Here is a 1,153,433-nt window from a genome sequence, read left to right as displayed (position 1 = left end):
CCTTGAAGCTATTAAAATATTTAAATCATTGAATTATCAAGATGAAATTGAAAAAGGTAAGGCTGTTTTGTAAAAGACCATATCTTTTATTTAACCCAGACCTGTTTGAAAAACTCGAGGCAATGTCTTATAACCCTACTTGATGTGTGATGGAGTGTGTATCAATTCTTTGCATTCAAGTCATTTTTTATGTCACCTTTTCATTAATATGGAGAAAGCCAAGAACATCTCCGCTCATCTCCAGGAACCATAATGTTGTCAGCCATTTTTTTGAGGTTATTCTTCCTTATGAAAAAAATAAAGAAGCAAAGGATGTATCTAAAAGTTGTATAGGAAGATACCAAGTTGACCTAGTTGTTTACATACAAACCACATTATCTCTAATATTCTAGAAATTATGTTTAAATGTAAAAATCATTATGAAGATATCTGTTAGAAATTTCCTGTTGGGTTTGAGGTAAATAAGTTTAGATTGCTTGGACAAATTAGCCTGTGATTAAACATGTAACATTTATAATATCTGATTTATAACATCTCTTGTAATTTTATGTTTTGCAACTTATCCTCAATGTATACTGTAAGTTTTTTGAGCACAAAAAATTGTTTTATACTTGAAAATTTTCCACAGAGATCCAGAATAGGTTTTTGCAGTATGCTATGTAGGAAAGAATAGAAACACAGTGATAAAAACAATCTTAATTTGTAATCCCAGTTTTGCTACTATATGGTCTTGGGTAGTTGGGTTGGGTTGGGTATGTAGCTCATTTAAACTAACCGAACTTAGTTTTCTCACTTGCAAAATAGATACCTGCCTTTCAGGGCTGCTGTGAGAATCACCATGGGTGCTCAAAAAAGTATAACCACTTTCACAATTTGCTTCATATGTATCAGTTGCTCTTATTGGACATTGTCTTAGAATATAATACCTCTCTAAAGTATCCAGATTTTAGAAAGAGCTTTCTAAGGCAGAAACAGACTCTAACTTTTTTTTAATGATTGCTTTGATTTTCTGCTTGAATTCCAAGGCTCAGAATATATATCATTCTCATATAGCATTTTTAAAGAAGACTCCACAATTCTAATCTCTTTGTAATGATATATTTTCTTTTTTTCATATTTTGAGGTAAACAAAAATCCAACATCAATGTTCAGAAATTGAGTCCTCACTGCCAACAGTAAATGAGAATTCTTCAAAAATACAGGCAAATCCCCTCCTGCCCCCCAAGGATCGGCTGACTCACTTGTGTTTTGTAAAAGGGGAGAATTCAACATGTTTTTACCTGTATTGGTGAATCAAGTACCATAAAGGATTGGTCCCTGACTTCTGGGTAAAAGCAGCTACTGTGTAAAGCATGCAGCTGGATAAAGTCTTCCAATCAGTGGAAGGTACCATTCAGATACCAAGACTGTATCTTTCTCTCATGTAGAGAAACTTTAAAGGTAAGCAAACCCACTCTCCAGTGTCACATTCAGCGAAGAGGCCTCTTTTTCAAATTGACTGAGGTGGAGATATCTTGAAGCTAGTGAAACTTATGCTTTTGTGCTTTGCTTGGAATAAGTCTATTCAAAGACCATGGGAGAGCTCCCAGACAGGTATTCACATGGGCAGGTGCTTTATTAATATGCAAAGTAAGACATTTTAACCACACACAGTTTAGACTGCTGTCTCTTTCCTCTGCTGTCCCGTGAGCTGCATTTCCCCTCATGTCATGTGGTATTGGAATGAATTATCATTTCAGCTGGGGATTCTGGTGAGGAGAAGTTGAATTAGGAATACAATTGGCTGGATTATATTTCCTTGGTTTGCTGTTAGTTCTGAGTATAGTTAAGTTGGTGCTAGCTTCCAGGGGTATCCCTCCTAACTACACGTTACCATGACATGAAGATGCAAAGCCAGAAGTTCTTGAACATAAGAATATGCCCTAGAGGGTCTAGCAAGGAAAGTAGATGAAGAAAAGAAACAGGTTCTGGAGACCAAAGCTGGTCTGGAGAAAGTTTGTCCAATCATCATATATAAAATTTTAAGCAGATGATTTGGTTCTTATCAATGCCTAGTCAAAATGGAAATTTTTTCCAATCATAAATATACCTAATAAAATAGCACGTGTAATCATAAATGTGCCATAATTTTTTCCCTTTTTGATGAAATCATGCTAAATAGAATTTATAGGGAGCAAATTTGGAGCCAGGGCTACACATGCTAATCACTCCTAAGTCACATGTTTAGTTCATTCCAGCATATAGGGTCATTTTAGCACATCTAATGTAGCTGGTCCTAATGAAGTGGGACAAATGCAGAGGAAACTATATGCAGCTCACAATAAAAGCAGTAAGGGGATGAGAGGACTATTAAACCAAAGTAATAAATAGTATCCTAGATTATTTGATAATCCAGTTAATGAAGATGACTGTATCATATGAACACTTGTGGAAAATATCAAATTGGTTGCTGACTTGACAAGAAACACTAAAATCAATAAAGAAAATAAAATTAATATGTTCCTGTGGCAGGCACAATAATGGCCACCAGAGATGTCTACATCCTAATCCCCAGAACCTGTTGATATGTTACCTTACTTGACAAAAGGAACTTTGCAGATGCTATTAAGTTAAAGAACTAGAGGTGGTGAGGCTATTCTAGATTATCCTGTATTTTCCCTCTGGGCCCAATTTAATTCCATATTTCCATAAAAGTAGGTAAATTTTCCCAGTCCTGTTCAGAGGGAGATGTGACTAAGGAAGAAGGGTCAGAGAGATGCAACACTGCTGACTTTGAAGATGGAAGGAAGGAGTCATGAGCCGTGGTATGTGGGTGGCTTCTAGAAGCTAATAAAGATGAGGAATTAGATTCTTCTCTAGAGCTTCCAGAAAGGAATGCAGCCTTGCTGACACTCCTTATTTTAGCTCAGTGAGATCTGTGTCAGGCTTGTGACATACAGAACTGCAAGATAATAAATTTGTGATTTTTGCCACCGAGTTTGTGGTAATTTGCTATAGCAGCAATAGAAACTAATGCAGTGCCACTACAATCATATTAATGAGTATGGTGAATTAGAAGAATATTTGATTAGCTAGAAAATTTAGGTCCGTAGATTCTAGAAGTCAGATATCAACGTAATTTAATGTGGCCATATGTCAAAGCTGTTCAAGCTATTCCTGTCTACACCTGTAGTTTCAATTTAATTAGCAGTAACACTCTTTTTATTCTCAAAGGTTTGGTTAATAAACTATATTGTCAGGCTTTCCAAATTTAACAGTTTTCAAACTTACATGAATATTACAAATAAGGAGTTCTGAAGCTAAAAGAAAATTTTCTAAACCAGGAGTCAGCCACCTATATCCATGGATCAAATCTGGCCCACCGCCTTTGTTTGTATTACTGCCCATGAGCTAAGAATGTGTTTTACACTTTACACAGATACATTTTAAATGGTGATACAAGCACCTACACAATATTGTCAATTTTTCCTACTGGCACACAAAGGCTAAAATCTCTAGTACTTGGCCTTTTAAGAGAAAGTTTGCCTACCACTGTTCTAAACTGTCAATAATAAAAACAAATTTTGAGTAATCATCTTAGAGGAAGAATGGAATTCTTTATTCTCTCTATAGAAAATGATTATACAAAAAATTTTTCCTGGGTGGAGATGATTAAAGAATATACAACCACCCCCATGATACTAGCAGCATTATTACAATAGCCAATACATGGAAACAACCCAAGTGTCCACTGATGGATAAATGGATAAAGAAGTTGTAGTATATATATATATATATATATATATATATATATATATATATACACAAGGGAATATTATTCAGCCATAAAAAGAGTGCAAAGCAATCCTACCACTTGTGATAACATGGATGAACCTTAAAGGCATTATGTTAAGGGAAATAAGTCAGAGAAAGACAAACACCATGATCTCATTTATATGTGGAATCTAAAAAACCAAAAGCCTAAACCCAAAAAACACTAAACTAATTGAAAAAGAGATCATATTTGTGGTTATCAGAGGAGGGGGTTAGGGGAGGGAGAATAAAGAAAGAAAAAAAGGAAAAGAAAAAGTGTATACAACCAGAAAATGTAGGGGGAAAGTATTACAAATGTGTAAGGAAATCGCTTCATTTTAAAAAATGCTATTTGTTTCAAATGTCGTAATGTTCATGTATCTGTAAGCATTCATAATTCATTGTGTTTTATTTTCTCACTTAAAGTAAACATTCACTTTCAAACTTAATTTCAAATCTGTAATCGTTTATTCCTTTTCTTATGGAAGACCCTCTTAACCTAGATATGCCTCTGCAAATTCATCAAGCAGCTCAAAGCCAATGTCTCTGCCATGGGTCCTGAGGCACCCCAGGTAGTCAGGTCAGTGTAGACTCTTATGTGCACTGCCTTCATAGGCAGGGAAACTTCTGGCCTCGGAGAAAACGTCCTCCAGGACTAAACTACTTCATGTGTGCAGCACAGCTCAGGGACCCAGTTGCTGCTGAGCTACCCCTGGTGGTAAGCTGAGCCTACAAGGTGGAGCCGACAGCCTGTGAGACCAAGCTGCTCAGAGGTGATATCAGGGAGTCTAAGCTGTCTTTGAAGGTAAAGTTGCCTTTTTCTGCAGTTCCCCAGCTGACCCCAGAGAACCTCTTCCAAATGCATTTATATTGAAAGAGGGAAAACACTCCAGCTTCCGTGGAGCTGAAAGAATCCAAGCAGGGTGGAGACCCACATCTGCACATTCTAGTTCCCAGGCTGAGATCTTTGAGGGGGGTCAGGTCTGAATCAGCAGTTTATGTGCTCTGAAAGCAACCCCACACTCACCCACTTCTCAACACGGTGTCCCAACAAGCTCAATGCCCTGTTTCACTGTACTCCCATGTAAAATTATTTCAGGGTCCCTCACAAAGACCCCTTCACAGCAAGGTGTTCTGCTGTTCTCCCAACATGCAGTGCACTCCCTGCTGATCTCCCAACATGCCATATTCTCCCTGCTGCTCTCGCAGCATGGTATGAGCTCCCTGCTCCACATGCTACTTGCTTTCTCTCCTTCTCTCCTCCTGAGGCTCCCTTAATCCAGTGCATTATTCTTCACGGCACTTCACACAACCTGATATTTTCATCAAACATCTAGATGATTTTTTTCTCTTTCTCCCTTGTAAATTATACCATTGTAAGGACTTTGTCTATTGTGACCCCTGTTGTATTCCCAATGCCTGAAACAGTGTCTATCACATGGAATGACTCAAAAATTACTTACTAAATGAATGATTGAATGATCTATACTTTTTTCTGCTGGTTAGGGAGCCAGCATCTAACACATTTATATAATTTGAGATACCCTCCTAAAAATTGCTTCAAGGTGATCTTGAGTCTGTACAAGAGAGCATTTGACAGTTTCTTTCACTGGAGAAGAAAACATCAATAATACAACTGACTTTGACAGGCTACTCAACCAACTTTTATCTTGAATAGAGTTATTCACTTTATGTGTTTTCCTAAAGAAAGCAGAATATTGGAAGAGGTATATTTGGGTATTATATTTGTATGACAACATTAATGATGCTTATTAAAATGAAGAGAAAAATTACTATATCTTGTGCCTAAAATTGGAATGATAATACCAAAGTAAAAAAACAATAAGGTGGTTTTTGGTTTGTTTTCTTGCTTGCTTCTTTTGTGTTTTATTGTGTAGTCCAATGATTAAATTCTCAACCAATAATGTATTCATGGAAATAAACAAGGAAAGTACAAAGTTTTGACGGATATGGAAATTTTATGAATGCTGCAAAAGAAATGCAGCCCATGATTTATTTTTCCCATCATTTTCAGGAGTCTCCAATCTTTTGGCAACTAAAATTGGATAGTGGAATAGAAGTGATGATAAGAGATGGAATTATTTGTCATTTTGACTGTTTCTATGCAGGTACAAAAAGCTGTTACTTTACAGAAACTCAGCTGAGTAACATCTACAACAAAGGCCAGTGGGTCAATATGGTACTTGATAGCACCAGCATTCTTGATAAAATGTAATAACATTTAACAACCCCTCATCACAAATGCCATGTGACATCAGGTAAAGGGCAGCTAGATTCACATTCCAGGAAGATACAGGAGTTACCAGTCAAATGCATCGGAAGCTCTACATAGACTCTGAGTTTCTAGATAAATAAAGTAGACCTAAGAGATCTGGGTACAGCCTCACTATTTTCACTGTTCATAACCCCTCATGTGATCCTCATATATCCTGTTTTGAAAAGCCCTGAGATGTACATTAAAGACAAATGAATCAATCAACAAATATTCTTCAGTACTTATTATTTATAAAGAGTCTGCCTGGCACGATAGGGAAGATGAAGGAGTCTAAGAGAGTTCCTACCTCTTCATCCTCAAGAAGCTGAAAACTGACTTAGAAGACACAGACAAAAAACATATACACAGCGTGATTTAAGTGATGAATGCATGGTGCTGAAGATTAAAGATATAGATTCCCCGCTATAAGTCAGGGCAATCAGGAAAGATTGGCTTTGAAGAATAGTGAGTCTTTTGATAAAGAGGAAGAGGAGGCGTTGCTGGCAGGACTAAAGATCACTCAGTGAAGAGGAACTCAACCAATTTGGGAGAAGCAGAGGATGCATGTTGAGAAGCTGTAGAGTGTAAGACAGAAGAGGAAATTTTGGAGGGCCTGAGAAGACAAGTAAAAAATTTGTCTCTATTTATTTGAGCAGATTCTCACCAGTGTTAGATAGAGAACTCTATTTTTATGGTAAATATTTTGTGATGACAAATTTATTAATATCCTGAAATAAATTAGAAACATTTAAAAAATATAAACACAATGAAAAAATGTCTTAACTGTAATATAAAGGAAAATATATATTGAAAGTAATTTATAATGAAATAATATATATTTTTGGTCTGCAGATGCTTTGACATGACTACAGTAGAACACATAACAAATTTCAATGGCATCTATATTCAGAATCACCATGAATGAATGTTTTAAGAGAGTAACAAAGTTAGTGTTGATTATTTGTGTCTGAAAAACCACAAATACAATGGGTGTTAGCGATGTAATTTTCAGAAATAATAAGTAACTTTTTATCAAGTTATAAAAATGTCTTCTTTCAATACAAATGATAGTGGCATCTTGGAAAATTCATTTTATATTAAAATGTACAAAATATTTTATATTTTTATAAAAATAGGGTTAGTTTCTATATTCATTTAATTTTAAGTAGATTTTTGACCACATGATAGAAATCATGCAAGATGCCAGGGAACTCTTTTTGTATGAAGTTACCCCACATTTGCAATCTAGCAAGCCTGGGTCCAGCACCCTCGATTATGCTGTAGGATCCCCTCATTGGTGAAAAAACCAATCCTTGCCTATGAAATTCCAAAACTCTCCCTAAGGTTCAGTATCACCCCCCCAATGAAAAACATTGGCATAGAAAATAAAGAATTGTGAAAACTTTAGAAAAGGAAAGAAGCTACTAAACCTGGTGGTGCTGAATTGAAAGCACGTGTTCCTGGTAGTAGGAAAAGAAGATATCAGTTTATTGCAATAGTCATGTTGAAATAGAGCATAGACTTGAACTATGAAAATGACAGTAGGAACATGAAAGAGAAGACAAAAGTACAAGAAAATATAAAGGGAAATTGATGGTTGATTGGATGTGAAGAATGAAGAAGAGAGAAAGAGAAGTTTTATATATTTTTGTTTCATTTTGTCTCTCTGTATTTTTATTTTTTGGAAGTAACAAATCACTATTGCCTTATTTTGATGGCTGCCAATTTTAGAGTAACAACTACATTTTTAGGTTTTTTTTTCATTTATTATTGGGTTTCTCACCTTTGAATATTGGGCCTTTAATTAAAGTAATGGAGTGAACATAGGAGATGGAGGGGATTAGCTAATGTCATGTTGGGTGATACTTAATAAAAGCTAATGGATACTGACTCCCCACACTCCTGCCACCATAATAGTCAAACCATGCCATTTTAGTGATGGACAGCCATTGCGTACCATCTGCTACACCTGAGATACCACAGCATGGTGTATGAATAAATGTGTCCTAAAGGCATCCCGCGGACCAGAGCAATTTTCTGCTTAAGCATGACCACAACCAATTCCTTTCCTTTATGATTAGCATTCAGCATTTGCGGTGGGTATCATGCTGAAGAGTAAGTAATCAAAACACAGCAAAAAATGTCATGTAACTTTTGGGAAATAATCAAATTATTGATTGAAACAGAAAAGTCATAGTGGGATGGGTAACTGGTATTGGGGGTTAAAGGGAGTGATTGATACATAAATGTTGGTTTTAAGGTGATGATTTATTTTAAAACAACTTTATAAATAAAAGCATAAACTCTTCTTTCAAACTTTGTGTCTCAGGGAACTGATGAAACCCTATGTACATAGAAGGGATTTTTTGTTACGTTAACTGAAAAAAATTTTTCTATATTTAGTAAATACATTAGTTTGTGGTATTTCTATAGAAAGGCATGCTGCCCCTGGGAGGGAGGAGCCACATCGTCTGATACTTTTGTAATTCAATGTAATATATGTAGTTAGTAACTTGGATGGAGTCTGTAGTTATCACTAATACTCTGTCCATTATTTTTGGTTCTTATCTCTTCCGAGCATCTAGTAGAATTACATTAGGCTGCCGTCTAATTGACTCAGGACACGTAAACTAGTTCTAGCCAATAAACCGTAAATGAAAGTGGCAGATAGCTCTTCTAGACTGAACCTAAATTGTCAGTGTGAAACATCCCAAAGCTCGTATTTCATGACTCACATATCAATCCAGAAATATTTGATATCAAGGCTTCTCCTTCAGCCTGAAATCCTAAATGAAGATAAGAAGCAGAACCTCTTTCCAATGCATTGTGGACCAATTGAGTGTATAGGAATATGAGTTGGTTGTTTTAGATCAATGCAACTAGATGGTGGTTTATTACTACAGTATAATCTGGCCTGGCTTGCCTCATATAAAGTTGATGGGTGGACATTCAGGAAGTTCTTGGTATTATATGTAAAAATTGTGCATGAAATGGTATACCCATCATCTTCAAAGGCTTTGGACATAAGCTGTTTTTATTTGTATCCTAACCTCAAAACTTAATAGCTGCATGAGCTCAGACAATTCACATAAGATCTCTGTGTTTTCTTTTTCTGTATAATATGGACAAAATAATAGACCGTTTATGTAGTATCATTAATGCTGGTGCTCTCTTCTTCCTGGCAGGTTCGGATTCCACCTCCCACTTGAAGTGGGGAGAGACCATGTGACGTGATCTGGCTGAAGAAAGGTGAGTAGAAGCAACATGCATCATTCTTGGGCAGAAGTTATAAGTGCCACTGCTTGCTTCACCTCTTTCTTTCTATCTACCATGATAATAAGTAATTTTAAATAATTGTCTGTTCCCATATCCCAGAACTTGGATTGAAAATGAAGTACTACAGAACCCCCAGTCAGCTCTGAATGGACATGTAGTAAAATATTATGCCTGGAGAGTTTACGTCAGCATAGCCTAATCAACACTGACTTAGGCTATCAGAATAAAGGGTGGGTTCTTTCTGGAGGCTCTGAGAGAGTATCTCTTCCATGCCTGTCCCCAAGCCTTTGGTGGTTGCCAGAAATTCTTGGTATTCTTGCAATTGTATCTGCATCACTTCAATCTCTGTTTCCATCTTCACATGTGCTTCCCCACTGTGTGTGTCTCTGTGTGTTCTCTCCTCTCATAAGGACATCAGTCATTGGACTTAGGGCTCATTCTAATTCCATATTATCTCATCTTTACTTGATTACATCTGAAAAGACCCTAATTCCAAATAAAGTCACATTTACAGGTACTGGAGGTTAGAACTCAATCATATCTTTTGGGGAAACAAAATCCAATCCACTATATTTCATGTAACGCTAATACTGTTTGATGAAAATTATATGAATAGAAATTAGAAAAAAACGACTATCTCATATTCTCAATCATCTAAAAAAGATTTGATTACATTTATTTTTCTTCATTTAAAAATAAGAGAAAAGCAGATTACTGCCTTTAGCACTGCATATCAAAACAACTAGGTTCTAGTTCCAGTATTGGCTTACTTGGTGAGTTTCAGTAAGTAATTAGAATACTGCAGAAGTAGAAATTATAGAGAATGCATATCTCAGACAATATGCAATAGTAACTGAAAATATTTTTAAAATGAGTTTGTGATAAAGCTTACCTTCAGAGGAAAGTAGTCTGAGTATTAGAAATGGAGTGGAACCTCAGTCTCCACTCCAGAGCTGTTGATTCAGAACCTGCATTGTAATAAAATCTCTAGGTGGCTTATATGCCATACACCCCTTAAAGGTGAAAAGCACTGATCCAAAATAAAACATCATTATTTAGGGCAATACAGTACCCTTACTGTACTGCAAAAATAGAAGGAAAGCCAGCAGAGCTTTCTATAGGCCTCTCAACATTGATTTAGTAAGGTTTTATGCCATCTAAAATTGTAATGTTAATGATTGTTTGATTATAATGTAATAGTTCAGTTATTATTGTATAAGCTTTAATATAAGAAATTGCATTACTCCATTTTAACACTATATTGAGTACAAATTCCTAAAAATCATCCCTTTGTGGACTTTTCTCTTTGAAATAAAATTTGAAATTAACATCACTGGATAAGTTTAACTCTCCCTTTAGAAATTTCATATTCCTGTAATTAAATATTAGAAAATAGATTCTTCAAAGCTGAGAAACAGAGTTAGTGAGTTAACCTGTGAAACATTTGGTGAATGAGGATCTAGTCTACTGTATCATACAATATTTAATTTGTACAAGCTTAGTCTAAGAAATTTGTTAGAGCAGTGCGTTAATTCTCCTGACTCAGCCCTACAAGATTCTGCAATTTTAAAAAATGAAAAATGACTCCTGATAAAAATAGTTTGAGAACTGTATCAGTTATGTTCTGCTGGGTAACAAACAATATCAAAATCTCAGTGGCTTACAGCAAACATATTCTCATGCTCCCAGGCATGCAGTGTGGCTGCAGGGCCATTGATCTAAGCTGGGCATGGCTGGGTCAGGCAAGACTTCAGCCTTCTTCTCGGGGCCAGGTCTCCTCGTCTATCTTCATTCTGGAATCCAGGCTGAAACAGCTATTGCTGAATGCTCTTCTATTCATGGATCGCAGGAGCACAGGAGTTTATATGGAAGCTCGGGATACTGCCTTCTTAAGACTTCTGAGGGCAACTTGCATGCTATCTCCATCCACATCCCATTGACCAAAGCAAGTCATTTCACCCATCCCAAAATCAAAGGATCAGGAATATATGCCCCACCCATAGTAAAAGGCACTGTAAAATTACATGGCAAATAGTGTGGATGCCTAATTCCAACACACAGAAGAAGAGTATTATCCAATCAATAGTAGAATAATTAGTTTCAAATTTTATTATTTTTGATATGGCTTATGTGTCCTATGTCTACTCTAAACTTTTGAAATCAAGATCATCGTAAGCATTCAGTTCCAACCTTCTCTAACCCTCTCAAAAAGTAGGGGTTAAACCTGTTCTGTTGAATGCATCTGAGAAACAAATTTAAAAGAAAACTAAATGGATTGGTGAATTCTTAAAACAACTGAGAATGGAACATTCGGTTAAAGCTTCCAAGTTTAATCTTCAGGCTAAGTAATTATCTACTGAACAAAGTGGTCCCAGGTTTTGGTTGTTTGTTTTTTCTCATTTCAATGTTCTCCAATAACCGTTTCTATGCCTGTAAAGTGTTTTTTCCTTAATTATATTTGTTATTATTTTGAGAATGTGTATCAGTTTACCCACTTATATAAAATGGGCAAATTGCAACTACAACCTCTTTACATCCCATAGAGATGTTGGTAGAATTAAACAAGATTATGTAAGTAAAGAATTTGGTAGAGTGCCAGTATATAAGGAGCGCTCAAAAACTGGCAATCTCCCCCCTTTTCCAAAGTTTACATTTTGTTTTTATTTAACAATAGCTTCCATTTGAACTTAATGTTTTCCAATTGAATTTAACAACATTTTCCATTGGAAACAATATTGCCAATATTTGTTCACTAGAATTCTGGTACCATTTCTGCCTACTTTGTATATTGCCTTTATATTTTCAAACTGGAGGAGACTTACCTAACTTAAATATGTCATTTTACAGATGAAGAAATGTCAGGGTATTGTTTAAAATCATTCAGAAGATAAACATCAACATTTGAAGCAAAACTTCAGCACTCTGCCAGTTCAGTGTTTGTTTGTTTTACTAGGCTGTGTGGGCAGTAAATATATGTTGCCACCACCTCTCCCCAAGCTCATACCCAAATTGCCAAAGGAATGCACCTAATTATCTGTTGTTTTCATTTCCTATCTCCCAAATGTATACCCAATACAAATGTAACCACTTAAGACCCTATAGTTTGGGAGTCCACTCTTTATAGCTCTACTCTAGATTTCTTAGAGGGCAGTGAGTGAATCTGAATTTTTACTAAGGTCTGGATGTGTGCTAATGGCCACTTCTTATCAATCCACAAGTACAGGCTAATGAGAGGAATTGTAGAACCAAGCTGTTTCCTCTGTGAATGTGATGTGTCAGGCCCCAGCAGAACATGGACATGCCGGACAGTGCACCGCCTAGCTTATCCTATTTTGCTTAATCATTGAGACAAACTGTGGAAAATTTTACTTGTTGGCAGCACTACAAGGAATCGGAATTTTTTGGTAAATCCCCCTTTGTCTTTGTTTAAATAAGTGGAAATAAATAGACTTTAGTGCTATCTAAAACATCTGTTTGGCATATCTTCTCGAAGCCATTTCTCTTAAGTATTAATTCAACTTAAGCATTCATTTGCCCCCAAGGGTTTTATAAGTATAAAATATCCATCTACAACTTAATACTTTAAAATTACAGGCACTACCTAATTTTCCTGATGTTCATTTCATTTCTTCTTTTAGCTCATCCATACTACTGAACACTTGTTCATTTCCAAAGAATGACTATTTAGAAATGGAACATTGCATACATGACAGTGATTTAACTCAAAGAAATATCAGGGTAAAATCCGTTTAATCTTATATTGGTGTTGGTTAATGAAAATAGATTTTTAAATACTTAAAAGTTTAAATCCTTAGGAGATTGCCTGTAGTTATTTGCAGGAATCAGTGCATTGAGGCAAATTCAATAACAGAATGTTGTCTTTATATAGAGTTTGTAAAATCACAACCTTTTGTACAGCATAAGTTACAACAGTGTTTTTTTTAACATGACAGAAACATTCAAAAGCTCCCCTAACAGACGGTCTAAACTGAAGATGTTCTGTGCTTCACCATCTCACTGCTTTGGCAATGATTTTAATAAAGCAGTTGGTACAGAAAAGTTAGGAAGTCTGAGTTTTGCAGTAGATATTTTTACTTTATTTTATGAATTATATAGTTTAGGAAGAAGCCTTGCTTTCACCTTTTCTCTGTAAGCTATAGTTAATGCTTAATCAAATCTATAATAAAGGTGGCCCATTGTTTTCTTGTACAGAGATTTTATGGGGCGAGATGATACATTTATCAGCTCTATCTTGATTTTAATTTTAACTTCCTACCTGAGATGGAATGTGACATTCACCACTACTTTGGACTTGCCACATACAAAGAGAATCACTATTGTGTCACCAAGGGCAATGCACTGTGCTATTGATGGGACTCAAAGTGGTAGCCCTGCATGCATGTATAACATCTCGCTTTGCTATCAAGGAGGGAGTATGCAAAGAGATGGATTAACTAAAGCAGAGCACAAGACATGAGCGTGTGAGCGTGTGTGCATGTGTCTGTGCATGTGCGTGTGGGTGTGTGCGTGGTGTGGTGGACAAGAAAATTCTTTTTAACTACCAAAAGAAAAAAGGATACGAAGCAACAGAGTTATGTAAATGATGTTGCTGGCTACATGCTTTCCTGTGGGAACGAGAAGAAATCAAGAATGAAGAAACATTTTGATATGCTTGCCTGTACTGACTTAGGCCATCAGAATAAAGCTAAACCTCCGTAACAAGACTCAAAAATACACTTAACTCTCTGTTCCTACCCAGCTCTAATTTCCATGACCCATGGTGCCTCTGGCTTCCCTTTTTGGATGTTAGCACATTTTAATCTCTGCAGGTAAAATGAATGTTGGGTGTGATAACCACATAAGTCTGTTTTTGTGGGATTAATCTTTTAATACCATGCAGGCTGCCTTGATTCTACCCCCGATGAGTCCTGAGTCTCAATATACCACCCATTCTCTTTGTCTCACAAGAGACCAAATCACACTCAGAAAATTTGCAAGATTAGCTACAGTGTACACACACACACACACACACACACGCACAGGGATCGCATTCCCACACAGCCCTCCACCTATTTTTTGGGCTCCATCTCACATGACCACTAGTTTCTCTGGCTCGGTGCTATAAGCTCTGTTTTCTCCTAAGCCATGCACTAGTCACAGGAAAACCTCCATATTCCCTGGGAAGTCACCTAGTCACCTTTCCAGTTTGCCTTCTCCAGCTATCCTAGAATTTTACGCATAATGTTCTTTTTCTCATATTACAGCTTCTCCCAGCATAAAGTTCTGCCTTTCTTTACCCAAGAATCCCATCAGATGTATGTCTTATGAGCCCTAAGCAAGTTGTGTTCTCTCGCTTTCCTCTGTTCCAGTTATATTTCTTCTGAAGGAAGAAAAGAAGAAATCTCTGGCCTCTCACCTCAGGACACAGACACAGACACAGAAACACACACACACACACACACCTGCTGTTCTCTATCAGGCAAAATCCTATTCAAGCTACAAAACATGGTACAAATTTTGCCTTCTAATTGAATCATCCACTCCTGTGCTACCCCAGCACATCTCATGAGAATTTTCCTTCTTTCCCTATGTTTTTCCAGTGTTATGTCCCTGCTATTAATATGATGCTTATTAAATACTTATCCATCTCTGTATTTCTAGATACTTTATTATAAAGAATTTGATAAACACTGTTAAAATGATCGATTTACCTTCTCCATAATCTGAAGTTCAGCAGATTTTGAACTTCAACCCCTATTTCTACATGTAAATAGTTTTTACATTTTTAATGTAGGGCTTTAGACCAAATTTTAAAGTTAAGAAAGCCTGAATTGTGATTCTATAGTCTAATTAATATTAGCTCCTATTACTCTGAGTCTTTCTCTTCTTTAGAACTTCAAAGAAAAAAGTACATGGACTCTTATCTACTTGCTTTCTAATAGTTTCGAAATCCTAGCCGCTGTATGTGTCTCTCCAGAGTTCCAGGTAAAGTCCTAACGGTAATGACTTACCTTCCCTTACCTAAGTGGCATAACGGCTATTTCACTCTTTTTCTCTCTCGGCTATCAATAAGAATACTGGGGCAATCGAGGGAAGAGAAAGATAAATAATTTTTAAATTTTCTTTTATTAATTATTATATTTTTAACCCTGGATTTTCCATTATGTATTGTCATTTTTGTGTCTGCTTGTTTTATTCTGAATTAAGCCAGTATGAGCCATCCCTTTCCTGCAGGAATTTTTGCTCAATTTTTACCACCTTAGATCTAAAACTTTACACTTCAATTATTCTTGATATTCTTTTCTATCCACTGTGCATTCTCCAATTTGGGGACTCATTTTGCTGTTTTGAAATGCATATATGTCCTTACCTATCTATCTGTCTATCATCTATCTATCTATTATACCAGTTACCTGTTTGATATCTTGATATTAATTAACCCTTTTACCATAGTTCAATGTATTGTAAATTGCCTAAGTCTGCTTTGGCTCCATGGGGTATCTTCCTTTGACAGTGTTCTTCCATGAGCAATATTCTTATCCAATTCCTAATCTCCCAGTTGATCAGAATAAGTTACTTCTCTAAGATTTCTTCTGCATGAACAAAACAAAACAAAACAAAAAAATAAGCAAATTATGCTATAGTGCTCCACTCATCAAAGAGAGTTTGGAACGTCTCCTTTCTCCATTTTCCTTTCATGACACAAATCAAAAGGGGATCGCTTTCCAACTGACTTTAATTTTTACCTCACTTTCCTAACTTGAAGCTACTTATCTCCAATTATAAATCCATGAACCCCTGATCTAGAGCACATTACTTCTGCTTTTGCATAAAATATTTATCTTACAAAATTTTTGTGACCAACAGGAAGATATAAATTGGACAGAGCCTTTACAAAGAACTAACTTTGGGACAAAATTCAGCTCAAAATTTAGCAGGTTTTATCAGAAGGTCACAGATTTTTAAAAATTCCATGTATCTATAACTCCAAACTCTGACTTCTATGTGAAAACATCAACACATTCTGAATGCATTTCAATTGCTTTAGGAAGCTATTACGAAGGGCAGCTTTAAAATGAATATAAGGACTTCCTTTGTGGCGCAGTGGTTAAGAATCCTCCTACCAATGCAGCCGACACGGGTTCGAGCCCTGGTCCGGGAAGATCCCACATGCTGCGGAGCAACTAAGCCTGTGCGCCACAACTACTGAAGCCCGTGCGCCTAGAGCCTGTGCTCCACAACAAGAGAAGCCACCGGAATGAGAAGCCCATGCACCGCAACGAGGGGTGACCCCTGCTCGCTGCAACTAGAGGAAGCCCACATGCAGCAATGAAGACCCAACATGGCCCAAATTTTAATTAATTAATTAATTTTAAAAATGAATATACAAATCACATCTAAGAAATCCTCTTCTAACAGGAAAGATGACACCAAACTGACATCATTCCCTGGGGTGCTCTTAGGATGTCAATTACAGCACAGTGGGCCAGGTGTCAGCTGAGGTGCTTTTGCCATCCAGTGAAGTACTGCCTCTATGCCACTTCCATGCACAGCTTCCCCAGGGTACTGTATCTATCAGAAAATGCTTTTCTCTTTTCTTACGTGAATTCCTCCTCTGACACTCAAACTCAAACATAATGCAATGTTGCTGCAATGTTGTCTCAGTAACATGAGCATGTTCTGAATTTGACAAGTTTGTTCCTCTGAGATCTGTGGCCATTATGACATTGCAATGTGGCCTGAATGTACTGAACTAGTTTCCCTGAAGTCTTAGAAATGACATACAACAACAGGAACAATGGGTGGTGAACTAATCTTGTAGGTTTTTTTCTGACACTGGTCCAGATTTTTCCTCTGCCTCATTTACCAGACACACATATTTCTGAGCCTGCAGTTATTAGGGCACCTTGCCGTTTGGAGGACAGTTAGCTTCTGTGTTTTAATACCTGAGCAAATGTTCAATGTGAACCAACACTTTTATTTCCCTTAGGGAAGTTCTATCCTTTAAAGTGTTTCCAGTTTCCATTTTAGAATATTAAAACAATTTTCATTATATGATTCTGCTTGAAAATGAACAAAATAATGTATGTATGGTAAAGTTTAAACCTAGATTTACTCTTGAAGTTCCATAAAAGCAATAAATTACATTTCTACTATGACAAAGAAGGAAATAATGACTTCCTTTCACCAGGATAGAGGGAAACTACATACTTATTTTCTGCTGTATTAGTGTAAAGTGATATTTTTAGAAATATACCTGTTCTTCTTGGACAAAATTATTCTAGGTCAATTCTGGGAAGAGTATTCTAGAGCCAAGTTTACAATTTATATAAAACCTAACAAAAATTAAAATGGTTCAGATCTGCATTAACTTTTATAATTTTGCTTATCTAACCAATGTTAAATACACATTCCAAGAACACAACAGAACACAATTTTGGAAGCAAATAGATAACAGGTTTGATATTTACTCAAATTTTAATTAAGTCAAAGTTCTTTAATGAATTTGTAGAGAAGTTCTCCATTTTTGTTTTATTTAGCTTGCAGACAGATTCAATGAATAATTCTTTTCTTAGAGTCAGTCTGTGATTAGCCAACTTCTCTTTTCACACTAAAATCTCACCTTGCTAACAAAATGATTTATTAAAGAGGTTTGCATAAGAATACATTGTTTACTATCCTTATTCTAAAATTCACTTCACATATCCTACTTAATTTTGCCTCAGAATAACAGAGCTTGAGGTTAAAGATAATTTTTTTGTGTATTGGTAGTGTACAATCAATCACCATATTCTAGCCCATCTCATTCAAAAGAGATAAAGAAGCATCATGTGAGTTCTTTTAGAATTAAAGTGTATGAGATAACACACAATTAAGCTTTTTCATCACTGTTATATGGAGACATAGCTCACAAGAGACAAAATGGTGTAATTTTTAAAAACATATGTGAGAGAGTAACGTGGACTTATATATACTACCAAATGTAAAATAGATAGCTAGTGGGAAGCAGCTGCATAGCACAGGGAGACGAGCTCAATGCTTTGTGACCACTTAGAGGGGTGGGATAGGGAGGGTGGGAGGAAGATGCAAGAGGGAGGAGATATGGGGATATATGTATATGTATAGCTGATTCACTTTGTTATAAAGCAGAAACTAACACACCATTGTAAAGCAATTATACTCCAATAAAGATGTTAAAAATTTTTTTCAATAAATTAAAAAAATAAAAACATATGTGCATTGGAGCCAGATTCTCTAAACTATAATAATCCCAGCTCCATAGTTTATAGCTTTGTAATCTTAGCTAAATCACTTAACCATTCTGTATCACCATTTTCTTATCTGTAAAATGGGAATGTTAATAAGGCTACCTGGCCCATAGTAAGTACTCAACAATGTTGCTATCCTTTATTATCATCAATATCATAATTCAAGCAATTTTTTCACAACCAAGGTAGAAAAAATGCTTTATGAGTCAGAAGAAAAGATGCAAACGTAATTTGAAATGTTTATTGAGAATAAAGCTATGTGAAAAATGTAATTACATGGAACGTTTGAGGGTATAATTTGGGCAAAATAGGTTATTGTAAAAAATAAAATGATTTATCACCCAGAGAATGTCCTTGAGCTCTCTTAGTAAAATATAATAACTCAAAAGGTAAATAAAGATTAATTAAAGTCTAAGGTAAATTCTACTCTATTGTATTTCATTGAACCGGGACTGGTGGATATCGCTAATCATGTAAGCATCTTCATAAGACAGAGAATACAGATATTTCAAATTTTTCAGGGAAAAACTCAAGGCTCTTAGTATGTTTGGTATATCAAATATTACAATTTTGGGGGGAAAGGTAGGAGATTCTAAGGTGTTTATAAGTCAAGCCAATATGTTTTCTTTATATTACTTTTTAACTAATCACTGAAGCAAAATAGTTGGCTTTTAGTACATATTCCCACTACCATTAGCAATGAAATGCTTCAAAATTTGAAATTATGCTAGGAGAGCAGCATTTGGAAAAATAATGTTATTTGCAAATGATATATGCACTAAGGCACATGCAACGACTGGTTTACAGATATTTAATTTCAGACTGACCTATGGTAACAGTAACCAACATGTTTACTGAAGTTTATTGAATGCACTGTAACTGAATTACTTTATTTAATACCAATACAGTCCTACAAGGTGGATGTTGGGATCTCTGAAAAGGCCCAATAACTTACATCCAGTTTCCCACATTCTGAACATACTGAGACATAAAAAGAAGGAATGAAAGTTGAAAAACTAAAGTATCACCTTGAAAAGAAATCAGCCTGGACTATGTGGATTGAGGCCTGATAAGCCAGTGTGCTTATGGAACACTGGCATCAACTGGAAATATCCTCATAGCTCCAAGCTGGGCTGAACTTGGGCAGGACCTTCTCCACATCAGGACCAGTGTTTCCAAGAGGAAGAAGGGAAGAGTGATGTTCACCATGACATTTTATTTTCCCCAACTCTTATCAATCTAATAATTCACTTTTGTTCTCACTGGAGACAATGACTATAGGAAAGAAAGCCCATGTGTTTTGCAATAATGAGTTCAAACCACAGAAAGGGAATCTTAAAGGTAAGGAGTAAGCATTCCCCCCAGAAGTAAACCATATATTATTATCCCCATCTAAAAATGAAGAAATCCTGTCTTAAAGATATTTAGCAGTATGTTTGGGTCATGAAATGGAGAGATAAGACTCAAATCAAGGTATTTGTTTGCTTGTTTTTTTTTTGTTTTCTGATCCAAGTAAAAACATTGTTAAGTGCTATGCTATATTGCCCTCCTAGACACAATTTTTAAAGGCCATCTATTAGCAATAAAATTTGCTGGATAACGTGAATGCTGTAAGATGCATCAATTATGGATTTTTTTTTTTTTCCCCTGAGGTATGCAGGCCGCTCACTGTTGTGGCCTCTCCCGCTGCGGAGCACAGGCTCCGGACACGCAGGCTCAGCGGCCATGGCTCACGGGCCCAGCCACTCTGCGGCATGTGGGATCTTCCCAGACCAGGGCACGAACCCGTGTCCCCTGCATCAGCAGGCGGACTCTCAACCACTGCGCCACCAGGGAAGCCCCAGCCATGGATTTTTGATCCAGAAACTTGCAGCCACATAAAAGTTGAAGGACTAGAAAAAGTACATTGGGTTTTTGCAGCTATGAATTTGTAAAGAATAATAGTTAGATGCTAGAATTGCCTATGCTCCAAACCTCCATTAGATTTCTACCCCTCAGCTTCCTAACTAGGAATCCCAACCTTAGTGTTAACTTCCTTTTGACTCGAATAAGGCTCAGATAATAGGTGCTGGTTTCTGTTTTGTTTTGGTTTTTTGTAGAGACATTTTTCATGGTCCTTTAGTTCATTTTGGTATAGTTGGAATAGTGATACATAGCAGGTGGTTTATTCCTGAAATAAGAACAGCATATATAAATTTGATTCAAACACAAAAACGATAACAAAAACAAAAAAAAAGAAAAAAATATTTTATGAGTATCCACCTGTGCAGGAGTGCTTGTCAACTTGGCATTATCACCACCTGTCTCTTCTAAGATCAGGAACTTTGTTTCCCGGCATCTCCTTCCTTGTTTATGTTTGAGGTAGAGTTTGTCACTGCAAAGAACTTTCATGAGAATAGGAAGCTCAGCAAAGCAGAAGCCATTATCATCAAGCTCAGCAAAGCAGGGGCCAAGGTGAACAGACTCAGCAAGCTTCCAGATGCCTCCCTAGCTCCCACTCTGCAGTCAAAGTGGTTCACAGAGTTTTACAGCATCATGATGGTACAGGCATTTCTTACAATCCTCAGCTTTCCCATTCTGCTTCAGAGCTGCTTATGGGCGAGTGTCAGGGGGACTCTTTCTCCAATTGTACAGGCAGATTTTCAGGTATTAGCTCCTGTAGCTCTTCCCTTTGGTAAAAATATAGCACTGAAATTCCTATATTAAGCATCATATTCACTGATGACTTGGAGACACCCTATTTTCCTGACCAGAGACTATGTACAATCCAAATAAATTAACTGTGGAATGAACAAAATAAATCTTGAGACAAAAAGAAAAAGTCACTAAGACTGCAGCATGGTACTCATCCAATATACCAATTGATAGCATATATTTCAATGTATTTATTTTGTAAGTCTATATGGCTTAATCAGTGTATATACATTAATGTGTATTTTGTAAGTCTATATGGCTTAATCAGTGTATATACATTAATGTGTATTTCATATATTCTCAGCAATAAATTAAATTCACTGTTTTCAACAGTCGAAATGATACATGCGTGATAATAACTTTTGTTAGTATCCATTTTTACACGTGAAATAATTCCCTTTTTATGTAAACATACGAGAAACTTCAATTTAGACACACTAGTAACCCTCCTTAAATGATGTAGATGTTTTCCAAAGGAAAACAACCATTTACTTCAAGTAAATGTTAATATGTAAAAAAGCCTATCAATAAAGCAATCAATTTTCTCCTGAATTGATCATGATTTTAAAGCACAAGACTTAGTTTTAAGACACCATTCTTTGCCTGTGGATGTACCCAGTATGCATTAAGTGACTGCATTTTCATGAACAGAGATTGTTATACTTTTATTCATAAGTTTATAAAATTAATTATTTTTATTTTCTTTTACAGTTTCATCATACCCTTTCAAACATGAGTACAAATATCCTTTAGACTACTCTACAATATTCGTGGTCCAACTCAAAACTCTATTCCACTACCTAAACTTCCTCCGGTCCAATTAATACACAGTTTCAGTTCTTGCTTAAATCCCAATGTTTACAAGTTATTATTGGGCATCACAACTATATATTTATTTATTTGGAAGCCAAAAGGTACTTACTGATTTTTATGACCACTTATTCCATCATAAATTACTCATAAATGCCACCTGTTAGTAAGCACGTGAACTTTTCAGAACACAGGTGTTAACAGGTGGGTAATCTGTTTCACTTTATTCTGAAGATCTAAATGGCTAATAAGTCTCTTTACTTTGTTTTACTTAACGTTAATGAACAGACGTCGTATCTAACAGTTGTTAGGCTTTTTTCTCAAGTGCTCTTTTGGAAGTGATAATTTGAGTAACTGTGATAGAACCCAGCATGCAGAGGTGCACATAAAACAGTGAACTCATGGCTTTAATTTATGAAGTTGATGCCTGTTTTGCTTCAGTTACCCTTAGATACTTCATTTGATTATCTTTAGCGGTGCCGCCAAAACCATACTGATACATCAAGAAATGTACTTAGAAGCAAACTTTGTCTGTTCAGTGAGTCCAAGAAAGCCAAGCCAAAAAGCCCTCAAATACATAACTGGCTGTCCACACACTTCATTTTCGATCAAATTCTATTTAGCATGAAAACAATTTCAAGCACATCCCGGCAAAACTCACTTATTAAAATATACCCTTTTTAACAACGTCCAGCTTGATGGAGTTTTCTTTCTGTTACTTCCAATAAAGCTTGGCCCCTCTTTTTCACCCCGATTTGTTTATACTGGGACATGATAAACAGATTGATCCTGACCAAAAAGTCAGGGCAGGAAATTGTATCCAGTAGTCTCTCTGAGTTTTCTTAGGACTGACAGCTATAATATGAGTAGAGGAGACAGAAAGATGTTTAAATTACATTTATAAACATTATTAAAAATTCAATTGAAGGTTTTCTTTAGAGACCTAAATAAATATTATATTTCTTAGTTTTCATTCCATTAAAGGTATTTACAAAAATGGTACATTATATAAGAACGTGGAATAGGTGTGCCTAGCTTTCATCTACTTTCATCTGTAAGCCAATGGACTTAATAGCTCTGAACTTTGATGTGTATAGAGCTGTATTTTAAAGCTGTGACTAGATAAAAAGGTCAGTCTCTCCATTAGATCTTTCTATTTCATGGGAAGGAGTTAGTAGACATCTTATATACAGTGGGGAAAGATTTTAAAATCAGAATTTAAGCAAATTTGTAGTATAAAAAGGCTAATTATCACTTTTTGAACAAGACTTTCGATATCATATTCTAAAAATCCTATGTATTTTTGTAGTTTACAAAATGCTTTAACATATTTTGCCTCATGTCAACCTCATAACAACTCTATGACAAAAGTAATAGAGCACTGTTAAGCCACATTCTGTGGATAAGAAAAATGTCTATGAAATTAGCAAGTCACTCAAGATCACTCCTGTCAATTTGGAAACTGAGTTACCATATTGTTCTGCAAAAGTACAGACAAATCCACATGTACTGATGGATTCTGCTATGCACATAATTATATAAATTGCAAGGAACATCAAAAACCTTTTTATAAATAAAGAAATCTTTTTAATTGCACACAAGGAAGTCATTACATGAGTTTAAAGTAAATTTCAATTAGAGCTTTATTATAAAGTGAGAATTTTCATTTGCTTCTTCTCTTGCATATATAATTACTGGTGTATGGAAATCATGATCTACAATATAAAATGAACTTCTCATCTTGCCTCTATTACCATGAAGCCTTTCTTAAACTGAAGCCTCCACTGGTTCTAAAAAGAGCTCCAAATCTTAAAAAAAAGATACAAATGTACTTATATACAAAACAGAAATAGACCCACAGACATAGAAAACAAATTTATGGTGACCAAAGGGAAAAGGAGGGGTGGGAGGGATAAATTAGGAATTTGGGATTAATATATACACACTACTGTGTGTAAAATAGATAACCAACAAGGACTTTCTGTATAGCACAGCAAACTATACTCAATATTTTGTAATAACCTATAAGGGAAAAGAATCTGAAAAAGAATGAATGTATGTACATGTATAACTGAATGACTTTGCTGTACACCTGAAACTAACACAACATTGTAAATCAACTATACTTCATAAAAAATTTTTTTTACTATAATAGAAAAGAACTCCAAGTATGAGGGTTTAAATCAACTTCAGAAGCTTCACAAATACATGGAGTTCTGGTTCTTCAGGTTTAAAAATCCAATATAGAGTTGTTTTAATGCATTTCATTTGGATTTAAATACTCAGGTAATGATCTTTTTTTTCTTTTCTTTTCTTTTTTTTTTTTTTTTAACATCACAGAGGTAACAACTAAGATCTACAGGCATTTGTTTTTTCCTGGAATCTGAGTGAGTAAATGTGTTGAACATATGTATATATAAAATGTTTACCCAAAATAAGGCAACTTGCTCAAGAAGTTTATAAATCACCCTAAGTGTGCTTGTACAAACATCACTTAATGTTTTATGTCCAGTCAGTGTCTGCTTTCATAAACAGGAGAGAAACATGAAAGAAAAAAAAACTCCTCTCTTCTTCACCTTGAAAAGCACACAAAGGAAAATGTCAGGATGATGCTTTTTCTGTCATCATTGACTAAATCAACATGGAAACACAAATTCCAATTCTAACTAACTTTCTAATAAAATCCTCAGAGAGAACCTAATTAGCTACCTTTTTAAAATGCAAAGGAAACCAGCACTGAGTGAGTGAAGAATGTTATTTGGTCTATCTGTACATAAAATTATCATGCTAAAACTAGTTGCTCCAATTGGTCCTGGAGGCTTACCAAAGCTGTGATTTTATGTTATCTTCTGCACAATCCCCTTCTTCTGAGCTCAAGAAATAAATATGTGTGCACTTGCACACACACATCATAAATATTTTAGCACATCCTAGAATCTCTTCACCACATAAAGAGCTAAGTTATGTCACCTTTCTTTTCCTGAGGTCTCTCCAGGTATCTCTAACAAGGCCATAGCAACCATTATTCATAGCAACCATTACTCGTTACTCATTGGTAATGCTTAGTTATTACCAAAAGCTAAACAAATGAAAACAATCCTTTGTTGAGATGACAACAGATAATCCTGTATCTTCCATGGGAGTATCCTTCCATATGTACCTTCTCAGAGAATGTCTGTGTCCACTTGAACTTTACGTGTGTGGCTTACCTGTCAATTGATCTAGATCATACATGTTGCCTGCATTAGTTCAACCCCTCTTACATGTCATACAGAGGGCTTCACAGATTATCTCCAAGTGATTCTACCAGCTTCATCTTCATCTCTGGCTACCACCCAAATATGTTCTTTACATCCATGGAGAGCACCTCCTATTTTCCAACCACACCAGACTCTTCTCTTGTCTGTGTTTTTACAGAGTCTGGTCCTCTATTCACAATGCTGAATCTGGGTATTTCTACATCCCACCTCCTGGGTAAAACTTATTCCAACTCTGAAAGCCTCTGTGCTTGTTTTCTATGCTGCTCCCATAAAGTCTGGAACAAATCTCTGTTATAGTATGAATCACATTGAATTGGAACAAACTGCTAGTTTGTCTCTTTCATTGGACCAAAGGATTTTGAGAGTAAAGACCACTTGGGTTTATATGCCTAGTGTCCAGCATACTGCTTGGCACATAGTAAGCCTTCATTAATGCCTATAGAACCAAGAAATAAATGGATTGAGAAGGAAACGCCATGTGTTTATAAGTGAAATCTGGAAAGCTTCCTCAACTTCACTGTGCTGACTTGGTTAATGCTAGAATCCTACCTGTTGGTTTCTGGGTGTCTGCCCTGTGCCAACCAGTACTATGCACAAGGCCAAGTCAACCTCAATGTAAACTTCCCTTTAACTCAAAAGGCATGAATCACACCCTTCCTTCACTGCAGTCAGAAAGTTTGGTTGGAGTTCAAATAGCTTCATCCATTCATTCATGTATTCATTTATTCAACACGCACTTCACTTCCTACTAAGCTCATTTAAGACAGGAGCAGCTGTCTCAGTGGCACTTTCTATTCCAGTTGCACTTTGTTGCTCCACACACATAGCTTTAGAAAGCCACTGACTGGGCAATTCCAGACAAGCCAGTTTGTCTCTTGATCATTTTTTTCAATAGTTGTTTCTTTGCACATTTAGTAGTGTCGTGTAACAACAACCTAAAAAGAGATTGCATTTTTTCCTATGCACTACATTTACTCAACTATCCCAAGTTCATTACTTAGATTTATTTTTGATAACATCAGAGGAACAAATTACTAAACGGTAGAGTGTTAACTAAACAGGTAACAGCTTGCAAAGTTATGATAAACAAGAGTAAATATTTGCTAATTCTTATTTTAAGATAACATCATTTAATCAAGTTCCCTTGAGGATTCTGATGGAATTACAGGATTTCTATTCCAGGGAGCACATCTCCATGCATTTTTAAATAACCAGGTATGTTGCAGATACAGTGTTTTTCTTTCTAATATGTCACTGGAACTGAATAGAGAAAATCCAGGGTCATAATTCCCTCATTCCAGGGGAACTGAAAAAGTTCAAAGGAAATAGTTAGAACAAGCCAGAAAGGATTCAAACATGAAGTAAATTAACAGCCAGAGTCAAATTTTCTGGCAGAAACTAGAATTAAAAAAAAAAATCAGTGGACATATGGCTTGGAGACATATGGCACATCATTTTGACTAGACAACGTAGATAAGGGGAAGAATAATTGTTTCAACTCTCAGGTATCAGGACAGCGTCCCTTTAATTTCAGTGAAATATACACATATGGGAGTAAGAGAACTAAATTATTTATCTTTTTAACTGCTTATGGTGAAAATAGTTTTGCATGACAGATTTTGATCAGTCTTTCCTCAAACTCTATTCATTTCAGAATTTTATACTGAACCTAGCAATTAAAAGAGTAATCTGGACTTTCTCCTTGAGTAACAGACTACAAGCCACCTGCTTCTTTGAGGCCCAGTTTCAAGGTCTTCTGATAAGTAGGGGAGATCCATCTTTACAGGTTATTAATCGTTCTGCCTTACCACCTAAAATTATCCAAAAATAATGTATTTTATCAGGTGTAAAGTAGCAATTTTTCCTTTTGATAAGAAATCTCAGAGTATATTCAGACTTGAGTCTAGCTTAGAAATGAATTTAATCACATTCTCATTGTAGAAACTGCTTCCCAAAGATCCACATGTAATAAATAAGGTAAACCTAACTATCTTCACCATGGTAGCAGGAATTATCACCAAACAAAAATAGCTCTGATCCTCTGATCAGACTCTCCAAACTGTTAGGACTCTTTGTCTTTTTGTATCCAGAAATTCAGCCTGATAGAGTCACTGAGAAGAAACTCATAATGAGCTTGTTGAGAGTAGAAGTTTTATCGCAGTCAACCCCTCAAGGAATTGAAATAGAATTTTCTCTCATTGTCGCTCTCCCAAAAAATCACATTGGATACACGCTTGATTTTCTACCTTCCCTCCTCCAGAATGCCTTCTTCTCACCAATGTCCACCTGGACTTCAAAGCATAAGAACAGTTCCATCCTTGCAGGGAAACTATAACCTTTCTGAGAGATGGTTCTATTTCCAAACACTTAGGGACACTTATTCCCCCTTAAATTATTCGTGGTTTTTGCAGACCTCTTCTTTCCGTAAATATATATTAAACTCAATCTTATTCTACTCCATATGCACAGTACTCAGAACAGAGTCCTACACACAGTAGATGATTATGAACAATATTTTTTCAACAATTCCACTTTGAGACAGTGTTGTATGATGGTAACAGCAGAGCTCTGAAATTCTATTGCTTAATTTTGAAATCTGGCACCACTATTAACTCACTGTATGACTTTGGGTAAATTACTTAATTGCCATGCAACTAGATTTCCTCATCTATAAAAGGGATATGATAATCATAGAGTCCTCTGAAGGTTGTTATGGGAATAAAATGAGTTGATGTATACATGGTGTCTAGCACAAAGTAAACGTTCTATAAGTGTTAGAAATTACTAAACAAAGTAACAGTTTCTATATGAAGCTCTGATATGTGCCAGACACTGTACTGTTTTACAAGTGTTACTTGATATAATTTCCAGAAAAGTATGATGACATATAATTACAAATATTCTAAAGATAAAGAAGTTGATAATCAGAAGACACATAAAATAAGGGAGTATGTAGTAGAATTAGGATTGAGTCCAGATGTTTGATCACAAAACAGATCCCTTTGTTTATATACACCGATGCCTGAGAATGTATATTGGGAACTTGGAACTTTTACATATATTATTTCATGTGAACTTTATAATGATCCTTTTGTAGTCAGAGGTATTATTATTCTTGTTTTACTGATTTTATTAATGCTTATAAGAACTAGTTTATCTAAGTTCAAAAGTCACGTTACATTTATTAGAGACAAAACTGTGAACCACGTCTCTCAACTCCCAAGCCAGTGCTCTTTCTGCCACATGATTGCTACTCTACTGCTTATTTAGTGAGAGTGGGTGCCTTACGTTACCTTGAGAACCTGAACGTATCTTATCTGAACAGTGCAGTGTTCCCAGTGATGACTGATTTTCTCCCCTTAGATCACACGGAGCCAAACAATCACCACTTCCTTTTGTTTTGCATGTTCCAGAGTTCCTTACTTAACTCCCCTGGCAGCCATACTGTGCCTGGCCTCAGCAGTCACCAGCTGAAAATCTTGTCACAGGCTTTCCTGAATCACAGAAGACCGTTTCAGGTTTCAATTTGTGCAAGAATGATCATCTATTTCTTTGTACTTGCTCACACTGCTGGGTTTGTGTCCAGACCGCATTGTCAGAAGCTAACTGTATCAAGCATGCTTATGCCCTATTTATACGAGTTTTAGATAAGAAACAAGCAGAATTAAATCTTTAAAATCTGTAAGCTATAAACAAAAGGCCTATGAAGAAATTCTTGTATTATTTAGAAATGTTTAACAGCAGAAAAAGAAAAACAATTTCTATTGATAACTGAAAATTATTTTAAGTAATAATTGATAATGGTTGTTAGGAATAAAGTAATTTACAGAAATAATCCTGTAATATTACATTCATGCATTTTTCTTCTGACAAAAATGACTCTGAGAAAGTACTATTTGTTTAGGTTATTAACAGTATCTCTCTTGTTCTTATTATCTTGACTACTAATAATCTTCATTATACAGGTAGTTATTCATATTTCTGCCCTATTTTACATGGTAATTCACCTAAACTCATTTTAATCAGCTGACTAGTGGTCAGTAACTCATAGAAATGATACCAAATATTACCTTATTACCCATAGAGATATCGCACAAATATACCTATATATATACTTCATATATACAATATAAAAATAATTGTTTGGGTAATGCAAAAAAAACTATATTTTCTCTTATTACTATTATAGTAGTTATATTTGGTGGCATGAAAAAGAATAACACAAACTGGAAACACGCTGTGAATGTTGATCGATAAGTTAATGACTGAATTTTTTTCACTTAAATAACCCTTCATTTTGAAGTCCTTTCAGAAATATTTACCAGCCAGTGTAACAATTCCATTAGCATCTGTTGCATCTTTAAGTTTTGTATAATCCCTGTTTATGATTTTTCATTGCTTCTTTTTTTACATGTACCCAAACCAAAATAATATATAGTGAACTAATTTAAGTAGCAGGTCTCCAGGTACAGTAATAATTCTTCACATTTATATGCAGCTATAATGCCCTTCAAAAATATCCCCTTGATACTGCAGGTATTATTTATTAAGAGATCTTGAACTTTCTAATATTTCTCGTCCCAGACCATTGTCACTCAATTTACTTTCTCATCACTCATGAAAGTATGAATACTTTTGAGTTAAAATAATGAAAGAGAATAAATACCAAACTCTGCTTATACAATGTATGTGGCATTTCAAATTGGGCTAAAAATACTTTCTGTAGTCTATACCAGTAGAGTTCGCTAATCGAACACCAAATATTTAAAAATCTATCTACCTGAGACTTGGCTAGGATTCCAGTATCTCTAGTTCTCCTCTTTCACAGCTGGGATCATGGAAACCACATGATTTGCTTGGCACTGCTTTTATGCCTGGGAGTACTCTGAACCAAAGGCAGAAAATTTGAAGTAGCTCTAGCCCCATGAGTCTGTTGATCTGGGATCTGCCAATTGTAACTATTGTCAAAGGAAACGGCCTTATATTAGTGATAAGACAACTTTGCTTTGGTAATTTTAGTTCCCCTTTGAGGGAGTGCTATCCTATCATGAAACCTCAGGGATCATGTTACTTATTAACAAAAATTTGTTCCATATGTCTCCATAGATTGGTTCCCCCAGAGGTAGGCCTCAAGATAAGATGTGAGTAAAAGTGGTTTATTGAGCCTGTGATCCTGGAAACACCAGTAGGACAGTGGGGAAGTGGAGGGAAGGGAAGAAAGAGAGTGAAGAGTGCTTTATCAAACAGGATGCCCTGTGGGTTCTGGAGCTCAGTCCTAACAGGGGGACAAGGAGATTTACCCACTAACTCTGATAAGTCATTGGTTGAGGACTGTTCTAGTGGAATGGTTAGTTCTTCCATGTCCGTGAATATAATGGGCTGCAGTAGTCAAAGAAAACCTTGAGACTAAGACTCACTTCTGCTCTGAGTAGGAAGCCATCAGTTTTAGGAAAATATTGAGTGCCCAGGGTTATATGATGGGGCACTGACAGAGTCTATATTTATGAAACTTTGCTTTCCTTTTATATACTTCACCCTGAGATCCACTTGTTTATAGTGGGAACTCAGTATTTTCTCGTGGGCATTTAATGGCAACTGTCAATCTTGTCTTTAATAGCCTATTTTGGCTCTACATTTGTATTAAGATAAGTTTATCAAGATATATTTTATACACAGAAAAATTCACTTTTATTTTAATACATGCAATTACTACAAATTTTGGTAACCCTAAATAATCTTGTAACCACTATGAAATTAGGATTAGAATATTTCCATCATTCCAAAATGCATGATTCTTTATCCTCGATTTCCTACTCTCACATCTAGGCCCTAGAAACCATTGATCTGATTTCTGTTTTTTCCAGAATTTAATATAAAAGGGATCATACAGTATGCAGTCTTTTGAGTCTTTCTCCTTGCACATAACGTAATGCTTTCAAGATTCATTTGTGCTTTTGCAAGTACCAGTAGTCTGATTCTTTTTATTGCTGAAAATTATTCCATCATTTGATGTACTACAATGTGTTTAGCCATTCAGCAGTTGATGGATATATGGGGTTGTTTACATTTTATAGGAGACTACTATTGCTTCTAATTAATGGAGTATGGAAAGGGAAGAATATTAACTTTATAGATGCCACTTTAAATGAGTGATCAAAGTTAACATCTTTAATAACATTATAGTGTTATCACACACACCCCCCAATACTATGTGATGGAAAGGGCATTTCACATCTGTGGTCTTCTTCACAAAAGTTCATACCCCTAGGCTAATCATGAAAAAATACCAGACAAACCCAAATTTAGGGACATTCTACAAAATATCTGACCAGTACCTTTCAAAACTTTCAAAGTCATGAAACATAAGGAAAGATTCAACAGTTGTTACAGACTGAGAAGATTAAGCAAACATGATGACTAAATGCTATGTATTGGATCCTGAAGTAGAAAAAGGATACATTGGGAAAATTGGTGAAATGAAGTTTGTATTTTAGTTAATTGAATTGTACTAATGTTAATTTCTTAGTTTGATTAATGTTGCATGATTATGTAAAATATTAACATTAAGGCAAGTTGGAAAGGATAGATCAGAGCTCTCTGTACTTTCTTTGCAACACTTTTGTAAATCTAAAATTCTTTTAAAATAAAATGTTTTTATAATGAAAATAAAATAATATCCTTAATTGTTTTTACTTTTAAAGCAATCTCTCAAAAAAATTAAAAATAAAAGAGCAATAATTAAAACTAAGACAATCAGAAGAAAGAAGTGAATAAAACAAAAAGCAGAAATGGATGAATTAGAAGAGAATGGCATAACTTATCAAGCTAGCTTTATCCCTTTGGAAAAAAATAAAACAAATACACCTCTGGAATATTTAATCCTCTATAAACAGAAACTATTGGTTCTGTTTCTCTGGAGAACCCTTACTAGTACAGATTTTGGTAGTGAGAGTGGTTATAGAGGGACAGAATTTTATATATGTAAAGAGATTTATTATGAGAACTTGGCTTATGTGATTATGGAGTCTGAGAAGTCCCACGATCTGCCATCTGCAAGATGGAGACCTAGAAAAGCCAGTGGTGTAATTCAGTTCAAGACTGAAGGCTTGGGCTTCCCTGGTGGCGCAGTAGTTGAGAGTCTGCCTGCCGATGCAGGGGACACGGGTTCGTGCCCCAGTCCAGGAAAATCCCACATGCCGCGGAGCGGCTGGGCCCGTGAGCTATGGCCGCTGAGCCTGCGCGTCCGGAGCCTGTGCTCCGCAATGGGAGAGGCCACAACAGTGAGAGGCCCGCGTACTGCAAAAAACAAACAAACAAACAAAAAGACTGAAGGCCTGAAAACCAGGAGAATTGATGGTGTAAATCCCAACCCAAGGTCCACAAAAGAGAAGATGAAATGTCCCAGTTCAACTATGAGGCAGGAAAAAGGGAACAAGTTCCTCCCACTGCTTTTTGCTCTCTTCAAGCCCTCAAAGGATTGGATGTCCACCCACATTGGGAAGGGCAATCTACTTTACTGAGTCCATCATTTCAAGTGCTAATCTCATCCAGAAACACCCTCACAGACATACTCAGAAATAATGTTTAATCTGGGCACATTGTGATCTGTCAATTTGACACATGAGATTAACCATCACACATCCAAAGACCCCAAATGCATAGAGATTTCCAGAAATTCTCAAGAAAAAAACTTCAATAAAAACATGTGTAATCTAGGGATTTCACTGCCCCTTCAGAGCAACTTTAAATTGATCCAACCCCTGTTTTCTGCCACACAGAAGAAAAAAAATCATCTATCAAAATTTCCCTAACTTCACAGGGAGCCAGAATTTATGACCTCTGATTTATCTTTGTAATGTCTTTGATTCTACCAGATATGGAATTAGCTCCCATTTTTAAACATTAATTTATATTTGATCAGCCACTTACTTATAAATTCCATATGTGCATGTGGAAGACTTTGGTATTAAAAGTGATGAAAAATTGTAGAAATTTACATTGCAACAACTCAGGCAATTATAAATCCTGTGGCAGTGATTCCAGTTACTAAAAGCCCGTATGACATCCTCAATTCAATTCCCTGTGTCAATGAAAAATCAATCAGTTGATCTAAGAAAGAAACGGAAAATTTTATTCGAGCAGAATTTGAGGATTTTAATCGAGGAACAGCATCTCAGAAAACTCTGAGAACTGTCCTGCCCATTAAGAAGACAAAACACGGTTTTATAAGTTTTTTTAGACAGAGGGCTGTACATCAAATGATGTATTATTGACAGTTTACACAATCCAGAATGACCATGTGCCATTTGCCATGTGACCCCTTATGAGATAAGAAAGAATGTTACCTTTTAAAGAGTTGTCTTGCTGATGCTAGGAGAATGTTGCTCTTTATGGTGAAGCAGGTATTTCTCCCAATGGGGGAGGTTTAGTGGATGCATAATGCAGATACACAATGCACAGTAGGGGGAGAGAGGCAGCCAAAGGGCAGAGAAGAATTTTTATGTTTAAATTTTTCTTGTATTATCATAAGATATGAATTTTATTTCACCCCTGCCTCCTGTCTTGTCTGACAATAGACCATCCTTCTCCTCTCTCCCATCCTCTCATTTCTGTTTCCCTCACCCCTACTGGCACCCCAGATTTCCCTCAGATTTCCATTCATGCCTGAGGGATGAGCTTAGCCACTTCTCTCATTTTCCCAGGTCCCTGATGACTCTGTGATCCCATGACCTTATCTTCCTTCCCATAGTGGCTACCTTCCTCTTGGCAGATGACCAAAGACAGGTCCCTTGCTAAGGGAAATGATTAATGTCAATAAATACTTTTATTGATAGATGTCAATAAATACTTTCTTCCCCACTAACAATGAGTCTGGAAGCCAAATATCAAAAAATGGCATGCATTTTGGAGCATTAAAGACATCAGGAATAAAAGTTGGTGAGGGGTTAGAAGATAAACTGAAACGAACAAAAAAAGTAGGAAAGATTCAATATCAAGTGAAATGGCCAAATTGTTGGTTTTGGTTTGATTGTAAAAGTACAGGAAAATTTAAGCAGAAAGAAAGAAAAACAAAGGAAGGAAGAAAGAAGGAAAGGGGGGAGGGGGGGAGGGAGGAAGGAAGGAAGAAAGAAGAGGAGAGAATGTATGGTAAGAATTCATTGTGAGAGCAATATTGTTATAAAGAAATAAGGGTACAGCAGACACATAACGTGTGTGTCCATGCTGGGACCCGAGGTCCAGAGTATTCTTAGCTTTCTCTTTGTTACAGAAGCCTAGTCTGTTTGACCTTTGTCTTAGAACAACTTGACTTCTGGACAGTCCTTCAGATAGGAACATTTCAAGTTCCTGGGGCTGGACTAGACTTGTTCCAGTGACTGATGTCCTCTGCACCTGTAACTCACACTGTGTGTTATGATAGTCACTCCAATTAGTTAAACAGCACCTTAACCAAGAATAAGTACATTGAAATTATTGTGACATGTAACCTTTGATCACCAAAATAAAAATTTAACACTCTGTCCAATATTCACTGAAGTAACAGGAATTTTAACTCATGATAACAATTCATTTGAATTAATTTGGGTGTCTTTCTTAAACCAGCTTGAAAGTTACATTTTGTTTCACTTGTCTCTGTGAGAATTCTTTTCAAAACTAATAGAAAAAGAAATATTTTGAAATCACATTTTTTTGTCTTCTAAAAAGTTAAAATATTATGTTAACTTGCAATGTCTATTCCATCTTAAGCCTTCTGTCAACAGCATACACAAGTCTGTCTCATGAAATAACATGTTAAATATTTATTAGATTTTTCCTTGAAGCATGAGATTTACATTTGTCTCAAGAATTTTTTTAAATTACTTGGCTTGTTTTGATGAAAAAGCTTCACTCTGTTTACCCCCCCCCTTTTTTTTTGCAATACACTTGAATTTCCAACACATGCATTTTAGAAAAAGTCAATTTATTTCATCTCAGTCAGTCGGACACAACATTTTCATCAGTTCTCCTAGATGTGGGATTTTTTGGTCACCAGGTTAATCCTTTGAGACCTGAAGTGCCAGGCTGAACATGAGGCTCTCATCTCAACACTATATTCAACCAAAACAGTAAAAGCAAAATGTTTCAATAGGCAGATATTGAAACTCACACAATCCATAAATGTCCACCTAAAATACAATTACTGCTGAATGCATAGTCTCCACCCACTATTTCTTATTCAAACACATAGTCTCATTCATGTGCAATCTCAGAAGTCATGTCTTAATATAAGAATTGTGCTTATCTATAACATTCCTAATTGTAAACATACATATGTTTTAGCTATCAAGTCATTTGGATGGATTATAATATCTTTAGAAATCATTCATTAGGAATTAAGTTACCACTCATATTTAAAATACATAGTAGGCACACTTTTTGAACATATGAAAACACACTTTTATGGTAACACTGTTCATCTTAAAAGACTTTCAACTAAACTGAATGACTTGAGATTGGTTCAAATTCCTTATTAACTTCAACACTTTTTACCACTCTGTCTCCAACATCTAACTTTTCAGGCTTATTTCCTATAATTCTCATTAATTTACAAATCAATTCTATTTAAAACTGCTTATGTTCCCTGAAAAACTTGCCGTTGCCCGTCACCTGCTTTTTACCAGGCTCTCCTTCCATCTGAGTAATTTACTTCCTCCTTTCTGTTTTACCACATATTTCAAGACCTAAGTCTATTTCCACAGTTTTGGGTTGTCCTTTTTTTATTATCCAAAGTGAGGTTATCTCAACTTTTTCTGAAACCATCTAATATTATACAAATAAATAAAACATTGTATTTGTTTGTTACTATGTTATTCAAAATGAAATGGAAAGATTGTCACCAAATTTAGGTGTTTTGTCTATGATGGGCCCCTTGTAATAAGGCTACATATCCTACACAAAGTTTAGGACTTCATGGAAACCTTCCCAAAGAAATAGGCTGTCATGCTCCAGAGCAGCTGAAACTGGAGTATTGATTTGCACCAGTACTGGAGAGTATGTGAAATTTGGTCTAGTTTCCAGGCTACGTGACATACACAAGTTAACTATGGGGAAAAGAAAAAGGTAGGGGTGAAACAGAGCAGCACTCTATGGTCCTTCCCCCCCATTTCCTCTGCCTGCCTCTTGTCTGTAGAAAAACTTTAGCCAAAGTATAGGTTTAATTAGAGAAGCGAGAAAATGCAGAAACAAAGATAAGTGCTCAAACAAGACAAAATAATGAGTTTAGTCATTAAGCAAAGTCAAGGACCTTTAGTTCCTCCTCAAAGGCTATAGATGATATTCTGAGCCGTATCCTGTGAGCTGGCCTGTAGATACTGAAACTCCCACCAGGTGGAAGAAGTTAACTGCATGATGACCAGACTGTAGCTATGACATAAGCTGCCACAATTCCGAGAACTGACCTCAAAGAAATGGGAACAAACCGACCCTGGAAATGAAAGTTAACTGTACTTACAACAATCAAGATGATGCTGATCAGACCACCGCAGGACCAATTTCAAGATGACTGCCAGAGCTGACTGTGCTGTCTCTGCCTGTAGCCCCTCCCTCTGCCTATAAAAGCTCTTGCCCACCTTTGGACGTGAGCCCCACCACCACTCCCCACCCTGCCCCCCGCCAGTTGCCGGCCTCCGAAATAAAGCAAACTTTTCTTTCCACCAACCTTGCCTCTTTATTGGCTTTAGAGCAGTGGACAGCTGGACCCCACTTTTGGTAACAGGGGTACTTTAAAGAGCTATGCAGATATGCAGTCACTCCCCTGGACAGTTAGAATGGAAGTATAAAACGTTCTTATCTATAGGGATGTCATTGCTGTTAAGATACCATGGACAGAGAAAATATATAATGGTTGCAAAAATGGTTGAAAATTTTCAGATCATAAGTCACAAATATAGATGTTCTGAATTACAGGAAGAGAGTAGTAATTGAGCTGTTCCTCACATAGAAAGCACTATCTGGCACTCTCCAGTGTGAGAAACAGAGGGAATTATTTACTTGATTTTGGTTGAAACTGAGGAGGTCAATAGCAATTTATATATTTTCCAATTACACAGGTACTATAGTAAAATATTTCTTCTATTTTATTGAATAATTAATGTATACACATTGAATTTCTGATGGCTCTCTATTTTGCTTTTCAAATATATTGTACTTTATTGAGGAGTTAAATCTGGTATTCCCTCAGAAAGCAGTGATATGAACAGAATAGGTGTGTAGAATCACTGACTAGTTAAAATATTTCCATTAGGAAAAAACCTAGTTCAAGAAAGAATTCAATATGTATTGGTTTGGGAAGAAAACATAAAAAAATCCATTTATTCACTTATTTATTCATTCATTCTGCAAACACATTAAAGGCTTATCATATGCTAGGCACTACTAAGAACTGAGATAAAAATTAGTGTGTAACGGTGTATCCCAGCTCGATCTCCTCATTTATAAAATGCAGATGGTTTTTACCTCTCCATTAGTTTTCTACTGTGGCCTTAACAAATTACCACAAATTTAACAGCTTAAAAAAACACACATTTATCTTATAGTTCCACAGGTTGGAAGTTTAACATGGGTCTCTCCACAGACTACAACCAAGGTGTCAGCTAGAATGTATTCCTTTCTGGAGGCTCTGGGGAGAATCTGCTTCCTTGTTCCCTCAGGTTTCCTGGAAGAATTCAGTTCCTTGCAATATAGGACTGAGGTCTCAATTTCCTAGGTGACTGCCAGCTAAGGGTTATTCCCAACTTCTAAAAGTAGTTGCATTCCTTGCAGCTCATGGCCTTCTTCCTCTATCTTCAAAGTCAGCAATGCAGGTTGAATCTCTCCTGCTTCTTCTCCTGTAGTCACATCTCTGTGATCCACTCTTCCACTTCTAAAACCCATCCAGATAATCCAGGCTAACTGCCTATTGTAAGATCCTTTTCCCTACCTCCACCTGCAAAGTCCCTTCTGCCATTTAGTGTCATAGTTCACTGGTTGCAGTGATTAAGGGATGTAGACACCTTTGGGAATCCATTACTTAGCCTTCTTCATCCTCCTATGTTTATTATAAGTGTGATGTGTGATTATTCATATCAAGCACTAAGAGCGCTGTGTGGCAGACACGGAGGGTACACCAGCTCTTAGTTCTCTACTGCAGTTGTTGCTACCATTACTATGGTAACTTCCTCCAGGAGTTCAAATACGGGCATGAAAAAAATATAATGAAATAGCAAAAGGAATCAACATCTATGAAAAATAATCCAACTATGTATTTCAGGGCTAGATGTCTTTTAAATTAATCTATTCTACAATTACCCACTTAAGATACCCAGCCAAATGTTTTATTAGTGTTTAACCATAATATGTGAACTGGTTTTTCTCTCTGCTCCCCCTTGCCCCCTCCCTGCCAGTCTTTAGGAGGAAACATACCACTGGCAGGAATTGAGAATGGGTATTTCCTGATAAAAAGTTATAACCTTACTCTTCTTATTAGATTGTTAATGTGAGCAAAAAAAGTAACAGGTCAGCAAGCATGATAAAATCCCTCATATAGCCACTAGACATTCTCAGTATCAGACTCTGAATACAAACAAGGAACACGAATCTGACTTAAGGTTGATAATCACTCTTAGTGTAAAGATGACATGGTTTTCCCCAAAACCAAACGCTATCCATAAAAATGCAATGGAAGTTAAATAAAAATATTTTACCCTTAGTTTTGTGGAAAATATAGGGTCACTCATAATGTTATAAATTTTAACACATAGATTAGCTTTTGTGGAACCTGGGATATGGTCATGACTACTTTTAGCCCCATTTTACAGAAAAAAAAAATAAATGAATAAAACACTAGAAGTTTCTAAGATTAACACTAAATCAAGGCTACCACAAAGAATGAGTGGAACAATAGATATTTCTATCTCTTATCAGCTGCCTAACTTGGACAATCGCATCCACTCATCCAGTCAGCAAGAGGCCATTAGCCTCCACCCAAACTTGCCCATATTTATAGATTGACTGAAAAGACAAGGTGGCAATTCAGTCAATAACCTTTGACACAAATTCAGACAAACCATGTGCTGACAAATTACTCTAGAAAATTAACTGTCGAAAGTGCAGCAGTATGATGAAGATTGATTATTTTATTCTTGCAAGTCTGCTTTGAGTTAGAGTAACAGCCTCATTGGGACACAGATGATACCTACAGGGAAGGACAGAGTGAGTCTCCACCTCAGCTGAAAAGAAGAAGATGAATTTTCACAGGATACAAGGGTGATGATTCTTTTTCCCAGAGAAGGAGCTTACATTTTGTGAGTGCCTCTTTAAAATTATCTTTTACAGTCTCAGCAAAGAGGAAGATCATATTTTTAAACATTCTGCCACCACTTATGAATAACTACCTAAAGGCCATTTTAGCTCCTTGCTACAACTTTTCTAAAAAGTGGAGTTTGAGAAACTTTCCTTCAACTTTTATATCTCTTATGATGCAATAATTATGTTTTAAAATTACACATAGCATATTCATAAAAGACATAAAAAGGTAGATTTTAGACTTTTTCCTTCAGCGATTATAAATAATAGCCTATAGGCTAAATCCTATGAGGAACTTAAATCTCTGCTTGAAATTCAGGTACGTATATTGGAAGGGATATTAACCATTTCAAGCAAAAAGATCTGTAAAATTGCTCTTTTAGAGTTTTCACAGTCTATTATTTATTTGATTTCACATCAGTACCTCCCACTGCCAAGGACCTTATAATAAGATATTCTTTTACGGAGGAAATATTTAAAATTATATTGCATCTTCCCAAAAATTAACTGGAAGCACATTAAAGCGTCACAAAATAAAGCAGGTTTAAAGTTTTTCCTCTAAGGGAATAGTTCCCAAAGTGTATTTGCCCCATTATAAGACCTACAGAAAATAGGAGAATAGAAAAAAAATGGACCCATATTATCACAGAGAAGAGAAGTCTAAAAAAAAGTCTTGTATAATGGGGGATTGGTTGTAAGGAAGATCTGAAGTTGGGAAAAGGGCAGGGGGACATGGGTAAACAACAGCTCCAGCATATACCTGCAGGAACACTGCAGAACCGGATATGATGGGGAAGAGCTGTCAAGAATGTGAGGTAGGGACTTCCCTGGTGGTGCAGTGGTTGAGAGTCCGCCTGCCAATGCAGGAGACACGGGTTCATGCCCCGGTCCGGGAGGATCCCACATGCCGCGGAGCGGCTGGGCCCGTGAGCCATGGCCGCTGAGCCTGCGCGTCCGGAGCCTGTGCTCTGCAACGGGAGAGGTCACAACAGTGAGAGGCCCGGGTACCGCAAAAAAGAAAAAAAAGAATGTGAGGCAGGATGTGTGCCCCAATTAACAAGAAGCAAACTCTTCAAATAAACAGAACACTGTTGCCCTGTGCATCTTAACTAATTAATCAAAGGAGTTAGGTCTCCTCAATTTCAATCTTCCAAAGAGAAGAAGAAATGAGGCAGTCATCATCAGGATGCATGACCATGTAGTTAAAGTATCTGGTTGCCTGACTACCTTTGACGGAGCTGTTTTGGCGAAATGTGGTATTGGCAGATGCTATGGATATTACAACGTGCAAATATTAGAGAACTAATATGATGTGATGACTGCTAACTATACTAGAAGTAATCATGAAAGACTCAGCAATTTCTCCATAACTTTATATGATCATTTCTTATCAAATCAAGTGAGGCAATAGAGTAGTACAATATTTCCCCAAGCTAGAGTGGTCGAAAAAAATCATCTGCTAGTTTTACAAATGAGGATCTCAGGCTTATTCCCTGGAGATGCTGATTCAGTAAGATTGAATCAGGGGTCCAGTATTTTCAATAGATGACTAAGTAAGTCTTATAATTTGGCATGTCTGGTAATCACTGGAATAGAGCATGGGTTCAAGGGTCAGACAGATGTGTTGCTTTTAAATAACAGTTTCACTATCTGGGGAAAAATAATTGCCTCTAATTTGTACCTCAATTACCTGATTTAAAAATGGACATAACCATAGTGCTTGTCTACGTGTCTTAAAGTCGGTAATTCATGGAAGGTGCTTGGCCCATTACTTGGAATAGCGTAACCTCTTAATAAAATGCCGAGGCTGTTATCATCATCATTTAGTTCTGTTGTTACACTGCTCATATTATTGGTGACCTGGCATTATGCCTTTGAATTTCTCTGTAGAGCCATTCAATCTACCATCTTCAAGGCAAAAGCACAATGAGAGATTGGAGGATTTTAATGCTCTCTTCTTTCTTTCACCATTCTAATTTACCCCTTCATGGTAAATATTTTAGAAGAGAGTTAGTGATATAACACATCAATACAAATATGTTCAATACAAATACCGAAAATCTCAATATACACTACTGGTAAATTTGAATGTCATTAGAGCCGTAACAAATAATCATTTGCTTTACAAAATAATTCATCAAAAGAGTCCTTTGAGTAACAAGTACCTCAAGGCTTTTAAAAAGTGTGTTGCTTTACAAAAAGTAGATTTATATAGATCTTTTCTGGAACACGGATATTGTGTAAATTGTCAGTCCAGAAGGTAATTGAGACAGAGAATTCATCATGACCAACTTAGCTGGTGGCCCATATTATCTACTTTTGAAAAAATTCTCATTATCATAGTTAACTGCAAGGTCAGGCAAAATTTGTACAGCAACCCATCCAGAAAACAGAGTGGTAGACACTTATAGTATTTGAAGGCATGCTACATTTGCTCTGGAGTTAACAAACTTGAGTTTCAGTCCCAAGCCTTGTTACTTTCTAGTTGAGTGACTTTGGTAAATTTACATAACTTCTTTAGCTTCAGTTTCCTCATCTGTAAAACAGAGTTAATAGTAGTATATCAAAGGATTATCAATATTAAGCAAGATACAGATATTAAATGAGATTATTATCAGATAATAAGTATAAAATAGATAGCACAGACCCCAACACATAGTAAACATGCAGTGGTTCCTCAATAAATGTTTGTTGGTAAATAAGAGATATTTTGTAAAAGAAAGAGCAGAGACGTCCAATCAAAGTGGCAGATTGAGAATACATATTTAGCTATTCTTTCCCTCTTAGCCTCACTTAAATGAAAATTAATAGTAAGTCCTTCTTAGAAAAGAAAAAACAAAAAGAGGTACAAATTTCCAAAGGCAAAAAAGTAGAATAGAAAATAATTTAGAATTTTTATTTACATATTTATATATTTTAGAAGATGGAAAAGAAATGGATGTATGATAACTGACTTAGCAGATCAAAGAAGGCTGAATCATTAGCTGGCAGTGATAAATCCAAGAAACATTCAAATCTGTATCACAGAACCACAAAGGCTTTTGAATTATACATCTGAAAAGGGACATTAAGTTGGTCTAAAAACAGGAAGATTTGTTGAAAAAACCTTAAAGGTACAATTAGAACTTATGATGTTTCTATAATATAGGCAAAAATTCTTTGAAAATCCTCCATCAGGAGGTGAGCTGTGTGAGTCCTCCCCTTGAATTGGGGCAGGCTTGGGACTGCTTCCACCAATAGAGTTCAGCAAGGGCAACACCATGTAAATTCTGGAATTAGGTTATAGAAAGCCCTGCAGCTTCAGCCTTGTTCATCAGAACATATATTCTTGGAGCCATGTAAGAGGGTCAACAACCCTGAGACTGCCGTGGTGGAAAGACCACAGTAGGCATTGTCAATGACAGTTTCAGCTAAGCCACACTTCAGGCAATCCACTGGGGCCTTGATTGAAGAAAGTAGTTTGGATGTGGATTGTCCAGCCACAGCTCTTCTGTCTTCCAATCACTTGTCATTTATGTCATCCCAACTGAAGGCCTAAGTATCATGGAGGAAGAAGAGCCATCCATGTTGTGCCCTTTCTTAATTTCCACAAAATCTGTGAGCATAGTAAAGTAGTTATATATTGCTAAGCTTTGAGGAAAGAATGGGATAGTTAGGCAACAATAGATAACTGGAATACAGTTCCACATTAGGCAGAGATTTCTTTTTTGTGCTGATGCCTGGGGAGTTCCCTTTCCCAAACCCCAGCAGTTTACTGGAAGGTAAAACAGAGTTTCCTGAATATCAGAGATGATATCAGATATAGTTGCACACAAAAATATTACACTAAAAATAGAGAATGCATGAAAATGTACATAATAAATCTTAAGATTTCCAACATTCTAACTTCACTCGACACACTCACATATCTGACAGCTAAGGTGCACCTTCCAAGGCTCTATCTTAGAAGTGTCTCATCTTGGAAATCTGATTAAACCAAGAGAAAAGACTTAAACATACTAACATCAGGTGGTTCCAGAGGATATGGTACAATGAAGACTCAATCATCAAAACTTACTGACAAGCACAAAGTCTCCAAACATTTTTTGTTACATCTCTGTTACATGAGAAGTTAGCCAGTGATTATCTGAGCAAAGCAAAACAAATAATCAGGGGGAAAATAAGTTAACAAAGTAGTAACTATCTAGGGAGATAAAACTTAGTAAATAAATAAAAACCTCATAACCATTAATATCCAGAAATAAGAGAAGATGATGCATTCATGAAATAGACAGAATGCTGTAAAAATAACATTATGAAAATGTTTAAACTCGGAAATATGATAACAGAAATAAATAATTCAATAGAAGGGTTTGAAAATAAGGTTTAGGAAATCTCTCACAAGAATAGGCAAAAGAATATCAGTGGAAAGTTAGAGGGAGAAAAAAACATTTTTTAATAATATTGTTGGTCCAAAATAAAAAGATTATAAAGTTCTAGAAATGAATGAGAAAAAATTAAAACAGAATCAATCCAAGAAAACTACCCAAACTGAATACATGTTATAAAAAAGAACATTGCAAAGAATAGTCAGCCCAATAGACACAAACAGATCCATCTAAGGCTCGTCACTATGAAAATTAAGATCACTGGAAATAAAAAAATGATTTTTTTAAAATTTTGGGACCAAGATAGAGAAATACAGAGCAAGATAAACAAAACACAGATTTATATAAAAGATTCAGATCAAAATAGCAGTGAACTTCTCAATGGGAACACTGTGTATTAGCTAGCTATTGCTGCATAACAAATCATACTCAAGTTAGCAGCTTAAAATGACAAACATTTATTATGTCACAATTTCTATGAGTCAGGAGTCTGGGAGTGAATTAGCTGGGTGCTTCTGGTGCAATCAAATTGTGGCTGGGGCTGGAGTCATCTCAAGACTCAATTAGAGGAGGATCTGCTTCCACATTCACTCATATGATTGTTGGCTGGCCTCAGGTTCTTGTTGGCTGTTGACTACACACACTAGTTCCTTGCCAAGTGGGCCTCACCATAGAGCCATTTAAAACATGGAAGCTTGCTTCCCTCTGCAAGAGCAAAAAAGTGAGAGAATGAAAGAATGAATGCTCCAAGCAGAAGCCAGTCTTTTTATCCAGTGTCAATGACACCCCACAACTTCTGCCATACTCTATTCATTATAAGTGAACCTATAGTCAAGAGAACTACCTACACTCAAAAGGAGTGGACTACAAAATGATGTAAATACCAGGAGGCAGGGACCACTTGGTGCCATTTTAGAGGCTGCCTGACACCCACTGGGAGTTAGAATATAATTGAACTAAGCTTTAAAATTCAGAGGAGATAAATTCCTTCAAGCTAGCATTCTATGACCAAACTAATAATTATGCATGAACATAGACTAAAGGCATTTTCGGACTTTGAAGGTCTCAAATTTTACCTTGCACACATCTTTTCCCTGGGTAGTGGATGGTGTGGAATCCCACTGACATCCTCCACACAGATGGAGGCACTGACTTCCTAACTGCTGGGAATACTGACTGCTAACCATTCACAGCTAAGTCCTTCTTTTGGAATTGCTCTTGACTGAAGGATGCATTCTTACCTAAAGTTATATCTGTTTTACCACAACAGACTGCATCCAATGACAGGCCAGTGGGGGGAGGGTATAAATGCTAAGCCATTTATCCTCAGTCTGCAATAACTCTGAAGAGCTATCTCAGCTCCAGAGCTCCCTTTTGGATCTTCTGAGAACTATGTTGTGTCTTGTAGTTCAACTTTAATTCTGCCCAACTCTCTCACTCCTTCACAAGTGTTCTTGAGATCATCCCTGAATAAACATCTTGAATACAAATTTCCTTCTTGAGACTATTTCCTGAGGAGCCCAACTAAAACAATTCTTATCAGAAGTGGTTGAGGAAGCAGAGTCTAAAAATGAAAGTTTGGAGTTAGATCATCACCAGCTGGCTGGCAATAAGAAGGGCATCATGGGTGGTAATTGGAGTGATGATAGCAACTGGCATATTATAGCAGTGAAATTTTTAAAATGTACGTTGATTGTGAAGTGGGATGGGAAACAATTAAAGAAAATGTAACAGCAGGTGCACTATCTCAGGCACTCGATAGGTTCTGAAGAGGTTGTTATTATAAGGACAATGGGCTAGGATAGAAGTTGCTCATGCTATTGATGCATTGATGAAAGAAAATGAGGTTTACATCTGCTGATGCCAGAAGCCAAAAAAGCTAAATATCAGATCTAGGACTTAAGTATAAGCAAAGTAGGGTTCCAAAGAAGGTCGATTTGTCAACTCTAGCAATTGTGCTATGCAAAAATCCGGGCTCAGATGAGGAAGGGGTGGGACTGCAAAACTACTGAAGACACCTGTATGAAGCAGTCAAGAACCCTGAGAGCTGAGCTTACCCAAATCTCTAGGCCTTCAAAAGTGGCCCACTCCTCCCCATTAAAGACCAGAACCCTCCCATTTTTTAAGATGATGCAGAGGCCTTTGCCCTTTAGGACAACACACATGACTCAGAATCTAGAACACTGATCCTCCTAGTAAACAGGCAAAAAATTAAGGCCAAATCACAATATAATCCAGAGATAGGCTGACCCATTAAAAAAGGGAAAGTACTTGAAAAAATTAGCTGTAGAATAGAGCCAACATATATTAGTAAGACCCACAATAATATGTATAGTTGTAGAATCTGAAGAGCTGGATCAAGGTGGATTAAGTATAACATGGATACAGAGAACTTACTGATATAGGGACACTCTCCCCCTTATGAAAAACTGTGTTAGGAGGAGAAAGGCCAAGCTTGGTTTATAAATGGGTCACTTCACTACACATATACAAGCGGAAGTATATATTGCTGATACAGAACAGTCCCACTCAGGATGGCCCTGAAAACTGCAGTGAGGGAAATCATTCTAGTGGGAAAAGCTTTTGGCACTGCATCTGCTGTTCCATGTCATTTAGAAAGAGATGTTGTCCAAGGCAAAATATACATGAATTCATGATACCAATTACTTGATTTCTTGTTCAGAGGCCTGAAAAGATAAAGATTGGTAGATAGGAGACAAGAAGTTCTAGGAGAAGCATATGAGTGGACCTATCTGAGTGGTTGTGAAGTGTAAGGGTCTTTGCATCACATGCCAATGGCTATCAGAGATAACCCACTATGGGAGAGGCACTAAACAACCAAGTAGTCAGAATGCCTTAGCCAGTTGACGTAAGCCAGCCTCTGTCTTTGGACATTCCTATCTTGTAACAATGGATTCTTGACCAAAGTACTCAAGATGGCAGCACTGAAGCCTATTCATGAGCCTAATAGCACAAGGTCTCACCCTCCAACACTGATTTACCTACTGCTGAAACAAAGACCAATTCTGAGTCACAGTATGGAAACATCTCTTCAACCATATACTCGGTGGCAACCATATACTCGGTGGCAAGTTGATTCTTAGGACCTTCCACTCTGAAAGGGGCAGCTATTCATCTCGACTGGAATCAACACATATTCTAGATATGTATACGCTCTTCTTTCTTTTGGAGCATCAGCCAGCCTCCAGGGAACCTGAACTAGGACACTCATGATGTTAAATGTGTTCCACGAAACAAAAAATTAAACCAAGAAAGAGAAACTGATAGGGTTGAGTGATCACAGGCTCCAACAAAAGAGATAAAAGAAGTGAATCCCCAGAACTGATAGTTAAGGAAAACCCAAAATGACCATTGTGCACCCATCCTAAAGAGATGTCATTCCAGAATCTTCCAGAAGAAACTTCTTACTAAAACATTATGGGAAAAATCTATTGTGTGTGCGGGGGTGGGGGGGTATGTATGTATTACATATACTATAAAAATGAATGGAACCACGTCTATTAGGAAAATCTTGGCAAGAAATATATCAAAACAATTCTCTACATGTTTTTTCTAATTATTTTGTGAATTTATGCTTTGTATTGTCCTTAAGAGAATTTGGTAAACTCAACTCACTATAAAATCTTTTATGTATAATTTCCAATTTTTACTCCAACTCAGCAAGATAGGAATTAATTTTATTTTTGCTTGTTTCAGAGTATAATCAGTATCTCTGGGAGGTTAAATAACTTGTTCAAAATAACACAAGAGTATTAGCCATACTCCAAACCAGAAAAGTAGTTTGATTTTTTTTTACCTCTATTTTACAAACTTTCTGAACTATGGTTATGCTGATGTTATAGTGAAAATAAGTTTGTAAATAAGAAAAAAAATGAACTCAGTAGTTGTTCAATACATTTTCACTGAGTTTTCAAGTGAAACAGCAATACAGAACAATTGTCATTCAAGATCCTCTGTTTCCACTTTAAAGAGACTTGGTTAAATTTCATGCCAGGAAATTGTGTTCTCGGCCTAAATTGTCCATACAATTTCAAGCAAGTATGTCATTTTCACTCCTTAATCTAATAACTCTGAATCATTGTGTTTAACAACTTAGCTATCCACATTTTAAAGCTGACTGAGAGATTTTTATTTAAATAGTATTATAGATTTTATGTAACAGAGTTTTCTATAATAGTTGAAAACAATCTTTTCAAGTAAGAGAGGGAGATAGTATCATAATAAAAAATGTCATATTTATCAGTTCCATTGCTAACTTTTGAGTCTTCTCTTTTCACTTTTTATAATGTGTCTAAGTATACTTTATATACAAAAAAGGAAAATAAAATAGGTGGTTTTGCAGTCTCTGGATAGAGGGCCTCCTTCATAAAAATAACTCATTATGTTCACTGAGGAGATGAAAAATACAAGAGCTAGGATGAATTTAGAAAATATACTGAGCTATAAGCCTGAGTAATACTTCGCCTGTCATCGTCTCCCCTTCAAAATTATACATGGATTTGATGAAAAAGAGGTATTTTTCTAAAGAATCTTCTATGTATCACAATCGGACTACCTTGAGAAGTTAAACTGTACCTGCTTGAAGTTTAATGAAATAACTTTCTTCATTTTAGCCACTCTGGATAAGGACAACAGATATATACTCAACAACCTAAATTAAACTTGTTTTTGTCACCATAAATTATTTTGGAAATCATTATTTTAGAGAGTGAGTAGGTCAAATATCTCTTAGATAACTTCATGTACAAAGAAGTGTGTTGGGGTGTAAGTGGACCTAATAATTATTACCCTTTTTCTCCAAGTCAAGTTCAGAACTAAGAGAGAGGTGTGGGCTAGGCATATGAAGGGGAAAATATAAATTTTATTACTGATAATACCAGTACTGGAAAATATGAGTCAGAGTAAGTGCTAACGAAGCAAATTAGTGCTTTCTCCCTAATTAGAGGAGTGAGTAAGGGGGAAGAGAAAAACTATGTGTTGCTCAAATGGAAGACTGAGTCACATGGAAACATGAAGAAAGGCAAAAATGGTCCCTTTCAAACATATTGTCCTGGGCCCTTATGCATGATCAAAAACCTATAAGATTTAACCACTCTATGAGATCTAGGTAGTGATTCAAGTGAAGAAGGTCAAATCATACTCCATTAATTGACTAAAATGCTTGTTTCCTCCCCACACTGAAGATTCTTTCATGGCAGAGATTGACATATACATCCTCAAATACTAAGCATATTTTAGAAAATAATGAGTAAAATAAAATGAGAAGGCAAGGACAACAAATGGTTTGGAGAAGTTAGAGGTCACTGCTTGGTTGATGTTCAGGGCCAGTGTCCCAGAGGATGGAGGGCTTATTCGGAGTTTGAAAAAAGAGTGGTATGTGAAGAGTGAAGAAAGAAGGGTTAAGGTTTTTCACATAGGGAAAGTGGTATGAGTAAAAACACAGGGTGTATTAAAAATAATCAGTGTATTTTGAGAAAATGGGTAGACCTTACAGGCTGGAAGGTCTCATTGGGATGAAAATGCAATAGACAGAATGAAAGTCTAGAACTGGACTGTTGAAGAAATTAATGGTTTGGGGTTGGGGGAAGGAGTTAATTTGCTTTGCATCATTGTACAGACAGAGAGAGCTATTGAAAGTTTTTAAAGAAAGTTGTAATATAAAAATAGCATTTTAGAAGAAAAAATAAACTGGCAGCAAACTACCAAATGAATCAGAAGAATATCAAGCTTGGGATAGTGAGAGAGGAAAGAACAATGGTTCTCTTAGTCCTTCTTCTCACTTGTTTTTCCCAGTCTTAGACATCGAGACCCACCATGATAATCAGAGTAAAGGTACATACATGTGTGTGTGTGTGTGTGTGTGTGTGTGTGTGTGTGTGTGTGTACTGCAGTTAAATTATTTTCAGTTTTAAAACTTTACAGCAAAAATTATTTTCTGGGGCTTCCCTGGTGGTGCAGTGGTTGGGAGTCCGCCTGCCGATGCAGGAGACACGGGTTCATGCCCCGGTCCGGGAAGATCCCACATGCCGTGGAGTGGCTGGGCCCGTGAGCCATGGCCGCTGAGCCTGTGCGTCCGGAGTCTGTGCTCCGCAACGGGAGAGGCCACAACAGTGAGAGGCCCGCGTACCGCAAAAAAAAAAAAAAAATTATTTTCCTTTATCATGTAAGCTTGTTTTAGTTGACATAGTTATGGTCAGCCTCTAAAATTAACTCTAAAAAGTATAGAAAGGCCAAAGAAATTCAGATGAAAAGGCCCTTCTTTGACTACTTTGCTTTTTCATTTTGCTTCTCTTCTCATTCAATTTATTTTTTAAAGTTTTTGAAAACTCATTTATTGGAAAATGTGTAGAAAATTGGATTTCATATGTGTGACTTGGCCTTGTTCTCTACCATATTGAAAGAGTCCATCCTCTTCCATATTCCCTCATCCAGTTAATCAACATCTTTCCCTTCTTATATTCTACACATTTACCTTATGTGTTGTGATCACCCTACAGAAGTGGGCTGGACCCCTACTGCTTGGTTCAGATGTCAAAACTAGTGACTCCACACGTATACCAAGAGGGCATGAAAAGTATTATTACTTACATAATAAAGTTTTCTGGGGATTTAAGGACAGGCTTTTCAAGAAAATGGCTTGAGACAGAAAGGAAAGAAGACTGGTTGGGGTTTTCTATTGTGGTTAGGATCTAAGGCCAGAATGAGGATTCCAGTGTGTGGTCAGGGGCTTGTGTGGTATGCATTAGCCACCGGAGCTAAAAAAGACAGTACCAGACTTTCTTAACAGCTTTCCCAAACAGGAGGCATTAGGGAGAAGTAAGGTTTAAAAGTTATCATCAATCAAACACAAAAACTGGAGTCAAACTCCTTATTCCATTATGAAATACAATCGTCATCTCTCATTTACACTGTTGTCATAGCCTTCCAAATAGACCCCCTACCTCTAATCTATACCATCTGCCAATCCATCTTTCACCATCATGCCAACCTTGAACACTTGCAAATCTGGTGATGCCATGATGCTGTTCAAAATTCCTCGATGGTTCTGCATCTCTAAGCAGTAATTCTTAAATGTTTTCATTAAGAATTAGGGGATGGAATGCTGGGGACAGAAGAATATTCGAAGTGGTTCACTAGAAGACAAATATTTTTGAAAGCTACTGTTTTATTTTAAATATCATATAGATTTTGTCTTCTACTATAAATAGTCAGGTGAGTTTTAATACATAAAAATAATCTCCCACATACCACTTTAAAATAGACTAAAAATTTTTAGTACCCTTACAACTTCCTGGAGGAGTCACCACATTGATCCTACACCTTTTAGAGCTTAACCAAGCATACCCTTAGAGCATGTATACTTGAGTTTGAGAAGCATAACCTTACACAGTAGAATATAAAGGCTTCTATTTAATGTAAGAGACCCTTCAGTATCTTGAATCAAATCTACCCTTAGGTCCTGTCATCTCAGTCTGCCTCTCCAAACCATACACAACGATCACTCCATGTTTTTGTGACACATGACCCTTATGTTGCACTCCTCTATGGCTTTGCATGGTGTCTCTGTCTGAAGTGCCCTGCTCCCACCCCTCCCTAGATACAACTGCTCTTGTTGACCTTGGTATACTTGTTTCTTCAAATTAAGAAGTTTTAAGTCCCTAGTCCCCTAGGTTTTCTCTGAACATCATACATTACAGCAAGGATCATTTTGTTTTGTAATTTTGGCGTATCTAACTTCCCCCAATTTTTGTGGACAGGGACAGCATCTTTTCAACTACATGGGTTGGCATGAGCCTCCTGAACAGTGGGTACTCAATACACCTTCGCTGAGTGAATGAAGAAACAGTTTTAAAGGGACATTTATGATAATAACTGTTGCAGCCCTTCCATTTAAATACTGTGAAAGACACATCTCTAGTAATAATATGGTTGAAATTCTTAATTTACCTCATATGAAGGGTGATTTAAATATAGTTAAAATTATAAGTTACCTTCATTTTAAAGAGTATTATAAGAATGACCTAAAGAGAAAAAAAGAAAGAAAAAGAACCAACAACAGCACAGCCAAAAAAGAAGTAAAATAAAGAAGACTAGAGAAAAAGAAAAGTGTGAGCCTGAAAATAAATAAATAAGTAAATAAGATAAAACTTCTCTGTGAAAGCTCCCAAGAGTGAAAAGCAGGGACAAGGAAATTCACGCAAGCTCTCAAGGCTGAGTGGTGTGAGAGGCAAAAGAGAATTTACACAAATCATGAGGGAATGCACTGGGGCAGGAGAGAGGCAACAAAAATGTAAATGTGAAGCAAGCCCATGAAAATATAATTATATTTGCTGATAAGGGGACAGTGGGCTTCAGGTGGGCAGTGAGATAAGCTGAATGCATTATTATGTGTGTGTGTGATGGGAATATGTAAGTGAAAGATGAACTTTTTACACTGGTTATAAGTTATGAGTAGCTAAATTTTTATCGAAGTTGATTTGTGCAATGTGCTTCTATCCTCAGACCATTGGAATTGTGGATCTTGGGATATTTTTTTTCTATAAGTCCTTTCACTCACAGAGTGACAGTAACAAGAACAAGGATAATGAAAATAAAATGGTAATCACAATAATAACATAACACATGTTATAGTCCACACTCATTTGTGTTAAAAATATTTTTTTCTCTGCCATAAGGTAATTTCTGTTTTAAGCCCCATAACACTCAGCTGGAAGAAAATAATCTTAGTCCTCTTTAGATCTCCTTTCCAATCCAACTCCCCAGGATCCAGGATCTAATTGGAGTAAAAAGAGAGAAAGAGAAAGATCTAGACCTCAGTAATCAGTTCCCAAGTTGGCCTTTGAGATATCCACCACCTTGCACTTAAGGCAGTTCCCCGTCTGGCAGCTCTCAGGAACTTCTGCTCTTAGACATACATCTCTTTGCTCTTATCTTTCCTTCCTAGACCTCACAGTAATTTACTTCTAGATTCAGAGGAAATCCCTCTCACTTCAAATTATAGGTCAAGATATATTGCCTCTACTCCAAATCCTCCCTTCTCTCTGGAAGAAAACAAACAAAAAGCCAAGAGAATTGATGACTTCTTCTGTCAGCCCTTAAGTAAATAGCATTGTGTTAGATGGAGAGGGATCAATAAACCATAAGGAAGAGAAAGATTATCTTCTCATAAACATTATCCTGCCTTGGAGGTTACTATTTATTGCATGTTTACTACATGCCAGGCATTGAGATAATCACTTCATGCTGGTTAGTGTGTTGGGTGACACTGCTCATAAAAGGCATCTCTTGTATTGAAGAAAATTCTCAGAAGTAGTTACTAGAGATAAGGAGTTAAATTCATTGAATTCAGAAGCAAGGACACAGAGGTCAGTGACACACAGGGGAGAGGCAGAGAGAGCAAGAAAAAAGAGGCAGAAAGTCTGCAGGAGTGTAGTAAGTTAAGGGCATCGATGGAGTTTTACCAAGTAGAGCTGAGGGCTCAGCAAAGATTTAACTAAGAATGAATCGTACTCAGTCAGTAGTCCTTGGCAACAGACCTCTCTCCTTACACAAATGATGTTATAGTGGGAAAAGTCATATGTTAATTAAATCAAGAGTAACTAGCAAGAGAGTACGTATTTCATAGAAAGATGCTGTTCAGATAGTTTTAATGTGGGAGAGAGTCTGGGAAGAATTTTTTAAAGAATTTTGTGAATCCATCAAAGAATGATATAAGGAAGGAAAGAATCTGAGTTATATACAAAGAAATTAAATTGGATCTATGCACTGGCTGACATCTTCCATTCCAGAGACCTATTTTGCCTGCTGATGGCCCTTTTCATAGGTCACGTAAATAAACTAGGTATATCCTAGGTCCATATCTCTTCAATTGTCCTTTATGATATTATTACTGCGTAGAAGAAAGCCCTTAAGGGCAAAGGGAGTTAGCGTAACACTTGAAAGGTAGCAGAATATGCCACCCCTAAATACGCCACTTTGGCACAAGGATTATTTTGAACTAAAGTTACTTGAAAAACTGCAGGTGCTAAAATGATCTCTCTGACCATTCCATTTTCTTGCTGAATACAGGAGATAAAATCCCCATGTGGAAGATGCTCTCTCTATACCAGAAGGAAGGTTGCATTCATATCATCAGATCATCAGAGACAGGGAATCTCACACCCGTTAGAATGACTATCGTTAAAAAATACAAGAGATAACAAATGATGGTGAATATATGAAGAAAAAAGAACCCTTGAACATTGTTGGTATGGAATTCAAATTGGTGTAGCCACCATAGAAAATAATATGGAGATCCCTCAAAAAATTAAACATAGAACTACCATATGATCCAGCTAACCCACTGATGGTTATATATCCAAATAAAATGAAAACAGAGTCTTGGAAAGATATTTGCACCCTCATGCTCCTTTTAACATAATTCATAATAGCCAAAATATGGAAAAAAACCTGAGTATCCATCAATGGATGAATAAATAAAGAAAATGTGGCATAAATATACAATAGAATATTATTCAGCCAGTAGAGAGAAGGAAATTCTGCCATTTGCAACAACGTGGATGAATCTTGAGGGCATTATGCTAAGTGAAATAAGCCAGACAAAGAAGGACAAATACTGTGTGATCTCACTTATATGTGGAATCTTTAAAAAAAAAAACAAAAAAAGTAAATCTCATAGAGTTAGAGAGCAGAGTGGTGTTCATCACAGGCTGGGAGGTAAGGGAAATGGAGAGATATTGGTCAAAGTGTATAAAATTCCAGCTAAGTTGTATGATGAATAAGTTCTGGGACTCTAATGTACAGCATGGTGATTATAATAAATAATACTGTATTTTATACTTGAAAGTTGTTAAGAAAGAAGATCTTAAATGTTCTTATCATGAAAAAAGAAATGGTATACATGTGATAGGGTGGAGGTGTTAACTACTACTATGGTGGTAATCATTTCACAATAAGTGTATGAAATCAACCTGCTGTACACCTTAACTTGCACAATGTTACACGTCAACTATATCTAAATAAAGCTGGGGGTAAAAGGAAGCAGAGAAGAAAAAAAGCATGGAAGGAAAAAAAAGAAGATTAAGTTAGTTCATAAATGAAAACAAACATGTCAATCAAAATGTGAAGGATATTTTGATAGAAATATCAAAAGGATAGAAAGGATAGGAAAAAAGGATAGAAAACAACTAATAAAAACGTGTTTCTGAAAGAGCATAGTCTATAAGAAAATAGAGTTTTTGAAGTAAGGAAACAAAAAAATGAAAAAATAATGTAAACACCAGTGTTGTTTCAATTGGAAAGTTTTATATTAGTTACCATGAACATGGTTTCAGAGGGAACCCATATATTTTAGAAGGTCATAGAATGATGGCAATTATTTTTTGAATCCACACATAAACTGTTTAAAGCACGTAAAGTAGAAGTCAATATTGAAGAGCTGCTTCAATATTGAAATTTTAAAATCAGATATTTAAAGTTTTAAGATCAGATGTTTATATATATATTTTTTGTATATTATAACATTTTGGCAAAAATCCATTTTATTGAAGTAGTAAATAGTAGCTTGCATTATAGATGCAATAGTTAATCTTAAAATTCTTTATATTTTTTAATAAAAATTCAGATGAAACACAAAGAACCAGAAGCTAAAAACCTTGATTCAATTTTGTTGTCTCTATCTCCTAACTGGTAGTGGTGAGTGAGGGGTATGAACTGTGTTTGTGGTGAAATGACATTTTAAGATACCAGAAAAGAGTGAACTGTAGGATGCAAAGTGAAAATGAAGCTGAAAATGTCAAAAAGACAAAGATACTAAACCTTGTTTGCTTCAGCTTGTCAAACTCAATTTCATCAACTACATGTAAAAAATCTTTTGGAAAATAATTAAGTTCAAGAGACTGCAAGGTCTAAAATGATTCCTGAGGTTACTAGAATTCTCAATAAAAATTTCAAGGAGTGTAGATGTATCTGGATGTGTCACAAAGCTCATGTTTTATATGTGGATTAAGAAAGAACTCTAGACATAGCCAGAGGGGCCTCTAATAACATCCACTAACAGTGCCAAAAGGCTATCGAAACTCTGAACGTTTTCAGACGGGGAGAGGACAAGGATTGGTCAGAAGTAAGATTTAAAGCCAACATTTCTCTACTTGTAATTTTACTAAGAAATCAATTCTAAGAAACATGCCTTTCAAGAAAGAAGACTACTTTGTTTTCTTTTTTTTTGTTTTAATTTCAGCTTTATTCAGGTATAATTGATATATAAAATAGTAAGATATTTAAAGTGTACATCATAGTGATTTGATATACATATGCATTGTGAAAGATTCCCCTCATTTAGATAATCAACACATCAATCATCTCAAACATTTATCTTTTCTTTTCTTTCTTTTTTCGGTTTTTTGGTGAGAACATTCAAGTTCTACCCTCTTAGCAAATTTCAATTACACAATACAGTGTTCTTAACTGTAGTCACCATGTTTTATATTTCATCCTCTGAACTTATTCATGTTATAGCTGAAGTTTGTACCATTTCACCACTCTCTCCCTATTTCTCCCACTCCTTAACCCCTGGAAAACACTTATCTACTCTCTGTTTCTGTTTTTTCATAATCTGCAAAACAACCCAAGTTGATGGTGATCTTGATGAAGATTTTAGGAACCATTTTGAGAAAACAAAGTTTCTGCCGCAAGACACATGGTGATAAAGGAAAAGATTACAGAAAGAAAAGGTCACTTACATCATCAAAATATCTATGAACAATAAACGCTGGAGAGAGCATGGAGAAAAGGGAACCCTCTTGCACTGTTGGGGGGAATATAAATTGATACAGCCGCTATGGAGAACAGTATGGGGGTTCCTTAAAAAACTACAAATAGAACTACCATATGACCCAGCAGTCCCACTACTGGGCATATACCTGAGAAAACCATAATTCAAACAGTCACATGTACCCCATGTTCATTGCAGCACTATTCACAATAGCCAGGACATGGAAACAACCTAAATGTCCATCAACAGATGAATGGATAAAGAAGATGTGGTACATATATATAATGGAATATTACTCAGCCATAAAAAGGGACAAAATTGGGTCATTTGTAAAGATGTGGATGAACCTAGAGTCTGTCATACAGAGTGAAGTAAGTCAGAAAGAGAAAAACAAATATAGTATATTAACGCATGTATGTGGAATCTAGAAAAATGGTACAGATGAACCTATTTGCAGGGCAGGAATAGAGATGCAGATGTAGAGAATGGACATGTGGACACAGAGGGGGCAGGGGAGGGTGGGATGAACTGGGAGATTAGGTTTGACCTAAATAACACTATCATGTGTAAAATAGCTAGTGGGAACCTGCTGTAAAACACAGGGAACTCAGCTCGGTGTTCTGTGATGACCTAGATGGGTGGGATGGGGGGAGGAGGTCCAAAAGGGAGGGGATATATGTATACATAGAGCTGATCCACTTAATTGTACAGCAGAAACTAACACAATATTGTAAAGAAGTTATACTCCAATTAAAAAAAAATTTAAATTAAAAAAAAGGGAACCTGTAAGGAATGATGAAGTACACTGGACTGGAAGGAACAAGGAACTGCTACCACACCTAAACCCAGGAGGGTAAGTGAGGGGACAGTGTTACCAAAAGCAAGGAAAATCCAGAGCCAACCATCAAACTCAGACTGTGGCTGGCACAGAGGAATCAGGAGAATAAATACCTACAACTGAATTTTCCCAGCTCCTTAATCTTCAACCAGTTCTAAACACAAATGGAAGCCAAAAGGCAAAAAAACAAGTGATATAGTCCATGGGGGTCATTTTTCAGGGCCCCAGATTTGGGCAGAAAAGAGCAGAGAATGAATTTGTAGGGGAAAACAGAGTGGTGTGCTTATTATTTATTTGTCTGTTTGCCCTCGGACCCATTACTTGTCCTTTCCTTGACCTGACATTGGCACAGGGAACTGCATTTCCCAGACTGTCTCGTTTCTAACCATATCTGGTCATTGGAAGGTGGTGGGAAGAGATTGGAGGAATGAAAGAAATCAAAAGTCACACTATCTTTCCCCATCTCTCTCTACCTTAGACATTATCTCCAAAGTGTTTGTGTATCCTTTATGATCCAGCTACCATTGGAGAGCCATTGTCACCATGGTCCCAACTCTTATAGGGTAAGACAAGTCAAGGCTTTTGGACTGAGGTAATACTACCTCCTATGTCCTTTCAGCCAGGGGATGGTTGCCTCTTTATGCTGCTTATACTGTTTCATGTTTCTCTGTATAAATTCTCAGGTCTTCCATCACCCATATATCCAATTACCAGTTTTAAATTTCCTCTATGTTCAATACGAAGAGTCATTTCTGTTTCTGACAGAACTCAGATAAAATCCTGGGTTAATTTGTAATTGAAAGACATTTTCACAGACTTAGACTTTTACTTCCAAAGTTATTTAATAAATTGAAAGTGTGATTTGACATCACAAAAAAGAATATGGCAAATAACAGTATTGTATTACTTTATCTCAAGCTAATGAGAAAAGAATAGAAACAGAATTTAATAAATGAGTCAAACATTTATGTCACATACAAATGAAGTCATAGCATATTATATGAAGAAAACTTTAACAGGCTTGTATAGATAAAATGGTGGGGAAATTGAGTCATTCCTTGGCATGAATGATAGTCGAGGCATAAAGTACAGTGAAAGAATCTGTGATTTAGCAGTCAGTTCCATATTCATATTTGAACAGATATATTATTTAGAGCTCACTTTTGTCATGCAAGATGTCCATTGTTTATTAAAAGTAAGGATAGTGATAAAAGATCAGTGATGGAAAACTCTGGGCAGCAAAGAGAACTGATGACACATTACTAGGTTAATAATGCAGTTTTATTGTCCTTCAGTTTCTCATACTGGAATTTTTTTTTTTTGCGGTACGGGGGCCTCTCACTGTCGTGGCCTCCCCCGCTGCTGAGCACAGGCCCCGGACGCGCAGGCCCAGCGGCCATGGCCCACGGGCCCAGTCGCTCCGTGGCACGTGGGATCCTCCTGGACCGGGTCACGAACCTGCGTCCCCCGCATCGGCAGGCGGACTCTCAACCACCGCGCCACCAGGGAAGCCCCTCATACTGGTATTTTTAAAAACAAATTCCAATATTGAATTTTACTGATCTCTAAAATGCAGAGAAACCAGAATGGGAGTTAGAAATCTAGATAGAAAGATAAATGGATAGATAGATAGACAGATTGATACTATCCAATATCTATTCATGAAAAGATCCACTATATTTTAGGGTACAACTATGCCTATCAAAAATAAATCTACATTCCCAAATACACTTGAAGACAAGGGTGCCTGCTGATATATAAACAGAAATCATTGGATGGGACTTCAAATAAAGTTTTTATGGGGGCTTACTCACTAGGCTTTCCCCTCTCCTTCTCATTCCTTCCTGAATTGTAGATGTGACGCTGGTTTTGTAGATAACGATGGCTACTTTTGCAGCCACAATTTTTCAAGCATGAGGCAATTTTAAGAGGGAAGGTGCTTCCTAAGAATAGCAATGCAAATGGAAAGTAGAAGCCTGGAACATTGATTATGCCATAAAGCCCAATGGTAGTGCTGGACAACCAAAACCGAGACTTATTTACAAGTAATAAAACAAACCTCTATCTTATTTAAACTAATGATATTCAGGCTCTTTTTACATGTCAAACAAATACAATTACTAACTGATAATAGCCACTTTTATCTGAAGATATTCATCACAAAAATATGATTTGAAACTATTATGTTTGATGTGAAAATTATGTCTGAAACTATTCAGAAAGGCAGAAAATAATTAAATAAATAAGAAAATATGCTATTTTTCTTAATGAAAGTGAACTGATGACTGTAAAACTTTCCATTATTCCCCCAAATAGTTTATAAATGAAGCAAAATCTCAGTCAAAATAGAAAATATCTTTAACCTGAGAAATTATTTCTAAACTTAATCTAAAACATTAGTAAAATGAAATAGCTAAAAAAATTAAGAAGGAAATTTTCCTTCCAGTTTTATTGAGATATGATTGACATACAGAACTGTGTAAGTTTAAGGTGCACAGCATATGATTTGACTTTCATTTATCATGAAATAATTACCACAATAAGTTTAGTGAACATCCATCATCTCATATGGATACAAAATAAAAGAAAAAGATATTTTTTCTTTGTTATGAGAACTCTTAGGATTTCATCTCTTACCAACTTTCATATATGACATACAGCAGTGTTCATTATCTTTATCATGTTGTACGTTACATCCCTAGTACTTATTTATCTTATAACCGGAAGTTTGTACATTTCAATTACCTTCATCCAGTTCCCTGTCCCCCTCACGCCCTGCCTCTGGTAATGACAAATCTGATCTCTTTTTCTATGAGTTTGCTTGTTTGTTTTTGTTTTCACAAACATTTTATTTTTTAAAGTTAAAAAAGTTAAAGTCTAGAGTCAAACTCTTGTTGGTATCCACACTGAGAACTCAGAAATCTAAAAAAGAGTGGATATATGTACATGTATAACTGATTCACTTTGCTATACAGCAGAAACTAATACAACATTTTAAAGCAACCAAAATCAATTAATAATAAATAAATTAAAATATATGAAAAAATAATAATAACAGGAAAGTGAGACTATATCAGCACTAATTCATTGCCTTCATCAGAAAATGTTCTAAAACTCCCACCCAAGTGGGTTGAGTCAAGAGTATTGCATTAGGAGAAGACATAATGGATACTAAATTGATACTGTCTTCAGCATGCCTTGTTTCTCAGGTCTTGGGAAAGAAACATATTGGCCAGTAAGAGACAGCATTTTATTTAACAGTATCTTGCTTTTATCATCAGACCCACGGCCTTCAGGGGTACAACACAGGCTCAAAATTTGAGTTGAATTTAGGTTAAAGTCATAAAATCTCAGTAAGTTCATGTTTGTTTGTTTGTGAAGTATAATTGACTTACATCACTGTGTTAATTCCTAGCACACAACATAGTGATTCTTTATTTCTATACATTTCAAAATGCTCACCATGATAATTCTAGTTATCATTTGTTACCATGTAAATATATGACATTATTATTGGCTATATTCCCCACACTGTATATTTCACACTCCTGACTCATTTATTTTGTAACTGAAAGGTTTTATCTCTTAATCTCCCTTACCTATTTCTCTCATCTCCCTAACCCCCTCCCCAATGGCAACCATGTGTTCTCTGTATCTATTACTTTGTTTCTGCTTTGTTATGTTTGTTCGTTTTTGTTTTTTAGATTCCACATATAAGCAAATTCACAGTATTTGTCTTTCTTTGTCTGACTTATTTCACTTAGCATCATATCTGGTAGATCCAACTATGTTGTCACAAATGGCAAGATTTCATTCTTTTTATGGCTGAATAATATTCCTGTGTGTGTGTGTGTGTGTGCATATGTATGTGTGTGTGTGTGTGTGTGTGTGTGTACCGCATCTTATTTATTGATGGGCACTTAAGTTACTTCCATATCTTGGCTATTGTAAATAATGCTGCAATGAACATAGGGGTACATATATCTTTTCCAATTAATGTTTTCATTTTCTTTGGATAAATACCCAGGAGTGGAAGTGCTGGATCATATGGTAGTCTATTTTTAGCTTTTTGAGGAACCTTCATACTGTTTTGGTTCTTATCCTATTTTAAATTATATAGTAACTGACATGTAATACAAAATAATAATAATTCAAACAGAGTAATACTGGTAAATAGACATATCATTGGAAAAGATAGTCTTAAAACAGACTCAAGGATATTGACTTTAATTGATCAAAAGCATCTTGTCCATGGAAATAGAGTAAAAATAAAAAATTTTTAATCTCTTCTTATGACCTTAAAATTTTCCATAACTATTTTCCTGAGTTTGTTTCCCCAAGAGAGACCATTTAAAAGGAAATAGAGATGGTTTAGCTTGGTTGGTCTTGCCAGCACTCATTCTACTCATTCCAAGCAAAATGCCAGTAATCTACCCTTGGTGATTCCATATTTTTTAATTAAAAGCATTGACAGAGATGTTGAAACCAAGTCACAGTCCTAGAGAATAAAGTCTGTTCCTGCTGACTTCCTATGGATATGGAACATCTCTTTGAACAAGTACTCCTAGGAAATCTCTTTACTCAAAACTGGGTCAAGGAGAACTGCTTTCATTAGAGGTTGTTTGGAATATAACTCTCCAAGGAGACATAATTTGGTTGTTTTTTTTTTTTTGGGCCATACTACATGGCATGCAGGATCTTAGTTTCCCAACCAGGGATCGAACCCAAGCCCCCTGCAGTGGAAGTGCAGAGTCTTAACCCCTGGACCACCAGGGAAGTCCCAAGGAGACATAGTTTGAAACATCAACCATGTTAGGTAATAAACTGCCATGATACAAATCCATTACAAAATCTACAACTTTGAGGCCAATCCATCAGCTGTGGGTTAAGAATGCGCTGCATGCACCCAGAAAAGTTCAATGCTAAGGGTCATCCCTTGCTTGAGTAAATTCTCACAATTATCAACAAGAATGAACATATCAGCCTTGACTTACAGCAGAGTGCTACACTTTGTGAATGAAAAACTTCAGTTAAACTATTTTTGCAGAAACTATAAAGTCCAAATATCAGGGAAAATGTTCAAAACTGCAATCTCACTGTGAAAAAAAGAACAAGGACTGTGAATAGAATTAAACAGAGGCAATTACTGATGATATTATTTGTACAGATTCAAATGCTTCACAAAGGGACACAAAAGACCTCCTAATTGTTTCTCCTCTGCAAAACAAGTATATGTAAGCAAAGGTAATTTATTTTATACAATTAATTTTCGGAAATTAGTATTGCTCTTTAAAAGTGACTTATTTAGAATTTATACTGCCTTAAAAGAAAAGTCTTGCCTTTATCTCTAGAGCAATTTTTACAAGCTAAAATTCCTGCTACAGGCACACAGATGAGTATCTAAATACCTGAGTGTTGATGCAATGGATGTCTTTACAAAACTCCATTGGTCTAGAACTCTCATTATTCTACTATTTTGGTGCTGATTTGTGGAAACTTTCCTCTTGAGATTTTTGTGGTTATAAACTGAGGAAAATGAATTATACTAGCATGAAATTCAGAGGAAGGAAAAGAACACCATTTAAATGCTTGCATACAAATTGTATTAGTTTATTAGTACCATAATCAAGTACCATAATAATAAATACCCAAATAATAAAAAACCCAAAACTGGGTGGCTTAAAAAATAGAAATTTATTGTCCCACAGTCTGGAAGCTAGTAGTGAGAAATCAGGTTATCATCAGGGCCATGGTATCTGATGGCTCTAGAGGAGAATCCCTCATTAACTCTTGCAGGGTCTGGTGTTTGCTGGCAATCTTTGGAATTTTTTGGCTTATAGGTACATCACTCCAGTCACATGGACATCTTCTCCCCGTGTCTTCATTTTCCCCTGTGCATGTCTGTCTCTGTGTCCAAATTTTCCCTTTTTATAAAGACACCAGTCATTTTGGACGACGGTCTTCTCTAATGACCTCATTTTAATTGAATTATCTCTGTAAAGACCCTATTTTCAAGCAAGATAGCATTCTGAGATACTGGGAGTTAGGACTTCAATGTATCATTTTTGGAGGGACAAAATTCAACACAACACAAATTGCCTACAAAGAGCATATTTATTTTTAACTGAAAGCAAAAGATAATAAAAGAATGATAAATACTCCATACATTTGAATGTGCCAAATGGAAATGCTTGATTCTTTTAGCGAATTAATAGGTATGTCTTCAGTGTTAGTATATAGGGTGTTTACCTCACCTCTGTGAGCCTTATTCCGAAATTAGCACTTTAAATCTTGGAAAGTGAGTTAAAATCAACAAAGCGAATTTAACAGAATTAAGTGAAAATTACACATGCATAAAGCAAAAATTAACTACAGAAAGGTGTGAGCTGAGTCACACACTCAGTAGTAGTTCATTTGAAAAGAACTACGAATTTAAGCAATAAGTTCAAGGTAAGACAAAAAGGTCTGCTAAATATAATGTATTTAACCTAATTAATTACCATTGGGGTATTAATGCTGGAGTTGAGTTTTGAGATCTACATATTACATTTAAAAAATGAGTATCACCTCTATGGCAAAATCTTTGCTACATACTACAGAGAATGCAAAGCAAGGAAAAACTTATATTCCCTTGAAGAAATAATAATCATTGTCGTGGGGTATAGGGAAGTTGAGTGAAGTGTCAAGTACACTAATAGTAAAAATATGAAGTAGATTTAGAAGTGAGAAAAAACAAAATGTCATATTCATTCAAAGGAATGTGTAGACAAGCCAACTTGAAATATATCAACAAATTATATGTAGGAAATATGATACATAGAGAGACTTTGCTTAGAACTCACTTCTTGTTTGAATAGATAGCAGAAGGAAGGCTAGATAGCAAAACAATATTAAAAAAAGGAAAACAAAAGGGAACGGATAGATTGGAAGAAAATGAATAAAATTACTGAATATTTTGACTCCTGGAATATTAGGAAAACAGAAGGGTCCAAGGAGATTTTCCAAAAGAAAAATATATTGGTAGATAAAGTTAAGGGAGAGAACTACACACTCATGCACACGCACACACACACACACAAAATCCAGCCAAGGGCATACTCTTAGGTAATGACCACATACAGGGGAAGAAGGAATAGAATAAAAGGAACACACAGAGGAGAATTTATAGAGATGGGAAGGGAACCAACATAATTCAGTATTACAAAAGGAGAGCACAAGAAGGTGTATTTTTAGGGGTGGAGTTAACTGTGGAAGTTATTTGGGCTTTTCACAAATGTTTGGTTCTCTCCTGGTCACATAAGACTGTTCTTCTTGCCCATGCCTCACTCCTCCCCACTTAATTCAGGGATGGTCAAGTCACTTACTTGGCCAATAAAATATGAACAGAAGTAACCTGTGTCACTTCCAGGTGGAACCTTTAAATGACAGAGCACCTATAGTCACCAGCAACATTCCAGAAAGTTCTGCCCTACCACTTAGGACCCTAGGAGTGAAGATAACACAGATCAGATCTTCCAGCTGACCTCACTAGACATGTAGTGTGACAATCATCTCTTTGCTTTTGTAAGCAAGTGAGAATTTGTGTTGTTTATTATGCAACATAAGCTAACCTATCCTAGTTGTAAAAAAATGAAAAATGCAAGCAAGGGATCAAGGAGGATAGGAGCAAAAAAAAAGAACCCTAGAATTTGAAATCTATGCCAACATTTTTTTTTTTTTTTTTTGCAGTACGCGGGCCTCTCACTGCTGTGGCCTCTCCCGTTGCGGAGCACAGGCTCCGGACGCACAGGCTCAGCGGCCATGGCTCACGGGCCCAGCCGCTCCGCGGCATGTGGGATCTTCCCGGACGGGGGCATGAACCCGCGTCCCCTGCATCGGCAGGCGGACTCTCAACCACTGCGCCACCAGGGAAGCCCATATGCCAACATTTTTTAATGGCTTCCCATTAGTTATCAAAATTAGGACAAAGGTTTATATCAAGGTCCATATGGTTCTTACCTTTCTTTGGGATTTATAACCTTCATTGCATTATATTACTTCTTTAAGGTTGGGTAGGCTCAGATTAGATTGTAAAATACTTTCAATTATTGCTGAAAGATTTCATCTTTTTAACTCCTTAACATATTGTGGTTGCTGCAGTTTATCGTGGATGAAAATGAAGTATGTGAAGACACAAGAAAGAACTTTCTCAATTTGTAAACTGCCCTATAAATGGAAGTATATTACAAAAGAATGAGTAGCGTAGTGCTAAATCTGTTCAAGCTGAAGTTTGATGGCCTTTTATGAGGAGAAATACTATCATTGATTGAACACCAATTATGTGCTAGGTAATATACTGGGTGTTTTACTGGTGCCATTTTATTGATGTTCACTGCAATTTTCATGAGTAGATATAATTAATTCCACTGCTATGAAAGGTTATATAAATTGTCCAATCTCAAATAACTAGTAAGGGGCTAAGCCTGGATTCAACCCCAATATGGATGACACCAGAACATGTGCTCTCATTTCAGAAAGAGGAAGTTTGGGTTGAATGTCTATTTTAGTCATTAACATCAATATGACTCCCTGTTTCTTTGACCACATTCATGTTACTGTACAAGACCATTCTTTGTTCTTATGGTTAGGCATCCTATATTGCATCTAAAACAAAAGACCAAGACCCAAAATTTCCTACATAAATAAGATTTATTTTGTGTGGTTTATATTTTAAAGACTTTTCTTAGGAAAAAAAAAAGGAAATTAACAAGACTTTTTATATTTGTACAAGGTACAATAATAATTTTCTTTTATAACCTGAATGAAAAAACAGGTAACAAAAATTCTACTGCTCCCTGTGAATTTGAGTGATTTGAAATTTCATCACCAGTGTCTCTAGAATGAGATTAACTACTTGCAGATAATAATGAAGGCACTGTTGAAATCATTTAAATGATTGAATGAAGTATTTGAAAGAGGAAGTCATTGTGAGGCATACAATTTTCTTTTTCTCTCCTATGGTGCATGGATTTAATTCTTTAAATACATGGAGAGAAAAAAGTGTAGTACCTTGAAATATCCCATGTGAAATCTAGTGCCGTTGCAATGACAAAAACATTTAGCCTGCAGCAAATATTTTCCTTACATAGCATCCTTCTCGTCATGTTATTTTTGTTGAAAAATGATTTATTAGAAAGTCTCTACATTTGATTATGATAGGTCCTAATATCCAACCTGGATAAATCATGTTGGCTGGATATTAAGGACCTATAATAATCAAAATATAGAGGTAAATTTATTAACGTTTCAGTCTGTGTAAGTCATCATCTGAACTTCAGCTGAACTCACTGGTTCTGCGCTAACATCAGCAGCAATTGGGAATCTGCTAGAAATGCAAAAATCTTGGGCACCCATCCACACCAGCAGAAACCCTTGGGAACAGGGCCCTACAATCTGTGTTTTAACACGACCTCCAGCAAATGCTGACACTACTCAAGTTTGACAAACAATGGCCTAATCCATGGTTAGTGTTAAATAAATATATATTTTATCCCCAGCCTTTATCTTTAAGAGTGGCTCTTAATCTGGCTGAATATTAGAATAATTTGCCAGTCCTTTTAAACAATACTGACGCTCAGACCAGTGCCAGACATAGTGAGCCAACATCTCCCAGGTGGATCTGATAACCAGAGAGAATTGAGAACCACTCATCAACAGCAGCATAATTTGTGGTGGGAAGAATTTTGAGTGTAATGTCGGCAAATCTGGATGAGAGTCCTGATCTGAATTTTTATTCATAGTGTAAGGGCAAATCATAAAAGTTGCAGATTACTCTACCACAAAAGTTTACAAGTATCCAATGAGTTGAATTATTATGGTAATGACTGTAAATTCTAAAGTCTTGCCACACATGAGTCGTCCAAGACAGGCAGCATCATGTCTTGTTTAGAACTATAAAGGCATCTGCATTTTAATAAAGTGATCTGTCATTCTTATACACATTCATGTTTGAGAAACACTGTTCTAAACCATGAGGCTAACATCAAGCATCCTCATAACATGTGAAAAAGAAAACACATTTGTGTACATTTTTTTACGTAGAATTTCCCACAACTCAAATTATGCTTAGCTTTAAATGAGTGTGGGGTGAAAAGCGGGGGAGAAATTGAGAATAAGCATTTCAGCTTCACATTTTCACTGTGAGCTTGTACTTTGAAACTGAAAATGAAGACTTTATGCGTCTGTTTGTCCAGCAAGATATAAATGAATACAGGTCCCCTCAGGGCTTGCTGGGTTACTAAGAACTTAGGAGCAACTGAAGTTTGAACAATAATTCTCTTTTGTGGCTGTTGTTCAAAGGTTGGCAAAGAGCAGTGTAATGGAAGGGTAAGCTGATGAGCAGCTGGGAAAAGCAAAAGTCTGCAGGAAAATACTTGTCAATAAATACACATTATTATTATTATTACTATTATTACTATGGACTGTCATAAATAAACAAGTTTAAACAACATGTTATAGGTAAATGTCATAATAACATATCAAAAAAAGTTAAGAGAAAGTACCAGAAAACAGTGCCTCACAGGGTGGTTGAACATATTGAATTTGATTTCATTCAGCAGGTACACCTTGCTGTTTATACAAGTACAGTTATTAAGACATCAGACACGATCTTCCTTGTAATAAAGTTTCTATATTCCTCGGCTCTTTGGAGAAAGTGATAAACTGCTGGGTGAACAGCAAGTCCAATAAATACCCCCATACACTTCAGCTCATCACTTGTGTAAATTTTATCGATTTACCAGGATCATGTTACCTGGATTTATTGTCTGTAAGGATGAAACACTGTAATAAAGGTGGATAGATGGATCCCACTGGCCCATAAATAACCGTTCCACCAAAAGAGCTGTGGAAGAGCAACTTTGTTTTCCACCATCTGGTGCATCAGGGAATCTTATCAAAGCAGCAGTAGGTGGTGGTGGGAAAACATCCGTTTCATTTCCATCCTTGAGAAAACAGTAGCATTTGGAAAACACATGCATCCTCTTTCCTGGGCCAACTACCTAAATACCATACAGTATAAAAGGATATACTTTTCTAATATTTTTCCGCTTTAGCGAGTCCCATCATGTTACAGATGGGAGATGTGTTAGACTGTGAGAACTGACACCTAAAATGTCCTATTTTCCTGCATAAGAGAAAGAGCACCATCATGAATAATGCAGAACTCTAAAGCTAGGGAAAACTGGTAGAAAGTTTCTGCGTAAAGCATGAGTAGGAGCCATCAAATTCTCAGAGGATGGAGAGAGGTCACACCTCAAAGCTTAAACTACATTACCCTCCACATTAGTTAAAACAACGTACATGAAGTCCTAAATATTAAGCATTAATCCACTCTTTTTTTCTTTCATAATCTAGTCACCCCAAACATTTAAATTTAGCACTTCTAAGCCTCAGGCATTTTGAAATCTCATCTTATTTATGATAACTTTTTTCCTTGCCAGATAAATCCGTCTCCTTCATCAGATTCTGTTCTCTATAAGCGTTGTCCCTTGTATTTTCACAGGCATACAGAATCAGGTATGCAAAAAGTTGCAATTTAATTTTTTAAGTAGTTCTACTTTATGTACATTTAGGCTCCATTCTAATGGAGGTAAAAACTTAGCAAAGTCATTTTTAGATCAAAGCCTAAATGGAAGTCAAGATGGAGAAGAAAAGAATATACTAGTTCATATTCACATTAATATCTTGCCACACTTACATTTAGAAAGTGTCACATTTAATTCTTCCAAATCTTTCTTACATTCCTCTATCAATGCTTATGGTTACCAGCATCTTAGATAACAGAGTTTCTTTGAATGAAAAATTGGTCTAAAGACAGAGGTTCTAGTACAAGATCTGGTGTTAACTACATAATCTTGGGTAAAATTTGTCACTTTGCTAAGTTTCAGTTTCCAAATATACAAAATATTTGATTAGATCTGATAAAACATATAACTTTTTCAAGCTCTAAAGCTCTATGATTATATAATTTCCAAATCTTCTAAAAGTTCATTTGCATGTTCATTAATTAAAATTACCTCTAGGAAAGAGAAGAAAAACATACTGCTGAAAGCCTTATATGTGGCTATACTACTAACAACTTACATTAATTGAGAATTTACTAGGAGTCAGGCACTGTTCTGAGCACTTTTTATGTTTTACTTTGCTTTATAATCATAAAACTCTACCTCTATTTTACATATGGGAAAATTGAGGCTCAAAGAAGTTAATTAACTTGTCTATTGTCTCACAGTTGATGAAAGGTGATGCCGGGTTTGAACCCATACAATAGAGCTTGCACTATTATTAACACTTTATTATGTTATTAATATGTCATCTAAAAGTTTTTTTACTTCCATATATTTGTCTGTGTTATATTTTTGATGTATATTTCCATCGTTTTTATTGTATAATCTAGAGAGCAATGTAAGGGCCTACAAAAAAAAATATGATTGCTCCAATAGGCTAGTTTATAAAGGAACATTTCAAATACTAGCTAACCTAGAGTCCAACAGTATGTGATATTTTCAGAGAGTAGCTTTTCATCTTAGAAAATAATCCACATGATCAGTTAACACAAGTATAGTAATTCAAACTGTAGTCGCCTTGAGGCCCACAATTTATTTTGTGTCCTACATCGGAGCACATTTCAATTCTATTTCATAAGCGTATAGCTAAGAAATATATACTGGTATGTATTATTTATGGATTATATCTCTTTATGGATATCTACTCCCACTGTTCTCTGGTAATCATCTATTGTCTGAGAAGGGGAGTCAACCAGTTTCCAGTGAAGAATGTGGGATCAGTGGCAATCCTCATACATCATTTACTGACAGAATCCAAGCGAGCCTAGAGTACCTCATTTGAAGACTAGAATAAAGTAAAGAGAATATTTTGAAGATGCAAAGGAAGAGCAAACTGAAATTTAGCTAATATCTTCATAGGAAAATGACCCTGCAGCAAAAATAACAAAAAGTGCTCTGAGGAGTTCAGTTCCTAAAATGAATTGAATAAACTATACTAGAAGAAGCAAAATTACGTGAACAGATAAATCAAGAACTTAGAGCAAATATAATGAATAGCTTCAAAGGAGTAAGAGAGACTATTTTTGATACAAAGAAATAAACAGGTTTTTTTTTAATAACTTTCAAGTATGCTCTTTTTTAATTGAAGTATAGTTTATTTACAATGTTGTATTCATTTCAGGTGTATAGCACAGTGATTTGTGTATACTCTTTTCTCAGATTCTTTTCCCTTATAAGTTATTATAAAATATTGAATATCGTTCCCTGTGCTATACAGTAGGTCCTTGTTGGCTAACTATTTTATACATAGTCGTGTGTATATGTTAATCCCAAGCTCCTAGTTATTCCTTCCCCCCAGCCCTTTCCGCTTTGGTAACCATAAGAGAATATACAGTTTGAAAGAAGAACTAGGTAGAAATATTAAATGTGAAAAAATATTGTTGTTGAATTAAGAATTCAGGGTGTGTGATAAGCAACCAAATAGATTCAGAGAACAAATTAGTGAGCTGAAGATCTCTCCAGAAAGAATCAGAAATGAATATAGAGAGGAAAAACACAGAATAAAGATAAAAGAAGGTGAAGGTCTGAAATAGAAATGTCATCATCCATATATTTGAAATCCAGCTAAAGAGAATATTACAAAGCTGGAAAAGATATTTGGAATTATCAGAGAGAAAAGACATATGACCTTAAAAGGAATAAAATTTAGCCTGACAATGATTTCTCAATAATAATAATGAAAGCCAGAATTCAATAGAATCATATTATCTGAATAGCAAAAACAACTGCTATTTTGGAATTTTATATATGACTGGATTAGCATTCAAAAACTAGGTTGAAGCAATTGTGTTTGCTAACAAAAGCAATAAAAACTAAGAGAATTTACTACCAACAGACCTCACCGTAAGATTTCTAAAGGATGAACTTCAGAATGAAAGCAGGAGATCAGGTGCTCTAATGCCTCAAAATTTTTTTAATTTAAAATTTAAATTTAAGGTCTTCCCTGGTGGCGCAGTGGTTGAGAGTCTGCCTGCCGATGCAGGGGACGCGGGTTTGTGCCCCAGTCCAGGAAGATCCCACATGCCGCGGAGCGGCTGGGCCCGTGAGCCATGGCCACTGAGCCTGCGCGTCCGGAGCCTGTGCTCCTCAACGGAAGAGGCCACAACAGTGAGAGGCCCGCGTACCGAAAAATAAATAAATAAATAAAAATAAATTTATAAACCTTTTTCTAACCATTGATCCTCCCAAGAACTTTACACTTGCCATATTGACACACTACGAAATGCTATTTCATATGTACCGTTTTTGCAAATTCCATCTTTTCCCCCTGTTCTCATATATCACATACCTGGTACACTCCTAAAAAATGTTACAGCCTCAGTCAAAGTTTTTCCCCTATTGGCTGAGTTTCCAAACAATCCTGAGAATAAACCTTGTGCGTACCTCTGTTACAGCCTGTGTTGCATCCATTGTTTATTTAATAAATAAGTACTAAGCAACTATTTTGTTTCTGGCATTCTTTTAGGCACTAAGAATACAATCACAAACATATGGAGTCTCTGCTCTCATTAAGTTTTTGTTAGTAAACAATCACAAATTGTGTTGCTGCCATGAATAGTTACAGAATCTTTTCTATTAGTTGTGTGATCAAAAGATTTGAAAGGTGGGCTAGGGCCAAAGATGAGTAGAGCATGGGGGTGACTGGTTTGAGGTTAGTGACAAGACAAAGGGCCTCCTGCAGAGAGCTCTTTTCTGCCAAAAGCTGCTTACAAATCCCCACTTGTCGGAACATCATTTCATTTCTATGGGATCATGGGCAAAAGTCCATCTTCTTCATGCTGACATGGGGCACTGTGTTCATAGAGTGGAAGATGTCGACACGGGTCTGTAGCATCTCTGCTGACACTTGTAGTTGTCCATTTACATATACAAGCAGAGCAAGCTACAATTATTTTGATGCCCACAAAGATATAGATTATTATGGACAATAGTGTTAATCCCATTCTCTTAAGGCCAGATCTTGGAATTGTGCTAGCCACAGATTCAGTACTGCTCAAGATAGAGCAGTTTATGTCATGGCTGTGGTCTGATCTTCACGCAGTCTGACTTTTCCCTCTGGTGGCAGTTACAGCATCTGTAACACAACTCAGGAATGTGCATCAGACACTAAGTCTGTGACTCTATTGTCCTAATCTTTAGCTGCTTGAACCTGCTCTTTTGTGACTCAGGGAGGCCTGGGAGACTGCAGCTTTTCTACACACAGGAGGCAGCAGACATGGATGAGCCTTTGTTCTTGAGACGGGGGAGGGGGAGGGGTGCAGGGTTCTGCTCAGTTCCATCATGTTTTCCAATTGATACTCAGTCCACCACAATCTGCTACATTCAGATGGACACATGTGGAGTCTGAAGTGCCTAGGAAGAGCCACTTAATTATGTTTATTAGTAGAATAAATCATGGTCATTATTAGACAAGAATCACTATCTTATATCTAAGGGCAGTAGCTCATCATTTATTTATTTGAGGTATAGCCATTTCTGAGCTACAGCCCACACTTAACATTATATAAGTAGAAGAATCATTCACTAGATATTTGCTTCCAAGTATCACATTCTATTTTAAACATGCAAATAAAAGCACTGCATACTAAGACTTGAAGGCAAAAAGAAAAAGATTGTATCGCTCAGAATTAGTTTATTATTTAGTATTATTTAAGGTTAGGGAAAAATACTGTGTTGTCTGCCATGTGTGTGCTTTGGGGGAATTCACTTAGGCTTTGTTCTCATAATTTGTAAAAACTGTTACCAATAATTCCTGCCCAATTATCCTTTAAGGAAATTTAAATAGATGGAAAGAAACAGTGGGAAAGCTTTTCAAATCTCAAAAGGACAAGGCAAACAAGAGATTCTACTGAAAAGTATGCTCCAAAAAGGCAAAGATTGTTATCTGTGTTGCTCATTTCTAAATCTACAGTATCAGACCAGACTTGGCACTGAATAAATATTTATGGAATATCTTAATCATATATTACTGGTGTCAATATACCTATGACAGAGGTAAAGTTAAAAGAAAAATTAAAACCCAATAATTTCTTCTTCCCAATTGCAGATCTCCAAACTAAATTAACCCTAAAATGTGTGAAGTTTGAAGACTTTCTTAATTTGAAATCTGTAAGAGATTTATTTTGCCAGAATAATCAATGAGTAATTGTACTACTGCATCTATAAAGTCAAAATGAAAGTTTCCCTCTATAATTTTGAAAATGAGTTGCAGTAGAGATTAATTAAGAAAAAAAAGGCAGTGTTTTGATGGTGTCTAATCATTGTGTGTGGGAGTTGGGGAGCTTTGGAGAACATCCCTGTATCTGTTTAATTTAGTAGCTCAAAGTAGGTTCTCTTAAATATCATCTTAATGCAGTCTATTATATCTAATACAATTATCAGATATTCAAAACAGTGCAGTGCAATCTAGGTCACTAAATTCCTTTGGCCTCTGTTCTGTTTCTACAAATACTCATTTAGTCTACTCCTTCCAAAATGTGTCGGGTCACCCTGTAAGCCTATGCCCTCATTCTAGGGATAGAATCATCTCCCTCTCTGATTTCCTAAAACGACTGTTATCATAAGAAAATCCTGAACTACCATGTCAGTTCTCACTGTGGGTTTCCAGGTATTTGTACCACTATTAAAAGTTTTTCATGGTATAATGTTTTAAGCAAGAAATTCATAATAGAATACTTCTTAAATGACTTAACTGAGCTATCTACCTAAATTGGGGGAAAAAATAATTTTTACAGAAATATTCAGCCTGGTTGTGTTGATCCAAGTGTATTAAGAGCAACAATTATTAAGATTTCAGTGAATGGAATAGTGTCAGTGTCTCATAGAAAAACCCTGAATAATATGAATCATATGAATTATTTATCATTCACAAGATAATATATGTTAGCATCTACTGCCAAGAATAAGTGGTCAGGTAGAAAATGTTACTCTAGAAACAGCACATTTATTCCTTCAACAACCATAGCCCGGGAAGTGTCCTTATTACAAGTCAACTATTGAACCAAGGGGGGAGGCTGGAAGCTTGGGTCCCAAAAGTTGAGTATTTTATACTCTAATTTGTTCTCTTCATCTGTCCAGAGAAAGCACTGCTGCTCCCAATGGAACAGATCATGGTCTGAACTCTATAAGCATCTGACCACGTAGAATGGATTTCAGGGAACAGCCCGTCTTACTGCTTTAAATAACAACATTCATCGCCCCTACTGCCACCTTCTGGCTGCTAATAGCTTCAGCCAATAACTAAGAAGTACCTTTCCTGGGGATTTGCCTTTACTGAAACTAACTTGTTAGTTATGGTATGCTGGGAGACCCTCTACTAGACTGCCTTTAAATACTTATTAACTCTTTTTTCTTCGTTAACATCTTTTATTGGAATACAATTGCTTTACAATGGTGTGTTAGTTTCTGCCATATAACAAAGTGAATCAGCTGTATGTATACATGTATCCCCATATCCCCGCCCTCTTGCATCTCCCTCTCAACCCTCCCTATCCCACCCCTCTAGGTGGTCACAAAGCACCGAGCTGATCTCCCTGTGCTATGCAGTTGCTTCCCACTAGCTAACTATTTTACATTTGGTAGTGTATATATGTCCATGCTACTCTCTCACTTCGTCCCACCTTACCCTTCCCCCTCCCCGTGTCCTCAAGTCCATTCTCTACGTCTGCCATCATCAAAAAATCTTGTTAACTCTTTGTGACCCTTGCCAATAAAACCTTCAAACATTCACTGACTTGGTGTATAGATAAGCATACTTACCTAAGTGAAGAGATTCCCTACTATAGCAGTCCAATAGTAGTTCATGAAATAAATAACTAGACTTATATAATGAAAACTGGACAGAAAAAAATAGAACTGGAATTTAATTCTGATATAGTCACTAAGGTACTTGATTTTGGGTAACGTCACTTCTTTGTGTTTATTTCCCACTTTAGGGAATAAAAGAAGACTGGATAAATAGACAGTTTTAAAAAAAACAAACTAAAGATCCAACAGACTGGAGTTATTTGTGGAAGGTATAAGCAACTTCTATACTTTGCCTCTTAAGCACTCAGACAGTGCGTAACACCATGTGCACTGGGCGGTGTGGGTAAAGATGACCCTGAATAGGTCAGATATGACTAAGTTATATTCAGGATGTACTCAGTGAGAAGTAATGCCTTTAAGAAACAGATCTCCTTAAAATGATTTTCTTTTGTTTGTGTTAATTTGATCCCCTGTAGAGTAGATTTCACTTCTCTGCAAAATGCCCTGGTATGGAATTCCTCATATCCTGATATTCTTGAAGCTGAGCGTTCTTCCAGAGTAGAGCCTGGGACTTAGGCTTCTTTGTATCTCATAGCACCCAGCAAGTTACTGGTAAGCAGAAGATAGGTAGTGTTTGCATGCATGGATGAAAACCCTGGGCTTATAATTAATTGTTATAATTAATCAACTATTATTATATAACTTTATATAAATTATATATAAGTATATATTATATAAAAGTAAACACATTGTATACAAATTTATATCATCCATAATATATAAATACATTATTACAATTATATTATATTATTAATTCTTGGAATGCAAAGTTATGTTATTCTGGACCAATGGAGGGGTGTGGGAAATGAGTTCTGTTTTTAGTTTGAACTCACATGATATATAGTCTGTATAAGGACAAAGAATTCTATACTACCATCAGGGTAAATGGTCATTAAGTGAATCTGCTGCTTTAAAATTAATGTGCTAACGGGTCCAAAAAGTAAACTTTTCTATAAATTGCTTGCCTGAATAGAGGTAAGCATGGATTAGCAGACATTTGTATAAAATGATTAAATAATAATAATAATAAAGTACAAATATTAATCTGTATTCTTTCTTCAAAGATCTCAACAGCCTTTCTTCTTTTCTTGTGAAATTATTTTTTTCTTTTCTCCCCCATTTCACTATTATCTGTGAATTCAGGGACTGTTTTTCTTTCCTCACCAATAAATCTCAGTGCCTAGCAGGGTAAGTGGATGTTATTTTCTTATGTTTCATTTGTAACCAAAATAAGGAAATAACTTAAATGATATCCTGATAAGAAATACTAAACCTCTAAGTTCTAAGCAATTGTTTCGAATTCCAATAATATTCAGACTTGCACAGTGAAAACACAACATAAAAGAAAAGACAGAATGAGAATTCTTTTCCTAGCTTTGTCACTACCTAGCTTTACAATTTTGGCAAGATGGTCAATTTCTCAGTGCTGATTTCTTCATTCCTTAAATAAGTAAACACTGCCTGACATCATCCATAATGGGGAAAGAAGTAGCAGAACTCAGATGACAGAATCTGGGAAAGACATCCAACCTCTCTAGTTTAAAGCTTTGTCTGTGAGACTAATTATGTCCTTTTAGCTCTCAGCCCTTTAATGAAACTGCTTTCTCAAGGATGCTTGTATAGTATGTCCAGAGGAACTAAAACTGTATCAACCTTGTTTTTTGCTGTATCTACGGATGTCTGTCACAAGGTCTGAAACAAAACAGATGCTCAAAAATATTTGTTAATGGAATTAGGATAGATAATTGCTGAGTTCAGTGTGCCCTTATTCATCTTCCTCATTCTCTTTGATGTCCTTGTAACCTTGCTGCTTCTGCTGATTCATCCTGCTTGAAGTGCTCCTCGTTAATAGCACCTGTGATACTACACCACATTTGTTTTATTCTCAGCTCTTCATCCTTTCCTTCTTGGTGTCCTCTTTTTTCTATGTCCTCACATATAGGTGTTACCCAAGTTCAGCTCATGATTTTCTCCTCTGTATTCTCCAAAGGCTCTTTTAGGCAACTGACACCAATGGTTTCCATTATATGCATTTTTCATATAATTTCTGGATGCATGTTTCTGGTGCTGATTTCTCTACCTGCCAATGCCCAGTCTCACATTTCCAATAGATTTCTAGATATTTTCAAATTGAGGCCTTCAATTTCCTTCAAGTCAAATGGCCAAAAGTGAGCTCATCATTTTCCTTCACTACCAAACCAGTCTTCCTGCATTCTCTGCATCCTTAACATCGTTATTGTTCCCACTACCTTTTCCCTAAACCATCATAGAGAATCCACTATAAAATCCCGTCAAGGGGACTTCCCTAGCGGTCCAGTGGTTAAGACTTCCTGCTCCCAATGCAGGAGGGATGAGTTCGATCCCTGGTCAGGGAACTAAGATCCCACATACCGCAAGGCACAGCCAAAAATAAAATAAAAAATCCTGTTAAATCAATTCTGTTTTATCTTTCTTACCTATTGTTTTTCCTGTCTCCATTGTCACATCCTAGTTCAGCCTTAATTTTTGTCACTTGATCTACTGTGGTAGCATCTTCATTGGTGTTCATCTGGAGGTTCTCATTCTGGGTACTATTACCATGGAGGCAAGGGAAAAGGAAGCTAGCATAATGTGTATTAGCAATTGTAATAGTTGATGAGAATAGAAATATGAATGTCTGTCTTTAAGAATTTTAGTCTTTAGTAGGAAACACACATAAGCAAAAGAATGCAATAAAATGTGGTGAGTCTAAGACCAAATGTGCATAATGTGCTATGAGGGAATCACATACAATAAAGACAGACTCCTTTCTCTACGTGGAGCCAGGCTGTTTTCTCCCCAACTCATATTTTCTGCTACCAAGTAGACAGAATAGCACTGGGATGGGTCAGACCAAGGAAATAATTCAGCCACAGTGTTTTGGGCCAGAACAGTCATAAGGAGGGCATTGGTGACCTTTGCTAGAGCTGTTTGGTGGAGTGAGGATTAGGAAAGTCCGAGAGCCGTGGGGTGATTTCTGAGCTAGAATGAAAGTAGTGGAGACAGTGATGGTGGTGCATGCCATGATACGAATCCCATCAGAGGTATTGTTCCCCGCAGGTGCTAGGATTCCTGCCAGGAGATGTGTCTTAGCTGTCAGCCCTCTTTCAGAATTGCCTCAGCTGAAGAAAATTATTTTTCCCAAGGTTTTGTTTCCTTCCTGGGGCTGTGCTTATTTAATGATTGATCAATGCAGGGGTAAAAAGGCCTAGTTCCATCACCCCAACATGGGCCTTCCCAGCTTGAGAGCTCGGGAGTTTCCCAGAAGATCACCGGAAGCCTCTGTTGGGGATACATCACAACTCAACTTCTCTTTCTGTCTAGTCTTGCTTCCCACCTTTTATCCCCCAACTCAGAGAGTGCCCCCAAGAACCTAACCTGTGACAGCTGGAAGCAGGGGTGGTCCAAGAAATAAAATGGGATTTTTGGAGCTGAGTACCTTATAAATGGTGGTAGGTAGAGCATAAAATGCCCTTGGAGCATGGTAGCAGGACAATTGTTAAAACCTTCTTTGGTGATGAACCGAGATGATACAACAGTGGAAGATAATACGTTAACTGATAGAGTGTATTAGGTAGGCATTTGAGGACTATTGGGGGAAATAGTAACTCTAAAGAAAATGGAATCCCGGGGCTATCACTAAGCTAGATTCATGCTCTGGAAAGAAGATAATTAAAAAGCTGATAGTTATTACTGGGCTATTAACCTAAAGTGTGAAAGTCAACAAGATTCTTATCTGCTGCAGAGGGTTGTCAGAGAATGTTGATGAAATGCAGAAATTAATGGTGAGAGTAGGCATGCAGTAGGGAAAACTGAAATTCCAACCAAGGCAGGTCTGTTATATCAAAGTCAAGGTGATAACTGGGAAAGAATGGAACCCTGACACATGGGATAGGGACATCTGGGTTTTTTCAGCTAAAAATGTTGAAACTTTAGATTCCTATGAACCCCACATGAGCTTGCAAAAGCAGCCCCCTCCTCCTTATCAAGGGCTACCACATTCCTTTCCTCTCTCTCTCCCTCCATTGACTGAAGACAATTCAGGGACCTCTTCCCTACAAGACAAAATGTATCACCCCCTACTCAGGATCTGCTCCCCTCCACCTCTGCTCTTGGCCACTAAGCCAGTCATTTATGTTAAGTCAAAAGATAACCCAGCTGGAGAAACTGAGCCTGCAAATAAAGGAAAGAGACTACATCCAGAGGGAATATAGATTTATCCAACATGTTTCATAAAAGATACAAAAATACACATGGACTGGATTCTCAGGGTGCTGGACCAAGGAATATTGGGAATAAAAGTACACTGATTCGGGAGCACTGTCTCATGATATAAGTTAAAAACCCTGTAAAGTCTTTTGGAGATGGTATAGGCATGCTGAAAGATGGCTCTTGGAAGTGTGGAAAAAGCCCTGGGCCACACTAAGTGAAGTAGTAATCTAAATTGTCATGGCTAATAGTGGAATAAGGAAATAAAAGGCTCAGAAATGTGGGATGTTAAAGTGGGTAAGCATCTAAGACCAGAGGACAATATTTAATGGTAGGGCCCAGAGGATATATAATTTGCAAAAGCAGTAAGGGATGTGCTGGTGAGAGGGTCACTGTCTCTAAGTTCAGTGATATCACCCCTGTAGGCCAGGTCTCATGGTAAACGATGCCATTACTTAACCAGACTACTAGGAACAATGGATATAAAAGGACCCCCAAACAGTACAGGGCAGGTAGCAGTGCTTACTTGTCAGAAGTAAGATGAGCTCAATTATCAAAATGAGTAACAAGATGGTAAAAATCATCAAGGGGGCTTGACCCACTGAGAATTATGGAAATAGTTCATAGAGCAAAATTTTCATCAGAGTGAAATAAACAGGGAGCCATTGTTGGAACTGCTGAATCTATGCAAATTATAAGCAATCAAGGAGGAAATATCAGGAGTCAGGGAGAAGTTGCCCCCAAAGAATGTCATAATATTTTCTCTGGTTCCAGACCTGAGCCAGATTTTGGTCCTAATACACAAATACTGAACTCACCAAGCCCCAGGGAGGAAGGACACTGCAACCATACAGCAAAAGAATATTGTAATAATTTGTAATAATTTCCTCAGTCTTTACTTAAAAGATTTGTAATGGTAATTACACATTTGGAAATGCAGAATAATACCCAGATAACTCAAGGACTTATTGGACATGGGCTCTGAATTGACATCGATATCCATTCAAGTTGTACTACTCTGATGCATGATCTTAGCTCCAGACATCCAGTGAAATTAGCTGAGACCTTGGTTGTGATATCATTGAGTTCTTCTCTTTCTCCTGCCCAATTTTATTTCCCACTGATCACACAGATTTTGGTCCCAAGAGCCTCCCCAAGATACTTCCTGCCTGCATATATCTATCTCGAATCTTTTTCCGAGAGATCCTTACTCATGGCTGATGACTGTCGCCCTTCAGTTTGGGCTCCAGAACAAACACAAATGGAGTGGAGCTGAATCCAGCCAGCAACCAGAGTAGAGTTACTTCATGAAGCCCACGCTGGATCAGATGATATACAGTCCATTTACATATTGTGAGCATGAGAACAAATACTTATGATTGTAAGCTACCAGGTTTGGGGTGGTTTGTTACTTAGCATTATCGTGGCAAGGGGTGACTAATACAAGGCATTTTATTCTATATTTTACAGATAAGGAAACCAAGACTGACCCAAAAACATTGAGCAATTGGATGAGTATTGTACAACTGTGAAGTGTTAGAGAAAGGCTTCAAACCAATTCTGATCAGGTTAAACTACAACTTCTCATCAACTTTCTGTGGCTTTGCATTGCTTACTGAAAAAGGCTTAAAACTCTTACCATGGCATCAAAGACCCCTGGAATATGATCTCAACTTATCTATCCAGAATAGTTTTGTAATATACTTTTTCACAGTAGGAACACTTTTGTCAGATTGTACTCAGAGCTTCTTAAATATGTTCTCTGCTTTCAAACCCCTGATAATTGACTCATGCCATCCCCTCTCATGGAGTGTCATTTGCCCACTAGCTTGCAGTCAGAAAAAAAAAGTCATCTCTTCCATGAAAACCACTGATGATTTCAGAACATAGAGCGATTATTTGAATCACCTTTGAATTATTGTATCATTTATACCTCTCCTATGACATATTGCCATACTTCCATGAGTATCAATACCATATGGTAAGCTCCAAGGAGCAGAAGGTCGTTTTCTATCCTCTGCACCTAGTATAGAGGCTACCAGTAGTAAATTCCAAAAAAAATATGTTTTAAATAAATGACTGGTGGGTAATACAGAACTGTGGGAAAATATAAAAAGTATATACCAATGTAATTATTATTTCCTATGTTTTAAATTCTAAAGATTCTATTAAATAAATAAAATGAACTCTCAACTGAGACAGACTTGAATTTAAACAATGTTTTATCAGTTTGGTAAGATTTTTAATCCCTCAGAACAATAATTCTATCATTTATTAATTGAGAAAAATATCTACCCTATAGAATTATCATGAGTCCTGAATAAAATGCACATATAAAATTATTGGTCCAGAAGTTGCTGAAATAAATGCTAACTGCCTTCTTGTATTCTTCCTCTATTTTTTTTTTTTTTTTTTTTTTTTTTTTTGCGGTATGCGGGCCTCTCACTGTTGGGGCCTCTCCCATTGCGGAGCACAGGCTCCGGACGCGCAGCCTCAGCGGCCATGGCTCACGGCACCAGCCGCTCCGCGGCACGTGGGATCCTCCCGGACCGGGGCACGAAGCCGTGTCCCCTGCATCGGCAGGCGGACTCTCAACCTCTGCGCCACCAGGGAAGCCCTCTTCCTCTATTTTAATCCTTTAACTTCTTTTTCCCCATAAGAACCATTATAATTGGAAATATTTGATGATTTTTTATTAATAAAAAAGAAAACTCATACATCACAATCTGGTATACTGACTGGTATACATTTAAATACACAAATGATCATGATTTATCCATAACTGCTCAAATCATCTAATTTCTTTAACATCTTTTTTTTAAGTTTGTGTGGTGAACAGTCTACACTAGATAATATCTAAGCTTCCTTAATAAATTCTATATTTCAATCACAAAGCCAAGGTGGGTGGGATATGTATGTGTGTGTGTGTTTGGTTATAGGTGGGATTGCAGATCATCACCTATATTTCTGGTATTAACATTTTCATATTGATTCATGAAGAGTCATATCAAAGATATGAGTAGAGGGCTTCCCTGGTGGCGCAGTGGTTGAGAGTTCGCCTGCCGATGCGGGGGACGCGGGTTTGTGCCCCAGTCCTGGAGGGTCCCACGTGCTGTGGAGCGGCTTGGCCCGTGAGCCGTGGCCGCTGAGCCTGTGCATCCGGAGCCTGTGCTCCGCAACGGGAGAGGCCACAACAGTGAGAGGCCCGCGTACCGCAAAAAAAAAAGATGAGTAGAAATACACAGAAATGCAAAAAGAAAAAACATCATGTTATCAGCTAAAATAGAGTATCTCTAGGCCAGAAATGAGCAAATAACCATAATAATGTCAGCAACTTATCCATTTCCCTTTGAACTTATCTGTTCGAGATGAAAACTCCAAATCATCACACTATAAGTGTTCTGCTCTAGCATGCCATGGAGTTCTACACAGCCAATGTTCATATTGCTACCAGACTGGACAAGAAGAAAAAACGTTCACTATTCCATGAGCCAGAGACTCTATCCTTAGAATGTTTCATCTTCCACTGTTATTCCTTCCCCCCTCCCTCCCTTCCTTCCTACCTTTTTTTTTCTCTCTCATTCCTCATTAATAACCAACATGATTTCTTTGAAGTGCCTTCATATTTCATTGCTTGGGAATGAACAGCTGAAAAAAACTGATGTTATATCTCTCATTAGATAGTTATCACTTTGATAACCTCTGGATTTGAAGAATGACTACTCGAAGATGAGGTGGCAGAATTAGATACCAGTCCTAAGTGAAATTAATATCAAAAGGTAATAATAAGAAAAATAGTGAATATCCTCCTATCTTAATGGATTGATTAGGTCAGATCCAATAAACATTTAAGAATAGGCATTATAAATGGATCTCCTAAAATAAGAGGAACAAAGACTGTCTAGTCATTTGAAATAATTCATTACCTGAAAAAAAGTCACCTTTAAAAATACAATGAGAAGTTACACTCTGAAGTTTTATGCTTATCCATTAATACTCTAATCTGTGAAAATATGAAAGAGGCAAAACAGGTTTTACGAGAAATGAGGGCTTAATAAAATCAAATATGAATTTTATTTTAAAACTTTTCAGTTCATAAAAACCAAACAGCAGGAAGGAACAAACACTGAACAAGCAAACTTTAAACTAACGATTCTTCTTGGCAGTGAGTGACAGCCAAACCAGGGAGGTGAAATGGAAAGGTCGAAATTATACATGAAAACATCACAGGACATTAACAATTTATGTGAAAGCACAACTCTTTCTAAGGAAAATGGACTCTTTTGATTCATGTTAGTTCTCCTTAGTACTATCTTTGAAACTGGGGTTTAAATGGTTTCATCATGTTTAATAGTTAGGAAATATAAGGACTATGATGAGTAGCACCCTGAACGCTTCCCTTCTATCTCATGCCCATTCCCTGCTCCCTCATCAACTGTGTCACAAATTGTAAAATATTCAGAATGTGGAAAGTGAGCTGGTCATGTGCTCAGACGAGATTAATGTCTCCATCTGCAAAAGTGAATAAAGGCAGCAAGATTCCCAAAGGCTCTGGTTATACAAAATGCTAGAATACAGTGAAAACACGGCATGGTGTTTCCTTTTTGGACCTTGGACTCAAGACGAAAAATGGGCGGCAGTTTGTAGTTCAAAGTTAACTTTAGGCAAATTAGATCTAATTGTTGCCCTATTTCCAACTCAAGTGTTACCATAAAGTTCTCAGTGAATTTATAATGCAGCGAACAAAACAAATACAAATAATACTCACATGAACATAAACATCAAAATGTATATTATTCAAAATTTACCATTTCTTGTGAGCCTACAACAAAAGTTCAAAGGATTAAACAAGTTAATCTATGAAATATGCATCATGGAGAGAGAGACACATGTGAAGTACACAAATGTTAATCATTCCAAAATATATGGGCCAAACTCATAGAATAAAAATGTTTAACCTATCTGTTAATTTAAAAATTAGAATTAAAATACGTATAGGTCTTATTTCTCAAACTTACAATAGCCAAAAATTAAACCATAATAGTTTTTGAGGAGCGCTTAAAGGCAAGCCTGAGGCGGAGGGGTCAGTGGTCAGTAGAAGTAGCTCTAGTGACAGGGAAAAAGCAGGATAAAGGAGCTTGTGCACAAGAGAAGCAAAGATGGCTGCACTCAGAAAACTGCACCAGATACCAAAAGTGAGATCACATTGCCCAATAAATGGAAGAGAGAAGAGGCCTTTCAGATGCATTCCTTTAAAAAATATCAAGTATCCTAACAACTTTTCCTAAATCAATTTGAGATTTTAATCTATAAATCTGTAACAAAATTGAAATCTATAAGGAAGGGAGTGTACTGGAGAAATATGCCATTGCTGAAGACGTTCTATGTGATCCAACAGTGTTGTGAGGCACTTTCTTGTGGGGAAGACAGTCGGCTATCATCCTGAACCATTAGAGGCAATAACTATGAAAGAAGGGGGGCACAATATGACCTATACCTCTTCTTAGAAGAAAACAAAAATAAAAACTGTTGATTTCTAGTGGAAAATACTTAAAATTGAAAATCTAATATTTAGTCTTGACAAATCACATTACATTTCAGTAACATTCGTGAGAACATGATATGAATCATGGTATTTTCTTGTTACATATGAACTTATATGTTATATCAGTCAGTAACTGAAAGTATATATTATTTAAACATAAAGCTTCAAATCTACTTTCTTTGGGAATCCCAAAAGGCTAATCCATATTTTAAGTAACTGAAAATCAGGAATCTTTGGTAATAACTTTGACTTTATCATAGTTTGATATTTTCTTTAATACATGTGTTCACTCATTCATTAAAGATCGTCTGTTGAGTGGATTACTTATCAAGCCATTGTTAAGGCCAGGGCCATCACTGATGCTCAGTCCATACATATATTTTGAGTAATTCTTATGATGTCATTAGCAACTGTGACTAATTTGGAAATATCCCAGGCTCTGTGGGAGAGACTTGGAATCTTTAAATCTAGTCTTCAATAATCTTCCATTTCCATAGGTAAACACAAGGAGAGAGGGGTTACCATCGATGTCAAACTCTGAGATCATGTCTTTGAAGAGAATCAGGAGCTCTTGGAACTCACGAAGAATAAGAACACTGCCTGCTTTTAGCTAAAAAGAAAGAGTTTAGGGAGTGAGTAAAAAATGTGTCTTAGTGTCACACCAATCATCCTCCCCAGGAATTTGTGAGAATCTAGACACATTTGACAGAGACAGCTGTAGAACTTTATAGCTCACAATTAAGAAGTGCTGAGGCACACTGGTGTGAAACTACAGCATTTAGGATCTGAAGCTGCAAAAGCAGCTGTCTCAATCCCACAGCTCAGCACTTTCCCTCCCAGCCACTCCCAAGCCATGAGCATAAGCCCAGGGCAGGAGCTGGCAAGGGTGAAGCAGCGGATCTGGCTTTCATTCAAAAGACAAAGGCCATAACAAAAAAACAAACAACCCAATCCAAAAATGGGCAGAAGACCTAAATAGACATTTCTCCAAAGAAGATATACAGACTGCCAACAAACACATGAAAGAATGCTCAACATCACTAATCATTAGAGAAATGAAAATCAAAACTACAATGAGATATCATCTCACACCAGTCAGAATGGCCATCATCAAAAAATCTAGAAACAATAAATGCTGGAAGGGGTGTGGAGAAAAGGGAACACTCTTGCACTGCTGGGGGGAATGTGAATTGGTACAGCCACTATGGAGAAGAGTATGGAGGTTCCTTAAAAAACTACAAATAGAACTACCATATGACCCAGCAATCCCACTACTGGGCATATACCCTGAGAAAACCATAATTCAAAACTAGTCATGTACCAAAATGTTCATTGCAGCTCTATTTACAATAGCCCGGAGACGGAAACAACCTAAGTGCCCATGATTGGATGAATGGATAAAGAAGATGTGACACATATATACAATGGAATATTACTCAGCCATAAAAAGAAATGAAATTGAGCTATTTGTAATGAGGTGGATAGACCTAGAGTCTGTCATACAGAGCGAAGTAAGTCAGAAAGAGGAAGACAAATACCATATGCTAACACATATATATGGAATTTAAGAAAAAAAAAATGTCATGAAGAACCTAGGGGTAAGACAGGAATAAAGACACAGACCTACTAGAGAATGGATTTGAGGATATGGGGAGGGGGAAGGGTAAGCTGTGACAAAGCGAGAGAGTGGCATGGACATATATACACTACCAAACGTAAGGTAGATAGCTAGTGGGAAGCAGCCGCATAGCACAGGGAGATCAGCTCAGTGCTTTGTGACCACCTGGAGGGGTGGGATGGGGGGGTGTGAGGGAGGGAGATGCAAGAGGGAAGAGACATGGGAACATATGTATATGTATAACTGATTCACTTTGTTATAAAGCAGAAACTAACACACCATTGTAAAGCAATTATACCCCAATAAAGATGTTAAAGACAAAAAAAGTTATCAAGGAAAAGACTGACAGATTTAACCATTTAAAAAGTTAAAACTCCTCTTTTCATTTATATATTTATTCTCTCAGCAGATTTTTATTGAGCATTACCACGTGCAGGTATTGTTCTAGTTTCTGAATATAGTGTGAACAAAATGCATATGGTTCCTATTGTCATGCATATTATAGTCTAGTGGCAAATATAGAAAATAAGTAAACAAATTAAATATATAAGTACTAAAAAAAAAAAAGAAAAGACAAAGGCCACCAAAAAATGGCATCAACTCCTTTGGAGAAAGTCTTTGCACATACATGGAGAGACCAGTGACCGTGTTTTCTCGATAGATTATGCATTACTATGTATGAGGACAATAAAAAACTATCCCTCCTAGTGAGTACTGAAGTTAAAAGAATTTCGAATCACTTAACTTGAATTAAAATTCTGGTCCAGCCAGAATTTTACATACTAATTGCATCAGTGTGGGCCACTGACTTTGCCTCTTTCAGAATGTCAATCATGTAGCATAGGAGTCAGTAAACTTTTTCTCTCAAGAGCTAGTAGTAAATGTTTTAGGGTTTGTGGACCAAGAGGAAAACCTGAGGATATTATGTAAACAATTATTGCAAAAAAGAGAGAGAAAAATCACAAGTATTTTATTCATAAAACTCAAACTAATTATGGATACCAAAATCTAAATATTAGTCACAAAATATAATTATTCTTTAGATGGTTTTTTCAGCAATTTGAAAACCATTCTTATCTCATGGGATGTACAAACACAGCTGGTGGGCTGGATTTGGCACCTGTGCTATAGTTGGCCAACTTTTCACTTAAAGCATATCCTGACTCATGAAAAGTTACCAGCAAATGTTACTAATTATCATTATTTAATAATTCATTATTTTAAACTGGTTAATAAAAGATTATTATTACACTTGTATATTCTCCTGATCTGTCAAGTCATGGGGAACAGCACACATATTCATTTGGACACTATCACCAAAACTCTGAACCAAACATACAAAACGTGTAAGGAATGATGCATTTTAGTATAAGTATTTAAAACAACTTGACACTTATTTCTTCTACAATCACTCATTAAATCCAAGTATGCATTAAGCATCATATACTGGGGATAACATTAATAAGTTCATGTCTTTGGTCTTGGAATTGATTACAGACCAGGAGTGGAGTTGATATATAAAGACACAGGATAACTAGATGTGACAGTGACAACTGCCCAACTGGAGGTTTAAAAAGGAGCATTGTGGACACGTAAGCCACAAAGAATTTCTTCTCCTAGACAAATATATGAATTTTCAGATCAAAACCTGAAATTAGGACCAATCAAACTCCATTAATAGGATTTTAGGGAATTCCCTGGTGGTTTAGTGGTTAGGACTCCGTGCTTTCACTGCCGAGGGCCCAGGTTCAATCCCTGGTAAGAGAACTAAGATCCCACAAGCTGTGCAGCCAAAAAAAAATAGAATTTTTGATTTGAGACAGATATTTGAAAAGCAGGATTTAAAAAACATTTCTTCTAATTCTCAAATCACATTAGAGCAATAAGAGAGTCCAGGCCGAGGATTAGCCATGGAGATGAGGATGGACAATCTTCCGGATGGACAATCTTCCTCACTCACAAAAAGGAAAGAGAGAAGATAGGTAAAGAAAGAGAACTACTTTTAAGGCTGCAAATTGGGAAGTCAAGGTTATTGTGGTTGGACCATTCTCAGGAGAGAGAAATAGGTGAGATAAAAATGGTTAGGTTAGACCCCTGTGGTGTATATGCTAGCCAAGAAAGACACATCTCATCACTGACAGCAATGCATTGGCTAGAGACACACAAGTCATTGAAACAATGTTAAGAATTGAGTAACTTTATCCATAGAAGATGATAGAGATGGGGTACTGGGAAGTGAGAAGAGCACCAGAGAACATCAAAGAAAGAAGGGGCTCAAGGTCTGAAGGACTGTTGATGTCAACATGGCTAATAAGGTTCTCCTATCTGTGTAGGGAGGCAAGTGAAAGCAAGACACACCAATGAACTGGAACAGGGATAAAGACTTGAATGCCTTCTGGGTCGGAGAGATGAAATAAATGAGCAGTTAGGAATGAATATGAAACAGGAGCAGACAGGGCCAATGACAACTAGAGGGAGTAGGCTCTGGCTAAATGAGGAAGGAAAGGAAGAAAGGAGGAAAGAAATAAAGAAGGGAGAGAGGGAGGGATTGAGGGAGGAAGGAAGGAAGGAAGGAAGGGAGGAAGGATGGAAGGGAGGAAGGAAGGGAGGGAGGGAGGGAGGGACGGAAGGAAGGGAGGGAGGGAGGGAGGGACGGAAGAAAAATAGAGCTTGTCTACTAAACAAAACACCTAGATTTGGTCTGACTTAGAATTTTTGATCTATGGACTGGAAAAATAGGCAGACATTGAGGGATTGGATGTTATCCAGAAAGTAAGCAGTATGTTTATTAAAAAGATGTAGACTGAAAGCTTGGAAGGACAAGGTATATTCAGAAAAGTAAATAAACAAACAAATACATAAATACATGTATACATGTATTTTATATATATACACATATTTTGTTGTTTATCTGAAATGCAGATTTCACTGGGTGTTCTGTATTTTATCTGGCAACTCTAGTTATATAGCAAAGCTAAAAGGAATTTGCAAATATAATTAAGGTTTCTAATCAGCTGACTTTGAGTTAATCAAAGGGAGATTACCCTGAGTGAGCCTCACTTAATCAGGAGGGACCTATAAAGAAGGTGCAGTAGGAGGTTCTCCAGGGAGAAGCAAACACCCGTGCTGTCAACATCGTATGGCAGGGCCAGCCTCTAGTACCTGTGGAGTTCAGTCATACTTTGGCAAGGAACTGATTTCTACCAACAACCACATGAACTTGAAAGAGAACTTAAGCTTCACATGAGACTATAGGCCTGACTGACATCTTGATTTTAGCCTTGTGAGACCTGGAGCGGAGGAATCAACTAAGTGGTACCCAGACTCCTAACCCCTGGAAATTGTGAGATATTAAATATATATTGTTTTAAGCCACTAAGCTGGTAGTGATTTGTTCTGTGACAATAGAAAACTAATAGAGTGTTAGCTCAGATTTCTTAGTGAATTTAGAAATCAAGAACTTGGGTTTTGAATCTGAGATTGACTCTGCCATTTTCTAGGTTAATAGGGTTAAAAGGACACTCTTATTCTACAAGATTGGGATAGGTCTAACCTCAGTCCAAGTTCTTCTGTTTCTTGAGGGTGAGAACCTCATGCCACAAATCCTAAAGATAGTGTGGAATAAAGCAAATACCACCATTCTTTAGCTGCTCGACGACTGACTGCACCGGAAATTCCTGCTTGCCCCTGTACCTTCCCGGTTTCCTTTAGAGAAGGAAGATTATTGCTGTCAACAAAACTTGACTACACAAGAAATAAGAAGCTTACTAAATTCTTAGCAAGTCCTCAGAACAACTCTGCAAGGCTGGGATTATCATCCACATTTTACTAATTAGAAAACAGGACTCGGGGGGTTAAATGACTTGCTTAAGATCACAGGATAGTAAATCGTAGAGTTGGGATGAGAAGCTCGTATGGTCTTTCAACAAAATCTATGTTCTCACTATTGGGAAACAAGCCTTCTCCTTAAAACATAGTCCTCTCCATCTCAAGCCCCCATCTGTGATCCACCCACACACCATTCAGTGATTTATAACTGGACCCAGTATTAACATTAATCTTGTAATCTAGGCTACCAATGAATTTTACCCATGAAATAGATTTTTTGCAAGTAGCCTGTGTATCCACCACAGGTACTTGATACAATAAACATGTGGAAGGCCAGAGAGTGGCAAATTTCTCTACCTAAAAATAGGTTTCTGCTGAGTATCTCAGTGCTCACCTAATTCCATGAAGCTTTAACTTTCCGGATATAAAGACAAATTGTATGGGCTTTGCAAAAAAAAATTACAAATGGCTTCTGCAGCCAAGGATAACTGCTAACACATGCCCAGGGCTTAATTACCCTCAGCATATAATGATTGTATTCATAATTCTAAAAAAAAAATTCTTTTTTAATATCCTATATTTTCTATTTCTAGATTTATAATTCTCTGGGAAAAATGAACAGTGTTTCACAACATTTGCTCTGGTAGGCAAAGAGCTTACAACAATTTATGAGAAAACAGGATTTGAATGTGTAAATCATTGAGAAAGATTGCATTACACTTTATCAGATGCCAGAAGCAGGGATGGTATTGATTTTTTTCAATCTTTCACTAAATACATCACAGCTCTTAAATAAATATTAACTAGCAACAGAAACATGTTTAATAGGGTGTAAATATTCTAATAATACTTTTTATTCTACAGGGTGCTTTTTATTATAAAATAGGTATTTTTCAAGGGTTTATATAATGATTAAAAGGCTACTGTAACCTTAAAGTAAATAATAAGCATATAGACATACATATATGATAATTAACGTACACACATCTTTACATATACACATTTGTGTGTATTATGTGCGTATGTGTGTATGTGGATGTGTGTGCTGTTAAATTCCCATGATTTCCCCAAATACTGACTGGTGTGACTGTCAAGTGCCCTTTTGCTCATCTAAAGGCCATTTGATGACGGGTAAAAATTTGCCTTGTCTTATTCTCCATCTTGGTCCGATTTAAGACAAAGCAAAAGAATGCAAGCTCCATTGGAAAAAGATTTTTGTCTATTTTATCTGATCAGAAGTGTTGGAGTAATGCCTGGGACACAGTAAACATATGCAGAATAAATGTAATAAATAAATGGCCTAAATTTTGACTGTTTCTCCATATATGCAAACTGAGAATAGGAAGAAAATATGTGAGGTGTTAGCAACACATCTTGCCTTGAAATGAAAAAGCATTTAAATTTGTGAGCTTTTTCCTCCTTCTAGATAAAGGTTTAACCGGCTTATTTTATTTCATCTGGAAAGATTATGAGGTAGGTTGATAGCAGAGTGCATCTCTCTTAATGGTGAAATGGAGTCATTTTCAGTATCATTAGAATCATTTTGATAACAGCAGCTTGAGAATGGATGAGTAATTGACATCCTTTTTCATTTTTCTCATTATGCTTTAAATTTTGTTTTAAAAATCAAGGCTGCCATTCCATATGAGTTTTTCTGCATATAATATATACTTACAGCATCATATAATAAAACCTTACATTTTTAAAATGAGGACAATTACATCCTTGTAAGCGTGTACAACACTAGTTTCTATCTTAAAGTGGAAGCCACATTGGTATAATTAAGCAAGCATAGCACTTAACTAAAAAAGATTGAAAAAATAAGAAGATATTCATCTTCCCTTAAGGGACACACTTCCGTCTCTCTAACTCCAGAAAAATATTGACAACAATTCCATTATGAATCTTTTATTAATGTATCAAACATGGTGCTAAAACCTACTTAGCTCGTATGTGCTACTGCAGAAACAATAGCATTTAATTATACCTTTAAACTTAAAATCAGAAGTATCACACCAAAAGTTTCCATAATGCCTTACTATTCAGTGTTGCAGATTATTTTGTAGAATTCTTTTCAAATATATTTGTGGTGAATTCGTTAAAGCAGAGTAGTTCATTGGTGAGATCACAAGAGACTCATTTCAAAAATCAGAAATTTCATCTAGCACTAATTGGAAAGTTAACCCCATAAAATTGTTTCAGTGGTCAATATCCTGCTATTCTGCCGAACTTACCCAAAGGGAGCATTGTGGGGCTGATGAGACAGAGGAATGAGTCAGACCCGTGAGGCTGTATGTGGCGATAGAATCCTGCAAACAATTATTTCATTTCTAGACACCACTTAGATAAATAATGCATAACATTGTAACCCAGCAGGAGACTCAATATTTTGACTGAGGAACAGCTTTGTCCTTTCTCACAGGACAATTAATATCTGGTTAGATGCCACTGAGAATGATAACTTGCTTCTTAAAATGTTGTATGATTTATTTTCACATTTTCACTTTGGTGCTTTGTTGCACAGAATTTTTTTATGAGCCCTTGAGTGCCTGGATAGCAGTACGAGTGCATTCAAGCACCATGGAAATGGCCTTGAGACATAAGCTTAACATCAGACATTTTCTGCATCACAGAATCAAATCAGATCTCTTGCAAAAGAGGAGAAATCAAAAGAGCCAGCTTTCCAGGTTAACACTAAGATTCACTGGGAGGTATTTTATTGAGGACATTCCTTGAATATGGGAAAATTTTCTTCACCCAGTTTCTACTGACTTTCCTGTAGTTTGTGTGGCGCTTTTACATATGCCCTTACTGTTGCTGAGGCTTCAAGTTCATGTGTCTACAGACCCATATGAAAAATGTATTATCTGCCAATGCATGAGCTGGGGGGAAAATGTGCTGGCAAAACTATCTTATGCTATAAAAAGAAACACAGTGGCTTGAGCTCCTAGGCAGTTCCCCATAAATCATAGACACCTAGCTCAGACCTCCACAAACTTCTTTCTACTGATAAGGCAGGTTGAACTCTCACTCTCTTTTGTCACTCTCCAGTTGCTCAGATGAAGACCATACAAACTCCAACAAGTGGCATTTGCCTTGAGCAGTTCAACATAAAGGGCCAGCAAAATCCACAGGTCTGACAATCCCAGGATCAGCAGTAAATATCCACAGAATTTGTTAATTAAAGGGAAGAGATTATAGATTTTTATAAAGAACTCTTTACCAATGGGCTGCTTAAACACATAAACAAAAAGTTATTCAGTATTTAGCCTTCTGAATAACTTGCTGTAAATAACATACATCTCAAATAAACACAAAATCTGATTTCTACTGTTTGGCTTTTTCCAAAAGTGTTAGTTCAGTTATTAACATTAAAACAAGATAGTTTGATCTCTTTGGGTAACTTCCTTAGCATTGGCCCCAGTGTTGAAATCCTAAAACCAAAAGGCAATTCAGGAAAACAGGAAATAAGCTATTTACGGTTGACTGAAAGTGAATCGAAAAGGCATCATGGATCACAGGGCAATGCCACACACTTCACAAGACAAAGCCTTGGGAGTGGGATTGGGTTCAGCAGTAAAAGGAATCACTTTTTCTTATGTTTTCCTTCATTTCCTTTTGTCTTCATTTGTTCAGGCTGCTATAACGGAATACCATAGGCTGGGTGGCTTATAAATAACATTTATTTCTCACACTTTTAGTCCGGGGAAGTCCAAGATCAAAGAGCCAGCAAATTCAATATCTTCTGAGGACCTTTCTCCATGGTTCTTGCTGTGTCCTCATAAGGCAGAAGACACAGCGGAGCTCTGTGGGGTCTCTTTCATAAAGGGCACTAATCCCATTCATGAGGACTCCACCTTTATGACCTAATAACCTCTGAGAGCCCCAACCTCCAAATAATATTACATTAAGAGTTAGAATTTTGGGCTTCCCTGGTGGCGCAGTGGTTGAGGGTCCGCCTGCCGATGCGGGGGACGCGGGTTCGTGCCCCGGTCCGGGAGGATCCCACGTGCCGCGGAGCGGCTGGGCCCGTGAGCCATGGCCGCTGAGCCTGCGCGTCCGGACCCTGTGCTCCGCGACGGGAGAGGCCGCAACGGTGGGAGGCCCACGTACCGCAAAAAAAAAAAAAAAAAAGAGTTAGAATTTCAACATATGAACTTGGGGGAGGGGCACGGTGTGCACATTTAATCCCGTGCACCATTGAAAAACAGAGAGCAGCTAGAGACCAAAGGAAGAAAAACCTTAAAAACCTTATGTAAGGAGAAATCAAGAGAAAGAATCCAAGTAGAGTTGTCAGGAAACCATAAGTTCTTGACTTTTAGTCCATGATTTTTTTCACTGTTTTATTTCAGGTCTAAATATTGTATCAGGAACAAACTATTGTTCAGTCATTCATATGCTCACTTACTCTTCCTCTCTCTCTTTATATTGAATTTGAAAGTCTTTTAAAGATTTGAAAATAAGATTTTAAAGATTTGAAAATAATTCTTCAAAATGATTTTATATAAACATGTGTTTTTCCAGAGAGATAAGTGAATAGGTAAATATGAAGCACACACACAGATATTGCTTATTTTCCTGAAGAACTGGTCCTGTAGTTTCCTGCCCCCAAACAGACAGATATCAATACATACATCTATCCGTTTACTAAAGCACTGGCAAGAACATTAATTCCAGAAAGAATCCTTACTGAAAATGGATGTGCTACTGCAAAGAAAGGGAAGCCATAGCCTATTCCAGAAACACTCTTACTTGAGAAATAATTTATTCTGAAAGTTGCTGAATCTTTCCTGCTGGCATAACTTATTACTGCACTTAATGGCTTTCCTGCAGTTGCTGTTTTATCCTATATGTGAACCTGTAATGAAAAGGTTAATCAGAACTCACCAGGGTCTATTATAGTTGGAGGCGATTATTGGTTTGAATGGAGTACAGGTACTTCAAACCCTCCAGCATAATGAGGAAACCAGTTTTTAAATGGGGTCATGCCCTACATCCTAAGGAGTGCATGACGATTTCCACTCTAAGCAAATCTGGATTTAAAAGCACATGGGAAAGTTAATGGACTCTTCTAACACCTCCTTACTGCTCGCCGCATGTCAAACTTAACATTGTATAAACTAGCTGTTTTCTTTAATTGACCTGACAATTTCCAGTTAAGTATTAAGAGTACCAGTTCTGGAGTCAGAATGCCTGAATAAGAAACTGGGTTTTACAAATATTTACCTGTATGATCCTGGGCCAATTATTTCACCTTAACATACCTCAGTTCAGTTTCTTTATCCATGAAATGAGGATAATCAAAGTTCTTAATCTTTAGGGTTGCTGTTAACCTGAACTATAGGAGTCCATGGAAAGGGCTAAGCATGGTGCCTACCATATAGTAAACATTCAGAGAGTGTCAACAATTATTATTATGCTAATATTATCATTATTTCTGTTATTCTCCCAGTAGGATGAAAATAAAATGGAATAACTTAAAAGGAATCTGAAACCAAACAGAAATTTTTTAAAATAATGACACATGTACCAAACTCCATTTATGAATTTCTCAGTACTGAAATACACCAACATCCTCATTCATCTCAAGAATTCTAAAGAAAATGTGCTGTCCCTTGTCTATAAATTTTACACTGCTGGTTCAATTGTCCTCCAGTCTGAATAAGCTTTCTGTCATGGTTATGGTCATTCACTGAGATGTGTACAACTTTTATCATGGCAACTAATGGTGTGCATTTTTCCAAATAGTGACCGTCTACATGATAGGTCATAATAGTTGAATGGCAAACATAATAGTAAACTTCTCAATAAAACCATGATACTGTAGCTTCCTTACAATATACGTTTTCACATGTTTTTATTAGAATGGAGCCAGTACATTTTGCATGCTAATATCATCATAAAATATTAACTATCATTAGCAAGGCACTTTCAAAGCAAGAGTATTCAACTTTTTGTGGTCTGAATTTTTGTCTTCTCAATTATTCATAAGTACAGTCTTACTGCAAAACTAGACCATACATGTTGTGTAATTTTCTTCAATGCTAGGGAATCCTGTCATTTAATGGTGCTCCTTCCTGTGTTGCTTAGGCCAGCAGCTTAAGATAACAGATGAGGGCATTTGCCACCAGAGAACTGACAGCATCAATTGTCCATAAATAGGCCAATGACAGTTCTTGTCTGGGACATAATATTTGTTTTTCCTCAGTGCAGGTCACTAAGTGAAAACCCCAAATTTATTTTATATGCTTGTGATGGGAACTGCTGTAAACTTTTACTTTACTTATTTGCAGGGGGTATATTAAAGATAGTCAATCTGGGCTTCCCTAGTGGTGCAGTGGTTGAGAGTCCACCTGCCGATGCAGGGGACACAGGTTCGTGCCCCGGTCCGGGAAGATCCCACAGGCTGCGGAGTGGCTGGGCCCATGAGCCATGGCCGCTGAGCCTGTGCGTCCGGAGCCTGTGCTCCGCAGCGGGAGAGGCCACAACAGTGAGAGGCCCGCGTACCGCAAAAAAAAAAAAAAGATAGGCAATCCACTAATACTCTTGTAGACAGCACTTTCTAGGGCCAGACCTTGATGAACAGATTCCCCCTTCCCTTCTCTCATTTGCAGATTGAAAGCTTATCATCTCCTCCCCTAACCCATCTCAAAACAGTGCTCTCTAAAATTAACACTAGGTGAAAATGAATGGTAGACCATTCTACCTGAGGCACAGAAGGAAAGGTGAGGCAGCTCCTTGCAGGGAGGTGCAGAGGGAAAGGTGATGAGGGAAAGCAGAGGAGATTGCAAAGGGCTAGGGAATTGCTGAAGTGGAGTGGAAATATGAAAAGCTAGAATGTAGGACAGACCTGAAGAAAGTATCAATATGGGGTAGTCTGGGCTGGAATGAACACCTCCCAACCAAGGATGAACTAAATAGAGAGAGGACAATCCACTAAAATATTATCACTTTCACTCTATCTAATGTATAATTAGGACTCAATCCAAAGTAAAAGATCATTTTGTACATTTTTTGTGTCCCTCCAAAACTTAAATGTTGAAGCCCTAGCCTCCAGTACCTCCAAATGTAACTGTATTTGAAGATAAGTCTTTAAAGGGGTAATTAAGTTAAATGAGGTCTCTAGGGTGGGCCCTAATTCAATGACTGGAGATTTGGACACAGGCACATGTGCACACAGAGGAAAGGCCATATGAAGACAGAGGAGAGGAGGGAGAGCCATCTACAAGCCAAGGGGAGAGCCTTCAGAGGAAAACTACTCTGCCGACATCTTGATCTTGGACTTCTTGCCTCCAGAACTCTGAGAAAACAAATTTGTTTAAGCCATCCAGATGCTGGTACTTTGTTACAGCCAACCTAGGAAAGAAATATATTTGGTCTCTGTATGTTTTTGTCTAAGTTAATACCATTTATTGACGAATGTTACCACCCAATTGTTCAGCTTTTAATTCCAGAGCCTGGAATTTAACAAATATAAAGCAATTCAAAGTTTCACACATTGTGACAGGTGCAAAGTTTGCAAGGATGACGGTGATGTTGCCTGTGTTCTCATGCTGTCTACATTCTCACTGGGGAGACGTAGATGTAAAACATAAATTTAGGTGGAAACTGGTCAGGGCTTTATGAACAGAGTGTATGGGAGAACCAAAGAGGGATGACTGCCCAGCCTTTGTAGCTGGGGAAAACCATATGACACAGCCTGATAGAGAAACTCTCTGGTTAAAGTGTCCTCAAAAGGTAGATTGAAAAGCATGGATTAAAACATCATTTTTCAGGTGTCATATGTAAAGATTTTATATATAATAAAATTGTTAAAGCCTAGGGATTTTAAAGCTCTAATATTACTCAAGCTGGCTACCCCTTAACGAAGCAATTCTTTAATGTTTAGAATATCAATAACATGCTATTTGCACATCTCTTATGGCAATTATTAACTCCTGTGTATTAAGAAAGATTCTTGTTAGCAAACAGAAGACACACAACTCACACTTTTTTAAGAAATATGAGAACATATTGACCCATGCACGTTAAAAATCCCAGACACATGCTTACTGCAAACACAGCTGCATCCAGGAACATAACTGATTTCATGAGGACTCTCTCTCTCTCTCTTTCTCTCTCTCTCTCTCTCTCTCTCTCTCTCTCTCTCTCTCTCTCTCTCTCTCTTTCTCTCTTTTCCATACCTTGGCACTATTTTCTTCTGGTTTACTTCCTTCTTCTCTTTTAAACTCTGTCTCTATCGTCGTTCCTGGCACCTCTAGACTTACATCATAATTAAAAGTAGGGTTACCTACAGACTTAGAGTTTCTCCAGTAAAATAGATCAGCAACATTTTTAGTGTTTTATCTCATTAGAAATACATTATTTCACATGTTCCTCCTGAATGAAATGCAATGGCTAGTGGAATAGAATATACTTACCAGTCATAACTGGAGAAGTGCTCACCTGAGGAACTGAGGGTATAGATTGGGCAAAAGACTAAACTCTACTTGGGCCACGTGGACTGTGCTAAAATTGAGGTGGTGTTTAGATAAAGGGTAACAGATGAAGAACAGAAGAAGACCAGTAGTTATATACATTCTATTTAATACAGAATTATTTCTATTTCACATTTGTACATGTGTTAACTCTCCTACTTTGACTGCTAAATAAACATTTCTTCAATTTGTTCTATACTAAAAAGAGCAAAGATGCATATAGTATGTAATGTGTGTCAAGCACTGTTCTTTACACATATTAACTCATTTAATAAATAAAGTAAATGTATAAGGTACCTTTATTATCCCTATTTTACAGCTAAGGAACCTAAGCCATCAAGGGGTTAAGTGACTTTCTCAAGGCCACACAGCAATAGGGGCAGAGCCAGAATTCAAACACAGTTGGGCTCCAGAGTTCATCATCTTTTCTATTGTGTTATTGCTTCCAGTAGGTGCTGTTCAGTTAGAGTGTACTGAATGATTAAATGTCTACAGGTATGATAGATAGAGCTTCAGCATCAGAGCAAGGAACTGAATCCAGAATTCTTGATTACCATTATAAGAGTTTATTCATAAGATTGTATTGTTTTAGGAATTATTCACTTTGGTGTTCTTCTGACTTAATTTTTTAAATTTCTGAATTAGAGTATCTTTTCATTGCTATGTATTCCACCCTTACTTCTGAACAAGAAGAGATTTTCTTTTAACCAGTGTTCTACTTACCTATTTCATCTCATTTAGCTCAAGATACTCTCCTAAAAGCTCCAAGAGCATAGGGAGTTGTAAATCAGGATACTAATCTGTAAGATTCATTTTATCAAATGTTAGCAGTCCTGTCAAAATATTAAAGATGTGATTTAATACCTGTTAGAAACATGTTTACAAATGGGAAATTTTCACAATACTAAGGTTTCTGTCTACAAGAAAATGGTAAATGTGGGCATGTGTACATTCCGCTTTCTATATAAATATAGTCATGTTTTCTACACTAGTTCAAAAGGACAATTTTCCATTTTGAATCAACTTTGGTTTTATCTACAGAATAATTTATTATAGACTGAAACTGATTCATTTTAGTCTTAGAACTATGCATTAATGGATGTTGATTCTGTACACACACACACACGCGTGCACACACACACACACACACACACACACACACTTAACTTCTACCCTATAGCTACCCCCACTGGTGCTGCTGTCACATGCCAACTCCTTGCTTAATCGGCTCAGAGGAATCAAAAGCTCAGAAGAGACGGCACTTAAAGATCTTGTGAGTTAAGACCAAAGTCTGATCCAAAGGCTTAAGTAGAAGCAATTCAAAGTCTCCCTTTCAACCAAGAGATTCTCCATGTAGTAAGACCAAGCTTAGAGCTCTCTAAAGCCATGTTTCTGCTTTCCAGAAGCCAAGCGACAGACAGGTTGGTCTTTCCCAATCCACAACAGGGTGACAGATGCCCAAGCTCTGTTCAATAATTTAAACACATGATCAGAGAATTCTTGGCTATGGATTTCTTTATTTCTATTTTTAACAATTTACTAATTCACCAGAAAACAGCCGATGCATAACTAAAAGAAGAATGATAATGGATGCATTTAACAAGTTATCCTGAGTTTTATTTTGTAAGGAAAGGTGGTAAATTTAATTTTAAGTTTAAAATTTTTTTAATTTGCCTAAAGCCTTTAGGATCGACCCAAACTCAACAAATCTTACTAAATTGCAATAATCATAATAACAACAATATAAATATGGAAAAGAAAACACTGTGATTCTATTTGAAATCACAGAAGAAATATAATCTGTAGGGGGAGCATATACCCTCAATTCACATCTTGAATACGCTGTTGTGGCGAAAGAGGCCACAACAGTCAGAGGCCCACATACCGCAAAAAAAAAAAAAAAAAAAAAAAATGATATAAAGAATAGAAATTTCAATAGAATGGACAAAAGAGGATGGGAAAAGCTAACAATTTATTTTTTTGATATTTATACATAAGATAGAAGAGAAGAGATAATTAGAGGAGCAATCCATGAGGTTCACCAGCCCAGTTTCAGAAAGAAAAAACAGAAAATACTTGTGGAGAAGAAATAAAGACCATTTCTCCAATCTAGATGGATATGACTCTCCAGAATGCAACCCACTGAATCAAAAAGCTTCATACTGAGGCACATGATTATGAAATCTTAAAACATCAAAGACAAAGAAAACATTATAAAAAATTTCAGAGTAAATAAACAGGTCACATACAAGAATGGGATATCAGCACTGGAATAGACTTCTCTTTAAGAAGTCTATTAGCAACTTCTATTAGAAGCCTTTAGCAACTCTTAAAGCAAGAAAACAAAAAAGAAATTCTTTCAGGAAATAATCTGCCTTATAAAGTTTTATACAAACATACATCATTAATCAAAGTTGTGGGTAGAATTATGGCATCTTCAAAGTTTCAGTCTCTTAAAAATGTACTTCCCATATACGTTTTCTTAAGCAGTTGCCAAAGGATATTTTCCAGCAAAAATGAGGTAAGTAAACTAAAATAGGAAAGACTCTTCAAAGCAAAGTGTTAGAGGGAATCCCCTAGCAAAGTATTCTATAGAGTAAAACACTTCAGAATGAATAGGAAGTTGGAGGGTTCCCAGAAAGATTATTTTTTCAGAAATAAGCATAAATTATGTGACAGATCTGACCATATGGGAAATTGTAAGGCCTGATGTTTTATAGACTCAGTAGGGAGCATGGTAAGTCTTAGATGCAAACATCCCGACATTAATCAATCCTAACCTAAACAGTTAATTGACATATTAGTAATTGTCAGTTGCATATTGAAAATCAAGTTCTTCCTCTTCTTTCTTAAATAGGCTCATCAGCATAGAATGTGAGGTGGAAAACATCACTTCTCCCCATTAATTATCATTATGAAAGACAGCTTCTTTCTATGGAAAGCATCATTTATGAAGTTGTACAATGGGATGCGTGAAAAAGTTCTATTTAAGTATTTTATATAAAGAAGAAAATTTTTTTCTAACTGAACAGCATGCATTCAGACACTTCTTCATTTCAAACTCACATTTGTCACTTTCCATAAATGCTGGCAGAAACCAAACTGCTTAGGGCTCTTTCAGGAAACAGCTTGTGATTTTTTTTCAAAGTGTTTTTTAAACCATTTCCATGAGCCTGGTTATCTCGTGGTAAATTTGTTTTGAGCTCTCAGAAGCCTGTCGCTATCTGGGTCACTGCTCTACTCTGGACACCATACTTCTTGACCATATGCTTTGAGAGTACCTCCCACAAGCTCTGCACAGGAGGAAACACTCTTGAGTTGGCTAGTGCAGTTGCACTGATTGCACAGATCAAGAAAATCATACAGGGTCCCCAAGCAATGCATTTTTTTTTTTTTTTTTGCGGTACGTGGGCCTCTCACTGTTGTGGCCTCTCCCGTTGCGGAGTAGAGGCTCCGGACGCACAGGCTCAGCGGCCATGGCTCACGGGCCCAGCCGCTCTGTGGCATGTGGGATCTTCCCGGACCAGGGCACGAACCCATGTCCCCTGCATCGGCAGGCGGACACTCAACCACTGTGCCACCAGGGAAGCCCAAGCAATGCATTTTTATTCAAGTTACCCCCTTTAGCAATTGCACGGGAATCTATTTCCATAAAGATATTGGAATGTGGTCTTCATTACAATCCAAAGAAGTTGAAATTCATCTTAGTAATTGTTTTCCAGGGTCTACTTCTATGTTATAGCCTACATCGTCATTTTCCTTTAAATAATTAAATACGTCATTGGGGATTTCTTAAATGAGACTGATTTTAAACATGGAAATCAAAGATGTGAATTGAAAAGTGAAGATAAGGTGTCGTTGTCTTAAACACTTTTTAAAAAATAGATTTATTTATTTACTTATTTATATTTGGCTGCATTGGGTCTTTGTTGCTGCGCGCAAGCTTTCTCTAGTTGTGACAAGCAGGGGCTACTCTTTGTTGGGGAGCGCAGGATCTAGGCACACGGGCTTCAGTAGTTGTGGCACGCAGGCTCCGTAGTTGTGGCTCACGGGCTTCGTTGCTCTGCAGCATGTGGGGTCTTCCTGGACCAGGGCTTGAACCCGTGTCCCCTGCATTGGCAGGCAGATTCTTAACCACTGCACCACCAGGGAAGTCCCTTAAACACTTTTTGAAGACACTTCCAAATGGATTATTATACCTCCTCCAAGAAGACCTCTGAGGTCATCTGACTTAATACCAAATGGTCCTCATGCCTAGGATGGATGACATTTAAGCCATATTTAAGTCACTTTGTAGGCTGGGCTGAAATTTGACTTCAAAAATGCAAAATTCTTATGGTTCATATTTGGGTCTCACAAAAATAGTACAAGAGAAAAGTTGAGATTTTACTTCTACTTTAAGAAATGTGTCAAGAAATCTGCAGAAAGAAACCAAAGGAAAATTAGAACTTGCTACATTTATGCAACTTGGTATTTGTTGAGCATTTCCTGATATTAGACATTTTTCTCTTATGCATATTCCTAGTTTAGGGAGAAGCAGACTAAAGACAGTATGTAAGAGGAATCACTAGGCAGCCCAACAAGAGCCAGCAGAATCTAATATAAACTACCTGCCATTGGTGAGATGCCCAAGGTTGTAATAAGTATATTCTGGAGCACACTTTGGAGAATTTAGGAAACTCAACAGTTGCACAACTTACCTCATTCAAGCGAAGTCCTGAAACCAAAGTTAACTTTAGGCAGTGTCAGTTAAGTGTCTCCATTTATTTCTAAACATGAATGAAAATCTACAATATTTCCCCTGAAGACAGACAAAAGTCTTGATGGTTGTTAACGCTTTTTGAATTCCTTTCAGATACATTTTTAAAGCCTCAAGTCTCTTACAATGAACATTTCCATCTCATAGAATAAATTCTTCCACTTCTTTATAATTTTTCTGCCCTAGACATAAGCTGACATTTAGCAAGTGCCCCTGAAGAAAAATAAGATCTCCTTATTATCTTAAGGATCATTCTTCACATCAAAACACGTACTGCTGGGCTTCCCTGGTGGCGCAGTGGTTGAGAGTCCGCCTGCCGATGCAGGAGACGTGGGTTTGTGCCCCGGTCCGGGAAGATCCCACATGCCGCAGAACGGCTGCCCCCGTGGGCCATGGCCGCTGAGCCTGCGTGTCCAGAGCCTGTTGCTCCGCAGCAGGAGAGGCCACAACAGTGAGAGGCCCGCGCACCGCAAAAAAAAAAAAAAAAAAAAAACCCACGTACTGCTGGGGGTGGAAGGACAGTAAAGCAATCCCTTCATATAGAAAGGTTTGTCGTTTTGTGGAAACTTGGAGTTTCCAATTATATTTCTCATGGCAGATGGGTGAAGCAATATTGTTGGACCCTCGAAATTTATTTTTGTCTACTTTCTGTTCATGTCCACTAAGAGTTAAGATAACTTTTGAACCCTGGGATTAACCTTAAAATATTTGTCTATTACAAAGGCTTTTCTGCGGACAGACTGCATTATTCACAAAAGGTCTAGTTTGACATATGGTTCTTTGCATGAGTTCAGCTGCTGGCTGACTCCCAATCTGTGAGCTTACTGCCAGCTAGAATCAATATCATTTTGTAATAGGGACACAGCCATTATTCTTTTTGTAGAAGCAGACATTTGTCTCCTGCTTCCAAAGTCATCCATGGTCTGTACCACACATTTAGATACTTAATCAAAAAACAGTATCTTATGTTCTGTTGCATGTTTGTATATTTGGTCTTGCAAAGGAATTCACTGTCAGGAACTATCTTTTACATATTTTTGAATGTTTCATAGTTTTACAACAGTATTAGATACATTGGTAAGTGCTTACTAACTGTTGAATTGAGAATTTTATATAGATACTAACTACTAAATGTGTTTTACATTTGGTTTATATAATTTAATGGGAAACCCATTATAGAATATGAATATTTATGAAAAAAAAAGAATATGAATATTTATGGATTGCACAACCTTAACCTTCTTCAGGGTATTAAGTCTTTGGGAAGCCTAAGTAGAAAGTAATAACAGCTTATCCACGTCACAAGTTAAAGTGAGTATATCCCAGAGAAAGGTGGATGTAAGATGTTGTCAGTGCTGCCGCAGGGTCTGGGAGGTAGGAGGTGATAAATATAGAAACTTCCAGGCCATCTCTCTCTCTCTCTCTCTCTCTCTCTCTATTTTATTTAATAGGAGACATGTAAACTGAGGTCCCCTATAAGGAAATTGAATTCGACAGCTAAGAGAATAGAATGTAAATAACTCACTGCCCTAATGAAGCAGAGAAAACCATGGCAGAATTGATTACTTAAGATGTAGTCTATGCAGTTCTCAGAACAGAAAAAATAAATAAGTAAATAAATAAATAGTGCAAGAGAGAAAAGTTATTCTTGACTAAGAATAAGTTATGTTTTCACAATTGTATACAGTTATGTTTAACTATATTGTAAATAGAAGAGTTCTCATGTAGAAGTGTAAAATTTGTGATTTTTTGGAGAATTTTTGTAAAGTTCCAATGAAAAGTTATCCTCTAGATATTTGTAGACAGATCACAGGACTAAGTAGACACTTTTGACCATTACAGTCAAGATTCTGTTGCCAGGGTGGGGAAAAGATGGGCCATGCATTAAGAGTGACTACTGGGAATTCTGTTCACCACCAGCCTGGGAATTCCTTTCATCTCTCCCCTAATCCTATCCCCATCTTAGTTTTCTCCTCTGTTTTACTGGAGAGTACACTCTTGTTGCTTCCTGAGAAAAGAAAACAATTCAATGTATTTTTTTCTTTGGAGGAGCTTTTAAAATTTCCTCCTTATCCAATACCAATATTGGATATCCAATATCCAAATCCAATCCAATTGGATTTCCTCCAATCCAATTGTGAAATTTCACAATAATCTTCCTTTTTGTATGTGTTTGGTCCCCATTGCGCTCAGCAATCAGTGGGTCTTTTCAACCTGAATTTTCATAGCTCCTTTCAACCCTGAGGAATTTTCTTGAATTATTTCTTTGATAGTTTTCTCCCTTTCAGTTTAACTCTTCCTTCTTTCTGGAACTTCTCTTACTTTGCTCTGGGAACTCCTTTCTCTCTTCTTTTCCTTTTCTTTTTTATCTTTCTTCAAGGTGATTTTCTCAACTTAATTTTTGCAGCCTTCTATTAAATTCTCATTTCTGAAATCATAAGGACTTTTAAACTTCCAAAGTCTTTTTCTTGCTTTCTGAGTCTTTATTACACTCTCCTTTTCTGGTTTCACTTTTGTAATATCTTATTTTATTTTTCTAAGGATATTAATTATGGTTTTCTTTTCTTCTTCCTTTAGTTTTCTCTGTCTTTCCCCTGCATTGTCTCTACTTCCTCTTATTCACTCTGGTCTTTGTCTTTCATGACAGAGATTTTCTTGGATGATCTGTGAATTTCTGTTCCCATTTAAGAGTAAACCAGGAAATTACTCACTGGACGTTTGTGCACATAGAGAGGGGAAATCAGAGAGCTAAATGCTGGGCTTTGTTAAAAATCATACCTCAGTGCTATTATCTGTATGCCAGTCTTTTTTCTTGGCCTGCCCATTTTTTCCAGGGAGAAATCTCACAATCTCATCCCAGGACTGATGCCAGAATTCTCTGAACCAAATAGGTAAAGGGGCAGAGCTCTTCCCTTTCAGTATTCAGACTTTCACATAATCCTGCTGTCTTCACTATGGCAACTCACACCTGCTTTCAACTCTTCTCAGTACCTGGAACCCAGAGATGACCAGGATTTACTCTTTAGAGACTAACATTCCCCTTTTCTTCAGGGTAAGGAGGAGAACTGTCTTGGACAGACATGTGGACGTCTCACGGCTCTTGTACAATTGACGTTACACAAGCAAAACCCATGACAGAATCAAAGTATTTTGCATTTACTGGTTACTCTGTTTAGTTACTTCCCTTTTTACTTATTTACTTAGTTATTTGATCTCTCGCTGCCACTTTAGATTTTATTCAGTGTTACTTCCCCCGCCCTGAGATGATAATTTCCAGTTGACCTGAATACACACTGGGATTACTTTCTAGCTCACAGTCCCCTTTTACTCATAAACACAGACTCAGATTGTAATTAGTATGCTTGATCCTAAGCAGTCTTCAGGCCCCATACTTAATTTAGCAGAAAATCTTCTCCTCTCCCCCCAACCTGGGATTTTTAGCAAACAGAAACTTCTAATCCAGGAATAGGTATGCAGTCAGATTTCCTTTTATCCATGCCTACCTTTTCATTCTCTCTCCAGCTTGCTTAGGTAAGTTTCTATCCTCTCATGTTAAAGATTGAGGAAAAGACACATTTTCATAAAGGAGGTCTTTACTGTCTGAATTGGGGTGCTCTAGATTACAGATGTTTAAGACTCACCCTCTCCGGGACACTTCTGTGGGATTCTGGGAAATTCTCACGTGTTGGGAACTTCCAGTGCAGCTCCTTAATGTGGGAAATGTGTGTTTTCCTTTAAATGGCCTAGGCACTAGCCCTCAAACTCTGGTTTCCCAGAGTTTCTACCCCACAGCGGCATTACGCTTGAGATCCACTTGCCCTTAAGAAGAAGACCCCTTGGGGTAGAATTAAACAGCACCCAGCTAGCTCTCTCACTTTGCCCTTACAAATCCACAAAGTGCCCAGTAATCTCTATTCTGCTGCCTTGAGTCATTTTATCTTCCTCAAGCAAGAATCAGACATCAGCCATTTTTGTTCCCCAGATAGAGGGAACACACTTGAGTATCTTTAAGTGGTCCAGAAGCCCTCTTCACTAAGCTTGAAAGAAAGAAGAAGAAGAACGGCATGCAAAAGCTCTCTCCAAAGAAACTGGTTGAGAAAACTTTTATTCCCCACTCTCCAAACAACTGTGTGTGCTACAAATAAGTGAGGAGATAAAGGGACAAAGTCCTCCCCATTGCTTTTATAAATAATGTCCTTTGTGATCTTGGACCTAACTATGAAATTTCACATTTACCATATCATTGTGTCTCATTAGAAACTTAGATGTAAAAACTTTGATGCACAAACTCTTCACACCCCATCAGCAGAGGTGTTTGATGCCTCTATTTCTACTTATCACCTTCTTCTGTTGAGTCCTCTCTTAGTCTCGTGGACAGTTAAAGAATGGAAAAAATTAATAAGTGGATGGATGAAAGGATGGTTGAATGGATTAGAATGGATAATATATGATAAAAATCACTACTGGAAATCTGTTGACACCTTAAAAATCTAGTCCCTTCACCTAGTCCCCTCATATCACATGAATTGAGCTGGATCTACCCTTTCTGTACCCTAATAAATCCTAGGGACAATCTTCCCTTCTCCACTCAAACTTTATATTTCTCAGCCCTCAACTGGTCAAATAACAGAACAAAACCCCCAGTAATATGCTTACTGATACAATATTTTTAAGGCCATTAAAAACAAAATATTGAATGCTGAAAATTTCAGGCACTGGATCAAATATGGGAAAAGAAAGATATTTGGCCAGAGGCTTTGGGGCACTCCAAGGTCCTCCCACTTCCTCTTTCTTTCTGGTTCCACTAGAGCCAAGATTAATGAGGAGGCTTCACATCTGAGCACTCAAGTGACCTGAGTTTTCCAAGTATCATTCTCAGTTCTGGAAAAAGTATATTTTATAGATCATCTTGAAGGATCATTTATTAAATATTTATCATGTGAGAGACATTGACCTAAACTCTCAGGATACAAAGATGAGAGACACCAAAAAACATAGGAAATGCCTGAATAATGGCATGGAAAGAGTGGGGTAGGACCGCCAGAAACAAACAAACCAATAAATAACTCTCTCTCTCTCTCTCTTTCTCTCTCTCCCTAAAAGAAATAGGGCAAAATATGGCAGACTTCATAGAGGAAGTGACATTTTATGTAAAATTTAGAAGAACAGGAATTCGAACAGGGGTTTGGAGAAAGCAAAATAAAAAAGGAGGAAGAGCATTACAGGTAAGAAAATGACATGAGCACAACCATGGACATGTGAAATAAAAGCTGGGAACTTTTGAAAAATGATACAGCTAAAGAAGAAAGTATATCGGGCATAGCTGTGCTAAATTAGGTTATAAGGTAGTTTGGGGTAAGATTGTGAAAGTTCTTTTATGTTGTTTTAAGGCATTTGCATGTCCTCTGTAAGTGGTCCAGAGACAACAGAAGTTTAAAGGCAGAAAACAATAAGATCAAAAATGTCATTCTGAAAATTAACTCTGAAAACAATGGGAAGAGTGTACCGAAGATCAGGAGTAACGATGTCTAGAACAAGTTATTCAATCATAAAATGCTTATTCATAAAATTTATTCATAAAATAGCTATTGAGTACCATTACGAGCCAGGCCCCAGGCTAGGAGTTAGAGATAAAGGGAGAAAGGCGACCTCATGAATGCTCTGTGGGAGATAAACAGGGTGATGTAATAAAGATAACACCAGCAGGGGTGGGTAGAAGGAGGTGCTCCTTTAGATTAGGTAATCAAGGAAAGTGTTTCTCAGGATATGATCCCTGAACCACCGGCATCAGAATCACCTGGGAACCTCATTACAATGCAAATTTCTGGGTACATAAACAACAAACACTTCCAGGGTTGTCTTTCCAAGGACATCTTTCATAACCATAGCAAAAAATATGTGTACAATCAACATAAGGCTATATGTTCAGACCCTCTGTGGTTTAGAATTTAAAAACTGAATGTTGAGATTAATGAAGACCCTGCTAGGGGCCTGTGTTGATCATAAATTTTTCTTCAACGTTTGCAATTGCATTAATTCCCAGAAGAACTCAAAATTTTAGTATAAAAAAGTACCCATGCTGTTAGAGTAGCATTCAGACTGAAGTATGGCAGTTGCAATCCTTTTCCCCTAGAATTACATTGTCTGCCTGCTCTGTCATCTGGGTGCTTCTGCATTGTTTCACTCTCATCACAATCATTTGTGTCAACCTAAAATATCTTTTTCTCCACCTGTCAGGGAGCCTAAACTTTTACATTTGCAGATTTATTCCTCAGGAATCTTCAGTTAGAATGTAAAAATTTTTTTTTTCAAATGAAGGAGAGTAATATATCAAGGACCTATAAATTGTAAAAAACCTGGGTGTGAATTTGTTCATTATGTACATTAAATTATTGGGCAATCGACTATGTATCATAGGGTCAATAGCTGGACCATTTTGCCCTCTTCTAGATCCTACACCCTAAGTATCTTTAAAATCTCTCTACATCTTTCCATCCTTTTTGCTCATATGTTCTTTCTCCTAGGCAATATTTCTCTAACAAGGCTCCTAATCTGGAGTCCAGTGCTTTCAAACTTTAGCATAGTTAAGACTAATCTTGAGGTACTTGCTAAAATATGCAGGATCCTAGATTCCATTTCCAGAAATTCTGATTCATTGAGCATGGGCCTGGAGTCCAGCAGTGAGAGGCCCGTGTACCGCAAAAAAAAAAAAAAATCAGAGTATTCTCTCTGACTGGGCAGCTCATGTACCCAGTCCTCAAGACTATATATGTTGAGATGATGCTATGTAAAGTAGAGTGTGACGATACCGCATTCTTTTATAGCACTTTAAGGTTTATAGAGCTATTTCATACACATGATCTTAATGAATTTTCCTAAGTCCATTGAGAGGTTTATTATGCCATGTTAGGCATAAGAAGACTGAGACTCAGAAGGTTTACTAACTAGCCCAAGAACACACACCAAGGTAGTAACAGGGCCCAAATACCAAACCACTCATTTTGGCAAAATGTACAGGGATCTTTCTTTGAGAAATCCCTTATTTTAGGTTACCTTAAAGAGATGAGCTTTGCCTTGGGATCCCTTTCCCCTTTGTGTTAGCTTATTCTCTCATCTCTCCTGTCCCTCTATCCTCTCCCTCTCTCCCTCCATCTCCTTCCTGGGAAGTACACTTTCCCAGGTGCTCAGTAGGCCAGTGCCGCAGGTTATCCTGAATGCTCTCAGTGAGATACTGTTCAGATCTCCCTTCTTTGGTGATATTCTGGACTCTGAACCTCTTTCTTGGCTTTCAAAGTTTAATTGTTCTGTTGACTCATTCCTGGAAGTCTCAGTTCTCAGCAGGCTGAAGTAGCACTGGTCAGTGACCTGAACGATTCACCCACCAAGACGCCCTTGTCTGAGGTTAGCTCAGATTTTTCTAAACTTTAATTTCAGATAAGGCTTCAGAGAGACTCAGCCTTGGCCATGAATTGACCATGAATGTAGCACCCTGCCTGGCAGCTTCTCTTGCCCCTACCTTTTCCCTCTCCACTCACATCTTTTTTTTTTTTTTTGTGGTACGCGGGTCTCTCACTGTTGTGGCCTCTCCTGTTGCGGAGCACAGGCTCCGGATGTGTAGGCCCAGCGGCCATGGCTCACGGGCCCAGCCACTCCGCAGCACGTGGGATCTTCCCGGACCAGGGCACGAACCCATGTTCCCTGCATCAGCAGGCGGACTCTCAACCACTGCGCCACAACGGAAGCCCAACTCACTCTCATCTTAATCAGAGATTCCTAATAGGACATCAAGGATTAAACTCTGCATCAGCCTCCACCCCTCCTCCTAAGATGGACCAGATCCATCTTAGTCATTGTTGCATTACAGTGCCTTGCCCATCGCCAAGCATATGATATGTATGAAACAAGTATTTGTTGAATGAAGGAGGGAAGGAAGCAATAATGGGGTGGGAAAATAATTACGATTTTCCAGAGTGTCTATGAACCAGCCAACATCTCTGAGCTTTTGGCTTCCTGTTTCCTACCACTCTGCACATTTAATTTCCTCACCTTTTGCCTGTGCAGAGATTCTAAATGAAAGTGTCAGGGGAAATATTCACAAAGGGATAACTGTGACTTTTGTAATTATTACTAACTGAGGGTTTTTGTGATAGAAGTCTCAGTGCCCCTCCTGCAGCTGAAGCCTGAAAACACTTAATTCTCAGTAACGTCTGTCTAATAAATCGGGCTTCAACAAAGTTAATTAACTGGAAAGCACATGACTTGGAAAACCCCATTAAACCTCTCCTAGAGTAAATGCTGATGAGAGGCTGGACCAATACCCATGTTAACTCTCCGATTTTGCTGTCAGTCTTGTGGAATGGGACAAATTGGCCACTGGCGAAACGACCTGGTTACAGTGATAAAAAAATATGTTAAAGCAACTTCTCAGACAAATGGGTTATGAACACACATCAGAGTTTTATTCCAAATATGCCTTAAGGGAAAAGGCTCTTAGAAAGACTGTCTCAGTGATTTCTCTTTAGTAGAAATATTTTATAGTAGAGTGGATATAAAAAAGGCTGGGGGAGGTATCTGATTAAAAATAATTAGGAAAGAGATGAAAGTTTGTCTTAGTCAGTTTGGACTGCCATAACAAAGTACTGTTGATGAACAATTAGTTAGTTGGTCTAAAAAAAGAAATGGAGGGCTTCCCTGGTGGCGCAGTGGTTGGGAGTCCGCCTGCCGATGCGGGGGGCACGGGTTCCTGCCCCGGTCCAGGAGGATCCCACGTGCCGTGGAGCGGCTGGGCCCGTGAGCCATGGCCGCTGGGCCTGCGCGTCCGGAGCCTGTGCTCCGCAACGGGAGAGACCACAACAGGGAGAGGCCCCTGTGCCGCAAAAAAAAAAAAAAAAAAAAAAAAAAAGAAATGGAAAATTTTATTCGAGCCAAATTTGAGGATTATAACCCAGGAAGAGCATATCAGAAAGCTCTGAGAACTGTTCCACCAGTTAGAAATCAAGGCACAATTACAAAAGTTTTTTTGAGACAGAGGGCTTTACATCAAATGACAGTTTACACAATGCAGATCTAAGCATCATTCTGGTGGCTCATGTGACCCCTTAGAAGATCAAGAAGGAATACCATCTTTGAAGGAGTTGTCTTTTTGCTGCTAGGAGAATGTTGCCGTTTATTGTTGAGCAGGTATTCCTGCCGATGGGGGAGGTTTGGTGGATGCATCATGCAGATACACCATGCACAGTGTGGGCGAGAGAGGGGGCCAAAGGGCAGAGAAGAATTTTTATGTTTAAATTTTTGTCTTGCCACAAAATGTGAATTTTATTTCATAGTACCGTAAGACCGGGTAACTTATAAGCAACAGAAATTTATGTTTCACTGTCTGGAGGTTGAGAAGTTAAAGATCAAGTGACCAGCACATTTAATATTTAGTAAACGCCTGCTTCTGGGTTCAGAAATGGCATCTTCTCCCTATGTCCTCACACAGATGAGAGAGGAGAGAGAGAAAGTTTTCATATCTCTTACTAATTCCGTTCATGAGGGCTACACACTCATGACCTAATTACCTCCTGAAGGCCTCACCCTCTAATACTACCATCTTGAGGGTTAAGATGTCAACATGAATTGAGGAAGACACAAACATTCAATCTGTAACGTTCCACCCCGCCCCCCCCAAATCCATGCCTTTATCACTGATAAAACATATCCATTCTATCCCAACAACTCCAAAAGCCTTTACTCATTCCATCATCAACTTTAAAGTCTAAAACCCAAAGTCCCATCAAAATATCACCTAAATCAGACACGCTGAGACTTGAGAGACAACTCACCCTGAGGTTAAATTCATCTCCAGCTGTGAACCAGGGAAACCAAACCATTGTATTTCTTCAAAATGCAATGGTGCGACAAGCGTGCGTAAGATACATATTCCCATTCCAAAAGGAAGAAATAATGAATGATGGTAGCCCCAAGCAAGTCCAAAATCTAATAATGCAAACTGTGAAGGTAGTCCTACCTTCTTCCCCACTGGGCCAGCAGTCCTGCCCCTCAGCTCGGCCTGGCAGGGCTCATGCCCCCAGGGCTCTGGGAAGCCTTGCTTACTCATCTGCTGATAGAGACAATCTGAACTGTTGAAAGCAGTGTGATGGCCTCCCCACCTTCTGAAACCCTAATAATCCCTGAATCACCTTTAGAGTCATTCTTCCATGTCTTGAAGAATAGCTCCTGGTTTCTGTTGAGATGGCTGATTAAATCTGTGGCTCATATCCATCCTAATCTCCTTATCAAATGGTAGCTTGGACACACCCTTCGTGTTCTCTTCCAACCACAATTTCTCTCTCTCTCTCTCTTTCCTTTTTTTTCTTTTTTTTTTTTGCAATATGGATAGGCTGAAATTTTTCCAAATCTTTAAGTTCTGATTCCTTGTTGTCTAACAATTCCTTCTTCAATTCATTTCTCTCTTCTCGCATTTTGCTATCAGCCGTCGGGAGGAACCGAGCCACTTCTTCGACACTTTGCTTAGAAATCTCCTCAGCTAAGTGTCCATTTCATAGCTTACAAGTTCTACCTTCCACAGAACACTAGAACATGAACACAATTCAGCCATATTCTTTGCCACCTTATAACAAGGATCACCTTCCCTCCAGTTTCCAAATACATATTTCTTATTTTCATCTGAGACCTCAACATAATGGCCTTTACTGTCCCTGTGTATTTCTATCAACATTGTGTTCACGATTAGTCATACTCTCTAAGAACACAGAGGCTTTCTCTACAGCTCTCCTCTTTCCTTTCTGAATTCTCACCAGAATTGCTTTTAAAAGTTCCTTCACATCAATCTTGGCTTCTACCGTACACCTCAAAACTCTTCTAGCCTTTACCTATTACCCAGTTCCAAAGCTGCTTCACATTTTTAGGTATTTGTAATAGCAGCACCTCATTTCTCCGCACCAATTTCTAACTTAGTTTGGGCTGCTATAACAAAAGTACATTTTCCTATCTTCTACCCATCTTCCCCCCAGAGAACAGCAGCAATTATTGCCAGGAAAAACCAAGAGGGGCACAGGGTCCTGGATATTTATGGTCCTGTCTCCCTGAGCCTCTCAATGCCTTTCTTTCCTTTCAAGTATGCAAGTATTTTGTAAGATAGATTCTATGGGAAATACAGAGAAACCTGACACAGACAGATTTAAAACTTTGCCCAGATTTAAAACTTGACCCCTAAATACAAGGCCATTTAAGGGTAAATCTAGTTTTGGACTCCAGGTGTTCATCCTTTTCCCACACACTACAATTTTATTAAACAGGAAAACTATGACAGATGATCCAGGGCATAGAGAATGCAGAGTGCAGGAGAGAACTGGAACAGGAAATAATCGATTTTCTGAAAAGCACAGATGTGTTGATCAATTTCACTGTCACAGTCACTTTATAGAATAAGACCAAAGCTGTATCAAGTATTTAATAGGGGCCAGGCACTGTGCTAAATGCTTCACCTGGATTATTTCTTTCAATTCTCTAACGCCACTGAGAGAAACGGTAAATTCCTCCATTGTACACATGATGAACAGAAGCTAAGCTTAGCTGCAGGTTGGAATCACCTGGGGAAAAAGGGGTTAAAAATACTGACCTCTGGGCTCCCCTGGTGGCGCAGTGGTTGAGAGTCCGCCTGCTGATGCGGGGGACACGGCTTCGTGCCCCGATCCGGGAGGATCCCACATGCCGCGGAGCGACTAGGCCCGTGAGCCATGGCTGCTGAGGCTGCGCGTCCGGAGCCTGTGCTCCGCAACGGGAGAGGCCACAACAGTGAGAAGCCCACTTACCAAAAAAAAAAAAAAAAAAAAAAATACTGACCTCTGAGTCTTACCCACAGGACTATTTTTTAATTTAACTGATATGGGGTGGGGCTTAGGCAGCAGGAATTTTTTAACCTTCCCAGGTGATTCTAATATACAACACAGTTTGAGAGCCACTAGGTTCAATTACTAGCCCAAGGCCAATCATTTAGCACCAAATAGGTCAAATACATGAACCCAGGCAGCATGACTAGGGTGCCCACATGTTAACATTCCACTATTCTGCTTCTACTTGTGTGTATAATATGGCATTTTATACTTACAAAGACCAGTAAAATAGGCAGATTTATCCCTATTTTACAGATGAAGCACCTGAGGTAGAAAGTTGACTAACTTATAAAGAGAGATTGCAAATCAGAGGCAGAGGTTGGATTTGCACCCAAGACTTTCTGGTGTCAAAGCCACGGGCAGTTGTCCTTTGTCACTTATCTGTGAACACCTAGAGTATAATGTCCCCAGACTAGCATCTTCACTGTGCACAGTAGAGAGGTAGAGACAACAGAGAATGAATAACTTGCTCTTTCTGAGAAGCTGGTACTTTTCTCTCTCTCTATTGCGATACAGAAAGAAATAAGTTCCTGTCGTTGCAATGTATTTTCTCAGACACACATGCAGAGGAGTGAATAATATTGATATAGAGTTAAAAGAATACTCTCCTTATAAAACTTCAGGAACATAATACTTAATTTAATTTCTGCAGACTGGCCTGATGATCTGGGTATCATTTACAACATTATTTCTATGGGAAAATAACAAACCCACAAGTGAACTTCTGGGTGACAACTGCAAGGTTGGGGATTGTCTGTACTATATAAACACCAGATGTTAATACTATAACTGCTAATTTATGTGTGGAGAGAGAGATGTAAAATGTAAATATAAACTGAATTCATCTATTTAGAAATATCAGATGACTGTCCATTTTTTATCTTCAGAGGCCGACAGAATGACTTTTAAATCTGCACTATAGCATTAAAAATTGTTTCTTTGAGTTATGTTTCCCTACTCCAAGCAGCTAGCATCTGTCTCGGGAGCCACATAAGGTGGCTTGGTTAGTGAAGTGCTAAAGAATTATAGCAGGAAGCAACCGCCTGAATCAATTACTCATCAATCCTTTAAAATGCACCAGGTTTTATTTTGACTGCTAGGGCCTCTGTATTAACTAGATAAACAACAGATGTTCCCTGTTTAGGCTCACAAAATAAAAATCACCCTTGATCTTTTCTCTCAACTGCATACTCTCCCCCCTTCTTGCAAGACTGCTCGGTCACCTCAGTTTACTCACATCTTCCAGAAGCCATTTTTTCCTTTTGTGCCTGTAAAGCCTGCCCTATCCCATATCCTATATGTATCTTTCCTTTCTTTGAGTGGAGGACCAGCTTAAGCATCCGGTCTTCCCAGAAGCCTTCCCAAAGGCTGCCATGAGATATTTCACATTCAATTCACCCGCATCCCTTTAACTCGGCAGACTATGGCTATGTTACCCTGGTCACCAGAGGCCACCTTGCAGTCCTTCCATAAATGCAGGAATGCCAGCTCTCTGCTAAGATCTCAGCAGGCACTAGGCAAATAGAGGGGTAACCCTAGATGCTCCTGGTCGGGCAAGAGATACAAATACATAACGAAATTTATTATAATAGGGTTGAATCAGAATTTTTAAAATATTTTATGTATTTAAAAATAGATCATATATTTATATGTTGCAAAAGTTACAAAAATGTAAGACAGTGAAACTTCTGCCTTCTACATTTCTTCCTAGTTATTCAGCTCCCCTCTCCAGAGGTAAACAATGCTAACAGTTGTTATATACCCTCCCAGGGATATTCCATGAGTATTTAAACAAGTGTATATATATATATATATATATATATATATATATATATATAAATTTTTTTTAATTTACGACAGTATTGTAAAAATAAAACAAAATATTGCAGCTTGTTTTTTTCACTTAATTCTGACACTTTGTATATCACTTGATCATAACGAACTTTCTCATTTGCCTTGAAATTTGGAAATGTACTATTCTATCATACAGATATACCATAATTTATATACATAAAGCTCTGTTGAAGCGTATTTTGGTGGTTCTCAATCATTTGCCATTATAAACAATGTTACAGCAAATAATAACCTTATACATACATCGTGTGTGTGTGTGTGTGTGTGTGTGTGTGTGTGTGTGTGTGTGTGTTTAATTGTTCTTATCTGAACTGTCTTGGAAAGTATGAGAATGTCTATTTCCTCACACCCTTACCGACTTGTTACTGAACTTTTGATCTTTTCCAATCTTATATGTGAAAAAATATCCTGGTATCTCAGTTTAATTTGCATTTCTCTGATTATGAGTGAGATGAAGTCTTTTTCATGTTTAACAAACATTTCAACTTTTTTCCCTGAATTTCCTGTATATATTTGCTCCAAATGTTTCTATCAGGTTGTTGTTTCTTATTGATTTGAAGGAAGGAGTACTATAAATCAAGGACGTTAACCTTACGTGAAGTGAGTTGCATATGTTTTTACCCTCAGTAAATAAGTTCTCTTTTGAGTTTGTCTTGTAGAAATTGGGGGGCTTCTAAAACTAAATTTATCAATTTCAGAATGGGTGAGAACTTTCAGATTGTGACACAAAACACAGAAACCTTAATTAAACTTCTGAAAGTATACCTGGCTTTCCAGTTAGAGGAGAGGGGAGAAATTACGACTTGTTCCTTGTTTGTTTCATTTCTATAGTCACATGACATATAACACAGGGATATATGCTGAGACTAATCAGGCTACTTTAAGAAGCAGCCAGCTAAGACTTGTTGTTCCAGTTACTAAGGCTGCAAAACAAATTATCCCCAAACTCAATGCACAAAACAACCATTTATTATGTTCTTGGCTTCCGTGAATCAGGAATTCAGACAGGACATAGCAGGAAGGGATTATCTCTGCTCTAGGATATCTGAGGCCTGCTGCAGTCTCAAAGCTGGATACCGAAATCGTATTACAAAAGCTCAAACACATTAACTGGGGTTGTTGCCTGAAAATCTCTTTATACTGAACATTCATGTTGCTTGGGCTTCTTCACAATGTGAGGTCTGGGTCCCAAGAGTAAGTGTCACAGAAAAGGCGAGCCAGACTAAAGCTGTATCATAAGACATGAAGCATCACTTCTGCTGTACTCTGTTGGTCAGAGCAGTCACATGCCTGCCCAGGTTCAAAGGGAGAGAAAATAGACTCAACCTCTTGATAGGGCACAACAAGGTTCTGGAAGAGCATGTGTGACTGAAGTATTGCTTTGACCTTTCTGAAAAACACAGTCTGTCATACTTGTTCAGGAATCTGTCCTGCAGATCTTCAGTCCAAAGAAGACATTGGTCTCAGTCTACAGGCTGGACCCACCTGTAGGACCCTTTGGATCAGAGGATCATGTCTGGCTTTCCTCTTGCAACAGCTAAATAATTATCCCTGTATGAAGCTCTAGGGTATGTTCCTACACCACTTCCAGTGAGTGAGTCTGGTTAATGAAGTTACCGTCTCCTTCATCAACCACCTCAGGGTAATACTGGTAGAAACAAGAAATGTTCAGTTCCTACTTATCTAGGGACATTTCTTTCCTTTCCCCCACCTTCTGCTGGTGAATTTTGTATTTATTATTCTTTTTATCAAATAATGGGGAAGACAAAATGAAAATATCCTATCAGCTCACTTGATTATGTATTAGTCACTCTGGCATGGTTGGTGCTCAGTTAAACAAAAAAGAAAAAAGAAAAAGATGCTTTATACCAAAGGCAGAGTACGTGGATTATGTCTGGGTTTCAATTTTAAAAAGAATTTTGTATAAAGACTCAATTATTACATATGGACTGTGTCCTGCTCAGTTAAGCTAATTAATAAATGCAACATTTCCTTTGGCTGAAACCTACAGGTATAGTATAATTAGAAAACAAAAACAAATCTGCTGATTTACCCCTATGGCTTTTCGCTCAACAGCAATAAGAAGCACATTAAATGTGAAAACAGAAATCGCACATGTCCTAAATTGAGTAGCTATGGTCTATTTGGTATTTGAGTGGACCAAGTTGGGATGTGGAGTGAAGACAAAGAACTACCAAGGGCAACTGTCTTGATTCCAAAAAGGGTCATCTAGATAGAGTAAGTACCCAAGGGACACCAACAGTCTATTGATTTGTTTTAGAAATTGACAGAAGTAGTAAGCTGCTGGGATAGGGAAGCAAGGAATTCAGATCATAGAATTGTGACAGTCATTGTAGATAATATCAGTAATGCAGCAGGCACCAAAATACTAAACCGTAAAGGCAAGACCTCATGTCTCAAAGGGTGACCAGCAACTGTCAGCCAGGTGTACGTGGGTCTCCATAAAAAATACTGGGTATATTTTATCATTTAGTAAAGGTGGTACATTTGTGTTAGGAGAAGCAACTAGCCTAAAATAGCAAGCACCTAGGAAAAAGTCAGATTCTACTAACTGAGGAAGTGGGCAGTGGCAGTCACACATTGAATTTATGAAATCCTGGGTCAAACACACAAAGCAGGAGATTCAGGGTAACCCAGTAACCCAAGAGCAAGTATTGGGCCATAGGCTTCTAGAGCTGAGCATATGATTTAAAGTCCTCATCTATTATTTAGAAAAGATTATTTTTACAGTGATTTGCACCTTGCTCCTTTGAAAATTGGTTTAAAAACCTGGAAAGATCTGAATCTGTCCAAATTGGAGAAAGGATTCAAGAGACGCTATGAAAAGACAGAGTCCAAGAAAGGAGGCAGTGGCAGATAGCGCGGTTTAAAGAAAGTTGTAACACAAAGAATAGTCCTGACATCTAATGCACCCGTTGTCTCTTTCCAATACATCATCACATCAAGTCTTCCCAAAAGATTCAACTCTTCTTGATTTCTTTCAATATTTCAGTGACCACTGGAAGGGTAAGTAGGCTATGACTGACAGGACTGTCACTTTGGACTTTGCAAGCAGCCACCATGTAAAGGTTCACTGCAGTCTCCTAGTAATGGATAAGGATAATTGGATACCATCCTCCGAGCACCATGACATCTGATTTTACATTCTGTGCCCTTTTCATAACAAAAGAGACCATCACAAAATCCCTCATGCTGCCCTGGGCGTGTTTTAAATATGTTGGAAAACTTAACTTAATTGCAGCTTTTTACACTGATTTTGTGCCCTACGTGATCTAAATCAATCCATGTTTCAGTTTTATTTTAAGGTTTATACTTGGCTCTGATCTTCAGAATTATTTCACCTCTCATCTCCAAGTATTTCTTCCCAGCTGCAAAAACATACTGACAATTTCAAATTGTCTTCTTATATAAATGAACACATAGGGAAAAAAATATATATATATTCATATATTATTTGAACAGCATACAGCGCTTTGCTGGGCCCAGTATCATTCTAGTCTTCATGTTACATTTTATAGAGCCAAGACACATGTAGAATAATAATGATAGTGCATACCTATTGAGGATTTATTACACACCAGTCACTGTTTAAGATTTTTATCTGTAATATATTTAAGCATCTCATTTTTATATATAATATTTCATGTCTATGTATAAAATATGACTGATTTATGTGTAATATCGCATTTAAGTCTCATGACAGCCTCACAACACTTAAGTCTCACAGTAAGTACTATTCAAAAAAATCCCCATTTTACAGATGAAGACATGGAGGTTCAAAAAGATAAAGTCACCTGGTCAAGGTCACACAGTTGGCAAATTGTGGAGCTTTTCACCCTAACTATTGAGATGAACTACTTACAAAGGAGAGAAGGTATGAAGAGCTACTCCCCAGGGACAGACTGGACCTAATTGAGGGACTGGTGGTCCATGCCCACTGGATCTCAGAATTGCCGTGGATGCATGTCTGCTGGCCGTGTGTTCCAAGCAGAAGAGTGGAAAGAGCTGCCTCTATTGGGAGGAGTATTTATCACTGACACTGTATCCACACACCTCCACATGGTGACACTCTGGGATTTAGGCAGTATATTTTAGTTTTTAAATTCTTACAGACAACCCGATCCCTTATTACCCACACTGGGTAGACAGCCACATCACCCTCCCTGTCTGTGCCACAGCCCTGCTGCTTCACACCTCTTGCTTCCACCCTCACTCCTACAAGGTGGAGTTTATTGTGCTTATCTGTCCCTCTCAGTCATTGTATGTCGGGTAAGTGTGAGGAAGAGAACGGTCCCATCAATTCCCTAGTGTTCATCTTCAGAAGACCTGGCCTCGAGGAGCTGTGCCTCAGCAAACGTAGTCCAGGGGCCTCATCTGTGCTGTGACCTGATTTACAGACCTGGATACGGGACTTGAGACTGAGTCAGGTGCCATAAAGGGATGAGGCCCCTGGGCGGTCTGCAAGGGAGGAGTGTAACTTCAGTGAGAGAGAAATGTGGCTTTCTAGTAGCAAAAAAATGGCATATGGTGGTCTACTCTGTTAGTGGCTCTGGTGTTCCCTCTCTTTCTTATTCCTCTCTGCTCACATCTTGGCAGGGCCCTCTCTTCATTCATTCAAATGTGCTGGAAGCGACACTCTGCCAGTTCCATCCCTTTGTTTTAAGAAAGCCAGGAAGATTGTTTTGTATTCTTGGGATCCCTGAGTTGCCAGGTAAGAAATCCAGCTATCGGGCTTCCCTGGTGGTGCAGTGGTTGAGAGTCCGCCTGCCGATGCAGGAGACACGGGTTCGTGCCCCGGTCCGGGAAGATCCCATATGCCGCGGAGCGGCTGGGCCCGTGAGCCACGGCCGCTGGGCCTGCGCGTCCGGAGCCTGTGCTCCGCAACGGGAGAGGCCACAGCAGTGAGAGGCCCGTGTACCGCAAAAGAAAAAAAAAAAAGAAATCCAGCTATCATAACAGAGAAGTCAGTTCAGAGGAAGGAGGAAGAGGTCCTAAGATTACAGTGAGTGGGAGGGAGAGAGACAGAGACAGAGAGACAAAGACAGAGAGAAGAGAGAGGCTTTTCAGGGGGGCCCGTCTCTAGCTGGTCCACCAACTAAATGCAACACAGGTAAGCCCAGATTACAGATGGGTAAGCAAATAAAATGGTTATTGTTTAAAGCCAATAACTTTTGGGTAGTTTTTACACAGCAACTAGACAACCAAAACACCAGTAAATATTATACGTTTAATAAATATTTGTTGGTACACCTGACAGAAATGATAATGCCAGGATACTGATCCTCAAGGCACTTCAACTCCAGGATAAGAGGTGGACTAATAAACTCACAATTAAACTAGAAGAACAGGAGTGCCACGAAAGAGTTGTTAACACAGCACAACTGAAGTACGAATGGACACCCTAGACCAAGTCACATAGTGAGATCAGGAAGACTTCCAGAAGAGATGATAACTGAACAAAATACTGGAAAGGAAGTAGGAGTTCGTTAGAAAAAAAAAAAATTAAGAGCCTTTCTCTGTATCTCTGGCACATCCAGACCAGTTCCTTGTTCATAAATGGAGAATGGAGAAATGAATGAATGAAAAAATTTGAAAGTCATCAGCATAAACATAGAATGTAAGTGATTAAGACTGTGAAAAGGAAAGAAGCTGAGAGTACCTCCTCTTGAACATATTGGGCTCCAGCCCTCAACTGTATAAGATCTTTAGCCAAATCAATGTTTCCTTTTTTGTAAGCAGAGAAGAATTCCCTCCACTCTAACAGAGTATAGATTGTAGTCATTCTCTATTCACTAACTGCACTACTGAACACTGCTATGTCCTCTTTCGTGATGTTAGAATCTCTCTAGAAGGAATCACAGACATATCACTGCTGACCTTCAACAGCTTATTATCTGAAAAGATTTTAAAATCAGAATCATGAATCACAGGTACACCCTGGACCTTTGTATTTCATGTTAGTACTGGATCATTAGATAAAATTTTGCCACTCTAAGGCTACATCTGCTCTCACTTGGTATGGCTGTTCTTTCACTTGTATATTTTACCTTTATATTTCACCCTAATCCATATCAATATAAATGTACAAATATACTATCCTCCACTTACAAAATGAGAAGAAAAGAGTTAATTGATTTCAAACTATATAAAAAGCACTTGTTGGCCTTCCCTGGTGGCGCAGTGGTTGAGAGTCCGCCTGCCGATGCAGGGGACACGGGTTCGTGCCCCGGTCCGGGAGGATCCCACATGCCGCGGAGCGCCTGGGGCCGTGAGCCATGGCCGCTGAGGCTGCTCATCCGGAGCCTGTGCTCCGCAACGGGAAAGGCCCCAACAGTGAGAGGCCCGCGTACCGCAAAAAAAAAAAAAAAAAAAAAAGCACTTGTTGCTTGAACTATGGCAAACTGAATATTATCTGCTATTTTCCAGTTGTATCATTTGTTCATACCTAGAAGTTTGAGGCTTTTTAAAAAAACGTATAGTTAAGGGTGAGATAAAATAAAGAAATCTGTTATCCTGGTAATCAATTCATTCCTTCCTAAGTTTATGGGACAGAATACAGTATCAGAGGGGCACTGGTTCCAGGGACCCACACCACCACCTCCTAAACCCTGAGGATACCAAAATCTATGGATACGCAAGTCCTTTACATTAAATGGCATAGTATTTGCATATAACCTATGCAAGCACATCCTCTCATATACTTTAAATCAATCATTTCTAGATTACTTATAATACCTAACACCATGTAATGTAATTACACTGTATTAATACAATGTAATGTAGTATAAATACTATGTAAATAGTTTCCAGTGTCCAGCTAATTAAAGTTTTGCTTCTGGGAACTTTCTGGAATTTTCTTAATATTTTTGATACTTAGTTGAATCTGCAAATGTGGAACCATGGATACAGAGGGACAACTTGTACATAGCTTCTGTAAAGTACTGACTATTAGAGGAAGGCCTGTTGAGAAGGTACTCAATGTTTGTTGAGTGAATAAATGAAAACAAGAGAGGTAATTGTATGCAAAGACCAGGAGAGAGAGAAGGCATTCACTGAGAGGTGAGAATTAGAGAAGTTGTGAGTGATGTGTCAGCCATACTGAGGCCAGGCAGAATGGACAAGGAGATGACTTAAAAGAAGGAATAACAAGAGATCAACAGTATGGGCATTGGAATGAGTGGCTGTGAGTGATGGTAGTCTTAACAGCACTAGACCAAAACAGAAAACGAAAACATGAGGGCTTGAGAAGGTAGCAGCAGCCTTCCTGAAGCTTGTTTTTAATTTATGGGTGATAGAGTCAGAGAAGAAGGAACGCTCCCTGCAAACAGCTTGCTCCCAAGAAGAGAAACATATCCCTAACATCTTTAAAAACTCACTGTTGAGGTTAAGTCTTTCCTCCCCTGGGGAAGACTGAATGATGGTCTCCATGTAACCAAAAGTTATTCTAAAGGAGACCTTTTGGGATTTCCCTAGTGGTGCAGTGGTTAAGAATCCGCCTGCCAGTGCAGGGGACATGGGTTCGAGCCCTGGTCTGGGCACATCCCACATGCCGCAGAGCAACTAAGCCCGTGCGCCACAACTACTGATCCTACGCTCTAGAGCCCACGTGCCACAACTACTGAAGCTCACGTGCTTCGAACCCATGCTCTGCAACAAGAGGAAGCCACTGCAATGAGAAGCCCACTCACTGCAATGAAGAGTAGCCCCTGCTCGCCGCAACTAGAGAAAGCCCATTTGCAGCAACAAAGACCCAACGCAGCCAAAAATAAATAAATAAAAATTAAAAGAAAAATAATAGAGACCTTTCCTGTATAGAAGGAAACACCAGGCATGGAATAGGTGTTTTCCCACTAATATTCCCTAGTTTGTTTGCTCCAGCAATGCCGCTGAGTCTTAGATCAAGAAGAACAGCTACCCTCTTGAGGAAGGAAAACAGTTGTCTATTAGACAGCAGTCTTCTCCCTCACTTTCTAAGGCAGCTCCCCAATACCACATCTGATATTTAGAGTCTTAATGTAAGACAGAAGGGATAAAGTCCCCCCAAAAAGTCGAAACTGAGTTAGATCACTGTGAGAATTCAATTCCAAGTTCTTGCTATACTGGCGGTTTCAAGTTGACTTCCAATTCTAATTACCTTCTCTTTTAGCTTGAGTTGTCCCAGAGCAGTGACCAAACTAAGTATTTGGAAGAAAGTGCTTTACAAAGAGGTTTGCTCCAGAGAAACCGGTCATGAAGTAGGAGAAGCAGGAGAGAAAATGGTGCGGTTTCAGGAGTTTAAGCCCCAAGACTGATCCCACAGGGTGGTTCAGCATTTTATGTTCCATAAACATAAAAATGCATGTAAATTTTAACAGTCTCAGCTTAAATTTCAACTGATTGACTAAAGCAGCCTTTTTAAAAGCCTAATTATGAATTATGTATGTACAACAACTAGTATCAAGTACATTTCTGTGCCATGGACTTCTTAAGTAAGAACATTGTTTTTATAATGATGTTGTACCACACCTTTATATTTATTATATATATTTATTACATATATATTTACATTGTCATTGCAAAGACAAAAAATTTTAATATTTTTAAACGATTTTAAGCTTACATAGAATTGTAAAACAGTACATTTTTTCCCCTGAATTATTTGAGATTAAGTTGCTAACATAATGCTCAACACGTCCTAGTACTTTAGTTTGTACTTCTAAAAAAGGATATTCTTCTACGTGACCATAACACAATCATCTAAATCAGGACATTAATATTGATACATTCCTACCATCTAGTCCTCAGAGCCTTTCAAATATGACCAATACCCCAATCATGTCCTTTATAGAAAAACACACTTGTTTAGGATCGCATGTTACATTTATTTCTCATGTCTCTTTAGTTTCCTTTAGTCTGGGCCCACCCTCAGTGTTTCCTTGAATTTTATGACTTTGACCCTTTAAACAAGCCTGTTAACTTTTGTAGATAGCCCTCCTTACTGTTTCTTAAACTATACTCCTCTTCTCCAAATCCATAACCAACAACTTGTTCTTTTTCACCTTACTTGCCTGAATACTGCAGAAGTTTTTAAACTGGTTTTTCTGGATCCATTCCGACTTTGCCAATTCTCTAGACCACTGTCTGAATTAATGCTCTAAAATGTCTGTCCTTCCCCAGATTAAAAGCTTTTAATATTCCACCATCCTCCTAAAAATTCAAAAACAACTTAGAGCAATCAAAAGTTTGAGCTTTACCAAGTAACCCAAACTCGCAAAATGGTGTGTGACCAGAAATGGATCCAGACACTTTTTTTTTTAACATCTTTATTGGAGTATAATTGCTTTACAGTGCTGTGTTAGTATCTGCTGTACAACAAAGTGAATCAGCTATACATATACATATATCCCCATATCCCCTCCCTCTTGTGTCTCCCTCCCACACTCCCTATCCTACCCCTCTAAGTGGTCACAAAGCACCGAGCTGATCTCCCTGTGCTATGCAGCTGCTTCCCACTAGCTACCTATTTTACATTTGATAATGTATATATGTAAATGCCACTCTCTCACTTCGTCCCAGCTTACACTTCCCCCTCCCCATGTCCTTAAGTATATTCTCTACGTCTGTGTCTTTATTCCTGTCCGGGTCCTAGGTTCTTCAGAACCATTTTCTTTTTTAGATTCCATATATATGTGTTAGCATACGGTATTTATTTTTCTCCTTCTGACTTACTTCACTCTGTATGACAGACTCTAGGCCCATCCACTTCACTCCAAATAACTCAATTTTGTTTCTTTTTATGGCTGAGTAATATTCCATCGTATACAAGTGACACATCTTCTTTATCCATTCATCTGTCGACGGACACTTAGGTTGCTTTCATGTCCTGGCTAATGTAAATACTGCTGCAATGAACATTGTGGTACATGACTCTTTTTGAATTATGGTTTTCTTGGGGTACATGTCCAGTAGTGGGATTGCCGGGTCATAGAGTAGTTCTAATTTTAGTTTTTTAAGGAACCTCCATACTGTTCTCCATAGTGGCTGTATCAATTTATATTCCCACCAACAGTGCAAGAGGGTTCCTTTTCTCCACACCCTCTTCAGCATTTATTTGTAGATTTTTGGATGTTGGCCATTCTGACCAGCGTGAGGTGATACCTCATTGTAATTTTGATTTGCATTTCTCTAATGATTAGTGATGTTGAGCATCCTTTCCTGTGTTTGTTGGCAATCTGGATATCTTCCTTGGTGAAATGTCTGCTTAGGTCTTCTGCCCATTTTTGGATTGGGTTGTTTGTTTTTTCGATATTGAGCTGCATGAGCTGCTTGTATATTTTGGAGATTAATCCTTTGTCAGTTGCTTCATTTGCAAATATTTTCTTCCATTTTGAGGGTTGTCTTTTCATCTTGTTTATGATTTCCTTTGCTGTGCAAAAGCATTTGTTTCATTAGATCACATTTGTTTATTTTTATTTCCATTTCTCTAGGAGATGGATCAAAAGACCAATAAAACTAAAAGCTGGTTCTTTGAGAAGACAAACAAAATAGATAAACCATTAGCCAGATTCATCAAGAAAAAAAGGGAGAAGACTCAAATCAACAGAATTAGAAATGAAAAAGGAGAAGTAACAACTGACACTGCAGAAATACAAAGGATCATGAGAGATTACTACAAGCAACTATAGGCCAATAAAATGGACATTCTGGCAAAAATGGACAAATTCTTAGAAAAGCACAACCTTCTGAGACTGAACCAGGAAGAAATAGAAAATATAAACAGGCAAATTACAAGCACTGAAATTGAAACTGTGATTAAAAATCTTCCAACAAACAAAAGGCCGGGACCAGATGGCTTCACAGGCGAATTCTATCAAACATTTAGAGAAGAGATAACACCTATCCTTCTCAAACTCTTCTAAAATATAGCAGAGAGAGGAACACTCCCAAACTCATTCTACAAGGCCACCATCACTCTGATACCAAAACCAGACAAAGGTGTCACAAAAAAAGAAAACTACAGGCCAATATCACTGATAAACATAGATGCAAAAATCCTCAACAAAATATTAGGAGAAAGAATCCAACAGCACATTAAAAGGATCATACACCATGATCAAGTGGGGTTTATCCCAGGAATGCAAGGATTCTTCAATATACGCAAATCAATGAATGTGATACGCCATATTAACAAACTGAAGGATAAAATCCATGTGATAATCTCAATAGATGAAGAAAAAGCTTTGAACAATATTCAACATCCATTTACAATAAAAACCCTCTAGAAAGTAGGCATAGAGAGAACTTACCTCAACATAATAAAGACCATGTTTGACAAACCCACAGCCAACATCGTTCTCAATGGTGAAAAACTGAAACCATTTCCACGAAGATCAGGAAAAAGACAAGGTTGTCCACTCTCACTACTATTATTCAACATAGTTTTGGAACTTTTAGCCACAGCAATCAGAGAAGAAAAAGAAATAGAAGGAATCCATATCAGAAAAGAAGTAAAACTGTCACTGTTTGCAGATGACATGATACTATACATAGAAAATCCTAAAGATGCTACCAGAAAACAACTAAAGCTAATCAATGAATTTGGTAAAGTAGCAGGATACAAAATACACTATACCCTAATGATGAAAAATCTGCAAGAGAAATTAAGGAAACATTCCCGTTTACCAATGCAACAAAAAGAATAAAATACCTAGGAATAAACCTACCTAAGGAGACAAGAGACCTGTATGCAGAAAACTATAAGACACTGATGAAAGAAATTAAAGATGATACAAACAGATGGAGAAATATGCTGTGTTCTTAGATTCGAAGAATCAACATTGTGAAAATGACTGTACCATCCAAAGCAATCTACAGATTCAATGCAATCCCTATCAAACAACGAATGACATTTTTCACAGAACTAGAAAAAATAATTTCACAATTTGTGTGGAAACATAAATGACCCTGAGTAGTGAAAGCAATGTTGAGAAAGAAAAATGGAGCTGGAGGAATCAGGCTCCCTGGCTTCAGACTATACTACAAAGCTACAGTAATCAAAACAGTATGGTACTGGCACAAAAACAGAAATATAGATCAATGGAACAGGATAGAAAGCCCAGCGATAAACCCACATACATATGGTCACCTTATCTTTGATAAAGGAGGCAAGAATATACAGTGAAGAAAAGACAGCCTCTTCTGTAAGTGGTTCTGGGAAAACTGGACAGGTACGTGTAAAAGAATGAAATTAGAACACTCCCTAACACCATACACAAAAATAGACTCAAAGTGGATTAAAGACCTAAATGTAAGGCCAGACAATATAAAACTCTTAGAGGAAAACAAAGGCAAAACACTCTATGACATAAATCACAGCAAGATCCTTTTTGATCCAGACACTTTTATACAACAATGTTTAAACATTTTAGGTGAGGATGTCTTACCCTAAACAACTACTATCAGTTCCTTATATTTTCCCAGACTACTCAGTACCTGAACATGAGTATCTCATGCAAAAAAAAAAAAAAAAAAAAAAGACAATGTAACCTGTATTTAGAATGTTAATCTTATCCATTCTGAGATTCTGGTTTCAAAGCCTGAAATGCTATCATAAAATAACACAATAGATCCTAATGTCAGCAATTTTTAACAGCCTTCCATTACACAATGTTCACTTTGTCATCTAAAAAGGGGAGAATCAATTCTGCCCCAGCCACAGGAGTAGAATCAGCAAAACCATCCAAGACGAGTGGCATTATTGATATAAGGTTTTGTTTTGTTGTTTGAAATATACTTTTTGAATGTTTTGACCCAAAATATCTCTTAGGTACAGTTAGTTCTTCTAGTGCAGTGGTTTACTGTAGTTAGTGTTTGGGTTTGTATTTCTCTTGGTTTTACTAAGAGATTTAAAAGTATCCTGAAAAACCATCCTTCTGTTGATTTTGTTTGGCAAAATTAATGTTTCAATAAAATTGTTCTCTGAGATAAAATAGATATGTCTATCCTATGTAGATGAAACTAAAAGTCTAAATATTTATGATTAATTTTAGGAGATTGGCACACCCTCATCTATAACTTCATAATGTTTTGAAAGATAAGTTCAGATTTTCAGTTTTTATTTTACACATCAGAAAATGGAAGTGTCTTGAATCATAATAAGTCGTAAATTTTATTCAAAACATTTTTCAAAATGATCAAGCATTTAATGGGTCACATATTTTTGCATACTATAATTTATCATGTAAATTTACCATATGTCAGTGAATGAAAAAATAAATGATTAAATATAAACTCATTTTTCATTGTGTTTGGCATGAAAGAGCTACAGAACAGAGAGTTTAAAATTATGGTATTGTTATAGATTTTAATGATCTATTGATATTTCCTCTTTTTAATAGAATCATCCTGTCTACTTGACTTACTTAATCAGATCATTCTAAAAGTGATCATCATATAAAAAACCAAATAGGCATATAGGCTTACATTTCTATTTTTTTATAGTTTATATACTAATTAAATTGAATATAAGAATTATCTCACTCTGGGCTTCCCTGGTGGCGCAGTGGTTGAGAGTCCACCTGCTGATGCAGGGAACACGGGTTCATGCCCCGGTCCGGGAGGATCCCACATGCCGCGGAGCGGCTGGGCCCGTGAGCCATGGCCGCTGAGCCTGCGCGTCCGGAGCGTGTGCTCCGCAACGGGAGAGGCCACAGCAGCGAGAGGCCCGCGTACTGCAAAAAAAAAAAAAAAAAGAATTATCTCACTCTGATTCATTTCCAACATGGTATTTGCACGTTGAGGGCATATACTTTCTGACAAAATGACTCTTTTCTTTTTTAAAGCCAACCACAAGATATTTTCTCAAAAATTTTAAGATATGATGAGCCCTACAACAGTTTACAATTCAGGAAAGTTTCCAACAACACCCCATTTTTCAGTTTTTGACATAATGAAATATACAATATATGCAAGCAAATCTTTATTCATTCATTCAAGTATTTATTGATGAATTTCTACATGGCCGATTAACTATTAAATTTATGTGTCCTTTATGTTTGTATTTTAAAGGTAAATTATAGAATCAAAATCATTATTCAAAGATAAAAGAAGGGATGAAATGATTGTGAAATAACAATTTGAAGTGAAAGGATTAGACTAGAAAAATTGATTAAAACAATCCAATAACTCATCTGAGAGTTTTGCTCCACCCATTTAAATACTAGTCACAAGTGACCAGAGGGAGACACAGATAAATGCTGCTCAGTTTCCCCTTTAGAGAAGGAGTCAGTGGACAGTTTCCACCTCTCGGCTCCTTCAAGGTCTACCTCAGCTGCAGAGACCCACCTCGTCGCAAACCATGCCATCCTGGGGCAGCCCCACATTCAGTCACTTCACATAAGGGGGATCCAAAGCTTGAGCCATTTGGAAAGAGAAAAGGACAACTCTGATGAAAGCTTCATGTTCCAGATGTCCACAATGAGTTAGCTGAGGCTTCAGACCTCCAGACCTGGGTCATAGTTTGATTTCTTCGTTTTCAATCCTGCTTCTTCACCCATTTTCAGAGGCACTGATCTTTACAAAATACCTTGTATTGCAAACACCGTCTCAGCATCTGCTTCTAGAGAGCTAGAGCTGTGACATCTCCTTTAATGAATAAGGGGAAAAAAAGCAGAACTTAGTCAAATCTGGTATATCAGATATGGTATTGTAAAAACATGGCAAAGAGAACACTGGATTGGAATTGGAAATGGAAATCAGGCAGGCTGATAATCTCACTGCCCCGCTTCCAGAGCCGCCACACTATAAACTAACCCAGTAGTTCCCAAGTGCCTTTCTGTGATCTCAGGACATCCATTATAGCTTTCAGCAACCTGTGGGAAAATGAGAAAGATAGGGTAAAGTAGTGAATTTTTCAAAGAGTTAAATGTACTCTATTTGTTTTTTGGTTTTTGGGGTTTTTTTGCGGTAGGCGGGCCTCTCACTCTTGTGGCCTCTCCTGTTGCGGGGCACAGGCTCTAGACGCGCAGGCTCAGCGGCCATGGCTCACGGGCCCAGCCGCTTCGCGGCACGTGGGGTCTTCCCAGACCGGGCACGAACCCGTGTCCCCTGCATCGGCAGGCGGACTCTCAACCACTGCACCACCAGGGAAGCCCCTGTTTTACTTTTGAATCAGTTCCTTTCTCCTCTTAAATTTTTGGCTTTAAAATATCCTTTTTTTTTTTTTGGAAATCGTGAGGTCATTAGGTAATGGTTCCTTTTTGTTTGTTTTTGTTTTGTTTGTAATGTTTTACAGGCAGTTGGTGGCAGCTACCCAGGCCATCTCTGCACTAGTACTTCAAAATTCCACTGAATGGCAACAGTCATTGTGAATCACTGATCTCAACATTTCACCAGAAAATATGCATTTAATTGATACAGATACTGATTGATTTAATTCATACTGATACACAAAAACCAATTAGGAAGAACAGGAGGCATGGATTCATGTTCAATGAGCTATGTTTTATGTAAATTTACATATAGTTCTGGTCAGCTTTTGAATTCTGAAGAAGATGGCACTTCAACATGTACTCCCATTACTGAATCTCTCCTCTTAATAACTGCCACCATTTTTTTCAAAAGTCTGGGTTTATCTACTTTAAGGGAAAAGAAAAAAAAATCTAGAATAAATGGTCCCAAGATTTCCATTTCTCAGCTGTTTGAGTTGACGTCTCCAAAATTACTAAAAGCATAGACAAAGGATCCTTTTTCCAGTCCTCCTTCATTCATCTCAAAAATATCTTGTCAGCAGCAACCGTTCATCTACCCAAATCTAACGCATTCCTCCTTCTTCATAGGCAATTTAACATAGTGTAACAACAACATCAGTGGACTGGGAGTCAAGATTTATGAGAGTGCCAAATAATATTGTGAATAAGATTGAGAGAAGGCTCTAACAAACCAGCACGTTCATAGTGTAAGTCAACCCTCAAACGCTAAGTATTCTCCTACCTTAATGACCAGTATTATTACTACTTCCTTTCCCTGTCAACTGGTGACTTCCTCCTGCCCATTCTTTTCCTTTTCCACGAAAGCAAGTCTTGCTCCTCGACCGTTCTCTTGGCTTCCTGCAGTTTCCTGAGGTGTGCCTCCCCTGCTCTCCATTTCACAGCTCCCTTCTCTCCTGGATTCAGCTGTTAGGCTTTGCTCTTCCTCAAGAACAGCATCAATGCCACTGCTGGTTCTCCACATTACCCTGCCTTTCAAACTGCCTTCCCCTCAGGTGCGATCTTCCCTGCTTTCACATCCCAAAGTCTTATAAGTGTATCACTAAATGAATCTTTACTCTCCTTTTCCTGCTGTGTTGCCTCGCCTTGGAAAAGTTTAGCTTGAGGCTTTCACTGATGAACGATTAAGGACCAAACCTATTGTTTCCGGTCCTGTGTTCCAACTGCTGCAGAAACTGACAAGGTCTTTGGCACTACACTTTCACTCAGGATTTCTTTCTTTGAAAGGGTCAATGACTGTGTACATCACGGAAAACATCACTCTCTGGAGCTTCAACCTGGTGAATGTTCACGTAAATTTCTCTTATCTCCATAAAGACTCTCTCTGGCCATTTTCTTCATCTAAAGCAGATACTGAACAAATAAATTTTTGCATTTATTTAAACAAGGTGCATAAGTAGGTATAGTACTCTATTTACTTCTAACCTATTTAAGTATGTTTTCTCTACATTGGTGAGATGTCACCATAATGAGACCAATAAATTTACCTCTTACCCCAACCCTATGTCAGAGTTAGGAACCAGAGGCTTATCTAGAGGTTTTGGAGGTTTTGGAACAGTAATACCAAAGCATGCCATGACCCAGCCATTGAGTTCAGGCTTCTTTCCAAACTATATCTTTATAGGTGAGATGACCATATCAATTATAGCCACACATTTTTGTGTGGTGCTATTTGTGTTGCAGGAGCTGGGGAGAAAGGCAGGGTATAATATAGTCTTCTTGGCATTTTAGGAGATTAATTTTTCAGTTCCTGAAGAATAACCTAAGACAATACAAAGTGCCCATCTTTTAAACGAAGTACTATATCAGAAGCCTAGATAACCACACAATTGTAAAGACCATAAATGAAGTAAATAAATATATTTTGTAACTTTTAAACACTAAAGACAATAAAAGGTAATGAAAGGGAAGAGTAGAATTTAATTTGAGTCTAAACTTCAATATAATAAAGTGTGTGTGCTAAAGAGAGTAGTAATTATTCTGGCTTTTTTTTTTACTTCACAAAATATAAACCAGTAAGATTTCTGATGTCTCCAATATTTATTAACCACTCATTTTATTAGTGTTTATTTCAAAACTACCTCCAAAATGATTTAAAGAGCTATTGAACAAAATGGTGAGAAAAAACTTTTAAATGATTACAAAACCAAAAAAGATTTAAGAGAGATATGCAATCCTAAGATGAAATCACTACTGTCATGCTTGAAAATTTACTCTTAATATCTTAAAATTTAGGATTGGCATATAAGAGGACGAGATAGGTGTTGAGGAAATATAAGTGTAAGAAAAATAGTACTCTGTCTTCCAGAAGCTTAATCCAGTGAGGAAACAATATACAAAGAAACAGTAAAATTATACCATAAAACTGAGGGCAGAGGTAAGAGCTTGTTTCTGGAAAGGGGCAAGGAGACATCTTTCTGTAAACTCAAGGGAAAGATGGTTGGTAAAGCTCCAGACACATTTTAAGGGTCAGAGAAGAGAGTGGAGATAGTGCATTTCAGAAGACTTTTACAAATGCTGTAAATGAAGTTATCTGTGGCTTTGGAAGTGGTCTTATTGTTTCAGGGTCCATAGAAAAAGGGTGCAGTTGCCATTGGGGAGAACACAATAGGAAACAGATTTTTCATTATACCTGTCACTACTAGTAGTCTGTCAATAAATAAAAGATATAGACAGCTGATTTTTCTTTCAAAATATTACAGAAACATTCTCCACTGGCCTTCTTTTAGGTCAGAGAATATTTGGTAGACCAAGAAATTTCTATTAGCAATTCTGTGTAGACAGTTTTAATTATTAAATATACATTAGAGGAAATGATATTTCTCCCCTTAGAGTCTAGACTTAAAGTGCTGTAGACTGATTAAATATATGAAAACTAGCTATGTTAATTTTATGACTGAGAAAGTCTCATAACTCTCAAGGCCCATATCCAATTCCTATCTCTAAAATGCTTTTTTTTATAAATTAGAATAAACATATAATCTCTTTTCTGCAAACCATAGGCTATTTATCCAGACCAAACAAAGATATCTGAACATGTTAATTTCAGTGCGGTTTTAAAATACAGGACTGGGCTATGCACATAGAACCTGCCTTGGACACCATACTCCATTTGAACACCTCCAGTTCACTTGCTTTTCTCAATATATTTTTGAGGAATATTATCATTAGCAATCAGACTGAAAATCAATAGATATATCATCTTCCCCTTATAGATCCAAAAGTAAAGAGTCTGGAGGTTATCTGGGGCTTGGAAGGAGGTGCCATGGTTAAAGGACTCAGAACTTCCTTGGATTTGATCTCTGTAGAAAATGAAGTTGTAGTGAATGGGAGAGGTATACACATTCCATGCAGATTACATTTACTGGGTTATAATTGTTCGGGTAGATCATTTTTCTTAAGTGTACAGAATATTTAATTAAAGACAAAAATTGGAATGAGCCTAAATGCCTCATTTTTTAATAGTTAAATATTATAGAACTGTATATGCATGCAACCAGTAAAAATGTGAAAGGTCTGTATATATTGAAATGGAAATGATCACAAAATATTAAGTTTAAAAAACAAGTTGCAGAACAGGACACAGAATAAAATCTTGTTTTCATAACCCAACAATAGTTGAATATATGCATACATATTTAAAGAGGGGACAAAAATACTTTGGAGTGTACACAACAAATAAACTCAACAGTGGTTACTTCTGGAAGTAGAATGGGGATGTTAAAAAACTCACTTTTTATTAGATAGATATTATATTTATTATATATATTATCATATAAATATTTTATTGCATAGATATCTACATCGTTCGAAGTTTTTGCAGAAATAATTAATTAGATTTGTTATTAAACAAAAGCAATACAAATTTTTAATAAAAAGAAAATTTATTGAATACAAAGTAATCTATTTTTATACTTTGGTGATTTCCATATAAAAACAGTAAATATATATTTTGTTATAATTATCGACTAAATTATAATTCTCCTCTCTGTTATTGTCATTTATGTGTCCAATATGCAACATTTATAAGTCCTTGAATTTGCCACTTCAAATGTACTACTTAGAAGGATTTAAGAGTAGACAATCTGGTTGTATCTAGGTCTTGCAGCTAATGGTTTTGCCAAGGAGCAGCAGCAACTGAGAGTCTGATAGAAATGCAAAATCTCATGCCCCACCCCAGATCAACTGGATCAGAATCGGCATTTTAACAAAATTCCCAAGGGATTCACATTCCCATTAAAGATTAAAAAGCACTGCTCCAGAGGACTCATCGGTAGCCTATGATTCTGTAACAAGTATTTTATTTTTATTCTGATCATATATTTATGGAAAGCCTAGAGAGGTGGAGGCAGAGAAGACTTAATAAGGATTAGAAGGGCTAAAGCATTTGATTCATCTCCATATTACCTTTCTAGGGGTCATGGCTTCAATCATTTCCTTTATTTGAAATCACCTCAGAGCAGGTAAGGTCAAGGGAGATCACAAATCTGAGTATATATCTCTATTCATAGTCAGATAGAAAATAGCATGATCCTCTATGGGTTTTGACCCTTGAATTGAAAGTGGCTGTTAAAAGATATACCACACATGAAGTATGTTGTTTGTATAAACATTTATTTATTCACATTTAAATGAAAAGTCAGGAAGTAAAAGGCAAGGTGAAATGAAATGTGGTCAGAGTGAAATAAGGATTATTGGGCTATGAAATGGAAAAAAAATTCACATACCAAGAGCGCTATTTTCTGAGTGTATTCAAAGTATAAAATACATTGGAATAAAATATAAAACAAGGTTGCCTTAGCAATAGTGATGGACACTGTCATTTCACTTATTTATTTTTTTCTATTGATTTATGCACCACCATATTTTAAAAATGTAAAATAACATTGCCTGTCAAATTGTAAACAGTAAAAGCTTTTGAAATAAATGCAAATGTCTTTTGAGTACGGAAACTTCCATTTCCTGTAATATTACAGATTAGGTATTCTGAAAACCCTTCTCCACAAAGCAAATAGAAATGCTGAGTAAAATATAACATATGTTCTTTTGAATTCAAAGCTGTACTAGCAAATTTTAAATGAAATCCCCAAGATGCTAAAGCAAAGAGGTCATTGAAAACCAGAGTGGTGAGTACAAGAGCTGACACTCAGCAGCCTTGGGGAAATTGTTTGTATTGATAACCTCGAGTGTTGGGTTTTAATGCACCTAGGATAGTGACACCTGTGCAAAATGAAGTTTTGGACTGATATCTTACCAAAGTCAGGACATGCAAAAGACTACATCCTCAGTGAAAGGATCAACTTAAAAAATACACACATCAGCATAAGGAGGAAATGATGAAGTTCATACTTGGGCACCTGGGCTCTGAGTAGAAAAATTAGTCTCCTGTAAGAATTTATGTCACATGCTATCAGAGTTCAGTTTCAACCACCTATGTCTTCTGAGAGATTAGAAATTAAATACAATGTTCTTAGGGTAATGATGCCCCTAGAGTTTCTGGCCAAAGCAAACTAATATCCTCTCTCGATAAATTATCCCTCAACACAGGCCATACAAAACTCCCACAAATAAAGCCCTCTGATGACACTAGCGTCAGCAAACACAAAAGCAGAAATACCAGATACAGATGATAAAACAAGTATGTTTAAAATGATGAGAGACAAATAAAAAAGGAAAATAAGTCACAATGAAAAAGAATAACTAGGTAAGAAAAAGAACCAAATAGAGTATCTAAAAATTAAAAAGACAGTTTTTGAAATATAAGAGAAGCTTCACTGGATGAGTTTAAAAATTAGATTAATCACAGCCAGCGAGAGAATTAATGACCTGGAAGAGAGTATTCAGAATGTACCACCACAATATAAAATGAGAGATAATAAAAAAGGAATTAAGGAGTCTCACATAAACCTAATAGGTACTTCAAAGGACAAAAACAGAGAGAATGGAGAAAAGACAATATTCTTAGAAATAATGCCTGAGAAATTTCTAGAATTGATGAAAGACATTTTTCTTATTCTCAATTCTCAAAAAGGGAGTAAATAAAAATAAATCCACACCTATACACATTGTAGAATAACTACAGAATTTAAAATTATGGAAAAGATTATAAAAGCAAGAATTCAGATTATTATAAAAGGGCAATAATAAAACAGCAGATTTTAAAAATGGAACAGTACCTGAAAGAAAAGAGCAGCAAACTATTAACTCTAAAATATCATCAGGAGTGAGGACAAAATAAATTCACAGGGTCAAACACTGAGTTTACCGCTAACAGTTTCTTGTTTACAAAGGGTGTAAATTTGGGGGAAGAAGAAATATTAACCTAGAAGAAGGAAGGAAATTGTGGTACTAAATTACCAAACAACCAAGCATATAAGATGGAAGATAGTAACCTGTGTTAAGCATTCTAAAGTCTTTGTATCGTTCTACAGCAGAGTAAAGATACTGATCATCTCTAGATTGTTTAAACTATTTCAATCAAACATGCCCTATTAAAACGTTAGAGTAAATCAGTTAAACAGTATAGGGAGAATTATGAGAGCCAAATCAGCAGAAGGGAAAAATCAGAATAAGGAAAACTTGAATAATAGAAAAGGCATAAGGAAATAGAGGGGAAAAAATATGCAAACAAAAAGAGAAATTAGAAAAACTCAGCTTGATGGGAAAAATAATCCTTAATTCTGGATATATACGTTTTTTGAGGATATAAATTTTTTTTTTTTGAGGATATAAATTTTAACAACAATCCATCCCTACCCACATGGCGCAGTGGTTGAGAGTCCGCCTGCCGACGCAGAGGACGAGGGCTCGTGCCCGGGTCCGGGAAGAGGATCCCACATGCCACGGAGCGGCTGGTCCCGTGAGCCATGGCCGCTGAGCCTGCGCGTCCGGAGCCTGTGCTCTGCAACGGGAGAGGCCACAACAGTGAGAGGCCCGCGTACCGCAAAAAAAAAAAAAAAAAAAGACTGCTGGCATCAGACAACTCAAGGAAACAAGTCAAGCAGCACTGGAATATGATGGTAAATGGCAACTGACTTTAGTATCAGGGTAAAATCAGAGATGGTGAAGGTGAAGGAAAACTGGAGAGCTCCAGACTCAGCTCAAGGGAGCAGTGGTTACTCAGCTCAAGCTGACTGCTGCCGTGCAGAAATGCAGGCCAACTGAAGTCAGATCTTTTTCAAGCAAAATCGAGTCAGGAATTTATGCAAAATAACCAGATTTTTAAATATTGGCAACTGACTCAATTTTTTAAATGCTGTGTGAACCAACACCAGGCAGATCAATCAAACAGAAGCTGAACCAATTCTGCTTATTCGCCATCCATGGATTGTGGCTTGTGGATCGAGACTAGTGGATGGATTGTCCGTGCAAGTTAATGGGAGGGAGTTGGGAGAGTTTTTACATCCACTTCCTTCCTCTCAACTGTTGGGCTGTCATCAGCTATGCATTTTATTTTTATATGGATTAAAAACCTTACATATATTGGACATATATATGCTACTGTGTTTGCTTTAACCAATTACTTAGCTTTTAGAGAACCTAAAAATAAAAAATATATCTATGTACGTTTATTTTTACTATTTATGGAGCTCCAAATTTCCTTTTTTTAACTATGTTTTTTAGATCAGTTTTAGGTTCACAGTAAAATCAAGCAGAAATTACAGAGTTCCCATAAACCCTCCTCCCCCCTCAACACACACACACAGACTTCCACACTATCAACATCCTCCACCAGAATGGTACATTGGTTAAAATTGATGAGCCTACATTGACACAGCATTATCACCCAAAGTCCTTGGTTCACATTAGGGTTTACTCTTGGTGGTACACATTCTATGAGTTTGAGCAAACACCTAAAGACACGTAGGCACCTAAAGCCACGTAGGCACCATTATAGCATCATACAGAATAGTTTCACTACTCTAAAAGTCCTGTGCTCTGCCTGTTCATCTCTCCTTTCCCCCAACCCCAAGCAACTACTGATATTTTTACTGTCTCCATAGTCTTGCCTTTTCCAGAAAGTCATATAGTTGAAACCATATAGTATCTAGGCTTCTTAGATTGGCTTCTTTTACTTAATAATATGCGTCTTAGTTTTCTCCATGTCTTTTAGCCCATTTCTTTTTAGTTCTGAAAAATATTCCATTTTCTGTATATACCACAGTTTATTTATCCATTCACCTGCTAAAGGACACCTTGGTTGCTTTCAAATTTTGGCAATTATGAATAAAGCTGCTATAAACATCCACGTACAAGATTTAGTGTAAATAAAACCTTTCAACTCTTTGGGTAAATACCAAAGAGCAGGATTGCTGGTTAGAGTTGGTAAGAGTATGTTTAGTTTTGTAACAAACTGTCAAACTCTCTTCCCGGGTGGCTCTACCATTTTGCATTCCCATCAGCAAAGAATAAGAGCTCTTTTTGCAGCACATCTTGAATGTGGTGTTGTCTGTGTTTCGGATTGTCGCCATTCTTATAAGAATGTGGTGGTATCTCATTGGTGTTTTGCAATTTCGTAATGACATATGATGTTGAGAATCTTTTCATATGCTTATTTGCCATCTGTACGTCTTCTCTGATAAGGTATCTGTTCAGATCTTTTGTCTATTTTTCAATTGGGTTGTTTGTTTTCTTATTGTTATTAAGAGTTATTTATTTTGGATAACTGTCCTTTATCAGATATTTATTTTACAAATATTTTTCGAGTTTTAAGAGTTATTTATTTTGGATAACTGTCCTTTATCAGATATTTATTTTACAAATATTTTTCTCCCAGTCTGTGGTTTCTCTTCTGATTCTCTTGATCGTCACTTCTTTTAGAAGATCTATGTTTCTATCTGTTGATCAAAATGGTCAGATATCTAATCATCACCTCAAAATTTGACATTCTGATCTATTTATCAGATATAAAGTAAAGATTGTGGTATTTCCTTATATTGTCAAAATACTTACCACAACTCTTCTTACTTAATTGATTGCTGTAGAACCATTATAATTTTTTTGAATAATGATACTAATCTAGGTTATCAGTCTTAGACATGTTTTAAGCAAATACTAAAATTACTCTTAAAAGTCTTCAAACCATAAGATAAGCAGTTATTCCTGGCCTCAGTTTTAACTTATAATCTACAATGAATGCAAAGCCAATAGCTACCTGAGGAAAATGTATTTAAAAATAAAATAAAATCAAAGGAGAAAAGAGGAAAGTAGGGGTGTTCCAGCACCATTTTTTTTTCACTTGACTCAAAAATAAAAACTATGTATGGGGGCTTCCCTGGTGGCGCAGTGGTTGGGAGTCCGCCTGCCGATGCAGGGGACGCGGGTTCGTGCCCCGGTCTGGGAGGATCCCACGTGCCTCGGAGAGGCTGGGCCCGTGAGCCATGGCCGCTGAGCCTGCGCGTCCGGAGCCTGTGCTCCGCAACGGGAGAGGCCGCAGCAGTGAGAGGCCTGCGTACTGCAAAAAAAACCCAAAACAAACAAAAGTAAAAACTATGTATGAATAGCATTTAAGTCTAAAAAGAATGAGAACTGATTTTCACACTGTCAAACCAAAAGTTTCAATTGTTGTTTGGAAATTCTGTGTAGTGTTTATCCCACTCCAGAGGTTCAGTGGGAAATTTCAAGCTTCATTATCTTTTGTGAAAGTATAAATATGTGTGTGATGACCCCTCCACTGACCTTGATTTCAGGAATACACTGGATGAAAGTTTGTTTGTTTTTAATCCTTATTATTTTATCTTGTACCATTTATCATGGTTTTGCCTTTCTCGCAACATAAACAAAGATTTGCTCACTCCTCTGGGTAGATTTTTATTCTAGGGCAAAAACTATCCCAGATTTCCTTTTAACTAAGCAGATAGCTGTGGCTCTGACCTAAGCTAAAACTCTACTCAGTACTCTGTAATGACCTATATGGGAAAAGAATCCAAAAAAGAGTGGATGTATGTATATGTATAACTGATTCACTTTGCTGTACACCTGAAACTAACACAACATTGTAAATCAACTACACTCCAATAAAAATTATTTAAAAAAAAAAAAGAAAAAGTGACCCACTGCAGGCCTGAGGAAAAGAGAGATGGATCTGAAAGTCCCAAGGAAAAAAAGGAAAGCAAAGGCAGAGCATGAATTAATTAGCAAGTCCAAAGAAGATGGGCAAAGGGCACTAGGTATGAAGCAAATGAAAATAAACAGCTTGGGATAAATAAACAAGAAAAACCCTTTCAGGAGTGATAGACCAAAAAAAGTTATATTATAGGAATTTGTAGCCTGTTCTCTGGTCAGGGAGACAGTTACTAGTGAAGAGTTCAGTGAAAGACCTGAAAATACAACCAAATGTCAAGAATTATTTCATCAACTATATGCCTATGTCCTCATTCAAAAGATAGTATTTGAAATTGTTTTTCTCTTCTTCTGACTCTGTAAATTTCTTAAAGGCAAATGGAGGAAAAAAAGAAATACTTAGGACTTACTATAATCCTCACTTTAATTTTTTCCCTAGGAAACTGGCCCTAATTATTAACATATCTTGTAGGGGAAAATGTTCTTCAAACATTTAAATAGGTCGTTATTACAACTTTTCAGCTGTATTTTTATTATTTGCTTCTTCTTGGAAATTGGCCCTCCTTTGGACCTATCTTATTCAGACATGACCTAGTGTCATTTTGAAAAATTTTATGCCGTGGTTGAAATTTAATGAGCCAATGAAATTTCAAGCAAGGGAAAATAATTTAACTCAATTTGTTTGCCTTAAAAGCAAATGGAAATGGAATTACACTTGAAACAAGCAAGAACTATAACACTTACACACAGAAATAGAAACCCATCCTGGAACTGCTGCACAAAAGAATATTAGCATGAGGAATAACCCAATTTCTTACCATGCAATTTAAATCCACTGTAATTAAAATTAATGCAATTGAAACTGTCTCCGCACCACGGTTCAATCAGGTCATTTAAATGTTGCCCTAGAAAAATCTAAAATTATTTTTAAGAAAGACAGAGAATATAATCACTATATTTCATCTGATTCAGGTACCATCTAAGATCCTAACAGGGTAAGAGAGAGAGAGTCTGTGAGGCACACTGCCCTCTGCTGCAGACTTTTCCTGTTTCAGAAAGTAGCATAAGGACCACTTCTGGTAGAAGTTTTCCTAACCTCCACCGCATCTCACATGTTTATGTGCCTTGACACAAGTCTCTTGGGTCGGATGTACACGTGAATAAATGGTTGCAGCTCTTAGCCTTTTTTTGATCAATGAAGCGCTTTGTTATTAATATTTTTCTTTGTATGTAAAGGAGAAACCTTAACTCTATGTAACTGTACAAAAGAAGACTCAGTCAGCATTCCCATAATTTTCACTATTTTGTCAAAGCAAAAAGTAAATACATTAGGACTATTAAATATATAAATAAATGGTTAATCAAGTTGAAAAAAATGTGCTTTTAATGTGATTTGTACTGTTCCTTTGTAGTATTTTTATGACCATGAGTAACTATTTGTGTAAGTATTCATGTAATGTTCATCTCACTTATCAGGGCAGGAGTCATTACTGTCATTTCAGTACCCACTTGGCATAAGATGGATATCAAGAAAATACTAAAAATAGATTAGTATGGTGACTGGAGTAGGTAGACAGGAGACAAACAAATAGATGGATAGAGAAATTCTTCAAATTAAAGAGAAATAAAAAAAATTGTGGTCTTAGTATCAGATTATTATTATAAAATGAAATGAAATGAAACACAGTTACCGAGCATCTGAGCATATCATGCTTGAAAAGGACCACATACTAGTTTGTGTTCCTGCAGGCAGTCCAAGAGGAAAAAACATGAGTCCAACAGCATTTGTTGCAGAGTGCTGGCAGGAACATATATGGTGTTGGAAGATCCCTGTAGTTGTAGAAAATGGCAGGGTTCATACTATTTAGTTTCCACAGAAAAGATAGAATAAATAATATGACTGAACACCAACCTTGACTCACGTGGCTCCTTTGATACCAGAAATTTCAGGCAACTATTTTCCTAAAAGTATTAAAATGTCACTTAAGAGAGGACTCTTTGGAATTAGAGTAGACATTTGCAGGGGCTAATTATATTAATATCTATCCAATTAGAAGATTATAGTGGGAATTCCAACTTGAGCTTCAAGTGTGTTTACCCTTGGATTGAGAGCTATCTAGAAAAGACTAGAGGCATTGGGGCTCTATTTGTATAAATAACTCACTCTGCTTCTGGGGCAGCATTCATCCAGGAGAAAGGAGTCAGGATACATAATAATGTTTTGTCCTTAGTACAGTCAAATGTCTGTCAATCAGATTATCTGCTGGTCCAGCTTTCATAGGCGTTCTTCCGAACCCTTGTCAAAGCAGTGTACAGAAAAGGAGAGGGTAAAACTGAAAAGAACTAATACCGTAAACTCCCAAATGGACACTGACTGCAGAAAATGGTAGAAATGTCCAGTTTGGTTCCAATGGCACTAGTTACTTCAGACAATGGCAACTTTGGCAGTGACAGGAGTCAGCATGGGTGAATTTGCAGTGGATTCACACCTAGATCAGCACACACAACCTTGAGTGTCCCTAGCTGCTTTGCTAGTCATTAGAAGAATGACCTACCTCACATAAAAATTGCTACCAGAGGGCTTCCCTGGTGGCGCAGTGGTTGGGAGTCCGCCTGCCGATGCAGGGGAGGCGGGTTCGTGCCCCGGTCTACGAAGATCCCACGTGCCGCGGAGCGGCTGGTGCCGTGAGCCATGGCCGCTGAGCCTGCGCGTCCGGAGCCTGTGCTCCGCAGCGGGAGAGGCCACAACGGTGAGAGGCCCGCGTACCGCAAAAAAAAAAAAAAAAAAAAAAAAAAAAAATTGCTCCCAGAAATGGGAAAAGCAGAGGAAGACATCAAATCTCACTAGGTAAATAGAATCATACTTAGGCCAAGCCTTAGGAAATTATACAACAGTGTGGAGGTATATTTGAGAACACTTTTAGTGCAGTTCACACAATTTGAGGAGAGGGAAAGCAAAATAACTTTTCCTTCAACTGTTCTATGACCCTCGGTGTGGCGTGGAGAAATTCAGTTTGCAATTAGAATTTACAGGAGCCTTTCTGGTATTTGCAGACATTTTGAAGTATGGCAAGATTAGAGTCAGGAATCACTAGCTCTATGCACTCAATGCACTCACAGGTGCATTGGAAACATAATTCAAATTAATAATTAAAAAAACCAACCAGCCCATAACTTTTTTTAAGAGCCTACCTCAGGTAATGGGAGTTACACATAATGCCATGGGTAATTCTAACCCACAAACCACACTAGAATCTTTAGAGCCCTTGGAATATAAATTATTTTATGAACCATACATCCAGAAACAGGTGAGTTTGGTTTTGTTGGCTCTGCTCTCTTCTTTTGTTCCACATTGACTCTGAGCATTTTGTCGTTGTACTTTTTATTCCTTTTGTATCATTTTGATTATAAATATAATCAAGGAAGGAGTTTTGGTGAAGATCTCTATTTAGGATATAATTCCAGCATTCAGAAAGTTTTTAATAAGTAGAATATTCATAATATTAGTCATTAGAAAATACAAAACAAACTATTCTTGATGGCTATGACAAGGAAAATATTGCTTTGTGTAGTGAAGTTTTCCTTAGAAAATACCAATGTTTTTGGTAGAGGCTATATCAATTCACTTCTTAAGCACAGTAGGGACCATGGAGAGGGTTCAGAGGATCAAGAGATCCTTAAAGAATTGGAAATTAACAACAATGCAGAAAGGCTTAGAAAACTGGAATTTCATTTGGACAAGAGACAAATATAAGGGGAATTAATTTTTCAAAATAAGAAGGGCTGTTATGAGCAGAATGATAACCAGTTGTTTTCCATCCCCACTCAGAGCAAGATATAAGGAAAAGGCTCAAGGGAGAGCATAGGGAAGTTAGGCTAGCTGTTAGAAAAGATTTACTGTTAACAAGAGATGGTAACCCTGGAACACATTGCTGACAGACACTGTCCAATATATGCCTGTATGTATTTGATGTAAATAATGCAGCAAAATTTTAAATTCAAAAAGTTGTCTAGAGGTTTCTCAAAGTCCTTATGTTTATCTTCCAACAGGGAAAACGAAAATTGGTATTTCTACTTCATCATGCCTTTGGCTTAATAGTATGTCACTATTACCAAGTTGTTATTAACTGGTTCTTTGTCACATGAATTTGTTTTATTGAATTCAACTTTGCCATAATCTTATAGTTTCTCAATGTGCCTGTTAGATATAGGAAGAAAATGCCTGTTGAATATAGCAAGTGGGAGATAAATAAGGTTAGTGGTTTTTAACACATTTTGGGCAACAGGACCTTTGCTTCCAATAAAACATTTTGTGATTGGCCAAGATAGATATTCTCTGGTTACCTGGGAGTGAGAGAAGAGGAAGGCGCAGAGGGTGAGGCAGATTCCCACCGATCACACACACACACACACACACACACACACACACACACCCCGCCGACTGCCTTTCCAACAGCCCTCCAGACACACTGAAGGAACCCCTATGGCTTTTTGAGTGTAGTTTTAAAATTACAGATCTAGATAAGAGTGACATATTGCACTTTTGGGGTGCTTTATAGCTCACAAAATGATTTAAAGCATATCATCTGTGCCTTTCCTGCTTCAGCATTCAGTTATATTTGAGAAAATCCTTCAAAAGCATCTAGGAGTGACTTTTTAAGGGTGAGCATAAGTCTAGTTATATTAAATATAACAAGGAAAGAAAAAGTAATTTAGAATAGGTTTTTTCTTTACAAAAATTGTGGGAAGCATTTCTAATTCCATCATTCTTAGACAACATGTGAGAGGCAAAGGGTTTATATTGAATAAAAGGACAATAGGAAATACTACTATAATCAAGTTTGATATTGGACTAGGGCTAACTTCTCCATTAGGCAAAAAAGACAGTGGCCAGGCCTCACATTACTTTTGGAGGGTCATGAAAATGTTTTATTCTTTTTAAAATCAGAATTTAGAAAATGAACTAGGTCAGAGAAATGGTTTAATATATATTAACATGTTGTCTGGATCGTCTTCCTAGTCATCACATCGGTAAGGGAGGGATTCCTGATCTGGGATAATGGCTATGGCCAGATAGATGGACAGCAGTTTATCAGTCACTTACACTGCAAGCCTAGGTGAGGAGAATGCTGCCCGTGCAGGGCCACTCAGAGGTGGCACTCAGAACAGAGTGAACCCCCAGCAGCTGTGGGAAGCCAATTCCATAGAAATAAAAGGATGAAGTGTCCCCTGGTTCCCACAGGAGGATGTGATTGGCTGGCTTGAATAATTCCACAGACTGTCTGGGAACTGAAATCCACTGTTCAGGGATGAGCAGGAATTGTGCCTGGTCCCTCTGATAAAGAGGATTGTTTGGCTAGCAGACCTTAACTGTGGGAGCGGAGTGGAGAGGAGAACTTATGGTAAGCCATTCAAGGTCCTCTGGGTTCCACAGATGTCAAGGCAACACACAATATTGAACTTTTTAGGTCTTAACAGCATATATATTCACTTTATTTTTTCTGAATATTCTCTATAGATTTGCCTGGCATTAGTAGGCACTTAAAAGTTATTAAATAAATGAATGGGTAGGTAAATAAATGAACTTACATATACACAAGGCATCCTTGTCTTTACTCACACGGTTTTCCTTATGTAAAATGTCCTCCCCGACCCTTCTTCGCTTAGCTAAGTTCTGCGCTTCTATAGAAGACCAACTTTCATTTCATTAAGTGATTTTTAACAATCTAGTTCTCTTTGATATTTTCTCTGAATTTTTAGAGAATTTATTCTCTATGGCACTCATTTTGAACTGAACTTACAATACCTTGCTAATTAATTAATTCTTTAGATTATTCCCTAGCTCCCTAGACTGTAGAATATTAAATGTTATGGGATAAGTCTTATACTTTATTGTTTTTCAGCCCTGGTATCATTTCCTGCTCACAGTAGGAACTTAGTCAAAGATAAACAGCAGTCTTTTCCTTTTCACTCTTGCTTCTCCGTCTGTTAGTTGATAGCATTCTCATCCCTCCAGCCATTTAGACTTAAAACTTCAGGATTTCCAAAGATAAACACAAATTCTTGGGGACTCTAGAGTGAGTATGATCCCTGTCTGTCTGAAGATTTGATTGTCAGAGAGTGCAGATTTAGAAGTGGGGAAGGAGAGTACACCTGCCTAGAACACCAAATCCACCACATCCTCCCAGATGACCCGGGGTTTGTATTTCCTCAAACCCTTTCACCCTCCCACATGGTCCCTCAACCATTTACACTGTTCTGTCTTTGAAATGTTTCCTGTATGTGTCCCACTGACATATTCTCTTGCACTGCTAAGTCAGGCTTTCATCAATTCCCTTCTGAATTATTGAAATAACCTCCAAATGGGACTCTCTGACTCCAGGTTATATCTCCTTTAATTTATCCTATCTCTTGCCGCCTGAATTATCTTCATAAGATAGTTATTTTTTTACTCAGAAATATAATCTCTTGATCGAAATATTCAATTGCTTATTCAATATCCAATTGCTGAGAGTATGAAGTCCAGGCCCAAATTCTTTTGCCTGGAATTGCAGATCCCCTACAATATTTCAATAACTATTTTTCCAGTCTTAATCATGTATCATATCACATCCCTTAAACGTTATGTCAGCTGGATTTACAGCTCTTTGAAAAACAAGCAGTATTCCCTGTCTCTCTGGCCACATTCAAGCTCTTTTTATTCAAAATGTTTGTCAGTGGATGACAGTTGTATCTCCATCATTCTAAATACAGTTCAAATCTCAAATCTGTTAAGCTTTCCTGTAGCCCCTTCCAGGAAGTCTGTATCTCCTGTTCCCTATGCTTTCCAGACTTCTAAACATTTTTCCATTTCTCATTCTTGCATTATCATAATTTATCTTAGAGTAATAAATGTGTGCGTGTGTGTGTGATTTTCTGCTAGATGGTGAAATTCCGTTTGACAAAAATTAATGTCAGATTCTTTTCCATCCTTAATAGTGCTTGGAACTATGCCTTGCCCAAAGCGAGTAATCAGTAAATGCTACTGAATTGAGTGTTTCTTGAACAGAAAGAAGAAAAGTCTTTAGAACTTTAGTGTCAGAACTAATTAGTTATGTCCACCTAAAATGGAACTAAAAGTCAATAAATGTTGTTCTATGCATTACCTCATTAGTCACCTTAATTTCTTCCTTCAAATTCGAGTGTAGACATTGCCTACCTTCAAACAAGGAATTTTGTGATTATTAGAAGAATCAACAAGTAATAAACTAATTTTTCCTTATAGCAACATTTTTCATATATATTCTAAGAGATATTTCACAAACAAAAATTCCATGAATATAGGAGTTTTTGAAACACCAAGTTAAACAAGGTTGAACCAATCTCTTTGCCACAGGATTTCAACACATTTTTAATGCACTGTGAATATCAGACAGAGAGACACAGTAAATAGAATTCCCTAAAGCATGTTGTTGCACAAAAACCTTTTATCCCAAAGCATAGTGCATATTTGTTTTTTTGGGTTTTTTTTGCGGTACGCGGGCCTCTCAGTTGTGGCCTCTCCCGTTGCAGAGCACAGGCTCCGGACGCGCAGGCTCAGCGGCCATGGCTCACGCGCCCAGCCGCTCCGCGGCATGTGGGATCTTCCCGGACCGGGGCACGAGCCCGTGTCCCCTGCATCGTCAGGCGGATTCTCAACCTCTGCGCCACCAGGGAAGCCCCATAGTGTATCTTTGATGGTGGTGTTTAGTGGAATATTTTTGGAAACACTATTCATGAGTGTAAATCTATTAACATGAGTATAAATCTACTGTAGAGACTGCATCATTTTTACAGGAAAAGATAGAAAACTTAATTACTAACAAACCTAAATATGTAAGCTTATTGAAATATATCTTTGAAACTTAAGGATCCAATCAAAATAGTATTGATATTTACCAATATAAGCCATGCTAACAATTCATTATAATATTAATGAAGTTGTATCTATATGGGTCAAAATCATTAAATGTTTGACTAAAATAACACACATACATTTATTCAGTACAAAACAACAACTAAACAATTTTCATAAACTTATGGGTTTTGTGCATGCCATTTTGACTTCATGGAACCTAGCACTTAGGGACTGAGAAAGTTGTTGAACAATGTGAAGTCATTTAACTTTTAAGCATTTAACTTTATCCAGTACACATCCTTTGCTTTACAGAGACATCAAGTCTATTTTTATACATTTGTGTTGATGAAGTTCTCATATTTTTATTTTTTATGACTCAGCTATATCCTAAAGTCAGTCACGTGGCAAACATGAGATTCTTGACCAAGGATTAGGGATTAAGAGATGGTTAATCATCACTAATTTAAATATTTACGGGAAAAAACTAAAATTGTTTGATTTGATGATAATAATGATTTAAACATTGTCTTACTATTGTTTTACTACAAACTGATGTGATCTTATGAATATGTAATGCATAGTGCACACTGGGGGAAAGTTATATTAGTCTGGAATACTTTAAAAAGTTCTGCTAATTGGAGACACTGGAACATTGGCTATGGTTAGAATTTACTATTCTCTCAATACTCGAATTCATCTCTAAAAGTATGCACTTATTTGGTTTATTGCTTAGGCATCATAAAGACAACAAAATAATTAATTGAGACTAAAACCAGCTTATGGAATAAAAATGACACGTAATAAATATTTTTACTGTATCTTCCTAGCCCATGAGCCATCACTAGTAGTATTCAGAGTTGAGTCAAGTTTTTAAGCTGATTCAACCATAAGATATGTGATCCAAGCTGAGCTAGTCATACTCTTTTTATATGGGACAGGGACAGAACACTGAAAGATAGCCATTCAGTACCCATTAGTGACTACGTAGCTTGTAAACCCTGGAATCAGCCTGTGTGTATAACTGAAGTGTAACACGTACTCTTAGCAGCTGAAGGAAGCCATATTATTCCAGAGAAAGCTATTCTGCAGGGAAAAGGAAACAGTGAGGTGAGGTAAAATATATACTAAACAAGAAATAGAGAAAAAAATAGAGAGTGAATAAAACTTCCTATGTTTCTGATGACTTTAATACTACGTGAAGTAAGTCAGACAGAGAAAGACAAATATCATGTGATATCACTTATGTGTGGAATCTTAAAAAAATGATACAAATGAACTTATTTACAAAACAGAAACAGACTCACAGACTTAGAGAAAGAATTTATGGTTACCAAGGGGAAAGGATGGGAGGAAGGGATAGATTGGGAGTTTGGGATTGACATGTACACACTGCTATACAAGAACATACTATATAGCACAGGGAACGCTGCTCAATATTCTGTAATAACCTAAATGGGAAAAGAATTTGAAAAAAAAATAGGTACATGTATACATAAAACTGAATCACTTTGCTGTATACCTGAAGCTAACACAACATTGTTAATCAAATATGCTCCAATATAAAATAAATTTTTTTTAAAAACTCTCTTTCCAGGTATTTCTCAAGCCCATCTACATTTCAATTTTTGCATATTTTGAGCCACTCTTGTATTCTAATTTAAAAATTTTTTTTTTCATTTTGTTTAAGCCAGTTCAAGTGAGTTTATGTTACTTGCCATAGCAAAGTTTTAAATGATGCCTTCCTAAAATTAGCTTCAGAATAATCATCTCTATAGCAAGCTATTGCCAATGCCCTCCAGTCAAAGACTTCTAGGAAGGAACACACCTGTGGTTGAATAAGTTCCATGTAATCGCACATGGCAGCAAAGGAGAACACTCACCAGGGAACTATGGGGCAGTAGAGGGTGTTAGAACAGACTCACGGATTTGGACTTACAATTTGAGGGGAGGCTTTAAGGAAGTTGGGTGGTGCTCTGGATTTGTCTGCTGTCAGGAAGTGTGAGTAATTCCTTGATTGGGTAACTTATTACACCTTACTTAGAAGGAGAGAAGATTGATTGAGCCTAAAGATGTAATTAATTGGTAGAGAAGCAGCAGTCACTCCTTTTAGCCAGTTTGGGTCACGTCATTGTGGTGTGGACGATGTTCATGTTTTTTACAGGTTCAAACATGGTTATTGAGTGGTCTTGTTTTCATTTTGATCCGTGGTGATCATAGAGTGGCCTCGTCTGATAGTGATATTCTATAACTTATGTTCAACAAGAAAACACCAAGACCCAGATCATAATGTCAAGTGATGCTTTTCTCTTTCTCATTATAAGAAAAAAAGTGATCTGACCTTATCCTCAATCCCTACTCATTATTGGATCAGTGACACTTTATCTGCTCTAGTTCACCCTGGTTTATCTTGTGTTGTCATCCGGACTCTGTGTGTTTACAGCTGATGTTCTCTGTAACCCACGCTTACCTTGTCCTACACCATCAGTGCAATGGTGGGCATTTTTCTGTGTCAAAGAATGTAATTCTAGTAACAAAAATGTCAGTCCCTAAACTGTGCTGAAGTTCAAACATCAAGTGCAGCATCTTCTTCCACTATATTTCTAAATCTCTAAAGCTTGTTCTTATTTGCACAGCTTTTTACAATGTTGCAATACCCCAAATTTGTTCTACCATAATTGCCAGCTCTAGCCTATCTATCCACTCATTTCTCTCTCTTTCTCTCTGTGTTCAGTGCAACATCTGACAGAGCTTCTCCATGGTGGGGGAAAATGGGCTTTATATCCCCTAATTTTTTCTAGGAAAAAATGTGCCTTGCAGTTTGAAAACAACTTCCAAGATTCAGAATATACCAGGGATAGTGTCCCTAATGGAATGGCTGTGATTATGATTCCATGATATTTTCTTTGCAACTCTATCAAATATCAACCTTGGCTGAAGTAATTTGAGGCTTTCTTGTTTAATCGATTAAAATTTTTTATTTTATTTTATTTTACTCTTATGAAGATGCTTTAAGCACAGCTTGAATATCTAAGGGAAAACTAATGAGTAGGGATCACTTATCTGACAGTCAACTAAGCACACCACTCAAGGACCCAAACTAGCACTGTTACAGAGAACAGATATCTGTGGATTCTAGCATCATTGTTACAAACAGGTGTTCTCAAGTTGAGCTAACTGAATTAAAACATTGTCTTCCACTTACAACTTTTGTGACTGGTTGGGTTACTTAATCTCTCACTGCTGTAGTTGCTTTATCTATAAAATGGAGAGAAGAACAGCATTTTCTCATAGGGTTACTGTAAAGGTTAGAGGAGAAAATGTGCATAAGGAATTTATCAGGGGCATAATAAGAACTCAATAATATGCACACAAAACACAAACACGCACACAAACAAAACACACACACTCTTCTAACATAAAACAAACTGCCTAATAAAGAATTTGATCACTTTTAGTGAAAATATAAAAACAATAAAAGAATGAGCTCATCCTATGGAACAAATACGAATAGTCACAAATTTCCCTCAATTTACAAACACAGATATTCTCTCATCTGTTCATTTCCTAAACTCGTAATCTGTGTTAGATTCTGGAATACAAAGATAAAAGCCCATATCTTTGATATTAGATAGCTATTTTACCAAGGAATAGGTATTCACAGGCTTAGTTTTTCTATGTAGGCTTACACTGCTGCTTAAGCATTTGAGATGGAAGATTCTAAAGAAAATTAATATCACAGTCAGCCTAGGTTCATTCAAGAAGTAGACATATTTTCTATAAATGCCACATTTTCTGCCCTAGTGTAAAAATGGGTCTTTTGTGATTAAGAATGAATATATACTACTCTAGGTCCCAGGAACAGTGAAAAAGTAGACTTGTTTCAAATAGAGGCCATAATCACTCAATCAGTGTTTTTTCTTCCAGAAAGTTGCTTCCACAACATAGGAAAAAACAAGTTGCCAAAATAAATCATCCAGATAAAATATTGAGATACGTTAAATTCTAAAAGAGAGTAATAGTAGATACTGAACTTTCTAAAATATATTATCACTTCTATATTTATGTTGGTTTTCAAAAGATTTTTCTTTTGTTATTCAAAGTACCATGAGTATTGGTTTGCCTTCAGCAGAAATAATAAACACCAGGCCGATATGTGAAAATAGGGATAAAGATCAAAAAGGAAGGATACTCTTAATTATGACTATGCATGCGGTTTGAAATAAAAAATTTATTTAAAAAATGCTAGGATTAGTTTGGCTTTTTTTTCTTTTAAAAAGTACTCCTCAGGGCTTCCCTGGTGGCGCAGTGGTTGCGAGTCCGCCTGCCGATGCAGGGGACGCGGGTTCGTGCCCCGGTCGGGGAGGATCCCACGTGCCGCGGAGCGGCTGGGCCCGTGAGCCATGGCCGCTGGGCCTGCGCGTCCGGAGCCTGTGCTCCGCAACGGGAGAGGCCACAGCAGTGAGAGGCCCGCGTACAGCATAAAAAAAAAAAAAAAAAAAAAAAAAAAAAAAAAAAAAAAGTACTCCTCAAAAAGCAAATTATATTACGATGTCTACATGCAAATAGTTAATGGAAAAAAATGCAAAGTCCTGTAGATACTATTACCTAATAGATCAGTTGTTAACATTTTAAATATGGGTACTATTTTTAAAAGTCTCTTTTATTGTTTACATCTGGTGATGCATATTGAAAATGCCTCTTAATTACATTTAGATGGTAAAATTGAATTATAAGATCTGAATAGTACCCTAATAAATTTTTCAAGAAGCCTCAATATAACTAGTGACATCTTTTCTGACGAACTTGAGTCTCTTATAGCAAGTATTTATTAAGTACTTGTCATGTGCCAGGTACTATGCTAAGTGCTTATATACATCGTATAATTTTTACTGAAGAAAAAACACTGTGAAATATATGATAGCCACCATTTCACAATTGAGAATGCAAGTCTCAGAGAGCCAATTGACTCACGCAAGATCACATGACTAGTAGGTGGTAGACCTAATGGCTAAGCTATCTTGCCTCCTGGGCAGCTTTCTGTTGAGTACTCAGCACGTGCTAAGCCCTCCATTATCTTATTTGCCTGTACAACTACCATGCAGGGATAGGTATCTACCCATTTTAAAGATGATAAAACAGAGCTCAAGGTCACAATGTTAGTAAGTTAAGTGTGTTAATTGCAAAACCAGGATCTAAATTTAGGTTTGTCTAAATCCAGAGCCATGCTTGTCATCGGCAGGTCATCCTGTTGAATTGTCATACCTGCCTGAAAAAAAAAATCATTGTTTTATTCTACATATATCCTCATTCAGACTAACATTGCCCTAATAATTGGTAACATATTTTGGAGAGCTGTAGGTATAATTATTACTACCATTGTTATATTTTTTTCCATTCCACCTGAGAAAGAATCTTTTGCAAGTGCTCAGAGAGTTCTTTGAAAAAGTGTCAAGGATGTTAAACTATATCTTCAGAAACAGGTTTGAATATTTGAATTCAGGCTTAATAAATGCAGTTAGAAAATGAAATGGGAAAAGTAAAAGTAGAAGAATTAAGGTTACATATTTCTGACCCCAGTGTGGATACTTTATCACATTCCTAGATCGAGTGAAAAAGTGATGCAGGAAAAATACTACCATCTCTAACAATCTACATTGTCTCTGAATTTAGCTGTCAATAGTGGGAATGCATTAAAACTTCTTTAAAAGAAAAACTGAAAGATTATTAACTTAATGGAATGCTAGTATGTTGATTGTTGCTTACACTTTAATTGTGAACTTATAGAATCACATGCATTCCCACTAAGCTGCCTATGATTTTAGACTTACAGGACAAAAGCATCTCTAAATTGTATTTAACAAGCACAATTTAAGGTAAATTTTGTGACAATAGGAAAACACATGAATTAGGAGAAATGTCACCCCTGCATACCTTTTTCATGTGTCCTTGTCTTACATTCTGTTTTGTTTCCTTGTCCACAGGAGGCGGGGAAAGAAGTATGCAGTTAGATACCAGGAATAGTATGTACCAGCAAGGAAGGGGAAGGTGTTATGTCCGCCTTACCTCAGGTCAATAAAAATGTAGCATCCAGAGTATGAATGATGCTGAAATAAGGAGCATTTAGAAGGAGAGCAACTCTAAAGATATAGACTACTAGGAGGACATAAGGAAGAGGATATGAAAGCCATTTAAGCTCTGAAGCCTTAAGTCTCCAGGGAAGAAAGGTGCAAGGATATTAACTTAATGGAATGCTAACATGTTTATTGTTGCTCTTACTGTATTTGCTTTCCATTTATATAGTCACAGGTGCTCCCACTAAGCTGTTATTTTAACTTTGTAAAACAAAATGCCCCTGCAGAGGATTTAATTTAATAGGCATACTTTATTTGTAAGCTTTTGTCTTTAAATGTTACAGATGTAGCATTTAGGAATAGACTGAATTCTCTCTCCCCCCATCCCAATTCCAGATCACCAAAATGAGACCCTAATTGCCCCAGACTGAAAGTTTAAGTGCTCACTCCTGAACTAATTAGAAGTGGCCATGGGTCTAGGGCTACAGTACAAATTCTCAGCAGCCTTTTCTACAGCAAATTGAATGGGGAGTTAATTCTCACAGAAAAACATCTAAGAAAATGTAATGGATGTCCTTCACACATGCTCAGAGCAAGGTTTCAGTCCAACTCTTTTTCCAGGGTACAGTCTGAGAAGTAAGGTGTGTTAGACTCCTCTTAAAGGCATCCTCCCAGATTTTATCTTTTCCTCATTTTATGATAGGGAGTAACAAATCTGACTCCATATTAGATCTATTTCTTTTGTCACTTTAACCTCTGTATTTTATTGCTTTTGCTTCAAGTTAAGAATGTTGCCTATAGCCTGAAATATGCCAGATAGGCCATTCTCAAGACTCTGACCTTTAAGGGTATAACACTTTTCCATTCACATAGAGATAAAAAGTTGCAGAACAGCGAATATCATTTGTCTTGTTGGAGGTTTACAGGAACATCAAGACCTGACCTGGGTGGACAGCTGCAAGATCAAAGGATTCCGACACAAAGAAGTGTGCAACAACCAATCATACCCCCTCCCGTTTTAGTGTAAAAGAAGCCTGAATTCTGACTTGGGTAAGATGGTTCTCTAGGACGTTAGTCCGCCATCTTCTCGGTCTGTGGGCTTTCTAAATAAAGTCGTTATTCCTCGTGCCAGCACCTCAGCTCCCCATTTATTGGCCTGCTGTGCAGCAAGCAGAATGAGTTTGGACTCAGTAACAATTTGAGCTGTCCCTTCAGTCAGGAGCTCTGTGTGAGCTGCAGTCCACTTCAAGCAGGTATAACCTGACCACGCCTCTCTTCTTGCCAGTGCTGTGTGCTCCTTGTGTCCCGTCCTGGTGCTCCCCTGTTGAGGGTGTAGAATGCTTCTGAACACCTATCAATGAAAAGGGGGAATTTAACATCCCATAAAGTATACATTTATGGAGGAGAAGTTAAGAGTTAGTGAATAAATTCTTGCCCCTTTTACCCTCCCAGTGGACTGTTCTGAGACACCAGTATATGGCTTCTTATTAAATAACCCAACAGCACAGGCTCACACAGTGGGAGTCAACTCAATAGCACGTCCTCAAATTGATTCTCTCTCCAAATCATTTCCACTGCTTACCAATACCACTTTGGTATGAAGAACTTGACTTTCTAACCACTGGAAAACTACCAGTTTCCACCATGAAAGACACCTCTATTGCCTTCAGTGACAACAAAAAGAGAATCACCACTCCAAGCCTTGGTGAGCTTATGGAGAGTGTGTCAGATTTGTCGGTCTTGGTCATCTATCTGCTTCCTAACATAAAGGAACCTGGGATTTTGAGTTATAATGTTTATGTTGGACAGGTGAAACTCATTATGTAGAGATTCCCATAAATGCAGAGAGGCAGCCATAATAGGACAGATGCCATTAGAAGAGTATATGAAGGCTTTGGGGAAGTTATTTCAGCAAGTTACTGCTTAAAGAACTAGAAAAATGTTATACTAGGATCTAGTTAGAGATATAATAGGTCTATGCTAAAGAGATGCTATATCTGGATCAGAGAGGTTAAAAGTGACACGGGATGATGTTGCCAGCTACACAGGACCACATCATGCAGGGCATCACCATGTGTTGTCCTTTAAACGTCATCACTGTCTAGCTACCCTCTATTCTGACTGTCAATATGGAGATAATTTGGAGTCTATGTTAACCACAACTTTGAACTTGAAAAGTCATTTTCTCTGCATTGTAAAGAGTTCAGGGCTTTCCTGGTGGCGTGGTGGTTAAGAATCCGCCTGCCAATGCAGGGGACACACGTTTGAGCCCAGGTCCTGGAAGATCCCACATACCATGGAGCAACTAAGTCTGTGCGCCACAACTACTGAGCCTGCACTCTAGAGCTTGCGAGCCACAACTACTGAAGCCCATGTGCCTAGAGCCCATACTCCGCAACAAGAAGCCACCAGAATGAGAAGCACACATGCTGCAATTAGCCCCCACTAGCCGCAACTACAGACAGCCCAGTTTCAGCAACGAAGACCAAACACAGCCAAAAATAAATAAATAAAATAAAATTTTAAATCAATAAATAAACTGATAACAAAAAGAAAAAAGAGTTCAGGTACCCAATAAATACTCATGTGGAATGAACGGATGGTACCAAGAATGAATTTTTTTTTTTTTTTTTTTTTAAACATCTTTATTGGGGTATAATTGCTTTACAATGGTGTGTTAGTTTCTGATTTACAACAAAGTGAATCAGCTATACATATACATATGTTCCCATATGTCTTCCCTCTTGCGTCTCCCTCCCTCCCACTCTCCCCATCCCACCCTTCCAGGCTGTCACAAAGCACCGAGCTAATATCCCTGTGCCTTGCGGCTGCTTCCCCCCAGCTATCTACCTTACTACGTTTGTTAGTGTGTATATGTCCATGACTCTCTCTCGCCCTGTCAAAACTCACCCTTCCCCCTCCCCATATCCTTAAGTCCGTTCTCCAGTAGGTCTGCGTCTTTATTCCTATCTTACCCCTAGGTTCTTCATGACATTTTTTTCCCTTAAATTCCATATATATGTGTTAGCATACGGTATTTGTCTTTTTCTTTCTGACTTACTTCACTCTGTATGACAGATTCTAGGTCTATCCATCTCATTACAAATAGCTCAATTTCATTTCTTTTTAAGGCTGAGTAATATTCCATTGTGTATATGTGCCACATCTTCTTTATCCATTCATCCGATGATGGGCGCTTAGGTTGTTTCCATGTCCTGGCTATTGTAAATAGAGCTGCAATGAACATTTTGGTACATGACTCTCTTTGAAGTTTGGTTTTCTCAGGGTATATGCCAAGTAGTGGGATTGCTGGGTCATATGGTAATTCTATTTGTAGTTTTTTAAGGAACCTCCATACTGTTCTCCACAGTGGCTGAACCAATTCACATTCCCACCAGCAGTGCAAGAGTGTCCCCTTTTCTCCACACCCTCTCCAGCATTTATTGTTTCTTGATTTTTTGATGATGGCCATTCTGACTGGTGTGAGATGATATCTCATTGTAGTTTTGATTTGCATTTCTCTAATGATTAATGATGTTGAGCATTCTTTCATGTGTTTGTTGGCATTCTGTATATCTTCTTTGGAGAAATGTCTATTTAGGTCTTCTGCCCATTTTTGGATGGGGTTGTTTGTATTTTTGTTATTGAGCTGCATGAGCTGCTTGTAAATTTTGGAGATTAATCCTTTGTCAGTTGCTTCATTTGCAAATGTTTTCTCCCATTCTGAGGGTTGTCTTTTGGTCTTGGTTATGGTTTCCTTTGCTGTGCAAAAGCTTTGAAGTTTCATTAGGTCCCATTTGTTTATTTTTGTTTTTATTTCCATTACTCTAGGAGGTGGGTCAGAAAGGATCTTGCTGTGATTTATGTCATAGAGTGTTCTTCCTATGTTTTCTTCTAAGAGTTTGATAGTTTCTGGCCTTACATTTAGGTCTTTAATCCATTTTGAGCTTATTTTTGTGTATGGTGTTAGGGAGTGATCTAATCTCATACTTTTACATGTACCTGTCCAGTTTTCCCAGCACCATTTATTGAAGAGGCTGTCCTTTCTCCACTGTACATTCCTGCCTCCTTTATCAAAGATAAGGTGTCCATATGTGCGTGGGTTTATCTCTGGGCTTTCTATCCTGTTCCACTGATCTATCTTTCTGTTTTTGTGCCAGTACCATACTGTCTTGATTACTGTTGCTTTGTAATATAGTCTGAAGTCAGGGAGCCTGATTCCTCCAGCTCCTTTTTTCGTTCTCAAGATTGCTTTGGCTATTCGGGGTCTTTTGTGTTTCCATACAAATTGCGAAATTTTTTGTTCTAGTTCTGTGAAAAATGCCAGTGGTAGTTTGATAGGGATTGCATTGAATCTGTAGATTGCTTTGGGTAGTAGAGTCATTTTCACAATGTTGATTCTTCCCATCCAAGAACATGGTATATCTCTCCATCTATTTGTATCATCTTTAATTTCTTTCATCAGTGTCTTATAATTTTCTGCATACAGGTCTTTCGTATCCTTAGGTAGGTTTATTCCTAGATATTTTATTCTTTTTGTTGCAATGGTAAATGGGAGTGTTTTCTTGATTTCACTTTCAGATTTTTCATCATTAGTATATAGGAATGCCAGAGATTTCTGTGCATTAATTTTGTATCCTGCTACTTTACCAAATTCATTGATTAGCTCTAGTAGTTTTCTGGTAGCATCTTTAGGATTCTCTATGTATAGTATCATGTCATCTGCAAACAGTGACAGCTTTACTTCTTCTTTTCCGATTTGGATTCCTTTTATTTCCTTTTCTTCTCTGATTGCTGTGGCTAAAACTTCCAAAACTATGTTGAATAAGAGTGGTGAGAGTGGGCAACCTTGTCTTGTTCCTGATTTTAGTGGAAATGCTTTCAGTTTTTCACCATTGAGGATGATGTTTGCTGTGGGCTTGTCATATATGGCTTTTATTATGTTTAGGAAAGTTCCCTCTATGCCTACTTTCTGGAGGGTTTTTATCATAAATGGGTGTTGAATTTTGTCGAAAGCTTTCTCTGCATCTATTGAGATGATCATATGGTTTTTCTCCTTCAATTTGTTAATATAGTTTATCACATTGATAGATTTGCGTATATTGAAGAATCCTTGCATTCCTGGAATAAACCCCACTTGATCATGGTGTATGACCCTTTTAATGTGCTGTTGGATTCTGTTTGCTAGTATTTTGTTGAGGATTTTTGCATCTATGTTCATCAGTGATATTGGCCTGTAGTTTTCTTTCTTTGTGACATCCTTGTCTGGTTTTGGTATCAAGGTGATGGTGGCTTCGTAGAAGGAATTTGGGAGTGTTCCTCCCTCTGCTATATTTTGGAAGAGTTTGAGAAGGATAGGTGTTAGCTCTTCTCTAAACGTTTGATAGAATTCACCTGTGAAGCCATCTGGTCCTGGGCTTTTGTTTGTTGGAAGGTTTTTAATCACAGTTTCAATTTCAGTGCTTGTGATTGGTCTGTTCATATTTTCTATTTCTTCCTGATTCAGTCTTGGCAGGTTGTGCATTTCTAAGAATTTGTCCATTTCTTCCAGATTGTCCATTTTATTGGCATAGAGTTGCTTGTAGTAATCTCTCATGATTTTTTTTATTTCTGCAGTGTCAGTTGTTACTTCTCCTTTTTCATTTCTAATTCTATTGATTTGAGTCTTCTCCCTTTTTTTCTTGATGAGTCTGGCTAGTGGTTTATCTATTTTGTTTATCTTCTCAAAGAACCAGCTTTTAGTTTTATTGATCTTTGCTATTGTTTCCTTCATTTCTTTTTCATTTATTTCTGATCTGATTTTTATGATTTCTTTCCTTCTGCTAGCTTTGGGGTTTTTTTGTTCTTCTTTCTCTAATTGCTTGAGGTGCAAGGTTAGGTTGTTTATTCGAGATGTTTCCTGCTTCTTAAGGTGGGCTTGTATTGCTATAAACTTCCCCCTTAGAACTGCTTTTGCTGCATCCCATAGGTTTTGGGTCGTTGTGTCTCCATTGTCATTTGTTTCTAGGTATTTTTTTATTTCCTCTTTGATTTCTTCAGTGATCACTTCATTATTAAGTAGTGTATTGTTTAGCCTCCATGTGTTTGTATTTTTTACAGATCTTTTCCTGTAATTGATATCTAGTCTCATGGCGTTGTGGTCGGAAAAGATACTTGATACAATTTCAGTTTTCTTAAATTTACCAAGGCTTGATTTGTGACCCAAGATATGATCTATCCTGGAGAATGTTCCATGAGCACTTGAGAAAAATGTGTATTCTGTTGTTTTTGGATGGAGTGTCCTATAAATATCAATTAAGTCCATCTTGTTTAATGTATCATTTAAAGCTTGTGTTTCCTTATTTATTTTCATTTTGGATGATCTGTCCATGGGTGAAAGTGGGGTGTTAAAGTCCCCTACTATGAATGTGTTACTGTTGATCTCCCCTTTTATGGTTGTTAGTATTTGCCTTATGTATTGAGGTGCTCCTATGTTGGGTGCATAAATATTTACAATTGTTATATCTTCTTCTTGGATCGATCCCTTGATCATTATGTAGTGTCCTTCTTTGTCCCTTTTAATAGTCCTTATTTTAAAGTCTATTTTGTCTGATATGAGAATTGCTACTCCAGCTTTCTTTTGGTTTCCATTTGCATGGAATATCTTTTTCCATCCCCTTACTTTCAGTCTGTATGTGTCTCTAGTTCTGAAGTGGGTCTCTTGTAGACAGCATATATAAGGGTCTTGTTTTTGTATCCATTCAGCCAATCTGTGTCTTTTGGTGGGAGCATTTAGTCCATTTACATTTAAGGTAATTATTGATATGTATGTTCCTATTTCCATTTTATATATTGTTTTGGGTTCGCTACTATAGGTCATTTCCTTCTCTTGTGTTTCGTGTCTAGAGAAGTTCCTTTAGCATTTGTTGTAAAGCTGGTTTGGTGGTGCTGAACTCTCTCAGCTTTTGCTTGTCTGTAAAGGTTTTAATTTCTCCATCAAATGTGAATGAGATCCTTGCTGGGTAGAGTAGTCTTGGTTTCAGGCTATTCTCCTTCATCACTTTCAGTATGTCCTGCCACTCCCTTCTGGCTTGTAGGGTTTCTGCTGAGAGATCAGCTGTTAACCTTATGGGGATTCCCTTGTGTGTTATTTGTTGTTTTTCCCTTGCTGCTTTTAATATGCTTTCTTTGTATTTAATTTTTGACAGTTTGATTAATATGTGTCTTGGCGTGTTTCTCCTTGTATTTATCCTGTATGGGACCCTCTGTGCTTCCTGGACTTGATTAACTATTTCCTTTCCCATATTAGGGAAGTTTTCAACTATAATCTCTTCAAATATTTTCTCAGTCCCTTTCTTTCTTTCTTCTTCTTCTGGAACCCCTATAATTCGAATGTTGGTGCGTTTCATGTTGTCCCAGAGGTCTCTGAGACTGTCCTCAGTTCTTTTCATTCTTTTTTCTTTATTCTGCTCTGCAGTAGTTATTTCCACTACTTTATCTTCCAGGTCACTTATCCGTTCTTCTGCCTCAGTTATTCTGCTATTGATCCTATCTAGAGTGATTTTAATTTCATTTATTGCATTGTTCATCGTTGCTTGTTTCATCTTTAGTTCTTGTAGGTCCTTGTTAACTGTTTCTTGCATTTTGTCCATTCTACTTCCAAGATTTCGGATCATCCTTACTATCATTATTCTGAATTCTTTTTCAGGTAGATTGCCTATTTCCTCTTCATTTGTTAGGTCTGGTGGGTTTTTATCTTGCTCCTTCATCTGCTGTGTGTTTTTCTGTCTTCTCATTTTGCTTATCTTACTGTGTTTGGGGTCTCCTTTTTGCAGGCTGCAGGTTCGTAGTTCCCGTTGTTTTTGATGTCTGTCTCCAGTGGCTAAGGTTGTTTCAGTGGGTTGTGTAGGCTTCCTGGTGGAGGGGACTAGTGCCTGTGTTGTGCTGGATGAGGCTGGATCTTGTCTCTCTAGTGGGCAGGTTCACGTCTGGTGGTGTGTTTTGGGGTGTCTGTGGCCTTATTATGATTTTAGGCAGCCTCTCTGCTAATGGGTGGGGTTGTGTTCCTGTTTTGCTAGTTGTTTGGCATAGGTTGTCCAGCACTGTGGCTTGCTGGTCGTTGAGTGAAGCTGGGTGCTGGTGTTAAGATGGAGGTCTCTGGGAGATTTCCGCTGTTTAATATTATGTGGAGCTGGGAGGTCTCTTGTTGACCAGTGACCTGAAGTTGGCTCTCCTACCTCAGAGGCAGAGCCCTGACTCCTGGCTGGAGCACCAAGAGCCTTTCATCCACACGGCTCAGAATAAAAGGGAGAAAAAGTAGAGAGAATTAGTAGAAGTATGAGGAAAGAAAGAAGGAAAGGAGGAAAGGAAGGAAGGAAGAAAGAAGCAAAGAAGGAAAGAAAGGAGGGAGGGAGGGAGGGAGGGAGGAAGGAAGGAAGGAGGGAAAGAAGGAAAAAAAGACAGAAAGAAAGATGATACAGTAAAAATAAAATAAAGTATAATATAGTTATTGAATTAAAAAATATTTAGAAAAAAAAAAAAGGGACGGATAGAACCTTAGGACAAATGTTGGAAGCAAAGCTATACAGAGAAAATCTTACACAGAAGCATACACATACACCTTCACAAAAAGAGGTAAAGGGGGAAAAATCATAAATCCTGCTCCCTGAGACCACCTCCTCAATTTGGGGTGATTCGTTGTCTAAAGGAGGGAGGGAAGGAAGGAAAGAAAGAAAGAACGAAGGTAAAGTATAATAAAGTTATTACAATTAAACTTAATTATTAATTAAAAGAATTTTAAAAAAAAAAGTCATGGACGGATAGAGCCCTAGGACAAATGGTGGAAGCTAGAGTATACAGACTAGATGTCACACAGGAGCATACACGTACACCTTCACAAAAAGAGGAAAAGGGAAAAAAATCATAGATTTCGCTCCTAAATTCCACCTCTTCAATTTGGGATCATTCCTTGTCTATTCAGGTATTCCACAGATGCAGGGTATATCAAGTTGATTGTGGAGCTTTAATCCGCTGCTTCTGTGGCTGCTGGGAGAGATTTCCCTTTCTCTTCTTTGTTTTCACAGCTCACAGGAGCTCAGCTTTGGATTTGGCCCTGCCTCTGCGTGTAGGTCGCTGGAGGGCGTCTTTTTTTTCGCTCAGCCAGGACGGGGTTAAAGGAGCCGCTGATTCGGGGCCTCCGGCTCACTCAGGCCGGGGGTTGGGGGATGGGGGTAGGAGGGGCACTGCGTGCGGGGCCGGCCTGCGGCGGCAGAGGCAGCGTGACGTTGCGGCAGAGGCCGGCGTGACGTTGCACCAGCCTGAGGCCCGCCGTGCGCTGTCCCGGGGAAGTTGTCCCTGGATCCCGGGAACCTGGCAGTGGCGGGCTGCACAGGCTCCGCGGAAGAGGGGTGTGGAGAGTGACCTGTGCTCGCACACAGGCCCCTTGGTGGCGGCAGCAGCAGCCTTAGCGTCTCCCGCCCGTCTCTGGGGTCCGCGGTTTTAGCCGCGGCTCGCGCCCGTCTCTGGGATTTGCGCTTTCAGCCGCGGCTTGCGCCCGTCTCGGGGGCTCGCGCCCTCAGCCGCGGCTCGCGCCCGTCTCTGGGGTTTGCGCTTTCAGCCGCGGCTCGCGCCCGTCTCGGGGGCTCGCGCCCTCAGCCGCGGCTCGCGCCCGTCTCTGGAGTTCCTTTAAGCAGCGCTCTTAAACCCCTCTCCTCGCGCACCAGGAAACAAAGAGGGAAGAAAAAGTCTCTTGCCTCTTCGGCCGGTGCAGGCTTTTCCCCGAACTCCCTCCCGGCTAGTCGTGGTGCACTAACCCCTTCAGGCTATGTTCAAGCCGCCAACCCCAGTCCTCTCCCTGAGCTCCGTCCAAAACCAAAACCCGAGCCTCAGCTCGCAGCCCCGCCCGCCCCGGTGGGTGAGCAGCAAGCCTCTCGGGTTGGTGAGTGCTGGTCGGCACCGATCGTCTGTGCAGGAATCTCCCCGCTTTGCCCTCCGCACCCGTCGCTGTGCACTACTCCGCGGTCCCGAAACTCCCCCCTCTGCCTCCCGCAGTCTCCTCCCGCGGAGGGGCTTCCTAGTGTGTGGAAACTTTTCCTCCTTCACAGCTCCCTCCCACTGGTGCAGGTGCCGTCCTTATTCTTTTGTCTCTGTTTTTTCTTTTGCCCTACCCAGTTACGTGGGGAGTTTCTTGCCTTTTGGGAGGTCTGAGGTCTTCTGCCAGCCTTCAGTAGGAGTTCTGTAGGAGTTGTTCCACGTGTGGATGTATTTCTGGTGTATCCGTGGGGAGGAAGGCGATCTCCGCGTCTTACTCTTCCGCCATCTTCAAGGTCCCCCCCAAGAATGAATTTTTATATAAAGGTTTTGGTCTTAAAATTGACTATTTTAATAAGACCTGAATATGTTCATTTAGATGCTGATATTCTGAAAATTGTGAATATATGACTAATAATCAAGTTTCTCCAGGTATTTATGATATTTTGAAAAACAGAACTACAGAAAATTTTACTGCATTCTCTTTCTAGGTAAACTGTAATCATATGCATATTTTCCTAAATCACAATATAAATCCACAAATAATTATTTATGGAACTGATAAACCTGTTGCCAAGTTTCTGTATGCATTTATTTTTATATCACTAGGAATTATATTTTAAACACTCCCTTTAGAAACACAACCTTGAGCACTATTTAAGGACAAATAGTATGTCACCTTAAAGCTTTGAAGGTATTAATACATATTGTGTGAAAAAGCTTTACGATGTCACACATAGAGCTATTTCACACAACATGTATTAATACCTCCAATCTTTTATTCTCTCTGAAATGACACATGGTATAGAAGCATGTAAAGATTTTACATTGGAGAGATCTGTGCTTTTATTTTATTTTATTTTTGTAACAAAGAATAAACTTAGTTTGAGATATATGGCTACCCTCTACATATTTTCTGAGTTTGCAGTCAGAGATTACTTACTATAATAACTAATGGCTACTATTTGCTGAGAAATATCATATACCTGTATGGTCACATGAAGTATCATATTTACTCCTCACCTGAGTAAAGTGGTTATTATTCCCATTTTACAAATAGAGGAATGATGGTTTACTGACCTTCTGAATATTGCCAAACTAACATAACAAAAAATGTCAGACAGCTGCATGGAATACATGAGCTTGGGGATGCCACCCCAGCTCCTTAATCAATGAGTCTGATAGTTTGTTATATATATATGGCTACTTTATATTATAACTATTCATAGCAATAAGCCTACTCTAAATAGTAGTTTCATCAAATCTAAATGGAGACCTCTTTTCCATTTTTCTTCACATCCCATGGGGAAATAGCTACACAGAGGAAAGGAAATGATTCTCACTCATGTCCTTTCCTAGGTGAAAAGGACACTTGATATACTTTATTATGCTATGGGTTCCAGTATATTTCACAGTGTTTCCTTTCCAGCATAATGAGACAAGCACAGCCCCAAAAGTATACTCCTCACTACACACAGATTCTTCAAATAGAAGCAAGGAAAATGTTAAGAGAAAAGACTAGTATTTACTGAGTAATGTCATATGCCAGCATGGTCACATAAGACATCACATTTATTCCTCACCTTGGATGATATGGCAAAGGCTCCCCTTGTGGGGGAAGACACAGAAGGAGAAATGTTCAGAGAAGTTGTGCATAAAGAGAACATCATCATTTGTTGAATGGATATAGTAAGTCCAGCTAACTACAGCTAACAATAATCTGGTTCCAGTGGCTGTCTACATTTCTTTGGAATCTAAATTTCATCTATGTTGGGACTTAGTTCTGGAAGCAACCAGAAGGTATCGCATGTGCATTCACAGATATATTTTTCTGCAGCTGTTAAAATAGCAATGAGTTTTTTTGTAGCTCTTAATGTGCTGAAACCACAAAGGTGTTCTGTGCCAATAAACAGCACTTGAGACAATCTGTTTTTATCAAGTAGTAACCTCTTGAGAATTTCTCAAGGATACATTGTAACAATTGAGAAGTAAGCATCTGGATTCACATATGAATTAGGAGAAGTTACATTTTCTCATTGTCTTTTATTTCTATTTCATTATCAGAATATCCTAGCTTCCTGGTACTTCAAATTTGTATTACCTTTCCTTGAGTGATGTATAAAGGTACTACCCACACATTTCTTCCAGATATCACCGAGGGAAGCTATTCCAAGCTGATTCTCTATTTTGCAGATCTGCAAATCTGATTTAGTTAGTTCACTCAGAGGAAAGATTCAGGCCAACAAAATTTTAGAATACTGATTTCTAAATCAGATGCCAACTTATTAATTTATAGAAAGAATATTTATTAACTAGGAACATAAATATTCATGTTTGTAAGTGGATTATGATTGGAAATTTTCAGTCATTTTGATTTATGATTATGAATTTATCAATATCTCTATTTTCCCAGTAATATGAGTGTCAGAAAAGTTGGCTCACCCTACTTTATTAGAAAGAAGAGTTATAACACAAAATATGCCTACCAAAGACATTTAAGTCATATATACAATAGAAAAGTGCCAATAACTATTTGAAGCTTGGTCTATAGATGCCAACTTTTCAGATGTTTCCATCTCATTGAAATGATGGACATGGGCTAAGAAACACTGGGTAGAGACATAAATCATTTTTCTCAGTTGTGATCTTCTAGCAATTATATTACAGAATCAATTCAGATGCTCAGGCAACTGAACTGCATCTGTCATTCAGAAGTCCTCAAATGAGAAGTTGATATAACTTCTACCTTGACTAGCATTCAAAATGAATTATTCATATTATTTTTACTAAACTCAGGTCATACTTTGAATAAAGGAGGAAAGAAGGGAAAAAATTAAAAAGAGAGTGGATTTTTTGTGATTTTAAAATTTCAACCTTTGTATCCCTAAACTACTTCCAAAAAATTATTTCCTCTTTCACCCCATCATACAATTATTACTGATGTCATTTCACAGATTTAATCACAATATTAATGTCCTTAAAAGGGTAAAATGTCATGAAAGTAAAGCATAATAGCATGCCTTATACTTACCTCATGATGTTATGTCTATGGTCTCCACCAAGGCATTAATAATCAAAAACAAAGATGAGAATCATTCAAAATAGAAGGGGCCTACTATATCAGTTTTATATATAACTTCTACAGTTTTTGTTCTCTATTATCTGTTACAGGGGATTATTTTTTAAGGTACATTTTATTCTCTACTCATTAGCTGAATAGTTAATCAAAGATAGACATTGAAACAAAATAGTAGATATAAGATAGATCAATTTTTATAACATACACATGAATGATAGACTTGAATATAACAGAGATTTGGATATAACTAATGGAAAAATAAACCAAATATTCAATAAAAAATATCTGAGATAAACACAAACAATTTGTACCATTATCTCATAATAGCTCATTATAAGTAGTTCTTTTATCCTTTAAATATTGTTTTCAATGGTAAATCTTGTCTTCTTCCGCAAATGGTTTCAAACATAGTTGTAATTATTTCTTTTTCTATTTTAAGAAATATACCTACTATGGTTGACAACTAACTGCTGAACAATCATTGACAAGAAGACATTGGAACTCACCAAAAGAGATACCCCACATCCAAAGACAAAGGAAAAGCCACAATGAGATGGTAGGTGGGGCACCATCACAATAAAATCAAATCCCATAACTGCTGGGTGGGTGACTCACAAACTGGACAACACTTATACCACAGAAGTCCACCCACTGGAGTGAAGGTTCTGAGCCCCACGTCAGGCTTCCAAACCTGGGGGTCCAGCAATGGGAGGAGGAATTCCTAGAGAATCAGACATTGAAGGCTAGCGGGATTTGATTACAGGACTTTGACAGGACTGGGGGAAACAGAGACTCCACTCTTGTTGGGCACACACAAAGTAGTGTGTGAATCAGGACACAGGGGAAGGAGCAGTGACCCCATAGGAGACTGAACCAGACCTATCTGCTAGTGTTGGAGGATCTCCTGCAGAGGTGGGGGTGGCTGTGTCTCACCACAGGGACAAGGGCAATGGTAGCAGAAGTTCTTGGAAGTACTAATTGGCATGAGCCCTCCTGGAGTCCACCATTAGCCCCACAAAAGAGCCTGTAGCCTCCAGTGTTGGGTCATCTCAGGCCAAAAACCAACAGGGAGGAAACCCAGCCCCACCCGTAAGCTGACAAGTGGATTAAAGTTTTACTGAGCTCTGCCCACAGCGCATCACCCAGTTCTGCCCACCACCATTCCCTCCCAACAGCAAGTTTGCACAAGCCTCTCAGATAGTCTCATCCACCAGAGGGCAGACAGCAAAAGCAAGAACTACAATCTTGCAGCCTGTTGAACGAAAACCACATTCACAGAAAGGCAGACAAAATGAAAAGGCAGAGGACTATGTACCAGATGAAGGAGCAAGATAAACCCCAGGAAAACAATTAAATGAAGTGGAAATAGGCAACCTTCCAGAAAATGAATTCAGAATAATGATAGTGAAGATGATCCAGGATCTCGGAAAAAGAATGGAGGCAAAGATCCAGAAGATGCAAGAAATGTTTAACAAAGACGCAGAAGAATTAAGGAATAAACACCTAGAAGAATTAAAGAACAAACAAACAGAGATGAACAATACAATAACTGACATGGAAAATACACTAGAATGAATCAATAGCAGAATAACTGAGGCAGAAAAACGGATAAGTGACCTAAAAGACAGAATGGTGGAATTCACTGCCACAGGACAGAATGAAGAAAAAAGAATGAAAAGAAATGAAGACAGCCTAAGAGACCTCTGGGACAATATTAAATGCACCAACATTCGCATTATAGGGGTCCAAGAAGGAGAAAACAAAGAGAAAAATCCTGAGAAAATATTTGAAGATGTTATAGTTGAAAATTTCCCTAACATTGGAAAGGAAATAGGCACCCAAGTTCAGGAAGCACAGAGAGTCCCAGGTAGGATAAACCCAAGGAGAAACACACTGAGACACATAGTAATCAAATTGACAAGAATTAAAGACAAAGAAAAATGACTAAAAGCAACAAGGGGGAAATGATAAATAATATACAAGGGAACTCCCATAAGGTTAACAGCCAATTTTTCAGCAGAAACTCTACAAGCCAGAAGGGAGTGGCACGATATATTTAAAGTGATGAAAAGGAAGAATCTACCGCCAAGATTAATCTACCCAGCAAGGATCTCATTCAGGTTCAACAGAGAAATCAAAAGCTATACAGGCAACAAAAGCTAAGAGAATTCAGCACCACCAAACCAGCTTTACAACAAATGCTAAAGGAACTTATCTATGTGGAAAACACAAGAGAAGAAAAAGACCTACAAAAACAAACCCAAAACAATTAAGAAAATGGTAATAGGAACATAGATATTGATAATTACCTTAAGTGTAAAAGGATTAAATGCTCCAACCAAAAGACATAGATTGGCTGAATGGATACAAAAACGAGACCCGTATATATGCTGTCTACAAGAGACCCACTTCAGACATAGGGACACATACAGACTGAAAGTGAGGGGATGGAAAAAGATATTCCATGCAAATGGAAATCAAAAGTAAGCTGCAGTAGCAATTCTCATATCACACAAAATGGACTTTAACACAAAGACTATTACAAGAGACAAAGAAGAACACTACATAATGATCAAGGGATCAATCCAAGGAAAAGATATAACAATTGTAAATATTTCTGCACCCAACATAGGAGCACCTCAATACATAAGGCAAATACTAACAGCCATAAAAGGAGAAATCGTCCCCACAATCATAGTAGGGGACTTTAGCACCCCATTTTCACCAATGGACAGATCATCCAAAATGAAAATAAATAAGGAAACACAAGATTCCAATCATACATTAAACAAGATGGACTTAATTGGTATTTATAGGACATTCCATCCAAAAGCAACAGAACACACTTTCTTCTCAAGTGCTCATGGAACATTCTCCAGGATAGATCATATCTTGGGTCACAAATCAAGCCTTGGTAAATTTAAGAAAATTGAAATCATATCAAGTATCTTTTCTGACCACAATGCTATGAGACTAGATATCAATTACAGGAAAATATTTGTAAAAAATACAAACACATGGAAGGTAAACAATACACTACTTAATAACCAAGACATCACTGCAGAAATCAAAGAGGAAATCAAAGAATACCTAGAAACAAATGACAATGAAAACACAACGATCCAAAACCTATGGGATGCAGCAAAGCAGTTCAAAGAGGGAACTTTATAGCAATACAATCCTACCTTAAGAAACAAGAAAGATCTCAAATAAACAACCTAAACTTACACCTAAAGCAATTAGAGTAAGAAGAACAAAAATTCCCAAAGTTAACAGAAGGAAAGAAATCATAGAGATCAGATCAGAAATAAATGAAAAAGGAATGAAGGAAATGATAGCAAAGATCAATAAAACTAAAAGCTTGTTCTTTGAGAAGATAAACAAAATTGATAAACAATTAGCCAGACTCATCAAGAAAAAAAGGGAGAAGACTCAAATCAATACAATTAGAAATGAAAAGAGAGAAGTAACAATGGACACTGCAGAAATACAAAGGATCATGAGAGATTACTACAAGCAACTATAGGCCAATAAAATGGACAATCTGGAAGAAATGGACAAATTCTTAGAAATGCACAACCTTCTGAGACTGAACCAAGAAGAAATAGAAAATACGAACAGACCAATCACAAGCACTAAAATTGAAACTGTGATTAAAAATCTTCCAACAAACAAAAGCCCAGGACCAGATGGCTTCACAGGCGAATTCTATCAAACATTTAGAGAAGAGCTAACACCTATCTTTCTCAAACTCTTCCAAATGTAGCAGAGAGAGGAATACTCCCAAACTCATTCTAGAAGGCCACCATCACTCTGATACCAAAACCAGACAAAGGTGTCACAAAAAAAGAAAACTACAGGCCAATATCAATGATGAACATAGATGCAAAAATCCTCAACAAAATACTAGCAAACAGAATCCAACAGCACATTAAAAGGATCATACACCATGATCAAGTGGGGTTTATCCCAGGAATGCAAGGATCCTTCAATATAGGCAAATCAATCCATGTGATACACCATATTAAAAAATTGAAGGAGAAAAACCATATGATCATCTCAATAGATGCAGAGAAAACTTTCAAAAAAATTCAACACCCATTTATGATAAAAACCCTCCAGAAAGTAAGCATAGAGGGAACTTCCCTAACCATAATAAAGGCCATATATGACAAACCCACAGCCAACATCGTCCTCAATGGTGAAAAACTGAAACCATTTCTACTAAGATCAGGGAAAAGACAAGGTTGCCCACTCTCACCACTATTATTCAACATAGTTTTGGAAGTTTTAGCCAGAACAATCAGAGAAGAAAAAGAAATAAAAGGAATCCAAATCGGAAAAGAAGAATTAAAGTTGTCACTGTTCGCAGATGACATGATACTATACATAGAGAATCCTAAATATGCCACCAGAAAACTACTAGAGCTAATCAATGAAATTGGTAAAGTTGCAGGATACAAAATCAATGCACAGAAATCTCTTGCATTCCTATATACTAATCATGAAAAATCTGAAACTGAAATTAAGAAAACACTCTCATTTACCATTGCAACAAAAAGAATAAAATATCTAGAAATGAACCTACGTAAGGAGACAAAAGACCTGTATACAGAAAATTACAAGACACTGATGAAAGAAATTAAGGATGATACAAACAGATGGAGAGATCTACCATGTTCTTGGATTGGAAGAATCAACATTGTGAAAATGACTCTACTACCCAAAGCAATCTACAGATTCAATAAAATCCCTATCAAATTATCACTGGAATATTTCACAGAACTAGAACAAAACACCTTAAAATTTGTATGGAGACACAAAAGACCCCAGATAGCCAAAGCAATGTTGAGGGAAAAAAATGGAGCTGAAGGAATCAGACTCCCTGACTTCAGACTATACTACAAAGCTACAGTAATCAAGACAATATGGTACTAGCACAAAAACAGAAATATAGATCAACAGAACAGGATAGAAAGCCCAGAGATAAACCCATGCACCTATGATCAACTAATCTATGACAAAAGAGTCAAGGATATACAATGGAGAAAAGACAGTCTCTTTAATAAGTGGTGCTGGGAAAACACAACATCTACCTGTAAAAGAATGAAATTAGAACACTTCCTAACACCATACACAAAAATAAACTTAAAATGAATTAAAGACCTAAATGTAAGGCCAAACACTATAATATTCCCAGAGGAAAACATAGGAAGAACACTCTTTGACATAAATCACAGCAAGAACTTTTTTGACCCACCTCTTAGAGTAATGGAAATAAAAACAAAAAAAAACAAATGAGACGTAATGAAACTTAAAAGCTTTTGAACTGCAAAGGCAACTATAAACAAAAAGAAAAGAGAACCCTCAGCATGGGAGAAAATATTTATAAATGAATCAATGGACAAAGGATTAATCTCCAAAATATATAAACAGCTCATGCAGCTCAATATTAAAATAACAAACAACCCAATCCACAAATGGCCAGAAGGCCTAAATAGACGTTTCTCCAAAGAAGACATACAGATGGCCAAGAGGCACATGAAAAGCTGCTCAACATCACTAATTATTAGAGAAATGCAAATCAAAACTACAATGAGGTATCACCTCACACCCATTAGAATGGGCATCATCAGAAAATCTACAAACTACAAATGCTGGAAAGGGTGTGGAGAAAAGGGAACCCTCTTGCACTGTTGGAGGGAATGTAAACTGATACAGCCACTATGGAGAACAGTATGGAGGTTCCTTAAAAAACTAAAAACAGAACTACCATATGACCCAGCAATCCCACTACCAGGCATAAACCCAGGGAAAACCATATTTCAAAAAGAGTCATGTACCACAATGTTCATTGCAGCACTATTTACAATAGCCAGGTCATGGAAGCAACTTAAATGCCTATTGACAGACAAATGGATAAGAAGATGTGGTACATATATACAATGAAATATTACTCAGCCATAAAAAGGAATGAAACTGGGTCATTTGTAGAGATGTGGATGGACTTAGAGACTGTTACACATAATGAGGTAAGTCAGAAAGAGGAAAACAAATATTATATATTAATGCATATATGTGGAATCTAGAAAAATGGTACAGATGAACCAGTTTGCAAGGCAGAAATTGAGGCACAGATGTAGAGAATAAACGTATGGACACCAAGGGAGGAAAGCGGGGGAGGGGGGTTAGTGGTGGTGGTGGGATGAATTAGGAGATTGGGATTGACATGTATACACTAATATGTACAAAATAGATAACTAATAAGAACCTGCTGTATAAAAAAATAAAATAAAATTCAAAAAAATTTTAAAAATTAAAGAAATATACCTGCTCTTGTTGATTTAGTCAAGTGTCTATAAGATCTGAAACAGCATATTGAGCACACAAAGAATTATAGCTGTGTCTTAAAGTAAGACTGATGTGTCATTAACTGAACAAATTCTGTCATAAATTGCCCCTGAAAACTAAAGGATCAGCTCTTTTGTGTAGGAGACTGGAGACTTCACATTAACAATTTTGCTTAGTCTTCTTAAGTCTCCACACTAGTGTGTCAAGAATAGAAGGTGAGCTTACAGCATCTAAAGAAAACTGATGATAGCTCTGTGCTACCTCACAGCTTTTCTCATTCTTTTATATTCCCTACAAACAAATCACGTCTTAAAGCAGGTAAGAAAACCACTTTCTACAGGAAAAAAAAATCACCAAAATGATCACAAATGCCATCTTTTTATTTTAGAAGATAGTTAGTTGAGTTTAACCATCACTTTCCTTGTTAACTCTCTCCTGACTCACAAGTTTGTTGAAAAATATTTGATATGAACGTTTAGAGATGTGTGTCTATATCTATCTGTACCTGTTATATCCTCAAGCTCCGTGGCCCTGTTTTCCTCCTGCTCTTACAACCACACATTTCAGCAATTTTCTCCAAGTCCACACCGGCCTGAGTGCTTAACTGCATGCCAAGTCCCAGAGAGAAGTTGCACTGTCACAGGGGTCTTCTACTGCATGCCAAGTCAGATATTGAAATTGTTCAAATGCTGCAAAATCCAGTACAATGCTACGGCCAACAATCACTCCCTGAACTCCACAACCTTCCACGCTAGCTTCAGAGAGTTGGGTCTTTTGGTTTTTCTTTTTTTACCTGACTCCTTTCGTTCTCCAACTATGTAATGTTTTGCAACTAATTCCCAGACCTGAAACTCGCAGGAGAAGATAGACCCTACAGTCTGAGCAGAGTTTTCCTGGACAGGGTTAATTTATGGGAAAATAGTGTTAAGGAATCTCTCCAGACACTTAGATATTTGAGTTTGGGGGCTTGAGCTTTAGGAATAAGCTACCCTCACTTGTGTTCTGTCTGGCTCCCCATCTCACCTCTACTGTCTGAATTGAATTGAATTTTAATTAGTCCTTTATCATAGGCATTTATTTTATACAGTGGTTATAAAATTTGTTTGGCTTTCTTAAGAGTTTAGCTTTTCCGTAACTAATCTTGGTCTGCTCATTAAGAATGACTCCTGGGCTTCCCTGGTGGCGCAGTGGTTGAGAATCTGCCTGCTAATGCAGGCAACACGGGTTTGAGCCCTGGTCTGGGGAGATCCCACATGCCGCGGAGCAACTGGGCCCGTGAGCCACAATTACTGAGCCTGCGTGTCTGGAGCTTGTGCTCCGCAACAAGACAGGCCACAATAGTGAGAGGCCCGCGCACCGTGATGAAGAGTGGCCCCCACTTGCCACAACTAGAGAAAGCCCTCACGCAGAAACGAAGACCCAACACAGCCAAAAATAAATAAATAATTAATTTTAAAAAAAGAATGACTCCTTTTCCTCTCCAGCATTTAGCGACCTAAGTGTCCATTGACAGATGAATGGATAAAGAAGATGTGATACATATATACAATAGAATATTACTCAGTGATAAAAATAAATGAAATTGAGTTATTTGTAGTGAGGTGGATAGAGCTAGAGTCTGTCATACAAAGTGAAGTAAGTCAGAAAGAGAAAGACAAATACCATAGGCTAACACACATATATGGAATCTAAAAAAAAAAAAAAAAGGTTCTGAAGAACCTAGAGACGAAGTAAGAGAGTGGCATTGACATATATATACGACCACATGTAAAATAGATAGCTAGTGGGAAGCAGCCGCATAGCACAGGGAGATCAGCTCGGTGCTTTGTGAGAGGGGTGAGATAGGGAGGGTGGGAGGGAGACACAAGAGGGAGGGGATAGGGGGATATATGTATAGCTGATTAGCTTTGTTATACAGCAGCAACTAACACAACAATGTAAAGCAATTATACCTCAATAAAGAAGTTTAAAAATAAATAAAGAATAACTCCTATGATTAGGTCAGTATATGACTAGTGTGAGAGTTTAAATTACCTTATAATGAAAGATTCTTCTGAGGATCAATGTATTAGAAATTCTTTGACCCACTGCACAAAATTTGTGACTCTAGGTCAGATAGAGGACATTCTTAAGACAATTGACCAGATTTGGATAAGATATGCAGACTAGTTAATGGTATTGTACCAGTATTAATTTCCTGGGTTTGATCATTATACTGCCTTTATGTAAGATGAGAACATGTGGAAATCTAGGGGAAGAGTATATGGGAATTCTCTGGTTTCTTGCAAATCTGGAACTATTTGAAAATTTTTAAAAATGGGAAAATGTTAAAAAAAAATTATAAAACAAATTTCTGACCCCTAAAATGTTTGTATCTTTCTATTTTTCAGGAATCCAACCATGAAAGCTGTATCTTAGGTGACTTCAACTTATGCTAGAATCTCTAGCTACCATTTTCTACCTTCAACTCTTGCTTAGACTACTATAATGGTCTCCTAACAATGGCAATCTCCAGTCCACTTTTTATATTACAGCCAGAATGATCTTTTAAACACTTAAATATGATCATATCAGTTGACTTCAAGTTTCTCTAAGGGTCAAGATGCCAATATGCCCTCGAGTAAGAGCTTCTTCACAATGAAGGTCCCTTCTACCATGGTGTGTCTCCTCTTCTTTGCCTCATTAATTCTAATTTTTTAAACACCAGCTTAAGCCTTCCCTGATATTCTTGACTTGATCAAACACCTCTATTACAGACATCATAACATATGGTTCTAGTCTTTTTAACATCTGTCAGTTATAATTTTACATGCTTGTGTGGTTATTTGATTAATGTTTGCCATTCCTACTGCACTGTATACTCCATGAGAATTTAATCAACATTGGATCTCAAGCATGTAGCCCAAAGCATAGTATTCAATAAATATCTGTTGGATAAATGAAATAAATAAGCCATATATGAAAGTATCTATAGATGACTCTTCCAAAAAACTGAAATATGCTTTCCTAAAATTGATATATAAAATTTTAAAATATCACTTTTAAATATTTCACCAAATAATCATGTAATTTAAAAGATATTAACTTCTTTAGCCCTTCTTGCTATAAACACATTTTCAGTATCTGACATAAATTTTTGGAGTTGTCTAAAATAGTTTTTTCCTGAAATAATTAAGGCAGACTATTGGCAGTTTAAACTTAACAGCTTCACTCTCTTCCAAAGGAATTTTTGTAGAATATTTCAAAATTAGATATTCATAAGTAGAAAAAGATAAGTAGAAATCGAATGTCGGAAATAAAAGTATAAATGTATCAATAGAAAGATCAACATACATGCTGTGATTCCCTTTTAGTTTAGAGCTTCAAGACAGCAGAGGCAAAGGGGAAAATCAATTCACACAAAGAAGGAATCATACCATTTATTTAGAAAGGTCTATATTTCCTTATTCTTGGCACTATAGAATTAGCTTTTATATGAAAAAATGGTAAAGCAACAATGGGTCCAGGTTCTCTTACAAGTCTTCCTCAGCTTGGTGTCCAGCAAAGCTGGATTTTTTTCCATGTTTCTCGTTTTTTATTTTTTTAATTTCTATTGGAGTATAGTTGATTTTAAATGTGTTAGTTTCAGGTGTACAGCAAAGTGAAACAGTTATACATATACATATATCTACTCTTTTTCAGATTCTTTTCCCATATAGGCCATTACAGAGAATTGAGTAGAGTTCCCTGTGCTATACAGTAGGTCCTTATTAGTTATCTATTATATATATAGTAGTGTGTATATGTCAATCCCAATCTCTCAATTTATCCCTCCCCTCACCTTGCCCCCGGTAACCATAAGTTTGTTTTCTACATCTGTGACTCTATTTCTGTTTTGTAAATAAGTTCATTTGTACCATATTTTTTAGATTCCAAATATAAGCATTATCATATGGTATTTGACTTCCTCTGTCTGACTTACTTCACTCAGTATGACAATCTTGAGGTCCGTCCATGTTGCTGCAGATGGCACTATTTTGTTCTTTTTTATGGCTAAGTAATATTCCATTGTATATATGTACCGCATCTTCTTTATCCATTTCTCTGTCAATGGACATTTAGGTTGCTTCCATGTCCTGGCTATTGTAAATAGTGCTGCAATGAACATTCGGGTGCATGTGTCTTTTTGAATTATGGTTTTGTCAAGATATACACCCAGAAGTGGGATTGCAGGATCATATGGTAGCTCTACTTTTAGCTTTTTAAGGAACCTCCATACCGTTCTCCACAGTGGCTGCAGCACTTTACATTCCCATGAAGAGTGTAGGAGGGTTCCCTTCTCTCCATACCCTCTCCAGCATTTATTGTATATAGGTTTTTTGATGATGGCCATTCTGACTGGTATGAGGTGATGATACCTCATTGTAGTTTTGATTTGCATTTCTCTAATAATTAGTGATGTTGAGCATCTTTTCTTGTGCCTTTTGGCTATCTGTATGTCTTCTTTGGAGAAACATACATTTAGATCTTCTGACCATTTTTTGATTGGGTTGCTTGTTTTTCTGATATTGAGCTGCATGAGCTGTTTGTATATTTTGGAGATTATCCACCTCTTAGAGTAATGAAAATAAAAACAAAAATAAACAAATGGGATGTAATTAAACATAAAAACTTTTGCACAGCAAAGGAAACCATAAACAAAACAAAAAGACAACCCACAGAATGGGAGAAAATATTTGCAAACGAAGCAAAGCTGGATTTAAATCCTATCTCTGTTAACTGACAAAGTTTATAAATTTGAAAAAACAATCACTTCTGTATGAACCTTAGTTTTCTCAGCTAAAATAGAGTGGCTGAAAGAACTTACTATAGAGGGTTTTGTAAGGATTCAAAGTAATCACATGTGCACACTTAGTACATGGAGGTCCATGTATGTCGTGTATACACCCCACTGTGCCTGTTTTCCTTCCCTTAAAACCTTTACATTTCCAAAAAATCTAATCGAAGAGATATATTTTATGGCAGAGAAAAGTGATTTTTGAAAGTTACTGTGAAAAGTGGAGTTTATATTTAAGTTTACCTTCTGCTTCAAGCTTCGCATTCAGGATTTTAACTTCTCTGGCCAGAGGAAGAAGGACCAAGTGATGGCCACACATTCAATTTATTACCCAGTGCTCAGGGCTTCCCTATATTATCAGATAAGATATATTTATTGGGATTCTGACAATTCTGCTTCCTGGGATAGGAAAACTGAAATATGACATATATTAAAAGGAGTAGATGACAGAAAGCTGTGATATCTGGGCCAGGATAAAAGAAGCTTTGGGTCTCCATTCCTAAAGTTTAACCTTTTCTGCTGACAAGAGCAAAGAATATTCAACCTGGGAATTCCCATTGGCCTCAAAGTCTCTACTTAAAAGAAGATAAAGATAATGAGTTAGAGGGCATAGAAGCCTTAAATGAGTGCTGCAGACTAAACTCCCCCCTGCCACCAAATTCATATGTTGAAGCCTTAACCCTCAATGGGACTATATTTGGAGATAGGGCCTTTAAGAGATAATTAAGGTTAAGTGAGGTTATAAGGGTGGGACCCTGATTCTATGGAACTGGTGTTATGTTCTTAATAAGAGACACCAGAGAGCTTACTCTCACTCTCTTACTGCCATGCAAGGACACAGCCAGAAGACAGTGATCCACAAGCCAAGAAGAGCATCCTCACCAGAAACTGACTCTGCCAGACCTTTGTCTAGGACTTCTCACCTCCAGAACTTTGAGAAAATAAGTTTCTGTTGTTTAAGCCATCAGTCTGTGTTATTTTGTTATACCAGCCCTAACTAATATGATGGGGGAAGTATTTGACTTGATTTTTATCCCAAAAGTTCAGTGGGAGCAACTGGAGAAAAAAATCATGCGGGTTAAAACAAATAATAGAGCAATCTATCCTAATGAGATAAGTAATTTAGTGAACACACAGTCTAGAACTCATCAGTTAACAAGTTTATTATCAAAAGGCCTAACCCCTGTACCACTTGTTATGGAATATTCAAAGCACCCTGTTTCTTGGTTTCAGAGAGTCTGCTTTTTCTTTGGCTAGATGTAAGAGAATGAAAGTAAATTCCCCCTTGTCTAATTAAACGTATAGTTAATTTATCCCCCTTTTTGCAACACAAATAACAAAGTTCTGATTAATCAGCTTTAGAGAAAAAGAACTTAATTAAAAATTAAATTTCTCTGGAGGGTTGATTACAGCAGGGAGTCAGGATATGCCTCTACTAAGTATGTGTTGCTTGCAGGACAATGTCAGAGACAGACCTTGGGGACTTGTGCATCAGTATAAACAAGAATACGCTCAGACGTTCAATTAGGTATCTCCACATTTTCATTCTCAACAAGGAATAGGTATAAAGACAGAGGCCAAGGGGAATTTCAATAATTTTTTTTTTGGTGGTGCCTCACGGCATGTGGGATCTTAGTTCCCTGACCAAGGATTGAACACGAGCCCCCTGCATTGGAAGTGTGGAGTCTTAACCACTGGACCACCAGGGAAGTCCCTCAAGAATTTTAAAATTAAGGCCTAAGTTTCCAGTAAAAGTTATTATCCAGAGAACAACTATTCAGGTAATCCCCACTAAAAGAAAAACCAGCTAAGTTATTATATACATAAAAATAGCATGGCCATCATGCATATTCCAATTTAAATAAGTAAAGGTAGCATCCTGACTTACTAAAAGTATAATAAGCCAGACATTATGAAATTATCTTAACATCTCTGCATCTCACTACATACAACCATTCCATCAGGAGCAACATTTCATTTTCCAGTCCCATGTCCATGGGACTCTTCACTATTTCTGAAGAAGGGACATGATCTCAGGTTAGGGACCACTGAAGATGTAATCTTGAAGACGGAAATCAAAATCTTTAACTGGGTACAAGGTCCAGGAAGATAATATATAGGAGAGAACAGGTTTGATATAAAAAATTGAGGAGTATGGAAACAGATACGCAGGAAGACATCAGTCCTCTAGCTGGTGATGGGTGCGGGGATTCGACAGCTTCTCAGTGTTAAGCTATTATCATCGCACATGTGGGAAGGAATGCCTGTCCAGTATAGCCTGACTTTTCAAAGGAAAGTGGCTATCCTCATTTTTAATGTAAAATATTCTGCCTTTTACATGTTTAATGATTGTAAAACTATGTTTAAACAACATTTCTACACATCTTATTCCGCCAGGGTATCATCCACTCCCCCCTCTTTGTGATCTCTGCTTGAAAGGACTAAAATTGAAAAATTCTTCCCTCCTTTATAAAGGCAGGAAGGAACTCTAGAGACTCCAGTTCCTGTGTTGGCACTGTCCCTGATTAGTAAATTACCTGCTAGATCCTAGACATAGGACCATGAACCGTAGGACCTCTATCTAAACACTTGGTAGATTCAATGACATGTATTCTAAGCTTCCTTTCAAAAGCTTCAATATTTAAGCAAGATCAGGAAGAAAAATTAAAGATCACATTATTCAACTTCTCATCCAAAATAATTTTTGAAATTTGCGTATGGGGCAAGCCTTATGATCATGCAACCCGTGCAGTCACACAGGGCCCCTTTCTGACAAGGCCCTCGTGCTTGGTTTAATGTTCTGTTGCTATTGATTTGAAATTTGTAATGATTTACCAATAGGCTCCACATATTCACTTTATACTGGGCTCCACATATTATGTAGTCAGTCCTGATCTCTATTCTATGGCATAGTCTGTGATCATTATTCTATTCTACTTGTATCTTTATTCTATAAGTGGAGCATTGTTTTACTGGTTCTTTAATTCTATCAACATTTGTTCTACTTATTCACAACAAAACATTTACTTTTCCAAACTCTAATATGGATATAATAATAACATCGAACTAAAAATTTGTGAGACTCCAATGAGCTATGGAAAATTAAATGTTTAACACATTTCTTGGCACATAGTAGGTATTGAAAAAACTTTCTTCTAGCTCTCTTTCCTTCTCCCAAATTAACAACTTTTTTATATGACATCAGGAGGCATGATCTTCTGAGTTAAATTATTTGAAGTTTGATGGAAATATTGCTTCTAGTTTTTATTACATTTACCAAAATGGTATAAGAATCTGAACTTATGAAAAAGTCAAGGAATAAATATCTAACAATTTGAGCTAAGGAGTTTACTTGCTTATATCTAGTTAAGATAAATGAAAGTTCTTTATATATATATTCCCTAAAATAATGAATGAACTTCATGAAAACAGGCACATAATTGGAACCACAATTTGTCATTTTATTAGAAGTAACTTTTGTCCTGGAAAATTATTAACTATCACGTATAACTTCAAAAACATCACTGTGTTGCAAGAATATATAAAATCTCTCATTCCTCAGACCCACTAGAATGCACTAAAACAGCAATAATCTGAATTCTCATTTATGGAAAACTTACCTTTCAATATTTTTATGCTATGATAGCTTGCTCCCTAACAGAGCATAACCAAGGTCACTGGTTATGAATGAAGCCAATTCCTGTAGATATTGTGACATAAGGATTCTTCTCGATAGTCAAAGACATAATGGTCATTCTACTAAACTCTAATACCTTACGCTTACAAAGCATTTTTCAGTTTGCAAAGTGATTTCATGCATTAAGTTGGATCCTCAGTACTGTGTTAGGAGATATTTACAGCATTAATTATTATGTTCATAATGCAGATAAAGAAAGATGGGCTCAGAAAGTCTTTGGTACCATCTAGACAGTGCTACTCACTCTCTAGAGAAACTTTCTGCCATGATCAAAATGTTTCATGATCTGAACTATCCAATATGGTAGCCTCTAAAGACATATATGGCTGTTGAACATTTGAAATGTGGCTAGAGAGACTGAGGAGCTAATTTTTATATTATTTAATTTTAATTGATTTATATTTAAATTGTCATATGTGATTGGTGGCTCCCCTATCAGACAATGAAGATCTAGAAATTATATATTCATTTTTAAATTAATTTTTCTTTTCTTTGTGTATCAGTCTTCTAGCTTTGTCCATACTTTGCTTGAAATACCATCTATATTTCTCCTTTACTTACCATTCAAATTTCTAATAACTGATTCAGATCACTGGACACATGAACACTGCCACAGCCTCCAACACGATCTCCATCACTCATGTCCATTCCCAACTCATTATAAACTTCTTAAAGAAAGAAATCTTACTCCTAAAATTTAGCTATGGTCACAATAATGCTGCATAAAAATATCATAATATATTCACAGATTTAAAATGTAGGCATTTATCTAGCACACAAGTCTGAACACCTTCTGAAGATCTGGCTGACCTAAACTGGGTTGAGATGGGTTTTACTGGTCTCAGATGGACTCATGCATGAATTTATGGCCAGCTGCGAGATTGCTGATCTGGGCTTGGCTCAACTGGGGCTGGCTCTGTTCCACTTGTATTTCATCTTCCTCTTGGAACCAGCGAGTTTGCAAAGGCATGTTCTTCCAATGGTGATGGCAAAAGTGAAAGAAAACAAATAGAAGCATAAAGATCTTATGGTGCCTAGGGTTAGAACTGGCTCACTAACACGTCCACCTCATTCTATCGGTAAAAAGAAATCACATACCCAAAGACAAAATCAGGAAGCAGAGAAATAAACACTGCCTACAGTGTGAAGGCACTGGGCCAGTCCATAATAAAGGGGGTAGGTTCAAGGTGGCACAAAAAATGAGACTAATAATGCCATCACTACAATAATTTTTATGTCTGTGTTTTCCTTATAGTCCCTATTCCTCATTGTAGAGTTTCAAATTAAAAATAACATCACCTGGAGATATCAAATCAGTATCCACAGTCATAATAATACCATTTATGTCCATTTTTCATGATTAACATAAGGAGTTATAAAACAAACCTCGAGAGTTCAGAGTTCATTAATCCATCTTCACAGAGTATAGTAACATCTGTGCCATTCTGCCACCTGAAAAACTGGTCCCTTTATAAAGCTTGCTTTAGTGCAACATCAATCTATTTTTTAGGAATATGAACTCCCACATTCTTTGAATATAAACAGTGTTCAACTTAATTTTATCCTGTTTTTCTTTGTCTCTAAAATATTATTAAACAGCTATATCATATATCACTTAGAGATCAATTTCTTTGGGGGCAATTTTTAAACTCTTGAAAATGTAAATTAGAATACTAAACTGTATGAACAGTCAAACAAAGTTAAAGTCTGTTTCTATTCCTTTTTCTCTTGGAGTTAGAATTTTCAAGCTAAAGTTCTTCCTTGAATATTTTCTCTGTTCTTATGAGTCTTACTGAACCATGTGTTTATATATTGTCCTTCACATTTTGGCATATTCTCTGAGTGTGAAGGAAAACTTTATTCAACTATATCAACAAGCAGCTCTTAAAATAAATCTGAGGAATGTTTTTTTTTTGTTTTTTTTTGTTTTTTTGTTTTTTGCGGTACGCGGGCCTCTCACTGTTGTGGCCTCTCCCGTTGCGGAGCACAGGCTCCGGACGCGCAGGCTCAGCAACCATGGCTCAGGGGCCCAGCCGCTCCGCGGCATGTGGGATCTTCCTGGACCGGGGCACGAACCCGTGTCCCCTGCATCGACAGGCGGCCTCTCAACCACTGCACCACCAGGGAAGCCCCCTGAGGAATGTTTTAAAATTAGTTGCCTACTTAATCATAATTAAACATATTTTGTACATATTAAAAATAATTACCATCCTTAAAAAGCATCTTAAGTTGTATCTTTATGACAGTTTAGTGAAAATTCAAAGGGTACAGAGCTGTCACGACATAGAAATAAGGGAGAAAGATAGATGAGAAAATTCCACGAAGACTTATTCAGTAAGAGGCATTTGGAAATGGGGTATTTTATAAAGACTATTTTCTGGTTAATTATGTTTCTAGTAGAAAACTTTGTTTAATCCTTGTTGAAAATGTTGGAAAATGGTATTTGTCTGAACTCTATAAAATAAGTGTGAAATAATTATTCTCTGGTTTAGTAATCAGGATCCCCTTTATACATTCATTATTGTTGTAGAATAGAATAAAATAGAAGATAAATTTATGCTGAAACACTACTGACACCAGGACATCTTTGGAAAATGCTTACTTTTAAAATAAACCATTGCAAAAAGACTGCTTTGCTGTCTTCTTCATCAATTTCTCAAAAGGGAAGCAAAAATAATGTATTAACAAACTGGCTTCTTTCCACTGAAATCTTACACAGATGTGATTGAACATAAACCAGTTATTTTAACCTGAATGAACAGAAAAAAATGACAATATGGGTTTATTTTATAATTTATTTCAGAAGACTCCCATAGAACACAATGATTAGCTTCTAGTTTAAAAGACATGTGAAGTATATCAGAGATTCCAACTTCAGAGTTTATACTGTTTTCCACATGTAATTCAGACAGCATTGAACATATCTGGAAAAACAATGAGAAGGGTATAGCCCAATTCTGTTTTTGTGTGTGAGTCTTTAGGGGGAAAAAAATGAAAGCTGGATGAAGTGGGTGTAGTAGAACAGATTGAATCATGAATTTAAGTTGAACTTCCATAGGATTTGGTGCCCATTTGACTTAATAAAAGAGATGCGTTTGCTTTTTTATTCTTTTCTGTTTGATTTTTTTTTTTTTTTAAACATCTTTATTGGGGTATAATTGCTTTACAATGGTGTGTTAGTTTCTGCTTTACAACAAAGTGAATCAGCTATACATATACATATGTTCCCATATGTCTTCACTCTTGCGTCTCCCTCCCTCCCACTCTCCCCATCCCACCCTTCCAGGCTGTCACAAAGCACCGAGCTAATATCCCTGTGCCTTGCGGCTGCTTCCCCCCAGCTATCTACCTTACTACGTTTGTTAGTGTGTATATGTCCATGACTCTCTCTCGCCCTGTCAAAACTCACCCTTCCCCCTCCCCATATCCTTAAGTCCGTTCTCCAGTAGGTCTGCGTCTTTATTCCTATCTTACCCCTAGGTTCTTCATGACATTTTTTTCCCTTAAATTCCATATATATGTGTTAGCATACGGTATTTGTCTTTTTCTTTCTGACTTACTTCACTCTGTATGACAGATTCTAGGTCTATCCATCTCATTACAAATAGCTCAATTTCATTTCTTTTTAAGGCTGAGTAATATTCCATTGTGTATATGTGCCACATCTTCTTTATCCATTCATCCGATGATGGGCGCTTAGGTTGTTTCCATGTCCTGGCTATTGTAAATAGAGCTGCAATGAACATTTTGGTACATGACTCTCTTTGAATTTTGGTTTTCTCAGGGTATATGCCAAGTAGTGGGATTGCTGGGTCATATGGTAATTCTATTTGTAGTTTTTTAAGGAACCTCCATACTGTTCTCCACAGTGGCTGAACCAATTCACATTCCCACCAGCAGTGCAAGAGTGTCCCCTTTTCTCCACACCCTCTCCAGCATTTATTGTTTCTAGATTTTTTGATGATGGCCATTCTTACTGGTGTGAGATGATATCTCATTGTAGTTTTGATTTGCATTTCTCTAATGATTAATGATGTTGAGCATTCTTTCATGTGTTTGTTGGCAGTCTGTATATCTTCTTTGGAGAAATGTCTATTTAGGTCTTCTGCCCATTTTTGGATGGGGTTGTTTGTTTTTTTGTTATTGAGCTGCATGAGCTGCTTGTAAATTTTGGAGATTAATCCTTTGTCAGTTGCTTCATTTGAAAATGTTTTCTCCCATTCTGAGGGTTGTCTTTTGGTCTTGGTTATGGTTTCCTTTGCTGTGCAAAAGCTTTGAAGTTTCATTAGGTCCCATTTGTTTATTTTTGTTTTTATTTCCATTACTCTAGGAGGTGGGTCAGAAAGGATCTTGCTGTGATTTATGTCATAGAGTGTTCTTCCTATGTTTTCTTCTAAGAGTTTGATAGTTTCTGGCCTTACATTTAGGTCTTTAATCCATTTTGAGCTTATTTTTGTGTATGGTGTTAGGGAGTGATCTAATCTCATACTTTTACATGTACCTGTCCAGTTTTCCCAGCACCATTTATTGAAGAGGCTGTCCTTTCTCCACTGTACATTCCTGCCTCCTTTATCAAAGATAAGGTGTCCATATGTGCGTGGGTTTATCTCTGGGCTTTCTATCCTGTTCCACTGATCTATCTTTCTGTTTTTGTGCCAGTACCATACTGTCTTGATTACTGTTGCTTTGTAATATAGTCTGAAGTCAGGGAGCCTGATTCCTCCAGCTCCTTTTTTCGTTCTAAAGATTGCTTTGGCTATTCGGGGTCTTTTGTGTTTCCATACAAATTGCGAAATTTTTTGTTCTAGTTCTGTGAAAAATGCCAGTGGTAGTTTGATAGGGATTGCATTGAATCTGTAGATTGCTTTGGGTAGTAGAGTCATTTTCACAATGTTGATTCTTCCCATCCAAGAACATGGTATATCTCTCCATCTATTTGTATCATCTTTAATTTCTTTCATCAGTGTCTTATAATTTTCTGCATACAGGTCTTTCGTATCCTTAGGTAGGTTTATTCCTAGATATTTTATTCTTTTTGTTGCAATGGTAAATGGGAGTGTTTTCTTGATTTCACTTTCAGATTTTTCATCATTAGTATATAGGAATGCCAGAGATTTCTGTGCATTAATTTTGTATCCTGCTACTTTACCAAATTCATTGATTAGCTCTAGTAGTTTTCTGGTAGCATCTTTAGGATTCTCTATGTATAGCATCATGTCATCTGCAAACAGTGACAGCTTTACTTCTTCTTTTCCGATTTGGATTCCTTTTATTTCCTTTTCTTCTCTGATTGCTGTGGCTAAAACTTCCAAAACTATGTTGAATAAGAGTGGTGAGAGTGGGCAACCTTGTCTTGTTCCTGATCTTAGTGGAAATGCTTTCAGTTTTTCACCATTGAGGACGATGTTTGCTGTGGGCTTGTCATATATGGCTTTTATTATGTTTAGGAAAGTTCCCTCTATACCTACTTTCTGGAGGGTTTTTATCATAAATGGGTGTTGAATTTTGTCGAAAGCTTTCTCTGCATCTATTGAGATGATCATATGGTTTTTCTCCTTCAATTTGTTAATATGGTTTATCACATTGATAGATTTGCGTATATTGAAGAATCCTTGCATTCCTGGAATAAACCCCACTTGATCATGGTGTATGATCCTTTTAATGTGCTGTTGGATTCTGTTTGCTAGTATTTTGTTGAGGATTTTTGCATCTATGTTCATCAGTGATATTGGCCTGTAGTTTTCTTTCTTTGTGACATCCTTGTCTGGTTTTGGTATCAAGGTGATGGTGGCTTCGTAGAAGGAATTTGGGAGTGTTCCTCCCTCTGCTATATTTTGGAAGAGTTTGAGAAGGATAGGTGTTAGCTCTTCTCTAAACGTTTGATAGAATTCACCTGTGAAGCCATCTGGTCCTGGGCTTTTGTTTGTTGGAAGGTTTTTAATCACAGTTTCAATTTCAGTGCTTGTGATTGGTCTGTTCATATTTTCTATTTCTTCCTGATTCAGTCTTGGCAGGTTGTGCATTTCTAAGAATTTGTCCATTTCTTCCAGATTGTCCATTTTATTGGCATAGAGTTGCTTGTAGTAATCTCTCATGATTTTTTTTATTTCTGCAGTGTCAGTTGTTACTTCTCCTTTTTCATTTCTAATTCTATTGATTTGAGTCTTCTCCCTTTTTTTCTTGATGAGTCTGGCTAGTGGTTTATCTATTTTGTTTATCTTCTCAAAGAACCAGCTTTTAGTTTTATTGATCTTTGCTATTGTTTCCTTCATTTCTTTTTCATTTATTTCTGATCTGATTTTTATGATTTCTTTCCTTCTGCTAGCTTTGGGGTTTTTTTGTTCTTCTTTCTCTAATTGCTTGAGGTGCAAGGTTAGGTTGTTTATTCGAGATGTTTCCTGCTTCTTAAGGTGGGCTTGTATTGCTATAAACTTCCCCCTTAGAACTGCTTTTGCTGCATCCCATAGGTTTTGGGTCGTTGTGTCTCCATTGTCATTTGTTTCTAGGTATTTTTTTATTTCCTCTTTGATTTCTTCAGTGATCACTTCATTATTAAGTAGTGTATTGTTTAGCCTCCATGTGTTTGTATTTTTTACAGATCTTTTCCTGTAATTGATATCTAGTCTCATGGCGTTGTGGTCGGAAAAGATACTTGATACAATTTCAGTTTTCTTAAATTTACCAAGGCTTGATTTGTGACCCAAGATATGATCTATCCTGGAGAATGTTCCATGAGCACTTGAGAAAAATGTGTATTCTGTTGTTTTTGGATGGAGTGTCCTATAAATATCAATTAAGTCCATCTTGTTTAATGTATCATTTAAAGCTTGTGTTTCCTTATTTATTTTCATTTTGGATGATCTGTCCATGGGTGAAAGTGGGGTGTTAAAGTCCCCTACTATGAATGTGTTACTGTTGATCTCCCCTTTTATGGTTGTTAGTATTTGCCTTATGTATTGAGGTGCTCCTATGTTGGGTGCATAAATATTTACAATTGTTATATCTTCTTCTTGGATCGATCCCTTGATCATTATGTAGTGTCCTTCTTTGTCCCTTTTAATAGTCCTTATTTTAAAGTCTATTTTGTCTGATATGAGAATTGCTACTCCAGCTTTCTTTTGGTTTCCATTTGCATGGAATATCTTTTTCCATCCCCTTACTTTCAGTCTGTATGTGTCTCTAGTTCTGAAGTGGGTCTCTTGTAGACAGCATATATAAGGGTCTTGTTTTTGTATCCATTCAGCCAATCTGTGTCTTTTGGTGGGAGCATTTAGTCCATTTACATTTAAGGTAATTATTGATATGTATGTTCCTATTTCCATTTTATATATTGTTTTGGGTTCGCTACTATAGGTCATTTCCTTCTCTTGTGTTTCGTGTCTAGAGAAGTTCCTTTAGCATTTGTTGTAAAGCTGGTTTGGTGGTGCTGAACTCTCTCAGCTTTTGCTTGTCTGTAAAGGTTTTAATTTCTCCATCAAATGTGAATGAGATCCTTGCTGGGTAGAGTAGTCTTGGTTTCAGGCTATTCTCCTTCATCACTTTCAGTATGTCCTGCCACTCCCTTCTGGCTTGTAGGGTTTCTGCTGAGAGATCAGCTGTTAACCTTATGGGGATTCCCTTGTGTGTTATTTGTTGTTTTTCCCTTGCTGCTTTTAATATGCTTTCTTTGTATTTAATTTTTGACAGTTTGATTAATATGTGTCTTGGCGTGTTTCTCCTTGTATTTATCCTGTATGGGACCCTCTGTGCTTCCTGGACTTGATTAACTATTTCCTTTCCCATATTAGGGAAGTTTTCAACTATAATCTCTTCAAATATTTTCTCAGTCCCTTTCTTTCTTTCTTCTTCTTCTGGAACCCCTATAATTCGAATGTTGGTGCGTTTCATGTTGTCCCAGAGGTCTCTGAGACTGTCCTCAGTTCTTTTCATTCTTTTTTCTTTATTCTGCTCTGCAGTAGTTATTTCCACTACTTTATCTTCCAGGTCACTTATCCGTTCTTCTGCCTCAGTTATTCTGCTATTGATCCTATCTAGAGTGATTTTAATTTCATTTATTGCATTGTTCATCGTTGCTTGTTTCATCTTTAGTTCTTGTAGGTCCTTGTTAACTGTTTCTTGCATTTTGTCCATTCTACTTCCAAGATTTCGGATCATCCTTACTATCATTATTCTGAATTCTTTTTCAGGTAGATTGCCTATTTCCTCTTCATTTGTTAGGTCTGGTGGGTTTTTATCTTGCTCCTTCATCTGCTGTGTGTTTTTCTGTCTTCTCATTTTGCTTATCTTACTGTGTTTGGGGTCTCCTTTTTGCAGGCTGCAGGTTCGTAGTTCCCGTTGTTTTTGATGTCTGTCTCCAGTGGCTAAGGTTGTTTCAGTGGGTTGTGTAGGCTTCCTGGTGGAGGGGACTAGTGCCTGTGTTGTGCTGGATGAGGCTGGATCTTGTCTCTCTAGTGGGCAGGTTCACGTCTGGTGGTGTGTTTTGGGGTGTCTGTGGCCTTATTATGATTTTAGGCAGCCTCTCTGCTAATGGGTGGGGTTGTGTTCCTGTTTTGCTAGTTGTTTGGCATAGGTTGTCCAGCACTATGGCTTGCTGGTCGTTGAGTGAAGCTGGGTGCTGGTGTTAAGATGGAGGTCTCTGGGATATTTCCACCGTTTAATATTATGTGGAGCTGGGAGGTCTCTTGTTGACCAGTGTCCTGAAGTTGGCTCTCCTACCTCAGAGGCAGAGCCCTGACTCCTGGCTGGAGCACCAAGAGCCTTTCATCCACACAGCTCAGAATAAAAGGGAGAAAAAGTAGGGAGAATTAGTAGAAGTATGAGTAAAGAAAGAAGGAAAGGAGGAAAGGAAGGAAGGAAGAAAGAAGCAAAGAAGGAAAGAAAGGAGGGAGGGAGGGAGGGAGGGAGGAAGGAAGGAAGGAGGGAAAGAAGGAAAAAAAGACAGAAAGAAAGATGATACAGTAAAAATAAAATAAAGTATAATATAGTTATTGAATTAAAAAATATTTAGAAAAAAAAAAAAGGGACGGATAGAACCTTAGGACAAATGTTGGAAGCAAAGCTATACAGAGAAAATCTTACACAGAAGCATACACATACACCTTCACAAAAAGAGGTAAAGGGGGAAAAATCATAAATCCTGCTCCCTGAGACCACCTCCTCAATTTGGGGTGATTCGTTGTCTAAAGGAGGGAGGGAAGGAAGGAAAGAAAGAAAGAACGAAGGTAAAGTATAATAAAGTTATTACAATTAAACTTAATTATTAAGAAAAAGAATTTTTAAAAAAAAGTCATGGACGGATAGAGCCCTAGGACAAATGGTGGAAGCTAGAGTATACAGACTATATGTCACACAGAAGCATACACGTACACATTCACAAAAAGAGGAAAAGGGAAAAAAATCATAGATCTCGCTCCTAAATTCCACCTCTTCAATTTGGGATCATTCCTTGTCTATTCAGGTATTCCACAGATGCAGGGTATATCAAGTTGATTGTGGAGCTTTAATCCGCTGCTTCTGTGGCTGCTGGGAGAGATTTCCCTTTCTCTTCTTTGTTTTCACAGCTCACAGGAGCTCAGCTTTGGATTTGGCCCTGCCTCTTGCGTGTAGGTCGCTGGAGGGCGTCTGTTTTTTCGCTCAGACAGGACGGGGTTAAAGGAGCCGCTGATTCGGGGCCTCCGGCTCACTCAGGCCGGGGGTTGGGGGATGGGGGAAGGAGGGGCACTGCGTGCGGGGCCGGCCTGCGGCGGCAGAGGCAGCGTGACGTTGCGGCAGAGGCCGGCGTGACGTTGCACCAGCCTGAGGCCCGCCGTGCGCTGTCCCGGGGAAGTTGTCCCTGGATCCCGGGAACCTGGCAGTGGCGGGCTGCACAGGCTCCGCGGAAGAGGGGTGTGGAGAGTGACCTGTGCTCGCACACAGGCCCCTTGGTGGCGGCAGCAGCAGCCTTAGCGTCTCCCGCCCGTCTCTGGGGTCCGCGGTTGTAGCCGCGGCTCGCGCCCGTCTCTGGGATTTGCGCTTTCAGCCGCGGCTCGCGCCCGTCTCGGGGGCTCGCGCCTTCAGCCGCGGCTCGCGCCCGTCTCTGGGGTTCGCGCTTTTAGCCGCGGCTCGCGCCCGTCTCTGGAGTTCCTTTAAGCAGCGCTCTTAAACCCCTCTCCTCGCGCACCAGGAAACAAAGAGGGAAGAAAAAGTCTCTTGCCTCTTCGGCCGGTGCAGGCTTTTCCCCGAACTCCCTCCCGGCTAGTCGTGGTGCACTAACCCCTTCAGGCTATGTTCAAGCCGCCAACCCCAGTCCTCTCCCTGAGCTCCGTCCAAAACCAAAACCCGAGCCTCAGCTCGCAGCCCCGCCCGCCCCGGTGGGTGAGCAGCAAGCCTCTCGGGTTGGTGAGTGCTGGTCGGCACCGATCGTCTGTGCAGGAATCTCCCCGCTTTGCCCTCCGCACCCGTCGCTGTGCACTACTCCGCGGTCCCGAAACTCCCCCCTCTGCCTCCCGCAGTCTCCGCCCGCGGAGGGGCTTCCTAGTGTGTGGAAACTTTTCCTCCTTCACAGCTCCCTCCCACTGGTGCAGGTGCCGTCCTTATTCTTTTGTCTCTGTTTTTTCTTTTGCCCTACCCAGTTACGTGGGGAGTTTCTTGCCTTTTGGGAGGTCTGAGGTCTTCTGCCAGCCTTCAGTAGGAGTTCTGTAGGAGTTGTTCCACGTGTGGATGTATTTCTGGTGTATCCGTGGGGAGGAAGGCGATCTCCGCGTCTTACTCTTCCGCCATCTTCAAGGTCCCCCCTGTGTGATTTTTATAAATGACATTTATTTTCATTTATATGGTTTAATTAATGAGGAAAGCATAGCAATGTGATAGGAATAAAAAAGCAGAAATTCTTTATTGGCTGTACCAACCCCATCATTGATTGTAGAAACATGTTCAGGTTCTTTAAACTCCTTAAAGCTCTGTCTCTTTATGCATAATCTACATTGAGAGGATTACATGTAACATGTTAATTACCTCAGACAATACCTAACAAATGGAAGATGCTAAATAAATACTGATTTCAATTTTTTATCACATTTTCCAAGGGACAAGTTCATTCTGCATTATTGTTTCTGATATAAGAAATTACTCACATCTTAGCCTCTAAAATGAGGAATCATGGATTTTGACTTCCTGAACATTTAGCCAGGGATATCATTGTATTATATGGCAGAATTGTTGAAGCAGGAAGTGATTCATGATAAAATTGAGCACAAAAGTGTAAGATCTTACACAGTAAGTTGAAAAAGTATCAACAGCATGAAATGATTTAAAATCAGACTAGATAAAACCCTAGGTAGATTTCTGCTGTGTCATGTAATAAGTAAAGACATTCAAAAATTTATACCCCTTGTATAAAGCCAATATGTGTCTTACAAATGGTACTATGAAATTGACTTTCATGAGATGCCTTCTTTGAGTGACCATAAATTGCCTTGTTCAAAACTACTATAACAATAAACTGTTTAAAACATGCATCCAGGGGCTTCCCTGGTGGCGCAGTGGCTGAGAATCTGCCTGCCAATGCAGGGGACACGGGTTCGAGCCCTGGTCTGGGAAGATCCCATATTCCATGGAGCAGCTGGGCCCGTGAGCCACAACTACTGAGCCTGCGCGTCTGGAGCCTGTGCTCCGCAACGAGAGGCCGCGACAGTGAGAGTCCCGCGCACCGTGATGAAGAGTGGCCCCCGCTTGCCACAAGTAGAGAAAGCCCTCGCACAGAAACGAAGCCCCAACACAGCCAAAAATAAATAAATTAATTAATAAAAAACCAAAAAGGTTAAAATGACCCTAACTTACACTATTTGATGCAATTAAAAAAAAAAATGCATCCAACCTAGGAGACAGAGAAAATATACCATATATGACATTTTTAATGAAAGATTTCCAAGTTAAGAATATATATGGTCTAACTATGGAAAACACCCAAAAGAGTACTAAAAAATTAAGAGGAAAAAAACAAATGTCCAGTCAGGCAAACACAATCCCTGAAAAGGTTGCAGCTCTTATGAATCTGGTAGACTTTTCTAACCAGTCTCTTATCATATAATTATTAAAATATAATTATTCTATATGTATATTTTCTTTTTTCCTTCTTTTGTTCTTTCCCTTTTGCCTTCCTTACTTCTTTTCTTCTCCTCCACTTATTCTTCCTTCTCTTTTAATTTCTTTCTCTTCCACTAATTGGCAATAGAGAATTTTTCTAATTAAAATATATTTTTGTACCTATATCTTAAAATCAGAGACCACATCTGTCTCAGACCTGCATGAAGTCATGTTATCAAGTCCAAGCTCGTACCATTCTCTGCATACAGGACAATAAATCAGGACGAGGCACTGGGGAAAAGAATAGTGACTAGGAAAGCCAGCAGATCGAGAAAATAGTGGAGTAATGTCCCAGAGAACCATCTTACCCAAGTTAGAATTCAGGCTTCTTTTATACTAAAAGGGGGATGAAGGAGTGGAGTGTGGAGTGGCTGGTTGTTGCAAACTTCTTTGTGTCAGCTAGACCGAGGAGGGATGTGATTATCCTCTGTTCTTGTCGCTGTCCCCATGGATCTGGTAAGGATGTTACTGCAAACCTCTAGCAAGACAAATGTTATTCTCTGTTCTGCAACTTTTTATCTCTATATGAATGAAAACTATTATACCTTTAAAGGTTAGGCCTGGGATGCAGAGCCTTGGGAATGGGCTGTCATGTATATTTCAGGCTATAGGCAACATTCTTTTACAAAGATGCAGAGCCAGCATGACTAAGCACAGGCAACAGAGCACAAAGTTTAGAGCTAAAGGAATAGATCCAATGCAGAGTCAAGTTTGTTACAATCACACTTGGAGAAGGTAATTTCAGCCAAATGGTAATCATAAAGGAAATCAAATCTTTCTTTCATGTCTTGAAGAACATTCCAACCAAGTTTCTTGGAAGACCTACCATTCACTAAGTCTGCTGTCTTGGGCCACTCTCACGTTAAACCTACAGTTTTGTAAAACTCCAGCCCCCATTGCTTTCTCTTATCCTACAACTTGTCATTTGTTTGTTTCAAATTAGTCACCCCACCTAAATTATCCCTTTTTTCCTTGACTCATATATTATCATATTGTGAAAAAAGAAAGAAGGAAAGAAAGAAAGGAAGGAAGGAAGGAAGGAAGGAAAGAAAGAAAGAAGGAAGGAGGGAAGGAAGGAAGGGAGGAGAGAGGGAAGGTTGAAAGAAAGAAAGACGAAAAATAAAATCTGAGAACTGGGCTTGCAAACTCTCATCCCAAGAAGGAGTAGTGGAAAGCTAAGGTGGGGTACCCTGTCATGATTATAATATGCATTTTTCTATTGTATGAAAAATGATTTGTGGGCATATTTTAGTGAACAGGCAATATTAACATAGCATAATTTCCTGAATTTGTTTCTTATTATTGAACATTAAGAGTGTTGCCAATGTTTCATTATTATAAATAACAATACAATCATATTTTGGTGCACATCCTTGCCAGCATTTTTAATCTGTAGTCTTTTTGACAATAGCTGCTCTGACAGGTGTGAGGTGATACTTCATTGTGGTTTTGATTTGCATGGGGGGAGGGGCAACTGTAAATCAACTACACTTTAAGAGAAAAAAGAAAGAAAAATAAAACTATAAGATTCACAATAGCATCAAAACAATACATACTTAGGAATAAATTTAACCAAGGAAGTGAAAGGTTTGTACAATGAAAACTATAAGACTTTGATCCAAAAAAAACATGGACTATTTTTACTGTACTAAAGGTAAAACACAAGGGTATTTTAACACTGATGACAGTACATGGCCACTGTCTAATATCTACCTGTAGGTAAAGGAAAGGAAAAAAAAGAAAAAAAAATCAGCATTTGTGTTGTGCCTATCATATGTCAACATGGAGCTACTTAAAATCTTCGCTCACCTATGTATATTTTGGCATATATTTCGCTTATCACCATTAAAATCCATTCTATAAACTGACTTCAAAGCAAATCTTTCTAAAACAAAACTGGTCAAGCTACTTCTCTGTTGAAAACAGTCACTGGTTTCCTGTTACCTGTAAGATGTAGTCCCAACTTAGCAAATAGAAGCATTTACGAGGTAGTATTTGACCATCTCTCTAGTTTCATGACTTCTATATTCCATGCCCCAAAATACCAATTCTCTTGTGATTACATGTGCCTTTACTCTTTCTGCCCATTCTGTTCAGGCTGCCTTTCAAACTTGTATCTGTATGGGAAACACCTACTAATACAAAATAGATATCACCCCTTCTCTGAGAGCTGTGCACTTCTATTTAGTACTTCTGTATCAGGTATTATGATATTAACACTCTTTGTGGTCTAGTGATTGTGGTTATTAGTTTATATTTCTGTTCCTTTTACTTACTTCATAAAACAGTAGTACATAGCTCAATGTAGAGCACATAACGATGTTCAAAAAATGTCTTTGAACTGTAGTTCAACAGTGAAATCTCATCAGTTCTTGCAAATATGAAGCAGAAGATGTATCTTTATGGTGCTATAAAGTCTGGTTGTCCATCAAATCAATGAAAGTTATAATTCAAGTTAATTAAGGGCATGAAGAATGAAAGCAATCAGTTCATACCTAGTATCTTTATTCAATTGGTTTGTCATGATAAAATCGCAATTTCACTTTAGTTGAAAAAAGGTGTGATTTCAGGGAAGAAAATTCACATTCTCTTGATTGTTTGATATTTTCTAGTTACCTTGGTGTAGTTTAAATAGACCTTGAATGGCGTGGTTTACCCTACTTTCTTTTCCATGCAGCAAAGAAACACTGAATAACCAGCATACCTTATCATCTAATGTTTCAAGGTAATTATTTAAGACTTGTAGCTGTCACTGTAATATTGAACTTCCTTTGTTTACCCAGAAGAAGCACAATGACATTTATCATCATGTTGCAAGGTAACGTTAGCTTGAAATTGTCATGTTTAAACTTTTAAATATGTAGGATTTAATTTACCTTAGTTTGCTTTAGAAACATTTTATACTTAATCCTTTGTCTTCAACTTAGACAACTAATTGTTTTTGAAAATTTATACTAATCAATTTCACATTGCACTATATGGTAAATGCTGATAAATAACTCTCATTTATCAAAGATATACAGCTATACATGAATTATTTTTAATATTTTGGGTAACAATTGCCTTTGTTGATGCTCAAAATAGGTATAGAATGTAAAAATGTATAATGAGCTAGAGTAAAAGTACAAAAATGGAGAATTCAAGGAGAATAAAAAAATAATATAGCTAACATATCACATAAAATTGCCATTAATCTTTACATGGAAATAAACATTTCACATGTAAATAAAATGAGTGTGACCTTTACTTGAATGGTTAAAATGTACCAGTCTTTTTCTTTAATAGTTACCTAATGATTATATTGATAGTTTACTTCTTTGTAAGCTAATACTCGACTTTCAATGTTCATTATTTTTAAATGCAGTCTAACTCTCTGAACAGATTTTTAACCTGTATGAAAAATGAAAGAGAAATGAGGCTGACATAAAGAGAACAATTATAAAAGATTTTTTTGGAAACCTTACCTGATGGTTTGTTAAGTGCAATCTTAAGCCACATAACAGCCAGACCACTTTTGTTAAGGCTTAGCTCATCTCATCCCTGGACCATTAATATACACTTTGCTAATTTCTTAATGCTAGTCTTCCAAAGCCAACTCAGAATTGGATATCACTATAGTAGGGATCTAAAAATCAAACTTTATCACATCCTTCTTCTTTAAAAATCGTTGATGACTTTCTATTACCAAGAGAACAAAACTGAAATCCCTTACCATGGATCTAAGGGTCTTCAGATACACCTCCAGTTTACCTTTCAAACCTAATCCCTATTCCACTTTACTGCCTAATAGCTAAGGCTCCTACATATTAAATTTTCTTAGCCTTTTTCAATTATAGTATATTCTTATAAAGGTTATTTATTTAGCCTTCATCTCCTTCTCCTCTTCTTTCCTCAAGACACATCTCAAATAGTGGCTCCTTTGTGAAGCATTTGATAACATTTCCTGGCAGATCAGTAGCACTTTCTTATGTTCCCACAATTCTTTCATCAACTATTAGAGCACTATCTTTTTATGCTTGAATTACTTGTTGTTTTTTCTTATCTTTAGACTATGTGCTCCTCAAAGGCAGAGATAATACTTCCTTCTGCACTTCTAGCAGCAAACACATGGAAGATACTCAGAAAGCATTTTTTGATTAAATACATGAATGAATGAATGGATGAATGACTGGATTATTCGTATTTGTGTGCGTGTGTGTGTGTGTGTGTGTGTGTGTGTGTGTTTTCCAGGAGGAAATGCAGTTCATGCAAAACACAATAACCCCACAGGAGTTTATTAACAAAGGGAACATTTACCAAGATGCCATTGTGGAACAACCACAGGGCATACTGAAATAATCCTAGACAGCAACCAAGTTCTAACCAATGCTAGACTCCACAGACAAGGAGTGGGGATAGTTACTGGAAACAAGAAGAACAGAGAGACATGTGGAGTTAAATGCCTTGAGAGAAAGAGTGACTTTCAATCAAGGGATATAGACTGTTGGAGACCACATCAAGGAAGTTAATTATGGAATAAAAACCTGGATCTATCCTATTTCTTCCCTCGAGTTTCTGTCAGTAGTCCTTATTGGTAGACATCACCTGGAAGCCTAGAGGCCTTGGAGCCTCTTGATGCAACCACAGATATTAGTGCTCCAATGATGATCCACATGGAGAAGGTTGGGGAGCGGGTCTAAGGAGCAAAGGGAGACATCCAACATTACATATGCATAACATTATATGTTATGCATAATATTATCTTGAAGGACAGCCCAAAAAGTAACTATATGATCCTTCCTCTCTGCCCAGGTTATGAGTAAACTGAGAAATAGAATTTACATTTTAGTAAGAAAATTGGGAAATCAAACTATTGATGTCGAAGGCTTGGCCTCTGTGCACTGGTGCCGAATGGAAATCTCAGAGACAGAGTTTTGGGTGAAGTAGAAAAGAATAGCCTTATTGCTTTTCCAGGCAAAGGGAGGCACAGCAGGCTCCTGCCCTCAAAAACTATGTGTCCCAACCCAGGGGAGTTTGGTGAGGAGTTTTATGACAGCAGTTCAAGGGTGGCGTTGCTGATAAAATTAGGGTGTGTGCAGGGCCTGCAATCCTCTAATCTGGTCTCCTGTAATCTTCTTGATGAGTTTCTCTTGTTGCTTCAATGTAGCCTCAGGTGGTTTCTTGGCTGCTTCTTCCTTGATTAGCAACTGTTAGAATCTGCCCTTTGGAACTCAGGGAAGGTCACGGAGGCTGGGGTCTGCTCCCTACAAACAAGAAAAGGGGAGACAGAAAGGATTCCATGCCCAGGAGCCCCACAGGGTCCTGCTTGGTTACACTATCCCTTTTCTTGCTGAGAGAGGCTAGATTGAGGAATGTGATTTTAAGTCTATGTTCCTAGATGGTTTGCAAATAGTGAGTCTTAAAACTGAAAGACTTACTCATATATTCGTGGCAGTCTCAACTGGGACAGTCCTGTGTGGTGCACACACTCTTGCTGCTTCAGGCAAATTGACCTCAAGAGAAAAAAAGACAGCACTAAGCAAGAATGAGTTATTCTTCTCCAATTCATGAATCAGATGTAGTAAGTGTTGCCGCCATACACACTCTATAGTAATGTGAATTCATGTGTAACATGTACTGTGATTGTCTTTTCTCCTGATTCCAGACTCCCAATTATCAAGTGGGAATACATAATACTCCCGAACCTCAGGAGAAAGGAGGTCATAGAGGAAGAGGCTTGAGACACGTCAGTGAAATGGTAGCTAATCCCATTTTAGGAAGTTGGGAGGTGGGTGGTACATCCTCTGCTAACACCATTCATTCTTCTGACCAAATCTGCCTGTGTCAGAGTGCTGAAATTAGCACCAACAAACCAGAAGATTTTTGGAATTGCTGCCTCTGTTTAATAGTCCCTGCCAATCTTAGGTTCCAGAATGATCTTCATCAATATTTAACTTTGATCAATAAAAATCTACAAGGTTGTGTCAAACGTAGTCAAAATTTGGATTAACTTGAACCGTGAAATCAGATCTTCAGAAATCCATCCAGCCCACCCTGATCATTCATTAACCTCACAACAACATGACCTCACATTTAACATAACTACAATTTTAGACCTTGATTATGGTATTATGGAGATGTAGTAAGTAAAGGAGAAAAGAGAGGCACTTAGAGAAAAGCTCTCTTCATTGAATCAAGAGCAGAAAAAAAATGTATATTGCCTCTAATGATATACTTATCTAGATAATAACAGGGTATTATTTTTTGTTATATTAAATATTTAGAAGGATATAATCTAATTTATAAATGCTGAATAGTTGTAGTGCTGATATTTTAAAATTAATTTTTGCTTAACTCTTTTTTGATTCAATTTACATTGAAAATGTATTATGTGTGTATTGGGGGGATCTGGTTCCAATTCCAATGTGTGGAGAGAGGGGGTTTCCCCAACATCACCAACCAAACAATGCTCCAGACAACAGCAGGGTGTCCTACAGTTCAATTCAATTCTGTCACTATCTGCCTGGAGATAGCATCCCATCTCACAGGCTACAGATAAGAAAAGAGTTTATTTGTGATCTTAAGAATTGCAGTTCTGGAGACACAGAACCCCGAAAGAGTGTTCTGAGAAAGAGAAAGAGCCCGGGGCTTATAAAGACAAAAAGCCACAAGGTTGTTAAAAGTTGCCTGGTGAGAATTGTGATCGACTCTGGGGCAAGTCAGAAAATATTTGTCCTTAAGGAGTCACAAGTTGTTTTAGCCTAGTGGTCTGAAAAATAGATAGACTGTCATGAGTTATTTTAGGCTAAGTGTCCGATAAGTATCCTGAGTTACTGGCAGGTGTTCTGGATCACTTCACTGGGTGAAAAGGTCAGATTCCGTCCCAGCTGAGATATGCATAAATCATACTTCCTTAAAGGCATCCTGGCGCCATTTTAGAAAACTCTCTGAGCAATATCAACTCCATTTTGAGTTTCCTTTCACAAGCCTCAGAATATTACTTTTTCCTGGAAGAACCTTCCCATCGGTCTGTTTAGTTAAACACCAAACAAAGTCTCTTTCCAGAAATGGAGCAACCTGAGATAATTTCATTCCAACACTGTCATGCTCTGTAATGGGTAGCCAGATCTGATTGTCTGTTGATCATTTTCTTTATAGCTTCTTTGTTACATATGGTTTGAGTTCTCTATGCCTGCCTATTAGTGCATGTTCTTGCAGAATTCCATATTGTCTGCTTAAAGTTGCTTGAGGTACATGGAGGAAAGAGATGGGGAAGGTGCCACGGGGAAGTGTATATCTTTCCTTCACTTTCACTGTGGGAGAGACTGTGCTGACCATGGACCTGAGCCTGGCACAGCATGACAAAATCTGGACTTCCAATGGCCCTCCCATGCTATATTGAGAGAGAACGCACTACCCAGATGTTAAGGATAATATTATGTTTAGTATAAAGTTTATGGCAGTGCCAAAGAACAAAACCAGATATCAGCAGATTGAGTGAGGTTTCCCTAGGGAAAAGAGTGTCCTGATGCTTTCTCAGGGTATCAACATACAGTGGTATACACTGTAAATTTTACATCATTTCTATGATACTGAACACTTAGTGAGGTCAAGTTAAAAGTTAGTGCTTAGACTTTGCGTTTCTGGGTAGAATTATAATCCATCTCTCCCAGGTTTCCGATTAGTCACCACAAAGGGAAAGCTGGGTCCCTTTCTTAAGGTTATAATGGTAGTGACAAGAGCAGTCATCAGTGAAGGACCGCTGTGCCCAGAGAGTGGTGATACCACAACAGCCATCATGGGCAGAGCCAGCATCGTGGCAGCATGTCTGGGGGCTGAGGCAGAATAATCGGGAGACTTATTTCTGGGCACCCATGTGACAGCTATCTGTGGAACTCTTCAAAATAGCTAGAGGACATGGTGAGAGATGCTAATTTCTGTCATTCAACAACATAGGGATGATGCCTTGGAAACTCGTATATTTAGAGTTACTTATGATGATGTGGGATGGTCATAAGTGGTCAAACCAGAGAACATTTGGGTTACATAAGCCTCATTTATTATGCAACACAAGCTATATGATCTTTTTTCATTTTTATCACCCAATATAGAGAGATGAAAATTCTATTTTAGCAATTTTTTCCCCCTAAGGGGGTGTCTCTCTTTTGGAAGAAGCTTTTGAAACTGTTATTTAACAAGAATATCTTTTTTCTCAAAAAAGTTTATTTGTTCCCTAAATAAATTAGTTTAACATGTATATAGCCAATTCTTGTTTTACAAACAGAGTCTCAGTTGATGGGTGAGTCAGTTCAATAAAAGTAATCAACTCAAGACACAAAATAAAAGAAGAAATTTTCAGTCTATTCGGTCAGAAAGTAAATTAATGTTTCTTCTTAAAAGTCCATGGGGAGGGCTTCCCTGGTGGCGCAGTTGTTGAGAGTCCGCCTGCCGATGTAGGGGACACAGGTTCGGGCCCCGGTCCGGGAGGATCCCGCGTGCCGCGGAGCGGCTGGGCCCGTGAGACATGGCCTCTGGGCCTCCGCGTCCAGAGCCTGTGCTCCGCAACGGGAGAGGCCACAACAGTGAGAGGCCCGTGTACCGCAAAAAAAAAAAAAAAAAGTCCATGGGGAATAAGATAGCTGGATTATATCAACAAGGCTACTGCTGATTTTGCAACAAGAAAATAAGATACCTTGATTCCATGTATTCTATTATTTCACTGGATGTTGTTGTCACCCAAAGATCACAAAGCTCTTTATTGAGTGGGGGTGAGGGCGGAGTAGGGAGGAGGAATCAGAAGGAAAAGGTAATTAGTTGATGATATATATATTCATCAGAAAGTCCGTGTGATAGAAGGGAAGGTTAAATAAAATCATGGCACTTGCTATAGTGGACACCAAGTCACCAAGATGTCTTGGACATTATCATCATGTATGTTTTCCTCTTAGTAGTCTCTCAATGAATGTAAGATTATTTTTCAATAAGCAAAAAAAAAAAAAAAAATCAAGGTGGCGTGAATATCCACAATATTCATAAGCTCAAATATGCACCATCTCTTTCTTCAGTATCTGCTCAGAGATGTAGCCTGAGTCAAATTCACCATTAAAAAAAGGAGTCAAAGCCACATAGGATGTGAAGCCATGTTCTCCTTTGCCCTGGAGAAAATGTGACCATATTTTCAGTAGTGTTAGGAAGAAATAACAAGCCCAAAATGGCAACATTTTCCCCCACAAGAGCAAACCAAGACTTGATTTCAGGTTCAACCCCTCCCAGAAATGTGACCCTTAAAACAGCCAATCTGAAGTTTTCTAATTAACTCCAGGGAGGCAATCTGCATGACAAAGACCCTCTGTTCTCTTTTCCCAAAGAAGATAGCCTGGCCTGAATTAATCCTTTCTTTTTTCTTGTTAGTAACTCCCTTGCTCCACCCTCCTTCCTATAAAAACCTTCCTTTTTGTACAACTCCTTGGCACCTTTCTAGTTGCTAGATGGGACACTGCCAAACCATGAATCATCGAATAAAGGCAATTAGATCTTCAGATTTACTTGAATTTTTTTTTTTAACAGGAGAAAACATTGTTCAACATATTGTTTAAATAGAGATAGAGGAAGGTCTTTAATGTTGTGAAACACCTCAAAAATGTTCATTAATATATTGTTAGAAATAAATAAAGGAAGAAGGGAGGGAGGGAGGGAGGAGGAAAAGAAGGGGAAGAAGGAGGAAAAGGAAGAAAACAGAGAACAGGGAAGGATGGGAGTTAGAAAATCAAGCCTGACTGGAGCTCCCTTCCCAAGGCTGCACTTACCTCCTCTGTACTGGGGAAGCCTGGGGCCAGATGGTCCCTTGCTTCATATCAACTCAAAACAGCACAAATTTGTTTCGAGGTGAGATTCCAGCTGTCACTTCTGCTGAGTTAGTTCTACATGGAGCAGAGCTGCACAGCCTTTATTATCACCTCATAAATTCCCCCCATTCCCCCCCTAACTGTGTCCTCTGGGATCTCAGCTCCTTTAGAAACTCATGCCCCCCACAGTTTTAGGTCTTTGAAGATACTCCAACCACTTTCTTATCCCCAAAGAAACTTTTTCCTTCCCTAAGACCCCACTTCCTTGAAACTCTTAAACGGGGCACTTTCTCTCACTCCTTGCAAGGCACAGATTTGGGAGGCACTGTCAGAATGTTCGATTCCCGATTCCACTTCAGAGCCACAACATTTCCGACAGAGGAATGGAAAAGAAGATGTGGTACATATACACGGTAGAATACTATTCGGGCGTAAAAAGAAGGAAATAATGCCATTTGCAGCAACATGGGTGGACCTAGAGATTATCATACTGTGAAGTAAGTCAGACAGGGAAAGACAAACATCATATGACATCACTCATGTGTGGAATCTAATTTTTTTAAAATGATACAAAAGAACTTATTTACAAAACAGAAACAGACTCACAGATTTCAAAATAAATTGTGATTACCAAAGGGAAATGCGGGGGTGGGGCAGATAAACTGGGAGCTTGGGATTGACATTCACACACTACTATATATAAAATAGATAACCAGCAAAGATCTACTGTGTAGCACAGGGAAGTCTACTCAGTATTCTGTATGTAACCTATATGGGAAAAGAATCTGAAAAAGAATGAATATATGTATATGTATAAATGAATCACTCTGCTGTACATCCGAAACTAACACAACATTGTAAATTAACTATACTCCAATAACATTTTTTTTAAAAAAGCCACAACATTTTCATCCTTAGGCAAAATTCCATCTTTTAAGTTTAGATCACTGGCCTCCTCACAGCAAATCCCTTCCATCTTCTACCTTCTCCTCTCTCCTCTAACATTTCTTCACCAGTTATCAATGTTTCCTCTCCCACTGGCTCCAGTCTCATACACTATATACAGGCTCAATCCTCCCCACGTTTGAAAAATTCTCCCTTGACCTTTTTACCCCATTGGCTCTTCTCATTCTCATTTTCTCAACCAAGCTTTTCTTAAACAAGTTGAGTATAGTGGCTCTACTTTTGTTTGCTCCTTATCTACTACAGCCCTATGTCTGCCCCCCACCATGTTGGCAGTGTCTCTACCCACCTGCCAGTCTCCAAATGCAAACACCCCCCATAGTGCTTGTGTTACTTAGCTTTTCTGTAGTGTTGGACACTCTTAACTCTGATGCTCTCTACTTCTTGACTTCCGTAACACCTGCTTTCATGCTTTTTCCTCTCTCTCATCACTCCATCTCAGCCTCTTTCGCTTGACACTAGGTCTTTAGTGTTGTTCAGGGTTAATTATGTATCTCTTTTCCTTTCACCATGCTCAGTCTCTCTAGTCAGGCATATCCACGCTTAAACAGTTAAATTTTATCTGTAACTATACCAGAGACATTTTCTTAAGTGTAGAAATCTACCTACTACATTCATTTATTATGAGGACTAAATAGAAATAAGCACATAAAATGTTTAATACCATGCTTGGCATATAGGAAAGACTGCACAAATTGTGGTCATTATTTCATGTCAGAGAATTTTCAACTCTCTGTATTGGGTTATTCGGTAGTTGCCAAATAAGACTCCATCACAGAACTCCTTGATGAATGTTACCTTAAATATATGACTATGCACTGCATCTCTACATCTAATGAAGACATCCAAGACATGTTCAAAATTAAATTGTCATTCCCTTTCTCACTTTCTTACCTCCTCTTCCCACACCCCGCCCCCCGCCAAAATGGTCTGTTGCTCTTGCTTGCATAGTCCTATTTTTAGTTGAAGGCAACTTGTCTCCCAAATCTGAAACATACATCATTTGAATTCCTTTCTCTCCCGAATCACACCCACTCCGCACTGGCCCCATTTTCTCCACACCCAACTGCCCACCACACTTGACAGAGTCTACCTACTCAGCATGCAGAACCCACTCTCCTCTCTAACTGACCCTATGTAGTTCAGGTTCCCGTCATCTAATCCTGAACTGCAGCGACAGCCTTCTATTGGCCATTCAGGCTTCACCTCACAGTCCAGAGTCTACATTGCCAAAAAAACAAGAAAGTAACATTTAGGCAAAATACAGCATGTATTTGCCACTACAGGAAATAAATCCTTTATCAGCCTCCAATCACCCTCAGTAAGATGCTTAGCACAGCCTATAGAGCTTTTTAATTTCTTGTCCCCTGACTACCTTCACAGACTCGCCTTCTGCCAATCAATCTCCTGGACTCAGATGCAGCAAATCCAACCTCCTATTTCAGAAACATGCTATGCCATCTCACGTTCTTGTGAATAGCCTTCTCTTTCAGGTGGATGACGCTTACACAGCTTATCCACCTGAAAACCATCTATCGATCTTTTAAATTCCAAACTATTAGTTCTCCCTCCTATGTGGTCTAATTTCCATCATCCCAGAATATATTAACTGTTAGAGTCAGACACTGTTGGAGTCAAACAGCATGAAAGGGTAAAATTCAAATCTGGGCTTGGCCTCTTTGTAACTATATGATCTCGAGTAAGTCAGTTAGCTTCTCTTTGCCTCATTTTCCAAACCTGTAAAATAGGAACGGTAGTTATATGGCTTAGCAGTTATGAATACTATATAATGATAATGATATATAATGAAAATGATAAATGCTCAATAACCTGTAGTTATATGTACATGTGCAGAATTATGTAGGTCTGATTAAGCAGTAAGTTACCATTTTTATTGTACTAGGCTGTCTTCATTACTGGATTATGAGATCTTTTAGGAAAGATTTTACACTATGATAAATCTCTGTATCTCCAACACTTAATGCTGTGCCTAATATTTAGTAGCTCTTCAATAAATATTTGTTGAACAAATGTATAAAATGATGAATATTTGCTATTGTTATAGGGATACTGGTGAGTGGGAAATAATGCGAACTCAGCAGCTCCTTCACAATCGAGAATCCTTTATTAAAGGCGTTTGGATGATTTCTAGTTACAATAACAGCACATTTGTCAGTCAATATTCTTTATTCTTGGATGCCACAAAGTAACTTTCTGAAGGTCAGGGAGTGGGAATTAAGGTAGACAAGAATATTTATAAGTCTGCGATCCAATATTCAAAAATAAGGAAGTTTCCAGTTTTGTACCTCCAGTTTTGTACCTCACATTGGAACACGGGTCTCCATCCACACATAGCAGGCTTGTCTCCAGGGCAAATTACACCATCTCCCATTTCTAGTTCTAGTGTTTTTGATCAGACACGTTAGCCAGTACTTTTCTCTTTCTTGGTGATCTGGGCACTATCATCTTCCTGTTCCCTGCTTCTATTGCCAGTCTAGGACAAACTACTGCTGAATATATTCTAGTTTCAAGCTTTTACAGATTGTTGCTCTCAGTGGCTTCTGATATACACCTGCATTAATACACTGCTTTTAAGTGTACAGAGCTATTGGCTATTACCTTAGATGAAGAAGAAATAATAAGAACTAACAAAAATTAGGAACCCATCATGCACCAGTCACTGTGCTGGGCAATTAGGCATTTAATTCTCACAAAACAGGTAACTATTTTATCCCTCACTTACATATGAGGCCACTGATGCCCCTAGAGATTAAATAGCTTGTCACAGAAGTAGTAATTAATAAGATAACTATTAATAAAGGTGATCATTTTGCCTCTTACAGACATTTTCCTTTTTTTAAACTTGAAGTCTAACCATGTACCCAAGGAAGTGCTAAGTTATTATGCATAATTATAATATACATCCTTCAGGTTAGAGTAGAGCTGGGTGATTGGTAAAACTGAACTAATCACTAAGCATAAAGATAGGAAAAATATTTCCCTGTTTCAGTAGAGAGCCCAGTAAAGAATCTAACAGAGCTATATTCAAAGAGTGAGCCCATGAAGTTCTTTTTTTTACATATTTTTATGAAAATACTTGGAGAACACATAAAGGTTTTTTTAGAAGTATATTTTAACCAAGAAGTCGTTTGTATCCTTGAGTCTTTTTTGCTACATCCTTCTCCTTATCAGCCCCTCAGCGACCCCTACTCCACCAAGATTCTCACTTTGACAGTGAGGTGAAAACGAAGACTTGATTCATTCTATGCTAACTTTAAAGAAGAAATGTTTGCCCTTAAACCCGATGACTATCAGGTTCAGAGTTGGCTCCTTGGTAGAATAATTAGAGAGCTGTGTTATTTTACATTATCTATGTGCCTCTAAAATCGAGTAGCATCGAGCTAATGTAATGAGAAATTGCAAATAATACACATTTTTTATGTGCACTGACAAGAGTGGATCATAACAATATCATTACACCCTATAATAATTAATAAATATCCTTTTAGTTCTTGGATTATTACCTAGTGTGTGAGACATGTGCCAGACCCTAAGGACCGTTGATTAGACAGAAATGAAACTTATCTTTTTGCTGAGGATAATGAAAATCATCTCTCATTTCTTATAGGGCCCACAGGGCAGATTCTAGAATATAAATGACCCATGATTACTTACATATGATTGAATCTTTCATATTTCCAGGGAAGAAGAATACAAGTCTAGAGTTGATGTCCTCTGTGGAAATATTTTTGGAAATCATTCTGCTGTTTTTCCTCTAAAACAAAAGTGGTATAAGTAAACCTTGCTATTCTAGGAAACAGAATGTTTGATCCAATTCTAGTGAAACTGCTAATGCAGGAAAATGTTTCTCCACTGACAATAACAGCAACTCCAAAAGGGCATTCTTCATTGCACAGCCCTTAGAATTGAGTTGATTTTATTACCCACAACCAAGTTAGGAACTAAATTTTTGTATATGTTTAGTAACGTTTTACCATAACATCCTTATATGCTAAATTAAATTATGCAAAAACTAAACAATATTTTTGCATCATTCTACAATCTTTAAGTTAGGGTATGGAAAACCCACCAAAATAAGTGGAATTGGACAGCTGGAGGAAAGAGAGATAAGAATCTTTTCTTCACAACTTCCCTGCTTTGACACCACATTTCCTGAAGTATCAGTATCCCTCCAGGATTAAAGTTCCTGCCAAGAGGCCTTCCTCTAAGGTTCCAAGTTTCACAGAGCTCCATGTTACTATTTCTTCTTCTTCAACCTTCATACATAAAAGCGATAATGGCTTCCTACCATCGCTATCCTCTGTGTGCCTCGACATTCCTTGTTGATTCCATTAACCATGCCCATATCTCTGTAAGGTGTCCCTTTGTTAAAATTTCTTTGCCAGACAAATCTGAGTGGAATTCTATTTTCTGCTGGGACCCTGACTGCTACAGTGAGGTCATATGCAATATATATTAAGCAAATATGTACTTATTAAATGTTTCCATGTCTAACTCGAAAGTCTAGAAGGGAAAGAAAAGAAAAAAAAAAAAAAGAAGAAAAAAAAAAAAAGAAAGAAGAAAGGAAAAAAGAAGGAAGAAAGAAAAAAAAGAAAGAAAGAAAGAAGAAAGAAAGAAAGGAAGAAGGAAGGAAGGAAGGAAGGAAGGAAGGAAGGAAAGAAAGAAAGAAAGAAAGAAAAAGAAAGGAAGAGAGAAAGAAAGAAAGAGGGAGGGAGGGAAGGAAGGAAGGAAGGAAGAAAGGAAGGAAGGAAGAAAGAAGGGGGCTGGGGAGAAAGGAAGACCCATAAAACTTAGCCCAGTGATTTCCAACCAGAGAAGTTCCAATTAACAATGAGTTACTCAATTTTTCATTTTTAAAAAAACACTGAAGCTAGTCTTAGATTCAACTCCACAGATTAATCAAAACAGCAAGTTTTGTTTTAGTTTAGTTTAGTTTTGCCTTTGGCTAAAGTGATGACAACTCAGTGTGGTCCTACTAGTTATCTTAAGGTAATCAAAAATCTAATTAATGATTTTATGCAAAAATTCACTTTGGTATAGCATTCTTAAATATCGTACTTACTCTTAATGCCTTTTCTTGGGGAGAAGGACTTCCTTTCTTTTTTTTTAACACACATGTTAAAAGATGTGCTACATATATCTGAGAAAATAGTTACTGAATTTTAAAACCTACTAGGCTATTTGAAAATACAAATTTACAAAAAGACACCAAGTGAAAAAGCCCGGGTCTTGATGGGGGGAGATATAGGTCCAGGTGTGAGCCTATCACCTGCCTCAGTGACCTCAGCCAGTCCTTCCATCTGTCAGGACCCCGGTTTTCTCATTTGTAAAGCGAGCAGAGTCCTTCTCTGACCACCTTGTCTCTACCTCCAATTCACCATCTGTACCAACAGTCTGCTCCGCCCCTTGATAGCACTGCTCATATTTATAATTTTCCCAACTTTTGATCACTTCATGGAGCAGATGAATACTCCTTCCCAAAGCTGAACTCAACATCCCTGTGCAGCACACACCCAGACCTCACAGTTCAGTTCAAAGATTCTTTGTGGTTTTGATAAAGAGTACTAGATGTTCTGTAATGAGGCCTGGGCTTGAAATCCTTCTCTGCTGCTTATAAACTGTGGGGCTGTGGAAGAAGAACTGAAATAACATTTTAAACCTAATTCCTCATCTGTGGAAGTCAGATGACAACATCTACGTACGTGCTTTATAGAACTGCTGTAAGTCTCAAAGAAGATAGCTCCACTAAAGCATATAGCACATATAAAATTCACTAACTGCACTTGAACTTGAACTTTTCGAGTCACCTTTAGGAGAATTCATCATTAGGAAAATTCAGCTTGTCATGTTCTTTAAGGTCAATGTGAAAAATGCAAAAGATGGTTACTGCTTTTGTACGAAAAATTACAGAAGTCATTAGTAATGACCATTATCCAAAATGTTAAAAATATTTACAGAATTACCTGAGTGTTAGAGTATTTAATCAGTTAGCACGACTCCATGTTAAGAGAGGATAAAATTCTTACCAAAGATTAAAACAATACCTCCAAGAAAAAATATGACTTTTAAAACAAGGCTGAAACAATAAAACTATGTAATAGTTCATTGCTGAAAGTTGAATTCTGGCTATTAATGTGGCCCAGAGTAAAAACAACTAAGAATTCGAAAATAAACTGTATCCATTTCTGCAATCCAGCAATAATAACTGCTAATAACAATAATAGCATTTGCAATAATAGCAGCCAACAGGTACTGATGGCTTACTATGTCAGAACTATGTTTCCATGTATCATGTCTCAATGAATTTCCTCTACAATTCTGTAAAGCTCGGTTCTGCTAATACTCACATTTTATAGATGAGGAAACTGAGGCTTGGAGAAGTTGAGTAACTTGTGCAAACCCAAGTTACTAACCTTGGGAGCTGGAATAAGACCTTAGGCAATGAGATTGCAAAAATCATCACTAAGAAAAGAGGAAACATTATTTGAATGACTGAACAATTGAAGACAACACTTCTGGATACAATCCTATGGCTGCATCCTGCTTCATTTCACCTGCCAGCCTGAGAAGCCATTTACTGCAACTACTCACTTGCTGAATATCAAGCATTAATTACAAAGGTAACAAATGCCCCATCAAATAAAACTGCTGTTAGTCACGGTCGTACTGCTAAGACACATATGTAGACAAGTGGTATGTGTCAGGGAAATTTTACTCAGGCAAGCAAGGAACCAGGTATCGAACTAGCAGGAAGACTTAAGGAGCAGAGCCTGTGTCGGTCCAGGCTAGCTCCACCTCCCTGAACCATAGGCACCAACTAAGCTGTCTTTACTGATCTCAATATCCCCATTGGAATATTCACTTACTATGATAATCACATAATTAAATGACTAACATGCTTTCTCATTTCTTCTTTGGGCCCCACTTAAAATCATAACTATGTAATGAAATTATTTGGAGCTGTTGTTTCTTCATTCTTTTTTTCAGTGAAGTATTTCACCCAATATTTAGATTTGCTGTCAATGCTTTCGTTTTAGATAGCTTTCACTATACTCATTCTGTATTTTAATTATCTCTTTGGGTTAAAAGTCCATCCAGAAAATGAAAATCTGAATTAAATAAACTTTTCACATTTAGCCATTAAGTTTATCTTCACGTGTCAAGCACTGTCTAATATTTTCAGGTCAGCATGCTCAACTTACTGTCTGAATATATACAAAATATAACTGAATATTTTCTTTGGTAGATGATGCAGGATTTTACAGGATTCCGAGATAGTTGCTATAAACAAACAAACAAACCGGAAGAGATATTAGTTTACTTTCCTGTTTGTTTCATCTTTAGGGAATCAAAGTGATGAAATGATCTCACCAAGGTCACACGTCTAGTTAAAGGTTACCAGGGCTAGGCATAGGTCTGACGTGGATTCCTCAATAGCCTTGCTATTCAACATGTACTGTGAGGAGCCCCAACGTCAGCAGCACCAGGGAGCTTGCTAGGAATGAAGAATCTCAGGGCCCACCAGATATATTGAATCAAGATCCATAGTTTACAAAATTCTTAGGTGGTGTGCATCACATTATAGTTTGAAGAGCTCTGCTCTCTAGCACCCTGCCAATTTTCCTACCTACAAAATATTGTGGCCCTTGGCAGATGAATTAGCCTAGAACTTAAAAGAAATTTAGAAAAACTGACATATGGAAATTTTTTAAAAGTTATGTTGAGTCATTTCAAATGCATGTTTTTATTATTAGGCACTTTTTAAAAGAAATAACTGATGATTATGTTTGTAATTACAAATACAAATTGTTATCTGTATATGTATGTGTTTAATATATGTACACTAAAGGAGTTATGTATCTCATATTTTTACTGGAATTCACATTTCTTCATCCCTAGACATTCTACACAGGAGAGCAGTACATCTGCCTAGCCCGTTAACCCAGCTTTTACACATCAGACCTTCGCCTATTAGTAGCACACTATCGCCACCTGCTGACACTGCCATAGAAAAGCTAGCACAGTGTTTAACAGTTTTCTTCTAACAAGATAATTTCATTATAATTTTACTGTTTAGCATTCACATTTTTTCTTAATCTCTGATTTCTCTCCAACTCTATCACCACTCCAGCCAGCATATTTTCTCTATGAGGCCCTAATAAAGTAGATAACTTCAGCTCACTACAATCACACAAAAAAGATTTTAAGTCCAACTTCAGCACATACAGAGAGCAGTTTACCTTACTGTCCTCTTTGTGTAGACTCATGATTAACAAGACAAGTGCCCCAATTTATGATTCAAAAAGTAAAGTAAATGTACCAGGTACAGACTAGTGACCAAGCAGAAAGTCTCATACCTTAAATGAACAGGTATTTAAGAACTATTAGCTGTGAGAAATTCCTCCCTTCATCCTCCCTTGTTCCTTGTCTGTATATGTTTCTATAAAATGGGTGCTTTCTTTCTCCTATATGTAGTCTAAAATAAGTTAATATCACCATACTTGAATATCTTTCTATCTTGCAAAGGTAAATTTTCTTTAACCTCTGTTTTATTTCTTTCCTCAGCTTTGATTAATTTATACCCAGAAAAATCTCTGTTCTCCTCCCCACATTATAAAAAACCTGACCTTAAAAGAAGATAACTATTTAGACAGTTCTAGAAACATTTTTTTTTTGCGGTATGTGGGCCTCTTACTGTTGTGGCCTCTCCCGTTGCGGAGGACAGGCTCTGGACGTGAAGGCTCAAAGGCCATGGCTCACGGGCCCAGCTGCTCCACGGCATGTGGGATCTTCCCGGACCGGGGCACGAACCCGTGTCCCCTGCATCGGCAGGCGGACGCTCAACCACTGCACCACCAGGGAAACCCCTAGAAACATTTTAAAACTAGCTTCAAATAATTAGAAGTAAAACTGTCACTGTTTGCAGATGAAATGATACTATTTATAGAGAATCCTAAAGATGCCATCAGAAAACTACTAGAGCTAATCAATGAGTTTGGTAAAGTTGCAGGATGCAAAATTAATGCACAGAAATCTCTTGCATTCCTATGCACTAATGAAGCAAAATCTGAAAGAGAAATTAAGGAAACACTCCCATTAACCACTGCAACAAAAAGAATAAAATACCTAGGAATAAACCTACCTAGGGAGACAAAAGACCTGTATGCAGAAAACTATAAGACATTGATGAAAGAAATTAAAGATGATACCAACAGATGTAGAGATATGCCATGTTCTTAGATTGGAAGAATCAATATTGTGAAAATGACTCTACTACCCAAAGCAATCTACAGCTTCAATGCAATCCTATCAAATTACCAATGGCATTTTTTACAGAACTAGAACAAAAAATCTTAAAATTTGTATGGAGACACAAAAGACCCTGAATAGCCAAAGCAGTCTTGAGGGAAAAAAACGGAGTCAGACTCCATGACTATAGACTATACTACAAAGCTACAGTAATCAAGACAATATGGTACTGGCACAAAAACAGAAACATAGATCAATGGAACAAGATAGAAAGCCCAGAGATAAACCCACACACCTATGGTCAACTAATCTATGACAAAGGAAGCAAGGGTATACAATGGAGAAAAGACAGCTTCTTCAATAAGTGGTGCTGGGAAAACTGGACAGCTACATGTAAAGAATGAAATTAGAACACTCCATAACACCATACACAAAAATAAACTCAAAATGGATTAGAGACCTACATGTAAGACCAGACACTATAAAACTCTTAGAGGAAAACACAGGAAGAACACTCTTTGACATAAATCACAGTAAGATCTTTTTTGATCCACCTCCTAGAGTAATGGAAATAAAACCCAAAATAAACAAATGGGACCTAATGAAACTTCAAAGCTTTTGCACAGCAAAGGAAACCGTAAGCAAGACGAAAAGACAACCCTCAGAATGGGAGAAAATATTTGCAAACAAATCAATGGACAAAGGATTAATCTCCAAAATACATATACAGCTCATGTAGCTCAATATTAAAAAAAAAAAACCAATCCAAAAATGGGCAGAAGACCTAAATAGACATTTCTTCAAAGAAGACATACAGATGGCCAAGAAGCACATGAAAAGTTGCTCAACGTCACTAATTATTAGAGAAATGCAAATCAAAACTACAGTGAGGTATCACTTCACACCCGTTAGAATGGGCATCATCAGAAAATCTACAAACAACAAATGCTAGAGAGGGTGTTGAGAAAAGGGAACCCTCTTGCACTGTTGGTGGGAATGCAAAATGATACAGCCACTATGGAGAACAGTATGGAGGTTCCTTAAAAAAATAAAAATAGAATTACCATATGATCCAGCAATCCCACTACTGGGCATATACCCAGAGAAAACCATAATTCAAAAAGACACATGCACCCAAATGTTCATTGCAGCACTATTTACAATAGCCAGGTCATGGAAGCAACCTAAATGCCCATTGACAGACGAATGGATAAAGAAGATGTGGTACATATATACAATGGAATATTACTCAGCCATAAAAAGGAATGAAATTGGGTCATTTGTAGAGACATGGATGGATCTAGAGACTGTCATACAGAGTGAAGTAAATCAGAAAGAGAAAAACAAATATCGTATATTAACACATATATGTGGAACCTAGAAAAATGGTACATATGAACTGGTTTGCAGTGCAGAAATTGAGACACAGATGTAGAGAACAAATATATGGACACCAAGGGGGGAAAGTGGTGGGGGATGGGGGTAATGGGATGAATTGGGAGATTGGGATTGACATGTATACACCTATGTGTATGAATAAAAATTTTTTTAAAAACTAGCTTTAAATGATTAATCAGAATTAATATAATCAGTGGAAAGAACATTGAGAATCTCAAAATTTTCTCCAAGGAACCTCAGAAATTCCACTGGTTAGTGACGATAATTTTTATCACAGTTGTTTTGTTGTTTTTGATTATGATGATTGATTATGGCATCTTTAAAAGAGATCCCATTAAGGGAACATAATTGCCTACTCCAAATATTTCACCACTGAACAGTGTATGATACCCTATTAAAAGGGAATGCAAAATATCCTTTATGTCAGAGTTACATTGAAGAAAATCCCTGCATTTCACTTTTAAACACTGAAGTCTCTATGGAGAGAGAATATTACTTCATTATTAGTAAAATTTAAGGGGATGAATTCAAAGGAGAAGAAAGTTAATTCCTGAAGATGTGTGTACCTTCAAATCTTAAAGTGCCAATTCAGCGTGTTAAGAAATGACTAAACATAAAACTCTCAAAAAGAGTGAGAGCAAAAGGAAATTGACATTTAGGAGCTTCTCAGATAAGAATTTATATGAAATTACTCCCATTTTCTTCTTTATATTTGGTTTGGTTACAATAATAATAATTTTTAAAAGGTATATAGGCTGGGTTTGATTTGTTTTGAGAAAACCAGTTCAGATGGTTTGGCATTGTCAAAGAAAATTTGCATCAGACAGAGTTAAACAAGCAAGGAAGATTTTACCCAAGACTATTGCAATAGGGGAGAGAGATTGAACTCAACTCTACCGGAACACAGGGTTGTAGGGTTTTTAAGTGAGCGGTGAGCTGTGGCAAACTAGTGGAGGACTTCCAGGTGGAGGTTGGTCAGTGGGATTAGGTCATCTGTATTTGCTAATCAGTGCTTATCTAAGTTAGGTTCCTATCCTCCCACAGGGACTGAACGATAGGGGTGCTATCTTTCTCGATAATTACATTCAAAAGGATGGTTCTCAGGTCTTTGAGAAAGACATTCCTGGGTTGTAAAACTGGCAAGAGGCTGAGAAATTTACATGCTAAAAGGCAAAGAAAGAATATACAATTGCAAGTTTTCTAAAGTAAATGTTCTAAGAAGAGGGAGGTCAGGAGCTTATAGTAAGGAAGAAATCTGCCTAAGGTTTAATCAAGCTAAAGGGGTTAAAGCCCTCTAGTTCAGCAGCCAATTATATCAGAAGTGTGATAATGAGCTTTAAAAAAATGTTTTCTGCATTCAGAAGATGTATGAGGTAAATAACCTCGATTTTCTTTACTGATCCATAAACTGGCTCTGAAAGTAATTTGCAAAGAGAAATTCTTAACCTATAGCAGAATTATTAAAATTGAATAGTCTAGCAATAAGAAGGCTCTGAGGGCCATACTAATTTAAACATGTTAGTTTTTGCAAGTTTGTTTAAAAAGTCTGTTCACCTAGTGCTATAGATAATTCTATCCTTTTTCATTGGGTAATTCTCATTTTTTTATCTTAAAGTGCAGAGACTTCATTTTCTTCCTTTATTTAAAAAATCCTCCTTAAAATTGTGTTAGTTAGCTATTACCCGAAAATCACAGCCATGAAATCATTGCAAACAATGACACTTCAGTGACATATAAATACTGATTTCTCATGCTTCTGCAGGTTCAGCTGTTCTATGTAGGGCTGGCTGCAGTGATTTAAGTTTGTCCACATCCTTTTCCCAAGATGAGCATGCAAGCCCAGGCATCTCCTTCTCGGGAGGATGGTAGAAGCACCAGAGCAAGCAGAAACATGCGAGGTCTCTTAAAGACTAGGTATATCATTACTTCTGCTTAATATGGGCCAAAGAAAGTCACATGGGTGAGGCCAGCATCAGAGAGGAAAAGCACTGCCAAGTTACAAGGCAAAGGGCAAAGACACAGGGACCTGTGAAGAATTAGGGAAATTAATGCAATCTATTGGTTTGGCCAAAAAGTTCCTTTGGGTTTGCTCGTAACATCTTACAGAAAAACCCGAACGAACTTTCTGGCCAAAGCAATACATATGCATGACAGATGTCATCATTAAATATTCACTGAAAACTTGCTATTTGCACAGAATAATGTTGAAGAAGCCTTCTTTTTTTCTCTCAAAGAAATCTGATAAGATCAAAGGCTAAAAGAAATACAACTAGCATTAAAGAACAAACACCATTTAATTGAGTGGAAATGGAGAAAAAGCATTCCCGGAAGAGGAAACATTGTAAACAGAATGCCAGTGGGGAAACGCAGAGCATATTCAGAAAGGATCCAGTTGAAAAGAATAATGAGTACATGAAAAGGAATCATTTGAAATGTTGTTGAGAGAAAATGTTGCTTCAGTATCCTTCACTAGATCATCACCCCTGTCCCACTCTTCAAATATAAATAGCCCTTAGGAGCTGTCTTTCTTTCTTTCTCTATACTCTCCTTGATTGACCCAGTTTCAGCACCTAAATTTAAGTAAATGACTGACAAAGCTGAACTTCCAGTCATCACCATTCTCCTTATATTCAGAGTCTCTATTTCCAACTGTTTTCTAAATATCTGTAACTGAATACCCTAGAAATATTTCAAAGATGATGTTTATAACTAAGTTTCCCCCACTCCAACACCTTTTGCCTTCTGTATTCCTCATCTCAGTAATCAGCACTAGCAGGTCCCCTTAGCTAAAATCCTAGGTGACTTCCTAACTTCATCCCTTTTCCGAATTTGGCCATGTCTAACCATTCAAGTCACATCAATTCTGCCCCATAAAAATGCCATAAGTCTGGGCTTCCCTGGTGGCGCAGTGGTTGGGAATCCATCTGCCAACGCAGGGGACATGGGTTCGAGCCCTGGTCTGGGGAGATCCCCCATGCCACGGAGCAACTAAACCCGTGAGCCACAACTACAGAGCCCGCGTGCCACAGCTACTGAAGCCTGTGTGCCTAGAGCCCATGCTCTGCAACAAGAGAAGCCACCGCAATGAGAAGCCCATGCACTGCAACGAAGAATAGCCCCCATTCACCACAACTAGAGAAAACCCACGTGCAGCAGCAAAGACCCAACACAGTCAAAAATAAATAAAAATAAAATAAATTTATAAAAATAAATGCTGTAAGTCTACCCGCTTCTTTCCATTTCCACATTGATGTATCATACCTGCAATTTTATAATATTCTCCAAACTTGCCTCACATCTACAATCCTTTCAATGCCAGAATGACCTATCAAAACTGCATTATTTGATTGGAATGATTCCTCTGCTCAAGAAAACACAAAGGCACAGTCCTATAGTCAGGATTCTCTTATTTGATCATTTGTTTATTCCACAAGTAGAGCTGAGGCTCTCTTTGGTATCAGGCCCTCTCCAGGCAGTAGAGATACAGCAGTGAACAACACAGGCAAGACCTCTCCTCTCACAGAACTGACATTCTAGAGGGGCAAAAATAATAAAATATGTAGACAAAAAAGGTACATACAAAGTGATATATTTTAAGAGAATGACAGGCACTATGAAGAATGTAATGAAGGATAGTGGGTAATGGACAAAGAGTAACCAGGTGTGAAGTCTCTATTTTGGAGTTCAATTAGGAAAAACATGCTGCTAAGAGATGATGGTGACAGATTTAGGCTGGGAACAGTGAAGAGGTGATGAAAGATGTGTTGAGATCCAAGGTACATTTTGAAGTTTTGAGGTAGAACTGACAGGTCTGAATTATGGGTTGGGTGTGAGAGATGAAGGAAAGAAGAATCAAGGTTGGTTTCTGTGTGTTTGGACAGAACAAGTGGGTGAACACTGGTGCCATTGGCTGAGATGGGGAATCCTGGGGAAATGGCAGTTGACAATGGCAGAGTCATGATTTCTAATTTTACCATGTTTCATTTGAGCTGCTGATAGTAAACATGAAATAACTGCTTCATAGTGCAGAAATTAGATGAATTAATTAATTAATGAACTATGAAAATGCAATATACATTAAATAAATTAAATGCATAAATTGTAGTGGAAACTTTAGAAAATATATATTAATGCGCTTGCCTCTTTTGCATTTCTATACACGTAATCTTGCTATTCAGCAAAAACACTCCTTCTTAATGATGAGGTAAGATAGTGGTGCAGATGAGGGGTAAGAGGGGGTCTATGTTAGGGTCCATTATTACTGAAATGCCCTTCACCTTTTGACTAATGAGGTATGATTTTTTTTTTTTTTTTTTTTTGCGGTACGTGGGCCCCTCACTGCTGCGGCCTCTCCCGTTGCGGAGCACAGGCTCCGGACGCGCAGGATCAGCGGCCATGGTTCACGGGCCCAGCCGCTCCGCGGCATGTGGGATCTTCCCGGACCGGGGCACGAACCCGCGTCCCCTGCATCGGCAGGCGGACTCTCAACCACTGCACCACCAGGGAAGCCCTATGATTTTTAATTGAAGCACTAGTCTGGAGAGCTACTATAATAGTGTTATCTATAATTAAGCATGAGAAGCAGATTCTGCCAAGCACTTCAGCATATAGGTGAAATCACCTTTTCACTGATTCAATCACTCAACAAATATGTATTCAGTACCTCCTATGGGCCGGGTCTGTTTAGTTTGGTAAAAGCTAGACTATGAGTTTTGCTGCCCAAAGCTCAAAGTAGAAAGGAGGTCATGCAGTGGAAAGAGAAACACTAAGTCCACTTTCTCTATCCCAGAAATTGTGGAAAAGGGGAGATAGAAATGTTCAGACCCCCAGTGTTCTCCTCTTCCCACCCTTCACTCCACATTTCACACTGTCTCTTGAGGACACCGTTTTAACATACAGATGTGTATGAGGCTACCAGCCAAGAAGATCAGAGCTAGAGCCCTGTTTTCTGGGGTGCAGTGAAAGGAGAAATGTTCAGGCCATTAAAAGAACCCCAGCCTTGGCTCAGTACCACATCCGATCCGGCATGAGAGTGAATTGGGGAAGTAGCAACAGGAGGTAGATAGAGAAGTGAGTCAGAGCTGGGGGCCCGGCTTTTCACAACATGCTCTTGGAGTGACTGGCAAGAGAATGCTTGGACCAGGAGAGTCTGGTTTAGAGCAGGGACTGCCTCAACTGAGACTTCAAGCTTAGGGTCAAATGCCAGAATCACAGATTCCGAGCGGTGGGCCCAGTACATCGATGCTCTTCAAACTAAGACTTGTGTAACTTTCCAAGGGTTATGCAGGCATAGATGGTTTTAAGTAAATTATTTTCCAGATCCTCAACTTTCATAATTTTTTTTCTAAAAACTGATCTTACTGGGAATAGGCTTGCATTCACAATATCCCTTTTCCAATTCTACAAGAAAAGAACAACCTTACCCATCACAAATCCTAGTAAGATATACTACCCTGCAGGGTAAAATGTCAAACAAATATATAGTTCAAATTATTCATTTTAGAGATCCCTTTTTTTCTTGCTAAATCAAAATGCCATAAACACAGAGGACTTCTCATTTTTTTCTTATTTATACATATTTCTGTTAAAGTGGGATCACAATGTTGGTAATGGAGTATTTTGGCTTGAATTGCACATTTCTGAGTGCAAATACTGGGTATGGGTAGATGAGGTGAGTAATGATATTGTTTTGTTTGACAAACTTGCCTCTTCCATTCCAGACTATTGTTAAAGAAGGCATAGATTTTGAAGCAAAGTCCCATAGAGCAAAGAGAGCATTGAAAATAAATATTGAACACTAAAGATGGCTTTTTTCAACAATTTGTTTTATGTATTCTCAATACTCATCTCTAGAATTCATCATTGACTAGTTTAAAACAGATTCTAATGTCTAACAAAATTAATAGAATTACTTTCATTTTATTCTTTAATTCTCATTTATTTCCAAACCCAAACAACTGAATTAGATATATGTGTTTATCTTATAAAGGAGCCTCATACCTGTTATAAGTTGAATTTTGTCTCCCCCAAAAGATTTTGAAATTCTAACCTCCAGTAACTATGAACATGATCTTAGTTGGAAATAGGGTTTAGCCTATTGGTTTAGCGATCAAGTTAAGATGAGGACATTAGGATGGGCCTAATCTGATTATTGTCCTTACAAAAAGGAGAAATTCAGATACAAAGAAACATACAGAGGCAAGATGATATGAAGACACGGTGAGAATGCATCTACAAGCCACGGGATGCCTGAGGCTACCAGAAGCTAGGAGAGAGACATGGAGTGGATTCTTCCTCAAAGTGCTCAGAAGAATCAACCCCACTGCAACCTTGATTTCAGAACTCTAGCCTCCAGAACTGGAGACTTAAATTTCCCCTGTCAAGGCCACCCAGCTTGTGGTACCTTATTATGACCATCCCAGGAAACTAATACAATGCCTTTTATCAAATGACATTTCATAAATAACATAATTTCCAGAATACAACGCATGGCAGCATTACACAAAATAAGAAAAAGCATATTGATTGATTTTGAATTACATTATAAAATAGATGAATTGGGGCTTCCCTGGTGGCGCAGTGGTTGAGAATCTGCCTGCTAATGCAGGGGACACGGGTTCGAGCCCTGGTCTGGGAAGATCCCACATGCCGCGGAGCAACTAGGCCCGTGAGCCACAACTACTGAGCCTGCGCATCTGGAGCCTGTGCTCCTCAACAAGAGAGGCCGCGACAGTGAGAGGCCCGCGCACCGCGATGAAGAGTGGCCCCCACTCTCCCCGCAATTGGAGAAAACCCTCACACAGAAACGAAGACCCAACACAGCCAAAAATAAATAAATAAATTTATAAAAAAAAAAAAAAAAAAAAAAAATCATATAATTTCTTAAAAAAAAAAAAAAAAAAAAAAAAATAGATGAATTAATTATATTTAGGCATTTCAATCTTAATTGGACAGATTTTAATAGTTTATTATGAATTATATCCAAAAATCTTTCTCAGGGTTTGTAAATAACTTTCTCTCAAGCACATATTGATAAATGTATTTTTTTTTTAGAGGATTTATTTATTTAATTGAAGTATAGTGATTTTTTTTTAACATCTTTATTGGGGTATAATTGCTTTACCATGGTGTGTTAGTTTCTGCTTTATAACAAAGTGAATCAGCTATGATAAATGTATTTTAATTGAAAATGAAATCAGACTTCATCTGACAAAACTGTTTTGATACAACTGGTTTGACCATGAGGATAGCTTTGCCAATTCAGTTTTATGATAAATATTTTTCCATATGTTGGATCAGTTAGTACTGCAGTTCCAAGAATTTGGTGACACACATTATAAGATAAAAGCATTTTGCCAAAAAAAATTGTATTGGAAGATGTGTAATACAGTTAACTATGTGTTAATTTTCTCAGGCCTCTCTGACTATATTTGGTCAGAGTTGCCTCTAAGTGAAAGGAGAACAGAGCTAGTTATCATTTTATAATTTGGTAAACATTTTTTATATATTAATCAACAATTGACAATGTGAAAAACTAATGACCAAGTAACTAATATTTTTGTAAGTTAGTAAGTTTCTAAATTTATCCCCTTAACTATATTGAAGCAACACTTAATTGAATCAGTTATTTTAAATAGTTTTTAAGGGTAGATCACTGTATGGGTTTTGCTCTATTACTCAAAAAGAAGGCAAAGTAATATGTAGTACTGCTATAACAAACTCCTTTCAATCCTGTCATACATTTCAAAACTACAACACTTTCATCTCTTCCTTGTGCCCATGCTCCAGCTGTGTAAATCTGATACTCTCCCATCCTCTGACTCTGGGCTTGGCCATGTGACTTGTTTTGGACAAGGGGGGGATACTTAGCAAATGTAACTCCAGCAAACACTTCAAAATTGCTTGTGCATTGGAGTTTCCTTCCCCACTGCTCTTATAATGCCATTGTTAAGTGAATAAGCCCAGGCTAGCCTATACTAGAAGATAAAAGACACGTGACCTTCATCACTGTAGCTCATAGTTAGCCAACCACTAGACGTGTTAGTGAGGCCATCTGATATCAGGCAACAGCCAGCTAACCTGACAATTTCTCGAGTCCAGGCCGGTTGATATCAGATAATCCCAGTTCAGACCAGAATGATGGCCCAGCTGAGCCCAGCTCAAATCATTGATCTGAAGAATCATGAGCTATATAACCTTATTTTTCATTTTAATTTTCTTCTGGATGTGGTACATGCATATCCCATTCTTAAAAGCAGTTTATACTATCTCTGTACCTGAAATCCTTTTAATGCTAGAATATAAGTTTCATGCGACCAGAAACACTGCCAGTCTCATTCAGAGCTACATCTAGATCACGTACCCTAGATTCTGGGACATAAATGAGGCTCAATAAATATATTTTGAATGAATAAATCTTTTCCACCTTATTTTAATCTTCTCTCTCCTTGAGTTCCAATGCATGCTCCAGTTGTTCCATGAAGACCAGTGGTCTCCCCCTTTTTTTATAGCAGTGATCAGAACTCCTGGCTGGACGGTATAGAATGAGAATTAAGAGCACAGGTTTTGGTGTCAGAACACCTGGTTCAAGTCCAGCTCTACCACCTACCTGATACAGTCATTTATATTACATGTGACTATGTTTCCTCATATTTAAAAAGGTATAATAATATCCCCTAACTCTAGGTTTGTTTTGAAATTTAAATTCAAATTTATACATAAAACACTAAAAACATCACCTGGTGTCTTTCAAACACCATGTATGCATTAACAGTTATCTACCAGTAGTGTTATTATCTACAGTACTAATTTGGCATCTATCAATAGATATCTTCATATGCTCCTGGCTCTACTAACTCCTGAGCTCTGCTACTTTTGTGAGAACAAAGACATTTCTTCACTGTCTTTATAACACTGAAGACCATATTTCACACACTCATATTTCTAAATTGAAAGTTGCCAGTTTAGGGGCTTCCCTGGTGGTGCAGTGGTTAAGAATCTGCCTACCAGTGCAGGGGACACGGGTTCGAGCCCTGGTCCAGGAAGATGCCGCATGCCACGGAGCAACTAAGCCCATGAGCCACAACTACTGAGCCTGCGTGCCACAACTACTGAAGCCTGTGTGCCTAGAGCCCGTGCTCCACAATAAGAGAAGCCCCCACTCACTGGAACTAGAGAAAGCCCACGCACAACAATGAAGACCCAATTATTTAATTTAATTATTTAAGAAAGGAAGTTGTCAGTTTATTCAGTAAGACATGTTTAGTATTACATGAAATGCTATTATAATTCATTATATATAATGTATACAATTGATTTTTAACAAGTGAAGTATTTTATTAAATCTGAGCTTAAATTGAGTAATCCTTTTTATAGAAAATGCCAACAGTGTATATTTTATATATAATTAAAAATTCAACAATCTATGGCTGTGCAACTGCCACTAAATTTGTAATCCATCTCATTGTTGCAGTAACTCTCCACAGATCCTGTTTAAAATAATTCACTACTAACCGTATTTCATAATAGCCACAGATTTCTGCATCCATCCAACCTCCTTATGCATCCTGGCAAAACTAAAACTTGCTAAAATATGCAACCAATGAAACATATTTATTAATGCCTCTCTAGAGGGCTTTCATCCTCACTTGAAAAAAGTTATGAAGACTTCCTTCCATGAGTCATGGTCCAATGATTTATGAATAAATCTGTTCACCTGCAATTACACCATTTCCAGGAAAACTCAATGAGGCATCCTAAGAAATTCTAAGTCATTGACATCTGCTTCAAGAAACACTAATTCTTCTGTGCTATCTGAGGTTTGGAGGGAAGTGAAGGCAAATAGATTTGTGCTCAAGGTTCTTGGGCCAAATGAAGTAAAAGAAGCACTGAGATTCATTGAGATGAAACCAGAATCAAGAGTAGACCATGGAAAAACAAGATTTGAGGGATTCCCACACATAGCTGACAGAAATATTAATCAGGAACACCAGGAATAAACCTTGCTGCTTTCTCCTCCTGGAAAAGGAGTGGCCTTGTCAGTGCAAACTTTGATGTAAGAATCTAAAGGGTCTAAAATTGGCAACTATTTTATTTTTCTAAAATGCTTTAAATATTAATGTATTTTATATTAATAGTGCATATAGTAGCATATATAAATAGTATACATAACTGATATATATATCAGTTATCTGAACTGGCTAGGTATGCCTACTGATGGTGGTAAATGTTCAACAACCATCTTTCCAACAAAGGAGACGTGTGTGTATGTGTGTGTTTGTGTATGTGTGTGTGTGCATTTGTCTGTGTATAAATATATATATATATTTGTTTTTTATAAATTTTACTGATATAAAAGATATGTAGCACACAATTTACAAAACATAATAAAATATACATTATTCTTTATTATAAATTCTTTATAACCAATAGGCAGTCATAGATTTTTTTATTAATTTTTGTCAAACTCTTATATTTACAGCAAATTTATGGTTGCAACTGATGAACAAGTGCAGTTTTAACATGAATGTTTGTTGATATTTTTGTTTTTGTAGCAAGTAAGATAAAAGTAAACAATGAATATGAATACTGGAATTTTACTCATCCATCGATAATGTGAGTGACACCTTTCCTAAATCAGACAAAAGTTTTGAATAATGGAAAGTTGTCTCCTCAATTTTTTGTGTGTGTATGCCATTCATAATATAACAGGTAATAGAAATGACACCATTTTAAATTTAATTTACTTTATTAACATTTTCTCCATCACTTCTAAAGACACGGCAAATAATCAAAACAATAAACCAAATCCTGAGTTGTAGAGTTTGCCAATTTCTGTTGTATAAAATGTCCCACCATATGTTTTCGTGTTATAATCACAGTAGCAGACTATTATATAGTATTTCCACCACACAGATACAATAGATATAATCTTACACATAGAAACTGACATCTGAGTTTTTAGTACAATTTTTCCCTTTCACCTTTTTGAATATATCATGTGACTCCCTTCTGGCCTGCAAAGTTTCTGCCAAGAAGTCAGCTTACAGTCCAGTGGGAGTTTCCTTGTATGTAACTAGCTGCTTTTAAGATTTTCCCTTAATCTTTAATTTTTGCCATTTTAATTATTATGTGTCTTAGTGTAGACCTCTTTGATTTTATCTCGTTTGGGACTCTCTGTGCTTCCTGGACCTGGATGTCTGTGTCCTTCCCCCGGTTAGAACTTCTTCAAATAAGTTCTCTGCCCCTTTCTCTCTCTTTGTCTTCTGAGACCCCTGTCATGTGAATGTTAGTACACTTGATGTTGTCCCAAAGGTCTTTTAAACTATCCTCATTTTTTTTAATTCTTTTTTTCTTTTTTCTGTTCAGATTGGGTGATTTTCACCACTCCATCTTCCAGATGTCTGGTCTGTTCCTCTATATCATCTAATCTGTTGATTCCTTCTAGTATATTTTTATTGCAGTTATTGTATTCTTAAGCTTATTTGGTTCCTCTTTATATTTTATAACTCCTTGTTAAATTTCTCACTGTTTTTATTCATTCTTCTCCCAAATTCAGTAAACATCTTTATGATCATTACCTTGAACTCTTCTGTTTAGTTCTTTTTCTGAGGTTATGTCTTGTCCTTTCATCTGGAACATATTCCTCTGTCTCCTCATTTTGCCCAGTCCTTTGTGTTTATTTCTATGTGTTAGGTAAGTCAGGTATGTTTCCTGATCTTGGAGAAGTGACCTTATATAGGAGAGGTTCTAGGGGGCCCAGCAGCACACTTCCCTCTGTTCACCAGAGCACTATGCTCTAGGGGAGCCCCTAGGGGGGTTGACTGCACCCTTCTTTTATAGTGAAGTTGACTACTGTGGTTGCACTTGTAGACTAGGCTGACCTCCAGCCCGGTTAGCTGCAAGGCCATGCCTTGTGCAGTGGCTGCTGGTCTGCTGGAGGGCAGGACCAGTTCCATACATGGCTGTCTGTGCAGCCCAAGGAGGCTCAGGGCTGGTGCCAGCCCACTGGAGGATGAGACTGGGTCCTGCATGGCTATCTATGTGCCCCTGAAAGTGCTCAGAGTTGGTGCCAACTTGCTGGAGAGCAGGGAACATATGTTTTATTTCATTTTTTTTGATACATTGAAATGTCATTTCCAAAAATAAATATACTTACTGTTAAATACAAGGAAGCACTGGCTTTCAAAACAGGCATGGTGTATTAGTCTTCTAGGGCTACCATAACAAGATAACGCAGATTGGGTGGCTTAAACAACAGAATTTTATTTCCTCAAAGTTCTGGATCCTAAAAGTCCATGAACAGATGTTGGCAAATTTGATTTCTGTTGAAGGCTCTCTTCCTGGCTTGTAGACAGTCTCCTTCTCATTGTGTCCTCACATGGCCTTTTCTCTGTGCTTGCAAGGATTGAGAGAGAGAAAAAGATCTGATGTCTCTTCCTCTTCTTATAAAGATACCAATCTTATTGGATTAGGGCCCCACCCTTATAACCTCATTTAACCTTAACCTTCCTAAAGGCCCTATCTCCAAATACAGTCACAGTGGGAATTATTATTTCAAAATATGAATTTGGGGGTGGCACAATTTAGTCCATAGCACGTGACATTTTAAGAACAAATAAAAACAACCACAAACACTTAAACAACACATTATATGCCAAATACTATTCCAGTAGCTTAATATTTACCAATATATTTATTCCTCACAACAACTCTTTGGGCTAGATACTATTATTATCACTATTTTACAGATAAATCAGGTAATAGAGCCAGGATTCAAACTTGTACAGCCTCCAGAGACCAGACTGAATGAATCTACTAAAATCACCAGTCATATTAAGGATAGGGCACTAAATTCCTAACAGTTTCTCAGCTTTATGAAGAGAAGGACAGTCAGTATAAACCATATCATACTGAGGCTCATTGGCTTTTATGAAGAGGCATATTCATTCACCTGTTTGAATTGTAGGAAGAACATTAAGTCTTTCTGAAGAAAACCATCAGCTACAAGGTGCTTTGCTCATGTACATGTAGTGTAGATATATATGCCCATTTGAACAACTTACAGTTATTCTCACAAGAGAGGCTTCCACCAGCATTTCATGTGCAGGAACTAATAAGTGGAACAATTGAGAAACTGAGCTATGGAGGACACCGCTTTATTGAGCCAGCTTGGATCTTTGGTGTCTAAATGGCTTGTTAGTGAACTCATCTGAATAATTCACTAAATGTATTATGACCATTATGCAGAGGCATTTGAGAAATGTTATAAATGGTCTATGTTAATATTTTCAAATCCAGATGACAGTAATTCAGGAATGAGGAAAAATTTGCCATTGCACTCATTTATTCTGCAAAACTTGACCTATTCAGAAATTAAACAGATAAGAGTTACTACAGATGACTTCATCAAAAAACTTTATTTTGGAAAGTCATTCCCACCATTTTCTTTGGAAAATTATTTCCAATATTAGATCTTAAAGAGAGAAGACAGTTAAATATTTTCAATTCTTTCCAATTGTCTGTACCATTGGATTGCAATTTCATCAAAACTAACACGAATCATTTTTTGCTTTAAAATTTTATCTTCATCTCAGACTAATCAACAACCTGAATATCCCTTCATTATAAGCCTAACATAAAGAGCCCTCACTGAAAAATTTTCAAGGGAAAAAATTGGTAAAACTTATCAGACTCAGTATTACTTGTATATCATAGTTACTTTAATTTTTAAAACATTGTTTTTTATTTTATATTTTAACAACTATATTCTACTTTTTATAACTATAGTTTCCCTCAACAGTAGTATAATAAAATTTCTTTTTTAAACAAATATTTTTGAGTAAAAAATAAGTTTATTTTAAAAATTATTATTTAATAAATATTAATAGGGGTACATGCATACAATAGAAACAATGGCATTGCTTTTGAATGACTAAGAACTATGAAACAACACTCTACAATAAGCTTTAAAAATCTAATATTATTTTTATTATTCAACCAAATCAAAAATTACTTGCAGTATTTGAAAATGAAAACCACACACAGTAAAGCTGAAAACTGTATCAACAGGATTAAAAAGTTAAGCAAGCGTACATATTTACCATTTATTGCTATTGGCAGGAAAAGAGATCAAAATCCAGTGTCATATTTTCCATATAATCTTAGACATTTCATTTATCTACGCTTCTCCTTATCACCTGTACAATTTACTGCCTGCACATTAATTTTCATTCATGTGGTTTAATTGTATACTTAATTATCTGTATACTTACTTATCTGTTTTATTGGTTTAATTGTATACTTATTTATCTGTTTCATATCCATTTCCCTCTATTAATTATAAGGTGTTGGAAGCAGGACTTATCTATTGCAGACATTTTGCACCTAGAACTGTGCTATGTATATGGAGTGGTTCAATAGACATTTACCAAATAAATTAGCAGTAGATAATATGGAAAACAACACTCCAGAATGTGAATTTCTTTCAGAGATCCTCAATGCAGGCTAAGGCCATAAATTTTAAATGTAACTCAGAGTACTTCCAGTTTTAAACATTGTTGCTTCATCCAAGTGCAAGGGAATGATGGGCAAGTGGGAGAGCCTTTTATCTCATATACCAATTCCATAGATGTCTTTTCCAGGATTCCTGTAAGGGATATTCACCATTAAGAATGATCACGTTCAGAAAAGCCCAAAATAATGGCATTGCCATCAGGTATTTTAATTTATTTATAATTTCTCCAATTCCAAATGAAATTTACTGATAAAGTGTGTTTATACCATAAGAAATGATGTCTAGTAACGTAGTTGAATTTTCATTTTTATCAGGTTTTCAGAGAAAAAACTAGGAAGTTAACTGAAGTTCAAATTTTCATACAGAAGGAATAAATGATTTTGTTAACTCTTTACACACAGCCTCTTTATGTTCTAAATTTTTACAATTATCTCTGTCTGATAAAGAGCAAATGTCTAAAGCTAGTGACTAAAATTGAGGACAGCTCATCTGGGAGTCCACCCCATTTGGTTTGGGAATGGAAAACACTTCTCCTTCTCAGTTAGCAGATTCCACTATTTATACAACTTTTTCTCCATTCCCAGTTGTCCTTCTACCACATTCCTCTTCTTACCCTCACCCCACTTTCCCCCATGGACCCCATTTCATCTACTCTGGAGAGGGAACTTCTGATTTTGCAGGCCCACGGCCAAATATTTCTGTCTTACACTCTGAGTTAGTTTCTGCTTCAGCGCAGGCCGGGTATTCATTTGTTGAACCAACAAGATATCATAGGCTAATGCATACTCCATGCTAGGCACTCTGCCAGGCAGTGGAGATGAAATAGTGAATGAGACCCACGAAGCCCACGCCGTGAGGGACATATATTCTAGTGTTGTAGACAGATAATAAAAATGCCAAATAAAGAAGCAAGAAAAAATGTCAAATGTGATGATGATATGCAATGAATAAAGATTCGGTGAAACGATGGAGTATCTATAAGCTAACTAATCCTTCCTTTGTGCATTTTACACCATGGTTCATCCAAGGGTGACAAGGTGCCTGGCCCTTAAACTGTTAAATACCTGTTAAGAATGTGTTCAGTTGCACGTCACAGAAAAATCTGACACACAGTGAACTTAAACAATTTGGACTTTATGTTTTTCACAAATCACAAATTTTAAAATATTTATTTATTTATTTAGCCAAGCTATACAGAACGGTGTCCTTATGATTCATTAGGCCTTTCCTCCGTGGTCGCAAATGCCTTCTATAGCTTCAGGTGTGGCACTTGTAACTTAAGAACAAAGAGGAAGGAGTCACAACATATATTTTTCAAAACTGCCCATGCCTGTCTCCCAAGAAAATTATGCTTGGGTTTTAGTCTCATAAGGGAGTGACATGGCCACCCCAAGCTACAAAGGAAACTGAGAACATTGGGAAAATGATTGTCATTGTTGGTTTACACAAATTGAGACCTGTGACCGAGGGCCTGCTATATTGCTACCTCAAACAAAATCAGAGTACTTTTAGCAAAGAAGTAGTAAGAGATAAACATTTGGTGGGCAACAAACAGTGAGTTCCAGTCATTGATTTTTCATTAGCCAGGATTTACAATCTATAAGAGGAAGAAATATACTGCTTGTTCCTCCATAAATTCTGAGGAAACTATGATCCCGAATATAATTTCAGTCTTTATTCAGAGCCCTCGGCACCAAATACTTGAATAATACTAGACCGCAAATGGGATGATGTCAGATTTCCCTAATTCATCCACAGACAAATCAATAAGTATCCACATGCTTTATGTTTGTTTAGAAAATCCTCTGCTGTTCACTTTCTAAAACTAATGATGACATATCACTAAAACTCAGTGATACTGAGAAAAAACAATTATTGTGATGTAAGACTAGCATGAGAAGGACATGGTGGAGAAAGATTTAATTTTTCCTCTATGGCCTGAAGGGTATTTCACAATGGAAAAACGATTAGGATAAAAAATTGAAATTGGGGAAAAAAGCCTCCAAAGGATAAGTTGATACATTTCTGGTATTAAAATAAAAATTACCATGGCCTTTTGAAAGTGTGAGATAAGATGGTTAGTCTATTTCCTGATCCACAGGACACTGTTACATAACTTTGCAGAAAAAATTAAAATGGAAAAGAACTGACAATGAAATTTCACTCCACCAGAAATATCTGCGTGCATCCTTAATAGAGAACTGTAGTAGACATTTTAGTCCCCTGCCCTACTCCCCTTTTGAGTGCTGGCTGCTGAGTCCATAAATGCACCCTCCCCTAGAGAATTCTTCTCCACAGGTGGAAGAAACCTGGCTGGAGAGATTGTGCCTCCTTCCTCTCTGCTGCTTCCTGCACCAGTGAAGCAGCCAGCAGCTGATGACACCGGGATAGAAAAGACTGCCCCTTGCTTCAGAGCTGGATCAACTCTGTGATTATACTCCAGAGCTCTCCGTGGGCTCAGTCAGGAGCTAGCTTCCTGCTGACACCACATCTTTCCCAGGCTGCGTGTGCTGTCCCTTCCTCGGTCCTTCATTCCTTCCTCAGTCCTTCATTCCTTCCTCGGTCCTTCATTCCTTCCTCAGTAAGATACATACGTTTGAATATTGACTCAGTCTCTGTGGCTTGAGAACCCCACGTGCTACAAAAGTGGGGCAACGCGTTTCACCTGTGGAAGTGTTATAACCTTGTAGGCTAGTGAGGACCTCAGAGGCCACCTTCTATAGAAAAATGTCCATCATAGTTTCCTCATATTTTGTTGATTGTAGTGCAAGTCGGTAGTAGCAGCTTCTGAGGTCCTGGGTGAGTCCTTTCTCCCTTGGGTCTCACAGGGTCATTGCTATTCCTGTAAACTGTGGACAAGCAAGCATTGTCTCTCCCAACCTCTGCTCCTCAACTACTCTCTGCTTTTAGTCCAAATAGTTCTTCAACTACCCTTAGAGTCTTCTAATGCAGGCATTGAGCTCTTTCTGGGAATAACTCTTCAGAGGAGAAAAAGTATGAAGATTCTGAAACTGGGCAACAAGGAAGCATAAGAGGCAGGAAAAAACAGTGTTTTTTAACTCACTCCTAGATATTCATCTCTGAGTAAAAGAGTCATGGCACAGATTTCCAAAAAGCAACTTGAACAGCATTTCTTCTCACCTGGTCCTGACACAGGCAACTAAATGTTGGCATAAGCCCTAGATTCTTCTTAATATGACCCAGCAGCAGCAGCGCAGGTAGCTGGTTTTTCCTCTCAGATAAGCACACAAACATATGTGTGTTTGTGTATGTGTGTGTGTGTGTGTGTATGCATGTGTGGTTTATATGCATATATACACACACATATAGGTATATATATATATATATATGTTCATTCTATAAGGTTTTTCATATAAATATCAAAGTTCCATTACACTGTTAATTTACTTAAATCCACTCCCAGGCGAAGTAGGATATATTTCTTTTAATTTTATAGGTAGACAACATGTAAAATATAACTTCAATATTTCCTGCATTATTTTAGAAGGTTAAAAATAAATAAGAGCAAAGCTAGTCCCTTTTATTCTCTTCCTATATCAATAATTTCATTACTTTGTTAACTCTGAAAATCTGCTAGAATTTTATTATTAAATTCAATTCCTTAATGCTACAAAGTAATCCAAGAAAAACACTTTAGGAGAATTACTACAGTTTCTTGTGGTTAAAATCACTCAGTTTGTGCTGCCTAGTTCATCCCTAAGGTTTCTTAAGAAGCAAAAACGTTTATTGTGATATAAACAATAGAGCCAAGTTCTATGTTCCGTCACTGCAGAGTTGACTAAAAGCTTTCATTTTCCCACTTGGAGGTTTCAAGGCAATAACTTTGCATAGTAAGGAAAGTTGCTATAATGTCATTCTCAGGAAAGTCAAACACACACACTGATGAAGCTGTTGATAGACATATAAGTGAATTATGACTTGGCAAAGCATGAAGCCGTTAAAGCAAAAATGTCCTCCAATTCATCCCTAAGGATCAGCAGATTTTATACTTGACAGCTTTTCTTTGCTTAATAGAGTTTCAATGGGAATTATAGTAGCACAGTTTACATTAGACGATTCCTTATTTAATGTGTTGAAATATGGCTTACTGGAGTAAGCTCCAGAGAGATATGGGGAATAAGGACCATGGAGTCCTGCCTAGAAATGAGAATGAAATATCATTTAAAACCTAACAGTCACACTTGTCATAAGCAATATCTTAGAGAGAAATTCTTCCTTAAATGAGTGATAGATTAGATAGTTCAGTGAGTTCCTCCCAGTTCTAAGTTTTCTGAGGTTTTGTTTTTTTTTTTCAACGGTTTTTCAGTAGACTATGTTAAGTCTATCAACAGAGGTTTAGGGATTCCTAAACCTAATACTGACTTGACTCAATTTGTTGTCATAATTGAAGCAAGTTATTTTTTGCTTTATATCCAAGAGACTTACCTGTAGAAATTACATAATACCACTGGCTTCAAAAGGATGAGAATTTCAAAAGACTAGATTATAAAAGGTAACAAAATAATAACATTTACTGTATACCTTGTTTTGGCCATATGCTATATTAAAAGGTTTATTTCACAATGAATCCTTTCAATGGGTCTAAGTGGTGCTTAGAGCACAGCAGGTGCTCTTTTTTCTTGGAACTAGAAACAAACTATCTTTTTAAAAATTAGAAGTCCATAAAAGCTGTTATTTTGTGTCCTTGAATGAATATGATGGGTACTTATTATATTCTTCTAGTTTTATTCAGAAATGCATAATTGAATTTATTTCAACACCTTTCCCTCCAGCAATGCAGTTCAGAAAATCTCTGTCATCCTGGCTGAATTTATTCAAGCAAACAGAGAAGAGAAAATGCTGTTTGGGTAGGACCACTGATTGAGCATACATAAAACTTTTACGTGCGCTGGGTTTAATTATGCATAGTTTCACTTAAGAATGTGCTGATGTGTTATTTTGGGGTATGAACACCTCATTAAAGGTCAGCTGGTTGATGATTCTGCTATGAGCCCCATGGCCATTGTGATGCTTTAGGCCCCCAGTGTCATGTACAACATACAGACCAGGTATATAGAGCATCATTGTCTTTCCATAGCTATAAGCTATCAAGGAGTAAACATGGACTCTTGGGTAAAATATATCAAACAGTTTGGCTAAATTGACATGGATGAAATCCCTACTTGAGATATGAGAAAAAATAAAATCAACATATCTGGAAAATTGAACATTTGAGAGAGTATAGAGAGATTCAATATTGGCATGAAAAGTAAACTGAAATGTGAATTAGGGAATCTGGTTGTTAGAGGATTCGAGTCCCAATTCTGGCTCTCTCACTACCTGGCTTTGTGTCATTGGGCATTCGCTGGGTCTCAGTTTTACCTCTAAACTGGGGTTGTTGAAGGAGGTATTTTTTTAATTTAGCATCTTTATTGGAGTATAATTGCTTTACAGTGTCGTGTTAGTTTCTGCTGTATAACAAAGTGAATCAGCTATACATACACATATATCCCCAGATCACCTCCCTCTTGCCTCTCCCTCCCACCCTCCCTATCCCACCCCTGTAGGTGGTCACAAAACACCGAGCTGATCTCCCTGTGCAATGCGGCTGCTTCCCACTAGCTATTTTACACTTTGTAGTGCATATACGTCAATGCTACTCTCTCACTTCATCCCAACTCACCTACTTCCCCTTCGCCATGTCCTCAAGTCCATTCTCTACATCTGTGCCTTAATTTCTGTCTTGCCCCTAGGTTCATCAGAACTATTTTTGTTTTTTTTAGATTCCATATACATGTGTTAGCATACGGTATTTGTTTTTCTCTTTCTGACTTACTTCACTCTGTATGACAGACTCTAGGTCCACCCACCTCATTACAAATAACTCAATTTCATTTCTTTTTATGGCTGAGTAATATTCCATTGTGTATATGTGCCACATCTTCTTTATCCATTCATCTGCCAGTGGACATTTACTTGCTTCCATGTCCTGGCTGTTGCAAATAGTGCTTCAGTGAACATTGTGGTACGTGACCATTTTTTAATTATGGTTTTCTCAGGGTATACGCCCAGTAGTGAGATTGCTGTGTTGTATGGTAGTTCTATTTTTAGTGTTTTAAGGAATCTCTATACTGTTCTCCATAGTGGCTGTATCAATTTACATTCCCACCAACATTGCAGTGTAGACTTTTTGATGATGGCCATTCTGACCGGTGTGAGGTGATACCTCATTGTAGTTTTGATTTGCATTTCTCTAATGATTAGTGATGTTGAGCATCCTTTCATGCGTTTGTTGGCAATCTGTATACCTTCTTTGGAGAAATGTCTATTTAGGTCTTCTACCCATTTTTGGATTGGGTTGTTTGATTTTTTGTTATTGAGCTGCTTGTAAATTTTGGAGATTAATCCTTTGTCAGTTGCTTCATTTGCAAATATTTTCTCCCATTCTGAGGGTTGTCTTTGGTCTTGTTTATGGTTTCCTTTGCTGTGCAAAAGCTTTGAACTTTCATTAGGTCCCATTAGTATATTTTTGTATATTAGTATATTTTTCAGATATGCTGAGTTCCCTCCTCTTAACTTTTTCTTCCCTGCTAACCCCATTACTTTACATAAGAGACAATAAATGTCATATATACCATTAACTGCATTCACTTTCCCTCTTTTAAGTTTGGATTACCTCTTTCAAAATGCATCCACCTGAAGAATAAGAGGAAAATACAAAGCAATATGCAAAGTTGCATTTCTGCCTGATTTGAGTTTACTCTGGGAATAACTATGTGTCTCTGTCCAGCTAATTTTACCTTAAACAACCATTCCAAAGGGCTGCAGAACTCTCTCTCATTTACTTTTCTCTCCTCCAATCCATGGGAAAGTCTCTTAACCCCTGCCCTCCCCACCCTGCCCCAAGACCACACAACGCAGGAGGAAATGCATGGCCAGATATGGGAAAAGAAAGAAAGAGATGTAGGTAGGGAATTTCCAAACATGGCTTCAAAGCACCCTGATGGCTTCTGCTCCTGAAGACCTGTAGGATGGACCACTGGCCAGGAAGGCCATTTAACCAGAGCAAGTAACCAGGTTGTCATAGATGATAGTATGACTATCCCTGGAGATACCGAAGCCTAAAAACAAAAGGCAAATTGGGAATTTTCAGCTGTGAAGAGAAGGTATATTTATTCTTCAGGAGTGAATGTCAATATTTAAAAGACATACATTCATTTCACTGACTTTTTTCAGTTGGGACAGAAATATCCTACTCTAGACTGATTATTCATGGAAGTCCCTAAACTTCAACGAAGCACAGTCAGGATACTTTTTGACACGCTTGCACTGATCCAAAGCTGTAAGTTTACAAGTCAAAGGAAGAAGGGTTAGCATTTTCTGCTGATACAATGGCCATGCATCTCTTATTTTTGTTGCAGAAGTGTAATGTATAGTCCCACTTTTTTTATCACTTAGATGTAGTAGTGTATTTTTCAACCCACACTTTAACTTTTCTACCATATTCTTTAATTGGCTATCAAATCAAGCACTTTTTAAATTATATATATTGTAATGTTAAAGCAAGAAAGGTCAGGGTTGGAGAAAAGGGGAGGGAATTGAGGGGCAGAGTTAGGGAAAGTATTCTGTGCTCTCACTTCCAGGAAGGATAACAGGCCTTGAGGTTTTTATAATATAGGCTTTTCCTGATAAGCCATTCAACTTCGTGGCTTAAAAAAAAAAAGTTGGTGGCAGTGCTAGAAAACAAAGAATAAACCAGAAGTTTTCAGGAAATTGAAAGCAAATTATCTAAACCCCTGGCATAAAACTGATCCACTTCCTACACCCTAGGATTGGCAAGGCATCAGTATCTGCTGGTTTCACCAGGTGAATACCTGAATCTACTCCAGGGCCAGTGCCTCTGAGGGGTGAGGATTGAAGGAAAAGTGCAATGGAGGTTCCTGCCAGGACAGACTCTAAAGCTGCAGCCATTAGGGCCAAGGTTGGACACTCCAGAGAGAAAACTGTAACTTATGACATTTCCCTCTTTGGACATGGAGTCCAGGAAAGAAACTTTGTTGCATCCTGAAGCCCCAGTGAGGGACAGACTGGGAATGTCTGATTAGCTGGTCTTGGGACAGCTAGAATCAAGGACACCCATGGCAGTGACGAACTTGGGAACATGAGGACTTTTTCCTGATGGAAAGGGAAACCATATGCAACTTCCTTTGGATTATACAGGTCCCTTGAGTTCCTAATCATTCCAGAATGGAGACCCGAAGGGTGTGATACTAGATTTTTGCCAAGCAAACAAGTAAATACATAGACTTGATTTTAGCTTAATGTGAAAATAAACAGGGCCATAACTAGTACCCTGGCTACTGTGGAATACTGTGTCCCTGTTGATATTAATCAATCTCAATGGCCATTAGTAAGCTTTGTCCAGCTTTCACCAGAACAGTACATTAAAACCTCTTTTCATCTATAGTATCATTTGTACTGTCAAATTGCACAGTTATTTGGGAGGGATGGTGAATTTGAATTACCACCCAAGAGACTCTTGCCAAATTACCCCGCTTTCTTCTCTGTATAAGGTATCTCAGCTCTTTTTCCACTCCATTTACAAAATTCTGCCTAACTGTTTCAGGTGCGCGACCAAATTACCACACCATATTTGTTTTCATCGTGGCTGTACAATTTGCAGTTATACTTTAATTTGACTCGATTCCTTCCCATCTGATCAGTGTGTGACTGTGTCATCCAGGTGGCTCACTAGTTCTTCTTGGCGGAACCATAGGAGGTAAAAAGCTGAAAGAGTATGTATAAACCATAATTTTTTGTTTTTACTTTTCTGCTGAGTCTTATGTAGATTTTCAGTTTTTAAATTATGTAACCAATGTAGTGAATAAGCAAGATACTTGGAATCCATTCAGAAAACAATGCTCCTCTTTATCCCTAATCGTCCATTTAGACATGGCACGTTCTTCTTCTGAGTCCGGAGGAAATCTCAGTCAGATTCCACTAAATTGTTTTAACAGCTTTATTGAGGAATAGTTGACATACAGTAAACGGAATCTATTTAAAGCAAACAATTTGATTAGTTGCACTATGGGAAGTGTAGTATGTTCTTTCAAACCCGTTCTCACAATCGAGTTAGTAAATCACTCCCCAAAGTTTCATCACATCCCATTTTATTCCTTCCCACTCTCCCTTTCTACCCTTAATTTTCATCTACAAGCAACTACTGATTTGCTTCTGACTTTAAATTAGTTTGAATTTTCTAGGATATTATATAAATGGACTCATACAGCATGTAATCTTTTAAGTCTTGTGTCTTTCACTCAGCGTAATTATTTTGAGATTCATCCATGTTGTAACATGTTTCAGTAGTTCATTCTTTTTTATGGCTGAGTAGTATTCCATGGCATGGATAAAATTCATTTGCAGATCCAGTTACATGTTGATGAACATTGCTGTTTTTAGTTTTTCACTGTTACACATAAAGCTACTATGAACACACATGTACAAGACTTTTTAATGTACATATTTTTTGTAGCTTTGGGTTAGGCGAAGATTTCTCGTATACAAAATTAAACACACAATCCATAAAAGAATGAATTTGAAACTTCTGCCATTGAAAATTACTGTTAAGAGAATGTAAAAAAACAGCCAAACATGAAGAGAAAGTGTCTGCAAATCATATTATGATGAAGGACTGATATAAAGAATATAATATTTTAAATATCAAAACTCAATAATAAGAAAACAAGTAAATTAAAAATTGGGGAAATATTTAGACAGATACTCCACCAAAGATGATATATGGATAGCAAATAAGCACATGAAGAGTTGCTCAACATTATTTGTTATTAAGGAGGATGCTCAAACCACAAAGAGATGCCATTACACATATATTCAAATGACTAAAATTAAAAAGACTGACCATACCAAGTATTGCAGAGATTGTAGAACAATGGAGATTTTCACACACCACTGGAAAAATTGAACATGGTTATAACAACTTTGGAAATATGTTTAGCAGTTTCTTAAAATGTTAAACATATACTTCCCATATGGTACCACAATTCCACTCTTGGTATTTGCTCATGAGCAATGAAAGTATTACCCATAATATCGTTTATCTTTGTAGAATTAACTAGTTGACTCATATTCAAAAAGAAAATTCATAAGGACCTAAAATAGCTAAAAATATATTTGAAAAAGAATAAAGTTGGGGACCTAATACTACAGTATTCAAGATATGTAGCATTGGCATAAATACAGATGAATCATTGGAACAGAACAGAGTACAGAAGTAGATCTATACATATATGGCCAATTGATATTTAAAAACATGCAAAGGGAACTTAGTGAAGAAAAGGTAGTCTTTTCAACAAGAGATGCTTGAACGATGGTTATCCATATGCAAAAAAATAATTTAACTTTATTTCATAGCTTGAATCATATAAAATTAACTCAAAATGAATCATAAATGCAAACTTAAAACCTAAAATTATAAAACTTCTAGAAGAAAGTGAAAGAAAACCTTTGGGTCCATGCATCAGGCAAAGCTTTCTTAGCTACGAAGCCAAAAGCATAATGTATAAAAGAAAACAATAATAAATTGGATTTCATTAAATTCAAAACTTCTGCTCTTTGAAAGACACTGTTAAGATAATAAAAAGACAAGTTGAAGAATGGGAGAAAATATTTGCAAATCACATATCTAAAAAAAGACTTAAATCCAGAATGTATCAGTATATAGAACTCTAAAAAGTCAATTATAAGAAAACAACCATATTAAAAATTAAACAAATATTTGGTCAGACACTTCACAAATGAAGATATACAGATGCCAAATAAGAACAAGAAAAGATGCTGAACATCACTAGTCTTTGGGAAAATGCAAATTAGAGACACTAGATAACACTCTACACTTATTAGATTGGCTAAAACAGACACCTTTTCATTAAAAATTATTTTAAATAACTTTTTATTGACTTTACTGAATAATGACAAAGATGTAGAGCAACTGGAACTTTCATACACTATGGGTGAAATGTAAGTGTTGTACTCTCTTTTGAAAACTGGAAGATTCTTAAAAAATTAAATATGCACTTATTCTATGACCAGCCATTCTACTCCCAGGTGCTTACTCAAGAGAACTGAAAGTTTAAGACCACAGAAAGACTTGTATATGAGTGTCCATAGCAGTTTTATTTGTAACAGACAGAAACTGGAAATAAGCCAAACGCCCATCAAGAAGTGAATGGAACACTGTTGGTAGGAATGTAAATTGGTGCAGCCACTATGGAAAACAGTATGGAGGTTCCTCAAAACAACAAAAATAGAGTTGCCATATGATCTAGCAAGCCCACTCCTGGGCATATACCAGACAAAACTGTAATTCAAAAAGATACATGCACCCCTATGTTCATAGAAGTGCTATTTACAATAGCCAAGACATGGAAACAACCTAAATGTCCATCAACAGACGAATAGATAAAGATGTGGTCTGTATATATATATATATATATATATATATATATATATATATATAATGGAATATTACTCAGCTGTAAAATATAATGAAACAACGTAGCAACATGGATGAACCTAGACGTTATATTAAGCAAAGTAAGTTAGAAAGAGAAAGACAAATACAATATGATATCACTTATATGTGGAATCTAAAATACGACACAAATGAACATATCTATGAAACAGAAACAGACTCACAGACATAGAGAACAGACTTGTGGTTGCCAAGGGGGAGGGGGGCAGGCGGTGGGAGAGGAAAGGACTGGGAGTTTGGGATTAGCAGATGCAAACTATTATATACAGGATGGATAAACAACAAGGTCTTACTGTACAGCACATGGAACTATATTCAATATCCTGTGATAAATCATTATGGAAAAGAATATGAAAAAGAATATATATATATGTATAACTGAATCACTTTGCTGTACAGCAGAAATTAACACAGCATATAGTTGTGTTAATATACACAAGTACAGTAAATCAACTATACTTTAATAAAATTTTTAAAAAAGAAGTGAATGAATACTGTGATATATCCATACAAAGAATTATATATACATCCCACAACCTAGATGTATCTCAAAATTATTATGCTGAGTCAAAAAAGCCAGAAGGAAAAATAAGAAGTATATATTAGAGGATTTAATTTACAAAAAGTTCTGAAAATTGAAAACTAATCTGTAGGGACAGAAAGTGGATCATTGGTCGCCTGGAGGTAGGGGGAGTGGCGTAGGAGGGGAGAATGGAAGAAATTATCAAGAGACAGAAGGACACAGGGAGTGAAGAACAGTTTCCTTATCTTTATTTTGGTGATGGTTTCCTACGTGTCTAAATATGGCAAGCGTTACCAAATCGTATAATTTAAATATTACAGCTGATTATGTCAATTGTACCTCCATAAAATTGCTAAAAATATTTTTAGGACAAAATTACAGAAAGAATTAAAAACCACCCATTCTAGACTTAGCAACCTGCAGTGTGCATCAGGTGTCAGGGTAGCCCTCTTGACTCATGACTTGATTCAAAGCTCCCAGAGCATGACAAATGCCCTTTTCTGCACTTGCCGCTGAAACCTCCATATACTCCAGTTGTTGAGCACAACAACCTGCCATGAGTAGAAATGCCAGTCAGAGGTGGCTGTTCTGTAGACAGCATGACTTACTTCCTAACCCCTTCTCATCTGGGATGCAGGGTGAGGCAGTGGATCTCTGCTGTTAGATGTGTGTCTGAGTCCTGCTATGACCACTTCCAAACTGTGTAACGCTGTGCTAAACATGTTTGTTCTCAGAACCTCATCCACCTAATCTGTAGAATGGGTATTATAATACCCCACAAGGATTGTTAGACGAGGAGTCAGTGAGTGAGGTTTGCAGAATCAATTTTTCGCAAAAAGCACTATTCGTCTTTGATTACGGTTGCGGTAAGATGCGATGGTCTGAAGAAGCTACTGGTGTTTGTATTGTAATACATCCTTTACATGTCAAAGAGGACAGTCCTGAGAACTAGCGGTGCTCATATCATTTCCATTTCTGACAAAATAATGAAATGAAATACTGTTTAAAGAAAAAGCAGATTAGGTCACTTTTACCTGAGAGTGTACTCTGAGTAGTAAAGCACGTTGCAACATGTAAACTTCAGAGCCATTTTAAGTACAACCAGCAAAATGGGGGAAAAAAGAAGGAATGCAGTCACTACACTGCTGGGAAAAAGTGCTCTTGAGCAAAATGTCTACTGCTCTGTCACAGAGATGCAGAGTCTCACTAATTAGGATGAATTAGTATTGGTAGGGCTCCCATGAAATGGATTCAAGACTGGCTGACATGTAATCAACAAAGAGTAATGATAAATGACGGTGTGCTGAGTTGGGCTGATGTGATTAATATAATCTATAGAAGTCCAGGCTGCCTTTTGTTTGGCTTAATATTTTACTGAATGGATTCAAGAAGGAGATTTTTTAAAGCACATCAATTTAAATAAATAGGAAATAGTGGAAGTGATAGATGCTTCAAACCCGAGAGAAGTCAAGGAGAGGATAATATCGCTTCCTTATGCTCTTATAGGGCTAACTGTTTACAAAGGGCTCTCACATTCTTTCATTTAACCCTCTTATCGACATAATGAATTAGGCAAATCTGGCATTAACTCCTATTATATAGTTGAAGAAACAAAATTCAGAAAGCTTGGGTCACTTGTCCAAGGTCATATAGCTAGTAAATTTCAGAGCTGAGTCTATAGTGAGCATCTGCTGTATTTTTGTCTGCTCAGCGTCTGTTAACTATTCTAAAAATAATACCTTGATTTAGTTCGGGGGAAACCACCCCTCTCCCTCTCTGATCATGTAGTTTTAAAGTGACTAACACCACTCATACGTGCAGAGTGTGTTTTTTAACTCCTACTAGATTTATCAAGGAAAACGTGATCTCCTTTTCTTCTGGGTCTGTATAAGATGCTTAGCTGGAAACGTAGATCTACCGAAGGTCATCACATGTCATATGGAAAATGTCTGCCTAACAATCCCAATTAAAGGAGAGCAATGCCAAGAAAGAGAGAGAGAGAGAGAGAAAATAAGACAGAGAAGAGGAGATTTTTGAGATCATCATTCCTGAATGTAGCATCATTCCTGAATGTAACATCATTCCTGAATTCCTGAATGTAGCATCTAACTGTGCCCAGAACCAGACTTACTCTTGAAATTTAAGAGTTTCATAAGCCAGTAAATTCCTTCTTTATTTTGTTTAATCTAGCCTGACTTTTGTATCTGTCACTTTCACATGGCTAATATAGACAAGAATTCAGGTCTTTGGACTCATATTCCAGTGATCTTCACTACACTAGAATTTCCCCTTTGGTAATAATAAATAACTATAAAATTATGATCACTCATATTCATTAAGTACCTTGTATATGCCACCACTCTTTCAAGTTCTTGATGTATATCAACTCTTAATCCTTACAACAGCCCTGTGAATTGAAATGTGAAATACACCACATTTTACTGATGAATAAATCAAGATGCAGAGTGATTAAATAACTTCACCTATTATACATACATAGTTCACGAAGGGGCTAGGATTTGAACCCACTCAGTCTGTCCACAGAGTCAGTGCTTTTATTGCGAGGTTATAATTTTTTTTTCAACCTGAATTATTCTCTGGGCCATATGAGACCAATGATTGGGTAAATGCTAGTTCCTAGTAAGGAGTGAATTAAACACACGGAAGAACAAAGAGCAGCCTCAGTCCACTATCAATCTGTAGGTCAACTTCCGTTAGGTCAAAATCCCAGTTCGAATGAAAAGTATCTCATTGTCTGCTTTGCTTTTTCACTGCATATTCTAACTCACCACTGAGAAATGAGACATAGGAGCTTTGCAAAAGCTGGCAATCCACTTGGAGCAGGTACATTATATTGTAAATTTTAAAAACTTCCTGTTTTCTCGATGTCTCAACATCCCCACAAACAGGCTGTGAGGGTCCTGTCTGGGTAGCCAGGTGCACCCGTGTGATAAGGCTGGTCTTTGTCGCCAGTTCCCTTTCATGCCCTCCCTTGACTGTGACTTCGTGCCATTCAAACACACCAATAAAGTTCCCGCACGCCTTTTGCTTGCCTACTCTACATGACCCCCAGGGTGCTCGCCCACAGGCCCTCCCTCTCTCTCAGCTCCCCACCTGCTTGGTGAGCCCACCCTCTTGGAGATTCTCCTGTCATGGCCCCCTACGTGGAGTGTTGCCTCTTCTAGGACCTGTGTGTGTAATAAACCTATTCCACTTTCACATGCCTTGCCATGGTGTTATTCCAAGTCTGCACCAGACTGACCATCAAAAAACCCTTTGTTAAAATAACGTAATTATTCCTTACAACACATGTCTATATCTCAAGGTTTATCTTCTGTGCTCCAACCATTCTTATGTAATCACATCTCCCTCTGACCCTCTTCTTCTACATCTTTCTTCCAACTATAAGGATCCTCATGATTATGCTGAGTTCAATGGATAATCCAGGATAATATCTCTATTTTCAGGTCATCTGATCAGCAACTTAATTCCCCTTTACTGTGTAAGGCAACACATTTACAAGTTCCAAGGATTCGGACACGGACTTTTTGGGGACCATTATTCTGCCTAAAATTATTGTTTTAGGAGAGGTACTGAAATGGAGAGATTGATTTTGGCTGTATATGAATTAAGACTTATAAGGCACTCGCCCAAATTACTTTGTGTTCTTGTAAAAGTGGGATGGAAGGGGATGGAGATGGCAGTAAAATGTTAGTGTTTGTGAGAGAGAAGGGTTAGAAGAGAGCAGATGAAATAGCTGTTTTTATGAAAGCCTTTGTAGATCTCCAGGCACAAGGATTGTTGCTCTGGAACAACTTTGAAAGACAACTCTCTTTGGGTTCTGGCAATCTCACAGGGCATCAGTAAGGCTCTCTCAGGAAACTTCAAGGGCCAAGTGAGTCAATATAGGGGGAGAAAAGATGGCTGAAGCACTCATGCTCACTACTTTGTCAGCATAAGGGATGTACTTCTTTGGAGAAATAATTGAGGTCAGTATTCTGGGGGATGTTAAATCCATTGTTCAGGTGATAAGAGCTACAGCTGAAATTTGGTCCCAAGCAGCTAATCCCACTTCAAAAACTCCTCAGTCGAGGGCTAATGCAGGGGACACGGGTTCGAACCCTGGTCCGGGAGGATTCCACATGCCGCGGAGCAACTGGGCCCGTGAGCCACAACTATTGAGCCTGCGCGTCTGGAGCCTGTGCTCCACAACAAGAGAGGCCGCGATAGTGAGAGGCCCGCGCACCGCGATGAAGAGTGGCCCCCGCTCGCTGCAACTAGAGAAAGCCCTCGCACAGAAATGAAGACCCAACACAGCCCAAAATAAATAAGTTAATTAATTAATAATAAAAAAAAAAACTCCTCAGTCAGAAAACTTTAAAGCCTAGATCGTTAGATATAGATAGCTATATAAAATACAATACTGTTTTAATTCCTATATGCAATTTAATTTTCTTCTATCACTAATATGATCAAAGCAACTATCAAAGCATTCACTTAACTACTGCTTCTTTTGCTTCCATGTTTCAGGTAGACTTTGGAAGTATTCTTTTGTTCTTGTACATTCTGCTATCTCTTCATTTAAACTGTATTAATTTGTGCTATACATCTTTGCTTAATGGAGATACTGTAGCATCACTGAAAGCAAAAGTTCCTTGAAAGAATCTCCTCCCTTGCTGCTGTTTACCAAAACCAAACACAGTAAAGAGATTGAGGTATGTCTCCGAGAGAGAGAATAAATCTGACCTAGAGGAGTCCCTCTGAGGAACACATAAAGAGAGGGAAGATAGACCTCAAAGGCGCCAGACCTCAAGAAGGAGGCAGATTGCAAAAAGGAATTGGTGCACAGCGTGCTTAGGGATTTCAGCCACCACGGGGTCCCCAGGCTCTGCAAAACCTCTCATGCTTTAGGTATGCTTTAGAAGTGGCAGAACCAGTGGGATCCCTGAATGCCTCACTAGTGATTGTGCCACAGTTTACAGATAACAAGGAGGCGTCCTCAGGACCTGGACACTAGTCGTAAAATTCACAGTGCATTGCACTTCTGTGGAGAAAGCAGGACACAGCAATGATGGAGTTGGATCTTCTGCCCCCCAAGAAAAGGCAAAGAGAGCTTAAAAGTAAGCTGATTCAATCCCACTACTGGGCATATACCCTGAGAAAACCATAACTCAAAAAGAGTCATGTACCACAATGTTCATTGCAGCTCTATTTACAATAGCCAACACATGGACGCAACCTAAGTGTCCATCGACAGATGAATGGATAAAGAAGATGTGGCATATATATACAATGGAATATTACTCAGCCATAAAAAGAAACGAAATTGAGTTATTTGTAGTGAGGTGGGTGGACCTAGAGTCTGTCATACAGAGTGAAGTAAATCAGAAAGAGAAAACAAATACTGTATGCTAGCACATTATATATGGAATCTAAAAAAAAAAAAAAGGTTCTGAAGAACCTAAGGGCAGGACAGGAATAAAGACACAGAGACATAGAGAATGGACTTGAGGACATGGGGAGGGGGAAGGGTAAGCTGGGATGAAGTGAGAGAGTGGCATGGACATATATACACTACCAAACGTAAAATAGATAGCTAGTGGGAAGCAGCTGCATAGCACAGGGAGTTCAGCTCGGTGCTTTGTGACCACCTAGAGGGGTGGGATAGGGACGGTGGCAGCGAGACACAAAAGGGAGGAGATATGGGGATATATGTATATGTATAGCTGATTCACTTTGTTATAAAGCAGAAACTAACACACCATTGTAAAGCAATTATACTCCAATAAAGATGTTAAAAAATAAATAAATATATATAAAGTAAAATGATTCAAACAGGCCAAGAGATGTGCTCTTTCATGTTAGTTTATGAGCAAAGAGTCTTACCTGGCTCTAGCCCTCGTCAATCCTTTTCTCCATGACTTCACTGTTAGCAAAATGTCTGCAAACACTCTCTCTTAAGCAGTGTTATATGTACAGCTCTTAATTCTCTACCAACCCTCCATGAAGGAGTAGATTGTAACTTTGTTTTTTTGTATCTAGCTTTCCTGAACCTGCTTTTTTTTATAAGATCACTAATGGTCTTCCTGGATTGTGGGTTCAACCACAACCTCTACAAGATGATAACTGAGAGCTCTGACAGAAGTAATTCACAGACTGCCTCCCCACCCCCACCCCCCCACCCCACCCCCGCCCCCGCCAGTGAAAGAATCATGGCATCATAGGCACTGAGACCCCATATTGTAGCAAGGAGGGGTAAAATGAATGAGGAAATGCACTTCTCTCTTATAGGTCTGGAGGTGAGAAGCACTTCCTGCTCCAAGGTGGATGAGTTGTCTATTTATTGTTCTATCATTTATTATTCTATCATTAAAGTGTTCATAATGGTAGGATTGGCTGATTTTTAGAAATAATGGCAAGGAAGAGAAAGAAATAGCTAGAGTATTTTTGGGCTTGAATTACTCAGATACAAGGGGTCCAATGATTTCTATTTTGTCATCATTGATGCTGAGCTCTGCTTATGGAGAAGAGAGATTTCAGGTCCATTATATTTTAGGGTCAATCTTACTTTGTGATTAATAGTAAACAAAAACTTATTTGCTTTTCAGAGGCTGTTAAGGTTCTTGTAGGTGAATAGGAGGGTAGTATTTGGAAAGAAACATAGAGACGGTATGTAGCAAAGCAGCAATAAAAAAATTAATGCTACTATGTGCTAAGTAGTCTTCTAAGTATTTTATACAGATTATCTCATTTAATTTAACTGATAAAACTGTTAGCACAAAATTATAAGTTAAAAACAAGAAGATTTTAAACTCATCCTTTCTATTTATAGGTAACATCTGTCTACTGAAAAGAAAAGCACAACTTAAAAGTTAAGAATTATGTTTTATTTGTTGACAAAACAGAGGACTTGAGCCTGGGACACAACATCTCAGATGACTCTGCAGGACTGCTCCGAAGAGGAAGGAGGGAAGCCAGTATATATAGGAGTTTTTGCAACAAAGACCAGATAGTCAGAATATCAAAAGATTCCTGTTAATTAAAAAAAATCAAATATCTCAAGTTAAGGAATTTAGCACTTTTCTATGTACGGGAAGATGCAAGAGTCTGGGCTCACTGAAATCATTCCTTTGCTATGCACCTCAGCTATCTGGGGCCAGAATCCTGTGCTTTCTCATCCTGAGTCTCCTTAGGGCTCGCCCTCTGGGGGCGGCTGTAATGTGATGGCTTGATGGCTGTCACATCCTTTGTTTACTGATATGGCAGGCAATGTTTTTCATTCAGACATCAAACTATTGTTATTATGCCAACCTTATTATTTTGTAAATATTTACATTGTAAACCAGTAAATATTTTAATAATACTCCACATCAATGAAATTGTTGCACATAAAGCTGTTAACACCAGAATCTCCTCAAATTTTTATTTAAATATTTAGAAACATTAAATAATATAAACAGAGGCATACACAGATAGTGCTCAAAATCCAGAAGAATAAGACCGTTTTTTAAAGAAAATTATCCTGGTGGAAAATATTTAAATACAATACTCTTTTCTGGTTAATTATTCTCAGTGACATTTTGAGATCAGAATTAGCATATAATTATTCTTTTTCTAAAACCCCTGAAATTAAATTTAAGCTGACAAAAGAATATTTAAACCCAAGAACTTTTGAAAAATTACCTCTGAGTCAGTAAGAACTAACTTTATTTTATTAAGATTTAAATTTTTTTTAAATCTTGGATTTCTGAAGGTGAATAAAAGGGCTCTGAAATTGAAAAAAACCCTACAAGATACGACAGGGAAACTCTGTTGCTGAAAAAATGAAAGTAAGCTTTTCTAGAATGTTGAGAATTTAAAAAAACTAAGATCCAGCTCCACTGGGCTTATTCCAGTTCCTTAAACACATAAAGATTTTTGCTATTTGGAGAATTCCCATAAGCTGCTTCCTCTTCCTAGAATGCTTACCTTACCCCAGGTCACTCCCAATTCTTTGCCTAATTTCTACTTATTCTTCAAGTCACTTCCTCAGGAAAGCTTTCCAGACCTCTCAAGCAATCTTATGACTCCCTGGTAAATACTGATATAATCGTACACTTACATAGTTTATGATTATATCTTTAGTCATGCAAATTTTTGTTTGTCACTCTTACAAACTTGTAAAATCTATTCCATGAAAGCAAGAGCCGTGTTTCCCTTATTCCCTGCTATATTCCCATGATGTCTGGAATATATTATATATACCGTAAGTACTTGATGAAAAAACGATAGAGATAACAGGAAACTTGTGAGAAAAAAATAAAAAAGATTCAATTCAACAAATATTTATGGAGCACTTAAGTTAGGGAATGTATTAAATGATGGTGAACCAGACACTATCTCTGCAGGTGAGGTATTTGCAAGCCCATGGGAGAAACATACAATAATAAACAATTATGAGATGCTATGATAAGTGTTATAGTAGGGTAAGGACAGGGTGCTATGGAAGCATGTATGAGAAGTACTAATTTCAGATATCTATTTCTATGTTACAAATTATCCCAAAACACAGTGGCTAAAACAATTCATTGTTTTATATCTCATAATTCAAAATGTTTTGTTATTTTTATATCTCATAATTCCATGGATCACCAATTTGAGCAGAGCACAGAGAGGATGGCTCATCCCTACACCATGATGCCTGGGATCTCAGCTAGAATAATTAAAATTGCTGGGGACTGGAACAGCCAGAGGCTACCCAAACACTTCTCTCTGTCTCTGTCTGTCTGTCTCTATCTCTATCTCCACCCTCTCCATATTGTTAGCTTTGGTTTCCTCACAGCAATAAGACTTCTTATATGGAGGTTCAAGTGCTTTAAGAGGGAGTGTTCCAAGACACAAGGAGTGGACACTACCAGTCTCTTAAGACCTACGTCTTGGTCAAAGTAGCACTGAATGAGATGCATATGTTAAATGCCCATCACATATCCTGAAAGAAAGTGGTGTCAAACATTTTGTGGCCATCTACAATCCAACAGTAGCACCATACTCGGGGGTGTGAGGTCAAGAGAGACTATGTGGAGGGCATGAAATCTCTGCTAAAGCTTAAAAGAAGTGTGACTTTGGGTGAAGAAGTGGAGGGTTGGAGTAGGGGAGAAGTTTCAAATTTCAGAGATCAGGATATGCAAAGTCTCAGGGCGAGACTGCTCAAAGTTTGAGCAGAAGGTGGATAGAGATGCAGTGGGGAAAGAAGGGATAGGGCAGTGGTACTGACTACAGACATAGTGATTCATTCAAAAAAGATTCTATAGGGGATATTTAAAAGTTTGGATTATAACCTGAGAAAAAATAGTAGTCCTTCAAGGAAAGTGATACATTCAGATTTGTAAATGTTTCAGAAAGATCACTCTGGCTACAGAGTGAACAAAAGGCAATTTTGCAGAAACCTAAGTAAAGGATGATAGTGGCTGGGACAAAGGTAGTAGTAGTATGTATGGGAAGAGGAGGATGGATTGAGGAGTTCAAGGTCAGAAGGACAAGGTGTCAAATCCAGACGGACACTTTAGCTGTACAACCTTGGGCAGTTCCCTTGAACTCCCTGCATCACACTTACTACAACTTTAATGAGTCATTTCTTCTCATAATGGTATATCTCATTAACCATTTTTATAGCTAATATTTATTAAGCATGTGAGGCATTGGTTAAACTCTTTACATATATCATTGTACCTACCTAGACGGTAGGTAATTTCATCCCATTTTATGGGAGAGGAAATGGGCATAGATAAGAAGATTCTTTTCCTGGGGTTTCCAAAGTTGCAATGGACCATGAAGCCAGGCAGTCTGACCCCAGAAACTATGTCCTTCTTAACCAGTTCTTGATCCTTCCATGAAGATAAAATAAGATGTCCCTTCTAAATGTCTACCTGAGAATCTAGCAACCACTATAGATACTCAATACATGATAACTATTATCTAGTTCTTAATAGCATGTCTTGAAGATTCTTGGGAACTGTCTAATATTACAAACCAATCTGTGTTCATAGCAAAATTTATTACTATGAAAACTCAGAAAGTCACAATCAGCATTGAATGCCAGCTCTGTGCAAGTCTGTTGTCGCTATGATGTGAGATGAATGGATAAAGCAGTTAGAATCTCTGCTCTCAGTTCATTGCAGTATGAATGGGCTATGGCTTCCACCAGAAGGATGCCCTGAGGCAAGGATTTAAACATAAGCAGTTCACTCTGGAAGCAATCCCAGGAAACACCCACAGGGAGTGGGGAACAAAACAGGGAAGTGAAGGGAGCCAGAAAGTTGCATTATCAAGCAATTTACCTTTTGAGAAAGACTTATTCCACTGGCAAGCAGAGAGACAAGAACTTCAGAGTTATTTGTATCAATGGGCAGAGAGGCTAGAGTATGCATTCCTGAACTTCCCATCCATCATTTGTTGTAGGCTGCTCTGTGGGCATTAAGTCTCTAGCACACAGCTCACCTCGCTCTGGAGCCAAAGTGCTCAGATCAAGAGTCAAAGGTGTTCAGTTAACGTTCTGTGTGTGGAAACCAGATTGGGCTTGGGGGGCTACAGAAGAGGCACTGGCAGTATCTGCAATGATAGATATGTTAAAAATGAGAATAGGGCTTCCCTGGTGGCGCAGTGGTTGAGAGTCCGCCTGCCGATGCAGGGGACGCAGGTTTGTGCCCCGGTCCGGGAAGATCCCACATGCCGCCTAGCGGCTGGGCCCGTGAGCCATGGCCGCTGAGCCTGCGCGCCCGGAGCCTGTGCTCCGCAACGGGGGGGAGAGGCCACAACAGTGAGAGGCCCGCAAACCGCAAAAAAAAAAAAAAAAAAAAAAAAAATGAGAATAGTATAAATTAGAAAGTGATATTGCAAGGACAAATTAACACTAAAAATTCCCTGTTGAAAATAAGGGGGAAAATTCCCCTCCCCTTCTTTTTCTTAGAGCATTTATTTTAGAAAACTTGTAATTTTATTTTCCCATCATTACATATTTTAAAGCATTTCATAAATTTAAATACTTTTATTTCGATTATCTCCTCTGTATCCCTACATGTAATTCTGTCCATGGGAAAACTCGACAGCATGGAATATATATATACTAAGCCTGTCTTTTCCGTATCTGTGCCACAAGCTTGTGTCATCACACGGCATGGTACATCACAAGCCTCCCTTTGAGACACTGGGAATCTTCAGAGAGCCGGAAAATGTCTGTGGTTTCAGTTAAGGAAAAGTATACAGACAAGCACAACTGTGCTGCATCAACTCCACACTGTCAAAGACCTAAACAGACGATTTATAGGTGAAGGATTAAAAGCTGCAAATTTTATTCACACTCAGGAAACTACGAAGGACATTTTACAGGCTTGAGAGCTATTTTGTGACAAGAAACTACCAAAATCTCAAAAGGACAGCTAGATCAAGTAAGAGAAAATAAGGATGTAAATAGCAAGACAGAAATTATCTTGGTACTGAAATCTCTCAAACATTTTCTATTTTATTGGGAGGTATTAATGGGAGGGAGGGGGAGTTGGTTTGTAGAAAATATTCTCCGAGTAGAAAATATTCTAGTGCGATCAGCTGTGGAAGCTAATGGCTTATTGTTCAACAATAGCTGCTGGTGAGGGATTAAGCACTTCTGATTTTACAGTGACAGGCATAACAGGTTTATGCGTAGGGCTCATAAGCCATGCTAACAGGAAATCAAGTACTCAACTTCAAGTCTCCATAATCTGTTGTCTGTCTTTGGGAAAATCCACCATAAACTTCCGGTTTCAATGACTTCAGCTCTCACATTTGGGTCATTTCTCACCTAGTCCTATTCAAGGGTATCATAATTAAGTCAACTTTCATTTGTCTGTGGAACCAATATTTACTGAACTCTTGGTAGGAGCTAAGCCTGACGCTTAACTGTGAGGATTCAGTGTTGAAAAGACAGGGATCTCCTTTGAATGAGTCAAATAATCAAAAAGGGTCCTACTGTAGAGCACAAGGAACAATATTCAACATCCTGTGATAAACCATAATGGAAAAGAATATAAAAAAGAATGTATACATATGTATAACTGGATCACTTTGCTGTACAGCAGGAACTAACACAATATTGTAAATCAACTATACTTCAGTAAAAAAGTTTTTTTAATAAAATAAAATAAGGTACAAGCAAAAAGAATCATCAAATGAGATATTATAAAAACAAAGCAAAACCTTTTTTACATTGTAAAATATATAAATAAAATCATTCGGAGAGGGGGAAGGATAAGCTGGGACAAAGTGAGAGAGTGGCATGGACATGTATACACTACCAAATGTAAAATAGATAGCTAGTGGGAAGCAGCCGCATAGCACAGGGAGATCAGCTCGGTGCTTTGTGACCACATAGAGGGGTGGGATAGGGAGGGTGGGAAGGAGGGAGACACAAGAGGGAAGAGATATGGGGACATATGTATATGTATAACTGATTCACTTTGTTATAAAGCAGAAACTAACACACCATTGTAAGGCAGTTATACTCCAGTAAAGATGTTAAAAATAAATAAATAATAAACAAATAAATAAGTAAAATCTTTATTTCATTTGTTAAAAAAAAAAAGTAAACAAGCCATCCCATTGCAGTGCAGTAAGAACTTCAGTGTGGGGTGATCAGCAAACTTTTATTCAGCACCTTCTTTGTGCCAAGTAATATGTTAGATACTGATAAGGAAACACAATAAACCAGGTTATAATCTAGTGCCAATATGTGGCCCTGTTTATTCATAATGCAAAGTACGTCCTGGGGTATAGACAGACTCCTACAGAGTTAGCTCTTAGATCTGTAATCACAGATAACTGACAACTGCTCTTCAAAAATAAGGGCACCTAATGAAAGGTGGTGTTTGTGAAGTGCATATCACGAAGTATTTCTCAACAATAATTATTATCAATGCTTTTCTAAGGCTTGTAAAAACTTGCTCATATCATGACTAAACACAAATTCAATTTACTTTACTAACATGGTCATCATTCGAAAGAACTGTTGCCACTTACAGCTTACGACTTTTTACTGACTGAAGGCTGCATTAAAGTTTGCTTTCTCTTATTTGTTTCTTTGTTTTTTCAAAAGAGCTTCCGCATTGTTTTACTTCAGAATGTGAAGTGGCAGATAGTCTGGCCCCAGCTAGCAAGCTCTATGAAGGAGAAATAAAATGCTTTTTCAATGCATTCTCCAAGTAATTCTTCAGGTCGTTTCTTTAGTTCGTCACACCCTCTTAGTTACCTGTGGCATCCATTTCAGAATTTGGAGGTTAAGCAATTTCCCCTAAAAAAAGATTTCTATTATTTTAACTAACTAGCACAACACACGATTCTGAATCCTGATGTGTCTTGGTACATAAAAGTTTATTATTATTAATGGTGATTTGAAGGGATTCACCCTGGGTATTTTTGCATTGAATGGAAACAAATTACCAGTCAAGTGCTAATGGATATTGTAGACATTATAATCTCTCCTAATGCTTTAAGATCATGTTTTAAGCTTTGAAAAAATCAAGTAAATAGCATAAATATGTAACTATACATTCTTCTTCACTTAGAGTAACTTACTGATCTGCTGTTACTATGACCAAAAAGTACTCATGAGTTGGTGCTCAGGAACTCCTAGACTAATGGTTCACACATGCAAGTTAGGTAGAAGAAAATTTAGCTAAGATTCTGACAGCCACATTCTGAGACGGGTGAGCTACAATGACCCATCGGTGACTTCCAACTTCTCAAAGATCCACTATACTTCTGAGATCCAAAAATAAGTCAATGTCTGATCTTCTTGTATGGTCAAATTCAGCAAATTTTAACCATTAAAGATGTAACCAGTTAAGAAAAAAAAATGTTTTAACTGAAAGGGAGAAGTCACAAGACTGAATTACACCCAGGAAAGAAGTTATTCAATTAACAACAATATGCTGGAAACACTGGCTCCAAAACCTGGCATGAGGTGAATTAACAAATAATTCTATTTAGTTTTCCTTAACTTATTCTTAATCTAATGTTTTTCTGACGTTAAATATGGAATTTAAAAAGAAATCACACAAATTTACACTTTAAAATTTCTATCTTTCATAATTTTCATTAGAACAAAATCACCCAGCTTGATAACTATTCAGGAGTTCACAGGACAAAACCTGCTTTGGGACAATGTGTCAGATTTTCACTTAATGAGAAGACAAATATACCTGATTATTCCTAGACAATAAACCATGTACCTACTAAAGTCCCAAAGAGGAGAAATGTGACATATAAAGTTTAATGTATGAATTTGTCTTTCTCAATGGTCATATTGGAAGAACATGAGAAATGTAGGACTTGACTTTTTTTTCATTTTTGAAATTTCATTCTCTGCTTAGGAAAGGGAAAATTAGAAATATGGTAAAAATCAGGAACTAAGTGACGGCAGATACCAAACGGAAGAAGTGAAGAAGTAAGCTAAAAGTACACTGTGGGAATGAGGAAAGATCGGGGGTGGGGGGGATGAGAAAAATCTGCAGCCCAGACACTGGCAGAGGCTTTAGAGAGGCTGGTGAACATGTAGCCTAGTGCTCTGACCCCTTTTTCAATCCCAGGATGCCCACGTTCTTGGTCATGATGTGACCAAAAAACCTCAGGCACATTCAAAACTCTCCTGTGTGAGGTACATTGGCCCTTTGTGGCAGTGTAAACGGTAGTTAGCTACAATAGAATCAGAGCTTTACTGGATAATAATTCTTTATGAAGACATTTAGTAAAATCCTTTGCTTTTGCCACTAACATCCCTTTAGTTTTCTTCTTATAAAACAATACTCCAAAGTTCCTGTGGAAAGCTACTTTCCACCTACTTTACTGGCATGCCAGGGGATTTGGGAGATTTGGCTTCAGCAGACAGCTCTAATTAGCCACAGTAATTACTCAAGGGATGGACATATGACATACTGAAAAACAGTGAAACACGATGGAGCTTTTGTTAGGACTCCTGAAGGGAAAAACTCCATCTGTTTCCCCTGCACAGAGCAAGTCTATTGGTGCTATTTTTCCAACAACATTTACTCACTTCGTGTCTCTTTGTCACATTTGGTAGTTCTTGCAATATTTCAAACTCTTTCATTATTATTATATATGTTATACTGGTCTGTGACCAGTGATCTTTGACGTTACCATTGCAGTTGTTCTGAGGCACCATAAACCGCATTCATATAAGAAAGCGAACTTAGTTGATAAATGTTGTGTGTCTTCTGCTTGCTTCATGGACCAGCCATTCCCCATCTCTCCCTCTCCATGGGTCTCCCCAGTCTCTGAGACACAAAGATACTGAAATTAGGGCAGTTAGTAACCCTAGAGTGACCTCTAATGTCCAAGTGAAAGGAATAGTCACACATCTCTCACTTTAAATCACGAGCTAGAATAATTAAGCTTAGCGAGGAAGGCATGTCAAAAGCCAAGACCGGACAAAAGCTATAGGTCTCTTGTACCAAACATCCACATTGTGGATGCAAAGGAAAAGTTCTTGAAGGAAATTAAAAGTACTACTCCTGTGAACACAAAAATGATAAGAAAGCAAAACAGGCTTATTGCTGATATGGAGAAAGTTGTAGTGGTCTGGATAGAAGATCAAACCAGTCATAACATTCCCTTAAGTCAAAGTCTAATCCAGGGCTTCCCTGGTGGTGCAGTGGTTGGGAGCCCGCTTGCCGATGCGGGGGACGCGGGGGTTCGTGCCCCGGTTCGGGAGGATCCCACATGCCGCGGAGCGGCTGGGCCCGTGAGCCATGGCCACTGAGCCTGCGCGTCCGGAGCCTGTGCTCCGCAAAGGGAGATGCCACAACAGTGAGAGGCCCGCGCACAGCAAAAAAAAAAAAGATGAAGCAGCGAAAATTTAAAAATTAGCCTGGAAAATCTTGTATTAGAAAGAAGAAAGTGCTCAAAGAATGATGGAGACATGTTAAAAGAACAAAAAACTTAGCTGAAAAAGACTATATGGCCATATTTAGAACAATTTGAATAACAAAATAATGACTGTAGCAGTTTAAAAGCCATTTAAAAAATAGGAATCCATGAATCCATACTGATATAAATGAATAAATAAGTGCTGATAAGAGAAAGCATTTTCTTTTGGCATAATTTCAACTAATAAATGTAAAATAAATGATAGAATTAGAAAATCACAATTTGGCATAGTAATATTAATTTACCCAAGAAATATCAGTGGATGCTAACATGAACAGATGAAAGTTTGATGAGCAATGGGAATTTACATAGTCTCAGAGTAACTCTACAAAGTACTTATTAATCACAAAAGGGCACATGAGTAATTTTACATGGAGAAACATAGCAGATGCCACCTTAATCAAATGATCAATGTTAACATCACCAATAGCTAGATAAATTAAAATTGTGTAACACCTAATCAGATACAATGAAAAGAACACAGCACTCTTTCTCTGATAGTCTTGCCAAAAAAATGCATAACCTGAATCTAATCATGGAAAATCATCAGGTAAAATCCCAACTGAGGAACATTTTACAAGGTAACTGTAAAAAATAATCTTAAAAAATTATTCAGATCAGGAAAGGCAAGGACAGACCGAGGAACTGTTTCTGATTGAAGGGCATTAATGAGATTGTAACATGCAGTCTTGGTTTAAACTCTTGGGAAAACTGGTGAAATTTAAACAGGGTCTATAGATTCAATGATGATAATATATCAAGGTTAATTTTGATGGTTGCGTTGTGATTATGTAGGAGAATGTCCTTGTTCATAGGAAGTATACACCAAAGTATTTGGGGTGATGGAACATCATATCATCAACTACTTCTTAAATGACTAGAGGAAAACTAAATTCTTTGTGTTATTCTAAGTTTGAAATTATTTCAGAATTTAAATTATTTTAATAAATAATTTAATTTAATGTAATATCACAAAAGCCAAAAGCTAGAGACAACCGAAATGTCCATCCAAAGGTAAATGGATAAACAAGTTGTAATGCACTCATACAACATGATACTGCTAGGTAAGTAAATGCAAAGAAATACTGATGCATGCAATAACAGGGATGAATCTCACAGGCATTATGCTAAGTGAAGTAAGGCAGACACACAAAAATAACTACAGCATGATTTTGTGTATAAGAAATTCTAGAACACACAAAACTGCCCATAATAATAGAATTCAGGTCTACCTGATTTTGGAGGATGGGATATCAGGAGAGAGTGACAGCAAATGGGCACAGAAGAACTTTCTGGAAGGATGGAAATGTGCCTTGTTGATTGGGATGGTAGTTAGGCAGGTGTACACTGCTGTCAAAAATCTAAATTTGAATTTTATTGTATGCAGTTATACCCCATTTTAGTTGATTTTAAAATAAAATAAAATATTGCCAATATAAAAAAAAATGGTAACAAAAGAAAAACAAGTAAGAGATCAATAAAAGCAATAAATTTTAAAAAGCCAGTTGCAACTGTTCTCTTTGGAAACACTTTTAATAAGCAGTCATGAAAAGGTAAATTACCTATTTACTTAAATTTAATCAGCTAGCAAATGTAATAAGCTTATAAGTATTTAATTTGCTTATCTCTCTTAATTTTAATGTTACATATTTAATAAAATCCCATTAAAGAAACAAAATTTCTAAACCATACCATTTCGATATGTAAATTTATTGAAAGTTTTTCTTATCCTAATAGCTTAACTTTAATTATGTTTGTTAAAACAACGTTGTCCTGTTTTAACACCAAACAATTCAATTCGCATAACGATGCAAGCGGATAGCTTGATTGGCTTGGTCAAGGAAAGGAACTCTGTGACTTCATTATCCACATCTCCTATAAAGTATTTGAAATGTTTTGTACCAAAACCTTTTTCATGACTCTGGTGTACCTGAACATGCCTTATTCTATCCTAAAACTCAACGTATTTTTAATTGCTACAGGACTAATGTCTTTTAAGAGCAATATACCAAACGTTTGAGGGGACTGTGGTCCTTCTTTATGAAAGGAACATATAGTGTGAAATATATATAAAAGGGAAAATGATTTGTATAAAGTGAGTCATTCAAGAGAAACATAGCAAGGCTTTATACTAGATGGGCCTTAGATTAGGCTATAATCTTCTAGCTCCTTGCAAAACATTCCAAAAAGTGCTGATGAGCTAAGAGCTGATATTTTGAAAGTCTATCATAACCCATTCCTTTTAAAACAATTCTTTTCAGATTGATTATGCTGGAATAAAAGAGAAAAGACATCTAAGATTTAAATATCAAAAATTATGCATCAGAATTTTGCCTCTCAATTCATGGGCGGATTATTCAGTGTCTTTAAGTGCCACACCTAAATTATTTAAAGGAAACTAAGTTATCTAAATTCTGCTGCTGCCTGAATTATTTAGGGCATAAATGTTTCCTGTTGAATGCTTTTGTGGTCACATTTTGTGTCTTGGCCTAAGTGAATAAAATTAGCTTTTAATGCAATAATACAAAAGCAATGGTTAGAAATAATACATGAAGTAACTGTCAATGTTTTTTTCTTATGAAAATGATGAAGTAGATACAGCCAATAATATATATTTCTTACTTTTGTTTTTTCAGTAAAGCCTTGTGCCCAAAAGAAATGCTGCCCCCTCCCTTCCCCCCTCTCTCTTTTACCTTATATGAAAGTCAATTGTAATAAATGTTCCTCTGCCAAATTTTTAACTCATTTCTAAATCTGCCATTGCTGATTCAGGTTTCCTATTACCTATTACAATATTTTATGTTAACAATAATATACTTACCAGCATGGCCAATTACCTTGCTAAAGAGAAGTTGGTGATCTGTCATGTGATGTGAAATCCAGTGCATTCTCTGGGGAGTGTAGCTTTGATTATATTGCTAAGAAATAAAGTTGTGCTTTACTTGCCCCACAGGATTAGGAAGAGGTTACCTTGAAGACTTGTTAGAGCCTCATTTAGGTCATTAAATTTAATTGTCTCTCATTCACTGATAATTTTAGCAAGTCTAAACCACGTGGTTTGAGTTTCAGATTTTATTTCTCTTCTCATCTTCTTATCAGTTAGGGAGATGGGAGAAGGGAGGGGGAGGGTCAGTTAAAAGTTCCAGAATCACAGGACTGTAGGAAAAATAAGAATGTGGAAATGAATAAATGAATCAAAAAGGGAATATGAAGGCAATAGTGGCATTATTTTGTTCATTAGAGACGCTCTTAAATTGAGATATTCCTGAATTGAATAGTACTTTAAATACAATGAACATCCTTTTTAGTGGTTTATGATCACAAGTAACAGAAACCAACTCAAGACATATTAAGGAAAAACAAAAATATAGCTGAGACAGACTGAGGGGGTAGAATTTACTAGATAGACACAGGGATATTTTGCAGAATCCAGGGGCGGCAACTCCAGGTCTCCAAAAGAGACTGCAAGAAGGAACTGGAAAGTTGTAGAGCTCTCACTTCACCCCTCATCTTGCTGCTCTCAACTTTGTTTCTCTCTCCATAGCTCAGCTTCCCAGTCCACATGGCCTGCAGACCTTGGCTAACCCAATGTCCCAAGGTTAGATCTGGTATGCTCAAGAAAAGCCCAGACTCACCTAAGATTCCCTGGAGGAAGAAGCTTATCAGCCTTGTCGAGCCAAATGCCTTCCCATGGTCAAAGCAACTTGTGAACAAGGATTTCATTGTGTGGCTTTGGGAACTAGGGTTGTCATATGTTTCCTTAGCAAAGGAGAGTTTACTGGTTCATAAGCTGCGCAGATACTTACTATATATTCACCATTGTCTTTTAGGTCATGTTCTTTAAGAACTGGCATTCTTAAAGTAATTTACCAAACAGTAAGAAGTTAGACTTCCGGAATTCTATGTTTTGTCTACACGAGTAGAAGATACTTTATAAGTTGAGAGTTTAATTTTCCCCCTCCAGTGTCTACTTTACTGGTATTTTTCAGGTTTTTTTTTTTTTTTTTTTTTTTTTGCGGTACGCGGGCTTCTCACTGTTGTGGCCCCTCCCGTTGCGGAGCACAGGTTCCGGACGCGCAGGCTCAGCGGCCACGGCTCACGGGCCCAGACGCTCCGCGGCATGTGGGATCTTCCCGGACCGGGGCACGAACCCGTGTACCCTGCATCCGCAGGCGGACTCCCAACCTCTGTGCCACCAGGGAAGCCCTATTTTTCAGGTTTTATATCTGAAGCACAATTTCCTGTACTTCCCTGAAATTGCCTTCAAAAACTAGGCTGGAGAGTTCACTGTCAGTTTATCATGACTTCTATTCTCTTCTGAGGTCAATTCTAAGACTTCAGGTAAGGACCGTAAAGGTAAGGACTATAATTCCCACCATCCTTCTCCTTTGCATGGTTCTGGGTTAGGACTTGCCAATGAGAAGCATATGCATGAGATTTGTATGAAGCCATTATTTTCCAGAAGCAATTGCCGTCAGATGTGTGGACAAACATGAGACCTAGAGTCTTCCTAGGGAGCCCAAGAACCACCAGCCTCACTACTGAAACCTTAGCATGTTGTTGGGAGCTTCCTGGAGATGCTTAAGAATTGCAGCAGATTCCAGATAAGGACTTGACAACCATCTATTTGAGGTTTCAGGCTGAGACCTTCAACAGTGGCTCCCTGGACCCCCAACTCTTCCAACAATTGGGTACCTCTTTCATTAATATGTTAAATCTTTTATACCTAGAATACATGAGTGGCCTCTGTGTTCTTTTTTTTTCTTTTTTTTTTTTTTGTGGTACGCAAGCATGTGGGATCTTCCTGGACCGGGGCATGAACCCGTGTCCCCTGCATCGGCAGGCGGACGCTCAGTCACTGCGCCACCAGGGAAGCCCCGGCCTCTGTGTTCTTGATTGCACAGGTCTGACAAAAATATTATTGAAATCTGCTATCAGCTCTGTTTTTCATAGGCTATAAAATGTACAATCCTCCAGAGTCTATGTTCTCAGTTACTCTAAAATTAAATTCGAGGTCCTCAGTTGTACTGTGTTCATCTTAAATAATACTTCTGCTTATATGATCCAGAGTCTAATCACTTTCACACAGGGTGACCAAACTTTTCAAAAGTTCTCAAATGCAGAAGTCCCACAAAACATTGCTTGTATTTCTTTGTAGAAGAGTATAATGTCATTTCTTTCAAAAATATCATTTTCCCTGAACATATCTGAAGGCCTGGGGGAACAAAACTTAGCAAGAGTCATAAATTAGTCTTAAAGACTGATGGTTCAGTTATCATCAAAAAGTTGCCTTCAAAACTTCTACCTTTCTCTTTCATGTACTACTTTGGTTGTGACTGCCAACCCAATTGTGTTCCCTAAAAATTTTCAGAGGCCAAGTATCTTTATTTTTGAAACACATTTGGAACTCCTTTGGAACCCTCATTGCTCATTGCTCCCTACTGATAGGATCCCTAGCATATAACACATGACTCATCTTTCCATACTTTTCTGGTATTTGTTTTTATTAAAACTAGTTTTGGCTGCTGTCTTTGCCTTGGATAAAATTTGTATTAAGTTCACATCAGAGCACTGGGAGAAATAAGCACAGTATAAATAAATCAAATCCAATGAATAAAGCATTAGGTAGGCTGTGCAATGGGGCAGAAGTATCTGTACGTTTGCAGGAAATTCAATACAAGATGAATGGTTTGGGAAAACATGTGCACAGCTAGAAAAGGGCTCCAAATGAGCAGGCCAAAGGCAATAAGTTTTTCATTCACACTCCAGTGGCTCATCCAGCTCCAATTTGTATGGTCTTTGAAACCCAGCTAGTGAAACCCACTTTTTCACTTTGAAACAAAAGGCACTGGATTCTATTGTGAAATTCTACAATGAATTTCACACATTAAAATAAACATGTCTATGGACAGTTGATTATTCTCCTGGGCTAGAATTTGTGAAGGTGATGAGATAAAGTTTATAGTTAATTGGAAGGCGTTGGTGAAGATAGATTCATAATTATTAAAGTTTTTCTGAAAGTCTTTCAGCAGAATTTGACACCCAGCAGTTGGTGGTATTATATTGTTACAGCCCTTGTTAGAGTTTCAAGTGGAAATTTGTTTTTCATATGGCAGTAATTTCCTTAACTTGTTTCCTTATTTCAGAACAATGTCTACATTAAAACAAAACAGACTTCCAGGATGTGGTATGTCAAGCAGTGAAAAGTGGTAGCACATATTTCACCAACATCTGCAACCCTCTTTCAGACCATGAAAACTGTCACTACATTTCACCTAGGTCTGCAATTTTGGCAAGAGTTTGAAAAATGTCTGTAAGACTGAAAAACAAAAACTGACCATTTTATTTCAATTACATTTAATTTTCATCTGTTGATTAACTTCACTGTGTAGGAAAACAAAGGTACGAACCTAATTACATATTTTGATTTTTAATCAATTTTTCCTATATCTTGGGCAGAGGTACCTCAAATTCTAAAGCATGTTCACCTAGTGAAAATCCAGATTTTGACCTTTTAGAGACTTTACTTTTCAAACGACTAGGGAAATATTTAGTATATTTTCTATATATCATTAAGCAGCACATTTTTAGCAAACATTCTAGTTCATCACTTAGATTTTCTTAAGACAGCAGTTTGAGGAAGAAGAAAATATGAAAGAAAATAAGAGCTTTCTATTCCCACATGCTGAACTAATCTTCAAAGGAGAGGAAAGAGAAGAAAAAAAGAGCAATGGAGGAAGATGGCAGGAGGCTGTCATCTGCTCGGAGAAAGTTAAATAAAACTTCCTTTAAAGAAGAGTTAGAGTATCTCCCCCTCAAGCTGTATACGAGCTCTAAATATAAGAGGCAGCAAAAATTTCAGAAGAGAGCCCATGCCTACACTAGATCTCAGGGGACATTTTACTAAAAATTTACCATCAGTTTCCTTGTCCAAAACATTGAATCATGTGAGTTTTTTTCAGGTCTCAGAATGTCAAATCTTCCATTCTATGTTTGAGCTCATAATCTATACTGCCACCCATACAAGTACACACGAAAATATCTAGAAATACTAGTAGCCTTTGTGTTAGGACTGCCTGGGCAAGGAAGAATTGATAGAATTTTTTGGAACAATACTGTGAAAATGCAGTCAGGGAAATTGTATGGGGGAAAGTCATATTTATACATGTCATGAATTTTTTTTCATATTTGTTCATTGGATCATTAGTTAAGCCCATAAACATCACTGAATAATTCAATTTAAATCCTCTTTTAAAGTCGTCAGATGGAATGTCAACACTAATACATTCTGCCAAGTAATACCTAAATCCTGTGTTACTTCTTTTAAATAAATACAACTAGATATTAAAAGAAGCACAAATTAATGGCATTCCAGTTCTTTATTTTGAAGATTTGTGTCTTCTATGTATTCTAGAGGTAAGATCTCTATTGAGCAGCACCAAAATTTCCAGCACCTGGAGAGAAAAATGGAGGAGCTGGGATATTAGTGAATATGCTTTAGTATAAAGATAGTAACCCAGAGCATCAGAATCTGCTAAATACATAGGTCATAACTGTACTTCCGGTGCTACTTAAAACATATACACCAAGGCTTTGGAGGTAGTTTCTCTTGTTTTGTAATCCAACAGTCTCTAATTCTGTCCTAATTTTTCAGTAATCTTCCAAGATGAGTATTCCAATGAGTTTCATCCATTTGCTCCCTTTTAGCATCTTTGTGGCATTTAGGATGCACACTTCATTTTTTCCACACAAGATATCTTTGTTGACAAACAAGAGGGAGAATTAACTCTCTCTGAGGAACAAAAACAGGTTTCCTGTAGACTGATGCACAGGAAATTCTAACTAGTGTCCAGAAAACTTTAATTTATAATCTGAAATGTGATTTTCCTACCTCTATCTGGAAAAGTAATAATGTTTGCAACCATGAAGGAAAATTTAGGAGTGAATCACCACTTCTACATATATATATATAGATAGATAGATAGATAGAGAGAGAGAGAGAGAGAGAGAGAGAGAGAAAGAGAGAGAGAGAGAGAGAGAGAGAGAGAGAGAGAGAGAAAGTGATGTCAGCAAGATGGCAGAATAGGAGTTTCAAGTGCTCCTCTATTCACAGAAACATCAATTTGAATAACTATCCATGCACAAAAATACCTTCACAGGAGCGAAGGATTTCAGGTGAGATTACAGCCCCTCAGTGGAGCATAAACAGGTGTCCATTGATAGATGAATGGATAAGGAAATGTGGTACATATATATATAATGAAATATTATTTAGCCTTAAAAAAGAAGGGAATCCTGTCACTTGTGACAACCTGAGTGGACCTAGAGGACATTATGCTCAGTGAAATATCAGGCACAGAAAGACAAATACTGCATGATCTCATTTATATTTAGAATCTAAAAAGTTTACATTTATATTTAGAATACATATAAAAGCAGAGAGTAAAATGGTGGTCTGCTAGGAGAGGAGGGGTAGGGAAGATGTCGGTCAGAGGGTACAAAATTTCAGTTACGTGGAATGATCAAATTCCAGAGATCTAACGTGACTATAGTTAATAATATTATATTGTATATTTGAAATTTGCCAGGAGGCTGGATCTTAAATGTTTTTGCCATACACACACACAAAGATAACTATGTGAGGTGATTAAAACCAGTTAATTAGCATGACTGTGGTAATCATTTCACAATGCATACAAATATCAAAACATCACATTGTAAAATGTAGTTGTGTCCAATTTTTATTGTCTGTTATACTTCAGTAAAGCTGGAAAAAAGAGGCTGGTCGAAATTTACAAAGGTCATAGGTGAAAAGTTCTGAAGGAAACAACATCAAAGTGTGTATTGTGGTAGGTTTTTTCCTTTTTTTCCCTTTATTTTACAAAAAGCTATAGCAATCATGTATAAATGTAATATTCAGAAGTAAGTTATTGTAGACATCAAAGATCACTCCTACTACTCAGATACTTGAAGAAAATGTGCTGGCATAAACCTACTGTACATTACTTTGATTTTTCCAACAATTGTCCAGATCAACCTCTTCCTTATTGGCAGGGAGTTAGTAGGGAGTAAATATCTCTCAGGTGAGAGTTTTCTAAGCCCTTGGATTTTCCAAAATTCTGGGGGGACCCTGCTTTCCTGAGCATTAGCTGATCATTTAAGTCTTTAATTCATTTTCATTATCTGATTATTCCAATAGTGGCATGATTTTCACAGTCACAGGTCATTGTCAAAGACACGTCCTACACAGTCTGACAACTGCTGCTTGTCACTTCTTACTGGGATGCACTTACTAGTCCAGATTCCCATCCAGGCCACAGTAAAGGAATCAGATCTATACTTGTTTTTAGTTCACACTCTCATTCCCAGGCACTGTTCTCCAAAGCACAATGATAAACTAGCTTAATGTTAAGAAAACAAAAACAAACAAACAAAAACAAACACTATTCTCATCAGCTACATGATATGCTGGAAAAATATCTACCCCACCAACAAGAACCTATAAGTCTTTGGTTCTAACCCAGATTACCCCTACATACCTGACTGAACTGGAGAAAGAACGAAGCTGACCCAAATATAGAGACAATGACTGACATGGTTGATGAAGTTTTGATATGAATTTAAAGTTAAATATAGACTCACTTATAAGGTTAATTACCAACTCCATACTCTGAAAAATAGTAGGGGAAGATAAGCGGGGAGAAAGTACAGAGGTTAACTGATACACGTAAAGAAACACAGTGGGGAGAGATAATGGGGAAAGTTATAATATGTGGGTCACAACTCTCATCTGTGTTTCTACAGATGGTCATAAAATATGGTTTGTATTTACAAATTTCTTCCTCTAGGGTGATCCAAATCTTTTTCTCCAGATTACCTCACCTTATGATTGCCCTGCTTCTATTGTGAGACTATTATCCTCCATTAACCTCCGTCACTGGCTGTGGCAGTACTAGGAGATGTCTGAGAAACTGCCTGGTTCTAGATAGCCTCCTGCCTGCACACATTGTGTAGCACCAATATTATTTTCCATTGACAAACAGGATAAATCAGCTGAACTGTAACCTTGTTTTCTGTAGGTCTGGTGTCATCAGAAGCTAAAAATGACCTTATAAATGTCACGACTTTCATTTCAATAAACCATTGTTTTGGATCCCGGTGGAAGCATTCCTGCTTTGAATACTAAGATATCAATAGCCTAACATCGTGGGAATAAGAAACAAAAATATTTTGAGCCAAAATATAAGAGTAATATTTAGAGGATTCACTCCTCTTGGTTTCCAGATTCATATATTCTGATTATGCAAAAACCAGCCTTATAGATATCATTGGTGAAGAGTGCCTACTGCATTCTAAATGCTTAAGATTTTACTTCCCGAGTCCCTCTCTTCTTTTTTTTCTCTCTGGAGAAGACTCTAGGGATGAAATTATGGAATCTCTTTTTTTTTTTTAATATTTATTGGTGTATGGTTGATTTACAATGTTGTGTTAGTTTCAGGTGTACAGCAAAGTGAATCAGTTATACATATACATATATGTACCTCACTTCTTTTAATACATAATTACTTCAGGACTCCCCTAGGGCTCCAGTGGTTAGGACTCAGCACTTCCACTGCAGGGTGCACGGGTTCCATCCCTGGTCGGTAAACTAAGGTCCGCGTGATGCTCAGTGCAGCCAAAAATTATATAGATACATATCATTACTTTCATTTACCAAAACAATCATTCATGGAATACATAACTTGACTGAAAAGGCATTCATTGCTTACAGGATGAATACAAAGCCCTGTGCTTTCAAACCTTTTACAATCTAGTCCCAAACTATCTCTAATCCGGTGTGGCAGGTACTGAAGCATACAGGTACTTTAGTGTATTAATTTAACTCTCAATAACTCTATAAGTTAGGTATTAGCGTTACTCCCATTTTACAAATAAGAAAATTGACGCACAGAAAGTATAAGAAACTTGCCTAAAGTCACAGAGCTGGCAAACGGCAGAACTGGGATTCAAAACCAAATAATTCAAATCCAGAGCTTGTGCTCCTAATCACAATGACACATTGGAATCATCATCGTCTCTGGGATCATGTGGAACCTGTAATGGATGTTTGCCATCTGCTGGACGTTGTGCTAAGCACCTTGTTTTCCACCTGCCTGAGTTCAGAGCTGGGCGTGACTTTCCATCCATATCTTTGCCTATAGAAATTCTAGATATTATTAAAGGCACTGCTTCAAGCTAAGCCCTCAAAGAAGGTTCCCATGTTCATATATTCTGCCCTTTTGAGCATCTTACGTTATTCAGCGTCTTTACCAGACATGTGAGAACCAATAATCTACATGACAGAGTTTGTGTTATATTTAACTATAACCTGTCTTATCTCTCCAATCATGCTAGGGACAAAGTCATATTACATTCATCTTTGTAGCCCTCACAATACCTGGTACATTTCTTAACTGAGAATCCCATGCTTAGTTTTGATTCCAGAAACTCAGGGAATTACTACACACAGTTACTTATCACAATAACATTGTTAACAAACATATATTTTATTCAGAGACTTCTACTTTATAAATAGGCTCAAAGAGCTTCCCCAATTCCCATTTCTACAAACATGGAAGGAGAAGAAAATGGGAAGAGGACACATCTAGTGGGGGTAACACACTACTACAGCTGTTCACATATTTATAACAGCAAAGGATTCATAGCAACTACTGAAAAAATACAGAGTACAATTTTACCTTAGGGAAGAATGTTCTGAGAAACACATATATTTCTCTTTCCTAGGATTAAACATGCTATAATATTTCCTAGTCAGAAAAAAAAATGTGACAGAAAATATATTGACAATTCTGTTTCCAGGCAAAATCTACAGCAAACAGGAAACCACTCAAAACAGACCTCCAAAGGTCAAAGCAAATATGTAAACTTCACAGCAATGAGTGGCATCTGGTCTTCCAGGAAACAGCACCTTAGATTTGGTACCCATGCTTCTCCTGGGGGTTTTTCGGGCTTCACAATGCCTTCATCTGTCAAATGCAAAGCAGTATACAAAAATATACAATATGCAAAACATGGACCAAAGCAACTAGCAATTTATAAGAAAAACATTTAAAAGATCACTATTTTCCATTTGTATTAACATTTTTCTTTTATTGTATAAAATAGGGACCACATCTAGCACCATTTTCTAGATGATGCAAATATTTTGCTTTGTAGCTGATCTATCTACCTCTCTTTTGGGTACTCAGATAACATTTATATTGATATTTTTCTAACAAGGGGATGGAAAGAAAAGGGTTAAGATCCCAGAAAACAGAGGGGAAAAAAAGTAACTACTTAAGAGCAGAGATTGCTAAATGAGCCACGTACAATGCAGAGAATCGATATGAGTTTTCTAGATATGTATTAATATTAAGAGTCGGCTTCAGTTTTGCTACATATAAGCAAAGCTTTTAGGCTATCTTATATTCTATGAAAGTTATATTCTCTTCAAAGTTACCTTGCTACCGAATCATGCATTTTGAGTTTTCCAGTGTGTTCTATGCTAGGTTCAATGAAAAAGTTCAAAAAGTTCCAAATAGGGACAGAACAAAAGTTTCCATCAGAATGGGTCTTCTTTCTTTTCTTAGAGGAATTATGCTTTGAGACATGGATCCTCCCCCATACTTGAAAAAATGTTTTCTCCCATCAAAGAATTTCCAATGGTTCTCTAAAGAGGAGTGCTTCCTGTTAAGAATCCCTGTAATGGCTTCCAGTAAAGCAAAAAAGGGTCAGTATGTTCAGTAAGACTATTTTTTTAATTTTTAAATTTTATTTTATTTTTAATATAAATTGTATATATTTGAGAGGTAAAACATGATTTATATGCATATACATAGTGAAATGATTACTACAGTCAAGTTAATTTACACACCTCCTCACCATTACCTTTCCTGTGCATGTGTGTGTGCGTGTGTATGCAAGCGTGTGTGGTGAGAGCACCAGAAATCTACTCACTTAGCAAATCTCCAGTATTCAATACAGCATTAGTAACTCTAGTCATCATGCTGTACATTAGATTTCTAAAACTTATTGATCCAATAGAACTACAACGTTGTACCCATTGACTAATATCTCCCTGTTTGTCTGCTCCCCACCCCTTGTAACCACTATTCTACCCTTTGCTACTATGTATTCAACTTTTTAAATTCCATATATATAAGTGAGATCATGCCTTGGACATTGTGTGAAGTGAAATAAGCCAGACACAGAGAGAAACTGTCTCTTTCTAAGTGAAGCAGGTGTGGAAGTGTTTCACCCTTGCGGAGAACAACATATCTTCCAAAGTAACTGAGTCTCCAGTCAAACACTGCAAGTCAAACACAGGCTGCATTTTGAAATGCTGGTAGCTAAGCAATACCAGCTGCTGATGAACCTGAAAGGCAGAAGGTGAGGATGAATGACCTTGAGCATATTATTCAATGTCCCTGCTTACTGTTACCGTCACATCAGTTAGCTCAAGTTTTCAGTCAATTTCCACTTCGCAGACTTTCAAGGTTGGCAGACGCTCCCCATTCCTTCGGATGTCTCCTGCCTGCTGAATGCTTACAACCAGGAGAAACACTCTCTCCGCCTGCATATTTCTGCTACCAGCAAACAGAATCTATCAAGAGTCAGTTTCGTTTCTTCCCAAATCGTTGCCTTGTAATTGGGTTTACAATTATGTGTATAATTATATAAGTAAATAACATATTCATTTTTATTGAGTATAATAGTTTATTACAACAAAATATTACACAGACTGGTTAAATTCGAGAACAAAGAGAAATATGTTTTATTCTATGGAAACTAAGTTTAATGCCTTAGAAATAACTCTATGAAGTCAAGTAAAAAAACCAAAAAAATTACTGTCAAATTATTATAGGTGAGGAAACTACAAAAGATCAGGAGAAACAGCACCCGAAATCTAAAAGGATATTATATGCATATTGCTTGCCAAAAAAGTTCCTCTGCTTTGAGGAACTACAGACTAGCTTCTCTGCTATGTGTGAGGTTTGTGCATGAAACACCAGACAAAACTGCAATCAATATACCAATAATTTATCTTTAAAAAACACCCTGGGACAACAAGATTAAAAAATTACTATATATTTATATTACTAGGTATGCATCATCTCCTGATTTCCTCTTCTTAATCTTTTTAAAAAAATTATCCACGGCCTGATTGCATTACTCTGTGTCCTTTGCCAACAGCCAGCACTTCCTGGCTTTTGAAATCAATGAATACTTCCAGAGAAGAAGTTATAAGAGCACAGAAGCACAGGACAGACCTTTCTCTTCATTTCGACTCTACTGGTTATGTAGGTGTTTATCTTTGAGCAGCTTTGTTGTTTGCTCTCGACTGATTTCCCATTTTATACCAGAGATAAAGGCAGCTCACATGGACACTTAAGATACAACAAATTAGGATAAATTTCAAGACTTTAGAAAAGTGAATTAACATTCCGAATCTCACTTTCTTCACAGTGCTGTGAAGAATAAGTGAGAATTCTTCTAAAAAGCCAAGCATACAGAAGTGTCCAATGAATGTGAGTTCATTTCCTTCTCTGGTCAGTAAAAGGATATATTGAAGATGCATAATTTTCATGGTGATTAGGAAATTATTCTATGCCTCTGTATAATGCTTTGTGTTTTTAAAGTACTTTCCTATATATTCTAATTAATCCCACACAACAACGGTGCCGAATAAATATATCAGGTTTAATTACTTCGCGTTTACATTTTATAAGACGGAGGCAGATAGATGTGAAGCGTCTAAACCAAGTTCTCTCTGAAAGGTAACGCAAATTTATGTTTAAATAAGCCTATTACGAGTTTATTTTCTGAGCCTTTCTCTCATTAACTTCTGCAATTCTACAAGATGTCTAAGATTTTCTTTTAAATTTCATTACTCTTTCATAATGCTCTTCTTTAGAGGCTCACCAATAACTAGCAGAGAACATAACATTTTAATTCCATGCCAGTACATGAAAAACAGAATAAAGATAGAAAGCAAAACAAATTCCTCATGAACACAATTGAAAGTCAGCGAGTTTTGTCCTCTGAACCCATAGTCCAAGATGGGGCCTGAAAATTAGAACTTCTTGTACTGTTGTATTTCTCCATCCTGAATGTACCCCCAGACAAGAGGACACTGGGACTATGGTTGGATTTGCAGAAACATAGCCAAGGCCTGAGTAGTCAGGAAGGAACTTTTGGATAGGCCTTACAACTTAATTCTAGAATCTCAGGACCGTATTGGAATTGTGATGAGAAACTGTTCATTGATGCAAGAAACTCATTTTTCCTGACAGAGGGGAAATCTACTCTCAACTAGACATAACTCTACCACTGTCTTAGTTCTGTTCATATTTAATTTCCTCCTCCTGTCCCCTCCCCACTGTGAGGCAGCCATTCTATAGATTAATTTTGCCTATTCTTTAGCTTCATATAAATGGAATCACATAGTACATACCCTTTGTATCTGGCTAAGTTTATTCATAAAATGTTTTTGAGATTCATCCATATTATTGCTAGAATCAATAGCTTGTTCCTTTTTACTCCTAGGAAGTGTGTACCTGTATTAATATACTACAGTTTGCTTATCATTTCTCCTGTCCTTGGTATCTGAAATCTTTCTGTTTTTTGGCTATCATGAATAGAGCTTCCATGAAACTCTTATAAAGTATGGACATATGTTTTTATTTCTCTTGAATAAATAAGTAGCAGTAAAATTGCTGAGCATACAATTAGCGTATGTTTACCTTTATTAGAAACAATCAAATGGCTTTCCTAAGTGGTTGTACCATTTAATATTCTCATTAGCAATGTATGAGTTTAAGTTATGCCATATCCACACCAACACTCAAACAAACAACTTTTATCTGACCTTAGAGTCCCCAAATATGCTATTCCTCTACCTGAAGTATTATCCCCCTTGTTCTGTGACTAATTAGTTGACCACTTACCCATGATGTCTCCGTTTAAATATCAGTTGCTCAACAAAGTCTATTCTTATCATTTTCTAACTCATCTAGGTTGGCCCTCCTGCTACACATTCCCAGAGCACACTGTACCATTTGTGTAGTATTTATAAGACTCACCTTGCTTATGATTATTTGTTTAATACTTCCTTCTTTCTTAGAGTGTGAGCTCCATGAAAGCAGAAACCATGCCTTCCACTATGCCTGGATGATTAGAAAGTACTCGGTAAATATTTATAGCTTTTTGCAAAACCAAGATGTAAAATGTTTTAATTACCTTATCACAGATATAGTGAAGGTGATTTGTTAAAACCATTCATAAGGGAATCCATCAGAGTACAGACACATGTACAGGTAGGCATCAGCTAATAATTATAGCAGAAATTCCTTTTGTCCACTTCGCTGATATCGTCTACTATGTTTTCAAACTATGTAATATTTTGTGTCCAGCTCAAGAAAACCATAACAGCATCTTTCTGGAGGGTTTTCAGGGACAATAGCACAAAGCAGATGTTTAAAACAATAAATCCAGATAAGTCTTCTGGCAGCTTTTGTATCATCACTAAGAAATTCATCGGATAACATTAATAATTTATCATTAATATCATCAGCTCCAAGACTACTTTACAGCTTTAAAAATAATTTACTCCTTAAGTATAAGTAAGATCATATTCTTTCCCACTACCCAGGGCTCTCTTCTTCCCTACAGCTAAGGCTCACATAAAATGTATGCATCTGGAGAGCTGAATTGACTCATCCTAAACAATAGGGTGGCATTGCAATAGACACCATTGGATACATTTTTTATTTTCTTTAGAAAATCAAACACATATAAGGAACCAGACTTTGGATATCTTGGAATTTTATCAGGCCCTCCATTAATTCCAATTAGAAACCAGGGTCTAGCACAGGGCTTGGCACATAGTAGCGGTTGAATAAATATTTATTTAAAACATCAATGAAAGTGGTCACAGCAAAAGCTTCAAACAAAGGAAATTCTAATAAACAAAGTTTATTGATTAATCCAGAAACATAGTCATTTTTTAAAAAAAAGTATAAACCAAATTATTGCTTTCAGTCAATGAAACCAGGCGCCCCATGGGTGGGAGCTCTGTTTAACCAACACAGCTCTTACAGCGCTGAAGGCCATTCTCGTTGCAAGCCGTGCACTTCAGGGCCTTGAAAGAGTCCGTAAAGCAGTTTCGAAACACTGACATTTTGCTCCCGTGGCAGATGGAGCACGGAAGAAAGCCAAAGCCTCCACAGGAGGGACACTCGTGTGGATGCTGCACTCTCTGGATAGGTGGCAGGGGGACAAGAGAGGACAGAACATGTGTTAGCATGACAACTCCATCAGCCCTCCTGTATTTCTGTACTGTGGACGGTCATAAAACAAGATCGGCATAATATGGCTGGGGACCTGAAATCACCTACCATTAATATACAATAGACGCAGGGGATACACTAACTGAAGTTTCCTTCATTATCTCATTGACGGCCATCAATAGCATAACCTTGGTGTGTAAGGGCTGGTACCTTTTAGGCTAAAGGGCACACACTTCCAGAAATCCATCATATGAAAACACATATTTACAAATCAAACAGTTCAGGAAATGGTCATTTGCATTAAAGGAAAATACTGTAACTTTCCCTTTAGTATCACATCACAGTTTTATATCTTTGTTTATAGAATAGTAGGACTAACAGTGAGTATGGAAAATCGGTAAACTAAAAGCTGGAGTGGATGAGCCACTGTCAACTGAAGATCCGTCATCATACTGCACATGTGAATAATGCTTTGTATTTTTAAAAGCACTTTCAAATGCATTACTATATAGAATCTTCCCTCATCCCACCCTTCACACACACTGACACCTTCTTCTGTAAAGCAGCTAATTCAAGCAACATTATCCTCATTTTATATTTAAAGAAACAGGCATAGAAATCTTAAGACATTTATCCAAGTCTGTAAAATTACCCACAGTAGCTATCAGCCTTTCTGCCTCAAGTAAAAATAAAGTACCCATGAAAGTATAATGAAATTAACTAGCAAGGATGTTAAAGATATTTTGAAAATTATCCATACGTATTTCTATTTGCTTTTTTGAGCATGTGACCTTTACTGGAGTCTACTAGCAGCATCCATTTGCTGGGGGGAGATTAGGATCGATTACGGAATGAATACAAAGAGAACGTGAGTTAATACCAAGCTTCTGACTTGCAAAATAGGAATTTGCAGCAATGTTTGAAAGCCCACCTTTGTGACAAGAGTAATTGCTAAAGTAAGCTTGGGAAATGTAGACACAGACACACACACGCACACACACAAGCACACTCAAACATACCTTACATACTTAGACATACATACAGATTTTCCCTGGAAGTTCACACCTGTACTTAAGAAAGTCTCCAAAAAATCCAACTGAAAAGGTAACCGATTAACTAGGTTTAATCTACCATGTCCCTGGCAAGAAACCTTTTCCCAGAAAACAACTATAATTTTCTCATAATCAGTACCCTGTGGAATGTACTCTGGGAAACAAACATTAAGGATATGATTGCTTTAAAATTTATATATTCCCAGACCACTCTTCAGAGATGCATATTCTGTATATAGTAAGATTTGTTTACAGTTACCATTTGACTTTGCTATTATATCAAGATGGCAAAATCCATGGAATATCTTATTTTTAGTAACACAGAATTACTTTGATGGAAAGTAGTGATTGCCAGTCTGAACGACACAGACAAGGAATGTTGTCAAGTTTGTAGACACCCAAAGCTCTTCTAAAAAGTTAGATTGTATGTAGTAACTTAGTTTCTTTGTAACTGGGTTTTTGTCATTTCTTTGTGCAAGGTTGACCAAAAAATGGTGTACCAGACTTACAATTTTGCATGATATAAAAATGTCTTTAGAAAAAAAACTTTCAGTAAAAACAAAAACAGTGAAGAAAGAGTGTAGTCTAAAAGCAAAACATAGAGAATTAGTAAGTAATGCTATTCTTATCAAATTTTAGAAAGAATATGATACAGTAGATAGGCCATTGACATGCATTAAAGCCATGCCAGGGATTATGTTAAAAATATTTAATGACTTGTACGAAAGAACACCAACTGGTCAGAAAGGACTAATAGGGCCCTGAATCCAGGACTTCACCCATTAGTGCTGGATTGTAAATAGAACTGGATTCCAAGTAGAGTGGGATCATCAGATTTTGCAATTTAAAAAATTGGGATGCCCAGTTAATTTGAATTTCTGACAGATCACAGATAAATTTTTATATAAGTATGTGCCAAATATTTTATGGGACATGCTTAAACTAAAAAAATTATTCATAATTTACTACAGGTTTAAATGTAAGTGGACATCCTATACTGTACCTGGCAATCCTCACAGGGGAGTTGCTGACAGGGAAGAGGAGAGCTGCTTGGGAGTCTTGGGGTAGCAGCTATTTACCAACCAGTATAAATTATTTTAATATCTTAACAACCAGTATAAACATGTTTCAATATTTTCAAATTCTTGAATAGCCTATGGTTTTCCCATAAAATATATTTGCAATGGCAAGCAAAGAACAACAAAGCTAGAATACATGTGAGCACTAGGAAGCTTCCTAGGTTCATTCACCAGCTATGTCACTCACTCCAAACACCAGGCTCTAAACACAGAGAACCCAAAATGATAACGCAGTGCAACACAATTAAAAATTACTGAAACTGAGCAGGACCCTGCAGAACCATCCTGGGGACAGACAACTCCCCACCCCATCCCCTGGCTCTTGTTTAGAGAAAAGCTTTAGCCTCCTAGGCCTTCCCTGAGTTCCAAAGAGCAAATTTAATCAGAGAAGTGAGAAAATGTGGAAACAAATGAAAACAGTTAGGCAAGACAAAATAATAATAGTCTAGCCATAAAACAAAGTCAAGGACCTTTAGTTCCTCCTCAAGGGCTAAAGATAATATCCTGAGCCATATCCTGGAGTTGTTTTGCAGATACTAAGACCCCCCCACTGCCAACGAGGTGGAAGAAGTTAACTGCATGCTGACCTCCAGTATGTAGACTCCAGACAGGTTGGAACCAGAAGGTTGATGATGTTAACTCCCAAAATACCACCCTGTTACCTCACCACCAACCAATCAGGAGGATGTTCACGAGCTGATCAGGCACTCTGTGACCCTCTCCCTCACTTTGTCTTTCAAAACCCTTCCCTGAAGGCCACTGGGGAGTTTGGATCTTTTGAGCATGAGCTGCCCATACTCCTTGCTTGGCCCCATGTTGGGCACCTTACGATAAACGTTGTACTTTCCTTTACCACACCCCAGTATCAGTAGATTGGCTTTACTGCATGGGTGACTGGACCCAAGTTTGGTTTGGTAACATTATCTTATATCATGGGCCTGGAACATGATTTACAAAAATTACTTTCAAAGGGTCAAAATATCAAATGTTAAATATATAATGAGTCTGCTCTTTCTTAAAGTTTCTCCACAATTCAGAAAAAATAAATTTTCTAAAATGAAGTTAATATATAAATACTAAAAGCCGTATTGTTCTTTTTAGAGAGAATCACAAATAGACCAAGGTCATTCTAAAATAACATCATCACTTGCAAACTGGTGGTCACAGAGTTTCTCCCCAGGAATCTCCAGCCATGTGTTTACCAGCACAGTGAACATACCAGAAATTGTCAAGCTCTGTTGTCTCAAACTCAGTTTAAATTTGGCTGTCAATTTGAAATTTAGAGACAGAACTTTTCATTAGATTACTCAGTGCTGTAGTCCATACTTTAAACAAACTGGATCTAGTATATCTTTCTTTGCCTTCAAGCTTTCCAAATGGGAAAAGTCCATGGAAGAGTCATTAACCATTACAGATGGTCACTTCAGTTACGATGGTTATTTCTTTGTATTCTAGAACATCTGTTAATTTTATATTTGTAAGATGGTAAAATCAGTTGATTCAACTGATCAAGAACAGGAAGTAATAGAATAATAAGAAGAAATAAATAAATAAATAAAATAAAACAATGTCAGAATCTGTGCAATGCCATGATGAGATATGTCTTTTACTTTAAAGATATGTCTTTTACTTTAAAGATATGTCTTCTACTTTAATTCACTCATTAAATTGTCTCAACAATTTAATGAGTTAATTCATGTAAAGTGAATAGAATATTGCCTGGCACATTGTAGCTACTTAACAAGACATGATTAGTTATTATTTCACTAATAAATCCTTATTTGAAGAGATTTTTATTAGCTGCTGCCTCAAGTTAAATTGCTTGTGGTCACATGACACAACCATTTTCTACCATTCATAGAGTCATTTTATTTAAACACTTCTATACTTAGTCTTCTGGTCTAAAGTGTTACCACTGTAAGAAAGGGAGAGTAAATGTGTTTCAGTTCACGTGAAAATTCTGATGTCTTGGAGCACAGTATTGGAAAGATTCTGAGGCCACTTCCACTCAGGAAAAATTAACTGTTTCAACCATACACTTGGGAGAGAAAAGGGATAGCTTACATAGGATGTAGTGTCTATACCCAATTCTCACACGAACCTGACGTAATAGAGACTATCTCATTTCACAAATGATGAAACAAAGTCTCTTAATGAGTTAAAAAAAATGTTCAGCTCACAGTGGAATTTGAAAATTAGAAATTAGAGAACTCTCTTCAAGAACTATATGCATGCCCTTTCCTCTTTAAGAGTAGTTTTCAACCTTTACTTACATCCATTTTTTCCCAAATAATATAGTACATGGGATTCCCAAAACATAAAACAGTTAAAAGGATAAATGCTGCAAATGAAGCAGAAGTGGGGTGGGGGTGGGAGTGGGTCTTGAGGGGACCCACTAAGGCTCCCCCAGTGTTCCACTAGCCTCCAGAAATCTTATTCCTGTTACATCACCCAGTATAAGCTATTCCACTTGTTCTTCTAATAATAGTAAATAATTCAGTCATTCCTAGCCATCTCCTTCAAAGAGCGCTTCTGTTATATTGGAACTCTGGTTCCAACTTAAAAGAGTTCCAACAATGAGAAAGAGCTGGCTTCTACTACATGTTCCTGTGTCCTAAGTCCAATACCTCAGTAGACAGCTTTGCCCTCAGTGCAAGATGGAAAAAGAGCTAAAAAATTCCCCAAATTTGAACAGTGTTCCAGGTTGGAGGAAGCAGGAATAACTGAAGTTAACAATAGTCATTATTGGTAGTAACAAAACAGACTTCCACTTTCAATGAAGAGGTTAACAAGAGACACTTTGACCTTCAAGCAATTAAGAAATCTAGGGTAGCTCTTCAGTGTCCTGGAGCCCAGCAAAGCTTGAAACCAGGCAGACTTGGCTGAGAATAGCACCCAGTAAGAGAACTAAATCTACAGAGTGCCCCTTTTCTGAATAGTGGTTTGGGTAGAGGCATGTCCCTTGGGGATGGAATTCAAGAAAAAAGGAGTGCAAAATCATCCTCCCTTTTACCTCTTTCTGTTCATATATTCTTGGCAAGGGAATTTAAAAATATAAAACTCAGTGGTCTCATTCCACAAATTAGTCCACATTGCCAGGAACTGTGCAAGGTGTAGGGGATATAGCAGTGAACCAAAGACCTCCCTGTTCTCTTAGTAGTAGCTCTCAGCTACAAATAAGGATTTATTAGTGAAATAATGATTAATAATGACTAATCTTATTGAGTGGTTACTACGTACCAGGCAATGTTCTATTCACTTTACATGATTCACTCATTAAATCTTCTCAACAACCCTTTGAGTAAAAGGCAGATCTCATCATAGTGTTGCAGAGATTCTGATGACATTATTTGAGGATGGCCTTGGTCTATTTGTGATTCCATTTAAAAATGATGATGTAGCTTTTTGTATTCATATATTAATTTTATTTTAGGAAATTTATTTGTGGTTTTCGAATACATCCACTCCATACTGCAGTCATCTGAACTGAAGCCCCCAAGCATTCCCTAGTCTCTAACAAAGGACCAAGGGGACAAGGGGGGAGTTCATGAATGACTGTCAAATGGGTTTCCTTTGTAGCACAAACTCAAATTTCATAAATATAAAGAGTTTTTGCTGTTATATAACATAGGAACAGGATGCTAAGATCAAGGGTCTTCAGTGTTTTCTTCAAGATCAAGAAATGAATGCACTTCTTATTTCTGAACTCAGATCATCTAACCTTATTTTAGGAGAGCTAGAAAATCTCTTAAGTATTTTACCAAAGAGGATGCAATTTATCTGAGTCTCCATGACCATAAACCCCATCATCCAGCTTGTCTATGAAGCAGACTCACTCCATGTAACAGATTATCAAAGAATGAACACTTGGCATATAATCATCTCTGGATGACTCACCTTTTTCTATGTATTTTGTTTTAAACTATATTCAATAATTTAATTCAGCAAATTCTTGTTAAGTGCCTAATAAACGACTCTCTGTCTGACCTAGCTCTTAATAAACAGAATCGTTCCTGATAATTAGAGTTCCTAGCATTCTCAATTTGCAGAGCTGGGAAAGAAGCCCCTGAACAAAATGCTGACACGGAGGAAATTTGTTGCTTATATTCCCGAATGCATAAGCCAGATGTATGAGTCTGATTCTTGACCCAATGGGATGTACTGCCACAACCCTACTTAAAAAGATGTTCCAATTCCAGAGAGAGGCAGCCAGAGCACTTGGCCTGATTTCCCAGGTGAGTAGGTGGTACTCTGCTGCTGTAGTCTCTGAACATGCTGCGGCCACCCACCCCACGGAGAAGCAACATCACCCAGAATGGCTTCTCCAGGGAGGGTCAGGCCAGTCTTTGATAGCTCGAATGCCTTGTACAGACAGCCTGTGCCATTTCCAGCATCCTCAGTGTATAGCTGGGAATCTTACCTCTGTTCTTCATAAATAACAAATCAGGCTTTACAAGGAAAAATGTACAAAAGTGGACACTATGTTGGCAATCTCACCAGCAATGACAACAAAAGGTTTGCTCATATCTTTTAAAAAAACAGCAAGGCAGCAGCTTACTTAGAGCTTCTCTACCATCTGAGATATTTAATCCAGTACCTGCCATAACAAGGTGATTGCTAATCATCTCAGGGATGCCCTGACTTCCTCTGTGTGGGAAACATCAGGACCAGCTATCCATCTCGGTTATTGTTTGGGGGAAATCCTTAGACATCTCTTTGCTTTTGATCTTTAGCCTGTTTATTAATATGAGTAAATACATAAATATATAAATAAATTTTACCCCCCAAATAGTGTTTTTATTCATCTTTTTCACCCAAGAGTTCTCTTACATAAAATAATTCTTTTTCTCTTCTTTTTCATTGATTAACTGCTTTGCCTTCTCAAAAACAAACAAAAAAACAAAACAGACAAAAAAAAAAACCTTGGGTGAAAGAGGATTCATTCATCTATTCACTCAACAAATAATTATTGGGTGCCCATTATTTTCCAATTCCTGTTCTAGGTGCTAGAGGTAAAGAACAGAACAAAATAGACAAGAATCTGTGTCCACGTGGAGCTCATATGTTACTGGGAAGATCCCCCGCAAACTGTCCAAGGAGCAGAACATGCACTGGTACAGGTAGCCTTATTAAATCCAAGTCTCATACCAGCTATTGACATATTTCACTTGCTTCTGCTGTCTTTAGCCAGCTCCTCATGTTTGAGGCCACTGACAAGTCTTCATCAGCGAATCAGGCCTCCTCAGGTTCCCCGAGCAATTTTCACTTAGATGGGAAGTATGCTAGAATTCTTGGGCCAGAAAACTTGAAATTTGATTTGCTGACACCGTTTCTGATGACCCAGCTGCAGATGCTAAGCCTCTTTCCTCTTCATTGCTGGGGTAACTGCTGAAAACTGGGGCCTGAATTACAAAGACCAGGGTGATGAATTATGCAGCACCCAAGTAACAGCAAGTTAGAACTTAGTAGGAGCTGTCTGGTTTCTCTCCGAAGTTATTGCTAATTTCCCCCTCTTCCACAATGCCACACTAGCATAAGATCCAAGTGTTAAAATTCAGTCTGTTTCCTGGACCTAGTACTCTGCCTACCTCCCAGTAAACTTCTCATCTGGGCCTTGGGTCCTGCCACATTTGATCAGATTTCCCAGATACCTATATGATACTTAATTTGAGAGTGATGGCCGCATAGATTCATGGTTAAGATTATGGAGTCAGGCTCATTAAAATCATGAATCAGGGCTTCCCTGGTGGCGCAGTGGTTGGGAGTCCGCCTGCCGATGCAGGGGACATGGGTTCGTGTCCCGGTCCGGGAAGATCCCACATGCCGCGGCAGCGGCTGGGCCCGTGAGCCATGGCCGCTGAGCCTGCGCGTCCGGAGCCTGTGCTCCACAACGGGAGAGGCCACAGCAGTGAGAGGCCCGCGTATCGCAAAAAAAAAAAAAAAAAAAAAAAAAAAAAAATCATGAATCAAACACTATTTGTAAGGTCTGGAGCAAGTGATTTAATCCTCTGTGCCTCCATTCTCTTGTCTGTAAAACAAGGATAATAATAGAACCCACCTTGCAGAGTTATTGTAAGGTTTCAATAATTTAGTACGTATAATACCAAGAATATTGCTACTTAGTAAGGACTCCAATGTTTCCTACCTCAGGAATATTAAACTCCTGTTTCATTGCCAAAAGCCAACCAGAAGAATGGAATGGGTTTGGATCTGAATCTTGTCCTTTATCCATTTTTTCTGGTTCTTCCAACTGCTTCTCCAAGGCCAGTCTCTTTGCCTGGGTGAGTTTGCCTTAAACCCCAGGCCCCTCACAGGCAGAGTTCAGGACTTTCTGGATGGCTGCAAATTCTCTGCCAGTTTTGTTATATGGACAAAGCAGCCCAACAGAGTTATATAACACCTTATAAATCCTATGAACGGTAGAAGCCAGTACCGTACTATTGTACATATTTCAACATTAAGAATAGTTTTAAATGTTTCTGGCTTATTTATGTCATCTGTAGAATTGAGACAGACTTAATGAAGAGCATAAAATCCTCTTTCAAAATTCTTTGAACTGAGAGAAAGAGAGAGGTTATGTTAATATATAGCATGGTGGTGTTAATCAAGTTGCAGAATTAAGAAATTATAGACTCAAAAGAATAAAGTCCATGAATAGCTAAGTCAATCGTCAACCTTTAAAAAGAAGAGTAATGAGGGACATTCACTTTATAAGACTCTAAAAGATGCTTTTAAATCACAGAAATAACAACAGTAGGATATTGATACAATAGGAACAAATAGAGCAATGGAATGGATCAGAAAGCTCAGACAAAGACCCAGGTACATATGGGGATTTACTGTAATAAAAAATTGGCACGGGGGCTTCCCTGGTGGCGCAGCGGTTGAGAGTCTGCCTGCCAACGCAGGGGACACGGGTTCGTGCCCCGGTCCGGGAGGACCCCACATGCCACGGAGTGGCTAGGCCCATGGCCATGGCCGCTGAGCCTGCGTGTCTGGAGCCTGTGCTCTGCAACGGGAGAGGCCACAACAGTGAGAGGCCCACGTACCACAAAAAAAAAAAAAAAAAAAAAAAGCTAATATCTAGAATATAGAAGGATCTTCTGAGAATCAACAACAACAAAAAAGACAATTCCAACACTTTTCATGGGCAAGGATAAGAATACACAACTTACAGAAGAAGAAACTTAAAAGTTTAACAAGCATACAAGGAAATGCCCAAACTCAATGGTTATCAGAAAAACATTAATTAAAATAAGGCAATATCTCTCTATACCTACGACCCTGGCAAAAATTAGAGAACAGAAAATTGGAGAACAATGTAAAACATTGCCAGGAATGTGGGAACATACGAAACCTCTTTCTCCACAGGAGGGAGTGTTGGATGCTGCAAGCATCATGGAGAGCCATCTGGCACTACCTGAAAAACTGGGGATATGCATAAGCTATTACCCAGCGATTCCTACTCTCAGAGAAATCCACAAGCAAACATGGTCAAGGTTGCTCCTTGCAGCACTGTTTGTTTGAGGGAGAAGTTAGAGGACATCAGTGGAAAAAATGAGTAGATAAAAAATACTGGGTGGGCTCCATGCAGCTGCATTGTCCAAAATAGGAGCCATCAGTCAGATATGGTTAATTATTTTATTTATTTTAAAATTTGTATTTAATTTTACTTGACTTGAATTTAAACTTAAATCAAGTAAAGTTAAATAAAATTAAAAATTCGGTTCTTCAGTCACACTAGCTACCTTCTAAGCGCTCAATAGCCACATGCAGCCAGTGACTACTGTTTTGGATAGTACAGATATAAAACAGTTCCAGATATAAAACTTCCAAAGGAAGTTCTATTCAACAGTGCTGTTGTGGGAAAGTACACAGCAGTTAGAAGAAATGGATTAAAGGTTCGCATAGCAATACAGATCGTTCTTAAAAGCATAGTGCCTAAGAAAATAATTTGAAACACAATTAGGTACATTACATGACATCATTTGTAAGAGTAAAAATGTGCAGAGAAAATAATAATACATATTAACCAAGTTAAATCACTTAAATAAAACATACATATAAACCCAAATTGATGGTTTCATGGAGTTGGAGTAGAGTACAGGGACAAAAGGAAAGAAATGAACCCACCCATACAGATTTTAGAGCTGAGAGGAATTTTAGAATATCAAGTACACACCCTCATTGTGTTTGTCTTTCTCGGTAAAATTACTATACGAATAAAACATGATTCCTAACACCAATTAGTATATAGTTCATTTGGGACATGAATTAAATGCCCAAAGACAAGTAATACAAAAATTAAAAGACTTTGATAAGCACCTAAGAAAAAGAGGGATACAGGAATGCAAAGGTGTGAGAGATCAGGAATGATGTGGGGAAGAGGTGATACTGCAGATGGGCCTTGAAGATGGTGAAAGGGAATGAGGAAATGGAACAATAGCAGGCTTGCACAAAAGAATGGTGGTAAAAAAACATGAAGTGGAAGGAATGGTAGAGAATCAGAAACGAGGTCAGCAAAGGAGACTGGACCAAAAAGAGCTGGCGTGGCACAATAGATACCGTGTAACCATATTGCATAGTTCCCCTGGGAAAGTCTGGGTTCAGGTTCACTGCCGCAGAATAATTATTAATGCACCCTTTTCACTCTCAAGGTGTCCCAGTTTAGACTATAATATATATATATATATATATATATATATATTTTACCCTACATACAGAGAGAAGTAGGCTGATAAAATACTGGAGCAGAGAGGTATTAAGGGCTTCCTGGTTGCATATTCATTTGATACATCATATATTTGAATAAGTATTTCTCAGATATTGTCATTATAAATATAGGATCAAAATTAAAAGGTGCACTTTTGGAGAAATAATTTTTTCTCTAATCTTTAGAAATGATGAGCTGGTCTGTAGGAAAAATAAAATAATTTAAATAAAAAATTTTATATGTGCTTCAAGATAATGGCCTGACATGAAACACCTCATCAACATCTCTATAACAGAGAATTAGGCTCTAATAAAGCCGACTGGAATTTTCACCTAATACTACGAGGTTGTTAGACACTAACACTAAAGTCACTCTAGCTGGAGGAAACCTCACTGTAGGTGGTAGTAAATTAAAACCGCCACATGTATCCTGTTACATATTTGTAAGAACACAGAGAAAAATTCAATTAGGAAAAGTCAATTACAATCAGAGTGTGTTGAATGTTTTGATTACTAAAAATAAGTTGCTAAAAGTACAATTACCTCAATTTTGGTTAAGAGGTCTTGCAGTTCTCCTGATTCATTCATTGACAAAATTTTCTCAGCACCCTATTAACAAGAGAGGGTAGGGGAGAAAGAAAATCCATTTTGTTAGTATTTGAGAAAACAAAGTTCTAGCCAGGAAAGTTTAACTCACAAAATACTGAACAGGATTTTTCCCTTCAGATCTAAGTAAACTCAGAACCAGGAGGCCAAAGAGGAGAGGAAATTTCTCTCTCCTTCACGTCCTCTCCCATCTAGTAAGGCTAATTGTGGGCAAAAGGAGGACTGCCAGCAGAAGGTGAGTACTGGGAAGTCCATCCATGCCTGTCAGACGAAGTCCAGAGATGGAAGGTTCCAGCACACCTTTCAGAGCTGTTCAGGGAGCCTAAGCTAGCCACCTGGGAAAGGAAGCCTCTGAGCAAATCCCCAGCCTGGGCTGCCTCTGCCCTATTCCAGGCAGTCCTGGACATGCCCCACTCAGAATCCTTAGAATCTATGTCCATAAGGACATGCCCTCCTTAATGCTATTAAGATAACAGCAGCTAATAATAATGATAATAATAATAAAATTAATAACTACCCACAGTAATTAAGCACATATTAGGAGCCAGGCGTCCAACATCATCTAATCTGATGTGCTAGGCTCACTTAATGGTAGAAATTGAGCCTCTGTGAGATTAAATAACAACTGCAAGGTCACCCAGAGAGAAAGCAGAGTGGGAATTTGAACACAGACAGGGGAATTACTCGAGTCAATGGAGTAAAACTCTACTTAAAAATGAGAACCTGGGCTTCCCTGGTGGCGCAGTGGTTGAGAGTCCGCCTGCCAATGCAGGGAACGCGGGTTCATGCCCCGGTCTGGGAAGATCCCACATGCTGCGGAGCGGCTGGGCCCGTGAGACATGGCTGCTGAGCCTGCGCGTCCGGAGCCTGTGCTACTCAACGGGAGAGGTCACAGCAGTGAGAGGGCCGCGTACCGAAAAAAAAAAAAAAAGATAACTTTACCTAAAAACGCAAGAGGGAGGAGATATGGGGATATATGTATATGCATAGCTGATTCACTTTGTTATAAAGCAGAAACTAACACACCATTCTAATGCAATTATACTTCAATAAAGATGTTTAAAAAAAAACTTTACTGTGAAAATGAGAACTGGGATGATATATGCACTTTCCAACAAACTAATCATGTTTCTTTGAACTACCCCATTTTCCTTTCCTTTCCAGCCTCTTCTTAACCTTCTCCCACTCTACTTCTCAACATGCAGCCATAGAGGCCATAGAAGGAAGAAGTTATTCTTCCCTTTTTTAAATTATTTTAAAAGAAAACAGAAAAACTTTCATAGTTCTAGAGGCGGGAAGGCCAAGATTAGGGTGCCAGCATGGTCTGGTTCTTTTTTTTTTTTCTATAACATCTTTATTGAGGTATAATTGCTTTACAGTGGTATGTAGGTTTCTACTGTATAACAAAGTGAATCAGCTTATACATATACATATATCCCCATATCTCCTCCCTCTTGCGTCTCCCTCCCACCCTCTCTATCTCACCCCTCTAGGTGGTCACAAAGCACCGAGCTAATCTCTCTGTGTTATGCAGCTGCTTCCTACTAGCTATCTATTTTACATTTGGTAGTGTATATATGTCCATGCCACTCTCTCACTTCGTCCCAGCTTACCCTTCCCCCTCCCCGAGTGCTCAAGTCCATTCTCTACGTCTGCGCCTTTACTCCTGTCCTGCCCCTAGGTTCTTCAGAAACTTTTTTTTTTAGATGCCATATATATGTGTGGCAGTATTTGTTTTCCTCTTTCTGACTTAATTCACTCTGTATGACAGACTCTAGGTCCAACCACCTCACTACAAATAAATCAATTCTGTTTCTTTTTATGGCTGAGTAATATTCCATTGTATATATGTGCCACATCTTCTTTATCCATTCATCTGTCGATGACACTTAGGTTGCTTCCATGTGCTGGCTATTGTAAATAGAGCTGCAATGAACATTGTGGTACATGACTCTTTTTGAATTTTGGTTTTCTCGGGGTATATGCCCACCAGTGGGAATGCTGGGTCGTATGGTAGTTCTATTTTCAGTTTTTTAAGGAACCTCCATACTGTTCTCCATAGTGGCTGTATCAATTTACATTCCAACCAACAGTGCAGGAGGGTTCCCTTTTCTCCACACCCTCTCCAGCATTTATTGTTTGTAGATTTTTTGATGATGGCCATTCTGACTGGTGTGAGGTGATACCTCATTGTAGTTTTGATTTGCATTTCTCTAATGATTAGTGATGTTGAGCATCCTTTCATGTGATTGTTAGCAATCTGTATATCTTCTTTGGAGAAATGTCTATTTAGGCCTTCTGCCCATTTTTGGATTGGATTGTTTGTTTTTCTGATATTGAGCGGCATAAGCTGCTTGTATATTTTGGAGATTAATCCTTTGTCAGTTGCTCTGTTTGCAAATATTTTCTCCCATTCTGAGGGTTGTCTTTTCGTCTTGTTTGTGCTTTCCTTCGCTGTGCAAACTTTTAAGTTTCATTAGGTCCCATTTGTTTATTTTTGTTTGTATTTGCATCACTCTAGGAGGTGGGTCAAAAAGGATCTTGCTGTGATTTATGTCATAGAGTGTTCTTCCTAAGTTTTCCTCTAAGAGTTTTATAGTGTCTGGCCTTACATTTAGGTCTTTAATCCATTTTGAGTTTATTTTTGTGTATGGTGTTAGGGAGTGTTCTAATTTCATTCTTTTACATGTAGCTGTCCAGTTTTCCCAGCACCACTTATTGAAGAGGGTGTCGTTTCTCCATTGTACGTTCTTGCCTCCTTTCTTGTAAATTAGGTGGACTACAGGTGCATGGGTTTATCTCTGGGCTTTCTATCCTGTTCCATTGATCTATATTTCTGTTTCTGTGCCAGTATCATACTGTCTTGATTACTGTAGCTTGGTAGTATAGTCTGAAGTCTGGGAGCCTGATTACTCCAGCTCTGTTTTTCTTTCTCAGTAATTGCTTTGGCTATTCAGGGTCTTTTATGTTTCCATATAAATTGTGAAATTTTTTGTTCTCGTTCTGTGAAAAATGCCACTGGTAGTCTGATAGAGATTGCATTGAATCTGTAGATTGCTTTGGGTAGTATAGTCATTTTCACAATGTTGCTTCTTCCAATCCAAGAACATGGCACATCTCTCCATCTGTTGTATCATCTTTAATTTCTTTCATCAGTGTCTCATAATTTTCTGCATACAGGATTTTTGTCTCCTTAGGTAGGTTTATTCCTAGGTATTTTATTATTTTTGTTGCAATTGTAAATGGGAGTGTTTCCTCAATTTCTCTTTCATATTTTTCATCATTAGTGCATAGGAATGCAAGAGATTTCTCTGCATTAATTATGTATCCTGTTACTTTACTAAATTCATTGATTAGCTCTAGTAGTTTTCTGGTAGCATCTTTAGGATTCTCTATGTATAGTATCATGTCATCTGCAAACTGACAGTTTTACTTCTTCTTTTCTGATATGGATTCCTTCTATTTCTTTTACTTCTCTGATTGCTGTGGCTAAAACTTCCAAAACTATGTTGAATAAAGTGGTGAAAGTGGACAACCTTGTCTTTTTCCTGATCTTAGTGGAAATGGTTTCAGTTTTTCACCATTGAGAACGATGTTGGCTGTGGGTTTGTCATATATGGCCTTTATTACATTGAGGTAAGTTCCCCCTATGCCTACTTTCTGGAGGGTTTTTATTATAAATGGGTGTTGAATTTTGTTGAAAGCTTTTTCTGTATCTATTGAGATGATCATGTGGTTTTTCTCCTTCAATTTGTTAATATGGTTTATCACATTGATTGATTTGCGTATATTGAAGAATCCTTGCATTCCTGGGATAAACCTCACTTAATCATGGTGTATGTGCTTTTAATGTGCTGTGGGAATCTGTTTCCTAGTATTCTGTTGAGGAGTTTTGCATCTATGTTCATCAGTGACACTGGGCTCTAGTATTCTTTCTTTCTGACATCTTTGTTTGGTTTTGGTATCAGGGTGATGGTGGCCACGTAGAATGAACTTGGGAGTGTTCCTCCCTCTACTATATTTTGAAAGACTTTGAGAAGGATAGGTGTTAGATCTTCTCTAAATGTTTGATAGAATTTTCCTGTGAGGCCATCTGGTCCAGGGCTTTTGTTTGTTGGAAGATTTTAAACCACAGTTTCAATTTTAGTGCCTGTGATTGGTCTGTTTATATTTTCTATTTCTTCCTGGTTCAGCCTCGGAAGGTTGTGCTTGTCTAAGAATTTGTCCATTTCTTCCAGATTGTCCCTTTTATCAGCATATAGTTGCTTGTAGTAATCTCTCATGATCCTTTGTATTTCTGCAGTGTCACTTGGTACTTTTTCTTTTCCATTCCTAATTCTATTGATTTGAGTCTTCTCGTTTATTTTCTTGATGAGTCTGGCTAATGGTTTATCAATTTTGTTTATCTTCTCAAAGAACCAGCTTTTAGTTTTATTGATCTTTGCTATCGTTTCCTTCATTTCTTTTTCATTTATTTCTGATCTGATATTTATGATTTCTTTCTTTCTGCTAACTTAGGGTTTTTTATTCTTCTTTCTCTAATTGCTTTAGGTTTAAGGTTAGGTGACTTATTTGAGATTTTTCTTGTTTCTTGATGTAGGATTGTATCGCTATGAACTTCCCTCTTAGAACTGTTTTTGCTGCATCCCATAGGTTTTGGGTCATTGTGTTTTCATTGTCATTTGTTTCCAGGTATTTTTTCATTTCCCCTTTGATTTCTTCAGTGACCTCTTTGTTCTTTAGTAGTGTATTGTTTAGCCTCCATGTGTTTCTATTCTTTACAGATTTTTTCCCTGTAATTGATATCTAGTCTTATAGTATTGTGGACAGAAAAGATACTGGATACAATTTCAATTTTCTTAAATATACTAAGTCTTGATTTGTGCCCCAGATATGATCTATCCTGGAGAATGTTCCATGAGCACTTGAGAAGAAAGTGTATTCTGTTGTTTTTGGATGGAATGTCCTATAGATATCAATTAAGTTCATCTTGTTTAATGTGTCATTTAAACCTTGTGTTTCCTTATTTATTTTCATTTTGGATGACCTGTCCAGTGGTGAAAGTGGGATGTTAAAGTCACCTACTATTACTGAGTTACTGTCAATTTCCCTTTTCATGGCTGTTAGCATTTGCCTTATGTATTGAGGTGCTCCTATGTTGGGTGCATAAATATTTACAATTGTTATATCTTCTTCTTGGATTGATCCCTTGATCATTATGTAGTGTCCTTCTTTGTCTCTTGTAATAGTCTTTATTTTAAAGTCTATTTTGTCTGATATGAGAACTGCTACTCCAGCTCTCTTTTGATTTCCATTTGCATGCAATATCTTTTTCCATCCCTTCACTTTCAGTCTGTATGTGTCCCTAGGTCTGAAGTGGATCTCTTGTAGACAGCATATATATGGGTCTTGTTTTTGTATCCATTCAGCCAGTCTATGTCTTTTGGTTGGAGCATTTAATCCATTTACATTTAAGGTAGTTATAGATATGTATGTTCCTATTACCATTTTCTTAATTGTTTTGGGTTTGTTATTGTACGTCTTTTCTTTCTCTTGTGTTTCCTGCTTAGAGAAGTTCCTTTGGCATTTGTTATAAAGCTGGTTTGGTGATGCTGAATTCTCTTAGCTTTTGCTTGTCTGTAAAGGTTTTCATTTCTCCGTCGAATCTGAATGAGGTCCGTGCTGGGTAATCTTGGTTGTAGGTTTTTGCCTTTCATCACTTTAAATATGTCCTGCCACTCCCTTTAGGCTTGCAAAGTTTCTGCTGAAAGATCAGCTGTTAACCTTATGGGGATTCCCTTGTATGTTATTTGCTGCTTTTCCTTTGCTGCTTTTAATATTTTTTCTTTGTATTTAATTTTTGACAGTTTGATTAATACGTGTCTTGGCATGTTTCTCCCTGGATTTATCCTGTATGGGACTCTCTGCACTTCCTGGATTTGATTGACTATTTCCTTTCCCATGTTAGGGAAGTTTTCAACTATAATCTCTTCAAATATTTTCTCAGTCCCTTTGTTTTTCTATTTTTCTTCTGGGACCCCTATAATTTGAATGTTGGTGCGTTTAATGTTGTCCCAAAGGTCTCTGAGACTGTCCTCAATTCTTTTCATTTTTTGTTTTTATTCTGCTCTGTGGTAGTTATTTCCACTCTTTTATCTTCCAGGTCACTTATCCTTTCGTTTCTTCTGCCTCAGTTATTCTGCTATTGACTCCTTCTAGAGAATTTTAAATTTCATTTATTGTATTTGTCACCATTGTTTGTTTGCTCTTTAGTTCTTCTAGGTCCTTGTTTAACGTTTCTTGTATTTTCTCCATTCTATTTCCAAGATTTTGGATCCTCTTTACTATTGTTATTCTGAATTCTTTTTCAGGCAGACTGCCTATTTTCACTTCATTTGTTTGGTCTGGTGCATTTTTACCTTGCTGCTTCATCTGCTGTATATTTCTCTGTTTTTTCATTTTGCTTGCCTACTGTGTTTGGGGTCTCCTTTTCACAGGCTGCAGGTTTGGTGTCTGCCCCCAGTGGGTAGGTTGATTCAGTGGGTTTTGTAGGCTTCCTGGTGAGAGGACGAGTGCCTGTCTTCTGGTGGATGAGGCTGGATCTTGTCTTTCTGGTGGGCAGGACTGCGTCTGGCGGTGTGTTTTGGGGTGTCTGTGAACTTAATATGATTTTAGGCAGCCTCTCTGCTAATGGATGGGGTTGTGTTCCTGTCTTGCTAGTTCTTTGGCATAGGGTGTCCAGCACTGTAGCTTGCTGGTCGTTGAGTGGAGCTGGGTCTTAGCATTGAGATGGAGATCTCTGGGTGAGCTTTTGCCATTTGATATTGCATGGGGCTGGGAGGTCTCTGGTGGGCCAATGTCCTAAACCCGGCTCTCCCACCTCAGAGACTCAGGCCTGACATCTGGCCGAAGCACCAAGACCCTGTCAGCCACACGGCTTAGGCTTATAAAAATGCATCAAGCATCCACTGCATAGAAGTCTGATTTTCTCCTGTTGTAATTCACTTTCCAGTCCTTGCAGATTAGCTGTATTAGGTCACTCTTCTGACGCTCAGCAAGGCTGCTCACCACTCCAGTCAGCAGCTCATTTCCCCAAAGTTATTATTTCTAATCAAAGGCAGAGACCACATCTGCCTTTTTCACATCATATCCCTGGCAAATAGGCGTGGAATCCATTTTTGATCAATCAATAAGACAAATAGAAATACCATCACATAAAAAATACTTCTTGGATTTCTCTTTGTGCTGGGTAGGGTGGAAAACACAAAGACTAGTTTAAAAAATAAAAAGGCCCTAGTGTTAGGAGATTACAATTTTTTTATGTAAACACACAACCAAGTAACCCACAATGTAGAATGGGAAATAACTGCCAAATGTTAATGATGCAGAAAAGATGAGCCAGGAGATCACAGCAGGGAGGAAAAAAGATCTGCTTATGGAAAAGACTTTCTGATGTTGGTAGCATTTGATCTGGACCTTGAAGATTAAGTGAGGTTTCTAAGGGTAGGCAAGTCAGGCAGAGATGTACAGGAGCCTTTAGTTCTGGGTTTCATTTACTTCAGTTTATTTTACATAACTCAGATCATGTTAATCACCATCGGGAATGTCAACTTGATAAATTAACAAAGTACAATGAATGAATACACAGGGTTACAGAGAACACATGTAGCCCTATGAGGCAAGTTATATTCTTTCATTTGTCGGTGGTTTTGCCAGGAATACAGACATGAGAACAACATAAGGAAAGCACTAAAACAAAACATTAAAGCCTAAAGTGCAATAACTGGTAATATTTTACTTTTGCTACATTCTATTTCTTTTATGAGTTAGCTAAGCTAAAATGGGAGAAGCCTCAGGGAATTTGGTACGTGAACTAAGCAGTAAGGAGAATATGTGGCTCATTTTTCTTCAAAGAAAATGTACCCCAGTGACTCCAAAGAATATGAATGTACCAGCGCAGCTATCATACATCTGCTTCCCAGATCTTTTCTTACCTTAGCAGGGTGCCTTAGTTCACTGTTTAGAATACCATGCACAGACCAGGAAAGGACTATCACACTACCCCTAGATATATGAAATTTGCTCTCCTCAGCCAAATCATTCCAGCACCATCAGTACATTGGGAGCAGATTCCATGTTTCAGGAGAAACTCAGGCTCTGCTCACATCAAGCAATGTAACTAAAGGTCTGAGAGTTGATGCTCTTGGAGACACCTGGGTGCTGAGTGCACAGGTGGTAGACCAAGTGCTTAAGATGGGAAAAAACTCTGCTCTCTAACAAAGAACTGGGAGCTGAGTATCTCCATCCCTCTCACTGTGGCTACTCAATGTGGCTTCCACCCACAGGTCCACGTGGCCAGCCCTCAGCTGGTTTCCTGGGGAGGAGACCTCTGGTTCCTGTGCTATGAACTGAGCAGATACAATAGCCAAAATCCCTTGCTTCTCCATGGGGTTCCATATCCCCACCCTCCACCTGATCTTGTCCTTGCTGAACCTAAGTGTGAGATCCTACAGGGAGGACAAGGAAATCAGATGGTGTCCTCTCTGCTCTTGGGGAGCAGCAGCAGGATGGGGATCTCAGCCTAGTCAGCAAGTTTTAGGGAAAACTTAGATTCCTCCCATCCTGAGACTTGAGACGTTTACCAGGGTAACTCCCAACCTGACCTGTCTGCACTGCATTTACATATTCCAAAGATCTTATTCCCTGCAGTTTTCTATCAAAAGCTTTCCAATTATTACTTGGCCTACAATGAAACTCTTGTGTCCACAAAAGGGAGTATATTTCCTTAAGTATCAACATTCTTAGGAAATAGTATTTTCCTGGCTGGTATTTGGCTAAGAATGTCACATATGAGTTTGTTACTTTTAAAATATAACTCCACATCCAATTCCATGCAAGTGGAAATTAATTAATCATTCTATTACTTGGCACAGTTTACCAAGACTGACAAGATATCTATGGAAATATTTCTAGTATATTTTTCAATTAATTTAGAATCATTTTTTCTGAAAATTAATATCTTCCTGAAAATAATAATAGTGATGTGTTAAGTGGTTTACAGACATTGGCTCTTTTAATCATCAGTGAGAATTAAGTATTATAATTACAATTTTTGAAATAAAAAAATACATTTCTCCAAAGAAGACATACAGATGGCCAACAAACACATGAAAAGATGCTGAACATCACTAATTATTAAAGAAATGCAAATCAAAACTACAACGAGGTATCACCTCAAACCGGTCAGAATGGCCAATATCAAAAAATCTACAAACAATAAATGCTGAAGAGGGTGTGGAGAAAAGGGAACCCCCATGCACTGCTGGTGGGAATGTAAATTGATACAGCCACTATGGAGAACTGTATGGAGATTCCTTAAAAAACTAAAAATAGGGCTTCCCTGGTGGCGCAGTGGTTGAGAGTCTGCCTGCCGATGCAGGGGACACGGGTTCGTGCCCTGGTCCGGGAAGATCCCACATGCCGTGGAGTGGCTGGGCCCGTGAGCCATGGCTGCTGAGCCTGCGCGTCCGGAGCCTGTGCTCCGCAACAGGAGAGGCCACAACAGTGAGAGGCTTGCGTAGCGCAAAAAAAAAAAAAGCTAAAAATAAAACTGCCATATGACCCAGAAATCCCACTACTGGGCATATACCCAGAGAAAACCATAAATCAAAAAGACACATGCACTCCAGTGTTCATTGCAGCACTATTTACAATAGCCAGGCCATGGAAGCAACCCTAAATGTCCATCAAGAGGGGAATGGATAAAGAAGATATGGTATATATATATATATATATATATATATATATATATATATATATATGATGTGGAATATATATATTCTATATATACAATGGAATATTACTTGGACATAAAAAGGAACGAAACTGGGTCACTTGTAGAGACGTGGATGGACCTAGAGACTGTCAAACAGAGTGAAGTAAATCAGAAAGAGAAAAACAAATATCACATATTAACGCATATATGTGGAATCTGAAAAAAATTGGTACAGAGGATCTTGTTTACAAAGCAGAAATAGAGACACCGATGTAGAAAATAAACATATGGATACCAAGGGGGAAGGTGGGGGGGTGGGATGAATTGGGAGATTGGGATTGACATATATACTATTGATACTATGTATAAAATAGATCACTAATGAGAACCTACTGTATAGCACAGGGAACTCTACTCAGTGCTCTGTGGTGACCTAAATGAGAAGGAAATCCAAAAAAGAGGGGATATATGTATATGTATAGCTGATTCCCTTTGCTGTCAGTATAAACTAACACAATATTGTAAAGCAACTATATCCAATAAAAATTAAAAAAAAAAAGAAGAAAAAACTAAAATTTGAAGAGACCTAGGAAGGTAACCCAGGTCTTTCAGTTAATCAATACAAGGCCTGGACAGATCTTGAATTCAGGTCACACTGACTCCAAAACCCACACTCTTTCCATTGTGCCAGCATACTGCCTGCTCACTGGTACAACATAATTGTATTAGTGGGAAAATGATAACTTCTCGTCTAGGGAACATGACAATTTGTGGGTACACCTTTCTGCTGACTAAGTGCCCAAGAAGGTCAAGCGAATGAGAGATTTCACAGCAATGACTCCAAACAGAAAGAGAAGCTACAGCACATCCCAATTTTTTTTTTTTATCTCAGCACCACGCATTATTCAGTTATTTCAATATGCCGAGAAAGGACCTATTTCATTAACTTTCAATACATGAAATTAGCTCTATTCCCAGTCACCACTTCCCACCTTAAAATTCTGAGCAGTGAGCTATGACACGTGAACAAGCCACTTTATTTTACGTGTGACAAGCTTCTCGAAGATAAGACTGTTTATATAACCTTTCCTCATATATGTATTACCAAAGAAGAGACTCACAGCTTTGGAGGAGATGGTATTACACAAAAGATCACACAAATAAATGTAACTTTATCTGTCATAAATACTACAAAAAAGACATTGACACAAGATGCTGTGAAAGCATATAATAAGGTGATTTTAACCTACTCAAGAAGGTTACGGAAAGTTCTCTCCATAAAGTAATGATTAAGTTGTTGTCTTTAATGGTACTTAACTGAGCACAGAGATAGAAAGGAGGAAGGATATTAATTTCCAGGACAATAAGGTTACCAAACATTATACATACATGTCCCTTTGGGGTCACCATTTTCCCCAGTTCAAGATAAGAAAAGCTATATTCAATGAAACTTTCTATGAGACTCTGTACTGTATTTTGATTTGGTGCCCTGGAGGAAACATAGGTAAGATACCAGGCTACAGCATAAGCAATATATTTTATAAGCTAAAGAAAACAACAGATTGGCATAAACCAGCTTGGATTTAGCACACTCTTCTAGATCTCTGGAAAGAATTGCTAGGTCAAGAGTTTCCAAACACCATTATCAAAAAACCAAAATAAACAAATACAAACATCTAAGTATTTTTCTCTCAAATACAAAATTATGTAAAATTGCACATACAGATATTAGCTATCTCCATGCTGATATCCAGGCTTTAGAATTTTACATGGAAACCAGCATTTGAAATCAGGGCCTTATTTCTGAGGGGCCTGGAAGAAGAACAACAAAAATGTTCTCATTAACCAAAACCAAGCACAGATGTGTATATACATTATATATATGGTGTGTGTGTGTGTGTGTGTGTGTGTACATATATAGTATCTATATTTTTATCTTTTATTTTTATTTACATTTAATCATATACCACTTCACCATACTGAAAAATCAGTTTGCAATAAAAGATCCAATCTACAATATAATAAGTACTGAATAGGAATTCACAACATAGGAAATGTCCTATGTAAATCTCAAAATGATAGCTATGATTGAGACTTAGGTTTGATTCTTAGCCAGCTCCTCCACTAAAACAGTCTTTCTTAGCACAGTAGTCTAAATAATGCAATGCCTTACATAAGATTTTAGATGAATTGGCTGATATAATAAATAATCCTTGCCTTTTTATTAACTATAAAAATATGGGGATTATGCATATGGTATAGCTGATTCACTTTGTTATAAAGCAGAAACTAACATACCATTGTAAAGCAATTATATTCCAATAAAGATGTTAAAAAAATTTTTTTTATATATATATATTATCTTCAAGTAAATGCCATCACAGAAATGGCTCTTGAACCAAACAGTACAGGTTTTCATCTCTCCTGCTGGCTTAAACCAGGCTCCTTTACCCTCTCACTTAAATGCCTCCCTGCATTTATTTATCTCTCTATATTTTATTATATCTTTGAGTGACTGGGATGAAACCTAAACTCCTTAGCACCTTCCCTATCTTTTTGGACCAACCTTTCCAGCCCTGTCCTGCAATACCATATGCTGGTACTCTGAGTTTCTCCCTTTCTCCGGGACACAGCAGGTCCTTGTATGAGACAATATGCCTTTGCACATGCTCCATCCTTTTGCCCAAAGCTTCTATCCTCCCACCCTCTCTTGGAAAACTATACATCCTTCCAAACTGAACTGAACTGAAATGTTACCTTCTCAATGAAATTTCTTTGATTTTCTAAGACAAAAATCAGTCCTTCCCTCCTCTGTGCTCTTAGACCACACTTTGCCCCACTGCACAGCGAGCCCAGTGGTGATTACAGGTACAACTTCTTCAAGGACCAGCACTTTGTGGGGTGCACTATACATACTCAATAAATATTTGCTGTATTTATGTCTTCCACCTTTTTGTAGAAAATGCAGTATTAAATTCCAAAATGGCCGTTTCTTATAATTGCCATTTAAAAAGGAAAATAAGCAAGGTTATCAATCAAAATGCACCTTGGTGGAGGTAATCATGCAAGGGACCGAGATAGAATGTCAGATACCTGGAGGAGTGAGAGCGATGAAGACAGTGTGAATGATTTCCCCTAATCATCAATTCTCTCAGCTGATGGAAAGTAAAGAACAAACCACTGGAGGTTGAACTCTGATGAAGACCAGGAGGCTATGACTGTCTAGTGCTGGCTTCTAAAGGATCCTTCTGCTATGTAATCAGGACAGCAGATGGCAGAGCTGGTGTTTAAGGAGCCCAACCATTACGAAGCAGGATGCCTGCCAAAGGATATATTCAATAAACATGTATTGCTGTGGGTGCCATGCACCCCAGAATGGAAGGTTACATCAACCCTGGAGATGGGTCACCTGAGCCCAGCTGACAAAGGCAGGATTGACTTCAGGAATTAGCTCTGGATCTTCTCCAGCACATGAACAAACTCCATTGAGACCCTGGAATTCTACACCAAACCCTTAGGCCTGGAAACTGTTCAAAGGAACTGTAGCAATATCCCACCAGTGTCTTAAAAAACACAATAAAGGCTCCCGTGGATAATCTTATTCTAAAAAGCACAGTTTTCCTCTGTCCCTGGCAGGAAGAATTAAGTGTAAAATTAACTAAACTAGCTGATGTGTTTTGTGCAATTATATAATACAGACATTTGGTGTTAGAAAATGCCTGGTAAAGACAGTGATTTTAGTTTTATGTATTTAAATTTTTCAGTGTAGTTATAAAGAACAACTTCCCATGGAGGCTAATCTTGATTTTATTTTAATAATAAAGCCATATCATCAAAATAGATGATCACGACAGTATGTATTATTTTCTTTCCTGTGACAGAAGGCCATCTCTCCTTTTCCTTTAAAATTAATATCATATCATATAAAAATGATATCAAGTCACCAGGCTAAAAAAAAAAGATAGTATTGAGGGTAGAGCAGAATAAGCCAGAAGACTATGTTATTTAATAGATTTAAGATTGTTGTCTACTGTGTCACAAAATGTTCTCTGCATAAATTGATTTTTAGAATGCAGTGATTAAGCTCACCAAGGTTTTTTTTTAACTGAGATATAATTGACATATAACATTTTACTAGTTTCAAGTGTACAGCATTATGATTTGATATTTGTATATATTGTGAAATGATCACCACAAGAAGTCTAGTTAACATCCATCACCATACATAGTTACACTTTTTTTCTTGTGATGAGGACTTTTAAGATCTACTCTCTCAGCAACTTTCAAATAGGCAATACAGTACTACTAACGACAGTTACCATGCCATACATTATATCCTGTGACTTATTTATAACTGGAAATTTGTACCTTTTGACCCCCTTCACCCATTTTACTCCCCCCTGCACCGCCCCTGCACCTTTGGCAATCATTGATATTCTCTGTATCTATGAGTTTGGGGGATTTTTTTTTGGTTTTGTTTCATGGGTTTTTTTTTTTTAGATTGTACATATAAGTGAGATCATATTGTATTTGTCTTTCTCTGTCTGACTTATTTCACTTAACATAATGCCATAAAGGACCATCCATGGTCCTTTTTTTCTTTTCTATTGCTGAAAATATATATATATATATATATACACATATAGGTATAAATATATCACATTTTCTTTAACCATTCACCCACTGATGGACACTTAGGTTGTTCTATATCTTGGCTATTGTAAATATTGCTGAAATGAACATTGGGGGTGCATATATCTTTTTGGATTAGTGTTTTTTGTTTTCTTCAGATAAACACCCAGGAGTGGAACTGCTGGATCATATGGTAGTTCTATTTCTCAGTTTTGAGGAACCTCCATACTATTTTCCATAGTGGCTGCACCAATTTACATTCCCACCAACAGTGCACAAGGGTTCCCTTATCTTCACATCCTTGCCAACACTTGTTATTTCTTGTCTTTTTGATGACAGCCATTCTAACAGGTGTGAGGTGATATCTCATGATTTTGATTTGCATTTCCCTGATGATTACTAATGTTGAGTACCTTTTCATGTACCTATTGGCCATTTCTAAGTCTTCTTTGGAAAAATGTCCATTCAGATCCTCTGCCCATTTTTAATTGGACTATTTGTCTTTTCACTATTGAATCTGTAAGTCCTTTATATTTTGGATATTAACCCCTTATTAGATGTATGATTTGCAAATATTTCCTCCCATTCTGTAGGTTGACTTTTCATTTTGTTGATGGTTTCCTTTGCTGTGCAGAAGCTTTTTAGTCTGATGTAGTCCCACTTGCCTATTTTTGCAACCAAAGGTTTTTTGAATAAGACTCCAGATTAAATCCTAGTGCCTCCCTTACAAATTAATTTAACTTGGACAAAAACTCTTTAAGACTCAGTTTCCTTATTTGTAAACTAGGTATAAAAATGTGTACAGCACTGTTAGAAAGATGACACGAGATGATATGAGTCTAGAACATTGTATGATACATGATAGGAGTTCAATAAATAGTAGTTGTTTATTTATTAATTATTATTATTATTCAACTCCCTGAGAACATTTATAACTTAGAATCAACTTCAAGCTCTCAAAATTTGGTCCACAAACATTTTCCATCTAGAGTTGATAAATAATAAAAGGTAAATGCAAATCAACAAGTCTTACATTGTTTTGGGGTAATGTCACCATAAAGTGAAAGAGAATGTAATAAAAGGCGGAGGGGGGGGGCTCGTGTAAAACATTGGGATGAAAGACTGAATTGTGTAACTTACTAAAAAGAAAAGGTGATACAACATTTGAGGACTTTCCAGACCATAGAAGTTCTCAGTTAAGTTGTAGAATGGCTAAAGTATTCTTTATTATGGGGGATTTAACTAACTTTTGACTAGGACTCTAAAGAGTCAAAAAGGAAGGAGAGTTAGTGAAAAACACTGCCAAAGAAAACTGAGTTGATTATTCTCCTGGGCCAACATGGATATTTAATCACTCAGCAGGAAAAATGTTTGAGGAAGATTCATATGGTGAGAGTTATTGAGAAACATAATTAGTTGATCAAAATGTCAATTAAAATTTCATAAATAGGAGGGAGCTCCTACTTGAATGGGACTTAATCCCAGATGGGATCCAAGGATGTTTAGACACAGATAGGTTACTAAAGACTCATCACTGAAGCTTATACATTCAATACAAATTACTTTATTTTAAATATTACTATCTCAGTAAAATTATCAAAAGATTGAGGCACCACCCCTACCTAGTTGCTACCTATAAAGACTTCTCTGTAGTGAAGTTCATATTCATGAAGTAAAGTAGATATTCCATTTTTATAAAGTTCTACAATGCAAAAGAGTCATGGGGTTGTCTAATAATTTTGTTTGTTTAATTGATAAGAATAACCCAATGCATCGTTCAGGATCCCAGAAGGAAACTGGGGTGTCCAAAGAGTTTAACTGAAGGGCATTTAATGAAGGGCTCAACTACAGAAGCATGGACAGCATTAAGTAAACCAACAGGTTTGATGAAGCACCCAGGTGCTGGCAAAAACAGGAAGCTGTTACTACACCAGAGTCTAATGTTCATGAGGAAGGTGTTGTTATTACAGAACCCAACAAAAGATGTAGCCGTGGGAAAGAAGCCAAGAGGAACTCAGGGTCTGCTCAAACTTCACCTCAGAATGAAGGGACCAAAGAAAATAAATACCTCTGTATCCTGCCTCACTCAGATATCCTGCTCTAGCCTCCCTCTGACTGATGTCAGAGGACAAAGGCATTTGAGTGGTGCAGTCTGTAACGTTTTCCCAGAGCAGGCTAGAGAAGGGGAGAGAATGAATCTGGAAAAGAAAACCGAAAGTAATGAACCCATCCAGCAATGAATCAGGTGATTCCTTTCATTCTACTGGGGTTGATCCCTACTAGAGTCCATTTATTATGTGTCTTCAGAACAAGAGAATAAGGATGATGATCATCTTCCTTTAATTCTAAGGGGAAGGAAATCATATGGGTAACAGAATATGTTGGGAAGGCTGTAGCTTTGGGGTTAAAATAGTGGGCTTGGGCTTCCCTGGTGGCGCAGTGGTTGAGAGTCCGGGGTTTGTGCCCCAGTCCGGGAAGATCCCACATGCCGCGGAGCGGCTGGGCCCGTGAGCCATGGCCGCTGAGCCTGCGCGTCCGGAGCCTGTGCTCCGCAATGGGAGAGGCCACGACAGTGAGAGGCCCACATATAGCAAAAAAAAAAAAAAAAAAAAAAACAGTGGGCTCAGCCACTGATTAAAATCTGTCTGTGCTACTTATTTGGTGTGTGAGTTTGGGCAGTTAACCCCTCCAAACCTCAGCTTTCTCAGCTATACAATGAAGAGAAAAATATCTCTATCATGTAGGTTGTAAGAAATAAATGAGATAATGCCTGTTACGTGCTTAGCATTGTGCCAGGCCTTGGAAATGAGAATATTTGTTTCTCCTTCTTGTTGTTTTCAGCACACTAGTAGAAGAAATGTATTTTCCATTTAGTTTAATTCCAAAGATGTGTTTGGAAAGACTCATTGTCAATTGCTTTCTTTTTTGAAAAGAACTGCAGTGACCTTCTCATAGGGGGACTATCCTTCTTCTATATTAATAGTATAGATAGAATACTAATTACCTCTGCTCCACTATCACCATCCATGCTCCATTCTCCTTTTTAGTTAGAAAATCCCCTGAGAATTCTTTGGGCAGAGCATATAGTGAAATCCTATTTTTCTCAGCCTCTGTGTGGTTAGGTGCAGCCAAATGACTGAGTCCTTGCCAGTGAGATGTGAGCAGAAGTAATGCATTCAGCTTCCAAGCCATACTCCTAAAAGCAGGTAGATCATCCTATACTTGCATTTTTTATCTTTTAATAAACTGGAAAAAAATGTGATGGAATTGAGCTTTTCTGAACCATGAAGTGAGGACTCGCCCTGAAGGGAGGTGCAATAAGTTAGAAGAATCACTCTTGGAGAAGAGACAATCTGTACCCCTGCACCACCTCCAACTCAGACTTCTTTGAGAGACAAATAAATATCTACCTTGTTTAAGCCAATAACCTATGCATGATTCACATAGAGGATAGAAAAATAGATAAACAGACTTATACAGATGTATAGATATGTATGTATAAATATATATATGTATAGGTATATATGTGCATAGATATACATATATACATATATATACATATACATATATATATATATAGAGAGAGAGAGAGAGAGAGAGATTTATGTGGAGATGAGACAGAGGTAGAGATGAAGAGACAGGATGAGGATGACATCAGAGAGAGTGAGTTGGAGGCCAACCCAAACTCTTGGGTACTGCCCAAAATTTAAGATTTTTTTTTAGCTTCAAGATTTAGGAACAAAGTAAAACAGAGTGACAATAATAACCTGGTCCAGAGAGATTTCCTTTAGCTATTTTTGGACTCTTTCCTCCATTTCTCCAGGGACTGTCCTTGACAGAACTATCTCCTGTTCCAGAAAAGTAAATCAAGGCACTAATTTTGTAGGCAGGTTCAAGAAGGATGAATAAACTCAGGTCTCTAAATCCGGATTGAAAATAAAGCTTGGTACTCCTTTACCATCTCCTTTTGTCCTGGCATCTGTGGCCTCCAAAGAAAGCAAGCTTGGCATTTTCTCAGAGTACAAGGCTTCTGTGATTCCTCTCTTGTCTGTTTCAGTGGGTAGGACAATACCAGGAGGACAGTTCTTAAGGGTTGTAGAGGAAGGAGTGAGAGCAGTGACACAGTAGTAGACCCTAGGAGCAGCCTCTTCTCTATGGAGAAGCTTAATGAGCACCTACCATTGACCACGTGCTCTGCAAGCAGCACTGTTTTTCTTTTTTAATTTATTTATATTTATTTTTGGCTGTGTTGTTGGGTCTTCATTTCTGTGCAAGGGCTTTCTCCAGTTGCGGCGAGAGGGTGCCACTCTTCATTGCGGTGCGCAGGCCTCTCACTCTCGCGGCCTCTCTTGTTGCAGAGCACAGGCTCCAGACGCGCAGGCTCAGTAGTTGTGGCTCACGGGCCCAGTTGCTCCCCAGCATGTGGGATCTTCCCAGACCAGGGCTTGAACCCATGTCCCCTGCATTGGCAGGCAGATTCTCAACCACTGCGCCACCAGGGAAGCCCAAGCATCACTCTTTTACTCTTCACTGCTTCCCTGCAAGTTGTCTTGTAAAATCCTTAGTTTTAAAAATAGGGAAACTAAGACTCAAAGAAATTGTAAAAGTATTTTAAGAGTACTTGTTCAAGATCACCCCACAGCTAACAGCTGGCAAGGTCAAGATTTCAATCTAAGTCTACCTGGCTCTAAAGTCTATGCTTTTCTTCACCGAACTTCACTTTTTGTCACTTATAAATATATATATGTTTTTAAAGTAATATCTACTTTAAGGGCCACTATGAGAATATAGCATAATATTAACACACGTTAAGTCACTGTTATATATAAAACATAGAAAGTGCATAATAATAGTATCAGTTAATATTAATGATATACTTACCGTTACTATTATTATATTAAAACACTATGATAGTAATATACATTTTGTCTAATGTTAAGTGATGGTAGATAATAAAGAACATAGATTTTAGACCTTGTCATTTCTTATGCCTCACAGAGTGTTTCGGCATTTCATTTATGCCCTCAGGGTAGGCAAACTTATGCTGTAAAGTTCTGACTTGTGTATCTCTATTTTCCTTCCTGTGCAGAACAAAAGCAAATAGATGGAAATAGAGGTCGTTTGTTAAAGGACATAGGCAGGTCTGTTTCAGGGACTCCAGAGAATAAATATATAGTCTCTTGTTTAAAGGGTGGGCTAATCAATGAAATGACCATTTATCTTCGATCCACTTAATAAGGTAAAGTACAGTCACAGATAAAAGGTAATATACTAAATACTAAAAAGATTTTAAAAACTAAGAAATGAAAGCATACCTAAAGCAGTAAAAGGTAAAATATAAAAGTAGATTCCAAGAATAAGTTTAATATAATCAATGAAAGCTAGATAAAACTTAGCAAATAAAGACTAGGGAAAAAATACTAGTGCAATAAAATATTATAACCAAAGTCACAGCAGGTTAAGAAAATTAAGATAAAGAGAGCCCAGGAACATTCTAGAAATAAAACAAAAACGATTTGAAAATATAAAATTGTCCAGTTAAGGCATTATAAAGTGTGAAAATAAAAGCCAAGGAATTTTACTAGAATGCATAAATGTGGCTGCCTCTAAGACCTAAAGTGTAAACCCTCATATAGAAACTCTCCAGGCTTACAAGGCCAGTTATTTGGATAGATTATTTCCCTGGCTTTAGTCCTACTCACTGCCAATCTCTACTCCATGCAGAGATCACAATAATCTTTTACAAAGTCAAAATGGTCACCTCGTTTGCCATTCCCCTCGTTAAAAACGTTGAACACCTTTGCCTTCCATTTATACCAGAAGCCAGACCTCTTTCCATGATCTATAGGATCCTGTGCAGCACGGCCCCGTCTAACTCTCTAACCTACTTCACAGCCTCACCTCTGTCTCAAGCTCATGATCTTCCCATTGGGCTTTCTTTCCATTTTCTTACAGCTCCTAGAATATGCCAGCTCTTTCCTGCCTTAGAGCATCAGCACCTGCTTGAATGTACAGAAGCTCTACAGTCAGAATCCACAGCTCCCAGGGTCCCTTTATGGTGGCCTCATTGTAATGTCCCAGGTCTTAGCTTCGAGTCTCAGATCCTAAAACAGACCTTCTCTGATCACCCATATTAATTAACCTCTTTTCCTAATTACTCTAGATCTCAGATCCTGTTAACTTCACAGCAATCTTCAGTCTGTAATTTAGTACCCATTTATTTACCTGTTCCTCTCCTCCAATAGAATGTAAGCTCCATGAGAGCAGAGACAACAGCTATTTAATTCAACGCTGTATATAACTGGCACCTAGCCTGGAGCCAGACTCATCAGTGTCTCACAAATATTTGCTGAATGAAAGACCATGCTGTGGGCTTCTTTTTCAAAGCTTTGGCCTCCCTAATAGATAAAAATCCTCCAGATCAGAACCAAGGAACAGAAAGCTGAATGACTGGTCTCCATGCCCTTTGCCCATGTCCGGCATCTCACGCTCCATATGTACTGCCTCCCGCAGATATTAGTGTTAGGATAACTCAGTACAGAAAGAGGAGATGCTGCAGCCTGGCTCCTTGATGCCTATAATTTGCAATCTGGTCACAGTCTCCCTTCCTGCAGTGGCTCTTTGTTCTTGAACAACATAACGTTGAACAGCATGGCATTGCCATCAGTGCAATTATTATGTGAACTTATTATGGTTCAACATAATAAATACACATCGGTCCACAAAATAAAAGGGAGCATAGAATTAAAGCTAAAGAATGTGCTACAAATAATAAAATGTACCCAATCAGCCTCTCAAAGGCTGCTGTAACACACAGGTATATTTTTAAATGAAAGATTTTAACTAAATTAAGATTAAATTTTAAAATTTAAGTGAATTAAAGAAAAAAACCTCAGAAACTAAACTCTCACTCAATACAGGTCTCGTCTTTATCAGACCATAAGTATCAGTACCTCCTTTTCCTGTGAGACCAAAATAAACTATCATCTCAACAAAATAAACAAGTTTGTTCAGTGCAAAGCAAGTTCCTCCCAGTATTTGCAAGCAGGATAAAAGAGGACAGGAAGCAGGGAAAAGGCACAGCGTTGGTTCCTGTAGCCCTGCGTTTAGGGACGAAATCAGCTAAAATATAAGGAGGATGTCCAACACAAGCCCAAACAATTACCAGCAAACCATTCAGAAGCTTTCAGTGAGGTGCATATACTGCTGAGAACCTACATTTTGAAGAGTACAAATAAATAGATTTCTCCTCCAGAAAAACTCCACATAAATCCAGATACCTTTCCTTACAGTGCAGAATAAGTAACTGTCACTGATTCCTGACTTCAGTGTTTTAAAGTGGATACCTTCCAAGAGTCAAAAACTCAATTAAGAGAATAAGCTGGACCCTTCACAACGTCTAGCATCAAGCCCCATGCCAGACTATCATCCACTAAGTCATGATGGGCCTGGGCCCTTGCTCAAGGTGAATTCAAAAACTAAATAAATAAATGAGACAATTGTATTTGGGGAAAACAAAAGAAACAAAGTAGAGGCTCACTGCAAACACAGTTGATTGATGACCAACGAAGGAAAATTTGATGTTAGTGCAAAGGCATCTGATAATCTCTGAGAAAGGTGTAAGAGTTGAATTGAAGGAGGAAAAAAATGCCTACCGCTGTACACATTGTCCCTAGTATATGGCTGAAAAAAATATGAATTGGTTTATAGTCCACTTCCCCTGATATGTTTTGGTAATAACACAATCAGCATAGGCTGACATATCACAACAGGTAACAAAATGTTCATTAAGTAGAAGTTAATCTCCAGCAACCATCTGATATCAAACCATCTTAGGAATTTAGTGGGCTTATTGTTTGCTAACCGATGCCTACAAACTAAGGAGCCAACCATATACTTTGGATGAGTTTAAGAGCTTGTCTACTTCTTAGGAGTTAGTGAATTAAAGCTGTTTTCTTGATTCTGTGTATGATGAGTTTTATACACGTTTTTAAAAATTTCTAAGGGTTGCTCCAAGCAAGATACCTTTTAAGGGTTAAAGCTGTTTTGGAGACAAGTCCTGATTTGCAGGTACCTTGAGGGAAAAAGTGGGCCTAAGGGTGGGACAGGGATAGCAGCTCAGAAAGAGCAAAGGAGAATGGCCTCAGTGCTCTGCAGGAAACACAGAATCTCTTTGCTTTCAAAGAAAGGGGAGAGGGCAGAAGAGAGGGCAAGGAGGGGAGGGTGTGCAGTGATAAGTTGGGGTGATCTAAGGCCCTGTGGTGAAGAAACCTGAAGGGGTCGTGCAGCCAAAAGGACTGTGAAGAAGTTCCTGCTTAATCGGAAGCTGCTTTGTCAAAACAAGTTTGTTCAGTGCAAAGCAAGTTCCTCCTCACTGCTCAGCACTCCTCTGAGTCTCCAGTAAATTCTGCTCCCACGTGCTCTGTACGTATCATGTACAGAGAAACCAGAAAAGGCCTGAATTTCACATCAAGGCTGACTCTGGTGCAGGAAAGAACCTACACAAAGAAGAAATACGTAATGTTTAGAACAAATGATTTCCTGTGGGGAAATGCCATGAATGTGGGAGTAAGGGTTGCCTGCTCTAATGCAGAACCTGTTGTATTTGCTTCTTTTTAAGAGCATGGACAGATTCTTCTTGTCCTTATAAAACCTGGCTACTCTGATGACTTTTTATTCAGTCATTTATATTTTTACAATTTATCATTAACTTGTAGTTCTGTAATATTGTCTTCAGAAATTGTGATTTTCATATTTTCCATTTTTTGAGATATGTTGAAATAGTCTTTGTGCTTTACTTAGTCACATGTACGTGGAGCACACTGATTATGTAAATAAAAGTATGGAGTTCTCTGTTGATGAGGTTGAAGTTTCAGTATATATTCCTTTCAAGTTTATTTCTATGTTAAGAAAAGAAAGGGGGCTTCCCTGGTGGCACAGTGGTTAAGAATCTGCCTGCCAGTGCAGGGGACACAGGTTCGAGCCCTAGTCCGGGAGGATCCCACATGCCGCGGAGCCACTAAGCCCATGCACCATAACTACTGAAGCCCACATGCCTAGAGCCTGTGTTCCGCAACAAGAGAAGCCACCACAATGAGAAGCCCACGCACCACAACGAAGAGTAGCCCCCGCTCGCCACAACTAGAGAAAGCCCACGTGCAGCAACGAAGACCCAACGCAGCCAAAAATCAATCAATCAATCAATCAATAATTTTTTTAAAAAAAGGAAAAGAAAATAAAGGAATCCATGAATCAATAAAAGTATCAGGAAGATGGCGGAAGAGTAAGACGCGGAGATCGCCTTCCTCCCCACGGATACACCAGAAATACATCCACACGTGGAACAACTCCTACAGAACTCCTACTGAAGGCTGGCAGAAGACCTCAGACCTCCCAAAAGGCAAGAAACTCCCCACGTAACTGGGTAGGGCAAAAGAAAAAACAGAGACAAAAGAATAAGGACGGCACCTGCACCAGTGGGAGGGAGCTGTGAAGGAGGAAAAGTTTCCACACACTAGGAAGCCCTTCCGCGGGCGGAGACTGCGGGAGGCGGAGGGGGGAGCTTCGGGACCGCGGAGTGGTGCACAGCGACGGCTGCGGAGGGCAAAGCGGGGAGATTCCTGCACAGACGATCGGTGCCGACCAGCACTCACCAACCCGAGAGGCTTGCTGCTCACCCACCGGGGCGGGCGGGGTTGCGAGCTGAGGCTCGGGTTTTGGTTTTGGACGGAGCTCAGGTAGAGGACTGGGGTTGGCGGCTTGAACATAGCCTGAAGGGGTTAGTGCACCACGACTAGCCGGGAGGGAGTTCGGGGAAAAGCCTGCACCGGCCGAAGAGGCAAGAGACTTTTTCTTCCCTCTTTGTTTCCTGGTGCGCGAGGAGAGGGGTTTAAGAGCGCTGCTTAAAGGAACTCCAGAGACGGGCGCGAGCCGCGGCTAAAAGCGCGAACCCCAGAGACGGGCGCGAGCCGCGGCTGAGGGCGCGAGCCCCCGAGACGGGCGCGAGCCGCGGCTGAAAGCGCAAACCCCAGAGACGGGCGCGAGCCGCGGCTAAAACCGCGGACCCCAGAGACGGGCGGGAGACGCTAAGGCTGCTGCTGCCGCCACCAAGGGGCCTGTGTGCGAGCACAGGTCACTCTCCACACCCCTCTTCCGCGGAGCCTGTGCAGCCCGCCACTGCCAGGTTCCCGGGATCCAGGGACAACTTCCCCGGGACAACGCACGGCGGGCCTCAGGCTGGTGCAACGTCACGCCGGCCTCTGCCGCAACGTCACGCTGCCTCTGCCGCCGCAGGCCGGCCCCAGCACGCAGTGCCCCTCCTTCCCCAATCCCCCAACCCCCGGCCTGAGTGAGCCGGAGGCCCCGAATCAGCGGCTCCTTTAACCCCGTCCTGTCTGAGCGAAAAAACAGACGCCCTCCAGCGACCTACACGCAGAGGCAGGGCCAAATCCAAAGCTGAGCTCCTGTGAGCTGTGAGAACAAAGAAGAGAAAGGGAAATCTCTCCCAGCAGCCACAGAAGCAGCGGATTAAAGCTCCACAATCAACTTGATATACCCTGCATCTGTTGAATACCTGAATAGACAAGGAATGATCCCAAATTGAAGAGGTGGAATTTAGGAGCGAGATCTATGATTTTTTCCCTTTTCCTCTTTTGTGAATGTGTACGTGTATGCTTCTGTGTGAGATCTTGTCTGTATACTCTAGCTTCCACCATTTTGTCCTAGGCTCTATCCGTCCATGACTTTTTTTTTAAAAATTCTTTTCTTAATAATTAAGTTTAATTGTAATAACTTTATTATACTTTACCTTCGTTCTTTCTTTCTTTCCTTCCTTCCTTCCCTCCTTTAGACAACGAATCACCCCAAATTGAGGAGGTGGTCTCAGGGAGCAGGATTTATGATTTTTCCCCCTTTACCTCTTTTTGTGAAGGTGTATGTTTATGCTTCTGTGTAAGATTTCCTCTGTATAGCTTTGCTTCCAACATTTGTCCTAAGGTTCTATCCGTCCCTTTTTTTTCTTTTCTAAATATTTTTTAATTCAATAACTATATTATACTTTATTTTATTTTTACTGTATCATCTTTCTTGCTGTCTTTTTTTCCTTCTTTCCCTCCTTCCTTCCTTCCTCCCTCCCTCCCTCCCTCCCTCCTTTCTTTCCTTCTTTGCTTCTTTCTTCCTTCCTTCCTTTCCTCCTTTCCTTCTTTCTTTACTCATACTTCTACTAATTCTCCCTACTTTTTCTCCCTTTTATTCTGAGCTGTGTGGTTGAAAGGCTCTTGGTGCTCCAGCCAGGAGTCAGGGCTCTGCCTCTGAGGTAGGAGAGCCAACTTCAGGACACTGGTCAACAAGAGACCTCCCAGCTCCACATAATATTAAACGGTGGAAATATCCCAGAGACCTCCATCTTAACACCAGCACCCAGCTTCACTCAACGACCAGCAAGCCACAGTGCTGGACAACCTATGCCAAACAACTAGCAAAACAGGAACACAACCCCACCCATTAGCAGAGAGGCTGCCTAAAATCATAATAAGGCCACAGACACCCCAAAACACACCACCAGACGTGAACCTGCCCACTAGAGAGACAAGATCCAGCCTCATCCAGCACAACACAGGCACTAGTCCCCTCCACCAGGAAGCCTACACAACCCACTGAAACAACCTTAGCCACTGGAGACAGACATCAAAAACAACGGGAACTACGAAAGTGCAGCCTGCAAAAAGGAGACCCCAAACACAGTAAGATAAGCAAGATGAGAAGACAGAAAAACACACAGCAGATGAAGGAGCAAGATAAAAACCCACCAGACCTAACAAATGAAGAGGAAATAGGCAATCTACCTGAAAAAGAATTCAGAATAATGATAGTAAGGATGATCCGAAATCTTGGAAGTAGAATGGACAAAATGCAAGAAACAGTTAACAAGGACCTACAAGAACTAAAGATGAAACAAGCAACCATGAACAATGCAATAAATGAAATTAAAATCACTCTAGATAGGATCAATAGCAGAATAACTGAGGCAGAAGAACGGATAAGTGACCTGGAAGATAAAGTAGTGGAAATAACTACTGCAGAGCAGAATAAAGAAAAAAGAATGAAAAGAACTGAGGACAGTCTCAGAGACCTCTGGGACAACATGAAACGCACCAACATTCGAATTATAGGGGTTCCAGAAGAAGAAGAAAGAAAGAAAGGGACTGAGAAAATATTTGAAGAGATTATAGTTGAAAACTTCCCTAATATGGGAAAGGAAATAGTTAATCAAGTCCAGGAAGCACAGAGGGTCCCATACAGAATACAAGGAGAAACACGCCAAGACACATATTAATCAAACTGTCAAAAATTAAATACAAAGAAAGCATATTAAAAGCAGCAAGGGAAAAACAACAAATAACACACAAGGGAATCCCCATAAGGTTAACAGCTGATCTCTCAGCAGAAACCCTACAAGCCAGAAGGGAGTGGCAGGACATACTGAAAGTGATGAAGGAGAATAGCCTGCAACCAAGACTACTCTACCCAGCAAGGATCTCATTCACATTTGATGGAGAAATTAAAACCTTTACAGACAAGCAAAAGCTGAGAGAGTTCAGCACCACCAAACCAGCTTTACAACAAATGCTAAAGGAACTTCTCTAGACACGAAACACAAGAGAAGGAAATGACCTATAGTAGCGAACCCAAAACAATATATAAAATGGAAATAGGAACATACATATCGATAATTACCTTAAATGTAAATGGACTAAATGCTCCCACCAAAAGACACAGATTGGCTGAATGGATACAAAAACAAGACCCTTATATATGCTGTCTACAAGAGACCCACTTCAGAACTAGAGACACATACAGACTGAAAGTAAGGGGATGGAAAAAGATATTCCATGCAAATGGAAACCAAAAGAAAGCTGGAGTAGCAATTCTCATATCAGACAAAATAGACTTTAAAATAAGGACTATTAAAAGGGACAAAGAAGGACACTACATAATGATCAAGGGATCGATCCAAGAAGAAGATATAACAATTGTAAATATTTATGCACCCAACATAGGAGCACCTCAATACATAAGGCAAATACTAACAACCATAAAAGGAGAGATCAACAGTAACACATTCATAGTAGGGGACTTTAACACCCCACTTTCACCCATGGACAGATCATCCAAAATGAAAATAAATAAGGAAACACAAGCTTTAAATGATACATTAAACAAGATGGACTTAATTGATATTTATAGGACACTCCATCCAAAAACAACAGAATACACATTTTTCTCAAGTGCTCATGGAACATTCTCCAGGATAGATCATATCTTGGGTCACAAATCAAGCCTTGGTAAATTTAAGAAAACTGAAATTGTTTCAAGTATCTTTTCCGACCACAACGCCATGAGACTAGATATCAATTACAGGAAAAGATCTGTAAAAAATACAAACACATGGAGGCTAAACAATACACTACTTAATAATGAAGTGATCACTGAAGAAATCAAAGAGGAAATAAAAAAATACCTAGAAACAAATGACAATGGAGACACAACGACCCAAAACCTATGGGATGCAGCAAAAGCAGTTCTAAGGGGGAAGTTTATAGCAATACAAGCCCACCTTAAGAAGCAGGAAACATCTCGAATAAACAACCTAACCTTGCACCTCAAGCAATTAGAGAAAGAAGAACAAAAAAAACCCCAAAGCTAGCAGAAGGAAAGAAATCATAAAAATCAGATCAGAAATAAATGAAAAAGAAATGAAGGAAATGATAGCAAAGATCAATAAAACTAAAAGCTGGTTCTTTGAGAAGATAAACAAAATAGATAAACCACTAGCCAGACTCATCAAGAAAAAAAGGGAGAAGACTCAAATCAATAGAATTAGAAATGAAAAAGGAGAAGTAACAACTGACACTGCAGAAATAAAAAAAATCATGAGAGATTACTACAAGCAACTCTATGCCAATAAAATGGACAATCTGGAAGAAATGGACAAATTCTTAGAAATGCACAACCTGCCAAGACTGAATCAGGAAGAAATAGAAAATATGAACAGACCAATCACAAGCACTGAAATTGAAACTGTGATTAAAAACCTTCCAACAAACAAAAGCCCAGGACCAGATGGCTTCACAGGTGAATTCTATCAAACGTTTAGAGAAGAGCTAACACCTATCCTTCTCAAACTCTTCCAAAATATAGCAGAGGGAGGAACACTCCCAAATTCCTTCTACGAAGCCACCATCACCTTGATACCAAAACCAGACAAGGATGTCACAAAGAAAGAAAACTACAGGCCAATATCACTGATGAACATAGATGCAAAAATCCTCAACAAAATACTAGCAAACAGAATCCAACAGCACATTAAAAGGATCATACACCATGATCAAGTGGGGTTTATTCCAGGAATGCAAGGATTCTTCAATATACGCAAATCTATCAATGTGATAAACCATATTAACAAATTGAAGGAGAAAAACCATATGATCATCTCAATAGATGCAGAGAAAGCTTTCGACAAAATTCAACACCCATTTATGATCAAAACCCTCCAGAAAGTAGGCATAGAGGGAACTTTCCTAAACATAATAAAAGCCATATATGACAAGCCCACAGCAAACATCATCCTCAATGGTGAAAAACTGAAAGCATTTCCACTAAGATCAGGAACAAGACAAGGTTGCCCACTCTCACCACTCTTATTCAACATAGTTTTGGAAGTTTTAGCCACAGCAATCAGAGAAGAAAAGGAAATAAAAGGAATCCAAATCGGAAAAGAAGAAGTAAAGCTGTCACTCTTTGCAGATGACATGATACTATACATAGAGAATCCTAAAGATGCTACCAGAAAACTACTAGAGCTAATCAATGAATTTGGTAAAGTAGCAGGATACAAAATTAATGCACAGAAATCTCTGGCATTCCTATATACTAATGATGAAAAATCTGAAAGTGAAATCAAGAAAACACTCCCATTTACCATTGCAACAAAAAGAATAAAATATCTAGGAATAAACCTACCTAAGGAGACGAAAGACCTGTATGCAGAAAATTATAAGACACTGATGAAAGAAATTAAAGATGATACAAATAGATGGAGAGATATACCATGTTCTTGGATGGGAAGAATCAACATTGTGAAAATGACTCTACTACCCAAAGCAATCTACAGATTCAATGCAATCCCTATCAAACTACCACTGGCATTTTTCACAGAACTAGAACAAAAAATTTCGCAATTTGTATGGAAACACAAAAGACCCCGAATAGCCAAAGCAATCTTGAGAACGAAAAAAGGAGCTGGAGGAATAAGGCTCCCTGACTTCAGACTATATTACAAAGCAACAGTAATCAAGACAGTATGGTACTGGCACAAAAACAGAAAGATAGATCAGTGGAACAGGATAGAAAGCCCAGAGATAAACCCACGCACATATGGACACCTTATCTTTGATAAAGGAGGCAGGAATGTACAGTGGAGAAAGGACAGCCTCTTCAATAAATGGTGCTGGGAAAACTGGACAGGTACATGTAAAAGTATGAGATTAGATCACTCCCTAACACCATACACAAAAATAAGCTCAAAATGGATTAAAGACCTAAATGTAAGGCCAGAAACTATCAAACTCTTAGAAGAAAACATAGGAAGAACACTCTATGACATAAATCACAGCAAGATCCTTTCTGACCCACCTCCTAGAGTAATGGAAATAAAAACAAAAATAAACAAATGGGACCTAATGAAACTTCAAAGCTTTTGCACAGCAAAGGAAACCATAACCAAGACCAAAAGACAACCCTCAGAATGGGAGAAAACATTTGCAAATGAAGCAACTGACAAAGGATTAATCTCCAAAATTTACAAGCAGCTCATGCAGCTCAATAACAAAAAAACAAACAACCCCATCCAAAAATGGGCAGAAGACCTAAATAGACATTTCTCCAAAGAAGATATACAGAATGCCAACAAACACATGAAAGAATGCTCAACATCATTAATCATTAGAGAAATGCAAATCAAAACTACAATGAGATATCATCTCACACCAGTCAGAATGGCCATCATCAAAAAATCTAGAAACAATAAATGCTGGAGAGGGTGTGGAGAAAAGGGGACACTCTTGCACTGCTGGTGGGAATGTGAATTGGTTCAGCCACTGTGGAGAACAGTATGGAGGTTCCTTAAAAAACTACAAATAGAATTACCATATGACCCAGCAATCCCACTACTTGGCATATACCCTGAGAAAACCAAAATTCAAAAAGAGTCATGTACCAAAATGTTCATTGCAGCTCTATTTACAATAGCCAGGACATGGAAACAACCTAAGCACCCATCATCGGACGAATGGATAAAGAAGATGTGGCACATATACACAATGGAATATTACTCAGCCTTAAAAAGAAATGAAATTGAGCTATTTGTAATGAGATGGATAGACCTAGAGTCTGTCATACAGAGTGAAGTAAGTCAGAAAGAAAAAGACAAATACCGTATGCTAACACATGTATATGGAATTTAAGGGAAAAAAATGTCATGAAGAACCTAGGGGTAAGATAGGAATAAAGACGCAGACCTACTGGAGAACGGACTTAAGGATATGGGGAGGGGGAAGGGTGAGTTTTGACAGGGCGAGAGAGAGTCATGGACATATACACACTAATAAACGTAGTAAGGTAGATAGCTGGGGGGAAGCAGCCGCAAGGCACAGGGATATTAGCTCGGTGCTTTGTGACAGCCTGGAAGGGTGGGATGGGGAGAGTGGGAGGGAGGGAGACGCAAGAGGGAAGACATATGGGAACATATGTATATGTATAGCTGATTCACTTTGTTGTAAAGCAGAAACTAACACACCATTGTAAAGCAATTATACCCCAATAAAGATGTTTAAAAAAAAAAATAAAAAAAAAAAAAAATAAAAGTATCAATAGAAAGGGAGGGGAGGAATTTGGTAATTTTTTAGACAAAGTACAGTCAAGTGAAAGGAAGCATAATCCGAGGTTGGTGGCTGAGAATACAGATCCTGTACTCAGACAGCCCTGCTCTAGACTACGTGCTACCACTTCCATGTGGAACTTTGGGTAGGTTTCTTAATCTCTCACAACCTCAGTCCTTTTATTTTTAAAAGGAGGGTAATAATAGCATCTACCTCATAAAGCTTGCAGGATGTAGTGAGATCCTGCATGTAAAGCATTTACCACTTTGCCTGTCACAAAGGACTCAATAAAAGATTTTTTAAAAGTATTAAACTCTTTCCTATTTTAAAATATGTTTTATATTCATATATGGTGAGACTAACCGATCAGGAGATGACTGCCCTTGAAAAATAGCTGTTAATAGCTGTTAACACTCACAGTTCCCACAAAGAAGGGGCACACCACACCATGCATGGGCCAAACAGGGAACACAGGCTTTGGCCAAAGAATGTGGGCAAGAGACTGTCTTGTGGTTTCCACAGGAAATGGAAGGCAGGATGAGCAAGTTTAGAACTGGCTAATTTGAATAATTTTAGGGGGCTTTGGGGTAAAGGGACTGTCTCTAGTGGCTGGGTACCCAGCTCTAGGATGACTAGGAAAGAGGGATAGTGGCCCTGAGTGTGATAGAGAAGATAGATGAGGGCGTGGCTCTGGATCGGTTGGTTTGCATATCAAAGAATCACTCCAGGGCAAAGTGTTTGCCATCTCTAGGAATTAGTTATCCCTGGGAAGAGCCTGTGTTCCGCAACAAGAGAAGCCACGCACCACACTCCCTCCAGTCACGCACTCCCTCCAGTGTCAGCTACACACGTTTATGATTCTCTTCTGCCACAAATTTTAGTAGGAGTTTGAACATTTGACAGGTTATGGCCTGTGTAAACAGACACACAATGTTTCTGCTCATTAAAATGGCAATTTCCAGATCTACTCTGTGATCAATAATAACCATTATCATAAAATTATCAAGACAGTATGTTGTACCTCTTAAATTTACACAATGTTATACATCAAATATATTTCAATTTTTTTAATTAAAAAATAAATAACCCATATAGTTGATTCACCTTGTTATACAGCAGAAACTAACACAACATTGTAAAGCAATTATACTCCAATAAAGATGTTTAAAAAATATAAATAAATAAATAACCACCAAATATCTGAGGTATCATACCTATGGGTAATAATCTCCTACTAATATAGAATATGTCTACATATATCAATTAAAATATCCAGAGACGTACAGAGAAGTTTGTATGTCATTCATTTGCTCAACAAATTGTCAAAATGGCTACAGACTAAGCATGATAGGAGACTGAACTAACGTAGTGGGAATTAAGCAAAAGAAACAGAAGTAAATAATATTCAGGAAGAAGAACCAAGACTACTTGGTGGCCAAGAGACTGTAACCAGGGGTGACCATCCCATTGCGAGGAAAGAGATAAAGAGGGGAATATACATGCATATTGCAAGATATTTATATTTTATTAATATGTCTGCTTTATTAATATAAAATATTAATTTATAATATTTATTGGAGTTTATTGTTTATACAGTCAGTATGTTATTTTACCATCTTCTATAATTTCAATTTTGAGGGTACATTACAGAGTCATCCTCAAAACACTAATAATTAAAGACGACAGCTCTCCACAGTAAATCTAAATGTGTAGGATTTATGGTTTTGCTGTCTAAATTCACAACAAAGAGAATACTTGACAATTTTTAAAGAAAAAAAGCTTGGTCACAGGCAAATCTGTTATTTTACTAAGGTTATAAAAATACATTTTCTAAATACATAGATTATTAGTCAAGATTTCTTCATTGTGCAAACCAAAGGGCCCACATATCAAAAAGTACAAGTTGGAAAAACTAAGACGATTTATTCTCCAAGTAACTTTACGTCAAAGTTAAAGATGACTTATTAGGGTTATAAAATAGCACAGGATGTAGTAAATTTATGTCTTTGCTTTGTTCCCTGTCATTTTGTAACCAAAGCTATTTCTACTCTGCCATAATGTGTATTTTTAATCAGACAGTATTAGCCACAGCAGAGCAAACCACAAGTCACAAGGACAGATGACTATAACTCTTATTTATGTTAGAGATAGAGTCCTGTGACATTGCATATAAAGCAGGATTTATAAATCAAATTAAGTTTCTACTTCACTTCCATAATAATTTTGCTTCTAATGAAATTATTTTGACCCTAAATTTCAAATTTAAGAACATTTAAAAAATACATACATTTTTCTGCAGGTTTCTAAAGTAATATCAATAGTCTAAAAAAATAACATACACTCTTTATTGATTAAATGCTGCCTATGATAAAGCAGAATGGTGAAGAAATCTGAAAGCTTCAGGATGTTTATATCTGAGGAGTTCTCTGGTACGATTAAACAGTGGCAGGTAAAGCCTGGTACTGTCTGACATCTGTCCTGAGCAAGTATATCATAGTTTTGCTTTAAACAACTTCTAAGCTCTCAGACTAAAGAAGACCTTATCCTGAGCTGAGTGGACCCTCCAATTTTTCAAAGACAAAACTGTTTACTCGGCACATAACCTTAGAAGAGAGCCACTAAAAATTTAAAATAGCATTCCCTAATTTACCAATTCATTTTATTGATCTAAAGTGTGGCATGCATATACTTCATGTTCTTTTTTTTTCTTCTTCTTTATAGTGTGCTCGGGGCACACTATCACCTATTCTGCCTTTTATTAATTTTATTTATTTATTTTTGCTGTGTTGGGTCTTCGTTTCTGTGCGAGGGCTTTCTCTAGTTGTGGCAAGCGGGGGCCACTCTTCATCGCGGTGCGCGGGCCTCTCACTATCGTGGCCTCTCTTGTTGCGGAGCACAGGCTCCAGACGCGCAGGCTCAGTAGTTGTGGCTCACGGGCCTAGTTGCTCCGTGGCATGTGGGATCCTCCCAGACCAGGGCTCGAACCCATGTCCCCTGCATTAGCAGGCAGATTCTCAACCATTGCGCCACCAGGGAAGCTCCTTCATGTTCTTTTTAAGGCAGTAAATGTGCTGGCATTTTAGTAAGATTAGCACCATACGTGGCTTTCCTCAATGCCACTCAATTCAGTTGTGTACCTAGGATTGTATGTATACTCTTTACAATGAGGATGTGGTAAACTAGTGACTCCTAGTGGTGGTACATAACTGTGCAAATATGTATTTCCAGCAAAGTCAAAAAGAATGGAAAAAATCAAAAATCTTTCTCTTCTAAAATAAAAAGATTATTGCCATCAGAAATATTTTTAAGTGGATCATTTCTGCACATGCTAACAAAATACATTTATAAATAAACATTTTTAAAATTCCTTATAATAAAAAGCACATGGCAAAGTATGCAAAGAAGGAAAACTAAAATTTATTGATGGATATTGCTAAACTGTAACAATAACTCAATACTCCCATCTCTGGAATTTTGTCTTAAAAATATATTTCAACAGGAACAAAGGTCTATATCCAACATAATCTATAAAACAAACCCCCAAACTGGAAACCTTAATTTCCAACAAGAGATAAATGTTTTAACAAATTCAAATATGTCACCACTATGACTTATAATAAAATCATTCTCAAGTTTAATTATAAGTACTAGGGGAAAAAATGAAAAATGTTCTTGATAAAATATTATGCTTAACAAATACTGTAAAAACAGTCCATTTATTGTGAATGCCACCATAGAAGTACATATATGCATGTATATACAAACTGGAAGGCAATATAAAAAAATGAACATGATTGTATTAAGGCAGTAATTTTATATGTTTCTTTTATTAAAGGCAAGTTTTCTAGAGCAGTTTTAGTTTCACAACAAAATTGAAAGTACAGAGATTTCCCATATATTCCCTACACCTTTACATGCATAGCCTACCCTGTTATCAACATCCTCCACCAGAGTGGTACATTTGTTACAACTGATGAACTTACACTGGTGCATCATTATCACCCAAAGTCCATAGTTCACATGAGGGTTTACTTTTGGTGTTGTATATTCTATGAGTTTAGATAAATGTATAATGATATGTATCTATCATAGTATCATACAGAGTATTGTCCCTAAAAACTTCACTGTTATTAGGTATTTTAATGTTTAAAAATCATTCATCTTCCCAATAAAAAATGTTAAAGATAATGTCTATATTGCAAATTTATTTCAGAGTAACATGTAAGGATGAGCTATAATGTACTTTTCAAAACTCACATCTAACCAGGTCTTTCCAACTTCTACTCATCTCCTCCTCCCTAAGCCCCTAGATTGGGTAAAGGTATCTCATTAGGTGTTCTCAAAGACCCTATTCCTTTTCCTCAGAACAAAGCTCTCACTCTGTGATTATACACTCATTAGGGTGATGGCTAGTTTGTGTCTTCCACTAGATTATGAGAGAAAGACTGTATATATAGGACGCACACAAGAAAATTTATGGAACATATTGAATAGCAGCACATACTCAACAAGATATTTAACTTGCACAACTTCCTGTTCCCACTGCAGTAGGAGCTGGACCACAGCAAGGTGTAGCTGTGGTCCTTCATTCATTTTGGCAATTTTCACCAATACACATAAGAATTTTGATGATCTTAGAATTACCTAGTACTCTGTGGTTCATAGGAATCTCTGTCTTTTCATTTCCTCTTGTTTATCAACCCCTCAGATTATCATGAATAAGAGGCATTGAAGGAATGAGGATTTTGCCCTTGGGCCTCCTTTGTCCTTGTCTCCTGCAGCTGATTCTGCCCATACTCTCTTGCACAGGACTCCAGCCCCTAACTAGTTCTCTCCATCCTTCTTGATACAATCCAAATTGACCAACACTTGCTGCTAATCTAAAAGAACAATGCTCCTCTTTAAAGAACAATCCTTGGCCAGTTATTCCTTGGACTTGGTGAACTTCTACTGACCTACTCTTGCTACAGCCCTGTAAAACATTTTGTCCTCCTTTCCCAAGTAGGAGGACTCCTTCCAAGCCTTCTCGTGGTCAGCATTACCAAATAAAGACTTATGCTCACAGAGCTCTGGTTGATTTCCTCCTGCACTTGCTTCTTTATGAAAGAGATAAACAAGAGACAACATGCCTGTTCTACTCTTCAGAATATACACAGCATTCATCACAATCACTGATACTTACTTGGATCTTAATAATGTTTCTCAGTTGAAAATAAGTCACTGAAAACTAGAACTTATGGTTCAGAAGCTGACGCCATAGGCTAAGGTAAAGTCTACACCCTCATATATTTTCCCACTTTTTCAGCTCAAGCAGAGATGCATCAAGGAATTAATAACCCAGAGTCCAGAAAAAGCAAGAAGGAGACAGAAGACAAAGGGAGTGTTTCTGAGATGTTATGGAAGTGAATTGCTCCTATCTGGCCAGGAGCACATTTTCAGCTGTTCCTTGAATTTCATGTATGTTTTGCCTGTGAAAGGAAAATCACTCTTTAGTTCGAAGGAAGGAAGGAAGGAAGGGAGGGAGGAAGGAAGGGAGGGAGGGAGGGAGGGGAAATCCCACCATTGATTAAAGCAGCATTTGCCATTTTTAAAGCTGAAATAAAGTGTAGTATGTGTAATGTTTGCTCAGAAAGGAAAGGATTGAAACAAAACAAATTTTAAGAGCAAATACATTTTTCTTATTTTTCTCTCCAAATTGGGAGTATAATGAAGAAATGTAAGACATTTTTTAAACAGATAAAAAGAATGGCAAAAATCTTAACATCTTGATAAAAATGTTTTAAAATCTTTTTAAGAAACCCATTTTAATTATATTTCATTAATTTAATTTAAGTACTTATACTAAAACATGTGAATTTTACCCCCACCCACAATCACCTCACTTCAATATCCTGATTGTACTGACAGCTATAAATGATGCAAAGTCATTTTCTCAGCACGTTATTTGCCTGAATCAAGCTACCAAACATTATGAGCTTCTGAATCCCAACAGAAAAACAAAAACGAGGGCTTTGAGGTTACTGAAGCAATAGCACGATCCACTACGAATGGACTGAAAATAATGTAAACAAATCTGATTTTCAACTCTTTTCCACACTAATAGTGGAATCTAAGCAGGGAAATGGTGACAAGAGAAAAAAAAATGAAAATTATGAATCTAGATAATAAAGTGTTGACAAATTTCAAGGTAGAAAAAATGGCATTCAGCATAATACAGCTTACATTATAACACGTGAAGCACAAAATCACCTTGTTAGTCATCTGTGTTGTAATCAATTTGAAGAGTGACTTGTGATGTGCAGAGAAATTGACATTCCAATAAAATGATTATCCCAGCCTTGACTTATAGCACTCCCCTTTCTCCTGACTATTAATTATCAATCATAATAAATTATTTAGCTCTCTGAAGGACATTTGTTCAGTTTCATTTTAATACCAAGCTTATGGTTGTATTCCAGAATTTTGTTAGGAAACAGCGAAATGGATTTCTGGGTAAACTGGTGACATAAGCCCATGAGTCTAACTCCTCTATCCTCCACTACCAAATTCCCCCTGAAAAGAAAAAGGAATATAAGAGCTGGGGTGGGGGAGGCATTTTGTTTGGTGCTTAAAAACTAGAACAAGGTAATATCCACGTGTCAGGTGCTTAAAGAAAATGCTGCAAAAGGGAGGGCAGACAGGACTGAATGTTCCACGGACTCTGCCATAAAGAGGAATCATCTACCTGGGGGGAAAGTGGGAAATAACTTCAAACAAATGACCAACACTTGCCCATTCACAGGTGAGTGGCAGACAGGGGAACTCCCTGTACCACATGTATTCTCAGTAAGCACAGTATTGTCTCCAAGTGGGTGAAAATTGATTCTTAAGGGTGAGAAAGAGTAACAAAAACTTACTCTTTTTGTATATAAATCACAGATGTACATATAGTACTCAAGCAGATAGGGGTTAATGACGAAAAATTAAAAGACTGAGAAACACTGTTGTATAGTATCAGCTACACAGCGAAGGGCTTCTGACACGAACACTGAGCAGGGATGGTGGCATGCACACTTGGCTCACAAGCTATAAGTGTGAGCTGCCTCACAATTAAGTCTAGTAGCTGCCTCATTAAAGAGGCAATGTATTGCTGCAAATAGCTCACATGCAATCTCCCTCTTTGTTTTCCTTAGACTGAAAAGAAAGCACAGTACATTTTTAAAAGATGGAGGTTTTTTAAAAAAACAAAACCAAAATACACAAAACATAAAATGATAACACTAAGGAAAAACAAATCTAGTAAGCACAATAAATTTAAGTAGGTTAAATTCTCTTACTGAAACATAAAGATTCACAGATTATGTCAAATAAATCCCATTATGTTTTTGTTTACAAAAGAGATACCTAAAGCAAAATTACAAGCAAAGAAATATAGGCAAACTAAAAGAAAATACATAAATGAAACATGGGAGATATGGAGTGGGTTGTATAAATAGTAAAATAAAACAAAGAAGAATTCAAGCCAAAAAGCATTAATTTGTCAAAGATGATTATTAGAAAAGTTATGAATATATCTCTGTATATTTAAATATATGAATCCAAATTAATAAAAACTAAAATATAATAGTTCACCATAAGTATTAGATGATGAAAGGAGATTATGAGAAATAATAACTTATTGTTTTAAATCACTAAATATTGGGATGACTTGTTACAAAGAATTTGATAACTAAAGCACGGTTGATACCCTAGTTACTCTAAGCTACTCAGAGATGGCTATCCCTGCAAGTTTGCACATTCTACTTTTTGTCCTTGCTACTGCCTCTGCCCACTTTATAAACTTCTAATCAAGCAAGATTTCCTCTTCTGTACAACCTACCCTGAGTATCTCATTTCCCCTTCTGTGAAACCTAAGCATTTCCTCTTCTGTGAAACCTACCCTGAGTATCTCAGGCACAGTCACTCTTGAGGTCCTCTTATATCATAATGTACTGACTTAGTACATACTTCTTTACTGTGCTTTCATCCTGTGAGACACATATTCATTTCCGTGTCTACCTTCACACTAACTCTGGGTTCCTTGTGGGCAGAAACTGTGATGGTATTATTTTTATATTTCCATTGTTTAAAAGAATACCTAAAAAACAATCCTGTGAAGAAGATACAATTGTTCCCCTGGAAAGAGTGCTAAATCAATAGGCTCAAGGTCACTCTATCAGAAAGCTGAGTTAGATCTATAGAAAGGTGGATCTACGAAAGAATGGAATTCTATGAGCACAAAAAGTCTTTCCAGATAACTCCACCTTTCATTAACCTTTTCCTCCTCTGATGTCCTACAGGATTTATAATCTGAAAGAAAAAAAAATATGTATACGCTCTCTCTCGCTATCTATATATACTCTTGTCTTCATAGTCTTACTACAAGTTTCTGGTTTGCAAACATTACAGCTTACATTGCTACTAAATCCCCCAAAAGGTCCAGCACAGAACATAACAGGTTTTCACTCATTTATAAATTGGTCACTTCAAATGTATTCAACTAGTCAATGATGGGAAATTCAGGAAAATGTATCAAGTCTTTTTCTACAAAATAAAAATATAACTGAACATTCACTTATATTTTCAATCCTAATATTATAATAATTTATTATACTATGAATTGTAATGCATTTTAAATATATATTTTTGAACCTAGGAAAAAAGTGACGTTGAAAGAATATTTATTGTGAATAACCTGGGTTCTGCACTACCCAAAGTGAAAGAGTAGACTGGATTAACAGTCTTCAAGAAAAAAACATACTGTTATTTTTATTGTATCATTTGTCTAAGGAAGGACTACGATTTGGTGTCATTCTGCATCAGTGCTCTCAGTCAATGACAGAGTGGAATCGATTTATTTCTCCTTTTTACTTGTAAAAAATCTGAGAATGTAGTTCTTAACCTTTTTACCCCAGGGACAAAACACAAATGACTTGTTACAAAGAATTTGAGTGGAGCCAGGATTCTCAGCAAACATCCCCATTGCAGAGAAGGCATTCTCCTACACCCAGGTCCTTCAAACCACCTTCCCACACCCTTGGCTACATGTTTAAACTCTTGACTGACTCAAGGGAAAACTAAAAGACTTCAGTCAGCTCAGACGAAGGTCTTTCAAGCTCCAGAGCACAGCACACTCCGAAAAATGTGTGACATCTGAGGCCCCCAATAAGAAGAAGGAAGAACTCTCCTGCCCTTGGTGGACTCCATTGCCTTTGGGGTTTTCTATCTGGCAACCTCAAAGAAAGACATATCACAAGGAAACTGGATGCAATCAGTATGGAGCTAAGCTATATGTCAGAGAAGGCTCATAACTTTTTCCTCAGGTACTAACATTTTACAGAGACCTAAGTTGATCTGTTATTTCTTCAAGGAAACCTCAGTGAGTCCCTAGAATTCTTTTGCCCTGCATTTCATCACCTACATCTTTCCCAGAACTCAGTTGAATCACAACTTATTAGAAGGAATCAAAGATGTTCACAAGTTAGGCATAGCACTAGATTTCTCTCTAGAAATCTCTTATGCTAGGCACACATGTGGCATTGAATTAGGAGCACATTGTCGCCACTTCTTATTGAAATCCTACTCACTTTGCAAAGCACAGCACAAATGCTGCCTCCTTCTTAGAACCTTCCCTTATTGCCCTGATGGAAATGTGTCTCTCTTCTCCTCCGTCTAAATAAATATTGTTTTACCATTAACTTAGCACTTAGCACAACTAGCTTAGAGTGATATGTGTCCATACTCCCCCTCCCCCCAACACATGCCCCTTAAATTTTGAGCCTAGAAGGCAGAGGCTGTGTATGTAAAATCTCTGAATCCTAAATATTGCACCATGCTTTGAACCCAGAGGGTGCTCAATGTTTGCTTCATGACTGTTCCCCTTGTTCCTTCCAGGCTTTTCAGGGTGATGACTTTCACTATAGACTGGAGGCTGGGTAAAGAGACATATCCAAACCTGCCCCACCTGATTGTAGATCACCACTTCCACCCTGTATTTTAGCAATATGGCCCCAAGTTCCAGAGAAATTGAAATATTATAAAACTACTGAAAAAAACTTGAGACATTCGTTTCTTTGTTTTCCCAAGTCCTTCAGCTAAACTTTTTGTTTATTGAAATCTTTCAAGGGAAACCGTAAGTGGAATACAGTAACATGTGTGCATCTGAGGGTTTAGTTTAGCGTTTGGAAGAGAGCTTGAAATTCCTCCCACTCACACCACCCATCAGGTGTCCCCTAAGAAAAGGTCAAAGGAACCTCTGGGGAACCACAGAGACCAATCTGATAACCACTAATTCTGGTTCAGTTTCCTCAGCCCCTCAGACAGGCCACATGAGTCTAAGAGAGGTGCAAAAATTCACAACAAATGGATGAGCACCGGCCCCTGGGGCCACTGAACCTTGCTGGTTTCCTGCAAGGCTGACCTTGATTACAATCCAGAGAGGAAGCCTGTGATGAGCCCCTGGATTCAGTATTTCAGGGCTCATCGCTGGACAAGTGGTTTGCTTCACTTGATTCACTCTATTCATTCTTTGAATCTAATCCAGAGAATAAACACCATCAGAACCAAACATATGGTCAGATCTTTAGCTTATTTTTTGTTTTGGGAGATAGAGGCATCTTGGGCTGAGCTCGACCAAACTGGGACTCCAAGGAGTGATTAAAAACAAAATAAAACCACAACACAGTGTATCATAATCCTACCTGAGCCTAAGGAAGCCTGCCACTTGGCACAGGAGCTATTTTCCTTGTCGAATCCCTTGTGAGATGTTTGCTCAGCTGTAATCATATATGATATCAAGGTCACAAACTAGATGTTTACAGAAAAATAGGCCCTAAAGGCCAGAAACTCTCAGAGAAAATATATGCACTTTCCTTTTTTTCCAGTGAAAACATAAATGAATGGTATAAACGTCTGATTCAGGATTTAGGCCCCCAAATAGTAAAATAGTTATTATGTTTGTTTTAAGTTTTTGAATTGTCAAGTTTAAACTGTTCCTCCTAATTTCGTTCTTTTCCTGACAGGAAATCTGGATTAGAAATATTGTACCTAATCCATATATTTACGATATTTAACTTTAACTGAACACTAAAAAAAAAAAAAGGTATATCAAAAATGACTTCTATTTTCATTTATTTTCTTATATATTTAATATATCTTCTTATATCGTGAGAGCCCTCTGGTGGTTGAGAAGATACTAAGTCTCTAAGTGCATAAGAGTAGAAATAGAGTTCATTATCAACTGAAGTCTTCCTTTCTGAGATACTGATTTCAAGTTCTCTTAGAAATGGTTACTTATTACAGTTTCTATTAACTTTCAGCTACTCATAGAATGGTACATTAACTTATTTTTATGCATTTTCTAGAATTAAAAAAAAATCTTCAATGTTTATATCTTTAAATCCAAATAAGAAAACACTGATTATGCACAAATACATTTTCTTTTCAATCAGATTGAGAATAGTTAGCAATTTATATCTAAATTGAGATGTAGGTAAATTGACTCCTGGAGCCCTTTCATGGCATGTTCTGTGCCCTCTTTTAACTTGTGGCCAAGTTGAAAATAGACACAACTATTTTGTACTTTTATACTGCCACGGTCCAAAGGACCAAATTTAAGACTCAGCATCTGACATATGCAAATAATTAAATGATGAACCTACCAGACACTTTATAAGTATCCTGCCACACAGAGAATTACAGCAGGAAAAACTAGAAGCGGCAAAGTCTTAGACAAATGTGACAATGGATTTAAATTTGTAAAATGATAAAGCTGTAACTGAGCAGGATGCTATGGAGCGTTCATGGGACAGACCCTACCATGTCCTCCGCCTGCCTCTCATTTGTAGAAAAACTTTCTCAGTTAGGCCTTCCCTGAGTTCCAAAGGGCAAATTTAATCAGAGAAGTATGAAAATGAAGAAACAAAGGCAAACAGTCAAGCAAGACAAATAACAGTTGTTTAGCCATAATACAAAGTCAAGGATCTTTAGTTCCTCCTCCAGGACTATAGATTTATATTCTGAGCCATATCTTTGAGTTGTTTTGCAGATACTGAAACCTGCACCAGGCAGGAAGAAGTTAACTGCCTGTTGGCCACAAGCATGTAGATCGGCTGTAACCAGAAGATTGGTGATGTTTGACTCTTGCAAATACCACCTGGTTACCTCACCACCAACCAAAAAGAAGGATGGTCCACAAGCTGATCTAGGCATCCTATGACCTTCTCCCTCACTTTGTCTTTAAAAACGTTTCCCTGAGAGCCATCAGGGAGGCAAGGTCTTCTGAGAATTAGCTGCCCATACTCCTTGCTTGGCCTTGCAATAAATGCTGCACTTTCCTTCACCACAACAGTGTCAATAGATTGACTTTACTGAACACAGATGAGTGGACCCAAGTTTGGTTGAGTATCAAAGCCAGGATACATATTTAGAAAAGACTGTATGGATGAAGCTGTTGGGCCTATAATTTAGGAATACTTAGTGCCAGTATGCCTCAAAACTTCCCTCTCTTTAATTGATTCTAAGTGTTGCAGTGAAAGTTGAATTGTACATAAACGTATTTCAAAGTACTTACTACTATATGACTTTTCATGTCATTGAATTAATTTCAGCACTAAAATATGAGATGAAGAAATTATAATCATAGCACTTCTGCATTTCTTCTGTGAGAATAAGTGACAGACAAATCAGTGAGGCGAAAGGCAAAGATTTGGTCAATGGACCAAGGATATCACAAGATGTTACTGGTGAGGCTACGGGATTATTAAAGGAACAAGATGATGGTGTGTGACTCTAGAAATTTGAAGGGGATGTGGTATGTTGATTTAGTCCCACACAGCTGTGAGTGAATGCCAAACTGCTCTACAAATATTTTGTGGGCACATGGAGTGCTAAAGCATAATTAACTAGCTTTAGGATATCAAAAGTATGCAATACTCCAACATGAAAATATCAGTGAGCACACATGACTTAGGCAAAAAGCCAGGGTTAGATGATGTTGAAGTTCTGCACTTTGGTAGATTGCTGAGGTAACTGCCACCAGTTTGTTCATGCCTCATTCTATGCATACCCTTTACGATGTGATGTGGGTGGTCCTCCCATCAATAGGTGGAGTCTGTTCTCACAGTCTTAAATCTGAACCTGACCATGTCACCTGCGCTAGTCAACAGGACAAAAGCAAACATGATTCAAGCCAAGGCTTGAAATGTGCTTGAGCATTAGGGCTTGCCTTCTTTCATTGCTAGAGACCCAACTGCCACCATTTAACATTCCCCAGCTAGTCTTCTAGAAAAGAGGAAATCTGAGAAGCCAGATATGTAACAGAAGTCATCCTAGATCACCCAGTTCTAGCTAAGCCACCAGAAGACCACAAAAGACAGCCAAGCCCAGCCAACACTGCAGTCTACAAAACAGTTCTTTAAAGCCACTAAGTTTTGGGGTGGTTCCTCACATAGCAAAAGCTAACTGATACAATTACTTCCATCATAGTGCCCAAACTTTGGCTGTGGTTTGTTCCAGTCCCATGACCATGTTTCTCTGGAGATGGAAGTTTGAGATATCTGGTAACTTCATTGCTTCCTGATCTAAGGAATGGTACTAGCACCAGAATGAATTGCTTACAGAAAGAGAGTGACAGTCATTAAAAACCATACGCTATTCCTTAAAAAACTAAAAATAGAACTACCATACAATCCCACTACTGGGCATATACCCTTAGAAAACCATAATTCAAAAGGAGTCATGTACCACAATGTTCATTGCAGCTCTATTTACAATAGCCAGGACATGGAAGCAACCTAAGTGTCCATTGACAGATGAATGGATAAAGTAGATGTGGCACATATATACAATGGAATATTACTCAGCCATAAAAAGGAATGAAGTTGGGTCATTTGTAGAGACGTGGATGGACCTAGAGACTGTCATACAGAGTGAATTAAGTCAGAAAGAGAAAAACAAATATCGTATATTAACGCATATATGTGGAATCTAGAAAAATGGTACAGATGATTCGGTTTTCAAGGCAGAAATAGAGACACAGATGTAGAGGATAAATGTATGGACACCAAGGGGAGAAAGCAGACGGAGGGGGCGGTGGTGGTGGTAGGATGGATTGGGAGAGTGGGATTGATATATATATACTAATATGTATAAAATAGATAACTAATAGGAAACTGCTGTATAAAAAATAAAATAAAATAATCATAGGCTGTGAAAAAAATGTTATTTCTTGTGATATTAATTATTGCCTAGTAACTACACATCCATGGAAAAGAGGTCTTGGGACCTAGTAAAATGCAACCAAACACCAAGGGTATTAGGAGTTTACTTGAGAAATAGTTCACATGAAAGTTACACGAATCTTTTAACTGGCCTCAGACTCAGTATAATTAATTGTATGATATAGATGCTTAAAGTAAATCTAGGCTCCATTAATAGAGGGATAGAGATCCTATTTGGGGAGATAATCATCTAGAAGATTGCTTCTAGTTTTGGGTGCTGCACTTGAAGACTAGAATATGTCTTAAGGAGAATAATGATGTCGAAGCTCAGATAATCATGTGACAAGAGTAAGTCTTAAAGAACCCATGGAGAAAACTTGCCAACATTTTTGCACCTGAAGTTTTAGTTAAGAGGATGAGGGAATAGTTTCCATTCGAATTACTCTAGGTAGAAGAACTAAGACTAATGGGTGAAGGAAGTTAGATGCAGGTTTGTTCTCAACATGAGAAAGAATTTTCTAATATTTACAGGAGTACTACAATATGATAGGTTGGCTTGAACTCTCATGAGGTTGTTGTCTCTGGGTGTGTTCAAAGACTGTTCATCTTTGCCCAGGGATATGGTAGAAAGAATTTTACACTGAGAGGAGGAATATTACACAAGATGACATTTAAGGTTCCTTCCAAATCCAAGATTCTATGCTTCTGTATGAAACTTCTGTGTGCATCTATCGACCACATTTGTCTTTACAAAGCCTAATAATTAAGTAGATCTTCTGCAACTTCATCTTAATAGTTGTCCCACCAGTTTCCCAACTTGGTCTTAATCTGAGAGAATATGAGAGGGGAGGTGCTAACAGAAGAATGTAAAGCATTAACTCTTTTACCCCCTCTACTTCTTAGTTGGGCACACATGCTAAATTGATTAGTTTTGTTCTAGATAAAGAGTAAATCAGATGTCACCTATTCATGTTTTAATATAATGAAATTCACTGTGAGTTGAATAAAGGTAAAATTAGATTTACTATTAAAAAGAGAGGGGGGAAGAATCAAAGTTTCATATTGTAAGGAAAAACTGATGACAGTATAGTGTCTTACGATGACGGTATAGTGTCTTATATGTAAGTCTTCTGTTTCATTTTAAGAGGAAATAAGTATGTTAATAATTTTTAAATCTCATATGTTATAAACTATTATTAATATATTTTAAATAGCATTGTTAATTACCTGGTATTAAAACTGAAAAATATAACACTATTTCAACAATTATGTTTAATATTCATAGAAAAGTATCGTGAATGGTGATGGAATATCTCTAATAGCCTACGTAACAGCTCACATGAAACTAGTATCTGAAACATGACCTTGATGTTTGTTTCATATTAAAAACATTACCACTATCCAGAAGTTCAAATGCTGTGCGGCATCCTGCCACCACAAATCAGACTACTTGGACAATTAAAATGTGAGGGTGGACTCAATAAGACTCTGTACCTTTTCTCCTTTCATGACTTATTGATCCAATCCTATCTTAATTCTCTTTATTCTCTCCATCTCTTTCCACCTCTAGACCTTAAATGTAAGCTTTCTTTAAAGCTCTTGCCATGTGTGCCATGTTCCAGGCACTGTTTTTATGCTTCATCTCATTTAATTCTCAAAATACCCAGTCATCAGTATTTTATTATTTTCATCTTAGAGAGATTAAACAACTTGACTAACATCCATACCAGTAAGACAAAGAGCTTACTCTTATATCCAGATGTCTGCTTCTACTTTGCTTTGTCACTACTTTCTAGGAGGAGCTCCCAAAATGTGAAAATTGAGATCCCATAGGATACAATGTAAATCTTGGCAAGTGAAGGAGAGAGATGTGGAGTCAAAGAAAACTGAGATGTGGAGTCTGAGTGACTGGGAGAATTGTGGGGTCATTTATCAAAACCAGAGAATTGGAATAAGAAATTAATACTGAAGAAGTTTTCTGTGTTTTTTTTAATGTTGAAGTAAAATATCTGTTTAAAAAAAAACATATCCTATAAGATTGTAGCTATAAATAGACTTGAAGACTGGAAAAAGTGAAAGATAATAACGGATGTGAAAAAGAGGGAACAGGAGATGGCAGTGAGACTTCTGTTTGGGGGAAATTAGAAAACATTTAAAGCAGTTGGTTATGTGGACCACAACAGAAAGCCAACAAGATATTACCAGACGTATTAGATAATGGGCCTAGATAATGCTGATGACACAACTTGGTTGTAGACTTCTTCACTATAATTTTTTTTTTTTTTTTAAATGGTGTTTTTCTTTTTTTTTAAATTAATTCATTTATTTATTTATTTTTTTTTGGCTGTGTAGGGTCTTCGTTTCTGTGCGAGGGCTTTCTCTAGTTGCGGCGAGCGGGGGCCACTCTTCATCGCCGTGCACGGGCCTCTCACTGTCGTGGCCTCTCTTGTTGCGGAGCACAGGCTCCAGACACACAGGCTCAGTAGTTGTGGCTCACGGGCCCAGTCGCTCCGTGGCATGTGGGATCTTCCCAGACCAGGGCTCGAACCCGTGTCCCCTGCATTGGCAGGCAGATTCTCAACCACTGCGCCACCAGGGAAGCCCCTTCACTATAATTTTGAGATTTTCTCCAATAATGCTCTTGACGTGCTGGAATGAGAGAAGAAAAACAGAGGGAGCTGCATAGGACTAGGAACTGACAAATGTGGAAAGTTAAGAGAGCTGGTCCGCCAAGTCTTAACAGACTGGATATTATATTCCTGAATACAGAATGGTAGGGAAACAAGTGAAACCAAAAGTGTGCTTATAAGCTCAGAGAAATGGAAAGGGAGAAAGTAAAAACAATACCAATGATGACGGAGCAAGTTCAATAGAGACAAAGGGGAGAGATTGAAGGACAGAAAATTATGGTCAGAGCAAGACATTTCTAAGTTCAAGATCTTGAATGTGGAGTGTTTTTAAGTGATGAAGTAATTCAGGATGTAAATATGCTGCTAAAGAATGGAGTTGAAAGCTATTGGAGATAAGGGTTAAGGAACTTTATGACTCATATTTAAAGAGTTTGAGCTCTAGAGTTGGACACTCCTAAATTTGAATCCTGCCCTATGATCTGAAGGTATTTAAAGATTTTCTTAACCTCTCTAAGTTTCTTAATTTCTCTAACAAAATTTGGGGTGAGAGAGATGAGAGGGGTGTTATTGACATTTTTATTTTAATATATTATTCAAAGAAATAATACATTTAGAAAGCTTAGCAGAGTGTATCATTCAAGTTAGCTTTTACTATCATTGTCATTGTTGTTGCTATTAAAAACTATCCTCAGATATTCAGGAAAAAAGGACAAGAAAGCAATCCCATGACAGAGTAGTACTGCTTCATTTAAATTCCAAGAACCTGACTTAAAGCTTAGATTCCAAACTTCCCCATCCCATACTTTCTGAAGTAGAGTGAACAGGCCAGAAACAAATATTTCATGACCCTGAATAAGGAGGCTTGAAGATTGAATATGTGCTGTGTCTATTACCAAATAAGATCCAAGAAAAAGGGGTAAATTTGAAAGCTCAGGGGATTCTTCTCTCATCCAGATCTCTGTTGAAATTGTTAATGATCAAGGAAATGACCAAAAATATGACTTGCAAAGAACAAGGAAGAGAAGATAAAGATCTAAAATTCACCTATTCCACAACTAAATGCTTATGAGAGCATTTAGTTATCTAAATCAAATGCTAAATGCTTATGAGAGCATTTAGTTATCTAAATCAAAATTAGATATGATGGTAATTACTTGTAGTGAAGTGGGTCACTTACTAGACAAAATACTCAAAGGCAACCAGGAAGTGGGTACACTTCAGTAGGCACCATCTCCAAAGTACTCTTTTTAATGAAAAGTTAATTATCTAGGGATACATTCTCAGAATGCCCTGATATTTAAAGAAGATTGTGTCTATGCACACTGAGAAGTTCTATAACTTTCAACAGATTTTCAAAGCATATGACTCCAACACTTAAAAACCACTTCTCACAAGTATATGGTAAATATTTTCAAGAGGTTTAAGACAGAATACTTTCAAGACTTAACAAAACACTTAACTTTATGTTGATGGTTTATGACAATAGTTATAATTTCATATAACACATTCCCATAAAGAAACACCAAATTTACCAAAGATTCCCTCCCACTAGTCCTCCCACCATCTCTGCAGCCCTCATTAACAGAGTGAATACTACGGAGTTGTCTGGTGCAAGGAAACAATTAGTGTAAAACACACAGCATGAAGGAGCTTATTCTAGTCAACTACTCAAAAAGAGTTTTGTTCAGCATGGCAGACACTAACTTCCTACCCAATATCCATGATCCCTCTTTTATTCTAAGAAAAACCTGGGTTTTTTTCAATATATCATTGTGTCTCTCTGGAAGAGCACAATTCCCAGTCTATTTTGCAACAAAATGTGAACAATAAAATGCAAAGTTGGGTAAGATTTCTGGAAGAACTCTTTACAAGGGCACTCCTTTAGCTAGGATGCCCTTCTCTTTTTTCTTTTCTTTCTCATTCCCATCCTGCCTAGAATGCAGGCATGATGTCAATACTTTCAGCAACTATTAGGACCATAAGGTCCACCAGGAGACCTTCGAGGTAGAAGACATGTGCTAAGTACTATAAAATAGAAAGTGATCCTAGGTGACATCATGGAACTTTATACCCTCCCAGGAGCAACTTCCTGTACATTTTTTATGTGAGAAAAGATAAAACCCTTAATTTTTAAGGCTTCAAGGTTTGTTGTGGTTTGTTTAGGGATTTTTTTTTTTAGAAATAAAGATAAAACCCTTAATTTTTAAGGCTTCAAGGTTTGTTGTGGTTTGTTTAGGGATTTTTTTTTTTTTAGAAATAAATCATTGTTGTTCAGAAAAAAATGTAATTCACAAATACTGTACACACCCAGCCTGAAAAATTTCACTTTACTTCGTTATACTGCCTAAAAGTGGACCACTTGATGATTCACTTTGATAAACAGTAATGATTTTTAATGGATAGTCTACATGATAGTGAACATTAGACAACAAAGAACTGTAACCTCTGAGAGGAAGGAAGCAAATGAGGTGAGTTCTACAGTTTCCCAGGCTTACTATCATGATAGCTTTTCCAAGCTATATACAGGAAAGGGGAATTTAAAGCAGAACCTGGTAGATTCCCTGAGTTAAGGAAATAGACCTGAGAGCCTAGGAAACTAAGATAGCTAGAGTTCACAGGACAGAAAGTAAACAGCTTTACAGAGAATTCTGGAGATAGACAGAGGGCCCAGCTTGTGTTCAACAGAGTAATGATCATTACATGCATGTGAGGAAACTACTCAAGGCCAGCAAAAGAACCACCTGAAAGGATGAAAAGGGACAGTGTCTGGGGCACTGTTGGGAATACTGCCTGTTCCCATCAGCCAGACTGGAAAACCTTAAAATTCATGGGGCATTGAGTAAAGTTATCAAAAGATCATGTCCCCATTCTGAGGAATATTTAGCTTTGGACTAAACACTATTCTGGCCCTGCCTAGAAAATCTTAATAAAAAACCCAAAATAGCAAATGATTTCCAAGTAACTTGACTGCATCTCAGCAAAAAGCCCAAGAATATTTATATGAATATAAAAATATCCCAATAAAAAATACTTTTATCCAACCAGATATGTGGAATTCAATCAAAATTACCAGGAAGGCAAAGAAGTGGAAAATAGTACTCAGAATTTCAATTAATTGAAGCCAACCCAGAACTGACACAGATAATGAAAGTGTCACGCAAGGAGATTAAAAGTTATTATATGATCAAAAAGCTAGAAGAAATATTGAACATATTAAGTGAGACATGGAAAATACATTTTTTAAAGAAATCAAATGTCTAAAGATAAAAATTACAATATCTGAGATAAAAAATACAGAGATGGGATTAACAGAAGATTAGATATTATATAAGAAAAGATTAGGGGTCCGGGAGACACAGCAATAGAAATTATCCCAAATGAAATAAAAGTGAGCTATGGAATTATTTCAAACAGCCTGATATGCAGGTAATTAAAGCCTCTGAAAAGAAGAGAAAGAAAGGAAGATATAAATAATATTTTAAAAGTAAAGGCTGAAAGTTTTTTGAATTTGATAAAAAGCTATATACCTACTGAACCAAGAATCTCAATGAACCCTTAGCAAAAGAAACATGAAGAAAAGTATGCCAAGGCATATCATAATTGAAGTTCTCAAATCTGGTGCTAAAGAGAAAATCTTAAAAGTAGTGGGGCTGGGGGTGGCAGAGAAGACATGTCACAAACAGAGAAACAAAGATAAGGGAGGGGTCATATTTTTTATCAGAAGTAATGTGAATGAGAAGATAGAGGAGCAACATCTCTAAAGTACTGAAAGAAAAAAAAACTTTCAACCTAGAATTCTATACCCAGCAAAAATATCTTTTAAAAATAAAAATGAAAGAAAAACTTTTCAGACGTGAAAGAATTCATCCACAGCAGACTCACACTACAATAGTAGTATGTAAGAAGTCCTTCACATAAAAGAAAACTGAGGTCAAATGGATATGATGCTCTACACCAAGGATTAAACAGAACCAGACCTTAAAACTGCAGAGGGTAGAATACTTCCAAACTCACTTGATGAGGTCATCACTACCCTAATACCAAAACCAGACGAAGACATTAGAAGAACAGAAAACTATATTGACAGAAAGATCAATGTTTGCCAGGGGACTGGGGTTGGAGGAAGGGATTAACTGCTAAATGACATGAGGAATATTTGGGGGCTTATGGAAATGCTCTATATTTTGTGTATTGGTAGATTCATGGGTGTACACATCTGTCAAAACTCATCAAATTGTATAATTTAAACGTGTAGTTTATTATATGTAAATTATACCCCAATACAGCTGGTTAAAACAAAACAAAATAAATGAAAACAGCATATCTGGCAGACACTGTGGTTTGTCTCACTCAGTAACCTATCCAGACTCTTTCTAGAATGTCTTCCTGTGCTATAGAGTGTATAGCAGTGTATAGAGGCTAGAAACCTAAAAAGCATATTTCCCATTTTCCCTCACTGCTTTCACATGTGACTTATTTAGTAACCACAAACAGATATACTCACTCAAAACTTTATTAGGAAGAAAATTTTGTAGAAAGAAGGTTAGAGAACAAGTCATCCATTTTGCTGGTGTGGACCATGGCAAAGACAGCAAGTTACTGGAGCTGACCACCTCCAGATTGTGGCAGAGGCTTCCTTGGTGGCCCATTTCCGGGAAAATTGGAAGTAATTGGAAAATTGGAGAAATTTCGGAAGTAGTCCCTAGAAACATGCCTAGAGTCTGTATTTCTAGTGTGTCTACTATCTATGCTCAATAATAATTCCTTCATTCTTAAATTGAATAAAACAGTACTTTAAATAGATATAGAATTACCAAGCAGTCACAACTCAATATCAGCTAATTTAAGAGACCCCTCTAGATCACCAGCCTTTCCATTCCTCTCTCTGTTACTGAAGTCCACACTTGGATTCATTCTACACGTTTCATAGCTCAGTTCCAACGTGGATTTTGTGAACTCTTACTGTAGAGTTTTATGGTTGGTCCATAATCAAGATACTATTTCTAATTCATTTCCTACGGGTATTTCTAAGATTATTTATGTCCAAACTGTTGGAACGCAATCTTTTTGTGTAAAGCTTTTCTGATGCCAAAACAATAGGGCACTTGCCCCAAGTAAGTTCCAAGCTGAACTTGCTCCTCCCCCCATCTCTCTCCCCCCACCACTGAGCATCCCAGGGCAGTGTAGATTTGTTTTCTAAAGTAATTTCTTTCCCTTGACTATTCCATTGCTTCCATCTTGAGTTTTTAGTTTGGCTGGGGAAGACAGTCATCAGGCAAAAAGAGCATCCTTCTCAATTCTTCCATTCTTGCCCATAGAAGGAGTCCTATTAGCTTCCGTTCAGTGAAAATAACTGAATTCCCTTGGCACCACCCACCCTGGGTCTGATGGCAGTGATGGCAGTAAAATTAGGGAGCTGTGAAATGTCCTCATCCTCTCTCCATCCCATCTCACTGTCTCCCGCACTCTGCCTCCATATGCCTCTGTTTGTGTCTCTGTCTATTTCGTTCTCTGGCTCTGTTTGTCTATTTCTTTCTCTCCATCCTTAAAGACAGTTGTATTTGTGCAGATGATTCACACATCTTGATTTTTCTCATTTATTTAAATTTAAACTAAATCAAATGTTTTCATGTAACTGTTTAAAACATCACAGATGTTAAGGAACAGCAGTTCCTTTTCCTCCCCCAAAATTATGCTTCACCACATGCCAAAACCCAGCAGAGGGCATCCTTCCATTTCAGATGTGCAAACACTGCGGGGAAAAGGCTCTACAATTCTGGCAATGTACTCCATTTGCAACTGTGCACTGGAATCTAAATAAAGGGTTACTGTAGTAGTAGGGAAATTTGTTACATAAGTTGTCCTGGAGTGTTTATCTCCATTTTGAATTATCAATTTAGAAGTAATTCCCCTTTCATAAGAAAAAAAAAAAAAGGAAAAAGATCTCGTCTCTGGCCTCTCTCCAGATTTGGGGAATTAGCTTCAAATTTCAGAAGCAGCAGGTAGCACCTCTGTGATCCCTCTGCCTCTAGGCATGTGTGTAAATAAAGTGATCACAGAGATAAAGCAATCGAGAAAGAACTCTGCACCCTACCTCCTCTGTTGCACTCTCCCTCTATCCCTGAAACCGAAAGACAAATAGCAAGAGAGGCATTTTGCCTGTTACACTGAAAAGCAGGAAGAAGATGAGCCTGGTCAAGAGCAGAGTAGCAGGTGGGGCCCACCTTGTACCTGTGTAAGTAAGCAGTCGCCCACTAAGATTAATTGTGTAGCTTCACAGAACTTAAAATTCCACAATGAAAAGTATCTTACATTGTCAGGAGAATTTCCCTCAGGTTACAATGCAAATACCCACAACCCTTATCAGTGATTTTCTCCACAGTGTGGATGAGTTTATGAGATTTTCTTTCCTTGTGGAAGAATGTCTCAGGAGAGGAGAGAATATGAGGAGACAATATAGCATCATTCCTACATCCATTCAGGATACGTTTTTGAGCACTTTATGCCAAACCCTGTTCTAGGTGCTAAGAACCCACCAGGAAACAAACTAGCAAAGATCACTTTCCTTGAGGTGATGTGTCAGAGTGCAAGGGTCTGGGGAATCGGACAGACCTAACTTTGAGTCCTGGTCCTGCCAATTACCCAGCTATGTGTGTGTGTATATATATATATATATATATATATATATATATGTACACACATACATATATATATACACACACACTATATACAGTGTATATATCAGTAAAATCCTCAAAATTAGCCTAAGAAAAGTTCTATTATCATTTTCATTTTACAAATGAGGAAATCAGGCAGAGTGATTTACAAATTTCCCAGAATCAGAAGTAGCAGAGCAGGAATTTGAAACAATGCTGCCCCGACTTCAAAGCTGTCTTGCCTCTTAACCAGTGCGCCACAGAGTTGATTTCTAGGGCCTGAGGACTAGACGAGATGACACATATAAGCTGAGAGTATAGTATAGTACTTTTAAAATTTTATTTATTTATTTATCTGTTCATTCATTCTGTCATTATTATCGCTGCCATTGTTATGGGTTTCTGGGACCTCAGGGTATATGTTGAAGTGTAAGATAAGAGGCTCAATACTTGAATCAAAATACTTCTAGTTCAGAATCTACCCGTGTCCAGCTCTGGCTAAAAGTAAGATTGCATAACATCACAGCTACTGAATCATGGCTTCTCTGCATTAATCTTTCCGTAAGATGACAGGCAGCCTCTAACAGCCATGGCTCTAGACAGGATATCAGGACACAAGCTCCCTGTAACAAACAGGAGCATTTCCTGCTCTGGCTTTTTCTAACCTTCCCTGGAGGCTGAAGGTTAAGGCCAGATTTGAAATGAAACCAAGATGCAAGGGTCCATCTCTGGTTGACAGCCGCTTTCTGTTCTCTGATCAGTGACCTTGCAGTCAGTCCCAACCCCCTCAACTGCTGGTGTCCCTTTGCTCTCTCTCTTTCCAAACTGCACTCTCCAAAGCCCCCTTTCTTGGGCTTCGTACTGATGAAGCTTGTTCATAGATCAGTGGGGGTTCAAGATGCTAACAGTGCTATTCAAAGAGCAAGGAAGCAGTCATGTTTTGTTGTTGCTCTGGGAGTTCTCTGCTCGCCCGTAAGCCTGCATTTGTGTCTCACGTTCTCGCATTACCAAAATCAAGAATCATTTTAAACAGATTAAAATTCTGGCTCCGGGCCCCATTTCTTATTGATTTCATTTCACGACTGTCATCTTAGTTTCATTAAGTAGGAAACTGCGTGTTTGATAATGGGGTATAGGAGAATTCACAAATGGATATCTCATATATCCCATTTTTCTTGCCTGCACTAAAAAAAAAGTTTTTATCCCACATGTCAAGCTTCACAATGCAAAACTCAAGTCAACTAAACATTTAAAAACTGTATTTCTATTCAAAAAGGCAATTTCATGCTGATTGCATCTCACCATGACCCTGCAGGGGTGAACACTGTAGCAACACATCATTTAGGATAGAAATAAGTGCTTCAAACCCTTTGGATTGAACTTTAAAAAAATAGCTAGTATGCTGGTAGCTATGTTGCAAGTTGCCTTGTCATAGCCTTATAGCTTTCTATCAACACTGGTTGGGTTCAATAAAAAAGAAGATTTTCCTTAGCAGATACTCACCCCAAGGTAATGGCCATCGATGAACACGACAGGAAGCGAAGGAGCTTCAGAAACCCGTCGGCATCGTTCATCTAATTCTTTTCCATAGTCACCATTCAGAGCTATGTTTTTCTCTTCAAATTTTACCCGATGGTTTTGGAAGATCTTTCTTACCAGTTCACACCTTTCAAAGGTTGTCCGTACCACACGAAGGCAAGTCGTATAAATCACTACGCGGTCAAATTCTAGGTCAGTTGATGGTTGCTGTAGGGAAATATTATAGTGTAAATATTTTGGCATTTGCTTTCTTACATCTCTTTATTTTAAGACAATTAGCATTTCAGCCAACGTCTTACACATTAAAGGCCTGCAATGAAAGTTGAATAAGCACCATATTTGTCAATTCTAAGACATGTCTTTATACTTTAGAACATCTGTAATTGCAATAAGGATGACAATCAACATAATTTAAATGACATAATTTAATTGACAGTATTTTTTCTGTTCCCAATGGCATATCAGATAATGGCATATCTTTTTTTTTTTTAACATCTTTATTGGGGTATAACTGCTTTACATTGTTGTGTTAGTTGCTGCTGTGTAACAAAGTGAATCAGCTATACATATACATATATCCCCATAACCCCTCCGTCTTGTGTCTCCCTCCCACCCTCCTTATCCCACCCCTCTAGGTGGTCACAAAGCACCGAACTGATCTCCCTGTGCTATGCAGCTGCTTCCCACTAGCTATTTTACATTTGGTAGTGTATATGTGTCCATGCCACTCTCACTTTGTCCCAGCTTACCCTTCTCCCTCCCTGCGTCCTCAAGTCCGTTCTCTACGTCTGCATCTTTATTCCTGTCCTGCCCCTAGGTTCTTCAGAACCATTTTCTTTTTTTAGAGTCCATATATACGTGTTAGCATATGGTATTTGTTTTTCTCTTTCTGACTTACTTCACTCTGTATGACAGACTCTAGGTCCATCCACCTCACTACAAATAACTCAATTTCATTTCTTTTTATGGCTGAGTAATATTCCATTGTAATTGGCATATCTTAAAATTGATGATGCCTCACATGGCATGCCGTGTGGTGAAATAAGGAATGGTTGAATTATTTTCCTCATGTTTTGTAGACATCATTCAACTACAATAGCTGCCTCTTATACCCAAAGCAAAACATGGAACAGAATAGACAAGGTTAGCATTTAACCATTTGAAAATTCTTCTACTCATCAACTTACCAAATTTTAAAGCTTTTCTGAGCCAAAATTTACTGGGAATAACAAGATCTATATCATAGGATGGTTCTGAGATTTAAGAGGCATGAAATGTGTGCATGAGCTCTGTTGAATGACAGGCTCCCGTGTGCGGTGAGAAGGTTCTGCCGTGAGGAACAGAAGATATAGTGGCTCAGAGAAAGTGCATAGAAACCAGTATCAGGTGGGCAGCAGGTCAAAGCCAGGCATAAAAAGGAAACAAGGAAACAGTACACTGCAATGGAGTGTAAAGAATCGGAGGCTTACACTCTCAAAATGGAGGCAAGCAACTCTCAAAACCAAGGTGAAGACTCCTAAAGAGAGAATCTCTTTTTGTCTATGTTTCCTGCTGCATCAGAATCAGTGACTGCATTCAAACCCTGCCAGCACTGCGAGGGCCTTATCAGCTAGGTCCTGACATCACCAGGGTGACATCACCCTCTTCCTCTTTATTATAACCTTATTTGAAGGAGACTGAACAGAACCCAACTATATACCATGAGATCAAGGGATACGTGAGTCTCCACAGTGCTACAGTTGTTGAAAGACAACCACACAACTTATAAACTCCTGTGAAATCAAAACTTTGATTTGAAACCACTCAAGATGGCTAAATACTAGAACCAGAAGGTAAGATACTAAGCTTCACCACTTTGTACTCAAAGAAATCAGACCACTCCGCCAGATGGAAACACAGATAGTTCTAGAAAGACATGAAGTGATGGAAATGGCTATGCAGTGGTCTCCACTTCACCGAGAGACCGGACATTTTTTTTTTTTCCTAATGGTAAAATGTATTAAAGACGTAAGAATCTTTCCTTTCCTCAATAGAGTTTAGAAGCTAAGTTGAAAACCAGAGGCCTGGAGGGGCCAAGCAGGTGTCATAAATGCTGGAGCAGACCAGGAGTAAATGAGATATTAGTGAGAAGCAGGGGGAGTGTCAGTTGAAAGGGAAAAACATAACTCAGCTTCAGGCAAGTTTCAGGAACGTCACTCAGTGTTGTCAGATACGATTACTGTAAATATAAACTTGAAATCTGGATTTTTATAGGAAATTTTCTGCATTCTAAATAGTGGCACCCCATTAAAAAATGTATTGAGACCCCTGGACAAAATATCTGAAGGCTGAATTTGGCCTATATACTGCTAATTTATAACATTGGAAAGGAGAGAGCCCCAGGGAGGTATATCAGATATACCTGGACTCTGTCTCTGGCCATCTCTGTCTTTGGGAAGCTAATGAGCTGTTTAGCCTCAGTTTTCTCGTCTGTAAAATGTGATAATAGTGGTGGTAGCTACCTAATAGGATTGCTGAGAAGATTAAGAAAACAACTAGTGTAGGGCTTAAAACATGGTACTGTGTGCTGAGTTATACACTGCAAATTCCACACTGTGGAATTTTTAAGATTAAAACCACAGGCAAAAATAAATCAATGGAAAACATCAATGTAATTAATGACAAGAAAAGAGGATTATTACTAGGCTTTAGATTAAGAAGCATTGATCTTCAAAAAGAGTAACCAAATGCCCAAGAGCCTCTGGTTCCTCTTCATATTCACAATTATGAACAAGCTGGGAATCAAGGAACTCACTGTAAATGCTGCAGCTTTTGGAAGAGCACCAAACTTCTCTTTTTCCTGATATCTGAGTAATTATGCATTGTTCCTCTGGCTGCAAAGACTGCTATAACTGCATTTGTTTCTACCAAAATGTTCCACTTTTTTCAATAGTACACTTACTTTTGAAATATTTTATAAGAAATACATTTCCCCATGTGAAGAAGTGGGAAAATTTAAGATTGGACCATTCTTTTCTCACACAGGATTCTCTCTGCTTGTACAACATATGCTTGGTACCACTTTTCTGTGTATCTCTAAGCGATAGACATTTAAAAAATAGTAATAACATGAACCCTTATCAAGTGGCCATGTTAGATGCTGTTCAGTGCAAAGGGTAACAAAAAATATCCCTTTGCCTACTGTTGAGGATGAGCTTTGCCTGGAATCAGTGATTATCCAAGCGTATTGGATATGAGAATAAACTAGGGAGCTTTAAAAATCCCCAAAGCCCAGGCCAAGCACATACCAGTTATATCAGAATCACCAGAGTGATTTTTTTTGAAATCTCCTCTGGCAATCCCAGTGTGCAACCAAGTTCCAGAGCTAGTTGGATACCAGTTGGAAATGCAAAATCACGAGCCTCACCCCAGATCTACTGAATCCGAATCTGCACTTCAACAAGTTCTCTGGGAAACCTGGGTGCACATTACATTTTTGAGGAGCCCCGGTGAAGTCACATATAGGCAGCTTGACTTGTCAGAGAAACTGGGTTTATGTCCCTTTAAAATAACTGCTAGTCATTTATACAGTCATTAGAATAATTTGCCAAACATATGCTAGCCACTATATATATAATGGGGAGCAAAAATTATAATTCCTAACGACTTGGAGCTCATTACTTGGAGTTTAAAGTAATAAAAAAACTAAAATGTTACATAAATCAATATAGAATTACAAACTGTTCAGTGATGCAAAGGAAATGCACCAGTTGTTAGAAGAGGCTATGGCAGAAAGGCCTTTTCTGTTTTAGAGGTCGAAAAAGCGTTTTCTGATATTTGAGCTCTGATTTAAAGGATAGGAAAGAGTTACAGGCATTAACTAGGCAGAGCGCATGGGGAAAAAGTCACAGATAAGTGCAAAGATGTTGAGATGGAGGAAGATGGCATGTTTGAGACTCTGAAAGAAGGTATTTGCTGAAACACAAAGGAGAATTATAATAATACTGAATGATTCTGGACACACATGCAGGATCAGTATCATGTTGTATTTTATAGCCACTCTATGGCCATTAACCTAAGAGCAATGAGAAATTCCTGAAGGCTTTTAAGAAGGATGGGAGGGGTTTACATATTTTAAAAATAACTGAAGCAGGGCTTCCCTGGTGGCGCAGTGGTTGAGAGTCCGCCTGCCGATGCAGGGGACGCGGGTTCGTGCCCCGGTCCGGGAAGATCCCACATGCCGTGGAGCGGCTGGGCCCGTGAGCCATGGCCGCTGAGCCTGCGCGTCCGGAGCCTGTGCTCCGCAACGGGAGAGGCCACAACAGTGAGAAGCCCGCATACCGCAAAAAGAATAAATAAATAAAAATAAGTGAAGCAGGGCCAGTGCAGATAGTTGCACAGGATGTGCACTGCACAAACCTAGAGACTGTCATTATTAGCAAAGAATAAAGGAAGGATGCCCCCAGGGTTGTGTGATTCCACAACTTGAGCAATCGTACTCAGTCTCATTCCCAACTCCCTTGGTCTGAAAACTGAGATTGAATCCAGGGTAAATTCAAGGTAGGAAATATAGTTTATCTAGTAGAATAGGCTATTAAGTAAAATTTTCTAAAAATAATCTTACTGAATAATTTTTTGATATGATTTGAAAGTGGATCTTTCTAGAGGTAGAAGTGGGTTAAATGATTCCTCAAGGTTGTTTCCAGTTTCATAATATCAATTTTAAATGATATTGTCTTTGGATAAAGAAATCCTCTTCTACACTTGCCTCATTTTCTTTCCCTCAACAGATTTGTCAGAGCATTTGGCTAGAAATCTAAAAATATCCCCTTAGTGGTTAGCTGTCCCTCTTCTCCCTTCCTGAGAGTTACCATGGGAATAGCGTAATGAAGGATGGAGGCATCCGAGACAGCGCTAAGAAGCCACTGGGATTTGCAGCCCGCTTGTTCTGAGAAAGCCAACCTAGATGTTGACAAAGGCAAGCTGTTTCTTCCTGTCCATTGATTAAAAAAGATGATTCTTTGGGGTGCCCCGAAGCCTCACAACACCTGCAGCAAACGTAGATGTGTTGGTAAGGGACGGAAATTGCTGTGAACAAGACTAAGGAGGGAGGAGATATGGGGATATATGGATATGTATAGCTGATTCACTTTGTTGTAAAGCAGAAACTAACACACCATTGTAAAGCAATTATACTCCAATAAAGATGTTAAAAAAAAAAAGACTAAGGGGTTACTTTGTAGCCAACGTATGTCCTCAGCTTGCACCTGGTCCGGCAATAGCCACTGTCAAACAGTAAGTTCTGTAGTCACCTAGGCATCCAGGGACACTTCTGGTGGCCTCACATCCACTGGAACTGTCACTGATTCAGGCCAAGGATTAGTCCCTACGGCTCCCCGACAGAGGATCAGCTCTGCGCAGACCCAGCTCCCCGGGCTGGAGCAGATCCAGATCCAGTGGGCTATTTCCACTTGACCCCTTTGACTGTACAGCCTGGTGCCGGTTTGACAAGGCCTCCTGAAATCTGGGCCTCCAGGCAATTCCAGGAACTCAGGTCTTAAACAAAACTTAAAAATATAATAAAAAGTGACATTTTAAAATGGCGATGGCAGACATAATGCTGATAACTTTACATTCACTTAATCCTCCCAATAACTTACATGCTGTAACGGTCTTTATTTATAGATCTAGAAACCTAGGCTCAGACGGGATAAGTGTCCTAGACAAGGTGACAGAGTTAAAGTTACAGCAAAGTTAGAAAATTGGAGCCCAGATACACACCCTTCAAAGTCTGTGGGTTTCTACTGAGTCAAGCAGAACCCTTGAACCACACTGTTGTTTTGCTACCGCTGCCCCAGGATCAGGTTGTTGCCAAAACAGACTGACGTAGACCTAATTCAGTGCCCATGAGATAATACTGGTGATTTAAAGAGGTTTGCCTCTTTACTAAATTATGCGCCCACATTTAACAGTAAGTAACATCACAGGAGGGACACTGTAAATGTTTTTCTGTCTAAAAGGATACCTTTGAAATGGACGAAGTATAGAGAGCTCTTCTCTGCTGTCTGAAGGCAAAGAGGTGAAGGGATTAGCTCAGAGCCATGCAGCATATCAGAAGGCAAACCGGGACTAGACCTATTTCTTGATTATCAGGCATTGGGCCAACCCATTGGCTCCAGGGACCACCATTTTAAATAGAAGACACATGCCTTTGGAAGCAGCGCCGTGGGGCTTTGTAAAGGACCGGAATTTTTTCTCTCTCTCTCCCTCTCCATGCTACTCTGTAAACTTCTGTAGCCGTATGCATATTCTGGGATGCTTCTTAATATTAAATTTAAATAAATAAATAACCCCCCGCCCACCCTTGCTTTCAAATCGCCTTTTGAATTCTCATTCTTGCGCTTAACTACTGTGATGTGAAAACCCACTTTATCCACACCAGGCTCCTCTCTTAGCTTATTTCCTGGATCTAATTCCATTCTGACCACACTCCCTATTCAGTTCTGAGGGTACATGGTGATTTTCTAGGCCAGCGGTCCCCAAGCTTTTTGGCACCAAGGACCGGTTTCGCACAAGACAATTTTTCCACGGACGGGGGGCGGGGGCGTGATGGTTCAGGCGGTGATGCGAGCGATGGGGAGCGGCGGATGCAGCTTCGCTCGCTGGGCTGCCGCTCACCTCCGGCTGTGCGGCCTGGTTCCTAACAGGCCACGGACCGGTACCGGTCGGTGGTCCGGAGGTTGGGGACCCCTGTTCTATGCCGTATTCCCTCCCACACATTGACCACAAAACACCATGGGGAACTTCTCCATGTCCCGCTGTAAGACACAGGTTATAAAAAGAATTACAATAACTACTATTTGTTGCATGACTCCTGCCTATACATACGTAGTTCCGGGGCTGCAAAGGGGAACTTTATGTGTGCAATGTTCACTTATCATAAGAGATAAGGATTATTATCCAAGTTTTATAGATGAGGAAACTAAAGCTTGAAGATAAACTTAAGGTGTCTAAATACCTCAGAGGAAAAAGGAGCAGGACCAGAATTTTAACCTGGGTCTGCCTCCTATGTCCTTGCTCGTGCCTTAGGAAGATACTACATAACCCTCTTAAATACAACAAACCGATGGGTCATATACCATTCCAGACCTGAGTAGTGAATTGTATACCACAGAGGGACTGTCAAAAGGACTGTCCTAGAAATTCCCATTGCTCATCCTTCCACTTTATTCTAATATCTCTGGTTACACGTCACCCCTCAGACAGACCTTCCCTCATCACCCCATGTAAAACAGACCCTCTATCCTCCAACCCAGTTCTTTTCTTTAGGATACCTAGTACTGCTGGACATTATTGTGTACGTTGATTGGTTTACTGTCTATCTCCAAAAATAAAATATAACCTAAATAAAGCAGGAAGTCGTTTTGTACACAAGAACCTAGAATATTACCTGATACATAGTAGATGCTCAGGAAATACCTCCTGACCTCTTCTCCATACATTTAATTAAAACTTGGTTTGAATCTGCCTCTTAGTAACAGAGTAATCTTGGACCAGTTACTTAACCTCTTTAAGTTGCAATTTTCTAATTTGTAAAATAGACATCAATGCCTATTTCATGGGAATTTGTGAGGATTAAATAATTTAATGAATAGAAAAACCCTTAACATGAAGCCTGATGCATAATAAACACTCAACAAATGCCATTTCTTTATTATTAATATCATTAGTACAAAATGTTTTGGACACACACCAGCAGCACTATCACCACTATGATTATAACCAACAAGTCCAAATTCACACCTCAGAAGTCTGAATGTGGCAAAGTTTAACTTCAGAATTACACGATGATGAAAAAATAAATCTCTTTAATGACTTAGCTTACCACTTACATTTGTTTGGATGTGCCATCAATTCTGAGAGTGAAAACAATAGAGGAGACCATGCATATAAGATGTAATAAAAATCCCTCTTTGTCTAAGTTCAGCTGCCCTCTGGGTGGCATGAAAGAAACACGTGGGTAACAATCTCTGCATGCAAAGATTTCTGTAGAGAGTATTCTGTTTTCATAATGCTCCAAGATTATGGATTTCATTTTATATCATTCATTATATTTCATTTCCTTTCATGCTTCAGAAATTATCTATTTGTCCAAATCAATTACTGAGTTGGCCTAGACATTAATTGAAAAGTCAATGAACCTAATGAATCCTCTAGACCAAAGAAATACATTTTTCCAGAAAGTTAAACTGAAACAATACTGACTTTACAGCACATCAGACTTAATTGGAAACGAAGGTGTTCCCCACCTCATGAAGACCTTAGAAAGGGGTCGCAGTTCTCTCAATTCTGCATTAGTCAAGCACAGGGAGGTTTCACTTGAACATCGAAATTTTTGTCTTCTCTTTAAAAAGCAGAAAACTTGACAACACTAGCTTTATTGCATTCCTCTGCAAAAGTAATACCGGGAGCTTGACAGCAACAACTCCCTTTAGATGACACATGTCTCCTGTTGCCACATTTAATATCATTCCTTTATATCTAGACAACATCTCTCATTAACATTGTCTGCATTGCCCCTTTAGATCTGAGTTAGTGATGTCATATCTAGTCCATACGCACACTTTATATGGGAAGAAATTGAGACTCACAGTTTCAGTATTTGAATCAAACTTTTTTAGGAAGCAACATGTTGCAGTGGAAAGAAGATCCATCTGGAGCCATGACTTTGGCACTTAGGAGTTGCATAAATTTGGAAAAATCAGTTTTACTTTTCTGGGACTACTTTTTCTCTCTCTCTTATGAGTGTAGCTATAATCTAGCCCATAAGGGAGTTGTAGGATCACAGGTAAAATGCACCTGAAGACATTGCAAATTATAAAACTTTACAAACACACCAGCCATCATTATCCCCCAAAGTCACACAGCTGGGAGAAGAGGAACTAGGATCTCATGGAAACCACCTTCCTCCCAAACAAAAGCATCTCTCTTCCAATATGAATAATTTGGTTTCTATAGAAATTGTCACAAACACGATTTATTGTAAAGCACGAAGCAGTTCTACTCATCTCTGCAGATAACACTAATATTGAGGTGAACAACAAAATCATCATTTCAGGACCATCCAATCCCAAAGTGATGTGCTTGCCGCAGCAAAAAACCAGGCAGCAAATGAATCAGAAACGTCCTACAAATGGAGGCACTGAAAAAACATATTTTCCCTCTCATCCTATGAAAGGTTCAAGTTGCAAAACCAGAAGAAACGGGACTAAAATGTTGAACAACAGCATCAGAATAATAAGCGCTTAGTTCTGCCTTGATCATTTTCATAACACCTTTCATCTTTTTACTTTATACAAACCCTTGTGCTTTCTTAAAGGGAAAGGTGCCCTTTATCTTCCACTCTCCCAAATATATACATATGATGAATAAAAATCAAACAATAAAAGATTAAAATCTTTCTGGATTTTCTACATCAAAGAAAATGCCTGAATAATTAGCTAAATGTAGTCAATCCCTTTTAGTGGGTTAGGAAGTGATAAGAGTCTACTTTGGATTTTGAAATACCTGCATCTCGTCTCACCTTGATGCTTTCACAAATTCCGGTGTTATGAAGAGAAGTGATCTCAGTCTCTGTGGAACTCCCAGAGTAGACTGAGAGCCTATTTCAAAGGCAGGGGACACTCAGAGGTTGAGAAAAGTGGACCCAGCCTCAGGCAAATCCCTCATTCCTGCCTCCTCCTCAGGTTTCCAGGTTTAAGCCTTGATGTCCCTCTGACTCTTCTGAATGTCAGTCTCAACCTCCGCTAAATATGCTCCACTCCAGATTCTAAACACTGTATTTAGGGGAAGAAACTGCTGGACAGCACTGATGGGTAGCTTGGAAGTTGGCACATGAAGCTGATACATGTATTTTATGAGCATCAAGTCCTTTAATTCTGAAGGAAATAGGTACTATCATTATCTTAGCTCTTCAGATGAGGAAACAGAGAAGTAGGTGACAAGCCTATAGAGAGACAGAGAGATACATAGATAGATAGACAGACAAATAGAGATAGATTAATTTTAACGTCATGGATCACAGGTTTAGGAGCTAAAGGACTTCAGGTTACACAATCTTAAAACAGACAAGAAACTTGGAGATCATCTAGCCCAACTTGAACAAATGTATGACAGTGTCAAGAGTACACTCAAACCTCTGGTAATTGGACTACTGCGCTTATTGACTTCCTATAAACACACAATGAGGGTAAGGCAGGCATGAAACACATTGTTCTTTCAAGACCTCGATACAGTCACTTGTGAGCAGTGCTCTTCTCCAAGTTGCTGCTGAAGAAATGGAAAGAGTATAAAAAGTGTGTCTAGTGTGTCTCATCTCTCTTTTCTACTCCTTCCTACCACTTACCTTGCAATATGCCTTGCCTCCAAATGTCAAACAAGCCTAAGAAATTGCTCTGAAAACCAGACACGAAGCATGATCAAATGAGGGAGGTACTTTGTGTTACATGAAAAGGAAAACAGAAATGAAAATCTTGAAATTTCTGCATAAAGCCAGAGGTTGAATTTGTCTGTGTGCTCCACAAAGGAATCTAGCTAAGTCTTTCAGTTCCACTTCAAAGCGCACAAACGAATACCGGTAAGATTTCAAAAGCAAGAAAACGCTGCCTTCCCATCTCTCCTCAGATTTCCCCAGATTAGGTTGCTTTAATAAAAGGAACTAAATTGTGAGGCACATGAAACCTACAGAAGCAGATGTGAAGAATAATACTCAAAACCTTAAAAAACGTATTTTTTCAAGTACATACTGTACTCTTTGGGATGATCAATGTAAATTTGTAAAGGAAGTTTAACACTTCATATTGATTGCATATTCAAATACGAAATAAATGCAGGTGTTTTGTTTTGTTTTGCGGTACGCGGGCCTCTCACTGTTGTGGCCTCTCCCGTGGCGGAGCACAGGCTCCGGACGCGCAGGCTCAGCGGCCATGGCTCACGGGCCCAGCCACTGGGCAGCATGTGGGATCTTCCCGGACCGGGGCACGAACCCGTGTCCCCTGCATCGGCAGGCGGACTCTCAACCACTGCGCCACCAGGGAAGCCCAACGCAGGTGTTTTTAAACAAGATTGATCACAGTATTATCAGAAGGAAGAAAACAAAAATATTTCTGGAAATGTTCTTCACCCGACACTTTGACACCAGAACTCTTTACTGGAGCCGATTACTAGATTTTGGAGATTCAGTCATTAGGAAAGAGATCTGCTTAAATTACTGAAGGAAATAATAAGTCTCATTAGGTGGAAGATTTTATTATCAACAATTTTATTCATAATTCAATCAACACTGGAAGCAGAAAAAATATTCATTGATGATTTCCATGCTACAGGCTTTATAGCAGATGAATGCATTTATTATCACTATAATTCTCACAATGTGCAATGCAATAGATATTATTATTCCATTTTCACTGACAAAGTAAATGAGTCACAGGGAGATTGCAAACTTGTTCAAAGCTCAAAATCACAAAAATCTTTTCCCACTGACACATATAACATCCTTCTCTCCTAGACTTCCTCTTAGATGTCTGGTTATTCCTTCTCCATGTTCAGCTAGGGTCTCTCTTTTCCTAAGAATTCTGGTTCTCATGGGCTCTAAACTTGGTCTACCTCCTTCTCTCTGGATGAACTCATCCAAAATTTCAATAGTTAACTGAAGGCTGTGATCTCCCAAGGGTATATCCTCAGCTCAGATTGCACTCCAGCATTCCAGATTGAAGGTCCAGTTATCAATGTAACATCTCCACCCGGAGAAACACACCCTCTCTACCTTGCATTGAGGATGCCTGAAGCTAGCTTCATCATTGCCACTAAACCTATTCAACCAGCTGCTGAAAATCTGGGGAGATCCTGATTTCTCCAGCGCTTTCCCTCACCACCCTCCGTGTTCTATAAATCAAGTATCAATTCTTTCTTTTTATGTTTCAAGCCTGTCTCCTTCCCTCTGTCCCCACTCCTCCAGTTTTAACTCAGGACCCCACTATTCTCGTCTGGATTACAACAGCCTCTTAACCTGTCTCCATGCCTCTAAAGTAGGCCCTTTCTATCCATGCTCCAGAATGCATAGAAGAATCTGATCATGTCATTTCTTGACATAAAATAATAATAAACGACTGCTTCCCATAGCTTTCAGGATAAGGTCAAAATACTCACCTATAAAGCCCTCTGTGATGTGGCTCTTATCTTCCCCCTAGCATTCTTTCCCATGGCGAACCTTGCCCTGTACTGATTATCTGACTAATATTTATAAGTTTCAACTATGTGCCAAATTCTCCAACACACCAAAACACGCCATGTTCTTTAGTACCCCTGACGTTCGTTCTCTTATGTAGTCCTCGTGCCTGGAACACTTTTCTCCATTGTTTCCCCTTCCTTCTCAACCAACACAAGTCAGGTCAAGCCGCATCTCTCTAGGGAGCCTCTCCCACTCCTCCCTCCAACGGGCTGGTTGCTGCCCAACTTCTGCATCCTATCATGCACTCTGCACCACCCCTTCCTCCTTTACCACGAGACTATGAACTTGCTGGGATCAGTGTTTGTGTTATTTTACATCCTTTACACTTAATAGAGTGTCTATTAAGAGGCACTAAGCACATGTTTGTTGAATGAAGAACAAACCAAAATTTGAACTTAAGGCCGTCGGATGCTTTTCATCTAAAATAGGCAAATCAATAAAACCTCACTAGAATATCATCAAACTGATGGCAACTTAGGGGAACACTTACAGTGTATATTTTTTCTATCTCATTAACAAATTTTTGACGTAATAATGACTAATTTGTTCTTAGCAAAATGCCCAAAGCGAAAATGCAGGTTGTTGCTGTTGCTTGGCCATTCAGTAGGTGTAGATAAGTCTGGCTAGAATGATTTAATAATGGTTGTCTCTGATTAAATTGAAACTACGTTGCCAGGCCAAGAGCTGCAAGCTGAGAGTTGCACAGCAGCCAACAGGATGCATTCAGAGAAATCACCAAAAGCCTCTTTCACTTGTCCTCATTTTATGTTTTTAACGACATATGGAAGAGAAAAAGACGAGCACTTACAATTAAAATGAAATAATGTAGTTTTATTCAAGTTAATGATGATTCTGTGAAGTGGTACTCCAAAATATATATTTGTGAAGCAAGAGGTAGGATAAAAACCGATAACTATCTTTAAAATAAAATAGAGAGCATCATTTTTCTCCAGTAAGATGTGGTTAAACGCCTGTGCAGATGTTAGCCGTGCCTGAGGAAAGCCTAGCCTGTTGGTCTTTCATCAACATCCACGTCTACCTGGTAGCACTTACTGAAATGGTAATCTAAGAAACAACCACCCTTTGAAGAGACCAATTTACAATCCCCAACCTGCATTCCACTGTCACATCCTCAGCCAGCCCTGGGAGAGAGAAAGCATCTTTCTCTCTGGTTCCCAAGCTCTAAGAATCTAAGTGTAGAAGGTGACAAACATGGTTCCCATTGCCCCCAAACGTGGAGAAGAAAGGAAGAAAGAAGCAGAGATTAAAGAAAGATTCTTGACAGTATTTCCACTTTTCTTTCCATCTCCGTTCCTGAAATGGCTATGGTTTATTACATGAGTCAACAAATAAATTCCTCTTTCTGAGTTTTTTCTTTGAGTTGGTCATGTTTCTGCTGTGATCAAAGATACTGTTGTAGCACCCCAGATTTCAGCAGATTCCATAAACTTTAGTGATTACATTCTTGCTCTCCAGAAATAAAAGCCTTTCCAGAAACAATCTTTTGTACAGAAAATCAGCCTTTTTATCAGTTTCCACATGCATGGGACATAGCCCATTTCTACACTCATATCACCTAGGCTTGAACAGAATGAGGGACTGAAGACCTCAGGAATGCTTGGCCGATCTCCTTCCTCTTGACTTCATGGTTTCAAGAATTCCGAATTTGGAGATACAACACCTAAGTTGTGACTCCCATCTGTGCTAGTCTGTAGTAAAATGACCTATAACAGATTGAGTCCCACATCTGTAAAACAGGTAAAACCCTCCTGCATCTACGTCACCCAGCTCGTGTGAGGATCAAAAAAAAATGCACAGCATTACTATACTTTTTACAACTATACATAAGTAACTGCTCTTAATTACTGGTATTTCCCAAGGCTAAGTCTTGAACCTTTGATATCTTTTCTACAAACTCCTTCCCTTGAAGGACTAACCTATTTGACTGCCTTCACTACCACCTTCCTGCTCCTGGCTCCCAAGTCAATACTTTTTTTCCTTTCTACTCACCTGAGGTAGACTAATGAATATTTCCTTTTTTTAAATCCTGACATAACCTTAAGCTCAGCAAGTCTAAAATCTGACTTTTCCCCAAATCCATGCTCTCTCTGATCTTCCCTCTCTGGCTTTTGTCTGTCCATCTTCTAATGGGTCCTGAAGTCTCCATCCTTCCTTTCTATTGATCAGATCCAAACATAAACCAGTTTCTGTTGGGCCATTTACCAAGTGTGTACCTTTTCCATTTACTGCAGCAAATTCAACTTCTGATAGACTGAAGTATCAGAATGCTTTTAATGCCCAGCCTGCAAGCCTCTTCAGGACTATTTTTGTTTACAAGCTCCAAGAATAGGAGACCCGCCTATATCCCCACAGTGTTCGGGTCCACAGACCCTACAACACACACCTGTGACTCTCTAACTGCTAGTTTTCTTTTGGCTGGAAGTTCTAAGGCATTTACCATCACCTGGGTGCAGCTCTCAGCCAGTGATTAATGGGAGTTGGAGGATGAATATCCCAGATTCCCTGCCCCTCTGAAGTGTGTTCAGTATTGTAGGATTGAGCTCTAGTTGTCTATAGCAGTAACTCCTCAATATCACCCTGTATTTTCTTCCTGCCATCTCTGCCTCTCCTACTGGGGCTTCCTGAGATCATTTCCCAAATACATTACATACATTCAAATCCTTGCCTGGGGAACCCAATCTAAAACAAATACTTATCCTTGGGAAAATTCCCCTCTCCCCAAACGCATTTTTATTCTATTTTCATCTCCTAGATTTCAAAGCAATGTTATCTTAGGTCTCCAAGCTTTCCAAAGGTCTTAGTAAAATCGTTCTTTTTCTGTTTACTTGCAGCCCTTTCTTCTACCCTGAATCCAGGCATTTAAACTGTCTTTTGCTATTACTATTATTTCACCTATATTTATCTGTCACTCCCAAGTAACAGGTAAAGAATCTGAGGGAAGGAATTGAATATTAAACATCTTCTGTTTTCCCCCAAATGCCTATATATATAGGGATCAGTTTTGCATGCAGAAATGAGAGCTGTACTGCAAAACATAGTGGATGCTCAATAAGCATGAGTTGAATTAATTAATGAATGGAGAATAACTCCAGGAGAAATGGAGAGAAGAAAATCATTGAAAACAAATATGTTATTTGGAGATTGGTTTTTCTGATGGAAAATTTAAAATAGACCTCAAAATAATGAAGATCACATATGACAAATCCACAGCTAACACCACACTCAATGATGAAAAGCTTTCAGCTTACATCAGGAAAAAGACAAGGATGCCCAGTCTCACAACTTCTATTCAAGATAGTACTGGAAGTCCTAGCCAGAGCAATTTGGCCTCCCCTCCCCCCACCCCCCAAAAAATATCAAGGCATTTGAATCCAAAAGGAAATAGCAAAATTGTCTCTGTTTGCAGATGACATGATCTTACATATAGAAAGCCCAAAGACTCCATCAGAATTGTTAGAACTGATAAATAAATTCAGTAAAGCTGCAGGATACAAAATAAACATACAAAAATCCACTGTGTTTCTATACACTAACAACTATCCACAAAAGAAATTAAGAAAAAAAACCCATTTATAATAGCATCAAAAGGAATAAAATAAATAACTTTAACCAAGGAGGAGAACGATCTGTACACTAAAAATTATAAAACATAGATGAAAGAAATTTTAAAAGACACAAATAAATGGAAAGATATCCCATGTTCATGGATTGGAAGAATTAATATTGTTAAAATATCCGTACTACCCTTATCTTACACAATGCACAAAAATCAACTCAAAATTGATTAAATATTAAATTGGAAGACTGGAAATCATAAAACTTCTAGAAGAAACCATAAGGGAAAAGTTCCTTAACATTGGTCTTGGAAGTCATTTTTTGGATCTGACACCAAAAGTACAAGCAACAAAAGCAAAAATAAATAAGTAGGACTACATCAAACCAAAAAGAACTGCAGAGCAAAGGAAACAGTCAACAAATCAAAAGGCAACCTATAGAATGGGGGAAAATATTTGCAAACCATATGTCCAATAAAGGGTTAATATCCAAAATACTTAAGGAAATCTTATAACTCAATAACAAAAAACAAATAATCCAACTTTAAAATGGGCAGAGAACCTGAATAGATATTTTTCCTAACATTAGCCAACAAGTATATGAAAAGATGCTCAACGTCACTAATCATCAAGAAATACAAATCAAAACCACAATAAGGTATCACCTCACATCTGTTAGGATATCAATGACCAAAGAGATAAGGGATAACAAGTATTGGCATGCATGTAGAGAAACAGGAACCCTTGTACAACCTTGCACACTGTTGGTGGGAATGTAATTGGTACAGCCACTATGGAAAACAGTATGGAGGTTCCTCCAAAAAACAAAATATAATACTACCGTATGATCCAGCAATCCCAATTCTGGCTATAAATCCAAAAGAAGTGAAGTCACTATCTCAAAGAGATATATGCAGTTCCATGTTCACTGCAGCATTATTCAAAATAGCTAAGTTATGGAAACCATCAAGTGTCATTGACAAACAGATGGATAAAGATAATGTGATTATATATATATATGATATATATATATAATTCACCCAGTGAAAAAGAAGGAAACTATGCCAATTGTGACAATATGGATGAAAATGAAGGGTATTATGCTAAGTGAAAGTCAGACAGAGAAAGACAAATACTGTATGGTATCACTTACATGTGGAATCTAAAAAAAATATCAAACTCATAGAAACAGAAAATCACATGGTGGTTGACAGGGGCTTGGGGGGTGGAGAAAATGGGGAGATATTTATCAAAAGGTACAAACTTTCATTTATAAGATGAATAAGTTCTGAGGCTCTAATGCACAGCTTGGTGGCTATAGTTAATAATATTGCATTGTATGCTTGAAATTTGCTAAGAGAGTGGGTCTTAAGCATTCTTAACAACAACAAAGTAACTATGTGAGGTGACGGATGTGCTAATTAACTTGATTGTGGTAATGATTTCACAATGTATACAAATATCAAATCGTCACATTTTACACTTCAAATACATACAACTTCATTTCTTAATTATAGTTCAGTAAAGCTGGAAAAAAATCTTTAACCACAATTTTAGCTATAACACCAATTAAAGAACAATTGGCTAGAAGTTTCAGCGCCAAAAGTGATCTTCAACTAACAGAGCATCAGAAATAATATGCAATTTTACAAAACAATACAAATGAACTATGTCTAACATTGATTTTGAATACTAAAATTGCCCAGCACAATACACTGAAGCATTAGGATGTAACAGAAAAATTTATATTATCTCTTAGTCAAGCGACTGTTCCCCAAAAGTTAAACAAAAACAAAAACAAAGCAGAATCACAAAATCTGGGAATGGTGACTTTCAAAACCATAAATTGGGTGATACCAGCTCAATTGTCCATTTATTTAAAAGTATTTAAAGTGCATCTGCTATATACCAAGCACTGTTCTGGGAACTGGTGATGCAGTGGTGAATAAAACAGACCAAAAAATAATTTCTGTCCCCAGGGAGAAAACATTCTAGTGGACACTTTGAGCATTTTAACCCATAATTACCCAAAGTTGGGCTCAAAAAAACTCAGAATGAGGGGAACATCAAAATAAGTTTAACTCCCTACTAGAACTAATTGCACTTTTTTTGAACTTATGAAAACCTAGAATAGAGTGCTGCCATGCTGAATTGCTCTTTCCTCAAGAGCAGCAGTACAGCAGCTAGAAGAACTAAAAAATATCAAGAATGTATCTTCAAGAAGATGTGGTACATATATACAATGGAATACTACTCAGCCATAAAAAGGAAGGAAATAATGCCATTTGCAGCAACATGGATGCAACTGGAGATTATCATACTAAGTGAAGTAAGTCAGAAAGAGAAAGACAAATTCCACATGATACTACTTATATGTGGAATCTAAAATATGACACAAATGAACCTATCTAGGAAGCAGAAACAGATTCACAGACATAGAGAACAGACTTGTGGTTGCCAAGGGGGAGGGAGTTGGGGGGGAGGGATGGAGTGGGAGTTTGGGATTAGCAGATGCAAACTATTATATGGAGAATGGATAAACAACAAGGTCCTATTGTATAGCACAGGGAACTACATTCAATACCCTGTGATAAACCGTAACAGAAAAGAATATGAAAAATTACATATATACATATATATATGTATAACTGAATCACTTTGCTGTACAGCAGAAATTAACACAACATTGTAAATCAACTATACTTCAATAAAATAAATAAATTAAATGTTAAAAAAGTGTATCTTCAGGTGGAAAGAGAGAAAGTTGGAACCCATTTAAAAGAAACCTTTTCTCTCAAGAGGAGTTGAAATGTTAGATGAAAGCAGTTTATCCTGTGGCAGTATTGAATGAAGAAATTAATGAGTCAGAGTGAGCTGAACTCCCACCCAGAGGTATTCTATATAGAAGTTCTTGCTTGTCTACTTTCAGAAGCGTGTAACTCAGCTTCAGCGTCTGATCTTTGGAGGTGATGAAAATGAGGGGATCAAAGGAATCAGCTGTCTCTTAGTACAACCCTTCCTCCTTCACTTTTTGCCTCTATCAAAGCAAGTGCTTTCTCTTCTCTCCATCTTGCCCTTCTTCTCCACCTCATTAAACCCCCTTCAAAGATGGTGGAAGGGCACAAGTCCAGATGATTCCATTTCATTTATAACTGTGAAGAAGGAAATTGACTGTAAATTTTTTACGTGAATGGATTCAGCATATTTTCTTGCAGACAGTTATATCTGAGAGTGCCATCCTGAGAATGTTATTATGGAAATTGCTGAAATAAATTACAACAATAAGCAAATTGCTGGAAAAAAATAATAGGGGATTGAAACTGGCAAAATTTGGTTAATTGGTCTGCTGAGATTCTTTTTTTTTAACATCTTTATTGGAGTATAATTGCTTTACAAGGGTGTGTTAGTTTCTGCTTTATAACAAAGTGAATCAGCCATACATATTCATATATCCCCATATCTCCTCCCTCTTGCATCTCCCTCCCACCCTCCCCATCCCACCCTTCCAGGTGGTCACAAAGCACTGAGCTGATCTCTCCATGCTGATCTCCCTGTGCAGCTGCTTCCCACTAGCTATCGACTTTACACTTGGTACTGTATATATGTCCATGCCACTCTCTCACTTTGTCCCAGCTTACCTTTCCCCCTCCCCATGTCCTCAAGTCCATTCTCTACGTCTGCATCTCCACTCTGGTTCTGCCCCTACGTTCTTCAGAACCACTTTTTTTTTTTTTTTAGATTCCATATATATGTGTTAGCATACGGTATCTTTTTTTCTCTTTCTGACTCATCTTACTCTGTATGACAGACTCTAGGTCCATCCACCTCACTACAAATAACTCAATTTCGTTTCTTTTTATGGCTGAGTAATATTCCATTGTATATATGTGCCACATATTTCTTATCCATTCATCTGTCATTGGACACTTAGGTTGTTTCCATGTCCTGGCTATTGTAAATAGAGCTGCAATGAACATTGTGGTACATGACTCTTTTTAAATTATGGTTTTCTCAGGGTATATGCCCAGTAGTGGGATTGCTGGGTCATATGGTAATTCTATTTTTAGTTTTTTAAGGAACCTCCATATTGTTCTCCATAGTGGTTGCTATCAATTTACATTCCCACCAACAATGCAAGAGGGTTCCCTTTTCTCCTCACCCTCTCCAGCATTTATTGTTTGTAGATTTTTTGATGATGGCCATTCTGATTGGTGTGAGGTGATACCTCATTGTAGTTCTGATCTGCATTTCTCTAATGGTTAGTGATGTTGAGCATCCTTTAATGTGTTTGTTGGCAATCTGTATATCTTCTTTGGAGAAATGTCTATTTAGGTCCTTTGCCCATTTTTGGATTGGGTTGTTTTTTTCATATTGAGCTGCATGAGCTGCTTGTAAATTTTGAAAATTAATCCTTTGTCGGTTGCTTCATTTGCAAATATTTTCTCCCCTTCTGAGGGTTGTTTTTTCATCTTGTTTATGGTTTCCTTTGCTGTGCAAAAGCGTTGAAGTTTCATTAGGTCCCATTTGTTTATTTTTGTTTTTATTTCCATTTCTTTAGGAGGTGGGTCAAAAAGGATCTTGCTGTGATTTATGTCATAGAGTGTTCTGCCTATGTTTTCCTCTAAGAGTTTTATAGTGTCTGGACATTTATCCTTAAAATGAACCTCTAATTAGGGTGCTGATAAACTTTGTAAAATGACTTTTTATTTGCTTCTAGGATTGAATTATTCCAAGGTTTTTCCATTCTTTGAGTAAAACAAAAGTGAAGCTTCATTTATGGATCTATAGTTTTCACATTCTGCTTCCATTAGCAATTTGCCCTTACTAACGCCCTCCCAAATTCCTCACTCACCCTTTCATATTCGTCTAATTTTCTTCCTCCTTCCAAAACATGTAATATTGGTCCTAGTTAAAGGGGCATCCAACCTAAATACAGGATCTCTATCTGCTTGCCATATAAAAACTTAGTGTTTGTAAATATACTCAGACATCTTAACTTGCTTTTAGAAAGAGCTCACAAAGTTTTCTCTTTCACTGGGGATATTCAGAGCAAATGCATCCAATACTACATAAGAAACCATAAACTACAAACAAATTGTAGAAAGCACCAAAGGGTTTCTGCTAACAAATGCATATTTTTTACAGGGCCACAGTGGAACTTAGATCCTTCAATAAAACAGGCAGTATCTTGTGAAGCATGTCAATTGTTAGACTTTCCTGACCTCCATACCTGAAAAAGCACCCTGCCCTGCTCCCACCTGTTACCCCATCTTGTCACCTTCTGGAGATTTCTTTTTATAGCATTTGTCACTACCTGAAGGTGCATTGTGTATTTATATAGTTATTTATTTGCTTGATTATAACCTGCCTTTCCAAGTAGATTGTAAGTTCCAGGAAGGTAGGAATTTGTATTGTCCCTGCTGTATACCCAGCTCCTAGAAACATACCCGGCACATATCAGGTGCTCCATTTATTTCTGTTAAGTAAAAGAAAGAAGTAAAAATCAAAAGGATGGAAGGAAATAGTGGTTAGGAACATTGGTCTTGGAGTCAGAAGGTCCTGAATTGCAACACAGCTTCATTGCTTCTTTTGTTGCTGTTTTTGTTGTATTGCTTGTCTTTTTATTCCAGCTTTATTAAGGTATAATTGACAAAAAACAAAACTGTAAGATATCTAAGGTGTACAACATGATGATTTGATCTGTGTATACACTGTGAAAGAATGTCCCTCATTGAGTTAATTAACACATTCCATCACCTCACATATTTACCTTTTTTTTAGTGAGAACATTTAAGTTTATGCATCCGTTCATCCATGGATGGACACTTAGATTGTTTCTATACCATGGCTATTGAGAATAATGCTGCATTGAACATGGGAGTACAGATATCTCTTTGAGATACTGATTTTGTTTCCTTTGGATATGTTCTCAGAAGTGGAATTGCTGTATCATATGGTAGTTCTATTTTTAAATTCTTGGGGAAAATATTCTGTTCTCCATGGTGCCTGTACCAGTTCATTGATTCTTACATGTATGAACTTGGGCAGATTATGTAAGTTCTCTGAGCATCTGTTTCCTTATATATAAAATGGAATTGACTTTACCTCTCCCACAGAATTGTTTTAAGGATTAAATGTGATAATATAGGTAAGATCATCAATCCATCAATTATTATTCCTGGTTCATTACATGTGTGTCTGCACACACACACACATACATGCACACGTTTAATATACAACTCTTACCTTCACATAAATATTTCTAAAAGCATGGCAACTATGTAGAAGCACGTCAGTATCTAATGAGTGCTTGATGAATCTGAAAGTGAGTTATAGGACCTGGTCTGTGTATCTAAGGCCTTCCATAAATTAGGGTCCCTCTCAGGAATCAGATCCTCTCTCTTTATTATAACATCCTGCTCTCTATTGCTTTTTGTATTTTCGATCATCTAGGGAATTGCTTGTCAACTTTAGTATCACAGTCAGTTGTGCAATTTGTGGCAGGTAATTTATTACTGATAATAGCTATGCTATTTATAAGTGATTTACCTTTTAATATAGAATAGAGTGAGTTCAAGGTTATCTCATAATAACTTCATGCTCACATACTAGCATTCTGAAATGTTCTCCTTAGTGAGAGAGGATGTGTGAGTGAATAAAGGTACCATATCAGAGGCTGTACATCACCTTCCCTGTTGTACATGGAACAACGCTTGGTAAGTGAGCAATATCTATTATTTATGTCTCAGAAGAAAAAAAAAAATGTTGGAGCACCTTTGGAGATTTTGATGGAATTGGTATTTGTGGGAATACTGTGTATGTGCATTGCCTAGCCTCGTGACAGGTGGAGGCGTAGAAGCGTGGGGAGAAGCTAGAAAGAGGAGGTATTAAATTGGTAATTTGCATGTTGCCCAAACACATTTTTAAGCCAAATCACAAGTATGCTATTTGTATAAGCTGCGAGTAAAAGAAAATTTCTATACACAAAAAGCGAAGATCAAGGTAAATATTTGGCTAAATAGTCCTCTTTCTTTTTAATTGACAAAGTTACCTACTCTAATAGGAGAGATATTTTGTTTGCATGTATATTAGGATATTGAGAGGATTGAGCCAATTCTTATTGCCTCTGGAACGGGCTACTCAGATTGTAAGCTGAGAACATAGAGCATAAATTACCTAATACTGGGGGATCAAAAGTTCTTCGTGGGCTTATTAAGAAACAAATAAACTCTGCTATCCTCCAACTACCTCCACACCCCACTTTCACCCCCCTACCTTATATCAGCAGAAGATAAAAGGGAGCAGAGAATCGTTGGAGGAGGTAGCTGTTAGCCTGCTATCTAGAGGACCCCATGCTCGCCCTCCTACAGCCATGCCCATCTCTGCAAGGTGAGGTGCAAAGGGACCTGCCTGTCTGAAGCCTGAACCCTCTTCTAGATCATGCTCCGAGTAATCTAGAATTCTTTCTCCAAACGGTCCTAAGCCTGTTTACAGATCTTACACAGACTTCTTTCCTGGGCCCATTCTCCTGAGGAACAAAACCCCTATGCCCAAGAAGTAGCCATGGGGTGGCTGTTTGCAGCAGGTGACAGGAGGTAAAACAGAGCTTGAATTTGTTGACTGCAGTGACTACACACAGGTGTACAAGGCCACTATCAGTGTGAGATCCAGGAAAGATAAGGAGAGTATGCCTTGGGCCATGGGTGGGGAGGAGGGCAAGGACGGTTGATCCCACACCACCATGTTAACATACAAAATTACAAGGAGTTCAAGGACTCTAAATTCCAACCTGGCCTTGAAGGTCATTATAAAATATATCTATCAAGGTAAGCATGGAGTAGTATATTTATTCAATACTCTGTTAGCTTGATATATAACTTCTTAATATTTAGACATAGGATGTCTGGGCTTCCATCCATACTCATGCCCCAGGCCCCAAAAATATTAGGGGTACCTGGCAACAGAGCACTACTTGGGGCAGCCAACCAGTGTCAACCACGAGATAAACGAGAAACACTTGTCACCTTCAATCACTTTTCTCCTTCCTGCAAAACAGGCATGAGGACCTAGGAAAGGAAGTGGGGCAAAGGAAAGGAAGGCAGGTGGTATGTTTTACAAGCAGACCATACCTCTCATCTCTCCAAGTCTTTCCAGCCCTAAGTCACAACAGCAATGGGGGAAAGAAAATCCTAGAATGGAGTAAGAGAAAGAATGCTTTAAGAATAGAAAAACCTGGAATCATTATGGGATTTGTCTGACATGATGAAATAAAAACGAGATTGGATGAAACATGTTTAAGACAGTGATTTGAAAAAAGCAGAACAATTTATTGTTTGAATCTCATCAAATTCAGACTATTCAATGGACTGTTTGGAGATGACTGAGTGTGTGTATGTGCGTACAGCTACAGGATTCTCTGGGCACCACACGCCCTGCCCCAAATGCTCAGAAGAAATTTACCCACTACCCTCCATCACAGTGTTTCCTGTGTGGGTCTTCAGTAACCATAAGCATGATGCAGTTCTGAATTTCCAAATTAAAAACATCTTTAGAAAAAAATCTAGAAATGGATAAAAGTAGGGATGTGCATACAAATGAGCTTTGTGTTGAAAGCATTCATTTTCTGGGATAGAGATTTAAAAGGAAATTATTACAACCCCATAGTGAAGTGAAATAGGAATAATATATTGGCCTCTGCTTACTAAGGAAGACTCAAGGAGAAAAACCAGAGAGAAAAACTATTAAGGGCACCAAAATAAGCATTTCATCAGGATCAGTGTAACAGCTCAGTGTGGGAAATGAGAGAAGAGTGAAAAGTATTTGATTTTTCTGAAAATGTTTTAAAGAAACTTTTTAAGAAATAAAAAAGTAAAAAAAAAGAAGGAAGGGAGAGAAGGAAGGAGGGAAGAGGGAAGAAAGGGAGTCTTAAACCCTGCAGGATTTATCCAGTTTGACAGAGGGGAACGCCCTCCCACACACTGCACAGAGCTGGGATCTGAAGCAGAACCTCTGTGCCCTATTAATGGGTGCTCTGCACATACCATGTTGACACATGATCTAGGTTTCCAGCTCCTCTCAGTGTGTTTCCCACACATTACACTGCTATTTGCTATTTCTACATGACGCCCTGTCCCAACATATATTTCATAATTGGCTTTGAAAGCCATCGTTCTTGACGTGTGCATTAATTGCAGACGGGGTAGCAAATTAGTTCAGAAACTAATTCGTCATAAGCTACGAAGTAAAAGCCTTCTTGGCCGAATGCGCAAGTATATGATTAGACATGTTAAAGAGTTCTCTTTAGTTGAGATGTTCAGTGCTTTTGCCCCATCCTCCCCCTTCACAGTTCCAATATTGCTGACTCCACAAAAGGCAGCTAGTTCTAGAAGTAGTTTGCCAGCGTGTCCATGGTCCTACGATAAACTCTCTCTGCAGAAGGAGTACACCGTGGAAAAGCTCTGCTACTGGATGGTCAGCAATGCAAACTCCCGGCCTGCGCCTCAGACACGGGCCAGACTTGTTACTTACCTCTCTGAGGTCTGTGCCACAGACATAGACTGCCAAGTCTGGCACATCCCCTTGTGCCACAAAGACCACCGTGCCTTGCACAGAGCAGGCCCTCCGCAGGCAGGCTGGAGATATACATAATTCTACACATTCCCGTATCTTTTACAGCAAACCACATAGTAGAATGCACCAGACTCCTTGACAGATATGGAAGTCAGCTGATAGATTTCCAGATCAATAACATAAATGGAGAGGAACTCTGATAGAAATTTACATCGGCAGAAATTAAAATTTTAAGCTCCAGATAGAAAACAAGGAATGAGTTCTGGAAATTTTTTTTTTTTTTTTTACCCAGTATGTGACATGTTCTTGGAAATGGCCTTATGCCCACTGCTGCAGTGTATTCTAAAGGGTCCGGTGAAAACAACCAGAAAACATGGCTGAGTTTCTTTATCATCCAAATATATTCTTTTCACATTTCTGCTGAGCTCTCAATTCCGAAGGCACTGATCTGAGAGGTCCAAATCTTTCTATGTTTGGAATCCAGATTTACCCTGAAAAGGTATGAAAATTTTACAGTGCACCTTTATAAAACGGAAAACAAAAGGAAATGGCACACTTTAAAAATACCATGTTTAAGAAAGCAGACTAAGAAACTGGCTCATGGTCCCAAATCCAAATGCCCACAGGAGATAAGCAGGTAACGTAAACATGAGGGACTTGGGCCAGACATGAGAAAACAACAGAGTAGATAAGAGGATAAATACCAAGGAACCCTGGACTTGGAGTTAGGGAGATAATAAAAAGAATTAAAGACAGCGGCATATTGGAAGATGTAACCCTGTCTGACAGTCCAGCTACTACACAGCTCTAGCTGATATCACAAGAGGAAATGTAGACTCAGGTTTGTCAAGAGATGCCCCTGATACAGATTTATGCAAAATCTCCTGATTTTAAAATATTAGAAGCTAATATAGGCTCTCTTTAACCCAGAGTATTATTAAATCCTTATGCTAGCTATTTTTATTATTATTATTTTTTTTTGCAGTACGCGGGCCTCTCACTGCTGTGGCCTCTCCCGTTGCGGAGCACAGGCTCCAGACGCGCAGGCTCAGCGGCCATGGCTCACGGGCGCAGCCGCTCCGCGGCATGTGGGATCTTCCCAGACCAGGGCACGAACCCGTGTCCCCTGCATCGGCAAGCGGACTCTCAACCACTGCGCCACCAGGGAAGCCCGCTAGCTATTATTAAAATAATGACCGGTGGAGCTCCCAGCTTGAACCTAAGATGGAGTCACCCTAGGATTTAGTATGTAGACCAAAGGGGAGAGTCCTCTAGCACTTTATTCACGTGAGTAAACTGAGGCACCTATTGGAAAAGAACTCATGTATCAGAAGAGGGATGGTCAAAGCACAAGAACTTGTTACAAAATCAATGCGAGGCCGCAGAGATGGGAACAAGCGAGCATCCTTTGGGTTGTCACCCACTCCCTCAAAGCACAGAGCGCATCAGCACAGACCCCATGGGCACCTGCAGGGGCAGAGGCAGGGGGTGTTCAGGAGCCTCAACGACAGTGGGAGGCAGAAAATGGAGCTGGAATGTAGAGGAGAATGGAGGGACACCATAAGGTCAATGGCGAGGTCTAGTCCTCACCAGCATGGCTTCTCAAACTGTAATTTGCAAAGGAATCACCTGGGCATCTTGTTCAGATGCAATTCCGATTCAGTAGGTCTGGGTTGGGCCCCAAATCCTCTGTTTCTAACAAACTTCCAGGTGATGCTGATGCTGCTGTTTCTTAGATGGCATGTTGAGAAGCAAGGAGGATTCTGACTCTTTCTGGGAATTTTAGTGCCCCAGGGGAAAAAAAGAAAACTTTGTTAGAAATAGAGCTGCTCAAGAAATACATGATTGTGATTCTAGGTTCACCCCTTCATGAAAGTGAGGCTGGTGTGGCAAGGGAGACACCCACCAGAGGAGTTTTGAGAAATATTTTATGCATAGAAAACTGATTTCAAACCACTGCACACTCAGATATAAGTAAGTGCTGGCTGTGCTGGAGTGTTAAAATGCCTATTCACCTGTTAGGTTCCATATTAGATCTCAGAATATTGACCAACTAAAGATTAAGGTGAATATTTCATGGGTTTCCTTTCTTCCTATCATTATGTCTAATTCTCATTTTGTTTCCCTATTAGAGGACTATGGTTTATGCTTCATAATCCCAGCTGATCCTGTTCTACCCAGAAATACTAAGGTAGCTTTTCTGCTCAGAACAGCTTCTTTCACTGTAAGATTCATTCACCCTAAGAAGCTCTTATCTAAGAAGCCCTCTGTACCTCCTTCATCCTGACTGGCCACCTGTCTCAGAGACTGTTCAATTAAAGCAAATGTCAGTGGCTCCATTTGTCACTCCCTATGTAAGTGAGAGGAATCAGAAAGTCATGAGTCTCTGCCAGTGAAGTCCTCGCTGGTGAGTCCCAGCTGAGCTGCAGACACACAGCATTTTCATTGGCAAGTTGTTCCAACCCTTCATCTGGGATTAATTACTCTGCAGGAGCAGTCTGCCTAGGACGACAAAACAATTTTCATTCATCAGCTGTGAGCATGAGATTAATGAAAGCCACAAGCTCATTGGAATGAAACACTAAGCTCTCATTTGTGCTATCAATACTGAAGGAAATAGGATACTTTTTTTCTTCTCCATATATTTCTGCTTTCAGCAATAAAATCAGATTAGACTTTTATAAATGCCAAGGGTTACACTTTTGGCTATACATATATGTGTCTATGATATATATAACATGGCTATATATATTATATGTGATATATATAATATGTAAGAAAAATTGGCAAATGTATCAACAGCTTCTGAAGGCAAGGCATAAAAGCAAATTACAAAAGCCATCCTCCTATCAGTGTTCATTTTAAGGGAGTATTCTTGGCTTGGTTTCCTCTCAAGCTGGCTTCTTTGACCCTGAAGCAACCACACACTATTAAAGTGAAAGATCGTAGGGAGATAGAGCAGAAATTTCTATTCTCCCAGTTTTCATCAGCACATACATCAGTTCATTGAAAATCTTTACTTTAATTTTAATTACCATGGAGACTGAGAGTGCCCTGGATATGCGAAACACCAGAAGATCTTGGATCTCAAAGGTCCTTGTCAGCGCTCAGATAATGGTGGTTTCCTGAATCCAAATCACTCTACACATCCTCCCCACCAAAATAAGATCAACAAAAAGCAAAAATAAAACCACACATGTCCCATGTCTTGAGCATTACTAGGAGGGAGAGAATAGCGTGAGCTTAAAATAAATGCAAATTACAACATTTCTCCCTCCCTCTACCACTATCATCAGCTTTGTCCACTGAAAGGACCAACATGCCAGCAGCGGTGAGCAAACCCGCCACCCAGATTTTGGTTTCCTAGTACCATTCTGCGCCAAAAGGTACCAAAGCTCTTTGGAGAAATGGTTGATTCCTGGGATGTGCAGGAAAACTGTATGATGATCCTGGAACATCTTATGCCACAAAGTAAGGAAATGCTCAGAAAATTGATGGAGATATGTCAAAAGACACCAGCACCAGCTGTAAGGGGCTCCCACTGGCCCAGAATGGAATATTTAAAATTTTAAAATAAATAAAAACAGTGATGGATTATAACTCAGTGATAAGAATCCATGAGTCTACATACTGATATAAATAGATGGATAAATAAATTCATAAACAAAAGAGAAACAAAGAATCTTCCTTACAGGAAAATGTTGACTAATTACTATAGGGAATAAATGATCATTTTGTAAACATAATTCTAAAAACTAATGCAGGCAAAAGTCATCAATGGGTGCTTAATCTTGGGTGTGGAAGTTTGATGAGGAACACGATAATCACAGCCTCAAGTATCTCCCAACAAATTATTTATTAATTAAAGTGGGGAAAATGACTAAATAGTGGAGAAATTAGAAAACACCATAATAAAGTGATCAAAATTAATATCACTAATAGGGAACAAATGAATACCAAGTACCTTCAGCTATGATACCCCCAGAATGATACATTATCACAGCCAAAGATGCATAACTTGGTTCTAATCCTGAGGAAACATCAAAGAAACCCAGATTAAGGGGTATTCTATTAAGTAACTGGCCAATATTTTTCAAAATGTCAGTGGCACGAAAGACCAAAAAAGGCTGGAGGAACTATCATATCAAAAATGACACATTTTTTGCTACATATTTGTATCACGACTATTTTTCAGCTTCTGTGGTTTTCCCTGGTATTCACAGTTTACTTTCTTTTCTCTGGATTAATATACCTGTGTATCTCAGGTAGCCCTCTTTAAGCAGGAGGACTTTCCTCTTACTATCATTTACTCTGTTAATCCAATCTGGACCAATCGCTTTCCAGGTCTGCTAAAAAGACTTTTATCCTGGAATCTTCCTTTACTGCTCTCTTAAGTTGGATCCAGTGTTTCCTAAATTCCAAATCTCTTGGTTTGTACCTTTCTTTTTTACAAAAGTACATGCTTAAGCAATTTTATTCTTCTGAAATGATGCGAGCAAGGTAAACTCTCTTGAAACTTTACACATAAGGAAACATTTTTGTTCTACACTTATACTTGATTAGTTCTACAATTACACTTGATTTGGCTGGGAGTAGAATTATGTGTTCAAAATCATTTTTTTCCAAGAGATGTCCAGTCAAGATGGCATTGTAACTTTAGGTTTAGATGTGCCCCAACTCAATGTTCCTAGGAGTATGGGGATTAAAACAAAAAAGAGTAGATTTAAAAAAAAAAAATCGAAACAAGATATTCATGTCAAGGAACAGAAATAGAACAGAAACAAAGTAGTAGGCAGGGATGAAGTCATAGACCTCCCACAGCAATAGACTGAAGCCAGACTCACTGCTTGAAATGAGGCTAGGCTACGGCTCCCATCTTATGACACGTACATGGAAAATAATAATAATAACCTCTTTGCCTGGAAATACAGCTTATAGGAAACATGGCAAGAAACAAACAAGCCTCGCAAACAATACCCGAGCCAAACTACCCCCTTGGCTTTGAAACTGGATCTAAGATATACTCAGTATCACCGGAGAACAGGTTGTAAGACACCATTTAAGAGGTGGTTTTAGACTGAGTGACAGCACAAAAAACTATTAAACAGGGAAGAGGAGAAAATAAAAGAAAAAAATATGCTTCCATTCAAGATGATCCTGCATACCCTAATTCCAAATGTGTGAAAAAAATTAACTCTAAGAAGAATAGTACAGGTGAAATGAAATTGATAATGCAATCTGAAAAAGACTTTGCCTCAGACACCTCCCACATACCACTTCAGATCCTAGTGGCCTCACATCTCTCATACCCCATTCCCTGCTGGGATACCAGCTTTGCATGAATTCTAACCAGCTTCAAGAGGGTGCAATCTAACAGCGTTCACCAAAGGCCTTCCCCACACCTCTTACCCCTGCCCAGGGAGTGGACTTAGGCCCACTTAACACTAGATTGAGATGCTTTTATGAGCACAATTAATGGTTTCAAATTTTGCTTTATTAAAGTGATGAGATCTATGTTTCATTATCACTAGTATCAGTACTTTTGTTTCCCAATTTCCCAGTTACATTTATTAGATAACAAGGGCAAAATGCAGAAGGACTCACTGCACGAACACTGCTGTATAATGGTGTCATTGCTGTTCAAACTAAACTATTGACTAATGTATGCAACTCCAAATCTAGCATATGAAAATAGTTCAGGGCTGTTATTTCAAAATGAAGTAAAGGACACCCTAAACACATGTATGTATGTAGTTTATTGGCAATGAATTTTGACTTTCCGTATTTTTTTTTGTATTTTGTTTATTTTTGTTTTTGTTAAAAAGATTTCAGTTTTACATGCTTCTTTGAACATTTCCAAATACACTGAAAGCTAATCGCAATGTGCCAATATAAAAATTAAAGAATGAAGTCTACCAGATTATCTCCAGGTCCCTTTCAGTACTGAGTTTTATAATTTATGGAAACTAATATGATTTTATATAAACACACCATGGGTGGCCACCAACCTATAAAACTGCTTTTCTCCAGTGCATTTTACACATTTATGTCAGATAATCTCCAGAAATCCCCATGATGTCGAAATATCATTTTGGGGTATCTTTAATCCAAACAAGACACTTTTGAGAGTGAAAGGTGATCTTATAATTATTTCAAGACAATACTTAAACCACAGTTATCCAGGAGAAACCAAAACATACAATCATCTTATCTTTCTTTGTTCTCATTACTGGCTATAGCTGACTTTTTGGGTCCTCAGTAGGAATTCAAAACAGTTTTCCAGTTTTATCTCCCACCATTTCCCACATAAATACTCTGCTACAAGTAAACTAGTGCTTTCTCTGGTTCCCAAATGTATCTTATGTTTCTGCTAAGAACTAACCTCCTCATTTTTTTAAGGGAAGTATATCATATGGAACAGAAGAGTTATATGCCAAGCACTGTTCTAATCTCTATATGTGTATTAAGTATTCTTTAATCCTACCAATAACCACATTAATTACTGATTTATAGATGAACCAACAAAATTTGCCCACAGTTACACAGGAATAGGTATATGTGACTTAGGAGTTTGAGCCTAGGAGTTCTTTTCCAGAGTCACTGCTATAAACCACTACACATACTGCCTAATTCAAATCTTATCTGCTGCCTAGAAACCCCCTTGTCTTTCTATCCCCAGAAGATGTCAGAATCCTCTGATATCATAGCAATATATTTTCTACTAGTTATTTACCCCATTCACCCATAATCTTGTAATATTTCATATCTCAGTGTGTTGTTTTCCCCTTTATTATTATTATTACGTTCATTATGTGTTTATTATTATTCATTATGTGCTCATGTCTTACCTATCTAATTCTTGAGAGCAGGAGCCACATGGTCATTATTATTGATATATTGCTTGATTTCCTTACATTTCATTGTTACTGCTTTGTTGATTAAATATGTACATATATATGTGTATGTATATACACACACAAATATATATATAATCAGAGACCTATTTGGATACCTAGCACACTTCTTTCAAAATATATTCATGTTTCAATTTCTGTGGAATGGGCTCAGATTAGATTTTCTTTTTTGGTAAAAGCAAGCCATTGCAAAATCAAAATGCACTCATTCTTTTCATCCCCAAGTATTTACAGAACGTATTTTTATACAGCCAAGTACTATGCTAGGTACTCAGGATATAGAAATCTAAAATATAGCCCCTTATAAACCTATGTGGAGGATTTGTGTGTTAGAAGTAAACAGATTTGTGTGTTAGAACTAGTATATGTTGTAATAAGGGCTATAATAAGGATGCTTCAAGGGCTATAGGGGCATTTAACACTAACTAGGGGGAACCATGGAAGCTTCCAGGAAAGAGTCACATCTGAGATTAGTGCAAAAGATTGAGTTAACTGAGAGAAAAAAGTGGCAGCATTTCAAGAAGAGAACTGCTCCTTCCCTCTTCCACATTCCTCCCTCTTTTCCTCGTGCCCTGAGGTTACCTCCCCAGTAAACTACCTGCACACAGATCCTTATTTTACACTCTGATTTTGAGAGAAACTCAGGCTTATATACCAGACTAAGAAGTGATTTTATATGTATATGTTACAGAGAACAACCGGCTTGCTTTTAGCAGGGGAGTAACATGATAAGATTTTCAGCTGTATGAGGAAAGGATCGGCCAAAGGCAAGCCTGGAGGCTGGAAAACGAACTAGGAAGAGTTTCTCCACGTCTACTGCAGCATAAGCTCACTAAGCAATCCCCAGAAGCAAATGAGTTTTTTAATGAGAAAATAACAGTAATGACCTTAAAAAAAATGGCTAACTAGATGGCACTTTCTGACTGCATTTTAGGAAAAGGAAACTGTGCACGGACTAGCTCTGGCTCCAGGAAAAAATATTAATTAGTTAGAGTTTGATTTTCGGGGCTCTCATGCTCTTCACCTTCTCCTGTTTTGCTATTTTTTTCAAAAAACTTTTCAGTAGCCATGATCTGCTTGTAAACTACTTTCAGGGGAGAGAAAAAAGCTCTAATGTGTAGTATTTGTGGATCTCCGTGCTAGGAACACTCCCACCATGGCCAATTTCGAACTGCCAAGATTTGACAACTGACTTGCAGATTTTATGAATACTAACAATCCTCTCCCCATCACACCACTGCCACTTCCCACAGCAAAAGGTCCCTGGCCACTCAGAGCTCTCGCAACAAATCTCCTTTCTATCAAAACGGGACTGCTTTTCAATGCAATGCTTTAGTGAGAGATCCCAGTATCCTGAATTTTGATCCCTTCCCCACTCAGCACCATTCCTCCCTTATCTCCAGATAACATCACTGTATGTTTCCAGGGTGTAGTGGATGCTGTGGTGTGTGTCCCCACCCCTCCCTTCCCTTCACCAGGTTGGTACATTATCTCCGTTGTCATGGGTGGTGGCTGCTAACCATTCTCAGCTGCCTCTTCACCCAGACTTCATCCAGAAGTGAATTACTCCCTTCATCCAGGAGACTGGAGGGAGGAAGGGCAATTATGGACATTACCCAGAACCACATAGTGGTCCACCAGTATTAATAACTCATCTTAGTAAGACCTGATGAGCAAGGAATACTAAATGCCTGGAGGTAAGACATATCTGCTCCAGAGTGTGGGAGAAAAACCCCACAAAGACCCAAGAATTTGCAACTCCTGGTGAATTATTTATGAGTCTGGTGGTCTGGGGCATGCTGGAACTTCCCCTCAAAGGGAAATGACAAATTATTCTATTTTGCACCTTCTATCTCTAAGTAAAAAGCACAGTGCTGGATGGACCCGTTCAGGTGTTAGAGGACACACATCCATGTATCAACTGGCACAGAAGGTTGCCAGTCTTAGAGTAGGGCTCACAAAAAGAAGGGCTTTGCAACAGCTGCAGGCCGAGGTACAAGCAGCCCTGAAGTGTGATTCATGCAACCCAGCAGATCCCATGTTACTAGAGTTACCTGTAGTGGAGAAGCGCACTATGTCAAATCTCTGGCCAGCCTCAGTAGGAAAGACATAGCAGCAACCCCTAGGGTTCGGGCTCAAGACCATGCTGTATGCAGGAGAAACTACAATATTTGAAAAGCAGCTTCTGGCATGGCCAGAGCCCCGGTAGAGACTGAGTATTCACCCTTGCAGGCCATCAGAACTATTCTGGATGTATAGTTTGTAAATATATACTGTCACATCCACAAAGTCATAAGGTCAAGTATATCTAGCAATAATTCATCTTAAAATGAAAGAGATTTACCTAAGATCAGGCTCACGTGGCTTCAGAGGGCTCAAGTAAGCTACTTGAATAAGAAGGAGCACTGGCCCTCCCGTGTCCCACACCGTCCAGAACCTGCCACCTGACACAGCTGTAGAGCAGCAGCTTGAAGGCAGAGATGATGAATCAGTTTGCTGACGGCACCTTGTGGGAAAGGGTGTCATTCTTCGGGATGCCAATTATACCTTTACCCAATAGTCATCATACGGTGCTATACTGCCAATATCTAGAATTCATGGGTCCAGGAACCAGTGGGGAGATGCAAGAATGATCCCATTCACCATCACTCCCAGTGACCCACCTGGGGGATTGGGTTTTCCATTCCTGCAATTTGAGACATCATTAATCTAATTCTTGTGTTCCCAGAAGGGAATACTTCCACTAAGCAACACAGGAAGAGGCCCACTAAAAATTAAAGCTATAGTTGACATATGGTCCCCTTGGGTTCGTCATGACAGTGATCCAAGTAGCATAAAAAGGAGCTACCACACTGGCAGGGGTAACTAACACGGATTGTCTCAAGGAGGTAAACTTCCACTATATATTAGGGGCAGATAAAAATATGTCTGATATTAAGAGGCCGCTCTTGGTACTTACTTGATTTTAAATGTAAATGGGCAAGTATAGCAATCACTGCCTGATAAGCACATAGTGACCAGAGGCTCAGAATCCACAGGGACTGAGAATATGGGTCACCCAACCATGCAAGACACCTCGACAAGCAGAAGAGTTAGCTAGGAGGAGGAGGTCTACAATGGAAAGTAAGAGACAGATAAAACAAAAATCACTTTGAGACCAACTGCAGTGTGCGGGCTATAATTTATCCCACTAACTCTCCCACTAACTGGGGCATGGCTGTGCCTGGATGAAATAAACTCTATGGGAGAAGCAAGTAAACCTGAACAGTGCAAGAGGTAGACTGTTGTGTATGCTCCACACTCCCTCCACAATGTTGGTTCACCCACTCCCCAGCCATTGTGAATATTGGCTACTAAAAACTCACAGCTTCCCCCTTCTCTGGATAAATGTCTCAGCAGAATGGATGATACCTTGTTACACACAGACATAAACACACACACATAGACTGCCAATGGCCAAAGACAGACTAACACAGGCATGACAAATGCCAGCCCCTTCCTGCAAGATGGGAACAAATCCATGGTACAATTTGTACTCCAAGTATCCAGGCTGAAGCTGGTCTCTAGCCAAGGTCACTTCTTTGCTTAGCTTTCTTGCCATCCTAATATGTTTCCTCCATCCCTTTTCTGCTGAGAGTACTCCCTCAATAAATCATTTGTCACAAGAATCCAATCTCAGGTTCTCCTTCTAGGGAACTTGACTTAAGACAAAAGAGCTCTTTATCCATTCATTTGTTAATGGACATTTGTTTCCACGTCTTGGCTGATGTGAATAGTGGTACTATGAACATAGGGGTGTATGTTTCTTTTTTTAAAAAAATTTTATTGGAGTATAGTTGCTTTACAATGTTGTGTTAGTTTCTGCTGTACAGCAAAACGAATCAGCTATATGTACACATATATCCCCTCTTTTTTGGATTTCCTTCCCATTTAGGTCACCACAGAGCACTGAGTAGAGTTCCCTGTGCTATACAGTAGGTTCTCATTAGTTATCCATTTTATACACAGTATCAATAGTGTATACATATCAATCCCAATCTCCCAATTCATCCCACCCCTCCCTTTCCCCCTTGGTATCCACATGTTTGTTCTCTACGTCTGTATCTCTGTTAGAGAATGTGGTACATATATACAATGGAATACTACTCAACCACAAAAAAGAATGAAATAATGTCATTTGCAGCAACATGGATAGACCTAGAGATTATCACATTAAATGAAGTAAGTCAGAAAGAGAAGGACAAATATCAATACCATATGATATCACTTTTATGTGGAATCTAAAATATGACACAGATGAACCTATCTATGAAACAGAAATAGACTCATGGACATAGAGAACAGACTTGTGGTTGCCAAGGGGGAGAGGGTTGTGGGAGGGATGAAGTGGGAGCCTGGGGTGAGCAGATGTAAGCTATTCTATATAGAATGGATGAACCACAGGGTCCTACTGTATAGCACAGAGAACTACACTCAGTATCCTATGATAAACCATAATGGAAAAGAATATGAAAAACAAGAATCTATACATATGTATAACTGAATCACTTTACTGTATGGCAGAAATTAACACAACATTGTAAATTAACTATACTTCAATAAAAAAAAAACAATACCCCTTATAATGACTCCAAAGGACATGAAATACTTATAAATCTAACAAAACATATACAGGACTTATATTTTGAAAACTACAGTTTGCTGATGAGAGAAATTTTAAGAGATCTAAATAAATGGAAAGACAGAATGTTTAAAAAAAAAAGGACAAAGGAGCTCTCTGGAGAAAGAAAAATAATGGAAAAAAATTTCAGATGGCAGATCAAAATGAAGGTCAAAATATTGGGGGACAAATGTTTTTTCATTGTTCTTTCATCGAACTGGGATGTTGTCAGTTTATATCATATAAAATAAATTAATATCCACCTTGCAAATTTGCTGTGAGGATCGAAGAAACAGTATTTATAAGCAAGGTACCTAAGTTAATTTCTGTCAGTGTAGGCATTCAAAAAGCGTTGCTCTTATTCCTAATACTATTCCTTTAAATAATTTTTTAAACCTTGTTTATGACTAGCAGAATCAGGAAAGCTGGAAGAGCATTGCTAAGAGGCTTGCTGAGAGAGGCTCTGCCCTGCTCTGCACGCAGAGAGCTGCTTTATCATCGTTCTCCTCAAATGGAAAATGAGTTCCACCTCACTACCTGCGGAGCCCAGAGGGGACAGCTTCCGAGGCAGGTGTGGAGGAAGAAGCTGTGGGAAGGAGCCCTGTGACTCCGTAGTCACTGTGTTTTGTATTTTATTTTGTTTTTGATTTAATGTAGGCAAGCAGGAGGGAAAAAAATAAAGCAATATGCACTGTTTGGGGGAAGTTCTTTTCTGTTTTAGATGGCTCAGCCTAGGTCAAGTGTGGCACGCACCTTTTTAAAATTACACAATTAGACCCTACTCTAGATATAATAGATAACTAATATAATTACATGTTTACTGCTATTAGTTAATAATAAATTGTTTACCATCCCTCATGTCATTTGAGGTTTCTGAAGTTCTAGTGTTAGAATAATGAAAGCCATCCGGTAAAAAGCTCTAGGCCTGAGAAAACAAGGATGGCATCCAGAAATCCAAAGGAATGAATACTGAAAAAAAAAAAAATTAGAAAGAAGTAAACCTGGAAAGACAGGAAAAAACAAGACAGGCCAAAAATGTACACAGATTATACTATAACATCACTATTGAAATGCTTTTGTATGGTTCAATGTGAGTCAAATTGCATAAAATAAAAATTAAGTCACATCAAAGCTCTTGGATGATGGTGTGGCAGGCACAGTGGCTTGCTTACCCAGCAGCTGTTTCCAACCCCAGGCTCCAAGCTCTCTTCTGCCACAGAGGCAATGCCATGACCTTACATTCCCAGCCTTCTATTAAGCAAACAGTGGCCATAAGACCCTATTCTGGCCATTAAATGTCAGAGAATGCTTCTGAGAAGTTTCTGGAATTCTCTTTTCTTTTCTGATGGGAGAGGCAAACCTACAAAGGACGTTCTCTTTTGCCACCCCTCCCTTTCCCTTTTTGGCTCTGGCCTGGCAGCCATCTTGGATCCATGAGGGAACTTCACAAATAAGCCAAGGATGATAGAGCAGCAGAAGAGGAACTGGGTTGTTTATCACCTTACCAACCAACCAACAACCTCAGCAACAAACAGCCTTTTCTAAACTTCTTCTGAACTGATAATAATAAACGTCTGTATTTTAAGCCATGTCTAGTAGTCTACTCTGTGGTTTATAGCTGAGTGCATCCCATAAAAATACAAATAATTCCCTGGATTAGTGTTGAAAGGCATGACAAGTCAATCCAGGCTACTACTAAGGAAGAGATGGAGTCCACCTCTACCCGGAAGGTGCAGGCCAAGCTTTCAGGATGACAGGTGTTGTAGAGGAATGCTCAGACACAAGGCACGTGGGCAGCTGGCTGAGCTCACAGGTATGCAGCCAGGCTGGTAACCATGTGGCCTAGCAGCCACGGGAGGTTAAAACTAGAGAGTCAAAGACAAAAGGCCCAGGTAGGCGCCAGAGCCAGGACAGGAGCTGCAACAGAGGCACTGGCCTCAGGAAAACAGGTTTATGTAGCAGAGGCTAAGCCAAGTTTAGAGGCAGCAGTTGAGATTCTCTGAAGGGAAGTGAGTGCAGCCAATAAAGCCTGCAGTACCACGACGTCTTTTCAGGAGTGGCCCAGGAAGTCCTATGCGTCTTTTAAAAGATATTATGTGAGGGGAACAGGATCGCTATGAGACTTACAGAATTGGGTCAGATGCCCTGCCTCTATCCCTTTGTAAGCTCCTGAGTACTCACCATATTTTACAGTAACTGAGTTTGTCTTCCTCATGAGAAGGAATTTAGTTCCTCTGAGGATAGAAATCATGCTTTATTCATATCTGTGCCCTCATTGCCAAGCAGAGTACTTAACAACGATTGACGCACAGTTTGTTGGATGGATAATAAAAATAATAACAGCTTTATTGAACTCTTACAATGTGCCAGGCATTGTATAAGATGCTTTATACACAATAGTTCATTTATTTCACAAGAACTAGTCACTATCATTACCCCCACTTAACTGATGAGGGAACTAGGGTTTACAAAAGTTAAGTAAATTTCCCTAGAATACCCACCTAGGATATTCAGACTTTGCATCAGGAACCAGGCCATCTCCCTCCAGAGAATAGTGCTCTTACCCATTAATGGAGGGATCAAACCCGCACGCCCTGCATTAGAAGGCACAGTCTTAATCACTGGACCACCAGGGAACTCTCAGATTTCCTAATACTTTTTTACAGGTAAAAGCACCAGGCGCTCAGAGAGGCAAACTCCAGCCTGCAGGCTCCTACTGCTGCATCTGAACTGTGCTTGAAGCTTCAGGACTCTAGAAGCCCAGTACTGCTGAGTATTAATTCAATTGATTCAACATGCAAGGTTGTGCCATGACTACAAGCTGTCTCCTTCCCAGAGATCATAGTTACTGCCCTCAGATTGTAGGAATTAGGATGCAGGACCTCTTCAGGACACACGACTCCCCTACTGATAAAAAGTTTCTGGCACTATACGAGTTACGTACAAGGATCATTTTTACAGAACGTAATAAGAGGAAGCCCATGGAGTCCTCTAAGGCTGACATCGTCTATGTCACAAACACTTATACATCATTTGTCTCTCTCTTCTTTTCATATTAGATTGACTACTAGTTTAATGTTATTGGTTCCTAATACTTACTAAAATACACTTGCCACTTCATTAAGGATTCTTAATGTTCTTTAAATTTATTTCTTCACCCACTTGATATTTCTCCATGCTGATAATGTGCCATGCTCAAAACTGTGTTCTGCTGACTCAGCAAGGTACTGAAGCATGGGGGGGTGATATAACACCAGAGTCCAAAAGGGTTTCAACAGCCTGGACTAACACAATAAAATTATATTCTGTTGAATGTAGAGTCTTGTACCTATATACAGAAAGGACACTAACAAAACAGTATCACATTAAATGAAAAATACATGTTTTATGGGACCGAAAGCTTAAACTTCATGAATCTTTTCATTGAGAAGAGATGATTAAGTGAGTCAAAAAGATAAGGTCTTCTTGGCAGAAATATTATAGAGAAAATTCAGGCATCTGATTAAAGGCTGGACACTAGTTGCTCAGTGGATAAGAGCTCAATCTCTGGAGTCAAACGTTCTGGTAGTTATATCACTTACCATCCTGTGACTTTGACGAAGGTACTCAATATCCGTGAGCTTGGACCAGTTTGCTTCTGCAGCTTAACAGACCACCCCAAACTGAGTGGAATACAACCACAAGCACTTATTGCTTGCTCATGAGTCTGAGTGGGGACTAACAATCTAGGATCTAGGCTAAGCTCTACAGGGCTTGGCTTCAAGCTGTTGTTGGGTCCAGGTCTGCTCTTTGTGTCTCTCACTCTTCTAGGACCAGCCAGACTTCTGTAGCATGTCCTTCTTTTGGTGATGCTTCCATCACCAATGTAAGAGGCAAACCCCAAAATGCAAGCATGCAAGCATATTTCAAGCCTCTGCATGTGCTACATCTGTTACCATCCCATTGTCCAATGGGAGTCATGTGGCCAGACTAAAGTCGCTCCTGTCCTCAGGTAGCCATGGCAGAAGTGTGTCAGTATACTACAGGGAAAGGGAAAAAACAGCCAATAATTTAATCTTTGATTAATTTAATCAAAGCCCTAGTTTTCTCATAGACAAAATAAACTTACCACACTTACGAAGGGTGCTAGGCAGACTAATAGCCACCCCAAAATGGACATGCCCTAATCCCCACAATCTGTGAATACATTACCTTAAATGGCAAAAGAGATTTTGCAGAGTGACTATGTTAAGGATCTTAAGATAAAAAGATTAGCCTGGATTACTCAGGAGAGCACAATGTAATCATAAATATCTTTATAAGAGAAAAAGGGAAGTGGAAGAGCTAGAAAAGATATGTAACAGTGGAAGCAGACATCACACAAGCCAAGGAATGTGAGCCTCCAGAAGCTGGAAAAGGTAAGGAATGGATTCTCCCCTAAAGCCTCCAGAAGGAACATAGCCCAGCTGAAACCTTGATTTTAGCTCCCTAAGACTCATTTCAGACTTCTGACCTCTAGAACTGCAAAGCAATAAACTTGTGTTGTTTTAAGCCACTAAGTTTGTAGCAATTTGTTTCAACAGCAACAGGAAACTAATACACTAGGTAATTATCATTGTTCAGTCCTTCCTAAATATCGATACTGCAGGCTTTATTTTTCACATAACCAGCATGACTAATCTGGATGCCAAAAGCCCTGCTTTTCATTTCAGAGGAAAAGTATGAGTCCTGTATTATTGAAAAGGGGAGTATTTACTTGGGACCATTTGGTGCAGGAGACTGCACCCAGAATCTTGGGACATGAGAGGACATCACTTTTGCCAAATGCTCCATAAGCAATGTGCTGATAGCTGTCAAAGGAAGGTGCTCAGGAGACAGCCATAAGGGGACATGTGAACCTGGCTCTACACCAAAGGCACCATGCAGGTGAGGAGAGCTGCTCTGCCAGCATGGGCTGCTTCTAGGGCCCCCCATAAGCAGGCTTGCCTGCAGCTTCTCCATGCTGACCCAGTTCGAATCCATGAAGCCCCATCCCCCAACCTCTAGACCCACTGACTTCCTCTAAGGTCATAGCCCATCCACCTCTTCTCCCCTTCCTAAGATGACCCTCATTTAGTCTCCACTGGTTTGGGACTGTGACTTCTCCCTATTCTGTTTCCACGGACCTGTTAGAGCATAATTCCCCAGCGCCTACTCTTCTAACACAGACTGTCTCTTGCAAATCAATACCTTGGCTTTCGTTCCTCTATCCACCTGTGGAGTAGTCAAGCTTTCAGAGTTTTCATATAATAAAGATATTTAATTTCCATATCATTAGTTACATAAAAGATACATAAAGGAGCAACTTAATTCTTTCATGGCCTAATTTTATTGTTTAAGAATCAATAAAATAAGGAATACTTCTCTAATTTGGTCTATTAACTATAGGGGAGAGTTACATGGACAAAAATTACATCTACTTCTTCCCTCCTAATGAAAGGTTCTAAGACATAAATAATTTGTCAGGGGGAACCTTCAAGATGGCAGAGGAGTAAGACGTGGAGATCACCTTCCTCCCCACAAATACATCAAAAATACATCTACATGTGGAAAAACTCCTATAGAACACCTACTAAAGGCTGGCAGAAGACCTCAGACCTCCCAAAAGGCAAGAAACTCCCCACGTACCTGGGTAGGGCACACACAAAAAAAGAAAAAACAAAGACAAAAGAATAGGGACAGGACCTGCACCTCTGGGAGGGAGCTGTGAAGGAGGAGAAGTTTCCACACACTAGGAAGCCCCTTCGCGGGCGGAGACTGCAGGTGGCAGAGGGGGGAAGCTTCGGAACCACGGAGGAGAGCGCAGCAACAGGGGTGTAGAGGGCAAAGCAGAGAGACTCCCGCACAGAGGATCGGTGCCGACCAGCACTCACCAGCCCGAGAGACTTGTCTGCTCACCCGCTGGGGCGGGTGGGGGCTGGTAGCTGAGGCTCGGGCTTCCATCGGATCCCAGGGAGAGGACTGGGGTTGGCTACGTGAACACAGCCTGAAGGAAGCTGGTGCACCACAGCTAGCTGGGAGGGAGTACAGAAACAACTCTGGACCTGCCTAAGAGGAAAGAGACCATTGTTTTGGGGTACGCAAGGAGAGGGGATTCAGAGCACTGCCTAACCGAGTTCGAGATGCGCGTGAGCTGTGGCAATCAGAGCAGACGCCAGAGACAGGCAGGAGATGCTAAGGTTGCTGCTGCAGCCACCAGAAGCCTGTGTGCAAGCACAGGTCACTACCCACACCTCCCCTCCCGGGAGACTGTGCAGCCCACCACTGCCAGGGCCCTGTGATCCAGGGCCAACTTCCTGGGAGGACAAATGGCGCATCTCAGGCTGTAGCAACGTCACGACGGCCTCTGCCGCAGCAGGCTCGCCCTCGCATTCCATATGCGTCCCTCTCCCCAGCATGAGTGAGGCAGAGCCCCCTAATCAGCTGCCACTTTAACTCCATCCTGTTTGAGGAGAGAACAGATGCCCTCAGGCGACCTACATGCAAAGGCGAGTCCAAATCCAAAGCTGAACCCCAGGAGCTGTGAGAAGAGAAAGGGAAATCTCTCCAAGCAGCCTCAGAAGCAGCAGATTAAATCTCCACAATCAATTTAATGTACCCTGCATCTCTGGAATACCTGAATAGACAACAAAAAATCCCAAAATTGAGGTGTGGACTTCAGAAGCAACTGTAGATTTAGGGTTTGCTTTCTGCATCTAATTTGTTTCTGGTTTTATGTTTAGCTTAGTTTAGTATTTAGAGCTTATTATCACTGGTAGATGTGTTTATTGATCTGTCTGCTCTCTTCCTTTTAAAATTATATATATATATATATATAATTTTCTTTCCATTTTCTCTTTTTGTGAGTGTATATGTGTATGCTTCTTTGTGTGATTTTGTCTTTGACATTATCATTTGTCCTAGGGTTCTGTCTGTCCATTCTTTCTCTGTTTGTTTGTTTGGGGGTTTTTCCTTGGGTTTTTTGTATAGCTTTTAATCATTGGTGGATTTGTTTTTTGGTTTGGTTGCTCTCTTCATGCTTTTTCTTATTACTTTTTTATTTTTAATAATTTTTTTTCATTTTAATAACTTTATTGTACTTTTTTCTTTCTCTTCCTTTTCTTCTGAGCCATGTGGCTGAAAGGGTCTTGGTGCTCTGGCTGGGTGTCAGGCCTGAGTCTCTGAGGTGGGAGAGCTGAGTTCAGGACATTGGTCTGCCAGAGACCTCCCAGCCCCATGTAATATCAAATGGCAAATGGTCTCCCAGAGATCTCCATCTCAATGCTAAGACCCAGCTCCACTCAATGACCAGCAAGCTACATAGGACACCCTATGCCAAACAGCTAGCAACACAGGAACACAACCCCACCCATTAGCAGAGAGGCTGTTTAAAATCATAATAAGTTCACAGACACCCCAAAACACACCACCGGACATAGTCCTGCTCACCAGAAAGACAAGATCCAGCCTCATCCACCAGAACACAGGCACCAGTCCCCTGCACCAGGAAGCCTACACAACCCACTGAACCAACCTTAGCCACTGGGGACAGACACCAAAAACACTGGGAACTACAAACCTGCATCCTGTGAAAAGGAGACCCCCAACACAGTAAGTTAAGCAAAATGAGAAGACAGAGAAATACACAGTAGATGAAGGAAGAAGGTAAAAACCCACTAGACCAAACAAATGAAGAGGTAATACGCAGTCTACCTGAAAAAGAATTCAGAGTACTGTTAGTAAACATGATCCAAAATCTTGGAAATAGAATGGAGAAAATACAAGAAACGTTTAACAAGGACCTAGAGGAACTAAAGAGCAAACAAACAATGATGAACAACACAATAAATGAAATTTAAAACTCTCTAGAAGGAATAAATAGCAGAATAACTGAGGCAGAAGAACGGATAAGTGACCTGGAAGATAAAATAGTGGAAATAACTACTGCAGAGCAGAATAAAGAAAAAAAAATGAAAAGAACTGAGGACAGTCTCAGAGACCTCTGGGACACATTAAGCACACCAACATTCGAATTCTAAGGGTCTCAGAAAAGAAGAGAAAAAAAGGGACTGAAAAAATATTTGAAGAGATTATAATTGAAAACTTCCCTAATATGGGAAAGGAAATAGTCAACTACAGGAAGCACAGAGAGTCCCATCCAAGGAGAAACACGCCAAAACACATATTAATCAAACTATCAAAAATTAAATACAAAGAAAAAAAATTAAAAGCAGCAACGGAAAAGCAACAAATAACATACAAGGGAATCCCCATAAGGTTAACAGCTGATCTTTCAGCAGCAAGCCAGAAGGGAGTGGCAGGACATATTTAACATGATGAAAGGCAAAAACCTACAACCAAGATTACTCTACCCAGCAAGAATCTCATTCAGATTCAACAGAGAAATTAAAATTTTTACAGACAAGCAACACCTAAGAGAATCCAGCACCACCAAACCAGCATTACAACAAATGCTTAAGGAACTTCTCCAGGCAGGAAACACAAGAGAAGGAAAAGACCAACAATAACAAACCCAAAACAACAAAGAAAATGGTAATAGGAACATACATATCGATAACTACCTTAAATGTAAATGGATTAAATGCTCCAAAAAAAAGACAGACTGGCTGAATGGACACAAAAACAAGACGCATATATATGCTGTCTACAAGAGACACAATTCAGACCTAGGGACACATACAGAGTGAAAGTGAGGGGATGGAAAAAGATATTCCATGCAAATGGAAATCAAAAGAAAGCTGGAGTAGCAATTCTCATATGAGACAAAATAGACTTTAAAATAAAGACTATTACAGGAGACAAAGAAGGACAGTATATAATGATTAAGGGATTAATCCAACAAGAAGATATAACAATTGTAAATATTTATGCACCTAACATAGGAGCACCTCAATACACAGGCAAATGCTAACAGCCATAAAAGAGGAAATTGACAGTAACACAATCATAGTAGAGGACTTTAACACCCCACTCTCACCAATGGACAGACATCCCAAATGAAAATAAATAAGGAAACACAAGCTTTAAATGATGCATTAAACGAGATGGACTTAATTGATATTATTGGACACTCCACCCGAAAACAACAGAATGCACATTCTTCTCAAGTGCTCATGGAACATTCTCCAGGATAGATCATATCTTGGGTCACAAATCAAGCCTTGGTAAATTTAAGAAAACTGAAACCATATCAAGTATCTTTTCTGGCCACAACGCTATGAGACTAGATATCAATTACGGGAAAAAAAATCTGTAAAAAATACAAACACATTGAAGCTAAACATTGTGTTATTAAATAACCAAGATATCACTGAAGAAATCAAAGAGGAAATCAAAAAATACCTAGAAACAAATGGCAATGAAAACACAATGACTCAAAAGCTATGGGATGCAGCAAAAGCAATTCTAAGAGGTAAGTTCATAGCAATACAATCTTACCTCAAGAAACAAGAAACATCTCAAATAAACAACCTAACCTTACACTTAAAGCAATCAGAGAAAGAAGAATAAGAAAACCTCAAAGTTAGGAAAAGGAAAGAAATCATAAAGATCAGATCAGAAATAAATGAAAAACAAAGGAAGGAAACGATAGCAAAGATCAATAAAATTAAAACCTGGTTCTTTGAGAAGATAAACAAAATTGATAAACCACTGGCCACATTCATCAAGAAAAAAAGTAAGAAGATTCAAATCAATAGAATTAGAAATGAAAAAGGAGAAGAAACAACTGACACTGCAGAACTACAAAGGATCATGAGAGATTACTACAAGCAACTATATGTCAAAAAAACGGACAACCTGGAAGAAATGGACAGATTCATAGAAAAGCACATCCTTCCATGACTGAACCACGAAGGAATAGAAAATATAAACAGACCAGTCACAAGCACTGAAATTGAAACTGTGATTAAAAATCTTCCAACAAACAAAAGCCCAGGACCAGATGGCTTCACAGGTAAATTCTATCAAACATTTAGAGAAGAGTTAACACCTATCCTTCTCAAACTCTTCCAAAATATAGCAGAGGGAGGAACACTCCCAAACTCATCCTACGAGGCCACCATCACCCTGATACCAAAACCAGACATGTCACAAAGAAAGAACCCTACAGCCCAATATCACTGATGAACATAGATGCAAAAATCCTCAACAAAATACTAGCAAATAGAATCCAACAGCACATTAACGGGATCATACACCATGATCAAGTGGGGTTTATCCCAGGAATGCAAGGATTCTTCAATACATGCAAATCAATCAATGTGATACACCATATTAACAAACTGAAGGAGAAAAACTATATGATCACCTAAATAGATGCAGAAAAAGCTTTCAACAAAATTCAACACCATTTATGATAAAAGCCCTCCAGAAAGTAGGCATAGAGGGAACTTACCTCAACATAATAAAGGCCATATATGACAAACCCACAGCCAACATCATTCTCAATGGTGAAAAACTGAAACCACTTCCACTAAGATCAGGAACAAGACAAGGTTGCCCAATCTCACCACTGTTATTCATCATAGTTTTGGAAGTGTTAGCCACAGCAATCAGAGATGAAAAATAAATAAAAGGAATACAAATTGGAAAAGAAGAAGTAAAGCTGTCGTTGCTTGCAGATGACATTACACTATACATAGAGAATCCTAAAGACACTATCAGAAAACTATTAGAGCTAATCAATGAATTTGGCAAAGTAGCAGGATACAAAATCAATGCACAGAAAACTCTTGCATTCCTATACACTAATGATGAAAAATCTGATAGAGAAGTTAAGGAAACACTCCCATTTACTACTGCAAGAAAAAGAATAAAATACCTAGGAATAAACCTACCTAAGGAGACAAAAGACCTGTATGCAGAATACGATAACACACTATTGAAAGAAATTAAAGATGACACAAACAGCAGGACAGATATACCATGTTCTTCGATTGGAAGAATCAATATTGTGAAAATGACTATACTACCCAAAGCAATCTACAGATTCAATGCAATCTCTATCAAACTACCAATGGCATTTTTCACAGAACTAGAACAAAAAATTTCACAATTTGTATGGAAACACAAAAGACCCTGAATAGCCAAAGCAATCTTCAGAAAGAAAAACGGAGCTGGAGGAATCAGGCTCCCAGTCTTCAGACTGTACTACAAAGCTACAGTAATCAAGACAGTATGTTACTGGCACAAAAACAGAAATACAGACCAATGGAACAGGATAGAAAGTGCAGAGATAAACCCACACACATATGGTCACCTTATCTTTGATAAAGGAGGCAAAAGTATACAACGGAGAAAAGATAGCGCCTTCAGTAAGTGGTGCTGGGAAAACTGGACAGCTACATGGAAAAGAATGAAATTAGAACACTCTCTAACACCACACACAAAAATAAACTCAAAATGGATTAAAGACCTAAATGTAAGGCCAGAAACTATAAAACTCTTAGAGGAAAACAGGCAGAACACTTTATGACATAAATCACAGCAAGATCCCTTTTGACCCACCTCCTAGAGAAATGGAAATAAAAACAAAAATAAACAAATGGGACCCAATGAAACTTAAAAGCTTTTGCACAGCAAAGGAAAACATAAACAAGATGAAAAGACAAGCCTCAGAATGGGAGAATATATTTGCAAACGAAACAACTGATAAAGGATTAATCTCTAAAATATACAAGCAGCTCATGCAGCTCAATAACAAAAAAACAAACAACCCAATCCAAAAATGGGCAGAAGACCTAAATAGACATTTATCCAAAGAAAATATACAGGTTGCCAACAAACACACAAAAGGATGCTCAACATCATTAATCATTAGAGAAATGTAAATCAAAACTACAATGATGTGCCACCTCACACTGGTCAGAATGGCCATCATCAAAAAGTCTACAAACAATAAATGCTGGAGAGGGTGTGGAGGAAAGGAACCCTCTTGCACTGTTGGTGGGAATGTAAATTGATACAGCCACTAAGAAGAACAATATGAAGGTTCCTTAAAAAACTAAAAATAGAACTACGATACGACCCAGCAATCCCACTACTGGGCATATACCCTGAGAAAACCATAATTCAAAAAGAGTCATCTACCACAATGTTCGCTGAAACACTATTTATAATAGTCAGGACATGGAAGCAACCTAAGTGTCCATCAACAGATGAATGGATAAAGAAGAAGTGGCACATATATACAATGGAATATTACTCAGCCATAAAAAGAAGCGAAATTGAATTATTTGTAATGAGGTGGATGGACCTAGAGACTGTCATACAGTGTGAAGTAAGTAAGTCAGAAAGAGAAAAACAAAGACCATATACTAACCCATAGATGTGGAATCTAAAAAAAAAAAAAAAAAAAGGTTCTGAAGAACCTAGGGTCAGGACAGGAATAATGATGCAGACGTAGAGAATGGACTTGAGGACATGGGGAGGGGGAAGTGTAAGCTGGGATGAAGTGAGAGAGTGGCATGGACATATATACACTACCAAATGTAAAACAGATAGCTAGTGGGAAGCAACTGCATAGCACAGGGAGATCAGCTCTGTGCTTTGTGACCACGTAGAGGGGTGAGATAGAGAGGGTGGGAGGGAGACGCAAGAGGGAGGAGATATGGGGATATATATGTATACATATACCTGATTCACTTTGTTATACAGCAGCAACTAACACAACATTTTAAAGCAATTATACTCCCATAAAGATGTTAAAAAAAAATTTGTCAGCAGTTAGGTGAGATAATGAATTATTAAAAAAATAAAATTAAGCAAAGAGATCCAAATTCTTAGTTGAATAGATTTGTACACATAAATAAAATTTCCTTAACCAAAAATTTTTGGATGGTATTTTATTCTGTGTATCATTTTGAAAATTCCTTCCAGGCAATAATGATTGAGGGATTGGTATATTTTTTATAGTGTGTCAATTTATAGACTAGTAAATGTTTATATTGCTTTATACAATATTCAGAATACTGGATTTAGGAGAATGACCAGAAATCTACAAGCATGAATAGGCCAGCCAGAGGATATTTGTCTAGTCCTACTCTTATACTGTTTTCACGAAGTTTGGAAACTTTGGGTGCTAATTCCCTAATTATGTGGTAATCATGGTCTGCCAGTAGAGTTCATTAAGTTGTTTCAAGTCATCTTGTGGAATCTGTGGGTTTGCTCAGCATGTTGTTCTAAAGTCAGAATTAAGATAGATTCATGGGATTTATCTTCAAGCAATTAAAACAAAGCTTCCACAAATTTAAATGTCATGATGATACAAGAATTCTGATAAGTTGACAAAAATGAGATATATTCCAATTTAGATATTTCTTGCACTAAGGAGAGAAAATTTTAATAAGATTCACAAGACTTGGATAAGTGAGTGCTAATGGTCAGAGTCACCATTCCTGACTTTAGGGGACTTGTAGGTAATCTTGGGAACAGATTACCTTTCAGTTCTTGGGCCCAGATCAGAACAACATTAGAAAGAAAGCAAGAGAGGCTGAAGAAAGGAATCTAATATAATGATGGTCTAACAAGAGAAAGACTAAAACCGAGAAAAATATAAGCATTGGAGAAGTGAAAAATGGGTGGCAGAGGCTATGATAGGCCAACAAGAAAACAGAGGATGGGAATTCTCTAGAGATGGGAAACAAAGTCAAGTGTGGTATCTGAATTCTTCCAGGAATCACTTTACACAACCACTCATTATACACTACTGAATATTCCATGAAGGCTGGAATTGGGTTTTATTCCTCACCTTATCTAGCATAGTGCCTGCTCCATAATAGATATGCAGTAAATGGTTATTAAATAAATGATTGAATGAATATTAAAGATAACTCACATCAGAAATAATTGATTGGAACAAGCTACCAATACTTCACCATGCAAACTCTATTCCTATTCAATACAGGAAATCTCCAAAGATAAAGAGATGGAAAAGAAGGAAATAACCACTAAGAGAATGTCACTGAATTCATTAACTCAAAGTAAGAATATTTATTGAGGTCCTAATTAGTATCAATGTCAAATGCTGTGATAAAGAGTAGCAAAGTGATGGTATGTGGAAGGTGGTCACAGTAACTCTGTAGTTTACAACAATTCTTTAATTGTACACAAATAATACAGCAGTAGTACCAACTTATTTTTTGGTGCTTTTTTCTGCTTCTTGGATAACGTCACCTAATTTCTTAATGTAGCTTTCTGCATTGTTTGAAATTGTATCAAAAAATCCTAGAATTTCTTGCCTACTAAGCTAAGAAGGCAATATTCCATTAGTAAATGCTTGCTTTGATAGACTATTGCATAAGAATTTCCCTGGATAAATGTGATTTTAAATCCTACAACTTAATGTTTCATATATAGAAAAGAGCTCAAATTGTAATTAATTGATTAATAATGATACTACCTTATAGAGTTGCTATGAGGAATAAATGTCAATGCACATAAATAATGAGAACAGTGCCTGGCATTCAGGAAGTACTTAAGCAGTGTTTACTATCATTCTTGCTGTTGTTTTTCCAGAGTGGTACACATAAACCACTGGGACTAAAGAGTCAAGAGTATCGCTTCCTTTTTTCTGGAATATTATCTTATTACCAAAGCTAGATTCAGTGAACCAGAGATGGATAAGAAGTATGACCTGAAACTTCTGTTAATACAGATTAATGGCTGCATGCTAAGGTCAGTGAGCAAAGCTGAGCAGCTGTCTTCCTTGAGTGAACCTAGCCATCCCCCTGCAGTCTCAACTCCTCCAATCTCATGACAATTCAATCAAATGATGTTATAGAAATGATGTTTTGATAAATTTTAAAAGTATAATTTAAAACTGGATAGAAGCCATTTAACTGCAGAAAAACCTCCCCTAGGTGAAGACTGAACGAACATTCAATAAATGATAGATTTTGAAATCTGCTAACCAAATGTTGAAGTTTCAAAAGACCAGATAATACCATAACATGATATATTTAGTCTTGTAAATCTTCATGTTTGTTATTATTATAACATTTCAAAAGGGAAAGTTGGGAATTTTATAGAGCATAGAGCATTATACTTTTAAAAACGAACAAAGCCAAAACAGCAAAAGGCAGAATTCTAGCTTTGGGCCAAACAATTAATTTCCCTGATATTCAGTTATTTTAAAACAGACATCATCATCATAATAATATCCTGTTTATCTCACAAAATTTGGGGTACAATTAAGTAAAATAATGTCTGTAAAACCATTTGCATAATGTAAATTGTTCTGCAAGTGCATTATTATTTTTATTTTATTTGTCTTGAAATGTTAGAATGTTCATAAATATGAGCACATGGCCAGAGGTGTGCATGTACATACACAGATGGAGGTTAATGTCTAATTCGAGTTCTTAGAAAGGAGCCAGCAAATTATGGTATGTGCTGTAATTACCTTTCTTCTTTGCATCTATTTTTCTCTAATACAGTAATGTTAAATTTGTAGAAAGAGAGGGAAAACTAAAATTATGGAAATTATAGTACGTGATTCTAACAGAGTATGCTTACAAAGTTTGAGGATAAGGTCAAGAAAAGATTACCATCTGAAATGTAATCTCGTAAAAATAAATTAGAAAAAATTAATGACCTTAATTGTCTGTATCATTGACCCACCCTAAGAGACTTTGGAAATAATGTTGCTGCTAAGAGCAAGGTGTATCTCAGATTCAATCATGTGAACGGGGTGGAGAGCTATGAGCTATGCAGTCGTTTTGCAACTTGTCTTGCATGAGATAAAAAGGAATAATTTTTTAAAATAAAAAAATCTCTAAAATTTTCAAATAATGGGTAAAATTATTATCAGATAGAAACATCATTATAGCACAATTTCTTAAAGAGAACTAAAAAAGAACACCTATATCAGAGAATAATGGTAAGATTTCTGGGCCTGTTTCTAAACAAACTAGTGATGGATAAATTAGGGTACCAATAGGAAACATGCCTATCAGTATACCTGTATTTATCTTTGGCTCAGGAAATACCCTCCTGGTGATCCACCCTGATCAGAAAAAAAAAATCATAGATCAATACATATCTTCTTCATTTTCCTCATTAAACATTGAACACTAAGGAATATTTTTTATTAAAATTTCCTTTTACATCTAGGTCAATAATTCTCTTTACTGTATGTAAGAACAACCTAAACAGTTTCTAATACATGCCCATTTCCAGGCCATGACTAGAGTCTAGGTTTTCAGATTTCCAAATTGGCCTCTCTTAAGCATTACATTCCTGTCATCTCTGAGAAAAATGAAAAAGTCAGGCATCTGAAAAGCCATAACTTAGACCAGCTCCACGCTCTTGAGTGATTCACCAATGAACCACAGTCTATAAGGGCCACCTGATCATCCAGGTGACCTTTTCTCTCCTGGCCCATCAGTACCCTTCAAAACCTTGATTAATACTATACATTCTCAATTACCCAGAATTCTATAGGGTAAATTAATTGACAAACGAAATGAAAATTTGTTCTAATGTCCCTTTTACAGACAACTTTCTAAATAAGTGCTGCTAAGAAGTGTAAACGTTTGGAGCAAATAATTTCAATGATTATTCTCTGCACAGTTGAAATTTTTGCAAAGCACATGCCAATGTTTTATGAGACAGCAATAACATAATGGAAAACTAATAGAGAGGAAGCAAAGTGATTTACAGGGCCTTTGAAAGATATTATTTGTATTTAGGGCTCCCTCTCAAGTTTCAGATTGAGTGCTTTAAGATTGTATAACCTAAAAAGGGAAGAAAAACTTGACTGTTTCTTCAATCACAGTTCCTTTCTTCAATAAGATGGGCTGTGCATTGGAACCTTAATCAAATATCCAAGAAATGACTCCTGACTCCTCACTTTTCCTCACTGAGGGAAATTGCTACATTACAGTTACATCTAGTTAAGTTTGCTGCTTACTTTCCAAGGAATTCGGAAAATATACAGAGATCCAGGGAAGAGTCACATCTGGCCCCTATATCACACTTAGGGGAGTAATTGAATGGTAACTTCTGCTTTTACCCCCCTGGGGATTCTCTGCTACTGTACTGTGAGATGCCTGTTGGTGTGACCTACTCAGTCATCCTAAGACATATGCCTAAGATATTTGTCATCCGTTATGACATACACATCTCTTAGCAAGCAGCAAGTATCCAAGTCAGCTCTCAACATAACGCTGTGTAGATTGCACTGCACAACTCCAAGCGGTGCTGCTCACACAGTGATGTGAATGGAGCCCCTTAGAATAGTGTAGCTGGCAGCCTGATTCAAGGTAGGAGCTCCTTTAACATTTTATCCTGGAGAGATGGGAGAATATTCCCATGACAATGATGGCAATGATAATGATGATGAACACTAACGATGATGGCCCAAATCTGTGAACACCTACAATGTGCTGATTACTGTATAATTATTTAAAAAAAAGAATGACCAAAAGAAACTGATTAAATCTCAGACTTTGAGGGACCTCTGCTAGGAACCATTATTGTTTTCTTAAAGCATGGGGTAAATGGAATGAGGTTAAATTACTAGAAAATGACAGATTTTTTTCTCCAAAAAAGGGTGGGATGGAATTATGCATAAAAATATAAGTAAATATTGTAACCTAATCTAGTACTAAATTTGGACTTTGGAAGTTCTTCTATTTCCTCCTTGTGAATTTATAGCAGTATCAGGATAAAGCCATAGGGAGGAAAAGTTCTTCTCTCATAGGTTTTGAAGATTTAAGATTTAAGATCTTTACTCATAAATGATAGGTTTCTTGAGAGATTTGAACAACAAGTTCAAATCTAAGTACTAAAATTGGTACAGCAGTTTTGTAAATAATCCTCCAAATCATACAGCAATTGAAATCATGACAAGCTAAATTAATCACAAGAATGCAAACATTTTTAAACAATTGTTACAGAGTCTTGGTCTACACTTTAGCAATAACAATTTCTGCATTGGGTGAAACACAGAGGCCACTAAGATGAACTCAACCTAATGACTAGAAATCCACACAGGATTGCTTCCAACCTAGTAAAACATAGTCATCAGTTTCTGATTTTTGGTTCTCAACCCTCTCCCCTAATCTGTGAAATCCTTCACGGGTAAATTCTATAAATGAAAAAAACCTTTGCTTTTAACTGTTTTTATCCTTTGATTTCTTTTCTAAATCCTCATGATGTGACTTTTCCAAATACTTCCTTTAAATGAAAAATAAGTGTCTTTGGTTAAAATCCCCACTACTCCTGTGTTGTTATATAATGTCAAGGCATTGAATAATTCATCACAAGAGATCATTTTATTTAAATATTGAGAATAATATAAAATGGTATTACAATGAAAAATACTGGCTTGCTATCTTAATGGTAGTGATTATGAATTCCATTCCTGAAATAATGATGCCTGTTTTTAACAGAAAATCATTTCACCAATGCTTCCAGGCAATTTCAAAAACTTAACATAAGATCACTGTCAAAGGCCCAGGACCTGAATAATACATTCCTACATTATTGCGCAGAATCTATCATATCTTAAGGGCTAATTTTTTACTATAAAATCTGGATCTCAATCTGTACATTTATAGAATAACTTTTTCAAGTGCTGCTCTAGAGTTCTTAAGCAAATTAATGGAGAAATGCACCTCAAATGAAATCTGCAACCTCCCCAGGAATGGGAGGAAGCCTTTATAGTTACATAACATTCCAGCTGAATCCAACTCCACTGAATGCAGTATTCAGCCTTTTCTGGTTTAAATATCTATACAAGTGATGATAAATGCTAAATTGGTATCTTAAGGATGATTAACCAGAAATTAACTCCTAAGCTTTGCTCAAATGCTTTGAAGACTACAGTTTGTCTTCTTCCCTTCCTTGGCTAAGAAACAGATATATTGTTTTAGTCATTACGCCCTAGAAGACGACTACTTAAATGTTAGGAATTTGGCTTTGAGAGGTCAATCTAGTTTGCTAAGCATATGACCTTATTTTAATCAATGGCTGTTGAGACAATATCCTAGATGTAGAAGTGACTCATGAAGTACGTAGGAATCATGAATAAGAGAGGTTTGCTTTAAACTGGAGAACAGAGAGGTGTTGAGATGGTGAATTAGAAACAAAGATCAGGAAGGACAAAGTACAGTGACTTACCTCTAATACTTTGGTCAAATTGTTAAATAGAGCTTGTCCAGCACTGACTTTATATTTAACACCTCTGACTGTGCCATTTTTGCTTAAAATGTTGACTCTTCTTGTACCAAACCCCTTCTCGCTGGCAGCCCTTGCTAACACCAGCAAGTTATCCTGGTCATTCTCCTGCTCGTCCCCTTCCGATCCTATGTGGCCATTCTGCTGTCCATCAGACTCACTGAGTCCATCTATGCCACAGATACTGGCACATTCAGAATCCAGAGAGCCTGCCGGTCGCCCATCTTCATATACCTCCTTCAGAACTCGCCCACTATGAGATGACGCGATCCGAAATCGGACTTTCCGTGACCTGTCATTTTCTGGCTTCATCTCCCTTTTTAGCATGGTCCCATCCACATAACAAGCTGTTCACATAATTCTGGTTCCCTGGTTACTGCATTAGTCCACTTTCCATAGAGCAATACCAGAGCTTAATTCTAGTGACAGCAGCACTCATATGAAACTAACATCAAAACGAAAGAAGATTCCCAAGAACTTACAGTACATCTCTGCTATTAATAATGAATGTGTGTGTGTGTGCTATGGTTACCTTTAAACTAAAACCTGCAAAGTGATCCCAGCCTTTAAATATTAAATAGCCATGGTGGAGGCTTTAGCAAGACAAGTGCAAGAAAGTAGCATGCAATGAAACAGAAAATAAGTATGGGGCAAGGAAATGAAAGACTTGGACTTTGAAGCCAGTGGTGAGTGTTGAAAAGGATCTTAGCAGCAGAAATACCTCTAACAGCTCAGAGTGGAGACCAGGGATAAAATATGGAATCAAATGTGTAGGATGGGAGGTGTCATAGTCTTCTCACAGTGCTTATTCCTTCTGTCTTTCATGCTCTTTAAAAAGGGCAGTGAACATATTACATGTCTGCATAGAGCTATCAATATTAGCTCTTATTAAATCATCAGTTAGACTTCATCCATATTGTATACGATGAATTTTCAATCTACACCTTCATCTTCATGCACAAGTAGTTTTACTGAAGTTTTACTGAAGAATAGCTTTTTAACAGGTTATAACAAGGAATATCTTTTCTTTTGTTGCTTTCCCACTTTTGCTAGTAGAAAACACTCCTCTCTTTGACAAAGGGAAAGGTTTTGGAAAGGAAACATGGAACAGCGAGGGAAGAATGGAAAATCCTCCAAGCCAGCCAGATCAGCCAAAGTAATCCAGGTGATCACATTGATAAATATCATATCCAAATCACCCATGCATAGAGAAGGGTCCTCCTTACGCTGTGCTCAGTGGATTTTCTGTCACTTTGGCAAGCACCTGAAGAAGCTCCTAAGATACAAGGACATATTGGAACTTATACCATAGTAAGTGCCCCAACCTGTCTGAAACTCCAGAGGGAGGATACTCAGCTGGCTCTCATACTGAGTTTCAAGCTTTTTTTATCTTTATAAGTCTTCACCTGATTATAAACTCAATTTATACTTACTTCAGAACATACTTAACAGCTTAAAGTTGAAAATAAAAGTCACAACTAACGTCACTAGAGATGTTAGTAACTTTGTGAAATGTCTTCCAGTGTGTATGAAGGTGAGATAACTACATTGCTCAGCCTCTTGCATTTAAGGGAGAGGAAGCAAATGCTTAGCTTTTGCCGAGGGGATGTGAGCAAAAGTGACGTGTCATTTGTGGGCCAAGGCAGTTGACAGACAGTGTCCTGTCCATGCTATTTCTCTTCCCACCTGCTACCTGGACGGCGCCAGCAATCTTGTCATATGCTGAGCCTGTCAGAATCACAGAGAAACTCACAGCCACGACCACTGCATTGGGCTACAAGTAAAAGGAAGTATATGCTAGTGTAAGAAGATATGTGCCCTGATGTATAATATACCCTAGATATTTATAATTCACACACCTGTCTTAAGCTAAAATAAAAAATTAAGCTTCTCTTTTCAGTGGATAAATCTTTGTAATTCATTTTTCATTCAGGCAATGTGTATCCCACAATCATCTATTGAGTGCCACCCAAGAGTAAGACATAGCTGGCGACTATAGCAAATATAAAGATATATAAAATTATGTCCCATACCTTCCATTGGTAACATAATGCTTAGACAAAATAGCTACAGTTCAACACAGTGTATTTTAAGCACATACAGAATCCCTCTTTCTTGAAATAACAAAATTTCTAGTCATCGCCAATAAAACATTACCAACGCTATTCTCAACACTCTCCACTCTCATTTTGTTTACAATTTGTTCCCAGCTGCTCAATGTGAGTGTAGCACATTCTAACTACTCCACTGGCCACCTTTTCCCAGTATCAGTTTATTATTCCCTACATTATAATTGCTTTGCCAGTCTAGCATCGCCCCCTTGAGCAAGAATTTCCTTCTTTTCCTTCAGAGGTATTCTTACCATCATTTATTCATTTAACAATATTTGTTGGGCACCTACTAAATGTCAAAAAGTTGCTGGATCTATGCAGGTGAATGTAATAGGCATGATCCCTGCCTTGAGAGTTAGATAACATTCAATAAACAAATAAAGATAATAATGAAAACTGTAACAAGCATGACCAAGTGAAAAAAAGTGGATATAATCAGAAATGATATAAGGGAGTCTACTTTAGAAAAGTCACAGTAAGCCTCTCTGAAGAGAAGACATTAAACTAGGGTCTAGCAAAATTAGAAGAGATTGATTGAGGTGGGAAGGAGTAGCTGGAGATAGTTCCTAAACTTCAGTGGCAAGTGAAAAGGCCCTGAGGCAGAAAACAATAGGTTCGTTGAAAGAACTAAAAAAAGACAGAGTGGCCAAAGACAAGTATAACTCCCATTCTACAAAGCTCTTCTCAAAAGAGGGCAAGACTAGCAAGCCCTTTCCTTCCTAACCTAACCCTTGATTTATGCAACCCCTCAAAACATGAACAAAACCCCCATTAACATGACAAGCCATATTACCAATACAGAAATATTTCAAGTTTGTTACCAATGGGCATCTATTTATTTAAAATAGAAAGTTAAAAATTCCAGAAGCTAAAAAGCGTCAAATGTTTCATTAACCAAACTAGAACTACTTTGGAAATTACCATTAATGATGTATTCAAAGAAAAAAATACTCCTTGTTCAATTCCCAGTAGAAACAATAACCTAGCAGCTATACCTAGGCCTGGATATTTCTTGTTGGCATTAGTTTTTTAATCAGAATATCTAATTATTTCCTTATTTGCAGAGAAAGTATGACATAAAAATATAGTTATTCTTTTACTCATCTTGTCTCCAAATATTGCCCCACATACTATTCTGTGTGTGATTATCACTGCATGGTGAGAAGTAATTTTAACCATATTTCTAGCATTTGGAGCGTAAGTTTTTAATCCCTTGGATCACAGTAAATATGTGCAAAATGTCTCCATTTGCTGCTACTTTACAGCTATCATATTCACTACTTTATTTTTTGGTCTTGCAGAAATATTGCCAGTCGTTGGCAAGGTAATGGTCTTTTCTCCAGCAACACTTGTCCCTAGAGAAGCAATAAATCATGACTCACTCCCCAAGTGCTGTTCTCAGAACTTCTGTTTGGATGGAAAGAACCAATCAATTTTTATTTTCTAACTACATTGGTGATTAGAGGGGATAAAAAAGATTTACTAACCATCAGTAAAATAGGAAAAACAAGCTACCCCTGAAACTTTTCAGCTTATAGAATATTGAACTTTTCTTACCACACATGAATTTGCAAATCAAAATTCACAGCTCAATTATTCATTTGAAGGGCAGAGAACTTCTAATCAGAAAAGAAACTCAGTGCATTAAAGAAAATATTCTTTGAAAACAGGACTATTATTTTATTATATAACGAGAAAGATGGATGATTTCTTAGTTTATAGATTAGTGGTTAAGAATGGGGGCTGTGGGTGTACACAATGCTGGGTTTAAACCTTGGATATGCCACCCCTAAGTGACCTTGAGCCTCAGTTTCCTCATCAGTCAAACAGTAGTTTTTATTGCATAGAATGTTTGGCAAGATTGACTAGAATGATATATATGAAATGCTTCAAATGCTGATCAACAGAAGGTAGCTATAAATCCCAAGTTACTTAAAATAGCTAAACATACATATAGTCATCCCTAGGTATCCTGGGGGATCGGTTCCGGGTTACTAAAATCCATGGATGCTCAAGTCCCTTATTAAATGGCATGGGGGGGGGGGGCTTCCCTGGTGGCGCAGTGGTTGAGAGTCCGCCTGCCGATGCAGGGGACACGGGTTCGTGCCCCGGTCCGGGAAGATCCCACATGCTGTGGAGCGGCTGGGCCTGTGAGCCAGGGCCGCTGAGCCTGCGCGTCCGGAGCCTGTGCTCCGCAACGGGAGAGGCCGCAGCAGTGAGAGGCCCGCATACCGCAAAAAAAAAAAAGAAAAAAAAAAGGCATGGGGGGAGGAGTCAAGATGGCGGTGTGGGAAGATGCAGAGTTCTCATCTCCCCATAACTAGGGTTCCTGCTGGACACTGGTGGGGGACCCCTATGCCCAAGGAGACGGGAAGGACTCCCAAGCGAACCAGTAGAGCGTGGGGGGACTGAGGGGGGAGGAGAAGTGGAGGCTAGACAGGACCGATGCCTGAAGGGTGGCTGAGAGTGGGGGAGGGGTTCCCATACCTGGGGGGACCCTCAGGGGCTTGGATCAGGGGGGAGCAGGCCCAGCATTTCCCCTGCCCAATCCACTGAGGAAGTCGGCCAGCTCTCAGGCCGGGTCCTACGCCCTCAGAGGTCCCCTCCGGGCTGGGTTAGTCCTGGGGGCATAGAAGGGAATCCAGGAGAACAACAGAGGCAGGCAGGAGGGGCCCTCCAGGACCGGAGGAGTGGGAGAAGAGTGGAGGGCGTTTGCTCCACCCACTGGGGTCCTAAGCTCCCAGGTCGATCTCCCACTCTCCAAAGCTCACTCCAGGCTGCGTGGGCCCTGGGGGCATAGGAGGGAGGCCAGGGAGATCAGGAGAGGCAGGTAGGTGGGACACTCCAGTATAGAAGGAGCAGGAGAGGAGCGGAGGGCGTTTGCCCCATCCACTAAGGCCCAGGGAGCCTGCTAAGTTCCCAAGCAGATCCCCACCCTCGGAAGCCCACTACAGGCTGAGTGGGTCCTGGGGACATAGGAGGGAGGCCAGGAGGCTTGCAGGAGGGGCTCTCCAGGACAGGAGGAGCAGAAGATGAGTGGAGGGCGTCTGCCCCACCCACTCGAGCCCAGAAAGCCTGCTGGGCTCCCAGGTGGGGTTGCCCACCCTCTGAGGCCAGAGGCCACTTCTGGTCTGGGCATGGGTCACTTCGGTTCTGTTGAGCCTAAGCCCCACCCCCCCACCCCCCACCTTTTCCAGCCCTGTGAGTACTAAGCATAGGCCCTGCCCACCACCCAAACCTCACCCATGCATAGGCCATGCCCTCCACTGCCAAGGCCTTATCCACCTTTTTTTTTTTGCCGCCCCGTGTGTTTTGCAGGATCTTGGTTCACAAGCCAGGAGTAGGACCAAAGCTCCTGCAGTGGGAGCACCAAGTCCGAACCACTGGACTAACAGATAACCTCAGACCCCAGGGAATATTCATCAGAGTGAGGTCTCCTGGAGGTCCTCACTTCAGCACCAAGACCCAGCTCTACCCAATAGCCTACAAACTGCAGTGCTGGAAGCCTTAGGCCAAACAACCTAAGACAGGAACACAATGCCACTCAAAAAAAAAGAAAAAAAAATGAGATGGCAAAAAAATATGTCACAGATGAAGGAGCAAGGTAAAAACCTAAAAGAGCAAATAAATGAAGAGGAAATAGGCAATCTACCTGAAAAAGAGTTCAGAGTCATGATAGTAAAGATGATCCAGAATCTCAGAAATAGAATGGAGGCACAGATTGAGAAAATACCAGAAATGTTTAAAAAAGAACTACAAGAGCTACAGAACAAACAAACAGAGATGAACAACACAATAAATGAAATGAAAACTACACTAGAAGGAATCAATAAGTGAATAACTGAGGCAAAAGAATGAATAAGTGAGCTGGAAGACAAAATGGTGGAAATATCTGCCAAGGAGCAGAATAAAGAAAAAAAGAATGAAAAGAATTGAAGACAATCTCAGAGACCTCTGGGACAACACTAAATGCACCAATATTCAAATTATAGGGGTCCCAGAAGAAGAAGAGAAAAAGAAAGGGTCTGAGAAAATATTTGAAGAGATTATAGTGGAAAGCTTCCCTAACATGGGAAAGGAAATAGTCACCCATATCCAGGAAGCGCAGAGAGTCCCATACAGGATAAACTCTAGGAGAAACACACCAAGACACATATTAATCTAACTAACAAAAATTAAATTCAAAGAAAAAATATTAAAAGCAGCAAGGGAAAAACAAAAAATAACATACAAAGGAATCCCCATAAGGTTATCAGCTGATTTTTCAGCAGAAACTCTGCAGGCCAGAAGGTAGTGTCAGAATACACATAAAGTAAAGAAAGTAAACCAAGATTACTCTACCTGGCAAGGATCTCATTCAGATGATGGAGAAATCAAAAGCATTTAAGACCAGCAAGAGCTAAGACAATTCAGCACCAAACCAGCTTTACAACAAATGCTAAAGAAACTTCTCTAGGCGGGAAACACAGTAGAAGAAAAAGACCCACAAAAACAAACCCAAAACAATTAAGAAAATGGTAATAGGAACATACATATTGATAATTATCTTGAATGTAAATGGATGAAATGCGCCAACCAAAAGACACAGACTGGCTGAATGGATACAAAAACAAGACCCATATATATGCTGTCTACAAGAGACCCACTTCAGACCCAGGGACACATACAGACTGAAAGTGAAGGGATGGAAAAAGGTATTCTATGCAAATGGAAATCAAAAGAAAGCTGGAATAGCAATACTCATATCAGATAAAATAGACTTTGAAATAAGGACTGTTATAACACATAAGAAAGGACACTACATAATGATCAAGGGATTAATCCAAGAAGAAGATATAACAATTATAAATGTTTATGCACCCAACATAGGAGTACCTCAATACATAAGGCAAATGCTAACAACCATGAAAGGGGAAATCTACAGTAACACAATAGTAGTAGAGGACATTACCACCCCACTTACACCAATGGACAGAACATCCAAACAGAAAATAAATAAGGAAACACAAGCTTTAAATGACACAACAGACCAGATAGATTTAATTGATATTTATAGAATATTCCACCCGAAAGTGGCAGAATACACTTTCTTCTCAAGTGCACATGGAACATTCTCCAGGATAGATCACATCTTGGGTCACAAATCAAGCCTCAATAAAGTTAAGAAAATTTAAATTGTATCAAGGACCTTTTCTGACCACAGCGCTATGAGATTGGAAATCAGTTACAGGAAAAAGCTGTAAAAACCATAAATACATGGAGGCTAAACAGTGTGCTACTAAATAACCATGAGATCACTGAAGAAATCAAAGAAGAAATAAAAAATACATAGAAACAAATGACAATGAAAACACAATGACCCAAAAGCTATTCGACACAGCAAAAGCAGTTCTAAGAGGGAAGTTTATATCAAGTCAATCTCACCTCAAGAAACAAGAAAAATCTCAAATAAACAATCTAACCCTACACCTGAAGCAACTAGAGAAAGAAGAAGAAAACCCGAAGTCAGTAGAAGGAAAGAAATCATAAAGATCAGAGCAGAAATAAATGAAATAGAAATGAAGAAAATACTAGCAAAGATCAATAAAACTAAAACCTGGTTCTTTGAGAAGATAAACAAAATTGATAAACCCTTAGCCAGACTCATCAAGAAAAAAAGGGAGAGGATGCAGATGAATAAAATTAGAAATGAAAATGGAGAAATCACAACTGACACCGCAGAAATACAAAGGATTATAAGAGACTACTACAAACAACTATATGCCAATAAAATGGATACCACGAAGAAATGGACAAATTCTTGGAAAGGTATCTTTTCCAAGACTGAACCAGGAGGAATTAGAAAATATAAACAGACCTATCACAAGTGAAGTTGAAACTGTAATTAAAAATCTTCCAACAAACAAAAGTCCAAGACCAGATAGCATCACAGGTGAATTCTATCAAACATTTAAAGAATAGCTAACACAGATCCTTCTCCAACTCTTCCAAAAAATTGCAGAGGGAGAAACACTTCCAACTTCATTCTACGAAACCACCATCACCCTGACACCAAAACCAGAAAAAGATATCACAAGAAAAGAAAATTATAGAACAATATCACTGATGAATATAGATGCAAAAATCCTGAACAAAATGCTAGGAAACAGAATCCAACAACATATTAAAAGGATCAGACACCCTGATCAAGGGAGATTTATCCCAGGGATGCAAGGATTCTACAATATATGCAACTCTATGCAAATCAATCAATTGTATACACCATATCAACAAATTAAGGAATAAAAACCATGTGATCATCTCAATAGATGGAGAAAAAGCTTTTGACAAAATTCAACACCGATTTATGATAAAAACTCTCCAGAAAATGGGCATAGAGGGAACCTATTTCAACAGAATAAAGGCCACATATGAAAAACCCACAGAAAACATCATACTCAATGGTGAAATACTGAAAGCATTTCCACTAAGATCAGGAACAAGACAAGGATGTCCACTCTTGCTACTCTTATTCAACATAGTTTTGGAAGTCCTAGACACAGCAATCAGAGAAGGAAAAGAAATAAAAGGAATACAAATTGGAAAATAAGAAGTAAAACTGTCACTGTTTGCAGATGAGATGATACTATACATAGAAAATCCTAAAGATGCCACCAGAAAACTACTAGAACTAATCAATGAATTTGGTAAGGTTGCAGGATACAAAATTAATGCACAGAAATCTCTGGCATTCCTATACACTAACAACAAAAAATCAGAAAGAGAAATTAAGGAAACAATCCCATTTACCATCACAGCAAAAAGAATAAAATACCTAGGAATAAACCTACCTAAGGAGGTGAAAGACTTGTACTCAGAAAACTATAAAACATTGATGAAAGATATCAAAGATGACATAAACAGATGGAGGAATATACCATGTTTTTGGATTGGAAGAATCAACATTGTGAAAATGAGTATACTACCCAAAGCAATCTACAGATTCAATGTAATCTCTATCAAACTACCAATGGCATTCTTCACAGAATTAGAACCAAAAATTTTACAATTCGTATGGAAACACAGAAGACCCCAAATAGCCAAAGCAATCTTGAGAAAGAAAAACGGAGCTGGAGGAATCAGGCTCCCTGACTTCAAAGTATACTACAAAGCTACAGTAATCAAGATACTATGGTACTGGCACAAAAACAGAAATATAGATCAATGGTACAGGATAGAAAGCCCAGAGATAAACCCACGCACATACGGTCACCTAATTTACGACAAAGGAGGCAAGAACATACAATGGAGAAAAGACAGCCTCTTCAATAAGTGGTGCTGGGAAAACTGGACAGCTACATGTAAAAGAATGAAATTAGAACACTCCCTAACAGCATACACAAAAATAAACTCAAAATGGATTAAGGATCTAAATGTAAGACCAGACACTATAAAACTCTTAGAGGAAAACATAGGAAAAACACTCTGACATAAACCACAGCAAGATCTTTTTTGACCCACCTCCAAGAGTAATGGAAATAAAAACAAAAATAAACAAATAGGACCTAATTAAACTTCAAAGCTTTTGCACAACAAAGGAAACCATAAACAGGATGAGAAGATAACCCTCAGAATGGGAGAAAATATTTGCAAATGAAACAATGGACAAAGGATTAATCTCCAAACTATACAAACAGCTCATGGAGCTCAATATCAAAAAACAAACAATTCAATTAAAAAATGGGTAGAAGACCTAAATAGACATTTCACCAAAGAAGACATACAGATGGCCAAGAGGCACATGAAAAGATGCTCAACATCACTAATTATTAGAGAAATGCAAATCAAAACTACGAGATATGGTCTCACCCCAGTCAGAATGGCCATTATCAAAAAATCTAGAAACAATAAATGCTGAAAAGGGTGTGCTGAAAAAGGAACCTTCCTGCACTGTTGGTGGGAATGTAAATTGATACAGCCACTATGGAGAACAGTATGGAGGTTCCTTAAAAAACTAAAATTAGAACTACCATATGACCCAGCAATCCCACTACTGGGCATATACCCTGAGAAAACCATAATTCAAAAAGAGTCATGTACCACAATGTTCATTGCAGCTCTATTTACAGTAGCCAGGACATGGAAGCAATCTAAGTGTCCATCAACAGATGAATGGATAAAGATGTGGCACATATATACAATGGAATATTACTCAGCCATAAAAAGAAACGAAATTGAGTTATTTGCAGTGAGGTGGATGGACCTAGAGTCTTAATACAGAGTGAATTAAGTCAGAAAGAGAAAAACGAATACTATATGCTAACATATTTATATGGAATCTAAAAAAAAAAAAAAAAATGGTACTGATGAACCTAGCAGCAGGGCAGGAATAAAGACGTAGACGTAGAGAATGGACCTGAGGACACAGTGGGGGAAGGGGAAGCTGGGGCGAAGTGAGAGTAGCATCAACACATATACACTACTGAATGTAAAATAGTTCGCTAGTGGGAAGCAGCAGCATAGCACAGGGAGATCAGCTCAGTGCTTTGCAATGACCTAGAGACATGGGATAGGGAGGGTGGGAGGGAGGCCCAAGAGGGAGAGTATATGGGGATATATGTTTGCATATGACTGATTCAATTTGTCGTACAACAGAAACTAACACAGTATTGTGAAGCAATTATACTCCAATAAAGATTAAAGAAAGAAATAAAGTAAAATGTCATAGTATTTGCATATAAGGTACACACATCCTCCCATATACTTCAAATCACCTCTAGATTCTTATAATACCTAACACAATGTAAATGCTATTAAATTGTTGCCAGTGTGTGCCAAATTTAAGTTTTGTTCTTTGGAACTTTACAGAATTTTTTCAAATATTTCCATCCATGGTTGTTTGAAACCATGGATGTGGAACCTCATGGATATGGAGTGCCGACTGTACCGTTTGGAGGACAGTGAGAAGAATGGAGCCAGGTGAGCATAAATAAGTGACAGAGAATCAAGGCAATTTGTTTGTGGTCTGATTCGAGGGCTTGGAGGCTGAATCAGTCTGTCATCACTTAGATCCTAGGAGAAGGACTCCAGTTTGTACAAGCTTGTCTGCTCTATACCATTATGGACTGTTGACTATATACTAAGTGCTGTACTGGGAGCAGGGGGCTTCAGCGCTGGCTTATACCTGTCACCTTGAACCTGAGAGGGCATGGTTGTCTCAGAGTCCCGGGGGTGCTCAACTGTGGACTCAACATGCACCCAGCATTTCCATTACATAATTACCTCAACTATAAAATTAACATAGCCACCAATGAAGGAGGACCAATAAAGAGGTCCCAGAGGAGCAGCTTCCCAAAATAGACTTTCACAGTTCAATTCTCATCTTTGATTTCACTACTGTATTTTGTAGAGTGTTTTGCATATAAATGGCACCCAGAGAAATGTTTGCTGATTTAAAATTAGCTAAATTAGATTTTAATGTCAGAACAAACTGATCTCACATTTAGGAGACAGGTAAATTACAACTAACGTGATTGCTTTCATGTCTTTCTATCCTGCTTCCAGTCTATATGCAAGGTGGGATATAATGTCTATTTACTTTCCAGGCAAAAATCTAAGTCATATAATGCTATTGGTGTCATTAAAGGCAACATCTACACTACATTAGAAATTGTTGAATGCTACAGAGTAAATGGTATACTCTACCTGTAGAATCCAAGTCCCAGAAGAAATCAAAGAGCAATGAATCAAGTCTACCTATTTAGGTGTTGAAACCTTGACTTGGCTGTCTTCAACTTATAAAAGCCAAGAGATTCAAACGTCCAGTCCATTTAGCAGCAAGTAGCTATAAGCTCAAGCTTCATTCTCGAGCATGAAACAAGGATTTTGCTATTTTCTCTTGAATAAGGAGTTTCTTGTGTATTTTGTAGTAAGTTTCTTCAAATTGGAAGGAAGAAAGTTCACTTTTATGTCGTTGTTCATTCAGATTGTCACTATGTAGAATATTTATAAATATGTCTTATAGTATCAATACAAAGATTTTGAACTACCTTCATTATTACTTCAGGATATTGGTGTATGGATCTGACATCTCTTAATTACCAATAAAGAGAAAAATGAATGAATAAAATTAAGCATACATTTATCCTACACATGGGACATATACTTTTCAAAATTCTGCATGGAACCATAACAAAAACAAATCCAACTGCCCCAGGATGGAGAAAAGGTCAGATAGGATGAATGAATATGGCACTCAAGAATAAATATTAATGAATAAAGCATCAAAAATACTGAACTGGGGGAGAGTGGCCAAGATGGCAGAGTAGAAAGACCCTGAGCTCATCTCCTCTCATGAGGACACCAAAATCACAATGACCTGCAGAACAACCATCAACAAAAAAGACTGGAACCTATCAGAAAAGCTCTTCAACAACTAGACATAAAGGAGGAACCACAACAAGGTGGGTAGGAGGGGCAGACTCACAATAGAATCAAATCTCATACCCCATGGGTGCGCAACCCATAAACTGAGGAATAATTATATTGCCGAGGTTCTCCCCCAGGAGTGAGAGTTCTAAGCCCCACGTCAGGCTTCAGTCCAGGGGTCTGGCACCAGGAAGATGAGCCCCCAGAGCATTTGGCTTTAAAGGCCAGCTGAGCTTAATGGCAGGAGCCCTGCAGGACTTGGGGGAAGAGAGACTTCACTCTTAAAGGGCAGACACAAAATTCCACATGCACCAGGACCCAGTAATTTGATATGATCCTGGGCCAGACCTCCCTCCTGGTCTTGGAGAGTCTCATGGAGAGTTGGGAGGAGGCTGAGGCTCACCCTAGGGACATAGACACTGGTGGCAGAAATACTGTAGACCAGTCAAACACGTGAACGCTGCTGCTGGCAACTGCCATCTTGGCTCATTAGCGCCAACACCCAACAATCTATAGGCATCAGTGCTGGAATGCCTCAGGTCAAAAAACTAAGTGTTCAGGGACCCAGCCCCACCCAACAGCAGACAGGCTGCTGAAAGACTTCCTGAGCCCTCAGCCACCTCTAGACATGCCCCCAGACAAGGCCCTACCTACCAGAAGGCCAAGACCCAGCTGTACCCACCACTGGAAAGACATTGGCTCTTCCCAACAGGAAGCCTGCATTAGGCTCTAGACCAGCTTCACCCACCAGGGGGCAGCCACTAGAAGCAAGAAAACTATGATCCTGCAGCCTGTGGACTAAGCCCACCAACAGCAAGCCAGACCCTACCCTGGGACCAGGTGGGCCTCAGTGCTGCCCACTAGCAGACCACAATAACCTTCAGGACACACTGGGCCCCATAACCAACTGTGTCAGGAACTGCCCCCTTCCATTAATGATCTGAAATGAGCTCTGGGATCCCTGGGCCCTGCAGGCAGACTCCAGGAACCAGCTCTGCCTGACAGTAACTGGCACTAACTCCAGGATCTGGCTTCACCTGCCAGTGGGTGGGCAACATCCCTAGAGTATTTGGGACCATGACTCCACGCACCAGTGAGCCAGCACTAGACCCAGGGCCCCGGGACCCACTGGTTCTGCAACCGGCTGCCTCATAATCAGGCCACACTAAATAGCAGCAGGCAACATCCTCATAAGGCAGAGCCTGGGAGCCAACTGGACCAGGGACCAACCAAGTCTACCAGACTGCCCATATGATAGCCTGCCACAACACAGGGACCCAAGAAACCCATTTAGGGGGAACCACTAGAGCATATAGTTTGGATGACAAGAGGGGAGTTCACGGCTGGGATGCATAGGACATCTGTTACAGAGGGCCACTTCTCCAAGGTCGAAAAACATAACTAACCTACCACATACATAAAAATACAAATATCAGCTTAGACAAAACGAGGCAGCAGAGAAATATGTTTCAGATGAAAGAACAAGATAAAACACCAGAAGAACTAAGTGAAGTGGAGATAGGCAACCTACCCAATTAAAGAGTTCAGAGTAATGATCATAAATATGATCAAAGAATTTGGGAGAATGGATGCACAGAGTGAGAAGTTAGAAGATTTTAACAGAGAGTTAGAAAATATAAAGAACAACCAAAGAGACATAAAGAATACAATAACTAAAATGAAAAATACACTAGAAGTAATCAATAGTAGACTAAATGATATAGAAGAACGGATCAATGGGCTAGAAGACAGAGTAGTGGAAATCACTGCCACTGAACAGAAAAAAGAAAAGAAATGAGGACAGCTTAAGAGACCTCTGGGACAACATCAAGGGCACAAATATTTGCATTATAGGGGTCCCAGAATCCCAGAAGGAGAAGAGAGAGGAAAAGGGCCTCAGAAAATATTTGAAGAGATAATAGCTGAAAACTTCCTTAATCTGGAAAAGAAACAGTCACCCAAGTCCAGTAATCACAGAGAGTCCCATATGGATTAACCCAAAAAAGGAACACACCAAGACACATTGTAATAAAAATGACAAAAATTAAAGATAAAGAGGGAATATTAAAAGCAACAAGGGAAAAGCAACAAATAACATACAAAGGAACTCCCACAAAAACTATCAACTGATTTTTCACACAAAGCTATAGGGAGGTTAAAAGACAAAAGTAGTAAAATTATTTGTATAGAGTTAAGGTATACAGAATACAATTAGATGTAAAATATGATATCAAAAATAGTAATCATGAGGGGAGGAGAGTACAAATGCGGGGTTTTTAAAATGCATTTGAATTTAAGAGACCAGCAACTTAAAACAATCATGATTTTATATAGACTGCTATACAAAAATCTCACTGTGACCACAAACCAAAAATCTGTAATAGATATGCACACAAAAAGAAAAAGGAGGGCTTCCCTGGTAGCGCAGTGGTTGAGAGTCTGCCTGCTGATGCAGGGAATGCGGGTTCGTGCCCCAGTCCGGGAATATCCCACATGCCATGGAGTGGCTGGGCCTGTGAGCCATGGCTGTGAGCTGGCGCGTACAGAGCCTGTACTCTGCAACGGGAGAGGCCACAACAGTGAGAGGCCCACGTACCGCAAAAAAGAAAAAGAGAGAAAAAGGAATCCAAACATAACACTAAAGATAGTCATCAAATCACAAGAGAAGAGAACAAAAGAAGAAAGAGAAGAAAAAGATCTACAAAAACAAATCCAAAATATTTAACAAAATTGCAATGAGAAAAAACATATCAATAATTACCTTAAATGTAAATGGATTAAATGCTCCAAGCAAAAGATATAGAGTAGCTGAATGGATACAAAAAAAGGACCTGTATATATGCTGCCTACAAGAGATTCATTTCATATCTAGAGACACATTCAGACTTACGTGAAGTGATGGAAAAAGGTATTTCATACAAATGGAAATCTAAAGAAAGCTAAAGTAGGAATATTCATATCAGACAAAATAGACTCTAAAATAAAGACTCTTATAAGAGACAACGAAGGACATTACATAATGATCAAGGGATCAATCCAAGAAGAAAATATAACAATTTTAAATATATATGCACCCAACATAGAAGCACCTCAATATATAAGGCAAATATTAACAGACATAAAAGGAGAAATCAACAGTAACACAATAATAGTAGGGAACTTTAACTCCCCACTTATATCAATGGACAGATCATCCAGACAGAAAGTCAGTAAGGAAACACAGGCCTTCAGTAACACATCGGACCAAATGGACTTAATTGACATATATAGAGCATTCAATCTGAAGGCAGCAGAATACATATCCTTTTCAACTGCTCATGGGACATTCTCCAGGATAGATCACAGGCTAGGTCACAAACTAAGCCTCAGTAAATTTAAGAAAACTGAAATCATATAGATCATCTTTTCTGACCATAATGCTATGAGATTATAAATCAACTAAGGAAAAAAACTTCAAAGAACACAAACACATGAAGGCTAAACAATATGCTACTAAACAACCAATGGATCACTGAAGAAATCAAAGAAGGAATCAAAAAATACATAGAGACAAACGAAAATGAAAACATGACAATCCAAAACCTATGGGACACAGCAAAACCAGTTCTAAGAGGGAAGTTTATAGCAATACAAGCTTTCCTTAAGAAACAAGAAAAATCTCAAATAAACAACTTAAGCTTACACCTAAAGGAACTAGAGAAAGAAGAACAAACAAAACCCAAAGTTAGTAGAAGGAAAGAAATAAAAATCAGAACAGAAATAAATGAAACAGAGACCAAAAAAAAATATTAAAAAGATCAATGACACTGAAAGCTGGTTCTTTGAAAAGGTAAACAAAATTGATAAACCTTTAGTCAGACTCATCAAGAAAAAAAAAGTAACAGACACAGATAAAATCAGAAATGAAAAAGAAGTTACAATTGACACCACAGAGATACAAAGGATCATAAGAGCCTACTATGAGTAACTATATGCCAATAAAATGGACAACCTAGAAGAAATGGACAAATCCTTAGAAAGGTACAATCCCAAGACTGAACCAGGAAGAAACAGAAAATATGAACAGATCAATTACCAGGACTGAAATTGAATTAGTAATTTAAAAACTCCCAACAAGCAAAAGTCCAGGATCAGATGGCTTCATAGGTGAAATCAACCAAACTTTTAGAGAAGAGTTAACATTTATCCTTCTGAAACTATTCCAAAAATTGAAGAGGAAGGGACACTTCCAAACTCATTCTGTGAGGCCACCATCACCCTGATACCAAAAGCAGACAAAGATACAACAAAAAAAGAAAATTACAGGTTAATATCACTGATGAACATAGATGCAAAAATCCTCAACAAAATACTAGCAAACTGACACTAACAATACATTAAAAGGATCATAACCATAATCAAGTGGGATTCATCCCAGGGATGCAAAGATTTTTCAACGTCCACAAATCAATCAATGTGATATACCACATTAACAAATTGAAAAATAAAAACCATATGGGATGCAGAAAAAGGTTTTGATAAAATCAACATCCATTTATGATAATCACTCTCCAGAAAGTTGGCATAGAGGGAACTTACCTCAACATAATAAACATATATAACGAACCTACAGCTAACTTCATATTCAATGCTGAAAAGCTGAAAGCATTTCCTCTAAGATCAGGAACAAGACAAGGTTGCCTACTCTCACCACTTTTATTCCACATTGTTTTGGAAGTCCTAGTCACAGCTATCAGACAAGTAAAAGAAATCCAAACTGGAAAGGAAGAAGCAAAACCGTCATTGTTTGCAGATGACATGATACTATACATAGAAAATTCTAAAGATGCTACCACAAAACTATTAAAGAGCTCATCCATGAATTTTGTACATTTGCAGAATACAAAATTAATATACAGAAATCTGTTGCATTTATATACACTAACAATGAAATATCAGAAGGAGAAATTAAGAAAACAACCCCATTTACCATTGCATCTAAAAGAATAAAATACCTAGGAATAAACCTACCTAAGGAGGCAAAAGGCCTGCACTCTGAAAACTGTAAGACACTGATGAAAGAAATTGAAGATGCCACAAACAAATGGAAAGATATATCGTGTTCTTGGACTGGAAGACTCAGTATTGTTAAAATGATCATACTGCCCAAGGCAATCTGCAGATTCAATGCAATCCCTATTAAGTTACCAATGGCATTTTTCACAGAACTAGAACAAAGAATTTAAAAATTTGTATGTAAACTTAAAAGACCCTAAATAGCCAAAACAATCTTGAGAAAGAAGAACAGAGCTGGAGGAATCAGGCCCCCTGACTTCAGACTATACTACAAAGCTCCAGTCATCAAAACATTATGGTAGTGGCACAAAAACAGACATATAAATCAAAAGAAAAGGATAGAAAGCCCAGAAATAAACCCACATACGTATGGTCAATTAATCTATGACAAAGGAGGCAAGAATATACAACGGAGAAAAGACAGTCTCTTCCATAAGTGGTGCTGAGAACACTGGACAGCCACTTGTAAAAGAATGAAAGTAGAACCTTCTCTAACACCATATACAAAAATAAACTCAAAATGGATTAAAGACCTAAATGTAAGACCAGATACTATTAAAATTCCTAGAGGAAAACATAGGCAGAACACTCTTTGGCCTAAATCGTAGCAATATTTTTCTGGTTCTGTCTCCTAGAGTAATGAAAATAAAAGCAAAAATAAACAAATGGGACCTAATTAAACTTAAAAACTTTTGTGCAGCAAAGGAAACCATAAACAAAACGAAAAGATGACCTACAGAATGGGAGAAAGTATTTGCAAATGATGCAACTGACAAGGGATTAATTTCCAAAATATACAAACAGCTCACACAGCTCAATATCAAAAAAGCAAACAATCCAAACAAAAAATGCGCAGAAGACATAAATAGACATCTCTCCGAAGAGGACATACAGATGGCCAACAGGCACGTGAAAAGCTCAACATCACTAATTACTAGAGAAATGCAAATCAAAATCGCAATGAGGTACCACCTCACACCAGTCAGAATGGTCATCATCAAAAAGTCTGCAAATAATAAATGTTAGAGAGGGTGTGGAGAAAAAGGAACCCTCCTACACGTTGGTGGGAATGTAAATTGGTGCAGCCACAATGGAGAACAGTATGGAGGTTCCTTAAAAAATTGAAAATAGATTTATCATATGATCCAGCAATCCCACTCCTGGGCATATATCTGAAAAAGATGAAAACTCTAATTCAAAAAGATACATGCACCCCAATGCTCACAGCAGCATTGTTTACAATAACCAAGACATGGAAGCAACCTAAATGCCCATGGACAGATGAATGGGTAGAGAAATTTTGGTATATACATACAATGGAATATTACTCAGCTATAAAAAAAAAGAATGAAATAATGTTATTTGCAGCAACATGGATGGACCTAGAGATTATCATGCTAAGTGAAGTAAATCAGAGAAAGATAAATATATGACATCACTTATACGTAGAATCTTACAAAAGTAATACAAATGAACTTATTTACAAAACAGAAATAGACTCACAGATGTAGAAAACAAACTTATGGCTACCAAAGGGGAAAGGAGGGGAGGAAGGGATAAATTAGGAGTTTTGAGAAGTTTGGGATTAATAGATACATGCTATTACATATAAAATAGATTAACAACAAGAACCTACTCTATAGCACAGGGAACTATATCCAATATTGTGTAATAACCTCTAACGGAAAAGAATCTGAAAAATAATATATATAATGTATTGTTCTGAATCACTCTGCTCTACATCTGAAACTAACACAACATTGTAAATCAACTATATATCAGTATAAAAAAATACTGAATCAGACCCAGAAATACTCAAGGTATTCTTGGTATCATAAAGACCAGCGTTTATGCTTGAGATTTTCCAGAATCAGGATAGAAACAGGAGAACAGGGAAGTAGAGTCACAGTATTAGAAACATCAGCAAAAGCTACTTTTCCAAATCAGCAGCGTATTTCAACAGAATATCAGTGCTGAATGTGGTAGCTTTGTAGTGTAAATCCCCAGAGTGTCAATTTATTTTTCTATAGTGAGAATGTGCTTGTAGGAAGTATAAAGAGCCTAAAGAATTTTCAAGTCTATTCAGATAAAATAGCAACTCTCTCAAAGTCTACCCTGCTGATAAATTTTTCTTGGTCATTATTTTTAAATTGATGAAAAAGTAGAATCGCCAAAAGAAACATGCAAGACTGACTGAAAAAAGTATATAAAAATATCCTTATCCTGAGACAGACTGCCTGTCTTATTCTTGTGGTTGAATTGTTTTTAAATCACTGAAATTTCAACATACATTATCTTTCATCAATACATGGCATGTACTTAAAATGCATGGACACTGCCACTTTGAAGTACCACAAATTATATTTCATAATTGTGTTGTCTTTTTCTTCCAAGAGCATGATGCTAGAATGAAGCACTGGGACATTCTAATTCTATTATCCTATCATCGTTGCCAAGGTAACAGGTGCCTGTTGATTCTACTGTCTGAGATGAAGGTTAAAACTGACAGGGAGAGGAAAAACAAGGAGCCAGCAAGACAGAACAAAAATCTGTGTTCATATAGAGATCTAGAGATGTTTCTGTGTTTCTGGTGAGACTGTAATTTTGAGTCCAAAAGTAAACCAATAGAAAGGTTTTAAGAGCACTCAGTGGTGCCCAGGAAAGACCAAGAAAGTTTCCCTGAAAAGAAGGCATGATGGGATATGGATTGTGAGGTCTGTGGTTGAAAAATCACATCACCCCAGAAAGCACAGAGTTCAGTCAACTCTCCCAAAGTACCAATTACGCATTGAAGAGACGGCATTTGCAGACATATATTTGCAGCATCTTTTGTAAAATGAGTTAATGCAGTTTCCAAAGCTTTTGAGTTTTGCATATATAAACTTGAAACTCTAACATAATCTAGCTAACTTGAGCTTTGTTCTGCTTGGTTTGCAAATAGAATCTTTTTCCAGTATGAATATATGTCATATTAGAAACAGAAAAAAAATAATCATTTCTATTTACTGCCCACCACTAGAAGATATTCACAAAGGAAATTTGAGATAATCCTTGCTCTCAAGGAGTTTATCATCTTCTTGAGAGGAACGAACTATGATTAAAATTAAATTCATTACAAAGAAGGGAATATGTGTGCAAACAGAGTAAAACATCATTCCTCCTGGGCTAAAACTAGTGTGATAGAATATGGATCATCATACCTCCACTGTCTCTTCATTTTGCACAAGTGTGCAATGCACAATTGCAAATAACTCCTGATTTGTGGCTAAAAGAAGTATGGGTGGGTGATAATTATGTGCTGTATTTTGTCTTGGCAGGGAAGCCAACAGAGAGTATAGGTGAGGGATACGAGGGAATAATGGAAATGATATCTTGACATCTGTCTCCCTCTTGGAATCGTGGAATGGTTTGAAGCCCTAATATTGCAAGGATGACAACCAGAAGCTGGGAGTCTCTTGGAAGACTCAATGGACTCTAGGGATAAGCCTTGCTCCTTTGGCACCCAGGGGATAAAATGAGACGAGGACCACTATGCATGAAAACTACATCTCTTGACATCCTGGAGATAAAAATCACTGGGAGCATTAGAAGACAATACCCTTGGGCACAGACATTGTGGCTTCACAAAGGGCAGGGCAGCAGCTGACATCTGTAAGGCATATGTAGGCAGCTTCGGGTGTGGTGGGTATTGATCAGCAGGAGACAAAGGGAGAAAACATGCCACACAGGGCTGGGCTCACAGTCAGTTGTGTAGTTTTTCATGTGAGACTCACTGAACCCCCTTCTCTGAAATAATTCTGGGGGCTGTGGAGTTGGGGACCTCAACGTCCAGCCATCCATCCGTTGAACCCTAGAGCCACTGTAACTTAGGAAACATTTGTTCCCTCAGGCTGTGGAAGCTGCAACACATGTTCGCCAGTGCACTAAATGTGAAAGGCTCAACCTCCAGGTAGTTATAGAGGGATCTGAGGGTCCTAGGACATTAGAGTATTTCATTCATTCTAAGACATGCACTTTTCACATGTGTTAACATCTCTGGAATTGTTGGGCATCTGACTATCGGATCACTCCCTGACAGTCATGACATAGCCGGCATTGCCTGCATATTAAACTTGCTGACTGGTGTCACCAGCTTGGAAGAAAATCCAAGACAATAGCAAAGCACACTTTTAAAAAACACTGCATCATCGGTGCTCTTGACTCCAGGAAGGACGAACTGCCCTGTGTGAAAAAGCACACATATCAACGGCTCTGAATGGAAAGGTGATTCATGCGAATTAAACTCTGTGTATGAACGCATTTAGGAACACCCAAATCAATTTATTTTGTATTTATTTGCCTTTATGTGTATACTCAAGAGTGATATATATGAGCAATCTATGTGTAAATACATCTTAAAAAGCTTTTCCCACGTTTAAACTAAAAATTTCAAGTGAGAAAATATTGTGCCGTTGTTAAATTAGCAGGTCTTTTTTTTTCCTTTCCCAGTGGCTCAAAAAATAAAGATGCATCTTCCAGCTGATATCATCTTAGAGTCAATGAAATATGAGCATATGCCACAATATTCATATACATATAACTTTTATTTAACATCTAGAGGAACAGGCAACAAAGAACTTCATTAACAGAAAATATGTATTTTTACTAGAGGTCTGTCAGGAACACACTGGGATCCAGAAAATGGGCCATAAATTTATTTGCTATCTCCATAGGGTCACCTTTCTAACCAATAAAGTCAGCCTCAGAGAAGCATCTGAGACTTCTTTCTCCCCATTCCCATCTCCTCCCTTCCCTCTTCCTCCTCCGCCTTTCTGCTCTCCTCCCAGGATCCCACCTCCATTTGATTGTTGCTCTATGTGGTCAAAGCCACTGACTCGGGCTTCCCTGGTGGCGCAGTGGTTAAGTATCCGCCTGCCGATGCAGGGGATGAAGCTTCGAGCCCTGGTCCGGGAAGATCCCACATGCTGCGGAGCGGCTGGGCCCGTGAGCCATGGCCGCTGAGCCTGCGCATCCAGAGTCTGTGCTCCGCAATGGGAGAGGCCACAACAGTGAGAGGCCCGCATACCGCAAAAAAAAAAAAAAAAAAAAAAAAAAAAAGCCACTGACTCTGGCCCCTCTTACTCCTCTAAGGGGACAGCCTCGGGTCTTTAAGATATTTTAGAATAGAGCATCTCTGAAACCACCAAGATTTCTCTTGCCCATATTGATCGCATCTTATGGCATAAATGTAACTTGTTATTGCTGGTGGGGAAGTTCCTGCCAGCAGGGTGAGGATGGGGAGAAATGAACTGGGTTAAATAGACAGAGAACACTGCCTGTTACCTTATTTAATCTCATAACATTCCTGAGAACAGGGGATTATGAAATATCCATTTTATGGATGGGACTAAATAGTAAGTCAGGCACTAACTCTAACATGGGCCAATAGATTCTGGAGCTAGAGCAGCCCATTAGCGGTGACTGACATTGGGGGAAAATAATCTTATATTTTACTTAGAAGAGTGATAAGCAGAGTGTGTGTGTTAAAAATGATCCTTCATATATGTTTACAAATGCTTGTTTATGAAGAAAGTTTGAATCCTTCCTTAGGGGGCCTCTAACTTGATTTTAAACAAAAGACCTATCATCACTTCAACTTATGTCTACCCAATTCTTATAGAGACTAAAAGAAGCCTCCAGAAATGCATACAATATAGCAACATAGAATAAATTTAAAATAACTCCGAAAAGGGAAGCATAGGAAAAATAAAGATTGGAGGAAAATATTAATATATCCACTTTCCAGACTGAAGAAAGTGAGGCACAAGATGAAATTATTCCTAGTTCATTGTTTATCCCACAGTTGTGTGTCCTGTGTAAATGAAACATGTGAATTGAAGTTGAATGCCAGTAACCTTTCAGAAAGTCAATCTCCATCTTTATATTTTCACTTTTTTCCCTTACAAATCCAATTGCTTTATTTCCCAACTCATTAATTTATTCATCAAATACTTTTTAGTATGTTTCATGTACCCAGCATTGGCTTTGGCCCTGCCCATGCAAATATGAACAAGGCTAATCCTCATTCATACAGAAAGTGACTTGCTTTACTTCTTTCTCTTCAAGTTGTCACCCAGTTCAAATACCAACACAGAGCAATGTGAATATGAATATTTTAACCTCCCAAAGTTCCCAAGGTACCTGCAATTATTTGTGTTTAAAATGGTAGTATTCTAAAAATAGTGTTCTTCATAGAAAATAATTCTCTTTGCTCCAAGTAAGTAACAAGAAAAAAAGTGAGGAATTTCCTAGTATAAAGTCTGCTTTGAGCTCTCTTAGTATGGATATATTTACCCTTCATAAATAAGTAACTTAAATTATGCTGTCCTGATATAAAGCACAGTGCATAGTAAATAACATCCTATCATCAAAAAAGGGCATTTTCATGCAAGGTTATTTCATTTTTTTCAGCAGTTTTCCTCACCCCCTACATAAAAGTCTAACTAAATGTCAGACAGATGCAGAATGTTACATTTTAGAAAAGAATTACAATCAGCACTCATCTTTCTTTTTCTTACACTAAGGATCCTGAAATTCCTTTTACATATATCATGTTGTACACTCTATGCCTAAAAATCCTTGGTCGAAAAGGTTGATGACTCTCTTTCAAAGAAGACTTCTTTTTTTTTCTTTTTTTTGCAGTATGTGGGCCTCTCACTGTTGTGGCCTCTCCCGTTGCAGAGCACAGGCTCTGGACGCGCAGGCTCAGCGGCCCTGGCTCACAGGCCCAGCCGCTCCGCGGCATGTGGGATCTTCCTGGACTGGGGCACGAACCCGTGTCCCCTGGATCGGCAGGCGGACTCTCAACCACTGTGCCACAAGGGAAGCCCTCAAAGAACACTTCTTAATCAAAGGCTGTGGATCTACTTAATTTTTGTGTGCTGAAATAAATCCCTTCTATTCTTAGATATCTTGCTTGACATATCAATATTGAATTCTCCAGAACCAGTTTATGGCAAATCATTGATGATCTGAAAGTATCACAGTATCATCCTAACATTCAATACACACTTGAAGATTTGTATCAGAGATGGTAGGTGTCGGGGTGGTGGAGGAATAATCAATACGTACATCAAACACCCGAAATATTGCATCACTGAAGAATGCAACATAAATGTTGGCTTAATTTTACTCAACTTCATAAGGAAACTTGCATATGAAAAGTCAGTATATTGTTAAAACTGGGGAATTTTATTATTCTTAATTACATTCTATCCTAAGGTAATTCCCACCAGTGAGTTTAGGCACTTAGATTTGGTATCCCTCTACATAAGGGATATGGTATACCTCACAGTTGTTTTTTAATTTCCATTAACTAACTACATGCACAGCAACCTGATTGTCAAGAGTGTATGATGGATAGTATTGCTCTGGAAGTCAGGTTTTCATCTCTTTTCAGTTTATCCTTTTACTTATTGAATTACTTCTCTTAATACCTTCGAAATTTCATTAGTTTCCTCTAAACAAAATGTTACATTTAGCAACACTCCAAGATTGATAAGAAGTAGGTCCCTACCCATGTCCAGAGATCAGTGATTCAATTTATTAACTTGATAATCATGTTTCCTCAACTGTAGACTTGTTTATGTCCTATCTTGGAAGCATATTTTTCATGAATATCACAAAATAGGGTATCAGTTAAACAAATGATGACAGTCCAATAATTAAGGCCTACCTTTGAATATAACATTAGAATATTATTTTAAATCTGAAAAAACAATGTCCACCATAGAACACGTTTAAAAGTAAATTATGAGCTTCCCTGGTGGCCCAGTGGTTGGGAGTCCACCTGCCGATGCAGGGGACACTGGTTCGTGCCCCGGTCGGGGAGGATCCTGCATGCCGCGGAGCGGCTGGGCCCGTGAGCCATGGCTGCTGGGCCTGCGCATCCGGAGCCTGTGCTCCGCAATGGGAGAGGCCACGACAGTGAGAGGCCCGCGTACGGCAAAAAAAAGTAAATTATATGACAAAAAAATATCATTTTCAAAAAGTATATTCAGAAATCTAATTAAATACATAAATGCTGGAGGATGTGTGGAAAAAATAACTAAAATAACTAGTGGGTGAATACACTGATACAAACATTCTGGATCCCATGATCCAGCAAACCTACTCACAGGTATATAACCTAGAGACGTGACCTCACAGATCCATGAGGGGACGTGTCTAAGGAGGTTTATTTCAATATTGTGTGGGGTTGTGGGACACTGGAAACAATAGCCCTGTAAATGCTCTGTAGAAATTGGGATCAATGAGCTAAATTTACACATCATCCCGATATATTTTTAATACATAAGTATTGAGTAAAATAATTCAGAAACAGAATAGGTTCTACAGACAATAACATATCATGTAAATAGAATAAAAACAAATGTATGCACGAACAACACTGCATACTTTATAAGGGTGATATAAAATGAGGTATATTCTGTAAGTGCACACAAGATAGAGGAACGAAATGGGAGGAGGGGATGAAGGGGGAAGGAGAGGCTTTGCATGGGCCAGTGGTGATAGAGGCACCCTGAATGGCAGGATATGATTAATTCACCCCACTGTCACCAGAAGATAGATATGTGATCATCTCATGGTTGAAATATTATGGCTAGTGTTGTGTGTGTGTGTGTTTGCTTTTCTATATTTTCAGATGAGCATGTGTTACCTTCATACTTAATAAATAAAGCATAGCTATTCCTCAGATTTTTTCAAGTTATATTTATACAGATTTAATTTACATACAATAAATTTCACCCTTTTAATGCCACAGATTGAGGAATTTTGACAAACATGTACAGGGCTCCTTGTACTTTTAATTGACTTGCTTGAATCAGACCCTCTGACCCAAATCCAGTGCTCTTTCCACTACATTAAAATACTTTTAAAAATTACCCCCAAACTTTCACTCATTTCTGTTTGCACTTTATAATACATCATACCATTTTTTTGCCTTGAAAAATTAATTACTATAATAAACGCCTCCATAGAACTGCATGTGGGAGGACATCATCAGACAGGCCCTTTGTTATGTGAAACAGTGGAATTGAGAGAAAATAATTTTGGGTAGTGAGAAAGCAGAGACCAGACAGGAAATCAAGACACCATGAACCTGACATCTGCTTTAGTGAATTTTAATGATTAACGTTTTTTTCTGGATAACATTTGACCCATCTTAAAAGTATAGAAGGCCAAAACTTCATACATTTAAAATAATGCCATTTTAGGAGTGATAACTTCCAACTCACTCCTGGTTTCCTTCTGTCCACCTGCCATGGATCATTTTGGGGCTCTAAGGGAGTTCTGGGAGAAATGAGAAGCAGAGACGAGCAGCTAGACAGGCACACACAGTAAGAGTAACACTGAAGCGTAAGAAAAACGAGCTGCTGGCGTCCAGCTGACACAGCATGGTGAGTCTGGACCCAGGAAGATGGATATGGTATGAGATCAGCCACCCAGATGACGGATGATATTCCTATAGCTGTGAGGACATTGTCCCCAGCTAGACGGGCAACAGCTTGTCGTCTGGCTTAGAAATCAGATCTCCTTCAACTCAAATAAATTAATTAACACCCACCCCTCTGAATTAAATAGCCCTGTCTGCCTGCCCAGCTTCTGTCAGCGTTCTTTCTTCCTTAATGCTTGTGTCTTCTCTGAGCTTTCCAACTGCCATCAGAGCTGCCAAGCAGCTAGTTCCTGTTCTTACAATTCAGTTTTATCATGTCAAGAGATTGCAATCAAGCCTTAAAAATACTCTGCAGCCTTTGAGACATTAGCCGTCCCTAAAGCCCAGCTAACTTTTTCTTACAGGCATCTGCTTAAGATAGACCAAAGTCTGCCCAGGCTCGGCCAGCACTGCACACACACTCCAAAGGAGTATCAGTTAGGGGGCACAGAAAATGCACTACCACTTCTATGTTTATTCCTGCCTCAGGTTTCTTATTCCTATCAGAAATATGCAAAGATCCTCAAGTGATGATCTATAATCTAAAAGATGACCAAGGACACCTTGAGAAGCATTTCTACTAAGCTGACACCTTGAGAAGCATTTCTATTAAGCTGGCACTCAACCCATCATAAAATCTATGAGAATAAGATTTTGCATTCGTTTAGTGCTTTAGTTTCCAATGGCTCTCACATGCTGTGTCTTACACGTCAGATCAAAGAAATAGCATCTGAAGAAGCTGATTTTGCAAAATGATCACCCACATAGCTTCTTAGTGAGAGAGAATTTTAATGTTGGCAGCCAAAGAGGTCAGCTACTCCGTCAGTAATTATTTGCAAACTCAGACATCTATTACCGGAAGCACAGCAAGTTCTATATGCATAGTACATCCAATTCGAGCTTTAAAAATACACAAGTTTAAAATCGAACGCCTGAAAGGTATATTTGTGATGCAGGAAAATGTATAAAGACATCAGTTTCTCTTTTGTTTTCACTGCTTTGGGAAGCTGTAAGCAAAGCCCGTCTCTCCATTTTCCAATCACCAAATGAGTCCTCACAATTCTTATATAATTCAAGAGGGGCATACCCCAAAATAAGAGTCCAACTGAAGTTTTGTCTACCCCAAACTGGGGGTTCTGAGCAATAGATTTTATGATTTAGAAACTTTCTAGTCAATGGATCATCCTCAAAGCATTAGTATCACATGGCTTGAGAACTTGTTAGAAATGCAGTCCCTCAGACCCCACCCAGAGCTACTGACTCAGAATCTGCCTTTTAACAAGATCCCCAGGGGATTCCAAAGCACATCCAAGTTTGAGAAGTGCTGCTTTGGAACAAGTAAAACAGAATATTTTTTATATTTATATAGAATATTTCTTACACCCATACCTTATGGAATAAATCCACATCTGTCAAATTTGGATGCTTCTTGAAACTTAGCTCAAAGAAATACACAATTTTTTAGCTAGTATAGATAAACAGTGTGGATTAACCCAATCACTTTATGAGGAGGAGAAGAAAAACAGGCTTCTTCACCCTTGACAACTACTCTAGAAAGGTAACAAAGGCATTCATTGGACTTCTAGGGTGGCAAATAGTCCCAGTGTGCCTGGAAGAAAGAGGGGTTCCCTGGGGCCAGGGACTTTCAGTGCTAAAACAGGTACAGTCCTAGACTAAAAGGGATGGCTGACTTGATGATATCTCTCCAAATGTTTGTTTTCTTACAAATCTTAAGGGATTATTCTTTAAATTTATATGCCCATACCTTAAAAAAAATTACACATTATAACCACTCCTTCTCACATTACCTAAGATCAGAACAGATCTTATACTTGAACCAACACCCCCATTTGTTGGACTTATTTTTCTGCTGGAAATTTTCCAAGGAACTCCAGGGGAGCATGGGAACAGGCCAACACAGCCTCCTATGACATGGAAGCTTGGGACGAGGGAAGGCAGACTACAACATTGGGGTAAGCTGTGAAGATTTGGGAGTGAGTACAGACACACCAGAAGAGGGAAAAAAAAGCATAAAAACAAACTTCTAGCTAGCTTCTCAATTTGGCTTAATACCAGCTATAACAAGCCTGTCAATTTGCCTATTGTACCAGGTCTCCTCCTTAGAGAGTGTGCATTGAACCCACCCCTGGCCTCAGAGGACCTCTGACCCAAGCCTGATAGATAGGCAGATCTCTCTGGGGAACTTCTAACTAGCATGCGGCGCTTTTCACCAGTGTTTGTAGCCACTGGAATTTAGCGGCATTCTTGGGGTGGTCATTTTTCACCATATGAGTGAAGAAACTGAGAGAGTTGTTAATAAAGACAGGGAAGGAGTAAATATAGATACCCAAAGGAAAACAAAATCAGAGTTTTGGGATTGGGGTGGTGGCATGACAGAGACAGAGCGATAAGCTTTGCTTCCTCGTCTCACTCCTACTACTGCTTCTGGTTCAGTTGCAGGAGAATGCAGTTTCCCAGCCTATTTGCCTTCAGATATCTCTTGGTGGGCTTGGTAGAACCCCACTGGGAAACAGTGCTGGCTTCTGCCTTTCGGCTTCCGGAAGCCTCCTGTTTCACATTCAGACCATAGCAATGTCCTAGCAGGTCCTCCCATCCAGACGCCCTCTGAGTTGACAATTGTGCCCACTTCCCTTTTCAACTTCTAACCTCAGAGTGCCATCTTAGTATTCATGAGTTTGGGAACTGGGGTCTCACTCTCAGGTTCAAATATCCCAGCCCTGGGTCAGTGCTCTGCAGGATTAGGGGATTCTGGAGGTTCTACAAATCCCTCTGCAGCTGTATGTTCTTTTACATACAGTGTACCTTTTACAAGATCCAGCAGTCAGGCAGGCACAGTGCAAGTACCAATGACGCAGAAGCCAACTGCCTAGTGTTACAATGCTAGCTCTGAATCAGGGTGTGTGACTTTGGTAACATTTTATAACTCCCCTGAGCTTTCCTTTCTTTGCCCGTAAAACCTTAGGTCTAACCAGATGAAACTGTCATTTCTGTAGGACAAAATGATAGAGTATAAATAACTTCATATGGATAAACTTAACAGTATTATACCTGTCTCACAGTTGAGTAAAGATTTGAGTTTTGGGGGGTTTTTTGGGGTTTTTTTTTTTTTTTTTTTTTTTGGCTGCATTGGGTCTTCGTTGCTGTCCACGGGCTTTCTTTAGTTGTGGCGAGCGGGGGCTACTCTTCGTTGCAATGCGCGGACTTCTCATTGCGGTGGCTTCTCTTATTGCAGAGCACGTGCTCTAGGTGCACAGCCTTCAGTAGTTGCGGCTCACGGGCTCTAGAGCGCAGGTTCAGTAGTTGTGGCACACGGGCTTAGTTGCTCCACGGCATGTGGGATCTTCCCGGACCAGGGCTCGAACCCGTGTCGCCTGCATTGGCAGGCGGATTCTTAACCACTGCGCCACCAGCGAATCCCAAGATTTGAAGTTTTAAAACAATTTTTTTAAGTATCTGGCCTCAAGGAGTAACAGCTATTAATCTCAATGTGCTGTCGCTGCCGTTATCTAGCACAGTATCTTTGTTTCCATAGGTACTTTATGAAGAGGAGAAGGAAAAGCTAATACAGCATAAGTGGTCCAACCTCCCCAAGCTGCTAGGCTCCCTGGCTTACTAACCCCAGAGTGTAGTTTTTTGACAGAATACGACCTTACTGAGCTGAGCAGGGCGCATGGAGAACAGGTGGCAATAAGGAGACAGCTGCAGGGTGCTCAAGGAACTGAACTGTGACAGCCCACAGAAGCAGGGTGAGCGCCCAAGCTCTATGAGGACACCTAGAAGCAGAGGCCCCTGTGTGAGGCAAAGAGTGCACCCAGAAAAGAGAGGCAGTGGTTTATCCTATAACAGCCATCTGGCTTTGGTTGCACCAAGTCTCCAGACAGAAAGGACTTCTCAAAATAGAGCCACAAATTGAGCCCAGCCTTCTACAAAGCAGCCTCACCATAACACCATCTTCCTGTGACCATAGTGTGGAAAGGGCTCCCAACACACAAGCAATGCTTCTGCTCCGACACTGACAGTCACCTGTATCAGGGGTCAGGCTCCGACGGGACAGGTCAGCCAGTCCTCACACTGCTTGTCTTTGAGGTGTCATTCCTAGAGTAGGCAATGCCATGGTGCACTCCTCTCCTAGTTTTAAAAATTCTGAAATTATAAATGCCCATGACCCAAGTCTTCAGAATGGTCAAGCATTCCCTCTTCCTGAACCACCCTCCACATACTCAGTGAAGGACTTGGCCAATGGTATTTAGCAGGCATATTTTCAAATTGTTTGCCGTGGCCATGCCCCTATACAGAGTGTCTGTTCCAGCAGCTCTACCAAGTGGGCAGAAGGTCATACAACCCTGTCCGTTGGCTGGCCCAGTCACATTACCTGGAATTAGAACACAACAGTTATAGGAGCTTCCAGCAGAGAAGGTGGAGGAAGCAGCCCCCTGGATTCCTGGGGTTTCCAGCTCTTGCCTCCTCAAGAGGCCTGGCATAATGTCCTGCCATGTATACCTTTAGTTAAGCCACCTGTTTACTTCATGTTGCTTATAACCAACAACCCCGAGTCACTGGGGGAATTCACCAAAATTGTCTCTTCTCATTACTACAAAATACCATCCAGGCCAAAACTCCCAGGTGCTCACTTCTCTGGAACCCCAAATTCCAAACATCTTTAACTCTCTGGAGCTGATGTGTATACAGTTGGGCTTTAGGAAAATGGAGCATTTGAATGAAAATATATTGATGGTTCAAAGCCACTTGATGACTTTTCTTTATTTCCAAATGCACGCTAGGCATTTTCAATAAAATGTGATTCTGTTACTTAAGTGTAAAACATCTAAAATAGAACTTCATTATTCCTATCCTCCTCTTTCTAATCATCTCCACTTCTGACGATAGCACTCTTCTTTTTAAAAGATTCCTTTTAAAAGGAATTCCTTCCTTCGTCTCTCTCTACATAGTCTCCAAATCCATAAGTACTGCTTGTGCTCCCTTCGAAACGTACCCCAGGTCTGTCCTTTCTCCTCATTCTCACTTAAGCCCAAGTTCTAGCGTGAAAAGAAAACTGCACTCAGAATTGGCAGGTCTGGGTTTTTTCCAAACTTCTCTACTAACTGCCTTTGGATCCTGTGTTTTAAAATGTATAAAATATAAGCCAAAGAACTTGAATGGATGAGCCCAAGCACCCACCCCAACTAAAACAATTAGGTGGATGAATGATCATTTCTTATCCAATAAATTCACTCTGTTTAATAAAATTCTATGTGCACTTTACCCCATCAACGTGTTTCCATACAGCTATTTTTTCTTTCCTTTCTACCTTTTCGTTTACTTTCTTTTCATTTACCTCTTTCCCTATTCTCATCTCCTACTTCTATTTTTAAAATATCTTGTTTCAGCTTTCTCCACTTTTGATTTTTATACGCTGGCACCTGGTGAGCACATGAATAAGTTCCAATTTTAGAAGGCACAGATGTGCTTTTATGGGAAATGGAAAAGGACAAAACCCCTTTTTAACAACCTGGAGAGCGCATCTGGCTTTTTTGACTGTTGCTGTATGTTTCATTTTTCACAGGAGTATGTAACATTCTCATATCAACAAAGCACCAGTGGTCCTGAGTGCAATCCCTTGTTGTAAAAGCAGGTAAAGATAAATAACCTGGCTTGTACATTTCAATATTTTATGAATGGACTCTAGCCTCAGGGAACTATTTCAGAATCAAGTCTAGGCCATAACTCAGTCAGTGATTCACTGCATACGGTTATTTAGAAGTCTGAGTTTCTTCAACTCCATCAATGATCCCTAACTGCATCACACCCCAAATCTCCTTTTGCACCTAATATTTTAATACCCCTTTTATTGTCCTGGAATAAAATACACAGTCACTATAATCCATCTATACAGAAATAATGCATTCATTCCACAGTTTCTTCTCCATAACTCTAAAGACCAACAAGCTCTGAAATCTGAGAACTTTTACCAAATTTTGGCACCTAACCTCATATGCCTGCATCCCCTGACCTGAACTAATGAGAGTAAATTTCTATTTATCCCGCCTATTATGAATATTTGCTACAGCAAAATCAATGTGTTTGGTTACAGGGGCTCTCCCATATCCACCAAGAGGGTCATATGCTATCAGGTGTATGTACTTTATTGGCTTCCTAAAATCTGAAAAAGACTGAAAACACTTCTGGCTAAGAGATTCAGAAAATGACTTTTGGAACTATATGTAACCTACCTTCACACAAAAACTCAATATAACACTCTAACTCTAGCATGAAGAAGAAATAAAAGGATGTTAACTGATAAGAAACCACACATACTTCATTATGTAAGCCCTTAGACTCGACATAGTGGAAGATGTGTTGAAGTGGTCTGGTGCCTGAACTAGGACATAGAAGCATCCATCACTGGTATGACAGACACACATGCAAACTGGCAGGGGGTCCTGTCAACCACTCAAATGCACAACCAACACAGTTTCATAATTTTCTGAAACAATGAATAACTTTTGAGAAATTTCCAAACAAAGCAAAATACCCTACTCTTCTCAATTTACACATCAGTTGCACTTCCTGGAAGATAAACTGCATATTAAAACTGCATAAAAAGCACCTGTGTTCACATGTCAGCTGGAGTTCATTTCCAGGCTAAGGTAATTTGAAATGTGCACAGGATATGTATACATTTGTTGCGCAGGGCTCTCCCACACATGGCAAGGCAACTAGAGTCCCTGGATCCAACTTTATTAAATGACAGTAGAGAGCCATCCCCAAATATTTAACAACCCCAAAACACTCCTTCACAATTTCCAGAATGCCTCCCATGGGGGAGTACTTCCTTTCCTAAGAACCACTGAACTAATTCATCTTCAGTTTCTCCCAAACCACACTAGTATTATGGGGATTTGGAAAATAGATGGAATAGGGACTGAATCCTAACCCAGGCCCTTCTAATACTCTAGAATTCTCAGATACCTCCCTTCCCAGCTAGTCCCATCTAAATAGGAATCCTGATCTCATGGATGTTAATTCTGTCTGTGGGCCTGCATATTACCCCGCTCCTTCCCCGAGACACTTGTACCGTTAATTTTTCAACTGTTCATTCAACCCATGTGATTGAGCAAATGTCATGTCAAACAGCAGGGATTCAAAGTTTCTTAACTCCTGCCCTCAAAGAATTTCCAGTACAGTCTGATAAGCAGTACAACAGAGATAAATGAAGTACAGAGGAATACGGAGAGAAAGGATGCTTAGTCTCCAATGTAGAAGGTCAGAGGGAGGTTCTGCAAAAAAAATTAGTAATAGTTACTGCTGTTACAATTCCCAAGAATGTTGAAGAAAAGCCTTTATACAGTAAAGTCAAATAGAAATAGAAATAATTGCTTGCACATTTAAAGAAAAAAAATTTACTCCTTTTGTTAGTTTTATCCTCAGTGGAAAGAAAAATGGATAGCAGTCCCTTCATTTAAAAACATGGTTTTTTAGAACACCTGTAAATACAGGTTTATTGAATACCTATAAAATATCATATAATTCTAAAGTCAGTATTTTTATTATTTTTTTCCCAAACTAGGCTTTAGATTAGAAAAATCTATACAAATATTTCCTTTTCAAGAGTTCTTAACAATCCACAGATGCTTCCTGGGTTTTCCTCACTTTCTTTATAAAAAGGAGATATATATATATATATATACATACATATATACATATATATATGTATAATAGCTACAGTTCAGAGCATGGGTACCCAAAAGCACTACCTAGGTGCTTCCCTGGTGGCACAGTGGTTAAGAATCCACCTACCAATGCAGGGAACACGGGTTCAAGCCCTGGTCCGGGAAGATCCCACATGCCGCAGAGCAACTAAGCCCACGTGCCACACAACTACTGAAGCCCTCGTGCCTAGAGCCCATGCTCTTCAACAAGAGAAGCCACTGCAATGAGAAGCCCGCACACCGCAACGAAGAGTAGTCCCCACTTGTTGCAACCAGAGAAAAGCCTGCGCACAGTAACGAAGACCCAACACAGCCAAAAATAAATTAATTAATTAAATAAAATAAAGTTATAAAAAAAATTTTTTTTCAGAAACACTATTTATCTGAAGGCATGATTTCACCACTTCTTTTGACTGTCTACTCAGTTTTAAAACAAAGTGAGAGGGCAAACAAAAAGCTCAGTGGTGGTAACTTGCTGTTCAAAAAATAGAATTAATTCTTTAAATAGAAATGTTTCTGCAAATTCTTTTGCTATTTTGCAAATAATATCATAACTGTAACATGAAACTGAGAAGTTGCTTTTCATACTTGGAAAGTACAAAAGCATATTCCATTGTCACGGTCAATCTAGTTGGTTTAGATTGTTTACTGCCTTGAATGCCAAAATATCCTTGCTTTTTCATCTGTGAACTACATTTTTCTTAATTTCTCAGAAACCAAATTTTGTCATTTTAAATTGTGAAGTCTAACTGAAAATAAGAATTCAGATACTTAGAAAGTGTAATTTGGAGTGAGAAACTCATTTTAGCTTATATTGGTGTACTTCCTACTGGATAGTCTCCATTTTGGATGCTTCATAAATAATAGATAACAATGATAAAAGTAACATTTACTAAGTATTTCCTATGTGCCAAAAAATGCTCCATACGTTACCTCTTTTAGTCTTTAAAATAAGCATATGAAATATGTAATATTGTCCCCATTTTCCTGAGAAAACTGAGGTTTGGAGACACTAAATACCTTACTCATTAAGGCAGAGCTGGCATTCAAATGCAAATCTGGTTGAACCTTGCATTCCATATTATAGACATCATGGTATCAGAATGGAAAGACCAACTCACTGATGTTCCTTTCATTCACACTTCTGGCTGAAATTGGGTTCCTGCTTCCATGTCCAGAAAATGCAAAAGCCTCCTTACCCTTAAAGTTTCATCATTCCATGACTGTAATCCCCACAGGCTCTGCACAGTAGAGAGGTTTCACTCAAATATCTCTTAAGAACCTTTTAGAAGCAACAAGTGGGAGGAAAAAAAAAAAAAGGTCCCCAGAGGGTAGTATAAACTCATGTAACCAGTGATAGATCTTTCATGAGCTGGATGTCAAAATGTCATAAAACCAAAAATTAAATACTGCACAATGACTCATGTTTTACAATTGTCGTAGCTGGTTTCATATGCCATCATCTCCCAACAACTATAATTTTTTTTCTGTTTCTGGGACATGGGTAACTATTTAAAGAACCTGAAAACAGCATTTGGCTGAACCCATAATGTATAGACTCAACTGTGAGAATGGGCCGTGGGCCATGCTCACAGACTGTCAGAACTAAGAAAGAAACTTGGAGATAAAGTTGAGTTTCATCAATTTCATCAGTTTTCAAAGGAGAGAATCAGGGTGGTCACATGGATAGTTAGGGACTTCACCCAAATGAAGACTGGCTTCCAGTGGAGACAATGTTCCATTACCACTGTTCCATGCTACCAAGTCCAAGTCTCAATAATGCCTAAGAGATCATATTCACACTCTTGGGTTGAGTTTTAAGTTCACTTTCTTTATTGTTATGCTCTGTACATTGTTAAACATACAGCCACCTGAGGCTATAAGTATTGTTTTGGATCCTCCTTCCTATGAGTTTCTCCTGATAAGTGCTGATCACCTGTTTCTCCATTATTTTCCCTGCTATTCCACACCTGTTGGGCTCCACAGCCTCTGGCTTTACAAATTTACTTTGGCATTTATCTTCTTCCCCTCTCAAATTTCAACGTGAAGCCTTTTATGTGCTTTTATTTGGAATGACAAGAAGGAAAGTGAAGGCTGATAGAGGCCAGGGGAAAGGTTAAGACCAAAGAACAGTGTCATAATTCAGGCAGGCTCAAACAAGGGACAAGAAAACAGAGCAAGAGGAGTAATCCATAGCCAGAAGAGTATGGCAAACTCACCTTCCATTCGGATGAGTGCCTGAATTCATTGGGTGGTAGGGAAGTTGGGGCATGGCGGCAGCAGAGTCCAGGTAGGGGTCACTTTCGGTGCAAGGCTAAGGTGAGGTGGGTGAGGGGACTGGGTCAGGGCTGTGAGTTACCATTCTCTGGGGACAGACGCCATCACCTGCCCAAGTAAACGTGAGACAGTTTTCAGCCAGGGATGGTAAAGAGAGAGCTAGCAAAAGAGCTAGGTCAGAACTGGGCAGGTTGTCAGAGAACCATCAGAGTATGTAAGGGTTCAGGACTAAGGGCCAGTGCCAGCAGGACCTGATGCAACGAGACAGCGACAGGTAGAAACCCAGCCATGTGGAGGGGACCAACAATGCAGATCCTAAGGAAAGGCTGCAGCTCAGTGCCTCATGGGGCTAGCACTGGTTTCGTGGCTTTTGGCAGCAAAATTTGTCTTCTCTTCTACTGCTTGACAGATTGGAGTCTCCTACTTTAGTCTCTACTGTGTCAGAAAATGAGTGAGACCTCAGTTCCCAAAGCTGAGCTAGAGAAAACTGAAGCTGACCTAGGCCATGTGTAGCATGCAGAATGACGTCAGAGGAGACAAAGAAATTGATGGTAAAGGGAAACATGAGAGCAGAACTAATATTGCAGTACGAACTACGGAAGCAGACTTGCTGTCCATTAAAAAACATCTTTGAAACTGTGGCAAAGCCTGCTCTGGGAAGTTTCCTTCTCCATGAAACAGGCACCGAAGACTAGCTTCCTGGACTCTGACCAGCTCAGGACCCACACACTCCAAGGCTGTAAAATGTAACTCCCTGTGATTCACTTTGGAATTACTCCCTGGAGTATCCAGCAGAGCCTGACACCCTGAGAGGAATATTCCCATGAAGTTTTGGAGTTACCGCCTCCATCTACATAAATCTAAGTCCCTAGTCTTAAGCACCCTACAATGCTTGGAGAGCAGCAGGCTTCTTACTACATGTGCTGCGGTTCACAAGCAAAGACAGCTTTTAAGTAGTGAAAGCCATTTTACGCCAGGATCATCTTCACTATACTTCCTCATATTACAAAGAAAGATTATAACTTTCCTAAGGAAAAGACATTAAAATAAATATAAAATTAAAGGTGTGTTTTTAAAGCTCTCTCTCTTTTTGTTGGTAGGCACAAATATAAAAGGCAATTTGCTGTAGTGAAGGAAAAAGATACCACTAAGAATCACATTTTTTTTTTTTAGAACTTTAACAAATTCTGAAATTCTTATCTTGTACTTATTCAAATATAGGGCAGGTTTCTACACATGCTCAGAAGGTTACATTTATAGTTTCTGAGAGAACAGAAACATTTTAGGATGCTGGTTTTACAAACCAGTTGACAATAAACATCATAAGCCTTGTAACTAAAAAAGATCAACATGTGATCTGGATTTTTTTTTTTTTTCAATCTTTCCTGGCTGTTTTGTGCAGGCCCTGTCTGGGAGGGTTATCAGTAAGGTTCTTGTGAGGAGAACGGAAACAATTCTAGGTTTTTCAAAGAGAGGAAATTTAATTGAGGGGATTGGATACACAGATGATATATGAGGTAAGAGAGAAAACCAGGGGTGATGAGGTAACTCAGAAATGAGTAACTGAGTATTTCCATTTCTCTGTTTTTGCATATCAAACTTCAGTAGCTCAAAACAATGTTTTTTTTTAATCATTATCTTTCACAGTTCTAGGACCTGGGGGCGGGGGGCACTCAGTTAGGTGGCTCTCACTTGGATTCCTTCATGCAGTTATAGTCAGATGGTGGTGGAGGTTAGAGGCATCTTGAAATCTTACTTGCTCATACATGTGATAGTTGATGCTGGCTGTTGGCTGGGACCTCAGCAAGGGCTGTTGGCTAGAACACCCACATAGAGCTTCTCCATGTGGCCTGGCCTTCCTTACAACATAACAGTCTCAAACTTCTTACTGATGGCTCAGACTTCAATGGCAAGTAATCCAAGAGAAAGGTTAGAAAATCCATCCCCTTATGACTGACACTCAAACATCACTTAGTGTCACTTCTGCCATATTCTGTTGGTTGATTAGTCAGTAAGTTTGGTCTAGGTATAAGGGAAGAAGACATAGGCCCCATCTCTTAGTGGGAGGAATGTCAGAGAATCTGTGAACATGTTTAAAAACCACCAGACAGAGAAAGGAGCTACCATCCCTCTGTCGGGGAGAACAGAAAGAGTTAATATTACAAGGATCAAGGCTGTGGAGTCAGAGCCATAAAGACCAGTGCTGCAGGTATGTGCTGGAATCACAAAGAGAGATGGAAGGGGAATCTAGGTCTTGCCATTCCAGGCCCAGTGATCCCACAGAAACAGTCCTAATTATTCCATCATACATATTGGCTCTTGTTGCCTGCATCTTATATAACTATGGCTGATTTGACAAAGTACTGACTGGTACACTAGTACATTGATGAGTAGGTTACTGATTTTTGTTATGACAGTATTTTTCCATAAACAGCTCTAAGAAAACAGGCTATCTGCTTTGTAGAAACAAAATCTTTAGGAGTTTGATATACGGCAGCCTCTTTGATAAGTCAGGATCATCAGAAAAAGCAATTGTGCCAAATTAAAATAAACTAAGAGACATAATAACCAAATGCAATGTGTGGTCTTGACTTAGATAAATCAACTGTAAAGGACATTTTTTAGCCAGTTGTGGAAATTTGAATATGATCTGGGTATTAGATGAGATAAAAATTTACTGAACAGGAAAGACGAGGATCATTGACTAAGAAAAGCAGCTTATGAAACAGGATGTACAATATTAATATGTACTAAGGTATTAATGGTGATGATCCGTAAGGGAGTGGGAATGTAATGTTTGTTTTTATTTTATTTTGCTCGTTTTGTGTTCTAATTTTCTATAATGCATCTGCATTATTTCTGTAACTATAAAAAAGTTATTCTACAAAAAACCTTTAAAAAAATTATGACATACTGGCGGGCTCACAATCACATAGAAACTGTCTCTCAGATTTACAATTTCAGAAATGCAATGTCAGACTGAGAAACAAATTTATTTTCATGGACCCTGAATCCAGACAGAAGCCAGAGATTGAGATATGACCCCTTATGGGAATCAACATACTTTCTCTTGGATTTAAAAAGATATTAGTGATTCTGAACAAAGCGCTAAGGAAAAGGAAATTAAAGAGTCTCCTTCTAAATTAATTTCCTCTCTCTTATCTCAGCACATGAAAATATCCAAGTCTCTCCATCTTAAACTAAACACAATGCTCCCCATGGTTCTATCCATGATATTCTTCTTTTTATTTTTATTTTATATATTTCTACAAAGCAGACCATCATCTATAGTGATGACTCCCAAATATATTTCTTCATTCCTGATTGCTCCCCTAAGAATAGATAAATATTTCCATTGGAATTCCCATGGGACCCTAGAATTCAACATATCATTAAATTTAATCATTTCTCTTATTGCAAAACATATTATTAATTCTACATTTCTAACCCTTATTAATGACAGTGATATCAAACATGATGGTCATCCCAAATTTACTCCATAATCCTACCAGCCATACATATGACTAGTCATTCACAGATGCCCTGATAATCTATCTATGCAGAAAATCTATGTAGCTACTAAGACTAACAAGTGAGTTTTCAAGGTTTCAGGATAAAAGATCAATGTTTGAAAATCAACTGTATTTCTATTAGCAACCACTGGAAATTGCAATTAAAATATATTTTTATAATAGGGTAAAAATATGAACTACTTAAGGATAAATCTGTTAAAATATGGACACTGAAAACTACAAAATATTGAAAAGAGAAATTAAGAAGATCTAACTAGATGGGGAAAAACGTCATGTCTGTGGATCAGAAGACTTAATTAAGGTGGCATCATTCTAAAATGGATGTATAGATTCAAATAATTGCTATCAAAATCCCAGAAGTTCTTTTGTAGAAGTTGACAATTATAAAATTCACTTGGAAATGCAAAGGAACTAAAATAGCCAAAATAACTTTGAAAAAGAACAAATTTCTTCTGCCTTACTTAAAAATTTAGCATAAAACTATAGTAATCTAGATACAAATATTGGCTCCAAAACAGGTAGATTGATCTATGGAATAGAATAGATAGTACAGAAATATACCAATAGATATATAGTTAATTGATTTTCCACAAAGCTTCAAACACAATTCAGTGGACAGTCTTTTTAACAAACAGATATTCATATACATATATACATATATATATATATATATATATATATATACTTCAATTGAATTTTGCACCATATACAAATATTAACTCAGAAATGGATTACAGATATAAATGTAAATATAAATATACATGTATATAATATAATGTAAATATATAATGTAAAATATAATGCTTATAAAATTTATAAAGCAAAGCATAAGAAAAAACTTCTGTGCTTTATGTTAGGTCAAGATTTCTTAGATATCAAAAGCACAATACATAAAATAGATATTAATAATTTGGGCTTCAACAAAATGAAAAACTTCTGTTCTCCATTAAAAGAAAAAAAAGGCCAAACCACAGACTGGGAGAAAATATTTGAAAATCTCATATCTGATAAAGGACTTTTATCCGAATACAAAGAGAACTATTAGAACATAACAGGTAAAAAACAATTAAAAATAGTAAATGGGGCTTCCCTGGTGGTGCAGTCTGCCTGTTTTGGAGCCAATATTTGTATCTAGATTACTATAGTTTTATGCTAAATTTTTAAGTAAGGCAGAAGAAATTTGTTCTTTTTCAAAGTTATTTTGGCTATTTTAGTTCCTTTGCATTTCCAAGTGAATTTTATAATTGTCAACTTCTACAAAAGAACTTCTGGGATTTTGATAGCAATTATTTGAATCTATACATCCATTTTAGAATGATGCCACCTTAATTAAGTCTTCTGATCCACAGGGTTGAGAGTCCGCCTGCCGATGCAGGGGACACGGGTTCGTGCCCCGGTCTGGGAAGATCCCACATGCCGCGGAGCGGCTGGGCCCATGAGTCGTGGCGCTGAGCCTGCTCGTCCGGAGCCTGTGCTCCGCAACGGGAGAGGCCCGCGTACCACAAAAAAAAAACAAAAAACAAAAGAGTAAATGATTTGAACATTTTGCCAAAAAAGGTTTACTAACGGCAGATAAGCACATGAACGATGCTCAGCATTATCCATCATTAAGGAAATGCAAACAAAAACCATAATGTGATACTACCACACCCACTAGAATGGCTAAACTAAAAAGACTGGTCATACCAAGCACTGGGGGGCTATGAGAATACATGCCACTGATGGGAATGTAAACTGACACTATTCTGAAAAGCCATTTGATAGTTTCTTAAGTTAAACATACACTTACTAGATAACCCAGCCATTCCAATCCTGGGTATTTACCCAAAAGAAATAAAAGTATATGTACATAAAAATACTTATAGATGGATGTTTACAGCAGCTTTATTTGTAATAGCCAAAAACTGGAAATAATCCAAAAGTCCATCACTAGGTCCACGGATATAAAAACTGTGGTTCATCTATCTAGACAATGGAAAACCACTCGGCAGTAGCAAAAGAATGAACTACCGAGACATCAACAACTTGGAATGAATTTCAAAATGATTATGCTGCCACCTCTTTTTTTTTTTAGTAAACATATATAAACCTAACGGAATAAATAATGATTTAATATTCTTATAATCTGCACACATTTATGCATTGTGATTATCTACTTGTCATCTTGTTGGAGGAGGTCATCAAGAGAACATGACTGTCAGCTAACCCATGAGCTAGACCCAGGCAACTGGAGGCTCCTCACTCCCTCCCCTGCTGGAGTCATTTCAAATACAGCCTTGAGACAGTAATATGTTGTTGAGACCATCTGGATGGTATACTTGACTGAACCCAGTTAAAACCTCTATATAAATCTTTAAGATTCTGGTGGGTGTGTATGGAGATCTACTCAACTTGGGGCTGCCCAAGACAAGTTTCATATGTAAGTTCCCTTGCTTATTAAAACTGCCACCTGCCTTGGAGAAATGTCTATGCAGGTCTTCTGCCCATTTTTTGATTAGGTTTTTGGGTTTTTTGATATTAAGCTATATGAGCTGTTTGTATATTTTGAAAATTAATCCCTTGTCTGTAGCATTGTTTGCAAATATTTTCTCCCAGTCCGTAGGTTGTCTTTTCACTTTATGATTTTCTTTGCTGTGCAGAAGCTTTTAAGTTTAATTAGGTCCCATTTGTTTATTTTTGCTTTTATTTCCATTGCTCTAGGAAATGGATCCAAAAATATATTGCTGTAATTTATGTCAGAGACTGTTCTATGTTTTCCTCTATAGCTAGTCTTACATTTAGGTCTTTAATCCATTTTGAGCTTATTTTTGTATATGGTGTTAGAGAAGGTTCTAATTTCATTCTTTTGCATGTAGCTGTTCAGTTTTCCCAGCACCACTCATTAAAGAGACTGCCTTTCTCCACTGTATATTCTTGCCTCCTTTGTTGCAGATTAATTGCCCATAAGTATGTGGGTTTACTTCTGGGCTTTCTATTTTGTTCCATTGATCTGTGTCTGTTTTTGTGCCAGTGCCATATTGGGTTTTTTTAGAGCAAAATGATGTATCATTTTATTCTCATTAGATTGGCAAAAATTAAGAAGTCCATATTTTTTTGATTACTGTAGCTTTGTAGTATAGTCTGAAGTCAGGGAGCCTGATTCCTCCAGCTCCACTTTTCTTTCTCAAGACTGTTTTGGCTATTCAGGGTCTTTTGTGTTTCCATACAAATTAAAAGAAAATTTTTTTCTAGGCATGGAAGCAACGACAGATGAATGAATAAAGAAGACGTGGTATATATACACAATGGAATATTACTCAGCCTTAAAAAAACTAAATAATGCCATTAGCAGCAACATGGATGGACCTAGATGGATGGATCATACTAGGTGAAGTAAGTCACACAAATAGACAAATAGCATATGATATCACTTATATGTGGAATCTAAAAAAAATGATACCAATGAACTTATTTACAAAATAGAAATAGACCCATAGACATAGAAAACAAAATTTTTGTTACCAAAGGGGACAGCAAGGGCAGGGAGAGAGATAAATTAGGAGTTTGGGACTAACATATACATACTACTATACATAAAATAGGTAAACAACAAGGATCTACTGTATAGCACAGGGAACTATACTCAATATCTTATAATAACCTATAATGGAAAAGAATCTGAAAAAGAATATTCGTGTATGTGTGTGTGTAACTGAATCACTTTGCCATACACCTGAAACCAACACAACACTGTAAGTTAACTAAACTTCAATTTAAAAAATAAATATATATGCTAATTAAAAACAAAAGCAAAAAATTGCCACCTGCCAGTCTGGAGTAGCCTGCCCCTTTCTTCAGTCTCTCCTTGCCCTCCGGGGCTGGGGGTGGAGGCAGTTTCACATTTCACCAGGGAAGCTCCTGTGGTTTTGAAACAACGCATCTAAATTTAAGTCCTAAATTTAACTGAACAGGGGACCCCACCTGCCCCAATTTCAGTAATAACTAAGCTAAACGTTTTTACATTCCAAAGCAGAACATTGCAATTCTCATTGTTTGCCATTATGAATTAATTTTAATAGATAAAACCCTTTTAGGGTTTCTTTATAATAAATAGTATTTATTGGTGAGTTAGGACATTCAAATACGTGAGCACAGCCTGTGATATGTGTTTTGGTGAACAGCAGACTCTAGCCCTGGGTTTGAGCTTCACCCAGCTCAGCAACTTTCAAGTTTCCAAAGTTTTTCACATACAGAATTTTGGTCCTCACAAAAATCCTGTATGTATGAAGGTGAATGAGGCATTAATACAGTGCTTGGCACATGGTAAACATTCCACAAATAATAGCTACTAGTAGCTATTTTTATACAAATACTTAACTTTTCAAAAGATTTTTGAGTCCTAGTTCAAATTAACACCAAGAGTTCTTGGTTTCTTTCTTGGCCTTATAGCAAAATCATCCTCATATTGTCCTGTAGATAATAATTTCCTACTTAGACATAAACCTTTATTGACTGCACTGAAGTGGTCATTTTCAGCAGTATGTAAACTCTCCCAAGGGGTTGAGATATAATCTTGATTTTCCTGTGTGATAGGGAAAGTTAAAATGCCTTCTCATTTCTGAAATTGCCAGATTCTTACTAAGTATGAACACTAGTAGAAAAAATACACAGAAAATATTCAGAAATGTGCGGACTCCAGAAGGACAAAATTAAAAAAAAAAAAACAACCCTTTTTAGTTATAACTGTTAGAGGTTTACACATTAATAAAAATGTTTTCCCCTGTATTTAGACTTGCTACAAAACACTATAGGCTTGGGGTATAAGACTTGGTTATGGATAGAAAGAGAGAAGACTGAACGTGTGTTCTCCTGGAGGAGGAATTAGTGATATGGCTACTTTATACTTTCTCTAGGGCAGACACCACTGAATTATATGCACCAGTAGATCTATTTACAAGCCTATTTTTTATATCAACTTGGAAGCAGGCCCCATTTCACATGAAAATCTAAATGTCAAAAGTCTAGGTAATTTTCATTCTCGACACTCCTCTAAAGTTGATTATCTTTTTTATTATAATACCACAGAGGACACTTTAGGTCAGAAATGAAGCAATATACCCACATACAGTTTATGAAATGACACTAACCTTCTATTTACTGCCTTTACTGCCTCATGTTTTTTTGGTAAAGAATGCTTCCAAAGGTTCCATTTCTAATCAAAATTTTTCATATCACTACTAAGAGGCTAAATATCTTTTTTTAATTCATTGATTTATAACAGCATAGAATTTTCTTATAGCTGGTTCAGTCATGCTGAGATTTGTGGCCAAAGTTTCCGCCATCTGGAAAGGTGTTGATCGGGCCCTGAGTGTATGCAACAGTTTACATAATGTCATTATGTTCAATTTTCTTAATTTTTACTTTATCAGTTCAATATTCTTTATATGTTTTTTTAAATTCTTATAATTTGTATTTGTTTGCTAAGGCTGCCATAACAACCAAAGTACTACAACCTGTGTGGCACAAACAACAGATAGTTTTTGTAGGCTTTTTTTTGTGGTTTTTGGCCATGCCACGTGGCTTGTGGGATCTTAGTTCCCTGACTAGGGATCGAACCCATGGCCCCTGCCGTGGAAGCATGGAGTCCTAACCACTGGACCACCAGGGAATTCCCACAACAGATAGTTTCGGTCTCATAGTTCTGGAGGCTAGAAGTCTGAGATCAAGGTGTCAGCAGAGTTTATTCTTTCTAGGGGCTTGTCAAGGAGCATCTGTTCCATGCCTCTCCTCTAGCTTCTGGTGGTTTGCAGTAATTTTTGGCATTCCTTGACTTGTATAAGCAGCACCCCAATCTTTGCCTTCATTGTCACATGATGTTCTCCCTGTGGGGGTATCTGTGCCCATACTTCCCCTTTTTATAAGGATACCAGTCACATTAGATTAGGGCCCACCCTAATGACTTCATCTTATCTAATTACATCTGTAATGACCTATTTCCAAATAAGGTCACATTCTCAGCTACTGGGGTCAGGACATATGAATTTTGGGGAGACACAATTAACCCCCTAGCAGACATATATATATACCTTGCTACATACGAAAGTTTTTAGCATTTCATTAGTATACTTACATTTGCTTTCTTCATGTCTGTTTTCATAAGATGAAAACAAGTTTCTTAAAACCATCAACAATATGGAACAATATAATAGTTAGATAGAAATACTAAGGTTAAATCACTTCAACCAATGGTTCAATTACAGACCCTCTAGTTTATGCTCAGCCACCCTTACCTAGCATCTTTTGGTTTTTGGTTGCTGTTTTCTAACAGTAGACATACATGGATAGACACTGCCTCCTGATAAATTTTATAAAAATGAAATAACATGTACAGCCTCTAGCTCTGTGTACAGCTCGCTGGTTTTGGTTATCAAGTTTTAAACAATAACAGCTCTGTGATATGCAGCAAGTGGGACCACTTAAGCCTGTTTCACAAGTATTGACAAGCAGGGTAGCAAATAGGTTTCATTTCTCTCTTAGTGCCAACTCTAGTCAATTGGTAAATTGAATGACTAACCAGCTTAATTGAAGATTCTAATGCCCAGGAAATAGCAGGTTACGGTAGATTCTTAATGTTTGCTATTAGCTGGGATATAAGAGGTAGTTTAGTCATCACATGACCCATCACCCTGGCTCTAAGTCACGATAAAGCACCCAAGATAATCCAAGTCCCCCAAAGACAACTGTAACCTAGATTGAGGTGTTACAATTATTCTGTCCCTCAGATCCTGCTTCCCCCTGATTTCTTGTTTATGAATTATCTTCCTGCCCCCATACTATCTAATGTCCTACTAATACTAACAATCTCTGTCCCCACTTGGTTGGCTCTTGAAAATCAGCATTGTTTGAAAATCATTCTTTGGTTTGTCTCTCTCGACTTTTGCACCAACTATCTTCCAGGTGCTATAGTCTGGAAGTAAATTAGGTTCTGTGAGTCAAAGCCCTTTTCTTAAGATTCCAAAGGCAGAAATACAGTGAGCTCCATATTCCTGAAACTCTCAGCTGTAGCCGCTGTCAAGAAAAGTCATGGAAATATAAGATCGTTCTTCCTACACCAGCATTCCAGTGTCCATTCTTTGGTTCCATGAATTGAGAGGCGGGTTTGGTGAGAGCGGGGGCTTCTTGCTTCCAGCAAGGCTGCATTAGAGGCCTCAGACTCAGTGGCTTGCCTAGTGGGACAGTGATGCAGTCTTCCTAAAGATGTTTCTGGAAACCCAACCTAGCACGCTTCCTTAAGCCTAATTATATTTAAAGCACCAATTTTGGGGAAGTAAACTTCTTTCTGCCTCAGACACATAGAGGGTTATTCATAATTAACAGTAGATTTAAATGAATATGAGGGATGGGGCAGAGTCATGAAAAGTTTATGGCAATTTCAAACTGAGCATTAGGCATTAGACTTTGGACATCTTTATTATTTTCTTTGGATTAATTCCTTGTGGGATTTTTCATTGGATACTTTACACCAGATAAAATCCCAGCCACATGCAATCTCACCCCTCCTTTCTAGATTGTTTCTGACTTTCCAAATTCTCCCTAATTGCAGAGAAATTCACTCTCCTCATTTCCCAACCCAAACCTAGTTCTCAGGCCCATTTGGTATATCCAAACCGACCAGCATGCACAGCAACTCAAAATAATTTCTGTAACAGGAACCACTCTCTTATATGGCAGTGGTGCTTATACACAACTTTTTCATTCATTAGATAACAGTAGTTGATATGGAAGCCAATGGAACAAGAGCTGATATGTCACATGAGAAGTTTAAGGTGTGACCATATCGTGTTATCAGAGAATATCAAAGTTCCTCCATCACATGACATAACAATAGCATTATGTTCTTCCCAAAGCAGTACCACTGGGAGCAGAATGAAAAGCCAAGTCAGTATCCAACAGCCTGTTTGCTCTCTCTCCCTCTCATCTCCAGCCCTCAGCTATGGAAATCGATCCTGCCTGGGCACTTCCAATATGAATATACAAGTCTTTTTTCAATCCAATGTTGTTTTTCCCAGTGGTTATTTCAACGGTTATGTTTCTTTCTATCTGTTCCTTTTTCGCCATTCTAGAATCTCTATTCTCCATATTTCAGAACTCCTGATGCTGCCTCCAAATCTTGCAGCTTCTTCCCCATGATTTCATTCTCTTTGTATTTTTGCTGTTTTACAATGTGTCTTCTACTTGACCCTCCAGGGTGGTCTCTATAGTGACTAATCTTTCCTCAATTCATACACTCAGTTTTTGGGGGGTTTTTTTGCAGTATGCGGGCCTCTCACTGCTGTGGCCTCTCCCATTGCGGAGCATAGGCTCCGGACGCGCAGGCTCAGCGGCCATGGCTCACGGGCCCAGCCGCTCCACGGCATGTGGGATCTTCCTGGACCGGGGCACGAACCCGTGTCCCCTGCATCGGCAGGCGGACTCTCAACCACTGCGCCACCAGGGAAGCCCCATACACTCAGTTTTTAAATTTAAAAATTATCAGATTTTTAAGTTTCAGAAAGTCTTATAAAGCTATAATAGAATCTCTTCGAGCCTTCTTTTAAAACATTTTGTTGTGGTTATTCTAATCATCATCTGTCTCCTCTAACAGTTTTATTACTATACTAGAAGTTTTCCTATTCTTTTTATCCATTCTGTCTCTCTTTCTCTCTCTCTCTCTACCTCTCTCTCTCTCTCTCTCTCTCTCTCTCACTGTCTCTCTCTCTCTCTCTCTCCTTGTTCTATCTCAAAGACACTGCTGCTGGGTCCCCTTAGATTGTGATGATTTCCTTAGCATACCCATGAGTTTATTTACATAACAAGCTACTAGGGTACCTGGGAGTGATGGAAACCCACAAGTGGTAGGAAGTACTGCTCATCACAGACAGGGACATGAAACTGGAAACTCTTCAGTTCTTTCTGCAAACGCAGGAAAAAGCTTGATTGCTGATCTCTGACATAAGGAGGATCAAGGCCTCTCCAAAGATTTGACAATGAGCAGGTCTTCCTATAATGACAATGAATGGAATGACAGGGCTCTTCCTCTGAGGGATCCACAGAACTCAGAGGTACAATCTTTCTTCAGGAACAAAAGAATTCAGAATTTCCTCCCAGGCCAACTGCCAGGCCCAGAATCAAGAACCATCCTAAACATCCAACCCCTGGAAAGGTCAGTGTTCCCACACACCCTTCAGTCTAAGCACCTGTTTCTCTATAGAGACAGAGTTGATAGTTGGATTAGAGTTGAGAGTGGATGTGTCAGGCCACCATATCATCAGAATTCTGATCACTCTGAGGCAGATGGAAGAGATGAAAACAAAGGAGACAGGTCAGATAGATGGAAACAGGGCTTCCCCGGTGGCACAGTGGTTGAGAGTCCGCCTGCCGATGCAGGGGACACGGGTTCGTGCCCCGGGTCTGGGAAGATCCCACATGCCGCGGAGGGGCTGGGCCCGTGAGCCATGGCCACTGAGCCTGCGTGTCCGGAGCCTGTGCTCCACAACGGGAGAGGCCACAGCAGTGAGAGGTCTGCGTACCGCAAAAAAAAAAAAAAAAAAAAAAAAAAAAAGATAGATGGAAACAGCCAATATTATTTGATTTATGCCTTATCACTCTCCACAAAAGATTTAATATGACTTAATGGCAGAGTATGAAATAAAACAGCAAAATGTAAATAGAGATTAAAAATAAGAACCAAGCAAAACATAACTTAGAAGAGGAGATCTAGACAAGGAAAAACAAAATAAGTAACTCTGACCTTGAGCTGGATTAATGGACAGATAAGCCAGGAGGTTGCTTGGGACACTGATGTCTAATGAATAATAAAACATCACTGGGAAAAAGTCACACAACGTAAATTGGTCCCACTCCCATTAAAGTAGACAGAATGAAATTAAAATTCAAAACACCCCTTACTGTACTACTTTATCTCTTTTTTTCCTTCCAGTTTTACTGAGATATAATTGACATACAGTGCTGTAAGGTATACAGCATAATAATTTGACTTACATACATCATGAAATTATTCCACAATAAGTTTAGCAAACATCCATCATCTCATATAGATACAAAATGAAAGAAAAAAAATTTTTTCTTGTGATGAGAACTCTTGGGATTTACTCTCTTAACAACTTTCATGTATAACACACAGCAATGTTAGTTATATTTATCATGCTATACGTTACATCCCTAGTACTTATTTATCTTAAAGCTGGAAGTTCATACCTTTTGACTGCTTATATCCAATTCCCCTTCCTCCAACCCCTCACCTCTGGTAACCACAAATACGATCTCTTTACTACTTTATCTTTTGAATATTTTCCCCCTACCCATATATAATTTTAGTGAGTTAGATGTCAGCAAAGTGAGCTAAGGTTCTAAAAACAACTAAAGCCAGACATAGGTCTGCTTATGAGGGTGAGTAGTTCAGTTTACTAAAGTAAAAAACTACTTCTAAGAAGTTGTCTTGGAATTCTATAGCATCTACAAGTTAAAAATATTATAACAGAAAAATGCAAAGATAAGAACTAGATAAATAGAAAATAGTTTGACAAATATTTTGGATAGTATTAATGCCTATCTCCTATATTGTGCTTTGAAGATACTGTATGTTTTACAAATTGAAGGTTTATGGCAACTCTGCACAGTCACAGATGATGGTTAGCATCTTTCAGCGATAAAGTATTTTTTAATTAAGGTATGTAATTGTCTTTTAGTCATAATGCTACTGTACACTTAGGAGGCTACCGTATAGCGTAAACATAACTTTTATATTCACCAGGAAACGAAAAAACTTATCTGACTGGCTTTATTGCAATATTCACTTCATTGTGGTGGTCTGGAACTGAACCTGCAATATTTCCATGGGATGTCTGTATATGATTCTGCCCGTCATAACTTCTTAGAAAAAAGTTTCTCCTCACCTCCACTGCATAAAAGTTTAAAATATATTTTTAAAATTTCTGTCTGAGAAAGATCAAGTTTTTAACTGCCTATCAAATTCTACATCTCAGTGTGGCCTTACATGTAGCCCATTCACTAATAAACCTTTTTTTTTTTTGCATTACGTGGGCCTCTCATTGCTGCAGCCTCTCCCGTTGCGGAGCACAGGCTCCGGACACGCAGGCTCAGCGGCCATGGCTCACGGGCCTAGCCACTCCACAGCATGTGAGATCTTCCTGGACTGGGGCATGAACCCATGTCCCCTGCATCGGCAGGCAGACTCCCAACCACTGCGCCACCAGGGAAGCCCCACTAATAACCCTTTTTAAAGCAGTTCTTCTAACCCAGTTTTACCTTTTTCCAGAAAAGAGAATCTTGACTATAATAATAATGTACGATCTACCTCATTCAAGTACCTCTCTATAAAAATACCTAGATTTTAAAATTCATATCATTTGAAGGAAAAAATGGCTTAATTGAGAACTACTAATCATATTCTTCGAAATGAAGAAACTGTACTTATTAAAATACAGTTAACTTGAACTTTCTCTAAATAATTCTACAATTTTACCCTGAATTGACATATACAACTTTCTCTAAATAAATCTACAATTTTATCCTGATATTAACGAAAAATTCCTTCTCAATAAGAAATTAATCTCCCTTACCCAGCCTGGCCAGGAGAACAGACTCTGTGTTGGTCTCGCCTGGATTTATCATCTTCCAAATTCTACTAGTAACCTTGTAATTTAAGCCTGTAATACATTTAACATATTATTCTGAGACTCTGCAAAAGCACAAGGTTCACTGAAATGAACAAAACTTTAATAACTGCTTTTGGTGGATGACAGCTTTCTCTAATATGCTTTGTATTAATGGTCATTTCTTTCTGCAAACTTAGCTCTAAGCTCTCTGTTTCTTTTTACCATCGTGATTATCCTTCTGTGTTTCTGTTCTCTGCTCTGGGTGGAGCCAAGAGCTCCTATGGTAAAAAGAGACATATCTCTATTGGGGTCCAAGCAGAAAACAACTAACCCAGAGGGCACAGAAAACCTGCAGTGTCACTACTTTTGTAACACATTTGAGGAGCTCCATTTGCTGCAATATCTCAAAGCTGTTATTGTTGAATAATTTAATACCCCAAATCACATGGGCTGCATACAGAGCTGCACACCACAAGCACTGTTTCATGTTTATAGAAGAATATTTAAAGTCTTTTCTCACAGCCTCCCTTATTTGATGGCTGACACAACCCTGGGAAACAGGTAAATAAGACATAATTATTACAATTTTATAACTGAGGAATATGAGAGTCTTAAATCTGTAAGTGATGGCAAAAATCATAGCCCCTAAAGTCAGATTCTAATTCCAGTGCATTCACTTGGTGTGAGCTCTTCATCCATTCATCTTAGTTTCCTCCAAACTCTTAAACCAGTTGTGAGGATTAAATGGGATCAGGGATGAAAAGCACTGGTATGCTAATGGCATTTTATTACTGGATGTCCAATAAATAGCATGAATCTCCCTTTTTCCCTTCCTCAGAGATCTGGGTCTGACCACTCAGCCAATAAATGGCAAAATTCAGAAGAGAATCCAACTTTCTGACTCCTGAGCAAGTAGAAAAATAGCAGCTCAGGGCCCACAAGTCCCTTGGAAAATTATGCTTTATGACTTGTCCATAATGTGAAAATTTCTCTCCAGATCCAAGTTTTGTGCAGCCTGTCACTTAATTTGGAAGCTCTTTAAGAATACAAAACTGAGAATACCAGATTAGGGTATAAAAGTGGTATTTATTTAGAAGGAGAAAGGAAGTCACAACAAATTATAAGTTTTAAAAAGCCTAAATTTCTCTTTCTGATTTTTGTTGTTAGTGTATAGGAATGCCAGAGATTTCTGTGCATTAATTTTGTATCCTGCAACCTTACCAAATTCATTGATTAGTTCTAGTAGTTTTCTGGTGGCATCTTTAGGATTTTCTATGTTTAGTATCATGTCATCTGCAAACAGTGACCGTTTTACTTCTTCTTTTCCAATTTTTTATTTCTTTTTCTTCTCTGATTGCCGTGGCTAGGACTTCCAAAACTAAGTTGAATACAAGTGGCAAGAGTGGACATACTTGTCTTGTTACTGATCTTAGTGGAAATGCTTTCAGTTTCTCACCACTAAGTATGATGTTTGCTGTGGGTTTGTCATATATGGCCTTTATTATGTTGAGGGAGGTTCCCTTTATGCCTATTTTCTGCATCTGTTGAGATGATCATATAGTTTTTATTCCTTAATTTGTTAATATGGTGTATCACATTGATTGATTTGCATATATTGAAGAACCCTTGCATCCCTGGGATAAATCCCCCAATACCATTTACCACTGCAACAAAAAGAATAAAATATCTAGGAATAAACCTACCTAAGGAGGCAAAAGACTTGTATTCAGAAAACTATAAAACACTGATAAAAGAAATCAAAGACGACATAAACAGATGGAGAAATATAACATGTTCTTGGATTGGAAGAATCAATATTGTTTAAATGACTATACTGCCCAAAGCAATCTACAGATTCAATGCAATCCCTATCAAACTACCAATGGCATTTTTCACAGAACTAGAACAAAAAATTTCACAATTTGTATGGAAACACAAAAGACCCCGAATAGTTGAAGCAATGTTGAGAAAGAAAAACAGAGCTGGAGGAATCAGGCTCCCTGACTTCAGACTGTACTACAAAGCTACAGTAATCAAGACAGTATGGTACTGGCACAAAAACAGAAAGATAGATCAATGGAACAGGATAGAAAGCCCAGAGATAAACCCACACACATATGGTCACCTAATTTATGACAAAGGAGGCTAGAACATACAATGGAGAAAAGACAGCCTCTTCATTAAGTGGTGCTGGGAAAACTGGACAGCTACATGTAAAAGAATGAAATTAGAACATTCCCTAACACCATACACAAAAATAAACTTAAAATGGATTAAAGACCTAAATGTAAGACCAGACACTATAAAGCTCTTAGAGGAAAACACAGGAAAAACACTCTTTGACATAAACCACAGCAAGATCTTTTTTCACTCACCTCCAAGAGTAATGGAAATAAAAACAAAAATAAACAAATGGGACCTAATGAAACTTCAAAGCTTTTGCACATCAAAGGAAACCATAAACAAGACAAAAAGACAGCCCTCAGAATGGGAGAAAATATTTGCAAATGAAACAATGGACAAAGGATTAATCTCCAAAATATACAAACAGCTCATGGAGCTCAATATCAAAAAAACAAACAATTCAATTAAAAAACGGGCAGAAGACCTAAATAGATATTTCACCAAAGAAGACATACAGATGGCCAAGAGGCACGTGAAAAGATGCTCAACATTGCTATTGTTAGAGAAATGCAAATCAAAACTACAGTGAGGTATCACCTCACACTGGTCAGAATGGCCATTATCAAAAAAATCTAGAAACAATAAATGCTGGAAAGGGTGTGCTGAAACAGGAACCCTCCTGTGCTGTTGGTGGGAATGTAAATTGATACAACCAACATGAAGAACAGTGTAGAGTTTACTTAAAAACCTGAAAATAGAACTACCATATGACCCAGCATTCCCACTACTAGGCATATACCCTGAGAAAACTATAATTCAAAAAGAGACATGTACCACAATGTTCATTGCAGCACTATTTCCAATAGCCAGGACATGGAACCAACCTAAATGTCCATCAACAGGTGAATGGATAAAGAAGATGTGGTACATACATACAATGGAATATTACTCAGCCATAAAAAGAAATGAAACTGAGTTATTTGTAGTGAAGTGGATGGATCTACAGTCTGTCATACAGAGTGAAGTAAGTCAGAAAGAGAAAAACAAATACCGCATTTTAACATATATATATGGAATCTAAAAAAAGAATAAAATGGTACTGATAAACATAGTGGCAGGGCAGGCATAAAGATGTAGACATAGAGAATGGACTTGAGGACACAGCTGGGGAAGGGGAAGCTGGGGCGAAGTGAGAATAGCATCGACATATATACACTACTGAATGTAGAATAGTTAGCTAGTGGGAAGAGCCGCATAGCACAGGGACATCAGCTCGGTGCTTTGTGACCACCTAGAGGGGTGGGATAGGGAGGGTGGGAGGGAGGCTCAAGAGGGAGGGGATATGGGGATGTATGTATGCATATGGCTGATTCACTTTGCTGTACAACAGAAACTAACACAGTATTGTGAAGCAATTATACTCCAATAAAGATCTATTTTTTAAAAAAAGCCTAAAAATGAAAACATTACAAAACCAAAAAGATAACACATCTATCAACTAACAAAAACACCTCTATAATACCTTTTTCCTCCATTTTTTGCATACTCTGACCACTTCTTCCTATAGTCATTTTGACACATTTTCCAATACAGAGTCTAGCAGAATATGTCATTGTTTTCTTCTAGCACAGTTGATTGCTTCATTTTATTGCAGACAATTTTACCTGCAGTTTGGTCTGAAACTGCCAACTTAGGCAAGATATATCAGATATTCTAAGGTGCCATCTGATGTGCTGGAGTACATAAAATATGCAACTTCAGTTGGCCCTACTGCTATAGATTTGTGTCCTATAAACACAGTAATTCTGATCAATTCTATTTCATGTATATCCCACACACACAAAAAAAAGATGGGAGTGTTACTGACTAGAAAGAACTTCTGCTTTAATTAGGTATCAATACGAACTGAATCCTCCATTTACAATTTTACATGTCTGATAGTTGAGAGAATTTTCCATGGACTAGTTTCTGGCTCCACACATTCCAAGCTTTGTTTCACTCCTTTTCCTACCAACGTACTTCTGGAGCTAGTTTATATCATGATACTGTGGCTTTAGGTGAGGATGCCAGATGAGCATATAGATAGGGAGCAGAGGTGTGTCTCTGTAAACTATGTGTACACTAGAACACCTATCAATAACTTAGGTATATACTAAAGTGACTGCAAACTACACAACTTATCTCATAAATCCCTTAGCCAGATCCCCAAAATGCATACAGTCCCTCCAAGGCCACATACCATGAGAGAAAGCATGTCAGAGGAAAATTTGGAGTAGAGAAAATAGTCTTAATTGATTGCTATTAAAATATTACATATTATTTCAAATTTACAAAACATATGACCATTAGAACCCACTGCTAGGGCCCCTCCTTGCAGGGCTTGAGATGGGGCTAGTGCAAGTGAGGGGCCCTGGGGCTTCAGCTTCAAAGGAAATCCAACTCTGCACAGATCCATCCCCAAAGCAATGCCAGGGAGCCAACTTAATCAGATGCCTCCATTTTTGTTTATAAGAGGCAAAATACTTCTAGGATTCTCAAGCAGTTTAAAAAGATAAGTTAACTCCTTACAAAGGCTACCTTTATGCCCCTTCTATTTTATTCTCTTGGACCAGTCTTGCTGCTTTGAAAAACCTGAGGAACATCTAGGCAAAGAAAAGCAAAGGATTCATAGCCGGAAAGAAAACATGTCTACGTATTGGTTGTTCACCCTATGACATTTTGACACCTGAGAACATTTTAGAACATTTTAGCTCTAACCCTAACTTTGATTTGCCCATGTTGTATTACCAATTCAGATTCACTTTAACCCTGAAAACACCAAGCTGAAAAGATTCTGTAGCACCTAGCCACAGATTGTTTCTATTCTGACTTGTTTTCATTTCACCATGGATCTCTGAGCAGTCACTGAGCTAATCCAATTTTCAGGCGCATTAATCTGGAATTTCAACTCCAAGGAGAGACGATGCAGCTCCCTGATGGGTTGGCAGGGCAGAAGCAATTGTGACAGCAACATCTTAAAACTTCTCCTGCTGCCTACAGATCAGTGTGCCTATTTCCCCCGACCTACTTGTGGAGGTCTCCTTAAATGCCCCGGGGAAGGCAGGGGAGGCTACAGTTTGTCTTTTTCCCATTGTTTGTCGTTAAACCTAGCAAGCCTAACCTTCAAGCATTGTGAAATGGACAATGCAGGTTTTTGGAATCCCCAGGTCTTCCATTCCAGTCTCTCCAGTTTGACCGTCAATTTCCTTTAGAATCCAGTTTTCTTTACTGTCCTTCTCCCTTCTAGTAACCTGTTTTTGAGGAAGATATGGGTGAAAAGAAAACAAGAACAAAATGCCCACACTAGGGTGCAAACGAGTACATTTTAGTGTTTCACTAACGGTGTTTATGGACACTGGCTGCATATTAAAATTACCAGGGACTTTTAAAAACAACTCCAATACCTGGGCCCTAATCCAGACTAATAAAATCAGGCACTCTGGGGGTCAGGTCCAAGCATGGGGAATTTTCTATTATCTCCCCAGGTGAATCTGTTTTGTCATTTTATTTTCATGGAGAAAGGAAACAGAAGGGAAAATCTGGAGCACCATTTGCAGAATTTCAGGCAACAGAAAGCAAGGGAGATATTTTAGGGAGCAGATGGCAGAGGGTTTTTTCAGCAGCCTTAAAATCCCTGAAGTAGTCAATTTACTTCTCCCATTCATAGACAGAGACTGCTCTAAAATTGCTTTCACCTACAGCAACCACATTAGAATTAAACAGACCAATCGAAGTGCCATTATTTTGTAATAATTCAGTACCAGGACATCTGTAAAAAGCTGCTTTCATACTTCGATTATGGATTTCATCCATTGTATTTTGTGCATGTCACAAACAGTGACAGCAGATGTCATTATAGGACAGAAGTTTTTTATTTCTCTGTTATTGTTGTTTATTAACAAGCACTGTGTGAGCACCCATTGTGGAGACCTGTCCTGGGAGCCATTAGTAAATAATGGCAGAGATAATCCCTCCTTAGCTATAAAATCCTATGATTCTGAGGCAAATCTCTTCTATGAATGCTGAACACTTTAGAAAGACCTCTTAGGAGACAAAATTTTGGAGGCATCAAAGAGCAAATTATTCCGCCAAATTGTTTCCTTTTTGATCTGCCTGAAATTCCTATCTCTTCTAGATGCATCAATGTAAGTTTCACGAACTTAATTTGGAAAAGGTGACGTTACACTGTAGCACCTACTACCCCCTTGGCATATATTGGTCACCAGATCACCTAGAACAAATTCCTCATGGTTTAGAGCCCTGAGTAGGAAAAGTCTATACTAGAAAAAGGGACCAGAACAGTACAGGCTGCTCTGAGATGGCATGAACACCGCAGGCTGGGAAAGGACATGGATGCCCAAAAGAAGAGCTGCAAGAGGATGGTCCCAGAAAGGGCAGGCGACAGGGTCAGAAGAACATGGATATCACTATCTCTGCCTACTTCCCAAGTGTTGCCTTGGCACGTTCAGGCTTTGTGTTTTCAGGACAACCTGTTGCTGTTTGGAACCTTTGTGGCTCTACGGCCTTCATGTTACTGACCATTCTCCACCGGTTTTCACCTGGCTTCTTGCAACCTGGCTCCCCCTGCTGCCTGCTCCTAGTTTCTAACTCTACCTTTCACTAGCTGCCGCCACCACTGCCTGACCCCAAATACAGGATAGGATGATGTCCCTTTAAAATGAAGTTGAAGAGTGAACCGCGGGTCATTGGGAAGCAGAAGAGAAGTAAGATACGTGGTGGTAATAGTAATAGCAATTGTATTACTAAGACACTGCATGTTTATTAGTGAATAGGTGTTTCAGCAGTGATCAGGGAATGCTCCCATTTCTAGGAATGTGTTCCCCCCTTTCTGCCTTCCTCTCAATGGGGGTATTCTTATACTATTCTCTGTCTAGAAAGAGAGTGTTCGGAGCACATGTGAAAAACTCACATAAACTCCAGTCTGAATGGAAAGATCTGGGTATGAGTGCTCTGCTAAATAGTGAGTGAGACCTGAGTCTAAATGAACACTATTAGTATTTTTATGTGGAAATTCTAAGGTTAACATAATCTGTAGAATTATGGGATACACACATATCTAAGGTATTTTTATGATGTTGCTTTTACATGCTACCTCCATTAAGAAAAATTAGCATTTGTTAGACCAACTTTCTTTATATCTTAAGACATCATTATAATCACATATTAAGAAAACATATTTATGTTCTGAAATATTCTCTACCCCAAAAGCATTAAATCATACTTGCTTTTCATTCACTACATGTAACCTGTATAAAATAAAGTTACTTGGAATGCATTGCAAAGTAGGCCAGGATTAGTGAAACAAGTCAAATTCAGAAGTTCCCAGTCAATGGTAAATGATGTTGAGAGAGTTATTTTAAATGAAAAATTGAACAATATGCCCCAGATAGTACGAAGGCTTTGTCAATGAAAAAAACTTAGTCAACAGTCAATCTAAGAAAGAAATAGAGAATTTTATTCGGGCTAACCTGAGGATTATAAAGCAGGACACAGTCTTTCAGGAACTACCGAGGACTATTTCCCCACTAGAAGTCAAAGCACTGTTATATAAGTTTTTGAGACAAAGGGTTATACATCAAAGTAACATAATGACAGTTTGCACAGTCCAACAAGGTGAGTAGTAGGTCATCATGACCCCTTACAGGATTGAGGAGGAATGTTATCTCCTAAGTAGTTATCTTGCTGGCACCAGGAGTTAATTGCTTTTTTTGGTGAGCAGGCATTCCTGTGTTTTCTAAGGGGATCTCGTTAAGGTACAATGTAGATGCACAATGCACACTAAAGAGGAGGAGACAGTGGCTCAAACAGCAGAGAAAATTTTATGTTAAATATTTCTTGTCCTGCCTTAAATATAATTTCATTTTGTCAGCTTAAATAAATAAATCTCAAATCAGTCGGACTCAAAGTACTGGCTCTAATGTTCAAACTTAATTATAAATACAAATGATTTTGTGACAATCCAATTGAGATTATAAGGTTGCTGTAGCTTTAAAAAAAATTACACTATAAAAAATCTTAGCTTTGTTTGCAGCAATACCTTGCTAAAATACAACAATAGCAATTAAACTAAAAAGAGTAACCTTTCAAGGGGAAAAATGGTATGAACTTTCTTTTTCAATGGTTATTTGAATTAGCCATGGATGGCACTGAAACAATAAGAATTTATAAGCAGACAGAAAAGATCATTTGAACTGAAAAATAATTCCTAGCATGTCATCCAAGTAAATACAGAACAGCAAAACCAAGTCCTGGATGTTTTAGTGGGTAGTCTACTTACATGGACTTACCCTAAGTACATTTAGATCATTAAGACCAATAAAGAGTCTCTATTGTGCCCCGTACAATGGGATTTGGCAAAAAAAATTTTTTTTAATAAACAGGATTAAGATGAGTTAGTGAAGGTGGCTTTTAATCAGGCATCAGATTTAGTTAAGAAGCAAGATTTGAAGAAACAGCAACAACAGTGATGGGCCTATCTCATTCATTTATTTATTCAATGAATGTTTTTTGAATACTTATTATGGGTCCAACACTATGATAAGTTCAGAGGATTTAGTGGTGTCCAAGATAGCTCTTACAGAGCTTACCCTCTAGAGAGCAGTCTTCGGCCTAGTGTATCATAGCCCTGAGAATGCAGGATCACTTTTCAATGGGTACCTGGGCATGGGTGGTTTTAAGAATATTAAGTTCTAAATGTGGTATATACATATGGTATTTGAGAATGTTCTAATTTCATTCTTTTACATGTAGCTGTCTAGTTTTCCTATCACCACTTATTGAAGAGACTGTCTTTTTTCCATCGTATATTCTTGTCTCCTCTGTCATAGATTAACTGACCATAAGTGCAGGGGGTTATTACTGGGCTCTCTATTCTGTTCTGTTGATCTGTGTGCCTGTTTTTGTGCCAGTACCATACTTTTTGATGACTATAGCTGTGTAGTATAGTCTGAAGTCAGGAAGCATAACTCTTCCAGCTCTGTTCCTCTTCCTCAGGATTGTTTTGGCTATTCGGGGTCTTTTAAGTTTCTCTACAGATTTTTAAATTATTTGTTCTAGTTCAGTGAAAAATGTCATTGGTATTTTGATAGGGATTGCACTGAATCTGTAGATTGCCTTGGGTAGTATGGTCATTTTAACAATGTTAATTCTTCCAATCCAAGAACATAGTATATCTTTCCATCTGTATGTGTCATCTTCAATTTCTTTCATCAGCATCTTGCAGTATTTGGAGTACAGGTCTTTTACCTCTTAGGTAGGTTTTTTCCTAGGTACTTTATTCTTTTTGATGTGATGGTAAATGGGATTGTTTCCATTCTGTTTCCATTCTGTTTCCATTCTGATATTTCGTTGTTCGTGTATAGAAATGCAACAGAATTAATTTTGTATCCTGCAACTTCACCAAATTCATTGATGAGCTCTAGTAGTTTTTTGGTGGCATCTTTAGGATTTTACATGTATAGTATCATGTCATCTGAAAATAGTGACAGTTTTACCTCTTCCTTCCAATTTGGATTCCTTTTATTTCTTTTTCTTGTCTGATTGTTGTGGTTAGGACTTCCAAAACTATGTTGAATAAAAGTGATGAGAGTGGGCATCCTTGTCTTGTTCCTGATCTTAGAGGAAATGCTTTCAGCTTTTCACCACTGCATATGAAGTTAGCTGTGGGTTTGTCATATATGGCCTTTATTATGTTGAAGTAAGGTCCCTCTATGCTCAATTTCTGGAGAGTGTTTACCATAAATGGATGTTGAATTTTGTCAAAAGCTTTTTCTGCATCTTTTAAGATGATCATATGATTTTTATTCTTCAATTTGTTAATGTGACGTTATCACACTGATTGATTTGTGGATATTGAAAAATTCTTGCATCCCTGGGATAAATCCCACTTGATTATGGTGTATAATCTTTTTTAATGTATTGTTGGATTCTGTTTGCTAATATTTTGTTGGGGGTTTTTGCATCTACGTTCATCAGTGATATTGACCTGTAATATTCTTTTTTGGGGATATGTTTGTCTGGTTTTAGTATCAGGGTGATGCTGGCATCATATAACATTCTCTAACACCATATACAGAAAAAGAAACTCAAAATGGATTAAAGACTTAAATGTAAGACCAGAAACTATAAAACCCTAGAGGAAAACAGGCAGAACAATTCTGACATAAATCATAGCAATATTTTTTTTGGATCTGTCTCCTAAAGCAAAGGAAATAAAAGCAAAAATAAACTAATGGGAGCTAATTAAACTTAAAAGCTTTTGCACAGCAAAGGAAACCACTGATAAAACAAAAAGCCTACTGAATGGGATGAAATATTTACAAATTATCTGATCAAAGGGGTTAATATTCAAAATATATAGACAGCTCATACAACTCAACATCAAAAAACCTAATAGCCCAATTAAAAAATGGGCAGAAGATCTGAATAGATATTTTTCTAGAGAGGAAATGCAAATGGCCAACAGGCAAATGAAAACATACTCAACATCGTTAATCATCAGGGAAATGCAAATCAAAACCACAATGAGATATCACCTCACACCTGTCAGAATGGCTATCATCAAAAAGACCGCAAATAACAAATGTTGGCAAGGATGTGGAGAAAAGGGGACCTTTGCACACTGTTGGTAGGAATGTACCTTGGTTCAGCCACCGTGAAAAACAATATGGAGATTTCTCAAAAAACTAAAAATAGAACTACCCTAGGACCAGCAATTCCATTCCTGGGTATTTATCCAGAAAAAACAAAAACACTAACTCAAAAAGATACGTGCACCCCAGTGTTCATAGCAGCATTATTTACAATTGCCAAGATATGGCAGTAAACTTAAGTGTCCATCTACAGATAAATGGATAAAAGAAAGTGGTATATACATACAAAGTGATACTACTTAGCCATAAAAAAGAAGGAAATTTTGCCATTTGCAACAATATGGATAGACTTGGAGGGTATTATGTTAAGTGAAATAAGTCAGACAAAGAAAGACAAATACTTATGACATCATTTACATGTAGAATCTAAAAAATACAACGAACTAGTGAATATAACAAAAAAGAAACAGACTCACAGATATAGAGAACAAACTAGTGGTTACTAGGTGGGTGAGGGAAGGGGGGAGGGGCAAGATGGAGTAGGAGCAAGCTGGAGTAGGGGATTAAAAGGTACAAACTATTATGTATAAAATAAGGTAAAAGATATGTTGTACAACACAGAGGATATAGCCAATATTTTATTATAACTATAAATGGAGTATAACCTCTAAAAATTGTGAATTGCTATATTGTACACCTGTAATCATATAATTGTGCATCAAATATAACTCAATAAAAAATTATATTTAAAAAGTTAAAAATTAATAAATGTGGTATATACATACAATGAAATACTATTCAGCTTTTAAAAAAGAAGAAAATTCTGCAATATGCAACATGTCAAATGATTAAATAAGATAATATAGGTAATACAAACGAACTTTATTTAACACTTCTTGAAGCAGGCAGGCTCCACCAATCAAGAGTGCCAGAACAGCAAACTAAGGGAAAAGGGCTGCAAGCCTTTATAGAAAAAGGCAAGCAGGAAACAAGAAGTATTGGGCTTAAGCTGATTGGCTGTGGTTGCACATATGACCTTATTTAGAATGATCAAGGAACAAGGAAGTAAGTATAGAGCCAAGAGTTGGCTTGGTGTTTGGGGACTGGCTGACAGGATATACTATGCTTCCAGTCAAGTGGAACATTTACAGGTACACAGACGTTATCTAAGTTTTGGTTTGCTAACATGGCACCCTGAACAGGAGTGCCTCCATCTTGGGCCTAGAAATTTATTTTAACATTCAACATGGATGAACCTTGAGGACATGACGCTAAGTGAAATAAAGCTAGGCACAGAAATAAACACACATTATATAATTCCACTTATAAGAGGTATCTAAAATAGTCAAATTCATAAAATCTAAGACCAGACTGGTAGTTACCAGTGACTGCAGAGAAGGTGGAAATGTGGAGTTAATCATCAGATATAAAGTTTCAGTTAAGTAAGATGAATAAACTCTAGAGATCTGTTGTACAACAGTGCACCTACAATCAACAATAATGTATCCAAAGTTTGTTGGGAGGACAGATTTCATGTTAGTTTCTTATCACAATAAAACGTTTAAACAACAATACAAAATACCAATTTCTAGATTCTCCACTTCCATATACATTCTACCAAAATTGTGCTGAGAACATGACTGTGGTCCAGTTATCATGATGGGTCTTTTCCCACTTCCTATTTCATAATCATCTTTCTCCCACCATACAAAAAAAGGCATAACTTCCTCCCATCTCAAAGTTTAATATGTGCCTATGTAGGAGGATTGCTGAGAGTATTGTGGGATAAATATGATTGTGTACAAATTCATTCACATCTTTATTTTTTCTAGGAAACATTTAGGAACTGCTTCTTATGTTCCAGGCACTGTGGTGGTTTTTTTTTTTTTTAAGTTTTTTTTTTTGAGGCAGACCATTTTTAAAGTCGTTATTGAACTTGTTACAATATTGCTTCTGCTTTATGTGTTGGTTTTGTTGGCCAGGAGGCATGTGGGATCTTAACTCCCTGACCAGGGATTGACCCTGCACCCCCTGCATTGGAAGGTGAAGTCTTAACTGCTGGACTGCCAGGGAAGTCCCAAAGGCACCGTGTTAAGCACTAGGAAAGTACAAATCAAAGTCTGTGTTCACTCCCCTTGAAGAAAAGGCAATCTGTTAGAGAGACCGCTGTGTTAAAGTTGTTAAAATAAAATAAATGTAGCAAAAACAAGGGTAGAAATATTACTCAAATTAACTCATAAAAAAAGGTATGGAAATAACTGTTAATTGCTTGTTTTATTTTCAGATACTAAATTATAGCCTAAATTGCAACGCTTATGTATCATTGCTAGTGGATTTCAGGGTTTTTTTCCTGAAGATTTATTTTTTATTTTCTTTTTATTTATTTTTTTAACATCTTTATTGGAGTATAATTGCTTTACAATGTTCCGTTACTTTCTGCCTTATAACAAAGTGAATCAGCTACATATATACATATATCCCCATATCTCCTCCCTCTTGCATCTCCCTCCCACCCTCCCCATCCCACCCTTCCAGGTGGTCACAAAGCACTGAGCTGATCTCTCCATGCTGATCTCCCTGTGCAGCTGCTTCCCACTAGCTATCGACTTTACACTTGGTAGTGTATATATGTCCATGCCACTTTCTCACTTCATCACAGCTTTCTCTTCCCCCTCCCTGTGTCCTCAAGTCCATTCTCTATGTCTGTGTCTTTATTCCTGTCCTGCCCCTAGGTTCTTCAGAACTAATTTTTTTTTTTTGGAGATTCCATATATATGCATTAGCATACACTATTTGTTTTTCTCTTTCTGACTTAACTTCACTCTGTATGACAGACTCTAGGTCCATCCACCTCACTACAAATAATTTCGTTTCCTTTCACAGCTGAGTAATATTCCATTGTATATGTGTGACACGTCTTCTTTATCCATTCATCAGTCAGTGGACACTTAGGTTGCTTCCATGTCCTGGCTACTGTAAATAGAGCTGCAATGAACATTTTGGTACATGACTCTTTTTGAATTATGGTTTTCTCAGGGTATATGCCCAGTAGTGGGATTGCTGGGTCATATGGTAGTTATATTTTTACTTTTTAAGGAACCTCCATACTGTTCTCATAGGAGCTGTATCAATTTACATTCCCACCAACAGTGCAAGAGGGCTCCCTTTTCTCCACACACTCTCCAGCACTTATTGTTTGTAGAATTTTTGAAGATGGCCATTCTGACTGGTGTGAGGTGATACCTCACTGTAGTTTTGATTTGCATTTCTCTAATGATTAGTGATGTTGAGCATCTTTTCATGTGTTTGTTGGCAATCTGTATATCCTCTTTGGAGATATGTCTATATCTAGGTATTCTGCCCATTTTTGGAATGGGTTGTTTCTTTTTTTGGTATTGAACTGCATGAGCTGCTTGTAAATTTTGGAGATTAATTCTTGGTCAGTTGCTTCATTTGCAAATATTTTCTCCCATTCTGAGGGCTGTCTTTTTGTCTTGTTTACGGTTTCCTTCCATGTGCAAAACCTTTGAAGTTTCATTGAGTGCCATTTGTTTATTTTTGTTTTTATTTCCATTTCTCTAGGTGGTGGGTCAAAAAGGATCTTGCTGTCATTTATGTCATAGAGTGTTCTTCCTATGTTTTCCTCTAAGAGTTTGATAGTTTCTGGCCTTACATTTAGGTCTTAAATCCATTTTGAGTTTATTTTTGTGTATGGTGTTAGGGAGTGTTTTAATTTCATTCTTTTACATGTAGCTGTCCAGTTTTCCCAGCACACCTCATTGAAGAGGCTGTCTTTTCTCCATTGTATATTCTTGCCTCCTTTATCAAAAATAAGGTGACCATATGTGCGTGGGTTTATCTCTGGGCTTTCTATCCTGTTCCATTGATCTATCTTTCTGTTTTTGTGCCAGTACCATACTGTCTTGATTACTGTAGCTTTGTAGTATAGTCTGAAGTCAGGGAGCCTGATTCCTCCAGCTCCGTTTTTCTTTCTCAACATTGCTTCAACTATTCAGGGTCTTTTGTGTTTCCATACAAATTGTGAAATTTTTTGTTCTAGTTCTGTGAAAAATGACACTGGTAGTTTGATAGGGATTGCATTGAATCTGTAGATTGCTTTGGGTAGTAGAGTCATTTTCACAATGTTGATTCTTCCATCCAAGAACATGGTATATCTCTCCATCTATTTGTATCATCTTTAATTTCTTTCATCAGTGTCTAATTTTCTGCATACAGGTCTTTCGTATCCTTAGGTAGGTTTATTCCTAGATATTTTATTCTTTTTGTTGCAATGGTAAATGGGAGTGTTTTCTTGATTTCACTTTCAGATTTTTCATCATTAGTATATAGGAATGCCAGAGATTTCTGTGCATTAATTTTGTATCCTGCTACTTTACCAAATTCATTGATTAGCTCTCATAATTTTCTGGTAGCATTTTTAGGATTCTCTAGGTATAGTATCATGTCATCTGCAGTGACAGCTTTATTTCTTCTTTTCCAACTTGGATTCCTTTTATTTCTTTTTCTTGTCTGATTGCTGTGGCTAAAACTTCCAAAACTAGGTTGAATAACAGTGGTGAGAGTGGACAACCTTCTCTTGTTCCTGATCTTGGAGGAAATGGTTTCAGTTTTTCACCATTGAGAACGATGTTGGCTGTGGGTTTGTCATATATGGCCTTTATTAGGTTGAGGTAAGTTCCCTCTATGCCTTCTTTCTGGAGGGTTTTTTTTTTATCATAAATAGGTGTTGAATCTTGTCAAAAACTTTAACTGCATCTATTGAGGTGATCATATGGTTTTTATCCTTCAATTTGTTAATATGGTGTATGACACTGATTGTGGTTTATTACATTTGAGTATAATTGAAGAATCATTGCATTCCTGGGATAAACCCCACTTGATCATGGTGTCTGATCCTTTTAATATGCTGTTGGATTCTGTTTGGTACTTTTTGTTGAGGATTTTTGCATCTATGTTCATCAGTGATATTGGCCTGTAGTTTCTTCCTTTGTGACATCTTTGTCTGGTTTTGGTATCAGGGTAATGGTGGCCTCGCATAATGAGCTGGGAGTGTTACTCTCTCTGCTATATTTTGGAAGAGTTTGAGAAGGATAGGAATTAGATCTTCTCTAAATGTTTGACAGAATTTGCCTGTGAAGCCATCTGGTCCTAGGCTTTTGTTTGTTGGAAGATTTTTAATCACAGTCTCAATTTCAGTCCTTGTGATTGGTCTGTTTATATTTTCTGTTTCTTCCTGGTTTGGTCTTGGAAGGATGTGCTTTTCTAAGAATTTGTCCATTTCTTCCAGGTTGTCCATTTTATTGGCATATAGTTGCTTGTAGTAATATCTCATGATCCTTTGTATTTCTGCAGTGTCAGTTGTTACTTCTTTTTCATTTCTAATTCTATTGATTTGAGTCTTCTCTCTGTTTTTCTTGATGAGTCTGGCTAATGGCTTATCAATTTTGTTTATCTTCTCAAAGAACCAGCTTTTAGTTTTATTCATCTTTGCTATCATTTCCTTCATTTCTTTTTCATTTATTTGTGATCTGATCTTTATGATTTCTTTCCTTCTGCTAACTTTGAGGTTTTTTGTTCTTCTTTCTCTAATTGCTTTAGGTGTAAGGTTAGGTCGTTTATTTGAGATGTTCTTGTTTCTTGAGGTAGGATTGTATTGCTATAAACTTCACTCTGAGGACTGCTTTTGCTGCATGCCATAGGTTTTGGGTCATCATGTTTTCATTGTCATTTGTTTCTAGGTATATTTTTATTTCCTCTTTGATTTCTTCAGTGGTCTCTTGGTTATTTAATAGTGTATTGTTTAGCCTCCATGTGCTTGTGTTTTTTACAGATTTTTTTCCTATAATTGATATCTAGTATCATAGCGTTGTGGTCGGAAAAGATACTTGATACGATTTCAATTTTCTTAAATTTACCAAGGCTTGATTTGTGACCCAGGATATGATCTATCCTGGAAAATGTTCCATGAACACTTGAGAAGAAAATGTAATATTCTGTTTTTGGATGGAATGTCCTAAAAATATCAATTAAGTCTATCCTGTTTAATGTATCAGTTAAAGCTGTGTGTCCTTATTTATTTTCATTTTGGATAATCTGTCCATTGGTGAAAGTGGGGTGTTAAAGTCCCCTACTATGATTGTGTTAGTCAACTTCCCCGTTTATGGCTGTTAGCATTTGCCTTATGTATTGAGGTGCTCCTATGTTGGGTGCATAAATATTTACAATTGTTATATCTTCTTCTTGGATTTATCCCTTGATCATTATGTAGTGTCCTTCTTTGTCTCTTCTAATAGTCTTTATTTTAAAGTCTATTTTGTCTGATATGAGAACTGCTACTCCAGCTCTCTTTTGATTTCCATTTGCATGCAATATCTTTTTCCAACCCTTCACTTTCAGTCTGTATGTGTCCCTAGGTCTGAAGTGGATCTCTTGTAGACAGCATATATATGGGTCTTGTTTTTGTATCCATTCAGCCAGTCTATGTTTTTTGGTTGGAGCATTTAATCCATTTACATTTAAGGTAGCTATAGATATGCATGTTCCTATTATCATTTTCTTAATTGTTTTGGGTTTGTTATTGTACATCTTTTCCTTCTCTTGTGTTTCCTGCCTAGAGAAGTTCCTTTTGCATTTGTTATAAAGCTGGTTTGGTGATGCTGAATTCTCTTAGCTTTTGCTTGTCTGTAAAGGTTTTCATTTCTCCGTCGAATCTGAATGAGATCCTTGCTGGGTAGAGTAATCTTGGTTATAGTTTTTCCCCTTTCATCACTTTAAATGTGTCCTGCCACTCCCTTCTGGCCTGCAGAGTTTCTGCTGAAATATCAGCTGTTAACCTTCTGGGCATTCCCTTCTATATTATTTGTTGTTTTTCCCTTGCTGCTTTTAATATGTTTTCTTTGTATTTCATTTTTGATAGTTTGATTAATATATGTGTCTTGGCATGTTTGTCCTTGGATTTATCCTGTATGGGACTCTCTGTGCTTCCTGGACTTGATTGAGTTTTCTTTCCCATATTAGGGAAGTTTTCAACTATAATCTCTTAAAATATTTTCTCAGTCCCTTTGTTTTTCTCTACTTCTTCTGGAACCCCTATAATTCAAACGTTGGTGAGTTTAATCTTGTCCCAGAGGTATCTGAGACTGTCCTCAATTATTTTCATTCTTTTTTCGTTATTCTGCTCTGCAGTAGTTATTTCCATTATTTTATCTTTCAGGTCACTTATCCTTTCTTCTGCCTCAGTTATTCTGCTATTGATTCCTTCTAGAGAATTTTTTATTTCATTTATTTTGTTGTTCATCATTGTTTGTTTGCTCTTTAGTTCTTCTAGGTCCTTGTTAAATGTTTCTTGTATTTTCTCCATTCTATTTCAAACACTTTGGATCATCTTTACTATCATTACTCTGAATTCTTTTTCAGGTAGACTGCCTATTTCCTCTTCATTTGTTTGGTCTGGTGGGTTTTCCCCTTGCTCCTTCATCTGCTGTGTGTTTCTCTGTGTTCTCATTTTGCTTAACTTACTGTGTTTGGGGTCTCCTTTTCATAGGCTGCAGGTTCGTAGTTCCCGTTGTTTTTGGTGTCTGCCTGCAGTGGCTAAGGCTGGTTCAGTGGGTTGTGTAGGCTTCCTGGTGCAGCAGACTGGTGCCTGTGTTCTGGTGGATGAGACTGGATCTTGTCTTTCTGATGGGCAGGACCACATCCAGTGGTGTGTTTTGGGGTGTCTGTGACCTTTTTATGATTTTAGGCAGGGTCTCTACTAATGGGTGGGGTTGTGTTCCTGTCTTGCTAGTTGTTTATCATAGGGTGTCCAGCACTGTAGCTTGCTGGTCGTTGAGTGGAGGTGGGTGTTAGCATTGAGATGGAGATCTCTGGGAGAACTTTCACCCTTTTTTTTTTTTTTTACATCTTTATTAGAGTATAATTGCTTTACAATGGTTTGTTAGTTTCTGCCTTAAAACAAAGTGAATCAGCTATATATATACATATATCCCCATTTGCTGTTTGATATTAAGTGGAGCTGGGTGGTGTCTGGTGGACCAATGTCCTGAACTTGGCTCTCCCACCTCAGAGGCTCAGGCCTGACACCCGGATGAGCACAAAGACCCTGTCAGCCACACGGCTCAGAAGAAAAGGGAAAACAAAAGAAAGAATGAAAAAATAAATAAAAATAGTTACTAAAATTAAAAATAATTTAAAAGTAATTTTTAAAAAAAGAAAGAAGAGAGCAACCAAACCAACAAACAAATCCACCAATGATAACAAACGCTAAAAACTATAATAAAACAAACAAACAAGCAAAATAAGACAGTCAGAATGCTAGGACAAATGGTAAAAGCAAAGCTATATGGACAAAATCACACAAAGAAGCATACACATACACAGTCACAAAAAGAGAAAAAGGAAAAAAATATATATTTTTTTTAAAAAAAAAGGAAGACAGTAACCAAATCAATAAATAAAACTACCAATGATAAATAAACTCTAAATACTAAACTAAGATAAACATAAGACTAGAAACAAATTAGATGCAGAAAGCAAACCCCAAGTCTACAGTTGTTCCCAAAGTCCACTGCCTCAATTTTGGGATGATTTGTTGTCTATTCAGGTATTCCAGAGATGCAGGGTACATCAAGTAGATTGTGGAGATTTAATCCGCTGCTCCTGAGGCTGCTGGGAGAGACTTCCCGTTTTCTTCTTTGTTTGCACAGCTCCCGCGGTTCAGCTTTGGATTTGGCCCTGCCTCTGCATGCACGTTGCCTGAGGTTGTCTGTTCTTTGCTCAGACAGGACGGGGTTAAAGGAGCAGCTGCTTCGGGGACTCTGGCTCACTCAGGCCAGGGGGAGCGAGGGGTATAGATGCGGGGCGAGCCTGCGGTAGCAGAGGTCACTGTGACGTTGCACCAGCCTGAGGCGTGTCGTGTGTTCTCCTGGGGAAGTTGTCCTTGGATCACGGTGCCCTGGCAGTGGTGGGTTGCACAGGCTCCCAGGAGGGGAGGTGTGGATAGTGACCTGTGCTTGCACACAGGCTTCTTGGTGGCTGTAGCAGCAGCCTTAGCATCTCATGCCCGTCTCTTGTGTCCGCGCTGATAGCCGCGGCTCACGCCCGTTTCTGGAGCTCATTTAGACAGCGCTTTGAATCACCTCTCCTCGCTCACCTCAAAGCAATTGTCTCTTGCCTCTTAGGCAGTTTTAGATCTTTTCCCAGACTCCCTCCTGGCTAGCTGTGGTGCACTAGCCCCCTTCAGGCTGTGTTCACGCAGCCAACCCCAGTCCTCTCCCCGGGATCTGACCTCCGAAGCCCGAGCCTCAGCTCTCAGCCCCCACCCACCCTGGTGGGTGAGCACACAAGCCTCTCGGGCTTGTGAGTGCTAGTCGGCACCGATCCTCTGTGCGGGAATCTCTCCGCTTCGCCCTCTGCACCCTTGTTGCTGCTCTCTCCATGGCTCCAAAGCTTCCTACCAGCTACCCCTCATCTCTGCCAGTGAAGGGGCTTCCTAGTGTGTGGAAACTTTTCCTCCTTCACAGTTCCCTCCCAGAGGTGCAGGTCCCGTCCCTATTCTTTTGTCTCTGTTTTTTCTTTTGCCCTACCCAGGTAGGTGAGGAGTTTCTTGCCTTTAGGGAAGTCTGAGGTCTTCTGCCAGTGTTAGGTAGGTGTTCTGTAGGAGTTGTTCCATAGCAGATGTATTTCTGATGTATTTGTGGGGAGGAAGGTGATCTCCACGTCTTACTCCTCCGCCACCTTGAAGGGCTCTCGGATTTCAGTTTTAAGAAAGTAATCAAGACATTTGGACAGAGGCATCTTCGTTGCTTTCTGTCATTTCACTTACACAACTGGATTCTCTACCTAAGTGGAAGGTATCCTCAAATCAGATAATGTCTATAATGAATGTCTCCTCCTTCTTATATGCCACTTTTTGGAGTGACATATAAGAAGACTTCATTCAGGAACTAATAAATATCAGAGCCCTCTTTAGAGTTTCCTGTTGAATGCTGGCTCTACTCAGACTGAATTTGGGAGACACTGTAAACAGAATAAAAGATAAAGAAGGGGAGGGGAGAATATGTCTACTGTCCTTAACACAGCCATCTTTATGGGTGCCTAGATGCCTGAAGCCGTCAAGAGATGACCCTTTATTCACTCACTCATTAAACAAATATATATTAAATGCTTACTATGTGTCAGGCACTATTCTTGGCACTGAAGATACAAGATGTAAGAAAAAAACACCAGTCAGCCTGGCTGTGTGCTCTTCTCCCACAGGATCCAGGTCTCCTGGTAAAGACACAGTGGAGGCAGAGTTGGATTTAACCAGGGCTGCAGTTTAGCCAATGAACACAAGGAAGCCAAAACAAGAGAGACAAGGAACTGGAAGTGGGTGCAAGAGAGTGATTTTAATAATTACCTAGAATTAGGCTTGATATGGAGAGACTAAGGACAGGAGGTGGGGTGAGAAACAGTGAAAAGTGCCCATGTAGATGGCAAGCTTGACCATGACTCTGCTGCCCTATAGTGACTACAGTGACCATCTCCAAAGCCAGGAACCTTAGGCCCCTGAGCATTTTAAATTTTATTTTGTTTTGAAATAATTATTGACTCCCAGGAGGTTGCAAAAACACCCCTGTGTACACTTTACCTCACTTCTGCCAATGGTGACATCTTTTATAACTGTAATAAAATACTCATGAACATTCTTAGGGTACTGGGTGCCTCGCGATTAGACTAAACTCAGTGAAATAGAGGAGGATGACGTAGAAAGAGGCAGCACACACTCAGTGGTATTCATAAACTTGTCCACTCCTTCATTTGTATCCAGTGCACACACTTTGAGCTCATGAAGGACTTTGGGCCAGACACACTCAGATTCAAAACCAAGCTGCACTTTTCATTGGCTTTGCCATCTTGAGCAGATTATAATATAGTTTAAGGCCAAAAATGAATGCTCAATATCACATGCTGCTTTTTTATGTACGTAGCTGATAAAACCAGGAGGGTCTCCAATGGCCCGACCGCAAGTCTTCCTTTCCAGTCTGTTTCTGTGAGTAAGGTTGCCTACCCAGACAACACTTTTCATCAAAGGACCTAGGCAGAGGATACTTATCCCTGAGTATTGAGTTTCAGTTCCAAGTCCTAAGAAATATTCAAGCCAAGTCACATCCTCTCCTGGAAACCAGGGGTCACTCCACCCTCCTGATTCTATAAAGCCTGCCCCCCACAGCCTCTGGTTGTTCATTCTGTTCCTGAGCACAAACCTGCGTGACCCTGCATAGCCACATACAATGTCTTCCTCCCCTCACTGTGGATATATGCAACTATTGAACTGCTATCAATCTCATCTGTCCACTGTCAAGTGACTTGTATTCAGCCATCCCCATCCCCATAACCCCAGTGCAGGAATCCCTCCCTCACCAACAGGGTGAATAAGAGGTGACCAAAACATATGCATCACGTCTCGTCTTTTAATCTATGCAACGTGAATTAAAATCAGATCAATTATCTTGCACAGTCTCTGGAACAAATATTCCCTTACTCTTCCTGAAGATGGGGGCCTCAGATTTCAAGAACCACTTTCTTCACAGTGACTTACCTGTCCTTTCTTTAAACACTTACAGCAATTATAGCATTTATTACTCTAACAAAATGTACATTATCTTTTCATGTGTATTCATCCTTACTGCCACTCCCAAAATTGTAAGAGAAAAAAGTATATCTTACTTCTTTCCTATGCCTCAAAACACTTTATGTGTGTTTGTGACCATAGTAGATGCTCAAGAAATAAAAATAGCATTCACTGAGTGCTTACCAGAAGTCAGGCCCTAAGCTAAGAGTCTTGCTACATCCTTCACGATGAATGAGATAAGTGTTTTACTTACCTATTGCTGCATAGCAAACTACACCAAACATAGTGGGTTAAAGCAACGACAATTTTATTATGTTTCATGATTTTGTGCGTAAGAAATTTAGTCATGACTTGGAGAGGTGAAATTTCTACGTCATGCCGATGACAGTCACCTGGTGTTATTTGGCTGCCAGATGGACTGATCTAGAGGACCCAAGATGACCTTGCTTTCATGTCTAGTGCCTCAGTGGAGATGGCTAGAAGGCTGGGCTCATCTGAGACTGTCAACTGCAGTGCTTGGTGCACTCTGGGTAATAAGGTTCCAAGAGCAAGTGTTCCCTGAGCAAGATGGCAGCTGCAGGACCTTTATGACCTAGGCTTGGAAGTCACGTGGCATCACCTCAGTGTACTCTACTGGTGAAGCAGTCACAAGCCCACCCATTTCAAGGAGATGGGACACAGACCCAACCTGTTGATGGGAGGTATGTCATGGAATTTTGGGCCAGTTTTAAAGCCACTACAGATATTATCCCAACTCTAAAAAGGAGTAAACTTAGACTAACAGAGGGATTGAAAACTTGCCATACAGCAAGCAGCAGGGCAACTGTAGTGACACCTGGACAGGGTATCCGTCAATCACAGTCCAAGGTAGGAGCCCTGAAGGCACCTGTATTACTTATTTAATTAAGATACTCTATGTTGAAATCTTTTAATGTTCTTCAAAGAACTTCCAGTATATAGAGAGCTGCTTCCTATAGCCCATGTATTCCTTAGACAGATACTCCAACAAGTCAGAGCAGATAGTTTACAGTAGAGGGGAGATTTATCACTTTGCCAGAGCTAGGATATGGTTATGACACATTTATAGGAGTGACTGAAATGATTTGGGATGATGTGTCTAAGTCGTGTCACATTACCAAAGATTATGAAGCATCCTAAAAGAAGACTGATTTAGAGGCAATACAGCTAATGCGGTTGCTGCTGAAACTTGCTTTGAATTTGCACTACGTGTGCCTTGAAAAGCAAAAAGCTACTATAATCTGACTTTTCCAGAAAATGTTTAATTATCATGTTGAATATTAGTTCATTTAATATATGCCCCTATGGCTAAAGTGTGTGTGTGTGTGTGTGTGTGCGTGTGCATGCGTGTTTCTCATGGGAGGTGAGACTATTAGAGACAGTATTAGCACATTACTTTGAACACATTACTTTGTACAGAAATGATCCTATCTGTGGGAGATTCTGACAAGGGAAGTAACTTAGAGGGAAAGTGACAAGATGGTAGCGGCAAAAAATGCAAAAGATGGTGGCACAGGGACTTATGTTCCTGATGAGAAATTCGTTGAAGAATCAAGAGGCATAGTAATGAGGCAGGGTGATGTCGTGAGGAAGCAACAGAACATCCTAAAGGCCAAGGCTGGCATCCCAGACCAGACACTTCACAGCTGGCTGAAATCTGAACTGAACCAACTGCCAAATGTATCGGAGCCCCTTTCCTTATATGTAAAGTGGAGGTGATAACACCAAAGTAAAGTACTGCTGCAAAAACGACAGAGACTGCACTTTCTAGGTACTTAATAAATGCTGTTTGATGATGATGATTAGTAATTCTCAGTGTCCTCTGATCAACTGTAAGTTCCATGAATGGAAGAAACAGGCATTGATTTCCCTGCTGTATCGAGAGCATCTAGCACAGGGCAGGGCGCCTATTAAGAATCTCATTGCTATTTGATATATAATGCATGAAGGAACAAAAAATTGGGACAGAAGTAGACAACAGCAAAAACTAATGGGGTCAGGGAAGAGGTACTGTGGCAGCACCTCCAGGTGAATAAGAACATGGGCTTTGGAAAGAGACCTGGCTTTGAATATCAGCGATGCCTCTTAACAGCTACAGGCTTTTGTGGGGATCATAATCCCTCCCTAATGGGTTGTGGTGATGAAATGAAGAGCTGTATGCGAAGGGCCCTGCACTGGGCACGCACAGAGTATACACTTCAACACTGACTGTTGCTGTTAATGTCGTTAATAATCTGGGTTAGTACACCCTTTCCCATTCCTTGGCTTTCCTGCTCACTGGGAGTCCAGTGGACTTGTGCCAACTAGAACAAGAATTTGGTGAGCCTGCTAGCTTTCATGAGCATTCTGCAGCCCTACAGATCTGTGCTCTTTTTTTTTCCTGCTTTAAATGTTCTGGCTCTAGGTTCATGCTAATTCTGTTGATTGCTTTAATGTCACAGCTAATGTTACTTAACTCAGTGAGGACGCTTAGCACTGCAGGAGAATGGATATAAAGCCCCACACTACAATTATCAAAGCATGCTATTTTAATCCAAAATACAGTGATTCACACTTTACTCCACCTCCCCCCAGCAGTTGACACGTATGCTTATTTGATTCAATTTTATTTTTTTGTTCTCTGTAATGGCTTGTCTCCATTAATTATACACTAAGCCCATTTCTCCCCACACTAGCTGCAACATTTCAGTGTTCTCATCACAAAATGTCAAACTCAAAATGTATTCTGTAATTCAAAGATATGAATTATTGCATGGTCCTCTGAGCTCTGTAATGAAATGTGTTTGTAGTGTTTCTTATTACACCGAAACTTGGCTTTTTCCATTATCTTTCTTTTTACTGATAAATTACAAAAGCAATACATGCTCTGGTCTACACATCGATTGCTGAAGCCAAAGAAGGTGTTCTCTCTCACTATTGTTTTTCTTAAATGCACTCTATAGATTTAAAAAGTTTCATTCAAATGTTAAGTCTGATTCAATCAATACTCTGTCTCTTTTCCTTCCTTAATAAAGACAAAATACTGCGATACTATCTTAAAGGAATATTGTAGGGAATCCTTTTTCTATGAGCTTTCTGAAAATAAGTACATGAATAGGATATTTGCAAAAGAAAAACACAAGTGGCCAAGAAACACAAGAAACAACGTTCACCTTTACTGTGGTAGGGGAGGAAAGATTCCTTTTCCTACTAGCCTACTAGGTTCTCCAGCTGGGGCTCTATAACTGGCCGGACAAAGACAGATTAATAGGAGAAAAGCATAAAAGTTTATTTAATATAAATTTTACCTGACATGGGAACCTTCATAAGGAAACGAAAATCCAAAGAAATGGTTAAACCTGAGCGTTTTAATATGAGGTCTGATGAAGGAAGTCATGGAAAGATATGATAGGACAAAGGGTGATGAGCTAAGGTAATAAACTGGGAGAAACTTAGCAAGGCTGTGTGTTCACATTCCTATTGGTGTCCCTCATCTTTGGAGATAGGGGTATTCGTTTCCTCCAGTATAGGGAGGGCACCACTCACAAGAGGGTTTTATGACCTGCTCAGGGGAGAAGAGGAAGGTCAGAGAGTCCTTCCAGGACGTGCAGTTTTCTTATATTCTTTCAAGTTAAAATATTAAGTATGCCATATTTTGGGGCAGTATGTTCTGAACCCCATCACTACCAAATAAATACTAATATAACCAGCATCTATCTATTGCTTCCTGTATACAAGGTCTGTTCTAGGAGCCTTGCATGTATTGATTTTTTTTTTTTTTTTTTGCGGTACGCGGGCCTCTCACTGTTGTGGCCTCTCCCATTGCGGAGCACAGGCTCCGGACGCGCAGGCTCAGCGGCCATAGCTCACGGGCCCAGCCACTCTGCGGCATGTGGGATCTTCCCGGACCGGGGCACAAACCCGTGTCCCCTGCATCGGCAGGCAGACTCTCAACCACTGCGCCACCAGGGAAGCCCATGTATTGATTCTTAATTCTCACAACCATCCTATAAAGAGATACCCCTGGGATTCAAGCACAGATAAACTGGAGCCCATGCTACTATGCACACATGCAAATAAAGCAACATGAAATATTAAATTTCACCTATCAGATTGACCAAAGATTTTTGCTCACATTTCTCAACGTTGATAAAAACGTAGTAAAACAAGCTTCCCCATAAAGCGATGTGAAAATACAGATTGGTGCATCCTTCGTATAAACTAATTAAGAGCCTGAATAAGTTCATACCCTTTAGTCCATTCGTTATACTTCTAGAAGTCTACCCTTAAGAAAATATTAAGAAATGAAATGAAAATCTCATGGTGATTATGGAGATATTGGTATCAGACTTCTTGGACTGGATTTGATCCCTACCAGTTGCCAGTGTGTGGTTTTGGAAACTAGCTTCCCCACGTCTCAGTTTCCTCAACTATAAAATGAATGTCATAATAGTACCCATCTCTAAGGCCTGTTGGAAGGATTCATATCCTTAGTACATATAAAGTGGTTAGAAAGGTACCTGGCACTCAGTTGGTGCTATACAAATGCCAGATTATGAACCAAGGTATACACTGCAGTACTATTTATAACAGAAAAAAAATCTGTGAACACCTAAATGCCCTAAAATTTATAAATAGTTAAATACATTGGCTATTTAAAAATATTTCCGAATATCTATTGATAAAATAAGAAAATGTTTATAAAGTAGCATTTACATGCAGGGAAAAAAACCCAAAATTTTATAGAGAGTAAATTCCTCAATTACATACATAGATATATTTGTGTGCTTATATGAATAAAATATTTTTGAAAGAAAAGGTACCAACAATTTTAAGTACTGAAGATTCTGTTGTTGGTTTAACATAGATATATGCCTATTTCTTTTGTCTTCTACAGGTTCAGCAATACTTCTGACACTGTAAAACTAGTGCACATAATCAAGAGTTCATTTCTCTACCTTCAAGTTGTAAAGTGAACTTACATAAGTATTTGAGCTAAACTCGGAGACATTCCCCTACTCACAGCATCATACTACTGTCTCTGTAGGATAATGTGCAGGCATTTCCCTTCTTCCCTGAGGGGACGAAGAACGAGGTCATCACCTTTGAGTGAGGCAGGCCAATCAGGCACTTTAGACAGAGCTAACTTTTCGAGTTCTCTGTTAACCATTTCACCTTGAAAATGATTTAGGCCTAAAATCTGGGAGAGGAAGAGAAAGGATAGCGCTCTTCCTCATGTGATTCAGAAAGCCACTGTGGTCTGTACTACAAACTGAAAGATGGGGGAAGAAGGCAGTGCAAAGACCAAAACTGGCAATGTTTTGATGAAGGAAAATAGGCGATGTGTTACTGGAGCTCGAATTTAACTCTAAAAACATCTATGCGCTTAAGGATTTAACACAACAGAGTAAATCTGAAGGATAGATGGCAGTGAAGGACAGTGTCATTCATTAAATATCCACTTTATAACTCAAATTTCAGGACATATCATGAGATTTTAATGTCTTCTTATAACACCATCACTTGAATTTGACAGTATTTCGGTTCTTATCACAAGAACGGTTGTCATTTCCTGGCTAAAATACTTAATAAGTTACAAAATTTTCTCCTCAATCTTTGGCAGAGTTATTTCAATTCTAACCTGGCCACCTGTATTTTACAATACTACTAACAGCATTCTGTAAATATCGCTCAAAGTTTTATATTTAGGTGGCAGAATGCAAATTCTAAAAAGCATATAAACCTGCAAAACATAACTAAGCCGTCAGGAAAAAAAAATTGTTGGCAACATATACAGGAAACTCATTTTGCAATCAACCTGGGTCTTATCAAGGTTCTGTTTGTTCTACGTATATTGATGAAGGAGGAATCTCAGAGGTGATCGGGGTTATTTACTAAGTAATCACCCACTGTCCTGTGGTTGAGTACGTGGCTTTAGCTAGAGTTAACAGAAAAGGAACCCCAGCGACTCAATAAGTAAGCCTCTTTTATCTACAGATCATGCGAAAAGAAAATGCGAAAAGAAAAGTACCAATCAATCCAACACAAAATAAATACTTGGGCAACTGGTTTCTGTTTGTCTTTAGAACATGAAAACTCCGGTTATTCAGTCTTGCCCAGAGAGATGGAAAGAAGACATCTGTGGTTTATAGAAAGAAGGCTGCGAGAGTTTGGTGAACAAAAAGAGGACTGATGTCTCTTCCCTTAGCACTACAGTGAAAGTTACAATGAAAGACAAAAAGAAAGTGACAACTGCCCAATTGGCCTGGTGGTTGGTAGCAAAGTGGTCCTACATTACCTTGGGAAATCCATCTCTGTCCAGCATCTGGTGACCAGATCTATAAACTAAAAATCCTGACTTTTTAAAAACAGCACATACAAGTTTTTCTTTTAACAACAGTGATCTATCAAAGAGAATAAAAATTAACTGTAATTCCCAACAGCAAAAAAAAACTATTGCTGATCTGATCTACCTCCTCCCAGGCTTTTTCTATACACAAACCCTTTTAGAGATAACACGCTACCTCGGTGTACTAGGTAGCCTGCACATTTATGCCACAATTTTAGTTAAAATTTAATGTATTCATTGGATTGTTAAAGAGCATGGCCTTTGGAATGAGACAAACCTGGATTAAAATCCAGTAGTTTGGAACAACATACATTAAAACTCTCCACGGTTTACTTTCCTCAATCATAAAAATGCAGAAAATCATATTTTCTTGGAGCTCAAGATTCAGTGAAGATTTGGTGAAACAATGTACTTAGAGCACTGAATATAAGATAGATCATATATTAAGCCCTAAATTAATAACAGTTTTTTGAAATTTTATATGTGTTTTAAAATTAGCAATGTAAACAACTAGACTGTTAATCTCCACCAAACTTGGATCCTGGTACCTCTAGTCAAGCACATTGTCACCCAATGTATACACGGACCACGGATTGCTGATACACATTTCCTCAGCATTTCCAGGCTCATTAGTTGACAAAAGGAGAAACTCAGTCTCAAACCAGTTGGCACTATTAGAAAATAAATTTTAAAACAACCCATCATTTTAAAAACAGATACCAAGTAAATACACCTTTATTTACAGATGCCCTACTTACTTACTGTGACCTACAGAGATACGGCATTCACACGGTAGGTAGGGAACCTAGGTTTGAATCCCCCAGGCCAATCACTTAACTTCATTTGATCTCAAGTTACTCATCTGTAAAATATTAAGTAAAGCTTAGACCGTCTGGCACTAGGTAATTTATAAGTAAAATCAGCATCGTACAGAGCTTTGTGGGATTCATATCCTGAGAAGCACTGCCTTAAAGAGTGCCTTACTACCCCCACGAGACTGAGCACTAGGTCTACAAAGATGGCCTCCCCTATCTCCACGCTGCCATCCACAGCCTGTCTCTCTCAGCTGCTATGCAGATGGCTGCAACAATTCCAGATATCCCCAACAGACGTAATTCAGTGAAGAACAGGGGCATTTCTTCCCATGAATATCCTTTTATTAGCAAAGAACACCTTTTCCAGAAGCCCTCACCAGACTTCTCTCAGATCGCACTGGCTGGGATTGAGTTGCATTCCTGTGCTGAAACTGGTCACTGACAAGAGCAAAGAGACCACCAAGAGTGACCCAGACTAATAATGGCTCATCCTTAGGCATATGGGAGAGTGGGAAACTTGAACAAATTGAGGTGGGGGGTGTCTGCCAGAAAAATGAAGTAGGGGATGGGAGAAGGAGGCAAGGAGAATGGCTGCTATAAGCAACCCAGAAAATCTGCCACTAAATTATAATTTCTCAGTAATACCTATCATATGTTAAGCACACACTGTGTACCAGATACTTGCTTTGTGTTGATTATAATTCTCATAACAATCCACTCCAGTCTGGCTTTTGTCCCTATCACTCCAATGCAAGTGCACTTGTTTTGAGTCGCTGTGAACAAACCTAAAGGCCACGTCTCTATCCTCATTTACCTCTCAGCAGCATTAGATACAAATAACCCCTTCCTACACATAAAACATTGTCCTGTGTTTTTCTGTCTGCAAGCTACTCCTTTTCAAACTCTTCAGCTGATTCTTTCTTTTGAATATGACATCTAAATGTTGGAGTGCCCCAGGTCTCCTAATCTCTGTTCATTCTTTCTCCCTGAGTCCTCTTCCGGGCCTATGGCTTTAAATATCAACAAAGCTAATGATTCCCAAATTTATATCTCCAGCCCAGAGCTTTGCCCTGAGCTCTAGTTTGCATATTGTACTTCTTATTCTTAGATATCTCTTTTATATCCCTACTTGGAGCCTAAAATACAACTTAAACTTAACATATGCAAAACGGAACTCTCAGTTTCTTTGCCCAAACCAGTTTCTTCCCAAGTCTTACACCATTTGATTGGTTCTTCCCATCAAACCAAAAACCTAAGACTTATCCCAGACTTCTCTCTTAAACCCGTCAAATTCAATCCATCAGCAAGTTTTGACATTTCTTCCTCTACAATACATCCCCAATCCATTCCATCACTTCCATTTCCATTGTTACTTCACTAGTCCTGGCCACCATCATCTCGTACCTAGAACAGCTTCCTAACTGTTCTTCCTGTTACCATTCTTAACATCTATCCCATAGTCCTTTCTTTTTTTTTTTTTTTTTTGGCTGTGCCGCTTGTGGGATCTTAGTTCCCCAACCAGGGATTGAACCCGGGCCCTCGGCAGTGAAAGCGCCAAGTACTAACCACTGGACCACCAGGGAATTCCCCTATAGCCCATTGTCTACACAGCAGTCAACTTTTTGAAATACAAATCAAACCATGTCATTACATTTCTTAAAAGTTTCCAATGACTAACAATGCCCTTAGAGACAATCCAAATCCTTACTATGGTTGAAATGCATTACGTCGTGATCCGGCCCCTGCCTTCCTCTAGACCCATCTTCTGTCTGTACTTAAAACACTCCACATTCTCACGTACTTTAAGTCCTTTGTACTTCTACTCCCTGTCCATAGAATGCACTTGCCCTGACCCCTCACAAGGCTAGTGCCATTCTGTCATTCAGGTCATCCTCAATCTCACATCCTCAGAGGCACCTTCCCCCATCACCTGGTGTGATGCTGGGCTGCCCCATCAGCCAAGGCATTCTTACCACATTATCCTAATGTGTATCCTACATAACACTTAAGACTATCAGAGCTGTTTAATTACATACTGTTTGTCTTCCCCAGCTAGAAGGCAAGCTTCATGAGGACAGGGACTTTGAGTATCTTATTCAGCATTGTATCCCAACATTTAGAATAGTGCCTAGCACAGAGTAGCTGCTCGGCAAATTTCTGGAGTGAATAAATGATGCACTAGAAGGTTAATATTTTTATCCCCAGAGCACAGATGTTGAAATTGAGAATCAAAGAGGTTTAAAAAAATTTGTCCGAGGTCCTCTAGCTTGTTGCAGGAAAATCCACATTTTAACACTTAATGTCATCAAACTTAGCCAGTGTTCCTTCCACTACTTCACTGAGAATTTAGTAACTTGTTTAGAACCAACATTAACATACTTTTCTGACTACGCTATCATTTTCTTAACGTGATAAAAGTTTGAATGTTGCTAAATTGGTAGTAGCAACAACTGATTATAGGAACTGTTAAGTGTTAGGACCTGCAACACTGAGGTTAATAAACCTGTCGAGACAAGAATTCCAGGACTTCAATCAAATGTTATCACTGAGCAAATAGAGGTCAAATGGAATGGTATTGTATGCTGAGGATCATGTGAACTTTTACAAAAACACTATCAAAGCACTATGAAATTTAAGACTTTTTTAACTGGAAGTCCCAACTTGAGCCCAAATTATTGGAATGTTTTTCTTGTTTATAAATCATATTTTGATTTTATAAAGCATATTCTTTATCTCCTTATGTCTATAAAGTTTCCTTTTATTCCTTCCAAGACAGGGGGGAGGGGAGGGGGGCTGGTTGCAAAAGTCTAGTCCATCAAAGCGCATATTTACTGCCCACATTTGCCATAGCTGAGGGCCATGACTGCTCTGAGGCCAAAAAGCCTGTTGTAACTTATGATCCTTTCAAGTCTTAAAAAGAAATATCAGTTGAATTCAGTGCAAATATGAGAGTCCAGAAGCACATCCATTGTTGCCTTCAAGATGAGAAAGAACCTTGGGGAAAACTGAAATTCACTGGCAATGCTGACATATCAGAAGGAAGCTAATAATGTCAGGATAGTCCTCTGGGTTTCCTTACGTTGTTCCAAAACATATTACTGTCCGTCACTCAGCTGGGCATTAGAGAGCCACATATCGAACTGGCTCTGCTCCCAGTGATTGACTCAAATGTGGATTTCATGGATAGCAAAATGCTCAGCATAGTGCGAAGCTCTGGTTCCCAATGAAAGGAAGGTCGACATTGGATTTGCCACAATGCTTCACTCTTTGCCTCCTTGGGTGTCTCCAAACATTTGATGTGGCAGCGCTGAGTCTTCCAAACATTCAGCTTTATAAACATCGTGCATCTCTTTTTGTGTGTCATCAGGTGTTTTTTTTTTTAATTTTTATTGGACTATAGTTGCTTTACAGTGTTGTGTTAGTTTCTGCTGTACAGTAAATTGAATCAGTTATATATACACATATCCCCTTTTTTGGATTTCCTTCCCAGATCATTGAGTATAGCTCCCTGTGCTATACAGTAGGTTCTCATTAGTTATCTATTTTATACATAGTGTTGTATATATCTAAATTTTTTTAACATCTTTATTGGAGTATAATTGCTTTACAATGGTGTGTTAGTTTTAGTTTCTGCTTTATAACAAAGTGAATCGGTTACACATATACATATGTTCCCATATCTCTTCCCTCTTGCATCTCCCTGCCTCCCACCCTCCCTATCCCACCCCTCTAGGTGGTCACAAAGCACGGAGCTGATCTCCCTGTGCCATGTGGCTGCTTCCCACTAGCTATCTATTTTACGTTTGGTAGTGTATATATGTCCATGCCACTCTCTCACTTTGTCACAGCTTACCCTTCCCCCTCCCCATATTCTCAAGTCCATGCTCTAGTAGGTCTGTGTCTTTATTCCCGTCTTACCCCTAGGCTCTTCATGACCTTTGTCATCAGGTTTTAATACCAAACGAGAAATGCTTTCTCCTGGGGACTCGGAGCCATCATGCTCTGAATGGCTGGGGTGTAGTATGCAGGGTTGTGGCTGCAGTACTCAGAAAATGCCACGTGGCGGACAAGCGGCTCTGTCACCTGGGCCCTGTGACAGCTTCTGAAAGCAAAGCCCTCTGATCAGATCAATCCCCTTCAGTATTAAGAAACAGATCTGTAAATGGAATCGCAGAGTCTCAGGGGTGTGTGTATCTAGACATATACACATATATACGTATACATATAAATATGCATTTATACATAGAAGCCTTTTAGCTAAGAAGACTTGAGAAACTCCCAATTCCACCTACCCCATAACCTCCAAATACTTCTCTCACGTTGCTTGTTCTCTCTTCTGATCTAGTAATTGGAGTTTCTCACAGGGAGCTCAAAACAAAGGAAAGGTCTCACCTCTGGAAGCCCACAGCTGTATTTACACATGAACAGAGTCTGGGATATCTCAAAAGTTCAGATCCTTCAGGAGATTAGGTCAGAAAAGGTATTAGTGTAAAGCACTTCTGTGTACTTAACATTTGAGCCACACAATTGTTGTTTTTTCACATGCATGTTGAAGCAATGTTTTTTTCTTTTTCTTAGTCTTTCTTTTTTGTTGCTGTTAACATGAAAAGGGAAGTGACAAGCACGTCCAGATAAATTGTACAGTTCGCTCCCATCTCTCCACTGTCTCTGGGTCCCAGCCTACCTTTTTATTCACCTTGACCTGAGAACCTTTATTCTTGCTGAAAGAGGCAGCTGTGGTAGAAATGCTAATTTATCTGTGTGTCATCACTCTGAAAACTAAAAAAGGAACCAAATTATCCAGAACGTTATAACATAAAAAGGAACCACTATAAATTTACTTGTCCAGATAAAACTTTGCACTACTTTTTTTCACTCTTTACGTCTTTTCACCCATCTTCAAAAAATGGCCAAGGGTTACAGTTTGTAATAACAGGTCTTGGACGTCAGGAAGGCACCCTTAAACTATGATCACAACCATATATATTGACACACACACACACACACACACACACACACACACACATACAGGTCATTCATTCAAATCTTAAGAAGAAAACCAGATAAGCAACGAGGATTTATTGTATAACACCGGGAACAATATTCAATATCTTGTAATAACCTATAATGGAAAATAATCTGAATATATATGTATATATATAAGTGAATCACTTTGCTGTACACCTGAAACTAACACAGTATTGTAAATCAATTATACTTCAATAATAAAAAAGAAAAAGAAAACCAAAAGTCAAGATAAATCAGGCCCTGATTGGTACCATGTTCAAATATCAATGTCATGGGCTTGTTAGGACAGAATCATCAAAACAAAAAGAGCGGGGTTAAGCAAGCCAATGGCATTTTCTTCTATACCAACCAATCACAGGGATGCTGTGAACAGTCTCTGTATGGCTACAACGAGCGCTCACAGCTGGTCTGGCAAGCACAGCCTAGAGTCCAGAGCAGTAAACACATTTGCTCTTGGTCCAAAAAAGGATGCTTGAGGAAAGAAGCCAGTTCAAGAACTTGGTAGCTCTTTCCACTCCAAGGTCAGTCTTCCCTGTCTGAGCCAAGACCAGCACCCCTATTAGTCTATGAAATTTCCTTAAAAATATATAAATAAATTTAATAAATAAATAAAAATAAAAGACAAAACAAAAACACCACTTCAGGATAGGGTCAAGTGTAGGGAACCATGGAGTATTTCATTATGAGAGGTAATCTGCATTCAAGTCAAGGTGGGTCTGAAACTTTATGGTAATAGTCAAGAGCTCACTGATTTAAATAATTCTTTGGTAGTTTAATTGGTTTGATTCCTTTTTCTGCTTCTGTTAGGGGCTTAGGCTCTGGAGTAAGTGTTTTAACATGAGTTCTAGAGTGAGTTCTCTTACATTCGAAGTTCTACCACTTGAACATATTACTTAACCTGTCTAATCCTGTTTTCTTATGTCTCAAGTGGGAATACTAACAGGACTTACTTCACATGTTTGCTGGAAGAATTCATAAAATAATCCATGTGAGAAGTCTGTCACACAATAAGCCCTCAATAAAAGTCAGCCATCATCCTTCATAATCATCATCATCATCAATAATATTCTCATTCTCTCCGTTACAATGAAGAAACTAACTTTCTCCATGGTAAAGGCCAATAGTGGCCTGCATACCAGAGGGCTTTGGTGAATCTGTCAGTGTCGATAACTTTCTCCCCTTTACCTTCCACCTCTCTCCTTCTTTAATGGATTTTCCAGCAGCATTTAATCATGTTTACTATTGTGCCTTCTTTTACAAAGGCCCACCTGATTTCACATCTTCTAGTTAACTGCTTTTCCCTCCGTGCTTGAAAACAATCGTGAAAGTTATCTGCACGTGTGGTCCAACTTCCAACTTCCAACTTCCATTCTCATTGCAACCCACTTGATTATGGCTTTAGCCCCTACAAGTACCTTCAGTTTTTGTTTTTGTTTTTTTTTTTTGCGGTAAGCGGGCCTCTCACTGTTGTGGCCTCTCCCGTTGCGGAGCACAGGCTCCGGACGTGCAGGTTCAGCGGCCATGGCTCATGGGCCCAGCCGCTCCGCGGCAGGCGGGATCCTCTCGGACCGGGGCACGAACCCGCGTCCCCTGCATCGGCAGGCGGACTCCCAACCACTGTGCCACCAGGGATGCCCCGTACCTTCAGTTTTGACAACACCAATGGACACTTTTCAAACCTGATATAACTAGAACTATTAACCTCGTATAACTAGAACTATTCAATATAGTTTACTACCCACTTCTCGAAACACGCTGAGGTTTTTTCCCCTTCTGTAACATGGTCCCCTATTCTTTGTAAGTATTAGATTTCCTCTCTGTTCAGAACCCAGCCTCTCTGGTTCTCATTTGCATTCTCCCCATCAGTGATCACATCCAACCCCATTCATTGCTCTTTATATCTCCAGCCAAAATCTCTCCCCTTGACTTCCCTTGAAGTCTTCCAAGCACCTAGATTTACCATATGCCTAAAATGAACTCCTGACATTTATATACACACCCCAAATATTCTCCTCCTCAAGTCATTGCAGTTCCATAAGCTACACATCCATCTACTTGCTCGTTCAAAAGAATGTCATTCGTGAACTTCTCATCCCTTATCTAATCCATTATCCTTTCCTATGAATTGTCCCTCTAAAATACTGGTTCTCAATCAGGGAGATTTTGCCCTCCAAGGGATATTTGGCAAAGGGATACCTGCTTTGTCTATAGACATTTTTGGTTTTCACAATAGGGGTGGAGGGAGGGTGGCGATCAGAGAGTGCTACTGGCAGATGAATAGGCCAGGGATACTGCTAAATACCCTACAATGAACAAGAAGCTCCAACAAAGAATCACGCAGCTCAGAACGTCAATAGGGTTAAGGTTTAAAACTCTGCCCTTAATTATGTCATGAATGTGTCCAATTCTCTCAGTCTCTATTGCCAGTACCTTGGTCCAATGCATGACCCTCTCTGGCTTTCTTCCTTCCGTGATCTCCTAAGTAGTTTCTCACCTCCTTCACTCTGGCCCCCTACCCCCTCAATCTTTTCTCGGAAAAGATTACTTTTCAGACTAATCTTTATAAAATATAAATCTGAACCTGTCAGAACCCTACCACCACCATAACACCCTTTAATGGTTTCTCCGCTGCACCTAGAATAACAGCCCAACTTCCAATCAAGTCCTGGGTCCTTGCTCACCTTTCCAACTTCACCAAGCACATCACTCTCCCATCACTCAATCTGCCTAAAGCAAACCATGCTTCTTTCTCTTCCTTAACACACCAGGCCCTCTGCTTCTTCAGGACCTTTGCCTACAGTTTTCTTCCTCTCACTCTTTGCCTGTCCAAGCCCTACTCAATGTTCTCATGCTCATATAAACATCACTTCACATTAAGCCTCTCCTCTAAAGCTCCATGATTCTCTGATGGCATGCCTTCTTTCCATTCATGATGCTTGGAACAACTTATATTTTTTTGCATTTTTTAAAACTTTTTATCTTACATTGGAGTATAGCTGATTAACAATATTATGATAGTTTCAGGTGTACAGCAATGTGACTCAGCCATACATATACATGTATCCATTCTCCCCCAAACTCCCCTCCTATCCAGACTGCTATAATTATATTTTTGTGTGTTTATTATTTAGTGTCTGTCTCCCTGTATAGACTATAAGTTCTTTAAGGTCAAGGAACAAAAGAATGAGAGGAACTGTAAAAACTCTGGGATTCTGGGATATGTGGTTTGAGCAGCTTAGACACAAGGATAGAGGGATTAAAGCAATCTTCATTTTCTTCCTTCACACTTCTGTTTAGGTCTCATGCTATTTTCAGTGAGTTCGTAAGCTTTATCATAGGAGAAAAGCACACCTCCCAGTGACCTCCGACAGTGGAGGTTCATATGGAATGTATCTAACCTCACCCACATCTTTCCATCTCTAATTGAAGTATCCTCAACTCCTCTCTCCTACCACGGTGATGGGCATCTTTAAAGCAGTAGCGTGATGGCTTGTACAAACACTCAAAAACTATTTCTCCCCCTCCTCATTCTCAGCTTGTCCCATATTTCATTGAGAAGGAAGAAACGACCACAATGAAATTCCATTCGTTTTCCAACAAATCTACCTGCATCTCTACCTACCCTGCCTTCTCTATTGTTACAGTGAACAAACTCTTCCTGCCAATGCCAAGGCCAGCTCTTCTGAATCCCATTCCTGACTGCCTTCTCAAAGACCCTGGTAACCATGACCTCTTTCTGCTGGATCATTCTCAAACATGCTCTGCTATTCCCTTCCTTTAAAAGGAAAACACACACGCGCGCGCGCAAGCACACACAAGAAACCCTCACTTAAATGTATGTTCCATTTGCAGCAAACTCACGAGATTTCTCTACAGTTGCTAACACCTCTTTCTCACCTTTCATTCTCTCCTCCACTTACTATTATCAAAGTCAATGACATTCTCCATCTTACCAAACCTAATGGACTTCTGGGTCATCACTTGTATGAATTCTCAGGAGTATTTGGCATAGTTGCCTATTCTCTTATTCTTAAAGCACTTTCCTCTCTTAGGGTCTGGATCATAACATTCTTCTTGTTCTCTTTTACCTCACTGGATGCTCCTTTTCAGTTTATTCTGCAAGATTCTCTTTTTCTGCTCAACTTTTAAATATTGGAGTTCCCAAGGGAGGGTTTGGTATCTAGGCTGTCCTCTCCAGCCTATCTGCAGTCTCTCCATAGGTTATATCATTTATTTAGATGGCTTTAAATACTACATATATGCTCTCAACTCAGTGGAGTCCAGACTTGTATATCCAACTGCTTTCTTGACAACACCATCAGAATGTTTAATTTGTATCTCAGAACAAAACTCTTTTACAGATGTAGAAAATAAACTTACAGTTACGGGGGGGGGGGGGGATAAACTGGAATATTGGGACTGACATATACACACTACTATATATAAAATAGATAACTAATAAGGACCTACTGTATAGCACAGGGAACTCTACTCAATACTCTGTAATGACCTATATGGGGAAAAAATCTGAAAAAGAGTGGATATATGTATATGTATAACTGCTTCACTTTGCTGTACACCCGAAATTAACACATTGTAAATCAACTATACCCCAATAAAAAATTTTTTTAAAAACCCAAAACTCTGGCTCTCTCCACCCCAAATGTGTTCTTCCTCCAATCTTCCCACCTCAGTAAACTGTTCCACCATTCACCTAACCGCTCATTCCAAAACCTAGAAGCTATCTTTTATTCCTTTCTTTCACTCATGTCCCATATCCAATCCAACAGCAGCCCTGTCAAACTACCCCTTCAAAATCTACCCCAAATGTGTCCATTTTTTACCATCTTCATTGCTGCCACCTTAGTCCAAGCCAATATTATCTCCCATCTGGACCATAAAATAATTTCCTCTCCACAATCCATTCTGTACCATTCTGTAAACAGCAGAGTTCTGTTTGTTTTTTTACTTGAATTTGATCCTGCCATTTTCCTGATTAAAATAAGTGAGTGTTGGTGTAATGGTGAGCAGTGGTCACATTCTGAATACATTTTAAAGGCATAGATGGCAGGACTGCTATTGGATGGGAAGTGCTTCCCATTACCCTTAGAATAATATCCAAGCTCTTGGTCAGGGTTCAAAATCCCTGAATGAACTGGCTTCTATCCACCTCTTCAATCTTATTCCATACTGCTCTCTCCCTCCATCACCCAGTTCAATCCACACTGACCCTAGTTCTCTTCATGAAAATGCAAGCCTCTGAGCCGCTGTATTTGCTCTTCTTTCCGCCTGGGAAGCTCTGTCTCCAAATCTTTGCCTACCACTCTGGCGTTGGCTCAGATGTCATTTTGCATAAGCCTTTCCTTTACCACCCAAGCAGAAGTAGGTCCCCAGTCAGTGACATCTCACACTGTTAGTATGTTTATAGAACTTATTTTTGCTTCATACTTTGTTAATTTTTGTCTCCTTGTTAATAATGGGGGAAGAACTTGACTTAACTTGTTCCCTGCAGTATCTTCCTTGAGTGTAGAAAAGTGCCTGACACCTAGAAGATGCTCAATAAACATGTGTTGTGCTATTAAGTTAGTAAGTTTAAGAGAATATTTTAACGTCATCTTTGTTGAGGATCCAGGTTAGCTGTTCTTCTTGTCATCTGCTGAGGGTATTCACTGGTGCGAATAAGTCATTTAATGATTGAATTTCACATTTAACAATTGCAGGCAGAAGTGATGTCCATTTGTAGCTGGGACTTTGCTAAACTTAATCTCAACTGCCTCAGATGGACAGATTCCCCTGTGCAGCGACGAACAGAACCATAAAGCACCCAAAATAGGAAATGGAGTCCTTGATGTCAAAAGTAATGGTGATTATATGAGAGATAAAACTCTAATACCTATACTTGAGAGAGAATAGGCCGATGTGAAATGCAGCCGCATTGTACTACTTGCTTTACACTTCCATACATACCCCAACACAAGGTCTAAGACCCTCTGTGAAATAATGTATTGTTTTCATTTGATAACTGCTAGCGGCGACGATGACCAATATTTTACATATACCCATCAGGTCTAAACCAAATATAACAGAATGAAAGAAATTCAGCAGGATGTTTTAATTTAATTTAGTGACTGATTAGAGCCTACTTACATAACTAATATAATTAATGGCAGCTTCGTGGTTACATTTCAGCTGAGTGAAGAATTTAGTAAGCTCTTCTGTACGATTGGCAATAAATTTAAAATGTCAGCTTTTCTTCTGCTGAAATGCGTTGAGGGAGCCATGAACAATCCAAGGTACTTTGTGTTCTCTGTCAAGTGAAAGGACAAGCATGCACTGCTTCCTGTAGCCCAATTTCTCAAATGCCAATGTGAAAAATATCCTTTTTTTAAAATTTCATTTGAAGTTAGTTAAGAACAAGGCCCCCAGTCAAAGTCCAGCAGAGCAATCAACTGAGACTGTGTCCTTTGTCACAGCATTGAGAATGTACCAAAGATGAAAAGTTCTTCTCTGAGTCTCAGTGCTTCCTGGGCATGTCAGGACTACTAAGTCAAATCAGCACACTACCAAAGTGAAAGTACAATCATGGTGTCCTAGTCCAGAACAGATGGCAAAGAGCATGGGCTACTGGGCTCCTCTACACAGTCTGAGAGCGATATAGAAGTATGAGTTACAGGAACTAATGCACAAACAAAATGCATAGGCTCATGAAACCCTGGGGACAAAATGCTTTTTCTTACTGGGTGGGTGTGAGAGGTAGAAAACTGCAGCCTGGGGCCAATGAGAGCCAACACCACTCGTAAGAGAAGAAACCCTTCCAGGCCAGTTCTCGCATCTCTCCACATTAGTCTGGGATGATCAACGCCTGGCCTTCCACTACAGGAATCAGCAACGTGAGTTCCAGTCGCCCTGGTGAAAGCATTGTAAAATCTCTGCTGGGTGAAGAGTAGATGAAAATATGTGAGCTACCTGGATGAACTGGAAAATCTACTCCTCCAACCCCTCTTCCCTCAAACTCCTAGACTGCTAGCTTCCAACCTAAAAAGATACCATGTTTTTCCAAAGCTAGTTCTTCTCTTTGTTGTTTTTTAATAATTTTTATTGTATTTATTTTATTTTTTTAGATCTAATATTTTTATTGAAATATATTTGACATACAAGATTGGGTAAATGTAAGGTATACAGCACAATAATTTGACACATTTATATATTGTAATGTAACTGCCATTGTAGCAATAATTAGCTACACTATAACATGACACTTCTATAACATAACATTATCATTTCCTTTTAGTGGCTGGAATACTTAAGATCTAGTCTCTTAGTAAGTTTGATGATTATAATATAACAGTGTTGGTTATATTCACTGCACTGTGCATTAGATCTCTAGATTTACTACTCACAGGTCTGTACCCTGTTTAAGGGTTGTTTATGTTGTTTAAACATCTGTCCTATCCCATTTATTATTGTCTCTAATAAATGAAATAGAGACTAAGAAAACAATAGGAAAGATCAATGAAATTAAAGCCTGGTTCTTTGAAAAGATAAAATTGATAAATCTTTAGCTAGACTCATCAAGAAAAAAGAGAAGGGCCCAAATCAATAAAATCAGAAATGAAAAAGAAGTTACAACTGACACTACAGAAATACAAGGAACATAAGAGACTACTACGAGGGGGGACCTTGAAGATGGCGGAAGAGTAAGACGCGGAGATCACCTTCCTCCCCACAGATACACCAGAAATACATCTACACGTGGAACAACTCCTACAGAACACCTACTGAACGCTGGCAGAAGACCTCCCAAAAGGCAAGAAACTCCCCACGTACCTGGGTAGGGCAAAAGAAAAAAAGAAAAAACAGAGACAAAAGAATAGGGACGGCACCTGCACCAGTGGGAGGGAGCTGTGAAGGAGGAAAGGTTTCCACACACTAGGAAGCCCCTTCGCGGGCAGAGACTGCAGGAGGCGGAGGGGGGAGCTTCGGAGCCGCGGAGGAGAGCACAGCAACGGGTGCGGCGGGCAAAGCGGGGAGATTCCCGCACAGAGGATCGGTGCTGGCACTCACCAGCCCGAGAGGCTTGTCTGCTCACCCGCCGTGGCGGGCGGGGCTGCGAGCTGAGGCTCGGGTTTCTGTTTCGGACGGAGCGCAGGGAGAGGACTGGGGTTGGCGGCTTGAACATAGCCTGAAGGGGTTAGTGCACCACGACTAGCCGGGAGGGAGTTCGGGGAAAAGCCTGCACCTGCCGAAGAGGCAAGAGACTTTTTCTTCCCTCTTTGTTTCCTGGTGCGCAAGGAGAGGGGTTTAGAGCGCTGCTTAAAGTAGCTCCAGAAACGGGCGCGAGCCGCGGCTAAAAGCGCGAACCCCAGAGACGGGCGCGAGCAGCGGCTATCAGCGCGGACCCCAGAGACGGGCGGGAGATGCTAAGGCTGCTGCTGCCACCACCAAGGGGCCTGTGTGTGAGCACAGGTCACTCTCCACACCCCTCTTCCGCGGAGCCTGTGCAGCCGGCCACTGCCACCACCAAGGGGCCTGTGTGTGAGCACAGGTCACTCTCCACACCCCTCTTCCGCGGAGCCTGTGCAGCCCGCCACTGCCAGGTTCCTGGGATCCAGGGACAACTTCCCCGGGAGAATGCACGGCGGGCCTCAGGCTGGGGCAAAGTCACGCCGGCCTCTGCCGCCGCAGGCCCGCCCCGCACCCAGTGCCCCTCCCTCCCCGCCGGGTGGAGTGCGCCAGAGCCCCCAAATCAGCGGCTCCTTTAACCCCGTCCTGTCCGAGCAAAAAACAGACGCCCTCCAGCGACCTACACGCAGAGGCAGGGCCAAATCCAAAGCTGAGCCCCTGCGAGCTGTGAGAACAAAGAAGAGAAAGGGAAATCCCTCCCAGCAGCCTCAGAAGCAGCGGATTAAAGCTCCACAATCAACTTGGTGTACCCTGCATCTGTGGAATACCTGAATAGACAATCAATCATCCCAAATTAAGGAGGTGGACTTTAGGAGCAAGATGTATGATTTTTTTCCCTTTTCCTCTTTTTGTGAATGTGTACGTGTATGCTTCTGTGTGAGAACTTTGTATAGTCTTGCTTCCACCATTTGTCCTAGGGCTCTATCCGTCCATGGTTTTTTTTTAAATTTTTTTTCTTAATAATTAATTTTAATTTTAATAACTTTATTATACTTTACCTTCGTTCTTTCTTTCTTTCCTTCCTTCCTTCCTTCCCTCCTTTAGACAACGAATCATCCCAAATTGAGGAGGTGGTCTCTGAGAGCAAGATTTATGATTTTTCCCCCTTTACCTCTTTCTGTGAGGGTGTATGTGTATGCTTCTGTGTAAGATTTTGTCTGTATAGCTTTGCTTCCAACATTTGTCCTAAGGTTTTACCCGTCCCTTTTTTTTTTTTCTAAATAAGTATTTTTTAATTCAATAACTTTATTATACTTTATTTTATTTTTACTGTATCTTCTTTCTTTCTGTCTTTTTTCCTTCTTTCCCTCCTTCCTTCCTCCCTCCCTCCCTCCTTTCTTTCCTTCTTGCCTTCTTTCCTTCTTTACTTCTTTCTTTCTTCCTTCCTTCCTTCCTTCCCTCCTTTCCTTCTTTCTTTCCTCATACTTCTACTAATTCACTCTACTTTTTCTCCCTTTTATTCTGAGCCATGTGGATGAAAGGCTCTTGGTGCTCCAGCCAGGAGTCAGGGCTCTACCTCTGAGGTAGGAGAGCCAACTTCAGGACACTGGTCAACAAGAGACCTCCCAGCTCCACATAACATCAAACAGCAAAAATCTCCCAGAGATCTCCATCTCAACACCAGTACCCAGCTTCACTCAATGACCAGCAAGCCACAGTGCTGGACAACCTATGCCAAACAACTAGCAAAACAGGAACACAACCCCACCCATTAGCAGAGAGGCTGCCTAAAATCATAATAAGGCCACAGACACCCCAAAACACACCACCAGACATGAACCTGCCCACTAGAGAGACAAGATCCAGCCTCAACACAGGCACTAGTCCCCTCCACCAGGAAGCCTACACAACCCACTGAACCAACCTTAGCCACTGGAGACAGACATCAAAAACAGCGGGAACTACGAACCTGCAGCCTGCAGAAAGGAGACCCCAAACACAGTAAGATAAGCAAAATGAGAAGACATAAAAACACACAGCAGATAAAGGAGCAAGATAAAAATGCACCAGACCTAACAAATGAAGAGGAAATAGGCAGTCTACCTGAAAAAGAATTCAGAATAATGATAGTAAGGATGATCCGAAATCTTGGAAATAGAATGGACAAAATGCAAGAAACAGTTAACAAGGACCTAGAAGAAATAAAGATGAAACAAGCAACGATGAACAATGCAATAAATGAAATTAAAAGTACTCTAGATGGGATCAATAGCAGAATAACTGAGGCAGAAGAACGGGTAAGTGACCTGGAAGATAAAATAGTAGAAATAACTACTGCAGAGCAGAATAAAGAAAAAAGAATGAAAAGAACTGAGGACAGTCTCAGAGACCTCTGGGACAACATTAAGTGCACCAACATTCGAATTATAGGGGTTTCAGAAGAAGAAGAGAAAAAGAAAGGGACTGAGAAAATATTTGTAGAGATTATAGTTGAAAACTTCCCTAATATGGGAAAGGAAATAGTTAATCAAGTCCAGGAAGCACAGAGAGTCCCATACAGGATAAATCCAAGGAGAAATACGCCAAGACACATATTAATCAAACTGTCAAAAATTAAATACAAAGAAAGCATATTAAAAGCAGCAAGGGAAAAACAACAAATAACACACAAGGGAATCCCCATAAGGTTAACAGCTGATCTCTCAGCAGAAACCCTACAAGCCAGAAGGGAGTGGCAGGACATACTGAAAGTGATGAAGGAGAAAAACCTGCAGCCAAGACTACTCTACCCAGCAAGGATCTCACTCAGATTTGATGGAGAAATTAAAACCTTTACAGACAAGCAAAAGCTGAGAGTTCAGCACCACAAAACCAGCTTTACAACAAATGCAAAAGGAACTTCTCTAGGCAGGAAACACAACAGAAGGAAAAGACGTACAATAACAAACCCAAAACAATTAAGAAAATGGTAATAAGAACATACATATCTATAACTACCTTAAATGTAAATAGATTAAATGCTCCAACCAAAAGACATAGACTGGCTGAATGGATACAAAAACAAGACCCATATATATGCTGTCTACAAGAGATCCACTTCAGACCTAGGGACACATACAGACTGAAAGTGAAGGGTTGGAAAAAGATATTGCATGCAAATGGAAATCAAAAGAGAGCTGGAGTAGCAGTTCTCATATCAGACAAAATAGACTTTAAAATAAGGACTATTAAAAGAGACAAAGAAGGACACTACATGATGATCAAGGGATAAATCCAAGAAGAAGATATAACAATTGTAAATATTTATGCACCCAACATAGGAGCACCTCAATACATAAGGCAAATACTAACAGCCATAAAAGGGGAAATCGACAGTAACACATTCGTAGTAGGGGACTTTAACACCCCGCTTTCACCCATGGACAGATCATCCAAAATGAAAATAAATAAGGAAACACAAGCTTTAAATGATACATTAAACAAGATGGACTTAATTGATATTTATAGGACACTCCATCCAAAAACAACAGAATACACATTTTTCTCAAGTGCTCATGGAACATTCTCCAGGATAGATCATATCTTGGGTCACAAATCAAGCCTTGGTAAATTTAAGAAAATTGAAATTGTATCAAGTATCTTTTCTGACCACAATGCCATGAGACTAGATATCAATTACAGGAAAAGATTTGTAAAAAATACAAACACATGGAGGCTAAATAATACACTACTTAATAATGAAGTGATCACTGAAGAAATCAAAGAAGAAATAAAAAAATACCTAGAAACAAATGACAATGGAGACACAACGACCCAAAACCTATGGGATGCAGCAAAAGCAGTTCTAAGGGGGAAGTTTATAGCAATACAAGCCCACCTTAAGAAGCAGGAAACATCTCGAATAAACAACCTAACCTTGCACCTCAAGCAATTAGAGAAAAAAGAACAAAAAAACCCCAAAGCTAGCAGAAGGAAAGAAATCATAAAAATCAGATCAGAAATAAATGAAAAAGAAATGAAGGAAACGACAGCAAAGATCAATAAAACTAAAAGCTGGTTCTTTGAGAAGATAAACAAAATAGATAAACCACTAGCCAGACTCATCAAGAAAAAAAGGGAGAAGACTCAAATCAATAGAATTAGAAATGAAAAAGGACAAATAACAACTGACACTGCAGAAATATAAAAGATCATGAGAGATTACTACAAGCAACTCTATGCCAATAAGATGGACAATCTGGAAGAAATGGACAAATTCTTAGAAATGCACAACCTGCCAACACTGAATCAGAAAGAAATAGAAAATATGAACAGATCAATCACAAGCACTGAAATTGAAACCGTGATTAAAAATCTTCCAACAAACAAAAGCCCAGGACCAGATGGCTTCACAGGCGAATTCTATCAAACATTTAAAGAGCTAACACCTGTCCTTCTCAAACTCTTCCAAAATACAGCAGAGGGAGGAACACTCCCAAATTCCTTCTACGAGGCCACCATCAACTTGATACCAAAACCAGACAAGGATGTCACAAAGAAAGAAAACTACAGGCCAATATCACTGATGAACATAGATGCAAAAATCCTCAACAAAATACTAGCAAACAGAATCCAACAGCACATTAAAAGGATCATACACCATGATCAAGTGGAGTTTATTCCAGGAATGCAAGGATTCTTCAATATACGCAAATCTATCAATGTGATAAACCATATTAACAAATTGAAGGAGAAAAACCATATGATCATCTCAATAGATGCAGAAAAAGCTTTCGACAAAATTCAACACCCATTTATGATAAAAACCCTGCAGAAAGTAGGCATAGAGGGAACTTTCCTCAACATAATAAAGGCCATATATGACAAGCCCACAGCAAACATCATCCTCAATGGTGAAAAACTGAAAGCATTTCCACTAAGATCAGGAACAAGACAAGGTTGCCCACTCTCACCACTCTTATTCAACATAGTTTTGGAAGTTTTAGCCACAGCAGTCAGAGAAGAAAAGGAAATAAAAGGAATCCAAATCGGAAAAGAAGAAGTAAAGCTGTCACTCTTTGCAGATGACATGATACTATACATAGAGAATCCTAAAGATGCTACCAGAAAACTACTAGAGCTAATCAATGAATTTGGTAAAGTAGCAGGATACAAAATTAATGCACAGAAATCTCTGGCATTCCTATATAATAATGATGAAAAATCTGAAAGTGAAATCAAGAAAACACTCCCATTTACCATTGCAACAAAAAGAATAAAATAACTAGGAATAAACCTACCTAAGGATACGAAAGACCTGTATGCAGAAAATTATAAGACACTGATGAAAGAAATTAAAGATGATACAAATAGATGGAGAGTTATACCATGTTCTTGGATTGGAAGAATCAACAGTGTGAAAATGACTCTACTACCCAAAGCAATCTATAGATTCAATGCAATCCCTATCAAACTACCACTGGCATTTTTCACAGAACTAGAACAAAAAATTTCGCAATTTGTATGGAAACACAAAAGACCCCGAATAGCCAAAGCAATCTTGAGAACGAAAAAAGGAGCTGGAGGAATCAGGCTCCCTGACTTCAGACTATACTACAAAGCTACAGTAATCAAGACAGTATGGTACTGGCACAAAAACAGAAAGATAGATCAATGGAACAGTATAGAAAGCCCAGAGATAAACCCACGCACATATGGACACCTTATCTTTGATAAAGGTGGCAGGAATGTACAGTGGAGAATGGACAGCCTCTTCAATAAGTGGTGCTGGGAAAACTGGACAGGAACATGTAAAAGTATGAGATTAGATCACTCCCTAACACCATACACAAAAATAAGCTCAAAATGGATTAAAGACCTAAATGTAAGGCCAGAAACTATAAAACTCTTAGAGGAAAACATAGGAAGAACACTCTATGACATAAATCACAGCAAGATCCTTTCTGACTCACCTCCTAGAGTAATGGAAATAAAAACAAAAATAAACAAATGGGACCTAATGAAACTTCAAAGCTTTTGCACAGCAAAGGAAACCATAAACAAGACCAAAAGACAACCTCAGAATGGGAGAAAATATTTGCAAATGAAGCAACTGACAAAGGATTAATCTCCAAAATTTACAAGCAGCTCATGCAGCTCAATAACAAAAAAACAAACAACCCCATCCAAAAATGGGCAGAAGACCTAAATAGACATTTCTCCAAAGAAGATATACAGACTGCCAACAAACACATGAAAGAATGCGCAACATCATTAATCATTAGAGAAATGCAAATCAAAACTACAATGATATATCATCTCACACCAGTCAGAATGGCCATCATCAAAAAATCTAGAAACAATAAATGCTGGAGAGGACACCCTCTCCGGAGAAAAGGGAACACTCTTGCACTGCTGGTGGGAATGTGAATTGGTTCAGCTACTATGGAGAACAGTATGGAGGTTCCTTAATAAACTACAAAAAAACTACCATATGACCCAGCAATCCCACTACTGGGCATATACCCTGAGAAAACCAAAATTCAAAAAGAGTCATGTACCAAATTGTTCATTGCAGCTCTATTTACAATAGCCCGGAGATGGAAACAACCTAAGTGCCCATCATCGGATGAATGGATAAATAAGATGTGGCACATATATACAATGGAATATTACTCAGCCATAAAAAGAAATGAAATTGAGCTATTTGTAATCAGATGGATAGACCTAGAGTCTGTCATACAGAGTGAAGTAAGTCAGAAAGAAAAAGACAAATACCGTATGCTAACACATATATATGGAATTTAAGAAAAAAAAAATGTCATGAAGAACCTAGGGGTAAGACAGGAATAAAGACACAGACCTACTGTAGAACGGACTTGAGGTTATGGGGAGGGGGAAGGGTGAGCTGTGACAGGGCGAGAGAGAGTCATGGACATATACACACTAACAAACGTAGTAAGGTAGATAGCTAGTGGGAAGCAGCCGCATGGCACAGGGATATTGGCTCGGTGCTTTGTGACAGCCTGGAGGGGTGGGATAGGGTGCTTTGTGACAGCCTGGAGGGGTGGGACTGTACCTTAGAAAGGTACAATTTCCCTAGACTGAACCAGGAAGAAATAGAAAATATGAACATACCAATTACCAGGACTGAAATTGAATCAGTAATTTAAAAACACTCAACCAGCAAAAGGCCAGGATCAGATGACTTCACAGGTGAATTCTACCAAACATTTAGAGAAGGGTTAACACCTATCCCTCTGAAACTGTTCCAAAAAATTGCAGAGGAAGGGACACTTCCAAACTCATTCTATGAGGCCACCATCACCCTGATACCAAAACCAGACAAAGATACTACAAAAAAAGAAAATTACAGACCAATATCACTCATGAATATAGATGCAAAAATCCTCAACAAAATGCTAACAAACTGACTCCAACAGTACATTAAAAGGATCATACACCATGATCAAGTAGGATTTATCCCAGGAATGCAAGGATTTTTCAATATACGCAAATCAATCGGTGTAATATACCACATTAACAAACTGAAGAATAAAAACCATAATTATCATCTCAATAGATGCAGAAAAAGCTTTTGAGAAAATTCAACATCCATTTATGGTAAAAACTCTTCAGAAAGTAGGCACAGAGGAAACACACATCAACATAATAAAGGCCATACATGACAAACCCACAGCTAACATCATATTCAAGAGTCATTATTGTCTTTTTGAATAAGAGGGGCGAAAAAACCCTCTCAAACCAGGAGGGTAAGTAAGTACTATTTAAATGTGCTTGCTTTGGAAACCAAAGGGGGAAAAGGGGGGTGGGATGAATTGGGAGATCAGGATGAACATATACACTACTATGTATAAAGCGATAATTAATGAGAACCTACTGTATAGCACAAGGAACTCTACTCAATGCTCTGTAGTGACCTAAATGGGAAGAAAATCCAAAAAAGAGGGGATATATGTATACATATAGCTGATTCACTTTGCTATACAGCAGAAACTAACACAACATTGTAAAGCAACTATAATCCTATAAAAATTAATTAAAAGAAAAAGTCCAAAGGTGCCCAACTCATTTGGGGGTTAGTATCATTTTGCTATCAAAATCAGATAGTACAGAAGAGAGGAAAATTAGAAGCTCATTGAACTGATCGCAAAAAAAATTTACATTATAAGCATTTACATAGGTTTTATTATGTCAGGAACTTGCCTAAGCCCTGAACATATGTAATTCAAAGACAACTCTTTGACTATTATCTCCACGTTACTGATAAGGAATTTAGGCATAGAAGGGTCATATGGCTTCCCCAAGGTCATACCGCCAGCTAACTGAATCCAACAGATCATTTGAAAAAAAAAAAAAACCCAAAATTGACATCATGCTCAAATGAGGTTAATCCCAGAAGCGCAAAATTAGTTACACTCCATGAAACTCATCAATGCCATTTATCTTATTAGTAGAGTAGAAAAAAGTTGTATCATTATTTAAATGAGGCAAAGAGATTTTAATAAAGTTCAGGAACTATTTATCTTTTTCAAAAATCTTAGCAAACTAAGACTAGAAGAGAACTCCCTCTCACTGGTAAACCTTATATACCAAAATCTTATAGCAAACACTACAGTTAGTGGAAAAACACAGATAGCATACCCTCCAAATTATAGAACCATACCCAATAAATGACAACTGATTGATACAGTACTAGAAGTCCTACCAATAATAAAAGTAAAGAAAAATAATTAAGAAAAAGAGAAAAATAATCACTATTTGCACTAGATGTTACCATCTCCTAATAAAACCACAGAATTATCACCAAATGAAGCAATTAGAAATAAGAAAGTTCAGAAGTTTACCTGAATATAACAACTTTAAAAATCAATAGCACTTACTTACCCCAGCAATAACCAACTAGAAAACATAACAATAGCAAAAAAAAGAAAAAGAAAAAAGCTATAAAATATCTAGTAATGAATTTAACCAAGGACACACAACATGAACACATAAGAACACATGGTATGGAGAAAACGTAAAATCCCTAATAAAGGGCATACTAGTTGATTTACAAAATTAAATAGACATTTTATTCTCTTAGATAAGATGACTTAACATTACAAAGATATTCACTATTCCTAACTATTCTATAAATTCAATGTAATACCAATCACATTTCCAGTTGGATTTTTAAAGAATTAAATAAATTAATTTTATTATTTAATAGGAAGCCAAACTTTAAAAAGATGAAAAAAAGAAGGGCAAGCTGCCAGATATAAATACATACTTTTAACTCATAATAATAACAAAAAAATATCGTCATAAGAACAATGAAATGGACCAAAAAAACACAATAGAAAGCTCAGGGATAAACCATGTAGAGGGGACACTTTTATATAAGATAAGGATAGCATCACAAATTCATGGGGAAACAATGAATTATTTAGTAAAATGGTTTGCAAAAAGTGAATCCCAGCTTAACCCTACACACCAAAGGAAACTACGAAGGAGTAAATATCTAAAGGTGAAGAATATAACTAGAAAGCTGATAGAATAAAATGTGGAATAGCTACAGATCTGAGGCAACGGAAGGATTGTTTAAACAAAACTTTGAAAGCACAAACAAAGAAAAAGGAGTAATTAAGTTGTTTACGTCAAAGTGAAGAATTTCTGGTCAATAAAAGATACTATGGATAAAGTTAATATATAGCTGACAGAATGGAAGAAGATATTTGCAAAGTGTAAAACCAACCAGGGATTAACGTTTAGAATATACAAGAAACACCTACAAATGTGTAGTGAAAGACAACAACCCATATAGAAAAATGAGTCGGAAATATGAATATCCAATATAGAAGGAACTCAAGATGCTGACGAACAGATGACAAATCAAAACAACTGGCAATTACAGAAATACAAGTTAAGTGATTGTAGGCTGGCAAAAATTGGAAAGCTGAATAATGCTAACTATTGGCAGAGATATTGTTAAATATGAATCTTTGTCCACTGCTGGTGAAAATACAGACCAGTGCAAACTTCCTGGAGAGCAACTGGGCACTGGTCAAAATAAATGCATGTCCCATATGACCCAGAAATATCGTACCTGGGTGTGTGTCCAAAAGACATTCTCACAAAGTCCCTGAAGACACGGACAGGGTTGTTCATGACAACCCTAGAAATGATGCCAGAGTTTCCCACAGCCCGTATGACCAACAGAGAAGGCAGCTGGGCTTGAGCTATCTTGGCAGGACCCCACTCAAGAGCTCAGTTCACCTGTGATCAGAATCCCACCAATAAGAGGCTAAAAGATGGCTTCTTTTGTCCAGAGTCAAGGGGGAGTACAAGGAGAAGGGCCAGACTGGAGTTTACAGTGCAGGGAAATGTGCAGTGTCATCCTCCAAAGCCTCCCCGCAAACCTATGTGTGTGTCCCATGAGGCGTCAGTGTTTGGTCACCCACCATGGAAAGGACATTGATTGTAAAGTACTGTGAGTCAGAAAAGCAGCAAAAGAAGGACATCACTGCTGACCAATTAAGGTAACTACCTCCTCTCCCTCTTCCTCCTCCTCCTTTAATGAAATGGAGAAACTGAACTTTAAGGAGAGCTTGGAGAGGAGGTATCTCAGAGCTACATCATACCCACCATCCTTGAAGCAACCAGAGTCAAGATAAAGTCCCCCTTAGGGAGGGGAGAAAATGAGGCAGTTGAAAGAGAGTCTTTATAATGCTTTTCAGCTTTACAGTGTCCTTTCTCTACAGACCCTATGGTCTGAACATTGTTTCTCACCGCCCCCCAAAAATTAATATGTGGAAATCCAAACACCACAGGCAATGGTATTAAGAGGTGGGATCCTTGGGAGGTGATTAGGTCATGAGGGCAGAGCCCTCATAAATAGGTCACAAGGGCAGAGCCCTCATAAATAGGTTTAGTGCCTTTAGAAAAGAGTCCCCAGAGAGCTTGCTTGTCCCTTCCATCACGTGAGGTTACAAGAAGTCTGGCCTTCACCCAACCACGTGGGCACCCTGATCCCAGACTTCCAGCCTCCAGAATTACCAGGAAAAAATTTCTGTTGTTTATAAGTTACCACCTAATCTGTAGTGTTTTGTTATAGCAGCCCAAACAGACTAAGACAGACCCTAAAAGAAAAGGGAAGTCAGGGCCAAAATATAGCTGAAGCTGCCTCAACAAGATGCTAGAAATAGGAATTAGTTTAATTTTTCTTTATTTATATCCTACATAATTACAAAAATCATTTAAGCAGAACCGAAACTATTTCACGTTGTTCTGCTACCCAACATTTCAAATGACATCCCCCATCCTGCAACCGGAGAATCAGCACCATTGTATAGAGGGTACACTCAGGCCAACAACCTGAGCTGGCCCATCCAATAACGTGTTCAATCACAGTGGCTCCCAAAAGATGAGAATGGAAGCGTTTTATCAGACCACAGCACACAAGTTTGCCTCCTCTCGTGGCTGGACCTCGGCTCTTTAAAAGGACTAGGATGAAGAGGAGAATGACAAGCAAGACTGTAAGTTCCTCAAATGTCTTCCACTTGCAGGTCCCAGAGGACACAATTATTGATCTCAGAGCTTGAAATGGAAATCGATGGTTTTTAAATGCTAGAGAAAATAAGGGAGTTAAAATAAGGGAAAAAATCTTGTAAAAAGTATAAGCCATTAAATAATGGAAAATGTTCATTTTCATCATCTATACCTGTGTGCTCAAAGACAAAATGAGTTGCAACCAAAAAGAGTCAGTCTTATTTCTTCAGAATAGGCTTCATGTTTCACAAAAGCCATGAATTACTGTTTTCAAGTCTCAAAAAAATCCCTTTAACAACTAGACTGCAACAAAATTAAGCATGTGTTTTCGAACCCTAATTAGTTCTTGGTTATATATACCCAGCTATAGGTTGTCAAACTGCTTGATTTGCGACCTGATATCAAAATATCACTTCCTATTACCTTGATTGTGTGCCAGATGTTCCAGCTTTAGATGCCCTTGCGAGTTGGTTATTAATGTGGTTGTTATTACTGAATGCAAAAGAATATCCTAATATCTTTAAATATTAAGTTTTGCCCTGAAATAAGATAAGCATATGCAAGTATGATGATTTGGGGCTGAGAAATTAAACAAAGTAATAGAGAAGTAAAGGAAAGATGTCCCTGATACAGTCAATTGTTAATGAACCCATGGATGGCATAGTTGCTTCTCCTATGGACAAGTAAGATTTCACAACATAACAATAAATATCAGGTCAGTTCACTGCTTTTGCTTTCATTAGAATCCCCACATCATGGAGGAAAATTTTCTTGTTAATGCTAGCTAAAGTTCTCAAAAGCAGGACTGGGTATAAAATCTCTTCCACTTCTTAGTATTACTAATGAAGTTGGTTGTCATTTTATTTATTATACTCGTTCAGTTTTATATTAGAAAGAGAAAATGACATTTAAGAGATTAATTGAGTTCAGGGCAAAAGATATCTTATATCTGATGTTTTTGAAGGTCTAAATAGAAATAAAAATGTCTGTCAAACCATGTTTCTGAATTTTTATAAGACTATAATTATACACATAGTTAATAACCCCATTAGGCAGGATGCGTCAGAAAACATTGAAGACTTAGATTATTATGATTAGCATAATAATTAGGTCGTTCATCAGGAAAAACTATGAATAATTCATTTTAATTAAGTAACTGATATAACAGCAAATCAACCATCAGTGCCAGAGCCTAGTAAGTCACCAGTAAAACTAACTTCTGGGTACAAGATAATAAATTAAAAACTTGTTCCATTACTAAAAAAAAAAATCACCAAAAATTTTTCCTGGACTTTGCATGTTTGCCAGTTAGTAGGTATTCCCCAGGTATGTGAAACACTTTGCTGCTGCATAATTTGAAAACTAGAAAGAAGTATTAGATATTAAAGATATGAGAGGAAAATGTGTCTCTCTTCCAGATAATAAATGTTACCATTGTGTTGCTTTCCTTCTGGCTATGCCAGGTGACTAACCTTTGGAATTAAGTGTAGAAATATATATTATACAGGGAAGAAACAGTCCACGGAGAAAACAGGTGGCTGAAACCAACTATTCCAGTCCATAAATGCTGGTATAAATTATTCTGAAAAAGAACAAAAGATTCTGTCTCCCCATCCAGTTTATAAAGCCTGTTAAGACCCTGGGATTCAGAACAATCTATTATTAAATATTCTGCTTCTTCTTCTGGTTTACCCAGAAGGAAAACAGCCCAAGAGTTATAGTCATTTTTCGGATGAGAGATAAAGATCAATTTAAAGATTTTAATAAATGATCAATATTAAGATGCAGGGATACATAACACATGAAGGCCTATCTAACTTATGAAAGTTTTAATTTTAGGATGCAATACCCTTTAAATCAAAGTGTGTTTCAATTTTTTTTCTTATAATCTATAAGATTATAGATCGTCAAGTAGACTCCAGAATTTGGAAAGACCAAATAAAGCCTTATTTTAGTGTAAGAGTAACTAAAAGCCTTAGGGAATATGATGAAGTTCATTGGAACATGGGAACTTGGGGCCTGTTTTCTGTGCTGAGCAGAGGACAGGTCAGATGAATAACCATTTTGCTCCAATACAAACTGCCTGACCCATCCCCTAATTAACCCTCTGGCCATAGCCCTGACCTCAGAAATGCCACTGCTGTAATACTGAATGGGGTTTAGAGTGGCAATGACCACTGACAAGTAATCCAGTAGTTTGCACATCAGCCAAGAAACACTGCAGTTGAACATCTGCATCCCACCGATCTTCAAGACCGTCAGGACACAAACCTGGGAGCCATCTTTGACTCCTTCCTCTAAACTTCCTGTCCAACTGGCCTGCCTGTACTATGTATTCGATCTACAAACATCTTTCCATGCTCTCCACAGTCATGGCTGTCATCGGCACTACTTTCATTCATGCACTAATCATCTCTCTTAGTTGGAATAAAATAGTCTCCTGTTGGCTTCTGTGCCCTCCTATGTGCCCCGCTCCAACACAAGTCTGATCACAGCAATCTATTACTTAAAGTATTTCAATTATTCCTAATTTCTTTGCTTACATTTGGTGACTACTAACTTTTCCAGCACTTGCCTTACCAACCCTATAGTTGACTCAATCCTTGCAGAGCTTAGAACATGTCATGCTCTCATCTCTGAATCTATACGCATATATCCTGGGTTCAGTCAAATTGAATATTTCTTCCCTGTAGCTACTACTTCCAGGCTAGGTAGCATTTGATTGTAATTCATACTTAAACAGAAGTCCCGAGATACTATGGTACCAGGGCTGGTCTTGTTTACCCCATCTCCTAATTTCCTGTTATCTACAGTGCTAGCTATTCACAACAATGAATTTTGTTCCTCTGAATAAAGGTAAGGGAGATTCACCCACCCAGATCAGCCCAGAACCCAAGCTAGTATAAGATGAGATGACTTAGCACTAAGAGCAAACCAGATAGGGATTTTCTGAAATCAGCAGCTAGGCCTCCCTAAAAATAAATGGACCATTGTCCTAAAGGAAATGCCCAATACTTTCTATGACTTCACTCAGGAACAAAATTAAGATCCCATAGTGACTTTCATTTCTTACATTTTTATAACTCCTTGGGGCAATTAAGGACAGATTTTTCCCTAGCCTATTACTCATAAATACCCGTAAAAGAGGAAGCTAGCATAATTTTCCCCGAGAAAAGGAACTTTTAACAAATGACCTCAAATACTGAATAACTCACTTTCTGCACTAGAGTGACTTAAGTGATCAATTTCCCAGAAGGAACCCACTGGCCTAGCTTGTGCAAAAGGAAGCATCAATATTAAGAACTCATGTTAATTTGTGTGTGTGTGATAAAAGTATTATATTATTAATCAGAAAGAGTTTTTATGCATTAAAGATAACTACAGTGTTTACAGATGAAATTATATATGCCTGGGGTTTGCTTTAAAATAATGCAATGGGGGAGGGGGTAAACATAAACAAAATAAGATTGGCCATGAGCTTGATTATTTTTAAGCTAAGTGATTAATACATGACAGTTAATTATACTAGTCTCTTCTTCTGCAGAAGTTTTTAAAAATTATAACAAAAATCTTTCTAAAAAATGAATTTTTATAGCCAGTTGATCCTACTTGTTCCTATAAAAGGAGAAAACGATTACGAGGAGTGCCAAGAGTGGTTCAGGGCTCCTTTGGGAGATTTTTCTGAGGTTCCCTTTAACATGACTCCACTCTCTCTACTTGAAATCATCACCTCTCTCTCCCTGCCCCAACCACCTTCCCTAACTCCTTTTTATTCCTCAAGGCTTAGTTTAGGCATGGCCCTCTTAGAAAGCCTGATCTTATGTTTTCCTCCTTCCCAAGTCAGGGTAAAGTGTCCCTAATACATGCTTTCATAGCATCCCATGTTTCTTTCACTGGGGCTCTTATTACACTAAATTGTACCTATTTGCTTACTTGTCTGTCTCCTCCACCAGAATCTACAACAGAATCCAAACTTTCTGAAGACAGGAAACACCTAATTTATCTTAGGAAAGGATCTTAAAACACACACTATTTGCTTTATTTTTATACCATCTTTCTCCCACTGTTCTCTGGATTTAATCACTTGCCTGATGATCTTTCTTACTCTGAGAATCTATCATCATGTGAAGAGACCAGGAATGAAAAATTTTATTTCGAATCCAGCAAGTCCTTAATCTTTTATGTTTCCTCTAAATTATGCTTGAAAAATGAACTGTTTCTTTTTTTAAATCATCTCCCTCTATTTGTATTTTATGAAAGGCAATGAGATGACGGAAGTTGGCACTGTCACAGTTCTGCCTGGAAATCTTAGCTCGATCACGGGGTTCATCAGTTATATTTGCTATTTTCCATATTACTGCAGGGTACAGTGCTAATAAACTTTCTTCTATTATATGACAAGTGTCTCTTTTCTTACAACTTCCAATAACATTTTCTCTCTCCTCTAATCTCTCACCAACAGGCTATTTGAGGCCCTTTTAGCTACTGCTAACGTGGTCCTCATGGCTCTTAAGATTTTATTAACATGTCCCCAAGTTTACCCACCATGAAGTCCACGTTTCACTGTTTTTTATGGCAGTGTCCCATTTCCAAATACCCAAATGTGTTCTTGTTACCTATCATTTCATAACAACTCACCCTAAAACAGTAGACCTTCTTTGATGAGAGCTGATGAAAGTTAAATCACATCCTCCGTTCATAGCATATCATCATCATTTGTCCTAGTAAGGCTTTCTCTTATTTATATTACTTACTAATTTATTTACTTATTTATTTTTATCCCCCTCTTAGTATTCTACCTGTGCTCCCAAGCAACTATTACAATGTGCTTATACTAACACAATGAGCTGAATCATCAATCAGGCTCACAAAACCCACGTCTTACCAAGCACCAAGTTTACTAATGTTTAGTCAAGTTTACACAAAGGAGCCGCATCATATCAGGACATATCTTCCTAAATCCCTTTTTCACATTAGGATGCATTTTGGGTTCAGAGCAAGAAGCACAATGGTCAATACAAAATGGCACAAGGAAGCCCTTTACTTCTGTGCTTCTCTCAACCTTTATACTTTCTGGTTATGTAGTAAGAAGGTCTATGTGATTAACTTCCATTATCCAGCCCAGCTATGGCTCATAAAGCCATAAATTGATGACTAATTTATAATAAATAATCCAGACAGACCAGGTACATCCTGCTATAAAAATTCCTTAGGTAAGAAATCAGAACATGGTACCTCCTGGAAGATTTTCAGTTACCTTCCAATTAGTAAATTCCATCAATTTGCTAACAAAGGGGTCTGGCTAAGGTCAGAACTACCTCAGGCAAGGAGAGAGGAACCAAGTTTTAGACCTGTTTATTAATCCTTTACTGGTGTTTACAGTTTATCTCTTACTTTGATGCATTTTCGCAGCATGTGTATTGTTTTGTGAGCATGTACAAACATGTATACGTTTGTATTCAATATTTATTTGTGTTGCATATTTACATCAAAATTCTGTTTCTTACTGGTTTCTTTTAGTCCTGTGTCTTAGGATCCATCCACATTGCTCTGTGAACACCTAATCCACTGCTTCTAACTGCTGCATACTATTCCGTTTGGTTTATCCCCTCTCCTAATGATGGACAGCCAGCTTGTCTCACTGCCTTAGTGGCAGAAATAACGCTGCAGTCAATATTTTTAGATATGAGAACCTCATTAGGATATTTAATCCAGCGCATTACTCTTGGGCCATGTGGAACAAATATACTTAGTTTATTAAATACCGCCACCTCCAAACTAAATACACTCAGACTATACTCCCACCAGGGCCTGAAGATCCCTGTGTCCCCACATTCCTGCCAGCATATGCCATTATCCAACTGACTGGGGGTAATAATTACAACAGAGATGACGCATTTTGTTTGGGATCCTCTAATTACCAGCTATGATGAGTATTTTGACATACACTGTTACCTTGACCATACTTGTTACCTTTGGGAATTTCCTCTTCTCTAAATTGTGTATTCATACCCCTTATGCATCTTGCAAATTGGAGTTAAAATGGCACATTCCCAACTCATTTCCTCTCAACTGGATTCAAACTGTCCATGGACGCTCGAATATGACACAAAAGGGAAGTGTAATGAAGGGGCAGTCAGAGTGGCAAGAGCTAGTGGTCCTCACTAATTGCAATAAAAGTAACTTAGTTTTGCAAATTTCACTAAAACATACAACAGTGTGAATATCTTGGGAGGGCCCCTCCCAAAGCAAGTAAGGAGCCCTGAAGCCTAAGCTTTGTTTGCTTCACAATAAATCCACCTGGGGTCCCATGTATACATGGGTCCAATCTGAGCCCTCTATTTGGTTCTATTGATTTATTGGTCTGTTCTTACACCACACTAGGGCAACACTAGGTTTATAACTATGTCTTTGTTTGCTTGAATTTTATCGATAAGCATGTATTAATTTATTTTATGTTTTTAAAATATCACTGAAAATTTCTTAGAATCCCAGATAACATTTCCATATTTTATTTTTTATTCAAATTGTATCTACCCCCATCACCCACCACCTACCCCCTCACTGCCTGATGGAATCCTCTGACCAACAGGAGTTCCCACCTTTAGATTATGTCACTCATCTCCATGTTCCTAGGGATATTATTCCCTGTAGTTTTCATTATTTTTTATCAGTGGTAGTATGTAGCTAATAAGACATTGCTCAGAAAAACTCAGTCTATCCCCTTTGAGATTAATGAATTAACTCATACATCCATTTATTCAGTAAATAGTTCTTAAGTGCCTACAATATGTTTAAATGTTATGAATTCAACAACAACAAAAAGCATACGTTAACCCTCATGGAGTTTAATTCTTACCATAAATCATTTCCTTTACCAAGAAGAAAATAGAGAGTATATGGGGGATACATAAGTACTTTCTTCCTTCCTCTTACAGTGTATTCAATAAAGTTATTAATAATAATATGCCTCTTTCTGATACCCACGACTGTAAATTTCTAGACACTGCAATGCATCAGCGGTGGTTTCTGCAAAAACAAAGACTTTGTTCCCTTTTCCACAGGTCAGCTCACTGCTCTATACCACTACAGCTGTGTATATCAAAGTCATGCAAAATGTTGAGTGTTCTTTTTAATGCCCTCAATAAATGCAGTGCTGACTTAGATACTATCTTATTGGACTACAGTTCTTTCCCACTGTTCATGCCTGTTTCCCTCAGGACACTGGGAAGAGACATAATTTCATAAGCCGTTCTCCTACTGAGGAAGATCAGTGTACCCTAAGGAAAAAAGAGCATACTTTCACAGTAAGCTTGAAAATGAGTGCATTTTTCTATTGAACCAGTGGTGGTGGCGGTGGGAGTGGTTGTCTTCCTAATGTAGAATTCATGACATCACTTATTTACAGATAAATTCAAGCATGTCAAGTTTGGCAGATTCTTTCCAAAGACTAGCTTATCTCTCTAGCCTCATTGTCTGCCTCTCCTGCACTGTAATTTGCACTTGGCAAAGTCCCCAAAATAGAACATGCTGTTTCATACATCAGCATTTTTAGTTTCACTGTGACTTCTACCTGGAATGTGTTTCCAGCAATTATTTCTTCACCTGCCTCCACCCCTCATGCAAAACACAGTCCCAGGAGAAGTGTCTCTTCTCCAATCACATAATGCTCCTCTCTCCTGAGACCCGCATACCCTGAGTATCCCAGTATCGTAACACTTAAATTAGTCTTTCGAAATGATCTATTTACATGCCTGTCCAGCCTACCAGCCTACAAGTTTCTCAAGAGCACAGGACTGTGTCATTCTCCCCTTTATAGACCCAGCTACTACCCCAGTCCTTGCCATACAGCATGCAATCCACAAATACTGAACAGAGCCCAACTCAACTGAAATATCAATAACTTTTTGGAACAGCGCTTTGAGCTTATGCAATCATAACTACCCCCAGAATGAAGCCTGTGGGTAAACAAAATAGCCAGCTTCCAACATAAGAAACTTGAAGAGCAGGGAAGGCAAATAATCACTGGTGAACTTTGGTTAAATTGCCTCCTTATCCTTTTAATTAAAAATTTTTAAATGCCAATTAGTATACTGAGCATGGAGCACATTAGTAACTATTAACCCACTCCTTGATAATACAATATTATAATGCATGGCTTAGCAAAGTGGTTTTTAACTTGGCTCTTTGAGTTGGGGTGGGGATCATTTTGTGCTTATTTTTTGGTCTATATTTTAAGTTGTGATTTTTTTTTCCTCCAAATAAAGCATGGGCATAAAAATCGATAAATGAAACAGATAAAAGTGAGTGAGGTAGCTGAGGATGGATGGAGGGATGAGGGAAACTGAGACAGAGCCTTAGGATCCCTACTGCTCCTTGGAGCTCACGGTGACAACCATGTGTAGGCAGCAAGAAGTCTTTGAGTGAAGCACAAAAGAACTAAGCTTGCTGTGCACTGCCTCTCTTCCTTCATCCCTCCTCACTGCATGATCACTTATTTTAATTCTTTTTTTTTTTTTTTGAGTTGGGCAAGTAGATTCTGAAACTACCAACTTCATCCGTATTCAGAAGGATCAAGTTTCCATTGCTTCTAGGATTCTGGGGTGACTCGAGAATGTTAAAGAGGCGGAAAGAAAAAAAATGGCAGTGGAGGGCGTTCTATCAGTGATATATAATTACCTCCCTCACATGCTTTATTATGCTTCATTATCTTTATTATTATTTAACATATATTGTATGAAAAGTGCTACAGAGCAGCATTGCTCAATTTTTAATGTGCATGGGAAGCACCTGGGATCTTGTTAAAACAAAGGTTCCGACTCAGTAAGTCAGGAACAAAATAGGAGATTCTAACAAGCTCCCAGGTGGTGCCAATTCTGCTGGTCCACAGATTGCGCTTTGAGAGGCACTAAAGGATGCCAAAAAATGGATGAGAAATAGTCTCTAATTCTCACGGAGTTCACAGTCTCGTAGGAGGTACAGACCGTAACTATAAGAACTCAAATAAGCAGCAAAGGGTGAGTACTGAAAAGGATGCTGAACACCAGGCAGCCTTGAGGTTTTAGCAGAACACATGCAACATGGGCTGTTCTCAGAATCTCATGTCAAGTGCTTTAAGAAAGTAACATAAAAGAAATAAGGACCCAGTCAGGAGGTCCCAAGAGAAATTAAATATGTTCTCACTTTTCTGATCCCTTTCTTGCTAGTTTTCTTAGTAAAGTGGGAGAATGTTGACTTTGTTTACTACCAACATACATCTGCTTTCTTGTTGCAGAGAGCAGTAAAGGAAGATGGACTCCAGACAATGCTAGCTTCCTCATGGTTTCCAAAAACAGCCTCCTAGACTAAGTAAGTATTTATCCCAGCAGAGATGTCACCTTGCAGAGACAAAAACTGAGCCTGTTATCAAACAGACTAGCCCACTCTTAAGTGTAAGTGTCCAGGTGTCAAGCTGAAAGGAAGATAAATGCAGCTTTGCCCCCCACACGCAGCCAAGAACTGCTCTGGAAAATTCTGTGGTGTGTGACACGTTGCTTTTCTGTACTGTCACATTTTAACAGTATCAAAGCTAAACTTTCAAAACTGAGTTTTACAGGCTTGGGTATCTTTGCAATGAAATCACAAGATCACAGGGTTGAACTGCAATGTGGATCCCATCCTGTGAGTGTGTATCAGGGTTTCACTCTCAGAACATCGACTTCTAGGAAACACACAGTAGCCCAACTAACCTGTAGCCAAGCAGCGAACAAACAATCCTCTTGCTAAGGAGTCTGCTCCGAATTTCATCGAGATCCGACTATTTCTCAGAAAGAACATTCTGTCTCAGTGTTGTTCACTCGTCTTTTGTCCCAAACCGATGATAGTGTGGTAACGGGCTGCGCTCTGTAGAAAGAAACACACGCAGTTTGGAAGAACATCAGGCTTTAGGCTTTAGTCAGTGTCCCTAAGTTCAGGGTTCTCATCCATAAAACAAGGATAATAAAATCTACTAGTTACCTAACAGCATATTGTGAGAATTTAAGGAAGCAAATGTATGTGAAAGAACTGTAGAAACTACAAAATAATAATGTAATAGCATCATAGCTCAAAAGCAATTGTCTTAATAAGTAGTAAAATAGTTGATTTCCATTATAAAAGTTGGAGGCCCAGATCCTTCTTTCCACTAGACTGGAACTGCAAGGGGGAAAAAATTTAGCCAAACACTCTTTCCTGGGACTTCTACCCTTGAAGAATTGGTGCAAGGCTTTAAAAAATGGTGAGGTCCCATTCATTTAGAAGCAGTGTTCTCATCTGATTGTTCCTGTCTTGAGAAATTTCCTTTAGTTCTTGTTTCCTTGCTCCATCCGAAACCACTGATTTCCTCCTATTTCGGGATGTGGTTCTCCAATCTTTCAGTTTGCCAGTAAATTTCCTTTTTTGCCTAAGCTGACCGTTTGTTTCTTTGCAATCAAAAAAAAAAAAACCGTAGCTAACTGATATACCTAGCCAGGATCTCAACCCAGGGCAGCCCAAAATCCAAAGCCCATGCACTAAACCAATAAATTATATGGTCTTTTAAAAAGTCACATTAAGTATCAACATGTACAGTGCTTCTCTTAACCAACCTGCAGCTGTATTAATCTATGATGCACCCATTAGTTCATATGGTAACTTCTGCCTTCTAAAAACAAATGTGAAAATTATTTCTTATGTGATAATTCAGAAATTATCTTAAGTGCCATGGATTTAAGGGGAATCATTGAGTCATTTGAGAAATTGAACTGTAGAGCTGATAGGAACCTATGAGATCATTTTCACCTAACTTTGTATAAACATAAGTATCGTAACAATTTCATGAAAACAGCATCTGGCAGACTTAAACATTCTTCTTTCAATTGGTATAGAAGCAACTACCCCACTGCTTAGATGTAATGTATTACAGACAAGTCTCACCAAGTACAAACTGTAAACACGGACTACAAAGACAAAATTTATCTTTCTCAGCTTTGTTTCAAATTTAAGAAATACCCAGGCTCTGCTAAGTAAGCAAGCCTATTACTCCAGTGGCCCCTTGAGTAGTCTAAGCAATCATCCTGGACATCAAACAGCAGGAAGCTTTTGGAAAGAAAAAAGGAAAAAAGGTTCAGCCACAGTTTAACTTCCTCTCTAATTCCAAAGGAATATATTCACTGAGCTCCTTGGGAAAGGAACTTTCTCCCACTCTCTCAACACTTTTCTGTTTGTACTAGATGAAAAAGAGACACAACCAATTGACGTGGGCCCTTAGATTCACAATTTTCTGAAGAAGGGCTTGCAGGAATGGGCATGTGCTGCGTGTGAGAGGACTGGAGGGAACCAGAGCAATGGGTTCCTGCATGTGTCTGGACCTGTTACCACTCACCCCAACGTATGGCCAGTTTTCCATGAAAGAGAAAAAAGGCATGTCGACTGAAAAAAATGCACAACCCGAAAGCTGAGAATCATGTTTTATTCGGTGGACTTGCTGAGGACATAAGCCTGGAAGACAGCCTCTCAGCTTGCTCTGAGGGACTGCTCCTAAGAAGTATGAGAGGAGCCAGGATATATATAGGAGTTTTTGCAACAAAAAGCAGGTAGTCGGAACATCAGAAGATTACTGCTAAAGAAAACCAGACATCTCAAGTTAATGAATTAGCGCTTTTCTATATATAGGAAGATGCAAGAGTCTGGCCTCATTGAAATCAATCCTTTGATATGATATATCTGGCCTTGATATCAAAGGCAAGTATCCTGTTTTTCTCCATCCTGAATCCCCTCAAGGTGCACAGTCGTGGGCGGCTACAGTGGCTGATGGCTTGATGACTGCAATATCGTTTGTTTACTGATATGGCAGGTGACATTTCCACATGCAAAACAAATAAATCACATTGGATTGTATAGTTAGGATAAATGATATTTTCAAAATTCCCTGCAACATGCAAAAACCACTCACATTTATTAAAAATCATTCTCCCCACTCCAGGGTTGAAAGATTCTTTCATTTAGCAGGTACCTTTTTTTTAGCACTTTGAGAAACTATGTTCAGCTGGTATTGAGCTCAAATCAATACCTCACTTACTGTGAAGTTCCAAGCTGCAGGATCATCACATAAAACACAATAGGGTCCTTCTAGTAATGCTGATAACCCAATCTTGTTGAATGTGCACAAGTGGAAACTACAGAACACTGAATTTCATCAAATGTAAGATGCTATCAGCATGCAGGTTTTATAAATTTAAGTTTTAGCAAAGTAAATAAAGACAAATTGATCACATAATTTGATGACTAATTTTTATTGAATATGTGACTGTTTGGAATCATATAAATATTATAAATGACATGGTCTAATGTAATGAATTCTGTCTAATGAGAAGTTTTAAAAAAACCTATCCTAAAAAGTTAGAAGAATGAAAAATACTGGCATAGAATCTCCTCAGAAATCTCAAATGGAATTATCTGATGGATCTGGAATACCATTAGAGAAATTTCTATTCACTTCTTTGAAGATCTTTAGGGAGAAGTTTAGATGTCTTGGTATAATGGAACAGGAGCCTTCTACGAAGACACTGAAAGAAGAAATATCAATAACAACGTGGCCCAAGAATATCACCTTTACCCTGAGTTGCTACTTTTAATATTTTCATTTACAACTTATTTCAAAAGTTGGTCTAATATTTTTTACTGCATGAACAAACTTTCATCAAAACGGCCTTTCGGGCTTCCCTGGTGGCGCAGTGGTTGAGAGTCCGCCTGCCGATGCAGGGGACGCAGGTTCGTGCCCCGGTCCGGGAGGATCCCGCATGCCGCAGAGCGGCTGAGCCCGTGAGCCATGGCCGCTGAGCCTGCGTGTCCGGAGCCTGTGCTCCGCAACGGGAGAGGCCACAGCAGTGAGAGGCCCACATACCGCAAAAAAAAAAAAAAAAAAAAAAACGGCCTTTCTACGGAATACATTTCTCTTCAGTTTGCAAAGACGATATTCTATTCTTAAGCAAGCAATTCTGGTTTTATATTTGTAGCACCATTAAATAGAACTGGAGTGGTAACTTTTTTTGTACGTTTTTGTTGTAAATTTTACTACTTCAAACTTTTTTTGTGGCCGCCAAAGGGAAAAGAATAAGAAACAAAAATCAACGTTTGTATTTAAACTTGGAAGTATGATGAGAAGATACGGTGTGTGTATGTGTGCGTGTGTGTTGTTCTTTTGTTTTGCCTACTTTCTAGAATGTAAGCTTATGATACATATACTTACAGATAGCTCCTTCTCCTCCTATTACAGAGACTAACAATCCCTTTCTCTCAATAAACACAGAAGCTATCATTTATTGAGTAGTTATTATGTGCTCAGTGCCATACTAAGCTCTTTAGACTCATATAAGAACTCTATGACAAAGTCATATTAAAATGGTGAAAACCTTTACAATATTCATTTAAGAAGTATTTATTGAACAACTACCGTGAGACATTATTCTGGGCTTTGATGATATCAGAGTAAACAAAAAAAAACACAAAGCCACTGTTCTCAACAAACTAACAAAAATAGAGAGAAAAAGCATCCATAGATGAAAGAGTATCTTTAAAGTATGACAATTTGATTGAAAACAAATCAGCAGTTACAATGGAAGACAGAAAATTCTGAGAAAATGTATTCAAAAAATACATTCGAAAATCAATCTAGAAATGTATGTCCAACAAAATTATCATCCAATAATGCGGGCAAAACATGTAAATCATTAGATGAAAACAAACTGTTTCTTCTATTAATAGATTCTAAATAAAAGCACTTAAAATATACTTCTAGAAGAGGACAAATTAGCCATAAAGGGAGGTCAGAAAAGCATACAAGAAGGATGAACAAAGCAGATTCCACAAAATACCAATAACAATGGTGCTGGTCATATTATTATTTGTGTATGGATATGACCTTACACACCTTAAAAATAATATCTACAAACATACGTCAATATTTTACTATTATTATGTTATATATTATATATATATTATGTATATATTATTATGAGGAAATTTTCCTCTCAAAAATTAACCTGAAAAAATTTAAAAAATTAACCTGAATGTAGAACCATTTATATGAAGAGAAAATAAATTTCCATTTTCTTTTAAGCATAATTATGAATAATGGCTTCTTCTAGGCTCTGCTGTTTTAATCAATTGTGATTTTTATTACCTTTTTTTAATGCTCAAATTGTCACAAATTAGCCAGTGGGAACTCTTTTTTTTTTTTTTTTTTGCGGTACGCGGTCCTCTCACTGCTGTGGCCTCTCCCGTTGCAGAGCACAGGCTCCGGACGCGCAGGCTCAGCGACCATGGCTCACAGGCCCAGCCGCTTCGCGGCATGTGGGACCCTCCTGGACCGGGGCACGAACCCGTGCCCCCTGCATCAGCAGGCGGACTCTCAACCACTGCGCCACCAAGGAAGCCCAGTGGGAACTCTTTTTAAGCTAGCTTCTGAGTCCTGTCAACACCACATCAGAACATTTCAAAGCACACTTGCCTGATGGAAACAAATATTTCTAGCCTAATCTTGAAAACTCTCTTCCCCAAGGCATAGAATTAGCTCCTCCTAGAAGCACTGATATTTTTAGTTGATTTTTACCATTTCTCTATGATATCCCTACTTGAAATTTTAACTCCTCACAAAACTGTAACTAAACCTCCTTACTTTTATAATGTGATGAACTAAATAATCTTTACCATTTTTATTAAAATTTATATAATCACTTGATTTTTTAAACTCTGTCAATAAAAACTGTCTAAAAGACAGTGCTAACATTTTGAGTGATTTTCAATATTTTTATTCTGCTATGATTTTATGTACTCAAACCCCATTTCAGCCCAATATTTCTAATTATTTCCAGGAAGTTTCATAACTTTTCTAATTTTTATAGAGCAGTGTATTTCTAAAGCTGTCATTGTCTTTAGTAAGTTGTAATTACTTTTAATATGAGACAAAAATTTTAAATCAACTACTTAACAAATGCCAAGATATATGCTTTATCCATCCATACACGAGACAAAAAATGAAAATCTTTGGTTGTTCACTATTTTAATTAAAATAAGAAAAGCATTATATCTGTAAACAATAAGAAAAATTAAAAATTGAAAAAATTTCAGTTTTCACTTGGAGAGAAACTGAGATTCTGGTGCATGCTGAAAGACATAATTCATCATGGAAATTCAATATCTAAGCCCTCACAGAAAAAGCATCTTCAGATCTCTTTGATGATACTTATGTGGGCAAATGGTACCCTCTGGTGCAAGACTGATTGAAACTGACACTTTCAACTTCATGCTCAAATTGGAAAAAGGTCCCCTAAGGATAGAGGAGCAATACTCAATTAAAGATGTCTGATTGTTAGAGAAAATGATACTGATTACCTTGCCTCTGAACCTTAAATTAATTATGCAAGATAATTCTCTACAATTTAAGACTGCCTCTATTATGTGATTTATTAGGACTACCTTGAACCTCTCTGGCCACTTAACATATGGCTTTTCAAAAGTAATTGAGAATATTCCATTGTATCTAGATGGGTGGGATGGGGGAAGATGGGAGGGAGGTCAAAGAGGGAGGGGATATAGGTATACATATAGCTGATTCACTTCATTGTACAGCAGAAATTAACACAACATTGTAAAGCAATTTTACTCCAATTAAAAAAAATGTAAAAAGAAAAAGTAATTGAGAAATGTGTTTCTTTTTCTAGCTGGAATTTATTTAAAAGTTTTGGACAATAACTTGAGATATATCATCTAGAGACATTAATATTTATAATCTAGGTTTAGCTTTGCCAAAACAAAGCTGCAATTAGAATCCAAGTTTTCACCAAATCATTCAGATTTTTACAGTTTAAAAACCCAAAGTAATTTTTGCTGAATCTGAGATGATAAATAATTTGTCCCAAACCATTGCCTTAAGGTCATATAGTAAGTACAATGGGAAAGCAAAGTGAAGAGATTGAATCTATATTAAAAGGTGGGCTTTCCTAAGGTTGTTTCTATGCTAGTATCATCAGTCAATACATAATTAAATATTTTGATAGAGTACAAAATGTGATTTTTTTTTTCCTGAGACAAAACAGAAATACCAAATAGGTTGTGTTGCATGCACCAATTCCAATTATCTGATACTGAGTAACTCCAGGACCGTGTTGAGGATTCTGAGAAAGAATCTGTAGCTCAGAGTCCAATATTAGCCAGGAGTGGAGGACTGGATACATATTTTTGGCCATCCTGACTCCAAAAGAACTGAAAAGAATTCCTTAGGACATTACCTCTACCTTTCAAAATATTAACGAATATTCTTTTCTACTTTGAATTAAGACATCTAACACATTTTGATTTCTATAAATACCTCTGAAACTAAATTTTTATTATCCAACCACATGTAATTTAATTTAATAGGAAAAAAAATTTCACTGAGTGCCCACCAAAAGCCCTTATGCCTGGAACTGGGAATAAAACAGTGTACAAAATAGACACAATTTTGCCCTCTCTGGGCTCTCAAATTAACAGGAAGGTAATAATTTTGATAATAATTGTCTATATAGGTAAAAATCCTCAACAAAATATTAGCAAACCAAATCCAACAATATATATAGAGGATCATACACCATGATCAAGTTGGATTCATTCCAGGGTCATAAGGATGATTTAGCATACACAAATCAATCAGTGTGATACAACACAAGGAAAGATAAAAACCACATAATCATCTCAGTAGATGCAGAAAAAGCATTTGACAAAATTCAACATCCATTCAGAATAAAAAGTCTCATCAGAGGGAACATATCTCAACATAATAAAGGCCATTTATGACGAACCCACAGCCAACATAATACCCAATGGTGAAAAGCTGAAAGCCTTCCCACTAAATTCAGGAGCAAGACAAGGACGCCCACTCTCATCACTTCTATATAACACAGTATTAGAAGTCCTAGCCACAGCAATCAGATAAGAAAAAGAAATAAAAGTATCCAAATTGGAAAAGAAGAGGTAAAACCATCACTACTTGAAGATGACATGATACTCTATATAGAGAACCCTAAGTCTCCACACAAAAACTATTAGAATTAATAAATGCTTTCAGCAAGGTAGGAGGATACAAGATTAAGATACAGAAATCCATTGCATTTCTACACACTAATAATGAAATATCAGAGACAGTAAAAAAAAAAAAAATCCCATTTAAAATCATATAAAAAATATACCTAGGAATAAACTTAACCAAGGAGGTGAAAGATCTATATGCTGAAAACTATAAAACATTGATAAGGAAATTGAAGATGATTCAAAGAAATGGAAAGATATCCCATGTCCTTGGACTGACAGTCAATTAATCTATGATAAAAGAGGCAAGAATATATAATGGAGAAAAGACAGTCTCTTCAATAAGTGGTGTTGGGAAAGCTGGACAGCTACATATAAAACAATGAAATTAGAACATCCCCTTACACCATATACAAAAATAAACTCAAAATGGTTTAAAGACCTAGATGTAAGACATGACACCATAAAGCTCCTAGAAGAGAACATAGGTAAACCATTCTTTGACATAAATCATAGCAATATTATCTTAGATCAGTCTCCCAAAGCAAAAGAAGTAAAAGCAAAAATAAACAAATGAGACCTAATCAAATTTAAAAGCTTTTGCACAGCAAAGGAAACCATCAACAAAACAAAAAGACAACCTATGAAATGGGAGAAAATATTTGCAAATGATGCAACTGACAAGTGGTTAATATCCAAAATATACAAATAGCTCATACAACTCAATATTTAAAAAACAGACAACCCAATTAAAAAATGGGCAGAAGACCTAAATAGACATTTTTCCAAAGAAGACATACAGATGGCCAACTGGAACATGAAAAGATGCTCAGCATTGCTAATTATTGGAGAAATGTGAATCAAAACCACAATGAGATATCACCTCACACAGGTAAGAATGGCTATCATCATAAAGTGTACAAATAATAAATGCTGGAGAGGATGTGGAGAAAAGGGAACCCTTGTACACCGTTGGTGGGAATGTAAATTGGTGCAGACACTATGCAAAAACAGTATGAAGGTTCCTTAGAAAACGAAAAATAGAACTAACATATGATCCAGCAATTCCACTCCTGTATATATACCTGGAAAAAAAAAGAAAATATTAATTTGAAAAGATACATGCACCCCCAACATTCATAGCAGCACTATTTACAATAGCCAAGACAAGGAAGCAACCCAAGTGCCCATCAACAGACGATTGGATAAAGAAGATGTGGCTTAGATCTACAATGGAATATTACTCAGCCAAAAAAAGAATTAAATACTGCCATCTGTAGCAACATGGTTGGACCTAGAGAATATTATGATTAGTGAAATAAATCAGACAAAGACAAATACTATATGCTACCACTTATATGTGGAATCTAAAAAATAATACAAATGAACCAATATACAGAACAGAAAAAGACTCACAGACAGAAAACAAACTTATGGTTACCAAGGGTGAAAGGGAAGGGGGAGAGACAAATTGGAGTACAGGATTAACAGATAAAAACTACTATACTTAAAATAGAGAAGCAACAATTCCCTATAGCACAGGGAATTATACCCAATATTTTGTAATAATCTAAAATAGACTATAATCTTCAAAAAATATCCACGAATCACTGTGCTGTACACCTGAAACTAACACAAGACTGTAATTCAATTATACTTCAATAAAAAATAAAAAAAGAATAATCTAAATGAATGGTTGTATCATGCTTTGCAATGTATTTTTAAACATTAACCTTCCTTGAATCCTTTGGAAAAGTCAATTCGTTCATGATGTACTTTTTCAACACATTGTGAGATTTGGTTTGCTAATATTTTGTTCAGGAATTTTGCATCTATTTTCACAAGGAAGAATGACTTTTAATCATCCATTATCAATAAAATCCTTATTTGATTTTGGCATCATGATAATTTAGCCTCATTAAGTTATTTGTAAGATGTCACCTGTTTTATTTTGTTCTATTTTCTGGAAGGATTATATGGTTTTGGAATTAATTGTTTCTTGATGATGTGTCATAACTTGCCTTTTAATTGATCTAGATCTGTTGTTTGTTCTGTTTGGGTTTTCATTTTGGCTTTTTATATAGAAGAGGGAAAGATTTTTAAACACTGATCTAGTTTCTTTAAAGGTTACAGGTCTACTAAGATTTTCTTTTATTTCTACTTGATTCAGTATTGCTAAGTAATTTTCTGTGTGAAATTGTCCATTACAATGTAAATTTTTTACATAAGACTGTATGTACACTGTTCATGTATGTGCAATTTTATTTTGTATGTTAGATGTTTTTTCTCTCCCTGTCCCTTGATAAATTTCACCAGGGTATATCAATTAACACTGAATTACCTTTTTTTTAACAATTAAAATCAATTTGGCCAATTATTTTGGCTTCATACCAAAAGGCATAAAATTGCCAAGAAGTGGTAAGCCTTTTCTTGGTAATCCATTCTTTTAATATTAAGCTTCTCTGTTATTAAAGTATATTTGTAATTATTCTATGTTCAGCACCCATGAAAAGCACCCATTCTTTCATTTTGATGAAATAAATTTTCATCTCTTTTTCACTGCCAATAATAAATGATGTTTCCTTTCTAGAGCCTTTCTTCTTAAATCTTTACTCACAAGTCCTATATTTCTCTTTGATTCATTCCTTTGAACTCTGTCTAGGGTCTCTCCGTATCTTTTAAATTTTGAAACAGAGAACTTAATATTAAACTCTAGAACTACCTGACCAATGGTATATAAAATAAAAAAATGATCTTAGGAACCCAAACACTCAATATGTTGTCTTCGTTAATACTGCTTGAGAAGCCTTGAATAAGGGGATTATGCAAAGTGGGAGAGTGGAGGCCTCCTGCAGAGAGGAAATCTTGACCACAGACACACTTCCTCATCACCTCTTTTATTAAGACCTCAGAGACTGTGCCCTCTGTTTTCTTGTGTGCTACCATGTACTTCTTCCAAGTAGAGTTTTCCATGACCCTAAATAACTCAGAGCTTTCTCACAGTTTTTGCAGGTTTCCTAGGGGTTTGCATTGCAAAAACAAGGAAACTGACTAAGATAACCTTAACTAATCATAAGGATTTTATATTTTCAATAAGTCACTGAGCAAAATGACACCAACACCTCTAAGACCTGGGAAGAAAACTATGCCTCCAACCCTTTGGCTCTCTCTCTTCATTTGGCTCTCTCTCTTTGGTTCTGGAGAGAACATGAAATAAATATATTTTATCTCAGCAGGCATGAGATAAATATATTTTGTTTCTAGGACTGGTGATTCTGATGATAAAAGTTAATTATATCTTAATTACCCACTTATCCCTTTGCGGGGGCGGGGGCAATAGAGGAGACCATAGTTCTTTGCACAGAGAAATCTCTCAATAAACATCTGTTGAATGAATGAACTAATGACAAACAAGTTAAAGATGGCATTGGATCCTTGGAATCACAAGGTCCAAGTAAGTTTCCTCTACATTTTAAGAAATACAGTTTTATCCGTTTCTGTATTTGCTTCTAATTTATGAAAGTAAATTATAATGATCTTAGTCATCATTCTCAGAAAAGGGATGACTATTTTTCTGTCAAGAATAATTAGCTCAAAAAAAATTAAAGTTCACAGAGGCAACCTAAGATATTAGGAAAGTAGCTGTTTTTTTTAAAAAGAAATTTACAAACCATGGCAATACAAATCCTTTTTGGAATAAGGCAGCATTATAAATCTATAAATTAAAATATTTTACTCATCCATTTTTAATTATAATAGGAAACAGAAAAAATACATTCAGTCAATATACGTATAATCTTTGTCTAGGTTAGGAATACAATGAAAGGGATATAGGTGGAAATATAGATGAAAGCAACAGAGATCAAGAAGGTGGAGGGAGAGGGAAAACGGAGGAAAAAGATAGAAACATAGAAAGCAGCAAGAATTGAAAGAGAGAAGTGTTCCCTATTAAAAGCTTTTTAAACAATTACTGCTATAGGCTGTTAAAGTTGGGCTATGGTGTTCCCCCAATAGGATTAAACAGTAATGTCAAATTTTGAATTTTCCTAAAGAGTCAAAGGACAATAAGCTATGAGCTGGAAGTTTCCCATAATTTAAAGACTGCAATAAAAATTTAATATTCATTTAGGGAGGGAAATATGTATTTCCTACTCTATCAGTTATAAATAAGTTTAGCTGCAAGTGAAGAAACCATGATTAAGAGTAGCTTAGGGCTTCCCTGGTGGCGCAGTGGTTGAGAGTCCACCTGCCGATTCAGGGGACACGGGTTCGTGCCCCGGTCCGGGAAGATCCCATATGCCGCGGGGCGGCTGGGCCCGTGAGCCATGGCCACTGAGCCTGCACGTCCGGAGCCTGTGCTCCGCGGCGGGAGAGGCCACAACAGTGAGAGACCCGCGTATCGCAAAAAAAAAAAAAAAGTTTCTTTTTTTCCTCACAGAACAAGAAGTTCAGGGCAAGGCAGTAGCTGGTGCTCACTGACTGCTCAGTGACGTTACTGAGGATTCAGGAACTTTTTTCTCTTTGTTCCAGTGCCCTGGCCACAATAAAAGACCTTCCTCTCAACACTGTGGCCTCCAGATCTTTAGATAGCTCCTGAACCAGCAGGCCTGATGTCAAGGAAAGAAGAGTGCGACTGGAGAAAAATAATAAAGAACAAGACCAAAGGGGCCTTCCTGCGTGCCTGTCCCTCCTTATCAGAGAAGCCATGGCATCTGGGACACCTCGCTCAGCCCGCTTGTGCTTACATCTCATAGGCCAGTACCACGTTCCCTAGGGAGAAGGGCTTGTGTATGGGGATGGCGTGGTAAACCACCATGTTCACCACAGTCACATTTTCAAGGGATCTATTTACTTTGCCTGGGGTCACACTTTAATGAAGAGGACAACAGCTATTTTTCCCTTGGCAGTCATATTCCAGTGGTCTGGCAGCAAGCAGAAGAAAGATTTTCCTATACAAGAAATTTTGTTCAGGAGCAAATATATTTAGTCTTGCTATTGTACTCAATCATTCAAAGATACATTCCAATTTACATGAGGTGGATATCGTAATCGAATGCAGAGCAGGCCCTTGAAATTCCAAAATGCAAGCACAACACACGAAAATTTTCCAATTCTGCCAGGTCCTTACAGTTTAAAATGTAAAATACTAAGCTGTTTGCTGCAAGCAAACTTGACTCTTCATAAATTTAATTTGTCATCTAAGCCTCGCAACAGAAATATTTGCCCCTGTGTATACTCAGTGAATACAACTGAAGATGAATATCCTCATTTTCTCTTATGAAGACTCAGGAAAACACAGGTTTGTTAGGCAAATTATGCACTCTTTCCAGGCTCTCTGGACAATAAATATAATTCAAATTTAGTATCCCTGATGATTAGCATATACACACACACATATATATATATTAGTGTATATATATTTTTTATATATATAAACTATATATATTATCATATATATAAACTAGTATACATATGATTAGTATATATATTTGTATATATAAATATATAAGTGTATATATATATATATATATATACTAATACATTATGATGATTAGTATAGTCTTTCTTTTTTTAACATCTTTATTGGATTATAATTGCTTTACAATGGTGTGTTAGTTTCTGCTTTATAACAAAGTGAATCAGTTATACATATACATATGTTCCCATATCTCTTCCCTCTTGTGTCTCCCTCCCTCCCACCCTCCCTATCCCACCCCTCTAGGTGGTCACAAAGCACTGAGCTGATCTCCCTGTGCTATGCGGCTGCTTCCCACTAGCTATCTATTTTACATTTGGTAGTGTATACATGTCCATGCCACTCTCTCACTTTGTCACAGCTTACCCTTCCCCTTCCCCATATCCTCAAGCCCATGCGCTAGTAGGTCTGTGTCTTTATTCCTGTCTTACCCCTAGGTACTTCATGGCTTTTTTTTTTTTTTCTTAGATTCCATATATATGTGTTAGCATACGGTATTTGTTTTTCTCTTTCTGACTTACTTCACTCTGTATGATAGACTCTAGGTCCATCCACCTCACTACAAATAACTCAATTTCGGTTCTTTTTATGGCTGAGTAATATTCCATTGTATGTATGTGCCACATCTTCCTTATCCATTCATCTGTTGATGGACACTTAGGTTGCTTCCATGTCCTGGCTATTGTAAATAGAGCTGCAATGAACATTTGGTACATGACTCTTTTTTTTGGGGGGGGGGTACGCGGGCCTCTCACTGTTGTGGCCTCTCCTGTTGCAGAGCACAGGCTCCGGACGCACAGGCTCAGCGGCCATGGCTCACGGGCTCAGCCACTGTGCGGCATGTGGGATCTTCCCAGACCGGGGCACAAACCCGTGTCCCCTGCATCGGCAGGCAGATGCTCAACCACTGTGCCACCAGGGAAGCCCTGCATGATTCTTTTTGAATTATGGTTTTCTCAGAGTATATGCCCAGTAGTGGGACTGCTGGGTCATATGGTAGTTCTATTTGTAGTTTTTTAAGGAACCTCCATACTGTTCTCCATAGTGGCTGTATCAATTTACATTCCCACCAACAGTGCAAGAGTGTTCCCTTTTCTCCACACCTTCTCCAGCATTTATTGTTTCTAGATTTTTTGATGATGGCCATTCTGACTGGTGTGAGATGATATCTCATTGTAGTTTTGATTTGCATTTCTCTAATGATTAATGATGTTGAGCATTCTTTCACGTGCTGGTTGGCAATCTGTATACCTTCTTTGGAGAAATGTCTATTTAGGTCTTCTGCCCATTTTTGGATTGGGTTGTTTGTTTTTTTGTTATTGAGCTGCATGACCTGCTTGTAAATTTTGGAGATTAATCCTTTGTCAGTTGCTTCATTTGCAAATATCTTCTCCCATTCTGAGGGTTGTCTTTTGGTCTTGTTTATGGTTTCCTTTGCTGTGCAAAAGCTTTGCAGTTTCATTAGGTCCCACTTGTTTATTTTTGTTTTTATTTCCATTTCTCTAGGAGGTGGGTCAAAAAGGATCTTGCTTTATGTCATAGAGTGTTCTGCCTATGTTTTCTTCTAAGAGTTTTATAGTGTCTGGTCTTACATTTAGGTCTCTAATCCATTTTGAGTTTATTTTTGTGTATGCTGTTAGGGAGTGTTCTAATTTCATTCTTTAACATACAGCTGTCCAGTTTTCCCAGCACCACTTATTGAAGAGGCTGTCTTTTCTCCACTGTATATTCTATTACTATATATAAAAATATATAATATTAGTTTATATACACTAAACTATATAAACTAATATATATGATGATTTATATATATAAATAAATGAGTATACTAGTTTATAAGCGCTATAAATAAGTATATATGGATATAAAGTAGTATATATAAACTAGTATATACATTAGTATATATAGTTATATATATAAACTGTCATAGATAAAGGTTTCTGGGAGATAGTTTCATAAATTCATAGCACAGTATGTGTTTTAGTAGCATTTATCATGTATTTTAATAATTACATATAGAGAGTATATATAGTATTCATGTATTCTCAGGGGGTGTAAAATATTAGACTATAAGGATATCTACCAAATTTACCAAGCTCTTAACAGTAGTGCTCTTTTCTGGATGGTGGGATAAAGGTATTTTGTGTTTGGGGCACGTGCACGCATGCAAACTGGCACTTTACCATGGCTATATGATTATTATTAACAAAATTCTTATTACGTTATATTAGAAATGTTTGCATGTCAGTCTCTCCCATTAGCTGTAATCTCTATAAGGATTCAAGGGTCTTGTCACTTATTTCTATATCCATACTTTCTAGAATAGTACCTGGAAATTAGTAGGTGCTTGTTATCCTCAGAATAAATTAATGAAAGAATGAGTTTGATTTTGGACTTTCTCATTCAGGTCAGTGTCCGTCCATTCGTTCAAGTACTCTAACCAGGATTTGATGATCCACGTTCCTGTGATTGTGCTAATATGTTAGAGGTGCTTCCAACTAAAAATTGTCACTCGCCATCTGGTTCTACAAGCGTGAAGTCACTAGCCACTGTAGTCGCTGACCTTCAACATACCCTGAAAGGAGTTCAAGGGGAAGATCAGGAATGAGGCTCTCCGTGCTCTGGGAAAAAGTGGCAGAACAGGCCGTCAGATAGATATTTTCAGGAGAAGATTTTATGAGCCCAATTTCTTGCATCTTCTCATACCTAGAAAAGCACTAAAATCATTAATGGAGACATCTGGCTCCTCATGACTAGCAGCAACCTTTTGCCAAAATGTGTGCCTGACCGCATGTATCCACCTTCACTAAAATCACATATATACTGACCTTCCCCACACCTCTTCGGAGCAGCTCCTCGGAGCTATCTGAATGGCTGTCTCTGGGCTATAGTCCTCATTTGACCCCAAAGAAAACTTAACTCACAACTGTCATGTTGTGCTTTTTTTTTTTTTAAGTGCTAACATTTTTAAAAGAAAACAAATAATGAATCACTTAATATCCTTCAGATGCCCCTGAGAATAACATGACTTCACATTCCTAACCTTGTCTTAGGTCCCATGATCATATAGAAGTTGATACCAAATGCTGACCCATCACTATTGAGAATCCCATCTAAAACTGCCTTCAAGTACTGTTGCCAGATGCCAATATTGACCTGGACCACTCACTATTTTATTTTCTTATTCAGAAAAAAAGCAGCATTTTTATCAACATTTCTTAAAATTACTTGGAAGTAAAAGAACTACTTTAAAACATAAAATGGTCAGGTCTAAGATTTGATTTGATTTACAAGCTAATAAATTAGTCTGTTGTTCTTTCCTGGATGCTGGTAGAAGAGACAAAACTCCTGAGTCAGAGAAAAAGGGTTTTGTTACTCATGGCGCAGCAAACAGCTGGAGCATCAGTACATTTACAATGGTTCTTCTTGCCCCCAGATCTCACAAGGAGATGGGGAGGAGGCCAGATGGATGCTATACATGCAGAGTATGTGCATCCCAGCTGAGAAACGATGAGATTGGGGAATCCACCACATTTATACAAAGGAGTGAACTAGCTTACTCTTCGTGTGGGTGTAGAAGGAGATATCACCTCATCTCTCAAGATTACCAACTGCATAAACAGTCCTGAAAAATGGCCCCAGTAAACAGCAGTTAGGGCCTTACGACCTTCGCACACTCAGCAAGACATAAAGGACAGCCAAGTAGCCTACAAAGGACTCTCTCTCCCACAAAACTATTATTATATGAGCACAAATAAATCATCGACCAAAATTTGCAAATTTTTATTTATTCTGCAGAGCACACAGAGCAAGCCTATTTTGATGTAGTTCAATGCTTGGGCTCCGCTTGGCTTTTATCCCCACCTACTATGACTAGAGCAAAGAGGTGGTGAACGAAATACAAGAAATGAGGCTGCGGCAGAAGTCAGGGTCAGAGGATGAAGGGTTTTATATACCATGATAAAGACATTGGACTTATCCAAAGAAAACAGGAGCTATTTGAGGGTTCAAAGTGAGAGAGCTTCGATTTGCATTTTATATAAATGGCATGGAACAGGCAAATATAGAGGCAGGAAGGCTAATTTGGAGGCAGTTGAATGATTGCGGCCTGACCCAAAAAGTAGGAGTTAGGATACAGATAAGAATAGACTTGAGAAATGTTTAAAAGGTAGAATTGTCTCAATTTAGAGTTTAATTGTATACAAGAGGTGAGGAAGAAGAATTTAAGAAAATTGTCTGTTTCTGCCTTGAGCAACCATGTCACGGTGGCACTCTTCCCTAACATAGAAAGCACAGGGCATGCAGCAAATGAGACAGTGAAAGCATTTTGTTCTTTTGATACTATAGGGAGTCTGAGATGTACTGGGACATCTGAGATGTTCAACAGAAGTTGGATAGGCAGATCTGGTGCTTTGGAGATAAAGCTAGGCTTGTGCCATGGAACTAAATGGTAACTGAAGTCATGAAAGAGAACAAGATCGGGGCTTCCCTGGTGGCGCAGTGGTTGAGAGTCCGCCTGCCGATGCAGGGGACACGGGTTCGTGCCCCGGTCTGGGAGGATCCCACATGCCGCGGAGCGGCTGGGCCCGTGAGCCATGGCCGCTGGGCCTGCGCGTCCGGAGCCTGTCCTCCGCAACGGGAGAGGCCACAGCAGTGAGAGGCCCGCGTAACGCATAAAAAAAAAAAAAAAAAAAAAAAAAAAAGAGAGAGAACAAGATCATGTCAGAGTAGATGAAGAACAAGAAGGAAAAAAAAAAAGGTTCAGCTGAGAACCCTTGAAGCACAACCACTCAAAGAGAGTCAAGAGACTTAGAATTAAAAAAAGAATTAAAAAAAAAAAAAGACTTAGAATTACAACCAAAAGAAGAAAATCAAGAATGCAGGATACCATGGGAGCTAAAAGAATATTTCAAGAAAAGAGACATCATCGTCAAGTGCTATGGTGAACTCAAATAACTTCAGAACTTAAAGTGTTTATTCGATTGAATAAGGAGGCCTTTATTTACATTGATATGAGCAGTTTCATTAGAATCGGAGGAAGAAATCATGTCAATAGAAAGAGAAGTCGAAGTGAGTTGAAGAAATGACAAATGTGTGTGTACATAGGCAACTGTTTCAAGAAGTGTAAAGTATAAATGCAAACAGAGGAAACTTCCAGGGTTTGTTTTGTTTTTTAACGAAAGGAGAGATTTGAATATGCTTTAAATGAACATAGGAAAGAACCAATAGGTAAGGGCAGATTGAAGATGTGGGGATAAGACAGGAGAGATAGTCCAAAGAGATGCTAAAGTAGAATTTTCAAAAAGATAAAATCAGGACTCTCATGCAAATATAAAATGAACATGTATCAAAGATGGCCTTCACTAAACAAAGAGGTAACTCATAAGATATTAAGACCAAAAGTGATTTGAATAGCTGATTTATTTATAAGTAATTTAATATGGAAATGTAAGGATAAGATTGCTCAGTAAGTGCAAAATGATTAATATCCTGGAAAGCAAAAAACTGAAGCCTTTGGAGTTATCTTTTTACAGAAGAGAAAATGTGGACAGACCTTATTTATATCACTATAGGGCAAAATGCATAAGTTAACTATGCATGTAACTTCACTAAGTCATAATAAACTGTGAGCTGAACAAAGTACATTTCCTTAGATAATCCTTCGTGGACCTGTAAAACAATGACCCCATATGATGATAAAAGGACATTCTGTTCACCTTTTGGCGTTATTTACAAGTTCTGAACAATTTTTCTCAAGAGAGAGTAGTTGCTAAGGAAATAGGAAAGGAAGCTTATCTTCAAGGTCTTGGCAAGTATCAGAAACACTCAAAAAAAAAAAAGTGAGTGAAGTGAGTTAATGAACAATCCATTTATGAAATTATGGACAGAATCAAGGAAGAGAAACCAAAAATGGTGAAGGGACCCTGGGATCAGCAACAGTAGCTCCACTAGGTCTGATAACGAAGCAAATGGTTACCATGACCCTTTGAGACCTAAAGCTGTAGACGCCAACTGTGGACTTTGATAGAGGAACACATCCAGTGGCAATCCCTCAGCCTGAGGAAGATAATAAAGGAAAGAATATCCCTCATCATTTTCCTGCTCTCCAATCTCTGGTGGCTTTCATTGGCAAAATCCAATCTGATGCCAGAGGGCAAAGGAACCTTTATGTAGGTCCTATAGCTCACTCTCCTGGGACATAAAGCAATGACTGATTAATTGGTACTATACCAAAAGGAACCTCTTGATAGATTCTAATATTCATGGATGTAGTGTCTCATCACATTCTGATTACAAATTAATACATTCTTTTATTGCTTCTCAGGAAAGGAAACAGATGGCAAATGGTTATGATTGGAATGAATCCATTTGTAAGCTATGATGTCCAAGATTAGTTCAGGTCAATGTGAAATCAATAAACTTTGTATTCATATATATAATTTTTTCATAAATTAACCAAATTAGCAAAACTTTCTCAGTGTATCAAATGTTGTCATGAGTTCTGAGAAGAGGAAATATGGTAACCAGCAACATTCCATGACACTAACTACTGGGAGTATTCGTAAATACTGACTGGATTATGATACCTAATGAGTTAACAAAATGAATTTCCTTTATTATGTTACAATTTTAGATGTTACATCCTTTATAAGGCTTTTTATCAGAAATCCAGAATGATGTAAAAGAAAAGGCCAACGGTTATTTCAAAAAGATGTTGAAATGCAGGGTATATTCAAACAAACTGGATAGCACGATAGGGTGATTTGTTTTGTGCCAAAGTATAGTCACATGGCTGCATAAGGCACAAGTTTTGAGCTTCTGTAACTTGCTTCTAACACCACTTCCAGATCTCTTTGGCAATTATTATACACTGTTGTAACATATACAACAACAGTATCTTTCAACAGCAAGTACCTCCTCCTTGAACGCTTTCCATTTTCTATATATACGTAAGTCTTTCCTAGATAATTTCAACAGAGTTTCATTTCAACAACGAAGAATTTGTTGAAATATCATGGTAGGCAAAGAATTGTACTCTGAACCCACTGAGGCTATATCTGAGTCTCAATAAATGTCATTTTCATTTTCACCATGTATTTTATGGATGTGCATACATGTCCTCTCTTCTCTAACAGAATATAAATTCCTTATGTGTAAGTTCTCTCTTATCCACCACTATGTATCTTGTGGAAATAGAACATTATGGGCACTCATAAGCATTTGATAAATATTTGATGAGTAAGTGGATGGATGGCTAAATGAATACAAAAGAAAATTAAATGGTCTGTTAATTAACAAATATTTGAAGAACTCTCATCTATTTATCAACTGAAAGGGGGAAGTAGTATATGCTATTGTTAATTGTTTTACTAGGAATATCAGCTGCATCTATGTTGTATCTATGTTCTACTCCTCAATACCTATGTCATAAATCAATTAGAAACCTAAAATGAAGATTTCTTCAAATGTGGAAACATAAAGCATAAACTCTTAGTTTTGCTTTACAGATAAGGTCATAGAAAGATTAAGTGGTTTACAAAAGCTTTTATACAAATGCTAATAGCAGCATTATCCGTAATAGCTAAAAAGACAGAAAAGCTCAAATACTTACCAACTGCTAAATGGATGAATAAAATGTGGTATATCCACATAATGGAATATTATTTGGCAATAAAAATGAAGTACTGATACATGCTGTTCCAGGGATGAACCCTGAAAACATTACATTAAGTGAAATTTATATGAAATGTCCAGAATAGGCAAATCTATAGAGACAGAAAGTAGCTTTGTGGTTGCCAGGTTTGGGGGCAGAGTGAATAAACAGTGACTGCTAATGGGTATTAGGTTTCTTTGGGGATAATGAAATGTTCTCAAGTTAGATTGTGACAACTGTATAATTCTGTGAATATACTATAAAGCATTGAATTGTATACTTTAAATGAGTGAATGGTATGAAATGTAAATGATGTGGTTTTTTGTTTGTTTTTGCGGCACGCGGGCCTCTCACTGTTGTGGCCTCTCCCGTTGTGGAGAACAGGCCCCTGACGCGCAGGCTCAGCGGCCATGGCTCGTGGGCCCAGCCGCTCCACAGCATGTGGGATCTTCCCAGACCAGGGCACGAACCCGTGTCCCCTGCGTTGGCAGGCGGACTCTCAACCACTGCGCCACCAGGGAAACCCATAAATGATGTTTTAATAAACCTATTTTTAAAAAGTAAAAATTAAGTGTCTTGTTCAAAATTGCAGGAATAATTAGTGAAGTCAGAACTGTAATGCACACTTTCCCAACCAGTACAATTCTTTTTTCTTACCTTGCTGTTGTCTTGTGTGTAACACAGTTACTTTTTACTCCCTTATTTTCTGAAAATCTTCATTGCTTTTTTGCCATTTTTGTATTTTTATTTAGTTCTTTCTTTCCTCCCATTTCTTAACCTCCTCAAGAGCTCTCACACTGTCCTTCCCAGCTGTTAAATGACCTACATTTTAATGATCACGACTCAGTTTTATTTCTTATGGCTGCACATCAGGGTGACTTCTGATAATATTAATCTAATTCTTCCACAAAAGAGACATTTGGGACTAAGCATATGAAACTTGATGGGCAAGACTTTCGAGAAGAAGATGACTTTAGCAGGATGTGAGCCGCAGGTGGGAAACCACTGAACAAAAGAATGATTCTGTTGCTGGAATCTTATTACATTCATAGAAATGAGAGACTTGCAAAGGTAGTTTAATTTGATACTCTTACCCGGGAGATTGACTTACAGCTGGTGTGTGAGAAATGCCATTTTCCAGATGACTTCCTCTCCTGTTACAAAGTCTGGCTATGGCCCCTGCAAAGTGCTGGATCTGCTCCATGTTTGGGTGTTTGAGACACTTGTCTTTCCCCTCTGTGCTGGCTTTTTCCACTTGTCTTTTTTTAAGTGTTCTACTGTAGGAAGATTAATTCTTCTCCATTGAGTTCCATGTCTTTTTGAATATATGTGCAGCCATTGTGATAATTCCAACTGGGTCAGAGAGAAGGCATAAGGTAAATGGTAGTTTACACTATTAAAGAAAGCCACAAGGTAATACATTTTCTCTCTGCAGTACATGACTCGACAGATTCCTCAAATTTAAGAAATAAAAATGGACATTTCCTCGTCCATTATTTTCAATCTCTAGAAATGTCATTAAACGTGATTAACAGGTGGTTTTTTCTTTTTTTCCAAATGAAAATGTCCAATGTGAATCTTTCACTGGTTTAAATTGTAAATTACATTTTTTTCCCCATTTTTAAAAACATTCTCTGGTGGCTTTAAGCAGCTTTTATTCACTTACTGTCCATGGTTATTCATTTTCCATTAATCCTGAATTATTTGGGGGAATCGCTCAACTTTCTTGGGAAAAAATGTTAATATTGTTAAGTTCGTGTCTGTTAACCTAACACATAGCAGTAAATATATAGTACAACTTGTTATAGGTTGTGGAGGGAAGAGGAAAGAAAGGAGAAGACAGAAGATTGCTCTGGTTACAGACATAGTAGAAGTAACACCCCAAAGTGAAGCCTTTGTAACACTGTCATATTTCATAAAGTTAAAAGGGAAGGAGTAGGAAGCAGACAATGTTAGTTGCCTACCCATCTTCTCCCTTCTTTATTGCTAACAGAAGCCCACTGTGTTTGGGTTGACAGTGTGTCCAGCGCCAAGGACTGAATCACGGGTTAGTCTTACCAATAATTACTTTAATGTCTCCTTTTGATTCCTTCCTATTTGGGATAATAGTATGTCATAATGATGCTTAGAACTTCAGCAACCATCTTGCCACCATGATGCAATAAAGGAGGACAAAAATTAAATGTGCTTAATAACAGAAAGGGTCAAAGAAATTGGGTCTTTGATGACATCACTGCACTGATGAACTAGATGTCCTGCCTCCTCCAGACTCTTTGTAATATAAGAGAAGAAAAATGTCTCAAATGATTGTTGGGTGTTTATTAATTGCAGACCTACGCATCCAAACTGAAACAGTATCAGAGCATTTTCATACCATCAAGAACATATATGATGCTCAAGTTTATAAAGAAAGTTAAGCTTTTGATCAGGCTTAAATAATAGAAGCATTTCATCAAGCTCAACTGCCCTCTCCGAGTGGGTGAGGGAGTTTATTTCCCTGATATGCCCTTCTGGATGGCATGACTGAGGTGAAAGTCAAAGTTATGGATAAGCAATGGATACCACTCTGGGTCCTCTCTGAATTTCGAGTTGTAATTCACAACAAGGATCATCATTTAAGAAAATAATGGATGACTATTCAGATTTTAGGAATTTTCCTCAAGAAGACAAGCTGTTTGATGAGATGATCTTACTTGATAATCTTTTTTTTTAATTTATACTTCTGGGGCTTCCCTGGTGGCACAGTGGTTGAGAGTCCGCCTGCTGATGCAGGGGACACGGGTTCGTGCCCCAGTCCGGGAGGATCCCACATGCCACGGAGCGGCTGGGTCCGTGAGCCGTGGCCGCTGGGCCTGCGCGTCCGGAGCCTGTGCACCGCAATGGGAGATGCCACAACAGTGAGAGGCCCGCGTACCCCAAAAAAAAAAAAAAAAAAAAAAAAAAAAAATTTATACTTCTGGTTATCACTACACACAGCATAGAAGACATACCCAAGTACCTAAAAGGAGAGGGCACATTTCATATTTACAAACAAATCCTGGTTGCAGAGCAGAGAAGGAGCCTAGGAATGTGTAGCCATGCTAAATAATATGTATCCTATTCCCTCTGCCCATCTCCCACTCATACCTCAGCCACACACTTTTATTCAATAATGAAAATAAATAGTATAAAAAAAGTGCCAACACATTAAACACAGTTTTTATACATCTGTCTTGATTTCCTGAGTAGGGAGTTTATAATAGAAATACAATGACTATGGCCTTCTATCATTTTTCTCTTAACACTTTGATCTGCAGAGTTCCTAGGAACAGAAAGATGGTCTATCAGAATCATTAACTGGATGATGTTAAGCTTATAGTCATGCAGCTAGTAGTTGTTGAGCACCTATAACGTATCAGGGTTTGTACTAAGTCCTGAGGTGGAAGGCGTGATTACCACCATCAGTTTCTCACAGACGGGAATAAAACCGAGTTATGTAACCCCAAAATTGCATCCCACTGTGGTAGAGTGCTGTAACAAAGATGTGGGGACAAAGAAAAGAGCTGCAAGACTCAGATGGGGGTGGTTGGGAAGGCTTAGGATGGTAGAAACTCACACCGAATCTTGAAGGACAAAGTGGAACTTTCTAGATGAGGAGAGAAGGATATTTACCAGCAGTTGGAACTGGATGTTCAAAGATTGCAAGGCAACAGAGAAGCAAGCAGCTAATTATGGCAGGCTCACTGAGGGATCCATGTGAGGGAGAAGGAGCAGATGGGAAGGGTGGGAATTTTTGGCTATATGAAAGTTTAACCCCAAAGGAGACAGGAAGACCTTGGGGGATTTTAGGCAAGGAAGTAAAAGATCATTCTGGCGGCTTAGGATAGAATGAATTAAAATGAAGAGAGTCTGGAGGTAGAAAGAAAATAATTCCAACAAGAAATTACAACAGCGGCACTGGGTATGAATCAAGACATTTCAAGAGAGAGTCTAAAGGATTTGGTGATCAACTGAATGTAAGGGTAACAGCTCCACGGGGGGTTTGAGGATAACTCACATATTCTGACAACCAACTGGGATGGACAGTTATGACGTACTTTATGATACATAATAAAAATGAGTTTTGTGTTTAGGGGAAGAAGGAAGCAACAAATATACTTTTCACAGTGTCGAGTCTGAGGAGCTTATGGTTTATTCAAGTAAAACTGTCCAACAGATCAGAGGTTCCTAAGCTTCCAGATTTCACATACCAGCAAAATTTCCAAATAAACATGAGGGGCCAATTTAAGACTGCCAATTTTTCATTTTGCTAAGTCAGGATACGTTTTAAAAAAAATCTATCCACTGATATCAATATTTCATTTTTATAAAAGGATATTTCAACACCAAAAACTGAGTGAATCTTAATATAAAAGGCAATTTATTAAATTAAATAAACGACTTCATTATAAAACTGCACTGAAATGTCCTTCTTTTAAATTGATTAATTTATTTGGCTGAGACGGGTCTTAGCTGCGGCACACGGGATCTTCACTGTGGCACACGGGCTTCTCTAGTTGCGGTGCATAGGCTTCTCTGGTTGCAGCACGCAGGCTTCTCTCTAGTCGTGGCACACAGGCTCCAGAGTGCACAGGCTCAGTAGTTGTGGCGCGCAGGATTAGTTACCCTGTGGCATGTGGGATCTTTCCTGACCAGGGATAGAACTGCATCCCCTGCACTGGAAGGTGGATTCTTAACCACTGGACCACCAAGGAAGTCCCAAAATGTCCTTATTTTTTTCAGTTCCTCTTTTTCCAACATAATCCTCATCACTGACTTACAACAGACCACAAATTGGCACTAAAACCACTGAAATAGTTTGTACATATAGAGATTTGGGGTTCAATAGAGAAGCGTTAGTTGAAGATCTAGAATCATAAGCATATTATTTGAAATTGACAAAATAGATAATCATAAGTACTATTTATTCACCATCTTCTATGAGTCAAGCACTAATGTAAGGGCTTTACATAATTTCTCATTTCAAAATCTCAACAATTCTGAAAGGTAAGAGAGGGTAGTTCATTTTTACAGATGAAGAAATTGAGACTGAAGATATTAAGTTGCCCGAGATCACAAAGCAGAAAGTGGCAGAGCTAATAGCCAAGATTTCTCTAACTTGAAGTTCTCTGTTTTTAAGTGTGATGTTAAACTGCTACCCTGGAAAGAATATAAAGAATGAGACAGAGCATCAAGGATGGAACTCTAAGGAATATTGACACTTAAGATGATGCTCCAAAAGAAAAGAGCCTAGAAAAGGAAAATAAATAGGGTCACGTGAAACAAAGGAGAGGAAAATTTACAAAAGAAATGTGTTGTCAAAAATTCCAAATATCGGGCTTCCCTGGTGGTGCAGTGGTTAAGAGTCCGCCTGCCGATGCAGGGGACACAGGTTCGCGCCCCAGTCCGGAAAGATCCCACATGCCGCAGAGTGGCTAGGCCCGTGAGCCATGGCCGCTGAGCCTGCGCTCCGCAACGGGAGAGGCCATAACAGTGAGAGGCTCACGTACCACAAAAAAAAAAAAAAAAAAAAATTCCAAATATCATGGAGAAGGTAAATATAAATTAAATATGCATAAAAATCTATATTTATACAAATTGAAGTGAAAAAATTATACATTGCATTTTCTTTTAATACCCTGTTAGTAACACTCATCAGTCCTGCTGACCCTTCCACGTGCTCAGCAGTCACTCAGTTACTAGAATTAGGAACTTACTCTACAACCATGTATCTAACCAATTTTACAAGTTGGAAACCAACCTGGACATCTTTTTGGTACTGGCCCATTGTAAGGGTCTTAATCTGGATTACCTGAGCAGTTGGATTAGCTAGCATTTGAACTCCTGACCCTGGTACTTAAATAAATCTTTCAGGATCAAATCAAACCACATTCAAATTTATATAATATCTCTTATGCAGGATAAGTTCCTCTAACTAGAAAGTTTTTTAAAGTGTAATTTGTAATTTAGGAACTATGGATGTAGAGAAATGTTTGCTACAATCTTATAGTCTGTTCTAAAATTTCGATTATAAAAGCTGCTTCTAATAGGCACAAAGATTTGAAATGCAATTTCAATATGCTATCACCAGGAGGCACTGATACACTGATATCAGGGTTTGAATAATTAAGCCAATACATTGTATAAGTTTAAGACAATCACTTTTATCAAGACCTAACAGAGATTTCCAATCATGAATTCTTTACCCCTTATATGCCTGTCATAAATTATTGCCTCTCAGGTCCAAATTCTTTCTATTTCCCTGCTCTGTGAAAATGGGCCCTTTAAATATTTTCCACTGTCAACTGTACCATGTCACACTTTATCAGTAGAGATTGCTGGAGGGACATTACAGGGGGAAAGGGTTTTGCCTCCTGCTTCTCATGTGCTCACTTCTGCGCAGACTTCTGCAGCACGTGCCTAGTGCCCAGGTCCTACAGCTCAGGCAGCTTCCAGCACCAGGTTCCTATGGTGTGCCCAGCTTCTCCAGAGCCAGGTTCCTGCAGAGTGGTCAGGAGAAGAGTGATACCACCTTTGGGCAGTTTTGTAGCATTGCTTCAGGTGAGATACCACCTCACGAACAACTTTCCCTGGAGCACTAGAGAAAGGCAGCTTCCTGAGAGCAGATTTCCAACAAATTCCCCCAGGGTAGCACCACAGGGACTTTTCTGACATCCAGTGAGGACTGTGCCTTCTGCAGTAGGTTCCAGATCTCAATCCTGGAGTGTAGAGAGGGGCGGAGGAGTGGGAACTCTTCCTTGGGTGATCTTCTCAGCCCTATGGGTAAGGACTGCTCCTTATACCCGTTACACTGTATTCTTTAGAGTTCTCTTTACTTCTCACCAGTGAAAGAGGCATTGCTCCAATCTCTTATTAGAGTTAGTGATTCTTTATATTAAATTTTCCCTGTTCAAGTTACTTCATGATTTTTCTCTCCTGATAATATGCATACTGATAAAATCCAGTTACACTTACCTTTATTAAAATAACCAAAGAAATTAAAATAATAGTAACTCTATAAATTTCAAAGATAATTTAACATCACAACTTTTAAAGAAATAAATAATTCAAATAATACCTTTCCCATGAAATATTAACTTTGCCAGTTCACCATGTTTCCCAAGAGGAAGTCAAACACCTTTTCTGGTGGTCTTTCCTTAACCTTAAATTTCCTCAATATTAAAGGAGGAAAGAGGAAGACAACTGAAAGAATCTTATTGAGAAGCCTACAGGTCTATACATCTCGTCTGTCTTAATCCCACAATGACCCAAAGAGTAAGTGTTATTATTTCAATTTTAGTCAAGGAACTAAGACCAAGAGAGGTTAAATAACTCACCAAGATCATGCACCTAGTAAATGGCAGAGAGGATTCAAAGGCAGATGTGGCTGATTCCAAACTCCTTATGCTTCCCCACAGATGATTTTTTGTGTAACTGGCTCTCTTCTCTCTGACTCAGATACAGAAGGCGGCTCACTGGGACTGAATTTTTAATTTATGCTTTCATCTTCTTTGCTCTCAGAACAGATGCTTCTTCTTTCTGCATGCTTCATACGAAAAAGAAAGAAGCAACTACCTAGAAAGCAGGCAAAAAAAAAAAAAAAAAGCTTTCATGTGTATTTTCCCTCAGTCAAAAAGAAATATTTCTAATAATATAAGAAGAGTGAAATTATACCCTCCCTTTTCTTTTTCCAATCAAAACAGGCTATTTAGGTGGCAATCATATAATTAAACTTTAGCCCTAGAAATACTGGTTTATATTATATTAAATTTAGCATATTTTTCAAGTGTTGAAAGAAAAAAAACTGTCAGCCCTAAATTCTATACTTCACAAAAATATCCTTCAGGTATGAAGGGAAAAAAAGACATTCTCAGATGAAGGAAAACTAAGAGAATCTGTTCCCAGTAGACTTACCCTTAAAGAATGCCTTAAAGAAATCCTTCAAACAGAAAGAAAATGACTTCAGAAAGGTAGAAATAACAATGCAGTAGGTTAAAAAAAAAAAAAAGCAGGGAGGGGGTAAACATAATAGACTATCCTTCTCATGGATTTTTAATCATGTCTGGTGGTTGAAGCAGCAACTATAACACCACCCCAGGGGGTGCTTGATGTGTGTAAAGGAAATAAATTTTTAAATGGGGAGAGTTAAGGGATTTAAATGGAAATAAGGTTCCTATACTCCACTTGAAGTAGTAAAGTATTTTTTCAGTAGATTGTTATTGCAGTTACACACGTTCATTGTAATACCTAAAGCAACCACTAAGAAAACAGTACATCTAAAAAACTGTTCAAGGAAGACAAAGGAGGACCTTTGTATCACATGTTAATGTCTACTAGGAGAACAGACTTCAGAAGAGGCATCCAGCACTCAAGTGGACAGGATGACTCAGTCGCCCAGCCTCGGTCTTTAGCTTCTCTGGCAATTGAATAGTATAGCTATGAACTAGAATGGCCATGGTGGAAGAAATGGACCTTCACATGGGCCTGGAATCCTTCTCACCAATGCTAGTCTAGCTATTGCCACTGCTGAACGTCTAACTTTCCAGTAGCAGAGAACTACAGTGTGCCCCCAATATGGAATAATCTTTCAGTGAGACAAACCAGACTTTTACACTCTGGAAAGGGCTACCCATGCTACCCATGCTTGACCCTGTATTCCAGATAGCACTTTGCCTTTCCTTTCCTGGCCACACTTCCCATCCAGCATCACCAAGGACTCACTCTGGATAGCCAGGTGACTTTCATTCCCAGTCGTTACTGTAAATGGGAAAGTATAGCAACCATGACCTGATAAAGACAGAGTGACCAAGAGGCTCACAACTCACAAATTAAGGATGGAGCCTGGGTCACCCCCACCAGGCAAACCACACGTTGGCAGAAATGCTCATCAATGGGGAGAGGAATTTAGAACTGGTAGTGGAGGCAGGAGGTAATGAATATTACACATGGCCTCAGGACAAACTGCGGTAGCAGCAGCTGGATTTTATCCCAGTAACCTTCTTGTAAGGCTTTCCAATCAGAATTCTCGAGAGGCTGTGCCTGAATGTAAGTGTATCTGAGTTCAAAGGGCAAACTGTAAAGGATGTTTTTGGTACCCATCCACGTCATGTAAACAGGGGTGTCCCCCTTTTCCCCAGCTACTGTGAGCATTGGTTGATAACAGCTCACAGCTACTCCCATTTCTAGTGACTTGCCCTCACACAAACAGGAGCAGCCTCACCTAGAAGGCTATGACCGCCCACCCCTCCCAAGGGAAGAAGACCACTGCCCTGACTCTCATCAGGAGGAAATGACTTGGTTGTACAATTTGTCCTCCACGGTTTCCTGTAGAATCAGATCCGTATTCTGGCTCAGTTTTTTGTTTTTGTTTTTTTTCCTGTCCTATCCTATTGTCCTCAATTTCCTTCACCTGAAAGTGCTTTCCTAAAAAAACAAACAAACAAAAAAACCACTGGAACAAGAATTCCTATCCCATACTCTCCTTGTAGAAACCCCAGCTAAGACACTTGTGAATCATAAAACTGTGCTCTGCTAGACATGCCTTGTAAAACTTGATAGATTCATCAAATCTGAAACTTGAAACCAAATGATTAAATTTAAATCTGTAGATAACACAAACTCTGTATGCATTTCATATTACTTGAGTTAGGAAACTAGAGTTTATGATAAATATAATAAAATATTGTTAATTCAAAAGAGGCAACAAGCTTTCTATTTCTGCTTTGATGATGTCTTTCCAAAATCTTCATTACTCTAAAGGCAGGAAGCATGCAATCACAGAGAGCCTATCTTTCACATTAGTTGTTTTGTATGGTCCAAGAAAACTGAAACAGAGGCCACCTACAAGAAGAAATGACTTTTGAAATAATTTTCACATGCCATAAAATTTATTCTGCTTATAATAAATTATCATTCAGGTGATTTTCCACAAAAGTCCAATTTAAAAAAACATATTGCAAAACAAAGTCACAAATCAGCATTGTACTGTAGAGGGAAATATTTCTAGAAATAATATATAATATTATGGATTCAAAAAACACTAAATTGAGGTAAAAACAAAATAAAAAAGACCACAGAGAATTTAAATCTTAATTGTAATCATAACACTAGGAAACTTGGTGGGTTCAATCCTTCTCTCGAGGACACAGAACAAGTGTATTCTTTTAACTCTGGTTCTCCTAGGCCTTCAAGACTAAAAATTTATAATCTAGGTTATAAAATTAAATTATTTTAAAAAGAGCTCCTATCACCATTAAGAAAAGACTATGTCATCAAAATCCATTGTTCAACTTCCATAGATCTAATGTTTTCAAAACTCATCTTCCATCAAAGGGAGCTTCCAATATTTTGACAAACCATGGTGACAAGCACTTAAATTAACACTAAATCTTTTTTTTATATATATAAATTTATTTATTTATTTATTTTTGGCTGCATTGGGTCTTTGTTGCTGAGCACGGGCTTTCTCTAGTTTTGACGAGCAGGGGCTACTCTTCGATGCAGTGCACGTGCTTCTCATTGTGGTGGCTTCTCTTGTTGCGGAGCATGGGCTCTAGGCACGTGGGCTTCAGTAGTTGTGGCACACAGGCTCAGTAGTTGTGGCTCGCAGGCTCTAGAGCACAGGCTCAGTAATGGTGGCGCATGGGCTTAGTTGCTCTGCAACATGTGGGATCTTCCCAGACCAGGGCTCGAACTGGTGCCCCCTGCATTGGCGGACAGATTCTTAACCACTGCACCACCAGGAGAGTCCAAATTAGCACTAAATCTTAAAACAAATTTTGGTACAGAACATTATGGTGCCCTACATATTGAAATAATGATTTCCTTTAAAGTTCCTTAGCCTATTTCCAAGGCCTCCAAGCTTTGACCCTAACCTGCCTTTCTAAGTTTATCTCTGACTATCCCTACATGCCCCTAGAGACCAACAAAACTGGGCAGTTACTCTTCCCTGACAAATCCCTTATTTTTTCACATTTATTTCTTTACAGAATAACTTCATCATTAGGCTCTGGAAGAAACTGCTTGGGTTCAAGTTTCTCAGCATTATTTTGAAGCAAACCTCAAACATCAGTATCAATTTATACATAATTACTTCATTTTATACCTTTAAATATAAGGGCCGTTTTTTTTTTTTTCAAACACAGCCATGGTGTCATTCACTACCACATCTAAAATATGAACCAAAATTCCTTAATAATCGTCAAATAAGCAGTTGGTATTCAAATGTCCATGACTGTCTTGTACATTTTAAAGTGTTTAGTTTAAATCAGGACTCAAATAAGAATCACATATTGCATTTGACCGTGTTTCTTAAATTTCTTAAGATTTTTCCATGCCCACATTTCCCCCTTTGAAATTTATTTATTAAAAAAAAATAAGATCACTTATCCAATAAAGCTTTCCACACTCCGGATTTTAATGACTGCTTCCCCATGGTGTCTTTTAACATGTTTGTCTGTCCCCTGTAATTCCTGTAAGCTGCTAGTTAAATCTAGAGGCTTGATCTGTTTCAAGGAAAAACTTTGGCAAGAATGCTTTAGAGACGGTGGTATATACTTCTGTCAAGAAGCGTATAATGTTTAGTAGTTTCTCTTTTTGTGGGGGTAACAGCTGTAAATGATCATTTCCTAGATCAACTATATCACTGAGGGTTCACAGAAAGGTGATATTTGCATCCTATTATTCCTTCTTTGTCTACTGGCTATGATAATTTTATAGAGAGAAACACCCTGCTTGATTCTTTCAATGGGAAGAAAATTCTTGAAGATGATTTCTCAGGTAAGAGCTCTGTTAATAAACTGCCCCTAACGGAGAGGTTTGCTGTGCTCATTCTCACCTGAAAGCTAGTTAGAGGACCTTCACGGGTACTGCTGAAAGAGCTTAGTATGTATGCAGTATGGGAAACCCAGTAGACTGGAATCTGACTCCCACCAGGCAAATATAAAGAGCTAAAGGTAAGGTGATTAGCTGTTGATGAATGAACCCAAGGACTGTGGGGTCTGCCTCCACTGTACAGCTTATCAAGTCCAAGGGTACATCAAGGATTCCAGTGCACCAGAGATGGGTCATGACAAAAGAGAGACCTTGTGGAGGTTTATATTATGTCCTACCCAACAGAACCCACTTTGCATATATGGCCTGCTAGACTGCTAGCAACTGAGGAGACAGTAAGAGGGGAGTGCGTCACTTACCACAAGAGAACTACAAGGAAGAAGCTCCTAAACATGTGATGGGGGGCTCTGAAAACCTCATGAGAGAAAAATTCTTCTTTAAACACCTGCTGAACTCAGAAAGTTCAAAGCCATATTAAGTCATGTTAAGTCTTTGGTTAACAAAACAGGCTGGTGGTCCATTATAGTTATGGATTATTTTTTTCTCTTCCACGGTATATATACTTGGCCGTAGACCAAAGTGTTAACTGTGCTTGTGGCTGAGAAGTAGGATCTTTTTCCTACTGAAATAGTTTTATCTTTTCTCCAGAAGTTCCACTATTTTTATAAGAGCAAAAATTAAGTTATAGGGATTTACTGTTTAGGGAATGAATGAGTAAACTTGTCCAGGCAACTAATGGTCTATGTCTTGGCTTATAAACATTTTCGTATTGATTTTCCTAGTGCTCATTCCACTCTGCCCTAGGCTATTTGAAAAGCTGCAGCTAAAACTCATCTCCTGCTTTGACTATTTTCTGCCCAGTCATTTTATACTTCAGCAAAATTCTTGCTGTCCTCTTTAATGGCCTTCTGGGGATGGAAGAGCAACTTCAATAAAAGTACAGTGAATTAAGTGATGGGACCAAGCCATTAACAAAACTCTAAGCTTGTCCTAGACCCTAGAACATATAGTTCTAGTATAGCCCCTCTAGCTTTTAACATATTTCTATGCATATTATTTAATTTATCTAATAGGTGTTTACACTTATCAAATACTTTTTCTGCATCAATTTAAAAAGTCATATTATTTTCTTTCTCTTTATTGTCTGTTATTATGGTAAATTCTCTGGTTATATTTTCTTATGTTGAGATCTGGGATTACTGGGATAAACCTGATCTGAATAATGAATTATTGTTTAATAATCAAATGTTCGATTGGCTAATATTTAATTTATAATATTGAAACATGCATTAACAAGTGAAATTGGCTTATCATTTTCTTTTATTGCCATTATCTGATATTGGAATCAAGATTGCACCAATCTCATCAAATAAGCTGACAGTGCTTCTTTTCTGGAATAAAATTTCTAAGAGTTTTTCCTTGAAAATTTAGTAGAAATTCCCTTCAAACAGACGGGGGCTACAAAGTTTTGGTGGGAGGGAGGTCCTTTGCCACCATTTTAACGTCTCTACTGCTTATCGACCTATTCAGTTCTTCTAATTTGGACACTTTATATTTTTCCAAATAGTTAATGACTTCTTATAAGTTATCAGGTAAATTCTTATATAGTTGTTCATAACATTGCTTTTGATTTAAAATATGTTATATTTGTAGTTATTATTCTTTTTCATTGCATGTTTCTGTTTTCATTTTGTTTTTTCTTTTCCTTGCTCAGACTTCTAGTTTTGTTGATATTTTTATTGTTTTTAATTATTTTATTAATTTCTCTTTTATTGTTATTAATTCCTCCTTCCTTGTTTCTTTCCGTTTATCTTTTTGGATTTTCTCTGTTACATTTTCAACTTCCTGAATTGAATGTTTAGCTTAATCATTTTCGAACTCTCTGTGTCCTGTTAAATTTACTTGAAACTATACATTTCTGTCAAAGGACTGTGTTAACCATACCTTAGCAAATATGACATATGAGGCTTTATTGTTGTTTGAGTTGTAAAACTTCATAATTCCCTTCATGATCTCCTTTTTAGCCCCATGACTGTTTATTAATATAAAACCTGACATTTAAGATTATGTAAACCACACTCATTTCCTTTGTTAAAACTTCTAACGTCAATCAATTATGGTCAGTGAATGTAGCCCACATGATATTGATTCCCTGGAATTTACTGAGGCTTCCTTTATGGTCTAGTAAATTTTCCATGAGAGAACATTTTGTAAATAATCTGTGTGATCATTTGTATTCTCAGTTGCTTCAGTGTTGAGTTGTGTTCTGTGCTTATGTGTGTCTGTGTATGTGTGTATCTTTTGGGAGACACAATTCAACCCAGTACATATGGCAAAAGGGGCTTTGCAGATGTGATTAACTTAAAAATCTTGACATGGGGATATTGTCCTGGATTATCCAGGTGCCCAGTATAATCACACAGACACACATAGACACAAACACACACATAAATACATACATACATACATCTATGTATATAAAATAGTTCAAGCTTTTTTATTACATTACTCAGTTCTTCTATGTCTCTAGTTTGTGTTTGTCTGATTTATTTGTCAATTTATGAGGGGGGCATGTTAAAATCTCTTGCAACATATGTTGATATATCTATTTATCCCCACCATTATGCCATTGTTACTTTGTATATTTTGAGGCTATATTGTTAAAGCATCTACATAAATGCTCACTATACCTCCTTGCTGTATTATTTTCTTTAACATGCTCCCCACATAAATTGACCCTAAGTGGCAATTGATCAGGGAGGGGGCAGCCATTACTGGCTATGGCACAGGTAGCACATCAGAGGCAGTCTGGATCTCTAACGGCAGCCAGTCCAACACAGTTCATGTGCTGACCTTCACCAAACACCCCGCCAGCCCCTCTTGCTCCAGCACTGCTCCCCTCTGTGGCAAGGGTGCTGATGCTGGGAGGGGAAAGAGCACACACTTAAAGGGAACTGAGCCAGCTGAGGCCAACCCTCAGGGCTTCTGCTCCGGCAACATGGGACCTGCCCCTGCCTCTATAGAGTGGTGACAGCCACTAACCAAGGGGAAGACCCACCTCACACCTGGATCTGGCCCTAGCCACTCCTTCTCCAGCCCCAGCTCCTACCAAGGTGATAGCTGCCAGCACATCCTGAGGAAAGATGTGACTTGTGTTCACACCAAATCCAGCTCTCCCACCAAAGACCCTGGGCACACACACACTGTATAAGGATGTTCTCACCTAAGGACACCCCTTTAAGACCGGCATAGGTAACTGTTGCACCTAATTTCACTGAGAGAGAGAAAGTTAAGCAAAATGAGAAGATAGAGGAATTTGCCTCAATTGAAAGAGCAAGAGAAAACCCGTGAAAAAAAACAACTAATGAAACAGAAGCAAACAATTTACCAGGTAAAGAATTCAAAGCATTAGTAATAAGAATGCTAACTGAACTAGGGAAAAAACAGATGGACACAGTGAGAATTTTAACTAGGAGCTAGAAAATAAAAAGAACCTGTCAGAACTGAAGAATACAAAAACTGAAATGAAAAACACACTACAGAAAACTAAACAGTAGACTAGGTGATACAGAAAGGCACATAAGAGATCTGGAAGATAGAGTAGTGGAAACCACCCAATCAGAAGAGCAAAAAGAAAAACAAATTTAAAAAATGAGAATAGCTTAAGGGATGTTTAGGCTAACATCAAGCGTACCGACGTTCACATTATAGGGGTCCCAAGAGGAGAAGAGAGAAAAAAGGAGATTGAAAATGTAATTAATGAAATTAAGCTACATGTAGCACTTGTTACTTAAAAACACCTTTTCTTTTGACTCTCTTGTTTGTATTCTGTGAGTACTACTATATCCAAATCACTTTAGGGATTCAACCTACCCATAAGGAGGAGTAAAAATGAAAAATTCCTCATAAAAGAAGAGTTCTGAGAGGAAAAGCAATTTGAATTGATGTCTACCAAGCTTTTCTTCAGACAGTTTAACCTAGTGAATGCTTCTTATACAATTAAAGAGGAATTGAAGGGAATCTTTTTTCTTTAAAACAAATTACTTCCAGTTTGGTAGGGTATTTATTACTCCAGCTCTACAAAATTAAAAAGCGTAATTACACACACACTCATTCAGAAGCCTAAATAATGAGACCCCCAAGAACTGCTAAAGAAAGACAATGAGCCAAACAATACATATGCATGGATTAGAACTACTGGAACCACTGGGTCCAGAATATAAAAGAAAAACAATATCCTCAAAGAGATAAAGCAGGAAGTTTGGGATTGACAAAAACAAAAACAAAAACTGTAAATCACTATATTGTACACCTGTAACTTATTATATGATATTGTACATCCACTATACATCAATAAAAAGAAAGTGAAAAAAAGGAGAAAAAAAAGAAAAAAAAAATATATATATATATAAAAATTATCTAAGATTTCCTTCATGTCCTCTTTCGTTTATCTCTCACCACCAAACATAATTTGTGCTATAAGTATTTGTAGTACACATGCTGGCTCAATATACTTTTTCTAAACCACTTCATTGAAATATTATGGCACATTACAAAAAGCTATATATATTTAATGTATATAATTCTAGGTATTTAGAAATATATACATCCAAGAAACCATCACCATAATCAATGCCATAAGCATATCCATCACCTCCGTAAGTTTCCTCCCACCTTATTCATCTATCTATCTATCTATCAAGATCCTAACATAAGATCTACCCTCTTAGAAAAATTTTAAGTATACCATATATCATTTTTTTAAAAAGTTACAATAATCAAAATAGTATGATACTGGCATCAAAACAGACATAGACCAAAGGAACAGAATAGAGAGTCCAGAAATAAAACCCATACATATAAAGCAAAACTGATCTGTAACAAAAGTGCTAAGAATACTCAATGGGGAAAGGATAGTCTCTTCAGTAAATAGTGCTGAGAAAAACTGGATATCCACGTGCAAAAGAATAAACCTGTGACCCTTTTCTTACACTGCACACAAAAAACAACCCAAAATGGATTAAAGACTTAAATGTAAGACCTGAATGCACAGAACTCCTAGGAGAAAACATAGGGAATAAACTTCTTGACATTGACTTTGGCAATGATTTCTTGGACCTGACAATAAAAGGACAGACAACAAAAACAAAAATAGGCAAATGGGATTACATCAACTATAAAGCTTCTGCACAGCAAAGGAAACAACAAAGTCAAAAAGGCAACCTGTGGGATGAGAGAAAATATCTTCAAACCATATATCTGATGAAAGCTTAATATCCAAAGTACATTTTAAAACTCCTTCCTATAATTCAATACTAGCAAAAACAAACAAACAAACAACAACAGCCTTATTTAAAAACGGGCAAAATACCTTAACAGAAGTTTCTCCAAAGAAGACATACAAATGGCCAACATGTATATGAAAAGGTACTCAACATCACTAATTGGGGAAATATAAATCAAAACTACAATGAGAGATCAACTTAATATTCTTATTTTAGAGAGGGGCCATAGTTTTATTACCTGTGCATATGATAGATAACCAGATCCAATTCTCTCCTGATAGCCAAGTTCACAAAAGAAAAGGATGTTATTCCCTAACAGGAGGGCAGCAGAAAGGAAGGCAGCTAGGGATTCTGGGATCAGCCTGTCTTGTATTCTTTAGGCTTTTTCAAGATACACCTTCTATCTTCTTGTGTGTTGAATGATGAGCAAAGTTGAGTACACTCTGCACACTCTGAGCATTTTATAACCATGGAATTATTTCTTCCTTTCCAAATGGAACTTTATGGTCTCTGTGCCTCACGAGTGAGCCAGCTTTGAATGAGCATGGACTAGGAACCAGGAGACCAGGTTCTAAATATTCCAGCTGCCACTGAACTTTAGACAAGTGATTTAACTTCTCTGTAAAATGAGGATAGTGATACTTCACCACAAACACTTCTCATGATTATTTTAAGGATCAACTGAGATCACATAAACACTCAAAAAGCCTAAGGTGTATCAAGGAACCTTGTGTAGCTCTAGAAATATAACACTTGGTATAAAATGGAAAGTGTAATATTCCAGCTGTTAAATGATGAAGAAATGTTAGTCATAATTTTTTTTCAAACCCCTAAATAATGAGTCTAGGCAATGCTCATCAATGATTACTAAGATCACACACACAAAAAGAGAAACAAACAGACATTATTCATGTATTCCTGAAAAAAAGACCTAAATCAGATCAAACCATCAAGCCAAACCTCTAGATAAAATTGCCTGTGTTCAGGATATACAGGTGGCAACAATACATGTTAAATGACATCACAAAGAAGCAATCATCAAAATCCAAAATTCAAGAAACTCTACGAGAAACCGCTTTGTTTTTTTTAACAATCTGCTAAGGGAAAAAAGATTGGGGGAGTTTACAGATTAAAAGAAACTTAAGAGACATGTGAGAACCAAGTGAATGTGTGAACATTGTTTGGAAATTGATTCAAACAAACCAAGATTAAAAAACCATTTTGGAGACAATCAGGGAAATCTGAACACTGGATATTTGTTGATATTAAGGAACTGTTGTCAGTTCTTTAGGTGTGAAAGTGGTATTGCGGTTATGTTTTTAAGCAATTCGTTATCTTTTAAAGAGACAAACAAATATTCATGGATGAAATGATGTAATATCTGGGAGTCTCCTCAAATAACCAGAAGGTGCGGGGCAAATAGAAGTGGGTGGGGACAGACATGAACCTCCTAGTGAACATACCCAGACAACAAATTAAAATAAGGAAATTATAAGTATAGTATATAAGGTATACAGTAAAAATCTGTTTTTAGGAAATCTTGAACATGCCATGCTCCCCGGGGAGTAAATTAATACTCCGCTATCACAGTCATAATTTACACTATCACAAGTTCTAACAAGTGCTTAGGAGTCGAAAACCATAAAACATGGAAACATTATTACTTTTAACACTAAATTTTGAGGTTTTAAATATGCATCAATGAGAGGAGTGTCTGTTTATCTCCACTGTAGACTAAACAGTTTCAGGGATACCAAAGCCTTTTAATTTGTACTTTCTTCCATTTTTTTCAAAATATAACTGGAAAGATGGGCTTTATCTTTTGAATCGTGAAGGAAATCTTGGGAGTTCTTGTGAGATTTATGCTCACTAGCCATAACCCTCAAAAAACAAAGTGTTCTCAGGATATTTTTTAAAAACTGGTTTGTGGTGCTCTATTTGTTCCTCAGGTTCCCAGACCCTTGACCATGCATGATACGGACACATTGCAGCTGCAAATTATTTGCACTGTTTGAGTCCAAAAAATATTCATGCTGCTAAAACATTTGAAATGCTAGATTTCCAGGAAGAAAAATGAAGGCAAATTACCAGCCAATATTTCTACTTTTAGCAGATTAAATAACCATAATATAATTACTAAGACTTCAAAGCATCCACCCTTACACACATTTCCTAAAAGTATATATATAATACTAGAAATTTTTGGAACAACCTTTTACATGGAAAATAAACACTCAGCTTCTGAAGTCCTCAATAACACATAGTCCTCCTAAGTAAACAAACACCTTTGGCTTCAATTCTTAAAGCCCACAGCAGTTTAAAAGTAATTCTGTAATCAATGATCCAGACAAAATGATAAGAAAATCCCAGAGTCATTCCATCTCAGCCACATGACTCTAGCCTCCTTTCATTAAAGGATGGGAATCATGTTAGTTTGCTAGAGCTGCAGAAACAAAGTACAGTAAACTCAGTGACCCAAACAAAAGAAATGTGTTGCCACACAGTTCTGGAGGCTCAATGCCCAACATCACGGTGTCGGCAGGGTTGTTTCTTTCTGTTGGCTGGAAGAAGAAACTGTCCCATGCCTCTCCCCCAGCTTCTGGTGGTTTGCTAGCAATCTATAGCATTCATTGGCTTGTAGAAGCATCACCTTGATCTCTGCCTTTGTCTTCACATGGCATTCTCCTTGTGTACATGGCTGTGTCCAAATTTCCCCTTTTTATAAGGACACCAGTCATACTGGTTCAGGGCCCTCCCTACTTCAATATGACCTCCTTTTAACTAATTACATCTGCAACAGCCCTATTCTAAATAAGGTCACATTCCGTGGTGTGAGAGGTTAGGACTTCAACATATGAATTTTAGGGATAAACAACTCAACATATAACAGGAATTAAGATAATTTATTTGTTCAGATGGTATACAAACTCAATTATCCAGGACATACAAAAAGAAGAAAAAAAAACATTCAAATTAGAGAGGACCTCTACATATCAAAGTTGTACAGATCTATTTCAATAATGCATTTATGCACACATTCAAGAAAACTTGTTGAATAATACTAATGATGTAAAGACACAATCAGGGATAAAGGAGCTCACATGCTATTACGGACAACCTGACACAGATGCCCTGCACAGACAAATAATATTTTAAATGTTTATTCAATACTTATTTAGTGGCAGTGGAAAGAAACATATCCTATTAATAAAATTATATATTTTCTTTATTCCAAAATCATTCATTAAAACTATAATTAACATTTGCTTTTGGGACTTCCCTGGTGGTCCAGTGGTAAAGAATCTTCCTTCCAATGCAGGGGACATGGGTTCAATACCTGATCGGGGAACTAAGATCCCACATGCCGCGGGGCAACCAAGCCCGTGCGCTACAACTATCAAGCTCATGCACCTCACCTAGAGAGCCCACATGCCGCAAACTACAGAGCCCATGCACTCTGGAGCCCACACGCCACAACTAGATAGAAGCCCACACGCCGCAACAAAAGATCCCACATGCCGCAACGAAGATCCTGTGCACAGCAACTAAGACCCAATGCAGCCAAATATTAAAAATTTGCTTTTATTTGGAAAATTCTTCCTGTTCACAGTTTTCCATCATTCACAATTAAATACTGTGAATAAGTCATACTCGTTAAGGATCAAGGTAGATCACAAGACTCTAGTTACAGCTAATTGTTCAACAATATTTATTTGAAAGATCTTTTTCCTCTGGCTATCATGTTGGCAAAATAGTTCCTCCTTTCTTGTAGTTCCTGATCTCTTTTCAGTTTTCTTTTGCAAGTTTCAAAGTGGATGAAGTCTTGGGAGGCATACTTAAAGATTCAAACTTTAGATAATACAAAAAAGCACTTATTCTCATCAAATAGCACTGCCCAATTCCAGAATTTTAGATGTCTATGTGTGCCAACTTCAGGGAACTGTCACTGGCCGGTTTCAGAGTGGGCGGCACAACCCAGTGTACCTGTGTATCCCAAAGATATTACATAGGAATAAAGAGCACCTGGGAGGAACCTGTTTAAAATTTCCAGTTGTTGGCCCCGTGTAGTTAGAGGTAGAGAGCAGCAACAGTATGCATTTTTCTGGTTGTGTAAGAAATTATTTATGGAACTGTTACATGATGAACACCATACTTCCCATTCATTCCGGTGAGATTTTAGTATTTCCTTTTGAATTGGAGCCCCAGGAAGTGTTTGATGTGCACCTTAATTAGTTTTGCAAACTAGTAGAGGACATGACCACATAAATCAGGGAATCTCAAGACTGGACACACCTTGTAGGTGAAGGAAAAATCCAGAACATCGCTGGGGTCTGTCTTTCCCCAGGTTTATGCAGTTGGAGAATCAACTGTCGAGTTGTGCACAGACTCTGGAATCGATGTCTGAGCACAAATCCCAATTCTCGCATTAACTATGTGTGACCTTGGTCAAATCACTTGACCTTTCGGTATCTCTTTTGCCTCTTGTACAAAATGGTAATAACATCAGTGCCTGCTTTGTGGAGTCTTGTACAGATCAAATATATTAACACCTGTAGACTGTTTAGAACAATGCCCGGCACATACCAAGCACAAATGCTAGCTATTATTAGAAGTTTGTAATTGAACAGTGAACTATTTTGTTGTGATGTTACATGTTGATTTGAACTTCAAACAAGTGTATTTCTTAGCGGGCATGGAGTGGGCAGTGAAGCAGCTGGGCATACATTCTACTCAATAAGCTTCCTAAAAGGCAAACACTGCTCTCTCTCTCCAGGGTAGCTCCACCCACCAGGAAGATGCTCCCTGACCATGCTGATCCTGTCCAACAGGTTTCAAAAAGCACTTTGCTAAACAGAAGAGAACCACCCAGCGTCCTGGAGCACACTCAGCTTACTGAGCCAGGCTCTTACTTCTTCTCAGTTATTCTACCAGACATCTATTAGGGATCTTCCCTCTAACCCCTGCTGATGGAGGGAAGATAAGGATCAGTTTCATCGTTGTGTTGGTGCTGTTTAACCTGAAAGCATGTGTGTATGGGTTTCTTGACATTAGACACAACCAAAAGTTACAAGAACCTGAGACACATTTGTAACCAGGTCTGAAACCTCAGAGCCCTCAGCCACCCTAAGACAGACCTGGTCTGATCACTCAACAAATGCTTATATCAGGAGCTGTAAAACAGGAAAATAACTTTGGAAACCATAATAAAGAGGCATAAGTTATAAATTCCATAAAATGAACCGAAGTTCATGCAAGGTAGAAGAGGGAAATTACCATGTAATTACTAGAGGGAGTAAACAAGGGAGAGGAAAGGGACTAAGGTTTAGAAAGAATTCTACAGAGGAAGCATTTGACCTGGGTCTTGAAGAATGTGCAACAATGATTTGCAGCTTCTTATCTGCCCTAAGAGAGGTGAGGAATAGACCCATTTCCAACATTAAAAATAGCTGTCACTGTAACGGTGACTACAATAGAACCAGGTTTACTAGGAAGAGAGTGGCATTAATGGCTTGAAAACAAATTCAGCCACTCACTCACTCACTAATCCCTACACACTCATCATATACAGAGTCACTAATGCAAGGAAAACAGACTATCGAAAAGGCACACATACGTGATTATCTGATTGGACATGAGCACAGAATTACAAGCTGCGTGGCTAGGAATAAAAGATGAAAATTTATATTGTGAAACTATTCAAACGCAGGATAGCCTAAGCTTTCAAAACAAAGTGTTGTTCATTTTTCTCAGGTGCAGGAAATGTCTAGTCCTGTAGAATTCCTGAACTAGGTGGGTCTTGCAGAAAAGGTAGGGGGATGGAGCAGGAAGGAAACTTTTTTTTTTTTTTTGCGGTACGCAGGCCTCTCACTGTTGTGGCCTCTCCCATTGCGGAGCACAGGCTCCGGACGCGCAAGCTCAGCGGCCATGGCCCACGGGCCCAGCCGCTCCGCGGCACGTGGGATCTTCCCGGACCCGGGCACGAACCCATGTCTCCTGCATCGGCAGGTAGACTCTCAACCACTGCGCCACCAGGGAAACCGGAAAACTTTTTTTTCTCTTCTCATTTTCAAGTTCCTTACAGCATATGTCATAGGAACTACTCTCTCAAGACAGGATCCAGCCACACATGTAATGCCATCCCAAGGCAAATGTACATGGCTTTCAGTTTATTTGATATTTGGTATTGTCTGTATTCCCTTCCACAAGACCAGGGAAGTCTCCCTAAAATGAAACCAAATGAAAGCAAACAAAATTCTCCATATTCTTAGAAGGTATCAACAACTCTTTGTTGACTACAGGAAGAGTCCCAAATTCCTGAGCTTGGCTTTTAAACCGATCCAATAATCTGATCAGACCCTTATCTTTATCTCCTAATTTGTAGAGAAAACTCTCCTGACCACTCCTCAATTGTATTCTCTCCTCTCCATCCGCATATTTATTTTTTCCTTTTTTACCTAAATAATACCCATTCTTTAAGTTCCAACCCATGCCCCTCCTCCTGTGACAAGGTCAGCTATTGTCCTGAGCCTTACATAGAAAGAGAGGGTAAAGCCTAGGGAGGGTTGGTTCCCGGAAGAGTGAAATGCTTCTTGAGAAGAGCTTTCACTTCATGAACAGCAGAGGTCTGGGCCCTCTTCCCATGTCTCACCAGTGTCCCAGGTTATGGCAGGGCCTCTCAGAGGTGGGTGTGCATAGGTACCTCGCATACTGAGCAAAAGGCCCGATGGAATAGAGCAAGAAAAGACTTCAGGACTGTGGGTAATGGATCCCCTGACCTTCAAGGGGCCACAGAGCAGGTCAGCGATGACCATGAAAAACTAAGACCAGAAGTCGTCTTCAGAGTTCCTGCACTTCTTCAAATAGAGAGGGTTCCTTAAAATGATTGAAGATGGTTTTTCCCCACAAATTCTGTGGGTAGGGGTTAAACCTATTAAAGCTGATTTTAAAAAATTAAGAAATACGAGATTTGTCACACCTGAGGGCAACAGAGCACATTCATAACTTTGTTCTATTTGGTTTCTCTTATTCTTTTAAAGTAGATTCCTCTCTTCATCTTGAATACAAAATGTTTCCCATTTCTATGGTAGTCTGTGATATGTAAATCGCCACATAGCCAAATCAGATAGCAAGGCAAAGGTTACTGGGTGTGTCATTATGCTGAGGACGCTATTACTCAAAGATAAATGAAAAGCACCGGTAGGCTCAGTAGAAGGAAAGCGGCAGGAATGAAATTGGTATGAATCTCTCAGTTCCTTCCTCTGATGTCATCCTGTACATCTTTATGGTTCGTCAGTCCCCTGTCTGACTGTCCTCAGTCAATTCTGCTGTATAGCAATGGCCAAGTTCTTTAGTATATATCAGAAGATTTTGATAGTAAGTGGCAGGTGGGAGATACCTTAATTACTACGACTTAATTATAAAGTGCCATGTGACTATGAAAGCAAGACTTAACCCAACTCTCTTGAATGTTTAAGCAGTTAGTTAGCAAACACCAAAACACTTTTTGTATTTCCAACGAGAGTGCCACTCTCTGCCCCCAGCCACACTGACTCTCACCTTGCATGAAAACTTCAGTGTACCCCACACACATTCTGAAAGCAGAATTGATCAGCCTTGAAGTTAGGTGGACATACTCCTCCAGGAACGAGGGATGCAGAGTGGGTGAGGGGCCGGAATCTAGCCTCCGCTACTGAAGGTGTTGTATCAGACAGCTGAGTTAGTGCAAGAGTAACGGGGCCTATGCAAACTTGTAACCAGCCATGTATGTTGAATGCCGCTCATCCATCAAGGGAAAATTATTTCAACCAAACTCTCTGCTATAAATATTTTCCCAGATTTATTGAGGAATAACTGACAAATAAAATTGTATATATTAAAAGTATACAACATGGTGATTTGATATACTTTGTGAAATGATTATCACAATCAAGTTATTTAATATATCCATCACTTCACATGGTTAACTCGTGTGTGTGTGTGTGTGTGTGTGTGTGTGTGTGATGGAAATGCTTACGATCTAATCTGAGCAAATTTCAAGTATATACTAGTCACCATGCTGTACATTAGCTCCTCAGAACTTATAACTGAAAGTTTGTACCCTTTGACCTATATCGCCTCATTCCTCCTCATTTCTCCTACCCCCTAGACCCTGGCAATCACCATTCTACTCTGTGTTTCTGTGAGATTGATGCTTTTTTCTTTACTTTTTTTTTTTAGATTCCACATATACATGATACCATACAGTATTTGTCTTTCTCTAACTGGCTCATTTCCCTTAGCATAATGACCTCCAGGTTCATCTACGTTGTCACAAATGTCAGTATTTCCTTCTTTTTAGGGGCTTCATAATATTCCATTTTGTGTGTGTGCGTATATACATACATACATACATCTATATACACACACACATTAGATTTTCTTTATCCATTCATCTGTCAAAAGACATAGGTTGTTTCCATATCTTGGCTATTGTGAATAATGCTGCCATGAACATGGAAATGAAGATATCCTGTTTTCATTTCTTTTGGATATATACCCAGAAATGGGATTGCTGGATCATAGGGTAGTTCTATTTTTAATTTTTTGAGGAACCACTACACTGTTTTCCATAATGACTGTATCATTCTGAGATTTTGAGAATGATATTTAAGCTAAGTGCTATAGACTAAATGATTGTGTGTCCCTCCCATCCCAAATTATGTGTGGAAGCCTTAATCCCCAATGTGATGGTATTTGGAGGTGGGGGCCTTTGGGAGATAATTAGGTTTAGATGAGGTTATAGAGTCTCCACAATGGGATTAATGCCCTTATAAAAAGGGGAAGAGACCAGAGCCCTCCTTCCTTTTGCTAGGTGAGAACACATCAAGAAAGCAAGCCTCTGCAAACAAAGGCTCTCACCAGACAGCAAATCTGTTGGCACCTTGATCTTCAACTTTACAACCTCCAGAGCTCTGAGAAATAAATGTTTGTTGTTTAATCCACCCAGGCTATGCATTTTACTATAACAGCCCAAGCTGAATAAGATACTAGGTAACTCCCTCTGGATGGCTGTTGGTTCTTCCTAGGGTCTTTCAGATGCCATCCCTAAGGTACAGAGGTTACTTATACATGTACTCAGATAACACTGTTTATACTGAAATAATTTTAAATTACAGACTATAAAATATTAGGGTGTTGTTTTCTGTGTATTCTTTGCCAATAATTGTTAATATACACAAAACTGATAAGTTATAACTAGGATAAATATCTATTTTAAAGATGAGAAAACTGAAGCACAGAAATCTATTTACTAATTTTGTGACAATTCTAAGCCTTAGATTTTTCATTTGTATAATATGGTCATTGTGATAAATACAAATGATAAGAGATGCAAACTTCTTTTCTCAGTGCCAGGCATTCAGGAAGCATTCAATGAATTATAATTTCAACATTCTAAATGAAATATAAATGAATTTTTGAGCCCTCACTTTAATATCTGAGAGTATTGCCTCTAGGCAGTAATAGAATTTTACTCTTATACAAAAGTTTAGCAATCATTTAAGACCAATTCCTCCAAGAAAGAAGCTTAAAGAAGTTTTTTACTTTCCTGAGATAGCACAGAAAATCTTACTATAGCTAAAGCCTGACAAGGGTCTAATATTGGCTGATAAAACAGGACTAGCACATTTATGAATTATATCCTCTTTATGTTTTATCTAGCATAACTATACTCAATGTACGACATCCCAAGAATGTTCTATCCCCCATACCTGTGTTTCTTAGAAGCCATCCAAAGCATCTTACTATAGCAGCTTGTTCATTTCTCTCTGGCTATTTTCATTATCCTCCTTTTGGTGTTATGTCAGGAGATACATGACATCATTCTAGAGGGCTGCCTTGTGGCTCTATCTCTGGCTTTAGTCCACAACTTTCAGTCCTGGCCCAATGCCAGGTTACTTCTATACTGATGCACCAGCTGGCAGGAAACCAAAGTGTTTCTAGCCCTGGGGACTACAAGAGACAAAATGAAATGGGGATGGCAGTATAGAAACCCAAAGTCAAAGGCTCCCTTCCAACTCTTAGCCCAAGATTCAATTTAGAAGGAATATGTACAATCATGCCAGTAGACACTGGGAATTTTACAGAGTATGCTGGGTAATTTCTGGCCTTTCCATAATTTCTGGCATGAACAATGCATTAAAAGAATACTAAATTGGGCTTCCCTGGTGGCTCAGTGGTTGAGAGTCCGCCTGCCGATGCAGGGGACACGGGTTCGTGTCCCGGTCCAGGAAGATCCCACATGCCGCGGAGTGGCTGGGCCCATGAGCCATGGCCACTGAGCCTGCACGTCCGGAGCCTGTGCTCCGCAACGGGAGAGGCCACAACAGTGAGAGGCTCACACACCACAAAAAAAAAAAGAATACTAAATCATCAATGATTATTTTCCCATTCCTAAAACTCTAAAATCCAAACTATTTTTCCTTAAAGTCTTAGATTTGAAATGGATATTAGAGGTTTTAATACAGTCTCCCAAACAACATCAACTTTTTATAACACTCCCCTCAGGTGGCAGCCAGCTACATGGTTTGACAGATCCAGTTATTAGAAAGTCCTTACTTTCATTCAATAAAATCTGCCTTTCTATAACTTTCAGGTGCTGGTCAGAAAACCAATCCTAAGACCACAGCATTCCAAAGTTGGCAAGCGGGAATTCCCTGGCAGTCCAATGGTTAGCACTCAGCGCTTTCACTGCCGTGGGCCCAGTTTCAATACCTGGTCAGGGAACTAAGATTCTGCAAGCTGCACAGTGAGGCCAAAATTAAAAAAAAAAAAAAAAAAAAAGGAAAAAAAAACACGTTGGCAAGAATCTCAAGACTGTTCTGCTCTCTAGAATGTCCACAATCAAATTAAATCTCCTTATCACATTACAACCCATATTACTTAGCTTTTTCTGGATAACCAATCATCTCCAACATCCTGAACAACAAATATTTATTATCTCTCATCTGAGTAATTCTTCCACTGGCTGGCTCAGATGTGGCTGGATGGTCTAGAGTGGCCTGATTCACATGTCTGGCAGTTGTCAGGCTGTTGGTTCTAGAGGTGACCTGAGCTGGGACAGTTTGTCTTTGCTCCACATGGTATTTCATCCTCTAGTAGCCACTCTGGGCTTCTTCACATCATTATCTCAGGGTTCCAAAGAACAATACTTTTTCAGCCTCTGATGCACGCTGTTTGCTAATATCCTTTTGGCCAAAGCAAATCACATGAGCGTACTGGGCTAGAGAGCTAAGTTCATGTCCTTCCCAGAACCTCTTATTCGGAAACAGGATTACTGCAGTTGTAATTAAGTTAAAGTGAGGTCACACTGGAATAGGGTGGGGCTTTGACCAACAGGACTTGTATCTTCATAAGAAGAAAAGAAGAAACATAGAAACACACAGGGAGAATGCTATGTGATGACCGAAGGGGACCAAGGATTACCATCAACATCAGAAGCTAAGAGAAAGGTATGGAACAGATTCTCCCCTGGAGCCTTCAGAGAGAGCATGGCCCTGCCAACACCTTGATTTCAGACTTCTAGCCTCCAAAACCATGAGAGAAAAAGTTTCTGTTATTTTAAGCCACCCAGTTTGTGGTAGTTTGTTATGGCAGCCCTAGGAAATGAATACACATGGCCAAGCGGAGATTCAAGGGACAGAGAAAAAAACATCACCACTACTTCTACTAAAAAGAAGAAGAGAAACGTCACTTTGCAAGGTGACACGCACAGGGATGGGAAGAATCTGCAGCCACATCTTCAATTTACCAGAAAGCCCTTCAAGCATACGACACTTATATCCCCTTCTTTGACATCCTTTCCAGGATAATTCCACCCAGTTCCTACAACAAGGTCTCAAAACTCCTTCCATGTAGGCTCCTTTCCTGTTGTATTACAAATTTGTCCATATCCCTCTTAAAAGGTAGGGCAGTGATTTTACTGTACACTCCGGATGTTTTCTCTTGAGCAGCACTACTGAGTTCCATATTAGTTAGGCTGTGTCTGGCTGCAAGTAATAGAAAAATCTGACTAACAGGGGCTTGAAATATAATACTCCTTACTGTTTGGCTTAACAAGAAGTCTGGAGACAGCTGGTGCCAAGTTTGGTAAATCCAGAACATCAGGGATTATGTCAAAATCTCTGAAATTCTCTTAATCTCCCCTGAATGGCTGCAAGAGGTCTGCCTTAGCTCTGAATATCATATTTCCATGTGGCCATGTCCCAAGTGGGGCAAAGGAGTGGACAGAGGAATGAGAGAGAAGTTTCCTGACTTGCCTTTGTCATGTCACCAGGAATGAAATATTTCTCAGAAGTCTCTCAGAAAATTTTCCCAGTCTCTCTGGCTAGAACTGAGCCATATAGCTAGTCCTTGCTCCATAGAGGGTTTGAGAGCAAGTTCCTGCTTTGTCAGCTCTACTGGGGGCCCCAGTAAGGGAGAAAGCCATTGGGAATGGCTGTTGGGTATAGTTCTTGGGCAGCCAACCAAGAGTGTCAGACACACCTCCTCAGAAACACATGACATTTTGAAGCAGGCATATGAATGTGGTCACTTTTATGTAAGGGATTTTTAGAGATCACAAAAATTTCCACCAACTCTTTAAATTAGCAAGTAATGTACTCATCATATAGGATAGGGATTAGAGAACAGGAATTAAGCATGAGGGCTCTAAAGTCAGACTATCTGGGCTCAAACCCCAGCTTTTAATTTACCAGGTAAGTGACCATGGGTAAATGACTTAACTTCTCTATGTCTTAGGTTCTGCATCTTAAAAATAAAAATAGAACCTACTCTTAGGGTCGCAAAGATTAAATGTATTACACTTGTTACAATGTCTGGCACGTAGTAAATATTCAACAAATATTAGTCATTACTATTATCCCTATGTCCACTCCAACTGTAGGATAAGGTAAGGACCAGATATGAAACAAAGAACAATGATGTTAGTGTACATATATTTACATTAAAAACCTACAAGAACACACAAGAAACTACTAAAAGTCATTACCTTTGGTAGGGAGACAGAGACTTTTTAGTGAATACTTTTATATATTCCAATTATGAGAATATATATTATCTACTCAAAAAATATTTCAAGTCCCCATTATGTATTTAAATCAATTAGGTCATGATTTCACGAAATCATAAGATGAAACATTTTCCCAGATGTTAACAGTAGTTACCTTTGGTGACGTGAGTTAAGGATTTTATTTACATATTTTTACATTTCTGGAATTCTTCTGTGGAAGGTAGCATAATGCCCCCTGCCCCCCAACTGAAAGATGTCTGTGTCTGAAATGCTGGAATCCATGAATATGTTAGGTTACATGACAAAAAAAGAATTAAGGTTGCAGATGGAATTAAGGTGGCTAGTATTTGACATTAAGTAAGGAGATTCTCCTGAATTATCAGTGGACTCAATAACACAAGACTCCTTAAATGTGAAAGGGGGAAGCTGAAGACTCAGAGCCAGTGTGATGTTGATAGGGACAGAGTAAAGGGACCAAGTAGGTCATTAAATAGTTAATCCCACTAAGGGATCATAAGTAAAGAAAAAAGTATGGGAGACCCCTGTAAGTTAATGATCACTCAAGAAAGCAGGCCTGCCTACCAACAAAACCATGCAACAGAAGCATGAAACATGCCCCCAAATAATAAAACAGTGGTGAAATGGGACCCGCATCCTGCCCAGTGAGGTCAGTAAGTTAATGATCCCTAGGACATGCTCTTCTGTGCACGCTAAAAATAAAAATATAAGGAAAAGGTGACATTACACTGAAACCTGAGATGATTTACCATTTTTAGCATATGTTACCGCCTTTTTGCTCATTTCCACTGCGCTATGACAGTCCCAGTTTGACCATGTAGGGACAAGAAAACTCCCCTACCCAACAAGGAGGAGGAACTGATGATGGAAGCTTGACATCTGCTCAAGAATAAGGAAGCAGGTGATCTTCTCCCCCTCCCCACTTTGTCTTTGATTATAAAACTGTAGCTCACCAAGTTCACAGGGCAGCACCCTCTTGCCCACCCGCTTGTAAACCTCACAAGCATCCTATTCTAGTAAATCACTTCTTTTCTATCACTTTGCCTCTCACTGAATTCTTTCTGCACTTAAACATAAAGAACCAGGGCTCCTTGGAGCCCCCTGAGACACATTTCTGTGGTTTCGATGCCATTTGAGAAAGACTCAACTGGCCATTGCTGGTGGGGAAAGTGGCAGGGGACAATGAACAAAGGAGTACAGGCAGCCTACAGAAACCAGGAAAGGCAAGAAAATGGATTCTGCCCAAGAACCTCCAGAAAGGAATACAGCCCTTCCATTTCCTGGATTTTAGCCCGGTGAGGCCCATTTTGGACCTCAAATCTCCAGAATTTAAGGTAGTAAGTTTGTACTAAGCCACTAAGTTTACGGTAATTTGTTACAGCAGCAATAGGAAACTAGCATATATGTCTCCAGTGTTTAAATGAGAATGTATCATTTTAAAAATCAGAAATAAATAAAATTTAAAGATTTTATATATACATACAAACTGGAAAGGGGACCAGAGGACTAAATAACATTTCCTTAATGTATACATGGGATGACACACACCGTTAGCTTGTAATTGCTCAGAGACATGGCTCTAAGGCACCCACGCAATCCTCAAAAGGCACAAAGAGGCCAAGAGTGTGCTCTCACATGCCCGGTATTGATAGCTTTCACTCTACCCATTCCCTACTCCTTCACAGACTGCTCCACAGCCAGCAGGCATGCTGTATCTACCTAGTCTTCAACAGAAGTGCAGATTTTACAAAAAATAGGAAAATCAAACTGTAAAAAGGAAAGACACATTGAAAAGACTGCTGATACAACATCATTGTTTGAACAATAGGAAATGTTCTAAGACACCAGATAGAAATCTGTTTTTAATGTGATATACTTAGTTTTCCAGAGAACAGAAAATTGCCCGTTATAGATGCATTGTCATGATGACAATTGGAAAAAGAACAAAATTGCAGCAAATTCCTTTGTTTTCATTGTACCTTTCAAACCTAGAGACCTAAAAAAGCTTTACACTATAGTAGCTTGATGTTTTCTTTTTTCTTTTTTAAAATTTATTTTATTGAAGCATAGTTGATTTATAATGTTATGTTAATTTCTGCTGAACAGCAAAGTGATTCAGTTACACATATCATACATTCTTCTTCATATTCTTTTCCATTATGGTTTATCACAGGATATTGAATGTAGTTCCTTTCCTGTGCTATACAGTATGATTTTTTTTAAAGGTGAAAAGTAAAAGCAGTTGGAAAATCTTCTTTAGAGAACAGAGGGAAGCAGCTCTTATAAGAGAAGTGTTAAACTTTTTCTCCTTCCTGATTATGAAAATAATATATACTTATGGTAGAAAATTTATAGAATACAGAAAAATACATAGGAGAAAATACTAATCATTCATATTCAAAGGAAATCATTGCTAAAATCTTTGTCATATTTTCTCCAATTTTATAGGATTTTTCATAGTAAAGCTATAATAACAGAGTATACACAATTTTGATTTTTTGTTAACATTATAACAATAGCCTTTAATACTGAATACAAAATGGTAGTATCACCATTTTTATATTGCATAATTTTCATATTTGCAGATGTACCAAAATACATTTACACCTCCCCCAAAGTTGAATAATTAGGTTGATTATAACTGTACATACTGACAAATAATGCTGTAACCAACAGCTTTATATGTAGATTTTTCTACATTAAGAATTGTTTCTTTAGGATCAACAGAAGTGGAATAAAATAGCTTAGGATTGGAATAGCTAAGTTGAAATGTAAGAATATTTTTGAAAATTTAATACGAATTGCTAAAATTCTTCCTAAAGATGTATATGTTGATCCTCAAGCAGTACTTGAGACTGTATCACCAACTCTCACCAGCTGAGTATTACTTTTAAATCTTTGTAACTTTGATAAACAGAAAATAATATTTCTCTATATTTATTTTAAGTTATTTTTTAGTTAGGTTAAACACTTTCCTCACTTTTTATTTGTATGTCTTCTTTTGTAAATTTTCTAGTCACGTCATACGTCAATTTGTTTTTTAGGGTTAATTTATTTAGAAGAGTTTACAGCAGTGGGCCAGAGATACTGAGCAAATGACAAAATCAAATAATTTATTATGGGGTTAGTTTCAGATCAGATACACCCAGGGAGCATCCTCTCTGACAGCAAGAAATGGTAACCACATAAATGCTGTCACAACCCTGTTCTCTGCCTCCAGGGATGCCCTTCCAAACATCACCCCAACACTGGATGTCTGTACTCATAAAAAATGCCTAGTGAATGGCAAGCCATAAATTACCTGTCTGAACTTTCCTAAAAATTCTTACTTTCAGGAGCAAGTTGGTGGTTCCAAGGAAGTCCAGACATACCTTATCTAAGAGATCTCTAATAGAAGGAAAAGGAGGTACGCAGAGCAGGGCCAAGAACACCCTATAGGAACGAGAAGGCTCCCCAATCTATTGCATGGCCATGGGGATGACTCCCTTTAAAAAAGACGGGGGGGGGCGGTCCCTAAGAGCTACCACCATGGGATGAAGAGTCAATCAATGAGTTTCATCAGTTATTTGTTGTCAAGAATATGAATCACAAATGGATTTGCCCTAATGATATTTTTAGAGTGGTTTCATATAATTTTCATGAATACTTTGCATATTGACTCTTCACCCTGTTAACAGCTTTGTTTGGTTTAAGAACAATGTAACAAGCACCTGGGTTTGAGGGAGTTTTGGTTTGTTTATTTTGGGGTTTTTTTTTTGTTTGTTTGGTTGTTGTGGTTTTGATTTTGGTGGTTTTTTTGCTTGGGAATAGCTAAATAAATAAAATAAAGTAGATGGCTTCATAAAAATAAAACTCAACATGGAATTACAGCTTCAGGGAGGCAGGGATGGGGGAGGGGTGTGGAGAGTTCTGGGTGGATTTTCAGGTCAAAATCTCATCCACTTGAGAAGTAAAAGAAAAAAAAATGTATATCATGAAAAAGGAGAGAGGGTCCCTTATTGAGCAAGATCCCCTATTGGTAGTTTTACATGGTATCTACTCCCTGAGGCCTCCACTTGGCAACTTAGAATGATACATGTGCAGCGAAACACTACTTTTTTTAGAACCCTTTAAAAATGTAAAAATTTGTGTCAGATAGAGACCATGTATATTATTTTAGGTTACTTTGGTTTCATCTAAAACAGAACCCCACTGATACGCAGGCCTCTCACTGCTGTGGCCTCTCCCGTCGCGGAGCACAGGTTCCGGACGCGCAGGCTCAGCGGCCATGGCTCACGGGCCCAGCTGCTCCGCGGCACGTGGGATCCTCCCGGACCGGGACACAAACCCGTGTCCCCTGCATCGGCAGGCGGCCCCTCAACCACTGCGCCACCAGGGAAGCCCCAATAAGGGTATTCTTATCTCAAATAAAGTAGAAAATTAGGTTGGTCCAGGGTGATTAATTCAGTGGGTCAACAATGACTGGACTCCAGTTGGAATTTTTGTGATTTTTGGAGCTGTTTTCTTAGGGTTTTCAGATAACTGCCATGACCCCAAATATCATGTCTTCAAATAAAAATGTCCAATAAGACATTTGACCAGGGAAGGAAATATTTCCCAGAAGCCTGCAGCAGAATTTACCTTAAAATGGATTGGTCAGAATTGGTCAAAAACCCCAACCTCAACCATTAGCAAAGGGGAACAGGATTAGTAAAATTGTCTTAAACCAACCATGATTTGCCCCGGACTGGATTTATAATCCCCAACATCTAGACAAAATCTGGGCTCTGTAGGCAAGGAAGTGGTGGCAGAATGGTTCACGTGTTAGCAACCAAGAGTCTGCCACAGCCCATCTTATTCAATCTATGTTTCCCCAGAATCTAGTGAAATACAAAGCAAATATTTGTAGCTAAAGGAAATATTTGTAGCTAAGTTAATAAATGCAAGTAAATTGGAATACCTTTATAAAATATCACAAGAACATTACCTGTACCAAGATGACTCAAGAATTATGAAATATCCTGTTTTAGTAGAATACTAAAAGGTAACACTCAACAAAATTAATGTATAGTTACTTTCCTTGAATGAAGAAATACCTTAAATTTGACATCAGAATACTTTGAAATTAAAATGAATAAATAAACTCTAGTAAATTGTACTGGTTTGACAAATTGGAGGAGACTAAGTTGGAGGAAACGTTTATAAGGAAATACTCAAAATTGTGCCACACGATCTTTACCGATTACCTTTAAAATGGCACCAGTAATGGATGCTGCATTTCTATTTTCATATAATTAAGCTACCTAAATAGCATCTAGTTAACGAAGAAAAGATGACTAGGTTCACTACGTATTCAGTTGATTCCCATCTCTATGCTCCCATGATCATAACTGTTTCACATTACACCATAATTTATCCTATAAACCAGCCTCCTTCCCTCCTTTCTTAGGGCAGAGACAGGTCCTATTCAGTTCTGTACTCCCAGGAGGATGGAGTAGATACCCTGTAAAGTATTTGCCCAAGACCCAGTCACCAATATCTACTAAGTGGCTTGTTCTGTGTTTCACAATATTTCTGTCCCAGTTATGAAGTAACTATCTCTGGGCTCCAAACCTTCCCTTCCTTATACCCTGCTCTGCCACCTGGACTGGGCCCCGCCAAGAGGGAAACCAGAGGGAGGCAGCAAGGCTGGAAGAGGAAGAAGAGGCTCGCTCTTTCCTACCTGCTTCCTATTCCTATGAGCATCACCCCAGTGTTTCTTCACCCTGAGGGCAGTTCTTTCTTGAAGTAACAGCTGAGCCCAGTCGGCATTTTTTTTCCAACACTTGAAGGGCCAGCTTGATCAAATCCCACCCCATCCCGAGACTCTCACCCCATCCCTGAGACTCTTCAGCCAGGCAGCACCGCTTCCTCAGGCCCCCCTCCAAGCTCAGAAATATCAGAACTAGCTTAGCAGCAACGCTTCCTCAGAGGTCTGAGTTTCAGCTCTCCAGGTTGTGTCTTCAAACACTCTGAATTTTAGTAACTCCAGCCTCTGTCCTTTGTCCCCTCAGCCTTAGCTGCTTCCTGCAATTGCTACCTCCCGAACACCTCAGAATTCTCTTGTGGCCCTTTCTGTTACCTAGTTAACAACTTTTATACCTTGTTAGCAATTCTTTATATGGACCCCGTTCAAAGCCCTTGGTCCTTGACTGATTTACACGTTCCCCCACTGAAATAATCCATGGCGTTACACACATACACCAAATGAACTAATATATCGGTGCCCCATTCTGGGAAACTATTGTTGGATACCATTTTTTGAGGAATTCTGGAGCTTAGCGGCGCTGGGGGGAGGAGAGGAGAAAGACCATCTAGGGGCGCTCTCAGTCTTTTCACTGCTGCTCTAAACTGGCCCAAAGTTGCGTCAGCAAAGTGAAATCCCTGCAGTTAACCTGGGCCTCTTCCTGAGAAGGTGACTGAGCAGCTACCTATCAGTATGTAAACATACCCCTTGGGGTTTTCCCACTCTTCTAACTCAAGGGCCTTATTCAGGCACCCTTTCCATTAAAATGCCATAGCCCCACTAAAGGAACTCCATCTTCGCACTTCTCTCTCGCTCCCTCTTGCTACAATTACAGTGATGTTTTACCATCCCTTAGGGTTTGATGCCCTAGGCAGCTGCTCAGTTTCTCTGCTCCCTGATGCAGTTCCGCAGTTAAGCATATGAGCTATATTGTTCTCCAGAAAGTAGGACCTCAACCTTTTATATTTCTGAGAATTTTACCTAAAAACGAACTTCAGAAAACAACAGGCATACTGAATTATAATAACTAACACTGAGCCCTAGGCAGTGAGGCAAGTAATAAGCATGCGTAATCTCATAGAATACAATAATGAGGAAGGTACTGTTTTTAGCCCCACTTTCCACATAAGAAATCAAGGCATATAGTGGTCCTGTCATTTGCTCATCTTTTTTACAACAGGATCTAATCCCGGGCCTTCTGGCTCTTAACTTCTCTACTATAGACTGATTCTCATACCAGACCTTGACAGTGGACAGCTCTGTTCGAGTCCTCACAATTCTCTGGAGAGCAAATGCAATCCAAGGCTTCCATTTCTTTCATTGTTTTGGTTCAAAATCTTCAGAAATGGCCTATGAGTACTAAATAGTCTGAAAATGAACTGTTTTCAAGAAAACTTTGTTCAGCACCAGCATAATGATGGACTTTTAAACTAGATGCACACAATTTGTTTGGCTTTAAGCAGCTAGCTCCATGGGGAGTCCATGACAGGCTTTTATGACAAGCCAGTTCTTAAGGAGAATGATACAGAGGTTACGACAAATAAACACATAATTGCACAAGGCAAATACCGAAAATAAGTGTAATAGGTTCAGCAATGCCTCTCCATGAGGGCCACAGTGCATGAAGACTTCATGGAGGCAGCAAGCCTGGACGGTGCCCATTAGCTGATGCAGAGGAGGTGAAGAGGTGGAGCGCTGGCGTTGTTCCACTTGTATCAAGTCAGACTCCGAGTACAGTATAGAATATTATCTGAGCCTATTTTTAAAAGGACCACAAACAGTAAAGAATTTAGGCAATAATCTGACATTATTAGGGAGTAGTCGGGAAGTGCATCACCTACGAGTATTGCAGAGGATGTTCACCAGAATTTTGAGAATTTAGGGCCAAATTGCATATGGATTTTCAGCTTTCTTCAATTGACTTCCATAGACAGTGTTTTTAAGTAATGTCAAAAAATCATACCTTCTGAATGAGTATTTTGATCTACACAGTCCAAAGAGTCCAAAAGCAAAGTAGCACGAAATAGAAGGGGTATGCGTGTGTGTGTGCGTGCGCGCACATGCCAGTCCCCGTTTGCCCCCAGATCTATTCCGTCTCTTCCCCTCTCTGCTCTACATAGCAGTGGGGCTCACCGCTGCAGGCTGTGTTTCCCAGGTGCTGGAGATGGATGGGAGGCTGGGGAAGGAGAGACCAGGGTATTTGTCCCACTGTCTCTCCACCTCAGGCAGTACCTCTGTGGCTCCAGCTCCTCCTGGACAGACCCACCAGGGTTCCAGCTTCTTCGGGGGTAACTCCAGCCCCTGGTCTCTGCCAACAGCATCTCCTCCCTTTGGTGAAGGTAGGCAATGTCTTCCTGCTGCTACAAATTCCTGAGTTATCTCACCATCCCCAACTGAGTCTCTCAACCCCTTTGTGGCCTGAATAACCAAATTAAATGTGCTCTATTAAAAACACCAGAAGTAAAAAAAATTTTTTAAAAAAACACCAGAAGTAGTTTCTGTGTTACTGGTTGAACATTGATATAGAGGGGAAGGAGCTCCAGTTATGGAATAATCCTGGCTTCTCTCTGCCATGTGACCATGGAGCCACTGACACAAGAGTAAAATCATTTGACTGATGAGTTGTGGAAGTAGAAGTCAGGCACCCAGTCTCTTCCCTTCCCCTTTCCTCTGGAAGTCAGCATACCCCCAGGCAGTGTGTGCTCTGCTCTGCCCTCAGCCACATGGTGAAAGGGTCTGGCCCCAAAGAGGATGCTTGCAGAGTTCTAGGGCTGCCAATGGCTGGGCAAGTCTGCCTAATTTTAAGTTTCTGGATTAGGAAGCCCACTCTTTTACAGATGCAAGTACAGTGTGCTTTATCAGCATTACCAGTAATAAGGGTAATTCCATGGATTCCTCCATGTTTATCACTTTTGTTTCCTATACCTCAATTAGTTCAGAACTCAAACAGGGAAGAGGGTCCTTACTGGGACCCCTCAGAAACCCAGCATACATAATATTCATATATCTTATATTCTAATTAATCATATTCCTAAGTCCCTGGACCAATTATAAATAATAGCTAATCCTATAATTTACAGTGTGCCAGGAATTATTCTAAGTGCTTTACGTATAACTCATTTAATCCTCAAACCAATACAACGTCTATTATTAAAATTCCTGTTTTAGAGCCAAGAGAACCAAAACTCAGAGGTATTATATAACTTGCCCAAAGCCACACAGATAATAAGTGGTAGAAGCTATAATCAAACTCCAAAAGTTAGGCTATAAAATCTGTACTCTGAAGCACCATGCTATGCTACTTACATTTTAGATTTTAACAAATGATTCTGTACTTCAGCTAATGTGATTTAACTTTCAGTCTTAGATATATCATTTTCAAATATCTCTTGTAACCCAGAAAGCAGTCTCAGCTTTTGCCCCACTTCAACTTTGATATAGAACTCTATATTACTTCCCTCTCCAAGAAGAATCCATTCCCAAGAAAGACATTACTAAGCAATGTAGATTTTACTAAGTATTTCATATAAGAAATGGAAAAAGGGACTTGCATCAAATACCCCATGGCAAACTACAGTGTGTTATGCAATGGACACATTCCTGAAGACTTCAATCATTCTGCTCTGACAACTTGAAAGATAATTATCACAGAAATAAATGTAAACCTTTCCTCTGATCCCCCATAATTCTAGCACCTACCCACGCCATACACAAAAGCTTCCATCCTTTATTACACTCTGCAATTTACTTCTGCTTCTTCCTCCAGACCTGTTTACCTAACCCCCCACCACGAAGTTCAACAAAGATCTCCCAGCCACCGGGGCCTACCCTTCTTAGAAAAAGGGGGAAGTGGATAGAAATAGATTAATACAGTATTGTGTTGGGGCCACTTTATACCAGCTTGCAAGAGCCAGTCGCTATATTTTCAGGAATTCTGCCAGCAGTTCTTAAACAGAGCCTTGTGAAAAAATTAATTACATGAACTTACAGTAAACAAATGGCATTTAAAATGAAGATAATGTAACACAACACTGTAAATCAACTATACTCCAATAAAAATTTTAAAAAATAAAACAAAAGAATAAAATATATTATCAAAATTTGTAAATCTGAAAAAAACCAAATATAATAAATACTCAGAACTGACTACTTCTTTTACTATATTTTGCATTTATCTATGCTTTTGAAGTTATTTACATTTGTTGTAACTGTATGGTAAAAATACTATACAAAGATTTCTGTGTATCACTTCCCAGCTCTGTATTCAACGATGTCATATTGATAGCTTAAAATGAGCCATGGTGGGAGTATTTATGCCATGGAAATGTGCAAATGTTACAAACTAGAGCTTTCTTTTTTCCTGGAGAGTCTATTTACCAGCTTATTTACTAACACACCAGTAAATAGTTAACAGATGATTGATAAATAGATAGATGTAAATGTACATACTTACATATATACATAGATAGTGTAGATAGATCAACATTACTTTCCTTACAAAATACCTCGTATTTTCTTTAACAAAACTTCTTGTAAATTTCAGCTACAGGACTACACCCTATGTGTATTTCCCATTAGAATATAGAGCACATGGTTTCATACAGGGCATGAAAATTAAAGCTCAAGCAATTCACTGACCCTCCTTTCACATAAACAGACAACAGTAATAGGGAAAGGGAACTAACGATAGAAACCATGTGGATCTGGTACAAAAGTCTCTTTGTAGAGTTGAGGGGAAAGGCTGAGCCAGCACAAGTCCCTGGGAGCACAGCTACATATTCTAAATTATAGGATGTCAGCATAAACATTCTCCAGTAGTAGGGTGCACTTAGAAACCTCTTCTCTAAACAAGAAAAATGGTATTTTAAATTGCAATGGACGGTAACCAATTTCTATATAAGAGAGCAAGGCCAAGCAAATTTGCAAAACAGCAACTAGAGAACTGCGAACTGCTTTTGTGGGGCAATCTTCTCCAGTGCCAACCTAAGTAAACAAAATAGTTTTTTTTAATGTAATGATACTCTACCTCTCGGAGTTTTATATTAATGCTAATGACATTATGCTGCAGTAGTTAACTGAATTTACTACAGTAGTAACTGCAGCTTGAGATCCCAAAGAGCACAGGCAGCGCTCCCAGGCAGCCCATACCTTCTACAGGAATATTTACAAATGCAAAATATTTTTGACAAAAAACTTTAAAACGTTACTTGTTTTATGACTGTCGTTATAAATATTAAAATAAACGTAGGGCAGAAGCAATTCAATTCAAATATTTACAATGTTCAAATCACGGTTCTCATCAGCAGGCAGATATAAAGATTATTCCACAAGGGCCCCACTTTGCAGATATGTACAGGGTGGTCGAGGAGACACAACCAAGTGTAACCTGGATAACCTGCCTAACCAGCTTGCAGTACAAATATGGTCACACTTTTAATAATCCAGTTGCCCCATGCCTGAATTATCTAAGCTCTTTCTCCAGCAGAAATCTGGGGGCAGAGTTGCTTATTCAGTTCAAAGAGGACCATTTGAAATCCACAAGACAAAATTAGAGAGTTTGATCTGGGCACTGTGAGCCTCAGTTTACAATTTTCATCACTTCTGTTGCTACCATCTGGTGTCACTATTGAATATGGGTCCTTGCCTTTGGCTGCTAAGTCATCCTTGCAGAGGCTGCAGTGATACTTTGTGCTTTGGCTTTCAAAATTTCATCTCCTTTAGTTTGCAGTCACAAGCCCATCACGCCAAACTAAGAAAATCTGCTACATATTCTGTGTCTACAAAGACAGATGGCCACTTTGGTCCCCTGAAAATGTATAGAGTCTCACCAGATATACTGCACCTTAAACAATTTAGAAAATAATCTGGACTATGATAAATGTGGACACAAATTCAATAGGAACACAGACTACAGTGCAATTAAGTTTGACTGAATATAGAGAGCTTTCCAGAGCCAATGATATTTGATCTGAGACTTAGAGTGTGGATTGTGAAAACAAAGTGAGAAAGGCAGTTACGGGCAAAACAGCCCATGCTGAAATATTCGAAAGTAAAAGGTGACAGAAACACAGGGTTCATGGGTGGCCAGGAATGAAGAGAGTTGAAAAAGGAAAGTAGGATGAAGATCCACCTTTTGTTAGGCTTTGAACATCATGTTAATGAGTTTGAAGTCTATTCTCAAGACAGTGTGAAGCCACTCAAGGATTAAGAGCAAAGAGGTAATGTGCTTGGATCTGTAATTTAGAGAGCTAACTGGTACCTATGCTGAAGGTGGACAGGCTGGAGGCGAGAACCTGAAGCTGTCCAGCAGAGATGGCACAGCTCTGAGAGCAGAGGCAGTGATAACCAAAGGGAAAGAACTGATTCCAGTAGTATTTCAGGATAGAGTTAGAAAATACTAGGGAATAGCTCTATGTAGGGTGAAATGCAGAGGGAAAAGTCAGAAATGATGCTGAGGTTTGTGGCTAGGGAGACTGGATGAAAGCTATGCCATTAGCCGCACTAGGAAACATTAGAAGAGGAGAGTTGTAATGGGACCACAAATAATGGCATTCTTTTGGACACAGTGAGTTTGATGTGCCCACAGGACATTCATGTGGAAAAGCACTTTCTAAATTCACATTATAAAAAAAAAAAGGAAATGCTTTTATTTGTCTCTGGGCTCAAAATGGTAATAACTGTGCTGTAAGGACATAAAAAACACTCCCTACAACAAAATTTCTCATCACATACCAATATTCTGCTACAAAAACATTTCTGGCACCTATAAGACCGAATAGACAGGTTGAAAATACGTATTATTTTTTGTTGGTATATTTATAGAATGATACACTACAAATTGATGCAAATGAAAAAGATTACCTAATAAATAGCAAGGATTCACAGTTGGCTATTTGGAAAAAATATATGGATTAGAGACTTATCTCATATCATAAACCAAGTTAAATTACAAAAAAATTAAAATAGAAGATAATGAAGGTATATATTTCTGCAATCTCTGGATCTCAGGATGAGAAATATCTTGTATACTTAAAAACAATGGAAAAAGTCACATCATTTATACTTAATAAATCTGACTTTGTGAGCACTTTATATTTCTCTCCTTCAATGAGAAATATTAGCTAAATTAAAAGGACATAATATATGGAAATTTATAAGTAACAAATATAAGAGAAGAAAAATTAGTATTATTTATATATAAATATCTAATAAGATTCCTTAATAAGAAGAGAGAAAAAGTTACAGATAGACAATAAATATTCACCTCACTTAGAATGAAGAAACTTTATATATTTTTAAAAACTGTATGAGAAAACAAAACACTAGTAAGTTTGCAATAAACAGACCCTCTCAAATATAGCTGATGAGAGTGCTGTTTTAATTTTTTAAAAAGAAAACTGGCAATATTTATCAAATTTGTGCTTGTCCCAATTCTGATACCATTCAAAATGCAGACAATAATTTATATTGTTAAACATTTAAATGCTTATCTTTAAACACATTTAAAGATTTACATATTTCAAAATGTATATACTGATGTTTATAATCATGAAAAAATAGCAAATAATGTAAAAGTCTAAGGGACTGATTTAGATATAATCATCTTAGATGTAATCAGTATAAAAGTGTGAGTGTAAGAGATGGTTCAATAAAAAGAAAAAAGATCCACACGCATAATATGTGCAAATTCTAGACACTGCCCGGAAAGGGAAGGAGTGTGTTCCTCTCTTCCTCTCCTCTCATTCCTACTTTCTGGAATTTGAGAGTAACGGTGGAAGATGGAAGCCCTATGTTGATGATAGCCAATCCCCAGATAGAGCCTGGATCCCCAACAAAGACCCCCTCATAATGCCCTTGACTCATCTAATGCAGGTATACCTGCCATATACATGCTGTATACATTCAGTGTTCTAAGTGACAACACTGTATAACTATACGCACAATCAGCTACAGAAATTAATGTTTTGCTCATTGATCAGAATTTGGCAACAGACCTGTGGAGGTTTGGGTACATCTGTGTGTCAGAGCAGATGGATGAGAAATAGCACATAGATCCATGTGCCCCCTGCCATTCTCCTTTACCATTTAAGAGAGATCAGAGTCTCCTTTTCTTATGCTTTAAAATAATGTCATTGAACTATTGAAAAATGCATTGAACTATTCCAGAAAACAGATAAAGTTCTCAAGGAGAATTTGTCAACTGTTAAAAAAGTGGACAAGTTGACAATTGCCCCTGGAAAATATTGACAAATAAAGCCCAAATTATTACAAGGTTATGGCAGAGACTGCTAGTTTGTCCCAATATGCATCTTCCCCTACTTCTTTAGTAACATAACCACCAATTTTTAGCTCAGAATAGGGTTGCCCAGAATAAAATGTACATTTCACAGTCTCTCCTATAGCTAGACATGGCCATGTGACTAGATTCTGGCCAATAAGATATAAGCAGAAGAGGAGTGTGAGAACTCCAGGAAGCATTCTTCTTTAAAGGGAGGGGTGCACCCTTCCTCTTTCATGCTGGTTGAGAGCATATATGAGCTTTTTATCTGGAGCAGCCATATTGGACCTTCCATTGGAAGCTATGTGTTAAGATAGCAGAGGGACAACATTTCTAACTATAAGAGAAATGCAAATCAAAAGTACAATGAGGTATCACCTAACACCAGTCAGAATGGCCAACATCAGAAAGTCTACAAATAATAAATGCTGGTGAGGGTATGGAGAAAAAGGATCACTTCTACACTGTTGGGGGAAACTAACGCAACATTGTAAATCACCTATATTTCAATAAAAAAAATTTTTTAAATAGGAATACCCACAAAAAAAAAAAAAGATAGCAGAGGGACCTGATAGAAGGAGTCTGAGTCCCTCATGACTGTGGAGTCTCCTTATTAGTAATAGATTGCCTACTTCTTTTTCCTGTTTATGAGAAAGAGAAATAGATCCTACCTTCTTTAAGCCACTCTTACTTTGGGCCTCCTGTCAAGCTTAAATGTTACAAACATCAAAACTATAACATTGTTCTATGTTCCCAAAAGTATCAGAAGGGAATTACTATTTTCAATGAATCATCACCATCATTTCTCAGATTCCTCCATAAGTGATATAAAGACAATTAACTTCAATGCAATATTAAATTGCTAAACATATCAACAATCACTCAAGCAGAACAATAATCGCAATATAAATTTATATTAAAATCGCTTAATTATTAAGACATTAACGTCTGATAACAAAAGAGACTAGTTTACTGGTGTCTTGCCTTGCTTCCTTCCAAAGGGAACAGTTTTCAAAAACGCTCAGGAAAAAATTATGAAGTAACAGTGAGAATCAGCCACATTAAGAAGAGTTAACAATAGAATGAGAAAAAAATAGCAATTAATGCCTCTTTGAAGGTCTATGAAAGAGAAACAGACTCACAAACATAGAGAACAGACTTGTGGTTGCCAAGGGGGAAGAGGGTGGGGGAGGGATGAAGTGGGAGATTGGGGTTAGCATATGCCAACTATTATATATAGAATGGATGAAAAACAAGGTCCTACTGTATACCACAGGGAACTATATTCATTTTCATATTTATTTATATACATGTGAATATGTCATATTCACATGTATATAAAATACTTCTAGAAGACTATTGAACTCACAGAGATGTAAAAATCTACCACAGATCAAGTCTACGACCCAAATTCAAAGCAGATTTCTCTTAAAAGTAGAGCATAATTACAGGAATGTGAAAAAAAATCAAATCTACAAGATTCTTTCTGGCCAACCCTCCTCCATTCTGCCCAAAATACATCGAAGAAGTCCTAATGAGTAATAAAACCTAGAAGAGTAATAAAAGCTAGAAGAAGTCCTAATGAGTAATAAAACCTAGAAGAGTAAAGGGCTGAACCCTCCCATTTGAAAAGATTGATACATCTAATCTTTTATCTGTTTTTTCTATCTAGGTATAAGTCCAGTGACCATATAGTTAGCATCATTCATCAAAAATTATGATGCATTTCTCTTCAAAAGATAATAATGATTTATTAACCTGAAACATGAAATTAAATGACATTCTTAAGAAAATGTAATCAAAGTAAATAGTGATAACACATGCATACATATATATGTAATACCTAGTACATAAAAAAATAAGAGAGGAAAAGGGGAAAATGATGGAGGACGGGGTTCTTCCTTCTAGAAAAATGCCAGAAAATAAATGTAGAAGTAATAGAATTCAAAAAATCACCATTTTGCAACCCTGTGTGATATCTGATTCAGACAAGAATCCAAAAGGATGTTAATACCATTCAGTGAAAAGTTGTTAAAAAGCAGAATAATACATCCTATGATCTCGAAGTATCATACCACTTTTGATTTACAAGAGGAAGGGGTACCTTATGTTGCAGAGCTATAGCAGACATCACCTAACTAAATAACCAAGCTGTTCATCAAGAATGGCACAAACAGACATCATGTGCTACCTAATGGGATGCAACAGGAAGTACACAAGTGGGAAGTGGGACGTTTTTCTAAATAACTAACCCACACTCCAGAAATGTCAATGGCATGAAAGCAAACAAAAAGACAGAGGGGTGGCTCTAGATAAACAAGATGAAAAAGACATGGGATTGGGATTGACTTATATACACTAATATGTATAAAATGGATAACTAATAAGAACCTGCTGTATAAAAAATAAAATAAAATTCAAAAAAAATAAAGACTTGAATAAAAATATCTCAGATGTTATGCAAACATCTAGATCAATAATCGCAATATAATATATATATATTATATATATAGTATATATAATATATATATAGTGGTAGGAAGCCCTTAATTTTAATGTAAATTCTTTTGCAATAAACTACAATTTATTTTTTCACTTCAGAAAAAAAAATAAATTAAATAAAAATAAATAAATAAAAGATGACAGCAAAATGCATTGCATTTTGAATTTAAAAAAACATATGTGAGATTTCTTTAGTAATTGGAGAAATTTGAATATGGACCAAATATTTGATTATATTACTGAACAAATGTTAAACTTATTTGCTGTCTAGTAGTATTGCAGTTATATAAGAGAAAGTTCCTGTCCTTGGAGATACACGTTAAATTACTTAAAGGTGAACTGTTATAACATCTGCAACTTATTTCTAATAATTCAGGGAAACGTGTGTTTGATACACATGATTATATACACACAGAAAAAGAAAGAAAAAGCATACGTGGCAAGATGTTAACTGGTAATTCTAAATAAAGAATATAGTGTTGCTTATTGGACTATTCTCAACTTTCATAGCATTGAAATTCAAAATAAATTGTGGAAAAAAAAGAGCTAAAGGGAAAAGGAGGGAAAGGTGGTTAATATGGAAGCTCTTCAAGATAATTCCATGTAGAAGGTGGCTCCTATTATATCATTTAAATGCTATGTTAGAGGCAAGATAAATATATAGTATGATATAATATTATATATGATATATGGCATGACATATGACATGTCATGATATGACATATGATATACATGATATGGTAATCACCTCTGAAGAAAATATCCAAACACATTAACTAAAAGATTAAATTCAGTTAAGTTAAAAATATCTGGAAGCATACATAACTACAGCCATATAACAGTGAAGTTTAATCTCAATTTTACTATCTACTAGTTGTGTAATCTTGGGCATGATACTTAACATTAACTTGACATTTCTCGGATTTCCCTTCTGCAAAACAAAGATGACAATACATAACTCATATGGTTGCTTTGATAAATAAATGCTGTAATGCTGCAGGTCAGTGGGTCTCAGTCTTCAGTTGCGTCCCAGTCACCTGGAAGGTTTGTCGCCACCCCCAGAGTGTCTAATTAATTAGGCCTGGGGTGGAGCCTGAGAGTGTGCATTTCCAATAAGTTCCCATGTGATTATGGTGCTGTTGGTCTGGGGACCACACTTTGAGAATTACCGCTATAGATATTCAAATTGAAAAATGTGCACCCCTTACCAGCAGCAATAGAGAGAGAAATCTGTCCCTCTGCCTCCCAGGGTGACATCTATTACCTTGAGTAGGCTCCTTCACCATCCCATGGTCACATGCATTTTTTTCTTTAGCTGGAGATCCTCACCATTCCCATCTGTGTCTTGAGCCTGAACACACATAAGTGTCTCATTAGCCAAGAACTGAGCATAACACGTAAGCTGCACTTAGTTCCACCACAGTTTCTTTTTTGGAAACAGGTGTCATATGTAAAATCTACACATATTTCTTCTGGAATTAGTCTGCTACATCAATGCCTGTGTGTCGGGTGTTCAGAGTGAACTGTGTCCCCGTGGTACCTTCATGAGCATCTGGCATAAATCTCAGAGCCATTCTACCCAGCTGGATGTCTGCCCTGATTCCTAATTTTCATCTATGTTTCCTGCTAGAAAAACAGTATAGCTGTGACCTTCAGCCTGATCATGTTGGATCCTTCTCACACCCCCACTCCCAGCATGACCTCAAGGATAGACAGAGAAATCAAATTTCTAGGATCGGACTGTGTGAACTAGAAAGCTCACTGCCATAGACCTCATGTGCCCCAGCTTAGACCTCCTTTTCATGCCACTGTCCATATCAAGTTCAAGATTACTCTGCAATCTGACTTCGGTTTTTGAACCTCAACCCCTCATGGATGCTTATAAGAGGAACAGTGTAATAGATTGTAAAGAGCATGGGTTCTGGAGACCCAAAGACTTAAGTTAGAATCCTAGCTTGATTACCAGCTTAGGAAGCCCTTGACCAAATTACTTAAGGTCACTTGAGCCTCTGTTTGCTTATTTGTACGATGGGAATAACAATTTGATTCATAAGATTAAATGAGATAATGCATATGAAAACACTGAATTCAGTGTCTGACTATAGTATGAAATATGAGTTATGTATGAGTTATGTATGAGTTATGTATATGAGTATGTATGAGTTATGTATATGAGATATGAGTTATGTATGAGTTATGTATATAAGTATGAGATATGTTAGATTTTTAAAAAAAAATCATAGTGATGATGAAGAGGATGATGACAACTGACAGAGGGAGGACAAGAAAGAAAAACATTCCTATTGGTGAAGTTAAATCTTTGTCTATTTTCTGGCCAGCTTCTGCCCCACATTTATCCCTCCACCTTAAACTCCCACCATGCCTTATATCTCATAGGACTTTAAAAATAAATTTAAAAATCTTTCCAATGGCTGCCCTAAATCTTAAGATCCAGGAATGGTCATTCTGTTCTTCCCATGATAGAACTTAAAGAGTTAATAGGGACAATTACTCTGCTTCGCAGAATTTCTTAACGGTGGAGAGGTTCCCAGGAGCCCTCTCTTTATGTAGGGCTAGGAGTCTGGAGGTTGGAAACGTTGCCCCTAAGAAAGCCGAACCACACAGTGCTCTATTCTGCAATCTCATGAAATGGGCTCCTTAGTGAGAGACACATGCAATAGGTGAAAAAGCAATGGACGAGAAGTTAGAACAGCTGGATTTCAGTTGCAATCTCTCATCAATAACTAGTTGTATGGCCCTGGACACTGTTTCGGAGTATTTTCTCTCTTCCCTTGTGTGTAACATATATACTCACTCTGTAGGATCTCTTCTACCTTTCAAAAATTATGGTTATCTCTGTTTTAATTTTGGCCCTGGATTAGTCTTCCATACTGGAAGAATCATAATTGACATATAGGTTTGTCAATTTCACAGTTCATTTCATGAAAGTCCTTACAGTCACCCAGTAGCTAGCATCAATAACTACATCACAGGAACTTCCCTGGTGGTCCAGTGGTTACGACTTCACCTTCCAATGCATGGGGTGCAGGTTCTAAGATCCCACATGCCTCACGGCCAAAAAACCAAACCATAAAAAAACAGAAGCAATATTGTTAACAAATTCAATGAAGACTTTAAAAAATGGTCCACATCAAAAAAAAAAAAAGAAAATCTTTAGGAAAAAAAAAGAACTACATCATAATTGTGATGCACCACCTTGAATAAAAAACAGAAGAAAATAACACTGCATTCAAGTAAGATTTATGGAAAGGTAGTCCAAAATCTCATGGATATACACTTATTGTATCGACATTTCTGTAGCTCCATTTATGCCCTAAAGTACAAAAATAAATGCCTTTAACCTTTAAAAAAGCTACAATCAGGTAACAAAACAGCTTCCACAACATGATTTGATTTTTAAAGAACATACATACAGTTATGCACACCAAGGTAATGGTGGTGTTTATCACTCAACGATAGTTACAGATTTTGTAAATTGTTTTTTCTTATTATCAGTATTTTCTAATCTTCTACCATGTGCATGTATTTCTTTTGTAATAAAAAACAAAATGCAACATTCTGAATCCTGCTTCTCTATTTCACAGTGTTTTATAGTTTCTCTGCCTGAAAAGTAATTCAGAGTACTACACTTCTAATCTTTTTATGGATGAAAAGGAGAAAAAACCATTCATAGTTCCCTAGCATGTTTTCCAAGCAGAACATTTTTTTCCATTAAACTCTATCCCATCTTTAAGAACTCTCTTATTGAGGTGTCCTTAAACTACTGCCCTTAATTATGACTGTTTCTCATAAAGAAGCAAAAAGTGCTCAGCCTGACACACACACACACACACACACACACACACACACACACACACACACACACACACACAAAGGGTTGCAGGTTTCAGAGCTCAGATTCACCGGCTCTTCCCAAAACCAGTTATAGAGGTTTTCACGCTGGGACACCTTAACAAACTGAAGGAGGCACAAAAGCAGAGTTGCCTACCTGGATCTGAATCCTACTCTAGGTTGAGTCATGACTCTGCTATCCTCAAGTTGTGTGACCTTGAGTCCTTTACTTCCCCTCTCACAGCCTCAGTTTTCCCATCTGCAAAATGAGTACACAACGTTGTCAGGACTGCGTGAGATCCTACTCGTAAAAAGGCACAGTCCAGTGCATGGAAAATAGTAATTACTTATTGGAGCATCGAATGGCTCAATAAATTTAACTATAATTAATTCTAAAATAAAACTTAAGCCTCCTCCCAAATAACTTCAGAAACTTAGCTTTTTTGGTCCAGTACAAAATCCCACCCCATCCTGATCAGTTTTCTCCTATTTGAGAGGAAAAAATATACTTAAAGTATATTTTAGGTAATTTTTCCACTTCGATTTTATTATATCAAAAGTCTACCTACACAATTTCTCAATTTTAAAATCTTTTAATGCTCAAATGAGCAATTTCTATTTCTTAATAAAAAGATTATTATTTCTCAGAAGTAGAATTAATATCTAATCCATCTAACTACACAAACAGAATTTTTTGAGGTGGAAGGAAATTCAGAAGTAGCAGTATCTTGTCTATTCAGACAGATGCCCATTAATACAAACTTATGTTTATATAAGTTTAAAAAATATTTTGAATATTCACACTCACTAGCTTTTAAGTTCCTAGCACTAAAACAAAAAGAAGCTCTGTTAAATGTTATATTCAAAAGGGATGGTACAGTGTCTGTTAGTACATAAACTTAATCTTTCTTAAATTAATTATCAAACTTTTTGGGTAGCAACTCAGTGGGGCAGTCTACTATAAAATGAAAGCAGAGGGATGTTGAAAGGACCATCCCCATTACCTTTCATGTTTCACTGATTTACTTATTAATCTGTTGTTCTTGTAAAGGCCTCTAATGGTTAATCTTGCTATTGCAATGTACTAGCTCTGCCATGTGAGTAGGGAAAGTACTTGGCCCATCTTTAAGTGTGGTTTATAGTAATACCTGCTTCATAGAGACATTGTGAGGATTAGATGAGACAAATGTATAAATCATTAGCAGAATCTGAATATAAGTGCTTATTAAATTTTATGCAATATTATTATCATTATTTTTTATTACTGAGAAAATATGAGCATTGGAGAAGTTAACTTCTTAAGGTTTCTTTAAAGAAGACTATTTGAAGGAGATTAAGTTCCCATGAGAATAGCAATATGTCCTGGTCTATCTTCAAAGTTCATTCCTTGATAAATTAATTCCTCTTGTTACTCCCTTGGGCCAGCTTAGGAGAAAACCTCTTCAATTCCCTACTCATGGGGTGATTTTACCCCATGAAGTTGACATTCACCTGGTCGAACTCAGCCCTTCACAACCAGTAATTAGGACTTTTTTTTTCCTAAACTATAAAACCATTTAAAAATATGAGTACAAAATACAATGTGACAGATACCTGTAAGTGTAACAATGCTAAAATAGCAAGATTAAGCATACACAAATATTTTGCTTTCTTTACTTCAATACTCTCACTTTCTTTTCTAAAAAATGAAATGTTATACCTACATCTCTACCCTCAATCTGCCATCTTCCTCCCCAGCAGTAACCACTATCCTAATGCTGATGTGTATTAGATTCATGACATTCTTCTACTTCATTACATATGTAGCATCCATAAATAGTACTATTTTTAAATTCTACATAAATGAATTATACTTAAAGTATAATTTGCAACTTACTCTTTTTTATTCAGCATTGCATTTTTGAAATAAACCATACTTACTCTTGTAGATCTGGAACATTCATTACAAATCTTTGCATAGTAATTGTTTGAATAAACAATGGTTTATACATTTATTCACTGTTAAACGGATTATTTCCCTTGTTACAAACCTGCTCAAAGATTCTCCCTGTGCACAAATGCCTGGGGTTTTCTAGGGTAAAGAAGTAATAAAATAGTAGGATAGACACCAGGTGCAAATTCACCTCTACAAAGTACTCACAAATTGCTCTCCAAAGTCAGCAAACCAATTTACACTCCAACCAACATGTATGTGGTTTCATCTTCCCCCACATCCTCATGAATGCTTGGTACTGTTATAGGTATTGAATTTTTCTTATTTGTCATTGATACTATTTTCACATCTGCCTGAATTATTTGCCAATCCAATCATATGCCAGGAATCTTGTAATGTCATTTTCTGAAAAAAGTCTTTGTAATATCAGGAGACAGAGCAAATGGATGCATGAGTCTAACAATTGAATCATTCATGAAGGATATTTTCTTAAATAAAAAGATAAAATCAGTGAAGGGGATGAGTCAACATCTGAAAATATAAATATGAACCAAAAATCATGTTCTTCTTACAAGGCAGCTGGAGGTAAGCCAACAAAAGAAATCCTAAAGTTCAACTCCTGCTCTGAAATTTAGGGTTATTTAGATTGTATTCATTCCTTAAGAAACCACAAAAGCTGTGATTTCCTCTTTGTATCTTTCAGAAGCAGGGCAGAAATAAAGTCCTCATAGAAATTAATAAATATTGCTGTGAGATCTCATATTCCACTTAGCTGGCAGATCAAGACTGGTTCAATAATTTATATATCAGTTGAGGATAAACTAATGAGCTCTGTGTATGAGGTTGCGTTTATGTAAACGGAATTGTATCCAACTCGTTCATGTTACAAATGTGCTTGCTACTGGGTCTTCAGAAAAATAAAAACCACAGTGGTCCTATGAACACGAATGCCAATATTTTTATACAAAGTAATATTAAACACAATAATCTACTACACATTCCTACCTACCAATATTGTACCCATTTCAAGATAAAATTATGAAGAATAATCCTCGCCTTGATAAATGTAATTTTTAAGATTTAAAAAAAAATTTAGTTGTTGCTTCTGTCATTTTTGTTTCCTTTTGTTATTCTATTCCCATTTATACTGCCTACCATTGAAAGATGATAATACTCAGCTATGTAAACTGTTTTTCATTATGGTCTAATCATTGGGATGTATTCTAAGTAATCTTACATAAGAAAACATTCAAACACCTAGAAATAATATCTATACAGATCCAAATGAAAATAAAGCTGATGCTTGGTACTGGCACATTACATTCTAAGGCAGCCATAAAGGTGCTTTGATCTGGATCTCAACAAGACTCTCTGTAAAATATTTAAAATAATTTCCTAGTGTTAATGTTAATTTCATATTAGATAAAAATATATTGCATGCCCTTTCATTTTCATGACTTATTTCTAAGAGGGGTAGGAGAAAGACTGCTTTGATATAAAGACCTTCTGAAATTGACAATGATTGATCACTGGATATTCAATAGAGGCAATGATTCAACTAAATTTATATTTGTAAGTGTAATCATTTACTAAGAAATGATTTTTAACAAGCCAAAATATGCATATTATTAATAAAACAATGCAGCGACTTTAGATTTTAGATATCTAAAGAAAACTGTATCCAACGGAGATACAAAAGGAGAAGTTACAACAGACACCACAGAAATACAAAGCATCCTAAGAGACTACTACAAGCAACTCTATACCAATAAAATGGAAAACCTGGAAGAAATGGACAAATTCACAGAAAGGTATAACCTTCCAAGACAGAACGAGGAAGAAATAGAAAATATGAACAGATCAATCACAAGTGATGAAATTGAAACTATGATTAAAAATCTTCCAACAAACAAAAAGTCCAGGACCAGACAGCTTCACAGGTGAATTGTATCAAACATTTAGAGAAGAGCTAACACCCATCCTTCTCAAACTCTTCCAAAAAATTGCAGAAGAAGGAACACTCCCAAACTCATTCTATGAGGCCACCATCACCCTGATACCAAAACCAGACAAAGATACTACAAAAAAAGAAAACTACAGACCAATGTCACTCATGAATATAGATGCAAAAATCCTCAACAAAATACTAGCAAACAGAATCCAACAGCACATTAAAAGGATCATACACCATGATCAAGTGAGGTTTATCCCAGGAATGTAAGGATTCTTCAATATACGCAAATCAATCAATGTGATTCATCATATTGAAAGACTGAAGAAGAAAAACCATATGATCATCTCAATAGATGCAGAAAAAGCTTTTGAAAAAATTCAACACCCATTTATGATAAAAACTCTCCAGAAAGTGGGCATAGAGGGAAACTACCTCAAAATAATAAAGGCCATATATGACAAACCCACAGCCAACATCATTCTCAATGGTGAAAGCATTCCGCTAAGATCAGGAACGAGACAAGGATGTCCACTCTCACCACTATTATTCAACATAGTTTTGGAAGTCCTAGTCATGGCAATCAGAGAACAAAAAGAAATAAAAGGAATCCAAATCGGAAAAGAAGAAGTAAAACTGTCACTGTTTGTAGATGACATGATACTATACATAGAGAATCCGAAAGATGCCACCAGAAAACTACCAAAGCTAATCAATGAATTTGGTAAAGTAGCAGGATACAAAATTAATGCACAGAAATCTCTTGCATTCCTATACACTAATGATGAAAAATCTGAAAGAGAAATTAAGGAAACACTCCCATTTGCCACTGCAACAAAAAGAATAAAATATCTAGGAATAAACCTACCTAGGGAGACAAAAGACCTGTATGCAGAAAACTATAAGACACTGATGAAAGAAATTAAAGATGATAGCAACAGATGGAGAGATATACCATGTTCCTGGAATGGAAGAATCAATATTGTAAAAATGACTATACTACCCAAAGCAATCTACAGATTCAATGCAATCCCTATCAAATTATCAATGGCATTTTTTACAAAACTAGAACAAAAAATCTTAAAATTTGTATGGAGATACAAAATCCCCGAATAGCCAAAGCAGTCTTGAGGGAAAAAATTGGAGCTGGAGTAATCAGACTCCCTGACTTCAGGCTATACTACAAAGCTACAGTAATCAAGATAGTATGGTACTGGGACAAAAACAGAGATATAGATCAATGGAACTGGATAGAAAGCCCAGAGATAAACCCACGCACCTAGGGTCAACTAATCTATGACAAAGGAGGCAAAGATATACAATGGAGAAAAGACAGTCTCTTCAATAAGTGGTGCTGGGAAAACGAGACAGCTACATGTAGAAAAATGAAATTAGAACACTCCCTAACACCATACACAAAAATAAACTCAAAATGGATTAGAGACCTAAATATAAGACTAGACACTATAAAACTCTTAGAGGAAAACATAGGAAGAACACTCTTTAACATAAATCACAGCAAGATCTTTTTTGACCCTCCTCCTAGAGTAATGGAAATGAAAACAAAAATAAGCAAATGGGACTTAATGAAACTTAAAAGCTTTTACAAAGCAAAGGAAACTGCAAACAAGATGAAAAGACAACCCTCAGGATTGGAGAAAATATTTGGAAACGAATCAACAGACAAAGAATTAATCTCCAAAATATATAAACAGCTCATGCAGCTCAATATTAAAAAGACAAACAACCCAATCCAAAAATGGGCAGAAGACGTAAGTAGACATTTCTCCAAAGAAGACATACAGATGGCCACGAAGCACATGAAAAGCTGCTCAACATCACTAATTATTAGAGAAATGCAAATCAAACTACAATGAGTTATCACCTCACACCAGTTAGAATGGGCATCAGCAGAAAATCCACAAACAACAAATGCTGCAGAGGGTGTGGAGAAAAGGGGACCCTCTTGCACTGTTGGTGGGAATGTAAATTGATACAGCCACTATGGAGAACAATATGGAGGTTCCTTAAAAAACTAAACACAGGACTTCCCTGGTGGCACAGTGGTTGAGAGTCCGCCTGCCGATGCAGGGGACACGGGTTCGTGCCCCGGTCCAAGAAGATCCCACATGTCGCGGAGCGGCTGGGCCCATGCACCACAACTACTGAGCCTGTGCACTAGAGCCCGTCAGCCACAATGACTGAGCCCGTGTGCTGCAAGTATTGAAGCCTGCGCACCTAGAGCCCATGCTCTGCAACAAGAGAAGCCACCGCAATGAGAAGCCCATGCACTCCAATGAAGAGTAGACCCCGCTCGCCGCAACTAGAGAAAGCCCATGCACAGCAACGAACACCCAACACAGCCAAAAAAAAAAAGAGAGAGAGAGAGAGAGAGACCCAACATAGACATTAATATGAGCATATGTGATGTCTGGCACTATTGCAGTCATCAAGCAACCATGAGGTAATCCGCTGTAGCGCAGAGAATGGAAAAATAGAAAGAGGGCAAGAATCCCAGTTTCTGATGACTTTGTTGAGCCACTAATCCTAGAATAGTCCTACTTTACAGAATTCTGATAATATAAGAGTATCAGCTAAGGAATGTATTCAGTTAAAAGTAATAGAAACCCCAATACAGGGGTTTAAACTAATTTATTTTTCTCTTTCAACATTAAGTCCAGAGGTAGGTACAGAGTAGGGATAGAAGATGAGTGACATACAGTAATACAGAAAGGATGTATGTTTAAAGTACTGAGCAATACAGAAATAAAAGTATGGGTTTATAACAGGAAACCAGGAGGGAATATGAATTAGCCAGACCACAAAGTTTGGTCTAGAATGATGACTTGAGCTATGTTTAAGGTTATGTTTACTTCAATCTACCACGAACAGCCAAAAAAGCAATGCAAAAGATAAATATGAGATCAAGGGAACAAGTGAGCCAACATAGCTCCTCATGTCCTGGTTTCTCACAGAAGTACACCCAAAGTTATCTATGCTTTAATAGAGTGAGGAATCACATTGGAGGAAGCCACAATTGTGAGCTTTCTGTCTCTAATACTGTTAAGCTATAGAGGAACAGCTCAGGAATCAAGAATCTACATATTCTGTTATTGTAAGAGGAAAAAAAAAAAAAAACAAACCATTCTACCAAGACAAAAATCTTGCTAGACCTAATTCTGTGATGATTCCATGGCTGACACAGGATTTTAGAACTATATTGATAAAAGACAGGACTAGATATGGAGAAACAGATGCAAAACACCAGATTCTTGGAATGAGATTCCTGTGTTAAGGAGTCTAAAAAGCCAAGCCAGGGTGTGTTAGATTTTGCTATGCTCTATTATAGAATCATCTCTGATGCTGTGAAGCCCTCAACATCGAAAAGGAGAGCAAGTGGCATGTGATGGAGATTTTAAATCCATTAAGCTTAGTCACTCAAAACTTTTCCTTCATTAAAACATAAAGAAGCAACATGCAAGGAAGTAAGTCAAGCTCCCAGCAGTTAAAGAATCAAGTGCACCAGGGAACTGAGCAGCAAGTGAAAGAAACTTCCAAAGGGCAGCTGCTGCTCGTAAAATCCACAAATTCAGTACCATAAGATGTGAGTCACAGAGGATTTTAAAACAGGTGAATGTGTGTGTGATGGAATTTGAAAGCAAAAGAACACACTGATAGCTTCAAGGGGCAACTGATGGTAAAAAGACAGCTTTTTAAAGAACGGTATTGAAAATAGCCTGGGGTGATTTACTGTAGGCTAGCAGTTCCCAAAGTACGAATGATTTCTGTACCAGCAGCATCAACGTCACCTAGCAACTTAATACACCAATTCTCAGCCTCTGAGGTGGAAGCCGGCAGTCTAGCCAGTGTCAGGGTGATTCTAACACACACCCAAGTTTAAGAAACACTGGTGTGAGGACAAGAAGTCCTAGCCGCCAGTCGGTGTGGTGAGGTGACCAAGAGCACCAGCTCTGGAGTCACACAGCCCTGAGTCTGGATCTCAAATCGTCTGCTTCTAGATGCATGAAGTTCGGCAAGTACTTAAATCCTCCAAACCTATTTACAAATATACCTATCTTAGAGGTTCATTGTAGGAATTACCAGTAACATTCATGAAACCTGCTCAGTAAACAATATTAACTATTATTTCATCATCAATGTCTTCACAGCACTGTCTGAAGGCATGACTATACTACTTCTCTGCGTGCAAAGGCACTGAGGTACTCAATGTTCAATATATTCTGTAAAACAGTGAGTACCATTTTGTAGCAATATTTGTATACAAATAGTTGAATTACTAATAATAGTAACAACTCTTCTGTGATTTAACATATTTGGCATTGTTCTAAGGGCTTTATGTACATTAACCCACTGAATCCTGTTTAATCCTCACAAAAACTCTGTAAGATAGAGCCTATTATTATCCCCACTTTACAGATAAGGAAACTGAGGCAAGAGGGGTTAAGTACAGTGCCCAAAGTTACAAAGCTAGAAAGTGGCAGAGTCAGCATTTAAATACAGACAATCTGTCTCAGAGTCTTAGAGTCTTTGTGCTTAACCACTACGCTATACCACTTCCCTAAGTTAAAAACAAATTTTGATGTTTAGGGCAGAAGTTTCAGCTGTCTTGAAAAATACACTTACATGAAATATCTCGTTTTCCAAGGGATTGGAAAAATGAAACTTCCTATTCTTAGTTTTGCTACCTGCTCTGTAAGCATCTCTTCTGTACGCATTAAATGCACTCAACCGATTCCACAGACAAGCTGGTGGCCTAAAAAGTGGGATGGCTGTTCCCTCTAAAATGGTAGGAAGAAATAAGAGGCGTAGGAAGAAATAAGAGGCAGGAAGAGCTAGTGAGAAATGCACTTAGTGGGAAAATTCATTGAGTTCCCCAGCCTCTAATGTTCTCAGTGCAAGGGCATTCCAGGAAAACAGAACAAACTATTACCCTCTGGCAGCAACAGTATCTCCGCTATGTCTGAGTCAGACGCTCAGATGGCTGAATGTACTCCGAGGAAATAAGAGAACAGAGCTCAAGGGGAACAGGCTGCTTTGCTCTGAGTTGCTCTCTGTATGCCTGAGCAAGCTGCCTGGATACCTGTGTACACGTGGAAGGAAGCAGTTTCCTCAACCTTGCTTGATAGAGTTTTATGGATATACGTCAGGGCTTTCAAAACTTCTCAGTGTTCTAAACAAGACAATTCAGACTCCAAAGCTGCAATAGAAGGAGGCAGTCCTTTGGACAGAAAGCTGCAAGACAGGTCAATTTTACCCTTAACTCGTTCAATCTCTGGCTTTTGAATGCCTGCCAAATTCTTTAGGCTTCTTCAAGGTGACCAATCCAAATAATTCACTCACTGTTTCAACATTCTCAGTTGTCAGTTGTTCCGAGTCTTACTGCATTGTGATAAGAAAAAAACAGAAACAAAAGCAAAAGTCCCTATTTCGTTCCCAATGCCAGAAAACAAACTGCGATGAAACTGAGAGAATGTGAGATGAGCTTTCCCCCTTAATATTTAGGGTGAAACATGCATTGGACCAGGTTTTTGGCAGAATGGAAATTTCAGTAAGTGTGCTACTCCTGTTTTCTCTTGCTGAAAGTGGTATCTCATTGCCAACACACACATTCCCTAAACATCTGTTATGGAAGCAGACATTGAAAAAGAAATACCTATGGTTTACTCTATAAATTTTTCCACTATCTAATCTACAAAGAAATACTAGAAGCAGTAAGATTTCTTATATGTTGAGTAAAATGTTTCCTTTCACTATGACTGTTCATTTGTTCTAACAGCGAGAGTTTTTCTATAATGAGAATATTTCCCCTCATCTTCCATTCAACTTATCTGCAAAGAATTCCTAAAAGTTAAAGAATTTTCAGCTTTTGCTAGATGTGTAATAATATTAAGAAATTAATATTAATTTATAGGTGTGATAATGGTATTTTTTTAAGTTTAGTGACTTTGATCTCCTTCAGGAACTAAGCTTCCTGAAGGAGGAGACAGACATAACAGAAGAAGAAGAAGACATAACAGAAGGGAAGGACTCCGTAAGGTCTATGGAACAAATTGCCTCAATGTCTTTCGTAAGAAAGGCATTAGGTCAATTACTTAGCATAAAAGTCTTTCTTAAGTGCCATAAATTTAAAAAGAAACATCCTCTTATTTTCCATTTTATATAATCCCTTTCAGTAACTCCAAAACTCTCAACAAAGTACTTTTCACGTAGTTTTGACAGCTGTGTTCTGGGGATTGAAGAGATGGGGGAGTAATGGGATTGAGGGCTCCACCTTATCTCTGAGGTCTTTACTCATGTTTCCTTTTCTAAGAATCCATCACCAACCCTAACATCTACTCTCTATGCCCCCTTCAGGACAACTCTCCATTTCTCCATTTGTTTGTTTCTATTCAATTCACCATCATCATTCAGGGTACCTAGACCTTAAAACTAAAAGTAACCAATTAGAAAAAGCCTTGGAAAATAAACAAAATCCAATCCAATGTCGTTGAAAGAACTGTACACATTAATGTTAACAGACAGGAAAAAATATGAAGAGAATGTAAAATAGAATAACACAGTAATGGATTAGTTGAAATGAATCAAATGGACCAAATATGGACTTCTGTACATGGAGAGAAGTATTTGGATTACTTGAATCTAGAGAATGAGTCCTATTGACAGACACAGATGCTAGAAAAACTTCAAGGGTATTTGTAGTTCTAGAGCTCAGGTGTCCTAAATGACATCTCTGGTTAATATTCAACCTCAGCCAACTGAGAGTGTAATCTCCAAAAGTGCTTGGAATGCTAACCCTAAAATTGTGTGGATGACATAATTGTTTTCAAGACAATTATTAGCTTTAAACCTGGAGAATGACACATTCATATGGTTAAGTAAATCAAACTTATAGTACTAATATTTTTTAGTAAAGTTTAGAAATAATGTATTTAAGAGAATTTTACCTTTTACAAAAATATTTCATCCTTGTGATTCCAAACTAAACTGACAGGACTGAATAATTGATTTAGTCAAAGAAATTATGTTGAGATCCACCAGTATTAGAAAATTTAAGAAAGCCTAAGACTTATTTTTATAAGTTAAATTTATCCTATTTTAATGGTTACTTAAGTACTTGGAAGGCTCTTTCAGGTGAGTAAAGGACTTAAAAAGAAAACAAAATGTACCGACTTAATAAGTGTAGTTTAAAACATTTAAGGGAGTTTTCGTTTATGAAAAGAATCAAACATTAACACCTCCTTAAAGTAATTCTTAAAATTTGCTACATTTTTAAGTAGAATAAAATGATTAAGCTGAATTTCAAAGCTTAAGAAAGAACTATATTTTTAATATATAAATTTAATACATTTAATATTAAATTTTAAAAATAAAGTTTGCTTTGGATAACTTTTTCGGGATCCAAAAGCCGTCCTCAAGAACACGGAAAACTAACATCGACAAGACGGCCACAGCAGCTTCGTAATATGGTATGCCACCCTTCCCTCACAGTGCAGTCTGTACACAACTCAAAGACTGATGCTTCCATAATGCTATTAAGTACCATCTCTCTTCAGAGAGCTCTAATTCTTTAATTTTTCCCTTTTCTGATTTTAAAGAGAGACAAAATGGAAATAGAAGACCTTTCTATGTGTTTATTTCATCTATTGCTTTTGTGAGTCTTGTTTTCACCCCTAAGATTTTTTCTTTTTTTATTTTTATTAAATTTCTTTAAATTTAAAAAAAAAGTTCACCCATTTTTCCCACCCCCCAACAACCCTTGTCTCTTGCAGCCACCAACCTGATCTCTGTATCTATGAGCGTATTGTGTTTTTATTTTTTGTTCATTCGTTTATTTTTAGATTCCACATATAAGAGAGATCAAATGATATTTGTCTTTCTCTGACTTATTTCACTTAGCATAATGCCCTGGAAGTCCATTTGTGTTGTCACACATGGCAAGATTTCATTATTTTTATGGCTAAATAATATTCCATTATGTCTCTCTCTCTATATATATGCAATTTCTTTATGCATTCATCCATTGATGGACACTTAAGATTGTTTCCATATCTTAGCTATTGCTAATAATGTTACAATGACCATAGGACTGCATATATATCTTCAAATTAGTGTTTTTGTTTTCTTCAGATAAATACCCAGAAGCAGAATTGCTGGATCATATGGCAGTTCTATTTTTAATTTTTTGAGGAACCTCCATATTGTTTCCCATAGTGGTTGTACCAATTTACATTCTCACCAACAGTGTATGAGGGTTCCTCTTTCTCCATATCCTCGCAAAACTTATTTCTTGTCTTTTTTTATAATAGCCATTCTAACTGCTGTGAGGTCGTTATCTCATTGTGGTTTTGACCTGCATTTCCTGATGATTAATGATGTTGAGCATCTTTTCATGTACCTGTTGTATTTTTTTGGAAAAATGTCTATTCAGATCCTCTGCCTATTTTTAACTGGGTTGTTTGTTTTCTTGCTATTGAGTTGTATGAATTCTTCTTATATTTTGGATATCAGCCCCTTATCAGATATATGACTTGCAATTATTTTCTCCCATTCAATAGGTTGCCTTTTCATTTTGTTGATGGTTTCCTTTGCTGTACAGAAGCTCTGTAGTTTGATATAGTCTTACTTGCTTATTTTTGCTTTTATTTCTTTTGCTTTTTGGTGTCAGATTCAAAAAATCAGCGCCAAGACCTATGTCAAGGAGCTTACTGCCTATGTTTTCTTCTACGAGTTTTATGGTTTCAGGTCTTATGCTCAAATCTTTAATTCATCTTGAGTTAATTTTTGTGGATGATGTAAGATAGTAATTTGGTTTCATTCTTTCACAAGTGGCTATCCAATTTTCCCAACATCATTTATTGAAGACACTGTCCTTTCCCCATTGTATATTCTTGGCTCATTTGTCATAAATTAATTGACCATATATGTGTGGGTTTATTTCTGGATTCTCTATCTTGTTCTATTGACCTACGTGTCTGTTTTTATGCCAGTACCATACTGTTTTAATTAGTATAGTTTAGTTTGAAATCAGGGAATGTGATGCCTCCAGCTTTGCTCTTCTTTCTCAAGATTGCTTTGGCTATGTAGGCTCTTTTGTGGTCCCATACAATTGTTAGGATCATTTGTTCTATTTCTGTGAAAAATGGAATTGGAATTTTGATAGAGACTGCAGTAAAATCCATATTTTACTTTGGGTAGTATGGACAATTTAACAATATTAATTCTTCCAATCCATGAGCATGCAATGTCTTTCCATTTATTTGTGTCTTCTTTGATTTCTTTCATTAATATCCTGTAGTTTTCAATACACAGGTCATTTACCTCCTTGGTGAAATTTATTCCTAGGTATTTTATTCTCTTTGGTGCAATTGTAAATGGAATTATTTTCTTAATTTCTCTTCCTAATACATTGTTATTAGTGTAAAATGCAATCGATTTTTGTGTATTTACTTTGCATCCCACAACTATTGAATTCATTTATTAGTTCTAACACTTTTTGATGGAGTCTCCATGGTTTTCTATATATAATATCATGTCACCTGCAAATGTTGACAGTTTTACTTCTTCCTTTCCATCTGGATGCCTTTTATTTCTTTTTCTTGTCTAATTGTTCTGGCTAAGACTTCCAATACTATCTTGAATAAAAGTGGTAAGAGTGGACAGCATTGTCTTGTTCCACATCTTAAGGGAAAAGGTTTCAGCTTTTCACTGTTGAGTATGACGTTAGCTGTGGGGTTGTCATACATGGTCTTTATTATGTTGAGGTATGTTCCCTCTATACCCAGTTTGTTTAAAGTTTTTATCATAAATGGATGTTAAATTCTGTCAAATGTTTTTTCTGCACCTATGAGATGATCATATGATTTTTATCCTTCATTTTGTTAATATGGTGTATCACAATGATTGATTTGCAGACGCTGAACCATTTAAATGAATGGAATAAATCCCATTTTATCATGATGTATGATCCTTTTAATGTATTGTTGAATTCTGTGTGCTAATATTTTGTTGAGGATTTCTGCATCGATGTTCATCAAGGATATTGGCCTATTATTTTCCTTTTTGTGGTATCCTTGTCTGGTTTTGGTATCAGGGTAAATTTGGCCTCATAAAAGTTCCCCCTCTTCTATTTTTTGGAAGAGTTTGAGAAGAATTAGTAACAATTCTTCATTGAATGTTCGGTAGAACTTACCATGAAGTTGTTTGGTCCCGGACTTTTGTTGGTTGAGAGGTTTTTGATTACTGATTCAATCTCCTTGCTAGTAATCTGTCTGTTCAGATTTTCTATTTCATCATGATTCAGTAAGTTGTATGTTTCTAGGAATTTATCCATTTCTTCTAGGTTGTCCAATTTGTTGGTGTATAAATGTTTAAATTTTATTTGTCTTTAAAACAGGAAGTCACCTTAATAACTAATAGCTTATCAACAATTTATCCATTTTCTACTGTACTCAATATTATATTCAATTAGCATTTAATAAATTATTTGCTAAACTCCATCAATTTAAAACCTACTTCATCAAGACTGTTTCTAAAATAAAGCAAACTCTTTTCCTTTTTTCTTATAAATATTTAAAATCACAATTTGAAAACATAGTTTCATTATTATGTCCATGAAGAACTCCAGGATTTTAATAATGCAACCTTGAGAATGATTTCTGAGATTTATGAGGAAGCCAGAGAATGCTGGCTGCCTACCCTCAAAGGCATCCTCTCCTTCCTCATTGGTATCAGAACCTCAAATTTTATCTAGGTACACTGCCAGCTGAATAAGAAACTAAATTTACCAGCCTCCCTTTCAGCTAGGTGTGGCCATGAGACTAAGTTCTGGCTAATAAGATTTAAGCATAATTTCTTTGGAGACTTCAGGAATGGATGCTTAAAGAGATCTATCTAAGCCTGCTGGGATCTCTTTTTATCTTTATTCCTTTTCCCATCTTCCAATGCAGATGTTATAGCTGGCATACCAGAAGACAGCTAGGACCATGAGGTGACCTTGAGGATGGAAGCCATATGTTAGCATGCAGAGCAGAAAGGGAAGACCCTGATTCTTTGATGCCAGTGTGGAGTCTATCTTCAGACTTCTTTTATATGACAGAGAAATAAACTCCCGCTTCATATAGATCACCGTTATTTTGGGTTTTCTATTATATACAGTTGAATCTTATTCTAAATGACATAAGAAGACATATTTGTTTTAACATTTTAATAAATATTACTAATCAGCATTCTTGCAGCAAGTCTCTTGAAACCCATAAATAGAATCCTGCATTAAAATTACATATTCAACATTCCTGCCATCTGTCATACAAATGACAGATTAAGTAAACGTATGGTATTTGACTATACAAAGAAAGGCAATATTGAGGGAAATGCCTCTAGTACCTAAAATCATTTAATTTTACGTCACTCAGAGTATAAAAACAGTTTGGATGCACCAGACGATAATAGCTAAAATTTGTACAGTCCATTATAATAAATTATCTCATGTACTTCTCACAACATTCTGATAAAATAGGTATTATAATTAGTCCCCGTTTATGTATGAAGAAACTGAGGCACAGAGAAGTTAGGTAACTTGGCCAAAGTCATACTACTGGTAAGTGGTAGAACCTGTATATGAATCTAGCTGTTTGATTGTAAAGCCTGTATGTTAACCCACTAGCCAATCTGAGGTTCTGAAAGGTTTTTTAATGATATTCTCAAAATCCAACCACTAGAAAGAACCAGAACTGAGGTGCAAACCAGGTCTTCTGATTCCAGTTCTTTTCATTAAGCCAGGATTGATACCAATGAGGTTTTTAGATTAATCATACATTTTTTCAGACTACTGAAAGCTATGGTAACATTAAAAGATAAATAAAACACTTCTGTTAATTAAGCATATGCTAAAATATAACATACACTTAGCACCTTTCAAAGAAAGTAATGAAGGTAATCTCCCCTCCGTGAATGTCAGAATTTCTGGTTCAATAAAAAATCGACCCAACATGTAAAAAGTTCAAACATAATCATATCTATATCTATACTTATATCTGTAACTACACAGAGAAGATTATTTTTTCTTTTCAGATAAACAGACTATTGTCCTTTACTCTCCATAGTCCCATAAGTATTATGAAAAATGCCTCATGTTACATTCAAGCTTAATTTTTAAAAAAATCATCATTTCCTCTGTTAATTGAACAGATCTTTGACGTCTCCATCTTGATCTCTTTACTTCTACTGTAATTCATGCTCCTTATTGTTTACCACCACAAAATCTTTTTAAAACACAATTTTATCCTGTGCTACCTAGGGCCTACTGTAACTCCCTTTCACCTTGTGCATTCATTCTAACACCTCTGTTGATTTGCATGGTCCTCCATAATTTGGTTCCCATGTACTTATTCAATTCTTCTCAGTATTTCTCAACCTACAGGTCTCCCTTTTCCTCCTTCACTGTCATTTTAGATCAAGAGCAAGTCAGGAGACTCACAGACACAGAGAACAGATTAGTGGTTGCCAAGGGGGAAGGTGTTGGGGGAGGGATGGAGTGAGAGGTCGGGGTTAGTAGATGTAAGCTATTATATATAGAATGGATAAACAACAAGGGTCCTACTGTATAGCACAGAGAAACTATATTCAATATCCTGTGATAAACCATAATGGAAAAGAATATTTAAAAAAACATATATATGTATGTGAATCACTTTGCTGTACAACAGAAATTAACAAAGACACACACACACACGCACACACACGCACACACACACACAAAAGAGGAAGTCAGAAGAAGCCAGTGGGGGCCAACACTAGGCACAGGATCAAACCAAGGGGCACTGGAAACCTTGAGGGGCTATGCAGGCAACAGACTGCAGCCACTTCAATTAGAGGCTATATGGCTGCTGAAAGCCTGGGAGGCAAGCTGGAATCAGAATAGCATGGATTCAGGAACAGGAGGAAAGAGGTTCCAATTTAACAGGCAAAGGTCAGCTTTTAAGAGGTTAGACTAAATGAAAAAACAGACAAGAGAACACAGGCAGGGAAGAGGAGCTGACATTTCAGGCGTAGGTCCAGAAGCAGATCTATCCAAGAGGTCCAAGCCTCTGCTCCCGTCCTTGGCACTAGCTCACTTCACTCTTGCCTCCGGAATATCCAGCTTCCACAAGCCCTGAATCTATAGCTGGTTTACCTTCTTTACGCCTTTTCTTTATAGTGTTTTCCCCCTGGCTTCTTTCTTTAGAGTGAATACTAAAATGTAATCCTGAGTTAAGTATTGATTCTCTTTCTCCATTTGGTAGATTTCCTCAGAGTTCAAAGTTGGAAAGAATCTACAGTGATAAATGATTCCTCTTTCCAGCAAATGTTGTTCCTGAGAATTTCTGGGGTCAGAGGGAAAAAAACAACAACACTGTGATTTTCCAATATATCTGCTAAACACTGCAGTGAGTTATGAACCTGAGCAGTGGATATATCATCCAAGAGGCCCAAAAGCAATCGGCAAATATTTCACATTTGATAGCTATGGCTTATTTCAATTCATCAGGAAACCATCTTAAGTCTGGCATTCTTTTCAAATTAAAAGTGATGGAACTACAAAATTGTATTTCATAATCATATTTATGTCATTTACCGCTATATTCAATTTTTAATAAACATTCCTTTCTTTCAATACTTTTACCTCATTATTATCACCTCTCCTCCTTTGAAATAACACCTAATATGACATGGCAAGAAAAAGAAGTGAAATTTTCTTAGGAGTTTTTTCATTTCCAATATTGGCCCTCTGGTAAACATCAAAGAAATAACTTATAAAAAAATTTCTTGTCTTCACTGGTTATCCTTTTCATATAAGAAACATGACACCATTTTCAAGATAAATGCCATAACATCCAGCAGAAATAAAATGTTAATGTCTATTTTCAGATATATTATAAAGGTACATATACACATTTTTGAAGAGTTCCAGATATAAGTGTGAAAGCCCAGAAATACTTTGAAGTACAATCAATATATACAGGTGTAGACTATCTTTCCATTAGAATATGATATACAGTTGTGATTTTATATTTATTTACATAATCATTTGATCATAATTTTTCATTGGTCCAGAACCTATTGGTTTAGCTGACCATTCAATCTTAAATACTCAGCTCAGTGTCCAGAACGTGGTGGGCACTCAATAAATTGCACTGAATGCATGAAGAAAAAGCATCTCTAGTTATACATAACAACCATACCAAGGGGCAAGAGGAAATTTCTGGAAATGATGGATATGTTTATTATCTTGAATGTGGTGATGGCTTCGTAGGTGTTTACATGTATGTCCAAACTTATTAAATTCTACACTTTAAACATATTAAGTTTATTGTGTGTCAATTATACCTTGATAAAGCTGCTTTTTAAAATATCAGAATTCATGAAAATACTACAGTAAGTGTATTATCCATGAAGTATATTTTACAATGATATTTTACAGAGACTCAGCATTACTGGAATGTTGTTTTGTTAAGTTTTGGAAAAGAAACAGCACTTCTAAATTAAGAATTAATTTTCACTTCCTGGCTCTGGTAGAATGGAAATTTTAAAGTAAAAATCATGCCATTTAATTAGTCTCTTATCAGTTTGAAATGATAAGTCTGAATTCAAGATCTCAATACCAGGATTATTTTGCCTTGAACGTTCATTTACTTTTTGAGTAAAAAATTCAGTAAATGTTTTTTCTGAAAACTTGTGTGTGAATCAAACACTATTTTAAATGTACTGGAGTATATTTAAAAATTTTTTTCTATTGAGTCTTTTCATATAAAACAAATCAACATTTTAAATCTCATTTAATTTAAACAGGAGCAAAATATTTTCAATTATAGTGAAGAAAAAAATCATTGAACTATTTTTTGTTGGAAATTCCCACTATATGAAGAAGATAATAATGTTTAAAGACATTATAACTTTGACTTAAAACTTTGCTAACATGTTTGGAAAGAGAATGGTAAACTCATGAGAAATGAATCACAGGCATGAGGGAAAAGTATTGATTTTAACATTATGAGTAAGAATAAGTGGCTGGATTATTCAGTGACAGTGGATTTAGAGCTTTTGGTTGAAATCAGTTTTTCTTTTGTTTTGTTTTGTTTTTTTTCATCTGGCATTTCTTATTCTGATTAAATTCTCTTGAATATTCTGATGGTTTCTGAGTGCACTTTAAAAACACGAGTGCTTTAAAGACATGACACTTATTACTACACACACAAAAAGCAAAATCCAACTAACCCCTATTGACACTTAAAAAAAAAATCTTATAGTTAGAAAATGCAAAACAATGCAGAAAAGTATAAAATAGGAAAAATAGGAACCTCACTACCCCAGTCCTTCCACCCAAAGGTTAATTATTGTTTTATGCTTTTCTATAAAATTATATATATAATTCATTTATTTACCAAATTGAATAATATTATACACCCTGTTTTATTACAGGCATTTTTTTTACTTAATATATTGTGATACTCTTTCCATATCAGCACATGGTGATGACTACATTCTTTTTGCCCCTACACAATGCTTCAGTGAATATCTTTGCACACACATCTCTGTGTTATATGGGTTTTGTTACAGTGAGTCCAGCAGGAACAAGCTACTCCAATCAGTCTATTGTTTTAAAAATTCGATCATTTGATTTTAACAAAAGCCAATATGGTATTCAGAAGCTTCTTCTGGTATCAAGTACTTCATAGCAAATATGTTCTATTATTTCATGACAAAGTAATATATTCCAGTATACATGCTTATGAAGGGTAAAACTTATTATCTATTCAAATAAAATACTATCTATTCTTTGACTTATTTCCAGTCTCCAATCTTAAGGAACCAGATCATTCACAGTACACTCATTTTTCAGTTCATTCAACAAATATTTATTGATCCTGTGCCATTTGACACATACTGTTCTTAACGTTAGACAAATTGTAATAAGTAAGACAACAGAGCAAGACCTATTTATCATAAACAGGTAAACCAACAAACAAGAAAACTTCAGAGGTAAGTGCTATGAGAAAAACAGACTAAGGCAATGTGGTGGTGGCTAGCATTGGGGAAGTGGGGCAATATCAGCTGGGGTGGGCTGGGATAATCTGAGCCCAATGACCAAATAAGGGGTAAAGGAGATGAGCCCGAGAGGCAGGCAAGGGCAAGATCAGAAAGGGTTTGGGATTCAATCCAGGTGCGCCAGAAGCCACTGAAGTCCTAAGAAATGACATAAACTCACATTGACTCATCCTAAAATAATAAATTCATTTGTGTTTTTAAATAATAACAACTATGAATGGGCGACAAAAGTAAAAGCAGGGCGATCAGTAGGACGCTACTGCAGGGTGAACGATGATGGGGGCCTGTACAAGGTAGAGATGGAGATGAAATGTGGATAGAAGTAAGACATATTTTTAAAACTGAGCCTAAAGAACTTGCTGGTGCACCAGAGCGGCGTGCATGTAAACGATGGTGACAGAAAAAGAGCAATCAAGATGGGAAGACTTGGGGAAAATGCCTTACAAGCCCAACAGCATAATAATATCTTAACCATACCATAATGATGTCATAATAATCTCTTAACCATAACAGTATCTTCACCATCCATTGAATCAATATACCAACCACACACCAAAGGTAATAAGCATCTTTTCTTACAATAACCAGGTAGCTTTGCGACTAGGTAGAATTTATGTTATATCTTAACCTCAATTTTAAACTAAAAGATATAATTATCTAAACTTTAAGATTAATTTACCCCATTATTTTGTGCTTTGCAAAGAATTTAGAATGTAGTTGCCAGCATTATCCATCATCTGTATGCTATAGTCATATAGTATTCAACTTTGCATTCCTCCTTCTCAATCAGAAGCAGGGTTCTCAAGTACATCTCCAACTACCTTCAGGATGTAAGTTCCCAAAGCACTCCTGGGTATATCATAAATTAGTAAATTAGTGAGCATGCCTCTGTCACCTAGTTAACTATGAGTTCCTCCCATGAAGGACCAATTCTTAATTCTCGGTGTCCCCAACAACAACAACAAACTCAAGGCAACATCACGTAATTAGTAAGTGAAAACCCACCAAGACAGGAATATGCTCAACATCTCTTTGACTTGCTGGACTTGATAATTTTTGGGGCTCACACCTCTAGAGACAATTTTTTAAACAGCTTTATTAAGATATAATTCACATAACATACGATTCCCACATTTTAAGTGTACAGATGAACATATCTACGAAACGTACTCACAGATATAGAGAACAGACAGAGGCGTGGTTGCCAAGGGGGAGGGGGTCGGGGGGAGAGATGGATTGGGAGTTTAGGGTTACCAGATGTAAGCTATTATATATAGAATGGATAAACAGCAAGGTCCTACTGTCTAGCACAGGGAACTATATTCAATACCCTGTGATAAATCATAATGGAAAAGAATATGAAAAAAATATATATATGCATAACTGAGTCACTTTGTTGTACAGCAGAAATTAACACAACATTGTAAATCAAATATACTTCAATAAAATTAGAAAAAATAAAGTGCACAGATTCTCAGTGAGATCCCTGCAGTCCAATTGGTCTCTTGGTTCTCCCCAACCATATATAGTCTTCTATCATTCCATTTCCTTAACCATTCATTAAAAAATCATAATCGAGCGCTTAACTATATGCCAAGCATTCCTACCTGGAACGATGTTTCCTTTTCACTTCTACTAACTTAACCCCTACTTCAAAACCTAGCTCAAGTATGTTGATCACTCAGCTCTTGGAATCTCCCCTTCTCTCAATGCTTCTAGTGTTGCTGCTGGCCTATTTGGCATTAAGTGTCAGCCATCTTGTTACACTGCTGGTTACTTTAACAAATGCATTGTCTTTGTAACTTAGCGTTCTGGCTGGGCACTTCACACATGTTATGCATTCAGTGGATACTTTGTGGAGGATAAAACCTGGCCCTTGGAAAAGTTATTCTTGAATAACCGGCTTCCTTCTAAGTCCATCAACAGTTCAGTCGCAGGACCTGAATGTTTTTAAACGATCTTGCTGACATCTGAGTTGTATTACAGGTTCTGTGACAAGGTCATGTTGCTGGCACCAGAGTTCCCTGCCAGGGGCTAGCACACTGTGCAATGGAAGCTGAGGAGATCTGAGAGGACTTTGAAATCAAGCACATGCAGATTAGTACAACATTCAACTTCAATCAGGGTTCTGAACCAATAAAAACATGTGTGCTTTCTAACAATCAGAAATGAATGGTTTTTCAGAAATGAGTTGGGGGGGGTGAGATAGGGAGGGTGGGAGGGAGATGCAAGAGGGAGGGATTATGGGGATATATGTATACGGATAGCTGATTCACTTTGTTATACAGCAGAAACTAACACAACATTGTAAAGCAATTATACTCCAATAAAGATGTTAAAAAACAAAACTGGGGAAAACAAAACAAACAAACAAGACAGAAATGAGTTAGGTAGGATACTCTTGCCATTATGGATAAAGTGATAGCATAACTTGGGAAAGGACATACAGTGAGCTATGGACTATATCATGAAACGTTCGCCTCTGTATGAAAGACTCTTGTCATTTTCTGTATGAATGATGTATGTTGTCAACTTTGCCCATGGGTTGTTAATGGGAAACACACAGACACACAGACATATATAAAATAGATTGATCTATAGAAAACAGAGGTAATCTCTGGAACTCCAGTTAATTACTATCTGTAAATAAGCAGAATTGAACTTCGTTTCAGGGTCCATAGGAATTACAAAGGTGATTGCTTATTAATCAAACACTGGTATGCTGCTGTGCACTGATTTTGAATAAAAGCTGGTTCTGGCTTTATATAAAATTCTATCTAAAACGTTAATCACAAAAGCACTGCATTTTTCTCTGGTTTCTGTTCACTAACTTTTAGAGCTGATTTTTTAAAACTATTTCCTTGTTGTACTTACCCTTTTAATTTTTTTCAGATGCATGTTCATCAAGCCAGAGGGAGTCTGCTTTATACAAGGAGATCCTGGATCTGGAAAGGAATAAAAAGGGCCAGTGATGACTGTCCTGAAAAGGCTGTGTGTTCATTTCTTACTTTTAGAAGACCATACTTGTAAATCAAGACCATCACTGAAATAAACACCTTTGAGTCCTGCTCTACCCTGCAATGTTTCATGAATGCTGGAAATACATTTTCTTTGTTCTAATCCCAGCCTCTGAATCAGAGCCAAGCAGAGTGGGTTCTTCATAAATATGTACTGAGCACCTGACTCAGAATTAATGTAGGGCAGGGCTCTGATTAGCAAACGCTACCTGCAGGAGACAGAGGAAACACCACAAATGGAGATAAGATGCTATCACAAGGTTTTATTTTTTCATGAGGCTTGGGAATAATCACTTATCTCTCTGTTCAAACCTTTCCAGATCTCTCCCTTCAGGACCTGAAAGAAGTTCACAATAAACGCCTCCACGTAAAGCCCTCTTCCACCGAGTGCTGGAGGAAGAGCACAAGATGAGAGAAGCAGCAAATTGTTTCCAACTCAATTTATTCCTTTCTCGCCATTTCAGCGGCTCGCCACGATCTATTCAATATATAAAACCTTACAGCCTAACTTAAAGATGAAATCAACAATAAATAAAAACTACCGTACTTGTTCTGATAACTTGTTAGCATAGATCTCCTTATACAAAATAAAAGGTAACGAAGTTACCCTTATTTGTAGGATATGGGGCAAACTAAAATTTAATGTATTTACGGACTTTATACTAGGCTCCCTCTCCCCTTTTCAGGTAAAACTACTGCTCCCAACTTCCTGCATGTTTGACTAAACGCAAAATTTGAAGCACCTGGGCCAATAGTTGACTTTACTGCAAGTCCAGGGCTTTGTCAGTCTGCAGAACACGCACTAGCTGAATGCACCCGGCCACCCGCAGGCCGGCCCCAGACGCACATGAGCACCATGGGCAGGAGGAGCCACCAGCGCCCGAGGACCCCGGCCTCAGAACCTGTTGCTCGTGGACCAGGCGCGACTCAGGTCGCGAGGGCTGTTGGCGGTGCATGGAGGATAGAATTGCATCCGGAGGTGGCCAACACGCAGTGCCTTTCCGCAGCTCCAAGCCCTTGACGCCCCAGGCCCTTTCGCCGCTCTCCAGCCCACTCAGACCCAACCCCACTTCCGCACCACGGGCGACTCCATTGTTATTAAAACTAGAGGGTGGCGGGAGAGGATTTGCAAGGATGCAGGAGCCACAGTACCCCTTCCTCTCTGGCCAAGCCTTGGAAGAAGCAGAAAAGCATTGAGAAAAGATAGGAAGAGCCGAAGCCACGGGGAGGGACGAGGGCGCCTGTGGTGGAAGAGGCCGGCATCTGCCTCTCCCCACTTAGGGATGGTACGGTCCAAAGCAGGGCGGGGCGCAGGAGGCTCTCCGGAGTCTCTCCCCGCCCCTCTCCCGCCTTCCCCGCAGCGCTGCAGTTGTGCGAGTGAGTGGGCGTCCTGAGGATCCCTGCCCCGACGCAGACGCCGAAGCTCCGCCCCTTGCCTCGCCGCTCCCTCCGTGGCTGCAGGCAGAGCTCCCTCAGCTCTGCGGACGCCGCCGCCTTCATTACCTCCTCCTTCTCCCGCCGGTGTGCGAGGGCCTCGCCCGGCAGCGGCACTGCCCTGGGTGGGCAACTGGGCCCGCGCGGCTGCTGAGCGCTCGGCGCGGGGAAGCCAGATCCTCCGTCCGCGCGGCGCCGTGACAGATGCAGAGTCTTGTCTGAAGAGCCACCTGCGGCGGCCGCCGCGATGTCCACCATGCGGAGGACCGTGTCGGAGATCCGCTCCCGCGCGGAGGGTGAGTAGCTGCCGCAGCACGAAGCTGGGTGCGGAGCGCGCGCGGGGGCGGCTCGGGGCCAGCCGAGGGTCAGGCGGTGTGTGAGAGAGAGAGAGAGTGTGAGTGTGTGTGTGTTTGCGAACCCTTCTCCCTGCGCCGCCATCAGTGCAGACCCCTTTCCAGCTGCAGAGCCCCGAAATTGGTGTCCTCGGAGGGATCCCCAAGGCTCGCTTTACACGGCAGCGTGACTGTTGGGTCTCTGCGCTCTCGCCCTGCCCACCTCCCTCCCCACTAGTGCACAAACCACTCTGTCTCCAGTCTGCTTCTCCATTCTAGGGAGCACAGCTCCAGCCAGCCGCCCACCTTTTTGCAGCCCCCATATCACGGCTCCCCGGGAACTGAATCTGCCTTTCCCAGGTTGCAGGATCCTTTGATCCACAGCCCCTCGCCTCTCCGAGCGGGAGGAGCCTTAATTGGGCTTGGGCGCTCAGCCGGTGCTGTGCATTACAGTTTCTGCAGTTCCGCCTCCTGCAGCGGAGTCTCACCCAGCTCCCGCCTGAGGTTTTGTTTTTCCCTTTACCTGATACCTGCCTTTTGGCCAGCTGAGCGGACTTTTTAGCAAGGTGGAAGCTGTTTTCTTTGCTCCACCCAGGGCCAGATGTTGAATGGCTACACTTGTGAGCAATGAGCAACAGATGCTCGAGGGTAAAGGCCAGTAAGCTTTTGGAGGGCCTAGGCTGTCTTCATCCTCTGATGAGCCCTCAGCATCCGGCCTAGCGTGTGGCAGTCAGTTGGTAAATATGTTTTCATTTTGTTCATAGCGAAGACAAAACAGTGCATATCTGGAGCTTTGTTTTATTTTTCTGTCACATAAACCCATACTTGAATCCTATAAAGGGTGGCTCATGTTCTCACAACATCACTGATGTCCATCCTTCACCCCCGCCCCCTCCCCCCTTTAATGTTTGGCAAGTGGTAAAGTGCTTTTAGGAAAAAAGATACAGATTTTAGGAGAATTGGATTATAGGGGTTTGAGACAGGCCATTTTATTACTTTTCCTCTTCAGAGCCCCCATGTTAAAAAATGGGGCTCTGAGCTCTAGTAACTATGATTTTTTGGATTACAGCACTTAGGAAGTACTCAGTGAAACTGCTCTGGGGAGAAGGCCACACAAGAGTCAAAACTAACCTGTATCCTACTTAGGGATTTAGTACATTCTTATTGTCATTTGTAATATAATGAAAAAATATACAGGGCACCTTATAGATGCACATTGAATAAATGATAGTGCTGTCTTTAAATGCACACAGTAAAAATGTGTACATTCGTTTTTTACACTTCTGAGTGAAGTGCATTTTCTTTTTTTCTTATTTATTTCTTCCAGTTTTATGGAGCTATATTTGACATATGGCACTGTATAAGTTTAAGGTGTACAGCATAATGATTTGACTTACATACATCATGAAATGATCACCACAGTGAATTTAGTGAACATTCATCAACTCATATAGATACAAAACTAAAGAAACAGAAAAAAATTTCCTTGTGATGAGAACTCTTGGGATTTACTTTCTTAACAAATTTTATATATAACATACAACTTTTCATATATAAACAGTTACATTTATCATGTTGTACATTACATCCCTAGTACTTATTTATCTTATAACTGGAAGTTTATACCTTTTGACTGCCTTCATCTGATTTCCCCTCCCCCCATACCCCACCTCTGATAACCCCCAATCTGATCTCTTTTTCTATGAGTTGGTTGGTTGGTTTGTTTTTGAAGTATAATTGACCTACAATAGTATGTTAATTTCTGTTACACAACATAGTGATTTGATATTTCTATGCATTTCAAAATGATCACCACAATGTCTGGTTACCATCTGTCACCATGCAAAGATACTGCATAATTATTGACTATATTCCCCACACTGTCCATTTCATACCCATGACTCATATTTTGCACCTGAAAGTTTGTACCTTTTAATCTTCCTCACCTGTGTCTCTACCCCCCACTCCAGTTCCCACTAGCAACCACCTGTTTGTGTATTTATGATGCTGTTTCTGTTATGTTTGTTCACTTGTTTTATAGATTCCACATAGAAATGAAATCATTCAGCATTTGTCTTTTTCTGACTTAATTCACTTGGCATAATACCGTCTAGGTCCATCCATGTCGTCGCAAATGGCAAGATTTCATTCTTTTTTATGGCTGAGTAATATTCCATTATATGTACACATACACACACACACTGCATCTTCTTTATTCATTCATCTCCTGATGGCACTTAGGTTGCTTCCTAATCTTGGCTATTATAAATAATGCTGCAATGAACATAGTGATACATATATTTTTCTAATTAGTGTTTTTGTTTTCTTTGGATAAATACCCAGGAGTGAAATTGCTGGATCATATGATAGCTCTATATTTAATTTTTTGAGGAACCTCCACACTGTTTACCATAGTGGCTGTACCAGATTACATTTCCACCAACAATTCATGAGGGTTCCCTTTTCTCTGCATCCTCACTAGCACTTGTTGTTTGTTGTCTTTTTGACAATAGTGAATGAATTTTCTTAATCATCATTTGAGTGAGCCATTCAGGTAATGAAAATATAGTGGTAATACCGGGATTGTTCTTTCAAATAATAGCAGTTGATGGATTCTATATCATGGGAGATGGGAAAAGAGAAAGGACCAGAAAATAACGTAAAACCTATGCCATATGAGAGGATTTCATTAAGTACTGAGAGGCTACAGTATTGTTTTTGATTGGCATGTATATTTTTCAAAGCATTTTTACAAAGATTACCTTATAGGACCTTACAGTGCTCCTGGAGATTGGTGAAGATGGTCCCATCTGATAGTTGAGGAAACTGTGGCCCAAGTGGTTGAGGTGCGTGTCAGAGGTCAAGTAGCTAGTTCAGTGACACGTTTGAATTAACAGCTTTGGAAAACAGTGACTGATTCTTATTTAATCTTTGTATTCCCTGTGCATCCAGGACAGTGTCAGGGGCATAGTGGCACTTGGTGAATGACCCTTACCCCCCGTGTTGGTTGGTTCAGTTTATTATGTGCTCAGCATTTTGCTCTGGACTGTGGTGAGGACAGAATCAATAATGACCCTGTGGGCTGGCGATGTGGCTCATTGCCTGCCCTGCCCACACTTTTCTTTCCTAAGGAATAGTCTCTTTTGACAGCTCCTGCTGCCTAAAGGCCTTGTTCTGAACAGCAGCGTCCTTGGCTTCAGTTGGTTGGACCACGACAGGCTCCTGACCCAAGAGCAGAGAATGCATAGGTGGCTCAAACACTTCAAAGCTTGTGTTTTGGCTCAGAAAGATGCTTTGTGGTGATCACCTCTCCCATGGGAAGAGTTAAGCTTAGAGGCTTAGAGTGAAGGTTGAAGCAGAAAGGGGCAGAGGAGAATAGGCTGGTAGAGGAGAGAATGGCTGGCTGTAATAGGTTGTGCAAATGCTGCTAGTATGAGGAAACAAACTGCGTGAAGAGAGGAAGATAGGAGAGAAAATGAACTGGATGGAGAGAATGAGGCAGAGAGACACATGCTGAGAGAGGGTGGCCAGTCCCTGGAGCACCTCCCTCCTGACTCTTTTAGTCCCAGTTCCCAAGTAGCCTTAGAACAGGCCCTTTTTTTCCTTGAAGTGACTTGAATGGGCTTCTGTTCCCTGCATTCAGATTGGCCAGATGCATGGCTGTTCTGTGTGCAAGCTATTTATAACCAAATTGAGGGGAAAGAACTTCCATTGAAATAAGAAATAAACAGTCTGGGACTTCCCTGGTGGTGCAGTGATTAAGAATCCCGCCTGCCAACGCAGGGGACATGGGTTTGAGCCCTGGTCCAGGAAGATCCCACATGCTGTGGAGCAACTAAGCCCGTGCGCCACAACTACTGAGCCTGCACTGTAGAGCCCGTGCTCCGCAATGAGAGAAGCCACCGCAATGAGAAGGCCGCGCACCACAATGAAGAGTAGCCCCCACTCACCACAACTAGAGAAAGCCCGTGCACAGCAACAAAGACCCAACGCAGCCATAAATATATTTTTTTTTTAAAAAAAGAAATAAATAGTCTAACAGGGGATGTTATTAATTAAACAGCGTGCCTGCTATGGGTAACAAAGAGCTGTGGCAGATCAGACATAAGAACACGAGGTCTGCTGAGCAAACATTCCATTGAGAAATGATTTGAAATGAGTGCTCATGCAGTGCTTTTCAGACTTTAAGATGCCCACAAATCACCTGGGGATCTTGTTAGATGCAGCTTCTAAATGGGTAGGGCTGGAGTTGCATTTCTGACAAGCTCACGGGTAATGCTGGATGATGCTGGCCTGCAGGTCACAGTCTGAGTACCAAGCTTCCAAGATAATGCCATCTATTTCAGTAGTCAGGAGGGCATTGAGGGTAGAGAGTAACCAATTGAAAAAGCAGTGAACATGACCGTGGCTTATTTGAGAGTTCTTAAAGAAAACTGGCCAGGAACAAAGGGAAACTTGGAAGGAATAGGATGTAAATTTGGATAAGTAAATACTTCTAGATTACAGAGCATTTTAAATGCCAAGATGAGTCATTCGGATTTGAATCAAATATCTGAAAGCAGGATCTTAGAGTTCATCTAATTCAATTCTCATGCAAGCATGAGGCCAATGTATAATACTTCTAACAGGGCCAGTTAGGAGCCAAATCATTATAGGGGAGTGACATCCCCAAACAGTGTCTTAGAGAGATAAGCCTGGAAGTATGTTGGATGGTTTGGAGGAAATGACACTGTAAATACACTCTGTTGTTTTTAAAAAAAAATCTAAAAATGACAAAGGCCAGGATTAGTATTGGAGTGGAGCAGTGACACTGGGAAGGGAGGAATTAGAGACATTTCTCAGTAGATCATTAACGTGTTCAACAGATATCTGTTGAACTCCTGCAAGTACCATTCCAGGTACTTGAGATACATCAGTGAACAAACAATAGAAAAAGCCCTTGCCCTGGAAGTGCTATCATTCTCGTGAGGCAAAGAGACAAAGAAAACACAAAAATTAACAAATTATAGATTTTTGTTATGTGGTAAGTGCTGTGGGAAAAATAAAGAAAAGGTAAGATACATAAGGTCATGGATGAATTGCAAGTTTAAATAGGTTGGTTAGGCTAGCCTTCATTGAAAAGTTGAGGTGGAGGAGGTGAAAGAAGCCTGGTGGGAATCTGGGGAAAGAATGTTCCCGACAGGCCCCAAGACAGGAGAGAGGAGTGTTAAAGGAACAGGGAGGGGGAGAAGAGTAGGAAATGAGGTGACAAAGGTCACATCATAGGACATAATGATATAGTGAATATACCACAGGAGATTCTGAAGCAGTAATTTCAAATTTTAATGTTTACAAGATCCCAGGTATCCCATTAAAACTGCGGTTTCTTGGGCTGCCTCATGACGATTCTGTTGAGTAGATCTGCCATGGGACTGCATTCTTAATGAGCTGCCCAGAATATTCTGGTGCAAGTGAAACATTTTCAGGAACTGTGCTTTATAGTCTTGAACCTGATTGATTGGGAAGATCTATTAAAAGATAAGGAAATTGAGAAAGAGGGTCAGTACAGTACGAGAAGATATACATTCAAATTTTGAAGTGATTGGGGGACATCCAAATGGACATGTTTTGAGGATACTTTGAAATTCGGAGGTTAGATATGGGTAAAATCAAATGGGAATCTCAAGTTTCAGAGATAATAGTTGAAACCCTGTTAGTAGATAAATTTGCCAGAACGCAAGACTAGATAAAGCAGAAGGCTAAGGAATTACAGGTCTCTTCACTTTCTACTCCAGCTAAATCAAATAAGTCTCTGAATTCAGCATTAGGAATCCTAGAAACAGGGACTGAAATAACAGTTTACACAAAAATAGAATTTTTCTCAGTCTTGTAAAACTAACATGAAGACAGTCCGGGGGAGCTATGTCTACTACATAAAGTCATAAGGGACATGGGCTCCTTACGTCTTTCTGCCTCATCATCCTGAGTATATAACTTCCATAAAGTCATAACCTGGTTACTGGGTTCCAGCCATTGTGTAGGAGTCCCAGATAGGAAGAAAAAGGAAGGGTGTGAGACCAAAGGGTTTTCTCAAAGTACCGCACAAAGGCTAATGCTTATTTTGCATTGGCTCCCTTCTGCAAGGGAAGCTGGGAAATGGAGTTTTCTATCTGGCACATTACTCAGTGTTTTATTCCTAGAAGAAAAAGGGGAAAATGGTTATTGAGTTGGCAACTGACAGGTACCGTCACCATCAGATTGTCAAAGGCTCTTCCTTGAATAAAAGAGGTGTTCTAGAGCTCATAATTTACAAAATAAGGACCATTATTTGAAACTAAGGAAATGCACACAAAAAACCACATACCTTACCAATGGTTTGCATTTTCTTCTGTTGAATATTATGCTAAATGTAAGACATTCATTTGATTATGTAAAACATGTGCTAAGTGATAAATCTAGGAATCGTCCTACGGACTGTTTTCCTAGCCTGGTCTGTGTAAATGGCACCTTTAAAACGTTTGTAATTATAAAGAATACTACATTTCCTTTACTTAAAAGATAACAAAAGGAGCATGGAGATGATTTCTGCAAGAATTGTTAAAAGGAAACCTTTAGAAGGCTGTTTCATTGTCCAAGTAAAAGATGACTAAGATCCTTCGTTCCTTTAGCAAGCATGTATTATGCATCTGCCTGTGTGCCAGCTAATTGAATGGTGGGACAAAAAGGTGTGGTGAATGAAGGATGCCCCAAGTAACCATGGAAATGAGTTTAAAAGATTTTACAACTGACATGACACCCTTTCACAGAGAGGGTGTGTGAACATAGTGATGCTTCATGTGATCAATATTGAGATATTCCCAATACATGTAATTTTGCTTAGTGTAATCCTGGAGATAATAAGTGTGGCAGAAACTGAATTATTTAGGTTTCTAGTCTCTAGTGCATCATTCTTTTTTTTTTTTCATTATATCATTTCAAAGACAATGAGAACTGAATCATTTGCGTACCTTACAGCCATAGGAAAGTTTGCAGAGATCAGAGTGTACTTTTGAAGTTCATGAAATATTTGCCACCTGGGTCTCTATTCACATAGTTTCACTAGAATGTGAGTAAAGGCAACAGTTTCATTCTTTTTTGTGTGTGTGAGGTACGCGGGGCCCTCTCACTGTTGTGGCCTCTCCCATTGCGGAGCACAGGCTCCAGGCGCGCAGGCTCAGCGGCCATGGCTCACGAGCCCAGCCGCTCTGCGGCCTGTGGGATCTTCTCGGACCGGGGCACGAACCAGAATCCCCTGCATCGGCAGGCGGACTCTCAACCACTGCGCCACCAGGGAAGCCCAACAGTTTCATTCTTTACTCCTCACTGGAACCCACATCTTTCAGTTCTCTTATCCTCTGGGTAGTAAGCTCCCTAAAGGCAGAGATTTTGTCTGTTTTGTTTACTGATATACTGAGGACATTGCCTGGGGCATAGTAGGAGCTCAGATATTGGTTGACTTAAATGAATTTTATGACCTAGAGATGAGATGACCTACAGATGCGTTATAATCAGACCTACTTGATATCTTCCTACCGGAACCTGAGTACCACAAAGGGAGCGATTTTTTTGTGATCTGTTCACTGCTGTATTCTCTGCATTTTAAGCTTTGCCTGCCATATAGTCGCCCTCCATGTTTGTCAGATGAACAGGTAGCTGTTTGTTTTTAATAGAAAGAGCTTAAATTTGTTCTCTTGATTGTAGAAGTAACACCTGCTCATTGAAGAAAACTCACGTGGCAAACAAGGTGTCAAGAGGACAGTAAAAATCACCCCAAACTGTGCCATCCAAATACAATCATTTTAATATATATGTTAACATTTAATCCATTCCAACTATTTTCCAGGAGAGGAGAATATAATTTATTTGTAAGAAAAATCAGATCAGACTCCACATTACTTTTAAACTTTTTTTTCCCACTTAGTATTTCATGGACATCCTTGCCTGTCAAATATAGTTTATGTAAACTCCACAAAGGATGGGATTTTTAATTTTTATTTTTTCTAATTTTATTGAAATATAATTGATACATAATCATATTAGATTAAGGTATACAACATGATTTGATATTTGTATATACAGTATTTCAAAATGATTACCACAATAAGATTAGTTAATATTCATCACCTCACATAGTTACAGCTGTCTTTCCTAGTGATAAGAACTTTTAAAATCTACTCTCTTAGCAACTTCAAATATACAATACAGTCTTGTTAACCGTAGTCACCATGCTGTGCATTACATCTTCAGAACTTATTTATCTTATAACTGGAAGTTTGTATTGTACTTTTGACCACCTTCTCCCATGGGAAGGAATTTTTTTGTCTACCGTCACTACTCATATCCTCAGTGCCTAGAGCACTGCCTGGCACTTAGTAGGGCCTCAGTAGTTATTTGTTGAATGCATGGATCATGAATTTTATGGCAGATTAGCATTATACATGTTACTGTATAATAATTTACTAAGGAATCCTCTGTGGGTGGGTATTTAGGTCCTTTAAAGGACCTAATTGAATAGCACCTTTATACATTGTTGTACACTTTTCTGATTATTTCTTTGTGGAAAATCTTTGAGAAAAGGGATTTCTGGGACAAAAGTATGTACCTTTTTTTTATAATGAGGGCAAAAAAAATGCAAGAAAGATTATTCAGTTTACAGCCTCACTGAAAATGAACAAGAGTGCCTATTCCTTTACCCCTTCACCACCGGATAGTCTCTTTATCCTTATGAATATGCGATGCAAAAAAAAAGAAAAAAAAAACTCTTAAGGTTACATTGCTGTACTTATAAGGTTGAATGCATTTTGATTAGTTTAATAATTATTTCTATTTTTTTCTGAATTGTTTATTCATTGTACATTCCTTTATGAAGATTATCTTGTATTGAATTTTAAGAGCTTATCATATGTTAAAGACATTAACTCTTTTCTCTGTCATAGTTTATCTTTTAACTTTTTTTTTGGTATTTTCTCATGTATATAGTTACTTTTTTTTTTTTTTTTTTTTTTGGTGGTACACGGACCTCTCACTGTTGTGGCCTCTCCCGTTGCGGAACACAGGCTCCGGACACACAGGCTCAGCGGCCATGGCTCATGGGCCCAGCCGCTCGAGGCATATGGGATTTTCCAGACAGGGGCACTAATCCGTGTCCCCTGCATCGGCAGGCGGACTCTCAACCACTGCGCCACCAGGGAAGCCCCATAGTTACTTTTCATAAAGTATAGTCTTTCAGTTTCTTTCTTAAAATTTCTGGTTTAGTGTCATATTTCTCGTGTCAAGATAATGATAATTTTTTCACTTATATTTTCTCTTCTAGTACTTTTAGGTTCACTTTAAACAGTTACATGTGTAATTCCTGTAGGATTTATCTTGTTATGGTTGTGAGGTAGGGGTCTAATTTTATTTTTTCTCAATTATCTGACATGATAATCATATATTTTATAATCTATTTGCCCCTCACTGGTTTGAGGTGTTTCTTTTATGTGCTAAATTTACATATATAGTTGAGTCAGTCGCTGGACTGGAGTCAGTATCTCCCTCCCCTTTTCTCTACCTTTCCTCTCTATTTCGGTCTGCCTTGGCCCCTAGTATCAAATTCCTTTATTGCAATTAATAAAAATTGTCCTCATAACTGTCCTATCACTGCTCTTTCCTCTAATTTTGGGGGGCTGTTTTCATGCTTATTTTTTCCATTTAAACCAATGAGTGCATCATTGAATAAAGTAAATGTGTTGGGATATTTATTGGTATCACATTAATTTTATAAGTTTATATTGAGAGACTTGACATCTTTTGTATACTAACTTGTTTAAGCTTAGTTTTTTTCTCCATTTATTGGTTTTTCTTTTACGTGCTGGGGAGAGTTTTTTTAAATAAATCCTGTGCATTTTAATGATTTATTCCTAGACGATTTATATTTTATGAAGATATTGTGAATGGCGTCCTTTCTAAAATTATATGTTCTTGTGACTGTTAGCACATGTAAGGTGGAAGCTGTTGATTTTGAAACTGACCATCAGTCTGAATTCTTTTATTTTAAATAGTTTTTCAGTTAATTTTCATCTCTGTAGGTTTTAAAATTATATATCATAAAGCAAAGTATTTTTAAACAAGGTTTTCAATTAATTAGACTTACCAGGTATATTTTGGTTACACCACTTTTTTCAGCGAGGTTTGTTTATTTTTATGTGCTGAAGTTTTGTGGACTCGGGTTCCAACTTACTACCTCTAAGGTTTCACGTAGCCCTTACATAATAGCCAAGATATTGCTCTTTTTTATCCTTTTTGCTAGGGTTAGGGGTCAGAATTTAGACCAGCTGGGATTTAATGAATTGTTCTGTAAAATCTACTTATTATCAAATTGGCATTCATGCCTTAGATCAGCACTGAGAGAAATAAAATGTGAGCCATAAGCACTAGACACATATGTACTTTTAAATATTCTCTAGCTACATTGTAAAAATAGGTGAAATTAATTTTAATAATATATTTTCTTTAACTTAATATATCCAGAATACAATTTCATCATGTTACTGATACAAAAATTAATAATGCAGTAGTTTGCATTCTTCTCTTTTTGTACTGTTTTCTAAATCTGCTGTATATTTTATATTTACAATACATCTCACTTTACACTAGTCCCATTTCACATGCCCACTTGACACATGTGGCTAGCGGCTGCTTACTGGACAGCACAGCTGTAGACTATACCTCTAGCTTGGGCTTACATGTAAGGATTTACTAGAGTTTTTTAGACTATAACATTTTATAATGGAAATGAGGCTCAAAGTAAGCTTATTAAAAGTACATGTGTAGATATACTTCTCTCTTAAGTAGAGATTTAAGCCTTTAACTTACTTCTTTCCAACAGAAGACCTTCTCCAGTGTTCTCATAATACCTCACAAAATGTGTTAGTGCTTAGATAATACTGCTTTTGACCCAGCCCTCATGGCAATTTAGAGGTTTTATGTAAGTTCATTGTGGCATCTTTTGAAGCCTGTTGTTTTGGTCCAATTCGTTTTAAACAGATTTGATAAAACCATTCTGCCCTACCTTCGTATTAGTTTTCATTTAAATGTTAACATAAAATGTGTGTACATAGGATAGTAACTTCGGGTACTATGCTTTTATATACATCATTGCCATCAATTTTGTTAATCTAAGAGGACTGAAGAACTTGGCTTCATGGGCCATTGACACATTCAATGGGCAAAGGGAAGTAGTTGTTTTGAATTGAGCCTCTGTTGTTTTGCTTAAGCCATCTTTGAAGATGACTTATCTTGATCCATTTGGGGTTGTACTTCATGGGACTGGGTTAGTCAGGTGACAATTTAGGTGGAGACTGTTGCCAAGAAAGCCAAAGGCAATCTAGGCTCTGGACCAGGAAACCAGTTCAGTGAGCCAGACCTAATTATAATACAAGATTGGCCTTCATGAGTAAAGCAAGCAAACTGGTTTGCAGGGGTGAATCAGAAAGATCGTTTGTTCTGACACCAGTTTAGAATAGTTGAGCTTCTGTAATTGGTTTAGGTCACTGTGGCTAACTCTGGTCTTAAAGCCAACTTGGTTTAGAAGAAATCTCCCTCTAGCATCTGCAGCCCATCTTTTCCCCTTTTCCCTCCCTCACCCCCATGTAGAGTTAGCCCTGCCCCAGCCCTGAAAACCTTAGCAGTAGGAGACTCTTAAGGAGCTATGACTTAGCAGTTTAAGGATTGTGACTTGAACCACGCTGTCACCATTTCCGTGACTCTGAGTGCTTGTTACAGCAACTTAGAGCTCCGGAACTGGGGGCCCTGCCTTGCTCTGCGAGAAGAGACCCTGGTCCCTGATGCTAGCCTGGACTCCAGGGCTCTGCACTTGTGAGGAGTTTCAGTGCCAAACCAGGCTGCCAAGGGCTCTGAGTATCATTTGCTTTCACTTTCCCCGTTGTTGCCCTTGGCCAGCTCCTCTGGACATGCTTATTGCCCCATGTTGGAGTTCTTTGGTTCTGAGTGCACCATTTTGGTTCTGAGTCCATGACCATTTTTCCTGGATCCCTTGCTCTGCTGCCATATTGTCATCCTGATGGCTGTGACTCGTTGACCCTTTCAAGCCCATTCTCGTCTGTCTCACTCTACTTTTAAAATCAGACCATGTCCTATCCCTGACCAAAGAAATGAAACAGATCTCTCTATATAGATTTTACCCAAATTTGATGTGCTGTTTTATATCTTAAGCTTAAGTTGGATTTAGTCCACCATTAATGCCAGAATGGTGTGATGAATGTTCTCAAGTGGACTCACTCGACTTTCATAACTTTTTTTCCCCCCACATTTGTGAGTCAGGGTTAGAGGAATGACGTGAGGAAGAATGACTCTGCCATCTTTAATGCAGAGTGTGTCCACTGTGGTCAGGGCAGTGGAAGGCTTGTGTGATGTGGATAGTTTTATAGTCATGTGTACATCAGTGGTGTTCAACCCTGGCTACACAGTGAATCAAATGAGAATTGTCTAAGCAGTACTGATGCCTGGACCCATCCCAGACCAATGGAATCAGTCAGTCTGGTCCATTGGGCATATGGACCAAGCATTGATATTGTATCTTCCAGGTAATTCTGATGTGCAGTAGTGTGGAAAAACACTGGTGTAGATCCTTGAATTTCCTTGTTTGCAGAGAGGAGAAGGAATAGATTGTATAAAGTCATGTGGATTGCCAGCCAAGAAACCAAGAGCGTATGGATATTTTTTTGGTAGATTTTTTGTCTATTGCCGAGTTACTTAATGGGTCTAATTACACTTCTCTAAATTTCCCCTCAGAAATGATAAAGTTCATACGTTGATACTCAGTTATTCAGTTTTGAAGACTTTAAAATTCTGAATTAAACATTCAGTTCAGTACAACCAAATGAAGAGTAAACACGTTCAGTTTATTTTTAGCTGGTGCTGTATCTACTCTGGGAGTTTGATGAATATGAGCCTCTCTGCAGTGTCTTTTCTAGATTTTGCTAACCTACCTACTTCTGTAATCTCTTTACACATCCTATATTTGTAGCCTACGTATGTATAGTTATTTACACCTGGAAGAAATACCTTAACAACTTGGTAGAAGTCTCTGAAACTTCTGTGGCTACGATATTTTCAAGGGGTTTATTTTCTTTAGTTTACAATTATTAATTTATCTCATCATGATGTTGATAGGTCTTTTACAGGTTAATGTACAGAAAACAAAAACTTACCATGAGCCCCAAATTAGCCAGTGTGATTTCTCTGTGTCCTCATGGATAGGTGCTGGGTCTGCCTTAGGTTGTGATGACTATTTCAAACTTTGAGGAGTAGAAAACAAGCTCCACGGTCCTTTAGATCAAGTGTGTTGTGTCCAAACCTTGTGGAATTGTTTCTTTATTTTATATTCTTTTCTATCTTTATCATTTCTGCATTTAAACTTTACTTCTTTAGGTGATAATGTTACTTGTACTCTACAGATGGACATCTTTTTTAGAAAGCCAGGATTTGATTGGGGGAGGGCGTTGGAGTTCTGAATCACTGGCTTAGTTTAGCCCCAGATGGCGGCTTATTCGTGTGTTTTTGTTAAAAGTTCAGTGAAACAATCATTACATGAGTTGGCCTTTTGTTGACTTCCAAGTGAATATAATTAGCAAAGAAGGAAGAAGGCCCTCTTAATTTCCCCAGGTACCCAGCTGAATCCCCCTTGATCTTATTAAGTGACTTTCTCTGTGGAATTTATCCTTATGGTTGGTGAGTGAACTATTTTTCTATGGTTTAATTTTAACTAAGTCTGAATATGTATCAAGGTCTTCAGTCTGAATTAATAGTTTTCTTTGTAAGATTTCAGACATTCTTCCATATACTCAGCTGGAATTGTCTTTCTTTTTAAATTCTACTGACACAAGCTAATAGAATCACCATCTTTACTGTTTATACTTCATGTGTCTTTAGTCTATTTGGTACCAGACTATATGATATAGTAGCCACTTAAAGAGTAGAGTACATTTGTAGTGTGACACAGTAACAAAACTTGAGACTATAACTCACTTAATGCTGTCCCACTTTCCTCAGTATCTTAAGCTACTGCCCTGTAAATAATTGACCAGAGAGAAAATGAAATAAGGCACTTGGGACTACCAATAGGCCTGGAGTGATATCTGACTTTTGGGTCTTCTGAGCTGTGTGGCCTTCGGCAAGTCACATAACCTCTCTAAGACTCCTGTTTTCCTTTTCCAAAATAGTAATAATATCTACCCATAAATCATCTGCCTGTTGACTACAGAGTAGACCAAGCCTGGAATCTTCTGAGGGGCTTTAAACTAGCTGATCCTTGGGTTCCGCCCCTAGAGATTCTAATTTTATCTTGGGGGTAGAAGTTGAAACAAAGAAAGATGATAGTGACTTGGACTACTGGGTATCAATGGAGGTGATTAGATGTGGTCAGATTCAGGATATATCAGTAGTTTGAAGGTAGATCTAATAGGTTTACTGATGGATAGGATGTGGAGTGTTAAAGAAGTGGAGAATGACTAAAGTTTTGGGCCCTGAGCCCAAAACGATGGCACCATTTACTAAGATAGGAAACACTGGGACAAAGGACTGAAAACCTCCTTGCATCTTAGAAAAGAGTGAGCAGATCCATATGTGCCAAAATATGTTGGTTTACGTACACTTTTTTTATTCTTTTGGAAAGAGTATTAGGAATTTATCCTAAATTCCATCTACTTCTTCCATCTTCTTTTCTCTTAGTATTCTTTAGAAATTCAGTAAACATAACTATTAGTGTCTTAACCTGTTCCTCATTTCTGTGGATTTTAGACAGCTAAGAACTGTATGGATTAATGTTTGGGATTGATCATTCTATTGCTGGGGCTCTTCATTCCATAATCAGAGTTGATGCTAACAGTCTTTATGTCATCATTGTGTTCTTTTGACTCTTGAGGTGCTCCACACTGCAGGGACATCTTTCAGAGGGGAAAATGAAAGCACTTGCTATAAAGTAGATGCTAAGAAAATGTTACTTGAATTTGCACCTGGTGTGTGCCTGGGAATAAGATCAAGCTGTTCAGATTTTGGAAGCTGAGCTTTTAACATGCTGGCGTGGTCTTGAAATCTCTGGAGTTTTCTTATTATCATGTCCAGGCCCATTGCACGTTGCTCAGCAGTGGCCACAGATACCCCAGCAGATCTAAGGGTCTGATTTCATGTTTGTGGTTAGTGGTGGTAGCTTGTGGTGGCACAAGCACTGCATTACGAGGCTCTTTCTGCACTGGGTGGTTTTTATTTATGGTGTCAGAAGGTTCTTGAAGCAGCTGTGCAATCCGTCCTCTCATCGTTCTTGTTCTACCTGTGAATTGGGTAGGGCTGATGGCAGTTGCACGCATGTGTAGGTGTCATTGCTTTAATGTCAACCAGCGCTGTGCTGGGTCTTTGAAGCCTTTGCAGCCCACCCGCTGTCATTCACACATCCTGGTATAATCTGCTGAGTGGAGGCTTCGGTCTCCTTTTTGAGCCACATCCTGACAAACTGAAGATAGCTGTGCCTTCCTTGCTTTTGTGCCGGTGACTCCTGTTTCTCTGAGCCTGTCTTGCCTAACCAGTCTTGGTGGGTTCTTTAATACTGCCCCCACGGTGCTTATGACACACGAGCCATCCCAGAGCCACGCCTGCTCTCAGGGTCATGTTGGGGCGTGGTGGAGTTCTCCAGTGCTCCTTTAGGGGTGTCCTGTTTTTCTAGCCGGGTTCCTGGACTTGTTGGATGCTTCACATGCCAGATTGTGACACTGCTTGTCATCAGTAGGCAGAGGAAAGTGTCACCTCTTTCCTGATCCTGGGTAGTGTCTGGTTCTATAGAGTAAAAAGCTGTTCTTGCTGGCTCGTGAGTGATTCATGTTGCTGTGTGTGCTGCACTGGCTTCTCCAAAACCACAAACTAGCAGGTAGGCTTTAGCTTCTTCACTGAGTGTTTTTGACACTTGAGACAATGTTTTTAAAAAGGTGAGTTTTTTTTTCTCTCTTGCAACATCACAATGGAGGTAAGCATGTGGCCCATCAAACGCCACTGACTCATTCTGAGAACAATACAGCAGCAAAACGATGTTACTTGGATGCTTCTGCTTCTTTTGATAAAAGGAGGACTAGTCTTGGAACCAGTCATTTTTATGTTATAAAATGCATCAATAGCTCTAAAAAGAAAAGTTGTAATAATTCAGGTAACTGCACAGTTGTTTCTTATTATTTTTTCCAGTATGTTTCAAGAGCTGGCTTATTCGGAACTATAATTCAGTTATATCTTCCTATGAATGCGTTGCTAGTGAAGTTAGTGGAGTTACTACCCTGCAAGCATTTTTATCCACTAATTCAATAATTCTTTTTTTTTCCATATACAAAGTGACTAAAGCTTGCTTGTGCCTTGGCACTATATTAGTGGTTCTCTGATGACCTCATAACTGTCTTTAAAAAAGAATCTTTTTAGGAAGATGGCATCATGGAACTCTAGACTTGGAGGGAACTGTGTACGCAGTCCCTGGTACAGCCCTCTCCAACTGGTTATCCAGCTACTGATCGAGATCTGAGACGGGAATCACGCCCCCTTGTAAAACAGCCCTTTCCATTCTCACACGGATCTAATTCTTAGCAAGTTCTTTCTTGCTAAGAAAGCAATAAAGGTGGGGCCGCCTGCTGATGCAGGGGACACGGGTTCATGTCCCGGTCCGGGAAGATCCCACATGCCGCAGAGCGGCTGGGCCTGTGAGCCATGGCTGCTGAGCCTGTGCGTCCAGAGCCTGTGCTCCGCAACGGGAGAGGCCCGCATACCGCAAAAAAAAAAAGAAAGAAAGAAAGAAAGCAATAAAGGTGATAAAACCATTTGTTTTCTACACCTCTTGCTGGGCCAAATGTCCCCATATTATATTTGCACAGTTGATTTTTATAGGCCTTAGTATAGGATCTTCAATTTATTGAACCTCTCAAAACCTTCCTGAATTGATTCGTTTATGTCATCTGCACATTTATTAATCGTGCCATGTATGTCCTTATCTTATTCTATCATTGGGACCCAGGCAGTCTGGCTCCAGATCGCTCAGGAAGTTATGCATCTACTTTCACTATCCAGGGATCCCTTGGATCATAACAAAGCCTCGTGAGACTCAATCTTTGGGGTCTCTCACTCTGCCTGGTATTACCCTGGTTTGTTCTCTGTATATCTACTCCATTCTCTTCATACCGTCACCATACACGTGGCTTCATTGTGGGGTGCCGCGACCTGCCTCCAGCCTAACTCTCCAGGCTCAGTCTGGTCCCTGCTCAGTGCCGAGTCTGCCTGCTTGCGTCTCTGGACCACAAGTCCACTTTCTCAGAAAGAAGTCCAGTTGGCACTGCTGGTTAGGTGCACCTGTTGATCATGACTCCCAGGGCCAGGGAACTAGGCCAGGAGAGGGGAGGAGGGGCAGGAGCCAGGGGTGACCCAGACTAGACTGCTTCAGAAGGGCTTGTGGGAAGGGGGAACCAAAGGAAAGCTCCAGTATGCGTCGCCTTGTGGATGTTTGTCAACCAGTTGTGAATCTACATTGTTACCTAATCATGGGATCCAGTGTCTCCGTTTTTTAAGAACAGGGTGAGTCTAACCTTGTTGAAGTTCAGAATGCTAAGGATTTGGCCAATAACATTATTGTTCAGGTTTAGGTTAATGTAAAGGACCTTTTTTATAGGGGAAAAATTCCTTTTACTCTCTTGGGTATGAGAAACACCACTTTAAAAACAACGAACCCCTACTCAATGTTAACTGAATTCTCAACACAAAAGGGAAATGTTCCTTTTAACTTTTGAATTATTTTCAGAAATTAACCTTAAATCCTTTAGAAGCTGTGGATCTCATTATATAAATATGTGAACTCTGAAAGCATGTCTCTAGACTGCCCTTTTCATGAACAGTAGTTTATAATGTACAGGATCCATCTACTTTCCTTTTTAGAACATTGGGACCTTTCTCATTCACCATGGTTCTTCTGTGGTTAGTGACAGTTCACTTAATTCTTCTGCAAGTTCTCATGGTTCTATAGATTTTTAAATGCTATACATGTGCGTATACACACACACGCTACAAGATATGAATCTATTTAGAACATCTAGGTGCTACCTTGTCTTTTTTCTTTTTAAAATAATTCCCTACCTTCTCTTTTGCTTTAGTTCCTCCAGCTATTTGTTCCAACCTTCCTAGTTTTAGGATTATCCTTGATGGAGAATGAAGTGAAGCCGGAGAAGTAGGGGTTGAGGAGTTCTGCTTTTTATTGTCCGTTAACATTCCACCATCTATTGCAGGCAGCGGACTTACCCCATCAATTCCTTGTATTCCAAATGGAAGGAAGAAAACACCTCTGTAATCTCTAACATTTTTTAAAACACCTTTCCTCCATTTTCAGATGTCTGTACATCTGTTATTATTGGCTATTAAACGTGTAAGCCTATTTCCAACCTTTCCCATGATCTTTTTATCTGCTTTTCCTTGTTCAAGGACTTCTTGTGCTGCAACAATGGTCTCTTTAACCACACTTCCGTTTTCCCCCTAGACAGGACCTTTCACAGTTAGTCACCATGTTACTTCAGACAGCCTTCCGGACTTCTTTCCGCCCCTTTTGGGTCTTGATGCTAACTTGAAATACATCCTCTTGAAATCTAGAACACATGTCTGGCTTAGCCTGGTATTTCCCTCTTTGACTGCCAAAAGCTCTTTGGTACAGTTATGTTTTCTACTAGCTTTATCACTTCTGCGTTGATTAGAATCCAGTCCATAGTTAGCAATTCCTCATCTTGTTTCCTGTACCTTCTCAAGAGGTGAATTTGCTGCCAAGACAAGTAAATGATGCTTTCAGCTAATTGAGCCTTCTAGGAGATGCCTGATGGACGTCTGGTGGTCGAAACCCCTCACTTGCTAGTGCAGTCTGTTTCTATGCCAATGTTTTATCTGTATTGGGAACATACCACTTCTGCTGACTGACCAAAGAATCTATGGGTTATCCCCAAGGGGATATCATTATATTCCTTTTATCTTTCATTGTTCTGCTTCCTTTTCCTGTTAAGCATGATTTGGCATTCATAAGTGTTTTCTTTATTATTTGCAGTAACTCAGCATGCCCGAGATGATTATTTTTCTAGGTTAGTATCCAAAGCTGGCAGCAGAAGAAATTGAGTGCTTACTGTGTGTGAGGCCCAACACTAGGCATGCATAGGTTTCCATGTAATACCGCTTAAGGCTAGCCTTTCCTCTGAATGTCAGGAATACTTTTTTCAGTGTCTACCACTTAGAATTTGTAGTGCTACTTTTGGAGCTTGTTGCAGTTCAGCATGAGTGCAGGAAGTGTTAAGCCATTATTTTTTTTCCTCTTTTAGACAAGGAATAATGGTGATATGTTTTTACACTTGTTTATTTTTAGATCGGTTCCCACAAAGACACAGAAAAATATCACTTACCATGTATGGTAATGACAGGTCCTGATAGGAAGATATATTAGTGGGTATCAGGATAGGGACAAGATTATAAAGTTCTAGGAATTTTTGGATACCTTATATTAAAATAGAAAATTTAGTAAACATTTATTGCATTCAAGGGACTTCCCTGAAGTGTTATTTATGTTACTTCTCCATATTAGAGTAGTACCTGATAGATACACACATGTGCCCTTATGCCTGTCCTGTTCTCTGTGCATAAGTCAGTTGCTATATACCTAAGTATATAGATCAAAAGATTAATATTGGAGTGTTCAAAAGACCACTGTATATTCAAAACTTTTGTAGGTGACACCTCAAGAATGAATGGTCAGGGAGACTGCTTAGACATGTAATAGCATCTACACTGCCATGAAGTAGGGGAAAGTCGTGGCTGGAAAAATTGTGTTGAGGTGGAATAGGGTCAGTAGAGGAGAAATGGGGTCAGAGGGAGAGGCCAGGTCAAGCTTAGCTGTTGAATGAATAAATGCATCCAGTAGTGTTAAAGCTTTAGAACTGAGTTGGACTTTATCGATTTCCAAATATTATCCTGGCGCTGGTACTCACAGGGCCCTTTGACCATCAGCAGTTCTCCACACGAGAAGCAAGTTTCCTCATCTTCATCATTTTGAGAAGAATTCCTGGGGGTGGGGTGGAGTGAACTCTTTTGTAAGATGAAGAACAATTTTTTTAAAGCAGATAACCATGTTTTACATCATCAGGGTAAGTGGATATTTTTTATTATAACTTAAATGGGCTTGAGGGTAATGAGCTAGCGTCACAGTTGCATGAACAAGAAGGTAAAGGAGAGGAAGCTGGGAATGTGGGAAGCTTTTTGGCTGTTGTACAAGTTCCTTAGGTTGGAAGCCCCTAGATATCCCAGAACATGCTGGACTCAGGGCTTGGATAAGGCAGCTGTTAACATCAGAGGAGATCTTAGCAAGTAGGGCCTGTTGGGGAGGGTTCCAGGCAGGCTCATGATATTTTTGGGGGGCAGGGTAATTGCATTCCAGGTGGTTCCAGGTCATTGTTCCATGCAGAGCAGAAGAGCCAGCTAGTGACTGGAGGACAGAGAACAGGATTCAGCTCCTTGAAGAAGAAGAAAGGCCCGGTCCGGGTCCAGTGTCAATGCCTACCTACGTTAATTAGTTGCGGGGTGGGACAGGACTTGGCTTTCAGCAGAGGACTGAAATGCCTCTGCTTAAATTCCACACTATGGAAGCTGAGCATAATCTTTATAAGTAGGTAGAGTAGTTCCCAGAATCAAATGAAAAGCTTTTACAGGAAGGTCAAGGAGCATGCAAGGCAGCTGGACTAATGGACAGTTACTTTCGGATGCCACAGAATCTGTCTTATCTATGCTTATTAGCCTTTTCATATGTCTAGGCTGTAAGTTGTCTGTGATTAGCTTAGCATGGCTCATGTGCCCACCTTTAAGTCAAAAGGGGGAATGGGGGCTTCCCTGGTGGTGCAGTGGTTGAGAGTCCGCCTGCCGATGCCGGGGAGACGGGTACGTGCCGCGGAGCGGCTGGGCCCGTGAACCGTGGCCGCTGAGCCAGCGCGCGTCCGGAGCCTGTGCTCCGCAACGGGAGAGGCCACAACAGTGAGGGGCCCGCGTACCGCAAAAAAAAAAAAAAGAGGAATGGTATTTTTATGGACCAGTCCCTCTAGACTGCCTACGGTTGGGGGAGGGGAGTTCTCCAAGGAAAACCAAAGACTCTTTTCAGGAGAGGCAGACGCTGAGCTGGAATGAACAACAGATGTTCACTGCATAGAGCCTGGATCAATATTCGGTACAGGGAAGGTGTATTGATGCAATTGAAGACTTCATTTCCCCTCTGGCTATTGCAGTCATGGTCTAGAAATTTGAGATGCATTGCTGAATAGTTTCTATTTAATTTCCGTGCTTTTAAAGGTGTTTATTTCTTCAGTGCCATATTTGAAACTGTAGTATGTAAGTCTTAACCTTTAAAGGACCAAGTTCATTGTTTCCAGAGTGGTGGTTCCTTCCTTTTGTTCCCTCTCTGTCTGAACAGCTGCTGTCAGGCTCACAATTGAACGTTTGAAATGACCGTTCTGCTCCAACAATGCAGAACATGGGATTTCAGATCTCTTTTGTAGCTCTAGTAACTGCTTCTGTATTTCTAACTAAATAAACAATATATATGGTAACCACTAAAAGCAAAATAAATAAAATACAAATGTCTAAATTATTCAGCCAAAGATTGTTTTGCTCCAGAAACTTGAACCAAAAAATATATATATAAATTGACGACTTTTAATTTATTATTATTTTTCGCAGGGAACAAAATTAAAACCTATTAAACCTTGGAAAAGATCATGGGTAATGCTCATAATTTCCTACTAACTAGCACCTAACTTTAATCACACCTAAGTTCTGCAGTTGTGCCCCTGAAGTCTCTGGCTAGTTTTCCAGTTAATATTCTTTTATTAGACTGTTGTCTAAAGACTTCATTCTAGCTCAAGAAATGCAAGCAATTAATATGGTCTCTTTAGTGTCTAATATTAGAAGCCGTTGAGTAAAAGGATATATAGTTGGATTCTCCTGAATATGTTTAGGATATAATGTAGATATTATGATTCCAATTACAGCCTTACTTATAATCATGATAAAGTCGAGTCTGCAAAAGCATAATGGTTCAAAACCATATTACCATGCAACAGAATGATTTTGTGTCTTGTTCTATTCTCCCTCCTACCTACCCACCCCTGCTTCTGTTACATAACCCCATACAGATGACAATTTTAGGAAAACATGTACTTGCTAAATATTAATTTATAAAATTGTAGGGTAAAATTTATTTTACTGTCTAGATTTATTCACTGGTCACAACTTTAAATATTATGCAAATTTTTTTTAAATGTTAGTACCTACCTCAGTATGTCCCTAAGACTTCTGTTTTACCCATCTAAAGTGTTTTGAAGCAAAGATTAACTTTATATAATCTCTGGATAGAGGATACAGTGACAGGAACCGTTTGAGTGATAGTATTGTACTACATTGCTAACATAATCATTTAATCCTCTTACGAACCCTATTTTACGTGAGGAAGCTGAGGCTCAGACATAAAACAATTTGCCCAGTGTTATGTAGAAGTGTCATAATCTGAATTTGAACACAGATCTGACTACAAAACATGTTCCTTCTCCCCACAGTCTACGTTTTTGATTTCAGCAATAAAAATAGTAGCTAGAATGTTTGTGTGTGCATGAAGAGCCAGGCGGTGTCCTGAGTGCTTTTTACACATGCACGATCTCATTTAGTCTGTACACAATCCTGTGAAAGAAGGTAGGCAGCCAGAGTTAAGTAATCTGTCTAAGGTAACCATACCTCACAACTAAGGGACCTAAACTGTCTCTCTCTCACTCCATGGTCTGTACCACCGGTCACAATTCTGTAATGCCTTCATTGATTAGACCCTGTGTTTTCAATATTATTGATTACCATGTTATAATGAGAAAAAGCTGTGTGATATCTAAGGCTAGGGTTGTTTGGTTGTAAAGAGAATTCTGTGAAGTCATTAATCATTTGTTATATTTAAAGGCCTAGATTTCTTTCAAGTCTTGGGCCTTGGTTGGAGTAGCATCAGACAGTGGGTATATGTGGCATCATACAGGATGAAATGATGAGAGACATGGAGAGGCTATGAGGGTCAGACCAGCTCCACCTCCAAAAAAATATCCTGTATCATCTACTTCATCTCTGTAACCACTCTCTCACCCAGGCCCCGTTGTCTTTTACCTGAATTGTCACAGTAGCCTCAAAATGATCTTCCTGCCTAAAAGTTTTCCGTGGATTCCTACCACATGAAGGATATAAATTCAGGTTTCTTTTTGTTTCTCCCAATCTGGCCGTGCCCCTTCTTGTTTGATGGCGCCCCCTGTTCACTGTCACGGGTCTTCATGTTCCTGGAAATGCCAAGCTCATTCCTGCCACCTTGGCTTTGCTCCTGCTGTTCCCCAGTTGTGTTTACACTGTCCTTTATCTTTTCTCATTGAGGGCTCAGCTCAGCTTCTCAGTACCTCTCTTACCACTCAATAGAAAGCTACAATAGCAGTAATGATAACAGCAACAACAATGAGAACAGCTGACGTTTACTGAGCTCTTACTGAATGCCAGGCATTGCTCTCTACATGTATTAACTACCAGGTCCTTCACAAGCCCCCTTTGAGGTAGATATTATTATCAACTCCATTATATAGATGCTGAAACTGAGGCACGGAGAATTCTGCCAATCATTTTATCAATCACCTGTTTTACGTCATCATACTCACCATGATCTGTAATTATCTTGCTTTCTTCTGGAAAATAAGTTCCTGAGAGAAGGGAACCTTATCTTATTTTAAGCTGTTTCTGCAGCTTTAAAAAAAAAAAAAAAAAAAAGCCTGGCACATAGTAGGCACTTAAATATGTTGAATGAATGAATGAGCAAATGAATGAGCTAATGAACAACAGGTCTTACTGATTGGGTCGTGATAAATTATGACAAGAAATGGAAAATTTCTGAGATGATGCTTCTGCTATAATTGTAGGAGAGGGCGCAAAGCCTTTCGCCTTAACTATTGAGCATTTTTCTTCTCTACTGCATTATACTGTGTGCATTTAAGCACGTGACTGTGAATCTGGACAGAGGAAGAAAGGAAAACTAGGTGTCAACATACTCGGTAACCCAGTAGACACTGGTCAGTGGGTAGGTGCCAGGTGGTTGCTGGCAACAGATTATAGTCACTACTTATCTTTTCACATATGGAGATTCAGCCATGAGCACAAAGTACCATTTGACTTTTTGCCTGTGTTCTGCTGATTATGTAAAGCAGCTGTTACTCTGAAACATCTGGCTCAAGTAAGGAAATTTTTTTTTTAATTTCCCTGTTCTTCGGAACAAATAAGGTATTGACTGTTTTCTTCCAGGTGCCCAGCGGATACTAATTTCACAGGATTTTAAAGCTGAAAGAGAATTTCAGATTACGTATTCGCCTACCTTTCCCATTTTACAAGGGAAGGGAATGACTCCCAGAGATTATGTGCACAGCATCACATAAGTAATTAGTGGAAGAACCAGAGCTCGCCTCACAACCACTAAGTGGGTTTAATAATCAGATGCTGTTAGGGGAGGATGAACCAAGTGTTCACTTCAGGGCCATGATTGAGGTGCTGTCCCATCAGCATCTTATGCTTTCTTGATAGTGAAAATTATTGTTGTAAGTTGAAATGGACAGCCGGAGGATGGTGCTTCTATATCCTTATTTAGTAATACAAAGTAATATCTTGTAGTACATTCAGTAGCTAAAAGCGATGTGTGACTCTTTATCTCCCTATACTGAAACCACTGATCCTTCAGAAGTCTAGAAGTAGCATTTGGTCATTTTATAACCAAGAATGCAGAATTTGGTCTGGTAAAATCCCCAGGTTGGTGTGTGCTTAGGAAATACTAAGTAATTTCATCATTAATTAAAATAAACCACAATTCAGAAAACAGCTGCTTTTCTGCTGGGGGAAATAATAATCAAGTGGGATATTACAAACACAACATACAGAATTTTCAGTATACCTGCTATTCTGAATTACAGAATCATTGTCTATACTATTTGGCCTTTTCCTTATTTATTTCAATAAAAGCTAGTCCAGAGTAGTTTATTTTGGGAGACTGGTTTGATTCTGGCTGGTCTTAAATGGGAAAAGAATTTGAAAAAGAATAGATACGTGTATATGTATAATGAGTCATTTTGCTGTACAGCTGAAACTAACACAACATTCTTAATCAACTATGCTCCAATATAAAATAAATTTTTATTTAAAATGGTAAAAAGAAACAGGTAAAACTAAAAAAAAAAAAGACCTTATAGGGACTTCCCTGGTGGTGCAGTGGTTGAGAGTCCACCTGCCAATGCAGGGGACATAGGTTCGATTCCTGGTCTGGGAAGATCCCACATGCCGCGGAGCAACTAAGCCCGTGCGCCACAACTACCAAGCCTGCGCTCTAGAGCCTGCAAGCCACAACTACTGTAGTCCGCAAGCCACAACTACTGTAGTCCACATGCCACAACTACTGAAGCCCGTGCTCCGCAACGAGAAACCACCTCAATGAGAAGCCCGCGCACCGCAGCAAAGAGTAGCCCCTGCTCACTGCAACTAGAGAAAGCCCGTGCACAGCAGCGAAGACCCAACGCAGCCAAAAATAAATAAATTAAATAAATAAATTTATTTTTAAAAAAGACATTATAGAACTTGGAGAGTATAACATCAAAAGAAGCTAAGGTATTTCAGAAGGCACTGTTGAGCCCTTGCTCATTTCTACTCCTTAAAGGAATGGGTGTGTGAAGGTGGCTGCAGAGGTTTCCTCTGTAGAACTGTTAGTGTCAGAAGAGTAATGATTCTTTAGTGGATGTCAAATACGTGACTGAGCACTGAGGACACTGGGGTGAATGCCTGAGTGATTCTCCTGGAGAATCCAAACCGTGGGGAAGGGCTGTGTATCTGGTAGCATGATCGTCATGAGCTTGTGTGTCTGTACTTGGGGGCGATGTTGAGATGCCCCCAAGAACTTGGAAAGGGGGAAAATGAGTTTACCTTTTTACTTCTGTGTAAGGTCAACACATGATAGGACCAGAGCCACCTGCATGAGGGGCAAATTTGTTCCTAGGCCTGCAGGTTTTGATTGTAATCCCACTGGCAGATAAAATGTCAGTTTGAATTTCGAGATGGAAATGTTCTGGAAAAGGGTGAGTCCGGGAGGTAAACATTGGCAGCACTCTTCTCAGCTCTGTGGAGGGGAAGAGAAGTGTTGGTGGACAGATCTGGTATCATGGCCCCATTGCCAGGGTATTCCAGCAGACTTTGGATTTTTTGCTCTGACAGTGCCTCAACCCCTGTTGTGGAATTGGGTGCATCAGGCTGTGCTGGCACGATGCCGTTAGACTCATATCATCTAACGACCAGTGGGTTACCTCAGTGCTCACCAGACACCATCACTTGGTCTCTGGACTTTCTACATAGGCCACCAGGGCAGAATTCAATTAATTATGGGACCTCAGTTACTCTAGTTCCTGTGGCAGTTATTTCTCTAGTAATAAACTTACTAACTGTCATTTTGGATTTATGCATCAGTCTTACAGGCTTGGATAACCCGTGTCTACTTCTAAGAGAAGGATCTGTTCTTGATATATTGTTAAATATGTTTTCGCTCATTTGTTAATTCATTAGACGCTGAGTGCTTACTGTGAGCCAGAGGTGTACTATTCAGATAACTCTCAGGGTAACAGGGGAAGCAGATGAATTAACAATTACAAGGTAGGGAATGACCACTCTGGACATTACTTTGGAGGCAGCGTGCCAGCCTCCCATTTCTATAAGCTTCCACATACGAATTTATCATTATTTACTTCTATTAACTATTTAGGTATAATAGATTGTTATGTACCGAACAAATATTAGTCATTTTGTTAAGTACTTTGCATAAATTCTTCCATTTAATAGCAACTATTCCATATAAAATTTCTATAAAATTTTATAGACTGGGAAACTGAAGCCTAATGAGAGTAAGTAACTACTTAAAGTCACGTTTTATTCTTGGCTTTGCTCTTTGCCAGATGCTGTCCGTTTGACTATACTTGATAAGGGGTTTGAACGTGTTCCAAGATGGGCATCAGAGTTCACTCTGGACCATCTCAGTACTAACCCAGGGAGGATGGGTCCCTGAGGGGATCCCAGAAGCAGTCACCCAGACCCCTTGAAGTCCATTTCCATTAAATGTGGGAGTATCCTGTGCCTTCTTCGTGCAACTCTTGTGCTAAGAAAAGCTGCGAGAGATGGTCAAGAGCCTGATTAAGATCTGTTTCTTTCTGTTGGCACTCTTCACCTTTTGCATGACTTCAGGACAAAGAAGGCTCACCTGACCTTCAGGGAATACTCCATGAGAACTGTTAATGGATACATGGTCTCACTCTCCTCCACTGCGTTCCGTGAGGGGATGACACATGAGCTGGCTTGGTTCTCAGTAGACCTTAGAAGGCAGGACAAGTGGATTAAAAGCTACTAGTGAATTTTAATGACTTACGTAACCAAGGCCTCTAAATTACTAAACAAATCCCGAGGGACACGACCTCCCTCCTTAAAACAAAGGGCAGACCACGTATGGGAAGGAATAACAAGGGTACCATCTAAGTTTTACCCGCTTTGGGGCAGAGTCGGTGGGGGGGATCCTTCCTTTGGTTACCTTCGCCACCACTGTACATCAATCTCTCACTGAAGGCATTGCCCAGGTGTGAACACAGAGGTCTTCATCTGGTCATCCTAACTGTCGAAGGGGGCAGTTTGCAGAGAACATTTTTTTTGGGGGGGGGGATTTTATTTATTTATTTTTGAATTTTATTTTATTTTTTTATACAGCAGGTTCTTATTAGTTATCCATTTTATACATATTGGTGTATATATGTCAATCCCAATCTCCCAATTCATCACACCACCACTCCTCCCCCTGCCACTTTCCCCCCTTGGTGTCCATACATTTGTTCTCTACATCTGTGTCTCAATTTCTGCACTGCAAACCAGTTCAGCCATACCATTTTTCTAGGTTCCACATATATGCATTAATATACAATATTTGTTTTTCTCCTTCTGACTTCACTCTCTATGACAGTCTCTAGATACATCCACGTCTCTACAAATGACCCAGTTTCGTTCCTTTTTATGGCTGAGTAATATTCCATTGTATATATGTACCACATCTTCTTATTCCATTCGTCTGTCGATGGGCATTTGGGTTGCTTCCATGACCTGGCTATTGTAAATAGTGCTGCAATGAACATTGGGGTGCATGTGTCTTTTTGAATTCTGGTTTTCTCTGGGTATATGCCCAGTAGTGGGATTGCTGGGTCATATGGTAATTCTATTGTTAGTTTTTTAAGGAACCTCCATACTGTTCTTCATAGTGGCTGTATCAATTTACATTCCCACCAACAGTGCAAGAGGGTTCCATTTTCTCCACACCCTCTCCAGCATTTGTTATTTGTAGATTTTCTGATGATGTCCATTCTAACTGGTATGAGGTGATACGTCATTGTAGTTTTGATTTGCATTTCTCTAATAATTAGTGATGTTGAGCAGATTTCATGTGCTTCTTGGCCATCTGTATGTCTTCTTTGGAGAAATGTCTATTTAGGTCTTCTGCTTATTTTTGAATTGGGTTGTTTTTTTAATATTGAGCTGCATGAGCTGTTTATATATTTTGGAGATTAATCCTTTGTCCGTTGATTCATTTGCAAATATTTTCTCCAATCCTGAGGGTTGTCTGTTCCTCTTATTGTAGTTTTCTTTGCTTTCTAAAAGCTTTTAAGTTTCATTAGGTCCCATTTGCTTATTTTTGTTTTCACTTCCATTACTCTAAGAGGTGGGTCAAAAAATATCTTGCTGTGATTTATGTCAAACAGTGTTCTTCCTATGTTTTCCTCTAAGAGCTTTATAGTGTCCAGTCTTATATTTAGGTCTCTAATCCATTTTGAGTTTATTTTTGTGTATGGTGTTACGGAGTGTTCTAATTTCATTCTTTTACATGTAGCTGTCCAGTTCTCCCAGCACCACTTACTGAATAGACTGTCTTTTCTCCATTGTATATCCTTGCCTCCTTTGTCATAGATTAGTTGACCATAGGTGCGTGGGTTTATTTCTGGGCTTTCTATCCTGTTCCATTGATCTATATCTCTGTTTTTGTGCCAGTACCATATTGTCTTGATTACTGTAGCTTTGTAGTATAGTCTGAAGTCAGGGAGTCTGATTCCTCCAGCTCCGTTTTTTTCCCTCAAGACTGCTTTGGCTCTTCTGGGTCTTTTGTATCTCCATACAAATTTCAAGATTTTTTGTTGTAGATCTGTAAAAAATACCATTGGTAATTTGTTAGGGATTGCATTGAATTTGTAGATTGCCTTGGGTAGTATAGTCATTTTCACAATCTTGATTCTTCCAATCCAAGAACATGGTACATCTCTCCATCTATTTCTATCATCTTTGATTTCTTTCATCAGTGTCTTATAATTTTCGGCATACAGGTCTTTTGTCTCCATAGGTAGGTTTATTCCTAGGTATTTTATTCTTTTTGTTGCAATGGTAAATGGGAGTGTTTCCTTAATTTCACTTTCAGATTTTTCATCATTAGTATATAGGAATGAAAGAGATTTCTCTGCATTAATTTTGTATACTGCAACTTTACCAAATTCATTGATGAGCTCTAGTAGTTTTCTGGTGGCATCTTTAGGATTCTCTAGGTGTAGTATCACATCATCTGCTAATAGTGACAGTTTTACTTCTTCTTTTCCAATTTGTATTCCTTTTATTTCGTTTTGTTCTCTGATTGCCATGACTAGGACTTCCAAAACTATGTTGAATAACAGTGGTGAGAGTGGACATCCTTGTCTTGTTCCTAATCTTAGAGGAAATGCTTTCAGTTTTTCACCATTGAGAATGATGTTTGCTGTGGGTTTGTCATATATGGCCTTTATTATTTTGAGGTAGGTTCCCTCTATGCCCACTTTCTGGAGAGTTTTTATCATAAATGGGTGTTGAATTTTGTCAAAAGCTTTTTCTGCATCTATTGAGATGATCATATGGTTTTTCTTCTTCAGTTTTTTAATATGGTGAATCACATTGATTGATTTGCATATATTGAAGAATCCTTGCATTCCTGAGATAAATCCCACTCGATCATGGTGTATGATCCTTTTAATGTGTTGTTGGATTCTGTTTGCTAGTAGTTTGTTGAGGATTTTTGCATCTATATTCATGCGTGATATTGGTCTGTAATTTTCTTTTTTTGTAGTATCTTTGTCTGGTTTTGGTATCAGGGTGATGGTGGCCTCATAGAATGAGTTTGGGAGTGTTCCTTCCTCTGCAATTTTTGGAAGAATTTGAGAAGGATGGGTTTTAGCTCTTCTCTAAATGTTTGATAGAATTCACCTGTGAAGCCCTCTGGTCCTGGACTTTTTGTTTGTTGGAAGATTTTAAATCCCAGTTTCAGTTTCATTACTTGTGATTGGTCTGTTCATATTTTCTATTTCTTCCTGGTTCAGTCTTGGAAGGTTATACCTTTCTAAGAATTTGTCCATTTCTTCCTGGTTGTCCATTTTATTGCCATAGAGTTGCTTGTAGTAGTTTCTTAGGATGCTTTGTATTGCTGCGGTGCTTCCCCTTTTTCATTTCTAATTTTAATGATTTGAGTCCTCTCTTTTTCCTCATGAGTCTCATTAATGGTTTATCAATTTTGTTTATCTTCTCAAAGAACCAGCTTTTAGTTTTATTGATCTTTGCTATTGTTTTCTTTGTTTCTGTTTCACTTATTTCTGCTCTGATCCTTATGATTTCTTTTCTTCTACTAACTTTGGGTTTTGTTTGCTCTTCTTTCTCTAGTTCTTTTAGGTGTAAGATTAGGTTGTTTATTTGAGATGTTGTTTCTTGAGGTAGGATTGTATTGCTATGAACTTCCCCCTTAGAACTGCTTTTGCTGCATCCCTTAGGTTTTGGATCATCATGTTTTCATTATCATTTGTCTCTAGTTATTTTTTGATTTCCTCTTTGATTTCTTCAGTGATCTCTTGGTTATTTAGTAATGTATTCTTTAGCCTCCATGTGTTTGCGTTTTTACGGTTTTTTTCCCTGTAACTGATTTCTAATCTCATAGCGTTGTGGTCAGAAAAGATGCTTGATATGATTTAAATTTGCTGAGGCTTGATTTGTGACCCAAGGTGTGATCAATCCTGGAGAATGTTCCATGCACACTTGAGAAGAAAGTGTAATCTACTGTTTTTGGATGGAATGTCCTATAAATATCAATTAAATCTATCTGGTCTATTGTTTCATTTAAAGCTTCTGTTTCCTTATGTATTTTCGTTTTGGATGATCTGTCCATTGGTGTAAGTGAGGTGTTAAAGTCCCCCACTATTATTGTGTTCCTGTCAGTTTCCTCTTTTATAGCTGTTAGCAATTGCCTTTTGTATTGAGGTGCTCCTATGTTGGGTGCACATATATTTATAATTGTTATATCTTCTTCTTGGATTGATCCCTTGATCATTATGTAGTGTCCTTCCTTGTCTCTTGTAACATTCTTTATTTTAAAGTCTGTTTTATCTGATATAAGTATTGCTCCTCTGGCTTTCTTTTGATTTCCATTTGCATGGAATATCTTTTTCCATACCATCACTTTCAGTCTGTATGTGTCCCTAGGTCTGAAGTGGGTCTCTTGTAGACAGCATATATATGGGTCTTGTTTTTATCCATTCAGCGAGCCTGTGTCTTTTGGTTGGAGCATTTAGTCCATTCATGTCTAAGGTAATTATTGATATGTATGTTCCTATTACTATTTTCTTGATTGTTTTAGGTTTGTTTTTGTAGGTCCTTTACTTCTCTTGTGTGTCCCACTTAGAGAAGTTCCTTTAGCATTTGTTGTAGAGCTGGTTTGGTGGTGCTGAATTCTCTTAGCTTTTGCTTGTCTGTAGACCTTTTCATTTCTCTTTCGAATCTGAATGAGATCCTTGCCGGGTAGAGTAATCTTGGTTGTAGGTTCTTCCCTTTCATCACTTTAAATATGTCATGCCACTCCTTTCTGGCTTGTAGAATTTCTGCTGAGAAATCAGCTGTTAACCTTATGGGAGTTCCTTTGTATGTTATTTGTCTTTTTTCCCTTGTTGCTTTCATTAATTTTTCTTTGTCTTTATTTTTTGCCAATTTGATTACTATGTGTCTCAGCATGTTTCTCCTTGGGTTTATCCTATATTGTACTCTCTGTGCTTCCTGGACTTGGGTAGCTATTTCCTTTCCCATGTTAGGGAAGTTTTCGACTATAATCTCTTGAAATATTTTCTCTGGTCCTTTCTCTCTCTCTTCTCCTTCTGGGACCCCTATAATGTGAATGTTGTTGCATTTAATGTTGTCCCAGAGGTCTCTTAGGCTGTCTTCATTTCTTTTCATTCTTTTTCTTTATTTTGTTCCACAGCAGTGAACTCCACCATTCTGTCTTCCAGGTCACTTATCCGTTCTCCTGCCTCTGTTATTCTGCTATTGCTTCCTTGTAGTGTATTTTTCATTTCAGCTATTGTATTGTTCATCTCTGTTTGTTTGTTCTTTAGTTTTTCTAGGTCTTTATAAACTTTTCTTGCATCTTCTCCATCTTTGCCTCCATTCTTTTTCTGAGGTCCTGGATAATCTTCACTATTGTTATTCTGATTTCCTTTTCTGGAAGGTTGCCTATCTCCACTTCATTTAGTTGTTTTTCTGAGGTTTTATCTTTTTCCTTCATCTGGTACATAGCCCTCTGAGGCCTTTTCATTTTGTCTCTCTTTCTGTGAATGTGGTTTTTGTTCTACAGGCTGTAGGAGTGTAGTTCTCCTTGCTTCTGCTGTCTGCCCTCTGGTGGATGAGGCTATCTAAGAGGCTTGTGCAGGTTTCCTGTTGGGAAGGACTAGTGGTGGGTAGAGCTGGCTGTTGCTCTGGTCGGCAGAGTTCAGTAGAACTTTAATCCGCTTGTCTGCTTATGGGTGGGGCTGAGTTCCCTCCCTGTTGGTTATTTGGCCTGAGGCGACCCAACACTGTAGCCTACCCGGGCCCTTTGGTGGGGCTCATGGCGAACTCTGGGAGGGCTCACGCCAAGGAGTACTTCCCAGAACTTCTGCTGCCAGTGTCCTTGTCCCAAGGTGAGACACAGCCACCCCCCGCCTCTGCAGGAGACCCTCCAACACTAGCAGGTAGGTCTGGATCAGTCTCCTGTGGGGTCACTGCTCCTTACCCTGGGTCCCCGTGCGCACACTACTTTGTGTGTGCCCTCCCAGAGTGGAGTCTCTGTTTCCCCCAGTCCTGTCGAAGTCCTGTAATCAAATCCCGCTAGCCTTCAAAGTCTGATTCTCTAGGAATTCCTCTTCCCATTGCCGGACCCCAGGTTGGGAAGCCTGACGTGGGGCTCAGAACCTTCACTCCAGTGGGTGGACTTGTGTGGTATTAAGTGTTCTCCAGTTTGTGAGTCGCCCACCCAGCAGTTATGCGGTTTGATTTTATTGTGATTGCGCCCCTCCTCCCATCTCATTGTGGCTTCTCCTTTGTCTTTGGATGTGGGGTATCTTTTTTGGTGAGTTCCAGCGTCTTCCTGTCAATCATTGTTCAGCAGTTAGTTGTGATTCTGGTGCTCTTGCAAGGGGGAGCGAGAGCACATCCTTCTACTCCGCCACCTTGAACCAATCTCCTGCAGAGAACATTTTTAAAAGAAAAAAAAAGAATAAAAACAGAGTTGTCTGGTGCATATTGATCGTTTATAGGGGATGTGTTCACCTCTAACCCATAAATGTGAGACCAAAATTTAAGGAAAGAGGCGATTCCAATCCCTTTTTCCTAGGAGGGTCCTTTGCCCCAAGAAGTTCTTGAATACAGATTCATACGTGATGGGGAGAGGTGATGTCCGAGTTTACCTGGCAGCATTTGAAACCCCAGTATAAATGGATGTGTCAGGTAAGGAGTGATACCTAACACCTCAGCTGAGAACATCCAGTTACGTAAAGTAAGTACAACTTGAGGATATCAGTTCAAAGCAGAGCGGAGAGCTGGTTTTCTTGAGGCACTTTGTCCAGTTAAGGTACTGTAAACAGTACACTACGGTCTTTGTGCTGTCATCAAGGAAAATCTAATAAAAGATTTCTAAGAATTTTAATATTGCTGTGCCTCTGATAATCCATGACTTAGTCTGTTCAGGCTGCTTTAATAAAATACTATAGACTGGCTGGTTTATGAATAACAAATTTACTTCTCACAATTCTGGAGCCTGGGAAGTCCAAGATCAAGGCCCTGGCAGATTAGGTGTCTGGTGAGGGCCTGCCTTCTGGTTCATAGAGGACCATCTTCTTGCTGTGTCCTCACATGGTGGTGGGGAGCGGGGGAGGGATCTCTCTGGGACCTCTTTTAAAAGGGGCACTAATCCCTCTTATGAGGATTCCACCATCATGACCTAACCACCTTGAAAAAATTTCTCCTCCTAATACCATCACATCCAGGGTTAGGATTTCAACACATGGATTTTGGAGGAGACATAAACATTCAGTCTTTAGCAATCCCTATATGGAATTTTGATTGTATACAGTAGGGAGAAAAGTTTGTGTTGCGTCTAAAACATGGTGTAGTGACAGATAATTATTAACCATGTGACCATGGGCAAAGCTGCTAACGTTGTCTAAGACTGCAAAATGAGTGTGACCATACCTAGTTTGGATCCATGTGACCTCCGAAGTGATGAGTATAAAATATGGCTCTCACTCTGTGCCTCTCTCCTTGGCAAGCTTTCATTGGCTCACTACCAGCGAGAGGATGTGATCCAGACTTCTTCACAAGCATGGGAGGTCCTTTTAAACCTGGCCTGTGTGCTTCCTCAGCACTGTATCTCACCTGTCTTTACCTTGCCTTTTGTGTATTCTTCAGCAGTGTTGTCCTGTTTGCACTGCCCTGCACACAGTTACACTGTTTCTCACCTTCCGGGTCCCTATGCTCATGTTCCCCACCTTTGTAGGAAGCTCCTGTGATTTTCTGGTTTCATAGGGTAACAGAACCCCACAGGCAAGCTTTTATTGTACAGTTTGTTACCAGCACATGGCTGTCATCAGTTTCTTTATCAGTGGGTGGAGAATCATTTGCTTGCTCTCAAAGAAATGGGCACATAACAAGTCCTTTGTCATTTAGTTTTTATTTATTTGGCAAACATTTCTTGAGTACCTGCTGTTTGTTAGTACTGGTATTGGAAGATAAGTAGCACCCCAGCTATGGCCCCAGGGAGTTCCATTCTGGTAGGGGACAGACTCAAGGGACAGGGGAGGTACAGAGGCCTGTGGGAACATAGTGAAGGTGCACTGACTTTAGCACCAGAGAATACTTCAGAAGAGACCGCTGTTGGCAGGTCTTTTGGGAAGAGTTGGCACTGACTAGGCAGAAAAGAGAAGAAAAATGGGTATTTGAGATAAAGTACTGTTGGTGACTCGAGGAAAGGGGTAAGGGACTGATTTAATTCAGTCTCATTTAATTCTCACTGGAAAGTAAAATAAGCAGTTTAAAATTTTTTCTGTTCTTCTAGAAGCTGCATGTATTTTTTAAAGTGTTGTCAACATTGCAGCAAGGTATTACCCAGCAGAAATTGCCCGTATCTATTTACATTGTTTCAGTGATGGTGAGGTGACTTGATCTTAAGAAACTTAAGATCATTCATAAACATAAATTCTAATTACTGGAAAGATTAAGATGATCATAGTGAGTTAGATCATTGTGGTGGTTGCCTATTTAAACCTTAATGTTTATCTTTTTCTCTGTTTTTATTCACAAAGAAAGAGCAAAACCAGAAAAGCATTAAATGTGTATGCTTAAAATTTCAGAATGTATTGTCATTACCTCTGTCTCGTTAGTCTTATCTAAAAGTATAAACCATTTTAGAATTTTGTGTTACTTTTGGACATATTTTTATGTAATGAAAGGAAATAAATTGAACATTTCTGGGGAAAAGATGGATACAAATTAAAATTTGATGTTACTCTTTTTGAAATGTGTCAGCTTTTACATGACTGTTAAGTACTGCCTTTCAAATTTAGTAGAAACGTTAAATGTGGGGATTTTTCCTTTTATTAGAATAGAAGCAACACCAATAACAGGGAAGTAGATAGCTTTTAACAGGTTTTAGGCTCTAGGATAGTTATGAAATGTGTTTTTGGTCTGGATAATAAAATGAAACATTTCTTATCAAATAAGACTCTCTCTCTTTAAGGTTATGAGAAGACTGATGATGTTTCAGAGAAGACTTCACTGGCTGACCAGGAGGAAGTAAGGACTATATTCATCAACCAGCCCCAGCTGACAAAATTCTGCAATAACCATGTCAGGTAAGAACTACCAAAGAATGCTTGGGACTAGCTATTACAGCAGAACTTGAGAGGACATCTCCCCTGCCGGACCAAAATGAAAATGCTTGCAAGGAGCTTTCAGTTAAATCAGTTTAATATTTAAGAGCTTACTGGAGGCAGTGTGTATCAGCTGTTTCTCCATCTTCTAGCCAAGAAGGAGATGTTAATAAGAATCTAGAGGGCTTCCCTGGTGGCGCACTGGTTGAGAGTCTGCCTGCCGATGCAGGGGACATGGGTTCGTGCCCCGGTCCGGGAAGATCCCACATGCCGCGGAGCGGCTGGACCCGTGAGCCATGGCCGCTGAGCCTGCGCGTCCAGAGCCTGTGCTCCGCAACGGGAGAGGCCAGAACAGTGAGAGGCCACAACAGCGAGAGGCCCGCGTACTGCAAAAAAACAAACAAACAAAAGAATCTAGAAGCAGGAAGGAGAAGGGCTAAGCAGCCATATGTATGCTACCAATTCTAGTTACAGTATCTGAATAATGAAAACTGTTTATGCGTATGTGCCTTTGTCTTAAACCTGTTAAAAGATGCATGAACTGTTGTTTTTGATTAACAAGTTTTCACCTTTTAAAAGAAGTCTTTGCAGTTCTTCACTTAGAACTCCTTTTTGTTAAATAGTCTTTAAATATTGGCTTTTGATACTTGCAAAATTTCATATGGTGTCGAGGAATGGAAGGTGTGAGAATTACTTCACTGTTCTATTTTCATTCCAACAATAATGTAAAACTATTGCTGTTATAAGTACTATTCACTAAGTGGCCTCCGGAACCAAGTAAACACCAGCCCCCTTCCCGCCACACGTCAGCCCAGTAGTTTTCTGGTGACAAAACTCCTAGATTTGTGAAATGACCATCTAAAATTAATATTTACACCTTCAAATTATACAGTAACTTTTCTGAGCTTAAGGAGTGTGGCATGTGTCCCTTTAATCTCCTTTCTATTTCATTAATAAGAGGAAGGTTGGATATTTCTGAGACCTAAATGGTGATATCTTCCTGATTGTGGACATATCTGATGTTTGGTGTGGAGTCCTAGCCAAGTTTCTAGAGGAGCCATGAAGAAAATTCAGACAGAACCCCCCAAAACTCCCCATTTCTCTGACGTTATCCAGGGAAGTCCCTCTGTTTGATGTTTCTGGTCTTGCTCAAATTGCTGATTTTTCTTTTTGCAAGATTTTATTTTCTATTAACATATTATAGACTATCTTAACTAAAGGTGCTCTTCTTTGTAAGCTGTTGCTAGTAATGATAACAGGATGATCGGCCAAAGATAGCAAAAGATATTGTGCAGAAAATTAAACTCTTAATATTTAGACAGTTCCTTTCACTCCTTTTCTTTGAGGTTAATGACCATTTGCAGTATTCTCCCGATTTAAAACAGAGGGCATTTGTTCATCATTTAATTTTTTATATGGCGATAATAGAATTTTGTAAACATGGGTGCTAATTGTGGAGTAATTGACTTTTATGCTGCTTTTCATTTTTGTTTTCTAGCACTGCAAAATATAACGTAATCACATTCCTTCCAAGATTTCTCTACTCTCAGTTCAGAAGAGCCGCTAATTCATTTTTTCTCTTTATTGCACTGCTTCAGGTAAAGTCATGTTGTAAAACCTTAGCTCAAAATCATGTGTTCAGATGTTAATAAATGTTTTTCTTAAGCCCATGACCAATCTTCTGAAGCTTATCTAAGCACAGAGATAAGCTGGTTTGGTGGGCATTTCCAGCTCCTGCTGCAAGCCGAGTTAGAATACTGCTGCTACCTTATCAAGCCTTTTGATTCATTTTTTTTTGATTCATTTTTATCGACTTATTTTAAACATTCTGTAAATTTAATGTGGCAGGGACTGTTCATTTTGGGTGGTAAAGGGGGATGGGACTTTTTCTTAAACTAGTAAGTTATTTTAGTAACAGTAACATTGTCAATTCTGAACCTTAGAATATAAGTTACCATTTAAAAATTCTTTCATTTTATATTTGGGTTATTTGTAATTAGGAAAAAAGTTTCATTTTATTAAAAAGTAGTCTATGTTCATGCAAAAAGAATAAGAAAACACAACAAAGGAAAAAATTTTATAACTCTTACTATTCTACCACCACCAAGAGGCAATTACTGTCTTAAAATTTGGGTGTTTATCCTTCTGGTCTATTTTTTTTTTTTCATCCCAAGCATTGTTAATTGACTTACTTTAAAAAACGAGGATCTTAGAGTATATATGTCTTATCATCTGCTTTATCCATATTATAATATGTGGATATTTTCCCATGTGATTCATTGTGTTTCTAAAATATCTTCCTTAATGGTTGTGTGAAATTTTAGTATATGGACATGCTGTAATTTAGTTAACCACTCCCCCTTTGTAGGTGTTAGTCCTACACACAACTGCTTGCTGTGAAGCTAATTAACCCTCTCTCCCAGCTACATACTAGATACAAGCAAATTACCTCACGTAGTGTTAGTCTACCAAGATGGTAAAATCAATGAAGCATATTTTAAGAAGCTCCAAGCCTTTGTTGTTTTTAAATCTATTATAAACCTTCTAGTTCTTACTGAATTTCTCATCCTTTTTTTCTTTTCCGATAGCAAATACCTGATGTATCACCAACAGGTCGCTACACAACGCTGGTTCCTCTCTTATTTATTTTAGCTGTGGCAGCTGTCAAAGAGATAATAGAAGATATTGTAAGTATTTATTTTTTTCATAAATAAATGTAACTCTGTTATTTTTATATACATATTTTAAAAAATTAGTTTCTTCCTAAGTTGTTTAATTCTTGACACAGACTGTTTAAAATCCCCATTCAACTTAAAAGTCTTTAAAATATGCTCTCCATGGCGTGTTAGTTTCTGCTTTATAACAAAGTGAATCAGTTATACGTATACATATGTTCCCATATCTCTTCCCTCCCACCCTCCCTATCCCACCCCTCTAGGTGGTCACAAACCACCTAGCTGATTTCCCTGTGCTATGTGGCTGCTTCCCACTAGCTATCTATTTTACTTTTGGTAGTGTATATATGTCCATGCCACTCTCTCACTTTGTCATAGCTTACCCTTCCCCCCACCGTATCCTCAAGTCCCTTCTCTAGTAGGTCTGTGTCTTTATTCCTGTCTTATCCCTAGGTTCTTCATGACATTTTCTTTTTCTTTTTTCTTATATTCCATATATATGTGTTAGAACACACCACTGTAAAGCAATTATACTCCAATAAAGATGCTAAATAAAAAAAAAGAATAGATATATATGTATAACTGAATCACTTTGCTATACACCTGAGACTAACACATTGTAAATTAACTATACTTCAATAAAAATTTAAACATAAAATACGCTCCTGGGCTTCCCTGGTGGCGCAGTGGTTGAGAGTCCGCCTGCCGATGCAGGGAACACGGGTTCGTGCCCCGGTCCGGGAAGATCCCACATGTCGTGGAGCGGCTGGGCCCATGAGCCATGGCCGCTGAGCCTGCGAGTCTGGAGCCTGTGCTCCGCAACGGGAGAAGCCACAACAGTGAGAGGCCCGCGTACTGCCAAAAAAAAAAAAAGAACCATACATTTACCCTCCAATCACGGCTTACTGAATGCAGTCAAAAGCCTGATCCAGATAAGCATTCCCCCCTGTTGCCCTCCTTTAAAAAAAAAAAAATGCTCCCATCCCTAGAGGTAATTCCTCTTGATTGCTATAGGATTAATATTACAGAATGCTTATTACATGACCCCTTAGGTTTGTACCTTTGTAATGAAATAAATTAATTTGAATGTAGTAATTGGCTTGGAGAGAAAACTATTTGCACACTGTTTTCAAGTATGCTCAATTTTCAATGTGAACATTATTTCAGGTTAAACATGGTAACCTCCAAATTCTCTAAATGTAGAGTTTTTTGTATTTTTTAATTTTTTCATTTATATGCCCCAGTTTTCACCTTATTAAATACCTTTGATTCCTTTTCATCTTATTTTAGTAGTTCTGTTTTATTAAAAGAAAGTAACAGCAGATTTGCTATTTTTATTATCCCGTAGTAGAAGAGAAAAGGGGAAATCAGTTTCCGCTTTATAAAATAAGTTGCCCCAAATAAAGTCAGACTTTCCTTTTTCCTGTTTCACCGTTATTTTAACTACTTTAGTTGAGGAAGCTAACATTTTTTTTTCTGTGCCCTTTAAATACATTGCCTGTCTGAAATGCTCATCTGTCAAGCCTTAGGCAAGTCAGATGGCAAGACAGGAAAGGCTGAGACATTCTTTAGAAAGCTCCAATTTAAAGTTGTACAAACATTGATATTATTTTTGTAAAGAATCAAATTGGGATCTCATGAAGAACACATGAGCTGTAACATCACTAGGCATATTAGAAATGGGTCAACTGACCATTTAGATCATCAGCCTCAAAAACATCCAAGTGTCTAGGGGTACAAACAGAGGGTGTGTGTGTGTGTGTGTGTGTGTGTGTGTGTGTGTGTGTGTGTGTGTAAAACATCATAGTCCTCTAGCTGGAAATGGCATACTTGCTGGGGACCACTAGCAGAAAATTTAAGGGACTCTCTTCTCACCTGTATCACTCCACACAGAGTTACCATCCTTTAAATTGTACTTGCACTTGGCAGTCCTTAAGGCTTGGTCTTTACTACAGTTTTGTCTCTTTCTTTGCCTTATGTATATTCCCCTTTCTTTCTTTGTTTAACCTAATTTTCATTGAACATCTCTTATTTGCTAGACATTGTGCTGTCATTTTTGCAAATTTTTAAAAATTTAATTCATTCAGTAACTTTGCAAGTTAGATTTTTAGCCTCATTTTAAAGGTAAGAAAGCTGAGGCTTAGAGAGGTTGTGTAACTTGTGCAAGAAATCAGTGGAATCAGAATTCCATCCCATCCAGTGTTCTTCCTCTGTATTATTGTAGCGAGTCACCACTGATAATATTAATAACATTTATTAAGCTTCTGGGTTCCATGTACTTGCTCTATGTCCTTTTAATTTATTAAATCTTATAACAACTTTAAAGATTATTGATATTATCCCCATTTTAAAGATGAGGGAGAGGAGGCATAGAGGGGTAAGTTAACTTGCCCAAGGTCACAGAGCTAATAACTGGGGCTGTCAGAATTCAAATAAGGCCGTTTGGTTCCAGAGCCCCTGCCTTATAATCACTGCTCTAAATTGCCTTTCCTTTTTTTTCCCTTTTCCTTAGCAAAACTATAAACTCTCTAGCTATGGTTTCTAGTATCTCTCTCTATGAAAATACATGGTAAATAAAATAGCATCCAAGAAGTTTGCTTGTTTTTAACAGAACTCTTATTGGCATATGTAATAACTGGATACTATTGGAAAGCAGCTAATCAAGCAGTTCCTGAAGGATGTAATAATAGTACTGTGGGTAATAAGATATCATGTGAAGTAGTTTTCCAATAAAGAAAAACAGTGTTAAGAAATTGACTAAAAATGTTCTGTAAGAATGGTTTAATAAGTTTATGTCAATGTGTAAGGTGATAGAAAGTTTGAAATGTTACTCCCTAGAAAAGGGAAAACAATCAGATAATCGTTTAGATAGTTGGACAGAGAGTATCTTTATCAGTAATTATAATTAGTACATATAATTTTTCATTCATTCAATAAAGATATGTGAAGCAGTACTTAGGTGCCCAGCATTCATTAGGGTATGTTTTAGGATGTGTTAAACTTTTGCTGCAGTAATCAAGTCCCAAATGTCAGGGTCTTAAACATAAGTTGATTTTTCATGTACTCAGAGACACTGCAGGTTTTTGTCCAGGAAGAAGGGAGGGCAGGAGGCACCATTGTTCATGTAGTCATTCAGGGATACAGCTGAATCAGGGCTCTGCTGTGTGGGATGTCAGTGGTCACCAGAACAGAGGAAGGGAGAGAATGGAGGTACATAGAAATGGTGCATATCACATCTGCTTACAGCACAATATTAGAACTAGTGACATGACAAAAGGGAGCTATAATCTCAGTGTCCATAGGAATAGAGGAGAATTAGATATTGGTGAATACAGTAATGTCTACCACTCATACATCAGTGAATGAAACAAAGCTTACATTCTAGTAAGCTTTCCTTTATGTTCTGTTAAACAACCTTTTAAAAAAAAATTTTACAATAAAACAGTAAGAATTACCTAAGAATTAACTAACGCAGTGCATTTTAACTCTCAGTGCTTTGGACACCTTAACATAATATGATTTCCTATTTTTGTGTGTAAGTAACAAATTACATATACACTTACTTGAAAATATAGAATCATTGGAGAACTCTTAGTTTAAAAAAAAGCTGCATAATGTCAAATGTTAATTCTTATGGTAAGAGTCAAGGTTGTTTGTTAAATTGATGATATTCACCTTTAAAAACATGCCTTCTTTGCTATACACTTGTTCACTTAAACACTGATAAACTTTATTCATTATAAAACAAATACTTATTTAAAGTCTACAGTGTTCAGAGACCAAATCCTGGGAATATGCCAGTGAGTGAAAGTAGTTATGATCTAGCTTGCAGTCTAGTACAGGGGACAGACGTTACTCGGGTAACCACACCAGCTATTATGAGAATTAAATGATGCACTGAAGTCCTTAGAGTGGTGCTTAGTATATAATTAGTGCTGAATAAATGTTAACTGTGTGGTCATCATTCAAAGATCTTTTTGACTAAAATATAGAAAATGTATTGCAAGGAAAGAAGAGAGGATTTGGGTAATAGTTGGTATGAAAACATAAAGATGTCTTAAACTAAGTGGTATTGTAAAGATAAAGAAATATGGAAAAATGAATTCAATATATATTTAGGAGTAAAATTGACAAGACTTATCACCATCTGAAATGCTGTATATCGTACTCATTTTATTAATGTTTTATCTCTAACAACTAGAATGTAAGTTCCATGAGAGGAAGAGTTTTTGTCTCTTGTTCATTGCTGTATCAGCAGTAGTAACAGGGCCTGACACAGTATTTTGTTAACATTTATTGAATGAAGAAATACACTGGATGGGAGTGAAAGGGAAAGAAGGTACTTACGACTCTCAAGTTGCTGGTTTGTGCAAGTGGATGGTATATGGTTCCATTCTGAGACAAGTACCTAGTCTTGGGGGTTAAAGTCAGAGATTGCCTTTTGGACATAGTGTAAGATGCCTTTGAGACTGCCAGAGGGAGCTGTCAGGGAGGCAACTGGATATAATAGTCTGGAGCTCAGATGAGAGTCTTGGCTGGTATATATTAAGATAATAGTTATCATTGAAATTACAGTTATGAATGAACTAAGAGAGTGGAGAGTGAGAAGTGGAGAGGGCAGGGAGTAAGCCTTAAGGAAATCCATCTCAGAGAGCTAAAGAAGGGGCCATGGTGCAGGTAGAACACCTGGGTAATGATGTCTTAAGATATGTCTAGGGAGGGAAGGGTTTCCAGAAGGAAGGGGTGGTCAGTACCACATGCTTAAGAACCATAAAGTTCATGGCACTGTTTATACAGTAGAGTTTATTGGACCGCTGTCAATCAAATATTGATAATATTAAATAATTCACTAGCTCTCAGTGATATTAAGTGAACTCTGATTACAGGACAGTAGAAGTGTTTGACCTCAGAGAATAGCTATATTAATTTCTTCTGAACTATTAGTTTTAGAAGAAATAGGATCTCTTTCAGATACAATGTAATGATAAGATTAGAATGTACCTATCTGGGTTGGATCCTTATGTATATTCAAAACAATTGTTTCTTGACAAGTAACCTAATTTATTCTGTGGTGGGAAGGTTGAGGAAGGAGAGGCTCCCTATGTAAGAATTTTCTGCAGATGGAAAGAAATGTTCAGGATCTCCTTAAGTTTCACTAAGATTAAATTTCCAGTTTAGGGCTTCCCTGGTGGCGCGGTGGTTGAGAGTCTGCCTGCCGATGCAGGGGACGTGGGTTTGTGCCCCGGTCCGGGAGGATCCCACATGAGGAGCGGCTGGGCCGCTGAGCCTGCGCGTCTGGAGCCTGTGCTCCGCAATGGGAGAGGCCACAACAGTGAGAGGCCCGCATGACGCAAAAAAAAAAAAAAAAAAAAAAAAAAAATTTCCAGTTTAAGTGGAGTGTTTCATTAATTAGCTTTTATTTGTCTCCTTCAGTTGGAAGTCCAACCATTGTCTGTCATACATGTGCATTGTTTTGGAAATATTTGCACTGCCTTCAGCTATCTAAATTTGCCTTGGACCAAATTTATTTTGGACCAAAATTTATTTTGGGTTACTTCTTAATTTTCTTAAGATCTTTATTCGTAGCAAAGAAAGAGTAAGTATTTTAGAGTTTGATCAATCGTAAAATATTCTCCACTGATGCTACAAATTTAACAGAACTTTAAAAATTTACTTAAGAACATTTGCTGGCAAATCGTGTGCTTACTTTCAGAAGCAATAATTTGACTATTAAAAGTCTGCGTTGTTACATTTTTATTAGTGAGTGTTTTATTGAGAAAGAATTGTGGTGTGTTCCTGCCTATGGGTGTGGCAGGAATCATTTTCAACAAGCCTTCCACAGAGGCTTTCTGAATGCCTTATTTGCATTTTGTGCAGTTCAGTGGCTGATTGTTTGGGTGAACTGAGCTCCCAGTGCCAGCTATTATGCCACTGTTCGTCCGTGCTGCTGTGTCTTGGAGTGCTCATCTACAAGCCCAGGCTTTTCTCTGGAAAAGTGTTTTCATTTGTGCCTGTGATTCTAAAAACCATGTTTCTTCTCAAACGGGGAACTTAGGAACTCATTTTACTACACTCATGCCAACCCACCTTGTGGTCAGGTATGCACAGCTAAACCAGACCCTGGGCTTTATATGATGGAATCTTTGAGCTCAGAGTCAGTTGCACTCAACACGTTTCTTCAGTGTCAGCAGAGGCTGATGTGTTATGCTCGATGCTGTAAGTTTAGACAGAAGCTGTGGAAAACCTCTAGTTGAACCGTAGAGAAGATAGCCTCCCCTGGCCACTCAAATTCTCACCTTTCCTCTGACCTTCCCTTTCTCTTTCTTACTGCTATAAAATCTTGGCTTCTGTAGCTTTTCAAACTCACCCACCTAGACTTAGACTAACTCATTTGTTTACCGTTTAATTTTTTCTTGCTTTGGGAGGAGGGAAAATGAGACTCAGTGACTTGTGGTAGTGGGAGAGGGGGCTGTAGGGGAACAGTGGGGAGAAGCAGCTTTGTGCAAACGGTGGACATATTTGGTTCCCGTCATTGACAGACATCGGCACGTCATTAAATTATAGAGGATGTACTCAGCTAATTAGATAATGAATTTCTTAAGAAACTGAAAATATTTCAGTACCATTATTAAATGGTAGTTATTATAGGTAATTCTCATGGGCGATCTTCTTTTTTAAGTAAGTTATTTAAACAAAAGTCTAAATCAGCCTTTCAGCTCCATCTTTTCTAGTACATTAAAATTTTAATCGTACCTCTATAATAATGTAAGATCCCTCCGAGGACCACACCCCTGTACTCCCAGAACAGGAGTAGCATATAAAGATGCTATGGATTGCACTTTCAATTTTAAAATTCCTGCATACCCTGATTATTCCCATTACCACACCCTGGGCGTACTTATATAATTGATATGGGTAGGGGCTTCCCTGGTGGCGCAGTGGTTGAGGGTCCACCTGCCGATGCAGGGGACGTGGGTTCGTGCCCTGGTCCGGGAGGGTCCCACATGCCGCAGAGCGGCCCGTCTGGAGCCTGTGCTCTGCGACGGGAGAGGCCACAGCGGTGAGAGGCCCGCATGCCACACACACACAAAAAATTGATATGGGTGTGAAAGGACAGAAGCTTTGAGAAACATAAGTTTTAAAAATCTCTCTTTTGTAATAGGTGCTATCTTGTTTTGTTAACCTCATCCACTTTTTCACAGTTTTTGTTTTTACTTTTAAATTTTAGAAACGACATAAAGCTGATAATGCAGTGAACAAGAAACAGACCCAAGGTAAGAATTATACATTTTGTTTCTCGTATCTGTCAAATACACTCATACTAATATATACAAATCACTTCAATTAAATATAATTCAACTGAGAACACTGTGTATCTCTTAAGTTTTTGTTCCAGGATAGATTCTTCCTTTGTAACATTTATTAGCATGACACTTAAATTCACATTAGAGTGATTTACAGGGGTAATATTGATAGTTTTGAAAAGTAACATTTTTAATACATTTTAAGTGCCTCATAGCAATGTACTCACAAGTACTGTCCATAAAATCTGCAGTTGTTTTGACAGTGTTAAGTGCTACAAAACGTCTTTGGGTGTGTGTGTATGATCTATAGATGTACTCTAGGTATGATTTATAGAAAATAATCAGATGTGATGTTACTTGAGTAAAAGGCATATTGGAAGCACTTTGAATTATCCTGTACTTGCAGAAGCTATATACTCCATAAATAAATAAAACAGTTAAAACCAGGCCAGCTTCTGGAAAGCACATGGCATGTTGATGTGGCTCTTTTGTTGTGGGTCTCATTTTGATGGAGTTGAAACCCAAATGACCTTCAACACAAGCAAATAGACTGTTGTGCTCTCAATTAAAAAAAAAAAGTACCCAGGAACACGTAAAACAGACATCTTACCCCATCCGTGAGCTTTCCCAGTCTGAGAATCTCATCTCTCTGAAGTTCCCTGATGTGATGAGGCTCAGCCATGTCTGCCAAAATTAGCTGGTAATTAAAAACAGTATTTTTTAATTAAAGGCTCTGACTTTTATGGGACTCTGTCAAAATGCCCTAGGGCTTCTCTTCTTACCACCTTCTACCAAAGGGATTATCTGCTGATCTTTGATGCATTTGAAAAAGGTACATTTATTAAAGTATCACCTAATAAATTAAATATTTACTGAGATTGTACTTATTACGGGGCATATGAAAAAGTATAAGATGGGAACTCTATAAGGGTGAAAAATGATCTTGTGTGGAAAATGAAGGATTTGGATTACGTGATCTCAGTGTCTCTAGATTTTTGTGGCAAACGCTGGTTCCTGTGTCAAATGCTTTACGAATTCAAAAGCAGGAGAGAGAATTGTGGCGTAACTTGAGCTAGATCTTGAATTTCGGGAAAAGTTTGGATGAGCAGAGGCACCTGGGCAAGACATTGCCTGTGTGCCAGTGAGGAAGGGTAAAGAGAGCTTTTCCTGAGCAGAGATGAAGACGGCTGTTGGATTGCTTTGTGGAACCACTAGAGTGCCAGATGGGGAAAGGAGATTCCTGGCAAAGGGAAGCAAAGACATGATCAGAAAGGTAGGCCGGGGTCAAATTTTACAGGGCCTTGAATGCCAAGCCAGGAGATTCCAACTTTTCTTACGTATGCTGAGTAGCTGTTGAAGGTTTACAAGCCAAAAAGAGATAAGGTAAATATGCAGATTAAAGTCGGAGAGCAGAGTGACACGGAATAGGGGGCTCTTAGAAGCTTGAGGACTAAGCTACTCTAGGGGTTTAGGTGGGAAGGGACAGCCATAGGTATTGAAAGGGGGAAAAAAAAAAAGCAAAAATGTTTCAGGTACTGGCATTTTGGGCAAGTGGTGCAGTTTTTGCATTTGTTGCCATGTTGCTCAGAATGTTCAGTAACAGCTTTTGAACCAAAAATATGTAACTGTTTTTTCCAATACATAATGTGTCTTCTGGCAGAGGGCTCCTACCCTCAGGGACTAGCAGTTACTTATTTTCAAGCCTTGGCACAGGAAGTCAACATTGTACAGTTGAAGAGTAGCCGTCATAGCCGTGTTGATTTAAGCTACCACACCCTGTATGGGTGGGTTCTCTGATTTTCCAGGTACTTGCCTACTTCCAAAAATACTCCCTTTTTGCCCACTATTCAGAGAAAAGATTCTTTCTTGGTTATCATTCTTGGTTCACCAATTCATTCTGGATTAACAAGATTAGCTCTGTGGTTAAAAAGTGAGAGGAAAGTCTTCTATAGTATAGAAAACTCATGTCAAAAATAAAATATTAAGGCTTACATATAAAAATCATTTTAAGTCAGAATAGTTGGAAAGCCCACGTTCAAGAAATTATGGTCTTTAGTTTGCTACTTGATTGTTTTCTAAGAGAATCGAATCGTCCTTTTTTTTTTCTTTGCCTAGTTTGGGTATTTGGTCGTCTTTTTGATTTTGCAGTTGATAGGTGATAACAAATGTTTGAATAGGATACTATTTGCTGTCAGATAACTCAAATTACTGATACTTTAAATGAAAGCCATCTGTCCATAGGCCAGACTGAAATTCAATTTGCTTTCCTGAGTTGAGGCAGGAAGTGGTGTAGGAGTGGGGAAAGGAGTTGTTATTTTTGACAGGCAAGTTAATCATGACAGATATTTTTAGTATTTTACTTAAATTTCATTTTCTAAATGTTTATCAAGACCATGTAATATATGAGGATGTCTTTCCCTCAGATTCAAATATTAATCCTTCTATAGTCTTAGAAAAATGAATATTTTCTCTCCTTATTTTGCATTGAGGCACTAAAGAGTGACTTTTTTTTTCTCTGTCATTCCCTAGTGACTTCAGAAATACAAATTCATGATTTCACTTACAACATTTTCAGTGGACTGGTGCCTGTCTGATGCCTCATTTTCACCAATTAATGAACTTGATCAGGGGTGAAATTCTGGATTCTGCAGAGGGCAAGTCTTCCTCATCTTTGTGTCCTCACAGCTCTAGCCCAGGGGCCCCATCCTCAGCAGGTGCTCTATGCGAGTGAATGAACCAACTCTCTGTATAGATACTTCAGTATAGATAGGAAGCAGGAAGAGACTAGAAATGAAGGAGCCTCCTTGAAAATTCATTATCTAGGGTGTGAGCAAGATGAAAAGCAGTATTTCCAAAACACTGTGTCCCAGACTGTTTCGCAGGCGCTGGTAAGATAACAACAAAACAAAACAAAAAAAAAACTAACATGGTAGAAGTTCTTGACTCCTCTTTACTGTCTCTGTTGAAGTCATCATATCATCATTTTACTCTGCTCGCATCCTATGAACACAGCACTGGGTCCACTTATCACTTCCACTGCCCAAAAGCCCAGAGCATTGCCATATTCAGGACCCCCAGGTTTTCCCGGCACCTAAATTTACCTTATTTTCTCTGATTTCTTCCTCAATATTTGAGTTCACAATATCTGACATACCCTCCCTCCACGTGTCTACATACACACAGGAGGCAGTCTCTCACTCTGTGTCCTAAATTGGGTTTTCTTGGCCAAACTTAGCTCTGCAGAAATTTGTTAATTATGCATTTGTAATTATCACTATAATATGTATATTGAAGCCAATCCCCATAAGAATTTGTTGTGATTGAGCTAGTTCTCTTTTTAAATTGTCAACTTATGCTTTTACTTTTTGTGGAAAACTGCTATGGCTAGTATTTCAAGTGGAATGATAGTTTCACATAAAGTCACAATATGGAGGCCTGGGAAAGGATGGGGTTCAGGTGCAGACTAAGAAAGATATTTTGGATCTAAAAATTTTAATTAAAGATGCCTCTTTATGAAGTAGATTTGCTGTTTTAAAATCCCAGGTTCGGATATATTCCCTGAAGGATGGTGTACATACATTCTGCAGGTGAGAATGTCTGGGAGACACCTGTGACATCTGGCAGCCCATCAGTCACCTGACATTAGATTGTTTCATACCTTGTTTTGTTAGTAGGTATTAGATTAGAATAAGTCTTTAATAAAGCAGTAGAATAAGTCTTTAATAAAGCAGTTTTGCTCTGTTTTAATTTAATTTAGAAAAGATAACATGAACTTCTATTTAACTAGGCACATAGCTAAAAATAATAGATCTCATCTCCACCTGATTCGTCTTTTCCCAGAGCTACATCAGCCATTTCAGAAGTGGAGTTGAGTTGGTGGCCACTGATAACCCCTAACAAGGCTACTTCCCTACAGGGCACATAGTTGCTTATCTCTGACTGCAAGCTATTCACCTTAAAGTCCTTTATGAAAAAGATGTTGAGTTGGTGTGGGTTGAATTTGTTTTAGGTTGTTAAGCCTGAAATGACCTACTAACAAGGCTGAATCCATCTGGTTGAGTTCATTTCATGCTAAGGGACTTAAAATAGCACCACTTTCGTGGCTTACTGAAAAAGCCAGTGTGCAGCTTTTTTGTTTCCCTGGAGGTATCTGGCACATCTGATCCATCCATAAGCCTGGACCTGTACTCTGCCACGTGTACATCAGTTACCTATAAATAGTTCTTAGAAAGTATTGATTCCATGAGGAATTGAAAATTGAGCACATATGTGCTAAAGAGTGTTTTCAGACACCTCTAAGATTGTTAATATCTTCAATTAAAATTTTAAATCGTACAGTTTTATGAACTGAACTGGTTAGATATTTTTAGCAACAGCTCTGGATGAAGAGGAAGTGTTTATTTGTGGGGAAGTACAACTGCAGATGATCTTTCATTTGTCCCATAAATAAAAGCACACCAAGAAACAAAATCCACTGAGGAAATTGAGGGCCATAGATAGAGTGAAAGGAGGAAAAAACAGGTGTGACTCCAAGTTAGAACGTTTATTGTTTCACTTCAGTAAGTCTTGCTGAACATCTACCTTGTGTAAGACCCAGTGCAGAAAATGCAGAAAGAAACCAGGCTTCATGCTTGCCCTGTAGGAAATTAGAATCTGGTAGGGAAGATAACATGCTCACTGATACTATGATACAAGAAAGATAGAAAGACTAATAAGGACCAAATGAGAGGGGTGGGGATTCGGAGATGTCACATGCGAGGATCACAAAAACGAGTGGACTTTGAGTAAGCAGAGCTGTCGGGGTGGGTGCAGGGATGATCCAGGAGGAAATGGGAAAGGCGTGAGGTATATTCTGGGAAGAGCAAATACAGATGTCCCTTGGTATCCGTGGGGAATTGGTTCCAGGACACCCACCGTTACCAAAATCTGATTCCTTTATACAAAATGGCATATGAGTGGTGGATGCAGAGCCTGTGGATACAGAGGGCTGAATGCAGTCCGTTTTGGCTACAGCACAGGGTACGTGGCAGAGAGCAGTGGGGACAGGGACGGGAAGGCAAGTTAGGGTCATAATTTGGAGGCTTTGAAAACCAAGGTGAAGAACTTGGAGAGAATTACTGAAGGGTGTGGCTAGGTTCCCAGTCATACTTTTTAACAAGGAATGGGACAGCTGTATGGGGAGGGGTGGGGTGAGGCACAAAGGGAGACTGACTTTTGATTAATTAGGGAAGGGGAATAGGGTGGCAGCAATGAGAAGGCAAAGGAAAATACACAGTGGACAGATCCAACTGGACTTGGCAAAGGAGGGGAAAACCCATCAAACACCAAATGCTGAATTAATAGGACCGAGGCTGTGATACCCACTAAATCCAGCATTTAAGAAGTCATAAAATAGATAAACAATAAGAATTTAGCGTATAGCACAGGGAATTATAGTCAGTATCTTGTAATAATCTGTAATGGAATAAAATCTGCAAAAAATCTGAATCACTATGCTGTACACCTGAAACCAATGCAATATTGTAAATCACATCTTCAATTAAAATTTAAAAAGTCACAGTTCTTAACTGGAATTCCAGTTCTAAACTGGAGAGCGGATGTGGGGCTGGAAGAACTGAAGCCTAGCTGCAAGAAAGGGTGGAATGACTGGTGAGGCGATGCAAGAGATTTTTCTTTCAAGGAATTTCTCAGTTACATAAAGGAAAAAGCAAATGATTCATGACTCTGTGCAGCATTGGGGGGGAAACATTCTGAGCGAAGTAGGTTCCTGCCCCTTGTGCACTGATCACATCATCTCACCCATATTTTTTTAAGATAAGTCACTGGTTCTCAAACAGCTTGCTGAAACTCACCCCTAGAGTTTCTGTAGGCCTCGCAGGGGACCCCAGAATTTCATTCTAAAGAAATTCTCAGTGATGCTGATGCTGCTAGTGAGGACCCTTGTTAAAAGTTTTAAAGTAAGCTGGAAGAAGTGGTATCAGTTCATTGAAAAATCTCTATAGAGAATACGGAGGAGAGTGGAACTCAGGAGGTTCCCTTTGTCTTTTGTGTCAGAGGATCCCAAGCAGATTGTTGCTTAATTTGACCTTTATAGGCAAGTTCACGAAGGAAACTTTTGTGCAGTGTCAGTTTGTGCCACAAGAGGTTTTTTGCCTTCGTTGTCTTTGTAAGGGTCTACGTGGTGAATGAATTGATGCTTTAATATGGGTATACTGGTTTTCCTTCTCTGCCCGGTTCAAAACTGTAGTCTCAGCGGTTCTCTTAGCCTTCTCAATGCACTAAAGCTCCTCTGCAGTGCTTCCTGCCACTTAGGGATTGCAGCATGCTGCCTTTGCTGTGGTTTCTCTGTGTCCTGTGACAAGGGTAGTGCCCGTTATCCTTTTGGATAATTTGCCTTTTGTTAACCTATTTCAAGAAGTGGCTTGGGGCTTCCCTGGTGGCGCAGTGGTTGAGAGTCCGCCTGCCGATGCAGGGGACACGGGTTCGCGCCCCGGTCCGGGAAGATCCCACATGCCGCGGAGTGGCTGCACCCATGAGCCATGGCTGCTGAGCCTGCGCGTCCGGAGCCTGTGCTCCGCAACGGGAGAAGCCACAACAGTGAGAGACCCGCGTACCACAAAAAAAAAAAAAAAGAAGTGACTTGATTGCCCAGGAACGACACCCCACACACTCCAGTGACTCTTTGTAACGTCCTTAATGGTAGACCAGTTAGATTGCCGTGGTGATGGCTTCTCTCAGAGAAGCCAGTGTGAGACCCTCAGCCAGCACCTGTACGTGTGCGACATTTGATTGAGTCCTGAGAGACTGACAGTTTCTCCAGAGCCTTTGATTAGGGAATTCCCAAGGGACTCTAACAGAATGTTTTTATTTCAACAGAAAATCCATTACCCAAAAGCTGTTAAGTAGCATCCTGCTCAGTAAGAACAGATGACATTTGAGGTATTTGTTTAAACTATGAGCTCTCCCATGCATACTAATTAGCCAGTGTGGAAATTATAGCAGGTGTGTTTGGAGAACTGCTGAGAGGTGGAGGAGATTTGCATTTAAAAGGAAGAGCTGTTAAAGCATCATAAGACAAGCCATTGACATAATTCTTTCCTAGCTTGTTCTCAGTTCCCTTCACCAGGCATCACTGATCATCTCCTCCATGGCTCACCTTCTCTAGAGTTGTGAAGTAAGTGTACTTTGGGCCCAAGAAAGCTAAAAGCTCAGCAAAGGACCCAGCATCATTTCTTGTTTCCTCTAAACCTGGTTAGAGCTGGGTTAGAGGAGGTCAGTGATTAAAAATAACTAGGTTTCTATTTCAGTCACCAGCATAATACATGTGATATGGTTTATTTTAATTGTTCTATGGTTGGATATTTAGGAACCAGTTCAGAAGTAAAGACAACAATGAATTGTGACTGACTTTTATCCAAGTGCAGAAACCTTTTTTTTTTTTTTTTTGCATTGGGTCTTCATTGCTGCGCGCAGGCTTTCTCTTGTTGCAGCGAGCGGGGGCTACTCTTCGTTGCGGTGCATGAGCTTGTCACTGCAGTGGCTTCTCTTGTTGCGGCGCATGGGCTCTAGGCACGTGGGCCTCAATAGTTGTGGCACGTGGGCTTCAGTCGTGGCTCCTGGGCTCTAGAGCGCAGGCTCAGTCGTTGTGGCTCACAGGCTTAGTTGTTCCGCAGCATGTGGGATCTTCCCGGACCAGGGATCGAACCCGTGTCCCCTGCAATGGCAGACGGATTCTTAACCACTGCACCAAGGGGGAAGTCCCCAGAAACCTTTTATATGTCGTGAGCTGATTTTTTAACTTCACCAGAATTCTGTATTGTTCTCTATAATCCTAAGATGGAGTCTAGCCTCAAGTTTGAAGAAGCTATGCACTTCTAGCTTTTATTTCTGTGTTACGGTTTTGTAGATCAAAAACAAACGAAATTGGGGGTGGAAGGTAGAAGGGATAGAAACATCCTCAGTTCTAAGAAGCTTCCAGGTGATGCTGATGCTGCAGGTCTCTGGACCACCTGTTGAGTGGCAAGGTTCTGTACTACATCCAAAAGTATGTTACTCTTAGTTAGAATTCTAATTCAGTGTAGGACATAAAGGTAATTTACACTGGATTAATCTAGGCCACTGTAGCTTTCAGAATAAGTACCAAGTACCCATCAGATTGACAAAATTCAAGCGACTGATAACAGTTTGTGCTTGTCTAAGTTTATAGTCAGTGGAACTTTATATATTGCTAATGACAGTGTAGATTGCCATATGGAAGTAATCTGGTTGTATCTGATAAAAGTACAAACACAAATACCCTACAGCCAGCAATGCTCCTTTGGGACTCCTCTCCTATAGAGTACAATTACATAAATATATTCAGTGTTATTTGAGGTGGTAGAAAAAGGTAGAAGTCCCAATTTCCACTGAGAGGAGGATAGTTGAATACATTATGATATTCCAGCTGGACTGGAATACCTCTGTGCTGATCCCAGAGACACCTGGAACTGTGATGCTGAACCTTGGCCAAGAGAAGGACGAGGGCTTCCCTGGTGGCGCAGTGGTTGAGAGTCCGCCTGCCGATGCAGGGGACACGGGTTCGTGCCCCGGTCTTGGAAGACCCCACATTCGCGGAGCGGCTGGGCCCGTGAGCCATGGCCGCTGAGCCTGCGCATCCAGAGCCTGTGCTCCACAACGGGAGAGGCCACGGCAGTGAGAGGCCTGTGTGCCGCAAAAAAAAAAAAAAAGAAGGACGAGATGGACTAGCTGTTGAATTAATGCTCTCTGCAGGGTTTGAAACCCCCCTGAAGCACCCAAAATTTCCTCTGCTTAGTTTAAGGATGTATATAGATTGATGGCTTACCTGGTTTAATTTGTAACATAATCTGGCTTGTCTAATTGACTGGGAGGTATAAAAGATCCCCTGGAAACATTTTCCCAGGCTTTCCTGAAATTAAGATTTATCATACATATCATGGAGGTTCAAAATCCATGTCCGAGGTGAATGAGAAGGGACCCTGGAGGGCTGTGCCTAGGAGTTTCTCAGGCCCCTGATGCTTGCCTGGGCTTTCATTTTTCCCGGTGTACCATATCCTCTAGCTTGATTAATAACTTTCTTGAATACACCCTGTGGAGTCTGTGAGTCTATTCAGTTATCTGACCCATTTGTAATGGATACATCCACTACAAGGGATTATTTCTCAAAAAATGGGTTGTCTCTGTGCTTCGTCCTGAAAGCACATGTTAAGTGGAAAACCAAGTTGCAGAGAAATAAATTTTTAAAAAGAAAGAGAACAAACATGCATATGTGCGTGCTTGTCTAGAGAAAAGTATGTGAGGATGCATCAGCATTCCTTACCTTGAGAAAGTGGCATGAGAGGAGGAAAGAATCTCAGCTCTTCCTTTATATAACTCCAGTTGACTTGCCAATAATACATTGATTCTGCAGTTTGTTAGAAAACATTGTTGGCTGAAAATGTATTTAAAAGTTTCTTAGACATATCAGTTTTTTGTAGTAAGCCGTAGTTTCCAGTATGTGTCTTCAGGGATGAATGGAGGAAACCTTTGGATGGAGCGTAGGGAGAAGAGAGTAGGAGGATGTACCGTTTGGGTGGTGGCAGGCATCCCCTAGAGGACAGGCTAGTTTACAGAGGAGGGTGGTGCAGAAGGGTCAGGTAGGGGAGGGACGTAGGTAGGTTCGAATGTGCATGGAGAAACCATCCTAGTGAGGGGGATGAGCAGGTGGGGAGGACGGACAAGTGAAGCAGATTCAGATGGTTTTCCAGGTTCAGTGAAATTGGCCAGGCTTCCAACCTACCCTGGTGGAGCAGACTCCCTGGTATAGTCTGGTCAGCTGAGTTTGGGAAGCCTGCTGTGACACTTCCATCCTGTAAGGGGAACCCAGTAGAGTGGTTCAGGGCTATTTTTCAGATGTGAACTGACCAGTCTCTTCCAAGTGGCAACATTTCAAGGAGGGCCAGTTTGGATTACAGAGCTGGAAGGGGGTGGCCAGAGCTGACATCGGAGGACATTCATGTCCCAAACACACAGGAACATTAGTGTATCTAGTGGTTGTGTAACCATTTCCAGCTGCTCAACATTGGAAACATTTCAGGAAACTTATGAAACTGAGAAGCTATTCTTAAGCAAATGTTTAAATAGTTCAATTGGCATCATTTTTATGTAGCTGGTTTTTTTTTTTTGGAGTTATAATTCACAAACCATAAAACTCATTATTTTCAAGTATACAGTTCAGTGTTTTTTAGGATATTCACAGCGTTATGCACCCAACACAACTATCTGATTCTAGAATCCTTTCATCACCCCCACAAGAAACCCCAGATGTAAAGCAGTCAATCCCCATTGCCCTCTTTCATGAGCCCCTGATGACACTAATCTACATTCTATTTCTATGATTTGTCTGTTCTGGGCATTTATATAAAGGAGATCATACAACATGTAGCCTTTTGTGACTGGCTTATCTTCAAGAGTCATCCATGTTGTCAACATGTATCAGCATTTCATTCCTTTTTTATGACTGAGTAATATTTCTTTGTATGGCTTTACCCCTATTGTTTAACCATTCATGGTGAATGGACATTTGGGTTGTTTCCACTTTCTGCCTATACGAACAATGATACAGTTAACATTGTGCACAGGTTTTTGTGTGAACATTATGTTTTCAGTTCCGTTGGATATATACTTAGGTGTGGAATTTCTATATCATGATAGCTCTGTGCTTAACTTTTTGAGGAAATGCCAGAGTGTTTTCCTGTATAGCTATTTTTAAACATTGTGTATATATTGTTTTTAACATGAGATCTATTAAGGAACAGGGTTATATCTTTAGTAAATCTATGTAACTACTACTATGGCTTCATATGGGCCCAAACACATAGGAACATCAGTGGATCCACTTTCCATCCAGCAAGTATTGACTGAGCATCTTTGTGTTGCTGCACGGAAACACTGGGAATACAGCGGAGAACAGAATAGAGAATATTCCTGTGGTCAAAGATTTTGGAGTCTGGGGAAGGAGAAAGCCTTACATAAATCCTCTCTCAACTAAGTATGTAGTAAAACTGTCATAAGTGCTCTGAAGGAGAAGTGCAGGAAGCTGATTTAGACTTGAGGGTAGTGGTAAAGGTGTAGGTGTCAAAAAAATGTCCCCTGAGAAAGTAGTGTTAAAGCTGAGATCTAGGTGAGGACAGAGGGAAAGTGTGTTGCAGTCATGGAGACATGTGCGAAGGGTTTGAGGCAGGAAAAAGAGTGTTGCTTTCAGCACGATGGGCCTGGAGATAAATTGATCAGTGGACTAAATACAGAGTCCAGAAATCGATCCACCAGAATACCATGTCAGTTTAACCGGGGAAAGAAAGATTTTTTTAAACAGAATCTCAGATATGTTGATTGAAACCTTAATACAAAAATACTATATGATTCAATGCATATGACATGCAAAACTAACTTACGGTAAATGATTTATATCTGGGGATGGGATAATGGACTGTAAAATGGTGTGAGGAGTCTTTTTGGAGTTCTGCATCTTGTCCTGAGTGGTGAATTCACAGATGTTTACCGTTTTTAAAAAACTCATTGAACAGAATACGTAAGGTCTATACACTTTGTTGTAAGTTATACTTCAATTAACAAAGAAAAACCTCATGAGTGTGAGCCAGGCAGGTGTCCTACATACAAGACAGGGAAGTAGGCTGCCTATAAAGCAGCAGGAAACCACAAACAAGCATGGTGATGGAGTGGTGAGCCCCATCGAAAGAGGTGGCCACTGCTGTCCACGCCACACGTCACAGTGCGGTAACTGACTGAGCTCCCCTGATAAGCCTGAAGTCTTCATTTTCATGTCAAACCTCTTGATTTTACAAATATTGGAAACTGATTTTTAAAAACCCAAGTATTGCAGTGTGGGAATGTTTACTTGTATGAGGTGGAATTAGAAGAAAATAAACGGCAATAAAGAGCTCCAGGTACTATTGAACAGGATTTTTTTTCTAATTTAAATTTATGCAGATTTTAGCCCCAGTCAGTCAGTTATGCAGATTTGAACAGCACTTTGCCAACACTCCTTGTTGAGTACTTAATATTGCAGTCACTGGGTTAAGTGATTAAAGGGCGAAGTGCTCTCATTTGTTCTTTTTTTTTTTAATTTTGGCCGAGTTGGGTCTTCGTTGCTGCACGCGGGCTTTCTCTAGTTGCGGCGAGCGGGGGCTACTCTTCGTTGCGGTGCACGGGTTTCTCATTGCAGTGGCTTTCCTTGTTGCAGAGCATGGGCTCTAGGCACGTGGGCCTCAGTAGTTGTGGCATGCAGGCTTCCATAGTTGTAGCATGCGGGCTTCAGTAGTTGTGGCACACGGGCTCAGTAGTTGTGGCGCACGGGCTTAATTGCCCTGGGGCATGTGAGATCTTCCTGCACCAAGGCTCAAACCTGTGTCCCCAGCATCCGCAAGCGTATTCTTTAAATTTATTTATTGATTTATTTATTTTTGGCTGTGTTGGGTCTTCGTTTCTGTGTGAGGGCTTTCTCCAGTTGCGGCAAGTGGGGTCCACTCTTCATCGCTGTGTGCGGGCCTCTCACTATTGCGGCCTCTCATTGTGGAGCACAGGTTCCAGGCGCACAGGCTCAGTAGTTGTGGCTCACGGGCCCAGTTGCTCCGCGGCATGTGGGATTCTCCCAGACCAGGGTTCGAACCTGTGTCCCCTGCATCGGCAGGCAGACTCTCAACCACTGCGCCACCAGGGAAGCCCCGGCAAGTGTATTCTTAACCATTGTGCCACCAGGGAAGTCACTTCCCCAAGGGCTTTTTTACTCTTAAGTGTCACGCTCTGAACCCCTTGTACTCCCGGAGCAACATCCAGGAGCAGTTTTACTCCTGGCAACAGTTTGGGTGAACTCTACAGGCATTAGAGTTTTGTGTATTAGAATATAGGGATCAGTTTTAGATGCCTGGTGCTCAGATCCTTCACCCCTAACTGTATGAATACTGTCAAAATTGGAATTTTAACTTAGTCATATAGTTACTGGAAATACTTAGTGTTAGCCTCTTCGTCTTGGAATTATTATTTAAATTAATGAGGTTGATTCACCAAATTCACTGCAAGATATTCCTTATTGCATTTATTCATCTGTTTAACTAGTGCTGGAGTGTCTTATGGGCCAGGAAGTGCTGTGAAGTGCTAAAGATAAAGAAATGAATAAGACACAGCCCTGGCTTCAGGGAATTTTGGAACACAAAGAGATTATATTTAGATTAAATAATTTATATTGTAACACTGGTTTCCAGACCTGTTGGTATGTAATTAGTGTTAGATTTGCTATTGCACATTTTGGGGATTATCATCATCATGATTTACTTAAGAGGGTTCAGCCTTCATCTCTTCTAACATCAAAAGAAAGTGAATCTAATGTTTTTGTGCCTGTAACTTATTCATCTTGCAAATATTACCCAATAGCTACTTTGTGCCAGGTACTGTACTGTTTCCAGAGAATATTGTGTTAAACAAAATATTAGCTTGCCCTCATGGAATTTACTGTGAGGATAATTTGTTGACTGACCTTGACTTAATCCTTTTAAGTACTACGTGCTGTGCTATCTACTTCACATTATTCTTTTTTGTTTTGTTTTATCTGCTAGTGTCTATTGGCATATTCGGTATTATGCCACAGACACACTGCAGGAATAAAAGAAAGGTATACTGAGTAACTTTACTGTTGCAAAGCAGTAATAAAACACTGAGAAATATCAACCCCTCAATCATAATTTAATTGTAGCCTCTTCTTTTATTTATTCTCAGTAAACCAAATATAGAAACATTTGCTATTTTGCATTATTTTAAAGCTAAAGGTACAGATTTTTTTAATCTACTGGTTTATGTGTTAAATTTTTACTACCGAGTTTGAAATTCATTCCTGCTATGCTTGTAAATCTTTTTTTTTTTTTCTTTTTTAACATTGCTACTGTTATGGCTTCTGAAATTTTTTTAAGCTTGTCACTCCCTTTGCCAAGCATTTTTATGGCTTTCTCTTCCAGCCAACCCCTGTAATTCCTTTGTGTGCTGATGAAAGCCCTTGGCAATGCCAGTGAGATAGAAGTATTTTATTTTGAGATCTAAAATGTTCATTGGTTGTTTCTTTGTGTAATTTTATGTATCTTTGCTGTCATAATTGGTTTTTAAACCTATAAAAATTGTTACCAGTTAATTTATTTGAAGCTATTCATTTAAAATGATCATTTCATCAGAGATTGGCTTTTGATAAGTAGTAAAAATATTCTTAAAACTGTCCACCTTTTCTCTTTCCAGTTTGAGAAGTGGTGCTTGGGAAATTGTGCACTGGGAAAAGGTATGCATTGATTTTTTATTTTTGTTACAGGAGAAGAAGTGCATAGAGGTAACTCTAGTAGATGTAATTTTGTATATAATATAAGCAAATGTCAAGGATTCCACTGATACGAAAGCTATTTAGTAATAATGTTGTAAACATACATGGAATCTTCAGTTAGTCACTTCCATTTAATAATTTGCCACTATATTAGAAAGACTATTACCTTAAAGTAATATTTAGAACTTTTGTTCCTTTCATAGTATATTTTGAGTACTGTTTTTCATAGATTTCACTTATCCATGGACTGTTTTGTGTTGTAATTTTTTGCTTTAATCATCTACTGTCCAAGTAAAACAAAAATTAGATTCTGATAGTTCACATTTGTATACTTTACTTCACATTCATATATCATGACTAATCGCATTTACGCACTGCTAATTCATTTTTTTTCAATGTCTTACTAACTAAATATCATCTTCTAATGAGCTGGAAATCAATTCCATCAAGAAGTTAATTTGCTCATAGGAGCTCTAACATGGTAGTTAGTGAGTTGAGTCATAATTTAGCAAGTGTTATCCAAGCATTCCTGCGCTTTTCAGACCTCAATTTCAAAAGGTAAGCAATGATTGTTAGTTCTTCCTTAGTTCTGGAAGACCATTTAATCGCCAGTCATCCACAAGTGAATAACCTTAGTAACTTGGTGAGAGACTTTCGGAGGCGAGGCCATTCTACCCAGGGGACTTTGTTTTCTGAGATTGCTAGTACAATGGAGGTGTAACCCACACTCAGTTTATTTGCACTCCAGTATTTCCCAGGTAAAGGCCATGCCCTGATTCTACCTTGTGATGTTCATAGTCACCTTGTATTCTCACAGGGAACAGGATTCATCCTGAATTAATTACATCTTTGTTTATTTTAAATCAGTAGCCAGAATAGAGATTGACATCTCCTTTGCTGGATATTTGAAAACTCACTAGTCTCTCTCTCTGGTCTTTGACATGAAAGTAACATAGAGGAAAATACTTTGTGCTTTCCTTATTTCTGTGATAGTCACCTCTTTTTCAGAGCAAGATAAAAAAAACAAAAAAGCTCAATTGACTGTTTCAAAAGAAGTTTCTTTTATGCTCTTGTATAGTACTTGTGGATTTAAACACTTTAGAGCCAAGACAAGTAGGGTATAATCAAGTATGATAAATTGTATTTTATTATAAATGTGTTTCATTTACTAGGTTTGTCGGGGTAATTAACATAAATGCATATCCTAATAAATTGATATCAGTTTCTTCTTACCTAGAGTGCTTGCTTAGAAAATAAACAGTTGTAAAGTCAGGAGATAACCATCTACTAGTTCACCCTAAAATTAACCTGTTAAAATGTTTTATTTTCCTAATAGTCATTATTCCAAGATTGATTGGATTATTTTAACTTACTTTTTCAATTTTCCACAGAGAAAAAAATTAAATCACCAGCCCATGATTTTCCATAGAGGTAGCATTCTCAGTTGTCTTGGAGATGAGTGCCACATTTTCCCTGAGCATCCCACTTCGAAATACAGAGGGGTAGAATTTAAGGTGTTGCCAAAAATCATCCAGCCAAAATGAGCTGATGTTACTTAATAACTAGAGGTAGATACTTAATTAATTAGAATTAATAAAAGTTGGTTCAGTGATGAATTCAAGACAAATATTCAGAAATTGACATCACTCTTTTCAGCAATAGCAATTTAGAAAAATACAGTGAAAAAGAGATCTCATTCCTGGTGGCACGTGGGATGCGTACCAGTAAACTTGAAATATATATATGACCATTGCAAAGAAAACATAAAAACTTTAGGTGTTAAAGTTTCACAAAAAGACAAATATGTAATATTCCTAGAAAAACACCACTTGTTCAAAAGTAATGGTGTAGTATAATCAGGGAAATTATCTTTTCTTTTCCTCAAGAGTTGACTAAATTATTCATTGTAATTTCAAAAATAAACAGTTGAGAAAATAGAAGAATATTTTGGAAAATTAACAGTGTGCAAGGATTAAATATAAGTAAAAGGGTAAGCAAAAGTTATTAAAATACCGTGAATCTGTTGCAAAAATATACATTGATGAAAAGCATAAAGTAAAATAGGATGCCGTGAAATAAAGCCTATTTAATATTTGATAAAGGAGGCAAAAATCATGGATTAAAGGATTATTTAGTAAATCATGTTGGGACCACAGATTAGCAGTTTCAGGAATAATACAGTTTTATATCTAAGACACAGCCTGTGCTAAAATAAATTTCAACTGGCTAGAAGAAAATATTGAAACATTGTTTTTGAAAAACATACAAATAGAATAAAGACCTTAATAAATATTTGGAGGAGAACAAGATCAAAATCTCAAGGATCTATGGAATTTGATTATATAAAATTTAAAACTAGTATACATCACGCAAATAAGCAGAGAGAATATGGAAATATTTGCACCAAATATGACAAAAGACTGAAATCGTTATCTAGATAGGAAATATAAGCTGGCAAAAAGTAAGAAGAAATGTAATAAGCAACCAGACTCAGTATAATATTCAACCTAATGATAAAAGTTGCAAATTTAAACGTTACTGAGGCCTTGTTTGCTATCTAGTCAAGGAAAAAAACTTGTATTTCAGAATTTTTATGAAGTATTTTATTCACATACTATTGTGGATTAGCAATTTAGGTCTTCATATTGACAACCACACACACACAAAAAAAAAGAAGATTCTGGGAATTTATCCCAAGAAAATAATCATAAAGTAGGGAGATACCTGTACATGTATAATAATTATCAATTAACGTTATTTGTAACAGTGAAAAGTTAGAATATGAGGATATCCAACAATAGAAAGAGCATTTATAAATAATGACATTCTACATTCTAGTATATTTTGTGACAAGTAAAAGCTGTCATTTCAAATACTGTAGCAACACAGAAAAATTTTATACCATCATTCAACAAATACTTATTGAGTGTAGGTCCCAAGCAGTGAGCTCACAATAGCAAGCAGGACATATGAGGATTCCTGTGTCATAGAATAATCAGAGGTAAAAAGAACGGGACGGTGTACACTAAGATGCTGGCTATGTAGAAATGGTTTATTGAACACTGTGTGGACAGGTGTGAAAGCAGGCTGGCTTGTTGTGTTAGCCAGATTATAAGGCAAGTCTTTTCTTTAGCTTATGTAATATTTTGTGCGTTTAAAAATAAAATCAATAAACCAAAACCAACAGTCTGATTCACATGCCAATGTAATATGGTAAACCTTAGTGCAAATGGGCTTTAGTTCAGGGTTCTTTCTTTCTTGGTCTTTCTGAGTGTGTGGCTACTGAGGTTGCTTTTTAATGTTTCTCAGAGGACCTACAAATTTGCAGTGTTCATCCAGCCATTCACAGATGGGCAGACTTCAGCTCCCAGACACTAACAGTTCATTCCTCCAGTTACTGATCTGTAGCACGAGATTAAGTTGCCAGTATCTGGTTTTCTAAGAAAGTGTTAGAATTACAAAGCCCTATATATAAAATAGACAACTAAGAAGGACCTACTGTATAGCACAGGAAACTCTACTTAATACTCTGTAATGGCCTATATGGGAAAAGAATCTAAGAAAGAGTGTATATATGGATATGGATAACTGATTCACTTTGCTGTACACCTGAAACTAACAACATTGTAAATCAACCCTACTCCAATAAAAATGAAAAAAAAGGCCCTATACAAGGCATTGCATCCCCACTCTTGAAAGTAAACAGCTGTCTTCATTACCACAAAGATCAGTTCTTAAGATTGAGATGCAGCTGAGACTGTTCATATGTTTTTGAGATAGTTGCTTAGGATAGAATTTAGGTGAAGAATCTTGGAATTGACACATTTTTCTGGTTTTGTAGAAAAACATAGAGTGGTGGGCTTCCTGCATGTGTAAAAGTCACTCTGTATAGTTGCTTTAATGCATGAAGTTTCCACCATGAAACATATTTCTCTGGATTAAGAATTCACATCTACAAAAATTCCTCAGTAAAAATATAAATAAATATGCTGGGGCCTGCAATTGGACAAATCAGATTTTCAGTCAGTCTGTTACAGTTTAATAAGCTTACCCTTTTTCATAATCCTCAATTGTAATTACTAATGTCAATGACTTCAGAAGGCTCAAGGTAGTGACCTGAAGCCCTAAATATTTTTTTAACTTCAGTATTTTGGGGACTAAAACTGCTTTGTCATGACGTTCCTCCAACTAGAACACGTGGTTAAAGAAAGTTTGCCGTCTTGACTTTCTCTTGTCTGTTCCCATGCACACACCGGGCTGGAAACGGGAATGAATACCACATTAGGAGCTCAGAACCCAAAAAGAAAGAGGTGTTTGAGAAAGTGAGCTAAAACATAGGCATCAGAAGGAGGGGGTAAGTTCCCTGCTCTCCTCACAGTGCCGTGAGAACTACTTTAGCATTCAGTGAGCCCTTGGTTTTCCGAAGCCACTGGGGGAACCCGTTAGACCATATAAGAGGCTAATATTTTCTTTTAGTCTTCAGTTTAATAACCGTAAGGCTTTCTTTTGTCTTACAGTGAATAAAATGTTGGAAAACTGTACAATTAGACTCTAACAGACTTATGAAAATCCCTAACACTGTAATATAGACAAATATCCTGATTTTATAAAGCATACAGTCTGATTGGAGAGCAGACCTTAATACACAGAAGGTGATTAAGGAGCAATTAAATGATAACCTGGGTAGCATTCTCTCTAAGTGCTCTGGCTGCAGAGAACTTTGTTCTTTTTATCTTGCTTTCAGTGGGTGCTATCAGAATACTATCACAACACATTATTTTAAGGGCTAGTTTATACCTATACTTGCTGTTTTTTTATTTTCCCAGTGTGCCCTTTTTTGAGGAAGGGGGTGTTCGATTCCAAGATCCCTGACAATTTGTCAATTTGAGATAATCCAGATTTCATCTGAAATAAACCTCTTTCAAATCAAGGCATTCAGAGTTTCCCTACCTGGATAACCAGCATACATACCGTAGATGAGACAGTCCCCTCCAACCTTGCCTAACCTGTTCCTCCCCCAGTATATAAGTAAACCACAGGGGGCTGTCTCATATTGTGATTCCCACTGAAGACATCATTCTCTGCCACCCCTCCCCCCAAGTAAAGTGTTATTTGGGGGTTCAAGGAAAATTAGGGAGGGGAGAGAACAAAGAGGCTTTAAGCTCCCCCCCCGCAAAAAAGGGCTTTTCTTTTCCTGATTAATTATTAAAACGTGCTTTTAGGATCATTTGGCTACTAAAAGTGAGGGCAGCTTTCATAATATAATGGGAGTGTGGCCATCAGTGTAACTTGCTGAATTTGGTCAGCAAGCCAACTTGTTAATTAGTTTGCCAAAAGCTCTGTGACAAACCTATCCCTTAAATTACTTCTAAGTTTCTGGACATAGTTTATCTTTAATTTGTCTTCAGACCATGCTCACAAAAATGCTAACAGGTAGTAAAATGAGAAAGAGACTAAGCTGTTTTTTTCTTTTAATTTAAAATACAGTGATTGTTTCATTATATTTGCTTATGCAAAATCAGGCTTTGCAGACAGTCAGATGTGGGTTTGAGTCTAAGCTCTTCCTCTGTGATCTTGGGAAATAACTTAGAATCGAAGACTCATTTTCTTCCTCTAAATTATGAATTATAACTAAGGTCATCTGAGGAGTAGTATCATGTATATACATATGATAGTCTTTCCAGTAGTTTTGAGATTTCCTTAAACAGAGTGAAGATTTCATTTGGTAAATTCCTCCTTTTTATTTTTATGTCATAGGGAGAGAATAATGAGAAGATGAGATGCCAATTAAGTGGACAGAATGGATAAAATTTATTTTTATTAAGCTAGGTTATATAGCCGGTACAATAAAGATACAATGTTTGTTTTTTAAAGGATTACCCCATCCTTGGCCTCACTCCTAAATAATTTTATGCCATTTTGTGAAGATAAGTGGTTCTTGTTTACCAATAACCATTTTTACTGTATTTTATGCTTAAATACATGGGTTGTATATTTGTAACTATTTTCAATGCAGATAATTAACCGATTCCCAGTTTTCTTTCAGGTAAATGTTGGAGATATAGTTATAATAAAAGGCAAAGAGTATATACCTGCTGACACTGTACTTCTCTCATCAAGGTAGAGATACCTACTGATGCTCAAACAGTGTAGAGGATGGTTTCTCTACCCTGCATTGACCTTGTGATTTATCCAAGGAAATAAGGAATAAACGAAGAATTTTAAACCTCTCTAATGATTTTGAATTAAATGTTAAAAATTGATTGGATTTAAAGGACTCTTTCATGTTTGCCATATAGAATAAGTGATAGGTACTATACTTTATAATTCAGAAATTATAATTACAATTAAGAGTCTACTCTCCCTATGGATGTGTCCATATCTGTTTGTGTAGACTACTAACTCTTGTAAGATTTCCTATCATTTATTTTATATAATACATGGATTGGGTTCTGTTGATTTTATCTTGTAATCCTTGTTCATGATAAATTCCTTTATGATGCATTCGTGTATCCCTCCACGTTTCTCAATCTTTATGGTGCATTGGTATAAGAAAATGGATAAATGATTTCTATTTTATCATCATATCTTTTGAAATATTATACTCTTCCAACCAAAAAAATTAAAGCACTTTGCTCTTTCTTTTAAGTTCTTTCCATTACTGAATTTAGATAATTTTTGTTTTGCTGATATTTAAGATAGTCATGAATTAGTATTCAGAACATATGGCACTGTTACACTTTAAAGAATGTGACTTTCAAATGGTTTTAGGTTTAAAAACTGTAAAATTCGTCCTAATATAAATTAAGAAAAATGTTTTTACTATTTTAGAGGTTGTTTATCACCATTTCCTTGGACAGTTTTATTTGTAAAATCCACATATAAATATGAACGTGTCCTTTTTTCAAAATCTGTTTAATCAGGTCATTATTTAAACTGATTGAATTTATGACAAGTTAGTGAAACTTAATTGAGCAAGTAAGAGTTCGCCAGATGTTTATAGAAGTAAGTCTACAGGTAGTTGAAGTAACTCCCTGATTCTCCTTTCTGTTTAAATTGATAATCTTTCATTTAAGTTTTAAGAATGGCTAACCAACAGAACGATGTACACTTGGTGATACTAAGTAAAAGTTTGATAAATTTAATGGATGATGGACCATCTGAATGTCATATAACAAAGTTCAAAAGGATAGTAAAGCATTCCAGCAATTTCAGAAACTATTGATATTTTTCTGATTAAACTTTTCATAGAGACATAACTTACCATAAAGACCATCATATGCTGAAACATTAATTATAATTTTCATTTTTTATGCTCAAAAATATGAAGATAATTGACTATACTGCCTTGACTTGATATTTAATTCTAAGTTGAAAGTTTTCAAAATATTTTTTATCTGCCTCTATCCAATCCAGACTCCCAATAAGCTCTGTGCTTGTATTTCTTAAACTCTAAAACATTTTTACAGTATTTATTTTCTCAGCATTAAAAACATTTACTGGTGACTATCAATAATGGTAGATGAGAATAGTTTCTGTATCTTAATATAGCATCCACCATGATTAACTTCTACAAAGATGATTCAAATAATCATTTAAAAATTAAAAATATTATCTGATTCATTGTTTTTTGTTATAATAGAATCAAAGTAAAGTATGAAGCTTGTGCTGTTAAATATTTCTATCCAAGTGGCAAAAATACCACCTTTCAAGGGTTTTTTTGTTGGTTTTTAAAAATTTTTTTTTTTTCTCAAAAGGCTTTTGCATTACTTGGCTCTTTTGAACTTACATTAGCCTTCAGAAGTAGGTAGAAGGTTTTGCCATCGTTTAACAGAAAGAGGAATTTTGACTTTTAAGTCTTATTTTCAGTCATTTCACTTTAGCCAGTGACTAGGTCAGGGTTGGAATACCTAACTTCCAACTAATTGGAATTCCAACTAGATACTAATTCCAACTAGATACTAATCTAGTATCTTCAATATACTACACTGTCCACTATCAAAATAAGGACATGGTGATTTTCACCAGCAAGTGAGCACCATGCTAAATGCAAAAAGCATAAACAACAGTTTATGATATTTTAATTTCTGATTTTTGAAAAATTATTAATTGCTAATATTGCATGTTCTTTGAAGTAGTTTGAAATTAAAGCATGAACATGGTTGAAAGTTACTGTGTTTCATTGATTTTCATTTTGAAATGAAGAAACTGAAATTTTACCATATAACAAAAAATACATATATGGGTTTAGAAAGTATAAAATACAGTAAAATAACTCAAGCTACTAATTCAATTCCAAACAGGTTCCTGGCATGTCTGTTTCATACCTTCTCTGAAAATTTTCTACTGGATTCAAAGGCTTACCCTCCCAAGACAATTCATTACCAAGGCTTTATTTATTATTAACTAATTCAAAAGGCTGCAATTATGACTTCTAACTTCCCAAGATCCATGCCTTTGCAGCTTTACATTAAATTTATTAAGATATTTATGCAGTTAACTTTGAAAATGTTTTGGAATCAGGAAACTTTAACAAAGTTTTTTTTTAGAGTGGGTGTAGGGGGAGAAATAATATAGTATACTTTGTTTCTCAAAAGCCTAAGAATAGTTTCCACCATTATTTCTTTTCTTCTTGGGTAGGAGTGGACATGTAAGAGATGGCAAGAGAGTGAGGAATTGGAGAAAGGAAAATCTATAAGATAAAGTAGCTCTCTGTAGAAAAATATGTTTTTATTTAATTTGCTAAGATATGCTTGTGAGTAAAATTTTAGAACTCAAAAACTTCTGCATTAAAAATTGAAAATTGGGCTTAAAAGCAAATAAATGATCCTTAAATATTCTGTTTTCTTGTGCCTTTAGACCTGATCAAAATGAGTTTTGAAAAAATTGGCATTAGACATTGTTATTAACATGTATTATTTTCTATAATAATTTCAAACCTTCTGTCTCTTTTGTCCATTTGTTTGTTTGTTTTTCTCTGTTATTCATTTTTTTCCGTTTTAATTATTTTGAACTGGGACCTGTAGGTGGCAGTAGGGGAAATAGTGAAAGTGACCAATGGGGAACATCTCCCAGCAGATCTCATCAGCTTGTCCTCAAGGTTAGAACCACTGAGTTGTACAGGATGTGTGTATGTGGATCCTCACCCTACACCAGAAAACAGTTTGCACCCAGAGGTGGTTGAGCTCTGTATCTCTTCCGTTAAAACACAGACATTTTATACTTCTTGGTGATGGATGTTTCACAGGTGTTTCAAAGGCCTTTTTTGAATACATTGTTGATTGACGTTCTTCCCTCAAGTGGGCAAATTCAGCTCCTGTTGTTATCAATAGGAGTCAGAGTCCTTGAGGCATGCCAGTAAAGGTAGATTGTAACTGCCTATGCATCATTACGATATATTCATATTTAACAAGTTGGCTAAATGCCAAGGCTTAATTTATTACCTCTCCAGGATATTGTTTTGCACAATGTTAAGATTTACATGAAAGACAGTTATCGAGAAATTTTTACAATTTTAAACATGTCTTAAATTTGAAATTTTCTATAAGTTCAATAGAATCCCTTCAGCAGTTATGCTATAATTTGGGTTTGTATAGGGTTTACAGAGGACCCCCTGCACAAAGCTGGATGTTGTACGTTTGGTACCGCATGCTTTGGGATCAGTTTTTATCCCACTTGTAACTAGTGACAAAATGCACGTTACTCTGATATATTTCAGCTGTCTACTAGTGTCTGTATTGTGATATGCATCTTGTTTCGTTTTTCCACTTACTAATCAAAAAGCCTGCTTTGCCCTTCTCTAGTTTGTGTTTTGAATGTTATCATAATTTGCTGAAATAATTATTATCTAGCATGACTCCTCGTCTGAGACTTCTTGCTGCCTTTTCACAGTATTGTCAAGAACTTATTCAGTAACAGTTGTCTTAAGAGATTAAGAAAGTTCTGAATTTGGATGTATATTTTATTTGCACCACTTCAAAAAGAAGCCAGCTATTTAACTTTCTAACTTCCTAGCCATTTAAGGTCCTAGAAAAGGACCTTATTTTGTGGGGGAAAACAAGATAGAATTAGAACGTTAGTCTTATTTTGATATGAGAGTGGCCTTGGTTATATTGAGCAGTAGAAGTTTAATGCATTTCACTGTCAAAATATGGAATTGACATTGTTCGTTTAACATTTGTTTGTCATCATGCTTCTGTATTATCAGATGTGTTTTATAATGGTTTTATAAACCATTTTTATTTCAAATGTATATGTAAGTAAATTACTAATTGGGAGCAATTGCCAAAGCCAAATTACTATCATGACAGTAATGACAAATTAAACCTTATTTAATTGATAGAGTGAAGATATAAATATTGAAAAACTTGTTTTCCCAAAACTTGGTTGGGAAAAAGTATCAGCCTTTATAGAAGAAAAAAAAAAGCCCATAGAGAAAAATTAAGAACTTGCAAAGTTACTTTAAAATGAATCTGTAAAATATTTGATTAATGACCATGTGTTTCAGTACTTTTCACAAGTCTTCAAGCCATAAAACTAAGCTGTGTGCTCATTTCTGAAACTCAGAATCGTCTGCTTTACACATGTACAAATTGGAAGTTGATTAGAAAATTCCAGGTGTTAGTGACTTAGAAATCTCTAACTGTGAGTACCCATGCTTATCAGAAATTACATTCATAATTAATTATAGGATGTTAATTAATTGGGCTTTTTATATAAGCAAGTGCTAATAAGGTTAATTTAACTTCAAAATGCTTTTCCTTATAGCTGAGGATCAGTTATACAGTTGGGCTGCAAACTCACCTGTCTGTAATTGCTGAGCAAGCAAAGTCAGCACGTGAAGGGTCAGGTTATATGACAGTCACGGGTGTGTACCTGTGATAAAACTGGAGAGCATGGGCCCCTTATACCAGTCATTGTGTACCAAACTTGACTAAAACACTCTGGTGGGGACCCATAGAATGTATCTCCTAGTTTCAGGTCAAGGAGCAACATAGCCAAGTTGGCTAATTTTAGTTTTAGCTTTTGCTGCCATGCAAATCTCTGAAGCAACTTGAAGAAATAAAACAGAAAAAATAGGGGGAAGAAAGTGTATATCCACTTTCATTGTAAAATCTGTTCATACAGTTTTTTTAAAGTAGCCTTGAAATGTAAATATTATGGTTCATATGATCCTATTCACCTTTTCTAAAGATGCAGTACAATACAATCTGAACATGTAAATGCAAGTTTATAGAAGCAATAATCTGGAATTTTCTAATCCACCGCTTAATCAATTTACATGTGGGCTATGAGCATGAAATCTCACTTGATATTTTTGAGCTAAAGATATATATGGACACAAAACTGCTTTACATTTCAGATACAGTCTGTGTTGTGTCTATATGATGAACAATTTAAGTAAAATGTGACAAATCTAATTATTTACATTATCTTAACGATCAGTACTAATTGTCAGGAAGTTGCTTTGGGGTCCTGCTGGCTGCATATCTGATCCATGAGTTTTCATGCATGGGGTCTGCCTCACAGCATTTTGTGGTTAGAATGAAAGACATCAAGAAACTAGGCGACTAAACCTTTGTTTAGAATGAAAGGCTTCAGTGAGTCTGAGCATTTAAATAAGTTATTAGTATGCTTTCTTTCCCCCACTAAATCTTTGTGCTTTTCAATTTTAAAAAACAGTGAGCCGCAGGCCATGTGCTACATTGAAACATCCAACTTAGATGGTGAAACAAACTTGAAAATTAGACAGGTAAGATCTAATATAGGTTTATATAATTATTGCTGTTCTCTTACATGGAATTGAGAGCTTTGCTGGGGAGGAAGAAAACTTCTCTCTACCCTTCTACATTCTTCTGGCTGGTCTAAGAATTAAGTTGACATGAGACATATTAACAGGAGAAAATCAAATTTAACTTCATACGTTAAAATTTAACTTTTAACTTCATAAGTTAAATCAAATTTAACTTCATACGTTAAAATTTAACTTTTAACTTCATAAGTTAAAATTTAACTTCATACCCCACATGCATGAGAGGCTCAGAAACAGAAAGGTAGAATGAGGTATACATGCCATTCTGAGGTAAGGAATGGGATAAGGGTCCTGGGGCTTCCAAGGACAGGAGGGTCATTCATAGGATGATAAGAAGAGCAGATGTTTGGTAATTAGGTGTTTGCCCTGCCAGATGGATGGGTCCACTTAAATAAAATATATCTCTGGTAATAACTTTTCTCTGGGAAAAATCCCCAATTTAAATTCTTCTAGGTAGTTAAGGGAAGGACAGTAGTTTCCCTTGAACCCTCAGGATCTCCATTGCCTGTAGCTCAAAATAATCCTCATGCAAAAGTGACACTTTTTTTTTTTTTTTTAAGATGTTGGGGGTAGGAGTTTATTAATTTATTAATTTATTTTTGGCTGTGTTGGGTCTTCGTTTCTGTGCGAGGCCTTTCTCCAGTTGTGGCAAGCAGGGGCCACTCTTCATCATGGTGTGCGGGCCTCTCACTGTTGCGGCCTCTCTTGTTGCAGAGCACAGGCTCCAGGTGCGCAGGCTCAGTAGTTGTGGCTCACGGGCCTAGTTGCTCCGCGGCATGTGGGATCCACCCAGACCAGGGCTCGAACCCGTGTCCCCTGCATTAGCAGGCAGATTCTCAACCACTGCGCCAGCAGGGAAGCTCCAAAAGTGACACATTTTGAGGAGGCTCCTTCTGAACCCCTATAGCTTTATTTCTTAGTATTATTGTCTTGAGTTGAGGCAGTTCTGTCTACTTGCAAATATTTCCTCATTGAGCCGCAATGAAGTGGTTTTATAAACTGAAATAGTTAAATATTATGGAAAATTCAGTTTTACTTGCCTAATTAAATGTGGTCCATCATATAGATACCATTCTGTAATATTTTTAACATTTTCTGTTATAGCCAACACACTGATGATAGCATTAGTAGCTCTAAGTGCTTTCATGTGTGTTAGCTTATTTATTTTTCTGTTCTCCTGGCCCATATTATTTGGCTTTGCCATATGGAAAAGACACAGTTTCCATTGCTGTTCTAAAATTCTCACTAATCTCAGGGAATCGGTTAGATTTCTCTATTTATTTCTCATACCACTCCTAATAGAAAGTCACTGTAAGGTTTTTAAAGTTTTAAAAGGGACACTAAAAAATGTATTCTCTTGGGTTCTAGACAAATAGTGAAAATGACACGTGGGAAGGTTGGGTTGTGGTAGAAGCAGGTCGTCCTCATAGCACCTGAACTCAACCTGCCACAGGAAGTGAGGGCTGCTCAGTTCCAGCCAGTTGTAGGTGGCCAGAGGGAGGAACTGTTTTGGAGTTTTCCTTCTCAGTGAACTAAAAGAACAAAAACATAACTACTGGGTATAGATTGGGTATAGATTCTAGTTATTTTGCATTCCCTTTTTGAGATTCAGCAGACAGATTTAGACTGTATAATGCCAAATATTAATTTTATTTTTGGAAGCAAACAGTTCTTTGAGGACTTATTTCAAAATATCTTTGGAGGCTAGCTAGTTAATCTCTTTAAGATATTTTAGAGTTTTCACAAAAACTGCCCTGTTCTGCTAAAAACATATATGTTCAAGTAGGGAGGAAGGTATCCCCTAATTTTGATTTGACAAAGGTGGGGGGGGGTAATTGCTTATAAAACCGTGGGATCTCTTAGATCTTAAGGCGTGGATGAATTCAGAATTCCCTGCTCCCTCCCACATACAACTTATTTAATATTTTCTTTGCTTATTTAAAAATTTCTAAACAGGGCTTACCAGCAACATCAGATATAAAAGACATTGACAGTTTGATGAGAATTTCTGGCAGAATTGAGTGTGAAAGTCCAAACAGACATCTCTACGATTTTGTTGGAAACATAAGGCTTGATGGACACAGGTATGTAAAATCGGTTTTCATAAAAACACAGAAGTCACTGTGTTACAGGGTATTGACCTAGGTACACATTTTCTTGTACTCTAAGTTTGATAACCCAAACCCTTTTTCTTAAGCATTTCTGTATTCTACCCAGAGTTCTTTTGTGAAAATGCTCTTAACCCTGTACACATGGTATAGCTGAAGACTTGCCCAGGGTTCCTGCCTGCCTAGGAGTTGGATATTTTCACGGATATGCCAAGCTTCTGGCGCGTTGTTTAGTGGTTTCTTCTTTGGCCAGAATACTTACCTTATAGGCTTAACTGTCGGTCTCCATGGCCCAGGTGCTTTCTTGTAATCTCTAGATGCCTCAAGGAGTTCAGACTCTACCCACAGGGGTTAATTTGCTGGATAATTTCTTGTCTTCTCTGTGTAATTGCATATGCTCTTTTCTAGGCCATGTTATCTGTAGTCATCTTTTATACCTGCTTCCTACCCCTCTCCCTTCCCTCCCCTCCCCTCCCCTCCTGTTTCTTGCCTCTTCCGTCATCCATTCAACCTGTACCCAGCAGGCCAGGCCAGTTGCAGACGTTAAGGAGACAGCAATGGCCAAAGCAGACAAATCTGCCTGACCTTGAGAGCTAACTTTCTTGCAGTAAGGGAAGGGCAAACAGACAAACAATAAAATGACAAATAAAAAATTTTATACCATGTTAGAAAGTGATTAAATGCTTTGGAAAAACTGGCCCAGGATAAAAGAGATTGGGAATTCTTGGGAGGGAGTCACTTTTAGTTAGTGAGGTTGCAGAAGGTAAATGTTGCTTCATTGAGAAGGTAATATTTGAGCAAAGGTGAGTAGGAGATGAGGAAGTCAGCCATTTGAATATCTAGAGGGAGAAGATTCTTGACAGTGCAAATTATTAGCTGTATTGTTACATCATCTGAAAGTGGGAAAGTGCCTGGAGTATTTATGGAACAGCAGAGATGCCAGTGTGTGTGGAGTGGAATGACCAAGGAATCGGGTAGTAGAAGAAGGACTAAGAGAAAATAGTGGGCCAGAGCATGCAAGGCTTTGTAGGCCATTATAAGGGTGTTATTCTGAGTGAAATGGGGATCCACTGAAGTGTTTCAAGGGGCAATGTCAGCAGTTCAGTTTGGGACTTAATAAGTTGTGATGTCCAAACAGAGACATCAGGAGGCAGTTAAACATATAAGCCTGGAATTTGTGATAGAGGTCCGGGTTCATGAGATAAATTTGGAAGTAGTTGGTATAGATATTTAAAGCCATCACCAAGGGTGAAAGGGTATAGTTAGAAAAGTGGAAAGGGCTGTCCTAAGACTCGCCAGCATTAAGGTTGGGAAAAGAGGAGTTACCAGCAAAACAGACTGAGATCAAGTTGGTAGAATGGAAACCGAGAGAGTGAAGAAACCGTACCAAGGCAGAGGGAGTGACTAAAGTGGGTCACATGTTGCTTATGGTCAAGTACCATGAAGTCAAATACAGTGAGTCTGAGAATTAACAGTTGGATCTAGCAAGTGGAGATCCTTGAACTCTATTAGGACAGGCAGAGCCTCATGAGAGTGGGTTTGAGATAACAGAAGAAGCGTTGAAAAACAGACAACTTTTTCAAGGAGTTCTGTTACAAAGGGGAGCAAAGAAATGGGGCAGAACTTGGCAGGAAGGGTGGGGTCTCCTCTGCTTCCCTTCTCCTTTCCTACTAGGCATTTGTAGTGGCCAACTAAATGCAGCTAAGCGCACTAGCTCACACCACCAGCTTGAGAGATTATCGGTGCTTTCAGTATTTTGTATTCCATTATTACAGTATTTGAATTCTAAAGGACACTTGAGTACCCTGAACTGTCATCCTCATTCAGATCCACCAAAAGTTTTCCTGTAATTTTTGAAGTAATTGTATATTGTTCTAAATTTTTCACAGCGTGATCTTTCCATGAACATAGACTAATGATAGATTTGGACATTTATACAAGTAATGTGTTTCTGTAGCCTGACGTTCCTAACTGGCCAGCTTCCATTTCTTATCAGTTCCCCAGCAAATCGATGCCAAGCAAATCCACACAGTGAAGGAGAAACTTTGTATGATGGTGCCAAGATTTGGGGTACAGATAGCATTTATATAATAGGCTTCAATTTACATGAAAGGTGGAAACAGATTTTCAGTATCTTTGTGCCTGTAGCACATTTGACTTCTACAGTGATTACCCAGCGCTCTTAGAGCCGCTTAGTTTAGAATTAATGTAGTTTGATGCCATTAAGGATGAGGGTCATTGTCTAATGCCAGAGACTTTGGAATTCCAGCTCTGATGAAAAACTAATAACTAATTCTTGTTGAGTCCTTGTAATTGAAAAGCATTTTTTTCTTTTGAAGAGTTTGTAGCTAATTCTGATCAATGCACACCACAAGTGCTGAGGTGCCAGTTGCCATGTTATACCCCATCAGATATGTGAGAAACAGTTGGCACATATGTGCCCCAGAGCATAATCCAGCAGCTTCCCAAGAACTTCTTGGAAACCTGCTTTAGGCCTGAGGACTCCCACCCCTGAAGTGCACCCCAGATCTTAAGATGGGTCTGAAAGGCATGTTGTTGTACATGAAGAATGAGAGGTATGGTTGCTGTGTTCTTTGACTAAATTGGAATACACTAATCCTAAGAATTTACTTAAGTAGAAGGCTTCAGGTGCTGTCATTACCCATCTATCTAGGTTGATTTCATCTGAGCCAGTGACATTTGTGTAGTTCCTAAAAGAAGGTCCCAGGCCCAAGCTACTACTAGCCTTAGACACCTACTGGATTATAAAAATCCACCAGAAATGAAAGCTTCAGTCTCTATTTGTGTCCTCTGACAAATAAATTCTGTGTTTCTGGAGACTTTTCTTGGGGGAATTGCCTCTTCCTTTTTCTGGAATTTTTATTTTATGAATTTTTATTTATATTTGACTTTTTTTTTTGCTTTTTTTAATCAGTAAAATGAAGCAGTAGTGATAGGAATCTTTGAGCCATTAAATTTTATGTAGTACGTTTCCATTAAGAGTCCCACTATATTTGCGATAGCTTGTAGCCTTCTGATAGCTCTATGAGAGGGTGTATCAACCCACAGCCTACCATGGTGGGTAGCCTTGCAAAAAACCCACAAAAGACCCCGCTTGACCCTTACTCATGAAAGATGTAGTTTAAATCATATGGAATGGAGAGCCTCAATTTGCTGTCATTTCAGAGGAGTGTTTAAAACTTTTAGATGTTTACGATTTTATTCACAGTTCTTGGAAGACTGATCTTCAAATACAATAAATGAATGTCCTAGAGATTTTAATACAGAGACTTAATCTCTGGAGGGCAGGGATGGCAGTACAAGTATATGATGAGATCTGTGTATTTATCTTACCTTGTGTATTTTTTTGAACCTTTATTGTGCACAAAGCTATTTTTAATTTAAAGGAAGGTGGAGGAGGGGGAACAGATCCCCTAATCTCACTACTTTCAAATATCTCAGAAACCTAAGTGGACTTGCTAAATCAGGAAAAGTCTTCAAGAGGTTTGAGAATGAGCCTCTGAATTCCATACTGTTGCCTACTGTCTTGGATAATGAAGTTGTACGTAGTGGCTGCTTTGGTGGTAAGAAGAAGCAACTGAAATGCTTCCCTCCAGCTGTCCTTGTGTAAGAAGATTATTCTTATTGGTAGGAAAATTACTTCTTTTCTAGAAATAAAGTAAAATGTAAGAAGGGTTATTTTCATAACAGGACCTTTCTGGAGCTATATAGTGGCTGTAGAATTCTTAAGCGTTTTGGAAAATGTCGTTTCTAATGTCAACATAATCTGTCATAGCACTGTTCCCCTGGGAGCAGATCAGATTCTTCTTCGAGGCGCTCAATTGAGAAATACACAGTGGGTTCATGGAATAGTTGTCTACACTGGACATGACACCAAGCTGATGCAGGTGGGATTTTTATCTATGAAAACCTTTTGGAGCCAAGTCTTTTGGAAATATGCTATTTGTAGGTCTCGGTGCTGTAGTCCTAAACCTAGCAGATCATCTGTCATAGATACCTGAGCCCCGCACTCTATATCCAGATCTCATTCTTCAGTGAGTGGGGCTGTGAAATGACTCACTCCATGCAGGAACACTAGAACGTTCCACCAGAGATCACCAAGGCATGAACACCCAATGATTTTGCATACCAGTCCATTGGCAGCATTTACTGACTTGCAATGATTGACAAAAGTTGTCTTTGTAACGATGAGTGCTCTGCATTATTTATCTTATAATTTTATTTTATTACAAGGATCACATTCTAGAACTTATTTTTTATAAAATTGAAAGAAAAACTTGTAACTGTTTGTTAATAGTAAACTATTATGTTGACTGTTTTTCACAGCATTTTTATGTTAAGCCATTTTTCATCAGCTTTAATCCTAGCACTTGTAACATTTACACATGCCTGTGGCTGCTCCTTCTCTACATTCTAATATCATGAGTGTTCAGTGGTGAGGTAGGTGTGGAAAACTCAGTTTTAAGGTACTGAATGAAAATCTGCTTTGAGGGCTGATAACTTTGTACATTGTAAAGGCACAAAGGTGTTATCATCAGGCAAGCAGGACTGCTATTAATGATTCCACCCCTAACTATTCTATAAATTCTATAAATCATCATTTTATGTTGATTTTTGACATTTAAGTTTCTGTCACGTGGATGCCATGGTTAGCACAGATCATTTTTTATCATTAAATACAGCTCAGGAAACTTGCCTCTGTTATTCATGATAGCACTACTTAGATTGCTGCTGTGTTTAGTAAAACAATTACTAAATGCCACCAAAAAATCTGGAAACCAGAGATCCTTTAAATGTTGTCTTCATAGTCTGGAATTTCCAGGTCTCTGGCTATGGGTACATAGGTCACCTTCTCTGCCTCTCTTCAGGAGCTGAGATGCTATATGCCTTAGTCCACCCTGTTTGCTTAGGTAGTCAGGTAATGCACCATTGTTCATCTCACCTGCCACAATGCAAAAGCCATGTCTACAAAAGGAATGTTATTTCCTTCTTTCTTCCTGCTTTACATTGTAGAAAAAGGATTGGATAAAAAGGATACAGTGAAGGAAAAGAGGTGGTTAACCTTTGACAGCTTATTACATCTGATTGTTTTCCATATAATTCTCATGTGTTGAAACATGTGTAGATTTTGAATTGTGACTGACTTTATCATCCTTACCAAAATACTAGATACACATTACTAGATCATTTGTGCACATTTCTTACTACTCATCTTTTGTTTCTTTTTACAGAATTCAACAAGTCCACCACTTAAACTCTCAAATGTAGAACGGATTACAAATGTACAGATTTTGATTTTATTTTGTATCTTGATTGCCATGTCTCTTGTCTGTTCTGTGGGCTCAGCCATTTGGAATCGAAGGCATTCTGGAAAGGACTGGTATCTCAATCTAAACTGTGAGCATTAAAGTACTTATTGTACTTATTTTTTCTTTCATTAAAACATGTATTTGTTTCACAACTGATCTTGGAATTTCCAATTTCTAAAAAGAAAACCTTGTTGCCAAGATAACTGGGCATTTAATCTTTATTTTTCAATGCAATTTCCAGTAAAAGTAAGTAAAATGTTACAATCTCTAAAATTTCAGAATCCTTAAAAATATAGTGAGTACTCTAAAATAGTATAAAATGTTATTTTATTAATGTTATTTTAATTTTATTAATTCTTTTAAATATTTTAACACAAGTGGTTACATAGCTATCTGGTAAAGAAAGCAGATTGAGTATATTTAAAGCACAAAAAAATATTTTACATGTTTTTAAAGTGTTTAAATTGAATGTACTTTCATTTCAACTCATGATTGCAGTGAATTCTGTTTCAATAGTCATCTTTTCTGAGGGAAAGTACTATTAAGTAATTTCCTTTTTGGATCATTTATCTTTTTACTGAGTATTTCTGGGAAGTAAGTTTACATTTCCTTTTGATGAGCACTTAACCAATAAATACTTAATTTCCAAGTGTGTGAAAACAAATTCTAGTAAAATTTTATATCACAACTGATTTTCTCAGTTGTTTCTTATTATATTGATTTAGCTTTGTAGCTATTCCAAGGTTCTTATTTTTTAACAGTTGTTGGTTTGCTATTTCAACATTAGAATTGTTAAGACTACCATCATTTTGTTTCTTCATATACTTTAGAGATTATCTGGGATAACTGTTCTACTTACATTATTGAAGAGGAAGAATATAATTTACCTAGAGCTGAACTTACCTAGGGTTCAGCCCTACATTGTTTTAGCTACCTGGGTTGGTTTTGCTGCAGTTGTTTGTTTGCTTTTAAGACATCCTTCAAACTGGAAATGCCTTTTAAAAATTCATGTGAGGGCTTCCCTGGTGGCGCAGTGGTTGAGAGACCGCCTGCCGATGCAGGGGACACGGGTTTGTGCCCCGGTTCAGGAAGATCCCACATGCCGCGGAGCGGCTGGGCCCGTGAGCCATGGCCGCTGAGCCTGCGCGTCCAGAGCCTGTGCTCCGCAACGGGAGAGGCCACGGCAGTGAGAGGCCCGCGTACCGCAAAAAAAAAAAAAAAAAAAAAAAAATTCATGTGAAAGTGATTCTACCTGGTTGAGATTCTACCTCAGTCCTATCCCTAATATCTCTAAACTTCATGTTTGGAATGGGTTTGAAATACGTGGTAGTACTTTCTCTTTTTAGTACCATTATGCAGTTCTTAAAAAGGTTCACAACATCTTGAACACAAATAATGCCATTCTATCTTGAAGACTGTGTTTGAGAATAAGAACATGTTATCAGCACAGTGTTCCTCCCACACTTTTAGATATACTATATAATACAGAAAATTCTTGTTATGCTAAAATACTGGTTAATGCAAATAAAATATAAAGCTGTAAATGACTTTTTTCCTATCTCCCCCAACAGATGGTGGTGCTAATAATTTTGGACTGAATTTCTTGACCTTCATCATCCTTTTCAATAATCTCATTCCTATCAGCTTGTTGGTTACATTAGAAGTGGTGAAATTTACCCAGGCATACTTCATAAATTGGGTAAATATGAATTATTATTGTTTTTTATTACATGAAACATACATTTTGTCCTTTTTCCTGATAGGGTCTTTTACTCTTTCAGGAAAAAAATCTTAATTATACCTTACTTTTTATTGACTACAAGACAACATTTCAAAATATTTTTGAGCCTAATATAATATAATAATAATAAATTCATTTGACATGTGAAAATCGTAACAGAGTCTCTCATCTCAGAATCATATAAGTTTACAGACCAGACATGCTGGGGAAAATAGGTCTGTAGTTGAGGAAACCTATTTTTTGGTTACATAGTGATCTTGGGGAAAACGAGAATCATAGGGTTTAGAGTTAAAATAATGGATTTTAGTTCTAATTCTATAATTTACTAGCTGTGTGAACTTTGCCAAGCCACTTGACTTTTTTGAGACTTATTTTCTTGGCCAATCACATGGGAATAAATAAAACATGCTTTACCTGCATCTCACAGCGGTTATATAGATCAAAGGACGCTTGCGACATAGCAAACAACTTCATAAACAGTTGAGCACTATAGAAATAATACCGTATTCACTACTTGTAGCAACCAGGTTTTCTATCATGTTTTATAAATCTTTGTAGTTTATTTTTCCACACTGTAAACAATTTCAGCTGGTCTTGAATTTTTATTTTTAATTTTTATTCTCAATTTTTTTTAATCTTAGAAAAGTGTACTGGACATCTGTTTCCTAAATGTTTTGTTTATAAAATTTTACTCTTCTTCAATTAAATTTCAGTAATTTTTACCAAAGTTAAAAGTAATGAATTTATGTAAATTGTCTTTAAACCTAATCTGCCAGAAAGTTAATTTTCTCTTTTATTTTGATTTTTATATGGCTTTTGATTTTTTAAAATCACTTGAAAATCTTTCAATATGAACAATATTAGGGTTTTTAAAAATATGCTACTTTCGCAACTGTTCATTATCTTTCCATAGTAAGTGATCCACTTCAACCCTTAATCTCTAAATTCATTGCTGAAAGATCAGTATAATTTAGAAATCTGAAATGAGTTGCAGGCATAGCTAATTTCATGCAGGAGATTTGTTGCTTAAAAAATGGTGTAATAAAATTTGTATAAGTACAATTGAAACTTATTGAAGGTTTTCCACTTACAGAAATAATAAGGTAGCTCATTATGAAAATCAAATAACTAGTCAATCACTTTATTTTTTATTTGGATTTTCAAAAGTAATATTTGCTTCAAATAATTATATAATTTTAGTATTGGATGAACCCAGCAGGCTTATGCTTTTCAACTGCCTTTCTAATATGCAGAGATTTTCCAACATTCCTGACAGGTCTTCCCTTACCAGGTAGTTTCTTCCTTGTGTGGAAATGAGATTAGTAACTGCCTTCCTTTTCTTCTAGTTCTTCCCAATAGATCTTTTATGAACATGTCTAATCTTGTTTCCAAATGACAGCCTTGCAAAATACTTGAACTTGGCTATCATGCCTATTCTTCTGTCATCCCCGCCCTCTAAGTATCCTCCATCTCCTTCCATTCTTCATTTGACATGATTTCCAGCTTAATCCCTATTGCAGTTACTACTGTCTAAATATTGCCCATTTGTTTACTATCCCTCTTAAAACAATGTACCTGTTCCAGAACCGATGTTGATCAGTATGAAATACAGATGTAGGAGAGATCAGATCTGGCCTTTTCATTTGACATGTGAAAATCAGTAAACCCTGGCTTGTCAATAAAATGTTCTTTACTTTCAAGTATATACAGTGTAAGAAAGTTGACCAAGAAGTACAAGGTGGAATCCCTTAAGTAATTTTTCCAGGGATTTAAAGTCTAAATTATTTGAGCAATGTTTCGTTGCTGTTATTTTAGCTCATGTAAAGCATTGTGCCAGACACAGTAGGAAGCACTTCACATGCATTATCTTATTTAATCCTTATATTGTAGTAGGTCACATACCTAGGAAATGGTGGAATGATAGTAAACCAGGATTGCCTGATTCCAGAGACATGTTCTACCTACCATATTGTTCTGCCCTTACTGTGAAATATGGTATTCTGTATTGAGTATTTTTTAGGAAATCAACTGAAATGGTTAGTGATGAAAGGAGATGAGAGTGTTACATACATTGCTCACCAGTTAAATAAAATTGTACTAAATCTCTTATTATGAGTTGTATTCAAGGATTTCTTTCTTTCTTTTTTTTTTTTTAAAAAGGATCTTGACATGCACTATGAACCCACAGACACTGCTGCTATGGCTCGAACATCTAATCTGAATGAGGAGCTTGGCCAGGTAAACTAAATTTCTTATTGATATGTTGAATTGGAAGTCAGATTTGGTGTAATTTCTGCCATATGCGGCAACTTCAGATGAATTGACAGCTCCTAATTTTCCATTTTTTGAATGATTGGCATAAATACATGTTAGTACCTAACTTTCAATTTTCATTTTTAGTGAAAGAACATTATTTAATGCATATTCTGTTCTCAGGGTAAGATATTACACAGAAAGATGTCCTTCAGTATATAATCTGATTAGTATGTAAAGTATTGAGTGCTTTTGAGTTATAAACTCCCAGTATTAAGATTGCGTATAGTTTTTGACCAGAAAGGAAGGAAAAGTTAGTTTATCAATGAAGTTGTATAAGTCAAGCAGGAATTTGAGATTTATAGTTCATACTATATTCACATATATGTGTATATTTGTAATTCATTTATACGTATTAGTTAAGAAAGGATTCTTCTTTTTTTGTACCATTGCCATTTGCTAACTCCTACTCTTCAAATAGCATTTAAGCCAGAATTATCCTTTTTCTTACCAATTCAGATGTTGTATGAAGTTAATTTTAATTGCAACCCATCGCCAATCCCATAATTGTTTGTTATGTTGAGAAATGCCGATGTTTTAGTGCTCTATACATGTTAAGTAGCTATAGAGGCACTTACTAGTGGAAATTCAGACCATATTAAGCATATTAAGACAGATTTCTATATGACTGTAGTTTTTCTGCTAGCTTGAGAGACTAGCTTTCATATATGATTCATTGCTAAAATACGAAAAGAAATAGTTGAAAATATTCCTTAATGATGTGCAGAAAGTAGTCAGTTAATAGCATTCATTGTGCCCCTACAGTGTAACAAAATTGATAGAAAGAATAATGTAAGGCTTTTTCCCTTCATTAAAAACTGGCTTAAAAAGACCTCTGAAATTTTAATGAGAATTTTTAAACTTTTTTTTTAGGTAAAATACATATTTTCTGACAAAACTGGTACTTTGACATGCAATGTAATGCAGTTTAAGAAGTGCACCATAGCTGGAGTTGCTTATGGGTGAGTTTTTTCCCTTTAATTAGAGTATGATATACAGATTTAATTAATGCTAACATTTTGGTATAATTTGGGGAGTTCTTATTAGGGGAGTTTTTTTAATCTAGAAGGCAGCTATTTTAATTTTAGCATACATGTACGTTTTGTGTTTTATAGTTTGGTATTGTTTTTCATTTGGAATTACCTATGAGGCAGGGGCTCTGCCCAATAATATTTCAGTGTTTAGAGCTGCCGAAGGTCTCTATCTGGCTCTGGTAATAAGGTACAAATACACTTCCCTCTTCAATGTCGTGAAGTCAGAGTACAGCCTGCATGTGTTAAAACATGCAGCCTGTCCTTGGGCAGTTTTCAAGTTAAAATATTATTGTTTCTCTGATAGTTAGCCCTTTGATTTCTTTTTATCATCTCTCCTCTTTGCAGTCACAGAGCAATCTAAATTTCTCATGATGGGAAGGAGGTAGGGACACAAAACTCTTAAATCTGGGAGGTAATAAATATCATCAAATACTCTTATCAGGCTCCTTTAGAATGTGCTTGTTGAGCACCCATTTTTTTCTTACTTGCAGGTATTCTTGCCTAAACTGCTCAAAAGCCTTTTTGAAACACTTTATAGGGTAATGTGAGAAAATTAATTTCTACATTTCCTAAAAAGTCATGCTCAAAAGATGAAATACCATCCTGGCTGACTGACCTTGGCCTACTATCAGATTTTCCAACTATCTTTATCTACAAGTAAGACTGGTAAATGTTGGTATCTTAACCATGCAAGCAAGGGCACTTGCTTTTGGGTTTTCTGGTTTGTGCCCACCCCTTCCCCACTCATGCTCTGTCTCTAAGCAGTAAGCCACTATAAAAATAGGGTATTGAATTATGAAAATGCCTTTATTTAAAACCAAATAAACGACCGCTTGGTAAAAAGTTTTAAAAGCATGTGATTACTCCCATATGCAGGGTCTACAAAGAGAAATAGATGGAGGCAGATGTTCTTTGGGTTAGTAGAGAGTATGACTAAAATTGACTTCAAACTATGTGGGTAAATGAAGCTAAAAAGGCATTTGACGTAATGGCTTTTTTACGCTGTAAGGGCAGGCTGCTAACTTAAGAAGCCTATTTACTATTTCCAGGGCTGAATGCCATTTTGCATCTTCCCTTTTTTATCTGAAGATCTCGCAGTTCCCTTAGACAAAAGAGGCCTTCTTCTCTCCTCCCCACAGTTGCTACAGGCCTCTTCGTTTTGCTGCCGGGGCAGGAGAGGTTCAACCATAATCTTTGACATTTTGCGTTTATATGTTCGACCCACAGTTATCCCAGCTGAGAGAAGGAAAGGCCTACTGTGATTCTAGAGTTTGTTGTATTATACTTGCTAACAGATTTATGGTGATGTTTGTTTTTACACAAATTCTGCATTCATTCATAAATATTACTTTTAGAGGGTTCTGTTTGGTAATTGACATCCTTTTTTAATTTGTCCAACGTCCAGTTGAATAAGCATGTTCTTCAAATTAGTAATTATTGATTGTGAACTTATCAGAACAGAAAACTAGGATGATATCTAGGTGTTCTTTTCTTTTGCATTTTATAAGATTTTTTCTTATTCTTGGAACAAGTCCTTAAACACTTTCAAGCAGTAGTTATAAAGAATAACTACCGTAAAAGAATATTGTTCTTCCTGTATCCATTGGTGACATGGTCATTAACAATTATGTATTATGTATTATGATAGGGTGGGTTTGAGACTGGCAAATGTTAAAGTAGTATCCAGAGTTGAATATTGTCATCATTTAGATTAAGTTTGCACCGAAACAAATTTCCTCCTGGGAAAATCACATCTCTTAACACTGATGTGCAGTTGTAAGACATGAGTCGTAGTCCTAGCTTTGTCATTAATTCACCATGTGACCCTAGACAATTCTTTTCCAATATTCCAAACACTTTAAATTGAGGGTGGTGAGACCAGATGATCTCCAAGATTCTTTTTCAGGTATAAAATTCTAACATGTTTAGAAATTTAAAAATAGGAATTCCTTTATTTGCAATTTTTAACTGTGAAAACAGAAATACGTTTCTTCTTTGGATAATGTGTCATGTTTTCAAGAATACCAAGAGCCTTGTTGAGTGAAGCCAGTTGTTAAACTACTTCCAGTAAGTTGTGTATGTGCTCTTAGGATCCTTAACCCCGACCGAGTTTTTATCAACATCCCCTCCCCTAAACATTCCCGATGGACAACTGGAATGTCAGCATTGTAGAGAGTTGTTGATATATGAAAGGTTTGGAGAAACGGTGAGACATCAGACTACTCAGGTGGTTACAGTAGGAGAGACGTGTGGCAGTTACTTAATTCTGCCAAACTCCACAGGAAAAAGTGATTACTGAAAACTTAACCTTTCTGTTGGCATTTCCTCTGGGCACTCTTTGGTTATAGGAACCATAACATGGTTATACTGTGCAGCCTGCCCTGTAGGAGTGTTTAACACTTGTTTAACATGGGGAGATATTACATGCGTACACTTCCAGCTCCAGCAGAAGAAAGTATGGTGGTTATCTCCTCAGAGTACAGCAAAACAAAGGAAAATAACAGAAACTTTCATGTATTAACAAATGCCTTTGGGGTAATGATTTCAGAGCTGATGCTTCTTAAGCATTTTTTAAGAAAATAAAGCCTCCTTCTACCCTAGATAGAGTCAAAGATGATTTCTGTTGGCTTTTAGCAGTCTGAAGGGCAAGACTTGAAGTCTCTTGACAGTACAGTCTTTGCCTAGTTCAGTGTATTCCATAGGCTTGTAGGAAGAAAATATTTAACACGTAAAACAACGCTCCAAAATTTAGTCTTAGTAAGTTTTCTCTCGTTTCATATAACCTTGGCCCTAAATTGGATTCATGATGGGCAATAACATAAGATTTGTACATATTTAGCAATGATGATTATTTTGTAGAGATCAACTTTGTCAGAAATGCCACCATGCTTAAACTTACTAGAATGTTTCATTAGATTTTTTTTAGTTAAATGTAAATAGTGATGTCATATTTGTAATTTAACTTACTACAAACTAGAAATTCTGCTGTTAAACATTTATTAAGGCATCATTTCGGCAAATTGCCTCGTATAGGGAGTAATTCCGTTTTATCACAGTTACTTGAATGCCAGAAAAGGTGAGGAGGCTTTTATGTTTAGTAGCTAGAATTTGCGATACAGTGACTGTTCTAGACTACAATCCTAAGTGCTATCTTTGTTGATGATTTAGATCTTACTATTAGAATGAGCTGATGAACTGAGTACCATCTCTAAGGTTAAAAAAAAAGATTCTGTGAAGCAAACTAAACAATATTTTTTGTATGGGCAAGTCATTTTAATCAGTATTAAAAACATTTCATTGACATTTTCCCTTTAAGTAAAAACCAAATGTTCCTAAAAGCAATCTTTATTTATATATGAAAACAGTATGTGAGTAGTTTCATTTCACAATATTTTGTTTAGCAATGTTTACTGAAAGAATCAGCAACTTCTTTAACACTGAGAAGAGGTTCACCATGAGAAACCTCACAATTATCAAAATAGTTAGTCCCAAGTTCTATATTATAACCAATAAATGTATCTTACTGCTCACCATGACTGGTGGGTAAAGTTGGGTAAACACCATTTGTTCATTCACATGCCTCAACAAAGTGCTTTAGATGTATGTAGCACTTTGTTAGCTGATGGAGATTTAATGATCAGCAAAAGTTGACATGGCTTCTGCCCTCCTAAAGTTTATAGTCTAATTGGAGGTTAATGGATATAGTTAAGAAATCATACAGACAAATATAAAATCATAGCACAGTAGAAAGGTCTGTGTAAGCCTGTGATTGGGAGTGAGGGAGGAGGGTGATCTAATCAGGGAGATCAGGGACTGTGATGCTTAAGGCTGAGATCAAGAATGAGTTGGCTTAAGTAAAGAACTTACCAAGCAGATATAACAGCACTGACCCACAAAGGCAAATAACCAAACAGAACATACACACCAGAGCCACTGGAGCAATGATCTTGGGGAAACTCATGCAGACAGAATAAGTAACAGGTATGTGAGTCGCCTGCTGCTCACCTCATCACATTCTGAATAGCTCTCGGCATCTGCCAGGGCTGGACCACACCCAGGGAGAGCGACCCTGAGCCTTGAGCTCTGAGGCTTTTCAAAAGCTGCCTGAGTTGAGAAGTACAAGCCCCTCTCCAGGTATGAGATCCAGGGCTGCTGTACAACAGCAGAGCGACTTGGCAGAACCTTGACACAGTGTTTTTGCTTGGTCCCCTTTAGTTATACAAATGCAGTTGATTTTTACTTTAATATAACTCTAAAGAACCATCCCCTCGGGCTTCCCTGGTGGCGCAGTGGTTGAGAGTTCGCCTGCCGATGCAGGGGACGTGGGTTCGTGCCCCGGTCCAGGAAGATCCCACATGCTGCGGAGCGGCTGGGCCCGTGAGCCATGGCCGCTGGGCCTGCGCGTCCGGAGCCTGTGCTCCACAGCGGGAGAGGCCACAACAGTGAGAGGCCAGCGTACTGCCAAAAAAAAAAAAAAAGAACCATCCCCTCATGGTAGTCAGCTTTACTTCTGAAATGTTTTCAATACTTGGCAGATTTTATCAGTGTGATAGTTTGTGTTCTTAGGTATTAACATGTTCGTTTCATTAAACCATTTATTCTGATTATGCAATATGTGATTAATTTTCCATTGGCTTTAGCGTATATTTAAACTATTAAGTTCAATATTTCCTACTGAATACTGAATTCTCTGCATAAAATCAAGAAATTTCATGGTGAAGGAGCAAGTTGACTATCCAGTTAAAGAATAACTTTGTAAATCTGCTTAGTTACCATAAATCATACTTACTGTACTAACTGCCATTCTTTCAAAATTAACTAAAAGTTTATTTTCTTAAGTTTTTCAAGATCTGTCTCTCAGTACTTCCCTTATTCATGCTTTTATGTTTCCAGCCTTTCTGTGATTATTTTTTCCTTTCTTTCTGTCCCTCCTCTTGCTTTCTGAAGCCATGTCCCTGAACCTGAGGATTATGGCTGCTCTCCTGATGAATGGTAAGCTGCATGGACCTTTCTGTCTCATAGATCCCCTTAAAAGGTTTGCATTTTATTGTTTTGTTAGACACATTTCACTACTTTTGAAAAAATTACTGACCAGGCAGGGTGACAACGTTGTAAAGTATTCCTTAAAATCTGTTGAATATCCCTGATTTCCTATCAAATAACCTTTAGTCATTTTATAAACATTTCTTTCAAAGTTTAGGCTTGCTAGAGTTTTATAGAGCTATGTATCTGTAATAAAATATGTAATGATCAACTCAGAGTCCCTGGGCTGTGGACTTCCTAAGATTCAGCTACAGCTCGAGAAATTTTCTTTTTCTTTTTAGCTCAGCACTGCCACCTTCTGCCACTATTTACATACTCTACAGAGCTACAAAAAGCTGCTACTGAAACACACCCACAGAGTGGAAAATTTCCTTTACATTTATTTTTGTTAATTTACTAAATCTGTTTAGAGGCTGGAAGATAAACATTTTTTAAAATTAAATGTCTGGAACAAATGTTGGAAAACCATGCTGCCAAGGACTAGAGTTAACTGGAATAGAATTACTTTTAGAATTGTTAAATACAGCATTTTATAGGGTTAATTTCAGTATGTATTGGGTTTTTTTGTCTTACCTTAAAATCCCCCCATGGATTTACATTTTTATTTAGAATGGTATAAGTTTATTTTGATAATTTATCATGATTTGGTGGCAAGTGAAATTTCAGAAAACAGGTTCCTTTAATGCTGGTAACTCTAGAAAACATGGCTTTATATGTGGTTACATTTCTATTTTCAGATTACACATGTATTTTATGATTAAGCCATATTTTTCAACTTGGATTTTATTTCAGTAAAGTGGAAATTCAGTAACAATTTGCAGTAAACCTCATACTACCTAGGGTTAATGACAGAGGCAGCTGTTTGGTTCATGTGATAACTGATGAATCATTATATTTAAGCTCATTGCTTGGAGTATCATACATTTTGACACCTACCCACAACCAAATAATTTTTAGTATTTTTTAAATGTGCCAAAGCATCTTCCTGTTGGTGGGTAACTCAAGTTTAATGATGTAGATATTCCCTTTTATTTAATCTTTTGAGAACGTAGTTAAAATTTTGACTATATCTTGTTGCTTTTCTGTAGAATTAACATAATTCTATTAATTTTAAACACTGTTCATGAGTGTAGGATTAATATATTTTTTTCTAAGGTAACTCACATATTAAGAGAAGGAAATTACCTTCATCATATTTTTCTTAAGATTGGATGGAAATGTTAAAAATTGTTTATTCAGGTCATTTAAAATATCGTGCTTTCAATAGAGGTTTCATGATTTTATCACTATTGGAAAGAGAAGATGTTATTTTATCTGTTTAACAAGTTCTTTTTGTAAAACACCCTTTTGGGAAATTTGGTATTCTAAACTAGGTAACTCCAAATTAAAAAACGCCAGCTTTTTCATAAATTTTTGTACCATTCCACTTGCAGTTACATATAAACTTAGATATTAATGATACTTTTTTAAAATTAAAGGGAAGGCTTTTGCCAACTTTCTAATAAAGTAAGCTTTATTTTAAATATATACTTGGATTCCCGATCTATCCAGTAGTTACCTGTAGGCAGCAAAGATGAAGGAACAGATACTACTTGAACTTTAGTTGTGTCCTTGGTCCTATACAGTTGTCAAGGATACAGACTTCGGGTTTTGACTACCAAAGTTCACATCCTGATCCTACTGGTGCCCTTGAACCAATTACCAAACCTCTATGCCTGTGATTCCTCATCTGGTAGAATGTAGACATCATAGGGAGGTTGTGAAGATTAAGTGAATTATGTTTTTAAAGTGCTTAGAATAGTGTCTGGACATAGTAAGCCCACAGAAAGTTTAGCTCTGGTGTTTCTCGCTCAATCTTCTCAAGACATATTTGAGGAGTTAAAATTGACATGACCATTCTAAAGTTGGTGAAATTTAGGCAAAGAAGCTAGTAAGTAACTTGCCCCAAAGTATACAACCAGTAAACATGGGAGAAAGAGTTAAAACCTCTCTCAGCCTGGTTATGAAGTAGGTGCTGGTTATATTACATCCAACAGGCTTCAAAAATATCTGCTTTTAGAGCAAAAGGTATCCTTACTATTTGTTATTTTATTTTTTCTTTCTTTCTTGTTTTGTTAAGGTAGAAAGAGCAAGTAAAGTTTGACTGACTTGAGAAAAGTTAGCATGGGGGGACACAGCTTAGCACAATCCTAAATCTGGCATCTACCTAATCTGATACACTTGGTTTCATGTTGCCAGTGAAACCAAGATTGAAAGTGTTATCCTGGTTGAATCCTACTCTCCAGGTACCTGGCCATATCTTCATGCTGCTCGTCTTCAGGGATAAACTGGAGAGTGTAGCTGACTATATTAATCCAAAATCTGAAAGTTTATTCTTGTCTGACAGTCAGCAGCTTCCCCTTTCAATGTGAAGTTCATTGATTCCACATATAAAACCTGCAGCCTGTACTATATATTTTACTACCCTACGTGAACCATATTTGCCACAAAAATACCAAGTTAAAAAACACATAACAGGGCTTCCCTGGTGGCTCAGTGGTTGAGAGTCCGCCTGCCGATGCAAAGGACACGGGTTCGTGCCCCAGTCCGGGAGGATCCCACATGCCGCAGAGCGGCTGGGCCCGTGAGCCATGGCCACTGAGCCTGCGCGTCCGGAGCCTGTGCTCCGCAGCGGGAGAGGCCACAACAGTGAGAGGTCCGCGTACCGCAAAAAAAAAAAAACAAAAAAAAAAAACACATAACAGTTAACACTTAAGTGTGTGTAGATTATTTAACATATTTACATTTAGTCAAATTTGAAGGCAAATCTATAATGTTTCAAAAACACTTTCTTGACATTAAAAATAATTGGATGATGGCTGTAGCTCTACTCACTTAAATCTATTAGTATAAATAGTTTACAGAGATGAAATCATTTCCCAGCCAGTAGCCACTTACTCCAGAATTGGTATGGGTTTCTTATTATTGCCAAGTACCATCAGCTAACATATGACCTTATAGATTAGTTCATTTCTATTAAAAAACTACCATTCTCTAGACAGATAGTATCAATATTTAGAGGAATGCACAAAAACATCTGCTTATTATCAACATCCATGCAGCCCTAAGATGCGCTTATTTTCTAAAACTGTATATTTCATTGCATTTTTTTCTTTTTCTAACTTTTTGGTGGAAAATATCAAGCATAAACAGAAGGAGACATGTACTCATTCACTCACTTCAATAATACGTACTCAAATCCAATTTCAATTCGTCTATATTTCCCCTCACTATTACTTTGAGGCAAATCCCAAATATCATATTATTTCACTTTCTCTTAACTATTTGGTATGGTTTCTCATTATTCTTTCTGATAGTTATTGTTTTTCCTTAAGTAAGTGCTAGCGAGGGTGATTCTCCAGGAGGATTACCTTAAAGTGTTCTGTGCTTAGTCATTTCACTGTGGTTTTTAGTATTATCACGGTATCAGTGGATAGTACCATTTTCTGGTCTTATTTTCTCATTTCATTTTGGTCTGTAATTATGTATGGAATGAGTGGTATTTATTTATTCTGCTGCAATCGTTAGGCTCACTAAAGCATTCTTCCAGGTGTGACTGTATAATAATGAGATCTAACACATCCAAATTAGTGTTGGTCTTCAAAGTAGTCACTTTGACAGGTAGTTTATTTATTCCAATGAAGCAACCATTTCACAAAACGTTTTGGGAACTCCTCTTTTATAATTCCCTTCAGAAATACTTTGAACCACACAGAAAAGCAGATCTCATTACTTTGGTCAAAACCAGTGTCTAACAAAAATATTATAATTGAATTCAATCGCTTGTTCATATTCTTGGACTTGACTGGACCTGATACTAAATAACAAATTCATTTCTGAAAATCTCCCTTTAAGGAATTTTGACTTGGAACAGTAGCACCATTCAAAAGCAGAAGGTGTAGATCCTTTCAAAAAACAGTGCTTTGGGGCTTCCCTGGTGGCGCAGTGGTTGAGAGTCCGCCTGCTGATGCAGGGGACATGGGTTCGTGTCCCGTTCCGGGAAGATCCCACATGCCGTGGGATCCCACAACGGCCCGCGTACCACAAAAAAAAAAAAAAAAAAAACAGTGCTTTGCAGTCAGATTGCCTTTGTCTTCCCATGTGTGCATGTGTGTAGCGTGTATATGTATATACAGTATACATTTAGTTTGTATGTAGGATGTGTATGTATTTCAGCTGACAGGATTGGATTTTGTTATGACATGGATTTTGTTGTGGTTTTTTATTTTTAATTTTAATTTGATTTATTTTTTAAGTTCATAATGCATTAACATGTTACAAGTTCAAAGGATATAAAGAGGGAAAGGTTTCCCTCCCTTACCTGTCTTCTAACCTCCATTTCCCCCCCTTAAAGGCAGCCAATGTAACCAATTTCAGGTGTATCCTTCCACATCTACTCTACGCATATACATGCATGTATTTTTTTCTCTCATATTTTTATAGAAAGTGAAGCATACTATACATACTGTTTTGTACCAGCTTTTCCTTTGATAGTGCATCTTTGAGATTTGTCCATAGTCCACGGAGAGCCTCCCATATTTTGTATAGCGTTCTGTTATGTGGATGTACCACAGTGTTTTTAAGCAACAATCCTAATAAACTTTGGGTTAGTTCTAACCTTTTGCTATTAAAAATGCGCTGCAAAGAATGAATTTGGTCGTACAGCATTTTGCACCAGGTAGTGTAAATTCTTAGAACTAGAATTTCTGGATCAAAGGATTACATGCATTTTAAATTTTGATAGAAATTGCCAATATCCCTTTTTAGAAATTGCACCAATTTTCATTCTCACCAATGATAGATGGTTTAACTGTTTTCCCATAGTCATAGCAGCAGAGCTGTCAAACTTTATTTCTGCCAAATTCATAAATTTAAATCTCATTTCTCTCATTATGAGGTAAAATTGAATGTACATTTAAAGCCACTTGGATTTCCTTCTTTGTGAACTGTGTGTTTATATCCTCTGCTCATTGTTCTGCTGCATTGTTGATTGTTTTATTATTGGTTTCTACGAGTCCTTTTTATTTTAAGTGAAATAACCTTCATTATATGTGTTGGAAATATTTTTTTTTCCCAGTTTGTCCTTTGACTTTTGACTTAGCTTGCAATAGTTTTTGCTATGCAGAAATGTTTTAGCTTTATACAGTCAGATCTTTTAATTTTTTGTTTTCTGAATCATGTATAATATAGGCCTTTTCTACTCCTAAGTTATTTTTTAACTTAGTTAAAAATAATTATTTTTCACTTTAGTACTTTTATTAAGTCATTCACCCATTGGTTTAAGGTAAAAGGTATGGCTTGAGCTTTTTTCGTTTTTTTTCTGATGACTCTCTTGTTGACATGATTTCATAGTCCACACTGTCATGTATGAAATTAACTAATACTGGACTTCCCTGGCGGTCCAGTGGTTAAGACTCCGCACTTCCAATGCAGTGGGCAAGGGTTCAATCCCTGGTCAGGCAACTAAGATCCCACATGCTCCCACTAATACTCATTAGGCCATATTTATTCTAATTTATATTTATTCATAAAATTCTGAATCTTCTCAATTTTAATTGCTATAAAAATAGATTCTTTGTATTAGGATGGTCAGGAAATAATTATTTACAATGTATCATAGCTTTTAAATCAGCCTACAAGAAGCTGCAAATTATATGACATTGTGGGTTAACTGCTCAGTTTTCTCTTTACCTTAATGTTACAACTCCTGCCTTATTACTTTTTGCAAAACACCATAATTTCTTTGTCTCCTTTTGAGGCAAAGTGTCACTTGAAAACTTCTATGGAAAATTTTAACAAAATGTAGGTGTTGGCTTGCACTTTTATTTGTGAGCAGTTTCCAGATTCATGTAGCTTTGTCCACTAACAGTTAAAACTATTTTACATTTAATGCAGTTGGTCCTTATTTTGCAATGACTCGAGCTTCCTAATTTTATCTGTTTACTTTTACTAAAAGTGAACATTTTGTGAGATTTTGGAGAGGGGTAGTGAGAGCTCCATGCCTGAGTTATCCAACCCAGGCTATGTGATTAGCAGATGAATTGCTGGTGGTTTTTATGATCCTGGAAAGGAAGCTGCTTCCTGGAAGAAGAGTTATTTAGCATTATCCTTGTCAGAAGGCTTCACTGATGAATAGAGGGCAGGATGTGTCCATGTATTAATAAATATTTCAACTGCATATCTAGTGTTATTTGTTATAAATACATTTGCAAGTTTTATCAATTGTGTTGTGATTTATGAAATGAAAGAATTACTGGTGAGATTAATAAGACATATCTTCAGATTTATAAAGGCTTTTAGCCTGGAATTCTTTAGAAGGAAAATAGATCTCCACATGAAAGATGTTACTGTGAATATTCCTTGACATTTCAATAATTATTATCTAATAATAAGTGAGGAAGTATAACTAAGAACTATTAATAATACATTTTATAAATAATAGGGAAATTTTATAGAGACTTGAATAATTAACTATTTTTAAGAAATGATAATTACTTGGAGGAGAAATGTATGTTAATTTTTTTCTGTCCACCCACTGATAAGTTGTTTAAAAGTTCTTGGATTTTTTTCCTTTCATCTTTAAACCTAGAGGAGGAGAAATAATAGTAGTAGTAATAATAATAAAACATAATGTGTTTATTCTGCCTCCCACTGATGTTTTTGAAAATTCTGATCTACTACATGCTAATAAAGCTGAATTATATTACAATTTTGAGAATTAATAGACCAGACTATTACATGTAAATAAAGACATATTTTACTATAAACACTCTAATTTCCTTCTTTGGTTTATGGGTAAAATACATATATTGACAATATGGTTTATGTTCAATTATTTCACATTCTTTTTTTTTTTTAATGATTTCTCCTTCCTTTCAAGCAGCTGGCTTTAAAATATGAAACTCTTGATATTTGGGACACTGACACTGATAATACTCTTTGTAACCTGTAAAAACTGTGATTAAAAGCTTTCTGGATTACAATTATTTAGTATTGAACATGTTATTTTTTCCTCAGCGATTTCTGATATTTCCATCTGTGCACAAAAGCTTTAGATCTATATATTTTCACTGAACATTGAAAAGTATACTTTGGGGTTTGACACTTCCACGTAAATGTTTCTTGTCCTTCCTTCGAATCTCAGCATTTTGATATTAAATCGCATGGCTATGAGACTAGTAATAGCTAGGTTATAGAGGCAATTCTGATTTGATTTGTTTCATATGGAGTACATGTTTGCTGATCTGAAGACAACCACAACACAAAACCCCATGCACTTTTATGGTTTGTTCTCCTTATATGCAGAGTAAATGTGATATGTACATAAATATATCAGGTATTTGTTAGTGATAGATATTGATGAAATATGTAAACAATTTATTCATATTTTAGTTTCATATGATAATCATGTGGTATTAGTCACTTCAAATAATTTCTCATGGCTAAAGTAAAAGGATATTATTTTTATAATACCTCCATTAATTCTCAAAAATTTTTAAACTTGGAAAAATTTTGGAAGTAGAAATTTTCAATTCCAGGTATTTCAGCAGTTTTGTTACTTTTTTTAAATTAATTTTTTTGAATTTCATGTGACTACAACATAATTTTACCCCAGGAAAATGAACTGTAAAAGACTCATTACACTGCAAAAGACTTTCACATTTTAAAATGTTTGAAAATATTTTATGATTCAGTCATGAAATCTGTGATGTCTTATTTAGAAGTGCAGACTAAATTATATTTAATCTATTAAGAGTTTGCAGGCATAATGATTTATTTTAAAAGTAACTTACATGGACACCAAGCGGGGAAAGTGGCTGGTGGGGGTGGGGGTGGCATGAATTGGGAGATTGGGATTGACATGTATACACTGATGTGTATAAAATGGATGACTAATAAGAACCTGCTGTATAAAAAAATAAATAAAATAAAATTCAAAAATTTTTTAAAATAGTAACTTACAAACAGATCAGTGGGCTTGTATAAATGAACCAAGTTTGCTCCAATTTTTTTCCCCTTTAGGCAAAGCTCACAGTTTGGAGATGAAAAAACATTTAGTGATTCATCATTGCTGGAAAACCTCCAAAATAATCATGTAAGCAACATAATACTATTATCTTCCATGTTTAAATATTCCTTTTTTTAGTTTCATGATCATTTCTAATAATTAGCAAAATCTGTTATCTCTAAATTCTTTTTACTTGGCCAACATGAATTCATGGTTGTTAGAAATTTAGTTTTAACAATTGTCATTAATCAACATTCTGTTTTTTAAAAATATTATATATTAATTCTAGAGCTCTATTTGTATGAAACAACTCATTATTAACAATTTCAAAACATCTGTAGAAATGAATTTCCTGCTCAGAATTACTGGCCAGTGCTAAATCTATACAATAAGAACTTCGGACATCTGCCACCCAATGTGAACATTCCACTTATGAAAGTTACTGATACTTAACTAAAATTCCATCCGATCAAATGATATGGTCTCCTAAGTTTAAACCCCCAATTTTTTCTCACAATCGCTTCAAGCTCAATGTGTCAGAACTTGAACTCATGCTCATCACCCCAAAACCTAGTCGCTTCCTAGCACTGATGGACTTACCGCCTCTGCCCCTGGGCAGGGCCCTAGCAATGTGTTCATGTGGTTATTTTTGCCTTCAACAAAGCATGTGCTTCCAGATGCACAAAATCTAGACCTAGGCCCACCTCTTCCCTCTTGTGTTCTCAGGTTCAATGAATTGCACCATCAACTAACTGTCTTATTACTCATTCTAGGAACTTAGGGTTGCTTTTGATACCTCCCTCCCCTCCATCTCCAGATCTGTAATGAGTCACTAAGCCCTTGTCAATATGACTTTCTGTAATATATCCTAAATGTCTTCTTCACTTCATTCTCACTTTCTCTACCTCAGTCCAGACTACTGGTATCCTCCAGGTGGATTACAGCAGCCTCCTAACCATTCTCCCTGTTTCCGTTTTTACCCCCTCCAGTTCTTGTTGCACGTGGCAGCTGGAATGATGCAAATGTAAATCAAGTCCCATCACTCTCCTGTTTAAAACCATGCCAGAGGGCTTCCCTCTCAACTTACAAAGTTACATGGTCCAGCCCCTGCCTAAGTCTTCGGCCTCACGTGGAGCTACCCTTCCTTTCTTTCTCCTCAGGCTACACTGGCTTTCTTTTATTTTCTCAAACACACTTCATTCTTTCTTCCTTTAGGACCTTTTCAGTCATGTGTGATTCCTGCTTGTTGGAAAACTGTGCTTAGTTCTTCATGAGGCTAAAACTTCAGCAACTTAAAAATCACATTGTCATGAGAACAACCACAGACTGGCCTATATCTTATTATATGATATTTGCACATTTATCCTTTGAAGCTCTTTTCACACTATAAATAAATAATGCTTGCGTACTATTTATGTTCTGTTTTCCCCACTAGTCAAAGCTTCACATATCAGGGACCTTGTCTGTTTTGTCTGCTCTTTGAGGCTTAACACAGTTTTTTTTCAAATAATGTTCTGATTTACCTTTCCAGTCATTTCACTTTTTTGGTCCAAGAGCATAGAGGAATATTTTTCCTTTATTAATTCGAATGACATTTTTCTTCATCAGGAACCAGACAAGAAGATGTTTAATTTTAAAAATCTGACTGCTTTCTTGCAGAAAGGATCTTGTCTTCCTCAGGCCATGAGAGTCCATTGTACAAAGGACTTCTCAATCAATCCTTTTTTATTTAGTAAAACGTGTATCAGGTTAAGGTTGCCATTTTTGCAAAAAGAGAAGACAAACCTTACAGAGGAATCCCCTGCCACCGTCACCTCAGCCCAAAGTAGTGGAACCACAGTAAGAGTAGATGCCTAAAATATAGATCTGATCAGGAATTAGAACCAGGTAAATGAACATTTTAGAATTTCTTTCCCGTCCTTAACAACAAGATTCAACCATATCTGCCTTTTTCGCTGTACGGTTTCTATTTAGCAAGACAAAGTGGTCTTATATAAATGTTTAGAAAAGGAATGAGAGGGTGCAAGAATGAATGATTTTAGTTAAAAATATTTTTTCTTCATAATAGTTGTTGGCTTCTTGACTTCCACACCTTCAATATTTAACAGCTGCACTCTTAGTAAATATGCATAAAGTAGTATTACTATCATTAGTGTCAAATGTTTAAACGAAAGTGGCTAAATTATGTGTTTATTTCTTACAGCCAACTGCACCTATAATATGTGAATTTCTTACAATGATGGCAGTTTGTCACACAGCAGTACCAGAGCGGGAAGGTGATAAGATTATTTACCAGGCAGCGTCTCCAGGTACAAATGAAGCAAATGTGATGTATTTCTTGCTGGAAAATTGTTCTGAAATTTGAGATTGTTCAGAAAAATTTAATTTGAGGAAGTAAAATAAACGTTATGTTTTTCAGATTACAAATTTTATTTACTAATTAGATAAACCTTGGCTTTCAAAATTAAATATATATATTTTAAAATATGTAACTTTGTGTAACATTTGTTATATGACATAAATTACATGTAAATTTGAATAACAAAATTCACACAAGTAAAAGAAAACTGGTACTTTATATATACACATAGTAAATTCTCCCTTCTTTATAAATAACTAAGAATAAACTGTTAGTCATAAACTGTTTTGCACATAAGCAGGCAGGAAAAGGAAGATCTGTTTGCTTAAATAGTACGCATTTTAGAATACCAATTTTGCTGTCTTCTCTTGGAGATGATAATCAAGGAGTTCGTTGTGTATTTATTTGGATGAGAAAAGGTTTACACATTTGAAGGGATTCCATAAAATATGTATTAGCACAGTTATCATTATTTAATACTTAGGCTTATTTTCAATGAAAAATTGGGTAAATAGTCAATTTGATGATTGTAAGATTTCAGGAAAGAATGAACACACTTTGGGGAACTTTTTTTTTTTTTTTTTTTAATTTTTATTTATTTATTTATTTCCTTATACATTTATTTATTTATGGCTGCATTGGGTCTTCGTCGCTGCACGCAGGCTTTTCTCTATTTGCGGCGAGCAGGGGCTACACTTGCGGTGCACGGGCTTCTCACTGTGGTGGCTTCTCTTGTTGCGGAGCACGGGCTCTAGGCACGTGGGCCTCAGCAGTTGTGGCTCACAGGCTCTAGAGCGCAGGCTCAGTAGTTGTGCTGCACGGGCTTAGTTGCTCAGCAGCATGTGGGATCCTCCCGGACCAGTGCTCGAACCCATGTCCCCTGCATTGGCAGGCGGACTCTCAACCACTGCGCCACCAGGGAAGCCCTGGGGAACTTTTTTAATAAGTGTTTTAAACTGTATTATCAACCAGCACCTGCTCCCTTGTAGAATGTACCAAATTCCTAAAATCCGTAAGATACATCTCATATCATTAAGATAGAAACTATGTGAATGTTTTGTCCCACACCCTTCCCTAAGAAACAAGAAGGTCTGATGTAACAGGGTGATGTAAGTAAATAATATATAATACAACAAAGCATCAGTTCATTTATATCCATTTAAATTGACCCCTCAACATTAATAGTATTAGTTTTTCTACATTAAAAATTTTAGGAAGAAAAGGATAAAACTTAAGGCAATTTCATGCCATTCGTTTTTTCCAGTTTTATTAAGAAATAATTTACATATATCACTGTATCTCTAGGACTTATTTATCTTATAACTGGAAATTTGTACCTTTCGATCACCTTTCTCCAGTTGCCCCTTCTCCCACCCTCCACCTCTGCTAACCACATCTGATCTCTTTTTCTATGAGTTTGGGGTTTGTTTTCTTTTTTTTCCCTTTAGATCTCACAAATAAGTGAGATCATACAGTATTTTTCTCTCTCTGTCTGGCTTGCTTCACTTAGCATGATGCCTTCATGTCTATCCATGTTGTTGGCAAATGTAGGATTTCCTCATTTTTTTATGCATCATTCATCTTGAGAAAAGTTTTCCAGAGAATATGCTGGACCAAGGGGTATATTTAATTATCCTTCTTAGGTATGTTTGGCTAACAGTGAGACTTAATCTTCAGAAATATGACTCTAGGGTCTATACTTGTCTCAGATTCTTAAGATCATTCTACTCATTCCTTTGGCATTGTCATACAATTTTAAAAGAAGTGGATTTCAGTAAAAGGAGCCAGAATAAAAAGAATTTTAATTCTTTTTAAAATTAAGCAGAAAATTAGATTGCAATAGTGTCTTTCTCTGGTATTTGGGGTAATTTTTTTTTCACTGTATATTTGCTTTTTCCTGTTTTCCTAAAACAGATGAAGGAGCCTTGGTCAGAGCAGCCAAGCAACTGAATTTTGTTTTCACTGGAAGAACACCTGACTCAGTGATTATAGATTCAGTAAGTTATTTATTTTTAAGTCTGTTTTTTTATCAAAGTAATACATATGCTTAGCTTCAAAGATAAAATAATACCAAAGAAGCTCAAAATAGAATAGAGATTCCCAACTCTAGTTCTCCTCCCCAGAAGCAAAAACTTTCTATTCTTTTAGCTATTTCTTTGGACATTTACACATCTTATATATATTTTTTAATGTTTGATGAATGATATATGTATTGATTCTTCAATTTTAGACATATCTACTGACTTTCTATTCAGTTATATTGAATGAGGAGTTATTTCTCTTGACTCACCATCCCTTCCCAATAGTATTATAATTATATTACAGTATTTGGTTAAGCTAGTATTTGGACCCAGATTTTTAAATGGGCAAAAGACTTGAACGAACATTTCACGAAAGAAGATATACAGATGGCCAAGCACGTGAGAACACATCATCAGTCATCAGGGAAATGCAAATTAAAGTCTCAATGAGATACTACTGCATACCCACACAAAAGGTAAAATTAAAAACACTGGCAGCACCGAATGTGAACGAAAATGCAGAGCAAGTAGATCACCTGTTTTTGCTAGTAGACGTGTAAGATGGTACAATCCCTTTGGAAATCCTTTTAGAGTTTTCCAACACAGGTAAACATGTACCCAGCCCAGCAGTTTTACTCATACTTAACCAGGAGAAGTGAAAGCATGTGTCCACAGAGAGATGTGTCATGGAATGTTCATAGCAGCTGTATTCAGAGTAGCCAAAAACTAGAAACAAATCAAATATCCATTACTAGGCGAATGGATGAACAAATTGTAATATACAATGGAATAGCTAAACAATAGAAAAGAGTAAAATATCGATTCATCAAGAGCCTTAATAAGTCTCAGAAACATTATACTGGGAAAAAAAAATCAGACACAGAGGAATGCATACTCTTTTTTTTTTTTTTTTTTTTTTGATTTTTGGCCGCGTTGGGTCTTCGTTGCTGCGTGCAGGCTTTCTCTAGTTGCGGCGAGCAGGGGCTACTCTTCGTTGTGGTGCACGGGCTTCCCATTGCGGTGACTTCTCTTGTGGAGCACGGGCTCTAGGCGCCTGGGCTTCAGTAGTTGTGGCACATGGGCTCAGTAGTTGTGGCTCGTGGGCTCTAGAGCGCAGGCTCAGTAGTTGTGGTGCACAGACTTAGTTGCTCCGTGGCATGTGGGATCTTCCTGAACCAGGGCTCAAACCCATGTCCCCTGCGTTGGCAGGCGGATTCTTAACCACTGCACCACCAGGGAAGTCCCTATTTTCTTTTTTTTAATATTGTCTGTCCAGATACAAAATTATCTCCTGAAAATAAATTTTTTTCCTTTATTTTCTAAACATGAATCTCTTGTCTTTTTTCCAATTGTTTGACTTTCTACCTACTACTAATTGTTCCATACCTTCTTAGTGCACTTTTATTGGTACAATTATACCAGATAATCTGCCAGTGGGTAGTTGTTTCCCTGAGACATCCCTCCAGAAGTCCTCCATTCTCCTTGGTCTGGGCCAGTTTTGCCTGCTTCTCTGGTACTTGGAATTCCTTTTGATTGTCTCCTGTTTTGGACTTTCTATTTCCTGTAAGTCAAAACTTATTTCTTAGTAAACTCGCTGGTGTTGATAGAACACATTTTCTGTCAATTTCATCCTATTGAAAAGGTGTTATTAGAGAATTGGAAGTCACAGTAGTGACAGCCTTCAGTAAACTTAGCTCCTGACTCAGGGCTCCAAGCTGCCCTGGTGGACAGTTCAGTCTTACTCGTGGTTGTCAGGAGGAATCGCTTTCCTGTCTCCCTGGGGACTTTCTTTTCCTCTCTTCTGTGTTAGATTTTCTGTTTCCTGGATCCCATATTTTCTTTGTTCTTGGCTTACTCTTGTTATCGTGGAACACATTCTTTATTGGCTTCTTGAGAAAAGGTGCATGGAAAGTTATTTGGTTTTTTGTTTTGTTTTGTTTAGTCCTTTCAAGTCTAAACATTTTTTATCCTATCTTTCTACTTAATTGGTAGTCTGGCTGAATGTAGAACTCCAGGGTGGAAATCAGTTTCCTGAAGAATTTTGACTGTTCCTCTGTCTCCTGGCTTCCAGTACACCTAATTGAGAAGTCAGAAGCCACTGTGACTCCAGTCTTTGTGACTTGCCCACCCCTCTCTCTCTGGAAGGTTGTGGGATGTTCCTTGTCCCAAAAGTTCTGAAATTTCATGACAGTGTCCTTAGTGAGAATATTTTAACCCATTGTACTGGGCACTGAGTGGACACTTTTACATTTGGAAATCAGTATATCCTTCCATTATGGAAAATTTTCTTGAATGATTCTATTCATTTTCCTTCCCTCTTTTTCCTCTGCTCTCTCTTTTTAGAATTCTTGAACGTATCTTTTAACTTTTCTGTCCTGCTCTTCATGTCTTTGCCTTTTTGTTCTACTTTTTGGAAGTTTTCCTCCGTGTTATCTTCTCAGACTTCTGTTGATTTTCTTTTCATTTCTGCTATCATGTTTTGAGTTTCTAGAAGCTTTTATTGTTTTTTCAATATTTCTTTTTTTTTAATAGTACCCTGTTCTTGTTTCACAGGTGTTGTACTTATGTTTCTTCTCTGGGAGGGATAATGATAGTTTTTTGACATTTTCTTTTTTAAACAATTACAAGCATTTAACAGTTTAAATAAGCATATGGTTTTTACTGGAATATAAAGTGGTCTTAAGCTGTCATTATAGTTGTTTTGATTATTGCAGTGGGAAAATGATACTTCACCAAAAATTAAATATCAACTTTCAATGTTCTTTTCCAGAGTTTCCCATTCTCCACTAAGGAGAAAAGAGCAGCATTTAATTACTGCAACACTTGCATATGGGATGTATAATAGACTATGCCTTTGACAAGAGCTTCAAAATGCAGAATCATAAGGCCAGTCTCCTCCTATGCCACCAAAGAGCAGTATACAGGACCTAAATAATAATCACAAAAACATAACAATTGTACAAGCCATCTTTTTGTTTCAAACATTTTCTTCCTTTGCTTCATGAATGCCATTAAAAAGCATATACTGGAGAGTACAGCAATATTTCCAAAGGTATAAAACACTGCAAAAAGTTTTATGCCACCAGGAAGCCATAGTAATCCAGTTCCAATGAGACAACAGAAAATGCCCATAGAAAGCATATGACAAACCACTTCATTCTGGTGTTGAAATGGAGGGAAGAGGCATCCAGGACCTGTCCACCAGCCCCTCATTTCCATCAAGAAACCCAGAGCCTGACACTCCACAGGCCGACATGGATGTTTTCTTTTTGAATTCTCTTTCCTCCAAATTGCTCTTATCTGTTTGTTTTGGGTATCTATGATCCATGTTAATAGCTGTCCTTGAATATCTATTAATCTTTGGTTTTCTCATGGTTAAGAGTGAAGAACTTGAAAGCTGGTATGGCAGTTCTGAGCATGAGGGTATTTCTCAACATTGGGCTTCACTGTGGGGTGGTCTGGTGGGATTCCTTTGGGAAGTCGTGGTTGTCTGTACCTTTAGGGCTTCTCTTGGTCTTGTGAATTCCCCAAAGATTCATTTTCTGATTTCCACCTGGAAAGGTCTGACTGCCAGAAGGTCGGGGGCCAAGTGGGTTGGGGTCATTGTGGCCTAGCCTCTAGTACAAATGTGATAACAGTGCTGTGTCTTCAAGTGTGCCAGTCGACTTCTAGATGAAAGAGCCTCCGTTTTACCCTCTATAGAGCAAAGCCTCGGTCTTCTGCCAGTATGCAGGAAGAGCCAGTGCCCAGCGCTGCTTTTCTAGTAGCTCTTTCCCAGTCCTCCCATTTTAGGCCCCTCTCTTTCCTCCCAGTTCTAGAGCTACCTGCTATTCCACTTCCTTAAGCCTCTTAGGGATTATGTGGTACAAATCGGGTTGGTTCTCAGCTTTTCCCATGGCTACTGCAGGCTTTGAAACTTCTTGTATCTGCTAAGGATGTGTTTCTCACTGATCTCTTTTCTGGTTTCCACATTTTTCGTGCAATTTTCTCTTCTCTTATTTTCCTGCCATTGCAAGTTTCTTTCTGAAGTGTTTTGTTTTTTTTTTTTCTGTAGTTTTGATGGGGCTTTGGGAAGGATGAAAATTAAATGTGTATGTTCAATCTTCCGTCTTAACTTGAAAAGTTAGTAAGTTCAATTAAAGATGATGTATTTCAGAAGGGACAATTTGTTTGTGTTGACATTTTTTACATTAAAATTTCATGACTAGCGTTTATTTCCAAGAAGCCAAAGATGCCAACTCTATGTAATCAAGTTTTCCTTTTCTTCATAGCTGGGACAGGAAGAAAGATACGAATTGCTCAATGTCTTGGAGTTCACCAGGTAAAGCATCTGCTCTGTGGTTTGTATGTATGACATAAATTTCCTTCCATTTTTATTTAACTAAATTTATTTATACCAAATATTAAATTAAAATCTTCAATGAAATTTTTAATTGTCATATCTGTAAGTAAATCATAAACAGCACTCTTCAGAGTTTTGTAAGGCATTACTCCTAGAGGCAATATAAAAATATTTTTAAACATAACTGTCTGCATTACAACTGTAGGGGGTATAGGACCAAGACAGTGATCTGGAAATACCGTTATACTTAGAGGTGCCAAGATTTATTTAGCATGAAAATGAATCAGAGTCAGGAACCCACCATTCTAATTAAGTGTTCATTATAACATCTAATTGTCTTGGGATACCCATCTCTCTGTTAGGTATAAAACCAGTTCCCATGTAGTAGGCAAGGGCAGAAAGCAAAAGGATTATTTTACTTACTTTATTTCCTAAGGTCAAATAAGAGAGGCCTTCCATTATGGTCAGTGATATCTCTATGAGTTTTGGGCTCTTTATTCCCACGTGACTATGTAGTTTCCCAACTAACCTACATTCTTGGGGCAAAATGACCTCAGCTACAGACAAGAGGATCTTTATAAAGATTGTGTCATCATTCAGGGGACACTTAAAAATATCTTCAAGGCCATAACCAGGACGTAATGCTGCTGTTCAAGGAAATAAGTGTCCACTTTTTTTCTTGAACTTTTTCCTACATAAGGCAAGTCTGTACACTAACTAAAAGAGGCATTTTCTTTTCTGTGCCAACATTTGTTGCTGTCTTGGTTAGGAGTGACCACATGCCAGTGGTTAATATCAAAAGTAATGGGATCTAATTTATTATTTAAACATTGTGGGTTTTTTCACTTGTATGCACTGAAAGGCTCAAAGGAAAATGCATAAGAAGAAGTTGGATGACTAACTGTCATAGAATATTCTCAGGTTTTAATGACAGAAAGAATAGGGATTTCTTTTTGGAGGCTTCCGTCAAGGTGACTGCAAAAATTCTGAGGGTCAGGAATGACAAGGGCACATTGGAGACTTGAGGAATGGAGAGGTGCTTATAGTCCTGTGGGGAGACAGAGAGCAAGCTTATTAGAGAAATGTAGATGACGAGGCAGCATGGAGCACCCAGTGACGTTGGGACCATGTGTTTACTAATCTCTGGCGGGGTGACTTTTCTCCAGCAATGTCCACTTACCCTGATGGACCACAGAAAGGGTTCCTATTCACCCAAGATTTGGGAGTTTTGCCAGGAGAAGAAAAGAGCAAGAAAGTTGATGAGTTTGGGACCATGCCATCAAAGCTGCATTAAGAGAGACATGAATCATGAAGGGCTGAGATAGAATACCTGTATGTGATTACAAAAAGGGGCCCAATTAAATGTAGTCCTAAAGCACAGGAATGAAGATCAGAGATATTAATACAGTGGGGATTAGAGATGGAGAAAGAGAGAACTAAATACTCCTAGACATTTCTGGAGGAAACTCCAGCGGTATGCTATGACACCAAACCTGACTGCTATATTGCCCTCATCTCAGTGTTTTAGCCACAGAACGTTATAAGGTAACACAAATAGACGCAGACACTTGAGAAGTCTTTTTTACCCCTGGTTTCTGGAGAGAATATGCTTATACACAATTAGTTCCAGGTGCGGCTTATCCTGTGCAATGCCATACCTGTTTACTCTGTTCACTGTTACTTGCAATCTCTTTGCTAACGCATTAAAAGATGTTGTATGTTTGACTAACAATTTTTATCTGTCTGTACTGCCAACATAATGTTAAATGGTTTGTGCTCATTAACTAGAGTTTGCAAGATAAATTAGGTTTTTTACATGATGCCAGTGGTTTGCTAGTAATCATTGAAAAATGATAGTCATGAAGGCTTAAGTGGGTTTTTAAAGTTCTAGTGTTTGCCTTTATGTGTGATTGGATGTGTACTTAAAACTGACTTTCTGTTTGAATAAAAAAAAAAATCCCACAAGGACTCAGAGGCAAAAAATACACAAATCAATTTTCATTGCAAAGTAAAGGAACTGCCACAATGGAGGATTCCTGGACTGAATGTCAATATTATGACATAGTATGAGAGTGTTTCGTGTTTGGTAATTGCAATCATTGTTGCTTTTGTTGTGGTCATCCACTTACAATGCTTGGTGTCGGTTTATTTATCTCTTGTAAAAATAAAATACAGTGTGTGTGTGAAAAAAAAAGTTATAAAAGTTCATATAGCCAAAAAAGATAATTTCTTTGAAGTACGGTAAATCAGCCATGTTTGAATATCAAAAAAATTGATTATCATTTCTCTTTTTAATAATTCATCGAAAAAGATACTGGCTTAAATATTTTTTAAATCTGAAAACATTGAACTAGAACTCTCCTTTATCCTGGTGGATACTAACTCTTGCAGGTTTCTAGGGAGCTATTTTGTAAATTATTCCTCTAGGGAAGTAGATGGTACCCTGGTGCCTTAAAAAACATAATGTAACTTTCAAAGGACTCAACTATACACCCAGAGGATGGTTTGTGTATGTGGAAGGATCGGCCTCATAATTTGGTCAAATTTATTTTTTCACTGGGAGTATTAAAATATGTGAGACGTGACAAACAAATAGGTGTATCTTCTCACCACGCTGACACATTGTGGAAAACCTCTTTCTTTCAGTGCTAGAAAAAGAATGTCAGTGATTGTTCGCACTCCATCCGGGAAGTTACGACTTTACTGCAAAGGAGCTGTAAGTTTTTATTTTTGTCTTTTGCAGTTTTGATTTACGATGGTTTATAATGGATACGTTAAGCATTCTGCTACGGAAACGTAACACAGATGTTTAGCCTGAAGCTGCTGACGTCCACTCTGGGTAGTGTTTTATACTAATAGTGTTCAGCCTCTTCTGGTGAATTATGGAATTCCTTCTGGGTAAATTTGGTGCTTTGAAAAAGTTTGGCCTGGGTTATTTATATAATTCAATGTTTGGTACATAATATTTGAGGTTTGTTGTTTAGAAATATGTTAGAAGCCAGTTAAATACGGAAAATATTTTAAAATTGAATTAGAAATGTAGTGACCTATACCAGTTTGAATTTAATTTTTTAAAGGCCTTAGAAATGGGGGAAAAAATGGATCACAATTACTGCTATAATTTCTTCATGTGGAGACTACTATTTGTATTGTATTTGCATTGGTTTAATTATAACAGAATTTCTAACTATTGGTTGGCTATGGTATATTGGCAGGTTATATTGTCAAAATAGTCATTCTGACTGAATTTTTCTAGTTGAAATATGTCTACACTCATGGAACTATAAGAAATCTACTGCCCAGGGCCTTTTCTTTCTAATTCTTAAAATTAGTTAATATTTCCCTTTTGAATTATCCTTTCCAGGTACCTAGTATAGTTGGGGTAGTCAGGTAACTTACCAACTTGGAACTTTCCAATTTCAACTATAATCACCAATCTTGCTTTATTACATAGAACTTGGAAACTGAACTTACCAAGAAACCCAAGCTTATTATTTGAATTCCTGTTGAGAATGTTTTTCAGTGCCTTTGTTTTAAAGCATTGAAATGTAATTTTTGAATGCCTTGGTTTTAAAGAATTTTGGTAGAATTATTTCATGATGTCTCATGAATGTAGTTTTAGAATTCCTTTGGTTGTTGATTCAAACATCTAACATTTGTTTGCTGTGTGCATTTTATCTACTAGACTTTCAACTGGATTTGGGGGTTAGGAAGATAAGACTCAAAACTTGTCAGGAGCTTAAGACTACTCAGGGAAATATATATAAAGAGAAGATTAGGATACAATATTAAAATATATTGTAAAGATCTTTCACCTCCCAGTGGTAGCATTAAGTGATAAAGTAATAAGGAGAGGCCTTAAGACCTCCCACTTTAAATGGTTTGTATGTGTCCAGTTTAACTACACCCAGTCCACATCCTCTTTCCTTAGTTTTGAGTAATTCAGCTAGAAACTTTGTTTGGGGCATTAAAGCACTGAATAAAAAATAAAAACATTGGACTTCTTTTTTGAATAATCATGGAGATAGTTTGCATACATTAACTTGCTTATTGCCACTCCCAAATTAGCTATGGTATGTGGTTGAATACTAAAAAAGCATAAACATGTAAAACAGCAAGGTGCATTTGAGAACTATGTGCAGTTTGGCAGGGAATAGCAGAATGTGAGGTTAGAAGGGTGAGCATGGGCTAAGTCATGGGTTTTTCATGCTCGAGAACTTGTTCTTTCTTTCTGGATCATTCTGATGCCATTTAGAAGGTGATTTAAAGCAGAAAAGAGATGTATAGAGAGTTAGCAGTTGAAGCTGTTGACTACAGTCCAAGAAAAAGTTGATAAGGATCAAAACCTTATAACAGACAATTGCAGAGAGGATTAAGAGGACAGAGATTTAGGACTTAGTAATTGATTACATGTGGGTGATGAGGGAAGAGATGATCTAGGATTCTCAGATTTCTGTTTAACTAAATAGACTAAGTGATACCACTTACTAAGATAAAGAGTTGGGAGCTACATCTGGGCCATAAGAGCAAAGATACCTGCATTTCACAGGGGAAGATATATGGGGTGCTGATATAGGAGTTAAAAGTGTAGCTGGAAACTAAAAGCAGGGGATTGATGAGATCTCATATGGAGAAAATAATGCATGAAAAGAGAGGAGGGCTAAATGTGAAAAGTAGAGGATCCAGGAAGGGCATTGAAATTTGGGGGAAAGCCTGAAGAGTCCGTTGATTCCTTGGCAGAGTGAATAATCAACAGTGACAAGTGTAACAGAATACCTTAGTAATGAAAGGCAATTAAGAAATCTTCAAGGGCTTCCCTGGTGGCGCAGTGGTTGAGAATCTGCCTGCCAGTGCAGGGGACACGGGTTCGAGCCCTGGTCTGGGAAGATCCCACATGCCGCGGAGCAACTAGGCCCGCGAGCCACAACTACTGAGCCTGCGTGTCTGGAGCTTGTGCTCCACAACAAGAGAGGCCGCGACAGTGAGAGGCCCGCGCACCACGATGAAGAGTGGCCCCCGCTCGCCGCAACTAGAGAAAGCCCTAGCACAGAAATGAAGACCCAACACAGCCAAAAATAAATATAAATAAACAAAAATTAAAAAAGAAGTCTTCAAGAATATTTTCCAGTCAACATGGTATTATCTGTTCATAGTGTGATGCACCTCCTTTATTCCAAAATCATAGCAGTGATGGATATAGTATAAAGAGAAAACAGAAGTAGACCAAAAGAGGTATAGAAAATCAAGGTGATACACTGAACTGAAGTCTTGAGCTGAGATGGGTAGGAGTCCCAGGCCCTGGGTTGGGAATCGGGGAGCAATGTCTAGAGTTTGGTTTCTATGGGACAATGGGCACAAATGGTACTTTCTGTAAAATGCAGATAGGAGCCAGCCTCCCCTCTTTAAAACCTAAGATAGTGGTAAACTTCCTAACCAGGAGAAGAGCTGAGGAAAGGTCATTCAAGCCCCTACTGGAGAGTACAGAAAACCACTAGATTGAAATGCATGTGAAGAAGGAAAGAGCAAGAGCAAAACTTGGAGACACATGAGGAAATCTCATGTCGAAGAGAGAACAAACATGTAAACAACTGGAGCATAGACTCACCCCAGATGAAATCATCTGTGTAAACTGTTCTGACAGAGGATGTTTAGAGCTCAACATGATAAAGAAATTAGTTATTTTTAATCAAAAAGAAATTTGGGGGAGAGGGGAGAATGGGTTACATGTAAGATAAATTAGAAATCATAAATAAATTTAAGAAAAAAACATCAACAAATGAAATAAGCTCTAGATAGAGTTGGAGGGGTGAGGATGGAGTTAGTGAATTGGAAGATAGTATTTGAAGAGTTCATTTAAAATATCACACAAAGAAATGGTGTGTGTGTGTGTGTGTGTGTGTGTGTGTGTGTGTGTGTGTATGACTTATTTTTCTTGCTTTTTTCCAGATTTTCAGTAATTGGGTTGTCTTGCTTTGTTAATTTTTAAGTGAAAAAGAAGGAAAAGTACACAATACACAAGTTGTGTCTGCAGTAGTAGCCAATTTAGGGAAAGTTACATTTACACAAATAAAAATTTAATTTATTCAAGAAAATAATCCTACTCCAATATTTACATTCAAGAGAGAAGTTAGAAACTTGAGTAATACACTTAATGCTTTAGGGACCTTAAAGTGACTGAAAATTTTCAAATTAAGTGCCCCCTAAATAAAATTCTGTGCCATATGCAAAAAAGACCACATCTGAAATTAGTTATTTCTAGCCATTCACCACCACGGCAGAGGCAAAGTGCAGATAATTCTGAATGGCACACATAAGCACAGTAAATGTTTGTCTGTATTTAAATATAGATGTGTATAATGTCTTTAGCAAATATTCCAGCCCCAGCTTCATGCAGCAGATCAGTCTCCACTTGGTGTTTAGCTGGACAACAAGGGCAGATTCCTTGATGATTAGTAACTGGCTAATTTATAGCAAGATTATCTGCATGACATCAGTATAAATTACAGTGCTTAGCTAAGTAATTATATAAGACCATTTTTTTTTTTCCTACTTGATACTTTATTATTATTGATTCTTGAATTTCATTGTGTAGCTCTTCTTTATTTGGCTTTACTGTATAATGTGGTATTCCATATAACTGAAGTTTGGGGCTAACTGAGAATTACATCAGTGCTTTATTCATTTCACACATATTTTTTGAATACTTGCCATGTGCAAGGCACTGTAGGTGAGGGACAGAGCAGCACTGGAACTTCAGACTAAAAGATGAACAGGAAAACAATGCTTCGTATGAAAATTTACCGAAGACAAATTCTTAGCCGTGAAGCCTAGGCTCTTCCCATAAGTGACTGTAATCTGACGGTGCATGCCACTCCAGCAGCATCACCCCACCATGATTTTCCACTTTTACCTTGCCAAGGGCTAAGACACCAGATACGTAAATCCATTTAGGGTGATCATCAGTTTCTTCCACTAGAATGCTTAACTACATTGCAGAATTTAATCTCCCTAGCTTTATTACGTATCACTTTTGTTTTCATGACTTTAATTTTTTTTAAGATTTTCTTAATTTTAAAATGGCCTATTTTAATTTCATGGAAAATTTCATTAGCCTCTTAAAAAAAATAGTTTGTAAGTTATACCTTCGTTCTCAGAAAGGAGCCATGAGGGGAAGTTATCATTTCCTTTTGCTTTGCCCCTCTTCCCATTCCACCACTGAAAAATGAAGAGAAATTCATAATCGGAGCCTGGAATATTCCATCTGTTCTGAGGTCACTAAGTTCTGTTTCTCTCAAGGGTTCTAAATCATACTCCATTAGTCTGCTTCCAAATCTCAGCCCTGAGACTGGAGACCCCAAAATGAGTAATGCCACTGAGAAAGTAATTGCAGGTAAATGATTTATTTTTTCCTGGTCTAATAAAACCATGAAGGCCAAATACTAAAATTCCTAAAACATTAAATCCAAGCTGAAGAACAACTAAAGGAACAACAGGCAATTTATAAAGGGACAAAAATTAGAGAAGCGTACTGATGCTTAAAGTTAAAGCTGAAAGGGACTTTAAAGATAATCCGGTAATTTAATTTTACAGACTAAATAAATTGAGCTGTAAAGCTAAAGTAACACAATCAGAAATATTCATCTGTAAGGCAATGCTAGGCTTGTCCAAGATCCTCCCTGCTCTACCCACCAGCCCACTCCATGAATTTAGACCTGTGTTTCTCAGAGTTTGTTCTTTTGTGAGCACCAATCCCATGAAGATGCCCTAACCTCTGAGAGGTTCAGTAGTAAGTTTGGGGCATATACCATACCGCCCCCTTGGAACCACCATGCACATTAGCGTTTTAAAGGCTCTAAGAAGTATTGAGCAGGGCAAGCTCTTTCGCTTTGTTTAGTCCAGCATTTCCCAAACTCTTTGAGTCCTGGACCATTCTTCCTTATAGCACCTATGAACACTGCATTGTTCTGCAAAATCTTCAGGGGTTGGGGGAGATACTGCAGCACATCACAGGTAGGCGAAGTATTGATAGAATATGAGGTTTTGAACATTACAGTAACTATGGATTTATTCAGAAAGGAGAAAGATGAAAATATAGGACCAGAACCTTATTTCTTAGTGTCATAAGGGAAACAGTGTTATTAGGGAAAAATATTTTGTGCTTCAACACTAATGCTAAAAGTGATTTTTTAAATACTCATTTGCTGCTAATAATGTTGCCAACATCAACTTTATTAAACTCAGAATTCTTAGTTCAAGTGTGTTATACCTTCTGTTCGTTTTCCAGGACACTGTAATTTATGACCGACTAGCAGAGACTTCAAAATACAAAGAAATTACCCTAAAACATTTAGAGCAGTTTGCTACAGAAGGTGAGTGTAATATGGCAATAAAGCATGATTAAAATAAAATGAAATCATATACTACTAATATCTTACAGTATCATTCTTATTTTACTTAGAGATTCCTAAAGTAAGATAAAAATAAATGTTGATAATTTAGATTATACTCTATGCTGTTCCCACCCATTATTTTTATTTCACTCTCCTGTATTAAAATTTTGAGAGACTTTGTCCCCACGTTTTAGGGGATGTAGGGCCTATAAATCTGTTTGCTTTTTAGAATAGATACTGTTTACAGTGGGTTTTTTTCCCCAGCATTTCAGACTTTCTTCAGACACACAAATGGTAACAAAGGGCACCCACAAGTGACAGGCGTGGTCCCTAAGGCCTGGCTCAAAGGCCATGCTGGAGGATGTGAGAGACTTCTCAGCCCTACTCCCTCAGCAGCTCTGTCCTTTCCTACTCTACACCTCACAGGCACCTCTGAGATCAGTTAAAAGTGCGCAGAGGGCTTCCCTGGTGGCACAGTGGTTGAGAGTCCGCCTGCCGATGTGGGGACACGGGTTTGTGCCCTGGTCTGGGAAGATCCCACATGCCATGGAGCGGCTGGACCCGTGAGCCATGGCCGCTGAGCCTGTGCGTCCGGAGCCTGTGCTCCGCAATGGGAGAGGCCACAACAGTGAGAGGCCTGCATACCGCAAAAAAAGAAAAAAAAAAAAGTGCGCAGAAACTAAGTTACTGTAGGGGAAGTTGGGCTCTGCCTCGCTGGCAAGAAAGAGGAGCAGGTTCTGAGGAAAAGATGGAAGCGGGCTACTGGGTCACCACTCAGGAGATGTCAGGCTGCTCCCTGGTCTGGCCTGCGTCACCCACAGCCTTGGACCTGGGCAGAGAAGGAAGCAAGGAGACACTCCCAACATGGCAGCCCTGGGCAGCTGGAGAGTGTGGGTCACTGGTCATGTGATACCCCAGAGCCAATGACCAGACCTCTCTCTGTTTACAGTTTAAATGCTTTATAGCTCAAGCAATGCAGAAGGAAGGAAACAAGAGTCGAAGAACTGGGTATTCTAATCTAAGAAAGAGGAGAAGAAATAAATAAATCTCTGTAACTGTTAAAATAGTTATTCAACTTAGTGTCAACTCAGAACTTTTATTAAGCCCCTACCACCTGCCAGGCTCTGTGTGAGACCTGAGAATCTGTGGCAAACATGCTTAGTTCTGTCTCTGTTCTACTGAAATGTAGTCTAGGGAGATGATCTAGATGAGATGAAAGGAAGTGAGAGTTGTTACACATTAAGGTCAGTTCCTACAGGAACTTATAGAATCTTATCTCTAAACTTAACGAAAGTGGCCAGCGCCGTATCTGAATCTCCCATCCAAGTTTTCACTTTTGTCTGCGTCTGCTGGAACTGTTGCCAGTGGCACGAGCCTGACCTCTGATCCAGTCCTTTTCCTCTTAATCCAAGCTACAGAAAGATAGGAATGTTTTTAAAAGCACTAGGCTTTGAAAAGCAGGAACATGAAGAACCTTCTCCCATTTCTCCTCCAAAAATGGAAGAGCATGAAGACCCACACGTCTGTAGAGTTCAGATTTCATGAGGCGCAACTTCAGAGGGGCTTGGCAGGTACAACCTACCCAGCACACAGCACAGGTTCCTTTTTTGAGGAGGGTTAGGGGAGCATCTCTCTGCTCTCTGGTTGTGATGTTAAAGATATTCCAGCTCCTAGACACATTCCAATTGGCTTGGCCTCCACCTCCACCCCTTTCTCTCCGGCCCTAGGTGAGCAGCACTTGTGCACCATGGCTACCCCAGAGTAAGTTTCCAGCCAGGTTTCCAGAAGAGAAAAACATGTCCTAATATGGCCCAAAGATTTAAGTTCTACTCTAAGAGATCTGGCAGTGGACAACCCTACTCCTTTCTTGGAAGATGGAGTCCTCTGGCCACTTTATGTCCTATCTTCTTTGCTTCTTTTTTTTTTTTTTTTTTGCTGTGTTGGGTCTTCACTGCTATGCGCAGCCCTCTCTAGTTGTGGTGAGCGGGGCCACCCTTCACTGCGGTGAGCAGGCTTCTCATTGCGGTGGCTTCTCTTGTTGCGGAGCACGGGCTCTAGGCACGCGGGCTTCAGTAGTTGTGGCACACGGGCTCTAGAGCACAAGCTCAGTAGTTGTGGCACATGGGCCCAGCTGCTCCGCAGCATGTGGGATCCTCCCAGACCAGGGCTCGAACCCATGTCCCCTGCATTGGCAGGTGGATTTTTTTTTTTAACAACTTTTATTGGAGTATAATTGCTTTACAATGGTGTGTTAGTTTCTGTTTCATAACAAAGTGAATCAGCTATACATATACATATATCCCCATATCTCCTCCCTCTTGCATCTCCCTCTCACCCTCCCTCTCCCACCCCTCTACGTGGTCACAGAGCACCGAGCTGATCTCCCTGTGCTATGCGGCTGCTTCCCACTAGCTATCTATTTTACGTTTGGTAGTGTATATATGTCCATGCCACTCTCTCACTTCGTCCCAGCTTACCCTTCCCCCTCCTCGTATCCTCAAGTCCATTCTCTCTGTCTGCGTCTTTATTCCTGTCCTGCCCCTAGGTTCTTCAGAACCTTTTTTTTTAGATTCCATATATATGTGTTAGCATATGGTATTTGTTTTTCTCTTTCTGACTTACTTCACTTGTATGACAGACTCTAGTTCCATCCACCTCAGTACAAATAACTCAATTTCATTTCTTTTTATGGCTGAGTAATATTCCATTGTATATATGTGCCACATCTTCTTTATCCATTCATCTGTTGATGGACACTTAGGTTACTTCCATGTCCTGGCTATTGTAAGTAGAGCTGCAATGAATATTGTGGTACATGACTCTTTTTGATGGCAGGCAGATTCTTAACCACTGCACCACCAGGGAAGCCCCTCTTCTTTGCTTCTTTTTCTGACATGGTCCCAGCCATATTTTAGTTGACTTGAGATCACTAGCACCTAATTGTCTGAGAGCTAAATAACCTTGAGCGAGGACATTGTCTTCTTGGGAACCTAGTTAACTGCATTTATCATGGCTGGTAAATGCTTCTCCCTCTTCCTTGTTCCAGCTCATTAACTTTTTTCTGGCTGAGGGTAGCCTCCAAGTGAATTATAAAATTGACAGGCATTGAGCACTAGGAGTAGGTCACTTCAAACATCAGCTGTGGGGCTTCCCTGGTGGCGCAGTGGTTGAGAGTCCGCCTGCCGATGCAGGGGACACAGGTTCATGCCCCGGTCCGGGAAGATCCCACATGCTGCGGAGCGGCTGGGCCCGTGAGCCATGGCCGCTGAGCCTGCACGTCCAGAGCCTGTGCTCCGCAATGGGAGAGGCCACAACAGTGAGAGGCCCGCGTACCGCAAAAAAAAGAGAGAGAGGAAAAAAAAAAAAATCAACTGTGATTGTTTTCCCAGGGTATTCCTTTTTTGTCACTGTCCCTCAGTTTTTTAGACTCTTTATACTACAGATTCACAGTGGTAAAAGAGCAGTAGTAAATACAACCATATATCCCAGTTAGAGGAAGGTGGCTCTCCCAGTAGACCCCACTGGGGTCCCTCTCTTCCTTACTTCATAAGCGTCTGTGAAGCCACTTGTTCAGCACTGGAGTTACAGGTATGAAGAACTCCGGGACCCTGCCCTTCAGGAGCTTCAAGCTAATGTAGGAGATCACAAGAAAAACAATATGAAACATTGCCATTCATACCACAGGAGTGTTGGGGATTTCTGCCTTTGGGGTCTGGGTGAGAGGAGGATGCTTCAAAGAGATGGTTTTAAGAACTGAGTCTTAAAGTAGATGCAAGGCAGGCAGCAGAGGGGGTTGAGAGGGGGGAATGGAGAAAAAAATGACCAGTTTGTGCAAAGACCCTACCATGGGAAGTGAATGGCAGAGAATGAGGTGGAAGGCAATTGATATGTGGTGACTGAGCCAGACTCTGAGGTTTGGACTTCATCCTGGGGAACGATGAAAAGACTCCAAACAAAGGAATAACCTGATGAGATTCATTCAGATTTTAGAAAAGTTACTCGAGACGTGGAGGGTGGATTGAAAGAGCTGGGGAATTGGACACTAAGGTTCCATTGAACTTGAATCAGATTTCAACATATTGTTTGAACTGAATCAGTGTTTTCGAAATGAGACTTTGTTAAATAAAAACGGAAGTGTCGATCCAAATTTAAACCACTTCTTTCACCCCAAGATGAAACTTCATGCTGTTTGCAGGCACCCCTTACCCACACTCCAAGCCCCCAGGAAAATTAACCTACTATTTGTCACTATAAATTTACCTTTTCTGGACTTTACTTTTAATGAAATTCGACAACATGTGATCTTCTGTGTCTGGCTTCTTCCACTTAACATGATGGTTTTGGAGGGCATCTATGCTGCAGTATGCATCACTACTCCATTCCTTTTCATTGTTCAAGAGTATTCTGTAGTATGGATCCACCAGTTTTTGTTTATCTCTTCACCAGTTGATGGACATTTGGACTGTTTCCTTTTGGGGGCTGGTGTGAATGGTGCTGCTAATGAACATGTACCTACAAGTCCTTGTGTGGGTGTGTGATTTCATTTCTCTTAGGTAGATGGCTGGGAGTGAAATTGCTGGGTCATATATTTACGTTTAACATTTCTAGACGGTACCAAACTGGTTTGCAGAGTGGCTGCCGCATCATTCTACCTAACTGTAAATTTCCTGAGCACCAGATCAATATCACTGTGCTATGGGGAAAAAAAAATAAGCAAGTGTCAGACTTCTGAACAAAATCTTATTTGATGTTGTGGTTGGGGGTGTATGCTCCCTTTTTTTCAGGGTTAAGAACTTTGTGTTTCGCCGTGGCTGAGATTTCAGAGAGCGACTTTCAGGAGTGGCGAACGGTCTATCACCGGGCGTCCACGTCCGTGCAGAACAGGCTGCTCAAACTGGAAGAGAGCTACGAGTTAATTGAAAAGGTACGTGGAAGACTGTTTTGCCCCGTAAGGCAAGTTTGGTTTCCAGAAAACTTGTCTTAATTCAAGGGGCCAATAAAATTAAAATCAAAATATCTTGACACACCGCTAAACTGTTGAATCTCCTCCGGTCTAAGCACTGACAGCTCTTAAAGTTTTTGCTGAAAAGTCTCTGGAATTGCTTTATATAGATCTGGGCTCTTTTCACAATTTTGGATCAAATTTAGTCTCATCTAGCAATACCTTTGCCAAAATCTTCCATTGCATCAGCATTGTTGAAGGTGTGCGTGCCTCCTGCCCACACACAGACATGCACACAAGCTGCACACACATGCATGTGTGTATACAGTTAATGAAGGCATATAATGTGTAATGCAAAGTAATATAATAAATATACAGCTTGTGTGACTCCATAGCCAATCATATAGAATGTATAAGTGAACAACCCAGTGCTTATATCTGGCCTGTCATTGTTCACTTAGATACATCCATCATTTCTGCCACAACTATAAATATCCTCATTTTACCAACAAAGAAACCAAGGCTATTCAGCCAAAAAAGTGATGGATACACTATGATTGATGCTGTATAAATAGCAAGAAATCTTGCTTCCTAAATTAAAAATAGCAGACATTTTTATGTTGTACTTACCGTGTGCCACGTGCTATTTGTAGCACTTGAATCTATTAACCCAGCGGTCCCCAACCTTTTTGGCACCGGGGACCAGTTTCATGGAAGACAATTTTTCCACAGACCAGGGAGGGAGGATGGTTTCGGGATGATTCAAGCACATTACATTTCTTGTACACTTTATTTCTATTATTATTACATTGTGATAGGTAATGAAATAATTATACAACTCACCATAACGCTGACAGGAGGCAGAGCTCAGGCGGTAATGCGATTGATGGGGAGCGGCTGTAAATACAGATGAAGCTTCACTCGCTCTCCCGCTGCTCACCTCTTGCTGTGGGCCAGGTTCCTAACAGGCCACGGACCTATAGCGGTCCATGGCCCGGGGGTTGGGGACCCCTGTATTAAATTATTTAATCTTCATAGCATCCCTTTGAGGTAGGTAGTGTTAATTATCCCAACTGTGCAGATGAAGAAATCAGGGTACCAGAGAGGTTAAGTAATTTTATAGATTACTCGGCTCATAGAGGGTGAACCAGAATTCTCACTCTGGCTCCAGAGTTCATACTCTTAGCCACTCGAGTATCTTCATTCTGACTTCCTAATTACATAATTCCTTCAACTATACTCATGTTTATAAGGCACAGACTCAAGCTTGCTTCAAGTTGATCTTGCCTTCAGATGAGTGACGACTGACATGTTTTTTCTTCGTCTCTCTCAATGTACTTTCTGTCTTGGATGGTAGCCAGCACCATGCATGTCTCCCTGGACCCTTCCCTCCTTCCTCTCCCCGCATGCCGCCCACTCTGTGTAATACCGGCAGTGGCATGGTACAGCTGGAGGTGGTTTTCTCTGGTATGCAGTTGCCACTTGTGACTCTAGATACTGTTCCCCTGTCTTCTCAGTGGATTGAGATCACTTTAGAAGCTAGTTTGTGTCTCATCTCTCCCTTATATTTGAACCTATTTTGTATCCTCCTTATCTCTCAGAAGACTTGTGATAGCATGTATGGAACCCTCCAACTCGATAAATCCCACCACCGCCACCAATTTTAGATGTGCACACACAGCAGGAGACTTGTTATTAATCAATTTATTGAATTTCTCTCTCCCGTTTTTTTCTAATATCCTTATATATGGTTATGTCTTTGGAATATTAGTGAATAAAGTAATTTTTTATTTATGAGACCATGACTATAATCTCTTTCAATATCTCCAACCAAAGTCCCATATTGTCTTAAAGTACTAATGGTATTGATTCTTAATCTTTGGCTTTTCTTACTCTTTTGAGAAGTTAAAAAAAAAAAAACTGTTTGGAAATGATTCTTTTTCTCCTGTCTCCTTTCCTACACAGCCTGAATATAATGAAGCCTTTTCCCCTGTGGCAATGGTAGAATTAATATATAATAACTGAATAAAAATATTTTAAGTGGATTCTAACCATTAAATTTTGTTTCTACTTGAAGTGCACTGTAGCAGATTCTGGAGTTCAATGTTTAATGTGCCTAACATTTTTACTGTGAATGTCCTAGAGTTTATAGATTCAATTTTATAGGTTTAACAGTTGTGTGTGTGTGTGTGTGTGTGTGTGTGTGTGTGTTTAATATGTCATTAAATTTTGACTTCGCTCTTTTAACTAGAACAGATGTTCAACCTTTCTTCCAGCAGATGGCGATCGCGAGTCACATTGAAATTTAAGTTGCCTGGGGAACTCCATTACATGTATTTATATATTTTTAGTTTACAGATACAGAAGCCTCCCTTATGACTGTCTCTTACCTAAAATAAATGAAAAAGGGAATTTATAGCTAATTCCTCTTTACTTCATGATAAGCCATGCTCTCTTTTATTGAAAAATCAGAAAGGTGAAGAGATTGGTTCCCATGGTCAGCCAGCTTGTTCCATATAAGGACTGATTTTCTATATCCCCTGAAACCATCGGTTCTTTCAGTAATTAACTTAAGTAACTTTCATTAAGCGGTTAATAGATGCTAGGTATCAGGGATGCACAACCAAATAAGGAACACTCAGTGTGGCCCTCTGAGTGTCATGGTCTGAACCAGTTCCTCTAGGAAATCCAGAGGAATGACCCACGAACTTGGGCCATAGCAAGCTTTCAGAGAGGTGGTAACTTTTGAAATGAGCCTCAAAAGATTATTTTACCAGTTAAAGGAGAGCAGAGGTCTTCTTAAAAGAAAAAGAATAGGCACAATGACACAGAGGGGTCCCTGCAACTAAAAGCTGCTTTTCTGAAAAATGATTCTCCCCCCTGATCGTTTGGGGAGTGTGGGGTGATAGCGGGTCTCCCTTGGTCTGAGCTTCCATTCTCTGTTAAAATCAGCTGGAATTGGTATTCGGGAGGAGTTGTGGGAGGCAGGTTTCAGTGTGTCAGCGCAGGTTCTGCTCGTGTGTCACTCTAACTTAAATTTAGCTGTCATAGTCCTAGGCTCATCCATTTTGGCTTCTTCCTTGGCTACTTTAAATGAGACTCGTTTTTTGTAATCTATTTTTCATATGGTTGGGATCTGTTTTTTATATAGGCCATAATATTGGACTTGTAAGATAATGACTTTTAAACTGTGAGAGTGGTTTTCAAATCCCTCTTTTTTTATAAGAGCAGAACCCATTTTCCAAACTAAGTATTGCCTGAATATATTTATATATTTTCAGTGTATATGTAATATACAGAAGCAGAGCTTCTCTGATTAACAAGTGGAGAGGTGGGGAGAAGCCCCTGTCTCTCCCTTCAGACCCTTGCCCTCATCGTGGTCCACGAGTGGCTTTTCAGGACTCTGGGGCTCCACGGAGCACAGTTTGGAAACCAGATAATATTCTGTATGTGTGTAAAATTTTTAGGAAATGTGCTTCTCAAAATTTCTATAGATATTTTCCCTCGCTTTTCAACAAAAGATCAGAACATCCTTGTGGTCATACACAAGACGTTTCTGGCCAATTTTGAATTAATGATGCAAAATGCCATTGACACATTAATGGTAGCATTATATTAAAGGCATTTAAAATGTGGAAGATTTGTAGAGCTTTTCCTGAAATCAAGAATGTATTTTTAATAAGTTACAAAATAAGTGGAAATATTATAATATGGTTAAGGTTGTACTTTTAAACCCTGCTATCTGTCTTATCCCTCCAGTGTTTGTTCAAACAAGTAATTCAGTTTTCAAAATTTAGTTAAAAGCCTTATTCCCTTGGGGGCTATAACTCCTAGCATAATTCCAAAAACATGTATCAAAATAAGCCAAGAAGATAATGCCATGTGTCCCCTGGTGCAATGCTTTGTTACTTTTCTACCCAGCTCATCTGAGCACTAGAATTCCCCCCTTCACCTCCAGGGCACAGTAAGGGAGAGAGGATGTGAAAGGTTTGAAAAAGTTCTCTGGATAGGGTTTTCCCTAGTGACAGTCATTTTTAGAGGATTTAGGACTTTTACATCCATCTATAAAATATCATCAACATCTCTGCTACACAGTTGTACAGTTTGGTCTCCAACACTTGCATTCAGATGGTAGACTTTTCAGGATTAAAAAGAAATCATTTCTCTGATGCTATGAGTTGTTTCAGGATGTTCCTGAAACATCTTATTTCTTTTACTAAATAAAGGTCAGGAAGGTGACATTTATTACTAGGAAACCCAAGACATTCAGGAGCAAGAAGGCTCACATAGTTAAAATGCCAAAGAGATTATGAGAATCACATCAGATACTTGAGGTGTCTTTACCCAATTTGAGGAGAATTGTAGCATCACTTGGGTTTTGTGGACAGAAAACACCTTTTCGTCTCTGTTCATCACCACTTGAAAGAATTTACAGTTGTCTCATTCTTTCAGACAGCACACTTGACCTGTTTTACCTTCTTTAGCCTATTTCTTTTGAAAGACAATGTATTTGGACTTGTAATTTAGATTATGAAACCACTTATAGTGTTGGTCTATGTTTTTAAATATTAGATTTTTTTTTTTTTTTTTTTTGCGGTACGCGGGCCTCTCACTGTTGTGGCCTCTCCCGTTGCAGAGCACAGGCTCCGGACGCGCAGGCTCAGCGGCCGTGGCTCACGGGCCCAGCCGCTCTGCGGCATGTGGGATCTTCCCGGACCGGGGCACGAACCCGTGTCCCCTGCATCGGCAGGCGGACTCTCAACCACTGCGCCACCAGGGAAGCCCTAGGTTATTTTTTAAATTAAGAATTTATTTGTTATTTGGTCGGGAAAAAATTGCAAATAAATAACAGAATAATTATCAAGTCTTATACTTCATTAGCAGTGGTTTCTCTGTAATTTCTCACCTTCGTCTTTGATCTGCTACTTTATATTTATTTCTAAGACACAGATTTATTTGCCTCATACTTAGAGTATGCTGCTGGATTCCTTTGAAAATTAGTGGTACAGAGGGCTTTGATCTTACTTATTGGGGAATATTTTATAATTAAACCATTGGTTGAAATATGAAGGTATTCCTTCATGGTAAATAGAGTTTTTGAAAAATTTTTATACTTATTTGCTTCAATAGGGAAATGCAATTGCATAAATTACCTTCTAATCACTTCTGATGTTTGAGAAAGCAAATTATTTATCTTGAGCATTACAGAAAACAGTGAGATATAATACTTGTCTAGTATTTCCCTGGTGATAAAATTGTTCTTGTCTTCTTCTCTTATTATGAGGCATAAATTACAAAATATGCTTTTTGAAAAATCTAAACTTACCCCATACTTTTATCTGTTAACGTCTTTTAGATTAATTATGGGTCAGAAAGGATCATTTTTGAGCTTAAGAGTAATCGAAAAGCTACAATTTTGGCAGCATTTAGCACCCCTTTGAATCAGATAGCTGTGTTGTGTCTTATATGCACAAATTTTTATAATTCATAGTTAATATATATCTTCCACTAGATTGAAGCTTCGTGAGAGCAGGGATCGTTTTTATCGAACTCATCTCTGTGTCTCCAAGAACTGCCTGTCTGGCCTGTATTAATCACTGAATAAGTATTTTATGAATAAATGAATGAGTCAATTAAATAATTAATTCAAAGGCTAAATTTACTTAGTAAGTGCTTGCTTAACGAAAGCCTGCCTTCTGTTACCCACATAGTTCATGCTTTCTGCACATTTGAGGGTGTTGGTTTCAAATGCGTTGTCACTAAGGATACTTTAGGGATGTGTTAGAAAAGGTAGCTAAGGATTTTAAAGGATGCATTCATTAGAAATTTAGACTCAGTCATTTTTTTAAAAACCTGTCTTCCTACTTATTTAACATATGAATGTGGGACACACTTGGTCGCAAATATTCAACAACAAATGCCTCAGCACTTATCAGGCTCTGCTGTGGGCTCAGGGGGCACAGGAGGGGGAAAGGATGGAAAAATCCCTGTCTTCATTTCAGTGCAGGGAGATAGGCAGTAAACTTAAACACTGGAAAATGTCATTGGAGACAGGGCTTAGCACCCTGGGCTCCGCGATAGGCCCCGAGATAGGACAGTGAGGTAGTTAGTGATCTTTTTTTTTTATATTATCTCCTTGGTTCCTCCCCAAAATATGGTTGACATTTCTGGGATTTTTTAGAAGACTGCCTTGATGTGGCATAATACAGATTGACCACTACACTCGGGGGTAACTAACAGCAGTCCAGCACCCTTCCCAACATATGGTGGGGAGTGGTGTAGAGGATTCCTAGAGAAATAGAAAACTTAATGAAAAACAGAACTTTTCCTGAACATTTATGACTGCCAAATTCACAGTAATTTCTGTATTCCAACTGAATACTTTTTCAGATAAAACCACCCGTTTCTATTCTTAGTAGCTGCCAATATCACTTTCATTTGTACTAAAAACTGAAACGTACTAGATGAAAATTTACATGATGTACTGGTGATTTTGTGGTTTCAAATTCCAGTAGTTTCCTGTTTTACTGTTTGCTTAAGAACATTTGCAGTCTGTCAGCTTATCTACTAAGAAGACCTGCCAGTTTTTGAGCCTCTACTAAGCTTCAAGTCCTCTGCTCCTTAACTTGATTAGTTAGTTCCAGGGGCCTCTAACGTGGGGTACACAAAATGAACCATTGGGGTAAGCAAGAAAATGTTATAACTTCTGTTTCTATTTATGTTTTACTCATCTTTTTTTTTTTTTTTTTACAATTTGTTGTTGCATCTTGCAATATATATAATTTATTAACATTAACAAAGCAAATCGGTTATACAAAAGATATAGACATACCTAGTCTTAGGTAAGTACTCAACATCTTTTCCTACCTGTACTCAAAAAAAAAAAACAAAAACAAAAAGGTTAAGATAAACAATCTATTTTCATCCTCAAAACAACTCTAGTACAGCCATATTATTAGCCTTATCTTGCTGATGTAGAAATTCTTAAGTTATTTGCTGAAGGACACATATCCAGTAGTTGGCAGAGCAGGGATTCAAATCCCAGTTCTGTCTTAATTCCAGATCTCATGTTCCTAATCCATATGTTATTCTGCCAGCACGGTTTAAAAGAAAGCAAGAATGTATGTAAAATGTTGGTGACTTGAAAAGTAAAACGTAACCACATGTGTAGTTGAGTCATCATGAGATCAGCCCTTGGGGTTGGGAGGCATGGTATTCAGGACCCGTCTGCGTAGGAAATGAGGCAGGCTGTGTGCACTCTGTGTAATGTAATGTACTCTATCCTCCTTAAAAATGAAGGTGGGGGGCTTCCCTGGTGGTGCAGTTGTTGGGAGTCCGCCTGCCGATGCAGGGGACGCAGGTTCGTGCCCCTGTCCGGGAAGATCCCCCATGCCGCGGAGCGGCTGGGCCCGTGAGCCATGGCCGCTGAGCCTGCGCGTCCGGAGCCTGTGCTCCGCAGCCGGAGAGGCCACAACAGTGAGAGGCCCGCGTACCCCCAAAAAAAAAAAAAAAAAAATGAAGGTGGGAATATGTTTTTCATGATTTTCCCTCAACTCGTCTTTAGAGTCTTCTTAGTGAAAGTACTTAATATTCCCTTAGATCTCTAATCTCACGCTTCTCCTTTCTGGCTGATCGATCCCTAATTATGAACGCTTTGAGGTAGACTTTCCACACTGGGTTTTGCTCTCTTCTCACTCAGATAAGATGGATGTGTTGTTTTTGCAGGCTACACCCAGTCGCCTCTCAAATCCTGATTCTTTTCAGCTGGGTGTGTGAATTCTGACCTTAGTTGGCAAGCCCTTGGCTCTGTGACAATTCAAATATGATTTCTGTGGTTCAAAAAGCACCAAGTTAAAACCTCCTTCTTGGCCTTGGTTGCCTGATTTCTCCAGAAGCAGGCTAATGAGCCATGCCAATGATTTAACGCTGTTAGTCTTCGTGTGCTCTAGCTCAGCTTAAACTGAAAGGACAGAGGTATGAGAGTCTCTTCTGTTAAATAAAACCCCTTTGTTGTGTGCAAAGAGATGTTGAGAAGAGAAGCACAAGAGTGAATGATGCCCAGTGGAATGCAGACCAGAGAGAAGCCGGTGATCTTTGAGAGCCAGCGTTGTAGAATGGTTCTGAGAATCCCATGGCCACCAGGGCCTCTGTATTCCAGAGCTACCATACCTTAAAGCTAAAGAGTTTGATGACTGCCACAGTCTTCCAACTGGTCTGGCAACCTCCATTCTTTCCCATCCATCCCCAGTTGGCCACCGGTGAACCCTGTGAGTGTAAATCTGATCCTGTCCCTCCCCTTCTGCAATTCTTCCCCAGATGCCCTTTGCCTTTGGAATCCCAAACATAAAAAATAGCCCCTTTGATTTCCATTCCCTGCCGGTTTTTTAGGCTTATCGTTTTCCTAACTTAGTACTCAGAGTTTGAGATGACTGATCCAATTTCATCCTCAGAACAACCCTATTAAATTAGCATTATTTAAATCACCACACACCTCGCTTCATTTATCGGTTCCATATTGACTAAATGGCAGCTTCTCAAACACAATGTGCATTTGCATACCTATGTCTTTGCAACAACATGTGATTTCTTCTGTTTGGGATTTCTTCCTGCATCCCTCCCCACCTCTCCCAAGTGCCTGGCTAATTCTTAATTCTTCGTTTAGGATTTTAGGTCAAATGTTAACTCGTGTTGGATGGTTTTTTGGAGCCACCCAAACTAAGAAAATACTTATTTCCTGTTTTTATCTTTTGTGCTCACAGAAAATTTTGTGTTTACTTCTAAGATAGTATATAGCATATAATAAAGTGATTATTTAGGGAGAATACTGTTTTTCTCTGATGGTAATCGTATATTACAGTTGAGAGGCTCTGTGTATAGTTTGGGATTGCAAGGAGAGGTGAGAGAACTGGGACCAGAGGACCTAAGGCCAGGCTAAGAAAAAAGGGTCAGAGCTGACCCAGGAAGTATCAAGAGCAATCAGTCAGGATGGAGGCCGGTGCAGAGATGCGCTGCTCACCAGTATTATGCATCAAGGGTCTGCAAACTCCAGCGCAAGAACCACATTCACCCACTGCCTATTTTTGTAAATAAAGTTTTATTGGAACACAGCTCCATCCATTTGTTTACAAATTGTCTTTGGCCATTTTCACACTACAGTGACAGCATTGAGTCATTGCAGCACAGAATGTACGACCCTCAAACCCTAAAATATTTACCATCTGTCTCTTTACAGAAATAGTTTGTCAACCTTGCTGGAGACAAGCAATTAGGTCCTCAAACCAGCAGCATTGTCACCAATGTACATTTCCAGGCCTCATCTCAGACCTACTCAGTGAGAAATTCTGCGGGTAGGGCCCACTGATCTGTGTGTAATAAGCCCCTCAGGTAAATCTGAAGACCGCTGCTCTCCATTTCTGCTCCTGTGGCTAATTACTTGGGGCTTGATGACAGCCAGGCAGCAGGGTCTAGGAGAAACAGGTACCAACGCAAGGCAAGGGGGTACAGTCAGAAAACAAGGAAGGGAGGCTCCAAAGAATGGATTCTGAAGTACAAATTCGAGGAAGGAAGGGACTATGGTTGTGTCCCACCATCTTGCCCAGAACTACCTGCTCGGTGTGTGTGTGAGGGAGGGAATGCAGACACACGTGTGTGTGTGGAAGGAAACCAGTCCCAAAATGTGAGTCTGGGGCCTGCAGGTGGAAACAGGAAACAGGTAACCCTGGCAGGAACGCCTCAGGACTGAGGCTGAAACCCATTCACAGAAACAGAGTATTACCAAGAACTGAACAACAGAGACAAATGTTTAAAAACCTGATGATTTACATAAAATTCTAACTTGCATTTAATCACAGTTTTACTTTCCATTCGCTGCCTTGGGGTGTGTATTGATTCTTGGTGTCTTGTTTCTACCATCCTAGCTCAGCTGTACCCCAGTTTGACCTGACATAATTTATTCAGCCTCCCTGAAGCTATTAACTGAATGAATCAGTGTAAAGCACGTAGCTGTATCTGGTATTTCTGTGCTAAGGAAATGTTTCTTCATCTGCCTAGTCACAATCTTATTTTATGTTGTAACAAAGGTTCCCAAATGTTACTACTATTTATTCATATTTACTCCAGTGATAAAACTTTATTTACCAGTATTATTCCTTTTATTTGTCTTCAAAGAAACTTCTGCCCGATAGTCCATGTTATCGTCTGAAGCCCAAGTTGATATGAGTTTGATAACTATGCTTTTCCTCATTTAGGAACATATCATAAACTTTTAAAAAATACGAAATAATCTAAGCCCTGACACAATATTTGCTTATATGGAAATAGGTCATTTTAAGGTTCTGTTATTTCCCAATATATGTAATATAAATGTATTGGGGAAAAAACACAATTTCCAAATCTGTCATAATACATTTTACCATAGTTTTTAAATACTCTACATGACGTTTGTATCTTCACTGGGGTAGAAATTTTATACTTATATCCCTTTTTAAAAGCATTACATTATGAACATCTAAAAGAGAAAATAAGATTATTGATGACTTTTCTAGGTAAATAAATATTATTTCATGATTTTTCACTGATAATTAAATCTATATTATATCAAAGAGGCATCAACTGAAACCTTTATAACTTTTGGCACAGTGACATTTTGAAAGTAAAATTAGTCTTTGGAGGTTTTTTTTTTTAATTCCATAAATGCCATGGGAATTTTATCACATTTCAACACTTGCTGAATATGTAATTCCCATTGTGACCATTAGTGGCCATCTGTGTAAGGTAATACATGTTTGGGATGAAATTGATTATGGCCTAAACGCTCTTGTGTTATGATCAGGAAAAGCACGCAAAGTTCAAATCTTTTTTCCTGATGATCATTGTGTAGCTAAAGATATTCATTTCCAGAGGCTGAACAGCCTATCACTCAAGATCTAATCTCACAATAAATGACACCAGGGCCAAAGGAAAGGAGCCTGCAGAGCCGTCCACTAAAATTAGTAAGTGCTGTACCTGAGGATAAAGGGAAAATTAACAGGCTTTCAAATGTAGTTTTTCTTTCGTAGGCATCAAAGTAGACCCACTGCAATTTTGCTAAATATTCAGAAATGTTTCATTAGAAATTCCTGTTATCATAGCCACCAGCATGCTCCAAGTTAACCTACTTGTAACATTTCTCAGCATATTCATTGCTGGCCCTACCTTTTTGGTACTTTATATTATCTTTGCCTGGTTTGGAAAATGTTTCCTTTTTACCTGTGCAAAACCAGCTGCTTTCCTTCTTTCAGATATGCTTTCAGTGTGATCTCCCCCATGCAGTCATTTTATTTTTATTAGGTTTCTGCAGAGTAGTGTATACCCATGTACTTCCTGAGCTCATATATCCCCTTAAAGTAGAACTAGAAAATAGGCAAATAAACTTGTTTATATATTTCTAATGAGTGTATTCACATCTTGGCTCTCACATTATCTAGTTACCCCAGGGTTTTGTGAAACATACTACAAAAAAAAATACTTTTTTGGTTTAAAATTTTTGAGAGCTTATATTACTGAACTATCTTCATGATCGTTTAAAATCTCATCATGCTTTCTGTGGACACAACTATATCCTGATCTTCCCTGGCACGTGGGCCAGAATGATTTAGCTACTGATTTCCTAAAAGTAGCCGAAAGAACTGATGGAACCATTGTCTCAGTGTTGAAATTACAGCAGTTGTGCTGCTGGCATAGTTGATGCTGAACTGGTCTTCCTTTTCATTCTTGAACTTCTTGATGATGATTATTCATCAGGTTTTGATAGATTTCAAATCTGCTTCCCATTAAAGATAATAAAATAATGCTATCTTTTTAAAGAAGGAAATTTGCTTTCCTGTCTTATATACTAGGAAGTCATGCATCAAGTGAATCTAAGAGCTGCATAAGTTATTTGGAATATATTGAAGAGAAAATAGTCTAGATTGCAACAATACTTTAGAACGTTTGGATTGGGGGTTTTTTTGGGTTTTGTTTTTTGTTTGTTTGTTTTGTCATTCACTCACTCTGCAAATATACCAAATGCTGACTATCAGTGTTCTGGAGATACAGTATAAAGGTGAACAGAACCTGGTCCCTACTTTTCCTTTTTTCAACTTAAAATTGCACTTTTTATAGGTAGCCAGGGACCAAAGACTCCCCAGAGCTCTTCTTCAGCATCTCCTCGGAATCTGATGTGGTATGTCTGGGCTCACAGGGTCTCCTCTGAGTCATCACTTAGTGCTCAGGCCAGCATTGTTATGAGGAATACGCCCAAGTTAAGGGCCCTTCACTCCCTCATGCCGAATAGGGACATCAGCCTACAACCAGAGGAGGAGCTGCATTTGGTCCTCTACCTAATATTACTTAAGTAGAAACGAACTTTAAGAAGTCAACACTAGCCCCTCACAGACTGATGCCTACTTAATTTACTTCAGCCAACATTTATGGGGCAGAGACTGGGAGTTGACCACTATCTTGGGCACCATCCTAGACACAAAGGGACAAGAACACGATGGGCAATACAGAGGATATTGGTTCAAGCCCTGCCCTTCCGTAATCTATCAAGTTATGTCACTGTGACAAATCATTGCCCCCCTCTGGGCTCCTGTCTCCTTGTTTGTGAAGAAACAAGGAGCTTGGAGGCATGATCCCTGATTTTGAACAAAACTACCAGAGTCATACGTTTAAACAGGTAATCTTAATATGATAAATTAAGTATGTATAGATGAGCAAAGTTCTATCAGAGCACAGCAGAGGGGAAAACTTGTTTAAGAAATAAAGGAAAACTTCTTTTGGACTTCCAGGATGAGCCACGTTTCACCAGGCAGAGCCGTGGTGGATGTGTGTGTGTCTGTACACATACCTACACACGTAAACACATGCATGTGTGTATATACTAACACTGATGCATAGGCTCGCGCATCTGTATTTAAGCCCTGTGGCAGAGACTGCAGGCCAGCTAACTTAACACCTATTCCTACTGCCCTTCTGCCTTGCCCCTCCACTGAGGCTGGGAAAGCTAAATACTAACAGTTCAGGATGGCCATGTAGCCCCATCGGGCCAGTTGCTGTATTTGGAAACAGGCTGAGGACTTTTAGAAACCCTTTTGCTTTTCAAATAAGGTGCTTTTACCACCTTTTTCTTGTCTTCAGTGTGGCTGTTATAATTATAGCTGCGACAGCCACCTTGAGACACTGAGAGAGATCTGGAGAATGCGTGGAAATATAGTCAAGCCAACGATCTTATACCCATAGCTACCCACTTCAGTACTAGTGATGTTAGAAGTCTTTATTTAAGCCACTTTCAGTCAGATTTTTTTCTATTATTTATAGCCAAAAACATTCCTGAGCAATATACTCATCAACTACACACACTCACTCTTATGTGTTTGTATATATATTTAACTTTATTTTCCATGCCTACCAAGACTTGGGGTTATTTTTAGACTTGAATTGTGATGAAAAGTAAATAGGACTTAATGTTAAAGGGAAAAATAGAAAGTGGAATGCTTTCTTTATTATTATCGACCCAGACACTATCCTTTGCCGTAATCTCCCTTATATCTAGTCTGTCCTTGTCTGATATTGTAAATTAAAAAATGAAGTCAAGAAGGGAGAAAATAGTTGAGAAGAAAGATAAATGCTGAAGTCGTTCATTCTGGAGGTTAGGTTATGGGGAAAATGGGTAAGACTGAGAATCGGTTGTGGCTTGCAGAACACCGTTGGGAAGGGTACCCAACTAGTGACAATGCCTGGTCACATGATGCAAAGAAAGATTTAAATCTTAATCCATTATTGCCCATTCCTATGTATTTAGGACCGAGAACACCATTATCTGTTTCCATTTGGCAGGCCAGGTTTCCCTAACAGCCAGGAGATTGTTCTCACTTTTCCCTCCATTTAGGAAGATGAGAGAAGCAACCATTCTTCTTCTTTGTCAGAGATGAGAACAGCTTCCCACAGTGTTTTGGTTGTGTTCAGTCTTGTATGAAAGATACCATCTAAGGAGCAAGAGATCTTTAATGGTCTCTGACCTTCCACTATGCAAACATGGAACCATGTGAAAAACACTCAGCCCTGTTCTTTCTTTCAGAGACTAATGCTATCACTTTGTTTATTGCTCCTTTCTTCATCCTTTCTCATTGTATTTTGTGTCTACATTTCCTGACACTGCATCAAATTACAATTTAATAGTGTTAGCCTGTAACCTTACTCTTTTTCAAACAGATCAGTTGGATTACTTCTTCACTGTGGTGATCTTCCATAGTTTTTGTTTTTATTTTTTCTTAATAGCTGCCTGCTCCTTTTTAACTGTTTTTGATTCCCCCCTTCTACATTTGTGTGTGTGTTTTTAGAATCAGTTTCTTACCTTAGGGAGGAGTAAGATAAGACAGGTAGCTTCAGGGAGCCTAAGTCTCCTGCCAAAAGTACTGGATGAAAGTTAGGGATCCTTGAGAGAGAAAACTCAATGGGGTATTTGGAATTTACAACAAATTCATGAATTATCATTTAGTCTCTGATTTTAAAACATATATACACTCCAATTTTTCATTCTTAAAGAATCTAAACTTTTTTTTAATCTTAAAAAATGTTGCCACTCTCTTTCTCCAGAATCTTCAGCTACTTGGAGCCACAGCCATCGAGGATAAATTACAAGATCAAGTGCCTGAAACCATAGAAACTCTAATGAAAGCAGACATCAAAATCTGGATCCTTACAGGAGACAAGCAGGAAACTGCCATTAACATTGGTACTTCACCTAATTTAAACTTTAAGTCATGGTGCTTTTTAACATGTTTTGATATATTTTAGAAGATAGATTTGAGATATTTCAAGATTTGAAAGATTTGGTATTTTCAGATTTCCATATTTGTTAATATCATTGGGCTTGTTTATTTACTTATGGCCCCAGTGCCCCTTTAAATTTGCAGTGATTGTATGTACAGCCAAACTTCAGCTCTTGCAACTATGTGACACCCTCTCTTAACTTTGTATCCCTGCCTAGCCCCACCTCCCATCCATAATTGACACATGTAGGTAACCATTCTGCAGCTGTCTGCCAAAGTCTGGAGGTGGGGATTATGGCAGGCTTGTATACCGACACTTGTTTCTGTGACCAAAGGTTATTTCTGAGATAGGAAGTAAGGTTCTTGCTAGTTTTCACTCATCCTACAGTTAATTCCAATTTTGCAGAAGGAGGTTGTATTAGGCAGCTCAGGCTGCCATAACAGAATACCACAGGTTAGATGACTTAAGCAACAGAAGGTTATCTTCTCACGATCATGGAGGCTGGAAGTCCAAATCAAAATGTCAGCAGGTCGGTTTCTCCTGAGACCTCTCCTCCTGGCTTGCAGATGGCCGCCTTCTCTCTGTGTCCTCGCCTGACCTTTCCTCTCTGGATTCTCACAGAGCATCTGGTGTTTCTTCCTCTTCTTATAAGGACACTAGTCCTGTTGGATTAGGGATCACCCTTATGACCTTAGTTAACTGTAGGTAGCTCCTTAAAGACCCTACCTCCAAATGCATTCACAGTGGCAGTTAGGGTTTCAGCATATGAATGGGGAGGTGGGGACACAATTCAGTCTGTAACAGAGGAGAAAGCTAATATCCGCTGTTAGAGGCCTATAGTACCAATAATATGCAAGAAAAAATATTGCTTTTTTCCCCCAATTCAGTAATAGTTTGTTGCCTGAACACTGTGAACCCTGACAGTAACCTCTGGATGATATTGATTTTATGAATTACATGTAAAACTCTCCCAAAACTAAAGAAAGCATTTCAGCGGTATTCACAAGATGAAACCATTTCGAGAAAGTCATCAAGTATCATGTATCTAAAAACATATAACTAATACTCCTTTTAGAAGTGTGAGTAATGACAGTATTCTGTGATAAATACTGTATTTATAAATATAGTATTTATATTAAATAGTATAAATGCTATAAATTTATAGTAAATTGATGTTGTTAATAGAGGAAACTTAACTTTTAAAAGAAAACTAAGCAGTAGAAGTTTAAACCTACAGGCCAAACAAGTTGTTAATTTTGATTATAAAGATTATCATTGGTGTTAGAGACAAAACGGAAAGAAGATGTATGAGAATACAGAATGCTTTAGAATCAGGAGACCTGGAACACACAGATATGATAAAGCAACATGACTACAGATAGAGGAAAAATGCATGGTGGGTAAAGAGTAATATGTGGGCAAAATAAGCAATCCTCAAGATGGTTCCAGATTTGTAGCCATTATGAAAGTTCCTCTGGAAAGGAGAGTATGGTGGTGGTTTCTAGCAACATTTAACCTTTAGAATCTTAGGCCATACTTGTTCCTAGAAAAGGGAAGGTAAGATTCATTCATTCAGCAAATGATGATGGTGCCTATGGTGCCAGGCATCAGTTAAGAACAGGGAACAAAACGTATCAGAGTCTCTGCCCTCAGAGCTCAAATCCTAGTCAGGGAAACAGACAATAAAGTAAATGAGGACACATAGTATATTCGATGGCAATAATTGCTCTAAAGAAAAATAAAACAAGGAAGGGAGAATAGGGCATTGCACAGAGGGATTCAGTTTTAAATCAGGAAGTCAAGAAGAGCTCTTGAGAAGGTGACATCTCAGGAATGACCTAAGAGAGGAAAAGATGTCACTTGGATGATTCGGGAGAGCTGTCTTCTGTTCTAGAGAAAGAACAGAAATGCAAAGTGTGAGAGGAGGAGAAGAGGTCAGCAGTGTAGCAGAGCCCAGGTTGGATGGGCCTCCCAGACCGTTGTCCAGACTTGGCTTTTATACTGAGTGACTGAGTGAGATGGGAAACCATTGGATGGTACTGAACTGAGCAGAGGAAACACTTGATCTGACTTTCCTGTAAAAAAAAAAAAAAACTATATATATATATATATATATAACATCTCTGTCTGGCTGCTAGACAGAGTAGACTCAAAGGAAAACAAGTGTTGAAGCAGGAAGGCCAGAGGCTATTGAATTAATCCAGATGAGATATGGTGGTGGCTTGGACCACCAAGTAATAACAGTAGAGGTGGTGAGAAATGGTTGGGTTCTGGATGGATTTTGAAGGTAGAGCCAACAGGATTGATTGACAGATTAGATGTAGGGTATGGAAGAAAGAAAGGAATCGGGTAAATTCAAGGTCTTTTAGCCGCAGCAGCTGAAGGATGGAGTTGCCATTAATCAAATGAGGAAGACTAAAGGAGAAACGGGTTTTCTGGGGGGAGGTTAGGAGCCTGGTTTTTGGATATGTTCAGTTTGAGATGCCTATTTTACACCTAAATGTCTGCTATTAAGTAGGCACTGGCATGTGAGAGTCTAGAGTTCAGGAAAGAGGTCTGAATGGGATTTACGAGCTCTAGAGTGGTCAACATTTAGATGGTGTTTAAAACCTTGGGAAGGAATGAGATCACAAAGGGAGTGAGTGTAGATGGTATTGTTTTAAATGTGAGGCCCGCCAACAAGGTTGCCTGTTTTTCTCCAGCCACGTTCAGCTGTAGGCAGACGGGTGCAGAGTGAGCCGAGTTGGCTTAATCAGCAGGTGATTTTGCCCTGCAGCAAGTATAGCAAAGCAAGAGAGGGCAGGAGAGTAGAGGATGTGGTGCAGTCCAAGGGCAGGAAGATTGTGATGGGATCAATGGTCCAAGAGAGAGCCAGACAACCCTCCTGAACCCTTCTCCCAAAACAACCACTGGCCCATCTTCTGCTCTTCGTGTTGGTCATCGTGAAGGATATTTCATACACATTTATCAGTTTTCAGGACGTTGAGAATCCTTACTGTAATCTCTTCCATATTTGTTTATCAAGACAGCCTTAACACTCCAGGTAATGTCCTTGTATCTTATCCCTCTTACAGCAAGCAAGAGCATTTCTTTTTTAAACTTCCTACAAACCTAGAAAACAGCCATCACTTCTATTAAATAGATAAAATTTTAATTTTATCAAATAAAATAGATAAAATTTAAAATTTTGTAGTAGCGTGTTAACGTCCTCACCTCTTCTCTCTAGAGAAATTAATTATATCAATCTATTTACTCTGTTTGGACATAGGACACTCCTGCAAACTTTTGAGGAAGAACATGGGAATGATTGTTATAAATGAAGGCTCTCTTGATGTAAGTAAGATTATCTTTTTTAAAAAAAAAAACCTTTAATGGCTTAATTATCTTGTAGCATTTTATTTTATATTCAGCTAGCTGTGGAAATATTTTATTTTCCTGAGGTTAAAAGATACCTTACTACTATTGTTCTGCTAGAACAGACATGTACTGTTTTGAACCATTGATGTAAAAAGATGCTAGCTTTGTATCTATGACAGCTAAAAGAAATTGCTAAATGATTTGCTTAATGTTGTGAGACAAGAAAGCTGCTTTACAAAAGCATTATGTCAGGAGGTTGCTGAGTGACTGCAACTTATTTGTATCTGCCTGGGTATTTTGTATATTAAGCATTTAATGTCTGCTTTAGCTTCCAGTGTTGATATTTTGCTTCTTTTAAAAAAATGTGAAAGCTGTTGAACACCAAATAACCAATAGTCAAGTTGTTTTTTGTTTTTTATCATTTATTTTTTTGGCTGCGTTGGGTCTTCATTGCTGCACGAGGGCTTTCTCTAGTTGTGGCGAGCGGGGGCTACTCTTCATTGCAGTGTGCAGGCTTCTCATTGCGGTGGCTTCTCTTGTTGCAGAGCACGGGCTCTAGGCGCGGGTTTCAATAGTTGTGGCGCACGGGTTCCAGTAGTTGTGGCGCTCGGGCTTAGTAGTTGTGACTCACGGGCTCTAGAACACAGGCTCAGTAGTTGTGGCGCACGGGCTTAGTTGCTCTGTGGCATGTGGGATCTTCCCAGACCACAGCTGGAACCCATGTCCCCTGCATTGGCAGACGGATTCTTAACCACTGTGCCACCAGGGAAGCCCCTCAAGTTTTTTTTTTTAATGTCCTAACTTCTGGGCTGAAATATGAATTCCTAGGATGTCTTTTTTCATGACTGTGTTCACATGAAGTTATATTTGGAAAAGAGGGAAAGATTTTTTAGGAATATAGTGTAAAATAAAAGTTAACAAAAAAAAAAAGAAAGTAGGTCAAATGACCTGTAAATATTTTAAAGGAAAGGTGAGTGCAATTTAAGGTAGAAGACAGAACCAGAGAGGTGATTATACAACCGCTTGAAACAGTCATTGTGACGCAAAGAGCAGAGCAGGGCAAACCTGATAATTAGGGATGTTGGAGAAGCCAAGACCAGCTTTGTAGAAGGGATGATGAAGAGGCAGATGTTTTGAAGTTGGATATAAAACAAATTACATGTAAGAAGTATTTAGCTTCTGATTTTTAAACTGAAGTGATGACCTCTTTATTATTTGTCCTTAAAACAATCCTTGTGATGCTCTTCCCTTTCTTGTGAAATCTTTAAGCACGTTGTAGCCTGAAGAATAATATATGATTTTGCAATTATGAGAGTTGTTTATGCCTTTCATTATTGGGGAAGTGCTTTTTGTGAATGAAGCTTTAATCCTAAACACACACACACACACACACACACACACACACGCACGCAAAAAAAAAGCCAGCCCTCCAGAAGCTTATAAATAATAAGGGAAGTAAAGTGCATTCAAGTAACAGATATGTAAATAAGATAGATAGCTTGCTGTGAAAATATCACAATGTTTAAGGAACTATTTACAAAGTAAGTGGCATTTAGTTACATAGAAGTGAGTACCTGAGTAAGGGGGACAAAAGCAGAAAAAGCTGAAAGTTACTGGAAGTAAGTTCAAGGCATATTTGGGGCATGAAAGAGGAACATTAAACTTGAGCACAAGGTTATAATTTTTTAAGTATGTTTTGTTTGAATAAATGTAGGCACAGAATGTAAAATTTAAAAGTTACAAAAAGGGAAAGTATAGGTGGCAAAAAATGAATCTCCCACCTTTACACCCAGCCTACTCGTTTACCTCCCTAGGGACGGTCACTAGTTCCAGTCTTGTGTGTTTGTCCAGAGATGTTCTGACTTACCTAAGGGATATATATGCATGTCTGTGGATGCATCCTTTGTTGTTAAACACAAATTGCAGCATGCTGTCCACACTGCTTGATACTGCACTTTGCTTTTCTCACTTAATATATCTGAACAATTATTTTATAATGGTCTGTGTGAAGCTACCTAATTCATTTTAATGGTGGCACAGTATTTATAAGACAGCCATAAAGAAATGACAGAGGGGGGTTAAAACTGGAGAGCTGGGCTTCCCTGGTGGCGCAGTGGTTGAGAGTCCGCCTGCCGATGCAGGGGACACGGGTTCGTGCCCCGGTCCGGGAAGATCCCACATGCCGCGGAGCGGCTGGGCCCGTGAGCCATGGCCGCTGAGCCTGCGCGTCCGGAGCCTGTGCTCCGCAACGGGAGAGGCCACAACATTGAGAGGCCCGCGTAACCCAAAAAAAAAAAAAAAAAAAAAAAACTGGAGAGCTAGTCTCCGGTCAGCTGTGGAAAGCTGGGCCAGGTTTGAGAATTTGCCTTCATAGGCGAGGGAAGCAATTACATCAGCCTCTTAAAAGAGGTGTGATGTGTAGAAGCAGTTCTACATAGGCAAGTTGGAAGGGTGGGAGGCATGGGGTGCAGGTAAGGGACCAGGATAAGAGTTAGGGAGGAGGAAATAGGGGCACCAATGCCAGCAATGTGGTGTGAAATTCAGGGAAACATCCCATGGGGTCCCTGAGAAGGAGCCATCGAAGGTGGTTCCAGAACTGGGTTGCAGTTGTTCACAACATTACAAGACCCTCAGTGTAAACATCCCCATAATCCCTGTAGACCATTAGGCCTTTGTCAGCATCATGGGTTACACGTGGTACCCAGGTTTTCTGACACTTGAAGGAAGTCAGAAGTGGGACCTGTGAGGTCAAAGCAAAAGCATGACCATGCTTGATTTGACATCCTTCTCGTCTGGATTTAGGCTTTCACTTTATGTAGAGTGTGCTAGCATTGCTTCTTTTGTTTTCATCTGTTTCATCATTTTTCTCCAACTCTTAGACAAACACAGTCTTGAAGTGTTTTAAGTATCAAGTGATGTAAATAGCAATCTCAAGAAAAAAAAGAGAAAACTGAAATACCAAAAATATTCAATGTACTGAATCATGTATTGTTAAGACAGGTTTATTTATTTCCATTTTGAAGTTTCCAAGATGGCAACTGAAAAGTAATAAACACCTCATTGGGACTTCTCTGGTGGTCCAGTGGCTAACAATCCGCCTTCCAGTGCAGGAGATGCAGGTTCAATCCCTGGTCAGGGAACTAAGATCCCACGTGCCATTGGGGCAACTAAGCCCATGCGCCACAACTATTGAGCCTGCGCACTCTGGAGCCCATGTGCCACAACTAGAGAGCCTGAGTGCCGCAGCTACTGAGCCCGCATGCCTCAACGAAGACCTGATGGGGCCAAATAAATAAATAATATTTTTTTTTAAAGAAAAGTTATAAACACCTCAAAGGTACTTGCACTACCTATTGCTGCAGGACCAAACGTAGAGCCTCAGGAGAATACTCTATTTCAGTGAGAGCAGGGACACCCGTCTGTCTGTTTTGGTTTGCCATTCTCTCTCACTCCCCAGCAAGTTGCCTAGCCCATAGTTCGTACTCCATAAATATTTGAGAAGTGAGTCACTGAATAAGGTTTAATTAAGGGCTTCCTTTAAAAACAGAAAAAGGTTGTGTATCAGTTTTAAGTTTGGTAGTAATCGATCGTATCTGATACTTAAAGAGCAAGTGTTTAGAAATGTCCTTAGCAATTCAAATGCCAGTTAGGTGTGGAAGATCACAGGCAAACACTATGGCTGAATGAACTGACAGACTCTTCCAGCTCCAGACTACCTTGGGTTCTCACACTGCTGTCCGGAGAAGGTTTTTCTCCCCGGGAGTTAAGTGGTGACTTTACAAATCTGGCTGTATGGGGTGAGACCTGCTGTGGCAAACTCATTTGCTTCTCAGCAGGAAAGGAAACAGCACTTTGCATCATAGCTCCTTCAGATCTTGTGTCATACAACCCATGGCTGAGATTTCAGGCAGGTCATTAGAATGAGTCTAGGTAAATCATTATTTATTTTTCATTGCCATGGAAAAGAAAGCATCCTATGTGTTCAAATTGTACTGATAATAGTAAGAGATAGGGTTACCACTCCATCAGCACAAAGAATAATTAACATTTAGGTGATAAACTTAGGAACATGCCATCTTAGGAAATAATATTAATATAATAGGAAATAAATTGTGGGTGTTCAGGGTTTTGTCAAGTGACAATTTTAATGTACTCAAATCATTCTGTGCTGTAGCACAGCGGTTAAGGTACAGTTCTGCCCCACCTGAGTGGGGCACCCTGGGCAAAGTGAAATTAGATAACTTCTCTGAGCCACTTGTGCTGCCTGTCAGGTGAGGATAATGTTACCCTTGGATTGGTATGGTTAGCACAAGGCATGGCACGTATAAAAAGGCTATGTTACAAAATTGTGTAGAAAAATAGTCTATGTTGAAGGCTTGCTCTACAGACCTAATACGGAAATCTGATGGGCTTTTCTGCCTCTGCACATTCCCGGTTCCTTTCACAGCAAAAGCAGCACACCCTGCTAGTATGACGCCTGAGAGCAAAGCTAGGTGTTCTCACCCAGTTACCTGACCGTGTCAGCAAAAGAGTTTCTTAAAAAGCTTGATCATACTTGTTTTAATTTAGAAAGTAAGAATTTCATGGAGGAGCATCTTTAATACTCTAAAGTAGATCAGAATCTATTAGATATTTGTTAGGTAACAGAATTTTCTATCATGTGACTTTGAACCACTTTGTTTTGGGTTCTGATTATGATCTTGGTATGAGACATTTTCTTAAGGGTCTGCAAAAGCACAAATTTTAAATTACTGGCTTGAAGGATATTTTGTACTTCTTCCCTAACTCTACAGAAATGCCCAGGAAGTATCCCATTAAATTCACAGAAACCCCTTCCACTTAATGACCTAGATCCTGTCTGTTAAAACTGGAAACATCTGAAAATGTGAGCTAAGAACTAGGGAGCCTCCTATGTGACCTATCTTTAGCTCCCAGTGTCTGATTACAGCATCTTTCAAAATGTAGTAAAACAATTCTGGAAGGACTGAGTTGATGTTCTATTAAGGGGTATGATTATTATAGTATTCATATCCCCCATAGCATCCCAACTCTGTGAATCTCTGGAAATACTTTCAGATGACCCAGAATATCTTTTTTGATGGATATGATCTAACTTTTTCTAAAAGGTAGAAAGAAATTGAAGACTGATTCATTGAGATAGCTCAGGATTTCACTACCCTCATTTGTCAAGTCTGGGTAGGTGGGAGGAACCATAATTTCTTAAGCCATTAACTCTGTAGGTACCCAAATCATCTTTCTTGAGTCTCACATGATATACCTGTAACCTTGGCCTCTCCTCCTTTTAACATCTTTTTTATGTGGAGAGTTGTGGGATCTGTCCTGAGAGGTAGGGCTGGATCTTAAATTTGTTGTTGTTTTTTTCTCCTCTTTTCTACTGTCTGGCTTCCCTAGGAAACAAAAGGGGCAGAGAGGAAAATTACTTACTATATATTTATTGAATCAACAGAAATGATGATTAAATATGTATGTGAGGAACTTGGAGAAATAAATTTCTTCCACTCAGAGTCAAAAGGCTTCCAGTTTTCCCAAGTTGAACTCCTGAGAAGCCCTGCCCACCTCTCCTGCTGATCATCTGGGCACAGTTTTTTCAGTTTCTGCTTCTGTTGACGTTTACATTTAGCCTGATTAGGAGTCAGCAACCAATATAAGGAAGCAGAGTATGGATCCCAAAGGAAAATGCAGCTTTTTGACTGTGTGAAAAGGGAACTGGTTACCCCTGCAGGGTTCTATGCGTGGCTATTATAGTCATAAGAAGAACGCTAGCTTATGTTTATAAGTGCTTATTTTTTGTACTAAGTACCGGACTAAGGATTTTACAAGGACAATCACATTTACACCTGAAAACATTAGTAGGCAGATACTATTATGCCCAACCTTGAAAGGTTAACTTGCCCTCTAGTGCTAAGCAGCCCTGGAGGATGTATCGAAGTCACTGGATTCCAGAGTCTAAGAAAATAAGAGTTTTCTGGGCCTCAGCTGCCAGTGACTCTTATAAAATAATAATAATAATATCCATCTCTAGGATGTTGTTGTGAGGATTAAACAAAACAGTACCTTTTAAGTACAAGGTCTGGTGTTTAGTAAGCACTTAAGAAGTATGGACCATTATCATGATCATTATCATTTCTTTTAGCATCATTATTCCTGGGGGTAGGGGGAGTTTCATTTTGCCAGCTGCTGTAAGAGGTGATTTTAAACAGCTGCCCTCCTCACTACTTAAATTTCTCTACTTAATTTGCAGATATGAACTTAAGCCAGCCTAGGTTTGATTATGGATACCAGTCTTTTCCCTCCCTTATATATTTTACAGAAAATGAATTGTTAACCACATTTCATATTAACAAGGATAAGAATATATATTTTTCAACACCACGGGAAAAGAAAGCCCTTTACGGGATTGCACATTTTTTTTCCTAGCTGAATTTGATTTTCTAACACCATCTAAGCTTCAAATGTAACTTACAGGCATTCATGACATAAATGGTGAAGTTGTCATCTGCACCCTTTTAAGCTCGACTTATATGTATTATGCAGACAAACCTTACTGCTTGGGGAACCAGTCACTGTTGAACGGCTTCTGAAAGAAGTCCAGAATAAGCAAGTTATTGACTTGACTCCGGAAAAGGAGGGGAAAAAAGAGAATTGAGGCTACTTCAAGTTTTGTCTTGATATGTCCCATGAGTCTAATGCAATACGTTTTGTATTGCTTTGAAAAATAGTTCAGGCAGGTTTTAAACCACACTGAGTTCTCCTCCACTGCCAGCTGGGGAACTTTAGTATTGTGAATTCTCTTTTGCCATTAGCAAAGCTGTTTCAGCTTTTTTGGCCTGAAAATGTTTAAGATCTCAGTTTAACTTTTAAGGTGTTAATGTATCCCTATCAAAAGCAAAGATATGTTTTTGTAATGTCCCATTGCAGGATGATTGTTCAAATACTGTCTGGCACACGGCTTACTTCAAGTAGCTCTCAGTGAAGAAAGCCAACTTTGTTCCGTTTGAGAGAAACGGGTTAGTAAAAACTATATATAAACATTACAAAAAAAGAAAATAACATAAGAACAAATAATCTGTTCTCTGTTCCTCTGATTTAAGACGGTGTCTGCCACAAGCCAAAGACTGTGGTTGAAAAAGTTCCATCAAACCCATTGTTTGGTCTCATAAAAACAAAATGTGTCCCCTTTGCTCAAACAAAATTCTGTAATCTTGGGTTGTGTTCAGATCCCTAAGTGAAGTTGTTCACAGATTCATAGTGTTGCTGTTCTGAGAAATTCTTCCTCCCCCTAAGCCTGAATATTCATTATCTTTTTTTTTTGGCTAAACATCTGAGCTCTTCTAAGACTCTCTGAGACTTAGAATTACGGTTAAATGCCTTCTAATCAGTCTGCCCTCTTGCCATCTCCCAACAGCTTGATGGCATTTTTGAGGTGAGCAGACCATGCCTTGTGACTTTTTTTGCATCTCTTCTTTTTGTATCTTTTGATGAATCAGCACGGCCATAAAATTGACAGTTTACAGGAAACCTATGTGTCAGGTAAATCTGCATGAGTTAGCCTCTGCTCCTATACGAATGACGGTGTCTGTCTCAAATACAGATGGAGACTTTGAGTTCACAAAGCTAACGCCTGTGGGATCCTGAATCTTGACCTAGATTGCTCTAAGTCCAAAACTGTTTTTCTTTTTGTTCTTAAATAACCCTTCCTTCTCCAGAGGTAAAGGGGACTCAGTCTCAGAAAAAAGCATTCTGGAAGGCACGCCCCACGTTTGCCAGCTTGTCCCTACCTCCTCTCCCGCTCACCAGCAGGGCTGCAGAGCAGCTGAAAGAGGAATGCTCTTCTGGGAGATGGTGGCGTTTGGGCATCTTGTATTTACGAAATTCAGGAACGACCCTATATTTCGTTTTACTGTGACAGTTGTACATAGATTTGTTTGAATGGATGTGGGAAATAATGGAAATGGTGTGCATTTGGAATGTGCGGTGAGAAAACACAGCAGATAATGATTCTTCGGTATTCCTACATTAATTAATTCAAATCATTAGGGAAATGGGCCCAACATCAGCTTTCTTTGTGGTTCTGGGTAAGAATTTCTCACAGACCCCAGTTGTTACTTTCTCCAAACCGTTGATTTGGTAATTTGCTTATTTTCAAAAAACCGGTTGTATATTCTGTGCAGCCTCTTCTGACTGAATTGAAGGCCATACGAGAGACTGGATGTCTGCCCATCCAGTTCCTCCAGGACACTTCCTCCTGCCCTTGAGTCACCGCCGCCGCTGGAGAATATTTAATGCCAAGCTCAAAATAAGTGTTTAGGAGACTTTCAGTGGTGGTTTCAAATAATTACTATGAGAGCTTTGGTAAAAGCCTTTATCCACAAAACTATTTAAATTATATAATTATATCCCCTACCTCACTCTTCCTTCCTTTCCCGGGATTTGTCTGTCTTTGCTCTATGCCGCCATCCCAACACTGAAAGATAGACTTAGACCCAGATTGGACACTTTCTGCCTTTCTCTCTAGGGTACCCAAAACGAGAATAGATGCCTCACAACGAATTATTTGCCTGATGGAACCTATCATAACCCCAAATCCCAAACCTCTGCCCAGGGGCCAAGAGCAATTTACCCAGCGCTGCAACTTCCTTTTCTTAGCTTCTTCCATTCTTTGACCTGTTTCAGATGGCATGACCCTACTGGGAGATTGGGCCATTTCCTCAATTACAGTGTTTTATATCTATGCCTGCCCTGGAAAGCTCATATCTGTGTATCAGCAAAGCATGAAAAAAATTTTTTTCTCTGTTTCCCTCTTCATTATATTTAGCAATATGTATTGATTAAGTGCATTTGTTTGGCTGCCTTCCACTAAGCTGTTTTAGAAGACCTCTTTGGCCATATGTTTTTAATGATTTCACCTTCTGTCTGCCTTTACCCATTTTAGAAAAATGACTTTATGTTGGTTTGGTTCTATACAAGTATGTTTTTAAAGGTTATGTTCTAATATAGCCTAGGAGTTTAGAAACACCGGTTTTTCTGGTCAGAAACTGTCCGAGAGGGAGTGATCCTGACGGGGATGAATACTAAACGGACCAATTGTATATAAATGTAATTTCTCTTTACTCTCAGGTATATGTTCTTTACCACTTACTACCGCCTGCAGTAGCTAAAGAAGTAGTTGATATATGTGTTGCATAGGGTTATATGGAATGGCCAGTGTTCCACTGAATCAATAATACAGTGTCAAAAGATAATACCCAATGGTTTACCGACGTTGCTGTCATGGAAATCATAACTCACTCTTTAAGAACGTGCTAACATGGTCCATACTTGATATGGTCAGAATGTATTATTAAGAATGTCATTGGAATGTTCCATTGATTTGTAATTTTAGGGTATGAACATTTGGAGAGTGCAAAAATAGAGAAAGAATGAAACATTATTTGGCCATAAATTTGTAAATACCTCATGTCTTAAATGATGATGAGGTGGGGCCACAAACCACCAAAACAGCTAATAAAATAGGTGTTAGTTTAAGATTTTTGTATATATTCTCTTATTTGACGTTTTAAGTTAACTGATAGTAGGTTTTAAAACCAAGTAGGTAAACTAAGGTTTTTTCACACACACACACACACACACACACACACACACACACACACACACATACCCAGTAAGTATTTATTTATCTGCTTTTAAAAATCATCAATACAGGGCTTCCCTGGTGGCGCAGTGGTTGAGAGTCTGCCTGCTGATGTAGGGGACGCGGCTTCGTGCCCCGGTCCGGGAGGATCCCACGTGCCGGGGAGCGGCTGGTCCCGTGGGCCATGGCCGCTGAGCCTGCGCATCCGGAGCCTGTGCTCCGCGGCGGGAGAAGCCACAACAGTGAGAGGCCGGCGTACAGCCAAAAAAAAAAAAAAAAAAAAAAAAAAAAAAATCATCAATACCTAAGAAGTTAAGTTGATGGTGTTAGAGCTGAAGAACATGACAGCGAAATAAGTCCTCTGTGTTTTGTTTATCATTAGTTATTTTCAACCTACTATTTGTGAAGCTCTCATTTGCATATAATGCTATTTTATGTAACTGCATATATATATATATCGATATATCTTTATGGGAGCTTAAAGTCTAACATATATTGATGTGGTCATCTGCAAAAAACATAGTATGAGAGAAATGCCAAATCACTTTGTAACTTTCAAGTTATTTTCTGCTCAAGAGTTGTATCAGGGCCTCCCTGGTGGCGCCGTGGTTAAGAATCCACCTGCCAATGCAGGGGACATGGGTTCAATCCCTGGTCCAGGAAGATCCCACATGCCGCGGAGCAACCAAACCCGTGCGCCACAACTGCGTGAGCCTGCGCTCTAGAGCCCGCAAGCCACAACTACTGAAGCCCACGCGCCTAGAGCCCGTGCACCGCAATGAAGAGTAGCCCCCGCTCACCGCAGCTAGAGCAGCAACGAACACCCAGTGCAGCTGAAAATAAATAAATAAATAAATAAATTTAGTTTTTTAAAGAAGAGTTGTATCAGGTTAGAGACAGAAATTAAGAGATAAAGACAAACAGTCTAGGTTAACTTTATAAATACTTGTCCTCCTACCATCTAGCAAGAGCTACATGCCATATGAGAAGAGATAATGCCATCTTTTCTGTAATTGAGGGAAGACAGGTTTCCAGATAGTTTTTATGTAGAATAACTAGTAGCTAGTAGAGTTGGGTGTTAGCGATGAAAAAGTAGATTGAAATAAAATTGCCATTAGGAGATTTCGAAAGGAAACCGCAAATCATCTCAGTAATATACCACTTGGATTGCACTGATGTTGTGCAGTGATTGACAGGTTGCAGAACATTCATTCTTCTTCGGGTGTTGACATCTCTCTTAGACCTGATGTCAGAGGAAGGAAAAGAATTAGTCTTTCCTGGAAATCACCTCTGAGCCAAGCACTGGGCAGGACACCTGAGTTAGCACATCTTGTCACCACAGTAACCCTACAAAAGAGATATTAACCCAATCTTATGAATGAGAAAAATTTGATTGAGAGAAATTAAGTAACCTGCCTGAAGAAAGACAGCCATGAAGTGGGAGAACAACGATTCAAACCAAGTCATTCTGATACCATATTACTGCTAATTAGTCAAGTGAAAAAATAAATAAGGACGAGGTAGATTGGAATACATATGTACTCCTGGTGAAGAAATTTATCGATAGGCCGTGAAATAAACTTACCTGTGACACCTATGATGTGGGATATAATCCTTTGTAGAACGCTGAGCCTAGGTAGCCACCTGATCCAAAAGTATTTTGGAGTTCTTGGTGTCTTAAGTTAGTGGTTGAAGCCATTCCTTATTTCGCATTTAGTTTTTTCATAAGGAATTTTTTTTCAAAATAAAACACCTAATATTTCCTTTCCAAGAAAGGTGAAAACTGCTTGATTAGCTTGTTTTCACCTTATATTCTACAACCACCTAAAGGTGAGGAAAGCCTTGTGTTCTGAGCCATGGGGTATGTTTCAGCTTCTGGAACTTAAGTCCTTTACAACGTGGCTTCATCGTTTTGCTTCAGATGTTATTGGTGCCCAGAAGCATCATGTGAACTCTCATGGCCATCCTTGGCTTTCTAACTAAAAAAGCCCCACTTTTTTATGGTTACATATTTGTTACATGTTGATGGCTGCCTTCTCTACACTGATTGGTAACTTGTGCACATCAGCTGACGAGTTCTGAAGAGTTATTTTACAGTGACCCAACCTCCAGCAAGTTGTCTTATTTCATCAGAGTCGCCATCTTTGTTCCACAAGATGTTCTCCTGTAACATTATGTTGCATTTTGTCCTTTTGGTGGAAAGTAAGTGAAAACAGAAACCCACGGTGCTGCTACTAAAGTGAGAAGCACAGGCTTCATAAACTTAAGTCCATTCTGACAAGGGTGAAAGTTATGTGTCTTCCAAAAGTGATTCAGCATTAGCCAAAATTCTATGCTTATTTCACTTAACTGGTGGTGAACTCATGATAAACTTATGATAAACATAAATTTATCATTTGACCTGCACACATTTAACAGATTCCCAGGAATAAATACAGGTGCTGAAGGCTTATTTGTATTCTGACCCAAATACCAACATATAGCTTGAACTAGATAAGTATTATATGTATACTTTTATCCTTTAACCTTTGCTCTTTGGCTTAGCCTTGCTGATGACTCCTTCTGGGATAAAATGAGTGATCACACATTTTCTTCCGTCACTATAAGTAACTGTGGCCCTGGAGCAGGGTGTGGGTGTTACGACACCCATACGACACCCACACCACGACATTTAGGTGTTACATTTTACACTGTCTGTAATCTTCACATCATTTCTGCTGGTTAGACTGGAATAGACTAGTCTTCTAGTCAAAGGCAAGAGGCTTTTATTTACCTCTCCTTAGGGATATTTCCACATTCTCTACTGGGGTGTTTCCTGGATATGTTCCTAAGTAAGACTCTCTGTTCTGTAAACCCCTGAAAGGAATCAGGAAGAAAAACCAAAGGCCAGAGGCTGAAAAGGGCCATTTTTATGCAAGTGCTTTCTGCAACATTACATTTGGGGCCATCAAAATCATAGTTCTTAGGTGGCCTAACATGTTCTTTGCACATCTGGCCTCTGGGTTCTTTAGAGTGTTCCAAGCAGAGTTTTTGCCAAAATGCAAACGACATCTTGCACGCTATGATACTTTCCAGACAAGTCAGGGCTTTCAATTTATTTCACTATAAAATTGTGTTCATTGTCTAGGGTGCCCTCTGTGATTTTTATCAAAGATTTCCTTGGCAAAGGTCATGTAAAAGTAATTTTAAAAGATTATCATAGGGCTTCCCTGGTGGCGCAGTGGTTGAGAGTCCGCCTGCCTATGCAGGGGACACAGGTTCGTGCCCCGGTCCGGGAGGATCTGCATGCCGCAGAGCGGCTGAGCCCGTGAGCCATGGCCGCTGAGCCTGCGTGTCCGGAGCCTGTGCTCCGCAACGGGAGAGGCCACAACAGTGAGAGGCCCACGTACCGCAAAAAAAAAAAGATTATCATAAAGCTGCCAGTCTTTGATTTCTTAAAAATTGTTGTTATTTTATTTTATTGGAGGGTATGGTGGGGGTCAGGGCAGGCCACCCTAAAATATGCCAGACTGGCATATTGAATATTATGAATTAAAGTTACTTAAGAAACAGCCAATCCAAGAAGAACATTCTGACCCTCCTTTGTCTTTAGAAAGCAAGAAATAAATCTCCCATTTGAAAAGTACCTGCCAGGCACCAGGAGGTAGATAGACATCCTTATCACTAGAGATAGGAAATTCCAGGCCAAGAAGGCTGTTTAAACAAAACTTGTTCCTCACTAATTTACTACCCCAAGCTTAAACATCTCTGTCTTGTCAATTCTTTACAAATTTGTTGTTTCTTTGTCTAAAAGTTATAAAAACTGCCTGCTTTGGTCACTTCTTAGGTCCCATTTCTATGAGAACTCCATGTGTACTAATTAAATTTGGGGTTTTTTCCCTCCTGTTAATCTGTCTTGTGCCAATTTAATTATTAGGCCAGCCAAAAAAACTCAAGAAGCAGAGGGTGGGAAATTTCCCCCTGCCCGACAGGTATTGTATGAACATGTTATCTGTTTTGCCAGGCAATACAAAGATCCAAATAGAACTTTATTAAGGCCCTTTGGTCCGAGTTAATCTTTGTGAGGAATTGTGCTTGACCTAATTATCTGCCAAGCATCTTTCTTTCTTTTTTCTTTTCCAAGCATGTGTCTTATAAACCAAATACACATTGTTTTCTTCTCATAAGTCCACTATTATATAACCTGCTTGATCACTAAGTAGCTAGTCTAGGTGTTGGTTCCATTCTATTCATTAGACAATTTCTGTTATATGAGATAGAAGGAGATGTTAGATCATAACCACCACTTTGTTCTCCATTTCCTCTACAATAAAATAAGCACACTAACATTTTATTTATTGCTCTAATTAAAAGTGTCCAAGATTACAGGAGTTTTACAGGCAGCAAAAAACAATGCTCAAAATGGTCACACAACAAAATCATTGTAACTTCCCACAAGGTATTCTCCAATCATTAATAATTTGATTATTCTTTTATTACCAAGCTTGTATTGATTTTATTTCATCTCTTTATCAAGGGCCTCAGTCCTGCAGGGAAGTAGAGATATAAACAGATAAGCAATTATACATCACGCTACATTAAGTATAAACACATATTTGGAGAATCCAGAAGGTGGAGGTATTCATGTCACCTGGAGGACTCAGGAAAAATAGAGTTGGGGACGTTTCTTGGTTTATTTATTGTTCATTGCTTTCCGTATGTAGTCTTAAAGGAAAGAAAGAGTGACAGTGGGGGAGAATAAAGATGCAGGGGAGAAGAGGGAGGAACAGAGGTGAGAAAAGAAGGCAGGTCTTCCTCCCAGCTCAGGAATTAGGGAGGATTAGGTAAAGGGAAGTTTTGAGATTAAGAGAGGAAAGTTGAGAGAATAATTTACGAATGTTCTCAGTAAAGCTGGGAGATGTTTGCTGCACTAACAGGAGCCAAATTTGGAGTCTGAAGAAGGGAAGAAAAGGTCTGGAGTAACCTCTGGGAACAGTGGAATTGGCTAGGCCTGGGTGAAAGTATAGATCAGCAGTAATGAGCACCCATATAAGAGAGGAGAGCTGGAGTAGAGCCTGTCCTCAGGGGGAGGTGATTTTATTCCCTTCCTAGTCCCTGTTGTGTCAGGACTAAGAACAGAGAAGTGTTGGCTGTAGACTGAATTGTGACTTGGCAAAGCAGGAAAGCTTGGAGGAGCTCATAAGGGCCCCTGATGAGCACCTGGCTAGGTGCAGCCCACGGGAGAGAGCTGAATGCTCAACTGTCGTGTCCACATGGGATGCAGGCTGTGAGAGGTGCAGGCAAATCCCGCTTTCCCTGCGGCTCCTTCCCATACCTGGGTCCCCGCCTGGTGAGACGCCTGAATGCCTGTCTGTCTCCCCAAACTGCCTTTACTTCTGACTCTCCCTGATTATAGCAACAAATGCTCCTTTTCTTTCAGCCCACAAATAAGACTTTGTAGCATAAGGAGATACAGAGCTTTTATGTTGTTGTACTCTGTGGTCTTTTATCCTTTTTCTGAGTTAGCTTCTCATTTATATATTTACACTTTCACATGTCACTAAGTTTAAACGTTTAAACATTTCCCCCTTCGGTAACCAAAAAGAAAACAAAGCAACAGCTAATGTAGTAATAAATTTATTTCTAGCTACAGGAGATAAGCTTCAATGCAATATGGCCATAACGTATGGCTCCCAGGCTTACAGGAGAAGCAATAAACTTTCATAAATAAAAGAATTTTAAAATACTCCTGGCAGTATAAATAAGGGTGAAATATAACATGTAACTGGCAGCACACAGCCAACAACAGAGCTGCTTACAAAATAAAACTGTAAACGAAAATAAGAAAGTGTTTGCAGCTTTTCTGTTGCTGTTACCTTGCGCCCTAGGTAGGCTGACTGGAGAATTCACTGTGCGAAGATTTTGACTCACCTTCTGAAATGTGATCTCTGTTACATCTCCTGACACTGTTTGATTTGCTGCAGATCTGTGATAATCACCCAGGAAACCCAGGGATGCTGACGCCACAAATAAGTTCTCAATACATTTTAAGATGTTAGAGAACACCCTCAGAAGAAGGGAGAGTGGGGTGCACGGGACTGTGTCGAACAGGCTGGATCATGAGGGGCTTGCACAGCCAGGGGTTTACTTGACTTTGAGTCTTGCTTTGCAGCTGATCTATAAAGAAATTTGAAGTCCTCTTGAGGTACATCTCAGGTTTCATTTAGGTTTTCAGATCAGGAGTGACTTGGGCAAAACTTAAAAAAACAGAGTAGCGGATGGATGGATGGATGGATGGGTGGATAGATGGATGGGTAGGTAAGTAGATAGGTAGATAGGCAGGCAAGCAAATAAATAGACAAGTACACACACATGCATTTCAGTGGACAGTGCCTTGGTTTGAAAGACTGTTGAAGTAATAATCCCTATTATTCTCTAGAAAATTAAAGAGCATGAAGGAGAAGACTGTCTCTCTCTCTCTCTCTCTCTCAAATCAGAAGTGATAATAGAGGGGAAATGGAGTGCTTCCAGTGGGGTGAAATCAAAATTTATCAGTGCTCTCATTCCATAAATATGTCTTTCCCAAGCATCTGTAATTACAGGCACTGTTTGTGGCTGGGAACCACATTAAACATTGTCTCTCCCCTCAAGGAACTGAGGGTCTTGCTAGCATAGAGTGAATTACACATGATAGCATGGAGTGAGTCTGGGAGGGCTTGAGAGGACAGCTTGGTTTCAAAGATAGTGGAATATCTCAGGAGGAAAGGGTTGGTCCAGAGAGAGGAATAAAGGAGTCCAAGGTTTTGAAGAGAAAAGCGAACGAAAGTTAGCTGGACTTGGATTTTAGACTTTATCATGTAAGCAGTAGAAGCCATTGAAAAATTTTAGAGCAAGAAGAGACTCATTTGTGTTTCAAGTTTGTTTTGTAAAGAGAAGGCTCTGTTGGTGGTAAAGACAAGATGAGAGACAGATGATGAGGGCTCTAGGGAAACAACAGGGGAAATGGTATGGGGATTTCACTTATGATTTGCTATGCCTGGTACTGTTGGTTTTGGTTTTGCTGGATAATGTAGAGAATGACTAGCTAGTACAGAAATTTAATTCTGAGTTTGGTTTCTCTACTTAGTAGCCATGTGTTTTGGGGCAAGGAAATTAACTCTAAGTCTCATGCTTATCATCTGCAGAATGGGGACAATAGTTGTGCCTCCTGCACAGGGTTGTAATAAGTGTTAACCGAAGTACTGTATCTGTGTGTGTAGCCCTTAGAACCATGACTGGTGTGTGGTACATGCTAAATATTGTTTTATTTTATTTTCATTTTTTATCTGTGTATTAATCTGCTTGTTTGTTCATTTCATCTATGGGAATTTGCTTTTAAGACAATCCAGGGTAATCTGCTATGGATAGTCATTGATAAATTTGCTTGCAGAATCTTGCTGACACTTTTTACCTCCTTTTCTTAAAATTCTCTTGGGCCAAAAATTTCCAGTAGGAAATAGGAGCGTGAGGCCTGTAAATTAAAACAGCTCTTTCCCCCCAATGTAAAGTGTGAACAGAAAATTTTGCAAAGAATGCTGCTATATGGCGGTCCTTCATGTCACTGTGTGTAACAAGGAACAGGGGAAGTGTTAAATGAAGTTCCAGCGTTCGGAGGGTTGGGCATGCTTACTTTACGGTACAACATTGTTCTGTTATTTCGATAAACAGATCCTGAAATTCCAGAACATAGTGTGAACCACATTTGAAATACGAATGTAGAAACACCTTCAAAAATCCCCAATATAAAATTTTAATTACCTCTGTCTTTGCTTCCCTCTTTGTGAAGATAACTCAAATAACTGTACCACAGTCTTAAATTGGAACGATAATTATATCTCCTTTGAATATAACAAAAATGATGTATTATTTTTTACTATAGGTATATTTTATTATATAAAGATAGATTTGTTAAATTTATTATATAAATAACTGCGGGCTCAGATACTAGCACTCAGAACAAAACTCTAATAGGAAAGTGATTGTTCCTTACATTTCCTTGTGCAGAGCCCGTGTTCTGTGTCTTCATAATGTTAGGGCTCCGTTGAAATAAGAAGATGTCCCTATCAGGTTATAGGAAAAGTCTACAGGATCTAGGGAGAAAAATTAAGTATCTTGAAATTTTTTCCCTTTGAAGAGCTGGGAAAGCAATAGTTCTTAACAGAGGGAAACAAATACAACCTCTCTATATAGCTGAGGTGAACAAAGCCTTCCTTGACACTAAAGGTTTTTATTGTGCCTGAAAATGAACTCTTCATTGATGGAACGGGTTCTTTTATTCAATCCGTCAAGATTACTAGACCACATGTCACCATCCCCAGCTGAAATACAGCATCATGAAATCACGATTAAAGTTATAGACGCCAATTCATGAAGTGGCAAGAGATTACAGATACTACATTTCCTCCTCTTGAGAATTAAGTTTCAGTCGCATTGACAACTTCTGAAAGAATACCCATAAATTATTTAAATTATATTCCCCAACTTTTCCCCTTGATTCATAGCTAAGCAATTTTGACTAGTTCAACGTTGTTATGCTTTAACAAGATAATGTACTGAAAATACTTTAAGAAGATTGTGACCGTGTGGTTGGAATAATGAGCAAAGATGGCAGGGGAATGGGTGATGTGTAGTCAAGTCCCAGCCGTGCTAGGAACAGGGTATGGCTTTAAGGGAGTCACTCACTTTTTCTGACAATGTTTGTCCAGTCTTCTCTGAGGGGCTTTCGTGAGAATCAGATGCGTAGAGGTATGTGAAAGCAATTTGAAACATAAAACACTAAAAATAACTAAAAGTAGTTGCTGAACAACCTTGGTAGAACAAATGGGAGTAAATGTTGAGGGCATCTTTCGTTTAATTTTACAGGGAACAAGGGAAACTCTCAGTCGTCACTGCACTACCCTTGGTGATGCTCTTCGGAAGGAGAATGACTTTGCTCTTATAATTGATGGGAAAACTCTCAAGTACGCCTTAACTTTTGGAGTACGGCAGTATTTTCTGGACTTAGCTTTGTCGTGCAAAGCTGTTATTTGCTGCAGGTAAGTTCTCCATGGTATTGTCAGATTTCAGTAATGAGCAACTGGATCCTAAGTTCTGATTTTTAAAGTTCCTTGAAGTTATTTTATCCAGAATCCATAAATGTCAGGTTATTTATTTATTAATTCATTCACTCAGGGTTCACACACTGGGGTAGCATTTATTAGCAGAGTTTTGAAAGTGAGTCCTGACAATCATTAATGATTATTGTTCATAATTTGAATTGGCAGGTTTCTTGCCATTCTGTGTTTATTTACCTGCATTTCCATCCAGGGTTGCTTCTCTAAAGGTTCTGTTTTCTACACTTAAATCTTTGATTCTGTTGCTTGGACTTATTTGGGGGAATGCATGATGGGAGACACTAACTGAATCATTTTCCAAATAGCTGAGCATTTTTCTGAAGGCTGTTTATTGACCATATAATCTTCTGCCCTCTAATTTATAATATTGCCTATATCCTAAATTAAAATCTGTTTTGAGGTATCAAGGCCTACTCCATAGAATTGTATTTTTGTGAACTATTTAGCTCCAATCCTTCCTGAACTTCTTGTCAAAGAATCTTCCTCATGTCTTTGACTAAATTGTTTTAACAAAGTCTTCCTAAAATTTAAAGTATATTTATGACTATGCCCAGTCTCTTCCCCTCTGGTCACCATGAAATGCAAGGATTTTCCTCTTTGCCACCCACTTACTGAATCTTACCAGCTGGTCAGACTAGGCGTTGGGTAGCAGTTTCTCAAACTGCTTTCTCTTCATGCGAGATGAAATACTAGCAGGGCTTCTGGAGAATTTCTCAGAATCTGTGCTTTTAACATTATCTTTAAAACTGTACTATTGGCAAACTTTATTTGTTTTACAAACTTTATTTGTAAAACTTTATTTTTTCCTCTTAAAATATATTTATGAATAAAAGAATCTTCTGCTTTTTAAAACTTTTTTTCGTCCAGGCTTTATTTACTTAAACATCCTGTATATGATATTGTCTCCAAACTTATAAGCCATGCCTTATAGGTATTTCCTAAATTTCAGTGGGGTTTTTTCGTGAAATATAGTTTAAACCATACTTAATAAATATCCTTGATAAATGTCATTTCAGCCTATAAAATTATATTATACTCAGAGCATTAAAAGAGTTGCTTATTATTCCTAGGAATCTAATTATTTCCTTTAATTTTTCTTCTCTGTGGCATGTATTAATAAATACTATTACTATAAAGCTTTTAGGCAATACAGTGTACAGATATTTAGTATTAGTAATAATCAGACTCTGCTTAACCATGAAGAAAAAACTGGAAATTATTTTCTTGACTGTCTTACTTAAAAAGCATGAGAAGAGGGAGGGGATATGGGGATATACGTACGCATATAGCTGATTCACTTTGTTCTACAGTAGAAACTAACACGACATTGTAAAGCAATTGTACTCCAACAAAGATGTTAAAAATAAATAAATAAAAATTAAAAGCATGAGGATACTCATGATTTTTTAATATCTGCTTTTCCAGTGATGTTTCTTCGTTCCTTTGTAAATCTTTTGACCAGGTCTTAGTAATGTTCAACTCTGATGCTCTCCCATCAGGATAATTTTGTGCCAGACTTGGTTGTTTAATCACTTTCATTAACGGAGGCACAAGGATCAACAAAAGATTGCTCAAAAGCACATTAAGTGATACGGCTGTTGGCTCCTATTCAGAAACAGAACGGACCACAGAGCTGTTTAGATAAAATGACGGGTTCCCTTGAGCCTGCATCCGTTCTGTGCCGACTGTGTGCTGGGGAGAGATGCTGCACATACAAGGATGAACAGGACGTCCTGCCTGCTCTCCTTCGTATTTGTGTCTGCCTTGTGTTTTAAGCAGACTCACAGTTGGTTTGAAAGACGTAGGAGGCCGATTTCATCGCCGCTGAGCCTCATTCCTAGAGCATTGCTTAACACGGTACCTCCCACCATCCTTCAAAAAGTCGAACCACAAAATTAAACAATAGCAGAGGGAGAGAACAACTAGAAAGCAGAGTCCAGGGAGAAAAAAATGTGTTCTGTGCTCGTGAAATTCCCTCCTGAGATCCTCGTTCTGGATGCTCACAAGTCACATGGACCTCAGCACCCCTCCAGGTCCCAGGCCCCTGGGAGGGACACACACTGCCGTGCACGTGCAGCTCTGCTCTGACACTGAGCTTATAAAGATGTGGGTGGCCCCTTCCTCCCTCCATCCTGTTTTATGCATGTTTGAGGACCATGAAGGTCCCTCTGCAGACATTGAGTTTTATTTAGAGTTTTAGGGTTTTTTTAAAAAAGTAAAAAACTTTCCTCTGCTTTTTTCCTCTAATTACCTTCATATTCTCTCTTTTCCCCAAAGACTGTGGTTCAGCTTCCGGTCTGGCTTTGAGAATTCGTCTAAGCCCATAATTACATCAGTGCCACTGCCCGATTTATAGCTGTGCACCTTCTTGGCCCGGTGCCGCTTGACATTTAAACTATTGGCACAGACCATCTTCTTGTCATTTAGCTTACTGACCTTGAAGGATAATTTCCATGTTGATTCCTCACTGTGAGGAATAGGTGGGCAGTTCTGCATATCCTTCTTTGCAGTTAAATGCACGCATTCTTACTCCTGGTTTCTCAGATGATTGTAATCTCCTAGCCTCAGGAAATTCTCTATTTTACTCCATTATAAGAAACCCTCTGGATAAATACTGAATATTATTTCAAAATACAGTAGGGCACTGTTTCTCAAATTAGTTTATGTTCATGCTGGCTTTCTAGGTTTTTCCCTCAAAATGACAGTTTATTTCTTGTCAGTCCACACATGAAGATAATTCAGCATCTTGCTCTTCCTTTGCTAGAGTGGAAGTAGGGGGAAAGCCTCCCTTAATGGATAATGAGGCTCTGGACATTAGCTCCATCTTCAGGATTACATCAGCCACTTGTCTTCCCTGACATTATCAGCATGAAGGGCAGGAGGCAGTTTTTAGTGTTTGCCTAATTGACAGAGTTATAAAGATGAGCGTTTTCCCTGAAGAGTCTACAGTTGAATAGAAAGAACAGTTGTTCTCTGTCAGTTGTCATGACATCTCTTACTCACCATCAGTTTCTAAAGGGAATACTCAGATACAGAAATAATCCCCTGGCCCCCAAATTATTCAGGGCTTTGGAGTGCTGGTTTTGGTTTACAGAGTGAAGGTTGCATGTTATACATCAAATAATTTTTTCAATTATGTAAAATCCAAGAAGTAAAATAAAATCTGTTTTTATCAGTCTACCCAGTACTGTATTTTCATAGGTACTGTACAGTTTTTGTTTTTACCACTGTGCGAATTTACCTATATAACCTGAGTAGTTTAATAGTAAACATGCATGTCATGTTAAAGGACTTTCTGGTAAGTTTTCCTAGTCCCTTCTTCAGGTACACTGATATTTACCATTTGGTGTGATCACAGATACTTTTGAAGAACAAATGAAAGCTATGGACGAATTTTACACAGACATGTTAAATTGAATGTACCACTTCAGGGATTTCACAGACTCCCTGGAACTCCTTGGACAGGTAGAGGGGGAAAAGGCTTGCTCCGGGACTCATGGAGATTTATGTACACAGCTAAGATCAAGAGCTATTCTACAAACTAACTGTACCAGATAAATACTTTCTCATCTCAGCTGCCAATATTTTATGCCCTAAGGTCTTACAGGTTGTATAATTGATAGAAGGGCACCTTAGCTGGGGATTTATGAAATGCTTGTTCTAGCTTTGCTGCTCTAGCACTTTGGATACCTAATGGAATCACTCTGGCCTTGGTTTTGTGACCTGTAAAATGAAGAGCTTAGCATATAGCAGTGATTCAAATATTCCAGGGAGAATGGATGTCTACAGCAGTTAAGATTGGAGCTTCTCTGGCATAGAAAGGTGGGAAACCCATGCACACAGGCACCCTTCCTGGGTTAGCTTCTTCCAGCTTGAGAGCTACTAGGCCAGGGGACCTCTCCTAGCCCTTTCAGTTTTTGGATGAACCCTACTTCTTTTGGCCACTCTGTGCTGGGAAGAGTCTGTCTACTGCTTGGATCTGCTTAATTCAGGGAAGCATCTGTTCTACCTCTTTTAATATTCCCTCCAGAAGAGAGTGGGAACGTTGCAGTAGAGTATCGCTGTGTGTTAAATAGCAGAGATCCTCGTCAGTTCACATAAGCCAGCCTTTCAAAGAATCTTACATTTTTTCTGTAGTTGTCAGTTTAGCTTAAACATATTTTGAAACTTATGTTCTGTGACAGTTGGTTGAAAATTGGCCTAGAGCCTCCAAGCTTTTAGACTGTCTAGTAATCACCGTTCTCCTACATAATTTATGTACTCATGTCTTCTGAAAAGCAGAAGTGAAATTGAAGTAAGCATTTTTCCCTACTTGCAACATCTCTAATCAAAGTTTAACCCCCTTTTAGGCCCTTTTCCCCATAGTGCATAAGAAAACACTTGACTTCAGTGAGTGTCCTCACTCGGGAGTGGCATTCCAGGCAAAACCTTTCACCTGAATCCGATCGAGGGGCCCTCCAAGAAGGCGTCTAAAGGGACACCTTGAATACTTTCTGTCATAGCCTGAGAATGTTAAGTAAAGGGTCAAGACAGATCCGCTTCTTGAATCTTTTGGGATTGTCTTAAACTTTAAGGATTTGTCTAAATAAATGTTCTACTTAAAGGGTAGTCATAAAGCACAAATGAAGCTAATAAATGCTCAACAGACATTCCTTTAAAGAAAGAAGTTTGTGAACACGTTGGATGCCAAGCAGATGTTTGGCTTTGAGAAGACTTACAAACGCTTAATGAATGTCAACCGTATATTTGCTTCCAAGAAAATATGAATAAATGTTGGCAATGTTGAGAGAATATTTCTTTCATACATGTATGGCTAAAAGAGGACACACTGAATAAATCTTATAACTTCATAAAATGCCCATATTTTGTGTTAACATAATAATAAGTTGCTCAGCCCTGTTCATCTCATTTGCTTTTCTACCTCCACTGAGTAATGTTAAAGGAAATACATGACCATATTATAGGCTGGTAGCCAATTTTGATGATGTCCATCATCAGGGAAGTCCATATTGGACAGTAAAATATCTAAAAACTTACGAGAAATCTAAATGCTATAGAATCCCACTGTAATTCGTTATATAGTTTTAGATGTGACTCAATTTACATAAACCACCATCACTAACACACAAACACACACTAATTAGAACCAGAGATTGTATAATTCTGATAAAACAGAGTTCGACTGTACTGGAAAGTACATCAAGCATAAGTGTAAAGCTCAGTGAATTTTTACAAAGTGAACACACTCCCGTATCAATCACCCAAACATGACCAGCACCCCACATGCCCCCTCATGCTTCCTGTATTTTATTATCTTCCCAAGGATAACTGCTAACTTGATTTCCATCACCATCTTTCTTAAGTTATATCTTGTTCATTTCAGTCTTTTTCTGTTTTGTATCTTGCTCATTTGGAGTAAACATGTGTCTTCCATAGCGACATTCAAATTCTTTATGATTCTTTTCTGTTCAGCAGTTTTAAGTACAGAGCTCACACTAAAGGCCTCCCTAAAGCTTTACGTCAATCAGTAAATCGGTACTACTCTAATATGTTCTTCAGTCAAATACAGATCCACCTAAGAGATAACTTACACTTCTTCAGTTCTACAGTGATAAAATGAAAGGAATTAATTTTCCAATTTGCTAAAGACATGGTACATAGAATCCACGACATTATCTGATCTGTCAAACTAGTGATCGCACCATGTGGGAAAGGGAAGCAGAGTTAGTTTGGTATAACTGGCTCTCCTTGAACCCTTCATAGTTTCTAGTGATTATCTTCTTGTTAATAAACCTATCTGAGCGATCCCCCCTTAGGGAAAATTAAAGGCTTAGTGTCTTGATCCAGACTAGAGTTCCAGCAGTTGAGATCATGTAGAATAGTAAGTCATGGCTGTCTAGAAGCTGTGCGACATGGAGTGGAGAAAAGAGAGACAAAATCCTAGCAGAAAGATGATCCTTGGAAAACAAAAGGCATATTGCCAAGAGAGCAGTGAGAGAAACAACAAATGCATGTAATATGATGGGCTTTATTTTTTTTAATGTAATTTTTTTAACATCTTTATTAGAGTATAATTGCTTTACAATGGTGTGTCAGTTTCTGCTTTATAACAAGGTGAATCAGTTATACATATCTCTTCCCTCTTGCATCTCTCTCCCTCCCACCCTCCCTATCCCACCCCTCTGGTGGTCACAAAGCACTCAGCTGATCTCCCTGAGCTATGCAGCTGCTTCCCACTAGCTATCTATTCTACGTTTGGTAGTGTATATATGTCCATGCCACTCTCGCACTTTGTCCCAGCTTACCCTTCCCTCTCCCTGTATCTTCAAGTCCATTCTCTAGTAGGTCTGCATCTTTATTCCCGTCTTGCCCCTAGGTTCTTCTGACCATTTTCTCTCTCTTATTTTTTTTTTACATTCCATATATATGTGTTAGCATATGGTATTTTTCTTTTTCTGACTTACTTCACTGTATGACAGTCTCTAGGTCCATCCACCTCACTACAAATAACTCAGTTTAATTCCTTTTTATGACTGAGTAATATTCCACTGTATATATGTGCCACATCATCTTTATCCATTCATCTGTTGATAGACACTTAGGTTGCTTCCATGTCCTGGCTATTGTAAACAGAGCTGCAATGAACATTTTGGTACATGACTCTTTTTGAATTATTAGTAGTGTATATATGTCCAGGTTTTCTCAGGGTATATGCCCAGTAGTGGGATTGCTGTGTCCTATGGTAACTCTATTTTTAGTTTTTTAAGGAACTTCCATACTGTTCTCCATAATGGCTGTATCAATTTACATTCCCACCAACAGTGCAAGAGAGTTCCCTTTTCTCCACACCCTCTTTAGCATTTATTGTTTCTAGATTTTTTGATGATGGCCATTCTGACCGGTGTGAGATGGTATCTCATTGTAGTTTTGATTTGCATTTCTCTAATGATTAATGATGTTGAGCATTCTTTCATGTGTTTGTTGGCAATCTGTATATCTTCTTTGGAGAAATGTCTATTTAGGTCTTCTGCCCATTTTTGGATTGGATTGTTTGTTTTTTTGATATTGAGCTGCATGAGTTGTTTGTATGTTTTGGAGATTAATCCTTTGTCAGTTGCTTCATTTGCAAATATTTTCTCCCATTCTGAGGGTTGTCTTTTCATCTTGTTTATGGTTTCCTTTGCTGTGCAAAAGCTTTTAAGTTTCATTAGGTCCCACTTGTTTATTTTTGTTTTTATTTCCATTTGTCTAGGACATGGGTCAAAAAGGATTTTGCTGTGATTTATGTCATAGAGTGTTCTGCCTATGTTTTCCTCTAAGAGTTTGATGGTGTCTGGCCTTACATTTAGGTCTTTAATCCATTTTGAGTTTATTTTTGTGTATGGTGTTAGGGAGTGTTCTAATTTCATTCTTTTACATATAGCTGTCCAGTGTTCCCAGCACCACTTATTGAAGAGGCTGTCTTTTCTCCACTGTATATTCTTGCTTCCTTTATCAAAGATAAGGTGACCATATGTGTGTGGGTTTATCTCTGGGCTTTCTATCCTGTTCCATTGATCTATATTTCTGTTTTTGTGCCAGTACCATACTGTCTTGATTACTGTAGCTTTGTAGTACAGTCTGAAGTCAGGGAGCCTGATTCCTCCAGCTCCGTTTTTCTTTCTGAATATTGCTTTGGCTATTCGGGGTCTTTTGTGTTTCCATACAAATTGTGAAATTTTTTGTTCTAGTTCTGTGAAAAATGACACTGGTAGTTTGATAGGGATTGCACTGAATCTGTAGATTGCCTTGGGTAGTAGAGTCATTTTCACAATGCTGATTCTTCCAATCCAAGAACATGGTATATCTCTCCATCTATTTGTATCATCTTTAATTTCTTTCATCAGTGTCTTATAATTTTCTGCATACAGGTCTTTTGTCTCCTTAGGTAGGTTTATTCCTAGATATTTTATTCTTTCTGTTGCAGTGGTAAATGGGAGTGTTTTCTTAATTTCACTTTCAGATTTTTCATCATTAGTGTATAGGAATGCAAGAGATTTCTGTGCATTAATTTTGCATCCTACTACTTTACCAAATTCATTGATTAGCTCTAGTAGTTTTCTGGTAGCAATCTTTAGGATTCTCTATGTATAGTATCATGTCATCTGCAAACAGTGACAGCTTTACTTCTTCTTTTCCGATTTGGATTCCTTTTTCTTCTCTGATTGCTGTGGCTAAAACTTCCAAAACTATGTTGAATACTAGTGGTGAGAGTGGGCAACCTTGTCTTGTTCCTGATCTTAGTGGAAATGGTTTCAGTTTTTCACCATTGAGGATGATGTTGGCTGTGGGTTTGTCATATATGGCCTTTATTATGTTGAGGTAAGTTCCCTCTATGCCTACTTTCTGCAGGGTTTTTATCATAAATGGGTGTTGAATTTTGTCGAAAGCTTTTTCTGCATCTATTGAGATGATCCTATGGTTTTTCTCCTTCAATTTGTTAATATGGTTTATCACACTGACTGATTTGCGTATACTGAAGAATCCTTGCATTCCTGGGAAAAACCCCACTTGATCATAGTGTATGATCCTTTTAATGTGCTGTTGGATTCTGTTTGCCAGTATTTTATTGAGGATTTTTGCATCTCTGTTCATCAGTGATACTGGCCTGTAGTTTTCTCTCTTTGTGACATCTTTGTTTCGGTGTCAGAGTGATGGTGGCCTCGCAGAATGAGTTTGGGAGTGTTCCTCCCTCTGCTATATTTTGGAAGAGTTTGAGGATAGGTGTTAGCTCTTCTCTAAATGTTTGATAGAATTCGCCTGTGAAGCCATCTGGTCCTGGGCTTTTGTTGGAAGATTTTTAATCACAGTTTCAATTTCAGTGCTTGTGATTAATCTGTTCATATTTTCTATTTCTTTCTGGTTCAGTCTCGGAAGGTTATGCATTTCTAAGAATTTGTCCATTTTTTCCTGGTTGCCCATTTTATTGGCATATAGTTGCTTGTAGTAATCTGTCATGATCCTTTGTATTTCTGCAGTGTCAGTTGTTGCTTCTCCTTTTTCATTTCTAATTCTATTGATTTGAGTCTTCTTCCTTTTTTTCTTGATGAGTCTGGCTAATGGTTTATCAGTTTTATCTTCTCAAAGAACCAGCTTTTAGTTTTATTGATCTTTGCTATCATTTCCTTCATTTAATTTCTGACCTGTTCTCTATGATTTCCTTCCTTCTGCTAACTTTGGGGTTTTTTGTTCTTCTTTCTCTCATTGCTTTAGGTGTTAGGTTAGGTTGTTTATTTGAGATGTTTCTTGTTTCTTGAGGTAGGCTTGTATAGCTATGAATTTCCCTCTTAGAACTGCTTTTGCTGCATACCATAGGTTTTGGGTCGTTGTGTTTTCATTGTCATTTGTTTATAGGTATTTTTTTATTTCCTCTTTGATTTCTTCAGTGATCTCTTTGCTATTAAGTAGTGTATTGTTTAGCCTCCATGTGTTTGTATTTCTTACAGATTTCTCCTATAATTGATATCTAGTCTCATAGCGTTTTGGTCAGAAAAGATACTTCATACGATTTCAATTTTCTTGAATTTACCAAGGCTTGATTTGTGACCCAAGATATGATCTATCCTGGAGAATGTTCCATGAGCACTTGAGAAAAATGTGTATTCTGTTGTTTTTGGATGGAATGTCCTATAAATATCAATTAAGCCCATCTTGTTTAATGTAACATTTAAAGCTTGTGTTTCCTTATTTATTTTTATTTTTGATGACCTGTCTATTGGTGAAAGTGGGGTGTTAAAGTCCCCTACTATGATTGTGTTACTGTCGATTTCCCCTTTTATGGCTATTAGTATTTGCCTTATTTATTGAGGTGCTCCTATGTCGTTTGCATAAATATTTGCAATTGTTATATCTTCTTCTTGGATTGATCCCTTGATCATTATGTAGTATCCTTCTTTGTCTCTTGTAATAGTCTTTGTTTTAAAGTCTATTTCGTCTGTTATGAGAATTGCTACTCCAGCTTTCTTTTGATTTCCATTTGCATGGAATATCTTTTTACATCCCCTCACTTTCAGTCTGTATGTGTCCCTACGTCTGAAATGGGTCTCTTGTAGACAGCATATATATGGATCTTGTTTTTGTATCCATTCAGCCAGTCTATCTCTTTTGGTTGGAGCATTTAATCCATTTACTTTTAAGGTAATTATCGAATTGTGTGTTCCTATTGCCATTTTCTTAATTGTTTTGTGTTTATTATTGTAGGTCTTTTCCTTCTCTTGTGTTTCCTGCCTAGAGAAGTTCCTTTAGCATTTGTTGTAGAGCTGGCTTGGTGGTGCCGAATTCTCTTACTTTTGCTTGTCTGTAAAGCTTTTAATTTCTCCGTCAAATCTGAATGAGATCCTTGCTGGGTAGAGTAATCTTGGTTGTAGGTTTTTGTCTTTCATCACTTTAAATATGTCCTGCCACTCCCTTCTGGCTTGCAGAGTTTCTGCTGAAAGATCAGCTGTTAACCTTATGGGGATTCCCTTATGTGTTACTTGTTTTTCCCTTGCTGCTTTTAATATTTGTTCTTTGTACTTCATTTTTGATAGTTTGATTAATGTGTGTCTTGGCGTGTTTCTCCTTGGATTTTTCCTGTATGGGACTCTCTGTGCTTCCTGGACTTGATTAACTATTTCCTTTCCCATATTAGGGAAGTTTTCAACTATAATCTCTTCAAATTTTTTCCTAGTCCCTTTCTTCTTCTCTCCTTCTGGGATTCCTATAATTCGAATGTTGGTGCATTTAATGTTGTCCCAGAGGTCTCTGAGACTGTCCTCAATTCTTTTCATTCTTTTTTCTTTATTCTGCTCTGCAGTACTTATTTCCACTATTTTATCTTCCAGGTCACTTTTCTGTTCTTCTGCCTCCATCATTCTGCTATTGATCCCTTCTAGAGAATTTTTAATTTCATTTATTGTGTTGTTTATCTCTGTTTGTTTGCTCTTTAGTTCTTCTAGGTCCTTGTTAAACGTTTCTTGTACTTTCTCCATTCTGTTTCCAAGATTTTGGATCATCTTTACTATCGTTATTCTGAATTCTTTTTCAGGTAGACTGCCTATTTCCTCTTCATTTGTTAGGTCTGGTGGGTTTTTGCCTTGCTCCTTCATCTGTTGTGTGTTTCTCTATCTTCTCATTTTGCTTAACTTACTGTTCGGGGTCCCGTTTTCGCAGGCTGCAGGTTCATAGTTTCTGTTTTTGGTGTCTGTCCCCAGTGGCTAAGGTTGGTTCAGTGGGTTGTGTAGGCTTCCTGGTTAAAGGGACTAGTGCCTGTGTTCTGGTGTATGAGGCTGGATCTTGTCTTTCTGGTGGGTGGGTCCATGTCTGGTGGTTTGTTTTGAGGTGACTGTGGCCTTATTATGATTTTAGGAAGTCTCTATGCTAATGGATGGGGTTGTGTTCCTGTCTTGCTAGTTTTTTGGCATAGGGTGTCCAGCACTGTAGCTTGCTGGTCGTTGAGTGGAGCTGGGTCTTGGTGTTGAGATGGAGATCTTTGGGAGATTTTCACCATTTGGTATTGCATGGAGCTGGGAGGTCTCTTGTGGACCAGTGTCCTGAAGTTGGCTCTCCCACATCAGTGGCACAGCCGTGACACCTGTCTGGAGCACCAGGAGCCTGTCCTCCATATGGCTTAGAATAAAAGGGAGAAAGAAAGAAAGAAAGAAAGGGAGGGAGGGAGGGAGGGAGGGAGGAAAATAAAATAAAGTAAAATAAAAATCAATTTATTAAAATAAAAAATAAGTATTAAAAAAAATTTCTGTAATAAAAAAAATTAAAATGTACAGACAGAACCCTAGGACAAATGGTGAAAGCAAAGCTATACAGAGGAAATCACACACAGAAGCATACACACACATACTCACAAAAAGAGAAAAAGGGAAAAAATATATATATATAATTGCTCCCAAAGTCCATCTCCTCAATTTGGGATGATTCTTTGTCTCTTCAGGTATTCCACAGATGCAGGGTACATCAAGTTGATTGAGGAGATTTAATCCGCTGCTCCTGAGGCTGCTGGGAGATTTTTCCCTTTCCCTTCTTTGTTCGCACAGCTCCCGGGGTTCAGCTTTGGATTTGGACCCGCCTCTGCGTGTAGGTCACCGGAGGGCGTCTGTTCTTCGCTCAGACAGGATGGGGTTAAAGGAGCAGCTGATTTGGGGGCTCTGGCTCACTCAGGCTGGGGGGAGGGAAGGGTCCGGATGCAGGGCGAGCCTGCGGCGGCAGAGGCCAGCATGACATTGCACCAGCCTGAGAGGCACACCATGCATTCTCCCGGGGAGGTTGTCCCTGGATCCTGGGACCCTGGCAGTGGTGGGCTGCACAGGCTCCCCGGAAGGAAGGGAGGTGTGGAGAGTGACCTGTGCTCGCACACAGGCTTCTTGGTGGCGGCAGCAGCAGCCTTAGCATCTCATACCCGTCTCTGGGGTCCGCGCTGATAGCCGCGGCTTGCGCCCGTTTCTGGAGCTCCTTTAAGCAGCGCTCTTAATCCCCTCTCATCGCGCACCAGGTAACAGAGGCAAGAAAAAGTCTCTTGTCTCTTCGGCAGCACAGATTTTTTCCCGGACTCCCTCCCGGCTGGCCGTGGCACACTAACCCCTTCAGGCTATGTTCACGCCGCCAACCCCAGTCCTCTCCCTGGGATCCGACCAAAGCCCGAGCCTCAGCTCCCAGCCGAGCAGACAAGCCTCTCGGGCTGGTGAGTGCTGGTCGGCACCGATCCTCTGTGCGGGAATCTCTCCGCTTTGCCGTCCGCACCCCTGTTGCTGCGCTCTCCGCCACGGCTCCGAAGCTTTCCCTCTCCGCAACCCACAGTCTCCGCCCGCGAAGGGACTTCCTAGTGTGGGGAAACCTTGCCTCCTTCACAGCTCCCTCCCACTGGTGCAGGTCCCATCCCTATTCTTTTGTCTCTGTTTGTTCCTTTTTCTTTTGCCCTACCCAGGTACGTGGGGATTTTCTTGCCTTTTGGGAGGGCTGAGGTCTTCTGCCAGCGTTCAGTAGGTGTTCTGTAGGAGTTGTTCCACATGTAGATGTATTTCTGATGTGTTTGTGGGGAGGAAGGCGATCTCCGCGTCTTACTCTTCCGCCATCTTGAAGCTCCTCCTGATGGGCTTTATATTGAGGCACGAAAGAAGAGATGATTCCACGTAGCATTTTCCAAGAGGGAACATTAAAATGGAGCAAGGGTGGGCAAACTTTTTCTGTAAAGAGCCAAATAGTAAGTATTTCAGGCTTTACAAGCCATATAGTCTCTGTCACAACTACTTAACTCTGACAGCAGCTCTAGACAATATGTAAGTGAATGGGTGTGGCTATGATCTCATAAGACTTTATGTAAAAATAGGATGCTGCCTGGATTTGACCCTCGGGCCATAGTTAGCCAACCCATTATGGAATGTCGATTGCTCATGAATGAACAGTAAAGGGAGTCGATTTTGACACATCTTTTCTGTAATATTGATAGAGTTCACCCCAGACTCCCTAGTCTTTAATTTATAGGCTCTTTCTTTTATTTTCTTGAAAACTGAGACATTTGCCCATCTCTTCTCACCTGGCATGTTTCCCTTCCTCCATGATTCCTCATGATTCCTCAAAAATGACTGATATTCTTGCTGTGGTGACAGCTGCACAGTCTGGCATCTCCATTCAATCTTTCTGTGCCCTTGGATTCAAGAAAATTCCTTAAAATGTGGATATTTCCTGAAGTCAATTTGTTTTAAAATGAAGTGTCAATAGCAAGAGATATATTAGGAACCCAGGACCACAAACATGGATCCTGCTCTGTCACCCCAGTGCCTTCCCTCTAGGGGGAGGTGCCAGCAAGGTGCTAGAAGACAAGAGCAGCCAAGGAATCAAGGTGGAAGATATGCCAGCTCACCTTCTCCCTAAGCTGGAAGCATCATGGAATCTTGAACTAAAGGAAATTCTTCTTGGATTTTTATATATTATTTTAGTGTTTACCCTTCATCACCAGTCACTTTTCACTCCTCTTTAGACAAACAGTCTCAAGTATTTAATATGTTCCCATCCATCTGCAATACTTTATATCTGTGTAGCTATGAAAAATATATAATATTGTTATATGTGATTCGATTTGAGGAATAAACACGTATTTATAATGACATTCCATCATAAATTTTTTGCCTTGTTTATTTTTCTACATGTTTCTGAGACCTTTTCATGTTACCATATGTAGGACAAGTTCATTTCTTCTCACCACCGCTTACTATTTTCCTGATGAATATACACCATTTTATTTATCTCTTATAGTGATAGCCACATGGGTTGACCCTAAATCTTTACTACCACAGAAAGTGCTGAAATGAATATCCAATGTATGCACCCACACAAGTGTTCTTCTAGGATATATACTTAGGAATGGGAATGCTTGGCTGTGGGAGATATATATATATATTTTTTTTCATTTCAGTCAGAATTGTCTCATTGCTCCAAAACAGCTGCACCAGTGTGTACTCCCATATCCATGTAGGAAGGTTGCTGTTTCCCTAAACACCAGCACTTGGCATTCCTTATTTTATAACTTTGCCAGTTTGATGTTTGAAAAGTAGCACCTTGTTTTGATTTTTGCTTCTGTGATTACTAGGGAGATTGAGTAGTTCTTTATTTAACAATTTACCTCTCTGGAGTTCTGCTTTTGAAGTTCGTTCTTTCTTTCTTTCTTTCTTTCTTTCTTTCTTTCTTTCTTTCTTTCTTTCTTTCTTTCCTCCTTTCCTTTCCTTTCCTTTCCTTCTTTCTTTTCTTTCTTTCTTTCTTTCTTCCTTCCTTCCTTCCTTCCTCCCTCCCTCCCTCCCCCCTTCCTCCCTCCCTCCCTCCCCCCTTCCTCCCTCCTTCCCTCCCTCCCTCCCTCCCTTCCTTCCTTCGTTTTTCAAGAACCCATTATGTGCCAGGCACCTTTATATGTGCTATAAATAGAGCAATGAACAATAGAAAAAAATACTCCCTGCCTTCACATTGTAGCTATTATTCAATAAGATAAATACACATAGGCATATTCAAAAGGCAGTAAGTGCTGTGTGTCTGTGGGATAGTAACAATTTATTATATATTTTACAGACATATAAAGTCAGTGGTAACACTTGCTATGAAGAAAAGTAGCACATTGAAAAAGGATAGGGATACAGAGCTTTCTCTTGTGTTTCCTGTATTTCTTTCTGCCTATGTACTAGAATTCTTTGTGTGTTCTGGATATCGATTCTTTGTTGAGTATAGACATGGCAGATATCTTCTCATCTGATTCCCTTCTTAATTCTGCCTGTGGTATTCTTCCTTGAACAGAAGTCATTGACCTTGAGATAGTCAAATTCCATTAATTTTTCCCTTTATGGTTTGTGCTTTGGAGATAGTAAGAACTTCTCACTCACAAAGGTATTCTCCAACATTTCCTTCTGTTAACTTTACAGCTTTTTTGTTTTTTGGATAGGTCTTTAAGCTTATTTTTTTATATCTGTGTTGTGAATGAGAAGGGATCCAGTGTTATTCGTTTTTACATAGTGAGCAAATTCTTCCAACACTGCTTACTAAACAGTCCACCCTTTTCTTCTGTTTGTAATGCCAGATGATGCAGAACTCAAGCTCCAGAGCCAGACTTTCCAGAGTCTAAGTCCAGGCTCCACCTCTTATTAGCTGAGTAGCACATTGCTTAACTTCTCCAGCTTCAGTTTTCTTCATCTTTGAAACAGAGATAAAAATAATTGTTCTCCTGGAATTGTGAGGAATAAATGGATTAATATATGTACTCAGTGCATTATTTAAATTATGCTTCTCTTAGAAATGCTATCAAATTTTCTTTTATATAGCTAATTGAACATTTCTGATGAGAGGAATACTATAAAGATTTGTCTTTGACCACTGTGGCCTTTTCTGTGACCTAAATTCTATTTTGTCTGGTTTTAAAATTGCTAACCTGGCTTTCCTTTGTTTCGTATGGGCCTTGTCTTTTTTTTCCCCCACTAAACCCTTATGTTCAATCCTTCTGTATAACGTAGCCTCTAAGAATGCTGTCCTGTCTCTAAATCCACACTGCTTAGTGTTGAATTCTGTCTTCACCACTTACTTGCTGTTTTACCTTAAGTTATGTAATTTTTCTGTACCTCAGTGTCCTCATTTGTAAAATGACAATACTAGTAATCTATCTCATATAGGGCTCTTCTGAGAATTGAACGAATTAAAACAAGTAAAGTGCTCAGAACATAGTGAACAAATAAGTGTTATATTAGCTGTTATTGTGAAGTGTGTCTCTTTTAGACACCATATTGCTGGATCTTTTTGTTTTAGTAATGCGAGAATCTGTGTCTTTTAATCAGTGAATTTAACCCATTTATATTTATTATTATTGCCATGTTTGGCCTCATGTCTTCAATCTTATTTTGTGTTTTCCATTTATTATGCTTTTTGTTTCTTTTTTCTCCCCTTCCTTCCATTGTCTGAATCAGATTTTCTTCAGCTGGTTTGAAAGCTTTACAATCTATAACTGTGCTGTGTCTGATTATTTCTAATTTTTGATAAACATATTTGTGCTTATTGTCTATATGTATCAGTATGTCTTCCCTTCCCTCCCCCTCCCCTATAAAGAGACAGGTACTGAAAGTATTAAAGTAATTTTGTGCATGCATCCAAGAGCAGTCAGGTTACTTTCTTTGTAAGTGATCTACTTTTTCTCTCTAGAAGCTTTCAGAAATGTTTCTTAATCTTAGTTTAACCATAATGTTTCTAATGGTAGATACCTCTTTCTTACATTTCTTTTTGGTGCTGTATTAATACAGCCCTTTCAATCTAAGGATATATTTCTTTAATTCTGGAAAATTATTAACTATTCTTTTTCATTTTATTCTTTTTTATTCTCTTCTTGGACTCCCATTATATATATGTGTAGTCACCTTTATTCCTTCATTTCATTTTTCTCATAATCTGTCCTTTAATCTCCTGATTTCTTTTGGGAAAATTTTTTGTTTGCACTATCAGTTTCTATCATTTTTACTACTCAGTTTACTATTGGCTTCTTTATTTTAGCAGTTATATTTTTATATAACTTATTTTTGATTGGTTCTTCATTATAACTGCTTGTTCTGGTTTCATGTTTCCAGTATCTTTCTGTATCTTTCCAGGGGGTTTTTTCCCATACTTGTTTTAAATTCTTGTTATATCTGGTTTTACAAGTTCTCCTTTCTTATAAGTTACTGTATTTCTTTTGTGCTCATGATCTTCTGTCTTATAAATAGTCCCTGTGAGACTGTTTTTCCCCATTTGCTCTAGTGGTCAGTAATGTTCCTTTTAGGGGAAAGGTGAAAGCTGGGTCCTAACTTGAGGCAAATTTGGAGACAGGGTTCAGTTTGAGCTTAGTGAATCCCTGTTTTCCCCCAGTTCCTTTACCCAAGCAAGCACTGCTCTTGCTAGAGGCAGCCACATTGTGATGGAATTTCCTGAGTGAGGTAACATTCAAGGGTTCCCAGCACATCCATATTATTGGCACCTGTCCCCGCCTGGCTTCATGCCCTGAGGTGTACCAGAAAGCTCTGACTTTCCTCTTCCAAGGTATGAGGTGAGAATTTTCCTGAGGTTTTAAGCTTTAGAACATTGAGGATAATCCTGGAATTGGTGTGTTTTGTTTTTCAAGCACATTATTTTGTGGACTTTGAGTTTCGACAGGTTCCAGGCCTAAGCCAAAGTACACAGTTGCAATGAGAGAGGAGCCCCTTAGCTCCATCCAGCCTGGTCTCAACCCCCTCATACTGGTCAGCCTGGGCTTGCACAGGGTACCATGGAGAGCGAAAAGTACAGCTGGAAAGCTTCTCCCACCTGATTGTTCATCTGTGGGCTCTGGCACACCACTCATTCTCTCTATGCCATTTACCTTCTAATAGTCATCCATCATTTCCTGTTTCCCCAAAGGTTTATCACAGATTTTGTGTTAACTGATAATTGTGACCCTGAAATCTAGTGAACTCCTTTTTTAACTCATGGCATCTTCAGGGTTTTATTCCAATTTCTGTCAATAGTCTGCTGCCACTTTTTCCATCTTCTACTAGGTATTTCTGAGAGAAGGTTCCTTGGAGAAACCTATCCACGTAGGAGACAATTCAAAAAAAGAGGCAAGTGAGGGATGGAGGATGGAAGGAAAGAAGGGCAAGTTGATTTTATTTAAGCCTAAAGAAGCTCCAGCCTTTCGTTACCTACCCAGAGTCATGGGAAAGGGGAAGAAAATCAGTGCCCATATGGTCCCCGAACAGATATGGTGAATGGGAAGAGATGGTGGCCATAGGTCTTACCACTCTGAGAGCCATGTCACCATAGGGCAGAGCTTAAAGGGAGAAGCACTCAGCCTTCTTGAGTGGATGTGCTTCCTAGTTGGAAGCCCACCAGTCCTATCAAGTGAGGCTCCCTAGACAAAAAGAGGTGGCTGGGCCTTGTCCCATGTTGGAGAAACTTCTGTCTCTCTCTACCACTCCTGTCTTCTTAAAGCGAGAGTCCATAGAGAAACCCCTGTTATATAGGCTCTTAATATTTAACTTCTGAGACAGTAGCTCAATAAAAGTCCTTAAGTAATAACTCTTAGGGGCAGAAGGAGGGTTCTGAGATCTTCTACTCTCTTTTCCTTTCTTCTCCTTATATTCTTCCATAGAAATTTCATCCCATAGTAGAGGAATTGAATAAATGGAAATTTTGCAAGAAAGAGAAATTCATCTAATTATCCATGATGCTAAGATTACAACTCTTATTCATGTTTGACAGTTCACTGTTAGAAGGCAGTCTGCTGTGTACCTACAGTATAGAGGAACTATGTAAAGGATTATTGGATTCTTCAGGCTTTCTCAAATTGAAGGTTTGTGACAACCCTGTGTTGTCAAATGATGGTTAGCATTTTTTAGCAATAAAGTATTTTTAATTGAGGTATGTATATGTCTTTTGAACAGTCCAGATTAATATTTTTAAGGCACTGCTACTATATTCTTTTTAGTTCCTATTGCTTAGAGTAGTCTGCTATGTGTTGACTACAGTGCTAGGTCCCAGATAATTAGATGGATGGATAGATGGGTATATTGATTTTTTTTTTTTTTTAATGAACAGTACCACTGTGGCAAACTGTTCTATGGTGTGAATACTATAATAAAGATTTCTTCTAGGAGTTTTCTTTTTAGTGCCTTAAACACACTAAAGGTCTGTTTGCCAATTAATAGTTCAGGATGCCTATGCACACACACATACATGCATATTCCAACATACACTGTCAATGTGATCAGTCATTATTTAAAATATTATCTAAACCATTGAAACGGAAGTTTACCTATAACAACATAAATTCCACAAAAGAGAAGTTTTGCATCTAAAATGCATTGCAAAAGCAAATCTTTTTTAAAGATACTTTCTTTTTTTTGCCCTGTGGCAAGGCTATCTGTATTTTGTTTCTGTAGACTCAATTTCCCTGTATTATAAATTCCCCTTGATGCCTCTGACTTCACAGTATGTCAACAGATGTTGCTTTTGGAGACTAGGAAAGCACTCACTCATCAGTCATTTGAATAACACAACTCTCTTACCTAGAAGTGGGTGAATGTTTCATTATGCACCCTATGCTAAGAATCATTTTTAGCATTTGCTATTTAAGTGGCTGTTTTCATTCCAGTAGTAAATTGATGGTGAGTTTCTGGAAGTGTTACAATATTTGCATAAATTTTGGTGCATGTAACACAGATTTTTTGCCATATTTAACTCCTCCTCAATTCAAAGCTTTATAAATGAGCCTACAGATTTTAGTTCAAAGAAGAGTTAAGTAAGATCTCATAAATTTTTCTCTTAGGTTTTTCTCTCTTTTTGTAATTTCTTTATTAGTCAGCAGAATATGACTCAATGGGGAATAGACTGATATTCACAAAGAGAAAACTTGGGAAGTTTGTTGCAAAGGAAAGTAAAGCAGATGCCCCGCTAATGATCCTGACCTCTAAATAGTTAGCAGGATCAGTCCTCAAGCTTCGTAAATACAGGGGCTCTGTAAATACAGGGTCATTATACAAAGCACTTCAGGATAATTAAGAAATACTGTATTCTTCTATGTTCTTAATTTTTTTTCTAGATTTACTTTCCAAAAGCAACTTTATGGTAACTTTTAAGTTTGCAGTATGTTTTTAAGTTAACATATTATCAGCCTACTTTTTAATATATGTGTGAGATTTTTCTAGGTTATTAACCTAAAAACACAATACAGTAAGATAAATTATTGTACTTCTTTTAGCTCCCTATAAAAAGTCTCTTAAAATATTCTTTATTATGTGACTGTGTATATACATGCACATATAATCCTTATCCATATTCCATTCAAAAAGGTGATTCATTTAGCTAATCCCATTAAAAGGGTGCAAAATGAGGCTCATATAAGATGGGCCACCCTATATACTTTCCAGCTTAAATGGTGAAAATTTCCAGTACTCCAACCTAATATTCACAGGGCAGTGAGAGTTACTACATAGCAAATAAGAAAAATAATGAATAACACGTGCAGAAACTGCAGCCAAGATAATATCTGAAAAGCATATTGCACTCAGCGTACTGCTAGGTTGTATCACAAAGGACCACCCTCTGTTTGTGGAGCCACAGGGAAGAAAACGACTTTATAGCAAATGCTGGATGTTTAGTCCTTTTCCGCAGAGGCTCTGACTTCTTCCAAAGAAGAAAGAGCAACAGTGGAAGAGAAGAGAACCGTGAATAGTTTAAGTCCTGATGCAGACCCATGGGTGGTTAAAAAAAAATAATAATCTAGGGTAGAAAACAGAGCACTTTTATGATGTCCCTGAGTTATGCATTGGATCACTATTGATATTTGTAAAAATTTAGGTTTTAGATACTCTCAACCATGGATGTGTGGTTCTTGATAGGCATTTGAAAGAATTAACTTGTGTGGTAAGGTTGTTCTAGACTATTCTGGAAATTGTACAAATATAGAAGCAAGTTTACAAAAGTCAAGAAAGTAAACTGGGCTGGAAGGACATTCTTTAGTGCATGCCTGCACTTTTGCTTCAATGAGTCGACTTGGTGCTTACTGGGAATCTGGGGGTGTTTGTTCCTTAATCTGTTTATTCCTGTTGTACTTCTTAAAGTAGTCGTCACTGAATTAAATGTTTCGTAAGCCACCAAAAAATAATCTAACCAAAATTGTTGCTAGGAGAACCAGATATAATGCTATAGAAAGACTTCTTGAGTTGCTGAAAAAAATTGCTGTTGAATCTAGGGATAAGATAACAGTAAACTGGGTGGAGGGCATCATTATATTGTAGTTTCCACTAAATGAAACAAACCATGGATTGTGCCTCATGAGTGAGGTTTCTGTAAGAAAAATATGCAGAATTTCAAACACAAACCCCTTTGCAACGTATGGTTCTTTGCCCTACATCACAAGCTTATACATTTATATTTTGAGTTAAATGTTTTAAGTACGTATATTTTATGAATTCTCACTTAAATCTGACATCTTGTTTAGCAACCAACTACTATTTCAAACCCATCAGATACCAAGGCTTCTACTGTTTCTTGAATCTTCTTCCAACCCAGTTGTCTACTTGTATCTTGATAATGGAAGCAGATACCTTTGCTCGTGGCAGTTGCAATGTAATTTTGGGAAGTTTCTCACTACATCATCATCTTTTAAAAAAAAAGAAAGCAAACATTGTTCTCGCCTAGAGAATTCATGCTCTGCTTTTAACACCTGAGTTAGCCACATCCATAGAGTTGGTAAAAATCCTCAGCCAATTTTAATTTGGGGGCATTGAAAATTGCAGTGTCAAGCAGAGAAAGCAGTAGTTGGTTGTAATAGCCATGAAAAAAGAAAACAAAATTTAATCCAGCTTTTTTCTGATGCTTCTTTAAATCATTAATATTAGCTCACCGTGCAGAGATTTTATCCTTTATTACACATTCAGCTTATGAAAAAAACCCAAAATAAATACCAGTGTTTCCCATGATCCCATGGTTTGACTTCACAGTGTACTTACATTGTGAGCCTGTTAAGTTGTAAAGGGAATTGGATAAATGTTTTCAAATGCTCCTCTCTTTTCATGCCCATTTCCCATTTGCTTTTTAGATCATTTCTTGGTGAGAATTCTTTTTTGACATTTACTAAATGTCAGCTATAGTCCATGTTTAAAACATTGGCCTAGAGCCAGTGGGCTAACCAATTTATATTAGCCTGTTAAGAAAAATTAAATAAAATGTGAAAATGAAATGAAAATTGCTTTGAAGAAAAATGAGGGCTGACAGTGAAAAAGCCCATTAATGGCCTGATACTCATCCATTCTTTTGCTGTATTCACAGTTGTGTCATTTTGTGCTGTTGTCATTTTGTGCGGTTGCTGTTCTTCCAAGGGAAGAATTAAAGATGATTCTTTCATATAGTAGCCATTTATTGAGTACCTACTCTGGATCAGCGCTAAGAATACAAAGATGAGGAGCCTGGTTCAGTCTGCAAGCAACTCACAGTCTAACACAATGATTCTCAAACTCAGAGCAGAACTGTTCTTGGCTGAAGGCTTTGAGAAGGGCAGCTGGACCTCCTGAAGGCACATATTTGTGCAGAACATCCACTGCTAGGAATTTTCCCTAAGGAGATAATCAGGGAAATGTGCAAAGATGGATTGAGTCTTTCAGAGTCATGATCTTCATTTCTGAGTTGAACAATAAATGATTTACCAGATGTTCCAGCAGATACTTACTGTACTTAACCTTGATAAAGAATTTAGCTCTGGGTTATTGCTCTTGTCCACTAACATTGTGTCTATTAGTTGTTTCTCAGTAGTTCATTACTATCTTAATAGTTTACTGAGCCAGATCACTGTTCAGTTTTTCTTTCTTTCTCTCTAATCGCCAAGATTAGCATGGATACTAGATTAAGTTAATCACGCCGATGCATATTCTGTCATTGAACTCTTCTGTGAGTGTCATGGTGACTGTTTCTCAAATTGCGTTTAAAAGTCTGTGATAAGTTGCTCCAAAGTTAATACCAAATAGGATTTTGGTATGGATGCTGGTGTGTTCTCTGTTCCTGGTCCACCTTTGTATAAAAGGTTACTTGATTCTACTTGGCCGTTGTTAGTAGCTTCGGAAGAAAATTGAGGGACATGAGCTATGTAATCAAGCGCTTGGCATTTACTTTGGTTGATTCACCAGGGTGGCTGAGAACAAGTTGAGAAGTTAGCTAATCCCCTACTGTTAATTTAAGTTGTTTTAAATGTATACTATATCATCTAAGATCAGCTTCTGGAGCCTCAAAACTTTTATTTTCAAGGTATAGGAGAACAGTTAGTGTTTGGGCTACCATTCAACAGCCTTTCTGGCTTTCTTTTTCATTCAAAAGTGAAGAATTAGAAGTTCTGGTATTGTTTGTTAGGAAGTAATGGAATTTCTGAACTCAAATGTCATTTTTTAAAACAAATTTATGCACACATTCTGGTAAACTAGTACTTAACAAGGCATTGTAGCTTCTATCTGTCACCTAGAGGTTTGCTTCCAAGCCTTTATTTTTTCCCTTAAAGTGGCAAACCAGGCTAACAGAGAACTAAACATTTGTAAACCTAAGACTTTTCCGTGATGATTTTTTTTTTTTTTTTTGCGGTACACCGGCCTCTCACTGTTGTGGCCTCTCCCGTTGAGGAGCACAGGCTCCGGACGCGCAGGCCCAGCGGCCATGGCTCACGGGCCCAGCCGCTCCGCGGCATGTGGGATCCTCCCAGACCGGGGCACGAACCTGTGTCCCCTGCATCGGCAGGTGGACTCTCCACCACTGCGCCACCAGGGAGGCCCCCGTGATGATTTTTTTTTTTTTTTTTGCTGTACGCGGGCCTCTCACTGTTGTGGCCTCTCCCGTTGCGTAGCACAGGCTCAGCGGCCATGGCTCATGGGCCCAGCCGCTCCGCGGCACGTGGGATCCTTCCAGACCGGGGCACAAACCCGTGTCCCCTGCATCGGCAGGCGGACTCTCAACCACTGCGCCACCAGAGAAGCCCCCGTGATGATTTTTTAGAGACCTATTCATTTGTCTCTTCTGCTGCTTTTATGCTTCAAGACAATGACACCTTAAAATTCCTTTTTTCAAAAAACAAAATTGATTAATAATTTGTTCTAATTTAAGGGTTTCTCCTCTTCAAAAATCTGAAGTTGTTGAGATGGTTAAGAAACAAGTTAAAGTCATAACACTTGCCATTGGTGATGGAGCAAATGACGTCAGCATGATACAGACGGCACATGTTGGAGTTGGAATAAGTGGCAATGAAGGCCTTCAGGCAGCTAATTCTTCTGACTACTCCATAGCTCAGGTAAAGCATCATTTCTGTAAAACACACTGTTTGTCTCTGTCAACTGACACTATGAAGAGGAAAATACTAATTTTTTTTCCATTCTTATTTTAGTTCAAATATTTGAAGAATTTGTTGATGGTTCATGGTGCCTGGAACTATAACAGAGTCTCCAAGTGCATTTTGTACTGCTTCTACAAGAATATAGTCCTCTATATTATTGAGGTAATCCCAAGTTCAGTTTAAAAATCCTTGTCATTTGCATATATATTTGAAACTCTTTTGTGTGAAGACATTTCCTTATCATTTTAATTAATCCTTCATTTGCCCACTTTTTATAACTTTTAATATGTTAAAAAGTTCGTCAGCCACGGAGAATAATGTTGAAATTGTGGCTAAAAACATATTGCTTTGGTAAGAAATGATGAATTACAATTGCTAATGAAGTAATGTGTTCGGCTTTTAAAAGACTACAAACTATGTAGCATTTTTTTTTATAAAGTTCAAACACATACGAGAGAAGACAGTACACTGTTTAGGGATGTACACAAGCAAAACTGTGTTTAAAAAGAAAAGGAAGGGAATAGTGGACATAAAACTGAGGCTATCAGTTCTACTAAGGGGTCTAATCAGGAAAAATACACAGGTTGTTTTGCTAATATTGGTCATCTTGTAGTTCTTATTATGTTTCAGACTTACATAATTATATACAAGTATTATTGCTGTTCGGGCCTGTCTTGGTTTCTGAGTTTGGTAGGTAACAAGAGTCTAGATAATGAGGAATTTGTCTAAAAATTATCAGAATAATTCAGTTCCTGTGTCAAAGGAATTTCTATATTCCTTTTCATGTACACACATAACATCATTTTTTTAACATGAAAAGTTAACCTGGGTCAGGAATATCACTTTTAAAAGGATGCATTTTGTTCTGCAAACACGTTTGCAGTACCTACTGGATGCCAGGCACCAGGCTTAGTTCACCAAGTACGAAGTAAATCAAGCAAGGTTCCTATCCTCCAGAAGCTTGCCAATAGAAATGTAAAACAAGCCACATGTGTAATTTTACATTTTCTGGGAACCACATTAACCACAAGTAAAAATTAAAGCCCAAATTAATTTTAAATTATATTTCATTTAACTCGATATACTCCATAGTATTATTTCAACATGGAATCACTATAAAAAATTATTACTGCAATATTTCACATTCTTTTCTTCATACTAAGTGTTCACAATCTGTTGTGTATTTTACACATGCAGTATATCTCAGTTTGGACTAATCACATTTCCAGTGTTCAAGAGCCACATGGCCAGTGGCTACCCCCCTGGATAGCACAGCACCAGTAGATGAATAAGTAAACTGAACACTCAGGATGTGATAAATAAGTTATTTATCTTTTTTTTTTTAACATATGACCATTTTATCATCAGAAGCTATATTTGTAATACTTAAACTCTAGGTGTTACCAGTTTCTTTCTCCTCTTGCAGCTTCACAAAGCATGACAATGAGCTCTCCATAGCTTGTTAAGAAAACCCTCCATCTTCCAGTCCTGTCAGAGGAGCTGCCTACACCCTCATAAATCTGCCCTGGGGTCCCTTACAGATGTTTGTTTATGCCACCTTGCCCTCTACTCTGTTGACTGTTGCTACACATCTATCAGAAGAGACACAACCTAACCATATGCCATGTGGAAATAATATCCCATACTTCACACCACAGAAGTAACACCATAAACAAAACAATCAGTAGACTCCACATTTCCCCTATTGATACATTAGCTGGGAACTGCTGTATATTTGCTTCAGCTGTTCTTTATGCCTCTGAATGTTTATCTCCTTAGCAAGATGTTGATTGAGCATAGTTCTTACTATGAGTCAGACTAATAAAAATAAAACTTAGTTTTGAAGTGTACAGGCAGTTTTATTTATTGGTCACTAAAAATCTATAATTAGGTTGCAACCCATTAGATAAACACTTTAAATACTTGGAAACATAAATAAGATAATCTATGAATTTACTTATTGTTCATTACTGCTGAATTTGGTCTGGAATAGTCTGTGTTTTGAAGCAAACTACACTTCCAAAGTAGCTTATGAGATCATACAAAATATTCTTTTTGTTTATATAAATTTGTGATTATTTTCTAATATAATTATTTGTAATTCCCAGTCCTAACTTTTCTAGTTGTATTTTCTTCTCATCCCAAAACATTGACCTTCAAAAGAATATCAATTTATACAGTTTATTTACATATACTCCTGAAGGTACGAGGAGTTTAAAGCCACTGGCAGCAGCAAATCTGCTTACAAAATATTAATTTTGTAAAAAGAAATAAGAGTACCCAACTTGCCACTTCTTAAATCTATTTGACAATCAACAATGAAGTGGTCAAAATTATGTCTAATGGGAGAAATAAAATATATTAAACTCAAATGAAAAACTAAATCTGCATGCTCTGTTTCAAATCCAGAGTTATGTGATTTGTGGTTGATTAGCCCTAAATTTTACTAGGCTTTGAATTTAGAGCCTCTTTGAGAGAGATTTAACACTGATCAGATTCTATACATGTTGAAAGGGAAGTAAGTCCTAAACTTTACTGGAAATCTCATTCTTAAGTTATTTTTCTTTTAACAGTTTATGGAAATGTATTTTGAATATAATTCAACTATCTTGGAAATGAATTGACCTCTTAAATCAATTCCCAGATACCCAACTTTTGCCAGCTAAAACAAGTTCTGCAGATGTTAATGGCTCACGTCAATACTGTGAATGAATAGACAGAAAACACATCATTGAATGTCTCTAGTGAGGACAACTGCCAGTCTCGAATCTCCCCTTTCAGTTTTTTGTGCTGTTCAGGCGTGGGAGCAGAATACTCACTGACTATTTGTAAGCTGCTGTTTAATATGCAGAAATGCTCCATCGGGGAAATGTCTGTGAAGTTTTAACTGCCACGCCTCTACTAGGACATGGAAGTTAGAAAATAATACCAGGACAGGAAGGTCTGAAGTTTCCTTGCTAATAAAGGAATGGTATGGAATGCTATGGGTTTTATAGATTATCTGCAAAAACTGCTTTTGCCATTGCCATACTGCCAGGAATGTCACTATCTAGCTACTCCATTGCCATAAATTACAGTCAAACAAATAAATACAGATTTGGCAGGTGGCAGTATAAAGCACTTGCTTATGGTGGCTGCCCAGCAGCAACCCTAGGTGTTCATTGAAATTACTGACATTTTCTAAAGAGATTTTTTTTTTCAATTTCTCTGAAACATCTGACTCCTTCCTAGCAAAATAAGACCTTTTCTTTCAAATAATCAGTCACATCCAGGTTTTCCAGGAAGATCCCAAAGCAGTGTAGCGTTTCTAACTTCCAGAAGCTTTGATTAAAGTCAATGAGGTGATACTTTCCCAGCAAGTTGTGCTGGGATATGGATTTCCTGTGACTTTAAATAATTTAGATACCTCCCCAGAGGGGCTGATGTTTTCTTTCTGCATCCATGATTTTGTTGAGTCAAAGGAGGGACTTTTATGTGTTTATAGTAATTTAGGTGTTGTTTTATTAAGTATGGGATGCATCTCTAATATATCTTTTAACTACAAATCTAAGACTAACTTGAAATCAGCCTTCTGGTAGACTTCTTCAATGTTAAAAAACCTCTTTTCCTTTAAGATATGTAAACTTCAATGCCAAAATATTTGTATGAAGATGTGTACTATATTGGAAGGATCAATTCCTATCTAGTCATTTCTCCTTTTTCAAAAAAAGAAATTAACTTTCTAAAGTGCAGGGAGAGTATTTCTAGAAACATGTTCACATACCTTTCAGTAGGAAAAATGAAATGGTAAAAATGTGTTGATAGCTTTCCACTTAGCAATGTGTGCATTTCTCTCATAAAACCTTCAAGCGGTGCATTTTAAAATAAACTTGGACTGCGAGCATGCTGGTTTATTTGCAAGTTATTTTGAACTGGAAATGTTATGTAAATATCCATTGATTTGAGGGAGATTCCTGAATTTCAAGCTCATAGTGGTGTTTTAATCAACACCAAAAGTTACGTACAAAGAGGCCAGGAGACCATTCACATTTACACATGTTTATTAACACACACATTTATTAACATAAATTTCTCCTATTATGCAGTATTGATGATTACAAATGCATTTATAACTATAAGCTTTGAGCCACATCATGCCCATTAGAGGAATTTGGTATGCATGCAGCTTTGGCTTTCTTCAGACCAATGAAGATTAGACTGTATCTTCTTAGACTACTAAGGCCATAACTGAAAGTTTGTGTTTAAAAATTCTTTATATTACCATCATACCCTAAGAAATCTGAATACCACAATAGATCACAGTCGCCTTCAGGGAGAACATTACCATCACCCAGAGCATCACAAATATGTATTTACATAATCCACATCTCAAAAAGGCCAAGTGTGAAAACACAATAGATAGCGTTGAAGTCTGTCTTGTCAATTTGTGTCTACTTAATGCTTTAAAAAAAAAAAAAAAAAAGTTTAAAGTCAGCAGCACCCCAAGGAATAAATTTAACTTCATGAGAGGATGCTAAGTTCTTTTAAAGTTTGCATGTAGCAGTGAATGATCTGGCTCCTAGCAGAGGGCACATGTTCAGATGTTTTCTGTAAATATATGTAGCAAAGCAAGTAAGAATTTCAGATTTACCTCTGATTTCTATGCTTCTGTTCTTTTTGTTGTTAATGTGTGTTACAAGCCTAACACAATTTGGACTTATTTTTCATGTGCTCTTGCTACTTTGTTCTCTTTTCCATCTCATGAAGCCCACATTGGTTTTTATATACGCTCAGTCATTCCTTTCCGCTATAAAAAGGAAAAAGATCAATGTGGGTACAGAAACTGTTCATAGGGAGGCCAGCCTGGGTACATATTGATAAATGGTGAATTTGTAGCAATTCATGCTTCCATAATGAGGTTAAATGAAACGTGAAGTGTAGCAAAGTCCCTGCAACTCCAATTCAAAAATTCACTTGACCGGCATGTCCAGACTGCTGTCCCCTAACTGGTTTTCAGTTGTTGTTGTTATGTTTTGGCTTTGTGTTTGTGTTTATATAATCTCATTGTTGGACCAGACGTTTTACTCTTCCAGATTAATGTGATTTTTAATTACATTTTATGTCTGCTTTTTAAAAAAATAATTCAGGGATTATTGATTTACTGATATTCACTTTAATTTTCCATTTGTCTTAAACATGCTGGAGAAAGTTTCCCTATATTGCCCCTTAATTTTGTAGCAAAAGTTAAGCTTTCTGTTTTTAAGAGAACTGCAAAATGTATAAGAACGTGTTACTCTATTAAAGATTTGTTTTTAATCAAAGCATAAATTTAAGCTACAAAATATTTTTATATAAAGAAGCACATATATTATATTTAAAAATATATTTTTAATGTATAAATTCAAATTTTGCATTCTGACGGCTATAATTATCAAGAACCATAAAAAAAAAAAAGTTATGTTCCTTGACCCATTAATTCTACTTCTAAGAAATCATCCTAAAAGGAAAAAGAAAAAATGACATGAGGAAATTTTAGAGGTAATAGATATGTCTGTTACCTTGATTAGGTGATGGTTTCATGCATGCATGCATATGTCCAAACTCACCAAATTGTATACATTAAATGTGTGTCCTTTTTGTATGTCAATTATGCCTCAATAAAGCTATTTTTATTAAAAAATAATTCATCCTAAGAAATAGAGATGTTTAGGATTTCTGTACAAGAATATTCAGTTCAGAATTATATATAATAGCAAAAACCGGAAGCAAACTAAATATCCAGAAATAGTTATAGCCACACTGTAGGGGATATATGTCCATTAACGTCATTTTAAAGGACATGTAACAACTTAAGAAAAATGTGTATTATATAATGTTAAGGAGAGGAGCAGGACATGACACTACATACAGCTGCCCAGTAAGATAAATCTATGAATATATATAAATGAGCTACTACATGAATACAACCAAAGTGGAAGAAAATAAATGGTGATGATATTATTATAGGAAACTATTTTATTTTCTAAATAAACAAATTTTTAATTATAATGAAAACAACAATAATCTTTAAATAGCTATCAGAAGGTAGATATTTTAAAAGGGAATTAAAGCTCTAAAATTTTAATTGCATAAAATATATTCTCGAAAGTGCCTTTTAGGAAACAAGGTTATATCTAATTTTTTTTATAGTCTGTGACTGCCCATTGATATAGTTCTTTTTTGATTCAACAAGTGGAACCAGTTCTGACTTAAATAGCAAAGACCTTACGAAAGAATCCCTTAGAATTAAAAAGCAAACCAAAAAAATGCCATTTTCAAGAGAGTCGTGAAAATACTATGTCAGTGAGGCTTTTATGCAGTGGTTGTTTACAGCAGATTCTAAGCAACGAATTTATGGTTTTTGTGTTCTAATTTGGGGGGTTTGGGATTGTTTTCTTCCTAGATCTGGTTTGCCTTTGTTAATGGCTTTTCTGGACAGATCCTCTTTGAGAGATGGTGCATAGGTCTTTATAATGTGGTAAGTTTAGGACTTTTTATTATTCCTGTTCTCTTGACTACTTTGAGATAGACGTTCCCCCTGCGTTTGGCTGCCTGGTATAATGACGACTTTGTGCACTTTAGATGTTTACAGCAATGCCGCCTTTAACTCTGGGAATATTTGAGAGATCATGCAGAAAAGAGAATATGTTGAAGTATCCTGAATTATACAAAACGTCTCAGAATGCCCTGGACTTCAACACCAAGGTAGGAACCAGTGCCCTGGTGGGACTTGCTTTACTGCTCCAATTGCTTGGGGCATTGGATCTTCTAAAGCCAAGGAAACAACTCCAGGGTCCTGACCATGGCAGGTCAGATTTGCTTAGGGTTCTGATATGGACTAAGAAGTTGTTTTGTTTTGTTTTGTTTTGTTTTGTTTTGCTATAAATTTAAACTGTAGCCACAATTCACTGGGGTTTGCCAGGCAGCAGTAAACTGGGTGTAGCAGGCAGAAGAGGTGCCCCTTTGGCCCTCTGACTTTCTGTCTTTGCAGTGTTCTGGGGCAGTGGTCACTCCTCACAGGGCTCAGTACTGCAGGGCTGACAAGGACTGTCCTTACACATATAAAGTGGTGAGAGGTAATATATCATTCTTTTCTAATTTTCTGTTTTGTGGAATAACCTTGTCCTTATTGGAATATTAGGTTGTTTGTATTGGGCATTGAAAATATAGTCTCTGGTAGATAACTCAGCCATAATACTCAGTATTTCCAAGACATAAAATTTAATAGAAGATTAAATATCCAACACTTTATCTAAAATCATATTCCGGGTTTATGTCCTACATAACAAGCCATGGGCTCCTGTCATCTTTGTGATCCATGGTATTTCTTCATCTCAGCAACAAAAATATCTAATTTCCCGAAGAGTTTACTTTCCTGCAATTAGTTATTCTAAAATGTTTCCACTAGTATGTTAGTAATTCGTGTTTCCATCCAGTGTGAGGGAGGAAAAAATTTTTTTTAATTTTATAACAGTCAAGGTGGATGCCGTTTTGAAACGATAATAAAAGTATCAAATACACCTTCACAGAATTTTTTCCCAGTCAGTATAGTGCATGTTTATTATGTTATGCATGTTATGTTACTAATAATTACATGTAACCTAAATTCAGTATTTTGAATTTAGGAAATTAATGTAGGCTATTTTAAATATTTATTATTTCATAAAATGACATTTGTTCTCAGTATATCAAGGGACTAGAGTGAAACAGGTGTGTCAGGGCCTCTAACCTCATACAGTAAAGGATGATGTTAAGTTTACCACCAGGATGTTATTCGTCTTCTGAGATGAGGTCTTCAAGAATGCACTGTGCACAGTGTGTCCAGGTGTGCAGATGCGTACAATTTGAGGGCATGGTTTTAAACAACTGAATTTGGTTAAATTAAAAAAAAGAAAAAAACTAAAGTATTCTTTGACTTACACCATTGGTTCTAAAAAGTATTTTTGGTGGTCTTTTAAAACCCTTGCTATTTATAATATGCAACGTCTATGCTCTTATTTTTAAATGTTGTATTTTTTGATTCTTTAAAATTTAATTTTCATGTCCAGTTTGTATTAAATTCCACTGCCTTGCTGTAATGTTTTTCATTACTTACGGTGAATATTTTCAAGTGACGGAAAGCCACATCAGGGCAGATACAATGGACCATGAGCTCTCGTTTCCTTGAAAATGTAATCTGAGAGCTAGGAAGTTTCCAGGCCTACTGGTATGCTAACAGTAATCCTCACCGACCCAGGCAGTTACATCTACCTCAGTCACACTTCTGCATCTCCCGTAGCTCAGGCTTCACGGTGCTCTCTCGAGAGTTAACTTCCCAGCCACTACCTTGGCCATGGTACTGTTGCTTATAAGCCTAAACTGATCCTCACAGGATTACCCAAAACCACCCCTAGAGGGACTTCCCTGGTAGCACAGTGGTTAAGAATCCACCTGCCAATGCAGGGGACGCGGGTTCGAGCCCTGGTCTGGGAAGATCCCACATGCCACGGAGCAACTAAGCCCTGTGCACCACAACTACTGAGCCTGTGCTCTAGAGCCTGCAAGCCACATCTACTGAGTCCACATGCTGCAACTGCTGAAGCCTGCGTGCCTAGAGCCCGTGCTCTACAACAAGAGAAGCCACCACAATGAGAAGCCCGCGCACCGCAACAAAGAGTAGCCCCTGCTTACCACAACTAGGGAAAGCCCGCGTGCAGCAATGAAGACCCAATGCAGCCAAAAATAAATAAATAAATTCAGTAAAAAAAAAAAAAAAAAAAAAAACTCTGCTAGAAAGTCACATCCTTTCATGCCCTTTGCATATGGCGACTTGGAAACAGCCTTGTGGCCAGTGAAAAAGTGTAGCAGGTCATATATAGTTTTAATGTGTGAGCATCCTTCCTTGTACTTTTTGCTATTCTTTTGTTGTATACAAAGTACTTCACTGTCTGCAAAGCCCATGCATTTAGAAAAGTCACCAGATCAACCCAAACAGATTCTACAGCTCCAGTATCCATTTAAATATTTATAGATACACAAGATGCCAACAATTTTTATAGGGTTTATGGTTTTTTCTAATGATTTCAGTGAAAATTATTTGAATAAATCCCATATGAACATTTTAAAATTCAGGGACACATGGTTACAAAATGCATATGTGTATACACAGCAAGTGCTGCGGGTCCCCAATGTAGAAGCATTGTTGCCCTGAATGATGATGATTACGTTTGTTATGGTAAAAAGGGTCGGAGGTTCTGAGGTCATGACAGGGGTTAAAGGATTAACATGTGACAATAAGTATCAGTCAGGAAAATGGAAAAGTAGAACTAATTTTTCTTGCACCCACCTGTGCTTTCTGTCAAATAAAAACTTGCAGTAATGACATAGTGAGGAGAAGAGACAAAGGTTAATGAGTAACACAAGTTCAAATGTGTAATGTATTGGAGCGTAAATTGGATCATACAACCCGGTGTGGCTGGGTGAACTAACAAAGGAGGTTGAGATCACAGTGGAAAATTTTGGGAGGCAGGCAACTTAATTTCTGTTGTTTGAACAGCTTAAAACTGTTAATGCATGCCAATTTTATTTAGCATAAGTTTTGTTTGCAAGAAGCAATTTTGAATGACAAAACTGCAACCATTCAAAGGGTCATAAGAGTTCTAAACAGTTTTTCTATAACTTAATCTTTCACATCCATGTTACAAAGAAAAGATCAGTGATACTTGCTTTCTTGTTCTTAAAATACAATAGATGAGAAAGCAATAACAGTTAAACTACGTTATAATTGTATGAAGTTTGATGTTGACAGGTGTTTAAAAATTATGAAAATCTTTTATTACTTACGTCCTAGTGAAAATGCTTTGCTTTAAGGAATTATACAATTTAAGTGTTATACTTGCTATATTTTGTGTGTGTGTGTGGAGGGGGAGAGAGAGAGAATGCACTATATCCTTACCGTTAAAAAGTTTACACTTTTATTGCACATGGAAAAGAGAAAGTAGGGATTTCACTAAATTACAATCTTTTCAAAAGTCTATTCTAGTGGAATTATGAAAATAGTCCCACTTAAAGAATTTCAAGGTCTGCAGTTATTTGAAATTTTATTTTCTTTTTCAGGCAGAAATTTAAACTTTTAATACTTGGTTTTTAAGAAGTAGAAAAAATTTCAGTGAAGCTGAAAAAACATTTTGAGAAACATAAAAATAAATAAATGACCCATGAAGGTCTAAGAGGCAGAAAGTGTCTGTCAGTTCTATTAATTCACAGTGGTGGCCCGAGAGAAACACGTTTTGTGAATCTAGCTCACAGATAAAAAGAAAGGTCAGAGTTCACAGAGCTAGTTTATCGCAAATGGTTCTCATGGATTTTTGTTTTCCCTCAGGTTTTCTGGGTTCATTGTTTAAATGGCCTCTTCCACTCAGTTATTCTGTTTTGGTTTCCACTAAAAGCCCTTCAGTATGGTAAGTAGAAAGGATATGCATGCTAAGAGATGACTTTTTACTTGTTTAGAAAAATAATTCATTGTCAATATACGTTAAAAATTATAGCAGTGTTTCGTGTTATGGTATTTTTCCTTAACCTAAAATACATGCATCTAAACGTTGCACACACTTTAAAGATTTTTACTGTTCCTTTGGGAGCAAAGTGATTTAATATATGCAAAGCCTTTCTTCTCTACTTCTCATGTTTTCCAATCTTGCAGAGAGTTAAATTTTAGGGCTCTTTTTTTCCCTCTGTTGATGTACAGTTTGAAGACAATAGTGCTAATATTTTATGTGATCTATTTATTATACCTGTGAGGCTTGTATCAACTCTTTATACTGAACCTAATCAGACATGCTAGTACTTTCAAGTACTTGAGCCGGAGCTTTAAATGAGATTTTTAATATGTTTTTGAGTTCATCTTGGAGTGTAAACTTTTCTCTGCTTGCTTTGAGGGGGTGATGTTATTTTGTCAGTTTTGAGAGATAGGCTTATGGTGAATTTCCTCTACACATAAAAATGATTAAGTAGCCACTTTAGAAAAGAGGTCTCTGGGATGCTTAAGCTGGTGCTACTGTGTCCGGAGCAGAACTTGCCCTGAGATCCTGAGGACGATGGCTGACCATTCAGCTCTCAAACTACAGTACTTCAAACATGACACCTCCACCCAAGGATCTGTGCGTCCTTTAGAGGTACTGGCCGTCCTCTCAGCCTGTGAGTTAACGCTGGCCCATGAAATGCAGTGCCAGATGTTCTATCCCACCTACAGAGGGATCCTTGTAAAATGTAAATCAGACCAGGTGCCTCCCTCCACAAAACCCCACAGGCTCTATCACATTTAGAAAGAAATCCACAGCCCCAGCCTTGGCTAACCACACCCGACTCTCCTTCTTCCCTAGCCTGCTCTCCCCATTCCCCGTGCTCCAGACCGCAGGCCGTTGTGTTATTCCTCATCTTCACCAGATGTTCCAGCTGCTCTCTCCCTCCCGCCCTCGGGTCTGTGCTCGGAGAGGCCCTCCCAGATCGCCCTGCCTCAGAGACCCACCAACCCCACCCCTGCTGCCCCCCTCTCCCCATCCTCCTGTATCCTCTTCATGGTGCTTGCCTATCGGGTGTGATATATTTGCTTTTTTTTTTTTTTTTTAATAACTATCATTCTCCTCTGTTAGAATCAAAGCTCCAGAAGGGCAAGGAACTGTCCATTTAGTTCACTGTTGTTTTCGTAGTGCCTAGAACAGGCTCACCGTCGGCACCCAGTCCATTGTGGAGAAGTTCATGAGAGCATGAGTGGGAGAGTGTGAGTGTCACAGAGAAGGCAGTACTTTAATGTCCTAGTCGGAGATTTTCATCTCATTCCTTTATTAACTACTCTGACAGTCCAACAGTGAATACTTCTCATGTTCTAGGCCATATAAATAAGTGTGATAAGAAAATCTAATTAAATATAAAATATTGACCCAGTGGGCCAGGAGAATCACAGTGGGCATTTTTGTTAGATAAAATTTACATACCATAAAATTCACCCTTTTAAATTGTACAGTTCAGTGGTTTCTAGTATGTTCACAGAATTGTGCCAATGTCCCCACTTTCTGATGCCAGAACATTTTCATCACCCCATTCCCCTGAGCAGTCGCTCCTCATTTCCCCTCCCCCTCCCCCAGCCCCTGGCAACCACTGATTTTTGTCTCTGTGGTTTGCCTATTCTGGACATTGCACATAAATGGAATCATAGCTTGTGACCTGAGTTCATCATTGTTGCAGTGTCAATCAGTACTTCATTCCTTTTTATGGGTGAATAATATTTCATTGTATGTATAGACCACATTTTGTTTATCCATTCATCAGTTGATGGACATTTGGATTGCTTTCACTTAGGGGAGCCATAAGGTGTTGAAATCTAGGGTACGATAAAGGACTTTAGACAAGTTCTCCAGGTAGTTTATTTTCATAACACAAAATCAATGTAGGTATGAAAGACTAGGAATGTCCATCTATGAAACTGCTATTTTAGTGTTCTAAATCAGAAAAAAAAGAAACAATATCAAAAGTAGCTCAAACCAAGCCGCATCCACATCACCTTACCAATCCAAAACACTTAAGCAATGACAGGGTTTGAAAGGAATTCCTAAGTAATTCCAGCTCCAGAAGACCAGCCCCAGAAGAGTCTCCCTTTGCATTTGTCTGGGGAACTGCCAAAGCCAGCCAGCCTCAGCAGAACCAGTTCACAAGGGGTGCTGTCTGAGGAACCCAAATCCAGCCAAGTCCAGAGAACATGTGCTTTCTCTTCTTAAGAGATAATAACATATAGCATAAATTGTGTTTTAACATTCTGCTTTTTTTGTCTTGTTTTTATTTTTACATAAGGAGTTTTTGTTTTCTTTAGCGTTTGAAAGGATGGGGTACAGAAGAAATAGAAATAACTATGTAATGTATGGCTAAATATTCATTCATTGACTTGCTTCAGCGTTTCTCAAAATATGGTCACCTGAGAATACTCAAGACCTTTTCAGGTCCATGAATGAGGTAAAAATTTAATAGTTTCAAACTTTTTATATTATCAAGACATTATTTGTCTTTTTCATTGCTGATGCAAGAGGAATAGTGGGTAAAATTGCTGGTACGGGCTTCCCTGGTGGCGCAGTGGTTGACAGTCCGCCTGCCGATGCAGGGGACATGGGTTCGTGCCCTGGTCCGGGAGGATCCCACATGCTGCGGAGCGGCTGGGCCCGTGAGCCATGGCCGCTGAGCCTGCGCGTCTGGAGCCTGTGCTCCGCAATGGGAGAGACCACAACAGTGAGAGGCCCGCATACCACAAAAAAAAAAAAAAAAATTGCTGGTACTTTGACACAAACGGGTACAATTGTATTAGTAGTCATTCTTCACTGCCATGCACCCACGTTAAAAAAACAACCCCCAAAAGCTATTTCACTTAAGAATGCCCTTGAAGAAGCTGTAAACCTAATACTTTTATTAAATCCTGAAACTCGATACACATCTTATGAATATTCTGTGTGACAAAATGGGAAGTATGCGTAAAGCACTTCGGCTGCATACCAACCATGCAGCAGCTTTATCAAGGTGTAGAGTGTCTTGGGGCTTGTTTGAGTTGTGAGCTGAGCCAGCTACTTCCATGAGGTTACAGAATCGTGCATAAGTAAAAGATCCATTCAAAATGCAAAATGGACCAATGGATTTTTTTTTTAAGGTTAGGTGTATTTTTTTTTTTTTTGTAACGTGGGTTTATAGCATTATGTAAGTTTTGTGTGTACAACAGTATATCTCTACTTCAGTATGCACGATAGCATGCTTCCCATCAAAAACAGTTTCAGATTCTACACTGCTACTAACCTTTAGGAAACTATCTCCGCCACTGTAAGAAACTTCTTGAGTTTTAAAGTAGTACCAAGGAATAACCCCAATTATTAGAAAAGATTACTAAAATACTTCTCTCCTTTATAACTCCATCTCTCTGTGCATTTGAATTTCCCTCATATATGGCAACCAAAACAATATGAGAATCCAGCTCTATTAACCCAGACATTAAAGAGATTGTAAAAATGTAAAACAGTGCCAATTTTCTCACTAATTTTTTTGTTTGGGGGAATAGTTATGTTTCATAAAATCTGTTTTTATGTTACATATATAGGGTATATCACTGTTAGGTAAATCAATACAAATTTTTTAAATTTCTGTCTTAATTTCTAATTTGGTAAATATTGGTAGATATAAACCACATAAACAAAAGCTTTGAGGGATTCTTAATAATTTTTAAGAGTGTAAAGGGGTCCAGAGACCAGAAAGTTTTAGCACGAATAATTTACCTAAATCATCCAAATGCCAAACCTGATAAGCGCAACAACAGGCTTTTAACTTTTTTCCTCGATTCGATTTTGAAATGAATCTCCAGCTTATGACAAACCAGTGATGACTAGAAGGTTTAGTTGGACCCAACTACGATTATTTTTGATAACTTGCTTATATTGATTAAGGGATCTAACCAATGTGCCACATAGCAGAAGTATGGAAGTCCAGAAGTAATCACAAGATGCTTTCAGTTATTTTGTAGATTTGAGTTTGTTAATTTGGTTCTATGAAAGTTCACAGATTAATTACAGGCATTTATGTCTGTCCACCACATACCCACAAGACATGTTAGCATGTCAGATCCTGTGTCCTTCATCATGGGATACTCCATAGAGAAAGGTAGTCTCCTAGGTTTCGGGGCTGCCCCTTAAGCAGCGCTTCGTGGCTACTTTTATCTGAAAACCTTAGAGGGGAGGCAGGGTCACACTGTGGAGCATGGCTGGGTGCTTTATATATTTAACTTATTGTAATCTCAAAGCTCCTCCAAAGTAGGGAGTTTCACTCAATCTTTTAAGTGAAGAAACTGAATTCAGTGGAGATCGATTATAAATAAACCAAGATGACACAACTTGTAACAGAACCTCACCTGGTCTGTATGTCCAAAGCTCACCTGGCTCTCCTTGTTTCTTCATACCAGCACCATGCTCCGTGTCTCCTCTCAGTTTACTCTAACATATTTTGTACTTCCATATTAGGCTTTGAATAGCTATTGTCAAATATGTGCGTAAGTAAACTACTGTATGACACATACCATGGGTTTTACATTTTTCAATGGTACCAATGATTAAATTATTGTTATTTTTTTAATTTTTTATTTGATTTTTTTAAATCAGTAATAGTGATTTTGGTTTGTCAGTACCACTCCCTTCATCTAAAGCCACGTTTGTTAGTCATTGCTAGAAAAACAGAATACCTTTAGATGTACCCCTGAATTCAGCCAGATCCTCAAAGAGCCATGTGCCTGGAGTTATATGGGTGCTCCCCAGCCCTCTGTAAGTTGCTCTTTTGGTCCAATGCCAACAACTGTGAGAGATAGTAAGAAGGCTCCCTAAAGCCCTCATCTATACTGTTAACAAAGTTCTTTTCTAAGGGTTCAGAATGCCTTCTGTCTTACTGCCCATAGCATTAAGCTCCACTTGAATGATTTTTTTTTTTTTTAATCTCACGAACCCTGAGAATTGGTTAACAAGTCCAGTTTCCTTCTTCATGTTGACTGTTGGAAATTTGATTTTCATTGGTGACCCATGTTAAGCAACTTTATGAGACTTCATACAGTGTTTTGTTAAATTAGCCTCGTTTCTGGGTCCATTGTATGGCTCTTGGTTCCCCTTCTTTTGTTCAGCACTCCTAAATTGACTTGTCTTTGAAAGGATTCTGAAAGGACCTCAATTATTTTCAGTTCTAGCAAGTCTCTCTTCTTTTCGTGCAGGTACTGTATTTGGAAATGGGAAGACCTCTGATTACCTGCTGTTGGGAAACTTCGTTTACACTGTGAGTGTGGAACGTTTGTCTCATTTGCGTATAAAATTGAATTTTCATACGAGCTAATTTTTAAATTTAAATGTGTGCATTTCTGGATTTAGGGGTTGTTTACACTTCCTCTTAAAAATGAAATGAGATGTTTCGACTAGTAAGAGATTATTTTATATTAGGGTATAAAAATGTCATTTACGCTCACTGACTTTATAGGCCTTTGGTTGCTCTTATTTTCAATATTCCTTCTTTACACTTATTGCCTCACTTTCCCTTTTTCTCTTCCTTGTCCCTTCTTCCTCAGTTTTATTTTACTGCCCTTGTTCATATTTTTTTTGCTTTCCTAAATTTATGGCAAATAGTAGCATTCTACTTGGGTGTTTAACCAATAATTATTCTAGAACTTAATGAAAATAAAGTTGGGAGAGAAATCTCCACTCTTTTGCAACGTTTAACCCACGCAAGGCATGGACCTCGCTGTGTTAAGTCACTATGTCAGACACTTACGGAGGATGCACAGTTGGGTGTGAGCTGCACCCTGCCATTAAAGAACCAAAAAAGGTTTTAAGACCATTTTTCCCTCTAAGGTCAAAAGCTCCACTTGGATGCAAATGCTCAAGGTCACACAGTTAGTCTCTAATAAAAGTTTACTCCAACCTTGAACTCTGAACTCTCCAGCCAGTGTCCTTTCCTCTCCGTGGCCCCCAAGTGGGGGCAGTGCGCTGTCCTAAATACTAAGTGGCCATTGGTACGGCTGACTCAGTGGAAAAACTATAATACAATGTTTAAATAACTGAATAATAGGAAGTTAAGACCAGTAAGTAACAGAGGGATTAAGGTTTTTGGCAAATCGAGGCTCTCCTTTCCATTGACCTCAATGAAGTAGTAAAAAAAAAAGGGGGGAAACACATTTCGGGGGCTAGTGGTTTGTTCTCGTACAACATGAGTGCAAAACAGAAATAATACTTGATGGACTAAGTTTAGAAATAAAGTAGATATCATAGATGTCTCTGAGGGACTTTAAAGTATCCAAGGCTTAAGAGAGAGTGTTTCTTTAACTTTGTGTCAAAATCTCTCTCTTGTTTTAGAATTTTTTATATAGCTTAAATTAAACACTTAAATTTTAACAAGAGTTTTATTTCTACAGATATTTATCCTAAATTGCTATTAGATATTCCGCTGAGAAAGCTCAAATGCTTCACTTTGTCCTGACTTTATGACGCCACTGGAAAGCATCTAATACTGTGTACAAACCCTTAACAGTGCCCAAAAGTAGGACTGCGCCCTTGAAGCTCTCACCGCTGATCACCAGTGCTAGGCAAGCGTCACTCTTCCATCCCGGCAAACTACTGAAAGTGCCCCAAATTCCTTTGGCTACTAACAGTATTTAATAGTTTTGATTATAAATAGATAATAATACATAATGCTGCAGTGCTAAGCACTGTTCTTGGTGTTTTACCTATAGAGTAGGTAAGCTTTATCAGTCCCAGTTTACAGATGAAGGAGCTGAGACACAGAGAGGTCAAGTAATTTGCCTTGTGCCTTATCAGAACAGTTAATAAATGATGGAGTCTTGAGCACAAATAGTCTGAATCCAGGGCAATATAGTCTGACTCCATTGAGCCATTATGCTATCCTATGGAAAACACAGCACAGTTCATTAAACCCGGGTCCCCGTACTTTAGAATTAGTAGCATGGGCACCAGTGACAGTGGGTGTGTACAGCATGGAGATGTAACAGGCTCTTACATTCTACTCTGCAGGGTTTCAGGTAAGTAAAGTTACAGAGTAAGTGTTCAGATGTCTAAATATCCAGTTACATTACTTTTACAATTTATCTTTAAAATTTAGAAAATGGAGGCTTTAAGTAGTACAGTTGATAAAAAATAAAATTAAAGCAGGCTTGGAAACCCAAGATTACTATAGATGATTCTCCATCACTATTCATGAATTGTACACGAAGTAGCCAGGCCCATGCTCAGAAGCTCATGGCTGGACTGTCAGCCAGTGAGGGTGAGGGGGAGGCAGGGAAGGGAGTCAGGAATGTGATGCTGTCAATGGCAGTTCCAGCCGGTTGTGATCGTGATGTTCAGCCACCCAGCTAACTCACTTGTTTCTTTGCTTGTTGGACGTACAAGTCAAGCTGTGAATAATCTACCAGTCCAATTTGATGAACGATCATATTTATGAAATAAAATAACATTTCCCTTCTGCTTTAGTTTGTGGTGATAACTGTGTGTTTGAAAGCTGGATTGGAGACATCATATTGGACCTGGGTAAGAGAATCTTTAGTCACAACCAAGGAATATCACATTTACTTATGTGTCATCACTAATTTTTGTTGTTGTTTTTCGTTCTAACTGCATGTGTCCCTTTACCCTAGTTCCACAGGTTGTTAATTATAGTGGGGGGGGGCAGTCAGGAATGGACTGGGGGGAACTGGAGACTCTAGTGTGGAAACACTGAGTAAAACTTAAATAAGTTTATTTACCACAAGACTTCTCAAGAGCCCTTAATATATTGTTGTACATTGTAAATATCCCTGGACGGGAGGAAGCCTTCAAACTTATTGACTAGGAATCTTTTCTTAGTAGAGTGTGTCACAAGACTGGCAGAAAACTCATTGGAAAATGATTCTGAAGACCAAAAATATCAGAGAAAGATTTGTCCTCAGACATTTGTAGATATCCAGTCTGAATAAAACAAGTTCCATTTTAGATATGTTAGTACTGAAGTATATTCACATCCAGGTAGAGAGACCCAATAAATAAAAAGAAAGTTAGATGCTCAAGGGAAAGATGGGCACAAGAAATTTGGATTTGACAGTTATCAACCCAGAGATTAATATTCATACAAGTGTCTTAGCATCTTTCAGTGAGAGCATTTGGAAAAAAAACTAAGGAGGCTTAAAGATGGTAGCGGATAAAAAAAGGTAAGAGTGAAAGGTGAGACCCGCCAAAGGGGTAGAGAAGGAACGGTTCTACATGCCAGTACCACCAGCATTTTAACCGATGTGGAAGAGATGAGTGTTTAATGAAAGATCCAATTAAAACATGCGATTATTTAGTTAATAATTGCCATAGGTAATATCTTATGGATGTAGTAAAAAAATTAATAAGGAAATTTGTGAAAGCTTCATCAGTGTGGGAGTCCTCCATCTACCTGATAGTCCTTTAACTCAGATTCTCTTCCTTCACAGTTCAGCCACATAGCGATCTGGGGCAGCATCGCACTCTGGGTGGTGTTTTTTGGAATCTACTCATCTCTGTGGCCTGCTGTCCCCATGGCGCCTGATATGTCAGGAGAGGTAATGTATCCTAATCACTCATGATCTAACAAACCCTAAAAATTGGTATTCATTAATGAGCCATAATTACTTGGCTTGGGTTTATACTAAAATAGTATTCATCAATTTTAAAAGCTATTTTTAAACTCCACAGCTGTGAGAATAAAAATTGAGAGAATATTTTAAACTTGGACGTTTTACTTAAATCTGACTTACCCTTTCGTAAGCATAGCTGGGTTAATAAAATGTGGTTGTCGGGAGCTTGAATCATGTTAAGAATATCCATATAGGGCTTCCCTGGTGGCACAGTGGTTGGGAGTCCACTGCCGATGTAGGGGATATGGGTTCGTGCCCCGGTCTGGGAACATCCCACATGCCGTGGAGCGGCTAGGCCTGTGAGCCATGGCCACTGAGCCTGCGCGTCCAGATCCTGTGCTCCGCAACAGGAGAAGCCACAACAGTGAGAGGCCTGCGTACCGCAAAAAAAAGAATATCCATATAGAGGATGCCATTTTAAAATTAGACCATCAATCCATGCATACTTTTTGAACAAGAGATTTGGAGAAATGGTGAGCTTATGTCTTGGGACAGTCTGTCTTTTTTTGTTGTTATCTCTTATTCTAAAGAAAAGGCTACTGTCACTAGATTAAATGCACTTTTAGAGTTGTCTTAATGACATCAGTTCGGTTTTCATTTTGAAAGAGTTAGGATATCTGACATTTCAGCCTTATCATGGTCCACTTTCAATTCCATCTGTCACTTTCTTGTTACACTGGTAGGAACTGAGTTATTAGGTGTTCGTGGGGGAGTGTCACAAGATCTCCTTTCCTTCAGAAGAGATTCCAGCAGTAGGAGGGTGTATGATTTCAATTGCAGGAAATTTGACATAAAATGTATAAAAGAAAATGTGGAAAACATTTCAGGATTTCCTGTGACCTCACAGTAACTTGCAAATCAAGGTAATGTGAGCTCCGTTACAGTACATTGTTTTCCTGCAGTCACAGGAAACCTTTCCAGGGGTTTCCATTATTTGTTTCCCTAAGTACTGCCTGAGTACCTTTCACTTTTGACAGTCTGGTTTATAGATCATGTTCATGAAATTTTATCTGACAGCATCCTGCTTTTTATAAATTAGCAGAATGCAGGCACATTAAAAAAACAATTTTGTGGTTAAATTTATTAGAGAAAGGCATTACATACTATTACAGCAAAACCAGACATATCAAGGAGCATGTACTTCCTTCCACCCAAAGGGAAGGCTTCTTCTGAAACATGTACTGTGAACTTGAGAAAATTTACAGCATGTATTTTGAGGAGAACAGAGAGAAAGCTGTGAATGTATCACCTCGTTCCCTTGGTTTGAGTCCTTTTTTCCTGAAGAAATAAAATCAAAGACTGTGTATGTCTGCTGATGCCACTTGGAAATTCCAAGTCTATTCTTTGTTTTTATTTGATGTGCACTGTCCGATTCGACCTGCTTTCCCCCCAAGGTCAATTCTAACTTAATATCTTTTTCATTAGACCTCATTTTACCTCACGTCCGAATATTTTATTTTCAAAATGAGTGACACAAAAGATTTTGAAATCGAGATAGTTTGAGCAGCTGTAGCCAATCGCTTTGAAGACAAGAACAGAGTTTTTGACCACCTACTTCTAGGACAAGCGTGAAGTTTGACTGGCTTTTAGCCAACCAAATATAATTCTACCCTTGCCTGTAGAATTCCTGGTATTACCCAAACACAAAACTTAATATCATCTCTTGAGATTTGCGGTGATGCTGTGTTTAATTCAAAGTGAAATGGATGTCAGTACCCCATCACATTTCTGTTCACTTCATATACAGTGTGAAGTGCTAACAGGGCTTCTTTTTCTTGTTGTTTTATTGCTACTGATACTTTGAATATAATGTTTAAATAGCTGGTGCTCCATCGAAAGTAGGAAGAATGGATTAATTCAGCTGTAGGCTTGGCTGGTTGTCCAAAATGTAAATCTGTTTAATGTATTTAAAGAAAAGAATAATAATTTAAATTTATTTAGTACTTACCGTTTGCAAAGCATCTTGGTATGCATGTGTGTGTAAATGAGCCTCACAACAACTGCAAAAAAGGAAGATAACAAGAACGCCACTCACATTCCCAAGGAGTGATAGTCTACGTTTACTGTTTCCTAGGCACCAGGGTTTTAGGACCCAAAAATGTTGTGGCAGTACTCAATTTTTGAACATTTTTATTGTGCATAGTCACTAGTTCTATTACAATCCAGTTAATTTCAGAAAGAGGTAACTACCCTTAGATTTACATTTTTTAATCTTAAAATTCTATGTTTCAGTCACGAATATAGCCACATACATATATGTGAAACATTCATTTATGTGCCAATAGTTATATCTGTATGTGTGTGTATATATGTATCTATGTATATAATTGGCCAACCATCCTGAATAAAACTTACCTGTTCATCTGTTAACTTTCATAGCAATATACTATTATATTTTACATATATATTATTATATAGTACATGTAGTAATACAGTGTTGTAAATAACACCAGGATAAGTACAAATATTAGCATTTCCGGACCTGACATGTTTTATGTAGTCCGTGTAATGAAACAGCACAAGGTATCCCCCAGAACATAACGCTATTGCAAAGCATTCCTGGTGTGGTGAAGGCAACTTTCTGTCACCACCACCAGGGCCATGAGTGTCTAATCCAAGGACCATACCCCTAGGACTCCAGTGTTTCCCTGTATTGGTTTGCCAGCAGTGCCTTCCAAAACTAAATAATTAAATATGTCCGTATGTTTGGGTTGTCTAAAGGCGTAATAAGGGCACCCAGCTTAATACAGCATTAATAGAGATGGGTAGGCAAGACCGAAAATAGCAGCCCCATTCCCCCCATCCTGGTTCAGGTGATATTTTGGAGGATGAGGTACTGTGTGGTTTTAAAAAGCATTCACACAATAGAGAAGTTCTTCAAAAAGACAACCAAGATCTGGGGAGAAGTAACACCAAAAATACCTAAGGTATATTGAACAGTTTAAGTACTTGATGTGCACTCATTCAATCGATTTAACAATTATTTGTTCAGATTCTTCTGTGGATCAGGCACTGTGGATTCATTAGTGAATAAATAAACAAAAATCCATGACCTTCTCAACTTTCTACTGAAAGCAGACAGTCAAATAAAATAATTAAGTGAAATATATAGACCGATGTAAGTGCCGTAGAGAACACAGCAGGCGGGAGAAACCGAGAACCATGATTTCCATTGCTTCCCATAGCGCCTTGTGGCTTTTACTCACAGTCAAATAAAGAGCCATTGGAGGGGCTTGAGAGAGGCGTGTCATGATCTGACTTATGTTCTCAGAGCAGGACTATGACTGCTGTGTTATGAACTACTTAGGAGATCATTGCAGTAACCCAGGCCAGAGGTAATGGTGGCTTGGGCCAGGAGAGTGGCAGTGGTGAAAGTGGTCAGAGTCTGAATCTAGTTTGAAGGTAGCGTTAATAGGATTTGCTGACAGATTGGATGTGAGGAGTGAGAGGAGAAGAAGTCAAGGTGGATGCCGTCGTGTTGGCCGTGACCTTCAGGACGTGCTTGTCCTCAGCTCACTGGATCCTCCCAGCAAACTTGTTACCATACCTGTTTTACAGGTGAGAAAACAGAGGCATAGAGAAGTTAAGTACCTCATCTGATACCCCACTGGTACTAAATGACAGAGGTACGCTTTGACTTAGCTGTGTGGTCCCAGGGTCAGCTACCTTATACACTGCCTGGTGCTGCTTCTCTGATCATAGTTATTCAAAGGATTCTGCGGTGTATAATCTGGAAATTAGAAGTCTGAAGGGACTGCCCCTCGTGGCAGGTATTTCAAGGATTTGTGTGGACTAGGGAATCTCTGTTTTCTTTTTCCTGACAGCACTGGTTCCCCCACGCCTCTTCCCCCTGTGGACATGTCGGTGGTCCTGGTCTTCCTCCCTCCATCCTCTACAGCCTAGCCGCTGTGCCAGAATGATCACCCTCCTCCTCACATGTCCACTGCCCCTTCGTGTCTTTACTGGTTGCTCTGACATAATGGCCTCAGGCTCCTAGTGCCCCGTAAATGTTTAGTAAAGGATGGTGAAGTAAGTTTGTTTTCCTTGCTTGCTGTTGGTGTTTTTTTTTTTTTAACATCTTTATTGGAGTATAATTACTTTACAGTGGTGTGTCAGTTTCTGCTGTATAACAAAGTGAATCAGCTATAGATATACATATATCCCCATATCTCTTCCCTCTTGCATCTCCCTCCCTCCCACCCTCCCTATCCCACCCCTCTAGGTGGTCACAAAGCACCGAGCTGATCTCCCTATGCTATGCGGCTGCTTCCCACTAGCTATGGATTTTACATGTGGTAGTGTATATGTGTCCATGCCACTCTCTCACTTCATCCCAGCTTCCCCTTCCCCTTCCCCGTGTCCTCAAGTCCATTCTCTTCGTCTGCGTCTTGTTTTGCACAAACGTGAGAAATGATAGAGTAGAGGTGACATAGAGGCAGAGTTCAGCTCAGATAAGAACATCTTGCTAACATCCAGAGAGTTCCCCAACATGGCGCTTTCCAGCAGCAGAACAGAATGCTGGTCTCATGTAACCAGCCCCAGTATCGGGCAGTAGTGCTACTCAGCAGAGCCTTGCTCATCTGCACCTGCGAAGTTGCTTCCAACTCCCAGGATTCAGATTTTCTGTGGACTTCTCTTCACTGTGTTCTCTCCAGAGGAGTATCTTAAATGTTGAAGGGCACAGACTATTCTGCTCTAGTTAACATCAGCTGGAACTCAGGGTGCAAATTATACACAAGTGAGGCAACTTACAGGTACGGATCTCATGCTTCTATATTCAGCTTGGACGCATATTCATACGTAGATCAGGATTTTACAGTCATTTCCAATTTATGTCCTTGATTTGTCTTTGTAGCCCCCATCTGAAGACAGAGCCATTTCTCTCAATATGTTGAAAGAAAATCCTTGCTCACCACGAGGGGGAGGGAAGGGAACCAATATTTATTGTGTACCAGGCATTCTTTGTTTCTTTTAAATCCATATCACAAACCTTTGTGATAAGCAGAGCAATAGCAGGTGACCCAGAGAATTCATCCCAGGTTTTCTCCTCAAATCCCATTGGTTACTCTCAGATCTTGAGTAACTACCTTCTCTTCAGAGCCCATTCCTATTCCTTTCACTCAGATGGGAATGCTTTCTTTTCTCCTTGCAGCCATTTTCCTTGCATTCCATTGATTTCCCTGATTTATCTGCTATTTCCCAGGATACCCAGGGCCGTGATCAATTTCCCTCAACCAGATATAAAAGGATTCCCGTCTCTTTTTAAAAGTGCCAAGATTTTTAATTCTCTCTTCTCAACACCCACCTAACTCTCTCAACACACTTATAGAAATTCTGCCTCACTTTGTATCCTGGCCTCTCTTGTCCTCTTAATAACAATAGCAGCATATGTAATACCCAGCTCATTTTTTTTAAAAAATGTGTGTGTGTGTGTGTGTGTGTATATATATATATATATATATATATATATATATATATATGTATGTATATATTTGGAAACCCGGAAGGCACAAGCCGAGTGGCTGGCCGTAAGATCCCAGCTTAAACGGGAGTACCTGCTTCAGTACAATGACCCCAGCTGTCATGGGGTCATGGAAGATCCTGCCTTGACTCGTTGGACCTATACAAGATCAGCAAATACCTATCCCAATTTCAGACCCACTCCCAGGAGCTCCTCACTTTTAGGAGCTCTGTTTGGAATTGGGCCCGTCCTCTTCTGGTATTATGTTTTCAAAACCGACAGAGATAGGAAAGAAAAACTTATCCGGGAAGGAAAATTGGATCGAACAATTAACATCTCATATTAAATCTGGCGATGATGACTATATATATACATATATATATGAAATTGAAAACCACATCATCAGAGAATGTACAGTTGCCACTCAGATGATAGCAGGGCCTCATTTACTGAGGGTCAGTCACTGTCATAAGTTCTTTTCATGTCTTCAGTCATTTAACACTGAGCATTTAACACAACACTGTGAGGTAGTTCCTATTACGCATTTCACTGACACAGAGTGGTTAAATAATTTTCCCAAGGTCACACAGCTTGTAAGTAGCTGAGCTGCTGTTGGAACCCAGCCAGTCTTTTCCCTTAACCACCATACACGCTGTTCTCTGTCGCTTTTACATTTCTTCTCTCACCTTTTCATTCCTCTGCATTTTTCTCCCAGCCTTATCAACTTCAAAGGTATAAATTCCTTTTAGTGTCAGTGCCCCAATCTAAGTACTTACTTCCATCTGGTTGGTAAACTAAGCCATCCGTTATCTGCATGTAATATTTCCATCTTCAGCTGTGCTCAGCTGCCTGTATCACTGATTGGGCATCGTTTCTTTCCCCCTTCCTTCAGCACATTCTGCATGCCTGAAGTTACCAGAAATCCATCCCCCAGATACCTGAGCGTTTAGGGCAGACTGCAGTCTCTCCAGACGGAGCCGGGGAGGGCTGTTCTCAGTTGGTGGGCAGGGTGTTGCCACTTGGGAAACATTCCTTCCTATAGTGTTGTTTCCATTACAGTAATTCTACATCTCTGCCCCTAATAATGATTCAAATGATAATGATTAACAAGTATCCCAGTACCGCAAATGACTGAACTATTTAACAATTAAAAAAGAATTATGACATCAGGGTAGGGGGAGAGTGGATTCTACAAAGGTGGAAAATGCGACAATAAGAAATTATTTAGGAAAGGAAAATAAAAAGAAAAGAGCGTGACAAGCTTGACTGCAACTTTAAATTTGTCTCTGTCTTCCTTTCCTCTCACAAATATGGTTGTGATTTAAGAGGAGGCCTTTTTTTTTTCTTCAGACCTGACTTGTATTTTTTCACACCAGTACCACAATTTATGGGGCAAGGTAGGCCCTGGGGAGAAGTGCTATGTTATATAAACATATGCTGGCCTGCTTTTTCAACTTCTCTAGATGATGTTACTGGGTATTTTTTGAATTTCCAGAAGAAAATATTTTATGCCCTGTGATTAGTATACCAGATTACAAAGTAAAAAGCACGCTACATCAAGGATCATTTCATATCACGATTTATACCAGAAGCTTAGTATCGGCAGAGCTTTTCAATGTATCGCGGCATTGCAGACACACACTGTAAAGTCTTCCCAAGCGCATCTGGTTCTGCTCTCCCTGGCCTGAGGGATCTATAAAACTACTGAAGGAAATTGAAGTTAGGGAACGAGCATGTGTTTTACAGAATTTCAGATCTCTTGATTGAGGTTAGTAAAGTCTCTCTGAAAAACAATAAAAATCTTTGTTGAACCCTTTTAGGTTCACCCCTGTAGGAAAGGTATTAATAAACCACATTAGTGGTACGATTTTCCTAAGTTGTGCTGTTGCCCATTTTACCAGCATAATGAATTACTTTGCATATGAGGAATTTCCTGGTTTAAAATAGTCCTTATTCATCTCTCAGCTTTTAATTACCTAGATAGCATGTAATAATTTATTGGTCACAAGACCAGGCCTTGCGGATAGGGTGGAGCAGTGTTACGATATGAAGGAGTTTCATGCAAGATTACTGGGTTTAGCCAAGTAGCCTGGGGGGAACAAGAACCCTAAACTCTGTCAGATGCTCTTCAATGAGCCAACAGTTGGGATCCCATCCAGTAAAACATGCCATTGGTCAGGGCCCTGACAGTGAATGAGACAGGCACACCATCACGGGTCTTAAAGAAGCTGGCTGCGTGGCCACTTCCAAGCCCATTTTGTAAAGAGAAGCCTTGTAGAAACACTGAGAAGCAAAGAGAGACATGGATGTGACAAATGTAATGGCCAATCAGGACACTGGCACACATTTTAAAGTTTAAAGTTTAAAGCTCTCTTTAGAGTCACTGTGAGAGCTGGCATTGCTTTTTGTAGACACAGCACCCTTTCCTACCATACAGAGCAAATATATATTGAGTCTCTAGTGTATGTGTGTTCCGGGCTCTTTGTTAGGCAGTGGAGGATGCAGAGAGCGAACAGAATTGGTCACTTCCCTTAAGGATCTCATTTTTTTATTGATGAGCTGTTGACGTCATAAATGTGAGGGATGATGTGCACCCCAAGTGCCATGGCAGTGAACAAGGCATGGAAAGCTGAGCAAAGCTGCTCTTAGTACGGCAGAACTTTGGCTGTTCTCTAGAGTCAGTGCATTCTCGCGTTCGTTCATTCCGTAATTATTTATCGAGCGCTTAATCAGCTCTAGGCGCTGTGTCAAGGTAATGGGTTAATTAGACAAGATACCCATTAGCATTCAGGTTGAGAGAAGCAAGGAGAGGGAGAAACAGTCACTAAAGTCTGTTGACAAATGACTAAATGTTGAACGACTAAAGATAATTTCACAAAGTGATAGGAAGAAAACAGGATGATATAGTAAGGGACAGGAATGTAATGGCTGCTCCAGGAAGGTGTTTTTGGAGAACAGATGATTAAGCGGAAACTCCAATGATGTGGAGATACCTCCATGTGAAGAAGAACATTTTAGGGCTGAAGGAACAGCCCGTGCCCAAGCTCGGAGGCAGGAATGAGCCTGGTAGATTCAAAGACTAAAATAAAATGTCAGTGTAGCTGGAGCAGAGAGAGTGGGAAAGAGTGCTATGAGATGGAGCCGGTGAGATGGGCAGAAAGCGTATCACCCCTATAAGCGCAGTACTCTGGCTCATAAGACCAGTACAGCTTGTTTTTGAGTTGCGTGCCAGGGAGCAATCAAAAATGCTCATAAAAGAAACCATGAATGTCACTGTGCCATCTACTTCAATAAAGCTCACAATTGGACACAATTCTTGCGTTCCATGAGATGGTAAGGAAAAGAGATCATCAATGAGGTCAAAAGCTGCTTGGTTCCAAGTTATCACTAAGGCTCCCTAGCATGTATCATGCAAAGCAAGTTATTTTATGGCATATTTTTTTACGTTAAAAAAAGAAGTAACTGTGGATTAAACAAGATAGAAACATTTCTCTCTCATGTGAAAAAAAGTCCAGTGGTGTCAGGTAGTTCCAGACTGGTATGGTAGCTGCACAGTCATCCAGGACCAGATTTCTTCTATCTTGCTGCACTGTCAACTTTTGTGTCCTTCTTCGTAGTCCAGAATGGCTGTTTAAGCTCTAGCCATTTTATCAACATTCCAGCCAACAAGAAAGGAAAGAAGGCTTAACCCTTTCTCTTTGACATTCTTTCCTAGACATTGCCCACCACATTTCCTCTTAGCTCTCATTAGCCAAAAGCTAGTCACATGGCCATACCTAGCTGCAATAATAGAGCCAGAGGAACATAGTCTGAGCTAGAGGAGAAGGTGTTCAGCCAAGATTCAAGTGGTTGCATCTAAGAAGGGGAGAGGAGATATATTGGGAGGCAACTAGAAGTCTCTGCCATGAAAGTCAATAAATTTTCTACATAAGCCATATGTTAGGGTTTTTTTTTTAACATCTTTATTGGAGTATAATTCCTTTACAATGTTGTGTTAGTTTCTGCCATACAACGAAGTGAATCAGCTATATGTGGCACATATATACAATGGACTATTACTCAGCCATATATTAGCTTTTATATGTCTTTCCATAGGTAAATGGATTTTGAAGTTTTGAGTTTTTAAAATATAATTTCCTAAAACAGATGGTAATTAGATGACGGAATGGAGGTGTTAGTTAATATTACGGTGGTAATCATTTTGCAATATATAAATATATCAAATCAACACATTGTACACCTTAAACTTATGTAATGTTATACATCAATTATATCTCAATAAAGCAGGAAAATAAATTTTTTAAAGAAAAAAACTTCCTACAATCTGAAATATAGGTCATTATGTTTCACAGATTGAATTACTAGTAATCAAAGAATTGATGCTTTATGAGATGGTTTTTAAGAAGATAAAATACAGAGGCATCGCAAAATTATCAAAACTTGTAAGAATGATATAACAAGTAAACATATTGAGATAAGGTGCCCTATCTTATACAACTTCTCCAGTAACATCAGAACATTTTAAAATTATAATTCTCATAATAAAAAAGAACATTTTGTTACTAATTATGTCCTCATTTTTCTGGTACTTTTTTAAGTTTTTTAAATAGCACAATAAAGAAGATTAAAATAAAACAAAGCAAAACAAATTCTGTTCTTAATTACTTTTACTATTCTGGGAACTATATCCCTAGAAAATAAAGTTTCAGAGCCATACATTTTCTAGTGCTCTTGATTCCTTTTTAGAAGGACTATTTTGCATGTTCAATTCTCAGTATATATTGATACACAGTCAAATTTTACTTTAAAAAAAAAAGCTTCTGATTGATCTAGGTCCCAACTAGCTCTTCCTCCTTTTCCTCTGAACATCTCTTTTAATCATTTATTTCCAGAGGGTGGAGATGCAAAGGTTGTTTTTTGCATCATTCAACTAGATTGAATATTGGCTCTTAGTCCCGCAGGGTGATCATGCCTCCTTCATTTCCTCACCACCACCCAGGAATGTCCGAGGGGAAAAAGAGCACATAAACGCTGTGAACTGGCATCTGATTTGCATATTTTCTAAGATTTTCTTTGTTTGGAACAATTTGCATATTTTCTAAGACTTCTGTTTGTTTGTTTGGGATAATCCAAGCCAAGGGTTTTCTTTGTCTCTGAGTAATCAAGAGCTTCTGGTATAATTGCAAACATATTGGGGTTTATCCAAAACACCCTTCTCCTTAGTTATTTTCTGGGTGTTCTGCTCTATCTACTTTTATGGAGAAAGTAATAATTCATCCCATATAAGAGTTCAATTTAGCTCAATTCAGCTGAGATTTATGGAGTGCCTTGTGTCAGGACCTATACTGGGTGTCAGTGGATCAAAAGTTGAAAAAAGAGAGTCCTTCTGAGGAGCTTGAGTCGTGAGTAAACCAACAGATCATTAGAATGTAAGACGCTAGTTATTTTGATCAGGACTCGCAGGGGCTAGCAGAGGAGAGGGCACTCAACCCCCAGGCTACAGTTCGGAGAGTTTAGAAAGGTTTCTTGGTACTGCTATCCCCCACACTGTGCAGGAAGCCAAGAGAAAGAAGGGCCTTCCAGCTATAGAGCAGCCCAAGCAGAGGGAAGTTGGGGTTCCTGAGGGAGCTGGAACTGAAAAGTGTAGCCAAGACCAGGTCACAGAAAGTTACCCGAATGTATTTACATCATTACATTAAGCTGTGGCAGATTGCAATTCCATATGAAATACATAGTATTCCAGAAGGTACCTGAGGCCATAGAATACAGATTCAGGTCAGAGGACATGATATATAAATGCTAGTGATAAGCTAGTGAGTGATGAAGAACATTTTTTATATTTTGGCATGAATATGTATCACATAATATAATTGAAAATTTGCAAGAATTCTGTTGCGCTAAAATAAGACATCAAAGACCTTTCTCAGTGATAAGCTCCAGACCATAGAGCTTGGCATGGGTATTCCTCTGTCTTTGGGTTTTATCTGAGGGACGTTTTGAGCCTCACTACCCAAGATGTGTAGCCACTGAAGACTTTCAGTGGAAGTTCACCTCTTCAAGCCAAAGTTAGCATGAGCTTGAAATTTCTCTCTGGTTAAAGTGCGAAGTTCACCGCTTAGTGTTGACCCAGTTATGCTTATGTACCTCTGAGTTCAACTCCATGCCCAGGTACCATAACGAATTCAGACAGAAAGGGTTACATTTCTGAGAAAGGCTCCCACAACTTGGAAATCTCTGTCACGCCATGGTGTTTCCCAGGCTTTGGTCACAAAGACACTTTAAGAAACCTTTGCAAGTTTACATTCAAATAACATAATAATATATTATCTGAAAGCAGAGTTGATTTTGATTATCTGATGTCGTTTCCATACATCAGTGGCAGTGTTGCCAGGAGAAGGCACAATTTCGATGCAGTTAAAAGCATTCTGTGTATATAACGTTGATATTTTGCCATTAAAATATAGATGTTAACCTTATGGATTTCAGCTTTCAGGGTACTAAAGAGTATCACTGTATCTCAGGCTCAGTGAGTCAGCCTCCCCAGTCCCCTGAGAAAGGGAGCTGGAGGAGGAGATACCATGTGGGTAACTGCGGTGGGATGAGATGGGACTGAAAGTGAAATACAGCAAGAGAGTCTACCTTTTCCAAAGAAACATTCAGCTGATACAGCAGAGACGAAGCATTGGGGAGCAGTAGGGAGGGAAGAGCCACAACTTGGTGGGAAAGATCCAGAAAGTTTATATGAAAAGAAACAATACCTGCATACCTGAAGTTGAGCACTGATTTTTTTTTTCTTTTGATGAAAATGATTTCATAAAGAAGTTGCTTCCAGAGGAGACCAGAAGTGTTAACTGAAACATAGGAGGAAGCAAGAGAAGTTAAATGATCTCATAACTTGGTAGATGGCTCTGAAACAAAAGAAAAGTGGGAGCTGTGGGTTCTGAGGGTCACAAAACCACATCACAGTACAGATCATCTCTGAAGAGTTGCTCTACCAGAATGTTTCAAAGAAGCCAGAGCCAGAAAGAACAATTAAACTCAGATTTAATTAAACTCTTGGACACCACACCCAACCAAATCCTAAGAAGCACATAACAGTATATACAAGCTATATGTAATATAAGCTTTTGGAGTTTTCTCCAAAACTTGCTAACTCCCTTGGAAAAGCCCTAAATCTCAAAGATAAATAGCCCTCCTACCCAAAAAATTTGAAAGGTCTCATTCACAACAGCAAGGAGAGACTTTAGCCAGATGTGTGTATGGTTAATGGGAAAAAAAGCTGGAAAATTTGACCAAAATGAGAGAATATTTTTTAAATGAGTTGAATAAATAAACATACCATGTCTCTGAATAAGAGGATCAGTATTAAATCATCACTTCTTTCCATTAGAGAACTGTTTGGGGGAAAAGAAAAAAAAATACGTCTTCTCCTTGTGATTGAGATCTAACCTAGGAAAATAATTCTAAGCGCAGAAAAAGGTTAGAGTGTGACTGAAAAGGGCAGCTTTATTATAACTTGTTTAGTTGTACCGTTTAGACAGATACCATTGAGTATATGTCCCCTCAGATACCTCCCGGCTCTGCAACGTCCATGGTGACAAAGGTGTGTCCACACACAGTATTTCCCTAAATTCTTATTCTTCACTTTCTGATGAGCTGGTGAACGGGAAGTAGGAAACAGGTCATAGACAATGCACCCTCCCTCACCTGGCTAGCTGAAGCTTTGGCCTCTTCCTCTAAATACCTCCCATATCAGTAAGAATTGATGTTTTTGCTTTTTTTTTTTTTTTTTTTTTTTTTTTTGCGGTACACGGGCCTCTCACTGCTGTGGCCTCTCCCGCTGCACAGGCTCCAGACGCACAGGCTCAGCGGCCATGGCTCACGGGCCCAGCCGCTCCGCGCCATGTGGGATCCTCCCGAACCGGGGCACTAACCCGTGTTCCCTGCATCGGCAGGCGGACTCTCAACCACTGCGCCACCAGGGAAGCCCCAGAATCTCTTTAATTTTTAAATTTATTTGATACCATATATATGACTTACTATTTATCATTTTAACCATTTTTAAGTGTACTGTTCAGTGGTATTAAGCTCATACACAGTGCTGTGCATCCATCACCACCATCCACGTCCAGAACTTTTTCATCTTCCCCACCTGATACTCTAGACCCATCAAACGATAACTCCCCGTTACTGCTTCCCCCCAACCCCTGGCAGCCAATATTCTACTTTCTGTCTCTGAACTTGATTACTCTAGGTACCCCTTGTAAGTGGAATCATGTAATATTTGTCCTTTAGTATCTGGCTTATTTCACTTAGCGTAGTGTCTTCAGGGTTCATCTATTTGTAGCATGCGCCAGAATCTCATTCCTTTTTAAGGCTGAATGATAGCACGTGATATGTATAAGCCACATTTTGTTTATCCATTCATCTGTTGATGTTTCCACCTTTTGGTTATTGTGAATAATACTGCTATAAACATTGATACGTGGATTTTTTTTTAAAATAGAGCAGATCAGATTTACCAATGGATTGGAAGTGTGGTCTGAGAGAAAAGGAGGAAAAGCAAGTTTTTTGGCCAGAGCAGCTGGAAGGATAAAGTTTATATTTGCCGAGACAGAGAAGACTGGGGTTTTATATTCTTTTTATTTAACGTAGCAAAATAGTCACGTTGTGTAGTTAAGAAAAGTCTTTATTAATGCCGGTATGAGACCTTCCTTCTCTTCCTGCCCATTCTACATCCCTTCCTTGCACCCCCACAAAAAAATTGTTACTTTTAGTTATCGTACTTTCCCTGGATTTGCCAAAATATTTCTGTTGACTCAAAAGGGGGATGGGGAAGGTAACTTAACATACTTAGCTTTTAATGCATGTCACTCAGCCTTTGTAACAGATAAAATGACTTCTATTGGAAAAGGATGGTTAGGGAGCTGAATCAAGCCCTTCTCCTCTCTCCCCAAATCACATAAATATCTAGTTATAACTGCTCCCAGAATAACTCCATGCCAGAGCACAAGAAAGCCAAACAACATCTCAGGAATATAGTCCCAAGGCTCTGGTGTTTTTTGACCTTTAATCGCTCTAAACACTAGGTGGTAAGAACTTATTTATTCAACAATTATTTATTGAACACCTGGCTGGTGGTTAAGCACTTGGGCTGTAAGAATTCATCAAGATATATTTCTTCCTCTTACAGGGATTATAGTCTGTAACTAGAAAATGGGTAATAGGTTACCACCAAAGAGGAAGCACAAAGTAGGGTCAGCTAACCCAAGTCTAAGGAAAGAAGTGACATCTGATGTGAAAACTAAAAAGCAAACAGGAGTCACAGATACAGGGTCCAAGGACGAGAGTAAGCTTGGGCAGATTCCAAAATCTGAAACACTTTGTGAAGCTAGAGATGGGGGCTAGCTTGAGAGATGATGTAGGGGATGTAATCAGAAGTCAGGTAGGAAAGGTCATGAAATCATATTATGGATTTTTGTACTCCATCCTGAGGGTGGTATAAAGCCACTGAAAGGGTTTAATCCAAGAACTGCTCAAAGCTAATTTGCACTGTGGCTCTGGCTGTAGTGGGGGGACTGGCTAGAAGCAGAGCAGGACGGGAGTCAGCAAGTCCACGCGTGAGGCTATTAGGAGGACAGGCAAGTTTTGGACTGGAGTAATGGCAGCAGGGTGAGCGAGAAGTAGATAGGTCTGAAGATACTAAAGCACAACAGAACCTAGTGATAAAGCAGATATAGTATCAAGAGGCAGTTCAAGAATAGAGCCCAGGGCTTCCCTGGTGGCGCAGTGGTTGAGAGTCTGCCTACCAATGCAGGGGACACGGGTTCAAGCCCTGGTCTGGGAAGATCCCACGTGCCACGGAGCAGCTGGGCCCGTGAGCTACAAATACTGAGCTCTGCGCGTCTGGAGCCTGTGCTCCGCAGCAAGAGAGGCCGCGACAGTGAGAGGCCCGCGCACCGCGATGAAGAGTGGCTCCCGCTTGCCACAACTAGAGAAAGCCCTTGCACAGAAACGAAGACCCAACACAGCCAAAAAATAAATAAATGAATAAATAAATTTATAAAAAAAAAAATAAAAAAATAAAAAAATAAAAAGAATAGAGCCCAGCTTCTGTCTCAGGCAGGTGGTGATGAAACTGTTTCCCTGAAGAGATTGCACGAAGAAAGAGCAGGTCTGGGAGGAAGACAGTGTGTGTTCAGTTGGGGAATGTATTAAGTTTGAAGTGCCTCTTTGACATTCAAGTTCAGAGCTGGCTGTTCTGTGTTTGAAGCGCAGGCAAGAGATCTAAGCCACAGGGAGAGACCATGACTGATCCCCATGTAGATAATAGAAACCTCCAACCTTCCCAGGGCGTGTGTGTATATGATAACAGAAGGCTCCTGAGAGAATGCCAGGATAGTCTACCTTTCCCTTTATTCAGGACTTGTCCCAACAATCAGCTTCCTAACAATTACACTCTTTGAACAGCATCTTTAATAGCTTGGACAGTATTATCTCATATAGACGTACCTTTACTTAACCAGCCACGTAGTTTTCCTGTTAGTTTTCACTGATGTTTTACTATTTTAAAACACGCACAGTGAATATTTGCATTCCGCAAAATTAGTTCCTTGGGATGTTAGAAAGCAGTATATAGGAAAAAGTGTTCCATGGTCGATAAATGTATTTTGGAAACCTTGATTTTAAAAACTATTCAGTAGGTTCTTTACTGTGATTTCTCAAAGCCTTAAACACTCTGCCCTGTGACTCTCCGGGAGGGGTATGCTGTGCTTTGTTTATACCTTTACTAAGCCTTGGGCCATGACAGGCTTTTGGAGGGAGCGCTTTCAGGACTAGTGACCACAGAACAGTTTCATAGGATGTTAACTTATATGTAAAAGCTGTACCAGACTTCAACACATAGTCCCAGAAGTTGAATTATCAAATTAACAGGAATGCATGTTTGTGTTCTTGATGCACATGTCGATTACCTTTCCCAAAGGCAAGTACATTGCTGATGGGAATGTAAATTACTCCACATACCTGTTTCACCATACCTCCCCACTCCCCCAAGTGTGATCATGAATTGTTTAAATCTGATCTAATTTGGTAATGTTTCTGTGACTACAGAGAGGCCCAGCATTTTTCCATGTTGTTGATTACTTGCTGCTGCTTTTGTGACTACCTTCTCAGGTCTTTTGCCTGTCTATTGGAATCTTAGCTATTCTTATGAAGATAAGTGGTCTATTTTTATAATCAGGTTTTAGTGCAGAATTTCATATACTTATGGCAGCCACTTTCCCAAGTTCTTATGTATCATTTATTTTTTAGTTAAGTTCTTTTTGAACATGTGGAACTTCTCCATTTTCATGGGTCAGTTCTTTAAAGCATTTCTTTTTATAGTTTTTTTCCCACTGTTTTTAAGCTTAGAAAGTCCTTTTATAAAGTTTTATCTAGACACTTAATAATCACTGCTTGTTTTGTTGTTGTTATTAACATTAACTCGTAACTCCTCTGGTATTTATATTATTTATATTAATTTATCTTGCTGCCCTTCCCCCCCCCCCGACAGAAGAAACTAACCAAGTTTTACGGCACTGTTTTCTGAATTTTCCCTTCCAAATTAATATATTGTGCCCATGAAATCTTTAATAATTTTTATGAAAACAATTTTATCTCCATTTCCTACATTAGCAAATTGAGATGAATGGCAATTTATTAGGGTTCAGTTACTCGGCCAGTTTCAGTCTTGAGATGAGTACATACTGTGATGTTAATGTGATGAAAACCATGACATTTATAAACTTACACTTAATTTGATGTTGTGATAAAAATTTCCTTCCTTGAAGCTCATGGGAGAGATTACTGAAAAGAACACAAGACTAGAGTGTTTAAAGGAATTTGAAAATTAAAATGAAGAAAGGAACGTTTGTTAATAATCAGTGGTAGTAATATAAAAGCAGCCACTTTATAAACATTATTGGTTTAATTCTTACAATCCACTTTACAGCTGAGGAAGCAGAGACCCCGAAGTTACCCCCTCCATCTCTGAGAGCTGGGACAGGCAGAGCCACCACCACTTCCAGGGCTGTTTATCACCAGCCCTGCTCTAGTTGGGGTCCGCGGATATAGTTTTAGGACTCCCCAAGGAGCCTTCTTATTTAGATAGTGTCTGTACTCAAGCGAAGAATCAGCATCCTCGTTCCCCACTTGGACATTTATAGGGTAAAAGGAGGGACAGACTTAAAAAGTGCATTGCTGAAAGTTTGTAGGCAGGTAGCACATCGAAATTCTCTCCTCCAAGACTGAACATGGGAGACACTGCAGGTGAAAAAGTAAGTGTTCCTCTCTGTGTGGGAACGTGGGTACCAAGAGGTCACCTCACTGTGGGTCAGAAGGTAAGCCCTCTTATCTGCTCAAGCCCCTCGGCTTAGCTAACTGCACGTGAGCTAGGATTTTCTCAAACGTTCTTTCTCTGCAAGTTCACAGGGAAATTTCAAAACAATTCCTCATTCCTCTGCCGCAGCTTGCGTTTTCAGGCAGTGATGGTTCATTTTTTAAGCCCGCGTGGCCGGATGCTGAGACAGCATCGCTCTGCAGACAAGCAATTGTTTGTTCCCGGAGCAGGACCTGTGCCCTCAACTGTACTGGCTTTGCAGCTCCCTGGGCTGATCCTTTCTCAAGTCCCCCGGGAGGCACTTTTGTGGCAGATTCCATTTGGTTTCAAAGGGCCTCGAGGAGGGGCGTCGGGGCTGCTTGGCGTGGCCCCCCAATCTCCCATGTTAGGAGCGACTTGCCAGCCGCTTGCGGAGGGAGCGCGAGCCCGGCCCCGAACAGGCTGCTCCTGACCCCCCACCCCCATTGTCTGCGGGATCGGGCGTCTTTTCCCAGCCGACCTGCCTGCGAGTGGAGAGATGTGAAAAGTTAGAGACAAAAATGGTCTCTACAGAGTGAGGGGGAGCTTTCTTGTACAGAAAGGAAGGAAATACCTCTGTGGGATTTTATTTCCCCCCCCCTTCATCCAAAAAATACAAAGAGGCTCTCTGTCTTTAATGCGAATGTCGGCTTTAAATCTTTTAGGTTTGGATTAACTCTGCAAAAGAAAAAAAAATCTGACAGGCTTTCAGATATGACGCAGAAAAACTTCTTTCCCTTCAATTCATGGCGTTCATTTGCAAAGCCAAAGGCTGGTGGACTGAATAGTGGGCGCCAGTCTCCCCGTCATAGTTAACATTACAATGGTCAGAATTAGCGGCCTCCTTCACTACCAGTGGACATTTAATACAGGGTGGCAAAGGCAAGAATAAATCTTTCTTCTCTTGCCCCCAAATTAAAAGAGATTATAAAATTAAGCCAAGTAAAAGAGGTATTTTCAGTTACACGACTTAGAATCTCATCTTACCTTTTTCCCGTAGAAGGAAAAAGAAATGTGCCATTTTGCAGTCATTACCTAACTTAAAAGCTTCCTTCCAACTAAACAAAACCCACTGACTTGATGGACATTTCCTATTACACAGTTATTGTTGGTTTTCACTATTGAGGATGTCAGCAAGCATGTCGAAGATCATGTTTTGCTTATAAAATAAAATGACTTTTATGTGAATATCTTTCGTCTTGGTGGTATCTACAATGTGGGTGCTATTCCATTGAAACCACGTGGCAACATTTACTTTCTGAAATTTTGGGTAATAGCATGTTCTTATTTTAACGTGTTCAGAGCTGTGTCAGCCTAGATAGAGGGAAACCTGAGTATCCTTGTACCAAGAGTCCATATCAATAAGCTTGTGTTAATGTAGAAAAAAATTTTAAACAGCAGCTCCTGGTCTCCAGTTGAGAGTCAAAATGAATAGGTAATCTGAAATACAACTTAAAATTAGTAATCTTTGTATTTGATAAGGATTGATTGATTAGGACTGTTTATGTGTAATTGTGAACCTGCCTATACGAATTAAACTCTAAATCATTTTTAATTCCTGACCTGGTTAAAAAAAAAAATTTCTTGCCTGAGTTTTAATGGGATGTAAATGTGTGTGCGTTGGTTGGCTACTTCAGAATGGAGTTATAACAATACGTTTATGGATTTAAATAGGTACTGCAAATTTATTCTTGATAAACAAATAGACTCGAAGTGAAGCAAAATATCCCTTTTGGTTTTATTATATGACACTGTCCCTTTTAAGCTCTAGTAATCTAATTACATTATGAAGGGATTTTTTTATTATAATCACAAATAACTAATAGAATTTGTTGGTTTTTATTATAGAATCATTTTCTTTGCAACCCCAAAGGCTCTGATATAGCAATTTGGGATTAATAGAAAAGGAATGCTTAAAGTTATTTTAATACACTTTTATTTGGGTTTTACATACTAAACATTTGGCTTGACTTTAGCAATAACAGGATGCACCGAAACAAGTTATGTAAATCTTTGAACAAAAATTAATATTATTCCTATCTAATATCAAATTGTTATTTTTCATAGATTCCTTAATTAATTTGTTTATACTGTGTTCGTGATTTATCTGGATGATCTTTTCATATCGCGCGATATTTTAGAAAAGCAAATTTTTATGTGCCAGAAATAGTAAATATAGCTTTTAATTAGGATTGATTTTACATGTTGTATTATAAGAGAAGTTAATCCAGTGTATGTTTGAAGTTTGCTCAAAAAGATAAATTTTTATATTCTAAGTTATAAAAGAAGGTCAAAGTTTATTACTCCATTATTTTGATCACAGTAACAAAAATTTCACATAAAAATATGAAAAGATTTGGCACATGATAAAACTTTGTTGTATTAGCTACTTGAAGGAAAAAAAGAAATGTAGTAAATGCATGTTTTAATACATTTGGCTTTTAATTCCAAATATTTCACAAGTGTGAATTCAGAGTTATTGTATACTCTCTTGCAGAATGAGATTCTTAAAATTATTTTACTTGAAATCATATAAAAACTAAACATGAATGATGTATTTCTTGGTTTTTAAAGTAATACTGTTTCTGATGCTTTTACTCAGGCAGCCATGTTGTTCAGTTCCGGAGTCTTTTGGACAGGCCTGTTATTTATCCCTGTGGCATCTTTGCTTCTTGACGTGGTGTACAAAGTGTAAGTATAGTGCTCAGTTATGTCATTAACAACACAGATGCATATTAATCCTCAGATTTCTCTATTTGTAACATTAATTCTAGTGTAGAGTTTACAGAATAGGAATTAGTAATATTAATTCTACATAAAGAAGAAAGGAGTGATTGAAGAATTAAAAAACTAAATTAGTTTAAAAGAACGAACAGAAGTAAAGCAGGTAGCTTCAATTAACATTTTTGTTAATCAGCCTGAAAAACCCATTCAAGGTAGAAGAAAAAATTCTTTTACCTCCAAATACATATATATATAAATGTTTAGTGAACAGTAGTCGTGAAAGGGAATTTTTGCTTGCCTGATTCTAAACATGTATAAAACAGAATAGAAGAAACTACAACTTTACTAATCTTTCTCAAGGATTATAAGTTTTAAAGTGTCCTCTCTTCCCACAAAAAATATATCATTAAAGTTAGTTAATGTGATGCTTATTTAATAACTGAGAGTTTTAATATTGTAAACGTAAACCATTTATTTTATGACTATTGTTTCTATAATTATATTAATGCCCAGAATTACTGTAGTCTTTTTTTTTTTTAATAAATTTATTTATTTATTTTTGGCTGTGTTGGGTCTTTGTTGCTGCGCGCGGGCTTTCTCTAGTCGCAGCGAGTGGGGGGCTACTCTTCGTTGCAGTGCGCAGGCTTCTCATTGCATTGGCTTCTCTTATTGCGGAGCACAGGCTTTAGGTTTGTGGGCTTCAGTAGTTGTGGCACACGGGCTCAGTAGTTGTGACTCACGGGCTCTAGTGTGCAGGCTCAGTAGTTGTGGCACACGGGCTTAGTTGCTCCGCGGCAAGTGGGATCTTCCCAGACCAGGGTTCGAACCCATGTCCCCTGCATTGGCAGGCAGATTCTTAACCACTGTGCCACCAGGGAAGTCCCTACTGTAGTTTTTTAGATTCTATGGAAAAATTGCTTGTACACTGGTTACTGTTGTACTTAGCAGCAGCATGATCAAAACTAGTTTCATAAAGTCTTAAATCTTCACACGAATACTTCTACCCTTTTTTTCTCTACAGTATCAAGAGGACTGCTTTTAAAACATTAGTGGATGAAGTTCAGGAGCTGGAGGCAAAATCTCAAGACCCAGGAGCAGTTGTGCTTGGAAAAAGGTAAAATATGCCCTGAATATGTTCTTTTCCAAGTGAACTTTAAATGTCTTTTGCTAGTGGTTGGAAATAAGCAGTTAAACGTGTTTATCTGTTAACATGGAGCTAGCAGTGTCACTGACAAATTTTGCAGTCAGAGAGATGCAGATTCAGATCACATCTTTCTTCGCTAAGCTGCAGGTGACCTTAGCCAAGTTGCTTAGAGCTGCTGAGCCTCAATTTTCTCATCTGTACAATGGGAGTGATAATACCTCCCTCATGGCCAGTTGCGAGAATTGGATAAAATACTGTGGATAAAGCAGGTGGCTTGCCATCTGGTGCTTAATGAGCACTCAATAAATGGTAGGTGCAAATAGTGTTTATTATTAAACTGAAAAAGGAAAAAAAATAACACAGTAGAATATAGTCAAAATCAGAGCTTGACATAAAGTCAGCTCTCCCACAGTTACCTTTGTGGCTCAGTACATTGTTAGGAACTGACCTGGGCATATGTCTGTCATATATGAAGTCAGTTATGTCTTCCAAGTCCTCCTTACCGCCCCCCGCCCCCCAAAAAAAGCAAGGTTAGAAAGCTAATTGAATTGACTAAATTTCACAAAACATTATAGAAAAGAATTTAAACTTATATGAAAGCACTCTGTGATACACCACAGTTATGAAGAAAATACGAGGAATTTATTCTTTCTGTCTTTCATCACACTAAAGTGAGCTAAAGTTTTGTCTCAACCATAGGAAACGTTTTGCCCTGGTCTGTGTCACCTTCATCATGGTTCACTGTCGTTGCTCAGTTTGACACGGTGGAGTGTCAGACTGGGACCTCAGGCTGAGACCTTGGCTTCCAGCCCTCTCGTGCTCTCATTAGGCCAAAGGAGCACGTCACACGCCAGTCTGTGCCTCTCTTAAAAATAACGGCACTGGCATCTGTGGGGTGTGCACCACGTGCTGGGTGCTGCACTCCTCACTTCACAGGTACTATTGCATTACACTCCTGCAACGACCCTGTACAAATCCATCATCCCCAGTTTTTCCAGATGAGGAAACTGGGGCTTAGACAGACCAGGTTCTCAAGGTCAGAAGTGACCACTCTGGGCCTTGAGCCCATGTCAGTTGATTCTAGAAACCCTGTTGCTAACCGTGCACTATTCTGCCTCCTGCTGCTGCTTTTCAAGAACGTAGGATGGCAGCAGAACTAGCCTGCCACTAACGTGACAGTTCGTAGCCTCTCCCAGTCGGTGTCCCTGTGTACCTGATGGGCTGCTACCTTTGGGGTTACAGGTGTAGCTACTCCTCCCTCCAGCTTTGCCTCATCTCTTCCCTTCACCTCCAAGTCAACATCTATTCTATTGCCTTTCATAAATAGTTCCTCAGTAAATGTTTTTTCCCTCTTTCACTCTAGCTGTAAAAAGGATGTGGTAAGAGTTCTAGCTCACAAAATTGTGAACAAAAATATTTATTCACAATTATTAGGGAAAGTCTACTGATAGCACTGTTACTACCCTTAGTAAATTTCTCCTATTTGTGTGTTAATAAAACCTATGTTAAGCCCCTCCATGTGATACTGGTTCTCCATCGTTTATAGTATATCGCTGACTTCAACAATTCATAAGTCAGGCTGAGGGTTCCATGTGATGACCTCTGACCTCTGGGTCCTAAAGACCTGAGTCTGTGACGTGTGTAGTCCCTTACATTAAATAAGTCAGAGAACCTAGAAGGAAAGAAGTGAATTCCGCCGTAAATGATAACCAGCTTCTCCAAGAAAATGCATCGGATAAATTTCCTGCTGCTGCTCAGCTCATTTGCCTAAAACAGCTGTTCAGCTTTTCTTAAGGACTCAGGACTAAGTTAGATGTTAGCTGAATACCCCAGACAAAAACCCCTAGTACAGTAGGGACCCTGTGTTGCCATTGCTGCCAATCGGTGAAGAGAAGGATGGTGATGATCAGTGCGGCATGGTGTCTCCCTGCTAAACGGTAGCTAGAGGAAGGGGAAGAAAAAGGTCTGTGAAAAGGGAAAAGTAGCAACTGGTTGGAAAAGTCTTCGCACCAAACTACATTCTAAGGCAGTTTAGAAATTGTCAGATAGATTTTATTGATAGAACTCTTTCAGAAGCCTTGGAGAATAAGACTCATGTCAAATTTCAAAAAACTAGCTAATTTCATCTGCATTTTTCAAAGAGAAAGAAATAGTGATTTCTATGTATTCTAGTGATACCAGGCTTCCCTGAGTGCCAAAACACCACATTATGTTACGCCTCCCGGTCTCCACACGTGCTGTTCCTTGTCTAGAGCTGGTACCCTCTTACAGACTGGGTAATCCAATTCCTAGCTTTCAAAACCCAGTCCAAATGCAATTCCCTCAGCTTTTCACAGATAAAATCAATTCTTGTTCTGCTATCTCTGTATCTTGTTTGTTCTTCTGTTTTTACGTTTATTGCATTATGAGATAGTGTATTTGTTCGCCCTATGCTTGTTCGTCTCCCCTACTAGACGGAGCTCCTTGTAGGAGAGGCCTCTGTCCTGGTCTTAACTGCAACCCAGAACCGGCCACAGAGCCAGGAGCATAGTAGCACTCAGTCAATATTTGTTGAGTGGATGAATGTATGGCCAAGAGAGTTAACTAAGGAATGAATGAAAAAGGGTGGGTGAAAGGATAGTTGAGTAGTGGGGTTGACCTGTGGGTAATTAAATTAAAATGCGATAACAAGAACATAGAAGTATATAGGTTACACTTCCCAAACTAGTAACGCCTAGTGTTAATGATTGTTTACTTTTTTTGTCATAGAATGATGCAGTTCTTAAGAAAGATCTTGTGGGTTGATTATCCCAATTTTTTTAATCTTCACTAAGCACTACTGTGAAGTCAACCTAGATGTAAAATGAAAGAATGTCAGAGAAACTATAACTTACTTGTAAGCACCGTATCCAGATTAGTATTTATAAGAATTTATTTCTCATCTCTACTCATTTTCAAAACTTGAAACACCTTGGTTAAAAGAATTAGTACTTTTTGTAGAAATAGTATGCCACTTATCATAATTTCCAGCAAATTAGATATATTTTAATTTTACATCGAAATTTTGAGGAAAAAGGTGTGTTTCATCGTTTAAGTATATTGCTTTGGAGCCATGGGTTATGGTAGAAATCAGTTTAAGTCTAAAAAATTGGGAGAATAAAGCCAAACCTTATTCCTAATACTGTGTAGCCATGGCTTATTTTTGCGTGTTAAGAAAATGACTTTAAGCTGTGAAATCCTGTTCTTTGCTTTTACTTTATGTGGACGTGCTCCAACACTAGGGAGCCGAAGCATCTTCGTTCCCAAAGTCCAAAAAGCTTTGAAATTCAATTCTTTCCATAGGCTTATAGCAAAGTTTGCTGGAAGAACCAAAACAATTTGTACTATAAATACATTGATCATGTTTATTTTTCTACAATGTAATATTCCTGTATTTTATAGCAGAAATATTAATTTTTGGAATGTGGGCCTCTAAGATGCCACTTGAGAATATTACATCTACACATTGTGTGTAACGTATTACTTTCTCTAAAACAAAACAAAACAAAATGTGAATTCAAAATCCCAAAGATTTAAAATAAGGGGTTGTGGACAATGGGCTCATTAGAGACAGGTCAGTTATTACTGATACCTTTCACGTGTGTGTGAAGCAATGCATCTCATAGTAAGGCAGTATGAATAATGAGTCTCATAATTTTTTGTATCTAACTGTAGACATTAGCCAGCATATCATCATCAGCCGTTACTAAATAGAATTTTAGCCCAGGGTCTTCAGGTCAGTCCTTATTAATTTGTCCATCACCACTGTGTGGCCCAGCTTTAAAAGAGACAGTAGGGAAGTATGGATGTCAGATCATTTGGTCATGGGGGTGGTGATGGTGTTCTCTCCCAGCTTTTCTCTGTGTTGCTTATCTTAATGAAAAGCAATTTTAACATTGCCCCAGAACTAATAGAAAAGAAACTATATTTTTCAGTTTTCACCTGGGTTTTATATCAGGATTACATAAATTTCTTTGAGGCTGGGGCAGAGGCGCGGGGTGGGGGGGGGAGGTGATTAGGATAGGAGGACATATCAAATGTTTTCCCCCAGCCTACTCTCATCCCTGTGATAAAGGTTCCATCCAACATTTGTAAAGAAACGTGACAGAACGATGAAATACCTCCTCCAGAGCAGAGATTACTTAGGCTTCTTGTATTCATCGTTCATCTCCCCACCACCACTGCCTACTACAGGACAGCTGTCGTATTCTATGCACTGAAACACTTCATGAATGAATGAAAACAGCTTGGCAACCCAATAAAACAACAAATGCAAATTGACCACTCTTCAAAGATAACTGAAAATACCTTAAGACAACATGTTCCAGGACAGTAAATGAGTTTTCACTTTTTTTTTTTTTAGTATTTCTAAATGAAATTTTATTTTAAAATGTGGTATATTTCCACCTCACCTCACCAAATATCTAAGTTGCAGCATTTTAACAGGCTTGGAAATAACGTAAGTGGTAATTGTGTGATTGCATTAAATAAATAGAAAATTTACATAGCTTGGTATGTACATGAAAGACCCTACAAATTGAGTAAAACTACTGAACGAGAGTTGTGAATAAGATGTGGTTTTAGTTAGAAGGCATCCTAGAGTCTTTTTTTCTTCTCACACTGTGTTAAACTGTTCAACAAAAACTAAACTTTTAACATGTCTATTAATGTTAACATGTTACCAGTATATTTTATAATGTGGCTTGACAGTGATATCAGTACCCATAAACATTGATGACACAGAAACTGCATAACTTTGAAATGATGAGTAGTTCTCCAAAAGTGGGATAGGACTAGAGAAATACAAATCATCATCAGTTATTATTTATTAAGCACCCTCCCACGAACGGCATTTATATTCTGAGGAGGGAGTTTTTGTTCTATAATCAAGAGGTCCAATGTAGCTAAGGCAAAAAGCAAAACACAAAAAAAAAACCTAGTAGTTTTCCTAAGGAAGTGGAGTGAGGGGCATTATAAGTTAAAACTCATGTTCAGCAATAGACTTCCCCTGTTGAGGTAATGTTGAATATAAACCAAGGCATCAGAAATGATCCTCACAGAGTATCTTTTGTTTCGTGATGATCTCTGTTCTAGTTGGGGTTTTTTCAATAATAAATTCCTTGGGATCTGAGGGATGGTAAGGGTGGGAAGAACTAGTGCTTCTAAGTGTTGAGTGGTTCCTGAGTACCAGTAACTGTGGTTGAAGCTGTACAACTCCCTGAATCCTCCGTCAGCCGGAGGTTAGGAATTGTCCTGTTCTCCATGAGATGTCCAAGAAAGGTTGCCTAAGGTGACCCAGCTAATAAGTGACAGACTCAGAATTAAACCAAAGTAAGACTGCAAAGCCCAGGCTCTTTCCACAGTAGTGTACTGCTTTCCCCAGAAAGAGACTTTCTGCTTTTTTTTTTTAACACTAGACATTAACTTGATGTAACAGCTGAGTGATAAACTAGCCTTATATGAACCGTTACGGAACAAAATTACATTATCTCATATATTTAGGTTGCCATAATATGAAAGGGGCAATTCTCACATCTGCCTTCTTGTCGCTTCCATAATTGTAATATTAAAGTATCATGTTGTAGTATTAAAGTATCATGCATTCAGGAAGGCCAGCCCGAAACCTGGAAAACGTATTTTGGGAAGAAGAAGCTCTATCATGATACATTGCCGTCCTCTAGTCTTCTGTAGTCATTTCAGTTTTAAACACCAGAGACTTGCCAAGCACCCCGTCCACGATGCTCTGCTAACAACATCAGACCACCTGCTGCTAAAGCTGCCGACTTCCTCAAAGCGGTTACATATTTTAGTGTCCTTGTGAGTCCCCGGGTCTGTAACAGTAGATCATTTTAAGAGCAGAGTAAGAAAAGTCACTCTGTAAAAATGGCTCCTTCTCATTCCCCATATCTGTTTATTTCACTAGCAAAAGCAAGTTTTACAAATTTTTGCAAAACCACTGGAGTTTTAAGATTAATTCGCTTTCTTGCCTTAATTCCCAGTGACAATAAAATATGTCTAATAAATAGCAGTTAACACCCCTAGACTTTTAAAAATGTGTGTAAGACTACTACAAATGTCAACATTTCTAAATATTTTATTTCAGCAAAAGCCTAAATGTTTGTGTAATTACAATGAGTTCATTTTGCAGATGATCCTTTTTTTTGCATATGATAAACATTGTTCCCTTTCGGGGTCTAAAAAAATTGGCAAAATACAGAACTAACATAACTTACAGCAGTTTAACTAAAGCTTTAAAGTGGGGAAGCTAAAAGATGGAAATTTGTCCACTGAGTCAATTCCAGTGATTAAAACAAAATTGCATAAACATTTGCTGCAACACATGTGGATTATTTATTAGCTCTTCATCCTTGTTATGTGTTTGATATCAAAGCAAAGTTTTATAAATCAACCAATGAAGAAACGGCATGATTGGGAGGATTGATGATGTTTAAAAGTGCACTTTGGAATTATCACTCAAATTCATCTATCCGACAAGTATTTGACTCCCTACTGGGTGAAACACTGTTCTGTGTGCAGGGGAGAAAAACAGATGCATTATTTCTTACATTCTGCTTTTGGAAGTTACATAATTACATGGGTTTGTTTCTGCAGAGAAGATTCTTCTAAACGTTTATTGAAAAATGTGCTTTTTCTTGTCACTTTACCTGGTAAATTATTTTCTGAAAACAGCTTTTTTATTTTAAAATGAAATTAAGGAACACATTTCATACCATGTTAGAGTGGTACTGGAATTTTTTCTAATTAAAAAGTCTGTGAAATTTCTTCTTTGCATAATTTTTCAGATTTTTCTGTATAACAACAAAAAATTATTTTACACCAGAATATGTGCAAAGTAGGAAAAAGGTATAGTGATGGTTAATTTTTTTAATTCTAAAATGCCATGCTTGCTATATGTAGTAAGTCTAAATTCCAAGATTTTAGAAGCCACTAACACAACTGGTAGAGTTTGTATTTTTTATTAATTATATTGTGCAGGTTCTGTATTTGACTTAAATATAACTGGGGGTGGGGAAATCTTTTGACTGGGCTACTGGGGACAAAACTCTCCTTCGCTCTCAGGGGGGGAAAAAATGGCCTCAAAAGTATCCAGTACTTGAAACCTCATTTGCTGTCTGAGAAAATGGGGTTGAAATAATCACTAGACTCCGGATTTCTCAAGCAATCTTTTGTGTCAGTCTGACTCTCTCTGGTGGTCCTGTGGGCTCTCTGGGTTCTCCACTGAGTTGATAATTCATTTCACACGTTTGCACCTGTTCCGCAGCCTCACGGAGAGGGCGCAACTGCTCAAGAACGTCTTTAAGAAGAACCACGTGAACTTGTACCCATCAGAATCATTGCAACAAAACCTGCTCCGTAAGTATTTGAGTTCTGTTTTTTAAACACATCCTCTGCCATTACCTCATAGGATCTGAGAGCAGCATTTTAACTTTAGAGATATTTACAGTTAACACCTAAAACAAGTTTTGCACATTTGCAACATGTTATGTAAATAAATGTTTAAAGAATCCTTTGACCGCAGCCATCTCACTTTCAGCAAAAGAGATAGAGCATTTGAAAATCTTGCTGCTTTCACTTCAAGAAAAATATTCCTGCATGCCCCTTGTTTCCTTAAGTCTTAAAAAGAACCAGTGAAATAAATCTTAACTCTTAAAAGCTCACTCTGTATTGTTAGCTTTCCTACTTGAATAACTTTGCAAGAGCCTTTTCAGCTTTCATACACAATGACATGTATGTGAAACGTCGCACAATTGAAGCATGTATTTTCCCCTTCAAAAATATTTATGAATATTTACAGTTGTAAGAAATTATTAGGTATCACACCCTCTTAACATTTCAAGGATCTAAAAAAGAATATAATATATAAAGCCCTGTAGTAAATGTATGTGTGTTAGTAATATATCATTTGTTTCATGTTATTTCCACATGTAATTTATTTTCATTTATATATACTCATGTTTAATGCTTTTGCTCTTTATACTTCAAGAGGCCTTTTCTAAAGATGTGATTCCCTTGGAGGTCATTTCTTATCCCCAAGCCCCCTTGGACCAGGCTGGGGCATGAGTGAGTTTATTTGTAGATGCTGAGAGCCCAGAATAATGTCTTCTGAGGGAAGGAGAGCGCGCTTCCACTATTCGAAGTTGTGTGTGTTTATCTCCTCCTCTCCCTTGCTTTTATTCTTCCTTCCCTCTCATCCGCCTGATCTATATGGAATACACGCACCCACTTGACTGCACTCCCCACCCCTCTGCTAGTCAGGAAGCAGACATTAGAGGGGCTGGACTTGAGATGCTGAAGGGAGAATTGAGGGGGGCCGAGAGCATCTGTTCGTCTAGGGAACACAGCTCCTAGAATCTAAGCTACCATCGTCTCACTCTTCATTTTGCAGTTGAGTCTATACCTTTTACAGACATTAAAAACTAGTGTCTTCATGCTTTTAAAGGTGGGAAGGATGCATTAGTTCCCCAAGTTAGGAAATGAGCGCTCAACACTCAGAATAACAGAGACTTCCAACGACTTCAAGGTGACCGTTTCTATTTTATCTTTAACTTACAGACGGGTATGCTTTCTCTCAAGATGAAAATGGAATCGTCTCACAGTCTGAAGTGATTAGAGCGTATGATACCACAAAGCAGAGACCCGATGAATGGTGACGGGGGGAGGGATGAGAGGCCAGCTCTGACACATCTCGAAAGGGAGCTCCCAGGTCTTCACCAGAATCTGCTGACCAATTCCAGCCTGGTCCAAGGAGGGGAAATGGATCTGAACTCATCTCATTGACTGACATTCAGATTCATGTATGTTATAGACATAAGCACTGTGCCACTACACTGTAACACCATCTCTTTCAGATTTTCTAAAGTATTTACTAAGTCTTTGAAAACAGAAATGGAAAATGACCTTGCATCTTGCCAGAGTGTTTTCTTAAACTGAGAATAGGTCAGCATTCTTATGCTGTTACTCTGGGGCTGCCACTAACTATCAGTGTCTTGGATATACCACAAAGCGACCGACCTTTACGAATCTCTAAAATGGTAGTAAGTTAAAGGGACTCCTTGATATCCATTTTAGATTTCAGAATATGCTGAGAAAAACCAGCTTTCTTAAGGAAGCGACTCACTGAGCAAAATTTCTAAACAAGACATTAATAATAATAAGTGTTTGTGTCAAAAACTGTCACTATAAATGTTGGCCAAAGAAGTTTAATAAATGTACTTGTCATTCAGTAGTCATTTGCCCAGAAATTTAAGAGAAGGTTTACCTCTAGTTCTGCTGTAAGATCCACATGCCTGACTTTACAAATCTAAGAGTGATTTGCAAACACGAGTATTTCAAGGCATTTGCTACGAAAATCTGTGATGTTGCACCTTTAGCCTTACAAATGCTTCTTTCTCGTTCGTCTTGTCTATTTGTTCAAGTTGCAGTGCACACGTGGTATGTGACTGTCTTTAGGATACTGATTTTTAAAACTGTATTTATGTCTCCATCCTTTCTAATGAGGTTTCATCGTCATTTAGATTTTTCTAACAACCTGGCTTCTGCTGTAGACTGATGTCATTTTGTCTTCGAGTTTTCTCTTTTAAGAAAAATATGCTTACACATTTATGTGAGATTCCCAATGCTTCTGTCCGGGTGTTTGGAATACCATGTTGGATAAATGCATGGGCCTTTGTAATGTCCGTAGACTCAGCTTGTGTCCTGTGTTTTGGTTTTCCCTATCAGTGCCCACTCGAGATGCCTGCTGTCCTCAATGGCACGCCCAGTGTTATGGTGACTGCCCCGTACATAAGACTGAGAATGACTTCACAGTTCACTAGTCAAGCAGCTCCCACAGTTAGTCACACACTGCTAATTGGGACAAATAAGTAGTACCTTTTACCCATTTTAAAAACATCTATTGTACTCATGCCTATAACTTTACAAAGAAAAGTAGATTTTTGTTAATATGCTTTAAAATGTGTGTTCAGCTTAATTATTTTCAGCATTTCCAAGACATCTGAAAAGGCCTATTTTGCCACCAACAATCGATGGTGAAGGGGCTGTTTACAAACCACAACCAGTTTTCTACGCTATTTTTAACATAATGCTTTCATGTGGAAATAAAAAGAATTCTAGCTTTCAGATACACCTCAGAGATTGAAGCAAACTTTTTGCCTTGTATTCAAAAGCCTGTTTGCCTTTAAGTGGACTTACCAGCAAAATTGGTACAACTTCCTCTTAAAAAAAATAAGTCGACTACAAGTGAGAAGACAGGAGATTTTCAGATCACTCCTTGAGTTTAATAATTCCCATCTTTTTCGTCCTTTTTCTCAATCTAGATTTAAAATTCAGCTATATATTATTTCCTTCTCTGTATTTTTAGCTATTTAGTTGCCTGTATGCCTCCCACATTTTCTACACATAAGAGAGGTTATAACATACATAATTTGAACTTAAAGGGGACAAGGAGTTGACATACTTCACTCCCCAGACCCTTCCCATTTGGGGATCAGATTAAGAAAATCATAAATTCAAACATCTGACAAGACCACAGGCGTAAGGGTCTAAGACCATGTTCGAAATTCAGATTTCACAGTCTTTGTCTACTGAGTGACTATTCAGAGCAGCTTTTCTGGGCCTCCATGATGAGAGTTGAGGTCAAACCACAAAAAATGAAAAACAAAAATCAAGTACAACGAATAAGCATTTTTTAAAAAGAAGAAGAATGAGGTACATCCCCCTGGAGGAACGCTTCATAGCAGTTCCAGAAAAGGGCTGCTTCCATTTCCCCTCACCTCATAGGTGACATCCTTCCCCAAAACTTTAATATCAAAATGTGATGAGTGTAATAGAACTGAATTTTGTGACTTAAACGAAACGCTTTGTTTTTATCCTGAAACATGGATCGTTTCTGTGGAGCCCTTCAACATGAGCGGAAGACTCATGGTTAATCATGTGGAAGATCATAATCTGAAACATGACTAATTTATGCCTTTTGGTCCCATGGATCTGCTTTTGAATTATCAACATTAAGTCAGTCTCTTAGCTTCTTGGGTGGGAGTTGGGAGTAGGCAGCAAGGAGTGACCACCTTGGTAAAACTTAAAGATAACATTGCAATTGCAGTGACTTTGTCGTGTTAATTAGAGAAAAACCCTCTGATTCTTTAACCTTGGGTGGGGGGATGGGGGAAGTAACAGAGTTTTACCAGGATGAAAATAAACAGTTGAGGTGACTTTTAACGTGTATTTTCTGAAATAAGGGACACCCTTCGATTAAAAAGTCCCTTGTAGGAACTCCGGCAAATGCTAACACCGTTGCTTTACAGTGTTTACAATTGGGAAAATACTACTTACTGCAGAAAATCCTCATTCATTTCACCCTGAAAAGCTGGAGTTTGCTTCTTTAGTGTTAACTAGTACACAGTGATATTGAGCATGAACTTTCTAAATGTTTTACATACCCATAAAAAAATATATTGGTGTCTCCCACCCAGAAAGATGCTATATGGTAGAAATTATTAGCAGGAAAATGGTGTTTCTCAGGAATGTAGTCAATTTTAAATGACATGTGCTGCCTCCCCTCCCACACGCCACTCTGTCTGATGTGAGCCTGCCTCAGCAACGTGGCAAAGTTAATTGAAAGCTTTTTCTAATGAAGTCAGGTGAACGTGTATGCTATTCAGTATTAGCCATTTACATGAATTGTATGGTCGTTGAATGGACTCAGCGATTCCTCTTAATTTCCAGGGGAAAAAAATGAATTCAAGAAATCAACACTTATTCTGGTCATAACATTTTACATTTTAATTTCGCGATTCTGCATTCTAAATATCCAGTATGAAAGTCACGTGACAGTTCTGCATTTTGTGCACGGTACAGCACTTGTAATCTGTCGTTTAAATATTCTTTCAGGAAACGAATGCCATTCTGAAAGTACTAGATTGCATGTTCACAATTTTTTATTTCTAAAAATGTCATGGTTGTTACAAAGCTAAATAATCATTGGTGTTTATTTTTGTGCAGTTTGCCCTTTGATGTTTCCTGGTTCTAAAACTTATATTAATTACCAAACAAATCTATAATTATGTACAAAATTCATTGAGAAAATTCCCACCCTATTCACATCATATGAACCAGACCTATGGAATTCTTTTTTGTAAATTATTTAATGTAACACCATGCAGTTCGGTGCCTAATAAATGCTTTTTAATGATCAGCATTTCTATAATGCCTCTTAAAGAGACCATAGTCTGATTTTTCTCACGTTAAAATAATTGAAGTCACTTGTGAAACTGTTACACTTTGCTGCATTTTAATTAGCCTTCAACAGCTATTAAAATGGAATGTAAGTTAAATTTTGAAGGAAGGGAAATAAATGTTTTCCAATTTTTGTCTTGATTTATTTTCTATATGAGAGCAGCTGTGTTTTTGATAGGTTTATGGTTTGCATGAATTAATATGTAAAGTGGCCTAGGCCAGTGCATGGCTATTGCTGTAAATCTTGATGTTTATTTCTGCCTTATAAAAGTCTCTCATGGCCTACCTGGAATTTCATATTCAGTGGACAAATTAATCGGTCCTCCACACAACTTTTTTTTAATAAGTAAATTATTTTACAAACAAATTTGAACTAATTTAATTGAAACTTTTGTTTAGCTTGCCTCTAACAACTTTTCTTAACAAAGCTCACAAAACTTCTCAGCAAGTAAGTCTCCCTTAAGTAGGAAAAAAAAAAAAGCTAGATTTCATACTTGCTTACTTTGAATTAACAGCAACTTTCCATAGGTAAATCTCTTGCAAAGATGTGAGCAGAATATTTAAAAATATATATTTTTATGTTTCATGATTCTAGACTAGAAGCCATAAATGCAGTAAATACTGTTTGTTGTTTGTTTTACTACTTCAAGCTTCATTTTTCATATTTTCAAGTTTATTAGGTTAAAAAAAGCAGCCTTGGAAGGCAGCTACTATGGAAAATTGCAGTTTGCATTAAAGATAAAATAGTATTTTCAACTCCATGAAAAACCATTCCTGCTGAAACTGCTGTAGAAATTGTGAAGCTGCGTGAGTGGAGAGTATTGAATCTGTGATTATAGTAGTTTTCTCAGGTGTGTTTATCTCGATGTTCAATGCACTGTTTTATAAATAGTTATTAAAGTCGAGTAATATTCAATTCTGTGCAGTGTTATGTGTCATTGGCCTTTTGTGAATGTGCATGTTTTAAACGGCAAATTTTAAACATTTTGTTCTCTGTTGTTAAAAATGAAATAAACTTTACCATTACATAAAGAAACTTGTTCAAGATTTAATTGCTAGTTTTAGAAACTATATTGCTTTATAAAACCCCCAAATCTGCTCTGACTATAGTCTGAGAAGGTGTATCTGTTTAATAACAATATTAACATTTTGTTTACAACCCCAGTGATATACAAAATATCCCTGCATTGTAATCCCATTCAACCCAACATAAAGTGGGGTATATTAACTCTAGTTTTGTATGAGCTGGTAGTTTTGATAATTAAGTATCAAAAAAAACGATTTTTAAAATAAAATTACCATACTTTGATTCTTCAGTCAGAAAAGCCTCCCAGGATTGTCCTCATTACAGATTTAGATCGGCCTCTAAGTCAACAGCTAATTCACGGCTCCTTCCTTTCACATAGCATGAATGTCTTAAGTTTTCTAAACCCACCGAAAATTTTTAAGTATATGAGAAAGTGGCCGCATTTAGCTAATAAAATTTGAAGGAAGTAACCAGAAGATACTAAAATTGCCACGTGAGACAAAAATACAGGAAACATTGGAAATGTGGACAAGAGCTTAATCAAAAATAACTATTGTTTGGTAAAAGGAACTGAAATGCAATTTGGAAAACTGCTAGAACAGGATTAGTTCACAGGCAAGCGCTGGGCAAGCAGTGTGAGCAGCCTCTGGTTTCATAAGAGCGAGGGGCAGTGTGTGCTTTGCTGTCTGGGGCCCGACTTCCTTTCCCACCGCCTTTCCAAGGGCAACGATTGAGTGTGGGTCCCCCCGCCCCATGCAAAACCACAGCAAAACAGTGTTCAGAAAAGTTACCTGTGAATTATGTCAAATATTTTCACATTCAACTCCATCCCCCTTAAAATAAGCACCGTCATCTAATACCACCATAAGGAAACAGCAAATTCAATGCGTCATCCCCATTTAAAGTTTGTTTTTATGTGCTTATGGCATCTCAGACCTAAAGCTTCCATTTCAGTAATACAGAGCCACTCATTTTAGTGAAGAAAGGTCTTCCTAACCTGGATCATTTCACTAAAAAGCTAATAAAAATTGTTGGAAAATGAAATATTTTTTACCCTTCAGTCTTTATTTCAAGTACAAACTATATAACCAGCAACTCAAATAAAAAATTCTCTGTCAGAATAATTTCATTAATAACTGTTTAACTGCAATTTTGAAAGTGTTATACATAAAAATATGGGACAGTTTGTTCCCTTAATAGTTAAGTAAGTAAATCCTTATTTTTCCTGAACATATACTAAATAAGCTTTTTAGGTTATGCATAGGTAAACTGATCTGGACCCGGTGAAATGTATCATACTCCTAATTGTGATTGTATATATTTTCAGGAAACTTTTTGGTTGTCTGGTTTTAGAGAGAAAATTTCCTATAGATTTAAGTCAATCTGGCCAATTCTCCACCATGAGGAATAGCTAAGAATAACATCACTGAAAAAGAAACAGGTGGGAAAATAAGAGGGAACACCTATGCATTTGGACAGCTACAAATACAATGGGTTGGGTTTGGAGTGAATAACCATTTTAAAGCAAATTTATTAAATACATTTTTCTAAAGCAGATGATAAAATAAATCCACAGGCCATGAGTGCAGGGTGGGAGGGTGCTCTGTCGCAGTTAATAAGGAGAAGTTGGCCAGGTATCGAAGGAGGCCGTGGATTACCAGAGACTAACTCTCATCAAACCGTCGGGCCGTTTTCTCTGTCCCCTGCACTCCAATCAGCGTTGGATCTGCCCTCCCACAGAACTCAGTCCTGCATTTATATGCTGGGGTATTTCATCTGCTTTCTATTGTGTATCGTGGACTTACTACACAGCTCCCTCCCCTCTAGATTGCAAGTGATTTGAGAGTGCTTCTGACTTCTGATTCGTCAAGACAACCCTCAGCAATAGGGTGCCATCAACATCTTCATTTTATAAATGAGAAGACTGAGACACAGTGATGTTTTAAAGTAAGTTGCCCAAAGCCACTCAGCTTATGGGTAACAGACCCAGGAAACTAACCCAGACACTCTGACTCCAAAATCCATCTAAATCACCCTCTGCTCTCTCAAGTGTCTCAGGTATAAAGGGAGAAATGTTTGTCCTCTAGTGTTTCTACTTGTGCTCTGTATTAGTCTACGTTCTCATAATGTAGCACCAATCCTATTGATGGTTACAATCCCCTCTATCTGCAGGGTATGTACCATATTACAGTCAATCACTCCTCCCCAAATAGATTTTCTGAAAAGTAGGTTGGATAATTTTTTCCTGAGAAAATTAGGCCTTCTAGGTACATGCCATAAAGTTAATGTAGAGTTTCAAAGCAGACTGCCTGGGTTCAGATCCTGGCTCTATTATTGTTGACCTTGGGCACAGTGTCCAACCTTTCTGCTTTGCTTTCTTTAGCTGCAAAATAGGTGTGATAATAGTCCCGACTTACGGCTTGTGAAGATTAAGTGATACACGTCATACAGCACACACATGGTTCTTAATAAATGTTACCCATTATTTGCATAACTACTTTTCAAAATATGGAACTTCTGTTTTTCAGAGATCCTACAATGCATGGGACAGTGCACCCAACAAAGATTTGATGTCCAGGGGCATGACTTTGAAATGTCCCTCCATTCCTTTCGGTGGAAAAACCTAATCCCATCGTACTGAAAAAGTGCTTTCCCCACTGCCTTAATATACACTGAATTTTCCAGATATGAAACAACTGTGCAAATCAAAAGAAGATCAAACTTTGCTTCATTTGGAAAAAGCATCACATTAACAGCAGAGCGCCTCTGGGGTGTGAGTTGCCAGTGTAGCAAACCTGTTCCCTTGCTGTTTGACTATGGTTATGCATACAGCTCCAGGACTGACTAGCTGTGGGACCTCGGGCTAGTTACTACACTCCTGCATGCCTCGGTTTCCAAATCTGTAAAAATAGGAATTATAATACCTCCCTGTTGCATTGCTTACAGATAAAATGAGTTAGTACATGTAAATATTTAGAATAGTGTTTGGGTCATAAAAGCCCAGTAAAGATTAACTTTAAAATATCAAAGGAGCAGAATGTAACAAACATAAATAAAGCCAGCCTAATAACACAGGAGTGAGTTCCAGAACTTCTCACAAATGTTTATCCTTTCACATTCAGCCTTTACTCCCTCCCTCCCTCCCTCCCTCCCTCCTTCCCTCCTTCCTCCCTCCCTCCTTCCCTCTCTCCCTTCCTGCCTTCCCTTTATTCCTGAATTATTGGGGCTATCCTGGGATACCTGGAAGTCAGGCCACTGTTAATTGAAAGCAGGGGACTAGAAGTCAGAGGTCCTCTGCCATCAGAGTGGGCAAAGGCATAGTATCTTCCAACTTGTTTCCTCAACTAGAAAGCAAAGGGCAAGGCCAGATGACTTTCCCTAGGTCAGAATTCCACCTCTAAGTAGCTGTATTTGACAAGAGCTGTTGAGGATGTCATATGATAGTATGAATTCATATAAACCTGGGTTTTCAAAGGACATCCGTAAGGGACAGGAGGCAACAAAACTGAAGGAGATGAGCCAGGTCGGGGAGACCGGGCAGGAGGCTGGCAAAAGGCAACTGTCCTCTCCGAAAAGGACCTCCTGACCCCCTGGCAGAGCAGGACCCTTGGTGCTACATCCTTTTCCTGCCACGAGAAGCCAAAAATCAGATTCTTATGAGAAATGTCCCAATTTTTAGATCTATGCAAATAACACATCTGAGGGCTGAAGCCCACAGGCTGATATCTCCATAAAAATTCACTTCCTTGGCTGCTTTCAGGAGTCCCGCTGCAGAAAATACCTTTCTAACGTAATTCAAAATCAGTGTAGGATTTTCTTCATTTCAAATTACGAAGTGTTAGGCAAAGACATTTCCTTTTACTGAATAGCAAAGAGTATCATTAAGACGATAAAATGAAGCACTTTGATCTAAACTTTCAAAGAGATTTCACGAAAACATAAAAGATTTTATTTATTCTAATCCAGCAGGATATATGCCCAAATATTTAGTCATCAGACATGGAATTCAGTGGCACTTAAGATACATAATATCAGATGATTATAGCCGAAGCTGGACTTTGAACTCCACACTTATTATTAACATAAAAAATGACAGTGCGACCACTAATTAGTACCGTCAAGGTGGTAAATACATTAAATTACAAATCTTTACATTTGTACATAAGTCATTTTACAAATAAATGTTTTAAGAACCAACTGTCCAACTTTCATTTAAACACTAAATGTTGCTGAACAAAAAGTCTGCAATAAATACTCCCTCGGGTGGGTGGGGGAAATGCTTTTACGTAAGATCTCTGTTACAATGAATATCTAAGTAAATATGTAAAATGTTAAACTTCTCAGGTGGTTATTGAAATCTTGTATTCTCAAGACGCTCTTATATTTTAAACAAAATTTAGCTATTAATTTAAAAAGTAACTGTTCCCATGATGCTAATATTATTCACAGTTAAGTTGCTCCCCAAATTATAAATAGGTTGTTCACTGTCCCCTCAGTTTACTTAGCAATTAATTTTTAAGTGAACCTTCAATAATTACAATCGGGTATATTTCTTGGTTTATTTTTATATATATTTGTATTATCACTCACTAAACAACTTATAATGAAAAAAGAACAACGTAGGCCTTTTCTAAGCAGGATAGCTGAGTTGTCCAATAAAACATCTTCAGCCAATTTGTAACTTTAAAGTCGGACTGCTGCCTATTTTGAATAAAAGTAACATAAATTGAAATGTAATAGTCACCATGTTTTCAAAGACAGAAAGCAATTCTCTAACAGCCATTCTGCGACTGGAGCCAGGAACCTCAAGATTAGAAGGGGCTGTATTTTCCTTGCGCTCTTCTCCATGACATTGCTGGGTTCAAGGGAAATTTCCTCAGAAATCCTGGTGGCCGTGGCAGCAGCGTCCGTGGGTCTGCCATTGCACTACGCGGTGGATCTGTAGCCATGGCCTGTCAACTGGAACTGAAGTCTGGACAGCTCTTCCCAGGCAGTGGTGGCTCCTGCTGGAGTGGGTAAGCAAAGTACTGGGGTGACACCAGGAAACCGGACGGTTGGGTCAGGTGGATTGGGTGGCCTGTGGTATAAGGCGGGGGTGGTGAGGGCACCAGGCAGCCTGGCTCTGCTCTGGCAAAGGAGAACCTTCGGATGGAGCCCCCTGTGGAGCTGGAGCTGGTGGCCGTGCTGGACTGCCTAGAAGGTGCCCTGAGGTTCGTGGAGGTCAGGATCATGGGAAGGGTCTCCGTCTGATAGGTGCGGAGCGAGAAGCGGATTGGCTGCTGCGAGGGCTCCTTGGGTCTCAAGCAGGTGCAGCAATAAACAGCCACTAAAGAGCCCAGGATGATGAAGGCGATGAAGATGGAGCCAACGATCAGGAAGGGAACGTACACAGGCTCTAAAAGGCAAAAACAGGCACAGATGCTGGGACTAGAGTCTCCCAAACTCTGGGCTGCTTAGGGGTGGGAGGTGGGAGGTCCACATCACCACCCTTGTCAGCCCAGCTTCTCAGAGCCTGTTACTGGCAACCTCTGAAGTGCAAACTGTGATGATGGAATATTCTTGTTCCTAGCAGGGAGGAAGCAAACTGATACTGTAGACTCTGTTAGCAATTAGCCATCACACTGCACATCTGGAAGTCGGAACAGACTCTATCCTCCCGTTCACGCACTGGAGAGAGGGAAAGGATGAGTTTGGGGGGTTACTATAACACTGGTTTTCAATCTGGGTTTTAGTAGTTTTATCACGGTGGGGCTCTTAAGGGCTCTAACGCTGAAAATCCATCTCCTATCCAAGAATCTCCAATCTAAGCAAAGAGAGCTGGGCCTGTTAAATGAAACCCCCGGGAATTTACAAGACTACAGAAAGAACAGGATAAAGAAATCCATAGTGGGCCCCAATTAACTGTGTCTCCTACTGCATCACAAGTTGTCACCTCTGGATACTTCTTTCCAGAAACAATTTGGGATGCCTCCTCCAGCTGCCATGCTTCTGCCTCCCAATTCCCACCCAAATTCTGGGAAGGTCAGGCTGAACCTTGGATAGATCGTGATGCTTGGTGTTAGTGGCCCAGACTTTCCGGGAGAGCACCCGTCAGAGTTAACCCCAGTTTCCTTCTCTATGTAAGGCAGACATAAAATTTCCTACCCCAGAGGCACCCCCGGGGCAATCCTCCAGGTGTGTCCCCTGCCTGATAGAGCCACACTTGGATGCAAACCTCTGGCTTAGAGGTAGATGAAAGCAAGCCTGCACTGACAGGCCCTACTGTGTGCCTGGCTCTTTCGTATTTATTGTCGGATTCATGGAGACCCGGTGAGGTGGGCGTGATACTCTGTTTTCCAGATGTGGAAGCACATTGGAGAGTTGTTGACTTTCCCAAAGACACCCAGGCAGTGAGCGACAGGTAACTATCCACCCCAAGATCCGTGGGCTCCTGGGTGTAAGCTCACCCATTCTGCCCCATTTACCAGCACCCCGTGGAAGGCAAGTCTAAAGTGACGAACTACGTACTCGGCACCTTGCTAAGCATTCACGCACTCCTTTAATGCACAGCCTAACTCCTCTGAGCGCTATATGCCCATTTTAGAGTTGAGAAGAGGCCCAGAGAAGTTAAGTAACTTGCCCAAGGTTACAAGCTGGCGAGCGAGAGAGCCACGGGTCCTGAGACTTCCTCAGATCCCACCCAGCCTTGGTGAGAGAGGAGGCTGCCTCACCTGCTGCAGAGCTCGCCCTAGGAGGCCCGGATGGAGGCCCTGCTGGAGGCCGGGCACTCACGACTGCTCTGCAGAGAGCTACCGGGCGCCCCAGGGTGAGTGGAGTAAAGCCACGGAAAGAGTTTGTATTTTCCTAACAGGCCAGGCCGGCCTAGAGTTCTCTCCTTTCCACTGAACATCTTTTTCCCAGAAGCCTCTTCCCCAATCCTGCAGATTGGTATTTTGCCCTCCAAAGTTAAATTCCTTGGAAGTCTAATGGGGTTCTAAGGAAGGGCTGGCCCCCCTTTCCTCTGGGTTGTCAGTCTCGGGGGACGGGGGCTCCAGCGCCATCAATTATCTCTCCAGCCTCTCCCCGTCTTTCCCAGGGACCGTCTTTTGCCGGCCTCAGACCTCCGCTCCGGAGTTCTGGGGTGTCACGGCCCTTAGCTCCGCCCGCTCCTCCGGTCTCCCGGCCATAAAACCATCGCCTGTAGCTCTAAAGGGTTGCCCTGAAGTTCCGATTCAGGTGGAAAGCTTTTTTCTTTTTTTTTTTTTTAAGGTGTAAAATCTCTCTGCTGGGATCGTGATTTATTCCGCTCTGAAGTTAGTGGAAATTTGACCCGCGTTTTCCGATGTGAGAATAGGGGGCGGGGAAACCCCTGCGACCCCGGTTTCTAAATCTCCAGCTAGAGGACCTGGGCATTTCTGAAAAGCGTGACAATAGGGGGTGGGCCGGAGAGGGTAATTCGATGCAGAGAAATGAAAGGAAGTCGGGAGAATAGGGCAGCGGCTTAGAAACGCTACCAAAAGGCCACCAAAAAAAAAAAAAAAAAAAGTGTCTGAAGTTCCTTACGCCCGTGAGGCTACAGATAAGCGCGCCCCAAGAGTTGCGTTCCCTGCGCCATGGGCACTTCTCAAAGCTCCCGGAGCGCCCAGGGCGCGCGCTGGGGCACCCTCACCGTCCTTTAAAACCTAAGTCCAGCCTTGCGCTGCCCCTACAGCCCTTGTCTGCAATGTCGCGAGCGCCCGAGGCTCCCGCTCTCTTCCCCGGGGTCACCGGATGCAAGCTCCGCGGTCCTCACTGTCCCTTGAAATTTTTCTCTTGGGCAGACCCGCGGAAACCGCTTGTGGCGGGAATCGGGACTGCAAAGGAATAGGGCCCGACCTGAAACGCGACCACCCACTCCTCCCTTGATCCTCCCACCTCTAGCCTCCCCTTTGCTCAGACCCGGGAAAGCCTGGCACGCCTGTCCGCGCGCACACCGGCCGGCACACACGGCAGCCCGGGCGGCCGGGCGGGGTCTGCCTCCCGTGGGCCCGCACTCACGCGCCGTGATGCCCGGGTGCTCCAGCTCGCCGCGGTCATTGGTGCAGCCGCCCTGCTCCAGCCTGGCGTCGGCCGCGGCGCAGCAGTAGCGCAGCGCGCACGATCCGCAGCAGATGGTGGCGTCCAGCGTGTCGAAGTCCTCCGGGCACTGGAAGCCCTCGTGGTAGTTGCCCTGCACGTCCACCCAGCCGTGGCAGTACTCTCCGGACTGCTGGGCGTCCGCCGGACCCCCGCGCAGCCAGCCCAAGAGGAGGCAGAGGGCCAGCAGCGCCCCCATCGCCGCGGACGCGCTGGGCGGCCGAGAGGGGCACGCGGCTGGAGAGCGAAGGGCTGAGCCGGGGCTCCGGGCGCCCCGCGGTTCCGCCTCCCCCCGGGGCGCGGCCTGGGCAGCTGCCCCGGCGGCCAAGGCCACTCCCGCGAGGTTTAGCGGGGGCCAGAGAGAAGGAAGGGGCTGCGCGGCGGGCTCCACAGGCCGAGGGTCGGCATGGTGCGCGGGGGCGAGTGGGCAAGGGCCGGCGGAAGGCGCCGACCGAGTCTGAGGCTGGGGCTGCTGCAGCGGCCCTTTGCCCGGCTCATAACGCTCCCGGCGCGAGGGGCGCGCCCAGCCCTCGGCCACCTACCGCCCCACTCCTCACGGGAGCCATCGCGCCCGGGTCTGGCAACTGCCGGGCCGCGCAGTACCCCGACTTGCGTCCGTTGCCGGGTCCAGAGCGGAGCCCGAAGGCAGGAGGATGGGAGATGCCCTCGTGCGGAGCCCCGGGACAGGCGGCCCCCCGCCCCCCCCGCCCCTGTCTGTCACGGGAGCTGGAGTCCGCGTGGCCGCGGCCAAGTACAAACGGCCCCCCGGTTGCTGACAGCTCTGCCTCCACGGCGTCCTTTAAAAAGGAAGAGGGAGGGGAGAGAGCGAGGGTTAAGAAAGAGTCCGCCTCCGGGGCGCGCCGCCGGGGCTAATCACAGCGGGCGCGGCGCGACCGCCGGTCCTGTGCGCCCTCTGGTTCGCGCGCCCCCCTCCGCCTTTCCGGGCCACCCCCGCCCAGCACGCTCCCCCAGGACTCTACCCTAAACCTGGGGCATCAGGCCCTCTCCACGCACACCTTCCAGCTCTCGCACAGCCCAGCAAACTCCGCAGAGGGCCAGGGCCGCCGGGTCTCTGCATCTATCCACGCGCGTTAGCGCGCGGGTGGAGACCAGGGCTTTGCTTTTTAGGGATGTAATCAAAAACGAACTCGGTAACTGGGGTTTGTAGAATCTTCTGTCGTCTGTTGCACAGATCTGGCCTCGTTCCTGGGACACCTGTTCTGAGGGTTCTGGGCGGATAGCATACTTTCTAGGGCCCGCCCACATCTTGCGCTGAGTTTTCCACCTAAGTTTCTACTTTTTCCAGAAGGGACGGCACATTTTCACGAATGTACACACACTCGCACTCTCCCCCGCCCCCCTAACCCGAACGCCACCGGGCGAAGAATCGCCGGTCACCTCCGCCTGCCGAGGGCAGCTCGCAAAACCTCAAAGAGCACGACTTCTCCATTCGCGCCCGCAAAAGAAATAAAAGAACAAAATTAATGATAATTGAGCAGATCTGAACTTCTGTTCGGGCAAAGAAACACATTTATTTAAATGATGTGTCCCCCGTGTGCTATTTTCAGGGGCACTGCTCCTTTGGCGGCGTAAGTGCCTTATGAAACCGGCGTTATGTGAAACCTGGGCTCAACTCAAGAATTTATTTTTACGGCATCCTGAACTTCCTGTCATCGTTTATTCGTACGTGTGAATATGTCCCGCGTATCTCCACCTATTTGTCAAACACGCTGAATGCCCGTGTCACTGATTTAGCTGTTGGCAAGTTGAGTGAAAGAAGACAAAGTTTGCCGCGCACCAGCCGTAAAAGTGTGCGGTCAAAAGCGTTCACCAAGCCCGCGGCTTCCCGAGGGTCCGAGTTCGTTCACAGAAGCATATTTCTTTTTTTTTTTTTTTAACTCTGAATGAAACGGTTTCTGTTTTAAAATGTATGCTCAAGGATATTCCAAGTAAATAATCACTTCTGATTTCTGATTTTAAATATTGGGATTAGCATTTATTTATGAGAATGTAAAAATAATGCCCAACATTTCAGATGTTAAATAGAACTGTGTAAATATTTTATTGCTTCCTTAGATATTTCTTGGGACAATAATATGTTATTAAGTAAAACCAAATTAAGTTCAGACTTTTATCCACAATGAGACAGTTTTTCTTGACTTAAAGAACTTAAGCATATGGGAAATTGTTTTTGCAGAAATTTCTTAGGTACTCTGTTTTTACGTACAAAAAAAAATCCTTGCCAGCCCTAAAGGTTGTTTTTTTTTTTTTAACATCTTTATTGGAGTATAATTGCTTTACAATGGTGTGTTAGTTTCTGCTTTATAACAAAGTGAATCAGCTATACATATACATATATCCCCATATCTCCTCCCTCTTGCGTCTCCCTCCCACCCTCCCTATCCCACCCCTCTAGGTGGTCACAAAGCACCGTAAAGGGGTTATTTTGTGTTGTTGTTGTTTTTTTTTTTTTTTAGGAGTGCTGTTTGGATTGTATAAACCCTGAGCAATTAAGGAGGAAAGTCATGTAGAACCACAGAAACAATGAGATATAGTGATCGTAATAAGATGATAAAACTACAAAAACATGTTTACTGCTAATAACTTTCCCAGAACCACACCTCTTAATATTATTTTTGTTAAATTTAGAGGAATTCCATGACATCACAACTACCCAAAGTTCTACAGCAACCTCTGCTAGTCCCCCAAGGGTCAAGTTTCTCTCATTATCCAGCTGTTCTTTGATAGCATTAATATTTTAGGGAATGATTTGTTGGCACTTACCTCCCATTAATTACATTCTCTATGCCACAGTGGGATTCTTTTCCTTAGGACACGAGCTATAATTAATTCCCTCATTCAAAGTCCTGTCTGTTTGACTTATTTAGAAGACATTTTACTCAAATCTAGTTGGATATTTACTAATGGAAAATAACCAAACCTCCAAAGTACTTGATACTCCTTAGATCTGATGTGTGTGAACATTAAAGCAACTGTACGCCATGCTTTCTCATCTAGGTCCTGATCTGAAGCAACTTTATATCATCACAACAATCAGCTCTGGGGGCTTGCATGGGGTTGGGGCGGGGAGTGTGTTTGGTTCCTTGTCATAGAAGATCTCCTCAAGTTCTACACTGACAGATTTATACTGCAAAAGTGATGCTCTCAGAATGCTGTTTGCAAACAGGAAGAGAACATACCCTTCTTTTTAGGTTTATAAACATCCAAGGTTGCTGTTATTGTGTTACTACTTTCATAGTAAAGGAAGATTAAAAAGTTCTTATAGACCCCCCTCAAAGACTCTAGGGAGAGGACATGGAGCTGGAAAATAAAATCTGCACCATCTGGGGTATTATGAGGAGGTTTTAAGAAATTCTATATCTTCCCTTATCTCAGTAACACAAATTCCATATTTTGGTGAAGAACGCAATCATAAGAGATCATTTCCTCAGCTTACATTCTCCTGTGGCCCTCACGGCCTCCGGGAAATGCTATAGGAAATGAGTTAAATGATATGATGTCTGGGATTTGCTTTAATAAACACCAGAAAAAGAGAGAGAGTGGGGGGAGGGGAGAGGGGGAGAAAAAGAAGGAGGGGGAAGGAGGATATGGAGAAGAAAAGAGAGAGAAGGAGAGTGGAGGGAGGAAGAAAGAGAGGGAGGGAGGGAGGGGAGAAATGGAGATGTGAAGATAGGATAGAGAAGCTGAAGCACAACTGACAATATGTTGATAATTGTCACTGGGTGAAGGGTACTGGCAAAATTGAAATGCAATTCTTTCTGTTTTTATACAGGAATAAAAATTACATTTTAAAAAAATTTTTTAGTAGATGGGAATCGGTAGCAGGATAAAACTGGCACCGGGCCATATTTCTCAACCTTGTCCCATTCACTTCTCTTTGTTTTATGTTGTTTGGAGCAGAGTGAAAGACTTAAGAAAAGTAAATGCAGAGAAGTGAAGAAAAACAAGACCAAATGGATGCATCAGAAAGGGTGGGGAACTAAAATGCCCTAAGGAAAGGAGGAGAAAAGGCCAATGGAATGCAGTAAGGAATAAATAAGTAAAAAAAGGACAATTAACTTTGGCTATGGAAATCTCCTCCAGCTTATGTGCGCTGGATCCAGAAATAAAATAGAAAACAAAAGTTTCTCAGCCCTCCCTCCAGTTTCTTTCTGGAGTGAAGTATTATCACTAACCTTCCTTTAATTACTTCGCCTGTGACTTCATGGAATCCTCTTGCTTGGATCACTCACTATAAATCTCTTCATCCAGGAACCTGTCAATCGGAGTTACTGAAAAGGTATTTTTTTCTCAAATTTGCTTTGGCACTTATTCACCACTAGAGGATACAAGGTGCCCAGATGTGTACTCTCAGACCCCAGCAGCCCAGCCCCAAGCTGTGCCCCTCCCTCTGCCCTGTTCCTTAGCCTCAGACTCTTCGTTTGTGAAGAGGGGATTAGACATAGGGCCCTTAGAGCAGTGTTTCTCAAACCACAAGTGCACGGGAATCACCTGGCGTGTTAAGACGCAGATTTTGATTCCCAGCGTCTGGGGAGGGGCCTGAGGTTCTGCGTTTCCAACATGTTTCCAGGTGATGCAGAGGCTGCTGGTCTGGGGCCCATCCTCTGTACCCCTCTGGGCCTTCTCTGCCCTTGCCCTTACCCACAGGGGAATGAATGAATACAGCCAACGGGACTGGCCCACCCAAAGCCCGTTTCCTCCCTTTCTTTACCACTCTCTGGGCCTTAAGACCCCAGCACTCCCTACCCAAACAGACCCAAGCTGGCTTCTAGGGTTCGCAAAATCTTGTTCCAGGTCATAAGTGGTTCTAGGGGGAGATGGTTAAAAACTTGTAAAGGCAGGCTAGGATGTCCAAACATGGACATGAGAGGCCCCTGCAGTGCAAGATGGAGTCTGGGATGGGATGAAGGAGGGGGTGGGCAGATTCAGGCTGGTGGCCTCCACCAGAGCCCTGGCTCACGCATGAGAGAGTGGACCTGTTGCCTGGCACATCCCAGGGACTCAGAAAATAAATAGTCATAAAGGGAATAGTGAATGGTTGCATAAATGATGAAATGACTAATTTCCTTCAGTAATTCTAAGCACTTACCATACCTCATGGTAATTCTGTGATAGGGCATCTATCTTCTCCATTGGTTTCTCCTTCTCCTTTTTCATTATTGTATCCTGGGACCTAGCAGAACACCTGATACGGGGTGAGTGCTCAGTAAATGTTGAGTGTAACTGACTGTAAACAATAGACAGCTGGCTGAGGACTTGTGGCAATCGAGACACCCGCCTCACTACCATATAAAGCTGTAGCAAGTTGAATATCTCGGAGCTGGTCAGTGGCAAGCAAGGTGAATTTCCAGGGCAGGGGATATTTGTGGAGTGAACTCCTGGTGATTTAACTGTAAACGTAGCTCATCAAGAAAGGTCCAGAGTATCAGCACTGCCTAGAATAGGGCAGTCACCAGCCCGTGCCTCATGGAGACAGTGGTGACACTTGTCCAAGAGACTAGAACTGTGATGTAGAGAAAATCAGCCAGCACAGCAGAAGGAACATTCCAGTTTTGAGTCAGACAAGTCTGGGCTTGCGTGTGCCTCTTTTTGATCACGTGACCTTCAGCAGGGTCATTTCCACTGCTGAAACCTCAGCTTCCCTGTCTCTAAAATGAGGGGAGTGGGAGGGAGTAACCCCTACCTTGCAGGATTTTTGTAAGGATTCAAAATAAAACATATAGCAAGTCTGGCTCAGAGTAAGGGCTTCAGAACCAGTAGATATTACCTACTACCAGCTGGTTTGAATCTATAGTGAAATAATCATGGCACGTTTCCTGCTAACGAGTATAGGCCTATGCCCTGATTAATTTGAGTGGGTTATTTACAGTTCTCCATCATCCATTCCCTTATTCATTCAATGTGCCCATTCATAACCACTGGCAATTGAATATTGATTATTCATTTTTGGAGTCGTTCTCCTGAGACATACACTAAAGCTAGGAGAAGAGGGAATAAGGGTGGTGTCAGATGATCACAGGGTAGGGACAGGCCCTGCTGGACAGACCTTACTGCAGCGAGATTTCTACAAGGTGTAGCCCCAAGCACAGGTGGGCATTTAATAAGTCTCCGATTAGTCTGTGATTCTACATTATGTCAGTAGAGATGTAATTTATTAACCTGGGCTCCTGGCATCCTTTCAGTGCATGTATAATAGAATGATATTTTTCATGCAGAAATATAAATTAAATTAATTGGCATCCGTATTTCACTGAAACTTACTTGACAGTAAATGGATTCCTCCCCCCACCAACGCGACCCCTTTCTCAGCAAGGGGCGTTTCCTCCCCAGTGCTTGCAGACTGAAGAGAGGCTAGCCCCGATTCCTGGGGCTCCCCAAGGAGCTGGCTTTCAGCAGGGTTTAGAGCAGCACAGAAAGCGAACTGATCCTGGAAAAAATGGTAAGTTGCTGCTTGGCGGCCATGTGTTCTTTTGGTGGGGGGAAGGTTTACAGAGGAGAAAGAAAACACAGAGGGTGCTTGTCTTATTTTCTTATGCCTCTTCTTATCCTTACCAGCCACACAGAATGTTTTGAAAAATGTTGTCACCCTTAAAGTTTGTAAATCATATGGAATTCTTTTGAGAGCTGCTATACAATGGCTGTCAAAGGTATCTTTTAAGTTTTCTCCTTTATTTAAATAGCCTGTAGTTTGTTAGCTCTGTGGGTAACATAAGGGTCAATGAGGCAAAGGTCCTAATTTCCACCCCTGTGGGTCAACTAAGTTTCCACTGTCTCAGGAATACAGAATGCACACTTGACCTTGGCTGGCAAACACCTGCTGTGAGTTGTTTGAGGGCACCAGCCAAAGAAATTGGATGTAACAGACACAATCCATATGCGGCATGGAAAATGAACTCAGAGTTACACACTCCTACAGCAAATGGGTCAACAGTGTCATCTTTGTAATGTGCCCTTCATCTTATCCTCAGAACTGTGCTTTGGAATTATTTCTGCTTTGTCTGTTCCACCATCTGATTTTATGCAACCATTCATTCTGTACAATCATTCCACTTTATATTTCCTTAACATATTTTTTGTAATCAAGGACAAGAAGAAAACTCATCCTTGGCATCTTTTTTTGGCTTCTCCACATGAGCTGGGTTTGAAGTAGAGATGACATTTGTAGCAGTCTGCATGGTTATTCCAGTTTAGTATTTAAAAAACTAAGGTTCAGTATTTCTTTAGTTTATGTGCCATTCTGCGTCTTCTATCTAGAACTTAGCTATTTGGCAACCTCAGCCCTCTTGAAGACAGGGGAAATCCAGGAAATAATCTTCACTGCTCCCACCCTGCAACACAGCAGTCTTGTCTTCCTAAGAAGACGTAAAAATTTACAGGGCTTCCCTGGTGGCGCAGTGGTTGACTGCCTGCCGATGCAGGGGACACGGGTTCGTGCCCTGGTCCGGGAAGATCCCACATGCCGTGGAGCGGCTGGGCCCGTGAGCCATGGCCGCTGAGCCTGCGCGTCCGGAGCCTGTGCTCCGCAACGGGAGAGGCCACAACAGTGAGAGGCCAGCGTACCGCAAAAAAAAATTTACAAAGTCTGGTACTAAATTTAGCTTATTTTATTGATGAGAGTGGTTTACATCCTCACACAGGGCCTATCTTCCTATATGTATTCTATCTATCCTCTTGATTTTTCACTTTGCCTGAGTAGAATTCCTCCCCCTAGTCTAATAACGTAACCCACTTTCCCCCATTCCATGTGAGCCTGGAAGAACTGTCAATCATGGCACTCCACTCCTGGCTAAGGGTTGGGCATGAGACCTTAGTGAAGCAATAAGAATTCCTGTCTTCCTGGACTTTGTGATTGGTTCAGGGGTGTGCACTTGACTCAAGCATGGCCAATCAGAATCGTTCCATGAGATTTTCAGAGGGCTTCCCTTATTTGTAGAGTGTGAACACTGGAGATATTTGCTTGGGGCAGTCGAAGACATGATCCTTATCTTGTAGAGAAGGCCTAACTGAGAATAAGGCCAACTCACAGAGGCAAGAGAAGAATCAAAGGGAGAGACCTAAAATGTTTGAGTCCCGGATCCAGCTGTGCTTGAAACTTGCCATATCCTGATCTTCTCTGTTAACATGAGACAATACATTCACTTTTGGCTTAAGCCAGTTTGGGTTGGGTTTTGATCATATATAATTGAAAGCATATTGACTACTACAATAAATGTTATGGAGACAGCTTTAATAAATGACTGCTGCCTGCAATTAGGGGGGCGGTAAAATTATCAAAATAGAATGACATGAAAGCACAGCATCTGTGGCTATATCGTGAAGGGACAAATATTTTATTTACCTCATTAGGCCTTTAGGACTGTACATTCCAAGCTGTCGGTCACAACATATTGAGTGGATCATGAACTCAATTTACAGGGACATAAATGGCATTTGTTAAAAGATAGAATAGAGGGCTTCCCTGGTGGCGCAGTGGTTGAGAGTCCGCCTGCCGATGCAGGGGACACGGGTTCATGCCCCAGTCCGGGAAGATCCCACATGCCACGGAGCGGCTGGGCCCGTGAGCCATGGCCGCTGAGCCTGCGCGTCCGGAGCCTGTGCTCCACAGCGGGAGAGGCCACGACAGTGAGAGGCCCGCGTACAGCAAAAAAATAAATAAATAAAAGACAGAATAGAATACAAAATAGAGAGTATGTCACCATAGTAAAGGTAAGTTTGATTTCCCACCATTTTATTTCAGGCATCTGTGTAAGTATATATGTTCTAGACAGGGATATAATTTTTTTTTTCACAGAGGGGTATGATCAAAACATTTTGAAAGTCACCACTTAGAACAAAACTTCATCACAACGCTGAATAAAACAGAAGAATCAAAATATTTAGCACATTATTATTCCTGTGTTCTAAGTAAAGGTGGCTGCCCATTTTCCATAACTGCTCCTTCAGTCCTGACCTTGCTAGGTATGCATGCAGGGGGAGGATGGGTAGGAGTCATGCATGGATTTAAAGCAGTTAAGTAAAGGTATCAGGCTCTTCTAGTTTAAGACTGCTTCCTCTGAGTTATCTATTCAGTTGCAGTTCATCTCTTTCTCAGGGTTGTTTTGGCCCCTGGTCCTCCCCCTTACTGTAAGGGGTGGAGGAGAGAAGCAGCTTGCCTCAGCTCTCCAGGACAGGAGAGAGAGTCTGGAATGCACACACTTCTCCAGATCTTCACTGTTACCTTTCGCCGGGGTGCTGGTCCACTGAAGAAGTGTGTAGTTGGCAAGCACATGAGGTATTCTCCCTTTCCTGGCCTTGGCTCTCACTGGGGCTACGAATATCCCCACCCTGCCCCCACCCCTGCTACCCCCTGCCTCAGGTCTAGCTTGTCTTGGGCCATGGTGGACCCCTGGCCCTTGGCTACAGGGTAAATCACCCTCAACACAGAAAGCCCACCAGCCAGCATCATCAACCGTTTTCCATGTTGCTCCATTCAGTATGAGGGACCTTTTAGATCCCTCCACAATACACAGGCACCCAAGAGAGTTTCCGGGATGCTGGCTCAATCTGTCTCTTTGCCTGTTCACACTCACTGCCATTTTAACTGGCTTCCTCACATTGGAGCAAAACCACACATCATGGCTGTCTCTCCCAAGAGTCCCAAACAGAGAAAGGGGCAAACCCTACTCTGCTCTTGACTTTACTCTGAATTTTCTGACACCTTCCCATCTCTCTGTTTTCTCTGGGACTTGGGTTTGGAAAGGAGCAACCAGAACACACCTGTCTCACCAGTTGCTTCTTAAATGTGTACCCTGCTCTTACCCATACTCCACTGGGGCCCGATGGGGGATGCTTTCCCTTTTTCCCATGGGTCAAGGTCTTTCCTTACATGATTTACTGAGTTATTTCTACCAATGACTTACCATAAGCCTGAAGTCACACAGACATAGCTCTTAATGAGTAAAAGAGAGCTTAAGGAATTTTAAAAATCCTTAGGATTCTCAAGACCATTGTCTCTCTATGGACCTAAAAAGAAAAATACCATATTGGTAGTCTAAACCAGGACATTGACCTTTGCTTTCTCTTTTTTTCCTGTTTTAACAAACTCTGAATACCCTGAGGAAAATGGATGACCTTGGCTGGCTAGGGGAAAGGCTACAAAAATTGAGATATGTTGTTTAAATTACTGACATAATTTAATAAATATTATCCTTTTACAAGAACAATTTATGTTCATAATTATCATCACATGTGGTGGTCAGCTTGAAATACACTTAGGTATTTTAAATACTTAGTTTCTGTACACATAAACACACATATACATTCTTGGTATTTCCCCTCTGAGATTTTGGGATAATTCTTCATCATTATTTATAAGAGTGGGTGGGCTTTTATGAGTATGGAAATAGCCCTACTTCTCTGTCCAATAAAAGAAATTTCTAGGCAGAAGACAAAGAAAATGTATTCTTCTAGACCAGTGGTCAGCAAACTTTTTCTGTAAAAAATGCCTGATAGTAAATATTTTAGGCTTTGTGGGCCATATGGTCTCTGCCGTAACGATTCAACTCTGATGTTGTAGCACAAAAACAGCCATAGATGAACGTAAATGAGTGGACATGGCTATGTTCCAATAAAACTTTATTTATGGACACTGGAATTTGAATTTCATGTAATTTTCAATTGTTATAAAATATTCTTCTTTTGACTTTTTTTCAACCATGAAAAACATAAAAATCATTCTTTAATTGCGGGTTATATACAACAGGTAGCAGGCTGGATTTGGCCTCCAAGCCATAGTTTGCCAGCCCCTGCCTTAGATCCCCTTTTTAAATTTAGATTTTTTCATTTTGTCTCTCCTCCCATTTAGGATGCAAGTTAATGCAGCAATGGCAACAACCAAGGCCAGTTTTACTAACTTTACCACCCCCTCCTTACCTTTTGGCATGTAGAGGAGAAATGCTGTCACACACCTTCACTAACAATGAGTTTGTGACCTGGACATTTTGAGGGACATCCTTCTGGATTTGCAAACTACAGTCAACTGACCCACAGAAACTGCTAAAGACAAGGGCCATGGCTCTCAATGCCTCCTCACGGGTCCCCTGAGTTCCTTTCGTTGTTGCACACTGAATGACAGAGGCCAGATCACAGAGGACTCTGCAAAAATGCAAGAGGTGAAGGTGGTGCAAGATTAGTCGGCTGAGACCTTCATCTTTGCTGATCTGGAGAGTATCCCTGCCAAAAACAATGTCCCTGTGGCTGGTCATTGGAATTTTTTTAAAATTAATTTATTTATTTATTTATTTATTTTTGGCTGCGCTGGGTCTTCGTTACTGCATGGGCTTTTCTCTAGTTGCGGGAGCGGGGGCTACTCTCTGTTGCGGTGCGCGGGTTTCTCATAGCAGTGGCTTCTCTTGTTGTGGAGCAGGGGCTCTAGGCACGTGGGCTTCAGTAGTTGTGGCACACAGGCTCAGTAGTTGTGTCATGCAGGCTCTAGAGCACAGGCTCAGTAGTTGTGGCACACGGGCTTAGTTGCTCCACGGCATGTGGGATCTTCCCGGACCTGGGCTTGAACCCACGTCCCCTGCCTTAGCAGGCAGATTCTTAACCACTGCACCACTAGGGAAGTCCCTGGAATTATTATATCTTGTGCTTTTGGCCAATTCATAAGAAGAAAAGTGAATCCAGGAGTAACGTGGAAGGAATCATTCAAATGCCAAGATCTGGATCTGATTCCTTAACATCCACATCACAATGTGTCATGAAGAAAAGTTTGCATCATAATCCTTATGCAACCTGTTTAAGAAAAAAAATAAGTGTATGACACAATTAAAAAATGTTCCAATCCAAATAGTTGAAATGTTCACCTCCAAATAGTTGAAATGTTCACTGCTTTGTTATTTTAAATCAGCTGTCTGGAATAGTCAGCTGTCCAAAAGAAGTCATTCTGAGCAGGTCTGGGATAGCCCTACTTTACTGTAAGATTGCCTTCTGGGAGACTTGTCACTGTCTCTCAGAGTGTAGGATTTGCCAGAGTCATTTATGGCAGTGTGTGTGAGGTTAGATACAACTAATTTTTATAAAACACTATTTTTATTACCCAAAGAAAATTCTAACTAAATAAACCCATGCGTGAAACATAATTCCTCACCAGAATTACACTGGCCATCAGCCTCCTGGCCATCATTCATTTTCACATTACATAATTTAATTGAATGAAAATATTCGAACATCTTGATGGCATAGCTAGACCTCAGAGGCTTCATTATAAGAAGGAAAAATAAGAAAAGGAATAAGAAAAGAAATAAGGAAAAATATTCACACAAGAAACACTCTGTTTAGGAGAATATTATATAAAATTGATGATAACTAGTGAATTTGGGGTTTTTGATTCACTCAGGGTAACTTTGTGATCACCTTTTTGTCAATGAAACATTAACTTATTTGCATTAAGCTTTTGCTGTAGATTTTTAAAAATTCCCTTGAATATAGAGGTCACAAAGTGACAGTTAATTTTATAATACACTCTTTGGTGTGGAGGGTCTTTCTGAATAATGCTTAAGTTCCTATTTTGTGTTAGGTACTGTGGTACCTGTTTGCCATGTGTTACCTTGTTTGATGGTCACATCAACCCTATGAGAAGATTCAGAATTTAAGTAAGTTGCCCAATGTGCCATGTTCTCACCTACTCCAGAGTCTAAATTCATCCTCTGGGTGGTCTACTCACTATGAGTCTGCTGCAATGAGAATAGGGAATAAGTTAATTATTCAATTGGCTGTTCTATTTATGGGATACAAAAATTCAAGTTGATTCCTTTCTTCCAATAAATAGAATATCTCTTTTGTTTTTACTCAATTCACCCAACATAGTGTGAGAGTTAATATATTGATTAGCTTCTACTTGGGGAGCCCAGGTCCCCACATAGTTCTTAAGTCACAGGGCAAATTTGCAGAAAGCTAAGAAATTAGACTTGTCAAACAGCCCCTTCACACTGAACATTATGCATACCTTAGGTTGGCTGACAGTCTAAAACGTATTAGTGTTGGAGGAGGTGTCTTTCCATAGTCTTATTTTTTAATTAAGAAGCTCAGATTTCAAGGATCAGAAATGAATTAAGTTTTCGTCCTTGGATATTTCTTTCTGCAGTTAAAAACAATTTTTTTTCAGTAATAGATTGGTTATATAGTATATTAAAGTTGATTTTGGGAATTTCTTCTTTCATTCACACTTGTGTAATACTCAACTCTCACTAAATGCTGTGGGTTGAAAAATGATTGGCCTCTAGAGGAGAGTTGTTATGTAGGAAAAAGAAGAAATAGACTTCCAAATAAAAGGATCTGATAACTTATGTCTAGCTAGAGATGATTTTTCCCCAAAAGAGGGCAGAGAACATTCTGTGGAAAGGCCATGAGCTTGGTCATGGAGGAGCAAGGGGTAAAGGGGCATTTGAGAAGCTGGAGAGAGAGATGGAGACAGGTGTACAAGGATAAGGAATTTTCATTTTATTCAGAACATGCTGGGAAGCCATTAAATGATGTTTATCAGGGAAAAGGCGTCTATGAGATTCACATTTTTAACAGGTCACTCTAGGCACTAAATCTAGTGATTCTGTAGGGGCTACAGTAGAAGATATGGAGTTGGAGAAACAGAGACTGGGTGGGAGGTTCTGAGTAATCCAAGAGAAATTACTCAGGCCAGACCTGGAAAAACTGAGGGAGATATGTTTGAAAGTATATTTAGGGTAATAGCCAGGTCTATTTTAGTGGCATTTCCACTAAAAAGTAAATACAAGTCCATGTCTAGATGTTCTGCCAGGTCTCCACTATAATTGGTGTGCTAGATGCTTTGCCAGGTCCTACACTATAAACCAAGAAGATCATGCATAAAACATAATTTTCAATGCATTACTGGGATCTCAAGATGAGGGAAAATTTTTGAGAGAAAAAGAGAAAGAAAACTGTAGCAGGAGCACATGCAAAACTTGCCATCAAGTCCTGTCTTGGTGAGTCCAAGCCTTGGACTAGTAGCAAAGATAGAGAGCTGAACTGCAAGCCCTCACATTAGGTTGGGAAAAACTAGATGGAGGCTAAAATTGCCACAGGTATTTTAGATCCCCTGGCAAATGAATATCCTCTCAGAAAAAAAATGTATCTTCAAGCAAATATGACCTCACCATAAAGACAAACAAACACACTTAGGAGGGAAAATGCCGTAAGTGAGAGTCAACAGATACAACAAGATATAGATTTAGACCTCCTAATACTTCAGAACTTGGAATTATCTGATACAGAATATTTTTTAAATGTATATGTTGGATTTTAAAAAAGAAAGGTGGAATTAAAAATAAGCAGTCAAGAAGAGACAAGCATATTAAAATTAACAGGTAAACTTAAATAACCAAATATAATTTTTTCAAAGTAAAAATTATTATAATATAAAACATAATAGATGGGTGAAACAATAGATTAGACACAGGTAAAGAGAGAGAGAACTGGTAAACTGGAAGACATATTTTAAAACATTTTCCAGAATGCAGCAGAAGAGGGATATGAAATGATAATATGAACAAAGGATTAAGAGATATTAAAAATAGAACAAGAGGTCTCACATGCACCTATTTTGAGTTCTGGAATTAAAAAAAAAAACCTAGAAATAATGAAGGAGAGGCAATATTTAAAGATATAAAGGCTGAGAATTTTCCAGAAAGATGATGAAAGACACAAGTCCACATATATCGAAAGCACAACCTGTACCAAGCAGAATAATAAAAAGAAATTCACACCTACTCACATAGTAATAGTGCTGCAGAACACCAAAGAAAAAGAGAAGAGCTTAAAAGCAGGCAGTGAGAAAAGACAAATTACCTACAAAGAAATGACAATTAGACTTATAGCCAACATCTCATAGCAATAATGGAAGCCAAAAGACAGTAACATAAAATCTCAAAGACACTGAGAGAAATGACTATCAGTCTAAAGTTGTATAGCCAACAAACTATATTTCAAGAACTGAGGAAAATAACATCTCCAGAAAAAGAAAAATTGAGTGACTGAAATTAAAATGTTCTTAAGTGATTTTTTTGTTCAGGAGGTGGGTCCAAGACATGAACTTACTTACTTATTCATACTTTTAAAATATGAATAATGACGTTTCAAATGTACTGATGGAAGAATAGGAATAGCATCCATACATTCAATCCAGTAGGTGGAGGAAAGGAAATAAGAAACAATGATGAACACAAACACAATCAACTTTTAACAGAAAAGGAGAAAAAAATTAATGATAAAAATGAGTTCATATATGTCAGTAATCACAATAAATGTAAATTAACTAAAACAACTGAAGATTTTTTTGACTGGAAGAAAAGACAACTAATTATAGTCTCTTTACAAGAGACGCACTTAAAACATAAGGACTTACAAATGTTGAAAGTAAAAAGATTTTTTTTTTTTTTTTTTTTTTTTTTTTTTATGGGTTACGCGGGCCTCTCACTGTTGTGGCCTCTCCCGTTGCGGAGGACAGGCTCCGGACGCGCAGGCTCAGCGGCCATGGCTCACGGGCCCAGCCGCTCCGCGGCATGTGGGATCTTCCCAGACCGGGGCACGAACCCGTGTCCCCTGCATCGGCAGGCGGACTCTCAACCACTGCGCCACCAGGGAAGCCCCAAAAGATTTTTTTTAAAGGCGAGGCAAATATTAACTTTATAAAGCTGCTAAGGTTATAGTAATAGCAGACAAAGTAAACTTAGAGATGAAGGCATTAATAGGGAATGGGATGGTCACTCTATTTTGATAAATTCACCAAGGATATAGAATAATCCTAAACTTGTATGCACTCAATAATGAAACCTTCATGTACCTAGAAAAAAAATCAATAGGACCACAGAAGAATATTGACATGTAACATATTAGGAGATTTCAACACATCTATCTCAATTATTCAGAAGTCAAAAATATAATAAATCTTTGTGAAAATTTGGAAAGTGACAACTTGAAAAATATACAATCAGTTTGACTTACTAGGCAGTTTAAAAAAACCTATCTTTAACAGTTAAAGAAAACACAATATTAAAAAAAAATTACACCATCTTCCTCAATACATATAAAATATTTCAAAACTCGACCACATACTAATTCAAAACTCATCTCCGAACATTACGTATTTCAAAGACTGAATATTATATAGACTATAGTCTATAAAAATTTTTTCATGAAATTCAATAAATGTTACTGGGACAACTGATTATCCATATAGGAAAAAAATTACATTGGATTTTTTACCTCACACCATACATATTAATCAAAGACACCAGGAAATAAATGGTTATGCAGTAGGTCTGTAATTCATTCTCTCCAGTTGGGGAATGAGGAGAAATGACTCCAGGAAAAAAGGAACAGGGTCTAAATCTCCTTGTAAACATACTCATGACAGACACCTTGGCAAACGAATTAATGGAATTTGTGAATGGAAAGGTCCTTATCCTGCTTTTTAGCAGGATATATCTGTTGTCTAGAATTGATCATGGTAAAGAAACTTGAGATCTGTGGATTGGTGGGGCATAGATGGAGGCATTTTATTTTCAAAATGACCTCCCCCTGTATAAGTGATGTGAATCTCACACACTGCTTAGAGACTTCTTATATTAATCTGGGCCCAGGGTGCATCCAATGTGGTAAGAAAGGATGTGAAGAACGATGCTAATGGTCTCAGACCTCCCGCTGCTTCACCTATGCTTCAAAGTTACCTGTATCCTTTAAATTATCAGTAAAGCTTAACAGTGGATGAGATTTCGGATTCATATGAGTCTGATTTGAGAATCTGATCCTTTGTGTTATCTCAGACACCATATAGAAGGGAGAGAGAGAAAGATTTGAAGATGTTACCCTGCTGGCTTTGCAGATGCAAGAAGGGGCAATGAGACGAGGAACGCAGGCAGCCTCTGGAAGCTGGAAAAGGCAAGGGAACAGCTTTTCCCCTAGAGCCCCCAGAAGGAATGCAGCCCTGCTGATCCATTTTACACTTCTGATCTTCACAACTGCAAGACTTTTTTAAAGTTGTTTTGAGCTACTAAATTTGTGGTAATTTGTTACGGCATCAATAGGAAATGAATACACTATAAGAAAGAGTCACGAAGTTGGGACCGTGAAGTCCTACAGAGATGCAACAATATTGGTTAATGTGTTAATTCCTAAGTTAAGCTTCATGAATATGTATTTTATAATTATGCTTCATAACTTACATAACTCATGTTCTTTTTTTTTTTTTTTTTTTTTGCGGTAAGCGGGCCTCTCACTGCTGTGGCCTCTCCCATTGCGGAGCACAGGCTCCAGACGCACAGGCTCAGTGGCCATGGCTCACGGGCCCAGCCGCTCCGCGGCATGTAGGATCTTCCCGGACCGGGGCACGAACCCGTGTCCCCTGCATCGGCAGGCAGACTCTCAACCACTGCGCCACCAGGGAAGCCCAACGCATGTTCTTTTTTAAAGTTATCAAGTATTATACTGAAAAACTGAGACATACACAGAGGTGAATGCAGAAGGGCAGTAGGTTTAGGAAGAGAATAATGAGGGTTTTTTTGTTTCCCTACATGTTGTCTTTGAGATAGTGAGGGAACATTCAAGAAGAGAGGTTCAGCAGGTGGAGAGAGGAATCAGGAGCTTGGGAGAGATCTGGAATCCTCATCCTCTGGGTGGTAATTGAGTCAGAGAGTGAGTTACAAAGCCCTGGGATGAGCCTCCATTTAAGGACGGAAGAAACCCACAAAGGCAACTGACGAGCATGCTCAGATGGAAGAAAACACAGGGAGAACAATTGATGTGTCATTTAAATATTTAGTAACTCGTGTGCATATATTTTTAAGTTCATAGTGGTGCTATTATCGAGAAACACAGTGATAACCCTCCTGGCAAAGTATTGGCCATTTTAGACATACCAGCACCTGGGTGGTTCTTACTGATATTCCAGGGAGGCCCAGACTAGCCCTGCTTGGCCCTTCCTGAAACCTCAGCCAGCAGGCTCCCGGGGGAGAGGGGGCTGGCGGTGCTGGGCATTGCGGGCATCTGCTGTCCTGCTCCACTTACAGCAGAACCCAGTCACTTTGAAAGTACCCACTTTCTTACCTTTGACCCATCGCATTTATCTGCAAGGATGTATGCACATCTGAGATAGAGATTTCTTGACGAAAAAGTAATTGTGGAAGTAGTCACTCTTCTCAAATTTTTAGCAAGTGACTTAACACTGTGAGATCATCCATGCTGTGCTGCTGTCCCATCTGTCTTGTGTGTGAGCAGGACTCCAAGCTTCCAGGCTTGGCTTTTCACAACACTATTGTCTTAGGACACATCCATTCACTTCTCAGATCTGCAGGCGAAGTAAAAGGCATAGGGAATTATGAAAATTACAAGCAATTCTACAGAAAATCAAAATAATTGTGGGTCACGATGGGAGCGCTGTTTACATATGGCACTCAGGTGGATATTTTACGCTTTGGATGTGCAGACCGTATGGGGTTAGGAGTTGTTTCATTTTGTTTTGTTTTTAAAGCACACTGTGTGTTTAGTCCTTGTCACTTTCAGTCTGAACACACTGGGACTGCAAAATGCAACATCTGCCCTCTAAATCATCATGCCAGTGCTCCAAAAGTCTACAAAACATCCTGGGTTTCACTGCCATTGAAGGATATTCATCTCTGAGGGGGAATAAATTAGCAGCTTGACTTCTTAGCATTCACAAACATTTTAATAGTGATAACCTGTGGATGTTTTCTTTCTCTTATCTACAAATCAATCTCATTTCCTTTTCTTTCAAGGTCTGACCTAAGGAAAGTGTCTAAGTTAGAGTAGGAACATAGACATTTGTAATAAATAAATACATATGAACATGTTTTAATAATTCAATTATAAAATTTGAAAGAGCAAAAATACATTCCCCAGGGACTTCATTTTTCCCCCTTAACCAGCACTTGAGATTAAGAATTGAATGTCGTATTAACACTGTCTCTACATAAACTCATATAGGAAACAGCATGGTGCCATCTGTTGGTGAATTCTTGGGTATTGCTGGTCCCTTTAATATTTCAGGATATTGAGATTATCTTTACTCATTCATTCAGTTATACTAACACTTACTATGAGCCAGAACCTACACTAAGTACTATGGAAATTAAGATAAGACATGATGACCAAAATTTAATACAAGTTCGGCATTTGTGTTCTATTCCAAAGTTAGAGAATTCCACACACTTCTACCGCAACACAAATGATGTCACGTATTATATTTTAGGGAACTGTGTACAGTCCATTATGTTAGTCATTTTAGTAACCCTAAACACAGATTTTGGTAACCCCTAGACCTTTCTGTTCACTATGATTCTGTGGGCTGAGCAAAACACGGGTACTCATTTAAAATTTTTAGCATTCCTCAACTCTGATTAAATAAAATTAGAATTATCCTGCTAGCTAATAGATATTTACAAGATGATTTATTTAGGTCAAAAGCTCAATAGAGAATAAAAAACAAATAGCTGTTATAAAAATATATTTCCCATTAAATTAAAAAAATCCTTCCTTGAGCCCCCATTCCCCAACATCTCAATTATTTTGCTTCTCTGCAAATCAAAATTTCTTGAAGGAGTAGTCTATAGTTGATTTTTTAATAATCTACTCCAGTCAGCCTTTTGTGCCTCCCTACACCTACCCACCCACCCACACACACACACACACACACACACACACACACACACACACAAACCAACAAGTTCACTAACAGTCTCCATGTTGCTAAATGCAACTGCCAATTCTCAGTCTACATTGTACCTAACAACCTCTCAGCAGCCTCTCATACAGTCGCTTGCTCTCTCTTTCCTAACACATTTTTTTCCACTTGATTTGTAGAACACTTCACTCTCCTGGTTGGTCTCCCTTTGAGGCTACTTCTTTTTGAGGCTTTTTGAAAGGATTATCCCTCTCTCCAAAACCTCTAAGTCATAAACTATTTCCAAGGGTTCAATCCCTGGACATTTCTTTTTTATTACACTCTCTCCTAGTCAATAGAAAGCAAATGCAAGGCACATATGTAATTTTTAATTTTCTAGTAGCCACATTGTTAAAAAAGCAAAAAGAAACAGGTGAAATTAATTTTCATGACATTTATTATGTCAGTATATCAAAGTATTATCATTTCAGCATGTAATCAATATTAAAACTGTTCAGTTATTTTATATTTTTGTACCAAGTCTTTGAAATATGGTATGTATTTTACATTTATAGTACATCTTAATTCAGATGCTACACTTTCATAAAAAATGTCTGGTCTCCACTTCATAGGAAATGCCCGATTTTATAAAATTTACAGTTAAAAATTATTGCTAAGTTTTTCTGAACATACTTAAAAGTTTTCCAATAACTGAATCAAGTGTTTATTTTTACATTTAAATTAATTAATACTAAATAAAATTCAGTTCCTTGGGCTTCCCTGGTGGCGCAGTGGTTGAGAGTCCACCTGCCGATGCAGGCGACACGGGTTCGTGCCCCGGTCCGGGAAGATCCCACATGCCGCGGAGCGGCTGGGCCCGTGAGCCATGGCCGCTGAGCCTGCGTGTCCGAAGCCTGTGCTCCGCAACGGGAGAGGCCACAACAGTGAGAGGCCTGCGTACCGCCAAAAAAAAAAATTCAGTTCCTTGGTTCCCTAGCTACATTCTAAGTGCTCAATTGCCACGGTGGCTACTAGTAGCTAGCATACTGGAAAGCACAGCTCTAGATACGATGTTTGTTTTATGGATTTAAATCACATCTACGTGCCCCAAATTAGATCTCCAGCATGGAACTCTCCCCTGTCCAAATGCTTATTCAACATTTTGCTTAGATATCTAACAGGCAAGCCAAATTTAATATTTGATTTTGTTTTGGCATCCCTCCCCACTTGTACCTACCCCTGACAGGGGAAATCTTTGATTTCTCTTCTTCTCTCACACTGCCGCAGTCAGTTCATCAATTCTACTTTTAAATTATATTCAGAATCTGACCATTTTTCACTCCTTCCATTGGGCCCCAGTCAAGCCATGTCATCTCTCTCCTAGACCAGTGCAGTCGTTCCTAATGTCTCCCAGCTTCTACCACCCTTGTCCTCCTACAAGCCGTCCTCCACATGGCACTATAATGAAGGTATAAAATGAAAATCAAATAATCTCTTCCTGATTCAAAATCCATCACTGTCTCCCTGTCACTCTTTTAACAATATATTCAGGTCCTGCGTGATCTAGCTCCTGAATCCGTCTCCAATCTCACCTCTGGCCCCTCTGCCCCTAGCCCATCACTTTCCAGTCCCACTGGCTTTCTTGATCACGTCAAGCTCATGAGTTCCAACAGCCTGGAACTCTGCCTCTGCTGTTTGTGTGGCTTACTCTGTCATTCCAGGCTCTGCTCACCTGTCCCCTGGCCATCCTACCCAAGTAGCCACCCTCCTGCATCCCTCACCCCTAACCCACTTGGTCCTCTTCCTGCCACTTTATTTTTCTTCCCAATAGCCATCACTACCTGAAAGCCTAGCCTAGGTTTGGTTATTATCTGGGCTTCCCTCAAGCTCCTCGAGGGCAGAGCCTGAAATGTTTCCTTCGTTGCTCTGGAGATTTCTGGTTCCACATGTAAGGAGCTTAGAAGTTGCCATTGTGTCGTAACAACAAGTAAAAAGCTGAACAGACTAAAAATCAGCAACTCCTCTTGGGCCCATAAGAGAGGGGAGCACCCAGGGTAAAACACTGTCCCCAAGACTGGGAAGACCAACAGGTAAATACAGGGAGTCACAGCTTAGTGGAACAGAGACACAGGAGTGGAAACCACCATGGAAACCAGGGCCAAGGTAGGAAAACTGGGACTGCAATTGATGAATTGCTGGCAGCTATATGCAGAGAACTCTACCAGCTACCAACTCGGTGAGGGGCAGTAAGCGGCAGTCCCTGGGGAGGAGGGGCACAACAGACTGGATGGACAATGTCAAAATGCTTATAGCAATTATTTCTTGTTGATACTTAAAACTTTTTTAAGTATTTTTAAAAATTGGCATGGCATACATGATTTCGAAATCAGGGAGAAATATGATCAATAAATATATTATTCTTTTTAAAAGGGACATCCTATTACAATGGCTCTCAACTGGGACAATATTGTTCCCTCACCCCACCCTAGGACTCTGGGAAATGTGGGTGGGGATTGTCACATTGACTGGGATCCATATTGGCATTAGGGCCAGGATATTAAAGTCCTTCGGAACAAAGAATTATCCCACCCAAAATGCCAAGGCATTCCTATTGACAAAATTGCATCTAACTCATCTATTTTTACAATCAAGCATGTTGAGGCCCAAAGAAGTGAGGTGCCCAAGGTAACACAGCAAGTTAGTTCTAAGTCAAAATTAGAGTCTAGCTCTTCTGGTTCCCAGTTCAGAGCTTTTTCCACTTTCCTACTTCATGCAAAAGGTGGGATTTGAGATGAGTTAGAAGAATGGGTAGTGCAGTAGGCAGGATAATGGCCACCCAAAGATATCAGGTCCTAATCCCTGGAACCTGTAAACGTTATAAGCGTGAAACTGAATAAGGGAAACCTCATTTAAAATGGAGTTGGGGACTTCCCTGGTGGCGCAGTGGTTGGGAGTCCGCCTGCTGATGCAGGGGACGCGGGTTCGTGCCCCGGTCCGGGAGGATTCCACGTGCCGCGGAGCGGCTGGGCCCGCGAGCCATGGCTGCTGGGCCTGCGCGTCCGGAGCCTGTGCTCCGCGGCGGGAGAAGCCACAACAGTGAGAGGCCCGCGTACCAAAAAATATAAATAAATAAAATAAAATGGAGTTGGGAGGCCAGAAGGGGGAGCGCTCACAGACTACCTCTCAATGTCAGTTACAGACCCCAACAGGAAGAGAGGTACCTGTCATTCCCAGCAGGAAGGTTCCTACTTTACTACCTGAGCAGGAGGAAGGAAGATGCTTTGCTCACCCAGCAACAGCCCAGCCAATGAGAGACTGTCACAACTCAGCCAATGGAAAGCCACTATGCTTTGAACTCCCAGTTTTTTCCAATGGACTTTGTTTATAACAGCCCCTCCCAATGGTTGCTCTGCTTTATTCCTCCAGACGTGCCTATAGTCTTTGCTATAGCATGCTTGTCCGGAACTGCAATTCTCTGCTAGTCCCAAATAAACCCATTTTGCTGGTCAAATAACTTGTAATAAAACTGGCTATTTTATTTTTAAGGTCAACCTGAGGAAAAAGGCCCGAATCCATTCACAAGCGTCCTTATAAGAGAGAGGCAGAAGGAGATGAAACACACAGAAGAGAGGCAATATGACCATGGGGCAGAGGTGGGACTGACATGGCCACAAGTCGAGAATGGCCAGCAGGGGAGAGATAAATTGGGAGATTGGGATTGACATATACACACAACTATAGATAACTAATAAGGACCTACTGTGTAGCACAGGGAACTCTTCTCAGTACTCTGTAATGACCTATATGGGAAAAGAATCTAAAAAGAGTGGCTATGTGTGTATGTATAACTGATTCGTTTTGCTGTACAGCAGAAATTAACACAACATTGTAAATCAACTATACTCCAATAAAAAGTTTTTTAAAAAAGCGACTAGCAGCTCCCAGAAGCTGAAAACGCAAGGAATGAATTCTTCCCCTAGAGTCTCCCAAGGGAGCATAGCCGTGCTGACATCTTGATTCAGCCTAAAGAAACTGATTTCAGATTTCTAGCCTCCAGAACTTCGAGAGAATAAATTTCTGTCGTTTTTAGCCACCGTGTTTGTAGTAATTTGTCACAGCAGCTTCAGGACACTAATATGGGTTAGATTTGACAAGACCCCAGGAAGCACATGGTGAGATGGAAATAGGGTCTGAAGAGATATCATGAGCATTGAGATAATGGTTGGAATGACTGCTGTCAGGGAACGGTGAAAAGACCAGGTAACAGCTGAAACTGCTGTCCATGGGGTACAGTGAAGACACAGTCTTCCTGTAGTGTCTCATAATTCCTTGGCATTTGTAAAGGTTAACAAATGCAGGGCATTAAAACTATCAGAAAGCTTGATGCAATCTGCTGGCTTCTATTGCTTTCTTATATTTGCTTTCTGTGAAATATAAACTACACACACTAAATATGTAAAACATAACAAGTTGAAATCTTATGTATACATTTCTTCTCCACTGAAAGGCAATTTACATAAAATGCAAACATAAACATCTGTGTATGTCCAGTAATATATTAAGTGACACTGATGTTCTCTTTAACCAAAAATGTACTTATGTATTCAAAATTACCATTTACATAGAATTTGGGGCAAAACACACATTTTTCCCATGGAAATTACCCTAATATGTCTTAAAATGTGTAAACATAACCTAGATATATCAGAGTGATATTTCTGAAATATCACACATGTTCAGTGCTTACCCAAGTAATTATGTCTTACAGCTTTTAAAATGGCATATATCTCTGAACGAACACACACACACACACACACACATACACACACACACGTCAGAGTTCAGATTTGAATATAATGTTTTTCTGGTTCCTTCTTTGGATAATTAAGACACTGAGAATTTTAATCAACTTTTCCAAGCATAAAACTTGCATGTTTTGGTGGTAGAAAAGCGGTACGGGTTTTATCACATATCATTTGAATCCCAGGGACTAAATAGCTTACTCTTTCGGGTTCCTGTGACCCTTCTACAAGGATATAGAGAAGCAGTGTGCTCAGAGTCAGCAGCGTTACCATTCACAAAGCCACCTTCACGCAATAAAACCCCACAATTATAGATGGTATCAAAACTTGAGGATGGGACTTCCCTGGTGGTGCAGTGGTTGAGAGTCCGCCTGCCGATGTAGGGGACACGGGTTCGTGCCCCGGTCCGGGAAGATCCCACATGCCGCGGAGTGGCTGGGCCCGTGAGCCATGGCCGCTGAGCCTGCGCATCCGGAGCCTGTGCTCCGTAACGGGAGAGGCCACAACAGTGAGAGGCCCGCGTATCACAAAACAAAACAAAACAAAAAACTTGAGGGTATTTTCCTTACCTTTACTTTCTCCTCTTACTTAAAATTAATTTTCTCCATTCTCTTCCATCTCCTCCTCTCCTACCAAGTCCTGTGAATCACCAACAGTATGAACTGTCCAAAGGCTGTCTTGGTAGAGTCAGGGTGATGTAATGGTTAAGCGCGTGGGCTCTGAGGCCACATGGACCTATGCTTAGTTACTGACCTCCACACTTATTAGCAGTGTGACCCTTGGCAGATTATTCACCGTGTTTGTTTGAGCCTCGGTTTCCTCGTCTATGAAACGCGGAGGATACTCTAGTGCCAAATGTACTGCGTTGTTATGAGGTATGAATAAGTCCTGAGCACACAGTGTGAGGGAAGGATCCAACTGTAGCCCGTCACCTCCCCCGTGTTTCCAAGAAGAACCTGTGCTCTATACAGGACGACCTGGCAAGCTCAAAAATCTCACTGCATGCAAAGATCTCGGGGCACAGTTGGAACACCCCTGTTCTCTCTATATTATACTCGGGCAAACTTTTCTCTGGACTGCTTAGCTCTGCGTGCATCCACGGCCCTCAGATATGCCCCCAGCTTTCCATATTTCAGACCTCACAGGACAAGGGTTGGGGTTCTCTTTTGCAGCACCAAATGGTGTTTGTGTAGCCATATCACCCATCTGGACTACATCATATCTAAATGGCATCAGTTGTAAGAAATGCCACTGTTTTGGTACCAATGAGAAAGTAAAAACACCTCCAATTAAATCGTGACATGTCATGATTGTAAGATACGCACTGACTTCAGAGATATTAAGTGTAAAAATAGTGTGCAGCCTAGAATCCATGAAATACGAAACTATTAGAAGGAAAATGGATGTGTGCATAAGAAGGTCCTTGTGCCTTCTCTGATTAGATAGAGAAATGCTTTTTTATAGATGCCAAAATGAATTTAAATGTCAGTATGCATGAGCTGATAAATGACATCCAATTCTTAAATCCCCTCTAAATTACCACTACAAAGTCACTTCCCACCGTCACATTCTGTCATTTTTACATATTTCCATTTGGTATCTGACTTTTGGTGCCATCGGTGGTTAATTTCCTTTTGGACACTTTTTCCTTAAATAACCATTATTGCTCCCTTGCTCTCCTACCTGTACCTTCCTCCTATTTCCACGGTATTCAAAGACCAGAATCTCATTTTTTAAAAAAATCCTTGCAGTAAAGATGAGCTATCAAATGCTCAGTTTGCTTTTTAATGCTGGAATTCGCTATACATGATTATTAATTCCAGGGCTTCAGCCCTAGTTTGAGCTCCTAAGCAGAGTGGACAATATCCCCTATCTTTTCTTCCCTTTCCCTAGGGGGGGGTCCCTGCCAGCTTCTCTTGGGGCTGCTTCTTCTCAAAGGCGGCCCTTCATTAATAGGGGCTTTTCTGGACAGTGGATTTGCCTGTGATTAATCATAATGAACCAAGTTGGACCTTTGGCTTTCTGGCTCTTAGCTGAGTAGCCAAGACATTTCTGTAGACTGAGATAGTTGGCTTCAGTTCTAATTAATGATCAGTTGTTATCAGCTTAGTTTAGACTTTTTGCTCTCTGACTTTTTGGCTGGGTAGCCTAAACACTTCCCAGATCCAAAGAGCTGGCTGAAATTTATGTTCCTTTTTTTGGCACTGTCTTGATCATTCTGATGCTTTCCCGGATCTGGAAAGAGATTTTAATTGTTTACAGTCTTGATTAATGGGTTTGCTGTTGCTGAGATAGTCCATCATTTACAACGATAAGAAACCAAAAAACAAATGAGCATGTTATATTGCTCTTCTGGGATATTTTGGTCAATCCTTTTTAAGGAGTTACTGTTTTCTTTCCTTCTCTATTACTATTAACTTACTAATAATTTCATTATAATTGATCTTTAAACTATCATTATTTCTAACTCCTTTTTCCCTACGGTATTTATTAGGCTGTACGATTTCTTACTGTTGTTTCAACAGAGTATTTTTTCAGAGCCTCCTGGCAGTCTATCTGAAGTTAACTGCTCACAAGAAAGTTTGGTATCAGTTTGCCTGCAGGCATTGGACATCCTTATGCTTCTTTAGCATCTATCACAAAGCTCAGTGAAATTGGCTTCTTACTCTCTACCCAATAAACGGATCCCTTAGACCCCATAATCACTCTTTGGTTAATTACTACATTTAACCAAGTAAGTAATCCCCATTTAAAGTAGAACCCCAACTTCATTTTCACTAACGAGCTTCACACTGCACTCTCAGCTTTTCATCTCAGTTCTAGTTCATGGCAGGGGCCCGTTGACATCCAGCTATTATTTATGAAGCCTGTTGCTGTCGTGAATTAATACATTGTTAACGGAGCCTAGCTGTCCTCTGCTTTCCAAATACTTGGCTTAGATGAAAATATATGTTTTCTCTGCAGGAATTCTCTGTAGCTGCTTTCTTTGTTTCCAAGGGAAAAGGAATGAAAAAAGAAAAAATACAGTGTACTTGAGGGAGGTGACGGTGTCTGATTTTCTATTTTTAAAAGATTTTTGTGCATCTAGTTTCATACGACATTTTCTTGATAATGACCCTAGAAGCCAAAGTTGCTCTCAGTTATGTTTGGTGCCTTAAATCAATAGACCTCTGCCTCTACGGTTTATTGATATCTCTATGATTTCAGCTATCTTTATATCTTTTCTGTTGGACGTTAATGGAAATTTCACACGTGATAGAAAGCATCTCTCTCTAAGTTGACCAATGACTGCCTTGGTCAGTCATTGGTCAGAGAAATTCTACGTTTCTTCCCCAGTCTCATTCTTTTTGACCTCTCTCCTGGGATAGATATTATTGACCCTTGAAACACTTCCCTCCTTTGGTGTGAGTGACCCCACAAGGCCCTCACCCTCCTCCACCCTCTTTAATCATTCTTTTTCTGTCTTCGTCACAGACCCCCACTAAGCCCCCCCATCCTCTAACACTGGACCCCCAGGAACCTGTCATTATCTGTTCGCTTCTCTGTCCCTACACTTCTTCCTCGGGATTGCATGGCCTCTTACAGCTTAACTATCACCTCTACGCTAATTGATTCGTTATGTTAAATTCAGTCCTCTCAGCTGAGTTCTGATTCACGTTTCTGTTTAGAGAATTTCCTCTTGGATATCCTGTTATCATCCCACTTTTCACTTATTCCTTTGTTTAACCAATATATGTCATGTGTCTGTGATGTTCCAAGCACGATGCTAGGCCCTGAAGCACAGTGACGATCAAAATACCACTTCTGTTCTCCAAGACATGATCGTTCAGTAGAACTTCAGGTAAGGACACTATCAATTGCTTATAAATCAAATCAAAACACAACAAAAATCATGCTGCTCTTCTTGTCACCCAGATCTGCTCTGTTTCTCTTTTCCAAGTCTCTATTTACAATCAGCCCCTCATTCTCCCAGTCATTCGAGCTGTAATTCTCTGCCCTACCCTTTGAACATTAGTCAGATCTCTTCTGTAACAATCTATGTAAGAAACATCCTCAAATTTCAGCAGCTTACAAGCATTTATTTCATAATTAGAGGTCTGCCAGTGAGTTGCAGCTGATCTCCCCTGGGCTTAGCTGGACTGGGCTGGACTTTGGGCTGAGGTCTGCTCTTCACTCTTTGACGGGACTAAAGTAGTAACGGCTACCTGGGACATGCTCTACTGGTGGCAGGGGATGGACGTTTCAGGACGGTGGGTGGAAATGTGCCAAACCTCTTTTCCCCCCACCTATATTGAGATATAACTGACATATAAACTGTGTAAGTTTTAGGTGTACAACATGTTGATTTGGTACAATTATATATTGTGAAATGATTACCACCACAGTATTAGCTAGCACCTCCATCCCCTCACATAATTCCCATTTCTTTTTTGGGGTGAGAACATTTAAGATCTACTCGCTTAGCAACTTTGAAGTATGTAATACAGTCTTGTTAACTATGATTACCATGCCGTACAGCGCTGTTTTCCTCACTGGTCAGTGAACGTTGGTAGCTATTGTTGCTGGATTACCCAAAGAATGCCAAACAGAACGCTTTCCTGGGACTGTAAAATGGACATTAAAAGAGTAACGTTTCCTCCCACTGGAGTTGCTGAGCTAAAAGGACCAAATGAAGGGGGAGAGAAGAAGGCCAACACATAGAAGGAAGCGATGAATTGGCCTGACAATAGACCACTCGCCCGGCTCTAGGAGTTGGCACGTGACCTGGTGTCACCCTAATGGCTGTAAGGCTGGGAAGATCTAGTCCATTAGCAGACAGTAGATCTTACTGTGAATACTCAGGCTAAACACAAAATCCAGAAGATGGTGGAAGAGTTCTCAACTCTTCCCCTTGAGTCTAACCTCGTGTCTCCTCTCTGGTTTCCCTCTGTCCTCCCTTCTCCATAGTCCCTTGGGATTTGGGGGCTCTCCTCCTGCATCCCTGGCCTTGCTGTTATGGCTGCTGCTTCAGTTCGTACTTTGGCTTCAATTCTGGTTTCCCTGAGGGAGCTGGAGCAGGGAGCTACATAGCCCGTGCTTCTGAGAAAAGACTGGAGGGAAAAGCCCTCTCCTGGTCGGGCTTCAGAGTGAACCGTCTGCAGACAAATCTAGAGACAGAAATAAATTTCACTCAGCAGCACGTTACTTTAATAAATCAAATTAACTCTGACTCCCACACCACACGCTCTAAGGTGGTGAGAAATTTAATTAGAACACTTTAATTAAAACAGTGGAGGACAATAAAGTCTAAGCTGGCAGCTTCTTGAGAATTTGGCTTGATTCAAGGGCATTTGGAAATTGTCAAGGTGGTCTTCAAATGTACTGGGTGACTGGACTCTGATGGCAAGACAGACTCCAGTTTGTTGCTGGTGAAAAAGGTACATAAAACAGGACTTGGGGAAGCCCTGATTCTCACGCTGATCACACTGCTCCTCCCTGAGCCCCACCATATAATGTCTGCAACCACAGTGGAAACTGACTGTGGGAAGGGACAACTGGTAATTTCTTTCCTATATATGCATCTGGTTGATGAATAGCTGGTAGAGGATTACTGGAGAAGAAAGCCCTATTCTCCTTTCCTCCTGGCCATTGGTGAAATCCTCTCCTCCCCTGCTCAAGCCTCCCATCTGCTCTGGCGATCTGAGCTTACCTCATTACAATCTCCAATGAAGACCCTGCTGTTTGTTTACAGAGTCAACATACCACAGGATTGACATCTTGCCCGGGTCAGAGTAAAGAGATACCCTTTTCCTGATAGCTTTTCTTTTCTTCTATTGTTGTATTTAACTTGAAAACTCCTCTCTACACTTATGCCCATGTGAATAATCAGACTGCCCCACACACGATCTTCTCAGGACTCTGTCTGAGGGGACGTTATATGAAAAGACCCCCTCCCAGCCTCCCTTCCATGGAAAACAATTTTGTTGCTGGGATTTCAATGGAAGTTGACATGAAACGTAATTCTACGCGTGGAGGGAGGAAAAACAAGACAAAACAAAACAATAGATTAAGAGCTCATGATTGTGATTTACTTTGGATTTTTAATATGAATATTTTAATTGCTTAATTTTCTTAGCTTTAAGAAAATAAAATAATAAGATAAAGATTTGTAACTTTGAGTCTCCTTCAAAGGGCTGAGCTTTGTGGTTTCTTCTAAGAAGCTATATTCCTGTTTCCAACTATTCTTTCCCGCCTTCTCTCCTCACCTCCAATTTTCTGTTCATCCTTTATCTTCCTCTTTTTAAATTAAAAATCATTAAAGGACCCCAACTTGCATCTATCTGCTTATCCCAAATAAACCCATCTCTGCTGGAGAAGTTTCTGGCAGCTGATTTGTTTCAAGGCAACAGCTGACATATATAAAGTCCAGAGGTTGGTGAGAAATAATCCTTTTACTTATGAAGTCAACTTCCAGTCCATGAAGAGCCCCTGTTGGGTGGGCATCTGAGAATGACCGTTTCTCTGGTCTTACCTTCCTTTATCCCCTCACTGTCCTTTCCATCTTCTCTCCTCATCCCTTCCTTCAGGTCCGTGCCTCACCCTAGAGAATAACATCTCATCGTCACCATGTGTTGCTGGAGAAGGCTTTTAGCTCTTAATGTTTTTCAGGGGAGTACTACCAAAGCAATTCAAACTACAGCTGATCCTTGAACACAGGTTTGAATTGCATGAGTCCGCGTACATGCAGATGTCTTTCAATAAATAGGTATTACGGTACTACATGGTCTGAGGTTGTTTGAACGTGTGGATGAGGAAACCCAGAGAAGGAAGGAAAACTGTAAAATTAAATGCGGATTTTTGATTACTGAGTGTCAGTACCCCTAAACCTCTGCATTGTTCAAAGGTCAACTGTAATACAGAATGTATCAGGATTGGATTCAACTGCATACGGCAGAAAACCACATGGCTTAAACAAGACGGAGATTTCTCTCTCTCTCTTCTAAAGACGTTGAAGGAAGGCAGTTCAGGCTGATACGGTATCTTCTCGTCATCAGGGGCCAGCGCTCCTTCAATCTCTCTTCTCCGCTTCCCTTAGTTTGTCACTTCCATCTTCAAAGTCACCTCATCGTCCAAGACGGGGGCTGGACTTCTAGTTCCGGGCAGAAAGTAGAAGGAAGGGAGCAAAAAACAGCGAGGCTATTTCTGCCCATGGAGGCAGCCCCCTTTAATGAGGTTTCCAAGAAGTCTCATCTAAGGACTTCTGCTTACATTACATGGAGCGACCTTATCAGCAAGGATGATAAGGAATGTTACCTTTTAGCTGAACACACCTGCTGCCCTGATTGTTCTATCATTATGGGAGAAAAAAGAAGAGAATGGATATTGTCTAACCCAGTGGCTCAGAGCAAGTGTCGGAATCATCTGGATGGCTTATTAAAATACAGACCATTGTATCCCCGGAGTTTCTGATTTAGAAGGCCTGAGGAGGATCCTGAGAATTTACATTTCTAACAAGCTCCCAGGTGATGCTAAAGCTGCTGGTTTGGGGAACACACTTGGGGAACTTGAAGAACTACTAACATTTTCTTCTAAGCAAGACAAACGTTTTTTTTTTTCCTCCAAATATTGAGCATCTGTTTATTTTAACCTCAAGACACTATTTTACTAACAATGTCCCAGACTCTTTACCAAAGAGAGCCTTCTCATCCGAGATAGGTAAGGGGAAAAGGAAGTCAAGTCTTGCCATAGGATCATGGCTGGAAATCTGCTCTTTCCCACCTTTTGCAAACCAGAACATCTAAACTGTTGTGTGGAACTGAGAAAAAACGGAAAGGGATGGGATTTTAATGGCATCAATTATGAATGCTCAGCCAATGAAACAAGAGCTATAAATAGAAGCTAAAAAATAATTTGGTGCGGGGTCCCTGAGGCCTAGGGAACTTCCTAAAGGTCATATAACTGGTCTTACTGTGCTATTGATGGTTCAGGTTTATTAAGTGGATTCATTTTAAGCAGGGAGATGGCAGTGTAGAACAGCGGCTGACGGGAGTAGGGAGAAAAGGATCATGGGTCTATGGCCTCGCCAGCAGTGCCTGCCAGCTTGGGGTAGGGATTTAACCCCCCTGGGATCAGAGACCCATACACTGCATTCTCAGCCCGGTGGTACTTCCTTCCTCTGCCCTCCCTTCTCTCTTGATTTCTCTTAGCTCTTTTCTTAATTTGCTGAGTGAAGGAAGGAAAAAAGAATTTTTGTCTGTGCCTCTGCCTAAAGAAATAAAGATCTACAAATCCTTGGAGACTGGTAGGAAGAGTGGAGGAAAAAGTTAAAGAAACCCAAGGGTGAAGTGAAAAGTTGGGCCAAGAAAGTCAGAGGCCACTTGTACAGAAGTACAACAGCCCCTTCTGGGGCTGTTTACCACACAGCCTCTTTTCTCTTATCATTTGGGGAATTTTGTGTTTTGTTTTATTTTATGGTGTAATTCCCACACAAACCATTCTCCTAGTGAGGTCTGATTTGAACATGATGCTCTGTGGTTCCCAGCTGGCTGTGTGTGTGTGCCTTTCTTTAAAATTGTTCATTGTCAAAAGGATGGTGATGTAGGTTCCTATGCCTTCATCTCCTCTTAGGGATTTAGGCCCCCAGAAGGCAGTGACTAGCACTTCTAAATTCTACGTATTTGGAAAAGTTCTCCATGGAAAACAGAAACTCAAAATTCACGTTAAGTTCATTTTAATTGAGTTGCCGTGTAATTTAGACCTTGAACTTCCTCAGCCAGCCACGTAACTAAGGAGGCACTTCAAAAAGAGGAATCCTGCAGAACTCACCAAGAGCTTTAGGGAGGTAAAATGTTCACCATTGAGCAGACCTTTGCTAGATCAACACTTTCGGGGATAAAGAAGCTGAGGTTTGAAGCAGGGAAGTGAGTTGGCTGAAGGTCACCAGCGGTGACTTTCCAACATATGCACTTAGCTATTCCCAAATTTGTAGCCATCCTTTTTCTACTCACACTTCACTAACCAGTGTTTTATGAGTCTTCACAAAGTTCTGAAACTTCATAAATATTTTGGTAGCTGGAGTTGTCAGTTTTAATTAATTAAAATAGTTCCGACTTTGTGTCAGACATTGAGCCAGAGGTTAGGTTAGAGGGACAATAAATACAAACACCACTTTCCCTGTCCACAGGGAGCTCTTAGTTTAGCATGAGAGAGAAAACATACCCACTAGCCAGCATACAGTGTAGATAGAGCCTGTGCCATAAGAGATGCAGAAAGAAATAGATGGGGGATTTAGAGAATTGCTTCCTAGTGGGAGGAAGTGTTCATGGAGGAGGTGGCTTTTGGGCTGCCATGGGGAGTGACCGGAGATGTGACCATGAAGTGGAGTGATGCAAGGAAGAGCCCACCACGTGGAGGAACGGAAGAGAGACCTGCTGTGACAGGGTACATGAAGGGCAACAGAGAATACAATGTGTGAAGGCAATTAATATGAGAGAAACACTCTTCCAGTGTCATTGAAAAGCAAATTTCTTAAAATATAGACCCATGTATTCATTTGTTGCTGCCATAACAAAATACTACAGACTGGGTGGCTTAAACAACAGAAATTCCTTTTCTCACAATTCTGGAGGCTGGAAGTCCAAGATTAAGGTGTGCGCAGACTTGGTTTCTCCTGAGGCTTCTCTCTTTGCCTTGCAGTTGGCCAACTTCTTGCTGTGCCCTCATGTAGTCTTTTCTCTGTGTGCGGGCACCCCTGGTGTCTCTTCCTCTTCTTATAAGGACGCCAATCATATTCGATTAGGGCCTAGGGCCACACTCTTATGACCTCATTAAACATTAATCACCTCTTTAAAGGCCCTATATCCATATACAGTCACATTCTGAAGTATTGGGGGTTAGGACTTCAACGCATGTATTTTGGGAAGACACAATTCAGTCCATAAAAACCACTACTCTGTATAATTACATTACTTCAAGACAAGTTACCAGGTATTAAGAAAGCTTATTAAAACAAGTTACCCATTTACTCTCCCACACATTTTCTATGAATCTTTTATTCAGATATAAAGGTTAAAAGTAGAGATTCAAATACTATACAAAAACTAAAGAAAACAACCCTGCATTTCTACTCCCAGGAATTTACCCAAAAGAAATAAAGAATATATGTCTACATGGAGACTTGGACATGAATGCTCATAGCAACATTGCTCATAGTAGCTAAAATGTGGAAACAACCCAAATATCCATCAGCAGATGAACAGAGAAACAAAATGTGGTGAACCCATACAATGGAATATTATTTGGCCCTAAAAAGGAATGAAGTACTCATACATAATGTAACCTAGATGAACCTGGAAAACATTATGGTAAGTTAAACAAGCCATATGGAAAATACTACATACTATATGATTCTCTTTACAGGAAATGTCCAGAAAAGGCAAATTTATAGAGACAGAAAGCAGTGGTTGCTTGGGGCTGCAGGGGAGAGTGGAAACTGAAGCAGGTGGTCACAAAGGAATTTTTTAAGGTGAAGGAGAAGTTCTAAACCTGGATTGTGATGGTTGCAGAACTCTATAAGTTTACTAAAAAGCAATGAATTATACACGCAACGGGTGAATTTTATGGTATGCAAAGTAAACTTCAGTAAAGCTGGAAAATGTTAATAGAAGAAGACATAGGAGAAATAGAAAAAATTACAAGAAAATAAACTAAACTTAAAAAACTTCCTGTATTTAGGCAGGAAATCCATCTGTAGTCTGCAGAAGGAAAATTTCTCCCCCTTATCCCAAGTGAGTCCTCGGTTCTCCACTGTGTGGGGTAGAAGGAGGAGGAGAATTTTGCATCTCAGGGGGCTTGTATACTGTTTCTCATCCACTGACTAATTCCTGGTGAAGTCTGGCAAGTGATAAAATCCTGGAACATTCACCCTGGGAGGGCCCTCAAGGACCATCTTGTGCAAACCTCTCTTAATTAAAGCTGGAGTGGAGGCTCAGAGACCTTTGTGTAACTGACTAACTCAAGACACCACATGTGGTAAATGGCCAGATGGGAATCTATCCCAGGTGCCCTAATTCCTTATCCAGAGTCCTCCTCCACTGGCTCTCCCCACATCTCTTAGCTTTCCTCAGCCCCAGTTATCTCACCTGCAGATGAGGACAGTAATATCTGCCCCTGCCTGTTTCGCAGGGCTGTGTGGAGAGCAAATGAGGTCAATGATGTGAAATACATGCTTTCAAAAAGCAGAAAGCAAAGTGCTGCTGTAGTGGTATTAGCACGTCAATTGTGGGTCAATCTAGCTCAAAATCCAGACCCATGATCTCCAAGAATATGTTTCTAGGAAAGGCATTCGTCTGTCCTGATGTGAACATGAATTTCTGGTTAAGGCTGCTCCCCAGCATCACGAGGGGGTGGAGGTGGGGCAGTTTGGGCATCATTCCTTTAATTTTCCAGAACATTCTCACATTCCAAAGCATCATTATCTTTTTCTTGTCCATTCATGACACTTTAATGTATTAGATGACAATGAGATTTAGTCTGTGCGCATTCAACTATGATTCCTCAAGTAACAAAGATGAAAATGAAGACCAGGTTTAGATATCAATAACCTAAACTTATTTATTTTACCCCCCTCCTTTGAAAATGAATCCATTCCTGTTGGGATAGCATAAAGGATCCTCTGTGTCTATAACACCTGAAAATCCCCAAGATGGTACACTAAGTGTATTTTGGGATGTATTAAATCTCTGATAAAGAATACCCTCAATCCACTCCCTTCCCTGAGCCTCTTCCCACCCCACACAGGAGCAGATCTCACTAGGAACCCTCAGTAAAATGAGAGCCCAGCAAACCAGTCATCGCTGCTGGCCCATGGAAAACACCAGGTGCAGAGTCCAGCACAGAATGTGATCTGGGAAAACACTTATAAATCAAAGAGGTCCCAGGGAGTGAAAGTACAAGTTAGCAAAAAATAACAACAAAGTGGACATGAAATGTTAAATCAGACCAACCCAATAGCAAGCTAAGTTCTGTGGCCTCTGTAGAAAACCCAGGGTGAAGATGGAAGGATAAGCCAGGGAAAAGCCTGAGAAGCATCCTCACCTCCCACATCCAGTTACTCTTCATGTATTAGGAAGATTGGCTCCTTAACTGTGATATATGTTTCAAATGTTTTCTCCCAGTTGTCTTAGGACTTTGTCATGATTTTTTTTATTTCCCATGCAAATATATTTTATTTTTAAGGAGTTCTAATTATCAGTCCTTTTTGTGGTTACATCTGGATTTTGAGTTGTATTTACAAAGCATCTCCTCACACCTACGTTATAGAGAAAGTTACCCACATTTTCCCCTAACACTGGTGGTATTAATTCTTGATCCATCTGGAGTTTATTCTTCTATATGGCTATCCAGTGGCCCTCCCAAAAGTTATTAAAAAGTTCAAGGTACCATCTTTATAATGTACTAAATTTCCACATATATTTGGGTCTATTTCTTGACTTTCTATCCTACTCCATTGGTATGACTGTCTATCCAAGTGCCAACATCACACTGGTTTAATCATAGAGGCTTTGTAGTGTATGATTATATCTGGTAGATAGCTCTTCCCCTGTGTTATTCGCAATTATTCCTGCATGCCTTGTTTTGTTTTTCTTTAGGGACTTTAGTATCAACTTGCCTAGTTCCAGAAAAAAAGCTTATTGGTGTTTTTGTTGGGAATCACATTAACTTAAGAAGAGTTTATACCTCTGTGATACTTATGATACTGAACCATCCTATCCAAGAACAGGGATTTCTTCCCATTTCTCCAAGTCTACTTTTATGTCTTTCAAGAGTGCTTTAAAGGTTTTTTCCATATAAAATCTGCACATTTATTTTTAGTTTATTCCTAAGTGTTGTATCTTTTTTGCTGCTACATCCCATTACTTTTTGAAGCCAAGCCGATCCAGGCACTTGACCTTGGGTTCTAAATAAGGATAATATATTCTTTTCCACCCCCATTTTGTTTTCCATTTCCCTAGTCTCATGACTTGAGGGTCTCTCTATCGACCATGTTGGGAGAATAAGAAACAATAGTAGGTCTAAGGTTTAAGACAAGACGACATAAGACAGTGGTGAATAAGGTCTTCAGGTCTTAGCAAGAAAGAATTCACATCTGTCTGGAGGCAAAGATAAGAAGTTTCAGGACTCTCACATATTTAAAAATCTTAAATTGGATTTAACTGGTCTGTTTTACTCAGTCAGGTAAACTCTATCAATCTTTGTGACGTCTTAGACAGTCTTCTAAATCCTCTTTCCTCTTCTTGGTCTGATATAATACAGTATACTTATGAGTAATAGTATTGAGTAGATAAATCCCTACTATAAATTCTCCTTTCTTAATATTTCCCTAATACTTTCATAATCCAAACTCCATGTGGCCAGAGGAATCTCTGATAGATCGTTGTCTCCAGGGCTATCTGTAAAAGTAGGTCAGAGTTAGGCCCCATGAATCGTGGTACGCATCTCAGACAGGACGTTTTTGTCAGATTTCAGACTCAGGGGTGTCTAACTGTTTTTTCAAGTAGTTGGTATGTGCTCCTGCTGAGACCGAGATCAGTGGTTGGATTTTACAATTTTGCTCTAGGCCAGCTAGTTCTCCTCTCTCCCAGTGCCTCTCTTCCAAAGGTACTTTAATCCCTTAGACCCAAAGAGAACTAAGTGAGAAATCTAGACAGGTCATAGGAAGTGCAATGTTGAAAAAGCAACTGGAGAATCTAAGCCTTGGCAGGAATGAGAAGAAAGACCCCTGCTGGGCCCTTTGCTGTAACACCTCTTTCTCCATCAGTTTAAATGTTGAACTCCTAAACACCTTTCAAGGTCAAGCTTAACCATCACCTTTGGTACATAATTTTTCATGACACCCTTCCACCTCTCAAAGATGTAATTACTCCCTCATTTGTTTCCCCAATAAATTTTAAACATGCTTTTATTATCATTTTAATCACATTTTACTACAATTCTTTCATTATTTATTTATACTCCTGTCTACCAACTAGGCTTTAGATTCCTGGAGGACAAAACTGTGTTTCATTCATCTCAGTATCCCCAAGATCTAACAATTGAATTGAATTAAATTGACCAGAGGAAGAGATTTTAACTGATTTTTTCTGTTCACTGTTTGAGATCTATTAGTTACAGTCTCAGCAGGAAACAGTGCTATGAGTATTACCCAGCTCTCATTTGTACCATGAGACCCAAGAGAGAGCTCTTTGTTGAATATATGCAATGTACTCCAAAGCCTGGCTCACTTTCAGCCTACTGGTGAATTTTTAGTTGGCAAAATGTGAATTGTCATGAGGATTAAGTAAGATAATAGATCTACGATCCTTATTAGTGAAATATTAATTAAAATATTAGTAATTTTTATACTGCAGACTGATGAGAAAAATCAGAGGACAAAGAATAGAGCTGCTAAGTCAAAGGAATTCCCATAATAAATGGCTATATGACCCAAGAATAGTCCGCCTCCCCTTTTTTTCTACCACTACACATAAGCTGAGTGATATCACATGTGAGACATATTCCCAGGGTCATTCCTGTGGACTGGCATGCAGTTAAGGATACATGCAGATTACAGGTCATTTCAGATACATTTGCTGGAACTCTCTATCTCCTTTCCCTATGTCTCGAAAAAGCATACTGGAATGTTATGAATAAAATGGCATAAGGATGAAAATAATGCATCCACTCATTAATTTTTAATGCACAAAACTCAGTTATTCATTATTACTAACACATTACTCCAGGATACATCTGTTTTGGTGCACCAGAATTTTGTGAAACCCAGCTGCTAAGGGCCATTATTATAGGTCCTGAGGGCTTAAGGCTGACCACTGTCACAGTGTGAGATGTTTGCAAACTCTTCTACAAATCATAGTAATTATGAAAAGTGGGCTCTGTCCAGTGGGCCATCAGAATATTCTCATGTATAGTCATGACACAGAATGAAGTTGCACTGTCCCCTAAGATGTTTTTTGTTTGTTTGTTTGTTTTTGTTTTTGTTTTGGCGGTACGCGGGCCTCTCACTGTTGTGGCCTCTCCCGTTGCGGAGCACAGGCTCCGGAAGCGCAGGCTCAGCGGCCACGGCTCACGGGCCCAGCCGCTCCGCGGCATGTGGGATCTTCCCAGACCGGGGCACGAACCTGTGTCCCTTGCATCGGCAGGCGGACTCTCAACCACTGCGCCACCCGGGAAGCCCCCCTAAGATGTTTTTAAGCTCAGGGTCCTGGCAGGAAAGTGATGGCAAATTCAAAAAGGGAGATTTAAAAGAGTTTGATGGAGGCACTGTTTAAAAGGCTTGGGCAGGTTTAAGGGAAACCAGCAAAGATGGTACCACACCCAGACGCTAGCACCAGCAGGAAATTGATACTACCTACTTCTTGAAGGAGTGAGCAATCAGCCACTGAAACCCAGAGAGAGCTGTAGCTGTTGGAATAAGCTGTCCCAGGGGTAGGGAAGGGGAAGGTGGGGGGCGGGGGATGCAGCTGCTGCCCCAGGGGAGCAAGTTCTTTAAGACCTTTGTCCTTCTCTTGCCTCTGACTCCCATTGGCCAAACCTAGGTGGAATTCAGAGGGTGCGGACCATCGATGCAGTCCTTCATGGTAGTCCTCTCAGACAGGGAGTGTGCTGAGAGATGCGAACAATGTCTGGAGGGACACATGGAAGACATCCAGCACAGAAGCCAACAACTAGCTTTTTTCTTCTTGATTGTGCATTGTGATTTGGAGCCTATTTTTCAGATGTACTAGACAAGTTTGAGTCATTTTCTTCTTGGTCTAAAGGAGAAAGCCTCTTTTTCAATCCACAAAACTAGAAACAACTAGACTCACAAGTGTGCCACTATACCCTAGAAACACACAACCTCATCTCAAACCTAAATGAAATCTCAGTCATACCTTTCCCAGGCCACTTTAATTAACCTTGTCAGGAAAATTCCAAACGTCTCAGTTCCTTTATTTCCATTTTCAGATTATCTGTTGAGCAGAATGTAACAATAAAACTTCACAGAATTTATACTGAAGGGAAAGGAAAAACCCAGGAAAATAACAGAAATATTACCAGGGGATTTTTTTCACCCTCTTCCTCTTTAATTCTTGTCGTACTTACTCAATAGGATTTTGATGGTTGGCAGAACTAAAAGGCCCGTGTGTTCCCTTTGATGACACATCTCCTGCTCCTGGAATCCTTCTCAGGAAGAGCAGAGGTCAGGCTGACCCTCCTTGTTGGGCAGGTGGAGGCTCCACTGTCAGCTCAAGCTGTCTCAGCTGTAAGTTTTGAGAGGATACCAAATATTTATTCTTTCTAATACTACATTTTTATTTATTGTTAAAATATTAATATATATTACTTACTTATATGTTGGAAAGTATAAAAATATTTTTAAAAGAAAATAGAAGCCAAAAAAATAAAAATTAAAAAAAGAAAAAAAAGAAAAAGAAAATAGAAGCCTTGTATATCCTTACCTAACAGGGGTAACTATTGTTAGCATTTTCTTTTATTGTCTTTCACTTTTTTTCTATACATAGATTTCCCAGATAGGCATTACACACTGGGTGCAGTTTTGCATCCTCCTTTATTATAATTAACATTATAGAACAATATTCCCCACATCATTAAGCAAATTTCAAAATAATAAAATTTAAAATTTTTCAAAATAATAAAATTCAAAATAATAAAATAACACGTTATATATGGATGGTGTTTTAGTTCATTTGGGCTGCTGTAATAGAATACCACAGACTGAATGACTGAAACAACAAACTTATTTCTCACAGTTCTGGAGGCTGGAAGTCCAAGGTCAGGATATAGGTCCTCCTTCTGTCAGAAAGTAGATCATTCCTATGAAAACTTTTCATAAGCCAAAATGGCATAAAGTGAAGAAGCAATCACCTTTTTTCATATTTTTCATAAAAGTGAAAAGCCTGTTAGGATTTCTTTTGGTTAGCAAAAAACAGGTACTAATGTAGGTCTTTTGTAAACGTGAAGTGGCCTAAAGTGAACTTTTGAGAAGCAGAGGATACCTATACAGGTATAGTTGGGTTCTGGTGAAGTCCTTCCTGGTTCACAGATTGCTGTCTTCTCCTGCCACCTCACATGGTGGAAAAGCAAGAGCTAACCCTCTTCCTCTCCTTGTAAGGGCACTAATATCATGGAGGCTCCACTCTCATGTCCTAATTACCTCCCAAAGGCCCCACCTCCCAATACCATCCTACTGGGGGTTAGGGTTTCAACACAGGAATGGAGAGACACAAACATGCACGTCATAGCAGATGTCTATACCCCAGCATATGTAACTGTTCTCCTATTATTGAACATTCAGGTTTTTCCAGTTTTCCTCATTGTGAATAAGATTGCAGTGAACTCCTTTATTCATAATTTTAAGAAATCTACGATAAATTCCTTAGAACAAAGTTCTTGAAGCAGAATTGTGAAGTTAAAGTTTCACTTTAGATCTTTCCAAATTATAATCCAAAGAGATTGTACTAATTTACATTCCCAACCATAGGGCACCAGTGCCCGTTTTTTATAGAACCTGGCTGACACTGGCTACTGGAAATTGTGTTTATCTCTGTCAATGGCATTTTTGTTGCTTTAACTGGCATTTCTTTCTTCAGTGAAGTTGAACATTTTTTTCACATGCTGTAGGCCATTTAACTCCCTTCTTTGTGAATTGTCTGTTCCTGAAGTTTGGCAGCTAAACTTACTTCCAAATTTTTGTTCCTCTCTGGAGGATCACAAAACTTTGTACATCTTTATTCCAATTCATTGAGTGCTTTCAGATGGTTGGTTGCTTTTAACAGAGTGAGTTGATTCCAGATATGTCATTTCAGTTTGGTTTTTGACAGAGAAAGGCTATATGTTCCATTGAATGCTGCCCGGACTGTTTTCCAAAATCATAACTAAAGTTATCTTAATTGTCTCTCTGAATATATTAAAATACACAGTAGCTACAGTTTTTAGTTCATAAATCCAAAGCTCTTGGAAACAAGTTTCTTTTGTGGGCCTCTCTAGGCCTAATTAGGACTATATGATCCTTTTTAGGTACTGGAAAAGAGTGGAAAAAACAGTTTTGTCAAGCATAGGTCTTTGGAGTGAGTTCTCACCTTGATAGGAAGCCCAGAAAAGTTACTACAAATGTGTTCTTGAGAGCCTGGGTGCTTCCCTACCATTTCTACGGTAGGTGATGATAAGATAATGTCTATGCTTGGGCACACCTGTCAGTAGCTACTAGAAGATAGTGATCCTAAAGGAGGGACCGAGAAAGCCCGTGGCAGTTAAGTGCATAGAATCATATTCCATTGCAAGTTGACCAGGAGTAGCAGGTAGTATTTGCTCACTGCTTTCTGTTTTACACGGCACTTTCTCATAGACAATCTCATTTGATACTCACAACCACCACATGGGGTGTTTGATACCATCATCCTCATTTTGCAGGGATAAATAACTTGCTTAAAGTCACACAGCTAACAAGCAGTAGTCTGTGCTCAAACTCCTGGCTTCTGCCTGTGGACGTGATTCCAACTATAATCTCCTCCTGCTACTTTGTCTCCTGAGAATTCTATAGAAATGGAACAGGATCATCGAACAAGAAAAGGAAAATGAAAAACACAAAAAAAACCCCACACACACGAGATATAGCTGTGGTCACCATCTTATTCAATGGTCTGGAGAGAAGAAATAAGAGAGAGTTGTGTAATCTTTTCAATGAGCAGTTACATTCTTGGTCTTTGCATATGCTTCTCGTTACATGATTACCATGAGAGTAATCATCTACCCTGTGTCCTGTTGAAGACCTTGACATTTCTTTCTTTGCTCTGTCAATCCAGCTCGAGCTTTTACAATGTTATGGTCATTATCAACTCTAAAAAATGCTGTAGGATTTGCTTAAGCCAGAGCATGTGGGTATACAGCTAGATTAGAAAACTGCAGTAACCACATTGCAGTGAAATATGCCATTTCTCCTGAAAGAGTCTAATTTCCCTCCTCATCAGCATCACTCTTGCCAAATGTGAAGAATTTCTGAGGCAGAAAACAAATGTAAGAGGATAATTTTGCTGGACTTTAGGCCAATGGTGGCCCCAATGGTGGATTTGGGAATCACCTCTCACAACTTTACCCTTTTCGCTGGGAACTTAGATGTTTGATGGTGAATGAGGATGAGTGACGTTATTTTTTAATGTATGTGTACGTGCCTACGCAGATTTCCTAAGTGTGGTTGAACTTCCTGGAGAAAAGGAATTTTAAATCTGAATCCCTGTCCTTGTTACCAGGAAGATGCAAAGCAATAGACTGGTCTCAGCCCTACCGAGACCAGACCATTGGAAGATACCATGTGGTTTCTATTCAGAAAGCCTCACTCAGAATGTCAGAGTTCCCACCAAAGTCTAGGTGAGTGGAGGCCTCTGAATAGCCTATACTGAAATCCACAACAGCCATCCAGGCATGGGCATTTGCCCTGCAGTGATTACCCGTGGGTGTGTAATTTTTGAAAGACTGGTCAGACTTTTGACAATGGCAGCTTTCCTCCGGTTACCCATTGGCTGAGTGTAATACAGGAGTGAGAGAGTCTTATTACTACTACTCTTAACAGGACTGCCGAATCACCTCAGTGCCGTGATGATCAAGCAAACACAAGCAGAGATGAGATGGAACTTTGGGCAGCTCTGCTGTGGATGCGGAATTGCATGATTCCCTCTTGCACCTCCTCCTATGCTTTCTGCCCTGGTGAATGGCATCACCATCCTTCTGGAAAAGCCGCCGAGGTGATGGAAGAATGGAGATTAGAACCAAGACTGTTGTGTTTCCTGGCTCCCATTCCTGCACTTCTTCCATGTCATGCCACTGTCTCCCACTAACTAGTAAAGTTTTTATCAACCCTGAGCAAAATATTTGCAAAATGGAGTCTTTAGAATGTGGCTTTTTTTAAAGTTCCATGATTCTAAAAAAAGAAAATATCTTTACTTGAGAAAAGCATTTCTTGCCCCCTCACACAGCAAGATCTACCTATTAACTCACGCCTCCCCATTTTTCAATCTACAGCATGGAAGTTAGGTCTTGCCCCAGCATGTAGGAACATGCGTATAAAACTCATATCACATTAAAGGGACATTAAAGGTAAGACAGAGAAGAGGCATTCTCCTAAAAGCTGGACACTTTCAGGCACATGAGGAAGGTCAAGTACTATCTGGGGATATACTGGATATTTTATTTGGAAGTGCTACAGTTATTCAGTTAACTTGATACCCATTTCCCATTCTTCCTAACATTTAAAGATAAAATAATACTCACCATCAAAGTTAAATTTTTTCAAAATTAAAAATGCCTCTCTAGGCATTCAAAAGCAACCAACATATTTATGGTAATAAAAAAATTACATGAAATTGACAGTCTATCTTTAAGCTGCCATTCTTCCACTGACATTGGGTGGTTTCAAACTCATAAAATCCAAAGATAATGTACAGAGAACTATGAAATTTAGGTTTACATTCACACCACGTTTTTATTAGCAACAGGTGAGACTGGTTATTTAGGAGGTTCATACGTCTGTCTTTATTAAGTAATAGAGATTAACACTAGAATTTTCAATTAGGTAACTTGATTAATCCCACTTCCTTCCTCCCCATGCACATTTTTTTAACTTAGTTTGACTTAAACTTCTTAGACTTGCATACCATTAAGATCTGATTAATACAGTATCTCCCAAAATGTGTTGACCAAGAAAATTAGCAAATCATTTCTTAACTATCTATCAGGTATCTTTTTTTTTTTTTTGTGGTATGCGGGCCTCTCACTGTTGTGGCCTCTCCCGTTGCGGAGCACAGGCTCCGGACGCGCAGGCTCAGCGGCCATGGTTAACGGGCCCAGCCGCTCCGCGGCATGTGGGATCTTCCCGGACCAGGGCACGAACCCGCGTCCCCTGCATCGGCAGGCGGACTCTCAACCACTGTGCCACCAGGGAAGCCCTATCAGGTATCTTTTATAACTAATCAATGTATATACCAACTTTATGATTAAATTTTTCTTAGGTAATTCTAATTATGGGGTTTCTTAAGTTTTTAGAAAAAATTCTGTACATTAATTAATGATGATTATACTTCTTATTCTGTATAAAATGTTTATGGGGAGAAAAGGGAGTGAAGAGGGCCATCTTCACAAAAAGTGTGGTTATTTGATTTCGTGGGAACAGTCTTTCTTGCCGCTCCTATTTTTAATTTGTAAATGTCAGTGATGTATGAACTAAAACCTTGCACCCTTCAATTTGATTCCCATCCTGCTAATCTGTAATCAAATAATCCCATTATCACTTTGCTTCATCCAGTAGGGAGAAAAAATCTATTTTAAATCTTCTGCCATTATTTAGCAAAAAAATAGAGCATACGTTTGCATATCTTTCAAAATTCTGAATAATTGTTATAGGTAATGCAACATTTCAACTTAGTGAGTCAGGCAGTCTATAAAAAAACCACAATGAACTAATGAACATGTTTTAAAGATTCATTAGTTATATGAAACTCAGAATATACTTTCCCAAACATCTGATCTTATTTTTGGTGGATAGATTCTTGGGCCAACCCCCTAAGACTCCTTTACCATACGGAATATGACAAATGGCTCTCAATCCTTCAGAGGTCCAGAAGCCAAGGTCTTGGCCCCCTTAGTACAGTAGTTAAAACTCAAGTCCCATCACTAATCAGACAGGTGATCTCAGTTTACTATCTTGCAAAATGGATATATTGTTATCTACCTTTTCAGAAATAAATGAAATAATAGAAGTAAAGCACTCAATGCAGAGCTTGGCACAGAGTAAATAGTGATAATGACTATGATGACAGGGATGACAAAGACTTCTGAGTTCTAGGACCCTCTGAACCTAAGGTAAAGGCAGGTCTAAGAAGTTTCTTGTCCCAAGTATGTGTTTACATTATATTTATTGAGAAAATGCTTGATAAGTGTGTTAGTTTCCTAGGACTGCCGTAACACAGTACTGGGTGGCTTAAACAACAGCAATTTATTGTTTCAGAGTTCTGGAGGCTGCAAGTCCAAAGTTAAGGTGTCAGCAGGGTTGATTCTTCTGAGGGCTGTGAGGGAGAATCTGTTTCATGCCTCTTTCTTAGCTTCTGGTAGCCTCAGGTGTTCCTTGGCTTGTAGATGGCTTGGCGTGTAGACTCCCTGTAACTTCACATTGTCATCTCTCTATGCGTGGCTGTCCCTCTGCCCAAATTTTCCCTTTTTATAAAGACATTGGATTAGGGCCTAACTTAATGACGTCATCTTTTTTTTTTTTTTTTTTTGCGGTATGCGGGCCTCTCAGTGTTGTGGCCTCTCCCATTGCGGAGCACAGGCTCCGGACGCGCAGGCTCAGCGGCCATGGTTAACGGGCCCAGCCGCTCCGCGGCATGTGGGATCTTCCCGGACCGGGGCACGAACCCATGTTCCCTGCATCGGCAGGCGGACTCTCAACCACTGCGCCACCAGGGAAGCCCATGACGTCATCTTAACTTGATCATTTGCAAAGATCCAATTTCCAAATGAGGTCACGTTCACAGGTAATGGGGCTTAGAAATTCAATATCTTTTTTAAGGGGCACAGTTCAACCCACAACAGTGAGTAAGTGAAAAAATTCACTGAGCCTCTCCCAGGAAATCTTGTGATTGGCTTCACGAAGGAGTGGGAGAAGTCTCAGCATCTCTAGGTCCATGGCAGGGGAAATGGGGGCCCCAGTGTCACCATTGTCTTCAGCTGTGAACAGCAGCTCTGGGAATTATCCATGTGTAGTGTTGATAAACCCAGGAACTGTCTGTACTTCTCAAAGGTAAGGCAAATCACCCACCGCTTTACCCAAATATTTTATCCAAATGTAAGCCTCAGATTTTTTTTTGCTTCAGTTTCCCTTATTTCAGATAATTAGATTGCCTCCCTTCCTGAGATACATAAGCATCTTTGGAAACTAGTTATTCTTTCTGGCTTTTAAGGTCCCGAATGAATCATTGCGTTATTCAGTTCTTAGAAATGGTTTTGCAACAATTGGGGTTTCATCAGTTTCTCAAAAATCCTCAAAGTGAAGTGAATTTTATATCCAGTTAAATATTTAAACAAGCATAAGCCTCAGAGCACTTTCAGAGCATGAGGTAACCGTGAACTCTAACAAATGACATTAGGACGTCCCAGATCTCCGCAAGTTGGGAATCTCTGTACTAAACAGCAAGCCCGACCTCTGGAAGGAAAACCAACTCCCCCTGGTGACTAGTTTACAACCAGGAAGTAGTCTCTCCACTGGGAGCTTGTGGATCAACAAAGTTCGTTCTTGGTGTTCTCCCTGGGCTGCCGTGAACTAGGCAGGGGGTGACCTAGGTGCACCCTTCCTGGGGGCAGAGCACCCCCCAGCCTCCAGCAGGGGGTCTGCAGAAGGGGATTCTTCTCTAAAACTGCTCAGTTACTCAGGATAATGCTTTGAATCTCCAAATATCACAACTAGCAAGTTTCAAGCAATATTTTAAGCGAGACAAAAATTCAGGTTTCCAATAATCCAGTGGACAAAGAAACCGTGAGTGGTCACTGTCTAGGAATCCTAAGATGAGGAAAGGGTCCCTTACTGGCTGACTTCTCCCCTCTGGCTCAGCTGGCCCCTTCTCATCCTTCAGGGTGAGCTGAGATGTCTTGTGACAGAGAAACTTTCCTTGACATTCCCCATCTTCACTATTCCTTATTACATCACCCTAGTTGGTTCCTCCATAGTTCTACTACCTATCCATAATTGTTTGGTTTACTTGATCCATCCTCTCCATACAAATACAAGACCAAGAGCCTGCCCACCCTTGTCTCTGCCTTAGCACAGGCTCTGATACTGTGCCTGGCACAGAGTAGATGTTCAATAAATACGTGTTGAATGACTAATGTTCTAAAAGACAGGCAGACAAACTTATACTCTCAGAGCCCCTGTTGACTGGTGTTCAAGGTGTAGTACATATTGTAGGCTGGATTGAACAATAAAATATTGACCTGCAAAATATTACTTCCCTGAATATTCACTCTGGCCTAAATAAACAGAAGGAGTCCTGAGGAATTACCCTGCAAGGCTGATTTAGTAGCATCATTGGCGCTTGTGTAAAATTTTGGAGAATAATGTCCTAAGCACAGATGCTATTTTAAAGAACTTAACACCAGGCGAAACCTTCTGGGGCTAACTCTGTGGAAATGAGGCCCTTTTTATGTCATGGGTGATGTATGAACTGATGGCTCATGAAAGGTGAAGCTCTGACTAAGTTATCGGACTTTTTCCTTCTGAGTTACAGCTCAGCAAGCACACTTGACCGATGACAGTCACTGACAAAAGCTGAGCAGTCTTTGGGCTTGTTTACATTACCAAAGAAAAGTGACAATATGGCCCAATGTAGTGCCTACAACCCAGCATAACTAAAAAACTTCTCTTTCCAGTCCACGTTGAGGTTCACCTAAGCTGGGCTGGATTTATGGGAAACAAATGCCAAAGAGAGCCAATCAGTCTGCAGTGCTTGTTCGGGGCCCAACTGTTTTAAAAAGCCACAAATTAGGACCCTTTGGAAGCTGAATAAGATGAGATCTCTTTAAATGACGCAACTAGATTTCTGGCATCTGGAGCTCACGCGTGTTGGGCAAGGCTGTTTGCGGTAGTACGAGAAGTTCACAGAGTCACCCAGAGCCACCTAACCAGTAACCATCTGACAGAGGCAGAAAGACTCAATAACTCAGAGTCCAGAAGGGCTTCTGCTCGGCTGTGGACTTTTTTTTTTTTTTTTGCGTTGCGCGGGCCTCTCACCGTTGTGGCCTCTCCCGCTGCGGAGCACAGGCTCAGCGGCCATGGCTCACGGGCCCAGCCGCTCCGCGGCACGTGGGATCCTCCCGGACCTGGGCACAAACCCGCGTCCCCTGCATCGGCAGGCGGACCCTCAACCACTGCGCCACCAGGGAAGCCCTTGGCTGTGGACTTTTAATGAAAACATTCATCACTGAGTTAAGGGTTACAAGGACAAAGATCTCCTAGAAAAGGCAAGTTTACCTGGCCTGTGGGCCGGTCCTGAGATGGAGGTACTCTGGGCCAGAGACACAGGACTTCCTCCCCTGAGGGCAAAAATAAATACTAGGGAGGAAAGAAACTGCACAAAAGATTTAGATCTTTTTTACTGCTACAACTTCTGTGTTAAAGGGAGTGGGAAATGTTCCAGTGAAATCTGCCTCCCATCCTTTTGCAGAAATAAATTGTGTTTAGGTCCCAAATAGGGTAGCATTTCTGCCTTCATCTTCCTTCAGAACAGTGTTTTTAGCTTTTGTCAGGGAAGGGGTGTCATGGAGCCTCACGAATGCTGTGGATCCTCTAACTAGAGAAATGTAAACCAGTTTCAGGAGTCCATGCACCCCGTTTCAAACCCATTCATGGACCCACTAGAGGTTCTTGTATTATTGGAACAGAAGTGCCCCACTTTGTTGTCAAGAAGTGATTTTATAGAGGAAAAGATAGGATAGAAGGAAAGAGAGACATGCCTGGCTCTGTCCTCCCCAAAACCTGGGTCTCCCAGTCCTTATACAAAGGTTAAGCATATGCCATCAACACATAGGAATGACTTTGACAAGAGGGAAACTGGAAAAATTCCCCCAATGTTTGGTTGCTAGAGTGGCCTCTGATGACGTCTAGTCACTGTGTGTGATGCCCCTCCCTCCTTCTGCAATTATAAGGGTTCAACAAGGTTTATGGTTAAAAATAATAGCCACGATAGGTACAATGAACACCGGGATAGGTGCTTTTCTGCTCTAAACGTTCAGAGATGATATTATTACTGTTATTTTACATGAAGCTATAGACTATAGGGTCTGAGAAAATTAGCATTTTTAACACCCTGTACATTCATTATTTCATAAAAGTTGACAGCCCTGAGAGGTGTGTATTAACATGCCAATTTTATTAATGAGAAAACTGAATTTAGAAAGTTTAGAAATTTTTCCAAGGTCACACAGTTAGCAAGTGGCAGAGAGCTAGGAGTTGAACCCAGAAGTGGCTGGCTCCCAAGTCTCTCCTCCCTCATTCAACTGCACCACCCAGGCCGCGAACTCAGCTTCTGCTCTTATGGGAATGTTCCCGTCCAAGAGCGCATCTCCAGATTCCCAGTCTTCTTATGGTACATCCTCTGGGAACATTACCTCTCCCAGTTGGCTGTCGCAGATCTGTTGGCAGATCAGCCATATATTATTACCTCATTCAGTCTGTTCAGACACACCTACTGACTCCATTCTGTGACAAGAAAACTAGGCTTACCGAGATAGGGTGACTTACTCAAGGTCATACAGCTGGGCCTCTATCTCCAAACTTTGTTCTTCTTATCACATCATTCGGCTCCTGCAAGAAACTGAAGTCTCCCTTTAGCAGTCAGTCTCTCTAATGAGCAGTAATCGGGTATTTGCCACCTGGGGGTTGAGTGTCAGGCTTGTGCTAGCCTCCGCACCATTCAACCCCATACTGTCCTCCATCTCCAAGATGCTTGGCTGTTTTCTCCACCAGAGGCTGACCAAAGCAGAATGTGCTGGCTCCGTTTTTCTCAGAAGGAGGACTTGAGTGTCTCGAGCCTCAGAAAAGTCAGCCTTCAGTGCTGAAGCTGTGGTTGCTTTTGTAAAGCCCAGTGGACGTGTCAGAGGGAACCAAATGTTGCAGCTCTTAAAGACAGAGCCACAGAAGGACTTCTGCTGGACTTTCCAAGTCTTCCTCCCCCCGTATTATAGCTGGCTGTCCAAAGGGAAGGGCAGTAGAGCATGGTGGCTAGGAGAATAAATTTGACATCACGTTTACCTGGCAACACTTCTTACAAGCTGGGTCACCTTCAACAAGTTACTTAACCTCTCTGTGCCTCAGCTTCCTCACCTGTACAATGGGACAGATCCCTCATAAGGTTGTTAGGAGGATTATAAAAGTTAACATTCATAAAGCACTTGGGGAGTGCTAGGGAAGTGCTGGTTAAATAAAATATGCATGAACCCGGGGCAAGCCACTGCAGCAGTGTATCTTTTCCTCCCAGAGTCTGTCAATCTATTGTCAAGAACTCTCTTTGGTCCTAGAGAGTCCTAAAGGGAAAGTCTAGAACTTGGCGCCCACAGAAGCAGAGGCTGTACGCCAACTTTCTCAGGCCTCCTGAAATGCAGCCCAGGTGAAGCCCACCTTCGCTGTGGACCAAGCAGTTGATGCAAATCTCAGCCCTGCTGGTCTCTTCCAAGGGGTCAGTTCACCCCAAGCACCTGCTCATGCTAAGCCCCACAAAACCCATCTTATCTTGAGGGAAAATTGAGGAGACTCAAAGCCCGGCAGCCTTTGAAGCCCTGGTTTCAGGGCCCCCCTGAGAGATGCAGTAGGTTCTGGGCCCCCGCGTGCAGCCCCTAGGAAGGCTGAGTGAGGGTCCAACCTTCTCCAGGAGCCTGGCCTCCTTCCTCAGCACATCTGCTGTTTTCTCGCTGACAGACCTTCTCCAGAGCAGGGTCCTGACGACCTGGGGGAGAGCTCTGCTTCCACGTTTGTGTAGAAAATGAGCATTTCCACACTCGTGCAGGGAAAGGTCACTGCCTCGGATTAACAGCTTCTCATCCCCCCACCCCAGCCCTCTTGACTCCACTGTGGAACCTGGCGTCTGCGGGTCCTGTACTGGTTCCACGTGCACTGAGATCCGGACGGAAGAGAGAACCATTCCTGCCTGTGGATGAGCCTAGGCCCCGAGGCCGAGTTTGACACCAAGCACACCAACCACGAGGGCACTAACTGAATCTTCTCAGGTGTGACCCCAGGCTCATCCCTGCCCTCTGAGCAGCCCTCTGAGCACAGGGAAAGAGGAGGGAAGACTAACCCATAACCCCTAGGTCTAAAGGGACATCTCCCAGGGCTCTCCTTTTCTTTCTGGTTGTTGTTAAATGTGGCAAAATAAACATAGCACATCATGTAGTATCGTAACCATTTTTATGTGGACAGCTCTGTGGCATTAAGTACGTTCACATTGTCGTACAGCCACCACTTCCATCTCCAGAGCTCTTTTCATCTTCTGCAGCTGAAATTCTGGGCATTAAATAATAACCCTCTGTATTTCTCCTCCTCCCAGCCCCTGGCAACCTCTAGCCTACTTTCAGTCTCCATGAGTTTAACTGCTCTAAGTACCTCCTATAAGCGGAAGCGTACGATGTTTGTCTTTTGGTCACTGGCCTATTTCACTTAGCATAATATCCTCAGGGTTCATCCATGTTGTAGCATGTGTCAGAATTTCATTTTTTTAGGCTGAATAATATTCCATTGTATGTACATAACATATAATGTTTACCCACTCGGTGGCTGATAGATATGTGGGTTGTTTCCGCCTTTTGGCTGTTGTGAATAATGCTGCTATGAACGTGAGTGTACAAATATCTGTTAGCGTCCCTGCTTTCCATTCTTCTGGGTGTATATCCAGAAGTGGAATTGCTGGATCATATGGCAATTCTTCTTTTTTTTAATGTAGATTTTTATATTGCAGCTCTCTATTTTTATTTATTTACTTACTTAATTTATTTTTTTTGGTCACGCCGCAGGGCATGTGGGATCTTAGTTCCCAGAACAGGGATTGAACCTGCGCCCGCTGCATTAGAATCGCAGAGTCTTAACCCCTGGACCGCCGGGGAAGTCCCCATATGGCAATTCTACGTTTAATTTTGGAGGAACCACTGCACTGGTCTCCACAGTGCTTGCACAATTTCACATCCCCACCAACAGCACACTCAAGGGCTTCTTTTCATTTTTATTTATTTTTTATTAATTTATTTATTTTTGGCTGCATTGGGTCTTCGTTGCTGCGCACAGGCTTTCTCTAGTTGCGGCGAGCGGGGGCTACTCTTCGTTGCGGTGCAGTGCCTTTTCTTGTTGGAGAGCACGGGCTCTAGGCACTCAGGCTTCAGTAGTTGCAGCACATGGGCTTCAGTAGTTGTGGCTCATGGGCTCAGTAGTTGTGGCTCACGGGATCTAGAGCGCAGGCTCAGTAGTTGTGGCTCACGGGCTTAGTTGCTCCGCAGCATGTGGGATCTTCCCAGACCAGGGCTCAAACCGGTGTCCCCTACATTGGCAGGTGGATTCTTAACCACTGCACCACCAGGGAAGTCTCCGAAGATGGCACATTCTGCCTGAGGAGTCTGAGGAAGGAGAAGGCAGAGCCCTTGAACAAGTCCGTTTTTTAAAAAGTTGCTCACTGAGCACGTTCTGTGCTAAATATTATGTGATATCTAACGCCCACAACAATCCTCTGCTTTTCTCATCCGCAAGTGAAAAAAATGGAGCTCAGAGAGGTTAAGTAACTCTCCTCAAGTAACACAGCTGGTAAACAGCAGAGCTGGCATCTGAATCCACGCCAGGACCATCCCTTCACCTGTGCTCTGTGTGATGTTTCCCCACGTGAAGGCTGGATGGGGTGAGTTCTGTTGAACGTCGGAGGAAAGGCCAGGCACAGCAGGAGCAAAATCATGACACTTAACCAAAGGAAAGGGCTTGTATTGAAAAGCAGAGAAGGCTTAAGACTGTCCAGCTAGCGGGAGTCATCTGATTTGCATGGATCTTAGAGTCAAGTGGAATTTAATACTCCTCTCTCCTTTCAGCCCCAAGCACTGCAATATGTTTGTAACAATACAATTCTGAAAGAGAAGAACAGACAAGAGTGGGTTACGAAGGGGAGAAATATTGCCGCTGTTATTGGCGGTGACAGCCAAGCTGTGAGCGCAGAGGGAAGGGTGGTGTGGACAGGTTTGGCAGACATCACACTGTCCCACGTGGCCCACCGACGCTGTTACACAGCTTGCCAACAAGATTTCACAGGGAGGTTTTACTACACCACTATACCCCTCCCCGATGGATTCTTGGCTCAGGTTACAAAACACAAGCAGTGACAGGCTGGGCACCCCTAAGACAGCTACTTAGAACTCCCTCACTCATCCTTTTTGAAAGAAAACGTTTGAGAAAAAGGGAGAAAGTAGCATGAAAATCCACACAGGTATTTCATCAGCTCTTCCCTTTCAACAATTTCTCTTTGGTTCCATTTTTTTTTCTTTTATTACTCTCTTTCAAAGGCTAAGCATCACTTTGCTCCTATGAAGTCCAAATGCAAAGGTAAGCTTTTATTTTCCTAAGAAGACATACCAATGAAAATCTCGAAGGTTCAAATTAACTGTCTAGACAATGTTCCAAATCAGGACTTAATTCCTAGTCTCTATAGCTCTAACTTGGCAAGCCGCCCTTTAAGAAAGCACTCATTCCTGTATCTAGCCATTTGCTTGGTCCATAAATATTTATTGAGCATCTACTGTGTGCCGGCACTGTCTGGGCTCTGGAGGCACAATGGTGACGTGACCCTGCTCTTCTGAAATTCAGTCTAATTGGTGAGAGAAAGAAACAGAAAACAATGACAAATGCTCTGGGAGGAAAATTTTAAGAGTTTTGCCAGCACATAGGAGAGATTCCTATTTTTATGCTGGAAGCGATGCCAGATGGAAGTATTGTCCTTAATTCTTTACCCCTCCCTGTATCCAGACTCTTGTCATGGTTTCATCATGGGTGTCCCTTGGCTTCAGGCTTGACTGTGGGACTTGCTTTGGTCAGCAGCAGGTGGGCAGAAGTGATGGTGTGCTAGTTCTGAGCCTAGGACTTAAGAAGTGTCGCATATTCCCACTTGCCTTCTTGCACATCTACCATTTTGATGAAAAGAACGGGGACCGGGGGTCAATGGTCCAAGGAAGATGTAAGACACGTGGAGCCGAGCCCATCAGCTGAAGCCCAGTCAACCCACAGACATGTGAGCAATAATAAATATTATTGTTTTAGCACTAAGTTTGGAGTGGTTTGGTATGCAGTAATATCAAACCCTTGCAGACATTGCTGCCTCAATAAAATCCTAAAATACATGGTATTAGCTTTGGGCTTAGAAGACAGACAGAGGCTGAAAAAAATAGCAAGGAAACAGTTATAAAGGCTAGAAAAGTGTCACCTATATTATGCAATGACAAAACATCTGGTAAAACTGTCACTTAAGTTAACTTAGAAATTGTATCTAATGAACTTGAGACTTGAGCAAGGAGACTGCCAGGCAGAAGATTACAACCAGTAGTTGGTTGCTTTCAGCTGTATATGACACAGTACTGCTCAGAGAAGAACTGGTGAGATTGCAAGCAGAAGTTAGAGGGCTTGTCGAGAGCTCAGAATTACCTGGGTGGAAAATAAAACTGTTTTTCATTGCCAGACTTTCCAGCCAGTTAAAGACTCTCAAGTACCATACAGCCTGGAAACAAAGATCAAGTCGAGGATATGGTCGTCAACACAGATGTAGAGAACAAACGTATGGACACTAAGGGGGGAAAGTGGCAGGGGGTGGTGGTGAGTGGTGTCATGAATTGGGCGATTGGGATTGACATGTATACACTGATGTGTATAACATGGATGACTAATAAGAACCTGCTGTATAAAAAAAGAAATAAAATTAAATTCAAAAAAAAAAAGGATATGGTCATCAAGATACATCTTGGAAACACAAACCAATCCTGGGCACTGCCAGTTAAGCCACATCCTCAGGGTAATGACCAAACTCCAAAAGAAAGAAGGTGGCATCCGTATATGGTAGAGTGCTTACAAACTTCAGCAGGCTCCAGAGTCACCTAGAAGGCCTGTTAACATGGACACCTGGGCACCACCCCTGGAGACTCTGAGTCAGTAGATCTGGGGAGGAGCTTAAGACCTTGTATTCTGGGGCTTCCCTGGTGGCGCAGTGGTTGAGAGTCCGCCTGCCGATGCAGGGGACACGGGTTCGTGCCCCAGTCCGGGAAGATCCCACATGCCGCGGAGCGGCTGGGCCCGTGAGCCATGGCCGCTGAGCCTGCGCGTCCGGAGCCTGTGCTCCGCAACGGGAGAGGCCACAACAGTGAGAGGCCCGCGAACCGCAAAAAAAAAAAAAAAAAAAAAAAGACAGAACTTGTATTTTGGACAGGCTGCAGATGATGCTGACGCTGCATCTCTGAGTAGCCCTGGTCTAGGATGAGATCCTTTTGGCTGGACAATCAGGTTCCTAAAAAAACTTAAGGGCACGGTCCCACACGCAGCCTGATATGTCCAAATGAACAGCAACTATGGAGAGAGACAGACAGATACAGAGAAGATGTCCCAAATGAATTTTGGCACATGGGTGGACTAGAATAAAATACATTTTAAAAAATTCATAAAGTTTTTTCTCAATTTTATTCATTTTATTTTCTTCTTTGTTTATAACAGATATATGTGCTGAGAAATGGTGCCCTGAAATGTACATTAATGTGAATGGAAGGAATTTGGTTAGAGCCATGTCATTCAATTCTTTGAACTTCTTCTGAAGTAAATGCTAATGGCTTACAGAGTAAGCCACTATCAAAGCTAAATTTAAAAGTTCTACCAATTGAAAACCCAATCAAACTCTATTATAATTTTCTTAAATGCAAAGAGTTACAAACCATCAGATTTGCATAAAGATTGTACCCAAACATTAGTCATTCACTTTCTCAGTGGTTATGACGTACTCTAAAAAGACTTTCTTAGGACTTACATGTTAACCACTAATTATACAAATTATACTAAACGTACAAATGCTTTCAATGAAGGACACCTTGTTTAATCTGACACACTTAGAAAGATTTGGGGAAATTAACATATCCATTTCAATACACTGCCACCAAGATATTTGCTATAAACTGTTTTATTAAATATATACTTTGGTCCAAATCTTGAATTGCTTAAATCCCTAAAACTATGCATGGGGAAATACGTACAGAATAAAATCTTAGTTGGTCTCCTGACCATATCTTCAACAGTCTTCTTTCATTTAGTCAATCAAGAAAATTCATTCCTGTATCTCATCTTTCGATGACAAAAATTGCTTTCCTTGCCACTTCTTTGTTTTCTGTTTGTTCGTGTTTATCTGTAAAACTCAGAAAAAAAATTTGAGCGAATCACTGGCAAAAGCATTCCTAGGCTTGATTTTGTGCTCAAGGAGGGTGACCCTGAAAACTGCATCTCAGGGGCTCCCTCAGCACAGGCTTGCAGTTGGGTTTGGCCAGTAGGAGGTGCCAAGAGGAGACAGGAGAAGAGGAAGAGAAAAGGGTGGGTGTATCTACGGCCTCCCGGGGTCCGGTACCGCATCACCTCAGCTATCCCACTCCTCAACCACAGCAGCTTCCTCAGGGCTCTCCCCGGGCTTTGGGAACACAGCGTCCTCCCATGGCCCCTTGGCCTAAGAGTGGTAATGGCATCCAACATTCCTGCTCCCCGGTACCTCTCTCCCTCGTTTGTGTCCTTAGCCCTGACCACACACCCAGAGATGGTCTCCCCATTAAAGTCTTTATTCAGACCATATGAGGTGAGCTTATTTTCCTATCAAACCCAATTGATACTGTCGCCTTAACTTAGGTAGTAGTGGTAGGAATAGACTAAAGGAAATCCCTGGAGAGATGTTTAGGGGATGAACTTGACAAGAGAACTTGGACACAGCAGGGACAGGGAGGGAAGTGCAGGTAGGAGAAAGTTGTGGGCAATGGCTAGATTTTTAGCCTAGACCCCTGGGTGGGTGATGATGCCATTTTCTATCATTATCTTTGTGCGCTTCTTGATGCTGTTGGATTTAGGACAAACCACAGTTAGAGTGACCATAACTTGAACAATTAGTAAAAATTGCTTTTTGCTGGCATGTTATAGTCTTAAAACATACAGTTCAATGATTCACTTCACTTAAGAGTCGGTAACTTTCCAGGCCTATTTAAAAGGTTTCTGAAAACATCTGTCCTCGATTAAATAACAGATACCACTTACAGACCATGTCTGTTTTCAAGGGTTTCAGAGCAGTAATTAATCAGACAAATGAAAAAGCACAGACCTCATCTTTTTATCCAGTTAGAGAAACCTCTGTAAGTCTAGGGCACCAAACTGTTTAGTTTTGTTGAAATGCATTGTGATGAGTGACTGGTTTTATATCTTAGAAAATATCAATATTTACTTTAAACTTAGAGCTAAATTAAAGAAAAACAGAATTTATTAGTAACTGTCACAGGATATATGGAGACTGCCATTGGGTGGCTACCACAGGGCACCATGAATGAGAAGATGGACCCCCAAGCCCTTGGGCTTCCCTCCAGCTAGCGACATTTCAGGCTTCCTCCCTGGGGTTTTGCCTTTCTGTCTCCCATCCTTCATCCACACGTGATGGGCTTGATGCCACCACTACACTTTTACCCACAAGTCCTAGGCTGTCCTTCTTCATCCATATCCATCCATGTCCCTCACGACCTTAAAAATATCACTTCAAATACCAATTCCAGGAAACCCTGCCAGAGGGCCACCACCGGAGTTTACTTCCTTTCCTCAGCAGTAAGAAGAGCTACTCTCATACTTAATTTGAACCACCAAATTCCCAGGTAGTTAAATTGCTATAAGCTAACAAAGTCAGCTGTAGGCTAATGGTTGCCCTATTTCCCCACTGCCTATTTCCCTACTGACTCCCATAAGGCACCAAAGATTCACTGAAGCTTAGTCCTGGAAGGGGTAGTAGACTACTTGTACACAAGGAGGCTGAGGCCCTCAGGGTTTGGTGGCATCAGAACTTGAACTCACCCTTGAGACTCCCAGTCCAAAGCTCTTTCCATTCAACTCTCAGATAAGAAGCTGGCTGGGTCTGTACTTTTGGTCATTAATCTACCTCCATCCCAGCTGGACAAATCTGCCATGGAGGAATTCTCCCAGGAGTAAAATGAAGTACAAACAAAAACATCATACCTACTCGAAATAAAAGTTGTCAGTACCATTCTGAAGGAGACAACTGATCTCAAAATTTTAAAATTTAAAATTAAAAAAAACACCCACACATACAAACCAATTCCTCTTCCTTTCATATTACAAGAGCAGAACATGCTTACTAGAATAGAAAAGAAAATTAAAATAACCCATAATCGCATCACCCACAGACTTGTTAGCACTTTACTATTATTTATATTTACTATTATTTTCTCCAAGTTTTTTTTAATCCATGCATGACAAAAAACATTTTAACATCATATATAAAGGAGAAATGTCATTTTAATTTTGATAATCCCAAACATTAAAAATAATACTGTATACACTCAAAAAGTTATAGAATAGAGTAACGGAAAAGAGAGAGAGCATCTCAGTGTCAGGGACGTGGGTTAAATGGTTTTCTGGGAAGGAAGGAATACAAAGTACTTGCTAATTTGTGGTTATTCATACGGGATTCTGTAAAACTGTCCTTTAAGGCTCAGGATGGTGGTTCTGGGGCTCCATGCACATGGGCGGTATCTGGTCATTGCTTTACATGTTCCCAGGGCCTTGGGATCTTCTGGAAGGCAGCCAGAGACCCCAGCCGATAGGCCTTCTCTGATGGCCTGATGCCAGGGGACAATTACTCACTCCCTGGTCTCCTTCCAGTGCCCTGTGGAGCTCAAACCAGGTCACAGGAGAGGACAGGCTCAACGAGAGGCCACAGAGGGCACTGATTTAGTTAAGAGGGTTTCTATGTTCTCACCAATCATCCATAACACTGAAAAGAGACCCCTCTCCTGAGTTGCAAGTGTGGGCCAGGTCCCAGGCAAATGTACAGTAAATCCAAAAACACAGAGGATCCCTAGGCTGAGGGAAGAGATGGGGTCACCTTAACACAGATGCCCAGATTTCAGTGATTTTCCTGATCACCGGCTCATGCAGGAATTGACCTCCTCCCCACTCCAGGGCTCCCCAAGGGTAGGGGTGGGACCCTCACCAGGGCTCAGGAACTGAGCCAGTTTCCTTGATGAGGAGGCAATCTGGGGTAAGAGCTAAGAGCAGTGGCTCTGGCATCTGACGGCCTGGATTCAGATACAGGTTTCCCCTGCTCTCCGAAAGCAGAGCATTCCTATGAATTCTTTCTAAAGCTGAAATGGTGTAAAGCGAAGAAGCAACTACCTTAGGACACGTCTTGCTAATGGATGCACAGAATCAACCAAGACGAAGCACAGATGCTCACAGACACAGTCCAAAGCTATGGCGGTTTGAGGCTGAGATGCTGAGCGTAGTCCCCCGGAGAAGGAGGCTGGCGGCTGCCGGTGCTGGGGGTGCGTGCTGTCTCTGTAACTGCTCAGTGCAAAATAAGCACTGGATGCTATTTTCGCTGTTTGCCTTTTTTCTTATAAACGAAAATCCTCTTCAGATTTCTTTCGGTTAGTGAAAACGGGTACTAATGTAGGTTTTTGGTGAAAGCAAAGTGGTGTAAAGCAGCGGTCCCCAACGTGTCTGGCACCAGGGACTGGTTTTGTGGAAGACAATTTTTCCACGGACCAGGGAGGGGGCGGGGGGCGGGGAGGATGGTTCAGGCGGTGATGCGAGCGATGGGGAGCGATGCGGAGCAATAGCGAGCGGTGGGGGGCAATGGGGAGCAGTGGGGAGGGATGGGGAGAGATGGGGAGCGATGGGAAGCAGCAGATGCAGCTTTGCTCGCTCTCCCCGTCGCTCGCCTTCCGCTGTGCCGCCCCATTCCTAAAAGGCTGCAGCCCACCAACGGTCTGTGGCCCGGGGCTTGGGGACCCTTGGCTGGAAGTACACTTTCAAAAAGCGGGGGAGTTCTGTACTGGCCCCACCAGTTACTCTCTGTGGCACTGGAGGAAGTTATTTCATCCCTCTTTGCTTCTGTTTCCCACCTGCAAAACACGGATGATAAAAGTGCCAGTGGTTGTTGTCACAGGCTTTCTGTGACCACTAAACGTGAGCATGTGTGTAAAGTGTTGGCAGAGTGAGGGGGCCTGTGATGTCCAGCTGTTACAGTAGCTGAACGCACGGCCTCCATCCCACAACACTCACTCACTCCGTGTCCCGCCCCCCAACACACACACACCCAGGTCTCGGAACTTCCTGAGAATGCTGATCTCCAGGCACAGCCCTCTTCCATCGGAGACCCTGGGATCCAGGGCAGAATGCCACAGCAGAAGGGGGATGGGACGGGCGCCTTAAAACAGCCCCCCTTGTGCCTAGAGTTGCAATGATCTTTCACTTACTCAGGTCCTTCAGCCATTTGCTGTCTCTTGCTACTGGATCTCAAGCCGGTGGGCACGAGGCCCTCTCTCATATGGCTCCCCTGAGCAGCTGTCAGGGCCCCTCTGTGTGAATTAGACAAGACACCCCTCCCCAAAACTGCCACAGCCCTGTGTCGGGCGTGGATTTCCACCCCACCTGCCCCTTTAGCCAGGCCCGCTTTACAGAGAACACCTGTGCCTTGTGGCCTGAATGGGAAGATGGTGTCCATGCCACCAACCTCTTCATTCTTCTCCTCTCCCTTCTTCCCCTCACCAGCACCCTACCCTAAACTACCCCTCCCCTCTCTCTGAGCCCCCTCATTGAGCAACATGAACAACAAAAGCTTCAATGCATATCAGCTCACGCCAATAGACATTTGGATGGGAGTAGGGAATATCACTTACACACTGGAATTATCTAGAATGCCAGGGCCCAGCCAGTTTACCCTATTAATATATATTATCTTATTTAATCCACTTATGAGTAAATTTTATTATTATCTCCACTTCATAGATGAGGTCAGAGAGGTTAAGTGACTTACCAAATGTCACACAGTGGTAAGTAGCAGGGAATGGCACACCCAGGCATGTTTTACTGCAAAATGTATGCTCATAACCACTAGTCAGATATATCATAGCTAATATGATCCAACTTCCCAATGGTTAAAACAAGAGCTACTCAAAGCAATCACATATTAAGATGTAATCAGATATTATCAAAGCATGGTTATACAAAGAATTCTGTGAAGTAAATAAAATACGAATCAATATATTTATCAAAAGTGATCAAAGTGTAATTAGGATGGGTAATCAAATCAATTACATATTAATATGCATTCGTATTTTGAACATCTAATCACAGAGCACATAATCAAAATATAATGGCAACAGGAGTAATAAGTCACTCTTCAAAGTTTTTCACCTAAAAATCCAACATTCTTATCCAACTAGAGCCAGCTCCAAACTCTAATAAATCCAATGGGTACTGCTTGGGATCCTGCCCTGATCCCATAAAGATCCCTCTAATTAGGGTGCCCTATAATTTATACTTTAAGTTTGAGAGTGAGAGACGACTTTATTAATATTTACAAGATATCAATAGGTTCCAGGCAAAGTGAATATATGGACACCCTCCCTATAATCAGCGCTGGTCCATTCTATTTAATTCAACTCATCCTAAAGTTTAAAAATAATTATTAAGTCCATTTTTTTGCAGAATGATGCTAGATATTAGAAATATAATAGCAGAGTGGCATGGACATATATACACTACCAAATGTAAAATCGATAGCTAGTGGGAAGCAGTCGCATAGCACAGGGAGATCAGCTCGGTGCTCTGTGACCACCTAGAGGGGTGGGATAGGGAGGGTGGGAGGGAGATGCTAGAGGGGGGAGATATGGGGATATATGTATATGTACAGCTGATTCACTTTGTTATAAAGCAGAAACTAACACGCATTGTTAAGGAATTATACTCCAATAAAGATGTTAAAATAAGTAAATAAAATTTATAGTTTAAAAAAATGAAATATAATAGCAAAACATCATTTCTGGCCTCATGTTTTCTACTAGGAAAGACAGATAGGTAGCTACTGGGAAATTAAGCTACAGTATGATAAGCTCCACAGCAGGATAAGATAGAAGGCTGTGGAAGCATAGAGAGAGAGAATTGTTGCAGCTATCTACTGCTACGTAACAAACCACCCCTAAACATAGTGCATTAAAACAACCACTGTTTTATTATAGCTCATGGTTTTGTGGTCACAAATGCACTCAGTTGCGTGATTCTGTTAATCATGGCGTCAGTGGAGGCCACTCACTGGTATACATTGGTGGGTGGGCTCCTCTGGAGGGTACAAGACAGTCCAATCACATGCCTGGCCCCTTGGCAAAGATGGCCAGAAGGCTGGGTCCAGCTGAAACTGTCCACTGAAGCACTCACATGTTACCTCTCCAGCACGGTGGCCTTGGATACTTGGATTTCTCACATGGCAGCTCAGGGCTCCAAAAGTGAGTGTTTCAAGCAAATAAGGCGGAAGTTATATCACCTTTTATGACCTAGCTTTAGAAGTCACTTACACCCTATTCTATTGGCTGAATCAGTCACCAGCGCACCCAGACTCAAGGGGAGGTGACATCGTCTCATCCCTTCTATGGAGCAAGTATCAAAGAATTTGTAGCCTTCTTTTAAAATTGCTTCAAGAACCAAAGCCAGTCTTTGAGGACAGAGGCAGGACTCTTTCCCTCAAAGAGAGAGGAGAGAGGGATGAGTGAAGTTTGGCAAAGACCCCTAAGAAGAAAGACTGTGGATTGTTCAGGGAAGTGAAAATAGTGAAGAAGGAAGAGTAAGGAGAGAATGGAGACGGAATTTGCACTGAAAGAGATGCGCACCTGGGGGTGATAGTGAGTTCAGAATCTGGCACATAAAAGGTGTTTAATAAACGGGAATGAATTAACAAGTTAATAAAAGAAAAAACAAACTTATCACCGAGTGGGAAGAGCAGTAGGATGGTCCAGTGCAGTGTTTTCAGACTTCTTCAAACAGACACCTCAGGAAGAAACATATGTGATATCACAACCTAGTACACATAAGCATATAGGTGTGTGTGTGTGTGTGTGTGTGTACACAACTGAAATGAATTTCAAGAAACAATATCTACCCCTATTACACGTAATAAACTCTGAAATCTTCTAATCTATTCTCTTCCATCCTATTTCATTATTTTTCCGGTGCGGGTCATAACCCACTGAATGGGTTTAAGGCTCACCAATGCCTTGAGACCCACAGCTTGAAAGACACTGGCCCAAGGCAAAGAGAAGAGTTTAGAGACAGAAGGTCAAATAAAGGCCTGATTCCAGTACATAAGATTTGATCAAGAAATACTTATCAACCTCTGTAAGATGTACTCTACAAAGTTGTTGTGAGATAAACAAAAGGTGCAAAAAAATCACTGAGCTCTGTAAGGCGGAAAATATAAAGGTGTCCGCTATTTCCTTTCTTCCTTTTCCCCCCTAATCCTGCAAATCTGACTCCTGCAGACCATCATGATCTTCAAGCTGTGGGTGAGGCTGGGAGTCTCTAAGAACCAGTCAGGCCGGGGGACGCCAGCTATTCTCTCTGCCATCAGATCCATTCCCCACCCCACTCTTCCCCTCACCATCTCTGGGCCCCGGGAGGTTGACATGTATGGATGTGTCACCCAGCCTCCCCGGTCTCTGGCTTCCGGTTGGGTTTGCCCAAAGGATGGGAAGAAAAAGCAACAGAATGATCTAGCCCTCTGCTTCCTCTCTGCCCAGCCAGAGTTTTGGCAGTGGCTGAATTTCATTATGGCCACAGTTCCTGTATCATGGGCTCAGTGACATCATCCCACCCCAGCTTCTTCAAGCCTGGGGACGGTAATGGGTCCCACCATTGCCAGTTCTGGGGAGCGTCACCATCCATGTGGGTTCCCTTAAGTAACCTCAGTAAGTAGCCCCTTCACTAAACCCTCCTTAACTAGACCTTCTGAGTGTGCCATGTGTCCCCTGTTGATCCTAATACAAGAGGTTTGTGAAAATGGGTTTAGGACCCCCTGCATTTGTGGCCACGGAAACCAAGGGAGAGGATCAGAGGGCTGTGTGACACCGTAGCTGGGCATCCTAGACCTACCAAAGTGCATTTACCCCGTCGTCATCTTACATGAGCTATGATTTCAAAGCCAAGGGTGAGGCCCGCTCCTAAAACCCACACTCTCTCTCACCTCTGAGCTATTACCCGAAGTTACTTTCACCAAAGAGAGAGTGTTCGATGAGGTGATCAGACATTGAAAACTTAAAAACAGAGGAAACCTGTTGAAATGATCACAGTTTGGTTTTGGGTGGGGTCAGACTCGGAGGGTCAGCTCCCTTACACCCTGAGACGTTGAGAAGGAGGGGTGCGTGTGTCGGGGGGCGGTTAGGGGAGGAGAGGAAACAGCATCACCTCTGAGGATGAAAGAGACAGCAAAGCAGAGCTGCACGAGGGGAAGACAAGCACAATTCTGCCCCCTGCCCTGGGTAACCTTCTCACCTGTGAGGAATGCAACTCCACCTCTTCCTGGCCACCTGGGACCCCCTAAACCCCCAGGACTCTGAGCCCTTCTCACTAGCCCTGAGCCTAGCCGTGGGGACCCAAAGCTCCTCCAGGCCATGAGGCCCCCCGCTAGCCCTTGTTCTCTCCCATCCTTTTCCTCCTTCTCTCTTTCCCCCTCTCTTTCCTTCTTTCCAAGTTCTTATACTGACTGTTACCTTTCAGGCACACATATCCTGAATATGCAGTACTAAACGAACTAAAATCAAGTCAATTTTCCAACAGCTGTTTGGCAGGGGCAGCGCTGAGCTGGATCTCAAATATCAGTCATTTGCACACCATTTTTACAATTTTTCCTATGTCTGAATCATCAGTATTTTTTTTTTCTTTAAATCAATTAATTCTTTAACTTCAACTTTGTTTCAGCCTCATTCTAAACAGACACATCAGTGAAATCACAGATTTGGAGTGCCTGTGGTATTTTTTTTTCTTCTTAGACATTAAAATAAAAATATTTGTAAAACATTATACCATAAAATAAATATATTAAAAGAAAAATATTAGCATCCTCCTTAAACTCGCTGCACTTACCACCGATGGGACATAACAGCATACTTGGAGACATGCTGCTAAAAGAGAGGTTTCTTTAGGAGTACAAGGCACAGCCTTCACAGTCACAAAGCTTTCCATCTGGTGAGAGATAAAAGGAGAGGAAGATTTCACAGGAAGCGGATAGATGGTGAACAAGGCAGACTGTAATTAAATCCCAAAGCATGTGGCCAAGGCAGGGAAGAAATGGAGAGGTCAGAGAAACAGAGAAGCCGGTGGGAGAGAGGGGCTGACTGGCGAGGAAGCATTAAGCCACACTGAATATATTGACTTGGGGGTGATATTTAAAATCCTCCAAAGGCCCCCAAAGCTGCAGGACAAATGCCAAACTCCTCAGCACACCCACCCCTTCGTGAGCAGCCTCTGTCCATCCTGTGGTCTAGTGTCCCAGAATTCTCCCAACTGTTTGTTGTTCCTCCAATACACCGTCTTCTCTCCATCCTCACTACATCTGCACTCACTGCTCCCTCTGCCTGGAAAAGTCTCCTGCACATCTGTCTTCTGGCCAATTCCTATCCAATCTTTTTTTTTCAAGGTAAATTTTCTTTATTGGAATATAGTTGATTTACAATGTTGTGTTAGTTTCAGGTGTACAGCAAAGTGAAACAGTTATACATATATCTACTCTTTTTCAGATTCTTTTCCCATATAGGTCATTACAGAATACTGAGTAGAGCTCCCTGCTCTATACACTAGGTCCTTATTAGTTATCTATTTTATATATAGTAGTGTGTATATGTCAATCCCAATCTCCCACTTTATCCCTCCCCCCACTTCCCCCTTGGTAACCATAAGTTTGTTTCCTACATCTGTGACTCTATTCAATCTTTTAAACTCAGTTCAAACGTCCTTTCTTCTCTCATAATTGCGTGGAAATCATGATTGTGCAAATTAGAAAGGAGTTACTTCCTCTGGGTGTATGCAGCACCTTGTTTACATAAAAATACAACCCTTAGGGATTCCCTGGTGGCGCAGTGGTTGAGAGTCCGCCTGCCAATGCAGGGGACACGGCACGGGTTCGTGCCCCGGTCTGAGAAGATCCCACACCCCGCGGAGCGGCTGGGCCCGTGAGCCATAGCCGCTGAGCCTGCGCGTCTGGAGCCTGTGCTCTGCAACGGGAGAGGCCACAACAGTGAGAGGCCCGCATACCGCAAAACAAACAAAACAAAACAAAACAAAAAAACAACCCTTAGCTGGGTGTATGCAGCCCCGTACCAGGGTCCTCGGACTGAATTTCTGTCCCCCTGGCTTGGCACCCTTGTGCAGTGCACATCCTGCACAACATAAATGGCTGACCTGCCTTCTCCCCACCACACAACTCAGGCAGAGGTAGCTGCATTCCCATTTCCATGTTTATTGATTTATTCATGTCCCCCAATAGACAGTCAAAGACTGAAGGTGGAAAGGGCCTCATCTACAGCTGTATCTCTGGCAACTGAGCACCTATAAAGTGGAGCAGAACAAACATTTGCTGGGCAAGTAAAGATCAATCAACAAATACATGTTGGAATGATTCAGAAAGCATTCATTCCAACAAATTCGTGTTGGAATGAATTTTAAACTGGAGTTTTAACTCTGCCTTCCCACATTGCCCAATATATAAATTGTACTACCTTCTAATATAGTGTGGTCAGAAAATACCTCCAAGCGGCCTCAGTGTGCAAAGAACAATGACAAATCTTCACCCAGATAGAAGAATGACCTGCCCCGCCCTCTATTCCAAACCAGTTACTTAGGGAAAGGACTATCCCTGTGCCAACTAAAGAATGCCACTCGCCATCTGGTTCTACAAGCATGAAGTCGTTAGCCACTGCAGTCAACCGATTTTCAATGCACCCTGAAAGGAGTTCAAGGGGAAGATCAGGAATGAGGCCCTCTGTGCTCTGGGGAAAAACTGGCAGAACAGGCCTTCAGATAGTTAGATACTTTCAGGAGAAAGTTTTACGAGCCCGAATTCTCGCATATTCTCATACCCAGAAAAGCATTAAAACCATTAACAGAGACATCTGTTCCTTGTGACTCGCAGTAGCCTTCTGAAACTGCAGGACGCGTCTCAGGACTTAGTAAAGCATAGGTTCGTCTGTCTCGGTGCAGAAAGAATTCAGTGAGAGGCGGAGTGACAGGTAAGGGAAGAGTTTACTAGTACAGGATGCTTGCGAGAGATACAAACGGGTGGGCAAGGGAGTGCCACCCCAAGAACTTAGTGGGCTATAGTTTTATAATCAAAGGAAAAGTGGGGAGGGAGAGAAGACCACCTTCTTCCTCCTTCTTGAGTAGACATCAAGCTTCCGTTATCAGTTCCTCCTCCACATCGTCAGGCAGGGGAGTTTTCTTGTCCCTATAGGGTCAAACTAGGACTGTCGTGGCACTATTCAAATCAGCAGAAGGGTGGTAATATACACTAAAAAATGGTAAATCATCTCAGGTTTCAGTATAATATCTTTCCTCTGTGTTTTTAATGTACACAGAGGAGCATGTCCTAGGAATGATTAACTTACTGACCTCACTGGGCAGGATGTGGGTCCCATTCCACCATTGTTTTATTGTTTTGGGGGCATGTCTCATGCTTCTGTTGCATGGTTTTGTTGCTAAGCAAGCCTGCTTTCTTGAGTGATCATTCACTTACAGGAGTCTCCCATACTTTTTCCCTGCTTACAATCCCCCAGTGGGGTTAACTATTTAATCACCTACTTTGTCCCTTTACTCCGTCCCTATCACTTCTACTGAGATGGTTGCATGTACCCCCTTCACCAAAATCACATATATACTGACCTACCCCTCCCCCATCCCACCCCCCACCATCTCTTTGGAGCAATTCCTCAGAGCTATCTGAGAGGCTGTCTCCTGGGCTATAGTCAGTGAGCCCCAAATAAAACTGAACTCACAGCTCTCACACTGTACTTTTTTTTTCAGTTGACACCTGTCTCATTCCATGCTATGCTCCTATAGGTAGCACGTAGTACTTGCTCAACAAAGATTGATTGAAAAAAGAAGTCAGAGTACACACTCCTTGCCTATCCCATTACATATATTTAAATAATGATGGGTAGAAGGATTTGGGTTTAGTAGACCCAACACTCTAATAAAAGCAAAGTTTACAGGGTGACTCAGTGAAAAAAATAATCTGTTTTGTCTCTTTTACTGTTCATATCGTGATCTTGAGTCCCTTTCCTATTGATTGTAGAAAAGAAACTTGTAAATTAAAAATAACTCAATCCCGGGGCTTCCCTGGTGGTGCAGTGGTTGAGAGTCCTCCTGCCGATGCGGGGAACACGAGTTCGTGCCCCGGTCCAGGAAGATCCCACATGCTGCGGAGCAGCTGGGCCCGTGAGCCATGGCCGCTGAGCCTGCGCGTCCGGAGCCTGTGCTCCGCAACAGTGAGAGGCCCGTGAACCGGAAAAATAAATAAATAAAAATAAAAATAAAATAAAACTCTCTGTTCAGATCACCAGTTCGAATGCATCCCCTTTTCTACTCTTGATATGTAAAGGAAGCTTTTGTAATTGACAAGTCCCTTTTTTCTCTCAACAAAGCCTACCTTTCAAGACTATTGTTTGATTATGGAATTCAAGATCTTGTTTTAAACTCAAAGCTGAACACTGATTCCTTCTTTATATGTAGATTCCGCTAGGTTGCTTCTGGCCGAATACAGGGGAAGGCCCGTTCAAGGGCGTGAAGAGGAAACAAGACATTCATATATTCTAACAAGTAGAATCCCTGTTACGTCAGCAAATTTGACTATTCAAGTCATAAAACCTTCACACTCTGCAACCATTGCTGGGAGGGTAAAGGTCAGGTGACCCTAAACCCCTGAAAGATATGATTGGACCAAATCCCTTTCCAGCCAGCTTCTACTGGCTGGTCACTGACTAATCAAAGTTTCTCATGAATATGAACCAAAGACATGGAGATGAGAGCCAGACCACAGTAGATACCGGTCCCCAGACGTCGGGTAGAGTCAGGTCCAATGTCAGCATCCTAGCAAGATGCAACTTCAGGCACTTGCCCCAGAACCACAGGAAGTGGAGGAGGAATGGAACACATGCCGCAAGAAAAGCAAAGCCCAAAGATCACGTGCTCCTGGTGGGTGACGCATGGCCGGCACGGCTCTTTCGTAACTTTCCAGGTCCATGATGGCTGGCTGTCCTTGGTTTGCAAGAGGTTCCCCTACCCCATACTTTCCATAAAGCTATGTGGATGAGTTCTTGCCCCTTACTAAGATCTCTAACTGGAACATTTAAAAAATTACAGGTATAGTAAGCTAGTGAGTAAGTAGAGAACTGAGTAAGTAGAGAACAAGCTTCTGAAGGTGACAGAGACCATGCACCCTTGGCTTTACCAGGTTATTATTTCCTGAGCCATCCCTTGGGAGCTCTAGGTTCAGAATCAAATGCCCAAATCCAGTCAAACTGCTTTTCAGAAGCTCAATAGGGCTCGTTATCCTTTCTTAAGGGGTAAGCGCCCAACCCTCCCGATTACAGAGGTTTGCCCAAAGCTGGCTCCCCAGACATCACGAACACAATCTGTCAATAAGACAAAGCTGAGTTTGTCACCTCCACACGAAGGGAGAATGTCATCTTGCGACCGTTTGACAGTATTTCTGAGGGAGGAAGGCGCGGTAACCATTTATTGAGAAGTAGAACTTGGAGGCGGGTCTCCCAAAGCCGGGAGCTTGTTAGGATTGCATAAGGATCACGACACAACAGTCCAGAATTGGTGGAAATAGCAAGGCAAGAATTTTGAGGCAAGGGATTCAAAGACTCTCAGGATACTACCTGTCTGTTGATGTTTTCCACTGAAGTGTTGGAAGACCTTTGCCTGGACAGGAGACTCCTGGAAAAATAAAGTCATGCTAAGAAAGGCAGAGGAGTAGTACAAAGTCATGTTCATGGAGATAGGAAAGAGTGGCTCCAGTTCTCAGAGTCCAGGCTGAGTGCAGGGGTAGAGAGTTTTGGTTTGGAGGTAGCTAAGAAGACTGTCTGAACTTTGCTCTGGATAGGTTTGAATATTCAGAGAGCATTACGAGGCATCCTCTCAGAAGCCCTTTCAGCTTCTGAGGGCAAACCCTATATCCACAGGGTTAAGGATAGAACAGAACGCAAAGATAACAAAGGAAGGGGTATCCAACCCAGTCTTTGAGAGTCAGTAATGTTAGGGAACCGTTGACCAAAACTGCCTGCCTTGGCCAGACACAACGATAGCCACTTGCATGAGTTGTCTCACAACAGGAGGTCCCGATAAGGAAGATGGTACTGCTACTGAAAACTAACCGGGAGAATTCAGGAGGGACCAAAAGGAGAAAGGACATGCCAGCCCATAATATGTCCTGCCAACCTCCCAGAATGCTTCATGCTGAAATCCATCTTGGCTGAGAGATGTGCGTGCCACCGGACCCTGAGTCAGACCAAATACGGGCCAAGCAAGATGACTGGCCAGAGACAATCCAGAAACTAACCCTATTACCATAAAACCTGAGACTGCGAGCCTCGAGGCAGAGCAGGTCTCCTGGGTTCCCTTACCCTGCTGTTCTCTGCCCGGGTACCCCTTCCCAATAAAGTCTCTTGCTTTGTCAGTACGTGTGTCTCCTTGGACAATTCGTTTCTGCGTGTTAGATAAGAGCCCACTCTTGGACCCTGGAAGGGGTCCCCCTTCCTGCAACAGTAAGTCTTCTTAGAGGAAGAAGCACCCATGCCGAGACCTAAAGCCTGGAAAACATCGGCCAAGCTAAGGAGCGTGTATGTTGGGGGGTGTGTGTGGGGCGGGAGGGTTGAGTTCCAGGTGGAAGGGACAGCACGGACCCGGAAGAGAGAGAGAGAACAGTGCACTGGAGAGCTGCCCGTCATTCGAGAGGAAGGGCTGAGGTTGCAGATCATGAAGAGTCTTGTCAGTTGTGTGTGCTAGGGAGTTTGGGCTTTTTCATGAAGGCAGTATGGAGCCACTGAAGAATTTTAGGCAGAAAAGAAAAGCACGATCCATATACATTTTTAAAGGATCATCCTGGTTGCTGGAGAATGGTTTTGGGAGGGGCATGACTAGAGGCTAGGAAAACAGTCATACCATTTATAATGTAGAAGTCACACTGACGCATTTGTAGGCTCTCCTCAGTTCAGAGTCTGCAAATTCATGGAGTCATAGACCTTAAGGGTTGAAAAGAACCCTTCAAAACCATCCAGACCAAAACTTCCCTTGCAAATTATACTGCAAACCCACAGTGACGCACCCCTCTCCCTGACCCTGAAGGGCAGGGGGCAGAGGGGATGGAGGGGCTGAGCAGGCACCCTGTCCCTGGGGAAGCTGAGAGGCAGAGCAGGTCTCAGGAAACAACATTCTTGTCCATCCACCCGCCCAAGCAGTGACTGACTCCCCTCGACACTGATCTGATCCAAGGAAAATACACGCCTTTCAAAACACGGAGAAATGTGCACCCAGAATGTGCTTCAACAACTCAAAAGCCAATTACGGTCCATCTAATCTAACCAAAGCTGATTTCCTCAGGTGGCCAAGTGAGAGGTCAAAGGGCAATTCCTGAGGATTTCCACAGAGCTCTGCCAAAACTTGAAGTTCCCCGCGTGCCCCCAGGGCTGACAGCTCAACTGCTGAAGAGTTAAGCAGTTGAATCTTTCAATTTCCCTCCCTCTCCTGATAATTATAAATATGACACAGCAGTGAACTACAGCAAACTCCCTTAGAGGTGAGGATTCGGTATTCTGTCACAAAGGAAACCAAAAGAAATTGTCCGTATTTTGCATTCCCACACGTGCATGATTTTCACTGATGCCGATCTGAAAAAGACAAAGAGGTATTATTTGCTAATCAAAAAAAAAAAAATCTAAAAACCACCTTCATCTGTTTATATGAATCTCGTTTTGCAGTCTGTGCCCGTTCTGTAAAACTGCGATTTCGAGAGCTCTCGATTCATGGAGAAGCTGTGAGTGCCCTCTAGAGGAAGTTTGTCTCCATTTCAGCTACACACAGGAGAACTGGGTACATTAGAGCCGCTCTTGTCCGGGCTAAATTCCGGACAGCATCAATTTCTCAGGATATGTGTGCAAAGTTTAGGTCCATTTTCGGCTTCCTTTTTTTTTTTTTTGTAATTCAAAGCTGAAGCCAGTACAGCTGATCATAGTAAGACTTGGTCTGTATGAAGTTTAATGAGCATTAATAACCATTGTGAAGATGCTTCTCTCTCCTGGGACGACCCCAGAGCAGAGGACAGCTCAGCCCCTGCGGAGGAATTCAACCAGGAAAAAGCCTTACAAACCCACGATGTGGCTGGTCCTCACTTCCGTGTTGGTAAGAACCATTATTGCCCAATAGGTGAATCTCTGTAACCCCCACAAGACCACCTCACTCCCCTTACTCCGAGGTTGCACAAACCATGGCAGAGGACAAATCAATGCCATTTAGGATCAATGCCACCAGCAACCCGCAGGACCCTGGGCAAGTCAGGTAACTTTTTAAAATGAAGGCTGAGGATATCCTGGAAATGTTGCACCAGCAGCTTGGGGGTTGGGGGCATAAGCCAATAAAATCCTGTTATGAATGTCTTTTGAACACTTCCCTGTGCTCGAATATGATGCAGAATTTTGAGAACAATTGAATGACACTAAAGTGTGAAAATTCACTTCAAATAGATGAATCATTCTTATGTGAGAAGCCCTGATGTATGGTGTGATTGGAAACTATGTGTTATCTTGAAGTTATTCATGTCTTCATGGGAAAAAAAATATTTTTTACTCATAGAGAGTACCTCTTTTTGTATAACACACTAAAAATATTTTAAGAGAGATTCCTGGTGATTTGCCTCTATAAAATGCTGAGTAAAATCTCATTAAGTTGAATGGAAATGTGGACTTCCCTGGCAGTCCTGTGGTTAAGACTCTGAGCTTCCATTGCCAGGGACGTGGGTTCAATCCCTGGTCGGGGAAATAAAATCCCACATGCCCCACGGAGTGGTCAAAAATTAATAAATAAATAAACAAAAATTAAGTTGAATGGAAATGATGTGGGGAAAATGAACCTTGGATTGACTTAGTTTGAACTGTGGAATATTTTAAAAATAATATTAGGCATCTAGATAATTCAGAGATAGCAGTTGATTCTGATTATGTCAAATCCTGGATCTGTCAATGCTGCTTCCTGCTTGAAATGACCCGTTCTCGGAGCCAGAAAACCCTGGGTTCGATGCTGCTTGAGGGTACAGATCCCAGTCCACAAACAGGAAACGAACTTTTTAGTTGCTCTAATTTAGCTTAATTTCTGTAATGAGCTCCTGTTCCACCAGGGGGAAGAAACGTGATCTGAGTAAATTACAGCTCCTCCACGTTGGCACCTGATGGGGACGGAAAGAGGATTGTGTGGTGTCACAGCATGGCAAGCTGGCGGCTGGTCTTGATCGTTACCTCTGCCCTCTGGCACATCCACTGAGCCTTCCCCTTCCCGTCCAGTGTTCAGTTGCGTCACTACACAGTCACTGCTGAACATCCTCTCCGTTCTCGGAGACTCCTTCCGGTCTGGTCCTCCCCTGCAGGACCTGTGCCTCTCCTGAGCCCGGGAGGTCACTGCTGCTGAGGAATCCAGCGAGGCTGCCCCAGGCCCAGCTGCCAAGGCACACCACAGCCATGCTCCTGGGGGTCTCACCCCTATCTGGAAAGAGGATCACAGATCGCTCTGCACTTGGACCCCGCCCCTCTGATTGGGCTAAGGGATGCCCAGAAAGCTAGTGAAGCATTATTTCTGGGTGTGTCTGCGAGTGTCTTCTAAAGAGACTAGCATTTGAATCAGTAGACTGAGTAAAGAAGATCAGCCTCACCAGGATGGGTGGGCACCACCCAATCCCTATCTATCTATCTGTCTATCATCTATCTATCCTCTATCTATCTATCCTGTTTCTCTGGACAACCTTGGCTAATATACCCAGAGAATCTCTACCTAGCCTGAGAGGACTGGCGCAAGGGTTTCACCTTGCTCTGAGTCATCAAGTTTTTCTATGCTCTGAGACCCTGTCCAATTCCTGTAAAACCCTTTCCCGAGATCATGAATGTTCATGATGCCAGGGAATCTAGGTGCCGCAGGAATTGGTGTAAGGATCAAGAAATATTGAGAGGAAAAAAAACACGTTACAGCTTCAAAACTTACTGTGGACCATAGGCAAGCTCCTTATTCTCTCCGAGCCTCAGTTTCATCAGTCAAAAGGGAAAATGGGGGCTTCCCTGGTGGCGCAGCGGTTGAGAGTCCACCTGCCGATGCAGGGGACGCAGGTTCCTGCCCCGGTCCGGGAGGATCCCACATGCCACGGAGCGGCTGGGCCCGTGAGCCATGGCCGCTGAGCCTGTGCATCAGGACGGAGCCTGTGCTCCGCAACGGGAGAGGCCACAACAGTTAGAGGCCCGTGTACCGTAAAAAAAAAAAAAAAAAAAAAAAAAAAAAAAAAAAAAAAAGGGAAAATGGGATCTATCACATAGGGTTGTGAGAAGGGTGGACGTGAAACTCCTAGCTCAGCACCAGACACACTAACTCCCCCATCCTCTGCTCATTCTATTAGCACTTTTGGACAGCAAAGAGAATAGAGGTCCGAGTGTCCAGAGCAACTGCTCTCCAGTAAAGAGAAAAGGCTGGAGGGAAACTACATAGATATGCCCAGGGGACCACATGGCCGGCAGAGGAATCTTGGGAAATGGAACAGTGAGAGAAAGAGGAACGTGGCTCACATTTGGGAAAAGGCAAGAACAAAGGTGCGGAATGACCAGGCCCGATAAGAGCTGTTCCAGCCTGACACGTGACCTTCATTATCTTAGGAAGATGGCTCCAGAGGCTTGCTCAGCCAGACCCCACCGTCTGGATAATGCATCGGCAGCCACAGGAACAAGGTTCAGAAGACAGATCCTGGCCCAGCAGCACACATACCTGGTCCTGAAGTCTCACTTCTGCCACCTGCTGGGCAAAGTCCTAAGATGGGGATTCTCTGATATTCTACTCTGGTCCAATTGACCACCTTCACAAAACTCTGCCATACATTTCACAGTTTCCCTACCCAAGCTTGTTTCATTTTTAAAGGAGAGCTCTTTGATTTCATGTACCTTTAGCCACACTATCTCATCCAGCCAATTAGATGGTAATTAAAGAATTTCCCAAAACTCTGGTTCCTTGATGTCAGAAAGCCATTGGTTTTTCTCTGATGCCTCTGTTAGCCTATTATTTCCATTTAGCTTATTTGTACACAGTATTCTACTTCTCCAGACTCTCAAATTACTGATTTTTATGTTTTTTCCTTAGCACTTAATGCAGTTCATAAACTTTACTCTTAAAGTTTAGGCATAAATCATGCCAAAAGCCCAAGTTGCTGAAGAAAAGTAGCAGCAAATCAAGCTTGGAATATCAAGCCACCAGCATCAGTTATCAATTCTATATTCACACACCTCAAATTAAAGGTTGTTTCCCTGTTGTTTAAATATAATTTAAAGTTTTCTTAAAACTTTCCTTGACTTTATATCAAGCCCCAAACTTTAAAAAAAAAAAAAAAAGGAAACTCAAAATATTCACTTGTTTTTTGTTGTTGTTCTTTTTGCTGTTATCCAATACTGGACTTTCTGAGGTATATGCATAAAAATCACCTCAGAATAGAGATAAATGAAAAAATGAATTAGAACACTGGTTCTCAACCAGTGTACTGTAGTAACCTAGGGAGGTTTAAAAAATACTGATGCCTGAGTTCCACCCCAGAGATTCTTATCTAATTGGTTTTGGGGTTTGGTGAGAATTTAAAGAATAAGCAACCAAGATGAGAACTGCATTAGAAGTTAAATATAGTAGAAGTATATAACCTTAAAGTGCGAATTAATTAATGGTCCATAGAAATAATGTTATCTTTGAGAGGTAAAAAATTTTAAAACTCAAGTTTGCAATTTCTGTTTTCATCATCTCAGTATTTGTAAATAGTCACCTCTACATCTAACTAAACTATTACATGATAGCTCTTAAACATAAAGTAAATAAAAATAAAATGTAATAAAATTTTTAAAAAGAAAAGAAAAAAGATGTCCCTGAGAAACCACTATTCACTCCTGGCCAAGGTGAAAGGTTGTAGTTCAAAGTGTTCTGGAAGGGAGAAAAATTATATATACGTCTCTGAGACCCTATATATGATTTAGGTTGATGTCAGTAGCATTTGAGGTGGCAGGTAGCTGACAAAAGGCAAAGAATCAGTGCCTCTGGATAAGATGGCAAACCCCTTGCTGACAACAGCTTGGACGTTGACCTTAACCAAGTCGCCCCAATTACATTCCACAATGGCAATTTGATCACGTCTTTTAAAAACAGATGCACAAGCTTCAGGGAGCTATTCTATGTGGAGATATTTTTCTCTATTGATAAATAAATATTCCACATGTGAGATGCAGAGCATTCAAATGAAACGTCAGTGACCATTCTGCAGCTCCCTTTAAAAGGCAGAGAATTTCTCTTAGACAACATAATAATAATAATAATCGGCACTTTTCATCCTCAAAGCAATTTTTGCGCATTAACTAATCAATCTGTCCAACATTTGTTTGAGATGGATGAATAAGGATTATTATTTCCATCAGGGGGAGAGAAATGAGGAAAAAAGTTGAGTGGGGGAGGACCACCTGAGGTCAGGAAAATCCTGGGCTGAAAATCAGGGGACCCCACTTCAAGACCAGTCTGGCTTTGGGAGTGTAAGGGAATAGAGCCTGTAGGATATTGCAATATTCCACTGAGACTTCTGCTCTCCCATGTGACGGGAATGGTGGTAGAAATTAAAGAGAAGCCAGAATGCTATGGGAGACCATCAGACCTTACCAAGAAAGCAGACTTTCATTTATTAACTCACTCACTGATTCATTATTTGACTCATCCTCTCAGTACCTTGCTGAGGATGTGTTGGTTAAACAATGGAATTTATCCATTTACCATGTATTGGGTATCCGCCAGGAACTGTGTTAGGTCTGGGAGATACTTAATGTAAAAGACACAACCCCCTGATCTTAATTTCTTAATCTATGACACTGAGATAAAAAGAGCTGTCCTCTCCATCACGGAGATCACTAATTCCTATCAACCCCGCCTCTCTGGCCTCCTCAGCGGTCCACCCCATCCTCTTTATCATCGTCTCTGCAATGACCCTTGCTCAGATCCTTGTCATCTCTAGCTACAGGTCTCGGTCCTCAGATTCTGTTTCTGTTTTGTTTCTAGAGTATTTTTCTAAACTTCAAAAGTGATGCCAACACTCTCTTGCTTAAAGGCCTTCAGTTATGGTCCGTGTCTTCCAGAATAAAATCCAAACAAAGCCCTTTTCATTCAGATTGATGCCACTTTTTCCAGTCTCATTTTCCTTTTACCTTACCCTTCAGCAATATGGAAATATTTTCAGTTCCCTGAACACAGTATGATGGGTTTGGGGTTTGGTTTTTTTATTTTTTATCCTTTCTGACTTTGTTCATGTCTTTCTCTCTGTCTAAAATGCCTTGCACTGGACCTCTCCACCTGGCCTGTGTGCTGAACAGCCATCCTGCAGCTCTTCCTTGGCCCTGCTTCCCTTTGGAGCAGCCCTCCCTGACCCTACCAGGCAGAGCCCATCACTCTCCTCTATGTGACCATGTTACCTTATACTCACCCCTCTTGAAATTACAGGTATCCCTTGTTATCTGAGGACTCATCATATGAACATTTGCTGTAATGACTTGCAAAAATGTTCACCCATCGGTCTCTACCCAAATCAGAAACCCATCACAATAAATCTGCATATTTAGCTTGCATGGAAATGCAGGCAAAAGGGAACACAGTGCCCTGTGGTCATATGTCAACTGTTCTCCCAAAACAACCTTATCACGACCTTCCATTGCTCTGTACTATGCATTGTTGTTCTCAGGTATCCCCCAATCTTAAGTGAAAATGTCACCAAAGACGTATCAGAGAGAGTAGATAAATGTAAGATACCTGGAAAAGTCCATACATTAGAAGTGACAAAGAACATTGAGAGAGGTAAACACACAAAGGACCCAGGTTTGGCCGTGAATACATCCCCATCTACTATGCATACTATTTTTTCTATGCATGAAAAGTACAGAAAAAAATTTTTCCCTTTTATTTTTTTATTGAAGTATACTTGATATGCAATGATACCATACAAAGATATTACAATATTACTGACTATATTCCCTATACTGTACATTATATCCCCGTGGTGACTTATTTATTCTATAGCTGGAATTTTTTACATCTTCATCCCATCACCTATTTCATCCAATCCCCCCACCCTTCTCCCCTCTGGCAACTACCTGCTTATATGTATTTATGAGTCTGTTTCTGTTTTCTTTGCTCAGATTTTGTTTGTTTTTAGTTTTCTTGTTTGTTTGCTTGGGGTTTTTTTTTGTTTTTAGATTCCACATATGACAGAAACCATATGGTATTTGTGTTTTTCTCTGACTTATTTCACTTAGCATAATACCCTCTTGGTCCATCTATGTTGTTGCAAATGTCAAGATTTCTTTTTTTTATGGCTGAGTAATATTCCTTTGTCTACATATACAACATCTTCTTTATCCATTTATCTATAGATGAAAATGTAGGTTGCTTCCATGTGTTAGCTATTGTAAGTAATGTTGCGGTGAACATAGCAGTGCATATATCTTTTCCAATTAGTGTTTTCATTTTCTTCAGACACATACCCAGAGGTGGAATTGCTGGATCTTATGGCAATTCTATTTTTTATTTTCTTAGGAACCTCTATACTATTTTCTATAGTAACTGCACTAATTTACATTTTCATCAACAGTGCACAAATGTTCCCTTTATTCCACACCCTCACCAGCACTTGTTACTTGTCGTTTTTTTGACAATAGCCATTTGGACAGGTGTGAGGTGATACCTCATTGTGGTTTTGATTTGCATTTCCCTGATGATGAGTAATGTTGAGCATCTTTTCACGTGTCTGTAGGCCATCTGTATGTCTTCTTTGGAAAAATGTCTATTCATGTCCTCTGCCCATTTTTTAATCAGATTCTTTTTATATTGACTTGTGTGAGTTCTTTTTTGTTGTTGTTAGTTCTTTATATATTTTGGATATTAAATCCTTATTGCACATATTATTTGCAAATATCTTCTCCCATTTGGTAGGAGGCCTTCTCATTTTGTTGATGGTTTCCTTCACTGTGCCAAAGCTTTTATCTTTATGTTGTCCCATTTGTTTATTTTTGGGTTTTTTTTCCCCTGGCCTGAGGAGACAGATCCCACCAAAATGTTCCTAAGACCAATGTCAAAGAGCATACTGCCTATGTTTTCTTCTAGAAGTTTTATAGTTTCAGGTCTTACATTTAAGTCTTTAATCTATTTTGAGTTTGTTTTTGTATATGGTGCAAGAAAGTGGTCCAGTTTCATTCTTTTGCATGTAGTTGTCCAGTTTTCCCAACACAATTTATTGAAGAGACTGTCTTTTTTCCACTGTATACTTTTGGCTCCTTTGTCATAAATTAATTGAACATATAAGCATGGGTTTATTTCTGTGCTCTCTATTCTGTTCCACTGATCTATGTGTCTGTATTTGTGCCAGTACCATACAGTTTTGATTACAATAGCTTTGTAGTATAGTTTAAAATAAGTGTGCATGATACCTCCAGGTTTCTTCCTCTTTCTTAAGATTTGCTTAAGCTTTGGCTATATGGGGTCTTTTGTGGTTCCATACAAATTTTAAGATTATTTGTTCCAGTTCTGTGAAAAGTGCCATTGTTATTTTGATAAGGATTGCACTGAAACTGTAGATTACTTTGGGTAGTATGAACATTTAAACAATATTAATTTTTCCAATCCACGGTCACAGCCTATCTTTCCATTTATTTGTGTAGTCTTCAATTTCTTTCATCAATATCTGATAGTTTTCAGAGCATAGGTCTTTTCCTTACTTGGTTAAATTTATTCCTAGTTACTTTATTCCTGTTGATACAACTGTAAATGAAATTGTTTTCTTAACTTCTCTTTCTGGTAGTTTGTTATTAGCGTACAGAAATGCCAAAGATTTCTGTATGTTGATTTTGTATCCTGTAACTTTACTGAATTCATTTATTAGTTCTAATAGTTTTTTGGTGGAGTCTTTAGGGGTATCATGATCCTACAGCCTCTATTCCCTTATAGTCCCAAAACCAGACTGGTCTTGAAGTGGGGTCCCCTGATTTTCAGCCCAGGATTTTCCTGACCTCAGCTGGTCCTCTACCTTTACTATATATTTGCCTTTACAAAGTGAGAATGTTTTCTTTCATAATTTTCTTGTTTTTAGCGATGGCTTCTTCTTTTCCATTTAAAGAAGTCCCTTTAACATTTCTTGTAAGGCCAGTTTAGTGATGATGAACTCCTTTAACTTTTGCTCATCTATTAAATTCTTTCTCTCTCCTTCAATTCTGAATGTTAACCTTGCCAGGTAGAATATTCTTGGCTGTAAGTTCTTCTCTTTCAGCAGTTTGAATATATCATTCCAGTCCCTTCCAGTCTGTAAAGTTTCTGCTGAAAAATAAGCTGATAGTCTTATGGGGATTCCCTTGTCAGAAATAGTTGTTTTTCTCTTACTGCTTTTAAGGTTTTCTCTTTAACTTTTGACACTTTAATTACAATGTGTGTTGGTGCGGGTCTCTTTGGACTCATCTTGTTTGGGACTCTCTGTGCTTCCTGGACTTGAATATCTGTTTCCTTGGTCAAAGTTAGGGAAGTTTTCAGCCATTATTTCTTCAAATAGGTTTTCCGTCCCTTTCTCTTTCTCTTCTCCTTCTGGGACCCCTATAAGAATATTAGAGCACTTGATGTTGTCTCAGAGGTCCCTTAAACTATCCTCAATTTTTAAAATTCTTCTTTCTTTTTGTTGTTCCAGTTAGGTGATTTCTACTACCCTGACTTCCAGATCACTGATCCATTTCTTCTGCATCCTCTAATCTGCTGTTGATTCCCTCTAGTGTATTTTTCATTTCAGTTATTGTTTCTTCACTTCTGGTTGGTTCTTTTGTATGTTTTCTGTCTTTTTGTTGAAGTTCTCACTGAGTTCATCCATTCTTCTCCCGAGTTCAGTTAGCATCTTTATGACTATTACTTTGAACTCTTTATCTGGTAAATTACTTATCTCTATTTCATTTACTTTTCTTCCTGAGGTTTTGTCTGGTTGTTTTGTTTGGAAAGTATTCCTTTGTCTCCTCATTTTGCCCCTCTGTGTTTGTTTCTATGTATTAGGTATATCAGTGATGTCTTTGGTTTGAAAAACTAGTCTTATGTAGAGGCATCATGTGGGGCTTAAGGGTACAATCCCCCTGGTCACCAGAGCCAGGTGCTCTGGGGGCTATGTGTGGGCTATGTGTACCCTCCTGTTGTGGTTGGGCTGCAATTGCTGCAGATGTGTGGATGTGCAGGACTGGCCCTCAACATGACTAATTACAAGGCCCAGCTGCGACTGTTGTGGGTGTGCTCATATGTGGGGCTAGGCCCCTAGAGTGCCCACTTTGGAGGGGCACCATTGTCAGCCAGGGCAGCCCACCATGTGGAGTAGGGCAGGAGTGTTTGTAGGGGCCAGCTAGGGTGGGCAGGTTGGAGAGGGTGGGTCCTCAGGGGAACACTGGGATGGGGCACACAGTGTTATCTAGGTTGATGGAGAGTGTTAGAAATGGCATTCACCAGCACCAGGACAAGTAGGTGGAAGGAGAGTGAAAAGAAAATGGTGACTGCCAGCACTTCTATCCCTGGAGAAAGTTCCACCAGATCCCTGCCCCTCCAGCACATGCACTAAAATTAACTAATGAATTTCCTTTTTGTACGACCCAGGTACTTTTCAAGCAACTGCCTCTGTGATGGGACTTGGAGTGAGTGAGTTTGTGCATGAGTCCTTCAAGAGCGGAATCTCAGTTTCCCACAGTCCTCGGCTCTCCCAGATATAAGCCCTACTGGTTTTATAAAGCCAGACATAATGGGGGTTCATCTTCCCAATGCAGGTCCTCCAGAATGGGGACCCCAACGTGGGGCTCAGACAACTCACGCCTCAGGGGGCACCTCCAAGGTTGTGATAGCCCTCCTGCTTATGGGTCACTGCACTGGGAATGTGGGTTCTGATGAGACTGAGTCTCAGCCCCTCCTACCCATCTGAGTGTGGCCTTTTCTTTATATCCTTAGTTGTAGAAGATCTGTTCTGCTAGTCTTCAGATTGTTCTCACAGATAGTTGTTCTGTACGTAGTTGTAGTTTTGGTGTGTCCATGCGAAGAGGGGAGCTCAGAATCTTTCTACTCCACCATCATAATCCCGACCAGTGCAGAAAAATTTTGCAAGTGTTGTTGTTTCTGGAATGCTTCACTGGACATGGCAAGATTCTTTTAAATCTAGAGAAAGACCACATACAATGGACTGATGGCCACAATCTGAATGGGATGCACTGAGGATCTGTCCTTTGCAATAGAAGTAAAACATGATTCATATCCAGTGCTCTTCCATGTCACTGTATACTACACAAAACCATAAGGAGTTCATTAAGTACTAAAAAATTAGATGATTGGTGTTTAGATGTTTTATATTAAATCAGAAATCTTTAGTGGATAGTTTTATAGGTGTTTGTAAGTGTTTTAAAAGATTTTTGGAGAAATTAATTGGGTTTTTTTGTTTGTTTGTTTGTTTTTTACAGTATGAGGGCCTCTCACTGTTGTGGCCTCTCCCGTTGCGGAGCACAGGCTCCGGACACGCAGGCTCAGCGGCCATGGCTCACGGGCCCAGCCGCTCCACGGCATGTGGGATCTTCCCGGACCGGGGCACGAACCCGTGTCCCCTGCATCGGCAGGTGGACTCTCAACCACCGCACCACCAGGGAAGCCCTAATTGGGGTTTTTGAATGGGGTGGGGACACGTCATTTTTCCAATTTAAAACAATAGAGTATATTGAAATATACCTTACCTGAAAATATGCAATCCAACACTTTTTTTAAAAATTAAATTTGGATAAGGAGGATGTCTACATTTGCTTGCACAGTTGTCTTCCCTTCTTCCCTACGAGAGTGTGAGCTCCCAAGCCAGGGATTTGTATTTTGTTTATCTATGTATCACCAGATATAAACACAATGCTGGTAAATGTATAATGGATGCATAGATGGATGAATGGATGGATGGACAGACAGATAAATGGATGTTCCAACTGCAATATTACTAAGTGTCCATTCCCTTGAAATCCACCGATGGACTCTCAGCCTCATTCTGCTCTCTTACATAGCCAAGAATATGATTTTTCTGTCTGCCTCATGGCATGATGGTGATGGAAAAAAAGAAGGAAGATCTTGGAAGGCTATTTTGAGAGTGCCAGACATTAAATAAATGCAAGTGACTTAACAATTGTGTGTGATTGAGTAGAAAGAGAAGCAGAACCCCAGATATATCACATTCACTCCTGATCCTGGTTTTTGCACTTGATCCAGTTTAGAGTGAGGTAGATTCTTCCAGGAAGAATCCCCCTCCTTTAGGAAGAAAAAATCAACAGGGTTCCTTTCCAATAGGCACTCCCATTAGGAGAATTCCTTTCTGCATTATCAGTTTCCCAAAAGGGAATCATGTTTGCCCTCTGCTCAGGATTGCCTCTGTAGCCACCTATCGGTTTTGAGGCTCTGTTAATTAGGCCTGTAAATCAATAACCACAAAGCCACAGGCCACGCTGCATTCTCCATCAATTGAGTATTTATAAACAAAAATAAAAAGATCCCCCAAGGGTTTATTGGGTTTAGAAAAAAGTATTCTGTAGCCTTAATTATAAGCAACCCTTCCCACCTATTATATGAGCTAAGAATCCAAGCTACCAGGAATCAATAAGTACTCAAATCGGTCCATCAATATGCACGATCATTTATTCCCTTCAAGGTTATCTCAGCTCCTTCAGGGCAGATGCTCATGTTCTCCATTATAGCCATGCCTTTTAGGTTGGGTGACACAAATGGAAGGAGGAAGCCTCTCGTACAAGGACATCAGCTTGTGTACTTGCAGCCCTGGGAATCAGACAGATTTCACCTGTAAGAGTAGTGGGAGCACACGGCCAGTATCTCCAGTTGCTTTTCTTGTTTCTCCAGGGAATTTGTCTTCCTAAACAGAGCGTCTCTAGGATCTCCCTAGATAGACATCAAGGTCACCAACCACACAGGTAAGGTAAGAGCATAACCATCTTAACCTGTTTTGTATCAGAGCTTGGCACTTATGCACATAATAAATGTTCATTGGGTGAAAAAAGCATGCTATGCGGAGAGACAGTCTGGGTTCAAAATGAACCTGTGCTGCTTACTAGATTCATGTTATTTAATTTCCTGCAGAAGTTTCTGTTTGTGGGTTCCTGCTCTGGTAAGTTGTGATTCTCCGCATCTGCCTGTCTCTCCAATTTTGGGGACTGTGGCTTGCCCTGTGACCTCACTTCTCTGACAGCCCTAAGAAGAGTTGTTAATTTCCAGTTTGTTTAGTTTTTTACTTGTTAGGATGGAGTGGTAACTTCTAAGCTCCTCCATGCCAAGCAGGAAACTGGAAGTTGGAGGCATAATTTTTACTTCATAAATTTGCACAGGCAAGAAACATCCCCCAAATATATATCCATATATTTAATGCTTACTACATGCAGGACACTGTTTTAAGTGCCTTATAATCATAAACTCATTTTCTTTTCAAAAGAACCCCAAACAACCTTCAAAGGCAGGTTTTTTTATTCATCCTCGTTTTATAGGTGAAGAAGCTGAGGTTGAAAAAATTAACCAAGAGGACACAGGATTCTGGCTCCAGACACTATGCAGGCAGCCCTTTTTAACTCAATCTAATTTGATCTAAGCCCTCATCCTGCTAAGCTGGAGGTTCCTGTTCCTCCTGCTTGAGGTGTAGGGAGTCATATTCTGAGCAGACGTGGAAAGGGGGTGAGGGGAGGGAGGCCACCAGCACGTCCCTGAAGACGAGCTTCCTGTCTAACTCGTCCTGGGGACGAGCATCTCTGCTCGTGTGTGTCCCTGCGTGGGCCTGGAGTTTGTTAAGGACTCTTAGTAGTGGGATAAACACGAATCCATTTCATTTCTTCCCATCATTACTCCAGCTGTGCTATGTCAAATCACCTTCCTTTTTCTTCTGCCAGTGACGTCCTGGGCAGATTTTTATAACCTGCAATTCTTTTTGATTATAAAAGCCCAGCTCAGTTTCGGGCTTATCTGAAAGGTGCTTTAAATCCCACTTCTTGCCCTTTCTTCCAGCGCTGACAGGGGGAGAGCATCAGGGTGCTGGCCTGGTGTCATTCTGAAACATTTCCAGCCTCCTCTCCCTCAAAGCTGTCCTCTCTGGTGGGAGAGTGGTACCACTGTAGGGCGGCTCTCAGACCTCATTCTGATTTGGTTTGATTTTATACGGTGGTTTCCTTACAGACGATGGAAGTAGATTTTTTGGGGTGCTGCTCAGTTTCACCCCAGCTCCTCTGTCCCCAGGACTATCTCAAAGAGGCAGTCATGACCTGGCCCAACCAGGAATCCACGCCTTCAGCCAGTTCTCTGAGTAAAGGCACTGCCTGGCTGGCCCCAGAAGCCACCGGGGCCCCTCCTCTACTTCCCGCCCCTTCCTGGGGGCCGTGGGCAACAGTGTGGTCCTGTTCCATCTCCTCCAAACCCTCTAGAGGCCCCTGGGAATGCGAGTGGGCTTGCATTCATCCTTTCCCTCCCAGGTTTACTTGCAACTCTTCCTACTTCGTGAAGAGAGTGGCACTAATTTCCACGTTTGAATACATCCCTCACCTTCAGGTTCCCCTGAGGACTCCTCCAAACACCCCATTCTGCCCCAGTAGTAGCTCCAGGGTAGGCAATGACAGCTCAGCTGGGCAGCGAGATGCCTTCCTACCTGTGGTGCTGACACCCCCAATCTAAACAAGAGTTTCTCAAAGCCCCCTGCCCTCCAATTAGGCTTAGGGGTGGGCGAAGGCCCCCTCTTCCTTCTTCCACCGAGAAGAGAGGAAATCTTCTTGTCGCCAACACCACTCTCTATAGACTGAAGAATCTGGCCACTCTTTCTCTCACCCCCAACCAGTGCTGTCTTCGGCTGACTGTGTCGGGGCTGGTGCTGGTGTCACCTGTAACCCTGGGGAAGGCGTTGCAGGCACCTGGATTTTTGGGAACTTGCTTTAGCACAGGCTGTACTTAGTTCGTCTAGAAACGAGAAGAAGAAAGAGAACAGGAATTGAGAGTTTTCTACCACCACTTCAACCTGCTTTTCCACGTGTACTCTTCCCAATAATTCTATGCACACTAGATACAAGTGAAGCAACTGAAGCCAGTAACTTGCCCCTGTTTTCAAACACCAGCTTACGTCTGAAACCCCTGTCTCTCTAGCACAGCCTGGCTTGCTGTGAGGGTGAACCCCGAAAGCCAGGGAGAGCCAGGAGGGATGGGACTTAATCGTAGGATGTTTGTTATGTTATCAGTTCCTGTCGCTATTAAACTTCAGTGTTGATGTTAAACATGTTACATCTGTGTATTTTATCTCCCAAGCTAGACTGGAATTTTTCTGAAATCAGAAACATATTGATGTCCCTACCACCATGGCATTTACAGCAGTGCCTGATGAACTCGTGTGAAAGTGTGACAATGTTTGTGGAATTGAGAGATGAAGGATTCAAAACCAAAAAATATTGTATACAAATATCCAGTCTCCGTGATCTTATCGCGGTAATGGCGCGGTGTGAGTAGCAAGTATTCAGTACACTTTGTGGAACTGAGTAAGTCGCAGAGCATCTTCTCTGTGCAGCAGGTTTATGTCCATGACGAGAGTCTCCAAGGACACGGGTGTAGATTTCACTGAGAAACAGAATGTGAAAGTTAGGACATAGGAATAAACCAGGTAAAGTTATGATAGAAATGAAATTAAATCCTATTTGAAAATCTTTGCCAGCCTGATTCTTCCCAACAATTGTAATTGAAACTATTAAGTTTTATACTAAGCAAAGTTATGATTCTTGAAGCATGTGTTCAAATCTCAGTGCAACTCAATCATTTCAAATTTTCTTAGTCACTTACAAAGGGTGGTTATAAAATAATGAGACCGATATTTATGTGTGTCTTGTAGAATCAGTTTTGTTGTTTTACAGCTGCATATCATATTTTCAAAAGACCTTTCCTTAAAATATGAAGCGATGGCAAGGGATCGATATTCAATCCGTTTCTGCAGAATATGCTGGATTTGAGATCACTAGGGTCTGGAATGGTTTGATGCCCCCCAAAGTCAATAAATCTCATTCATTCATTCAACAAACACCTACTGCATATTTACTGGACACTAGGCATCAAAATATAAAGATAAAAGATGTAATTCCTCTTTTCAAGATGTCGCAGTTATTGGGAACTCAGATGGGTGGCCAGTCAGCCTAGAAAGGCAGTGGGTTGAGCGTCACGGCAGAGGCAGGCAGGGCTGTCAGAGGAGCATGCAGGCTGGGACCAAATCCAGACTTCAGGGGTGTCAGAAGAGGCTTTCTTGAAGAGGTGATAGACGGGGAGTATTTTGAAGGATGAAGAATTAGCTAGATGAAGAAGGGGACAAAGCGTACCCCAGGCAGAGGAGAAAGACACAGGAGAGAAAGCTAGTATGCAGTATGAGGACGCGCTTTTCCCCCTGGAATCCAGGCAGAGTGATAGGGAAAGTCTCAAGCGAGTGGCACCTGCTGCTCATTGTCAGGAGAAGAAGCGAGGATCCGAAAGAATCACACTGCTTCTTGGCACTTCTTATTAAACAGTGTGTAACTATAATAGGTATATTAAAAAGTCCGGTTTTGGGCTTCCCTGGTGGCGCAGTGGTTGAGAGTCCGCCTGCCGATGCAGGGGACACGGGTTCGTGCCCCAGTCTGGGAAGATCCCACGTGCCGCGGAGCGGCTGGGCCCGTGAGCCGTGGCCGCTGAGCCTGCGTGTCCGGAGCCTGTGCTCCGCAACGGGAGAGGCCACAACAGTGAGAGGCCCGCGTACCGCAAAAAAGTCCAGTTTTGAACTATAAGACAGGTGCACACACTACGTGTAATCACAGGAACCACGAAAACAGGAGTGCTGGATATCCGCAGAGTTTTTTGTTTCCGTCCCTCCTACCTGAACCACTTGGGGACCAGGAAAGTGCCATCCCCACCATCACGGCTCACCAGCTCCCAGGGGGCATCACCCATGGCTCCTGGCCCATGCCCATCCTCAGCCCTCGGCACCCTGGGCAGGTGGCTCCTCCCCGGCCTCGGTCCTCCTGTGCCCGCGTACGTGCCTGTTCTTGTCCACGTAGACCTCAGGAAGGTAAAGCCTGGGTCTAGGTGGTCTTGTGTCACGTTTCTCAGTGCGCAGCCCCCGGGCTGTGGGTGAGGAGAGCAGTTAGGGAATCCGCCAGGAAGCCCACGACAACCCACTCATTCTCGACACCAGGGATCCCGCGACCTCAACAGTGGCCGGTGAGGAAGAGAAGGGCAGTGCCCGAGTTAGGAGGCAAGCTCAGTCGTAGGTCTGCTTTCTATAGGGAGGCAAAAGGTACCACTTGATCTTCGTGCCCGAGGGGGCAGAGACCTCGGGCTCCATCTGTTCTGGAAGGATCTGCAGGTTAGGGTGAGCTAAAAGAGTTGCTGCCCAAGGGGGTGATCGTTTTCTAAAGTCCAGGCTGTGCATTCAGGAGGGAACAGGACCCCAGTCAGGGACTGGAAAATGCATAGTAGGATCCAGCCCTGACAGGGAGAGAATTGGCAGGTCTGGGCCAAAGGGTTCAGGGCATAACAGTAGTACCAGGGGTGGGAGGTGATTCAGCATGAGAGCCCTCCTGACAGCTTCCCTCTCTTGCAAGAGTCTGCGTCAAGGTCCCAGGCACAATCCCTGTTGACAGGCTGTCTCCATCAAGTTGCCACAAGCTCTGATTCCCCTTTATTGATAAGCTACAAAGAAAAGGGACTTGAAGGATGCCTTTTATTGCACCATTGTGCAAATAGGTGTCAACATTAGGTGCCAACCCATTGGTAAAGTTCTCTTGGCCAGTGAGCAGGTCTGGGGAAGGGAGCTAGTCTTAACAGCAGTTGGTACCATTCACAAGCAGCCAGTTGAATGCTATGAAACTCAAACATTGGTACTTGGCCCCAAGTCTGGAAACAAATGGATAAAGAGGTCCATCTAAAATTAGAAGGCCACTTGACCCTTTTCCAACTCCACCTGCACTGTGCTGGCTCACTTAGTGTCAGACACAAAGTCCAGGTTCGGGGGTAGAATTTTAAGAGAAACCCATCCGGGACTTCCCTGGTGGCACAGTGGTTAAGACTCCGTGCTCCAGTGCAGGGGGCCCAGGTTCGATCCCTGGTCAGGGAACTAGGTCCCACATGCATGCCGCAATGAAGAGTTTGCATGCCACAGCTAAGGAGCCTGTGAGCCACAACTAAGGAGCCCGCCTGTGGCAATTATGATCCAGCACAGCCAAATAAATAAATAAATATTAGAAAAAGAGAGAGAGAGAAAAACCTGTCCTAGAGCATCCAGACCTGGTAGATTTTGGCTAGTGCAGGAAAAACAAGATTTAAAATATAGCTAGTCTGTGGAAAAGCTTTCTAATTGTCAGACATGTCTAATTTAAGCGGGGCATTCAGTTCTCAACAGTGCCTAGTCAAAATGGGAGTCCCATTCTGTTAGACATATGCTCAATAATGCAGTATATGCAATTATAAACACAACATACATAGTTCTATCTTTTGATGGGATCTCATTAAACAGAAGTTAATAGAATTCCCGTGTTCGTAGGGTACAAGCTTATAGTGGTACGATAAGCAGTGAGTATACCTGTGTGTGAAGTCACATGTTGTACGTACCCCAGTGTTTACTGGATCAGATCTTACCATATCTGATACATCTTGTCCCCATGAGGTCTGGCAGCTCCATATGAAGTGGCACACAAATCTGCCTCTAGCACAGCAAAACGGCAGAACAAGTGTTCCAGTGACAAAATTCTTAAATTACTACATGTAATAGGAATAATTTGGTCACACAATTATGTAGCTCAAAACAACATAGCAGGGCTTCCCTGGTGGCGCAGTGGTTGAAAGTCCGCCTGCTGATGCAGGGGACACAGGTTCGTGCCCCGGTCCGGGAAGATCCCACATGCCGTGGAGCGGCTAGGCCCATGAGCCATGGCCGCTGAGCCTGCGCATCCGGAGCCTGTGCTCCGCAACGGGAGAGGCCACAACAATGAGAGGCCCGTGTACCATAAAAAAAAAAACCAAAACAAAACATAGCAGCCTTCTAAAAAATGCATTTGTGTTCCGGTTTTGTGTGCCTTCATTTCAGATTCATTTTTTATATTTCGTAGATTATTGATAAATATGATGAAATGAAACATTCTGGTGGGAGCCAAAAACATATTTTAGAAATTCATTGTCATTGTCTATCATTTTAAATATTATAATTTGTAGTAATTTATTTTCTTATTCTAAATAGACATTCACTCTCATGGCTAATTTTATATGTATGATTTTGTATTCTTTCTTTTAAAGAGGGACCCCCTAATTGGATAAGCTTCAGATTCCATAAAACTGGATCTGACCACTACTTAATTATTGTGATGCTAACTTGTCATACCCAATTTGCTTGCTCTTGTCTATAAGTATTAAATGAGTTCTTATTATGTGCCAAGCACTGTGTGAAATACTTGGAAATTTTTATTTGCTTTTCAGGACTAGTCTATAGAAAACTATCAGAATATTTTCCTGGTACATGTGAGAAATAATGCAAACATCTTAAATTTAGTACATTAGAAATATTTTTCAAATGTGTGGATTCCTTGGAAACGCTTTTAACTATAGGAAAGTATAAAGTGGAGCTGTATGGAGTTTGTGTTTTCTTCAAAGTTGGAATTTTCCTAGGTCATATATGCTAAATCTGCTTTTTTGCAGATCAGTTTTAATTTGGTTGATCATGTATAACAGCCTACAATTCTCTTGAAAACCTAGATGAACAGAATTCTGGGATTGTGTGATAGTTAAATATTACATTTTTTAAAAGAAGCACGTGCAATTCCGTGGCATAACCTGTATTAGTCAAATATAACTTCCATGAAAAAGAAATTTTAATTAGAAGTTTGACTGTATTTACATGACATCCAGTAGTACTTAATAGTGGCAATACAAAGGGTAAATAAAGTCTGTGTTGCTTTTTTACAAAGTCAATCCAGCTTTCACACAACGATATTTTTATCTCACTCTCTGTGGCTTTGCTGGACCCTTAGCCCTATGATTCATCTTTTTCACTAGTGTATTTCTCACGCCTGGAATGGTGCCTGGCACATACACACACTCAATAAATATTTGTTGGACAAATGAATGAACCATTTCATAACTTTCTATTCAGGAAATAGGAGTGTTTTCCACCGCCCCGGCCAGAAACCTTTGCTTATTCCAAAACACTAACTACCAGATCTTTTAGACTATTTGCTTCTTTTCTTCATGCCTAATGTCAGATTTATAAGCGTTATCCCAACACGGGGGGCCTAGATAATGTATGTACATTATGATGTTTTTTTACTCTCTGTCGATATTCAATTCGGAAATGTCAGCCTTACAGTTTTGTAAACATCCAGCCGATTTGTCCTTCCAAATCTGTGAAGTTCAGCAGGCCTCATTATGCAGTATGATACATTCTGATTGTGAAGTTCCAGCCATACAAACAATGATGGAAGTGATCAATTGCTTTAACAATGCCTAATAGCTCTTTCCTAGTGCTCAGCAGTTTCTAGCTGAAGTACATAGAGTTTGATTATAGTAAGTGATTATTACCTTATCAAGAATCGTCTTACGTCTGCAATGGTTTTCTTCTGGACAGAAAAAAAGGCCACATTAATCTTCAAATCACCCACACTTCATTTTTCTTTCATTTCCATTCACTGTGACTCCTTCTTGGCTTCATTCTTTCTGGTCCAGAACACTCATGTGGTGACCATATTTACAACAAGCCCCAAGTTTGAATTCATGTTCTGACAAATCATGCTTTTTATTTGTGAATTTATTTTTAGAAAGTCTCAAAAATTAGAAAAATTAAATTTTGTAAGTTATATATTTAACCAGTCACCTTTTACTGACAAGAGTAAATGTACATGAGAATGAATACAAAATTCTGCCAAAAATTACAGTTGGGTTAATACAGTTTTTGTCATTTTCATCATCCCTGTTGAAGCTGATTGACAGAGTTTTTCATTTTTATGCTCATTTGTAGAATTCAACTTGTGAAGTTAGAATTTATTCTTTACCTTTTCAAACATCTCTTGGAAAGTCTGAGTAATTCACTTGGATTATCAAGAGAGATTTTATATCAATTACTTTAGTAATTCCCAAAAGTTGTTAGCAAAAATGATCTGATGAACTGGAGTCATACCAGGTAGTGTGAAATCTTGAAGTATTAATATGTTTTTCCATGAAAACATTTCTGAGGAATTTTGTTTTCTTCTGCTTCTACTCAGCAAACAAGTATTCAAGCAATAATTTAAGATAAGGATCTCATTTTGAAAAGTCTTCATAATAATAGAAAATAAAATATTCTAGAAATTATTCCGTGCTTTCTTCAGATCATTCTTTTTACAAGTTTTTGTTGTTTTCTCCAAATAACACAAAATTGTTAAAGGCTTTTCAATATATCTCCTCTAAAGGTAGGTAATTTAATTCCTATTCCCTTATCAGTCTCACTAAATCCACATCACAATGATTATTTAACATTACTAGTAATTTTCTTATAAAATTCTTTTGTTTTTAGAATTAAACCATTCACTTTTTATCTTTCTCTTCAGTTCTGATTAAAATGCAAAAATTCACATGGAGAAATATTCTGCCTCTTCATTTTGAAAAAAGTGTCACGGAAAATTGCAATGGCATTGTTTTGATTTAGGGTCTTTGGAAAATGTCTTGACAATGGAACTCTTTCAACTGATAAAAACTAAGCCTCTGGTAGTTGAAACATTATTACTATTCTTCTGAGAACAGGCATCTCTATCAGAAATCTTATGTTTGAATAGAACCAAATTTATCTTTGATAAAATCACATGGTTATTTCAGTATCTTCACTCGTATTATAGAAATGTAACAAATTTTGAATAATTTTACAATAAAAACTTCTACATCAATTGAAAAAATCTGATGAATTATTAATACAATTGTGGCAAATGTGTGCCATGCAACTGATCCTTACTGAGATTCTGATATTGGCATTATTGGAAAAGAATCTCAAAGCTGGCAGAAATATTGGATGACATGCTGACAAGCTAATCAACAAGCCTGCTGAAGCTTAGACAAGAGGGAAGATGGTCATTTAATTGGCCACTTCAGTCACCTGGCAGGATGTCACCTTCAAGAACTTTCACACTAATTTCAGTATTTTCATTAAAATATCTTATTAATTATTTGTATGCCATGAATTACATCAGCATATTCCAGAAACATTTTAAAATTATTATTATATTCTGGAGAAGTAGCATAGGATAGTAGTTGAGAGAACAGACTCTGGAATGAAATTGCTGGGGTTCAAATCCCAGGGCAGCCACTTACTAAGCAGGAGATATTGGTCAAGTTACTACTTAACTGTGCTCTGTGCCTCTCTTTCCTTATCAAGGATAATGACAATAATAATACTGTCTTCAAAGGGTTAGTGTGAGGGTTAAATAAAGTAATATTTGTACCATGCTTAGAACAGTGCCTGGCACACAGTAAGCACCATATAAACATTTGATAAGCACATTTGTGGTTACACCAGGATATCATGATTCTAAGATGTAATGTTTCACACAGTACTATTATAGTTTTCTTGAGCTTCTGCAGCAAGAATGTTTTTCACATTCTTAATCTTTTGGTTTGTGCAGATGAAAATTTAGATTTGAACAATATGAAAATTAGCCTAGATGTACAACCCAACTATCTGAAACTATAATTGTGCCTTGTGATGCGAAAAGCAAATGATTGTTTCCTATGCCATAAATTCCATTTCAGCAGAATTACATTTTCAGTAACACTAAAAAGCATGCTGCTCTTTGATTGACTGTGTGAAGCTGTAGTAGACCCACAGAGGATTCGATCGGGCACTTGAACAGAAAAATGCAAAGAAGCTATAGTTTGCATGGATAAGCACAAAGGAGACACCTTCATAAAGCAACTGGGTGATATGGGGCTTCGGGGTGTTTGGTAGCCCAGCTTCTCAGGTTTCCCCATGTCCTCATATGGGATGTGCACTTAGGGCAGTGGCTCTGGTCTTTGGTCTGTTCAGGTGTAGATCTTTCCAAGTCACAGGAAGAACAACCTCTGAGAGAAGGGCTCTAGCATTTTATAACCCAGCAGGTCACCCTTAAACTCCAGCATTGCTCCCACACATTGCAAAGCCATACCCTCTAGATCCAGCATCTGGTTCTAGAAACCATTTCTTAACCAAGCTACCAGGGCTGTCTTACTCCATTTTACAGATTAATATCAGAGGATGGCCAACTATAGCCCACAGGCCAAATCCAGCCAGCTACCTGTTTCTTGGCTTTTATTTTTTCTAGCCCACAAAAATGGTTTTTACTGTTTTTAAGGGTCGAAAAAAATAATCAAAAAGTATTATTTTTGTGACAGAATATCAGAAATATTATTTTCTGATATTCACATTTCAGTGTCCATAGGCTGTTTTACATTATTTTTGTTTGTTTGTTTGTTTGTTTGCAGTACACGGGCCTCTCACTGCTGTAGCCTCTCCCGTCGTGGAGCACAGGCTCCTGACGCACAGGCTCTGCGGCCATGGCTCACGGGCCCAGCCGCTCCGCGGCACGTGGGATCCTCCCGGATCGGGGCATGAACCCGCGTCCCCTGCATTGGCAGGTGGACTCCCAACCACTGCGCCACCAGGGAAGCCCCCATAGGCTGTTTTATTTGACCACAGATGTGGTAGACAGAATTCTAGGATGGCCCCCAATATTCCCAACCCCCTATCATATACATGCCTTGTGGAAATCTCTCCTCCCCTCAAGTGTGGGTGGGACCTGTGGATACGATGAGGTATCATTCCTATGATTATATTACTTTAGATAGCAAAGGTAAAAGGATTTTGCAGATGTAACTAAGGCCTTTAATCAGCTGATTTCAAGGTAACCAAGGAAAGACCACTCTGGGTGGGCCTGTCCTAATCAGGTGAACACTTAAAAGATGGTATAGGCCTTTCCTAAGCCTCCTGCTGAGATGAGTTAGATGAGATAGATAGCTTGTCTATCATTAGTAAGCTGCCATGAATTAGACAGCTGCAAGTAAATGAATTCTGCCAACAAACACTTGAACTTGGAAGAGGATCCCAAGCCTCAGATGAGACTGCAGTCCTTACCAACACCTTGATTGTAACCTTGTGAGACCCTGAGCACAGGACCCAGCTAAGCTGAATCCTGATCTATGGAAACTGTAAGATAATAAATGTCTACCACTTTAAGCCACTAAGCTTGTGGTAACTTATTACACAGCAATAAAAGCAATACAACAGCCATGCTCATTTTTAAAGTATTGTCCATGGTTGCTTTGGGGCTACAGCAGTGGAGTTGAGTAGTTACAACAGAGACTGTATAGCCCACAAAACATTAAGTATTTATAAATAAAATTTGCAAATCCCTGGGTTATATAATTATGCCCCAGCATCACACATCCCAACCACTCTGCAACTAGATAAAAGGGGTGGGGCTGTGGAGGCACACTGCTGGATGAAAGCTGAAGAAATAACAGATGTGTTGCTATAAGCAGTTTATCTTTACCAATTTAAGTACAAAAACTTACATGTGGATTCTGATGCTTCCTCAGGGAGTTATATTCTTTCAAATAGTCTCATGAAACAGCTCCTTTTTTCTAGTCCCTGTACTCCTCTGTAAACAAACCAGAATTTTTAATTAAGTAATCTTGAACCTCAAACAACTTTAAACTACAGACAAAATAGACAAAATAACTATGCTTGATTATACAAGAAATGCTCAATATTGTTATCACCTTATACTGCAATCAACTTTGTCCAGCAGCTACAATTACACGGGCTTTTACGTTAACGCTGTTTGGGTGAGTTCTATCTACATCGAGAGACACAGAGCACCCACACAGCTCCCACACGGCCATGGCCAGACACAATCAGAGCCCACCTGGGCACAGTTTCCCGAGTCACCACAGTGCTCCTTCTACTTGTGCCCTCTCCTGCCGTCTTACGGTCTGACTGATGCTTCTGTTCAGAAAACATTATGGAATGTTCGCTCTCTGCCAGATGAGGGTTCCGCAGGAAATAGGACAGAGGGGCCGCTGCTACATGCTTACAGTCTAGTGAGGAAGATATGCATTAAGTTAGAAATTAAAAGTGAAAGAAGCTCCTAATTTATCCCTCACTCTCATGCTTCCCCTTTGGTAACCATAAGTTTGTTTTCAAAATCTGTGAGTCTGTTTCTGTTTTGTAAATAAGTTCATTTATATCTTTTTTTTTTTTTTTTTTTTTTTTTTTTTTTTTTTTTTTTTTGCGGTATGCGGGCTTCTCACTGTTGTGGCGTCTCCCGTTGTGGAGCACAGGCTCCGGACGCGCAGGCTCAGCAGCCATGGTTCATGGGCCAACCACTCCGCCGCATGTGGGATCTTCCCGGACCGGGGCACAAGCGCGTGTCCCTTGCATCGGCAGGCGGACTCTCAACCACTGCGCCACCAGGGAAGCCCTGGACATTCTTAACGTATGTGAACGTTTAGTTGTCCTCCTTCCTGGGCACATAGAAGACAACATCTTACAGCCCTCTTTGCAGTTAGGGAAAGTCATGTGACTATCTCTGCACAATGGACTGTGAACACACGTGAATGTTACTTCCGGGCTGAGGCAGTGAACGCCTGCTCTCTCTTCCCCTGCAATCTAGAAATCACCTGGAAATCTGGAAGTCATGGGGAGACCACAGAGCGGCTTTCTTTCAGTGCTTGTCGGGGACTCGCTCTAGCAAGCTGCCAAATGCACAGCAGACATGGTGTGAGCACGAACTAAAACTTTGCTGAGGTGGGCCGCTGAGAATTTTGTGACTAATTTATTATCGCAGAATAACTTAGCTCATCCGGAATGGAAGTCATCTGATCTCTCTTCCTCCTCCCATTTCCAACCTGCTCCTCTTTCTAGCGTTCTCTCTCCACTCAACTGATAAGGCTAGAAACTCAGTGTTAGCAATGAGTAGATATGCTCATCTATTTCTCACGTTTTCTTAGAGAGGAGGAGTCATGCACTGTGCACTCCAGGAGGGAGCAGTGCTGGAGAATTCTTCAACTCGGTTTCTCCACCATCTCCTAGAAGGTGAGTGAGAAGTATGAGTTAGCTACCTTATTCGTGAGATTCACTGAACCACCATTACTGTCACTTATTTTACATGTCCTGACACTGTACTTTAATCCTAATCTAGTTCTCAGGTCTGGGCTCAGTTGACATAGGACTGAGAGGGAAGGAAGAAAGAACTGATGGCATCCCTAAATCTATAATACAGAGACCACAGCTGCCTTGTTTTCCTCTGTATTCTCAGCACATAGAATATGGAAGACAAATACTTGTTGATTCATCCACCAACTTCAATTAATTGCTATTTGCTGAGATAATAGAATTTCCATGATACTTCAACTATTTGTAAGAAAACAGTACGGGACCATCGCATAAAAGCTGGCTCCCAGGCCTCCTTTACCACCAATGCTTCTCCATGCTCAACTCATACTTAATTTTTCAAGCACATGGGAAATAGAACGTGGCTCACAATATTCCTTCCTGTTCCTCATCTCCTTTTTTCACTTTTTTAAGCTGGTTTTCCATGCTTGGGGTGGTTAAGGGCACAATCCATGCTTGTCTTTGTCTCATGTCAGTCTAAATGTTGTTATTTCCATATTTGTGAAATTTTCTGAATCTTATTACATGGGGAGTTACTCTAGTCTAGAATTCCTCTGCTCTTATCCTTTAAGAATTTAGTGGAGAGGGCTTCCCTGGTGGCGCAGTGGTTGAGAGTCCGCCTGCCGATGCAGGGGACATGGGTTCGTGCCCCGGTCCGGGAGGATCCCGCGTGCCGCGGAGCGGCTGGGCCCGTGGGCCATGGCCGCTGAGCCTGCGCGGCCGGAGCCTGTGCTCCGCAATGGGAGGGGCCACAACAGTGAGAGGCCCGCGTACCGCAAAAAAAAAAAAAAAGAATTTAGTGGAGAAAAAGGAACGCTCTTGCACTGTTGGTGGGAATGTAAATTGATACAGCCACTATGGAGAACAGTATGGAGGTTCCTTAAAAAACTAAAAATAGAACTACCATACGACCCAGCAATCCCACTACTGGGCATATAACCTGAGAAAACCATAATTCAAAAAGAGTCATGTCCCACAATGTTTATTGCAGCACTATTTACAATAGCCAGGACATGGAAGCAACCTAAGTGTCCACTGACAGATGAATGGATAAAGATGTGGTACATATATACAATGGAATATTACTCAGCCATAAAAAGAAATGAAATTGAGTTATTTGTAATGAGGTGATGGACTTAGAGACTGTCATGCAGAGTGAAGTAAGTCAGAAAGAGAAAAACAAATACCATATGCTAACACATATATATGGAATCTAAAAAAAAAAAAGTGGTTCTGAAGAACCTAGGGGCAGGGCAGGAATAAAGACACAGACGTAGAGAATGGACTTGAGGACATGGGGAGTGGGAAGGATAAGCTGGGATGAAGTGAAAGAGTGGCATGGACATATATACACTACCAAATGTAAAATAGCTAGCTAGTGGGAAGCAGCTGCATAGCACAGGGAGATCAGCTCGGTGCTTTGTGTCCACTTAGAGGGGTGGGATAGGGAGGGTGGGAGGGAGATGCAAGAGGGAGGATATATGGGGATATATGTATATGTATAGCTGATTCACTTTGTTATAAAGCAGAAACTAACACACTATTGTAAAGCAATTATACTCCAATAAAGATGTTAGAAAAAAAGAATTTAAATTAAACTAAAAGCTGGCCTTGTGGAACTTTCTTCCTGGTTTTAAATTCCCTTCATTCTGATATTTTAGGGTCTCATAGAGCAATAACTGCATATTTACTTACTTCAGTTATTTATTAAAAAATATTTCATGACGGTCAGCAAGGTGCTAGGCATTGGGCTAGGTATAGGGGACAAAATGGTGAACAAAAACAAATGCAGTGTCTGCCCTGAAAGAATTTAAAGTCTAGTTGGGACAGTAGACAGGTTAATTAATTTATTGCACTATGAAAGCAAAATTACAGAGATAAGAGCTTTGGAAAAAAAAAAAGCAACATGATTCTATGACGGCATTTTAACAAACTCATCTGACAGAGACTGGAAGCCACCAGAAAAAGCTTCCTGAGGAAGATATAAAGAGGGAGGAAGTACAAACAGGGATGCCAGAGGAAGTACCAATGGGAGTTCCGGAGGGAAGGGCTCAGCATCTGGCCAGCCCAAGGAACAGAACAAATGTTAGTGGCTGAAGCACAGAGAGGCAGGAATACGGTACAGGGAAGGCTCAGGGGTAATTGAGCGAGGAAATGATCAGATACATATTTTGAAAGGATTTCCTGGTCTTCAGTATGAAGAATAGACGGCCGAGGGCTGTGGCTAGTGACTATGGGGAGGCCAAGTTAGGAAGCTCATCCATCTTTTTTGGCAAAGATGATGATAAGTTGGTCTAAGGCATGTCAGTGGAGAAGGAGAGAAGTGAGTGACTTGAAAAATATTTGGAAGGTAAAATAATCAGTAACCTTTGAGTAAAACTTACTATGTGCCTGGCACTGTTCTAAGTGCTCTGCAGCTGCACTGCCCCTTCCGAGAGCCACTGGTCACGCATGGGCATTAAGCACGTGGAATGAGGCTGGTCCAAACTGAACGTGCTACAGGTGTAAAATATACACCAGATTCCAAAGACTCTGAACAAAAAATAACAAATGTAAAATATCTCATTAATAATTTTAATTACACATTGAAATGATAACGTTTGGGACATATCAGGTTAAGTAAAATATATTATTCCAATTAACTTCACCTGTTCCTTCTCCCCCCTTTTTAATGAGGCTACTAAAAAATTTAAAATTAAATAGATGGCTCACATGCTATTCTATTTGACAGTGCTGCTGTAGACATACCAACTCTCTTAACTCTGCCAGTAACCTTTTAGGCTAAATACCACTTACTGGAAACTGAGACACAGGGACCCCAGCTGTAAATGACCACCCAGCTAGTAAAAAGGACAGCCAAGATTTGAACTTATATAATCTGGTTCTAGAATCTGTGTGCTTAACCACTACACTTGTGCTGCTCTTGGGAGGATATGATGCTAAACACCTTAAATTTCTAGATTTTGCGACAGTGCCCTAAAAACTGTTTTTGTAATTGGCACACATAGAACGCTAATTACAAAAATCAGCTCAGTATCTTTTTTTAAGTTAATTAATTTATTTATTTGGTTGCACCAGGTCTTAGTTGCGGCCCACGGGCTCGTTAGTTGTGGCTCGCCAGCTCCTTATTTGTGGCATGCGAACTCTTAGTTGAGGCACGCATGTGGGATCTAGTTCCGTGACCAGGGATCAAACCTGGGCCCCCTGCATTGGGAGTGCGATGTCTTAACCACTGCACCACCAGGAAAGTCTCCAGCTCAATATCTTTTTAATACACTTGCTGCTGGTGCACTCACTTGTGTCCAAGTACAGATCATCTCTCCGTGCCTCCATTTTCTTATCTATAAAATGCTAATAATAAAAGAACTTATAGCATTGTTGCAAGGGTTAAATGAGGTGATACATGTCAATTTAGAAGAGTGCTTGACACATAGTAAGCCATTATTATTATTATTATTATTATTTTAAAAAGTTATAGGGCTTCCCAGGTGGCGCAGTGGTTGAGAGTCTGCCTGCCGATGCAGGGGACACAGGTTCGTGCCCCGGTCCGGGAAGAGCCTACATACCGCGGAGCGGCTAGGCCCGTGAGCCATGGCCTCTGAGCCTGCGCGTCTGGAGCCTGTGCTCCGCAACGGGAGAGGCCACAACAGTGAGAGGCCCGTGTACCGCAAAAAAAAAAAAAAAAAAAAAAGTTATATTTGTACTAAACAGTTTGCTTTATACTTTGAATTTGTTTCATTTTATTTATTTACCTTTTGCCTCTTATTTTAGTTCTTAGCTTGTACTCTTTGTTAAGTTTAAAGGTAAGTGTAGTTTGGCTGTAAATAAAGAGTTAGAATGCTCATCTGAAGCCTATGCAAAAATACACTAGAACTTTTCTTGGGCTTCCCTGGTGGCACAGAGGTAAAGAATCTGCCAGCCAATGCAAGGGACATGGGTTCAAGCCCTGCTCTGGGAATATCCCACATGCCGCAGAACAACTAAGCCCGTGCAACACAACTACTGAGCCTGCACTCTAGAGCCCGCAAGACACAACTACTGAGCCCACGTGCCACAACTACAGAAGCCCGCGCACCTAGAGCCCGTGCTCCACAGCAAGAGAAGCCACCTCAATGAGAAGCCCGTGCACCGCAACAAAAACACAACACAGCCCAAAATTAATTAATTAACTAATTTTTAAAAATTCACTAGAACTTTTCTTAGCTGTCCTAGAACTGGAGCTAAGGCCCAATACACCACATTGTCCATATGCTGTTATTTAGGGATGGTCTCCTCTCTTCAGGGCTTACAAGAATCGCCAAGAAGTATCTTTGGACTGTCTCCACCCCCGACTGCCTCCCTTCACATCACCCTAGTCCATATAAAGGGGAAATTTTAAGAGTGAGGAGGTGGCACTAGGGAGAGGGAAGTATTTGACACTGTTCCCCCCCATTCGCCCTAACAGGGGCCTCAAGAGACTCACTGGCTGAGAAAAGGGCTCCTGAAGGAAGCAGAGACCAAGTTTTCATTTCTTAGTTAGATGACTGCTTAGCTAGACTTGTGATTTGACCCCAGTGCTTGTGACCATGAGAAAGAGAATTATGGAAATGCGACATGGCAGGGAGGGAGAGGCAGGCATGAGACTGCCAGGAGAGAGGAAGCCAGGACCACCCCCTTGAGACCCTGGAGGAGAAAGGTACAGAGGGTAGAACTTGCACTGCTAAGGAGCTCTAGCTCTGGTAGCAGAGCCTGGGGACTGTCACAGCATGAAGGATAACGAGGTGCATACATGGGGGAAATGCAATGGAATGCCACAAGCCAGGGGTCTGCTGTAAGATGCAGCTGTGTCTTGAAAGGATTTGCTAATTCTTAGGGAACGGCTTGGGAGTGAGCCCGTGGTCAGTAGAGGATGAAACTTGCCCAGGATGGCAGGAAGATGTTTGGCCTTTTCCTTCCCTTGACCCCAGCACCTTGGAGAAGTGAGTTCTTGGATGAAGAGATGTCCAAGCCTTTACACACTCACACACTTATATAAACTTACACAAGTTTACACAGTCGTGCACACGTCCACCCTTACCTATACTCCAAGTCACTAGCCAGAGCTCTAGGCTATGCTGGAGAGAGGGGAGGGCATAAGATCTGAATCACACGCAAGCCTGACTTTTTTAAACGAAGAGCCCTGAGTCTTGAATAAAACAATAGGAACTATTCTAGTAACCAAACGTGGCTCATAAGTTATGGAATCAGGCCAAGAAGTCCTATGGGAGACATTACTGAACAGGAAAAAGAGGTTCCAAATACAGAGTTGAGAGCATCCAATGAGCCAGGTTTAGAGTGAACTGAATAATTGAACTGCTATCACTGATTCCATGGGCACCACAGCTGTGTGGGAACAGTGACGCCCATCCTTTGGTGACATTAGGAGCCAACAGTTTAATCATCCAACAGAGGTTTATGAAGCACCTACTACTGTAGTACTCGATTCACTGTAGATGCAGAAAAGATTAGGACCTGGTTCCTGTCTTCAAGGAGCCCAAACGAGATGGTTAAAGCTCTTGGCAGGGACTTAAGTGACTCCCCGGACCTCACCTGAAGTGAATGGTCCAGCGTGAACCCTCACTCTCCAACTGTCTAATCACTTGAATCTTTCTAGAATTCTAAGATCATTTCCTGCTCTAAATTACTTAATGCCACACAGATTTCAGTAACGACAGAGAGTCTTTCCAACTATATTCTGTGCATTGTGACTTACAGCTTCTTTGCAGCCCCGCAAGGTTTTTAAGAACGAACTGGCTCCCTTTCTTTTCCTCCGTCTTTGTTTCTCTTCCTGCAATTTGTCCGGTAGAGACAAACAGGGCAGGCATCAGGATGGGAGAAAATAAGAGAAGAATGTATCTAGACATACATTTTAAGTTCCACTTAAAGAAAAAAAAACTGGATTGAGATCTCCACATTACCTGCTGGTGGTTTGAAATTATTCATGTAAACATGCTAATGATTTTCTAGTGGAATTGGCTCAAGGGAACCTGAGAGAATCCAAGAAAAGGCCTATTTTCAGTAAGCCAATGACTTTTCATGCTATCAAATTTCAACCATTTTGGGACTTCCCTGGTGGCACAGTGGTTACGAATCTGCCTGCCAATGCAGGGGGACATGGGTTTGATCCCTGGCCTGGGAAGATCCCACGTGCCGCGGAGCAACTAAGCCCGTGTGTCACAACTACTGAAGCCCGCGTGCCTAGAGCCCGTGTTCCTCAACAAGAGAAGCCACAGCAATGAGAAGCCCGTGCACCACAACGAAGAGTAGCCCCTGCTCGCCACAACTAGAGAAAGCCCACGTGCAGCAACGAAGACCCAATGCAGCCTAAAATAAATAAAACTAAAGAAAAAACATTTCAACCATTTTAACCTTGCACAGTCAAAAGGCATCCTTATAACCCGCCTATGAAATCCCTTAAGGCAATTCCATGATCCTCACTAGAATCTTAATAAATTAGCAACTCTATTCTGAGATTCAGCTCCTCTGTGACTAGCGATTTTTAATGATATGTCCCATAGTCAGTGCATGTCAGTATAGGCATAACAGTTTTGCCTTGAGGAGAATGCATAGTAAAACTATAAAAGTACTCAGTGCTTTTCTAGCTATAAAAGCCCAAAACCCAGAGTCTGCTCACTGAAGCAACAAAGTTGGTTGACAAGAATCTAAAATGCTAATAAGAAAGGATATGGACCTACATGCTGGTTTAAATGGCAATATGTCACCTAAAGAAGGAAGAGAATTAACATCTATACTGCTTCTATGTATTAACTTAAATAAAAGAGATGCCTGGCATCAAGTAAAAGTTTATTGATGATAGAGGTTACCAATTTGTTTTTGTCTTGTTATGATTTTTTCTAAACCAAATAATGGAAAACAGAGGGAAATGTTATCCACTGTTTTAAACCAAAGTCCTTTGGGACGAGCTGTAAATGTGACATTTTCAGTAGGTCACATTATCCGAAGGTTACATGTGAGACTGAAGTTTTCAAAGGAAGAGAACAGACAACTAAAATAGTTTATTTTAATTCTCTATGGAGACTGTTTAATAACCACTGGGGGTGGGTCTTATCTGCTGCAATAGGATTCAGGTCAGCACACGGGAGGGGTGCACTGCAGTGAGGGACAGTTCACTTGACCTGAGTTCAAAACCAACCTTAACTCCCCGCTTATGCAGCTTGAGAAAGTCCAAGCCTCAGTGCTCCTGTCTGTAAAATGGACAATCCGGCCGTTGAGAGGATTAAGTGAGGTAATAAAAACAAAAATTTAGAAAAATGATGCTTCATGCACAGTTAGGTGCTCAATAAATGTTAACTGTTACTATTATTATAAAGGTTATTGAATAAATGATCCCCAAAGGCTACCTGCTCCCCTGCTCCTTTCTCTACTGATGAAACATTGTTGCAGCCATCCATTTTTCTAAATCAAATGGAAATCAGAGAATTCTAATCTTCTAAAAACAAAGTTGTTTGCACTATAAACCCCTTCATGATGAATAATAAGTCCTCAAGAAGCAGGTTGTCATCCAAAGGAGGCTCGCAGATCTCCCGGAGGCTACTCTGGAAGCCACTCTGTGACACAGATACTCTGTGGCGCACAGTGTGGGGGGAGGGGGGGGCACAGTCAAGCCTACAGGTAGTGGATGTAAGTGGAAAATGCCCAGACCCTGCAGCCGAGGCCCCAGAACCCAGACACCAGGCCTGGGAGACGAGCTTGCTGACTGGCAGAATTACAGCCTTAGAAGGTAGCATAAATTGTTTCTGGGCATAAAAGACAACGGGTTATTCTGAGTGACCTGGGGTTGTCTTCCTCCACATGGCTGCCAAGGCCACCAAACTGAAGTAGTGCTCTATGAGAAAGACAAGGGTGGCAGAGAGAAGCCATTTCCTCCCACTTATACCCTGACCAAGAGTAAAGCCTTTAGACCGCTTTTTATTTTTTTATTTTTTTTGCGGTACGCGGGCTTCTCACTGTTGCGGCCTCTCCCGCTGCGGAGCACAGGCTCCGGACGCGCAGGTAGACTGCTTTTTAATACCTTTGGTTAAAGGTCATAATAAAAGCAACGTTGAACTACATCCAAGCTGTCCTTTTTAGCCATCCTCACACCTGGTTATGCCTGGCCCACATATGTGCCACCCCACCTCCTCCCTCTCCAGTGGCAGACATTGCTAATGGATCATAGCACGCTTTCCAGCCGTGCACCCCCATCATTCTTCTCAACACTGTACTTCAGGCAGCTACTGCCATCCAACCAGAGCTAGCAAGTAAGTTGGACCCAACTCGCCAACTCTGACCAAGACTGCATTTTACTCAGAAGACAGGAATTCTAAATAACTCCAAGTTAAAGAAATTAGGAAACCAAAATCAGTGTGTGCTGCGAGTATTTTTCAAACCAGAGAGGGCATACAATAAAGAATATTGCTATGAATAGGCAATCTTGCTTTAGATTTTTATTGCTTTCATGGCTTTCCAATCTCACACCTATTTTAAAGTTTCCTCTCCATTTCCAAGGTATTTCTGACTCATTCTGTTCTCATCTCTTCTTAAATGTGGTAGCCATTCAGTGGCTAGATCTGGCCTCTCCATCTAAGAAGCACTTCTCCATTTTAGACCTTTCAGCACTTAATACCCTCTCAGTGTCACTATCAATAGAGCTATGAGTGAGCTCAACCTTTCACTGGAAGTGGTGATTTAATGTGTGAATTATATGGTTATTAGGATGGGTGTCAGGGAAACAGTGTAATATATGTAATGTGGAGGCCGATGGGGCTGGAGGAGCTGAAACGGTCTGGATGATTTCTGGCGCTTCTTCTAATGCTATGTCAATTATTCTTATGACCAATCATTCAAAGCTGTCTATTACCTTCTAATAATAATAATATTTTTCACTTAACATTGCACCTTTCACCAGAGGATTTCAAAGAGCTTCACAAACATTCATTAGCGCTTGATGAAGTGGGCAGGTAATATATAAATACCAAGTCACATGTCCCTGAAGAGCAGTCATTAATAGTTCCCTTGACACCACACTCAGGTTAGGGCAGAAACAAAAAGAGAAAATGAAAGAAAATCATTTATATATGAAAAGCCGGGTGTCATCATTATCAGCGTTTTCTGGGCGTCCATAGAATCGTAGCAGAGATGAGCCTCATTTTCTTGTCTCTCAGTGTGGCAGGAAAGGGGGTCTGTTTCCCTGCTCTTGCCATCTCTCCTCACACACACAAACACCTTTTCCTGAGACACAGTACAGACCAACGTACAGACTATCCAGATACTGGATCCTTTCAGCCTCGGAACCCTTAGAATCCCTGCTAAGACGCGACATCCTGATGGGAAAATTCTGACTGTGCTAAAGATGATCCTGGGCTTCCCTGGTGGTGCAGTGGTTAAGAATCCGCCTGCCAATGCAGGGGACACGGTCCGTGAAGATCCCACATGCCGTGGAGCAACTAAACCCCTGCACCACAACTACTAAGCCTGCGCTCTAGACCCATGAGCCACAACTACTGAGCCCACGAGCCACAACTACTGAGCCCACGAGCCACAACTACTGATCCCGCGTGCCACAACTCCTGAAGCCTGTGCACCTACAGCCCGTGCTCCTCAACAAGAGAAGGCACTGCAATGAGAAGCCCGCACACCACAACGAAGAGTAGCCCCCTCTCCACAACTAGAGAAAGCCCGTGCACAGCAACAAAGACCCAATGCAGCCAAAAATAAATAATAAATAAATTAATTAATTAAAAAAAAAAAAGATGATCCTTACACAAGAATCCTAAGTACCTTCTGCTTTATCCTCAGGACAAAATGGAATGACTGAAATGCACACCAGAGGCGAGAAGCAGAAGCTGCCAGACCTTGGGTGAGGGGAGTTAGAACAAAGAGTTTGGGTGCAAGCAATGATCACCTGAGAAGTAAGCACAGGAGGTGGCCCTAAGAGCTGAGGTTACAGGTACCCCAGCTGAGTAGTGGATGGCAAAAGGCAGAGGAGAGGATTCACACCTGAAACCCCATCATCTGTGCAATTTGTCTGAATTAGAAGATATAATTAGACACAGAACCAATGGTGTATTTTATTCTTCTTGACTTCTGTGTGTGTGTATGTTAGTCAGGATAGGCTAGGTTAGGCTGTGGTAACAAGCATCACCCCAAATCTCCAGGCAGTAACACAACAAAAGTCTACTTTTGGTTCACACTAAATGCACTGCAGACCCAGGTGTCTCTTCAGCACATTTGTCCTCCACATAGCGGCTCACCCTTTCAGACTTCAATCTTGGGCACCTCCATCTCCACATGACGCTTCCTGGTTCACCATGCTAGGAGAAGGAAGATGGAAACTAACACGCCAGGGTTTAATGCTTTTCCCAGGAGGGACAAACGTCATTTTTATTCCTAGCCTATTGGCTAGAACTAGTCACACCGTTCCACCCAACCTACATAGTCTTCCCTATGTCCAAGGAGGGGAGGAAACTGGAAATATTGGTAGGCATTAGTGAAGCCTACTAGTAAGTATAGTGCTGTTTTAGTTTGTTACCAGGGCAGTGGAATCTTCTCTAAACCTCAAAGACCTCAAAATGTGATTGAGCATGGGACAAGAGTGTTATTATACACGGGCTAGCTTGTCTGGCCCCACGTCCTGTCAGTCTGAAGGTTAAACATCTTCAGCATGATATGGTCCAGATAGAGCTAGGGGTGGCTTCGTGTTTCTTCCTGAACAAACTTTTCTGTCAGCAATTATTCCTCTCATGCTCTCTTTCCTATTTTTACCCAGTAATAAAGAAAGATCTTGGGTTAGCATAGTCCTCTCCTGCCCCAACCCCAAATTTCCTTTACACAGAGGGTATTCTCTGTGTAAAAACAGCATGCAGTAGGGAGAACCTTTGAGCCAATATTCCCATGTTTTCTAAGAAAGTACTCTGTCCTTGAAATTCCAGAAATGATGATCAGGGCTTCCCTGGTGGCACAGCAGTTAAGAATCTGCCTGCCAATGCAGGGGACACGGGTTCAAGCCCTGGTCCGGGAAGATACCACATGCCACGGAGTAACTAAGCCCACGAGCCACAACTACTGAGCCCATGTGCCACAGCTACTGAAGCCCGCACGCCTAGAGCCTGTGCTCCGCGACAAGAGAAGCCACCGCCATGAGAAGCCCGCACACCGCGACAAAGAGTAGCCCCCGCTCGCTGCAACTAGAGAAAGCCTGCGTTCAGCAACGAAGACCCAACGCAGCCAAAAATAAATAAATAAAAATAAATTTATTAAAAAAAAAATGATCATTACACTGACTTGTGCAATATCCACTCTTGATTACCCACCAGTGCATTATCCATATTGCTTTCTAATCATTGTTGACATTATTAGGTTAGGAAGATATTTTTCACGCAAACTCACTCTTATTTCCTAAGGAAGATTTTTTTCTTAAACCAAGACAGATTTTGTGTTCACCATATGAGAGTGTGAAACACAAATGAACCAACTCCTTTCCTCCCACCCCTTTTGGGCTCAGTGGCCCCATCAATCCTTCCTTCTCACCAGGTAGCTCATTCAGAACAGAGTCTTCTGTGTCAGAGAAGCACCCAGACAAATGGGGAGAAAAGGAGAACTCCTCCATGTCACAAGTGAGTTCCCAGCAACCTTCCATTCTAATTCTCTCTAGCAGTAGAAAGAACAGACTTGGGAGGTACAAGACTAAAGGCAGGGGACTGTTTCCACAACTGCCCAGCTATGTGACTTTGGAGATTTACTTATTCTCTTGGTCAATTTGTTTATCTCTCTATAGAAAAGAAACAATCTTACTGCTGACGTCATAAGATTGTCATTAGGAATAAATAAGATCATATATGTGAAATGTCACAAAGAAGACATTAAAATGTATCTCCCCTTCTTAAAAAGGCTGTCCCACAACAGAGGGGATAGAGCCGATATTATATAACAACTCTAACCCTTAAAAATTATGAGTCACTATATTGTACACCTGTAACTTACATAATATTGTACATCAAGTATATTCCAATAAAAAAATAGGCTGCTAACATCTACCACTGCCTCTCCTTTTCCCAATCTCCCCCTCTCTCTCTCCCTTTCTCCCTCTCCCTCTCTCTCTTTCTTTCTCCCTCTCCCTCTGTCTCTCTTTCTCCCTCTCCCTCTCCCTCTCTCTCTTTCTCCCTCTCCCTCTCTCTCTTCCTCTCTCTCTTTCTCCCTCTCCCTCCCTCTCTCTCTCTCCCTCTCTCCCCCCTCTCTCCCCCTCTCTCTCTCCCTCTCTCCCTCTCTCTCTTTCTCCCTCTCCCTCTCTCTCTCTCTCTCTCTCTCCCTCTGCCTCTCTCTCTCTTTCTCCCTCTCTCCCTCTCTCTCTCTCCCTCTCTCTCTTTCTCCCTCTCCCTCTCTCCCCCTCTCTCTCTCCCTTTCTCCCTCTCTCCCCCTCTCTCTCCCCCTCTCTCTCTCCCTTTCTCCCTCTCTCCCTCTCTCTCTTTCTCCCTCTCCTTCTCTCTCTCTCTCCCTCTCTCTCTTTCTCCCTCTCTCTCTCTCCCTCTCTCTCTCTCTCTCTTTCTCCCTCTCCCTCTGTCTCTCTCTCTCTTCCTCCCACCCCCCAACCTCTCCTGATACAAAAACTGAGAGGCCCACAGGGAACCGTTCTTTCCTCAAGGACTAATCCCATTAGGCTTCTGCCCATGACAAAGCTTGGCCACATAAAATCCCATTAGATCTTAAACAAAGGAATAAGTCTTTCACTAATGATATTAAAAAGCATCAAGAGAGGAGAATTCCTAATAACAAATCCACTTATGTCATTTATTCTTCCTTAATACAAGCGCATACACCGTGATCCTTGGCATCTCTTCTTAAGAAAAAGAGTTTTCATGTTGATACTCTCTCTTCTGACTTGAAGCAAGAAGGGTTGCACAAAAGGCAGCTAAGGGGTTTCAGGTGCCACCTCCAAAGGATAATATGATGAGTTAAGTCCTTCCCGGGACCCGCACCCTCAGGTTTGCACATTCCTGTTAAAGTACCCACCTTCCTGGAGACCCCAGCCTCTCCTCTCAGAGACTGGCCTCAGTCCCCAATCAACCCCCTCCCACACCCGATCGAGGTGTATCTCTCCAAGTCGAGAAGGTAAGTGCACGGCAGCACCTCGACCGGGGCTTCCGCAGGAGGGTTGGAAGAGGCAGGCTCCCAGCTGCCCAGCACTGCCCAGCACACAGAGGGCACAGACTTGCCAAAGGGAGTCCAGTCGTGACCTCCTGCCCCATCAGTGTGAACTGAGTCACATCTCATCATTCTCTCCTCTGTTACTGACTCCTCAGAACGCTCATGGGCCACACTGTCCAGGAGCCGGGGCCATTCCCGGGAGTGGGGCTAGCCTTGGCCTACCCTCCTCACTCGCACTCGGCCTCTCAGACCTGCACGTGCTCAGCAAGATGGGCAGCTCCTTCCTCTCCCAGCTAGTCGGCGGACACATTGAGCCTAGCCAGGTCTCAACCTTTCCAATATGAGCTGAGTATGAATAGGTCAGGGCTGGGATAGTATCAAAGACTCTGCTTTGGAGAGGGAGGTATCCTCCAGCTTTACTAGTAAAAAAGCTGATCAGCATTTTACTCCTTGTGTTAAGGACCTGTAGGAGGGGCAGGGGGATTAATTAGCATCCTCAGACTTCCAGCACAATGAAATTCTCCTGATAACAAGGCATCTTGGCGAAGTCCCTAAGATATTTAAGCATTCAAACGCTTCAGCATTATTTCTAGTGATAAAGACCAGAAGGATGAATCTACAACCATTTTTCCAAGAAACGGTGGCAAGTCGTATGGCTCTAATGTTTCACGTATTAAGATTTTCAAGGAGATTTTTCCAACTAAGAAATACTCCGGAGTCTTCATTTGAACGAATAAGAAGTAAAACTATTAAAAATATTTTTTAATGTCAATGAAAATTTTCAAACTGACACTGCATAGCCCCTGTGATGAGGCACTGACAAGGACACAGCCTCCCTTCAGGGGTATTCCTGACAAAAATGAAACAGATCATATAGAAACAATCAGACGGGGACTTCCCTGGTGCTCCAGTGGTTAAGGCCCTGTGCTCCCTATGCAAGGGGCCTGGCTTCGATCCCTGGTCAGGGAACTAGATCCCATATGCATGCCACAACTAAGAGTTTGCATGCCACAACTAAGGAGCCAGTGAGCCGCAACGAAGGAGCCCACGAGCCACAACTAAGGAGTCCGCCTGCCGCAACTAAGACCCGGCGCAACCCAATAAATAAATAAATATTTTTTAAGGAAAGAAACAATCAGACAAACCCACATTGGGGGACATTTTACAAAATGAGGAGCCAGTACACTTCAAAAAATGTCCATGAAAAAGAAAAAAATGTCCACGTCAGGAAATAAAAAAGAAAGTCCAAGGAAAGTTGCCCATTAACAGAGGCTAAAACAACATGATGCCTAAATGCAATGTGTGACCCTGGAGCAGAAAAACAGTTGCTAGAAAGGCCACTTTTAGGACAAGTAGAAAAATGTGAATATGGACAGTGTAATAGATAATAGCCGTGGATCAATGTGAAATCCCCTAGATGATGGGTTCATATACTGATGCACTCAATGTTCTCAGGAAACACTCGCTGCCACCATCACGACCTCTGCACATTACTCTCGCAGGGTTCAGCAAGAAACAAATATATAAAATAAATTATGTAGCATATATCATAGAGATATGCATAGACAGAGCAAATGTGGGACAATAATAACAACAGGGTGACCCAGGTGAAGACATATGGCAGTTCACTGCATCATTCCCGAACTTTGCAGTAGATGAAACTTTGCAAATTAAAAGGTGAAATTTTTTTACAAAGATATTCCCAACAAGATATCATAATTCTTATGTATTCCTCAAACTTTGAGAGGGGGTTAAGTAAATCTTGAGGATTCCATAAGAGATAGAAGATAATTTTGTAACAAATTCCTCGGGTCTCAGTGTACGGAAGCTATAATTCAGATCACCTCACAAGGGGATCTAACCACCGGAGCCACTGTTCTCCAACCTGCATGTCAAAACCAGACCTATCCGACTGCAGGGTAGAAAGGGGTGCCCCATAAATATTGAGGCTTGCTCTGACTGGTTCCATTTGGGGGCCATTTGTCAGCCCTCCTCACCTTTCGTCCCTCCCTGGGCTTGATCCACCCCATCTCCATCCCTATTTCAGTCTTTCACTATATCAAAAACACAGCTGCACCTTCTGTGCTTTGAAAAAAATCACAAAATTATGTTATGCAACACTCAGATTCAGCTATATCATAGATTGTGTTTTTTTGTTTTTTGTTTTCCTTTTCCTTTCCTTTGCGGTACGCGGACCTCTCACTGTTGTGGCCTCTCCCGTTGCGGAGCACAGGCTCTGGATGCGCAGGCTCAGCGGCCATGGCTCACGGGCCCAGCCGCTACGCGGCATGTGGGATCTTCCCGGACCGGGGCACGAACCCGTGTCCCCTGCATCGGCAGGCGGACTCTCAACCACCGCGCCACCAGGGAAGCCCCCAGATTGTGTTTTTAAAATATATTCACACTGCCCTCAGGCCTTTGCCACAGAAATAGACATGCATAAATCCACTGCATGACAGGTCTTTTTGTTATACCAGTTTTTAAAAATTTCCTTAAAAAGGGTCCAAGGCAGACATGCCTTATGTCAAACAGTGTTCAGGTGAGGTTTCAGTGTATAATTATGACCATTTCATATAATTCATTTCTGTCATAAATACCAGGTAATTTGCAAATTCTAGTTTGGTTACACAGCCACAATACCTTCATCTCCTCTCCATGAGCATATCTGCAAGGCAGTGCAGTATTTACAGACCCTCACTATGTGTCAGGCACTATGCTCTACAAACCTTACCTTATTGGATAATCTCGTCATTAGGAATACGGTATTATCTCTATTTCACAGGCAAGAAAATTGAGGCTCAAATGGTCATTTGCCCAAGAACACACAGCTTGTTAATAGCAGAGCCAGCACCAGATCTACCTGACAGCAAGGTCCGGATCTTAGTACTACTACAAACCCATCTCCCATGGTCTGCAAGGCACCATCTTGGCTTACCTCAGACCAACATGAGCCCATGCGGAGACTCCAGAATATTGAGAAAACCCAAGGTGACACCAGATAGGAAAAACAAGGACATCTCCTACCACAGGAAGAGTGAAAGACTTCTATTAAGTCTCGCTTTTTTTTGCCTGAATCTAAACTTCACACTCATAGGGGGAAAAAAAGCCAATATATTTTATTGCCATTTGTTCTCTTCCTGAGATTTTCCTGGACGATTTAGGATGGCCTTTTGAACCTGAATCAAGTTCTTCTGCCACCCATCCACAACTTCAAAATGCCTAATTTGTATAGGCTGCCCCAAAAGCTCAGGATATAACTCATAGTACTGTACATTTCACATACAATACTGAATATGGAAATCTGAAATACACTCTGCATAAGTAACGGCAGTAAAAAGCCAATGATAATTTAAAGATATTTTAAAGATTTAGTATTTATCACTGTGACACAACTTTTATGTTTGATGTTGTACGAAGTTATGAGCTCACTTCTGAATCAATGCTGTTTTATTGCTTGCTGTTATATTTATGGACTATTACTGTGAGCAAAGCAGAGCAGGCCAAGTCTATTCCCAACATAACCTATAAATAATGTAAGTAAATGAACTAAGCAAATCTTCATGAAGCAATGCATTATTTACTATTCCTTCTTGCTGAAATACGAGTTTAAATTTTGGTTACATATGAATGTAAGACCTTAGCCATTTCTAGGTCTCCCTAGGGAGTCAAATCCTGAAGTTAACTCAGAGTTCACCTTGCATGCCTTCCCAACTCGGTAACTAAAAGCCATACTCTTCTCCAAAGTCAGAAGCAACCTCTCCAATAATCTACAATTTATCCCAAGAAATTCTACATCACCATCATAGTGTAACTAACCCAAGTGAGTGTTCTACAGTCTTTGGCCAGTTGGATATGGTAGGACAAAATCACTGACTATCTCACTGATCGAGGCTATTTAAATTTTTATATATTATACTCAGAGTGAGAGTAACTCAAACTTTCTTCATGTTTTAGAGTGTTTTTAGTGATTCATCTATGCATTCCAAAATATTAGTTAAGCCCTACCTGTTCACATTAGAAAATCCCAGTGAACAAGAAAGGTAAGTATCTTTTCACAGAGATCACAGTCGTGGGGAAGTAGAGAATTAGACAGCAAACAAGTAAACAAATGAACAAGATAATGTTGGTAGTAACAAAGAAAACAGAAGAGAGTAATATAATAGAAAATGATGGCGTCACTTTAGAAAGGGAGGTTAGAGAATGTTTCAATAAGAAAGTAACATTTGAACTAAAGCACCCTCAAGACAGAGTAGCACCCTTTATCAGTTTCTCCTTCTTCTTCTCACCCCCTCCTCCTTCTCCTTTTTGTCTGTTTAGTGCCAGCTAAGGGTCATTGATAGATGAGGAAGGGACAGTACAAGCCCCAGTGAAGAAACATTCCAAGGTAAGCTGGGGTGGAGTCCTCTTGGAGAAAAGAGGTGAGCGTAAGTGAGGCAAGTCAAGTGCTAAGTGGATGGCCATCCCTCACAGAGAGGAGCCACTCAAAATGATGCCTGGGACACCATTCAGTGCTGAGAGATGAATTCGTGCAGAATGAGTACCAGGAGATCTCAACAGAAGTAGGGGTTAAATAAGATCTGCAAACAAACCAAAGGTGAGTGTGGCCATGGCAGCCTGGGTGGACTCAGGAGGAAAGGGCTCGGGTAGGCGCTGAAGCGATGCTATGAGCTGAAGGCAAGACGTCCTGACCTAGCAGCCAACCAGATTTCATCCCTGCCTTCATTCACTCCTATGTGGTTCCTGCCTGGGACCACCCACAGCAGAAGCGGTCCACTCATGGCCCTGGGATACTGGAGGTCTTACTTTTATGAGAGGGTTATCCTCACCTCCTGACCTTGCTTGAAAGATTCTACAGCTTTACCATTCATGATTATTGCCCCTGATAGACTAATTATCTGAAAGAAAAAGCAGAAAAGATCTTCAGAGGGTTCCCAGTCAATGCCGTGCCTCTACAGAGAATAAATGAACAAACTACTCAGAGCAAAGATTAAGAGCTTCGTTAGGTGACCAGGCCCTAGGCAATTTGTGAACAGGGTGAAAGCTGCCTTTCTATCTACAATTCCAGCACCCTTCACTGTGTGAAGCTAATGGGTCTTATTTTCCTTATGCCTAACATTTATTTCAAGCTGTCTGCACCTGTTCTCTCTATTATTAGGCTGCCCCCTCAGTAAAATATAAGGTGGAAAAGATTGTAATAAATGAACTCATTCTTAGTCAACGACTCAAAACAGTTTATGTCATCCCTCGGTATCCGCAGGGGATTGGTTCCAGGACTCCTACGGATACCAAAAGCCAAGGATGCTCAAGTCCTGGTACATAAAATGGTGTAGAATTTGCATAGAACCTGTGCACATCCCGAACACTTTATTTTTTTAATTAATTAATTTATTTTATTTTTTGGCTGTGTTGGGTCTTCGTTGCTGCACGCAGGCTTTCTCTAGTTGCGGTGAGCGGGGGCTACTCTTCCCTGCGGTGCGCGGTCTTCTCATTGAAGTGGCTTCTCTTGTTGCGGAGCACAGGCTCTAGGTGAGCGGGCTTCAGTAGTTGTGGCACGCGGGCTCAGTAGCTGTAGCTCACGGGCTCTAGAGTGCAGGCTCAGTAGTTGTGGCGGACAGGCTTAGCTGCTCCGCGGCATGTGGGATCTTCCCGGACCAGGGATGGAACCCGTGTCCCCTGCATTGGCAGGTGGATTCTTAACCACTGCGCCACCAGGGAAGTCCCCCCGAACCCCAAATACTTTAAATCATCTCTAGATTACTTATAATACCTACTGCAATGTAAATGCTATGTAAATAGCTGATTATGTAAATACTATGTAAATAGTTGCTGGTATGGGGCAAATTCAGGTTTTGCTTTTTGGACCTTCCTGGAATTTTTTTCCCAAATGTATTTACTCCGACATTGGTTGACACCTCGGATGCAGAGGATACAGAAGGCCGACCATAATACTAGTCAATCGTAGCTCTTATTAAAGATTTACCCATAGGATGGGAGCGTCATGGGGAAGGAAGAACAGTTGCCATCTACCGAGGACGCTAAGCAGGCCGGCCATAATACTAGTCAATCGTAGCCCTTATTAAAGATTTACCCATAGGATGGGAGCGTCATGGGGAAAGAAGAACAGTTGCCATCTACCAAGGACGCTAAGCAGGCCAACTAAAGGAAGGGCAGGTAAGAAAGGCACATGAGATTGATTTTTCTTTTTACTCTTTATTGACATACATATAAGAAAAATATACTCATCAGAAGTATACAGGTCGATGAAATTTTCAGAAACTGAACACACTCCTATCGAGAAACTGGGACCAGCACGCCCCTCACGCCCCTTCCTGTCATTCCTGCCCCCAGGGACAGTCACATTCCTGACTTCCAACACCACTGATGAGTTTTGCCTGTTTTTGAATTTTATTTAAATGGAATCATAGAGTGTACTCGTTTGTGTCTGGCTTCTTGTGGCTGACATTATGTTTGTGCGATTTGTTCGTAATATTGCATGTAGCTGGGGCGAGGGCAGGGGGCTCCTGGAACCAATCCCCCGTGGATATGGAGGGATGACTGTACTTACAGTTATTCATTCCCAATGCTGTATAATACAAGAAGTCATCTTGTAAATGCCAATATTTGACCCTCAGGACTGAATTCCAAGCCTGCTTAAAGAGGAGAAATAGAAACTCATCCCCAGAATAAAATTAACTCCCTTGGCCAAGGGAGTTTTTCTATTTTGTTCATTGAGCACTGAGCTCATAAGGCATTCTCTCAGACTTTCTTATTTAATTTGAAATTTACATCTGAGCTACTCTTAACATCAGGATACAGGCAGATGAGTTTGAGTCAGAACCCCTTCCCACCGCTAAAGGAACGAAGCCAAGCTGTTCTCTTGATCCAATTTTATTTCTTTTCTCACAAGTAACTATGCTTGAAGGTACACCAAGAACAGCTGCCAGTGGCCCATCCTCTGGGACACTCATCTAGCCCAGCCAGTCAGTCAATTGTTGGCATCTGTCCACAGGTTGCGAACATCAGGAAGTGCTTGTAATCATTATCGAGGCAATTCTAAGCCTTGCAAACACACACACACACACACACACAACCCTGGGCTGCCGTGCTCTCTAATTCCCGGGCATGTGTTTCATCCATTCCACCAGCTTGCCTCTCCTAGCTAACTTGGCCCACGTCAGAAACCTAGGGAATTGTGGTGTTGGACCAAGAGGCTCCCGCTTCTCACCAGGTTGCAAACTGTCTCTAACCTTCCCTGGGTCGGCAGTAAAATGAACAAGACAGGCAGAAGTGGGCATCGATTTGACTGTAGCTGTCATGCCAGGTCTGGAAGGAAATGGTCAGGGCCAGCCTGTGAAAATTTCTATTTACTCAGTGTCTCAAAGACCAAAGAGTTCAAAAAAGCTGACCATTCTCAGAGCTGTGTGATACTTATGGTTCAAAGGTCTTCTAAAATTGGTGGGAGATAAAAACATTTCCATTTGGAATAGGTTTGGTGCCCTATGTGCAGACTGAGAGGCAGCGTGGAGCTGTAGAAAGAACACCATATTCTAAGTCAGGCGTGAGGGGGGCCAGCATTACGGCCTGGGACACCAGCGTCCTTTCAGAACTCCGCAGGCCCTAGGACTCATCCCTTTGGAGGCTGACCCCACATCATTTTCCAACCAAAGGGCTTTTAAACCTTTTATAAATTGTTCTTATTGTCCAGTGTACTTTTTTTTTAACATTAGTAATTTGAGTCTGAAGGGAAGTAATCGGGATTTGAGGATCTGAGATTTTAGGACTCTTTGGGAAGTCTTACTTCATAGAGTGTGTTTGGAAAAATATAACCTAATTAGAGGAGAATTGGCCCATTCTCAATAGGTTGATTTTCTATTCTTGGGGGAAAAAAATTAGGCAGAGGCAAGAAATAATGCCAGTCAGACAGGGCACTTTGCATCCACTATCTCATTTGGTCATTTAAATACTTTAAATCAGTTTTTAAATTTTGAAATGAACATGTGCTCATTGTAACAAATGATACAATCTAACAATGTATAAAGAAAAAATTATGCATCTCTTTACATTCTTCTCCATTCTCACTCTCTTCCTAGAGAAAACCAATATTAACAGCCAGCTATACACTTTTAAACCTTTTTGTATGTATATAATATATATACAAAAATTGAATCATACCCTTCACATAATTTTGCAGTTTGCTTTTCTCCTTTAATTACATTGTAGACATCCCTCCAAGCCAACAGTTAGAAGTGAAACTCATTCTTTTAAATGACTGTGTCAAAATCCAATGTATGGATTTTCTTATTCAATAGTTCTGTTGATGGAAAGTGAGGTTGTTTCCAGTTTTTCGTTTGTTTGCCAATAAAAGCACTGCTATAATAAATATTAGTACACATGTCCTTACATACTGGTGCCTTTAATTCTATTGGCTAGAATCCCACTCACTCTGCAAGGTCAGAGCTTAGGTACATTACTCATTTTAATAGATATTGACTTATTACTTTCTTTAATCTATCTGGATTTTACCTTTTGTATGAGGAGGTAGGGATTACAAATTCTGCTTTCTGCCACATGTTTAGCCAATTTTGCCAGCATCATTTATTAAATAAACCACCCTTTTCATAGGTTGCAATGCCACTTTTGACATATGGGAAGTTCTCATAAACACCTGGATCTTTTTCTGGAATTTCTACTCTGTTTCACTAATCAATTTATCTGATTTGATGCCAATAACAAGCCATTTCGATTACAACGGCTCTAAAGTTAGTTTGAATATCTAGTGAGGTAAGTGTGTCTTATTATTCTTTTGCATTTTGTACTTTAAGATACCTATTCTTCCATTTGAAGTTAAATTATTTTATTCAAAAAAACCCATTAAAGTTCTGAATGAAATTGCAAATATATGTTTATTGAATTTGAAAGAACAGAAAATTGTACAGCGTTAAGTATTCCATATGGATGATTGTACATCTCTCCATTTATTTAAATAGTTGTTTTAGGTTTTTTTAATGGGGGGTCCAAATCTTATAAAATTACCCATATGTATTTTAAATTTTGTTGCTCTTATAAATGGGTTTTTTTTCAAAGTCTGCAGTTTGGTTTGCTTTACTAGCTGACTGACACTAGTAAAAAGAAAAATTACAGATTTTGTATATTTATCAAATATCCAAACACCTTATCAAAAGCTCTTATCAAATCTAGTATTTTTTAGTCTCCTGGGTTTGTTAACCAATCATATCACCCCCAAATACAACAATTTTCTCTCTCCTAATATTTGTATCCATTATTTACTTTTCTCATCTTATTACATTAGCTAGTACCTCCAAATCGATGTCAATAATTGTGTTCATAGAGGGGAGCCCTATTTTGTTCCTGATTTGAAACAAAATAACTGCAACATTGGACTGCTTATTATATTTGCTAAAATGATTTGATAGTCTTTTCATGTTTAAGTAAATATCCTTATATTCCCATTTTGCTTATAGTTTTGTCAAGAATAATTATTTAATTTTATAAAATTATATTATAGTATCTAATGATTTAATCCTATGATTTTTTTCCTCTTTTAATTTGTTGATTTAAAGAATTTTCATGTAGATTTTCTGATACTAAAACACCTTTACATTACAGAAATAAAGCCTACTTAGTCATGGTGTGTTATTCATTTTATACAGGGCTAGATTTGGTAAACCAATGTTTTAGTTAGACTTTTTGCATCCATATTTATAAGTGAAATCAATATATAATTATCAGATTACATTAGTTTATAAAATGAATTCAGGAACTGCCCATTTTTTTTCCATGGCCTGAAATTATTTAAATACCATACGGATTTTCATTTTACTTCATAATTTTACTTTATAAACTAAGAAAGGTATTGTTAGATATTATGATAGAGGGTATTTTTTGTTTGTTTGCTTTTTGGAGGGAGGGTATTATTGTTATACAACTTTTAAACATGGTAAGGAGTAGATGTTCAGAAAAGTATACAGGTTGGCTAAAGTCAAGTAACTATTATGGTACAAAGCTGGGAATGGAACACCAGTCTTCTGATTCCAGGCCTGGACCTTGGTCTACCATGTACCACATCATCTCTCGAGGGATGAGCCTGAAATCCTGACCTAAACAAAAGAGAGCAGAAATCCTACAGCAGGACCAACAAAAGAAAGTCACCCTTTGGAGAACACCCAATGGAACAGTCACAAGCCTTACAAACAAGAGCTATGAATTGCTGGGAAGCCACAACCACAGAATGATCTCCTTGGTGTTTGGTCCTTTGAAATGGGATCATCCAGATGGAGCAAATGGACCACGTGAACAGTGATTCAAGATGGCAGCTCCATGAGGGGTAACTGTGCAGGGTTGTATATAACTATGCAAAGTAATGATAATTCATGTACACATCTTCTTTAATAATTTACGAAGAGTAAGTTTAAAGAGGTTAATCATTTGTCAAAGATTATACTCTATATCTTAAAGGTGATGGAACACCCCATACTCCTTAAATCACGCTCTTTGTATGTTTCCTTCATAGCATTTATCACTCTTATTGCAATTATTTTATTTATTTGTGCTACTAGTTCTTTCCCTACCCACTGCCTTACCCAATTACAATGGAGGTAACATAAGCGAAGAGGCCCTATTGTATTATTGCTTTATCCACAGGCCTGAACACAGTGAAAAGACATTCAAAATATGTTTGTTATGTGATTGAAAAAATAAATTCCATACACCATTTATACCCGGAGTGATCCCTGCTTGGATCCTACATAGAAAGGACACCAGCTTTCCCTCCAGAAATGGTGGTCCCACTGCACACACAGTTAGGAAGAATACTGTTTGCTGCTGCCTTTCTAAATATAAAATGTGCTATACATCCAAGTCAGAGCTCTCCATATCAATCTTATACAATCACCTTATTTGACAGTGACATTCTTTTAAAGGCAAATCAGTGTGAACTCGCAATATCCCAAATTAGATCAAGCACCCAGGTTCAAATGGGTTGGCCATTAATTACTCTCCACCACTGGCCTAAGTTTGAGACCACCAGATCTCATTTTTCATTGGGCTGACATCCTGAAAGGCACCATTTGTCAGGAGACCTCCCTTGTATTTTTTTCTTTTCCTTCCATTGTTTCACTGAATTAACCAAAGCGATATTAAATAAGTTGCTAAATACAGATATTAGCTCATTTGTAGCTAATATTATAGGTAAATGGTGCAGTAAATGAAGCACCCTTCACCCTCCCCTGGCCTTTCTTTTCTTTTTTTTTTTTTTTGAAGCTTTTGTGATGTTCTCCAGGTAAATCCCATGCATAATGTAAGAGTGGCAATGTTGTTTGCATAATAAGCTATTTTCTACCACAGAAGCAGAAACATTTTATCGCTATAGAGAAAGCTCAAATTATGAATACATTTTCATATAAGTTGATTTATGTGAAAATTACAAATAAATGCAGAGCTGAGCTGCAAGTGAATTGTTTGTTCCCAGTTCAAGGAGCGGTGTTATTTGAAATTAAAAAAGAAAACAACCCACCACATCCTGCTAAGAGAAATATTTTTAATGTTATTCAGACTGACGCACATATCATATGACCTAAGAAGAAAAGCATCACCTGGTCCAGAAGTAGGACCTGAGGTTGCAAAAGCTAAGATACATTTGTCTGCTGATTTCTGAAGCCATCTTATCATGGATAACATAAATGTAATATATATATATATATATATATATTATTCATGATATATGTATTTTTATTTGCACTTGGGCTGCAAAGATTCTCAGCAAACTCTATAACTACTTCTTTCAATAGTCAAAGGAAGTTGAAAGAATAAATGGAAGCCCATTATCACTTCTGCACAAGTAAGAGCTAAACGTGTGTGTTAAAGACATGAAGACGGTTTTGTTTTTGTTTTTTGCGGTACGCAGGCTTCTCACTGCTGTGGCCTCTCCCGTTGCGGAGCACAGGCTCCGGACGCACAGGCTCAGCGGCCATGGCTCACGGGCCCCGCTGCTCCGCGGCACGTGGGATCTTCCCGGACCAGGGCACGAACCCGCGTCCCCTGCATCGACAGGCGAACTCTCAGCCACTGCACCACCAGGGAAGCCCATGAGGATGGTTTTGTGTAAGACCCAAAGCTTCTCAGACAACTGCAGGGCTCTCAAAGTGGGATGCACATTTATAATTCCAGGCAGAATCGTGGCAGGTAGAGAACCTATCTTGCTAGAACACCCCTCCCCCATTAAACTAATACACTGTTTGGCGTCCGGGTGGTTGATCCATAACAGGGGTGTGAGGCTGGCCACAAAACCGTGGCTAAGGTTTCAGATGTGGAGGAGGCAGGTTTCAGGGAAAGGACACGGTGACGTGGCACCTTGGACAATAATCAAATAAATAACAAGTAAAATAAACGCAACGTGTTTAGCAATTTGGGCACTATACGCCTGTACTTTTCCTAGCCCTTTACGCTGGCCTGGATTACCCTCATCATGGGCCATGGTCACAGGAATCACCCCACCCTCGATGTTGCCCCAGACCTCAGCTCACTTGTGCTTTAACTGTTGCTTATAAACCCTCACCTTTCAAGTTCTTGCTTCCCACAATGATCTCTGACCCCCTTCGCATTTTGCAACCCTTCAGACCTCCTAAATCGGCTTACTGGACTTTGGTGTCTTACTCAGCGATTTGTTCCATGTGTCCCCGAGAATCTCATGATGTTCAAGGCCGCAGAGGAGACTCCTGTTTCCAGCCCCAGCCCATGGAGCACTGAGACCACCAACCACTCCCTCTCCCCCACTCCTCCCAGCACCACAGAAAGGGCAATCTGAGTAATACAGACAGCTAACCTAAACATGGGTCTCAATTCACTGTCCTGTCAAGAGATGTGGCACGTGTAGATCTGACCTTCGGCAAACCCTTTCTGCCATCTCCAAACCATCAAGATTTTTTCGGTAAGTATATTCCAGTCAAAGCATAAACTGGTATGGTGTAACCTGCCCGGCCTTGTTCGAGCAAAGAGACTAGAGCCCGTACCTTCACTGTCCCCCAGATTCAGGTATTAAACAACCACCCAAGAATCTCTGCCACGTTCATTCTGTCTTTATTTCTTATTTGCATTTCTTAGGCTGACTTTGTGCTCTCCCTCCAATACTATGCTGGACGTCTGAGTAAGATGTGAAAATAAGCAGTGTAGGGGAAACACTTTTAATTACACTGCCTTGGATTTTCACATTCAGTGGGTTGACATTCAGGGAGGAAGTACTTGGTCTATTCCTGCACCACTTGAATTTTAGTCCAGCAACAAACCTTATGCCTGAGGTTTCAAAGCCAGGAGCCTGAAGAAGGCTCTTCCTCTCTATTATTCTCTGACTCTAGCAATATAAGCAGGCCAAGAGGAAGCATATTTCTCTTTAAATTAGATGGGAAAAGACTCACTCCCACAAACACCACCACGTAGTTCGTGTCCCTTTTGCTAACTCAGGATGAGAAAAGTAAAAAGGTCTTCAAAGGGCAAATACTGGAAGAGTCCACTTGTATGAGGTACCTAGGGTACCTTGTATTCCTCGAGGCAAAAAGTACCATGGTGGATGCCAGGAGCTGGGAGGAGGAGAAAATGAGGAGTTACTGTTTAATAGGTACAGAGATTCAGTTTTGCAAGATAGGAGTTCTGTGGATGGATTTTGTGTGGTAGGACAAGACTGTGAATGTACTTAATGCCACTGATCTGTACGCTTAAAATGGTATATTTTATGGTATGTGTATTTTACCACAAAAAATAATAAAAGATACTTATTGAGCCACATTTTTTAAAGTAAAAAGAACTTTTAAAAATATCATATTTCAAAATTCTAATAGAACAACTATTGAGTCATTGATTTAACACCTACTCTATGCTTTGTACTCTGCTAGGTCCTGGGGATACGGTATTTACTGTGAGAGACACATGCTCCGTGCCCATGGAGCTGAGAGCTAGTGGGGAGCGATGAATATTTTTAAAAATGACAATTTGATGAGGACTTTGAAGGAAAACTGAAAAGCTGTGAAGGACCGTTTGGCGGACACCATCCCCCTGACCTGGACTGCAGGAACAGAAAAGCCTTTCCTGACTGAGGAAGAGATGTTTAGTGAAACTTGAGGAATGAAGGAGAGTTCATAGGAGAAAAACATCTGAGGGATGCTTGATCCCACATTTCTCAATGTACCATCTCCCCACTAAGGACCCTTGGGCTCTGGATTTCTGTAATACTTGTCACCCAGCATTTTTCTGGAGACCAGATTCACACCGAAAACAAGTATCTTTCTCTTAGTTCAGTGTCAAATACCAAAAGAGAGTGGGACCTAGACACTAGGCCAAGGTCAGTGATAACAGAGATGGCATTTTAATCTCCTCTTTCACCTTTCCTTTCCAAAGCTCTCATCGACATACACTGAATAACAGAATTCTTTAAGGGCCCAATCAGGTTCTTTACAAGGTTGGAATAAATTCTAAAAAGGCAAAACGTATGGCTAAAAGTTTATCATTAATAGCTCAATAGTATGTTACATATCTTAATATACGTTTCCATACTCTCATGTCTTCCGGTCATCCAGTTGACCTTAGATTTAGAGCAATTTTCCAACATCTTTGATATCTGCATTATCCCAATGGTACAAGTTTGTAAGCAATGTCCCCATACTCTCCCCACTTCAAAAAACACATACACACACACACACACACACACACACACACTTTCCCACCCCTGCTATAAACCTCACAAAGGCAGGTCTCAGGTCTATTTTATTCCCTAATGAATAGTCTCTGTAGTTCCTAAAACGTCATAGGTGCTCAATAAAAATTTCTTAACTGAATCCCCTTCTTGGTCCCAGCTTCTGAAATTCCTTTCACATATTGTATTAGAGCCCTCGTCACATCTAGATATGAAATAGCTCGGGGAGTCACACAGAACCTAGGTTTAAATCCCGGCTCTGCCACGTACTAAAACTATGAATTTAGGCCAACTACATTAACATTCCAAACATCAACGTCCCCATCTGTGAAATGGGAATAGCAATATACTTCTCAGATTAGGAGCATGTGCGGCACATAAAAATGCTATATGAGGAGGGAGCGGCTGTCAGTCCCTCTGACAGGGTGGCCCACTAGGCTGAAATAACTTCCCTGAGGGTGCAACTTCGTCAGCTTCATGTGCTTGATCGTAAGGAAATTAAAAGGGGCAAATAGTGGAATTACTGAGACTTGGGCTTAATCCTGGTTAAGGGGACAACCTAATGTCTTGTGCCTCTGAGAAGGGTCTAAAAATCAAGTCACAGATGTAGTAAAATATGAAATAAACGCAGCAGCGCTTCTCAAACCTTAACATGCACACGAATCACGTGAGGATTTTGTTAAAATGCAGGTTCAGAGTCACTGGGGCGGAGACTGAGATTCTACTTTTCTCACAAGCTCCCAGATGCTCCCCAGGCTCCTGTTGTCTGCACACCACACTTTGAGTAGCAAGGTTTTGAAGCACTACGCAAAATATTGGGTATTATCACTGCAAGGGCCATACCATTATAATGATGACATAGAACCATCTCATTTCTGTACTTCACGCAAAGGTTTCCCCGAAGTATTGTGATTTTCTCTTGTTGTCTTCTAAATGCCATAAAATCATATTTTGACCCTGACAATGATCATGATAAACACATCTGCATAAAGGCCCCCAAGCTCCTGCTAGGCAATATCTTTAAGCTTAGTGCCATATTGCTTGTAGTTGCCTTAGCTCTCCTCCTCTTTAATCTGCCATCGAGTCAGAGAACCAGACTCACATCAGAGTCAGTTTGAATTCATTTTGTACAATTTCAACAGATACTATTTCAAAGGGCTCTGCTAACTTCAAAAATAATATTCATTACCTGGTCGTTGAAGGAAACTGCTCTCAGGATATTGTACACCGCCATCCCCTAATTTGGCAATTCCATCAGGAAAAGCAATTAAATTTGTCTGACATGACTTGTTTTTATAAATCCATGATGTTTACTGCTCTTAATTTAATTCTCCTCTTACCACTTATAATTTCATTCTCATCTGACAGTTCATATTTTCTCTCTGAGTGATTTTTTCCCCCCTTTATATTACTAATCACAGAAAACTCAGGGAATAACATCACCTTTTGGGTAGGAAAGAGACTGGAAAATGATGGGCAATGTGCAGGCTCCCCTCAGGGAGGGCAGGAATTTTGTTCCTTATGATACCCCCAGCCCCTAGAGCAGTGCTTGGCATACAGATGGTGTTCAATAAATACCCGCTATCAGGTGCCATGCCAGGCACTGCAAAGGCAGAGAAGACTCTGGCCCAGGCCTTTCCCCATATTTCACGTTAGTCAGGAGGCAGACATTTAAAAAGATAATTATAAAGCAATCTGGAAAAAAAATGGTACTGTGACAGACTTGCTGGTAAGGACTGGACCTTAAAATTTTATGTTATTTTCAATGCTGGAAAAACGACCGTCTAAAATGCTGTCAGCAGTTACTGCCTTATTGACTGGAGACCTGAATTGCCTGTGATAATGTGTAAGTTACAGTAGCACAAATGAGGGGATGATCAGCCATTCTGGAAAACCTGAGGTCAGGGAAGGCAACAGGGAGAAGTCACCTGGTGAGTCTCAAAGGATGGACTGTGGTCATAGGACAAGGGGTAAGGACACGTTTTATATATAGGGAGGAGTGTGTGCAAAGCCACAGACTCACGCACCTGGGTGGTATGTTCAGAGGAACAAAGGCATTTGCTCTGGGCTTCCCTGGTGGCGCGGTGGTTGGGAGTCTGCCTGCCGATGCAGGGGACACGGGTTCGCCTGGTCCGGGAAGATCCCACATGCCGCGGAGCGGCTGGGCCCGTGAGCCATGGCCGCTGAGCCTGCGCGTCCGGAGCCTGTGCTCCGCAACGGGAGAGGCCACGGCAGTGAGAGGTCCGCGTACCGCAAAAAAAAAAAAGAAATCTTCTAGATTCCTGGTAATGGTCTATTTATTGACTTGTATGTTCATTTTGTAATAATTCATTGAGGTGTACATTTATTATCGGTGCACTTTTATTTATACATACTCCAAATATAAATGGCTCATTGAGAAAGAAGAGAATCTGCAAGAAAGAATCTTAACCCAAAGCGAAATAAAAGTGCACAACTGGATTGCGTTGCTTGCCTTCTCAAACACTTGTAATGGTCCCCATTGCCCATAGAATCAAGTTTAAGCTCCCTAGCATGGAATATCAGAAGGTCCTTTAAGTTTGCAAGGAGTAACATGCCTTCTCTCCATCTAACTAGCATTCGTACTCAGTGCCCTCCCTCAAGGTAAGGAGACAGATGCTACCATCCACGTGGCAGAATTTTGTCACCTCAGAAACAGCTGCTCTCCCTGTATTCAACCATGGTTTCTACCTTTGACTCACACAATAATCACTGGCCCAGTTGTTTGTAGCCAGGGGAGCAGGCTTTGTTTGAAACAAGTTAAGCCACTTGAAGGCTAAAATAAGCTTAGGTTTCATTTAAAGGCTACAAGAAGCTTCACAGGAGCCAATGGCATGATGAAGACACCAGATGTGTTGTCTTAACAGTATCTCTGTCTAGAGAGGTGAAGGTTCCTGGGGGTCTCCTTTGTGGATTGGACTGCACCTGGAGTTCAGGTCTGGGCATGATGCTGTGAAAAGGATGGAAATCAGCCTGACATAACCATCAGAGAGAGGCCATGATGATGAAAGAACTTGAATCTACATCATGGAAGCCATGGCTGAAAGGCTATCTTCCCAATCCATGTGCCTTGGCATCCCAGTGCGCTCCGAATCGTTTAAAGCTGTACCTGGACACGAATCACTCAGCCCTTGAGCGGGACTTGGGACGGCAAAAAACCCCATGCCGGCCAGCTGTGGTCAAGACAGCCCTGGTAAGGGCTCTGTATCGTTCAAGCACAGTGGGCCTGAGGATGCCTTTCACGGTCCCCCAGGGGAAAGCATAAAAAGTGACTCTTGGCACTGGCTCTCAGCCTGGATATACTGAGCATAGACAAGAAGGTGCTGTACCACCTGAGACATCTACCTTGGCAGACAAAGGCAGAGCACATTATTGCCCATCCTGAAAGAGGGACCGAGGACCTCCTGCTGAAGTAGTTCATTCCAGATGCCCAAAGAGCACAGTGTGTGACCCTAGGGGCTGCCAGCTGGAGGTTGGGGAGGGAGGCTGGCAGGGGCCCTGTGGATGTGGTTCTGGTGCTGTTCAGAGCCTTTCTTCACATACAACAACTTCTTCCCTCCCTGGGTAGCTTAAGTACCCCTGAAGGAGACATCCGTTCCACTGGCTGGGCGCTCTAACAATGCGCCTGCTTTCTGCAAAGTAGAGCTTCAGCATATTTTGAAATACTTAAAAAGTTCAATTGGATTAGAAGTCCTTTCTCACCAGCATTAGAAACTTCAACATTATATCTGTCAATGAAAGTAAAGGAAAAGCTTTACTTTGAGAGTCTTTAACTATAACTTCAACTATTACCCATTTTTGAAGGTTGTAAAAAGGGTATTAAATTTTAAATCACAGCTTCTTGTCCATCACGACTACCAAAAATTTGAAGAAACCGTCATTAAAAAGTCTTGATCAGGAATTACCTGTAGCCATTTCAAACGTAAAACACGATATTGAAGGTTACATTCATGGAATTAAGCTAAGTTTTGCTGTCAGACCTTCAAAAAGATTTTATTTGGAAGCTAGGTACAAATTCAATATTTAACATCCTCCCTAATATTTTATATTTTATTTTCGTATCATAATTATGTACTGCTATAAAGGAAATGTAATGAATTTTTCATTAATCCCCAGACAGACATCCCTAATTTGCTTCGGGTTCACCCCAGGGTGTCATACAAATATCATTTTCGGCATCTGCCTTGGAATTCAAAAGCCTAGGAAACATTGGTAGAAAAATGTCGCTCATGTAGGAGACACATCACGGATACACCAGGTCAGAAGAGCAGCCCTGGGGGCCAAAAATTCAGTTGTTCTGAGTGTCCCCAGTGGGGTAGACTTGTACCTCAAGTGAAGGCTCCAGGCAGATGAATTTCAGTCAGATCTTAAGAGTCAGCTCTGCCCAAAGAGAGAGGCCATGAATCCTCCAACAGAATCTGGCTCACCAGTTGGCAGAAAGTCATAGATGGAGATTCAAACTTCATAGCATGACTGGCCTGAGGAACATGTAAAGCCTCTTCTGACCTTTAGATTCTATGATTCTGTACCAGCCAGTTCAGGAAGCCTTCCAGCCTCTGCTTCCTTGACATTTCTTAAGTTCTCTGTATGGAAAGACAGGCAGTCATCAAGGAGCGTAAGTAAAAATCCATCGTCATGCCATACCTGGCAGAAAGATGTTGAAATAAGATTGACATGACGCACACAGAAGCATCTCTACGTCTACTGTCTTTACCCTTGAGAAAGACATGTGGGGAGACAGACAGTGACCATGGCTCAGGGTTCTAGACTTTACTAAACCACCCCCTGACTACTAGATACTGGCAAAGTCAACTCCCTTTTAATTTAATTTTCTTATCAATACAAACAGTGGAGATGAGATTGGGAGGCTTGGTTCATTTCTAAGGGTTTTCCCAGCTGTAAATTTTTATCTAAGATTGTTGATGCAACTTCTCTTGGTTTAATTGTCCCTCATATGTACAATGAATATGGAAGGGCCTCTCTCTCACAGGGTAGTAGTTGCATTCATTTCAACATTTACTAAATAAACATATATTGTATGTCAGGCCCTGTGCTGGGCACAAATACATCAAACTTTAGTAGAAAGGACGGACTACAAAAAGCAGGTTAAAGGATGGTGTTAAGACCTTGAAGGACTTAACAGGCACTGAAATAACTCTCAAGCTATATGGGAAAATGATGTGGAAGGACGCAGCCAAGATGGTGACCATCAGGGAAATGAAATAAATTCTCCCACCCAATCCTGTCCCCCATAGCAACACAGCAACCACTATGTGTTCCTCGAACAAAAAGCATGCTGGACAGGCAATAGCTACTTCATGACCCAGGGCTTCCCTAGAGGGACAGGATATAAAACACTGGATGATGGGCAACAAATAGGCATGGGTAGCACCAACAGGAGAGGTTCCATCTGGTTCACCTGAGACAAAACTGAGAAGAATTCCTGAAAGCTTACTGATGGAGTTCTAGGACACCAGGAGGTTGAATAGAGATGCACACGTGTTCACCAAGACCTTGCTAGCATACTTGAGAAAGGGAATACAGTGACAGTTGCTGTGGATGAGTTTTGCAGACTGAGGTCATCCAGGAATTCTGTGTGCAAATTCAATCCACCCGTGTTAATGTGACATGGTATTTTCTGCTCATTTATCAACTTAATTTAATCATATGACATAATTTTGTCATAACAGTGTTTGTTCTATATGCCAGGCAATCCCAAAAATTCTGGGAAAGAGAGATTTTCCACCTGGCCGTGTTCTTTGAAACAAATTACCTATACGTGAACACTTAAACGGAAAGAGGAGGATTTTCATAAAATGAATAAGACCCAGTTCCTGCAGTCGTGGAATTCAAACGCTAACTGGGTGCACAGACGTGGATTCAACTATCAATGTGAAAATATCGTGAGGATTACACAGGATGACAAATATCAAGGGTGCACTAAACACTAAATCACAATACATATCACATATAAGGTGTATAGGTAGTAATAGTAGCAACAGTGGTATTATCACAGAGAGGTTCCTGTTTAGACTAACTTCTCTACAAGGAAGGGGCATAATCTTTCTCCCTGATCATTTGAGTAGCATCTAAACAGGGTCTGTTTCTAGAAATCATTATTCTAGGCAAGGCTACGTTTGCCATTCAGCTGTGCTCTGTTCTTTTAACGAAGATTTCTAACACCACTTCAGTCCCTTATATAATCCCCAGTTTTCCCCCATTTTGAAGGTCTCTTTGCTGTTGATGGCTCTGCTTTCACACAAGACTTGTCTGAAAGGTCTGGGTGCTTTCACTTGGGCCCTATCAGAGATCATGGTTAGTGGAACTCTCGGTGTTTTATAGCTTTCGTCTCATTAATGCCAGCACTAATTTGTGGTCTAATCCAATACCACCCCCATAATATCAGCATGAATACACACTGGATTTCAATCTGCCATTCAACGAGCATGAAGTCCTTTATGTTCATTACTAGCCAATCAAACAGCCCCAGTTTCTTTTCTCTGCATTTTTCCATAGTGAAATCATTTTGTGATTACCCCAGAGCAGTGGCTTGGTAGGAAGTATTAGAAAAAACAATCACAAGAACAGCCCTGCCTCCTCTTCCTTTTCTCCAGTGAATGCAACTGTTTTAACCTGGAAACTCCAGTTCAGACTGAGTCGCCAGTTTGTCTGTGAAAATGCTCCTTCCCTAAGATAGCTCTTACCCTGAGGTATCTGGCAGTATATCATAAAATGGGCCTGTGTTTTATCCTCAAAGGAGCAGAAGGACTGTTGAGATAAAAACTAACTCATGCTCTGGCAGAGAATAAACCAGGTTGCCAAACGCACATGGACTAATGGACCCAAAACGCCACATGTGCCAGGGTGACCTTATTCTGATGCCTACCATTTTCTTTTCCTGAAAACTGAGGCCTGGAATCATTATCATGAATTCTCCTTTGTTCAATTTCCATGGTTAAATGATTTCCCTTTCACATCATTTCAACCCCACGCATCATCACCAAAAGTATTCCAGTCTGCTATTATGTTCTGCGTTTCCTGTTCCGACTAATGCCTTGTCCTTTAAGTTCCTCTTGTAATTCTCTGTTCTGCAAAAATTTCAGTGGTGAAATTGGTTCAAGTTGGCTTGGCTATTTGTATTTTGAGTTAAATTAAAACTAGAGTGAATGTTCATAAATAAAAAGAGACAACAAACGGCAGTGTCTAGTTCAACCAAAAGACCTGGTAAATTTCAAGAGGGGTCATTTTTTTTTTTTTTCCTTTCGCTTTTAATGAACAAAGACAGGAAATCTCAGAAGTGGGTATTTTCTCATACAATAAGGACCTTTCACCAACCCCACAGGAAATGTAGAGCGGAATGGACCTTCAGAGCTGTCCCCAGTCAGGGGAAGGGGACGGGGCTTTTATATCAGCATCAGGGGATGCAGGCTGCCCCCAGAGCGGGAGTGGGGCTCTCTCCCCACCTGATGGCAATTCCCAGAGACAGACATTAGCCAACGACCTTCCCAGTAGCTAAGGAACTAAGCCCTTCCGTCCTGAAGAGGGGATCTGGGTGATGCAGCACACCACCCAAAGCACAAGGTAACCCCATATAACATGAAATACCTGATTATCCACCTTAAGCTGAAACAGGTTCCATGAGACGTTTTGCCAAAGCTCTTCAAATCCTGTTTTGACTGTGGGCACCAACAGCTGCCGAGCATTTTACTCTTTATGGGTTCAAAAATAGATATTCACCCCTAGTTTCACAAAGTGCAAGAAGAAAGTGAAGAACCGGGTTTTATGTCTCAGGTCAGCTACACCTGTGCCTTAAAGTGACACAAACATTCTAAGACTGCTGCTTCACCGATAAAACAAGGATAACCCCATTGACTGTATCTTCCTTATCAGATTACTAAAAGAGGCAATGGATGTGAAAGCGCTTGATAAATAATAAAATGCTATATAGACAGAGCTTCGCATATTTGGCACAGAGCAAGTGCTCAAAAATATATATGTTGAATGGGTAAAGGAGTATGACTCTAATTCTCCCACATCCCACCAAGAGCCTGGCTTCCTCCCAGCACATGGCAGGTCTGGTCCCTCAGTCTAGCAGCTTGTGTAAGGAACAGGGAGGACTTGGTGTGAAGTGGAAGGACACCCTCCACCCTGTGACAAACAGCACAGCATGGAGACAAGCATCCTCTCTACCCTGAGGGCACAGCTTTCATCTGGCAAACCAGGAGCAGTCTCCAGAAGCAACTCATATCGGTGCTGAGTCCTAAAAAATAGCTCTTTATCAATTATGCCTAAACAAAAATTATTTTTGTGATAGACATGCTCCAGTGTTCAAGTGGGAAATATTAAACAAGCTCACCCAGCAAGCCAACTTGTTTTGGGGGAATCTTGAAAACATTATCGTGTGATGTGGGTCTGCAATTCCTTAGCCACAATTCCAAAATCTAAAGAGCTCTGAAAACCAAGTTTTTCCTGAACTCATACGGTGGCAAAAACTGACCACAGCTAATAGGTTGTGGTCTTTATTTACTCCTCTTAGTGGATTTCACTGCAGAAATATGAGTGAATTTGATTATGAGGGGCCACCCAGCCCCTGCTGGTGGTGTTATGGAACACACAGTATACATTCTGTAGGCTTCAGATATGGGACTACAGTGGACCTGTAATAATTGCCAAAACTTATTAAGAAGTTGCTACATATCAGAACCTGTTATAAATGCTTTGCATCTATTATCTCAGTTAATCCTCACAGAACCTTACAAGGTACATCCAAGCATCTGTCCTATTTTACAGATGAGAAAATTGAGGCACAGGGAGAGTGCAGAAGCTGTCAAGTCACACAGCAAGTAAGTGGTAGGTCTGGGAACTGAAACCTGCCTGAAGTGGTCTGAATCCAGAGCCTGCCTGTTCCCTTTGCAGCAAACTCATCTTGGCAAATCCTACAGGAGTCAGCAACAGGCAAAATTAGTTGCCCCTTAGGAGATACATTGAAAATCTGTGGTGACTGAGGTGTTCAGTAATTGCTACTTGAATTAGGGTGTGTGTGTGTGTGTGTGTGTGTGTGTGTGTGTGTGTGTGTGTGTACCCATATATATGGGGAATTTTAAGAAATTGGCTTAAGCAATAGTGGGGACTGGCAAACCCCAAACCGTGAAATCTGTAGGACAGGACAGCAGGCTGGAGACATAGGCGATGGCTGATGTTGCAGCTTGAGTCTGAAGACTGTCTGGAGGCAGAGTCCCCTCTTTCCCATGGGACGTCAGTCTTTTTTCTCCTAAGGCCTTCAACTGATTAGATAAGGCCCACCCACATCAAGGAGGAGGATTTGCTTTACTCAAAGCCTACTGATTTAAATGTTAATCACATTTCTAAAATACCTTCAAAGAGACATCAAGACTGATACTTCACCAAATATTGGGCTATCATGGCCTAAGCAAGTTGACACATAAAATTAACAGTCAAGCTACTCTTAAAATGATCCAGTCTAAACTGGGTCTGTTAAAGCTTAACATTATAGTTTTATGTGATTGCAAACTGAGTATTTAAGCAAACAACCCAATGTTGCCCCTGGAGAAAGAGATGCTCCTGGTCATAGGCTCCCTATGACCCACCTCTGAGCAGAAAAGGGTAGAGAGCTGATAAGATACAAGTTGGGTCTCTCATTGTTGACCAGAAGGCTGCCTCCTGCACCTATGGCACTCCATGTGTTAGTAGAGTTTGGCTCACAAGTGACAGAAATCCAACTTGAATCAGATTAAGCAAATAGGGGGTATATTATCAGGGTGCTGGAACCAATGAAGATGGACAGACTTTCCCCCTTCAATCCTTAAAGTCAAACAATTAGCAGAAATTTCACCGATATCAACCAAACAAGGGGAGGGCAGCTAATGAATGAAGCAGAAGTTTCTGACCTGGCATAGCTCCCAAATATGACCTTTGGCCCCCAACCCCTCCAGCCATACCATCACCCACCCCTGGCCCACCAGATGCAGTAACGGGGAATCAAAAAAATCGTAAACTGCAACTCCTTTATTCTCAATCAGGAGAGAAGTGAATTGAGGGTACACCTTCATATTTTCCCTCTTCTTATCGGGAGGGAATAGAAATGTCTCCCAATAGAAATGGGAGAGAACAGAAAATAGATGGATGAATGAAATAGGAAGAGACACCCAGGGGCCATTGTCTCTGCCAGAAATGAAGGCTTTAGGACCACTCAGTGGATCTAGGACCTGTGCGGGTGGAATAAGCTGGAGCTCAGGGACCACAGCACATGAGAATGTGATCTACCCCAACTAGTTGGGGTGAATTCTCATAAAGTACACTTGACAAAATTAGAATACAAAACAAAGCATGGGTTTTCTGGTGGAGATTTCCCACATCTTCAGCCTCATCTGCCCTCTTTTTTTTTTTTGTCCACTCCCAAGGCTTAAAAAAAAAAAAAAAAGGTGGAAAGAAAACAAAACACCCAGCCTTCAAACACAGAATGGGAAATGATAAGGTTTCGGACACAGTAGAAGGGAAGGGTCCAGGGGAATTCATCCACATGGCACAAGAGCAGATACCGGTTGGAAAAGCTTCTCAGATTAATCATAAGTAAAATGAAAAGAGATGACAAGAAAGCTTCGACGCACGTTACAGCAAAGGAGGAGGGAGAAATGTGAGGGACGAAGGGAGAAAAGGAGGAAGGAAGAGGGAAGAAAGGAGGAAGGGAGGGATGGTCCAGTGAGGGAGGGGGTTCTGCGGTGCATCCTAACCTGATGCTCACATGGCAGGACCCCAGCCGAGTTTGCTCACTGCTCGGCCTCCCTTAGTTCCTGCCCAGCTCTGAGCAGGATTCCCCAGCCTTCCCACCTGTGAGTCATCCAACATCCCTCTGATCAATTCCTTTTCTGCTTAAATTAACAAAAGTTGGTCTTTGTTGTTTGAAACCAAGAATGTAAATTGATACAGATGGTGAGCAGTTAATCCATTTAAATAGAAAGCTAAGATTAAGTAACTGAGGGAATTCGAGATACAAAGCAGGTGTAAATGTTACAAACTTTGCCAATATATAATAAAATAATATAACTAACAAAAACGGGAGGCGGGTGAGGAAAGTGGAAAGAAGTGGGAGTGCTAATTTCCTCACCTTTCCTAGCAGGGAATTAATAGGTACTAATTAAAATGGAAACATGTCGTTTTAAAAACATAATGACTCATAAAGTTTCTCATAATCATTTTATAAATCTTAGGGTGATACTTTAGGGAATGCAGGTGAAGAAGCTTAAGTTCAGAACTGATAACTGACTTAACCAAAATCTAACAGCTGATTCATTCAAAACTTCAACAAATGTGTCTCCTAGGTGCTAAGCATTACGCTAAGTGTTGGGCTCACCATGGAGGACGACCCAACACGGTTCCTGCCTTCACAGGGCTGACAGTCTAGTGGGAGAGCCAGACGTAAACAAGAACAAAGACGTAAATATGAAATTACCATTGTGATCAATGCTGCGAAGGCAAAGAAGAACTCGCTGTGAGAGAGAGTAAGAGAGGTGGAGGCACGCTTGACAAAGAGCGGGCAAGACCTTCTTGCCCGCCAGCGGGTGGACATTTACGAAGAGACTTCGAAGTTGGGAAGGCATCAGCCTAACAAAGATTGAAGGGAAGATAATTCCAGACGGAGGAACAGCATGTATCAAAGCCCCAAGGAAGGTGTCTTAGTCCGTTCCGCCTGTTATTACAGAATACCATATCTGGGTAGCTTATAAACAACAGAAATTTATTTCTCACAGTTCTGGAGACCGAAGTCCAGGAGCAAGGTGCTGACAGATTTGGTGTCTAGTGAGAGCCTGCTTCCTGGCTCACAGATGACTGTCTTCTCCCTGTGTCCTCGCGTGGCAGAAAGGGTGAGGGAGCTCTCGAGGGTCCGTTTTAATCTCATTACCTCATCACCTCCCAAAGGCCCCATCTCCTAGTAGCATCACAGTGAGCGGTTAGAGTTTCAACACATGAACTTGGAGGGACACAAATATTCAGACTATAGCAGTTCGCCTCTGGCCCCCCCAAAATTCTTGTTCTTCTCACATGAAAATACATTCATTACATCTCAACAGCCCCCAAAGTCTTAACTCGTTCCAGCAACACCTCTAAAGTCTAAAGTTCAAAGTCTCAATCTAAATATCATCTAAGTCAGATATGGGTGAGATTGGAGGTATGACTCATCCTGAGGCAGATTACTCTTCATGTGCCAACCTGTGAAACCAAGCAAGCTGTGTGCTTCCACCATATAATGGTGGGACAGGCATAGGACAGACATTTTCATTCCAAAAGGGTGAAATAGGAAAGAAGAAAGGGTTAATGAGTCCCAAATACGTCCAAACTACAAGGCAAACTCCATGAGATCTTAGAGCTCAAGAATAATCCTCTTTAGCTCAGTTCTCTGTGCTCCAGGCCCACTGGCACAGAAGTGCCGCCTTTCAAGCCCACTGGGGCAGGAGTCCCACTTCCTGGACCCACTGGAGTAGTGATCCTGTCCCTGAAACTTTGTCAGGCAGGGGTTGGGCCTCCCAGGTTCAGGATGGCCCTGCCCCCACAGCTTTGGGAAGAGGTCACCTGGCCTGTTGAAAGCAAGGCGATGGTCCCCCCTTTTGAAACTAAGGAAGCAGTCCTAATGATCTCTGAGTCGCCTTTGGGGTCATTTCCCCCTCGTCTTGAAGAATAACACCTGGCTTCTATCGAGAAGGCTGATTAGGTCCGTGGTTCAAACACTTACTAATCCAGTGGTCAGTTGGCCACACAGTGTTCTTTCCTGAACACGCTTTCTCACTTTTTGTGATATGGAGAGGCTGAGAATTTTCCAAATCTGTAAGTCTAGTTCATTTTTGCTTAACAATTCCATCTTCCACTCATTTCTCTCTTCTGGCATTTACTATCAGCAGTCAGGAGGGGTCGAGCCACACCTTCAACACGTTGCTTAGAAACTGCTTCAGCTAAATATCCAATTTCATCACTTTCAAGTTCAGCCTTCCACAAAACACTAGAACAGGAACACAATTCTGCCAAGTTCTTTGCCACTTTACAACAAGGATTGCCTTTCCTCCAGTTTCCAATAACATGTTCCTCATTTCCATCTGAGGCCTCATCAAAAAGGCCTTTATTGTCCATATTTCTATCAACATTCTGTTCATGACTACTTAGGTATTCTCTAGGAGGACTGATGCTTTCTCTACAGCTCTCCTCTTTTCTTTCTGAATCCGCATCAGAATCAGATGTATTTCTAGCGTGCATCTCCACGCTCCTCCAGCCTCTTTCCATTACCCACTTCCAAAGCTTCTTCCACACTTTTAGGCCTCTGTTACAACAGCAACCTCTCTCTCAGCACCAATTTCTGTCTTAGTCTGTTTGGGTTGCTGTAACAGAATGCCATCATGGTTTATAAACAACAGAAACATATAAACACAGTGGCTCATAAACAACAGAAATTTCTCTCTCACGGCTCTGGAGGCTGGGGAGTCTAAGATCAAAGCACTGGCAGATTCAGTGTCTGCAGGTGAAAGCCTGCTTCCTGGTTCAGAAAGAAAGGACGCATGTTGAAGAAAAGTGAAAGGTGATGTGAGTGAGTGAGGGGAAAGGGGGCATGAAGTGAGGGTGATAAATATGGCAGGAGCTAAACCATGCAGGGGAGGCTTGTGTGGACATGGAATGGCATTCAGCTTTTATTCCAAAAGCGACAGAAAGTCTCTAAATAGTCTGCATCAGAGAAACGGAAGGATGAAATTCTCATTGTATAACATCCACTGTGGCTGCTGGGTGGGAAGTGGTTTGGAGAGCTGCAAGGATATAATTGGGAAGATAGGTTAAGAGCAGTGGTCCAGGTGCAGCTAAGTGGTTGCACTTAGCTGATGGTAGTAGAAATGGAGAGATGTTGACTAACTGGAAAGATACTTCAGAGATAAAGCCCAAAATCTTAGTGATGGATTGGATATGGAAGGTAAGGGAGACAGAAAAATCAAGAATGACTCCCAGGTTTCTGGGCTGGTAGCTGCAATGGAATGGAGATGAAAGTCACTGGCTCAGGTGTTGGATGGATCAACTCTTAGAAGTGGAAGTCATCAGTGCTGACAAGCATAGGGGTGACTAGAAAGACCGTTGGACAAAAGTCTTCAAGGAGTGAATAGGAATGGTGGAACTAAGCTGAAAGGGCAGACTCTTTAGCACCTGTCCAGCATCAGTCCCTTTTCACCAATTGCTTCCTTGCTTAGCTACTGCTCCCTAGAGCTCACCTGCTTTTTCCTGCTAAGGGGCTCCTTTTTGATTTCCTCAAGTTTCACACTCACAGATTGGCTTGAGGAGATGAGGAGGCAGTGGGATAAAGAGAAACATAGGGTAGAAATATCAACCCTGACTCTGGGTAGGTGTGGAGGCAGGAAAACTCAAGTGACATTTGCTCCCAACGGAGACTCCTCGTGGGGGGGTCGTACAACCCCATTCAGGATGACAACTACTCAGGTAAGGCTGCAAGATCTGCAGATGCCTGGGAGGAGGAAAGGAAGACCGAGACAGGAGACAGAGGGAAGAAGAGGAAATATGCGTTAAATCAGCACCTATGTGCCAGCCTTGTGGGAGGCTCCCTAAGTTGCACTCTGCACAAAGGCACCACATTCAAAGTGTAGATACCATAGATTTGCATATTTATTCTGACAATTTTCTGCTAGACCACAGTGTTATGGCATGAACTGTGTCCCCTGCAAATGCATATATTGAAGACCTAACCCCCCCGATGTAACTGTATTTGGAGATAGGGCCTTTAGCAAGGTAATTAAAGTTAAATAAAGTCATAAGGATGGAACCCTAATCCAATAGGACCGGTATCCTTATAAGAGGAGGAAGAGACAGCAATGATGTGAGCACACAGAGAGGCCATGTGAGGACAGAGTGAGAAGGCGGCAGTCTGCAAGCCAAGGAGAGAGGTCTCAGGAGAAACCAACCCTGTCGGCACCTTGATCGTGACCTTCCAGGCTCCAGAACTGTGAGAAATAAACCTCTGTTGTTTAAGTCACCCAGCTTGTGGTATTCTGCTACGGCTCTAGAAAATTACTGTAAGCCGTAAAGTGTTTTGTTCTAATTATCAGTATATTAGGAAGACTTTCTAATAGGCAGAAGTCAAATCACTTGGGGAAGGGGTTGATTTTTGCAGTTCACATGAAGATGTCATACAGGCCAGCAGTGACCCTGAGAGTCACTATGCCAAATGCTTTCTTTTATGTTGTCTCATTTAATCAATACACAACTTTACAAAATAAGAGTGGTAAGATGAAGAAAAAGAGACTCAGAGAAGCTTGGTAACTTGATAACAGTCAACCACACACTAGTAAGAAGCTGAGCTAAAATCTGTATCTAGACCAGCCTATTCCAAAACTCACCTGTTTCCCACAATACCACACTGTCTCCCATTACAGATCCTGGTATAAAAGAGATGCTACTAACATTAACTGCACTTTTATTCTGCCTCAGACACTCTAGACGTTTCCCATACAATAGTGAAGTAGGTCTGATTAACTCTGTGTTAGAGATAAGGAAACCGAGGCCCAGAGAAGTGAAGTGACTTGCCCAAGGCCACAAAGCTTAGCAAGTTGTACGGTGTCTGTTTACTGCTCCTTTCTCCCCCTCTTCACCTCATACTCCAGCATGGAACATGCCCTCTTCTCAGACGCAGCTTTTCCTGGGCAATCCATAAACATGGAACAGCCTTTCTCCTGTTCAACATAGTATTCATATCCTTTTAACACAAACAACATTATCAGAAGTCATTTACAAAGTAAATAAGGTAGCAAATGTCTGATAATGCGTTTGTTCCCCAAAGGTAAATAAATGAAGATCAAGTTAGAGTTGAGAAAGAGCTGCCTTTCATTGAATACATTTCTAGCTCTTTTTCTTGATGTATGTAATTTTTATTTGGTTGAATTATGAATTTTACCCTAAAGATTAATCTGGCCCTCTATAAAGAGCATAAGAATTAATGTTCAGCCAAGATATGAATCTTTTTTCATTTTGATTTTAGTGGAAATCAATTTGTTAAAATTTGAGTGCAATTTGTTACTTATTCACTCCCACTTTTCTGCTCAAGTTGAGGTATTTGGAAATATCTACATAAACGCTTTTTGTCAATACTACCAAGATTTATACTGCCAAGTTCCTGTAACTATTATCTCTAAGAGCACGATGAATTATGCTTTGTGATGCTAGATTTTATTGAACTTATATAACAGAGAAATGATCAATTAGAAAAATAACTCACAAGGATTTGTGTCTCCAGCAGCAGTGTGTAGAAATGACTTCTAGGTCATTTGACTGAAGAGATACAACCAAAACACCGGATGTAGCCCTCTTCATGTCGCTTAGTTGGTTCGGAGGCACTTCCATGTATTCTTTGACATATTTCCTATGGTGGTCCGTAAGCAGAATGCTGCTCTGACAATACCACCTAGCCAGAGCATTCGAGTTAGGATTTATTTAGGTCTCCTCTCCCCTTCCCTCCCCTCTCCTCCTCTTTTCTCTCTCTCTTTCCCAGGGCTTCCAGAACAAAGTACCATGAACAGATTAGTTGAAACAACAGAAATGTATGGTCTCACAGATTTGGAGGCTAGAAGTTGGAAATCAGATTGTTGCCAGGGCCATGGTCCCACTGAAAGTGCTAGAGAAAGACTTGTTCCAGGCCCCTCCCCTCACTTCTGGTGGTTTGCTGACAATCATTGGTGGTCCTAGGCCTGTAGACATATCACCCCAATCTCTGCCTTTGTGTTCACATGGAGTTCTCCCTGTTTGCAGACCTGTGTCCGAGTTTTCCTTTCATATAAGGACACCAGTCATATTGGATTAGGGGCCCATCCTACACCAGTATAACCTCATATGAACTAATGACATCTTCAAAGACCCTTTACCCAAATAAGTCACATTCTAAGGTACTAGAGGTTAGGACTTCAACATATGAATTTCAGGCAAAACAACTCAACCCACAACGTTCTCCTACCCCCTCAGTATATAAGCATGCTCTACTATCTCCTTTCTTATAAATAAAGCTTAAGAACAATAATAACCCTACTATGACCTGAATTCTTTCTTCCCTTTCACAGCCAGCTTCTCAAAAGAGTCATCTTTCTATTTCTCCATCCGTATATTCCTAAGCCCACTTTAATCTGGCCTGGCACCAAATGTTTTGAGCGAGGTCGCCAACAACTGCTTAACCTTTAAATGTCTTACTTTTCAATCCTTATCTTGCTAAACCTCTTTGTGGCTTTTAAACCTGTGAATCACATCCTCCTTTGGGAACTGTATCCCTTCTCAGTGTCAACATCACTAGCCTGAGCTTTTCCTCTTTCCTGCCCCCAGGTGCCCTCCACCGAATCCTCTGGAAGCATTCTGGGAACTCTGTTCTTATGTCACCTCTCTTCTCACTGCTCTCCCAGTCACTCACCCATGCTCGTGTCATCATCCACCCCCTGTTCCTTGGTGTCTCAAGCCCATGAATCTAGCACGCCTCTCCCCTCTGAGTTCTAGGACATCCCAACGACTGTACTTTCCACCTCTTTCTTGTGTCCCAAGTCACCTAAAGTTCAACATATCCAAATAGAAATCTTCCTCCTTCATGACCTCTACATTGAAGACTGGCACCACCACAGAGCCAGGTGTCCTGGTCAGAAGCCTGGGAGTCGCCCCGCCTTTTGTGAACCACTCCCACCCCCAATCAGAAATTCACATAGAGTCTAGCACGCCTTCCCATTAAAGGCCTTGAAAATGTCATGCACAATTCACTACAGGGCTTAGAAAGCATTCCCTGGGAGCCTGAAATTTGGATTCTTCTCACAAAGACAACAAATAAATTGGAAATGCTCAAGGCCACTCAGTGGAGTAGAATGTGCCTTTTAGAATCCTCTGTGTGCCCCTCCCCACCCCCGGCTCCTGCACCCCTGAGCCTCACACCGGGGCCCAGGGCCGATTCCTCTATTAAGGCCCAGTTAGCACAGTACTTAGGGCTATGATGCTTTCAGGAGCCCACAAAATTGTTTTAATTTCTTTTCAAATCAGAAGAAAAAAATGAATATAATCTACCCTGGATTATATTCCCCTACATATCAACCCAATTCTAAAATACGATTTTTTATTTTTTTTTTGGAAGAAGGGGTCCATAAAGGCAAAAGCACTTAGGGGATAAAGCAGCCTGCCTAAGTCTGCCTCCCCTCTCTGACTACTTTGTCAAGGACCCTTCTCTTAGCTACAAAGGAAAAGATACTTAAATTAATTCACACTGCAACACGAAAGACTGATAGTTTAACTGGTAGCCATCCAAGGAGGATGTGCTCAAAATCTGTCTGAAGCCAAAGAGAAGGAACTCTTTTTTTTAACATTTAATCTTTTCTCCTTTAAGTGTGGAGAAAATACATGAGTATTGTAGACATGTCAGAGAACTCACAAAAGTTTAAAGATAGAAACAAAAGTCACCTAAAATGCCAGAGATAATCACTATTAACAATTTGATCTATTTTCTTCCAGTATCCCTGTGGAGAAAATTAATCAAATTGAGATCATCTTTTTTTACATATAATTTTGTCATGAGCAATTTTTATAGCATTCAATATTTATGATCTTTAATGCCATAATAAATATTTTGTACAAATTTTTGTCCACATTTCTAATTATTTCCTTAGGATAAATACTTTGAGTGAAATTAATGGGTTGAAAGCTATAAACATTTTAAAAGTTTTTGATGCACACTGCCAAATTTTTCACCAGAAATATTATATAATGCTCTTATCCATGGTGTCAATTTTCCTATACCCCAGAAAAGACTAAATATTATGCTTTGTAATCTCTGAGAGTCTGATAAGCAAAAAAAAAAAAAAAAAAAAAATCTTCAACATGCATCTATTTGATTACTTGTGACATTAAAAGTATTTTCTTAAGCACTTACTAAACAGCTGTTTTTTCAGAGTAATTTCTGTTCATCATTCTGTTAAACTATGATATTGGGGTAATGATCTTTTCTACTTATAAGGCCTCCCTATATAATAATGATACTAACTGTTATACAATTGCATATTTTGGTCCAAGTTTACATGTCTTTCAATTGGGTATTATATTTTTAATCATATACAAGTTCTTAATTAAAATTTAATAAAATCGATCAACCTGTTCCTGTTTCTACTTCAGAGTTATGCTTTAAAAGCCCTTTACCAGCTTAGGATATTTATTTTCTTTCTAATATTTTATGGAGTTTTGTTTTTACATTAAAATCTCCTCCAAATGGAATTTATTTTGATGTAAGCAATGAGAAAATACTTTGTCACTTTTTTTTCCTAAGGAATTAGAAAATGATAGAAAAAATTATTTTTTGAAAAATCCATCCAGTCACTTCCTGATTGACTCTGATTCCCTTTACCCATCTGGAAGTAAATCTGATTCTTGACCTTCTAGTTTGATGTGTTATCTGCTGCCTAATTCCTGGCCAAGCACTGTTTTATTATTTGTAACCTTATAATATGTTTTCAAATTACTGGGCTAAATCCCCACTTTTTATCCTACTTCTTGTAATTTTGTTGGTTACCCTAGTACTCTTTTACTTTAAGATGAAGGGAAAGCCACAAAGAGAGAGAGAAAGAGACAGAGGCAGAGAGACAGCGGAGACAGAGAAGGCAGAGAGCGGACACTGAAGACAACTGACCCTGGGGCTATGTTAGTCCCTTCTCAGACTGATTCCTCCATCTGAAGAACGTCAGCTTCCATCAGCATTTAATGAACACATTGTGACCTAAGTGCATTCATACAATTATGTCTGTTCCTTCCCCTTTAGTGTTAATATCTAACTTTTAATCTATTTCCATTTTTATTACACATTAAAATCCAAAGACTATAGACTAGGCATTTATGTTTGCAGGAACATGGAATAACTTTATTAGAGCAATGAACATCCTAAGGACTGATATTCCTAGATGCCTTGATTCCTTGAGGAGAAAGATTTTGACAAACGTATCTCAATATCGGATTCACATCCAGTGACACACTTTTCTGGCAAGAACCATTAGCATTATTTTATGGATATCAAAGTTCTGAGGTTTTATTATGTACTTAAAAAAATCTATTTCAAATTTCATTTTCCATCCCCAAAAGAACCCCAAAATGTTGATATGTTAAGGTTCCATAACCCAGAGCATTAGAAACAGCATTTATGTGGTCACTGGACCATGGGCTCAAGTAAAGATACGTTTTCTCAAAGGCACGGAGGATGTGAAATTTCTCTGACACCTAGATCTAGACCCCATCTAGAGTATTCCAGACAAACCACCTTTCCCTTCCTGGGAGAATGGTTCCCTGCAGCAGCAGAAGGGCCGGCCGTGAGGCTGATAGATCCAGCCCCCAAGCTCAGCTGTACCACCCCTTTGCTTCATGACTCGGGGTCAATCGCTTTACTTTCTGTGATTCAGTTTCCTTATCTGTGGAGTGGGTAAAATAATGCCCGGTTCTGGGTGGTTATCGGGATTAAAACATTTAATGCATGCAAAATGTTCAACACAGAGGCTAGCAGAGAGCAGGCTTCCTTTAAATAATGACGTACTTTTACTGAGGTTTTGAGTTTTAAAGAATTTATGTCTTTTTAAATCAATCGCGTTAAAAACACTGACCCTATCATATTGTTGTCACTCAATAAGTGTCAGGCAACAACTTAATAACACCTCTCTAAGATAATAAATTTTAAAATTCATGAAAATAAATATCAATTTAAAATATCAATTCTTAAAAATTCAAACATTAGATTTTTTCCACTCATCAGTGTAATACAAAGGGAAAGAAGCAAAAATGACAAGTTCTATTTAAAATGTTGTAAATATACAGCATGTGTTTTTTGTTGTTGGTTTGTTTGTTTGTTGTGGTACGCGGGCCTCTCACTGTTGTGGCCTCTCCCGTTGCGGAGCACAGGCTCCGGACGCGCAGGGTCAGCGGCCATGGCTCACGGGCCCAGCCGCTCTGCAGCATGTGGGATCTTCCCGGACTGGGGCACGAACCCGTGTCCCCTGCATCGGCAGGCGGACTCTCAACCACTGCGCCACCAGGGAAGCCCAACAGCACGTGTTTTTAAACTTCAGTTTTGCACTGCACAGGGAATACCTGTCTTAACTACACATGTGTTCTTAAAGATGGATGTGAAGAAGCCACTCGTTTTGAGCAGACTTCTATTCCCACCCTAATAAAAAGTATTATAAATACCCTATATAATCCTCACTTTTAATTTTGCTCTCTTCCTCTGTAGTTAACACAAAGGAACAATTCAACTGCTTTAAATGTAGATGGTCCAGCTGAGGTTCAGATTGACCACCCCTGTCTTCATAGTAGGTTCCATTTTTGTCTTCTCAATGGAGTAAAATTTATGAGATACTCATTTCCTACTACTTTAATTTTTCTACTTGCCACCCATTTTTATAAATATCACCGGCAATATAAAACAATAATTTTTGGAAGTTTTTGAAACAATGAGAATCTTTCTTTAAAAAAAAAAAAAAAAAAATCTACCCAGAAGCCAAATATGTGAAATACATCAAAGCGAGGTTGCCCTGGTTTAGAGAGAGGTGGGAGACCTGGAGCCCTTCTAGGAACAACCACTCCCAGCCCGACAGCAAAAGTCTCTGCCACCCCCAGGATCCCTTGAATAGAACCTAAGTGGGATCATGTCAGACCCTGCTCAAGACCCTCCAACGGCTGCCCATCACACAGAGGTTAAAACCTGAAGTCCGTACCTCACCCGACTTATTCTGGCCTCTGACTACCTCTCAGACTTTTATGTCCTAACACATCTTCCCTCCCGCCCACCACTGGCTTGGTGCCCTATCCCACTCCCACTACTGTGCTCACTATTCCTTGAACAAGTGAGACATACTCGTTCCTCAGCTCCTTTGCATTTGCTGTTCCCTCTGTGCAAAATGCTCTTCCCCCACAAAACCACGTGGTTTCTCCCCTTATTTCTTTCAGGTCTCTGCTAAAATGCTATCGTCTCAGAGAGATCTTCTTGGCTGCCCTGTACCAAGCAGTACATCTCTGCCCCTGTCACTCTCTATCCCCTATCATGTTTTCTTCTTAGCACTTATATTATTGACATATTTCTCTATTTATGTATATATTTATTCAATGACTGCACCTCTCAATTAAGTGTGAGCTCATTAGGATAAAAAATTTGTTTTGTTCACCACCAGCCCATAAAACAGCACCTGACACATAGGAGGTGCTCAATAAACATATATGCTGATTAAATGAATGAATGAGACACCTATGCGTGGTTCATGAGGTAGTTTTAAACTGGGATGTGTAAGTCAATACTATTCTATAGACAAATATGGGAACTTTGCCAAAACTGGCATAAAAAAGCGACACTGAAGGTATCACTTACATAACACCCAAGAGTACAAGTTGCTCAGACATCCATATTTTGTGTCTTAGGCTTAGATTCAGAAGAAACAGAGATGGGTTTGTGAATGGTGGAAATGAATCTCATGAATGCAGATTATTTTTTTTTTACTCACAAGCCTCAGGAACTATCAAAAAGCAAAGGCTGGGACTTCCCTGGTGACGCAGTGGTTAAGAATCTGCCTGCCAATGCAGGGGACAAGGGTTCGAGCCCTGGTCTGGGAAGATCCCACATGCCACGGACCAAGTAAGCCCGTGTGCCACTACTACTGAGCCTGCGCTCTAGAGCCCATGTGCCACAACTACAGAAGCCCGCGTACCTAGAGCCCATGCTCTGCAACAAGGGAAGCCACCGCAATGAGAAGCCCGCGCACCGCAACGAAGAGTAGCCCCCGCTCGCCGCAACTAGAGAAAGCTGTGCGCAGCAGCGAAGACCCAATGCAGCCAAAAATAAAAAATAAAATAAAATAAAGAAAAATAAATTTTAAAAAGCAAAGGCTGCTGCTGAATGTTTCTTCCTGGCATCCACCAAGGTTGTGGTCCATGATTCATGAAAGGTCCAAAGGCTCCACACAAAGGGGGATCCCTGGCTTCTTGCTTCTACCTCACCCTCTTCCAAAAAGGCCATGTCAGTTCCCAGAAACAGTTTATACCCGTGTACAGAGCACTAAATGTGCTTATCATCAAGCCGCATCACCGCGGTCTGATATCCAAGGTGTCCTTACTGAAATTCTTGCTGCACCTTCCTTATGCAACATCTTTTTTTTCTTCATTTGTGTGTCAGATCCAGAGATTCCCTTATATGTACATTTAGGGACTTTCCATGGGCTGGTCCAGCCAACCAAAGCACAAAGCTGATGACCACTTTAAGAAACATACCACAAAATTCCATGGCTTAAGCAAAGGACTAGATTCTGGAAATGATTTTCTCTGGGGGGTTGGGGAATGCGTGCAGCACAGCTTGTGGGATTTTAGTTCCCCGACCAGGGATTGAACTCAGGCCCTCGGCAGTGAGAGTCCTAACCACTGGATTGCCAGGGAATTCCCTGGAAATGATTTAAATAAACAAAACTAGACCAAAAAATTGCTCAACCAAAGAGTCCTGGAATTCTCATTAATCTTTACTTAACACAGGTTTTGTCAGAGAAGGAAGCAGGTGCAAAGAAAATGTGTCCCGAGTCACTGGGAATAAGATGGGTTATTTTGGACATTACTACAACCCATGTTTAAATTGAAGCTAATATGCTGCAGTCAGCCACTTTGCTAGTGATGATTTAATGTTTTACATATTTTATAGATTCCTGAAAACTTGATCTTAAGAAATTTTTTGTTTGTTTGTTTGTTTTCTCAGCCTGGAAAATTGTTCACCTCTTTACTCCTATGTAACTCTGACCCATGTTTCAGGTCTCAGATTCCCTCTCTGTCAGTCCTCGGGGGGCTGTCCCAGAACCCCTTTCCCACAACCCAGGAGGCTGTCCCACTAACCCCTCCCCATACAATCTCAGTTAACCTGGGCTTTTCCTTTAATGGTCTTAACTCATCTGTAATCAATGTGCACTTACCTGCGTACTATCTATCTGCCTCCCTTACTGGACCACAGGTGAGCTCCAGGTGGGCAGGAGCCATGTTTGTATCACTCACTGTTGTCTCCCCAACATCTAGCATGGAGTAAGTGCTCAGTGGATCTGGTGAATAAAGGAATGAATGGAACACAACGTGAGCTATGTGCTGACACTACCATGGATATTTGCAACAGTCAGCTTCATTGGGGTAACATGTTCTGCTACACAAGAAAAAAGTAGCAATCCTTAGAGCAAGATGGGCATCATTTTCTCAACGCTCTCATTCCCAAAACCTCCCCAATGGGATAGTTCAAATCCTTGCAAGCACCTACAGCTTGGAATCTTGGGCTTGAGTTCTGATTAAAAGTTGACCTTAAGATTTTTGAAACATTTGTAGGAATGGTGGAAGTCAAGTCAACCATCACTCCAAAGCTTCAAGCAGACAATAAACAAACAGCAACCAAAAAGAAAAACCCAAGCAGTGCTTTTCAATGCCCAGAGGACCAAATGCAGCGATATCTTTGGCACCAGGTCGTTCCTCCACTTCTCAGCGGTGAGAACTCTAGAGGCCTGGCAGCCTTGGGAGCATCAGGAAGCAGCAGCCCCCAGTGGACACCACCTGCACTGGTGATAACGCTGAGAGTCCTCCAAGAGATGTCTTTGGCATTGCATATCAACTCAGAAGAGCCAAAGCAAGAGAAAAAGAATATGGTGGACACCAAATGGTGTCTATAGCTGACATTCAAGTTGTGGGGCTCCCCTTTGAGGACTCCAAGAAATATCGGTTAGGTGAGGTGGTCTCTGCGAAGGTAAGAACAGGGAATCTAAACTGGTTCATTTGCAACTGTAAGATGGACGGCTTGATAACCTTGGACAGTACCGTTATACATTAGGCTTTAAGAGAAGGAAACGAGAGGAAAGCTCAGAACATTGTCTGATACGGAGTGAGGAGAGCCTAGCATTTAAAAAAAAAAAAAAAAAAAAACCCTCCTTGGAGAGAGAGAGGCAGCATTAATTAGAATTGCCACTATGGGCTGCAAGTGGAAGGAACGGATTGGTGAATGCCAAAGCAGCAAGTAAACACAGCATGACAATCATGCCCAGAATGTCATAGGCTTGGAAGCTTTCCTAATCCTTGTTTAATCTCCAGGGAGATTTTTTTTCAGAGAAGTGCATCTTTAATTTCATAACGAAAATCAAGAGGCAAACAGATTTGATTTCATAGCCAACTTACAAAAAGATATCTATTCCATTAATGAGTGGACATCTGTATTTAGTTTTAAAAGTGGGGGAAGGGTTTCTAGGTGATGATCATTGAGGCTCTGAGGAAACTGCCTTCAATTCATTCATTCAAACCAATATTTATCGAGCCAGGCAGTGTCCTAGGTGCTGGAGATACCGCAATGAACAACACTCTCTGTCTCCATAGAGTTTCCTTTCTAGTGAGGGGAGGTACACCACAAACGAAGGTAGCAAGCAGAAAAAAGTAGGTATAAAGTCTGGAGAGGAAGCAGGCAGAAGGTCAGCGAGTGCGCGGGCAGGGTGGGGATGGTCTCAGTGAGAAGTGAGGATTTGCTCTCACTCGGGGTCCGCTTACTCACATGGAGAATTTTTTTTTTTTTTTTTTTTTTTGCGGTACGCGGGCCTCTCACTGTTGTGGCCTCTCCCGTTGCGGAGCACAGGCTCCGGATGCGCAGGCTCAGCGGCCATGGCTCACGGGCGCAGCCGCTCCGCGGCATCACATGGAGAATTTGATCAAAGACTTTAAAAAGCTGAAGAAGCAAGCCGTGTGGATATGCGGGGAAGAGAATGCTGGCAGAGGGAACAGCCAGCGCTGAACTGGGGCAGCTCCTCAAGTGCCCCAGAAACAGCAAGGCTGGTGTGGATGGAGTGCGGTGAGCACAGGAGGGTGGGGACAGAGAGGGGGAACAAGAGGCACAAGCGGGGTAGATAATAAGGGCCTTGGCAGGCATGGTGTGGGCTTTGGCCTGGGTGAGAGGGGAAACCGCTCTGGATCTGAGCAGAGCAGTGACGTGACCCGACTTCCCTTTAGAAAACATCCCTCTGGCGGCAGCAGTACAGGCACTGGGTATATTTGACCTAAAGTTCCCAAAAAAGATGAAGATAAACTTCCAGAGGTCCGACCTGTCCACCAATTCAACTTCAACATTCCCACTGAGATGTTCGAAACTGGGTTGAGAGGCCATTTTGCAAAGATGCAGAAAACAGCCATTCTGTCTTTTTAAACATACTACAGAGAAGCACAGGGTAGTACGGGAAGGAGTATAGAGTTGCCTCTCCACAGGAAGTCAGGTTCTACATGTGTCTGGTCTATACTCAGAACTCAGTTTTGGTCCAGGCAAGTGTTTGGGGGTACAGTGACCAAGGGGAACCTGAGGGGAGAAGAAAGGAAAAAAAACAAAAAGACTGCATCTGACCCAAATCCTAAAATTCAGTCTTGATGAAAGAACCAGGGATTACAGCCCCAGACTGAAGTATGCCCTATCTACCAGGACCATAAGCACTTACTCTGATGTTCGAGCGTTACCTCTGGTCCTAGAAATTCCAGGACAGTCATGGTTCCACATATTGTATCCCACTAGCTCCACAAATCATTCAAATGTTCCTGAAGAGCTTCCCACAAAGCTGCAAACAGAAAGCATCAAGGGTCTCTGTCACAGAGAGAAGAAAGAGAAGGGAAGGCTGGAGGAAAAGAGATTCTTCCAAGGGGAACTAACCCTCAGGAGTGATGAGGAAAAGGGGACAGAGGGAGGTCCAGGCAGGGCACAGCGGTTGAGTCCTGGGCTGGGACCACTATACATTCCTATGTTGCTGGGTTCACAGTCCTGATTAAATGAGATAATGTGCCTATACCCAGGCACTTAAAAAAACCAATTCTCTTCCCTCTCTCCTGAGTCATCCTATCACCTTTTAGCAAAGCAGGAGGAGGAAAGCAGGCTTTTAGCCAAGCTGTCTGACATGCTTCCATTTTTGCTAAGCATACACACAAGCACGATGCACGTACTAACAAAGACCATCTGGGAGAATGTAAGTCAAGTGTTTACAGTCGCTCTCCGGATCGTGGTATTACAGGTGATACTTCTGTTTTTCATCTGTATTTTTTCCTTTTTCACAATGAATACAGATTGCTCGTATTTTATTTTAAGAGGCAGAGAAGTATGTTTTATATTGTAGAAAGGTTCCAATACAAATGGCTCACGTGAAAAAGGAAGTACCTGAAAAGCTAATGTTTTGTCATCCAAATCCTGAATCGCAGGCCAGGAAGCTCGGTTCGGGTTTTGGAATACACGACCAAGCCCATCACCCAACCCATAAACAGAGCGGTTTGAGGATGGCATGGATGCTGGGGATCAGAGTATGTTTTCGGCATCTCCCTGAGCTAATGTACCATACCCATCCTATTGTTTGACTATAAGCTTGCCAGTAAAACCACTTCAGTTCAAGTGACCGGATCTTTGGAGAGGCTTCGCTGCTAGGGAAAGGACTGCTTGCTATCCTTGTCAATCTAGCAGGATATGGAAAAGGCTAAGGACCAGTGATTGCTGCATTTTGCTCTCCATTTTCCCCTTTTTTCTAACCAGGAGTTCTAACTGCATTTATCTTCTTTTACCTCCACGGTTATCTGCTGGATATTTGGAGATGGTTAGTCACAGGCGGCCAGACCATAAAGAGCCACGCTTGAACTTGACCTAGAGGAAAAGGCATTGCCCAGAAATGCTACCCTTGGAGGTAGATGTAATAACTGGGTGTGACAATAGGTTGTTTCTCTCAGGAGAGTATGTGAGTGTGCTTTCGTTGAACATAGGTACAGTCATGATAAATGAATACATTCTCGTGATTGTAAGATATGCATGTCAGACAGCCAATGGATGGACTGTCCTGGACTCCAACAACAGCTACTGCATCCCTCTTCTCCTGGGAACTCACCCTCTGCCCTGGCTACAGTAGTAAGCATCAGACCCAGGTCAACCAATCATAATATCCATCCACAGAGATTGGCTGGTCTAGGGGTGGGCCTATGTCCCAAAGTAGAGGGAATCTGCTTTCTTGCCTGGGATTTACAAGCACTGGATGAAAGGAGCTCCCTTTGCCTGGGTACTAAGCTGAGGCTGAGGGTGGCTGTGTGCTCTGACATGTGGACAGGATAGATCTTCAATAGGAGAGAGTAAGGGCGACTCACAAAGAAGCCAAGACAAGCAGGGCTGAGGAGCGGATGAGGAGGGAGGAGTTCTGCCAGCACCGACACTTTGGTGCCAGTGACTACAGCCCTGACTGCTGCATTGAATCTGTTACCCCTGCAACCTTACCAGCTATGTCAGTTGATACAGCCCTTCGCTCCTCCAGCTGGCCTGAGTTGAATTTATTGATGCCACTTCAACCCAAGGACTCAGCTACAATAACTATTATCAAAGAGGCACTGGGGGCTTCCCTGGGGGCTCAGTGGTTGGGGGTCCGCCTGCCGATGCAGGGGACACGGGTTCGTGCCCCGGTCTGGGAGGATCCCACATGCTGCGGAGCGACTGGGCCCGTGAGCCATGGCCGCTGAGCCTGCGCATCCGGAGCCTGTGCTCCGCAGCGGGAGAGGCCACAGCGGTCAGAGGCCCACGTACTGCAAAAAAAAAAAAAAAAAGAGGCACTGGATCCAAACCCACGTTTCTCTGTCATGAAAGAAACCTAACTAGTTTATTTTTCATTCAAATCCATGCTGATGTTCCATAGTTTCCTGTTCTTAGGCTACCTTCAATTGGTATTAAAAGGCCTCAGGATTACAATGAGATATCAAATAAAGAACATAAACATGTTGTCTTCCGGACACCCATTTCAACATTTCTCACAGCAACAATGTGGTTAAGATAGACTTATGTTTCCTCTGTGGAATTCCCTGGCAACTGAGCATAAATAAAGAAATCAGCCATGGGAAGGGGGCCCTCCATCACAGGGGAACCAGGGTGGGGAGGGATAGAATTCAAGGCTCAGATAAGAACAGTGTTTCCTGCACTACCTCAAAGACCCATCACCTGGCAGGAGTGCAACCTTGACAAATACGCAGAGTTGCCTCTCACCATCGGAATTACCAAAGAAGCTAAAAACAGAAACATGCACTGCATAATCTCTAACCTCAGGGGACAACAAGAACAGAGAATTGCTGTGTCAATCTCATTTCCTTGTTAGGCATATTATCCTAAGTGCAGGACTTTCGTTCTGAACGCCACACTTCACTAACATTTACCCGGCTCTAGCTTCTGAAATATTGAATTCCGTAGTAATTTTATTTTTTGCTTTTGATCTTTGCTGTTTTGCTCATTTATCCATAAACATGAGCTACTGAACTGAGTTGCAATTAAATAGCTGAGGTTGAAACCTGAGGCCGTCCAGATAGGACCAAACGAGTAGTCCAAGAAGGACCTCACCGTTGAAGTGAATAATGATAATAAATTTAACGTCTATCTTTGGATGCCTCCACTAAGATTTCCTGACGACGATCCACGTCTTGATTTCCTGTGATGCTCTTGTTAGGGAAGGGAAGAGATTTCTACAACACGAAGTTTCCCGGGTGTGGACGGTCAGAGGCGTGCTCATAAAGTGAATTTTGTAAAGCCTCCCCCTTTTGTCAAAACACTCTCTAATAGGATGGTTCTGTGAAGGGAAACTGCTAGAACCACTCTGCAAAGCGATACTTCGTATCACTTGACTAATTTTAAAAGTAGCTCATTCAACCAATTTTGGCAACTGAACTATTTTCTGAAATCCGGAATAGCAAAATCTTGAGAGCAAGACAGAGACAAAACGGGAGACTGTTAAAAACAAGTCACAGTGCATTGTAGGTGGCTTCCGTTTACTGAAACATTACCGGTGGGGAGAAGAGGAGAGAACGGATGCATCTGAGCCGCTGGCCACTCACCACTGCTGACCTCAGGCCTGGGGCAGCTGGCAAACACCATCTCCCTGACCTGCCCACCCAGCAGAGCAGTGAGTGGAGTGTGACCGTCCTGGTTTCACAATCCAGGACAATGGAACCCACAGGCATGCCAAATCTGCCCGCAGTCACACAACTTACCCATGTCTCAGAGCCAGTAAGTGGTGGAGCCTAAGTTTGGGTTCGGGGCTGCCGGTTCCAAGGTCTGTGCTCTTCACGGGGCTTGGGGAGAGGCCAGCAGAGGAGCGTAAGCTTCACAGCTCCCTCTCCGGGGCAGTTGTTCCTTTGGGATTAAGATACACCCAAAAGACTTCACTTGACTATATCCAGTGATGATACAGACAACGATAGGAGCTAATGTTTACCGAGTGTTTTCTGTGTGCCAGGCTCTGTTTATGTGCCACGTATTAATTCCTTTCATCCTCAGAACAATGCTGCCAAGCGGGCACTGTTATTATCCCCATTTTATAGATGGACAAACCAAGGCACTGAGGGTTACGTAACTGGTGCAAGAACACACAGCTGGTAAGTGGAAGAGCCAACATAAAACCCAAGGCACTGGCTCCAGAGTTCATCATACCCCTAACTTCTATTCTACGCTCTCTACTTCTCAGACACACAGATAATAGATGGTTAGCACAGCCCACAACTTTGAAATTCTGCATTGTACCACCCAAACTTTTACTCAGAACAACACTCACGCTACCCTTCTACTAGCAAAAATGAGACACCTGGGGCATGGAGAAGCTTACAAGTTTCTAGAAAAAAAAATAGGATCTCTTTCAATGTTACTCCACAGAAAAACAAATCTATATACTTGAAACCATATCGGTGTTCTTGGAAATCTGAAACACCTATGATAGTTTCAATAGGCTGAAAACACATGCCCCCCAGGTTCAGGATGGAGATGGGGGTCACACCCATGGGTCTGTTTCTTATCTTCCAAATTCATGGATGACCTTTCTTGGGAAGCCTGGGGTCCCAATGGGAGAGAAAAGCAAAACAAAACCACTAGGTTCTTTCTTTAAAGAGGAAGTAACCTAAGTAACAGCTGTTGTCATGCATGTTACAGAAAATGCATTACCTCCTTTGCAGAGCAGAGTGTGCTGACAGCAAGCCAAGTCATTGTTTGCACAGGTGTATCTGTCCGTGAACAAACAAGTCCGGATCAATCCTCCTAAATTTCACTAACTAGAAAAGAGAGACAGCTAGGCAAAAAACCATTGGACTCTCACTTTTGACATTCATGATTTTCGTCCCTTGTCATTTCATTTCTCCCTTGGATTTCCAAGGAAGGCTCTTTCCTTGATTTAGGGAGCATTCTTATCCCACAGAAATGGCTTTTATGAAAGGTTGAAAGAGGAGCTATTAATTCACTCTCAAAGATGCAGTAGAGAGCAGTTGCTTTTGTCTACCTGCATCCCTTCCTCAGGGCACCACTTCCCCACGTGCAGTACCCAAGCCCAGCCCATACTGGAACCCTCTCTCGCAAACAATGAAGACTGGTCCAAGGATGGCATGTGCCAGTTGTCTTTCTGTTGTGGATTTTAAGCTGAGAAGATGACGACACTCTGTGTCTGCTGGAGGCCAACTATCATGCAACATGGAGAGATAAGAGTTAGATGGAGAGAGAGAAAATTCGAGAATCAGTGAGCCCCTTTTTCTAATCTCAAAGACTCTAATTCCTGCAGTCCTTTTCACCTTTCCTGTAAGATATTTTAGCATGCTTCTGAGTTGAATGAGCCAGCAAACTTCCCTTTGTGCTTAATCTGATTTGAGTTGGATTTCTGTCTCTTGCAACCAAAAGAGTCATAATATAAAAGACTAAAAGTTTAAATAGCCGCCTTGACCTCTCACAGAAGGTGCCTGAGCTGAATGTATTTTCCCCTCTTACAAAGGACTGAGTTTCTTTCATACCCAATAAACCTGTTGTCTTGATAATCTCAATCCTCTTCTGCATTCAATCCATTTCTTCCCTTTTTCTTTTTTTAATTTATTTTATTTATTTTTGGCTGCATTGGGTCCCCGCCGCTGCGCGGGCCTTCTCCAGTTGCAGTGAGGAGGGGCTACCCTTCGCCGCCGTGCGCAGGCCTCTCACCGCGGTGGCCTCCCCCGCTGCGGAGCACGGGCTCCAGGCGCGCGGGCCCCAGCAGCTGTGGCACATGGGCTCGGCAGTTGTGGCTCGCGGGCTCTAGAGCACAGGCTCAGTAGTTGTGGTGCACGGGCTCAGCCGCTCCGCGGCACATGGGATCCTCCCGAACCAGGGCTCAAACCCATGTCCCCTGCACGGGCAGGCGGACTCCCAACCACCAAGCCACCAGGGAAGCCCTCTTCCCTTTTTTAATCCCTGCTTAGCCCGAACTCCAGGCCAATGGGATTGCTCTCTAACTGTAGCCACTTACCTATGCTGGGGGAGACAGGGAGATACCCTGTTTTCTCATTAACAGCAAAATGCTCAAGCATCCCAATGTATACTGGTCTTCCACATGGCTACCTTGATACCATGATGTGTTTATTCTAGGGACACTGCCATTGCTTCAGTCAGTGGGTCTCAGGATAGCTGTATATTCAAATCATCCAAAGAGATTCTTAAACCACCAAGGCCAAGGTTCTGTTTTATTTGGTCTGGGGAAGGATCTGGGCAACAGTATTATCTGAAAATTCTCCCAGCAAAGTTTAGTCAGCCAACATTAAGACCGGCTGACTAAAAATATATTTATACATGCTTTTAATAATTTTTATGTTTAATTAAACTTGTTTTCTGACCATACCTTTGGGGGTTGGGTTGGAGAAGGCATGGAGGCATTAGCCCTGTGTAACTCTCCTTCAGCATTTCCGGGATTGTGCTTGAATTCATTAAATTCAAAGAGCATGATGGGAATGATCAAAGGTCCCTGCTCTGAACGTCACTTACACATTGGCCCTGTGATTTGTAACCTCATGGGAAGCCACTGTTTGTGCCCAAGTGTGCATATCTATTGTGTGCAAATCAGTCTTCTATCAATGTATATTAAATCATACAAGTTCTGGTAGACTTGTTTTTAAAAAAATCAAACATTTGACCTTTCTGCCATAATTCATTTTTGTTACTAGAGACTATCATATAATCTACCTATGTGGTGTATGTATTAGTTTGCTAGGGTTGAGGTAAGAAAGTACCACAAACAGAAATTTGAACACAGAGACAGGCACACAGGGAGAATGCCATGGGAAGATGGAGGCAGAGATGGAGGTGATGTTTCTACAAGCCAAAGAACACCAGAGATTGCCAGCAAGCCAACCACCAGAAGTTAGGTGAGAGTATGGACCAGATTCTTCCTCACTGCCCTCAGAAGGAAACCAATCTGGCTTGATCTCAGACTTCTCCAAAACTGTGAGACAATGAATTTCTGTGGTTAAAGCCACTTAATTTGTGCTATTGTGTTACGACAGCCCTAGGAAACTAAAATAGTCCCTTACAGAAAAGCAAAGTCTATGATTCTGTAATCATTCACCTTTGAAGCTGTTGGGGAGAGGGGAGACCTAGAAGTCTGACTAACCTGAAAACAATAAGTTAAAGGGTTATTGTTGATCTTCATACAACACATAATGTTTATTACCAGCTGCTTTTTGAAGACAAAAGAAGAGGGGGGAAAAATTTAAACTTTCCTGTTTCCTAGCCTAGAAAACAGATACAAAAAGCCCAGGCTTCCCTGGTGGCGCAGTGGTTGAGAGTCCGCCTGCCGATGCAGGGGACACGGGTTCGTGCCCCGGTCCGGGAAGATCCCACGTGCCACGGAGCGGCTGGGCCCGTGAGCCATGGCCGCTGAGCCTGCGCGTCCGGAGCCTGTGCTCCGCAACGGGAGAGGCCACGACAGTGAGAGGCCCATGTACCGCAAAAAGCCCAGGTGCCTGCACATTACAGAAGTCAGCTAGAAAATTATCACAGTTTCTGCAGCAAAAACATATTTCTACTGGTTTTCAAAAATGAGTGCTTAAATAAGCTTTGCTAAGGGCTTAATTTCCAAAATATACAAACAGCTCATACAACTCAATAAGAGAAAAAAACAAACAACTCAATCAAAAAATGGGCAGAAGAGTTAAGTGTGCATTTCTCCAAAGAAGACATACAGATGACAAATAGGCACATGAAAAGATGCTCAACATCGCTAATTATTAGAGAAATGCAAATCAAAACTACAATGAGGTACCAACTCGCAATGGTCAGAATGGCCATCATCAAAAAGTCTACAAATAACAAATGCTGGAGAGGGTGTGGAGAAAAGGGAACCCTCCTACACTGTTGGTAGGAATGTGAACTAGTGCAGCCACTATGAAAAACAGTATGGAGTTTCCTCAAAAAAACTAAAAATAGAATTACTATATGATCCAGCAGTCCCACTCCTGGGCATATATCCACACAAAACTCTAATTCAAAAAAGACACATACACCCCTATGTTCATAGCAGCACTACTTACAATAGCCAAGACATGGAAGTAACCTAAATTGTCCATCAACACACGAATGGATAAAGAAGATGTGGTACATATATACAATGGAGTACTACTCAGCCATAAAAAAGAATGAAATAATGCCACTTGCAGCAACATGGATGGACCTAGAGATTATCATATTAAGTGAAGTCAGTCAGAACGAGAAAGACAAATACCCTATGATATCACTTATGTGTGGAATCTAAAATATGACACAAATGAACTTATCTACAAAACAGAAACAGACTCACAGACATAGAGAACAGACCTGTGGCTGCCAAGGGGGAGGAGGGTGAGGGAGGGATGGATTAGAAGTTTGGGATTAGCAAATGCAAACTCTTATATATATGTACAACTGAATCAGTTTGCTGTACACCAGAAACTAACACAACTTTGTAAATCAGCTGTACTTCAATAAAATTTTAAAAATAAATAAAGAAGCTCTGTTAGCAAACCATGAAATACTCCAAGCAACCAGGACAGCAGACAAATCCAGTCGTTCTCTTGGTTGGGGACATATGGTATGGATTAATTTGTAAAAATTCCAATAAAGCGTACAATGTGTGATGTTACAAAACCTCAACATTTAACTGCCAGTTCTTAAGACTGTATTTCACTGGCTCATTTCAGAACCTTCTCCGTGGAAGTTGGTCCTCCTGTGGTACTATGGAGTAAAATTCTGGCTTAAATACTAATTAACATTAGGAACTGATCGTGTCCTGTTGCAATGCCATACTCACATGAAGAAATGAAGAGAGGGTAGAAAGGAAATTGATGTTGCTGGTGGAGACTGCAAACTCTTTTTAGAAACTGAATCACCCACAGTTCAACTTGCTGTTACTACATCTCCCCAGCTTTCTCTTAATGACTTGCTCCTCCTTTTTCCCTCCCAGCTTTAATATCCAGCTTGATTCTCCTATATTTCTCAAGCTCATACTTCTGTCCAGGGTGATTTTAGCTCTTTGGGAGGAATGTTCTTTCAGAAATTGGAGGGATGTGAGGAATAGAGAATAAAAGATTAAATTTACTAAGCTTGACAAGTTATATGTGCTACTTTGATTAAACAGAAGAATCTTGACTTGTGTTAAATTCTTCAATGACTTGCTTTGTGACTTTGGGGAAATTCCTTCAATTCCTTGTTCTCTAGTTCTCTTCACCTTAAGAGAAACAGCCTCAACATCACAATATTGGAAGGGTCAACAAACAAACAAACTAATCCATTATCAAGACACAATTAAACAATGATAGTTAATTCTGTTATTTTCCTGGTGCTGATGGGAAAGAGGTGCCCTCTTTTCACACACGTGACAACTGCTGGTGGCCAGATGAACACCACAAAGGAAGAACCTGCCAGAAAATGGATCAACAGAAGGAAAACTGCAGGTGAGAAATGGAGGGAGGTAGATTCCTAATAATACCATATGAGCATCCATGCCTGCTCTACACCAGCCCTACCTCTAGTCTTCAGGGATATGTCAGCTATAAGCTCTTTATGCTTAATCCATTTGTGTTGGGTTTCTGTCACTCGCTACTGAAAGAGTCCTAATGAACACAAAATCTTATTAGTGAGAAAAACAGTAATTAGAGCAAAGATGACTGTCCTATTCTTCTGTTTAAAAGGATGGAGCCATTTCAAAAAGGTCCTAGAAACCGTCATAGGAAGGAAAGAAAAAATGTTGTAGATTTCACTCTAAAGCCAGGTTAAGGAGAGGATTAACTTCTTCTGAATAGCCCCAAGGGCCAACAGTTGGAAGAAGCAAAGAAGCAAATTTGGGCTTGACATAAGGATAAACTTTCTGCTGTTCGAAGCTGTATAAAATGGAGCAGACTGCCTCTTAAATATATTCTGCATTTATCTACTTCCTTTCATTGGAACTACCACTGCACTGGTCCAAGCAGTCTTAGCTCTGATCTGGACTACTGCCAGAGCCTCCTAAAGTCACCCATTCATCCACCAAATGTTTTCTGAGCCTCTACTCTGTGCTAGGTGCTATTCTAGAAGCTGCAGACTCAAGGAACAGAACAGACAAAAAAATCCCTGCCCACATTCTACTCCCCAGAAGCAAACAGTAAATAAGTGAGTCATTTCTCAGCATTGGTTCCAGGACGCCCTGCAGAGACCAAGCTCCTCGGACTCTCAAGTCCCTTATGCAAAATGGTTGCTCAAGTCCCTACATAAAATGGCTGCTCAGGGGCTTCCCTGGTGGCACAGTGGTTGAGAGTCCACCTGCCGATGTAGGGGACACAGGTTCGTGCCCCTGTCCGGGAAGATCCCACGTGCCACGGAGTGGCTGGGCCCGTGAGCCATGGCCGCTGAGCCTGCGCGTCCAGAGCCTGTGCTCGGCAAAGGGAGAGGCCACAACAGTGAGAGGCCCGCGTACCACAAGAAAAAAAAAAAAAAAAAATGGCTGCTCAGGTCCCTATATAAAATGGCTGCTCAAGTCCCTACACAAAATGGCTGCTCAAGTCCTCACATAAAATGGCTGTTAAAGACCCTATGTAAAATAGCTGCTCAAGTCCCTACACAAAATGGCTGCTCAAGACCCTATATAAAATGGCTGCTCAAGTCCCCTACACAAAATGGCTGCTCAAGATTCTACATAAAATGGCTACTCAAGTCCTTACATAAAATGGCAGTGGTACAGTCAGCCCTAGGTATCAGCAGGTCGAATTTTGAAATTCAATCCATGGTTGGTTGAAACCACAGATGCACAACCCAAGGATATGCAGGGCTGACTGTACAATGTACAAGACATTGTATAGCATGTAGTCTGTATAGCATGACAGATGGTGATAGGTGCTGGATAGGGAGATGGGGAGTATGGGGGAGGGGAAGCTGGGTTGCAATTGTGAATACAGTGATTAGTGAAGGGCTCACTGAGAAAGACACTACAGCAAAGACTGGAAGGAGATAAGGTAGGAAGTTACGCAGACATCTGGGGAAAGAACATTTTAAGCAGAAGGAACATTAAGAGTAAGAATCCTGGGCTTCCCTGGTGGCACAGTGGTTGAGAGTCCGCCTGCCAATGCAGGGGACACAGGTTCGTGCCCCGGTCTGGGAGGAGCCCACATGCCGCGGAGCGGCTGGGCCCGTGAGCCATGGCCGCTGAGCCTGCGCGTCTGGAGCCTGTGCTCCGCAACGAGAGAGGCCACAACAGTGAGAGGCCCGTGTACCGCAAAAAAAAAAAAAAAAAAAAAAAAATTGTAAGAATCCTGACACAAGACATTTGGAGCCTGTTCAAGACCATCGAGGCTGGAATGGAGTGAGTGAGGGAGGCGACCGAAGGAATGGGGCCTGAGAGGCAAGGGATGGTTGTAGATCCTGAGGGGCCTTCAGTAGGCAATTGCATGTCTTTGGATTTTACTCTACAGAGGAGGAAGATAATGGAGGGCGATGGAGAAACATGATTATATTTTGAAAAGTTTACTCAGTCACTTTTTAGAAACTAAATAGTTACCCAGCTGCCAGACTGATCCTCTACAGTTCATTGTCCACAAAGCAGAATGAACCTTTTAAAATACTGTAGAAAGACCAGCAATCCACTCCTGGACATTTACTCCCAGAGAAATAAAACTTACATCCACACAAAAACCTGAACCTGATTATTCAGAGCAGCTTTATTTGCAATAGTCCCAAACTGAAAGCAACGAAAATATCCTACAACAGGTGAATGGTTAAACAAAATGTGGGATAACCACTGTAGAATACCACTCAGCAATGAAAAGGATCAAGCTATTGATAAAACAATGTGGATGGATCTCAAGGGCACTAAAGTAGGTGGAAACTCTCAAAAGATCATGCATTGCCTTATTCCACTTACATAACTAAAGGTACATAAAATGTACCCATTGGGGGAAATGGATGAAGGGTACCTGGCACCTCTCTGCACTATCTTTGCAACTTCCTGTGAGTCTGTAATTATTTCAAAATAATAAGTTTAGAATCTGTAATTATGTCAAAATTAAAAGGTTTTATTTTTTAAAGCGCTGTAGTAAAGAAATTGTGTTTCATCGGAAAACTGTATTGTCTACATACAGCACACCGTCCCCAGTTACCTGATTCTACTCTTTCATTGTCTTTGAAATATTTTTACAACTTTGAAACGTTAGATAACTGAGAGATGTGCAAACCGTCCTGCCTGGTAGAGGTTCCCTTGCAGCCCTCACCCACATTCCTCATGGGAAAACCAGTTTACACACGAAAAAACCATTTATACATTCAATTCAACCTTCCTTTATTCCACATCAAATTGTCCTTTGAATACTATGAGGGCATTGAGCAAGTTAAATAAAATCTTTAACATCTGTTCATTTTTATGTATGGGAGTCGTGATTTTACCTTTTCTGAAAACTCTCTCTCAAGAACATAAATCTGGTGACGTCACTCCCCAGCTTAACTGCTTCCTAGCTTCCCACTGCATTTAGAATGAATCCCAAACATTTCCCCAGATGGACAAGGCCCTGCCCAGCCAGGACCCAGCCTGCCTCTCAGGCCTCATCTCCTCACTCTGCCCCTTGCCAGGACACTCCGACTACTGGCCCTTCTTTCAGCTCCCTGAGAACATCAAGTCTGTTCCCACCTTATGGCTCGTACACCCGTTGTCCCTCGGCCTGGACTGCTCTTCTCATGGATGGCTCTTTTTAAGAGTAAACTGTCAGCTCAGTTGTTCCACCCTCAGAGAGATCTTCTCAAGCACTCTCTCAAAAGTAACATACCCATCCTATTTTTTTATCATAATTATTTCTATCTGATATAATAATAACAGTGTTATTATGCATTATATATTATTTAACATATTTTAAATATTATTACATAAGCATAATGTATTTATTATATATTTTATAATTTTTTATTTTTTTTTTTCTTTTGCGGTACGCGGGCCTCTCACTGTTGTGGCCTCTCCCGTTGCGGAGCACAGGCTCCGGACGCGCAGGCTCAGCGGCCATGGCTCACGGGCCCAGCTGCTCCGCGGCATGTGGGATCCTCCCGGACCGGGGCACGAACCCGTGTCCCCTGCATCGGCAGGCGGACTCTCAACCACTGCGCCACCAGGGAAGCGCTTTTTAAAAAATTTTTAATGTTCATGGGAGTATAGTTCATTTACAATGTTGTGTTAGTTTCAGGTGTACAGCAAAGTGAATCAGTTATACATATACATATATCCACTCTTTTTTTAGATTCTTTTCCCATATAGGCCATTACAGAGTATTGAGTAGAATACCCTGTGCTATACAGTAGGTCCTTATTAGTTACCTATTTTATATATAGTAGTATGTATATGTCAATCCCAAGCTCCCAATATATTTATTATATAAATATATTAATACTGTTGAGCAAGCTACTAGTTTATTTATCTGCCCACCCCAATTCTATAATAGTAGGATCTTGAAATTTGGCTCTGCTGTATCCTCAGTGCTTAGAAAGTTCCCTAGCAAACATAGTAGGCACTCAATATATATTTGTTGAAGAAATCCCTGGGTGAATGATGCTCGCAGAAGTAGTGAAGTTTCCACCACTGGAGGTATTTAAGCATGGTTTGTACAACCACTTGACAGGGTCATAGAAAAGCCATGGGCATATGCTCAGTCACAAGAATAAAAGACCATTTTGGTCCTTTCTAGGACTATGAGCTTATGATTCCGTGGCCACCATGCCCTTTCTGCTACGCAAATGGAAAAAGCACAGGAGTATTCCTCAGTCATTTTCCACCGAATGATAGTATGCACACCCCTGTTCCTGCTGCAGTATCATCTCAGCATTAAAATGTTGAAGCTAATCAGACATTTAATTTCAAAGTGGAAGGTCATTATCTTGTCACAAAATTTTATTCCAATTACTTTTTTTTTCTATTATACGAAATGAATTAAAAGTAGCACAAAACATTGGGAGATCAAACAGTCAATCAGAAGCTCATTAAATATCGTTGAAATTGGTGCAATAAAAAGCATTTCCCATGGCTGACTTATTATTTAAAAGCTATATTCTGGATGGCTTCAAGGAATTGACATGCTGCCAATCAAAAAATCACCCTATCCATAAATAGCCGCTTGGCTTTTAAAATTTCACTATCTTTTTTTTTGAAATAAGGGTAAATACCTAAAAAGATTTAAAGCACGGGTGTAATTACGATCCTGTCAGCCCCTATGAGACCCTAAAGAGGAGATATCATCTGGTAATTTGGAGTATAATTTACAGCAAGATGCTTACGAAGTGCTGCCAGTGATTTTATAAACACTTCATTACATTCATGTACGATACTCAACTAAGTACAACCCCAGCCAGGGTATAGTGGTCAGTTACAATTTAAAAATTGAGTCCAATTCCACACTTGGAGTAAATGCCCATTTTATTTTCTAAAGAGTGAATATTAAGCACTTCATTTTGCTATGGACCCAGACACAGGTGACTGCTAGCGTGAGGATCTAAAAGCTGGTCATTTTAAAAATTCTAATATTTTTCCTCTAGGACCTCTTTTTATTTTTTTTTTAGCCAAATCACTAATTTTACCATTCTGTTTTATAGAAACATCCATTTTTGACATACAGGATGGCCAGGTCCTTTTCATTGGTAAAATATAACAACAGAAGTACTGTTCCCAGTCTCTTAAGGTGCTTAAGTGGTGAGGATGATACAAATGAAAAATACATAAGCAGAAGAGAAAGCTCCCAGGTATAGGAAATTACTTCTTCAGTAGAAGGACTGAAGAATTTCTCCCCTCTAACCCCTTCCCCCTCACCACACACACACACACTGCCACCACCTAATTTCTTTTCAAAAGCCAGGACTTATTGACAAATTATCTGGGAGTAAAGTGGGAGGGAAACATTTCAATGCAAAATTCAGAACTGCTTTATAGAAAGAAAAGCGTGGGGAGGTTTGTTATCATTTGTTTCTTCCAGTATATCATTCAATTTCAGCTGTCTCACGTCTCAGAAGAAGCTTCCCCATTTCTCACTCATGTGCCTAAGAAACATCTCCCTGGCATCTCATTCTTTCTCCCTGTCTCTCACCAGCATTTCATTATTTCTTAACTGTCCCTCTCATGCTTGTCTCCCTTTTTCTTAGTGATCCACGTGTCCTCATTTAGCAGTTTTCAGAAGCCAGGGAGAAACGTTGCAAATAATGTTAAATATGATTAATATCTTGAATTCCTTGAAATATGACATGCATGAGTTACAATGAAACCTCTTTTATTTCCCCATGAAATGTTTTTGCATAATGAGAAAGAAAATGTCCTCTATGCCCTAATCAGCCCTGACAGTTCCTGGACTCCCAAATACTTTTATTTATGGCATTATTTATTTCATCTCTAATAAATGGAGGGGGGGCAGAAACCACAGCATGATCTGAGGAGGCTGCAGAGAGGGAGACTATCTAGGGTGGAGAAACACAGAAGCTGATCCTGCAAAGAGAGAGATGGCTTCCAAAGGAAGGGAGGTCTGGCAAATGAGAGGCCAAGGTCCTGAACCCTCAGAAGAAGAAAATAGGTCACCTTCCCAAGTCTAAAAGGAAAGCTCTGAAAAGAAACCTAACTTCAGAGTGGAGAGATGACGGTCACACATCCAGGAGAAGATGTACCCAGAATTCTAACCTGGAGAGTGAAGATTGAAGGCTGAAAAGCAAACCAGGGAAGGGAGTATGCTGGTATTGGAGCTGACCTAGGGGAGGGGTGATTTGCTCCCAAAAGTGCCTGGGAGAAGCGATGACAGTCCTCTAGATCTGAAGACATCTGTAGCTCGTGGGATCCTCCTCCAAACCACAGAGGCTCTTCCCTCATTCAAACAACTACTGAAATTGTGTGTCCTCCAGAAACCCTGGCCGTGTGACCCCAGGTGCAGTGAGGAGCTGCCTGGGCAACGCAGGGAGCAAGAGTTTTCGGCCCATCTTGATGCTACAAGCACTTACAAATATATATATACCAAATGACGTTGTTGAGAGTATCTAGTCACCGTCCCAAAAGGAGGTATCAGGTCATATTTTTTTCCCTCAATTGCATAGAGTCTATGTAATACGAGAAATGTGAATTTGAATATCTGAGTACATCTGTGCAACTCAGCCACACACTCTTGAGTGTCTGACTTTGGGTAATTTCCTCCGAGAGCCTCGGTTTTCTCATCTGTGGAATGGGGACACCGATTCTGTTACGCCCTCTCAAGGGCCCTGTAGGGAACTAACTGAAATAACGTGAAAGTCCGATGCTTTGTGTGCTCTTAGGACAGCATAAGCTCGAAGGCCAGGAGCTGGGTATAGGCAGAAACCCCCGGGCGCGCAAACAACTCGCAGCGACCTAAGTCAAGACCTACCGAAGGTGTTCCTTTCAGAAGGCTGGGGGAGCAATTCCCCATCAGCAGAAGAACGGGTTGTAATATCTTCCCAAGGCGCACACGCACTCTAGCTACCGCCCCACCACTACTACTACCAGCCCCTCAGGGCAACCCCGAGAGTTCGGGGTCAAGCAGGCAGCGCCAAGAGCTCTATTCCTAAAACTGAACCCCGCCCACAGCAGCAGGAGCCTCAAGTGCAAGTCTGGGGCTCCGAAGTCTCGTCCCGGCCGGAACCTCGCGCTGTTACCGGGGGGCCTCCTGGTCCCGGCTCATTCCTTCCCTTCCCCCGTCGGAGGCGCACACCCGGCTGGGCGACCACGCGGGCGGCAGCGGCGGCGCCAGCGCCAGGCCCCGCCCCCGCCCCCATTATCATTAGCAGATATAACCCTAAACACTTGCTCTTTACCTCCTTTCTCCCTCCAGGCATTGGTGAGGCAGCCTGTCAATCAGCGCTCGGGCGGCAGCCCCCCGCGCAGGGGCTCGGCGATGCCAGCGTTCGCGACAGGCGGCAGTGGTGGCGGCGGCGGCGACGACGGCGGCCACGGCACAGACAGCCACCCTTCCACGCGCGCGCACTCGGGCAGAGCCGGCGGGCGGGCGGCAGAGGCACCCTCGGAGCCCGGCGCCGGGCGCGGAGGGGGCGTGCGACCCGGGACCTGCCCAGAGGCGCAGAATGGAGGAGGAGATGCAGCCGGCGGAAGAGGGGCCCAGCGTCCCCAAAATCTACAAGCAGCGCAGCCCCTACAGCGTCCTCAAGACATTCCCCAGCAAGAGACCGGCGCTGGCCAAGCGCTACAAGCGACCCACCCTGGTGGAGCTGCCGCACGTGCGGCCGCCCCCGCCGGCCTTCGCGCCGCAAGCCGCGGTCTCCATCAGCAGCAGCGAGCCGCCGCCGCCACCGCAGCAGTTCCAGGCGCAGAGCTCTTACCCACCCGGGCCCGGCCGGGCCACCGCCTCGTCGTCGTCTCCGTCCTGCACGCCCGCCACGTCCCAGGGCCACCTGAGGACCCCAGCGCCGCCGCCCGCGGCCCCCGCCGCGTCGTCGTCCTCATCTTTCGCCGCCGTCGTCAGGTACGGCTCGGGCCCGGCGGCAGCCGCCGCGGGCAGCAACAGCGCGGGCGGCAACGGCGCCAGCCTGGAGCTCAGCGCAGGTACCAACTCTCGGGAGCAACTTTCCGTCCCGCCACGGGTTGGGGGAGGGGTGGGGCCCGGCAAGGAGAAAGCGGGGACCGAGGACAGCCTCCCGCGCGCCCTGCCCAGCGGGATGGGTGGGGGGTGGGAGGGGAGAGCGGGAGGCTCCCAGAGCCGGCTGAGGGAGCGTCGGGGCGTTCGAGCGCACCCCCAAGGCCTCTACGCACCGGCAGCAACTTCTGGAGGTTCACCGCCGCCGCGTCCGGTGCTTCCGATGGCGCGCGCGCCTCTTAACAGGTGGCTCCGCCGCTAGCGTCCCGCTCGGCGCCCGGGGAGCGCGGCAGGGGCGATCGGCGGGCCGGGGGCGGCGCGCAGGCGGGGAGTGGGGGCGGGACACCGTGGGGTGACAGCGGCGGCGGCGCGGGGAGAAGCGGTCGCTACTCTGGCGGTTCTCGGGGACGCCCTCCCTTTCCCCTCCGCTGCTTCACTTTCTCCTTCTGCTTCTTCCCTTTATCTGCCTCTCCTCCATTTGTTCTTCCTTCTCTGGTTCTCTTTTTCTCGCTCACTCTGTCGCGGTCACGCGGCTGGCCCTAGGGCTGCTTTCCTGCTTTTTCCCGGCGAGCGCGCGCTGTCTCTGCCTCTCCCTGGCCCCCCTTTCCCCGGCCACCCCAGAGTCCCCGCCGGTGTGTGCAGGACGCGGGGCTCCTCTGCATCAGCCGCGCGGGTGGAACTGGCGCTCGCCCCGGCGGCCGCGACTTAAGGGTCGGAGACCTCCCGCCCCTCCCCCCAGCCCCGGGAACCCCGGGCGCTCTGGGCCCCGCCGGGTGGGCGCTGCTGCACCGCGGCGTCCCGGGCCCCTTAGAAATGACTGCCTTTCGGGGAGCATCCACCCCAGGGTACGCGACTCCTGAGAAAAGCCGGCTCTCCAGCCCAGCGGCGGGGAGGGCGACGGGCTGGTGGAGAGGTCACAGCCTGGGGCCTGCGCCCAAGTGTGCTCTCTGCTCCTCTTGGACTCGCAGCCGCGTGTATCCCGCCGCTCAGAACGAAAAGTTCCTGCTCAGACCTTTTACGGCACTTTGGAGCCCCCCAAATCCTGCATATCAGTGAAACCACGGCTTCCTTTATTCCTAATGAAAATAGGAGCATTGTCTTGAAATGCGTTATAGATGCTTAAGCTCATGTTCTGTTGTTTGTCAGTATTTTGACACAAGAAGGATTGGTTTTGAGAAAGAAAACCTAATTACAGGTTATAGTGAAGACTTGCTCTGTCACATCCCTCACTGGCTGGGAGATGTTGGCGAGGTTTTTATGTGGATGTCCTTATTGTTTGTGAGGTGTGGTTTTTTTCCTGTATTTTAATTCCGCTGTGCTCTTATGTTCACTGTGAGGCTAGCCTACTTTCACTTTCCTCATTTTTCTTCTGTTTTCCCCCCCTTCTTAGTGAGGTTTGTGTGCTCTCTGGGCTTGGGGTCTGGTTTTCTTATATACTACTTCTTGTTCACTCCTTGTTTATTTCCCGGCTCTGCTTTATCTTCCTTTATCTTTACATTGTTCAGAAGTTTGGGTCCTTTTTCCACATTCTATATTTTGCTGACTCCTTTGCACAGCCTCAGTGTTCATTGGGGTTTTCCCCCCTCTTTATCTGCCCAGTTCAGTCTTTAATCTCATCCTGCTTTCTCCTTTCAGTCTTTGTGAACTGTCTTTCGTTCTGTCTTCTGCTTTTTTCCATACAGTATAAATCTGCCCCTTCTCATTTCCATTTTCATCCATAGTTTTAACCTTGCCTTTCCCTGCTATTTTTCCTATATTTCTTTCTTCTGCACCAGTCACTTGCTGTCCTTTCCATGGTGCCTTCTGCTCTGGCAGTTGCCCCACTCTTTTATCCATAAGGAGTTTTTGCTGTTGTTGTTTCCTTCTTACCTTGTTCTGAATGTCCTCTTTTTCAGTGTTTCTTCTAATATCCTGTTTAGTTTGTCTCTGTCCACAGGTGGAAATCATATCACTGAATCTAAAGGAGTGGAAAGGGGCTTTTTGATGTCCCTCCAACTCCCTGTGTTTATTATTTCCTTTTATTTTCAGTGCTGCTGCTGCCTTTTTTTTTTTTTTTTTAAGAAAGGTCATAGAGAGGTAGGCTAGATAGCCCCAAGACAGGATGCCATGTGCTTGTTGGAAAGATGGGAATTGAATGGTAGTTTTCTGCCATGCAGTGAGGAAAATGGTCAGGGGCAAAAAAAAAAAAAAAAGAGACCATAGTACTAGACATCATGAATTGTGGTCATACTATTAATCATTGGGGGACAAAGCCATCTCTTAACAGGCACAGTGATGTGAGTGGCCATCAGAGGGACAGTCACCTGAAGAGCTGATTGGCTCTTTGAGGAACTAGTGGTTCCACTTCGAACCAATAAGCATGTGTGTACAGACAGCCATCCTAGCACACTGGGTGGGGTAGGGGCAGGGGTGGTGATTTGCTTGTTGCACCCTCACAACAGTGGTACTGCAGGGTCTCAGGCTACCTCGTAAACTGAAAATAGTCAAAATGTCGATGAGATGAAATGAGTCAAGGATGGAAGAGAGATAACTGAGTGTCCAGAGAAAATGCAGTGAAAAGATGAAAGGGTTGAAGTGAACCTTACTTGCCATTAAGGGCCATAAACCATTGAGAGGAGAAATACATGATTAAAATAGATTTTTCAACATTCTTGTAAAATCTCCTGAAGAGTATAATTTTCCTTAAAAGCGGTAATATGCCATGGTTCTAAAAGCATATTTTTCCTCTGTGGGAGGCTTAGAGTTAAAACCCACGTAGATCTTGATATGCAGCCTAAATTTGGCATCAGGAAATGGGAAATTGCATCTTTAAGCAGAGTACAATCAAAAATGAATTACAATAAATCCTATATAATTGCATAGGTCATTCTCTTTAATGAGATTTTATTAACCTGACTGTCAAGCTTTTGAGTCAGGCAGATATTTTATCTTCTTCAACTGATAAAAGTGTCAGCTATAAACCACCACATAAATATTCATAAATCTACACATCTGTGGCAGCCTATCAGCATCATTCTTTTGGACATTAAAAGCATTCTAATTACTTTCTGTCTAGCAGAGCTGAAATGCTGCCTGTTATAGTATGTGCTTGGCAGGCATGATTGCTTTTGTTTGCCATCACAAATAGCAGCATCCTATTTTATATACCGATGGTCCAGAAAATATTCAGGGATTGACTGAGCAGGATGAATATTAGGAAGCACCATCTGGTTTTGATAGCACTGAGTATATTAACTCATCTGTTAATTTTTGACACATCATTGATTTATTTATTTAGAAAAATTGCCTCCTGTTTTGCTGTGTTGATATTTGCTATTAGGAAAAAAAAAATTGGTTGGCATTTTTTTGAAAGACATACAGTAGTTCATTGATTTAAGACAGGGCTGATGCTTCCAAAGATGCTTTCATTTTCTAACTTCTATTTTCTATGCCACGAAGTCTTCTCATAAAAAGAAGTTATATTAATGTTTTAAGGAAATTATCTATTTTGAACTAGTTGCAAATCCTTTGATAGATGTAATATATGGATACATGGTAGTATAGGTCACAAAAATTTTTTTTCTGCCTCTACATTTTTAGTATTAATATATTTCACCCTTTGTGGGCTAAAATCGAAAGATTACCACTAATCTTGACTACTGTGATCTCCTTCATAGAAACAGAATACTCTTGGGGGTCTGCTGTGATGGGCAAATTCCATTCAAGGCTTTACTTACAAAGAAGGATGTTAAAGTAGGGAGCCTGTGTTTCATTGCTGAATTCCCATCCCTCTTCTTCACTTATCAGATTTAGGATGGATTAAACCACTTAAATTCTGAAGAAATTCTAGAAATGAAGTTTTTAATTACAAAAATAACACGGGTTCGGATTCTGGAGTCAGACTGGGCACAATTTGCAACATGATATTAGATCCCGACAGATGGCACAATAAAGCAAAATAAATTAGAGAGATGTGGTGATTTTAGAGTGCTTTGTGATTGTGATTTATTAACATTTTACGGTGTTTAATTTTAAAGAAGTTAGGGATAAACTAGGTTGTTTTAAAGCCTCTCTATAAACTGTTGACTTTGTACTTCCTTGCCATCACTTGACTGGAACATTCTGTGCCTAGCGGGGGGAAAGAGTTTAAAAATTTCAAAATACATGTTCACACTTTGCTCAGTTAAGAATCGTGGATCAGTGGCCAGTCAATCGTGTTCATATGAAAACAGAACTTTTCTCCATTTCTTAGCAATAATGGGCATCGCACAGTACTCGTGTTCTAATTATATTCTGTATGGAAAGCTGAAGCACTGCTGGCTGCAATGTGTGTTAAGTGTAAAGATTTGCCATTTCCCACCAAGTATAATAGTAATATTTTTCATCATACTCTTCAATGTATTGACATAAAATACTATTCAAATATAAGGTAGTGAAAAGAAGAGAATACAGCTTTAGGGCTACAGCTGGCATTTTTACATATATTTGTTCTGAGAACAAATTCAGAATGAAGCATTTGAAAAAACTGCAGGCAAGAACCGTTTTATGATTGTAACTATTCTCTGATATTCTGAGTGCACTTTAATACATTATCTTCATAATGCAGTATATTACATAATGATTTTTTTCTCAGCATATTACGAGTTTATCCTTCAGTTAAGAAAACAAATCATGCTTGTCTCTACATCAGATTTTTTTTCCCTTAAAATCTATACCCTAACGTGATTTATCAACATGATTAAAACAACTGAGCTCCTTAGGACATTGGACAGATACATTCGAGCAGTTCTTTCTAGGCAATTCTGTTTCAGCCTTTCCTTTCATATTTTGTTCCTTTCATCAAGGTTATGTTATAGGTGTATAGGCTGTAAATCACTTGGGACTCTTCTGATTAAAATGCGAACAGTAAATACAACTTTAGATCTAGAATGGGATTATAGGATTAAATGAATGAAAACTGCTGGTGTGCTAGAATTGAGAATCGCCAATCAATATTGTCCTTTGATTTTACTAATAAAAGAACAAAAAGCCAGGCGTAAAGAAATGAGAATGCAGCATCTTAAACCTCCCCTCTTGTATGGTTCAACTGTTTACTTTCTTGTTTATTCGGTTTTGGTCATTGTAAGATATAACACCCAACTCTTTGAAATCTTTCTCCATTAAGTTTTAGTTCAAATCATGAGCTCAGTTATTCCTTTCCACCTGGCTGGGGGCAGAGTCATCATCACTTCCAGTGTTCGGTGTGCGAAATATCCTTCCCATATCCACATCCCTTTTTCTCCAAGGCAGCAAGCCGACTTTATCTTGGCTGCTACTTCAGCCAAGTTCCCAGCCCATCGATCAGCTCTAGCCTAAAACTATACCTGGCATCTAGTTCTTTCTTTAGTACTCAAAATAATCGTGTAAAAAATAGGCCTGTGCCTAATATTTGTGAGATTCAGGGTAAGGGTACAAATGCTGTAAACTAAGATACTCTATTTATTTATAAGAGTCCCCACATGTATTCAGTAAATATTTCTAGAGATTCTGTGCTGGCCCTCAAACCCCAGTCCACTCATGGAATATACGGTCTATAAATCTCTCCTGAACTGAAAAGAACTGGCCTCTGTGTTCTGACTTGTCATTTTTCCTGAGAGATTTAGGAATGGGAGCATTTTATAGATTTGGGAGATGTGAGAGGTGCTTCCTATATGCTCTGGGCTTTATGTATATTCTTATTAAATAAGTGAAATAGGAGACTTGTACCCCCTTCCCCTGATATCTTAGTTACTTCAGGAAGAATAGTAAGAAAAAACAAAGTAGAGGCTGAAGTACCACCTGGAGGTTTCTGAAGGTTGGTGTGCTGGTCATCATCCTGGGTTTTCTAGAGAAATCAATTTCTTAATCACAGCTATTTAGTTTGTTGTCCCCATAGAAGCCCTCAAGCATCTCACCACTTTTCACTTTTCAAGGTTTTTTTTTCCCCCTCAGAAAAAAATACAGCTAGTCAGCATTTCCAGAGACAGCAAGTGACTAGTTACATTTCTATCATAAACAACGGATATCGTCATTTAGAACCTACAATATTTTGTTTGTTGCCATTATTCCGCATAGGGTGGGAGAGGAAATGAGGTACCCTGATAGCTCTATATAAACTCTAAAAAAGTTATCTGTCTCTCTGTGGGTATTTACTGATATAAATAGCGCGTTCTGGGTGGTGGTCCAGAAAGAAGACAGTGTTCTTGTGACGTTTACATTTAGGGTGAATTTTCAAGCCCCTTAGACTGGCAACATTAAATCACATTTTCACGACATTGGGTTTTTTCTTTCCTTCTTTTTGAAGTGAACTGATTGTTTTCTGTTTGCTTTTTGCTTTCCACTGATTGACAGTTAATATGCTTTAGAATACACTTATGGAAACTAACTGGCACCCTCAGCACATACCATTTAAGAGATTTGGTGGGAGAAGCCCTGAGAAGAGGCGCTGTTGCTTTTCAGATGGTGCTGCTATAGATCAAGCTGAACGTTGGCCTTGACAAGAAATCTAAGTTAGCAGATAAAGTAAAAGAATGGTGAACACAGATGTTGGATGACACAGTCTTGCTTCGGGGCTCCTCATTATTTGCCTTGTAGGCCCACTCTTTATTTTACCTTAGACGTTTAGTGAGCTCTTCAAAAAGACTTATCGTTCTTCTCCATTTTGCATCTGGGAGCAACGTACTCTCAGCAGGGATTGTATCAGCTGATTAATAGCAAGGGCATGAGGGCACTCCAGAAATAGACGTAATGATTGCTGTAAGCCCTCCTGTCAATGAGGAGTTGAGTCTGCAGGGCTGGCTCGATTCATTAGAGTGGGGATATTAATGAAGCCAAAGGTGTGAGTTCAGACCTGCGCAGGCCAGTTAATAACCACGGAGAGGGAGTCTCTATCCGGTGCCCCCATCTCGCAGTCCAGCCATTTCCCAGAGTCAAGTTAGGGGTGGCTCATCAGGCACCCCACCAGTCACAGAGCAGCCGGAAGCTATGCATCCTATTAGAAGTGGATGCACCATGTCACCTGTGTGTGTAGCAGAGAGTAGAAGTCCACGTTTCTGACATTTTTTAATGTTAAACTCTAGATCGAGGACCTTACTTGTCCCTTGTCTTGGCTGGCAGTCTCTGACGTGTCTTTTCTTGTATTTCAGAGAGTCGTATGATCTTGGACGCCTTTGCTCAACAATGCAGCCGAGTCCTTAGCCTCTTAAATTGTGGAGGAAAGCTTCTGGACTCCAGCCATTCTCAATCCATGATTTCTTGCGTAAAGCAGGAAGGCTCAAGTTACACCGAAAGACAGGAGCAGTGCCCTGTTGGCAAAGGGGTCCACAGTCAGACCTCAGACAGTGTAGACATAGAGATGCAATATATGCAAAGGAAACAACAGACTTCTGCCTTCTTGAGGGTTTTCACTGACTCCCTACAAAATTACCTGCTCTCCGGGAGCTTTCCGACTGCAAACACCTCCTCGGTCAGTGAGTATGGCCACCTGGCGGACGTGGATCCTCTAGCAACGTCCCCCGTGCACACACTAGGTGGCTGGACCTCCCCAGCGACATCCGAATCCCACGGTCACCCATCCTCTTCTACGCTGCCTGAGGAAGAAGAGGAGGAGGAAGAGGAGGGCTACTGTCCTCGATGCCAAGAGCTGGAGCAGGAGGTGGTTTCACTGCAACAAGAAAATGAAGAGCTCAGAAGAAAGTTAGAGAGCATCCCAGGTACCCTGCCCTGTTCCTTGCAAGCCACCTGCAACTCATTCCTTTCCAGTGTCCCATCTGCATGTATGTATGCACGCGTGCATGTATGTGTGGCTTTTTGTTGTTGTTTGGGCCGGCGATGTAGAAGAGTTAGAAAAACAGGCATGCACAGTTTTAGCCTACTAGTGCCAAACAGAAATTTCAAGATGAGCCACTAGCCTTGTCCTGTATTTAAGCCACAGTCTTCGGGGGTGTAGGCCTGAAAACTATGGTCCAATTAAAAGAAGTCTCCACTGATACGAAAGTGATTCCTAGATGTAGTGCAATGAGATTGGAATAGGCCAGGTTCTGTGAGCTTGAATTTTCTTCAAAAAGTGACCCTGTTCCTTTAAAATGGCTTTTGTATTTTTAAAGACTTTGATATATGTGTTTTATTAGTCCATGATAGAAATTAAAATGAAATGGTGTCTACAGAGGCAGGGCTCAGAGGACAAATGGTCTCTTCTATTCCACTAACTTCTCCCCTTTCTTGTTAAGTTTCAATAGGCATGGTCTCTTTTTAGCGTGCAAACTCCCCCTTAAAGTTAATATGCAACTGTAAACTAAAAGGAATAGCTCAAAGACAGACCAGTTATTAAGCTGGTCACAAACTAGCTGTGCTCCTGGCTAAATGTGAGGCATTTTGCCGCCTCGCAGAGACACTAGATCTGCAGAGTAGTAAAGTCATCTTTATGGCAAGATCTTTTCTGGGTTGCAAAGCCATTTTTTTCCCTATTTGGAAAGCTCCTGATTTTGCCTATACCTTTGAGGTCATTCCTGCATGTCTGTGGCTTATAAAAGACATTAAGACCTTTTCAATCATGCAGCCCATTGATAAAAAATCTTGAGCATGTATCTACCAATGTACACATTCATTGGTTATTTACATACATATATTTGCATACTAATATGTTCAAAATAAAGCATACATGACATATTTAAAATTTTTAAGGCTGATCCATAAATAGAAATAGAAATTATGTTCTTTTCCTAATTCGGTGTCTTTGCACCACCCAATTTGGCAGCTGATGTAAAAAGAAGGAAGTGTTGAAGAAAGTCACCCATTTGCTTATTAGAATTGCCAAATCAGAAATTTATTTTCCTTCTGTCCTTTCATTTAAGAGAATTGCCCAAATAGAGCTGAGGTTTGGCTCAGAATGTTTTGGAATTAGATTGAGTGCAGTTGTGGGAGAGAAGCAAGAGGTGAAGCAAATCCATTCTCTGTTGTTACATTTGAGCCCTGGGGTTAGATGCAGAGTCTTGGCATTGTCCCTGCCAGGCCGGATCTGACTGCAGCAGAGAGACTGGCAGGACCCAGAAGAATGCAGTGGAACCAGAGCGCTACTGGTTTCTCCAAGTCAAAGAGATATGGGTACAGCTGACACACTGGGATTTTACAACTTGCACAGTTTCATAAATTATGTGAACTATTGGTTTTACTGCCAAAAGGGTATGTTGCATCTTACTCCCCACTCCTCTTTCATTAGGGGAGAAGATAGTGTCCTGGAGATCAGCCAACTGCAGGTCCTTGGCATCAGCCATTCAGAGCTGTGGGGATGAGTTTCAGAGTGCAAGGACAGGTGACACAAATGTCCAGAGTATTATTGCCTAATTCCTAATCGTAAATATTTGGTGAGCCGTCTGTCCTTGGTAAACTTACCAAGCAAATTTGGGGTTCACTCCACCTCTTGTTTCCTAAATCCGTACAGATGAAATGTCTGTGTCAGGGATAACTCATTGCTGGCCTGCCACTAATCATTGTCCTTCTCTGCTTCCCAGAAAGACGAAAATGCTGCAATTTCTTGAGTCCTCTTGATGGTCAGACATTGAATGACAGTTGTTGAAATTAGGCTAACGATCACCACTGTTACTGTAAACATTCCACCACTGTTACTGTAAAGAGTCCCCTCCATGAACTTGAACCAATTCTATGTGGAGAGCCATGATTGCTTTAAATAATCCATACTGAAATTCAGCTATATAGAGGAAACTCAGTTTGTCAATTATGAATAGAAAAAAAATAGTGTGAAATGCAGGAAAGATTAGCCATTTGTGATTACTTAACTCCTGGATTCATTACCTAGGGATACCTTAGTATTGGGCGTCAGGTTGAAAGTGCCCCTCGAGATGAAAGACTTGAATCAAAGAGAGACATAACTGCCCTCTTGCCCTCCTGCCCTCCTCACCTCCCAACCTCCATCTTTGGCTAAACAACAAATCAGCCTGTGGGTGATCACCCAGGAATCCACTTTGGCATTCTACGAGCTGTGCCTTTGGTGTGGGCAGGGCCGAGGGGGAATCTGTTACTTTTATCCATATGAAGAAAAGTACAGCAATAATACTCTGGTTTTGTACGTGACAAGAATATTTTGCAAGCAGTAACTTTCCTGTGAGATTTAGGATCGATTTTCCCTAAGCAGTTTCCGTGCTTCCCAATGATCCCAGGAGGCCTCTGTTATCCTAGAGGCCATACATTTCCATGGAAGGACCTGGGGCTTTCTTCCTGTAGAATCTGCCCGTGTGTTGTACGATCACTCTTCTTACAGCCGAGCAGGGTGGATGAGTACAAAGGGGAGAGGAACGTGCAGCAGTTAGCAGAGGAAATAAGGTGAACGAGATGATGGGGGCACCAGCAGTGGGTCAGTTCGGGGGCAGTGTTCCTCAGGCACTTCCCTCTCTCTCCAGAGTCAGGCTGTTGAGCAACTCGGAGATTCCAGTTTCTTTCTTTTTTTTTCCCCCCTTAAATAAAGCATTTATATCTGGGAGCAGTTCTTGAACTGAGAGTTCAAAAGAAATGAGCCTATTAGTCTACAGGAAAAAATGCTTTCACTTGGATAGCTGTAAAAGGGGGAAAGGAAGGTGACAGCCCTCACCGAAAGGAGGGACAGGGGAGGGGTATTCTTTCTGGCACCACCCGAGAGGGCCTTTGTTTATTGTATTATTTGTGAAACATTCAACAAAGTCTTATTGATTATCAACTACAGGCAAACAAGGGGCTTCTAGAAAGTGCTGTCTAACTTACTTTCCAGAGTTATCTGCAGATATAGGCAGTTAAATATTTTATCCCAGGAAATAGCATTAGCACATTTTCTTTTGCATTAGATTATCACACTAGAAAATAGAAAGTCTGTTTAAAAGTTTAAATTTTTTAAAAGAAAGTGAAAATAGGTTAAAAGAAGAAAAAGTCACAAAAGGAAGACATTTGGATCAGGAATACAAAGAGCTGACAGGTTATTAAAAGAAGAATGGTAGGGCTTCCCTGGTGGCGCAGTGGTTGAGAGTCCGCCTGCCGATGCAGGGGACACGGGTTCGTGCCCCGGTCCGGGAAGATCCCACATGCCGCGGAGCGGCTGGGCCCGTGAGCCATGGCCTCTGAGCCTGCGCGTCCGGAGCCTCTGATCCGCAACGGGAGAGGCCACAACAGTGAGAGGCCCGCATACCATTAAAAAAAAAAAAAGAAGAAGAAGAATGGTGATGGGCAAACTTCTCTATGGAGAAGATGTCAGGTTAGAGTAGTCACATTTATTCAGAAAGCTTACAGTCAGCACTGGATGAAGAGAACTCATAAGGGAGGGTGGGTATAAAATACCATATTTCATCTAATTTAAGCCCCCATTGAATGTAAGACACACCAATACTTTATGTTCCACTAAGGAAGAAGAAAAAACACTGCAAATCGTAATTGCACATTATAATTATCTTTGAACACCAAGTTCAGAGATTTAAAAATATGATAAAATGTGGGTGTTAGAAATATAAAATACTGTATGGTAATTAAAAAATCACTTCCACGGCTCCCCTGGTGGCGCAGTGGTTGAGAGTCCGCCTGCTAATGCAGGGAACACGGGTTCGTGCCCCGATCCGGGAAGATCCCACATGCCGCAGAGCGGCTGGGCCCATGAACCATGGCCGCTGAGCCTGCGCATCCGGAGCCTGTGCTCCGCAACGGGAGAGGCCACAACAGTGAGAGGCCCGCGTAACGCAAAAAAAAAAAAAAAAAAAAACCTTGAAGTTTTCTAAGTGCCAAATATAGAGAAGATACACTTATTGTTGATATTAGTAAAGAACTTTCTACTTTCTAAAAAGTACATTTATGATCATCTCAATTTATCTTCATAACTCCAAACAAAAATTAATATTCCCATTTTACAGACAAAGAGGGTGCAACCTGGACATGTAAAGTCTGTGGCAGACCTCAGATTAGAATCGAAGCCTCTTGACTCCAGAGCTAGTTTATTACCCTCTTCCACCCTCAAAATGTAGGCGATTCTCATTATTCACAGTCGTTCTATTCTGTAAGCTGTGAGCACTGAATCAGCAAGGCATTACTCTGAGGGGAAATACAGACCTCGGTTCCCGAGAGCCTCTGGTTGCAACATTTTCGTCAGCCAATCACAAAACGTCGTTTTAAGTATGTTTTTGTTTAACGAGCCCTTATTTAATATATAGTATTAGTTGGTTAACACTGAATTCACAGCCAGCAACACTGTGACTCAAGCCTGAACAAAGCTTATCTAACACGCATTTTCCCCTTGAAGCACATCACAGCCTTGCGCTCAGGAACACTTAGACACCACTTCAACTCTCCGTTTGGGGCTCCTTTTAAACAGCGAAATCACCGAGCAGGAAAGGCACAAAAATGAAAAAACCATGGCACTAAACAGAACATGAAAAGAACCCTTGTTATCGTATGAGGGCTGAAACGAGCAGGCCAAGTGTTACCTTGTTCAACCTCAGCTGGGGGTGTGTGATTCCAGAAATTCAGATTTCTCAGTGACCAGCCAAAGTCCGCAGTGACCGCAAGAGCACCCCAAATACAGATTTGACCGTTACAAATACATTTTAGCGAGTAGACAAATTTGCAGGTCCAGAACCTGCAAATAATGAGGATCAACTGTGCTAACTCAGGAGGCTACAAACTAGAGAATTAACCTTGGATTACGTACCAAGTGCTGGTCCTAGGTAAGGATATTCTACGTACGAAGATTTTAAAAAGATAAATCGGTGTCTGTTTTTGGATAACTAGTTTTGTAAGAACAAAAAGCCCTTGGAGTAAGTGGTGTCGCAGTGCCAGTGCTCTCCCGTGCTCGTGCCACCCTCCAGCCCACGTGCCCAGAAGTGCCTGTGGGAGAAGTCTCAGGTCGACTTCTGGTCCCGAGAAACACATTGATCATGCTTAACGTGCGCGTTCTAAGGAGAATGAATGTTCTGAGTAAAAAACTAGAGCGAGTGATAGGCACAGAGAGCAATAAAGGATTGAGTTCTTTTACTCAGAATTTGGTAGAAGTCAGCACGACTGTTGGCGGTAGCTATGAGACTGAGGGACACAGAACAGCGTGGGCTGAAGAAAATGGCCCTGGAGTCAAACCTGGGTTTGGATTTCTGCTCCTGCCACTTGCTATCTGTGGTTTTAGGCAACTTACTTAACCATTCTGAGCCTCGGTTTCCCCTTTCTGTAAGGTGAGGTTAATAATATTGGAATGCTGGAAGTATTAAGTTCATTAAGTAGCAACCAAGTGCCTGCTAGGTGTTCCAGGAAGCACTCAACAAAGAGCAACCTTAAGAAACAGAGAGGCAGGGGGCTTCCCTGGTGGCGCAGTGGTTGAGAGTCCGCCTGCCGATGCAGGGGACACAGGTTCGTGCCCCGGTCCGGGAAGATCCCACATGCCACGGAGCGGCTGGGCCCGTGAGCCATGGCCACTGAGCCTGCGCGTCCGGAGCCTGCGCTCCGCGACGGGAGAGGCCACAACAGTGAGAGACCCGCGTACCGCAAAAAAAAAAAGAGGGACATGGTCCTGTGGCTGATCATACAGAAATCTTAAGTGGTTTTCTCAGATTGTTGCTGGTAGTCTTACCTTGTAAAAAGGTCAGCATTCAGTTAGTTACCCAGGTTGGGAGCCGCAGTTCCATCCATAACCATCTCTCTCCCTCCTTAATGTCAGCCTCCTCTTCTCTGGATTCCACCTCGTACGTACCCACCGGTATGGGGTCCTCCCCCCTCTCCCCATTGCTTTCATCCAGGCCTGTTTCACCATATGGACTCTTGCAATAGCCACTCAACTCCCCCAGACACCAGGCTCTGCCAACTGAAAAGGCCCACGTCACCCACTGCTGAAAAGCCTCTATTGGCCCATGGAGTAAATTCCAGCCCCCTCAGTGTGGCATGTGACATCCTTCACTGCCTGAGTCTTCCTGTTCATTTTTGGAGACTCGCCCCTTAGTTCCCACCATACACCGAGTGTTCCAACCCCTCTGGACAATTTGTGATTCCTGAGCCGCCGTGCACTTGCTTCTGGTCTTCCCTTAACTCCTGCTGTCCTTCCAACATATCCTCCTTTTCCCCACTCGAGAAACTCCTACTCAGCCATCAGTACCCAGGTCAGGTGACACCCCTCCATAACAAGCCCCTCCCCCAGTTTCCCGGCAGAATTAACCACTTGCTGTAGTACATCATGCTTGCTTCTGTTGAAGTCTGCATCAGGTCCAGTTTTTACTCTCTGTGTGTCTGTCTCTTCTGGGGTCTTGATACAAGGAGAGGCAGGCTGTGTAAGGTCCTTGAGGATAGAGACTAAGTCACAGTCATCCTCATAACCCTGATTCCCAGCCCAGTGTCAAGCACGTTCTGTTGTAGCAGCTACACACGTCAATTAAATTAAACAGAGGCAGGACATTGTGATAATCAAGAGAATTACCATGCGTCTGTAGGCTGAGTAACACTTAAAGCTCATTGTTTATTTCTAGACATTTACAATTGAGGAACTTATACTTTACAGAGACGATATGAATAGGACTCTTGAAATAAGCACACAGATGGCATGGTCGTCAGAGGACAGTAAACAATTTCAATCTCCCTATAAAACTGTATGTGGTATACTTTGAGGTAAATGTTTTGAGTCTTTAAAAAACAATTATAGGGCTTCCCTGGTGGCGCAGTGGTTGAGAATCTGCCTGCTAATGCAGGGGACACGGGTTCGAGCCCTGGTCTGGGAGGATCCCACATGCTGCGGAGCAACTAGGCCCATGAGCCACAACTACTGAGCCTGCACGTCTGGAGCCTGTGCCCCGCAACAAGAGGCGCCACGATAGTGAGAGGCCCGCGCACCGCGTTGAAGAGTGGCCCCCACTTGCCACAACTAGAGAAAGCCCTCTCACAGAAACGAAGACCCAACACAGCCAAAAATAAATACATTAATTAATAAACTCCTACCCCCAACATCTTCTTAAAAAAAAAAAAACAATTATATAGCAAAGTAGATTAAATAATGCTTGAGGAACAAGAAGAGAAACTGATCAAGGTGTTAATGCAATGATCTGCCAGGAAAAGTACGTACTCGAGACCCAAGCACCCTTAATATAGGCAAAAACAGAATCAGAGCAGTTCTCCTTGGAAGGCACTTACTTAAGAGTCTCCCAGACAGTACAGCCGCCAACTGCACAGAGTCAATTCAGTAGCTAAGCCTTCCTGGCCTTCGGCCTTATGCCCAGATACTACCCACAGGACCCACTTCCCTTCAGGAGAGCCTTACAGCCAGTAAAGTCACATGAAATTCCACTTTTTTCCAGCGCATGTGCGTCGGCTGGCCTCGCTCAGGGCTTAGCACTGCTGCCTAAATACTGGGGGTGTAGAGATGGGAGAGTCGTCCTCCAAGCCCTTCGAGGGCTACACAGGCAACACTGAAGGTCGTATATAGCAAAGGAAGGGGAGATAACAGTCATGTAGACATTCTTCAAACAACTTCTAAGTAGTTATAATCCATGCCCACTGTAGAAATTTTTTTAAACTGGTTTTTACAAGGATGATAAAGGTAATAATAACTGCCCTAATTCTGTTACCAAAATATAATCATTTTAAATTATTAACACTTTGGTTTATTTCTTTCCAATCTCTTCTCTGTGCACATAATTATTTTTAACATGGTTGAGGTCACACTGAATATTCAGTTTTGTAAGCGTTTTTGTGCTTCACTTAAACACTTTTTCCCTAAACGTATGTAAAGTATGGATAAAGTATCAGAAGAAGTTTCATTCAAATCTTAGTGAGTATTTACAAATTTTACTAAAACTTCCAAACTAAATTCAGAGTAATACCTCTCACATGTCACTTGGAAAAGCAGTGACATATATACAGTTGCATTGCTGCTACCGAGATCCTTCTTTTCAGCAATGTGTAGAAGGGACTCACGCACAGAAGTTAAATGGAGTCCCAAAGGCCACACAGTTAATGAAAAGCCAGAACTCAACAGCAAACTTGTTTCCTGTCTCCGTTAGCTTCTCAAGGCTTCTGCTTTTTTCCTGTAATCCGTGCCCATTGCCAGAAGATACATTCTCACTCACTGTGGCATCAACAAAGTGGGTTAGACTGTTTGTTTGTGGAACTCTAGTAATGTGGGAAATTATTGTTTGTCATTCAGTTAACTTGCTCAAACTTTTTGGTGAACACTGCATACCCTAGCAGAAATGGTGTGGTTTAGAAAGTGGATTTTCTAGCTCTCAGTGACTCAGAGTCTCTACTCAGCCATACCCAGGGTGAAAGTGTCTGTCAGAACATAGAACTGTTGGCCAGTAAGTGCGCCCCTTAAAAGGAACTCGGGCAAGGTCTGGCAGAATTATAAATAAAACACAGGGTTTAGTTACATCAGGGTGGGCTCTAAAGTGGGTTAGTCTTTTAATAGGATGATGAAATTAGAGGTACTTGACAGGTTTTATTAAACTTTGGTTTAATAAAAGTCCTACTTCAAACTGATACACACGTGCCTTCTTTTTGTTGAAGGCACAATCTTGTGGTTGTCCCGAAAATGCTTCTTTAATTTGAAGAATGTATTCAAATGACTATACAAGAGTGACCTGTGACACAGGTCTGTAAGACACAAGTCTATAAGGATGTTATTTAAGAAAATATTTTTTGGCAAGAAGAAAAATTTCCTAACCTACTTCTACTTCTTATCATTCAAATTCTTCAAAAGGATGGTGATGTAGTTTTTGATTTATGTTGCAATGTGATGTCACCTGAAAAACCCAGAGCTGTTAGCAGGAGATAAAGATAATTTCAGTTTGCTCTCAAAACAGTGCTGAGAAAAATGAAGTGAAGAAGGCTCAGTGGTGATACTTTAAAATTAGGGTTTAGGTTAAATATTTATTATTTTCTTCAATGTGACAAAAACATCTTAAGAAAACACACAGCCAAGACAGATGATGGCAATAATTCGTATCCGTTAAGTTATTTACTAAGTTACCAAGACCTTTAAAAGCAATCAGTTAATACTCTGGAAAGGGCTCTAATATAAATCTTAAAATATAAGAATTATTTATGCAATGGTACAAAAAAAAATGTCAGACTCTATGTTGGGTTAACATCTGTTCAGTTTTACTGTGATTATTCAGTGATTCTGTAAGACTGTGCCTCACAAAATATAGTGCAACAGTTAATGAAATACATAATAACCGAATCTGAATTGGACCAGATCAGGTGAGTTTCTGGGAGAGGGGAGGAGTGAGACACTTACCAGAAAAACTACGTGTGTCTGTGTCAGGAAGCAGGTCTAAAGTGCATGGCTTACTGCTTTACTGAAGAACTAGCAATGAATGGCACTACAAATGAACATTATATCATTGATCCAAAACCAGTGACACATCAGTTTTCAGTACTTTAATTTTAAAAAGTACCGTCGGGTGCTAATGTTACAACTTGAGTCAAAGAAGACATGTCTCTTCTGTGAGTTGTTCAGTGTGATATCATTATTATTAACCCAAATTCATCTTAGAGTAGGTTTGACTTAAAAGTTTGCAGTGAGCTGTGCTGAGCCTAAAAATTCTCCCCGAACCATAGCATCTGTTCTATATTTACAAACTGAAATAACTACAGATGTCAAATGAGAGAAGATTCTGTTTCCTTTAGAAAATGAGTCTTTTTTTTTTAGAAGTTTGCATCAGAACTCTTTTTAAACCTTAAAGCTTTTTATTTTCCCAGCACAAAGTAGCTAATGTACAATTGTTGCGATTTCTTCCACCCAGTGCCCTGCCAGACGGTTCTAGACTACCTGAAGACGTTGCTTCAGCACTACAACCAGCTTGTGACCCCACAGCCAGCCGACCAGCCGGCCGAGGTAGGCCTCATTCCATTTGGAATTTCCTTAAGATGAAGCATCCTGGGAGTTTACCCATGTATACATCTACCAAAACACATTGGCTAGCAAAATACATGTTTGACTCTGAGGTTTATGGGTGAGTATATATCCTGTGGAGAAAGATCATGCATCGTGAAGATTCAGCTCTGTACTCTGAGGGGGAGAAAAAGAAATAGTTTAAGCCCTGCGGGCAAGTCTCCCCCCATTCTTTTGGCACAGAGAACCCACCTGTCGTTCCCTCAGGCAGAGCCAGTGTTTGTTCCAAGTCTTCCCACCCTGAAAATCAGCCCTCCTTTGATTCTCCCTCCATCCCTCAGTGATTATCTTTTCTTTCTCCTTCCATCACCCGAAGCATCCTATCGGCACCTTCATCCTACACCACGACACATCCCGCTCCTTGAAGGCTGGGCCCAGGCCTCATCCCCATTGGCATCCCCAGTGCGTGTCATCGAAGGCATTTGCTGAATGGGGACCTCATTCTTCTCTGTGATTAAACACTTGAAAGACCAGTGTATATTCATTGCTCCACTCTCAGTTCTCCTTTGCCCTCCCCTGCCTCCGTAATCCGGCTGCACCTCCACGACGCAGCGAATGGTCTGCAGGAGCCCCCCCAGCCTGCTACTCTCCCAGTTGTCCAGTCCAGGGGCCCATTTTCCAGCCCTCGTCATCCACAGGGCCTCACCCCTCCTCCAGCTGCTCCCTTTCTCTGGGCCTTTGTGTCAGGACTCTCTTGTGGTTCCCCATCTCTTTCTTATTAAGCTTTAAGGAGTTTTCCAACCACCATTCTCTGGACTTTGGCCTTTCATCTCTCCACTGCCTTTCTCTGCTCAGTTACGCTGTCTCTGAACATCAACCATGTGTGGATTTACAAGTCCCAAATTTAGATCTAGACCCCAGTCCCCAGGACTCGACTCCAGACCATTGTGTCCTACTGCCTGACCAGTGGAACTCACGATGCCTCCTCTGAATACCCATCATTACTCCTGTTTCCTCTTCAATAAAAGCAGCACCAACCCTGGGCAGAAACTTTCGAGGCATCACGGACTCTTCCTCTTCCTCATTCCTGACAGTCACGTTGAACAGTCTCTTGTCTGTAGTTCATTCTCAGTCACATGTCACCTGGGCTGTCGCAGTAGATTCTTTCTTCTCCGTGCTCCACACTGGAAAGTTATTTTTCTAAAATACAGATCCAAAATAAATGTCACATGCTTAAAATCCTTTGCTCCCTAAAACATTTTATTTTTTTTTAACCGACTCCTCTTTTAAACCCAAAATCTTTCCAATCATTTTCTTTCCTTTTTTTTTTTTAAATTTATTTATTTTATTTGGTTGTGCCGGGTCTTAGCTGCAGCAGGTGGGCTCCTTAGTTGTAGCTTGTGGGCTCCTTAGCTGCAGCATGCATGTGGGATCTAGTTCCCTGACCGGGGATCGAACCCAGGCCCCCTGCATTGGGAGCTTGGAGTCCTACCCACTGCGCCACCAGGGAAGTCCTGGGTCCACATTTTTTAACTTGACATTGCTGTTATACAAAAAGCACATCTGAAAAGCCCACTTCTTCCAGAAGCTCTTCCTGATTGCCACACCCCTCTGTGCTCAGAGAGCACATTGTTCGTGAGACTAAATCAGAACTTACTTATAAGTTAATATACACCTCCGTCTTCCATCTGGATATGACTCTATGAAGACATTAAATAAGTGCTGTTCAAATTGGTTTGTTCAAAGTGACTTGACAATAGGTCAGAGTTGGTACAGGTCACCAATACCCTTTTGGTGGCTAATATGAAGAGAATTCTATAAAAATATACAAATAAGGGAAATATCTACATTTCCTCCAGATAGGACTATTTAAAACTTTATTAGCCATCATCATCGTTATTATTATATAATTTTTATTGTCACTTCAGGCAAATGAGCATCTTCTCAGTAGTAGTATTTAATCATATTTGATTTCTGTTAGCTGTGCTGAAACAGCATGGGTAACCTCATCCACAACACAGAGCGGTCTGAGTTGTTTGGGGCTATAAATGAGTTTCTCTCTTTTTCCTTCTTCCTTCCTTCCTTCCTAGCTCCCTCCTTCCCTTTCTTTATTTCTTGAAAATGACCTCCAAATGGTATTTCTACATTTTGGAAGAGCTGTTGAGCTCTTCTATAGGAGTGGATGCTTTCAAGCTTGGAGAGGGCACCTTCCCTGGATTGCCAGCTCTCTCATCTCAAGTACCTCCCATCTTGAAATAGCCTCAGCTCTTGTTTTAGGGGCAACTCTGACGTTGGGGACAGGGTTCCCAGCTGTGCCTTTTGACTTGTGAGACTTTGGGAGAGGATTTAACCTTCTTGGCCAAACAGCCATGGGCATCCTGGCTTGCCAGATGAGCTCACACACCCGAGGGAAAGCTGTTTTTAAAACATACAGTGGGGCTTCCCTGGTGGCGCAGTGGTTGAGAGTCCGCCTGCCGATGCAGGGGACGCGGGTTCGTGCCCCGGTCCGGGAAATCTCCACATGCCGTGGAGCGGCTGGGCCCGTGAGCCATGGCCGCTGAGCCTGTGCGTCCGGAGCCTGTGCTCCGCAACGGGAGAGGCCACAGCAGTGAGAGGCCCGCGTACCGCAAAAAAAAAAAAAAAAAAAAAGAAAGAACTCTTCATTGAAGCCACCGGTATTGAGTGTCTGCTCCGTGCCAGCTGCGGTAGTATTTACTGCATCAGTCACCCACCCGATGGATGTTCGTTGCACCTAGTATATGTCAGGCACTGTTCTTCCTTGCTATCTGCCTCCCCCTCCCCCCAGCCATAACCTTCCGTTCCTTATCTTTGTGGAGGACACCCCCGTTGCACCTGGGAATCAAATTCACTCCTCAGTCCCCCGTACCCTGGCTCAGTGGATTGGTTGTCTGACCACCTTGGTTTTACATCTCTCATCCTCACTTCTCCATCGGCACTGCCCATCACTCCAGTCGTCCCTCCATCTCTCCCCTCCTGCCGTGAAACAGCAGCCTGGGCTGAAGGACCCTTCGGAACCTCTGGGCTGCTGCCCATCTTTTGATCATACATAGTACACAGAGCCAAGGGTTGGTTTATGCTCCCGAGTACTCGTATTTTAAACCCATGATAATTTAGTTCTTCCCGTGTTATAGATGGGGAAACTCTCGTCCAGCAAGTTAAAGTAATTTGCTCAAGAAACAACAAATAAAACCCAGAACCAAGATTTAGTTCAAACCCAGGCTGACTGTAAATTCAAACCACAAACCACCTCCCTCAGCTGCTTCCCTTAAAAAGGACACAAAATCACACTCCTGCTATTTCAAGGGAGTTTGAATGCTGCGGTGATGAGTTTCCATGGGTATAATTCAGTCACAGTTTCATAGCCATACCTGCTGCCTCTTTCTTTCCTGTTGGCTCCTATACCATTTGCCCTTCTCAGAGCTTAACTGAACAGAGCACTTTTTTAAATTAAAACCTATCAGTTCCAAATAGTGCCAAATTTATAACCTGTAGTAAATTTGCAGAGTTGTAAAACTGAGTGAGTTGCCCTTCTTTATTTTGTACACCTTAATTACTGGGGAAGAAGTACATTAAAGCTGAGATCATGGGTTAATTAATTTGTCCTGGACTGTAGAATTTTATGGACAACCAGAACAAAAATAATGGTCGTGTAGGTGCAATTGACTAAACATGGCTCATAAATGTTACAGAAATTCCTGTAATTAGTCCCAGTGCAACTATTTAGCCTGGGAATTTTATAGCAGACATAAATTATGAAGGTGAAAAGTAAGAAAAATTTTGAGTTGACATAGTGGCATTTGCAGAAGCTATAATTTGAGGAAACTTGTTTTGCATTATTATTAGTGATTTTTTTTTGTTTTGTTTCCACAATTCCCCCTCCTTAAAATTCACTTTTTAATGTTTCCACTGAAATACAATGGCTATCAGATATTAGGTGCATGAAACACAAAAAAATACCTTATGGAAGTAGCCCACCAGCATCATTTCTAAAAGTACTTAACCGCCAACCAAAGGATGAAGAGGCCTGTTTGATCACACTCTTCAAAGTCATTTTTGCATATTTTAATAGATTGAAAAGGAAAGTTACAGGTTATATTTAAATAGTGTTCCCTGTCATTGGATCTTGACACATTTTAACCTACCTGTTAAAATGCAAGTTATAAATAGCTCCTCTTTCAAAGGTGTTCATTATACCTCATTGGCTCTTGTTATAGAAAATGCAAATGTAATTTGAAAAGTGCCCCGTTCTGAGTGTGAGCAATTACTTGTGCTCTTCAGTACCTGGTTCATTGTCAGTATAGCCACTTGGTTAAAAAGCGTGTTTGCCTTTGAAATGGAGATCGCCTGGGCTGCTGGCTGGCTGGCCGGCCAAGTAGGTAATGAGAAAATATTTCGCTTTTCCAGGGAAGCAAGCAGCTGTTGAACAACTATCCTGTCTACATAACGAGCAAACAGTGGGACGAGGCTGTAAATTCTTCAAAGAAAGACGGGAGGCGGCTCCTTCGATACCTCATCAGATTTGTTTTCACAACCGATGAGCTTAAGTACTCATGCGGCCTTGGGAAAAGGAAAAGGTCAGTGCAGTCAGGAGAGACAGGTCCTGAAAGACGCCCTCTGGATCCAGTTAAAGTAACATGCCTCCGAGGTACTGCATCCTTCCACTCAGTGTCCATCTGTGATCTCATTTCACCGCATTGGCTGTGGCTCCCCTGTGCAAGTGTTCAGCCTCTACTGTATTTTGGTTTCTTTCCGCTGAGACGTTATAGGCTTCATGTGGCCCATCTCCTTGGTATCAAGAAGTCCTTTAAAAATTCTTCGTTTGCTTTAGCACTTAATGGCACATAGCACTGCATAGCACCTCATGTTTCACGCTTTAAGTTCAGATTTTCTTTGCTGCCCGGGAAGGCGACCTCCAGCAAAGCTGGAGCACTGGGGAAATCACAGAGGAAAAGAAGCCGAGGAACCTCAAAAATTATCCCAATTTCATTTGCAGCCTATGACGCCCTCCCCCAATCTAGCTACCTTCTCAAGAATACTTGGCCCAACTCCTTAAATTTATTTAGAATCAATTTTCCTTAGGCCAGAAGTATTTCTCGCCCACTCAGATTTTATTCTGTTCAGTTTTTTTACAGTTTCTGTATTAAAAAATACTAGTCAGATAATACCATTTCCTCAGCATTAACAGCTGATTACTTTGTAGCTGATCCACACGACGGATAGGCCAGGCAGAGGGTAAGGAGGTGTATACGGTTGATTCAGTGGGTGCAAATAAATAAACACAGACAAGTGGAAACATTATAGTGCCAACAAAAGCACATTCACACCTGAAAAACCCATATCAAATAGCTCAAATGTTAACCTATACAGTTCAAGAGTGATTTTATTGTTTGGAAAGACAATAATGATTTACTCTGGACAGGGATCAAAATATTTCCTGGTGAAGAAATCACACTGAAAAACCTTATCACTGATAAGGCCTTAGTCATCAGAAGGGACACTCACTCCTACGCCCCTCTGGGCCTGCCCACAGTGACTGTCAGCGTGCCTAAGGTGCCTGTGTAGTATTTGTTAGTAGCGGAGATCCCCAGACCCACCCTGAACTTCTGATTCAGCGGGTCTGGCGTGAAGACGGGGGAGGCACGCATTACTGCACCTCACGACCACCCCAGGTGATTGATGCTGGTGGCCTAGACTTGAGAAAACCACCTAGAATGAAAACACCAGCATTAACTCAGCACAAGTGTGCTGGAGCACCCCCTGTTGGCCAGTCTGAACATTCTACTTACTCAGAGTGACTGGGTGATGGAAATTTCCAGGGGCTGTCTTAGCAAACTAGCCATAGTTTCCTTTATTCCCCAGCATCATCAGAGCAGATGGAGGCAGCAGAGGCAGTGGTGAGCTTGGGGGCTGTCCTGAGAGCCCGCTCCGCGAGTACTCTGGAAGTTGCCCTGAGGCTTACAAGGGAATCAGGATAAGCGGCCCCAGTAAGGTATCCCTTTCCAGAAATCCTTGTTAAACAATTTATATTTTAACAAGCAAGTCAGTGAAACTGAGGGATTAATATACGTCTCAGAGCACTAGTGTCAATGCTGCGGGACCCACTGTGACACCGATGCAGCCCAGGCTGCCTGACCAGAATGTGCACTCTCCAGCAGGGAGAGCTGGGCAGGACCCACAGGCTTCCACCCGCCCATGGGTGGAGAATGCATAGGCAAGAACTGCTGATTGTGTCAGGGGCAGCTGGTTAGAGCATTTATGTCTGTCCCAAAGGCTGAAATCCTGGGACCTTCCTGTGACCTAAATGGGATTCCCTTCCTGCAGGTTTATGCTTGCTGACTCCAAGGGTGGACATCCTTGTGGTCAGCAAGATTAGAATGGCCAAGGAAGCCTCAGACAGTTGGACACTTGAGGGATGGAAAGCAGGGTGCTTCGGGGAATGAAATCAAATTCTAGGCTGGCCTGTCCCCAGGGTGGTTTGACCCCGGAAGGAAGGGGGGGTCAGTGACGTGAGGATGCTTCCTATCCGTGTAACAGAATGAGCTCTACTTTTAGCCTGTAGTAGTCTGGCACAACGTTAGGGGAAGTCCTGTTGCAGCAGCGGGCACTGAGGAGGGGGAGGGGGTGGGAGGTGTCACGGAGCAGCACGTTCTTAGAGGGGCGGGGCTGCAGCACCCTCAGCAGTTAGCCTCGACTTCCTCTCGTGGATACTTGGAGTCTTTCATTTCTTTGTGTTCATATGAGAGTGGGGAATCTGGATAGACAGAAACCACTTAAACAGTTATTGAATACTTCCTGAACACATGAGGTAGGGAACCTGAGGAAGACAGAGGAAGAGAAAACAGAATGCCTGAATTCTGGAGTTGATAGCCTGGCTGGAGATGATTTGAGGACATAATGAATAGACGTGAATGCAAAGAAAATAACGGGGAGAGGACTAGATATCTGAGCACTCGTGGTCCCAGAATGCCTCCTTTCTCTCGCTCAGCATTATAATGACCATGACCCAGGTTTGGAAAGCATCCTTCGGTGTTTCCTAGGCCGGTAGCCCAGCATAGGCCATCTGGTTCCTGACAGTTTTGCAGGGCAAGGAGCTGAATAAACACAGTTGTGTCCCCCAGGAGGGCCACTAGGGCTGGGACTTAGGCGAGGTGAAGGAGTCGCTCACCTCAGGCGTGGAGTTGAAGGGGATGCCCCTGCATCTCTGCTAAGACGGGCACAGTTCAGTTCATGGGATTTTTCGGGTCCAGGTACTTAAAAGCATCAGCTTCCATGGGCAGATAGGGTCGGGATTTCACAAGTAAATTTCAGACAAATCCAGTCCTACAACCAGAACCATTGTCTTGTAGAGGGAGCAGTGCTGGCGAAGAAATGGTGTGTAAATGGCAGTCACCTTGAGCTTTCAGTCAGCTGTGAAAAAAAGCACAGTTTGACTTAGAACTTTATCCATTTCAGTTTACAGATGTCCATATTAAAATAGCTGTGTAGGAACTATACATGTCCCCTAACTCCCTGAGAAAATAGAGGAAGGGTTAATGTGAGCTCAACCCAAGGGAGGCCAAGTTTGTTTCATTGGAGTCTGAGCTACTTTTTGTATATTCTTTCTTCCAGGCATGCTAATTGCTTTCTGGTGATATTAAATGTTTAGAGGAAAAGTCATCTAAAAAATATTTGTCGGTACACTTATAGATATCACCATTAGAGAAATAAAGTATAGCCTGTAGTAACATTTTAAGAATGTGAAAACCTGAACCAAAACTTAGGCAGTTTCTTACTCATTGAGATTTTATGTTTTTGCACTTAATCTACAAATCAGTAGCTGGTTAAAGAATACCATCTAATGATTCTGGAGATAGTTAACATTCTAAAAATGTGAGCATGTTAACAACAGCGTTTTGAAATGTACTCTTAACCTTTTTTTTTACCAAGCATGGTGCATACCACGCCTCGCAAATCAAATTTACCTTTCATAGCAATCGTGCCTTAGAGGGCTCACTCTCACTTATGTAATTTTTACTTTTGCACCTGAGTAGAAAATGTGTATGGCGTAAGTTGGGTCTAATAAGTGACATCATCATGGCATTACATCGGATGTCCCATAAAGCTTTTCTTATAGAGCTTCTGTTAAAGTTTAAGCAGCCTTCCTACCATTCGCTGCAAAAACCAGCTGTTTTTCTCTCTCTTTTTTTTTTTTTTTCACTGTTGTGTGTATTCCCACAGAATTCATTAGGATGCACTGTACCTGCAACCCCGACTGGTGGATGCCCTCGGAGGAGCAGATAAACAAAGTGTTCAGTGACGCTGTGGGTCACGCTCGGCAGGGGCGGGCAGTGGGGACTTTCCTGCACAACGGAGGCTCATTTTATGAAGGGATCGATCACCAGGCTTCCCAGGATGAAGTCTTCAGTAAAAATTCCCAGGATGGGTCTGGTGATTAGTGGACAGAATCTTTCCACACTAGCAGCCGGTCCTCTCAAGAGTTCCAGTTGTGAATGTTCTCTTACCATCACTTTAGAATCCAGAGCATGTCACTCTGTCACATCCTAACGGAGTTAAAGGTTTACACATCCTAAACCTTAACTCTTGACCTACTGCCACAGTTCCTAGTACAAACCCATTTTAGGGTTGTTTGGGAAGTCTATGGAGCCTACAGAGATTTTCAGAATATTACATTATACAAAGAAAAAATGACAATTGATTTTAAATGATGACTAGTTAGACGGTGAGGGTGAAAAAAGAGAGGTGAGCTCCTGGTCACCTGTCCGAAATCTTCAAGTAAGCTCTGTTTCCTGAGCAGAGCTGGTCCCCACAGAGATTGGGTTAGTGTCCCTGCCCATGGGAGAAGGTAGAGACATGGCGTTATCCTAAGGGACAAGGAACAAGCATTCTCTTTATTTAATTCAAATAAGTTGTCTTTATGTTTTCCAAAGACTTGAATTTATACTTCTCAGCAAAGACATAGGATAGGTGACATTGCATGCTGTGTCTAACATTGACAGAGCCTGTTAACTAAAAAGAAACCAGAGATCAGAAGCCACCTGTAGACAATGATTAATTGGAAGTCAGCTGTTATTTTTACCACACAAAAAAACTTTTGCTGTGTTGATCAGGAAGGCACTATATGATCTCTGAAGTTAACAGACAGTAATAGTTTTCACCGTATCAGTCAAGAAACATCCAAAGATTCAAAACCATTTTCAGATGCTCGATTTTGTAAGTTCACAGATCCACAGTTTCCATAGCCTTAAATCGGGCTTTGTTGACACAATGCCAAAGTGATGGGTTGAACAAGGAGCATCTCAGTCAGCTAGTAGTTTGGTAGCACTGAGGACCAAACAAGTGATGTGACTGATGGGAGTCACTGAGTTGACCAGATGTTCTGGAATTGTATACACACAGCTTCAAGGCCATTCTGACAACTATGCAATGGGCTTGTCTGTAATTTCTCAGAAATTTGAGGGTCTTTTTGTGCTGAGTTGATCTTCAGAGTTTGCATAAATCTTGTTTCTTGTCACCGATGGAAATGTTTCGTCCCAACTGTTGTGTGCCTCCTTCCCGCCAGTATTCCCCTGAACTACTGGCTCTGGCTGAGTTAGCAGTGACCACTCCCACCCACTTTCCCGGGTTTAATATGTTGAGCATCATCTGTGAAGTTAGTAGTAATGTCTTTGGAACCACTTCCTATCCGCAGATGCTCTAGAGATGCTAGAATCTTTCTGAGTGCTTCAGGTGTGGGTGGGAGGGGAGGCTTCCTTTATCACCCTAATCCAGATGTCTGCATTCTTTCTAGAGTTGAGGGCTAAATGGGCAGCTGTTAGTGAAGGCTGCTAATGTCATCTACAAACATGACTAAGGGTTTTGAAAATGGGTTGGAAATTCATTTCAAGTTTATGAGCATCCATGCATAAAGAGGGTTTTTTGCCACCTTTTGACAAAGTAAAATAATAAATCACCCTTTATCTTCTATAATTAGCATCAACTCTGTGCATGACCCCGGCAATAGGTCCTTGTTTAGCTTTTGTTACGATTATTAGTTTCGCCCACTGAGAAGTTTGTTTATAGAGATGGTCATTTGTCAGATCTGTTAGATGGTATGGGGAGAACTAATATTTCAATCCTGTTTTGGAGCAACTTAGCTAAAATTTGCAGGTAAAGGAAAAGATAAGGGCAAATGCGGTGCTTCTGGGAACGATGAGAATAGTATCTTTGGCTATCCGAGGAAGAAAGATACTCCCTGAGGCGTTTTCAAGGTCTAGAAGTCACTATCTTATAAGAATCTTCGGTGACATGAAATCTTTGCCAGGAGAAAAATACCACCATAATCTCACCTGTCTTTCCATCTTACTTTTCCTTTCTTTGCATTGGACTTCAGTTATCCTTACTGCTGAGTTCGCTGTCCTTTTTTGTTCTATAGCAGCAATATTTGACCACTGCCTTAAAAAAAAAAACAAAAGAACTTCCAATTCTTATCGTTTCCCTGAAAGCTTGCGAATTCCACACATGTTCACATCTACGCGTCATCATGGAGTCGCGTGTTGGGCTGATCTTCACGGAAGGTGGTGATGGAGCATTTCTGCATTCACTCTCCATAGCCTTACAGGTTGGCATCCTTACGACAAGTGCTTGCTCCACTCCTGTTATCATCCCCTGAGAAGGCTCCTGGGGTCAGGAGGCTCTGCCCCTCAAGGCCCCTGGTTGCACCAGCCTTTGCTCGAAGGTACACCTGGTCTCTTCCTCCCACCCCTATTTTCAGGTGAATTATCTCTCTATCAGCTGTTTTCCAATACTTCACAAATTCTAAAATGTTAAGAGCTGCACACTGGTCATCTCTTATGCACATGAGCGATCCAGGCCCAGAAAGATGACTGACTTAGCATCACACGGCCAGTTCTAACTCCTCTCCTGGGTCTAGGACCTACGATCCCCTGTCCCCAGTCAGACATTCCATTCCAACTCTTCACCGTTGATGTAGTTGCTGTGTTCCTTTAGCCGAACCCACCGCCTGACCCGGGCACCAGTGGCCCTTGGGCTGTGACACAGTATCTGCTTGGCTGTTCTGCTTTGTCCTCTCCTTAGTCCATGTCACATGCTGCTACTTGCACTTCCCCTCTAAGGCTGGAAACCTGGCTTGTGGTGGTTGCCTGCATGGTCACCTGATTTTCAAATCAGGGTTTGCAAGGATCGTTCACTTATTGTTTTGGTAAGGCCATCGCAGCCTCTGTAGCAAGGTTAAAAGCTCACCAGTGAGAAGACTGGATGCTGTCACTGCTCTGTCAGCCTTTCCGTTGATCTCTTTGGAGACCTGGAGACCTGTATATCTTCTTGATTTGATTTTCTACATCTTTGTCTGGCAGTTGGACAAATTGCTCTCTTGAGGAGACATTCATACTCATGTCAGCTTTTAGCAGCTTCCCTGAGTCATTTTAGCATTGGAATAACATGGATTGAATTAAAACAGCTCAGCATGCAGCTTTGCTCCACCTCATTGGTGAGAGAAAAGGTCATAGGTCTGGCCTGACACCACAGACCAAATTTGGTATTTTGTCAGTGACCGGGCATGGTTCATAATCCCATCTATCAAGGGAACCATACCTACTCTCAGTGACAGTGTCTTGATGTGTCCTGAGGTTTCCCAAATTAAAGTCACATCACAAAGAGCATGCCTGCTTTCCCAGTGAATGGAACGCCGAGTGCAGTTCCGCTTGGCCCAGCATAACCCTTCAGTGATCTGTTTGGGGGATGTAGGCCAGGAACCGGGAGATGGGGTGGGGGGATGCGTCATATTCTGCGAGCAGTTACTACGTTCCCATTTCTCACGGTCTCTTTTGAAGGTCCACCATTCACAATCTTATGGTTTAACCTCAGTATTAAATGCTTTGGAGAAAAACTGTCAATTGAAAATATTCAGCCCTGAACCCAGGCTCCACTCTCTTGGTTGAGAATTTCCACCAGAGCACTGAGGCTACTGTCACCATTTTTGTTTCATAAGGCTTCACCAGGAACGGAGAGGATAGTATTAGAGCATTTGCTGGAAATAGTCATCATCTCCTTTGGTAGGGGAATTGGGAGATATTCCAATTATACATGTGGCTACTTCATAGCTGTAGGGCAAGTGGGTCATTTTATATTCTGGATCTTTCTTAGCCCTTCATCAGTCATAAACACATTGACCTGAGAGAATTGTTCACCAGGATTATAAGGCGATATAAATTACTCAATATCTTATTTGATCCAGCTCCTCCATGTGTCAGATATCGATAGAATGGTTAAGTCCAGTATATTCTTGTAATATCAGATGTTTTCCGAAAGTCTAGACAATAATACAAACTTGGGAATGTACAAGTTCGTGATGTCTACATTTTCCTCCCACCTTTAATGGCTTGACCTCCTGTTGCTACCAGAAGACGGATGGAGCATCAAGTAGGATGAAGCATGCACTGTTTTCCGGAAAGCAAGCGTACGTTGCCCTCATTTGAATTCTGTCATTCAGCGTGTACTCTATAACCTAAACCTAATACCCACTGACTACCTCCTTAGTTTTTCTTAGATTTCTGTCATTTTAAAAAGTCTCATTCTTGGATAACTTCGTTTTAAAAAAGATTTAAACTTTTCTCATTTCACAGTACAGATGTTTGTAATTTTTGACAGCTCTTATATACCAGTTTTTAGAAATGTAATAGAAAGTGATTTTGCACATATGGTGCAAGCCTTGCTGGTGCGTGTTTAATGTGGTGACACTTGCCAAAACTGCTTGGCAAAACATGTCAAATAGGATGCTTGAGTCAGAACTCTAGTGTAAATGTGTCTAAACAGCAGTATGTATCATTATGATATATTTTTGTAAACATAGTGATGGCTTCTTTCAGTCGTGTAAGTACTGGATAAAAATAACCACTTCACTTGAATAATGTAGAAAAATGTCACCCAGTTGATGGCCCTCCGCAGTTACTTACATTTTATCAGCCAGTGGCATCACTTCTTCTATTTGTGTTATTATTTAGAGGAGAGTGAAGAATTGATACCAGACAGCATGGAGTGCAAAAATAATAACTCACCAATACTTGCCTCCTAATTAAAATTCAAAACTATAACGGATACGTTTACACGTTAGAGACCACTTTTACCCTCCACAGTGTATTCAATTGCAAGAAACATTGAGAGGTCTGGACTTCACTCATCTAATGACCAGCTCGGTAAGCTTGGCTCTTGAAAGCACTAAATTACCAAATCTTTGTGGTAAAAAATAACCAGATTAAACTTCCTCATGACCATCCATAGCTGGCTAATATACAGGCTAGGTTTTCACTGAATCACAATTCCCCAAATTACAGTGAAAGTTCATCTGCTAAGCTGACTTATTCAAAAGCCTGTTCATTCTCAGAATAATTGCCCCACTACAAGTAGCCAGATGGGTCTTACGCACATTGGAAAACTGTTTAGGCCCATTCAAAACCACCAACAGTAACGATAGCTATAGCTTATATACGTCGAGCCCTTGTGCGCCAGGTACTTTGGTAAGCACTTTAATGCATCCTCTCGTTTTAATCCTCACAACCACCCTCTAGGGTGTTATTGTTACCACCGCATTTTATTGATAAGGACACTGTCCAAGGTACTCAGCTAATAAGAGGAAAACTTCGGGTTTAGTAAGCAGAATGACTAGTTCAGTTTTCCCTAGTAGTTAAGGTTCTCAAACCCCTTAAACACTCTGGAATGGATTTGTTGTTCAATTGAAGTAGTGAATAAATTAAAATTTGTTCACATTTCTGTCATAGATTCCCAGTACAAAAACGCAGGGATATAAAAGCAAAACTTTGAACTCAGTGACGTGATGGTCTTTGGGAACGGCGAGATGGTAGAAATGGCACTGGACATCAGTTAGCCAATGTCCATTCACTTTTCACATTTGTTGTATTCGTAGCCTTAGAATTGATGAGTCTGGTTTGGAAGGGAGGGTTTCAATCTATGATGTCACTGTGAGAACTGTCGTGAAGTTTTTGTAGGAAAATACAGTAATCTGTTCTTTCCTGTAGTTGTGGCTTTAACATCTCTGGCTGTGTTTAAGTTCAAGAGCTTGCCATGGCCACCAGGGCCTGGCTTTGTTTCTAAAGAATAGGGCATGCCAGTCCATGAGAGGGGTCCTGAAACCTTCAAGGTCACTGGTCTAGTCCGACCCTGCCCCATTTAAGCATTGCCCTTGTGTGTCTCTCCTCTCTGGAACTTCATGTAGCAGCCTAACACTGGGGCCAACTTGCCTTTATTTTCTATGATGAACACTTGTGGAGAAACTGTGACAAATCCATTGATCCTAATATTTTTATTGTTGAAGTCTTGTTGATTCTCTATGAATAATTTCTATTTGATTGTACTGTGTAGAGTTAAAACCCACCAGAGGTATGTTAATAAAACTATAAACGCGTAGTGTAATATAGAATAGCAAGATTTTTTGTGAACAATTTATATAGAAGAGTAAGTTGTTTTTTAAGTGTTAGGCACTTTTCTTTTAGGAACTTAAAATGTTATAAGAGTTTTCTAAACATTCAATATTTTTAATTATAAGAAACATTTGTTACTAGAGCCAATTATTTCAGGTGTTCTAACTGGAGTATTGATTTTATTACCTCATATACCTCTAGAATGCCACATGTTCTGTTGGAGATGAAATTGCACAATAAATGTCAAGTCTCTGTTAAGTGTTTTAACTTGCTTTTTGCATCTTTCTCCAATTCAACCAGACGCTTTTCTGGTTTGTTTGTTTGTTTGTTTTTAAACAGAAAAGGTGGTTATGTCAGGGAACCGACCAGAACTCATCCAAAAATTCACTTGATCTAGTGAATGAATGGGACAACCAATGATGATCCAGGGACATGTAATCCAAGATTTCTGTACAGTATTTTGTACATTCACATTTTAAACATACATGCTTCTATAGTTCCATTCTATCAGGGAGAGGAGGAACCCCACAGCTGCTACTCTTGACCTTTAACAATAAACAGACGCTGCTTGTTTATGGTTTTTGAACAGTGACCTGACTACAAAAGCAAAGTAGCTGTGGCTAAATAAGGTGGCATAGTGGTGGCTTCCCACTTTTAGTTATTACGTAAAATATAAATCTGATGTATCAACCATTACTGAACAGCGAAACTGAATAAGTGTCATTCATAAGTAAAAACTAAGACAAAACACATTTTTCATTTTAGGGAAAAGAGATGTTTTATTTTTGCACTACAAGATGCAATGTTCTGAGCAGTAGTTTTGGATGAAAAAATAATTTAGTCCAAATAATTTGAGTTTGAATTGGGATATCAATTAAAATGAAATTTAAATTATTTTATTATTCTAAAGCATTAAAAGAGGATTATTAAGTAACTTCGGTTTTTTAATATTTTGTAGCAGGTCACACAGAGTAAAAGCTACAGATCAAAAAAGTATTAGGAACAAATTCAGCAAGGTTGCAGGATACAAGATCGATATAGGAAAATCAACTGTATTTCTATACACTAACAATAAACACTCTGAAAATGAAACTTAAAAAACAATTTTATTTTCAATAACATCAGAAAGAACAAAATACTTAGGAATAAATTTTAAAAAACAAATGCCAGACTTGTACACTGCAAACTACAACACATTATTGGAAGAAATTTTAAAAGATCTAAATAGCGGGAAGACATCCCATGGTAATGGTGTGGAAGAATGGATATTGTTAAGATGGCAGTACTCCCCAAATTGATCTACTGGTCCATTGCAATTTCTATCCAAATCTCAGGTGACTTCTCTGCAGAAATTGACAAGCTTATCCTAAAGTTCTGATGGAAATGCAAGGAATCCAGATAGCCAACAAAAATCCTTACATTTGCGGTCAGTTGATTTTTAACAAGGGTGCCAAGAAAATTCAATGGGGAAAGAATAGTCATTTCAACAAATGATCCTGCGACAACAGGATATCCACATCCAAAAGAATGAAGTTGGACCCCTACTTTTATGCCATGTGCAAAAAATAATTGAAAATAGATCATAGACCTAAATGGAAGAGCTAAAATTATAAAACTCTTAGAAGAAAACACAGGAGTGAATCTTCTTGGGTTAAGCCATGGTTTTTTCTATATGACACCGGAAAGCATAAGTGACCAAAATAAGAAAAGATAAATTGTACTTCAAAATGAAAAACTTAAAAAAAAAAAAAAATGAAAAACTTTTGTGCTTCCAAGAACAACATGAAGAACAAAAAGATAACCCACAGAATGGGAGAAAATATTTGCAGATTATATATCTGATAAGAAACTTGTAGCCAGAATATATAGATCTCTTACAATTCAACAATAAACACAAATAACCTAATTAAAAGTGGGCGAGGGTTCTGCATATACATTCTCCAAGGAAGATACAAATGGCCAATAGGCACATGAAAAGATGCTCAACTTCACCAGTTATTAGGGAAATGCAAATTAAACCACAGTGAAATACCAATGAAAAAGATACACAGTAACAAATACTAGCTAGGATATGGACAGATTGAAACCTTCATACATTGCTGGTAGGAATGTAAAATGGTGCAAGTCACTTTGAAAAACAGTTTGGCAACTCCTTAAAAAGTTAAATATAGGTTATCATTTGACCCAGCGATTCCACTCATGGGTATATACCCCAGAGAATTGGAGACATGTCTACACAAAAACCTGTACACAAGTGTTCACAGGAGCCCTATGATACCAAAAAGTGGAATCAATCCAAATGTCCATTAATTTGATGAATGGACAAACAAAATGTGGTATATCCACACAATGGAGTGTTGTTCAGTCATAAAAAAGGAATGAAATACTAATACTACAACATGGATGAACCCTTTAAAGTTGATTACACATTCATGCAATATATTTACTGAGAGCCTGATGTGCTTGGCCCTGTGTCAGGTACCGTGTCCCAAGAACCAAATAAATACAGCCAGCGGCTGAATAACTAGTTGGAGAAAAATGACCAAGACCTATTATGAATTATGAGAAAATCCCAAGTTCCAGTAGGCAACTTGTTCCCCCAATAAAGCTGTATTTACAAAGCTGAATCAGGCATAGAATGAGAGAAAATAAAGATCACTGAGTCTGTCTCTATCGTACCAAAATAGTTCAATTTGACCATATCAGCCAAAGTACATGCCAATTCAGGGAAAGAATTATTCATACATAATTTGGTGTGCTCCCAAATCCTGGTTGAATCTATTTTCTCTTTTCCTTTTCCCCCCCTCCCCTTAAAGCTGTTGCTCAGGCCTCACATAGACACCATCCTAGTGATACATACCTGATGTTTCAACCGGTGTGTCAGGAAACAGATGGCATGGTTGATTTGAGAAGAGCTGGATAAAAACACTTAGTCCAAAGGTGTGAGCAGGGTAGCCTGAAACTACAATGGGGAGTGTAGTGTCCAGACCTTGCACTGGCAGGGCACTGTCATCGGCCTGAAGAGGTGAGGTGAGCCTGTGGGTGTACTGGAATGAGGGCTCCCTGCTAGGAAATGTGATCTCCACGTGAGGAAACATGGTTAGACTCGGCAGAGCCTGCAGGGAGGGAGCCAGGAGGATCAGTACCCTTACTTCTCAACTCACTTCTGTCTCCTCACGGTGTTCCCCTCTAGCTGCGAGCAACTGGAAACCGGAGGGCAGGAGAGCGCCTTGATGTCCACACAGGTCAGCCCCCTGGGACGTAGAGCAAGGCGGAGGCACAGTAAAGGGAAGAAGTTAATCACAGTTGATCGTGGGGATGAGTTAAGATAGTTCAAAGATCTCTTCGGTTCCCCGTCACTGAAATCTTGAGAGTCGACATCTTTACATAAATGACCTTTTAATTTTTAATAATTTGGATAGTTAACATTTTTTCAGTCAGTAGTTGAATGCTTTACTATCGTCATCGCAGTGAATCTTCTTACAGCCTACGAGGTAAACTCTAATATTATCCCCACTCTACAGATGAGTAAACTGATGCTTAGAGACATGTGCCCAAGGTCACAGAGCTAGTGGTGGTGAAGCGCTAAAGGCCAGGTGCTGATCCAGGCGGCCCATTCCAGGTGAGAAACCCGTGTTTCACTGACTCCAATAAAACTGATCTTTGAAGATGTGCAAGGCTGAGGGAAAAAGTTGCAACAATGAGGCTGATAAAACAGTAACTGCTTCTTAAGTCTACCCAGCTTTGGCTGATCCAACTATAATTCATTTCTCGACGTGGCCCGAGAAGACTGAGGCTCAAAATCCTGAAAAAATTCCCAGATGAATATTGGTGCAGTTTCTGGGTCCCAGGTGAGTCTTGGTTCTGATTCAGTCCTAAAGATCCGTAGAGACACAGTCTCAATGCCTCTGTCCGTAGTCCTCTGTATTCATTGATCCTGATGTTTAAGAAATATGCTTGCCTCTATGAATGAATGGAGAGATAGATATAGATGATAGATAGATAAGGTGGGATGAGTTACATCAAAATAGCATATCTTGTGGACCTTGTACTTATGCATTGTCAAATTTTAATAAATGAGGTTAAAACATGGTTTTGAAATACAGCTTTAAGATGTGTATCTTTATGCTCATCTAACAAAAATATTACGGACTACAGTGGTTAGAATTCTAGGCTTTCACTCTCGGGGGCCCGGGTTCAATCCCTGGTCGGGGAACTAAGATCCCACATGCTGCAACTAAGAGTTCGCATGCCGCAACTAAGACCCAGCGCAGCCAAATAAATAATATTTTTTAAAAAATCATTCTTTTCGCAAATTGGAAAGAAAAGGATGAATAACTTTCGAAATAATTGCCGGTGACAGCCCTTCATACTCAAGAGACTCTGTTAGAAATATATCACGTGGCTCCAAGCATGCTAAAGTTGAAAGAATTGTTTTATTACTAACTTACCTTACTTATAGTCAACTTCTAGCTTGGTGGCTTTGTAATAGTTTCAAAGTCTTCAATACGTTTGTATAAGAAGGAAATGACTGTAAAGCAATTATACACCGATAAAGATGTTAAAAAAAGAAAGAAAATGACTTTTTCCATTGAGGACCTGCAAATAGGTCATCCTGTTAAACTATCATGGTATCCTGCTGCTCTCATAGCACTTATGAAAGTATTATATATATTTGTGTGATTCTTTGTATAAAGTTTGTATGCCTCATGAGACTTTTAACTCTGTGATATCAGGGGACATGATTAATTCTTTCACCTTTTTATATCTTTTGCCTACCACAGAACCTGGCATATTGTATGGAGTGTCAAAATATTTTAACGTGTTAGTGTACTGTGCTCATGTATGTGTATATACATAGATAATGAACACAGCAAGAAGCTTTTAAAAGATTGGAAGAGGTTTGTGGGAAATGACTTAGGATGTCCTCACTGTGGCAGCGCCGGCACCATTTCATCCCACTCCCTCAACTGCAGAGAATCTACGCACATCCTGACCTGTGATGGAGAGTGAAGACAGATGGGAAAACCCTCAAGAAATAATTCTATATAGCTTCACTGTAATTCGAAAAGCAAGGATTTATTTTAGTTTTACAGGCATGCGGAAATGTAAGTGTCAATCATATTCACAGCTCTTAGAAGACATAGGGGTTTAGTTCTCCACATTATTCTACACACAGGTAGCTAGAATGCATACACACACACACTACTACAGTACCTGGGCATTAGATAGAGCACAGAGACCTTGGAAGACAGGGGACCTGAATTGAAATCCCAGCCCCAATACATAAATTACTTAAATCTCTCCAGGTCTCAGTTTCCTTATCTGTAAAATATCTACCTCTTTGAGTTGACATAAGAATTGAAGCTAACATCTTGCTATTTGTTTTCTATTTGACTCATCTTTTCTTTGTTCCTTGTTTATTGACTTGTTTTGGATTTATTATTTATTATGTTTCCATTTTATCTCCACTGTTGGCTCATTAGCTATACCTCTTTGTGTGTGTGTGTTTTAGCGGTTGCTCCATGACTTAACAATATACATCTTTAACATCGCGGGCTGCCTTGAAATAAAGACATACCACTTCGTTAACAGTGTAAGAATCTTAAAACAATGCACTTCCTTTGCGCTATTGCTGTCATATATTTTAATTCTACATTTTATGGGTTTTTAAACTCAATTCCATTTTGGTCAAAGAACGTACTTTGTATGATTTAAATCCCTTTAACTTTATTGACACATGTTTTATAGCGAAGCACATGGTCTTTATTGGTAAATATTCCAAGTGACCTTCAAAAGAATGTTCATTTCTGTTTTGGGATGGAATGTACTATAAATATCAAATAGGTCAAGTTAGTTGATAGTGTCGTTCACATCTTCTGTATGCTTACTGATTTTTCGGTCTACTTTTATTGATTATTGTGAGAGGGGCGTTGTGTGGATTTATCTATTTCTCTTTCAGTTCTATCAGTTTTGCCTCACATATTTTGAAACTCTGATAATGAGACTGATTTCTTTAACCAAGAAACCAGAATTTATATGCTCAGATAAGTATTATTCTTCAAATTAGTAATTGCCTTGAAAGGACATGAACGCATTAAAACAATATTCATGTTGTTTCTAGGGCTCCTCCTACAGCATGAAATGATAAACTGCAAACACAAAATAGATTTCATTACAGTGTTCCTTATTTTTAACCCAAAATAATAATAACCAGCATACAATCCACCATGGTCATCAGTCTTGGATCCAGCTAGTTTTGACTGCTTCCCAAAACATTCCATTTGTCCTCAAAAGATTAAGATATCCATCACTTCAACAGGCCTATTTTTACAAATGAGTTACAAATACTATAGTTAACTCCCAAGCAGGTGTTCCAAACATATACTAAAGATGGCAGCATTGTTAGACTAAGGCAATAGCTTACACAAGGGATTAGTTTTAAAGGAACACATAGTTGAGCTTTAATGTTTATTAAAAATACTGTTGACATTATTTTATGATCATACTTCGGATACAATTCAGGATTTACTCCCAATAATTAATTATGTAAGAATGCATTCTTTATGAGAATTCATAGTGATCTCTCTTTAAAAAGTGTTTCAATTTTACAACCACAGTAACTATCAAATGTCTTTAGAGATACGTTTATTGTAAAAGATGAGATATTACTGTGCCAGCAGACTTAATATACAACATCTGAAAATAATCTTAGCCTTTGATAGTCAAAGTGTGGTCCATGGGCCAGCAGCTTTAGCATTAATTACTTTAGAATTAATTGATACCTACTGAATCAAAAAATCTGCATTTTAACAAGATTCCCAGCTGATTTGTATACAGGTTAAAATTTGAGAAACACAGCTCTAGCTGATCCTATGAAGAGACAACAAAGTTTACAATGCCAATGAAAATAACTAATGAAGATAAGGAAGCTCTTTTCTGATACAATAGTCAGTGATGACTCTATTTTTTTTATTTATTTATTTATTTATTTTTTGCGGTACGTGGGCCTCTCACTGTTGTGGCCTCTCCCGTTGCGGAGCACAGGCTCCGGATGCGCAGGCTCAGCGGCCATGGGTCACGGGCCCAGCCGCTACGCGGCATGTGGGATCTTCCCGGACCGGGGCACGAACCCACGTCCCCTGCATCAGCAGGCGGACTCTCAACCACTGCGCCACCAGGGAAGCCCGATGACTCTCTTTATTAAGGAGAAAATTAATTCTACAGTTAAGTTTTAGGAAAGTAAATCTTCAAGAGGAGTTCAGCTGAATGTAGTGGACCTCAGACGAATTTCAAAAACGTAAGTAAACCATAAATCTCCTAGAAGAAAACGTAGGCAGTAAGCTCCTTGACTTCAGTCTTGGCAATGATTGTTTTGGATTTGACACCAAAAGCAAAGACAACAAAAGCAAAAATAAACAAGTGAGACTACATCGAACTAAAAGGCTTCTGCATAACGAAGGAAACCATGAACAAAATGGAAAGGCAACCTACCAAATGGGAGAAATATTTGCAAATCATGTATCTGATAAGGGGTTAATATCCAGAATATATATAAAGAACACATACAATTCAGTAGCAAAAGAAAAAAATCTTGATGAAAAATGAGCAGAGGATCTAAATAGACAGTTTTCCAAAGAAGACATACAAATGGTCAACAGGGAACATGAAAAAGTGCTCAATATCACTAATCATCAGGGAAATGCAACTCAAAACCATGAGATGCCACCTCACACCTGCTAGAATGGGTATTGTCAAAAAGGTAAGAAATAATAGGCATTGGTGAGGGTGTGGAGAAGAAGGAACCCTTGTGCACTGCTGGTGGGAATGTAAATTGGTGCAGCCACTGTGGAGAACAGTATGGAGGTTCCTCAAAAATTAGAAGTAGACCTATCATATGATCCTGCAATTCCACTTCTGGGTATTTATTTGAAGAAAACAAAAACACTAATGATGCTCATTGCATCATTATTTACGATAGCCCAGATATGGAAACAACCTAAGCATTCATCAGTGGATAAAGGGATAAAGAAAATGCGGTATACAAACCAAACAAAAACAAACACGTAGATGCAGAGAACAGAGTAGTGGCTACCAGAGAAGAAGGGTGTGGAGGGTGAAATCGGTAAAGGGGATCAACTGTATGGTGACAGATGGAAAATAAATTTTTGGTGGTGAGCATGTTGTAGAAATGTACACATGAAACTTACATAATAATGTTACCTCAATAAGAAAAAAAAGAAAAAAATGTGTATATATAATATATATGTATGTATATACACACACAATGGAATGTTATTCTGTCATAAAGAAGGAAATCTTGCCATTTGCAGCAACATGGATGGACCTGGAGGGTGTTATGCTCAGTGAAATAAGAGAAAGACAAATATGATATATGATATCATTTATATGTGGAATCTAAAAAACAAAACAAACAAAACCCAAACTTACAGGGCTTCCCTGGTGGCTCAGTGGTTAAGAATCCGCCTGCCAATGCAGGAGACACGGGTTCGAACCCTGGTCCGGGAAGATCCCACATGCCACTGAGTAATGAAGCCCGTGCACCACAACTACTGAGCCCGCGCGCCTAGAGCCCGTGCTCTGCAACAAGAGAAGCCACCGCAATGAGAAGCCCACGCACCACAACGAAGAGTAGCCTCCGCCCGCCGCAACTAGAGAAAGCCTGCGCGCAGCAACAAAGACCCAACACAGCCAAAAATTAAAAAAAAATTTTAAAAGACAAGTTCATGATAGGAAATCTCTAAATGACCAAAAAAAAAAAAATCATGTATAAGCATTGTTACTATTTAGTGTGTGTATTTCCTTTTAGGCCTTTTTCTATGTACATAAAATTGAAATTATCCTTAATATACTAGGGTCCTATTTATTTTTCCACTAAAAAATTAGTCAAGCATTTCTAAAGTTGGCAAAACTAATTCTTGATCATAAAATATTTTTGTATGAATAATGAAATAATGAAAAGTAAAGGACGTCTCCCACCCCAGTCCCAACCTTTAACAGTAACAACTTAAAGTGATAGGTGCGTATTCTTAGGTTTTTCTCTATCATAAGCATTTTGTCATCTTATTAAGTATTCCGCCAAAAATGATTCCAAAGACTGCATTATAGTCTGCCTATCTTACAAATACGCCATACTTTGTTTAACTATTTACCTAATTATTTTCAAATTTTTTTATACCAGAGCAATGCCATTTCCTTAGATTGCATTCCTACAAGTGAAATGACTGGGTCAAAAGGTATGAACATTTTCCACTCTTGATACCTACTAGAAAAGCACCCTCCAGAGAGGAGGCCCCATTTCACACTCCCAAGAGCAACATATCAGCATGACCTATCTCACAAACCTAGTTTTGATGAAGATCAGTATTACTCCACTTAACTGTTTTTGGATAAGCACATTATTACACTGTATTGTAATTATTTGTACGGGCTTCTTCTTTGTCAATTAACTAGACTATGAGTGTCTATGTCTTTTTTTTATTGGCCCTGCCATGTGGTGTGCAGAATCTTAGTTCCCCAGCCAGGGATCGAACTCACGCCCTTGTCAGTGAAAGCACGGAGTCCTCACCACTGGACCGCCAGGGAAATCCCAAGTCTAGGTCTTTTTTATCTTTATACTTCTAGAGACAGCATCATACATAAATATTCACTTATCAACATATATTTATTGAATGCCTACTATGTGTCAGATGCCATTCTAGTTTCTGAAGATCCAGCTCTAATGGATGTTACATTCTAGTGGAGATAGACAATAAACAAGAATAAAATTATAGTATGCAGGTAATAAATGTTATAGTCACAAACAAAGCAATGAGGTATTAGGGGGTAAGGAGAGAAATGGAGAGGGTTTGCTATTTTATAAAGGGTGGTGAGGAAAGAGCTCACTGATACGGTGTCATTTAAACAGACATTTGAAGAAGTAAAGCAGCATGCTGGGCAGGTATGTGGCGGGAAGAGAATTTCAGACAGTACAAAGGCTCTGGGTTGATAGCATGCTTAGGATGTATGAAAAGCAGAAAGGAGGCCAGTCTGGCTGGAACAGTGAGGGAGAGAATAGTAGAAAATGGGGTCCAAGAGATAGTGGAGAAACTCATCATGGAGAACTTGTAAGCTTCCTCAGAATAGATGATGTTATTCTGTGTGAGATGAGAAACCACAGGGAGGGCTTTGAGAAGAGAAGGGACATGATCTGACATGTTTTCAAAAAAATCACAAGGGCTTCCCTGGTGGCGCAGTGGTTGAGAGTCCGCCTGCCGATGCAGGGGACACGGGTTTGTGCCCCGGTCCGAGAAGATCCCACATGCCGTGGTGTGGCTGGGCCCGTGAGCCATGGCCGCTGAGCCTGCACATCCGGAGCCTGTGCTCCGCAACGGGATAGGCCACAACAGTGAGAGGCCCGCGTACCGCCAAAAAAAAAAAAAAATCACAAGCTGCTGTGTTGAAATAGAATGTGTGAGCTATTAGGGGGAAATCACTTAAGAGGCTATTTTGAAAATTCAAGCACGATATGATGATGGCTAACATTAAGATAATAACTGAGATGAGGAGAAATGGATTCCAAATATATTCTGGAGGTAGAGCCAGTAGTTCTTGCTAAGGGGTTGTATATTGTATTCCTATATTGTATAGGACATGGAGAGAAATGGATAGGGTTTGCTATTTTATAGAGGGTGGTGAGGGACACTTTTTTAGGGTTTTCTTCCCTAATGTTCAGAATGTTGACTGTGCATTTGAATGAGAGATGAAGTTCAAACTATTTTGAAGATGAGAAATTTACTTGTTCAAAGTAATGCTAACTAGTTGGTAGCCTTAAGTTATAGCCCAATAACTAATTATATATCAATATATCTTTAGTACTGTCTGAAAGAACCTTCTGTGGTAATGGAAATGGTTTATATCTGCATTGTACAACATGGTAGCCACTAACCACGCATAGCTATTGAACACATGAAAATGTGGCTACTGCAACTGAGGAACTGAATTTTTTATTTTATTTAATTAATTTAAATGTAAATAGTCACAAATGGCCACCATATGGTAAAGCACAGCACTATATTGTGTTACATCCTCTTGATACAATAAGTTTCAGTGAACACAAAACTTTGAAAATTGGCAGCATGCTTTTTTTTAAACTTACGCGAAGGCTCAGCAGCCCTGGCTTACAGACCCAGCCGCTCCGCGGCATGTGGGATCTTCCCGTACTGGAGCACGAACCCGTGTCCCCTGCATCAGCAGGCGGACTCTCAACCACTGCACCACTAGGAAAACCCCTGGCTGCATACTTTTTTTTCTTTATCACATGATTTTAACTTTTAAAAAAATGTTTATTTATTTGGCTGCACTGGGTCTTAGTTGTGGCACTTGGGATCTTCATTGCCGCATGCAGGCTCTTAGTTTCGGCACTCAGGATCTAGCTCCCCGACCAGGGATGGAACCCAGGCCCCCTGCATTGGGAGTGCAGAGTCTTAACTACTGGACCACTAGGGAAGTCCCATTGGCTGCGTACTTTTTAAATTATAAGATTCATTAACGTGTATTTTACCATCTGTGTAGAAGAGGAAATATATACTATAAACTTGTATATATGTGTGTGTGTGTGCATATATACATCAAGTATCAATAGGGATACATCACAAGACTGTAACATTAGCTGCCTCTGAGAAAAGAATGGGTAGCTAGGGGTCAGAGTTGGGAAAGAGAATATTCCCTGTATATCTGGGTTTTGTTTTTTGTTTTTTGTGTTTTTTTCTGCGGTACGCGGGCCTCTCACTGCTGTGGCCTCTCCCGCTGCAGAGCACAGGCTTCGGACGCGCAGGCTTAGCGGCCATGGTTCACGGGCCTAGCCGCTCTGCGACATGTGGGATCTTCCCGGACCGGGGCACGAACCCGCGTCCACTGCATCGGCAGGCGGACTCTCAACCACTGCACCACCAGGGGAACCCAGTTTTTTTTTAATTTAATTTTTTTATACAGCAGTTTCTTATTAGTCATCCATTTTACACACATCAGTGTATACATGTCAATCCCAATCTCCCAATTCATCACACCACCACCACTCCCTGCTTCTTTCCCACCTTGGTGTCCATACGTTTGTTCTTTACATCTGTGTCTCCATTTCTGTCCTGCAAACCGGTTCATCTGTATCATTTTTCTAGGTTCCACATATATGCGTTAATATACGATATATGTTTTTCTCTTTCTGACTTACTTCACTCTGTATGACAGTCTCTAGATCCATCCACGTCTCAACAAATGACCCAATTTCGTTCCTTTTTATGGCTGAGTAATATTCCATTGTATATACGTACCACATCTTCTTTATCCATTCGTCTGTCGATGGGCATTTAGGTTGCTTCCATGACCTGGCTATTGTAAATAGTGCTGCAATGAACATTGGGGTGCATGTGTCTTTTTGAATTATGGTTTTCTCAGGGTATATGCCCAGTAGTGGGATTGCTGGGTCATATGGTAATTCTATTGTTAGTATTTTATGGAACCTCCATACTGTTCTCCACAGTGGCTGTTTCAATTAACATTCCCACGAACAGTGCAAGAGGGTTCCCTTTTCTCCACACCCTCTCCAGCATTTGTTGTTTGTAGATTTTCTGATGATGCCCATTCTAACTGGTATGAGGTGATACCTCATTGTAGTTTTGATTTGCATTTCTCTAATAATTAGTAATGAGCAGCTTTTCATGTGCTTCTTGGCCATCTGTATGTCTTCTTTGGAGAAATGTCTATTTAGGTCTTCTGCCCATTTTTGGATTGGGTTGTTTGTTTTTTTAATATTGAGCTGCATGAGCTGTTTATGTATTTTGGAGATTAATCCTTTGTCCGTTGATTCGTTTGCAAATATTTTCTCCCATTTCGAGGGTTGTCTTTTCGTCTTGTTTATGGTTTCCTTTGCCGTGCAATAGCTTTTAAGTTTCATTCGGTCCCATTTGTTTATTTTTGGTTTAATTTCCATTACTCTAGGAGGTGGATCAAAAAAGATCTTGCTGATTTATGTCAAAGAGTGCTCTTCCTATGTTTTCCTCTAAGAGTTTTATGGTGTCTGGTCTTACATTTAGGTCTCTAATCCACTTTGAGTTTATTTTTGTGTATGGTGTTAGGGAGTGTTCTAATTTCATTCTTTTACATGTAGCTGTCCAGTTTTCCCAGCACCATTTACTGAAGAGACTGTCTTTTCTCCATTGTATATCCTTGCCTCCTCTGTCATAGATTAGTTGACCACAGATGCGTGGGTTTATCTCTGGGCTTTCTATCTTGTTCCATTGACCTATGTTTCTGTTTTTCTGCCACCCTATATATCTGTTTGAACATTCTTAATTTTGGGTCATATGTTTTGTCTATTCAAATATAAGTTTAAAATTTTTTAAAAAATTTTGGTTAATGCTAATTTCTGTAACTTTCCCTAAATTTCTTTCCTTCATGGTTCAAATCAATGACTGGCAAGTGAACTAAATACTGTTTTCTGGATATGTCTCTAAGGTGGCCTTTAAGTAATGCTTGAAGATAAATCTCGAGGTGACACACAATTCCTCAGCTTCCACCACAATGTCATTGTCCCACCCCCCACCCGACCCCACCAACACCCTTGTTCCAGGCAGTTCAAGTTAGATCCAGCTAGTTATTCTGTCTACTGAATATTAATTCATTTTCTCATTTTATACCAAAATGAAAATTTTGTCTCCACTTTCTATATAGTGTTAGCTTTCTTGGGCTCTTCTGCTTAGCAGTGACTTGTAGAGAACCAGACTATGTGAGTTCAAATCCTGACTCTGCCCCTTATCAGCTGAGTGTCCTCAGACACATGTAACTACTGTATCTCAGTTTCCTCATCTGCAAAAAAAATGAGTAATAATTCCCTCATCACTGGCTCTTTGTAAGGATTAAATGGGTTAGAACAGGCATACCTTGTTTTATTGTGCTTTGCTTTATTGCCTTCTCAGATATTGCGTTTCTTACAGATTGAGGGTTTGTGGCAACCCTGCACCGAGCAAGTCTATCAGCACCATTGTTCCAAGAGCATTCACTCACTTTGTGTCATTTTGGTAGTTCTTGCATATCTCAGATGTTTTCATTATTATTATATTTGTTACGGTGATCTGTGATCAGTGATCTTTGAGGTTACTGTTTTAACTGTTTTGAGGCACGAGGCACGGTATGCCCATGTAAGATGGCAAACAGTGGATAAATGCTGTGTGTTCTGACTGCTCTAACCAGCCATTCCCCCATCTGCCACCCCTCAGGCCTCCCTGTCTCCCGACACAACAGTATAGAAATTAGGCCAGTGAATAAGCCTACAATGGCCTCAAGCATTCAAGTGAAAGGAAGTGGTGCACATTCTCTCACTTTAAATCAAAAGCTAGAAATGATTAAGCTTAGTGAGGAAGGTGTCTCAAAACCGGACAAAAGCTAGGCCTCTTGCACCAAACAGCCAGGTTGTAGATGCAAAGGAAAAGCTCTTGAAGGAAATTAGAAGTGGTACTCCAGTGAAAACATGAATGATAAGAAAGCAAAACGGTCTTATGGCTGATATGGACAAAGTTGTAGTGGTCTGGATAGAAGACAAACAAGCCACAGCATTCCCTTAAGCCAAAGCCTAATCCAGAGCCAGGCCCTCTCTTCAGTTCTGTGAAGGCTGAGAGGCAAGGCAGCTGCAGAAGAGTCTGAAGCTGGCAGAGGCTGGTTCATGAGGTTTAAGGTAAGAAGCCGTCTCCACAACATAAACTGCAAGGTGAAGCAGCAAGTGCTGATGTAGAAGCTGCAGCAAGTTATCCAGAAGATCTAGCTCAGATAATAAATGAAGGTGGCTACATTAAGCAAGATGCCATGTAGGACTTTCATAGCTAGAGAGGAGTCAGTGCCTGGCTTTAAAGCTTCGAAGGAGGGACTTCCATGGTGGTCCAGTGGGTAAGACTCCACGCTCCCAATGCAGGGGGTCCAGGTTCATGCCGCAACAAAGATCCCGCATGCCGCAACTGAGACCCAGCGCAGCCAAAATAAATTTTTTTTTTTTTTTTTAAAAAGACTTCAAAGGACAGACTGACTCTTTTGTTAGGGGCTAATGCAGCTGATGACTTTTAAGTGGAAGCCAATGCCCATTTACCATTCCCAAAGTCCTAGGATCCTTAAAAGTTAGGCTCAATCTACTCTGCTTATGCTCTATAAATGGAAGAACAAAGCCCTAGATGACAGCATATCTGTTTACAAGATTTACTGAATATTTTAAACCAACTGTTGAGACCCATGGCTCAAAAAAAAGGTTCCTTGCAAAATATTACTGCTTATTGACAATGCACCTAGTCACCCAAGAGCTCTGATGGAGATGTATCACAAGATTAATGTTTTCATGCCGCTAATACAATATCCATTCTGCAGTCCATGAATCGAGGAGTAATTTCAATTTTCAAATCTTCTTATTAAAGAAATACATTTCATAAAGCCACAGTGATTCTTCTGATGGATCTGGGTACAGTCAATTGAAAACCTTCTGGAAAGGATTCACCATTCTAGATACCATTAAGAACACGAGCGGTTTGGACTTCCCTGGTGGCGCAGTGGTTAAGAATCCGCCTGCCAGTGCAGGGGACACGGGTTTGAGCCCCGGCCCGGGGAGATCCCACATGCCGCGGAGCAACTAAGCCCGTGTGCCACAATTACTGAGCCTGTGCGCTGCAACTACTGAAGCCTGCACGCACCTAGAGCCCATGCTCTGCAACGAGAAGCCACCAAAATGAGAAGCCCGTGCACCACAACGAAGAGTAGCCCCCGCTCGCCACTACCAGAGAAACCCGTGTGCGGCAACAAAGACCCAATGCAGCCAAAAATAAATTAAAGAAAAAAAAACAATTTAGTGGCTCACAGGAAGAAGACAAATTATCAATATTGACAGTACTTTGGAAGCAGTTGGTTCCAACCCTCGTAGATGACTTTGAGGGATTCAAGACTTCAGTGGAGGAAATAGCAAGAAAACTCGAATTCAAAGTGGAGCCTAAAGATGTGACTGAACTGCTGCAGTCTCATGGTAAAACTTTAACAGATGAGAAGTTGCTTATGAATGAGCAGAGAAAGTGGTTTCTCGAGATGGAATTGACTCCTGGTGAAGATGCTGTGAAGATTATTGAAATGACAACAGAGGACTGAAAATACTATGTAAACTTAGTTGATAAAGCAGGGCTGGGTTTGAGAGGATTGACCCCAATTTTGAAAGCTCTGCTGTGGGTAAAATGCTATCAAATGGCATTGCACACTACAGAGAAACCATTCGCAACAGGAAGTCACATGATGCGGTAAACTTCATTATCCTAAGAAATTGCCACAGCAACCCCAGCCTTCAACAGCCACCAACATGGAGACAAGATGCTCCACCAGCAAAGAGCCCCTCAAAAGGCCCAGATGATGGTTAGCATTTTTTAGCAATAAAGTACTTTTAAATTAAGGTATGTACATTGTGCTTTTAGGCATAACGCTATTACACACTTAACAGACTACATACAGTACTGTGTAAACATAACTTTTTTTTTTTTTTGCGGTACGCGGGCCTCTCACTGTTGTGGCCTCTCCCGTTGCGGAGCACAGGCTCCGGACGCGCAGGCTCAGCGGCCATGGCTCACGGGCCCAGCCGCTCCGCGGCATGTGGGATCCTGCCGGACCGGGGCACGAACCCGTGTCCCCTGCATTGGCAGGCGGACTCTCAACCACTGCGCCACCAGGGAAGCCCTAAACATAACTTTTATATGCGCTGGAAAACCAAAAGATTTATGTGACTGGCTTTGTTTTGATATTTGCTTTATTGCAGTAGTCTGGGACGGAGCCTGCACTATTTCTGAGGAATGCTTGTACATATAAAATGGTACCTGGCATAAACAGTTCAAATTATCCTGTTGATAGCTATTATATACAATTTTTTTTTTTTTTTTACTTTTAAGTCTATTTTAAAACCTCTACAAGCCCTTAAAGACACAGACACAATTCTGTATTTTGCTACACAAATTCTAACCTACAGTGCTTCTATTTTCAATACATTTTGATTTTGGGGTGGGAAATATGCCCTCTCAAAATACCAAATTACTTTGGTTTAGTTTCTTGTGAAAAAGAAAACACAGTTACAATTCCTACAGGATTAGTATAGAATTCAACCTGGATCCCACCGCAGGCTGGCTCTAGGTTCTACCTTTTGGTGTTTTTAATTTTGTATTTTTTCCCCTAAATATACTATATAGACACAGTCCCCAAAGAAATAATCCAACTAACATGTTGAAATAATCTTATTTTGTCAAAGTGTAATCATATACTGTGTCACTAAGGGATATAACTTTTTGAATTTGCACTTTACCAACCTACATGACATCCTAATGGTATATTAATAATAGTTCTCTCTATAATTAAAGTGGATCATAAAACAAGAGTTTTTATATCTTGGTTTTGTAAAATGAGGACACCCACAAACTAACAAGCATACTCAAGGAATAAATTCTGTTCAAAAACAAAGGCATGGGGGCTTCCCTGGTGGCGCAGTGGTTGAGAGTCTGCCTGCCGATGCAGGGGACACGGGTTCGTGTCCCGGTCTGGGAAGATCCCATATGCCGCGGAGTGGCTGGGCCCATGAGCCATGGCCGCTGAGCCTGTGCGTCTGGAGCCTATGCTCCTCAACGGGAGAGGCCACAGCAGTGAGAGGCCCGCGTACCGCAAAAAAAAAAAACAAAAAAAAAAAAAACAAAGGCATGATTTTTAAAGGTTAGCACATGAGGTAAAGAAGTGTTTAACAAACATTTATCAGCGGGGAAAATCCCAAACTAAGAAGTGAACTGCTCTTATTTACATACAGCATTTATTAAGGAAAAATGCACCCTGATGGACCAGGAAAATCTTAACCTGCCACAGAAATCAGACAGATGAAATACAATGCAATAGAAACAAAAATTTTCTCTTTTCCATAAAACCAAGATTAGGGATGCTAGTAAACTTAAATGCAAATATAAAGGCTGCCAGACCAATCTTCTATTATAAATGCCTTCCCAACTTCCATTTCAGAGACCAGGATGAGGGATTTAGGGGGGACAATCTTTGAATCAACATTTATCTCCAATTCTTTGCTTCACTGACTTCTGACAGTTTGGCAAATTGGGGGTCATCACATTTAAGAGAAATGCCAAAGCTTGACAAATGCGTCTAAGAAAAATAGTATAAATTCCAAATGCCTGTGCAATTTTCTGTAGTTCCTAGCATTCTACCCCAAAGTTATCACATTTAAAACTTAAGCCGCTTCCTTTATATGATATAATTTTAGCAAAAACCATTATCCAAAGTACAGGATAATTAAGGTAACACTAAAATCATATACCCAGAATTCAAGTCTAATGCCCTTTTGTTGTTCTGGGTTATTGGTGCGTAGGAGGATGTATGCAGATACTAACGTTGTTTTTGAAGAAACCTGAAAATTTTCCAATCTAATTCTATCTTACAGTTTCCTCAGTATATGTTCAGGAATCTCCCTCTTTGGAACTGAATACTACTTACTGGCCACCAACATGGTCCACTTAAAAATAGATCTCCACCCCTCATCCCCCATCTGCCATGGTCTAAAAAATGTGCCAGCTTCGTTTGGGGCCTGTTACTTACAGCCAGAGCTGAAAACAAATATACTTCACCTTTGCTGGTCTCCAGATTTCAGCTTAATACAAACAGGAGTCATGGCCTTGACTGACCTCTTCTCTGTCCAACATTGCTTTTGCAATTATTCTACTACAGAAGCTATTTTCCTTAAAAATATTAAGATTTATATGCTTAAATATTCAAACACTATGCATAAGGGTAAGACAAAGTAAGAAGTATTAATTTGGAAAAAAAACAAAAATAAGAAACCTGAACAACTAGACATTATCTTATTTTTAAAGAAAGGGGACCAAATTCCCTGGTTTCAAACTTGACTCTAGTTTAAAAGGAAGGGAAAAAAAAAAAAAAAAGGGACCAGTGATGTCATACATTAAATTCCTAGATAGGCTATACTTCTGTATGTCAAATTTCACTTAAACAAACTTTAAGGTATCAGTGCAGAACAGAACTGCAGTGAAAGGACAGAAACATAAGCCTTCAATTTTTATTTAAGAATAGGTATGACCTCAATCAAAATAAGGTTAGAAAACCCAAAGAAATATCAGGAATTGGCCTCTTTCAGGGAGTCCTGTAAAAAAATCTACCATTTGGAATAACTACTGCACATCAGTTTTTGAGTTTTTTTTTAAATGAGTTAATATTCTTGTCTAACTGTGAAAATTTTTAGAGTAATTTTACTAGGAAGAAATTGGATATAATTTGGCACCTTCCCACATGGCACACTGACATGGAATAAACAAAATGGCAGGTGGGAAAGGGGAAGGAGGAAGACACAGAAAGTAGAGTTAATTATAATGGGTAAAAAAGTTTTTTAAAAAGTAGGAGTGAATAATTTGAAACCATAAGGACAAATTGGGCTTCCCTGGTGGCGCAGTGGTTGAGAGTCCGCCTGCCATGCAGGGGACACGGGTTCGTGCCCCAGTCTGGGAAGATCCCACATGCCGCGGAGCGGCTGGGCCCATGAGGCATGGCCGGGGAGCCTGCGCGTCCGGAGCCTGCGCTCTGCTACAGGAGAGGCCACAACAGTGAGAGGCCCGCGTATTGCAAAAAAAAAAAACAAAACCAAATTGTGTGCGTGTATGTACATATATATGTATAAAACAATTTCATATCTTAAAAAATAAAATTGGAATGTTATTTCACTTAAAATGTACAGCACACAAAATGTTTTGTAGTGGTAAAAAGTGTACACCAATGTAAATTTTCACAATTTCCCAGTAAATAACAATTCTGAATCAAAAAATTACTATTACAAACCCTTTAATCAAATGTTTATTTTTTGTTTCCAGCATTATAACCTGCTATAATGCATAAACTTCAATCTAAGTAAGTTTTTAGACACTGACCTAGGTCCTTACCTTCTCACTTATCCAGCAGATTATTCACCCAGCTACCACTCTTGCATGGACAATGCTCACTGGTACCTGAACAATTTAAAGTGCATATGAATTCTTTTGATGAATGGAGACACAGCTGTAGTTTTGCACTAAAGTTTCAATTACTGAATTGCATGTTTTTTCATCTTGATACCTTATGATCATTAGAAAGCTATTTATCACATAATATTATAATCATACATTATGCTAAATGCCCATTTGTAACTGCAAGAAACTCATGTTACAGACACACTACTGTCTTATGATATTATACAAAAGACATGGCCACAAGTTTCCGCATAAGAGGTTTACTTCTCTCTCTCTCAAAGCAAGAACTATCCCACAGTTCAGATTTACACAAGTAGTGCCTCTTTTAAAATAAATTAAAAATAAAATGCTGTCTTGTCTGTGAAATTATAAATATTTCTAGTCCACTTTACATGTTAAAATGCTTATAAATGCATTATCTCCTAGTAAATACACATTATGGGACTGAAGCCAGTTAAAAAACAAAAACAAAAAACCAGTCATCACACTGGCCCATGGAAATATCTAGGGCTATTTTATATTGCCTATCACTAGGAAACTTAAACTAAATAAGGAAAAAAAAGCAAAGAAGAGAAAAGAAATTTTACAAAATGGCAAGTAGCATGACCTAAAAAGAGTGTACTGAAATCTCTTCCTTCCATTCAGTAACAAAGCCCTTTCTGGAATGAACGTTTATGGATAACTAGGTTAGGAAAGTGTTCCTCTTCGTGCTCAGGGCAAAAAACACAAGGTACGTTAAAATAATGTCTACATTCTATAAGGAAAGACAGACTTTGAAATGGAGTGACTGTTTTAAAAACCGCAAACCAAGATTTAGCCAGAATGTTCAAGATTGACAGGTTTTGATGGAGTGAAATCTTCACTGGCAATAAAATTAAAAATCATAATCTTACAGATGCTGCTTATTTTTTACCAATGTGAAGAAAGGAAACATGATTATAAGGTACAATAGACACTGACAGGCTAAAATGAGAAATTATGAACAATTTAAGTAACCAAAATGTTTCCTGCTGAAACATAAAAACACGATTTCCAAATTGATTCAACTTGTAATATGTCTCTTAGAAGAAGTTGTTTTAGTTCTGTGGACTGTTGAATTGCTCTTTACATAAATATTTCCTCCATCTTAAAAAAAAAAAAAAAAAAAAAAAACAACGGCTTCTGAATGGCATTGACTCCTTCAGTGTGGGAAAGCAGTCTTGGCAAACTTGTTTCCAAGACTCCCTCCAAGGTGATTCATTCCATCAAGTCTATAATATCTCCAGATCTACATGTCGAACTTCAGGATTTCGTTTCTGGAAGGAAAAAAATCACCGCTACGTTATTAATAGCAAAAGACAATCTTCTGTTTCCTTTTATTCCTTTTGGTCACTAAAGCCAATGAAAACATTTGGTCAAACTATTTCATTGTAGCATACTAGCAAGATAAATATTTACAGAGGGAAAAACATAAGATCAATAGATGAATAGACCAGTTATACACTATAAAATATACAGTAAGTAGTCCAGCCTCCCTGAGTTTTGTCCATATGTTCATTAATACAATAATGGATTAAGAATCTAGTATGTGCCAAGCACTGCAAAGCACTGGAAATATGCTCATTTGTGGTGAAAATCACTGCAAAGCAATAATAATAATTGAAAGACTAAACTGATATTAACTTATTTTATATGTTCTAGTAACAATCCATATAGTCTTGATCTAGCACTGTGCTACAAAGTAGAGCTTACCCTTACCCTGAGGGACTCAGTTTAGCCAGAGAGAAAAGTGTATGAATAACCTCTACAAGCAAAAGCATTATAGCTAATAGGGACTTCCCCGATGATCCAGTAGTTAAGACTCCACGCTCCCACTGCAGGGGGCCTGGGTTTGATCCGTGGTCAGGGAACTAGATCCCACATGCATGCCACAACTAAGGAACCCATGAGCCGCAACTAAGGAGGCTGCCTGCCGCAACTAAGACCTGGCACAGCCAAAAAAAAAAGCATTATAGCTAATAATAATAACCAGTTAACATATACTGAGCGGTTACTCTTGTGTCAAATACTATGCTAATAATAAGTAAGGGGGTTCATGGGAAGTGTGTGTTTTAAAATCCTCATAATAACCCAATTATTTCCATCTTACATATGGGAAAAATGAAGGTTAAAGAAATTAACTAACCTGTCCAAAGTCACACAGCTAGTAAGTGATGGAGCCAGGATAGATTCCAGGCCTGACTCCAGACCCCAAGGCTCCTAACTATTTTAATGTACTAAATAATAACTCTGGAAACAAAAACATGAGATTACTTTTGCTCATGAGATCCAGAAAGAATTCACAGAGGATATAGTATCTAAACAAGGTTTGAATACGGTGAATTTTCCAGACAGATGATGAAAAGGGACTAGACGAAAGAAATAGCATGAGCAAAGTCAAGAGAGCCTGGAAAGTATGCACTAGCAGTATGGTATAGTTAGAACAGCAGCTGCAAAAAGCAATGAGGTTGGAAAGACAGGCAGAAGCCAGACTGTGAAAAACCTTAAGGAATTTCATTAACGATGAAAAACATCTTTTTAAAAAAATATTTATTTATTCGGCTGCTCCAGGTCTTAGTTGCAGCACGTGGGATCTTTGTTGCCACGTGTGGGATCTTTAGTTGCAACATGTGGGATCTAGTTCCCTGACCAGGGATCAAACCTGGGCCCCCTGCATTGGGAGCGCAGAGTCTTAGCCAATGGACCACCAGGGAAGTCCCTAAAAATATCTTTATTATATGCCTACACTGTACCAAGCACTGAAGTATACAACAATGAACGGGAAATAAATAGCACTTGCCTTGAATGAACTTATCTCTAGTGAGGAAATACAGGTAAGTAAGCAGGCGATTGTAAGAGTCCGCTACTATAGAGCAAAGTAAAGATTTGAGGGGATTTTTCCTCTATGGATACATAAAGGAAGGACATCTAACACAATGTGGGGGTGGGAATTAAAAGTTTAATAAAGTGAATATAATGATATTGTGAGACTGTGGGACAGAAGAGACTTATAAAATAACTAAACCTATACCTACCTAAGAGGAAATGTTTAAGTTAGGAGGAGCAATGTCAGATTCTTATCTAGAAATACGGCAGTAAATATAAAAGAAATACTAAAAGTATTAAAAATGGTTCTCTCTAAAATGTAGAACTAACGATTGAGGAAGGCGAGGCAGGTGACGCTTTTGTATAAGCTTTTCAGTTCTGTCTGATTTTGTAAACTGTGTGTATTATTTGATAAAAACCGTATAAATAAATCAACAAGGGGAAAAAAGCTCTTCTAAGGGATTCTAATAATCAGTCAGGATTAATAACTCCTAGCTTAAAAAATAATATCCCAGGAACATTTGCATATTATTCATATTAAACAAATTTAATTATAAAGACAAAAACCTGGTATAATACTGGAGTGTAGCTCCAGCTACAGCACTCTTTTTCTGTTTAGTGTGCACTGGGATTCTTCTTACAACTAGTGCTGGTCAACTGTACCTAGGGGCGCTTTCCTCTTGGGTCCTAAGGTAAGAGTGACCAGGAACCCCACAAGGGGGTGGCAGATGATACTTTTGTTCTCAGTGTTTTCTTTATCTTAAACTATTCCCTCTGTCTAGAATTTCTTAAATTCAATATGGAATAAAAAAGACTTCCTCAAACAGAAATGAAATTGAATTGTTTTCCCATTCCAGTCAACCCTTACTCATCCCAATATGACTTGAAAAATTTTAGCTGTTCATGGAAAGTTTAAAATTATTCAATCTAAAAAGCACTATATAACAAATGTGTACTAACAAAAATCTGATCTTAAGAAAAAGAAACTAAAAAGTTAATTTACTCTGCTTTTTAAAATCAAGTTTTCAGAGAGAAAATTAACCAAATTCCTAAAATGTACGTGTCCATTACAAAGCAGACACACACAATGTGTTTGCTGAATGAATGAGAAAAGAACTAATATCCTTAAAATTTAATGTTTAGTGTGTAACAAGATATCATGTGCATAGCAGAAATTAATATATTCATATATTCATGAATATATAATTGTTAAATAGAACTGAAAATCAATAATTGGTGTCCAACTTATAATTTTCATTCATTTTTTCATCAAATACTTATTGGTCTATTATGTCCGAGGCACCGTTCAATGCGAATTGGAATATTTTACACATCACAGATTTTTTTCCAACACTCATATTATACAGAGATAAAAACCAAATTACATAATTTATTTTACAATGCTGTAGACTCAAGTAAAGAAAATACTACAGGAGGATGTAATCAGAGATGCAAAAGACACAGTAAAGGGCAGAGCATTTAACTGGAATTCATTAGAAATTTGCTATGGCATCTTCACACTGAATTAATTTCCAATAGAATTATTTCCCCCCAAACAAAAAAACTTCATGGAGATATAGGACAAGGGTCTATCTACTGATTGAATATAGAGGTAGAACAACAACAAAAATCTATGTTAACAATTCAAACAATTTCAAAATAAGAACAAGATGTATTTCACATTATAATATGGGACTTTATAAATTAGCCTCTATTATTTGTAACATAGCACTATAAGTTACAGACTTCAAGCCAAAAATATCGCCTGTTCTAATACTTAGATCAATGGCATTTACTCAAAGAGATGGCTATAATCCTGCAGAATTTTATCACTGAGTGTGACCTTCCAAAGTAATTCAATAATTATTAAAATTTAAACTTAGAAGGCAACTATGCTTAGATACTAAAAAGGAGCGAAAATACCAATGTACAAAGTTTTTGTTTTCAAAAGAAAATCAGCTTATTTTCATGCATTCTCTTGGTCTGGTACCTTAACTATGAAGAACTTTCTTTTCACTTGATATTAATTTACCTTATTACCACCTTAGGGATGTTTCCACCTAAAAGTGTAGGCAAAATGTGGCTTCTTGGTTTGAAAGACTTATATAATTCAAAAACATGAGATAATTCAGTCTATTAATGATTTAATAGCTTCTAGTTAAAGCACAAACTTAGCTTAAAGAATAATAATAAGCATATCTGATTGTGATAAGAGTAAATACAATTAAGAATGGCCAACTTGTTAATTATTCTTAAATTGGCTTCTGACACTGTTTCTATTAAAGAGTAAAGCCAAAATAGTTAGTTTTAAAAGTCCATTATTTTCCTTGCCAGGGAAATAAAAACAGAATGGAAATGCAACATTTATTCAATCTCCAATCACCTTGCAAAAAAATGATCATCTCACATTTTATTCAGAACAATGGTATTCAAAGCGTGGTTCAAGGATTACTGGGTTACTGAGACATTTTCAGGGGGGACTCCGAGGTCAAAACTATTTTCATAATTACAGTAAGATATTTTTTGCCTTTTTCACTATGCTGACATTTCCTCTGATAGCATGGATAAAACTGCTGGCACCTTCACACAACTCAAGGCAACCTGCACCAAATCATACTGGTAGTCATTGTGCTCCTTTATTGCCACCCAGTTGTTTTTTTTTAAAAAAGCCAGTTTCACTTTAAAATGTCCTTCATGAAGTAGTAAAAACTATTGATTTATTAAACTTCAACCCTTGAATACACTTTAAAAAAATATTCGGTGACAAAATGGGAAGTTGTGCTTCATGCTGAAGTCTGATGTCACAAGGAAAAGCATCCTGTGATTGCTTGAATGAGCTCAATCAGACGGTTTTTATCTCAACACCCTTTTTACTTGAAAGAATAACTAACAAACTATGGTTATTCAAATTTGGCAGGCATCTTCTTAAGAAATAAACAAAATGAGTCTACTACTTCAAGGAAAACAACAGTATTTGTTGCTAATAATAAAATGCAAGCTTTCAAGTCAAAATTAGAATGTTGAAAAACTCATATCCACCACCATGAGCCTGACAGCTTCCCACTACTTAGAAATGTATCAACATTTGCATGATGTGCATAAATTCAGTGAGCCAGTATTTTCCAAATGACCAATTCATAATGTTAAAGAATCAAGCATGGGTTAAAAAGATTCAATCAGACAATAAAGATGTTAAAAAAAAAAGATTCAATCAGAGTATAAAGACAGACCAACAGATTTTAATATAATAGTGTATAGGAGACTGCTAATCATACTCAAAGCGAGGTCTGGCCTTTGCTCTTGGCTATTGGGAGGTAATCTCTAGGTCCTTGGAATATTCTGCCTGATAATTACGTCTTTGTTTATCTTTGTCCACCTCCAGAAGCGGGTGGAAACTAAAGGTGTCGGCTCTTCCTGAGAGGGGCTGGAGATGAAAGGTCATCCACTCAAGCAGTCAACTACAGAGCCCCAAGAACATTTCTGGACACCAAGGCTCGGCTGAGCTTCTGTGGTTGGCAATACTCCATGCAAACTGTCACACACCACTGTCACGAAAATAACACCGTCCATGACTCCATGGGGAGAGGACAAGTGAAACTCCAGGTTTGGAACTCTGCCCTATGCATCTCTTCCTTTGGCTAGTTTTAATCTGTATCCTTTCATTAGAATAAACCATTCAGTGAGTTCTGTGAGTCCTCCTAGTGAATTATCAAACCTGAGGGTGGTCTTAGGAACCACCTGAACTTTGCAACTGGTGTTAGAAATGAAGGTGGTCTTCTGGACTGTGCCCCCTAACTTCACAAACAATATATGAAAAGTTCATTGATATGGTTTCAGATTTCACAGCACTACGCTTTAAGAGGTTACCGGTTTTCAGGTTTTAGTGTAATATTAAAAGAGAATACCAAGTATCTGGAAAAACTATAAGAATACTTAAAAAGGCTCCTCCTTTTTCTTCATATTCTTCAACCAAAATAACGTATGGTAATAGACTGAATGCAGAAGCACAAATGGGAGTCTAGCTGTCTTAGATTTTTGTAAAAATGTAAAATACCACTCTTCTATTTATTTCATTTTGGAAACTATAGTTACTTTCCTTCAAACTGTTATTTATACTAACATGAAATACGTTTATTATGTTTTCTAAATGAATAAATATTTTTAAATTTCTCAATTTTAATTAATAATTTGGTAAATATAAATAAATATAACTAAAAAAAAAACTTTGAGTCCTCAATAATTTTTAAGAATCCTAGTATCAAAATATTTGAGAATTGTTCATCTAGAAATTCTGAAAATCATGCTGGTAAGCTCATGAACTATAATATTAACATTAACAAAATCATCTCTTTTGAAGTGCTTCTATTAATCTGATCACATATCCAGATTCTAAAAGATAGTAAAATAGTGATAGAAATGTTTCCCTTCAATTTTTGTCTTTGTTTCTCTTCAATTTTTAACAAAACTAAACAAAAATCAACATCAGCTAAAGAAAATACATTGCCTTCAACAAGTTATAAACGTTAAAGATCATTTACAAGTTTTCTTCATTGCAAACAATTAGAATTCAAATGTCAATAAATGACAATTTGAGAGCACTGACACTTTTTTAAAGGCAGTCTGGTTAGGTAATATTTCAGTAAAAAACCAACAGGTTGTAATGACCTCCAACTGAACAGAAACAAACAGAAAATATAAAATAATGTCAGACGGGCTAAAGCAGTATGTATGTATATGTTTATGGTCACACTCTTTTTTAACTTTAGAACAGAGTCTAAAGTTTCCCTTTTACCTTTCTCTAGAAATGTTAGAAACGCTTCTTATTTAAAGACAGACAAAAAAGAAAAAAAAACGATTATTTTAGAAACTAAGCAAGCAGTATAGAATAGTGGTTAAAAGTATGGAATTTGAAATTGAACAGCAAAGGTTCAAATCGCAAGTCCTATACGACCCTGAATATATTATCCAACTTCTCTAACCCAATCATTTTCTCGCCCATAACTACTGATACATCATGGGGTTACTGAGAAAATAAAAGCATACAACTGATGCAATTAGCATAGTGCCTGACATAGATTAGTACTCAAAAAGTAGCTGACACTGTATTATATTATTATTATGAATATATCTTACTTTCAGTTCCTTCTCAAGCCTATCTACTTCAGCTCCTAAAGTATCAATAATATTTTCTCCATGTTTAAGCATAAAGGTCTCTAGTTCTTCAGGAGTCTTCACTTCTTGAATTTCCTATAAAGAAAACGATAGCAGAAAAATGAAACAGATTCTTAAGAAAGTCATAGTGGTACACTGATAATTTCGTTTAAAAATTATAACCAACACCGTTAAGTTTAATGAAAAATGAAAAACTTTCAAGCCATAGGCAATGGACCACATATTTCAAAAAAGAAAACTCAATTTGAGAAAAAATTGAGTACAACGGTCTACAGACCGCAGCACTGCAAAATCAGTGGGAAAAGGATAGACAATCAATAAATAGTGCTGGGGAAGTTATTTTTTTAGAGGAAAAAAATACTAAATCCCTACCTCAGACCATTAAACAAGTAATTCTAAGTGGATTGAAAACCTAAGGGTAAAAAACAAACCTTAAAATTTTTAGAAGAAAACCAGAATATTTTTATGATAATGGGATACAGAAGTGAGGGTTCCTCAAGAAAGATAATAAAAAGCATAGAGAAAAAGATTACAAATTTGACATAAAATTAAAAACTACATTAAGTCTTCTGTACAACAACAAAGTGGAATGATAAATTATAAACTAGAAAGTTATCTGCATATACACAACTAAGGATTAGTATCTAGCATATTAAAAATAAAACATTTATAAATCTGTCAGAATAACAGAAATTAAATGAACAAAGCAAGTACAGGAAATCCCAATTTCTATGTTTATTAACCTCACTACTACCAGGGAAATATAAATTAAATCAACAGGATACTACTTCATATCCATCATAATGATAAAAATTTCGAAACTCTGTCAATACAATCTAGCGAAAATGTGAAGCAACAGAAACTTTGATACATTGATGGTGGGAGTTAAATTGACACACTTTGGAGAACAATTTGCCAATATCTAAGGAAGCTGAAGATATGTTCATCCAATGGTCCACCTATACTTTAAATCTAGCTATGTAATGCCCTAAAGAAATTCTTGCACATGCAAACAAGGAAACATCTGTAAGAATGCCACTGTGGCACTGTTTCCAATAGTTTAATACTTGAAACAATATAACTGTCCGTGAAGTAGGGACTGGATAAGCAAACTGCAGCATTTTAGTAAGATGGACTATTAAATAGCAAGTAAATTAATTAGAGGTATATATATTAACATGAAGGAGGAATCTCAAAAACATGCTGTTTAGCAACTTATAGAGGAAACCATATGATATGATACAATTTATACTAATTTTTAAACATCTAAAGTGTTACATATTACGCTAAGAAAAATATGTTGAAAAGTATAAAAAACTGAAAGGAAATGACAGGTACTAAATTCAAGATAATTGTGAGTTCTGGGGATGGAGAAAAGAGAATGGGATCTATAAGGAGAAACAAGGGCTGTAATATTTTTGTAATGATTTCTTTCTTTTTTTAAGATCTCAAGCAAGTACAGTACAGTAAAATGTTAATATTCGACAAAGGCAAGCGGTAGCCTCTGCTCTGTTCATTATATTATCCTGTATCAAATTTCTTTTAAAGTACTCTTAATAAAAAAAGCATGGATTCTGGAGTCAGAGATCTGAATTCACATCTGATTCCGTATGATGGCTCTGCAATTTTAGGCAAGTTACTTAATCTTTCTGTGCCTGAATTGGCCTATATATAAAAATGAAAATATTATTTCTTTACCTCACAGGTTGTTGACAGTAAATAAAATAACATATAAAACGCCTGGCACACAACAAGCACTTTAATAATAAGTTACCTCTTCTACTGTCTGAACCAGTTGAAACCTGAAGTGACTTTTAAGACTTATAAAAGAAAGAGTTTTATTTACTTAGGAAGTAATTTTTATAACCCTTGGCTATATAGGAAGAAATCAATAAATACTTTAACTTACTTGTAGCATTTGGTCAAAATCTTGTTTTTCCAAATATGATCTCGTAACAACTCGTCCATCGAAATCTACTTCTGCCTTAAATCTTACTTTCCCTAATCCTAGATCTGTGGCTTTAACGTCATGAATTGCCCTGCAACCAATAAAAATACATACAAATTTATTTACACAGACATACATTTTAATGGCAAAAAGTCTAGAATTCTTGTTTTTTACTACCAGTGATGAAAAATGGACTAAGATGGCTTTCAGAGTGTTCGCCATTAAGCACCACCTATCATTTTCCAAACAAATGTTCATTTAGCTCTTTTTGCATAATGCCATACGAAGGTGTAAACAATAAATACTATTTTATGGTAACTTGTATATATATGAACTACATAGTTTGTGGATTAAAAAAATCAACTCTAAATTGCTTTTCTAAAAAACAAAAAAAATTGCTTTTCTACAATGTTGTCATTTTATCTTATAATCTTTTTTTCCTTTTTTCAATAGCTTCTTTAAAAGTCTTCATACAACTCTGTGAAGTACTCCATTAGCATGAGGTTAATAATAACTACCTAATGGGACTGATGTGGGGAATGATGAACCAACATATATAAAATGTTTAATATGCTACCAATTACACAGCAGGCATTTAATCAATGACATTCATGAAATAGATTAAGATGGCATCTTTACTTTACAGATAAAACAATCCCAGAGGGGCGTAAGTGACCTGCCTAAGGTAACTCATCTAGGCAACAGGAGAGCCAGGACTCACCCCCAGATCTTTAGATACCCAAACCTAGTGGTCTTTCCATTATACCATTTTGCCTTCCAGAAAAGGAAGCAGACGTTCGAGCATAATTGCTTTTCCATACCTCCTGCCCTAATCCTCAGGAATCAATTTTCTCCAGAAAACTACTGAGAAATTCCTTTCTTTCTAGAGTAATCATTATAATATCTTTTCTTTAGAGGATACGTAAGAAAATTATAAACACTCTGAATTCTGAGGACATAGAGATATCCTACTGGGAAAACAAGCCTAAGTGAGAATCCAAGTACTCTTAAAACATCTGACTCTAATTTCTGAGAGCTCTTAAGCAAGTTACTAAATACTGAGTCTAAAATTCTTTATCTATGTGAATAAAGAAGTATAGATGAAAATAAGAATTAATGATTTTATATTTATAAAGTTATGTATGCCCAGACTGAAAGAGAACTTGTCCAGATTGGTAAGAGGTTATATAATTTCTTCATTTAAAAAAAGCATATCTAACTCAGTCTTAACAAAAGATTTAAAATACTCATGATTTGACTAATACTTAATTAGCAGTTAATAAAAATGTTCTGATATACTTCTTCCCTATGTTCTTACACATAACTAACTGCAGACAGAAAACTGTGATAGGCAGCTTCTATCATGGTTCCCAATGACCCCCACCCCCACCCCCTCCTGTGTTCAGGCCCTTGTGCAACCCTCTCTCCTTCAACTGTGGGCTGGACTTAGCCATTTGCTCCTAACCAACAGAACAAGGCAAAATGATGATATGTCATTTCCAAGATTAGATGATGAACCTGTGACTTTTATCGTGTTCACGCTCAATATCTATTGTCTTCTCAATCTGCATACTTTGATTAAGCAAGCTACCATGTTGGACAGTCCCACATGGCAAGGAACTAAATCCTGTTGATAACTACATGAGAAAGCTTAGAAGCTGATCCTTCCCCAGGAGATGACTACAGTCCCAGCCAACACCTTGACTGCAGTCTATGAGAAACCCTAAGGTAGAGACCTAGGTAAACCGTGCCCAGATTCCTGACCCACAGAGGCTGTGAGGTAATAAATGTTGTTTTTTTTTTTTTTTTTTTTTTTGGGTGGTACGCGGGCCTCTCACTGTTGTGGCCTCTCCTGTTGCGGAGCACAGGCTCCGGACGCGCAGGCTCAGCGGCCATGGCTCACAGGCCTAGCTGCTCCGCGGCATGTGGGATCTTCCCGGACCGGGGCACGAACCCGCGTCCCCTGCATCGGCAGGCGGACTCTCAACCACTGCGCCACCAGGGAAGCCCTTAAATGTTGTTTTAAATCACAAAGTTTTGGGGTAATTTGTCACAGAGCAATATAGATAACTAATACATTGATTTAAAAACTGTATGAACTTCCTAGAATACTAACATTTATTTTTTCCAACAATTTAATCTACAGATCATCACTATTCCAGAAAATTTCAAATTTGTCACTGAGTCTTTCCATTTACAGTTCTTTTTTTAGACTTTAATTATAAACAATATATGCAAAATTATAAACACACATATACCTAGCAAATGGGTACCAAAATACATGAAGCAAAAACTGATAAAAAAAAAAAAAAAAAATTAAAAAAAAAAAACTGATAGAATGAAAGGAGAAATAGGCAATTCAACAATAACAGCAGGAGACTTTAACATCCTACTTTCAATGATGGATAGAACAACTAGGCAAGAAGATCAACAGGGAACTAGAAAACGTGAGCACTATAAAATCTAACAGACACAATGCTCCATACAACAGAAGAATATACGTTATTCTCAAGTACACATGGAACATTATCCAAGATAGAGCATATGCTAGGCCACAAAACAAACCTCAGTAAATTTAAAATGACAGAAATAATAAAAAGAATGTTCGGCAACCACAATGGAATGAAGTAAGAAGTAACAAAGACATTTGAGAAACTCACAAATATGTGGAATTAAACAACACATCCCTGATTAACCAATGGCCAAAGAAGAAATCTAAAGTGAAATTAGAAAATATTTTGAAGTGAATGAAAATGAAGACACAACATACTAAAATTTATAGGATGCAGTGAAAGCAGGACTTAGAAGGATGTTTATAAATGTAAAAGCCTATATTAAAAAAGAAGATGGATATCAAATAAAAAACTTAACCTACCATCTTAAGACACTGGAAAAAGAGCAAACTAAACCTAAAGCAAGCAGAAGGAAGGAAATAATACAGATTAGAGCAGGAACTCATGAAACAGAGAAGAGAAAAACAAAGAAAATCAATTAAACCAAAAGCTAGTTCTCTGAAAAGACCAAGAAAACTGACAAATCTTTAGCTGGACTGACCAAGAGAAAAAAGAAAGAACACTCAAATTACCAGAATCAGAAATGAAAGAGGAGACATTAGTACCAAACCTAAAGGAATAAAAAGGATTACAAAGGAATACTAGGAACAGCTGTACACCAACAAATTAGATAACTTAGAAGTAACGGACAAATTTCTAGAAAGACACAAACTACTGAAACTGACACAAGAAGAAATAGATAATCTGAATAAACTAATAACAAGAGATAGAATGAGTAATCAAAAAACTAACCATGCAGAAAAGCCCATGTCCAGATGGCATCACTGCTGAATTCTACCAAACATTTAAAGAAGAAATAATAACAATTGTTTATAAACTCTTCCAAAAAAACAGAAGAGGAGGAAACATTTCCCAATTCATTCTATAAGGTCAGTATTACCTTGATAACAAAATCAGACAAAGACATCACAAGGGAAGGATATTAATATGGAGTATCTCACATTAAGTTACTAAGCCTAATACTGATTCTAAGAATGCTCAATTTCAAATCTTGATCCAGTAGGTAATTACTTCTTAAGAGTAAACAAAAAAAAAAAAAAAAAAAGAGTAAACATATAGAGCTTAGAATATAAATCTACTACTCACATACTCATTTGTTCTACTGATGAAGATATAGAGGTCATTCGTTTTTGTTTTTCTTAATTAATTAATTTATTTATTTTTGGCTGTGTTGTGTCTTCCTTGCTGCACATGGACTTTCTCTAGTTGTGGTGAGCAGGGGCTACTCTTCGTTGCAGTGCGTGTGCTTCCCATTGCGGTGGCTTCTCTTGTTGCAGAACACGGGCTCTAGGCGCATGGGCTTCAGTAGTTGTGGCACATGGGCTCAGTAGTTGTGGCTCACGGGCTTAGCTGCTCTGTGGCATGTGGGATCTTCCTGGACCAGGGCTCGAACCCCTGTCCCCTGCATTGGCAGGTGGATTCTTAACCACTGTGCCACCAGGGAAGTCCTAGAGGTCATTCTTAAAAGATTTAACTTAAAGATTTTAATTAAGAAAAATACATTCTTATTTTAAAGTTTATATATGCATATGTAGGTAAGTAGTAGAAAAAATCAGGATTTTTTTGGATGTGGACCATTTTTAAAGTCTTCATTGAATTTGTTACAATACTGCTCTGTTTTATGTTTTGGTTTTTTGGCTACGAGGCATGTGGGATCTTAGCTCCCCAACCAGGGTGAAGTCTTAACCGCTGGACTGCCAGGGAAGTACCCAAAAGCAGGATTTTAAAGGACTGTTCCTTCCCCTTCATTCTGAAACTACACTGCTGCGGAAGTTCACTAAAAAGTCCTATTAGAATAGAACTTTGCATCTCTTCTGAATACCTCCTAACTCTTCAATTCTTTATTTGTATATCATTTAAAGATAAAGATTATATGGAAAAACCATTTAATATAATCTAAAACAAGAAGTCTATTTTCAAAAAAAGTATAAATTATATTCAACATGGTAATCATATCCCCATGAATAAAAATCTTAAGTTTAATATATTCAATTTGTAATTATAATACAAATATAAGGCAAATACAAATATGAAGGTTTCATATAAGTGGTTCCACATTAAAGAGGCAAATACTTTGCAAACTTCTGTTCCCATTACATCATCTAACTGTTCCTTATTCTAAAAATTAAAGATATACAGAATTTAAAAGGAAACTTAGGGAGTGTCCGACATGCTTTCACTTGCTTTCTTGTAAGGTTGCAATGCTGCAAAGTAATAAGATTAAAAAGTTCTAGGGCTTCCCTGGTGGCGCAGTGGTTGAGAGGCCGCCTGCCGATGCAGGGAACACGGGTTCGTGTCCCGGTCTGGGAAGATCCCACATGCCGCGAGCGGCTAGGCCCGTGAGCCATGGCCGCTAAGCCTGAGCGTCCGGAGCCTGTGCTCTGCAACGGGAGAGGCCACAGCAGTGAGAGGCCCGCGTACCGCAAAAAAAAAAAAAAAAAGTTCTAAAGGCTAGGAATTCAAAACCTCTTCTGGAAGTATTTACAAAACAAGCATTTCTATTTCTTAATACGTTTTTGTAAACCTTAACAGCATCACTGGAATAAGCTGACCTTACTGATGGGTCGTTCTCCAGGAGTTCAGTAAGCCGTTGTACTTGTTCTGGCTGGATGGATCGCCCTAAGAGTGCTTCTGTGTTAGTGTAGATGAGGAATGCTGAGACCACACCTAATAAGGTGCCCACACCCAAAGAACCTAGGCTGTCATACAGTGGATTGCCTAAGTAAAAGCACAAAAGAAGTCAGTAAATTAACATTTTCTATTATTTCAATGAGCTTTAGTGAACGAAGAACCAGAATTAGTAAATCAAGGGACCGGAAATTCATTTCTAATTCCTTTAATGACTTTCTCCTAATAGTTTTACTATTCTATGCAGTTGAATTACTTATGATCTGTTTCTTGCACCTGGTCACATGCGTGAGGGTTCAGAGCATTTTCAAATTAGACACATACTAATAATACAATGAAGAGTCCATTTCTTTTTGATATATCAGTAGCACTTTTCCTATCCCAAGTTGACAAAATAATTGTAAAATCAAAAGCTAAAAGAAATAACCATTTTTGTGTCTTATTCTTACCAAGATTCTGTGAAAGAACTAAGCCATACAAAAAATTATTATGAGGCACTCTTATCTCATTCAACCAAGAATGATACATAGCTAGTACCATTCTAGATTTAAAAAAAAAAAAAAAAAAAAGGAAGTGAATTCCTTGCCTCTAATGGCTACCTCAGAGCAGTGGTTCTCAAAGTGCAGTCCTTTGACCAGCAGCGTCAGCATCACTCAAGAACACGGTAGTAATGCAAATTCTCAGGCCTCGCTCAAGACCTTCTACGTCAGAAATCTGGGGTTCGGGGTGGGGTGGGTGTGGGTCTAGCATTATGTGCCTTCCCAATCCTGCCAGATGATTCTGATTCTAAAGTTTGCCTTAGGTTATTAGGGCTTTATTCTCTTCCAGAACCAATGAGAAGAGTTGATTTATTATCTATGAATGCATAGGTTAATATTTATATAATAGACATAAATAAATATTATACTTTAAATCTTTATAATAAATTTTACACACAAGGCTTTTATAATGAAAAGTCTTTTTATTCCAAAGATCAAATGTCAATATTAAATTTAACTCTCTTAATGCTTGATGAAAGCATTTTTTGTTTTACTAAAAAAATCTCAATTTACATTAGTTTTATTAACATTTAGTCAAAATATAACACTAAAAACTGAATGACTTATTTTGTATTACTAAAGTGTAAAAATACATCCATTTGTAAAACATAATCCACTAGCAAGTTTGTAATTATAGAGTTCAAAATCAAATACTGCTCTTTAGAAATCCAAATTTAATTAATTATTTTCATTTTAAAATATACATCTATTAATAATCCTACAGAAATCACAGAATTATTAGCTGGAAAATATTTATTTCTTGGCATGTTATTTAATTTAAATGACAATTTAAATAATTAAATAAAAATTAATGTGAAACTTTCTTGAAACAAAACTTTTTATAAGTTTGATTTGACTGGTTTATAATACTATGTAAAAAAAAAAATCTATTAAAAGTCAACTTACCTATCAAGTCACACTTCCCTTAAGCCTAAAATTTTGCTAAGTAATAATTTAGGTCTAAAAAAATGTCTAAAATGGTAAGGTCAACCAGAAAATGATCAAAACAATTAGAAATATGTTGGATCACAGTGAACATCAGAGAATGCTGGTTTACTCTTAAAATATACATTCAAAATGAGAAAGACCTATTCATATTTCAGGCTATTTTAAGAAATACTGCAGAACTGTGGAAGCTCATCACCTAAAATTATTTAAAATACGCTAGGACAAACAGGTAAGAATGGTAGTACCATTTCAAGAGAATTCCAACCTCAGAAATTGAGTCTTTTCATACTAAATGGTTCCTTTGTTTTAGAAAATAAAAATAAAATGGTTTTTGTCTTCTTATCCGCCTGTGCTGTACTGGCCTTCAAAACATTTATCTAGCTACCAAAATGAGGATGGAAGCAACTAAAGAATCAAGGAAACAGGAAAGCAACAGCAGTTATTATTGGTACTAATAGTAGAAAAAGACAAATGGACAAGAGCTACAATGTATATTTATTTTTAACTTCAGAGTTTATTAAAGTTCTCTCTCATATATTATCTTAAACCTGTAAGGTCACTAGGACAAATATTATTAATATCTTTATAGATAAAGAACTTAAAGCTCTGTGTAGTTGTGTAACTTATTAAGTCACAGCTAGAAAGGCTTCGAGCATTACAGAAATGCTCTATTAGCAGCCTTCTTTATTTCTAACTAAGAGAAATTTCTAATTCAAAAATCTGAACACTTTTACCATCTTATTTGTCTTATACAAACAAATGGTTAGTATGAAATTCACATTTAACAATCTACTGGTTTAAAATTATTCAATGATATAAAGGAAAATTCCCACATATTAGAGAATTATTTTAGTAGCACAAATAAAGCACCTGTAATTTGAGAAATATTTACCTGTTATAGAAGTAAGGCCCATACAAGTGGCTGCTATTGTCACTCCCAACACTGCTGCAGTATCCTCCAATAATATAACATTTGTACTAGGATCACGACTTTCCATTACTTAATCATTGGGGTAGAGACAAGAAAAGAAACTTTTGAAATCTTAATTTGATACTATCAGATAACATTTTAATAAGTATCCATTAATTTAATTAAATTAAGATTAAGAAGGAGTTCCCTAGTGGCCTAGTGGTTAGGACTACAGGCTTTCACTGCTGTGACTAGGGTTCAATCCCTGGTCAGGGAACTGAGATGCCTCAAGCCATGCAGTGCAGCCAAAAAAAAAAAAAAAAAATTAAGATTAAAAAATGTATGAGATCCTGATTTTTAAAACCCTGTTCAATATAAATACAATTTCTTGGTTTAAATGTTAACAATAACAGATATTTAAAGTCAAATTACTTTCTCAAGTTATATAAGCATACACAGAAATACTGTAGTTCACGTAAGTTAAATCCAAATATAAAGTACTGCTGTTCAAATTACACTACATTTCTCTTTTTAAAAGAGCTGATATATAAGTAAGAGCCACGTAGGGAAGACACTGAGATATATTTTGTACACATCTATATGGAACAAAGCAATAATAGCACTAGGCAATTTTAAGGAAACAAAGAAGATGAAATAATACACCTAGGTTTCTAAAATACATACCATACTTGTAAAGTGACATTCCTTTGGCCCGAGCACTCCTACGAAGCTCATTTACAGCAACAAGAAGTGTTGCTGAAAGAAAAGCATTCATATCAGCAAAGAAGAAACTTCATGCCTCCAAACTTTAAAGATGGCATCTCAAAAGATAAATAAATAGGCACAACACTTTAATGCTAAGGGCTGTCAATAAGGAAAATTCTATATTAAACCAGTCATTATCAAGACCCCAATTAATCATTATGATATAATGAACCCCATATTTCTAAACCACAATAATTTAAATATCATTACCACCACAACAGCCTTAATTTACTAGACAGCTACTAGCTGGCAGGCACCACACTAAGCATAATCTCTTTGATCCTCCCAACCTTTTGAGGCAGGTGGTGCTATCACCATTTTATACGACTGCCAAAGATGAAAGGATGATGCATAAAAAATGACAATGTTTTAGAAGTAAGCATACTGTGAGTACAGCAGTGAATTAGGCAGTTCCATACATGATATTAGCACTTCTCTGTCATAATACTGCTGTGGCTGAAACTTTCAGAAACATTAACATATCTGTACTGCAAAAAGACAGTCCTCCCTGATAAACATTACTAAAACCGGATTTTAAAAAACTCAGTATATAGTTAGTTATGTTTTTATACTCCATGGACCTAGAAACTGTCATACAGAGTGAAGTTAAGTCAGAAAGAGAAAAATATCGTTTATTAACGCATACATTGGAATCTAGAAAAATGGTACAGATGAACAGGTTTGCAAGGCAGAAATAGAGAGACAGATGTAGCGAACAAATGTATGGACACCAAACTGGGGAAGCAGGGGGTGGGGTGGTGGTGTGATGAATTGGGAGATTGGGATTGACATATATAGACTAATATGTATAAAATAGATAACTAATAAGAACCTGCTGTATAAAAATATAAAAATGTTTTTTACTTTCCAAAAAAAGAAAAAACCTCAGTATATAGTTAGTTATGTTTTTATACTTCATTTCAAATGATATGATACTCAAGAACAAAATAAAAAGCTTCTCCAAACTTGCCCCATCTTACAGGAACAACCATAGTACATTATACAAAGAATTTCTTCCCTCAAAGAAGATAAAACGTATATTCCTATTTCCACAGCTTTCTTTAATCAGGAGAACTTAGCAATCTATAAAAATAGACTGCTGAATATATATTACTAAGTTAAGAATAAAAAGATTCTGTGACAGTACATACCTCCTTCAGATACTAATGATCCTGCTAAAATACAATATGCCTAGGAAATATAAAAATAAAGCATAAGTTGATATCTCACTAAAGAATTACAACAGTTCATGCATAAACAATGTTTAATATGGAAACATAAATTCAAATCCTAGCCAGATAAGGATTTTGATGGGAAACAGTTCAAATGAGGATGAGATAGATGGTATCTTCATAAGAAGAAACAATTAAAAATTAAAAATTTGATGGCCATCTCATTTTTTAATACTTGAAAAATACACACACGCACCCCCCAGCGTAGAATGCTATACCATGACTAAAGTTAAATTCATGATATAAAAGAATTAATTAGTAAAAAAAAAAAAAAATTTGAACTTCAAAATGAACACAAGCATTTGAAATCTAGGGTTGTGGATACCAGATGCAGTAAGATACACAACCATACCCAGTAACTTTCAATTTTGTTTGTTTGCCCAGCACCAAGAGAATCCTTCCTCAGTCCTCATTCAGAAAGATAAGCAGTTATAAAAAGTAAACAATTTGGGGGAGGAAGATAACACCACTTTCCTTACAATCCCAGACACTCTTGAATTAGATAAAGATACCAAGAATAGCTTTAATCCAAGATATATAGAAATAATTAACACAAATTTTTTTTAATTTTAAGTGAAATTCAAATCACACATCTATAGAATTTTCAATATTACCTTTTCGGAACCCTAGGCTTCCCTGAAACAGAGGTTTAAAAATTTTGAACCCAGTCCAACACTCTTCTAATTCTGTTAAGGAAACTGAGATTTCCAAGGCTGTGTGGTTTGCTTGAGTAAATAGAAATGGTATTGGAATAAGAACTAGAATACAGGTTTTCCTAACTCAATTCTAGGCTCTTTCCACTGAGTCTTACTGGCAACATCAGCATAGTCTGGAGCTACACTGTGAGATACAGAAGCTGACAGGGGTGCCACATGCCCAATTTGCACTTGCCAAGGGAGCTACAATCAGAGCTGCCAAGCAGAGTAATCTCCAAGAAGTTCCCATGAGAGGAAAAGAAGACAGCTTTAAGTATCTACAAAGGCCAGTGGAAACCAGTGCAAGATGACACTGGTGCCAGTAAAGTAGTACCTTTCTGTCCCCTATCTCTACCTTCAGTGCTGCCAGAGGCAATCTATGGAGTAGGAGAGAAGAGAAGCCCTTAAGTGAAAAAATACAGAAGGGAACCACACGCCCATTCTCTCAAGGTAGGCTTCCTACCAGAATGAGGGAAAGGAGAAGGTTTAACTTTAAATAAAATTCTAACATATGACTGTTACAAAGGAATGGTTATTTTAACTACTGATAGGACATTTATTCTTGGGACTAAAAGTGAACAGAGGTCTTCTTGCTTTTCAAAAGTAACAGCAGAAATTAACAGAATTGCCCAAAATTTTAACCAAGGACGAAGTGGTTAACAACTGTACCTACAGAGATATTCTTGCTCAATATCACTGAATCATATGGATTTAGAGGTCATGTCCAGTCACATTCTAAAAAACACAACTACAGATACATAACCCTATATTACAGTCAAGAAGGTATATTTAGTCCCATTCTTTAACATCAATATGACAAAGGCATTCTACTGTACTTAATCACTATTTCATATTACTTCAAAACTGAGGGGGGAGGAAGGAAGAAGATTACCCATAGAAGAGATTCTATTGGTTGAGGATTAAGCAATCCCATGACTCCATGGTACCAAGATAATCCTGCACCCATCATGAAAATACCAACACCACTAATTAGTGAAGCAATATAGCGCATATTTGAAAATCCATACCTGAAAAATAAAAAAGATAATATAGTTTACAAGAAATACAAATGATTTCCTCTCAAAATGTTTAATAGGTCAATGAAAAAAAAAAACTTCTTATAACATCATGATGTTATGATTTTATATTTAAGTAAAATGTAAGTGCCAAACTCAAATCTAATCAGAAAATCAATACATAAAGTGGAAAAAACTGCAAAATCTTTGAAATTATATAAAAAGAGTGAATATGATTTAATTCAGGTATTTTCTAACCCCTCTTTCATATATTTGCTTTGATTTACTAGAGCAACTTTACTTTTATGTAACACAAATGCAGGCAAAATTTATTTTTTAAATGCATTCAGATGTTTAATGAAGATGGTAACATTTATATTTACTTGTAATGTAGCTTCTAATTGAATATTTGTCTTCTATAATTTATATTTCCTACAATTTATATTACTTATAATTTGATGCTAGATACTTTTTGCTGTTTCTGTATAGTGTAACACACAGTAACTAACTATTATCTTTTTTTTTTTTGGCTGCACCGAGCAGCATGTGGGACCTTAAATCCCAGACCAGGGATCGAACCCACACCCCCTGCAGTGCAAGTGCGGAGTCTTAACCACTGGACCGCCAGGGAAGTGCCACTAATTACTATCATTAAAAGACTAAGAGCTTCAGTTTTCTGGGTTTTTTTATGGTAATTTTTTTTTTGTTAAATCTCAGGGGTTTTTTGAAGTCTTTTGGTCAATGTGTGCATTATTCTGTATTACTGTATGTACCAATAAAATACTGAGTAATAAGAAATTTTAAAATATGGGATACTACAAGAGGAAAAGAATCATTCATTAATAAAAGTATTTTCTGGGAAATTTACTCCCAAACCCAAACTCTATGGCACCCTTCTAGCAGATGCAAATTTAAACAAGAGTTCTGAATTAAAATTGCTTTTTGAATTCTTTTTGCAAATATGTAATCTTGCCATAGGAAATTATCAGTTTATAGATGTGATGGTGTTCTATCAGCTTGATTTAGAACAATTTATATTCTTCTAAAGCTTCCCCCCCAAAGTAAGAAAGGAGATATATTTATTTATTTATTTAAGTTAAGGTAAATTAAGATCTAAATTAAATGGCATTACTTTCATTTTATGTGTTTTCAAGGAATTTGGAGATTCTCATTAAAAAAAATTTTTTTTTTGGTTGCATTGGGTCGTAGTTGTGGCATGCAAGCTCTTAGCTGTGGCATGCATGTGGGATCTAGTACTGGGCCAGGGATCAAACCCGGGCCCCTTGCATTGGGAGCCCGCAGAGTCTTAACCACTGCGCCACCAGGGAAGTCCCTAAAATTTTTAACTATGTAGATCTGCACTGTCCAATGTAAGTCGCTAGCTACGTAAAACTATTTAAATTTAAATTACTTAAAACTAGATAAAATTTTAATACAATTCTTCAGTCGCACTGGCCACATTTCACGTGCCCAACAGCCACATGCCACTAGTGACTATCACAATGAACAGATATAAATAAATATTTCTATTATTGTAGAAAATTCTATCGGGTAGTACTAAAGTAGGTTGTTGAAAATATCTTAAGAAGAAATCTTTGCAACCTAAAACTTTTAAGTTTTACCCTGTTTTTAAATTTTTGGCATATAAAACTGGTCAGGAAAAATTTTTTTTGACATAGTAAAATACTATAATCATGTGTAATTAGCAGACTAGAAAGGTAGCTGTTCTCTGTACGAGCTTACTGATAGTTATAGGATATTCAATAATATGCTATTATTTATATGAAAACAGGAGTGCCTGGCTTTCAAGTAAAGAAAGGCATTTATATAAAGCACAGAGGCAGATTCCTTCATGGAAATAAAAGTGTATTTTTTTTTTGCCTTAAGGCAAATTTGACTGCTCAAATTCTACTACAGAAGCTTGTTAAAAACAAAATAATACATGTGGAATTCAAAGTTTTCACCTGGTTATGTTAGTAGAAGCAACAGAAAAAAAGTCTTTGTATCAAATAACTAATATAATTCAAAATAATATACCCTAAAGAATATACTCATTTTACAAATAAGTAATTTTGAAATATTAATAGAATCCTATTTCCAAATCACAACAGGGGGATTAAAATACATTAAGCATAAATTTAATTATCACTAAAATTTTAGATTGAGTGGCCTATTAGTCCAAATGTGAAATATATATATCTCCTTTGACCAAATAAAACAGAACTCTAAGATCAAAACACGTGCTTTGTTATTAACTATCAAATACAAAGAGGACAGGATCTCTTTGCTATGTTACAAAGCATAAAAATAATTTGGACCTCATTTTCAAATTATATCTTGAATTTACTTTGACACAGAGGTTGAGTTCTGCATTTTAGATACAACAGCAGAAGAAATGACCAAATCTTTAACACAAAACTGCAGGTCTATAAACTGCAAGAGATTTCTATAATTCAACTACTTGCTGCCAAAACACATGAAAACAAAATAAAGACAACGTCCTTACGGATGAGTAGGATCTGGTGTTTGAACAGACTTACTGATGCCCAATGCTAGTAAGGCCTATGGAGAAAAGAAGGTAAATAATCATTAGCAAGGGAATATAATAAGCCAGTCTGGAGGGCACAACCTGACAATGACAAAGAAGTACTTAACATGTGTATGTCCAATAGCCCAGCAATTCTTGTTTCCAGTACTTACCATAGAGAAATAAAGGTGAACCGAAAGGGGTTCAAAACAACACTGAATAATGATGTAAAATGTGAAAGCAACCTAAAACTCCTTCAATGGGGAGTGGCAAAATAAATCATGGTATAACCAAACCATAAATTACTTCTACAACAGTGTAAAAGGGGATAGAGCTCTCTGTACTGACATGGTGAAAGCTCCTAGACGTACCATTCAGTGGACGGGAAAAAAGCAAGTTTAGGAACCGCACGTACAATACAAAAGAACTTATGTTTTGTAGTTTTTGTAAATGACGTATAATGTAAAGCACAGGAAAAGGTCTGAAAGAACTCACATTTAACTCTGTTTATACCTCTGAGGAGAGAAGTAGGTTTAGCGTGGTCTGTAATATCTGACTTTTTACAGGAAGAATAACTTGTATAGCTGCACAAATAAAAGACAGTAAAAGTTTTTTGTTTTGTTTTGTTTTTGATGTGGACCATTTTTTTTTTAAGTCTTTATTGAATTTGTTACAATATTGCTTTTGTTTTATGTTTTGGCTTTTTGGCTGCAAGGCATGTGGGATCTTAGTTTCCCGACCAGGGACCGAACCCGCACCACCTGCAATGCAAGGCGAAGTCTCAACCATTGGACCGCCAGGCAAGTCCCAAAGACAGTAAGAGTGAGTACAAACTGTATATGGACATGATACATTTACATTTCTAGTAAAACTGCAAAACCATGCGCATGAAGTATACACATCAATGTATACAGAGCAGTGACTATCTGGGGTGTGGAAGGAAGAAATAAAGATGGAAGACTAGTTATACCTAAAATTTATTTCTCTAGGGAAAAAAAGTTTAAAGTAAATATAACAAAAATGTAAGTCTTTAATCCTAGTTACCACCTTTCTCTCCTTCCTTCCTCCCTTGCCTTCATCTTTTCTTCCTTTTATTTCTGTTTCTTTTTTTGATTGTATCTTTTGTTAAAAAGAGTTATCCACTGGTACTGCTCAATATTATGCTTGCACTTAGTATCCTTTCTCTTAATTTGATGTAAATTTAGAAATCTGAAAAAGATTACACTAGAATTATTTATTTAATAAAAACACAAAGCCTGAGTGAATACCCTATGTGATTTTTTTCGACTAAGCTGGGGTTTTTGCATTTTTTCAGTATTGTATCAAATAATCAAATAGGTAAGTCTTCAAGATTACCAAATTCTTCATGGATGAAGTTTCTCTGTAGGTTACTGGGCATTTATAGAAACATTCCCTCTTGTAAAATACATGGGGATTATACCACCTTGCAAATGGCTAGTCCATTCAGGGACTTCCCTGGCGGTCCAGTGGTTAAGATTCCACACTTCCAATGCAGGGGGTGCGGGTTCGATCCCTGGTCAGAGAACTACAATACATGCCTTGCGGCACGGCCAAAAAAAAAAAAAAAAAAGGCTAAAACAAATATATACTGACTTTTAAGTTTTGATATCAGAAATCCAATCCAAAATATACAGAATATTACAAGTTTTTTTCTACTGGATTCCAAAGGAAAAGAGAGTCAAAACTACCTAAAACATGGATGATGGCTTTTCAGTGAATTAAACTAAGAGAATGAGAGTAAATTAAGAACATATAATTTTAAAATCTGTATATTAAAACTGAAATATTCATTATCAATTCACACTATATATGTATCTGTGTTTATAATGTTTACATAATAGTCAATGAGTGTTCAATTTATTTTACAATACTTAATCAGGTTGGCTGTGCAATGAAGTGTGAGATAACAAATGTTTCAGAAGTTGAATATGGGCCATTACTTATTAGTTCTTCTTATAAAAATAAGATATCATAGACTATTGCTAATCCTGTTCTCCCCCAAAGATTAAAGCCAAAGTTCTATTCTAGAACTTAATATAAATGGCATCACACAGTAACTACTCTTTTGTATTTGCCTTCTTTTATTCAACATACTGTTAGAGATGCTTATATGCTACTTACAGATAAGTATTTCTTTTTATTTCTAGACAATATTCTATTGTATGACTATACAACAACTTGTTTATCCCACTGTTGATGGACCTTTGGGTTGATTCCATTTTTTTGCCCATTATAGCACCTTTATGGTGCTAGAAACATTCTTATACAAGTCTTTGTGGACATTTGTTCACATTACTCTTGGATAAATACTTAGGAGTGGAATTGCTAAGTCAAACAGTAGGCATATGTTTACAAGAAACTGACAAATTTAAGAGTGGCTGTAACATTTTATACTCCACCAGCAACATCTAAAAAGTCTGGGTGCTTTACATCTTCACCAATATTTGATTGTCAGGCTCTTAAATTTTAGTCATAATAGCGGATGTGTAGAGATGTCTTGTTGGGGTTACAATATGCATTTCCTGATGATTAATAGTGTTGAGCACCTTTTTGTGTGTTCACCAACCACATTCAGGTATCATTGTGAAGTACCTTTCCAAGTCTTCAGCTTGTTAAAAAGACTGGACTGTCTTTTTAATATTGAGTTATACAAGTTCTTTATTTATCCTGGATACCAGTCCTTTGTCAGATTATATGCTTTGCGAATATTTTCTCCCTATGAGCGGCTTGCTTATTTATTGCCTTAAAAGTATTCTTCAGGGACTTCCCTGGTGGCGCAGTGGTTAAGAATCCGTCTGCCAATGCAGGGGACACGGGTTCAAGCCCTGGTCTGAGAAGATCCCACATGCCGCAGAGCAACTAAGCCCATGCACCACAACTACTGAGTCTGTGCTCTAGAGCCCGCGAGCCACAACTACTGCGCCTGCATGCCACAACTACTGAAGCCCACGTGCTTAGAGCCCGTGCTCTGCAACAAGAGAAGTCACCACAATGAGAAGCCCCGGCACCATGACAAAGAGTAGCCCCCGCCTGCCACAACTAAAGAAGCCTGCATGCAGCAACAAAGACCCAACACAGCCATGAATAAACTAATTAAATAAATAAGAGTCCACCTGCCAATGCAGGGGACACAGGTTCAATCCCTGGTCCAGGAAGATCCCACATGCCACGGAGCAACTAAGCCCATGTGCCGCAACCACTGGGTCTGCGCTCTAGAGCCCATGAGCCACAACTACTGAGCCCACGTGCCACAACTACTGGGCCCATGCATTGCAACTACTGAAGCCCACGCGCTCTAGGGCCTGTGTGCCGCAACAACTGAGCCCACATGCCGCAACTACTGAAGCCTGCGCACCTAGAGCCTGTGCTCCGCAATGAGAAGCCTGTGCACCGCAATGAAGAGTAGTCCCTGCTCGCTGCAACTAGACAAAGCCCATGTGCAGCAACAAAGCCCCAATGCAGCCAAAAAAAAGTGTCCTTTAATAAGAGTATTTAATTTTGATGAAGTTTAATTTGTAAATTTTTTTATTTTATGGTTTTGTTTCTGTGTTCTGTTTAAGAAATCTCTGCCTACCCAAAGGCTTAGAAGATATTCTCCTAGGTTTCCTTCTAGTATTTTCATAGTTTTAGCTTGTACATCTGGGTCTATGACCCACCTTAAATTTGTACACGGCATGAGTGGGAATCGAGGTCCTTCGTTTTTTTATCCATGTGGATATCCAACCTTTCCCATACCGTTTGTTGAAGAGTTTCTTTTCTTCACTTAATTGCTTTGGTGCCTTTGTCAAAAATCAACTGACTATGTAACTGAGGGTCTGTTGCTGGACCCTCTATTCTGTTCCACTGGTCTGTCAGTCCTTGTGCCAATACCACACTGTCTTAATTACTATGCTCTGAAATAAGTTTTAAAGCCCTCCAAATTTCTTTCATTTATTTTTAGATTGCTTTGAATATTCCAGGTTCTTTACATTTCCATATAAATTTTATTTATTATTATTATTTTTTTGGCCACGCCATGCGGCATGCGGGATTTTAGTTCCCCAACCAGGGATCAAACCCATACCCTCTGCAGTGGAAGAGTGGAGTCTTAACCACTGGACTGCCAGGGAAGTCCCTCCATATAAATTTTAGAATTTAATCAGTTTGTCAATTTCTACAAAAGAATCTGCTGGATTATATGAAATCTATAGATTAATTTAGTGAAATATGACATATTAACGTGGTTATCAAATCCATGATCATGGTATCTCTCTCCACCTCCTTAGGTCTTTTTTTTTTTTTTTTTTTTTTTGCGGTACACGGGCCTCTCACTGTTGTGACCTTTCCTGTTGCGGAGCACAGGCTCTGGACGTAAAGACTCAGCGGCCATGGCTCACGGGCCCAGCCGCTCCGCAGCATGTGGGATCTTCCTGGACCGGGGCACGAACCCGTGTCCCCTGCATCGGCAGGCGGACTCTGAACCACTGAGCCAGCAGGGAAGCCCCTTAGGTCATCTTTAATTTCCCCTAGTTACATTTTAAGATTCCAGTGTTAAAGTCTTACACATTTTTTGTTAAATTTACTCCTAAGTATTTAACATCATAAATGGAATTTATTAAAAATTTCACTCTCCATTTGTTTCCTGATAGTAAAAATGCAATTGATTTTTTTTAAAATAAATTTATTTATTTACTTATTTTTGGCTGTGTTGGGTCTTCATTGCTGTGCGTGGCTTTCTCTAGTTGCCGCGAGCGGGGGCTACTCTTCATTGCGCTGCGCCGGCTTCTCATCGTGGTGGCTTCTCTTGTTGCGGAGCACAGGCTCTAGGCGTGCGGGCCTCAGTAGCTGTGGCTCGCAGGCTCTAGAGTGCAGGCTCAGTAGTTGTGGCGCACGGGCTTAGTTGCTCCACAGCATGTGGGATCTTCCCGGACCAGGGCTCGAACTTGTGTCTCCTGCATTGGCAGGCGGATTCTTAACCACTGTGCCACCAAAGAAGCACCTGCAACTGACTTTTGTACCTTAACCTTCTATTGATTTTGAATGTTAAACTAACCATGCTTCTTGGAATAATACTTGCTTGATTATGATGTATTACCATTTTTGTGTACTGCTAGATTCAATGTGATTATATCTTAAGGATTTTTGCATCTATGTTCATGAGAGATACTGGTTTGTATTTTTTTTTCTTGGAATAACTTTAAGGTTTTGGTATCAGGGTTATGATAGCCTTACTAGAGGAGTTGAAAAGTGTTTCCTTCTACTCTATATTTGAAAGTCTGTGTACTACTGGCATTATTTCTTCGTTAAATGTTTGATAGAATTCTCTTGATAATGTCCCACAGGTCTAAGGCTCCCTTCATCTTTTTTAGTCTCTTTTCACTCTAGTTTTAGTATGAATGTTTTCTACTGCCATATATTTGAGTTCACTAATCATTTTTTCCATGACGTCTAATCTGTTAATTCTATATAGTGGATTTTTCACATCAGATATATTTTTCAGCTCTAAAAGTTCCATTTGGTTCTTCTTTGTATCTTCCATTTCTCTTTTCATGATGTTCATATTTTCTTTTCAATACATGAACGTAGTTATAATAGCCACTTATCCTTTTCTGCTAATTCTACCATATGTCAATTGAGTCTTTCTACTGACTAATTTTTCTCCTGGTTGTGAGTCAGACTTTCTGCTTCATGGTCGTCTAATAATTTTTTTATTAGATGCTGACATTGTGAATGTTATACTGTGTGTCTGGATTTTGTCTTCCTTATATAGCATGTGGGGCTTTATTCTCACAGGTAATTAAGTTACTTGTAAATCAGTGTGATCCCTTAGAGCTTTGTTAGAAAGGTTCTAGAACAGCAGCTGCCAACCTTTTTGGCACCAGGGACCGGTTTCGTGGAAGACAATTTTTCTACGGACCAGTGGCAGACGGTGGGGGGTGGGGTGGAGATGGTTCAGGCGGTGATGCAAGCGATGGGGAGCGGCAGGTGCAGCTTTGCTCGCTCGCTACTCACCTCCTGCTGTGTGGACCAGTTCCTAACAGGCCGAGGTACTGGTCCACGGCCTGGGGACTGGGGACCCCTGTTCTATAGTCTTTACAACTAAGATAATTTAGCCCTACTACTAAGGTCTGAGCCTTCTACTGGCCTGAGTAATCAATCAGGACTCTCTGTCTCAAAACATCAGAACTTAATTAATCCAAGCCCGATGTGAACTCTAGGAATTACTCAGCTTAACGCTCCCTGCTGGTTCTTTGCCTGGTCTCATGGAGCTTTACCCTACACATGTGTAATCTAACACTCAGCAAAGATTCAACTCAAGGAAAACCCTATGTAGACTTCTGTAGCCTTGTAATTTCTAGCCACTTCAGACTCACTAACCCTAATTTCTACCTTCTCAACTCTATGATGGGTTTCCCACCCTGTTCCACTATCGCAAATGCGCCTCCAAGCAAAACACCAGAGAAATCACAGAGTTCAATTCACCTGTTCCCCTTCCTCAGGGATCATGGTCTTGCATTGCTATTGTCCAATGTTTGAAAATATTGTTTAATATATTTTGTCTAGTTTTTTAGCTGTTTATAGCAAAAGACTAAAGTCCAATCCTCATTAGTCCAACATGGCTAGAAACATAAGTTCTGTACATAATGTTTTACAACTTGATTTTTTTATTCATATCATGGTTATTATTCCAGATCAGTACATAGCTATCTACCACATGCTTTTAAATCCCTAAATAGTATTTCAGAGTACAGACACTTAAAAATTGTATTCAGGGCTTCCCTGGTGGCACAGTGGTTAAGAATCTGCCTGCCAATGCAAGGGACACGGGTACAAGCCCTGGTCCAGGAAGATCCCACATGCCGCAGAGCAACTAAGCCCGTCTGCCACAACTACTGAAGCCTGCGCACCTTGTGCCAAAAGAGAAGCCACTGCAAATGAGAAGCCCATGCACCGCAGCGAAGAGCAGGCCCCGCTCTCCACAACTAGAGAAAGCCCATGGGCAGCAACAAAGACCCAATGCAGCCACAAATAAAATAAATAAATTTTTAAAAAATTGTCTTCAATGTTTTAAATAACAACTAATACTAAAATTAATAATATGTACATATCTTCTTGGCCAAATGTACAAATATTTTCACATTTTAATTTTCTTACATTCACATAAGCTTTCAACAAAATAGGTACTGTGTGTCATATCTCTCCCACCCTTCTCTCCCCCGACTCAACAGGCAAAATATTATATAATAGTAGTTATTAAATATTTACTGAGTATAAAAATTTAATTCAAGAGAATGAGTTAGTACTAATAGCAAATGCCTGTATTGTTTCCTTACTTTTACAAAACGTTTTAATCCATTTGACAGTGAGTTACATGAGTTCTCAGGTTTAATTTTATTAAGATTGCTCTCCCTGCTTCTTACCATTTTATTATTTTTAATTTTGTCTTAAATATTCTTATTATACCTGTGTCTTTTATTGTAAGTTCTCCCAAATCTGTTCTTACATAACAGGAGTATAAATAAATAAATAAATACTAAAATGGTTTTCTCCTTAACAGGCCACATTCTTTAAAATGTGAAATGATATACAAGTAGAAATGTTGTGTTCTTAAAAAAGGCTTAGATTTGTAGTATTCAAAATCAAAATACTAGTCTAAGGTGAAAATCGTTATAATTCATCAATCACATGTGACTATTTTATATCTTTATTCAAAACACTTAAATCCACCGGCTCTTACAGTTATAAGAACTCATATTCACAGACCAAATTTCTACCTAATATAAGAATCTCTTCTACAATAGCCTCTGTGACTGATAATCTTACACTTCATATTTGATTATTGAAAGTTTTTAAAGCGTAACAAACTGCTTTCAAATACTGTCATATTTCTATGTACGTCATCATTCAAAAGTAAAACAACTTTCATTTTCTTCTACAACCCAACTATAGGAATCATTATGTTTTTAAATACGTCAACTTTTAGACTAAAGCCTCAAAAAATATATTACTTTAATAAGAAAGAAGCTTTTGCCCCTCACCTGATTACAAGTATCAGATAAAGAGTGTATAGCTTCTGAGAACATACTTGCTGAACCCGTATAAATCCAGGCAAGAAATTTGAAGAAACAGTTTAATCCATTGCTAGGAGAGAAAGAGAAAATAACTTAGCATAGGTTTAAATAAAAATTCCCATTAAAAGCTTACTTGACACACACACACACACACACACACACACACACACACACACACACACACTAGATTCTGTTCAAAGTAAATTAGAAAGAATCCCTAGTCTTTAAGATTTACTATGTTTTAGGCAACAGGAGTACAAATTTGAAGAACACAGATTATGGTTTCATTAAATATTTAAATGAAAGAGGCATGATACGTGCCAGCAAATTACTTAAGTACGTTTTGAGAAGATGAGAAAAGAGGGTGTTCTACATATGAACAAAATGGAATCAGAAAGGAAATTATGTGTCTTATGTGCACTTGGTATTGTTCAGTAGGCCAGTGTCAAAGGGAAGACGTTGGTGAAGGTCGGTTTATTTAATTAGGCAGATGCCAGAGGTGAAGAAAAAACTAGACCAAATAGTCTGTGTCATATGAGAAGGCCATACATGCTAAAATAAACATGGTTAGCTCTGAGGAAGCCAGCTGTACTCAGATTCCAACAGTAATAACTAGTATAATTTATCTCAGGCACTATACTATAGTCACTTACCATGTTTTATTATAATTCTATTATGTAAATGCTAACATTGTAGTAGTTACTTCATCCTCATTTTATAAATGAGGAAACTGTACATCCCCTTCCAGCTACCCTTTTCTCCTCTCCTCCATTTCAAATAATTTCTTGAAAGAATTATATATCCACTCTTGCTGTCTCAGTTTTCCTCACTTTGCACTCAGTCTTCAATCCACTAAACAGTGGCTTCTGCTGCTAACACCTCATAAGATTGTTTTTATCAATATATCAACTGTTTCTTGCTATTAAATTCCTGAAAACATTTTAATATTTTCCTTAATCTCACAGAAGCATTTGCCATTATTTTCTGAAAACACTGTCTTCCTTGATTTCCACAATACTACTGGTTTTCTTCCTACCTTTCTCTTTACTCTTCCTCAGTCTCTTCTGCAGGCTCTTTTTCTTCTACCCGTTTCTTAAATGTTAGCGTTCTTCAAGGTTTTTTCTCAAGAGCTTCTCCTTCCTCATACATTATATACACATTCTCCAGGTGATCTTAACTACTCCTATGGCTTTAATTATCATCTATATACTAATAACTCTTGATTCTGTATCTCTAATCCCTCCTGAGCTTCGGAGCCATATATACTAACAATAATAATTAATAAGTACATATTATGTAACAGGTACTATGCTAAGCAGCTTATATACATTACATACATTCCTCCAACGTAAAAAGCTTTCACTGTTAATCCTGTTTTATTAATGAAAAGAATTAATTCTGCTGACCAACTCCCCTTGGGTGCCCTATAAATAACTCAAACTCAAAAAGGAACTCATTATTTCCTTTACTCCCACCCTGCCCCCTCCTTCCAGCATTCCTTCTCTCAGTGATGGTGCAATATCTATCCAATTGTCCAAATAAGAAACCTGGGCACCATTGCTAACCAGACCACCTAAATACTTTTTGAAACTAACCGTGACTCTCCATCCCTACTACCACTATCTTTTCTGTATTATTACAAATGACTTCTAGTCTAGTGTCCCTCCAATCCTTGAAGATAAGAATTATGTATTTTACCTTTACATTTCCAGACCATATCAAAATTCCTGACACATGTAACATATGTATTTTAGAAATAAAAGAACAAACTAATAAATTATGGAATTAATGCTCAAGCATACAAAATTAGATTATTCAGTAAAATAGATAAAAGGTAGGCAAAATAACAGGAATCAAGAAGAAAGAGGAGTACTTCACTGCTATATTTAAAATGAATAACCTACTGTATAGCACAGGGAACTCTGCTCAGTGTTATCTGGCAGCCTGGATGGGAGGGGAGTTGGGGGGAGAATGGATACATGTATACGTATGGCTGAGTCGCTTTACTGTGCACCTGAAACTATCACAACACTGTTAACTGCCTATACTCCAATATAAAATAAAGAGTTAAAAAAAAGAAAGAAGAAAGAGGAAAAAAGAAAGAGGCAAAAGCATTAATTATGTTCTACCAAGGTTAAGTGGGAGAAAAATAAAAGCGCAGGTACTCTTCAGTAGTTATAACCCAGGTTGCTTTAGTTACTCTAAAAATAACCTTGGCCAATTCAACTTTTTAAAAAAGACTTCTATAAATGCCAGTGAAAATGAGAGAAAAATTTTCAGATAGCACCTTTATCTTTATCTAGATACCAAGTAATAAATTCATACATTCAAGGATATATACATTAAAAATATTTCTATTTTAAAAGGCTTATATTTCAGTACTTACATGCAAATGGCAACCATCACCACCTTTCCTGGCCCCTTAAAAAAAACTGATGTCGTTCTAGAGCGTGGCTATAAGACAAAAACAAAAACAAAAAATCTCTTAACATTTCCCAGAGAAGCATTGTGACGCTAATAAGTGACTCTTGACACACCAGAAAATACCTCCTTTATCAATGCCTCTAAACAACTAGATTTACTTATTTAATTCTTTTTCTCTAGAATTTCCTGTTTAAGATGTGAGAAGATGGAAATTGAAAGTACATGTGGGTCCTTTTGCAGAACCTTAATTGTTTATTTCCTTGTAATTCATTTCCTGCCTACTTCAGGAAAAAATCTGAGTTGGTTACATAAAAACCAAAAGTAAAGTGATAAAAATGTACCACACTAGGGCTTCCCTGGTGGCGCAGTGGTTGAGAATCGGCCTGCTAATGCAGGGGACACGGGTTCAATCCCTGGTCTGGGAAGATCCCACATGCCGCGGAGCAACTAGGCCCATGAGCCACAACTACTGAGCCTGCGCGTCTGGAGCCTGTGCTCCACAACAAGAGGGGCCGCGATAGTGAGAGGCCCGCGCACTGCGATGAAGAGTGGCCCCCGCTTGCCACAACTAGAGAAAGCCCTCACACAGAAACGAAGACCCAACACAGAAAAAATTAATTAATTAATTAATTAAAGTACCCTTAATTAAAAAAAAAAAATGTACTGCACTGAAATACTCTAAAATTTTCCCATTTCTTGAGCAACTTTTTAACTTATAGTACAAGGAACAGCCAAAGCCAACAAGTTTGTTGCTCTAATTTAACTCATGACTGTTCTCTAAAGACCAAAGACATCAAGTGTTAACAATGTGTTTAATTTCAAAACACACCAAAACAAAAGGAAATCAAACAAGAACATATTCAGGGAAAATATTTTTCTTCAGTCAAATGTTCTTCTGCTATTCCTTGAATTTATACTTTCTGTGTTTCTCCTCCTGCTCTTTCCTCTCCTTGGAATGCTATCATCTTCCACTGCAACCTGGGCAAGCTTTACTCATCTTCTTGTATATCTGGCCAAGTGTCAGCTTTCTACGTAAAGCCTTCCTTGGTCCCCCACAGAGAATACTCACTCTGCTACACATTTATTATTGTACTTTACTTTTCTATTGAAGTACGTCATATATTCTGCCTTATGTAATTTATTCAAGAAATATTTACTGTACAAGTACTATATGCCTGGCACAGTTCTAGATGCTGGGGTACAACAGTAAACAAAACAGAGTCCCTGCCTTCATAGATCTCACTGCCTAGTATAGGAAGATAGGGAGTAAGTCTGTCATATCTGATAGTGATAAATATAATAAAGAAACTAAAACAGAGACTGAGAGAATAGTGTTGGGGGGGTATGATGGACAGGGTTATTTTAGTTAGAATAGTGAGGGAAAAAAGTTCAACGATGAGAAGGACACAACCATGAAAAATCTGGAAGAAAAATGGTTGAGGCAGAGTATACAACACACTCAAAGATTCTGAAACAGAAGTAAGTTTCGTGTGAAGAATGGACAAAAACAAGGCTGGTGACTTCCCTGTTCGCACAGTGGTTAAGAATCCACCTGCCAATTCAGGGGACAAGGGTTTGAGTCCTGATCCGGGAAGATCCCACATACCGCAGAGCAACTAAGCCCATGCGTCACAACTACTGAGCCTGTGCTCTAGAGCCCGCAAGCCACAACTACTGAGCTCACGAACCACAACTACTGAGCGCACATGCCGCAACTACTGAAGCCCGCACATCGTCCGTGCTCCACAACAAGAGAAGCCACTGCAATGAGAAGCTCGTGCACCAAAACGATGAGTAGCCCCCGAAACTAAAGAAAGTCCGTGCACAGCAACAAGGACCCAATGCAGCCATAAATAAATAAATAATTTTTTAAAATTAAAAATAGAACTACCATATACCCAGCAATCCCACTCCTGGGCATAAACCCAGAGAGAACCATAATTCAAAAAGATACATGCACCCCCCAATGTTCATTGCAGCACTATTTACAATAGCCAGGTCATGGAAGCAACCTAAATGCCCATCAACAGAGGAATAGATAAAGAAGATGTGGCACATATATAGAATGGAATATTACTTAACCATAAAAAGGAATGAAATCGTGCCATTTGCAGAGACGTGGATGGGCCCAGAGACTGTCATACAGGGTGAAGTAAGTCAGAAAGAGAAAAACAAATATTGTATAGTATCGCTTATATGTGGAATCTATGAAAATGATACAGATGAACTTATTTGAAAGCAAAAATAGAGACACAGATGTAGAGAACAAACGTATGGACGCCAAGCAGGGAAGGGGGGGGTGGGATGAATTGGAAGATTGTGATTGACATATATACACTACTGTATATAAAATATCAATAGATAACTAGTGAGAACCTACTGTATAGCACAGAGAACTCTACTCAGTGCTCTGTGGTGACCTAAATGGGAAGGAAATCCAAAAAAGAGGGGATATATGTCTACGTATAGCTGATTCACTTTGCTGTACAGCAGAAACTAACACAACATTGTAAAGCAACTATACTCCAATAAAAATTAGTTGAAAAAAAAAAAAAGTAAGATTTGGGGCTGGTCACCAGAGGAGCCAACCACGTAATTAAAGGGTTATAACTTTCCAACCTCCAGTGCTGAGAAAGAGGCTGGAGATTGAGTTCAGCCTCCAATGGCCAGTGGTTTAATCAGTCATGCTTATGTAATGAAGCCTCTGTAAAACCCTGAAAGGAGGGGGTTTGGTGAATGTGCGGAGATTCAGGGAGAGTGGCTGCCCAGAGAGCATGGAAGTTCTGACCCCCTTCCCACATGCCTTGCCTCCTTCACCTCCTCCATCTGGCTGTTCCTGAACTATATATCCTTTAATAATAAACAGGCAATCTAGTTTAAAAAAAATAAAATAAAGAAGTGGGACAGTAAAGGTAAACTTTCTGTACTGGTCCCAATATTAATTTCCTTCTGATAGGAAGGAAAAGAGTTATTCTGGCACACTTGTCAATAAGGTAGTAAGTCTGCTAATGCAAAGATAAGGTACTTCTATCAGATTAGATTTTTTCAATGAAATATAAAACAAGGTCATCAGCTGAAGAGGGAAAGCGAGTCTGCAGGAAGTTTGGGAAGAGAGGAAAAGGTATGCAGTAAGTATCTCACAGAATGGGAGAGTGAACATACTATGGAAGTTTAGTAAGACTGACAAATATTGAGTGTCCATAGATTTTGTACACTTATATAATAAAGAAAAAAAATCATCAAAATGGCTGCGCAATTTTCTCCTCTAAGGGCTGAGCTTCTTGGGTACAATCAGAGGATTAGCACTTTGAATGTTAAACAAGGTTAAGAGTAGAAGGAAAAAGAATAAAGGAAATTAAAGGTGTATACAAGAGCTAAATCTTGCTAAAAATCTAACAAAATAAATCATCTATATCTATATGCTTATGTGTATAACACAGTTATGAATTTAAAGAGAACTTATGTCCCAATTTTTTTAATTTTAAAAACAGAAGCAAAGAGACTGTAATTCAGTAAATTACAATCTACTTAAGAAAATCTTGGTATAGGATCACAGACATGCTAGATTTTCACCATGGACTGATACTAGGATTTTCTGTGCAACACATACACACATAACATTAACAGAAAGATATCCTTACCTTGGTATTTCCCAGAAACTCTCTATATTCTCTCAATACTTTTTGGTTTCTAAATAGCCCTATAAGAAAAGAATTACACAATACATTTAGGTCATACATATTTTATCAGTCACATTTTAGATTAACACAATTATTCTAAGACTATGTTAAATCATCTTCTACTAGCTACCAACAAAAATGTTATTAGAAGAAATCTGAATTTGCAACTTGATTAAAAAACAGGCAAAGGGTTTGAATACTTTTCTCCAAAGATGATATACAGATGGCCAACAGGTGCATGAAAAGATGCTCGTATCACTAATCATCAGAGAAATGAAAATCAAAACCACAATGAGGTATCACTTCACACCCATCAGAATGGCTACTATCAAACAAAAACAAAACAAAAAAAACCCAACAGAAAATAACAAGTATATGGACTTCCCTGGTGGTCCAGTGGTTAAGACTCCACACTCCCAATGTAGGGAGCACAGGTTTGATCACTGGTCAGGGAACTAAGATCCCGCACGCCACAGAGCGCAGTCAAAAAAATAATAATGATAGTAACAAGTATAGGCAAGGATGTAGAGAAATTGGAAATCTTGAGTATGTTGGTAGGATTATAAAATATTGCAACTGCCATGGAAAACATGGAGGTTCCTCAAAACAATTAAAAACTACCATATGGGGTTTCCCTGGTGGTGCAGTGGTTGAGAATCTGCCTGCTAATGCAGGGGACACGGGTTCGATCCCTGGTCTGGGATGCAGGGGACACGGGTTCAATCCCTGGTCTGGGAGGATCCCACATGCCGTGGAGCAACTAGGCCCGTGAGCCACAATTACTGAGCCTGTGCTTCTGGAGCCTGTGCTCTGAAACAAGAGAGGCCGCGATAGTGAGAGGCCCGTGCACCGCGATGAAGAGTGGCCCCCGCTTGCCACAACGAGATAGCCCTCGCACAGAAACGAAGACCAGACACAGCAAAAATAAATAAATTCATTAATAAAACTCTTACCCCCAACATCTTCTTGGAAAAAAAAAAATACCATATGATCTAGCAATCCTACTTCTGGGTATATACGCAAAAAAAATGAAAGCACAGTCTCAAAGAGGTATTTTCACACCCAAATTCACAGCAGCACACAGCAGCACCATTCACAATGGACAAGAAGTGAAAGCAACCAAAACATCCATGGACAAATAAATGGATAAACAAAATGTGGTATATGCATATAATGGAATATTATTTAGACTTTATGAGGAAGTAAATCCTGTCACATGGATGAACCTTGAGGACATTATGCTAAGTGAAATAACTTAGTCAAAAACACAAATACTGTATGATTCCATTTATGTGAGGTATCTACAGTAGTCAAATTCATAGAAGCAGAAAAAAGAATAGTAGTTACTAGGGGCTCAAGGGAGAGGGAGAAGGGAATTGTTTAACATGTATAGTTTCAGTTTTGCAAGATGAAAAAGGTTCCAGAAGAACATTTTCTGGAAATGTTTCATAACAATGTGAATATACTTAGCACTTCTGAACTGTACACATAAAAACAGTTAAAATGATAAATTTTATGTTGTATTTTTGCAATGAGATAAAGGCAGTTTGCTAAGAGTCTCGTCTCAGTATTAACTAAAAAATACAAGAACCAATTCTTCATTGTTAGCTCAAAGTTTAAAAATACAGGAAAAAATATTTTTCTATTACCGTGCTTTCTCAAATTCTGTACTTTAAATATCTCCTTTAATATATGTACAAGGCTATTCATGGTACCATTATTTTACTAGCAAAAAACTGGAAATGACAGAAGGAGGAAATAACTGAATAAACTATGCTGTACCCCCCAAAATGGAGTATTATAAAAGAAATGAAGAAATGTCTCTATTTCCTGCTATGGAATATTCTCCAGGACATATTATCAAGTAAAAAAAAAAAAAAAAGCAAGCACAGAAAGTATGCATAATATGCCTTATTTATGAAAAGGGGAGTCTAAATTACCAGTATATATGCTATTTTATTGCAATTTTTAAAGGGAAAAAATAACCCCCAAACTAAATTTTTTTTAATTAATTAATTTTATTTTATTTTATTTTTGGTTGTGTTGGGTCTTTGTTGATGTGCATGGGCTTTCTAGTTGCAGCGAGCGGGGGCTACTCTTTGTTGTGGTGTGCGGGCTTCTCACTGCGGTGGCTTCTCTTGTTGTGGAGCACACGCTATAGACGCGCGGGCTTCAGTAGCTGTGGCTCGCGGGCTCTAGAGCGCAGGATCAGTAGCTGTGGTGCACGGGCTTAGCTGCTCTGTGGCATGTGGGATCTTCCCAGACCGGGACTTGAACCCATGTCCCCTGCATTGGCAGGTGGATGCTTAACCACTGCACCACCAGGAAAGACCCCAAACTAATTTTTTAAACAGTTACCCATGTTAGAAAGAGGGAGTAGGGTAGAGAAGACAGGGATGGGAGCTAAACTTCTTTGAAGTGTTTTGTCTGGTAAAGGTCGCTTTGGAATTGTGTAAACATTTTACAAAATTATAAAATAAAAATAATTTCTCAAAATCTAAAGCAAAATGAAACAAATGAAGCTAATTTTACATCTGTTAGATGGTTTATCCATACAATGAGAAATTAAAAGTGACTTTAAAGCATAGACATTTGACTATATATCCCTCGTGGGATATATAATGATGACAAAAGAAAAACAGAAATCTTAAAACACCTTGATAGCAGTATCGATCCTGTTAGTTTGAAACTACACTGTATTCTCTCTCTATGTGTGTACACCCACGTAAGAACAAACCAAAAATGTAATTAATTATGTTAATGAATTAAGAAATAAGATTTTCAGTGTAAGAGATACAAAAAGAAAAGAAACAATGTTTATCAGAATAACCTATGTCTCTTTTCTTAAGAAATAAAAAGTATTTCCTAGCTCTGTCCACTGAAAAGACCTTAAAAATACATCAACCTGTTAAGAATGAGTATCCCTAATGCCCACAGGTCTCTCAATTTTATTTCCTATTAAAAGGAAAGGGTCTCCTGTTAGAAATGGCTGATTCCCAATCTGGGGCAGGAAATATACTAAATAAACCTGAAACATCTTATTGTACCTAAAAGCAAGGATGCTACAACAGTACCTGGATTAAGACAAAAGGACTTTGGAGCCAATGTGAGATGTTTCCACTGGCCAAAGTGAAGTTGAGCACTACGACTTTGCCTACTTTGTTCTTTCCTTCCCTGCAAGTCTTCTTCATGCTCTTCCGATCTCCTGATCTCCTTCCTACCCACTGCTGTCCCTCTTGACACTTAAGACCCACACACTCAAAACACTCTCCCAAGCCCTTTTCTTCCTGTGCTACTGACCACAACTGTCTCATAATTTCCACCTAGAAATTTCACCAACTCATGAGGAGAAGGATATATTGTCACCTTTAAGCCTTGGTCCTATGCAGAACTTAGAAATATAGTTAAAGAAGTCAGAATCCTCCTAAATAAAGCCTGACCAAAAAAAAGTCTAATTTTTGCAAATACTAGCACGTCTATCTCTACTTTAATCCTGCCACATTACCGTTCAGTTCCACAGAGTAACAACTGTAACTGTAGTACAAGTATCTAATTCCCCAATGGATTATGCCCTACTCGAAGATTTCATCATATCCTATATTAGCACCTGTATTGCCTATAAAGAAACCCAATGGAAGCCATTAACTGAATAGTGATACCACAATTCTGGGGCTCCCTGACCCCCACATGTATTTCTTTCATCAAAAGTAAACATTTCGGGCTTCCCTGGTGGCGCAGTGGTTAAGAGTTCGCCTGCCGATGCAGGACATGCGGGTTCGTGCCCGAGTCCGGGAAGATCCCACATGCCGCCGAGCGGCTGGGCCCGTGAGCCATGGCCGCTGAGCCTGCGCGTCCGGAGCCTGTGCTCCGCAACGGGAGAGGCTACAACAGTGAGAGGCCCACGTACCGCAAAGAAAAAAAAAAAAAAAAGTAAGTAATTCATGGAATTCCCTAGTGGTCCAGTGGTTAGGACTCTGCACTTCCACTACAGAGGGCACGGGTTCAATCCCTGGTCAGGGAACTAAGATTCCACAAGCCGTGCAGTGCAGCCAAAAAAAAAAAAAAAAAAGTAAACATTTCAGCTACAGGAGAGGGTGCAGAGAAAAGGTAACCCTCTTGCACTGTTGGTGGAATGTAAATTGCTACAACCGCTATGGAGAACAGTATGGAGGTTCCTCAAAAAAACTAAAAATTGGGCTTCCCTGGTGGCACAGTGGTTGAGAGTCCGCCTGCCGATGCGCACTGGTTAAGAATCCGCCTGCCAATGCAGGGGACATGGGTTCGAACCCTGGTCCAGGAAGATCCCACATGCCATGGAGCAACTAAAGCCCATGTGCCACAACTACTGAGCCTGTGCTCTAGAGCTCACGAGCCACAACTACTGAGCCCGTGTGCCTACAGCCCATGCTCGGCAACAAGAGAAGCCACTGCAATGAGAAGCCCATGCACCACAACCAAGACCCAAAGGAGCCAAAAACAAATAAATAAAATAAATAAATTTATTAAAAAAAAAAAGACACATGCACCCCAATGTTCATTGTGGCACTATTTACAATAGCCAGGTCATGGAAACAACCTAAATGCCCATTGACAGACGAATGGATAAAGAAGATATGGTACATAAATACAATGGAATATCACTCAGCCATAAAAAGGAACGAAACTGGGTCATTTGTAGAGATGTGAATGGACCTAGAGACTGTCATACAGAGTGAAGTAAGTCAGAAAGAGAAAAACAAATATTGTATATGAATGCATATATGTAGAATCTAGAAAAATGGTACAGATGAACTTGTTTGCAAGGAAGAAATAGAGACACACACAGAGAACAAATGTATGGACACCAAGGGGGAAAAGGAGGGATGAGATGAATTGGGAGATTGGGATTGACATATATACACTAATACGTATAAAATAACTAATGAGAACCTGCTGTATAGCACAGGGAACTCTCCTTTACTTTGCTGTACAGTAGAAACTAACACAACATTGTAAAACAACTATACCCCAATTTTTTTTTAATTAATTAATTTATTTTTTTTATACCCCAATTTAAAGAAAAAAATACATTTCAGCTACAGACTCAACACATCCCTATCAAAACCCCAAGGACATTTTTCACAGAAATAGAACCAAAAAATTCTATACGTTTTATGAAACCACAAAAGACCCCAAATAGCTAAAGCAATACTGAGAGAAAAGAATAAAGCTGGAGGTATCACATGCCCTGATTTCAAACTAAATTACAAAGCCATAGTGATCAAAACAGCATGGTATTGGCAGAAAAAGAGACATACATCAGTGGAACAGAATTTAGAGCCCAGAAAGAAACCCACACATATATGGACAATTAATTTATGACAAAGGAGCAAACATCATACAATGGAAGGACAGTCTCTTCAACTCATTAGTTGGGAAAATGGGGACAATGGGACAGTTACATGCAAAAAGATGAAACTAGGCCATTATCTCACACCTTAAACAAAAATCAACACAAAACGGATTAAAGACCTCAATGTAAGGCCTGAAACCATAAAACTCCCAGAAGAAAACATAAGCAGCAGTACACCCTGACATCGGTCTTCACTCTATCTTTCTAGCTATATCTCCTCAGGTAAGGGAAACAAAAGCAAAAATAAACTAACAGGACTACATCAAACTAAAAAGCTCCTACACAGGGCTTCCCTGGTGGCGCAGTGGCTGAGAGTCCGCCTGCCGATGCAGGGGACACGGGTTCGTGCCCCGGTCCGGGAAGATCCCACATGCCGCGGAGCGGCTGGGCCCGTGAGCCATGGCCGCTGAGCCTGCGCGTCCGGAGCCTGTGCTCCGCAACGGGAGAGGCCACAACAGTGAGAGGCCCGCGTACCGCAAAAAAAAAAAAAAAAAAAAAAAAAAAAAGCTCCTACACAGCAAAAAAAACCATCAACAAAATGAAAAGACAACCAACCTAATGAATGGGAAAAGAAATGAAATATCTGATAAGGGGTTAATATCCAAAAAATACAGACAACCCAATTAAACAACAACAACAAAAAAACCCAATTAAAAAATGCAGGGGAGGGCTTCCCTGGTGGCGCAGTGGTTGAGAGTCCGCCTGCCGATGCAGGGGACACGGGTTCGTGCCCCGGTCCGGGAAGATCCCACATGCCACAGAACGGTTGGGCCTGTGAGCCATGGCCGCTGAGCCTGCGCGTCCGGAGCCTGTGCTCCACAACGGGAGAGGCCACAGCAGTGAGAGGCCTACATACCACAAAAAAAAAAAAAAAAAAAAAAAAATAGCAGGGGAGCTGAACAGGCATTTTTTCCAAAGACATTTTTTCATACAGATGGCCAACAGAATATGAAAAGATGTTCAACATCACTAATTATTAGGGAAATGTAAGTCAAAACACAATGAGACATCACCTCACGCCTGTTCGAATGGCTAGTATCAAAAAGGTAAGAAAAAACAAGTGTTGGTGAGGATGCGGAGAAAAGGAAAACCATATGCACTGTTGATGGGAATGCAAATTAGTGCAGCCTACTAAGGAAAACAGTATGGAGATTCCTCAAAAAATTAAGAATAAAATTACCATATGATCCAGCTATCCCATTTTTGGGTATTTAATCCAAAGAATATGAAAACACTAATTAGAAAAGATATACGCACCTCTATGTTCACTGTAGCATTTATTTTCAATAGCCAAGATATGGAAACAACCTAAGCCCCCAACAACAGATGAATGGATAAAGATGTGGTATTTTTACTCAATGGAATACTACTCAGTCATAAAAAAGGTGAACTCTTACCATCTGCTAAGTGAGACAAGTCAGATGGAGAGATGTAAATACCATATGATTTCACTCATATGTGGAATATAAAAAACAAACAAACAAACGAAATAAATGAACAATCCAAAGCAAACCAAAAATGTAGATACAGAAAACAGTAGTGGTTACTGAGGGTGAAATGGGTAAAATGGATCAACTGTACAGTAACAGATGGAAACTAAATTTTTGGTGGTGATCACACTGTAGGGTAAACAGAAGTAGAAATATAATGTTGTACACATGAAATATATGTTATAAACCAATGTTACCTCACTGAAAAACAAATTTAAAAAAAAGAAACTAAACATTTCATTCCTGTGGATTTAAGTGCAGCTCTCCTTAGCATATCTGTGAATATAAAGATGCTCAACAGCTGTTTGCTTCTTCTGAGAGGCCAAAACCCCTTAGAAACTAGGATTTACCTTTAAACAGGTACAATCTTCAAATCAGACCCTAAGTTTTAATATTCATATATCTTATAGAAACCACAAACTACCTTTGCATGCTCTCATGATCTTTAAAAAGCTATAGAGGAGAAAACAAATAATACTCTTTTTATAAAATAATTGAATCCCAAAATGAAAACTGGTATTTGCTAGAAGCAACAAAGCCAAGGCCAAGAGGTGGGCAACCACTAGGGAGGGCATAGTTATTATAGGCACAAGTCTTACTTACAAGTTGCTTTTCAGTTAACTCAGCTGTAAATTTAATATACTTACTTTCTCTATATTCTATTTCTGCTTCCTTACGAAGTTTTTTCTCTCTGGCAAGAGCTTCAGGGCTTCCCCAAACTTCCAAAGATCTGTGTACACACGACCACCACCAATGACAATTTTAATGACTTTATTATAATCATATTTAAATCTAGATAACTAAAACTATATGAGAATTTAACAACAAAGCATAAGGTCCTTTAGGAAAAATATAAAGCACTTAAATTTTTCTAAATTAAATCTAAACAGTAAGAGTGAATTCAACAGCAAATATTCTCATAAATTATGACTTTTTTTGCTAACTAGTACATACTAGTAACTCTCAGATAAATTTAGAAATGTAAGAATATTCTGCTTTTAAAACATGTCATTTAAAAAATTCTGAGTCTGTCTAAAATACATTTTTATTAATCCCAAATTCAGCTTGTATTTTTATTCTAAAAGAACTATATTCTTACTTTGCCTCCACATCTGATCTCAAGTATACAGTAAAGGACTCGGTATCTTCATGAGGACTTCGTCGTCTGATTTTTCGAAGTTGTTCTAGATCACTGAAGAAAGAAATATGTTGAATTTATTCAGACAAGGTTCATATGGTTCATGTACTTAAAAGGATTAAGGGCAGATAAAAGCCACTACACTGATCCTCATTTTAATAGCTAAATCTGTGTAGCCTATAAAAAACAGTTTAAAGATGACATTTTGTACACAAAAGTGACTTAGAGACACTTGAAACACTAAGAATTATCCTTGATGCTCAATATCGATACCATAACATAATATGTAGAGAGTCAATTCCTTTATTAGTGCTTGCACTTTATCTGCTAGGGACACACCATTGCAATGTCTGATGTATGAAGAAAGAAAGTGAAAAGTGGAAAGAACACGGATTAGAGTATTATCCCTCTACTTAAGAATTTAAATTTAAAATTTACAGTCATTTGTTTATATCCAGATTAATACTAAGTGGTAATATCATTCATAGATACCAAGTTATAAAGAATATGTGTCAATTTCATGCTATTTAATTATTTTCCTTTCTCTTAAATTCTGAAATGTTAATACATTCATCAAGTCACTGCTAAATAGTCATACTAAATTTGATCATTGGTCCTCCTAAGGAAAGTTTGTAATAGCAACGAAAAGACCTATAAATAAAAATCTGGGGCGTATCCTGGTGGCCTAATAGTTAGGATTCCAGGCTCTCACTGCCATGGCCTGGGTTCAATCCCTGGTCAGGGATAAGATCCTGCAAGCTGCGTGGCGCAGTCAAAAAATAAATAAATAAAAAGTAAAAATAAAATAAAGTAAGTTTAACAATCAACTATCACACATCAAAAAAAAGTCTGGGGCTTCCCTGGTGGCGCAGTGGTTGAGAGTCCGCCTGCCAATGCAGGGGACACGGGTTCGTGCCCCAGTCCGGGAAGATCCCACATGCTGCGGAGCGGCTGGGCCCGTGAGCCATGGCCACTGAGCCTGTGCGTCCGGAGCCTGTGCTCCGCAACGGGAGAGGCCACAAGAGGCCCACGTACTGCGCAAAAAAAAAAAAAAAAAAAAAAAAGTCTGGACCAAGTAACAAAAGATATATATTCTGGTTCCCTCTCTGTCACTGACTCACTAAATAAGCTACATCATCACTCTTTATTATGTTCCCTGGCCTATAATGTGGAGATAGCAATACTTAACCTACTTAACTCACAAAATTGTTGTATGTGAAACAGAATATAGTTTTATATCATTATTATAATTGGTTGTTGTTTCAATAGTTATGGAAGTTATAAAACTGATTACAGGAATTCTTATTTCTTGGTATTATACCATAGACCATATGACCATGGGCTGGGGGTGGGGTAGGGTAGGGGAGGCTAGATCATCTGATGTCGAAATTACCAAGATATCTTGCACATAAATATGGTTTTTCTAGGTAAACACACAAAAGAGGGGGAAAAGTTTAAATCTGTGGAAAATACCTCACTAAATCTCTTTAATTACAAGAAAATTAATAACAAGATACCAGAGAGAAGGAAAATAATTTATACTCAACGTGAATCACAGCTGGAGTGTGAACATAAACATAATAAAACTGCTTTACCAAAAAAACCAAAATTTTAAAGTTATACAAATATGCAAATAATCTTATTGATAACTTTACTACATATTAACATAACAATAAACTCCTAAGGTTCTTGTGTGACACAAAGATATTGAAGAACCTACCTTTTTGAGTTAAAGGAGCCAAGAAACACTGGAACTGCTCGTGCTGGAGCAGCCTTCAGTTTAGTAAGCTAAAAATTGTAACTTTTTTTTTTTCACGGTACGCGGTCCTCTCACTGTTGTGGCCTCTCCCATTGCGGAGCACAGGCTCCGGACGCACAGGCCCTTCGGCCATGGTTCACGGGCCCAGCCGCTCCGCGGCATGTGGGATCTTCCCAGATGGGGGCACGAACCCGCGTCCCCTGCATCGGCAGGCAGACTCTCAACCACTGCGCCACCAGGGAAGCCCCAAAATTGTAACATTTTTTTAACTGAATAAAAATACTTCTTCAATTTAGGAAGGAGCCATGGTAAAGTTTCCACATGGATGTTAGCGGGTTAACAAATTCTAGGAAATAACTGGTTATTTAGATTTAGATAGAGCAAACTACCCCATTTTTAAAAAATTACTGTACCTGGATTTGAGGCAGAACTCATTCATTGCTCTGACTCCAGTGATGAAATTATTCTGAGTGTACTTTGGTCCATATTCCCTCTTTTTAAGGACTGCTTTGACTAAAACCAAAAATATAGGAAAACATACTAAATATGTACATTGGAAGTCACATTTGAAGATTAACATATGCTGAGTTTTAAGTGGATTCACTAATGAATTCCATAGAAAACTGTTTTTCCTGATGTACTGAATGGCGTCAGAAAAAAAAAGTTTACTCCAAGTACAGAAAAGGACAGAATTACACTTGTAACCACCCAGCTTTATCTCCACAGTTCATCAGTAACTGATGACAAAATGTCAACCCTTTGTCTAAAGGATACCTTATATAGGTATTACTGGTCTGTTTAAATCGTACTAGTACAATTTAAATTGCTTAGGGTCTAAATGAAAATGAACTGAAGTTTCAATAAAAAATTAGACGCTGGTTCGGTGTTTTACAAACACTGGTGAAACCAGCATTTTATAAAAAATGAAATAGAAAGTAATCAAAGAGTACTGCACATAATGAAGAACAAGCACTTTTTGTGAAAACTTTTGTTTCAGTTACATATAGTAATCTACATATATACTAGATCATTAGTATTTCTTAAGTGGTTTGCAGTCAAAAAAGTCTGAAAGTCATTGGGCCATTTCACATAATGTAACGAAGATGAAGTAACTATAAGGAACATTTTTATCAGTTAAAAATTATAGGAAGTTAATTATAGACTATAGGTGAAATACTGCCTTCTAAATTTTTCCTATTATCAAGTATCAACCTGTCCATAAAAAAGCCAGAGACATCAATAATAAAATAAAATACCAATTTGGCATCAATTATAGTCTATGAATTAAAAATTGCAGTCAACATTGGTCTGTTCATTTTTATAGTGAGACTTTTGGTCACAAAACACAAATAACATAAGCAAATCTCTGAAAATTGTTACCTAGCCACTTCATATTCTATTCTAATGTCTAGTAACTACTGAGTTTTCTATTGTACTTACAAGTGGAAAGAACAAATTAAGACTAAAATTATCCATCACTACAGTAGGTAAAAAGAATCTTAAAATAACACACGAACTATTAAAATCAAATGCACAAATAATAGTTAACAAGAACATTTCAAAACTAAAGTTCAATATAAAAACCAAAACCTAATTTGAAAAAAAGTATATAAAGAAGTTCAGGTTTCTTTTTGCATGAGTTTCTCTAAACTACCTTACTCTAAAAATCCTAAAATTCTAAGTCCAAATAAACTTCTCTGGATCAGAGAGGAGAATTACATTGCTCTTCAAAAAGATTAGGTTTTCTTTTACATTACTTTTTAATAATTTCTTCAAAGTAGCTAGAAATCCCTGTTGGCCTGTCCTAGTCCAGATTACTGATGATAAGACAACATTAAGTAGTCTTAATTGTGACTGTACACTATCATCTCCAAAGTTATCCTAGAAAAGAAGTCCCACTTTTAGCACAATCTTATAGGGAGGAAACTAAGGCTCAGAGAAATAAAGTAAACTGCCCAAAGCCATACAGCTAGTATGTCCTAGTTACAAATTGAATCCACTTTTCTCTGACGCCAAAGCCATGGTGCTCCTAATCACAGAATTAGTACCTCCATGAAACATGCTACTTTGGAGATGGAAGCCATAGCGCGTTATAAAGAAGAGAGCTGCAAACAAGAATTCCTTCATCACTCAGTCACTCCCAGAAAAGGAAATCAGACAAGAATGTCCAAACTCTACCTGGATTTGAACAAGCTGTAGGTGTTGGCCTCTTGTTCTTTATTAATCACATTACTTTTCTAAAAATGATAAAGCAATTGATGATTTTTATTTGCCATTACTCCTTTCTTTGGGCTTTTGAAAAAAGAACTTGCATAAAATTTATGACTAAAATGCAAAGTAAACTTCAGTAGAAAATTAGTTTATAAATAGAATAAGTCCTTATGGTCAATATATTTAAAGAAAAATGAACATACCCTTATAACTATAAAGAGCTCTATATAAACTAACTTTATATATTTAATTCAAAACACCATTATAATAAAAAATAGAATAAAATATATTTACCTCTTACTTGGAGAGGTTCTTGCTTAATAAGTGGAGCTTTCAGTTCTGCACCAATATTCTCCGCTGTAAAGTTCATTTTTAAAAAGATATTAAGCAGCTGTTTTCATACAAACCTATAAACTTAATTAATATTAGCTGACAATCTGGCAATGTATAAAAAAGATAATATTATCACATGGGCTTCCCTGGTGGCGCAGTGGTTGAGAGTCCGCCTGCCGATGCAGGGGACACGGGTTCGTGCCCTGGTCCGGGAAGATCCCACATGGCGCGGAGCAGCTAGGCCCATGAGTCATGGCCGCTGAGCCGGCGTGTCCGGAGCCTGTGCTCCGCAAGGGGAGAGGCCACAACAGTGAGAGGCCCGTGTACGGCAAAAAAAAAAAAAAAAAAAAAGATAATATTATCACAGACCAAGTTGGATTTATCCTAGGAATGAAACAGTAGTTAAACATTAGAAAAGCTATTAATTCCCCTCATTAACAGATTGAAGGAGAAAAACTATAGAATCATTTCAGGAGCTAAACAAAGAGCATTTAATAAAATTCAGCACCCATGCAAGTTTCAAACCTTTTTAAGAAAATTAGGACAAAAAGGAATTTCCTTAAAGGGTAAAGCAAACCTATAACAAACATTGCATTCAATGGTGAAAATTTAGATGCATCACTTTAAAACAAGGGCACATGCTGTCGATTCTTCCACCCAAAACTGTTCTATAGATACTATTCAATGAAGAAAGGATGACGATTAAGTGGTTATTGGAACAACTGTACAACTCCCTCCCCTCCAAAAAATTTAATGAAAGAAAACTGGAATCTACCTCACACCATAAACAACCAATTCCAGGTAAATTAATGACTTAAATAGGAGACAATATATCCAGCAAATATAATCAACAAAGGATAACTATCAAGAATATTTAAGAATTCCTCCAGATCTATTAACAAAAAGACAACCCATTAGAAAAAATAAGGGCAGAAGACAAGAACAAACTTGCACAGGAAAGGAAATACAAACAACCAATAAACATATGAAGAGATGATAGCCTCGGGCTTCCCTGGTGGCGCAGTGGTTGAGAGTCCCCCTGCCGATGCAGGGGACACGGGTTCGTGTCCCGGTCCAGGAAGATCCCACATGCCGCGGAGCGGCTGGGCCCGTGAGCCATGGCCGCTGAGTCTGTGCATCCGGAGCCTGTGCTCCGCAACGGGAGAGGCCACAACAGTGAGAGGCCCGCGTACCGAAAAAAAAAAAAGAAAAAAAAGAATCCACCTGCAAATGCAGGGGACACGGGTTCGAGCCCTGGTCCGGGAAGATCCCACATGCTGCAGAGCAACTAAACCCGTGCACCACAACTACTGAGCCTGTGCTCTAGACCCCACAAGCCACAATTACTGAGCCCGTGTGCCACAACTACTGAAGCCCGCGTGCCTAGAGCCCGTGGTCTGCAACAAGAGAAGTCACCACAATGAGAAGCCCGCATACCGCAATGAAGAGTAGCCCCCGCTCCCCACAACTAGAGGGAGCCCGCATGCAGCTTGCAAATAAACAATAAATAAATAAATAAAATAAAAAGGTTTTAAAAAAAAGAAGGCAAGGTTCTCAGGTTAGGTGGTAAATTCCCAGGCGTTGATTTTATTATGCTTTCTAACTTACATACACATAGCATGTATTCTTTTATATGTATCAAATATTTTGTAATAAAAATCTCACCCTTAAAACCTTTTCTCTTATCATATCTTCATTCACTAATATAACATTTTGGAGCTTATTAACAATAGCTAACATTTACTAAGTATTTACCATGTGCCACATACAGTACACTATGTGTTTTACATGCATTATTTCATTTAATCCTCACAAAACTGCTCTGAGGTAAGTACTATTATTATCTTCATCTTATTCAGAAAATTTTGGAACTTCCCTCAAAGTCACACAGCTAGTATTTTAAACATGGAAGCACAGTCAGGATTGAAACCCAAGTCATTTCGATTTGTCTCCTCTCTTAACCACTTTCCTACATTACCTCTATGTTTAAAATAATAATTGATTTATAAGTAGATATTTGTGCATTTTTGGGAAAAGAGGATAGAAGTGAAAACTGGATCAGCAACATGAAGATCACTGGCAACCTTCTGACAACAGCAGTTTCAGCAGGAAGAGTAGGGATGGAGCAACAGGTTGAGGTAAGAATGGGAGATGAGGAAGTGAAAGCAATATCTGGACTTTCAGTAAGAGCTGGAAAAGAGAATGGAATCAAGGAAATATTGATTTTATTTTATATAGAGGTGGAAATGATGCAATAAATGGAAATGAACCATTTCTACATATTTAGAATATGAGTATATATAAATGATAGGCAACACCATGAAAGCTGACTGACCACTTGGTTACCCGATTTAGACTTCAGCCACCTTATTGTCTGACTTCGGTTTACCATCCTTTTTTTCTTTTGCTTTTATTTTTCTTTTGCCTTTCTTGCCATCCGTTAGATTTATAAAGTTTTCTATATCCTCCTCTCACCCCACGCCCATGCTGGTTTCAAATTTATAAGATTATAGTTCTACTGTTTTCATGATTCCATTTAGAAATTTAACATACACTATAAATCTTTATAACCATCTGTTATTCCCCATCTCTACCTTCCTCTGAACAAGAAAAAAACCTTTAACCACTGAAAACTTCTTCTATCTTATTACTCTTGACTAAAATTGTAGCATTTAATATAAAATGTTTATGATTTTTACTATCAAATTAACTTTCCAACACATTTTATCCACTTCTTGCTTTTCACTGTCCCTTTTATATCCCAACGCTTCTTCCCCTGAGTTTACTCTGCATCTTATGGAAATACATATTTGAATAGTTTTTTTTTAATGCAGGTAGGTTAGTAGTAAATGATAGTCATCTTTATATATGTGCAATGTTTTTATTTTGCCTTCCCTCTAGAATGATTATTTAGACAAGTATAAAATTCTAGGGTAACATTTATTTTTCCTCTTACCCTTTCATGGCTACTACTCCAAATCACTCCTCCCTTATTTTCTGCATATTGTTGCAGATAAAAAGTCTACTTCAAGAGAGCAACAATTGTACTGATAGCAGGCTGACTTTCTCTTTGGCAACTTTTAAGTTGGGTTGTTTCTTGTTTCAGTTTTGAAATCTATGGGTTTCTTTTCATTTACCCTGTTTAGTACTAAAAGTGTGTTTTTGATCTGAAGATCCTTGTTTTTCTCAAATTCTGAAAAATTCTCATCCATTATCTCTTTATATATAATTTCTACACCATTTCTCTATTCTCTCTCTCTCTCTCTGAAATGCCTATTAAATATAGGCTAGAGCTTCATGCCTTTTTAAAGCTTTTTCATTTTCTTGGAAAATCTTTTTGCTTTCCTATGCTCATTCAGGGTGAATTTCAATTTACTAATTCTCTACTTGACTATGGCTATTTAATCTATTAAATTCTTACTTTAGTGATTACACTTTTATTTGTAAGCTCTATAGTTGGCTCTTTCCCAGATTTCCTTGTTCTTTTATTTCTGCCAGTTTGTGTTTCAAAATATGAGTACTCCTCAAGTCCATTCTCTACGTCTGTGTCTCTATTCTGTCCTGCCCGTCTGTGTCTCTATTCCTGTCCTGCCCCTACGTTCATCAGAACCATTTTTTTTTTCAGATTCCATATGTGTGCTAACATACGGTATTTGTTTTTCTCTTTCTGACTTACTTCACTCTGTATGACAGACTCTAGGTCCATCCACCTCACTACAAATAACTCAATTTCATTTCTTTTCATGGCTGAGTAATATTCCATTGTATATATGTGCCACATCTTCTTTATCCATTCATCTTGTCGATGGACACTTAGGTTGCTTCCTACATGGTATGTTTTGATAACCAGAATGTGCAGAAAATCCCAAAAGGCTTTATTTTAACTATTCATCAGATCCTAAGTAGGTTATGATGGCATATTAGTTAAAAAAAAAAGGCTTAAAAACACTTCTATTTAATTAATTAATAACTATAGCTTATAACATTTGACATTGATCAGTTAAATAACTGATATTTTATTTTTGTCTACCTATACAGCAAACTAATTCTAAAGCATCTTTATCTATAGAATCTATATATTACTTAAAAATTTTGTTTTGGGGAATAGAGCCCTGGGCAGAGAAAAGTGAAGGAACAGAGTGGTAGAATAATAAGCTTTCAACACTCACCTAGTGTCTGAACAACTGAAATCTACTGTCTAAAGTTTCACAGACAACCCTCCTTTCTACAATGATCAAAGTCATTCAAACAAATCACATAAAATAAGTTGCTCTAAAATTGATACTTTTTTTTTTTTTTTTTTTTTTGGCGGTACACGGGCCTCCCACTGTTGTGGCCTCTCCCGTTGCAGAGCACAGACTCTGGACGCGCAGGCTCAGCGGCCACGGCTCACGGGCCCAGCCACTCCATGGCATGTGGGATCTTCCCGGACCGGGGCACGAACCCACGTCCCCTGCATCAGCAGGCGGACTCTCAACCACTGCGCCACCAGGGAAGCCCTAAAACTGATACTTCTGGATATTCTTCTCACCACAAACTGTCTAGACATTACTAATTATATAGTGTTACGAATCACAGGGAGGTTCCTGGTAGCCTAGTGGTTAGGATTCTGGGCTTTCACTGACATGGCCCAGGTTCAATCCCCGGTTGGGTAACTGAGATCCCACAAGCCACCCAGTGCAGCAAAAAAAAATCACAGACAAGAAATGCTAGTAAATGGCTCAAACACATGTATGAATACTTTTTTTGCACACCACCATCTTAATAAATTTACACTGGATCACTGGAGTAGAATCTTTATGATTTCAATAAGTAACCAGACATTCTATCCATGAATATCTCTAGAAATTTGTTTTAAGCTCAAGCCCTGGCTGTTTGCCGCACATCTGCTGTCATTAGCAAAATTAAAACTAAAATTTAAAACATTTGAATGCTCCTTAAAAACTCAAGGATTCCTTAGCAAGTCTCTGCCTCTTAATGAGCTGTTTCTGACTTTATCATGTGATCTGAATTATTCAGAAGTCAATCTCAAACTCTTAAATATACAAATTATCTTTCAAGCAAGCAATTACTTGCTGTCTATCTGATGGTTAACAAGGTCTAATTTGGCCTAAGCAAATTCTGAAAACTTGAGCCCAAAATAAAACAATCAATAAACAATGTACTTCGTATATAATAAAATAAAATAACATCTTAATTTCAGTCAGCAGAGAAAAAAGAAACCTAGTCACAGATTTCAATTTCAAGCCTTCTGTATAGTTGAACCAACATTAAATATTTTTGCCTGAGTCGATGTTCATCTCAGAAAAGCATTATAACATGTTTTACCTTTAATTATATTATTTCATCATCTGTTTCTTCTCCCATTTCAATGTTCTAATAAATATGCTTATTTCTGGAACTTAGGGACTCATGACACCCTCCATTCCTTCATCCTCTAATATCAAACTCTCAATCAATATTTACCCCAGCAGTTCTCCATCACCACAAGGAAAAGAGAAGAAACTGGCTAAAACTGCATAGTAAGCCCAAGAGAAGATGAGGCTTAGGGAAAAGGATGAAAAACAGGCATCATAAACACAAACACAGGTTTCTCAAGGAATCTGTAAAATCTTCCCTGTGAAAGACATCCGACTATAGGAAAGACAGTCTTGAAATGTTTATTATGTTTATTATTCTTCTCTCTTCTCCTAACACCACACTCTCCTTGGCTTTTCTTTTACCTCTCCAGACTGCACCTCCTCAAGTATTCTTTGCAAGCTCCTCCTCTTCCACTTGTCCCTTACTCACTGGGGATTCTGTACTAGCTCTTATCTCCCCAATCTAAACTCTCTCCCTATACTGTCTCAAACACACTCATGACTTCAGTTACCACCTGGGTGTAGCTAATAACTCCTAAATCTCTATCACCAGGTTAGAACTCTATGCATTCACTTATGTACAAAATATTAAACCCCTACTATGGGCAAGCCACTGCTATAGGCACTGAAGTTCCTGCTATCACGAGGCTTGGAAACGGGGGGAAAAATAAAGCAGATACTGAAAATATCAGTCAGTAATAAGTGCTAACTACACAGAGAATTAAAATCAGTGTAATATTAAAGACTGACTGGGTGTGCAGAGCTGACATGTCATTCATTTAAGATGTAAATGACCAGGACTTCCCTGGTGGTGCGGTGGTTATGAATCCACCTGCCAATGCAGGGGACATGGGTTCATGCCCTGGTCCAGGAAGATCCCACATGCCACAGGGCAACTAAGCCTGTGCGCCACAACTACTGAGCCTGCGTGCTGCAACTACTGAAGCCGCGAGCCTAGAGCCCGTGCTCCACAATGAGAAGCCACCGCAATGAGAAGCCCGTGCACCGCAACGAAGAGTAGCCCCCACTCACCACAACCAGAGAAAGCCCGCGCGCAACAACAAAGACCCAACGCAGCCAAAAATAAAATAAATTTAAAAATAGGGCTTCCCTGGTAGCGCAGTGGTTGAGAGTCCGCCTGCCGACGCGGGGGACACGGGTTTGTGCCCCGGTCCGGGAGGATCCCACATGCCGCGGAGCGGCAGGGCCCATGAGCCATGGCCGCTGAGCCTGCGCGTCCAGAGCCTGTGCTCCGCAGCGGGGAGACCGCAGTGGTGAGAGGCCTGCATACCGTAAATTAATTAATTAATTAAGCAAATAAATAAATTTATATTTTTAAAAAGATGTAAATGACCAAAACTGTCAGCCACATGAAGAAGGGCATCTTGGAAAGAAAAAGCAACTAGAGCACACACCCTAAAACAAGAATAAGTTTGGTATTTTCTAAGAACCAAAAGGAGACTGGTTTGGCTGAAATATAATGAGAAAGTAAGAGTGGAATTAAGGAGCCCCGGGAGAGGCTACTGCACTCATCCAGCCAAAAGATCATGTCTCACAGTAGAAAAGTAGCATAACCAACTGCCTACTAGTCATCTGCTAAGATGCCCCAGAGGCACCTATGATCCAGATGTCCAAGAATGAATCCTCACCTTCTCATTAATATATACTCCAGCTTTGGTATTCCTAATTTTATTTTTTTATAGATTATTTTATTTATTTACTTTTGGCTGTGCTGGGTCTTCGTTGCTGCGCGCAGGCTTTCTCTAGTTGCAAGTGGGGGCTACTCTTCGTTGCAGTGCGCAGGCTTCTCATTGCAGTGGCTTCTCATGTTGCAGAGCATGGGCTCTAGGTGCACGGGCTTCAGTAGTTGCAGTACACAGGCTCAGTAGCTGTGGCTCACAGGCTCTAAAACACAGGCTCAGTAGTTGTGGCGCACAGGCTTAGTTGCCCTGTGGCATGTGGGATCTTCCCAGACCAAGGATCAACCCACATCCCCTGCATTGGCAGGCAGATTCTTAACCACTGCACCACCAGAGAAGTCCCTTAATTTTAGAAATCAATGAAATCACCGACACAGTCACCCAATCCAATCCAGTAACCATGCACTGTCCTTTACTTGACCCTCTCTCTTTCAGTCCCCCAAATTCAATCACCAGGTCTTAATTACTCAGCTCCTAAATCTCTTGCGTTCACCTACTCCCTTAAAAAAACATTGACATTAACCTAGACTACAGCCTCATTTGTATTACTGCTTTCAGTCTCCCTCCTTTGCAATCTGTTTTCCAGTCTGCATCTAGTTATCTTTCTAAAATCTTAAATCTGATTAAGTACTTCCTCTACTTAAAATACTCCAATAGATTCCCACTGCCTACAAAACAGCCCAAACTCCTAAACAAAACCCTAATCTGACTACTGTTTACCTCTTGAGTTTCACCCCTTGTACTTTCAAAACTACCAACCCCACCACGAGATCCTCTACTCACTAGTCTAGACACACTAAGTTACTTGCAGTGTTACCTTTTTTCTCCACCATTCATCACATCAATGCCTACTTTCAGGTCACTAATTAGATATCATTTCCTATGGAAACCTTCCTCAACCATGCAAGACTCAGTTAGGTGTCCCTCCAGCACACAGTATTTCTTCCATCACAGTACTTACTATACTTTTTTTGCTTAATTTTCTATTTTAGTAATAAAGAGAATATAAACTCAGAGAGTCATTCTCATTTGCTGCCATATAAAATGTGCTCAATAAATACTCCTTGAATAAATTAATGAATAAATGAATAAATAAAGGACTTCTTTTTTTTTTTTTTTTTTTCGGTACGCAGGCCTCTCATCGTTGTGGCCTCTCCCGTTGCGGAGCACAGGCTCCGGACGCGCAGGCTCAGCGGCCATGGCTCACGGGCCCAGCCACTCTGAGGCATGTAGGATCCTCCTGGACCGGGGCATGAACCCGCGTCCCCTGCATCGGCAGGCAGACTCTCAACCACTGCACCACCAGGGAAGCCCCAAGGACTTCTTTTTAATGCTGCACAGCAGACTAGGAAATAAAAAACTTTTCAAATGCATTGCTAAGCTAGCAAAATGATGTGAAGAGGGCAAAAATGAAGGGAAAGCAGGACCTCTGTAGAATAAGAGAGCAGACCAAAGCCAGTTTTTTCCCTGATGATTTCTGTTGAAGCTTACATTCTTTGAGATTCTACTTCCACAGCTGCAAGGGGCATGGGAGAACAAAGAATAAAACTAGGTTCTGCTAAAGACGGAGAGTCTAACAGGAGATACCCAGAAAAAAACCTAGACACCTGGCATTACTGTGACCTAGAAAAAACACACAGAGAAGGGGATAGCAAGGAAGCAAGCCTGCACCTATTCTGGTGTCACATAGTGGAGAAGAGAAAAACTCCCCTGAAAATCCTAAGGATAAGGCAGCTCACACAAGTTTATAGTCTGAATTCATGCTACCAACGTGGTCCAAAAATCTTAAGCTGACTTTAATTTAATGTGGTCCCAAGTTGTGTCCCCAGCAGCTAACAGAGGCAAATGCAAACTCTCTATGCAGGAACACATCCTCAATCAGAGACATCAAATAGTTCCAAGATATAAAACTACATGGAAAATGAACACTTCTCAGTTTAAAAACAGATAGGGCATCATGAATGAGAGCAAGAAATGGAGGAAAAAGATAATACAGTAAGAACCAAAGATTTCAGAGAGCAGAATTTTCAGTCCCAGATTATAAAATAGCTATGTTTAATACGCCTAATAATAAAGAAGTCTGAAAACATAAGCAAGGAGCAAGAGACCAACCAACCAAGATGAAAAATAGAAATAATTTCTAGAAATGAAAAATATAATCATTAAAATTAAAAACCCAACAGATGTACCAACCCGCAGATTAGAGGCAACTAAAGAGGGAATTAGTGAACTAGGTAGGCCTAAGGAAATAACCCAGGATCTAGGCCAGAAACATAAAGAAATACAAAGTATGTCAGAGAGGTTTAGAGAAATGGAAATTAAAGCAAGAAGATCCAAAATATTTCTAACTAGAGTTCCAAAAGGAGATAAAAGAGAAATGAGAGGGGGTAATACATACTTCAAGGGACAGTGACAGAGAATTGTAGAATTCCAGAATTGAATTGATAGAAAAATGCCAATTCTCAGATCCAGGAAGCCCAACAAATCTCAGGCAGGGTAAATACAAAGAAATACACACCTAGTCACTTCATAGTAAAACTGCAGTTTACACCAAAGAAAAAGACTTTCAAAATACAGTTAATCAAATTTAAAAAGCAGACAAACAGAAAAGACATGGAAACAAAGGCAAAATATCTGACTTCTCAACAGCAACAGTGAAAGCCAAAAGACAGTGGAATAAGATATTAAAATGTGCCTTTACCATGAAAGATCCTCACCTAAAGGAATTTCTATAGGATGTATTCTACATCAGACAGAAAGAGCAGAGAAATAAGAAAAGATGGTTAACAAAGATTTTAGATAAATTTGAACAAATAGCAATGTTTATTTTATAGAAGGAAAAGAGAGCAGAATAGACACAAAATACTAGCAAACAAATCACATGTGAGTTTGGAGGGGGTGACCAGAGTTAAAACATTCTAAGTTCTTTGTATTTTTCAGAAGGAAAGTAAACTTTTCAATTACCTTTAGACTTTAGTACAGACATAAAGTATATAACTCCCAAGCAAGTGTGTGTTGTTTCTGTGTATGAGGGAGAGGGGATAATGGAATGAGAAAAAAAAGGTTTTTTTAGAAGGCAAAAAAGGAATTAAAAAAAATAAAAACGCACAGGGAAGCACATGATACAATGGCAGAAATATGTCCAAACATATCGATTATTACAGTAAATGTAAACAGACTAAAATTTCAGTTAAAAGACAAAGATTATCAAATTAGAACAAAAACAGGTTAAAGCCAAAGGACAGGAAAAATTACACCATTTGCCATTTCATTGGCAAATACCAATGAAATCTGAAGATGTCACTAAAAAAAAAAAAAAAAAGAGTTGTTACATAACAATAAAAGGTCTAATTCATCAGTGTTATGTAACAATTCTACATGTGTATGCATCTAACAACATAGCTTCAAAACACATAATGCAAAATTTTAGGTAAAACTAAAAGAAAGTACAACTTTACTTGATTCAGTGTGCAACAGGGAACAGTATTTGAAAAGCTTCCAAATGTCACTAAATTCTACCATTCTGAAAGAAAAAAAGTTTTTTAATTTCAAACAAACTAATAATAAGGATTTTTATACCCAATAAAACTATGACTTAAATTCCTACTTTAAGAAGAAAGGTTCAAAATAAATGAGCAAAATAGCTAACTGATATGATAGTTAAAAAATGAATAACAGAGTAAATACAAAGGAAGCAGAAAGGAGAATATATTTAAGGTAAGAGTGGAAATTAATGAAATAAGAGACAAACATATGATATAGATTCAAAGTAAAAAGATTACTTGGAAAAATAATAAAATAGACAAAGTTTTGGCAAAATTAATCAAGAAAATAAGACAAACACCACTAGGAATGGAAAAAAGGGTGTAACTACATATGCTGCTAAAAGTATACAGAGAGTACCATAAACTTCATGCCAATAAATTAAAAGTTTAGTTGAAGTGGATAAATTGCTAGAAAAAAACAGAACTTACCAAAACTGAGTCAAAAAGAAATAGAAAAATCAAAAGAAATTAAGTTAGCAGTTTAATGACTCCTCACCAAGAAAACACTAGTCCAGATGATTTTACATGTAAGTTCTGTCAAACATTCAAGGAACAAATAATCTTACCCAAATGATCCCAGTATACAGAAGAAAACTTTTAAAAGATTTATACATACCTGCTTCATCAAATGATGGTACTTTTTCCATTTTGTGAGTTTGTGACCCCCGTCCTTTCTGAACATTTGTGGAATACGACTTTACTTGATTCAGTGGGCAACAGGGAACAATATTTGAAAAGCTCCCAAATGTCACTAAATTCTGCCATTCTGAAAGAAAAAAATTTTAATTTCAAACAAATTTCAAATAAGGATTTTTACACCCAATAAAACATACCTATGATAAGAGAATAATTTTACAGAATAACAGTAAAACTTTCATCCTGTTAAATATCCAAATGCACAATGCTAAGCCACCCTTTCCATGGAGGTGTTTCATTGAGCCCTAGGTATACAGGGTCTATATTTTGTAAAGGAAAAGAAAATATTTTTCCCCTAATTTGCAAATTTATTTATATGGTAACTTTTAAAATTATATAAAATCAAAATATTTGTATTATTCAGCTGTTCTGAAAGGTCTCTGGCATTTAAAAGATATTCTTTATTTTGTATGCTGGTTGCATGATAAAAAAAATGGCATAATGTACTTTTCAGAATAAGAACTCTGAGAAGGGGAAGGTCAGGAGGGTGTCCTACTCAAAACTACCCTGCATCTTCCTTCTGCTAGACGGAGACTGAGTCATCTTTCATTTCACAGTCAATATGTGAATTATATTAATCAGTCATTCATACTGTCACTGATGTTTTTAAATCAGATAATTAGATCAACATTTGGTGAGATTTCTCCCTATATGGGAATTCTAATTGAGGGAAGAATAGAAGACTAATTACAAAGCACTTTAGCTGTTGCATCTGGGTTGACTGTGAGCTTTAGAGGGCTGAAATACAGAAGGAAAATATATTCCACATTTGCATCAAAGTGGTAGAAAAGTAAATCTATCTGTCTCTACTCTCATGTGACCCTCTTGCTGTTATTTTTTTACGCTGAGTACTTAAAACTCGAAAATCTTGTTTAGGTATAATTTATATATTTTCTAAAGTTTTAGGTGAAATAATGAAATTATATCATTAGAAACAGTCAAGTTTCTCCAAGAGTGGAGGGTTAAGCACTTAAGAGTTGAAACTTTTCTGGGGCTTCCCTGGTGGCGCAGTGGTTGGGAATCCGCCTGCCGATGCAGGGGACACAGGTTCGTGCCCCGGTCTGGGAAGATCCCACATGCCGCGGAGTCGCTGGGCCCGTGAGCCATGGCTGCTGAGCCTGCGCGTCCGGAGCCTGTGCCCGCAACGGGAGAGGCCACAACAGTGAGAGGCCTGCGTACCACAAAAAATAAATAAAAATATGTAACCTACCAGCAAAATTAGTGAAGAAAGGGTTAAAGCAAATTCTCCTAAGAAACCCACCCTCCAGGAAAGCATCTTCTTCACCACAGCCACTGGTGTTCCGACTTGTCAGCCCTATTCAAAATATCTTTTGTGATTATTACCTAAGAAAAACACTATGACACCAACATTTTTTTTACCCACTGATGAAACACTTCTATAGAGACTGTGCTAAGGTGTTTAAAGAGGGATTACTACAGTCTAAAAATCCTTCCTCAGAAGAGGACAATGTTTTCGTGACTTGATCCTAGATCTTTTTCAAGGTTCTCCTTAATTTTTAAAACGTTATTACAGAAAATTTCAATTATATGCAAAGGTAGAAAAAAACAGTACAATAAACGTACACATACTCATTACTTCAACAACTATCAACTCATGGCCAACCTTGTTTCACCTCTGCCTGCACCTGCATCTCCCCACCTACATATTAATTTGATGTAAATCTCAGACATAAAATAATTTCATTCATAAATATTTCAGTATGCATTCTAAGAGATAAGAACTTTTTAAAACATAGCCATACCACCATTGCAAGTAAAAAAATAATCCTTAGTATCATCAAATATCCTCAATTTCCAGTTACAAGTCATAATTTTTGTGTATGTGAACAGATCTTAATTTGGTCCACATACTACAATTGACTGAGATGTCTTTTACGTCTCTCTTCTACAGGATATGTGTTTTAGACCAATTTTTATATTGAAGAAACCAGCTGTTTGTACTAAATTTTTGTCCTGTTTTCCAGTCTGAATTTTACTGATTTAATTCCCATGGTGTTGTTTAACCTGTACTTCTATGCGTTCTATAAATCGATGGATATAAAGGCTTTATCCAAATTCAGGTTCCTTTTTATTAGGACAACACTACTTGATAAGTGGTGATGTGTTCTTTAACCAGGAGCCACATAATATTTGGTTATCTCTATTTGTGATAGTGTCTGCTGTTGTTCAATGCCTAGAATCATTTATTCCTCAGGTGGTTACAAAATGGTGATATTATAGTTTTATCACTTCATTTTTTAGTCAGAATACTTCTACAAAGAGAAAATTCCCTTCATGTATTTGGTTATCCAGCAGTATAGTTCATATAAGAAAGTCACGCTGTATGCTTAATTTTTTCCCTTTATTTACCAGTTCTCAAAATAATGAGTTCACTACCTACCATCCTGCAATAGTGACACAATAATTTGCATGTGTATGTATCACTATGATTCCATAGATTTAAACATTATTTGATGTATATCCATCCATTTTAGTCATTATCCTGATTTATGTCCAAACTGTCCATCCCGTTTTGGGCCAGTAGGGGTCTCTTCAAATTGACTCCTGTGTCCTTTTCGTTTTTGGCCTCTCCCCACGGCTTGTGGGATCTTAGTTCCCTGACCAGGGATCGAACCCTTAACTTCAACAGTGAAAGCGCAGAGTCCTAACCACTGGACCACCAGGGAATTCCCAACTCCTGTGTCCTTTGACACTATCTTAGTAATCTTGATAGCTTCCTTGCTCACCGTTTCAAAAAGTAATTACTTTTTAACTTTAGTAGAATTTTAGGTATCAGCTTTAATTTTTTTTTTTTTTTTTTGCAGCACGTGGGCCTCTCACTGCTGTGGCCTCTCCCGCCGCGGAGCACAGGCTCCGGGCGCAGGCTCAGCGGCCAAGACCCACGGGCCCAGCCACTCCGCGGCACGCGAGATCCTCCCAGGCGGGGGCACGAACCCGTGTCCCCCGCATCAGCAGGCAGACTCCCAACCACTGTGCCACCAGGGAAGCCTCTAGGTATCAGCTTTAAAAGTACACATTTGCCATGAATACAAGATTGAAAATTACACAGAAATTGCATAATGTTTCTACCTTTAACATTTTATATTCTAAAAAATACACAAGACCACATTTGATTCAATAAAACAGAATACCTAACACATAGCAGTAGAAACTCAACCATTTGTTGAATAAATTACTGAATTTGTTAATTAATTCTAGAAGGCAGAAAGACAGTAAAAAAAAGTAACCACCATTCATACCCTTTCTTCAAGGTGACTTCTAAAATAAGCTATGTTATGGTTAGATTAGTCTTTAGTTTGGTGCTCACTACTCTATGGGCCTGGACAAGGAACTTCTCATTGCTGCATATACAAGGCTGTTCATCGAGACTGCAGAGCTACTGGTATCTTATCAGTCTAGTCGAAACAATCACTTTTCTCTGCTTTTATTTTACTGTTACTGCCTCTGCAACTCCTAATAACATTGTTACTGATCACCCTTTGTCCTCTCTCCAATCTTGTTTGTCACCTACCACTTACTCTGGCTTTTGGAGGAAATTTAGCCTTTTCATACTACAACAATACAAAATACAAACAATACAAAAACAATACAAATACAACAATACAAAAAACTCTTTTTTTCTCCCACGCAAACTGACAATTCTGTCTACTGTGTATGTTGCTTCTGCAATAATAATAACTAAAAACAAACAAAAAGATTTCTTAACGGTTTGAAATGTTTTGCTTCAGGCTAATTTCAGGACCAGAGACAAACCTGCACCTAAGTCTTCTTTTTTTTTGCGGTACGCGGGGCCTCTCCCGTTGCGGAGCACAGAGCTCCGGATGCGCAGGCTCAGCGGCCATGGCTCACGGGCCTAGCCACTCCGTGGCATGTGGGATCTTCCCGGGGCACGAACCCGTGTCCCCTGCATCGGCAGGTGGACACTCAAACCACTGCGCCATCAGGGGAGCCCCAGTCTCTTTTCTTCAGAGACCATTGCAGGACTTCCCTGGTGGTCCAGTGGTTAAGACTCCGTGCTCCGGATGCAGGGGGAGCAGATTCGACCCCTGGTCAGGGAACTAGATCCCGCATGCCACAACTAAAGATCCCGCAGGCAGCAATGAAGATCCTGCAGCACGCAACTAATACCCAGCACAGCCAATAAATAAATACTTTTTTTAAAAAGAGAGACCATTGCAGATTGATGGACCTAGAGATTATCATACCAAGTGAAAGTCAGACAGAGAAAGACAAATATCATATGATATCACTTATATGTGGAATCTAAAAAGTGATACAAATAACTTATTTACAAAACAGAAACAGACTCACAAATATAGAAAAACATACTTATGGTTACCAAAGGGGAAAAGAGGGGAGGGATAAATTAGGACCTCGAGATTAACATATATACACTACTAAACATAAAACAGATAAACAACAAGGACCTACTGTATAGCACAGGGAACTACATTCAATACCTTGTAATAACCTACCATGGAAAAGAATCTAAAAAAGAATATATGTATATTCTGAAAATATACATTCTGAAAAAGAATATACGTGTGTGTGTATAACTGAATCATGATGTTGCATTAAAAAAAGCAGGAGACAAAATAATACAGCTTGGTTTCAACTATTCAAAAATGCTACTGGTGAAATATCTGGATTATGCATAATTTTTACTCTATACCTTATACTTTTCTGTATGTTCCCCAAATGCCTAAAATTTTAAATTAAAAATACATCCATTGTTAAATTACTTCAAATATTATACTGCTAATAGTAACACACTGACTATCTTTAGTTTACTTTTATGCTTTCAGCTAACAAAAAATGCAGGAAAATCCCTCTTATGTCTAATCATCTGGCAAGCAAAAGTGTGACCTAGACCAGGTGGCTCAACCTTCAGGACTATTGCTGATGTGATTTTTCACCAGAACAGAGTAAGCAATAGGGAATCCTTTTTTTTTTTTTGGAGTATGTAAAGAATATACAACTTCCTGCACTGCATCTTGGCACACCAACTCTGCTGCCTTAATTCTTGTAAATATTTGCTTAGGAAAAGGGGGAAAAAATATCAAATACATTAAGGATTTGCCAAGTGCCACTGTACTAAATGCTTTACCTGTATTACCACACTATAATTGATATCCCAAAACATACCTCAAAGCCATCTACATCTCTCCATCTCCACTGCTAAGTACCATGGCCCAACCACAATCCTGTTTGCGTAGGTAACTCTAATTAATAGCCCCCAGTGATCTCCTTATTTACACTCTTCCCTTTCCAATCCATTCTCTACACAGTAGTCAGAATGATATTTTTTAAACACTTGCTTTTTTTTTAAACCTACAACCCAAAAGGCTATGATGCCTCCCCAATCTCATTTCACACACCCCTCCCCTTCCAACCACACTCCAGCCACAGCACGTTTCCTCCGGCGCCTGAATACAAGTCTAGTCTCTAGGGTTTCTATTTGCTCTGCCTGGATTGCTCTTTGCCCCAGATGTTCGCTTGGCTTGCTCATTTTCATTTTTCATGCCTTGGCTCAGTTTCCACCTCCTCAGGAAAGCTGGAGTCCCAGGCCAGCACAGCTAATGAAATGGCCCCTGCTGGCTACCTTCTAGCCCATCACTCTGCTTATTTCCTTTATAGCATTTAGATATGTTTTCTCATTCCTCATTTCCAAAAAAGGTGGAAACTGTGTCTGTCTTGTTCAGTACTGCACCACCAGCAACTACAATGCCTGGTACCTCTTTCCTGAATGATCCTCACTCACAAAAACCCTATGAAGCACATACCGTGGTTAACCTCATTTTACAGGTAACCCTATTATTAACCTGAACTACACAGAATCATGCTGTCAGCCTGCCAAAATGGTCTTTTTTATAACTGTCAATGTTCCTATTAGTTATTTAAGGGGTTAAATTCCCACTCTACTTTTCGTACGGTAATACTAGCAGATTGCAGACAGAAATTTAAAAATACAAAGGTCAATTTCTATATTTTTATTTAAAAACTATACTTTTATTAATCTCGGACTTAAGCAAAAGCACATATCTGATTTGGCATGTAGTCCTTAAAGGAGCATCTTCCCATCTCAAATCATTGTCAAATGAGGCAAGACATAAATACATGAACAAATAAAATAAGTGCTTATGCAAAGCCAAAAGAACTTTTTTTTAAAAAGGGCATATTTACTAGAGAAACTAAGTAATATTTTTATTATTTAAAAGTATATGTTTGTGTAGATCATTTGAAAAACACTAAAGTTAATTTAAAAAATTTTCTAGAGAAAGTCACTGGTAATATCATAGTATATATTCTTACTACATTTTTTCTAGTTTCAAGAGCATTTTCCCACGTCACTAAATATTCTTCTAAATTATGATTTTTTTAAAAAAATGTTTGCATCTATCACCAGCCCTTAATAACTGTACCAGGGCTTCCCTGGTGGCACAGTGGTTAAGCATCCACCTGCCAATGCAGGGGACACGGGTTCGAGCCCTGAACTGGGAAGATCCCACATGCCGCGGAGCAACTAACCCCGTGCGCCACAACTACTGAGCCTGCGCTCTACAGCCTGTGAGCCGCAACTACTGAGCCTGTGTGTCTAGAGCCCGTGCTCCACAAGAGAAGCCACTGCAATGAGAAGCCAGCACACCACAACGAAGAGTAGCCCCCACTCACTGCAACAAGAGAAAGCCTGCACACAGCAACGAAGACCCAACCGGCCAAAAATAAATTTATAAAAATAAAATAAAAAATAGTTGTACCATAACGTTTCCTATTCTTCATAACTATAAATGTTACCTATTTACCACTATTAATAATAAACTTGTGCACAGATTTTAATATGTATCTGATTATTTCTTGAAAGCAAATCCCTTTAAATAGAATTGTTGGGTGAGACGGCATATACCTTTAAATTTCTTTCTTTTTTTTTTTTTTTTTTTGTGGTACGCGGGCCTCTCACTGTTGTGGTCTCTCCCGTTGTGGAGCACAGGCTCCGGACACGCAGGCTCAGCGGCCATGGCTCACGGGCCCAGCCGCTCCGCAGCATGTGGGATCTTCCCAGACAGGGGCACGAACCCGTGTCCCCTGCATCGGCAGGCGGACTCTCAACCACTGCGCCACCAGGGAAGCCCCCATAAAGTTCTTTTTTTTTTTTTAAGTAAGGTTTTATTTATTTATTATTTATCTTTTGGCTGCACTGGGTCTTCATTGCTGCACGCGGGCTTTCTCTAGTTGCGGCGAGTGGGAGCTACTCTTCGTTGCGGTGTGTGGCTTATTGCGGAGGCTTCTCTTGCTGCAGAGCATGGGCTCTAGGCACGCGGAATTCAGTAGTTGTGGCTCGCTGGCTCTAGAGCGCAGGCTCAGTAGTTGTGGCACACAGGCTTAGTTGCTCCGTGGCATGTGGGATCTTCCCGGACCAGGGCTCTAACCCGTGTCCGCTGCATTGGCAGGCGGATTCTTAACCACTGAACTACCAGGGAAGTCCTAAAGTTATTTTTAATATAAAGAATAACTGACCTCCAAAACACTGTTCAACTACCTATACGTCCCAATCAGTAGTAAGAGAGTTCCTGCTTTCCTGCATCCTCAATATGAAGAATCACTATGAAAAACTTAGCTAATATGAGACAATGAGTAGTAAATCCTTTAGACTTATATTTCTATGCTTATTAGTAAGTATGGAACATGTTTGCATTTTTATTGGCTACTCGAATGGCTTTATGAAACCATTCATTTCCTTTGCCCGTTTTTCTACTGGAATGTACGCTGGTTTGTAAAAATTCTTTATAAATGAGGGATACTAACTTTATAAGTGCACTGTGCAATACAGTACTCACTGTTTACTGAGCACTTGAAATGCGGAGTCTGAACTAAGATGTGCTGTAAGTGTAAACTGGACTCCAGAGACGCTAAGAAAAGATAATGTAAAATATCTCAATAATTTTTATATTGATTACGTGTTGAAATATTTTGAATATACTGGATAAAATATATTAATTTCATCTGTTTTTACTTTTTAAAATATGGCTATCAGACAAATCAAAACATACATGGTTCACATTATATTTCTTTCGGACAGAGCTGCTCTAGAATATTGTCTTGCTTTTTGCCTTTAAATGTTTTCAGTGTTAGTTTGACCCACAGACATTTCTCATTTTTAAGTATACAAATGAAGCAGTTGTTTCCTTCAAGATTTCCTCCTCAACTTATTCTTTATAAGTTTTTCCCAGCCACACAGTAGTTTCAGAAGCATAAACTAAACTTTATTTGACAAAGAAAAATATTTATTTTTAGAATTTTTTCTCAAAAGTTCTGCAAATATTTTCTTCTTACATGCATCCAACTTAGTACTCTTTTAGTTAGTACTCTTAGTACTCTAAAGAGTACTTAGTACTCTTTTTCTAATTAGTACTCTTTTTCTAAATAAATTTTTTAAGCTTTATCATAATTATGGTTGCCCTTTTCAAAACTGTTTCAGTATTTTTGAAACTAAATTTGTACAAACAAGGTTATTTTTTACATCTACTGTTTTTAAGCATGAAAACACATTTTAATGTTTTGGTAATAAACACTGCAAACAACTTTGCAGTCATTCCGACTGGTGAGATAGGTGATTATTATCTGTAGTTCACAGAGGGATGAGACAAAGAGCACATAATTTTCGACTTGACAGCAACAGACAATAATGGATTACAAATTACACTATTTCAACTTCTTTTTACCCACCCTTAAGGGCAGTTTAGACTAAATTCAACAGCCACTCCACGTAATTTAAGTGTAAAATGCCAAAACTGCTTGGTCAATAAAAGTAACTAGGCCAGAAAGTTTAACTGGGGATTTTGGAGTACAGTACAACCAGATGAATAATTTTGTTCACAAGAGAATCAGGTACATTTCCATTATAGGAAAAATCCACAGTTACACGTTTTTATCACTACCAAAAAGCACCCAAAACAGTGCTGTTAAAATTAACCCTTCCGAAATTTTAAAAGCCAGTTTTTATATTTATTGCAAATAAAAGGACCATATTCTAAAATAATTGCACAGAATAGGCATTATTTTAGCCTATGTTACTTATAAACTTGAATGACTACGACTTCCAATTTCTACTGCAAGGTCACAAACATGCTACAAGTTTTTTCAAACATAAATTTTGGGTAAATGTTTCTGTAAATACTCTTTTCATCCCCAAGACTCTGGAGGATTAGATTAGGGGTGGATTTGGTTCTGTCTCTTCCCTCATTGCTCCTAACAGTTCCCAAGTGTCAAGCAACCTATGGCATGCCAATGACGGCAAAAACGGAGGTAAGCCTAATTAAAACTTGCAAGTTCAAGGTTATTTTGTAAACTGTCTATTTAAATTTGAGTCAGAAACGACATCTGAAAAAGAGGGATAAAACCTCCCGACAACCACTTTTTTCTGGGTTACAGCTCCAGTAGACACTTTTTCACCAAAAAGATTGTTCAACCGAACTGGGCTCATTCAACAATTGTAGGATGGTCATACCCCCATCTTAAAGGATGTCTCGTAAATGTTGCGTAGCAACCCCCAAATTCCTCCGTAGAAAATTTAATAACACAGGTTGGGAGTACGAGAAAAGGAACACGGTAAGAAAATCTATTCGGTCAAAGTGCTCAAAAAGGGTAAGGCTGTGAGCTCAAAAGACCCTGGAACTTTGTGGAGTCAGCAATTTCGCACTGGCTGCGGGGGGGAGGCGGGCGGTCACCGCCGGGCACTGCCATGCTCACGTAATGTTTTATCTGAAACGAAGTGGTCCGTTTCATGGATGCGACCCGGCCCGAGAATTGCCCCCAAATGCCCGCGGGGACCGTGGGCGAGACCAGGATCAGGGAGGCCTGTAGGGGCCGCCGCCGGCTGGGCAGGCTGAACTGCAAAGGCGGAGGTCCGACAAGAAGGTTCTGGGGTTGGGAAAGGGCAAGGCGGCATACTCCCGAGGCGAGGCGCCCGGCGCCGAGCCCGGCCTTGTCTTCCAGTCCGGCTTCCGCGGAGTCAGAGGCCGGCGCAGGACACTCACCCTGGAGGTCGCTGGAGCTGCAGGCTGCCGCCCTGCAGCGCAGACGGAGCCGGCACAGGGAAGACCAGCTACATCTGTGGGCCGCGGCGGCGGCGGCCAAGCCCGGTAACATCCTGGCGGGGCAAAAGCCCCCACTCGAACACCGCTTGCTACCTCCGCTCCGCCGCCGAAACCAACTGACTCCATAGACCGGACACTACCGTACACCAACGCCTGCGCCGCCGCAGGCGGCCTTAGCGAACTCGGAAATGGTAACATTATTTAATGACCTGGCCGCGGAGGCAGCGGAAATGACGTACACGCAGAGCGCGAATCGCGAGATCTTGCCCCGGAAGAGCTTGGTAGGGCGTGGCTGCGGAGAAAGTTTGGCGTATTCGCTTTGTGTTAACGCGCTACTGCGTTTGCACCTTGCTTGGATATCTACAAGTTAGTTGTTTGCTACTTAACCGCCAGGAAAGCCTTGGCAGAAGTGACAGCAGTTGAGGGCTCTGCCTTTTTCTTTTTTCTGGGCTCAGATCCTGGGCTATGGTGTTGGAAATGGGAGGTAAGGTGGGAAGGAAGGACAGTGGCCTTCTGAGCCT

At 39.1% G+C, this 1,153,433-nt stretch overlaps 5 protein-coding genes and 1 long non-coding RNA gene across 15 annotated transcripts; 2 read left to right on the top strand and 4 right to left on the bottom strand.

Annotated features, from left to right (window-relative positions):
* Nucleotides 1-278,157: 278,157 nt before the first annotated feature.
* Nucleotides 278,158-613,906, bottom strand: GRXCR1 (glutaredoxin and cysteine rich domain containing 1). 6 transcript variants are annotated; one of them, XR_004350085.1, is made up of 8 exons: nt 613,560-613,869; nt 612,674-612,744; nt 587,224-587,310; nt 546,570-546,807; nt 540,326-540,567; nt 518,752-518,905; nt 451,962-452,133; nt 346,425-346,546 (listed from the first exon to the last, which is right to left on the bottom strand). XR_004350085.1 is itself a non-coding variant. In XM_032633386.1 (4 exons), exons 1-4 carry the CDS (start codon nt 402,851-402,853, stop codon nt 278,274-278,276), a joined length of 873 nt encoding a protein of 290 aa, XP_032489277.1. In that variant the 5' UTR covers nt 402,854-402,862; the 3' UTR covers nt 278,158-278,273. The 6 variants fall into 6 exon arrangements, 1 of the variants encoding a protein (XP_032489277.1); XR_004350088.1 differs by having other exon boundaries at nt 613,664-613,869; XR_004350087.1 differs by lacking the exon at nt 540,326-540,567.
* Nucleotides 613,907-614,164: 258 nt separating this feature from the next.
* Nucleotides 614,165-849,454, top strand: ATP8A1 (ATPase phospholipid transporting 8A1). Of its 2 annotated transcripts, XM_032632465.1 has the most exons (37): nt 614,165-614,546; nt 650,854-650,968; nt 652,485-652,584; nt 653,575-653,673; nt 660,890-660,935; nt 665,187-665,196; nt 675,270-675,300; nt 684,366-684,439; nt 687,022-687,091; nt 689,108-689,235; nt 693,056-693,167; nt 694,512-694,677; nt 696,161-696,288; nt 698,491-698,568; nt 699,517-699,605; nt 712,782-712,854; nt 714,971-715,076; nt 717,041-717,123; nt 721,419-721,468; nt 724,136-724,205; nt 729,774-729,858; nt 734,664-734,803; nt 749,438-749,576; nt 752,883-752,947; nt 771,504-771,676; nt 795,899-796,082; nt 796,176-796,286; nt 802,546-802,620; nt 802,725-802,847; nt 806,503-806,581; nt 811,897-811,958; nt 814,160-814,216; nt 815,140-815,247; nt 835,783-835,871; nt 836,926-837,018; nt 844,349-844,440; nt 845,641-849,454. In XM_032632465.1, the coding sequence occupies exons 1-37, from the start codon at nt 614,498-614,500 to the stop codon at nt 845,736-845,738; spliced, it is 3,450 nt and encodes a 1,149-aa protein (XP_032488356.1). In that variant the 5' UTR covers nt 614,165-614,497; the 3' UTR covers nt 845,739-849,454. The 2 variants fall into 2 exon arrangements, with proteins under 2 accessions (XP_032488356.1, XP_032488355.1); XM_032632464.1 differs by lacking the exons at nt 614,165-614,546; nt 650,854-650,968; nt 652,485-652,584; ... (2 more) ...; nt 665,187-665,196; nt 802,546-802,620 and having other exon boundaries at nt 675,205-687,091.
* A 4,820-nt stretch (nt 849,455-854,274) lies between these two features.
* On the bottom strand, nt 854,275-859,096 carry SHISA3 (shisa family member 3). The gene is made up of 2 exons (XM_032632841.1): nt 858,365-859,096; nt 854,275-855,743 (listed from the first exon to the last, which is right to left on the bottom strand). The coding sequence occupies exons 1-2, from the start codon at nt 858,639-858,641 to the stop codon at nt 855,304-855,306; spliced, it is 717 nt and encodes a 238-aa protein (XP_032488732.1). The 5' UTR covers nt 858,642-859,096; the 3' UTR covers nt 854,275-855,303.
* A 130,304-nt stretch (nt 859,097-989,400) lies between these two features.
* LOC116754707 lies at nt 989,401-1,016,295 on the bottom strand. Its single transcript, XR_004350143.1, has 5 exons — nt 1,015,959-1,016,295; nt 1,015,016-1,015,157; nt 1,011,485-1,011,582; nt 1,008,937-1,009,059; nt 989,401-989,532 (listed from the first exon to the last, which is right to left on the bottom strand). It is a non-coding gene; the product is annotated as an uncharacterized LOC116754707 (long non-coding RNA).
* Nucleotides 1,016,296-1,028,220: 11,925 nt separating this feature from the next.
* On the top strand, nt 1,028,221-1,061,370 carry BEND4 (BEN domain containing 4). 3 transcript variants are annotated; one of them, XM_032633592.1, is made up of 5 exons: nt 1,028,221-1,028,823; nt 1,035,997-1,036,563; nt 1,046,593-1,046,684; nt 1,051,107-1,051,276; nt 1,059,009-1,061,370. In XM_032633592.1, the coding sequence occupies exons 1-5, from the start codon at nt 1,028,346-1,028,348 to the stop codon at nt 1,059,073-1,059,075; spliced, it is 1,374 nt and encodes a 457-aa protein (XP_032489483.1). In that variant the 5' UTR covers nt 1,028,221-1,028,345; the 3' UTR covers nt 1,059,076-1,061,370. The 3 variants fall into 3 exon arrangements, with proteins under 3 accessions (XP_032489483.1, XP_032489482.1, XP_032489484.1); XM_032633591.1 differs by having other exon boundaries at nt 1,051,107-1,051,347; nt 1,054,920-1,061,370; XM_032633593.1 differs by lacking the exon at nt 1,059,009-1,061,370 and adding an exon at nt 1,054,920-1,055,034.
* Nucleotides 1,061,371-1,081,019: 19,649 nt separating this feature from the next.
* On the bottom strand, nt 1,081,020-1,153,102 carry SLC30A9 (solute carrier family 30 member 9). Of its 2 annotated transcripts, XM_032632582.1 has the most exons (18): nt 1,152,853-1,153,102; nt 1,142,718-1,142,867; nt 1,131,458-1,131,520; nt 1,129,366-1,129,465; nt 1,127,155-1,127,247; nt 1,126,703-1,126,785; nt 1,119,135-1,119,193; nt 1,115,456-1,115,523; nt 1,113,037-1,113,139; nt 1,104,977-1,105,032; nt 1,102,347-1,102,482; nt 1,100,679-1,100,718; nt 1,099,447-1,099,518; nt 1,098,745-1,098,852; nt 1,096,290-1,096,455; nt 1,091,126-1,091,255; nt 1,089,178-1,089,291; nt 1,081,020-1,082,495 (listed from the first exon to the last, which is right to left on the bottom strand). In XM_032632582.1, the coding sequence occupies exons 1-18, from the start codon at nt 1,152,962-1,152,964 to the stop codon at nt 1,082,451-1,082,453; spliced, it is 1,698 nt and encodes a 565-aa protein (XP_032488473.1). In that variant the 5' UTR covers nt 1,152,965-1,153,102; the 3' UTR covers nt 1,081,020-1,082,450. The 2 variants fall into 2 exon arrangements, with proteins under 2 accessions (XP_032488473.1, XP_032488474.1); XM_032632583.1 differs by lacking the exons at nt 1,142,718-1,142,867; nt 1,152,853-1,153,102 and adding an exon at nt 1,131,131-1,131,189 and having other exon boundaries at nt 1,082,281-1,082,495.
* Nucleotides 1,153,103-1,153,433: the final 331 nt, after the last annotated feature.

Source organism: Phocoena sinus, chromosome 5, assembly GCF_008692025.1.
Source record: "Phocoena sinus isolate mPhoSin1 chromosome 5, mPhoSin1.pri, whole genome shotgun sequence".
Classification (NCBI taxonomy): domain Eukaryota; kingdom Metazoa; phylum Chordata; class Mammalia; order Artiodactyla; family Phocoenidae; genus Phocoena; species Phocoena sinus.
This window is presented reverse-complemented; position numbering and strand designations above follow the sequence as displayed.

What these genes read in the sequence shown, in the direction of transcription:
- SHISA3 (XM_032632841.1), bottom strand. Translation starts at nt 858,641, where the DNA reads ATGGGGGCGCTGCTGGCCCTCTGCCTCCTCTTGGGCTGGCTGCGCGGG. An exon ending in GCACCCGGGCATCACGGCGC is followed by an intron (nt 855,744 to 858,364) that starts GTGAGTGCGGGC and finishes TTTGCCTTTTAG; the next exon opens with AGCCTGTGTACGTTCCCTTC.
- BEND4 (XM_032633591.1), top strand. Translation starts at nt 1,028,346, where the DNA reads ATGGAGGAGGAGATGCAGCCGGCGGAAGAGGGGCCCAGCGTCCCCAAA. An exon ending in CAGCCGACCAGCCGGCCGAG is followed by an intron (nt 1,046,685 to 1,051,106) that starts GTAGGCCTCATT and finishes TCGCTTTTCCAG; the next exon opens with GGAAGCAAGCAGCTGTTGAA. An exon ending in TAAAGTAACATGCCTCCGAG is followed by an intron (nt 1,051,348 to 1,054,919) that starts GTACTGCATCCT and finishes GTATTCCCACAG; the next exon opens with AATTCATTAGGATGCACTGT.
- GRXCR1 (XM_032633386.1), bottom strand. Translation starts at nt 402,853, where the DNA reads ATGCTAAAAAGGGAGATGAAGCCAGAAAATGACAGGTCACGGAAAGTC. An exon ending in TCGATGGCCATTACCTTGGG is followed by an intron (nt 289,937 to 346,303) that starts GTGAGTATCTGC and finishes TCTTGTTAATAG; the next exon opens with GGTGCTGAGAAAATTTTGTC. An exon ending in ACCTCTTAACCAAAATTGAG is followed by an intron (nt 278,454 to 289,870) that starts GTAATTGTACTT and finishes CCACCTATCCAG; the next exon opens with AGAGTGCAGCATCCACACGA.
- ATP8A1 (XM_032632465.1), top strand. Translation starts at nt 614,498, where the DNA reads ATGTCCACCATGCGGAGGACCGTGTCGGAGATCCGCTCCCGCGCGGAG. An exon ending in ATAGCTGGAGTTGCTTATGG is followed by an intron (nt 699,606 to 712,781) that starts GTGAGTTTTTTC and finishes TTTCCCCTTTAG; the next exon opens with GCAAAGCTCACAGTTTGGAG. An exon ending in TAAATGAAGGCTCTCTTGAT is followed by an intron (nt 752,948 to 771,503) that starts GTAAGTAAGATT and finishes TTAATTTTACAG; the next exon opens with GGAACAAGGGAAACTCTCAG.
- SLC30A9 (XM_032632582.1), bottom strand. Translation starts at nt 1,152,964, where the DNA reads ATGTTACCGGGCTTGGCCGCCGCCGCCGCGGCCCACAGATGTAGCTGG. An exon ending in CAATAGAATCTCTTCTATGG is followed by an intron (nt 1,100,719 to 1,102,346) that starts GTAATCTTCTTC and finishes TATATTTCCTAG; the next exon opens with GCATATTGTATTTTAGCAGG. An exon ending in GGGCCTTACTTCTATAACAG is followed by an intron (nt 1,096,456 to 1,098,744) that starts GTAAATATTTCT and finishes GCTTTTACTTAG; the next exon opens with GCAATCCACTGTATGACAGC.